This window comes from Aquila chrysaetos, chromosome 4, assembly GCF_900496995.4.
Source record: "Aquila chrysaetos chrysaetos chromosome 4, bAquChr1.4, whole genome shotgun sequence".
Classification (NCBI taxonomy): domain Eukaryota; kingdom Metazoa; phylum Chordata; class Aves; order Accipitriformes; family Accipitridae; genus Aquila; species Aquila chrysaetos.
This window is the reverse complement of record NC_044007.1, coordinates 66985099-68122118: the sequence shown is the minus strand read 5'-3', so window position 1 is coordinate 68122118 and position 1137020 is coordinate 66985099. Positions and strand designations below refer to the sequence as shown.

The 1137020-nt window shown below is 40.0% G+C and overlaps 18 protein-coding genes and 6 long non-coding RNA genes across 78 annotated transcripts; 11 read left to right on the top strand and 13 right to left on the bottom strand.

Moving 5' to 3' along the window:
* Nucleotides 1-27389: 27389 nt before the first annotated feature.
* ELP2 (elongator acetyltransferase complex subunit 2) lies at nt 27390-66657 on the bottom strand. Its single transcript, XM_030011772.2, is given in 23 exon segments — nt 27390-27689; nt 28676-28789; nt 29319-29461; nt 29962-30083; nt 31709-31895; nt 32327-32399; nt 36376-36433; nt 36558-36653; nt 38914-38983; nt 40920-41108; nt 44345-44494; nt 44980-45111; nt 47111-47211; nt 49039-49134; nt 50103-50237; nt 51154-51220; nt 57468-57532; nt 61718-61795; nt 63027-63177; nt 64971-65056; nt 66356-66434; nt 66525-66585; nt 66587-66657. Coding segments are annotated over 23 exon segments (2481 nt in total). The 3' UTR covers nt 27390-27532.
* A 157-nt stretch (nt 66658-66814) lies between these two features.
* Nucleotides 66815-72128, top strand: LOC115340188. Of its 2 annotated transcripts, none has more exons than XR_003922959.2 (2): nt 66815-66909; nt 70752-72128. It is a non-coding gene; the product is annotated as an uncharacterized LOC115340188 (long non-coding RNA). The 2 variants fall into 2 exon arrangements; XR_003922960.2 differs by lacking the exon at nt 66815-66909 and adding an exon at nt 66917-69038.
* Nucleotides 70876-118711, bottom strand: LOC115340187. Its single transcript, XR_003922958.2, has 3 exons — nt 117503-118711; nt 116207-116299; nt 70876-70975 (listed from the first exon to the last, which is right to left on the bottom strand). It is a non-coding gene; the product is annotated as an uncharacterized LOC115340187 (long non-coding RNA).
* A 500-nt stretch (nt 118712-119211) lies between these two features.
* CTNNAL1 (catenin alpha like 1) lies at nt 119212-180766 on the top strand. The gene is made up of 19 exons (XM_030011345.2): nt 119212-119498; nt 138916-139105; nt 145302-145489; nt 149722-149841; nt 152106-152195; nt 152510-152680; nt 153713-153913; nt 156842-156928; nt 160506-160664; nt 162300-162392; nt 162701-162851; nt 171219-171256; nt 174515-174565; nt 174669-174823; nt 175567-175615; nt 176431-176487; nt 176629-176748; nt 178990-179073; nt 179195-180766. Exons 1-19 carry the CDS (start codon nt 119373-119375, stop codon nt 179354-179356), a joined length of 2292 nt encoding a protein of 763 aa, XP_029867205.1. The 5' UTR covers nt 119212-119372; the 3' UTR covers nt 179357-180766.
* On the bottom strand, nt 180425-184746 carry ABITRAM (actin binding transcription modulator). The gene is made up of 6 exons (XM_030011346.1): nt 184638-184746; nt 184498-184549; nt 181755-181884; nt 180925-181001; nt 180784-180853; nt 180425-180715 (listed from the first exon to the last, which is right to left on the bottom strand). Exons 1-6 carry the CDS (start codon nt 184684-184686, stop codon nt 180587-180589), a joined length of 507 nt encoding a protein of 168 aa, XP_029867206.1. The 5' UTR covers nt 184687-184746; the 3' UTR covers nt 180425-180586.
* A 333-nt stretch (nt 184747-185079) lies between these two features.
* SLC39A6 (solute carrier family 39 member 6) lies at nt 185080-209095 on the bottom strand. Of its 2 annotated transcripts, none has more exons than XM_030012246.1 (10): nt 209001-209095; nt 207187-207936; nt 205741-205921; nt 205295-205464; nt 203792-204004; nt 202134-202203; nt 200420-200797; nt 192391-192471; nt 190190-190380; nt 185080-189401 (listed from the first exon to the last, which is right to left on the bottom strand). In XM_030012246.1, exons 2-10 carry the CDS (start codon nt 207904-207906, stop codon nt 189249-189251), a joined length of 2157 nt encoding a protein of 718 aa, XP_029868106.1. In that variant the 5' UTR covers nt 207907-207936; nt 209001-209095; the 3' UTR covers nt 185080-189248. The 2 variants fall into 2 exon arrangements, with proteins under 2 accessions (XP_029868106.1, XP_029868107.1); XM_030012247.1 differs by having other exon boundaries at nt 207187-207938; nt 209010-209081.
* Nucleotides 209096-252263: 43168 nt separating this feature from the next.
* On the bottom strand, nt 252264-262248 carry LOC121233257. Of its 2 annotated transcripts, XR_005932246.1 has the most exons (5): nt 261844-262248; nt 261241-261699; nt 259755-259856; nt 253047-254048; nt 252264-252931 (listed from the first exon to the last, which is right to left on the bottom strand). It is a non-coding gene; the product is annotated as an uncharacterized LOC121233257 (long non-coding RNA). The 2 variants fall into 2 exon arrangements; XR_005932245.1 differs by having other exon boundaries at nt 252264-254048.
* Nucleotides 262249-262409: 161 nt separating this feature from the next.
* TMEFF1 (transmembrane protein with EGF like and two follistatin like domains 1) lies at nt 262410-389967 on the top strand. Its single transcript, XM_030012313.2, has 10 exons — nt 262410-263138; nt 334408-334517; nt 339066-339195; nt 347547-347573; nt 359389-359485; nt 375804-375952; nt 376245-376310; nt 382613-382736; nt 386892-387050; nt 388734-389967. Exons 1-10 carry the CDS (start codon nt 262895-262897, stop codon nt 388816-388818), a joined length of 1191 nt encoding a protein of 396 aa, XP_029868173.1. The 5' UTR covers nt 262410-262894; the 3' UTR covers nt 388819-389967.
* A 99-nt stretch (nt 389968-390066) lies between these two features.
* Nucleotides 390067-406036, top strand: CAVIN4 (caveolae associated protein 4). Its single transcript, XM_030012314.1, has 2 exons — nt 390067-390895; nt 403944-406036. The coding sequence occupies exons 1-2, from the start codon at nt 390485-390487 to the stop codon at nt 404598-404600; spliced, it is 1068 nt and encodes a 355-aa protein (XP_029868174.1). The 5' UTR covers nt 390067-390484; the 3' UTR covers nt 404601-406036.
* Nucleotides 406037-407792: 1756 nt separating this feature from the next.
* On the bottom strand, nt 407793-578541 carry LOC115340302 (dynein heavy chain 5, axonemal-like). Its single transcript, XM_041123013.1, has 77 exons — nt 578155-578541; nt 577394-577580; nt 573001-573101; nt 571304-571492; nt 571130-571204; nt 568716-568802; nt 567232-567303; nt 564295-564396; nt 563163-563349; nt 561843-562008; nt 561642-561735; nt 560444-560542; nt 558932-559113; nt 557069-557188; nt 556176-556377; nt 553329-553424; nt 552413-552586; nt 552231-552320; nt 551368-551523; nt 550293-550432; nt 548503-548654; nt 545159-545366; nt 544252-544339; nt 544009-544132; nt 543731-543894; nt 542478-542570; nt 541163-541366; nt 539228-539308; nt 538741-539145; nt 538463-538581; nt 536057-536193; nt 534838-535000; nt 531059-531170; nt 530602-530730; nt 529041-529240; nt 528784-528937; nt 526124-526390; nt 525796-525924; nt 525180-525395; nt 523424-523570; nt 521644-521816; nt 518804-518982; nt 512154-512341; nt 510759-510953; nt 503016-503150; nt 501808-501997; nt 499088-499305; nt 497876-498187; nt 492684-492773; nt 492349-492585; nt 491666-491833; nt 487446-487652; nt 486137-486466; nt 484569-484775; nt 484239-484481; nt 483248-483402; nt 480412-481076; nt 478862-479142; nt 478281-478496; nt 475446-475613; nt 468136-468354; nt 465424-465600; nt 461035-461229; nt 458552-458707; nt 458103-458285; nt 455850-456020; nt 455046-455424; nt 453652-453923; nt 451605-451769; nt 446791-447058; nt 441369-441490; nt 439783-440130; nt 434335-434523; nt 426091-426223; nt 415247-415455; nt 410103-410324; nt 407793-408800 (listed from the first exon to the last, which is right to left on the bottom strand). Exons 1-77 carry the CDS (start codon nt 578197-578199, stop codon nt 408582-408584), a joined length of 14040 nt encoding a protein of 4679 aa, XP_040978947.1. The 5' UTR covers nt 578200-578541; the 3' UTR covers nt 407793-408581.
* A 466-nt stretch (nt 578542-579007) lies between these two features.
* EXOC3 (exocyst complex component 3) lies at nt 579008-607663 on the top strand. Of its 3 annotated transcripts, none has more exons than XM_030011724.2 (13): nt 579008-579118; nt 582145-582329; nt 586331-586550; nt 588577-589258; nt 593844-593961; nt 596766-596891; nt 598426-598526; nt 599013-599123; nt 599861-600011; nt 601913-602035; nt 604678-604839; nt 606149-606276; nt 606696-607663. In XM_030011724.2, exons 2-13 carry the CDS (start codon nt 582186-582188, stop codon nt 606865-606867), a joined length of 2238 nt encoding a protein of 745 aa, XP_029867584.1. In that variant the 5' UTR covers nt 579008-579118; nt 582145-582185; the 3' UTR covers nt 606868-607663. The 3 variants fall into 3 exon arrangements, with proteins under 3 accessions (XP_029867584.1, XP_040978945.1, XP_040978946.1); XM_041123011.1 differs by lacking the exon at nt 579008-579118 and adding an exon at nt 580665-580916; XM_041123012.1 differs by lacking the exons at nt 579008-579118; nt 582145-582329; nt 586331-586550 and adding an exon at nt 586979-587080.
* A 1045-nt stretch (nt 607664-608708) lies between these two features.
* Nucleotides 608709-619117, top strand: PDCD6 (programmed cell death 6). 5 transcript variants are annotated; one of them, XM_030012087.2, is made up of 8 exons: nt 608849-608894; nt 611610-611671; nt 612108-612195; nt 613680-613695; nt 614932-614976; nt 616128-616286; nt 616957-617066; nt 618573-619117. In XM_030012087.2, the coding sequence occupies exons 6-8, from the start codon at nt 616130-616132 to the stop codon at nt 618669-618671; spliced, it is 366 nt and encodes a 121-aa protein (XP_029867947.1). In that variant the 5' UTR covers nt 608849-608894; nt 611610-611671; nt 612108-612195; nt 613680-613695; nt 614932-614976; nt 616128-616129; the 3' UTR covers nt 618672-619117. The 5 variants fall into 5 exon arrangements, with proteins under 5 accessions (XP_029867945.1, XP_029867944.1, XP_029867946.1 ...); XM_030012086.2 differs by lacking the exon at nt 613680-613695 and having other exon boundaries at nt 608815-608894; XM_030012085.2 differs by lacking the exons at nt 612108-612195; nt 613680-613695 and having other exon boundaries at nt 608709-608894; nt 616128-616280.
* A 4586-nt stretch (nt 619118-623703) lies between these two features.
* Nucleotides 623704-658722, bottom strand: LOC115340232. Of its 15 annotated transcripts, none has more exons than XM_041123014.1 (18): nt 658566-658698; nt 658128-658219; nt 657079-657147; nt 651049-651082; nt 650348-650519; nt 649920-650242; nt 643800-643850; nt 641741-641818; nt 638581-638717; nt 637896-638015; nt 637356-637386; nt 631511-631532; nt 630872-630896; nt 629904-629942; nt 628393-628494; nt 627095-627200; nt 625658-626656; nt 623704-624873 (listed from the first exon to the last, which is right to left on the bottom strand). In XM_041123014.1, the coding sequence occupies exons 7-18, from the start codon at nt 643822-643824 to the stop codon at nt 624818-624820; spliced, it is 1740 nt and encodes a 579-aa protein (XP_040978948.1). In that variant the 5' UTR covers nt 643825-643850; nt 649920-650242; nt 650348-650519; nt 651049-651082; nt 657079-657147; nt 658128-658219; nt 658566-658698; the 3' UTR covers nt 623704-624817. The 15 variants fall into 15 exon arrangements, 14 of the variants coding, with proteins under 14 accessions (XP_040978948.1, XP_040978949.1, XP_029867348.1 ...); XM_041123015.1 differs by having other exon boundaries at nt 649920-650188; XR_005932198.1 differs by lacking the exons at nt 649920-650242; nt 650348-650519 and having other exon boundaries at nt 625658-626092; nt 626247-626656; nt 658583-658722.
* Nucleotides 658723-662722: 4000 nt separating this feature from the next.
* Nucleotides 662723-671645, top strand: LOC115340743. Its single transcript, XR_003923155.1, has 3 exons — nt 662723-663253; nt 668754-668991; nt 671542-671645. It is a non-coding gene; the product is annotated as an uncharacterized LOC115340743 (long non-coding RNA).
* Nucleotides 666041-752863, bottom strand: AHRR (aryl-hydrocarbon receptor repressor). The gene is made up of 11 exons (XM_030012725.1): nt 752682-752863; nt 735545-735616; nt 728329-728510; nt 694667-694767; nt 678571-678660; nt 677128-677257; nt 675528-675661; nt 673408-673607; nt 671666-671784; nt 670567-670708; nt 666041-668120 (listed from the first exon to the last, which is right to left on the bottom strand). Exons 2-11 carry the CDS (start codon nt 735604-735606, stop codon nt 667001-667003), a joined length of 2280 nt encoding a protein of 759 aa, XP_029868585.1. The 5' UTR covers nt 735607-735616; nt 752682-752863; the 3' UTR covers nt 666041-667000.
* Nucleotides 752864-777374: 24511 nt separating this feature from the next.
* MSANTD3 (Myb/SANT DNA binding domain containing 3) lies at nt 777375-794836 on the bottom strand. 3 transcript variants are annotated; one of them, XM_030011462.2, is made up of 3 exons: nt 794723-794836; nt 788352-788797; nt 777375-787018 (listed from the first exon to the last, which is right to left on the bottom strand). In XM_030011462.2, exons 2-3 carry the CDS (start codon nt 788764-788766, stop codon nt 786609-786611), a joined length of 825 nt encoding a protein of 274 aa, XP_029867322.1. In that variant the 5' UTR covers nt 788767-788797; nt 794723-794836; the 3' UTR covers nt 777375-786608. The 3 variants fall into 3 exon arrangements, with proteins under 3 accessions (XP_029867322.1, XP_029867321.1, XP_040978968.1); XM_030011461.1 differs by lacking the exon at nt 794723-794836 and adding an exon at nt 794259-794374; XM_041123034.1 differs by lacking the exon at nt 794723-794836 and adding an exon at nt 793859-794239.
* LOC115340224 lies at nt 794324-822532 on the top strand. 8 transcript variants are annotated; one of them, XM_030011454.2, is made up of 17 exons: nt 794324-794429; nt 795780-795857; nt 799195-799263; nt 799742-799772; nt 801985-802044; nt 802474-802554; nt 803224-803360; nt 805246-805368; nt 806973-807015; nt 808186-808305; nt 809119-809260; nt 811351-811396; nt 811725-811784; nt 813782-813889; nt 815584-815680; nt 816692-816892; nt 820806-822532. In XM_030011454.2, the coding sequence occupies exons 2-17, from the start codon at nt 795807-795809 to the stop codon at nt 820883-820885; spliced, it is 1449 nt and encodes a 482-aa protein (XP_029867314.1). In that variant the 5' UTR covers nt 794324-794429; nt 795780-795806; the 3' UTR covers nt 820886-822532. The 8 variants fall into 8 exon arrangements, with proteins under 8 accessions (XP_029867314.1, XP_029867311.1, XP_029867310.1 ...); XM_030011451.2 differs by lacking the exon at nt 794324-794429 and adding an exon at nt 794770-794885; XM_030011450.2 differs by lacking the exon at nt 794324-794429 and adding an exon at nt 795014-795186.
* Nucleotides 822533-824529: 1997 nt separating this feature from the next.
* On the top strand, nt 824530-884555 carry TEX10 (testis expressed 10). 3 transcript variants are annotated; one of them, XM_030011598.2, is made up of 16 exons: nt 824530-824608; nt 825096-825245; nt 828117-828305; nt 829719-830425; nt 836290-836533; nt 838604-838716; nt 840978-841216; nt 845854-845989; nt 851073-851248; nt 851760-851937; nt 865019-865107; nt 866308-866441; nt 879648-879728; nt 881714-881895; nt 882894-883104; nt 884323-884555. In XM_030011598.2, the coding sequence occupies exons 3-16, from the start codon at nt 828126-828128 to the stop codon at nt 884434-884436; spliced, it is 2784 nt and encodes a 927-aa protein (XP_029867458.1). In that variant the 5' UTR covers nt 824530-824608; nt 825096-825245; nt 828117-828125; the 3' UTR covers nt 884437-884555. The 3 variants fall into 3 exon arrangements, with proteins under 3 accessions (XP_029867458.1, XP_029867461.1, XP_029867460.1); XM_030011601.2 differs by lacking the exon at nt 824530-824608 and adding an exon at nt 824628-824829; XM_030011600.2 differs by lacking the exon at nt 824530-824608 and having other exon boundaries at nt 824628-825245.
* A 247-nt stretch (nt 884556-884802) lies between these two features.
* Nucleotides 884803-983264, bottom strand: INVS (inversin). 6 transcript variants are annotated; one of them, XM_030011593.1, is made up of 18 exons: nt 983139-983264; nt 982334-982513; nt 977320-977489; nt 969327-969493; nt 941459-941632; nt 935938-936105; nt 929616-929796; nt 925846-925955; nt 921287-921458; nt 916434-916589; nt 914684-914913; nt 912988-913094; nt 909471-909683; nt 901121-901422; nt 895721-896528; nt 889708-889940; nt 888624-888704; nt 884803-885721 (listed from the first exon to the last, which is right to left on the bottom strand). In XM_030011593.1, the coding sequence occupies exons 3-18, from the start codon at nt 977423-977425 to the stop codon at nt 885606-885608; spliced, it is 3324 nt and encodes a 1107-aa protein (XP_029867453.1). In that variant the 5' UTR covers nt 977426-977489; nt 982334-982513; nt 983139-983264; the 3' UTR covers nt 884803-885605. The 6 variants fall into 6 exon arrangements, with proteins under 6 accessions (XP_029867453.1, XP_029867454.1, XP_040978830.1 ...); XM_030011594.1 differs by lacking the exon at nt 982334-982513; XM_041122896.1 differs by lacking the exons at nt 982334-982513; nt 983139-983264 and adding an exon at nt 978236-978909.
* Nucleotides 983265-983395: 131 nt separating this feature from the next.
* On the top strand, nt 983396-1038159 carry ERP44 (endoplasmic reticulum protein 44). Of its 2 annotated transcripts, none has more exons than XM_030011602.2 (12): nt 983396-983576; nt 1004989-1005061; nt 1006945-1006984; nt 1010105-1010220; nt 1021114-1021298; nt 1021790-1021905; nt 1026017-1026074; nt 1027415-1027531; nt 1031550-1031661; nt 1032122-1032263; nt 1035333-1035435; nt 1037563-1038159. In XM_030011602.2, exons 1-12 carry the CDS (start codon nt 983511-983513, stop codon nt 1037662-1037664), a joined length of 1230 nt encoding a protein of 409 aa, XP_029867462.1. In that variant the 5' UTR covers nt 983396-983510; the 3' UTR covers nt 1037665-1038159. The 2 variants fall into 2 exon arrangements, with proteins under 2 accessions (XP_029867462.1, XP_029867463.1); XM_030011603.1 differs by lacking the exon at nt 983396-983576 and adding an exon at nt 986481-986528.
* LOC121233231 lies at nt 1024521-1037564 on the bottom strand. The gene is made up of 3 exons (XR_005932162.1): nt 1036183-1037564; nt 1025345-1025458; nt 1024521-1024600 (listed from the first exon to the last, which is right to left on the bottom strand). It is a non-coding gene; the product is annotated as an uncharacterized LOC121233231 (long non-coding RNA).
* A 2203-nt stretch (nt 1038160-1040362) lies between the features above and the next one.
* STX17 (syntaxin 17) lies at nt 1040363-1077283 on the bottom strand. 13 transcript variants are annotated; one of them, XM_030011607.2, is made up of 10 exons: nt 1076829-1076939; nt 1076386-1076442; nt 1075624-1075737; nt 1070084-1070269; nt 1061591-1061656; nt 1052172-1052391; nt 1046242-1046360; nt 1046108-1046158; nt 1043922-1044008; nt 1040363-1043206 (listed from the first exon to the last, which is right to left on the bottom strand). In XM_030011607.2, the coding sequence occupies exons 4-10, from the start codon at nt 1070204-1070206 to the stop codon at nt 1042967-1042969; spliced, it is 906 nt and encodes a 301-aa protein (XP_029867467.1). In that variant the 5' UTR covers nt 1070207-1070269; nt 1075624-1075737; nt 1076386-1076442; nt 1076829-1076939; the 3' UTR covers nt 1040363-1042966. The 13 variants fall into 13 exon arrangements, with proteins under 13 accessions (XP_029867467.1, XP_040978833.1, XP_029867473.1 ...); XM_041122899.1 differs by lacking the exon at nt 1075624-1075737 and adding an exon at nt 1071664-1071765; XM_030011613.2 differs by lacking the exons at nt 1076386-1076442; nt 1076829-1076939 and adding an exon at nt 1077106-1077191.
* Nucleotides 1077284-1096372: 19089 nt separating this feature from the next.
* LOC115340585 lies at nt 1096373-1104342 on the top strand. Its single transcript, XR_003923097.1, has 3 exons — nt 1096373-1096464; nt 1099948-1100046; nt 1104237-1104342. It is a non-coding gene; the product is annotated as an uncharacterized LOC115340585 (long non-coding RNA).
* Nucleotides 1103908-1133306, bottom strand: NR4A3 (nuclear receptor subfamily 4 group A member 3). 3 transcript variants are annotated; one of them, XM_030012404.2, is made up of 8 exons: nt 1133144-1133306; nt 1130305-1130484; nt 1126761-1127701; nt 1124389-1124518; nt 1123243-1123415; nt 1117893-1118092; nt 1116507-1116685; nt 1103908-1106894 (listed from the first exon to the last, which is right to left on the bottom strand). In XM_030012404.2, exons 3-8 carry the CDS (start codon nt 1127697-1127699, stop codon nt 1106632-1106634), a joined length of 1884 nt encoding a protein of 627 aa, XP_029868264.1. In that variant the 5' UTR covers nt 1127700-1127701; nt 1130305-1130484; nt 1133144-1133306; the 3' UTR covers nt 1103908-1106631. The 3 variants fall into 3 exon arrangements, with proteins under 3 accessions (XP_029868264.1, XP_040978831.1, XP_040978832.1); XM_041122897.1 differs by lacking the exon at nt 1133144-1133306 and adding an exon at nt 1131676-1132268; XM_041122898.1 differs by lacking the exon at nt 1133144-1133306 and adding an exon at nt 1131422-1131640.
* Between the last annotated feature and the right edge of the window lie 3714 nt (nt 1133307-1137020).

Sequence of the window (1137020 nt, the reverse complement as noted above, 5' to 3'; positions counted from 1 at the left end):
AATTTTAATTAGCTTCACCTCCCCTTAACTGCAAGGACAGCTGTGGATGTGCAGCCTTCCTACAAAAGTAGAGTTCTGCAAGTTGTCTTACCTAGATTTAACTTTTTTTGCTATCAAAACTCAGCTTCGCAACTGATTTACCAGAAGCGAGCCTGGCTTTGTGTCATTTCTGTTACCTTATGCAATTAAAGAATCATCCCCACAAGGCCAGCCAGGGAAACCCCAATAACCCGGTGAGGGAAACGGAGCACCCTGACATCGCTACTGCCCAGGCACCGTTGGAGAGCAGTCAGATCGGCAAAGGTCCGTCTCCACCAGCACAAAGGAGTGATGGCAGGCAGCCAAACCCCAAATCTCCCACCGTCCTGGTGGGAATCCCATCATCGAGATGAGTTTTGGTGGGAGACGTTCTCCGGATCACCTTACAGACTGAAGCGGGGGTTACTGCCTTTAGGGGCATGAGAAGAGCACTCAGGGATTTTGCAAGACTTCCTACAGGCTGTTTAGAGAAAGGACCAGAGGCAGGGACAGTGAGGGATCAAGGTGGTTTGGGAGGAATGAGCATGGGAAAAAAGACAAGAAAGGGGATAAAAGGGACCGATTTTGTGTAAACAGCTTGTCGGTCAGTACACTTCTCTGGCCATGCCCTGTGCCTGATCACTGCAGCCTGTCCTGTCTTCTCATTAAACCCCATTTCTAACCATTTTCCTGGGTGAGGGACTCCCTGCTCTGTGTGCGTGGAGGTCCAAGTGCCAGCAACCGGGGTGGGGAACCGTGAGTCACAGAGCCATTTGTCTGTGATGGCAGCAACTGGAGAAACTGGCGCGCCTGCGTGGGTGTGTATGTTGCCGTGTAATCACTAGCAAACCTGGAGCCAGGGTAGCCGGTGAGCGGGGTGAGAGTCCTGGGAGCCAGGTATTGCAGCAGCCAGAAGTCTGGGCCGGATAGCGGAGAGAGCAGAGGGTCTGCGAGCTGGCTGCTGGAGGGACCAGGAACCCCAAACCAGCTACGGGAGAGACCGTGGCGTCCGGAGGTCGACCGAGAGACCCCTTCGTGTGCGTGCGTTTGTGCCCGGGGCAGCCGGAGACCGGAGGGTCGCGGGGGCTCCTACGTCCAGGTGCCAGCAGCTGGGGAGACCTGGGTGTCCAGGGACAGCTGCTGGACAGACCGAGGGGCTAAGCCCAGCTACTGGAGGGGTCCTTGTTGGGTACACGTGTGTCCATATATTTTCCCCTAGAGCACTTTCATCCTGACCAGCCAGAAAGGGAAACAGGATGAGGCCACTGGTGCCGCCTGTGTTTTCGCGAGCGCTGTGTTTTCTGCCCACGCCGATGTGTGCAGCCAGCCATGCGTACACGCGCCCTGCGTGCCTGCAGGTCAATACCTGCTCAGCCTCGCTGCTGGCCGCAGCGGGGGACATGGACCTACCAGATTTCGCAGCTCCTAACAATTTCTTCCCCAGCTTGCAGCTGCAGCATGCAGACAGCCTCCCACATCGTTTCCTTAAGGAATGGTTAACGGGACATCTTGGTGCTACCGCAGGGTCAGAGTCCCCAGACAGCAGCAACTGCTAGTCCAGCAGGTCGGTCACTCTACTGCTCGCCTGCCCTGGGAGAAGCAGCGAGACTTGTATCTGTTGTCACTATCTGCTTTCTGAAGCCCGGCGTTCACCTAGATCATTGGCCTCAGCTGCATTCCCCAAAAGGCAGGACTTAAGCAATATCAGCCACGGTTTTGGTACTCTTTGTCCTTAACCACTTAGCTGCTGCCACATGGAGAATTCAGGTAAGTTATGTTCTTCTGCCCCTTTTGGAGAATTCAGGTAAGTTATGTTCTTCTGCCCCTTTTCCTCCTCTGCCCCACTAGCCAGCTTCCAGCTTGATTTGTTTTTTCTCTCCACCGCTGAAGCCTTCCAGCAAATCACTTCAACGAACTCAAGAGATCGCTGTAACACGCAGGGAGCGATGTGCCACCAGGAGCTGCTCACCTCTTCGCTGCCTCTGCCTACCGTGCTGACGGCTGGAGAGCAGACCTCCTAGCTCAGTTGTGAGGCACGGATTCCTGCCTGCTTCCCAGCGTCAGGAAAGTTTGGGAAGACATCAGTAAGCAGAATTAACTTGCCACAGGACCAGAGACCAGGCGATCAGATGATGACTACGGCTAGATCTGCCCAAAGAGTTTTAAACCTGTCCTTCCGTGACGCTCAGGACCTTTCCAGCCCCAACACTGGATGCAACAAGTTTCTCTAGTGAGTGTGGGTAACCCAGCAAACAAACACGTCCCAAAATGCAAGATGGATGGTTGTTCCCTGCCTGTCCAAATTTTCACTTACTTCAAAGGAGGAAAAAACGAAGGGGGGGGGGGGGGTATTTTTAATAAAATCTAATGTGATGTCAGTATTATTACCAGAGGCATGTTATAAGGAACAAAAATCTGACCTCATAGTTCTCATCATCTTCTGTTGTCTGGTAGCAATTTGGTTTTGTTTTTTTTTTCCAGTCACTAAGGGAATGAGAAAATTGGACCTATTCTGTTTCAGTATACCAATTTGCTGCAAAATGTTGATATTCTTAGACAGCAGATGCTTGGAGTCTTGCCAAATGGGAGAAGAAAATTGACATAGGTTTTCTGTTGTTATTACAAGAGTACTGTGTATTTATAGGTCTGTAACATATCCTCACCTCTGTAACAGTCTGTCAGACAGCTGGAAGGTTTCTAAATTACATGAAAATACCAGTTTTAAGTTCTGTCACTACAGATACTTAGAGCGGCCAAATCCAGAGAATAGAGCAGAAGTCTACACCAAAAGGATGAGCCAGATGGGAGGGCTTTACATGATGGCAGACCCCACCAAACATTCTGACTGCACAGCAAAAGCTGAATGAATTACTGAAGTAGTTTTTCCTTTGACATCCACTCATGTTGGCTGTGGTATATGTGAGCCCAGATGTTTTCTCCTGTTGTATTTTAAAAGAACTCTTACCGCAATGGATATAACAGCGTATATGTTTAATTCCTTCAACAGCTGCTGGTGAAGAGTACAATGGTTCCAGCTACTTTGTTGGGGATGAGAAACAGCCAGTGAAACCAATGAAAGAGAAACACCAAGAGGGAGAGGGACTAGGAGGTCAATTAGTGCCTTTTACCCTTTGCTTTCCACGACATTTCCTCCCCAACCTAACCCATCTTCAAATCAAGAAGTGCTAGCTAGCAGGAGATGCTCAGGTGATGTCTTCACAGCCAACACTTTCTCTACATAATTAGAACGCTGCTGGAGCATACACACACGAGGCTGCTTTGGCAGCTCTAGGCATCCTCAAAGCAAGAGGCTGCGTTGGCAGGAAGACAGGTAACCAGGCCTTAGCGTTGCTAACACTGTTTTATTTGATTGTGTCTCCGCCGTTATTTCACTGGTGACTGTATAGTAGGTTGCTTGAGCCTTTAGAAAGGTAGCTTTCTGGAGGCAGCAGGCTAGTTTTTGCAAACTTACAGGGGTCTTCTTTGTGGGGGGTACTTTTGAAACCTGTGATAAGAAGTGGATTATTCCCCTGTAAAACCAGAGACAGAATTAGCAAGAAAGAACAGAGCACATACCGGGAGAAAAAGTGACTTATTCAGTACAACACAAAAGCTAACAGCTATGAGAAAACCAGTTGAAGGGGCTGACTGCCCAAAACACACTTAAGGGATTTCAGTTTTCAAAACCACTTGACCCTTAGAGTAGTCTGTAATCAGACATCCAAAGAGAGGTACCTAAAAATCACCACTCATTTCTGAAAATTTAAGGCAGGAGGTCTCCCTCTCAAGAAAGGGAGGATGATGCTCCGTCTCTAGATAGCTTTCTAATTTAGGAAAATGTATTCTCTTTATACAAAGATGTTGGCAGTCCTACCTAGCTCTTATCAACTCTGTTTAGGCTTTCTAACAAGACACCACATGGTGTCTAACTACAGAGTTAAAGAAAGTTTCTAGCAAAACGGCTTACTGACAAAGTTGTCTGCTTTTAAACTACGCATAAAATAGGTATTTAAAAAGTCATCCAGACCTCTGGGCTCAAAGGTAAAATATATTAAAAGAAGAAAATAACCGCACATATGCTAATGTCAGCCATCATCAACCATTCACAAACCCCACCAAGTCTCACCCATCGGCCTCTCCTGATCTATCCCACTCTTCTCACCCAGGAAATATTGCAGCAAAACCTTCAGATTCACAAGTACAGTCCCTGTAGGACAGCATAAAAGCTATTTCCAAGGTCAAGGTCTCTTCTGTTGAAAATACCATGTGTCTCAGCTTCCTTCAGCTAAGCTGCGAGACGTCAACTTTAATGCTTCAGGCAATTGTAGTTGTCACCAAATGACTCAAGAGAAAGTTGGCCTTTAAGATATTTGAGAACTTTAACCGCTTTCTGGAGTACTTCAATTTGCAACAACAAGAAATTAACTCAAGGTCGATATGTAATGCAGAACATGGGGTTAATCGCAATTTAACTGATGGGCTCATTCACACAAGGAGAAAGAGCGCATTTGGAAAAACAAGGTAACTAATGACTTTTAGAAAGACTAAAACTCTTGTATTGGGTACCGATTGGCAGATATAGGGCTGGTTCAATTCTGAGAGGTCTTCACTAAAAGCTTATATCTAGAAATCTGGAAGGTAAATTGTATTTTCTGGGGGCTCAAGAACAAGCTGAATGCAGAAGTGGTGTTATATAATTGAGCTTTAAACAATCAGAAAGGGAGAACAGGGGAGACAACACGCCAGTATGGAATACCTGAATTAACCCTAAAACCTGAATTAACCCTAAAACCCAGGGTATTCACATCTTGGAGGACAGCTGTAAGACCCTTGACCAGATCCTCTTTCAGCCCTTCTCCTGGTTGTATCACACTCTCACTTTAATGCCCAAGTACAAAGAAATCCACGTAAGGGACAAATCAACCTGTTGCACAAAGGAAATACTGCCTTTCCCAGCTAGGTAAGGAAGCCTTATCAGAGCTGGCGCTCCAGGCTGCTGATCGTGATGACCCGACTCATCTGTCCATCACTAGCTAGGATTACTTTGGCCACACCTGCTGCTATTATTATGAAGCGCATGTTCCACAAATCTTGCACTCCAGTTACTTCTGCTGCTCCGTCTTGCTGGGCCACCACTGACAGCAATCCCAGATCATCCCTTAGATGGGTTGTACTACGCTCCTTATGAAAGCCACAGAGACTCTGAGTGCAAACTCTCTCTTCCTTTTAAAAAAAAATGAAAAGATCCCTCTTAGAGACTGCTTCACCTGCAGCTTCTTCTCCCAGGCAAGCAGGTTGCTGTCATTGACTAAAACAGTAGTTTTAGATCCTAGCCCCGCTCCAGGCAGACTGGGTACAACCTAGCCTAAGAAGCGACTTGAACAGGAGACGCAGACCTCTGCAGTCTCTGGCCCAAACAGCCCCGAAACTCCTAGGCAAAGACCCCAGGATAGAGGGGAGAGGTGATATCCAGAAAGGGTTTGGGCTCTCCAAGGAGTGAAGAGAGCTGGGTTACCGCTCACGTGGTTAGCTTTCCCCAACACCCCCACAGCCCTCCCAGCTGTGGGAGGACAGCCTGCCCACGTTCGGTTTCCCTTCCTCACCAAAGAGAGGTCCCACCAAAGCAGCTTCTCTCACGAGTGCTTCCCACATGGAAAAAGGAGGCCACTTACCACTTAATAACACAGATACATTCTTCTAGCCATGTGTAACACCTGGTGAAGCTGTACAGACTAGCCAGGTATGGTTTCCATCTTCCCCACCCAGGACCTGCGGAGTCTCTCTACATCTCTTCCCTTATCTCTCTTTGTCTAACAGAGAAGGATATTTTCTTCTTCTTTCATTACCCCTTTTGCCTGACTGTTGGATTAGGCACTAGTTTCCAACCCAAGCCCAAACTGGAAGGGGACAGGTACATACCGGGTATCTGAATAAATGAAAACACTCACAAGAACATCCGGATTTTGAGATCTCCATCTCAGAAATAATGTCTTAAAATGGCCTCCGGGTGCCAGCCTGCCACCTGCCTCCCCCAGGACCCGGTCTCTCAGTGGGGCCAGGCCAGCACCCCACTCTGTTTCTGTGGGTGGGGGCTGCTGCTGCAGCAGCAAAGCTTCTGCACCCCCTTCCCCACCAGTCCCCTCAGCGCTGGCAGGGCAGTACCCCACCTCCATTGCAGCCACCGCCAACTTCCCGTTGTCCTTCATTGTCACCATCACGGTCATTGCCACCCCCCCGTCCCTTCCTTCATCTGTCATTAAACCACAAACATGGTAAAGCAAAGGACTCCAAGGACCTTGCTATAGCGAAACTTGCTCACGCCGGCGCAGAGCGGACATGCTGTCTCTGGTTTCTGTGGCCCACCCCCTAAAAAAAAAAAATAAAATAAAAGTAGACTTTGACAGATGGAGAAAAAGCAGGGCCCTACCCTCGCCATTGCTATCCTTCTCCCATTGCTCCTCCACAAGCAAACAGTAGCTCCATCCTCCTCTTCACAGAATAACTGAGGTGGGACAGGACCTCTGGAGGTCACCTAGTCCAACCCACCTGCTCAAGGAGGTGCCATTTAGAGCCAGTTGCCCAGGACCATGTCCAGATGACTTTTGAATATCTCCAAGGATGGAGACTCCACAACCTCCTCGGGTCCTCCCGTGCCTGTGTTTGACCACCCTCACCGTAAAGAGGATCCTTCTGATGTATAAATGGAATTTCCCATGTTTCAGTTTGTGCCCATTGTCTCTCATCCTTCCACCGGGAACCAGCATCCTTCCTCCGGAGATCACGTTGAGTCAAGGCCTCTGCTGTGCCAAGGGTACTTGCTAGAGTCACTGCAGGGGACGATGTCCTGCAGAGTGACACCTGCCCAGGGCCCCCAGCAGACTCTGTTGGCTGCCTCTGTCAGCACCGCTCCTACCGTCCCCTGCATTTTCAGTTTCTCTTAATTAGAAAGAAAGAAGCCAGCACCCAGCTGCCTCCCCACATCTGTTTTTCCCTTCCCTGGTCTCCTTCCTTGTCCTGTTGCCTGGATTATTCCCGCTCAGTGCCTGTCCCCGCTCTGCTACGCCTTCCTCCCCGCACCTACCACTCCACCTCTGCACGGTCTCTTCTCCTTTACTAGCTGCACCCTCACATCAGCCCCACCATCTCTTACCAACCGTTCAGGGCAACCAGAGGTGAAGTTATCCTTACTCCCAGGCAACCCAGGTCCTCACGAGAGGATTACACCGAGCAGCCCAGCCTTACCCACCTTCAGGGAACTCCGATACCTTTATGAGACAGGACTTCGGCACAAAGTCACGCTAATGTTTCAGTTTGTCATTTTTACTGCCTGTCCACTGACTTTCTTACTTTTATAGTTCCTATTAGTTTTCCCAGCACAAGTGTCAAATTTACCAGCCTACAGTTTCCCCTCTCTCCCCTGGAAACCTTTTTAAAAAACTGGCACCATACTTGTAACAGCGTTATTATACAGTAAACCGGTTTTAGAGAAGAGGTTGCGCACTGCTGCATGTAGATCAGCTTTCGCATCCTTACATTCTCCTTTAGGAGACTTGGGTGAATATCTTCTAGTCCCGGTGATCTGGTAACATTCATCTTGTCTGTTCCTTCCATAATCTCTTCTGCAGCAACCGGGCAACTCGACGCGTGACTTCTCTCTGATGCACTAATCAAAGCTGAACCCTGCTGTCAGGATCCTTTCCCCTGAAACGTCCACCCTTTTCCAGATGGTGGGAATGGGGAGCAAACACTCCGCTCTCTCACACACCCACTCCCTGCCTACTGAAAATGTATTTTTTTTATGCCCACGCTCAGAAGGAAGAAATAGACGTGCTGCGATTTCAGTATACTCATTTTGTTGTGAATTTATACAACCTGCTTGCTTTCTGCTTCCCCCAGCCCAAAGACTCAGAGAGCCAAGCGAGATGCTCTCAGCAGCTGACCCAGCCGCCGAGCGCTGCATTTCCCCGGTCCTGCACAGCCCGCGCCGACCCGCCGGTGGGCTGGCGGTACAGCGCAGTCGAGCCCTCTGCGCCGAAGAATAAAGCTTATCTGTTACGTAAAATACTTGTGATTTCCTCCGTCGTGCGGAAGATGCCTTTGCTTAGCTCTGATTCCCGCCCCGGAGGATGGCACAAATGAGATGTAAATCCATTCTTGTTCCACCAGCGAAAGAGGTGGATCCTGCCTGCTCTCTGTTTCAGAGGACGGGCTCTCATGCCTTTACACACTTGCATTCGAGGGTGGGTTGTTTTTTATTTTTTTTCCCCGTCTCCCTCACGTCACAGTAGCTTACATCTCTCTCCTTCCTTAGAGGGCTGTTACAGTTTTGAAAAGGCCCAGCTCCACTCTGTTGGCTTTGACAGGAGAAAAAGCCTCTCTTCCCCAGCCTCACGCTTACAGGAAAGCCCATGCAGACTTTTTAAATATGTATCATCCCACTGCCTTTTATCCAGGAGGACTGCTGTGGATTTCCATTGCTTCATTATGCAAAAAATATATAATCAAATATTCTGCCAACCAAACTGGCTGTGAAAATGAAATGTTACGAGTGACCCAAATAAAATTTAACCGCTATGTTTCTCATTCGCTTGTAGCAAAGGTACAGCCATCGCCAGCTCTGATCCCTGACTACAGATTATAGAAGCAAGATTCCCAGCGTACTTCAGCTGTTTATATATTTTTAAAGAAAAACAAAACAATTAGTTTGGTGTAGAGTGCTTCAGATACAGGATTCTAATCTGCATTTCTACAATCTTTCAGGAAAACACTCGTTTCCGTCTAAATGGACATAGGTTTGCCGCCTGGATGATAATCCTGATGCTATTTCACACTGATTGTCAAGGACTTTTACTGTGGCATAGCTGATCGGAGGGGAAGAGGACTCATAGGCGATTCTGTAGCTGTCTGGATGGTCTGTGAAAGCATCTTGCTTCCTTACTTCTTCATTTTTAATACAAACCAGAATTGTTACATATAATGCAGCAAAACGGAATAAAGAAGTAAGAATATTAAAAATTGGTTTATGTAGTGTAAGCAACAAGGTGGTGATGAGACCCCAGAGAAGCCTGCTGATCAATTTTGTTGTCGGAGAGCAAGACAATTTCATTGCTAAGAAGCACTGCTGAGGAGAGGGGAATTGCTAATAGCACAGCAGCTCCAAATAGGATCCATACTTTTGCTTAACCGTGTGCTTGGGCAACAGTATGGGCAGCGAAGCGCAGAGGTACTACCGGTGTCCCCGAGATCAGCTGGTGGTTAAACTCAGTCCATCCACCATAACCGTCGGTGATCACTCTCAGGTAAAGGATTTAGATTACCTAGAACAAAATTTTGTCAGGAAAGCCTCGTTTTGAGAAGTAAGGGCTGCGGTTACCGGTCCTGGACCTGATCCCTCGCCACACTGCTTCTGCCCTCCTCACCTGGACGAGGAGCCCGTGCTCGGCTCCGTGCCGACCTGCTGCGGTCAGATTCAGGTGTTTTAAAGCCTCACCTCGAGCAGATTTCTATCAGCTCCGGTTCCCACCGCAAGCGGAGGGTTTCAGAGAAGATGACGGCCAGTTCCCCACCGGCCGTTAGCCTCTGCCCGCACCGCATCTTCCCGCCTTGCTCCGACGGGGCTGGTGCCGGGACGTTCCCGTGGCTCCTCTCTCTCGTCCCCAGCTGTCCCAGCAAGGCCAGGTTTCCTTCCCTTTCCTCACCCTTCCCTCCCAGGCTGGGATCCAGGACAGCTTCTCCTCTCTCTAAACACGAGGGAAAAAGCAAAGAAGACCTCTCCTGAGCAGCGTGGAAATGCACGCCCAGGACTTCAGCTTCATGTCTGACATCGCCTGCTAGGAACTAGCAAGAACGCACCCAATACACCTGTTTAAGCCAAATAAAATCCAGGTACTTGTTTCATCCTCCAAATGGAAGCATTTTTGTACTTTCCTACAAGAGCATTAATTGTTTCATAACCTCAATATTCAGCTTCTTTCCTCAGTTAGTTAGCAGTGTTTCCAGAAATACCCATTCATCTGCTGGTTTTGAAGGACAGCTAAAACACTTACACAGCAGCAGCAATCAGGGTGCATCAACTTTTAAGCCAAAAATAGGACACTCTCCTAGCAGTAAACTTTCTTTGTCACTTAGTTTTGCAGTTATATTGATTTTTTTTTTTTAAACAGTTTGGGCCACTGTTTGCATAAAAGATGCTTTAGAAAGGTACGCTATATAGGTTTTCAAATTATTTGTTAATGCACTCCCATATCAATTTCTGTTATCTTCGCTGTCTGTCCCCCTATATTAGGAAGGGACTTTAAACGACTATCCTAATTCCAGAACAAATAAGATAGCAGTGCCAAGATGTATTCCTTCTGTCTACTCCTGCCATTCTCAAAATGACTGAATTGTCCAAATTCATTGCAGCAATTCTTTGCGAAATCCCATTTCACAGTTTCCATTGGGTTTCTTAGATGCACGAGTGACTTTCCAGTCGACACTTAGGCACAGAAAACCATTCAGCAGGAACACCCTACACGTTCTGTAAACCTAATGAACACACAGCTTTTTACCTGCCCGCTGGTAGCTTTACCCGGCGGATAAACAAGACTTTTCCTCTTTCAAAGCCTGCGGCAGCCTCCAGAGCCTCCCCAGGAAAGCAACGCCTCCACAGCCACCCTACGGCCAGGTAACCCAGCGCTGCATAGAAATGCAGGATAATTACAGCTTAATTTCAGCAGCAGGTGCAACTCATTAACCCACAGACGCTTGCCATCTCCTGGGGAGCAGAGGCAACTCGACTTCGCCGAGAAAGAGAGAGGGGCCCTGTGGGGAAAGTACTGTGAAAACCGGAGCCCGGGGAAGATGTTGAAGCCGTGCGTTAGGTTTTGTTGCAGCTACATCTGTTCTCTTTCCTCTGCGGTTTGTCTCTCCCCATAGCCAGAGATCCTCAGGCTTGCTGGTTTCGGCTCGGTACCCGAATCATCCTCAGGTTTTCTTCACTTAGGTAGGCGGCAGGCGTATTGCCGGCCGAACACGGGCAAGCGGTGGCTGGCATCCTCGCAGCCGGACTCCCGAGCACCCGAGCCACAGTTTCCCTTACGCGCGTTCTGCATTGCCGCTTCACCCTTTCCCCGACCGCCCTCGTGCTGCATCGAAACGTCTGGCGGGCTCCACGTACCCGCTCATCCCTCGGGCACGTACACTTGGCCCTTTCTGGATTTATCCCGCACGTCAAGGACCCATCGGCAAAGTTACGGTGCGTACGTAGCAAGCCGTGCTGCCGGCCTGGGCCGGGTCCCTCTGTTTTCATTCATCTGCTGCCATTAGCGTTATTCTGCCCCCGACAGGAACATGACGTTGCTGCCTATGTTTTTGTGATCAGTTTTACATTTTAGTTACTAATCAAACCAAGCCAGGCTGGAAAATACACTTTTTCCATGGCTGGAAACTGAATGGAGACTAGCTGCTTAACCAGCAAGAAAGCAATTTTATTCTTTCAGGTGCTTTTTCCTTAGCCTAATTGCTAAGGTCTGGTTTATATTTTAATTAGTGTTACTTGGTTTGTTCAGGCAGTTTTAGCTTGGTTGTTCATCCCCCTGTAGGTGGGAGATGTCCTTTGTGAATACAATCAAGTCTGTTTGTAAGACCAACAGTAAGGAAGTCATAATTTTTAAATAAAGCATCTTGTAATCACTTAGAAAATAAATATATAAAGTGTTTTGAGATTGCAATCAGCTAGTCGGTCTATGAAGCAGAAATCTGATGGAGGAACAGGAACATCGTCTGAGGGAAACTGAGGAACAGAAGTTTAGTGACACACTGAAAACTTCTGATGGAAAAAAAGACAAATAAAGCAAAGTTGCGATCTGTATTCAATTCAGCCTACCAGAGATCTGCATGCATTATCCTCTACATCTCCTTCTCTCCTTAATTATCTCACCAGCTTCAGCGGCTCTCGATCTCAGGGTCACCAAAGCCACTAGCTAGTAACCTGATTGCCAACAGCAACAAAAGACTCAGAATTGCAGATGATTATTGTTTTATCTTCCTTCAATTCACAGCCGGTCCATAGTGAGAAGGCCTTCTTAATGCCTGTCTGATGATCTGGAAATTCACACCAGTGAGTGAAAATAGCTGCCCCTCAGATGGAAGTACAAGCCCAGAGCTACCAGTCCCTTGAGGATTCCCAAACACCATCGGGAGCAATTTCCTCCTAAGTGCCGGTCCCAGATGTGCACTTATTCCCCCTTCTCCATCACCCTTAGGTGATACTTCAGCTTCCTCTGGTGAAGCCGTCTGAAAAATATTTGCTGTGCAGAGATCAAAGAGAAGCAACAATTAAAACTGGGCGAGGGCGTTGCTGAAGTTTAAAGGAGAAATGCTGGAAGCCATTCAGCGAGAGAAATGGAGAGATGACGGGCGTGTCATTTTGCAACACCGGAGCTCTTTCTGATGTGTGATTTCACACGGCCGTAACTGGCGGAAAATTTTCAGAAGACCTTTCCGAAACAAAGTAAGGTTCGGAAATACTCCAAACTTCCTTAGGCACAGCTCAATCAGCCTTAAGTGGGGGGATGAGAAGGGGAAGATTAAAAAAAAAAAAAAAAGGAACACAGGCCAGTACCCCTCCCTTTGCTTTCCAGCTTTTCACTGCCCACTTGTCAGGTAATAGCAACGCTAAGACTGCTGCTATTGCAAGCAGCCAGTTTTTTCTCTGGGCCCTCCAGATCTGGTTGGGATGACAGCCTTACGCAACGAAGCTGCGGGAGCCTGTGAAGAAAACACCGTCAGTGCTGAATTGGCAGCTCGGTGCAGGAGGCAGAGCTGGCAGTGATTTAATTTGTCTTCCTTGCACAGGCGCTTCCTCGCTGCAGCCACCGCCGAGGTGAGCCTGGAAGAAGGGCTGCGAGGGAGAAGGGCATGGGAGAAGGAGGAAGGTTTTGCTATCTGGCCAGTACCTAATGCTCCTGCTGAAATATTCAGGGAAAGAAAAAGGTATATTCCTTCAACCGCCTCTTCTCCTGTGCGTCCTGAAATTTGATCTCAGTGGTTTTCATGTGTGAGAACCACTAGCTACCTAGTCATGCCTTTAAGATATTTAAGGTCTCATCCTTGTGACACAAACGCAAGAAGGACATTGATAGTTTCAAGGTGTTAGGGAGAATGAAGTGGTGGGATTGCTGCTTAGGAATGGTAATGATCTCATTCACAAGAACTGATGAGGGCCAGAGAGATGTGTCTTTTAACGAAAAAAAAGTAATACCAACAAATATCTGTAACAAACACGACTCCAAAGAGGCTCTCAGAGAGGCTTTTAAATAATTGAAGAGGGAGTTTAGATGCTGCTGAATGGTGATGCTCTGGCTTTCAGGCTGTTTTCTGAAGTTTACTACAGACTCCAAAGATGGAGTGCATTCTAGCTTGAAACCAGAGCTGAGCGAGCATCGAGCTGCACTGGGATCAAAGTTTGTTAATATTTTAATGTTTCTAACATGATGAAGAGTGCATGAAAACTTTAAGCCTCGGGGACCATCCTGCTTAATTTATGTAGTGAGTCACTACCAGAAATCAAGGCTGTAGTTCTGCCTTCCTGATAGCAGATTAAATTCTGGCTATTATCAATAGTCCAATACCGATCTCTAAAACAACCTCTTCTTCCCCTTCTACATTTTAACAAAGAAAACAGAGAATTAATCTGGTTCAGGACAATAAAAGGCAATCAGGAAAAGATGTTGGAGCTGACTGTCATTAGCTATACCTCTTTTCAGGCTAGTATAGAGATAAATCAGATCAGCGTTTGGCAAACAAAACAGTCATGCTGGTGCTGGAATAATTGCAAGCATTGTCAGAAATGCAAGTAAAGGCTCTTCAAACATTCTGTCTACTTAAAGTCAGCGCTGGCCTACTTAAAATAGATGTCTACAGAGCAAACATGATCTTGTAAAAAGCAGCACTGCGAGGCATGCATGGCTAACAGTGATCACGAAAAAGCTGATTTTAGGAGTGCACTTGTGAAGGACTCGACCATTGGACAAGCAGTGGCAGGCTGGCTGCCCAACAGCAGGATGGGCAGGTGGATTAGGGAGAGGAGAGACCACTCAGGGTTCTTCTTTGCCCCTTTGCCCACATAAAAACAGCTCCACAGGCAGAGGTGTTAGAATAGGAATCTTCCCAGTGAGAGGGTGATGTAGCACAGATTTCTTCTCTATGTAGGAAAAAAATTTGTCGGCCTTAGCCCGCAAGCCTTAGCTCTGCGGTGAGCAGAATGAAGAAGAGTCCAAAGCTCCAGACAGCTTTGGACACTGAAAACCACTGTGTCATCCATGACACATTTTGGCTCCCCTGCTGTCCCCGCTGCCTCTTGTAATTCCATTTTGCTCAGAGCAAAATGCCAAGGTGAAACACAGGACAACTCATTCGTGGCCACTCAAACAGTAAGACAGTTGATGAGAAGGGCTGTACCCGTCTTCCTGACAACAAACTTGCTGAAAGTCAGAGATGTCTTGGGAGGCGTCCCCCATCCAAGGAAGTCCATATGGATCACACTGCGTTGCAATTGCTACCGCCTTTGCCCTCCCAAAACACAATACTGGGCATTAGGGGAAGGTCTTCTGTGCAGTGGGCATTTGGATTCAGTTCCAGTTTCTGGTCTCCCAAAGCGATGAGCTGTCTCGTCCTGCCACGGCTGCTGCCCCGCAACATTTATAGTGGGTGGGATGGAAGTGGAAGTACTGGGTTTCCACGGTTAGGGTGGGACCTTGTCACTTGTTGAAGTGACTTGGATGCAAGCGAAGACTTTGAGTTTGGCTTGGTCACCAGCCCCAGAACCATCTCATTTGTACGGCTGCTGCTGGCCAAGCTATAAATTGAATTCAGCTATTTTAGGTGAGCTTTAAGCCTCAAAGAAGAAAAAGGGAAAGCAGATTGATGTTTTCCTATATCTGATAAAGCAACAGACCTCAATATATCAGGCAGTCTTTTAACGTGACAAATAAAGAAGCAAAAATTGTACAGTTCTATATATACCGGTATGACTGGCTTTTACCTCATTATAAAAGACTATATACAGTGATACAAGTTTTTACCCTAGTTTGAAAAGACAAAAGAATCTGATTATTTCATTACAGCTTTGCTCATCCCATCACAACATGATCCCCCAGAAGGTTTCACAAAGAACGATGCATTTTGCTGTTTGTGTCATGAAAGACCATCCCATCTCAGAGGTGTTGCAACATGACATTGCTTCGGTGTTTGTAAAAGACTTCCTAGCAGCTAGACAAGCCAAGGGCTTTAGGAAACAGAATGACACTGTGTAGGGGCCAACTAATCCTGTGGCAACCTGGAGAGTGCTACTGCCTGAAGCTCTTAAAGAAGCACCAATCATTGATCTGGGCCCGCAGTGGATCTCCCAAAATAGCCTGGTACTGACTACCCTACTGGAAAAGAGAATAGCACAGCCAAAACCCTGCAAGCATCTGGCACCAACATGCCTCCACATGTCGTGAATGCCAGCTAGCAAAGCTTCATATGGCCATTATCCTATGAAAGGTTCGTTTGCATATCGGTGCCACTTGGGAAGTGAATATTGTTTATATTAGCCAACAGCTGATGACAAAAAAGAGAACGTCTGCCTGGGACATGGTGTGCTTTCAGAAGCCGAGGTGAATTGGTCGTCTGCAGACACACTGCCATGAGCCATGTCTGACTGCTTTGAGATTTGAACACGGGAACGGCATCACAGTCAAAGTCGTAATTCTGGCCAGTTTCAGATGCTACCCTGTTGACAAAATATTGTACATGCCTAAAAAATCGTTTCCACCAGGCTGCGGTACAAGGTGGGAAGATGTCTGTAAGAAAAAGACCCCAAAGAAGAATGAACCCAAGGCCCTGCAGCCCAGCCGTAGGAAGACTAGGCTTGTCACCACCACTAGCTGAGGGGATGGTGCAGAATACGAATCTCAGATCCAAAAGCACATCAACCTCCATATTGACCTCTGAGCCTGCCGCACCAGCACCGCTGTCAAGAGCTACTCCTACCGCAGGGTAAACTATGTCCCGGTGACTCAGAGAGCGCATATGGCACCTTTAAAAGAACACAGGGATGTGAGAGCTTCTTCAAAAGCATATGTTCACCTTTCTCCCACACCTCCGCAGAAGCGCAAGGTGCAGAACAAGCTCCACACGCACATCATCGTCATCGCCAGAGTACAGTCTGCTCCCAGGCAGGGCAGGGGTTTTGCACCCACTGAGCTGTTAGGCAAATCTCAAAATTCTATAACGTCTTCATTTGTTGTGCTTCTGCTTCACTGAAGCTGAGCTTGGGCTGGAATCAGGCATTTTTGCCTAGTTTGGGCTGGCTCTTTGCCTGTGTCTGGGATACCAGTTCTCACCCTCAATCAAACAGCCATCAGGGAAGGAGAGGATAGGGACAACTCTGAGCAAAGTTTTTCTAACAATTGTTTCCTCTTAGAGGCATATCAAAACCAAACTTTCATTTGCTTCCTCAAGACCTATGGACACAAGTGGGTACTACCTTTTTACATGACTTCTTTTAATGGTTGGTAGACCACATTTTGGTATCTTATAGATGACCAGTCAACCCCACCACCCCCGTAAGAGAACAAGTCTCTAAGACCAACAGCACAATCGTGCAAGTCCTTCCTTGCTTTTGGAGAACCTCTTTTAGCCACATTATAGTGAGTAAGTTGTGGAGGAGCAAGGAGATGTTTCAAACTTCATTTACTTTTTAAAAGATCTTCCTGGTTAACAAAGTGCTGCCACAGAAAAAAAAAAAAACAAAAAACACAAGTCACTGCACTGCTCAGTAATTCAGCAGGGTACAATAATTCCCTCCTACGTTATGCAAAAGGACAAGCTGAACAGCTACAGCACTTTTCTCTGGACTTAAAAAAATCAATGATTTGTTTGTTTTTAAATCTGTAAAATCCTACGGAGACTTTTTCCTCTCTGCTAATTTTATTGGCAAGGTCAACTGGAAAAGGTTTCCAGCATCTGCCACGTCTGATGGGAGGCCTTCCACACAGCCTGAAAAGCCCCCTCCTGACACGGCTGGAAAGTATCTCACCAAATCACAGAAGTCACTCACCAGCCTCCTCTATTTTTACTGAGTCAATAAAGGAAATTCTCACCACCGTGATTGACTGATTCTTTGACGGAGCTGCAAAGACGCAGGAGGCATAATGTCAGCTGCTGCGCAGACGTCTCAAATGTCTCAAACGCTGCCAGTACCTTCAGTCTTGGGTTGCAGCTACCCTGTTATTTTAGTATTAGGTTTATCCTTTAACAGCAAGTGCTGATCGTTCCACACTGAGCAGCGATTCTGAATCCTCTGCAACTTGTCACTGCAGACCAGAATGATATTAGAAAAATCAGTTTATGACTTAAATGAGGAAAGAGCAAAACAGTCCAGAGACAAGGAGCTACACTCTGTCACAAATACCCAAAAGATAGCATCATGTGCCTTAAATGCTTCAAATAAGAAAGTTTTGACTTGTTTCAAAACAAAAAAGGAAATTATTTGCCAGTACTTTAAATGAAATTTGGTTGACTAGGCACTCCCCGACAAATATTAATAAATGAAAAGGTGCAAAAAGAGTAATAAATACTTCTTTATTAGTAGAAATATTGTAGTGCTGGGGAAGAGGCAATAAGTTCGATGAAACAAATAGTACAGCTGCCATGAAAGGGACACTTAATTGCAGCAGGACTCTTCAGACTGGAAAAGAAATCCATGGGTGGGGAATACGCTAGAGGTCTATAAAATCAGGAATGACAAGGAGACAGTGAAAAACAACTAATCCTTTTCTTTTCTAATACAATAACAAGGAGGCATTAAGTGTTCAAAACAAACAAGAGATGCATCTTCTTATTGGCACAGACTTAACCTGGGGAATTCTTTCCCACTAATCACTGGGCAAATTATGGGTTTGCATGGATTTAAAAAGCAATTGGACAAACCCATGGAAGGAAAAGGAAATTCATCAACAGCTGATAGGCACAAGGACGCTTTCTCTGGTTTAAGATGTTCCCGAAAGATAAGTCACTGGAGTCTGGGAGAGCTTCATCATACGAGCCAATATGGTCGCTCTTCACTTGCAAATCACAGCTGCCTTCAGGAGGTGCATGGGACTTCATGAGCTTAAACCTTTCCTGGGGTATCCATATAGACAATCTTTCAGAATACAATACACAGACAGGAAAACAGGATAATAAGTCCCATTTTACACTTCAACAAGGTAAAGTAATAAAATTACTTTTTTTTTTTATATCCTCTTCAGATTGAGATGTTGGGATGAGGGACAATGTATATAACAGACAATAAGAGCCTGTGTGATTTGGAGGTGCTCATCATTTTCTGAAGTTGTACAGACAGTTTCCCAGCTGCAGGACCAAAACAGAAGAAAGTATGCTTTCAAAATCAGCATTTCATGGTGAGAAATGCTTATCACTGAAACACTGTATTTAAACAACTCAGAGGAGACCAAATACCTGCCCTTGAATATATTTGTAATTTATTTTGATTTTTCGGGTATACATGGCAGCTGCTGGAGACACGCACTTATCCTTTTTCTTATATTGCCACCTGGTGGTCCTAGGCATATGGAAGCAACAAACTCCAATTCTTCAGTTAAATGACCACAGTTTAGGCATTTAAAACAACACCCATTTCTTTTCCGCTGAGATAGAAGATAAGTACTTTTTTATATAGAATTTGTAGGGGTGAGGGGCTGTTTGGATTTAACACCGATATGTATAGCGTAGTCAGCTCTTGATTATCTAAATAAATGGCTGCGCTGGCCACCCCAGGTCACAGGGAAACGGTTAATGTGGATTGCAGCTCTGCTGTGGGCTCTGGACACCCGCTCGGGCTGGGTGCCGTGCTCCCCGTGGGCGCTCGGATGGAGGCAGGAGACAAGCCGAGCTTCCAGCCAGAACCAAACCATCGTCTCTTTCTTCTGCCCTTTCCACTTCGCCAGAGGTGCAAGGACACTTCACTAGCATGGAGGGGGCTCTCTGGTTCCCAGAAGCAGTGCTGCCACGTGGTCGGAGCGGCGTCCGAGTTCACACCGCGCGGAGATGTCGGAGCACGCTGCACAGCGGGTACAGGGAAGACCCCAGCCCTGCAGACACTCGCGTTAAAATCTGCAGCTCTCGGTCTCGGGATTGCATTGACACACGCGGTCAAGCGCGTGCAAAAGAATATTGTAGGAAAGGGACATGGTAAGGCTAGCTTAAAGAAGAAAGCGTTATAAACTTGGACTTCATAGGGGAGGAAACTGTAAAACAGACTTCAGACTGGTCTACTGTAACAAGACCAGTTTTGGGTCCCCCAATACAGAAAAGGTGGTGTCAAACTGGAGCGAGCGCCGCAGAGGGCCACCAAGGAGGCGAAGGAGCTGGGGCAGTTGCCCGGTGATGGGACGCAGAGGGACGGGGCTGGTTCAGCCTGGGGAAAGGAGGGCTTTGGGGAAGCTGGTAGCAGCCTTCTGATACCGAAGAGGAGGCTGCGAAGAAGATGGAGCCCAGTTCTTCACCGTGGTGAGTTGCAGGAAGATGAGAGGGCATAAGCTGAAACAAGAGAGGTTCAGAGCTGATACAAGAAGACGTTTTTTTCACCATGAAGCCAGTCAGCAGGGAAACAGGTTGCTCAGAGAGGCTGCGCAGCCTCCATCCTTTGAGATTTTCAAGACCAGCCTGGAGGAAGCTCTGAGCAGCCTGGTCTGATCTCATAGCTGACCCCGCCTGGAGCAGAAGTTTGGACTAGAGACTTCCTGAGCTCCCTTCCAATTTTAATAATCTCATGCTCCTATTGCTCTGTGAACTACAATCTCTTTTTATTTCAGTTAACAAAAGCTCTGTGCTAACAATTTGCAGTACTACTAACCTACAGAAATGCACTCTTGAGCAATTAATGGGAATTGCAGAATTTCACATCCCAGACATAACTCCTGTTTTGAGCTACAGTAATACTTTTTACGTGACAAAACATACACAAATTCTTTTTGACGGGTAGAAAAAGATGAAGCTGTCCTTTGCCTAGTAGTAGTTAACCCAAAACAGCATTTACACCTTTTTATTGGCTTTACCAGACTACGTTTTGTGTAGCTATAACCAGACATTCTCTCAGAGAGGTACATCTTTATATGAAAACTCCTAGGATGGAGACTCTCCAAGATTATGAAACAGAAAGGCAAACATAACGATTGCTTTATCTTGAAAAGAGCTAGGAGAGCTTCCCTTGGGGAGACTGCAGTCAATTCATTTTTGTAGAGGAGAAAAATTCCCCCCAGTGGCAGGTAGACAACTTATAGTTTAGCAAGGAAGGAAGGGTACGCTGCTCACACATACGCCAGTAATCTTCTGTCAGGGGAAAAGGAGGTAATGAGACTGGACAGCCTGTGTAAATACCAAAAGCCCAAAACCCAGCAAAGAAAGAATCAGACACAGAGACATAGAAGGCAGAAGAGAAAATGCCAAGAGGATGTTATACTCGATACGTATAAACTCTCTTAGGATCATGTATTAAAAAGCACAGGATTATCTTACAAGAACAATAGGAAGAGAGAAAAGGATGTGGAGAAAATAAGGACTGATTACATGACGATTTAGGGACCTGCAGAAATGGAGAAGGGACTAAGAAGGCAAAACACCTTCTTAGAAGAAGAGTGGGTAAGTAAAGAGAAAAAAAGGCTTAGGAAAAACCCACAAGATCAGGTAACCTTGTTTGCACAAGCTCTTGATTCAAGGGGAAACAGCTCCTCCGCAGTAAAAAATCTGGTTGCTGCATCCCTTGTTATTTCAGTTGGGATCAGCTGGAGTCTACATAAGGGTGACACTACCGTAACACGGCAATTACCTCGGGCATAACGCCTCCTCTCCTCTCCTCTGTACAGCGGTACTGTTGGCTGAATCTCGCAAACACCAATTAGATGGAGCAGCTCTCTCAGAGGACTTCAAGTCCAGGGCATGCCTGGTTGGTACAGGTACCCTGGGGTACTGGAGCTAGCCCCGTTATTATGGTACAGCATTGGGCTTTGTCATATGGTCTACCCTAAATTCCTTCCAGAAAGAGTGAGGGATCATTTTTAGTTTTATTACTGCATTACAGCATAGATGAGTTACTGCAGAAAATAAAACGATGATGCCAGCAAAGTTTGAAAATGCCATTGAACACAAACTACTCGAATACAGTCACCAGAGCCGGGCACACAAGGTAAGAGCAGGAGCTGTGCTTAAGTGTGAGTATCGGGGCTGGCAAGGGGAGCCCATAGCCCTCCAGGCTTTCTACCAGAAACGGCAGAAGCAGGATAAGGGGAATCTGGTGGTCGGCACAGGCGGAAAGGCAGCGCCTGGCTGGGGAAGAGGAGTGACTGAAGGAAGGTCCCGCAACTGTACACGGATGTGCCGGTACACGGGGCGAAAGTGGGTACGGTTGGAGGGCCGAGGGCTGGGAAGACATGGGGTAAACACGCTGCCCTGCTGCCTCAGGACTACCACTGTAGATCCTGATGAAGTACTGCCGGTACTACTAGCCGGCATTGCTAAACTGTGCTCGACAACTCCCACCTCCAACAGCTTCCTAATGCACTAAAGGCAAACTCTGATTTCTGTACTGTCAGAGATTTTGCCTCATCCTTTGTACAGCTCCGGATGCTCCTTAAAACAGAGCAAGCAATATTTTTGCTGCCCATTTCAGTTATTTTAAAGTTTCCTTATTTGCAACAGCCACTTCTTCTTTAAAGTGAGATTCGAGTCTAAATGAGGACACAGCTGTTTCCTCCTCTTCCCTCATCTCCGCAAGAGCTGCAATCGGCAGTGAGCCTCAGAGCATTCTCATTTCTTCCCGTTAAATATTTGGGAAAACAGAGATTACTCAGAGTTGCCGAAGTGATGCTTTCAATAGCTGAGAGCTCAATAATTGACTTCCTTGAAATTTTTACCAGCTTCTAGTTACTTCTGAAGTCCCAGCCTGCAAGACAGATGACAGCAGAATATACTATTTTTTTTTTAAGGCTTAGCGTGACATGGAACCTGTTTCTTCTTTCCCATTTCAAAACTGAAAAAAATGGGCACAATCGATATCTCGCTGCCGGCAGCAGCATTTAGAAAGCCTGCCACGTGGAGCCCAGGCAGGTGTTCCTAGGGCTGAATGTCAGCATCTCTTATCTTCCCAGTTTACACAAGCAGCTCGTTTTGTCCTCCAGAGCCAAGTGGACTCCACAGCATCCTCGCCACTGAAGTCAGTGTTAGCACACCTTTTTGGTCTAACACAGACTTGAGGATGCCTACCTACAACCTGGCCTGACAGATTTAAGATGGCTTCGGATAATCTCAATAACCATTTGATTTTGGTTATAGATCTCAGATTATAAACAAGACCCATGCCATTTCTTGCTTGCTTTTCCACAGATGCCTCTACTGTAAGACAAGACAATCCTACTCCCTTAAGTCTGACTACATAAAAAAGTTTGTTCATGTCTTTGGCCATGAAGTCTCCTCAGAACAAGCATAAAGGCATTAGAATACTTTTGATAGTGTGCATCCAAAATATTGGTGGGATGGCTTTACCTCAAATATATCAAAAGGTATTAGAATATTCTTTGCAAAACTTTACCCCATCGATGTTTTCAACTCCATTCTCCATGGCACTGTACAATGAGTGGAGAGTTTCAGAGCGCCACGTACATTGCCAACAGCTCATTTCTTAAAGCATTATTTCACACTAGTCCTAAAGACTACACTTTATTACACTTTCTTCTAGTGCATGTTTTATAATCAGTAAAAAAAATAATTTTCAGTTATTTATTTGACTAGTGTCAAGTCTTTTATGTTTTGATCTTTAATTAATTCTAGAGTTTCACTTTCAGTACCAGAAGATGTATAAGGGCTCTTACATGTTCACTAGAACAAAGGAAAAAGCCTCAGAGAAACTAAAAATTGTTTTCTCCTTTGTCTTTCCTGTATACTAGCTCTTTAATTTGTAAGCTTAAAGAATTTTTTTCTTTGTCCACATAAAGATGCCAGAATTGAGATTTGCCCCTGCAGAACATGAGGCTCTCCTGAACGCGGCATTTTCCAGGTGGTCTTTAATGGGACACTTTGGAGAGGCTAATGGCACTAGCTTATTTACATTGCCTTTGGATCAGGTAGGGGGACATAAAGGAGCAACAGAACTTTCCAATGAAAATTTGAGTGGAAATAAACACTATGGTGTGTAGTATTTGAAAGCAGATGCCACCAAGATTCAGACTGGGATGATTACAGGCTTTTGAAATATATTTATGGCTACAGTTGATGCAGAAAGATGCAACAGCTTGTATTTTAAAATGAAAAAAGAAAAAAAAAATTGGAAACTTACCCACCAACTGCAATGTAGGAAGCAATTTGCTTCCTGGAATTGAGATTTTGGGATAAAACCTGATACTACTATTGTGATATTTTCCAATAGCAACCATATGGACAAAAAAATAAACTGGTTTGAAAGAAGGATGTTCTGTATTGTTTTTCTTTTGGTACCATGCAAGCTTTACACCTATTGGTAAAGACCATCATTAAAAAAAAAGACAATTAAAGCATTAAATGCATAAGGGCAAAATATAAGGTGAGTGTTGGCATTTTGTCAGAGCTTTAGTTACATACTTGTAAATTGGGTTTTTTACCCTGGTCTCTTAGGAGTACACCAATTTTGTCTCTCGGTTTACATACCTGGGCACACATCCTTACGTGTTATTTTAATCAACTGGATCATTTCAACCCAAGTCTGTCTGAAAGGTAGAATGTTTAAAGGTAAAAATTCACAGATTTTATAGGCTTGAAATAGAAGAAAAAAATTCCATCAGTGTCTAGACAAGAAGCTGCACCTTGAGCTCACATGCTGGAGACGAAAATCCACACATAAAAGCTGTAATCACAGGAAAACTAATGAACACTTGCAATCTGCAAAGGGCCCAAATCTGTGGGAAACAAGGCCTCATCTGTGTCAGTGCTTATGGCAACAGTCAATTAAATACACGCTATTATTTAGTGGTAAGGTACACGAGCCCATATGTCAATCAGCCCACGGTACTTCAGAAAGTAGCACTTGAGGGCTGCAGAGGCGCTAAGCAGCTTAGCTCTCTAAACCTGCATAGACCCAGTTCTGCGCATTTTGGATGCAAAGGTTGGTTAAAAAAAAACAGACAGTGAAGCGTAAATAGCGCTACGGAGAGCCTCAGTTTATAGGGGATGCTGCATCAGCTTTGTATCCTGCTAGATCGCAGAGGTTTAAAATAAGCACGCTGCCCTCGTCCAAACTGGTAACAGAAATGAAGACAGAAACTCAGAAATACGTAATACTACTAGAGTTAGAAAATTCATGCAGAGCATTAGGCTGCTACAGGCGGGTGCATTTTGATGTCTACCGTTTGCCTCTGGGCTTTCATCACTTGAACGCTGTCCTTACACATTACCTTAGGACTGGCAGGACAGGGTAGTGTAAAGCTGGGACCGTCGTGACTCCCGACAGCAAGTTTTTACCCCTGACCACTGGACATGATCGTGCGTCACATTGTTTAGGGAAAACAAATGCAGTATCAGAGGCTGTGTCCTGAAAAGTTGGGGCTTCCTAAGATTGGAGTTGGCAGGGCTTATTTGATAGTCTTGAAGATAAAAGGGAAGAAATAAGATCATCCTTACCTCAGCTTTGCTTTTATTCTATGACATTGAACTATCTGCCATAAAAAAGGTGATACAAGCAACTTGCAAAGTATAGAGGCTAACTCCATCTTCCAAAATACACCTGAGTGCAATTAGTTTTCATTTAAGTTAGGCCATTAAAAATAATCACATCTTTAGGGGCGGGAGCCGGGGAAAGGATGGGTAGGAATGGAAAGGGGCATGGCACTTCACAAGAGAGAACAGCAATTACAGAGCACCAGGGAAGCACAGAAGAAAAATGTGAAAAAAAAATGGATACTTACAGCAGTTAGACATCTTGCTAGGTAAACAGGACTACAGTCAGGTCAGGTAAATATGGCTGAAGCCATAATTTTTAAGTTTTTTTTTATTTATGAAATAGTACATGAATGTATGCACTATTTTTAATGAATTAAATGAAGTGTCTCTGAGGAAATATATACAAAAGAAAAGCACATGGAAGAAAATGAAAGTGATAGCCATTCAGTGGACAAAACCAACAGTAGATTCTTTCAAATAAAAACCTAATTAAGACAGTTTTGGGGAAAAAAACAAAAAGGAAATATAGCAAGGCAGCACTTGATTCCAGCAGTATTTATGAACCAATAAAACAAGAATAATGAAGTAGAATGAATATAGTAAATATCTGGCAAATGCTTGCTTTTCTCCATTTTCTAAAACAAAGAAACCAAACAAAAGAGAAAACAAATTTTCTAGGGACTCCTATAATAACCTTATAGGGTACTATTTTGCTGTTTAAAGAACTCTGTTCTCCATTAGGCAGCCAATGCTACACCCAAAATGATCGCTATAAGTACACTGATTTTTCCTTGGTATCACACTTACATTGATCCAAATAATTTCCTGATATTAGTTCAGATAATGAAATCAGTATCTGACTTGTTACCCCGATGCTGACTTACACGCTGGTTTGAGAAGACTTTAGTGGATTCACTGAGAAGATAAAGGCGTATGTAAAAGTCACGCCCACTAAATGCATAGCAAAGTGATACGTGAACAAAGTTAACATCATAAATAAAAAAATATTAATCATGTGTCAAGGTGTCTCTTGACAACCTCTAACTTAATTGAAAATAAAAAGTGTCTATTACAACAATTTAGACTTGGGAGATCAACAGATTAATCTAATGTATTTCAAGTTGGAACAATGAGGTATATTCTTCACTGCAATTGAGTCACAAAAGTCCCCGGGGTAATGGAATGGATTACTAAATCATGTAATAGCTGATGCTTGTTTAATGACAGCATTTCATAAAAGAAAAGAGAGGGACAACTAATATGACATTTCACTTTTGCCTATGCACAAGAGTGGCTGCATGGCAAGACGTACAAACACTAATTGTACCACTAGTACAGTTATCCAGTATTATCATCAACTTGTAGGTAAGATACCAAATTAGAATTGTGACATAGAATAAAGTGCCACTTTCGGCAGCTTTTTGAAACCTCATGAGTGATAAGTTATGTCTTTCTTTTGCCAGGACACAGTCTATGGTTGTTTAAAAATTCCCGGACAACTAAAATACACTACTCAAATGCTTAAAGCGCACATGTAAGGAAAGCACTGGGTACCACAAGTAAAATGTAGCAAAGCATCTTTGTTAAGAAGTCGGGTTTTCATTCCCCTAAGTCATTTTAAAGAATGATTTTTTTTAATGCTGAAAACAGAACTAAAATATAAAACCCTTTACAACATAAACTCTAATTATTCTGAAAAGAGTTTGGCCCACTCTGAAAGAACTGTACTCTTCATCTAACGATGCAACACAGTAAAAAGTTAAACACAATTCCAACTACTTCTGCACTACCAGTTTGGGTAGCAAGTGGTTCTGAACCAAAAATAATTTCATTCCCAACGTTTAACTAATTTCTAAATTAGATTTTGGAATTAGACAAACACCTGCTGAGGTAAAGGCTTCTTTCTGAAGTCCTCACCATCTATTACCATTCTATTTAAATTACAACACTATCGGACAAGAAAGTTAACCTGCTTTCACCAGAATAGATAAGGAGCACGCAAAAGTCAGGAAGAGTCCAAAGGCAGTGTAAGGAACAGCTGCCACCTTTTAGCTCCTGCCTAGCGATACCTCTAAGCTTTTCCAGCCCAAACTGTAGAGAATAGCCCTCAAGCAGAGTAAGAGGTGGCTCTTCTGTAGGACTCTGCTCAGAGAGGGCTCACAGGTACACAGAGGAGACACCAGAAGATGTAAGTGGTCTGTGAGTTAGGCTTTAAGCCCTACATGACCAAGAAGCATGAGCCCAGCACTCTGCACAGCAGAAGAAAGCAATAAAAACAAGCAGGCTTGTCCAAGCGTGAAAACACAAACTACTCCTTCTAAAGTGAGGCGGTCTAAGACTTGGACCAGGGCTGCAATATACATTTAGAAGGCAATCAGAGAAAGCAGTGGCAGGCCAACTGACAGTTAAGTTTAATAGTAATAAGGAGTTCAAAAAAATTCAGTACTCCACTTGCAATCCCAAGCCCAGAAGAACCCAAGTACTGGCAGCTTCCCACCTACCCTTGGAGTCACAGGGAACAAAGCTGTCTCATTATCCTTCTCCCATGACCTACCCCACCTCCCGTCCCTCAGTTCAGGATGTCCACCAACCAAAACTTGTAAAACACTTCAAACTTCTGGAACTGCAGAATTAGAAAAATATTTGACATTTCAAACTACCACAAAAGTTGCTTTATTAAGTTACATGTCAGATGTTTCACTTTCCATGGCAGAAAACAGAAAAATCAACAATCAAAATGGCTAAAAGCTGAAATAAAATTTTGTGAATCTGTTTTGCACAGACAGGCCTGCTCTCTTTGCTAAAGAGCAAATCTGTTGACATTGAATATCTTAACACAGTGATCAGCTCCACAACTTGCAAGCTGCAACCACTCACTGCTGTTCTGATCATTATGTCCAGCTCTGCCTGCATGATGTCTCCAACATAAACGTTTCACAGCAAGAGCATGACTTTGGCTGCAACGAAAAGAAAGTCATACATTAACTGCAAAATGTCAAACACAGTTGGGCATGTGAGTGTAAACATCAACATTTATATAATTAGTACTCTTCTGTTAACACTACCAACTGAGGAAAAACTGACTTGTGACAACCAGCAGGTATTAAGTTCTTAAAATATGTAGGCCCATTAACACTAATGACATTTTATCCTCTAACTCATCAATAATTTATACAGCTATTGATTTCAAGTTTTACCACATTAAGCTGCAGGTCTACCGTCTCAATTACTGAGATATGACAGGTTTCTGGCTTTTAGCCTGCGATTTCCTGTTATCTGGTGTCTCTTTCCAATTCACTTCAAGCACACACAGGCCAAAGTCACCATCAACTTTCATTTCTGGTACTAGCAATGCCAGTATGTGAAAGAAGAATCTATGAGAGTGCTTCAAGTAAAACATTCAAAGTCTCTCTACAGAGAGTTTCTCTAGCTGTCACCACAGCAGCACGACATATAGCTTATCATTCCTTTGGTTTCTGCTAGAAGCTGCTCTCAAAAGCTTGCTGTCATCCATTCCAGACAGTTTTGCTGAATATATATAGACAGTGATTTTTTTTCCCCCGCTCTTCAGTGTTTTCTATCATCTTATTTTATGGCTAAAGGTAATAAAGCTTATAAAGCTTTTTTTTTTTTTTTTTTGGTGGGGCCAACAAAGGGTAATACTTCTCAAAGCATTTGCATAGCATGAAGTATTTGGGGGTTTAAACCCCCTCCTTGGTTTTCGTTGGGGTTTGCTGTTTTTTTTAAGAAATCTAAATAACCAATATTTTTATTTCTAGGTTTTGCTCAAAAACATCTTTAGACTTTCAGGGATCAACTTTTTCCTAAAAGTATAACAATTTTTGATAAACAAATAAAGCAGTTTCATGTAATTTTATACTATAAGAACAGAACTCCTCAAGAATAGTACTTCCTTGCTCCTAACTTACTTCAAAAGACATACCTGTTATCCATCTCAACACACATAGTCCAATCAGCTAGTGCTGGTTCTTGCCCACTCTGCTTCCATGTGTACAAGATAATCTTCCCATTCTCTAAGCCTACTGCAACAATATATCTATCAAGAGAATAACTGCATTAGTTCTGAAAGAGATTACAGTAGGCAGGTCAGTGAAGCCAGCAATAATGCAAGCTAGAAAGAACGAGCACTCAAACACTGTGTTGCACCTTGCCCTTCAAATCAATATTTACTTTTCCATGAAAAAAAAAAAAAATCACAATTTAAATCAAAGCTTCTTCATAAAAATGAGCACAGCAGAAACCTGCAAAATATATTTGGTTAGGAAAAAAATAAGGAGGTTATTACAACATCAGATCAGTCAATATTGTTGGAAGAATGAATGTTTCAGGTGTGTTCATGACACTCACCCCCCCCTTTTTTTTTCTTGTTACACTGTTTGGAGAAGTCACCATACACCTGCAAAGAAGGCTAAGAAAGAAAAAGTAGAGGTCGTTCAGTCAAAGAATGGTCAAAATATTTGACAGGTAGATTTTAGGAGCTGTTTAGCCACAGAGAACTGACTAAAGGGGAAAAAATACTAATTTCAAATTAAACACAAAATGGCATTACAGAAAAACAGCAATACCTTCCATCAGGAGTAAGCACATGGCTGATACTAACAGCAGTAACAGAATCCCCGGCATCCAGTACCGTTGAACAAGGCTTGATTGAATCCAACATATTCCCTTCAGTGGTCACAGATAAATTGCACTGGCCCCAGATAATGACCTGTAAGAAAGAGAATCATCTAGGAATTTTCACTTTAATCTTTTTGTAAATGCATTTACAAAAACATAAGGAATAACTTAGTTAAAATACTTCCAGGGCACAGAACAAAGTGGATGACCCTGAAAATAGTAAACAATGTCTATCTACAAAGATTCAACTTTTTAGACAGTCTGTCTGATTTCATTAAAGATACTGACAACAAAAACAGATTCTGTTATGAAAGTTAAAGAAAAACTTTGAGACCCGTAAGAGTTATGTGACATATGCTTGTCTTACTGTATGAAAAAAGGGAGAAAGTCCAACTGGCAGACCACAGTATTGTACATACATATTCAAGCACTTTATTTGGCATATGAAAGTCTCACTGATTTCTGTGGTAATACACACAATAAGCTTTTTGTGTATTTACAGAATATGGGCTCATTAGAACACAGCATTTGCTAATCTAAAATACATTTAAAATAGTTCTGGGCTTTTTAAATTACTTTTATATTAAATACCTTTTTGTCCCGACTGCCAGTAATAAAATACTTGCTGTCTGGTGTCCAATCACAAGACCAAATGATTCGACTGTGAACAGCTGTATTTTTGTCTGTGTATGCACAGCAACTGAAGACTGGTCCTGGAATAAAACATAGGGAGGAAAACCCTTGCTTCAACTGCTTAACATATTAAAAGTAATTGTCACCCTTACTTAACTCTATGTAAGAACTGCAGGAATACTTGGACTTTATTCCACTCATCTTTAAAGCAACTGGGAATACTTAGTTCCACATAAATATTTTTTTTCCAACACTTATCACAATGATAATTAGCAACTGTTCAAGACCGTATTAGTCAGCCCTTACAGCACTAAAACAGTAGGAACAGTTTGATCTTTTGCACACATATCTGTTTCAGAATAATTTAAGTCCAAGTACAAGACCTTCAGGTTCTTTTCTATACAAATTTTCCATACGAACACTGACTTCAAAAGTTTTAGTATAGTGCAACATTTACCATGTGTACACATATCCTAAATAACTTCACTACAGTTCCTATTTACCAGTAAAGCCCCAAGAGCTCAAATTGTAATAATCTAATTGTAAAGATTAATCTGTTCCCAAAGAGACAGGCTGCCATTTCAATACGCATACAATCAGGCAACAAATCTGATCAGCAGATCAGCAAATGGGAATGCTTTTCCTAAGTAGAAAAGGCTGTCATTTTGGAGCGTAGACTTTGAATAACCGCTTCTTGGGATGCCAATACCAGCAGTTTTGCTTTATACTGATAATGATGTTCTTTGTAGACAGAAAAGTTATTGATGAACAGATGAAAAGAGGACTTCCTCTACTTCCTATGAGAATTCATACTCCTTATCCTGAAACATTGTGTAACTACTGTGGACAACATGCCAAGCTTTAGAATAGAAGTCTGAATAGAACAGAAATCTCAAGCCAGGATACAACTGGATACTGTCTGAAGGGGCCAAAACTCACTGCCAAGTCTCTAGGAAAACTACTATAGTAGTGTTTATGTGCTAATAAGCCAACAGTGCAACGATAAACATTTTCAGCACAAGCATCTGTCCTAGGAATCCATTAAAGGGTTCAATAGCAATCTCCTCATGATTTTGTAAGGCTCAAAGTCTTAATGAGAAAGTCAACGGAATCTTTACTATCAGCTCTTTTTCCAGACACAGCCAGTCCTAGTCAAATTAATCAATTGTGTAGGATTATCAGAAAGCCACACCAAAGATAGAGATTAATCCTGTCAAGAGTCTCAAAGTGTCATGCCCTGCAAACAGGGACAAGGCAGCTCTATGCAGGACACGGGTGTAGCAAGGAACCTTCCAGCCCTGCCTGCACAGATCACCGAGATGAAGGTTTTCCTTGACAGAATACCAATTTGATGTTCAGGCATTACACGCCAGCATGTATACTTGATTTCAGTAAATCTGAAACATACAATCACAAGCAGAAGGCAGGAGGACAAATAGCAGACTTCATTACATCCATCAATCAAACAGTATTTAAGGCCTGCTTATATTCTTCTCCACTTTGTAATTACCTTTTTAGCTTTCCTATACACCATTAAATGCATTTCCTAAAGCCACAGGAGCCTACAACACTCTTAATTCTTAAATGTTGTAAGGAAAATGGCCATTAAAATATTTTACCAATTCTCTTTCAAATATTTTGAAGCCAAAAATATTGAACAAACCACAAAGTCTTCAAATGTGTATATCCACTTTACATATCTTACCTGACTCTGATGAGTCTTGTTTCCTCCACAGTGACCAATTCCTGTCTCTAGAAACAGCTAATAAAAATTTGTCATTAGGAGAAAATGCCAGCTGAGTAACAGTCAGATTGTGAAATGACAAACTCTGCAATTTCTTCCAAGAAGTAGCGCTCCACAAAATAATTGCTGCATGTTCTTTTTTTGAAGCCTGTATTGATGAGCAAAATATCAGTGAGAATGAAAGCAAATATAAAAATCACACATTTCAGAATACTAAGATGTTAGGGGGCTTGTTTTAAGGCTTGCAATCAAGTTAGAATCAGCTTTCCTCTGGGAAGTTTCAAGATTGTTTCACTACTAATTTCTACTAACGCTGACAATATATCAGTGAGAAAATGTTTCATACCTGTATTTGTTAGAATTTATCTTATTAATATCTTCAAATGAATCAGATGTAATTTACTAATAATAGCTTATCTGCATTCACTCTCACCTTTGCAAGGCAACTGTCATCTATACAAAATCTTTCACATTTAAGTGAAAGAACAGAATGTAGCCCAAACTGAATTCTGACTCCTGCTGTCAGCCCTAGAAATCTGGTGGCACTTTTCACTAGATGGTGCTAGAATCTTTTCTTACCTTACATGCTGAGGCAATTACAGTGTTTGAATTATTGCAAGCAACACAAAAAATTTCATATCCATGTCCATATCTGAAATGAATATGAAAAGATATTTAACATGTCACAGTCATTTTTGCAGTATGTATCAAGGTTCTTATGTTGATTTAAATCCCTTTGCAAAAATGAAAGTCACCTGCCAGGAACTTCCCACCACTGTTTCAGTATTACATCCCAAATAATTCCTAATAATGTTCAGCATTCAATATAAACATCTGCATAAATTCTTTCACATTGAGGAACTGACTACAGAACAATGTCTCCAGCCCACTCCATAGTCCTAAAGCATCAGCACTGCAGAAGCTACACTAATGATTAACAAAGCAGACTAAAGTAGGATTTAATGTATTCTTATTTTCTTGTAAAGCAATTTTAACACTACCAATAAAAATCAGAAGCCACATATTTGAAGATCACCAAAGAAATACACCAAACACCCAGCCAAAGGATGCCTGTTCTGTGAAATACCGAAAGAAGACTTCTGAACTAGAGGACAAGAATCATGTTGGAAAAGGAAAACAACACTGTAAAAAAACCAAAACTTTTATCTTCCTCCAGAAATACATTTTTAATCAGTCTTTGCACAAGTTCTGCTGGAATTCAAGCTCACATATCTGGACGGAGATTTAACTAATAAGCAGAAATGCCACACAGGCTAACACAAATTAAAATCAGTCACAAAACAGACTAGAGGTAGGATAAAATTTGAGATGGAATCTATAAACAGTGGACAAATATCAGCTAAATAGCAGTTGCAGGGGGGGGTCCTTTGATTCCTAGCTCTGAAGAGATGGGCAGCTTTTTTAATAAACTCCTTTGGTCAGCAGTGTTGCAAAGAAGTTCTTATATGGGATTGATGTTCATGGGATTTCACTTGCAGCCAAAACAGCCATCTGTTTAAATGACAAATTACTGTCTGTATCTGTTGAATGGAGTCCAGAAGAGTCGCTGCTGGGCATATTCCATAGGCAGACACCCACGCTCATGTCTGAAGATTGGGGATGCACTGCCTTTTTGTGAAGAGTAACTGTGCCTGGACCTTCAGCGGGGAGAGGGACTGGTGGCTGCACTTAATTGGAATGTTAATTTGCAAATTGTACCTTATAACGATGAAGGTATTAATGCGCGTCTTCCCCTTACTCTGCCACCAGCAAAAGTTTTATCATAATGCTTACTTCTACAGCACATTTCTGGAGACTATTTTTTAGTGAAAACCATTGAAAGTCAAGTTTCTAAAACTGAAAAGTATTTATTTCATGAAAAGTATACATTTCCCGAAATTCCATGCAGGAAAAATAACGTGTGGAACAGCTTGTGAAACAAGTCCTCAGTTACTTTGGCTTTATCTCCTAACTGTAGTATTGAAGAGCACTTGACAGAAACATTTTCAGCTTCTGCATGCAACTTTGTTCTTGCTAAATAGAAGCACTGAAATGTAATCTTTCTCTTTAAATTAAAATAAAACCTAAAATACTGGCTTTTGCAAAGCCACATGAGCAGGACTATCATAGGTCAGACCGACAGCCTGTATAGCCCAGTGCAGTCTCCAGTAAAGAGAATAAAGTTAGTGACAATAGGAGATGCTGTTTACAAGAGTGTATGAGCCTTGCAAGTAGAGAGGCTCCAGCACAACCCCTTCCCCTGCCCCTATACATGCAATCCAACCCCCTCATTATGTAGTACACCACCAAAAAAAGGTTCACAATGGAGAGAAGCAACTGCATGAATGAATAATGAAATTACATTTTCAACCACAAGTGATTTTGCCTTAGCAATGTACAATTCATAGCAGTTTTTTATGCACAGGTAAACTGGCTGGACTTTCGAAGTGTCCAGACAAATGATTACAGTAATTTTCTAGTGTCAAAAAGGATCTCTCAAGACTTCCAAGTGTATTACATGAAATGTACATACATATAAACTTATATATTTATGTCAACACTTAAGCTTTAATCTCAGCCTGCTGCATATAAACTCTCTATGGTAATTTTCCAAGAAGATAAAGATTAGCATACTCTCACAGGATTTAGCATATTTTTATTTTAAAGTTGTTAGATTATGTAAAAAATTCAGCAAGTTCTTCATACTAAAACCTACTCAAGCAAACACTTTTCAAAACCCAACACTAATCCTTCAAAATTCGGTGTTGAGTTAGAGCTGGGAATACACAAATGTCAGTGACAAACAAGCTATTTTTAGCTAGTCAGTCCCTCACACTGTTTTTCTGCTGCTATGGCAACTTGAAATCTACATTATGTGATTTCATGTTACTTCTTTCAAGCTTATCCTCAGAAAAAAACCTGAAAGTCTATGAATGCTTTACATCTTGTTGCCCTTGCATAAAAGAAGCCCTATCATTAGCAGTGTCTCTAAAAACAGGAAAAATTGCTCAGATAAGTCACCTGAAGACCATCATAAAATGCAGTTATTTTAATGAATGTAGGATATAAAAGCAGATAGGCAGTATTCCTGTAGCAGAATATCAAAGATTAATGTCTCACTAGACTTTGAGAAATGTCAAAGGCAAATGAAGAAAAATTTTGGCCTTGGCTCCTTTTCACTACTTTAAAGAGCCCTCATCAAACTACTTATATGAGTGGGTGCATTAGTGGCTACAGCAAGCACAAGAGATGCATTTAATCTAACAGTTGGAAATTACAAAACGTGTAGATATGGTCTAATACCCACCAGCTTCCCTCTCAGAAGCACTTTTGAGTACAAACACAGTGAAAGAGCTTAAAAGTATACAAAGAAGATTAACTGCCCAGTTGAAGGTAAAGATGAGCTCCCACAAAACCTCCCACTTGGTCAAATAAAAGCAACCTGCAAACTGTTTTCCCAAATTTTTTTTTTTTTCCTGTCACCCCACCTGAAGTCACAAAACTGGTAATGTCTAAAGGTAGCTGTAATCATCAGCAAAGGCTCAACATTCCTCTTGTTCTTGCCTGAAATCTTCCAGGAGATTCAGATAAATAAACCTGTAGGAGTTTGAGACAATTCATTTCCTTGTGCTGTACTTTGAAGACTGATACTAAAACTTTGAAGATTGTGGAAGCATAGCCTAATGTTACAGGGATCCTTAGGGAACGAATAAGGTGACAACCTTTCTTTGCAAATTGTTGTGAATCTCAGAAACAAAGGAACAAAACACAGCTGAAGAATTCTAAAACCCTGCAACCTCAAAACAATTATCGTCATGACCACATAACCCTATTATCTTTGCAATCCACAGTCTCCTTGTCAGCATTCAATACCCAAACTGGGTTTGTAACCATCTTACTCAACATCATCACTTCGCTCTGCCGCTAGACACAGGCTATTTTGGCTGCTGTTTCCATCTATTGCATCTTACAACTCTGTTAGGCTTTAGGGGGAAGCTTCTGATTTGATGTCTCAGCCTTTACTTCCATACCAGAAAGACAAACTTGATCTGCAGGTCTGCACCATAAAGTGGACAGAAGGAGTTACACAGAGAGACCTTCAGTACAGACAAGGTTTTAAGCAGATGCGCTGAGTGGACAGACACAAAGGCTGCAGCATGGAAAAAGGACCATCACATTCCAGAGCACAGGTAAGACCATGAAAACGTGCCACAGTTCCTTACAGCAGACCAGAAACAGTACTGTTCTCTTGGAACAAGGAGGAAAAAAACAGGGATCAGTGCCCTAAACAGACCTTCAAAAGACAAACATCCAAAGGGACAATGAAAGTCTGGTCATTACAAATTCGTAAGAATAGCTTTGTGCTAAAAAACATACATATTTCACTGGGACAGAAACAACTAGTGAAATAAAATTTTGTGACACATTGGTCCTAACTGCCATTTTCTGCATTGTTTCCTAATTTTTATATACATATAATTTATTTATTTTACAAGCAATACAGTACACACGAAGCCAAATCAGGTAGTAAAACAGGAAGAGTTACAAGACCAGAGTACATTAATATGTAGCAATAGCTTTCTGGAAATTTTGCAAATTAAACAAAAAAAAAGAAAAATAAAACTTACAACTTCTGAATTTCAGGCCACAAGGTATTCTGCAGCAAGTGATCCTCTGGGGGAGGTTCTAAAAGACATTTGTACAACATACTCAAATATGCTACTAAATAATCTAAAATCAGCTAAATAAGATTTAATAAGATCCAATGACCCTAATTCTCTATTTCATAAAATAGAAATCAACCTCATACCTGTAAGGATCAAGGGTTGAAAATAAATCTCAGGATACTGATTCGAAATGGTATTAAATGTTTCTTCATCCTCAGCTGGTTGAACAGCCATATCTCCTATTCAAAGTAAGGTCTTTGTTAGCTAGAGAGAACATCCTTGACAAGAGGGAAAATATGAGCTCTTATTATACAAGTAAAAAACATCTATTGTTTTTACAATACAAGTAACTGAAATTAGGTTTCTCTACTTCCAGAGTTACAATAATATGAATATTAGAATCTAGTTATTTTAATGCACTTGTGAATGAAGAGGAGAAGAGAGAAGGGGGGCGGAATTTAACCTCTGGACTAATTCCATTCTGAGACTGACCTCTCTCCATCAGCAGTCTCTTTTAGAGAACCTTAAAGAGACTTTGATTTACCAGAAAGCAGCAGTCACCAGGAGTTGAACCTGTGCTTCCCCAACATTAAACCTTTCCTTCTGTATTTGAAAATGTTTAAGGCACAAATCTGAGATACAAGTGATGAATTCCTAAATTTAATGTAGACCCCTAAATGAAAAGCCATACTTGCAGAAGTATATTCACAATTTGCAAACTTCAGCAAAACTGCCAAGGGATCAGTCCTTAGCTTTAGGCAAAAGTACCAGAAGTAACTGAAACTACTCCAGCTAATTTTAAGTTAAAATTCAACTCTGTCCTTCATTTTGATGGTGTTATTTAAGAAAAAGGTACAGAGTTGGGGAATAGTTGCTCTCAGACAGAACCTTAACTTTTTGCCAAATGCACATTTCAAATACGGCAGTTTAAAAAAGCAGGTACAGAAGAAGAAAAACAGAAAGACCTTCTCGTTCATCCTACCTTCTCTCCCCTTGAAAATGAAATTAGCATTTTCCTCTGCAGATTCCTCTGCAGAGTAAGCAAGAAGAGAGGTCTGTGGGGCTTTAACCTAAGCCATCAGTGCTGACCGCATTGGGTGGGCAATGGTGGACAATGCAGGAAAATTTGACAGCTTTTCTACTCATAGTGCTGCTTCTGGGTGTGCCACGTGAAATCAATGGAAATTAGTTTTTCTCTGTGTGACTGTACTTTAGGAGAAGGAAGTTTTGTTCCCCTTCTCTGTGGAAGGACTCATGAGAAATCAGAAAAAAGAGTTTTTGCCAGAACACATTTTACAAGTTACTTCAAGTATGACAAAGCTATTTTTCTCTCACAGGAGATTTAGGAAAATTTAGCTGTATTGCCACTCAAGACCCTGGAGACAAAGCTTATTAAAATGCTTCCTTTTTTAATTCACACCTTCTGATAAAGCTTTAAGCAGAGAAAAAACAGGTCTGACCTCATTTGTAGATTCCAGTATAAGTGCATTTTTACCAGAGACTTTGTTAAACACCAGATTACCAGTCCCATCCCCAGTCTCAAGACACTACTCAGTTATTTTTATCATTCTAGACAGATGTTTGTCCCTCCTTCCTTGTTCCCCGACAATGCAATCCCCACCACCTCTCCAAGAAATTCATCTGGTGCTACACCAGCCGTTACCGACAGAACCTTAGTTACTGCTGGCTAATTCTTCCTTCCCAAATGCTTTCACAAAGCATGATTTTATGGCTATTTTCACTGGAACAGCAAATGTGACTGATCCCCCTCAAAGCAGCATTACTTCTGTAAGCTTCTACAAAGGTGCTAACATTTGAGGAGAGTGTGAAAAGTAATCCAGAATGTAGTTTTGGAGGTCAAGGTATTTTACAGAGCAACCACAAGTAGCAACAGGTAGTCCTGCTTTAACAACTCTGAACCTGGCTTTCACAGCACTCTATTGAATACTAATTTTTTTGTCTAAATGTCATCAATCTTCTCAGGGCAGGCGGGGTGGTATTGAGCATGGAGAAAACACAGGAACAACGGCAGGTGGGAAAATTCTAATAATATCCTGCCCTGGCTACTCCCAGACCCATCACAGGAGAGCAATGAGCCCCAGCATCCATGTGAAACTCATCAAGATCAGTCAACAGGAGAGGCTCTCAGGAGCACTGTGCAGACTGAGTGGGGTTACTTCCTACAGGGGTGCAGGACACAATATGGAAAGCAGGGAAAGAGCATTTGGGGTTTGCACAAGACATTAGGGGATGTTTAGGGGAGAAACCAAAGGCAGAGAAAGGGAGGAAAGATTCTCACTTGTGCTTTTTTTTATTTTTAAGCACCATATTTAGGTGCTACCAGAGAAATAAACACTTTGCACAATTTTATGTCCAGATTCTAAACTTGCAGTCAAGCTTACAATGACAGACCTAACGAAAAGATGTACGCTAAAACAATCATTTAAAAAAACAGTTTCCACAGGAAACACCATCACCTTTATTTCTCATTAGCTATACCTTCAAAAACAGCTTTATTGGATAATCCCAAAGCTGGCACAGTTGCACCTTCTGGAAGATCAGATGATTGCTGAATTTAAAAAAAAAAAAAAAAAAAAAAAAAAAAAAAAAAAGAAGGTTATACGCAGATTGTCTTGTAGGTTCAGATTTCAAAGGCCACACTAAGAAATCCCTATGCTGTAAAGCATGCATCTTCATCCCTAATCACAGGTTTTCTTCCACAATTTTATTTATTCTAGGATATACATGATAATTAATCAATTAACTGAGAGCACTGCAGTTTTTAACACAATGAGACTGAGAAATAGTCTGTTCTGAGGTGATATAATAAAACAGCATTTTGGAAAAGTGGACAGAGAGTTCAAACACAACTCAGCACAGAGATATGGCTGGAGTATTTGCCTGTTTAGAGCAGCACAGAGGAAAGACAAATCATCAGACAGAAAATAATTCCATAAAGGTATGGGGGAAAACGCGAAAATTTAGAACGGGTAAGTGAACTTGCGGGCCTTTGTGCAAAGATGGAAAAAGATTAGATTTAATAGCTGTAAACCCCCTTCCTTACAGTGTCTTTGAAAAGTTCAAAGAAAGAACATTTTACAGAATTGGATTAATAATTTAGGTGGCAGCTTGAAATACTATGTTATTTATTTAAATGTTCATAATTTGATGAGAAAATGTATGAGACACACAGACCAGTCTAAGGCCTCTAAAACAAAAATGGTTCTTCATTACAACCCGAAGTATAATACAATCCCATGGATTTGAAGTGAACATAATCCTATTCAACCCTTTTTGAATATAAAGCTGGCTTTTTAGGTTTTAAGTACTTTTTTGGGGAGGGCGTTTGAGCTAAATTAAGAAAAAGCTTACCCACTTTAATGAAAAAAAGCATTCACAGAAAACAATTTCAATAAAGCTATATAACAGTAGCTGAATCATTAGAGCTCATAAAGCCTTCCTCTTTAAACAAAGCCCATGTGGTATCATGAATCAAAAAATAGCACTCAGAGGAAGAGCTGATAAGGAAAGTCTACATAAAAGTAAAACAATGACATCTGCCAGCATTAGAAAAGCACAATGTTATTTGTACAATGTCATTAATGCAAATGCTTACAAAGTCTTACGGAATTAAAGCGCTAAACAGCTACTTATGTAACTTCCTGCAATCAAAAATGAATAGATTTCTTTCCCAGATACTTCAATTGTTAAATGAAATGGAAAGGATAATCCATCTCTGAGAAGCTGCACAGAAAACACCACTTTTGAGCCAGAAATGCAAAGAGTATTCAAAGCACTGCACAGCAGCAACTATCCTGAATGAGGTCTGCTCTACAGAATGCAGAGAAAAACAGAATTAGATCTTAAAGCAAATGGGGAGCAAACAAAGGATGGCAACTCTTCAGTCTTATCTTTCCACAGAGTAGGAAAGTATACTTATCGACAACTAAGAACTGGAATGTAAAGGCCTCAAGAAAATTTCCAATACCAAGAGGAAATAAAGCATGAGCAAGTACATATTTATAAATATTTATATGTAACAACTAACAATAGTGCTGAAAGCTTTACGCTATTTCCAAGCATACAATTAAAAAAACAACAACACATAACCACACAACAATAATTACATCTAGACAAGACTACTACACCCTTAAATTAAGGAGAAGCACATTCCCAGGCTTTATTGTTTGCTTTCAAATCACCAAGTGCGTACACTAGTCTACTTGGTCTGAGATTTAAAATTTACCCATACTCTTTGCAATCTTCAGACACTAGGTCTTGTTTAGTTTCAAATACAACCTGTTTTATAAGACACCACCATAAAAAATACATATGAAACAACACATGCAGAAGCAAATAGAAGGGAAAGGAAAAACAAGGTTAGGTTTTCAGAACAATTAGAAGAATTTTTATGGAGTTTAGTGCAATTTGACATTTTCTAAAGCATTAATTTTATTTACATGAAAGAGGGCTGTCTTCATTGAGTGTTGCTTTAGCACACTTACGTGGGAGCACAGCTTCTCCATTGGAATACCAGTGATGTTACTGAAATTCTCTATAAAATTCTTGGGAGCACGAAAAACTCGAAGCACTTTTTCATCTGCTCCTGACACAAACTGAAACCGGCCGATCATTGCCAGACAACGCATGTCGTATCCATGTACTTGAGGCCTTGCGATTTCATGCCAGGTTACCTAAATGAACAGACACGCAGTTAAAACACAATTCTTAACTAGAGAAGCAGCAAGATTCTGAGTTCCAAAAAAGTACTAATACTTTACTTGCTGACTTTATTAACATAAAGGAAAGTTAACAGCAACCTTCTACTGACATTCATAAAACTGATGTATGCTCACATGCATCAATTAGATCCTATTTTTCCACCAAACAATTCCTGTAATTAGTAAACTGTGCCCTTCACAGATATGTTTAAGGCATTTGCTTACGTTTGTTACTAAGGGCACACTGCACTTACTGTGACTTCTTTATGCTAGACAGTTAGGAATAGGACATAATTTGCTTAAGGAGGATTGTATGCTACTTACTGTTTTCAAAACTGTATCTCTGAAAGACGTGAGAAAGGTAGTGATAAATACCTTGCTTCCTTCATGTCTTTCACAAAGCACAACAGCACTGTGGTCAGCGGGCTATAGGTTCTTACTTCCCCCCTTTCTTTAAATGTTTGGTTTTAGTGAGACCAGCTTTGCAAAAAACTGACAAAACCAAAATAGTGTCTTATAGGAAAAACAACTAGAAAATCCTGATTATTTTAGATGTGTTTTCATTTGAAGCGTTAATTTTTTTCTAGTTTCCTGAAATACTCACATCCACACTTCAAGTATTAATCCAAGAAAACCAGAATTAACAGCTAACCAGAAATTAGATAGACAAGTTAGTTTTATAGTCACACTAAGCAAATAATATTAGCAAAAAAAAGGTATTAAATTATTTAAATTGCTTTTCTAAAAATCTAATTTATTCTACACATGAAAAAATTGATTCTTAAAAAAACTCCTTTGTTTTCTAGCAAATACACTTTCATGAAAAGATTTTTAGTATGTGTCATTTGCTACTACTCCTACATGATACTTCAGTTGAAAAAATACAGTGTGCACTTTTGAGTTAACAGCTAGCAGAACTAGAATTAATTTAATCAATTAGAATTAATTTAGACTACTTCAGTATTACAATGCCTGGAAAACTGCAGCCAAGACAGAATTTACATTGTACTAGATATCATACAAACACAAGGAAAGGCATTACATTGACTGTAAACTGCATATATCACACTAAAAACTCAATTGAGTTTCGAATGTCAAAGCTTCCAATAAGACCTGAATGGGATATTTAAGAGATTCTACAAAATCTCATGTTTTCACAAGAGCTTGATTATTTTCCAATGAGAAAAAAGCATTAATTCTTTAAAAAAAAACCCAAATAGTGCAATAAACCCTTCTTAACCTTTACTAGGTGCATCTTTGCATACTTTAGAACACAGCACATAACAGGAATGAAAAAAAACCAAAAAACCCAAACCCCAAAACAGACAAGGAGAGGGCTGCATAAGTCACGCAATAAGCTTCTTCGAGAAAAATCAGGGTGCAAAATTCCATGACAAATTGAAGCTGATTGTTATCCCTCCTTTCTGGTATTTGAATCTAGCATAATATCAGAATTGAGATTTTTAAGAAGGGATAATTATTTGCATTTAACACTTAGTTCTCTTTTTATAGAGAAAAACATGAATATTGAGCTGTAATACTAACTTTTCACAGATATCTGAACCATCCATTGTGTCTTGTTAAGACAAACATCAAAAGTCACCTGCTGTAATTTTTCAGATGTGGAACTCGGTATGGTAAAGAAAGCAAGGCACTTTAAAAGCCTATGTTTTCTAAGTTCATGAGCAGCAGAACTAAACACCTGGTTTTCAGGGTTCAGAAGTCCTGAACACACCACATCAAATGACCCATTTCTGTCTCAACCCCCCACCTCACCCCACTGACAGGATACTATAGCTTTCTCCCACACCCCATGCAGCAACAAGTGTTAATGCTACTTGGATTTACACCTGGTCGAACTAGCTGGGTGGCTGCTCGGTGTCAGAACAGAAAGGGGAAGTATAATAATTCAGTTCATACCAAACTTAGATAGGAACACTGAAATCACTCTGCTAAATCAATTAATTCAAAAGTTTCAGGGACAGCAAGAACAGCTGTACAGGTAAATCATACAAAGCTCAGTTCTTTCAGAGAATAGGATAAAAATTTAGCAAGCAGCATATGTAAGAAGAGTGGTACTTCAGGAGGTCACAGAGAACATGATATTGACAACTCTTTTGAATGCTGCCAACTTACATCATGTGCTAATCCTGGACTTTGTTTCCATATGTCAAATCCAACATGCTATCTTTTCCACAGAGGTGTTGTACCCTCCAAACTGGAGATTAGGGGAAGAGGCAGGGAAGGAAACTGGAGATGCCCTTCCTACAACACAAGGCAAAGCTTAGCACTTGAGCTGGGACTGCCACCACTTCTGCGTGGCCTGGAAGAAGGAAATCAAGGAACCCATGCCAAATTCACTCTCCCAGAAACATCAGACATCCTGTGCTGGTCTGCACTACAGAAGCTTTGATAAGACAGTTGTAATAGCTGCCCTTTGTCTCCCACAACTAATATTACAGCTTGCACAGGGACTTACATGACTTCAATCAGTATAGTTTGTGCCAGTTTCCTGAATGGAACATTAGTACTGTTCTGCCACAAAAAGCTGTATTTGTAGATGAGGAAAATGCACGAGCAACTAGAAACAGGAACTTTTGCATTCCTAGACAGGGTTTCCCACACCAAAATTTAGACTTATTTTGGAACACACAAAGTTATTCAGGAATAATTCTTCCTGAAAAGTTGCTTGCACAGGTACCAACTGCACTCACGCAGTTCAGATATCATTCTGGTAAAACAGGCACAGTCATAAACAAAGTAGTGTAAAAAATACCGTGAGAACTTTGTTTAGATTAAGCTTGTGTAAAAAAACACAAGCAAAGTTGAGTTTCTTTATGATTACCTGCAGCAGTGCTTAGCCAAGTGTTAAACAAGGACAATAGATGGTTATTAGAATCAGTCATGTATTCCTCCTTCAGAATTAGTGCACAGCCTGGTTTTCAAGACCCTGGGAGAACACTTACTGAAGGTAACCCAGAGGTGAACCTAGGATTAAACAGCTATGTGATTGCTAAAACTGTGCCACTAGTGTTTTTAAAGTGAAAGGAGCACATACTGTATGACAAAACCAAGCATTTACACAAGCAGTTTTGAACAGATCATGGCTTGGGGAAATTTAAGGTATGAGTTATATTCAGGTGATTTGTTCCAAACTCAGGACACACAAGGCCTCTTTACCAAGCTCACAAAATCTTTTGAGATCGTACCTCTCTCTCTTGTTTTCTTTTCCATGGAGCGAAGAGTCTAGTAGTTTGATCCGAACCAACACTGATGATAAACTCTCCTTCTGGGTCCCACTTTACATCTTCTACACTGTTAAAATGTCCTGAAATCACAACTTCTGGAGTCCATTCTTTCTGTCAAAAAAGTCACCAAAGAAGCAAGAAGTTTTCAATTGACCGATTGGCATATTCTAACAAAAATAAAAGTATCAAAGTCCTTTTTAAGAAAGAAAAAATTTGCCATTTGAAAAGAGCAAATTATTAGAACTCAGAGTGGCCAAAGAGACACAAATACTGATTTACTGCTCCAATCTAAAAGAAACTTCTGTTATTGGTTCAGCTGCCACTTCTGAACAAAGCACAGCCACAAAGGAGTTCAGTCTATCCCACTGACTTTATGGTTCCCACAGGGAAGCAACAGGTTTTACAGCCTGGGAGATTGCAACCTCCCTTCTGTGCAGGAGTGAGACTCCTATAGAATATTATATTCAGAGAAGGAATATTTCAATCATTAATTTTACATTGTACTGTTACACTTGTCTATTAACAATAGAAACTACCTCAAGTGACATGTAATTCTTTTAAGTTATAATAGTAATAGTAATAATAATAAAACATACCTTATTAACTGTAGCCTGTTTCCAAAGGTGTAGTGCTCCATGAAAAGCATGAGCGACTATCATTGAACCATCTGGACTAAACTGACAGTCAAAAAATCCAAGGGTATTGCCACCCACTTCACCTACCCGCACCTGAATTAACGATCAGAAGTGAAATACCCATGAAAATGGCCTTCTATTCATATAAACTCATCCTAATCTCATAAGATGAAAATTTAGCTATAGGCAACAGTTCACATTACACACAAAAATATATTTAAATAATACTTTAATTGCAAAGTTAAGCAGTAAAATATCATGGGAATTAAAGCAGCATGCCACTTTAATGGAGCCTCCCTTCATAAACATCTTGGGATAGGATCTTGCTCAATTACCCAGAGGAAAGAAAACACTACACTAGATGAGATGAGAATCTAATCTTTCTATGTTTCAGTCCAGTCTGTTGGCTGCAATGGCTTCTTGTCATCTGTTGCTTTCCTATTGATCTGTTGCACAAAATGGAAAAAAGGTCCAGAGGAACAGTGGCTCCCAATTACCCCCCCCCCCCCCCCTTAATTTCCAAGATTCACTACCATATTTCCACTACCCTCTTTCTCCATGAATCCCTGCAACTTGCTCCACATTCCTTCTGTGGCATCTTTTGGCCTCTGTTTTGTGCCTCTCTTGTGACTGTGCATGTATATATGCATGCCACACACGCCTTACAGTTGCTCTAGTGCTCTTCCAAGTTTTTAATTACATTAAAAGATTATTAAAGTTACATTTTCAAGTGTTATTCAAGAGATAAGAACACAATTCCTTTCAAGCTGAACTCTTAACAAGTCCCCCATTATTATACAGCTGCTTTTAAGATCACAATGAAATGAATCTATACCTCATTCTAAATGGCAGTGTGGACTAGTATGTCCATTTTATTAGCACTCATTCCAAAAAATACCATTCATATGGAAGTGACTTTGATATGCCATGCTAGAGGCAGAATTCTAGTCTCACCTCTGAGCAGAGGAATGATTTTGTGAAGACTTCTTGTTCATCGTACCAAAATGGAAGAGAGAGAAAATGGGATGTTCCCCTTGCACCCTTCCTCCTTGCAGGCTTCCAGCTCAGGTTTCCCTCCCTCAATGCAAAAAGGACTGCTGCAGTTAAAATGTCTGATCCAAAGTTTCACATCTGAGGTCTAACCAATGCAAATGGAATGTACAAAGAAAGACTAACAACTTGCAACAAGCTTTACTGAACAACCCATTTTTAGAAGCTTGTAAGTTTAGCCAAACTAAGTGTTACAACTAGGGACAACAAATGGCATCTCTATGTGATCACCCTATTATGAACTAATTTCTACTTCAAGCAGAAAGGCACAAGAACTTTTTAATGGAACAGGGGAAAAATTAAATCTACCTACTGTAATTCTCTTTTTTTCTCCCAAGAGAAGACTAGAACTTTCTTTGTGACAGGAAAGACCACAAATAATGGTTGGCATAACCCAACACATAACCAAACAATTTCAGCTGAACTACTGCAATTTGGAAAAGCAGGTCAACTGAAAACAAAGACATCTACCAAAGCACGAGATAAATCTGGTTGTACTACTTGTTTATTTAGGATGATCCCCATTAGAACAGCATTCAAAATACTATAGTGAAACATGAGTATCCAGCTCAAATGGAAGAAAAACCTAATGACACAGCCCATCAAAAAGTTACTGTGAGTAAAACCAGGCTTGTGAATCGCATGTCAGCGGCTCTGTAGTAACTACTTGGGTGCGCATTCCCACAAGGACTGACTACGAATAATTCAGGATGGTTTCTTCCTCTTCTTACCAGGAGTACAGTGTGTGTTACTATGCAGCACCTGGCTTGCCATACTATGAATGCCAGGTGAGCACAAACTTAGAAACTCCACAATATAGTAATAAGAAAGCAAACAAGCAATAAAAATCATACTGCATCCCATCATTTTTGAAAAATATAGTTTTACTTGCAACACAGCATCAGAATGAGTATTATTGCAAGAAAATACTTTTGCCTTTCTCTCCCAGCATTTTATATAGTTTTTGTTCCCTCCAGTACATACATGATGCTGGAAACACAACTTGAATACAGTACGTATTGTGAGAAAGACTGACACTTGCCTGTTCTAGCCAGACTCCAGATTCCTTATCAGGTTCCCAGATGATCACAGTTTTGTCCATTGATGCAGACAGTATCCTCATTGGTTGTTGCATGCTGCCATCTACAGTACAAGAAAAACGATTACCCTACAATCTACAAGACTACTTTCTAAAAGAATTTGGTAATACTTAAATCCAAACACACTAAGAAAATTGTTCAGCATCAGAGATGTGCAATGCAGTACTTAAATGCCAGATTTAACAGGCTCTGTGTTCTTACTAGGTATTCATTAGGAGGTATTGTATTTTTCAGCCATAATCTCTTAAAAGAAATGTAAAACACATAAATGAGAACAACAATATTCTACTGTTTATTCACTCCAAAATGACATTGAAACAAATGTAATTTGGAGGAAAAGATAGAGCTTCACAGAGAGACTGCATAGCAGTTCTCAGTTCTATTCCTCAAATTAGTTTTTACAGAGGGATTTCCAGTTTAAAACAAAATAATCTCTATGCCAGTATTCACTTTATTTTTTCCAAATTAAGTGCTGGATTCACTACAGACTTCACAAAATGCAGTGAAACACTCCAGCCAACTGCCCAACACAGCCAGAATGGGGAAGAGGGAACTGGTTCATCACCCAGTTGGGAAATCCCTAGAACTGCTGGGGAACGTTTCGTGAGAATAGAGACATGGGTAGGCATCTCTTGAGGCAGTATCTTATGTCACACCAAACCTTCTACCTTCTGCATTGAGAATGTCTCTCTCAGATCAGTCTGCCTCTACTGAAGAAGAAAATCTATTTTGGGGAACCCAAGATTGGGCAGGCCACAGAATGCAAGCAGCTGCACGTACGCAGAAGCATGATGTAAGAACACCTGGAAAACTTCATGGTCTAACAGGACAGTTTTTCAGATTGCACTGCAAGACTTACATGACTATATTTTGCCTAAACCTTGCTTTAACAGGCAAAATCTTTTATTGGTGTTTAAAAAAAAAAGTGAAAGAACAGATAACTAAGCCAGTATTTCTAAAGTAAGTCCTATGTCTTTCACTACAGGCATTTGGACATTCTAATTGCACTCTACCATTCAAGTGTTGTATATACACTGGAAAAAAGCTGTGCTTTGTACTGGTGAAGTCACCTGCCATCAGTACTCTAAAACATCTCAGAAAAAAAGGCACCTTTGCCAATACAAATATGTAAGGGCATTCTGACGGTGCAAGCATGCAAAATCAAGAATCTCTTTCCCTTACACGCCAGGCAGACATGCACCAGCAAGTGCCACAAACAAGGCTGTCAGAATTTAAGCATTTAAAAAGAAACATAAAGACTAGGGCAAGATGCAAAATTAAACTGTAAGTAACACATTTTTCAATGAGAGTCTGCATTAATGCCTTAAAGCTACATGCTAGAGAAAACTGATACTCAAGGAATCCCTGGCATGTTATATTAACAAACAGATGACTGAAGATTAATCTTCTGAATGTTGCTATTTGTTCCCTTCTAGTCCAAGAAAAAGAAAGGAGTGCTCTTGAGTTAATGCTGACCTTCCAAAGAACAGACATTTCAAATACACATATCAAGATAAAATATTAGAGCTATTAATGCATACTGATTCATGAAACTTATTTTTATTCCACAAGCAGCAAATCAATTACAATAAAGCCAGTACAGCTCAGTTATTTCATTCGTTAAAGAAAACACGAGTGAGAGAGAGCATCATGCAATACACAACGACAAACAGAGCCTGTGCCGTAAGATGTGCTGTTGTGGCAAATTCAGCCAAAACATCCATTTACTTATAAAACATCATTTGCAGAATTTAAACATTTTCATAGTCCACAGTGACAAGTGAACATGCAAACACAATACAAAGACATGCGACTGTACTCTGTGCATACAACATTTAACATAACTGCTAAGTGTTTGGTATATTTTTACCTTTGGAAAATGAAGGTTGCCAGTGAACTGCATACACCCAGTTTTCATGACCAGCCAATACAGACTCCAAAGTAATTGCATATGTTGTACCAGTATCTACCACAAATCAGAGAAAAGCATATTTCTTTCTAAAAGCCAAGAAAGACCAGGTCATTTCTGATATCTTCAGCAAAAAAAAATCAACTGCTTTCGTCACTTACCAATATCTCAATAGCCTATTGACATCGAACAGCTCCTTGAAAACACACTTTGCTGCAAGCTCTGAGTACCAGACTGACACTAAGAGGTAAGCCTATTGCCTCAGAGTGGTATCACAGAATCCCTGGAGAACTCTCAAGCAATTTTGAAATAAACTCTCTGACAATGGCTCTACTGATACTCTTAACTTAAGCATATTTACATCTCCAAATGACTGTAAATACAAGCATTAAGACACTTCAAACAATGAATCGGGATTTGCACCAAGTAACATGAGCATTTTTTTACACAAAACATCATACAAGCTTCATTATATTAACTAAGTTGCCTAATAATTTACCCCACAATGTCAGCATTGCGAGCCTCTGATGTTACAGCGCTCAAACAGTATGTTAAATAACCAAAAAGTAAGCCCACACATACTTATCTGTTATCTCCAGTATTTTTTCTAAGGTTTAAGTAATAGTAGCACCTCTTAATGCATTGAATTAGAAAGAAAATTAAAGGTATGTTATTAAACTGGAGCAGAACTTTGCAACAGCTTACCTCCCACAGACAAATACATCTCCTGACTAGGTACTGCATTTGGAGTATGTGTAACAATGCATGTTGATATTAAGCTCTCTCACTGCTTTACCATTGTTTGTTTGTAACACATCATTAACTTTACACAGTCATGGCTTTAAAACAATAACACCACTTTTTCTAACACCTGAATAAAAATAATGCAGTCAAAATGGTTTCAGATTCTTTTAATACAAGAAACAAAACAAATTAGATGGTAACCACCTTGTTAGCCACCCTGAAACCACAAACAGATACATAAGTGACAAGTTGTGCAAGAGAATTTTACAGCTGTTACCTACCTTTGACAGTAAAAACATTCTCTTTCAGTCTTATGGAATCATCTTCAGTTTCTGGAAGTTGCTTTGATTTTGTACACACTTTCCAAATTCTTATCAAACAATCCTGAGCACAGCTTGCTAAGAAAAGGTCTTCACCTATTTGGTTTCAAAACCAAAAAAGGTAATTAGAGCCATGTTTTCATTGCAACCACTGCCATGACTAACCTACCATCTTTCCAAACATGTACTACAGCTTTATCCTAATTTTTCCTATTGTACACAGTATCATAAACTGTTGTTTTATTTCAACATCAACTTATTCTCCCATTTCAGACTCTCCACTAGTTTAGAACACAATGACTATAGACATTTTTCTACTTAGAAGACATAGTAAATACTGTACATATTGTACATATACTTCCTTATTAGCTATGGCCTTCACTCTCGAAATTCTGACAGCCTCAATACTCTTCAATAACTGCTTTCTTCAGGATTGTAGTGTCCTCTAATTCCTTATATTTTATTCTTGCCATTGCAAGAACTATTTGATTAGTTAACATCTGAATAGATTCTCCTCTTAATCTCCTATTCTTAAAAAAAAAAAAAAGAAAGAGGGAGCAGGAGAAGAAAAGTACTATTTCCCCCTACTTCCCCCCCTTTGAAAAAGCAGCCAACTCTGCCTCACTCAGATACAAATATTTGCATATTGAAAAGGACAAGTTGCTAAAACCCCTATTTGTTTGCATTTAGCTACCAGTCAGGTAAACATACTTGAAGCAAGCAAGACAAAATGAGGGATGCAAACACAAGATATAAGTGTTCTGTATCAATTCTACTGTAGCCATAATTTTGATAACTAAAATATAACTGTAGTATAGGTTCAACAATTCTTACATTTTAACAGGACACAAAGTTCTATCTTGATTTTTAATATTTGTACCACCACCTCAGAAAAAAATTCACAACCATAAGAGTTCAGGCGCTACAGTGCATCAGAACCATCTGTTGGAGGGGTAAAACAGCAGTACTGTTGTTAAACCAGTATTCCACTTTATTCATCTTTCGTACTGACCACAGACTGCCCATTCAATGCCTCTTATCCAATCTTCATGGCCAGGGAGTATTAATGTTTTCTGAAACTGAATAAAAATTCCTGTTATATCATAGAAATGCACTTAATTACCAGGCACATATGAGCAATTAGCTTTGGATTTTCAAGTCTTTTACGTTTACAGCTTCTATTATTTGAAATTGGAAAAATAAGCTGCTACTAAGGATTGTAATTTACTGATACATTCTAAATAGGCCTTTTTGGTTTTGCCACCATTGGGTAAACATGTGTCACATCATGGCATTTTCCATGGCCAGTTCTGTTTAATATCTTTATCAATGATATGGACGAGGGGATCGAGTGCACCCTCAGTAAGTTTGCAGATGACACCAAGTTGGGAGGGAGGGTTGATCTTCTTGAGGGTAGGAAGGCTCTACAGAGGGATCTGGACAGGCTGGATCGATGGGCCGAGGCCAACTGTATGAGGTTCAACAAGGCCAAGTGTCAGGTCCTTGGGTCACTTGGGTGACAGCAACCCCATGCAATGCTACAGCCTTGGGGAAGAGGGGCTGGAAAGCTGCCCGGCAGAAAAGGACCTGGGGGTGCTGGTTGACAGCCAGCTGACTACGAGCCAGCAGTGCGCCCAGGTGGCCAAGAAGGCCAACAGCATCCTGGCTTGTATCAGAAATAGTGTGGCCAGCAGGACCAGGGAAGTGATCGTCCCCCTGTACTCGGCACTGGTGAGGCCGCACCTCGAGTGCTGTGTTCAGTTTTGGGCCCCTCACTACAGGAAAGACATTGAGGTGCTGGAGCGTGTCCAGAGAAGGGCAACGAAGCTGGTGAAGGGTCTGGAGCACAAGTCTTACGGGGAGCGGCTGAGGGAGCTGGGGCTGTTTAGTCTGGAGAAAAGGAGGCTGAGGGGAGACCTTATCACTCTCTACAACTACCTGAAAGGAGGCTGTAGGGAGGTGGGGGTCAGTCTCTTCTCCCAAGTAACAGGTAAAAGGACAAGAGGAAATGGCCTCCAGTTGCACCAGGGGAGGTTTAGATTGGATATTAGGAATTATTTCTTCACGGAAAGGGTTGTCAAGCATTGAAACAGGCTGCCCAGGGAAGTGGTTGAGTCACCATTCCTGGAGGTATTTTAAAGACATGCAGATGTGGAGCTTAGGGACATGGTTTAGTGGTGGACTTAGCAGCGTTAGGTTAACGGTTGGACTCAATGATCTTAAAGGTGTTTTCCAACCTAACCGATTCTATGATTCTATATATGAGCAGGAATGAGTAAGAATTTAAGGTGCTCACCTCCAAGAGGCTACAGTCTCTCTATGATATATATGAAAAGTTTTTATCAGGCTTATACTGGTACACAAAGAATAACATAATGCAGGTATGACATGGTAAATAATTTGTATTACATGTGTGAAGTAGATGCAACTGCAGATGATGTGGAAAATGAATACAGGTAAAAATCAAGTGTAAAAGGGTAATGGGTAATGTTTTGAAATTATTTCAATAATTAATTTGTAACATAATATGATTACTAAGAATTACTTATGGGGCCAGAAATATTCCCTATGTTTAAGTTTATTAACTAAGTTTCTAATGAAGGCATACATCAAGAACCGTATCTGCTGATGGAAATCTCTACATAAACACAGGCTCAAGAACAGAAGAACGCAAACACAGATTTCCTAGTAAGAACTTTCATTAGTAGTATATTTTTATTCATAACATATAATATTACCATTTTGTTTTGATTCAAGTAAGGTAGAAGTGTTTATTGCTTAATTAGCATTTAAACCATTTCTATTTTATTTTGCCCAGAAAAGGCTCTACTTTCATGACAAATTGATCCCAAGTTGACTTAAAGTATCTGAAATAACCATTACAGTTAAAATGTTAGTTTAGTACAAATGACTAACTAACACATTATTTCTTGCATTCTATTCTGCTAAATCCCCTACCTAGGCCTACTAAGAGTCAAGATTAAATTACAGTCTTTGCCCTCAACACAAGACTGCAACCAAGTTCTCTTTCCCTAACTGTAATAAAAAAGAAAATAATTTTAAAAAAAAAATTAAAAAGAGCAACACAATAAGAAAGGTGCTCTCAAAATCTCTGTCTTCACCTTCAGAGAAGATAGTCAGCAATGGTAATTCATCCAAACAATTTTACGGCTAACTAAACATACTCAGAAATCAGTGCCTCTTCTCTTTGGTCCATACTTTCCTGGGCGTTCCCCAAAATCACCTTCCCATCAAAAAACATTACTCAGCTTCTCCTCATTCTACATTTGCATTCTTAATGTTACAGAACAATCTGTATATGAGATACGTGACCAGAACAGCTGAACAGAAACTTCCAAATCACAAAGTTTTGGTCTTGATTAAGAATGTGTTCTCACAGCCACCTAAGTCTCATTTGGCTTGTCACTTCTGCACTCACTGGCACTTCCGGATGTGGCATTCCAGATAGATGTCTATGTCAAAGACCCAACTGATTATGTGTAAATAAAGGCAGGAACAGCCCAGGAAGCGAGATCAAACAATGACCTCTGGCAATACATCAAACAAAACAAAACAAAACAAAAAAAATCTTTTAGCAATTCACATTTCAGAGAATAGATGAAAAAACCTATTTATTCATTCATTTATATGATCTTTGACATAATGCTCCATATTTTACACTCTCCAAGGTTAGTTGGTAAAATTATTCCCAACTGAAAGATTAGTTCAGGCTGAACTGTTGAACAGTGTGCTTATCTCCTGAAACTTGACTTTAATATTAATCTAAACAAACATCTAATAATTTTTAATTTCAAGCTGTTGGGTGGCTTTTTTTTAAATTACCCTTATCTTCCCACATCAAAGAGAACCATTAAGAAAAGTAGACATTTGTTTTCTCTTTAAAGAGAGTAAAACTAATTACTTTGAGGTTATTAATACCACCCCAGGTTTCTAATTCACTTCCCAAATAGGCTTCTAGGCACTACGTAGCCTTAAGTCAAGCATGCGGTTCTTTCGTGCTATAGAAAAAGCACACACTCAAAAATTTTAAGATATTGTTTCCCATAAAAATAAAAATTGTCCACTGAAAACTGAGCAAGGAATAGTGTTACTGTTATGACCTCTGCTTGGGTTTTTTTTAACTGCTTTTGCTGTTTTCCTTGAAGTCTGTGTCTCTTGGTATCACACATTCAGTTTCTTCAGATGTATTCTGTTCTAAAACTGCATCAGTTTAAAGCTTCTTGCAGATGCACATGGTCATTATTTTTAAATGATTCAGACAAAGTTTTTATTATTGCCTAGGTTATATTTGCAAGTATTTTGAGCTGTCATTCTCATTTTTACAGATTTTGTTTCTGTAGTCTCAGTTTTCCCCTTGGTCCTTACTGGATGCATAAGATTATTGGAAGTTACAGTAACAACAGCTGAATCTAAAAAAACTTATGGTCTGAGTCGCCTACTTCCCCATGCCTCTTAACTAATTGCTGAACATTTTTACATAGCAGTCTGGTCTCTTTTCTTTTAGGCAAAGAATAAAGCTGTTCTGTAGGGAGCAGAACTAATGAAGCCTGCTTGTCTGTGGACATGCCCAGCAGACTATGCACAACTAACTCTGCTCACACTTTGGTTACATGCCCTTCAGGACCAGGCTGGTAGCATCATTTGGCAAATTTGGCAACCGCTACATAAGGTAGCAGAGGTCCAAATCTTCTCAGTTTTTCTCCACCAGACACTAGATATGATATCCCTCCTCTTAACCAGCTGTTAGTCTTGTAGAATTAGAAAGAGCCTGAAGTACCTTTGAGTCTCTTATTCCACCTTTCAATTAGGCCAAATTATTTGGGGGAAACATACTCCAACACGCACAGCAAAATCTTCTCACAGAAACCAAGCTCAACATAGAGATGTTTTGTTTTAAAGCTCTATTTTGATCTTCTGGTTTACCTACTTCCCCTCCATAGGCCTGTAATATCTCAAGCAGGAAGACATATAATGGTTTCTGAAAGATTTTTCCCTGGGTATTTTTATAAATCAATACCCTCTTTCAAGAACTCAGAAAAGCAAAGAGATCATTTTCTCGCTACTGCTTAACACAGTAAGGGATCTCCGGGTAGAGAGTCTTAAAGGATTTGATGCCTGCCCCCTCAATTTCAAAAACCAATCAGTTTTTATAAATAAATATATTTCAACTGTAAAATTCATGAGTTTACCAAAAGGCAGCCTTTATCAGCTAACTGAATATGCCTCATCCTCCCTCAGGGTATAAGTTTCCTCCAAGTTTCATTAGAATGTCCCGTTATGAACTTACATTCTACCTTGGGGTTCATACAATCTTTTTTAGGACATTAACTAAAGGAAGAGGTTTCCAAGAGTAACAATTAACAGGACAGAGCTACAGGCCCTCACCAGTTAGAAAAGGATGCAGAAGTTCAGATTCTAATCACTCTTCCACACTAAGTTCTTGTGAAAAATGACAGGATGACACTAACATTTCCTTCAAATACCTCTAAAAGTAGAACTATGGAAGTCATAAAAGGGTTTTAGCAGATCTGAGAGAACCCAACTAAAGAGGAGAACCTCCTTTTAGCAGCTAGGAAGGAATTTACATCAGAAGGCTCACAAGGACGTTTTCATTCTGTTAATAGCTGTAATGCACTACGCAGGCACTTTTACTCCACAGGGAATCAAATTTGGGCTCTTCCCTGAGGTCTGTACAGTCTATTTAGTCAAAAGAGACGTTCTGGGAAGGTGAGAGAGATACCCACCAGAAGTCCCACTTCATTTAAAGAACAGAGACTCTGAACCCCAACTCTGCCAGGACAGCTGGTGAAAATACTTCCTAAAATTGAAGGAAATGTGTGAAAAATAACACATGTAAAATGAGAGAAAATTCCTCATCCTTTGTATGATTAAAGTTTCTTACCTCCAAAAAAAGACAGCAGCATAAACATGCTTATGAAGCTGAAGATAGAGCTTGTTTCTTCCAATTACCTTCCTTTATCCCCCACAGACTGACTGCATTTACGAATGGCTAAGACTGCTGTTATACTCAAAAGTCTGGTCAACAACTGGCAAAAGAAGTTATGGAACTCTGAACACTTCTGGCAGTCAAACTGCATATTATTTGTTAATCTGAACCATACAAGAAAACCATTTCCAGATTTTGAATGAGGAAAATCAACTGCACAACCCCTGACATAAGTCTTTCTTTAGCACACTGAGAATCACAATTGGCATTTTGCCATTGCTAATTCCCAAAGAATGTCATTAAACTGATTTAACTCATAAGCTACATAGGGAAAAAACCCCCGAACCTAAGAAAGTGACCCTTCTTTCCTGCTTAGCAGTCAAGAAATCACTGAACATAGCAGATAAAGGAAGAAGTATTTATTTTATGGACAACAACAACAAAAAATCTTATTATTGTATGTTGCAGCATGAACAAGCAAAATTATCTATAAAGTAGCTTTTATCTCTCTCAAAAAGCAAAAAGGACTATCTATTCTTCAATCTCTAAGGGGACTGTGCCTGAACAAATCCAGAGAAGTCATTCCTACATATGTTAGTTAGAATGGGGGTTTCTGAATAGTAGGTTCACTGGTGCATTGTGGGGCAGCATTTGTGGTTTGAGGGCTTTTTTTAAGGGAGTGATAAGAGAGAAAGAAGAGGCATTGACTTCTGTTTTGGAAGACAGTCATTCAACACGCTTTAGAGTCTAACAAAACTTCTGAACAGATGCAAGAGAGGACAGAACTTCTTTGTAGCGCTTCAAAGGAACATTTAACTGTAGGAAAAACTAAAGATAGCTACACTTCCAAGTAATACATGAAAAATGTGTATGCTTTTAGAAGATCAGACTCTCCTTCAAATATTTCTTTCCACATTCAGAAGCATTCAGCACAAAGAGCATACTTAGCAACAAACATACAATTCCACAGATAGAAACCATATCAGTTTTATTTATAGACTGAAAGTAACATAATTTCCGTATGAACCGTTCAATACATGGATACTCAGTAAAGAAGGACAGTTGTAGCTATTTTATGTCAGTGAGAACAGAAACACAGGCTATCTTCACACAGGGAAAAAAATAAGAAAAACTAACACTCTTATGCACTGAATCAAACCTCAACATTCTGTATATAAACTTCATCATTACCTAGAAAAATGGATGAACTATTTAACAGAGGTAGTTGTAGGTGATGGCTATCTAGAAACAGACAGTAGTTATTGAAGAACCTCAAAAAGAATCAGCAGCACATATGGAAAGAAAAGAAGCAGAAGAACCAAGTAATGTTCTGAGCAACAGACAAAAACTGTAATTACCTGGCCATTCTGCTGTATAAACAAATGTATTTTGCAGTCATCACCACCACAAGCCAGTACTGGTACTGGGGGGGAGGAAAAAAAAAAAACAAACCTCTTCGTTAATCAAGTTACAAAATCTAATATTCTAGGATATGAAAAATTATATAAATAACATAAAAATCAATATAGTATCAACAAATACATTAATACAAACAGACAGGCATGATACCACTTTTTTATGTTTTCTAAATAAGACACCTAATACTGTTTGAAATAAACTAGTATTTCAAGAACACAAAACTTGCAAGTTATTTTGGCATGTAAATAATATCTACAAATACTTAAGATGCTAAAGAGTAGTTTCCTTCAAGCTCACATATCTGTAGGAATTTCAAGTATTAGGGATTTTTAATTATGTTTATTTTATTGATATCAATAGGCATTTGCTCTAAATACAAAAGGAGCAAGCAGCAAAACAAATTGACTCAGAATAATACAGTTCAACTCCTAAGTCAACTGAAGTAAGTATATAGATGGAGGAGCATAATTATTACATAGCAAATAAAAAGACAGATGAAAAAAGGAAGACAGACCACCACTCACTGTACACAAGGATATGAAAGCAATTAACATTATTATACACCTACTCAAGTCTTGAGTAGTAGTTTACTTCCAGGAGCTATCTAGAAAGCGTGCAAAAAATTAACATCTATTCAATCAAACCAGACAAAGTTACGTCTAAGGGGAAAACAAGAGAAGTTGGGCGGTATATTAGTTCATCTCTCCCACAGAAAATCATGCGGAAACACAGTTAACCCTTACTCCACTCTTTTTGGGTCATAAGAATGAAGTAGTACTGCTAGGGACTGAAATAGCAAAAGAAAAGGAGTTAGTTAGAAAAGTATGAAGAAATAAGTTATCGGGGTTAGACATTCGCATTTCTCAAGTCTGGGTAGAAAACAAAATACTAAGTTTCACTAAAATCAGCTACTTAATTTAAAAACTAAATGTCATCCCTTTAAAGAGATAATTTATCTTTATTATGGATAGACCAAAAAAATCAACTTCAATATTGATAATAAATTTATGCTCTATGCTAATTTCCTCTTTCTGCCTGTATCAAATCTGTGCCTAGCTATCTGCTGCTCCTCTCGCACTTCTAAGTAACATTTCACATTCTTAGACCTCCATCACTTGCTGCTTCTCTCCAACCTCTAAGTCACATTTCACCTCCATCTCCTCCTTGCCTTACATGGGACCAAAAAAAGACTGCTTTGGACTGGAGGTAATGAGCTGTTTGAAAGAAGACCTGGTCTTCAGGTCCATGGAAATTGAGCAAGAGTGAGGGTTTTTTCCATGAAATACGATACAATATATGTTCTTGGAGCCTGTTCTGAGAAGTACATTTTATGGGTCATTACAGTAATGACATAATTATTCAATGGAATAAAAGTTTGACTAATAAAAACAAGAAGAATATTATGATCTAGTTGCTGTATCAGACAAATGCAAAAGCTTTCACTCAAAAAGTTCTACCAAGAAGTATATAACTGGCAAAACCAGACAAGTATACAGTTTTTCACATAAATGCTCTAGACTATTAGAATTTGGATCTGATTGAGATAAAGTCCTGCAAAGGAAATAGAAAAAATTAGTTGGAAACTGTGGCCCAATTGCAATGGGGACAGTGTGATCAGCAAAGTTTTTTCAAGTTCGCTCGCTCTTTTCTTCACCTGTTGCAATTCAGTTCTGAGGAGACAATTCTTATTTGTCAGAGGCCAAGCTATGGCACCACAATTATCCACGCAGTAGGAAGAATCACAGTATATGACAAAAGAGCTGATCAAGATCTGTAAAACAGTAAATCCTATTCCCAGCATTTTAGAAGCAGAGTTTCTGCAGGCACTGCAAGGCAGAAAGCAACCAACCAACCAAAACAGTATGAAGCTTTTCTTCAAGACTCAGAAAACAACTGGGAAGAAACTCCTTAACTAAGAGGCTGCCAGTAACATGCTTAAGCTATACTCCAGCTGCAAATGATTGTTCAGGTTTTTATGAGCAGTCTATTGGCTCTCCCCATTTGACTTCTTCACAAAAATGGTTCTTAACTTTTTTTTTTTTTGAATCATTTATTTTCAAGGACAATCAGTTAAAATACTAGGCACCATGAACTTCGATGTCTTTTGAAAGTTAAAGCATCCATTACGTATGAATCAATTTTCAATGCAAGCTTTAAATTTCTTTGCTTGGTGAAATTAGAGGTTATTCTGTATTTAATTCCTGACTTAAGAACTGCAGATTGTCCTCAAGAGAAAAGCTTCTTTAAATCTTAATACAGCTGCCAACATAGCCTTCATAAAGATTTCAGAGCAACTCCTAAAGTTATCGTAGATCATTTTTCCCTGAAGCTCATTAAAATTCCAAATTCCCATTACATATTAATATTTCTGACAAAATGATCAGCAGTGAGATATTTTATAATATATTTTCAGCTACTTTATTTAGATTTCAGAATTAACACACTCCTCTGAACAGAAACAGTTCAGTTGTATGGACTACTATGTCAGGTTTAGGGAGAAAACACAGAACATGGCTAGGCTATATTAAAAGTCCCTTTATAGATTTCTAGGGCACACATTTCTAACCATACATTTATGGTTCAAAATCTAAACTATTTCTTGACAATTTTAGCAGCACAGATCATTCATATTGGAACAGGCATTACAAACATAAATGTATAGGATTTTTTAAAAATTTCTGTACAAAACCTACACAAATAATTTCTCATTTGAAAATAATTTCAGTTCTTCAGAAAAGTAAAGTACTCTTTTTCAGGTTACAAGTACTGTGTTGTTTTGCATAACTAATTTGAATTGGGATGGGAACAGCCATAATAAAGTTGCTCTAAACACAACTTTAAGCAACACTGGATTTTTGAGGACCGGGAGATTTTCACAGCAAAACAAAATGCCTGCTATTCCACCATTTAAAGAAGCTTCAAGCACTCCATGCAATTTTGGTTTCAGAAGCATTTACTTCTAAGAATTAACACGATAATCTTCATTTAAGGTTTTTCCAAACAACACTTCTCTTGTATACAACATGATTTCAATGTTAAAAGATGCACTACTCTAGAGTGTTACAGTGAGAGTTTCTTACCTGAACAGTATAATAAATGAAGAAATAATCTACTGCTTTGCAATATGAATTTTATATTCATTAAACTGGCACCACAGACACTTCACTTCTAACGAAAATTCACACCAGAGGTAATGATTTTAATTTACTCTCAAGCCTTTTAAGTTCATCTCAACAAGCACCTGTTAGTATATTTACAGGAGAAATAGAGAGAAAGGTTTAAAGTTCTTTAGCAGTGCAGATGCTGCTTTTGCTATCAGACACACTCTGGAAATGGACATTAGCATTTCCAAATGAGACAATGCATCTTGACAGAGCTTTCATATCTCCCAGAATTATCACAAGCCAAGGAATAAAATAAGCTTCTGTATAACTGCTCTGGAGGCATACAATCAAACAACACTCAGCATGGAACACATGCAGCGAATAGTTGAAAACTCTAGATACAGTAAGAAACTTTAGTACTTTTTGTCTTGGGAGCCTGGAACTCCTCCATCCAATCCAGGTGAAAGGCTCCAATGATACTTAAACACAAACCCAATTCAACATATGTATCTGGCTTGAGGATACATTTAGTTTTAAAAAAAAAAAAAAAAAAAAAAGGCTGCTACAGATTTGCAACAGAAGAACATATCTGTGGCAGGCTACAAAATCTGAACATTTATGTTAATGGAAAACTATATAAGCCATACTGAACAGTCAGGTTAAAGTTGTTCAGTATCTCAATTTTTTCACATTTAAGACTGAACAGGTGATAAACACTGCTCATTAATCCGCAATTTTTGATGTAGGCCTGAAGATTCTTTTTCTGGATCTTGCCCTTCAATCCAAGTGACAAGAACAAATATATGCAGCAGCACCACAAGGAGTGGGTGGAACTAACAGCATCATCCTATCCCGTTCAATTACAGCCCCGCTACCCCCTTTGTACACTGTAATCCACTGGTATTCTAATGGCTAAGAAGAGTTCAGTGAAAATCTTTAGATACAAGCAGCAGCTTAGGCCAATTCCATAGAAAACAAAAAATACGGCACAAGGGCCTGGAGTCGGTCAAATGAAAATCTACTTGGGGGATTTCTTAGATTTTATGTTTCCTGCATTGATATTTAAGATGTGCAGCTGTACTTACCATTGCTGCCAGGCAAGAAGGATAAGCAGACATCCATAACAAATCCATTTCCAAACTGCAGAATTTCAATGCATTTAGCTGGAAAACAAGAACAGATAGTGTTGATCTCATTCATCATAAGTATTACAGTTACACTGTCACTTCCTACTACATTATGTAGTTAAAATTTCCCATTCAATTTTATTTTAAGAAGCTGAAAAATGTCTACTTTTTTCAGAAGCCTAAATAATGTTATCTTCTGTGGGGCCACAGAAATTCATCCAAAGTTAGCTGAGTTAGAACGTAAGTCACTATTCTCCACCGAGTATTCAAGTTGCACAGCTTCACTGTGGTAACACATCAAAAGTGATAAGTGTTGCAAATTATATCCTGTGGCAACTGTATTCACTACACAGGAAGCTAAAACTGAATCCATTTGCTACAAGAGCAGGTAGAGAGATGAGCAAAAACCTGCAAATACCCCTGAGACCCTAGAAGCGGTTAAACTGGTAAGCCATCAAGATCAGAGTAACCAACAGGATAGCAGAAAAACCTCTCTCCAGAAGCAGAATTGGTCCTTCCATCACTGGAACCCACAACAGCAAGACAAAAAGGAAAGGACAGGACTTCATGGTGTTCTTTGGGAGCATGAGAAATGCCTTCCAGAACACGGGACTGAAGATTGGCAACTCTATTTCTCTCACGTAGACAAGGCAGTGTGAAATCCTCAAGCACACCAGATAAGGAAGAAAGTAGCTTGAGAGATGCAGTTAGTACAAGTCAATTAGCAAATAACACTTTAAATCTAGATTATCCACCCTATTTATTTCTTATGCATTTCAAAGAGCTGTTCTCCCATGTGTCCATGCAAGATCCTACTACCCCAAACTTCACTGAACTCAAGTCAATAGTAACAGCCAAGTGACCAGTTTAACCTCACCTTTCTAACGCCAGCATTAATCATTTTACTAATACACGTTACTTCACATACACGTACAGCTAGTCCGCCCCCACGTTACAGGGCAAAATGATGGTTCAGATTATCAGATTCTGAATACATATTTAAAAGAAACAAGTAAATTCAGCCAACACATCACTGATGAAAACCAAAGATAAATCATTCCGGACAACAAATCTGACCCAAAGCTGTTAAACTAGTATGACCCTCAGCTTTCAAAGAGCAATACAGTGGTTTGATGTACCAAAGTTTGAACAGAAATCAATGTAGTTGCATTAAAAGATGTTAGTATTTAGCCAAGTACTTCAATGGATAAGCATTCATCATTTTTATTAAGCCAGTAAGTTGTTCCTAATGTTAAAAATATGTTACCTTCTGAACCATGACGAGACCAGATTCTCACAGTAGAGTCAGAAGCTGCAGAAGCTATTAGGAGACCTAAATCAGGTTCATCTGACTGGCAGACAGCATCCACAGCACAAACAGCTTCAGCATGGCCTTTGAGAGGAATGCTTTTCACAAGCTGAACACATCAGAAAGTTTTACAAAGTTTTAAATTCCAGTAACTTATCTGAGAGAATTTTTAAAGCCATTTTAAGAAATGAAATAACTTAATACTGAAAACAAGTTGTATACCTGCAATGGCAGAGCATCTGCTAAGCTATGCTTAAGCTATAGCATATTCCAGGAAAACACAGAGAAGGGATACAGCACTAATGAGTATTAACTTGGTAAGATTTTGTTCAAAGCTGAACAGAATTAAATGTTCCTGTGTACACTGTACAAACCTCACCATACCTTGAGGAGAGCTGAAAATAGTATAGAAATTAGGAAGAGCAGTTTTCCTTCCTTTTCCTCCTTCTCTTGCCCCTCACCCTAAGGAACATCTCATAAAAGTTTGGAGAACCTTAGTGAAGGAGATGGAGCAGAAAACACACTGGAATAAGTAGCAGCTACAGCAGCTCTAGCAGCAACGTTTAGTGTGTTCTCAAATCAAAACAGCTTTTTACTCCTTCAAAATACCAACGTGAAAAACCAAAACTCTAAATTTAGACTTAAGTACCTACTTTCTTAAAGAATGACTACAGGCGATTCAATTTGTAATCTGTTCCTCCTAAACACAAAGAGCAAAATGAGAAGCTTTTAATTCTGTGACCAGAAGTCATCCAGCATTTATCCAAATTTTGTCATAAACGCACTTGACGTATCTTTCCAAAATATAGCCTGGTAGGCACCAGTAAGAATTTTTGATTGGTCCGATATAGAACTTTGCCTGTTTTTAAGAATTTACATTAGTCTAGAACTGCCATTAAAATGTGCACATTTAGCCACATTCTTTTTCAAAGACTGCCATAAGGCTGTGTACCACATCAGTGGAAGTGGTTAATAAAGAAATCTGTAAGTTATTTTAAATAAATACGTAAACGGTTACAATGGGTCAGGATCAAAAATTATTTCTGAGAACATTCCCCCATCAAACTAGGTACATTTCCCCCTAGTATGCATTCTTGTGCATTTTAAAATGCCAAGTCTAATCTAGTTTGAGATAGCCTATGAAATGGGTTACCTACACAGCCATTCACAAATCAATGCCTGATAAGTAAGATTTTAACAGCTAGGTAATAAATTAAAGTATTTTTTCATCTAAATTTCAGTTCATTCTGAAGGCTCTTTTACACCATACTCCATCTTTTGCCTTACATTTTACAGTATGAATAATAAATTAGCATGTCTCTTCTCAATTTCTCTGACAAAACTCAATTGTTGCACAGATTTTTTTATCTTTTTTTTTTTTTTTTTTAAACACCTACCCCAACTTGTATATCATCCTGGTAAGACTACCTATATATATACACCTACAAACACTACATTGTTACACAGATTGCCCAGAAATCACTAGAAACGGATATAAAGAAACGAGGAAGAAGGGTACAGGAAACATCAACTAAAATTGAACCTCACAGTTTGAAGATTTTAAGGCAGTTTAAAGGAAAGTGCTACATAAGATCAGCAAGCTGGCGACTCAAGAACAGACAAACAGCATCTTTTAGACATGCTAGACAAATCCACCTGATGACTGGTTAGCTAATTTCTTAATGAAGGCTGATTTGAAATAGATAAACTGCAGAAAAGAAGAAACAACATTTAAAGTAAAACATAGCATGACAGAATACCAACAATTCAAAGGAGATGCACACGGGGTTCAATAGTTAAAGTAAAACAAAGAGGTAGGACTAATACAGACAAAACACATAATTTGTAGTGCGTGAGAAACTAGGGCAGGGGGAGCTTTAAAAAGAGGTTATTCCTGCTTACCTGATTATTCCACGTTCCTGTTCCATTCCATTCCCAAATAATGAGTTGTTTATCAGATCCACCAGAAATTAACTCTGTTTCAGAAGCTGAAATATATGTTTTGTTAAGTTTTGTGAACACTTACTTTGTAACAGCAGTCAACAACATAAGCAGTTACATTGGTTACTACTCACAAAATATCAGGTATCAACTGTAAGCAAAGTTTCCATCAAAATAAAGTATGGCTAACAAGAGTTGCACTGTGCAAGGCAGCTTAAGAGCAAAGGTATTCTCTAAGACAACATAAAGAGAAAAGTCACAGGAACATTTACACTTCTGTATGAATCTGATAAATATATCTTTCCAAAAAGGTTCCCAAATCCGACAGCAGAATTTAATATTTTCTTTTTTTGTTTGGTCTTTTTGGAGAATAGGATAATAAAGCAAGTGAAATCTAACCAAACAGAATTCAAAGCTTCACATGAAAATTTAATTCCCAAGTTCCCTGAAAATAATTTCTTTTAATCAACCTTAAGAAGACAACGTTTTAGTGCAACCCGTTGAAAGGATAGCAGTTTATATCACTATTAAAAAGGAACGTTTTCACCTCAGCACTTCCCCCCTCAAAAAGCAAAAGGCATGTCACATCAACAGTCTAATTCGTGGCCCCATTTCTCTTTGTCAGTGAGCTTCTGTAAATGCCTAAAGGCAAGATTACGTGCCTTTGAAAAGTCTGCACTGAGCACCTTTAAATCTTGGAATTACTATCAAGCAAAAACCTTTTAACAGTCTTAAACGTTTCCATCCTGAAAGATTATTTTCTCGTGGATACGACCTCTATGCAACCTACAGCTTTATAGTCAGAGATTTCTGGAAAGTCACTGCAAACCATTTTACAAAGTCAAAACACGCAAAGCTCCAAAGCCTTCCTAAAGAGCCCGGTGGCAGCACAAGTGTCTGTCACAGCCGCCGATCCCTCTCGGAGCCACCGCAGCCCCAGGCAAAAAACAGCCTCGGGGGCTGCCGCCGGCTGCGGGGCCCGGAGAAGACGGACCGACCGCATCCCCTCGCTTACCGGACAGCTCCCCCGGCTTTGGGGGGACCGGGGGGGTCACATTCCCGCGGAGCCACACGTTAAAACCCCGGCTGGGAAGGTGGCCGTAAGGCCAGAGGACGCGCTAGAAGCACCCCAGCTCCTTATTACCTTCAGTTTGCCCCGCAGACCCTCTGTTGCCGGCCCTCCCGCCTCACCTCCCCAGCGAGGGCCGGGCCAGCACCGCCCGCGGCCCTGAGGGGAAGCGGCCCCGGCCCCCGCCGCGGCAGACATCCCACCCGCCGCGGCCCCACGGCCCGAAGGGACGGGGAGCGAGGGGCAGGTAGCGGGGTAGAAAGGCCGCGCTACTCACCCCCGTCCCGCCGACGGACCCAGCGCACGCAGTTCACCCTGCCGGCGTGGCCGCGGAGGACGGCGACCGCCCGCCTCACCTGCGGGAAGAGAGGGAAAGCACTCAGCGTGAGGGAAGCCGCGCTACCTCGGCCCCGGCCCCGGCCCCGGCCCACAGCGCCTCAGCTCACCGCCGGCTCGTAGAGAACGACGTCTCGGCAGCTGCCGAAGGCGAGGAACCCCCCCCCGCCCCCAGGACACGGCCCCGCCGCCCGCCCGATTAGCGCAGCAGGCGACGTGACAGACTTCCACGGGCGCCGCCATCTTGTCCTCCCCACCACCCCGGGGCGCGTGCGCGGCCTCGCGACAGCTCCCGTAGCAACCGGCCCCGCCGCGGCGTCCCGGCGGGGGGGTGGGCGGGGCCTGAGGAGGGGCGAAGGGCGGGGCGAGGGGCGGGGCGTGCCCACGGCCGTTGGGGCGGGCGGCAGCGACGGCGATGGCGGGCGCCTGTGAGGCGAGGAGCGGCCCCGACCGGCTCGGTTTGGCCGTGCGGCCCCGGCTTGGTCTGGCCGTGGGGTGAGGGAGAGCTAACCTAAGTTCTGGGTGGCTGTGGGGAGAGCCCGGTTCGGGGTTTGGTGTGAGGGAGCCCCGCCGGCCGGGCCTCGCCGGCGCAGAACGCCCGCGCCGGTGGAGGAGCTTGAAAAGAGGGCATCGAAAGCAGTGAAACCGAAATTAGTTTGGGGTTTGGGTTTGTTTTTTTCTTTTTTCTAGGGGGACAGTTTTAATCTGTATCGCGGCTTTTGTCAAACACTCAAAAGGTTTAAAAAGTTCTAAGCTTTTCTAGGTTTTTTTTTTGTACATAGAAGTTGATTCCACATGTGCCTGAGTGTCAGAGATCGTGGTCCTACTATCCATTTCTGATCTGGTTCCACCACCTGTAAAGCTTCCCTCTGATAAAGAATCATTCTTAAGTCACTGAGTTCAGGCCGTGTTTAATATTACGGTTTATCACCGAGGTCCTGAACTGTCATAGAAATCATGGCAATTTGCAACTGAGCAATGGCCAGGGCCCCCAGTGGGGTGATCTGGATATGTCCGAGTACCTCTATTTTTCAAGACAAAAGATGAGATCATAGCAGATTAGAGAATTACATCTGTTAAATTTTTATTTTTTTATTTATTGATATATTTATTGCCCTCCCTAACCAAGAAATTCAAGTCAAGAAAGATACATGCTACAGTAGTAGTCTAGTTTTACTTGCATAGTTACTGGCCTAAAGAAATGGGATCATGAGAGGGTATTACGCTGTATGGATGTGCTGTGAACTGTTTCAGCCATTTGGCTTCACAAGCTAAAGGATTTTGCCAATTCCCAGTGGCTACAGATGCAACCTGCTACCCCGCAGGCTGTGTAGGAGTCTCAGCGGGACCTTCGAGACATCCACTCTGCCTCCAAACACTCTACCCTACATGTGCAGAAGGCCCTGGAGCAGACGCCAGGCTGAAGTATAACTGGACTGCTCTACAACAGAAAGTGTGGAAAGGGAGAGGAAACAGAGATGTGACTATCTACAGCTGTCCGGTGCTTCCTGCCCCCAAATCACACCTGGAATATCATGAAATAATCGAAGCTGAACTGAAAAGCTGGAAAGCCTTGGGTAGAGGGAGAAGACAGCTCTACGTGACTGTGCAGGGAATGGGGCGGGGTGTGCAGGAAGAGAAGCAGCAGAAAGCAAGCAGGCATCCAGGGGAAGCACTCTGTGTAGCACAGGCAACACTTCAGACCCTAAATCACTCCTGCCTGGCCTTTATCTCCCCGTGTGCCTGCACGTTCATGAATGCTGGCTGTTGGCAGCGCTGTAACCTGACACAAAAATATTGCAGCTTGGCACGTCTTTTTCCAGTGGGTATGAGAGGAAGGAAACTCTGCCTGATCACATACAAGATACAGCCAGAAATGTTAGCTGCTAAGGGAACAAATGACTCCTTGCACAAAAATGCACGGATCCAGTCATCAAAGCATGCTTTAACTGAGGAGTGCTGTCCCGGAGGATGGAGGATGGCTGCACAGCAGTCAGGTTGCGCAGCAACCCCCTCACTCAGTGTGCCCTGCCAGGGTCGGAGTCCGGCGGGAGGAGGTCGGGCGCTGCCAAAAAGCTGGGGCATGTTATAGGAGTTGCATTTGTTGCTGTGGGAACGAAGCTGGCTCTGACTGTGATTGTGGGCATCAGTGTAGGCTTTTCCAAGATGGATTTGGGTGGGGGATTCCTCTATGACGCGAGAAGTTTACTCATCTGATAGATAACCTGCTGATGATGATGTCCTGTAAAGAGGAGGGCCCTGGGCGCTGCTTGTGTTGTAGAGATTTGGAGGTGCACATCATGCCTGAGGGTGTGAGGGCACTGTAGCCCCATGCTGCAGGGTTTTGTGAGGCTGGGCCTCGCAGCCTTGGGCCACCGCCTCGGGAATGGTGCTTTCCCAGGCAACTTGAGGGAGCACATCGCGGAGCGCTGCTAGCGCCAGGTATTGCCAGTGATTGCCTCCTTTCTACCACGAAGGTCTGGCACTGTCACCCCCGTGCCACGCCGACTCCTCCCAACACCGAGAGAACTGGGATAAATCAACACAGAATATGGACTTGAAAGTGCCATGGGGAATGCTGTAACAGGACCACAGCGGTATGGCCAAAAAGCATGGGAAGCTGGGTATGTATCCAGACAGATCAGCCTAGACAAGACCAGTTTCTTACACACTTTTTGTAAGTATTATGTCTGACCAAGTCCTCTCTCACATGGGATGCTGGGCCTTTGGTCTAACCCAAGAAAGTTTTTTTCTGAGTTCTGACGTTACAGGATCTTCTCTTAAGTCTGAAAAATGGAAATACCTGGAGGGCAGTGTATGAGAAATTTAGAATATTGGATAATTATGACAGAATTAATATGCCTTTTAGGAACACGTACATTATAAGGAAGTAACGGTGGTGGTCAGTGATGTTCCAAGGATGGGAGAGGACATACTCTGGGCTAGTCACCAACTGCCAGTCTTCGTTCATGGCTAGTGTCCTTACTGAATTCAAATCTGTCCTTGCTGTTTTCCTTCATCTCCCCAGAAAATAACTTCTTCACTTTTCAGAAATATATGTAAAAATAATCATCCTCTTTTTTCCCCCTTTGGTGTAATTTTTGAGGCACAAGAAGAACTCAATTCACTGAACATCAGAGAAGGTTGTGATAGTGCCTAAGCAGACTTCAGAAGTCACTCTGTAGCCTTGTTCACATCTTTTATGTGTCCCAGTTTGGTTCTGCCAATGGAGTTACATCAACAAATTCCCATAAGGGAGATATTATTCATACTGACAAAAGGTTTCTTTAGCTTAAAATAAATTCACCAGTTAGATATTGGAATAATTTCTCTTATTCCAATAGCAAAATAGTAATTTTGATGGTAAACTCAAGTCTTCAAGTCAGGTTTGGCAGGCAGAGGTGGCTTAGCGATCTTCCTGTGCTCCCTACCGAACTCAGTTATGCCCACAAGCTTTTAGGTAGAGACTGAGAAAATACAACACTAGTCAAAAAATGAGAAATGCTATATATTTATCTAATTATGTCCAAATAATGATGTGAAAATACAATAATGTTGCAAATGTTTCCACTTCCTGCAGAATGTTTCCAACCTATTATATAGCATTTTTTAGCCTCATCTTCTTTTCTGGTTTTATGAGGAAAATACAGTGTTGGATATATATTGCACATATTGTTAATTGAATGCATGTTGAGAAGAAATCTGCTCTTTGATAGGTTAAAGAAAAGTTTTAGGCTTTTCTTTATTGGGTGGGGTCTTGGTGTAAAGGAATATGTATTATTAGACACGGGTCATTCTGCATACCATGAAAAGCAACGATCATATCTTAGGTTTAAAGTTTAATTATGTGCAGTTTAATTCTACAGAAGAATGTTTAAAAGTTGTTAAATTAGCAAAGTACTTAAAGGTTGGGGGCTTTGTTCTTCTTGTATTTGTTGAACTTAGCCTGTCTTTATTTGTCTTCATTGTATACACGCCTTATGAAGTAGTCATTAATGAAGTTACTTCATACTCAAATTACTGCCTGCTATTTTTACTGTAGGTTGCTTGCCTCCAGTAGCAACCTGGATGAATAGTGCCTGGTGAACGAGGCAGCTATGCAGTATTTCAACTTCTCCACATTAGTTATATCATGGCCCTAGGCCTAATTCGCTGTACGGTATTCTTAGCACAGAATTATCCTTTTCCTCATAGCCTTTTTTTTTTTTTTTTTGTGACTCCCACTGCCACAGTACCTGAATGTCTCAGAAAAATGTATGAATTATATTTTTCTTTATAATGTCACTGTCAGGCAGAGGGGTATTATATTCATTTTCTGAGTGACAATTTCCTTCTAGGACCAGAATTCATAACAAAAGTGCCATAGTTCTTCAGCGATGAAGCGCCCAATGTGGAAGACACAGGACGGCGTTTGGGAGAGGGGCTAACCACCCGCAGCACCCGTTGCCTCCAGCTGGGACTGCGAGCATTTAAAACTTTTGGAAATCATATTCCAGCACGGGGACACTCCTGACGGCTTCTGCGGGGCCAGGGTTTCACCTGAAGGATCAGAGCTGGAGCACTGAGAAAATAAATAATAAACAATAGTGACCAAAACCGTAAAGATGAGTTTAAATTATTTGCCAGCTTCGCAGAGGATACCCAGACAACAGCTAGGAACAACGCCATTGCCTTCAACATCTTGAGTACAAATCCAGCCTCTCCCTGTTTGCCAGTTGTGGGACCTGCTTCAGAAAGTGTTTCAGTGCATGAGGAATGCTACCTCATGGGTTTGCTGGGATTTCTTTCCCTTGACCCTGCAACTACCAGTACGCTACCAGAAGGGATGACCTAAAGTTACTGAATGGGTCTGTTCAGTCTAAAATTCAGTGTCAGACTAGTTTTTAACTGCCACTGATTGATTCTGGAACTGCTGGTCCTGTGTTCAATAAAAGTTAAGATTTCCAGTGTATCTTGAGCATAATGTAAGCCTGTGGCATCCTTTTCAAATACATTTCTCAAGATAAAAAGAGCAGATATTGTCACATGAATAGATTTAATTTAAAATGTTTAGAATAAGTTTTTAGAGACAATTTCTCCTTTAATTCACCTCACTGAAGACTGCAAAGTTGAATGATGCTGGTGAAAAAATTTGAACTGAACTAATCTTGACCATAGCTATTTCCATTTTTCTTGAAGGCTGTATTTTAAGTATTCTATGAATGGCTTATATTCCCACTGCCTAAATGGATTTCTGATTTTCCAAAGAAAAAATAAACTAATTATTTATAAATACCATCAAAATTAGCTCTCCAAACAATGACTGTAATTGCTGGCTGAAAGAAATTCCACAGAAAATCTCTCTGATTTTCTTTTTTTTTTTTTTAAAGGAAGACCTAATGCAAACATGACCTAGAAAACTGCTTGGGAAACAACAAAAAAAAAGGATGAAAGGATGAAACAGCTTGTCACATAATCAAACTGATTATGCATTGTGTTTTTGAAGCAGAAGCTCTAAAGGGAGACATGATAATAGGCATGCATTCCAGAGGGCGTACACATACACACATGAGACCTCAGAAATGTAATCTTGAACAGTTAAAATCATATTTTACACTTCAATTCTGTATTAGCAGCAGTTCTAGCAGTTCTTGTATGACTTGGATAGGATATTGTTCCACACTATAGAAGAACCTCTTAAAAGACAAAAAATAAATTCTGTAATATTTTCCTGACGCATCTCTTCATGCTCATTTAAAACTAAACATATTGAATTAATATCAATAGGTCGTCTTATTTGTACACACACATATGTATTTGCATGCAACCACATCCACTATCCATATATTTGTAATGGGTTTGACCCTGAACTGTTGTTGCACAAGTTAACATGATATTTAGTAATTTCCAGAAGGATAAGCCTGATCCAAAGGCTTTGGTGGTCAAAGAGATTCCCGGCATTTGATGAGGGATCCGGTTACTGACACCAGGAGCTGGCAGACTTTTTTAATCTGTATGGTAATGTCACTCTTCCTTGCTGCTTGACACTGTCTTACACCCAGTACCTTGGTGAGCACAGGTAAGAAAAGAAGTGCTAACCTTCTAGCCCAGCGGTCTGGAGCTGTCACGAGTTTCAGTTAGGAGGAAATACAAACAGCATTACAGGTTTGTATGACGAAATCCCCATTCCCGGTGCAAAGTGTGCAAAGACAAACATCTGCTGAGCCTCAGAGCTGCAGGGGAGAGGGGAATACGGCACAGGGTATCCAATGGTCATACAGCAGCCAGCTCCTCTTGGGTAAAACTTTGTTTCCTAGGAAAGCATCGTGGTTTAACCCCAGCCAGCAACTAAGCACCACTCAGCCGCTCACTTGTTCCCCCCACCCAGTGGGATGAGGGAAAGGAAAAAAAAAGTTAAACTCATGGGTTGAGATAAAGGCAGTTTACTAGGACAGAAAACAAAGAAAATAATAATAATGGTGGTAGTAATAATAATAATAACAACAACATAATTAGAATATACAAGTGATGCACAATGCAATTGCTCACCACCCGCCAACTGACACCCAGTTAGTTCCCGAGCAGCAATCCCTCCCAGCCCCACTCCCCCCAGTTTATATACTGGGCATGATATCACATGGTGTGGAATACCCCTTTGACCAGTTTGGGTCAGCTGCCCTGGCTGTGTCCCAGCTTCTTGTGCCCCTCCAGCCTTCTTGCTGGCTGGGCATGAGAAGCTGAAAAGTCCTTGACTTAGTGTAAATGCTGCCTAGCAACAACTGAGAACATCAGTGTGTTATCAACATTATTCTCATACTAAATCCAAAACACATTATACCAGCTACTAGGAAGAAAATTAACTCTATCCCAGCTGAAACCAGGATAGAAAGGTAACAAACAACTCCCTAATTTCTGTCAAAATACAGTTTCCTTTTTAAAATTACTTTTTTGTTCTTTTTTTTTTAATGTGAATATTGGTGCATATTGGTGTACAAAGTTTCTGTAGTAGGCAATAATTTATTTGGAAAATTTAATGAACTGCTTTACCACCCATTACAGATGAATTTGTAAGAAAGGCTTGAACCTGTCCCACCGCAGTGGCCATGAAGTGCCCTGTGCCATTCAAGTTGGAGTTGGCATCGCAGGTGACTCATATTTTTCCTCTCTGTTGCCCGCAGCGGGACGCAGCCTGGACAGATACCATGGGTGACAGAGGGGAAATAATTATATTTTGAAGGGGAGAAAAAGTGCTTTCTATTTAATGTGGCTCAGCTTAAACAAGTGGCTCAGAAGACTTCATACCGCACTAGCATTAAGAAAATGTTGTTAACAAAAAAGGTGTTTCTTACAGAGATAGAAGACTGAATAATAGTTGATGGGAAAGAGATTTAGGAGAGAAAAATATTGACTGAACATGGGGAAAAAAAAATCCCAATGGTAAATCAGTCAAAGTATACCAGATACAGGAAACTGCAGTGTACTGAATGGGAACTTTTGATACATCTTCTGGTTTAAGGTAGTGAGCTCTGCTTTGGACCTAAAGCTGGAGTTCAGCCTCCTTCTTATGCATAATAATTCAAAAAAACATACTCTTTGCACATGGAGTAAATATTTTGATACTTAAAATAATAAGCCATCCATCAATAAATTTCATATCTACATTGTTCATTCATTATGCCAAGTTACTTTATTTACAAGATGACACAGGTACTTTTCACGTCTGAAAATATACAGCTAAAGCAACCAAAATAAACAGCAAGCAGCCACACAATAGACCCCAAAGTATCAGAAATAGTCATTAAACAAAGGTATAGATCATTATTTTGCCATTATTGTTTCCTACCTCGCAAATGGAGTAAGCCACCATACGAGATTAAACCTGCCTGGTTTGTCAAAGAGGTGAAGAGAAATGTTAAGACCAAGGTCCAAATCACCAACATGACTTAGAAACCTGATTTCTATTTGATGGCCTAAATGTTTCTGAGGATCCATGCCTATGTCATTTAGCTTAATCTGTGACATAGTTAATTTGACTCACTGGATGAAATAGAAAAAAAGAAAATGAGTTTGCATCAGGAAAACACCATGAAATGGGGAAAATAGGAAAGAATGTTTTATAGAAACAGCGGAAGCTGCATCAGTTTAATCATTTGGACAATCACATATGATGTAACTCAAGTTGGCATTTCCAAGCACCTGAGTTTTAACTCTCACATGCTAATGCGTTTTGAGGCAAGTTATTTTGTTTCATTTTTCTTCACATTTCCAGTCATAAATATAACCATACAAAGAAGTAAAATACCGAAGCAGGGATGGCTAGGGAATGAGGGCAAAAGCAATCTCTGCATTAGTGAGCCTTACAGGACATTCTGCAAATAGCTCTGCATGAAAGAACCAAGGGGAAGGAGCATATACCAAAAGCCTGCAGTGCACGCTGAAATTCACTCATGAAACGCAAACTTCTGCACAGTCAGCAGTACTAATACTTAGAGAGTAGATGTTTACCTTTCATGCTGCATTAACTGTCAGCAAAACTAAACTTACACAAGGCTAGGCTGATGTTTTTGCCTCATTTTGAGTGCATGAAAAATTGTCATTTCACCAAGGAATACTGGCAAGGTAAACTGCAACATTCCTCATAGTTCCTTCCCCAGTTCTCCCATTTCTTCCATCCAAAAAATCCATCATCCATGTAATCAGCAACAGCAAAACTTTTCTTTTGCTTCAGACCACCTTCTACGGGTGAACAAACCTGCATCCACCCGCTCTATTCCAGTCTCTTACTTCAGGCTCTTGAAGCTGCAGAGTCTCAGAGAAGATCTAGTCCCTCTCTTTCTCGTCATCTCTGATACCGCACAGACCTCCTCCTGCAGCTCCTTAACTTGGTGACACAGATCATCAATGAGCACACATCTCCTACAGGCTAGAAGACCATGTCCCGCTGCCCCAGCCTCCACGAGAGGCATTCCCTACAGCCCAAGACGTGGAGAGCTGCATCCTCCTGGAGCTCTCTCTGGGTGGAGGCCTCTGGCCTTGCTTGAGCAGCGGGGTTGGACACAATGACCTCCAGAGGTCCCTTCCAACCTCAGCCCTTCTGTGACTCTGTGGTTCTGTTACAGTGAAATCGCTCCACCGTGGGACCGTGCCCCGCAGTGCATCACTGCCGTTGCTGAAGACGTGGAAGCTGTTCAGAGCAGAGTCGCTACGCGGCCTTCTGCGCAAACCGCTGTATGAACTGCCGCATCCGTTTGCTGCCTCTGTCACCTCCTTTATGAAATGTTTTCCTGGTTTTGCGATTTATCCTTTCTTTCAGTAGCGTTTCTTTCAATAGCAGGAGTTGGACCTTCAGAGATCCCATCCAGCCTAAACCATTGCATGAGTCCCATAGTTGCTCTAACAGCTGATTGTATTTTCTACAGCCATTGAATTCTGAGTCTGTTCAGCTCTGCTACTCCGTCTGGACAAGATGTCCAGCACACAGCTAGACAAGTCCATAATACGATAGGTGAACAATTGGCTGACGGGTCAGGCTCAAAGGCTTCTTGTAAATGGGGTTACATCAGGCTGGCGCCCAGTCACCAGTGGGGTTCCCCAGGGCTCAATTTCAGGGCCAGTGCTCTTTAATGTTAATAATAAATGATCTGGACGCAGGAATCGAATGTACATTAAGTAAGTTTGCCGATGATACTAAACTAGGATGAGCTGTGGACTCCCTCAAGGGTAGAGAGGCCTTACAGAGAGATCTGGATAGTCTAGAGAGCTGGGCAGTCACTAACTGTATAAAATTTAACAAGAGCAAGTGCCAGATTCTCCACCTGGGATGGCATAATCCTGGTTATACATACAAATTGGGGAACAAGAGGCTGGAAATCAGCCCCGCAGGAAGACATCTGGGGGTTTGGGTTGATGGCAAATTGAATATAAGTCAACAGTGTGCCCTGGCAGCCAAAAGGGCCAACCGTGTCCTGGGGCGCATCAAGCACAGCCTAGCTAGCCGGTCGAGGGAGGTGATTGCCCCACTCGATACTGCACTGGTGCGGTCCCACCTCAAGTACTGTGTGCAGTTTTGGGTGCCTCAATATAAGAAGGACATCAAACTACTAGAGTGTGTCCAGAGGAGCACGACCAAGATGGTGAGAGGCCTTGAGGGCAAGACTTCCAAGGAGCAGCTGAGGTCACTTGGTTTGTTCAGCTAGGAGAAGAGAAGGCCGAGGGGCGACCTCATTGCAGCCTACAACCCCCTCAAGGCGGGCAGCGAAGGGGAAGGTGTTGATCTCCTCTCTCTGGTGACCAGCAATAGGACACGAGGAAATGGAATGAAGCTGCATCAGGGGAAGTTCAGATTGGACATTAGGAAAAGGTTCTTCACTGAGAGTGTGGTCGGTCACTGGAACAGGATTCCCAGGGAAGTGGTCGTGGCACCAAGCATGTCAGAGTTCAAGGACCATCTGGACAACGCTCTTAGTCATATGGTTTAGTGTTAGGCAGTCCTGCGAGGATCAGGGAGTTGGACTCGATGATCCTTATGGGTCCTTTCCAACTTGAGATATTCTATGATCTTTTCCCTGTTCCTAGTCTGTCCTTACCTTCTACAAAAGTTTATTTCTCCTTCTCCTCTCCTTTTCCCCTCTCCCATTCACTTCCCTGTTGCCTTAACCTCCGCACTGGGCACCTTGCAGAAGATATTGTATTCAAGGAGCTAGTGATCCTGAACATGTCTGCTCTACTGGGCCTTGTACATAGGCCTTGAGCAGCCCGTTCGTTAGCATGTGCGGCCGCTGCGTGGGAGCTCGCTGCCCCACGCCAGCCTGAGCTGCACTGGTGGGTGCTATGACAGAGATAACCTTCCAGCCTGTTGGGAAACTATCTGTTAGCTGGAGAGCCTACTCAGATAATCCAAAACTTGTAAGACCATTGAGAAAGGTCGATTGTGTGCAGATCACGGGGTGGAGTGCAGTGCTCCTGCCCGGGAGAGCACTGCCCGTCCCTCGCCGTTACCCGAGTGGGCGCAGGTGGGTGCCGGGCTGCTCGCCCCACGGGGCCCTCGGGATGTGCCGGGCTGCACAGGTCCCCTGGCCGCGGGGTCACCTCAGCCCCATCGCGGTCACGGAGACACCCGCGGGCAGCTCCCACGCCGTACCGGCGATTTCGCCTCCTGCGTGGCCTCGCTTTTATCTAACCGTGCAGCAAGAAGTTCTCACGCGAAGGTCCTTTAGGAAGAGAGTTGTTTTCTTGTGAGGAAATCCCGTAGTAGCTCAAATGATCAAAAGGGGGAGAGCATCTCTCCATGGACAGGATCTGCTCTGCGCAGCATCCCTTGGGAAAATCCATCTGGGCTCCATCTGCTGCTGCATGGACGCAGGGTGCCCAGCATCTGAAGGGATGTAAGATGTACTCACTATCTATATTCCTCTTCATATCTTACAAAACCTGCTCTTTTATTAAGCCATTTGTTGTTGATATCCATAAGGAACCCTGCTCCGTCCCTCTCCCCTTTCACCTCACCTCCTCCCCGGTGCAGAACAACCTCCTCTGCCTTTTCCCTGCCCCGGTGCCAGCTGCTGTAACCCTGCTCCCTCAGCCTGCCGTCCCCCGCACCTTTAGCTCACTTCCCACCTCACAGCCCCGAGAGGCAGCCCATAGAAAGACTTCGAGACACTGGTGAGACGGCGTAGAAACCAAGTACCGGGGGCTGAAAGACTCTGTCACCCACCTCAGTGCGTTTGCACTGCATTTACATTTCTCAAACTATAGCGTGTTCCTTAAATTGTGTAAATTAGTTGTGTTTATACTATTAATAATAATAAAAAAAAGAGTGCTATAGAAGTTGACCGATCTGCGCTGGAGAGTTGCATAGATGCCTCATACAGAAACCAGCTGTACTGAGCCGGGGAGCGGTTTATCATTCCCAGACTATTTGTGGTACAGTACGTGTGCTTGATAAATGCTACCAAATCACCCAGAAACATCTATCAGCAAGCAAGAAAAAGGGGAGCTGCTGAGGTGACTTCTACACACCCAGTTTTCTGCTTCTTGTTTAGCACTTTGTGAGAACGGCTTTAAATTATTCTGTTTTCAATGGCCTTTCGCCTGGTTTTTTTGACCGTCATTAGTCATTACCTGACTTGTACTGGAAGCGCTCAGGATCAAGGGAAGCCAAGACGTTTTGGTTCAGTTGCTTACATGAGGCTTGTGACAGATGGCAGAACTTTATTCTTAATGAGAAGTTTTTCCAGCCCGGGTCTCCAGTGAGAGAGTGCTCCCTAATCCTGCAGCAAACCCAAGGTCACTGCGGTAGGACAACCTCAGGTGGGTACCAGGAAAAAGCACGAGCCCCGGGGTGGTCTGGAACAGTCTGCCCACGCCATGAGCTTAATAGATGGTGTTGTTACCCCTAGCACGGTTCTACCTTTTGAACACCAGGGCATAATAATAAGGATGGTAAAAAAAAGGATAAACCTTTAGCCTCGAGGAAAGCTGAAAAAGAAGCTGGCGCGTTCATGTTGGAGCCAAAAAAAAAAAAATTGTGTTATTTACTTGGACTTCATTTCAGCCTGCATCCAACTGCATCAAGCATTAGTCATCTTTATAGAGGTTTTAGTAGAAGGAATGACTAACTTAATTATAATAAACCCAACATTCTTACTTTATAATACTGTACAAAACCAACTAAAATATTAGCAGGTAAGCTCTAAAACCATAGAGGCAGCTTCTGGTCGTATTTGAATGATATAATCTGTAATAATTCTCTCATGCTTAGGTATATTTTTGCCAGATGTATACCAATAGAATTGTTATCACAACCTTTTCCAATTTCTCCCGATAAAAGGCATCGATGTGAATAAAAAATTATGGCATGAGGTAGTGATCAGCTTTAGGATATGTAAGAGTTATTATGATTTCTATCTTGTACGTTTGTCACTTTCTGTATCAAAATTTGTATCTAAAAAATATTTTCTGATCCCCTTCTGTATATGTAACATCTGTTAGGATGTAAACACAGATCTTTTTGTACTGTGTGAAAGAGGGTGATGCTCTAGAAAATGCTAAGAAAATGTTTTAAACATGATCTTTTTTTTTAAACGTGATCCTTTTTTTTTCTTTTTCTGAGATCTGTGAAGAGAATATGTTTTCCTTCTTGCTATTTCCATCACATACAGGAAAATTTTATTTTCCTTTATTTAATCAATTCATGATGCAGAGAATTCCTAAAATAAACCTAATGTCTCTCTAGACATGCAAAGAATTACAGGAGTTGTCCTGGGCTGATATAAATTGTTATACTTCCATTGGAGCAAATCTTTGATTGTTTACATCTTCTGAGGCTTTGCCTCTGGACTGTGAGAAAGAAAGTGGTTTTATTCTTTGCTTTTGTAAGTGTTCGATATTCCTGGTAAACTATGACATAAATCAATTTTGCTATCTTGTTGTAGCCATATTACATTATAAAAATCCTCTTCTGAATGTTGGAAATTTGATCTGCCTTTTTCAGTGCTGCAGTTTAAAAACAAATGGAATAAATTTTAGGTGGGCGTTTATGAAATTGAAAAAAGGATCGGAGGCCTCTTGGGCAGTGTTTTTCCTTGCTGTTGGGGTTTTTTTGGTTTTGCTTTTATGGCATACAAACAGGATCTACCTTACCTATTTTATCACAGATAATTGCATCCAAACCTTTCCAGACACTAAAAATAGTTAATCTTCATGTATTTTTGTAAAATACCTGGGTTTTGTCTATTTTCTGCATCACTATTATTCCACATATTGTTATTTCCCTTTGTCCAGAACTATTCCTTTTTTCAAAAGAGATCATTAGATGCAATTTGACAATATGTTGGAAGAAGTTTTAATAAACAAAAAATGACTAATGGGGGTTTAACCATTATTTCACATCACTGTTCACTTCCAAGTGAAAACATCGACCTACATTTTTAAGGAAGTTATTTGTGTGAACAGCCTATTGATTTGTTCAAATAAACAGCATAGGGTTATCATTTGTCTTTTTGTCAGTATTTTCTCATATAGTAGTTCCCTTTCTTTCCTTTCTTTCCAGTTACTTTAAGTCCTATCTTGATTCTTACAAGCACATGTCATGGTTTAACCCTGCTGGTAACTAAGCACCACGCAGCCGCTCACTCACTGCCCCCCACCCAGTGGGATGGGGGAGGGAATTGAGAAAAAAAAAGTAAAACTTGTGCCTTGTGATAAAGACAGTTTAATAGAACAGAAGGGAATAAACTAATAATGATAATAATAAAATGACAATAATAATAATAAAAGAATTGGAATATACAAACCAAACGATGCACAATGCAATTGCTCACCACTCATAGACCAATGCCCAGTCAGTTCCCAAGTAGCAATCTGCCCCTCCCAGCCCCACTCCCCCCAGTTTATACACTGGGCATGACGTCACATGGTATGGAATACCCTGTTGGCCACTTTGGGTCAGCTGTCCTGGCTGTGTCCCCTCCCAACTTCTGTCCTGCCAGCTCTGCACTAGAGAGCTGTTACCAGCAGCTGAGGTGCACAGTGGGTTGGGGCATTTTGTTATTTCCTAAATTGCTGCAGTAAGTATTGCCTGAGTTTTTTGATCAATCCCCTCAACCCATAGAGCAAATATAATAACCAGGCAAGACACAACATTCATAAATGAGGATGCTTCTTATCTGTCAGAAATGTTACTATTTTCTGTACTGTTCTCTTTTTCAGCAGCCACATAATAAGATACAGATTTTCAGAAGTGGCATCTTTTATCATGAGATGTTGTGATATTCCTACATTTAGTAAACAACAGAGTTCCTTCAAGGCAAGTACAGTTATGTTTTCAATTAAAGCACAATGTCATACATTTGCTTCCATTCCCATCTCATTGACAGACATTGCAGGTGAAGAATATGTGCTGTATTTTCATCTAGTTCGTATTCCATGGTCAGGTATTTGAGTACCACTCTTAGGTAGGCAGGGCCACTGTATCTCAGTGCCTATATAGCTTCTCACACGTAACGCAAATTTGCACAAGCACATCTAGCTCGCAAAAGCATATCCATCTTTTCAGCGTCATTTGGTTTCAAGTAGTCATTGATTTCAGTCATTCTACGTCATTTAGGTAATACCTATGACCCAGATGTTCTCCTCGACTTTGAGCGCTGTGATCGGTTTGATCTGTTTGAGCAAATGCCCTGCCGTGCAAAGGCAAATGAGAGATGTGATACTGGTCTTCACTACCGGGAAGCTTCTTGCTCTGACATAGAGGTATTTTGGTCCCATTCCTAAGCCCAGCAGATATTTTTACATTTAATTTTAGCATCTCTAATAAAAAGCATTGTCCTTATACGAATCATTTTGGTGGCAGTTAAGAAGTGCAGGTGTTGTTTTATTTTTGTTCGAGTATAGTTTGGTTTAAAATAAACTTGGTTTGTTTTGCTGACCATCGTTTATAAAGGCCTGGAAGGAGGTAATGAAGATGCCTGAACGTGATGTGCTCTGAGCCCTGCATCTGCTGCTGCGGCCCCTGTATAAGCTGCAGTATATACAGGGTGTGTGGTGGGAGCGAGGTAGCCTTCAGCATGCCTTTTACCACAGTAAACTGGGCTTCTAACTGTGCTAATGACAAAACTTAACTTAATTTAATCTCCCAAGTAGAAGCAAAGTCCTTTTGCTTTTTTAAACGTAGGGCTATCAGGAGTCCCAGTCCTGAGTTTTGTCAGCTATATAAAAGCAAATTACCCCACACTGTATGAGATGTTATAGAAATTTTTCCCAGAGCTGCTTTTGTACTGTCTACATAGGCTGTCCTCGGCCTCCCACTGACAGGCTGGTCAAAGCCCTAGATGGGTAATTTTCTTAAAACTTGGCAAGTGGATCTCCTTATTTCTTCCCCTTGTTGAAAAGAGCTTCTGCTTGTAGGTTGCTTTTCGCTATCCTACGAAGGCAGACGTATTCTCTCCTAATGAAGTACGATGATAGCCTTGCTGATTTTTGCCCTGCTTCTTGATTTTCTTCCTTGTTGTTCAGCTGAGCCTGATTTTCAAACCTGTTCAAGAAATTTTAATGAGAAAGAATTTTTACGTGGATCATCCTCCCACCCACTCACAGCAATTGTTACGATTTTCTCCTGTTATTTGAAGCAACTGTATTTCTAAAGAGACATTACTTATGTGGAAAATTATTACTTGGAAAAAGGTTTCTTCTCCCACTACTATTTTACAGTTTATCAGGTAGGATCAAGCTAAAATGGCTAATCCTATATCCAGCTTGCTGTCTCTAAGCCACATATAATAATCCTATTTTGAAGTCTAGCAGCAGACATAGGAGGTATTTGATGACTCACAGGAATAAAAAAGGCTGGGTGAGTATCTGGAACATTTTTCCTGGTTAGTCTGTAAAAGATTAAATAGACTTTTCCCCAGGAGGAAAAGAAAAAAAAAAAGAAAGAAAGAATTGTCAGTAGCTTGAAACATTGAAAACAAGGTTGGATGTGATAGCTTATAGAGGAAAAATGTTGTAGTAAAGCAGATAATAAGCAAAAGGGCTTGAGAGTTCTTTCTGATGTTTCATCTCTATGGAAGGGTAATTAGGTATGTGCACAATTACAAAGCAAATGGCATGCATGATGATGTTTTCCTCAGTCAGATTTGTTTTTCTGTTCTTCTAATTTGGTTTTAATTAATACTAACACAAATAGTTTTTTTCTGAATATAAGCACAGATATGTACTGTATTAAGGTTTTAAATCATGCCTGAGATGCACTTGGATAATTTCTATTAGTATCAGGGAGAATACCACTTTTTCTTTATGCATGCAGGTCGAGCAAATGGTACCCAAGTATAACACCGATAGTCACGCTTTGTTGCGTGTGTGAAATTTAGCGAAGGGAATTAACAACTGAAACGAGCGCTCCCACATGAAGGATAATATTAAACAAATCTAGCTTTAAGTCCTGACCTTCCTACCCACAATTCCTGTCAGGAGGCTTTGAAGTCTGATACTAAAAAGCCTATGAAGCTCGGAAACTGAAAACAGCATTTCACAGGTATTAGCATGATAATTAGGAGTCTGTTTTACACATCATTTTAACTTGAAAGTAAGTAATCAGAATTTAGATGACACTTTGCTTAATTATATTGAGTGTTTAACATGAAAGTAAATTAATAGCAAATTGATTTCCACCATCTGCTACTGTTAACACCGGGAAAACCAGAAGAACTTCAAACGCCGTATCTTTATCCATTTTTAATATTATTATCTAAAACAGATGTTGCGTCTTTGTAAGAAACAGCACAAGGCACTTGATGGAAGAATGAAGCAGCCAAAACAGTTCTCTAGAGACACAGGAGAAAACTTTGGGACCCTGGGAGCAGAAGACAGTTAGCAGGATGTGTGATTGGGATTGAGCCCGTAGCACCCCACTGCCCACGACATGCAAGGCAAACGCCGTTTCCAAAGTGTTACGTGTTCCAGACTCTGTTCTGGAGTATTTTGGGTGCAACTATGTGAGAAAGGAAGAGAGTCCCACTACAAATATTCAACCCTCTACACCATGGAGAGAATTGGAAACTAAGAGCGCATGTGTTCAGGTTTGTTGTTATTCCTTATTGTTAACCAAGGTTCTATACAACCCAGCCTGAGATAACCATCAAGTGTTAGCATCCCTCAGTTTTACAGACAGGTTAATGGAGAGACTCTCTGGAAATGTTCTGCCTTTGTTATTGTTGTGGGGGGGTTTTAAATCTCACAGTGCAAATTATTTCACAATTTAAATATAGGAACCGTTATCACTCTAATATTTTCTTATGAGGAATATGTAGTTGAAAATTGCTTCCTCTCCTGAAGAGCACGGCTTTCTATATGAAGTATACAATTCATATCCAACAAAAAAGTATACAGTGAGAATGAGTTATGGCAATAAAACAGTGAAGGTATTTTTAAGTGTAATGTTCATTTGCTTTCACTATACAATTTTAGAGAGCAGATTAGCTTAAAGAAATTATTTTAGAGAACCTGGAAAAGAATCCAGCCCGAGAAAATAAAAAAGCCCAAATAAAAAAAACCAGCAACTAAGTGGAAAACAGCCAGGTTGCACAGAGGCAGAGCTGAGAGCCCTGCAGCCAGCAGTCAGCAAGGCACTTACTACCACCGACCTTTAGTGCTTTGTGAGATGCTTGCAGAACGGCTTTTGGCAATTTCTTATAGCCCTTGTTCGGCGCTATCTGAACCTTCTCCCTGGAATTCCCGTCCTGGTTGTAATGGTAAACAGAGTTGGCAATCTATAGAAATGATAGGCATTAGGAATTGTGATTCTCTGGGATCCCAAATGGGCATCTGTTTGGGCTCAAAAAAAAAAAAAAAGCCTTTTGCCAAGGAATACAGCATTACCAGTTCCTGAAAGTGGAAGCAAGGCAATTTCCCCAACAACCTCTGAGACTCCTGAAGCATTATAAAGACATCAGCTTTATGAAGGCATCAATAAGACTTGAGAATCTCCTTGCAAAGAGCATCCCTCAGCGACCAGCCAAATGCTGCTTGTTTTCCCCTGTTTTTTCTCCACCGGTAGTCCTCGTGCCAGATTTGTAATTGGAGTACTTGGGTCCCCGCCTCACATCAAGAGCGGGGCTCCAGTATCCCCCTTCGGCTGCAGGTTTCTGCCAGAGACACTCACCCGCGATCACCAGCCACCTCAGGCACGTTGGCTGTTCTGGCCGTGCTGGGAACAGGCTGGTCGTTACAGGGCAGAGCAGGGACAGGATTTCCTTTAAACTTCTATATCTGTGCTTTTTTGCTCGCAGTGACAGTCTTTAAACGTATTAATACGGAATATAATTTTTTAAAAGCTTCTGGGCACCCTCCTCAGTGAGCATATTTCTTAAAACTTATTGCATCTTGCTAATTATGAGATTTAATCTAGTGTATGAGTGTAGACATTTAACATATATGCCATCCTCAAAAGGGTTATACTAATGCCTTTGATTTATGCTGCAGTGACAATTTAAGCTACATGGATTGTAGGTTGACGTAGGTTTGTGAAGATAAAAATATCAACATTACAAATGATTCTACGTTAGCTAACACCTTGCCAAACAAATCAATTTAGGTCATATAACTCCAGTGACAAAATTCAGGTGATCTCTTTACAAGTATAACTCCAGTGACAAAATTCAGGTGATCCCTTTACAAGAAATATCCTTAAGATCCTATTTCATTTTCAGAGAGTATTCAGATAGCTCCTGAGAATAGCTGTGAAATTCAGACCAGTTTATCAATTATCACTTTCACAAAAGAGTAGTTCTAAGTCCATTTTCCCTTGAAGGTCTTTCAGATCAGGTGAAAGAAAAGTTTGAATGGGGGAACTGGAGATAATTTCTCTCTCTCTCTCTCTCTTAAACATTTAAATAAATGGATGGTGGTTGTGCTTAAATAGAAAAATTAAAATACTATTCATGAGCTAAATTTCCCTCTCTTGAACATCCCACATCTGATTTTACAGCAAGCCCCAAAAAACAGGTTTATAATCTATGATGATTTTTTCTCTGAGCCTTATCTAGTATTTCCTCCCAGATTTCCTTGCTGCTCACTGGCAGAACATTATATTAGGTGACACACAGCTATAGTTCTCATATACACTCTCACATAGCATGACAGGAAGGAGGTCTAGATCCAGAAGACTTGGTCAAAAATTCAGGCAAAAAGATCTGGCCGACTAAAACAGTCCTCAGGGTTATGCTTGCCATGAAGCATTGGAAGAAGGAACCCAGAAGACAACCCAGGGAGGTTCCCTTTGTTTTTCTTTTATGACTCTATGTGTAACCAAACTTAGACTTTTTTTTATCAGCTCTTCAACAGACCATCCTGGGTTTCCCATCCCAGTGGTGACTTGCTTTGTGAAACTCTAAAGCCAGAGAAGCCAGGCATGGCTTTGTAATTATTACAATTTTAACTGGACAAGTATGTGAGAAAAAAATGAATCATGTTATCATAGCCAGAAAATAAAGGCAAAACCCTCCTTTTAACAGAAGAAATAGATTTTCTATGCTGTATTTCCATGAGAAGACTGGAATGTTTCCACGCCAAAGTGGGAGCAGTGGCTGCTGTGCTTACACGGTACAACTGCAGAGTCAGTGTGATGTCCCTGGGTGGGCTATGGGCTTTCCCTCTGCCAGACACATCATGTGTGATAAAAACCTAAGAGATGAAATTTAGAGGCTTAGATTTTTACAAAACCTGTTTGGTGTGAAATTCTAGGGGGACAGTATTTGCAAATAGTGTTAGAAGTATGCAGAAATTATTAACTGATCCTGCACATCTACTTTGCATCTTTGGCATGAAAAGAACTTATCTTCTTACTCCATTAAATATATAGTAAAAAAAAAAAAGTAAAAAACATAAGAAGATGTTTCCAGCCTCTTTTACAAAGTGATTTAACCACAATAGTATCCCAATTTTTATGACAGGTTGCTCTGACCTCTGTAGTCAACATAGAAACAGTCAAAGAAAAAGAATATCTTATTCTCCTAGGTCTGTCTGCACTGGGAATTTAGGTTATTATTCTTACTGGAGCACAAGGCAGACTTACGTTCACTTTAACAAGAGAAATAAGGAAAAGATGCACCTGAATTTGGGGTAAGCCTGCAAAATCTTGTCGAGTCAATGGTCATATTAAGAAGCAGAGATTCATTTCCTTGGTGGTGATCCTATGAATAAAAGATTAGTCTTTTATACCTGTATTATGCCTACATTTTTAAAAGGTTATGGGCCTTGACACTCAGGATGGCCATCAAAGGCAAACTTGTCATTTTCACTTACTGATTCTCATGTCTAATTATAATGCTGTGACATTCAATTGAAGATCCTTGAGGGAATACAGCCTCCCAAAACACAAAATGTGTCGCTGAAGTGATTTTTAATGCATAAGAATAATTGCAATGGTCCAGACTCCCGGGACAGATTTTTCTAGCGGTTATACTTGTACAAATCCCAAACTGGAAGCAGAGCTGCTTCTATTAAACAGGTAGTCCTGTGAACCCCAGACCTCAGGAGGCCTGCTTGCTTTCAGCGGGATCTCCCCGCTGAGGTGCAATCAACAGGGACACACCGATGGAAGACTAGGCTCCCCGGCATCTAATAAGGTATGAACTCCAGCTGAAGCTTTCCTGAAGTTGGGGAACTGAGACAGCACCTGACAGCCTGTTTGATGTTAATCAGGATGGGGTGCCTCAGGCGAGGGCGCTGATGGCCGTGTCTATATTAGCAAGCAAGTGCAGACTAATAGGATCAGGTCTGTAGAGAGGAACAGAACATCATGGTCTCTGCTATCTACATTTCAGGGATTTTTGAGCGTCCCTTGCCTGGTCTCGTGGACTATATGCCCATATGTGACTGAAGTACATTAAAGACAGTCCTGGAGAGGATGTCCCAGTTCAGTTTAAACTGAAAGGAATCCCTTTCGTACACACTGAGAGCACCCCATGACGTGAAACTACAGAGCAAGAGTGGGCAAATGGGAAATTTGCTTAAAAATTAGTCCTTCAAAAAAGTACTGGAGTACTACCCATACATATGGTCTCTCTCCTTTCTCACCTGCTTTCTTCAAATGTACAGGAAACTCGCATCTTTGAAACATCTGTCTTTTTTTTTTTTCAAATTCAGTTGAAATGTACTGACAGATACAGAGTCCTTGGCTGTGACTTGTGGTCAAAGGTTGTTAGCAGGAAAATGAAATGCATACACAAAAAGAAGTATCACATACTCTACATACATTAACTGGGTGCAGTATAGAGTTACATGGACATTCCTGTCACACGTGTGAGCATAAAAGTTAACTCTTAGAGCCAGGATATCAATTTATTTAAATGTTCACTGACTTCAGAGCAGATGTGGTGTTTTGCCCAAGTCAGAGACTTGGACCCTTGTGTTTACAAAGTGCAAACTCATTTAACTCAGTTGAACTTAGAAAGACTCCTGATTAAAAAGACTTTATTAGGGATAGCTGCTCATTATGCATACCCACAGCTTCCCAGAGAAACTCATTCTTGGCATCCTGCTGTGACAGAGATTAGTCATTACGCAGTAAAGCTGCACTGCTGGGACAACATTTGCCTTATTAAATTAATTAGGGTATTACTTAAGAAAAAGCAGTCCCATAGCTGTGATCACCACCCCCAAACCTAGGCAAATGTGGCCGGCAAATGTTACAGGACACCTCTCACCGTTTGGAAAGAGGACTGCATCCTCAGTCATCCGTCACTGTTAATCAGACTTGTACTGGCGTCTATAAAATACAATATAAGGGAGGCCTTATAGAAGTTTTACATTAACAGCCAAGTACCCGTTATCAGAAGCAAAGCAACAGTAGATACCGCTTATAAAATATTACAGTAGTGAGTTTTTAGGTTCTTTCCCCACTGCACGAAGCCTGCAACACCACTGAAACCTGTCTACATCCGAGCTTTAGCACAGCCCTTTCTCCCAGTGCACTGCCCGACCCACTGCTGCCCTGACCACATCAGCGAACAGCCAGGTACTCCTCAGGAGCAACTCAAATTTGAGGTGCAGTCAGGAAAAGCACCCGGTCATTACACAGCCATCTCCTCTCTAGGAAGTTCCCTCTTCATCTTGGTGCAAGTTGAAGGAGGTGTGTGGAAAGCATCTTTTTTAGTTTGAACTAAAGGAAACTAGAAGGGCTCACACAGTCAACATGTGTTTTGGGAGACCACAAGAATGAGCTGAGGCTTTTCACCTTCTTAAATGGACTCTTGGCCATCCTAGGACACTTAAGCTTTTCCAGTCCTTCTCGAGGCAATTTTAAACACAATTGTAATAAGGTAGTGGGTTTGACTTTGAACCATTGTGAATTAGGAGCCTTCACGTATTCAGTGCAGTTAAAAAAAAATAATCCCTATTTCTACACAGCTACAGACTGCCACCTTTTAGCCTCTGTTTCTGCCTGACTTACTCATTCAAGCCCCACAGCATGCAGAACGTGGGTCGTGGCCACCTTTAGAAATGCTGGCTGCGTCTCATGCCTCTGCTCTGAACCACATCCCCAAGGAGATTTGAAGAACTAAGTCACAGCACACTATAGTCCAGGGCTGGTAATGTGGTTGGATAGTAAATAAGGGCATATGTTTTTACTCAGGTAAAGGTTTAGCAGTTCAGGCATCATGTGCCGTAATTCAGGCAGCCTGGGAAGCCATGCGAGGAGAACCAGGAGGGAAAACTGAGCTGCAAGCACGTCCTGGCCATAAAAAGGGATGAGAAATGGCTGGTGGCCAAATGCAACGAGCTGGTGTATTTTAGAGTACGAATACCAAATTCAGTAACATTTTAGAAAAAATGCCAAAATCATGCACTCTAGAAGCACACAGTCCCTGTCTGAAATGAAGGCGGCTTTTTACCCCCTGCGGTAGCTATTACTGCAAGCTGTGAGCAAACGGGTGACTTGAACTCGGTTCAGATTTTCAAAGTTATCACCATAATCATAATTCCACATGCCCAAACACCATAAGGTATAGATCTTAGCTGTTACCAAGCTCTTTGAAAAGCAAATCAAAAAGGAAGTTACAAGTCTAGCAAAAACCCAGGAGCCTAAACATTTTATTAAATCCGGGTCTAAATGCTTGAGCTGTGGAGACCTTGGGCTACTGCAAATCTCCTGTAGGACCTCAGGGTCCGGTCAGACCAAATAGGCTGAACTGATCCAGCAGCTCAGGGCTGCTAAAAGGAGCAAGCCTTCTCCCTCTCCTCCTCCTCCTTTTTGTTACCAGTGTCCTCCTCCTTTTTGTTACCAGTGTCCTCCTTCTTCCTCTTTACCCCACTGGTCCCCAGCTCTTCCCTGGGCTAACTTAGTACTGTCTGACCTTTCAAGGAGGCAGCCGAGCTCATGAAAGTGGTAGAAATTAACCCAGAAGAAAAAAAACCGACCACCCCAATTATTTTTTAGCAATAGCAAGCTGTGAAGTCAGCTCAGCCATCTCATCTGATTGCAACTTCAGACCTGCTGAGTAGAACACAAGCAAACACTGGTTGCTCTTGAAAAAAATATGCTGAGTTTTTCAAACAGCAATATATGGCCTTTGTTACTCTTGCAAAGTTGTGTGAAGGTGCAAGACAGCAGAGTCTGGCTCAAAATTTGTACAGTTCCTTTGTGCTAATTAAAAGTGGCCTTTCCTTGTACCAGTTCCAAGATGCTGCCTGAACTTCCAAGTGTTTTTGAAGACAACTGCAATTTCTCACTTGAAATGAAGGACCAATGGCTTAATATTTAACCTGTAGCTGTCGTCAGCTATTTAACCTTGTCCAGAAGTGAATGGGTAATTCCCCTTTGCTAACAAAAGTGTAAAAATATCTCAAAATGACCTTGTGCCAATTTTATGGTGAAGTTGCACTTCAGTAAAGCTACACAGCTAGTAACAGTGTTGACCTTTTGTTCTTAGCCACGTAAAGACGTTAAAATCTGACTGAAACACGATTATGCAATCTTAGACTCAAAGTGTAGTGAAGTGAACACATATGCCTAAATAAAACAAGGGGAAAAAACAAAGGGGCAGTGGTAGCAAGGAGCAGCCAGGCAGAGGCAGAGCGAGCCGAGCCCTGCTCCTGGCAGCCCTGAGGAAGAGCTGTTCTAATTTTATCTCACTGATTCTTGGCTGGTTGTAACATTTTTGTTATCAGAATAGACTTCTTTATTTGGACAAAGAGTGACTAAGAAGGGGTGATTTATTCACATTAACAGACAGTCAGTACTAATGACTCATTAGCATATGATCAGAGAGGGTTTGTAACCCTGCAGGCCCGTGAACAGGGCTGAGCAAATCAACAGAAGAAGAAAAAACAATGGTAAGTTTGAAAATTCGTTTTAGGAAAGTAAGCCAGATAAGAAGGTCATTAGTTATTAGGAAACTAGACTGGCTAGTGGATATTCCTATTCAAGGAAAGAGCATATTGAGATTTCTCAAACTGCAGTGTCTTTGCAGTCATACAAAACCTGAGACTAAGCTGCAAAAGAAGGGCAAAGGACCTTACACATGGCCCATGGAGCAGCCTTGGGATCTTAATGGCTTGGAGGTGCCAACCTAGTTACTCATACATCCAAAAGAAACATGGGAGATTTTGTACAATGCAGTTCATTGAGCTCTATTCGTGGCCCTGGAAGCTGAAACACGTAATTTAATTTCGCTCTATCAGGGTAGGAGCTACCTGCTGTAGCCCTGTGAAAGCTATAAGGAGTAATTTAGATTTTAGCCCACTGCTCTGCTACAGCCTCTTGGTAGTTTTTAACACAATCAGACTCATCTGGACAAGAAATCCCACTTCTTACGACTGTTGTTCCAGCAGCTCTCCTGGTTTCCATTCTGTGCCAACCATGCAAGGCCTTGCTTCTCTAAAGAAAAAGCTGTACAGCTCTCTACAGAGAAAATCCCGCTGCCTTCTGACTCAGCCGTCATAAAAAAAAAATATTTGCTTTGATGTAAAATTGTTCCTGAATGCACATAAACAGGCAGGGTTTGAAAATTTGGTGCAGAATTTGTCCTTTGGGCAAAGTTTACTGTCTCTGGCATAATTACGTTTTTGAAATGCTTGATTTCGTCGTACTTCTCTCTATCGCTGGACTGGAGTAAGTCCAAGTGAGCTCTTATCCTCTCCTCCTGTAACCAGGCAGGTCTCACACCCACTGTAACCGGAGTGGTGGCTCTGCATGTTAAAAAGAAGAGAAGCTACTTTTAATCTCCTAGCTCGTAAGTGACCACCGTCACGGTCCCTTCAAAAGTCTCCAGCAGCCAGAAGCAGGATCACACTGCAAGTTTAATCTCCTCCTTATCACTCATCCTGGGGAAGCACTGCTACGGGAAACGACGTGTCCCGCTCAGCGCTGCGGGCTGGAAATCCTGGCTCTCGCCACGGGCACCGCGAGCTCTCTGGAGCGATAGACGCGTTCGGCGTTGCTTTTGCAGGCAGTCTGGCCGCTTGCCACCGTGGCGAGAGAGCCGTGGGGCCTCTGCCCACGCAGGCACAGCGGGGCGGACTGGAAAACACCCCAGGGGGGGCCGGCACGGTCCCTTCCACTGGCAAGGTAAATAAACAGAAAATAATAGCTGGGAGTTTTCATCTGCGCACAGGAGCTTCAGCGTGGCCTGCTTCGGTTTCAGGGTGCCAGGAGAAATCCGTGTTTTCATTGTTCAGGCTGCAGAGCAGCTGCTGTAAACACGACGTTGTCTGAATGTTTCTTTTGGGCAAATGCCGGCAACAATGCAGCTCACATTCTACTAAAACAGATTATCTTCCATCTTCCTGCTCACCCTTCTTAGGGCTAACTGACGAGTCATTCATCCTCAAAAATTTCAGACAGCTATAGGTCTCTTTAATTTGCACCTAGCCTCCTCTAATCCAAAATGATTGTTCCGGAAGCCAAAAATAGCTGCTGCACATATCCAGCTGTCCCTTTATTTTCCCAGGGATGACCTAAACACCAGTGGCGACAAAAAGATGCTGCATGGTTTCATGCTAAATATCTGTCTCCCACCACATTCCCTCCCCAATGATAAAATTTTCTTGGGGCCCATCACTGGCTTTGAAGCTCCTTGTGGCAGTGGAGCAGCAAAACCAGATCTCAGCAGAAGGGAAAATTGAAACTTAGAGGACACGAGACTGACATTGAACTCAGCTATTTACTTAAAACTTTGCCAAGGAGGGAAACACAAAGCTGTTAATGATGATAATGATATTGCAACCCAGAAGGTAGGTTTTTATCCCATTTCTGGAAGGTCAGCTATGCTCTAGTTTCTAAGTGAGGACAATGTTTCACAGCAAAGATGTGCAGGTGCAAACATATGCCAGCAGTGACCTCCCACTTCATTCAAGCAGGGTCCGCTGCTCTCTTTTAAGGGGGTGGTGAAGTGACCCAGTTTTTAAAATAAAATTTTAATTTGCAGGTCTTCCACGAGTTCCCAACATCCAGTCTGAAAGCACGTGCGTGTAGACATCATGACTGTCCTGGTTTCAGCTGGGATAGAGTTAACTTTCTTCCTAGTAGCTGGTACAGTGCTGTGTTTTTGAGTTTGGTATGAGAAGAATGTTGATAACACACTGATGTTTTCAGTTGTTGCTAAGTCATGTTTAGGCTAAGTCAAGGATTTTTCAGCTTCTCATGCCCAGCCAGCAAGAGCTGGAGGGGCACAAGGAGTTGGGAGGGGACACAGCCAGGACAGCTGACCCAAAGTGGCCAGAGGGGTATTCCATACCATGTGACGTCATGCCCAGTATATAAACTGGGGGGAGTGGGGGCGGGGGGATTGCAGCTCAGGGACTAACTGGGTGTCGGTTGGTGCATGGTGAGCAATTGCATTGTGCATCACTTGCACATTCCAATCCTTTTATTATTACTGTTGTCATTTTATTAGTGTTATCATTATCATTATTAGTTTCTTCTTTTCTGTTCTGTTAAATTGTTCTTGTCTCAACCCATGAGTTTTACCTTTTTTTTCTGATTCCCTCCCCCATCCCACTGGGTGGGGGGAAGTGAGTGAGCGGCTGCGTGGTGCTTAGTTGCTGGCTGGGGTTAAACCACGACAATGACTTAGACACAGCTTCATTAAAGACAAAATCAAACAGCTTGGGTTTTTTGGTCACCTCGAGGCTGTAGAGTGTGGTCCCAGTTTACTGTGTCCAAAACGCACTTTTGATTTCAAAATCTATTATGCAGACACAGGAAGCATGGTGACTAGAACCATGAACTCTGACTATAGGACTTTGGCACCCCAAAGATATTTTCCTCTGACCTCTAAAAGCAAATGTCTCCTCAGCTCTCTTCTGCCAAGGCTACATCTACATCAGAAAGACGTGTGATGCAGTTGGAGCGAATCCAACTTTGTGGCTTGCAATCCAAGGTTGCGGTGATGATCCAACGTTGACACTAGATGTATTTCAGCTTTTTTCTGGTTGCCTGGACTGACTGCCTGGTAGCGGCTGGAGCACACTCAGTGCAATCCTGAAGCATACCATTTGATAAAACCACACCACATGTTTGGTTTGGTTTCATCCGAAAGGAAGTTTGTTTTAGGGACCTTTGGAAGACCTCATCCACACATGCCAAGACGTCTCTGTGACGCAAACCAAAGCACAGTAAGTGGAAACAATCAGGAAAATCACTTCAAAAGCCTATTTCTGATCTGAACTACATCATTAATGACAACACATTCTAAGTGAGTCGGCATCAGCCTGGGCTTAGCTAACCAGAGGTAGGTTTTAAGGACAATGTCAAAAAATGGGCAGATTCTGATGCACTCACGGCTGAGGAGACCGCACGAGGGTCAGCACTCCCTGCTGGCCAAAGAACCTTTTCCACCATGGGTGCACTCCATCTTTAATTCTAAGGGAAGTATTTTTTTTCATTCACTTGTCAGAAAGGTATGGAGAAGGCTGAACCATTCAGTCAAATGCTACTGGCACGAATTTTGCCAGGCAACACCAACAGATCGAACTGCTGACTAAAACCTGTTTCAGGCTGGACGTCAACCTGAGAAAATGAAATCTTTCCATGAAATCTAAAGACAAAGCCTGGGAAAAAATATAATTTTCTGTTATTCTGTGGCTATCCTGAATTACAGACTTGAAATATAAAGTCATGGGTGTGGAGTTGTATTTGAGCTGTTGGCTATTGAAGACTGATGTTCTCCCATACTTTTATTTTGCATTTGTTACCCAGTTACGTAAATGGCATGCAAAATAAAGAAACCTTTCAAAGGCTTCACGTAGGGCTATATGAACAGAAAATACTTAATGTTATTTGAAGTCTAATATGTTTTATTGCACATCTTTAGTGAGTACTGTGGGAAGGGCAGAAACATGAAACAAAACAGCCCTTCTGGTTTCTATATTTTTTAATTTTTAACTAGCGGCTTTACCAGAGCTTTATAGAAGTTTCATAACAGGCTCAGCATCCTATAAATAAAGGAGAATTTCAGCAACTGGGGGTTCTACTGTGTCACTGATGTATTCTCCCCCCCACATTATCACATTGCACAAAGAGGAGTTATGGCCTTTGGAGGGAGCTGGAAAGTGAGCAGGGACCCTTTTGAGCTTAGGACAAAGACCACAGGAGCGTTCCAGAGACAGCAGAAGTGGAGCACATCCCCCAGAAAGCATGAAATGGAAATTCTTTCTGTTTTCTGAAGACTAGCAACAGTTGAGAGAAGTATGGTGAGTGCTTACTCCTAGAGAGACTTGCGAGTGATTTAATCAAATCCTGAACTCCAAATTTCAGAATTTTGTTCGTAAATTTCATATGGAAAGCTTCAGCTGCTGCTGAAGTGTAAGAAGATACATTAGGTATCTTCCAGAAAAGCTCTAGTCTACTTCCAAGATCTTCAGCTAAAATTACCTTCTGTAATAATCCTCTATAGGATTGTGCTATCCTACCTGCTTACAATGTCATATACAGTCATATATGATGCCTGTCTATCTAACGGACATGTATTTAGGCACTAAAGAGGCAAGTAAGCAATTGTGAGTTAGGGTCGGCTGTGTCCCTCATGTATTTCTATTTTTGTTTAATTATATACCTATATACATGATGGCCATGACTTTAAAGATGATTAAAACATCCCATCAGCAAAACAAGAGATACCCCTTCACTGTAGAAGAATTCTACATAGATCAAAAAAGGTAAGAACTTTCCAATTTTTCATGCTGGATCATCAGACATAGGACAGCATAGTAAAAGAGAAAATCATACAAATCAACTCCAGCATTTTTGCTAAGAAACAACTTATTTTGTTGGTAAGAAAAAGGCAGAAGTGACTTCTACAGAAGCAATAAAGAGTGTGCCAAGCAAAGAAATCATGATTCTGACAGCAGGTTATTTAATCTGAAGTGGGTGACTCTTTCACCTATAATTTGGAGGAAAAAAAAGCTTTGTATATTTCAAAAAATATAATAGCTCCTGTTTTAAAAGTAGAAAATACTTAAAGACTATGATGAAAAGGACATACTTTTCTTAGTGACCTCTGATACTTTAGATAATTGGAATGAAATAGTTATCATAGTCATATTAATATAGGTTTACAAGGGGAATATTCTAGTACCTATCTGAATAAATTCAAGAATATTTGCTTCTAACTGCTCAGATCACATGCTGCATAAAACAATAACATACATAACTGACAATTCTTTATTTGAAATTTATGCAAACAAGCTTTCTAATCACTCTCATATGCCAAAAAGTCTAGGAATTTCAGGATATATTTCATTTTGTCAGCAGAATACACAAATATTTTGAGGCTTATTCACCAGAAATGGTTGTCTGTTTGTAATGTCACTGAAAGGAACTTAAAAGCTTTACCAGCTTCTATAAGTCATCTCTGTATGTTAGGTGAGTATTTCTCAAATGCAATCTTTAAATGGTTAAAGATGATGAAGGTGTGGATGATGGAGAACCACTTTTGGTAACTGAATGCTACTTATATTTCTTTTACGGTGTGCTAAAAGTCTTTTTATGGTGTAATCTTAGAGCAGTTTCATTTTATATGATGAGGTTTCTGAAATGATGCATTCTCTGCAGAGCACATTATGACAAAGAACTGATGACAAATTCTTTTGTCATAGAGGCAACTTTTACCTAAGAAACACATCAGAACAAAGCACAAGGTGTGAGAAGAGATTAATCCAGTAACATAACTCAGCTCTCAGAAACCCAGCTTCACATTTTTGTATCAGTAAACAAATTTTCAGCTACCTCCTGTGGAAAAAATATCAATTTCCAACATGTCGTAAGTATGATTGAAGGGCTGAAATGTGACAAAAGGCTGGAATTGGGTTGTTTTATAATAATGCGTATGAAGAATAATATGTGTTGAGTCAGTAGAGAATTATATATGAGGGAACTGTGAACATATACCTAAAGCTTACAGAGTTCCTGCTTAAAACATTTTCTGATGTTTTTGCATAGTTACCCTCTTTCCTTCCATCCAAAGGTGATCACACTATTTCAATTTCTCTTGTAAAGTCCAGAGTTTTAAATCTTGCCTGGCGATTCTATCTACATCCTCAAAGACCCACCACGATGAGTTACTATGGCATTCCTGTGAAACACAATGTCTTTCTAGTACTTTGGACTTGGCGAAGAGATTAGAGGTGGCACACAGAAAGGAGATTTAGACTCCAGCGATGCCTCCCTGCAAAACTTGGACATCCTAGGGGTCTGAATATTTCTGTCATGGCATGGTGGGTACCTTAATCAGATGTTATTTGGGAGGTGAGGGCAACAGCTTTATGAAGGCAGCTCAGGAGTTGGTAGCCTTCCATTAGTATCTCATTGAGCGGCGTACATCTTCAGAGACAGGACAGGGTGAGGCTGCATTTCATTTCTTACTGGGAAGTCTCCCTCACTGGGGGTCTCCAAAAGTGCAATGACTATTTCTTGCACATCTTCTCCACAGGAAAAATGTTGTTTTCTCTCAACTCAGTGGAAGTGCTCTCCAGGCAGCTCATCACAAAAAAAGCAGGGAGCCTTATTGTCACTCAGGGGTGCTCACCCTACATCCCAGACCAGAAGTGGGGTTTTGTCATGAGAAGCTGTTCTCAAATACCACAAAAACAGAAGATGCATATCAAAGGAAAAGAGCATGAGACAGCTGTAAAAAATAATTCTGCAGCTGTTGGTCTCAGTTCCCAGCTTTCTACCATTTCCCCCTACTTCAGAACAGCTGCTGCGTAGACCTTGTGGCAGATTTCCAAAGTCTTCAACAGAAGCTGTTTTACCCTATAAGAAAATCACAATTTCATTCTTATTTCCAATTGCAGAAGAAAACAACACCAGCTTCTGGGCTATTTAATCCACAGTCTCCTAAATCCTGAGAAGGCTTTCTAAAATCAGCTGGAATTTGCCATGGAGAGAGCTGTACTCAAAGTTCAGTGCAACTGCAGCGGCGCAACCCAGAGCAGTGAGGACATGAGGCAATAGTGCCGTTAAAACTGCTCAGCTGTGACATAAACATTGCACTTCCCGTACTGTGATGGATGGTAGCCCTTCAGACTACTCAAGTTGGGGGCAAAATCTGAATACAGGTCAGCAGCAACTAACACGGAGTGGAAGACCACTGAAATTCTCTTAGCTGACCAGTTCCTGCAGGCATCCGAGCTTCACATGCCTCAGACATATCAGTATGGGACCAGAGCAGTAGCTGCTCATTTCATGTGTGATGAGTGATTTTACACTTATTATTCCTGGTGCTTTGAATAGTTATGCCATCCATTTAACTAATCAGCAGTATCAGTCATCAGGGGAAGGGCCAGTGATCAGTAGCAATGCTTTGACTTGGAAGTCCTTCTTAAACATTGTCAGTGCCCTACCAGAAGCCAACTACAGGAAGATTATTTATTTCTGTAAAATGAGAATGGTGACAGTATGACACAAAAGGATATTAGCAGAAAAGCCTTTAAGGAAAAAATCCAAGATCCTTAAGAACAGTGCTAAAAAGGATTGTATGTTAAAGCAGACACTCAAATGCTCCTTAAGAATTGATGCTTATCATTACTTAAACTGTCATTTATCATTACTTTAGGTTATGATTAACTATTAAATTGTAGGAGGAAGTATGTTGGAATCATATAGAAACACAATAGATGTAATCTTAAAAATCTTCATTGATGAAACACCAAAAAATACTATTTATATGATTCTGTTCTGCTATAAGGATTTTCAAATGCTACAGCAGATAAAAATGAGAGAAGAGGACAAGAATGCTTAGAAATGGCAGCTTGAGACCAAATACATAGAAAAATCAAAACATGCACATTAGAGAAAATGATCTGAATGCATAAATTAGTGGGTGCTTGGAAAACAGTCATGCTTCTCCAAAGCGCCCTGGGGTCTTATCCCCAAAGAACGCAGAGACCTGTGTTTGTTTCCTCTCTCTGTCATAACAATGCTGAATATCTCATCTTTGGGTACTTTATTTACTCTTTAATCTCTGACGTATCTTCCTTTCCCTTCCCTTCCCTTCCCTTCCCTTCCCTTCCCTTCCCTTCCCTTCCCTTCCCCTCTTCATTTTCCTCCTCTCTGTGATCTCTTGTTCTTTCTCAGCACCTTGCATTCCCAAAGCCAACATGTACCTCTTACTCCAACACTTTAATACTTTTCCTTGTTTGCTTGCCCAACAGTTTGTACCTCCTTCTGGTCCATCCTCTAACTTTGGCAATGCTTTTGGTGCCATAGGACCATCCTGAGACTTAGCCCAGCCAACCTCTCGGCTGGTCCATACCCAGTTGTCCTTTTATCTCTCACTACCTCAGTCCTATAAAACCCACAGATAATCCAAAGAGAAAAGAAGTTAGCATCTCATGTCCAAGAACAAAAGAGCATCTTCTCTTAAACAGAAACAGAAACTGTTGGCCTTGGAAGAAAAAAAAATGCTGGTTAGCATCAGGCAGGAGTTTGCGGAAACTCTGGCAAAGACAGTCATGGGAAGGTGGTGATTCTTAATAGTGAGTGTGATAACGTTTAGAAAGAGGAATCCAAAGACACATGCTGAGTGAAAACAAGGAAAATGTCATTCAGCAAGGGCTCAGCCAGTGATCTTTAATAGCAATGTCTATGAACACGAGCTTGTATTGCAGTACATATTAGAAAGTGAAATACTTGGAAGTATCACACAGCTTAGAGGTAAAATTCTTCAAAATAGGATTTTATCCATATCTATTAAAGCTTTTGTTATTTCGTATTGCAGGTCGTGCTCTGGTTCTGTATGAACAGAACGATGCACTATCCCCACACCAAAATGCAAACACTCTGGAATAACACAGAGTCCTGACACAGAAATTGGAAGGCCCTGAAAGAACATGAATAAAGCTGTAGGGGCTGAATTATGAAGAAGAATACTCTGAACAAAAAAATTATTTCGATGGGATTCTTTTGCTTGTAGCAATGAGAGCACTTCTTTGCAAAGGCACTACTCCTAAATGTTCTGGGTCCCTCTGGGGACTGCTGTGTATGGAACACAGCTAGCTTGTTCCAACAGACAAGGCATGCTGGCTGTCACCGTTGTGGATATGAAATTTATCTTTCTACAAATGACATACAGGATTAGGAAGCCAGCAAGCAGCCAAGCCTAGGAGGGCAAAACTGGAATCAAGATCCCCTAAGTCTTATTCTGCTGCTTTGCACAGTGACCTGCCATTTTAGCTCAGACTAGGTTCTTACACCATCCCAATCCCCGCAGCATTGGCATAGGACTCACAGGACAGCCCAGCTGCTCAGGAGGCAGAACTTTCACAAATCTGAAATAAATCCTCTGAAACAGCACTAGCAATTGAGCAATTTGGAAAGCTATTACTCTTGTGCCCCTGTGACCTGTAAAGCTGAAGTCTAAATGAGAGGATGTTCTTAGGTAGCTGTTCGTGTAAAAGGTATTTAAGAGGTCCACCGTGTATTTTAGTTTCTAGTAGTATTTATTAAAAATGAGAGTTTGTAGTTACTGGGAATTCCACCATTGAAAAATGGATGATAACCCAAAGCCAAAATATTGATTTATTAATTTTCAAGTAGCAAATTTCCGTTGAGAAATGAAAAACCACATAATTTTGTCTTGGTTTGAAATTAACTTGTCCCTTGGCCTTCCCTTGGTACCTCAGATGTGACTCGTATTCCCATTCTTCTCAATGGTCTGGCCTTCCCAGACAGATTGCATTTGCCTTTGCCCGTGGCCCCCACAGTGCACTGTATCAGCTTAATGACAGGTGAGACTGCCTGACTGAGAGTAATTTGAACTAAGAAATAAAAAGATTTCAAACCAAGCTATCTCAATTCAAGTCAGCCACCCCTGAAATCTCCTAATGAAATAAGTGCATTTTTTTTGCCTAGGTATTTTTTATTAAGAAAAGAAATTGTGTCAATTTTTTTTACTAGCCTGACCTACATCGAGAAAGAAATGCACCTCTAGATCTTCATTACTGGAGTTTAACTGGAAAGTAAATCTGATAATTTTCCTTTAATCTCTACTTTCTTTTTCAAAAAGATATTCAAAGGAATGATAATTTATACTAAAGTGATGGAAATCTGAAAATTTAAAAGTTATCTTTGGAGAATGACTCTTTTGTCAAACAGTGATTTAGAACAAGTCTGACATAGTTCATATTCATATCCACTCTCTATTAATTTTTCTGTTTCCATTTTTCTGTCATGTATATTACCCAGTGCAGCTGCCAAGTATAGCTTATAGTGTGCTCATCTTTCATGAATTTTTCCTTTTATGTTCATGATGAATTTATAAAGCAGTTTACAATGAAAATTCACCATAAGAGAAAAACTTACAAGAGATTTTTATGGAGCATGTCAGAAGTTTTACAATTTAAACTGGGAAGAATTAACTGTGAAGTCATTGCCAAACCCATGGTATAGTTTAGTCATCTGTCCACAAGATGCATTAGCTGGAAGAGAAAGGATTTTAAAAAATATTAAAAGAGATTTTCCCCTTCTCAAGAAGCAACAGAAATAAGGTTCTGAGATTTGGAGACTACTGCTGATACCAACTCTTTGTAAAGATAATAGCAATGGAATATTGCTGAAAGAATTGATTCATTGTTTGCTGTCTCCTTTGGTATGTAGACATAGATAAAAAGGAACCATAATACAATGACGGAACTAATGACAGTTTCCTCCATGCTTGGAAATCCCCTTCCAAACAAATAGCAAAAGCACAAAGAGCACTGCCCCTAGATCCTTCAGCTAAAAGTCTCAACTTGAACATGGCAGTTGCGAGGTAGCACAATACAGGAGAAAATACAGTCTCATGAAAATAAGTCGTCGGCCAGCTAGAGATTTGTATATTTAAAGCAACACTTCTGAATCCCCAACCATAATGCTCAACCAGCTGTTGCAGAACAGACTTGCTCACAGTAAAACATCCTGCTTAACGAAGCCATCCATCTTGCAACAATCTCAGACTCTCAGTGGGTTGGAAACCCAGTCACGGCTGGGTTGTTGCCACAGTCTAGCTCTGAGGTGCACAGGCAATGAGATATTTGCTGGAGAGCATCACCATCATGACTTGATCTGTCCTCAGTTTGATTTGATGCATAAACCAGCAGATAGGAGGGAGGAAAGCTAGATCTCACTTGGGAGGGTTTATGAAGGAGTAGGACAGAAGACGGGAGCAGAGTAGATTCTTTCCTGGGCAAGAAATTGGGGGACAGTTAGGTTTTGTTTGAAACTAGTTTTGGAAAGAGAGTGCTATTCCAGAGAACTACGGGATCCAGGTCCACCTGCAGCAGTTTTCCCAGAGCTTTGAGTTTGAGGAAAACAGGAAGAGAGGGATGCAATTTGCAAAGGTAGAGGTCCAACTTCGAATCACGGAATATCTTGAGTTGGAAGGGACCCATAAGAATCATTGAGTCCAACTCCCAGAACCTACAGAAGTGGGGACCAAATGAAGAGATCTGCTGCAGACCTGGCTATAGTTTGTGTGACTTGGAAGGCTGGCTGACAGCGAAGTTTGTGCCACAAAGGACCAGTACCACATCAGCAGCTGAACTCAGGATGCTTTACTTGACCTTAAAAATTAATCACAGCAGAACTGAGAGCATACCCTTCAATTTAATTTGTTCCCCGAGTGGGTAGAAGAGGACACCAGTAAACCAGAACTGAAGGTCAGGTTTGGAAGGGCCAGCATAAAACCTTGTCCATACACTCAGACTCAGCAACCCTATTTGATGCATTTAAGTGGTAGATACACCTTTTCTGGCACCCTTAACAGAGTATATTTGAGATAAAATGAACAATAGAAGTTCTCACCATATGGGAATTGCTGACAATGTGCCAAAAAGTAATAGTAAATTCACTAAAGTATTAGTTGGATTAGTAATATTTTGTTTTATTTTATGAAGTTAGAAACATCACCCAAAATATCAACATTTGCACAAATATTTGAAGCCCTTCTGTGAGCCCTTTCAAATGCCTGCACAGAAGAGCAAGCACTACCTGCTGTCCTGTATGAGGCCGCAGGGAGCTGTGGGTGGACTGATTTATCCTCTTTTTGAGGTGGGCAGGCTACGTAAAGCTCGGTGGCCTCATGGGTCAGTGGGCCGGGCTGCATCCCGGAGTGGGAAAGGAGGAAACAGGCTGTGCCAGGAAAAAGGGTGGTGCAAACTGTTTCCCCTCTGCAACAAGGAGGACGCCTGACACCATGAGTCAGAGTTCCCAGGGCGGTTTAGCTATGCTTCTCCTTTATATAGGTTGACTTGCTTGGTGGAAAGCCAATGTACTGGGTTTGTTTTAGAGAGAAACAGTTAAATCCTTTTGTTAAAGGTATCTGCTCTGGGTTTCCTTTTGGTTTAGGGTGGTAAAGCTTCTTCGTTGTATTATGCAAAGGAGGGAGTAGTTCCCCATAAGCTTCAACAATACTAGTGTTTGAAGGGTGGTTTTCCATTTAGCACTGTGTAACTGTTACATTAGTCAACTTTCCAATTTGCTTGACAACTAAAAAACCCTGCCACTCGACTCAGCCTCTATGCTTCTTTTCTTGCCGTTATCTGTCTCTGCAGTGATCCTTCTGTAATTATGAAACTTTATTAAATGTCTTGGAACTGATAGCTTCTCCAATTTTTTGGCTGGTATAGTTTCTCACTGCATTAATGGCAACAACAGTCAGTGTGAAAGTAAGCCTAAAGCATCCTCAAGCTTTACTATAATAAATATGCTTATTAAGGAGCCATCTACTGTACATGTACTGTCTTCGTATGTATGTAATATTTGGCATATTTTGCCTCTATAATCAGAATTATGTTCTAGATATAAATGATGCCTATCTGCCTCTCATGTAGCTCTTAGGTTGCTAGCTTCTCTTAAGCAGTACATTATAATACCTTAAGGGATTTGCATAAGTAGTGGAGCGTACTGCAGAGCAGCTTAGAAACACTCTCTGGCAGGAACGGAGTAGAAGCAAACGGATGGGCTACAAGGAAATATACAGCCAAATTGATGCTGTGTAGAGTGACTGGTGAGATGATGACACCAGTTAAAAATATAATCCACCAATGACTCAGCATCTACTTGGGCAGGTTCCTAACTCTTCAGAATGCTATCGGTTCAAATACCATGAGCTATCACATATGTATCGGCAAAACCACACAGTGAGTCTCATGGTTAGGGCAGGGGACAGAAGAACCCAGGCATCTGTTTCTGACTTAGCTACAGATTTGCTGCAGAAGTCCAAGTAAATTGAACTCTTTATGTTCCCCTAACTCAGTCTGCAAACTAGAGAAAGAAAAAAATATCTAGTTATGTTGTAAAAGAAAAGCCTTGCCTTTAAGCAGTTAAAGGAAAAGCGAATATGTTGAAGTTAGTCCTAAATCACTAGCTCTTTTTTTGCTGAAGCTACTAGTAAATTCCTCCCCATAAGAAATGCCAAAATGGATTTAAAGTTCAGTCTCTCCTGGAAGTCTCTTGCTTTTGAGAAGGAGGGGAAAGGAAAAGCACCAGCCACATAAAGGCGTTCACTGTAGAACTGCAAATGAGTCTGCACAGTGTTTTATCCTTCACCAGTCCTCTTTGTCTCCTTCTCTTCTGACTGCATTCTTGGAACATCTTGTACATGAATTTATAAGACTATTTGTTTTATTGCCACATTTTTAACTGCACAGACCACATTGCAGCCTGAGAAATTAATTTGAAAGGAATGGCAAACTGTGTTATTTTGGTTAACAACAATTCCAGCTAAAACTGAAAGCTATGTGTTTTTCTCACATTAGATTTTTTTTTTTTTAAAAAAAAGCATTACTTTGGCAAAATCAGGACATGAAAGGTAACTGAAAAGTTGAACTGTGTAAAGACTAAAATGCTATCAAGTGGAGTTTAACTGGAAACTATAGGATGCAACATAGATTACAAGTACTCATGAGTTTTACATATTTAAAATATACAAAAGCCACCTCAGTTTTCTTACACTGAATAAATAAGCATCTTTTGTAATTTGACAATTATAAGCGAACATAATAAACCTGTTGATAAAGAGAATTAACATCTGTCAGAAATATTTAGAACTTGAGTAATGTTTTTATTAAAAAACGAGCTGGAAGTCGTACGCTGTGCCTGGAAGAGAGTGTGTATGGGCATCAGTCCAACACCATGGGTGTAAATAGCCCCTTGCGGGTAAGATCCTTCCAGGTCTCTCACCTCAGAAGGCAGCGGCACTGCTCATCTGCTAAAAGTGATGGATGTGCTGCTCATCTGATTATCTGAGCAACGGCAGGGGATGGAAGCACCACAGGCACAGGTCCTCCAGCAATCTTTTTGCACCAGCTAATATTTCAGTTGCACTGGGTAAATTTCATTTTGTGGAAAAAGTGACAAACATCAGAGAACTAATCTAAGTACAGAGATTTCATCAGCAGGCTTTTGGTTATTGCGGACTGCATTATTGGATGACAGGATCCATAAAACTATATTGTAAATAATAAAGAAATTATCAAAATGATATCATTAAAATGACAAAATAGAGTCTACTTGTTTGAATCATGCAAATTCCCTTGAGATAAATGACATAGAAAATGATTACAGAGAAGAAGTACACATTAGACACATTAGTTGATGAATGAAAATAAGAGGTTTTTAAAAATGTATTTAGGAGAAATTAATGGGGAAGGCAAGCTTAGGAGCTGCAGGGCTATATTTCATGATGTAAAGACATGTTTCTTTGAGAACATCACTCCAATCCCTAGCCAGAAAAGTTTGTGGGATTGGCATTTTTTTTATAAGAGGATACAAAATCTGTTGAAAAGAGTATTAGATACATTTTTCCCATAAATATTTAAAGTAATTTGATGCATCAATTTTATGCATGATTTTCTACACTCATTCCTCTGAATAGTACCATTTGTGATATGTTTGCATAAAACAAATTTCAGTCTCACTATGAAATATTTGTTGAAAGTAATTATGAATTTACTTTGGAAAATATTCACTGTAGAAATCTGATAAAAGCACTATATTCAACCAAGTAAAAGAAATTACCAGGGAATCTATAACCAATAATGTTAGACTAATTTTTGTCTTTCAAATAGCAAACAGCAGAGTATAAGAAATTAAAGAAAACCTTGTTTAACATTTTCCAGTAAAGCCTAGACTGGAAAAAAATTTGAAAGAAGTGATAGTCATTGCATCAGGCTGTTGGAAATTATATGATAGGCTGTCAGCAAACAACGCTATTGCTGTTTATAGTCTTCTCTAAGATATCACAGGTGTCTGGACCATATTACTGGTACATAAGTAGATGCTGCTGCACAAAGACACTTTAATTTTATGTAACTGCTAGTTCAGTTTTCCTTACCATGACTGATACATAGTTCTGAGTCTTTCAGATGCAAAGGCATTTTCAGGAACAACCAGCTTTGTAACTTAGTCCTAGATATTGCAACTTAATCCAGTATTTCTTTATTTTGTTGAACTAAGATGTGTTACATACCTATAAACATTAAGATTCACATTCACAGAGTATCTGGGAACTTAGTTTGTTATAGATTCCAGATTCCTATTCAAATCTCAGATGTAGTGATTCACAGCTTTCTCCAATTATTTAAGTCCTAGGTCAGAAATGGTGATAGCTGAAGGTTCCCTGCTCTGTGTTATACTGGAGTGACAAGTTCCATGCATATTCAACTTACAGCTTAGCAAAATATGTTAGAGAAATTGTTCTAAAAAGAAAGATTTGTCTATTAAACTTGCTTAGTCTGCCTGCCTTGCCTGTCCTCTGTGCTTTAGTGCTGTAGAACAGAGGAGGCTCAGCTACCTTTGTTTGCCAACAGGCTTAGATTTTAAATGTGCTTCTGAAAATACTGAACTCTTCCATGAAATAATATTAAAGTTGGCTGAAGAATGCCTTCTCAGATTGAACGGTTACAATGAACTGGTTAGTGCTTAACAGCTGCATCACTGGAAAAGTATGGAAAGTTTAAATGTCTGTGTTGGATCATACTGATATTTTTTTATATGGAAGCATATAACCTAAACTGCATGACTTAGCACAAAGAAAGGCAGCTATTAACAATAAGACCTTGACCTTAGATAAAAAATTGAAAGGCATGGGCTAAATTTAGCCTTTTTATCCTTGATCGTAGTTCCCCGTATTGTCTTCTACCAAGGCTGAACTTAATACAGTCTTACTTTCCCACCTAACAAACTCTTCTAAGTTTCCCTTTAATTAACAGGTTCAAAATTTTGTCTATCATCCATTGGAAAAGGATAAAAGTGTACATGGCAACATGTCTCAACTAGAATCATTAAAACATCTACTCAGCTAAACTGTGCATATCCTTTCTTTTTTTGGAGTAGTATAAGGTCCTGTGGGACAATAATACCATTCGCTACTTCTTCTGACCCAGGATGCTCTCGAAGGTTGGGATCTATAGAAAGTAAAAGCCACAGAATTGAATAAATCAATTCTCCCAGCAGCCTCATATAAATAAGGGAACACTAACTGTGGTTGGATCAGCTTTCAGTGCATTCTTAGGATCAAAGGAAAAACTCTTAAAAAAAAGTTCCCAGAAAATCTGTGACCAATTCTTCTGAAGCAAAACTGCCAAGAGAGGAGAAGAGGAAGGTATCGTCTCCCTGCTGGAAGCATACTAATATTCATCATTAGAAGGTGAAGTCAGTCCCTACAGCTACTGGGGTACTTGATGATCAGCACTGTTCAGGGTAAGCAGCTGCATCATTTAATCAGCAGAGAGCAGGGAAGGGTTCCCCCCCCCCCCCCCCCCCCATTTTGCATCCATCTCATTAGAAAGGAAATAAATGTAGAAAGAGCCGAGTAAACAGGGATGAAACATCTCTCATTATCAACCCTAGAAGCACAGGACAAAAGTAGAGTCACGAGGACTACAAATATTGTAAGGTTCAGTAGGTGCATGTTCCCTGCGCCTAATTTCTTCTAGCAATCTTTCCACACTAGCCTGCCAAAAACTGCGAGCATCCATAGTGCTGAACAGAGGATACCCTGGTAAGTGAAAAAAGTTATCGGGTGGTAGGAAGCCAGAATACAGCAGTCTCTGAGAACAGAGCTTGAGATTACTAGAAGATGGGCTGTAGGAAGCAGGGATTCACAAAAGTGCCTTTTATTGGCCTGTGCCTGGACCCAAAGGACTTAGGGGATGACAGCTGACTTCCATGGGAACAGTTTTAGGCTGGTGTCTGAAGGGTTTTGACTCTCACCAAACCATTTCCTTCAGTGGAATCCTAATGGGAGAAGTGTAAGGTACCAAAACAGTTTGTTGGGTTTTATTCTTCTTTGCTAGAGGATTGCAACCAAGTATAGCAGAACCAACTATAAGCAGGTTTGCTGTATTATAAAATGAGGAATATGACAAACTGGTGATTCTAATCATATGAACATTTTGCTCTGTAAAAGCTGGGAAGAAAAATCTTCTAAGGGATAACAAACTCAAGATGTAAATGAGGAGAATGTTAACCGGAAAGGAGTAGTGATAAGAGAAATAAAGTAACAGTCTAATACAAACTGCATGGCTATAGTACAATTTCATCATGCACATTAAGTTTATTGGGATCAGCCTATAAACACAAATCCCTGTCTGAAGACAGGTGCTCATGCCTTTTATAAGGTGCCCTTGGAATCGTGAACTTTCTCTGAAACTCGTATTTCATACATGACTTTTTTTAAAGAAAGTTTTATAAGAGGAAGAACCAAAATGATGCATGACTTAGAAGTCAAAAGTATTCGTTCAGTTTCCCTTAGAAAGTTGTTGCGGGGAAGTATCTTAAAGTATCTTCAGATATTGAAAAGAACATTAGGAGTGAAGAAAGAAACATTTATGCTTAAATCCTTAAGTGGACTCTAGCACCATTTGTTTGGGATGAAAGGTAAACCTGCAGGAACATAATATGAGCTGCTCCAGATCACACTTTTTAATCCCAATTCTATTTTAAAATAATAAAGGGCAATAAACCATAAGTACATTTGTAAAACATTAAGATTGAAAATTTCCCATTGAATCTATTAATTTTTCCTAGATTTAGGTAAGAATTAATTGTGGGGAACACAGAAACTGCTGTTTTGTATCAGGATGAAAACAAAGCCTGTCTGAGACTTCTTCATAAAAAGACACCACCCTGAAACACCCACAGCTGAACATGCACATGGAAAGTGGGAATCTAGTTTCATGACCATGGTCTAAAGCTGGCTGAGCAGGGATTTTAATCAGGTTCTGTATGCTACATGTGTGACCTGGACACCAGGCTACACTGATTGATCTATGTGGATTTTCACTTTCCGTCTTGCCTTTGCCATGCCCATTTTTAAAGAAAATATGAATCCTCATCAGCTGTCTTTCAAAGTCAAGGACAAGCTCTGCTAGAGCTAAAAGAATGTTATCATTTGCTGTATTCCCTCAGCACCCTGATCACCACTTTTGAGAAGGACAGAGAAGTAGATATAATATAGTTGTTGCACAGTTCCTGCTGAAAGGGCTGAGATTCCCTACTTGATGCATATCAATATTTGAGCATGACAGATAGAGTAGGGAGCAATTCCATCAGGATGTAATCATCAATATCTTATATTGATGATATTTAAATTTCAAAAAATACACTGTTTTAAAATAGAGTGATATTTCTCTAATTATGCTGCTCTGTTAAGATATATAGTACTGCAAGAAATCAAAATGGGTACTGTCCTGGTTTCGGCTGGGACAGAGTTAACTTTCTTCCTAGTAGCTGGTATAGTGCTGTGTTTTGGGTTCAGTATGAGAAGAATGTTGATAACACACTGATGTTTTCAGTTGTTGCTAAGTCATGTTTAGGCTAAGTCAAGGATTTTTCAGCTTCTCATGCCCAGCCAGCAAGAGCTGGAGGGGCACAAGAAGTTGGGAGGGGACACAGCCAGGACAGCTGACCCAAAGTGGCCAGAGGGGTATTCCATACCATGTGACGTCATGCCCAGTATATAAACTGGGGGGAGTGGGCTGGGAGGGAACTCCGCTCAGGAACTAACTGGGCATCATTCAGCGAGTGGTGAGCACTGTGCATCATTTGTTTTGTATATTCCAATCCTTTTATTATTATTATTATTATTGTCATTTTATTATTATTATCATTGTTAGTTTCTTCTTTTCTGTTCTATTAAACCGTTCTTATCTCAACACATGAGTTTTACTTTTTTTTTCCCAGATTCTTTCCCCCATCCCACTGGGTGGGGGGGAAGTGAGTGAGCGGCTGCATGGTACTTAGTTGCTGGCTGGGGTTAAACCACGACAGGTACATATATAGGTATAGACACTAAATGAGGTCCTGAGAATCCTGAAGCCACTTGTGGGCTAAATAGCTGAACAAGAAGCAGGAAACTCTGAAAACACAAATCACCTCCTATCAATTGGTTTCTGTTGTCTCCAGAGAAGAAGGACTTTCGCCATTCTTTAAAAATAAGCAGCATCAAAGAAACATTTGATTAGGAAATTATTTCCCCCTTATCCAAAGCACAGAATTAGATTTCACATTCTGATTAATTGCTAGAAGACACTAACTGTGAAACAAGAAAGCTTGGACTTTGAAGTGATTTCCACCTGTGATTTGCAAGCTTGTTCCTGTTAGAGGAACAAGTACAGTGTCCTGAGCATACCTAAACACACAGTCCTCGTTTGGCACTACACCAATTTCCATCAATGGAAGTGTTGCCAAATAAGGACTACCATTAGTAAGTACAGAAAAAAAAAAAAAAAAAAATCTGTCAATATGCTCCTTACACTCAACGCCTCATTTTGCTCTGAAAACTTTTGCCTATTTGGGCCTGTCTACTTTATATTTAAAAAAAATGGTTGGTATTGCACTGGCAATTCAGTACAAATGTCAAGTTCTAAGAAATACTTTTAGGGCTTTGAACATGGCTGAAAAAAGAGAGGTTTCTAAATTTTCAGTTATTTACATTAAGTTTTGTGGAACTTTTTATATTTAGTATAAACTCACTGAATGTACTTATTACAAAAATCCTTGCGTTCCCTTGGCAATAGCTTGCTGCTTCCCTTTCCATTTCAGCTGCACTTACAATTTTCTGCTCCAATTCTGATACTCCAGCATGTACTCTCCTGCTGCCAGAAACAGAATTGAATCCTACCAGCTGCCTGTAAGGGGTTAGGCTAATGATTTCTCCAAATAGTACAGTCTAATTTAGCAACAATACACTGTCTATATTTTAGCATTAAAAGTATTTTGTTAGTAATGCATATTAATGTCTTTGTTGAGTTTAAGTTGGTTTGTTAACTGAGAAACTAGACCCATGTTTTAAAAAGAACATATATTAAAACAAAGTATTTTTTAGTACCCTGGTAATGGGGAATTTTAGGTTACGCTATGACCAGGAGTCTAGAAGCTGTCCATCTTTTTCAGAACAGATCCAGGGTATTTAACAATGTCACATGGGTAAAACTCCTTAACAAGTGTCAACAGGTCAGAGGTCTGGGAGGTATGAAAGACACAGTGTCCTTGGATATGCCCAGTTTCTTTCCTCTAAGGAGGTAAAAAAAAAAGAGGAGGAAAACAGAGCAACTGGGACAACTGATACCTAGTGAAACATATTCTTAAATGTTGCAGACTTACGCATGAGAGCAATCTAAATAGAACCCATGTGCATTAGCATCTGTGTAATTTTTTCCTACTATCTCATTAGCCTCACAAAATGCAGACCAATGGGATTTTGATAGTCAGCCAGCTCATGCATGTTACCATTACCCTTCCTGTCATACAATTCCCATACTTTCCTCACATATCTGTGCAAACTAACAGAGTATCTGTGAGTATTTTTAAATCGTTAACATCTATAAACGGTATATTTAAAAATAATACACAGATAATTCAAACTTTTCAAGGAATGTGGTATTTATTGCATGACTAAGCTAGCAAATGCAAATTTGAAAAGAAAATAGCTTCTAATCTAAGTATTCATTTGCTGATGAATTAAAATCACCAAGTTATTCAGCACAATTCAAAATGAAAAAGCTGACATATCATTTATTGTAGAGGCCACGGCTATAATAGGAACGTCATTGTTTCCCTTTCTGCTGGTCTCACACATTCTTTTTAATCTTGATTATTTGTCACCCGGTTAGGGACTTCTTATGGTAATGAAATCCTTTTGTCAGTGATGTAACCAGAGCCTTTTGCTGCATTTTCCCTTCCTACATAAGTTACAATTGTGGTTATAAACACTGTGGAGGTTTCTTCTGAATCACACAATTGCAGATTGTTCGAAGGAGACACACATTCCTGCTGTTGCTAGGTGGCAAATGCTCTTAAAGATTTTGCAGGCTAGAGATTTCTTCAAACCTTTAATCCTCCATATTTATTTTATAACTCACAGTAACGGTTGAAAAAAAATAAAACAACACAGTGCTAGGATGATAGGAGATTTGAAAGAGATAAAACATTTGGTGTTAAGGCTTAATCCCATCCCTAACTACTGTTCAGTTTAGGACTTTCATGAGGGATGATTATTGTGTATCTGCGTACTGTGATGCTGGTCATGCCTTCTTCTAAAACTAGTGTGCTAGCTCCTGCTTAGGACAGGGTCCTAGATATAATGAATAAGCTGCAGACGTAGTCCTTTGAAAAAGATACATGTATGAAAGCAGAACTTCACAGACTGCAAGGAGAAAAGCCCAAAATTACTACTTAGCATCGAGGAACTGATCATGTCGTCAATTTTGCCTGGTATGTTACAGCAGCACCAAGAGCTCTGAAGAGTATGTTAACGCATTGATAAATCTATATAGCGTTAGTCTGAAAAGGGTCTTGTACTCTACCATTCCTAGGGTATGATTTTATAAAACAGCATGTTAATTCCTACTAACAGTTCAAGATGAAACTGTATTTTTCAGATGTCCCTTTTGAAATAAGGCCAAATTCACAGCTGCAGCTAAACTGATGAGACTTTTCACCTCCAAAAGCTGTCAGACCAACATCAGTGTTAGACTCATGTCCGTACACCAGTAATACCAGTTTCTGCAGCTGAAGAACACCAAAATCTCGGGCTAGCACAGTACTTTCTTCCTCTTACATGTCTGGCTTGCAGCCTGGCCCTTATTCTCACATCACTTGCTGTGCCCTCCTTCAGCCTGCCCATTTCTCATTTATTCCTACTCCTTATATTTGGCCCCTATACTAGGCTCTCAAAAAATAGTCCTGCTCAATGTATGTGGAGGTTTCAGAAAATTTACTTGTTAGTCTACAAATAATTCTTCAAAATGTATATAAAATATCCTCAGAAATTTATTTTTCAGCTAAATTTTGGAAAACTGTTACAGAGACGACAAAAGGCATTTCTCTTACTGTCCCATCCCATTTACATACATGCCATTAAATTTCACCTTTGTGAGCCAGCCCAGATCTTCTCAGCAAAACAATGGTAAGAATTATTCAGTTTTGACAAATGCCTTTTTTGCCCTAACCTCACCTTTTTTTTAGAAAAGCTACATCATTTTTTCTGAAAAATAAAAGAATGAATCATTCTGAGACAAACACCTGTCAGAGAACCACAGCAAAGTTTTGAAGTTCAGCATATTCATATACAACCCAAAGCATGGGTCTTACAATGGAAAGTCTTGGGCGACTAGCAGTATCCATTGGTGTAGATCTTGCCTTGCCAATAAAGTCTCATATTATCATTAAAAAAGTAAAATCTTACAGAATTGAAAATTGTTCCCTCACTCTTCCCTACCTCAGACATGCAACTGCTACAACTGTAGGTGGTCTGGGTAGAAAACATCAGTGAAAAGGTAGAATATATTCTTCAGACCCTGATTTTAACGATCTTTAATTCTGATCGGTTGCCTAAAGCTTCCACGCTCTTTGTGTTCAGCACATCACAGGAAATGTATGCTTTATGCCTAGATGTATTCTCAAAAATAAGCTACTCATCACAGAAGACTCTTGATGGTGCTAGGATTTATGAAGCATACTGGGTCCTTATGCTTCTTGGAGAGCTAGCATGGGTAACTGTACTCTTATGTGCTCTGTAAAAGAGGCAGTCAAACCATGATGGGTTATCAATATCTGACCATCCAAACAAGGTTCCTCATTTTCTTTGTGACAGTCATAGGAACAGAAGTGTTTTGGAGGGGTACCACATTTGGTAGCATGGCCAAATAGCTGTTAATTGCTGAAGATTTTGACAGCTACCACCCTGTAAACTCAAAGGGAGCCACTGCTTGAAATCACCCTCTGACTGTGTAAGTACACAGCCATTCTGGATAGACATTCAGAATAAAAATTTGGACACTAGCTGTAGCCTTTTGGATATGTCTATACATTATTTTTACATCCCCCTCTTCTTCATGGTTCCTGTAATAACTGTTGTAATCCCATTGTGAAGCTAGTAATTCACAAAATGACAAAAATATATAGTCACTGTAGAGTCACATAAGATGCCTACCATGTAAAAAAGTAATGTTACCTTTGTAAAGTGAAGTCTTTTACTATGCGGTATGAAGTAAACATAAAAGATTGTTTGGTTTTTTAAAGAAGTGTAATGCCCTTTGGAGTTAATAACCACTAATAATCAGAATTAGACATTTCAAGCAATGCTTGCCTCCCATCTCTTGACATTTCTCAAAAGTCTAAAATTTTTAGTCATCTTTAAAATTACTGATTTCGCAAGTTGTCTGCAAAACATCCCCACTGAAACAAAAAGAAATATGACTTTGTCAAGTTTTAGAGGAAAGTGGGGGTAATCAAGAGAAAAGTTTAATCTTAGAGTAGATTTCTAAATTTCATCTGGAAAGATGATTGATGTGCTTTCCCCTCCCACACTGCTCTAACTTTAATCTCACCTGGGCTAAAGAGAAAGGGAGCAATGTGACACTTAGCCCACTCAGCTCTGCTTTCCAGACTGCAACTGGGAGGTAAGGAAGCAATGGAGGCACCACTTCCTCTCACCCCTGGATGTTTGGGATGTTCTCTATGGGAGGATAAAGACCAATTACCTGCTCTTGGAATCCATCCTCAAAGTGTTATTAATTTAGATAATTGCCATGCCTTACCTGATTCATTATAAGCACACACAGAAAAGTGCTTATTATCAAAAATTACCGAAAAGCCCTCTGATCCCATCAGCTGGCCTTTACCAGTATTTCCTTGTTCTCCCTGCAGTTTGTTTCCTAGGCCAATTGCTCTTTGTGGCCAGAAACTGTTAGGCTCCTCTTCACGGCACACAAGTTCAAACCCGTCTTGCATGGTTAAACGGCATCCGCTTTGCTGCATGTGCCTCAACAGCACATACACAACAACTATAACAACCTGTTTCCTAAGGGTTAGACACAAGGTTTCTTCCAGTGGAAAAGGTTTTTGTCCTCATCACTGACCTTAAGCCAGTGAAAATTCCCAGATTAGCAAAAACATTATTTAAACTGTTTAAGTGTTACCCATCTCATTTTGCTTTAAACAGACCGGGGAACACACACATCTTAGCTGGAAGGTTAAGAGCAGGTGCTAGCTAGTCCATCAAACTGAAGCTGACTGACAGCCTCTTCAGACAAGCCATGGTGCGGGTAGAATAAGATGCGCTTACCCATTAGTACATTTCATATCATTCCCATCAAAGCTAAGAGGGCAGCATCCATGGTCAGAGGCCTAGCTATGCATAAAGTCTCAAAACAGCCGGCCTTCTCAGAAGCACTGTCACTCTCAGGGTGTGGAGGACTATGACTTTAGCTTAGAGAAAAGTCTGAGAATTTTGGTGCAGCACCGTGCTGGATAGTAATGTTTTCTCCTACAAAAGTTGCTTCAGATAGGAAAGACGAAGGTGAAGAGCTAGATGAGAGAAAATGGGTTTACCTTCTGTGTGGGAACCTGTCACCAGTCACAGAACCCAAGCTTCTGGGAGATCATGGACAGAGGAGCAGAAGGTGTCATATCCTTGAGTGAAGTCTGGAAACAATATGAGGAGGAACAGATTGATATGTTCATAATGCTATGAGGATATGAATACTTCCTTCACTTTGACCACTGACAAAGTTATGTAGTTAGAAATATAGTCCATTAGGCATTACTCATCCTCTATTCTTATACTTCAAATGTGTTTCAGAAGGAAGGCAGAGCTAAACAGTGGTAGCTGTCTACAGACTGCCATGGCCAGTGGTCCTCACGTCCTACAGGCACGAGGGACATTCTTTTTGGGGTGATAGGCTATTGCTTTCCTGAATCCACCACGTGAGCTGAAAATGATAGTATGCAAAATATTCTAGTGCTGTGCATTGCACATTTAGAGTGTTCCCTCAGAAGTATGTGTTGGCATGCCAAAGGTGTGGTTGCAATCTATCACACTGGCTCATTCAAATTGTCTTAACATAATTAAAAAGCACAATTAAGCTCCAGGCTATCATGTTTGAAGATCTCCTCAAGGTGCTTTCAAAGACGTTTGTCTGCAGCATGCTACTGCTTTTCAATTGTGTTAAATTAAAACCAGCACAACACGCATTCTGTTTGCCCAGCACAGGACCCAGAAACAGAGCATGTGGTTTCCATGTTTCAACTGGAAGCACCTGAAAAGGAGAAGTGGGAGAACTAGACAGTGTTGTCACTAGCACCACCCACTAATGCTGCTTCTCTAGTGAAAACAAAATGAAAGCAGGAAAAGAGAGTGGTAGATTGGGAATAGGATTTTTGTCTGCAGAAAGGCATTGCAAAGTTCCCACCATTTGTCCAATCTGCATAGAAAATTATTTTTAAACTGCTATTTTTGCCACCTTCTTTTATACCAAACTCGTTTTCCTTTTCAATGTGAAGTTAAAATCTTTAAAATTCAGCATTAACCTCTGCTACTAAATCTGCTTTGAATCAAAAAATGTCATCCCTGGGAAGTCTGATCCGTTACTGCATTGAAGAAGACAGGCAGCCATCTTTGAAATTAAGTGACAGACTTGGCTGAGCACATCAAATTATGAACCATGTGTGCATCCAAGTGTGCATCTGCTTCTAGTTTATTTCTGAACATCTGTAGATGTTGATGACGTAGATAATTTATATTATGATAATATTCATAAAATAGTCAATGAGTGGGAATTAACAATTCTGAAGGAGGAAACAACTTCTAGTAGAAGGAGGCAGGGGAAAGAGGGCAGAGGAATGTACTTCTCTCTCTCCGGAATTTCTGATGCTTTGTCTGGTGTATGTATGCTTCAGCTTATATGATCCAGAAGTCTCCTGTACCAGTGTATAGTCCTGGGGAGGCTGCAACCACACCTGACCTCGGTACTCTACCAAAACATAAAAGAAAACAACAACTATTGCCAAAGGCTTAGAATCTGGGTATTGAGAAGTAAAGGGAAGACAAATGACTTGAAAAAGAATGGAAGATGCTGTAAGAAAATGGAAATTTTAGGAGAAAAAACCCAAGAAATCTCAAGCGTGCTCTAACCCACTTTGATCAAGCATGACTAGCTTTTATTTCAAGTCAACACCATCATTTAGATGTTTTTGTACCATGGCAGATTTAAGCCTTCAGTTCTCTCCTGTAACACTTGATGTTATATAAGTTGTCATTTTAGAAAATATGAGACCATGTTGGAAACCAATTTCCTGAAGAGCTAGGAATAGGGTCATATCGTTATCTAGGGTTATACTTGCAGTTCTGGCAATTTTCTTTTTTAATAAATATGGATAACTCCATAGGACTCCAAAGGACAACAAATGCTGTCCTTTATCTTATGTCTAGGTTTCAAAGGACAACAAATGCTGTCCTTTATCCTATGTCTAGGTTTCAAAAGTGTGCAAAAGATGCTTTGTGCAAAAGAAGTCAGAAACCTTTCCAAAGACAGAAAACAATACAACGGTCCTTGATCTAACAACACAAAAAAGCCAAAGAGACGTTTACAGAGTTGTGCTGTCCGAGAACTGAGCAGTCAAACGCAAATCATCAGTTCTGACCAGGAAACTGCGTAGTTATGTTAAGAGCAGTTTATTAGCCTAGACCCTAGGTAGGGCTTGTTGGCTGAGGCACAGCACTGCACCGAGTTACCCCAGGTCTGGACTACAGCTGCTTTGCGCCTTGGTGGTTTGGATCAGGGCCAGAAGAGGTCCGTTCTGTTTCCCCAAATTTTGCGTAGACAAGCCTGTAGAAGCATCAGCCGTATCAAATACATACAGCCAAGTTAGTTAAACGAGTAAGCACTCACGCATTGACACTTCTTGAACACAGGTTACAATCACTGAAAGGCGGGAGGTGGGGTTTTTTGTTTTGTTTTTCCCTTCGCTGGGAGGCTGCTAAGAGAAAAGCCGATGGAGTTCAGTTTTAAGACACCTCATCACCCCTCCCAGCTGCTATGAAGTACGCGAATCGTGGTTTCAACACCCCCCCCCCCCCCGCCGCCGGGAGAGAGCGGCTCCCTGGCTGACTCCCCCTCGCCCCCGCACCGGCCTCCCCCACCTCACGGCTGCGACCACCCTTCCCTCACCTCATGGCTGGGACCCCCCTTCCTTCCCTCACCTCACGGCAGCGACCACCCTTCCTTCCCTCCCCTCACGGCTGCGACCACCCTTCCTTCCCTCACCTCACGGCTGCGACCACCCTTCCTTCCCTCACCTCACCCGCGCAGGGACCCTCTGCCTGCCTGCCTGCCTGCCTGGGGCGAGTGCGACGGAGAAACTCTCCGTGGTGGTCGCGGGGACCGTTCCCGGTTTTCCTCCTCCGCGCAAGGGGAGGGGGCGGCCGCCGACAGAGCGGGGAAACGGGGCGCTGTCGCTTTAAATCCCGTCCCGAGGGGCGTGGAAGGGGCCGTGAGGGGGGCTGAGGGAGAGAGAGAGAGGGAGGGAGGGAGCGAGCGCGCGCGCGCGCGGCATCGCCTGGCGCCCCGGCAAGGCAGCGGTGCCCTCGGCGGGCGGGGGAGGGGCGGTACGGAGCGGAGCGGAGCGGCGGTCGGCGGGAGCGGAGTTGTCCGGGAGTGGAGGAGGGTGGTGGTGGCGGCGGCGGCGGCGGCGGGGGGTTGTGGTCGGGTCCCCCGTTATGGCCACGTCCCCGTGCAGCAGCAGCGGCGTCTCCTCGTCGTCCTCGTCGGGGCTGGGCGCGGACGCCGGGCTGGAGATCCGCACGCGCTCCGTGGAGCAGACGCTGGTGCCGTTGGTGTCGCAGGTAGAAATACCGCCGCGCGAGCCGCGACCCCTCACGTCCCGTCCCGTCCCCCCCCCCCCCCCCCCCCTCCCCCTCGCAACCCCCACCGGGTCGGGTCGGGCGGCAACGGGCCGGTTGCCGCCGGGGGGTCCCGCCTCCCCCTTTCCCGCCCGGGACGGGGCTCGGCCGCCGCCGAAGTTTGCGCTCTGGGGTCGCGGGGTTTGGTAGCCTCCCCCCCCCCCCCCCCCCCCCCGCACCGCTCCGGGCGCTCGGGCGGGGGTGGCTTCTCTCAGCCGCGGCCCTTTCCTCTCTCTCTCTCTCCCTCCTTCGCGTCCCGGGGTCCCGCCAGGCGGGGCGGGGGCGGTATCCCGCTGCCGGAGCGGGGGTGTGAGGCGGCGGCGGGCGTTTGTGTGTGTGTGTGTGGGATGCTGCTGGCACGTCCCTCCCCGGGAAAGACTCCGAAGTTCCCCGCAAGGTCGCGGTGCCGTTGCGTAACGCCCGTGGCGCGAAGGCGCTGAGGGTGCCGTCGGCGGTTCGAGCCCCGGCGATGCCGCCGTCGGGGCGAGGGGCTGCCCCGCCGCCCGAGTTCCCCCCGGGCTTGACGAGTCTCTGGCCCGTATGGGGCTTTCCGCATGGGAGCGTCCTGCTTTTCTCGCGGCTTGGTGCTGGTGAGAGCGGTCGGCTTGCAGGGGGGTTGGCGAAGCTTTTGTGTTTTCGCGGTCTGGCCTGAGCGTTGCATTGATTGGAGCTCTTAGCGCACCCCGGGGTAGTACCCGAATTTTAAGAAGTTATCTGGTATGCAGACTGTGTCTTGGTGACCTCTTAACGTGTCCCGCACGGTGCTAAATGAGCTGGGGGAAAAAAAAAAAAAAGTCATGTTTTCAAGTGGTCTGCTAAGTAATTACATGCCAGCCACTTCGGTGTTGGTGGTTTGGTTTATTTCAGCTCTTTAGTTACAAAACTGGAGTTTGATATAGCCAATAAAACTTTTCTTTCTTGAAAAATAATGTATGAAAACAGCACAGTGTTTGCTGTATAGCATTTTTGTACTTCGAGCACTGATTATTGAAGTTAGCAAGTCAAAACCTATCTGCACAAAGTCTTTAAACAATGTGTAACAGCTATACGAAAATAACTAGTCCTGGTGAGGTCAAGTTATGTGTATGCCATCATAGCCCATCTGGAAACAAACTGTTGTAAGCCTCGTTTTGCATTTGTACAGCTTGGGCTGCAGGAAGGGCTTTCGATGGGCAATTGTGTTTCTGTACTTATCATGGTAATTTGTCTTTCTCTGTTTGAAGAAATCGCAGTCAGTTCGAAGAAGCGTATCAAAGGGATTAAACCACTTGTTCCAAGGCAAAGTAAAATTAAAGTTCAATGAATTTTCTACTCCTGAAACAATTTAGAGAGGTAAAATACGGAGACCGCTTTCAGGAAGCTTAAGAGCGAACAGAAACCCCTCTAATTGCAAAGGCTGAATTTAATTGCATATGGTAAATTCTTACTTTTAATAGATTTCTGTGAAGATGTGCGCATCTTATTCCTCTGGAATACTCTTTGAGAACAGTGGTCTTTATTTCTCTGTGAATTTGATGCACATATAGTATGTCTTGTATGATTTTTCATTGACCACAAAACCTATGAATGCATCTTCCAGAAGTGCTAAGCATCTTTCACTTCCCCTGTATGCAGTGTAAGGTGTCTGAGCATTTGTGAACACTCAGAGCTTACTGTTTTCCTGGTAAAGCACTTCAGACTTTAGATGAGCTTGTTCCCTTGAAGCGTGAGTGCTGAGCTCCGTTCAGAATCAGGCTGAAGTTGCTGATCGTATCAGCAGTAGCCCCCTACGCTTGCCTGATAAAATGCCCCACTGCTGTACTGCTTTATCAGTTCTGTCTGTACTGTTTCATTTAGATTGTTCAGTAGAGGTCTCACTGGCTGGCTTTGTTTGGGTATTTATGCAGAAAGGGTGTTTATAAAGCACTTAATCTCAGAATTTGTTTTTATATTCTGCATAAGCTATGTTTCAGCAGTAATGCTCAGGACTGTTTTTCTGCTTGTATGAAATACACTTGCCAAGGGATTTGTTCTTGCTGTGAAGTTAACTTCACAGTTTACCCTTTTGTTAAAAGCTGAGAAGCGCTATGTGATACTTGTATACTACTGAAAAAAATAGTCAGAATGTTGCTACTGCTTTTCACTACTTATTTTAAGCAAAGAGGAAACAAAAGGTTCCCTGTCTGACAAACTCGCTTTCAGTCTCTCCTGTGGAGCTAAATCTGTTCTCTTTAAGCAAAAGAAAAAAAGGCTGCATTGATTATTGTTTAAATTCATGTACTGTATAGTACATCATCGTAATTGATGTGTAATACTGTAAAAGTGTGATTGACCGCTTGCTCTTACTCAGCAAATGTGAGGGTTATTTTTGTTTGATTTTTTTAATTGCCCTTTGCAGCTTGATTTTTCTTACAGACTGCGTAGTATCAGAGTATATTTGCTGCCAGCAGTGGTATAAGATTCCTGTTTTCCTGGCAGGAGAAGTTACCCTTAGAGTCATTACTGGATATGTTTATTAGTAAATTTGTTGTTTAACTCTGTAAATATTAAGTTTTAAAAAGGTCTTCATTTTCCCTAGATCTGTTCAGACCCTGATGTGGCCCTTTTCTAATAGTGCCACAAATTACAAGACAGCAGATTTAAGCCGCAGTATTAAGCATATTTGCTAACACTTCTTTTTCACTATCTGCATATCTGTACTGTGAAGAGATTCATTCTACAGTACTGTGCAAAGCATGTGGCAGGCATGCAGTTCAGAAAATATGGCTTTTGGAGTCAAACCCCACAATTTTCTTTAGAATTCTCCTGGATAGGTGTCTTTAGTTCAGTGTTCTACATGCAAATAGTGCAGCATTCTTTAAAATCCAGACGTCTCTTTCACTGCTGCTACCCATTTCCAGTCTAATTATGCTGGGTTTCATTTTTTTATGGAAAGTTTTTGGCAACACAAGTCAGGAAGGGTGTTTAAAGTGGTCAGTGCTGACTCATTTAATAACAAGTCATTTAAACAGTTGAGGAAAGGCAAAGACGGGGGAAAAGCAGTTTCCAGGATGTGGCTCCACCAGTGACTTCCTCAGCTGCCAATTATGTACCTGTTTGCTAGTCTAGCAGCAGTTGGGTATCTTCAGAGCTGTAGGAGTCTGTCTGTCTGGATCTGTTCTAAGGAAGCGCTCTGAGAAACTGCAGAATAGGTTTTTGTCAGCCTTCACAGTCAGATACTTGGGAAAAGTTCACTGAGAGGGAACTTTGAGCTTTGTCTGCCTATTTTCCCGAAAGAGCAAAGTCAGTTTTCATAGTTGAATGTGACATACGCTCCGGCATCCTGAGTGTAGACCTGCGTGAGTACAGCTAGCTGCTCAACCTTCAGAAAGCCCATTTTGTCATAGGCACTTTGGAGAATGATTGTGTGCCCACATGTTACTCAACATGTTTTTCCAACTTTCTTGTTACAGGAGGTTCTGTCAGACCTTTTGGAATTGGCTTGACCTATATAGTCAAAACAAAAGCTTAAATAACTACAAAAAAACCATGATACCAATGTTTAGAATTTTGTTACTGTCAGTCTTAAAATCTGCCTAAGTTGACAGTGGTACGTGCATTGAGGTGGATAAAACAAATCTGTTCTTTACTATGGTATTGTTTCCTTGCTTTCTCTGAAACTAGCTAAAATAATTCCCATTTCAGTAAACATTATATAGTTATGTTACATGATGTTCTGCCAGTATTCTGTTTTTCCAGAAGTTTCTGGAGTTACGTATTAGAGCCCAAAGGAGCGGTATGACTTTAAAATAGCCATGCTGGATGAAGCTAGAGGTCCGTATATAATCAGTGACCTTTTCTCTACTTTTTTTTTGGTCAATTACCAGTGGCATCCCTCAGGGACTGATACAGGGGCTGATATTGCTTAATGTTGTTACAAATCATCTGAACGTTGGGATGATGGGCCAGCATGTTCAACAGGCATGTGAACTCCCCTACAGCGAGTTGGGGAGTGTCTGACGCTGCAGGACAGGGCTGCTGGACAGAGGGACAGGCTGGAAAGATGATCTGACAGGAAGTTTGTGAAGTCCAACAAAGGCAGTAATACCAAGTTGTGTGTCTGGGCCAGGATAACACCACGCAACAGTACAGGCTGGGACCAGCTGCCTACAGAGAACCTTTGTGGGGAAAGCCATGGGGGTCCTGGTGGACAAAGAGTTGAACAAGAGTCAGCAATGACGGCCAGCTGCATGCTGGGCTGTTAGCAGGAATGTAACCAGCAGGCTGCAGAAATGATTCTTCCCTTCTGGTTGGCACTTGTGAGACAGCACCTGGAGTACCATGTCCAGTTCTGGGCTCCCCAGTACAAGGGACAACACTGACATAGTGGAGCATGTGACATAAGAGGGGAGGTTGAAGGAAGCGGGTTTGTTCTATCTCAGGAAGACAGACGTAATGGTCAGCTAGGACCTAGCTTTTATATAGGAAGCTAAGATGGTACTTTCCCATCGGTATCACTTGAATCTGGAGTGATTTTTTTGTCTGGCCAATGGCAGAGTTTACTGCGGTCTACAACTGCCCACCTAATGGGCAGGTATGGAGAAGACCGAGACAGGCTGATCACAGACATGTATGGTGGTAGGACAAGAAGCAATGGACAGAAGTTGGAACATAGGAAAGTCTGATGAGATACAGGAAAAGGCCTTTTTGCAATGTAAGGGTGGTCAGACACTGGATAAGGTACACAGAGCACCTACAAAGTCTGCAGTTTTGGTGATGTTCAGAACTAATTGGACAAGGCCCTGAGCAACATGCTCTAAATGGACCTGGTCTGAGCAGGGAGCTGGACTAGGTAACCCTGGAAGTCCCTTTCATCATAAAAGAGTCTGATTTTTTTTTTATGGCGGTATGTATTATAGTGAAAAGATCTTGCTGCTGAGGAGTGATGGTCAGCTAGGACCTAGCTTTCATATAGGAAGCTAGGATGGTACTTTGCCATCTGCATCTCTTTAATCCACAGTGATTTTTTGTCTGACATTTTGTTCCCCGGTCAGTGTTGCAAGATGTTTCTGCAATTCCGTAGTCAGATCTTATCTTTGCTGTCCTGAATAACTTAGGATCACTGGCAAATTTTCATCATTTTATTACCTGCTTATCTATCCTCCCTCTTTATGATCATGTGGAATAATCTATGTCCCAGCGCAGGTTTCTGTGAGACTCCATTGGTCATCTCCCTCTATTAAAGTAAGTAATCATTTACTTCCTGCCTTCCTTCATCTTCCTTCTCATCATTCTGTCTCTTAATTAGTTAAATATTCATACAAAGGGCGTTCTTCATTTTTTTCAGAGACTTGCTTGGTGTCCTTTGAAACCTTTGGTATGGACTTTGTTTCCTAGTTTTCTTTCAGCAGAGTGCCCCCTTATCGATGCAATCAGCAATCTCTACGGAGAAATCTGGTTGTTTTGTGAGGCAGGAATTCCTTTAACAAACATCACGTTAAGTCTTTGCCAGTACATCGTATTTATTTGGCTGTCCACTACTTCTGTTCTTCCTAATTTTTTGTATTGATTTACCCTGTACAAGTGTCGGGCAACCTCCAAACCTCAGCTGCCGATCTAGTTTTAAGCAGGAGATTGCATGAGAAAGTTGATATAATCTGTTGCATCTTTGAGTCACCTGAAATCTTAGTGAATAACATCTAATGTTGGCAAGTTGTTGCGGTTCATTTTATCTAGTATTTTCATAGCCTCTTCTGCAGTCACTTTGATTCCACACAGATTCTCCGAGTACATCACATAGATACATTCTGGAGTAGGGATCACTTTACTTTCTTTTGTAGTTGAGCATAAATATGAATAGCTGCTCTGTTCTTATTTTCTGTCAAAGGGATGGGGCAGAGTTGTCTTAAGGAAGGAACTGAGTACATCAGGGTTACAACTCCTGAAGAAAAGGACTGTAATAGCTGGTAAGTTACTGTAAGTTTAGTGGAACTGATGTTATTCTCCATGGAACTCAACAAGCACGTTCTATCAGAGAGAGACATTTAAGAGAAGTATAAAGCTGTAGACATGGAGTTCAGTATGCTGCTGTTCCATGACACTGGCCTTTGAATTTTGTCTGTAGGCTGGCAGTGTCTTTGGGGAAGCTGTTTTGTGGTCTTGTTGCCTTGGAAGTCCTCAGGTGACTAGAGACTACTAGGTTGCTCATGTTGTACCCAGTAGCAGCAGAACTCTGAACAGCAACTTGCATTCAGTTCTTCAATATACTTGTAGACGTGGACCTTAGTATGTCTCCATACTGAAAGATATTTCCTCTGGCTGTAGCAAAGGAGCTTCATAAGGCTTATTATTTGGGGGACGTACGCGTGTGTGGTGCCAACACCGGCCAAAACCTATGTAGGAGGTAGGATAAGTGACATACACACACATGATACCTTTCAATGAGTGTTCATTTCTTCTAAAATTTGTAGCTGCAAAGCTATATTCAGTCATGGATTTGTCTTAATGTTTTTGCTAAGAGCTCTGAAGAAGAGAGTCCTACATTAAGAGCACTGTTAGACTTCTAACTTGATATCACTAGCTTTTTATTCTTGGAAGTCTACAAAAACAGGGCGGGGGGAACACCACATTTTCCCTATCTGTTTTTCTTCCACGTCATGCATCAGTCTTGTGTATAAGCTGCTCTTTGAATGTCTGTAGTTCTAGTATTGTATTGCAGTACAGGCTCATTTCCTACCTACTTTTGAACTTGTTGCTAATCAAATGTGTTCTCTCTTTCTCCTTTAGAGACTAAATAGAAGTGTCTCATGTACTCTCTGGACAGCATTCATAAAATTAAGGAATATGTGTAGTCTTATTTCCTTCCTGAATTTCAGCATTCAGTCCAAGCTCTCATCCATTTCAACTTATTTGCATTCCCATGCAGCAGATGCACTGAGAGATTTGTTCCAGCAATTCCCTTGGCTGCCTTGTTTCACTAGGCATTTTTTGGTACCTCTAGGTCTTTCCCTTTCCCACCTCTAAGGTGCTAAAGGGTTCTTGTATTTTTTGGCTGTTCTTACTCCAGTATGGTGCCAGGGCTTGCACTTTGCCCCTTGTAACTCTTTTTGGAGGATGGGAAAATTCCTTTTTGGAAAAAGTAGGGTAATCCATATTTGTCTTAAACTCATTGCTTTCTTCAGTGCGTCTGAGGGGGGAGAAAAAAAAAAAAAATCTGAGCGCACTCCTTTTAAAGTGCTTCTTGCGTACTAGCCTTTATCCTTCAGTACTTCCAAAATTCTGGTAACTTGCAAGCTTTAAGAAGCTCTTTCTCCCCTTCACCAGGATTTTCTTCTTTGTGAATTAATTTTGTACTCACTTGAGACTTGGCACTACTGTTGAGTAATAAATTATGAATTATGGCGTAGAGGCTTGCGTTGTAACTTGTACCGAGTGAAGCAAACCTCCTGCTAAACTATTCTTAGTTTACATCCTGTACCACAGAGAAACTGTGCCGTGGATGCAGAGTCATACACATTAACTGCTGTTGAGTCTGGAAGCATATGGTATGCTGCCTGGGTACAGAGTTGCACCTTATTAGTTTCAATTAGTCACTAACTCACTGACTCTTCTCCCTTTGGTTCCATAGGTATTGTGGGTTAAGTTGTGAGCTTGTGGTTTGTATTATGAATCTTCTGCTCAATACAAATTCTTTTAATGGAAAATGAAGCTTGCAGCAGCTCAACTGTTATTCAGCCTACACTTGGTACTCTGTGCCCCTAAAGGAGCCTGATTCTTTCTCTTTGATTTATGCAGAAAAGTTAATCTTATGAGTTTATCATCTGGCTGTAGATAATGTGATTACTTCAGTCACAGTATCTAGTTGAATTTCTGGGCTGATGTGGTTGTAGGTTTCCCTTTACTAAGGCTGGTTTTTAATTGACAGCTATTTAGTCATTGAAGCTAGGTTGTTATGAAACAGTGGAAGGGTAATAGGTAATAATTTACAGTTGTAGTTTTTAAGGTATGCTAGGGAGCACAGGAGTACCTTAGAATATCCTAAATAGGTAAATGAAACTTATTTTGTTACATTAATAATTAATGATGTTAATGTCACTAATTATATTCTGCTTTACAAGAAAAATTACACTTGAACATTTTATCACATGAGCAACAGCACTACCATGAAACAGTTGTGGTTTCAGGTTTTTTTTTCTGTGAACCCTTGGATGGTGAAATTGGCTTCGAGTTAAGCTTGGCTACTGTTTATAATGTTCAGTACCTTAGTCTTTGATGTGATAAATGAGTCAGACTAACATTTCAAGTAGCTGAAGTAAGATGCTTCTTACTGACATAGCTGAAAATCAATTGCTCTTTTTCAATGGAATCTTATCTTTCAAATTTATGAGATCTGATTAATGACTTCTCTATAGATTAAAAAAATTTTTGTAGTTCTCAAGCAGAATGAGTGTTAAATCAAAACCGCCTCACAGTGATCCTGCACAAAAAGAATTAGAGCAGCTTTCTTGCTATTCAGCATTGTTAACAGATGGTTTTAGACAGATTAGGTAGGGAAATCCCCAAAGGATGAATTATGAATTAATGATTGCAAACAACTGTAATTATAGTTCAGTAAAACTGTATGGTACTATGAGCCTATGGCTTTCTGCATGGATTTATTTTGTTTATTAATTCATTGACAAAGCATAACCCGTGCTAGATAGAGCCTTAAATGAAAGTTTTTACTCATTGTGTTGTATTGTGTTCCATCACTAGCCTTGTTTTAAGCTAGTGGGGTAAATGAGTAGTGATACAGGCTCTAGTGCCAACTTGTAACTGTTAATATACTCTAGACACTGAATGGTATGATTTATTGTTTTTATACATAAGATGAATTCTCAAATGGTAAGATAGCTCCTAAACACAAGTTACAAAAATCATGTATGAGGAAATCCTAAGGTTCTCTCAGGTGTATATGGAAAAAAGAAAAAAAAAGTTATGCAGTTGCTTTTGTCATAGAGAAACATTTTTGTATTTATGTTTTGTATTAGGCAGAATGGATATAACCACTTACAACCACACAAATCGTGTGTTTTCAAATAACAATGAAGTAAAATTGTGCTGTAGTAACGTAATCTTGTAAACGTGGTTTTTGGGTTGGTGGTGTGTGTGTGTGAAAATTGTTTAGAAGGGTAATATTGTCCAAAGTTGCAAGTGCTTAACATGCAGGAGATAGACCAATGTATGTAATGTTCCCTTTTAATTATCAAAGATTCTGTATTGTATCTCAATGTTATATTTAAATATTCTTAAACTTTCCAACTGAATGAGTTTTTGTGGCCCTTGAGCTCTTCAAGGAAGCAATCAGAAGAATATACAGGCTCTTTAACATAAATAAGATAATAGTTCCTGGATTATATGAAGTTTTTGTTTTGTTTTACGCTCCGTAGGTGGATAGTAGTTGGATTTGCATAGCCTTTTCCAGAGCACACTGTACTTCTCTGTTAATCCCTAGGGCAAGTATGTGCTTTTCAAGATGAAATACCAGGTGTTGCTCTGAATTGAAGTGGTATGTCAAAATGCTGCTAAGGAAGCCGTCTCTAAAAAAGGTGGGAGGAACCCTCCTGTCTGCAACATGCAGTGCAAGACGGATTGAATGGCTGGTATCTGTGCCAGTGGAGCTGCCTGTTCATGGGACTAACGAGCAACTTTTCCTGCATCTTCAGGAGCCAATCCCAACTTGAATAGAAAGAATTCACAATTGCAGGTGGTATCAGTGTGTTGTCCCTGTTACATCCTTTATTACGACGTCTGAATTTTTAGTTCCACAACAGTGGCTTTTTTTTTTAATAAGCAGCTCAGAGCTGGCTTGGGCATTGTTTGCACAAGCAGTAGAAGGTTAGGTACATTAACAAAGGCAAGTTAGGGAGGAAAGCCACAATAATAATTTGCTGTTCAGTCTCTGGTTTTGAGGTTACCTGATCTTGTTAGTAAATGAAGTTATTTCTGAGACTTGCATCTCTCTGGTGCTGAAAACATGTCTGCATCTGTTTTGACCACATCTGAAAGTACACTTTAAACAATGAACTTCCCTCTGAGTTGGTTTTGTTTACTTAGGCTTGCTTCTGCCCAGGATTTCTAGGTGCAGAATGAAAAAGGGTAATAGGTTCGTTTATGAAATCTACCCATTTGGCTAAGAAGATACTGAACTGGAGGGCAACAGGAGGGGAGGAAAATGTACTGGCTTGTACACCCCTGAAACCAACTGTTTGGTCTGTTAGCTTATGTTCACTTTTTCTAGTGAGGTAGTTGTGCGTTTCAGAAAACTTCAAGACAGCAGTTGAGTTAGAAAGCCAATTCACAATGAAAAGCGCAGTAAAGGCCATTTTATTTTTTTGATGCATTTTAAGGTAGGTAAATACATAATTTTTGATGTTTGGTATACTTGTTGATGATCAGAAGAGGTTAAATTGGACTTTCAATTTGAAAAACTATTTTTGCCAGCTCATGTCAAGTTGCTCAAAGGTGCAAATTTCAGTCTGTAAATTTCCATACATCTTTTAAAAACCAGAAGGAAGCTCGAACTTGCATTGTCTGAAAATGAAGATCTTTATCATCATCACTCATTTCTATAGAAATTCTGAAGATACCTTTTGGGGGGGGAAGATAGGGTAGTCCTCTGACTTCTAAGGCACGTGACAATAAGAGTACACAAGGTAGCTTTCATCGGTGGTTAAGCCTCACTGAGCATTCTCCAATGATCCTTATCCTTCTCTTCTGTGTGTGGAAAAAAGAAGGGAGGCTGGCAGGAGTGCAGGTCAGTTTTCGTGTACTTTTCTGCTTCATACCTGCAGATCACTGGGGATCCCTGATTTTAAGGAGTCTGTGAAAAATGAACATTAAAAAGCAAGCATATTTCTGCTCTACAATAGTGTTACTTTAGTAACATTATTCAAGCAATTAAAACCTCCACATAATATCTAAGAATCCACAGGTTGCAAGAACTAGTCAGCTGTGTTGATTCCTTTTTTTTGTTTCTCCAGAGTTCCTTTTCACAACAACTTGCAGAAAAAGTTGGAAATAACGCAGTCCCACTAAAAAAAAAAAAAAAATAAAAAAATCTGAAGTTTCCAGAGTTTTGATTACTTTGAAAAAACTCACAATTCCCCAAACCCAACGTTAACCCACACTGGAGGAGGTAAATTGGTGTCATGAAAGTACCACATCTCAACTGAACAAATTCATCTGTATCACATGTCGGATAATCATTTGCTTGATGGTGTTTGGTTTGGATCTTGAAATTTAAAGGGCCCTTGGTTTTCTAGGAATGCATTCAGCACAAAGAAAGGGTAGTCACTACTATAGTACAGTCTTGCTGTGAGTTGAATCCTCTCTTTTGATCTCTTAACAATTCCAAGAATGTGTAACAAGTACATAGCAATGGTACTAATAATCTGAGGTGTGTATTCGAATTTGAAGTTGTGTACACTTGTCTTTCCTGGTAAACTTTACAAAGAGTAGGTTTCAAAGCCTAGACCTGAAGGAGGTGAAGAGGACTGTTCGCACCCCTTCCAAATAATATTTTCTACTTGTTGAAGCTATTGTGCTTGTGAGAAGTGCACAGTTAAATGTTGCAGTGTTTTAAAATGAAATGTACAATTTGCAGTTAACCAAAAATCTGGTTACAACTGCAACAGAGCTAGTGTCTCATTTGCATGTTTTATTCTCATGCTCCTTTCTAGGCACCCGTGTTTGGGTACTATAGGAGATAAGATGCTAGGTTAGGTATACCAGTGATCTGATTTGGTAGGGCTGTTCTTGTGTTGCTTGTCAGCTTGTCCCTGCAGGTCCTGGATTGTTCCTTCTTCCTTTTCAGAGGTGGCTTATCAGCTTGTTAGACACTACACGTGAAAGGTTGCCTGAGGCTCCTCTAAGCATGTTAGCATTTGCCCACAGATAAGTCAACCAGCTTACAGGTTGTTAAAGTAGTTTATTTCATTTGCTTCCCTGAAGGCTTTTGTGAAAGATGTGTACAAAAGCAGTGAGAAGATGCTTTTTAAAAGCCTTCAGGTAAAGATACAACTATAACAGTCTCAATGCCACAAGCATAACAACTCAGCAGTCTTGGACACGCAGCGTATTCGTACTGCCATTCTAGACACCAGTGCATAGGCAGTATGAGGAAAATATGTAAATAGGGGGTGGCAGGATCTTCCACTGCCTTGGAAGCTGTTCTTTTACAGAAGTGGTGACTTAGAGTCCTGAATGATGCATTGAGGTCTGCACAACTTCTGCAAAAAGGGGTTGGTTGCCCCTTTTGAATAATAAACGTGTAGAAGAAACTGTTCTGGTTCAAGTCTCTGTAAAGCAGAGGCAGTTGTCTCAAATAACGTTTTTTGGATAAATAGAATATGGGTTCTTACAGTTAACTAGCACATTAGTAATTAATGCAGTTGCATTTCATTTTGGTTAATCTTTTCCAGCCTTTGAAAACTTCCAAAGTTGAGTTTCTACACAGTTTATTTGTGGGATTTTTCTGCAAAATTAAAACTGAGTAGGAAGATAAAGCTTTCCAATTCTAAAAATCCGCATGTTAGCCAGACTTCTAAAAAATATTTTAGTGCTTGAAATTGTAGAAAGTGCTTAGTAAGACTTTCATTTATGCCTGGACAGGCATCTGATCTTATCAGACTTTTGATTTCTAGGGCAGGTAAGCAGGTAATCCTTGTTCGCTTCTCAAGATCTCTGAGGCTCGTCTTTTGTGATGAGAAGTCTATGTGACAGTTCTGCTTGTAGCCCTTATGGACTGGATGTCGAATGCCAGCTGCTGCTCCTGTGCTCTCTCACACGTATGGTTGTATTCTGTAGCAGATGTGAGTGTTGGAACAATGTGTCCTGCTGTCTGGCTAAATGAGTCTGAAGACCTGTTTGTCTTTAAGTAGTACACAAGACTAATGAGAGACCGTACCTCAAATGTAATATTAGAAGTTCCCTCCTGCCCCCAAACTCAAGATGAACTAATGAAAGTATGAGCAGTGCGGCAAAGGGCTTTTTGGCTGAGTTTTCTACATGTCCTATCGAATGTAACTAAGTTTACTTTACAGCACACCTTTGTTGTAGGGGTTTGTACCTTCTTCACTAGTATGTAGTGCTATTGCACTTTCTTAGCAAAGGCTTTCTGTTCCTGGTATTATGTTTTTTTCAGAAAGGAGTTTTCTACCATTATGAAATTAATGGAAGGTAGAAAGCAGAAAATACACAAAATGGAAGAGGAGCTGTGAAGGATGCTAATTCTCATTGCATAGAGGAAACATCTTGAATATTTTTGCTAGCAGGAAAACCGATTACTGTGAGGCTGTAACAAGTACTACTCTTGAGAGTCTAAATCATCCTATGTACAATGTGGGTATTTACCCAGGGAGGGAGGTGGGTAGGGTATCTTCCAACATGACTTCTCAGTTTAACTCTTGTGTCTGTAGCAGTGGCTGTGAAATAGCTATGTTTCCCCTGGTTTTATTTATAGTTGTCTATAAATACTTTCCGAAACCCAGTCTCTTAAGTATCACTTAATTCTGTCATGCAAGACTTAATTACACTGATAATAAATAGACATTAGAATATTTTTAGCTAAGCATGCTGTCATGATGCTTCCTGTGCATGAAGCATATAACGACTTAAATGTCAGTATCTGAAGGCCATCAAAAAGCTATGAAACCAGCTGCTCGAAAACTGCCACAACTGAGCTTGTTTCCTTAAGTATGAAGTACATCTTGATACATTATGGCTATATATGTTAGTTCCAGTAAAGTACTTGGCAAAATGCCATTTTTCTCGGGCTGTTTGTAACAAGTGACAAAAGATTGTAACTGAGAGTTTCTTGAGACTGCACACTTCTAAACTGATTGTCTCAAATCTCAGATAAGCATTCCATGGAAATAGTGTAAGAGCTGGCATTAAACAGAGCGTAAGTACCATCAAAAGGACTGTTTCCTTTCTAGGACCTGATCAGTAAATCCTTAAGTAAACAGCATGTAACGTATTGCTCTTGTTCAAAGAGACTTGCAGGTAATCTTTTCAGCTGTTAACTCCTGCCCAAACACCACAGATGTTAGTGACTGGGTGATACATGATCAGAATACAACAGATTAAATGGAGAGCTTAGATAATAATGTTCTTGAAGTCACAGGGGTTTTCTTCTTTTAAAAAAAACCTGAAAGAAACACAACAGTGGTAGTTCTGGTCTGGTTGCAGCTGGATGGGCTGCAGGGGGAAACCAATTCTTTGAAATCTGAAATATCCTTTAACTCTGGAAGTTTTCACTAATTCAGTTTTTGATAGGCTCTTAGGGTATCTTTGGAGGAGGTGGTTGTTCACTGGGGAGAAAGTTCCTTGTTAGGTTTCTTGTGGGTCTTTGCTTTTCTCCATTTAACTTGTCCAATTTTATATCTTTGTTTTAATGTTGTTTAAAAGTTGGGACCAAAAACTTTGCTTATTTTTTATTTTAGAAGCCTGGCTTATTGCCTTTTAATGCTCATTGCTTTATTTGTATCCTGAAGCAAATGGTATTGTATGCCTCTCCCCAACACCCCTCCAGTTGTACTGCTTAGAGATTTTTTTTTTTTTTTTTTACTATTGTCTGAACTGGTTAAATAATCTTTGTGCTGCTTATTAGCATCACAGTTTACTTCAGTTTGTCGCTTAACATACCAGTGAAATTCCTCTCCTTGCTCAGTTAAGATCTTGTTTGTTATTTTTTTAACCCTGATTATTAATTATAAGTTTGATTAAGTCTCAAAAAGCATCTGAACTGTAGTTGCTATTACCTCTGCTTTTTTGTAACTTTATTTTAAATGGAGGATATACCTGAGTATATACCTGTCACTGTTAACACTTCATGAAGGAAAGAGAAAGATATTTCTCAGTACTAGATGTTCTCCTTGTTTGCACAGCAATGTTTTCTGCAGGTGGCAGGTTGAGAAGCCCATCTGTATCTGAAGAACTTTCCTCATGCCTTTGATGTTATTAAGTGGTTTACATTATATGTCTAATTTGTGTTTCCAGAACCAAAGGCAGCCCTTTTTCCTTTAGCTGATACATATTTCATATCTTCCTGTATCTCTTTCTTTTATCACGACTTACCTACTCCTATTTTAGGGCTGTTTGTTACTTACTTTTTTGTAACAAACATCCTATGCAAATTTTACTATATTAGTACAGGCTGCATTTGCTACCTAATGTTGATCACCCTTGAAATAGGTGTTACCTGAAGCTCTTTGTCTTGATATGTTTCAAACTTCTCGACCAACTTCTTTTAGTTCTTTCACAGTGTTTTTTAACTGGCAATCCATACAGTTTTTAACATCTCGGGGTGGGGGGGAAGATGGAGCTCAACAAAATTCCCTCTGTTCTAATGTTAGGGTAGTTACTGTAGTGGCCCTAAGTTAGTGACTCAAAGAAGAAATTATATTACCTAGCTAAGAGTTCATTATTCCAGGAGGTATTTGCAAAGCCTCAGCTGCTGTGTATAACCATAGGCTTCCAAACTGAGTTTAAGCTGCATATACAAGCTACTCCAGTGGGTGTCTAGAGTACGTCATAGAATCACAGAATGGTTTGGGTTGGAAGGGACCTTTAAAGACCATCTAGTCCAACCCCTTGCCATGGGTAGGGACATCTTCCACTAGATCAGGATGCTCAAAGTCCTGTCCCACCTGACCTTGAACACTTCCAGGGATGGGGCATCCACAACTTCTCTGGGCAACATGTTCCAGTGCTTCATCACCCTCACAGTGAAGAATTTCTTCCTTATATCTAGTCTAAATGTACCCTCTTTAAAAGCATTATCCCCTGTACTGTCACTACAGGCCTTGGTAAAAAGTATCTTCATTTTTTTTTTCATAAGCCCCCGTTATATACTGAAAGGCTGCAGTGAGGTCTCCCCAGACCCTTCTCTTCTCCAGACTGAACAACCCCAACTCTCTCAGCCTGTCTTCATAGAGACATGCTCTATCGCTCTGATCATTTTTGTGTCTGGACCTGCTCCAACAGGTCCATGCCTTTCTTGTACTGGGGACTCCAGAGCTGGAAGCAGTACTGCAGGTGAGGTCTCACTAGAGCAGAGTAGAGGGGCAGAATCACCTCCCTTGACCTGCTGGTCACGCTTCTTTTGATGAAGCCCTGGATACAGTTGGCGCTCTGGGCTGCAAGCACGTGTTGCTGGCTCAGGTCCAATTTTTCATGCACCAGTACCCCCAAGTCCTTTTCTGCAGGGCTGTTCTCAATCCATTCACCCCCCAGCTACATTGGTACTGGGCATTGTCCCAACCCAGTTGCAGGACTTTGCATTTGGCCTTGCTGAACTTCGTTAGGTTAAGATGACACTGGTGATGACCTGCCAAAACAGCTGCTGATTCTTGCTTCACCTTATGTGGGGGGGTATAGGAGGTGTCTTTTTCTGCAAAACTGATAATCCCCTCTGAGAGTGCTAAAGAAGTGATAGAATTGTAAACTTCACCCATGTCTCAAATGAAAGTGTTTCTGAAAATGTTTTTTAAGACTTCATTAAAGCAACTTAAACTGTGACATCTTCATGACTTTTATAATTTGCATACCTCTACAGTAACATATGGGATTAAAATGCCCTTGATGATTTTTAAGAGACAGTGGGATTCCTTTCACTCTGCAGTGTTAGTTGGATATGCATTTTTTCAGGGTTATGCAGAACATGTTTAAACTTCTACTGGTATAAAATGCTGTGGGAGGTAAGCTTGCAGCCAGGATGTGCATCCAACTAGTATTCTATTTGTCTTAGGCCAGCGTTATTTTATATATACTTTTGAGAAGTCAGTAACTATGAATGTAGTATTAGCCCTTTGTTTGCATAGCACTGTGTTGCTGTTTGCTTAAAAATCAGTTGAGGAAACAAAGTTGTGATCCTCTATCAAATTGGTTTTCTTCAGTGTTTGGTCTAATGCTCTCTGTAGGCTTGCTGCCCATAACTAGTCAAGAATTCACCAGCTGGGATTGTTAGATCAGCTGCTCTCAGGTATTTGATAGTTTGGTATACCTAAAGCATCTACAGTGCAGGAATTCAGGAGAGCTGCGAAGTGCAGCTGTTTTTAATATCCATTTGATATTAATCTGAATTTCCACTGAAGTGATGGTAATTGTGTGTTTTGGGGAATGTCATTCCTCCTCTAGAATGAACCTGAAGGTGTTCAGATGTTTGTTTAGTATACTCTGTTTTCATTGTAAGATGATATTTCACTGGATGGGCATCAGGGGTTCATAGGCTTTGGGGTTGAAGTTTGGTGAACTAGGGGACTCTTACAGGGACAGATTTGTTGTATGAATTCTAGAAAGGGGCCTTCCTTTAGAGCTTGTGGCTTAGGTACAAGTTGGAGAAGTAGGGCATATATAAGAAGGCAGTGGGCAGATGATGCATTTCTGTAGTGATGTTTTGTACCAGGACAAAATACTTTTCTGTTCCCATAGCAGTCCTTTGGTAGGACAGCACTATTTATTGGGGTAGTTCTTAGCTTTTTCTGGCTTTTTTTTTTTTTTTTTTTTTTTTTTTTTGCAAAGTGCTCTATGAATTATTGACATTTTCCATTGCAAAGAGTTTAATACTGCAAACTTGACTAAACCAGCTCCTGGCATTCAAAACCAGCCCCCAGTAAGGTGTTAAAAAACACCACTATTTTTTTTCCCAGAAATACAACTCAGTGATATCTGAAGGGTAAGCCTTGGGCATTGATCAAATTGCAAAGCAGAACAGTTCCTACACTGCTTCCTGCTCTGTCCTTGGATCAAATGTGAGCATTACAGGAACAGCTTCTATGCTCTACCGTAGACTTGACTGGTAGGAGAATGTATGAGTGAATGATGATTTATGGTTTTTTGAAGAACAGGCAAAGACATCTATGATTAAGCTGATACAGCTGAGGTGTTCAAACACTTAAGTAATTTGTGGAATTCTGAGATTCTCTCAGCAGACATCTTTGAGCTCCTGGGGATGTGTCTTACAATGCAGTTGTGTGGGCTTTTTAAACCACGCTGCTGCTGAAAGGAGCGCTTCTGCCCATCTTTCTCTCTCCAGTCTGTACCTTTTCCCTTTTGCCACCAAAAGTATTCGTACAGCTATGCAATGACCTGGACTGGGCAACTGATTATGAGGAAAGCTAAAATAACAAACATCACCTTCTCTACAACTCAGGTTTAACCCACATGAGATAAATTCATTGCAAAAATGAGAGAGGGAGAAAAGGACAGGCAGGACTATCTTTCTTGGCAGCAATGATGGCTTTTATGCTGGTTTAGGATGTTTAAAACTACAGAGTTTAACTTCTGTCCTGCATCTCAATAGAAAATGGTTATCATACCAAAAATGTAAAACTCCTATACTGTTTGTAATGCAGTTTGTAATTAATTAATTCTGAGTGGCAGGATTGCATACTGTTCTCATGTTTATTTAATGCCTTGGTCGAGAAGCTACTTCTGCAATCCTGCCTTTCTCTTTGGGTGGGAGAGGGATCTCTTTGTTTCCTCATGTTTGGTGTGTTGGGCAAATCTTCAGTTTCCTGCAGCCTTCATGCAGCCAATCTCTGGTCCGTGTGATCCAAGAAGGCATGTATAGCGCAATGTAGTACCGGGCAGAAAAGCTGATACAGGGTGTGGAGTTCAGAATAAGAATGTCCTCACAAATTGTTTAACTACTGATACCTTGCATCTAAATGGCAACCTTTTTCTAAACTCTAGAAAACATGTGTAATTGAGGATGTTTGAGTACAGTGGATAATTTAATGGGGGGAGGGCTGGAATACTTCAGAATATTTCTAAAAGACAAACAGTTCTTCTTTTTGTGTAAAGTCTGTGCCACTGCTCATTCTTTATTAAAGCAGGCCTTAATCAGTTGGGTAAAATGTCATTTATAGAGGCTTATTTCAGTAAAAAGAGCCAAAGCTCCCAAATCCTAGTTGATGAGTGTGTTTAGTTACCTGGCAGTACAGAAACTTTGTAGATTTCCAATACTGGCAAACCCAAACCAATGTTGATATGTCTGCTATTGGACTCCTCAGCTTTTACTGTGTCTGTAATGTGAAAGCCTGTTGAGTGACCTCGGGCAGCTTATTTTAATACTGCAAATGGGAGGGGGGAAAAAAAAAAAAAAGAATCCCTCAGTTCATTTGAGATGTGAGATAAGCTGAGATCACAGCAGATGAGCAAACTTAATTATACTCCAAATACTTTTTTTTTTTTTAAATTCTCTGAGAAGTTAAATGATACCTCATGACTCAACATTAAATTTTATTAGTGAAGTATGGTAAAAATCTATTACTGAGTTCAGTTCAAAACTTGCCTTTAATACTGAAGTTAAAATGTCTTCTTGCATACAGTTCTAATAATTAACTCTTCTTGTTCACAGATAACTACTCTTATTAATCATAAGGATAAACCAAAGCGTTCAGACAAGACTCTGCAAGCAATTCAGCGAGTGGGCCAAGCAGTTAACCTGGCAGTTGGAAGATTTGTAACAGTAGGTGAAGCTATAGCCAATGAAAATCATGAATTGAAAGAGGAAATGAGTGTTGCTTGCATTGAGGCAAGGAGAGCAGGTATGTAGTTACTCATGAAATTGTGCTTGTGCCGTTTTTGGCACACTATTTTTAGTGTCAGGAATAATGTAAGAACTTTATTTAACTGCTTAACCCTCTTCCGCTGGTTCATTCAAGGCCTGATCTGTTACCTGATTTTGTCACTTACTTAAATTGCTGTCATCTTATGGACAGGGAATGGAATTGTGTGTTGGCTTTGATTTTTAGAGGATATTTTGCCACAAGGAATTACCTGACTGCTCTTTGTTTTTTGATGTTACTACAGACAAAGAGCAGAGTGTTGAGAATACAACTTCAGAGTTTACTGCTCTCAAGCTAGAACAGTAGAGTATTTAAAGTAATTTGAGTGTTACGTTATTGAGGTCACTGCGTTCTAAATCTGAATGTCTGAATGAAGGTCAGTGTCAACCCATATTTCATCAGGACTCAGTAAGATGACTCACATCAGTCATCTGATGACTCCCCTCAGTAGCATGAAGATCATATCATACTTGCCTTTTTGCTGGATTCAACTTCTGTTGCAAACTTGCTCTGTGTGTGTATTGAATGTGAAGTATAGATAATTAAGTTGCCTGCTGTCACCCTTCTCCCCCCAGAAGCCTCTGTCTAGGTGAACAGTGGGTTATATTCTCTGATACTGTAAGAGAATGTCAGTGTCATGCTAGAAACAACTTTTCTAGATATTCAGTACTATTCCTTGCATGATATTTCAGTGGCTCTTAGTAAGTGTATATTCTTACATCTGCAGTACAGCCTTCAGGAAGATGGTACCTAGAAGAACATTCCTTTTGTTGTTAGTGGTGGTGGGTTTTTTGTTTTTTCTTTCAAATACCTTTGGATCATGGGAAATTCCTTGTTTAAGCAGGTGAAAGTACCTACAGGTGTGACAGGCTCTGCTTAGTCTGGCTTTAGGGAGACAATCTTGAGCTTGCGGATGTGGAGGCAAATAAGTGACCCTTCAACACTAATGTCTTGATGACTGCAGAAAGGAGTAGTACTCTACTCCAAGACATGGGTTACTGTACTTAAAATTGATCTGTTGAGTTAAACAGTGGACTTGTGGGTGGGTGTTTGGTTTTTATCTTTTAAATAACTTCAGAAGCCTGAGAAACTTGCCTTTTGCTGTCCTAGCTGGTGTATTTCTTGCTGGATCACTGTGCTGGCCTCAGATTTTGGGGATGCAGTTCATTCTATATTTGCGATTTAAAAGAAAAAAAAAAAAAGCTTAGAAATTAGGCATGGTACTGAAGAAATTCTCTGAAAATCCCTCAACAATGAGTTGCAATGTCTAGAAACATGCTGGTGATGAATGATTGTTTTTGTGATTTGAAGGACTATTCTAGATAAACTTCAGACTGAAAATTCATGGTCGCTCCAGTAAACTTGGCAGCAAACAGAAATGTCCTAATTTGAAAACATTCCATTTGTTATGTGAAGCATGTGTTTTCTCTTCAGAGATCCAAGTAAAATGCTGACAAGCCAAAATTGCCAAAGTTTACGTCGATAATCTCAGCTGCTAGAGGAGCAGTGCAGTCTGGGTCTCTATTTCTTGACTTGCCAGTTATGCTGTAGCCAAGTGCTTTTTCTCCCTATCAGTGTATCCAGGAGGAGCTCAGAATCTAAAAATAGTCTGCAGTGTTTTCTCTCACCAAATGGCTATACTTTTTTTACATTGTAAGATTTATTTCCTGTTACGCAGTAATGTGCCTCAATCTACAGAAGTGAAGATACAGACTGTTTACTTTTCTGTCAAGCCTCACATTTACCTTGGCATGGGTCAGTTATTCTCTCTGAGCTATCCATTTGAGATCTAACTGAAGACTTACATGGGAAATTCAGTGTATCAAACATGTTTGCTGCTGGTTTTTTGTTTGATGGGGTTTTTTTTTTGTGCCAGTATCTCTGTGGGCTGTTAAGTGTTGGACAAGGTAAGGCAGTCCTTTGTGCAGATAAATTCTTATGGATAACTGTCCTCTGAATTCAGTCTCTGAACACAGTTGATCAAATGCTATTTTGAACAACTTTTGTGTTCCCAAGCAAGCCAATAAAATCTCCTGGCCAATTATAGCCGAGCATATTGACTTGTAGAAAAGAAGCCCATGTTCTGATGGCAGCAGAAAGCCCTTGCTGTTTAGAACAGAGGATGTTGTAGAGCTGTCCATACTTCTTTTTAGCCAATAAATTAGATTGTGCCTCAAAAATTAAAGGGACACTTCATTAGATGTGGAAGATACGATTTCAACACGAAAGGATTTAGAACATTAAGCGTCTCAGTTGCTAAGGGAAGTAGGGGGTCTTTAAATCAATTGCATATCCTGCAGAGGCTTTGAAGGATGACAGATGTTGTATCTGTCTCTTGTGAAGGGTATAATCAGTGATCTGAAGTGTTTCAGACTTGTTATGACTATTTCCTTATAATAAACCTTGTAATTTGATTGACTCAAAATAGAATCATAAAACGCTGCAAAGGGTCATGTAGCAGATTTTGCCTAACGTTAGTCTTGCACTGTGTCAGTGTTTACAGTGACAGTATAGTAGTGGAATGTAACTCAAAGAAGCACATTTTTAGATGCCCATCTGTGATTTGTTCTTTTTTTTTTTTTCCCCTCCAAAACTAGGCAAGACTGGTTAATTTAAAAGAGAAAACACATGTCAAGAATGAGTTAGTGTCATAACATTTTCAGTGTTCTCTGCCAGTTGACTGCATAGCCCTAAAGGAAGACATGGACTAAAATGGAAGCAATAAATAGCGCTCTCCTGTTTTTTGCCTTGTCTTTTAGTACAGAGAAGGACTAAATTAAGAAGGTTGAAAACAAAAAATTTAAAATGGATAAATAGAATCACAGCATAACTTAGCTTGGAAGGGACGTTTAACTCAAGAATGGAGACTGTGCAATTTCTTTTATGCCTCTTACAGTGTTTGACCACCCTTACAGTGGCAAAAGTATTTTCTTACATCTTTTTCATTGCTTTTTGCCCTATCACGCACCTCTGGGAGCAGTCTGTCTCTGTCTTCTCCATATCCACCCATCAGGTAGGTAGTTGTAGACTGCAGTAAACTCTGCCATTGGCCTTACCTCCTTAAGATGGAACAAACCCGCTTCCTTCAACCTCCCCTCTTATGTCACATGCTCCACTATGTCAGTGTTGTCCCTTGTACTGGGGAGCCCAGAACTGGACATGGTACTCCAGGTGCTGTCTCACAAGTGCCAACCAGAAGGGAAGAATCATTTCTGCAGCCTGCTGGTTACATTCCTGCTAACAGCCCAGCATGCAGCTGGCCGTCATTGCTGACTCCTGTTCAACTCTTTGTCCACCAGGACCCCCATGGCTTTCCCCACAAAGGTTCTCTGTAGGCAGCTGGTCCCAGCCTGTACTGTTGCGTGGTGTTATCCTGGCCCAGACGCAGGACTTGGTATTACTGCCTTTGTTGGACTTCACAAACTTCCTGTCAGATCATCTTTCCAGCCTGTCCCTCTGTCCAGCAGCCTTGTCCTGCAGCGTATCAGACACTCCCCCAGTTTGGTATTGTTCACACACTTGCTGAACATGCTGGTCCATCATCCAAGGAACAGTTTTGATGCCTTGTATCAGTCCCTGAGGGACATCACTGGTAACTGACTGCTGTTGGACTTTGTACCACTTATCACCATCCCCGAGCCCAACAGTCAGGTCCATTTTCTACCCACCTTATTGTTCACTTACCCAGTTCATATCTTATGATTTAGTTATAAGGACACTATGGGAGATCATGTTGGAGGCCTTGCTAAAGTTGAGATACACAGCATCCATTACTTTCTTTTCTAGAGCCAGCCTCATCTCATTATAGAAGGCATTCAGGTCAATAAGGGACTACTCACCCTTGCTGGTCTGTGGTGGCTCTTCCCAATTGCCTTTCTCTGCTTCATGTGGTAATGGCTTCCAAGATGATTTTAATAATACTCCTGGAGACTGACATGAGGCTGACTAGCCCTTAATTGCCTGAAGTTTTCTTATTACCCTTCTTGAAGATGGGTGTGACAGTTGCCTTTCTATCACTGGAAATCTGTCCCAATTGTCACAATCTTTCAGGCATCATAGCAGAAATATAGTGACACTGAACTGCTCCTTTGACACTCTCAGATGTGTCCCATGGACTTGTGTATGCCCAGCTGGCTTCAGTAGTCCCTAGATCAGTCTTTTTACCCTAACAGGTCTTGTTCCTCATAGCTTACTCCCAGGGCACCATTCCTGTTCTGTAGTTGCAGACCTGCAGGCAGAGAAGGAAGCCTTTGTTCTGTTGTCAAAAATCTCACGTTTCTAGGGCTGTCTGGAGCTTTTGACAGGCAGATGTTGCAGCTCTTTCCATGTTCTCCAATTACTCTTTGACTAGATGCTTCACTTAAGGCTTGATAATCATCTTCAAGAAGGTGAATCCCACAGCATAAGAAATGGGATAACGATGTTGTGCATTCTTCCTTGGTTACCAAAAGCACTTTACATCTATTGTAGTTGTTCTCTCTGTGTTTCTACAGCATTTTATGTTGTCACATGTATTTTGAAGTCAAAGGAAGAGATGGGGGTTAATCTGCTGACAAAGTTGAACAGTTCCAACTAGAGATTGGCCTGAACTGAAATCAGTTTGACTGTGGAGAAGGCAATGGCCAATCTGTTTTCCTGTTAAATGATCTCTGTGCCTGACTGGAGACTTACACTGACAGTGAAGCTGTAGGACATCTGGCTGCCCTCACTGTTTGGATAATAGCTGTACTTTTATAATTCTTCTTGCTTCTATTCATTTTCAGGACCTTCAGCTGTGGAACTCACCATGTCAGAGCATAGTCTGTTTATCACATTTGCATACTTACACTAGAGAGACCTTCTGATTTTTTGTAGCATGGCTTTTATGACCTGGCCTTGTCCAAGCAAAAGTACTGGGAGTTCTTTGCCATAGTGCAATACCTCTTCAGGCAACTTAGGAGCTCAAGGGATTACAGTTGTCAGAGGAGAGAAATCTATACATAAATACTATGAAGTGTGGAGCTCTGTAGTTTGAAGGACTGTCAGGCCTTCCATGTTCCATAGTATTTGTGTGTGGTATTTCCAGAGTAATAATGCACCTTCAGATTCCTCATATGGGACCTCTGGCTTTATCAGGCTTTTGGAATATCTTGTCTGCTTAGGTGAATTACCTTAGTTGAGGTTTTGAAGATGAGTCATAGGGGACTCAATCAAATGTCCTAGATTTTATCTTCAAGGATGATCTGCAGGTTAGTTGTGGGTTGATCATCTTGTCTTGCATGCCAACAAAAAGCATGTCTCGGAGCTTGCCTGAGTTCAGTCTCCCTGCAGTTGTCCTGTGGTTGTGGAATAGGAAACTGCTCTATACCTTTCCTCTATTAAGCTATTATCTAGGGTACTCCAGAAGATTTAATTGGATAGGGGCCTGTGATTTTTCTCGGACAAGGAGATCCACTGGCTGCATTGGATTGTAGAATTTTTAACCACATAAAAAATAAGTGGTCAAATAGTCTTATTTAACTATTACTATATAAAATGCTAGTTGAATAAAGAGATGCTTATGAACTGAAAATCAGTGCTGCTTTGCCTTTTTTTCTCTCCCATGTCTGACAACATACTGTTTGGTGGCCCTCCTTTGAACCTAAGTGCAGTAGTCTCATTATAATACTTCAGTCCTATAAGTTATAAAGTTACTGTTTGGAATGTCTTTATTCTTCATGCCTGAAGACTTCTACAGGAGTAGGAAATCCATAAATTATAGGAATACTAACTGAAGTTTGGAAAGTGGAGGGGAATTTGTAGTTCTTCCTTTGCATTTCATTCCTTCAGTGTGTTGATGCTGCAAGTGTCGACACTGATTTGACTTTTGCTATTAAAATTGGCAAAATACCTCCCATGAATGTTTTCTCCCTTCACACTCCCCAGCTCCACCCCCTGCACCTCAAATATCTATAGACTACTGTAAGAAAATCAGTGTATGTTACAGATGGAAGAATGAGGCAGTATTGAGTAATAGTCCAAATTTAAATATGGAGAGGGTGCCACCAACAGTCAGTAGAAGGAAGTGAAGTGGAATAAAAAGTAGGTAGCTCTGAAACTGTTGTTTTATCCCTCAAAGGTAAAAGTTAAGACTGTTTAATGGCCCAGTATCTTTCTTCTAAGTATGCAATGTTAATTATTTCTTTCTTCCCTCTAGGTGAAACAATTGCACAGCTTACGGACGTGGCAAGCTTAGATCATCCAGAATCTGATAGCCACATAACAATCTTTACCGACAAAACGGGTGTGGTAAAAGCTGCAAGGTTGTTGCTTTCTTCTGTCACAAAGGTGCTGGTGTTAGCAGACAGAATTGTTATTAAGCAAATTATAACTTCCAGAAACAAGGTATTTGTAGCTTCTTTTTTCTTTTGTTTAACTGACACCCACAGTCAATGCAAAAGAGTGGTGGTAAATGAAGTGGTATTTTCATTGTATCTGTAGGGGAAGTGCAAAATAAAGAGGTAAAAATGAATGTCTTGCACATGTTCAGCTACCAGATACCTGAAAGGGAATGGCTTTAAGTCAAGAGGAATCAAATAACAATTTTCAGTGACTTTCTACATTTTTATGTGACCTGTATTGCTCTATTGACTTAGTATGCCGGAGAAGACGCTGCGTTACTTCTTGTTTAAGTTTGCTGTGAGGTGGAAAGTGTGTCTGTTGGTAAAATGGCCAATAAAAGCTTCTACTTGCTAAGCACAGGATGTTTGTACAAGCAGAGCATTATGAATGTATCTAAGGCAAAAAGCTGTGAGGAATGCTGATAAACGTCTGTGCCAGTGAAGTGAGGTTTACAGATTTAAAGTTTTTTGTGCAGTTTAACTTATGTCTTGAAACTTAGCGTGAAACTACTTGGTTGATTTAAATAATGTATGAAGGCCCATTTAACCTCACATGTAATCTATTTCATGTACTGCACTGTCTTGCCTGTAGGATATTCTTCCTTTTTTTTCCTCCCCTGATGTGCTAAAACAAAAATAGAAAAACCCCATGTTTGAAAAATGAGATAAGGCCTGGGTTTTTCCATTAATTTTCAACTTGTAACCCAGAGCAGTGCCCCTCTTTCCTCTTTTGACTCCTCATGCTATCTCTCTTCCTTTCTCTCAGTTTGCTTTCCAGACATTCTCTTCTCTATTTTGCAGCTTCTAGATCCAAGACACTTAGTTGAGTCCAGGATTCAAAAACTACCTGCTTCAGTCTGGTTTTAGACTTAGCAGCACAGCAGTTTTAGTGCTCTTTTCTTCTCTTAGTGGTTGGTAAAGGTGGCAGCAGTTTTATCAATATTAATTTGCTGAATTTACCTGCAGCTTTGGTCTTTTCTTGCACTGGAGACCAGAATGGTGCATTTAATACCATTTGCTGCCTTTTGTGAGCTTTTCTTCTGCTGTCGTCTGCAGGCATGCAGTGATCTGAATTAATTTACTTTTCCAAAAGTGGCTGGTGTTAACACAGATTTAGGCTACAGAGCAACTGTGCAAGTGTTTGTATCATGAAGGGATAAGGAGGGGGTATATCCTTTCAGCAGCAGGGCATGGTTTATGATAGTCTTAAATATATATGAAACCACTGTCATATATACAGTGATATGAATATAGTAAGCATAGGCGCAAGACTTGTTTTCAAGGTATTTAAAATGAAGTCTCAAATTCCAGCATGTGTCTGAGACTGCTTGCCGTGTCTTTGTGGTCTTTTGGGTTTTACTGCATTCTTTCTACGCATAATCTACGTGTGTTTGAGAATGTCTGCTTCTGTTTATGATACCAGTAGAGCAATTCACATCTCTAGGACCAAATTAAACAAATGATGGTGTCTCATGCAGGCATACCCTGATATTTACAGATTACACTCCTGAAAAGTGTCAAGATGCTGGTATGATGGATAGCAAAGCAGTTCTTCCTGTAAGAAATACTGTGGTAGAGGGGTGATGTGGGCAGGGACTTAAGAAGTGCACACAAATACTCAGAGACAGTGTAGTATAATATGGTGTAGAGGATGGAAAGGCAGGAACAGGATCATGAGTACTGCCAACTGGAGCAGATGCTGACTTGTTAGAGTGGGTCGCTGTTCCAGACTGAATGCTAGTATTAAAATTTTAGTGCCAGTTTTCTTGCTGCCTCTTTCTGGACGCCTTCATTTTCATTTTCATCATCATCTTCTTCGTATGAATCAAGAGTAGTTAAGTCAACCAAGGCCAAAGGACAGAAAAAAAACCAGCTTAGTGGTTGGACATCCAATCTCATAGACTGATGAAGTCATTGAGATCTTCTGGAATGGTGATCTGCTCCAGAACCCAACCTCTGGTTGATGATCCCAGTGATCCTGTCTGTTCCGGCTTCTCCATCCTCTGCACCATATATACTGTCCCCGTGTTTTTAGGTTGTGTGCATTTCTGAAGTCCCTGCCCACATCTTCCCTACCTTACAAAATTTGTTTTACTGTCCGTCAGACTTAGTCACTGCATCAGTGAGCTTAAAGTCTTGCTCCGCTTACTGTCATCAGTGAGGTTAGGAGTGCCAGAACAATGAAGAGAGAAGTGACAGACTGGGGGGGTATTGCTGCCCTGTGCGGATTGGATCAAAATATGGATGTGCCCTGAAGTGATGTTAGCCTATGACCGCTGTCTAAAAGGTGACATTCATAGTGCAGCAGTAGCTGTGTAATACTACCTTCTAGTTTAGATATTAATAGGAACTTAAAGCCTTTTTTGATACATATTTTTAACCTTGTATTTAAAAATGTACCTTTTAATTACTATCTGTGTGCTTCATGTTGAAGAAAGTTTAAAATGAAAAATTATGAAGACATCACAGGTATTTTGCATTTTAACAACTTCTTGAATAAGCTTTAGACAAATTTAGAGCTGTCCATACGGTTTCTCCCTGTATGTAGTTTCTTGGAATGTCAGCTCTGCCGGGAATGTCTAGAATTGTTAGCTGTAATGGAAATGCATGTGCTTTCACTGAAGTTTTTATTTGACAAGAGATTTGTCATGACAGCAACACTTGCTCTAGGGTAACTGTAACAGAGTTGCTTGCAAGCAAGACCATACTCATGAAGTACTATACTTGCTTAAACCAAGAACGATTGAGCATAATTACTTATGGCTCATAAAAAATTATTTTTTTATCCATTCTTAAAAGAGAAAGTTGGACCTTAACTTGTATGTTTTCTCCTTTCTCCACGTTCACTTTTCTACATTCTCATTTTCCCAGTCGTGTGGTTCTCTGCTTCTTCCACTCATACTGCTTTTTCACATCTCCATCTTTGTGCAGCTTCCTTCTAAGTCCTTTATACCCCAGCCTTGCTCATGCATCAACACCTGAATTATGGAAGTTCCTGTTTCTGCAGCCTTTGCAGAACTGGCTGCATAACAATAAGATACTCTGGCAGATACCGCAGTCTAATATTGCATGATAAAGCAGTGGCGATTCCACAGTACTTGCAGGATTTAGTGGAACACTTGCTTTACATAGATTATAACTATGAGGTTGAGCAGGTGCTTTATTACAAAAGAACAGGTGCTTCTAGGAGGTTTTGCCTGGGTTGCAGGGAAGGGGTCATTTGTCATAGTCAGGTATATAGACTGCTTTTTTAGTTGGGGGGAAGATGCTTTTGGCATAGGAAACAGAAAATATGTTGAAGTTTCTCCCTTTCAAGTACAGTTTGTTAAATTTTCATGCAGTATCTTACCTCCAGTCTGAAACACAATAAATAACTGCTTTGACTGTCTTCCCTTCTGAAGTCATTTAATGGATTTGAAAGATCACTTTGGGATTAGCAACTACATCTAACCTGAAAAACCCTAATGTTAATCTCTGTAATAAACCATATTGTAGTGACTTCAGCAGGATAGCTTCAGTAATTTATAAGCTATATGATAATTTTTGCTGAATGTTTTAAAAAAATGCTGATTTTGCATGCTTTTATGTATCTTGAGTAAAAGTAAAAGCTTGATACAGCTTGGGTTCAATTAGTTCTTTGTTTTATTTAGAGCTAATAAAAATCTTCAGAGTTAGAGTAAGTTATTATGGAAAGTATAAAACTACGTATTAATTCAATTCTAACTTTTTTGTTTTGTGGAATGCTGTTTTTTTTCTTTTTTTTTTTTTTTTTTCAATGCACGCAGCCTTTAGAACACCTGTCTTGACTGTGCAACTGTGGTTTTAGACTTTGAAAGTTATGCATCTGAAATAGAACTTTGAAATTGAGAGTTACAACATAAGGATATAATTTGTATATTAATTTCAAGTACTTATGTTTTTAAATTTAATATGATGGTAACATTCTTCCTAAATCTGGAAACTGAATCCTGTAATACAGTTACTCTTGATACTAGGAAGAAAGAGGAAAATGTTTTTTGAGGGTTGATAACAAATGACTCATTTTGAATGAAGCATGATTATTAATTTAGACTTGATATCCAGCTGTTGAGTTATGAATGCTCAAATAGTAACAAAATATATACATTTTAAACAACATGATTTAGAAGTGTCTGCAAATAATAATATTCCTAGTTTAGTAATAATGTTTTCTGTTTAGCATCTTGATAAACTACAGTATTTTCCCTTATCTTGTAGGTTCTTGCAACAATGGAACAACTAGAAAAAGTCAGTAGTTTCCAGGAGTTTGTACAAATATTCAGCCAGTTTGGAAATGAAATGGTAGAGTTTGCCCATTTAACTGGAGATCGGCAAAATGTAAGTATTAATAAAAAACTGTGAGAGATGTTGTAAGGTATCATTTTCATCTGATTCACTGGAAGATTTGGGTTCTTCTGGGATGATTAACTATATCAAAACAAAACAATAGCTGGTGTCCTGTCTCTGATACCTAACTTGTTCTCCTTGCTCCACCCAAAGGACATCTTTTGATTTTAAAGCTCAGCTTGAGAAATATCACTGTGTTGTTTGATCTGCATATGTTCCAGAAGCCTGGGTGCATGTTATTTGAGATGTCCTTTGGCTTCAATCACTGTCTTTTGGCTTTAACTTTTCTGGCTTGTTACTCTGGTAGAGAATTTCTGTTGTTACTTGACAGAAACATTTGATGTTTGCACATAGTGAAGGGATTTGAAAGCTGAGTAATTATTTTAGAAAACTCCAAACATGAAATCTTTAGATCCAAATAAAGCATTTGCTTGGTGGGTTTTTTAATTATCATTGTTATTATTATTATGGAATATTTTTCTAGGTTTAGATCAAAACCTTCTTATGTTGGGGTAATGGATTTTTACTTCTCACATGTATTTCAAAGTCTTTCATTCATGCAGGAAGCTTTTTGCTGCTACTTCCGTGTAAATAAAAGGTTTGCTGAGGCTTAAGCTTCTGCTGTGAGCTCTAGTTGCTTCCCCTTGGCAATCAACTTCTCCATTCAGAACTGAACCAGGGTCTGATACAGATATACAGAGTCCCTAATATCCAGCAAAATTCAGAATTGAATTTGTATAAACAATTGGCCAGCCTCATGCATCTCCTTTTACTGTTGATGTGTTCTGAGTCTGCTAAGTACCTGCTCAGTATCAAAGAATCAGTTCTGGAAAAGCTACATATAGTTAAAGGAAATACTTGCTTGGAAATGAACTCTCTTTATTTTTCCCTGAAATATTCATAGCGGTTGTTCCTTGGAAGGAGAAAGGTGCATTTACTAGTAAGTGATGTTTTTTCCAACTGTTTCTGGGTTTCAGTGTTAACTGGTCTTTGGCTCTCCCCTTCTTGCCTACATCACTCTTTTGGAAGGAGTATTTCATTACTGCTTTCTAAATTGTCAAGACTTTCTTGATATGCTCACTTTACAGTGTGTAGGCTGCTATGTGACATTGTTAATTTTATTGGGAGGGAACATACCTTGAGGTATTTTTCCTTAGTTTTAATAAGTATGCCGGAAACTCTTGAGTGTGGTCAGACTTATCAGCATGTAATGTCAGAATTTCAGAAATGAGCTGGTTTGGGTTCTTTTTTTGGGGTTGGTTTTTTTTTTTTTTTTTTTTTTTTTTTAAATGTGGTGATTTTGATACTAAAGATTTTCTGTAGTTGCTAAATAAGATTTTTTTTTTTTTTTTTTAATCAAAACAGACTGCTGCTGTGATTTATCCAGGGTGGTGGGGTTTTTTTGTAATCTAGGGTTAATTAGGATTAATTCCATCCTGTAAACTGTTCGCTTTTCAGCTGCTCCCATTCAGTTGCCTGTTTAACACTGAAATAGTGCTCAGCTATCTTTGCAAGCTTTGAGATGATCTTGGTTGTAGCTGTGTAAATTCTTCCTCTTGTTAGACCATCTTACATGTTGAGGGATTCATGTCTTACCATCTTCCCCCCCCCCTCTTACCCCCATCCCAATTTGGACTCTAAATTCTTCCCTTTTGAAGGACTTTTCTGGGGATATAATTCAGTTTTGCAGGTATATCCCTTTCCTTGGAGAGTTCTTGAAAAGTTTCTGTACTCAGTGCCTTTCTTCAGAGGAATTGCTGTTTTATCCTGTTAAAACTTTATTACTGGTATGTAGTAAATATAACACTCAACTAGACAAGAGATTTATTTTACATTTCCTTCACTGCAGTACAATGAAAAGCTGGTGTTCTCTGTCCCTGCCTTACCTGCCCCCCATTTCAGAAAATATTTTTGTCAGCTATTCTTTTCCCCTCATTTTTCTCTTTTATGAATAATGCTATATGATAAAGATAGCAAAATTAGTGACAGTTTACATAACATGCTCTGTATCTATGAGATCTTCCTTTGAAATCTGAATTGAATAGAGCTGAGAATAAATGCATAAATTAAAATCTGCTTTTCAGAAAAGCAGATTTTTAGATCACGAGTTTGGCTGAAAATAGCAGTTGTCAGACATAAAGAGGCTTTCTCACAACTCATCCATCTGCAAGAGTGTTTCCTTTTTCCAGTCTCACAAGCAGTTAACATTTTAGATACTGTGTAATATTCAGGTCAGTTTTTCTTTTGGTGTTCAGGATTTGAAGGATGAGAAGAAAAAGGCTAGAATGGCAGCATCTAGGGCTGTTCTTGAGAAGTGCACCATGATGCTCCTAACTGCTTCAAAGGTGAGTACGTATGAGAGCTCTTGCACAACTTGGATAAATCACAGAGTATGGCATCTGGTAGAATAGCTGACTCTTCTTTCTCAGCCCCACTTTAAAATTCATGCTAAAGAAGGGGGTAAGAGTAAAGAATGAGTACAGGAAAATCTTTATATTCTGAGTAACGGTATGAGTTCTACTTTAACACAATAGCAGTTTAACAGAAAGAATTTATCATATTCTAACACATTGTTTAGACTTGCCTGAGCAGGAAGCATTCATTTTGTTCTACTGCATGTGTACCCTTTCATAATACTTACTTTGCTTTCTTTAAAAAGACTTGTCTGAGACATCCAGACTGTGAATCTGCTCGTATAAACAAAGACGGAGTTTTTCATCGGATGAGATTAGCTTTGGAACAGGTAATAGAAATTGTAACTGACTCTAGACCAAACGGAGAAAATGAAATGGTCCCCATCAGCATATATTCTGGCATCAAAGAATTCAAGGTAAGAGTAGAAATAGCATTGTTTTCTACAGCCTGATGAATTGCCTCAAAACTAGAATTTTGAAGAAAAAAAAGAATTTTAAATTCCAAATGGTGCATCTGCATCTTTTCAGCAGTGTTAACTTAAAGAACTGTCCCAAAACGTTAGAGAATCTGCCAAGAGGTGATTATAATTTCATTGTCATTGCCAAAATACACCTTCTGCTACTTGCCATCTCTTCCTGAATCAGAATGAATTAAGAACTGTAATGTTTTGTTGAGGTGATGCCTTGATGTTGAATAAACTTAAGTATCAAGATACTGATGAGAACTTCACTAAAATAGTTGTTGAAGAATTCTTGCTTTGTAATGGGTAATATTTTTAAAACTGTACACAAAAATATTCATCCACACATTTAAAAGAGCAAACTGTCATTCAAAGGAAATGTTATGAATTGAAATCGTATCTTGTAGCTCAGTTGATTTTTCCTGATAAAGGCTTTTCAAAATTTCATAGTCAGTTAAGAACAGTTAATGAACAACCATGCCTTCTTTCTTTGGAGCCTATCACTTTGATTTTCTTATTATTTTTATTTACTCCCCCTCCCCCTTTAGAATTTGGTTGAAATTTTTGAAAGTGCCTCAAAGTATTCAATTTACTACATGCAAATTTTTAGAAAAATACTCCAAATAGATGATATGGATGTGGAAAGATCAAACAAAATCTGAATACACAATTAATTTCTGAAACTTGCTGCACTTAACTTTTTATTGACAGCAGTAGGCAGTAGAACAGTAATGTGTTTGCTGTTACTTCTGATAAGTGGCCAGTAATTTGCTGATGGTACTACATTAAAAAAAAAATAAAATCCCAAACCCTAAACCAGCGGTCTGGATACAAGCAAATTGTTGGATTACTTTGAAAATAAGTGAATAATAAAAAAAAGCACTGAGGAGAAAAATGAAATGTAGAATGATGCATCTGCTTTCTGCATTTGTGTCACAACTGTATAACCACATAAATTTTCAAGGAACTGATATGCTTCTTTTTCAGAATAAGGTGGAGGGTCTTCGTGAGAATCTTTATTTTCTCTCAAAAGAGAACCTTTCGACAATGCTGGAAGTTATCCTGGAACATACGGAGGACTTCACAGACTCTGCCTATACCAGTCATGAGCACAGAGAACACATTTTGGAGCTGTCTAAACAGGCTAAAATGGAACTAGAGCAGCTGGTTTCAGTGTGGATGCAAGCTGTAAGAGCTTTTTAGCAAAGTAAATCTTTTCACCTCTACTTTGGCAAGAAATTTTTAATGCAGTGTTTCTTCTGGTCTAGGAGGAAAGAACTGTGTCTATTCCTCGTAGTGAGAGCTGATCAAGGAAGCCAGAGTTTGTTCTGTGCTTCTGCAGCTTCAATACGTTCTGTCTTCCCCCTGCCCCAATGGTATCGCTTCATTGATTCTTTGATGGTTAAATTAGGCCACTAGTGGCAGTAGACTAATTTTAATGAAGCTGTAAGCGGAAACAAGAAGGCAAATGGAAGTATCATTGCACAGCCTTAAACAATTAGGTCTTTTGGTTGAGTAGTTCAGAGACTTCAATTGTCCCATGGCAGTGACCACAGTGTCTGTTTCTTGTTTTCAACAGAATATTGAAAACACTTAAACTGTTGATAAGGTTGAAACTATTGCAGTTCTAAAAAATGAACTGTTTTTTTGATCTTGTGGAGAGAGGAGAGAGTAAAGACACACTAAGACTTACAGGCAATTTTTTCCTTTTTACAAGATTTAAATGATGGTAGTTTTCCTTTTTAGAGAATAAGCACATTAAGTCTCCCCCGTCATTTGTCTTGTTCCTTGAAGATCATAGAAGATATATGCAGAAGGAGGAGGAAAAGCAGAGATGGAAAATGCAGTTTCTGTTTCTGATTCTGACTTGTTTTTTTCAGTCTTGTTCCTGGGGAAACGTAGAGCATGAAATCTTATAAACCCTCTGAGATATGGCAGATGTGTACTAGTATAGGATACTTAACTGAGTGTATTACTTAATGAGAGAGCATTTTTGTTCCTTTTCTCCTCTTTGAATCAGATGCTGCAGTCAGGTGTTGTTAACACAGTAATGCTGTTTGAAGAGCATATAAATCTTACTGATAATACAAACTTGTTATTACAAAGAAGACACATACAGAATGTTAATTGCATAGAATCCTGTAACTATAAGAAACTAAAACTGTGTTTAGCTTGGTGTTGGTGGTTAGCCCTGGTAAGGAGGGCTGTGTAAGCACTGCTCAGCAATAGCTAACACATACCTGTGTTATCAACACTGTTTTTATCACAAATCCAAAACAGCACCATAGCAGATAGTATGAAGAAAATTAATTCTGTCCTAGCCAAAACCAGTACACTTGGGTATTTCTAAGCTCTCTTACTGGTGGAAAATGATCACCTCTAAATAATTTACACGCTACATTTCAAGTGATAGAAATGAGAGCCTAGTACAGAACTATGCATATATATAATCTGTGAAAATACTTGGGCGTGCACATGTGTGCTTATGCATTAAGTATTTTCATTAATAAATAACCCAGCCTAGCTGTGACTGAAGATGCAGTAAGCAGATAAAATCGCATCAGCTCACTGAGGTGGCTTTTTAGTTTCAGCTCAGCAGCTTCATTGGAGGGTGGATATTTTCTGAGGGACTTAATGTAATTCAAGCGGGATTGTTGATTGAAAAAAAAAATTATTGTGCCTTGGGGATACATGAATTGAGGGATGTGTAGAGCTCTTAGAGCACCCAGTTATCTCCCTTTGCACTTGCCATACGTCCTTTTAGCAAGTGGAGTAACTGTGAGTCTTCAGTGAAGAGTGTATTTTAAAACAGAAGTGTCTTGTAACCTAGGTCAAGTCTAAATTAGACTGACATCACTGATCTGTTCTGTTTTGTCTTATTGTATGTTAATGAAAACTACCTGGAGCACAACAGATAATCTAATGCTATTGATTGAATCTTAAATGTTTCTGAAATCCTTCCTGCGTATGTTCGAGCTCATAAGATCGCAAGCTACTGTCCCGTTTTAGGTTTTCCTGTAATCTTATTTTGGCTAGGCAATTCCTTCACTCACGTTTTTAAAAAAAAAAAAAAAAAAAAAAAAAAAGTTGCACATAGAAGGAGCAAAAATGTGCACATTCAATAAGTAAAAGAAATAAAAAGGATATGCTAGTGAGTGTAAAACATTATGCTCCTTGTGTTAAAAGTGATTTTGTGATGTTACACTTCTACAAACATTACGTAAAGGAAAGCATTAGATTTGAGGGACAGGTAGCTTTGAGACTTAGAATGGATAAGAATACCTGAGAAAATTATCATATTGGCTTGGGTGGGTTTTTTTTCCTTTAAATAAAATGGAGGGTATGTGTGTCTATACCTACACACATTTTGGGTGTGTATGTTTATGTTAATTTAGACTCTGAGGGGCTGATTTTTTCTCAGCTATGGCCATGTTAACGGTCCCACCTAGGATAACTGTTTCCAGTAGGTTTTGGAGGACAATGCAAAATTACTGCTACTTAACTCTTCTTGCAGTGTATGTCTGTTGACATTTGGGTTGTTCCATACATAGGTGCTATTTGCAGAAGTGGGAACTCTGTCTTGAAGCTACCTCAACGAAATGTTGTTAGCTACTGTACTTGTTTAAATTAGACAATGATCTAAAGACTTACAAGGATGCTTTAAGTAACTTTTTTGTAATTCAATATAGAACATTTGGTATAACACTGTAGGTACCACTTTATTTTTAAAAGAGCGTTTAATAAAAAAAATTTAAAAATGCCTTAAACTGTTGCTCTACTTCAGGATGTTTAGACAGAAGATTTTTGGAAGTTGTAAAGCTTAAGAAAACACTTTTCCTGAAAAAAAGTTCAGTGAGGTTTAGAAATAAATTCCTCTTGAACAGAAACAGTCAATTAGCTTGCATCACTATTATTTTTAGATTTGATTTGGTGATAAAAGTTTCTATAAAAGAATTTTTCAAGTAGAGTATAAACAAGATATGTAAATGAAAACATTACATCTAGAAAGAAAAAGCTGTCTTCTAAAGCAACGTAAAGTAATGACACATGATGTGAACCTGGGATTTGCTGGGGGTTTTGTGTAACGTTTTGTCGGTTGCTTTCTTTGGCTTGTAGCAAAACCAGAAGACAAAGGATCTCATGGAAGACTTGGAAGTAGCCATTTTAAAAACATGCCAGTGCATGAATGAACTTAAAAGAGAGGTAAGTCTAGTTTAAGCAAGCATAAACTGAATAATAGCTTGAATTTCTTACTTGTATGTGAAGTTGTAAAATAGGATCCTGTACCCCAAAAGGCTAGTATCTATTTATAGGCAAGAGTAGCTAAATCAGAATTATATCAGGGAGCTAGCATGCAGTTGTCTTCTGTGTCCTTACTTAGAACTGATGAGAAATCTGTTGGATACATATGCTCTTTGCTAACTCTGACAGCAATAAAAAAAGAGAAGTGTTTGGAAATAAGTACTATGTATATAATCATTACTTTAGATGTAAAGGCTAAACTTTCCTTGGAGATGCATGCATCACTGCTTTAAATACTTTTTCTTGTAGTGTGTGCTTAAATGAGTAATTACATTTGCTGTTTGTTTGTACTTAACCTGTTCTATTGATTTCTATAGCAGAAATGTGTTATGACAGTGCCTTGTACTCAGGTATTTTTCTAGACAGTTGGCAGCTGCGTATGTGCCTGTTGTAAATCATTTTTTCCCTAAATGCAAGCATGCTGGGTGTCAGCTTACACACGTGAGATAGCTGCCTCATTTGGTACCTGGGATGCACTTGCTGATGAGGGTCCTCCCCTGCCACCCCTCCGTCTCCCTTAATGGGTAGCATTGCTGCCTTGTCTGTTGCACAGATTTGAGCCAAATACAGAATTACTGGTTTCTGGCAGCTTCCAAAATATTTGCAAAGCATTCAGGTATCTTTTCAACTGCTTCATATTATTGTTCCTTGAAACAGATGGAGAAATGAAGACTAAGGACAGTGAGGGTTTCAATACTAGGCTACAGAGCAGTGCAAAGATGTTAGAGAAGTATGGTGAACTTGCTTAGACTGAGCTCTCAGCTGCTGTGACTGGAAAACCTCGACTGCTCAAAAAATCACGCTGCATATTTTTTAATAGAGGCAAAATGAGAAATTTTGGCTTCTAGATTATAATTCCTGCAGCTGTCCTGAAGATTTGAACAGTGCTTTGAATCTATTTCAGTTGCAGTTAAGTGCTTTGCGCTTCTGCTGTCAGGCAGTGTGTTGGGCTCCCAGAAAATGGAGGATACATGATTTGTGCACTTTTCTTAATAGTTTTTTCTCTGGTCACCATTATGCAGGAATTCAGTAGCAGAGCTTTTCTGGAGTGACATTCAGCTGCTTTAACTGTAAGATCATCCTTTTTGAGTAACATCATTCCTGTGTGCTGAATGAGGAGGAAGGGTTCCCAGTCAAAATAGTATGCGACTATGTAGTTGCATGGATCATAAAGCCAAAGGTGGCTGGAATATAGTATGTGGCAGAAAGCATTAATATCTTGTATTTTCTTGCAGCTCCATAAATGTAAATCTTACCATATTGTCCTACCCACAGGTTTCTATTTATGAAAATGTCATGCAACAAAGACTACACATTTACCACACTTAAGTTAAAAAATTGTCAGGTGACAATAATAGCAAATTACCTTCTGTAAACCAGCTAACAGAGGTGGCATAAAATACAAAATAGTGGGTTACCTATGCCCTGTGATGTAGCTCCATATGAAAAGCAATGCAGGTGAAAACGTAGCACGCTGTTTTAGAAATTGTGGAGCAAATGTGAGTGGGTGTGGATTTCTAAACTAACAAATCCTAAGTTCTGTATGACTTGATTTGGTGACCTGTAGAGTATGAAAGCTTGCTTAGTAAGAGGTTTTTTAAAATGCACAGGATTCATGCTACTCGTAGAAGTAAATTTAGAGTACGGTGTCATTTTCCTTGTTCTCTGTGTAGTGACTGGGTTGATCCCAGAGTAGCCATATTTCTGTATGTGGCTGAGGAGGACTGTCCTGTCTGTCCTGTCAGTCTGACTCTCAGTGCTCCAGTGTATCAGTCAGCAACCAGGATCTCTGCTGGTGAAATTTAAGTATTGTGACTAATTAAAATGGTTTTGAGAGCCTGGGTGGCTGAGAACACAAGACAGCCTTGTTAAAAGTAGTTATTTCCCATCTCTGTCACTTTATGGAAGAAACAAAAGGTATGTTCCTTCCTTGAGATGATTTTCTTGCTAACGATCAGAGGCAGCATTAAGTAGAAGTAAATTTCTTTTTTGCATCAGGATGAAAAGAATCTCTAATGAAAAGGTAATCTTTCTGTAGCCTATATATAAATGAGAATTGCCAGTTCCTACTCTAACATTGCAAGCCTTGCAGATGTCCTTTCTTCAGAGCTGACTTCATTTCTGAGATTAGTGGTTTGTGCTAATTTTTAATGGCATGCGAGCAACACTATATAAATAGTTTATAACAGGTTGTCAAAGTTTTTTGTTCTTTTTTCAAAAAAACATTCGCAGCAGGTTTTGAGGCAACAATTCAGGTTTCTTTCATGAAATTAAAAAAACAAAAAAAAATCCCAAACCAAAGCCCCTTAATTCTGGACTGCACAGGAACTACTGCCAGGGGAAGAGGGTAAAAATAGGTAGAGTCCAGTGGAATAAAAAACCCCAACATACCGTTCTAGTAAACATTCTCATCTCTACAGAGTCAAGGCCCACCAGTGTCACAATTTCAAGCTCATTGCATTCATAAGAACTTGAAAAATAACTTTCTTCTTGAACAGCCACGTTTGTTGTATATTCAGTGCAGTCCAGCAAAGTGAGTGTAATATTACAAGACTTAGAATAGTCCTATGAGCATCAGAAAGCTCTGCTATTTCTGAAGAGGTTGCTATTTTGTTTTTCCCTATTCTTTTAAAATGGGGCTGATTACAGGGCATAGGTAAACCTACTATGACTAGTCACTGGGAACTAGCAGCAGCTGTTGCTGATAGCTGTTGTCAGGCGGAGGAGTCCTTCCCAGCACAGTTTCAGCAGATCCATAGGTCTGAAAGTGTATCTGGATTTAGGGATGTGTTTCAAGGGGGAGCTCCTTGCTTGTTGGGAGTATAGGGAGAGTGTTTGAGTCTTCTTCAAGACCCATCTCTGGCTTCAGTCTCCTTGCAGAAAAGATGCTTTGTGCTTTTCTAAGGCTGTGTCACAAGCTGATTATATTCAAGCTTTTCTTTGCATCACTGAGAATTAAATATATTCATAGGAACTTAATTTCTAATATATTATTAACTCAGGTGCTGTGTGGCTTCGGTCTGATTCACACAGTTTAATGTGTGTTCTTCATAAGAAGTGGCCATTGTGCCATGCTTAAGCTGAACTTGGTGCCTCATGAATTCATGCACCTGTTTTTTTTCCCAGCTGTAACATTATCAGAAAGCAGCAGTGTGATAACTTCATGTCCTCATTTTACCCAGCTGCTCTTTTGTTTCTCTCCATATTTGGTTGTGGGGTTTTGTTTTTTGGGTTGGCTGCTTTGTTTGTTTGTTTGTTTGGGGTTTTTTTGGAGTGCAGTGGATTTTATCTTGTACTTTGAATAGTAATTGAAGAATTAAAGCCCCAGATAATATGCAGGCTGTATATGAGCTTTCATGGCAGTAAATTTTTTGCTTCTTGGAAAAATCAATCTCTTTAAGTTTATTCGACTTGGTACTGGATGAATTTTTTTTCCTTCCAAGGTTTATCTCTCTCCCTTCTTTTAATGCTACTCAAGGTCCACAGTGCAGCAACATCTTTGGCAGCAGATCTGCTAAAATACCATATGGATCATATGGTTCTCAAAGCATTAAAAATCACAGGAGTAGAAGGAAATCTTGAAGCTGTAGCAGAATATACTTGCAAGCTATCAGAGCAGAAAGAACAACTTGTTGAGGTGAGTTCAAGGCTGGTTTTATTTTGTAAGGTACTTAGAAAATGAGTGGCCAGATTTGTCTTAATCTGTTCTTTAGGAAGGCTTTGGTCTGTGGTTTTGTAATTTTTATTTTATTTTCCTAATATACTGATGAATTTTGTATTGTTCTTGGTAGGGTCTGAGCCAGAGGTGTCACTGTTGCATACAGTTGTTATAGAAGGGATGTACAGTTGTACCCAATTCTCCTCCTGGATCTAGACTCAATTTGTGTATATATATATATTGGGGCTAAAATATTCATTAAAAAATAGGTTTCTAGATCAAAGTAGAGATGATAGCCTTTTTCTTTCAAGGAGTAGGCTTCCAGCAACAGCTGACTCCAAAGACATGTTTTAAGAATGCTGGGAATGTAAGGTTAAGGTTTTTTTAGTGCAGTGAACTGGACTGTTTTGAAGATCTTGTGTAGTTTTTGTCAGTAAAGAGGGCCACTGAAAAGCTTTTCTCCTTTGTGAAAAGCAGCATGTATGTTTCATGTACTAATACATTCATGGTTTCGTATTGTCATATTCACTCATGTGAACAAATAGAACTTCCAAGACTACAGAGAGATCATGGCTCTTAGGAGTGCCTGTGGAGAGGATGCCTGCCACGTATACTTGTTGCTCTCTCATCTCACAGACGAGCAGAAGTAACTGTATCAGTAGGAGACATACAAAGATATATCATTTTGATCTGGAATATGGTGATGCTAGCAGCTATACTTGCATGGCATCTAATACTCATTAATTAAAAATCTGATATCATATGGGGCTTGAGGATTCATCCCAGAAGTATGAATATGCAGAAGCAACACCCTTAAACTTCTGGGACTGGCAGATCAATGCTGTGGATTTTTAACTCCAGCTTTGATGTTCCCTTTTTCTGTGACTAATTAGTGTTCCAGTGAGACACTGATTTTTTTTTTTTTTTTCCCCCCAGCATAACCATGAGGTTAAATAGTGTTTGTATGTGAGGCCTTATAGCATTTCTGATGATGGACAGTGCAGTTAGTTTCATAAGTGCTGTCTCTGTCTTGTAAATTCTCCTTTTGATCTGAAAACTCAATGTTTCTTCTCAACCCAAAGTGCACTCTTAATATTAATTAAAAAAAAAAAAAAATTACTACATTTTGCTTAATGCAAAAGGAAGCGGTATTTCTTCCCTAAATTAATTTGACACTGATTTGCTCAAAGATAATTCAGTCCCCTGGATGATGAAAGCCTAAATTTTCCACATGGTTGCTAATTGCCAAGTAAGCCTGTTTTGGTGAAGTCATTTATGGTACAATTTTTCCAAGTTCTGTAGGTGTCTGATTACTTTCAGGTTTATTCAGTCATAAGTATGTGAAATTGTTGTTGTTTTATTTTTATTTATTTATTAAGACTTTTTCTTTCTCTTGGTGATTTTCTACACATTCCAAGTCAGGATTTAGCCTTGTTTTTTATTGTAAATGCTCCCTGAGAAACACCCAGTTGTGTGGTCCTCAATAAGTTTCTGAAAGGACTATAAATAACTGTGTTTATGTGTGTGTGTTTGTGCATGTGCACCATTTTTCACTATTAATTAAAGCATATTTTTTACCATTATCTTCTCTTTAAATTTATAAAAAATATTTAGATGTGTCGCTTATTGAGGCATGTTTCTGGAACTGAACCCCTCGAGATTACTTGCATACATGCAGAAGATACGTTTCAGGTCACTGGCCCACAGGTATGTTTAGCTTTTATCTGGCCACTTCTACTGGGCATAAATCAATGAAAATTACTGGTATGAATTTTTTGGAGACCTAATGGTGAACTGTTCAAAGCAGTCTAAGAAAGAGTTACACTTTAATGTTGGGTGGTAGCTAAAAGAGCGCACAAGGAAGATCATCAAGCCTGCAAATGTCAGATGAATACACTAAAAAGACATAATAGTAGCAGTTTAATTTTGTGTTTTGGCTGTGGAGGCATTTGTAAATTTATGTGCAACACTATGTGCTAGGACTTTCAGTAGCAAATACTTTGTTCTCTGTCCAGATAATTTCTGCTGCAGAAACACTGGCATTACATCCATCTAGCAAGATTGCAAAAGAAAATCTTGAGGTGTTCTGTGAGGCTTGGGAGTCTCAACTGAGTGACATGTCTATGTTGTTAAGAGAAATCAATGATGTGTTTGAAGGAAGAAGAGGTAAGAGTGCTACGTAGAAATAAAAAAATGCAGTTTCCAAAACATGTAGTTTAAGAATTTTAAGTGTGATTTAGGAAATACTGTTTTCTTAAGAGAAGACTGCAATAAATAGTCCCACATTCCATATGGCAATGTGGAATCTAGGTGGCAATACACAAATACATTGTTTTTGTATAGGTGTCAAATTAAGAGTGCTTATTGGATTTTTTTCAAAGAAAAACAGCCAAAAATTTAAAGGCCTGATGTGTAAAATTAGGTGTGTTTTAACTTTCTGCACTGTGATTAGTTCCAGCAAAATCAAATGGAACTGTTCAAAGGACACAGAAGTGTTCGACACAGCTCTTTGGCTGCAGTGTCCAAATATTAGGGGTGCAGGGCTTTCATCCCACCTTTTGGTTTATCTAGGACCTATCAGTTCATGACAATCAACATATAACTTGAATTGTGTGACATGTTTAATTCATTTCCTGTATTTCTGGAAAATATATATACATATATATATTCTATACTGTCAGCTTGCCTTGTATTCACTTCATAATGTAGTGAATGTAGTTATTTGATTTTTAAACTGCTGTCCTTTCTCCTGGATGGAATCTCTGACGACTCTGCACAATCTTGGGATATTTTCTCTGGTTGGTAAGTTTATTGGTATTTGTACAACATGTAGAAGAAAACCTTGGAATCTTAAGAAAAAATTCTGTGTTTACTTTTAGCATAGGGTAATTTACCTTTAAAATGGAAGCCATTTTGTTTTTCATTTTTTGTCTAACAATTTTTTTTCAAATTATGTCTTTAGTGTAGCCTGTCATACTTCTTGCGGCTACGTGTTTGTTTCAGTCTTTCAGGTATAATTGCATACAGATAGAATGTAATATATAATAATAAAGAATGTCTTGTATTTTTAAGAAAATCACTCAGGTTTAAAAGTTTAGATTTAGTTAAATACAGGGACTTCATTTTTTTTGTATCTAAGATACAGAAAAAGTAAATCCTTATTCAGGTTAGATGGCACTTTATCAATGATACAATATTTCATCTTGCTATTAACGTGAGACCTTTTTTCATTTTTAGAGTTTATTTTGTCAGTTTAACTTCCTATACTCGATCAGGTTTTTGTGTGAGCAGTTCTTTTCTGCCAGCTTTGTTGTGAGGACGGTAAACAACCAACCACAGGGCAGTAATATCTTAAATTGTTGCTGCTGGTTGCTAGATGAATGTGTCAGTGAGCCTGAAGACTTGTAAAAAGAAAGCTTATATTGAAATTCTGAGTGGGTTTACAATAATTGTGTGTAGTGCAGGTTATTGGGAATTTGAGGCGTTTGAGAAATAAATGATTGTTATCCTGCTTGTTCTTCCACCTTGGTCTGGAATGCCATATAAAGTTGTGTAGCAACCAGAGATCCTGTTTATGGGCCTTTTAACTTTCAGTGGGGTTTTTGTTTGTTTGGGGAGCCAAGGACGTACTGACTTTCTTTAAACATAGCATTAAATTTTATATAGTGCAACTTAAAATATGGTATTACTCTAACATTAATGTGTTACAAAATATTTGGAATTTGCGGGGCTGATCATGCAGTATCTGATTTTTTTCATATTCATACAATGGTCTAGCAGGGTTGAATTTTATATATTTATATATGTGTGCATGTGTGTGTATACATATATATGTATTACTGTATTTAAAAATAATAGGATGAGAATCATGCAGCCACAGCAAAGCATATACTTGGCTCTCCAAACAAATAGTTCTTGAAGTGTTGTGGCAGATTGCCAGCCTCTCCTGTAGTTAGTAACTTTTTCGTCTTGTGGCTGTTGACAGCAGGTAACAGCCATTTTCTGCAAATGGTACTTTCCAATTTCTTTTAAAGCATTATTTCACAAGGCAACCCAAGGTCATCGCTTGAAGGAGAGAGAAGAGAATGGGTAGGTGTAGCTGAGCGTGTTGGAGGCTATAGTGTGTGTGGGTCTGGGTGCAGTGAAGACTGTCTCCTGTTTGGCATAGCCAGATGAGTCTGTTCTTGTTAATGTCTCTCATTTCCTCAGTCTCTCTTTCAGCATAAAGTGTTCCGATACCACCATTGGCAAGATAGTAAGCATAGCTTCTGTTCTTTATATGGCCTCAGGTGTGTTAGGTCTTGTATTGCCAAAACGATGCTTAAGAAATCATGCCTTTGTTTTCCTTGTCTTATGGCCCGGCCCAGTAAGGGACTTCTCTCTGAATCTGGATTGTTTTGTATTAACTGTCAGTTATCTCCTTAGAAATAATCTGGTCTCCTATATCCACCCGTCTTCTACAAAGTTTTCCTCTGTATTGTGGGCTGATCTTTTTTTGTTTGCTTGTTTTCTCTCATTGGACTTCAGAGTGACTCTTGTCAAAAAAAAAAAAAAGGAAAAAAATTTCACCCAAATACCCACACCTTTTTGCTTCCAGAAAATACCCTAAAGTTACCTTGCCACTTTCAACATTATTTTCTCCTAGAAAACACGACTGATGACCCAATAAATAAGTTAAACTAAAATATTTGTTTGCTAAGAGATTAGAAGAGTGGCATTCACAAAACTTTTGCCTCCAAACACAATGAAGTTTCACAGTATTTTACAAGATTTTATTCTTCTTGTAACTCATGATACTTGTCTTAATGTTGAGGTTGGTAAAAGTGTCTTTATTTTACAGACTAAAATGTAAACAAGTGCTTTATTCCTAGTAGAATTGTGATTGTGTGTAACAAGATAGAATTACAGTAAGAAGGTATATATATATTTTTTTTTTTTCTCCTTGGTTTAAAAACTTGTATTTTTGTACCACGAATTTAAATGTTTGGCTTTGTTAGCGAGTTCAGAATACAGCTCAAGAGGCAAAAATTGAATGGTGACTAAATGTGCTGGACACATCAAATAAAAGAAGCATTTTTCTGATTACAGTAGATTCACATTGTTTATACTCATTTCTTTATTTTTATGAGCAATTGCGTAACTCCCTATCCAGTGTTTCTTTCATATCAGCAAATTAAGTATTTCTCATACTGAGGCCAAAACTCACATAGATAGAGCGCCAGATTTAGCTTGGAAGTGAAGCAATATTTTACTCAATTTTAATGTAATCGCACCGGATCATGCCTAAATTGAAATGGGCTTGGCTTGGGGAGGGGGGTGCACATGCACGTAAGGGTGGGGGAGGTTGACGAGCACACCACAGCTCAGTGACCCTCCTGTGTATTTTGAAAATGTTCCTGTGCTATGCCAAACTGTACAGCGAGGTAGCATTTGCCTTCTTTTGCTTAATCCTAAAACACTTTGTCATGGTTTAAACCCAGCCATCAACGAAGCACCATGAGGCCGCTTGTTCACTCTTCCCCGCCCCCTCCAGTGGGATGGGGAGGAGAATCAGAAAGGAGACAGGGGAGGGGGGAAAAAAAAAATAAATGGAACCTCGTGGATGAGATAAGGACAGTTTACTGCAACAACACAAGAAGTTACAACAACAATAGTACTAATAAAAGAATATACAAAACAAGTGATGCACAGTGCAACTGCTCACCACCCAGAATCTGATGCTCCATCACTTCCCCCACAGAGAGAGAGCGAGAGACCAGCCCCCAGCCCACTCTCCAGTTATATACTGAGCATGATGTCACATGGTATGGAATAGCTCCTGGGCTAGTTGAGGTCAGCTGTCCTGGCTGTGCCCCCTCCCAGCTTCCTGTGAAAATTAACTCTATCCCAGCCAAACCCAGGACATTATCCACCCCTTATTCTATACCATCTACATCATGGCCAGATCCTACACTTTCCAATTAATCACTACCACTTTCCCTGTCTTTGAGAGAGATATATATATGTACACCCACCCACATGAATAGCATTCCCTTAGTCTATGGTCCATCCTTCTACTGTGTCCATCGATTTTATTTAATCCATGACTTCGGGGCTCTGTCTGTCATAACAGTCCTTCAGGGTAGGAGAGATGGTGTATGGTGTTGGATTGTTGCCTGCTGCCTCCGGAGCTTGCACCTGGTGTATTTGGCGCAACCCATGCCCGTGGTCTGCGGGTTGAAGATGTTGATCTTGAGGAAATTGCTGGGCGCCAGTTCAAGTTCTATCACTGCTGTGCTTCGCTCAGTTTCAAAGTCCATCCTTCAGTCATTTGGGTAATTCTTAAGGTAATACCATTGATATGGCATATAGCCACTATAGATGTGAAGACATACGGTGGCAGGGTTATTTAGCAAATAACATCACCCAGTCTAATTCACTGGCTATTCTATCCTAAAATCAAATCTCCTTGAGGTACACATCGAACTTCCCCATCCTTCTGCATCACCTACCAAGTGCACTCAGGTCCTTGAGCAAAAGCGATCCCGCAGGTGGATTTGTCTTTGCCCGAGGTTGTCTGACTCAGTTCTTTTCTGGGGTGCCATGTTGCCATGAAACTTGTTCTTCAAGGCCCCAGATAGTGTTCCTGGCAGTGGCATGGGGCGCGGGATATGTTTCCAGCCATCCGGTGGTCGTTGGCACCGTTGTAAGCACATGGCGCTTGCCTTGGGGGGTTTGTGGGAGTGTGATATAGTCGATCTACCAGGCTTCCCCATGTTTATATTTCAGCCATCGTCCTCCGTACCACAGGAGCTTTATCCTCTTGGCTTGCTTAATTGCAGCACGTTTCACATTCACGTATAACCTGCGCAATAGTGTCCATGGTCAAGTCCACCTCTCGATCACAAGCACATCTATATGTTGCATCTCTTCTCTGATGACCTGAGATGTTATGGGCCCACTGAGCTATAAATAGCTCACCTTTATGTTGCCAGTCCAGGTCCACCTGAGCCACCTGCAGGTTGTTTCGATGTTCTTCCTTGATGGGGTCTCTTTCCTTCACACCTGTCAGAAGTCGCCTCCAGAGGCTGAGGACTTGTGTCTTTCTCCCAATTGCCTTGTCATTGTCCCCTTCCGTAGACAGGGAACCCAGCTGCTTGGCTTCCCTACCCTCTAATTCCAAACTACTGGCCACATTATCCCAGCATCGGAGTGGCCAGGTAACAATGTGCTCACCTGGATGGCTGCCAAAATCTTTTTTGCATATCGTGCAACTCACTCAGGGATAGAGATCGGGTGATTATTTCGGGTTCTACCTCTTCCTCCTGTTCTCCTGATGACCGTGGTTCACCTTCATCCCTCACTAAGCGAACTGCATTTCTTTGTGTATTTCTTCTTCTGTATAGGGGCGACTGATACTGGCACAGGTTGGTTCTCTGGTTCAGCCGCAGTGCCTGTTGCTGGGGTTTGAGTAGCCACGGTGCCTGTAAGTCTGTTTTCCATCCTTTCCCCTTGAGGGTGCTGTGTAATATTGAGCAGTGTTTGGTAGATACTGGCCAGTGCCCAGCACAGAGTGGTAAGTTGTGTCTCCCTGGAATAGCCACAGCATTTTCCTTTCAAATATTCTACCACTTTATCAGGGTCCTCTAGTTGTTCGGGAGTGAAGTTCCAAGCCACTGGAGGTGAGAAGTTCTCTAGATACCTGCCCATATTCTCCCACTTGCTGTGCCACCCATGAATATCCAGCCTTGGGGCAGATCTCTGGGTCGTATTCTTAAAAAAACTTTTTTGTAGTCCTAAACAAGACCTGAAACACATTCAGGAGACATAGCAGTAACAGCATGCTGGCTTGCACATCCCAAGGATAATCAGAATTCTTGAAAGCTGTTGTAATTACCCTGGAGCAGGAAGGGCAGGTGAGCGGACTGGAGGAAGTATCCCCCCTGACTTCCCCATAAATTGGGTGCCATTACCAATAAATTCAGATAGAAGGCGCCCAAGGTATAGGAATGATATCAGTGTTGCATACAAATACCAGCTTAACCTCATGACCAGTGATGTAATCATTTCAAAAATCGACATTACCCAGTATAGCAAAATGATAATCCAGATCCCTCTCCCAGAGGTGATAAACATCACCGCAGGGAATACGTAGAGCGTGTAAGAACTTACGCAACGCAACCATGTGAACAAATGAGCCAACGTGACCAGCGACTATTTAACTCATGTAAGAAATGTGTATAACAAGTCTGTTTTAACACACTATGGCCAAATCTGTCCTTATCTCAACCCTTCGTGTCCCATGTTGGGTGCCGAAAAGGACTGTCGTGGTTTCAGCCCAGCCAGTAACAAAGTACCAGGCGGCTCCTCCAGCGGGATGGGGAAGGGAATCAGAAAAGAGAAAGAAAGGGGGAAAAAAAAAGGGAACCTAGTGGGTTGAGATAAGGACAGTTTGCTGGCACAACACAAGGAGAGAAGTTACAACAACAATAGTACTAATAAAAGAATGTACAAAAAGGAGTGATGCACAGTGCAACTGCTCGCCACCCCATCTCTCGCTCCTTGGCTAGTTGAGGTCAGTTGTCCCGGAAATTAAATACCTGAAGAAGTATATATGTGTGTTCTGTTACTGGAGTCAGATATAAGTTCTGTGATTATACTGATGTAATTAAGTATTTTCTGATGAAGTAGGATTATCTCTGGCCTGAGTTGATCTGCTCCTTTGAAAGGTCTGGTATCTGTGGGTGCAGTGAGGTGGTTTTTTTCTCTGTGTGTTTTTTGGGGTTGGGTTTTTTTTTCAAATGTTCCAAGAAATAAATAGTGAGATCCTCTTTCTGAATATGGTGAGCAACCAAGCCTTGCAAAGCCAAATAATGGGAATTGCTTGAAGAGCAAAAACTTTTTTTTTTCTTATTTCTGTTCACCACCTCTTTCCATTTGGTTTCCATAATTCTGAATGCCCAGCTGGTGTGTGTGAGTAGTAAGTCCTCTCATTACACATCTGTATTCCATTTGTTATGCCAAAGCTTTCTGTGTTTGAACTTTTTTTTTTTTTTTAACACAGCACAACAGGTTTTTACGTAGCACCAAGGAGATCTTTTATACTACAGGATTTTAAACTTACAAGTTAGCTTTTGTTCTTGGTATGTCTTACATGATTTCTTACATGCCCTTTAGCTGATGTTTTGATACATAGGATGTAGTAAATCACTTCTCATCATTTGTATCAGTCTTTAGTGAGAAACCTTGCTTGGATGCATGGTTGGGTAATTAATATCTCAAAAAAATAGGTAGGCAGCTTGTGCCCTGATAGCTCATTTCATCTTTTGCAAAACTGGGTAGAGGAAGGAAGAGGTGATCTTAAAAAGGAAGAATTACATTTTTCATACTTATCAAGAGGGTTGAGGGACTCTTGTCAACTTACTGAAATCTGTTTTTTAGGAGTCAGTTGCCTAAACATGGAGCTCATGATCTTTCTGTGGTGTCAGGAGATAAAGAGCATACTTTCAAAAAATGATGAATGCACAAGAGAACTGTCTTCTGAGGACTCAGAATGGAATTTCTCTAGGAGCTGATAAAAGAGGAGGAAATAGCTGTTGTAGGGGGTTTTGTTGCTTGTCCTTTGTCTGTGGAGATGCACCATCTGTATGCAAACCTCGTACCAATATCCGTTATAGTAGCCCTTTGTTTCTTCATATAAAATCTATTTTTCACTAGCTCTTAAGTTTTTTATTCATTTTATTTTAATTTTATTTCTTCTCCTGAATCTGTTGTAATAAATGTAAGTCTTCATAGATAATTAAGACTTCTGGTAACTGGAGCTCTAATCCTAGGCTCTTAACCCAGGCACTGTTTCCTCTTGCCAATAAACTCTTCTTACCCACTTTTAGGTAAGACCTAAAAGGATGCTTTTTTTTTTTCCATTTGTTTTGCTTAGACTTGGAATATCTGAGGTTCCTGGGATTATAAGAAAAAATTCAATAAGTGTGTAAAATGCTATAGAACCTTTTTCTTCATAAAATACTGTGCATGTGGGACACGTATAGTACGGTACAACATGAGGGTTTTATTGGCATTACTTAGAAAAACCTGCCTCGGTGTTTCTCACTAGTGGCATTGCCTACTCCAAATTTTAGACCATCCAACCCATGCCAAGAAAAGCCTTACATGGAACTACCATTGTATGTGCTGTACTTTGCAACAAAATGATTGCATGTAGCAATAGCTATGCAGTCATTGGAGAGAATTTCTTTACTTGCTTGTGGATTGCATGCAGGGGACTAGAAATTTTATTGAGAGAAACTGTTCAGAGGAGCTTTCTTAACTGCCAATTGCTGAGAGCTAAAATCCAAACAGTATAGAGTTCTTGGCTTGTCTTTCTCTGGAAGCATGAGACAGAGAGGGAATCCTCTGCAATATTCAAAGAGGAGGAATTACAGGTAAGTAATTTGCTTTTAGAGTACTGCAACTTAAGGAAGGATGAAGTAAGGCATGTGATTCCATTGATTAAAATCTGCATACAAATTTTGGTGTAAATATGTGTGTTCTTCATAGGAGAGAAGCGTGTCTACCTATCACTGCCCAGACCAGGGGTAAGTTGCTTTTGGGATTGTTGTATTTACTTTACATTGGCTACTAACTAATTGACTTCTTCCCTTTTCACACCTTGATGAGGACATAGCAATATCTTGGTAACATGCATCCTGACTGGATGGCTGACAGTAAAATACCAAACTTTGTCAATTTATTAAATGAATAACAAACTGAAAACTAGGGTAACTAGTTACTTAATACACTTTAATCACTTTGTACATGAGCTGTAATTCCTGTTCATTAATATGACATTTTTTACCACGTACTCAACTGTCATGCTATATAATAAAAAATGCATTGTTACTATCAAAACAGTAAGAATATGGTGCAACATACTGAAAATAAGTCTTGGTAATCTGATTTTTTTAATGCTGTTGCCTGCATTGACCTATTCGGAACAAATGGACATGTTCGAGCCTGTTGTAGGCTCTTCAAATAATGGGTTCTTGTTTCCTTCTTTGATCTTAGATGTTTTTAATGCAGAGAAAAAAAGCTACACTGAATGTCCAGGTTTAGTTGTGAGGTAATTAATATCCTTAGCTGATTATAATTGATACTACATTGTTTCTGAGAGCATCTGTGTATTAGGAAACCTCCTAAACCTTGTTAGTACCATGTAATCAGTTGTTTGATTCACTTGCTACATACTGAATCTTTTCATGGGTAGGATAAAGGGGAAGAATGGTCTCAGAAGGTACAGTAAGCTCTAGCTTGTTTCCTTCTCTCCTTGCTTTCTTTCCTTAACCTGTAGTGTTGATGAATTTGGGTGTGAAATGATCCCGTCTCCATGTCTCCCATCTGTGACTTCAAACACAATATACTACTTCTGACCCTTAATGAAAAGAGAAAAGGTCATACATTATAAATCCAATCTACAGATTTAAATAGAATATAATGTTAGGCTGGGTGAGCATGGGTGAATTTCACAGTTACGGAACTAAATATTATAGAGGCTGGAAAATAGATCGGTTCAGTGACTTTTGATGGGGTTTTTGTCCCTCACTGGTTTGACCAAGCTACATAGCTTCTGGACTTCAGCCAAAATTTAAAGAAGTCAGATTGCCACTTATTGATTCATATGCCTTTTAAAAATTCTTTCAATAAGAACTTTGTTCCCAGGATTTAACAGTTCTGCTTTGTTGTTGTTTGAAAGGTTGCTGCCTTCTTTTGAATTTTGCTATATGCATGGTTTTGGGGAAATTACGATTAATATACAGTTTGAAAGTAGACAGGATATGTAGATTATGTCCATAAGACAACAGAGTTTCTTTACAGGGTAATTTCTTTGCCTAACTATATGCACTAACCTTCGGAACTGCCTCTCTTCCCAGTGCTGTGACTCTCTGTACTACTGCCTCTTCTCTTCCTACTGCCATCACAGAGGTCTGCTGTGCCTGGCTAATGCCCACGCTGTCCCTGCACAAAAGCCACACTGTTCCTGTCAATCTGATTAGATTACATATTTTGTTACGTCTGTTTAATTGTAACTGTGGTGTTTGCTGGTAATGAGTGGCATCCTAGAGTACACCGTAGTTGAGGACAGAGCAGTAGTGATGATTGATGTGTGTGCTTAATGCACAGGTGTGTTTTTCTCTATAGTATTAAGTGTCAAATCATGTTCTAAATGCAAAATAACTGCTTATCTGGTTTTTACCAATTCTCCTATTCAAACAGTGTAAGTGAACACTAGAACGGAGAAAACTACAAATCTGAAAAACGTTCTGAGTTTCTTTAGTTATTGGTAGATAGAAAAACTTACCTGTGCTAGAGTGCTGGGTTTCTTGAACAACCTTCGCTCAGCAGCTTAAATATTTGCTATACCTTGTAGCCCAAAGTTTGTGTTTATGTACAAATCTAGTTTGGCTTTGTGTTCCTTTCTTCTTTTGAGACTCTGCCTTAAAACCAGCATTTCTTGAATTGCATTTCTAATACACAATATGGTCAAACTTAAATGACAATTAGGAGTATCAGTTCTTACACCTTTTACTAGATCTGTCAATATGAGATCAGCATTTCTAATACACAGGCAGAATTATGGTTTCTAATCTGGGTAGTCATTAATAAGATTCAGAATATTTAAAAATTTTGGGATGGGAAAAGAGAAGTGGCATGAAAACTAAACTGAGCAGAAAATTGCAGTAGGAGCTTCAGTAGTAGTATTTTATTTTTGCTCAAACTCTTGAAGTGAGAGATGGAGACTGCACCTGGAGTTTATTTCTGATGCTGTTCACAATGAATAGTGCTTTTTTTTTTTTTTCCCCTGCAGGCATTACTGAGCTTAATTTGCCCAAGTACTCCCACTAATGAATAGCAGCTCTTTACAGATTCTCAGACAAGGATCTCAGTCCTGCACTCTTATCATCCAGCCTCCTCCAGTGGCTCACACCTCTCCAAGTTCTGACACCAACTTTGTACTTTCCATTCCTCTGTGCTCCCGTGCCGTTTCTGAATGTGGACTGTGGCTGCCATGTTTGTTAGTTTTTGCTGTCTTTGCACAGTGACAGCACCAGCATGTGAAGTTAAAGCCAGGAACTGCTACTCTCTACGTGCAGATTGATTTGAAACAAATCATGTATTACTCTATATGTGTTACACAGTTGGCAAGCTCTGCCTAACCAGATAGTCCACTCACATCAGTACCACTAATTATTAGTTAATCTGAGCCAATATTTGGCTTGTAGCCAGACTGGTATTTCAGATAGCTCATGACTTAAATAAAAGAAGGAAACCCATAAAAAGATCAAAGTGTCAGTATTTGTTTCCAGCTACTTCAACAAATTGACACAGAATAATGACCTACATCATCACACTAGCATTTACATGGGTTGTACCCTAGATCAGCTTGCTACTAGCTAAATCAACTTCCAAGTCCCTGTTGTATCAGTATCATCTTTGATGGAAAAATCAGTGCAACAGTACTTGATTAAGACTGTTTATTTAGTCCTAAGTATTACTGAGGATTTAGAGGGTAAGGGGAAGAGATGGTACTGCATGCGGAAGTGGAGTCTGTGAACTGTGGAAGATGTCTTTCCCTTGAAACTTTAGGGTGTCTGTAGGCATAGACCCTGTTTGCACATGTTATTTTGGGAGGACAGCCAGATCAGAACAGGTTCTCAGCTTCTACTGAAAAGTTTGTCTGAACCACTGGAACTCTCCTGCAAAGCCTGCCTCTGAGTTTAGAGCCACCTCTTATGATTTGTTAGTAAAATGATTTCTATTTCCTTTTATTTAAAAATATTATTTTTTGTTTGAAACAGAAGCATAATGCAAATCTGAAAGCATTAAAGCCAGTCAAACTAGATACTGAGGTAAGATGCCATCATTTTAGTAAAAAAACTTTTTAATTTTTTTTTTTTTATCTTGTCTGAAGAATGTATTTTCAAGTGCCATAACTACGGTTACCATTTACAGGAACAGGCAAAAATTGCAAAACTTGGATTAGAATTGCATCTCCTCACATCTGATGTGGATTCTGAGACGGAGAAATGGGAGGATCAGGAGAATGAGATCGTGCAGCATGGACAAGGCATGTCAAGTATGGCCTACTCCATGTATTTATTTACCAGGTAATTACACTGTATGCAGCGTGTTTTGGTGGGAAGAAGAGCATTAACAGTGTTTATAAGAAATAAGATAATTTCATTTTCAGAGTATAATAATTGAGACACATTCAGAAAGGAGCTTTAATGGCTATCCTTATGCTTTATAAATTCTTGGAAATTTCTAAGCTGTTTAATAATAAAATTAGGGTGTTTTTTTAAGTGCTAAACTTCTGTTTTGTTGCAGAACAGCTATTTAAATATCTCTTGGCTACGGAAAATATTTTAAGAAGCATGTTCATAAATACTTTAAGAGAATTAAAGTACGGGTATATAGCTAGATTAGAATTACTGATATTTGCTGTACTAAAAAGTGTTCTGAAACTTGTCCATGCAATGTCAGCTTTCTTATTTGAAGAATTCAGAGGTTTTTTTAATAACAGTTGAAATTTTTTCTTACTTGCTAGTTCAATAATACTCAGTATGCCAGAGACATGGATTTCTGTCCTTGTTCAGCTGATGAGAGCTGAACCATTGATAATTTCCCAATAGTGCTCTAGCCACCGAGGTGTTTATATAATATTTTGAAATGCAGTTCCTGTACTAAGTTATTGTTGTGCATAGTATCTTCTAAAAGAGTGATATTTTACAGTTCAGTGGTGTGAATGAGCATGAGAGAGAGAGAGAAATACTATAAATTGTGCAAGTAGCAGGCAAAATAGTCTGCAGTCTATACATGGCATATATTCTGCTTTCATTATTTCCCACAGAGGAGAAGGACTTCTGAAAACTACTCAAGATTTATTTCATCAAGCAGAGGTAATACATTTTTAACAACACAGGAGTTAGGCACTCTGAGTGAAGAACAAATTGGAACTTAAGTCTCTGATTCCTTAGACATAAGTACAGTGTACCGTGAATTGACTGACAACTGTAGATTTTAAGCAACCTAACTCTGGTACGTACTTCCCGAAAGCTAACTTTTCAGTGTTCCAGTAGTAGATTAAGACAGCGTTCATTAAACTGACAGATTCCAGCTAGGGGTAGGAATAGCAAACTGGTGTTATGGCAAATATAGTGGACTTCAGTACATTAGTAGTATTTATTGTGTCAGTTAGCTTAGTCCCCGATAGTGTTAATGGATGCTCCATCCTAGTCTGAGCAGCAGAATTTTCATGGGAAAGAAAGAAGGTGTAAACATTTGAATAATGCAAACACTAGACAAGGAGCCAAATGAAGGAATGTGGCGTGGTATTTCCAAGATATGTGCTTGTGTTTAACAGGAGACTGGTTATCTTTGTCAGGACAATAAAAAAACATGGCAGGTGTCATCTACCCACAAAACCCTTGTGAGCTGCTACAGTGCAAAAAATAATTGGAAGTCAGGTTTTTTTATATGTAAAGGTAAAGCCTTTAAACTTTGCTTATCTGGGAGAATGGCAATTTGTAGTGTAGCTTGTTATTTCAGAAGTCACTGCAAATGGCTGACTGGTTAATTACAAATGTATACAACTATCACAAATATTTCCTGCTACCTTTTTACTTTATAGCACGCGATTTATTAAAACAACAAGGAAAAAGATCCTCGTCTTTCATTGTGGTTCATTTTGTTACATGCTTTCTCCCCCTTTCAGATTTTTGCTACAGAGGGCACAAAGCTTGCTTCAGCTCTTCATGCCTTTTCTGATCAGGTGATGTATGACCTCTCAAACAGCCATTCAGCTTATGACTCTAGTCATACTGCTTAAAAGCTGGTTGTGCTGTCTTCTCCATTAACTTAATATTGGAGTTTTTAACACAGAGTGGTTTTGTCTTCCTGAAACACATTTCAGGTACACGATGATGACAAACCTTTGCTTCGGTTGGAGGCTGAAAAACTGATCTCTATGTGCAAGCAGCTCCAGATAACAGCTAAAGCTTCTGTTCAGGGTAAAAGTGCTACATTTACGAAGGTAAGGCAAAAATTATATATATTCCTGAAAGTAAAACCTAACTTGTTTTGAAATACAGTAACTTAAGAATTTATGCTCCTGTTAAAATATGAAACAGTTCATGACAGCTGAACGTCTTGGATTGAGAGGACCATAAAAATTAATAAGTACAAAATTTTATGCTGTTGTGCAAGCATTTTTCTGCTGTGCAATATGTCATCGTTGGTGTTCCTTATGTAGAAGAGGAATTTACTTCAAGTGCTGTTTTGCACTTAACACGTTTTGAGAAGCTGATGTGTGAAGTATAGAGGAAGAACAGCAAGAACTGTTCCCCTTGCTGAAAATGTTTTATCTGCTGGGACATCTGTCACTGATGATTGTAATCCAAGCCATTTACTGCACTGTCTTGTCTCAGGAAGGGATTTTCTTCAGTGTGGGTGCTACTGTTTTCTAGCTTTTTTTTTTCTTTTTCTTGTTTTTCCCCACTACCAGAGAAGGGCTTCGGTGAAGTTTATCCAGACCTGACCCTCTCATTCATGCTGAGAGTTTGATAGGAGGCAAAATATGGTACACTGGCACCCAGCATACATGGAAGCCTGCCAGTGGATAGCTTGGATAGTGTTACTCTGCAGGCTTATATGAATGTTTTCTTTAGGGAGCATGGATATCCAAGTAATGTATAACTGTCCCACTGGCCACAGACAGATCATTGATATTAATGTTTTAAGGAACAGTTTCCCTACCCTTAGCTTATCAATTTTAGAGTCTTAAGAATCAGTAAAGTAAGTAATAGGATTTTTTTCTTTCCGGTTACTAAAAGTACTGAAATTATTCTTTGGGTTTGGGATTTCACTGTTAGTGAAAGAGTTTACAGAAATGTTTCCCATGAAAATGATGTTCCTGGACTACTCTTAAAAAAAACCCAAATGTGGACAGGTGTCCATAGGCTTCCACTACTTTATATTGCTTTTTGCTGCTGAGAACTCTTTTCAGAGAACTTCTGTCAACATCTTCCTCAACTTACTCACTAGATAAAGAGAGGTACAGGAATTTTATCATGCTGCAACTGAGAATTTTCAGCTGAATAATATGAGATGGAATAATACTGTATATAATAATACTGTAATCCACTAGAACTTCATTCGGAGAGATATGCACTGTAATTAAGTGTACCTCACTAAGAAAATACTTCAGTGATCAAAGTATTAATGAAGGTAATTTGTATTTCCACCACTGTAATAATTATGGTTATTCTGTTGTTATTGATGCTTAACATAAATGTAACAAATTCCAAACCCCAAAGACTCTATTACTGAAATACATGCTTGCTTCTCGGTAGGTAGAGAGTTTATTCTGATATTATTCATATTTGTTACAAGTAAATATGTATACAGCTACTGTAAAAGCTTTGGCATTGTTACCATGAGAAGTAGATCTGCAAACCTTAGCCGGGAATAGAGGTCAGGCTTTTTGAAGAACTTTTTAAGTATCCCTGAGCAGCGGTATGATCGATGGGAGCAACACCATTTCTGTGCACCTGGATGTTTGTTTCCAATGAGCTATGGAAAAGATGTTTTCAATATTACAGCAGGGACTGAAACTGGCTAGAGCATCCAAGCCACTCAGAACCAAACTGAGCACCTCAGGGCTACTGCTTGCTTTGGTTTACACTACCTATCTAAACTAAATGGGAACTCCAGTCTGTTTATACAGAGTGATGTATCACTACACAGTGATAACAGGCTATCAAACTGTTTGTTGAGGACCCAGACTTGTGACCTGTGCTGGGTTAGACTTGAGGTGTAACTCAAGTGCTTTAAGATTTAGCTAACTTTTAGTGTAACTCATACCAGGGTAAGGCTTACATGATGCATGGCTTTCTAAATCATGCTGACAGGACATAAAACAAAAGGAAAAACATGAAGAATTGTGATGAATCATACTCAGATGGTAAGAGCTCCTTTCCAAGACACTTCTATTACTGTTTAATATTATATTATTATTAGTTCCTTCTCCTGGGATGTGTGTCATTCCCTTCTGCTTCCTAGCTCAAGTCTTCGGCTAACAGAAGGGATGCTGTTGCTTTACGCGTACTATATAGAGAAATTCAAAAAAGGTAGGCAAACCCTTTTGATTAGAAGGGATTTATGAAGGACAAACATTACCTATTCAAGTTTGAAATAGATTATCATCTCATGCATTGAACAGTTGACTAATAAAAGTAATGAGTGGTCTTACGCTGCTCTTAATTGTCTTGTTTAGGTTGATGCATGCATTCTGAAAACAAGGAACGTGATGACTCTGTTGTGCCAACTTCTTCCACTTTGCTGCAAATTACTGAGAAAGGTACTTGGTTCATCTGCAGTATTTTAAAGTTTTTTTGGTTGTTTTTTTTTTGTTGTTACTGGTTGGGGTTTTTTTTCTTTTCTTTGTTTTTAAGAAGTCTTTTTTTTTTTTTAATATACAGAATAAAGCAGGAAATGGCTGTCTTAAACCTGCTCCACCGTGGAGAGAAGACAGAATGCGAACTGGTACAAATGCACATACTCCAGAAAGGAGAGCTGAGACATTTGGCATCAAGTCTTTAGAAAATCATGTAACAAACATGACGTTTTTAGAGAGCAAGTAATTATAGCACTTAGAAATGCAGGAACTCCCATTTGAAAATAACACTTGCTGAATTTTCGATATTGCTTTCATTTGTGGAAAGTCAAACCAGGTTAATTTGAATTAAAACTGTTGACCTTTGCCACATCTAATAGATGTCCCATTACTTAGCAATTACACCACCAACTAGCCTAATTGTTATGTATTTTTATAATGTGAATGCCTTTCCTATGCTCACTATTGATACCGGTTTTGTAATTAATGCTTATGAATGTCTTAATGGATGTTTCAACCCAAAGATGCTGCTAATAGACATTTTATATAAAGAACCTTGTGCTGCATATGCTATATGTAACACTACTGTTGAAGTCTGTAAACTCATCTCTGGCCTATTTCAGTCTATGTATTTGATAAAGCAGAATCAGGAATATAGTCTGAAAGGCTAAAGCACTGAAATGTGATCTTAGTTACAAGTTATACCTGCAGTGAAGTAGTTCTAGGAAAAAAACCCTCTTTCAATAGCTGCACCGCTGAATTTTAATCTTGTTGACATGATTCATAGTTCCAAAAGTGTATTTCTAAGTGATTAGTATTCTTGACTCAACCCCTTTTTCTTTTACCATCTTTATTTGTAGATGGCAGTTGTTGCTTCCTTTTTTATTAAAACTTACTGAGCAGAATTTGAATTGCATGTAGAAGCACTGAACTGTTATGTAGACTTTACACTATACCATTTAAAATTTAAGTAAATAGATACTGATTATGACAAACTTCTGTACAAAGGGCATTATTTGACTTCAGGATGCCATGAAAATACAACCTGGTGTGAAATATGTATTTTCAATTTTATCTGCTCTTTGTACGTAGGCTTCTGTTGCATTTTTATTTTCAATTCAGCTTTGTCAAACTTCATATTGTATTAGTTTAGCTAAATTAAGTGATGGCTAAGTCATACAATTTTTCTGTATGTATTATGCTTGCACTGAGCAGAAGCAAAGCTGCCTGTGGAACATAAATACTCTCCAACATATCGTTCTGTGCTTATTTAAAAAATTGTAGTGCTAGAATTCAGAGAAAAAGAGAAAGCAAATTTTAATATACAAACTATTTGAACTGGTTTATTCTTGTACGGATCAAGTGTTTAAGTTCCACTTTTAAAAACAGGCTCTAGGCCTTTCAATACCATGAAAGTTACAGTGTACAATAGAAGTGGCTTATTTAGTATCAAATACAGATAACTGTATAATTAATTTCATGAAGAAGAATTAAGACGTTTCAACAAAACTTCCTCGTACTCCTTCTGCGTCAGAAGTCCTTGAGTTATACTCTTGCTTTCTTCAAATTTGGGTAGAACCACTGCGATGTATCCCTCGGTTGATGGCTAAAAAGCAAGACTGAAGTTAGCAGTGAAATAAAAGTTAGAAAATAAAAAGCAAGAAAGTGTCTTACCTTTTCTTGCAGAATAGCGGGATTGCTAAGAATGTTTTCATTCACTTCTATCAGCCGCCCTCGAATACAACTGCAAAAGTGTTTAGATTCAGTCGAAGTGCATGGTATGTCAAGGTAAGAAGAAAAAGGGAAAAACCTTGCCTGTAAATGGTGTATTCCTCTCCATCTGATGAAGATATCCTGCACAGAGGGGCGAGTTCTGTTAAAAACTGAGCTCCCTGCATTTGAAAAATAAAACAAACATACATACATACTTTTAATTACACAGGGCTTTTTAAGGTATTACCATCAGAAACCTAAGTTTGTAAGCGTCTCAGAACAAAGCAAGGGAGTGTGATAGGTACAGGTCGTTGCAAGTTACATAGCTGTGCTTTGCTACAGAAGGGAAGATGCCAACTTAGTTATGTGCACAAATCGAATAGCAGCTTGTTAAGAGCTTACAAATTTAGTCACCATTAAGTTTCTTGCAGAATAACAGACTTGTAGTTTGAGCAGATTAAAATCAGGGGAGAGAGGAGAAAACCAGCACTGTTGATTTCAGTGTAACCAGGTTAAACTACACGTATTTGAAAACCCGCCATGAAACACACTGAACTAGCCCATCTGCTACCTAGGTCTGTTTGAGAAAAACAGTAGTCTCCAACTCCTCGGCATTTTGGTGGAAACAAATTTTTATCTTTTCAGGGATGTTCAAGTCCCTCTGTACACTATGAAAAAAATGATTAACAGGGACTGTTAGCCTTGGTTTGAGCAACACCGGCAACCAGCAGTGCTGCAGGAGCTCTGTTAAGACCCTGGCTGGGACAGAGAGACAGGCACCTCCTGAGAAAGTTTAAATTATTCAGCCGTGGAGGGGCTGTTTTAAAATAAAATGCAAAGGTAACTTGGTATGTTTCTATCCTAGAAAGGACAGAAAGTCTCAGGCAGCGTGAGAGATTAAAATGAAAACTAACCAAATAAAAAAGCCATACCCTTTTTGACTTCCCAGAGACCTTATTCTGGAGTCTGCTACAGTTGGCACTGATTTGGTAATTAATGCTTTTAATTGTTTTTCCACTTTGAAGAAGAGGATGGGCTTCTGCCAAGGTGATGACACAGATTCTGCAAAAAGAAACATCATTATTACGCTGTAGTTGTGAGAAGCCATGCTCTTACGTGGTCTAAGCAAGCTCCACAACCTCCTCCGCCTATACCGGTAGGATTTAAAACTGATACTACTTCATTTGGGCTCCCAGTCTAAACTGCTAGCAAGATTTCCGGTGTTGTGAAAGCTGTTGTTTACTTTCACTCTTCAAAGCAGAGTATTCTTCTCTCTATAAGTTTAGCAGGAAAGTTAAGCTGTTGATAGTTGAGCTTACTGCAGCGGCAGTCACAGGACGGGCACTTAGCAGGCTCGGGGAGGAAGCAAGGACAGACAGGTCTGGGTGACAGCGTGGGGGCTGAGTAGGGTAACTGAGAACACAAGTTACCTGAGCTAATGAAGGATAATTGTTGGCTGTAGATCAGAGACAAATTTTAGTTTCCTGCTTACTTATAAAAATGTTAGATATAGGATCAAATCGGATTCACTTTCTTCATGGCATCTTACTTGGTCTGCTGTACCAAACCGAATGAAAATTGCATTCTGACCTAAAGCAACCCCCACAGAAGGTGCTTTATTTTGAGAGACTAGACTGGATCATCAAAAGCAGTACACTTCTTAAACAGAACCACAGCTTTTAAATAAGCTAGAGCTGTTCTATCTGTTGTTGTACCCCATGGGAGCATACTTGGTTCACTTGTCTGGTGATAGCTGAAGTAGACACTCACTGGCCATTAGTGGGGAATAGTTACAGTAGATGAATCCTGTGGTGATCTGGGCTTTAGTTAACCAGCTGCTTGCATTTTTATCTTTTTCTAAAGGAGGGTTATTTCTTGTCATGAAACTGGAGAGTTTGCGACAAGCCCAGCTGTAGCAACTAGGCTTACCTTCATCCCTGGGCTAGAACCATGCTTAATGCACAAACATGGAGAGCCCAGAACTGCCAATAAATGAACGGAGATGAAGCTATTCTGTTTAAAACCTAGAGCAAGGACCAGAATTAACAGAACAGTAACTGTAGAGAAACCACGGCACAGAACCAGATCTTTCCCTGCGGGTGCTGCATCCGTCTCCCCGCACCATCACATCTCTTTGGAAGCTCTTGCCGTGCAGCTCCCCGCGAGAGGGAGTGGGATCCTGGCGAACGCTTTCAGCGTGCCCCAGCAGCTCAAAGGGGCCAGAAAAGCTACCTCCTCTTGACCCCCACCTCTTTCTAAGGGGAAGATGACAAATCATCTATTTGAGCTGTCATCTATTAGAGCCGAGACCTGGCAAAACAAAAAAATCAACAGAGAATTTTACACTGCTTAGAAATACTAAACTGAGCCACGGCCCCATACATAATAATGGTAAAATACTTGACAGAGCGTTTGGCCAAGCTGCTGTAGCAGCCAAGGCCCCTGATATTTCAGAATTCAAAATAATCTTTATAGACATTTGACCAAGTGTTTATATTTTCATTTCCTTTCTTCCATATCAACAGGATTTAAACTGTTGTTTATATCAGACAACTGAGACTAACAACTATGTATTTAGCATTGAGCGCAGATGCGAGGGTGGCCTTTCTTGCTCTTGCCGTCGTACCTGTTCTTCGCAGGTACTCAGGTTTCTGTTGCCAAAGAACGAGAACGCGAACCGCATGGAACAGCCCCGGAGAAGCCCCGGCGCCGAAGGCTGCAGCAAGGCGGCGGTTCTGCCCCGCGCCAAGCACGCCGTTCCCGTTACGCTGAATTCTTAACAGGAGCAGGCGACCCACTGCGAACAACAAACGCCTCCTCATCTTCCCTCAACACGTGAGCAACCGGCACTGCCAATTTTTGTGCGGACAGTAAAGTTCAGTTCTGTTCTTTCCTCGGGGACTAAACACCCCAGAAAGGCTCGCGATGCCATCGATCCACCCTGCAGCCAGAACAGGCTTTAGCAGGGGGTGCAGGAGCTGGGGAAGGGAAGACGTGTTATTAAAGTCCAAACCAGGTACAGGGTTGATTTATTCCAAGTGACTGGATATCCAGCTACGTCAAAGTTGCATTCGCTGTCTGTAGTACACAAATGTAGAATTAAAAGCAATTAAGTTGTATATAGAAAAAGGTACGTTTGTTCAAATCGAGCCAATTAATTTCCCAGAAACCAAGTTAAACAGACTACTTCTCAACGTCCTGACGGAAAAGCCTTTTGAAATGTTGCTCTTCTGCTGCTGAAGACGACGCAGCGGGCCCTTTCTGCAGGAGAGGATGCAGGGACGCCAGGGCAGCGCTACAGCCGCCGAAGGGGCCTTTTAAAAACACCTGCTGGGCGATATTGGGGAAGGGGGGGGGGGAGAGTTCAAGCTCCACTGTTCTTATTGGAGTAGTAATTAAAAGGCGGCTATAGGAAGGCTGAGATCTGCCACCCTCCTGCTATCGTGCACCCCTCCCGCTCCAGGCGTTTCAGCAGGAGCGCTGCCTGCCGCTTCCTCCTCCAAAAAAAAAAAAAAAAAAAAAAAAAAAAGCCCGAGGCTCCCCAGGTGTCAGCGCCCGGGCTGACCGCAGGCAGCCGGCCTCGGCGAGAGGGCGATGGCGGCTCCCCCCCCCGCCAAATCCAACCCTCCCCGGGACACCCCCCCCCCCCTCCAAGCGCCCGGCAGCACCACTCGCCTGTTGGAGTGCTGCAGCACGCAGAAGTCCTCGCACGGCCGCCCCTTCACGTCTGCAACAGGCCACAAACACCCGTCACCGACCCGCCGACCCCGGCCCCCCCCCCCCCCCCCCCCCCCCCGCCCCAGGCCCGGCGGTACCTGGCTTGTACCAGCGCGTAAAGTACCGCTCCGCGCCGCCCGCCGCCATGCCGCCCGCTCCGCCCCGCCGGCGCACCGCGATGACGGACGGAGAAAGCGGCGGATGCCGGTAGAGGCGGGCCGGTCACCCACCCCCGGGTCGTGTTCCCCGTCCCCCGGTCACCCCCCGGTCGTGTGTCCCGGTCACCCCCCCTCGGTCGTGTCCCCCGTCCCGGGTCGGGCCCCGCCGCCCCCTCGGGAGGGAGGCGGGAAGAGGCCGCAAGGCTTCGAGCGGCTCCAGGGCAAACTCCTTCGGGAAGCTGTTCCCGCACGAGGCCGTCGGTTTTACCAACCGTGAGGAAACTGAATTTTACGTATTTAATTTTTTTTTTTTTTTCCTCCCCTCCGAGAAGGGAAATCAAAGAGGTAACTGACCCTAACCACATCACTCAAAAAACAGCAGTTTGGTTCAGTGTTTTATTTTCTCCAGCACGCAGCAATACAGTAACAGCTACAGTGATCCTGTATGCACCAAAAAAAGGTATTTTAAATAAAAGCACATTTTCATGAAAACATCTTTCTGCTGCTTGCTTGTGGCAAACAGAACGACCCGGTTCTTCTACAGAAATTTTAGCTATGCTGGTCTCTCAGGCAGCAGGAGAGCCACTCTGAATTCCATTTTAGCCTTGACTGCGTTTTATATAAACGCAATTGAGCTGCGTTCCTGCAACACACCTGGCATCGCTCTGAGTGCCCTGGCCACAAAGGAGCAGAGAAACCGTACCGGCACCTCAACCCAGAGGCTGGGCAGATGAGAATTTCCACACCTTTTTTTGACTCTCGACTACACACGACACCTTTTCTGTACAAATACAGGCCAAAAACATTAGAAGAACATGTCAAAAAAACAAACAAAACCCAAAACTTTTATTGCAGCACCATTTGCCTATTCTGTTTACCCGCATCTAGCGCAGGCACCAAATAAGGCAGCTGTAACAGCATATGAAATTAAGGTCTGTACCATAATTAACACAGATACACAAAACAGAGACACCTCCACTTATCAGCCGGAATAGCCAGGCACGTTACAAACTGAGGCAGAAAAATATACACATAAAAATAAAAGGCTGCTTAGAGGCTCTGCCCTGTCGGTTTCCCACAGCGTGAGTATTTTCAATGCGAGTACATTGCAACAGATGACGGTTCTACTTTATAAGGCTGACAAAGAAAAGAAAAAAAACCCCACTTTTGTCATCTTGCTGGTACAAACCTACAGCAGACTTCAGTCTATAGTCAATTACTAGTTTGGACAGCTGTCCATCATGGACATCTCTCCCTCAAAGATCAAAGAGCACTGAATGGGTGGGATATGCTCATGTCTAGCTTATCGAACCATTTCTGCCCACATGCTCTAAAGGCAATTTATTTTTCACGTTGCTACATTAGCAATGTGTTTTGATATGCAGATATTTTAATGTCAGTCAATTACATTGGAAGCCAGCCAAGAACCCAGTGGAAACACTGACTGAAATGTGTAGGTTTATCTCCATCATTTAGACATTGATCTTAAAATCTCTTGGGCAACACTAGGCTACATGCCTGCTTCCTACGTCATACCAAGCACATGGACAAAAGAAGTCCAGCTGAACTAGCAGCTATTAAGGTTGTAGGCTAACAGAAACCACCAGTAAAAAATTCAAAGTGAACTGAGCTCACCCAAGTCTGAAATACCTCATGACCAAAGAGATGGAGCATGCCTGATTCCTGTAATGGCCGGGGCAGGGGGGCAGAAGGCTAAGGACTCATGGGCACACTGAATTTATGGTGGTTTACCAGACCACTGGTAAACACGGTGCCCAAGCCCTACAAACCCCACTAGGATGCAGTGAGGTTGCATCTCAGATACTGCGTTTCAGCAGAACAGAGCTGTGATGAACGGTTTGGAGGGAAGGAGGGGAGAAATCTTACTGATTTTTTTGCCCAGGAACGCATCTTGCTCGTGAGGAGCAGTACAGGAGCACGAACTGAGGCACGTCAGCTTTGATGATTATCATCGTTACCCTAGCAAAGGCAAGACTCATTTAGACAGGTCAGGGTCCAGTCAGACCACTCCAAAGGGTGACACATTCACCTGCAATAGCGAGACATCAGGAAGAGACCTCCAGAGGAAAAGCAGCCACATTTTGAGAGATCTGGAATGAGGTGGGACTGCCAAGACGGGAGGTCAGTATAGGGAGATGCAGTAGTCAAGGCATGAAAAAATCCCGTTTTGACAGGTTTAGTGTGTGTACGTGTGTCAGCATCATGGTTGCATGGTTGTTTTGAACTTACTTGTTTTCTAAAGAAAGCAGCGACATGCACATGCCAGAAATGAAACAGCTTTCAACAAGCCAAAGATTATGGTATTCAAGCACCCGAGGTAGCAAAGAAAGATGAAGATCAGCAGGTGGGTTTTAGGTAGAGTTTAGCTACAACAAAGTCAAGAAATGAACATAGCACAGGTAAGGGCAGAAGTATCATAAGAGTTCAGACTAACTTCAATTTTTTCACTTTCTCTTCAGAGAGTTCAAATAAGCTAACAGTTTAAGAGTATGGAAGTTACAGAAGCAATGGGTAGATCTACATCCATTTTTCATCACACTCAGAGATATTACTAATTCCAGCTTGGGAACACTAGAATATGACTGCTATAAGAAAAAGAGTAAAAAGAGCACAGGATGGGTGATTAAGGAGATGCTATAAAAACGTAGCAGATGGCTATCGTACCATGGCACGACGACTCTGTTCAGATGTGTGCTTCTAACAAAAGTCTAGAGGCTTAATCAAAATGCAACAGCACAGAATAAAAGGCACACAAAATATAAAGTGCTTGATGAAGGGAGGGAACGCACCTATATTTTGTCAGTGTTCCTGTTAGAGATGAAAGCCCAACACCAGAGTACCTTCCAGTGATGGAAACTTAAACTGGGGAGGAGGAAAATGAGTGTTTCCAAAAGAGAAGTCCATTCTTCTCTCCAAACCACTGCTCACCAAGCAAAGAGATACAGAGGTTCATACACATGCAGATCTGGGGGAGCTGGTAAGACCCCAGCACAGCTGAGTGCTCCCCTCGGGGCGCATTAGCAGAGCTGAAGGAAGTATTCCTTTCTCTACCCCCTGACTTCAAAGGAACAGGATTTCATCACTGTGGGCCGAAGATTAAATCTCAATCTTGTTAACCTGCGGGAAGACTGAAGGAGGAGGAAAAGCTAATATGCCACTAGCTGCAGAACCTTCTGTGATCCCCATTTCTTAACTAGTGGAAAAAAACCCTCAAAACCTCTCAGTTCATTCCAAGCATCTATTTCTGAGGTGATAAGAGTAGTTTTGGCTTTCATTGTATGAAAGACCACCATAGGCCAGGCTGTTTTAACCTGTCAGACATGGTAATATGGACATTTCCTCTTTGTTCAAGCTTCTTATTCAGCTGATGATTTAAAACAGTGGTAAAGCTGGATCAGAAATAAGTTCTAATTGTTCTGTTTCTGTGATTTTTAAAGCTAGCTAGTTAAGGTAGCATAAATTCTCTTACTTATTCATTATATAAAAGTTGTCTAATGTTCACCTTCCCTGCAAATGCATAATTTATTTATTTTGCCATTGTCTTTTTCATCCTTCTCCTTCCTTCAGTTACTTCCAGGGTGGTTAAAATATTAAGACTGTAAGCTCAAACTACATACTTACATATACCCTTATAATTATCCTTAACATGCTGTTTCCCTATATATGCTGTCAAAGAAATTTTGCTATTTTAGACTTCTCGGCTTTAGTTGTTGCAAGGAATAAAAGTCTTTTTGATGGAATTCACATATATTAGAGCTAGAGCTATGCTTTTACAATCTAATAGCTGTACTTTGTTCCTGATTTGAGAAATCAGTGAAGCGCAACTCACATCAGAGGGGATGAAGCAAGTGAAACATTTGGTGCAAACACTCAAAACGGGATTTCACAAGAATTTGTTTGGAGTAGAAACCAACTGGGATAAGACACAAAGAATCTACAAGCTATTGAGAAAAGAACCACCGCAAAAAGGATGGAGTGGACTCATCTGCCACTCCGTGTAAACTAGGTGGATGCAGAAGAGATGAGTTTCTACCAATATAAACACATGCTACCCATTAAACATCTTTTTCTTGTTTTACACTGCTCACTGTTCTTTGTATCCACTGATTTTGATTGTGCTACAATAAAAACCACTGTCGTTTTATTTCTTTAAACCAACAAAACCATTGAAGTAAAAAAAAAAAAAGAGTTATATATAGTTACATACAGTAAACAAATTTACTAAAAAAACCCAACCCTAACCCCCCCCCTGCCCCGAACAATACTCCTTTAATAGATTTGGCACTTTCACCATGTTTTACTAAGTACAACTTTCCACAGTACCATATGCATGCTAAACCCTAAGTAAAAAAAAAACCTTTACAGTGTTCACTTCTATCGGGGGAAAAGGGAGGGAGGGACACGGCAACAAAGCACACGAATAAAAATATCTAGTCTATATCAAACGTACCTCTCCATTAGGGGAATTTAATAGAAAAAAAACCTACCACTTATAATTTAACACCAAGCTCTCTTTCCTGGCAACCAGGATTATAGGTTTATGCTGAATACAATCTTATGTTCAAATACGGAGATAAGCAGCATTATCCCAAAGCCCAACAGAATCCCAGCGTTCTGTAACAGGAAGTACCCCCAGCGGCTACATCCATGATCACTGGCATCATTGTGTAGCATTTCAGGCACCTAAACAAACAAGAAAATGTTAAACGCCTTCAAAATAAACAGTTACTTCAAATGCAGTTCTTCAACCATGAGGCATGAGGTAGCAGAGCCTTACTCCTCTAGTCCTTCCTGTTGACTGCATTAATGCTACTCCTTGAATCAGATGTCACTCAACATGAACATTATCAGAGTCTACTTTCGTATTTAGAGACAATCTGCAGTGTTCCAATTTCTAATGTTTTCATGATAATTATGCTGATGTCTTAAGCCAGCCATTTACTCAAGATATGATTATTTACCAACTGATTTAATCAAGCCACACCAAGAATTATATCCTTAAGAAGACAGTTAAGCTTTCACGAACGTACACCAAATTCTTTATACTTCTGTACAAACATACTTCTGAGGTACAGTACAGATTTTAATACAATTCTGTCTTGGTCCCAAGAAGCAGTAATGATTTAATACAAAAGCTGAAGCGCATTTGGTGGCGCTGGCAGTGTGCAACTTGCAGTCTTACTGGCTACCTGCTATACTAGCCACTGTCAGAAGCAAATTTTTTACTGCTGCTAACTGCCTTTGTTTAACAACGAAGGGAGAAACAATCTCCGTTACTACAGTAATCTAAATAAAAGCAATCTTCCACCTGAACATTTAACTAAGCACTTGCACTGCGTACTCATCAGCGCCTTCAAGCGCAGAAAAAGGTGACGGAGAGAAAATGGAAGAATTTATTTTGAGATCAAAATATAATTCGCATTAATTCTTAAACTATGTTATATAAAATTCAAGTAGGTCTAGCTACTTACCATGTCCACAAGAGCCACATACATGAACAGGCCAGCAGTAAGTGCAAATATCCACATAGAAACATTGTCTGCATAATGGCCGATAAGAATCCCAGTTGCCATTCCAAGATAGGCCAGCATAGCTGACAGAGCATTATAAAGCACAGCTTGCTTGACAGTCATACCAGCTTTTAGAAGTACAGCAAAATCTCCTACAACAGGGAAAAAACAAAACAAAGTTTTCATCCTCAGATAACTATTGCAGTATTCGTGAATTCTCCTCTTACTTACAAGATTACTAAGCTATTTTTATACTGTTGTCTGCCTTATTTTTTTCCTTCATAACATCACAAATCACTGGGGGACAGAAAATTAAAAAGCGCACATGAAGAACAACACAGCAGCAAACATTGTAAGTTTATAACTTTAAAGTCTTAGGGTTTTTAGAAGAAGCAGCTTTTAGTGTAGCTTGCATTTAAACCAACGCTGTAAAATCCTGCAGTACTTGATATGCATGAGCATTCCAAAGAAGTTTCTAAAATAAAATATTCCCACTTAATCGCATAAAGCAATGGTGATGATTCCATTTATTATCTTGTAACTACTCTTTGTACTTTAAATCTAGCTGTTTCATAAATTTAGAAATAATTTCTTCATTAATTTCTGTAAATGATCCTTAAAGTCTTATTTTTACTTGAAGGAATGATAAGACTACCAGCCAGAAGCAGGTTTTCCATAATTCAGAATGGAATTTTTTTTGTTGTTTAGATAAATTAGATCTAAACCAGAGTAAAATAATATAAGCTTATTATTTGGAAATAAAATGGATTCTAGATTAAAAAAAAAAGTTCTCTCCAGCTAAAGTAAACAAAAGCAATCTTCAAAGCTGAGTTGAGTAATTTGTTACAACAGCTTTTCCCACAAGATATTGCAATTAAGATGAACTGGTACGTTATAAACATTGTTTTGCATTAACAACAGAATGATCCAATTTTATCCCCAGCTAACCTCAGCTAGTCCCATTTGTTTCAGTATTCCTACACCACTTCATGTCCTCTGTTAAAGAAGGTATTTCTATCAAGTTTTCTGTGCTGATTAAAGGAGCATAATTTAAATTTTTAAAGATTTTTCTTGCTTCCAAAACCAATAGAACATTTGAATCTAAAATTATCAGATTCGTAACATGAATGTATTTTGTATATTTGTACTAACAACATTTAGTATATGTAATTAATACAAGTTCCACAATTCCCATGGAATTTATATTATGATGAACAAGACTCAATTCCTCCCATGTCATAAAACCAGCTGTGTTTTCTCCAGAGTAATGTATTTCTGTATAAGGTTATTGTACAGACAGACGAATGTATCAAACTGTTTAATAAATAGTTCGATGTATACACATACTGGTTTACAAGCTCCATTAAATGAAATTGAACATTCTACTCTCTAGGGTCTTAAACCTTTAAAAAGTGCAAGCAAACTGCTCTTTCCTTTTTCTATACACCAGGTATGACTGTATCCATGACAGCTAAGAAAGAAATACCACTTGCACATTCAAAATGATTTGACAATTGGAAAGATCAGCTTCGTTCCGAGTTAAACTAAGCAGCTACATCCTATTCTCACATGCTGCCCTGCAAAAGGGCCAAATGCTAAACTTACAATGTAAGACACATGTATTCCCATGAGAAATTATGGTCATGAATTTAAATCACTTGAGCTTGAAAGACAAACTATTTCCACAAGATTTCTAAGTAGTTCCAAGTTTAATTTAGAGCTACAGCAGTTCTTTGCAAGACTTAATGAAAAAGCAGGAAGTGTTATGCAGAAAGGAGTTTGACTAATTGTGACCTGCCTTTTAACAGCACAAGAATAAAATTAAAGAGAGATGGGAGAAAAGCAAATTCTGACATGTATTCTCCTGCAATTCACAATTTATGTTGCTAAGGAGAATAAAAACTACAATTGAACTATACCAAACAAGTTGTAAGTACTGCAAGAGACGCTTGAGTTTTAAACAAAGTAGCTGAAATATTTAGATTTTTAAAAAGGAAGATTAACTCAATTACGAAATAAACAGCCTTTAAAAGTATTCTTGGGTAGACAATCTGACACAGAGGAAGTTTTTTACTGTGCCACAGAGTGAAATCACTTATAATTCTCCAAAGTGCACCTGTAAGTACTTATACCTGCAGCATATGGAAATATTGGAGTCTTACCTAGCTCATGAGGTAATTCATGGCAAAATACAGCCACAGAAGTGCTTAAACCACTAGACAACCCTTCAGTAAAGGCTGCTCCTATGAAGAGACAGGAAAAAAAAAAACAAAACAAAACAAACCCATTACTCCATATTCAGACATGACATGCAGAAGCATTGTTGCATATGCTTGTATCAGATTAGGACATTAGTTTCACTCAATTTTTTCTTATGCTTGTGGAACCATTTAAACTTTAACTGAACAGTTGTTTATGATTTGTAAGTTTCAAAATCAGAAGCAACATAGAATCCTCCAATTAGTCAAAACAAACCAAATTTCACTATCTTATTTCTGAACTAAGCCCAATACCTTTCAACAACACACCCCCCCTCAAAAAAAATGCAATAAATGGAAATACTGTCAGAAAAGACAGGTTTTTTTAAAGATACAAAGGGAAGAAGGCAGCTCAACCGCCTCAGAGTGTCCTGGTTTAACCCCAGCCAGCAACTAAGCACCACACAGACACTCGCTCACTCCCCTCTCCCCAAGCCCCCCAGTGGGATGGGGAGGAGAATCGAAAGCAAGTAAAACTCATGGGCTGAGATAAGAACAGTTTAATAATTGAAATAAAAAGTAAAATATAATAATAAATAGTAAGGAAAAGGAAGATAACAAAAAGAGAGTGAAATATAACCCAAGAAAGACAAGTGATGCACAATGCAATTGCTCACCACCCGCTGACCGATGCTCAGTCAGTCCCTGAGCAGCAATCCACCCCCCCAGGCCAACTCCCCCCAGTTTATATACTGGGCATGACGTCACATGGTATGGAATACCCCTCTGGCCACTTTGGGTCAGCTGTCCTGGCTGTGTCCCCTCCCAGCTCCTTGTGCCCCTCCAGCCTTCTTGCTGGCCAGGCATGAGAAGCTGAAAAATCCTTGATTTAGGCTAAATATTGCTTAGCAACAACTGAAAACGTCAGTGTGTTATCGGCATTCTTCTCATACTAAATCCAAACCACATTATACCAGCTAATAGGAAGCAAATTAACTCTATCCCAGCCGAAAACAGGGCAGAAGAGTCATACTGTGGAAAAAAGGAAGCCAATTCAACAGTAAGAGAGGCTATATAGTCACATGAAATCAGCAGTGAAGGATCGTGAACTCTAGGCAGCTTGCACATAAATGAACTATCATACTTTAAGTGGAGGAAAAAAAACCACAAAAACACCTTGAACTAGTCCAACAGTCCTCATCTTTCTTGTTTTCTCCACTCCTTCTGCTGCTTGCTATTCTTTTTATTTGACAGCAGCTCAGGAGGAAGCAGCACACGGCAGGGCTGAAGAGCTGAACCGCAGCTCACACGCAGCACGGGAGGTCCCCGGCTGCTGGGGGAGTCTCACTGAGGTGCAGCAGAACCATGTCCAGCTTCCTCTTCAGCTGCTACCAGGAGCGTGCCAGCAAACAAGGTGCTGCCAATAAGCAAAGAGGCACGAGGCCATGTCGCAGTAGTTGGCACGCAAGGGACCCAGGAGTACTCCTCACAGAGGAAGAGCTACAACGGAGAAGAGACCACAGGAGACAATCCCCTCTCTCTGCTGGGATCGCCACCCCCAGTACTCCAGCAGCCTCTACCCAGATGTAGCTCCTGAGGGTGGACACTGCTATCCAGGTCTTCATCTGCAAGAAGTGTCTGATGCTCCTGCCTGCAGTGACAACAGCAGCAGCTTTACCTCTGGGATGGGTGCTGTGGCAGCCAGTGAAGGAGACGCAAGAAGTAGTGAGCCGGCATCTTTGGATGAGCGATGATCAACAGGGGACTGAGAAGGTCTTCAGAAGAGGTTCTACAGAGGCAAGAGCCCAAGCCCCTTCAGACTAAAGAGGAAGGCAGGACCAAAGCAGCACTGGAAAAGGAAACATGAACTCCCAAGATGGGTAAAATTTGAAAATGGCAAAGCCTGGCACCAGGAAAAACCCTCCTCCCCCACTTGCAGCTGCTAATCTGAAGAATATGGTCATGACCCTGGCAGCAGTGAGAGGATAAATGAGTTCTGCCTAGCCCAGAATATTTGTTCAGCACATCAGGTTAGGGCCAGCAATACAAAAAGAAAGGAAAGATTTTTAGCGATAGGAGATTCCCTCTCATGCAGGATAGAGGGCAGAGGCAGACCTGCCAACCAGAGCTACTGCCCAGGGAAGTCCTTTGCTTCCCTGGAGCCTGCGTTGATGATGCTGTGGAGATACCACCAAAGCTCATTTGGCCTGTCACGGATAGATACAGACTGCCTAGAAAAGACAAACACAAGTCTTTTTTTTTTTTTTTTTTTTGCCTATCTATATAAAGGAGTTCCTTGACCGCACAGAGCTCCAGTATAAAACTATGTATGAATGCAGTTCCTTGTGTTTATTGAATCTCTTGGTGAAGATCAGAGTAACACTAGGAATATGGTTACAAACCACCTAACCAAGAAAAGGTAGTGGATAAGGCTACCTATGAACAACCACATAAGACATCACCATTCACATGAGAGTTTTCAGCTGTGAAGGTAACAGCACTGGGCACACGATCCAGGATGTTCCTTAATTTGGCACTGGTTTCCCAATACAAATGATAGAAGAGCCAGCCAGTATTAGAGTTCTACTTGAACTGCTGCTCACAAACGAGGAAGAACTGATGTTAAATATAGCAAAAAATGGCATCTTGAGCTCCAGTGAGCATGAGGTAACTGAGTTCAGGATACAGAAGGAGGCTGGGAAAGGAAGACACAAAGTTAGGACTCTAGATTTTAATGAAGCAGACTTTGACTTACTTAAGGAATTGCAGGTTAGAATAGCCTGGGAATCGGAGGAAAAGTGCCCAGAAGAGGCAGCTGATTTGCAAAGTACGCTTAACAGAGTGCACAAATGAACTACCCTGACGCACCCAGCTAAGCAGAGTGTGTCTTAATGAATTAAGACTCCAAAAGGAAGCACACAAGAAATAGAAACAAAGATTGGCAACAAGGAAAGATAAAAGCAGTGGAACAAAAGGAGGAAGACCAAAGCCCAGCTGGAGCTAAGACTAACAAGACACCAATGATAACAAGAAACAGTTCTACAGCAGTGCTAGCTGAGAAACAAAGTTCAGGAGAAATTTGCATCTGCTGATGGATGGGTAAGGGAACCAAGCAGCAGACATAGAAAGAGGCTGAAGCACCAGGACTGCCTTCATCTCAGTCTTCAGAGACAAAGCCAGATCGCAGATCCCAGCACCATTCCAGAAAGAAAGGGACAGCAAACAGCAGAGAAGCAACAGTTTAGAGATACATAGAAAAAAAAATGGAAATGCTCAGATGCATCCTGGGATGAATCACCATCCCTGGAGGTATTCAAAAAGCTTGTAGATGGGGTACTCCATAACATAGTTCAGTAACATGGTTTAGTGGGCATGGATGATGGTTGGACCCGATGATCTTGAAGGTCTTTTCCAACCTAAATGATTCTATGGGACTCACCAAAGGGTGCTGACAGAGTTGACCGATGGTAGAATGCAGCCTTGCAGTCACATCTATGGAAAACCATGGCTATAGAAGACCCCAGTGGAACTCTGGGAAAAGGACAACATTACTCCCATCTTTAAGAAAGGCAAAGAACAGGACTCGGGGAACAGTCAGCCTCAACTCATTTCCTGGAAAGATCATGTTGAATATCCTCTTCAAATCCCTCTCCAAATGCTTGACCCAGCTTGAGGAAATAACTGACTACAGAGATGGCAACAGCAGCGAATATAACAGAATTTGACTTTAGTAGGATTTCTGACACTGTCTCCTACAGCAGTCTCATCTGGGAGCAGAGGAAGTACAGGCTTGACAGCTAGATGATTGCACACTGGCTGGACTGCTGGGCTAACAGGGCCTGATGGCGGGCTTGTAACAAGTAGAGATCACCAGGACAAATACTGCGACCCATTTTCTTCAGTATCCTCACTAATGATCTGGATGACACAGACTGCACCATCAGCAAATTTTCACATGACGCTAAACTGAGAGGCACGGGGAAGAAAGTAAGGGCTGAGTTGACACATCAAGCACTACAGCTTTAGACAAGAAAGACCAAGGTAAACTTGAAGACTAGGCCAACAGAAATCAACTAGGCCAAAGTTCAAAGAAGAAAAGTGAGAAGTTCTGCACATGGAAGTTCTGCACATGGGGCAGAATAACCTCATGCATTAGAACAAGGTAGGAACTGACTGGCTGAAATAGCAGCCTTCCCGAAAAGGACATGAGGATAATGATGGACAACAAGTTGAATATGAGCCAACAGTGTGCTCTCATTGCAAGCACAGTGAACCACAAACTACGCAGTCTTAGGAGAAGCAAGGCTAGCAGACTAAGTTCTTATCCCCCTCTGCTAAGCATTGGTGAGGCTGTTCCTGGGATTTTCTGTCTGCTTTGGGGTGCCCCAGTTCAACCTGGATATGAATACTGTCTAACAGAGGCTGACAACATGATCAGAGGTCTACAGCATAAGGCCTAAAAGCTTGAGGAAGCTGGGTATATTTAACCTCCCTCTCCACCACACTGAGGGGTAGTCTAACAGCAGCTTGTAAGTACTTTTAGTGCAGTCACAAATATGAAGGAGCATAACTCTTCAAAGTAGTGACAGATGACACGACAGGGGGAGATGCTGCAAATCACAATTTGGGAGCTTTGGGCTGGACCATAAATAAAACTTTCCTTATTAAGAAACAGTAGTGCAACACTAGAAAAGGTCAGCCACAGACATGGTGGAATCTCCCCATCTGTGGGGATTTTCAAGGCTTGGCTGTGCAAAGCCACGACTGACTCAATCTAGTGTTTCCAAGGGCCATTTCAGGCAGCGGGTTCAACTAGATGACCTGTAGAGGGCACCCGTTTCTATGACTCTATCTGAGAAGCCCAATTCAGACATGCACAGTGTGCAAGATGAAAGCGATTTTGACTTGAGCCTTCAGCAGGAGTGTTTTCCAATGCACTCTAAAACATTCAGTCATAGGAATCTACACAGTAATTAACAGGTAAGTGACAGGAGTTACTGCTACTTGACTAGCAAAAGTGATTATTAGTGAACACTATCAATCTTTTCTAGGTATCGGTCTGTTTCCCCCACCTCCAAATACTGCTTTATAGTTTTGGAATCAGATTTTGAGACAGACAGGATAGCTACAGTTATCTCCTACTAAGACAGGAGAATTCATCAGCATTCAATTTGGCTTCAGTTTCTGAGGAGGCTAGATAAGTAGAGGAAGACAGAAGGTAATTACATTCTCCCATGCCTGCATCCTCAATAATCTACAAGTTCCTCTATGTTACTGTCTCTGTACAATATTTTCCCAGTCTTATCACTTGTTAGAGGACAACTAAAAATACAAGAATCCAGCTTAATCCCACATGGTAAATCTAATTTTGGGACCACAAAGGCAAGCCAGACAAAACCTAACTGCTTTGCAAAGTACCTACCTAGGTAGCTGATATGGCCACATACTGTATGGATACACAGCAGCCGAAGTACAAGCTTAAATAACAGGAATATCTATTTGTCACTGCTAAAAAGTGTCTTGAAACATTAACAAATTCAAGACTACATCAATATATCTGGTGTTATCCCCTCTAAAGAAGTTGATTTAATAGTGTCACGGTATCTTAAAATATACTTTTAAGACATCACTTCTCTCAAAAAAGAGCTAAAGAAAAAAAATATATACACAAGATTAGTGTAAAAAGAGTGTTCTGCATTTTAGTTATTTAGTTGAAGCTACACAGAAAAGTTCAAATCACAGAAGATCAGTCAGATGCAACTGTTCCATGCTTTAATAGAAAAATAAGCACTTTTAAATCTTATTCCTACAGAATTAGGACAACAGATTTGAGGATTCTTCACAGAAGCATTCACATCTTTATTTAAATACAGGCAAGATACTAGACAAGTAGTATCGGCATCCTCACAACATCATCAAATCGATGTTTTTCCATAATACTTTTGAGCACATCCAGAACTGAAGGAAACCCACATTTCCATTAGCCTAAACAAGCTACACAGCAGGACTTCTAAAAGCTATTGCTCTCACTTGTTCAATAAGCCTTTATTAACCTTCCTCATACTTTTCCCTTCATAACTATAAAGTCATAGCTCCTTCCCAAATCTCCCTAATGCTAAGAGGTAATTGATTCTGCATGTCATTTGTATGCAAATCCTCCTCCTTCTACCACATTTTCAGCACTGATCTGCTTGGAAATTTACATTCCGTGCTTCAACTTTCATCAAAAATGAGATTAAATCAGAAGGTCTCTTCACATTATACTTTGAATTGACTGAATCTGAACAACTGCAAATACTGCTGTGCAAAAATAGTTATGACTGGGTTTTCTCCTCAAACAAGAATGAACTTGTTTCTACAATAAAATTTACAGAAAGACTGATACCACTGAACTGACCCCAGTATGCTATACGAGCTGGAAATTAATTCAATACCTGTAAAGATTAGTCTTAAATACTAAAGTCAAGATGACGAAAGACTAGCATAAGGACTGAAGATTACTGATTTTACTTCACTTTCTATGACTCACTTTAACCTTTTAAATTTAAAATACCTGTAGTCTAGCTCTCCTAGAAAAAAAAAACAAGGGAGTTCTCAAACCTGACCTCCCAGCCAGAAATCCAAACCATAATATTCAATGTTATTTTTATGATAAAAGAAATATTTTCACTGAAGCATTGTCAAAAAAGACTGAACTACAACATGTAAGGGAAAAACAGGGACATGAACAAAAAAAGGAACAAAAAGATAAATGTTCCATTTACATGTAAAATAACTTTATATCAGTTTAAATTTAAAAAAAACCCAAACAAACCACAAAAAATGGACTATTACAATCAACTTTAAGAAAAAGATTTTGAGCAGAGTAAGACTGGTGTTTAAGAAAATAATTTTTATTTAAATACTTTTCCAAGAAGAGAGACTGAGCACAGCACACTGAGCATCTGAAAGAATCTACTTACACTACACGCCTTTAATTGATATAGATAGATACTCTTAATCCAAAAATCTGCATAAAGGCAACATATAGTGACTTTATTGGCATCTTCTCCATGAATCGTATTTCTGACAGGTAATAGCTAACTAATGTCCTATTAATTAATGCTCTACTCACACATTCCTAGGATACAAAAAGCAGCACGGACCTTCTCTGGAAGGTTAGTACGAGCACTAGGAAGAACTGCAATGCTGCTCTTCAGTGGATGGTAAGATCTGAGAATCTGGATGTGACAGGACTGCTATGCAAAAGTGTAAAAAGCACCTTAGAGAACACAATGCCTTGGACCAAATTCATTTTACAGTAAAAATGAATGCACGCCTACCTCCCACAGTGCAAAAATCACACATATATATTGCCTAATCCATTTGGGTAATCTTCAGGCTAAAGCAGATTGAAACCAGGGTCCCATCTCCCTACTCACCAGTTGCTGGGGAAACTTACACATGATGTGTAACCAGGGCCTAGTTTAGGCAAAGCCAGATGTGCAAAGTACAGAACCTGACTGTGCTGCCTAACAAGAGAAGATAGAAGAGAAAAAGATAGAAAGAAGCCAATGATACTAGTGGCCTGACTGAAGTGGAAAAAACGGTTACTTATGTGACCAAAAAGACAAGCTTGTCTTAAAAACAAAAATTGCTGAGCACTTGCAGGCATTGAAATACAAAGTCAGCTCTAAGTCCTAAATATTGTTTTATAAGCCTAGCTTTAGTTTTAAAAAATGTTAGCTTTAACTTTGCTAAAAGTAGGAAACAAAGCAAAGTTTATAGATCTCCTAAAGAAACATAGCTGTAAGCACGTAATTTCTGTTTCATTGGTCACTGATCTGCAGGTTGTTAAACTGGAGATTTTTCTTATTCATTCAGAGCTGCTATCAGATAAAAGTTCAGGCTTCAAAGATCCACCAGTTATGTTCCTAATAAAGAGGTAAGTGACAGCAAGGAGACTTATAGTCCTCACATACAACAAAGCTGCGGTGTCCAAGCTAACACTTACCGATTGCTAGGCCATCACTAAAATTGTGTAGTCCATCTCCCATAATGACCATCCATGCCAGAGTTGCTATCCCGGCATCCTTCAGTTCTTCACGCGAGTAGCGCTGACTGTGACTGTGGGGATGATGGTTCTGATGATGATGGTGATGCAGAATATGATGGTAGTCATGGTGATGATGACTAAGATGATCTGTCTGTCCTAGAGTATCGTGTAAGTGAGAATGACATTTGTTTCTACAGCCCCTGGACACATATTCATTGTCAACCTCTTCTTGATGAGAATGAGCAATCATCACTTCTTCTTCTTCTTGTACCGTTGGCTGCTGAGAAATGAAGGGCGATGGATCTTGAGAGTCTGTCCCTAGAAAGCCCTCAGGCCCTGTTACAAAAACCCAGAGTATAATGTTACACATTTTTAAAATCACCTAGGCAGCAAAGATACAATAAACAAGTGATGCAGTAAAGAAAAAACTAGTAAGTCTAGAAGTTGGGAATGATGCCCCAGCTTCTTGTACCAGAAGTTTTTTTTTTTCCAAGGGTTTCCACAACTTATTTTTCTTTAATCAGATTTCTGAGATAATTCCTGATAGATCAAAATAAGAAAAACTTTTAGTTTCTGTCCCCTACTACTGAAGCAGCCCCTACATTATGGCCACAAATGCCTCCGAAAAGGTAAAAAAGCTTTTACTCTAAGACCCAGTGCAATTTAAACAAAACAGCATAAGGCTCTATGTCCCAGTTTCACAGCATGAAGGCTGTTAGTTCAATTGCTTCAGAAAGACAAAGTGCCTGGAAAGCATATGCCATTTATTCATTTTAGGACTGATGAATAAGAATGCAGAAAAGGATTATGTTATAGATAATTTTGGAAACTCCTGTGACTTATATAAATACCGGAGCTTAAGTCTGAACACCTGAAAAATAAACACTCAAAAATAAAGTCATCAACACAGACCATGAAACATCCTCATATAAACATCAGTGGCACACTAAGGTTAGTTATTTTAACTAACTCCTAAAACTTGCTAAATTCTTCCCCTGCAATTAAATGAACAAATACAACTCCCCCCCCCCCCCCCCCCCCTGCATTACCAACAACTCTTTCATTGGTTATAAAATTATTCTAAAAAGCTGAATGCCTCTTTTGGCTGCAACAGCTAACAAGTATTTAGTGAGGTGTGTTTTGGCTTGCGGCATGATCTTGGGGACACATGACCATTTGCAGTCCAAATACTTCAAGTAGCCTCTAGGATTTTAGATTATCAACCTTATAAATAAATACATACTCTAAATAACAAAATCCAGACTCAAGATATACAGAAATCTAAATAATGGATCACGCATGTAACATCTAACAGTCTAAAGAGAAGTGCAGAAGCAAGTAGGTACAGCTGTATTTGCAGCAGGCGTAGCCAAGAATTGCTTCACAGAACGTCTTCAACTTCTGCTGTTAAATCCAGAATTAAAAGCCTTAAGGTTTCAAAACTCTGAATTCGCTACTTCCAACCTATCGATACTTTTTCAAGGAAGGCAGCCAATACAGCTAGTCGTCTGCATATCAATGCACAGATGGGTTTTTTTTGTGAAAAGAATTCAACTAGGTAGTGATCCAACCTACAGTAAGAAGCAGATCCATGAGCTGCCATCAGTCAGGTGTTTTTTAAACAGTGCTGCCACAAAATAACGACAGTAAGTACAATATTACTGAGACTTACGATCATCTGTATCTAGCTTTTCTTCGTTCGCTGAAAACTTCTTACTTTCTCCATCATCTTCGTTTTTTTTCTTATTCCAAAAGAAAATACTGTAGTTATGAATATTTTACTTATTTTTCAGGATATACATGAGCAACATTATATTCACAACATTTATGCAGCCTGCACAGAAAGAGGACAACATGGAAGCCATATAAAGAGTGCAGAAGAGGAATATTAGAAACTCAGCTAAGTACAATAAGACGACAAAGGCTCCTCAGGCTCCATAGGAGAAAACCAAATGAAACCACACGCATAAATACCCTACATTTTTGCATGCGGAATAAGCAGAGGGGTTCATCTGAGAAGTTATTCCACTAATTCTTTTCCATTCTAATGCCAGCATAACGTTTTTTCCTAGTGTACTGAAGGAAAAACAAGTAAAATCTCTAATCATTGCTCACTAACGTATCACAATTCATGATCAGTGACTCAGTATCTAGAAGGGTGTAACTAGTCTAAGGGGAAATCTATTCCCAGTAGCTAAGAGAAGGACACAGAAAATACTTGCTTTGCTTGGAAATCTTCGTGTCCTCTCTTGGCAAATAAATTTAACTAGAGAGAGGCAAAGTAATCCTGTAGCTCACAGTTAGTTTAGCTTCAGTATAAACCATGCCAACACAACATCCTGTGACCAAAGTCAAAGAGCTTACATGGCATCTGCTCTGAGACTGCTGCCTTAACGACCAATTTAACAATAAAACTAAACAGAGATTATCAGTCATTGTGGTACCCTAGAAATCAGCTATTTTTAAGCTAAGTAATTAGTAGTTTACTAGCTTTCTTCAAGCAAAGCTTAAGATATCACCAGCTTTTACTGTATCTTTTTTACTGAGTCAACTTTTACATCATTTTTTATTCCTGGCTAGACTAGTCTTTAAAGAACTCAGTTACCAATAATTGGCGAGTTACCAACATTTATGACTGCTAAAATTCAGTTATTATTTAACTTCCACATAAAAACCAGCATAGTAATCTGAAAGCTGTATTGCTGCTCTTTCAGGGGAGAGAGAAAGGAAAGAAACGAGGGGCTTGGCAGACTGTTTCCAAATGGAACACTATCTAATGAAGTCATTTTCTACAGTGCAGTTGGATGCTTATTTAGGTAAGCACTTACTGCCACCCTTACCCGTTTTGTGCAAGTGCCCTCCTCAACAGGAGTACAATAACTGTATAAGGCCATCTTACTTCATCCAGTTTGAGAATTAAAATAATAATAAAAACAGTTCAGATATCTCAAGGCAATTATATAACTGACTGTCAGAAGGAAGTCAATTAATGAACAGTAACTTCTTAAATCACTCTGTTAAAACAAAGGGTGCAATTGGATGTTTGCTTATTAAACAGTTCACTGTGGTGTCAAGCCTGTACTATACATATATATACATATATATGTCTGGTTACGAAATAGCTCAGAGCTCTTCTGTAACAGGACCACACAAAAAAGTTACCATGTAGTTTAAAAGTATATGTGTCACTAATATAAATGAAATTATAACACTAATCAAGTCAGCAATCACTATTAAATTCAGACAGATATATGATACCCCAAATTTTTTTATGTGTATTCAGAAATGATCATGCAATACAATATAGCTTCAAAATAATAGTTTCTCTACCTTTTTCTTCTTGTCTTTAAACTGCTTTATTAAAGTGATCAAATGCTCCACTAGAAACATGAAATACAATCCTCCAAGGGCTGTAAGTCCCTTCCATGTAGAATCCAGGTAAGCACTCTCCTCTATACTTTGAAAAACAAGATGTTTGAACATAGAGCCTTTGTTTTGTTCAAGCAGAGGTTTTTCGTGGTGATGGTGATGGTTTCCATGAGACTAAGGGAAGAACCAAACGTGCAGAGTCATTATATTCAAAAGAACTGGTAACATAAGAAACATAGAAAGTATTCTTCATGCTCTTTTTGTCAAGTCTGGAGTCGAGACTTAACAACTTTCATGGGGTAAATGCTCTGGTATACAAACCAAAAAAATAATGAAGAAATCTGTTCACAGGAAAAAACATTGCAAGGACTGAGAGTAGGCCTCGTATTCACCCTCTTGCTGAAGCTACATGCATACTGCTCAATACAAGATGTACAACTGTCCCCACAAAAACTCCTGACACCGTCAAGGAAACTGCATTTTAAGTAGTAGCCACAGCCAGCACACCAATTACTTTCCCATCTAAGACAGCTCACAGATGTCAAACACCTTTTTCTACAAGGAACTTGGCAGTAATTTCCTTCTTTAAAGGAAGTCTGACATTCTTCCCCTCCTCACTAGCTACTGATATGTTCAGAATTGAAAAACTTCTAGGACACCTCATTCACACACTTAGATTTACATAACCTCACAGAGCAAATGCAAAGTTAACCGAAAGGAAAAAGAAGCACCCAATGAATTACAGGCAGGGCTCAGAAACCACCACAGGATCCGCAGTCCTTTTAATCCATCTCATCTGAAAGCTGGAACAACCAGCGGGGGGTTACCTTTGCGGGGCGGGGGGGGGGGGGGAATGTCTGTTTAAGATCTTCAAGAAAGGTAGAAATTTAGCAATCATATTCCCATTTTACTGTCCATATTACATAACAGCAATATGTAACTCCAAAGTCTATCAAGTAACGTTTTCCCAGGACTTCAGAAATGCTTGATTCTGAACAAAAAATTACAATGGATAAGCAACCAACACAAGTGGCTGTTAACAGAAAATAGTGGATTATCTATCCCACATTTAAAGTGTACAGTGAGAGATTTCTGCTATCTATAAAGTTCATTAAACTGGAAAAAGAAAATAAAGAGGCAGCATTGCAATAAGTGACTAAAAACATTTATGCAAATTCTTGCAGGCAAGGAACAATGAGTGATTTGGCAGCATATATGACTAAGAACAGGAAATAGATTGAGGGATAATGGTGTGAAGTTCTTACACTGCACGGACTGTGAAATGAATAATACAAACAGTTCCAAACGGGAAACCTTTCCATCAAATAATCTACCTTACAAGGTTGAGAAATGACTCATCAAATAGGTATTAATTAATAGGGATTAAAATTATCACTAAGAAGTACAGACAGGTGTCGAATTCTCTGCTTTGAAATAATGAATGAAACAGTAATTAATACTTACATGTGGAAGGAGGTGTAAGAACGCATCTCCACTCAAAGTCCCCACAGCCAATGCCACAAGAAAACTTAGAAGAAATTTGAAAAATACGCGATTCATCAGTGGTACCAATATAACACCCAGTAAGGAGAGAAAACTGATGACGGAGATGGATATAAAGCCACCAATCCAAGCTGGTAAAAAAAAAGAAAAAAAGAAAAAAGTAACAAGAGTAAATAACAGCTTTATGAGCTTTTGTTTGCTTAACATTCCTGTTATCAAACACTCCTGATCATTTGATTAATCGGATGTTAACAAAGGGTACGCCACAAAGATTTCTCTCTAGACGTGGTCAAGTGCCAAAAGAAAATTACAAATTTCTTTCAACTTTGCAGTATGTTTCTTAAATTTATAACCAACATAAATGGGTTTCCAGTAAGCTTTTATTCCATGTTAAAAAAACAACCTACCTATTTGCAGAGAGTAACTTTTTGGAGCAGTTTCAGCTTTTTCACTAGTTGCATGGACTATGCAGTATTTGCCATCGATCTGATTAATAAGAGCTGGACAGAGGTAACTGAATTCTGTAGCAGTCAACAATACTTGAGTGCCTATTCCATGGGACTGCATCAGTTTTGACGCACTGGAGCACTGTAAAAAGACAGATGCGTTAAAGACTAACCAGAACCAAAATACCATGATATCTCTCAGGAGGACTGCACATCCTATTTTCATTGAAATGCAGTGGCACCACAGGAAAACAGCTATATCAATGGTAATTAAGAACTGTACCTCCACACCCCCCTTCTGGCCCAGAAAGCTAGTTTGGGACTCCTGGTAAGATGACGCCTAATTATCACTCATTCTCAGCACAAGGGGTCAGATGCTTTGCTGTGCAAATAGAAAAAGCCTAACACTTTTCACTCAGTTTGAGAAGCCACACAAGGAAGTAGTAACAAGGTTAAATACCATTTTATAGAAGTGATTACTATGGAAAGTCTTGTACAGAACGTGTTCTGCATATGCTTCCTCCAGTAGAGAGTTCCCCACCATACAATGTATGGTCTCGCTGGGTTTAAGTAACAGTAATACTTGTGCTTCGACTATGCAGAACACAGTAACAACTTGTGAATTCAGCACCTACAATCACACGATACACAACACCCACTCTGAATTACCTGGCATGGCTGCATACGTTAAGAACACAGAGAGACACTTGCTTTTTAAAGCCTTTAATGGAGAAGGATCTGATTGTGTAAGCAAACTGACTACAACAGAACTTTAGACTTTATCAGCACTAATTTTTACTATTTTAAAGTTATAGATAACATTTTGCAGCAATCTTTTTTACAGTTGGTCTCTACATACAATCTTGAAGAAGATGGGGAGGGAGGGGGTTGAAGGAGGAAGGTGCCAGTTACTTCCCTGCAGTTCTACACTATCTGCTATAGGATTATCTAACACTTGTGAGGCAGCTTTGATAAGAATGACAGTACTTTAACTAGATTTTTTTTACTTTCACCACATTAGTAGGAAAACAAGACAGATTCTGGTTTTAAGGCAGAACAGCAAGTTTTAGATTTGCAGTGTTTTTCATTTTTAGTAATATTTAAAAATAATAAATACATAAACCCAAGTGTATGTTTATACTTAATATAAGTACATATATCTCTTTAGGAAAAACTAGAAAATTAAAAATAACTAGATTGCATATGTATTTTCCTCTGAGCTTGTGAACATAACATAAAATTCCTTCAACATGTTGTTTTAAGGAGAGCCGTTTGTGTGTGTTTTGCTATGAGTACCGTTACACCACAAAGCTTGTACCCAGTTAAACGATAAGCACCTGACAGATAAGCCACAACAACATTCCAGGCGGATCTGGATTCCCAAGAATACAGCAGAATCAATCTCACCTCTTGGGTATTTTGGTTTTTCAGTTTAGAATACAGGTAACTTCCTCTTTCTGATTCCTTCAGAGAAGTATGAGATTCATTTGCTTTGCTGTTAGCAAGCCAGGTTGCATTGCTGCCCACTGTGACATTAACAGCTTTAGAGCTGGTCAGACCTAAACGAGCAACCAGCTTGACTTCTCCAGGTTGCCCATGCTGTAATTCAGAGTGGCCACCTGTGGGAGCAGCGATGATAGATGCTGTTATTTCATTAACGGTGTTCTTGCTGCGTACAAAGTTCTGCCGATGTTCTATATTCTCTACTTTATGAGGTTCCTTTGAGTGACTGTTCCTGTGGTCTTTGTTAGCATCAGATTCATGGTTTGGACAAACAGTCTTCTCAGAGTTTTTACTCAACGAAACATGATTATGATGAAGGTGATGATTGTGGTCATGATCATGGTCTATTTTAATCCTTTTCATTTTATCTATACCTATGTTCTGGAGCAGTTTTCTAAACCCATCAATCGACAGAGAGTTGTTTTCTCCATAACGATTAAAGAGTTCTTGAAGGTGAAACTTCTGTATTAGTCCTGCCAAGTCAATATTAACGCCAGCCGCCTTTTCTGGAAAAGTTCTCTCCGATGTATGCACAACAGTAGCCGTCTCCACTCCATGATGATAACTTTCACAGAGTAGTAGGGAAAATGATACAAGGAAAGTGACCGATACTGTACTTGCCATTGCAGTTTCTTTTTAGCAGTGAAAAAATGTCTAGAAAAAGAAGAAAATTTTAACAGTTTGCATAAAACTGATCACATCTTTCTCTGTAATAGATGTTCATAACTTGCTTAAACAAAAGAAGCCCACAACAAACCCAGCTCAAAGTATCAATGCAGTAAGAGAAGAGCCGTTTAAGTTTCTTACACATTCACCATTTTTCCCAGATACGTGGCCTCAGGCAACAGGAGATGAAGCTGCATACCACAGTGAGGTCACTGGCAGTGAACATCCCCAGGTGTAAGCTTACCTTTGTTTAGCTTGGCCTGAGTCAGTTTTTTTAACCCAAGCTAAACAATGAGAGCATCCTCAAGGGTGCACCAACTGAGTTCTAGGTTAGGCTTTTCCTGTGCTTAAGAGAAGCCTTGTAATTTCACTCTTAGCGAGGAATAAGTAGTATAAATTGTACGTTCCTGCTTAAAAATCAAAATTCCCAGCTTTCCATCACTGGATTTCCCAGAGCTCTTGGCAAGGCAGCAGGGTGAGTTTTCAAGCACTCCACAAGAAACGTTTTTTATGCCGCCACGTTCTGTCTGCGTTTTTACACCGCGATGGTACAGCTCCTTTCAGGAGGCGGGCAGACCGCTGCCGCGGACCAAACGCCGGCAAGTGTGAACGCTAGTGGGGTTTTATTCCATAAATACACTGGCAAGGCTACGAATTGACGGATAGTCAGGCTGCCTCGGCCCTTATTCTGGGAGGCGCAGAGACCCCCCCCCCCCCAGTTTTCAATAAGACTACAATCGTCCTTAAAAACCCAGCACCAACCCCGGCAGCCGGGGCAGCGCCGGTGCTCACGGTCCCCGTTGCAGATGCTGCCGGCGGGAGACGGTGTCCCCGTAGACCCAAGCTGCCCCACGGCTCCGGGGCTGCGGCCCGGCCCGGCCCGGCCCGCTGCCTCCGCCCAGCACAGGGCGGGAGGGGCGGCCCCCGCCGGCTTGCCGGCCCGTCTGGGAACGCTGCCTCCGGCTGCCAGCACGCCTACCGCCGCGGAAGAAGGAGGAGGAGGAGGAAGAGAAGGAGGAAGAGGAAGAGAAGAAGGATGAAGAGGAGGTTACCTCACCCGCCGCCGCCGCCGCCGCCGGACCCTTCCCCACACGCGCGCGCCAGCCGCTCCCCGCCCCCTTCCTTTCTTCTTCCGGGTACGGCGGCGGTCACGCGCCTCTCCGGCGGCCAATGAGGGAGCCGGGGGGCGGCGGCGGAGCGCGTGGCGGCGGCGCGCGGGCGGCTTCGAGGCTGGCGCCGCCCCCCCCCCCCTCTCTCCCCTCCCCTAACCCGGCGCCTGTGAGGGCGGCGGGGAGGGAAGACCCCGCCGTCCCTATCCCAATCCCGATCCCCATCCCGATCCCGATCCCATCCGCCGCCCCTCGCGGTGCCTGCGGGGTCCCGGGGGTCTGTAGGGGCCGCCTGGCCCGGCCTAGCCATCCTCAGCCGCTGAGGAGGAGGAGGAGGAGGAAGAGGAGGAAGGCGACGCGGGGGGGGATGATCTCCAGAGGGCCCAGGAGGAACCGTGGCGGCCGGGGAAGGGCAAAGCGGGTGAGGGGGGTGTCCTTATTTCCGAAAATACCGAAATTTGGGTTTAGTGGTGTTTGGAAGATGGCGGTCCGTTGGGAGGTGTGAAATACTCCCGGGAGAGTTAAAACCGACTGTAGGTAGGAGTCGGAGCGATGCTGCCTGAAACAAGAAGTCATCCTGGGCTCGCAGCCGTGGTTTAGTGGTTTAGGAGAAGGCGCTGGGTGTGGTAGCATCCCTTGGCGTCTCGGAAAGGGTTTTTGCGTGAGGACTCCCAGTCTTGAGAAGAGTAACGTGTGTGGGCAGGCAAGGACTGGAAGTGGACTGACTGGTTGTAAACAAGGGGTGCAGGTACACGGCGAGTGACGTCGTCTTTCGGTGATACCCTTTAGGGTATTGCAGCGAGCGCTCTTTGGTTGAGCCTGTCACAATTAATGATCTGGCAGAAGAAAATTAAACTCTGTGTGCTAGTGGACAAAGAGACAGTAAGAAAAGGCAGATCACCTCCGAGAAAGGCTTGAAACTTGCTGAAAACAGGTTGCTTTCTTCTGAATATGCAAACTGTGTTTTTCAAATGTTGCTTTGCTGTACCACTTGACTGGCCATGACCCCATGACCACTGTATGTCCCAGGCCTAGGCTCTCTTGCGTTTCTTCTCCCTTCCTCCACCACTTCCAGAGTTTTACTTTCTACCATCACATCGATTGATATTGCTAGTACAGTGGGTGCAGTTTTGCTTACCCATCCCAGCTGGCTTTGGAATTTGGCCTCTCTTGTGTGATCGATTGCCAAGGTTTTTCAGCTTGCTGGAGTGTTAAGGCAGCTCTGAATCCTGCCCGAGGATCTGACTTTACTGATGGCACCTGAATGTTACGCCAGCGACTTACACTTAACATCCAAACCATTCTCAGCCATCTTTCTCTTTCTGCTGTCTGCTGCTCTTGACAGTACCACCTTGCTCGCCAGTCAGGAGGTGACAGATCTATCTTCTTTACGCCTAATACCTCCAACTCTCTGACTGAATTAAACCTCTTTGTTTGTGAGTTCAGCTGACTGAAGGACAGGAGGGAAGTATGTGTTGTGAACAACTCCAGCAACAGAGAGCAACACGTCAGAAGGTTAGGGATTTATTCCATGCAGTAGCTTTTGAAGTATTGAAAAAATTCGGTGTCCCTCAGCCTTACTCTTTTTTTTTCCCTGGAGGAAGAGAGGGAGGCTATAAAATGTAGGAGAGAGTGGGGTTTTTTTCTTTAATGCTAATTCATTTTGCATTAATACTGTTTACCGGGTGCCTTTGTAATATTTCAGTAACACAACATTTATGCCTAAGATGCTGATGTTAGGCATTTGATTGTTGTAAATTTTTTTTTTTTAATCTTTTCAAATTACAGCTGGTAAATGATTGAGCCTGTTTTTCTAGCCTCTTGAATGCATCTGCTGTCTCTGGCTGTTTCATTGTGTCAAATTTGCAGTTCCCTCACATCTTGTCAGGGTCATTTATAGATCTAAGTGTCAGAGCTTAGGTCATACAGAACTGGTCTTCAATGCTAAAATGCTCTCTTTTTTTTTTTTTTTTTTAATTTTATTTTAATTTGATTAGTTAACACACATCAGCTAGGCAAAAAGAATCCACCCTGGTAAAAACAATCCACCTAAAAAACATATTTGCAGTAAAACTTCAGCTCAGATCTGTTTTACGGTACCTGAATTGATCTCAGTAAGTTTATCTCGTGGTAAAATTAGAGCACTTCAGTCATTTTTGCTCTTTCAATTAGCTAGTGACTTAGTCTGAATACATGTCCAACCATGAGCTCTGGAGTAGCTGTGATCATGTAAAACAAGCATCTTGGTGTCCCTTGTGGATGGTTAATGAATGTATAAAAATCTCTTAACCTGTGGACGAACAGGAAGCATTATTTAGAGAGTTAGCAGAGAACAAACTGGGAAGTGGTTCGACTGCTGTCTTAATCCATCATGGGACTACATCTTAACTACAGCGTGTAGCTCCAGGCTTTCAAAAAGGATATGTTGAGAATTGAAAAGATCATCCTCATTGGGATTTTTTGGTTTATTTTTTTCTCTTCAGAAGGGTTTTCAGGAGGTCACGGCCTTTTCAGCTTGGAAAAGAGATGAATGAGGAAGAGTACAATGGAAGTGGAAAAGTTCATTAAATAATACCACCCGCTTAACTGTTGTGACTAGCGTTGCACAAAAATGTCTTGATAGCTTTGCTGAGTATGTGTCAGGGCAAATGCTTTAAAACTTACCAGTTTGGGACCAGTGAGGAGCTGGCTGTTCATGGAGTTCTAGTCTCTTTGCGTGCAATTGTTAGCTATTGCAAGGCTTCATTGCAAACGTGTTGTATGAGCCCAACATTACACACTTAATGGAGGTGATGATGAGTAAGTGGGCAGGGAGGTGGCCCTAAGCATGGTGCTGAGAACCACTCTGCTGTGGTCATTCTGAGCTTCTACCCTTGAAAGATTCTTGAGATTTGAAAAGTTTAGTATTTCTTTGCCTCTTAACTTTTCTCTGAGAACAGCTATGTGATGAGAAATATTAAATGTTGTGTAAAATAAAGGAAAACTCTGAAAGTTACAAAAGTATTTGTTTTAAACTACAGAGCTGTTGCCACACAATTTCTGAACAGGTGTAACCTCACGCAAAACTCCCATGTTTCTTCTTTAAAATCTCCAGTAATCTTTTTATTCTATTAACAGCATTTCACAATTGTAAAGAAGTCCCCAAAGCAGCAATTCCTTCTGTTACTGTTACAATAGGTTCCCCTCTCCAATACTGTATTGAACAACTAGTTAGCAATTGCGTATTTGATGGTATTATACTCTAAGTCCTAAAGATGTATTTTCATGTAGCAATGACCTTAGTTCATGTGTGTTCTATGTTGGTTTTCAAAATACTTAGAATTATATCCAGAAAAAAATAGTATTACTAGTTATGTCTGCTGAATGACTGCAGATTTTCAGCAACCTACGAGTTGAGCTTTGGAGTCCTTTTAATTAGCATGTGTACAAAGCAGTCGTTTCTTAAGTAACAAAGCATGTATAAACACATATCATTCAATAGAGATGCTAGCAAGCAGTACACAAGTCCTTATGTAAGAATCTCCAGGACCTTCTGCTGTGCTCCTGTCTCTCTTTAATGGCTTATTCTCATGTCAACAAATTCTTTTCCATCTCAGAAATAGAGAGGTTTTAACAAAAGAAACAATTATTTCGTAGCAAGAGCATTAGATCCTTTTGTGCTGTGCTTACCTGCACAAATGGCTGGGGAAGCACTAGCTGCCAGGGTAGGGCTTTGATTTGTATCATCTTCTTACAAATCTTGGCTATAGTCGCAGCATTTCAATTTAGACCTGTTTACAAATAATTTCTAAAGAATAAGACCTGAAATGATTGAAATAGTAAAGAATAGAAAAAAAATACTGAAGTTACACTTTTTTTTTCCATGCAGAACATCTTTTACCTGTAGCCTGATCCATCACTTATTGAAGTCCGGGGAAGAACTCCTAGCGATTTGAGGGTGTCATCACCAGGTATTTATAAACAAAGACCGTTACAGTTTGGGTCTGTTGCAGTTCTTGTTTTCAGTAATTTTGATTGTATTTTTGTGTTTTTCAATGCTTATGATGTGTCTAGAATATGAATACCGAAAATTATTTGTAAACTGTTAAGCTTTGCTTGATAATGTAACAATAACACAGAAAAGTATCTTACTGTAAGCTATACATGATGTGATCAGAGGCTCATTGCCATGAGCACAGAGGAGCAGTGACAGCCAGTGAAACTCCAGTGACCTAGTCAGGGAAAACACCCTGACTTAGACCTGGGGCTGTCAAAGGGGGAGGATCAGCCTCATGTCCAAGTGTGAAGCTCACCAGACTAGTCAGTGGAAGAGGCCCCCTGGGTCACTACAGACATCCCACTGCCCTGAGAGGGACATTGGAGTCATTATGGGATGCAGGGGTAAAGATTCTTGGGATTGTGCAAGACTTATAAAATGTTTAGGGGAGGGACCAAGCTGTGGAAAAGGAGGACCAAGGTGATTTGAGGAGGAGCAAATGTGGGAAGATGGGCAAGAGGTGACAAAAGGGGCCAGTTGCAAGGCTGCTGGTCAGTATGCTTCTCTGTCCGTGCGTGCCCTGTATGTGATCACTGCTGCTTGTCCAGTCTTGTTCCTGAACTCCATTTGTAATGGTTTTCATGGGTGAGGGTCTGTCTGTTCTGTGTGGATGGACATCTAAGTGCCAGTGGGTGGAGAAGGGACTGGGGGTCACAGGGGCCCATGTGAGAGACTGAAAGAGTTAATGTCTCAAACATTGTGGTGGGGCAAGTTCTGCATAAGGACTAAATCTGCATAATAACGAACCCTGCATAGCAAGGAACCACAGGTGAAAAGAAGCTGATCAGCATAGATCAGCAACAGGACATCAGCAACTGGACTGGGAGGGCCTGCCAGAGGGTGCACAGCTCCCTGTTCTGATACACTGTTCTGATATGCTGAGCAGGGCAGCTCACCCTGCACGGCAAAAGATCAAACAATGGTCACGTCTGCAGGGAAGGAGAAGTTACTCCCCAAACGACCCCCAAGCCCACCGACCCATTTCCTCAAGGTTCTGAAGGCGCAAACCCTGCATGACACATAATTAGGCTAATAAGTTTGAGTGCCCGCCTGAAGGAGTGGCAAGGATGATAAAAGGACACAAACTGAAGCCCCAGGCACACACGCCCACCGGCACTGGACCTTTAGACCAATGCTGGGCCTGGGACTGGTGAAATCTTTCTCTTTTCTTTTCCTCTGTCTCTGTCTCCCTCTCTCTCCTTTTCATAATCCCTATACCTCATCCCTTTAAGACATAAAACCATTGACCAAGTCTGGGACTAGGAGTGGATCCAGCTGCCCCTAGGCTCTTCTCTGAGCCAGAGTCTAGAAAGCAAGGGGGTCTGCTCTGAACCTCCTGACCCAATGGGAGGGATCTCCTTATTCCTTGAACTGATGTATGTGGTTACCGCAGGTTACACGGTTTACTGAGGTAGTTCCGTGCCAATTCCTGTTGTGAGAAGCGCCGCCACCTACTGTTACGCCTCCCAAGTTCAGGCTGCTTCTGCCATGAATAAAATGTTTAACTGATGGATTGGTGGTGTTTCACCTTAATTTAGCCCGAGGGAATTCCAAACTCAACACGACTCCCTGGTCTGTCCAGCCCAGGTTGTAACAGCCCATGCTTCTGTGATACCAGCAGCTGGAAAGACTGGCGTGCGTGGAGGTCTGACTGCCAGCAACTGGTCAGAGGGCCAAGCATCATAGGTGTCTGTGTGTCTGGAGCAGCAGCAACTGGAGAGACTGGAGTGCATGTGTATTGTGTGGATGCATACATCAGTGTGTGTAATTGCCAATGAACGTTAAGCTGGACTAGCAGGTTAGTAGGATATGAGGCTTGGGAGCCAAGTACTGGAGCATCCATAAGCCTGGGCTGCATAGTGGAGAGACCAGAGCACCCTGCGTGTTGGCTGTGGGAGGGACCAGGAGGTCCAAGCCAGCTGTCAGAAGGACCCATGGGATCAGGGGACCTGCTGCGAGAGAGCCTGTTTGCATCTGCCTTTGTGTATGAGCTGTCTGTCAGGCCAGGGGATTCAGGGGGCCAGGTACTAGATTGACTAAGGCCAGTTACCGGAGGGAGTCATAGCGTGCGCGTCAGCGTGCGCACGTGTGCACGTGCACCGGGGGGTCGGGGTCCCAGCAGCCTGTGTGGGGCTATGGGCCTCAGGGGCTTCTGTGTCCAGATGCCAGCAACTGGAGGCACCAGAGGATCCAGCGGCCAGTTACTGGACAGATGGAGTGTCTAAAAGCAGCTGCTGGAGGGATCTGTATTGGATACGTGTATGTGTTACTTGCTAACAGGCTTTCATCCTAATCAGCCAGACAGGGGAATGGGATGCGGTTGCTGGTGCCGTTGGTGATTGTGCGAGGGCTGCGTTTTCTGTGTACTGTGTGCATCCCCACCTATTGAGAAAACATGCTCAGACTCACTACTGTCTGGACCCAGAGCAGCGACAGCCTGGCCTGGATAACAAGATTCAGTAACCTCTAGTAATTATTGTTGTTTGGGTATTGTTGTGGTATTAGATCTAGACACAGAAAGGCTGAGTTTTCAGGGAGGAAAAGAGTATAAGCAGCAGCAAAGTGTGCTAGAAAGGGATATGGAGAAAATGAGTAAGGAGAAAAAAAAAAAAAGAGATAAACACTCCAGAGAGACCTATTCAGAATTGTAGAACAATGCACTTTGTTATATAGCAAGGCTATATATATACAATATACACAATACAAAACTATACAATAATTTTGTACATTATTGTAGATGCTATTGACCAGAAGATGCTGAAGGAAGAGAATAAGAGCATTTATTCATGCATGGCATGCTTTTAAGTAGCATAAGTTATTACGTATCTTCACAGGCCAATCTACAACATAATTACAAGGTATCCCAGGATGCAGATTCTGTTCCTTTGTGCCATAGGAATATAATAGTTAAAGTGTCCGAGTACAGTTTCTCATCTGGAGCTTAGAGCTTTTATTTATTTCTAAAAGTTGCCAAAGAGATTCTGCATCATAGAATGTGCGCGTTTTACATGTGTCTAAAACACAGAGGTAGCAATTCTTTCATCAACAAATTTCTGCTTAATTAGAAAAAGTTATATTTGAAAAAAACAGAAGCGATAGCTTCCTCGTTTGTTTGCTCCTTTTTTCCTCATTTGATTGTGTAAATAGAAGCCTGAATCTCAAACGCCCTGCCACAGTCAGCAAAGGTGGGCTGCAAATCTTATCGGGATAGCACTGGGCTTTTTGACACTCATTGCCTTCACTTCTTTACCTGAGCCAACAATGCAACATTCACTTGCAATGAGAAAATTTCATGTTAAAAAATGATGTTGTGGTAGCAGCATGTTCTCTCCAGTTTTAGGTGCAGTGTCCTGTTAAAAGGATGTTGCACTGGGATAACCTCTGTTGTGGCTCTTTTATTTGGGCTGAACGCAGTACTGGATTTATGGCTGGCCACCTTTCCCTTTGACACAGTCTGCTCCTTTTTTGCCCTGCTTTGCTTTGTCATAACAGAAAAATGATGGCACTTTAGTTTGTGTATTTTGAAAATGTATTGTAATAATGGAAGTCATAGCTTCTTAATGTACTGTTGGAATAAATTTTTAGTGTTCATGTTACTTCGCAAAGCTAGGAGAGTTAAGAGCTGGATTCAGAAAGCAAATATGAGCACAGCAGTGTTTTGCTGTATTTTAGGCTCTCTGCTGGATACAGAAGATAATTGGAAGGCATGCATTCGGGAAGTTGTCTTTCTAATCTCAAGTTTAAAATCAAAGTTTTCAAACCGAAATGCCTTTGAAATCACTGAAGCTAATGGATACTCAGCATCTCAGAATCTAAGGCCACTTATTTACATTCTTCAGTCTGGATCTAGAGTTCCCATGCCAATTTAAAAGGTTGTCTTTAATGAATAATGTAAGCTTAAATTCTGATCAGTTAAGCTTTTATGACTGCAATTAAGATAATATTTGAGCTCTGTTCTGACACAAGGGGTAGATCACAGATGCAGATGTTTACTGTATAGTCTGTACATTAAAATTATTGCAGTATTTCTCTATGGCACTTTCTGGAAAGAAATAGCAGCGCATGTGTTGGGTAGATCTTGGGACGTGCCACAACTGCTTGTTTATGTTCTGCAGAATAGGTAGTGTGCAAAATGCATTGTACCAATTGTACATCACTAGATAAAGTCTAGAACTGCATGTAGCACTTCTAACACTCTAGATATGCAACATCTCTGCGACTACTTAGCATGTGCAGGGTTTCTAGATGTCTAGCAGCACAGCTCTAATGTTCAGGACTTCCTGTAACATTTCTAGTAGGAAAAAAGGAGATGTGGGTAGGAGACCTGTTGTTGGCCTCAAGTCTTGCCTATTTTGATAAACTGGTACTCTGATGTCTTCACTCTTGTTAAATTATTGCTGTTTTCAGGTGTGCTTTTTTCAAAAGTGTGCTATAAAAATAACTTCATACAGCATATGACAGATGCCACAATAATGTTTAGGATTATTGTCATTCTGGTTTCTTCTGCCTGGTATGTATTAAATTTGGATGGTATAATATCTCTTGTGAAATAGAACACTAGTAGATAACTTGAAAATGTGGCACTGCAATTTTTTTCCTATCAAACTAATTTCCTTTAAACCTGTATGTTCTTGAAGCAGCATCCATCAGATCTTGTCAGCAGCACAATGAGGCACCTACTGTATATTGTCAGTGGAATACCAATTAGCCTTTAATTTTACCACACGTCCAATCAAAAGAGCTATTGCTTTCACATGATGGCAGAAGGTCATTAAAACAAATGATCTTGCTGCCAGACAATGACAACAAAACCACAGCTCAGTAAGTAGTGTATCTGTTATTGGGCACTGACAGCACACTAAGTGCTGTGCTACACTCGCTTTTTCATTCTGACTTGTTTCAGGTGATCTGATGGCCTGAGAGCTGTAGCTAAAACATGCTCTCCTAACTTAACCTTTTAAGATACAGTATTATTTGCCTCAGACATACAAGTACACAGGTACTTTTAATGTCATAGTTGTCAAATTCTGTAGCTCTTTCTTTGCTTTCTGCTGTTGCTTGCAGTTTTAGTTCTTAACAGTCCCTTCCAGAAGAAACAGCAGCCTGTGCTTTCATACCCTGAATGGTGGCTCTTCAACGCTGTGAAAATGAGTGCCGGTGGATTACTTAAGATGTCACAGTTTGTCTGGGTTCAGTCATCTGGATTCTCTTAAGTTTTCACTTCATATTCTGCTGTGAACCATGACTGGTTCAATGCTTTCTTCTGTTTGGGACATCAGAGAATTTCCAGGTTCTAGCTTTCATCTTTCTCATCCTACTCGGTTTTGAACTTTCTTCTTGTAAGACAGTTGCCTGTTTTCCATTCTTCAGCTTGAGAGCAAACTACTTTGCAAAATTTGAAAGTAATCCAGTTACTACTGTATAACTGGAAGGTGCTGTTCATCGTTCTGAGTCAATCACACAAAGTTACTAAAATGCATTAATGCTTTTACATTCAAAAAATAACAAAAGTCTACATACTGACAAGAGATACTATTTCCCCTACCACTTATGCTTTCAAGATGTCTGTGCAAAAGTAAAATAGAGAAACAAAATTGGAAACAGAGCATGAGTGACAGCAAAAAAAATCCTACTGTATATGTAGGAATTTCAGTCCAAGCCTTTGCCATTTTTTTCTGTGCTGAGTTATTCCACTGGTTTTGCTCAACAATACCATCAACACTGAGAGCTCCTGCAGAGATGCTGCACTGGTAGCAATCAGAAAAAAAAGGATTTTTCTGCTTACTGCACAGTAGTCTAGGCACCCAGTTTGTGATTTTTTTTTTTTTTCTGTTTTGTTTTGGTTTGTTTTCCCCAAGAGTATGCTTTCTGATTAGCTTCTTGTTAAAAAGCAAAACTTGCACTGATGGTAAGTGGTCCCGTGAGAGGTTCTCGGCCTCTCTGTAAATCAGGTTGCAAGTGAGCATCCAGAAAATGAGCATTGTGTAATCATTGACCAGATGACCACATCTTTTCCCCCTCCTCCACAGCTGAGGAGAGTTTATTTTCTTCAAAGTGTCACCAGAATGTTTTTAACAGGGAAAAAAAAAAATGATGTAGTGGTTATGCAAGTCAGTTGTAGTCTCCGAGCCTCCTGATAATAAGCAGATATCTTCGTAAGTGGTGTCCTGAGAAAGGATGGTGCCTCCAGTCTGCTTAATTCACCAAATGCAGAGATCAGAGGTTTGGGTTAGCGACCTACAGATATATGAAAACCATTGCCTATACCATCTGCTCCAGCCAACCCCGGGAGGGTATCCTGACGTGATGGAGTGGAAACCTGTGCTAATGTAGTGCAATGCAGCTCTAGTAAGTCTGATTTTTCACTGAGGTATATTCTAAAAGCTTTACTTGAAGCCATTGACCCAATGCCCAAGGATTAACTTCGACTAACTATTGCAAGTTGGTGACAAGATGGAGCAAAAGTGAGACCTGAAGTGAGAGAAGTCCTGTCCTCCAGGGAGAATGTTTTAACTAAAATGTTTTACCTAACAGTGTAATTGTGGGAAAAGGAGAAAGGTATTTTTTCATTATCTTGTGTCTCACACTGCCAACTTAAATTTGGTGGATTCAGAAAAGCCTTCAGGTATTCTCTGTGCTCAGTCTCCTAAGCAGTTACAGCTTAAATCATAAAAAGGGGAATGGAAACATGTAAGAAGTTGCATGAAATGTATTTGGTGTAGAGGACTTAATACCCACCTGTTGTGAATTCATGACTCCATATTGAATTTTGTTTTCTAATGTTTATTTTAAAGCCTTAAAGTACTGCTTATTTAATCTTGTCTTTAGAAACGAATATCAGTGTTCATGTCTTTAAAATACATTTCTAGCTCTTGCAGTTCCAGGGGGAAAAAAACCCAAAATTTGATTCACATGTGCTTTAGTATTTCAGAAGTGAGCAAGGAAAAGAGAAGGCCAAAGATCACTAATCATAAGTATTAAAAAACAGTGAGCCAAATGCTGAAAGCAATCCTGAATGTCTTAAAGTCTCTACCCTTTCAAGATTAATATAACAATAAAAGTTACCTTCTGATATCAGAGATTCAGCAATCTCTGTTTTCATTTTTTTTGCAACCATGAGCCCAGAAACTCAAAACAGACTTTTTCAAATAACTCAAAAAGCTGAACACCAGATATTTCTGGACCATATTTCACACTTTATCATGTATTTCTGGACTCGTGATAAAACCTCCACAACGGCTAGTGCTGCAGTCATCAGGCAGAGAAGGCTCCTATAGGAAGACGCAAAATGCAGAAAGATCTAATACTGCATTTAGAGCAATGGTTGCTATATTATTTCCTGCAAATGCTTCCCTCATCGCTTTGTTCTGTGACCTGCATATTCCGTTCTTCTTTTCTAACTACTTTCTACTCCTTATACAAAGGCATTTCTTCATCTGAGTCTTTTTAATGAAGTTTAACATACCTGAAAACAAAGAAAATATTCCTTGCACATGCAACTGCTGTTTTTCTTTTCAGGAAGTGAGAAGGAAAGCTGAAGCTTTACATACTTGAAAACAACCAAAATGTTCCATTGCACATGCAGCTGCCTCTTTGGGCTAAGTTGGCAGGACTGTTCAAGAGGGCTTTAAACGAGAATCAATGGGGGAAGGCTTGACATGGCATCACCTGAGGGTGGCGATGCTAGTGGGAACATTTGCACTGCTCCTGGGAGTACGGAGGGCTGAGGAGCATATCTGAAATGCTTGCACACCAACGCACACAGTATGAGAAACAAACAGGATGAACTGGAAGCATTGATTAGTTCTCAGGGCTATGATATCATTGGTATTAGTGAGACTTGGTGGAATGAGTCCCATGATTGGAGTGCTGGGATGGAGGGCTACAGGCTGTTCAGGAGGGATAGGCAAGGCAGGCAAGGTGGAGGTGTCGTGCTATATGTAAGGGAGAGGTTTGATTGTACAGCCCTTACAGTTAGTGATGATGTGGTTGAGAGCCTCTGGGTGAGGGTTAGGGGGATGGAAAGCAAGGAGATATTGTAGTGGGTGTCTGCTGCCAATCACCCAGCTAGGATGTAAGCACTGATGAGTTATTCTGTAGACAATTAGGAGAAATTTCTGGATCGGTAACCCTTGTCCTTATGGGATGTTTCAACTTCCCAGACATCAGCTGGGAATATCATACTGCTGTGATGAGCAGGTCTTGGAAATTCTTGAATTTTGTAGGAGGTAACTTCTTGTCACAGGTACTCAGTGAGCCAACTAGGAAAGACGCCCTCCTAGGCTTGCTATTTGTGAATAGAGAAGGACTCGTGGGGGATGTGATTGTAGGTGGCTGTCTTGGCCGCAGTGATCATGAAATGGTTGAGTTTAAAATTTTTGATGTAATGAGAAAAAAGGACAGCAGAGTTGCTACCCTGGACTTCTGAAGAGCAAACTTGAAGCTATTCAGGGAGCTGTTTAGCAGAGTACCCTGGGAATCTGCTTTTGAGGGTTTAAGAGTCCATGAGTGCTGGTCAGTTTTTAAGCAGCACCTTTTAGAAGCACAGGGACAGGCAATCCCATTGTGTTGCAAGTCAAACAAGCAGGGCAGAAGACCAGCTTGGCTGAACAGGGAATTCCTCAGGGAGCTCAAGAGGAAAAAGAAACTGTATGATCTCTGGAAGCAAGGTCAGGCTTTGCAGGAAGATTGCAGAGCTGTGGTTCGTATATGCAGGGAGAAGACATGAAAGACCAAAGCTCAATTAGAGTTGAATCTGGCCAGTGTTGTGTCAGATAACAAGAAGGGCTTTTTAAAGTATGTTAATAGCAAGAGGAGGTCTAAAGAAAACATTGGACGAATACTTGTTGAAGATGGTCATCTGACTAATAGGGATGAAGAAAAAGTGGAGGCATTCAATGCTTTTTTTGCCTCAGTCTTTAATAATACTGATAGACCTTGGGCTGCCCGGCCCCCTGAGTTGGAGGACCACGAGTGTGGGAACAGTGACTTTCCGTTTGTGGACACTGAAATTGTAAGGGACCAGCTGTATCAGCTGAATGTTCACAAGTCCATGGGGCCTGATGGGATTCATCCCAGAGTACTGAAGGAGCCAGCGGATGTTATGGCAGGACCCCTCTCGATCATCTACCAAAGGTCTTGGGAGTCTGGGGAGGTCCCTGCTGACTGAAAGCTAGCCAGAGTTATTCCAATTTACAAGAAGGGCATGAGGGAAGACCCAGGGAACTACTGACCCGTCAGTCTAACCTCAGTTCCTGGAAAAGTTACAGAGAAGATTATACTGGGTACTATTGAAAGGCATTTAAAGAATAATGCAGTCATCAGGCACAGTCAACAAGGATTCACAAAGGGAAAGTCCTGTTTAACTAATTTGATATCCTCCTATAAGGTCACCTGCCTAGTGGATGAAGGCGGGTGGATGTTGTTTTTCTGGATTTTAGTAAGGCTTTTGATACTGTCCCTCACAGCATCCTTCTGGACAAGTTGTCCAACTGTGGGATGAGCAGGTTCACAGTGCGCTGGATGAAGAACTGGCTGAACGGCAGGGCTCAGCGGGTTGTAGTGAATGGGGATTGCATCTGGCTGGCAACCGGTCACCAGTGGTGTTCCTCAGGGCTCGAATTCTAGGGCCAGTTCTGTTCAATATATTTTTCAATGACCTGGAGGCAGGAGTCGAATGCACCATTAGCAAGTTTGCTGATGATACCAAACTGGGAGGTGCTGTTGACTCTCTCAAGGGACAAGATGCCTTGCAGAGGGATCGATTGGAGCATTGAGCAATAATTAATGGGATGAAATTTAACAAGTCCAAATGCCAGATTCTGCACCTAGGATGGTGTAACACCAGGCACAAGTATAAACTGGGAGAGGAGTGGCTGGAGAGCATCCCTGCAGAAAGGGAACTGGGGGTGCTGGTCAACAGCAGGCTCAATAGGAGTCAGCAGTGTGCCCTGGCAGCCAAGAGGGCAAACCGCCTCCTGGGGTGCATCAACCACAGCATAACCAGCTGGTCAACAGAGATGATTATCCTGCTGTATTCAGCATTGGTGCGGCCTCACCTTGAGTACTGTGTGCAGTTCTGGGCCCCACAATTTAAGAAGGATGTGAAGGTCCTTGCGTGCATCCAGAGGAGGGCAACTAAGTTGGTGAAAGGGCTGGAAGGAATGTCCTATGAGGAGCAGCTAAGGACTTTGGGCTTGTCTAGTTTGGAGAAAAGGAGGCTGAGGGGCGACCTCATTGCTCTCTACAGCTTCCTGAGGAGGGGACATGGAGAGGGAGGTGCTGTGCTCTTCTGACTGGTATCCTGTGACAGGACACGTCGGAATGGTTCAGTGCTGCACCAGGGGAGGTTTAGCTGGACATTAGGAAGCATTTCTTTACTGAGAGGGTGGTCAAACATTGGAACAGGCTTCCCAGAGAGGCGGTTGATTCCCCAAGCCTGTCAGTGTTTAAGAGACATTTGGACAATGCCTTTAACAACATGCCTTAGCTTTTAGTCAGCCCTGAAGTAGTCAGGCAGTTGGACTAGATGATTGTTGTAGGTCCCTTCCAACTGAAATAGTCTAGTCTAGTCTAGTCTAGTCTATTCTTTTGGACAGGAGAGAAGGGAAGGATAAAGGAGACGTCCAACAACGTAAGATGTAATACTGAAGAAAAGTCACGTTACTAATGCTTAATTAGTTTGTAGGCAGCTTTGTAAAGCACAACTACAGTGTTGTATGGATGGCAGGTACGAACAAGCTCTCTACATTCTGAGTAAACAGCACATGAGTCTGCTGTAGTCCAAAAGCCAGAGACCACATTAGCAAGTCACTGAGTCAGAGCTTGTCTCTCCAGTCTTCTCAACTTACTAGTTCAGGTTTGGTGCCAGATACTAATGCAGTCACACATATATTGGCAAAACCAACTTGCATCTGCCCACAAGGTTATACAAAGATAAAAAAGAAACTTCTTTATGGACAGTCCATTTCACATACTACAAATTATGCTTAGTAGGTTTGTGATCTGAAGCAATTTGAACAGTCGAACATGTAAGTAAGCAGACATATATACATACATACGTACATACATATAAAATGTGTTGCTGAGAGGCTTAGCATGATTTGATTGAAGATTTAAAGGTATTAGTTAATTTGGCGGTATCCTCTTGACTATAGGTAAGATCTTCCTGTCAGCTACATGAGCTGCAAGAGAAGGGGTTAACCACTGAGTCATTATTACTGGAAATTTGTTCCAGCACCAAAATAATGGAAGCCCTAGTGTTCGGTTTTGTGCTTTCTGGCAACAGAAATTTGTCTTGTGCCTAGTCAAGAATCAAACTGAGGGGTAGGGAGGGTGATGGTAATAATGTCACAAAACTTGTCAAGAACTTGTTGCTTGCTAAGTAGCCATAGAGATGGATCAGACCATTTACTTAGAAAGCATAAAATAAGTAAGAGGATATAACCTGACTACTGAAGTCTGATAGTATTCCCAGGCCCTACACAGCTTTGTTCCGCAGGATTTCGATCAAGCCTTTTGTAAACAGGTGTATGTTTTCTTCACTTTTTCTTCATGGTAGCCACTCAGTTACCTGAGGTGTTTGGTTGCCTATTCGCATAACAGCAGGTTGTGGAAGTCAGTCTTTCTCATACTTACTAAAATTAAGTAATATACAACAGTGTTACCAAGTGGAAGAGGGAGAAAACTCTGTTGGTAATAGAACAATGACAACCAAACGGCATTTTAGAATATAGCATTATTTATGGAATACCTTAGCTTTCCAAATTTTTCTGTAAATAATGTTGTTAATCATGAAGTAACTCATACTTTAAGGTGTTAATTTTCACTTTTCTATGATGATAATTTTGTGCCTGAATGCATACTCTACTAAGTCCACATAGGATGATGTTCATTTGAAGCGGAGGCACAATGTTGGGACAGATTCTCAATAATTATTGTTCTATATATATGTACTATTCATTCTAATTATGGGCAGCTGAGAATGCAGCTGCAAAATCATCATATCATTCAGTATACTGTTAGTATTCATTACTGGCAAGGTCTTTTAATTTTTAGAATACAGTAGTTTAAGCTCTCTATATTCCTTGTGTCTCTCCACAGATGTTTTGAACATTATTTTCAAAAACTAAATTTTACAGACTCTGGACACAATATTTTTATATTTAGGGTCTTTTTTGTGGAAAAAATAATAATTTTTGAATTAAGTAAATGCTTATAAGGACATGTATACAAACATTTTAACAAGGCAAAAGCTTATAATCAGGCACTGACAAGCAGAGACTTTAAACAAGTCTACCATCTTCCTTGAAAATAGATAAATAGCAAGCAAAAGCAGAAGAGCAGCCTTAAAAAGTTGCTAGGTTTGAAAGCTTTAAAAATGGTAAAAGGATAATGAATTCTTCAGACCTGAAGGTATGTTTCTCAACAAGACAAAAAAAGACACATATTACCTACTGAAGATAAGAAAAAAAAGCTGCTGCCAATCTTTAATATTTTGGATACTGTATTCTTGTAGAAGCCTTAGTAGCTTTCCATTGTTAACATCTAAAATTCCATTTTCTTTTTCTTACAAATAAATCTAAAAGCAGTTTATCTGTGGTGTCTTTAGCCACATTTGCAATAGTTATTTTGACTGAAAGTTTCTTCTCTGCTATCATAGGAAAAAACATAGCTAACAACTCTCTCCTAAAAACATCATTCCCTTTCCTACTGTTACAACTATATAATTTATGATGTCACTGTGTAGAAAGTCTGATGGTTTTAACACTTCATACTCTAAAAGGGACGAAGCAATATTCTTTTCCTTTCAACCTCTTTTGCTCCCAAGACAGTTTTGCTGTCATACAGTGTGTGTTGACCCAAATCTCCAATTCTCAATTCTGTTGTCATTTTCTCTGTGTATATTTTTATATAAATAACAGGTTTTGTGTCTTATAAATGGCACTGTTTACTGTTTCCTTTGAAGCATATCCTGTCTTCCCAAAGCTCTTTTCTCAAGCCTAAAATCTGCTGATTTAAGTGAGCAATTTTTATTTTTTCCTTAATTTTGCATCATTAAAAATAGGGTTAGAAGCCATAGCAAAAAAGATCTTCATTAATAAAGATCATTCCAAACTGTAAAATTCACAAGATCAATTACACAGTGCTTGTCAGGCTGCACCTGGAGTACTGTGTTTAATTCAGGTCCCCACAGTTCAAGAAAGACGTGGCCTGACAGGAGAGGGTCTAAAGGAGGGCCACGAAGATGATCAAAGGGCTGGAGAACTTGCCCTGTGAGGAAAGACTGACGGAGTTAATCTCTCCCTGGAGAGGAGAGGGCTAGGAGGGATCTCATCACAGTATTCCAGTACTTAAAGGATGGCTGTGAAGAGGATGCCCTTTTTTTTTCAGAAAAAGAATTTGTTGAAAAATTCCTGCCTTAGTCTAGAAGTGAGTCAGAAGCTTGTAAGGTTTTTTTTGTGCCTTATCAAACTAAATGTAAGCACTGTATTTCCAGTCTTCAATATAGATAGTTTTTTAGAATCATATATTCAAAATTTGCAAGCATATCTTTATTTGAAAAGCAATTGCTTGACATAATTATTTCATTACTGCAAAGGCATTGTGATAGAAGGAATAGCAGCCTCTAACTCAGTTTGTCTAGTGCTTTCTGTGTTAAAAAAAAAAGGCTATAACTTTAACAGCTCCAATTCCATCATGATTAGCTGCACATTTTGGAAGCTTGGCAGCAAAGAGTCTTTGGGTTAGAGAGGTGCCTTTTACTGCCATTATAAAAATTTCTATAGCATTGGCAGAATTACAAACTGTCAGGAATCATAATTTTTTCCATGTACTGTATATTGTACAGATCAGGGTTTTTCACCTCCTGCCAAAACCCTTGACATCTGATAGCACTGCGTGCATATCAAGAAGGTATCCTGAATCTTCATTCCATAGAGAATTCAAAGTCTGAATGGATCGTGGACAAAATGAATCTTCTCCTCTTTAGAAAGTCTGTGGGGAATAGGAACTGATCAAGTAATAAATTCATTCTGTACCTTACTTTATGTCTTCACTATGATCTGTACCCTTTACTCTCCCTTTTAATAAAAATGTCTCTTACTTCACAAAGAATACGCACTAGCTTGAGTGAGAAGTCATCTAGGATGGGTACGCAAGCCACCTTTGAAGTTACACAAGGAAAGCACTACTTAAAGATTTTTTGTTGTTTAGCTCACTGAAACAAGACTTGCCAGGTACAAACAACCCTTTAAAAAGGAAAAAAAAAAAAAAAAAAAAGTAAATCTGCCATGACTTGGAAACCTCTCTTTGTGGATATAATAAAGAATCATTGCAGGATTCCATCAGAACGTCTAACAATTTGATCTCCCATCTTAAACTAATGGTATCAGAAACCTCTGCAGATTTCCCAGTTTATATTCTACTAATATTTATTTCTCTAATACCAAGATGCTAAGTTTACTGATAGGAAAAAATTCCCCCAAAATTAGAGAGATAGCAGGCTATTATAAATCAATCTGACATTTAGATAAATCTGAGCTACACTAGTCAGTTCATGCATCACAGCAAACAATTTCTATCTGGTAGCATTACAAAAATTTGGTCAACAAACTTGGAATAACAATAACTTGAATACAGAGTGGATTTCGTGAATGATAGGATTTGATTTTCATAATTGTTGTGAAGGTGTCAAGATACTGTAGAGCTGTCATGGCAGTAGGAGCTTATGGCATATACTGATGTATTTAACACATAGGATCACTGTTAAGTAAGTGAAGCTGGCTGGCAAGAAGTAGGCAAGGGAGTTCTGTAGATTAACTGATGTGAATACAGCAGCCCAGGCTTGTAACAAGGATTAAAAACACTTGTAGGCAGATCCCACCGCCCGTTTTCAGCAGGACCACAGCCAGTTTACTGTCATGAGGAGGGTGCAGCATTCTTCAGAAAAACCTAACAAATCCTCTAGAGATTCCCTGTGCTGCTTTACATAACAAGACAAGATGCATGCAGTTTTCCTTTATATGCATTTGTATGTTAAATCAGTGATTCCTGGAAAAGTTAGGAAGAAAGTATTAGTATTTGGACTGCGACAGCAAGGCAATCAAATGTCTAGCTACTAGTTACCAGTCCAGTAGTTGTGAAATAATACGATATAGAAACGAATACCGTAAATGTAGTTCTGGGAGACAGGAGTGTTAAAAGGATGACTAAGATCATTTAAAATGTAAGATGAATTTGTGCAACATTTTGAGTAAATTCTTAACCCTTGGCCAAAAACTCACCAGTTGAAAAATCCTTTCTTGCTCCTACCAATTAAGTTTGTTATTTATAAAGGCACTTCTGAAAAGATGTAGCTTGTCTTCTACACTGGTGCTTTATTGTCTGATATATTTAACATATTTTTCTTCTCTGGAATGTCCCATCTGAGGTCACCAAATAATTTCGTTTTATTTAATTAAACCTTAAAAGTCTCATTTAAAAGTATGTACTCTGGCCTACAGAGTTGATTATGGATAAATTGCCAGTTACATGTAGACACAGAGAGATTGAGAGGTGCAGTAGGTTATTTTTTGAAAGTGTCCAAGCAGCAGGGACACTTAATTTATAGAGCTCAATGGGAGCGACAGAAGTAACACACTGAGGTGCATTTGAAAGTCCAGATATACCCTTCTCTGCCTCTTTAGGGTTAGAGTTTCAAAAATATTGATGTGCTGAAGTGAAATGTCTACTGACATCTCTTTGCCATAACTCTGTGCGAGACAGTAGTAGGTCTCCAGACAGTTTGTGACAAGATCATGCTTCTCCAGAAACTCAATACTAACTGCTTCTTACAGAAGAGCAAGTTGTATTCTTGTTTGCTCTTAACTTTTATGATCTTTCCTGTGACTGCTTAACAGAAGCTGGTAACAGCTATATTTAAAAAATTAATCAGAATTTCCTTGGATATTTTTAGAGGCTTGTTCTTCACCCACTTCATCTTCTCAAAGAATTATGAAAGATATTACAATAATTAAGTTTATTTTCCAGGAATTTCACTTAAATAGCCATGAATTTCTCTTTACCTGTAGTGTATCAGCACAGACCTTGTAGCAGTTTTGATAACTAAGATACAGCCAGACAAATACAAATTCCTAATTTAATTCCTCACACTTTTTGATTTATGGGGTTTGCAGGCTGTCTGTATTTGTATTTTTAAAACAATCTTAAAATATAGAAATTAATTCACATAGGAAAATGAGGAAGTGATATTATCCTTCTGCATCTACAGACATCATTCTCTTCACATTAGTCAAGGTTTAATTACGGTGGTGAAAATTTTTCTTCCTACACATAAGATAATGCACATTTTAATAGGTCTTATTATTTGGAAATGTCTCTTGATATTCAGTGTTTATCATAATTTGACTAACTTTATCTCATTCACTAAATTCAAAATCCAGTTGACTTTTTCCTAGTCTTTTTGTTGCTTCAGCTTCCAGAGCTTAAAGTACTGAAGACCCTTCATCTTTTATTTTTGCCTTTATTGTAAAAGTTAAGCAGGCATTTGATTGACTGTCTCTGTTTAGCTTTGACTGAGGCTAAAAAAATGAGAGACCAAGGGAGCCCTTAGAGCACTGAAGTCTGAACTTCCCAGATAACAGGAAAGGATGTGTTATTTCTCTCTGAAATGTAAGGACTAGTTGCTTCAGTGAACTGTTTTCAAAAGCTAGTTTCTGAAATGTAACTCAAGGAGAAGTATAAATTATTTTCTCTTCTGACATTCTCAAAAGGTTAAATTGGAAAGGAAACTGTGCCTGTGTCTGAGGTTCTGGTAAATGGAGGGGGAAGACAAAGGCTGAAATAGGAATGTTGATTTTAGTCAATACAAGTTTTAAGTTTTGTAGTGCTTTCAGTAAGAAAACGCTAAGTATTCAGAAACACGTTGCTTTGATTAAACCTGGACTGCGAAGGTGAAAATATTAAGTAATTGTGTGGCTTTTGTAAAGTGACAGTGGAGACAGGACATAATCATACAGCAATTGTACATGAAGCAATTTTAAGACAAAAGGTAGAGTAATTCATTTCAGTGTTACATGGGCAAAATCAGTACAAGTGGAAGAAGGTCTGAGGAGGTGGCCCAGATCTGATAACCTAGATTCCTTATAGTACTCAGTGCTTACAGATGTTTACATACCCGACTCTAGTTTAACACCAGCCTCTCCCTAGTTTCATAGGAAATAAAGCTTCTAAATATAAATTCAGAGCCTTAGTACTCCTGTGAATCTGGTTCTGTACTTCCCACTATATTCGAATATCTGTAAAATCAATATTGCCTTGGTTTTATCTCATTTCAATAAGGTACAATGATTATGAGTCCCTGTTGTGGAATGGCGATGATCCAGTTAAGGGATTTCTCAAAGATTAAAGAGTAGAAGTGATATCTCCAGATAACCTTACTAGTAAATTACAGTGTAGCTTGGGGAGAACAGTGATAAATGTAGAAGTAGGAGTTTTTAAGCAGTACAGGGAAAGCAAGTGATAAATGGGCTATTGTAATAGAAATACCGAGAAGTTGTATTCAGAAAAGTAAAATAACAACTGGTGTTAATTTAGTAATTCTTTCTTGCAGCTCGGTAGTGTATATGAGTCACTTTCTACATTTCTCACTTGAATCCAGCATTGCCACTGACAGTTTGTCCAAGCACATATTTGTTTAATCACTTTTTTTGGCTGAATTTTGCTCAGCAAGATTGTTCATAGAAGCCAGAAAGATTACCTGAGTGTGTGAGTCATTAAAAAATGAACAGAAAATTCATTATTTCTTCTGTTGCTGTTTAATTAAAAATAAAGTCCACTTGATTGTTTTCATTGCTATTTCTGCTTTTTTTTTTTAAACATGTCATGGGTTTTTTATGCCTTCTGCTTTTCATGTTTTACTCTTTGAATCTCAGGTGATATATGTCTGATATTTAAAACAAGGAAAATAATCTTAAATTGCATTTATGATTCTAGAATTTCTTTTATTCTTTGCCACCACTAGATAAAATGTTTGTGTGTGTACTATGATTGCAGTGTCATCTGTAAGTATTAAATATACTCAGCTGATACTTTAGTTAGCTTCTTATTTTGTCTTTTCATCACATCTATATATAAATCAGCAGTGATAAGTTTACAGAGTCAAGATTTTATTTTAGTGCTCCCATGATTTATAAGAAGTTAATTCATTTGGTAAACTACCTCATTTGTATACATGCTGTATAGTTTTTAATGCCATCAAATTGCAGATCAGTTGCTCTGGGTTTCAATTGTATTGGATTCACTGAAGCTTTAACTATGCACCCTAATTATTTAGAGACCCCTTGTGGGTTGTTATGACCTTGATTACTATAGACACAGGCAGAATTACAAGCATAGAAAAATCATGTACAATATCTAAGATAAAACCAGGAAATACGTATCAATCAAATTACACAAAAATTGAAAATGGAAAAGATCAGCCCTGTATGCCTGGCAATTTAATCCTTGACCTTTTCTTTCAGTATAGTTTTGAATACACCCAGTAAAGGTTTTTCCACTATTTATTGATGGGAACTATTGTACTACCTGAGACTTTATAAATTCCATCTACATTTCATTTTTCATCTTATTATTCATAGAATAGTGATGTAAGTGTTAAATTAGAAACATTCAAAGTTGACAAAGTTGAATTGGCTTAAGAAATTTTAAACAAAAATGCATCACCAAACCTCGAGTTATTCTAAACCATTATAGCCACAGGGCTGCCTGGATGTGTACTGCAGCATTTCCAAAGCCTTACCTGGTGGCAAGAAAATTGCAAATTACCTTCTGGGGTCTCCCCAGAGGTCTCAAAGAAATTATAGAGAGAAAGGTCAATTCTCCTGAGAGTCCACCCTAGGTATCCATAAGGTAGCATTATTCAGAAGCACTCTCAGAAAACAGGTACCAAGCAGAGTACTCTGAATGAGCTGTTTGTCCAACAGTGCTTGAAATCCTGCCGTTAACATAGTCTGTCTGTGTGTCACAGTTATGCATTCACCAGGGGTCAGTAAGTTTAAGTATTCTGTTTAAAAATAACTAAGATGATTTCTGCACCTGGAAATGTGGGGAAAGTGGATGCCACTGCTTTAGGTGGGGTTTGTAAGAACTTCCCGCCTTACCAGGAGACTGAGACTCCACCAAGACATAGAAAGTTGTAGCTGCCTACATGCCTCTCTGGAGGCCTCTCCCCTCTCCTATGGAGGATACTTCCCACCTAATCCATAGTCAGTCAGTTTTACTGAGGTGCTCAGTAGGCAGGGCATCATCAGAGTTTACTCTCATCTCTTGCTCCAGCTTCCAGCATTGTTTATCAGGGAAGCTCCGCAGATGTGGGATCAGAAATTTGGAGGGAATCCTGACTGCATGCAAAAAGACCTGTCCTCACTTATGAACCTCTGTTAGAGCCTACTGTTCCATCAAATACAAATTCATATTTGTTGCAATTGCTCTTCAAGTGTGTCTAGAGAAATTGAGGGAAAGTTTATCTGGATAAATGTCTCCGTAATGGTACTTTTCCCTTTGCATACACAAAGGATGAATGGAGGTCTTTTAGCTTCTTTTGCAGGACTGGCTTTTGAGAAACTCTGGTAGGAACCACTCGTTTGCATCTATCTCCTCAAAAAAATGCATCAGGATCTTCTTGTTCCAGTAGTCAAAGCGAGGGTGTGTTCCACTGGTCAGCCGTTTTCCTCTTAACATTAGCTGATCTCAGCTAGGGGATCTAAAGTAGGCTTACTTCACAGTGTTTGTCTGAGAGAGTTCCAGTATTTGTTTCTTTACTCCCCTGCTTCTACAACTCAGCTGTTGTGTTTGAACTTTGCACTCAGAATGCATATATACTCACATTCAAAACAGCCAGTTGCACATTGTACATTTAAAGGAAATGTAAGTTTTCATTAGAGTCACATTTGCAACTCTGATCAATGCATTGCTGGTCTTTTGCCTCTGGTGGTTATTCTAAAATTTCTTCTCTGAGGGTGTGTAATGGATTTTCTTGTGGCCTGCTTATAGCCTGCTGTGGATGTCTGAGTTTCCTCTGCAGGTTAGGTGAAAATGAATTTTAAGAACTGTCGTTTCTTACCTTTTGCACTGTTTTTGGAAGTTAGATAGTTGCATCAGAATGTCATGATTTTGGGGGTGGACTTTTTTCTCTTTTTTCCTGTACAGGTGGATCTCTAGCTCACAGGCTAATAGGAACCATGACCTATGTATAACCAAAGAAATTTATCTACCTAAGCTGACAGATAGCCTGAAACAGCTGCTTTGAGATGTGAATTGCATTGTTTATGGCAAGGAGTTACCAACCCCAAAAGCCGCTTCTCTGATGCCCCCCTTTGAGAGAATGCTGTGCATTTGGCCATCTAAACCTAAACACCAAGGAGCTAAGGTGAGAGTCTTTCCTGTTGCAGCTAAGGGGAGAAGAATCAGATCATTCTCTTGAGAAGTGTAAATAGGAATGCTTTCACACCTTCCTTTCTGGGCAGGAAAGAGGTGTCCTCTGTCAATGTCAAAATCTTTCCTGAGAGTAGCATACTAGCTATTTTCAATTTGAGAAATTTGATCATCTACATTAATGCAACCTTTCTTAAGGTGAATAAAAGTCCAGTTTCTCTAACATGGTTAGCCAAAATCACATTGAAATTCCATACATCTCTTTCCATTTTAATGTCTCTAAGATTCAGTAGAACATGTTTAATTTACGAGCATTAAATTTTTTTTGAATAGTTAAACTTTGAGCTCAGTTCTCATAATAATACACGAGGAATTTAAGCAGATAAACTATTAATACTAATGGGATTAATTCCCTAAGAGCAAGAGAAAAAAACTTCAAGACCTGTCAGAAAATACCTTCTGCCTTCATAATGTAATTAAATTGTAGTTAAAGTTGCATTATACATTGTTAATTAAAGGGGAAAAACAGCACTAACATCACCAATTAGTTTTTAAATAATATTAGTTTGAAGAAAATACCTGAACTTCAATTTTCTTTAACCAAACGTTTCAAGCAAGATTCTCCTAGGTCAGAGAGGAGGGCTGTAGGCAGCATCCTCTTCACAAGCTGTGATCAGTGTAGGAACCACTAAGTCACACTCATGGAGACTATTTTAAGGGCAAATATAGGATATGTTTCTGTCTCTGTTATTAAAAAGGAGTGATGTCCTACATTATTTTCACAATAGTCTAACTGATTCAAACTTTCTTTGGATTTTTGGGGGGTTATTTAAATTTTTGAAGGCTAGAGTGTAAACTCTTTGAGGCAGATATTTCATGCTGCTTTGTGTTTGCACCACACCTACTATACTGTGAATTCAGCCAGGATATAAACAGCCTTTGAAACTTGCCCCAGACAAGTAGGCTCAAATTGAGAGACATATAAACTCCTACAGGAGACCCTAAAAAAGCTCCTTTGGGGAGCTCCCCTTCTTCTGTTTTGTATACGCTTACAAGGATCAACCCAGTGACAGCACCTGCAACAGTCTTTACAAGGATACAAGCGAGACTAGGGGGATTTTTTTGTCACTTAGAGTTCTGTACTGTCACTGACTGTGGGAGTCATCTTCAATGTAAAATCAATAGTATTAGCTGTGTCTTTAGTGGATTTATGGAACAGCTATTGCCTTGTTTCTGGATCTCATACAACTTTGTTCTTGGCTTTGTGACCTGCTTAGTGCCACAACTATTTCCTGACTGCTGTTCAGTCTGTAATGGAGCAGGGAACTGACCCATTAATTTCGTTGAACATTAAGATGAAAACATTGCAAGCCTTAGAATCTGATCAGGAACCAGTGAAGAAAGGCCGGGAGGCATTTACAGCAATAGGTTATTTTCATTAGAAATTTCTATTTATCAAAGCCAAAATTTTTCATGGAAATGTATAAGATTCAGAGAAATTGTGATTAAGGAAGATGATACAGGCGTTGCATGGCATTTCTGACCTGATGGAAAAAAGTTCAGGTCCTTGCTCTTTTCTGAGTCAGACTCTGTTTATTTTTGTTTCTGCAATTTTTTTTCCATATCCAGGTTCAGACCCTGAATTGGTAAACCCCACCAGTGCTGGGGAGACAGGGGAGACAACAGCCTAGACTAATGTGGTTAGGTGCTTGCATGGAAAGAACGACTGAAATTTCCTGGAAAACCAGACATGAATTAGCATCTCTGTAGAAAACTGATGCAGTTTGGCATGTTGGATTTGAGTCCAGTGCCCCCAGGGTCTGTCATGGGGGCTGTGCCATTGAACATCTGGAGGAGGCAACGGAGTACTTGATCCTCTAGTTTGCAGATGACACCAAACAGGGGGGACTGATCGATGCGCTCACAGGCAGGGCTGTTATCCAGAGCAACCCAGGCAGGCTGGAGAGATGGGCCAGCAGGGACATTGTGAAGTTCAGCAAAGACAAATGCCAAGTGCTGCACCTGAGAAGGAAAGAAGCCTTTGCGAGAATACTGGCTGGGGTCTGAATGGTGGGGGAGCAGCTCTGTGGAGAAGGACCTGGGAGTCCTGGTGGACAGCAGGCTGGACATGAGTGCCCCCCACCTTTCAGATGGGTGAAGGGGAGGGATGCAAAGTGCATCTCCGCCAGCCACACTTCATAGTTGACTCAGCTGGTAGCAGGATGTTGGATTAGATGACCTCCTGAGGTCCCTTCCAGCATGAATTATTCTATTATCATGTAGCAATCCAGTAGACCAGAAGTGGGCTGGCAGGCATCATGAGGTCATCTGCCACCTCCCAGAGGCCAGGAGTTTGTAAGCCAGGGCTGACCACATCCCCTGTCTTCTCGGAGGCAGCCCAGGAGGGCTGCAGCCATGGGGCAGCTTCCCAGCTCTCCCTTTCTAGCCCTCCTTGGGCTCTGTGACTCAGCGAAATGGGCAGAAGTTTAACTCCTAAATCTTTGCCTTTAACCCATATGTACTATGTTTCCATAGTACATCTCATTTGGAGCTGATAATTCATATACAATTCAATACTGTCTCCATTTGCTGGTTTTGACCCTGATTGAGTTTCACCAGTATAGTGTTTTAAAGCAAAAATGTGACCCTGTCATTAGATACAGAGAGTAGGAAGTGGGGAGAAGAGTTTTAGGGGATAGATGCCGAGTTCAGCTTTTGTTCATGTTGAATTTAAAAGTTTGTCAGGTAAAGATGTAGAACTTGGGAGAAGAAAAAACTATTGTTAGAGAAGAAAAATCTGTGAGAGCGTAATTGAAATGGGGGCCAAGAAAGGAAAACTGTGGATGAGACTGGTGTACCACAAACCAGAAGATAGTAAGATGTTGAAAACAGTCATCATTGAGTCACCATTGAAAAGGTGTGCTAGAGAGGACTGTGCATGACAGAGGAACTTGAGTTCCTAGGTTTAACTTCTATTCCTTTGGACAAATGCAGCAGCAAGACCTTTGCTTGTTAGGTTTAGTTTCTGCTCTGTTTAAGTGAAAGTTAGTCTAGATTAGAGACTACCACAGATTGAGGAATATAGGCTGTCTTGGATGTCACAGGTGGTGGCATCACTTGGCTTAACTGGGTGGCGGGTGATGTTGAAGCGGAGTTAGTATTGGTCGGAGTCACCGAACTGATCTAAGAATTTGTTCTTGAAATCATAGAGTCCTGACTAGCCATTACAGTATGAGAATTGACCCAGATCAAAAAGATTATTAAGGAATGTGTCTTTCTGAAGGATATAATTTGCACTATGAATTGCTTAAAAATGCTAGGTCCTTAAAAAATAAAAAAGGTCTCCTAGTTTTTAACTTTTCCTTTAAGAAGCATGCGTAATTTTCCAGAAATAATATATCTTGATAGCCCGGCAAACTAAAAAAATGGAACTTCTGCAAATATACTGTATTGAACGTCTGTGCTGAGGAATAAGGTTCTGCAAAAGGGAAAATAAGAAAGTGCCTAGGAAGCAAATGCGTACATTTAGCATAATAGGGTCTACATGTAATCTATATCCTAGTCACTTCTCTAAGATTACAGACCTGAAATGTATATTCATAAGCTTTCAGACAGTGCCTAGTACAATGAGATTATGAAGGTACTTGATTCCTCTGAGTACTACTGCAATGTAAATTTTAAATTGTATTGAGATAACTGTGTGAAAGGACCATTGGATTGAAAAGTCAAATATTGAAAAATTAGAAAAATAAAAAATTCATGCTTTCAAGCCTCAATGTACCAGTTTAACCCTGAAGAGCAAGAACAGTATGCAGCTTCCTAAGTCCTAGTCTCCCGTGACCTGCAAGGAGAAGTCAAGAGGTCTCATGGCAAAGGCTGTTGAACGCTTCAAAGGAGCAGATGTCCTTTGTGATGGTGAGCACACAGGGACCAGCAATGGGCATGCCATTTATCTAGTGGTTTAACTGTATGTTGCAATTGCTATCTTATGCTTGTGTTGTGATTTCAGCATATTGCTGTCTCACACTTCTAAATCAAAATGGTGTGTAACGCCAAATATATCAAATGAGTAAACTCGGTGTTAAAGCTTTAAACCCTCCTTGTGTGGAATAACTAAAAGAACTTGGTGAGAGACTGTTGGACTCTGACACCATGAGAGGTCTGGAAATAGTTCAAATGAGGCAATTTCATGCATTATTTATAAATGCATTGTAGCATCCTGATAGCAGATTCTGCCCAGTAATAATACATTTCTGAGGTATGCGTTTTTTTTCATTGCAATGTGGAACACTTTGTTCTAGAACACTACATTTTTCAGGACTTGAATAAGTAGTAATGGGTCATATAAACTCATTAAATAGACTGGATTCAGCCATAAACTCAGTATTTGTAATTCCACACCAAGGAAAGTAAAGCCTTTTGTGAAATACTTGAGAACGAAGCAAAGCATTATTAGACTACTCCTGTTTCATAACAGTCAAAATGATTATTCTTTCACATATGAAGTGTGTGACCAAATGAAATAGAAACTAAATGATACATTTCAGGTTCTCGTCCAGATACAATCTAAAATGATGTGTCTGAGAGCTTCAAATATTTATCTGGGCTAAGAAACGTATGAAATGAAAATAGAGATTGTCTCTCCAAATGGTTACTCCTTTGTAGCTTGTTTGGGGGTTTTTTTAGTGTCTGTCATCTTAGCTAGACTACTCATTTGGCCAGGTATTGGAAATACCTATATAAAATTGGATTTATATCAAATAAACACTCTTTGCCTCTTTCTCTGTGTGAGTATTTTTCATCACTTGCTGTAGTACAGCTTAACAGTCACAGGTTTTCTTTAACATCTCCTATTTGTTTTTCTAAGCTCTATTTAATATAATCCTTTATATCCATAGACTACAAGTGAATTTTCTTACAAGGACTAGATTAAATTTGGTCTTGGCCTATATCAGTGATTGCTGAACCAAGTAGGATAAATTGAAGCATAAATTCACAAATCACAGTCAAATCAGCATCACTTTTTTTGAGAACTTTAATATGTTGGTCACATTTACCCAACAAACCACTGGTGATTTAGGATAAGGTTGGGTATTCGGTACATTAATATTCATTGAAAGTATATAAGCTTAATTAAAATACGTAAGTGTAATTTGAAAGTATGTAAGTGTAATTAATACTACAAAAAGTTTAGAAGCTACGATGTCACAAGTGCAACCATGGCTTCACAAACTTTGCTTAGAAAAGAAGTCACATTACTGTAATAACAACAGTTACTACTAGTAAGTCACATCACAGTTGTTGTATGTGTTGAAAAATTTTAGTCATAGTAATAATAAAAAACTTCTTAGCACATTATTAATAAGGTGTTTGGAAAGTTGATTCATAAATAAGCCCTTTAACCTGACCATTTGGAATATTCAGTGGCAGAATCTCCTTCTCTCATTTCAAAGAAATCTCAGAATATATCAAATGGACCTTTGTTCCTTCATTTGCTCTGTAGAAAACATCTTTAACTACACCTGGAGTGCTGCCTATATAAATAACAAGCATACATATATTTCTGTATATATTTGTATAAATATATATATATGTCCATGTAGAACAAACCAGCAGTTAAATAATCCACAATATCCAAGTGAACAACTCCATTATACTTCTGAGAATTGACAAGTGACTTTTCAGATGAGAATATAGTATTTTTTCTCCTTTTCATGAAAAAGCTCATAAATCTTAAGCGGAAATATTCACTATCTCTTTACAGGAGCACTTTTATTTTCTCTAGTTATAAGGCTAATAAACCTGTCAGTTTAAGACAGATTGACTGATGGCCATGGATAAGCAGAAAGTTTCCCCAGCACACTTGGACATTGACCAGGGATCATTTGCAACTGATCTCTATCATCTCTGTCTTCATGGAAGAACTATACTGCAGCATGGTGTTTCCACCTCTGGGTGAATTGGTTTGATTTCTTTCCATGAGCTCTTCTAAGGCTCAGTCTCCTTGTTTTTCCTCCTGGAGTAATTTTTTTTTTTATTGCTTCCTCAGGGCAGCAGTCCATCACTATAGTTTTTTTTACTTTTTTTTTCCCTAACAGGCTAAAGGTTGGCATTGCTAAAAACTTACACATGCTGTTATCGACCTTCATATTAATTATTCCTTATCCATTAATATTGGTTAAACATAGTTATCCCTGGGTAAGTTAATATGCTGCCTGTTAGCATCTGCCAATGGGCTGCTGTCATAGTTTGCGTTTGGCTTAAATACATGGCACCATTACTACTGAGAAAAAAATAAGAACAGTTACAAGTATTCCATGTTCTCTGCTTCTAAGCAGGAAAAATACTGTTGCTGAAGAACAGCTGATTTTACCCCATCCGTTCTATCAATTATCTGAAGAAAGGAATGGCAGATGCAGCAAGGGAAAAAAGAAAGTGCCTTCTAATTCCTGAGTAGTCACTGAAAAGGGTTTTGCATTTCAGTTGAGCAAAAATTGAATAATTTCAAGTTTTTGTAGCACAGCAGAAGAAATGCATTTATCTAATTGTGCCCTCCAAACACAGCTCTGTAAAAACACTGTGAACTGAAAAATAACTTGAATTAAGTAATTTTACAGAGATGAGTACTGTTCTGTAATATTTTCTGCAATATAATACTTCTAATGAAATTTGAGTATAGTTTTTACCCCCAAACTTACTAAAATTATAGGGGCACCCCAAAAGACAAATAAACCAATGTAGTTTGAAAGGATCCAAATTATATAGCTGTTATTTCTGTTCTTTAAAACTACACATGAAAAATTAAATCAGCACGTATCAGAATAAAGAGAGTAAGAAAAGTGAAGTGGAGCATAATGTTTTTAGGGCGAAAGAAAACTGAATTATACTAACTGACCCTGACCATGTACTGGGGCAGACAGAAACTCCTGAAGAAGATACATGTCCTATTTGAAAAAATCCAGAGGAGGTCATTAAAAGATTAATGAAGGTGATGTTTTAATGAACTTTTTGAAGAAGAGATTAACAGTGGTAACTTTTAGAAATATAATTTCCTTTACGTGCAGCAGGCTCAGTGCCTGAGTATCATCAAGAACACTGAGCAGAAGCACGTGACCTGTGACCAGCACCTGAACTGTGCCTTCACTGAATGAGAACTTAGACTTAACATGCTGCTTTCCCCATGCCCTGCTTAACAGATGAGGAAACAGAACAGTTCCTAATTTTGACTTGTTCTAGCATCCTCACAGGTTCAGGAGATAGATGGTTGCATTGCATGGGCAGTGATAACTTATATTTTCGTTTACCAGAAGTTGGAACATGGATGCATTTCAGATTCTGGAAGGATTGTCTTCTACAACTGCCCATTCTAGCCCTCTTTTCTTCAAGGCTGCCACACACTGTGGGGCTGAGCAGAGTGATGGAGAAGTTCAGTGCAGGAGTGGACTCCCCATGGAGTTAGCTGCAATGTGTTCAAAGAAGAACAGATGATGTTAAAGGTTTAAGCCAAAGATGAAGTCATCCTACATCTTCCACAGCACAGCATTCTCTGTCTTCTTTCCTACCCACTTTCTCCTGCATTGCTTTGCACAGCCTTCTCCCTCTAAAAGCAGATACAGTGGCAACATGAAGGGGCAATCTACTTTTTTTTTTTTTTTTTTTTCTGCTAAGAGCAGCAGCATAGGAAAGAGAATCTTAGGTCTTCCTAGTTGAGGTAGTGGAAGAAAAGCATCTCCTGCACATCCTTTAGTGGGGCTGGTGAGCAAGCTGAGTAAGTATGAGGATTTTAGGGTACATACCATACCTACCTTTTCAACAGTAGTCTATGATCTACCTTACTATGGCAGGGGCATATAGCAGTGCTCTGCCATAACCATGCAGTTTCATACATATTGCCATGCCTCATAGTGGTTAAGCAGATCAAAATCCCATTAGCTTTATAGGATAAGCAGTATGTATGACTCTACCTAAGAAAATGTATGTAAAGTGTGACTTGCTGTATTGCTACAGCATATCTGCAGCCTGAATCCTTGGTTCAGATTTGATTATTTTTCTTGACAAGCTTGACAGCAGTGATGAAAATTAAGACAGTATATGTGGGAGAGGAGAGAAATCTGTATATAATAAGAACTTTAAAAGAGGAATATTGTGCAAGTTCTATATATTGAATACAGTAAAGTAAGCAGACTTTGTGAACACTGCGAAATAACAAAGCAGAACACAAAATGTGAAAGCAGCATATTTAAAATTGACAAAAGATACACTGCAGCCAACACAAACACTTTGTTACCGAGAAATGTCACGGAGTCAGAAAGTCCAGCAGGCTTTGAAAGGGAATTGCAAAATTTTACTGTTATGGCATGGGAGTATTACGGAAATGAGAAAAAGCAGGGCAAACCAGATGCAGTGTTTGTTATATATGTACTTTGGTTGAAAGTGCAGAACAGTATCCATTTCTAATACACCATGTCTACAATATTACAATATTATGTCATAATATTACATCATCACAAGAGCATAATATCATTACTGTCTGCTGTAACTGAGCTATGCCCAAGATCTGATCCAAAGTTCACTGAATATCAATAAAAAGACCTTCAGTGACTTCAGTGTGCTTGGGATCAGTTAGTACAGAACTAAGGGAATAATTTATGCTACTCCTGCCTCTAATAGCTTATCTAATTAATGCTTGGTTGCAAAGACCTCTTAGAGGTGATTACAGCATCTCAGTGATAACCAAAATGGCCCATGCTGTGGAAACACCAGTCTGGATTTACTCAGACCCTGACACAATCCTGTGTTACTACTAAATGAGTAAAAAAGCAATTAGGTCTTGGCTACTACTGAAGTACCTGTGAACCAAATGTCACAATCCCTGAACACATTCAAATGGATTCTTCTTCAGTGTCCTCACATATCTTTGTAAGGATATATGTAAACCTAAGGTGAAGCCAGTATTTGAGCCCTTATTTGACTAATACCCAACTGTTAGAAAACACACTGCGGCCCAGGCTCAAGCATTGGGCAATGTGCAGAACGTGATAGTGAAGTTCAAGCTCCTACATGATTTCTTGTTCCTGACATTTTTGGAGTATGAATGTACTGCAGATGAAGTGAGACATGTATGTTCGACCCAAATTCCTTACCATATAACCCATAATACCTTGCAGCACCATCATGAGACCAATATTAGACAGACAAGTCTGCTTGAAGATGACTAAAGTACTGAAAGAAACATGGAATACACCATTTCATCCTAGTCTGATCAAAGTTCTTTCACAGCAACAGAAACTCATACGAAAATTAGGGGAAAAAGCATTGCATAGATATATGCTAAATACTCAAGATGAAGCATTGGAAAGATACATAGAATCATAGAATCATTTAGGCTGGAAAAGACCTTTAAGATCATCAAGTCCAACTGTTAACTGAGCACTGCGAAGTCTACCACTAAACCATGTCCCTAAGCGCCACATCTAAGTGTCTTTTAAATACCTCCAGGGATGGTGACTCAGCCACTTCCCTGGGCAGCCTGTTCCAGTGCTTGATAACTCTTTTGGTGAAGAAATTTTTCCTAATATCCAATCTAAACCTCCCCTGGTGCAACTTGAGGCCACTTCCTCTCGTCTTATCACTTATTACTTGGGAAAAGAGATTGACACCCACCTCGCTACAACCTCCTTTCAGGTAGTTGTAGAGAGCGATAAGGTCTCCCCTCAGCCTCCTTTTCTCCAGACTAAACAGCCCCAGTTCCTTCAGCCACTCCCCGTAAGACTTGTGACCCAGACCCTTCACCAACTTCGTTGCCCTTCTCTGGACACGCTGCAGCACCTCAGTGTCTGTCTTGTAGTGAGGGGCCCAAAACTGAACACGGGATTCGAGGTGCAGCCTCACCAGTGCCTAGTCCTCCTAAGGCAGCACAAAGCCACTCTTGTGGAGAGAAGAGAGAGTCATCTGGAGACGAAGCGTGCTGTGTCATTTGACCTCACTTGCCCAAAGAATGGTCCTTAGCTCCATATTAAAACATGTAGCCTGTAAGTATACCAGATTTATCAAAAAGAAATCTGTAAGCATATGTTAGCTGGTGATAATCTTAAAGAAATGAACTTTATGCTGCAGTTGTCAGTGTAACAGAGACTGTGTAATGATTAATAGTATAGTTAGAGAAAACACATTGTACTTTCTTGCTTGCCTACATTAGATTTATTCTACTGCTATGCTATGCACATACGTCTTAGAGAAATGAGAATTGTGTAAAACTAGTCACAAATGAGAGCTCAGCAATGCTGTCAGAAAGTTCCCACCACTGCACAGACATGCACCTTCCATTACCTCCAGAAAACGTTATTACATTTAATATTAATATTATATGGAATGAAAAGCAAGATGCAGCACTTTTAAATGTTCATATAGGATATTCTTGGGCAGGAAATGCATAAGCTCTGGCTATACTTTTAAAGAAAAAAGGATGCTTAAAAAGGGCTGTGAGTAAGAAAGTCTTGAGAGCATGTGGAAATATGTGTGCTGTTTAACTGGCATCTTTTGAAAGATTAGATTCAATCTTGTCCTAAATGAGACATTCAGCGTTAGATCTTAGACTGACATCTACATCAGTACATAAGACTGTGGATTTGCATATAAGTTAAGGTTTTTAAAAAAAAAAAGTTCTTTTTCTTTAAGGATCTTTGAAATTTCCCACTTGCCATCACTAGACGAACAAAGCAGTGAGAGAGTGGCTACATTTGTTCCTTGAACTGTTTTAACAGTTCTTTTAGCAGTTTCATTACACTAGCTGCCCTGTTTTCTTTTTAATCATTTACTATGGAGACAAAATATTCTTTATATATATAAAAAAAATTCTAATGTGTGTAAACACTGGCAGGGCTCTTGTTTCTTAAGCTGTGAGTTCAGCATGCTGGGAGTTTTAATAAAGCCATTATAATAACTGGCTACTCAGTTCTCTCAAGTGCATCATTTTTTTCTTTTAAAATGTTAATAGCGACATTTTTATCGTGAAAGTTCTGCTTCTTTAAAGTACTAATATTATTCTCTATAAATCTGAAATATTTGGTGCTACTTTTCATACCACAGCAGTTACAGAGACTGAAAGGCACGCGGCCTGCAAAAGAGCCAATCTTATCTGGAGGACTCAGAACTTGGTGTCTAACATAATGATGCATCAACATGGGCTATCAATTTAAGGACATCCACCCATTGAACATTACTTGCTGATGTTCATTAGGTAGCTAACACACCTAATTCTCAGCTAGAAAAATTTGTAAGGTCCTCACTTCCACATACTGTATTTTCTTTCCTTGAAGAGATAGGGTAGCTAAGATCAGGATGCTCAGAAGCCTGCACTCTAACTGGGAGTCACTTCATCTAGCTAGTAGGAAACACAGAAATCTCTTTAAGTAGCACCATCCACAGCATTTAGCCACCTAACGCTGGACTGCAAGGATTTAGGATTTCATTGACCTGAACCTTTTTAATCTTAATTTGAAGTGCCTAAGCCCTTTCTATAACAAACAAAAAAGTGGACAACGGCCTTTTATTTCAGAAGGCTGTAAAAGGAGGGTGTTGTGCATTCGCTTTTATTCAAAACCTGGGGGAACACCACAAATTTTATAGTCCACAGAAGAGAGATGGAAGACCAGAGTCCAGTGCCCTGCTCTGGCTGACAGCAAGTAACTCATCTTTTCCACTAAGAGAACATTCTCCTTGGCCCAGTAGGTATGTAATTGTTTTGTGCAAAGGTAAACAGCAAGAAAGACAGACAAAAGGGAGCAAGAAGGTCCCATCCCAGAGTAGTTTGTAGCAAGGTTGTGCAGCTATACTGCATGGGAGAGCATGTGGAGGACCCTGACCCCCAGAGCGGTGTTGCGGATACCAGGACAGGTCTGCATTGCTCCATTTTTGTCCAGAGATTTAAGATCTATTTTCTAAAAGCAATGTATGTGGAGAAAACTAGACTGATTTTTAGTTACTTTTCTGTCCAGCTGATTAGTCCTCTACATAAGTATCTGACAACACCCTGCTGCAACACCATCTGCTCTGATCCCAACTCTGAAGCTCTTGTATCCCTTTCCAATCCCTCTGGCTACTGGAAACCATACCAGTCCTTACCACTCTGCTGTCCAGCCTCTGAACCCTGTTTTCCAACTGCACGCTACCACTTCACCATTTCCAACCCCAAGGGTCCTTTATTATTCTTTAGCACATACTCTTGCCTTCTTGGCCTCCTCTATCATTTTACACAGCCAAACTCTAGTTGCTTTATCCTTTCCACCTTCCTCCCAAGTGCCAGCAAGCCTGTCCTCTTCATCTCAAGCCTCCTGCCCCACAGCCTCATTGCAGAAGTGCTGGTGTCGGGCTGGACCCAGTTGCCACATGGCGTTTTGCTGATATTTGTGGGAATCAGCAGCCACCGTACTTGGGAGGGGAAATTACAGATCCAGGAATAACTTGCTGAAGGATAAGAAATTATTATGCATCAACTGCTCCATGACAGTGACCCTGGTTCATGTTATTTCCTCATGGTAAACAGGAGATGGTGTGCTTTTTCGTAAAAGCGTATCATGTTTAGTCTGGGGTAGGAATGTGCCCCTGGGCAGTTACCATGATAAATTTTCTTCACGTGTCCACACAGCTTGCTTTATTGTCAAGCCAAATTATCATGCACCACATGTCTGGTAAACTGGTAATATCAGGTACCACACTTGATCTTAGCACCCCGCTTCCTCTCCTCTGCCCGTTACCAGGGATAGGGTCAAAAGGAGAAACTACAACAATTCACAGAACTAAAAAAATTTTCTGGTCCAACAAGTAGAAGAATTATGTGGATTACCACTAAGGAGCAACATGGAAAAGAAATGGCTTAACAGCATGTGAAATGGTTTGCAGGATTGATCCAAATTACCAGTGTAGCTGTACACTGCAGTGTAATTCTGCTCCTAATTACCAGCTGAGCTCTGAGAAACTAGATTTTTTACTTAGGCAGCTGAAATGGCAATCAGTAACAACTTGTGCACCTATGCAATAAAATTTCCTGTATTTAAATTCCAAATTTCATGATAACTAAAAAGAAAAAAAACCAAAGCCAGAAATGTTTATGAAAGTTCTCTTTCTGAATAAATCCATTAGAGAACAACTCATTCTAATGTTATATTCTGGCACCAACTATTGATACTGATCAAGAATAGAAACATTTTTTTTTTTTTTTCATATTCTTTGCTAGTTCTTGCTTGCCTAACAGGATTTCTTTCAGGAAGTATGTGAAAATGCCACTATTATTGTGGAGCAATTGGCTAAAGTCAAAATTTAATCTCAGGTATCAATAATCTTTTCACAGTTTTTATTGATTTTGGACTACATTCTCATTTGTTAAGACAAATAGTGCCTTAGTCTGTAAGCAGTAGCTGCAAAATATGTACAACTTGCATGTAGCTAGGAGTACTTAATTATCTCCCTGAATATGGAATATGTTTGTGTTGTTATGTCTCAGTTCACAAAAAGTATGATACATATTTTCAGAAAAAATGGCTTGGTTTAGGCAAGAGGAGAAGGAAATTCTTCGTACAATGTCATATGTGTCAGTCCACAGAAAATTTCATAGCTGTTTACCTCCACTGAAAGCAGAAACAATTGACATTTCATATATAAGTGGAAAAAAGGCATACCAATCTAAGTAGAATTATGCACAAATATCAGTTTCTGAGATATGAAGATGGAAACAGCTAAAGAAAATTGCATCTCGTGTGACCTAGGACCCTCAGAAACCTATATAACTTTCTTAAAGTATGTGCACAAACTGACTTCAGATTTACTACAATTTGGGTCCCACCCTAACAGGGGGGCCCATGCCATCACACCCCCCAGCTGACTAGGGTTAGGGGACCCCTTGGACCTTGGGTCCCACCCTAACCCTAACAGGGGGGCCCATGCAATTACCCCCCCCTATCCCTAGGGTTGTGGTTAGGGGTCCCCAGGGCTAGGGTTAGAGCAGACTAGGGTTAGGGGTCCCCGGGGTCTGGGCACCCAACTCCTCCACCTCCCCCCCAACCCTGAGCGGCGCAGGGGACTGGGGGCTGCGGTCAGTCCATAACAGCTCCTCTCTGCTGCTCCTTCCTCCCCAGCTGGTCCCCCGCTCCAGTGTGGGGGGGCCTTCCCACGGGCTGCAGTCCTTCAGGATACGCCTGCTCCAGTCTGGGCTCTCCAAGAGCCACAGTTCCTTCAGGAAACAGCCACCCGCTGTGGCGTGGGGTCCTCCAGGGGCTGCAGTGTGGACGTCTGCTCCACCGTGGTCTCTCCATCAGCTGCAGGGTGGACGTCTGCTCCACCGTGGTCTCTCCATCGCTGCAGTGTGGACGTCTGCTCCACCATGGTCTCTCCATGGGCTGCAGGGTGGACGTCTGCTCCACCGTGGTCTCTCCAGCGGCTGCAGGGGAATCTCTGCTTGGGCACCTGGGCCACCTCCTCCCTCTCCTTCTGCTCTGACCTTGCTGCTCGCAGGGCTCTTTCTCACACCTTTTTTTTCCCCCTCACTACTCAGTTCCCGCACAGCGCTTTGCCCTTCCTTAAATACTTTTCCCCGAGGCACCCCCACCTTGGCTGCGGGGCTGAGCCGTGCCCGGCGGTGGGTCGGCTGGAACCGGCTGGAACCGGCTGGAACCGGCTGTGTCCGGTTCGGGGCAGCCCCGGCCTCTCCTCACAGGGGCCGGCCCTGCAGCCCCTCGCTGCCAGCGCCTGGGCACCTGCACCCCACACACATTTTCAATTTCTTTCCAATTCTCTGGTCTTGCTGTATTTTTAACTTGCACATTATAGCCCAAGTACCCCACGATTGATAAGTAAAACTCAAAATTACCTGAAGTTGATAAGCAAAATTCAAGTTAAGTAAGTCACCTTATTATAGGTATTAAACAACTTATGCATCTCCTATTTAAGAGCCTAATAAAATTCAAACCTGCTCAGAAAAGTCAAACCTCAAACACTTTTGCAGAAGCTGGTACCAGAGAAATGTTTACATTTGTGTCCCAGCCTGGCACATGTCTGAGAAGAGAGTTAGTATGTGAGGAAAAAGCTGGATCGTCCTGCCCATCTGCAGGATTTTGGCATCCCATAGGTATTTTGTCAAAACCGAGATCAGATCTTTTTGTCTGTTTGGTAATGTACTACCTGAAAAATTAAGCACGGGTTAAAAACTGGCTGAGATATGACACTGCTGTCATGAAGGGAGAGTTGCTAAACTACCGTGATGGTTGCAGGCAGTGCTCTGCTAAAACCCTGAAAGGCCGAAACACCCCAAAAGCGGTAAATACAGGAGATTGATTTCTGTTTGAAATGTTTTCATGTTGTTTTTCAAGCACTTGAATGAAAGGCTGTGCTTGTCTCCCAAGGTGCCATGATAAGATAAATAATAAATAGACTTTAGCGTTTGAGCCCAACTACTGAAAAAGTCCAAGTGCAGAGAGGGGGAAAGTTAAAGAAAGGAAGCGGTGGTCCAGAACGATACTATACAGGCAAATGGAAAAATAAATGTTTATGTAGGGGGTGTGTAGCTGTTTTTTCTGTCATCCAAGCCCTGTATGAGCAGATCTTTCAAGAATATATCTACTTATTTTTTTGCAATCTGACTAATTATGAGTACATCACATAGGCATTTTCATAGTTAGCGTATTGCAAGATTAGCCAGTCATTAGTGAGGTGTTGCATTGGGCTGTGAAACCTTTGGCTTCAAGTAAAAGGCAACTTCAACTTCAGATATGCTTTTCGTGGGGATTGATAAATGCTAGTTCTCTAGACGGCATTCATTTCTGCAAGGGCTGAGCTTCTGTGATCTTTCTGGGGCCAGAGCTTGGGGTGAGGGTTGTTGGAATAGTTAGTTCAAAATCAAAGGATGATTTGGCCGCAGCTGCCACGTATTCACACTTCCATCAGCTGGGCTTTGGTTTCAATGGAAACATGATGAGCAGACCTAATAGAACAACTCTTTAAAAGATAAATCGATACAACTATGTTACGCAATTCTACATTATAAGATGATCAATAAGGGTGCAGGAGTTAACAGTGTTCTGTAAACACATTGCAGTACACCGTCCCTTTCCTACCATTGCCTTAGAAACAGAGAACAAAGCTCAGAAGTTATGCCATTTGCTTTCTGTGGGTTCATACACTGTGTTACTAATAAATACTCAGTAAGTAAAGCAAATGTTCAGACTGATACAATTAAAGACGTAACATTCGTTTGTAAACATCAGTAGGTTAGCCTTCACTTCTGCTCCACACCTCCCCAGCACTTTGGTTCAGCTGGGGAACCACAGCAACGCACCAGAGCCACAGCTCTTCACCCAGCATTGGATTTTCATCATCTTCCTCCTGGAAGCACAGCTCTCTGCAGAGCAGAACACAGCAAACCTCCCTGGAGAGAAATGACACCCTTCAGACACAGAAAACACAGCCATTTACTCTCTTTTGAGTGCATTACCTTGTTACGTGAGTTTGGATCGGTAGTGCAGCCCCAGAGTGCATTTCCCAGTCCTCCTCAATGATCATGCTTTGATTCACATTACGGAGCGGGCCCTGAACACGTGAATTTGATTCCTTTTGCATGAAATTAAACTGGAAGATACAGTCCAGGTGCCAATAGGTGTGCAGCTCACGGGACCAACTTTAACCTGGCTGAAGGAAGACGTCCTCAGATGTGCACTGCAAGGATGGAAGCTCCTCAGAACCAGCTACTTTATAGATCTGCTCTTGCTGGCCGTGATACCTGCTAATACGAACACAGCCTTTGTGGTGACCTGCCTTCACCTCAGCAATTCATCACCAAGTTTCTGTCTCTCCAGCTACAGTTGTGGCTTTGAGAAATTGTGGGCACTGCCACGTGCTCTGTGAAGTGAGCAGGTACATTGCGCACATTCAGTGCAGGGCACATCGCCCATCGACCAAGGAATATTCTGGTGATCTGAAGGGACAGCAGAGCGGCTGGTTGATCAGCATCTCCTCCTCCTCCGTGCGCAATGCTATCTTGAAATGTTGGAACAGCATAGGAGTGGGTTTTTGGCATTTAAGAGGTTTTGCCATTTTTTCAGGTTGGACAAAACAAATCATATGTGGAAAATGCCAGGGCCTGGAAGTTGGTAACTTGCCCTTTTCTGGTTTTTATAAAGCCAACAAAAGGGATCCTGGCTTTTTGACTCAAGGCCAACCCTGATGCCAAACAGTAAATCATGGAGAAACCACAGTTCCTTAAATACTGCTGCAAGACATTTTATAATGGAAAAATGCTAGTTATCTTAAATAAAGGTCTCACCACTTCTTGCCTTACCATGCAGAGTTTAAAATAATACAACAGAGCTTGCTGATTCACTTCAAAGGAAAATGCTGCTGTGCTGAAAGCATAATTGGAACATTACTACCCAGAATAAATTAGTATACCAAAGTTAGGAGCAATTGAAAGGTGGTGGGAAGACACTGCAACAGAAGTTGCATTTCTCTGCTAGTTAGAACGGTCTGTGTCACAGCTTTTCTTTTAAAAGGATGATAAATGAAGCAGACTCTAAGCACTGTATTTTTCAGAAGAGTTCAGCAAGCTATTGACATTTAGACATCAAAATAGGTGTACAGGTTTTCTGGAGAGCCCGGATCTGGAAACTGCTGGACACTGGGCTCTTTGGAGCATGAGGGTTCACCAGGTTTCAGGGCATTTGGAAACGTTACTAAAATATTGCCAAACATATCCTAGTCTGAGGACTTACCTAAACTTCCAGATGTCATTCCTAAATTTCCTTGTACCTACTCCTCTAAGATCAGCTTTTCTGAAGTAGTTTGTGTATTAGTATGCACAGTGTATGCAGTAGTTGCATGTACAATCAGTAGTTATTAGATCCTGGTCTGGATCTGGCCAGGATGTTGGTGGGGGCAGCACAGTATCTCCAAATGCAGCAGTTTTTTTTCTAGAAGAGACTGGCCTTTTGTATCTTATGAGTCAACAAATTTATAAATATGTCTTAGAGCCTACATATAACAAGTATCTATTTTTATATCTTCATATTACATTTCTCTTAATTTCATATTAAATTTCCTTGTCTAATTACATTTTTTGTAATATTAAAAAGATTATCTATTCCCTAACAAAGCTCTCGCTGTATCTCATTAGTCAGATAGCTCAAACTGATAATAAGACATTTGAAGTAGCAACATCATGCTGTTGTAGTGCTGGATTATTTTATTTCTCTCCCCTAGTGGAAAAAGGCCTTTTCAACATTAGAAATTTATGTTCACTTGTCTAGCCATAAAAATAAGAAATTTTTGAACCAAAAATAAAAATTAGTTTATTAAAAATTTATCTCACTTCTAATCCTTTCTTGTGAAGACATCTCAGACATCATTCCTGCCAGATACCGTAAATTAACAGGAGACTTTTTCTATTTCTCTCACAATGGTCTTTAGAACAATGGAAGCAAATCAGCTGTCTTGTTTTCTTCTTAGATGTCCAAGTGTATATGACAGAATTAGATGGGATTGTTAGCTATGGATCGTAGGTATTTGTAAGCTGCTTTTCAACTCAGCATCTAAATACTTAAGGGAAACAGATGTTTTTTCAAGTGGGTAGTTGTATCATCTTTTTGGAAAACATAAAGCTAAGCCCACATAAGTGTTGGTTGGGGGGAGATTCTGAAAATTGAAACCCTTTCATCTTAAAATAATGTAGAAAAAACCTGCCACCAAGACAGTGATATTTTAGAAGAGTGTTTATTGCCTACAGGAATCAGTCAGCAAAGAATGAACATGCACAGCAATAGTTTTCTAATAAAATACATGCTCACGTGCACTTGTGATGTTTATCATCACTATGAGTACAATGTTCCTCACAGTTCAGCGTCTTTCACTTCAATCATAAACTAAAATAAATCGGGGAGGTGACAAATCTGTTTCTCTCCAGATTTGTCAGAACCAGTGGCTCTGGAAAGCGCCAGCTGAAGTGCTTCTTCAAGTGCTTCAAGGCCACAGCCTTGCCGTGGCCAGCGTCTCAGCTGAGTGGGGAGGTCTGTCAAGCTACCCATCAAGGAGCTTTCAGGCTCTTCCCAACTCCAAAAATGAAGGCCTGTGTGGCAGATGAGGTTTCCTTTTCCTTCCTGGCCCACCATCTGCACTGCAGAGAGGGCTTTCAGAAAGGCAGTGGAGGATGTGGCTTTGACAGCTCTGGGTACTGCAGGTTCCCAGAAGGCAAATACAAGTTGGATTTTGATCCTGCCTAGTGGTGCGTAGTAAAAGGAAAAGGACACCGCATCCACCTCCGAGACATACTCGCTGATTTGTCCTTTTTGGTTCTCTTGGTAGCAAGCCTGTGCTCTTCGCATTTGTGAGTGGGTGAGCAGCACGACCTCAACATATGGGTCTTGTCCTGGAAGAGGAAGCGGAGAACGGGATAAAAAACCCATCCTGGTGGGGTGGGAGCCTCAAGTGTGATGAGGCTATGAAAGAGTGCATATGCACTCTGGAGGGCAAATTCTAAGCACCTTGTTTCTTAGCATGAGAGCAGCTTAAACGTTTTCTCCTCAGTTACGCTGACCGTATTTGGCTCCGAGCTCATCCCAGCAGCAGTTATGCCGGAGGAACTGTGATATTGTACAGCATAAGGAGATTTTAACAGCCCTTCCACCATTTGTTCCCAGGGAGAGATTCTTGCTAAAAGTGGGTAGAATATGAAAAGATGGTACATACAGGAAGTTATTTCAAGCAGTAGCGTCCTTATCCATAGTGGTGCAAGCCAGGTGCGTATCTGGGGGTACTGGAACCAATACATCTAATACATCTATCTGGAAAACATACTTTCCTGCATGCTAAAATGTATTTCAAGGTAATGTACATAAGTAATATAGATATTGCACATTTCGAACACCTCAAGTGACAGAGGAAAAAAATGGAATTAAAAAACTGTGATATATCAATTTAAAACATTATGCTGAATAAACAGAAACATTTCTTATTCCAAGAATGGAGCCTTAAAAGCAGGTTATATGCTACCATCATTACTACAAATTCACTTAAACATTCTTTTAAAAATGAGTTATCTCAGTGATACTGATCACTAATCAATAAAAGATTAAAAAAATGTTCCATAAAATTCAACTCAGCTAATAAAAGCAAGTTATTTCTCATTTCCCCTCAGCCTTCACGTGAAAGTTCATTGTGTGCAGATTGAAATTCAGAACACAGTTCAGAACCAGTTCTCTTTCCTTCAGTCGCAATCCTATTGTCAAGCTCCACACGACATTCAGAATCATGTTGTGCTATTGCAGAAGGAATATAAATATCCGTCAACAGTAAGACCGCTACAGATTATGCTACTAGGCATAGAAAGTGCTTTGGTAAAATATGTCCTTTTTGAGCAATCTGCAGTTTTTGTGGCTCTGATGCAATTCCATTTCTCCCTTTGTAAAAGCAAGGAGCGTAGCAAGTTCAGGGTCTTGTGAAGTAAAACTCCTTTCATCATCTCAAGCATCAATAGCATGTGTGACCTGATGAAGAACAAAGAGATTAATGATATTCTGAAAGTTAACTATGACTCACATCGGTATCCACCACATCATGTCTTTCAGGGAGGGAGGAAATAATCAAATATAAATAACATTTCATTGCATCTCTTGGGGCTGCACGATAGTCATATAATTTCTCTCTATGTAAGATGTAATGCATCTCTCTTAATAGTTTTAGCTGGTGCTTTCATATTGATTGATATATTTCAGCCAATTTAGCTTGCTCCCTACTTACAAGCAATTAGTGCCACTTCCCGTGGGCAGGGAGAACGACTTATTTGAACCCTACAAGCTTAGAAGCATCCTGTGATACAGACAGAAGTTCCACATTTAAAAATTCTGTGTAATTGATACTATACTCCAATACCTACTGAATCTGCACCCTAATGCTGCCTGTATTTTCTACAAAAGAACCCCATCCGTTAAATACAGAGAAAAGCTACTTCAAGAGCGTATGCAAATGCTGTATGTTGAGTGTGTTTACACCAGCCATGTGCCTCTGAAAAGGAAAAGGTAGCCCCCCACGCTCCAGGCAAGTGTTTGAGAAACCGGGATATGTTAGGAGACGACAGGGACTCCAGATATTTAGGCAGCTTGGCGGTGAGGTTTCATCCCTACGACAGAGTCATCTGTGCCCAAGTCAGGTGGCAGAGCAGCCTGAAGAAGGAAAGCCTCGGAGCCTGCTGATGGCCCGGGAAGCCTGGAGAGCAGCACCCGGCCACCGCAACCCAGCAGAGCTGTCGTGGGAATATCCCGCAGAAGGAGCTCAGTCTTTAAACAGCAAGTACTTTTAATCTGTCAGAAGCAGGTGGTCTTTGAGCAAATTAATACTCGTCACAATAAATCCATCTAGCAGAAGAGGCATAACATTTCTTGAGGGGAAGCTGGGGCAGGAGACACTGATGCGTACAAACAAATCACGTGATTAGAGTGAGTCAAGAGATCTGCTCTATCTGCAAAAAGCTATATTCATCTCCTATCTTTCCAAGTAGAATTTTCACTATTGCTATTAATGGACTACTTATTAAATCACTCTGTCAAAAAGACTGAAGCTGAATTCAGGCCTTTATTACAGTTGTGTAACTGATTGATGGGAAATGCTTGGTACACCTAGCTTTTTTGTAAAAAAATGGGCAAGCCATTGCAAAATCTTCCTAATTCACTACAAAACCGCTATTATGCATGGGCCGAAAGTGCCGTATTTCCAGGTGCACCCTCATCAAGGTGCACCAGCTGTCACTTGTCAGATGGCATGACAGCTCACCCAATGGGTCTTGTTCTTATCTTGAAAACTTCCAGCAGACGGACAGAAACACACGGAGCAAGATAGCTGATGCTCCGGACGGTCTAAATCCCTAATAGTCTCCTATTTCTGGGCACAAATCTAACCATATTAGACAAGTTCCTATGGAAATTTATTCATTTGGCTTTATTATCCACCAAAGGAGAATTCACAAGGTTCTGGAAATCCAATAAACCTCCCATTTATAAGTCATGGCTTGCAAATACTTAGAGATGTGCTCCACTGGAAAAAGCATATTACTATGTTAATGGACACACACTGGGCTTCCATGAGATTTGGAAGTTCTTTCTGAATTTTTGTGGAGAAACAAGATAAGAATATATTATCATTTAAGAATGCCATTATTTTAGACCCTAATCTCTCATTAACCTGAATGTGCATTAGGTTAGAGTTGGCACCTTGCCTAATTCTTATCCTATATGCCACAATCACTTTGCATGTTAAAAAAATACAGTTTCTGTTTGTCCTTCTTGACAGTTATTTTTTTCTAAGTATATAGTAACATATTAACATAATGATAATGTAATTGCTTTTGTGCTCATAAGCATTATATATAATGTGGATCAAGAACGATGTAATCTGTCTCTTTTGTGTAAACATTAAAATAGCTAAGAAAATGAAGTTTGGACAGTTTGGTAATGATACAAGCATGAGAAATATAGCTATTGATAACAATGCATATGGCTATGCTTGAGAAGGCTAACTGTATAATGATAGAAATCAATGTACAGCATCATGGAAGTGGTTAATAAACTTCAAAAAGTTATGCAAAACTAGAGTATGAGAACAGCAGAAGGCTGGAGAAAATTAGACTGGGAAATGCAATGCAATATAGCAATAAAGAAAAGCTTATGCAATTCAGAATTACACACTGTCACAGCACAGGGAAGTAATAGTCCCTTTCTGTACGTCTTTAGTGGGCTGACAAGCTGTATGCTGCATCCACTTGTGTGGTTCTGTAGCAAAAAAATTAAAACAAAATAAAATTGAAATTACAGAGCCCCTTGACAAAAATGTTTGAGAATATTTTACTATATAATGTACTACTAAAACCAGTCATTGGGGACAATTAAATGCAGCATAAAACATGTCATTCTTTAATCTGCTTTTACATTTTGATTAAGAACTGCAGATAACAACGTGGAGGGTATTCTCAAAGCAAGGGGCATAATTGGCAAGAGCCCTAGTACTCATTAACTGAAGATTACACTTAAAGCAAACTGAATACCCATCTGATACAGAATACAGAGAGCTGTCAAGGCAATGCAGCTCAAGTTCAGTGAAATATACTATATTTTTGCCTTTGAGGATGCCAAAAGCTAAAAGCAGGATTGAAAAATCAGCATTATTTTATGGATACAGTGGAAGAACTGCAGAACTGAATAAGGTGTGACCTTCCTGGTACACCTAGCTGTGTACAAGTTACTATGCTGTGAATTAGCTGCAGTCTAAATATGATTCACTGGGGTCCACGCTAACAAAGAATTGAAATAGTCTGATCAATAAGTGTCAAAAACATTTATCAGCATCTGGAAATCACTTTTACTGATCAGCAGTTAGAGCCTGGCAGTATTTAAGTATGAGAAAAATGACAACAAATTAGAAGAAACTGAGAAAAGGGTAACAAACTGATTAATGTGCTGAAGAATTGATTAATGAGGAAAGATTAAAAGACCTAAATATGTAAAGGTGCTGAACGACAGCTCGTATTTTATCATATGAGCCAAGAAAGGAGAAAAATTGTTTGGAATGGATGAGTGAGAACGAGTGAGATGGGCAAACCCATTTGTGCCAGCCCTGGGAATGTTTTGCAGCTTCCACTACTGTTCCTGCCACCACTCCGGATAAAAGTCAACAGAAGGTGTTAGTGTTGGGAGGAACCAGAATGTGCTGGAGAAACACGTGTCTGAAACTGGGGTTTGAAAGGTAAGGATTTGGTTTTGCAATGGCTACAGAATCCTTTGTGACCTGTGGCTGTTGCTGGAAAAAAAAAATCTCTTGGTGTCCTGGTTTTCCCAGCAGCAAAATGGGCTCAGTAATATTTCTTGATTCATGGGGACATTGTGACAGGAAACTCAACGAGAAGAAATGTATCTCTAGCTTAAAAATCATCTTATTGGACCAAATGGGCTTGTAGTCATGTCTTTTGACTGAATACAGATATTCTGGGAAAGGAGAGGCAAAACAGCTGCAAGAAGAGAAACAGGTCTGGCACCACGGTGAATAGAAAAGTGAAAAGCAGAAAATTAGGGAAGAAAAAAGAAGTAGCTAAACATCTGAAAAATTAGAGGTTAAACGAAAAAGAGGGAAATGCAGAAAAGAACTAGAGGAGTGAAGTATAAGATGCAAAACAGAGTGGCACAGCAAAACAAAGGAAAGAGATCTCAACTTCCCGAGAACAACTAGCCTGATGCCTCAAAAATAGGGGAGGCATTGGGGCAGCTTTATGCGCTGGAAAAGGACACTGCTGCACAGGGCAGCGGGGTGCTGGGGGGTCACTAAAGTGGCCACTGCTCCACTGCCAGTGTTGCTTGTCCCAGAGCCGTGATCAAGTTACACTGGCGGGGAGGGAGCACAAGCAGTCTTCTCTTTCCCACCTCCTAGAAGCAGCAACATCAAGCCCAGCTTTCCTGAGCTCTTGCCCTCACTCTGTCCTCATTACTGTGCCCGCAAATTCAGTTTGGCCTAAACTGTCTTTTTTTCCCAGCTTTCGGAGGTGTTAAATGCTTGAATCACTTGATCAAGCTTCTGGACCGTAAGTTAAACATGTGAAACTTTAACAGAGGGCAAGTATTGATCTGAGACTGGTGCCACATATTTAGTCCTGGACTGAAAGGAGCAAAAGAGTACTGTGCTAAACACTCTTTCTGTTCAGCAAAGAGCCTTCCAGGCAAGAAAACTTCTCCAAAATTACGTTTGCATGGCAGGTGGGTGAGGGTGGCAAGATAAAGCTGTGCGGGGTCTGTTGGATAGGCTGTGCCCATGTCCCACGCAGTGACCTTGCTCTAAATCCTGGGCCACACATTTGATTGCTGAAGCACTCAGGAATAACACAGAAGAAATTGTGTGGCAACGAAAAAGAATATTAATGTCGGCTAGTTAAATACAAAATTTAATAGCTAATGAACTACATATGAAACTAAATGAAATAGCCAGTACCACCTGGTCCTTTCTTGGCTGTTTTGATTTTGCACTCATTTTGTATTATCAGAATATGGTGGGATAGTATACTGAAGATCCTTATTTGTATTATCCAAGTTGCAAACGCTGAAGGTGGCAGGTTTACGTAGGTGTCACTTGAGATTCTGGGCACAGAAGATGAGTAGAAACAACTGGGGAAAGATAAATGAGTTTGACTATTGGATAAAGGGAGTATTTTTGATAAAGTAACAAAAGTGAAATAGTTTATATGAGAGAACTCCTGTGTCTTGAGCCTTTTGTTGAGGCTGTTTCTATATTTGGCTAGACAACAACTTCTTTGGTTCAGGACCAGAGACAATGGGCACAAACACAGGAGGTTCCTCCTGAACATCAGGAAACACTTATTTACTGTGAGGGTGACCGAGCACTGGCACAGGTTGCCCAGGGAGGTTGTGGAGTCTCCATCCTTGGAGGTATTCAAAAGCCATCCCGGACATGGTCCTTGGAAACCAGCTCTAGGTGTCCCCGCTTGAGCAGGAGGGGTTGGACCAGATGACCTCCAGAGGTCCCTTCCAGCCTCAACTTCTCTGGAATTCTTTGATTCTGTGAACACTGGTCTGGTTTATACTCTTAATATTTCTGATGTCTTCTTCACAACTACAGGAGTTGGAAACGGTTTTTTGGCTATGAATGAAAGTTTAGATTAGTAAGTACAATTCTCTGGCAAAATACCTGGCAAGGGCAGGATTCTACTGCCTGATGCATAAGGGCGCATGGGGCTCCAAACAACACTTTAATGATTTCACTAAATTATAGATCTCTGTTCTCCATTTTGTTCTCTAAGATGAAATAAAACAGTGCTTTCACAATTAAGTGTATCTGTATTGTATCCAGATCTCTGGCAAATGAAATCACTCTCACTGGTCTGGCAGCTTCTCTCTGCTCTTGCATATTCCCTGCTTCCCTTCGGTTGTGCATCTTCCTTCCTACAATTACTGGGGAAAAATAAGGGAGGGCAGAAATTGTGCATGCACCACCAGCGGACTGAAAAACTGCTGTTGGTGTCCAAGAGCTCACCGAGGATGATAATTTTTGACAATCTGTAGAGCTTCCCGCTTTCACAGGAGAGCAGTTGGAGGTGAGCAGAAGTGAAATTATTGTATAATTGCAATGAAGTCACATTTACTTGCCAAAGATGGAATGTACCAAATGTGACAGAGTTTAGCATGATCTCAAAGACGTACCATATCTGTCATTTCACCGGTGTGGCATTCCCTCTGCCTGTAACGGTTTGTCTTGCAGAAGCAGCTTGTTCAAATTCTTTCGGAGTTCTTTTTCTTCTTTAGCTGGCAGGAAAGTGTTTAGGGTTTTTTTTTAATACATGTATCAGAGAACAGAATAAGAATGAATACCCAGCTGGCATAGTGTGAATTTGCCAATCAAGCATGACTGTACCACTCGCTTAAGACTAACTAGAGATGCATCCAGACAGATAGCACAACCCAGACGTGGCTTTTCTAGCCAAAAAATGGCATGTCATCCATCCCACGAGTCAAAAAATAACAACAAAAACCCCGCCCACCCCAAAGCCAAACCCCATGAGATTTACTTACAGTCTATCTGGACTGGTTAAAAGCTTTCATACAGATTGCCTGGTTAAGCTGAAAGACATGGGGAACTGAAACAAAGCTGCAAATTCCGTTGGGAACTCACCACAGCTGACTACCCACTGCCCTGGAAGGGTAATGTTTAAACTGGGAGAAGTACTATTACTGTTTCTTAAAGTTTGTTCTGGAACCAATAGTTTGTATTTGCAGATATTTTCATTATTGTGAAGGTGGGAGTGCTCTGGACACAAAGAACTGGGCAGGACTGTCAATAGAAAGGAGGTTCGAAATATCCTACAGAGATGACTACATAATCTTGAGGACTGGAATAACAGAAATGAGATGAAATTCAATAATGGAAAAGATAAGGTCATGCACTTAAACATTTATAAAAAGCATTTTTATTATGGACTGTAAATGACAGACAAATAGAAGGAGTTGCCTGTATTAGTCACTCACAGCATGACCCTGAACCATCAGTGAGATTTGGTCATATAAAAAGCAAACTGGCTGTATGAGAAAAGGTCGTTTTGGAAGAAATCGGGAGAGACTACCACCATCGCAAAGACTGGCAATACTTGTGAAAAACTATGCATGTCAGCTATGCTGAAGAAAGCTGAATTCAAACTGTATCTAGTACAGAAAAATCTGAGTTACAGAGGCTCTGGGTTATAGGAGGAGACTAACAAAACTTACTGATAGGCTAGACAAGTTGAGAGTGGCTATGACTACTGCCTATAAGTATGTTATAAATCTAAGTGCAAGGGAAAGAGAAACGCCTAACTGAAACACTGTACAGCACAAGGACAAGTGGGTATGAACTGGCCTTGAATGTGTTCAGGCTGGGCATTAGAAGGAGCTTTCTAAAATAAAGATGAGGGTGGTTCTGGTCCAGCTCTCCAGCAAGAAGTGCAGGAAAACAGCATATTCAGTGTGAGACGGATCTAGTTGTGTTTATGGAAAGGGCTACATGGAGTATTTGCTCCTCCAGCGGCCAAGTACTACCTTCAAAACACAAGATCTGTGCCAGTCCCATGGCCTAAAGATCCAAAAGGTTTACCTGCTTAGCAGACCAGATTGCAGTATGCAGATCTAGCAAGCTTAAGCATCCTGGGCAACGTACCTCAGCAGCCCAGTTACAGCAGAACAGGCTCCACGCGAGTTAACGTACCTCACCTTGCCGAGGAGCAGAGCTCTTCTGACATCTAGCATCACTGCTAGCAAAAGGAGCAAGTAATTACAGAAGAACGTTTACTTGGCAGAGGCAGTCAGTGTTGAACCCCATATGCCAAAAGGAAATTGCTCTCTCAGTCTTAGTAATACAGGACTTATCTCTTCATCGCCGTATTTAAAAAAGACAGCAACCTGACTTTACGTGTCTGACCACCGTGCCTACGCAAAGCTTACTGCTGGATTTATGGCCTTATTCTTGACTGCTCTGGTTAATGAACTACTCGAAGGTCTCCTCACACAAGAGCTATACCTTAGAGCAAGCCAGGTCTCCTCACGCAAGCTCTATCCCTTCCAGCGAGCCGGTGGCACGCAGCAGCAGAGAGACCAAGAAAATGGGCAGTTCTTGTTCCTGAAAAACAAACGGTTTGTACAGTGGATTAAAAAACTTGCATGAAATGTAAGTGAGAACTCAGACGGGAAAAATTCTTGTTGAGTGTAAAGCACCGTCCTGTGTTTTCCCTATGTAAAAATGGTAACAGTGCTGTCAACTTACACAGAGCTTTCGGCCACACAGCAACATGCGGAGGGGGTCTGCACTCAAGGTACGTGCCTGGCACCTGACCCTCTGAAGCGTGTCCATGTAAGGGACTGGAAAAACCCTGGGTAGTAAAGGCACCGTGTTACAAAAGTCGGTACCTTCACCGTAAACATATTTATTTACTCGGATGGGTACAAACGCTCCCGCCGTACGTGCTGGGCTTCCCTTCAGTGGAAATGAACCACAACCCTTACAACGGGTCAATAGCAGCGACGGTCTCTTCGCTTTCTTCCCCATCCCCACTCCTCGCCGCCTTATTAGCGACTAATAAACCATCTCGTGGGATGGCAGGCGACGCTGCCAGCGCCCCTCCTTCCCCGCCGCCCCTCGGGACCCGCTCTGCTCCCATTCACCCATCACTATTACCCCCGCACGCCTTTCGGGGGTACCCACCACCCACGGTCCCCGGTCGCGTCGGGGTGTCGTGTCCGTCCGTCCGTCCGTCCGTCCTTTCCCCCCCCCCCCCCCCCCCCGCCCTCGCTCCCCGCGGGGGCGGGCCGCGCTGCCGCCGCCTCCCGCCCTGCCCGCCGAGCGAAGAGAAGCCCCCTCACCTCCCCTCCGGTCCCGGGGGAGGGGGCTGCCATCACGTGTGCTTCCTCCCCCTTCTCCTCCTCCTCCTCCTCCTCCCCCTCCGCGGCGGCGGCAGGAGCAGCAGCAGCAGCAGCAGCAGCCGCCGCCGCCGCCGGGGCTCCGCTCCCTTTGTTGCAGGCGGAGCGGCGGCGCTGCCGGGCGCCGCGCACAAAGGAGCGCGGCCGGGGCGAGGCGGCCCCGCCGGCGGCCAGGCGCGGAGGGGGCCGCCGCACCGCCGGGGCCAGCCCTGCCGGCGACCGGGCGGAGGAGGAGGAGGAGGAGGAGGCGGAGGAAGAGGAGGAGGAGGAGGAGGAGGAGGAGGAGGAGGAGGCGGCGGGTCTGCGCGGCCCGCCGCGGCGGGGATGCTGAAGGTGTGCTCCGGAGCGGCGGAGAAAGGACGGTCCCGCCCGGGCGGCTCCGCCGCGGGCTCCGGTTGATGCTGCGGGCCTGCCGCCGCCGCCGCCGCCATCCCGCTGCTCTTCGGCCGCCCCTCGCCATGCTGGGAGAGAGCCCGGCCGCCGCCCGGCCGCTCCTGCGAGCGGGACCCCCGCTGGCTCTCTGCTACACCTCGGCCCTCCTGGTGCTCGCCCTCTCCGCGCTGCCCGCCGGCCGCGCCTCCCACCCCCTGCCCGGCTCCGAGTGCCAGGGCGGCGGCAAGGGGAAAGGCATCAACTGCTCAGGTAATGCCCCGCCGGTGCCCCCCCCCCCCCCTTCCACAGCCCCCCCCGCCCTGCGTGCGGGCAGCCCACGCGTACACGTGGAAGGAGAGCTGAGCGCGGCCCCCACCCGCCCCGGCGGAAAACAAAGGAACGGCGCCCGCCCCGGCCCCGGGTGCTTCTCCGGGGGATCGAGGGGAGCCCCCCCCCTGCCCCCTTTCCAGCGGCTCCCCGCCAAAGGGAAGGAGTTTGCCGCCGTCTCTCGGTTTTCGTCGTGTTCCCCCCCCCCCCCCCGCCGCCGCCGAGGCTGCCGTGCCGGCAGGTGCGCGCCGGCCGCCCCGGGTGGAGGGGGGAAAAGCCGGCAGGCAACCGGGAGCGCGACCCCCGTGGGCGCTCCCACGGGCTGCTGCTGCTGCTTCGGTGTCACGCTGTTCCGGGGAAGCGGGGGGGGTTTTGCAGCCCAGACCCGGGGAGGGGGGGGGGGGGTCTCTCCGCCCGTCCTTCTGCCGGCTGCTGGGTAGGTGGGCGCTGGGTGAGATGCAGGCGGGCAAACCGCTCCGCGGTGTGCGCAGAATGAGCTGTTCAGGGATTTTTCTTTCTTTCTTTCTTTCTTATTTTCCTGCTTTGGTTGCGTGACAGGAGAATGCTTTCTTGTGCCTGCCCATCCTAGGCATGAGTATATGCTGGTGTGTAGTACACTTTCGGTGTGGGTGAATTGGTTCGGCGTGACAGCAGTGCGTTTTTCTTCTGTCTTGGGGGATACGGTGGTTTTAAAGTAGAGCAAAGTAAAGACATCCAATATAAAGTTTACAGTCTGTTAGAAAGACTTGTTTTTTCTTCTAAAACTGATATTTAGAAAAGGTCATTTATTTTTTATTTTTTCCCCGAAAAATTGCTGTCTATGCCTCCTACTGCTTTTTTAAAATGATAGGTTTATTCCCCTGCGAGGATCGCCAGCGAGAGCCGCGCAAAGTGCCTTCTCCAAGGTGATGAACGTTCCTCGCCCTGTGCACAGAGCCCCCTGCTCCCATTGTCTTCTGTGGGATTTGGAAGGCAATTTCCATGTTGGAAGGAGCTCTCGGTTCCTTCCAGGATAGGGTCCCCAAACTGTATAACAGCTTTCAAGAAATGAGGGAAGGGAATAGCGATCTTCCTCCCGATTACATTTTATAATACAGATAATGCTCTAAAGCAGGCTATCAAATTCGCAGGCCAGCAAACTGTGGCAAAATGATTTGGCAATATAATAAATCTAACTGCTGTTCACTCTTGATATGCTCGTTTGTTCTTCATTTTACCCGGCTTAGACATACACCGCGTCGGTGTGCGATACCACAATGCTACTGTTTTACTGCTGCCTGACTTTTTCATTCTATTTGTATGAATATCATGGTTATTTTTAAAGAGAGGTTAATAGGTTAATGTGTCGCTGGCGTTAGCGGCTTACCCATCAGAGACATGTGGGTCATTAGACCACGGCATGTGCATAAATCAGTGAGATTAAATATGGAAGGCTGAGGAAATATATGAGGAAGTTTCTAAGATAATGTGGAACACACGGATACCATTATTTAGAAACCATCACGGAAAGAGGGCTTTCCAACCTGGAATTAGAAAACCGTATGCTATATCGAAGACATTCAGACAGATTCGGTTCTACTAAAAATGGGCAGAAGCAAATATATGTGCTATATATGTACGTACGGCAGGCACTGCTTTTAGTGTAACTACAAAAATATGGAAGGAAAATTTCATTTAAAAATGCAGTAGTCAGATTCTGTTAACTGTTTCATGCAAAACTGCAGCATTTCAGTTCTCAACGTTAATTTTGGAAGAACTAATATCAACACATAATATCCGGGACAGATTTTCCCCTCACTTACCTCTGCATAGCTTCATTAACTTTTACTGGATAAGCTACTCCCTGCAAAAGATGAGTTTCCTATATTTACACGTGGGGCCAGATGTTGGCATTAGCACCTTTCCCAGTGGACTGCTACCACGTACATTGCCATTTATACTGAAAGTTAAACTTAAGAACACTATTACCACTTTTTCTTCAGACATCTGGACTCTCTAAATTACTTTCCGTACTCGGAGAAGAAAAATTCTTTTCTCCTCTGTTATTTTGTCATTTCAATATTTGCATCAGCTTGACCTGCTGCCCTGGAACAGTTTCTTACACTTTTTGGGACAGTTCGTGAGCTTGTAACATTTTATCCTCACGAGATTATGTCGCTACCTTTATTTTTTGTTAAATTTTTAGGAAATGCTGAACTCCTTTCCTTTATTCCTCCAGAATATACTGCTTAAGAAGGAGTTTGCTGTAGCAGAAGAACATTGCAAGGTGGAGGACACAGGCAGACAACATGAAAATTGAGATAGCTTTTTCAGCCTTGATTCTGCCCCTTTGGCACATGCATTGCGGTTCGGTCTTTTGTTAAATTATGATACAATTGCATCATCCCTGGCCAAGGGAAGAATATATAATGAACTGATTAGAGCAGGAAACAGAGAATTAAGACATATCTGGAGTTAATGGATGATGTGGACTTGTATGTGTTTGTTCGTCTGTCAATCCGTACTTTGCTAAGCTAGGAAAATGGAATAGCTCTGTTTTACCCAGAGTGGGGTAAAAAACAAGTTGGTGTTTCTGGAAAAGAGAACCTTAGGTTGATGTTTTAGAGATGTTACATTATTCCCAGCGGTGCCTGTAGTCATCTTCTGTAACATTTCTGATGCTCGCTGACTGCCCGTGAGTGGGGTGGCGTGATGCTTGCTTCTCTGCTCAGGCGGTAAGATAGTCCTGTCCTTAATAAAGGCTGTGAACTACAGGGGGTTACGAAGCATCCCGAGTGTAAAGGTAAGTACAAAATGTAGTTAGTTCATGAGCTCCTAATCCGCCGGTACTCTCCAGAGACACACACTGTGCGTGGGCATCTTCACTTTCAGTTTCAGTCCGGTTGAATGTCTGGTGTGAGATACGCTCCGGTCACACGTGTGGCAGCCACAGGGGTTGCAATTTGATCATAACTGACCACACGCTGAGGATTTCGGGGAGAGGTACACAGACTTAACAAGAGATACTGCTCAGTGCATTGGTTTGGATTTGTACGCCCGGGCTTTTAATGAACAGGGATATCTTTCTGTTGGTAAGCCTTTCAGCTTGCTGTTCCTTCATGTGATAAAATATGCTTGTTTGGGACAATTCCGCACACCTCCTATGAGTCTCATAGGCCATATCCTGCTCCCGGTTTCTTAAATTCTCTTTGAGTGAAGTGGGTAAAGATAAAATTGTTTCAAGACAGCTTATTGAGGATTGAATGAGGTCAAGGAAAAATTAAGGACACCTTCTCTTTCACGGAATTCCTCTTCTGTGGGGTATGAATGCTTTTCTTTTGCACAGTCATAACAGTCTGAAATCGTTTGTAGATAAAAGTAGATGGAAATTACCGATGAGGGAGAGGGAAGGGGGTAGAGGGACAAAGGAAAGTATCTATCCTGTGATAGGGAGATGGCTGAGTCTATGATGGGCTGTTTATTGAGCATGGAAGTACAGGCTGTCGTAAAGCTTGTAAATTTTTAGAGGGAGCAGCAGAGAAAGCTATTGTGAAGCCATCCTTCACCATATATACATTATCTTAACTTTCAATATGCTTTAGAGAAATGGTTTCTGCCTTGAAATAACTCATGGAGTAAATTAGACAAACAGAGAATGTGGAAACAGTAGAAAAAAGAGAGAGGTGAAGCAGAGAACATGGTAAGCCAACAGGAGTACAAGAAGCACAAGCAAAATTAGTGGGTTTTGATATTTAAAAATGTGGTAGGATGAGAAGGGAGGGGGAGACATCATCAGTAGGACAAAAGCATCTGAAGGCTGGACAGCAAGAGCGGGTCCTGAAGAGGGATGGGAGTGGAAGGTGTTGACTGGTACAGGAGCAGAAGGGAGTAAGGAAGCAGTGTGAGAAAAGATACACAGCTGAGAGTGGGAGCAACTCACAGAGGATGGACAAGGGTGGCAAGAACTGGCCACATCATATGCTTTTGTTTTCAAAGCATGCCTTTTTCCCTCGTGTGAACAGAGTTTTACAGGAAGAAGGGTTGGGAAGGGCACAGAAGGTGAGCAAGACAAGCAAGAGGAGATCCAGTTTAAATGCAGATTAGGCAGAAATGTCCAGGAGCGTGATCATAAGTCTGTGCAGTATAACAACAGGAGAGAAAAATTATATTAATTATGGATTACTGCACACACCCAGAGGGAGCAGTGCATTTAAAGTATGGCTACTGTCACTGTTACTGGAGGTGCATGTGGTACCACAGAAAAATAATACCTCTTTTTGCCTCATCCTTGCTTCTGTCTACTTTCCACCATCAACGAATGTGGTCTCATTCAGAATTTGAAAGTCTTTTTCCTCGGCATCTCCTGCTGAGGTTGTTGTTCCCCCACATCCTTGATGTGCAATGGAGGTTGTTTGATTAGGGACTCTTTGTTTCCATTACTTTGTTAGATGCTTTCGAGTCTGTCTTCCAGATCCTGTTGTGGGGATCCCCCAAGCTTTCTATCGCCAGATACCAGTGCTAGCAGAAGAGGCGTAGCATGCATATTTCAAGAAGAAAATTATCTGCTCAAGTCTTGTCTGTGTAGCACTTTGATGTGGTGCATGTAACATTCGTACCTGCTCTAATCAAGGACTAGAAATTAAGAACATATCTTCTGCATTTTGTGTGCGGGCCACCAGTGGTGCGCTCTCGTTCAGTGCTTGACAGCTTGTGGGGATGGCGGGAAATGGCAAAATCTGAGGTCATGGAGGCCAAACCAATGCAGGGGAGTACTTGGAATACTTTGCCTGAGCAGGACACTGTCTCTGCTTGAATGTTGCCCTTGCCTTTGCTAACTCTGCTTCCTTCCAAAAGGGTTTGATAGTTGCAGAATGAGACATTGAGAATTTTAGAAGTGCTAAAAGCCCAAATGAGCACGACTATGGAAGGGTTAGAAACACAACGTTTGGGGCACAAGCTCTCGGTGCCTCAGGAAATGGTTTCTTAGGGACATGATTATTCAATCACCTTTGCAAGGGTTTCTTTCTCAGAAGCATCTGAGGTACATCAGCACTGAAGAGAAGGCACACTTTCAAAAATGCTATCTGGATTTATTGGCAAATTACAGCTTTAGGGTTCAAACCAGGACGAACTGTCACTACTTTAAGGCACGTTACCTGTTGTGTATGAGCTGCTGTAGCTGAAAACTTTGCCTTTTTCTTTGGGATAAGAAGGGCTCTAAAGCTACTCGTGTCCGGTACTTCTACACTTGAGGTGAAGACTTGAGTTTACGAGTGAGTTGGCCAAAATGAGTTTTATGTACACTCTTTCTCACTCTAGGCTTGTGTGTTGTCTGAACCTTGGGTCCAGACTGTCCCGGCTGTGACGGGGAAGAGCTGAACGCAAGCGTGTAGCTCCCCTGGCCCTGCCTGTGCCCAATCCGCGTGGCAGACGTCAGCACGGATTTGGGAGGATATAAACCTCAGGCACTGCTGGTCTCTGGAGCTCGGCCTTGGTTTCTGCCTGCGCTCAGTGGGCGCTCTCTGAACCAGAATGAGATGTGGCCTCAAGACTGGCTTTCATCCATGCTTACCAGCTGGAACAGACATACCCTTTGTGGTTTTTGTGAAGTGGGTGAGGGGGGCGGGTTGGTATATCATTCTAAGTTACACAAGGCCAAAACAATTTGTGCTAAAGATACGAAGCCACATTAGTGAGAACGTAAAAGCAGGGGATGGAAGAGAGGTACAAGTTCAGGTAAATCAGCCTAACTATTTTAAGAAGTGCGTTTCTTTTTATGTTTGCATAGATCTGAAATGGTAGACAGGACTAGAATAATTGGTTATTTTATCTAAGATACTATGACTTCTGTTCCCATAAATGAATTATAACCGTCAAGCCAAATAAACTATGATATGTGTTTGTGCCAATTGAACTTCTGAAGTAAATGATCTGAACTCAAGTCAGGTTACATATCACTTTGAGAAACTATTGTAAGGTATGAATATAAATCAACTATAAGTAAAAAGTAAAAACAATGATTAAAAAGAGAAATTAAAACTCAGACAGTAACATGCACATATTTGTTTCCCTTCAGTGTAATTACCTAGACATGAAATGTCCTTGCAGTACAGATTCTTATGCTGATTAAACAGCCAAAAGGTAATTAAAGTAGAATTGGAAGTGTCAGAATAGCAGAAAATCATCTCGTAACAGGTGTCACTCCATCATTGTCACTAGTGGGAACTGGTAGCATGATGGAGCAATCGAGGCTTGACTGAAGGGACTGGATTGAATCCAATTTCTTTATCATTTTCTGAAAAGGGGAAAAGAGGAGCTATGTTTGTTGTGGAAAATCTTGCCAAGGAAACATTCTTTCTGTACCAAGACCTCTCTGATAATTCCTGTTAAAGGGAAGACAAGAAGTCTGGCCCTTTTCTTGCTATTGATGTAAGGATAAGTATTTTGTACTTATAGCCTGCTGGTTTTCTTCTAGAGTTGACAGTAGACTGGATAAAGGGGAGAGTTAATATTTACTTGGTCTTGAAAAACAAGAAGCTGTGGCCAAGGTCTTTGAGTAGAGAAGTACGAAGGCAGACAATCCCACAGATATTGACAGGAGGCTCGATTTACCCTTTTCCTATAAAGAGATTATCACGTTCCACCATTGATCCGTCAACTGAAAGTGCTTGTGACTTTTCCAGCCTGTGGTCAGACTTTGGCGAGTGTCCACAAAGCAGGTAGTGGCAGTAGTTCCCAGAATAAGAGTAGCTGTAATATTTGGGAAGAAAAAATGCTGAGCACCAGGGATGTTGAAAAAGGATTTATTCTTCTGACTCTACACTACTGCTTATCCTCCTTGATGAGTCCCTACAGATGCTGTGGAACGAAAGTGGAGGTAGAGGACATGTTGGCATTTTTGAGGTGAAAGCCTGTCTTTTTCTAAGCAGTCTGTAATATTCAATAGAGCTGAAGACCAAGGAAGTTCTTTACAAATTATTCTTAAAAAAATTGTTCTCTCCCAAGAATAGCATTAGATAATAAGAAAATTATAATTAAATAATGTGCTCTAATCTAGATAGTCCTCTCCCATTGCTGTAGTTTTTTCTTAGATCATCTTGAAATTCTAACAGTTTAGAAACACTAAGAAATACAGGAAGAAAAAGAGAAAGATTGTGAGAGGGTGGAGTTGCATTTTGTGGAGCTTCTAAGCGTGTAGAGAAAGGCTTGTTTGACTAAATCAATCCATAGTAAATTTTATTCTATGAAACGATTTCTTGTGTGATATTTCTCTTCCAGAAAAGGATAAGAAGATACAGACAAAATCTGGTTAGGAGTAAGTTCAGCAATCATAATTATGATCTGATGAAATTAAAGTTTCCTGGAGAACCTTAAATCTGTCCCTTTGTCTTGATGAACAGCTACAATGTATCTTTAGTTCTAATTCAGTTCACAGATGGCTTCAAGGGGATCTGAGAGCAGAATTATTTCATCTTGTGTTAGTAGGTAGATATCTAGCGGTGCCATTAGTTGTTTAAATATTTGGCATTTGTAGGTCATATGTTCTTCTATTTATTTATTTGTTTGTTTATTTTTAAAAAGAAAAAAATATCAGGTCATTTTTCTCTCTTAAAGATTCTCACCAGGGAACTTTGGTCTTCTTTGGAGTGGGGAGCAAGATGCCAGTGAAGGTCTTTGCCAGAATAGTGCCTAGAAGACTTCTGTTCTTGCTGACCTGGTTACGTTCCCAGACCTGGCTGGATGGGAGCTGGGAGACAGACCAGGCTCTGCATGCATTTGCATATCTATTGCTGATGTGAATTTCTCTGTTTAAGAGAGCAATCTAATGTTACACTGATAACAACGTTCAATTTTTTTAAGTTGTTCTAAAACTGCCTCATTGGTCATAGTGCAGTTTGTGAGGAGGCGGTGTTTGACTAGCAAATCGGGATTTATTTTAGGATAATTTGAATTCTCATTATAGTAGACAATTTCCAAGGACTGAAAAGACAGGGCTTTTCTGATAATAGATTATGTGTTGCAGCAACAGTGTTTAAAGGATCTGGCTCAAAATAAAATTAAATCCTTGTAATACCTCTCTTTTGACTTAGTATTATAAAAATAAATTTAGTTGCAATTACAGTCTTGAAACACCCACATTATACAACCATGTTCAAGCTGACAGGATCCTCATCCACGCTTCAAAAATATTGTTAATTAAGACCAGCAGGAAAACATGTGAAAATGAAAGAGAAGAAAATCAGGAATAAGACAGAACTGTCAGTAATTTTTCTGAAGCGACCTGGCTTCTCTCGGTAGCGGCCGCCGGCTCCTCCCCTAGCTGGCTCTCCTGTGAGACCTTTGCTATGCTCCCGTATGGCTTAAAGAGTTGCAAAACTCTCTGTGCTTTCCTAAGACGCACAGAGCATCCCATGGGGCGCAGCTGGAGAAGAGGACAGGTACGATGTTCTTGACAGACAAAAGGGTGTTCAGGCTATGAAATGGTTCTTCTCAGGTGCGGTCTGGAGGCCAAAACCTCCTGAAATCTGGCTCTGTCTGGCCGCAAAGGCTCCGTAGGCAGCCTCATTCCAGCTGCCCGGCTTGCTGGCAGGAGACGGCCGGGATCCTCGAGGAAAAGCCCTGGGGCATCTCCTCTGCCTCACACCAATCTGACGGGATCAATGTGGAAGCAGATGGGGCGAACTGGGGCGGCCGGGCGAGCCAGAGAGCTGGGTCTGTGCAAACTCCAGTTAATCTGCCCTCGATCACCGTAGTGTGTTCGAGATGAACATGAAATGCTCAACTTTAGGAGCTTCCCATTAATTCCTTCGCCTTATTGTTTCCCAGACTGGCACATTTCCACCCAACTTCAGGAGTTTGACACGTATCAGTGTTCACCTACTGCTGACCAAAAAAATCCTGCTTTAAGAAGCGCTTAACTCATCTCAGTTACTAACTCAGGTGAGCAGTGCATATGGTGATAGAAGAAGAAACACACAGCCCCCAATGAAATCATGCTGTCACGTCTACTTGCGTATGACTATAGAAAACCTATAAACGCATGTTTCAGCAGCGGGTGAGAAAATGCTCCGTTGCTTAAACCTAAAGCATACAGAGGAGTTTCTTGTACCTAACAAGGGTTTTACTTGCTCTCCTATTCAGAGACTGTTTCACATACGACTACAAAGAGTGAGTGATTAGATAAGCATCATGTGCAGAAGTTGCTAAATTTCCTCCAAAATTTTAAACCAAACAAGAATCTTAACAAAAGCAGCATAAAAGCTTGAGGTACGGGCTAGGTAAAGGTGTCAGTGCATATGCAGAAAATGCCCAAAATAGTCTAGGCACTCAAAATGAGGGAGTGCTTTTGAAAATGTAAGTTTTAATCCTTAAGGGTGTCCATAAAACGCAAGACCAAGGTATAAAGTCTTTAGCTGGTTGATGGAGGCAGCTCAAACAGTGTTTCCAACAGGTATTTCCATAGAAAGTTTGATAAAAATTTGTGGCTGGGTAGCAGTTTGTTTGTTGCTCTAAAACTCAGGGAAGCATTGATCTAATTAAATGTTTACATTTTGCTAATTAGTATTGACTGTGATTGTGTGCTGCCTTTATTATCTGATCCCTCTGGGAGAGGCAGAGGTCAGTGTGTTGTGCCGAATGGGTTCTCCGGGGCAGAGGAGAGCAGCAGAAAATCCTTAGAAAGGCTAAAGAAAGGGACCCCCCCAGCCGAGCGATACCACCACGTGCCGCGGTGGGCAGATGAACTGTTACTTTCCTAAAGCACCGTGTCCCTCCAGCACCTTTTCCTTCATCCTCCACCTCTCACAGAAGTTTACCTAGACAATTCTGTGAGGCAGAGTTCCCTTTCCCTGTCTTGATTGGAAGTATAATTTTACGGAAGTATCATTTCAAGGTTATAAAAGTGAAAATAAAATAGTCAGACTCCTGTTGAGGTTATAGAAATTTTTTCTCATATAAAACATGGGTTGGGAAGGCAATTTATTTCATTGTATTTCTTCTCTGTTTATCTGCAAAGGATGTCCTTTTCTTTGCTTGCGTGGATGTTTACACCTACAGAGACTGTCTTTGCAAAAATAATTATATGTGTTTGAAATGTGCAAAATTGGTCTGAGCTGTAAGAAATACTCTTTTTCATGTCAGAAACCAGTGGCTGTGGTAGGGATGAAACAAAAATTTTGGCTAGAAAACATAAAGAACAGCTTTCTAATTTTTTTTTTTAAAGTGAGAGGGGATTTATCAGTATCTCGATGCTCTTTGTTAAAACCTCTGACCGTAATATAGAAGAGTTATCCAGGTGAGGGAACACAATCTCCATATTTGCAAGTGATATTCGTGCTGCTGGCTGAGCAAACAAAGAGGATCACTGGAACCAGACTCCGAATTTGAGTGTTTTGGGTGATTTATCTACCAGATGGTAAATGCAGTCCAATGTAAAAAATTAGTCTGGGAGCAGGGAATCAATCATCCAGCACACTGATCAGCAAAGGGATTTGGGTGTTATAGCAGAAAAATTAATGAGCTGGCAATCCACTGCAGAGCAGCATTAAAACAAAAAGATACTACAGTGTAATAAAAGAGTCCTCACCCAGAAGACAAAAGAGACGAACATAGTGCTTTATTAGACACTTGATAAACCTAATCTAAAGCAGTGTATTAGATACCAAACCCCTAATATTATTCAAACATAATGATTAAAAAGGTCAGTATCAAAATCTGGAAATCAGAGTTAATTTAGGAAAGTGAAGTTTTTCACTGCTTTCACATTTGTTTCCCAAATACGTAGGTTCTTCTGTCATGGGGATTTCTTATTAGTACTCTATATTATAGTAATAGATATTTCTGTGCTATTTAAAGTCGCAGTACAGTGCATTCAGAATTACCTAATGAAAGATTGCAAGATACCAATTCTAGCTTTATGCCATAATTGTATCTATCTATAAAAATCTTGAAAATGTGTCCCTAGCCCGTTCCAGTTACTCAGGCCACAGGAGATCAGAATAGCTTCACCACCAAAAGCTCTTCATGACTTTTCCCTGATTTTTCGTGGGAAGCCGTTGAGTCTCCATCTAGAAAAGACTTAAGAAAAGGTGGCTCCTGTGCTCAATTTCAACTTTTTAATTTCTTTTTTTCTTTTATTCTAAGGATTAGGTACAGGTTAGGCTCTTTGGGAAATGACATTATGAAATTCTAGCTGTGGGTCCCCTCTCAAGCCTGAGGCATCAAAGTTACTTCTGTGACTGCAGGTAGCTGAAAGAAGTAGGTTGGAGACGATCTCTTTTCTACTGTGGAAAGCTACCTGAAACTGCTGTTGTGTGTCCTCTGTGAGTAATCGCTTTTATTTCTGAAAACAGCCAAGGAGATAGGAAACCTTAATGCCATACTGTCATCTGATTTTGGCCTTTTCCTGTTGGGTTTGGTTTTTTTCTTAGGGGTGGGGATTGGTAGGATGGTGAACAGCTAGCGAAGGACACACCAAAAATCTCCAGTGTCCCTGTACATCATGCAAATGGTAGCCCCAAATTGTCTTTCACTCGCTTAGTATTTCTGCTTGGGTTTGGGGTTTTTTTTGTTCTTTTTTTTTTAAATGATTCCTGGAGGAAGATTTCTACAAGCACAGGGGAAAGGAGCTGATGGTCTGACTACCTAAACAGTAGAGTGAAGCCCACTACCTAAGGAGTTTTTCCAGAAGAGCTAACTAGTGCTTAAAATCAACAAGAGCTCCTAGATCATGGTCCCTGTGAAAAACAGATTTCTCTATGTACAGGGTAAGCAGTAAGAACCTGCAAATATTAGTCTCACAGCTCTACAGATTAGGGGTGTAGAAACAATGATTTTCCATAGACTTACAGCAGCTGCAGCCAAGCCCGTACCAAAGTGATGGACTCGATTGCCTACATTTCTCCGAGCCACAAAGACATGTTTGCCTTAAAATTATGCAGAGCCTGTAAAAGTAGTTTCTGATGCTGTACTGGATTATACTTACACAGCTCGAGTGCTAATCAAGTTCAGCCTGAGTATAAATAGGAGCTGTACCTCAGTCAGTGTTTGGGTATCTCAGGGCTGCAATTGGCCTTTTATTTAATTTCAGTTGTATGGGTGTGAGACAAAGGGCAGAGTTTAGTTACGTGCATATTTACATGTAGGGTTTTTTTTTTTCTCCTGCTATATTTATAGGAAGATTTTTGCTGGCTGTATTTTTTTCTGCCATTTTGGATGTGCACAACACTGTTAAAGATGGCTGACCAAGGCTGTGGCCCGAGGGTGCCTGTGGCCCTGCACTCAAACAGAAAATGCGGATTAAATTCAGATTGGCGGCGACGCAAGGTCTGTCGGTGCCACAGCAGCAAGGTGATTCGGAGCAGGGGGGGATAACGCGTCTGTGATCCTGGTCTTGTCCGCCTGGCCCGACGTGGCTGGACCTGGGGGGAGGAAGGGGCTCCGCTCTTCGCTGGCTCGGCCAGCGGTTGGAGGACGCCCGGCAAAGTCAAGATCTCCTTCGCGGTGTCCAGGCGAGGGCAAAATGAGAGCCGGCAAGTCAAAGTTCCTCGATTCTCTGCTGTACGCAAGGTAATAGCAGCTAATTTATGTCAATTAGGAAGCGTCCCTCAAGAGCTGTAAGCTGACACCGGGCGTATTTTGGCAGCGTCCGCTCGCTGTGCTCCTCGGCCCCGGGAACCGCAGGGAAGACAACTCATGAGCTGGCTAATCCGCCGTTAACATTTGCCGAGGGAATCCCCAGCAGGGAACCGTGAATAATTTCCACCTGCTTCATACTGCATGAGTGGCACAACGGGGACGGGGGGAGACGGAGGAATATATTGAAGGAGAAGTGGCCTCCTGCCCCTCCTTTAAAGAAAGCTTGTTTCTTAGCCCGAAATGCTGGGCGTCGCAGGTCTAGCAGGGCTTTGTCCGCCTTGGCGGAGCGGTGGGCCGCAGAGATGCCGTCGGCTCCGAGCGAGCTGGAGTTCATCGGTTCTCTGCGAAGCTGGCGGCTCGACCGGCCCGGCGACGGCCATCGCCGTCAGAGACGATGAGGCGGGAGAGCGTGCCTTGCCCTACGGGTGCCACGCTGTAGCCCGACTATAAACTCGTGGCCCCTGAAAATCCGTTCGAGGGGTAGCAGGAGCTTTGGGAATTGTATTTCTCCTTGTGTTACGGTGAGGATAAATGAGCAGGCAGAGGGGAATTATTAGCTATAGATTTAGCTGACAAGAATACGTACGGGAGAAAAACGTATTTCAGATCATCTCAGCGGTGATCTGTTTTTTAGAAGCGTAATATAGTTGTTAAAGTTTGAAAGGAGCGGAGCTGGTGGCTCAGGTCCTTCCTCGTTTCTGTAACTTACTGGAATGACCAGAATTCATTAAGAAACCTGAGCAATCAACCGGGGGCTTGTTTGTTTGTTTTTTTTCTCGCCCTAACTTTTATGTGGCTGGTTATTTTGTTACTTTTCCAGGGCTTTTCTGACTGTTTAATTACGGTTTTCAAAACTAGCCCTAAATAGCATAGTGTATGGGTGTTTGGAGGAGAGAGTTTATGCAAACCTAATTATGCTCCAGCACCATTCATACTGCTCATGTTTCAGGGATATTACCCAAGAGTTGATTTATTTCCTTTCTCTGTGTACAAAATAGGAATCTAATGCTATTTTTACAAAGATATGTGTATCTTAAGAATGCACCACAATGATTTTTCTAATTTATAGGTCTGTTAAAGGATTTTAATGAGACCGAACTGCAAGAGGAAACTGAGTTTTTTGTATTAATTTGGAAACTACCAGATTTAACTGTTACGTTTTAATCTCTTACATGGAAAATGCTCTCTTGTTGGAATTAGCTTCTATATAATATTCTGAAAATAAAAAGGTACTTTGTCTTTCTTTTTAAATCAGTAACTACTTAAGATATTTTTATAAGTTCTTGCTTTTGATGTAGACTGGCAGGGTCTGTGGGGACGCGGAGGTATGGTTCCCTCTAATTAAGTTTTGAAGTGTATCTCTGTTGTTTCCTTCTTGAAAAGGTCCATAGCTTTGGAACATTCAGTGCTGGCACTAAAATCTTTCAGACCACAAATACTGCAACAGCCTTTCAATTTTTGTTGGATAACTCACCTTTTTAAGTAAGTCGATGTTTCCTTTCCTGTATCTAGTTAGGTTCTGTAACTTACTTAGAAATAGGTATTTCTTTCTTTCTTTCTGTGCTTTTAAATAGAAAGGTAATATTCCCACAAAAGAGCTTGTCATATACGCTGACTGTCATGCTGACAGTCTGTCATCTACATGGATGGAAGAGATCTCCCATGGCATTGAGCCTTCTTGGTCACTATTTCCACACTCAAGCCTACTAAGAGTCGCGCATTTCTTTCCAATTAACCCCACTATATACTGTTTGCTTAACCGTGTCCTACCAATGGAATTTAAAACTTTGTTTAAAAAGCTTAATATGCAGCTTATATTAAAGAAAATAGAATAAAGAGAATAGACATTAAGGACATTATTGTAAATATTCTTACAATAATCTTGCTCTTATAACTCCTGTGTTCAGAAATTTCCCACCTCAGGGAGATAACCAGTAACTTTTTTGGATGTATTTTCAAAGATCTCTAAAACTTACACGTGGACTAGACTAGCCTTAAAACTGCTTTACACTTTTTTGTGTTAATTAGACTTTAAGTTTGGTTGATAACTTGCATGTTAGGAAAACAGTGGATTAGGGTACTTAGATTTTTTAAATAGAACTCAATATGTTCAATGAACAGCTTCCACTGCCGTGAATTATTGCATCCTGCTTGAATTGCTTTGAGAAAAAAAGCATCCAGACAATGACAAATGCCCAATTAGTGAATATATTTGGAAAATCTGATTTGAGCAACTTGTCTAGCATTGCACAAGGACATAAAAATTATGTTTGCTCAAATAACATTAATTCAGGAATCTTCTTGTTTCCGAGTACTTGATTCGCTCTTCTATTATGGCTTTGCTTAACATAAGTTCCTTTGGAGAAAAAAAAAGAACAACCCTCCCCACTAACAGCAAGGGAAAATACAGGTATTTCATAGGATGGACTGATTTTTAAGTGGCCGTGAGGAAGGTTAAAACCATTATGTCCTGGCAGAGACCTTTCACTTTAATTAATGGCATAATGGGTACCACTGAAAGTAGTTCTCCTCTGTCAACCAGCCACCTGAAAATAGACACAGTATTTTTCTATATACCTCCTGGAAAGCAAAGACGTAGCAACCCTGGGCTCTCTGTCCAGGCCTGGGATCCCATGTGTTCCAGTGGTTGTTTTTTCACCATCCTTGCCTCTTCCACTCTGTGGTCCCTCTCCTCTGGCTTTCCTCGTGGTCTTCTTTCCACCTCTGCTGGACCTGCCAGCTCTCTTTCCTTCATAGTCCGTTCTCAGCTCTGTACTCGGGCTGTTTTCTGCTCTCGGGCAAGGACACCACTGAGACCATACAAATACGACATGTATGACAAATACACAAGTTTGCCAGCGCTGATTTTTGGTGCTGAAGCCACAGCTCACCTGGGACACCACGAAGAAGGAGCACATGGAAGGGGGAGCCTGTGACCAGTTCTGCTGGTGGTGTGTAACAGATAAACCTCTTCTAGCAGCTTAAAATTTCAGGTGGATTGGATGTACTTTCCCATAGCAGAATACAACGGTCTGAGCCTTGGAAATCATACCTCCTTCACTGCACCTCATATGTCAGTTCGTGCATGCAAATGTGGAAAAGTTCAAACACCTTAATGGTACAAGTTGCAATTTTGTTACTTAAAAAAAAAAAAAAAAAAAGACGAAACACCGTATGCGCCCCAACTTCATTCTTAAAAACTACACAGCTGGAAATTTTCTATGAAAACAATGAGCCTATGTGCTATAAACAACTTAAAACATGATCTTATGACGGAAAATGTTATGCAACGTTAACTAAAAATACAGTTCCCAGCTCTGTGTATTATTGCGACTTTGGAGTTAGCAAGTTGCGTTAAAATCAAAGAACTCCGCATTTGCTCAAAAAGCCGTTCAGAAGTTAGAAAATGCCAACATTTTGGACTATCAGACTCACTTTCTCAAACAAGTCAAATACCCTCATTTTCATGGGGATGTTTCTGAGATTCCCTCACAACTTAGCCTGCATAAAATGTGTACAGCTTTTTTTTTCCAGGCTCAGTAAGCCTGTCTATTTCTTGTTACGGAAAGGAAAATAATACACATGTAACAAGTATTTATGCTATTTATCTCATAGAAAAATCAGCTGAATAATGTCATTAGAGAACACTGGAAAACACTTTTGCAGAGCAGGAAGGGGAATTTATAGGGTTTGGTTTTGGGGAGGCGGCTGGTTTTGGTTTTGTTTTTTAAATGTGACAGAAATCCCAATTTAAAGTATGGGTTTATGAGCCAAGATACTGAGAATTGACCTTGCCCAGGGTTTCACCCTCCTGCTCCTGGCTGTGTGTCCCACCACAGACCTTGTCCTACCTCAGCCTTCAATGCACCCTGCTCTCAACCGGGACACCTCGCTAAAAAGCGGCAGAACACTACTGCAGCAAAAAGTGGATATTTGTGGTACTGGCTCACTGACCGTTGTGACAAGTACCAGACGTGACAGGGCCACGAGGCGGAGAGCAGGGAGAGATAACGAGGAGATGGGAAGTCTCGTCCCCCTCGGCACCAGCGAGCGACCTGCGAAACCAAACCCTTCTGGAGAAGGTCCTGTGGTGGGAACTCCTGCCAACGCTTCCCTGCCCGGCCGACGGAGCGGCGTGAACTCCAGGGGTTAACCACATAGGAAGATAAAGTCCTTAGGACAAAAATTGTACCTCTTTGCTTGGCCAGTGAGGCCATATATGTGTTTTACATATGGAATGACTTTTGAGTGAGTTTTTGGTATTTCTCCCTGAACACACATCACATGTTCAGACTCGCACGTCTCCCTGGCTTGGACAGACTCGCTACAGCCATCAATACATCTTATGCCATAGGTTTTCATTGCAACACTGAAATAATGAATTTCAGTATTTCTTTTTCTGCATAACGGGCAGAAATCTTATGGAGTAAAGATCTGATCTTTCTGAAGATGGGGAGTAGTGTGTGGGGTGGGGTGTAATCAGATCGCCAGGGAAATTTCCCGCAGATTTTCAGTGTAATTGAAGTCTGTCAGACAGAAAAGGTTTGTTCCCTGTTTCAGAGTCTTACATGGCCAGTATACAAGCACTGCATATGATTAATTTTCTTGTTTAATTTGCCTTGTTCTTCATATTACACTTCACTAAATATATTTACTTTTATTTCTGCCATTCCACATGGCAGAATTTATCTGCAAGAAAGGAATTTTAACTGCAAGAAAGGTTTTACAGACAGGGAGTGAAAAGGCAAACCATGAGGTAGGAATCTAATGCAAGATGTTAAGCACTGTCTTTCCCAAAATCGAGGAGCAATTAAACTTCTTATTCCACTAAAGAACTTGAAACCTGTGAAGTAATATCGTAGCATAATGGGAAGCGACTCTTAATGAGCTTATGCGGTTATTGCAAGTTAAAAGCAGTTGCATGTTTGGCTAACAAAATACTGGGAATACATTATCATTAAATGTTGGTGATAATGCAGTCACAACAATAGCAATATACATAAGCCTCACAGAGCTATTAAATTTACTGTATCTTCTATGAGGAGCAAAAACAGGCAAAGAAAACAAGACACAGCTGTAGGGAGAAAGAACCCACAGGATTAAACCAAGAAAGCACAGTAGCTGACAAAAAAGGAGCAATCAAGTTCACCTTGAATGGCAAAACCAAAACAACCCCAAACAAAACAAAACATGAACCTATCTCAGAGGAACCCTCTTTTTCAGAGTTAGTGTCTCTGGAACCATGCTTGGTGGGAGATTTTAATCACCTAATCAAACAAGTAATAGAAACATTAATGATTTCTAACCTGCTGAAACTCGGCGTCTCTCGGGGTCTGCTTCGTCGCCTGAACTTACACGATCTGCATCTGCCAGCTTGGCTCACGAGCACAAAACCCAAGGAAAAAACAGGCTGTTTCTGAGAGAGCTGTGTGAACCCTCTGCGCTTTAGCAAGACAACTGATTTGAAACACTGCGTAAAAAATACAGGGTTTTTTTTTTTCCCTTGTGTTCATGGAAGCGGCCTTCCCAGGCACTGGACAGTAGGGAAGCTGAGGACATGGTGGCTGTACCACCCTTCTGCTCCTGCCCCTCCCTGCAGCCTGGTGTCACCTCCGTGTTTGCCCATGGTGTCTTCTGTCTCCGCACAGGCCATGGATGAAGATGTTCAAGGGTACGTGTCCCTGGTGTACCCGGCCTGTTCCTGGCTACCGATGGCATGTTAAGGCACTGATCATTCCCTTTTGAGCCTGGCAGTCCAGCCAGTTTGCAGCCGAGCTGTCTGTCCTACCTGTATTTCCTTAGCTTAAAATGGAGACTGCTGTGGAAGACAGTGTCAGAAGCCTAAATATATTCTACCTCCACCACTCTCCCTTCAGACTGTTCCTTCATGGAAGAGAGCAAGTGGAATCGAGCATGATTTGCCCTTGAAAAAAATCCGTGCTGGCTGCTCCTGCTAGTCTTCTTCTCCCATCTGTTTTTGGAGATGGATTACGAGAGGACATTGCCCAGAGAATTCCCAGGGGCTGAGGTGTGGCTGACCCACTGATTGTTCCCAGGGTCCCCTTCCTTGCTTGTCCTTCCATAAAAATGGGAATAATGTTAGCCTTTTCCTTGTCATCAGGAGCCTTCCCCTGTGACCTTGATTTTTCACAGGTGATTGACAACAGGTTCACAATCACATCAGTCAACTCTCTCAGATCCTCGGGTGAAACCTGGCCTGATGGATCTGAACACAGCTGGTTTCTCTAAGTAGTCTCTAACCTATTGCTACTTTGCTGTTGGCTGGCCCTCTGTTTTCTGACCAGGGTTGATACTTGCTGGGACTCGGGAGCAGGCTTTGTCTACGAAGACTTGTAAGAAAGGACACTGAATGCTTCAGCCTCTTCTTTGATGCCTGTTGCTTGTCTCTTCCCCATCCAGCAACAGACTCACATTTTTCCTGACCTTTCTCTTGCAAATAGCATTCTGGTAGAATTGTTTCTTTTTAACCTTAATGTCCCTCGCTCGCTCCAGCTGGGCTTCTGCCTTCCTGGTTTTGTGCCAGAGTGCCTAGACAATGCTTTTATTTTCCTTCTGTCTTGCCTATCTTTATTTACGCTTGTGTGCTTCCTTTTTGTATTTTCAGTTCATTAAGACTCTTCTCAGCCAAGCGGGTGCTCTGCCAGAAAGGTGAACTCAAGATAGGGAATAGTGAGAGCCATCTAAAGGTGTACTTGTGGAAAATACAGCTGGTGAGTGACTTTTCTAAAGGCGATCGATTTGGGCTGATGAGGGCAAGGACTTTAAAATAAGACGTAGCGGTGTCCTTGTTTGTCCAGGAAGAGAACGTTGACCGTAAGGAGATCAGGGTGGGTGAAATGCCAGACCGTTCATCCTGCTTTTCGGTAAATTTTTTCATTTCATGCTAAACTTCACATTACTGCAGTTGCGTTGCTACCAAGGCAGTTGCACACGATTCACTGTGCGGAGTCAGAAGTGGACGGGGCAGCAGGGGAGTAAGGAGAGCAGAGAGCTTTCTGGGGAAATGGGAAAGTTGTGTCCGTCTGCGTAGGGAGAGTCTGCTGAAGGTCAGGGTGTAAGGGGAGCTGGAGGGGGTAATTGGCTGGATGTCAGAAAAGGTGTGTCAGGATGGCAGGTGAGGAAAGTTATTCCTCGGAGAAGAGGAATTTGAAGATTAAAAGATCAGGAGGAAGAGCTCATTATTAAGTCTGAGTCAAGTGGCTGAGACAGGCTAAAACAAGCGAGAAGGGAAAGGTCTTTGGTCAGAAGCGAATGAAGATTAAAGTTGCTTGAGTTCAAGGTAAAAGTTAAAGAAGCTGGAAGAGGCAAACAGAAGAACAGAAGGAACAGTAGAAAGGGGATTTGGAGACGTCAGCTTGGAAAGAAAGAGGAAAAATCTTGCTGGCCTCCGAAAAGGAGAAGGCACGAGGTGAGAACAGGAACCCTTCCTAGCCGTTGGGGGGCAAAACTGGATGTTCGAGAGAGAAGAGGCTGTGGGTGGCTGTGAGACAGGGCGCAGGGCGGAGGGCACAGCGGGGAGAGCGAGTTCGTGGGCCCCAGCCAGGGCCGCGTTGGAAAAACAGCTGGAGAACGGGGAGTCGGAAGAGGGAGAAGAGGGTAAGGGGTGGTATTGCATCTAGCCGAGGAATGGGCTAAATGAGAGAGAAAGTCAATTAATAGGAAAGCGGAATTTGTTGGAAGATTCCTGAAAAAAACCCCCCTCCTACATCAGGAAGCAGGAGGGGGGAAATCAGTTCATCAACAACCTAATTTCTTTCTTCTTTTTTCTGTCTGTCTTAAAACAAAAACCCAGAAAACCAAACCTTCCCCCTGCCAGTGTATCTTTATCTAAATCCTTTTATCAGTTACTGTGGTTTCCAGTTAGGAATACATATATATATATTCTCTGTTTAACAGACCATGAGGAAAAATGACAGATTAAACCCCTAATCCTGAAAATATGGACGTGCTTAATTCTGTAGTCACATACTTATGTTCTTAACTGTTTTGTTAGATCAGAGCTGGAGTGCTCAACTGCTTTAAATATTGAAAATGAAGGTGCTTTCGAAAGGATTTAATACCGTTTCAGACTTAACAGATTTGGATATTAGATCAAGAATACTTAAAAAAAAAAACAAAACACCCTGAAAGACACACATAATTTTTAATTTGCTATGGTATCTTTATACGACAGTAAATTCCATATATTTATCATGCATGAGATTTTCAAAGCTGAAGTTACTTACTTAATGTTTATTGGTACCTTTGAAAATCTCCTCCCAATTAATTTCAGAAAAATACATGTTCAAATCCAAAATTAAATTAAGACACATATGATGCTGGACCTAATCTGCAGTGACTAGACCAAGTCTTTAAATTAAAACTGGCTAGGTATTTTTCTGGTTTGGAGTCAGAAATATGGAACATGCACAAGCTCGTTTTTGTCTTTATCATTCATACCTAATTCATTCAAAACATTTTATTAAGAATTTTTAATTGAGATTTTTCCTTGGAACATTTAGTTGTGCTGTCTAGTTAAAAAGAATTGAATTATACTGTCAGGGTTTTCTGAGCATACTCTGATTTTATTCCTAGATTTCCATATTAAAATGAATGAGGTTGATGTGACAGAAGTTTATAAACTCATTTACAGGCCATTCTATTTAAAAAATATAATTAATTTTTGCATTATTTTCTTACACGTTGCAAACTTTTGATGAAGAAAGTTAGATTGGTGACAAAGAAGCTGTGCCCTTTTTTTCCTCTGATTAATATTGTTTATAAATATGGAATCACCCAATGTTTTATTTTTATCCCATAGTCTCTATGGAGAAATTCACAAACGCTGTAATTTTATATCTGTGACTTAGAAAAATAAGTCTTATTCCTGTCTTCTTTTATGTGGTTATTATCCAACATAAATGTTATGTTATTACACTGTCAGAGCTTAATGTAGACATGCTGATCTTCATTGACTTTTATCTTGGCAACTGCAAGAGGTTATTTGATGAAATTTAGTACCCTGATTTAGGCTCTCAAATCATTACATTTACCTATAGGTGAGGTTTTTTGCATATTTAAAATTGTAGTATAAATAAGCAAGTTGTTTTTGAAAGACAATTCAGAAACGATTATAATTTTCTGTGTTGCAAGAATTTTGAGAAAATTAATGTTGCTTTCTGTTCAGGTCTTAAAGTAAGGGGCTCATAATTAAATGCCATTGGTATCGTTTTGATCTGGTGACTTAGTGAAAACAAGGCGCCTTGTTGCATAGTACAAGTGTAAGAGAATGCATGTTTTGGAGAAAAACAGGTTGGAGGAAAGGTGATGAAAAGAAATGTTTCTATGGAACCAAGACCCTTTTGTGAAGGCTGATTTTTACAGCTGTGTTTGAAAAACATATATTAAATACAGGAGGCACAGTTACGGGCTCTCCTTCAGCTCCAAGGGAAACACGGTGTCCCGGTGTGCTGTCTCAGAAGCAACACAGGCCAGTGACTGATTCATCAGAAAGTCTTCTAGCTGAATATTCCTCCCTTGAATGCACCTGCCAGCCTAAAGAAGGACCTGCTACTTCTGGGAAAACTTTGCTGAGTCGGAAGCATTCTGGAAGCAGAGAGGAAGACGATGTAAGGACCGTCGGCTTTTCTTTCCATAGCATGAGGCCATCTGGGTCGTACTCTGCTCCCATATTTTCTACTCCACACTGTGAGGAAGGCAAAGCAAATGCTCTGTTGGTGTGCTTATCTTGTACATACAGTGATTTTTATGTTAAGGTTGTCCCTGGGACAGCATGTTTTAAGTTGTCTGACATTCAAACAGTGTTTGGATTTGACTGAGCTGTCTGACAGATTAATAACACGGTGGATTAGTGCTGGACATGTATGTGTGTATATAATTTTTGTAAGGTTGGATGAAACACATGGCCTTGTGCCTATAAAGGCACGTTCTCCCTGTAATGTGTTCCTGTAGCAATATACTAGAGTAGCAATAGTATTACTAGTATACTAATGCTAACAGAGTTACTCCTGTAGAAATAGTATGCTAGCAGAATTACTCTGGTAGAAACAGTATATATTCTTGAGCAAGAATATTTCTGGCAATATCTTTGTAAGAAATTGTCTTGCAGCCCTTGGGAAGCAGCTCATTGCTGAATTCAGCAAGTATCCCATCCTCTGGCAGCAGCCCCGTGCATGAGAAACACGGCAGCATCTCCAGCTTTTCACAGTGGATGCAATTTAGATTTCAGAAACTTCCTCTGCAGTCCATCGCTTTCTTGATTTCATGGATCTGTGCTCTTTGGTGGGGGTTTTTTGGCTCTCTTGCTTTTTGCCACCCTTTCCCTCTCTGAGATTCTTCTTGTAGACAGCCTTCTCCTCTTCTCTTCTTCTCCTTAGCCTTGCAGTATTTCATTATTTCATAACAGGCTTATGGACAGAGGAGATAAAGGCGGCCCTTCCACCTCATCTTGTTCCGCTAATACGTTGCCGTAACAAGCCCAGAGCTGTGGTATTTGAGTACCTGCCTACTGCACATTAAACAGAACGATAGCATTTGTCATGTAGCATCGTCTCCTTTTCTCTCTCCATCCCCTAGGGAAAACTGGATGCTGATTATATTGCTATACTTAATGAGTTTATTAGTGAAGCAAAAGTTGAGGAGTAAGGAAACGCAGACAACAGGAAAAAAAAATTGAAGGACCAGATTTGTCAAGACTCTCAGGCACTGTAAAACTGTCTGAGGCAGAGCACGGCTCGTCTCAGCAGGAGATGGAGCTCTCCCCGGGGACTGCGGAGTATGCCGTCTCTGGGTCTAAGGACCATCACAAACATCATCATTGGCTATGCAAGGGACAATGCATTTCCTAGTGTTTGTGTGTTCAGTCATGCTCTGTGTTTGGCCAAGTGCCGTTGTCTTCTTCCTTCATCAAAACTCACATCTTCCAAGAACTCTTTGTGCTTTGTGCTGACTGTTATTCTACTTTTTTTTTGCTTTTCTCATCTTGAATTTCTGGTGGCAGGTCAAAGACCTTTTACTGTTGATGAACTACATCAGAGGCATTTTTTGCAGTCTACATTTAACTAAAAGTGACCCACCGATCAGGAGAGCACGAGAATTTCAAGTAAGATTTTATTTCCCAGTGCTAGGAACAGTAAGGGGAAGACAGGCTCATTGTGGCCTTCTCTGAGAAGCATCCTCGGTCCAGGATGGGTGAAAAAGCAAAGTTGTGATTGGATCCATCACTTGTATCCGGTGTCGCCTTCGGTCGTTCTGGATGCCACTTTTAGTCCTACTACTCAAGCTGTGGCAAGTCATTTTTACTGACAGCCCCTTATCCCTCCCTGAAGTATGCGCAGGTACTTACAGCAGTCAGCGTATATTGATTGTGGGCTGTATGGGGAGGATATTTGGACAGATGGGATTTTTCAGAGCTGTTTGTCCAGCAATGGCTATATTCAGCTGCTCCCTCCTTGGGCTTGTTTGGTGCATGAGCAAATAAGTGCTACATCTCTTCCCTCTTTCTGCTCCGAACCTCAGAATGGTCCAGACAAATTTGACTCACTGTTTAGATCCACTTTGGAAACCATCGTTTGAGTAGCCGTGCCTTGGAGATACAGACTCTTAATTATGGAAGTGTTCTGGTTCCCTGCCTGCTCAGTGCTGTTTGTTACAAATACAAATAACAGGCTCTATCTGCGTGCAACAGTAGGAGAACAGATTTCTTAGCATTTTAAGACCAGTTTCAATGAAGATTTTAGCAACGAGTTTGACACGTTTTCCTACTATTTCAAACAAAAACTGAAGAGTGCCTGTTCCTACATTCTGAGCGCTCTGCCGGTTCTTCAAAAGTACAAAATAAAAATTTACGTTGGTCTCAATCTTAATTTTGCAGAGCACAGAATAGTGCCTCTACCTTCTCAAGGGGGCAAACGGGCAGACATGTATGCCTTGGAGGCCCCCTTCTCTAACAGGACTTTGAATACTCTGCTATTCTACCCAAACCCATCAACCTGCCCATAGACCGCAAAAATCACCGATCTTCCATTTTGCAGTATCGTTTTGGGGGGGTGATGGGAGTACCAGCCAGGGTAGATTTCAAACACAGGTTTGGATTAAAATATGATAGCGTACTTTAAAATGAAAACATTCAATACTTTAATATTTCATGTTTGTGATGAGAGATTTAGATGTTACTGTCTACATTTTTTACAAAGTACTAAACTTGCTTTCTCATTTATACATATTTATATATACAGAGGAAAAAAATAAGACACTGCAATTTGTGAATTTTATTCTGTTGTGGCAAATATCCACAGAGGACTTGCGTAAAAAATGTTTGCTTAGCAAGAAATGCAAATGCTTTCTTTATAAAAAGTGATAATTTTTTAAAAACATAGACAAACACTTATTAGATCAAAATACTTACTAGACCAATTTACAAATATGTATAGTAAAACATCCCTTTTTTTCTAACTCTTCCTTGTAATGCTGTTATCATTTCATGACGTAACAAATGGCCAGTCTACTAACTAGTTTGGGGGAAAATGTATTTTTGCAGAAATTACATTGCACAGCAATCCTGTGAGCTTATATTTATTGGATAATTAACATATAGTTCCAGTTGGTATAAATCACTATGTCTGGTATATAAGTATTAGATTTATCCAGTTGTCAACAGAATATGTGGAAGGATACTCACTGAATGATATGCTGCAGGTTGTGTTAAATGGATGATTACAAAAATGAAAGTATTGCGAAAAGCATATGAAGCATTTTTATAGGGCACTTCATTTTCAAATGACCTTGTAAAACTAATTGTTTGTGGAAAAATAGTGTTGTTCTGTCTTTGAAAGCCTGCTTAATATTCTTTAGTTATTTTATCTCTTTTAAGACAAATTCAAAGGGAATTTGAAAGATTTTATGTATTTCTTCCACCTAGTCTCTCACTGAGGATAATATTTTAAAGCCGTTTTTTTGCAGGTAGTCTTTTAAATACTGTCACTGAAAATATAGTGAGATGGAAACATAGCATTATTGCAGAGTTGCAAAATTCTCCTGCAAATAGTAGCATTTGAATATTGAACAGCCTTTATATTGTGTAATTCAGATTAAGCCTGGTTTACAAACATAAGCCTTAGTTAAACTCATTCGAAGCACATGGGTATGTGTATTACCTTTTTTAAGCCAAGAGAAATTACATTCTTAAGTCATCACGAAATGTAAAACAGGAGGGGAAATAATCTGAAATTTAATTTTAAGGCCAGAAGGGACTGCTATGAGCGTGTAGCCTAACCTCTGCGTGCACGTGGCCTAGATGTTCATTCAGTAATTCCCATATAAATTCCATAATTTCTGGCTGAGCTGGATCGTGGACTTTAGGAAGGCACGGGCTTTAGGAAGATATCCTCAGCTTGATTTTTAAAGACTTGAAAAGGCAGAGCATCCGCCAGGTCCCCAGGTACGTTGCCACAGTGGTTAGTCTTCCTCAGCGTGAAATCTGCTCCACGCTGCGGCTTTGAATTTGTTCAAGCTTCTGCTTCCAGCGGCCAAACCTTGTTGTTCTTTTGCTTCCTAAATTAAAGTGCTCTCTACTGTCAGGAGCCATCTTTCTGCTGAGGTGTTTGTATACAGCATCATCAGCTCAGCTCCCGAGCTTCAAGCTGCGAGAGAGGATGCTAGTGCTTGGTGCCAGAAATGACGTAGCCCCTTTCCAAATCGCTGACGGCCGAGACGTGGGGGACGTGGTGGAAGACCCTCTCGAAGCAGCTGGTTTTCATATATATGCGAAAGCCTTGTTCTAACACAAGCAGCCGAGGTTCAAGAAACGTGCGTGGGAGCTTTGTCCTTGAAATCGCTAAATACTACAGAGCGGAGTTCCTCTGCTGCTAGTCCCAGACGTGGGTTGATAGCGTTTAATTGCCTGTTCTAAGGAAAGCCTTTGCAAACCTCCAAGCCACGCTTCGCTGCTCAGGTTTAGGGACCCCAGCAGCACCTTCTGGGGAGCAGAGCTGGGGTGGGAGAGCTGGCTGTGGCCGAGGAGCCGAGGCAAATACCGGTGACCGGCTGCCGGAGGGAGAGCCGGCACCGCGGCACAGCCAGGGTGCCGGGGAGAGGGCTGGCAGCAGGGTGCTGCGGGGCTGCTCCGCTTCGGCAAATCCCGACAACGAGGGAAAGAAGATGCACGTGCCTGGAAAATGTCATCGATACAGCCGAAGAGTCCGTGTTAAGCGAAGCTTTGATGTCTCCTCTGTTTGAAAACCAAGGGCAGTTTCCCCGCTTAGAGGTGGCTGTGGCGGAGGAAAGCTGCCCTTTGCAGAAGAAAGGGAACTCATCACAAAAGCAGTTGTTGGTGAGGTATATGTACCTCATATAATAATTTTTGTTTGCACATTGCTAATATGACGAAAGCATAAACCTCAGACAAGTATGTCTGAGGATAGCGTATATGTACCTGGGCTTTTAAAAGGGCCGGTTTCACAAAGCTGAAAATACTAATTAAGCTCTGAGGAAAACCTATTTTTGTTGAGCATGCATATTGTACTAAAGCTGAAATTCCAAGTATATTTTACCAAATGCTCGAGTATACTTATCCATCCACAGTCTGGTGCAGGGGGGAGAGAAGCAAAGTTAACAGGTAAATTAAAGTTTCCACACGCACATCGACAGGTCCATTTATATTTTTTTATTTATATGTATATGTGTGTATAGAATCATAGAGTCATGGAATATTTGTGTTGCATGCCACCTCCAGAGGTCACCTAGTCCATCGTGTGTGTATATATATATGTATATATATGTGTATATGTACACACGTATATGGTTATGAAATGAAAAATGAGGATGTTGATACAAATTCAATGTTAGGAAGAGTAGTGGGTTGAAAAGGGAAGCAAGAGGACACAAATGAGAAGAAATCAATGCCTGGCAGAGGTAAGAACAACACAGAATGTTTTCAAGGTGCAGTAGGATGAAAAAAAAACTCTAACAAAGATATTTTTTTCATTACTACGTGGAAAGAGTAGAAGATCGCCAATAGTTGTACAGAAAAGTGCTCAACTCAGGGAAGGGGTCAATAAATATTTTCTTCTGAATTCAAAAAAAAGCCAAATGATACATGTATATCACGAAACAATGAGAAGGAGAATGAAATATTTTCCCTTTCAAGAGTAATTGGGGGAAATTTTAAACTGTAAATTTTCAGATAGGGAACCAAGGAGTTGTGTCAGTCACTATTGCTGAGCTGGAGTAAGCCTGAAAATGGAGACGTTTCGAAGACTCTTTCACCAATATTTCAAAGTGCCGGATGGGATCCTCCCCTAGGAAATGCTCGGTAACTGCGGCGGGACGGTTTTCCGAGCGGTGCACGGGCTGGAGCGGTGGTTGAGTGGGGACACGGTCGTGGCCAGTGCTGCCCAGGAGGGCAGCCTGGCAGGTCGCACGTCTAGAAGATCTTCATGCCTTTTGATCTAGGAGACAATGCGTGAGCTAAACAGCTCAGTAATCACTTAAGCAGGGTTTTTACTTTGCAGATTTGGGTTTTATTACTCGTCCCTGATCTCTTAGTAGGCTTCTAACAGGGTTTCCCTTTTGGGGCGAAGTGGGAAGAGGAGTGTCGGTTCCTGTTAGCTACAGGTTTTAAACTCATTTTGGTGACCTCTAAATCCTTTTCTGAGGCAGTTTTACCATGACAAAGCTCCTTGTTCTATAGACACGAACAATGTTTTTTTCTTTCTTTCTTCCTTGCCATTGCCACGACTTGGTATTCTGGTATTAAAAGCCCTTCGGGAGTTCAAGCAAGCCTAAGCGACCAGGCAAAACAGATCACTCTGCAGGTCGGCCTGTCTCCATCACCATTCACCCTTTCATCTGTTGTATGGCCTGTGAACTTTATTTGGATAAAGATTATATTTTCTCTCAGACCATTGATAAAAGTGTTGAATGGTGTCAGGCCGAGAAGAGGTATCTGAGCATCTCACTGAAAATGCCCTCACAGAAATCACAATCTCTGATTTACAATTACTGCTCATTTATAAGTCAGTAAGTGTCACAGATATCTGTGTATGGTTTTTTTTAAATAATTCTAAAAGAAGTGCTTTGCGAAAGTCTATTTACCAACAGAGTTACCCTTCGCAAAGAAACAGTAATCTCACCAGAGAATAGTATCAAGTTTGCTGTCCGTCATAAAACTGTTGATTCACAATGATAAAAATAAATGAAGAAACAAAGATGGCAGCACACTCATTGCATTGCCCATCTGCTGTTGTGTGATGTTACCCAGGATCAACATCAGCTTAACTTGAATTGTTAGGGGCATATGATGCTGTGTTATTTGTATCAGGAGCTGCATCTGTCACATAGTCTCTCCCGATTAGCTTGTCCTGTCCTTAATTTTCATTCTGCCAGAGAGAAACAAGATTACTCTCCAGGGCTCTCCTGGCCTCAGCAAATTGAGCCAATCCTCCATGCCGAGGGAGGACCTGATCAGAGGCCACTGTGAATTTTCCCAGAATTAGAATAGGTTTTGTGAAACAACAACAAAGCTTGCTCAACCGGCTGGAAAGCAAATGGGTCCAGCTTTGCACATCACTCGTGTGCCAGTCAGCGTCTCTACTGAAGGAGCCAGTATGTGATGCATGATACTCAAGTGGGGGGAGGATGGGGACCAAAGCCTTGCCATCAAGTTGGTTCCAGCAGGCGAAAATCAATATTTCCTGCAGAATTCTTCTAGCGTGATCAGGAAAGTGACAATGCAGATATCATCAGTTTAAATGAGAAGAAAGAGGTGATAGCAGACCGTTGAAGAAGCGCACACATTAAGACACAGCGTGAAGTAACGTAACTAACCAGATACGTCTAGAAAATACAGTGCAGCATGGATGCCTCCCCAGGCAGCAAGGAGAGAGACAAAAAAACCCATCCAGCCTTTCCCTGCAACTGAAGTGAATAAATCTCCCAGCAAGGTAATACATTTTTATAATAATACATTTTATGAGAAACGGTTTTCAGCTGCTTCCAACAAAGGTCAACAACCTATCTGAATTTCTTCATGACCGGGAGACTTAGTAATAGGGTACTATATGGACCTCACATCTTAACTTTCATGTTTATGTTTGAATAAGCTTGCATTTCTAGCTAGTCGGCAACCACCACCTTGTCAAGACTTCCAAAAACCAGTGCTCAGCAAAGGCTGGAAAATGAAGTATACGGTCCCTACGAAGATGGACTAAATTAGCCAGAGACAGCCGCACCAAGTCCCTTTGCTATAAGCACAACACAAGCACTTTCTCCTCAGGTGTTAGACCCTCCTCAGTTGCTTCCTGTCGCTTAAAAAGGAAACTCTAGCTCTGCGATGCTGACAAGGTTTGTGATAATGAGATTTTTGAAAGTCTCAGCTCTTAGAAATAAGTGATCAGACAAGATGGTCACTAATGGCTAAGAGAAACTTTGGGAACATAGAAATCCAAAAACAAATGCAGGGAACTTTATAGCTCCAAACAACATTTCATTAGTTTGACTGTAATATGGACAGCCTACCTAAGCGCTTTTATAAGCTTAAGACTGGCAATAATGGATAATGCTGCTATTTTTCTTGCTGTCATCTTTCTTGCCAAAATCTACTTTCCTCACCAGTCTCACAGTAGCAGGAAACATGTAGTCTTATTTTTGGAAACTGGAGAATGTCCGGAATTGGGGAATCGGGGAAATGGATTTTCCGATCAACTGCTGGTAGATATCAGTGATATTAAATACCTCCAGGGTTGGAATATCACGTGAACTGTTACACTCGAGATGGGAGGGGTGAAGAGCTGCTTAAGCCTACTGGTTGGCAGAATTTTTTACTGCAAATAACTGCAAAATAAGCAAGTCAGTTTAATTAGGACTTTTTTTTTTTTTTTTTTTTTTAATAGCTACTTACCTGCATAAGTCCTTTATCCCTAGTGTTTCTTTTCTAGGCCACATCTGAGTTAAGCGTAGGGTCTTTATGCTCCTATCTTGCAAATCTAAAGAACCAGTGTGTTGTCCCTTTAAGCAAAGACTGGCTTTTGCTTCTCTAGCTTTCTTCCTTTAGCTTTGATGGTAAATAAATGAACTCCTTGGGGTCTTTTTAGAGCAATCTGAGACTTGTGATGCCAGAAAGTGTCTCTGAAAGGAATAAGGCTGTGAAATGAGTGTTCTCCATTATACAACTGTCTTCCTCTAAGTGGTAATTATGATTCTCCTAAAAAAATAAAAAATACAAAAGCTAGCTGAAATGATGAACCAGATCAGCTCTTCCCTCTGTTCCACATAACAAAAATGTGACTATTAGCCTCGTTTGAGCCCCACCCTCCCCAGCCTTCTGTATCAGTTTACCTCAGTGTACCATACAGGACAGAGAAATTAGTCTTAAGTGAATATTTAGATATTATACAAGAATAAACCCATCAGGAAAATAATTTAATTATAGATGCCTCCCCTGTATACAAGTTATAATTTAGGGGGTTTATGTGTAAGTGGAATAACAATAAAAAGAAAGACACTGTGCTCGAATTAGCATTTTAATTTCTGCTTTAAAAATTGAACACTATTGTTCAAAAGGTTTTGTTCTCTCCTTCGTTGCAACTATTCACCCTGGCTTTTCATAAAAAAAGTTTAGTTGTGTGAGACAGGAGGTTCTTTTCTTTAAAGCTAACAGCTACTTTTAGGGGACTCCTAGTAAAGATGTTTAACGCTATCCATTCAGTAAGCGGACTACTCTGGGGAATTTTAATGGCAGGAAAAACTACGTGAGAGCTGCCCAGGCACCTGGGAAGATGAGAAGAGTCATCTGTGAGTCAGAGGAGGGGATAACCTGCCAGAATCGGTTCAGTTCCCAGCAGCGCCGCTACCTCGCCGTGTGGCTCCCTCTGGCTTGATCAAAACTAGAATAATCCATCAAGATTTCTAATCGATACTTCTCAGCCAGCGCTGCTACTGCAATTACTAATGTAGAAAATTCAGAGAGGCGTGTTTCAGGTCGCAGATGGCCGTTCCTGGTCATCGTGAGCCGAGTCAAAGACATGCAGCATGCCTGAAAATCCTGCTCTGCGCAGGCCATCTGCTATTCATTTTACTTATCTATAAATAGGCTTAATAATGCAGCTGACATCTTGAGAGGGAAATGTATACTTTTAAGGGAACAAAGTTTTCAAGTAGGAGGTGCAGCTCTTCCCATGTATGGATTTGATAAGAAATGGTGAGTGCTTGCAGTGGTGGGTTTCTGTAGATGCTGTAGTTCTTCCAATGTAGGCAAGCCAATTGCTGCGATGTTAGGAAGGATGAGTCCAACGCGTGGAAATGTATGAGAGGGCAAAATACCACCATGAAGTCCCTGATCAACATCTTCCCTTTTGTCCAGAGCAATGTGCGTCAGGGAGGCTCAGGATGCTAACTAACATGGTATTTTATTTTCCCGTAGTCATTATTTGCAGAACTGAGTGTCTGCATGCTAGTTTTTGGGAAGGTGATGGGTGGGGCTCAAAAAATGGAGCAACTATGAGAAAAAGGCCGGAGGGGATTGCCAGAGAAATTCGGTGTTCAGTTAAGCAATTAACTTTCACTAAACAAGAAAAGAGCATTTATAAAACCATTCTGTGAATTTGTAATCTAAAGTTCTTGTGTTTTACCAGCCAGTATTTTAAGACAAGCCTTTGAAGGTTAAATCTCAACCTTAAAGCAGCACTAAAATTCAAAAACTGTGTGAAGAAAAAGGCAGATTTTAATGCGTTTTCCATATCTTCCTGAAGCTTCTTCTAACTGGTTTCTTTCTATCCCCATAGTTAGTTTAACCACAGCTTAATCAAGTTAAAAGTGTTTGAAGTCTCTCCTACATGCCAGCTGAGCTTCGTCATGTCCTGCTGTGCTGTGCATCCCACCTACGCTGACCCTCAGCCGGAGGACCACCTCGTACCCGTATCACTCACTCTCTTTATAAAAAAAGTAACTAGGAGGTTGTGTGCAGAATCCAAATCTTACCATGGTACTGGGAAGTTTTATCAATCCATCTCCTTTGTAGGAAAAGGGTGCTAGGTGCGTAGATACTAAATTTCAGGACAAGTGATAAGCTTTTTATTGAATACAATAGAAATGCTGTAAAAACAGAAAGCACAACAATAAACACTGAAAATAATGACAGTTTAAAATCAAGTTACTCTTGATCACACCAACACTTAAAGGCATTCGAAGTGCTGTGATACTTTTATCTATTAAGGTGGGCTGTATCTATTTACTTAGCTGTAAACTTGCTTAACTGGTGGGGGTTTTTTTAAATGCAGCTTTATATTAAGTCATGAAAAAAATAAGGATGTAAAACGTAGACCTTTATTTTGGTCTGGGAGAGTAAAAAAAAATCATACAAAACCTCAACCTGTCACACGTTTTAATGCTTGTGCTATTAAGGATCCTGCCCTTTGACACAGGGTCATGAAATACTGAGCAAATGACACATTTACGCCCACCCCTTCCACCCCCTGGGACGGGGACGCAGTCACTCTCCGACCTCCCACCAACCCAGTTCCCTCTGTCTGACCACCACCACCTTTCTTTCGAAACCCCTCATCCCTTTCCCACCCACCCCCATCCTCACCTGGCCTTTCTGTGACCTCCCGTCCATCAAAATCCCTGACGCCTCGCTCCCAGCCCCATCCTTCCCCTCACTGCTCTCGTTAATTCGCTTCTCGTCTCGTTTCTGCCCCGTCTGTCTTTAACCCTGGGCTACCATTTTCTTCTCTCAGCGCTGTGTGTTCAAAGCATCCAACTCTGGCTCGTGCCTGGCATATATGTCAGCCACGTGCCTCCGCAGAAGAAATCTCAGGACCACCCAGGGACCCGTTGCTGAAAATATTTTCTCGCTTTTTCTGCTTTCTTCTGTCACAGCTTGAGTTCTGCACGCTCAGGTCATATGTCTGCATGCCTTTCTTCAGAGCAGGCACCGGTTCCTTCTGTCCTCAAAAAACCCCTTTCCCTCCCTACAAATAGTCCTGTTCCGAGTCCTTTTGGTCTCTGATACCCTGATGGATGCCTCATCTTTCCCCTCTTATTTTGTTCAAACACATAATTTTTCTGCATTCTTTGTGAATTTCTCTCACTGAGGTTTCTAATGATCTGGACAAATAACCTGAACGAAGCTTTGGACCTGTCATCAGGTACTTCACTGAGATAGCTTAGACTCACTGTAACACAAGCCTTTGCTTAAAAAAAAAAGTATTTTCAGAGTGTGGCCTTTTTTTTTCTTCCTCCTCCCAAATTTCCTCTTCTGCTGGTTCTCTTCATGCGGTATCTTTTGGTCAATTGTCCATCTCTCCCCCTGCCTCCAGCCAGCTGTATGTGAGCATTGTATTTTGATGGATTCGGGATCAGACTCTCGCTTGCACAGTATGCTTCCTCTCCGCTCAATTTGCTTGCTTTCTCACCAAGTATCCTTCGTCTTACCTGAATTTTCTTTCTCAGATAGTGTCTTTCCTCTGCTGTTCTCCAGCGCTTTCTGCTGATGCTCTTTCTCGACGTGACAGCAGCAGACAGCACGTGTGTATGGGCGAACAGTCAAGGTTTGTGAATGGGCTTCTTGTAACAGGTTCTTGGGAACCTTTATGGGCAGCCCATCATAACCAGATACCTAGGTCTATTTAGACTTGGTGTGGGTGTGGGCTTCTCTTTGTCATTACTATTTCTTAAGCACAACCCCCTCCCCAAGCCTAATTTCAGGAAGCACAATGAAGCTCCTTTTCTCTCTTCTGCTAGTGTTGTATCTGCAGGTCTGCATCGTTGCCACCACCTCTGTGCCCGGCACATTTAGGGGCTGTTTAAATCCTGATAATTACTCCTGAAAAACATTTACCCTGCCTGGCCTTTTGTCCCTGTTTCAAGAGAAAAAACAAGATCTATGCATTGCCTCCTGTTTTGCTTATTGTAATCTCTGCTGACACCTCCACCTCCTACTTCAAGCCCCGTGAAAGGCAGCCGTCAAAATCCCTTGTCTTGCCTGTCATGATGACCTTATTACCTCCCTCTCTGAATCCTTGTGCTGACACCTTTGGCTGCCTCTAGTTTAAATTTCTTGTTCTTTTGTCTTCAGGCCTCCCATAACTCTTCCCCTAGCCGAGCGGGTTCCCTTTCTTTTTATCCTGCTCCCGTCTCTTTCTGCTCAGACGCTGCTGCCGCTCGCACTCTCCTTTCTCCTCCTCACCCAGCCCTCTCCCCTTGACCTAGTCTGCAAGGGCCGCGACTTTGTTATTGTTGATTATTTCCATTCATCAGAAGCCTCGCAGCTTTTTTTTTTTTGCACAGACAAAGGGAGAAAGATGACTTTTTTTTTTCTGCGCTTCGTCCCGTGCCCTGACTAGAGGGACCTCACGGGCTCGCCCTGGTCACCTTGTCCGTCGCTCGTCTGCCACTGCTCGGCAGCTCCTCGTGCTCGAGGTGCTCTGGGAGCCTTGGGGAGGGGGGGGGTGTCTCTTTTCCTCTGCACTTTGAGGTCTCGAAGAGGCGCTCAGGCAATGCGAAAGGTGTTTTAATAATTAATCGTGCCAATTCAGGCATCCGGATGTCAGGGGTTATTCTGGCTTCAGAGTATTTGGTGATCTCTAGGACGAAGCTGATTTCCCTGCTGTCTCCACTGAGTTCTGGCCCAGGACACCGCTGCCACGTCTGAGCCTTTTATTTCAGTGATGAGTGGCTTCCCGTACGCTCTGAAGTATGCTAATCATGTTGTGTGTTTCGTAGTCTGTTCTATTTGTGGTTACAAATCAGAGTTCAGTTACATATTGAGCTAAAATAAATAAATATTTTTGTACTCTTCTGTTTTACTATTCTTTTTGGTCACATTATCTTCCCCTGTGTGGGCAGAATTCAGTGTCTTAGCACCTTCAAGTAATTTCTAATGTATTCGGTCTTTTTGAATGAATGACTGAAAGTCAGAGAGAAGGCTTCTGATTTTCCTGAAGCTTCCCTATTATCCCTCTTTACTAAGGGTCTGCAGGAGTCACCTGCCATTTCTATGTTTTGCTGGTAACTGCTCGTATCTTTTTGCTGCCTGAGAGGCGTCACGTAAGGATGTATTGAGCTGTATTTTTCTGCTTTGTACCCGCCAATCCCGCAGCGCGTGACTTGCAGAGGAGAAGGCTTGGCAGCGCTGCCGCAAGGTGGGCAGCGGGTGCCCGTGCCTTGGCACACTTGGCACAGCCGGAGAGAGTCGGCTGCGGCGGTACGCAAGCAGCACGGGCAGCGTGTCTCTCCGCTGGATGGAGGAATCGCCTGCACGTTTTAGTCTGCCGTAGCGTCTGGCTACCAAGTGGCAGACACAAAACCCGGTCAAATCTTGGCTTTCAGATGTGGCATCGTGCTTGCAGTCCAGGGGAGAGCATCGCCTGAGTTCACTGGGGCAGCCGAATCTTTGAAACTGTTAATGTTTTACATTTCTAATACGACATTAGCGTGTCTGTGCTTTACCAAATGCAGATTTACTCCTTTGGTTTAGTTTTGATCTGTATTGAAAGACCTGGTTTAAAGGACTCCAGTGATAGGTTCCACAGGACTCTTGTTGAAAACTGATTGTATTTTACAGTGGTAATGGAGTTTGTCTGAGACAAGATGACATTCAGTATTAGCCATTGACGAGCCCCTATTTTTCTTGATTTATATGTATTTTTTATCGGTGGTTTTATGCTATGCCAAAGGGTTTAACAAAGCCGATATTATCACTCCATGGATGCCATCCAGTTTTGTAGACCTAAAAAAAGCCACTCATTCAGGAAGAGTTCCTTGATGAAATTATTGTTAAGTCACTGGCATAAGTGATACTTTTTCCTTGTGTTTTCTACACGCTTTTTTTTTCATTTATTGGAAGTAAAGTTTACAAGCATCTACTAATTTTCTAATTGCCTGTACATCTTGGAAAAATATTTTTCTATCAATGAATTGGGATTTTTAAGATAGCAATCATGTTCAGCCACTTTACGGCAATCTTTTGTATTGTTTCCCTCCTTATTTATTAACAGTCATAATTTCTCACTGGTATGTCTTCCCCCTTCACAGCCGCAGTATATTTATAAGAGCCCTTTTGTTCTCTGTAATCACTTTAGCTAGCATTAAATCATTCTTTTCTCAGCAAAGCTTAACTGACTGTAGTTTTCTTTCATTTTTCCCTCCTTCTCCGCTTGCCTTTGCACTTGGATCTGTGAGCAGTTCCTACGGAAACTGTATTAGTTACCTCCCACCCCTCTTCCCCGAAACTGTTGTTTTCTGCTCCTTAACTCAGGTTTGCATTCAGAATTTTCCAGCCTTCTTCCCTGCTCCTGAATTTGAGCGCTCATTGCCTCATAGTGTCTTAACGGTAACACTTACTATTTGAAAAGTGGTTTTCATCTGCAAAGTCCTTTGTAAAAATTAATGGATGAATAGTAAAGAATTCTCTGAAGGTGTTCTCTTATCAAATCCTGAGTGCTCTGTGGGCCTGCCCACTGCTCTGAAGAGGTGAAGTAGCTCATGAATATTGCCGTCAGTGCTTTCTTTTATCAGGCAGGTGTGTCCTTAATCCTCAGGGAAGAGCTAGGTCGAACCTGAGTTCGAGGTGAGCAGTTGAACAAAAAATTTAAGAGAAACTCGGTCTCTTTCAGGACAGGGTGTCCCTTAAAAGCTCAGTTTCAAAGTTGCTTCTGGAGCCAGAAATAAGTGCAAATAACAAAATGAGATGGAGATAAATGTTCAAATAATTTACCTGCTTCTGTAGTTTTTGATTGAGCTTTGAAGTAAATGTCTTACGCATTGATTATTTGCTTTTTAATGATCTTATCAAGAATGCCTTTTAGAGATGAAGAAATGCTTTTGAATGAGGATGTGAATGGGCACAAATAGATGCCCTCCAGTATGAATACCTGCCATTCAGATGGGATGAATTGCTTTTCAGAATTGTGCGGTTTCTCTGATCAGTTGCTACAGTCAGGAGCAGCCAAGAATACCAATAAAAAAGCAGACTTTCTGGGAGCGAGTCAGCGGTACTCTGCCTGTGGTTAACTTCCCAACCCTCCCTGCCCTTCAGAGGCACTGAGCAGCAGAAGGGTCTTCTGCATCTCCTTCTGTGCCGGTTTTATTTTAGAAATTCTGAAGAGAAATTCTTAAAATACAACAAAAATTGCCACAACTTCGGAGAAGCGAAGGTAATATCACTCGTTCTCACTAGAGCCTGCAGAGATTTGGGGGTTTTGTTTTTCTTCCTCACTGTAGATTTGATATTTCTCAACAGCATAGGTTTTGGCTGGAAAATTATTATTAACTGAATTAAAGACTTTCCGCCAACAGGCCACCATTCTGAAGAAAGCTTCCATCCCCCCCCGAGAGGACAGGCAGCTGAGACAGCCCTCTAAAGGCAGGGAGGTTTCATCCAACTCTCAGAGAGAGAGAGAGAGAGAGGCTCTCAGCTGAGGATGTCCCTCTGAAAGTTGGCATCTGAGCTCAGAAATAGGCTCCTGGTCCAAAGTGAATCCCCTAGCTGTCCCCACTTGCTGCACTTTGGTTTCCATCATGGGTTGCTTTTGGTGAACGTGCACTGGATTCGTTTCAGAGAAAACTGAACTGAAATGTGCAGTTAAGGGTTGCACCTTCCATGCTCCAGGTGCTAAAGGGCATTTAGTACGCGGGGCCAGCCCAGAGCTAGTCTGAAATGGTGCCTCCAGGGAACATGTGGTGGGGCATCAAGTCCTCAAGACCAAATGGTTTTTTTTGCAGATCCTCCTGTTGTGCCACTCTGGAAGAATGAAATTTAGGACAGTCTTGTCTAATAAAAAGGAGCTGGGTAGTAGCCATGATTGCCAGAGTTCTGAACCTGTAAAAGAGTGTTTTGCTTCCAGTGTCCTTCACCATCTGTCTTTGCAATGTCTTGTGTTTGTGCTTTTGGAACAACACGTTTAATATGAGGAAAGTTGCAGACAGGTTCGACAGCCCAGACTCGTAACTAGTGCCATATGTAGATATGACAATATTGTTTAGTGCTATCGGGCCAATCTGTAGGCTGCAGGTTTGTGATATTGTCACATTTCGGTTGAGGGTAGCAGGTACTTTCTCTGCAATTTCTGGCCTGGAACGGGTGGCTGGGCTCCTGGCAGGAGAGGCAGGGCATTTTCGGTAGCAAGTGCTCTTTGAGACATGGGATGACTATCACATTTTCTGTGTCAGATAACAAGTTCATTTTTCAGCATGAAGTATTTCTCCCGTTACTGGGAGCAATTGTTTTTCACTGGCTCTCACTGTCAGTATGAGGGCTCTAACATATTTCAGGACCTCTCGAGTGTTTTTTCCACGATCCTTCGCTGAAGCCTGCCTACAGTTAGATATTGAAAATTATGACAAGTACCTCACACACAGGGTGCCTATTTTGGTAGCGCTCGTAACAATATGCCTGCTTGCTGCTTAGCAGCAAACTTAGGTATCTTAGTATTAGAGCAGACGCCTGCTATTCTAACATAAGTGGTGCCATCTCGGGATGCCTACCTGCATTTAAAGTACTGCACCAGAAGGGTGCAGTACTCCTGGGGATCCCATGCCTTGTCTTTCAGCCCCATGCAGATCTCCCGGCTACCCTACGGCATCTCAAATGGCGCTAGAAGCCAGCGGTGAGGCAGCTGAACCTCTGGTGCAGCATGCTGTCACGGGAGCGGGTGATGGAAAGCACCTCCAGAATCTCTCAGCCGTGCCGGGGAAAGAGAGGTATTGCAGGGTAACACAAGGATTTACGAGACAAGCATCAAGGTGACTGTATTACAGGAGAAAAGGAAAGAGTGATTTTTTCCCCTAAGATTCTGTTCTGTGTTAGATGAAACATTTGGCAAAGGTGTTGCATGAATCACCAGGGAGATGTTGTTTTTCCTTGAGTTGCCCAGGCCTTACATAGTTTGGTCTCTTTCTAGCTCTGGCCATTCATTGCAAGTAAATCATGCACAGCTTGGTAGCAGCATGATATCCCCTGTATGTACTGTTGGTCTATGCAGCATATCAAGATTTTAGATGAAATTTAAGTTTATGGCATCATAATAAGCTACAGTGTTTCTTTGCTAGAAGAGCAGATGGTGCTTTCTCAAAGGAAACGGAGCAGTAACTTCACCCGCTAGCGGAGACTCGCTGCCTTTGCCTCTCCGTCTCGTAGCTCTGTTCAGATTGACAGGGAGGTCAGAGCTTAGTCTGGGAATTAAAAAGTTTTCTTGCCGGGACTGTGAGAGAGGGAAGCAATGTTAAAGACGGCAGCAGATGGAGCACGTATCTAAGCAAGCTCTCGGCACGCCCCGGTTTAGCTAGCTATTTCACGACGGCATCCTCGCGTGCTTTGCGGGGTCGTTGATGGGAGCTGTGGTGGTGACCGCGGGGTACGCCCTGATGGGAGCTGTGGTGGTGACCGCGGGGTACGCCCTGATGGGAGCTGTGGTGGTGACCGCGGGGTACGCCCTGATGGGAGCTGTGGTGGTGACCGCGGGGTACGCCCTGATGGGAGCTGTGGTGGTGACCGCGGGGTACGCCCTGATGGGAGCTGTGGTGGTGACCGCGGGGTACGCCCTGATGGGAGCTGTGGTGGTGACCGCGGGGTACGCCCTGATGGGAGCTGTGGTGGTGACCGCGGGGTACGCCCTGATGGGAGGTGGGAGCGGGGGAGCTGTGGTGACCGTGACGCCCTGATGGGAGCTGTGGTGGTGACCGCGGGGTACGCCCTGATGGGAGCTGTGGTGGTGACCGCGGGGTACGCCCTGATGGGAGCTGTGGTGGTGACCGCGGGGTACGCCCTGATGGGAGCTGTGGTGGTGACCGCGGGGTACGCCCTGATGGGAGCTGTGGTGGTGACCGCGGGGTACGCCCTGATGGGAGCTGTGGTGGTGACCGCGGGGTACGCCCGCGCAAAAGTACCCGAGTGTGACTCCACTGGTTCAGGCAGGTGGCGTGAAGTTTTTAAATTCACGTGCTCTTCTCCAGTAGGTGCAAATCAAACCCCTTTTGTTTCAATCACAGTGGAAGTCTTGAAAAAGAACATTTTGCAGAAAGTGCTGATTTTGATCATCTCTATCGCTTTATGTGTCTTTTATAGTTTGATTTTGAAAGTGAAAGAAAGCTAGCTTAGTTTTAGTGGAATGCCACTGGGTTTTGATTATGTTTGCTAGAAATGAGGTGAGGGTCTAGATTTGCACTAGAAAATTCCACAGGTTTTGCTTGCAATCAAATGCATGTAGGAGTTCATTTAGATTTTTACAAAGCAAGTTCCCAGACACTGTGCAAAAAGAGAGAGAAAGGGAGAGAAATAAAGACTTCTCTGATAAAGACTTCTCTGTCTCCCTTAGTTTGCTGGTGTTTTTCAAATTTGTCTGTCTTTCTCAGACCCCAAGAATGCATAATTAAGATCCCTGTATTTCTGCACAGCCAAAAAATTAGTCATATTTCAGGGAACAGAATGCCTTAATGCATACAATTCACATTCAGCATCAGAAGTAACATTTTAAGTATCAGCCTACTGCCTCAAGGTGCTTCTTTCTTTCTCTGCATTTCTCTCCATGTGTACTTGTGAAAGCCAGCTCTGCCCTTTACAAAGTCATTTTATTGTGGCTTCCAGTTCATCAGCTACTGAAAATATACAGGCTAGGTAATACTCCTTTTGCTTTACAAGTGGGAGAGAGAGCATACCAACTAATACGGGCACAGTATCAGAGAATAAGGAGGCAAATGAAAAAGTAATAAGAGAAAAAAATATTTCTAGCCTTTACAGCAAAATCTCATACAAATGTGATAGAGAAGGAAAGGAAGAGGAAATAAACCAAAACGGACCTTTAAAGAAAGGAATTATGCAGATACGTATCTTGAGTTTCACAAGTGTTATTAATTTTTTAATTAAATTGGATCTTGTAAAATATGCAAGATTTACAGTTCTCTTACGAACAGCATGATCAAATGACGACAATTCCTTCCCCACTTTATACTCTCAATAGAGCTCAGCAATAATATATTTTCTCAATTTAAAAGCTTTCTTATGTCTTATCTCAAAGATCAACCGTGGTCAGCTGGAAAAAAATATCAAAGAAAGCTTAAAATAAGGATGAAGTGACATGCATTTACTTAAATTTTGCTGAGAGTGCTTCTTGCAAATACTATTTTTCATGGTAATGATAATATATTCCTGAAAGAAAACATTTTACTGCTACAGTGATATTAGTAATATCTGACGCCATATCAAGATAGCTAAAGACCACTAGTAATTTCACTAGGAACGTAAAACATGCTATTGGACTGTGAAAAGGAAGAAAACAAATCAAAACCAATTGACATATCTCAAAGTTAAAAGCAACTTCTCACAAAGCTTGTTTTAATGGAAAGAAAGGGAAAATGTTGTGAAGTATATTTACATCGTGATGCCTACCCTTACTAACATAAACGGTGAAGACTTATTTCTGGCATTAATTCAGCAGTCTTACCCCAGTTCAGAAAATCACCAGAGATGGAATTTAACTTTTAAATGCATTAGTATTTTGCACTAAAGTCCATAAACACATTTGTCCCTATGTGCTAAGCCTGGAACAGCCTGAGGATTGAATCTTAATTCTTGGTACCGAGTCGTGGGACTCTTGAGTTACCAGAAGCAGAACTGCCCTTAATCTACACAAAGGGATTTGCAAACTCTGAAAAAAGTACTAAAAAAGAGAAAAGGGGGAAAAAAAAAGTGTTCGTGCCTTCCAGAAAAGTAATTATATGACTTCTATTGTTACTCCCAGTTGTATCAGGTGTTTTTTGAAGGTGGCCCAAGCAGACTGCAACTCGCGAGCTGCTGTTCCCTGCTTTGACCAGCAGCTGAACAAGACCTCGGTGTCTCGGGTGCGGGGTCTTTCATAGCCCGTCACCCACAGTTTCTCCCCAGCTGTCAAGGACATGGTGCGGGATGAAGAAGAGTCACGTAGCAGCTCCCACCCTCTTCTGTGGAGCTCGGGGGACTTGCACATGGCAGCCCCTCTTTCTTTCCCATCGCCTGGGAGTGGAATGGGCTAAAGCACGTTAGACTACACGGTCTTCTCGGTCACGGCGGTTCATCCCAAAAGCAGATTGGGAGGACGATGTTATCGAGCATGGCTGGAAACACCAGGGAGCTCAGAGCAGGTCTGGGACATGTTATTGTCCACAGTCACAAGGCCACACGGTACACCAGCACCAGGGAAGTGCCCCCGCAGGCATAAAGGTGACCGCCAAACATGGTTGTTTCCTGGTTTTTTTTTATTTGTCGGGCGTGAATAGACCTAAGTAGTGCCAAATGCACCTTAAAATACAAGATCTGAAAAGCACTGACAGTATTGCCCTTGTTTGATGTCGCAGCCTCGTGGGATGCAGGTAGGCGAGTGCTGGGTGAGGAGGTGGATCCGTCGTGGAAGAGGGAGACGGAAGGGTTTGGGTGGTTCCCTGCTTTCACATCTGATACACAGGCACAATGCAAATGTGCGCTGTTGACAGAAATGGCCAGCTGGCAGAGGATGTGTCTGTGCCTCTGATATTTTAAATCTAGGATGTCTACTGCTCCATCCGTATGCATGGACATGATGACGAGTTTTGCAGAGCCCCTGATTGTTTAATATAATCTGTTTACTACGAAACATCTGATGGCTATTATAGAAAATGTCAGATAATTTATGTTCCATTTTTCCATCCTGAGGAAAAAAAAATAACCATTTTATATCAAGAAGCATTTCAACAGCTTATAGACAAATGGACAAAATGCACAAATGTCAGATGCACAGCCCTGAGCAATGGGGACATGAGCTGAATAAAATTCTAGTGGTATTTGCTAATGCCTGATAATTGACATGATAATAGAAGACTACAGATATGGGGTATTGTTTTTATTCTAACCCTATTTTCTGTGATTTTCACACTGCAGAGACTATTCAAAAAATGATATCCTTTTGGTATTGAGATTAGTTTTATAAATAAATTGAGATTTGGCAATGACACTTCAAATTAGCACTAAGGTAATGTTCTGGGGGAGCTGGATAAAATGGATACTGGAAAACCTATTGCATTTTCAATCCAATTATAGTAATTTACCCAAGATACGAAAGAAGCATCTCTTTCACCTTTCTGTAACCATTATAGGGTAAATTTTGTATTGTAAAATACAAAGATTTGTTTTCCAGTCTTACAATTATGGCAAAAATGTTTACTTGCTTTTAAAAGCAAACAGTCAGGTCGAAGAATGCTTTTCTTTTTTAATTAAGAGACACAATGTATAATAGCATAATACTTGAATGATAGGATTTTATATAAAAAGACATTACTGTCTATGAGTCTTTTTATTTACAGATAAACATGAGCATTCCTGATGAATTTCACTGGGGTTTTATAGACAGATAGTTATTTCAATTTAACCCTTCCATTTGTAATTTCAGAGGAACAGAACACTATTAGTCCTTTGTTTATTTGTGAAAGAAAATAAATTGTTATTCAAAGGCAGTTCTTTCAGATGAGTCAGTCAAATGTGAATGGAAATGAAAAGCTAAAATTTAAAAGCATTTTATGAATTATACTTTTTGAAAAAGAAAAGAGCCTGTGCCTTTGCCGAGACAATTTGTAGGGAGACAGATTTTCCATGGCTTCAGTTATTGTGCTCCAGGAGCAACAAAGAGGCAGCCGGTGTCCTCTTTGTCAGTTCAGGGGCTTCCAGTCTCTCTGTGTGTGGCAAAACACTATCAGCAGCACTCACAAATATTTTATAAGCTAAGAAAGATCGGCTGAGGTTCAAGTGAAAGGAGTTTCTTCTTTTCAAAATCATTGACGTCGCGCACAATCTATATATGTTCAAGGGAGTGATTTATTATTAGCAAAACCACTACCTTTTTCAACTCCTCTATTTGAGAGTCTTACTGCTTTAGCCAGACCTGTGTTTCTGAGAAAACACTACCTTTGCTATAAGTTTCTTGCTTTATAAGCATAAAGTGAAGAATTCTGCCCTGTTTTTATAACAGCTTTGCATACATTTTTGTCCTGGAGAGTCAAGAGAAGAGGGAATTTCTGCTTAGTCTGGAGTCCCTTAGCTCTTTCTGGAGCCTTATGGGTTGCCCCAGTCTTGTTCCACTGTTATCACTGAAATACTATGCTTAGAAACCTGCTTTCTTGTTTAACGGTGGATTCAGTTCCCTTTGTCTAGATTTAAACACAAGGAATCCCCTATTTTCTCTCTTCCCACACCCAACACAATTTATTTTGCATAATTAAGCAAAGAAAAAATGCTGATCTAGAGAAGTCTTGATAGCACAGTCGCAATGAAGGCAACTTAAGTCTTGTCCTTCAAGTGGTGGGATTTTTATCTTCCTTCATGTTTTATTTACGGCGTTTTGGCTGGCCTACTTCTACTCCCATTGGAAATTCCCCAGAACACGCTTTATAACGCTCTGCTGATGGAAGAACTGGCAAGCTGTCTCTCCATTAAATGCAGCCAACTGAATATTCTCAATCAGAATTTAAGTTTCTCTTGTAACAAGCGATTAGAAGAACATTTTGAAAGTTTTTGCCGCAACTCCTCCATCACGGGGTTAGGTAGTACCGATGCTGCCTGTGCTTGTCCTGTGTTTTTTAAGAGGAAGCAGGAGAGCAAACTGAGGCATCTACGTGTTTAATCCTCGTTAGTTCCCTGCCTTGCGAATCCTTTCATGCAAATGACAATTCATGCCAGCTGCCTGGCTTTCACGTTTGAATCCTGTACCACCATCTCGCTGTCAGCCCTTTCTTTGGTGGGTCCTCTTCACTCCTTCTCTTTTACCATGGTCTTTCCCCAGGCCCCTCTCCTTGCCCTCCCTCCTTCACGGGAAACGCAGGGATACCTTCATCCCTACCACTTCTTCGTCTCAGCCTCGAAAGTGCTTTGTCTTTCAGTCTGTAACTTGTATATGGGTTTGCAAAGTGACTTACTCTACGTTGAAACAGAGCCTTAGGGTGAAGCGTTCCCGAGCGACCTGGCTTCTGTGCAAGCCTACAAACAGCAGTGTTGAATAATTACTGCTGATGATGGTGGCAGCAATCACTGACTATTTGTGTCTGTAGTTAGGGTGTAGGAATGGCTAATAGTTCCTCATCTTTAAAGCTGGAAGAAAACTGAATTAATTACAGAGGGCCAGGGTACCTCATGGCTTTATTCCTAGTGACGCTGGTCAAGCAAAGCTAAATACTGATAGTGCCATAGTACCTTCTAGTTATCTAAAATAACTTTGCTTTGTTGAGATTGAACAATACTTAAACACAATAGTTAGATCCTAATGTCTTTGGAAAAAGGCATGGAAATTGTAAAACCCATTTTTAACATCTGGACACCTCAGAGTTAGCTAGAAGCTACCTTATTTGAACATCCACTTGGCAATTACTCTGACAAAGCACTCACTATTAGCACAGCGTCTGATTCCAAGACCAGGATTAGGTTTTAATTCTGAGCCAGGAACTTCTGAAGAACATCATCCTTTCCTCTGAAGAACGTCATTGTTTCCTTTTAAATCTTTAGAGCTTTAGAGAAGCATCTCATTCTTCAGCCAAGTATCTCTGTTATTACTAGTCCTGAGCAAATGCTGCCATTTACACCGAATTGTATGCTAGCTTTCCGATTTCAGGAGCATACATTGCAGACACAGCACCTTGTAACAGAGGGCTGGATTTCACTGGAAGACTATAACCAGAATATAACCATATATTCAGTGGGGAGAAAATGCTAAATGAAATTGTATTATTTTACTGGAGAACAGGTTTCAGCATGAATTAATTTGGATTTAATACATTTGCAATGGAAGACTGCTCCTCATCAGACACAGTGAATATTGAATTATTTAGATGGGGTCAAATTATAAAGCATTGTGATAATTTGTAGTTCTTACTTTTAAATGAGTATATTTCTTAAGCTTTTCAAGTGGTGTGCAATCCACTTCAGCCTTTTAATAATGATGACCTGTGCTTCTTTTAACTCCTGGGCTTTTGAAAAAGGCTTAGTTATTTCCGCCCCACCCCCACCCCAAATGTTACCCATGTGATAAGAGGTCTTCTCAGATGAAATATGTTCTTGCTCTTTTTCACTTTTTCCTCACTGTCTTTTCTCAGCTGTGATGCAGTAGGCATGGAAATGAGTGCAGATGCTTCCTCAGAGGTGGGATACTGGTTTTTCTCCTTCAGAGGATGAGGGGGCGGGAAGGGGAAAGGAGAGACATGCTTTCTTTTCACCTCTGTCTGTGAAGGCTTGCTTTTGTTTCCACATTTGGCCGGATGAAAGAAAAAATGGAGTTCAAGGCCAAACTTCATCGAGCCTTTAAAACTGTGCTATTGATTTGTACTTGACTTATACGTAACAATACATGTGGAGCAGGCTGGGCACTCATCCTGCCTGAGATGGACCGGAGCACTTTCAGGCTCTTTTTCTCAGACCTGAGCATCCAAGATACTCTCCGTGGTATCCACCCGTATATTTTCATAAAGAAAATTCAGTCCAGCACCCATCCCAAACTGTTAAATATGGAAATAATTGTTACTGGGATGTCAAATGTATTCCTACTGTAAGTGGATACAGCTTCCAAATTTGGCTCAATAACTTACCCTTTTAGTCAAGCTGACTTCTAGGATAGGATGTTCAAGCATGCTCATCGTTCTGTTTTTACTTGAAATCAATGGGAGTAAACAGGCCAATGAGAGCACTTGAAAATCCCACTGCAACCCGAAGACAGATTAATATTAAAGTTCTGCCCCAACAGAAAAAATGAAAACAAAGGAATTTATTGTTGGGCACTTAAAATGTTCCTGAGCACTTCCTAAAAGACAGTGTGATAAATGATGTACTGTTCAAGGAATGCAAGTATCTACAGGGGGATCTTTTTAACACCAGAGTTACAGAATACAGTTAGACATGCAACTTCATTTGGATGACAATAGTGTGATTGTGACCATTGTCATTCAGGAGAGAAATGTCTTTGGTTTATTTTGCTTTTTTCACTTGTTTCTCCTATCTTGGGAATTCCTAACACCACAGGAAAGTGACTTCTCAAACAATCTGATTAATATAAAGAAAACAAGCCTGGCAAATTCTTCAACTTAAAAAAAAGAAACAAAAAATGAAAGAAAAACGTAAGAAAGAGGACACTGCAAGAAATAGTGCCAGTTGGAGCATTTCTCCAACAGTTTGCTCAATCAAAATGGCAAGGCATTATTATTTCAGTACTTTTCATTGAATCCCATTGTTTCAACGTTGACTTTACAGCACAGGTCCTGTAGTCTTTTGTTTTGCCGTTGCTCCGGGATATCCAGGCAACACTTCTGCGGGAGCCTAGTCTTTTGGAAAGGACTCTGCCCCTGAGCCAGGGGTAGCTGGGGCGCACTTTGGGGCCCAGGGGTTGTGAACAGTGTTGAGCCATGTCCCATTCACTGCAAGTTGTCTGTCTGAGGTGGGGACCAGCTTCCTTGTCTGTGAGAGTCTTTGCCTTAAGGTGACTAGGTAGTCACATCCCAGGCTTCCCTGGACATCCCTTTTGGTTTTTCTGCCCAGGTCCCATCTGCTTCAGCCTTAATGTGTCGTACGTCTTTTGTCCTCCCCCCAGATTGCTTTAACAGGCTTCAACATGTGCTTCTGTGGGGCCCGGTGAACCACCAGCCTGTTGGTCTCTTTGCTTTCCCCCTGTGCTGTGTCATAGGGTGCTCAGCGTCCTACGGTGCGGGTAGCAGTACATCTTTTAATGGTAATAAGGAAGGTTAACCACTGCCATGCGCACAGAGGGAAGGTGCCTATTGAAAAAGGAGGTGAAAACATAAAGGATGCTTTTTTTTTTTTTACCTGATAAGCTGTCATGGCATTTTATTTTAATATCTTTCCCAGTATTCTACAGTTATGGTTGAGGAGACATTATTTATTTTATTCCCTTTGTCTTCAGGTGCTTATGACTGTTCAGCAAATTTACCTCTGGGCTAAAAGCTGTTTATAGCAAGGATCTCAAATGGCTTCACTTAGGGTACCTTTTTATACCAAGAAAATCTCATAGAACCAGCTGTCCTACTGTATAATATTCTTTGACCCTTCTGTCTTACAACTTTAAATCATACTATAGTTGCAATAGTAACTTAAATTGAAAAATGATGCTGGGAAAGTATCTTCATTGCCTATGCAAAGTGGTTTTGTTTCAATCATTTGTAACGTAATACTGCTGATGTTTTTGGATGGATCTTTATATATGGAAGCTTTTCTGTGTAGTGCCTCAAGTACTGAAATTCAGTACAAGCATTTGTAAACTTAAGGACTCTAAACTTCAGACCTCTTGTCTGAATTTCAAGAAAACATGATCTGGGTCACATTTGCCACTTACTGTTACCTTTCACCTTTCTGTATAATAGCTGTCTGCTTCTCCTTCAATCTTTCCCATCAGTTTTATTCCATATAAAAATCCTTAGATAGCGTGTTCAGCTTAGAATGTAACATATGGCCCACATGTGTCACAGATGGCATGGAGATACGTCCTTGACACTGAAGGTGGTGAACACTGAGGGAGCCTGGAAGTCTAGAGAGAAGTCCAGCTGAGTTCCTTCTTCCCCATGTCGGAAGGGGAGGCGAGCCTTATTTACTATTGCCTGCATCATTACGATGCTGGAAGAATACTTTGATCATACTGCGTTTATCTGTGGGTAAAGGGAAGACTTCACTTCATTATTCTTGTCATTTGGACTCCATTTTAGAGAAGTGAAATATAGAGGAAGCTTGACTTGCATATATAAATGCACAGATGTTTCTTCAAACACACCGTCATCTGCTTCTAAAGTGTCCCTTCTTGGAACGGACTAAAGTAAAACTTAAAAGTGTCATTCTAAAAGCTATTCAGACGCATGCATCATGAAACTGGTTATTTTGCCTTCTCATGCAAAAGTTGAACGCTTTTGAACACCCAGGAGCAGCACGTCTCAGTTTTGTTGTGAAGTATAGCAACCGAGGTTGAGAAAAGCTGTCCAAAGCTCGGGGCACCTGCAGCTCTGACTCAGGTAAGCCGTAGCTGCTGTGAGGCAGGAGGATCCACGGCTGCAGGTTCAGCGGTCTGGGAATTCCTCTCTCCTTCTTCCCCTTTGAGTCCTTCTCCGTTTTTCGTTGCCTCCCTACAGAAGAGGCATGATGGCTGCTCTGTGCCAGCTTCAGGAGCTCATGCTGACATGCCCCAGTCAGCAGAGCAAGGGAAAATTTGTCTGTCTGCCTTTTGTAATGCCCTATCAACGTAAGGCAGCGTACTAGAAGAAGACTGCAAAGCATCTGCCCTGTTGCTATAGCGTGTAGTGAGGATCTCGGCCTGAGCTGGGGAAACCAGTGGAGGTGGAAAACCCAAGGAGGGTTGTGTCAGGGCTCCTGGTGGGGAAGGTGTAGGAAGATAAGAGAGTATAACGTCTGCCTGGCATGGGTGTTGATCAGACGTGTCTGACTGAAGTGGTCAATAGCTTAAGCAAAAAGCTTGTAGATCCAAGCTGCTGGACTGGGGTTTTGCACAGTAAAAGAAGCAGCGTGGTGGTAGCTTGAATGTTGTGCTCCTCCGGGACCAAATTAACTACCCGAGTTCCTCCTGGGAGGCAGCCAAAATGCTGCCAAAATTATGCCAGGTGGAGACCACAAAGCAACACTGATTATATCCCTAGAAATGACTCCTTTTCCTCTTTAATTTCCATGCCAAAAAAATGCTTTTCTCAGAATCGTGCTGAGTGGTGGGGATGGACGTGGCTAGGAGCTAGGAGTACATTAAATAGAACAAGAATAGAAATAGCAGTTTGGGGTTTTCTCTTTATCTCAGGAGGAAGCTAAGCAGCCTTTTTAGAGAACGTGAGACTCTTAATGGACAGAAACACAAATTGCGTAGGATAATTTAGAAGATTGTGCCTTTAAATTTAGTTTGCGACACAACACTCTAAGACTTTGCCGTAGTTTTCTGAAAAGTTTTTCCTCTTTCTCATTTGAGGATACTGGATAATAATGTTATTATCTACATGGTGATTTTCACCCAAATGTCTGTAATTGCTTTACAGCTGTAAACATCAGCAGTCTCATTGTACAGCAGCTGCAGAAGAACATGCTGAAGTTTGTTATGTATTTAGGAATATCTTTGAAAAGGAAAAAACCTGTGTTTGGACTCCATTTTTGCTACAGGAAGAACCAGATTCGATATTTTTCATCTTCCTTTTGTCATTTCTGAACTTTTTTCCGTTCTACTATGTCCTTTTTGTGACAATGGACCAGGCGGCACACATTATTAAAAAGGCAGGGTGCACTCTAGATCATACGGTGGCATAATAATGTTCTCTGGTTTATTCTTTCTTCCCTTCCTAATAATTCATAACATTCAATTTGCTTTTTTTATCACTGTTAAGTACAGACCTGACATTTTTGTAAAACTGTCTATTATAATGCCAGCATTTTGTTCTTAAATGGTAATAATAATCTCAGGACCTATCGCTAATATATATGTGTGTAGAAAGTTGGCTTTTTCTCCATATGGGTTATTTTTCATTTATCTGCATTGAATTACATCAGCCATTTTATAACCCAGTCACTCAATCTCGTAAGGTTTCTACAACATTTCCATTAGCCATCTTTTTTAGCACCCTGAGTAACCTGATACTACCAGAAAGTCTTTTCACCTTACTGCTCACACCCTTTTCCGATGATTTATGAACAGACTGAAGAACAGGGCTGAACACAGACCCCTTTTGGACTCCACTGGGGACATCCCTCTGATCTGAAGAGTGACTGTCATCTGGGCCCTGATGTTTCTTTGGGGTTAGCCAACCCTTTCTCCATGTGACCAGTACTTTGGTGCGTTAGCTTATTTAGAGGTTTTGATGAAGGCTTTTATCAAATGCACATTTAGGCATCTGAGGATCTCCCTCATCCACCTGCTTCTTTATTCCTTCAAAGGACTCCAGCAGGTTTCTGAGGTACAGATCCCTTTTGCAAAGTCACGCTGGCTCTTCCACGGCATACCATATTTATTTTGCGGGGTTTTTTCTGCTATAGTTTTGTTCTTCTGACTGCTTTTCTGCTAATTTGCCTGGGAACGCTCTACAGGAAACCTTCACAACTTAGGAAACTGAAAGTTTACCAGTCATGGGGTGCCAAGCTTTTGTGTATGAGGAAGGGACCTGAACCTCTCTCCGTTTTCACAGTAAACACTGAGGCAAAGAAGCTGTTTAGTTCTTGTTGCATATTTATCTTTTCTAAAGGCTCTTTCTTGCTTCTTGGGCACAGACTGTCAGCCATTGTATTTGTGGACAGTGCCTTCCAAATGACTGTGGTCCTTTCATGCTGCTTCAGTTGTAGTTATATTAAATAATGTTTAAAAAAATCTTAATGTTGTAGTTTGTGGTTTCCCCATTGCTTCTTGCATATACACTGTTCTGGGTCATGTACAACCTACAGGAGGGATCCTTGCCCGAAGGATTTTGGATCTAAAATAATCTGAAATATAGCAACCAGGTATAAAACCAGTATTCATCTCCGTTTTCTCTTCCCATGGCTTGTAGAATTCTCAGGGGATTTTTGGAGGGTTAAGTCGTCAGACTTTTCACTCAGACTACAGGGCAGAAGCACTCATAACAGCTGCTGCAGCTGTGAACCCCTGGTTATCCAGACTGGGTGGCTGGTTAGAGAGTACTGAGAAACTCTTTTGCGTCCTGTGCTCACATTTCCTTCTTACGCAGTTGAGACATATCCGGGGCACTCACTTAAATGCAGAAGCTGGAAAGTTTATATTAAGTGTGAATCCTACTGACGTATCAGAAAAATGCAGTGTTTCATCTTTATCGCAGAAAGCATTTTTAGCTATGGAGTAGAAAACTATTGCAAAAAGGTGCTAACATAATATATTAATAAAGGAGAAAAATATAAATAATACAATAAAAAAGTTGTAATACTGAGCAAGCATCATTCAAAGAATCCTCTTCAAATGCCATTAAAAAAATCAGAGGACAAGACCTTTAAGAGAAATTTGAAATGTCAGACATAGGAAACAAATGCCATTATGATGAGGAAGGGGTGTAAGAAGTACAACATTCAGGTATTCTGAAGGAGAGAAAATACTCCCATGATGACTGAAGCAATGTTTTTGTATCTGTGTTTTGTACTGTATTGTACAAGCCTCTGCTTTCAGAGACCATTAAAGAGTTAGATCTGAAATGAAAATACCGGGAAGAGGAAGGGAAATGTTACATTTATTTTTAAGAACTTATTTAAAGAACTGTTTGAACCACATATCACAGGTAAGAAAAAAGGGCTCAACAGACAGAATCAGAGAATGTCACCATCTTGCTGCTCAGATAAAGTAACTTGTGCTGGACCTGGACAAGAAAAGTTGTTTCCATTTCTATAATACATACAAATCTTATCAGTGCCAGCATAATTTTTACAAGCTCATGTAGAAAATGTAAGACACTCTATTTGCAGTCAGTGTTTCCAAAGACAGATCTTAGTGACTCATCATTGCTTATAAGTTTAAGGTTACATGAAGTAGACTTGTGTTGCATAATTGCATTTTCATATAATTGCTTTTTTGCTTCAGATTTGCTACCGTCTTTATTCTCTACCTTTGTTTACAATGGGAATTGGTCCCCTAGTTGCTTTAAAAACTGTAGGGTACTTATTGTAAGAATAGCCTACAACAACCTATAATCCATTTTTATACAGTTTCTTATTTATTTCCTTTGAAATTTTTATATTTACTTTTTACACAGTCTAAATGTGGATGGTGCTTTTTGCAATACCCACCCGGATCCAGTTTCTTCTCAAAAGGGTCAGCTGCCAATGTGTTCCATCCTAAATATAAGTTCCAGGTTGAAAGCTGTCCCTAAATTACTATGAAAATTAGAAAATGAGATGGCAAGTCTAAGAAGAGAAAGATAAGAGGTGGGCAAAGAAAGAATAAATTTGGGCTTGCTCACAGATAAAATGGAGTAAGATTTCCCTACCCACCATGGTAGGTTTTAAACTGCTGATGAGTTCTACACGATGCTTCTCAAAGATTAACTTTTCAGCCCATTTTGTTCATATCTTACATTATAATACTAGCATTGAATTATGGATCTTTTCAGTCATTTTAATTATGCAAGACCATGGTTATCAATGAAAATGTGACTTTGTCAAAAGTTGTTTTTTCCGTATATACAAAACAGGGAAGACGCACGTAGCCTTACAATAGAGTTGGAAACAGAGAGAGGAGGAGGAGTGAACTCTGAAGCTGATCACTAAGTCTTCCAGTTGCATTATTTTAAAGGTCCCTTCCATCCACTGAAGGATGCTGTCCAGCTAAGCAATGCAGGATGACTGAGGTTAATATTCCATGGTGAGAAGGAAGAAATGAATAGGATCAGGAAAGAAAACACATTTCTTTGGCTCTCTCCAGGGCTTCACGCTTTCTGAGCTAGTTAGAAGTGGTAAAGTTCAGCCCCACGTTCCCTCTCCCCTGTGTGCTGCAGGAGTGATCCCAGGGCAGCTTTGGTTCATGGGCTCAGCATAGGAGCTGCTTATTGTTCCCAGTACAAAACCATAGCTCGGGTGCATCCAGTGAGGCAACCTTGGAAATCTGCCCTCGGGTTTTGCATAAGCGTATCAATAAGTGTCATACGATGGCATTCGACACAAAGCATTTGGTTTTCACGTTAATGTGTCGGTTAATGGCTGTTTCAAAAATCTGCATGAATTGGGAGGAAAGGCATGAAGTTCTAAATGCACAAAAAAGTGTAAAATCGCATGGCACCAGCAAAAGACACTATAAAAGACTCATGCTGTTCTAAACAGCGAGTGCTTCTAGCCCACTCTTTTCCCCCAAACCTTCTAAAAGCACCCAACTGTGAGCCCTTTTAATGAAAGTCTGAAGTCTAAATTTAAAATAAAGATGTTAAATTTATGTTTTGAAATCAGTTTTTAAAAGATTACATGGCCACTAAGCAATGCTGAACATTCTTATTATGTGGGGCAGCTAAGAGTAACTAATGAACCCCTCCCAAGAGTTTTTCTTCTTATTTATTGTTAACGCCTGCCATCCTTTTTCTGACTCTTTGCACTGCTCTTCATTATCTATTCTTTTTTGTATTTTGATCTAACTGAATTACTTTTTACCTTCCTTTTGAAATTTGTGTTCATGTGTTTTAAAGTCCCGCAGACATCTTAGGTATTACAGAGCACATATTAATAATACTTTTGAAGTCCTGCAGTGGCACAATAGCACATTTTGCTATTTGTTTGATATCTTAATGTTTCAGACAGCCTCATGTAGACAGAATGTTTTTCCACAGTCACCAAATCACCAAGAGACTAGCCCCAAATCAGTTTTTGTAGGAAACCTGCACACAGTGACAAAAATTTAACAGGAGTAGAAAGTTGATAAAGTGACTGCATAATTACCCATCAGTATCAGGTATGATCTGTTTATAAAAGCCATGTGCTAAAAATAAGACTTGGCCAAGTTTCCTTGGCATTTCTCTGTAGTAATCCTAAAAGGTCACTGTTGTGGAAATGTGACTTCTCTGTCCCTAAACAATCTGCTCTGTTTATAACAGTTTTTGTGATTTTTTTTAGTATTCTAAAGGTATGTCAGCTACGTCTTCAGATTGCAAAGAGCATTCTGGAAAAAAATATTCCACTCAGTGGATATTGCAGATGTCTTCGTTCTGTGCAAAAGGGGCCAAGGTAGGGTGCAGACTTGGTGTTTGGGATTTAAACACTTTTAGAGTGTCTCTGGCGCCATTTCGGGTTGGAGAAGGGAGCTCTTTCAGCCTGTTCGTGGGGCCTTTTGAGCCAGTCTGCTTTAAAGATGTGTGTTTAATGGACCCAGAGGCCCCAAACATATTTCATAGAGCGTTATGCAGACAGAAGCAGAGACCTGGAAAGAAAGAGGTGGCCCATGGGCTGTGCGAATTTCCTGCAGAAAGTCTGAGTCTTGGAACTGTCTGCAGGTCTTTTTTTATCTGTTGAGAGAATTTTTGAAAGTTCTTTTTTTTTAAAATTTTTTCCTATTGACAAGCGCAACTGACCTTTGAAGTAGCTACTGAGTCAATACATGGCGCTCGATGTATTCAGAGCCTTTGTTCTTCCCCCCGTTTAGTATAGCAAAAATAGAAACAAAGTGATCGTTTGAGTAATGCATGGGGATTATAACGATATATACAATTAAAATTTAGTATATACACTTAAACAGAATCCTCCTTTTAGTGGTCATCTCCACTATTGATTAAACAAGCTGCTGGTGTGCGCATTTTAGTGGCGGGACCTGCGATATTCATCTGTGTTCCAATGCATTTTGTGTTTTCCCATCTATGAATGTATAATGTGATACCTCAGGTCTGTTTTTATATTTTCTACCATTCTTGTAGGCTGTGATTTGGAATTACATAAAAGCAATATAGTCCATATTCATGTAAGCATTAATAAAAAGTTTCCGGTTATGTATTTATTGAGAATTTCATAACATTCTTATATGAGGGATAAAAACCAAAAATATGATTTCCTATCTGAAGAGAGTCCTCCTTCCATTTTTTTTTCATACATCTTAAAGAAGCTGTTAAACAGTTTACCTTAATGTTTAAAGATACACCAGCTATAACTGTTGATCAAAGAGCTAGTTAGGATGAATGTGATAAAAAATGTTACGTTCTTCTTGTTGAACCTGTTTCAAGTAACAAGTAAGTAAACCTAAGCAGATGTTATTATAGGGAGTATCCAAAAGTAACTGGAAGTTTTTGCAGAGTACTACCTCGCTTTGTCATAGGCTGAGTAATAGCAGAACATAATGCAATTTAAAAATTAATTCCTGATTCTCTTCCATATTTAAGACATTCCACTGCTTATCAGCTGCAAATAAGAAATCGTCAGAAAGCATATGGCATCTGTTGCACACCACATCATGCATTTCAGTACCAGGAAAATTACAAAACTAAGGGAGGAGCCTGGGTATGAAAACCTTTTTTTTTCCCCACCTATAGCAGATGGTCAGATTTCTAATTTAAAATTTTCTTGGAGTTTTGGCATACCGCCATCTGTCTCCACAGCTGCAACAGTGCAATAACTCTGTCACCTCTCTTAGAAAATGCTTCTTGAGAGTAAATTTAATGCCTAGCGAAGTGTTGAATTTACAGCTGCTGGGAGCAGAATATAGTATGTAAGAGATGGCCATGAGGCCCTGCTGATTTCCCTCACCTGGTTACAAGTAAGGTTGTGTTTATATGAAACTGTTGTGAACAGCATTAGGGAGTTGGAGGGAAGATGTTTCTAGTTATATGTTTTCACAGGCCCTTCAGTAATCCTGTGTGCAAAGAATCAATCAGCAGTGTCAGTGGAGGTCTTGCACAAAGAGCTTGACTGAGATGATGGAAAACATTCATAATCATTGTCATTGCAATAAGACTGTTTTCTGTAAGTTTCTTCTTTGTCTCAGCTCTGTCAGTCTCTATTAACATTGAAAATACTAGTGCAGATGGGTGGTTGTAATGTTAAATACCTTGCCAAGTGTTCAACCCATCTATCTGCTTAGGTATTCAACTGGAGATGGTGGCCCACCTCTGCAGAGCTGCCAAAATAGTTCTCAGAAGTAGCACTGAACGGGTTCTTGTGGTATGGGAAATGCTTTACTGATGTTCTCTGGTGAAGGCAAGTCAGACCCAGATAGAAGTATCAGGCACTACTAACTTGAATTAGATTCGAAATTCGGTTCTGGGATGAAGATCTTCCTATCCCGTGACCACAATCTGAATTGTCAAGTTTGATCTGTAGTCTCTGTGTTTGCAACAGCATCGAGGTTATGCATACATGAAATTTACTTTCTTTCAGAAATTCATGCGTAACTTTGGCTGGTTCTTCCACTTTTGTAAACTTAGAAATAAGATTTATGGCAGGTTTACAGTTTCCAGATCTTGCAAGGCTTTCAAAATCCTTGTTACCCTCATCACCTTCAGATGACAGGTGACTTGCTGGCATTTTTGGAAAATGTCAGTTGGATACTCTGGATCCAGCAGGTTTCTCCCCATGTTCAGTCATCCTTGAGCTACACTCATAGTTGAGGCTTGCAGGAGTGGTTTCTCTTGCAGTTTATCGAAGGAATGGATCAGCTCCTGGAAAACTCAGGTGACTGGAAAGAGAGCGGGGGGAGACGAGGTGTCTCTATTAGAAAATGGGTGCTGGGTGCATGGAGACGATGACTGCTCCGTCAGGGGAAACTGCACGGGCAAGAGCTGCTCAACAGCGGGAGAAATTGCAAAGCAGAGACCCTTTTCCTCACACCCTCGCAAAGACAGCGTCCTTTCTGAAAAATGGTATCTATGCTTGATTCGTGCCCAACTCATCCTCTTATTTATCTTCTTTGACCCTCCGTCTCACCCTCCCTAGGGCAAAACACACCCCAAAAATGTGTTCAGGCTCCTCCATCTTCCCGGTGTTGCTGCTCAAGAGCCAACCCCATACAACGTTGTGTTTCTGAATAAACAAGAGCTTTTCCCAGCGGGGCTATGAGACACGTTTCTGGGTTTGTATGGCACTGTCTGCATTAAGCTCTATCACAGCAGCACAGTTTGAATTCTGAGCAGCGATTATCAGCTATTTGAATACAGCAAATGAGTCCTACAAGCTGCATTAATACATCAAGATAAATCTTTAGTTAGCATTAGTAGCCTTAGCAAGTTAGTATTCATTTTTCTCTCACTTTTAAAATTGACCGACATGTATTTCCTATATCTTTTGTGTCTGCTCTGGTTTTGGTGATCATAATGATTTTCCAGGTGTGGTATTGAAGATATTTCTATTAAAGGGAAGGTGGTGAGAGTGAGGAAAGACAACCTTGTAGCGAAAGAATTGGACAGGGACAAGGTCTGTTGTGGCATCCTGCCTTGGCCTTGTGTTGTTGCCCTGGAAAAATCATTTTCTCTCTCTATACTTTTCTTCCTCATTCACTGAAATGGACACAATAATATCTAATTTTTATCACAGTTTGTATGACTTCTCTGCTTATGCTGTATGTAAGTAATGGACTGGCTTTCATCCGTGTCTTTCAGAAGGGGGATCTGATCACTGCAGCCTTTAGGTATTATGATATTTCACGTAGCTGTTAATGATAATGACTGGATGTGATGAGTGATGTTTAAAATTTAAGCAATTTAGAGGCCACATTTTAGATTTCTGCTGTCAAATCATCTTGCATACAGCAGCATTTTCCCCTTAAAGAGTGCATAATTAAGAGCAGATTAATACACTATCTGTCAACTTTTTGTCAGATATTTTCTGCTGCTTTTAAGGGCAAGTTTCAAATCTGAGGAATAAACAGTGCCTTAAAATATTTCTCCACACTGTAATTCTACACATTTGTCTCCAACAGACGGAAGACCTGGTCAAGTTACTTATTATTTGCATAAAAATCAGGTCCTTAAAAAATTGCTTGTGTCCTTGATCCTACAAGCACTTAAAGGCATTCTTAATCTTACACATGATCAGTTCCATTTAGTTTATTTAGATAACACAGAGGCTCAAGGTTAAGTCTCTGCCCAGGCATTTATAGGATCGGCGCTTCAGGTTATGTATGCTAAATGGCCAAACACCATTTCAAATAGAGTTGTTCCTCATCAAAAACCATTCTGTAGAAAATAGTATTTGTCTAGAAAATTCACCAAAAGCCAGCTGTTTTTCATGGGTTTGTAGCTGAGAAATGAAAGGACTTTGCATTCCAGATAGTTTTCTTTTTCTTCTGTCTTTTTAAGTCTAAAGAAAAAATGTTGGGATAAATGGAAAAGTGGAAGGGGAGTACCATAGGAGCCAATACATTGACTGAACACTGAAAATATTATTACTGAAAATACTGTGTTTGGAATGTATGTATATATATTTTTTTGCATTTTTTAAATATTTCTATTTTTTCCCCCATGAAACATACCATTTTTGGCAATCATTTATAATCTGTGTAATGTGCAGAGTGCATGTAATAACCCGAGTTGTGCTGTATAATCTGTGTCAGTACTGTGTTGGTTTATCCCCAAAGGTCCATGAAAACCTATTGGTTTCCTCTAGTGTATTCCTTGGGAGATTTTTTATTTAAAAAAAAAAAAAAAAAAGTCATTTTTCAATTTATTTTAAAGTTTTTGAAATAAGTCACAAGAAAATGGCTCCCAGAGGAATAATGCATCCCTAAGTGTATTAGTTGACAACCTGGGAGGCTGTTCCACAGCTGTGAACACAGTTGCCTGTGGAGCTCTGAAGGGTCAAGACTCAGCTGCTCTTTAAACATCTCTCTGACACTGAAACTACAAGAAGAATAAGTGAAAAGGGAAGAGGTGAAGTTAATGTAGCATTTATAGTTGGCTTTGATTTCCCAGTCCACCAAAATGTCTTCAAAATGAAGTAAAACAAACAGCAAGAACCCAAGCAATTTCCATAACTTTCCTCAGAGGAAAGTGTAAATCCACATACAGAGCCTGGGTCTCTCTTCACGTTAGGACTTCCAGAGTGCTGAAGTCAAGCATATGTTGACGTGACCTTGAGAGTGAAGGAAATGTGTGGCCTTTGTGGTAAGTGGACACACGTCTGATGTGCTCAAGCTTCTGCTGACTTCAGCTCTTGTTTCAACAACCAAAAAAACCTCATGATCAGGCCCTTTTACTGCTTCCCTTACTATTGCTCACAGAAGTGAAGGCTCCTTTTTCTGCCCGCAGCACGGAGCTGTGACGGCAGCGATCAGGGAGGGGAGATGACTGAAATGGTTATAGAAAGGCTACACCTTCTTTGCAACAGAGAGCTGTTCACACCAGCGCTTGTTTCTCTTCTGCTGCAGAAGAAATTGAAGTGAGGAGCAGACAAGAGAAGGAGCTGGGCTTTTAGCACCGTGACGAGGTAGATCCATTAGCCATCCATCCCCCACAAATAGTAAACAAATTGTGTAATTCTGGAGGCTTGACAAAGCACGATGCCTCTATTCCAGCTTTTAGTCTGGCAAGCTGGTCCCTAGACTAAAGCAATGCCTTCAAGTTTTGTGCCAGGAATGGGATCAGAATTTGACCAATATTATTTTGCAATTTAGAATCAACTTGAGTTAACGTGGGTCACCTACAGATCAAAGAAGAAATTCCTTGGAATGTTTATGGAAGCCAATTAGTTGCTTCGATGTTGGTTTTTACCACCGTTTTACTTAGTTTCAGCCTTCAGGTTCTTCAGGAGTATAAATGCGAGCTCTGTTGTTTCGGAGTGTTTGAACAGCTTGTCATTCCTCTACAGGCTTAGGGAAATAACTGCCAGATTTACTTTATGAACAGGACTAAAGAGTTCACCTTGGTTTGTAACTGGCATAGAAAGATTTCTTCAGGATGAAGATTCATTAGCCAAAGCTATAGCTTCCATGGGAGCAGTATGCTTGCCTGCTTTATTCTTACACAGGCAATGATGCTAGAAAGCAAGTGAAACTCCCTGATTTGGGGGCCAGGGGAGAGGTGATATATAACACCCTTAGCAAGTCACTTGGAAATGTTTTGGATATTTGACCATCTACTCTGCAGACTGAGAGGCAGAGCAAGTAGGCATTAAGGGAACAAGGACAAATAACATCTTCCCACTGACTGTAATTGCACATGCTGCACAACTGTCGGGAATTAACAGTATAATTTATGCAGATGAAAAATTTCATAGGAGTCCCCCTAGTTGAAAAGGGCTGACGAAGCGTAAGAGCACTATTCTTAAAGTTATGCTACCAGAATCATCCGTTTGTATAGGCATTAGCATTCAGCACCACAAGTTATCCAGTATCCTAAAAAGTCCGTGTGTTTAGAAGTGTTTACATGATCCAAGTCTAAATTCCCGAGTCTTAATATGCAAGGACCATAACAGTGCCATGAGTGGAAAACAGTCAACGACCACTTATTTGCATGTGTTTGTGAAAAGAAACACATTGCATGTGTTTGTGGTTTTGTCACATGAGCCTTGTCCCGATGTACGCTCCCTCAACTCCTCCAATGAGCATGACGTTGGATCCCTCTTCTCCAAGCAGCCACTGATTTTTCGTGAACTTGTAGGAAGCTTATTGTCCCAGGCCCTACCGCTGTCAGATTTGACTGGAATTGCCCAGGGAGTGCAAAAGTTATTGGAAGAAACCAATGGAGACATATTTGGAGAGTAGCTGCTTTTGCACAGCCTTGGTTTCCTTAGAAACTAAAGATTGATAATATGTGTTGTAATCAATCTTGCTGTAAAGATGCTATATGAGTATGTTTCTTTTCTAATATTTTATGTAAAAATATGCAATGCCATACTAACTTCTTTATAACAGCCTTGCATAATCACATTCAATAATTTTTTTGTAGTAAGACAGATTCTGCTTGGTAAGCAAGTTTTGAAGTCGATGTCCTGGATAGCTGCTAGCAGAAAAGCACACCAGATCTGCGTCCTGAAGGCCAGATTGCTGTACCGCGTAACATTGATACAAAAGTGTTTATGAGAGAGACAATCATTTCAAGTTCTCACTGCATCTTTCCCTGTCTCCAACCAATTGCACAGCTAGTCGATTTGTACCATTTGCTGAAATATTCACCTACAGATTATACATAATTTCTGAAATATTGTCAAAGCTTTTAATATAACAAAAAAGTGCCTCAACTTTCTCTACAAATACATATTTTTTTTTTGCATGATGGAAAGAGAAATGCACCATGGGCTGAATCCAATATTTTGACAGAACTGTCATCCAAACACTCATCACTATGACACTTTCCTTACTTTTTTCACACTGAATACAGTTAGTCTGAGGCACACTGGTAATGTGAATAATTGCAGTGTGGGAGACTCTCAGGTTCAAAGCCAATCTTGTTACCTTGCTGTGTGACTGCTAGTTGTTAAAATTTGCTGTGGTTTCCTATTGTGTGCAGGAATACTAATTACTTTAGCAGCACGTATGCATTCTGTTTTTCACTGTTTTAAAAGGAGACTATGGTGCCTAGAAATGTAAAAGTATAATCATCCTAGGTAAATTGGATGCACTTAAGCAATCAAATGCTAACGCAGTCTTGTAAAAGTAGTTTTAGGGAAATATTTCAAGCTTTATTCACTCAGCTAGCATTCTCAAGAGCCAAAGTACAGCTTTTTTTTTTTCTCTGCACAATTGAGTCTTAAATATTGCATCAAGACACAACAAAACGGGTTTTACTAGTCCTATAATACTGCTTAAGATTGTTTTGAAAACAGCAGATTTGATATCAGCCACACAAGGCATCCATTAATTGACCAATTAAAAGAAATGTCTGGGAGCATCCTAATTCCATTAGACTACAGTTGTCTATGGGGGTTTTGGGGTAAATTTATTTTAATGATTTTGTTTCTTTTTTTTTTTCATATAACCTCTAGGCTGTTCCAATGATTTGTTTTCTTCTTACGCAAGTGTGAAAGAAAATGTTACCATATCACAGAAAAGGCATTTAAATGAGTTTTAACTGGTTTAGATATTTAAAACTTGTATTTGTTTTAGATTTTCCTGTGTTACATATTTTCATTTTCCTTTTTTTCTTCTCTGATTGCTTTTTTAAACAGCTCTTTTCCTCGTTCTTCTCATTCCACTCTCTACAATCCCCACCTTCTTAATTTCTTATAAATTGTTTCTTGCTAAAATGTTACCTCAAATCAGTGACAACAGCCATCTTCAAAGGGGATGTGCAGTGTCTGAATAGCATGCTCCTTATCCCTGAATCATTTCCCAGTAGTTTGTCTTATTGTCTCTTTTCTGAAAAACACACTTTTTCCTATAAACAAGATAGTACGATCCATTCTGTCTTGCTTTGACTTCTCTGACACAAGCAAGTATTATTTATTTGGACAAGTAATTACTGATTTTGTCTGAGGGGCTTGTCTGCTATCTTTTTCCTCCCCCATAACCTCAGACAATTTCTGAGAAGAAATTCAACAGACATAAACTCTACAATGCAAATTATCATGATTTTCATAATCTATAACTGCTGAAACAGATGGGGACAGCAAAATGATATGGATAACCTAATGTAGAGATTGTTTATTAATTACCAAGTAAATGGTATTTTCAGGTTTTGTCAATGAGACATGACTGTTTTTTGGAAGGTCGTGGTTCTGAAGGCACCATGTTTTAGTAATACTTTGTGCTCTAACCGATGAAGCAAGAAACAACACTCGCTCCTTTGGTTGCAGTGTGAAAGCCAGGGATCCTCCTCGACCGAGGGACAGGTAGCAGTGCCCACTCAACTCACTTTCTGCTAGGATGAGTTATATTTCAGTGAAACACTTCGTGAACATGAGATGAAGAAAAAGCAGGAGTAAATATTAGGTGTTTTCTTCAAATGGCATTGGTGGCAGGTGTCAAAGAAATTGATGCAAAGCCTGGGGGCTTCCTTTCTCCCAGAACTGTTTGTGTACTTGTACACGTCCGAGCAGTACATGCCGGCTTCTTTTAAAAGAAACCATCTTCACCACACAGGCACAAAGCAGGTGGAACAACACTTCACCTACAGTGTTTGGCACACATTAGGTGAGTTTGGCTTGTAGTTTTGCTTTTTGCCTCAGAAATCGGGCACAGGGTTGTGGTAGGAGATGTCAGGTTAGCGCTGATGGTTGTAGCACACTGAAGCTGGTAGAAGATAAAAATATCCTTCTGTGTCCACCACGCAAAGAACCTTTGCTTCCCATCTCCTGCAAAGAACTGAGACGTGTGTGTGTGTGTGTGTGTGTGTCCCCGAGTCTGTGTCCCTGTTTCACATTTCTACTGTACAAACTAGAATTCCAACATATGGTTTCACTATCTTAAAAGAAGCCACAAAGTCTCCAGAAAAAAACTATTCTTAGCTAATCTCACTGTTGGGGTAGCATAATGCCAGTAAGGGGAACACTGCTTTTCAGAGTCTGCTAGGGCATGGTCCTTGCTTCTTCAGTGGCTCTGCAAATGGACCCACCTACTTCAGAGATTTTTTTCCCCTTACACCTTTTAATTCAATCTTCAAAGCAGAAGCATGTTTCTTGAATGTTGCTCTGATGTTTTGAAGGGGGCAGAGAAAGGGTAGTGGATCAGCTGTAAAGAAAGATTGGCTAAGGAGGGAAACTGGTGTAGTAGGTATAGCAGGAACCAGTGGGGAGTTGAAGACCTGCAATAAAATAAATGGAAGCAAGTTCTGTTGTACATGGCTGTAACTTGCATTTATCTGAGATTTGTACCCAGTGGCTGAAATGGGAAATAACTTACACTGCCTCACTTCAAACACATATTGCCAGTGTCAGAACAACTAGATCACACGCGGGGACTGCCAAAATTATGCCTCCTGTCCACAGCCTGTGTGTAACAGCTCTGTAAGCATTTGCATGACTTACTGCAGGAATGGCAGTAAGTACTGTGTACTGGGTACACTTTGAAAGAGCAATGGGATGGGGCCGAGCTTGTAGATTAAGACACCTAAATGTAAATGTTTATGTATAGATGTGTACATGTGAAGTAAGTGTCCGAACCAATGTCATAGTCATTGTAGGTGATGGAAATCTAAAGTGACTTGAGCTAGTACCAGCTGGGATGCTCATAGGTCTGCATGGGACTAGTAGGATCAACAGGAGAGCTGTGCTCGTTTGTTCTTAGCCAGCAGCTGGAGATGAGCAGGGGTATCCCAGGGGCATCCAAAATATTCCCTGGGGAATCTTTTTGCAGTGATTTTCTTTACCTGTGATGCTACTCAAACAGTCAAACTCACTTTCATGGTTCAAGTGGGCAAGCTGTGCTTGGGAACAACTGGGGTGGGTGAAGTTTTATTCAAGAGTTAGATTTAAGACACAGGTTTGCTGTACTTGTCACGTGAGCACCTCAGTTTTATAATCCTGTCGTGGTTTAAGCCCAGCCGGTAACAAAGCACCATGAGGCCGCTCGCTCACTCCTTCCCCACGGTGGGATGAGGAGGAGAAAATATAAAGAAAAGCTCATGGGTTGAGACAAGAACAGGGAGGGATCACTGACCACTTATGGTCACAGGCAAAAGACAAGCTCAACTTGGGGGAAAACCAATTTAATTTACTACCAATCAAATCAAAACAAGATAATGAGAAAAAAACCCAAATCTTAAAACACCTTCCCCCCACCCCTCCCTTCTTCCAGGGCACAGCTTCACTCCCAGATTCTCTCCCTCTTCCCCCCCCAGCAGCGCAGGGGGACAGGGAATGGGGGTTGGGGTCGGTTCCCCACACGCTGTCTCTGCCGCTCCTTCCTCCTCAGGGGGAGGACTCCTCACTTGTCCCCTGCTCCACTGTGGGGTCCTTCCCATGGGAGACAGTTCTCCGTGAACTTCTCCAGCATGAGTCCTTCCCACGGGCTGCAGTCCTTCAGGCACAGACTGCTCCAGCATGGGTCCCCCGTGGGGTCACAAGTCCTGGCAGCAAACCTGCTCCAGCGTGGGCTCCTCTCTCCACAGATCCACAGGTCCTGCCAGGAGCCTACTCCAGCACTGGCTTCCCATGGGGTCACAGCCTCCTTCAGGCACCCACCTGCTCCAGCGTGGGGTCCTCCCCAGGCTGCAGGTGGAGATCTGCTCCACCGTGGACCTCCCTGGGCTGCAGGGGGACAGCCTGCCTCACCATGGTCTTCCCCACGGGCTGCAGGGGAATCTCTGCTCCGGCACCTGGAGCATCTCCTCCCCCTCCTTCTGCACTGACCTGGGGGTCTGCAGGGTTCTTTCTCTCACATATTCTCAGTCATCTCTCCAGCTGCAAGTTCCTATGCAGTTTTTGTTCCCCTTCTTAAATCTGTTCTCCCAGAGGCACTACCACCATTGCTGATGGGGTTGGCCTTGGCCAGAGGTCCAGCTTGGAGCTGGGGGAGCTTCCAGCAGCTTCTCACAGAAGCCACCCCTGCAGTCCCTCCCCGGCTACCAAAACCCCACCACACAAACCCAATACAAATCCTTAAGGGAGAGATTTTAAGTTTTTTTTCCCCATTAAGTTCTCCAATCATTGCTAAATAATTTGCCAAAACCAGAATGATTTCCCAAACCCCCCAAAAAGCCAATGATTTGCCAAAGCCAATCCAGAGTCATAAGGCTGACTCCCAAAATCGAGTAGGTTATAGGTTTTCTGCTCAGTGGATTTTGACTTTCTTCTGTGGTCCTGAGAGCTCATCCAGTCAGAATACCACTATCTCCAGTGTACTTTGTGGGCTCTAACATACCCTCACACAACATGATATCTCCTCTGGGCCCTTTACCAAGTCAGTGTTGACCCACTTCAGCTGTTCTTACAATTTTGGGGGTTTCTTTTAATCTGTAGAGTAACAGAAGCTTTATGAACTTTCCCAGGTGTGTGTGTGTCTTTGTGCGTGTGTCGGTATATGACCTCCACGAGCGGTCATACATCCTAATTTAAAGCTTGGCTTCACAAAGAACAAACTTGCAGCAGTGAGGTGCCCCGCACTGCCTTGCCTTTTCCCTCTAGTGAGAATGGTGCAAGCTGCTCCCCGTCTTGTACCAAACCCGTAGGTCGGGAGCAAACGGGGGTGAGGGGTCCCGGCACCTCCCCTGGTTGGGGTCTTACCCATAGGAAACAGAAAACAGGCAGGCGGGCAGAGAGGGTTATTCCCAGGCACAGGTGAAATATTCAAGAAGGCCAAAGCTGGCAGTACTGTTACTAAACCCACCCGCTCATTTTCACGTGGGAAAGGTATTTTTTTGCTTCCTTATATCCATCCATTCATCGTTGCTATGTGCTGTTGCCAACCCCAGGAGAAACATGAGTTTTGAAAAAACAAATTGCTTACGAAGTTACCAGATTTGCCCATCTTTGATTTTATTTTATTCTTGAGGTATCCAGATGGAAGCAACATGTTTGATGTACTTAAACCTACAAATTTGATTTCATCTTCAGGTTCAGCATTTTGACACATGTAATTTCGCTTATAATGAGAGGTTCACGCCGCAGAGCAATGCATTTTGAGGTCACAGGCAGAAAGCCAATCTCCAGCTATTTGTATTGAGCTGTACTTCAAATTCTCTGAAAGGAGTCAGAATGGAGAAGGCTTTCCTCATTTTTAGTGATGTATCAAATTATCACAAGTTGAAACCTTTTCAGAAGAGGAAAAAAAACGCCAAAAGACCTTGATGTGGGTCTTTGCAGCCAAATTCCTGCAAGCTGCTCTCTGCCGGTCAGCCCTCACACCACCAGGAAGAGTATTGGCTGAACAGATACCAGCAAATCATTTTTAATACCTCATTTCAGGTCTTTGGAGATTAATTTTATCATAAATTTGGAAGCCTGATTTAATTGCGCTAATTATATTTTCTCCTGGGAGTTGATGGATTACTACTTACCATCTTCTCGCTGTACATAATGAATCACACTGAGGCTTTCTCTTATTTATACCTGTTAAATGTCTAGGAAATGAGTTGCGATAGGCATTAAAGAAACATGTAAGAAATTACCCTAAACCATTTGCTACATGTTCTTACTCCCTTCATAGGTCTGTTCTCACATATGATGATAATGATTCCATTCTTCTGGAAATAATTGCAGAAACTCCATTTTAATTCTCTCTCTCTATGGGGAATCCACTGAAGAGAGAGCATATTTCAGACATGCAAGACATCTACGGTTCCTCTTCACATCACTCTATTAACATCCAGCCTCATCTATTCATTTTTTAACCAAATGCCGTAGATGTAGAAGTCATTATGGCCACCACACTCCCGGGTACTTGGGATTCCATCAGGTGTAATTGTGCACGTGTCGGAGGCTTGATGTCGCCGCTGCTGGAATTTGCCACTGAGTGGAAGCAGGGATTAGGTGACATCCTGTCATAGAATAAAGTTCATCTGTCATGTTCAAGTGCCAGTCACCAGGGTATCTTGTCTTTTGTACAGCTTTGGAAAATCACATTCGCTCCCTGTCTCTGAATGACCTTCCCTGCTCAGCGTTCATCTCATGCAAAAAAGCTTATAATCAGTATTTATCACTTATGTGGAAAGAAAAAGAGTCCACTCCTAAAATGAAGTAACTGTTAAAATGGTGTGCTTTCTGTCATCTTAATTCCTCCTGTGGATTTGAAAAAAAAAAATAAAGTCTTGGTTTCTTGGGGTGAGGGGGGCTCACAAGGGCTGATTCCCCACCCCCATCTGCACTTCCCCTGTTACAGTTTTGCGCTGAAATCTTTCCCCTTCTCACTGGCTTTTGCAGTCAGAGCAATAGCTAAGTTAGGAACAAGTACATCTCTGGTTCAGCCTTGATGCTCAACTTCTAGCTGGGACTGTTTCTGACACAGCCCCCCCGCCCCAGGTCCCCTGCCTCCCATGCAGAAAAGTGAGGTCCCTTGCCCCCCCCTTGGCAAAGAGAATCTTTCCTGGGCGGTCGTGTGTCCTTTTCACACTGGGGGGGTACAGAGGTCGGGGAAAAGTCTACACCACACTGCTTGAACAGTTGGACATCGTGTAGACCCTCAGGATTTCAAGCACGAGTTGCAGCTGCCAAGGGCTTTCTTCTCCTGATTGGGGGTACTGGGTAGGACGCTGCGAAGCACCGAGTCCAGCGAGCTCGGCTGAGAGTTGAGAAGAGGGGACCCACATCTCATTAGTTTCCTGAGCTGATGAAAACAGGTTTTTGAAAGCTGTTCGCGATGTAATTTGTCTGTCTGGTTACTCCCTTTTATAAATTGCATTTTCTCAAATGCGATATCACCTAACGGTGGATCCTTCTCTCAGATATGACAATCATTTCCCCTTAATTAATCTTGATAGTTTGCTCATCTTCGCAGAACAGATCTTCACGGGGAGAAAGAAAGGCACGTTTCTTTCAGGAGCGAGTTATGAACACAAAAAAATTGAAAAGCTGCGATGTTCTGTCACATTAACTCGGTCCCTACAACGCAGCAGTCGCGCGTGATAAATGGCGACATTAAGGATAACATTAGAGAACATGTGCATGGGGTTGTGATGGCAACCAGGATACCTAACTACCCAGTGTTACATACGTTGCCCGGCTCATTTATGCCTTCGGGAATGATGGACATGTGGGGAAAAAAAAAAATCAATATTTTTTCAATTTTTTGTCACAGTTGACAAAATGTGTGGATTATAACTGGACCTTCTGTTGAGTATAATCCTGTAACTTTAGTGCTATGCTACGTAATTATGCTATATTAAATATAGAAGTATATGACACATAAAATAATTTATTACACAAATTATTGTATAATTATATATTTATTTATGTAAACTACGTGTGTGAGTGTATAATGTTATGTAAACCCATGGGAGCAGTTTTCCAGTGTGTCTGTCACTGTCACACCAAAGTGTTGACGCTGCTGTAAGCAGGAGGGTGACTGCCTATTTAAGACTGCAAATGGCAGCGAGCATTATTTTCTTCTGCTTTTGACCTACCTTTCCCCGATTCTGAATGGCTGGTATTCAGTGCTTTCTTTAAGCCATTTATCTGGATAGGGCTTGCTTATTAAAAGTCACAGACAGTATTTTAAATCACACCGCTGTCAATGAATCTCTTTAGTGGGTCATAGTGCTATAGAGTCCCCGAGGTTTCTGACTCAAGCCGAAGCACAAACAGCTTCGAATGGTACATTTTGATATCAGTGCAGCCTTAAAGAGTGGCAGGGGATTTTTCCAGAGCCCTTGGTGTTATTTTCACCTTTTCATTGCAATCGATAGTAACAGCACCGTTCCCACACAGCCTAGCGAGGGCACGTTTAGGCTAACACTGACCGCTTCCATTATCCCACCAGTGCCTTCTTTTGCTCTCTCTCCTATATATAGTTCAAATCAAATACTTATTTCAAAAGAATATATTTATTCTCCTTTAAAACTACCCTTGGATGTGATGCCCAAAAAAGCTTGTGGTCGTTTAAGCAACCTTTGTAGTGGAGCTAGTGCCGATGCAGTTGATGTGTAGAGCCCCTTGGTTTCCCTGTGCTCCTTGAACTGGCTTGCTTATTGAGGCAGGAGCTGTATTTGTGCTCCACATTTTTTATGCAGCAGCTAAGACAGAGGGCTCTGGTTCATTACGCCGGCTCCTACAGTGCAAGCAAATTATAATAGTTTAAACACACTTTGGTGTATTTTTAGTCTGAAGGGTAAGAGTGTGGGCAAGTTGGAAACTGGAAAACTGGGCAGAGAAATTCTGATGTTTTAGCTCTTCTTCTTCTTCAGGACCTTTGTGGCAAGTAAGGCAAAAAAGAGGTAGCGGGTGAGAAACATGGGCTATAGCTCATGTAAAGGTCCTGACTCCTGCTAGACGCAACTTCTGTGGAGGAAGGTTTTTTACTGGGCGCATCCCTGGCATGGGGGACATGGAAGGGAGTTCGGGCACTGTAAACACGTGCCTGCTCCATATCTGTTTGTTTGGTGAAGCGGCCTTTAGCCACAGCCACTGTGCCAACCAGGCAAAGCTGCCCCTGGGGAGCAGGACCTGCCCCTGGGGAGCAGGACAGAGCTGACCCAGGGCAACCCAGGGAACAGCTCTGGCTTTTTTCCTTTGGTTTCTGTATGGGGGTAAGGCAACGGGGGAGGCTCAGTGAGTTTAAGGACAAGGCAGTCCCCAAATTTACTCATCTTACAATTTCTTTTCTGTCTCCTTTTTCTATTTTTTTCGCAGAGTTAAATGTAAGGGAGTCCGACGTAAGAGTGTGTGATGAATCGTCGTGTAAATACGGAGGAGTGTGCAAGGAAGAGGGCGACGGCTTGAAATGTGCGTGTCAGTTCCAGGTAAGGGCTGCTCACCTTTTTTGTTTGCCATTTCTGACCAATCTTTCAGGTGTATTGAAGTATTTGTAGAACCACCGCTTTAAAAATTTCGCTCGTCAATAGGCTTATACAGTCTAACCCTAAGCTCCTTTTTTAATGGCACTGATTGGGTTGGTACGCGACTGAACTTCACCAGGGTGTGCTCAGGGAGCAAGTGGAGAGCTTAGCATCACGTTAGCCCTCCCCGCACGGTTTTGGTAAGTCAGCCAGCAGCACAGACCGACGTGGGGAAGAACCCAGGCACCCCACTTGCGACCGGCACGGGCAGAGGTGGGGAGCGCTGGGTGACACCCGCTCTCTGCTTCCCCACCTTGCCTCGTCCTGCCCCAAGACCCAGGACAGGAGGGGAGGTGACCCAGAGCGGGGTGCCCAAGCGTTGTCACACACACCAGATGAAGCTTTGTAATTTAAATGCAGTACTTATTATGGATTGCTTACTCTACTACCCAGTATTTGGAGGATTCTTCCGCGCTCTGCTGGTGGCCAAATGTGACCCTGGAAGATCTTAAGGCATTTTGAAAATCAGATAATAACAGGACCACCAGTGATCATAAAGTTTATGAGTGAAAACAGTGAATTAGTCCCACTCGAGAAAAAAACAACCTATGGAAATTTGATTAAAAATATCCTCTGAACTTTTAAGAAGAAGTAAATAGCAGGTTCAGTTTGCTTTGTTGGTTTTTGAGCCTTTAGTTTACAGTTTTTATAACTATCATGGCAATCCTTCCTCCCCTCCCGCCCCATACTTTTTAGAGAAAAGAGAATACTGAGGTTCTTTCTTTTTACAATTTATAACCAGGACAAATGTATCAAATATTATGAGACTCCTGGTAAAACTGGAAGAGGTCGCAGTGTTATCAACCAACCCTGGAGTGGGCTATCTTTCAGTGTTTTAAAAATAATTGTGTGTTCTGTTTCCAATAAATAATAAATCAAGGGGAACCAGAATAGCAAGTGTGTATGTGATCTTACAGTGGGTTTGGATTCCAGTGTCTCACAACTGGCTTTTGATGTGGTGTCGTTCAGGTGGGTACCTGTGCTGGAGGCATCCTGCGGCTTACGTCCCATAAGAACAATGGGATCTGACTGCCTCTTAAAGGGAGAAAAAATTCGTAGGAGACGAGGTTTATTCATCAGCCCTAACTCTGTCTGTAACTTTTATTTATGAAAAATACTAAGATAAAAACCCAGTAATGATTAAAAAAAAGGAAAATAAATTCAACCCTAGGCTAAGCAAAGGTTCCATTTATTTTCTGTAGGTAGTACATTTTACAACCTCCTAATATCCAGGTCACGAAGACCAAAAAAGGAACTAGCCTATGTGATAAGCTGATACTTTGTCTTGAAGAGCCCATTTTTAAAACCAGTATTATTTTTAAGCTACTTATAAATGTACTTGCACTTCTTGAAAAATTTGTCCTATACTCTAAGGAAAGAAGTCTAAGGATGAGGAGAAGGCACTGTATTTTTCAGACATAGCAGGTTGGATTCTTCGTGTAACTCTCACCCTTAATTATTTGTCTGCAACTAGCAGCACCAAAATAGCCCAGGCAACAAACACCCAGCCCGAACTGTTAGGTTTTCTACGTGCAAGACTATCTGATAGCTAGCTAATTTTTTTTCTGACATTGCAAGGTTTTGAAAAGGAATTAGACACATTTGTGTACAGCGGTTCAGGAAGAGGTGGGCATAGCAGCCTGTTCTCCCATTTCCTATTCCCCGCAGCTGGAACAGAGCGCGTGGATAAATGCACCACCGGTCCCATCCAGCAAGGCATTTCTTCCACTCTTAAAACTGCAGTTTTTAGAAGAATGCAGGCTAGCAAGAGAATTGCCTAATTAAAATGGTCTCGGGTCCAGGTGCTGGTCAGGTGAGGATTTTCCTGCTGGAAGGGACTGGCCCTGGGTGTGAGGCTACAGCTCATGGCTCCCCTGGCTGCCTGACAGCGGGGCGTTTTGGGGAACAGAGGGGCACGGCTATTCGCCACCACCCCTGAACTAAGGCCAAGGCTGGCGCAAACCGTCCCGCAGATTTTGGAAAATGCCCAGAGGTTGCAGTTCCTTTCCAGGCATCACCGTTCCTTCCTCCTCCTCCTTGTCTGCCACCACTCCTGGCCTGGCAGCATTTCTCAACTCTTTGGTCTTCTGAAACTTTAAATATTAATGAGTCATAGGTTTTTCCTCCTAGGATCCCCTTTGGAGACGACTGGCTGCCAAATTTCAGTGTTGTCATTGACACAGCTCTAATGTCATGGCAGCAAGAGCTCTGCAGGCCGCGACCTCTCTGAACACCTTGTAGGCTTTCGCTGTCTTTTGCCAAGTCATAAAGCGAGATTCCGGAGCTTGATTCCCCAGAATCAGATTTACAAATTAGACCGTAGGAGAGGCACCGAGGGATTCGGTTGTGCTCTGCTTGCAGTGACCTTGATGATATCCTGACTTTCTTCAGGCCTAGCCAGGAAAAAAAGGATAACTCGCTGTTTATTATAATGGAGGTGGGGGATAACACATGTTCACCAAAATTTTGGAAAGGTATTTTGCTGTAATTTGGATGATGTTTTACAGAACCCAAATTAAAAACTGATCAACACCTAGCGAGTGTATTATGGACCGGTGCAGGGAGGGGAGGGGAGAGAGAGCCGGTGCGAGGCTCTTTTTCGATCTCAGTAAGAAAGGCTTGACAAGAAATGGTTTAATAAGGTAGCTGCTTTAATAAGACAGAATAGGAAAAGGAATATAGATAGTGAGTAAACCGTACATCCCTTCAGATGCTGGGCACCCCGCAATCATTCAGCATCAGATGGAGCCCGGATGGATTTCCGCACGGCACACTGTGCAGAGCAGATCCCGTCCATGAAGAGATGCTCTCCCTTTTGCTCATTTGAGCTGTTAGAGGACTTCCTCACAAGAAAAATCCTAAAGGATGTTTGCATGAGAACTTTTGGCTGTACTGTACTAAATTCCTAAAGTCTTGCCAAACTGTAATAAAGGAATCACTTTGCCTCTCATTTTCTATCTTCTGGACAGAAACCTGCAACTTTAAAACATCACACAGCAACTTTAAGATTGAATAATTATCTATTGGAAAGTATTGTCCCCCTCAAGAGTTGCCTGTTTAATTATTCCCTAGAAGTGACAGTTCAGTATGAGATGTGACAGGACTGATGGCTGTGGCTGAATGTCTGAGAGCTACTCACTATGGGAAAGTATTACAAAACTGTTAGAAATAATTTTCAGAGCTGGCAGCATGATTTATTTCTGTCCGTGCGTGCTTAGTTCATTCTCAGTTGGTCATCTGTGGCAGGATGACAAAGGAAGGAGGATAATTCCCTTCAAAATTATGTTTCAAAGATTGAGTATTTTGAGGTTTGTGTATGCCAAAGCACAAAGAAACTCTTGTGGCAGAGACTGTAATTTGGAATCTGGAGAAGAAGCTCTTGTCCTTTTGGAGCAGTTTAACTTAACTAATGTTGCAGTTTCTGTGTGAACTCTCACTGGTTGAACTGTACCAGTTTAATCATACACTTTATATGGTCAAGAAATTTGTGGCTAGTCTGTGTATTTGTTCATTGCTTCTTGTTGTTGTTTTTTTTGCCTTGGGGTTTTGAAGGTGCAAAAGGTGTCCGGAATTAAAGTTACCATTGCAGCCCCAAACAGGACATCTCCTTTTCCACGCAGTGAAGTGGGGTTTGGATCTCCCGTTCAGCAGGGAGCAGCGCAGCACTCGCAGGTGTTAGGCAGATTGGTGGTCTCAGGGGGTTTCCCAGCGTTTTAATGCACATTATACGTACAAAGGGTATATAATCCATCTTTCTTAGAATGTAAGAAAATAGCGAAATACAGGCTGCTCCTGCCAAAGCCATTCTGAAGGATAAATTTTCCTTTCTTCCTTTCTTTTTATTAAATGTACCAATGCTACGGACTTTGAGCTAAAATTTTTTAGTATAGTAATACAAAAGCATCATTATAGTTGTTGACCAAGTAAAACAGACTCATGATGATCATGAATTTAATGGGGATGGTGACTGTTTTCCATCTCCCTTGAAAGATCAGCCTATGACCCAGAAGATCAGCAAATCTCCCCTTAAGCACTGTTCACCTTAAATTTTCCTTTGCTCGGTTTCATCCCCCCGTGCCTAGTCATACATTCTTGTATTATCTTGAAGAATTTTTCTCCTTCCTCAGTGTTTATCCTTCTAATACTTCTAGATACTTGTCATTTTCCCCCTAGCCATTACTAAGTCCCACCATAGTTATTTTTTTCTTTTAATCTTTCCTACTGAATTCCTATGTTCAGCCCATACGGAGTTGGACTATTATTTCAGTGATCCAAAAGGAATACATACAGTGATATTGAGAAACTAATATATTTTAAATCTTCCTTTAATGAACAGGGTTATAAGTTATAAGTAATTCATATTTACACAACTATCTTCCTGTATATTAATATGCAGTTGAGATTAATCACATCATTTAGTATGACTGAGTTACTTTATAATTTCTTTTTCAGTGTCACACAAACTATATTCCTGTTTGTGGATCAAATGGAGACACTTACCAAAATGAATGCTTCCTCAGGAGAGCTGCTTGCAAGCATCAGAAAGAGATAACAGTGGTATCAAGAGGACCTTGTTATTCTGGTATGTAAAACATCACTTTGTGTCACTAATGAATGATTTTATATGGTTCGCTCTTTAATTTTGCCCTTAATTCCAGAGATTTTAATGTTCATGCTTTTCATAGAATGAAATAATCTGGAAACCCAGAGCCCCCTTCAGCAATGGAATATTTTTATAGAGAAGAAATCTGATATATCTTCTGATATGCTAACAGGTTAATAAATAAACATTAAAAGTAGAAATACTTTATCTGAGAAAATAGTTTGTGAATGCTTCTGTTGTATGTATAGAGGAGCCTTGATATTCATCAAAAGGCTTACAATAAATTTGGAGCAGACTCCAAATTAGCCAATTCTTTAGGACTCATTTTTTGGATGTACAGAATTAGTGTGACATCCAGCAAGTGACACTGATCATCATGACTGCCACTCTATCTGTATCCAAGGCATCATCTTTGACTACACTTTGGGTCATTACATTGAAGGTGTGCATAACTCTTACAAAATAATTTTACCTCACATTTCTAATGGACTGGCCTTTTCTGTCTTTCCACACCCTTAAAACACAGATTTTCCACACGCTTAAAATACATGGGACAGGCTTTCACTGTCTTGAACATTGCAGCATGCTCTTGGACACAGAAACTTTAGCCACCAGGGTCTTCTGAACCTCTGGACAGATTCAAAGTCGGTGAGACCAGACACATGGCTGCCTTTCTCAGAATTAAATTAAATGACTCTGTAGCATCAGCAACTGCATTCTTTGGTACCTAAATAACACACAAAAAAATTTAAGTTGTGGGACATCCCTCATCTTTTGATACACAATAGTTGTATGTAACCTAAGCAAGGTTACACCTATGTGGCAGCCAAAAGCGTGGCTACAGGTCAGGCGCACACTCCTAGCTAGCTTTATATTGGCTAGTCTAGTTATTGATGACAATTTAGAGGTAGCAGCCTGGAACTCACTGGTAGTTGTGACATCCTATCTGGAAATTAGGGTAAATATATGGCCAGTGTACCTAGGCCAAGTCCTTGCTGCTGCCACTCCCAGAGCTACCTCGTTTAAATGCAGCGTGGCTGCGTTTTACACGAACTGCTCTAATGCCTTTGACTGCAGCAAAGACCTATACTGAGATTTGGGGTTGCTGACTAAGGTCCAAAACAATCTATGATGTTGGTCCTAATACCTGTGTTTTATGCCCAGCTCAGCTGCGTAATTCCAGCAAACCTCAGGCAGATGACTGAATCTACCTTCTTTCCCAATCTCCCACCTGTAAATTATCATCTCCAGATACTGCAGAAATAGGAAAAAAATGCATTACAGTTTTGGAGCACTCACATATTCCTGTAACAACACCCAAGAAGTATGAAGGTTTGAACTGAGGTTGTATAAGTAAATATTTTTTTTAATTTCATGCCCAAATTATTTTAAGAAACAGACTCACAGCATGAAAGTTTCTTTCCCTCATGAAACTGAAATATTCGGATAATGTTTTGGGAACAACAAAGAAAAGTGTTTCTTTTTATATGCGTTCTACCCTACTAAGAAAAAGACATTTCGAAACGAAAAATTGACTCTTCTCAGCCTCAGGTTGCTGGTAGCTAATTACTACGTTACTCAGCTAGTCTGGGATTTTATTTTAACCTTCCTTTTCTTTAAGTCCTACATAAAACCCAGGAAACGCAGCATAATTTTTAGCACTTAGTGTAATAGATCAAGACATGTGCTGAGACACAATTGACCAGAAAGTACTGAAAACACGTTTCTGAAACTGAGGATGTGATTCAGGCTGCATACTGCATTTACACTGCCGCAATTTAAAGTGCTTCGGTGGAGCTCTACCAGAACGGTACCTGCTGCTCCCCAAGTGTCTGCCGCGCTCTGGTTGGTGTGAGAATATTGGATGATAAAAGCCATCATCTGGAACTTCTCCATGCCCTGCCTGGGATCATGGGTCATGGAGAAGTCAATATATTTGTACTCTTGATCTGTAACACATATATAAGGAGAATCAAATGGCCAAATTAAAAAATCCTTTATAGACCCCTATTAATTTTCACCAAGTGCCTCTGAATTTGCTATGAAAATGCTTTGTTCTGGGACATCGTTGGGAGCTAAGTATAGATTCACTGGTTTCCTATCAGAATTTCGGTTTTTCAAAGCAAAGCTTCATCCTGGTGGGATGCACCTGAGCCAATAGGACAAAATTCCCCCACAGTGTTGTAACAACTATTTAATATTTAAAGTACGTCAGACCTCTGAATCTCATACAAGAATGAAATACTTCCTGTTTGCCAGGGATTGATACCCTCTGAAGCTACAGCACTGGAACAGACTATACTGAGTGATTTAGTCAGACCTATTTCTTGGCAGGTAACATTTTGATTAAATTTTTATGGTCATGGGTGATTTAGCAGCATATTTATATATTTATTCCCTTTGTCCAAGTGCTGTCAGAGTTGCAAGATCCTAAAATAAGCAACGTTAAAAAAAAGAGTCAATCATAGGTGCTTTAGGAATGAACAAAATGAAAGTTTTGACATTAAAAATTGTGTTTTAGAGAAATGTAAGAGATGCGTGGCTGAAGTTTTCAGGACTGCATATACAGGTCTTAACATTGCCAAAGCCCATTTTTCAGTGAAGGGACATTGGGGTTTTTTCAAATATCTGGGTTTACAGAGGTGTTTCTGTGCCTAATTACCCCTGGCACAAGGTGTGGATGACGAGGGTCTGTGGGTTTTAGGCAATGTATGTAGCCCCATGTTGCAATATACAGAGAAACTAGGAAAATGAGTGAAATGCAGCTTTAGTGTCCTCTTTGCCTAGTACCTTAATATACCTTTGACAAACGATGGGTCAAATCAAACTATATACAATTTTGGCCTACAGCTAACCTGGCCTTTTGCATTCATAAAGGAATCATGCGGTCCGTGACTGGATGGAGATGAACAGGGCTGCAAAGCAAAGTTTTTGCTGGTAGTACTTCCCATCTTCCACAGCTTCTCCTCCTTGCTTTGTGGGATCATGCTGTGAACAAAAGCAGAGCGCTGTCCCAGCCTTTTCCTTTTTTTTTTTTTTTTTTATTTCTTACCCTTATGAGTTGCCTGTTTGCAGTTCAACCAAATGCAGAAGCAGGACCATCCAACAGGGCAGGGGGACATGGCAGGATCTACACCAGGACTTGATCAGTTCATAAAGGGTGACATTACACTAAAATTCATCCACGTTATGCCATCTTCTACCAGAGGTTATCCTGAACTGGCTTGCTAACCAGATTTAAGAAACCAGGAAGGGAGGGAGGTCAGGGTGCTCAGGGCGAGGAGGAGTGTCACCAAGTCCCTTGATTTCTTCTGCCTCCTTTTGTTGGTGAATTTATTGTCTTCTATTAGTTTAAATAAAATAAATTAATTTAGTAAATAAGAAATACACCTTAACAATTCATTTCTAAGAATGTGTGTTCCTGTTAGCCCACACGCAGAGCCATGATTTTGACTGCTGCCAGACTTATATTATATGCACATGAAAATGTAACCACACAATGATGTAGTTGATATATTGTACTTACAGATTCTCAGTGTACCGTGTATTTTTGGAAGGCACAGTCCACTGCTTGCTGTTGGGATTTCTAAGGGGAAAAAAAAAAAGCTATTTGCAGAACTAGAAACAAACCCTATATCTCTGTTAGATTTAAGGAATTATTCTCTTAGGAGTGGCTTTAACTTAGTGTTCTTCAGTCTGAAGTAATCAAAATCTTACCCTAAATTTGAATGCACAGGTTTTTACAGTAAATGTTTTTTGGTTTTTTTTGTGTGGGAGGCTTACAGTGAAGCATAATTAGATGCACACATTGTCCTGAAAAGAAATATAATAAGCTCATTTTAATCCTTTTGAGGGAGTTAAGGAAGAAATTCTAGGCAACTCACTTCTAGATTAAGTGTGAAAATAACTCTTTATGCTCTTGCAAGAAAGCCATAACAAACCTGAAAACCTGCTGTAGAAACATTTATTCATTCTGAGAGCTGACCAAGACCCTTACTCCCAGATTCGGTGCAGTACAGGAGCTTTCCTGTCCAGCCTGCGAGGAGGGTTTGCGACAGCACAGCGTCACCGTTCTGTCATTAGGAAATGTTTTGGAAGCAAAGAAATAGGCTTATCCAGACACATTTAATATTTAATTTCGTGTACTTTTTTTTTTGCATGGCATGATTAAGCAGGAAATGGCTACCAGGATCAAGTGATAGCAACCGGTTTTCCCCTGAAGATGTCAAGGCAAATGGACATTCCCTATGCACAGCCTGGCAATGCGGAGGTTAAAAGCCTATTTCCAGCAGCCAGAGGCCTCGAAGCTGCTGGCAATTAGGCTTGTCAGCATTCCTCCCCAAAAGCCCCTGCTGGCATATCAAAATCAAGGGTAACTGCTAGCAGGCAGCTCTGCTTTTGGAGGGTGGGGATACAAATGGAGCAGAACTAGAGCTAGAACTAGAACTAGAACTGAACTAGAACTAGAACTAGAACTAGAACTGTTGCTGCTGGGAGCACTGGGGGGGCTGAGCTGGCACGCTCCTTCACAAACCGCTTTTGTGCAGCGACGTGAGCTCTGCTCCATTGCCAGCAGCGGGAAGTTGGAGCTTGCTTTGGTCTTTGCTCTGGCTGGTGGCTTGAAATGGGCTGTGCGAGTTTTGGATCGCTTCCGAAACACCGGTCCTTGCGCTGCTGCTTGGAGATTTCGAGGCCTGTGCTGCTGCTGCAGGAGCTGATGGAGAATTGCACCGTGCTGAGGAAAGGGGAATTTAAAAGCTCCCACCGAGCAATGTAATAGTGCCCTCGTTGCCACGTCTACTGGCAGCTGTGGATCAGGATGGTCTTCTTTGGTAGCAAGGACTTGATAATTTTATCCAGTCTTTACTCAGAGGCACTCTTGCGTACCTAGGGTTAAGCTGCAGCAAGCTTGCACTGTCCCACGATGGAGAGGATTGCTTTGTTAGCTCTGTTAACCGGGAAATCCAGGCTAACAGGGAACTAGGAGTTGAGATAGCAGCTGCCCTTTCTGTCTTCCAGTTCTGTCTCATAAGATGAGTAACCAAAGACAATTGAATAAAAGAGTCAACATTATCCAGGACTTGCTCAGTGAAGTTTATGGAGTGCTGGTGTGGGAAGACTAATTTCTGCTTAATGCAAAGAAGTGGCACATACGGTCTTTGTACTAAAAAAACCACAGCTGTATCCCAAAAGCTTTAGGGGAAATTCCAGGCCTTGGGTATAAAGAGTATAATAACTCTTGGGTGCCGAAGTTCAGATGCTGGAAATCCCTTCTCAGCTGTCAGCTAAGCCTTGCAATACCTAAATTCTGCAAAAACATCATTTTTTGGCTTTGCTTCCTGGAGAACGGTGTGCAGTTTTACCTTTGATGTGTCAAGAGGTGTTCTGTTTTGCCCACGACTGAATAGCTGCTGATCTGTTTCTTACACAGATCCAAAAAAGGTGCAGTGTTTTTGTTTCTTTGCCTGCCTCTCTGGGAGCAGGATCAGATAGGTTTGCTCTGGAGGTGCCCACTGGATCACCTGGCCCATGTGAATCAAATGGAAGGGTCTGCTTACTTAAAATTTGTCAGTGAACTATTTGTCTTCTTATTTGTACTTAGCAGTTTGGAGCTGTTGGCCCTGAATGGCTCAATTTTCATGCTAGTTTGAGTTAAAAGCCATCCCTCCTGAATAAGAAAGGCTGCAGGCTTTTTTTGGGCTTGGAGAGTGTACCTTCTGCCTCTGCACCAAAGCAGAGCCATGGTACAGAAATGGCTCCTGTTCAGAGAGAACAAAAAAAAAAAGGGGGGGATTCTGACTGCAGTCTATTGCTTACAGTATTCAGATGCTGCATCTGATCCAAGTGCTTCTTTATGTATTTTATCCAGAAACTCCTTCACGGATAAGAGCAGCTCACAGCAGAAGCCTGTGCATTTGTGTATAAGCATATTTTTACAAGCCTGTTTGGAGAAGGGTGGCTTAAGTAAAGAGAGAAGTCAATCACTCACTCTCTAATTACTGACCTGTGACTGGGGGGAGATGCTGTTTCTGTCCAGCTTCCTCACTTGTTTTAGCATCTTTCTTGCCAGGTCTCGGTGCACGGAGACCATTTTTGGAAATCCTGAAAAGAGCAGAGCTGCTTGTCCAAGTAAGCTTGCAAAAAAATGCTACTTTTTTAAGCAGCAGCTGCTTGGGAAAATCTAGCCAAGGCTCAGAAAAAAGCAGGAACACGGGCTTAGTTTAGCATGGTTACCCTGGAGACAAAAGTCCTCGCATAGCTCCCAGGCTCAGAGGGGAGGCACGAGCTCCCAGTGAAAAGTTGAAAATGATGCGGTGTTATAGAGGATGACACTCTTTTTTTATGGTTTCTTGAGATCTGAAAGCCCAGAGAAGTGGGAATGCATCTATCCTGTTACTATGATGTCCTGCCAAGTGGAGACAGAGTTGCCTGTGGATTTTATGTATATCAGCCCAATGATCTATAGAGGCGGGTGGTCTGAGCATCAACTCTTATCGTTTACGTGGCTCTCTCGTTACAGCTCGTACTGTCTGTGTGATGGTCCCTCCCCTGCCACCCAGTATGTGCACCTCGGGGCATAACTGGAGCCCCTCATGCTGGAGCTGAGCGGCGTTTCTCACCTCAGGGCTGAATGCGCGGAGGAAAGCAGTTGGAGAGTGAGAGTTGGAAATAAAACCATGGAACAAGTCAAGTTTCTTTGAGACATTTTAGCCTTTGTTTTTTATATGAATTACATGTCAAACTTGCTCACGTTTGTATGTCAGCCTTCTCTCCCCCAGAACAGCTTATGACACAATTTCACCACTACAAATAAGCCTATGTACTTACCTCATATAAGTAAACTATACGCCTCCGAATTTCTTAATGAAGAAATACCGCATCATGAGGCGTATTTCTCAGTGATTTCATATGGGATTGTCTGCTTTGTCAGTAAAGTGGGTCACTACTGATGGAACAAGAGCCCTTCTGTTTTTGTGTTCATTTCTGTAAGGTAATAAGCTCAGTCTATTAGACATGGAACAGTGGTATAGGAGGAAAGAAAGGAAAATTTAGGCGGAGGAAAAACACCTCTCTATTCCTGATACTCCATGTGAGGGGAGATTATTTTTAATGTGTGAAGTGACCCAGTAACGTGGATTTTCACACTTTCATCCACGCACTAGAGGGAATTATTCTTAGGAATATAGCTAGTGAAAGAAAAGGGGGGAGGGAACTGAGCAAATGGATGGTTTGGTTTTTCCTCTGATGTGAACAATGAGCTCATACGTGGAAGTAAGAACCCCACTCCTCCCTCTGTCTGGTCTCCCTCTTTCGGATTTGTGGAAATAAATTCAGCTGCCTTCTCTATCACCAAAGCAGGCATGAAAGGAGAGGTGTGGGATGAGCAGAGTGTGTGCTCTGCTCTTCTCCTCATCCTCCAGAGAAGCTGAGCTAACGGGCACGGGGAGCAATTCACCGACGGTAGTCGCCGTCCCATCCTTGCCTCTCCACCTCCTTCGAGCAAGAAAGACCGAGGGAGGTTTGTGACCCAGGACGTGTGTTTAAAGGGCTTGTCTTTGGTGCCATGCTAGCTGAAGACGCTGTGCAGAGCGCTGCCCAGCGGGATGCACATCCCCGTACAAAATCCCTAACCGGCTCCATAATGCTCTGAAGTGGAGTTAGTTGGCCTGGGGTGGTGAGGAAGCTCAACTCCTGTTGACGCTTCAACTGCTAATGCAAAGGGGATGCAGCCACAAGCTGTCACTCATCAGATGCTAATCCAGTCAGTCTAATGTCAGTGAAATAACTATGCCATTAGAGCATCCTTAAACGAAGTGATTGACTCAGCTGAGAGGAGCTATTTTGTCGTTAGATGACTTAAGCCAACTTTACTTTGAGGACTAGTTGTCTTCAGAGATACTTCTGCAGTCGGGTGATTTACATATTCCTCCTTCATGTACCACTCCCAGGCCCAAAGGGTAAAAAAAAATATATATATATATTCCAAAAATCAGACTCTGTACTCCTCATCTCTTTAGGAGATCATCAAATTTGAATGTCTAACAGTTGAAAAAAGGGTAAGAAAGCAATTTAGTTTTCATTATTGAATGATGGTGTTCCTTGGGTAAAAATATCTTGACAGGGAAGAGAGAGAGTAGGGCACAGTAAGCGTGGACAAACTGTATTAAAGGATGCCAGGCTTTATGTGGGATGTTTGTTTTTACACCTGGCTCATAAAATGTAACACCTGTGTAATGTTTTACAGTGACAAGTTCCTGAACAAACAGCTGCTCCTGGAGCAATATTTTCATTTGCTTTCTTTTTTTTCTCCCCCTCTGTTTCTTTTTCAGATAATGGCTCTGGGTCAGGAGAAGGAGGTGAGTACCAAACCCCAGTTATATTTGCTTTTGGTCTTTCTTTTTTACTATAAGTGTGTCAGTTTTGTGTATGTGGTTGCTGTATACCACATCAATTAAGGAAAAATTATGACAACTTAGAAATAAGCTTTAACATTGCAGTGTTATCTGACCATCTCAGAACAGTATTTGTATAGGAATAGATTGTAGTGTGCATTTGACCAATGTTGTTCTTTCAGATTTGACCTATATAATTTTTCATTTGTTGCCAGCAACGTAGTGTAATATTTAGATCCCTATTTCACCTGTATTTTGCTCCTGGAAATGTCCATCCACAATAAATTTCTTTCTTACCTTTTTTTTTCTTGCATTCATTTCCTTAGTGTCTACAATGCCTAGTTATTACTTTATCCTTGGGCAAACTTGTTGCCTAAAATATATAATGATTGCATTATGGTGTCTGTTTTTGTCAAATATTTCATGTGTTTCTGTTCAAAGCTGTATATTCAAAGAGGGAATGTAGCACAGCTGGTACTAGTAGAGGTGTTCCTGTCTTTGAACACATCTTAACCTTCTCTGAAGGATTTAAAAAAAAAAAAAAAAGTAATTTTACCTTAATTCTATCTTTGATACTCCTAGCAAGAATACATATAGAATGAAAAATGTGGGGTATAGATATGTACAGACACAGAAAAGCTGTTTTGCTTTTAGGCTGTGCTTGTATTAAGTGTTGTAGTTCATACTGATGGGACTGAGTTTTGAAATATAGGAAATCTTGTATAGCGACACGAAAATGTGCTTTTGTGGAAAACGATCAATGGCATCGCTGTGTAGCTAAACATAACGGTTAACTTTCCCTAAATCAGGAGCTAGCTCCCTCTTTTTTCCTGTATAGAGTGAAGGGGAGGCATTTCCCTCCCCTTTAATAAGATGCTATCAGTAAATTCCTGGGCTGCTGCTAGCACATGGCCATTCTCATCTTTGTTTCCTTTTGGAGCAGTGTCTGAAGGAACAATTCTCTGCTCAAACACTGCCTCTTCTTACCTTCACTGGTGGCTTTTTTCTGAAGCTCTTCTTCCTGAGATTGCATCACACTCTTTCCCCAGCTCTGTTTGCTTCTCCTTCCCCCTTCCTTGCCAAGCCTGTTATTCCACTACAGCTGCTCTCTGTAAGCCGAGCGTTGCTTGCCTCAGTAGTGCTATGCAGTTCTTATAAGAGACAGATGACAGTAATTTAGTCCATGTCTGACTTTTATTTTTGCAACAGTTTTAGAAATGTTTGAATGCTGTTGGGATTTTTTTTTTTTTTTCAGTATTTCCCAGCTGGATACAAAAATCCTCATTAAAGTCCCTTGTAAATGTTACTGTGTTGGTCTGGAAGGGATTGGCAGCCGACTGACAGATGTGGGGATTCTTTGTGTAATTTTATGAACAGTTTGGAGAAAAGTAGACCAGAACATGCTTCATTTTGTTGGTTAGGTTGGTCATTGAAGAGGTGAAAGGTCCACGTTCAAATATACTCATTTTTTGATTTGGGGCAGGAGAGTGAACCCAGGTCCACAGTCTCTTGGTAAAAGAGGTCCAAAATGGGTCTCCCTTTATCATTGCTGTTGTTTTTGTTCTCACTTGAAATATTCATTGAGCCTGGGACAAAGGGAGAGGGAGGAAGGATGCATGCTATGGAAAGGCTTTGTTAGCTGGGACTCAGTGTGCCAATGAATTTTAATTATTTGTGCAAAACAGAATGGCATTGGTTGAGGAGATTTGGTGGTCCCTCCACGCTACCTTGTAGCAGTGGTTAGTGCATTGTCTTGGGAGGTGGAATATGTAGGTTTAGTTCACTTCAGGCAGAAAGAATTGAATCTGGGTCCCTTGGCCCCAGGTGAGTATCTGCACTGCCCGGGTATTGAATAAAGAAGGGACAACATACCCACTACCTCCTCCAGCAGTTTTGTGACGTTAGCCCTTCATTTATTTGGCTTTCTCCTGAATGCCTTTGGGCCAACTGAAGTGTTCCCATTTCTGTTCAGTATTAAAACAGTTGGGTTTAGTTCTTAATTTAAGATAGAAAAAATATTTTAGACAACCAGAATTTTAAAATCCTGCTTGGCACATTACTTTTTTTGGATACATCTAGGTATTTAGGATGAGAGGAAATGGCCTCAAGTTGCGCCAGGGGAGGTTTAGATCGGATATTAGGAAAAATTTCTTTACTAAAAGGGTTGTCAGGCATTGGAACAGGCTGCCCAGGGAAGTGGTGGTGTCACCATCCCTGGAGGTATTCAAAAAACATGTAGACAAGGCACTTCAGGACATGGTTTAGCGGGCATGGTGGTGTTGGGTTGATGGTTGGACTGGATGATCTTAAAGGTCTTTTCCAACCTAAACGATTCTATGATTCTATTCGTGACACATTGAATTAGTACTGTCCCTGTCCACCTTCCTCACTAAACTAGGTGTTGGGTAATACTTCTGCAGAACAGTTGGCTAAGTCTTCAGCATGTTGAGTCATTTTCTGTGTCTGAAAGCAGTCCTTCAAAGGGTGGAATCCACTCTTGCTTTGATTATTGAACTCTGCTCTGACCAAAAACTCAAGGGTATTTTTGTACTCACAGTATTTTTGTATCTGGAATTGGTTTTGTTCCATTATTCAAGTAACTGTAAAAGTGTTACAAGGAGACATTAAAAACATCAAAGACTTATTACAAGTTAGGGGAATTTAGAATTAAAACCAAACTTCTAAAAGAATGCTGAACCTATTGAGGATGGAGGTGTATTGTTTGGGATCCAGACAAGAAGAAAGGGCAGGAACCCGGGCAGAGGATGACCTGCAGGGTAGAGGTGCTCCCTGGTGCACACCACAGTCCTGCCTCCCTGGTTATTCCAGCTATAGGACTGACTGGAGCACAGCTCCTTCCTGGCCCAATCTTCCCCATTTTGTTTTGGAGGAAGCCAGGATATGCTGAGATTTAATAATCACCCAGGCCTGGTAGTTTAATATGATACTCTTGGCTAAGGGTGCACAAATGGGAACCAAATTGCATGGGGAGCTTCTGTGCCCTGTGGATAAGGTACAGGTACTGCTTTTAAGTACAAGGAAGCAGCATTGAAAGTGGAAAAATGCAAGGATAAGTGAAAGAGAGCCAGCAAGTGAGCAAACATGCTAGCTTAATCCCAGAATCAGTGTTTGCTATGTTTCTTAAACACACAATTAGTGTGATTGTGTATGCACCAGTGATGCTTGCACACACAGAATGGATGAGTGCAGCTGCTTGTATATGTTCGGGAAGCATTGCGATCGCCGTGCAGGAGATGTACTGTTTGCTAGTAGATTTTTAACTGTGAAGAAAAGTACCGGGAAAGCGTCTGAGTTGTGCTCTTCAGTTGCTATAGCTTAGCCTGTGGCAGTCTCCACTGCTGAAATTAGCTGCTTGCCTCACATGCAGCTGAGACTTGTGCTAGTGGTTCACACTGTTCCCTTTCGTTTTCCAGACGCAGAACAAGCTCATTAATGATTCTGAAACTTGACTTGATGCAGATTTTTCCTCCTACTCCCAAACTGTATGATGTTAAATGCATCCATTTTTATGTAAAACAAAAAAAAAAAAAAAGTAGATTTAGAACCAATCTAAAAAACCAACAGAAGTCCTCTTCCTCAAAGACTATTTCAGACAATGTCTTGCCTTAGAAGTTGTCACGTGCCACAAAAATGCTAAAGACCGTGGAACTACTGATCCAGGGTCTCTCCCAAATCATGTTTACTGCTACAAAGATACTAGATTTTAGGAAAAGAATTAAGAGTGGGAGAATTTTTTCAGTACGCCTGAATGAGATGAAAGAATATAATTTTTGGAGTATAATTTTTAAGGGTGACACAATTGTCTAGTTGCCCTCTGACATTCTGGATAAACGATTTCCATTTTCTGTGCTCTGACGGCACAGTATTAATAAAGAGTTGTAATAAAATTACTCATTTTGCTCATTTCAGAAATCTGAACCTTCAATTAGCATAATAAAAATTACACTTATGAAACCAAGCTGTTGATCACTTGTGGCAATGGGTATCCTGAAGCCAGTTCTAAGAGTATGGATTGTTAATTCAGAAATCAGAGAAATTTCAAAAACCTCATTACTCTACCATTATGTTTCACCCCTACAGAAAGCAATGTCAGAGAGTGGGGACTCAGACCTAAGACAGTTCCTTAGTTGAGGTCACAGCTAAAGACGGTGGGATCCTTTAGATTTGCATTTAAGACATGGGCTTCTCTGTAATCTCATATGAATCATTCTGCAATTTTCCTGTTCTGAAGAATAGAGTCATAAAACCAGCTCCTGATCAACTTTGTTTAAACAGTGATAGAATTTGAGGCAGAACTGGTGAAAGAGAAGTTACAGGCTCAGATCCATGTTCGTCTCTGCCAGTTGTAAATTGCAACACTATTTGACCTGCTGGATGTACTTCCACAACTGGTAGACTGGGGCACAAAAAATGATCCTCAGGCTGTCACGTGTACATAAAGGAGGTAGATTGCTAGCTTGCATGAAACAATTTCTTTTTTTTCTAACAAGAATTTAAATTTTTTATTTCTGGTAGAACCCGCCATGTTCTTTCTCCCTGTAAAAAGAACTATGCTGACCCAATAATGTAGCCTTAGAAAGATTAACTTTGGTAGGTTTATATGAATGTGACTAAGGATGAGCTTTTACAATTTTTTCTTCAAGGTGCTTTCTGTTTGCAAATAGGGTTTTTTTCTTCAAGTTTACAACTTGATACTAGCCAAGAAGGTCTAAAAAGAAGCAGTCATCTTAGTGATCTTCTTGCCCTCTCACTCTAAAAAGAACTGGCATTCAGGACTCCTAGTGAGGTAGAAGTCCTATCATTTAGCTGAAGTAGCCTCCATGTTCAGAAGACCTCAGTCTTGTGTTAAAGCCATTGTCCTTGTCAATATTCTAAAAAAGATCCTGGCATGACAATGCCCAACTAGTAGTGAGACACCTGAAAGGGCAATCAGAGCCATTGGTCTAAATTCTGCTCAGATTTACAATCACATCCTACATTATTGGAAGAAATTTTGGCCCACTGCAGATGGGAACACTGATTCTTAAAGGAAAGCTTTTTGAAGACAAAGCTGGTTCCTTTTTTTTTAGTCAAAGGTATTGGTGATAAAGATAATTTGGTTTCACCTGGCAGCAGTCCTTATTCGTAAGGCTTTTTTTGGTAGTACTTTCCATCCGGAATCCAGGCATAGTGCAATAACTTTTGAAGGAGAACCTTATTTCTTCTGAGCTCCCAGGTCCCGTCTTTGGTAAACGAACACTTCTGAGCCGTTCTTCCCATGTCCCTCCAAGTAAAGGCCTTTTTTCCTCTCGCTCCAGATAGTCCTTACTTTCTCTATTTGATACTGCCAGCAAATGGCAGCTGCGATGTTGACTTTGTGATATAGTTAGGCCTTTGCGAGGATGTGTTGAAAACCATCAGCATGTGTTACATACACCATCAAAGAGTTAACAAGTGGTAATGACTTTTCAAGCCAGCTTCTCAGAGACAAATCAGTGTCCTAGAAGACGGAGGTTCTGTGCTCTAGTAATCAACCAACAAGGGTAAGATTTCTAAGCATCCTACCATGCCCATAACATTAATTTTTTATTCTTTTTGTTCAGCATTTATCTATGTACCTAAGCAAAATGCACTTTTGATATTAAAAAAGATGTAATAGTAGTTAGACAGATGGCACCCAATCATTTCAGGCTTTTAAGCTAAGGAAACAACATGCTTGCAATACATATAGCTAAGTTAATTATTATGAAAATAATTTGTTTTGAATTTCTAATCCCTCTGAAATTTAATAGCTAAAGTATCTTGTGATGAACGTCTAGCAGATTGCATTTAGTAATTAATAAATTGATATACAGTATGTGCTTTTTAGCAGGCTGCCATCTGTTCCTTCCCCTCACTGGGGACAACACTTATCCAGTAATTGTCACACAGTCAGGGAGGTATAAACAGACACAGTTTAGAACCTCGAATATTTTAATTTGTAATAATGCTACTGATTTGTTTTAATGTATTTTAATATGACTGCAGAAACTTGATGGTGATTAACACCCTAGATAGGAGGTAACATCACGTCTTTTAGCATATTTCTATAATGGTGTGCGACTTAGAAAGATTTAAGTGCAGATTCCATCACTTGGCTTGCCACTGACTATCACTTTAGCTTCAAATAGCCCTATTTATTTCTGTTGAGATCTTAATCCCTGTAGGTAAAATTAACACTGAACTAAAACTTGCAAGAATTACTCTGTTTTCACCAAAGATTCAGCAAGGCAGAGGCAAAGGGCCTGAACGTTGAGGTCTTCTGTTGGTGAAAACTTAATTCTAAGCAGGGTTTTCAGGGGAGCTGGAGCTTGCTCGGAAGGGTGCTGGAGCCAGGGGCATGGAAGGACAGATTCCTCTTCCCTCTTGTGCAGGATGACAGATAGCAAACGAGGGGGCAGGTTCATCTCATGCGGCCTGAACGGGGCCTGCAGAACGGCGTTCGGTGTGTTCATGAAACTGTGGGACACTTCCCTTGGCGTCTGGTGACTTTCTTGTCCTTTCCATTTCCCACCATCATCCCGTCATGCATAATTTCCTTGGTGGTTACTCTGAAGTTTTTGTGTCCTCCTTTGGAGAAAATGGAGTTAGCTGCATTTGAAGCAAGGCAGTGGAGTGAATGAGTATTTGAGTTCTCCAACCAGAGGGTCCTGCGGTGTAAAAGCTGATCCAGCTCTCACAGTATGCCAGCTTTCCCCACCATTATCCACAGCGTCATATGCATAAGAGCAAAATAGAAGTTACAGTTGTCAGATGTGTAAAATACCTAACACGTAACAAGGGTAGTGGTGGTAGGGAGTCTTACAGTGCACGTCCTCAAGTCCTTTGCTTAAAAGTCACACGCTATCCTTATCATAACCACTGGGCAAACATATCACCTTGGCTGGGTTGTGATTAGGGTATCAAACTTCGAACTCCCCTCCTCCAGGCACCTCAGTCACTAATAGACCAAGCATCCTTGTGGTAAACCTGTAATGCCCCTTCTTGCAAAATCAGACTTCAAAGGCTGGTGTCTTTGCTGGAGCATGCTTACAGCTGCTGTGTGTGGTCCATACTGCACAGGGAAAATAACTTTCAGCCAGGTATAGATCCCTGGCTATACCAAGACAGGCTTTGCTTCTAAGCCAGCTGGGTAGCTGGATAAGAGAACAGGACCTTCCACACTGGTAAATACTGCTTTTGCGTACAATCCAGCAATGTGGTCAAGGTAGTTCAAGACATCGCTTCCCAAAAATTTGGGATAGCTAAGAGTAGTTGTTGCACTTGCTTTAAATATATACAAAAGAGCAAGTTTGCAGCTTTGTTTTAAATTATGGGGACAATCTCCATTTTAACTAAATACGTCATCAAAGTTGCCCCAAAAATTAGTGGAAGAGAGGATAAGTCACTAAACTGTTCAGGGAACTGCAGCCCGTAACATGTGATGCTGTGGACTGTGTTATTTTGAGAGGAATTTCCAGTGCTAGCTGTACTGAAGGAATCACAGTCTGATCACGGTGGGGTTCTTCCGTACTTTAGGGTGCAGAAGGGGATTTGCCGTGGCCCTTCCTAGTTTTCCAAAATCTTTTTTGAGACTAGTTCCTCCCATGAGATACAGCAAAAACCACTATACTCCCCAAACAGATAGGAATTGGTTTTCAGAGGGGCTTTCCCAGACGAGGGGATCTTTATTCCCTCTGTACCTGGCTAGTGTATAGTTGCAGCTCTCCACAAGCTCCCCCTGCTTCACTGTGAGCGGTGATAAATACATACATAGAGCAGAGCTCCCTTTCCACCCATGCCTCGGGGCAGACCAAACTTCACCTTGACGCAGACTGATGCTTTTGCTTCAAGCCTGATTGAAAGCCCGCAGCAGAAACCCGGCCGTATTACCGTTGTAGGAACACACAAATGAGTTGCTGAGGGAAGCAATTTACCGCTGGCCAATTCCTCTAGAGCTACTGTCCATTTGCAGGCTCCTGCCCTGCAGCTCCTAAGATATAGCTGGCCATCTTCTGCAGAGGAATAATGACTCGAGGAGAAGTGTTAGCACTGCAGCTCAGAGAGGCAACTGGGAGTCACAGATCCCATCCTTGTGCCTCATTTCTTTTGAAGGACAGAGCATTAATGAGGTGCTGCCCTGAAACATGAGAGGAAGCTGAAAAGAGGGAAAATGAGCTTTCACTCAACGTGAAATTAAGATGTCAAAGAACAGAATTAATCAAGATACCAACGAAAGTGAGGAGAAGAAATTCTGTAATCTTCTATACATCAACATTAGAAGCCTGCATAATAAACAAGAGGAGCTTGAATTGCTTATTTGGGAGCATATTTTGACCTAATTGATATTACTGAAGCCTGCTGGGAAGATCTGATTGATTGGAATATTAAAATTAATGGCTATAACCTATTTAGGAACAATCAAATGTGGGGGAGAAAGGAGAAGGGAGGGGCAGTCTATCAAGGGATGCATTGCCTGTTTGGAGACATTTGCACCAGAGAAACTTATGCTGTCAAATATTAATGGGTTAACTTATTTTAACAGCACACAAGTGGAGTACTGAAAATGTCTGCTACCAATTCAGGCTGAAAAACAGTATTCATCTATTCTGTATGGGTGGGAAAAGCTCTGTTTTCTTGAAGGACTTCAGACTAAATTATATGCAGTGTCTCATGCTGCTAGTACTAAAACATCGTGCAGCTAGTGATGAAAGAAGCTTCTAAAATTTACAGATGACTATCGCCTAACTTGGAAATGTTGCATCAATACACATTCATCTGTATTACACCTCTTCCTGACAGGTGTAAATTATATAGTACCTGAGGTGCAGGTGTTCTTGACTTGCACATATTTATTATATGCAAACAAAACACAGTACAGATAAATAATTCTATATACGTGAGGTCCAGCAAGTCCTGATCAAGAAAAAAAGGCCACACTTTTTCTAAAACAAACCTAATTTAAAAAGATAGAGAAAGCAATTTTAGGGGAGGAGGAAAGGAGAGAGAGAGTGAAGTTCACACTGGCTAGCATGTAGAACCAATGAACAAGTAGTTGCGGACTACTGTTTGTGAAAATGAAAAGGTGTCGGGGCATTCACAGGGGGCAGAACTAAAGCCCATGAGGAAGGGTGTGCGTGTGCATGTGTGTACGTGTTGCTTCTTTTGCTCCATTACAAAATTGAAATGCTAATAGTGCAGCGAAAGTGCTGTGTAAACCATTCTGGTTGTATTTGCAGTCAAGTCAGATAGTATATATAGGATATGATGAAATATTTTCCATGCTAGCAGTACTGCAGAAGGATATTAAGCACCAAATGTTGAAGACAGGTGTTTTGTAACCAGCAGGTCTGGCTGGCTTGCACCTGAAAGCTTTAAAAATGGGTGGTAAAGAACTCTCTGGGCTGACAATGACTTCTTTTTGTCTCTTTTTCTTCAGTAGAACAATGAAAAATAATGTACAAATATTTTGAGAAAAGATAAATGTGATGATTGGGGCGGCTACAGCCTCTCATTCTGGCATCCATCAGAAGCAAAGCAGTGGAATAGAAGGAGGAAGAATCAATTGAGTACAGAATTAAGGAAGGGGAAAACACAATGCCAGTCATCATGGGTTAATGGAAAACCTTTATTGAGAAATTTACCTTTTTTTTAAACTTATTTTTCCAAGAAAGGCATTTGTACCACAGAACATTTTATGTAAGTGTACCACATCAAAACCATAACCTTTCTCACAGGCAATCTCTCATACAAGTCTAAGTAACTAGAGGGCACAACATCCACACAGCGCACATCTAATGTGCAAAAATATCGCCAATCAATGGATTGTTAAATGTTAAGGAATCGTTACAAAATGAGTGCATTTCTAGGGACTGTTCTTGGCCTCATGACTCCTTCCAGTGGTGACCTGGGAGCAAACCAGTCAGTGCTGGTGACAGAGGATGGGTCACTGAGCTGACAGTATGCACAAGCAGGTGGGATTTTAATGTCTGAGGACAGGGTTATATGTAGCAGGTCCAGGATCTAGGTGATTTTTCCTCAATGTCAGCCTCTCTCCTACAGACTGATGACCCTGAAATTGGGGAATAAGGTGGATAATAAAGTGAATGTGAATAATAATGGTCAGTGCGGAAAAATGGCCAAAAATTAATATGATTGTTGGGTGTTTTAACTGAAGAATATCATAGATGGTATTTGGCTTTGATGACAACTCTTGTGGAGCAGTGTGTCCAGCTCTTGTACCCATAACTCCTGAGGGTGTTAACATGCTGGGGGTGTCGAGGATCATAAGAACAGCAAAAGAAGTGGAAGTACCACGAATGAAAGCCATGAGCAGTGCCATTCTTTTAACTTTTTCAAACTGTAGGGGATCATTTACTGGCATGGAAAAGTGAAATCTGACACTTTAGGTTGCCAAACACAGGCATAGGAATGTGGTATCTAGAAAGAAGGAAAAATCAAATAAGATGTACATTTGTAAAGATAAAAGCAAATGACCTCTACTGCGACTTAATAAGAGTGCTGATAGAATTTCTACAGTGGGAATTTTGTACTAAAGTTTGACGTGTATTAATCTTTGAAAAATGCACAGCATGCTTTAGACAGAAGTTAATTTGAGAGGCTCACCTGCACTATTCTTCATGCAAGCGCAGCCCCACAGGTAGGAGGGAGAGATTCCCTTCAGCCAAGATCCAGGAAAATTAGGAAGGACTGTTGTGGATTTCTTTTTCCTATTTACATTTAAAGAATGTAAATGCAGCTGTTTAATTGGTGGTGTTTGATTTGCTGTTGCTACAGCACATAAAGCTGCTATGAGGAAAGGAATCACTTTGATCTCTTTCCATCTGACAGCCTTGTGTAGTCAGCCGTACACCACCACGATACTGCAATTCGTTAAATGGTTCTCAACTCCCTCTGCAGATTTCTATGCTTCTTTTCCTTCTTTTCAAATATCTAGCTCTCCCTTATCACTGTTAAAATAAAAAAGAGGAGTAACTACTGGTAGTGAAACAGTAAGAGTATAGTTTATTTCTCTTTGACTTGGTGAAGAGTTTTGATGTTCATGTCAGCAGTAAGATTGGTGCAGATGTTTTTAGGATCAGACTATTTGAGATACTAGTTTTACTTTTTAGGATACATAGCATTTCTACCAGTTTCCTGTTAAGATGACTTTTTTTCTTTTTGTCTTGTACAACTAAAGAGAGTAATCTGGAAAATATACAATAGATGTATGAGATAGGAGCACAGTCTAGTCCTATCGTCGGGAATCAAAAGGGGGAAAAATGCAAGCAGTAACCTTAATTATTTAATTATTTAATACTGTAAAATTAATTTCTGTAATTAAAGACTGTCAAAGAAAATAGCATTCAAATCCCCACTACCTAATATTCAAGGACATTAAAAGGCACAGGGTTTATACATTATCAGTGCCAATTAAGAGTAAATGTGACTGGGACACCTGTCAATGCTGGTTGTGTGTCTGGTGGGGCGAGAGTAGATACAAATCACTGAAATAAGAATAAAGTAAGAGTCAATCAATGAAGCATTAGTGTTTTCAGGGATGCTTTTTTGTCACTGGTACAGTTCTACCACCCTCCAATTGCCTGATTTTGAAAAAGGGAGCACTATTAAGGTTAATAGCTTCAGTATATGATAAATTCATGTTGACAATATACTTGAAGGCAAATGGATTTAGGTAAGCAAAAATGAGAGCTTAATATTAAAATCATACTTTCTGTTAACAATACCTTATTTTTTTTAGAGTATGAAGGATCTGGGACAGAAGTTCAGAGAAAACACTCAAAATGTGGAGTTTGCAAATATAGGGCTGAGTGTGATGAAGATGCAGAAAATGTTGGGTAAGTAATAAGTTTTCCTTAACAATATCACTGAAGAAAAGGGGAAAAAAATGTTAAAAAGAAAGTACATGATCATCTGCTTGACTGTGTTTGTTCTTACTAATTGAAGCTTTAATGCTGTCCAGTAATAATGAGTTTGATGTGTGTCTGTAAAGAGCAAACCATCTGCAGCTGCAAGGTAAGGGGAGAAAACAACAAAGAAGTATATTGGAGAATCTTTATCAAATATTTTTCAAACAAAGGACCTTGATCTGTTTTATCCTGGCAAAAAAAAAAAAAAAACCCCAACCCAAAACCAAACAGGAAGGCAAAATAAATACTGATTAATTCATCCCTGAGATTTTTTTTTTGCTGTGTTCTGCTTGTTCTTAAAGTATTACAGGCAGTTGTTTCCACCAGTGCAAAGCTTGGACTTAAACATTTAGTTGAACTGCTGACCTGAGCCGGTCACTCTTTCCAAACTCCGTGTGCCATTTGACCTCTCAGATGCACCCAGGGGAAAACTGATGAAAAGTATCAGCTGCTTGTCAAAGCTCAAAACGAATGATCAAGATTTTAAAGACAATCCGTAATGCAGAAGCAGATGCACCAAATTTCCCTACTTAAGGTGCTTGATGGTTAGAGTATACGCTGACTGTCCAGGCACTGTGTGGCTGTCAGAAGGGGCAGAGACATCACGGAGGAAAGGGCTCCTTTACACAGCCCCGTGAGGCATTAAGGTTTGTTAGGAGGTAAAAGAAGTCCCATCTAATTGATGGGGCTTTGTTTTCCCACAGTCGTTGCCCTGGCAGTGGCCAACAGTATGGAAGAAGCTTAACTAGGGTCTGGGCTGATGACGGGTACTGGGGTCGCAGGTGCAGAGGCAGCGCGTGAAGATGTTCGAAAGATGTGCAAATGGTACGTTTTTGTGTACGTGGAGGGAACGGCATCTCAGAATAACAGTGCCTGATCATCGCTAATCAAGGGGAGCATTGCTCTCCCTTCTCCTGTCTTCCAGCTGGAATCCACTTCGTGTTGAAATATGTCTTAATTGCACAAGATTTTATTATGGGATATCAGCATGAAGACATCTCAGGCAGTGCAGCAGCTTAGCACTAATATTCAAGATGCGTATTCAAGATTAAATCATAGTGTACAAGGGAAACCAAAATGGTAATATTACTCATGAATACTAGCATGATACTTCACATTTCATAAAGTGTCATAGAACCAAAGTAGGCTTGCTCTTTTCTGGAGAGACAAATGAGCTGTAGCTGTTCTTTGTAATACTAATAATTTTCTGCAATATTGCCTTGGTCTGCTTCATTTATGACTAGCAAGATGGGTATAGATTTGCTTGTTATATGCACTGAGATGTGCTCTTGGCTTTGGAAAATAAATCCTGAAGCATTCAACTTCAGTAAAAGCTTGCCTATTCATTCTATACTCATAGAGCTGGCATTCCTGTGGCTATTTAGTATCTATAAGAGAGTTAGTATAAAGTTGAGGAGAGCGGAAGATTTATTCCCTACATCCTACTCACATAAAATGAAGCCATGCTCCCACTTCTTGACAACGGGAGGAAAGCGCTCTGTTGCCTCTAAGATTTCTTTGATTAGTCCTCATTAAAAAAATATGTGGGAAAAAAAAATTTTGTGTAGAAAATACTCGAAAGTTAGAAACTATTCCCATGAGGGTTGGTCACAATGTGTCAGATAATTTTTTCAATTTTGTCAGTTTTCCAACTTAAATAATTTAATTTCTTTTTTTTTTTTTTCCCCAGTACTTTTGACCATTATAATAGGCTTTAGTGATATTCACTGTCTGTTTAGACTGAGATTAAATCAGGCTCTGTTAACACAGATTGCCTTCACAAAGTTAATTTTGACAAGTCACATAGAAAGTCACAGATTTGCTTAAGTCGAAGTTAGGAGCTGGCTTCTTTTTTTCCTAAAATCACAACAGTTATTCACCTGGCAGAAACAAGATAAGATTGAAATCTTCTGTTTGGGAAACTCTAGTAGAGCACCCCTTAAGAATGCTTTTTACATCTTATTTTTACTCCCTTTCCTGTTGGGTTTCAACATGTTTTTTAACCTCATAAAATTATATCATGATATATAAAATTATTGGCAGCACGAGTACCTTTCATCAGACTTGTATAAACACTGATAGGTTCATTTTATTATTTAATTCAATTTTGCACCATATTACAAACACTATCACCCCTAGTTCTAGCAAATCACATGAATGCCCTAATTTCATAAAAATATTCTGTCTTGATTTTCCTTTTTAAAGCACAAGAATGGTGACTGTAACTTTTATGGATAGTGGGTAATGTCTACTGAACCACAAACAAAAAGTACATTTAGTTCTGTTCAAGTAGACTTCTTAGGCCTGGATAGCCCTTGCTTGCCCTTTGTGATGTTAAAACACTGTATTAAGTGATCCGTGTGATTACAGAAGGCGTTTTAAGAGGATTTTGCTTCATGATAGTATCTGAATGAATTAGCTGAACTGTCTCCTTACGTCCAGTAGATAACCTCAAGCCATATTCATGAGATGCTAATACTTACAGTAAATATACAATTATGCATTTTTTCATCCTCTTTTCCAAGCCGTGCAATCTGAGACCTTACAAACATCAGCTCCTTCTGCTCCAAGTGCGCTTGAGAAGCAAAACCGTATCTGTACTCCTGTTTTATGAATAGAGAAACTAAATTACAGATAAAATGATCAGTGAACTGGTGGAAGGGGAAACATCCATGCCAGAAACTGTTAAGTGGTTTGAGGTAAATGAGCTGGCATTAATGAGAAATCTCAGGACATGCCAAAAGGCCAGCGACAACAGCCTGGAGCATAGAACAGGCAGATTTTCCCCCGACAATGGAAAGATCCTGCTAAAGACAGTTTTATTCCATACGGACTGTGGTCACTTGACGTGTCCTGGTTTTTAGAGTTGGACTTGCTGATGTCTAAGCAAGTCCTTTCTTCTCAGAGGTGCACAGTGATAGCGTGAGGGGCAATGAGCACGTGTCGGAGCATGGGAAATTGTGATTTGACATAATGGAAAATGTTTCCCCCATGAGGGTGGTCAGACGCTGGAATAAGGTGTCTGGTGAGACAATAGAGTTTCCATCCGTGGAGATGGTCTGAACTTGATCAGACACAGCCCTGGGCCAGCTTTGAGCAGGGGCTTGGGCTAGGTGACCTCTACATATCCCATCAAGCCTAAATTATTCCATGATTCTGTGTAGTTACCAAATCTTGGTGCTTTTTAAAATTCAATTTAAACAAGTTCAGTTGTACATAGCTGAGATGCACTCCATGTTACTAGTTAGTGATGTTAATTTTTTGTTGCTCTTAAATTCTATTTTCCCCTCTGAAAAAGTTACGAATTTTTAGTTTTCACGCTTGGCATTGAAGCATTATGGCTGTCTCTGATCAAAGTTGCTACATATGCTTTTATTACACAAGATCACACATAGTCTGAAGAATTCAGGCTTTGCACAGAGTTTTAGATTTGTATCTTCATTTTGTTTGATTTCCCAGAAACATTATCTATCTAAACCAGAAGTGGTTACAATGCATAGTAAATTGAATGCAAAAATATAAACAACTTTATAATTTCCACTGCCTCTGAAAAAAATTTCAGTGTTGATTTTAAGTGGACTGATTGAGGCAAAGAAATAAAGTCTGAGGAGATGGTTGTCATAAACAGCATGCCATACTTAGAAAATTGATGTTTGACTGTATGGAAATCAGTACATTATTTCTTTATATAAATTCAAAAAGGAATCAGGTCGAGGAAACATCACAGAAATGTATTTCTCCATATTTTTTTTTCTTTTCTCATACAACTTATAAGTATTTTAAAGACTTGTTAGTTTATGGGCAGGCCTTTTAAGAGCATAGAAGATCACTTGTGGATGCATTAGTCTTAAGCTGCATAAACACATACTATGCCCTATTGTCCGTACACCGGTTTTCTGTAGGTCTCTGGTGTCAGGATGCAGACAACAGGTTTCACATGGATTGGCCGTGATGTTTTCTTGCCTTTAGTGACAAAACTGAAACATAGGTTGTATATGTCACGGGAAAAGCTGCTGCCTGAAACCAATCAGTCAGTACCTCCCTTTCTACCCTGCCCATCAAAATGTCTCTCTGGCCAGAACCTTCCTCCGCTGTGTTGAAAAGGCAACGTATTACGCATAATGGTGCAAAACGTGTGGCAGGGGAATGAAAAAGTACACGAGAGGTGGACAAATTTAAACTTTTGTGTGGGAAACTGGCCAGAAGCCTAAAGACGTAGGCAGTTTGAGGGTGGTTGTGTGTTTTCTGCTGGAATTCTGTATTGGAAATGCAGTTGGGTTGAGAAGTGGAGATGGAGGTGGCAGCACAAAGCTTGGGGCCACCTAGAGCTGATGGGGTAAATCCCACAGGGCACCAACCCAAACGCGTGCGGTTTGCTGTTGATATACTCTGGGGTATCCAGACTGCAGTTTTTTCTTAGCACACACTGGACTTTTCAGTTCTACTGATTGTTCGTGTGATAAACAGATCCTCCTGTCAGTATACAGCCAGAAGATAGTATACTGATAATATTGAAACACTTAAAATAATACAGCATGAATGCAAAACAAATGAAAACAGATGTGGTTGTAAAATCATTTTCATCAGTGTAGCACTTAAATCAACTCTTTCTTCAATGAAAGCAATGTATATAAATATTTGTAATACTATTGTGGCTATTAAGGACTCAAAGTGAATTTCTTAAACTCAGATAAATAATGTTCGGTGTAATTTTTATAAAGCTGCTAAACAACATGATGCCTCAGTTTACGGCATATGTTTGAAAGTGAAATTATTATTTACAGTCTTTTGAGAGCTGAATAACTTTTTTTTTTTCTTTACGATAGCCACCTGCAGCACTGGCAAAGAAATTGATAATATAAACTTACTTGTTTATTTGGGGTTTTTTGATATTGTGATTAAAAGGTGGTCTCTTAAGTATATATATTTCTTCATAAGACTTCAATTTTCAAATGGTTCTAATTTCCATATGTTTTTTAAGGCTTCTTAGTATTATCTGGTCATTTTTTTCCACAAGTTTCTTCTTACACATACCAAAATTCATGCTCAGGGTAAGGGAGAACATTTTAATACTTATTTATTAAATATAAAGAATATATATTATATTTATAGCAAATATAAATAATATATATTTATACTATTTTAATTTTAACACTTAAAATATACTGAATCAATTGAAGGATAGGGGTTTCCTCTCACATTTTTTCTTCAAAAGTGAAGTATCTTTGCAACATAAAAAGTAGTATTGCTTATGAAGAGTTATATCCTCTGCTCTTGCACTGTTCTGTGTGGAGCGTCTCTTTCCTCTTGCATGCCAAAGCACTGCTAGACACCCGACTAAAACAACATGCCAACATCTCGTAAGTGTCGGAAGGAATGTTGCCTTAAAAGGCATATTAGAGTATGTTGTAACTTCTGTAACCCAGAATGAAATAATGAACTGTAGAATAATTCGGGTTGGAAGGGATCTCTAGGGGGTTGTCTGGTCCAGGCTCCGTCCCTGCACTGCAACCAGGGATAGTTCACTCAGGTGGCTCGAGGGCTTCTCCAGGAGCGCTCTGACCACCTCCATGAAGGGAGATTTGACATCTGGGCATCTGTTCAAGGGCTGAGTTGCTCTCACTTTGAGGAATAATTTCCTTGTGTTCAATCAGAATTTCTCTCGCCACGACTGGCAACTGTTGTTTGTCACCCCTATACGGTGCACCTCTGAGAAGAGACTCCCTCTTGTCTTCTTGATAACCCCTCTTAGGTTGCTGGTGACAGCAATCAATCACCTCCTTAGCCTCCTCTTCTCCAGGCAGAACAAGCCCAGTGCCCCCAGCCCATTCCTTACACAGCACATGCTCCAGCCCTCTACCCATCGCAGCGGCTCGCCACCAGACCCTCTCCAGTTTCTCCAGGTATTTGCTGTTACTGGGGGGGTCCCAAAACTGGACAGAGTGCTCCAGATGGGACCTCATGAGTGCCAAGTGGAGGGTAACAGTCATTTCCCTTGCTCTGCTGGCAACCCTCTGGTGATGCAGCCCACCAGCCTGCTGCTCCCCTGGACCCTCAGGTCCAATTCTGCAGAGCTTCTCCCCTGCCAGTCCACCCCCAGTCTGTCCTGTGGCTTTCCCTTCTTCTTCAGACTTCAGGAGGTTCCTCCACCTTGTCAAGGCCCCCACTTGAGTGATCATCTTGCACTCCATCTTATGCTCAGTAACAACCTTCCTTTGGTCCCTAAATGGCTGGAATAAACTTCATTAATTTAGTTTAAAATACAATTTTTCTTTTTTTTTTTTTTTGGTCTTTGGTAAGGAAATCATTAACTTAAAAATAGCCTCACTGTAAAAGTTCAAATGTGTCATGTTCTCAGTTTTACCTAAATTTTGTTTTTTAACAGATGAAATATGAAAATGAGATTCTGAGCACATTCAGTCTTTTTTTAATAAGTGTACTATGCTGTCAAAGATCTGTTTTGACTCATAATGTAGATTTTCAAGAAAGATTGACAACTCATCCCCAAGTAGACCTTTCAAGATTAACATTTTACAAGATTTACTTTGGAAAGAAAATGTATCTCAGCAACATATAGATTCAACTTGCCTATAATTTATGTAGTATCTGTTTTCACAATGGCCCAACCAGAAATTCAGAAGTGTGAGTATTAACACTTAGAAATACCAATATGGATATTTTAAAGTCCCAATCTCTGCCTTGTCTGTCTAATTTGTCTTCCAGGGAAAGATTTGGTCTGTTTGAAGTATGGCATGCTGGTTTATATTTACCTCTTTTGACCACTTTTTCACACATTTACCATAACCAACTTCTTTTTTTTTTTTTTTTTTTTTTTTTTTTTTTGACCTTTTTAGGGTATGGTATTGTATGTAGGTATTCATAAGGAAGGGTATCTTAATTCTGTGTAAATGCAATTCACAGCTTTCTGGTCCAGCAGAAAAAAATCCTAAGTATCTGTGTGTAAAACAAAACACACAGACACAAACAATAGAGGAAATCAACCTAAACAAGGGATTTATGATTGTGTCGTGGGATTACTGAATTATGTAAAATTAGATGACAGGAAATCCTGATACGAAAGGAATAGTATAATGGTCTTTTCATTATACGGACTACTAAGAAATTGAATAGATCCTAGATGGATAATAATCCAGGCCTGTTTTTTTAATGTATTTTTTTAACGATTTTTGCAGCAGTGTGTGCCAAGTCACAACCAGAAGGTTTCTGTTATTCAAAGGTGGAGGGAGGGTTAGGTTGCTCTTGTCGGAGCAAGCATCCATTCACCATGTATGCTGCTAGAAGCTCACTGCGGGTAAGGACTAAATTTCTACAGTGGTCAGAGAGAGCCATGCCATGAAATTAAAAAAGGGAGTGAAGGGATGGCTGGAAAGTAGCTGAAGCCTATGGTATTTAAAAGGTGTTCTGCATTGCTGGGCAGAAGTAAAGACCGAGAGGGTGTTCAAGCAGGGCACAGAAAAGCTTGTAGAATTGAAATCTACTTTTCTTGTGCTATAAAGAGATTTTTAAAAAGATGCAAAAAAACCTAATGAAGATTCAGCTCTAGTCGAATAGGTAGAGAATCACTTTGAAATCCAGATTTTCTTAGTTCAGGTTTCATCTGGGAAGAACTGCACACAAGGGAAGAAACATCAAATGAAAGGTAATCCTTCATTTGACATGGTTATCTTCTTAACGGCAATTGCAACACCCCTGCTATTTCAATTCACCTAAATTTATTCCATCAAGCATACCCTTATCCATCTGTGTGCATTTCACACGCTTTGTTTTATTCTAGTGTTTCCATTTTACATTTGTAAGCAGATGTGCCGATAAATAGGCGACTACCTGAGAAAGCTTACTGTTGCTGTCGGCTAATGGGAAGGGGTAGCAAGCAGCACTCTCTGTGAGGCCAGGCCAGAAAAATACATTTGTGAGCAAATCCCACATGGTCACAAATGCAGCAGCCTGATCTGTTGGTTGGAAATGCCAGCCTCTCTCAGTAGCCAAGCCCACTCCACAAATCTGTAAAGCTTTTCCTTTCCTTTTTTTCCTCTCTTTTCTTTGAATCTACTGTGGTTTTTAAGCACGCAGAACTTCCAACAAACCACGTACACCTTGAAGCCTGAAAACAAAAAGGAGCCTTGAAATGTGTTCTGATCTCTGGGGATCTAATTAATTTACTGATGGCAGCAAGTACTCTTACAGCCTGAGCTCGTTTCAAATGTGTCACATCATTTTACTAAACACGTTTTCTTTGTTACACCTACTAGCCCCTAATAAATGAGTTGTACATTCTCGTTTCTTATTTATTAAAACCACCTAAAAAATTTGTTTGGTTTAATTATAGCACTTTGTACTTTCCTGAAATTCAAATGCTTTTCTGTTTAACTAATGGTGTTAATGAATGATACGCATGCAACTTCTAAAAGCACGTTGTCACAGCAAGCTGGTGCCTTTTTTCTTAGGATGTTGACTCTCTGATGACAGGGGACAAAATGAAGGTGGTTTTTTTTTCTGTCTACCCGAGTACATCAGGAAAACACCTAAATACATCCTGTTGACTTTCCAGGGCTAAGCGAGAGAAAAGATCTGTTGAGGACACTGAGCAGCAACCCTCTCCAGCAAGACATCAACTTGGAGAATTAACTACCTGTTTCAATCCTTTTGGTTAAAACCAATAAGAAGGTTATCATGAAAAAAACTCTTGCAGTGCTCTGACTCCTTTTATTCTAGTGTGACTTTTACAACAAGCTGTTACAGCAAAAACTTGAACCACTCATTCACTTCTTTCTGGTATGAAGCATCAAGCACTTTTAAGATGTCCTTAATACACGATTCTGTTAAGTGACTTTTCCTTAAGTGACTAACTCCTTTCTTCTGAAGGTTGTGCTGCGCAGCCACACATCAGGCTGAAGGCACCAGTTGGTAGTTTTTCTTTATTTTCATGGGGCATGAAGCAGGATCATGTTTGTCAAACATATAGAAAAGCCAACAGCAGAGCTGCGGTGGGGCTCAAGCTGTGGAGTCCTCACTCAGCTCCAAGCGACGGTGGCAAAACACGCAGTATCAGTAGTAGGGCTAAGATTTTGCCAGAGTCTTGATTTGTATTGGAATGTGATGATTGATTTACCCAGCATGGCATGGCTTTGGCAAGCCTGAGGGAAGACTGGCACTTTTAAAAAGCAACTGGGGGAACAGAGAAGCCTTTTCTTGGGGGGAGTGGGGGTGGTGATGCAGACTTTGCTGTGCTTATCCTCACTTTTAGCAGCTCAAGATCAGCTTCAGATAACGATTTATGCTTGCACCACTGCTGGACCTCAGGCAATTGTTCCTGGAAGTTACTCCAAATAGCAGGAGTAAATAATTGAGAGCTAGGAGAAAGATACTATGATGTTTAAAAGTACACTGGCATTTTTGTTTTGCAAGCTTTCAAAAGAATTACTTTTTTCTTTGTGAAAATTTGCATGATTCCAGGTTTTCTTTCCCAGGATGCTTCCTGATTCCCTTGCGGGGGGGGTCACTCCTGAGGAATAAACATACCTGTCAGAGCAATATTTGCCTGAGAAACAGGACTCAAGCTTCTGTGCTGCCTACCCAGGAGACTTCTCACGTGTGACCCCAGGAGTCAGGGCTGGCTGCTCAGCTGTGGTTATCCCATATTCACCTTCCTGGTCTGCTTGCAGCATGGAAGCAACTCAGGCCTGGGTTTGAACCTCAGGTTTTCCACACTAGAAGCTTAAATACAAGATTTTGTTCTGCAGTTATTTATGACTGACATCATCACATGCTATCATCTCCTTGGATTGTGTCAGCCATCCAAACTCAGACCAGCCTTTAGCATTTGTGAAAATATACTGAGGGGTCAAAATAGCAGTTTTTAAGATGTTCTAGATAGTTAATTTCTCACATAAGAAATTAAGTTTCTATATCTGAGTAGTTTCCTATTATTACAAATACTGTTGTGGTTGTGTGATAATGTGATAGGTACTTTTTTTTTTTTTTTTTTTTTTTACTTTTTTTTTATTGCAGACCAGCCATTTTGGTACACTGTAATTTCAATGTGCACCTACCTGCTCAGATCCGAAAGCACAGTCTTAGAGCACACCTCATTTTTATTTCTACTGGTAATTAGGGATGAAAATGCATCTTGCTTCTGCTCTTTTCTATAAGGAATAGAACGAAAATGTTACCTAAAAATCAGTGTTCAAAATATTTAAAGCTAGAATCAAAGCTGTGATGTTGTCTCAACAAATGCAGGGTAGTGTTTTAATATGTTTTTAAAGTGAGTAGAAGTAAGGTGGAAAATTCTGTTCAAAATACCTTTTTTAATATGGATTAAAATCCTAACCTAAATCTTGCTGATATAAGCTTTCCAATGCTTCCTGATTTATAAAATCATCTTCTGTTGCATATTATTATATTATATCTCTAATTGTATAGCCTAATATTTTTATGCCAGGTATGTGAATTTAGAAATATGATCAAAACCTTTGCATCTCTTTGCTCCTGAAGCTAAGTTTTCAGGCTAGTGCCCATAGCGGGCCGGTGGCCAGAGTCCAGCGTCACAGCAGGGCTGCCGTTCATCAGTCATTCAGCCCAAGTCGTGCTGGAAATTCTCCGTAGCTGCACAGCTGCGCTCAGGGAGCTGCATGTGGCACTGCTCTCATGGACCGCTGTACATGGATGCAGTGCTGGTGGGACCGAAGGCAGCAGTAAGAATTGAGTGCTTAAAAGGTGGAATATTAGAGATTTTACAGTTAGGGTCTACACTCTCTCCTCCTGGGTGCCCCTCTTTTGCTCCTCCCACAAATCCCTGCTCCCCCTTTCATGATCTCAAGTTTTCCCTGCCCTCCCTTCCTGAGCAGCTGTCGTGGTTTAAGCCCAGCCGGCAACAAAGCACCACGAAGCCGCTCGCTCACTCCTCCCCTGTGGTGGGATGGGGAGGAGAAAATATAACTAAATGCTCATGGGTTGAGACAAGGACAGGGAGGGATCACTCACCAATTATGGTCACAGGCAAAAACCAGAGTCATCTTGGGGAAAAAACAAAATCAATTTAATTTATTACCAATCAAATCAAAACAGGATAATGAGAAGTAAAACCAAATCTCAAATCCCCTTCCCCCCAGCCCTCCCTCCTTCCCAGCTCAACTCCACTCCTGGTTTTCTCTCCCTCTTCCCCACCAGCAGCGCAGGGGACGGGGAATGGGGGTTGGGGTCAGTTCCTCACACGTTGTCTCTGCCGCTCCTTCCTCCTCAGGGGGAGGACTCCTCACTCGTCCCCTGCTCCAGTGTGGGGTCCCTCCCACGGGAGACAGTTCTCCACAAACTTCTCCAGCTTGGGTCCTTCCCGCAGGTTGCAGTCCTTCACAAACTTCTCCGGCATGGGTCCCTTCCATGGGCTGCAGTCCTTCAGGCACAAACCACTCCAGCGCAGGCTTTCCCATGGAGTCACAGCCTCCTTCGGTCACCCACCTGCTCCGGCATGGGGTCTTCCACGGGCTGCAGGTGGGCGTCTGTTCCCCTGCTCCCCTCCACGGGCTGGGGGGGGGACAGCCTGCTGTCTCACCACGGGCTGCAGGGGCATCCCTTCCTCCAGCGCTCCTCCTCCCCTCCTTCCTCACTGACCTCGGTATCTGCAGAGGGGTTTCTCTCACATTCCAATCTCCTCCTGTGATGCAGGTTCCCCTTCTTAAATCTGTTCTCCCACAGGCACTACCACCGTCGCTGATGGGCTTGGCCTCGGCCAGAGGCAGGTCCGACTTGGAGCTGGGGAAGCTTCTAGCAGCTTCTCACAGGAGCCACCCCTGCAGCCCCTCCCCTGCTACCAATACCCCACCACACAAACCCAGTACGGCAGCTCTCTATGTTGTCCTCGACTCTCTTCGTACTCTCTTCCCAGCGTAAGTGGGACTTGTCAGGGAACAGATTACAATATGGGACTTAAATTCTGCATCCAGTTTCAGTCCAGCTGTGAATAAAAACAAAGCCCACAGTCCATGGAGCCTCACACAGGTTCTCCTGCCTGCAAAAGCCCCTGATAAGATTTCTGCCTTTTGAGGCCCCACTTTTAGGTCATTAACACTGGTGTGTCTTCTCCCATACTTCGTGTGCTGCTTGTATGGTCCATGGAATGGTTCAGCCCTGCGGGCTGTGCTTGGTAGTCTTGGGCTTTGACTTCTGCCTGGCTTTAGGACTCAAACTGGCTGGTGGGGGGAGTCGATTCCTCTCAGGAGGTTGGATTTTCTGTCATCTCCTCAGTATCAAGCTATTGTCTGCCCTCTGTAGCTCTTTGACTTCAGGGTGTAACGTATTTTCAGTATTTCATAGCGGGTTCATTCAGGGATCTTCCAGTACTTTCCTGAGCTGCTTTTTTTGTTTCAGTCTGTGGTGGTGGTCCTGTCCTCTTGCAGGGACTCAGCTGCCAGTTTTGATGTGTTTGATGTGCAGCATCAGAGCAGCAACTTGCTCTCCCACGGTTTTACCTTCCTTCCACAAACACCGAGCAGTTAAAAACAACTTTTTGTTTCATGTTTTCTATCGAGAGCAGCACTCCCCACATTTCACTGCTCCCACCTCACAATTTGGTGCTTCCCGCAGGCCTGGCTGTATTTTGGGTCTAGTGCCAACCGGCTGTAAGCAAGGACAACTTCACTGCACCGCACGCAGACTCTCAGATGCGTATGGGTTTCTAACGTGTGCTCCTGGCTCCCTCTCTGCCACCCTACTGCATCTGTGGAGACCTTGCTCCCTTCAGAGCATCACGCCCCAGCCATGTCCTCACCTTAACTCGTTCCCTTTCAGCCCTCTCAAAGGCTTCAGGCCTTTACGTTGGAATAATGAAGCATAATCGTTTCAATGTTTTTAAGTACATCAGTACGGTTCAACTGTTCATTATCCCACAGTATACTTAAACCACCTGCTTTTACATGCCAGACGGTTCTGTCGAAGCATCTCTACCAGTAACTAAATGGCCAGGTGAAGGCCAGACGTACCATTTGGTGTCATGGTCGTAGGCAGAGAAGTATCTAATGGCATCAGGCAGATAATCGGATGTGTGTGGGAGGGTGAACGTCTGGAATTGAACTTTTGAACTCCTGAGCTGCAACCAGCACAGACTGGTTGTAAATTTGGGTAATGACCGGGCTAAACAGAAGTGCCACGTCCTGAATCCTCCAGTTAATAAAGAGCCATGAGACAGAGTCAGCGGCTGGTCGTGCAGTGCACGTCTGCAGATAGACTGCTTAGACTGGGAAACCGAGGGCCTGGGCTCTGGAGAGGAGAGGTGTCCCAAAACCCAGTGCCCTTGGACGGAAGAAGGGTGCCTGGAAGGACGACGGTGTGGATCCTGGAAGAGGGGGCAGATCCTGGAGATCAGGGACACAAACACCGGGGGATGCCCCGGGAGCCCAGTCGGTTTTGCCAGGCACCGTGGCCGGCAACGGCTGGCAACAGCAAGCCACGGCGGGGCAGAAACCGCCATGACCGTCCCCATCTCCCCGTGGGGAAGGGCAGTCAGGACCTACGCAAGGCCGCAGTGCCTGGGGAGCACGTGTACGAGCACCACGGGCAATGGGTGGGCGGCAGGCACGTGTCCCACCGGCTGGCTGGGTCTGTCTGGCCCGTGAGGGCCTCGCTGGAGATCTGGCATGGCTGCAGCCCTCAGGCCTGTGGGCGGGAAGCACATATGTCTGCCAGCTGGTCGGGGTCTGTTGTGCCAGCGAAGCCCCACCGGGGATTTGGTGTGCTCGCGAGCCTCCAGCAAATCCCAGTATCCAGACTGGCGGCAGGCTGGTGTTTCACCCGCTCCCACCCCTGGCAGTCACCCGTTCTGTCCTGCGCCGACAACGCAGAGCCGCTGCAAGCCTGTTGCAGCTGGTCAGTGGGCTTCGGCGGCTTCACGCTGCCCCAGCGCTTGTGGACGTGTCACAAGCTCTCCTTTTGCAGTTTTGGGGTTTTTTTTAATTTTCCTACTTTTAGATGTAAATTTTAAATGATACAAGTAAATTTTTGTACGTTGAAGAGAGGGTTAGAGCTAAGACTGAGAGTGTTTATCAGAAAAACTGGGTCAGGAATTCACAACTAACCCCAAAACAAAAATCTGGCAATGCTAAGAAAGTAAGCATTTAACATTACATGTTAGATCTAAACGCAGGGAAGCATGAAAATGGAAGCAGTTTCCAAGCAGGTTCGACTCTAGCCTGTAACGTCACCATGAGGAAGAAAAAATTATTTTTCAAAACTCACCTTATTTGTCACCAGGAATGACAAAACTCAACAGCAATTATGATGCTACAGACCTTGGATGGTGACTACAGACAGATTTAGAGCTGTTTGGACATAGAAATACAGATGGAATTGGTCTGGAGATACATATACAAATGTGCTCAAACGTGACAAGGATGGGTGCACGCAGGCCGTGATGGTTCCTGAGTGCTAAGGCTGAGCGAAGGTATCTGTACGCACACAGCCAGTGTCATACAAAATAGGACTAGCTCTCCGCTCGTTTGTGTCAATAATTGTGCACAACTTCTGAGCCGTGAGCCTTTTATTTGCGTATAGTAAATCTTAATAAACCCCTCATTAGGCTTAAAATCATGTAGGAGCATGTAAACGACATAGTACTTCCTTTCCTGGGTCTAAGGTTTACAACCATTACCATTTCTAGTAAGAAAAATTATCGTTATGTTCATCATATTGATATTTAGCAGCTTTTTGAGTACTTTGAGGTAGGTCCCTAAGATGTGTAGAGACTCATTACTGGTGCAGTTTTTCTCTGTCAGTAGGTGCACTTAAAAACCTGTTTGTCCTAGAGATGTTCTTTTGTCTAGCAACAATCTGAAGCTCACAGACATGAGATATTACTGGCAAAATTATCAGCTTTAAATTTAGGCAACAAAAGGTATTCATGGAAAAAGAGGGAGAGAGAAAGCTACGCTGGCTATCTTCAGTGTTTCTGCAGCATGGAATTGGGCTCTGCTGCAAGATCTGTTACTAACTTGAGGCAGACATATGTCTATTTAATCATTTAATTGTATCTGGAACAGCTGGAAAGAACACAAAAAACCTGGCAAGTTGGTAGCTTGCTTTTTTTTCCCCACCCCATGTCTTACAAGAGTGAATGAAGATGAAGCTAGCAGCAGCTCCTAGCAGTCAGGCCATGTGCCCCCTGTGTAGAGTTTTCTGGCAAGGAGGGGACCACGTGTCCACTGCTACCTCCTCAGGAGATGCAGAGCGTCTCTTACTGCTCTCACAGCATCATGATTGAGACCTGGACCTGGTGCCCCCACCTTGCCCACCGTTCTGTGGCCACAGTCCTTACTTTTCCCAGTCCAGAGGTGGAGGGGAGCTTGCAGAGGAAAGTGAAACACACACAGAAACTTTCATTCAAAAATAGAGGTTCAGTTAAAAAGTAGAATATTGATTAAAATAAACAAGTGGGGTGGGGCTTGGAAAGCTGGAAAGTTTTCCTGTGCCATGCACACATGTAAAATTTCAGCATTTTTTGTTGGGGCAACAAAACTAACCAAAACCAGGTAAGTCATAGCCCTGTCTAAGTCTTTGGCTGTCCTACATTTGTGTTATTAGGAACCAGCTATGTTCTAAATCTTCATTTTTCCCACTTTAGTTTTACAATCCCTAGTTGCAAATTATATGGAAAATGCTGTGTCTAAAACAACCAAAGTGTCAATGAGATGCAATATGAAATAATTAATGTTGCATAATCCTGTTTTAAATACAACATAAACAACCCACTGTTAACTTTCAAAGGTGTGAATGAATGTCGTTCATTCAGCTTCTGAAATAGAAAAACTCCTTTTACTGCTTAGCAGAAATGGAAATCCTTTTCTTTTTGTTTCCCTCTCAGGGATCCTGACACCCCCCAAAAAGTAGAATATTTGTCTGGTTTTGTTCAGACTTGAGAACAGACACCACAAACTGTTACATTAATGTAGTGAGTCTTCCTAGCAATGTGTTATCAATTGTCAGGTGTTAATCAATGAGATTGATATCATAGTAAAACTACAAGAAGCATGAATACATTATTAAAAAGCACGCTGAAGCACCTATTCATAATTTTATACATTCTCCTTGGAAGCCTGAGATGTCAATGAATTCTTCAGCATCTTCATGCATCTTCTCTCCTGGTATTAGTGTATGAGTCAGTGTTTACTGAGGACTCAACATGACTTAATTTTTGTTTGCTGGATGTCAATTTTGTTTTGCTGTATGTTTAAATTAACAGGTGTGTATGTAATATAGACTGCAGTGGATACAGTTTTAATCCTGTATGTGCTTCTGATGGAAGTTCCTATAACAATCCATGCTTTGTTAGAGAAGCATCGTGTCTGAGGCAAGAGCAGATCGACATCAGGCATCTTGGACACTGCTCGGGTAGGCTTAATTTTGTTTTTCTGGTAAATGTAAATTCTGACTAAGTTTTTTAGTTCAAAACCTACAGCTTGAGGTGTGCCATGTGTTGGTCTGGATGCTGGGGTTACTGGCTGTTACTGACCAGGTGTGCTACCAACCTGGTTGTACAGGAGGAGCAATGTGGGAATGTGTCCAGTTTTACTGCAATTAAAATACTTCTTTGAAAATTATTCTGGCTTCTCAATGACATACATGTAGTGGTCTGGAAATAAGCATTTCCTAATAGCTATCCATGCATGTTTTTATCATCTAGAAACAGATGACACAAACGCAGTTGGAAAGAAAGACGATGGCATGCAGTATCGGCCAGAGGTGAAAGGTACTGTGCTGACTTTGTGCTTTTTCGTTATGGTTTCACAAGATGAGAAAATAGAGCACGCAGATCCCTTCTTGTCTGCCTTACAGCTTTGATTTCTATAACTGAGACAGACCTGTGAGCACTTTCTTTCTTACAGCATGTTGCAAGGCTGGCAAGGAGGAGATGTGCGTGATTTGTGAGTTTTACCTGCTGTATTCCTCTAAGGTGCCCAGCTGCTTACCACCCTATGCAGCGGTCATAGGATTAGACTCCCCCCAAGTGCTGTGAAAATGATTTTACTGGAAGACACCAAGCTGTGACATTCCTGATGAAATGACACAAGCCTCCCTCCTGTGACCCCATCTTTTCTATTAACTTCTGGGAAAAAAATGGCAGATTCTGTATTTGTTAGGTTGTTTTAAATGTTTTCAGTAAACTAATACACTGAACCACATCGGCTGAAAATGTTTTACCCATATGAACCTTACCTTACCTTTAATAGCCTTAGTATAACTGAAATAAGGCAGAGTTTCACTTTCTGCTCAGTTATTTTATGTGGTAGTAGCCCCTGTGTCTTAGGTGCATTCTCAGAACAAATATGCTTCTGTATGTCATGGCTCTTGCTCAAAGTGTTGCTGTCCAGGACAAAACACCTCTGTCTTTCTCAAGTTATTGGCAAAGAGCAGACCTTCATAGGTGTTAACCTTTCCTCCTCTTCTCTCACAAATAATAGCATGAATAGAATAGAACAGAAAAGAACAGAACAGAACAGAGTAGACTACTTCAATTGGAAGGGACCTACAACAATCACCTAGTCCAACTGCCTGACCACTTCAGGGCTGACTAAAAGCTAAGGCATGTTGTTAAGGCTTGGGGCATCAACCGCCTCTCTGGGAAGCCTGTTCCAGTGTTTGACCACGCTCTCGGTAAATAAATGCTGCTTAATGTCCCGTCTACACCTCCCCTGGTGCAGCACTGAACCATTCCCACATGCCCTGTCACAGGATACCAGTCAGAAGAGCACAGCACCTCCCTCTCCATGTCCCCTCCTCAGGAAGCTGTAGAGAGCAATGAGGTCGCCCCTCAGCCTCCTTTTCTCCAAACTAGACAAGCCCAAAGCCCTTAGCCGCTCCTCATAGGACATTCCTTCCAGCCCTTTCACCGCTGGTGCACTCAAGGACCTTCACATCCTTCTTAAATTGTGGGGCCCAGAACTGCACACAGTACTCAAGGTGAGGCCGCACCAATGCTGAATACAGCAGGATAATCATCTCTGTTGACCAGCTGGTTATGCTGTGGTTGATGCACCCCAGGAGGCGGTTTGCCCTCTTGGCTGCCAGGGCACACTGCTGACTCCTATTGAGCCTGCTGTTGACCAGCACCCCCAGTTCCCTTTCTGCAGGGATGCTCTCCAGCCACTCCTCTCCCAGTTTATACTTGTGCCTGGTGTTACACCATCCTAGGTGCAGAATCTGGCATTTGGACTTGTTAAATTTCATCCCATTAATTATTGCTCAATGCTCCAATCGATCCCTCTGCAAGGCATCTTGTCCCTTGAGAGAGTCAACAGCACCTCCCAGTTTGGTATCATCAGCAAACTTGCTAATGGTGCATTCGACTCCTGCCTCCAGGTCATTGAAAAATATATTGAACAGAACTGGCCCTAGAATTCGAGCCCTGAGGAACACCACTGGTGACCGGTTGCCAGCCAGATGCAACGCCCATTCACTACAACCCGCTGAGCCCTGCCGTTCAGCCAGTTCTTCATCCAGCGCACTGTGAACCTGCTCATCCCACAGTTGGACAACTTGTCCAGAAGGATGCTGTGAGGGACAGTATCAAAAGCCTTACTAAAATCCAGAAAAACAACATCCACCCGCCTTCATCCACTAGGCAGGTGACCTTATAGGAGGATATCAAATTAGTTAAACAGGACTTTCCCTTTGTGAATCCTTGTTGACTGTGCCTGATGACTGCATTATTCTTTAAATGCCTTTCAATAGTACCCAGTATAATCTTCTCCGTAACTTTTCCAGGAACTGAGGTTAGACTGACAGGTCAGTAGTTCCCTGGGTCTTCCCTCATGCCCTTCTTGTAAATTGGAATAACTCTGGCTAGCTTTCAGTCAGCAGGGACCTCCCCAGACTCCCAAGACCTTTGGTAGATGATTGAGAGGGGTCCTGCCATAACATCCGCTGGCTCCTTCAGTACTCTGGGATGAATCCCATCAGGCCCCATGGACTTGTGAACATTCAGCTGATACAGCTGGTCCCTTACAATTTCAGTGTCCACAAACGGAAAGTCACTGTTCCCACACTAGTGGTCCTCCAACTCAGGGGGCTGGGCAGCCCAAGGTCTATCAGTATTATTAAAGACTGAGGCAAAAAAAGCATTGAATGCCTCCATTTTTTCTTCATCCCTATTAGTCAGATGACCATCTTCAACAAGTATTGGTCCAATGTTTTCTTTAGACCTCCTCTTGCTATTAACATACTTTAAAAAGCCCTTCTTGTTATCTGACACAACACTGGCCAGATTCAACTCTAATTGAGCTTTGGTCTTTCATGTCTTCCCCCTGCATATACGAACCACAGCTCTGCAATCTTCCTGCAAAGCCTGACCTTGCTTCCAGAGATCATACAGTTTCTTTTTCCTCTTGAGCTCCCTGAGGAATTCCCTGTTCAGCCAAGCTGGTCTTCTGCCCTGCTGGTTTGACTTGCAACACAATGGGATTGCCTGTCCCTGTGCTTCTAAAAGGTGCTGCTTAAAAACCGACCAGCACTCATGGACTCTTAAACCCTCAAAAGCAGATTCCCAGGGTACTCTGCTAAACAGCTCCCTGATTAGCTTCAAGTTTGCTCTTCAGAAGTCCAGGGTAGCAACTCTGCTGTCCTTTTTTCTCATTACATCGAAAATTTTAAACTCAACCATTTCATGATCACTGCGGCCAAGACAGCCACCTACAATCACATCCCCCACGAGTCCTTCTCTATTCACAAATAGCAAGCCTAGGAGGGCGTCTTTCCTAGTTGGCTCACTGAGTACCTGTGACAAGAAGTTACCTCCTACAAACTTCAAGAATTTCCAAGACCTGCTTGTCACAGCAATATGATATCTCTTTTGATCAACCTCAGACTGGTTGTTGCTACATCATTAGTACCCATGTGAAACAAGAGGAATGGATAGTAGTCTGAAGGTTGTACTAAGCTCTTCAGTCCTGTGGTGACATCCCTAATTCGGGCCCCAGGGAGGCAGAAAACTTCCCTGAAAAGAGGGTCCAGTCTGTAAATGAGTGCTTCCGTTCCGCACAGGAGGGAACCACTAACGACCATAACTCTCTGTTCTTTCTCCTTGGCACTGGTCTTAATGCAGGTTTTTTTGTGAGGAGTTGGTATCTTCTCTGTTAGCTCTGGTCTTTAGTATTTTCTGTCGTCATACTTGTTTTGCACTCCCATGGCCTCCCAGAGTAAAGCCATCCCACCATGGCTTTCATTCCTTGTGTTCTTCTTGAAAAGCCGTTCAGTGCCAGAAAGCTCCGTATAATTTTCTTTTTTCACAAATTCTCTTATTTTCACTCCATATGATGTGCCAGTTAGAATGATATAATGTCAGTCTTCATTTACATTATGACGGCACAAAAGGCACCAAATGGAATATACATCTTATTATGTGATGTAATGAAACACCACTTTTGGTGGTAACTATTCAGAAGAAGTTACAGCCTTTTATTCATTGCATTTTAATTGCCCTTGAAATCTAGTTAGTGCAAAAAACATTGTATATAATTATCATTATTAATGCGTATAGCTTATGCAGTCTCAAGTTCGGCAAACGATGTGCACAGAGGGAGTATGCCTCGTGCAAAAAAATTGTTTTGAAATTTTTCTATGCAGTAGTCTGGTCTTTTTATAATAGCGAGAGCTTGAAGTGAACTGCTTTGAATGACTTTTTCTTCCAGGATAAGAGAACAGTCCACACTTCTGTCTGTTTGCTTTTGCTTTAAACTCCTGTGAGTTACTCTTGTTAAATCCTGTTCTCTGAATGTATACTACCTTCTAGTCTCTAGAACCACAGTCATGACAGTCTCCTTCTCCTGCAGTGCAAGTGGCTACCTAAAGTTACATCAGAAAGGTCTCTCTTCCCAGATTCATCTGTCTTGCTGGTTTTGTTGTACCAAGATGAGCATGAGAGTTTCAGTTTTTGTGCATGCCTCTTGCTTCTGGTGAAGTATCTGAACTCTTATATCCAGCCACTCTTTCAAGGCTCCTACACCAGTTAAATCTTGCACTTTGAAGCTCTGAAGCAGTCTAGCAGGGTGATTCCCATCAATAGGTGGGTAAATGTCTGGTTTACACTAGCAATCACCTCCTGCATTTAACAACATCTCTTTGCTTAATACAAGTTTTGCCTCTGACTTGGGTGACCCTGGCTATCTGACCACCTTTCAGGGGATGCATCTTTCATGGGGCCTCACATTCTCTATTAGTACATACATTAAAACCAGACATGGCACAGCTGTCTGAACAGACTAATATGTATGTAGCTTATTACTAGCCTTTGATTGAGACCAGATGTGACAGTAATTAACTGCTTGGAGGAGGAGGGAGGCAACAGTTTTGGGATGAGACATCCCCACTTTTCTCCTCTTAGGCATGCTACCACATAGTCCATTCCATCAGGGCAGTGGTGGACATATTGTCAGTATTAGGCAATGTTCTTCCCTTGTATCAAGTCTTCTGTATCTTTGAAGCATAGCCTGATCCAACAGTCTTCCTTATATCTAAAACCTCTAATAGTTAGATTTTTTTTGCTCCTGGAACAAATTAGAAAACATTCCGGAATATGTTCAGGGAAAACCTAAAACAGCAGCATGCCTTTTTTTTCTTGTATAAATACATTATCTTTCTTGCTGGTGTTATTTCAAATATCTGCAATTGTATAAGAGATTTCTTCTTCACAGTCCCTTTTTGCTTTGCACCTGCAGTCTATTATAATCTTGTATTTGTGACGCTATAGTCTATTGCCATGGAAATGAACATAATTCCACAATTAACACTCGCATCTTTAGATCCCTGCTCTTTAGAGAAGTTCATTATGAAATACCAACTTCTGTGTTTAGGACTTTTTTACAGAAAAATTTTGGGGAAAGAACGGTTGAAAATGTACACAGCTTTAGATAGTTTTAGTAACATGACAGAAGCACAAAAGGCGTTGGGGCAGAAGGGACTGCCTTCCTGTGCTGGGCTGACCTGGCCATCCACTAAGTGCCCACCAGCCACTTGCTCAGCCCCATCTTCTCCCCAGGAGGATGGAGAAGAGAGCAACACGAGAAAAACTCATTGGTCAAGATAAAGGCAGTTTAAGAAGTGAAAGGGAAAAAAACCAACAAGTGATGTAAAAGCCATCACTTGCAACATCCCACCAGCAGACTGATGCCCAGCTGGTCTCTGAGCAACTGCCACCTTGGAAAAACCAAAACCGCAGTTTTTATTGCTCAGTATGATGTCGCATGGTAGGGAATATCCCTTTGGTGAATTGGGGTCAGCTGTCCTGGCTGTGCCTCCTCCCAGTCTCTTGGCCACCCCCAGCCTACTCACTGAGGGGAGAAGCAGAGAAAGCTGTGATGCTGTGCAAGCAACAGCCAGAACACTGGTGTGTTCTCAGCACTGTTTCAGTCAGAAATCTAAAACACAGCACCGTACATGCTGCTATTTAGAAAGTTAACTCCATCCCAGCCAAAACCAGTACACTTCCCAAACGAATGGGTATTTTCAGCTCATTTCAATGTTTTGAAGTTCCCTCTCCATAAAAGTGTTTCACTGAGGAAGACCACTATCGTAGTGTGTTTGATTTCAGCTATAATGACCAGTGGTACCAGTCGGATCTGGGCTTTATCAAGTTGTATTCTACCCAGTAATCATAAAATGTGGTTCAGCTTCGTTCTAATGCTTCAGATTTTTTTCCTCTGTTTAGACATGGCAGAACGCTCTCTGTGTCTATGTATTAGCTCTTTGCCCCAATGCCACTGACAAAGCTTCTGCTGATCTTCCTGCATTGGCTTGTTTCTGTCATGAATACTTTTCTCCTTTCGAGAAACCTGACATAAGAAGCATATGTAGCTGTCTCTGAGGATAATTTTTCAGTGCAGTACATTCTAGCAAATCACTGTAGGTGCCTCTGAAACTTCACCCTTAAGCCTTTCCTTTATTATTCTGTATTCCTTTATTCACTACAAGTTTTTAAGGATATGCTATTCTTGGTTGAGATTTTTTAATGACTATCGTACAGCCATTTGTAATTGTTTATGTACATTTCTTTTCAAGACGCCAGTGATCAAAGAGAAGACATTTACATTGGAAACCACATACCTTGTTCAGAAAGCTTCAATGGCTACTGTATACATGGAAAATGTGAATTCATTTATTCCACTCAGAAGGCTTCCTGCCGGTAAGTCCTGCATGCCTCCAAAATGTGCTTGAGATTGCTGTAAAGCTTAATCAAAATGCTCTCTAGACATAATTACAGGATGTATCAGCTTGCAGTTATCTAACCAGTGGCACAGGAGCCATATCCCTATGCTGTGGGCAGCACCCAGCTGCTCCAGTCGTGCGGGGGATAGTGCTCAAAGGAGAGGCTCAGTCAGTCAGGTAGTTCAGAAGCTGAATCCCTCTGAGAAGTCTGGCCTCAGTGTTGTGTTCTTATTTTCAGCTGCTAAATCCTATCTAGAGAAAAAAAAAAAAAAAAAAAAAAAAAACCCCACACAAAAAATGCCTGTCTTGCATGGCTTCTCTGTATGACTGTGCTTTCCCCATTGACCTCTCAGTCTGTTCTTACACTATCTGTACATTTTATTGCTCCTGTCATAAACTCTCTAGAGTATCAATATCTTATTTTTAACATTTATTGCCTCTTTTCACAATAATAGGCTTCATCTAGAGAGTATAAAATTGCAAAATATTCTTTAGCCTGCACTTTTTGTCTACAATATAATCTAGCAGCTCAGTACACTCAGTATTAAGCCCCTCAGTGTTTCCCAGGATATCTGAATGTTCCAGTTTATTTCCTTAGCTCCCAGATAATTTTTTTCTTTACATTTCACCAACTAAATTCTGCATCTTTGTTTTCCTCAAAAATAAAAATTAATTTAAAAAGTTGTTTATAGAAAAAGGCCATTTCTTCTTAATAACATGTAGTGCCCTACTTATTAGGAGGTTTCACTCCTGAACTTTTATCTTGCAAGCTTGTACTTTCAGATTAATGTGGTTGAAGATGCTATAACTCTTTGCTTTCCTTTGCTTTGGAAACTTCAGCTGTAAATCCATTAGATACTATCACATTTTCTCCCCTGACCTTTATTGATCAAGGATATTTAGGGTTTTTTGCACTGCCAAGATTTAAGGGTTTCCAGCCTGATCAGAGGGCAGGAAGCCCAAAAGGCAGAGCCAGTATGGTTGTCAACTTAAGCATTTGAAAGCTTATATTATTCCTTTTCCCCTCTGAGACCCTTTCTTGTTTATTTTCACCTTTCCAATAGGACTTATATGCTTTTCTCTTTTCTTTGGCTAGAACCAAGAGAGCTCAACACACCTTTACTTCTCTTGGGAAACTGGGTGCATCCCCAACATCATCTTGATGGGCATTAGGCAGCACTATTTGATTACAGTATTCTTTGACCCAGAGCTGTGTTTAACACAATTTCTGATGGATTTTTCCTCAAAATATTCAAAGTAGAGGTATTTCAAGGAAAACATTCCTGGCTGAATGAACTGATATTTTTATTTCTCAGAATTTTTTTCTGGATGGCGCTAATCATATAGTCATTTATTCATTTATGTTTCAATTACTATTCAATCATTTAAATATTCATTATTACTCTAATAATTACTGATAGGCAATGTTTTGATGAATTTAATTAATGTACTGTCCCTTAAATTCTATTTTATAATTACATATACTACCTTTAATTATTTGTTTAAACAACCTGAACAATATCTCAGCACTGGACCTAGCACAACAAACCTCACGTGTTTCCAGTCAAGAATTTCTGACTCTTAGTTCTTAACCCTTAAGTATCAGATCTCCTTTGGATTTTTCTTGGCTATTTAGATACTGCTGGTCTCATACTTTATGTGTGTTTCTTACTGGAACAGAGTTATTAAGGAAACAAATGATTTATATCAGACAGCAATCGGCCATAGTAATCATGTACTTCTACCAAAGAAGAAAAAATTCTCTCTTTCTCTGGCAATGAAAATATAATGATGAATGCTAGGGGCAGATTGTTATTTTCAAATGCTTTGCATTCTCATACACATCTAGCATATACATTGTTTAATTTGGTCCTCATTTCCTGATAGTGATATATATGAGGTATCAGATGACCTAAAAAACTGCAGAAAATACCTGTGCAGAGCAAATTCTGACTTTTGCTTTCACTGGGGGCAATGAATCTTCCTGCTCATTGTACAGCAGCCCTCCAGGACTGCCAGCAGGCAGGTGGGAGGAAGGTTTTGTTGCAGTCAATTGCATAATATTTAGTTTAGCAGCCTTTGCACAGCTGGGATCTGGTCTATCCCCTGCTGTCCCTCTTATGCAGTGCAGTTCTGCCCTGTCCTTATGGCAGGCTGCATCAAGGAGGAGCAGTTCAGCTCTTTGCAAAGAAATCTAAACTTCTTTATGCTAACTCAATTAATTGACTGATCAGCATATTTTGATAAATCCATGCTGACCTCTATTTATCTTGCTGTTATATTAATGCTATATTATCTTGTTATATATTAATGCAGCAGAACGCTTTAAAATCTGTTCTACTAGTTTAAGGTAGCTTAAACTAGTGCCTAGTACTTTATCCCACCACCAACATAGTTCTTAACACAAGCACTTCTTCTTTGCCGGAATTCAATACTCCTGAATCTCCATTCAGTACTTCTCAGAAATAATTTCCTGGCGCTTCAGTGTTTCTGAGGAAACATCTTTGAATTACTTGTGCCTCCTCTGCTTTGTTTTGCCTCCTCTGCTTTAAAGCAATTCTCACATTGATCACACTTCGACTGTTACCTTCTTTAATGAAAAGCAAAGTAACAGTAAGAATTCAGTCCTCTTCACTAGCAAGGAGCCCTTATTGTTTCTTTTTGCACGGTTAACAATGTGTTCCCTGTCCTGTTTCCTCCTGTATGCTAATACATGTTTCTCTTGATTCCCTTCCTAGCCATTACAGAGCTTACTTACAGTACATGGGGGTTTTTCTTTAATAACTCTGCTCTTACTGGAACTTGTTTCATGCCTGAACCAAAACTCCTTACACAGCAGCTCATGGCTGCAGAAAGTAGAGTCACAAGATTATGAACATGTAAACCCCAACTATTATCCCTGCATGCAAAGGGGGATTAGAAGTTGCATTAGCAGTTGTAGGAAGGTCTGTGGAGTAATTATTTCATTCCTCCAAACAGAATTAATTCCTACCCTAGCACAAAGCTTTTGGATGGATGAGACTGATTTTGTGTCTCATTCAGGCTTATCTGATCCAGTTTACAAAAGGATTGTTTCTCTGCCTGCTTGTTTGTATTTCTTCTCCAGCTGTCTACTACAGAGCTGGAGCCCAACTGTATGATTCAGTCGCCCTTAATGATGCATTTGCATCAGTCGGTTTTAAAGGAAAGCTGTACAAGGAACTTGCTCAGGGATGTGAGTGGTGGCCTTTGATTCTGCAGACTGCAGCTCAGTGTCTTGGGTGGCTCTTGCCTTTCCTTGTGCTTCTGCTTCTCTTGCCTTGTGACATGAATTTCTCCAGAGCGTGTTTCCACTGCCACCTTCACCACTGGCCCACCTTGCAGTACCTGAACACATGTTGCTGATCAGGAGCAGCCTCTGCTGAGTTTCTCACTGAGCTAACTGCTGCTTTGCTCAGGCAAGGTACCATTTAGAGCAGCTGCTTCTCTTCTGTCTCCAGCCATTTCTCCCCCACCCCTGGGCAAGTTTTATGGATTCTTCTGTGAACTCTCACTTGACCAGCTCACAGTGAGCCATTGGGTTTTCTAACCCAACCTCCGTCAAATTTTGGTTTGGTGACAAGGCAGGAGGGGGTTTGATGCTAGTCTTGTCCAATAGGTTTTGCAGGATTCCACTTCTGTAGGCTGCAGCTTGAAAAGGGATCTTCCTTTCCCCCCATTTTTCAAGGTTTCTCTTCCTCTTTGTCACTTCCCTCCCATATTGATGTTGCATGAGCGTGTTTCATGAGCGTGTTTCTTTATGTTTCATTTAGCCTTGTCTACGTATTTCACCTAGTTGCTTTATTCCTCCTAAATATTGCCCCAATTTAATAACAACCCCACATATTTCTTTTGCCAAATCAGGGCCTTCACCACGCTGGTGTGTTTTCAGAGGGCCACTAGTAACCTCATCCAGGAAAGCAGAGCATATCTGCTCTGTCTCTTCTCTTGCCACAGAAATCCAAACCATTCCCCAACCTAAGTGTTGCCACACCTCTGCCTTCTCACCAGCTCCTTCTCAGCTAGAGTCACCTTGGACTCCTTATTTCATCTGCAAAATGACTGGGCTGTTGTCAAATTACAGTTTCCATGAAATATACCTTTTCTTTTTCAGGTGTGAATCAGGATATACTGGACAGCACTGTGAAAAGACAGACTTTAGTATTCTTTATGTTGTCCCAAGTAGACAAAAGCTTACGCATGTCCTTATTGCAGCAATAATTGGAGCTGTACAGATTGCCATTATAGTTGCAATTGTCATGTGCATAACAAGGTAGGTAAATGCAAAAACAGTGAAAAATTACACATTGTATGGATATACTTTTTCTGTGTTTAAATATTTGACCCCCCAAAATTGTATGTGCTTTAATGTGTGTCCTAAAATACCCACATAAAAAATACCTAATGACTGAAGTGGAAGGATTATGTAACATCCTATTGACTTTTTTTTTTTTTTTGTCACAAACCACACAGTTGTTTAAATTCACAAACCACCGGTAACCGCTCTGAATTCCCAGTCCAAATACCCAGCAGAACAGATCAGCCTTGAAACACATCCAAAAGGTCAGCTACTGTGTTAGACCTTCACTGGATTTATTCAAGCATTGATGATATCTTATAGAAGCTATGATCCCCCCTCACACCCAGTGAAACCAGAGAGGTTGACAAGATGCTGTTCCCTGCAGTACCACTGTAAATGGTGTTACACAGAGAGAGAAGTATCCCTCACACCGTATATGCTTTCTGAAAATCAACGTGCAGCTAGTCCTGTTATTAGGCACTCTCCATGGGAACCTGTGTTATGAAATGTAAAGATGCACAAGCACAGCGTTCAAGTTTCTGGGTTGTCTCAGACTCTCACCCTGTATGAAAACTGAGATGAGAGCCATGGATTCTTTTTGATGACAAGGGATTCAGTTTGCTCATCAAGGACTTGAACCCAAGAAGGACTGAGGGCTCTGGGATAGATTAAGGATGGCTTTGTTCCCTTATAGGTACATGAAGCATTTAAGTCCTACACTTGAGCATCCATGCCACACTTTGAGTTTTCCTCCTCAACTCGTCCTTCACTTTTTCAGCTCCAGTTACATTGGGCCACAAAACTTTCTGCTACTGCCTTAGTGCATGGCTTCCCAAACTCAGTGATGTAGAGTGACACCCCTGTGAACAAACAGTATAAGCCTCCTTCCCTATCTGTCTCGTAAGGTTCAACATAGCAGGTGTAAGTACACATATCTAACACCTCCTGCACATGTAAAAGAGTTATTTGGCTCATCCAATTGATGTCATCCCTTTTTTACTCAACACCCTGCTGGCCAAAGCAGTGGTGTGAAGGCTGTGGTTCAGCAGCCCTCCTCTTTCAGCCTCCCTACGACCATTCCCCAGCTCACAGTCTCTCGGGAACAGTCTGTCTGATGGGCTGAGAAAGTCCCATCCCGTTCAGAATTGCTGGTTTTTGTGAATCCTTTCTTAGTTGTGTGTCCATCCCCAAGAAAGGGATTGCCAGAGTCACCCCACAGAGAGTCCTGGGTGGGCTCTGTCTCAGGGGCTGCCATGAGCAGCAGGGTGCCTGGAGATCCAGCACTTCAAAAGGCTGACTGATCCAGTCTTACCATCCACTGGATTTTAAGTATGAAATATGTATAAAGTAAAGCCAATGCAATTATTCACCATGGTACGTGATTTGCTGGATCAAGGCTGAAGGACAGCACCTTGCTGGCTTCGGTCTCAAGTTCAAGCAGAACTCCCTTCTGAGTGATCTGGGGTCCCACAGACATCCCCAGGTGACAGTCTGATACCAAACAGCAGGAGCATCCCCCCTGTCAGCACAGCTCACAGACTCCTTGCTATTGTTAAGTACAGAAAGTTACGTCAATGTGTTAATGCTAGGCTTAATTTTATGTGGCATGTATAGAATCAGCCCTCCTTTTTCTTTCTCTCTCTCTTTTTTTAACAGAAAATGCCCCAAAAACAACAGAGGACGTCGGCAGAAGCAAAACCTAGGCCATTTTACTTCAGATACATCATCCAGAATGGTTTAACTTAGTGATTTTTTATACCTACATTGACCATGTGATGTACATTTTTATTATATCTTTTTTTAAAGAATGGAAATATTTATTTCAGAGGCCTTATTTTTGAACATTTTTAGTGTAACAATGTTGGTCTGTATTCTGAAAGCATCAGCTCTAACAGCTATGGACTGTTTTAGTATCTTTACTTTTATGTTTTTGAATACAGTAGTTCATTTTCTGTATCTGTATCACATGGTTATATAATAGACTTGTGCTTTATCCATGGAATGTAATATTTTTGGGAACACAGATTTATTCCACCAATTGTTGTAGATTAAAAAAAAAAAAATAAAACAACAAACCAACAAAAAAGTCCACATTACCTAGCAAACAAGGCATGAACTAAAGGTAAAAATGTTTACAGCTTACTTTTCTTATGAGAAACTAGAAAACACTGTGTTTAAATACCGTAGATATTTAAATGTTTTTGGAAGTTAGTAACTGATTTTTTAGACACTGCCTATCGCATGAACTGTGAAGCTGTGTGCTGTGTGTAGTTGTAACATATTTATAAAATGTGTGGGCTGGGTCTAAGCACTGCCATCTTCATAAATAATTCCAACAGTTTATTTTTAAAGAGGAAAATTATAAATTTCATAATTTGGGAAGTTACCTGGTAGAGCAGATGGCACAGGTCCAAAAGAAGTAGGTCTTAGTAGATTTAGGTATTGTAAAAATTGGTGTTGAATAATTGAACACAAATAATTGGAATAAAGCCTACTTGATCACTGTTAAAGCTGTTTTAATACTTCTTAAACTTTTTTAAAGAAAATACATGTTTTAACACCTACAATACAGATTGTATAGTGTTTGTGATTAAAATAAAAAAATAATAATAAAAGTGAATGAATTACTAGTGCTCTTGTATAGAGTATTTTCAAGAGCTAAAGAAGTCCATCCAAATTAGTCTGCTGGTCATAGTTATAATAATAGACTGTTAGTTGTCGTTTGAAAGATCCCCAGATAAAGTGTGAATAGGATGTGTTCAGCTGTTTTAACATGTAGTTTAGGCTTTCAAAATTTTGCATGTGGGATTTAATAATTTGTTCAATAAAAAAAAATGCTTTCAACATTTTGAACTGGAAAAGCATGTCACAATACAACTTTTTCACTATATTGCCTCTGGTTTAGTGTGTTTATTTGTTATCCCATGTGGTAATTGCAGCAAGCTGAAGACCTGAAGTTGTTTTGCTGGAAAAAACAACCGCGTTAATTTTCCTGACCACTCTTTGAATTCCCTCGGAGGAAAGCACACCAGTAACATGAAAACAAAAGTAGATCGTTAAAAATATGCAAGTTTGCTTTCCTGCTTAATTAGTAAGTTACTTAACTTCCCTGGATTAACGCTAATAACTTCACCAGTACAGAAGCGTGACCCTTCAAACGTAACGTTCCTTTCCAGACATTGCTTCCTAATTTTAGGGGTTTCATGTTGCTGAAAGTATCCGAACAATCATGTGTGGATATTTTGTAGTCAGAAGTATTTGACCAAGCTCCAGGAGCGGCGTTTCACGCCCTACTTTGAGCATCGCCAGAGCCAGCTGTCGCCCTGGCTCCCTGCAGCAGCGCCAGAATCGTTCTGGCAGGATCACCGAAACTTCGCCTCCCGCCGACCCGGCTGAAGGCAGGCAAAATGGATCGCCGCGAAATCACCCCCGAGGCTGACAAAACCCACCAAAATCGTCTCTCCAGCGTCACCGAGGAGGAAGAAGAGCAAGATGCAGCTTACACGATTGTGACGGTCCTGGACAAAGTGGCCAACATTGTGGACAGCGTGCAGGCGAGCCAGAAAAGGATAGAGGAGAGGCACAGGGAGATGGAAAATGCCATCAAGACTATACAGATTGACATTTTAAAGCTTGCCCAGGCTCATGGCAATACAGGCTACACGGTGAACAAGTTACTGGAGAAAACCCGCAAAGTCAGCTCCACCGTGAAGGAGGTGCGGGCACGTGTGGAGAGGCAGAGCACCAGCGTGCAGAAGGTGGAAGCCAAACAAGAGGAGATGCTGAAGAAAAACAAATTCCGGGTCGTAATCTATCAGGTAACCACAAGCCTAATTTCTTGTAGCGCTGTCATTGTGCCATCTCCTTGGTAGCCGCTGGTAGGCATCGGTTAATGAACCAAAAGGCGCAGTCTATCCAACGTGAGAGTTATTTTATGCTTTCTTTAACATTGAGTTGTGCTCCTCAGTGCTTTTCAGCATGAACCTACTGACGGCAGCACACACAGTCTATTATTAGTTTTGGTAGGTTCCTGAGCCAGTCGTGTAAGATTAACTGCAGATCAGCAAGGACTATTTGTTGCCTCTCCGAAAGATAATATGAGGCAGGCCCTGTAAATCTTATCATACAAACCATGCCTGACATTCATCCCTGTTATTTTTTTCATCGTATTAAGTAGAAGTCCAAATAGCGAAAGTGTTTGCAGGCTCCTTGGAACACAGACTCTCTTCTAACACTAATTTCAAAACATATGGTTGATTAAACTTGCAGCATTACCCAGGCTGTCGTACTGCTGACAAACTGGGGCTTTTTTCATCATCTCAGTCAGTAGTAGTATATGCACAAACTAAAGCTCAGACCCACAAACTCTTCATGACAGCAAATAGTACCTTTCATGCTCTACTTTGGAAATGGTTTAACCCAGCACTGTTCTTCCAATCATATTGGACAAGCAAATCATACATTTTTCGTTCATTGGCCTCATTGTAGGATGTTCATTGTTCTTACAGATTATTGTGTTTCAACAGAAATTTCATGAGATGGCATGGTCTAGCCTACATTCATACAAGTAGACAGTGCAGGCAGCTCATGGGGTCTGTGAGTTGCTAGCGAGTGCTGTGAAACCCATTTGTTTAATGGCCTGATCTTGCGATTTGCTGAAACTTGCCAGTTCCCCAGGTCAATAGAAAGTAAGTAAGTGTTTAATCTTTTGCCAGAAGCATAGTTTCTCCTTCATACCAGCGAGTCCCCAAAGCTTCTGTCAGATGAGTCGTATTCATCATTAGGCATTCTTGAAAATACCAGCCCTCACGAGTAACACAATGCGTCTGCATTGCCCAGCCTTACACCCTGGTCTTGCATCTGTTTGTACATAAATAACAGTAGTTGCAATGAATGGAGCCGTGTGTTTCACTGAGTATATTCACCACTGTATACAGCTGACAAATTCCTCTGCATAATCTAGCTTTCTTAACTACTTCATTTTCTACTACTGGGAAAAAAATATCTTTAAAAAAAAGAGTAAAAGCTGAAGGTAGGAAATGTTACCTCTTTAATGTTATCTTAGTACCATATGCAGCCAAATTGTGCCTCCCAGGTTTTCTGACTGAATGACTTACTATGCATATTCAGGAGAAAGCACGGGCACAATTTGGCCTATTATTACAATTATTGCAAGCTGCACCGTCATGATGGAATAGAAAACAGGCACTTTCACTTTTTCCTGTAAATCATTTCCCAGCTAAAAGTAATAACTATCTCTGACACCCCTGGTTAATGGCATAATGCCATTTCATTGATGGGCATTTACCATAATGATTGCAAGCAGAATCAAGGCTCTGAAAATATTTGTTCTTAAAACAGTATTCATTACATAATGTAAATTTTTCTCCTAACAGGGCATGAGCTGTGGCTTATTTAAAAATGTAGTAAAATATGGTGAATATGGATTTACATACAGCTATAAAGAACAGCTGTTGCTATTTTCAGATATTTCATACAAAAGGTGTCTCTCACGATGACTACTTTCTCTAAGAATCACCCTCAGTAGGAGTTTCTGAGCTCTCTGCTGGTTTTGCTGGACAAGAATGACCTGCACCCTGTTCTGTATGTTTAATTCTTAGGTGGTACTTTTCAGGAAGGGAAACAGCATTTTTGATTGCTGTCTTTCTAGCTTCCTCTTCCTACGGTAGTTGAGAACTGCCAGCAAGAATGTGAATGGCTTCCTTTTTAACTTCCATCCCTTCTGTAAGGTGGATTGAAGAACTTTTTCCCTCTTGCATGGAGGAGGAGCAGATATGCTGACCCCTCTGGGATCCGACATTGAACACTTTTCTGGAGGAGGAGAACTGCATTGCTCCACAAAAACTGGAACACACTAAGTAGTCAAGAGTGCGCTGAAGCTTTAAGGCACAGGTACACTTGTGAAAGGCCTTTTCACACAAGTGCAGTGATTTTCACACTGTTGATTTACACCAGTGTAGGCATACTGCTGGAGTGCCAAGACCTGAATGACCGAAGCTTGGCTACAATGAGTGAGAGTCTGTTAATAGGTACAGAATCAGCATACTCCCTTCACTCTATTTTACAAATGGGTATAACCAACTTGTTTACTTGGTGGTTGTGAGTGACAGCTCATCTGTAGTGAGATTTTTTTTTTCTGAGGAACCATTTGGGGCATTGTGTTGGAGCCAATGACCTGTGTGTAGCCGGCGTTGAACGCCTACATGGCTGAGTGCACGTGGGTTTTAGTTTTAACTTTTGCCAGAACATCGGCATATGAGGAAAAGGGAAACACCAATTAAATCCTAAAGATTTCCTTTCAAGTGGATAGCTTTGATCTTATCATTGATAGAAGGAGTAGGCAGGTTGAAAAGGATCATTGGCTGGAGGAGATTGTCCCAAGCAACCTCAGCCATGATGAAAAGAGTAGGCAATAGCCTCCCTTTAAAAAGAGACAAAGTGATCATCCATGAGCATAACGATTAGGGAAATTGAGAGCATTCATTTTTAAAAGGCCATGCGGGTGAGGAAGAGATTTGGTAGCAGGCAGCTCTCCTCCCCAGACTGATTGCATGATTAAAAATGCCAGGTTACTTCAGAGTTTCTAGTGAGGTCTTTGACCCTGGAGTGCTGCATGCCCTAAGGGTATAGTAGGGAAGGCAAACTACATTATAGGTTGTGCAGGTCACTGTTCACTTCTGTTCAGGTTAGTCTGAATAACCAGCTGTGAGAGCTATCATTTCTCTGCAGTTAAAGAGCATCTAACATTTTAACTCATTCTGGCTAAATTATTCAGAAATTAAAGGGGATTTTTTCTTTTTTAAATCCTAAAAGAACTTGTTTCATTTGCTTTTCTGCATGTTCCACAAGTCCCTCTTTGAATGTGAGCATACAGGCACCAGAAAGTCCATGTTACAGCTACTGGGCTCTTTTCTATTATTACTTTACATTAGCACCATAAACGAGTAACAACTTCCTATGAAGGGACACATGCATTTGTTTCACTCACTGCTGTGTGACATTTAAAAGTAGTGGACATGTCAGAAACCAAGTCAGGTTATGGCTTGACTGGCCTACACAGCCATGTTGCAACCGATTTGTCTGCCCTGCGATTGCTCCACCACACACTCGGGGAGAGGCTAGCAGAAGCAGCCTTGCATATGCTGCTCATATTATGGATAAATAAATTAAAATACAAGTGGCTTTTCCTGCCCACTGTCCTTCTGCAGCATAATGGCTTGGACAGTAAAAATGGTGAGATTGAGATGGGGGTAATAATCTGAAAACCTGAAGTGGAAGCACTTCCATCTGAAGTGGCAGTAAAAGTCAGGGTGTCACGAGCTCTAGAGATGAGGACGCTAAAAGACCAGGCTCACAAACTTGCCGTCCATCGGCACGGAGTTTTAATTACAGCTATTCTGAGAAAAACCTGTGAGAGTAACCGTGACATGAAAGGCAGCAAACATAACACTTCCATTTAGAAAAAGACAAAGGAAACAATCTGAAACATTGCCATTCATCTGATACCATTTGGGCATAAGAATGGCAGGCTTAGAAGCAGGCCTGCAGAACAGAATCGTTAGCACCATGGATTTAAATGGCTCACCAAGAGCAGATTGTGCTAGGTAACTCATATTTGATCATTTTTCTGTTTCACAGAAACATGAGAGGTCTTATCCTTTCTCATATTTATGTACCTGATATCTTACCTCATAACAGATAATCCAGAAAAACAACAGATGGCAGTGGGTTGCATTGAAATGGGAAGTGAGGCTTGTGATGGGTTTCTAAAACTGTTTGCTTCTAAGACTGTCTTTGTCAACTGTGTAATATTTTCATTAAAGGTCTTGGCATAGGAAAGGTGTGGATACTAATAAAATATGCTCAAAATGAGGAGCTGTCAGTCCAGAGAAAGAAATATAGAGAAGAAACCAAATTATCTTTAAGCTGGAGTAATACTAATTTAAGTGTACACAGTGTCCATTCCTGTACTTTTAGCAGGAACCCTTGTTGTTAATTTGTGTTCTGAGGCCCCATGGTTTGGGAAGGACAGAAAATGGCGTGTTAATTGCTCGCAAGATGACTGAGAGCCCACTTGATGTTGTGGCTCTTAAAAAAGTTAAATGTGGGCATGAAAGGCTTCAGGCAAGATATTTCCAGAAATGATACAGACACCCAGTGCCCTTGCCCAAAATACTTCAGAGCCTGCGTGGACTACCATGTACAGCTCTGATCACCCCTGTTGAAGTAAGTTGTGTTCAAACTGAACAGGTTTGGAAAACAGCTGCCAGGCTGAACAGAGGAATGGGAAGCCCGGGTACACAAGAGGAGACCAGGAGGTCCTAGCTTGGTTTAGTCCAGCAAGAGAAGAGGCTAAGAGAGGTTGTGGCTGTCATTTATACATGCATTGGGGCACGGATGAGGAGTCCAGTAAAGAACATCAGCAAAAAGATGAAATGGGTGTAAACCGTCCGTGAGTCATCTCAGGTCAGAAACCAGAAATGGATTCTTAGTCCTGGGGACGTGAGGGTCCGGACAAAGCCTTCTGCTAGAACCCATGGAGAGAGAAGAAAACTTAAATTGCTCTTAAAGTGGAGTCTGAAAACTTCATGGAAAAAAAGATGGCGTAGGTTGACTACCTGTGACAGCAGAGCACTGGCCTCGGACACAGAGGCCTCAGCAGCCCAACGACACAGGGCCTTTGCTGGAGTCTTGTGGTATAAACCTTATAAATATTTTTACAGCTGGGACAGGTAATTGCCTTTGCTGAGATTACAGAGAATAAAAGAAACCCAACGGTTGTGTCAGAAAGTGTAGCAAGAGTCCTTTGTTTGCAGTGTCAAGCCCAGTCCTTCAGTTCAAAGCGCTGAGCTGGCCCCGTGCTGTGCAGCCAACTGCTGGCGGAGTGGCAGAGCCGGCGCTGAAGTACAGCAGGCAGCCAAGAAGATCATAAATTACCCGTGATTTTTAGAAAAAAAATCAACCGCTGTCAACCAGCTAAAGAAAAACTGTATTTCTAGTGACATGTTCACAAGGGAGGAGGAGAAAGGGAAATTAAAAATAAATTAAAATAGCAGCTGTTGGGCCATTTCTGTGTTCGTAAAATGAAATAGGTTGCGTATTTCACAGGACTGTGTTCACAGCAGATTATAAACTTGGCTCTACACCATCTGATCCAGTGTAACTGGAGTCCCCAGACCTGTTCCTTTGTGATGATCCTTACAGGGGACAGGCTGTCACCTTCTCAGGGCTGACATTGATTTTTTCTCCCCCTATTAACATTGAGTGGTGGAAACAACCGATCTTAATTTACATTTGCACTGGATGCGGTTGTTCGGGGCTTTGCTTGCGGTTGGCCTGCAAGCCAGCAGAAGAACGTAGCTACACCATGAGCCTCCTAAGCCGTGCCTCTTGCCTGCGGTCCTAGAAGCTGCCTGGAGTGACTTTATCAACAGGAGCTGTGGCTGGCCGCTGCGGGCACACACCTATCTTCAGCAACGCCCTTCATGCCTGCGGCCCGGATTCAGGAGCGGACTTGACTGGGGACGTGCAGTCGGGATTTATATTCTCAGCGCTACTGAAGATAGCTGAACCTTGCAATTATTCCTTCGGTACAGGAGTAAAGTTGATCAAAACAGCGCAGGCACGGACGTGAGGAATACGTGAAGTCATTAACAGCAAGTTCAGAATGTGGGGCGGGATTCATCTCGCCAGGCATTAGACATCAGTAACGCAGGCGTTTGTGCATTTGGCCTGTGTGTGGCTCCCTTCGAGCGAGCAGAGAGAAATGTATGGAGCCTGATTCACCCGGCCTGGTGTAGACATCTGCTTCTGGATACGGTTTCTACTTTATAAGTACCTGTTCTCTCCATTTAGTTGAAAGGGTGTCCAGAAGCGAGTTCATACGGAGGCATGGTTGCTTGGGCAGACGAGCTCAGCGGCTCCTGATGGCTGCCTGGGTTTCACTTGTACTTGAGAGCACTTCCCTGTCCTAGCTAGCTTGCAAGAGCAGTCACCTTGTGATGAATGAATGAAACAAAACATTACCAAATATATTTTTTTGTCTTATCACACCTTGTGATCGCTCTTTCTCCTCCACTGACAAGGGGTTGGTATCTACAGATGAATTGGAAGTGAGAAATTTCACCACTTTGATTGCAAACCTGCGGACTGACCTGCAGAGCCATTCCCTAGGCTAGCTCCATAAAACAACAGCAAAGCAAAGTGACTGTGAAGCTTTAATTTTCCCCCGGAGCTGCAGTAGTCCTTTTTATGCAGCATGTGGTGGCCTAGAGCCAAGGGCTTCTCCGAGCGATGTGGTTAACTGGGTACCGCTTGCTCGTTGTCTGTAGCTTGCTGCAGTCAGATAATGAGAGAATGAGCTGGGTTTCTTTATAGTCATTGTATGCTCCTCATTAAATTAATGAATTTCTGTCAGAATTTAAAGAAAAGGGATGTGCATTAGGCTTCACAAAAGAGAAATGAGGGGGATTGACTGTTCTGGCCAGGCTGTTTTTTCATTATGTAAAAATAATTCTAAATACAAGCTACAGCACTTGGCCATGAAGTCTGACGTGCTGAAGTGTTTATTCTCTATCTGCTCTACTTGATAAAATCCCTTAGGTGCCCTTTTAAAATAATCCTATTTCTCCCTCATCTGAGCAGCTTTTTGGCCTGATGGCAGAGATTTTGAAATGGTATATTTGCAGCAAAAATGAAGGGATCGCTTGAGATTTATAAAGCTTCACTCTTAACTGTTAGAATATGGGTAAAAGTACTGAATGATTTGTAATTGGTTATTCATCAGCAGTTTCGTATTTATTTAGAGAGCAATTTCAAGGAGATGTTTTAGTGATTTACCTTGGCTGCCAGTCTGAATAACAAATCATTCATTTAACATGCAAATTTCTAGGATTTTTTTAAAGATTGTGTTTCCTGCCCATACGCTGCCAGTCATTTGCATCACTAGTTGTCATAGACACGGCAGCAGCGCCAGACCAAGTGCTGGGTGGCCTTCGACCATTTTGCTGCTTCGTGTTCTGCTTCAGAATTGTCAGGTGATCACCAGTCCCATCTGTGCTTATGTTAATCATCACCTGCACCTTCCCTGTCACACATCCCAAGGCTGAAAGATCATTCGCCGTGACCTTTTCCCTGTGCAACACAATGACTCCGTGTTACGGAGTTTCATCTGTCTCTCCTCCCTACGTACGCTGTGAGCAGTTTCTTTAGGAGCATTTTGAGTCTCGATTTTACAGATATATATATATATATATAAAATATATAATTTTATATATATACGAGTTTATATTAATTATTTATTTGGTCATTCTGTTTTTCTCTGCTATTTTTCATATTTTAAAAAGTTTTGTTCTGCTAAAGTTTTAATTGAAATTAGATAATAGTGGAGAGCTGATAACAGTTGCCTTTATTAAAGCTTATAGAGTTACACTTTGAAGCTATTTGAAAAGAGAACGCAAAACTGGTTTATAGTGTTTCTAGCATATATTTACTCATAAGACAATGTATTATCTTTTTTTCTCCTTGTTGACTCTAGAAGCCCAGCCTGGGCTTTGAAATACAAACCCAGAATACGTGTGCCAAAAACATGAAAGGACAAGGGGAGTGAAGCTCTTGAGCTGGCCATATCCATTAAAATGTCCTCATATCCCATTATTTTTTATTTTTAAATGGCATTATAATAAAATTATTACTGAAATTATCATTAGAAGTGTTAATGTACTTAAAGCCTAAGTATTGTTGTACAGTGACACTATGTCACTGCTTCGTCTAGCGAATCCAGTGAACTCTAAATTAGCAACACACCTTTTCTTAATGAAAACAATACTACTGCAGCTATTAATTATTGATCCCATCTGTGCTTACCAAGATAAAGGGTGGACATTTAGCTAACACGTTTGTGAGCAAATTTTTTTAATAACCTTTTTTTCTTTTGCCCAGCCTCACTGACCTCGCTGAAGGCATGACATTCTTCTTCCAACAGCCCCCTTGGCTTATCTGCTCCGTAGTTCAGCAGTAAGAGTGAAAGGTGCTATTAGAGCTGACCTGATCTTTGCCAGGACACCACTGCAGCAAAATACCTGAGACATCACTAAACAATTTGCTCTGCCATCTCCCTCCTTTCCCTGCCCAGAGATGAGAAGAGCCTGACTGTGCAGGCAGGGTTACCAAGTAGGCACGTTTTGAGACAGTCTCTTTTCCCCCCAGTTTTCAATTATCTGAGCATTGCCACCTCAAGAGTCTCATAACGTTGATTAGGGGCATTGCCACATTTAAGATTATTTACCTATTGTTTTTAAGGTTTCTGTGAGGTGAAAAAGAGTCTGCACCTTGTGCTTTGCGTAGTTCAAGGAGTGGGTGCATTAGCCTTCCTTCATAAATGCCTCGTTATAGCCTATGGGAGAAAAATGCTACTGCTGTGATCCCTTCCTTGAGGCCCGTGTGAAGGACACAGAATACATCCCTTCGAAAATTTTCTAATTGTGAATTAAATTGAAATGGGAGCAGAGGGAGAAAATTACAATGACGGAGTCAGATTTTCTTGGGAGCCCAGTGTTAGAAACATCTGGGTTTCAATATTCACTGTCCCCAGAGCCATCCGTTCAAACACAGTCTGTGCTGGCTTTCTTCATCAAAGCTGAGGTTTACTCATGTGTTTTCTTTGTATTCAGCCAGGCCCTTAAAAACTCAGACTTCTTTGGCTATGCATATTTGAGGAGTTAAATACTCAAAAACAATGAAAAGCCAAAGTTCAGGTTTTAAATGCTTTCTTAGTAAACTTACTGTGCCAGGGACATCACCAGCCACTCTTTATGTTTTGTTTGATAAAGTTGTTTCTTAAGCAGTGGATCTAACTAACCCTACAGCTTTGTGGCCTATTTCTCTCCCTGCCTGGCTGCAAAGGTCTCCAGGCTTTCCCCTTATCATTGCAAACAATGCCTTCAGTCCTTCCTCTGCTACCACAGAACCTGAAGTCTTTCTCCTTCCAGACCTCATTTCCTTCCACACACAGGCATTTTTCCAAAATATTTCCAGTTTCAACAACACACCGTCTAATCTGACTCATTTCTCCCTTCTCCCCTCCTACACCCATTCATAACACACAACCCTTCTTCTCGGCTCCCCTCCCACCAGTCACCTGCCAAAAACATCGGGTCCAGATCTACAAGCAAGGTACCTGAGCCATGGCGTGTTTGCTCAGGACAGACATCAGCTGGGAGGACAGACGGAATGACTTGCAACACAGCCGGCTCCTCAGCAGAGAGCTTATTTCATCGTGTTTGAGCCCAGCTCTGTTCTCAAATTGCTGGAAAATGCCCAAATGTTTATGTGTTAGTGGAGAGGCTATGTAAGGGTGAGAGGGTGGGAGCTGCGTAATGTAACCGTATATGCTACGCTTTTTGTACAAAAACAAGAGAACTTCCAAATCAACCACTCACATGACTGATTTCCTGACTTTTTCTCTTGGAGCAGAAAGAAAAAAATTGTTTTGTTTTGAAAGGTCCAGGTCTATTTTCAGCGCATTGAGTGGTGGATTAACTTTTCAGGACAGTATGGCCAACAGGCGTACCAGGACCAGTGTGAGCACCCTCTGCAGGGTGCACCCTCTCCAGGTGCTCCATCTAGGGGGACTGATGAAAGGGAAGGGGAATGATCAGCTTGCACAGATTTGTTTCTTGGTTTCTGGTTCTGGCATGCGCACGTCTTTAGTTTTTGCCGGTAGGCAGGGCAAGCAGAGTGCATGTCCTTTGTATTAACCACCAGACAGACCACATGACTGCACTCCTCTTTCCTCGAGAAATCAGGTTAAAAATACCTGGCTGTTTGGTATCACCTTTTACTGTGAAATCATCTCCTGTCCTCATTTTATTTGAGCACTTACAAACTTAGCTTAAAGATCGTCCCTTACCTCCCATGAGGTGGTGGTGGCAGATAATGAGTCCTTCCTAGCAAAATGCTTAAGTAGGTTTTTAACTAAAAGCTTTCAAGTAGCATCATTGATCGCTCAACTCCTTCTCACCCTCCCCCAAGATCGAGCTGTCCAGTCCTGCTATTTCCAGTCCCATCCACTTTCCAGCCAAGAAGAAAGTTGTCGCCCGGTGTAGGGCTCTGTCCTGTGCAACTGAAATCAGTAGGTGTTTGGTCTTTGCTTTTAGTGAGTCTATAAATGAGCTGGTAGCTATATGCTTTGACTCCCTCTATTTCCCACCTGGCGCTAAAACTTATCATTCCTGCTTTAGGAAGGATGAGCTCCTCTCTTCTCTTTACCCCACTGATACCTAGTGATAGGAAGAAATGGGGAGGGGCAGGAGAGAGAAAGGAAGCAGATGAGAAAACTCTCCTACTGAGCCTAAATCCCTGCATTTTTATTATGAAAACTCCCTAACATGCTAGCCAGTTTCATTAATACTTTCCATTTTGGTAACATCTTCCAGCCAGAAATTTTAAGAGGAGATAGAAACTCACACTGATTTTTCACCTTGCTACATTTGATTCTGCAAGACGTGTGCAGAAACTAAGGAAAAGGAGAAAATCCAAGGTTTGGCAAAGATCATTCTCAGAGTCTGTAGCAGAATGAAGAATGTTCCTCAGGACCTGCAGCTCTAGTTTCTGTGTCTCGTCTACAATGCCTTCATCTCACATGTTGTTGTTCATAAGTCTTAATTCTAACACATATGTATGAAGTTAAAGCGCTCTCTTCTTTAGCTAATAGACTATAAAGCTAAATACAATAAAAATCTGGCAAACAATTGACAAAAAGTACAGAAAAATTTGTTCTTCTTCCAAAGGAAAACAGCTTAAATATTGCAGAGAAAATAGTCTCTCTGCCTTCTCTCTTTTAAAAAAGTAATCTTCATATGAACAGCATACCCTATTCACCATATTGTATTCATTTCTGCATGTACTGAAATTTCAGAATAGTCATTCTGGAAACATTTTTGTTACCATTTCAGCTGAAGGAGTGGGCTATAATTTACAAACTTTGAGGAATTATTATCCAGCTGTGTTTTAGTTCATTTTCAGAAAAGAAGGGATTATGTTTATATATAGAAGTCTTTATATAATTAATGTTAATTTGCACATGTTAATGAAGATGATCATTAGCAAAGCATTGTAGTTTTGTTCCTGCTGATTTTGACAGATGAGTTGAATAACATTCTGCTGTAATCAATGCAACATAATTTATCCCTATTTTTTCTAAGTATTAACAACTATTTACTAGAGAGTTTTTAATGGAGCCAAGGCACAATGATGTATTTTATTTTATGTATTGCTAGTAGTCTGTAAAATAACATTAAACATGACTTGCTCCTAATGAGTCACTGTGAAAAATGACAGACATCTTTTTGGCCGGAAATCAGTTCACAGCAAAATATTCAGTAAACCTGACCCATTCTTCACGGGTTCACAACTTCTAATATCTCTCCTATTGTCTGCATTAAGATAATAATACTAAGGGTAGAGCCCAGAAACTGTCATGCCTCAGAAATCAGCTGAAGTAGTTAGTACTAATGGCAAACAGCTTAGAGAAGTTTTATATAGCTGTTGTACCTGTCTGCACCCCAAAAGGCTGCTCCTCCAAGGAGAAGAGAACATGCACATGCACATAATCAGCTAGTAGGGAAGAAGGGGCTGGCATTGTCCATCTCATACACCTCCTACAAGTTATGAGTTTTCTACTCTGCATACACTAGTACTTCTAGATAGAAGTGACTCACTGACACTGAGCCACAAATTTGTAATGTCCATGCAGACAGCAGTCTTCAGATCAGGGGATCGATTCTCTCAGGAGATTCTCCCTGTTCTGATAAATCCTTCCATTACCACAAGCTTTTTTCCTTTTTTTTTTTTTTTTTTTTTTTTTTTGCATGTCCTTAACCGCTAAGTGATTCTTGGTAAATTATTTGTTTACTGTGGACAACTTTTGGAAATCGTCTGTGTCTTTGAGCTTTGAGTCTCTAGCAGTCTTTCTTTGGAGAGGCTGGATAAATTCCTAGTGCTAAGATATCTAGGATAGTCACCACTTCCAAGCACGCAGCTAATACGTATCATATGTATAATATAAATATGTAACACTGCATGCTCATACAGGCCACCAAACTCACCACAGCAGACAGAGGTGCTTCCTCAGGGTCATTCATGTGTTTCCAGATGGAACAAGTCAAGTTCACCTCAGCAATGGTGCAGGTGCTGAGTGAATTGTATGGAACTGGATTTACTGAATAACATCTCATTCCTTTACTGACTTTGTCCCCTTGTGGAGCCAGCGCATGTAAGTTAATACGTTGGGGTTCATCCCCTTCTGGGCAGCAACAGAATTGTTTGCTAAGTTCCAGTTAGTCAAAAATGTGCAATTGTCTTGGTGACAGTAGAGGACTGAAGCTACCGATACCATTGAGGCACTCATTTGGAGAGCGCACAGCTGACACAAGAGCCTCTCTTGTCTACAGGATGTTTACTTTTATTGGTGAGGAATAATGGATCCAGGTCCAATCTCGGTGAAGCAGATAAGCTTCAAAAAAAAAAAAAAAGAGAACTAGACAAACCTGCCCTGAAAACTAGAGGCCAGTACACAAAGGACCATGGCATTCACTAGTTTCAAGTAGAACCACACTGAAAAGAAAACTTTAAACAGGCATAATGTCTTTACAGAACTTGGCAAAGGTTTCTTCTGCCGTTTGTATCCTGTATAGATCACATACAATGGTACAAGCCTACCTTACTTTGTTACAATATTGTATGTCAGTTAGCATTCATTAACTACAAGCCAACAAACAAAATGCATGAATCGCCATCCTTTTAAAACACACATGCTGGAAGATGACTCTGTGCTTTCATTCACAGGAGGAAACCGAGTGTCCTTCATCTCTCTCTGTTATCAAAGAGAGGACAGCAGGTGAAACTCTAGAGGATGATTTCTTCCCACCTGATGATCTGTCTTCTGATGAAGAATATTATATCGAAGAAAGCAAAGCAACCCAGTTCAAGAAATCAGGCATGAGGCGCATAGATGATATCAAAAAGGCATTTTCAAGGGAAAATATCCAAAAGACGAGACAAAATTTTGGCAAGAAGGTAAACAGGCTTCGAACCAGAATAGTGACCCCTGAGAGGAGAGAAAGGATCAGGCAGTCAGGAGAGAGACTGAAACAATCTGGGATAAGGATCAAGAAAACCATTTCACAAGCTGCCCCAACGAAGGAGACGTTCAAGATCCATAAAAAAAATAAAGAACGAACAGGAGCTGAAGGTCAGGAAGGGATCCAGGAAGCCGGCGTGCACATCGCCTCTGAGCTCGCAGCAGCAGAGCCCTTCACTGAAGAAATCTCTTACACAGAAGTGATCACTAAGGTAAAGAAAGACAAGAATAGTGCAACAAAAGGTGCTTCCCCGTCAACTGAAAAAGGAGTGACGATCCCAGAAGTTGTTCTTAAGCAGGAAGGAAAAGAAGGAGGAGGAGGTGATGATGTCCCTCTGCTAGGCTTAAAGCAATCGGCATAAGGAATCAATTAGCAAACACACCATACTATCCTTACTGAACAAGAGATAACACAGCATGAATTCACTCAGCTTTAGAAAAACGTGTGAATTTGTGTTATATCACAAAACATGTCTTGGTGTTGTTCTTTTACACGGGTGTCTGTAGTGTTGTCTTCCTGACAAAAGCCAAGCCATGCAAACTGAACAAAGGGGCTCTCCCTCTGTCCTGCAGCGTGCCGATAGCCATCATTAACCCAAATGGAACTCACATGTCAAAGGGAAATGGAAATCTGATGTATTTGCAAGATTGATTTAGCAGTCACTTTACAGCCTAATCACTCTCTTCAGTTGTACATACAACAGTATAAAAACATTTTCCATTATCTTATACCAACTCCTCTAATCAGAAAACAATAACAAAGCTATTACTTCATATTAGCAAGAGGAAGAACTATGAAAAATGTCCATTCAGCAATACAAATCTTTTCCTTTAAGGGCCCTCACTGAAACAGCAGAAGGAAGAAAATCCTGCTTTATCCAGGGTGTGACAAAATGTGGCAGGAATGGTAGGTTCTTGAGTAAATTGTGTTTCTTCTCAGTGGAAATGAGAAGCTCCTGAAATGACTAAAGATTATTTCCAGAGTTCTGGAAGAGGAAGGTTTGATGTACATAAGCAATGCATTTTCTGCACTTATGGAGTAAGAATAAAAAAGCAGAAGACACATTAAATATGGAACAGTAGGAGGAAAGGAGAATGAGGTATTGTATTTATGTTATGGAAAGGCGATTGTGAGAAAGACATGGGTATGAAGCAGTAAAAGAGGGATAATATTAATGCATGCATTCTGTACAAGTAGAGAAAAAAATCAGAATATTGTAACTGAAGTTTCCTCGAGATCTTTTAAAGAATTATTACTCTATCCTGAGGATCATAGGGCTTATGAACATAACTGACCAGACAAGGGAATCGTTTTGTTTTCCATTCTCTGTGCTTTTTCTGAGCTTCACTGCAATTAAAATCTATTCTACAAAGCCACTGAAGTACAGGGCCAATCCATAACCCAATTCTTTGTTTCCTATCATCATCGTTATCGACCAGCCACAGCCTCGGGGATTATGAGACAGACACCCTTTGGAGTATGGAATGCTGTTACAGAAGCCAGTGCCCTGATATCAGATATGTTTGTAAACACGGCCGCTATGCTGACATGGGGTGCAGGACTATATTGCTCTCTTCATTCTTAAACAGAGTTGCCTTCAAAGCACTTATCTAAAGCAATGTTAGCCATTACTATCTGTGTGAAACTTGTACAATATTGACAAAAGCTGTATGATTGTATTTAATATCTCAGATTCATTTTAACAGCAGAGCATAACTTGGTTATCTATATACATTGTTTGAGGACTCCCAGCTAATTGTTAATCTATAATTTAAATATAATTAGTTTGATTTCAAATATTCTGCCTGCCGGTTCTTTCATTTAGCCTGGTGTACATCACATTTGAAGTGAAACAGCTTTAGCAATAGTAACTAGGGAACACTGGTTGGGGAAGGTCAATGTTATACTATGTCAGTGACATTTCAAATCAAATTAATGTTGTCAGATTGGAAGCAGCAACTCCACTGAATGGAAGGGCAGGATAGGGCAAGAGAGGGAGAGAGGGGGAGGAAGACATGTCTTTCAACAGTAAATTGTACAGCTCTGCTGTACTATAATTACATGCAAAGAGAAAAGAAGGTTTTGCTTATAGGATAGATCGGAGGGTTTGGTTGGTTGTTTTTTCACTGGTTATAAGAAGTCTTCTGGAACCAGGCGACTGTATGTTCTTCTTCCAGTTCCGTATAAAACTGTAACTATCTTCAGGGAAATACTCTATGACTTGTCTGGTTCTTCTGTAATATGGCCTGCATTCTGTTCTGCAAGATTTGACGTTTTCCTAAACTGACAAACAGGGTTTAGTTACTGAAATGAAAATGTCAAAGTTCAAAGAAGCTATTTCTTTGCATTTTTATACAGCAGAACACTAAGTGCTAGAACATAATTGCCTAGAGATTTTCTTTATATAGCATTTAATTTTCTCATTTTACTTGACAAAGAAAGGAAGTGATGCAGTTTCCATGGAGCTTATCATGTAGCACCGCATATAACCTCTATCAAATATGTATTTTTTAATGTTTACTTCTAACTTCAATTGTTCAGAGGATGATTTGTTTTCATAGCAAGTAGTGAGTTCTTCGGGTGTGCTCTTCATTTTAAGTAAGTTATTATCAATGTTACTGACTTGAATTTTACATGTACCAAGAGATCAAAGTTAATTTACTCCATATCCCCTCATACAGGTAGGGGATGGGGAGAACACTATGGTTTACAACCTCAAATTCTGTACAACAACACAGCCTTTCGCTGCTTGAAGTCCCCATTATCTTTTTCATAATTTCCAGGAGCAATGATCTTGAAGCCCAGTCCTTCACCCTTCTCAGAAACAAAATTCTCAATGAAATCGGTCGATGTGCGGCCATACTGCAGGGAGGCTTGGTGTATATTTTTTGAACAGGTAGTTTCACTTGGTAAGGTAATCTTGCCGGCGCTGCATGTGCAACAAGTGCTGCTCCCGGCTCAGTGGGAGAAAGGGACCCTGTCCCCGTCTGCTCTGTTTTCCAAGAAGAAATCTGGCACTTTCTCCTTAGTTGTGAGTGGGAGTGTGAATATCAAACTTCCTCACGGAAAGAGGCCAGCAATTGCTAACTGCAGAGTAAAACTGGTTATGAGAAAGGATGAACTACTTTCTTAGACACCGGCGGAAAAGAAATTGAAGTGTTTATACAAAAATTGAAAGTGTTTACAAGGAGAAAAAAGCGATTAACAAAACACTCACTGCAAGTGTTCTTTCATAACATCCAACAGCAATTTCTTTTGCTTTGAATTTGTGCTAGTGAAAAAAGCCAAACACATTTTCTGCCAATAGTTATCTGTCTATTAAAAGAGAAGTAGCAATCACCCTTCAGTTACAGGGTAGACAGCAACGGTGGTAATAAACAAAAATGACTTCAACCATTTCAGGTGAATCTACTCCCAGAAATGGCCTGTGTGTCTTCTACTTTTTTTTTTTTTACCTAAACTGATCCAAATACAGAATAAAAACCAGTTAAGAGGTTTGAGTTTGCAGGATTCAGGCACTAATGCCAATGGAGCAAATACTAATTAAGCCAAACTGGTGCTCAGATGTGTTTACTCTGAGAAGAGTTTCAAAACATTTTTCTCACTAATAATGGGGGGTGTACATCTTCCTTATAACGGGATATAGGTTTACAAATGAGTTAATATGTGCAAAGGCCACTACTTGTGCAAAGATAAACTTGCCTGTTTGTACAGTTTCTATGATCATTAGCATAAACAACTGACTATTGAAGGAAATGGTAGCATCCATTTGTAAAACCACCCAGTAAGTTTACAAGTGCAAAATTAAAGGAACTGTGCATTGGAATACATGCAGAGAAACATAAAGTTTTACCATACATTTAATTCACTTGTCATTACAGCTTTAATAATGCTATGGATGATAGGTTTTTAACTACAAAGTTGAATTTTAAAAGATTTATACCATATTACAAAGAAGTCTTGTATTAAGAAGAGAAGATAACATCTACAAAAGAACCACCATAAATGTTAGAGCATTGTCACTGTCACAAGCACTTTTTTCCTAGTGTTTCCCTTATGAGCAAGCTAGTTGATTATATACTCACTTGCTTTATAACAGTTGCCAAATTTTACACCTGCAACTGTTTTCTTTCTGATATTCCCAGGTTAAATACATTTAGCATTTTTGCTGTGAACAGAGTAAACTGATCTATGTGTAATGAACACAATCTCTATATGTCACTTGTTAATTCCCATACCCCTGTGAGAACGTAGCCACCACTTCGTCAATAATAACAGCAGTCCTACTGGCTGCAGATTAATTTTCCTAGGTGCTTCTTTCTTTATAGCTATCTGTTTGTCCTTATTTTGAACTGCAGAGCAGTGCAACCCCCCGTAAAGTCCAATGATCAGGATTCTGCACTGTTTTCAGATACAAAGAGAAAATGTACGTCAGATCTGTTCTCCGAGGCTTTTTGTAGACAGGGCAGGAGTACAGACTTCCTTGTTGCTTCTTTGGGTCATGTAGTGCTGTTGTGCTAACGGCATACACGTGGACTACAGGAAGACTCGTGAACAGCACCTGAGAATGTTAAAAGAGACATGGGGCTCAGCATTAGAGAAGCAGGATAGAGCGTCTGAACTCCAAATGCTGGAACTAGATTCAGTGATGGCCTTCAGCAAAAGCACCAGCACCTCAGCAGAGGTACACACGAGAACACAAGTCCTACGCTCACCACTACATTGACCCTAACTTTAAGCCAGTGGCAGCTCAGGGCCAACAGACGTCAAGAAGCCTGGAAGGAAAAGAAAGCAGTAGAAACCTGGAAAACTGCACACCATGGAAATAGATGGAAAAATGACAGCGTGGTTCTAGGAGGGAGAGAGACCGTTGTCTTTTTTCCCATCCTTTGCCCCTTTGGCTAGTGTTCCTCATTCTTTCTCCACCTACTGTTCCCTGAATGGCAGACCTGGAGCTATAAAGGCCAAGCTGCATTTAGGAAGCCTTGAGTGTTTATCCAGACTAGATCCCCTCAGGTCTTCCAGCAATATGAAGTATTCATTGGCAGGGGGAAAAAAAGATCCAAACACAAGAGCAACATGGAGGCTTGCTGAACATTCCAGAGCACTTGAGTAAACTCCATGTTTCAAGGTGTCTTTTGACAAACCAGGCAACAGCTGTCACCAGAAGCTACAGCTGGCAAAGTTTGGATTGGAAAAGTTTGATCTCAGCCAGACGCAGAAGTGTTTTACCTACGGAGAGGGATTACCTCAACTCCAATTCCGGGACAGTTATCACTGGTTTGGAAAAAGTTTACCAGTGCAGACAATGGCAGTTTTCCCTGGCAGTGACCACAACATCTAATCACTACTCCATAGCTAGGTTTTAAATCTGCTTAGTCACATCAGTAAACTGTAAGTCCATGCATGGATAAGTGAGCATACGCTTAGAACTAATACTCTTCCTCCTGTTCAAAAACAAATGCCAGGGACTCCTAGTCATCCAAACACTGACCTCCACAGCAGCTGTCATCAAACCCAGTCCTGGGCTTTGGAAGTTGTGATAGGGTCCCACTTGGTCAGTCAAAAGAAGGCTGACTATGGGTTGCACTGTTTTATTCAAACATCGCTGTGCTTCTAGGGCCCCTGCAGCCAAGGGGACTGGCATCTGGTGTAGTGCAGCGCATCCTAATTTAATTTTCTGACAGAAGTCTTCTTGTTCGGTTCTGGTGGGTAAACACTCAGTCCCCTTCCCAGCCCTGCTAGTGTTTTACCCTCTTAAAACCTGTTGTGAAACCACTGCTGCAGGCACTCAAAATACTTCCTGGTGTTCTCTGAGCACACCATATTATGCCACAGTCAGTCATGCTCACTTGGTCCTTACCTTTGGTGCTGACTCAACCAGCTTACTGTTTCTGCGGTCCCAACCTGCCCCTTCGAGGAAAAGGCCATATATGTAAACCCCACCAATGTCAGCAGGAGGAGGGCCAACAACATCTTCTTTCATCATCTTGGTCACTTCATTGTGTAAAACAACACTGTCGAGTGCCCACCCTTTTGCTACATTCATGCGAGTTGTCTCTTGCCTCATAGCAGTTAGGAATCCCTAAGGAGATTGAATATGACATAGAGTGTTTTAAAATACTTGAACTTACCCATTTCAATCTGTTTTTTCCTATATAATAGTGACATCAGCAGTATAAAACCTCATCCCACGGAATTTTATCTGCATACAAAACTAAATTCAGTTGTGCAAATCCAGTGCTTTCCTATATTTTCCCAGTAGCATGCATTCTTATATACTTGGTGTGCATTGTTGGTGCTAAGAAGTCACCAAATTGGCTTATTTAACATATCGGAAGCTGCACGTATAACTCACCTCACCTCACATGCCTACTTTACAACCAGCCAGATGGAGAGAGGTTTACAAGGCTGCCAGATTAATGTGTTTTGTGAGGTTCCAAACACAGGTAATTGCTAAGCCACAAATAACACTGGTATTTCATGTGCTATATTACTCGCCTTTTCTTACACCAACATTGTAAAATTGCTTTTCAGTCAACAAATCATGAAGCATTTTACAGAATACAAAGGAAGTACAAATTGGAATAATGTAATTAAATAGTGAAACGCCTCTGTTACTTTGCTCAGTGCAAAGCCTTAATATACTACAATAACGTACTACTGTAGACACCAGCAAGATAAACTCACAGCTCTTCAGCAGTGCAGAGTGAAACTCACTCTCTGTTCTAAAGAGCTTCAACCTCATGATATGGTTACAAGCTATCACAAGACAAGCTGAAGATCCTGGTTAGCTTCTCTCATGTAACTGTCCCTGTGCACACACACTGCAGTACATGGGAAATACCTCAGCCCTAAGAGACAGGAGGGTAGAGACTGCTTTGCACTTCCAGTGGACATGCTGTGGATGTACACCTTATTTTACCCTATAGAAACCCATTTGCATAGCCATGATATGAATGAATAAAACACAAAAATTGAAGATGCAAGACCAAGAGGGACTTACTGAGAAGGACAACTAAGAAGGAAGAAATTTCAGAGCAGAGAAAGAAGGTATCTGGAGAGAGAGATAGCAGAAAACAGAGCCACATGGGGAACACAGAAAGGTGGGTATTAGAAAGCCAACAGCAGAGCTAGGAAAAAATCAGGAGCAATGAGGGAATTGAACAAGCTTTTTCTTTTTCTTCAATATTCACAGTGCAGGATGCTCTGCTGAGCTACTTTTAGGGCCAAATGAATGGAAAGAAGTCAGATGCAGAAACATTAGCACAGTGGTCTACTGAATGCACAAGCCAGTCTTTGGCTGCTGGGACCGGAGTGCTTGTTGCTAAGCACTTTGTAGCTACGCAATACCCTTCAAGTTATGAGAACATGAGATAACATCCATGAACTCAGATGTTTTGGTTAATTGACATTGGTTGCTTCTCATTAATATAATTCCAGAGACCTCAGGACAAGTGTATTAAAGAGGTTTTGTGATAGCACAGATAATTGTAATTGCGTTTGAAGTAGTTGAGAACTCTAGCATATAGCTAAGGGAGACAGGATTAAAGGCCAAGTTCTTCTATCAGAGATGCCATTAAATGAAAGCAAAATCCTTGTAGTTAATTTGTGGAATTTTAATTTGTAGAAACATGCTAGTACCAATAGTTTAAAATACATGAAGTGTTCACTGCCAGAAGGCCCCAGAGGGCTACTGGATCCCAGATAAACTGAAATATTAAAGAAAGAAGAGCCTGAAGAGGACAGCACAGAGCAACGACTGTATTAAGGGAATCAGTTCAAAGGCACTGTGGAAACACTAGAATAAAGTGAGCTCGGAGCTGTGAGTTGTCTTCAGGGATAAGATTTAGACTGCAGACTATTCTTACAGAGACGGCAGGACCTATATGCTGTCTGCAGTGGGACTTGTAACACTTATCTGCTTATTTGAATGAATCCTAGACAGTGTTTAAAGACTACAGCTGTGAGTTGGAGGCCCAGCTGGGTATCGCAGAGCAGGTGAATAGCACAATAAACAGCAAGAAAGAATCAAGTGGCTTGAGGTGCCACTGTATGGCTGAGGGCTTGCCTCCCCGCCAAACCCTCTGTCAGGGACATAATGGACCACTTGCCATGACATTTGTTCTGATTTCTGGTAATCTTTGCCTTGTTTTGTTTGTTTGTTTGTTTATGCAGGTATTTGGTTGTTGGGGGAAGTTGGGGGATTGGGGGGGGGGGGCGGGCAGAGCATGCTGAGATTTCAGAAATGGGAAGATTAATTCTTCTTTCTTCACCTGCTTTTTCCTGAACTTCTCCCTGGCCTGCTCACTGAAGTCTCCTAAAGCTTTTCCCTTTGCCTTCTAAGAACCCATGCAAACTAACTCTGAACCTTCTAGTGAGGGAGAAGCAGGCGTCCACGGAAGCTATGACAAGAAATATGGAAGTCAGTTAAGTCTACTGCTTTCACAATCATATTCTCTCCTTTACCTTGCTTAGGAAGTTCCTTGTTTGTCACTTATTTTGCAATTTCTCCAGCGAGCAAATTATGGCAGGTTTACTAGAATTAAGTGGGCACTGAGGAATGGAGGCATTGTACTTCATGTTCTTACTGGTATTCACATTGCTTTGGCATCTAAGGGTCTTAGAAACAGGCTGAGGGTTCATTATACTAAGTACTATACAATCAGAAAGACAGTTCTGCCTCACAGGACTTAAAATCCATAAATAGGACAAGTGACAGCAACTGGATACAGAGATGCAAACAAGGAAACAATAAAACAGTATCAGCCACAATATGGAAATTGGGAGGCAGAAATGACATATGCATAGTGTCAAGTTTTGTGAGGAAAAAATCCAGTAACATCAGATTAACTTCCAGGAGGGAAGAAAATTCATGTTACTTCTTGTTTTCTTTACCACAGTTATCTTGGCCCAATGCAGACACACACAGGGAATCGGGTTTCTTTTACACAGAAGCCTGAGCCTGCTCTCATTTGTATCACTACAAATAAAGATTAACTTCTGTGAAATTGCTGAATTTATCCTAGTGTATAAACAGTCCAAGAGAAGGCAGAGTCAGGTCCTGTATTATTTTTTATTGCCAGAATGCCTCATTCTCCCAGTGCTATAAATCTACTTTATTGTCTTGTTTTATCCATGGCATTTATCCATTGACCATAAAGCAAACAGTGAGATCCATGCAAGTATGCAAATTACAAATTACTTAGGAGCTGCATTTCATCTCACAAATGAAAGGATTTTTCTGACAATTTCTCAGGTATTACAAACAAGCCATTAGAACTGCAGCATTAATACTTCATCACCTCAACTTGCTTGAGAAGATGAAAATGAGTTTTCTTAACGTATGAAATACTGATTTTAAACACAGCAATATGACTATTAACAAAATAATAGTTAATTAAATAGAAAAGGAGTCTTTGCTCAGGTGAATTTCTTGTAGAATGAGCCAATCCCACAACCTGGGTTACAGAAAATGGAGACTATAACAATAACCATCTCATTCTTAAGCTTATGATTGTCAGCACAAATAAATTTTTAGATCAGGCAAGCACAACTCATTATCAGATTTTTTTTCTCTGCACACTATGTATTTAGGGACTTTTAGAACTATGTGTTATGAAGAGTTTAATTTTTTGTATTTCTGGAGGCTTTCTCACTTACTATGGTCTATTAAATCACAACTTGTTTGGGGACATTTTACTCTGATTATTTGGCAGCTTTTTTGAGAAATCCAGATGTATGGATCCAAAAAAATGTAGGATGCCCAATTTGGGCTGGCAAAATTTCAGAACTGAAATAACCCAAAAGCACAAAAAAGCCAGCTAAAATGACCAGTGCAAAATCTGTATCAGCTGTTGCTCATCTGTAGTGCAAAAGCAAACACCAACAAAACCGAAAGCCTATTAGGGTTTCATCCAGCCTGATCATTGCAAAAGTTCCTTAGGAATATTTTAGAGTGCCACTGTCAATGTGTTGCTAACAAACCAAGTATGGAAGCATAATCATTTTATTAAAACTCCTACTCCTCTCCCTCACACCTTTGCTAGGGAACCCTTTGCTCAGGGATTCTGTGAGCACGCTTCCATGCTATAAAGTGGTAGCAGCAGACAGCTGACACAGACAGCATAGATGATAGATGGATATTTCCCAGCAGTAGTCCTAGAGAATATTTGCCACTGTTGCTTTCTCTATTCTAGGCAGCTGTTTCAGCTAGCTTTTGCATTGCTAACAAGTACTGAGATTAAAATAGATCTTTAAAATAGCTTTTTGCTAAGGCTTCACAGAAACCTGTTGGCTGGATACTCTCACAATGACTCACTTCCACAACTCCTACTTCCCACAAACATCTGTGAATCATAAAAAGCTTTAATGAATGTGGATAGCTGTGCAAAGAAACTACACATCATCTAGGTATGTATACTTTACTTCTTTTAACTCTGTTCTCAGCTGTTCCCTTTTTTGTGTTTCATTTTGTGCCAAGTTTTTATTTTAGATGGTGCAGGCGAGAGGCTGTATTTTTTTATATGTCTCTGCAGAACAAGTCTGGCACACTTCTGGGGTGGTATAAATAACAAACCTTCTATTTCAAGGAACTGATTTGCAAGGATTGAGAGCCAAGTCCAAATCTCTTCTTCCTATGTCAAAGTTTTGAAACTTACCTTGCTTTGTACTCAAAGGGATTTTCATACAATGAAAGAAAAACAGATTACTGTAACAGAGGAGGGGAAAAAAGGAGGATAATATTGAAATGTGAAGAGATGTATTTACCCAATTTCCACACTACCGTTAAAGCAACCAGAAGATGCATTCCATTATTTCAGTAACGTTCTTTTGGTCTAGCAAAAATTTCTTCAATAGATGTTAAAGTTAATTTATCCTACATTTATGCTAAAAATTGAATTTAGATTACACTTTGTATAGTCACAATTGAGTCAGCTTGAAGTTCTCTCAAGGTCTAATTCAACTGTTACATAGGGGTTAGAAAGATCAATCTGGCAGTCTTACCTGTGGATTAAAGAATCCTGTCATCCAGAACTGATTTGGTCGGCCATCCTGCAGCCAACTGCTGAACTGCTGGTTTCTTTCAAGAAGCTCAGTAAACCAAAATCCTAAAGTAGCCGACTCCCAGGAAATCCTAAACCATAGTTTTGGAATTCTAGCATCATACATATTATCTAAAGCATCTTGCAATTCTTCTGACATAATTATAGTTCCTGGAAGATAAGTAAAACATTCAGAATGAACTTTCCCCTAGCTTGTAAAGGCAATTAAAACTTTCAAATGACATTCTGAGGCTAATAAACCTTCTTTTATTGTGCCTTAATTGCACACCTGTTGCACTAAAGTCTTATCAGTTTGCAGTTAATTTGCTCAAACTTACAAGACTTGATTCAAAGTTAAAGGTGACAAGATAAATGATATTTCTTTGGTTATTTTGATCAGAAATAAAGATTTTTTTTTCAAACAACTCCTTCTCCCTGACACATAGTATTTATATTCATTATATTCACACTGTGTTTGGAATGTGATTAATCATTTCAATTTTGTTTATATATTTTAATGGATCCCACATACATGATCAATGATAGAGATGTACTGTGTAACTCATCCATATCCTAAGCATGTACTGACAGTGATTATATTCATGAAATTCACTGTTATTAATGATAACTTCGTACATTTCCATTATCAAGATTCCCAGTGGGAAAGCAGTACGTAGAATAAACCTAAAGGCAAGATTTTTTATATATTTTTCTGGCAGTGGCAGTGCGTGCTCGCATATTCCATGCATAGTACTATTGCCTCCATTAAAATATTGCCATTTACTAAGACAATGATTTTTCAGTGACACTCACCATTCCATGTGCCAGAAGTTCCTACATCTTATCAGCTTGTACTCTCAATAGTACTAAGAGCTGGCACATGGCCATGCCTCAGGATGTCTTTTCTATTCCAGCTAAAATATTTTAAATTATAGAAACTGGTCTGTTAGCCCCCATTCCAATTAAATGTTCGTGTAATACCATTGTTCAATGCATCATCATCCTCACGACTGCTTAATTGCCACAAGGATTACATGACATACCAAAGAGAATTAGGTGGCTTCCACCACAGAATATATAAAGGAAAGAGAAGAGGTCTTGGTGACTGCAAACAAAAGCTGCAGTGGCCCATCCAAACGTATCTGTATGGAAACGTGGCCAGTAATAGTAAGCATTTCAAATCCCTTCCTTCCATCGAGGTTGGCAGGTCCCCAGTTCAGGGGAAGGAGAAAAACATCCAGAAGCCAAACACCAGCTTTTAATTTAGAAGAATGCAGTGGCTACCCTGAACAGTTGTATAACAGTGTGTGCAAAGTTGGTACTTTCTACTATATATCAATGGCAAATAGGCTCCATTTTCTTCTAGCAGACAATGACCTGCTCTCACTTATACACACCTCTTTTTGTGCAACAAATGCTATGAGATAACCATGAACATTTACAAAACTGTAAATATTAAAAAATAGTGCCTATCCTGCTGTGGTGGTTTGACCTTGTCTGGATGCCAGTTGCCCACCGAAGCCCCTCTATCACTCCCCCTCCGCAGCTGGACAGGGGAGAGAAAATGTAATGAAAGGCGCGTGGGTTGAGGTAAGGACAGGGAGAGATCACCCAACCAATTACCATCATGGGCAAAACAGACTCGACTTGGGGAAAAATTAATTTAATTTATTACCAATCAAATCAGAGTATGTTAATGAGAAATAAAAAACAAACCTTAAAACACCTTCCCCCCACCCCTCCCTCCTTCCTGCCTCAACTCCACTCCCGGTTTTCTCTCCCTCCTCCCCCCCAGCAGCGCAGGGGGACAGGGAATGGGGGTTTGGGTCGGTTCCTCACACACTGTCTCTGCCGCTCCTTCCTCCTCAGGGGGAGGACTCCTCACTCCTCCCCTGCTCCAGCGGGGGGTCCCTCCCACGGGAGACAGTTCTCCATGAACTTCTCCAACATGGGTCCTTCCCACAGGCTGCAGTTCTTCACGAACTGCTCCAGTGTGGGTCCCTTCCATGGGCTGCAGTCCTTCAGGCACAGACTGCTCCAGCGTGGGTCCCCCGCGGGGTCACAAGTCCTGCCAGCAAACCTGCTCCAGCATGGGCTCCTCTCTCCACGGGGCCACAGGTCCTGCCAGCAGCCTGCTCCAGCGTGGGCTTCCCATGGGGTCACAGCCTCCTTCAGGAACCCTCCTGCTCCGGCGTGGGGTCCTCCCCGGGCTGCAGGTGGAGATCTGCTCCACCGTGGACCTCCCTGGGCTGCAGGGGGACAGCCTGCCTCACCATGGTCTTCCCCACGGGCTGCAGGGGAATCTCTGCTCTGGCACCTGGAGCATCTCCTCCTCCTCCTTCTTCACTGACCTGGGGGTCTGCAGGGTTCTTTCTCTCACATGTTCTCACTCATCACTCTGGCTACAGTTGCTGCTGAGCAGCAACTTTTCCCCCTTCTTAAATACGTTATTCCAGAGGTGCTACCACTGTCACTGATGGGCTCGGCCTTGGCCAGCGGCGGGTCCGTCTTGGAACCGGCTGGCATTGGCTTTGTTGGACATAGGGGAAGCTTCTAGCAGCTTCTCACAGAAGCCACCCCTGTAGCCCCCCCTGCTACCAAAACCTTGCCATGCAAACCCAATACACCTGCATTCTCTGTAATGGCTTCGTAGTCAGGTTCAGAATCATGTTTTGGGCTAGCTAAGAGTCTTTTATAACAGAGTTAATAAACTTTCTCTTTGGGTACAAATCTTCTCTAACATATAACCAAGAGCACCAACATTTAAGAGAGAAGCCACTCTGTGTCATCTCCCCTTTGCCTAGAAAAATGTAATATTAGACCATACACTCTATTCACACTGTGGAGGCAGAAAAATTGGAAAAAATCATGCAGCACATGTTGGTTTCAACTTTGGAGCAACCATAGTGAGGGCAGAAAACAAGTGAAGAGCCCTGGGGATCATTACCATCTGAACTAAGAAAGAAAGAACTCTTTCATCTCTGGTTCTTCCTTGTTTTCACGCTGATGCAGCCAACTTTCTCCTGCAACAAGGGTTGTGAGAAAGACACATTTTCTTCCCTATTTTTGTGGGCGGGCTGGAGCTTTTCAATAGGGAGATTACAACCAGTCTCTGCCCCGAAGCATGGTGAAATCTCTTAGGATGTCTGCCCATTATGACTCAGAGCAGCTGCTGAGAACACTAAGCCAGAGTGTTCTTGAGGATGAGGTATGTTCACAGTTCTGGCCTGGCCCATATAGCTGCATAAATATTCCTAGTGAGTGGGTGTCATCTCTGGCAGTAGGCATACCGTGCTTGAATTTCAGCACTAAATGACATCTGTGGGTGTTGGGATGCATTCCTGCAGCAAAAATACTCTGATAAAAATAATTTAAAAAATAAAGTAATTGTCAGAAATAAAATTAGTAACACATGAGAAAAATAATGGCATCTTTCTGGAGAAAGGTGATACAGGTGTTTGAAAAACTGTATTTGATTAATTGAATGAGTAGCACAACACCATAGGCTTCTCATATTTTAATTCTGAGAAGCTCAGAGCACTAGTTACCATATGAAGAGACTGAATGTCCTATGAACTTAACATGACAGGCTTGAAAGTTCTATGAATCAGACAGGCCAGCTGTTTATAACTTGGTTATTTTGGGGTTTACTTCATGATACTCCCTTTCTTGAATGGAATAAAGCCCATCTGAAAACGACTGATGAAAGGTCAGGCCAGCTAAAGACATTAGGGTATTTCCATGCTTCAAAAATTGTATGTACTGTAACTATACTGTTTGCACAGTACATACAGTTTGGAAATTAGGATTCCCCTTTTTCATTGCCCTAAATTTATACCGTCTCACTTCTAAACCACATCTAAATCTATCCAATTGCTGTGTAGTGAATAAGCCAAATAAAGCTACTCAGTTCTGAGGAGAACTAGATTTTAATGTTAATTAAAGTAAATAGTCTGTTCTTTTAAACTGATCTGGTTTTAGGGTGATTCATTCAATAAACATAATGCTTTGAATGGACTACATCAGGACCTTGTATTATTTCATTGAGTTGCCCCTTTTCACTACCATACCTACAATAAGCTGAATCTGAAAACTGTGGAATTTGTAAAATTTGGATCTACATTTTGAATTTCACATTTGGGAAAGCCTGTGTCTGGACTAGAAAACACGCATATCTTATTTAAGTGAGTGGATAAAGTTAGGAACAAAGGAAGGATCTTAAACTCCAGTGTGAACTAAAAAAAGCCTGAATCCACTGACTGATTCTCTTCCCACAGGCACAGATGTGAATCAAGAATAACCAGAATAATTATGTAGGATATAAATGAGATGAGAAGAAGCTAGTTTCTCCATCAAGTACAGTTTGCCAATAGCTAACATCATTATAATAGGACTGGAGACTATCCCTTGAGGACAATACTTGCTACACAATGAGTCTCTTAAGCTAGCCTTAACAGTACACAGAGGAAAAATCTCAGTGAAAGCATCAATCTATTCTTGACTGTCACTGTTGCAACTATAGAAGTTGATCTTTTCAGCCTTTAATCCCCACTCAGGTTTACCTCCCAAGCAGCCAGGTTTGTTATTGGACCAGTCACTTGTCTCCACCATCAAGCTGCAACTCCCTCTTCTTTGTTGAACATGTTGAAGAGAAAATCCTGATTTGCCTGTAACTTTGTAAGCTTTCCTTCCTTTCTGCCTTATGGCAACAGCTAACTTGCTTGTGCTTTCCCCAAAGAAAGCATTATTTATTATTCTGCCCAAAGGTACAAGGTATGCAGAGTACTAGATAAAAACAATAAAAGCTAATGTATGTTTCCCCATACCTAAAACTTAATCTTTTTTTTTTTTTTTTGCAAGCTTTAGTATGTTTCTGCTAGTTCAGTGGCCACCATTGCTGTGCTGAAAGAAGTCAACTTCTTTGCTTCAGGCAGTTCTTTGGGTATTTCCCTCTTTCTTCACTTGCAGCACTTGGGCACTTCAGCATTTGGAGGTGACTCCCAGGAAGCTCTCAGAAGCTCATTTAACTCCACCATGCTGTTATAATCCCAAGGCCCTCAACAATTTATCACCTCCTTTTGCTCCTGGTCTCCAGAACAGAAAGAGTAAATCAGGTAGCCAAGCCCTGCAATGCACAACACCCTCTCCATTTTTTACTTGTAGACTGTGGTATTCTCTCCAGCTGCACCTAACCTTTGCCCCTGTTCTGTTTTCTGTTTCCTTCCCACCATTCTCTTCTGGTGCAGAATCTTCTGATTTAATTCTGCAAGTCAGGAGAGATGAAAGGCACTGAGAAACTTGAGTAGCATGTGATTTTTCACATAGAAGAGCACACAAATCCTAGATTCTCTGCAATAGCTAATTCCTTCAGTCAGTAAGAAGGCAAACTGAAAGTAACCTTGCAAATTGTTTGGAAAACATACCAGCTCCAGTACTAAATGCACTTGACTGCACCCACCAAAGGACTGAAAATAAAAATTTTAAAGCAATAATTTGAAGATGAAAATGCATCTACACCTCCCCAAAAGTACTACAAATCACTACCCTGAACTAGAGTAAACAAGCAGGCAAACTATTTTCTGCAGTTTGTCCTAAATGTGCGTTGTGTGTTTCTAAACAGTTGTCCTGGCCAGCCTCATGGCAAGCATATATAACACCTATTAAGAAGTCCAGAAATAACATGCCACACCTTTGTAAAAGATAACAGGAGGCATTCTGGCATTCTTATCAGGATGAGAAGTAAATAATGGATGAGTGCTGCTGAGCCAAGAGTAACTATGCCACAAGACATACTAGACTCATCCCCTCCATTCCTCAAATGAATTCCCCATTGTTACATTCCATTAATGTCCTCACTGAGTGCTCTTAATCATCTTCAAATAAAATCCTCATCCAAAAGTGGAATACACAGATGATTGCTACAAGCCTTACACACACACACACACTGTAAGAATTAGTAAGGAAAGAGCCCAAGATCTTTCAGCCCAAAAGTCTATTACCACGGTCAGCAGGCCAAACTAAAATTGTGTTAGTGTTAGCAGTCTTAAAGCATTATGAGTCAAAACAGAACTTAGCCAGCCAGTGGGAATGAGTCCATACTCCTTCCCTTTGTGGGAAATTACCTTTCCTGTGCACTCTGGCAAGACTAGTTTCCTGAGATTCAGTTTTTCGCCACATAGATTAGAATAAATTATCAGCTACCTCTTTTGGAGTTCATTTATATCCCTCTTGTAAGGTGCCACATGCAATGAAAAGAAATCCCTTGCAGCAACATGATGCAAACACTACCATCAAGATCATGGTATTCTGAGGTGGAAAAAAATAGTGAATCTTTACCTCATTCTTTCAGGGGCTTAACACATGAGTTTGTGTAGATGATACAGGAATTCTAAGTGATTCCTATTATGTATGTAGAACTATATGCTACCTCATGTTTACATGAAGTTCTGGCTGTTTCAACATATTCTTATATGAATGACAATAGGGAAAAGCCTAAGGCCAACACACTAGTTAGGAATGCAGTATAAGGATGGTGAGGAGCTAAAAGAAGGTAATGAAATAGTTTTTAATAAGGTAGCAAATCAGTGACTGAGATGTACAGAAACTAGTGAAATACACCAGTATTCCTCAAGGCCTTCTTTATTAACAGTTATTATTCAGTTTTGTCTGAATGATAAAGTTCCAAAAATATTAGAAACACATACAAAAATGCATAATTTTTCACTCTCCAATACCTTCTGTCTCAATAGCCTTACCTGTATTTTCTCATACTTCTCAACCTGGCATATACCTGAAACATGCTAGTGTATTATAGAACATGCACATGGTATACCTCTGTGTGGGTAAAAAGAGGGCAAATAGGAAAGTCCTATCTCCCCTTAGTAATACCCTTGTTTATGATCCTGTTATTCCAAAAGCTCTGATTGCCCTCTCTTTCAGTGTAGGATAAGAGAAATCTGATATTTTTTTTCCAAGTCCTGGCACGTAGGTTATGTATGGTGTGCATTACGTGCACGAAAATATGCTAGCTTTGTAACATGAGGGGTGCCATATTGCAGTTGCAGTGGAAAGTTTGCGTAAGCCTGGAAGAGCTTCTCCATGACAAATGCCATGATAACTTCTGAAGTAGATTATTTGTATTGATTCCACTTCTTTTGCCTCCTGTGTTGGTCTTATGTCTTATGGCTCCTGTAGGTACTTGTCTTGCAAGTACTAAGAAAAATGTAAGGAACAAAACCTCTGGCCCTGTGGAAACAAATCTTTACACATTGCAAGTCATGTAAAAGCTTTTAGAGGGATTGCTGTATTCTCAGGAAATATGCTAACAGGAAAAGGACTTCTCTCTCCTAACTCTGCAAGTACAGCACAAATAGCAGTGGGAATTCTGTGATCATGTGGCACATGTATGACATGAAAGGATAACAAATCCAAGGTTTCCTGTATGGCCTTCACTCGTTCACGAAGTAGGCAGTTCCAAAGGATTAGTTTGAAAACACAAAGCTGTAAGATACCAAAACCAAATGCCGAGCAGATGCAGTTTTATGACCAAAGTAGAATCTAGAGATACTCATAAATATATGAGTTAAGCATTTGCTTCTTTCATGACAAGCCCTTAAACAGAATGTTAAGTAGGTTAAAAAAATCAGGAAATAAAACCAAATTAAAAGCTGTGCTTATTTCCATTGCCAAGGATTCAATATCCACTTTCAGTGCTACTACAAGCATGCTCCACTGCTGAGATTCATGGAAGCCACTCAAGGGGGACCAGGGATAACTCCCTGAGAATGTCTCTTCTCACGTTCTTCACCGATAGAAGACTCATCAAAACACTTACCACTTCTACTTCAGTGCATGGAGAAACAAGGAGAACCCCCCCAATCTCACAGATAGGCCACATTCAGTTCCCCTCTACTCAAACAAACTCTAAGAGACTAGGAATAACTGAATGGGTCATTAGATTTTACTGCATTTAACGACACTATCTTCATTAGTGGGAGAGGGGGTTTGAAGTGCCCTCTCTTCAACAAGGAGCTATGGTATTAGTATTCTGTGCCAAAGGCCTCTATACTTCCACAGGAGGAAGATAAGGCACGTACACAGGAACTCTGTAGCTCATACACTGCCCTACAAAGAATATGGTCACTTTCTGCCAGGAGCTCAAGATCTGATGTTCATAACCCATTAGGATCTGGAGTTTTGGTTCAAGCCCCATGTCTTACTGCTCTTTGTCTCTAAAAAGATTTCTCTATTTGGAACATAGCCTCTATTTAGTTCACTAGAGAGGACAATCATCATTGCTGTTTTCTGATTTATGTGAAGCTCTGTATTATACCAACTGTGAAATAAATGCTGGGCAATCAATAAGTAATTAAAACAGAACTAATGGTTGGGACATAACTGAGAGTACAAAGTGCAGCTACAATCTAATTATTACAATTTGATCCAAAAAGAGTTTCCCTCTGGGCAGCAAAGTTTATTGGTGGAGATGCAGGCCTGTGGGGCATGGCTGGCAATAAACATATTGGACACATGCTGAGCATCCTCACCCCTCCTAAAAGCTGAACACTGCTTAATCTGCCCTCTGGGTAGAGGGACAAAGCTGGCTCTGCTAATTCCCTCAACATCCCTCATGTTCAGCTGCACGTGGGCTCTCACCGAGGAGGGCTTTGTATCACCTCAAGTGCAACTCAGTGAGCAACAGCAAAATGACAAGGTCCATCTATTCACATCCAACCTGCAGAATCAAATACTCAGACCTCCTTTCACAAAGCTACATGACACAACATGAAGATGCGCTATTTTCTTTTTCAAATTTTGTTTGAAAATTTAGATCTGCTATAAGCAGGTGCTGAGGCCTTAACAGATTCATGAAGCCAGAGCCAGATGCATGACCAGGGCAGATGTCAAAATTGACATGACCAGTTTGAGCAGGCAGATCACTTTACATCACTGTAAAGAAAAAGGAGCACCTCAGATGATCTAAGAGTGCAGTTGACTAGTTTTGGGGGAGAATCTAGTATGAGAGAGTTTGGGGGTTTCCCCTTTTCTGAGGCAAGAGAGAGTGTCTAAATGTTCTTTCCATCCCCTAATTAATGGTCTACCACATGCACTTGATGTGTCATGAATCTGCCGGAAGCCATTAATCGTTGTTATTATTAACTATACATCCAATTTTGTTTTCAGAGCAATTTTTCACTATATTTAACTTGCCTGTCCCTAAGAAAATTATAATGTTTTAGAGGATTGCACAAAAGTTACAGCATTAACTTGATTAAACACCTGGTAGAGGACTGTGCCCACTGCGGAACTGAATACTAAGTGCAAATAAATTATGTTACTCATCCACCCCTCTGTGGAATATTGTATATTTTGAGAATTCAAATATATCTGTCACAATCAAGGAAAGATTAATACTTTCTTGGATGGAAAGCATTATTTTAATTTACTTGAGAAGGGACTCTATGCACATATAAAAGGGAACTTTCAGCTCAGTATTGAAACAGAGGACAATTGTTTCTTCCAGCTTGACCTTTGCATAGGTTATTACAGGATATGGAAGCTAATTAGCCTTGGGCACATTTATGGACCTCTTTCCCAGATTCAGATTATAGGCATGATGTTTCTGAAGCATGCATTGTTGCCTTGGTGTATCATACAAATGATAGGAAAAAAATCCCTTTCGATTCTTATGTAAAAAAAATACAAATTAAAAAAATCTCCCTTCATGAAAGACTTATTGTCAAAAGACTAGAAAACGCCGGTAAGACAGATCACAGTACTGCCATCACCTATATCAAAAGGGACTAGTTTTGAGGCACTCTGACCCTGTGGGGACAGTTTGCTGCCTCAGATATTTTCTGCCTCTCTACTGGAGAACAGCAGACTTGAGTGAGATCTTAACCAGGAACCTTAACTGTTCCGGCTTCATTTTCATTTATTATTAATTCAAGAAGCTTGGCTGAGCAACAGTATACTTTCCTTCCTGGATATTTCAACTCTTGCAGATGAGCAAAATGGGAAGTGAAAACAAAAAGCAGATGGTAACATCATCATGCCTTCTTTTTCCTCACTCCTTTTCTGATCAAATTTTCCATCTGTTTCTAGTCGCCTGTACTCTTGATTTATTTTAACTACATTCACCATTGCTCACTTTCAGCGAAATACTCCTGTCTCTGAGAGATACAGAGTGCTGTTGCCTACCTCCTGTGATGGCTAAAAGAAGAACCCTATCACTCTCTTTTGACTGGCACTCCCACTCACTTCAGCTTCCATTTAGAGAAATCCTATTTGGTATAACCAGTTTCACGAACATTGCAAATCTCACCTTAAATTAGAGTCTTTACCACCTGGCCTCCTGAGCACCCTGTCTCTCAATTACTTAGCAGCAACACTTCTACCTTGTTCTGTATCATTATGTCTCAGCTTAATTTCATAAATTACTCTGGCACATGACCTGTGGACCTAATCACGCAATTCAACTCCTCTGAGCTCTGTAGGGATCCTAGAGAGAATCACAGAAGTGTAGTAGTGCTGTGGTATGTGAACTGCAATACTGGAGCACATTCATACAGAATAAATTAAGGTGGAGTGTCTTTAGAGATGCAGTCGGGAGGCTTTAGGGGCTAGAATTAGTGGTTGTATGATAAAGAGAGAGAAAAATAAAAACTGGGGGAGGGAGAGAACAAAAGAGAAAGAGGTAGAAAGGGAGGGAAGGAGGGGAAATATTTATTTAGTTATATAGTATAAGCAACCATTAGTAATAAATATTGCATCTTAATTAGTATGATTTTTAATATTGTAACTTACCATCGATAGCCAATTTGAGATCAGTCAGTGTAGTTCGAACTCTTGATATAACATGTTGCATGCGGTCAATTTCTTGATGGAGAAATATGTTTATGGGTTGAATAGCTCCCATCTTTTGAAGCTGGGCTTTCACCTAAAAAAGAATAGTGCAATGATTATAAAATTTAATCTCCCGTTTCCCATGCAATAATTTTTGAAAGCAAAAGGATGTTTTTTCAATTGCATCACATAATTCCCAAGAAAATAAACTTTTATGTAACAGATGGCCATTCAAGTCCTGTGTCAACTGTAAGATTTAGCACACTGTGTCTCATTAGCTTTTACCAAAAGGAGCTCCTCTATAATTCTAAGGAGGGAAAGTTCCCTCTTTTTGAAGGGACACAGCAGTTCCTTCTGTCCTTGTTAGGCTGCAGGCTCTTAGATCTTAAAAAAACAAAAACCAAAACCCACATGCTATACAAAAGGGTATGTTCGATGGTAACTTCTTCCAAATTGTGCTAGGTGAACTTTCTCACCTCTTCTTGCCCTGCTGAATTGAAATAATGCTACAAATAGAGTTCTACTTAACAAGCGCAATGATACATAAAAGCTGCTACTTCCAACAGCACATGACTCACTCATTAGACAAGGTGCTCATGGATGCATTACTAGAGAGGCAAGATTGCCAGGCATAATACAGATGCCACAGAATTCTGTTGCACCATTATGTGCACCATTTTGTAGGTAGAAGCCTTTGGCCTTCTTAATTTTTAAGGATAACAGTTTCACTCATACTCAACAGAGAACATTTTCAAAATGGAATTACTTGTCTATGTTACTTAAGGACATGTCACAGCAACAGTAGCAAAAGCATTCCCTGTCTCACTTTAGCATATGTTGCATGTACAATATGCTTAAGACATACGCTGTATATTCCATATATATCAAAGATCACTGTATACTACAGTGCATGAGAGAGGATTTAGTGGCACCTGCAGAAATCATGGTGCCTGTACCTCACATAATACCGGAGTTCTTGATTTTTAAGTCTTTGAAGTGTTTTTCCCCACTATGACTCAGCTTTCAGAAAGCCAATGGCCCTCTGTACTGGCTACCGCTCAGCCACATGCATCATCTTTCACAGTGAAGCAGCCTGAACCCTGATCTTTGCCATAGTCACTCCTTCCCTCTGCAGGTGAAATTCTGCAAGGGGACTCTGGAACCAAAAAGAGATCTCAAACAGTAAACTAAGATCCTAAATCCAGATACCTATATGGCCATTAATTTATTATAAAAGAGCTGACCTATAGGATCAGTTTGCTAAAATAATTTAAGAGCTTCTTTTGAGCTTGCTAACAAAAGATGAAGAGATGTAGAGTTAGAAAGTCTATTCTTTCAAAGCGCAGAATATCATTGGAATTCTACTGCAGTCAAGTAGAAACCACAAGATTTGTATAATGTGTGCTATTTCATCAAGGCCAGAAGTCCACTGGATCTTGCTTTGTGTTTTTCCAGATATACTCATATATCTCATTGTACACATTATTATGTGTACTATACATTATATACACATAGTAAACATTACTAAAGATCTTATTATTACACTGAATAGCAAGTTTCTGGAGGAATATAATACAACAGTTGAGTAGTTATAATTGCTAGTATAAATGAGTCAATGCTTTGACAATTTCCAATTCTCAAGTTTCAACTCCAAGCCCAATAAAATACTCTTTTTCAACTTTATATGCTATTCTCCTTGGGAGACAGCTATCAGCAAGGTTATTCATCATATTTTAATCACAAGGACCCATGAGTTTGTCAGACAGAATGTCCAAGAAATAGGTGCCAGCCAATTATGCTAATGCTTTGCAGTATGACAGTTCATTTTACAGACTGAGTTAATGTGTTTCTTCCTGTAAAAGAGAAAAAACTGCTAAAATCAGCTATGAGGCTAGAGCTGAGACAATAAACTCTTTTTGGGTAATTCACACAATGAAATATTCTGATTTTTTTCATACAAAATCCAGGGAAAGTTTCTGCTTTCTGAAAAATTCACAGGAACTGATAATTCTTCCTCTTGCCAAAAAAGCAAAAAAAAGTTTGATTTTTTTTTTTTCCCAGAATACTTAGAAGTCTAGTGCACGCCACTAATAAGAAAGGAATCATAGAGAATATAGTCCATGCATTTTATCCTTTAACTAAGAAATACACTTTTTTCTGGTCTACAAAGCATGTGTTCCTTTTGGGGATCATCTAGATGAATAATTTCTCCCATTTGAGGAAAAATTATATGGAAGATGTTGTTAAAGGGGTTATTTTCCAAAATATTTATATTTATGAATCTACAAAGAGAAGACGAAATAAATATTCTAAAATATTACTGTACTGATAATCATACAATTTGTTTAATTAGTGAATTCTCATAATTTAAACATTCTTCTGATTTTTTTCATATACCTACAAAAATACCTGTGAAGTTTTGAATAATGGAGTGAACCAATAATGCAGAAATTCGTTAATACATCCTAGATATGTTCACAGCACTCAGCCTGGGGCACCAAGCATAACCAGATATGAAAACTGAAAAAAATTATATACTTCCTACCTTATTGTATACAAATCAATCCTGATTTGCAGTAAGATTTACTAGGTGTAACAGAGTGCCTTTCTTGGAAGTCTTGCTGTTAAGATTAGTTTTAAATACCAGCTCTGAGGTATGATTGACTGTTTTTGTATTAGAATTCTTATCAAGCAATCAGATGACTTACTTCCAGTGCTGTATTTATTATGACATAAAGAGATGGATACTGACTGACAGAAAAAAACGCAAAAGAAAACTCACTAACCAAAATAGCCTTTCTGAGATTCATATACTAATTCCATAAAGCTTACTTACAACATCTCCTTTTCATTATGCAAACAGCTGTCACCTAACATAAACCAAGGTGATTTAAGAAAGGAGCAACTAAAATCATAATCTTAATAGCTTTGTCTACATGATTTTGCAATGCATATCTCTACTGTCTCAGATTCCTCTATGCACATTCCTTAGCTGTCCTCAGGTCACCAACTCCTTTGTCACCACATACTTTATAGGACATTCAGCAGAAAATCAGTTGCTGAACTCATGCCATTTAATGATCAGTGATCAAGTTACTGTAGTAGTAACTACCTATGATTTTCAGTAAAAGTTATTATTTTCAATTTGACTTGGTTACTTGCTATACTCTTTGTCAGCAGAAATGGGAAGACCATCATTCTGTGAGATGGTCTAAATAAGAGGCCTGAATAAGAAAGACAAGCTCAAGGTGTGTCCAAGCCAAAGCTCTTTTCAAGTGCTCTCAAGGACAACTTCCCTGTTGTATACAAGGAAGGGGGCAGTGAAATATATAGAAAATAGCTGAAGCTCTAGAGCTGGGTGACCACCATATCTGATAGGGCTGGTAAGTAAACCAGAGACACCTTACAAAAGCGTCTACGTTAGTGTTTCAGTTCATACCCTGAATTTATTTTTGTAGCAAAAAACCTGCCCTGAAAAGTAGACTCCAGGCACACAAACTGGCTTAGCTCCAAATTAAACTAACCCATAAGGCATGCTTCAGGGAGTCTAACATACTCCAACCACTAATGGGTGTTCAGCCTACAGGCCCAGACTACAGTTAGACCAAAGCAAATTCCCCAGTAAAACACCAAATGCAGGCCTGGGGTCCTCAGATGAACTCCTACTCCCATGCAATACTCGCTAATGTAGTCATAGTCTTAGCAGAGGATAAGGCGAAATCAATACTACAAAAAAATACTTAAGGAAAAAAACACTTGTCCTTGGGTTAAAAGCCAACCTCCAATAAAGTGCAGTATCTTTGGAATGTCTCCATGTCTATTCCCTAGCAAGCTGTTTTTCAAACTGCAAGGATCATTGTCGTTATAAACCTCTGTGTGTGACAGGCTGACGTTTATTCTTGCATCTATCTTCACTCACATGGACTGACTGGACCTAATCATTTCACCACTAATCTTTCTGTTACCTGTGAGGCAAGACCCAGAAGCAAAAGGGGTCACGAAAGCAGAATTCTTACTCTGCCTTCGCCTTTGGAGTGAGAAAAATGAAGACAGTTTTAGGTCAGGAGGAAGGTTTATTTTTCTTTTCCATCACCTGTGTCAAACTGCAGTCTGATAAAGCATGCAAAGGTGACTTGTTTTGTTTATAGTCTTTTGGGTGGACATTCAGTCAGTTATTTGCCTGGTGAGACAAAGTGTTACAAGAACACAAGAACAAAAGAAACAGCATATATCATGGGGTAAAATGGTTGCCCTTTTTTGAAAGTTGTTGGTTCCGAAGTCATTGCCAAAGGCTAATAATTGAGAAATGAAGGCGTATGTGTGACAGCCTGAATTTTCTCTGGATTCACAATGTATCAAAAGAAAGTACAATCCAGAGCTCTGAACATCAGCAAATAATTGTTTTCAGTACCATCTGTCCCTAACCTAGTCTGCTGGGGTTTTAACTCTGAGCAAATTCACTCCACACTTTCTAAAGGGAGCCACAAGAACTGATCAAAGATAGCAAACACACCTGCCACTTTCCCTGAAGAGTATTTGCTTTTAATTACCTTCATTTGTTTCCTAATTTTTTTGTTCCTTTTCTCCACTGATAGTATCTCTGTAACTGGATTTCCAAAGACTACCACATCGTGGCCTTACTGGAGCACAATATTCTTCTAAAAGCAAACCCAAGCTGCACTGCTAGGACTAATGAACGTTTTTCTTTTTACTGCTCTTACCCAATGAAACATGCATAGGAACTCTTTTTGACACATTCCCTCAGTCTCTTACAATTTAGTATATTAGTTTTATCTGTTTCAGGACTGTTAAACTGATGTAGTATGTAATAATGTCCTCAATATAGGTAATAATGTCCTGAATGACCAAATGTTGACTTAAATTGACAAACAACAGAACTCATCTCATTCCCTTTTTTTTCAGATATCACAGGAAGTAATTGCATAATCCATTTCACTCCTTATACTTGCAAGTTTAATTTCATTTGCTTATTATATTGTAGCTTCTGCTAAATTCTGTTTCTTCTTCCCACAGAGAACATCTAAACTCTCCCTTCTTTTTCTGCTCTGACTAATGAAATTCTTGGTTATATGTTAGGGAATATAATCTTTTTTTTTTCATTTGGTATTTTTTACATTCTTTTTTTGTCAGTTTATGCAAACTTTCATTTAAAAATGTAGCTTTCTTTACAGCTTACTCCCGCCATCTCTGGCCTTTCTGAGAGGTTCCAGAATAACAAGCTTCAGTTCAGATGAGAAACATATTTGATACAGATTTTTGCTTATTGTGTAGAGGTGGCCACACTCCTGGCACATAAACAACTGCAGCAAAGAGGTGGAACTGGCCACTAATGCCAGAAAAGGGAAATTCCCCTCTAACAAAGAAAGCATTGGTAAAGACCCAAATGTGTTCTAAGATCTAGAGAATGAGAGAAAGGGTAAATCCATTAGGCAAAATGAAGAAGGAAATATCAAAGAATCAGGAACCGCAAGAAATAATACCAAATCTCTTAGCACTGCAGAATTAAAATCTGAAGTTGTAGTGCAACTGACACAGCCAAAGAAATGTGCAGAGGAACACATTATTACCAATAATAAAGTGTTGGAAAATGACCAGAGGATGTTCTGTAGATACTCAGAGCAAAGGAATGACTATTATGATACAGAAACAAAGTGTAAGTTTTGGATGGTTCTGTGGAAAAGTGCCATACCATTCATCAGTAATATGGACTGAAGAAACAGTGTGTCAATAGAGTGGGGTTATTAATCAAAGAGAAGTGCAATTCACAGATCAAGATGTACAAAGCCTGAGAAAACTAGAAATCACCAGGAAGAGGTGGTATCTACACTTACTGATAAGAGAATGAAACAAACTTACATCCTGAGCTCAGAATACATTTACAAGAAATACAGAGGGAAAAAATAGATCCAACAGGACATCCTCTGACTGTCCGTGTAAGAATGAAACGGGGCGGGAGGGGGGGTGTGATGCTGAAATATTAATACCCAATATTGGTTTGTCCTGTACAAACATGAACCTCCTTACTTGAATCGTAAGAGAACAGCTGTCAAGCAAATTGAAGCAGAAGAGGCTTCCCTGAAGCTCAGAGAAGATGTCAGAGAAGTGGTACAGAAGCAAAAAACTATCTAATTGTGAGCATCATTATAAAGATGATTGCTTATAAGAAAATAAAAACCTGCATGTATGATTGGCAGATCATAAGAAAACATAATAGCTTGTCATACTAATGGATGATGAGAGTGAAACAGCAATGAAAACAATTGGTGGTGATTTTTTTATGCAGTCACATGGAAAAGTATGTATTGTACCCAAATACAGTAGTTAAATAGAGACAAGTTAGGAGCGCAGGGTGGAACTTTCAAAATAAACTCTCCAGACTCTTTGTGCTTAACTACAGCTCCTGGCTCTGTAAGCGGTTGTCTCCAAAGCTAAGACACTCGAGGGAGTGACTGAAAAGGGGAGGCCTACTCTATGTGTGTTTTGTGTGGATAACCTGAGTGAATAAACCAAGAAGCAATGAGAATGAATGAGACCAAGATTAAATAGAAGAAATGCCAGTAGAAAACACTATTTGTTCAAACCATTTAGAAGTAAAATTTGGATTAAACAAGCAAGTGTGCATTTTACAAGACTAAGAGGCATGGCACAAATTTCCCAGGGGTAAAATCTAAGGGCAAGAATACCCTCTGGTTACAATATAAAGTCCAGTACTATTGATGTCTTCTAAGTAATATGAATTCTTCAGGAGGAGAAAATTTGGCAGTTTAACAAGGGAATGAAGAAATACTCCTTTGGAGGATTTAGCAAATATATTGAAAAAAAATAGTTCAATACACATATTACAAATATTGCAGAACCATATATGCTACCCAGGCATTCAGTATTCTATTGCTATTGTAAATTGAAAAAAAGATTTCTAAGGAGCTGCATAAAACTAGAAGAAACTTGTTCCATGAAAAAACTTTACTGTGATAGGAAGGATGAGGGAAAAGGACGGAGAACAATCCAAGGTGTAGATAATAGGTGTAGATCCAAGGTGTAAATTATTAAATTAGTGATTAAATGTAATTATACTTACTATATTTCATTTTATTTTCTATTTGTAATATTTATTTACTATTAAATAATAATGTGAAAACTAGAAAACTGACTCCATTCCAAATCAAATACTACAAATAAATGATTTATGTACTATCGCTGGGAATCACTCAATAAGCAGGTGACAAAAAAAGAGAGACTCCAGCAGGGATGGATGGAAAAATAACTATATGGAGAATGCTGTTAGGAAACCTCACCAAAAAACATTACAGATTGTAAGTAGCTTGCCAAGAGGGGAATGAAAAGAGAAGTTCTGAATTGAACTATGACAGTACAGAAGAGGCTATTTATACAAGACATATTAAATCTGAGATGAATAGTAGAACAGAAGACAGGAAATATTGCCAGGGCCCCAAGACTATTGGTTGTAACCTAAGTGGACATTCTCAATTGGACAGAGAAGAAAATAAAGTATAACGTAACAAGTTGCAATACTCCATCCAGGGCACTCTACAAGCTTGGACTGCAACCAGGGAAAAAAAGCACTATCAGTGCAATACAGAATTGCAAATAATAAAATCGTGGAGATGAGGGGTTTTTAACAGTTACTGTTCATGAAACACATGGCAAGACACCAGCTCCTACTCACAAACTGCTGCAAGAGTGCTTTATGCTGGATTTTTTCCATTTAATGAGACTGTTAATCAAAAATGCAAGAAAAGATTGACAAATTAATCTGTTATGGCTCAAACTCCAAAAAATCTGGGGCATGAAAAGGTCAGTGATAAAATCCATTATTCATAACAGTGGTATCATAATAAGAGTAGGCAATTTGAAAGCTGTAACTACTATAAGAGGCACCGGTGTCCTTCTCTAAGCTACTAAGGAGGGCAAGAACTTTCTGAAGCCTCTAATGGCTCATCTGAGTTAAGGTGACTAATTAAGTGGACTATGGCATTTGAAATATATGTTTCCAATGTAGGAATATTTTAGATAATAAACCAAAACAGACTTATAAAACACTATGCATAATTTTAAGAGCTTTTTAAAATGCGTGCCAGTTAAATTTAAGCAGCACAATAAAACTCATAAAACATATACATACATACATACATAAAACATCTGTATCTATAAAGCAGCATATACCTCATGAGGGTTATAATCTGGAGGTAACTTCTCTAGCATCTCATCAGCAAGACGTTGCACTACTGCTTCTCGGGTTTCCCCTCCTCCAGTGCCGCTGTCTTTGGGCTGGATGCTCACTATTGTACTTAATGTCTCATTAGCCAGGTTAGTCTGGTAAGTTATATCTGCATTAGGGTGAAGTCCAAATACCTTAAATTAAAAGGGAAAAAAAATAGAAAAAAACTGCAATTTTCCTTCTAAAATTATATTAGTGAAAGCATGCATAAAAATGGACAAACAAGGAAGAAAATCCTCAGCTCTATAAAACAATAGATATGAATAGGTCAGTGGAAGTACACCCATTTAACTGGCCAAGGACCAAGCCCTAATTCCACAAAAACATTAATGTAGGCTGCATATACAATAGCGTTTTCATTCATATGAGTGGGGTTTTTTTTAACTGATCTTCTGATTATCTTCACATAGCAGGCTTTGGATCATGCTGTGAAGTGCTATCAAGGGCTACAAACTGATTCCTTTCCACTGGTTCAGACTAGAGCTTGTTGAAAACATGTCATATGTGGACACTGACCCCTCACCACTAGCTCTTTTTCTCTACAGATCTATTCCTGTTGTACCAGCACAAGTAGATGCCCCTAGTAATCAGACCAGTTACCATTTCTAACACATTTTGTTTTACTCAGTTTCTTAGGCTGATAAGGTATGCAGCACAGTGAATAAAACACTGCCTGTATTTGAAATACCTAAATATTTTATGACTGCTGATATATTTAGGATATGTTATGGTTTAGCTATTTTTGGTTTAAGTCTCCAGTCCTTACTTCCCCTTCTTCTGAAATGGAATTATTTTATTTAAGATACAGCTAGTACAGAGTTACTGCAAAGCTGCCCTTTGTCTGAGTGATAATAGCTTTCTCGGAAACTTCCACTGAAATATCAGTAAGTCTATAATTGTCAGGTTCACAATTGCAACTCTTCTCCAGGAGGAATTGTACTGTGACTTATTTCACAAGCCCTCATTTAATTATAGCTATTAACTACCTCTTACAAACTTTGAACCACTGATCCAACAATGAGGAAGGATTGCCCTCTAACTAAGCACAAAAGCCAAGCAATCTTCCATTTCTCATTTTTCATGTTTTCATATTTTACATTAGAATTGGTATATGACAAGAAGACACTTCTAGTAACCAATATTTACATACCCTGAGGACAGAATAAAAAGGGCCATATGTAATATTGTTATGCTTGCAAATCTAGAAACTCAGAGACAAGGGATGTAAGTGGCTACACTTGTGTCAAAGCCAGCAAAGCTGCACTGATTTACACTAGCTGTGGATCTGATCCTTACAACAGCACAAAGAACACAGTATAGAGCTAATACGGCATGTGAGAGAAGGTGTGAATATAACTAGCAGGGAATAAGGTTCCAAGTGGGATTTAACACATTTTACACATAGCAGTTTATTCATCCTGAATATTTAGAGCTGTAAAAAGTGAAAATATCAATGCACTTTGTTTATCATGGAATGAAATGCACATTTGAAGATACAGTCTCTCCTGCTTTTGCTCTCGCACAATAAAGGTTGGTTTGTTTGGTTTTGCTTTAGCAGATTTTTCCATGTATGAAGGAATAAGAACAAAGGAATGACAGTAGTAAAGCAATGGGTGGCCTACTGTCCTGGATGTCCTGTAAATTAATCAAGGAGTCAAATTTCTCATTCTTTTTGATCCAAAATCTCTGGGAATTTTGATTAAAAAGGGGATGTTGGATTCTGTCTTTCAGGGTTTTTTAGCTTGATATACCCTCAAAACCAATTGCTAAAGCTCTATATCCTGAAATCAAAGTAATTTTCAAAGGGATTGCCGAGTTCAATAGCCCTCTTCAGAAGTCAGTGTTTATTCTGACCAGAGGTTGAAATTTCATCAAAAGAGCAAGGCTACAGCAATCAGACTTACTCAGTCTGTCTTTCTTAACCAAAAATGGAAAGGGGAGGAAACAAAGATACACTGTTTTGACTAGCACAATATCCTTCATGGAACAAAGACCACTGGGAGCTTAAAAGGTTAAAAGTTTCCATGAGCAATTTTGACAGATTTTGGAATGACAGAAGAAAGTCGTAGCTTTCTTCCTAACCTGTGATAATGTGAAGGGTAAAAAGATGTTTGCATTCCTGGACTTGATCCTATTTACATAGAAGTAAAAGGTAAAATTCCCCTACATCAAACCATACATACAGATTTTTTACAGGCATCAAAATACTTCAAAAATGCATTGCAGCATTGTGAGATAGGTTCCCAAGTGCTTAGAAAAGCAGATCCATGAAAGTGGCAGCTGAAATCTGATAGAGTCAAGGTACATACACAGATAGGAACTACTTCATGAGTTGGGCTCAAATGGATCCTGCTGGTGCATTATCATGGCTGCATTTACCCTCACTTGGAAAAGGTGTATTGTTGCCAGCACAAATACCATTGCATTCTGCTTTTACTACCTTCAGATATTCAAAACTTTTCAAGTTTATTTTATGACCTTGGAATCTTCTTGCCCTCTTAGCCAGCACATTATCAGTAACAGAAAACCATTTTTTTCTGTTCAGTCCTATCTATTTAATTTTAATAGAACTTACCTCCAAAGGCATTTATCAACTTTATAGCAATGAGACAGAAATCCAGAGCATTCACTTGTGATTTTAACTAGCTTCATCATGTGTGCCTGTACTAGAGGGAACAGAAAGTTGCAGACCTCCAATTAATGTGACCACTGCAGGATACGCACACTGGGTCATGTAAAAGTGGTTGCAACCAAGAACTACCCTGCACCCTACCCCATTAATTCATGGCAACATCCAGATCTTCCTGTTGTCAAAATGGAATAATCTCCCAATTATAACTTGCAAAATGTGACCATATGGCTTTTTTACTTTCATTATTTCTCCATTCGCACGTCTGCTCAATCCCATATAGAATTGCAAAATCACAAAATAGTTTCATTTGGAAGGGATCTCTGAGGGTCATCTAATCCAAACTGCCTACTCAAACATGGTCAGCTAGAGCAGGCTGTCCAGCACAGTGTCCAGTTGGGATTTTAATATCTACAAAGATCGAGACTCCACAACCTCTCTGGGCAACCTCTTCCAGTGCTTGACCACCTTCACTGTAAAAAAGTATTTTCTTCTTGTCAGATAGAATTTCCTGTTGTTTATGCCCATTGCCTCTTGTCCTTTCACTGGGTACCATCGAAAAGACTCTGGCTCCACCTTTACACCCTCCCAACAGGTATTTGTACACATTGATAAGATCCTGCCTGAGCCTCCTCCATGCTAAAGAGCCCCAGCTCTCTCAGCCTTTCCTCATATAACAGATGCTCCAGTCCCTTAATCATCTTCATTGCCCTGCTCTGGACTTGCTCCAGTCAGTCCATATCCTTCTTGTACTGGGGAGTCCAGAACTGGACACAGTACTTCGGATGTGGTCTCACCAGTGCTCAGTAGAGAGGAAGGATCACCTCCCTCTTGCTAATGCAGCCTAGGATGCTGTTGTCCTCTTTGCCATGAGGGTGGTTCATGGTCAGCTAGTTGTCCTCCAGGACAACCAATGCAGGAATTTGCATTTCCCCTTGTTGAACTTCATGACATTCCACTCTGCCCAGTTCTCCAGTCTGTCCAGATCTCTCTGGATTGCAGCACAACCATCTGGTCTATCAGCCACTCCTTCCAGTTTTGTATCTCCTGTGAACTTGTTGAAGGTGCACTCTGCCTCATCATCCAGGTCATTAACAAAGATATTAAACAGTGTTGGCCCCAGTATTGACCCCTGGCATACAGCACTAGTGACCTGTCTCCAACTGGACTTTGGGCTGGTTATTTAGCCAGTTTTCAAACCACCTCACAGCACACTTACCTAACCCATACTTTGTCAGCTTGTCTATGAAGATGTTATGGGAGGTAGTGTCAAAGGCCTTACTAAAGTTGAGGTAAAAAAGATCCACTGCTCTCCACTCATCCACCCAGCTGGTCACCTTACTGTAGAAGGCAAACAGGTTGGTTAAGCATGATCTGGCCTTCACAAATCCATGCTGGCTACTCTCAATCACCTGCTTGTCCTTCACATGTTTGGAAATGCTTTGCAAGAGGATTTTCTCCAGCACCTTCCCAGGGACTGAGGTGAGGCTGACCAGCCTGTAGTTCCCCAGGTCTTTCCTCCTCCATTCTTGAAGACTGAAGTGATATTTGCTATCTTCCATTCTTCAGGAACCTCTTCCAATGACCATTTAAAAGTAATCAGGAGTGACCTGACAATGACATCAGCCAGCTCCCTCAGCACTCATGGGTGCAACCCATCAGGTACCATGAACATACATATGTTCAGTCTGTTTAAACGCTCCCTAACCTGGTCCTCTTCCACCAGGGGTAAGTTCCTTGTTATAGACTTTTTGTCTAGGGGGCCTGGGATTCCTGGAGGCCAGTTTTACTGGTAAAGACTAAGGCAAAGAAGGCATTGAGCTTTTTCCATATAATTTCTCAGTAGTTCTCCTGCCCCATTCAACAATGGACCCACATTTTCCCTAGTTGTCTTTTTGCTGTTTACATACTAGTAAAATCCTTTCTTGTTGCCCTTCACATTCCTTGACAGATTCAGCTCCACTTTGGCCTTGGCTTTCCTAACCCTACCCCTGCAAGATTGGACAGTAACTCTATACTCTTGCTGGGTCACCCGCCCCTGCTTCCACCTCTTGTACACTTCCTTTTTATGTCTGAATTCAGTTAGAAACTTCTTGTTCATCCATTCAGGCCTCCTGCTGACTTTGATTTCCTACTTTTTAGGGTGAATCTTTCTTGAGCTTGGAGGAGGTGATGCCTGAATGTAAAGCAGTTCTTCTGGACCCCTCTGCTCTCCAGGGCCATATTCCATGGGATTCTTCCAAGCCTGGAAGAAACCTCTGAAGAGGTTGAAGTCTGCTCTCTTGAAATCCAGGGCTGTGGTCCTGCTTTTTGCCCTACTTCCTCCTCTTAGGATCCTGAACTCCACCATTGGTCACTGCAGTCAAGGCTGCCTCTGGATTTCACATCCCTGACAGGTTCTTCCTTGCTTATAAGTATCAGGTCCAGCCAAGCTCATTTCTTTGTTGGGTCCTCAGTTACCTGTACCAGGAAATTGTCATTAATGCACTCAAGAAATCTCCTAGACTGCTTGAACCCTGCTGTGTCACACTTCCAGCAGATAATTAGGGTCATTAAAGCCCTCCATGAGGACTAGGGCCTGTGAATGTGAGACTTCTTCCAATTGTTTGAAGAAGGCCTCATCTACCTCTTCCTGGTCAGCATATCTACCCACTATAATGGTCTGCCTGCTAATCTTGACCTATACATTCATGGTTCTGGAAAATATACCTGATTAAATTATTTATCTGACAAAAACTCCCTTTAATATATTGAAACATTTTACCTCGGGTGTATCAATCACTGGCAATTGCTCTATGTACTGGAGATAGTCTTCAACTGTTTTCCCTTTTGGAATAACATAATCTTTGTAGAAACAAAAATTTTCACTAAACATATGCTCTCCAAACCATACTCTTGCATATGTATTCAGCAGTGCTTTGTCAAGGTCATCAGTTACACGGCCACCATACTGTACTTCTCCAAGCATATAGCGAACACAGCTCCAGTTCACTCCACGTTTAATGTCCATATCATCCAAATGATTCTGAACAAATTGAACGCTGGCTGCAAAGTCTGCCTGATTAAATTCGTAAGGAATATTCCAGCCCAGTGGACCAAACTTTCGTCTTTCCTGTAAAACAGATAGAGTTAAAGGTAAAAGGCTGATTGATAGTAACTGTGAAGAAAACATGAAGTGCAGAAGAATACATGAAATATTCTAAGAATGCAGTAGTCCAGATGGGGCTGTATTTCACCAACTTTAAAAAAAATTATTCTTCTCTTAACACATGCAAGGCCAAATGCTTGGTTAATTATCTAGTTGTTAAATATATCTTCATTTATCATCATCAGTAGAGAGATACGAACAAAGAACAGGAATATTAACATTTTCACAAAGAAAAAATCCTCTTTTTTAAGTGCAGCAAATCTGTGAGTCTAGAAGTACAGTTTCTGAATTTCAGAAACGAAGCTACTGTTTTAGGAAAGGATGTCCAAACTCATCAGCCATGATCATCGTCTGTGGTCCTCTTATGGACTAAGTATATTCGTACCACTGATACCTCTGCATGGTGCAGATGCAAGTAGCAAAAGCTGCTTCTTAGTGAATCATTTACAGATGCAGCTGGCAGTATGTAGTTGTTAGGGCAATATCTGGTATTTAAACATTCTTAATTTCCATGAAGAAAGAAGCGATGGGCGCAAGACAAGCATACCACAGGCTTCCATTGGACCACATTGTATCAGTGCATGGATGCCACAGAGTTAAATCAACTAGGCACCAAATATAAACTGAGGATACTGCAAAATCTATCAATAGAATAATCAAAAGTTGTGGTTAATCCATAAAGCACTTTCTTTAATGGAACTCCTGAAAGGCAAGACCCAAAATCATCTTCCACCTTCATTTCCTCCTACAGGTTTCAGTGCAGGAAGGATTTATATTCACCCTCTTAGCCCTTCTCATTGTGAAAGCAGCAGTTTTAAGACCATGGTTTTCCAACGCAAGCTGTAAATTTCTTTAATGTGCTTTTATGATTTAAAATATTAGTAAAAAACCAGTTAGTTGAAAGACAGATCACACAGCCATGCCCAAAGACTTTAGCAGAAGAGTACACTAATTGATCAGTGGTTGGCTGTCCTTTTTTCCTCTGAAATACCATCCCTGCTGGAGGTACAAGATCAACATGAGCAGAGTTAAAAGCTCTAAGACAGTTGCAGTAATAGAGGTGTGTTGTTTTCTTTCTTATTTTATTTGTATTAATTTACCAACATGAGATTTGCATTGAAACATGCTTTCCATTTAATAACATGGTGCATTCATAAGGAAACATGGCTTTATGACAGAAGAAAAGAAATGTATTTTTAAACCTGAACAGTCGTGTGAAGAAATGCTACAGCATATAGCAATGGTTTCCACTGTGGCATGTTGCTCACTTCTAGATGATCCTGAGTAACAGCTGAGTATGTTCGTTTTAAGCCAGCTTTCACACCTAGAAAATAAGTATAAAAATGTAATATATGAGCAAAAAAATGTATGGAACCCGTAAGTACAACTTCCGTTAAGCAGAATTCTCTATTCCAGTTTGCAGTAGCATCTTATTTATAGCTTCAAATAATCTCTTTGAATCAATTATCTGTTCAGCTGGTCATAGCAGGCAAATTTCAATTACATTTTGTTTCAGGTAGATGACACATGAAATTAAATTCAGAAGTCTGGAAGGAATTCCAATTAAGTGATCATATTCTAAATGCTACCAATAACAACTGAAATATAAACAACTATTCAGCAACTATATGACAATCAAAAAGACACCTAAAGTCATATGAAATATAGCACTGAATATCCCAGAGTTTGTGTTTCGATATTTACATATGAAATGAGATTTTAGTTCTACTGAAGACAATTTTATTTAGATTTCATTCCTACAACAATCTCAAAATTCTGTATGCAGCTTCTCAGACTGGCTTACAGGCACCAAGCTGATGAGATGAGAACCTAAATTCATAGTGGAAATACTAATACTTGGGGAGGTTTGTTTGAGTGCTGACATTTCATATCCCAGGAACAGCTTTAGGCAGATGATACTGATACAATCTCAGCTTCCATGGAATATGTAAGCCCCACTACTCCCAGATGCTTTCAAGCAGCGCTACTGAAGCATAGTCTGCCTTTGGCAGACAACACTGAGCATGAGTTACTGACGCCAGGTCCCTCTTATGATATCTTCCACCTAATCAGCTTAACACAAGTCTAAAAAGACAGGTTTCAAGTGCAATGAATAGATTGTCCAAGTCATCATACTTCCTATGACACAATAAAAGCCCTTTTGCTTCTTTCTTACTTCACAAAGATCCTGTAGAACAATATTCAAACAAATAGCTTTTGAAAATATTATAAGGGCATCGTAAGAGAGCCCCAAAATCAAGACAAAGTAATCAAATAAAAGAGCCTTATCACATCGTGCTACCGATGTGGCAGGACAGAATCAGAAAACTAAAGCTGTTTAAATTTCATCCTGACTTAAATTGTTACACCGGGCATATTTCTATTACTAAATGCAAGTTGTAAATTGGCTATTACCTGACTTTTAAAATAGCCTCTTGGAGCTATAGGGTGTTATCATTTGAATGATAAGGAGGGGTGACAGTACAATAAAAAGATGCTGAGGACTGAATTAAAAAGGGGGGTGGAGAAGAGAAAGAAGTAAGAAATTTTTACCAGCAGACTGACAAACTGCTCTTGAGTGGTGTATATACAGTGAAAAAGCATGTCTTTCACAAACATCAGACATTTTGTACACATCTTACTAATATTCAAAGGAAGATGAGTACTGAAATAAGAGGTTTAAATGACTGAGGCATGAAATACAACCTTGGATAAAAATTCTCGGCTCCTACTGACTTCATTAACTGAAATCAGTGGCAACACATATATATAAATGAAGGGCAAGTTAATGCATTACACAGTTAGTTAAAGATGAGGGAGTTAAAAGACAAAATAAGTGTCAGGCTTGAGGATTTCTTTCTGCCGTAGTCCAAAATACAAAGTAATCTTCCCTCATCATACATAATGAGTAGATATAAGGCAGGTTAGTAAGTTGCTTCTATAAACATATAAAGGATGTCTGCAGGTAGCATAGTTTGGGTAAGAGAGAGACATTCAACAGCAGGAGAGCAACAGGTTAGAGACTACTTAGAAAAGCTGGATGTTTTCATATCACGCAGAATAACATCAAATAGTGGAGGTTGGAAGAGACCTGTGGAGGTCACCTTGCGCAACACCCCTTCTCAAAGCAGGGTCAACTAGAGCTGATTTCTCAGTGCCTTGTTCATGTGGGTTTTGAGGATGGAGTCTACAAACTCACTGAACAAGCTGTTCCAGTATTTGACCACCCTCACAGTGGGTTAAGTTTTTTCTGATGTTGAAGTGGAATTTCCTGGATTTCCATTTGTGTCCATCACCTCTCTTTCTGTCACTTGGCACCACTGAGAAAAGTCTTGCTGTTTTCACTCCCATTACAGTGGTATGATACCCCTTCTCTCCTCAAGATTAAACAATCATAGTTCTCTTGGCCTCTCCTCATATGTCATGTTCTCCATCCCTTCAGCATCTTTGTGGCCTCTCACTGGACTCGTTCTGTCCATGTCTTCCTTGCACTGGAGAGGTCAGACCTGGACACACCATTCCAAATGTGCTCTCACCATGGCTGAGTAGAGAAGAATCACGTCCCTCAGCCTGCTGGAAATGATATTCCTAATGCAGCTGAGGGTGTTGCAGGCCATCTTTGCTCCAAGGGCATATTGCTGGCTCGTGTTCCACTTGATTTCCATCAGGACCCCCAACTCCTTTTCTGCAAAGCTGCTTTACAGCTGGTCAGCCCCATCATGTATGGGTGCATGAGGTTCTTCCTCCCCAGGGGGAGTACTTGGCATTTCCCTATGTTGAAGTTAAGCAGATTCCTGTCAGACCATTTCTCCAGCATGTGAAACTCCCATGGAACAACAACACAACCTTCTGGTGTATCAGCCTGTTCTTTCCACTTTGTATCAACTGTAAATTTGCTGAGGGTGTCCCAGCATCCAGGTCATTAGTGAAAATTTTAACCACTGCTGGCTCCAATATTGACCCCTGGGGTACATCACTGATGACTGCTCTCCAGCTGGATTTGTGCAGCTGACCACAACCCTTTGAGCCTGGGAGTTCACACAGTTTTCAATCCACCTCACTGTCCACTTCTGTAATGCGTACTTCATCAGTATGTCTATAAGGATGTATTGGAGGGCTGTGTCAAAAGCCTTCTTCAAGTCAAGATAAACAACACTCTATGCTCTCCCCTCGTCCACTAAACCAATAATCTTATTGTAGAAGCCTAGCAGGTTGGTTACTAGGCTCAAAGAATAGTAAGTAATCAATGGCTTAAGATACCCTAGAAGCCAGAAAAAAAAGCAAAGTACACCAGGGACAATACTGTTCAATATCTTCATCAGTGGCTTGGATAAGGAGACAAAAGGCAACTTTAACAAATTTGCAGACAATACTAAATTAGAGAGCGTGGCTGACACACTAAATGGCAGAGCATCAGTCCAGAGGGATCTAGAGAGAGATGAAGACTTGGCCAACAAAACCTGCTTGAAGGTCAACAAGGAGAAGTGCAAAGTTCTGCACCTGCAGCACAATAACCCCATGCATCTGTACAAGCTGAGATCTGCTAGCTGAGATCTACTGGTAAGCATCTCAGGGTTATCGCAGATGCCAGGTTGACTATAAGCTAAAATTGCACTCTTCTTGCAAATAAGGCAATCCAGATAGTGGGCTAGCTCAGAAGAAGCGATTGAAGGAAGTTCTTATCACTTTCCACTGAGCACTGATCAGGCTTCCCCTCAGATTTATTGTCCACGTTTGGCACACAAGGGAGGTGTGGAGAAACTGGATGGGGCAATAAAGGTGGTCAGATCCTGAGAGTGCATGACCTATAAAGACAGGGCAAGAAGGCTGAGTTTGTTTAGTCTGTTGAAGACAAGGCTGTGGTATACAAAAACCAGCTTAAATTGTGAATACTGAAAGGTGGCAGATAATTGTGTGCACCTATGAGGGATGGTGGCTGTCCAAAACTGAAATTTTGAACTCTCAAGGACAAATCTGCTACTTGCTATCTGTGCATAGTACAGGCTGCAAAAAGTGAAATGTCCTGAATCCTCCAATTAATACAGAAACATGAATCAGAACTATCAATTAGGATGCTGATCACGCATTGTACTTCTGCACATAGACTACTTAGGAAAACTGGGGGCTTAGCGGCCCAGAAAGCAAGATGAACATCCTAGCTTAAGGAAACATCCTGGAAGTGGGGAAAGATCCAGGAGGTAGGGGACATGCATGGAGGCAAATGCCAGGGGATGCCCAGGGACCTAGGCCAGTAATGTCCAAGACTGGTAGCTGCAAGTAGCTGCACAGCATGAAACCAACATGAATTTTTGCCTGACCTTCCCGGACCAGCAGCGATCTCTCCAATAGGAAGGGAAGTCAAGATGAAATGAATGCAGTACAGGAGGCTGGGAGCATGAGTGAGTGAGTGTGTAAAAAAAGCAAGTAGCATAAAACCCCTAATCTCATCCGTTCCCAAGTGAACCCCAGTATTCAGATCCACTATGGGTTGTTATTAATTGTCTTGCCTGTGACAGAGGCTAAGGGGTGATTCAGTAGCAGCTCACAAATACTTGAAGGACAATTACAAAGATGCTAGGGTGTATTGGGCCCGGCTGAGATGGAGTTAATACTCCCCATAGCAGCCCTCATAGAGCTGTGCTCTGCATTAGTAGCTAGAAAGGTGTTGATAACACACCAGTGTTTTGGCTACTGCTGAGCAGCGCTGGCACAGCATCAAGGCTGTCTCCCCAACATTTTTGCCCCCCCCTCAATGGCAGGCTGGGGCAGGGCAAGATCTTGGGAGGGGACATAACCAGGACAGCTGACCTAAACTAACGAAACAGATATTCCATACCATATGACGTCAGCTCAGATATAAAAGCTAAGTAAAGGGAGACGGAAGGGGGAGGCATTTTTGTCTTCCGGAGCAACCACTACGCATACTGAAGCCCTGCTTCCCAGGAAGTGGCTAGACATCGCCTGCTGATGGGAAGTAGAGAATAATATCATTTGTTTTTCTTTGCTTTCGCGCGCGACCTTTGCTTTCACTTTATTAAACTGTCCTTATCTTGACCCACGAGCCTTTTGTTATATTTTCTCCCCCCTGTCCAGCTGAGAAAGGGGAGTGATAGAGCGGCTTTGGTGGGCACCTGGCACCCAGCCAGGGTCAACCCACTACATAGGGTCAGTCTCCTGTCAGCAGTCCCAGATGACATAACAAGAAGCAACAGCCACAGCTACACACAGCAGCTTGGGAGGTTGAGGTTGGGTGTTCAGAAGAATCCTTTCTTTTCTTTGTCCAGTAGAGCACAGGATCTGTACCCCTCTGCATCCTTGGGTGGGGTCAACAGGACAGAAAGAGAAGAGTGATGGAGTGTACTAAGTTTAAGAAAGGACCACTGACCTGGCATTCTCCACAGGTTCTACACAAACAACAAAATCACTGTCAACTTCTGTTACAAATTATATCCATTTTCTCCCCAAAAGAGTCACGCTTTACACATCGCAAGACTGACTTACACAGTGCTGTATTTAGTTAATGAAACAACAAAGAATAAAGCCTAAAACACTGCACAGAGTATAGTGATACAGAGCAGAGGAAAAAAGCAAGACCCAAAACTCAAAAAAAGCATGGCTTCCTACCTTGAGGGGGTTCATTAGTAAATTTGATAGAAGACTGTAAAAGATTAATAGGAAACTCTGGGTGAGCCTCTGTAGTGATCCAGGTCCTGAAACTTTCACTCATAGATTCTGTTGTTGCAATGGTGTCCATTAATTCACTGAGAAACTCCAAGCCAAGGTGGCAGTTCTGTAGAAGAAGCCATCCTCCATCTTGCATGCACTGATTTAATAGGCGCCTTGCATGCACTTCCTGGCCCTGACCCATTGAAATGGCACGACAGGGAATATTCTGGAAGGAAAAAAGAAAGTTTCTTTTATATAGTTCTTTAGAATGATTATACACATGACGTATTGCTTCTGTAGGTCCATGTGTAGTTACACTGTGCCACAAAGAAAACCGCTAATATCAATGGAGACTGATTAAATTAAAACAGAGTAAACAAAAAAAGCAAAACCCTCCAAGCTGGTCTTATCTTCCACCTCCTGGAAGAAAACTAAACCCACTGGACATAATCTTTTTTTGCAGGTCTAACAAAGTCAATGGGATAAGACAATTGAAACATTTTCCTTTCCTCTTCCCCACTTTACCAAATAAAGCAGGGCATACAGAGCAGCATAGCTGCCTGACTATTCTTTTTCCTATGATGTGGACTATCTTGAGATGGACAGACATTAAGGCTCCACATAATAAGTAATGCACAGAGTAAAGCCAATATTTTTGGTGTCTTTTACTGTCTGAACATATTTATTTAATCTAACAGAGAACTGCCGAGGAAGCAGGCGGGACAGGAAAGATTGGTTCACATTAAGTCATTCCTTAGCAAACATCCCGTACTGTTAATTGGCAGCTCCAGAGCCCCTGATTCAGAGTTTGGTGATCAGCTAGCTCTAGCTAGTTTTCTAGCTGTTAGTTTTCTGGATTCAGAAGAGACAAAGACCATAAATGCAAACACAAGAAATCTGGAAATTTATGGAGTCTTTCCTTCAGAGGCCATGGGAGAAGAAAGCCAGTTGTTCAGAAAAACAGATGATACAAGCTCTCACAAGGGGATCTGAAAAAGACAAGCTGACACGGTTGCTATCAGAACCATACAGGACTGTAACTAATGTGCAGGCAGACCCCCTCTTGTTTACTCTTCTTACTTCCCTTGTTCCTGTTAAGTAAGTAGTCCCCTGGCTTAGGTTGGCTGCCTGACTCCTACCAGGGAAAACCAGAATTATCAAACCCAGCTGAGCATATTATTCTATATATGTGTTGAGGGCAAGGGAACTGATGAAAAGACTTGGTTTCATGGACAGTTTCCTGTTCAAGACCTACAGCTGAGTATCCCCCATGCTGTGAGCGATGAGCTGCATAAAGACTTATCAATCTGGGCCTATTTTCAGCTGGCTGAGAGCTACAAAGGTTAATCTTAAGTTTTCCTGCTACTGGGACTCTCTCACTGTGAAACAAAAAAGAAGGAATTGATCCAGTCCTAGACAGCATGGATGAGGCTGCCCTACTTTTGCAGGAGAAAAGGGTTAAGCATATGGACACAAGCTGTGCTGGGTCATTTGGCCTTAGGGTCAGAGAACAGGCCCTGACCTGATTCTACTGAACAGTATAAATACAGCTGCTGTATATGATCCTCCACATCCTGGCAAAAGATTTAAGAAGAGAATGCCAAAGATAAGAAAGCAGTTAAATCCTGCTCTCAGGTCAGTAAAACCTGAAATTGCAGCTAAAAGAAGCAAAGCTAAATAGCCTGTGAAGTTGGTTGGCTATGTGCTGGAGGAACAAAAACTTTACCCTTTCTAAGATGTATCTGAGTACAGCTAGCACTTCCGTAAGTCAAAGACTATGACTACCCCTGCAGAGTGCATAAATATTCAGTTGGTACATTATTCCCTAACAAAGCATCTGCTTAAAATTTGCTTTTCTCAGCAATGTTACCTCTCAAATGTACAATCATTAAAGGTTATGGAAACATCAAGACAAGGAAAAAATATTTTTCACTATGGATTGTCCTAATTTTACTCCTTCTGAAAGAACTCTGTCAAAATGTCTGCGTACAGAATGTTTCTCTCAATAGTGAGTCATACCAATAGATCTGTGTCATCTTAACACATCGCTATCCAGATGAAAATACTATCATTTTAGTTACTACAGTGGCCCTGATAGTTCTGTTGAAGGTTCTGTGCATCATTCCCTGAAAGAAGAAACTATCTCTACAATAATAAAAATACCTGGTTTTAATGAAGTCAAAGTGCTAGGCATAATGAACTTCATTTGAATTCAGAAAGTTAAATTTTCACTCCATCTTCAAGTGAAAGTAAAGGGGGCAGAAATCCAACTAGTTTTAAGATAGAGCTTGCTTGGTTTATAAACAAGGTTACATTGTTCAGTAGTCACAGATACTGTTTCCATTTCTTTGGGAGAAGGTTATGTGAACAACTAAATTTTAGAGTGAAAAATAAGTTCTGGTCACAAATTTGAACAATTCCAACTGCAGATAATGGATTTATATTGTTAATATCATACTTAGAGGTACCAACAGTACTGACAATCCATTTTAAGACTATAAATCATGCCTGTAAAAGGGAAATCATGGAAAAATAGGCCCAGCATGTATTTTGGAAGTTTTTTATCATTAAGAAGGGGGGGGGGGGGGAAGAACAATAAATAAGATACTTTGGAGGTATAGAATCACATATGTACCAAGATCAGATCCTTGGTGCAGCTAACCTAAGTCAAAGCTTTATTCTGGAAAAAGGTAGAGAAAGCCCAGGGAAAGACAGGAAGTCAGTACAATTTGTTGACAAACTAGCAAAATAAACACAAAGCCCTCTTGCAAATATTTCTGAAAACTGTAAATGATTTCTAGATATATTTTTCAAAAGCTAGAGAACTACTGAGGTGCTTCTCCAGTCCCACAATGTTAATATACATTTTTACTTAAAAAAAGATCTGTGTTTGTAGTTTGATTTGCAGAATCTGGGTGGGTTGTGTAAATTTGAAAGGTTTCTATATGCTGTGTGGTACGATCTTTACTTCAAATCAGACAAGAACTTTACAGTTAAACATTACAGTTAACTTTACATTTACAGTTGACATTACAGTTGAACTTCAGGTTATGACAGCCTAGCTGATGTAGCCTTGTTCATAAACCATGTGTGAATAAACAAGGCAATCCCTTTAGCTCTTTTGCAACCTCACTTTCTATTATTCTATACATGCTTCCTTAAAGCACGAAAACATATTAAAACTGCCCAATGCAACATACTTTCAGAATGACAGCAAAAACTGCTGTCTTTTAACAGTTCACGATTACAGAGCACCTTCTACCTACCAGCACTTCCCCAGACAGGCTGAGTTCCTGCTTAAGATTTGACAGAATGGGAGAGCATTTTGTTCCATTCCTTGCAAGAGTGCCTCTTAAGTGACCAACCAACTTCAAATGACTCTATTAGGAGGTTAGTGTCCCTCATCCTCTTACATGGCCAATGGGATAGAAATACTCAACTCCTCAATGCAACTCAGAGTTAAGTTTCAATCGTGTGCTCTGAATTGCTTTCAAAGGAGCTACTCGTTATTGATTACAGAAACTAACTCCTACTGGAGACAGCGTAAGTACGTATCTAGGAGTCCATTTCACAGGATACATGTGTTGAAGAGCCGAATAGGTGAATGAAAATATCATCACAAAGCTGACACCATAGACTGTGAAAACAGGAATCCAATCACAACCACCTAATGTGTTCACTTGGACTTGAAAAGAGACTAAAAAAAATCGCCCATTTCCAGTCTATAAATATTCTTGCAGTTAATTTCAAATCTTCTATAAAGTCAAAGTATCTCTCACATCTTAGGAAAAGGTAGTAGAATATTTTGTGAATAGGAATAAAATTGTTGTTCCAATGCATTGCTTCCAATAAACCTAAAAATCCTGCTCACCCAACTGCCATCCTTCTCCCTCCCTATGTCTGTATATTGGCTGGCTATCTGGCTGCACAGTTTTGGGGGACAAGGATCACATCAACAACTTCAGACTTACAATTCCTAAGTTGAAACACTCAAGAGAGAGTTAGTTCCTAAATTTAAGTACTCTTTATTACAGTCAGACAAATAAAATAGGAAAGTCCTGATTTTCAAAGAGAACGAGCATCTAAACTTTCTAATTAATAAGTTAAAGAGATTTGTGCGTGTCCCCCACCTTTGCAAGTAAGTCTTACTTAGTGCATATCAAAATCCTGCACCTCTAAATGAAGATGCATTCTAACAGGGAAAAAAATTTATGGAGATCTAATGTAAATAACTTCTTCTTGGGAAAATTATACTTGCATCTACATTGTGAACCATAAAACATAAAGCACAGAGTGCCTTAAAGTGATGCTGTGCTATAAGAAATGTTGAATGTCTCCATCAAGTGAACTGATTGAATGGTAGGGTATCCAAATTAATTTCTCTTGTCACCATATTTATGATTTTTTTCTTTATCTTCCTGTAAACATCATTACTGTCAGCTCCTACTGTGAATGTGACACAGTGTAAACCACAAGGATTGCTTTGTTCTTATAGTTAAGTCCTTTCACTACGTAACGGACTATCGTAGTCTGCTGGATAAAGACAGAGGGCTCATTGGAATCAAACAACTGGAATAAGCAAGAATGTAACATTTCCATTTCCTCAGTAAATGCATTTTGGCTAGTGCTCCAAAATTAACTTCCAGAGAACACTGGTATGAATACAAGTATCATAATTTGAACTTCTATAAAATGTGGAAATACCATTTCTAGTTCAAAGGATAGTTTTAAATGTCTTTATCAGCTCTAGCAAACTCAGTTTAGGAGGATACCTTTGATTTTGCAAGACGTTCTATGTTTTCAGTGGGGTCAGACCCCACTGATAAAAAGCATGTCAAAGGTGTACGACAGTCACTTTCTGTCCACATTGCTTCCATTTCAAGAATAAATCCTTCCACATATTTCCCTCCAAGAGATTCTGCAATGTAGTGTCGAGCCTAAAAAAAACCACAGTTACAAGAAATATATGCCTTTTATTTTTTTTTATTTAGCATTAATCACTGTTGTGGAATTTACCAATACCTACACTGGGAGGCCATGACTTTCTAAACTTTCATTTTTAACTTTGGTGTAACAAAAGTTACAGTCCGCCAGAGGCAATCATTGAAATTCTCAGATAGCAAACTTACAACAAAGAAAAGAAAGAATTCTGCTCATACAACAGCCATCATGTGAATATTGTTGCTAGAGGATGCTAAATGGTTTTTTAAAAAGAACTAAAGAAATCCATGCAGAATAGATCCACTGTCGGCTCTGAGGACATCCCAGATATTGCCCCTAAATTACTGACTGCTAAAGCTTGGTGGATAGCCAAACAAAAGAGTTTCTCTATACCAGCCCCATTCTTAGCTCTTCTAAGCATGTATTGTTGACACTGTCTCTACAGCATAGCAGATTAGACAGATCTTTAATCTGACCCAGTTACAATCTTCCATATATTTGTTGGAACTTCAAACAAATTCTCCTGTCCAGTGGTTATCCAGTTCAAGTCTCTTACACTGAATATCTATTTCTACAAAACATAAAGACAGATCAGACTTTATCCTTAAAGGTCAAACCTTCCCTATGCCTCTATTGTCCTCTTTTCAGAGACAGTTTCTAAAAGGACTTCTAAAGCTGTCCTGGTGTATGAAATGCTTTTTTGACTGACATGATTTTCCAACTGTGTAAACTACTAGCACAGATTCTGAGACATGTATTATGGAGAGAAACACCCGAACAAGGTGGACTGAGGAAGACACTAATTCCATCAAAAATAACTCAATCATCCACTATTAAGTGTTAACTTCTGCCCTAGCAAAGAGAGGTAACATTTTGTAACACTTGCGGAAACACAGTAGGGAAAGAAGAGATAAAGAAGATAATAACAAAAAGGATCCCCTCCTTCCTCAAAAATTAAAATAATTACAGTTTTTGAAACCACTGTTCAGAGACATTCTTCCTCAAAGACGGTTGTGCAAGACGATAAGAGTGTTGATAAATGATCAGTAGCAGATTTATTGCTTTGGTCTGTTTAAATTGTGGCAGACGGAGCTCCCATACTTCTCTCTTATTTACCAGATGAAGAGAAGAAAAGGAAAAAGGATGATGGGGTGGGGGGGTCTTGTTGAAAAAGACCATGGAAAAAAAACATGAAAAAATGGTGTCCCCTACATACAACACAGATGCTATCACAACATGTAACATGTAAAGTTGAGATATGCAGGAAATCAGAAGTACTAGTTTCCAGTGTAGCTAAAGACAAAAAAAGTGAAAAGAGGATACTCATAGGCTCATACATCTTTTTGACCTACATAGAGAAGAAAGATCCAAATATCACAAACTGTGGAGAAACTGCTAGTCTATTGCAGTTTCTTTTACAATATCTGCCATGAGACAGTCTTAATTATTACTTCCTCAGCATGGAGGGTAAGTAAACAGTTTATCTGCTATTTTAGTGCACCTGTCATCAAAATGAACTGTTCTCTTTCCACTTCTGTGAAAAAATAGGGATGTATCTTCTGATTCACCAGAAAAATGCAACTTCTTTACAAGTTTCATGGCTCCACTTTAGAAGCGCCACACAAAAAGAATAGTATTTGTACAGCTCCAACACACCTTATTTCATGTTTCGCAATGCCTCTTCTAATTCATTGCAATTAAATAAATTAATATTTCTTTCATATATATTTATTATGAGGATTTCAATATCTGATTTTCAAAATAGCTCACTCTGGAATAAATATTACGATAAAAACAAATTCAAAGAATATAAGTTGGAACTAGCAGTTCTAGTGGAGATGCCACAAGGCATAACAATTGTAGAAAAGCATGTCTTACTTGGGCAACGGTATGATCAGGGCACCAGCTACGCACTAGGAGCAGTTTACGGAATTGATCCAGTAAGCTGTCATACCCATCAGGAATAACAGCTTTTTCAGGTGCTTCTTCATCAAACCAAGCTTTCCAAGACTTCTCATTCCTAACAACTTGCACCAGAAGTTGATTAAAAGGGTACAAGCTAGATAACTGCACAAGATTGAGCCATGTCATGTCAAGGATCCACTTCTTTGGTTTTGGTTCCACAGAATTCAGATCCAAACTGGCACCTCCTGTAAAGTGAAAAGCATTATACAGGAAAACAACCATTGTTAAACAGAAAAGTGACAAGTAATAAAAAATACTTATTTCTATAATTTAGGGAGTAAAAATCTTTTTTAAATCAGGACATGGAGACCTACAATTTGCATAGAAGAGTCATTTACCAAAGATGGATTGGGGAAGTGGTCTCAGTGCCTCCCAAAGCTGGTATCCCAGTAATTTTTGTGCTACTTTTTCTCCATCTGTAGAGCTGGAACAAAACTTGCCTGCCTAAAAGGATACTCAAACCCAAGTCTTCAGACCAGATGTAGAAAGGACCTATGGTTAGTCCAATCTCCCTTCACCTAGACTACAGAATAAGAAAGCACATCGTGTGTTCATTTCCAGGACTGTACAACTTCATCAGCCTCTCAGCTCAACCACCACTCCAGCATCATGCCCATTTGCACCTCCAACACAATTGAGTCACAGCTGAACATAAATAGGTGTCTGCAAAGCAAACTGAGATATTTGGATGGCAAGTACCTGACTGGATTTATCTTATCTCGGTACCTAGTTGTACTTATCATATCTTGGAGACAGTGTGGTCCACCCCCATCAAAACTTCATAAAATTTACTAAAATTTTTCATTGTCATTGTGTCTTAGTAGTGACATGCAGTGGTGGCATAATGCAACGGAGGCTACATATAACAATGTTTTACAACATGTAACAGAAATCCACTTTTTTTATACTGACACTTAAATGTGGTACAAAATCAAAAGAGATTTTGCTGACTGTCTCCAAGCTCACAGACAAGGTGGCAACTCAAAAAAGGTACGTGGCAACTCAAAAAAGAGGCATACGGGAGAAAACTACGGTCTTTTACAAAGTAATGGCCTTTTTTTTTCTGTTTTGAATGTAAAACAGTTAAATATCCTTATCTAAGCATTATTTTGATAATGAATAATCTATATTATTCTCATTTTGGAAAATTCGTCTCTTAATTCCTTCTTGGGCTATACATGCTTTCATTCACCAGTTAAAAAACATTAGATCCACTGGATGCAATGTATTGTTAGTGTAAGCACTGCAAAATCTGAATTTGGCAGTTCACAGACATATGTAAATTGGAACATTTTTAGAGAAATTACCTTTGCTCAGTGTCTCAAACTCAGTGTGTGAAATTTTCTTGGCCTGCAAGTCAATCTTCAGTGCCAGAAGCAATGTAAACAGGAATCTGTGATTTTCATACAGCCCTCGAACTGTATACTTGAAGACTTCATAGGTGAGATGCTCGATTATATACACTACCCTTTTTGCTGTGATCTGAGATTTCCGAGATCTTTCCACTGATAGGTCAAAAATGCCAAGGAACTGCCGTAAGGATGTTTGGTACATGACATTAACCAAGCTCATTTCCACAATTAGGAAATAAAGGATGCTACCACGACCAGCAACAGGCCGATACTCTTCACGTGCAGTATTGATTTTCACCTCTGTCTCCGCTGCTATGTTTAATTTTTCACTGACCTTAAAATTAATTGAAAAGACCATGCAGATTAAGTCGAGTCATTTGTGATTTATACTGCACAAGCAAAAAGAAAAGGTCTTGATTAAAATCACAATGGTATTTTTAGTCAAGCTTTGCTTCCCTGTGTCAGTGTTTCAACACAGACATTGTGTCTTCATGTGTTCAAACACCAAGCACAATGGGATTTGATTCAAACTTACACCTGCGAAGTATGCCTGGAATATAAAGCAGTATCCAGATAATAGTTTAATTTTGCAACATTTTAGGAAGAAAAAATGATAGTGTTTCTACTATTTATTTGTTAAAAGTCAGATGTTATATAGTGGCTCTGAATAGAAAAAACAAAACCAGAAAAAAACACCTGTCTACAAATAATCTTTAAATTACAATTATGAAACGTATCTGCAATGGATTCAAAATTCACCTCTTCTGCTGTTGTTTTAGTGATTCTTAGGACTTCTATCAGAGACTCATCTTCAACTAAAGAGCCCTCTGTACTGGTTAGACGGAAGAGTAGATTATCTTCAAGCTCCTGCATTTTCCTCTTGTTAGATGTCACTTCTTCCATCAGTTTGACTCTTTCTGCCTCCAGTTCCTGTATTCAGAAATTTTCCTTACAATATTTAAGATTAAATCAAAGAAAGATTCCTTATAATGATACAGAAAACATGTGATTTCACACACGATAAATTGGGGGCTTTGCTGGTTTTTCTATAAAATGCATAAATATTATATACTAAAGTAATTTATATGTATACTGCATTTATTTGATTAATGTAGCATACTGAGGAGTGAAAAGACATCAGAATTACTTAATGAGAATGTTCTTCAGATTCTCTGTTCATGCTCTGTCTTTTCTTTGAACCAAATTTATCCAAGCTCCATTGGCTCTGGTTATCTACACCAGGACATTCATCTCTTATGAGACAGAAGAGACAGAACAACCATGATTTCTTCATATCTGCTAAAGGGAAGAAGTTTAATAAATGTTGATCAGCTGCAAGCATGTCCCTGTGCAGCAAGTAGGGCTGACGCTAACCAGCTACGCTTGCAGCTTTCTTCAGCTGATACGCAGCACTTGATGAATATTTTTCAGTGAGTATATTTTTGCCCCAAAATGCAGTCTAGGTGTTGCTACATACATTCCATATGAATCCTCTAACAGTTTTGTCCAGGCAAAACACCACAGAGCAAGGTTATCTGTGTGGGGGGGAGATGAGTATGTATCTCTTTTTATTTGAAAGCTTAAAAGTAGAAGCTTATATGTAGGTCACAAGAAACCAATTTCACTTCTATCTTGATTTAAACAGTCTGTCTCCCATCTGAGGTAAATTACTCAATCCCAGCCACTCCTGCCGATGCTGTTCAATTTTGCTTACATAAACATACATCTACTGGAGTAAAGATTAAAGGTTTTGCATCCCTAGCATTTGTCCCACCCTGCTAGTGGATAGCTTTCCCTCAGTACTTGCTGTTGCAGCTTTTCAATTTTTCATTGAACAATTCACAGGAAGTTTGGGCATAACAATGACTTTTCTAGCCTCTGGTTGTGACTGTCAGACTGAAGGAAGGGCACTTAAATTCCAGTCCTTACTTCAGCAAATGCTTGTTTGAGCAAAGTGGAAAGGTGTTGGCCAGAGAAAGTGACAGCACCACTAAAGCACACTGGTTAGAACATGCTTTGGGAAGTCAAAGGAGGAATTATTTCCCTTAGGTGGGGAACTGCTCCCACATGAGCAAGCCTACCTGAGTTACTTATTCAAAGCAGCAGCTCTGCTAATCCAAAACTTAATCTTTGTTTACTTTTCTCACAAAGACACAATTATGAAATGTTCAATTTGAAATAAATAAGTCATTCAATCTGATGTGAAATACAACTTTTGTGCTTTCACTTTAATGAGAAAATAAGCAAATATTACATTTTAGTGTAATTGGACCATAGCATTCATGTATTTATTGGTGTGACTGCCACAGTAAAAAAATCACATATGTCCCCAGTGCCTATGATGAATTGACCCCTAATTTTTTGGATAACCAGGCTGTTAAATTAGATCACACAGAAAGAAACAGGAACAATCTAGGAATTAAATTATTTTGGAGGATGTCTCAGATTTGGTATCATGAAATAAAATTCCTGAAAAACACCCAAGAGAGGATTTTCTTCTTTATATTTGCTTTCACGTAAGCAATGCAAATTTTAGTAAGGGCAGAGTCAATTCAGTGTTCAGGGCTCCTTAAAAATCTCATATCTCCTTGCACACTAGAGCCTGGCTGGCAAAAGTGATTCAAGTTTCTAAGCATTTTTTCATGTAATTCAAATTAAGTTTAAAAAAGAATTCAGAAATAAAAGAGATTCCTGATTGAACAAGGAGCCTTTGCTATATGTGAAGGAATAAAGATGCTTTATGTATGTCATGTATATGCCTGTGATGTATTTTTAATGAATAATTTTCTTTCTTCTCTTTCCAAGGCCAGATCTTAAAATAAATGTTTAGGTCTCTCCGTTCAATTAAAAACCAGCACCACACTGTCTTTCAGCAAATGCACAATCCCCTAAGCTTTCATTCACAGTTTTGTTCTTGCGTTTAATGTCACCCAAGACATAGAATATATCCATTCATGGTGCAGATACTGAACAAGCCTTCCCTCTATATAAATAGTGCAAACTACTACATACCTGTTTTTCTGTGAGGATGACACGGCCAAGGAGCTGATCTTCCAGCCCTTTCATAGTAACAGTAAAGTCAATCACTGTTGTTCTTGCACTGATTTCTGGAGTATAGGCAGGATTAGCCAATTTTGTTGTCATATAAAGGGTAAACCCCTTCATCAGATCTACCTCCTTGTCACCTACTTTCACCTGAAAATCAAACATATTACTCAATTGTCAAAAGCTGAATTCAGAAAAAGTTATTTTATCCAGTGAAAAATAGATTAACTCTTTTTTTACATTTTCATTTACACTTTTTAAACTTTCTCCTTAAAGGGTAAAAAAACCCAACCCCATGAGTTCACTGCTCATCTTTCTAAGCATTGCAAAGGTGTGAATCTCAGCAGTATCCACACTACCAGATACCCAGCATCTGTCCTACTGGTTTTTACTTTCATGTTCACAATTCATCTTACTTTGTGTGCTGAACCAGATTTTATGAAATTTTTTTCCAAGATGTTATCAAGAGCAGGATCAAGTTCCTCTCCAACATCTTCTATTAACAAAGGTCGGCCAAGGGACAGGCAGTCCTCTATATGACATCTGAAGAACTTGTGGTTCATAGCTGTAACCTAGGAAAATTGGTTCACAATATAGCATGCCTTTGCAAGCACATAGAAAACAGAATAAAATCTATTGCAGCTTTCAAAAATGACACTCATCCTGGGATATCAACACAAATGATTAAATTTTAGGGACCAACACTCACCTCTGCTGAAATGAATGGAAGTTTTGCTTTAAGGTTAACAGAAAAGGGGATTGCACTTGATGTGTTTCTTTATTGTTATCTATTTATTTATTTACTTATCTACATATCTATCTAATCACTGTAGTATCTTAATACCCTTTAAATATTAATGGTTTTATGCTCAGAACACTAATGTGAAGGAGGGAAATATTATTGGGTTCAGACAGGGAACCAGTATTACATAGGAGGCCTGGTCTCACATCAGATGTTGAATTTCCAATTCAGTTCTCATTTCACAATATAAAGTCTTAAAATTGCTAAAAATCACATAGGCTCCTTTTCACTTATTTAAATTTAATAAATCTAACATAAGCATATTTGAGATGATAATTGAATAGCCTTTCCAGTCATCTGTTAAGTCGTGATTTGGGGGTGGGGTTTTTACCACAAAAAACCCTAGGATAGACATATTTTTAAAATAAATCTTGTCTTGCAGGCAGTGCTCTTTGAAAAAGGTATAATTAAAATATCTAGAGGCACATTTCACAGTCTTAAAACAGTATATTATTTAAAAATTAATACTATGTTCCATCACTCTGCACTTTTAGCTTTGTTATAATGTAGACATATGTGTATCCACCAAACCAGCATGTTGCCTACATTTTTAATCCAAATGAAATTGAGGGATGAAGTTACTGTCTTAGTGACCAACAATATAACCCTAACAAGGCAATAGCAAATTACAATATCCCAGATATAAAGGCACGATATAAACACTTGGGTATTTAGAGTCTTGACATAACTCTCTTCCTCCTGGACTTTACAGGGGGAGAACTCAGATTCTTCTAACACAGCTGACATCTGAGCCAGGATGCCTAAAATCACATAAATAACTGAGTTTTCATCAGGAAAGCTTCCTCTGCATTTAAAGGCTGTGTGTATATACATCTGTGTGTATTCAAAGCCATGTAAGTTTTGAGAGTACTCAGCAGCTCAGTAGTTAAGCCCCACCAGGATTCACAAATTTCGAAGGCTGGATATTCACACATACTGACCACAAAGTAAGCCTGGTAGACATTTTTCTCTGGCTCATCAGTCAAATGCCATCATCACTTAATAGTGTATGAATAGTGGGGAAAGAGGAAACGGTATTTTAATCTACATCTCCCAGTCCCTGCTTTGGTGAGTATGTGATATAAGATCCTTACGCAGTTACTGGACCAGAGAATGGAACCCGTGTTTGCAGTCCCCTTCTGCAGGCTGCATGCTGGTAGATGGCGAGAGCTGCCAGCCGGAGGGTGGGCAATACAGACTCGGTGCCGCTTAAGGGAGGGAACTGAAGTTGCTGCTTGGAGGACACTTTAATTATTGGGGGAAAGGCTACAGCATGGCAGAGAGAGTCACTGTAGGTCCCTGAATGAAGGAGATTCGCTGTTGCCACTCCTGAGCTTAGCTTGGCAGCTCTATCAAATCCTGAGCAGGAGATGCAAGTCTCAAAGAGGGTGGAATATGAGATACATCCTTCTCTCTATTGTTTCCTCTTGGTTACTCACACTAGCGTTTCTTGATCCAAACTGGGGGGGACAAACTAAGGTCTCATGTAATTTAGAGGAAGCCATGTTATCTACTGTAGGACAGTAGATTTCACACAGTCATAAAATGCCTAAATTCTGTGAATACAACTCACACATTTTAGGAGAGTTTTTCATCATATTTTTAATAAAGGTATTCATTTTTCCAAGATTTCCATTCTACCTCAGGCCACCATTCTTTTTCCAATTCCTTCCTTTTTCTTTTCCCTATTTTTCTCTTAAAATGCTTACCCTAAAATGTTATTGCCATGAGGCACCAACTGCCTGATCCTATCTGCTCTTAATTTTGCAAGTCATTTACTTCCCTCTATGTTTTACTTTCTCTGTGACAAGTAATTAAAAGATTCATCATAAAAGTACATATGGCATAACATATAATTCCAATTTGCTTTTGAAACTGTCTTTCTGGGACATGACAAAGCAGTACAAGCTATTTCACCCTGATAAGATAGGTCACAGATTTTGTGTCAGTCTTGTTTTAATTTCTGCCTAACTATAGACCATAAACATCAGATTTAAATTACACATGGCCAAAGTATGATGACAGAAAAAATAGTCTGCATTGCTAAATATGACATGAAATGACACATACATAAAAAATATTAAATTAACTATTTACCTGGAGTCCATTATTCTTTTCCTTATTTTTAATCCAGATCTTTCCTTGACCTTGTGGATCAATCAGCAAAGGATATCTAGATGCTTTTGTGACAATGATGCCATTCTGAATTGAAAGGTCATCATTCGGAAGACCCTGGAGGTTCCATTCACCCACTGTAGCATTGTCAACAAGCATACCAGTAAGGTTCAGGTCCTGATAGAAAATAAGTAATTACAGAATTAGTACCAGTTACAGAAGTTATACTAAAATGTTTGATGGAAGGTTTTTCTTATTCTGATCATAATGCATGATAGAATGTATTTGGTAGCTATTGTTTATTGTTTCCTTTCTTTAAAGCTCAGTGCCTAAATCACTGAAGTTGAGTAATAATGAAAGTGAATTCTGTTGAGGCTTTGATGTCCATTGAAGAGTGTCAGAGAAACTCTGAAGCCAGTTCAATATCTAAGGACAAGCTGATTTTGGTATTGGCAAACTCTTTTCTTGCTAGCTCAAGAGGAAGGGTCATCTTGGTCACAAAAGCTTCCTCCTGCTGTAAAGTTGTAAAGTGCCCTCCAAGTATGTATATGAATACAGGATGGCTTGTGGGAGACTCAGAGAAGAAAGAGATGTGCTATGGATCAATAACCATGAACTCTCATGGAAGGTTATTGTTGCTGTGGTCAGAACTCTCCCCAGCTCATACATTCTCCTAAAGTTTGACTTGCATATGTCAACCAACCTGCTTTATTTTATTCACTATGAACAGCAACTGGCCTCTCAAGAATGTGCATATGAAGAAAACAGTGCTTAAAATCACAAACCAAGCTCTCCAAATTAGAAAAGTAGCTTAATAATGATGTGAGTTTAAAAATAATAAAATTGAAGGATTCTTTTTAATTTGCTCCTTACATTTTTCACTCAAGAATTCCTATTTGTAAGCTTTCTCTACAAACAACATGTTTAAAAAGAAAGAAAAAGCCTGCAACTCCTGCAAAAATCACATAATTCGGCATCTGAAGCCTAAAGCAAAATTTCAATACTGTGCAACTTGTGATACAATCATGAGAGTTAGTGATACCAGTGGCTGCAAGACTCAAAAGCTTTTTTATCCCTTTGATTTTTTTACTACTCTGATTATTGAAGAATCTAAATGAAGCAACACAAACCATTCTCAGAAGACAGAGAAACTTTAAGAATCCAATTTCCATTTGTGAAAAGGACAGTAAAGCATTTAATAGCCCAAATTTTCAGCAATTGGAACCTAAAGTCATATTTAGCTCCTTAAGCAGATGAGTAGGGTCTAAACAGCTTTGAATTTTTTCTTACTGCAGCAGGAAGTATCAGTCACTCTGCAATTCTGAAACTTAGCTAAATTAAGTGCCTAACTACACAGATAGTTAGCTAATTTTAAACAGCTCTCTTTAAATTGTTATGCCTACATGACTCATACACCCACAGCCAGTTAGTCTATGACAAAGTAAGGCAGATGTCAAGCCTTTCGCTTGAACTGCAAAGCTGCTTTCTTTCCTGTGGTGTGAAGTATCAAGAGAAGCCCATATGCTGCCTTTTGTGAGTACTTAATTCACTGGAAAAAATGAAAACTCTTTCATAAACTATCAATGAAATCATAATCCTGTCTTTAACAGCAACTAACTAAACAGAATGGTAATTATGGTTTGAAACTTGTTAATTATGGCATTCTGTGTCTAACCTGTCCATATGAAAAAAAAAAAGGCAACACAGAAACAATCAAAAAGTATTCCTCAAATTTTGAAGGATGCAGCGAGTAGTAATGTGGTCAGAATATCTTCATAGAGGCAGAATTTTAGTTCTTTATGTCTTGCTTTCTAAGGACATTATACACCCAAGTTCTTATCCTTAAATAGTAAGAATCTTGACAGATATTCCCCAAGGTAAGTAGCTTTTAAGAACATTTTGTACACTGAATTTGAGGAAGAGCCTCCCTGGGATGAATGTATGTAGGATAAATCCCATACCACACTAGTAAAGAATCTTGCCTGAGACTGCACTGCTACTGGTACTTTATTAATAAATCCATCTTGGCTTTACATATTACTTATCATCAGGAGCTTTCAAAGAGCTTTGCTGGGCAAGTCAGAATCATTCATCTTTGTAAGTCATAGCATAAATTGGGCTGGGCTGTGAGGTTCACTCTGTCAGGTCAAGGTTAATCCCTGCTATGAGAAGCATTATGCACCACCTAACATTAAAAAAAAAAAGATTCACATTTAACTTCTATGAGATGAACAGCACGACAAACCTCTCATGGCAAAGAGGTCTCCCTAATATAGGTTTTAAGTGTCAAATCCCCCAAGAACCTGAAAAGAAGATGCAGCCAGGGTACTAATCTACCTTCAACTGTTTCACAATGGCACAGCCACAGCTGTACACAGGTTGCTCACTTGCTCCCAGCACTTTCCAGCAGCACCTGCTCTGTCAAAACCTTTGACAGCTGAGGACAGGAGCCATTTGAGCTTAGTGCCTCAACTCCTGTACTGAGAGTAAGAGAGACTCCCTGAACTATTTCTCCAACTTTTACTGCTGGAGAAAATGTACGCAGGTATTCACAAAACCAAGTGGAAGGCAACATGGACAGATTACTCAGAAAGACAGTTTTGATTATTACGGCTTAAATTCTGCCTTCAGCATGAATATGTCTTCCAGGTGCAAGGAATAATATTAGACAGACCTCCTAAAAGTCATGGAATAGGAACAAGGCTGATGCTGGCCACAAGCAAAGCCTATGCACCGGAACAGCTGCCAGGTCCAGCATCCCTGAGGCACGTAGTGGTAAAAGGAAAGAACAAGATTCATGTAAAGGAACCAGCATGCAAGTTGCTCTTCTTCATAAAGGTAGTATATGATGTGGCAGTGGACCTGAAGCTGCATGATGGGACCCTAGCTCCACTGCATTTTAGGCCACCTCTGCCTGCACAGACTTAGGCCAATTGAGGAGAAGCTCTAATGTCAGAGTCACTGAGAACAGCCTCACTGGTGACAAATGTACATGGATTTAAGAGCTTAAACTGGAGCAAGCTGAAATGGTGTAAGCCAAGCTTTACAAAATCCAGGTTTTGTTCAACTTAATCATTTCAACAAGACACTTCAAATTAAACTAAATTAAATGGTGTGGGTACACAGCAGAGGGTATGACAGGAGGGTATTAATTGGTAATACACGGAGGTGCAGAGGTGACATTTCCTGGTTCAAAATGTGCAATGGTCTTTTCTATAATTGGGTGTAAGAGTATTTTTATGTCAATAAAGAATTAATCAAGCTGCACTAAGAATAAAAATGTGAAGCTTTAAAAAGGAAGAACTGTTTAGTTCATTTTACAGATATCTTCTAGCAAATCCAGATTAGTAAAATGTTGTACTTAAGTAATCCTAAATGAAAATAATAGAATTTTTTATTCCTACACTAGTTTGTTGTGTTCAAAATTTAATATATTAAGAACAGTACGTTAAAGAATTTATGACATAATATGTCAGAAATACAAAATATATGAAAAACCTTCCATCCAAATTCACCCTTCATACTCTAGATTCACAGTTCAGAGTGAAAAGTGGCTATCTAGAGAGAGAGCAGACTTTTTGTGGCAGTATATGAGACTGTAGGTGGTAAAGGCAGAAATCGGGTAAATCTTGCTGGGTCCCTGGAAGTTGGTTGGGGCATAACTCCCACCCAACCCAGAAGCCACAGACCAATCTCCCCACCTCTGTGCCATCCTGTGGGCCTAACTTGGGAGCTGCTGCTTCAAAGACTGCTTGGAAAATTATAGGGGCACAGCAATATCAGATGTGGGGTGGTATTGTCAAACATATATTCACAGGTTATTCCTTGTAAGGGGATAACTTAAAATGCTGAGAGAGACAGTTACAACTGGTGTTTTCTTCAATACACATATTTTCCACTTTCAGTAAATGCTAGATATGGCTGATTTGCTTGACTTTATGACTGAAATTATGGACACAACATGGTATTCGCAAAAAAACCGTCAACTAGGGGGAGAAACTGAGACTACCTGATGGAACTTCTTATGATAAGGTAGATCTATTTTAAGCTGGTAAATTTTACTTTGTTTCCCATATTATGCAATTTCCTCCCAGGGCAGCTGACCTCAGACAGCATCTCTCTCTCAGATTTGCCACAGTGATGGCCTATATACCAATCTTGCAACGCATGACAGTACAAAGAGGATCTTAAAACATAGTGGTTCAGAAGCTCAGTTGTCAACTGTTCAGATTTGTTATTTATTAAAAATTTGATGGAATGTGACAGCCCGTATATAATCTTCCAATTATGTACTTTTCTGGAACGGAATGCTCTGCACATTATTTCTCTGCAAGGCAAGGAGTAAGTTCAGGACAGAGTGTGAACACTTACATTACTGTATGGAATCTTGCTGTTATCCATCTCTTTCTTCCACAACTGGAGCAGCAAATTCCTGTACTCCTGATTGAAAGGTCCAGAGTAAGAGAGAAATCCAGTGGCCAGAAGAACATTCCCCACTAAATTAATAATTTGATTTTGAAAGTTTTTGCTGCTTGTTGTCCAACGAAGCTGTATGTAAAATATTATAAAGAAGTTAGATTAAGCAGGCACAAACCTAACATGAAGATCTAACTTAAGAATTTATCTCTTTTGGGTAAATAATTATTCTTTGAACCAGGAGTATTTTTGGCTTTAAATCATTCTTTTCAGAAGCAGAAGTTTTCTTGGAAGAGTTGGCAACCACCTGACCAAGTGGAGAAAAAGCACCTTTGCCAACAAGCTGGCCAAACTGGTGAGAAGTGCTTGAAAGGATGAACAAAGTGGGAGGAAGATGATGACCAACAATCATGTGAGGAAGTGGAGGACTGGGTTGGCAAACAAAATGTGTGGGGTGACATAAGCAGTAGAGACCTTGTAATCAATAAAACAGGACTAATGGAGGACCGCTCCAAGCATATCCACATAAACAAAGAAGTGCCTACCAGACAGAACGATGGGGATCACTTTCATACTGTTTCTGAGAAATTAGCACAGCTGGGCACCTCTCTGAAGTGCTTGTACACTAACATGCACAGCATGGAGAACAAAGAAGGAATTAGAGGTCTGCATGCAGTTGCAGAGTCATGATATCATGGGGATCATGGGGACATGGTGGGAAGGGTTCCACAACTGGAGTGCTGCAACAGGTGTGTACAGGCTTGCTAGAAAGGTCAGGCTGCGAAGGTGAGAAGGGGAGTTTTCTTTCAAGTGAGAGAGCAGCTGGAATGCATGGAGTTCTGCATCTGAGACTCTGGGATAGACAACGGGCCAGTTGAGAGCTTATCGGTTAGGATTAGAGAGCAGACCAACGTGGTGATGTTGTGTGTGTCTGTTACAGACAATGTGATTAGCAAGGAGTAGATGAGGTCTTTTGTAAGACAATGGGAAGAAACCTTGCATTCACAGGCCCTGGTCTACATGGGTACTTTAACCTCTTATATCTTCGGAAGGGACAACACAGCAAGACACAAGCTATCCAGGAGGTTTTCAGGAGTGCACTAACAAAAAATTCTTAACACAGGTAACTGAGGATCTAATGAGGGAAGGTGGTTTGCTGAACCTCAGACTTGCGAACAAGAAAGAACTGGTCAGGGATGTAAAGGTTGGGAGCAGCCTTGGCTGAGAGAATTGAGATTGTTTAGCCTTGAAAACAGACAGTGCAGGGGGAATTTTATCAAAGTGTATAAATACCTGATGGGAGGGTGTAAAGAAGACAGTGCCAGACTCTTTTCAGTGGTACCCAGTGAAAGGACAAGGGGCAATTGGCACAAATTGAAATACAAGAAATTACAATTAAACACAGAAAAAACCTTTTTTACAGTGAGAGTGGTCAAGGACTGGAATAGGTTGCCAAGAGAGGTTATGGAGTCTTTGTCTTTGGAGATATTCAAAACCCAACTGCACAATCCCCTGAGCAACCTGCTCTATTTGACCTTGCTGGAGGCGGGGGGCAGGGTTAGATGATCTCCAGAGGTCCCTTCCATTCTCAATCATTCCATGATTCTGTGATTTTCTGAATATTATTTTTGAGTTTTACTTATTCCTTTCTCTCCAGATTTCTGTACCCTTCCAATCATTCTGCATGCAATCTTGGTCAAGACCTACATGTTTTAAATTTAGAAAATACACATTTAACCCAGTGTCGGTTTTGCCCAAGGCTCCAAGAGCCATATATAGTCTTTTAATTCTTTGTCTGAATTTTCAAAAGTAGAATGGAATAACAGCTGTTACAAGACCTCATAGCACAAGGCTTCAGAAAACCCACAATAAGGCACTGTGACTTCCTATTTTGGTGTTGCTCTTAAATTTAGAAATTCACTGAAAAATATGATAAAGCATCTAACATTTTTGACTGATATATTTTGAAGTACAGCTATGCAAACAAATGGTGAAGTCCTGGCCTCACAGGACGCAATGGTTGAAGTCAAAGCTCTCATCAATTTTGACTCTGTGTGAAATCAACCAAGGAATTATCAAAGCAAATAATCAGATGAGAAAAAAAGAGTATCCTGCTTCCTCTGGAAACCTTCAGGCTGAAGCCAGAAAAATCTGCATAGGAAAGGTAAATTTCAAGCTCAGTGCAGAGGATAATGATTAGCCCATAATTCTGTAAAAGGATCCAGTAGAAATCTGAACTTCAAATATAATTCAGGAAATTAGTCAAGCTTCAAACTCCTGTTCTTGTATACTTGGCGAGAAAAAGAGAGTAATCCTTCTTATAAATATTTTAGGGTAATTATTTAGGTTAAGCCTAATTCCTCTTCTTACTAATGCTAAAAGGAATTTGGCTCCTTGGCTTTAAATCTGAACTTTATCCCAATATGAGCCATATGATAAGACATAAATCTTCATACAGAAGAATTAAGTTAACAGAAGAAATTATTTTACTTTGCTAGATATATTAAGTTCAGCCACAAAACATATATATAACTAAAATAAAGTGTCATATGATATTGAGATGTCACCATGCCTTGAATTTCTTGAGCACTACTAATGATCATTATGGAGCATTCTCAAAACTGAGCACCTGCTTTGTGCTGGAAACCTACTCATATGTGCTAGTACCTTTTCTCCACCTAATCCTTCAATCAGAGCTGTGGCATTGTTCATCTTCCTTCTGCACGCCTCAGCATCATCAAGCAACGCCTGCTTCTCTTTCATAGCCATATCATACATGGCTTGTACTTGATCTAGTTCCATTTGCTTCTCATCCAGCTGAATTTGTGCGTTATTCAGTTCCATTTGGGCAGCTGCAAGTCTTCCCTCTTGCAAGGCTAAATTTGCCTACAGACATTTAAAAGTAAAGAATAGTTAATACCTATTATTTGGCAAGAGCAAATGACATTCATTTAATAGCACATATTGTACTGTATTGGGTACTTTGTAAATAATATGTGTTTAAGATGACAGCAGTTTTTTTGGTTTTTTTACTTTTCAACCTTAAACTGGAACACAAGGATAACATTAAAGTTACTCAATGCAATCTTAAAATGTTTTAATAATTTTTTCAGAATGATCTGTTGATTACACAATGATCAATGATTTGAAATCACAATACACTTGAAATAGTCGTATACTAGATATATGAGGCAACCCATGCAATGTTTTCTGTAATATATTCTCAGTGCAAAAGAAAATTAAGATTGTCTTCATGGATTATAAAATAGTAATAATGATAATGGAAACTACTCTTTTACTCTCTTTTCCCATCAATTACTTTTACAATAAAAATGTAACAAATGCATTTTTTGCTCCTCTGGAAACTAAAACTCTAGAGGCTTTTCTCACATCTCTATATAAACCTGAATGATGAGTTGCCAGTCATTTAAATGTAGCCTCTTAACTTGTATATTCCTAACAGGGGAAAAAAAAAAGTATTCTGTGAATTTGGAATGTGTTTCCAAATATATGTTTGCAAAGGATTAGAGACTGACAAAGTTCTTATGAAATTCATGCTTACAGATAAAGGTTGCTTCCATTTACTCTGAATATTTAAAACACTTGTCTAAATATCATGTATCTTATTTCTATTTCTTCTGCTATATAAGTTATGAAGATGGAAACGAAAAATCTGTAAAAACTGATTTTTTACAAGTATGAAACTGGTCACTCATATTACATCACATCAGAAGAGTAACAGCACAAGGAATGTCTGGGTTGACTCTTAGTAAACAGTATAACCATGGGTTAGGTTTTTACATTAGATCTTGACTAAAAACATAGATTTAATTCTTATCAAAATATGCTAAAATCAGCAAATTCTTCTTGCTTTGGGGGGGAGGGGGGGCGGGGAGAGGAGCCAAGATCATATTTTGAGATCTGGGCATGATAAAAATGCAGCATGAAGTCTGGTGGATTTCAAAAGACAGCTGTGTTAGCAGGGAATTAGAGAACCATCTATGTACCAATCAAGAAAGTAGTACTGCTTTATGAGTTACACACCTAGAGAATAGCATTGTCAGCAAAAAATGCATTTATTGTGGTCACTGTGTCTGTTGACAGATCCTAGAGATAAACAAACATTTTATAATGGAGATAAGCCAGCAAAATGGCTGCTCATAAAATTTCCATCATGTAAGAATGCTGAAATATTTTTACTCCACTGTTTATCAAAGAGCATATTAAACTGTATCTCCTAGAGACAAACACTGTTAAATCAGTGAGTCTTGTTAAGACCCAGATAAGCAGATTTCAGAACCACTGCTGTTATTTTTTAGTGAATCTTGGACTATCAGGAAAAGTTTAAACAGTAAAGGAGTTTTGAGTAGGTGACGTAGTGTTACTGTGTCCTGCACCGGGGCAGGGGAGTGCGGGACGGAAGAGAGAACGAGAGAGAGAGAGAGATAGTGCTGGGCCCTTTCTGGATATTAAGAAGAAAGGCCTGACAAAAAATGGCTTAATAGGAAAACTGCTTTAAAAGATCCATAATAAGAAGAGGAACATAGATAGTGAGTAAATATTACATCCCTTCAGATGCTGGGCACCCCACATTCATACAGTATCAGACAGAGCCTGGATAGATTTTCTCCCATGGTGTGCTGTGCAAAGCAGATCCTGTCCATGGAGAGAAAACTCTCTCTTTGGGTCATTCAAGCTATTATAAAGTTACCTTACTAAGCCATCTGTTGTCACGCCTTTCTTACTGAGATCCAGAAAGAGTCCTGTACCAGCCCTCTCTCTCCTATCTCACCCCTGCCCCCCCTTCCCCAGTGCAGAGCATCCTCTTATCCTTAAACTCTGTGAGGGCTAAAAATGAGAGTAAAATAAAGTTATGACATGTTGTTTCATCCCCAGCTGACAAATAGTGAGGTTATACAGGGAACAACATCCTTGGAGAGTTGGGAAGAACAGCCTAGGCAGAACAGCTGGAACAACAAAGAACTTACACCTGGCTGTGTGGATTCATACTTCACCTTGACATTTATCACAGCAGGACGTGAACCTCAATGGAAAAGGACGGCCATGTGAATTCCCAATACATATGAGCAATGATGCCTTGCAAATATGAAAAACAGACCTCCGTGCAGCAGAAACTACCCAGAAATGTACGAAAGACTGATAGAACAGACTTCCCAGTTCTTAAAAGCTCTTAAAAGGCTACCAGCTTTGAAGATGTACAGAAAACAAAAAAATATTTCAGATGATTACAAAAAAAAAAATATATTGTATTCTAACATGAAAAAAACCTCCAAATTATTTACACAAGACTTTACGGGATCTCTAGAAGATGACTTATAATAAGAATTTTTTTTACAGACAATTTAACCGAAGTTTTCAGCCAATTTTAGGATAATCATAACAAAGTAGTAATACATTTTGGTATTAGTTTGATTTGTAGGCTGCTTAATTATACGTGATGAATGATGGTTGGTTGCACAAGAATGACTGCTAACATACCAGGATGACCAACCTATGTGACTCGCAAAGGCAGATAGACTACTTGTTTCAGATTACCCTATGAAATCATCACTATTTGCTCTCTCCCTGTCTTTCTTTCCAAATCCATTTTTCAAAACTACATGGGTACAAACACGGCTTTTGTATTGACATCACTGGCAGGTTGGCTGGCAGCTTCCTGTGCAGAGTTTTGCCATGAGAGCAGGAGGCAAGTTCTGGTGCCAAGGAGAATCTTCTGCACAAGGCTATTACAGTCGCAAGCAGCTTCACACAAAGATTTCCAGCCAATTACAGGCGGGAAGGAAACGTGTCTCCCAACCACAAAGAACCACTGTGGCCTTTCTAATTTTAGTGGCATTGCTATGTGAACAAGCTTCACACCCTTCATTTCATCCCTCTGAGTCACGCAGCAAAGCAAGGATTCACAATTTGTTCCAGCTGGATGCAGTGTGAAAGCCTGAATAAATGGATTTTATGTGAATGAATCGTGAGGACTCGAGACATGAGATCCACACTCTTATCTGCACTCAGGGAGAGGAGGGCTACGCTAGAACATGCCTAGGCTTGCGTGAGAGTGGCGGCTTCAGCCTTTTCTTGCCATTGCCGTTGTGGTGAATGACACAGACCATCCTCTCAACATCTGCTCCAGCCAGTGTCTCTACCTGCTCTCTGCGACAGCCTGCATGAGGCAAGTATGGAGACAGTACCTGTGCCAACAACCGCCACAGACTAAATTGTTAAGCAGCTATTTTGCCTTCTTCCAAGATGCCCTCTCAGAGAGGACTTCATAGCAGGTGGTGAGATGATCCTGCCCCATTTTAACCTTTTTGCATTCCACATAAAACCAGGACAAACAAACATGTAATTAGTCCATAGCTATACTGTTAAATTAAACATACCCATGACCTTTCTCTGGTACTGAGGTTAACTAGCGTAAACCAGCTCATATTAAGCTGTCCCAGCCTCTAAAATAGTATGACTGCATCCAAACAGCTTCGTGGAAATGGCCCTTGGACCAAGCTAGTTCCTGAAAGGTGCCCAGAGATTGCTGAGAAAATGCCGCTTAGCCAAGACCAAATTCACACTAGGGATCATTCTAACAATTTAACAGCGCAGATGATCACTACCCAATGTCTCAAAAAATTCCCTAGTACTGTTTAATTTATTAGTAGTGACACAGCCATAATTTCTCGTTGATACATTGCAAACTCAATTTTGCAAAGCACCGAGTATATCTGGCCCTGATCCAAGAAGGCATTTAAATAAAAATGCCTTCTTCAATAAAAAACCACACCATTTAATGCTAGCCCTGCTCTTGAATGGAATGCCCAGACCAACCCCAGATCACTCTGCAGAGCAGCTGTTGCTCAGTAAATTCAGGAAATGTTACTAGAAGTAGGAGAACCCATAAGAAAAAGTGCAGCTGAAACTTTATAGTTCACCACAGGTAAGGAAGATTTGGAGCTTTCCCAGCATGTCTTTTGTTTCAGGAATTTTAGCTTTCCAAGTTCGCTCTTCTTACAATCCATTGAGCATTCACTACTGCTGGACCAGGCCAGAAGGCTTCTTGTACTTGTACACTGTCACTCTGCTCATGGGCCTCTGTGGATGTGCTGGGTGACCACCTTTGCCTTTTGCTTCAGTCCTGTCCTGGGCACATGGCATCTGACTGACAACTTGTCATGGAAATGTAATCTCAAGCTGCTTCTTTCCCAGATCACTGCAGATTTTTCACATGGACACTCCATTGGTTTTATATCAACTTTCTCAGAGCCTCAATATCATGATAAGTTTGGATTCATCATTATTTAGGGAAACATTATAAGAGAGGCGAACACATACACAGGTTTTGCAGACATTCAAAAAGCAATGTTTTCACTTCACCAATATTAAAAAATTATAAACATATACATATGTATACATATATACATATGTACACATGCAAACAGATCCATGCAGAGTGACCTTAATAAAATCTTGGCCTCAATTTCTTTGCTATCACTGACCATTCTTTGGGATTAAAACAACCTTTGAAAGGCACAGAGATCATGCCTCTTATCTGCTTTTTACAGCCTCTACTAGCTACTGAAAGATTCTCCATTTTTTTCCATTCAGTTACATGTTCTGACTTTAACCTGTTTTGTTAGGTGATCTAATCCCCCCGCCCCAAATATATGCTTTCCTTCTACAGTTATTGTGGGTCTTGAATTCAGACTTGAATGCTTGTTTTCCTGCCCAGTAGGCATCACCTTGACAAGGACACACTTATTTAAATGGAAAACCACCAAATTTTGACACTTCTTGACTGTTACCTCTTCCTCAGATGCAAGATTTCCTCTTATTGCCTGCTGTGGTTTTTAGTCCAGCATGGAGACAAGTGAAAGCAGAAAAGGCAATCAAGCCTCCTATTTAAAACTGAGTTTGACAAGGAGAGTCCTCAATATCAAACAGAATTTATAAACTGTAGACAAACTTCCCTTGATCATCATAACAGCCTAAGGAGAACTTAATTAAAATCACTGGAGATATCTCTAAGGGAAATTATACCCTTATATACAGTATTTTAATTGGAGGCTAACAGAATCACAGAAAAAGCCAGGGCTTCTTCATTCTGCTGTTATATTCTTCAACTAATGGATAAATAGCAGATGGTGTTTCAGAATTACCAGGTTAATCCAGCAGGCTTGTTTACTAGGTAACAAGCTAGAGAGGAATGGCTCACAGTCTTGCTGAAGGTTTATAGGAAAGTAGCACACACATGGTGACCACTGCATGATAAGCAACTACACAGTATTGTATTTGCAGGCAACATTTGGTTATACTTTCTGTGTGTGACTCTAACTAATGACCCTTAGGCTGCAGGCCACATATCTAAAGAATGTAGGTATCCATTTCTAGGAAGGACTTAATTTTTGCACCGTATATTTACTAAAATTTAAGTCACTATTAATTAGTTTCCACAAGTTGTCACATTTAAGATAAATGAAGCACTGAGTCTCAGTTAAGATGCAATTTAAAAATATATTGGATGGACTTTGCAGGTGTTGAAGGGGATTTATCTCCCAGAACAGCAGTTAGGATAAAGCAGCTTGATTAATTCATTCAGTAAACCTGCTTTTAGCACTGGATAATTTAGGCTGTGCTTGTACTTTACGCAGTTTAATTGTACATTTATTTTCAATTATTTTCTTAGCATCACTGCAGTGCTTCCTGCAATCTCTCCTGCATACTTTAAACACTTCCTCCCTCTGTCATTTTCAGTTTTAAAATATTTGTGACTGTTGCTATACCTGACACTTTGCCAAGAAATGCATGTTCAGTTTTTTATCAGCTACAGTGTGACAAGAATGTAAATACTTGAATACAAAGTTAAATTTATATGTAATCTTAAGTCATATATATTCAAATAAAAACTGCAAGAGCACTTTTGCAGCTTTCAGAGTTGCATCTGCATATAAAGCCACTATTTCTCTTAGGTCTTGCTCTCTTTTATAGCTCTCAATAGCCACATTTCAAATTCTGTTTTCATTAGTGAACATCCTAGTATTTGAAAAGGGAATTGCTACTTATATATCACAGAAATATAGTCTTCTCTATCAGTTACTTGAACCAAAAATATGCTTTTAACAAATTTGAATCAGATCTGTCTAGGTATACTAAAAGAATATGCCAAGAGTTTTGAATATACCGTGGATACAGTGGCTTATACAATAGAAGACTGGATGTAAGTACAGTGGAAGCATAACTGACTGAATGTATTTCTTGAGAAAAAAGCCCGAAAATCCCCTGTAGAAGCAAAGATTATAAATCACTATGTAAATATTCAAAGTCCTTTTTTTTCAATATGCTCGTAAATGAAACATTTCTAAGACAATAAAGCTATCTCTAGGAATGCAGACAACGGTAGCTGATCCCCTTCTACTGTAGTTCAATGTTACAACAGAATTCTATGCCAGGTGACTATTTACTTTATCACATATACACTCACATGTAGCAGTTTGACACTCCAAAGTTTTCTTCGAGAGCTGAATTCTACCTAAATTCATTAAAGAATATTTCTGTGCCAAGAACAGTCTCTCTCCCAGATTCTACCAAGACCACAATGAGTATTCTCTTTCCCAGGCTAGTAGGATGGAGGGGAAGTTTTCCTGAAACCATAGTGCCTGGCACCAACTCCGAGAGCAGAGACAGTATCGGTATGTCCCACCTGCAGATAGACAGGCTCTATAAAGAACCTGTGTACTAAGGCTCCCATTGAAAACTGACCGTGTTCACGCAAGTAACAATTGTACCACACGGTAGCTCTGTAAGGAGAAAAAATTGCCAGAACATATTTAACTTCTGTGTGCTTTACTTCACAACTGGATGTGAAGAAACAAGAATCTCTTGTAACTGGTGATCTCTTTTAGCCAAAATAACGCAACATTTTTTCCATTCAACTATAGTCATCCCTCAGAAAAATGAGTAGAATGAAATACCTTAAGAGGAAGAACTTCTTTATTAATACCATAGAAGTAAGCCATTGCTTGTGTCCATGAGCAAAGACCTGCTACATTTCCACACACTTTTTTAGCAGTCTCGAGATTATAATCCTCCATATCCAAATAAGGCTCTAAAAGCTCCACAGTTTCTCCTGTAATTGAGTCCTAGTCAATGGAAAGGAAAAAATATTTTTTTAAATGGATTTTATAACTTCACAGAAACATTTTTTTCCTTTTTAAAAACATGCTGCTACCACTTCTTAGAGAAGAAATGAACAAAACAACACTGTTGCCTTTCAATCTTACAAAGGACTGATTAGTTGGGTTTTGTGAACTCAAGTGAAAATAGCTCCTACTTCCATTGCAACAGATTGACTTGAGTTTGCATTTAATATCCCTATTTGACCTGTAAGATTAACAGACATTACTTGTACTCATAGTTCCATGACAACTTAAGCTGATCTAAGTTATTGCTGCTACAGCACTGTACCTTCTTTCCTGTCCCCCTCAACCAGATGTTCTTGCCCCAGCTTTAATACCATCACCAATGCTCAGTGAGCTAGTTCGGAAGCTAATATGACAGAAATCTAAGTCAGCAAACTAGTGATTAGTTTTCTTCTAGGCTAGTTCCCTGAACAAGCTCATCATGGCATCAGAAAGGCACCAATGTGAACACAGCTAAGAGAGTCAAATATGCAGCTTTAGGAAGGAAAAGGGTGAAACTGCAAGGCACTGACTTCACTGAAGCTAACCCTTTTCCTTAACTGTAAAAGCCATTTCTTTCAGCTGTTCACTTCATTATTCTAATCTCAGATTTCCCCCCCCGCCTTCACAATCTGTTGAGAACACGAAAAGCCAGATCTTTGATGATGGTGGTTAATCTATAATTGTGTAAGTGTCAGAAGAAAATGGAATTCATCTCCTTAAGCAATGTAGAGAGTAGAAGAGCTTATACAGGGTAACAATGGTTGCTTAACAATAGAGGCATTAAGAATCTTCCTTTTTTCTGGCAATGTATTAATGTCTTTCTTTTAATGCATCTAAAAATCATCTTCCATTCATACTGTCAAGCAATATACCCTTTTCCTACTTTTCTGCATAGCAGAAGTCTTGTACTTGGCTGATCCCTAGCTACTATAATAACAAAGACATTCATTATATTATTCCTAAGATCAGACATGGTGATATTTTCACTATGAGCATTTACTAAAGTGTAAAATAGTGCTGGACAAACACTTTGACTTTTTCATTCTCCTACTCAAAATTATGAGCTAGCAAGCTGGCAAAGGTGAAGCAAAGACCAATCAGCACTGGCCTAAATCTCTGTTCAAGAGCTTGGAAGATATCATGCTTTTCCTTCTAAGTAATGAATTTTAAACCCAAGAAATTATTTCATCCACTAATCTTCCTTGCCTAATAAAATTAGGAAAGAACAAAAATCTCACAAACAAGTAGGCAGTGTAGTCTACTCAGAACTCCAGACATGATGAGCTTTCTTTTCATATGTACTCAATCTTAGAAATAAGAAATGAGGCAGGAGGACAGCATGTGAAGTACCTCATCAGGGATAGAAGTAGTCTAGTGTTCTTCACCACATTCATCAGTATCACTTCCTGCAAGAACTCAGTCCCACAGAGGTTGTTCTGACTTCTCTGAGTAAAGTTAAACGTGTTGCAAACTACCAGCAGGAACACATACACTATTAATAAGTGCCAAAACTGGAAGCCTCATTACAGAGAAGCTTGAGTAAGGAGTGCATAATTAGTGCCCATTATCTTTAAACTCATTTCCTCTTCCTGTTTAGTGAAGATAGCACTTGGAGAAGTGACCAGATTGACAGCCCCAGGAAGAAACTGTCTACAAAGGCAGTGCAAGCTTCCACATGGTGCCTTGTCAATATGGCTCACTGGGAAAAATGGCTCCTGGGGATAGTGAGAATCATGGTTTCAAGCCTCATCTGCACAACAAAAACACTCCAGTAGCTTAGAAAGGCATCAGAAAAAAGCATAGCTGAAGCAGATTAAAAAATCAGTATATATGAAAGAGTATATTCTGCAACATTGCAGAAAGCCCAAGTTCTGCCAAAACCTGCTTGGGTTTCTGGATTTCAAAGTTGGGCCATGATTCTGCCATTCCATATTCCAGCCTAGCTCTTTTTCTGGTCCAGCTACCTGTGATATCTTCTTTTAAATGCAGAGAAATTTCCCTTGTCTCACAGTTCAGTGAATCTTGCTATAAATGGGACAAGTTTCTGTCCTGATAGAAATAAAAAACTGCGTTTGCTTTTATTTTTCTTACAGTTAATACTAAGGTTCTCAGTTCATTCTGCATTTCACTACTTTTCTAGTGAAAGAATCCCAAAAGTTCCCAAATATCTCAATATATTTCCTGACAGGGTGCTCATTTTCTTCTGTATTTCCTCCTAGCTCGCCACCAAACAATTCTGGAGACAGAGTTCTAGAGCACCTTATATGCAAACAGGCCTGGTAGCATTGGAGATGGTGAGCCATTTGAAAAATTAACAGTGAGTCCTCTTAAGGCAAATTCGGACTGAGAAGCACGAACTGCCTGAATAAAGATAACACCAAGCTTCTCTAGATTTGATCTAGTGCTTGGGATACTTGTGACTGCCATCAAAACTGTGTGGCCCAGGAGAAAGATTACTGAAATAATGAACCATGAAAATGGAAAGGAGTACAGTCATGAAGGTATCTACAACTATAGGTACACAAAAGCCTCATATGTTTCAAAGTACCTTTGAAGGTAGAAGACACTTTTACATTATCTTTAAAGATAGTTATAGGAGTAATAGTGCCACTATTAACTTCTTACCTTCTGGAAAGTAAGCAACATGCTAAGAAATCCTGAATTATTCATTAGCTTCAGAGCCTCAGTCCATGATGGCTTCACACATGGGCGTTCTTGATCAGGTGTTACTGAGTCTATTTTTCTTTGGAATAAAAGTAGCACACAATCCATAATTCGCATTATCAAGTGAGGAGGTTTACCCAGTTTGCGAACAGTTGCAATGTCAGAAGGTTTTATTGTCTGAAAAATTGAAAAAGAAAATAATCCATTTATTTAAGCAATCACTTGATGGCAGAGAAAGATGGTTTTGGGGAGAACTGTATATGTAATGCAACCGCTGCAGTTTTGCAGGTCACTCAGAAGTAGTATTGCAGAAAGTCCTTAAAGGTAGTACCACTCAATGACTGCTTTATTACCTGACAGTAGAGGAGGTACTGACCATCTTACCTCTCCCCTGCCTCAGTTTTCAGCTTTTTTTCTACAAAGATTAACAGGTCAGTGCTAGTCCTTTCAACATTGTTTTTTTCAAGCCAGAAGCATAAGATGTATTATTAGAAATAACAATCATTAACTACATGCATGTTCAGAATATCTTTGATTCTGACCTGCAGGGCTGCCTCGGCTTCCTCCAATGCAGGTCTTGCAGCTTCAAGTTTCTCTTCTGCTGCTGCTTTATCAATGGCAATGTCATCCACAATGGCCTGAGCCTTGTCTTTTACTTTTTGCACCTGCATTTTCACCTTTTCGGCAGCTTGGGCTTTCATAGTTACTTCCAATAAAACTTCATCAGCTTTTTTTGAAGCAACAGCCAAATCTTTCTCCTTCATCACTAACTCTTTGGAGAGCTGATTTACTGAAACCTCAGCTTCCATCAGTTTTGCAAGACCTGTGTTGAACAAATTCAATTTTAGCAACAGGAAGACCTATTAAGAGAGAAACCTCAGTGAAGCAATCTGAATACTTAAAATAAAAGTCACTCGATTCATATTTAGAAAGCCCCGTGAATGATCCCATTTGTTGAACACCAAAATTAAGCAGGGGTAATATCCATTTGCTATTTAATTTTTCTTTTCTTTTTTTTTTAAATGGGTAAGAATCTTCAGAATCTGTCACTTGATCACTTGTTTATATTCTTATATATGAGAGGGACACTAAATACTAAACATACATATTGAAAAGCATTAGTATTGTGAATGGCACTCTTAAGAATTATGTGTGAAATTTCAGAAATTCATGAGACCGTAAGAAGTACTAGTCTGTACTCTCTGTACAAAACAAAGAGGAGGAACCTGGCATCCTAAGCAATGCAAGTGAAGACACAAGGCGACTAGGCTGAGCTTCTAAATTCAACATTACATGAGGGTCCAGATAAGATGGGGGCAAAAAACCCTAAAGATTCTTGAGCAATACAGTGCTCCAACATTTTTATCAAACAATAAGAAAATCACCGAGAAAAGCTGTAAGTATAAAAATCCTTATATAATATAAATATATATAATAATAAATATAATATAAATGCATGCATCTAAATGTAAATGCATCATGTAAATCTTTCTAACCCTCATAAAAAGCACATGTGTTCCTTCCAGGCACCCAGCCACCCTCTACCTATGGAGGTATGTGTACATAGCTGAGTTCTGCACTTGGCAACAGTGGGAGAAGAAACAGTTTAAGTTCACATTCACTTCCAAACACCATTAAGTTTTGGAAACTTTAATTGTTTACTGTGTATGACCTTGTGCAGTGCAATATTTTGGAAATTTTACATTTGGCATATAACTTTCTTTAAAAGATTCTTCAGAGGGACTGAATCTGAACATTTACTTACCTTCCCTCAGATTTACTTTCAGCATGTTTAAATGTGAAAACTAGGATCTCAGTAGTTCCTTGGCATGCATACATGTCAAAGCAGGAGTTTCAGGTATTTTAACTGCTAACTAATAATATTTTCAAAACTCATCTGCAATCTACAACATTCATAAAGTTCATTGAAACAAAACCTCTGCATATTTTGTAATCACACACAACAGACATATGAAAATCTGCTTCCAAATGAAAGTGAGCTCACAATTTAAATCCATACTTTTACATTCTTTTACTCAGATTCTTCTCACATTTTTAAAAACAAACAAAAATCAAATGGATTTTACAGTACCTGTTCTCATGCGTTCAGACAAACTTCCTACATTGGCAAACTTCTCTTTGTAAATAGCTTTGTAGCCTCCAATGAAGGACAGGTAAGATTTTGGAGTCACAAATGTTCGTCGCCTATATCGTTCAAAGTATTCAACACATTTTTCGGCTACAATATCTTGAAATGTTCCCATGGTGTTAACAACACTCTGTTTCACTTCATCTGTGCACTCAATATGGTAGGAAACTAAAAAATGCTGTGCAACTGCTACAAGAGCATCTTTAGGCCAGCGCTGGAACCAGTCCATAGTACAGCCTGAAATCAGACCTGGAAATTTGAGTGCACGAGTTCTGAATTTTTCCCCAACAGGAGAAAAACAAAGAACCACATGCAGGTTATTACGAACTCGAGTAAGAAAGTAATTATAAAGATTTTCACCAGTGGGATTACACCTTGGGTACTCCTTCTTCATTGACGGTATCAGGTCTTGTGTGATTTCACCTATTTCATCCCGTGCAAAAAGATTTGAGACTTCACCTGAAGCCAAAACATTGTTCATGTACTCAAGAAAAGATTCATCTCTGATTTCATTGTCTGTGAATATAAAGACAATGCCCTTTCCTTTTTGCCCAGCAGTGCGGTACAAGATTTTGAGATCATCCAAAAGGTTGTTGGTGGCGTATGTTCTGGGATGGAAAAGGATTAAAGAAAGAGAGAATAAAATTACAGTCCATTTTAGGAAATATCTATCATATGGCTCAGCTTCCTTAAGTCAAGAAAAAAATCTACATAAGAAATTAATGCCATATCTCCTGGTTTCATTATTTTAGGGTTTTTTTCTTAAACGATTTCTCAAAGGTAATGATCAGTACCATAAATCATGGGAAAGGAGGTGAAATCAACAGAATAACACGCTGGAAAAAAAGATGCTAAGAGCAATACTATGTCTACAGTAATTATGATGCTGCTTTGCATCTCTACAGTTTGCAGATTTAAATTCTTTATTAGAAAGGTTAATACAGGTTAATACAGTTGGATTAAGTTGTCAAGTAGGTTCTGATACCTGTAACCATTACGTAAATACAGCTGGGTAATCTTTCAAAGATACTGAGAACAGGTTAAAGGAAATCATTAAGAGACAAGAAAAAACAAAACTGAGGGTTTTATTGTGTTGTTTGGTTTAACTGAAAACAAGCCCCAGAAATGATGCTTGAACATTATCACTTGGACTGATCAGCTCTGCTGCAAATGGAGACCATGACTGGTTCTTTCCTTAAGCCTCTTACAGCTGGTGCACACAAGTAAGATTCAGATGAAGTCCACACAAATTCAACTACAGATTTCAGATTATGGAATACAAAATTAAGTAAAGTAAGGTTAATAAAATGGCAGATTTTGTCCATTATGTTCTTAGCCAATTAAAGCTGAAATTAGGAACCTCTTTTCTTTGAAACCAGTTTCTTATTTTCAAAAGTCTCTTCAAAGTTGTGCAATACACACATGACCCATTCTTCAGTATTTGAAAACAATACTCTATTTTTATATTATGCCATACAGAAAGTCTCCCAGTGCTCTTCCAGCTCCCTCTCACTACTGCTCTATAAATACCCCTAATGCAAACACTGCAGAACTTGTAAAACAATCTAACTCTTCAGTCTGCATGTGTCAGCTGCAGTTATTACAGTGATTTGTGGTATTCTGATAAGAACATAAGAATTTCTCTACTGAGTCAGAATAGCAGTCCATCTAGCTCTATACTCTTAACACCAGCAATGGGAAATGCTACTCAGAGAGAAAACATGAGCCAGCATCCACTCTTCACTGCTCATTTCTTTATTCCCCCTTCCATATTCATAGCCATTGTATTAGGAATATTAGAAGGTATGGCCATCTCGTCCTCTTGGTATCCATTTATGAACCTGCTGATATTGTCTTCCTCCACAGCCTCCTGTGGCATGTTACAAAAGATGACTATCCACTTTGTAAATACACACTTTCAGCTACCTGCTTTTAGCCCATCACCAGTTAGCTTCAGCATATGAACCTTTCCTGAGTGACTGAAATATTTATTTGCCTTATTAATGCATTTTGAATCTTGCAAGTCTAGGGACTCTATTCTGTGACTCTACACTTTTTTCCTTCCCTCTTTTTTTTGTTCCTACTGCTCTTTCCTTCTGCTTCTGACACAGGAAGAGGCTGTGATATGTCTTCCTTTCTCTTTCCTTTCATTAGAAACCTCATAACATTGTTCAGAGACCTGATATATTTCTCTAAGGAAGATTTCTCAGTGTGTTGAGTAGTTTGCAGATTGAAATACACACTGCTGGCCCTCAGTGCTTACCTCTGTAAACCCTATGGCAAAAAAGAAACGGGTGAAAGGCAGTAGTTACTCCCAGTCACTTCAAATTTCTACAAATTACTAAATTCCATCATTACAAACTATTAAGTCATTGATAGCAGTCCTAATAATACAGTCTGGGTACATAAGCATTTACCGAAAAAGTTACTATTTCCCCTGGCTGTCAGCATTTGCCCACTATGCAGAATACACCAGCAGATTATTCCATGTTATCCTTAGTGCAAAATGGTATTTTAGTGGGATTTCACAAGGGTGCATTGCAGACTCAAATGCTGAAGGAAAGACAGATTTCCTGTCAATAGCATAAAGGCAGCAAAACAAAGACCCAGGATTTGTCATCTACACAGTGTGCATTTGCACAGATGCTTTTGATCAAAAACGTAGTTTACAATGAGGGATAAAATGTTTGACAGGTTTGCATTTTTTAAGTTGACTGTGAGATGTTCATTTCTAAGGCAAATTAAGGAGCAAATGTGTATGTACACTGCATTGTGTTACCTTGTTAAGGTAATCTGAAAGCTCTCATATCCAGCAATATATGACGCTAGTCTGGTTAGACTCTGTTTTCCAGATCCACCCACACCCACCAACAATGCATTTCCTTGTGGAGTACGAATAATCCGTGATATTTTAATCAAATGGATGATTGCATCCTGTGTATTGAGAGAAAAAGGGATTAAAAGATGTAAAAATAATATAATGTATATTCAACTAGAAGCACATCACCAAGCAACCGCCTCTCAACAGCTAGAGGACTTCTCTGGAGCCTATGCCAAAGGCTCAGTCCTGTACTCATCAAAATCAACAAGATGTTTCCCCCTAACTTCAGTGGGCAGCAGGGCTAGCGAAAGAGAAATGTCCTCATACCATGCTCATATGAAGCAATGTCATAAGCAGTGTTTGTACTCAGCAGAGCTGAGGGCGTGCCCCTTAGGGGACAGAAGGAAAACTAGAAAGGATGTGTATTAACACCCTCCCCAACCTTTTAGCTGAGCTATTTACAGGCTCTCTAAATAGGCTGCCAAAAGCAAAATACAAGTACACTATAGATGTTTCTTACTCAACTGCTGTATTTATCTTAGAGCAAGAATTAATCTGAAATGCCCTAAAAATCTACCAAACCACCCAGTCTAAAGCTGAAGAAAGCATCATGCATCAGGAGACCTTTGAGAAGGAGGTAACTTTCAGAGCTGCAAGATGACATTCACAATGTGCACTGTAGAAACCAATGAGCTGTGCTTTGCATTATGCAAGGCAGGAGAAAGAAAAGATGGGGAACTGCAAAGAGGTGGAATAATTTGTGGGAGCAAAGGCAGCCAGGAGACAGCAGCATGGCTCTATAGAGTTTATTTGTAAGGCTTGTTGGATACAGGACTAGTCATTCTGAACTATCTCCAAAATAATTTGATAGAAACATACAAGATCCATGTATCAGTAAGTGCAAAAGACCAGGCACTTTCTGTATTAATATAATTACAGGCACTAATACCTTGAAAAATACTAAATCCATCTTTGATCCTCTGATGGTTTCATTGTACTGTTGCATGAACATCCGTAATCGTTCAGCCAAATAATCCAAAGATGGGATAGGCTCATAAATTTTAGGAGCCTTCAACTCTGCATCATCAGGTTCATCTCCAGTAGCTTCTGGGACATCACGCAAGAAATCCACAAAGTATAATTCTGTGGATTTATCTTCAAATAGATTTTGACCATGTTCTGCAGAAGCAGTCTACAACAATACATTAAGGATTGCTTTAGTAATGAAACATTTCAGTGGCCTCTTTCTGTGGCAAATACTGGAACACTATTTGCCTACCTTTTTCATCATATCTTCAAACCAGTCTTTATCACTTTGGCTGATGAACCTGTCTGCAATAACACGTCTGCATTCATGCTGGAACAAGGCTACCAAAACACTGATGCTCTGGCAGACTTCAGAAGTAACTGTAAGTATTCCTTGCCAAATACGACTGAGGTCTCGTAAATTAAAGATGTAATGAAATTTAGCTGGAGTTGGTAACATCTACAAAATAATGTCATAAGCTATATTCAAATAACTACTAAATAAAAACATTTTCTATCTAGTATCAAATGAATATGGAAATTTTCACAAACTTCAAAATCAATATTGTATTAAAGCAGAAATAGATGCTTGGCATTTAAGAGGCAACAATAAAAATGAAGACATGCCAGTAGCAATGACCAGCTCTTTAACTTCACATAGATTTCACTCGAGTTTCTCTGAATCTTTCCAGTCCCAGGAACATGCACTGAAAGGTAGCCAAGACAGGTTAGTTAACGATGGCACTGAAGGTCACAGTAAAAATGTCAGCGTTGCTTAACCTGTGGTGTTGCTCCCGCCCTTTCTTCCAGATCATTTCTGTCACTCTCTTTTGTCCTTTCCAAGAACATGTGAGGAAAAGTTCATGAGGAAAAGGAAAAGTAGATGAGAAAAAGCAAAGAAAAGAGAGCAGAAAAATGAGAAAAGAGTATTTGAAAAAATGAATGACTTAGCAAAAGCTACATTTTCTCTATAGGCAGTTAATTAGCAGTAATAAGCACCATTTCTGTTGAATACACTGGTCAATAGTTGACTGGTCAATAGTTTCACTAGAACGCTCTCTATTTCTCTGTGTAAGCCAAGTTTATGTCTACAGTTGAGTTGTTTGGGAAATTCTGACCAACCTTTTCTGGACTAGAAAATATAATTTACCAAATTGCTGCCTATCCTTATCTTTCCAGCACTCTCCTCCACTTTTTTCATTAGAAGATCAAATTTAGCACACATTTCTATGCTGTAATTTTAACTTTTCAAATTTCATTCTACACATACATTTTATTTTCTATTTCAAAGCAACATTTGCTTAGGAATTGCAGTTAAACTTTTTTACAATCTGTTTGAAATGGAAGACGTAAATATTTAGAATTTACTAAATATCAGATTTCATTTGTTTTGAACTGATTCCCTCTCTGTCAAATTTGACTTCTTTCCTTTAATTCAGATCTTTAAAGTTTCTCACAATCCCAAACATCTTCACAGAAGATTCATATTTAATTTTTAATTTATGATTCCTTATGCCCTTGACATTTTCTCAACCAGCAGACCTCTAAATCTTCCTATCAGTTATGCTTACTGTATTATACTTATATAATGTAATTCTTACATTAGTTATAGAAGGCACCGCATATGATTATGGTTTTAGTCAGCTAACTAGGTGCTGATAGCAACAAATTCAGAACAGCTGCATCAGCCAGCATTTATACATACAGGTCACAGCTTCACAATATCAAATATGAATACACATGACAGTACAAAAGGCCTGGGTCTTGTTGCTTTGTCATGGTACAGATGTTCCAAAGGCTTCTTAACAGACATAATTTTACCTTCGCTTTTGTCGTTTGCCAAACCTTTCGAGTTGTAGATACTAATGCTGAAGCCAGTTTACATATTTCTGCAGGGAAACGTCGCTGTTCACAGAAATAGCCTTCAGCTATTGTTTGAAATATTTTGTCAATGGAGGAACTGGAAGGCAGTGTGCAGTTGTAGATGGCGAACTGGCGTTTCAGGCGCTGTGGGATGTCATTCCGACCTCTCCCAGGGTGAATCATAGCAGCTACAAACTGGATGTCAACCACATTTGTGAATTCTCCTGGCTTCTCCAAATTGTAGAAACCTTTCTGTTCCATCAGCTGTCTTACAATCTCATTGGTGATCTAGTTACCAGCAAAAAAAAAAAAAAAAAGAAATGGAGCAGGTAAGTGTTTCAGGGTTCTCAAAAAAAAGAAAGACGAAATCTCCAGTATAATAAATTAATAGACAGAAGAAAAGACAGCTTTTATCTTTCTTAATTTCAAGTATTCTGCTGGACACTTCTGCAATTTATTAAGCCATGCAACACGGTACCAAGTGCTCTGATGCAGTGGATCGGCTGCGTGTAAGCATCATGTGCTAGGTAGTTGTGGACATGAGGTCAGACATTCAACTGGTTTTCCACAATATCAATCTAAGAAAATTCAGCAATTTAAAGTTTCAAGCCAGACTATTTGTTCAGATTGACACAGGCACTTAGATAGTGACAAAGAATGGTTAATTCAGCACAAAGTATAGTCACACATTCACTTATATAGAGGCAGTGAGAGAACAGGATTACAGAGCTATACTGGGAGCGGGAAAGTTACTTTTTCTCAGCAGTAATTTTTTTCAATTTAAGTTAAATTTTCAGAGTATAGGTCCATAAGTATTCATTCATCAATACCTCAAGACATCTCACTAGTCTTGGATGTCAACTGTGTTGTTAGATTTCACCTAATAATAACTGTACTTTAAAGTCCAGAGTGGATGGAAGAAGGAAGGAGTCTCTGATTGCTTCTTGGATTTGCATGCTTCCTTTCCCAGACTGGTTCTTATTACAGCTAGTTTGGAAATCCTGGAAGCTCTGTATGTAACCAGAACAAAAGCTACAATGATTGCACCAAGTGGCTTGATGCTGACCCTAATCTTTTGGGACTGACAGCTTATTACTCATGGCAAAAACTGGCTTGGGGAAATTGCTTTTAGTAGACGTACTTGGTCTAGTCCATATTATGATACCTTTTTCCTAAACTTCCCTATTTTTGCAACCCACAGATCAGCATTTCCATCAGCAGCAATGGTAAGACCACCAATTCCCAAATATTAACATTTTCCTTTTACCTGATCACCCCATTCATTAATGACAGGCATGTTGATGTCATCAATAAAGACAGTCATTTTCTTCCCTGCCGGAGGACCGTATGTGGTGCCCATTCTTTTATCTATGTAACTTTCTATGCTCCTTTGGAACATATTTGGCAGAGTTGCAGAAGAAAAGTTTAGGCATTTGGTCAAGTGAACATCAGGATCATACTTGTTTGTGTAATCCTGCAAGATAAACCAATTTTGAGTAAAGTGCATCAGTAACTCCAGATGAATTCAGCCAAAGGGAGACGCAGATGCTCAGCAGCCCTGCAAAAATCAGACAGCTACAAAATCTCAGTCCTACTATTAACTTCAAAATGTCAAACAGCAGTTTATTTAAGGTAAGTATACCATCTCCGACCTGAAATTCAAACAAACTCACAATTAATGTTTTGCATAAAGTTTCTAAGTATTAAAATTTATAAGCTTTTAACAGACTTCACTAAGTGTTAAAACAAGTAGACATGTGACAACTCAAGATGCAAATAAACTTTGCATTATCAATTGTCAGGGTTTTTCTAAATTCAAGCTGTTAGGGATGATCTATTACAGCAGTCTGCAGGGAACAAGTGGAAAACCAAATCCTTTTTCAAGTTTACACTACAGCACCATATCTTACAACAAAAGCAGTGTAAAGGAATGGTAGAGTAAAATTAAACCCAGCTACATTGCATTTACTGATAGTTATCCTCTCTCAGTGAAGAAAGGAATCCTTGGGTTTTATGAATGCAAACAATTCCCACAGCTGCTGAGGATGCCCTAAAGCAATGAAGTTCCACTTTTCTTATTTTGTGAGGTTTCATAATAGAACTGGAAAGAAAAAGATGTAACCCTGGAGTCACACCAAGGCATATATATATATAACGCATGGGAAATATTTTGTTTAGCAAGAGTCCTGGGATATAATAATAGTATTAAAAATTCCAGATTTCCAACACTATTTCTTTTTAAAGATTCAATTCTTCTGCAATGATGACAAAGTTGAATATCATTTAAATTCTTATCTTTATAACAGGGTTGACTAGAAATGTTCCCATTTCAGTACCTCAGAAAATTAAACCTATATCATTGCTGATTAAGTGCTCTAAGAACAACTCCAGTGAGGTGTACACTCTGTGTGACAACAGAAAGGAAGATACGGCTAAGCCCCCTCAAAATATTTTGATGAATATTGTTAAACTGTTAATTTTGTTGATACAACGTTGATACAATTATCTCAGTTTGAGAAAAGGTGCCCTTCAGAAAGAGGTTTTTCTCAGACATCACACAAATAACAGTCTACACGTGCAATGTACGTGCAACAGTCCTGTGTTTGGTGAGTACTCTTGACAGCTGATGGGTTGGTGCAGGTCACTGCTCGGACCTCTCCTCGGGGCTCCAACAGTTTGTACAAAACTAATGTACTGGGTGTAGGTGCGCAGGCGCTGGCAGCGGGGGCTGTGGGGCAGCCCCTTGTGAGAAGAGGAGGGGGCTCCCCTGTGCCGGACACACGGACCCACCGGAGCCATTCAGCCTGCGTAAGAAAGGGCAAAATGCTGTCTGGCAGTTGAGAGGAAGAAGCGAGAAAAAAAAAAAAGGAGAGAAACAGCCCTGCAGACACCAGGGTGAGAGTGGAAAGAAGGCCAGGAGGGGCTCTCCTCCCCAGGAGGGAGAGATTCCCCTGCAGCCCGTGGGGAAGACCATGGTGAGGCAGGCTGTCCCCCTGCAGCCCGCGGAGGACCACGGTGGAGCAGATCTCCACCTGCAGCCCCCGGAGGTCCCCACGCCGAAGGAGGTGGATGTGCTCTGAAGGAAGCTGTAGTACGTGGAGAGCCCACGTCAGAGCAGGCTCCCGGCAGGAGCTGAGGCCTGTGTAGAGGAGCCGCCGCAGGAGCAGGTTTTCTGGCAGGACTTGTGGCCCCGTGGGGGACCCACGCTGGAGCAGTTCGTGAAGGACTGCATCCATGGAAATGACCCACGCTGGCGCAGTTCGTGAAGGACTGTATCCCATGGAAGGGACCCCATGTGGGAGCAGGGAGCAATGTGAGGAGGAAGGAGCAGCAGAGAGGAGCTGTTATGGACTGACCGCAGCCCCCATTCCCCATCCCCTGCACTGCTCAGGGAGGAGGAGGTAGAGGAGTTGGGGATGAAGGAGTGAAGGTGAGCCTGGGAAGAAGGGAGGGTGGTTTTAGTACCGTCTTTGTTTTTCACCATCCTATTCTATTTTTAATTAGCAATAAATTAAATTAATTTTCCCCAAGTCAAGTCTGCTTTGCTCATGATGGCAATTGGTGGGTGATCATCCTGTCCTTACCTCAACCCCTGTCCTGTTGAGGAGGGGGAGGGAACCAGCGGCTGGGTGGGAGTCTTGCAGCTGGCCAAGGTCAACCCACCGCAACTATGAATATACAACCATTCAGAAAACACACTTGTGTTTTATTCATTATGGCATTTCAGAATCTTTACATGGTAACAGTTATATTCCACAGAACACTATCTTTGAAAAAGAAGAGTTTATTTAATGGGATTATTTTTGTTAGTTAAACTGTCAGAGAATTTTCAACTCTACCATACCAGTTTCGCATTAAATTCTGGATTTTTTGCGATTCATGAATTAATAGTACAGAGAGTAAAGGTCTTAAATAACACTGCATTATAAGTTCTTTATTTTTATATATACTGATGCCTTACTCAATGCTAAAGATTACTTCAGATTAATTCAGATTACTACCTGAAGTATTCTATATTAAAACTTTTTTACTTTTTCACAAAACCAGCTGCTTATATCTGGAAATGTCTTTTCCATGAGAGGTACTAAAGCAAAATTCTACAGAAGGTGAAAGCAGAAGGCAAACAGTTATGAAGGCAGTTAATTTTCACTCCTAACCTTCAATGAGATCAAATATCTACTGGCATTATGCTCGCTTGTGTAAGGAACGTATGCTGCTCTATAGAATAGACACAGGGTAAGCAACTCCCAAGAATCAGCTCCAACTATTTTTAGGGAGAGGAATGGCAGCTGAAGGCTGGAGGTTGCCAGTATCTGGCCAAAATCCAGTATGCAGAGTATCAGGGCCACCACCCAGACCCCGCCTCTTCACTCTGCTAAAATAGTTCTCCAGCTGGTGCCAGGAACAGAGGTTGACATTACACCGGCATGCATGTTGGCATCAACAGCTAAGCTGAAAAAGTAGTATTAATGGCTGCTGGCATTGGTACAACTCACTTTATGTCAGGGCTCAGAAAGCACATGGCCAGGGGACACAAAATGGCTCCAGATTTTAAGGAAGCCAAAGGTCAATTTAGGCCAGTGTTTTTCAGTTATTTTCAATTTCAAGACCACTGCAGAGCCTCCAACGGAGGTACAGATGCCTGTATGGCAAATTCAGCTGTCCCAACAGTAGATCGGTTTTATTTAGCTACCTCTCATTGATCAAAGGGTCTACAGACTCCCCTGGAAATCATGGAAACCATGTTGAAAACCATTACACTTCCATTTTTTCAAATAAGGGATGCCAGGTTTGGTATGACAGCTGGGATTGTTCAGCTTTTTGATTATTGGCTCTTCTGTAGTAAGTTATTAATTTTTTTGTGTCATATGATTAACCTGCACCATTTTATAACATGGAAAGTATGTATTTGTTAATTTAATAGCAATCCTGTTATTATTTTCTTCTACAGAAAGAACAATATGTCATTTTCAGTGAGGGAATTAAGAGAGCAAATAATAAACACTAAATTTACCCTCTGAAAAATCACCCTGAGTACCCTGATTAAAGAAGGAAGTTCTTTATTTCTCTTTAGTTTGGCTTGTGAAGAAAGTCTGTGCAACAAGGGTGTACAAAAGATCAGTTCACATATGGCACCACCAACAAAGCACAGGAAAATAAAAAATCTTCCAAGGATCAATATTTTCTCAGCAAAATCTGCAGTTTGACTTCTCAAAAGAAAAGAAAGCATATGAAAGAGCATTTATCACAGGACCTTATGGCCATGGTTAGCAAAGTTTAAAAGAACCCTTTATACTAAAGTATAGATACTTATGTTTTTTTGCTTGTAGGCCATGTGAGTACTGGCAAAATGCCTCAGTAAGAATGCTAATATGTAATATGAAGAAAAATCAAATTACTCTTACATTTCAATTTAACATTTGTGCCAATGTCAATTACTGCAATGTTACCATACAAAGCTATTACATGTTTTTCCATTCCACCTACCTTAATCATAACTGTTTTTGCTGTTCCCTGTTCCCCAATTAGCAGAACAGCTTTTCCTTGCTTCATGATAGTGTGCATTAGAAAGTCTGTTCGGACACTGTCTACATTTGGAACTAGAATGGAAGTATATTCTGGTACTGAATCTTTAGAGTAAATATATTCGGGGACCTGCATAAGAAAGACATGCAAAAAGTTTGAGACTTTCTACCTGCCCACACAATCACTTTGCATCAGAACACAAAACCAAATATACTTTATAAAATGTACATTAGCAAAACTTTTCTTCCTGAAAGCCAAGCATCCATTTATCAGCACCTTGCCAAGCTTTTCTAAAAGGGTGTTAGACTAATGCGATATTTTCACTCCACTATTCTCCATTACATGAAAAAAGCTTTTCCTTGCTGGGAGTTCTTAAATAGTAGGGCGACAGACAGTAGACAAAGCTAAGATCACTTCTGTTTCAGTTCCAAAGCTATTTCAAATGCATGTTCCTATTCTCTGCCAAAGATATTTATGGAGAAAAGAAAAAAATCTTTCAAAAAAGAAAGTCTAGAGCATTTGGTAGGGTTAATCTTCCTAACAAGAATATGCAGAGTTTTAAATAATAAAATAAAGTGCCTCTTACCAAATACATCATTCCTGTATACTCATTAAGAAAGCTTAGCATGTTGCAGCATACGAACCTTCTTTGACCAGTGCTCCCACTGGCCACAGGCATTGATAACAAATTCAAACATGGTTTCTTCTCCATTCACAGCTGGAAGTTCTTTCACTGCAGAGTGCTTCCGTAGGAACAGCTCCATTTTCAGCCTGTCATCTGGTTCCAAAAGAGCTCCGGCTGACCACATTACAGCAAAAACAAACAAGCGAGCAATATGTTCCTCGCTGAGCTGCTTCTCATCTCGGTCAGACAATAAACCCTGCAAAGCAGATGCAATATCTAAGTACTGCCCTCTTAGAACAATGTCCCAGCACAAATAACAGAATGAGAGAGGGAAAAACTGAGTGTCATATCTACCTGTAGGAGGTCAATAGCTTGTTTGATGTACATACATTCTAAAATTGGCATTTTTGGTGTCACAGCAGAGAAAACAAAATCTATCACATCCTGGAAAGGAAAAACATCATTTAAAGAAGCTGTTTACCAGTCTCAATGGTATGATTTATTCTTAGATGAGACCAATTTCTTAATTTCAAAGATATTCTAAACTTTATTGCAAACAATATTTTCCCCCATTTCTGGGATTATAAATATTCAGACTTAGACCGTGAAATTTTGCTAACAATAACATAATAGAAGAAGAACTTTGATGTACCACAGTCAGCAGAATTTTTCATATGAACTCCATACAGCAAATTCCTGAAGAGTAATTTGAAGACTGCTTTTCAGTTACATCCGGGATCTGCCATTTGTGCTCTCTACTGGAGATTTTAATCTACCATTGCCATTTTTGTAGTAGAAAGATAAAAGCACTAGAATTGCTGTAATGATGTGTATATAATGCACAACCTCACCACTATAAATTTCTATCATCTGGCTGATCCGTTCTGACTGCACTATAATGTACCTGTCCCTCTTGAAACCAATATTCTTGGTTTTCTGTAGAACCCTGGCAGGATCCAAAGGGAATTTTGCAATTGATTTTAGTGGAACCTGGACTTTCCTCAGGTTACTCCGTAGTGATGGCTACCATGCCTGCCTTTGCCAAGTGTTCTGCAACATCTTTAGCAAAGTTTCAAATTGATGTAAAGTCCTCTCTGAGATTTGCAGTGCAGAATTATTTTAAAATACTAATTGCCATCCATAGTACAGATTGATGTAAATTATAACCTAGTCTCACCTTCATTTAACAATTTTTAATACAATTCCCTCCCTATGGGTTCTATTTGTCTTTGTAATTTTTGGAAATCAACACTGCCTACTCATTCTGGGAAGTAAAAGTACAACAGGGACACTATGGAAGATAGTAATTTTGGAGGATTTCCATTTATGGCTCCCATGTCCTGTCAGTGAGAAAGCTAAGACAACGAAGACATTCAACCACCCAAAGATGTAAACAAACACCTAGATATTTTTGAAAAATCAGTGAGCTGCTTACCCACATACCAGCTTTGTTCTACCTTTCAGTTTACTTTTTTTGCCACTAAAGTTCTCTAAGTACCCTGTGCTGAGTATTTATTGGCACAGAGACTGAATCAAGATTTTTACCCATCCTCCTGAGTTCCATCTCACTAGAATAGTGGGTAACACACACGACAAAGATATATATTATGAGAAAAAGCTCACTTAATCATCTTAATCTAGAATAGGGCTCATGGCTAAGTGGTCAGAGAAAGAAGACAGTCTGAATGTGGGCATACATAGGAGAAGGGAGGCTTAGAAGACATTCCTTTTTTTGTTATTTCTTGTTGACTAGTAAAAGTGCTTCCACCTCTGTGTGTTGCTTTTTGTGCCTTTCCCTCTAAAATGCCTGGTTTGCCCCCAGCAGCACATAGGGTGCTCAAATGACTAACTGAGGGGGTGGTGGGTACCACAAGGAATGGGTAGAAATAAGGCACTGCAAGCAGTGTGGGATATTCAAGTCTAAAGACCTTTAAAATCTGGACATAAATCTCTCTGAGATTCAGTTTCTTCATCTGTAAAATAGACTAGATGTCTCACAGGGCACTGCAAATTGTTTAATAATCGATTTGACACACTCAGAATAAAGATATTTCATGAGTCAAAGTAGTCTGTACTTTCAAGAAGCCAATTTTCACCAGAACGAGTTTTAAGGTACTTATGATTCCAGTGAGGTTTGTGTAATTCTTGTTCTTTGATTTTATGGAAAAAAAAAATCAGGTCCATATACACTAATATTTTATTACTACTATTTTTAAAACAATACATGGCTTAAAGAAGGATGCAAGATCAAGAGAGCAATTAGCATGAATTAACTACTTATTAGGGTATTTTGTTTGGACAGGCAGTCTGGAAAAATTAGTTGGGCCGTGACAAATACACATAAATTGTGAAGAATTTGGATCAGGAATTTGTCATCCCTTACAAGGAGACTGCAAAATGAAGTCAGATGGTAAAAACTCATATGAGAAAAGACCCTTTTGCACAGTATACAGTCACTATGGAACTCACTGGACTGTAGAATGCTCTTTAAGACAAGAAGTTGGGAACATACTCAAAGGGTTTAGACAAGCACAAGAACAATTAAATAATGCAAAGTTATTAATATTTGTGATATTAATTTGCACATCAGCATTTAAATATTAAAGCTAAGAAACACTTTGGATTATATATTCAACCCTGTGCTCCAGAGGCAATAGCAGCCTTCACGCAAATAAGATTAGGGTGAGATTTAATGTGGAGGGAGGAATAAGTCACATCTCACTACTCTGCTGTTTTTAGGACTTCCCTGAAGTCTCCAGAATAGGTCAATAACAGATCCAGGACACCAGATTTTATAAAAAAAAAAAAAAGGAAAGGGAGTATGATTTAAAATTACTAGGGGTTTTTTTTCATTTAAACAATACATAGACATGCTGAAACTTATGTTACTCACATAACATCCATCACTAGTTTGAGCTTCACACTTTGCAGACAAACTTAATAGTGCCACTCAGGCAATTATTTTAATGATTTCAGTTCTTTGACATTGTCTCAGATAATTACTTCCCTCAGCTAAGCAATTCTGTTGCTTACAGGTAGCAGCATCATTCACAGACAAGAAATTGGCAGTATAGCTTCTAAATTTAAGAGTAGGGACTCTATATGGGGATGGGAGTTTACTTGAAATTACTCCTAAGCAGGAAATGTTGCTGAGAAGAAAGAACTGGGAAAGTGAGGGTGAAAGTCCAACCCCTTAATCACTGTTTTAAAAAAATCCTGTGGAAATAGAAAGAACTCAAAGATAATCTTAATTCAAAATAAGGTTGGCTTTGGGGGGTTGTTTTGGGTTTTTTGTTGGTTTGTTTTTGGTTTTTTTAAATTTATCCTTGTCTTTTGGACTACCTCCTGTCTTTTATATAAAAACTAATGACTTATGGTGGAATTCATAATATACATGAAAAGAATAAATACATTCTTTCCACTGATTCACAACTATTACTCTCTGGTGCTTCCTCCTACATTACTGCTACTTGCCGTACCTTCATTAATAATGATTTTATCCCATATGTAGACTTTCAGTGACATATACTATTTTTATTAATATAAATAATGAATGTTTCTTGTATGCAAATTGGAATTACTATAGCAGTTGTCTTACATCTATTTTGGTTGAATTTAGATTGATTTCAAAAGGTCTCTATAGGTATACTTAAAGACTGATTCTCCTTAGTTACTGTATTTCAATCTATAACCTAATATTAATTTTCTTCTAAATATCAGGTATTTGTAAGCTGCTTATATCTATGCTTTTCTTAATACTGGCATTAAATTCACCAAGGTCTGTATTTGGGGTTTGACTACCACTGTTGATGCATCTTATTTCACAAATTTTCTTTTAGAATTTATCCTTTTTTTTTAGAGGGGGGAATAATAACTGTAAAAAGAGCCATCTGAATACAAAAGTAGTGTTACCCTCATCTGTAAAATCACTGTTATTGCTTCTATTATTTGAGAAGCAAAGATAGCTCATTAGAAGTGAAAGAAAACTGACAGCATGACAGCTTTCATTTACATTTCGATAGTTCCAAATGCAGCCTTCAGCACAGAACTAACTTCATATTTCACTGCATTTTCATCTTTCATTCTAATAAAATACATATTTTTCTGGACTTTATTGCTATTGCTTCAGGCTTGGGTATTTTAAATGTTGTTATTATGTTTTCAGAGCAAGTTGTATCATAAAATATAAATAGAATTGTGGCAAAGAAGTAGTAAATTGACCCACATATACATTACTTTGGAAGCATATTTTAAAATTCATTATCAGAATTGTTTCTCTTGCCGCTGCAGTAAATACTATGTCATATCATTATGTTTTGGAGGTAGAACAAAACGAATAGCTTGTTAAACATTGGTTTTAAAGTAAACGGGTGCTGCATGAAGCATATCTGTAAGACAACATTTGTTAACATTCAAGGCATTCCAAAACTATATTAATGATTGCTTTTATTATGATTTATAAATAAACTTTCTGAAATGTCACTCAAAGATCATTGAAAACTGTATTTGTAAAGTCCAACAGCGATGAAAAATATTACAGGAGAAACCCCTGTGAAATCCAACACCAGTTACACAAGTAAACTGGCAGGAAAGAGCCAATGGGAAAGCAAGGTATATTAGGAAGTTGCATTTGTTCCACAGATGTTGGGGAAATCAGATGATAACAACGCTGAAAGATTGCAAAACAGTAACTACTTCTTTAAAAAATTCCAAAGAAAAAATAAGAATTTCAATGTAATTGGAAAGAGTATACTACTGAGATTGTGCTTTTAGACCCACTATTGAGTACAACCATCCATAATATTAATGAAACCTTTTTAATGACTCAGTATGCTAAGGCCAAATGGAGGGGAAAAAACATTCAGAATTCTCCCTTTGGATCTATTGATTGAACATGATTTAGACAGAGAATGTATCAAAGAGATGCCATCTCAGAAATCTCCTTCGGAACAGAATCATGAATTATAAAATCAGAAGAGACCACTATAGTCACCTATGCTAAGCTTCAGAACACCACAAAGCACAGAACTACCCTGAATTAATTTGAACTATAGCATGTCTTTTAAAAATAACTAATGGACCAAATGCATTCCTGTTGCAGCCAAAATTAAGAAAGATTCCACCAGAGTGAATCTAGCTTAATTTTTTTCTGAATTTACTTCTTTACATTTAAAACAAACAAGGAAATTTACCCACTCCCTTTATGTATCCTAACAAGAATTAAAATTGCAATAACAATTACAGCCAAAGAGAATATCTCTGTTTTGCCAACACGCATTATAAAATAATCAGATTTAACAACTCATTGCCAACTAATCTATGCAGACAAAACAAAGCATCCAAACTATTCATCTGTTATAGTTTCACTCATTCATTAATGTTAGAGATAATTTTCTCTTTTTTTTTTTTTAAATCCTTCATCTTTGTTTTATTACATAAACAAAGAGAAGTAAATAATTGAAAAAGCACTTAGGAAGAAATAATGCTTCATTAAATAAAGAATAAGAAATGCAATTTTTTTTTTCTGAAGTGGTTGAATTAAGTACCTGAAATACAGCATTAAAGCAATTCCATAGGACATCAGAGTATGTAACAGGTAGTGTTTGCAGCCAAGCCCTTAATATAGGCTTCCAATCTAACACTGAAGAACTCATGAAGACCATCCCATTACGAGAAACTGTTGCAGGGGAAGCATTGTCAATGTTGTGAGGTTCAAAAACAATTTTGCAACTAGGGGACATTGGAATACGATCTCCATTGGCCAAAGTAAGGGTCTTATTATCATCCAGAACAGAGTTCAGATTTTCAATCCATATTGCATCAACAGGTCCATCCAAAACTATCCAGATATGCTCACCCTAAAAAAAGGAGAGACATACACATGCAACTTTACATACACTGACCAAAAATACACATTTACTTAATCCCAGAGAACATATTCTTGGATATAAACAATGAGTCATAATTTGGTGCTGATTAGCTCAGCATGAACTACAATTTTTATAATCTGCTCAGTGATTTTAATCCTTCTTTTGTTATCCTGTGTCATGCCAAAAAGGATATTAAGGAATAGCGACAAAAATTAATTTGCGCTGTTCTAAGCATAAAGCTGTCCCTTTTTTCTACACAAGTACATCACCCAGCTCAGCATCTATCAAAGTGGATGAAAACATTTCCCATTAAATACAGTCACAGACACAGGCACACACTCAGTCCTTGTGGGATGCTACCTAAGTATTTCACGTAAGGCTTCCCATTTTGCAAGTGAGAACTGAATGAAACTTCAGAACATTTGAGTGTAATTATGATTCCATGAAACATCATCTGCAGGTTTGATAAGAGAATTGGGAAATGCCTATATTGATTTCTTACCAAAGTCTCTTGTGAAATAGAGTGTCAATGGCATAAAACCAGACAGAAGAAAATCAGCTTTCCTGTCCTCACATCAAAATATGAACAGCCCTTGCTTTTGTGTTTGAATGGTAGGACTACCTGCTTACAGAAGGAAGCAAAACCCTTAAAATCTTTTCCAATTTAATTCTGGAACTTCAAGTGCTTGGGAAGCCTAGTATTCTCTGGCATATACAAGCAATTCTGACTTGCGTACATTGAGCTAGTCAGACACAAAGCAAAACTAATACTGTATTTTCCCATTTGATTTTATAATGGAAGATCTTTCACAGAAATGACAGGTAATGAGACCTTATGGAAACAGTATTAAATGTCCTTATTCACTATCATGATACAATATCCATTACCTTCTTTGCTTTTAAAGTTTTTCTCCATAATGTAGAGAAAATACCATCTGTCCAGTCATTTGTAGCAACATCAAGGGTACCAAACATCTGGGAAGCTGTGATTGCCTTTGGGTTCATTCTCATCTCTTTATGAGGAGCACCACAATCTGTCATTGCTTTCATCAAAATATGAATGCATTTTGTCTTTCCTGCACCAGTTGGACCTAGAGTCATCATACCTTAAAACAATATAAACATGGTTTAAAATGAAATGTCAAAATGTCATGCTACCATTTAATGGTTCTTTGCATCAATGATCCTTGTTTTATTTTTATCAAAAGCCAATACAAAAAAGATGTTTCTCACCCCACTTAATGTTGACTGAAATGGAATTTAAAAATATTATTAAAAGGCCTCTGTAAATGTCTGTTCTATTATGATAGGCAAGCCTATGTCGGTCTGTATCCTCCCTCAGGCAGTTCTTTTCCTTTTTCTAATTGGAAAACACAACTGCCTTTTGATGTTCACATGCAATGACATTGACATGACTGGTGGTAAACAAAACCAGTAATTTCTAAATGTATTTAATGAGAATGAGTAGTTCCCAATGATACACAAAATTGAGTATATCTTTCTGAAGCAAATGTAACAAAAATATGTACCTGCATCCATCCATGCTGACATTTTAATAGATCTTTCTTACATAAAAAACAGTTAACAGCAACCACACTTTTAATTTCATCAGTGTATACACATATTGCCTAAGGAAAAGAAGCCATGTCTTCAACAATAAATTGAGCCTACAGTTGATCCTTTTTAGTTATATTTTCTACATCACCTATTCAAGAGGCCCAGAGTCTGTCCAAAGGCAGATGGGACATTCAAACTGAGACTTCCAAAGTCATCTAAGGGAGCTAGATAACTCCTATTAACCCTAAAGACAACGGGATAACATAATCCTCAGTTGGCTTTGAAAACCTCTTCAGCAAAGGTATGGAACTAACAATCACAAACTCGAGTTACAAACCTAATCCAGTACAATGCAGACTGATGTTTTCTCTAAAACTAAAGGGAGCTGAACATTTCCAAAACCAATTTGAGCACCCAGACAATCACTTACTCATGCCATATGTTACATATGGGGAGATCTAATCCAAGCCCCTCGATGTTAATGGAATGGCCTTTCTGCTGGTTTCAACAGCATTTTGATCAAAACTGTTATGCAAAAGAGATTTCAGGATCCATGCACTGAATGTTCATGCATACGTGTGTATCTGTGTGTGTCCGTTAGCACTTCATTTGCACATATTGCCTCTCTTTCAGCCAAGAGAAGTCATGCATTTTACAGATTTTTCATTACTTGAAATCCCATGGTGACTTCTCCATAAGCATCCATGAGTAGGACAAATGCAAGTCATGAAAAGAGAATCTTTTCCCCTCCATGCAATAACTTGTGTCATAGAAAGGCCCTGGGTGTCCAAGTGTTAGGACAATTGGAGCTGCATGACCCCTGGGAATAGCAGGGACCTGTAGAGAGAAGAGGCATCTAAGCAGAATGCCACAGTGGATCCTGAAGATTTTTGGGGAACAGTGGTCTGTGGTGTCTCACAGACCAAACAGCTTCTTCTAACAAGAGGCGCGTTCAATGGTGACCGAAATCATTAAAACTTTCATGGTTCCTACACAGATATATGTGTTGTGATTTGATACGGAACACTGAACCCAGCGATCCCGATGTAAATTATTAACTCAGCACAACGTTAACTAGTTCTTTTGTCTAACCAATAATCTGAACTAAACATTTGAGGCATTAAGGTCTCAGACTGTGCTAAGCGAGTGAGTATTTCCTTTTATTTGTTCCATTAGTTTAAGCTTAATATTCTCTTATTATGACATGAAAAGGGAGAATAAAAAAGATGGCATCTTCATAAATGTTTGCTCCTTTAGTTACATTTTCTTTATATTTTCACCTTCACATACTAAAAAAACTTAGAGGTTAGGCGGATGAGGGACATTTCAAAGTAGGGGTAGTTTTTTTTCCCCTCAGCTATGAATTGTAAACCTGGTTTTACTCTGTCTTTAGTACCCTTCTTAGGATAGGATAAGCTTTACTCAGTAGCCTTTTGTGCACTGTAGAAATGTATTTTCATAGAATCACAGAATGGTTGAGGTTGGAAGGGACCTCTGGAGGCCATCTTGTCCAACCCCCCCGGTCCAGCAGGACGTGGGTTTATTTCTCCTCAGTGTAAATGGCCAGAATTGAACACAAAGAATTATATTGCATGCTTGGTAGAATCTATCCAAGTAAAGGTTTGAGAGATTATTTTTTCTAATCTTCTCAGCATCATAATCTCACAGTAACATTAAATATGAACTTCATGACTGAACTGTGTCTGAGGGCAACAATTGTGTTCAGAACACTGAACAATATCAGCTGTTTCTGAATTTTAATGTATACTCTACATTTTAACTTGTTCCATAGAAATTTCAGTCACTGATGGCCACGCTCACTATTTCCCATAAAAATGTAATACAACAAAGCTAAAATCTCACTATGTGTGCATTGCACACCAAAAAGAAGTCATAACAGTTTCCTATCAAAATATCCACATAGGCTTTAAAAATGACATCTGTTCAATTTTAAAATACATTTTTTCATGAAAATAATCTGCATTCTTTAGTAGACAATATAAAAAAGTATTGCTTTTATGCAGTCTCAAAACCTAATCTAGCATGCTAACCATGTCGGACTCGTTGAGTTTCATACAGCTGAATGAGTTTAAGTATCCATGGTGGATGATGAATAAGCCCTGCTTTCTCTGCTTGTTTCTGGATGGCTGACTGTAGTTCAGGATACCCAGCTTTATCCAGAGTAATTCCAGGGAATAGGTCATTAATGAGACTCATAAATAAAGGTTCATCTTCATCCACCTGTCAAGGATAAAGTAGGGGGAAACACATTATTTATTCATTGAAATTATTATTACAGCTGTAAACAATCTTCAAGAATATGACATTTGAAAGATGGCAGTAAAAAACCTTATCTTTTCCAAAACAAATATTATCATTATGAATCAGTTTTATTAAGTGAATTTTATACAGTGGAATCACAAGTAGTAATTTCTAAATTAAATACTTAAAGCTTATAAAAATGTTAACATCTTAAGACAGTTTTCTTCAATATATACACACGTTTCTTCATTTGTTACATAAGCCAGCAAGATTTATTCAAATTGTATTTTGCCTTGGACTTTTTATGATTTTTTTCCTTCTGTAAATCACTGAAGCATGCCTATAGGTTTGAATGCATGTACCAATGCACTGAATAGATTAACATCAGAAACAGAGTAATTGGTTCCATCACAAAACTGGCTCCCAAGATAAATACACAGAGTCTAGACATGCTATAACCTTTCAATTACAGCAATAAAAAGAAAAATGAATACTTTAAATAGTAATATCTGAAAAGATTAGACTATACAAGTAGGCGTTAGCTGCTTCCAATTACCACACTCATTGCAATTCTTGTGATGTTCTGAAAAGGCAACAGACTCCCAAGAACTGTATAAATTGAAATTCTGGATTAAGAGGTATCTTTAATGACATTATTAAAAGTTAATACAATGCATTCTTCCTTTCTCTCCTTAGGGCAGAAAGAAGAAAAAACAAGAGCCAATTACAGGACCAGGTTAGGTCCCCTAGGATCTGATGGTATTTCCACTAATTTTTTTCAGCTAAGGTTTCTCATGTGTTTTCCTCTCTCTAAAAGACAAACGGTGCTCACACTGTAACTGTATTCCAATTCTCCACTCACTGATAAACCATATTAAAAACTCCAAAATAATGTATCCAACTGCTGAAGAAAAAGAGCTTTTCAAAGTCTGTAATAAATACACTTAAAAATGCAAACAGAGTACTCTCTGGGGGAAAGTCACTAGTGTTACAGTACCAGTTTGGAGAGGTTCATGTCCCGCAGAACTCTCATCACTACGGTTTTCTCTGGCTCTTTGGGATTAGATCTTTTCACTGCTCCAAGTGTTCTTAAAACAGACAGGATATTTCTAAGCCCAAAGTCATAGTGAACCTTGAAGTAATGAATTAACACAATTGGTATCACAAAGATTAAACACTTTAAAGAGAAGGCTGAAAATTAAATTCATTAAATAAATAAATATGCTATTGAACTTTTAAATGTGATGAATTTCACAGCTCTTCATCTTTTCAACTAGATTTCCAGTTCTGTTGCTACCATATCCTGAAGATATTTTGCAGTGTTGTATGTCCATACCTGCCAAGTATCCCTTTTAGTGGTAGGCTACCACTTTCACAAGTCATCTGTAACAGAGCTGCATCTTCCATCATTTTCCTAAATTCATAATTTGCCAGATGCACAAACAGCAAACCACACATCTTCAGACTACCCTGTTTTCTGCTTGCGCAAGGACTGTTTTTATCTTGATATATGGTACTGGGATTCATGACTAATAGGGGCAATCTCTTGCTGATATAAAGAAACATAACGAAATTATTTAGATCCTATCCTGTACTTAATGACTTTCTGCTCTGTGGATGGTTTCATAACAACTTGGTTCAGAACAGAAGGATTTACTTCCAACAGCCATGTGCATCCTAGAGGTGTATCTAACCAGCTTTGGCCTTCAGCAGGTAAGGCCTGGAATATCTTCCCTCTCACTATGAGGGCAGCTGCATATTTGCAGAGCCATAAAGACATATTCAATTAATTTTAGCACTTGTACCTGAACATATAATTCTGTCTTAGTTACCATAGATTTGAATATATGCAAATGTTCTGTAATGTGTTTTGTCTTTGACTGTTGATGCAAATCCTAGAAGGAAAGCTATGAGGGTAAAAGTTTTAAATTATAAAGTCTCCGCTACTGCCATCTGCTCAGAAAACTAAGCGGTAAAGACAGAAATGGAAGGAAATAATACAGATATTCTTATATTTGGAGAATATCTGCTCCCTCTGATCGATCGGAAATGTTTTTGAGAGCAAGTGCATAGACTCTTTTTTACACTATCTGTTGTGCCTTGACCTTGGCCAGCTTCCAGATGCACACCCAGCCACTCTCACTCTCCCTGCTCAACAGGACAGAGGGAGAAAAGAAAGTGAAAAGAAAGCTCATGGGTCAATATAAAGATGGAGAGATCACTTACCAGTTACCATCACAGGCAAAACAGACTTGACATGGGGATAATTTAGTTTATGGCCAATTTGAATACATTGGATGGTGAGAAACAAAGACAAAATTAAAATAACACCTTCCCCCCAGCCCCACCCCTATTTCCCAGGCTGACAAATTGGAACAATACATTGAGTACAACTCAGAATTTTCAGCAAGAAATAACTTATTGATTAGGTTTGCAGATGATACCAAGCTGGTGAACTAGACCACAACTAGAGTTCAAAATTACCAAGAGAAATTCAATAAATTATATAGGTATGATGCAATTAAATAAAGACAAGTGCAAAGTACTACACAGATGGAAATAACCAACTACTTAAACAAAGAAGAGTAACAACTCTTCTTCATTCAGTTGAGAAACAAGTCAGGTGCAGAAAGCTTTGCAGAAAAATATCTGACATTGGACTGAAGCCACAAGCTCCCCAATGACACATCTACAATTATAGTGGGCAATAAAAATACAAGTGTCCTTTTTAGGACAGTTGAAAAGATACTTCCATTGCACTTGGCACTTCTGTACTGTGCCCAAAAGTCAGATTCCACACTTGAAGATGAACCCTACTGAAGAGAACTTAGAAAAGAAATTAAAGTTATCAGTTGACTAGAAAACATGTTATATCAGGAAGAAGTAAAACAAAATCTAGTGTAGAAGTAGGAAGAGCAAATATGTAGGATGACTTACACTAAAAGTCTTCAACATGCAAAAAATACCTGGAAAGAGGAATACAGAAGGAATAGAAAGGAAAAGAAGTAATGTACTTAGCTACAGCAAGGGAGATTCAAGTTAACTTTTAGAGAAAACTTTGTGACAGATTGCCTCGGAAACTGCAGGCTATCTGTCAGCGGAAAATGTTAAGGAGAGTCACAAATATTTATAGCAAATTATTTAGCTAAGAATTATTTTTCCTCCAGAAAGGTAAATGGATGACCCCTCAAGGCTCCGTCCAGCCTCGTTTTCTATTACTCAATCAGGTGCCAAGCTGTTACCAGTTGAAAAATTTAGATATGAATATTCAGCCAGGTACTGCCAGGAAATCTCATTTTCAGATGGAAACATTAAGACAAAAAGATTACCAACTTCGTGTGAAGTTTGGAAGGCAGATTATACATTGATGACAAAGTCTGCTATCATTTAGTAAATGATATGTCCCAGTGAACTATCCAGAATTATGACAAGGGCTGATATATTTCTTTTTCTGCATGCTAGATGACCATCATTGACATACTGGAATGAGTCCAGCAAAGGATGACCAAGTGAGAGGAAAAGAGACAGTGGTCAAAATTTGCAACAGGGGAAATTGCAACGGTTTGCATAAGGAAAGTATTCTTCACAATGAGAGTGGTCAAACACAGAAAAGGTGTCCAGAAAGACTGAATCTCCTCATCCTTGGAGATATTCAAAACTCCACAAGTGCCTGAGCAACCTGCTCTAAATTGACCTGTGTTGAGCTAGAAGTTGGACAAGGTGAACTCTGGAGGTCCCTTCCAACTTACATGAGTTTATGATTCTGTAGAAGTGACTTTGTTAAATTTGAAGAAATGCTGTCATACTTATTAGAAAATTTGAAATAAGCTAAAATGACTCTTAAAGACAGGTTTTCTGGTGCATTCCAACTGACCTACATGATGGGTGGTCCAAAGCAACCACATTTATTTTCCTTAATCAGTCTGCTAGTTTTACAACTGTTTTGCCTTTCAGGAATGGCACAGAACAGCTAGAATTTACTGGCAAATGTGGATTACGAGCTGTTTCTTTGCTACTTCTTTTAACAGCAGGCAAAAGATTGCACTTGGGCAAAATAGACTGCAGTGGTATAGCTGATGCTCTTGTAAAGAATTAAAAATCTGCAAATAAAAATCTCAACACTAGAAGCATAGTTTGCTGTTGTGGGGAAAAGAAAAAAGGGGTATCGGCAGTTTTGTCCATATGAAAGCACCTTAAAAAGATGATCCTCTAAAAGGGATTATGGCCTCATTTGCTTTCAAGCTTTGTTAGGTTTTTCTTTTCAGTTTCTATGGTTTTCCCTAATCTGGGTGAGACTTTGTGGAAGGAGGCAGTAGGGAACTTTGGCTAGAAGTCCTCTAACAAAAGCAAATAATTCAGCTTTGGGGGCTCTGTCAGAATAACAGTTTCACAGACTTGTGGACAACTTGAGCTTCCTACATTTGCTAAGGACTACTCTCTTACTTTTGTATGTTTTTCTTTACTGAAAAGATGATAGTCACTCAGGGTGCCTTTGGCTACTTGTGAGTCAGAGTTCCTGTCCTGGCTTCAGCTGGGATAGAGTTAACTGTCTTCCTAGTAGCTGGTACAGTGCTAAGTTTTGAGTTCAGTGTGCAAAGAATGTTGATAACACTGATGTTTTCAGTTGTTGTTAAGTAGTGTTTAGACTAAAGTCAAGGATTTTTCAGCTTCTCATGCCCAGCCAGCGAGAAAGCTGGAGGGGCACAAGAAGTTGGCACAGGACAGAGCCAGGGCAGCTGACCCAAACTGGCCAACGGGGTATTCCATACCATGTGACGTCACATCTAGTATAGGAACTGGGGGGTGGGGGCAGGGAATCGCTGTTCGGGGACTAGCTGGGTGTCAGTCAGCGGGTGGTGAGCAATTGCACTGCGCATCATTTGTACATTCCAATCCTTTTATTATTACTGTTGTCATTTTATTAGTGTTACCATTATCATTATTAGTTTCTTCTTTTCTGTTCTATTAAACCGTTCTTATCTCAACCCATGAGTTTTACTTCTTTTCCCAATTTTCTCCCCCATCCCACTGGGTAGGGGGGAGTGAGTGAGCGGCTGCGTGGTGCCTAGTTGTTGGCTGGGGTTAAACCACGATAGTTCCTCTTTCTACAGAGTCTGCATTTGTGTGTGTAAAATGTCTGGATGACTTAATGTATTCCTTCTGGAAAATTCCTTTTAGATAGTGTGGGAGGTAAGTTCATCTGGTGAATGCTTGTTTGTTGTTATTTTCTTCTGTTGATATATATTGCATTTGTTGAAAACAGGCAACGTTCTGCCATTTCCTGTTGCATTGATTCTTCATGTGACCCTGTTCTTTCCAGTCAACTGCCCAGATACTCAGCAGTACTTACTTTGAATTTAAAAATTACCATTAAAAATTTAACAAAATAAGTTCCACTGGGAAAGACAGATTAATATGCCTCTAAGAAAGCCTCTACTTTATAGGTCTAGTTTTCTGGCTAGACAGAAGAAATTTATGTCCCACTCTACTCTTAGAAATATCTCCAGTTCATGAGACTCCCATATCTAATCAGATGAACTCATTACATCTCTCTCTACATATAATCATGTATTGCATCAGATGTATTCCCCAACCTACAACAAACTTCATGAGAAACTTTAGCAAGTCTTTCAAAATATCCCATCACTATTACAACTATGAATGATGGGGGAGGGAAATAACTCACATTCAAGTGGGGAAGTGGTGGACCCAACTGAAAAGTAAAAGATGCAGTCTGAGGTGGACAAGAGAGACCTCAGGAATGACAAAACAGTGTAGAAAGTGGCCCATCTCAAGCATAAGGAAGGGTCAAGAGAACAGCATCATGTCAGAAGCTCTCACATTTTTCTTAGGTAACCAGCACAAGCAGGTGCCAATTTGAAGTGCCTGTTCACTAACGCATGCAGCATGGGAACAAACCAGGAAAAATTAGAGCTCTGTGTGCAGTTACGGGGCTACAGTCTAACTAGGATGAAGGAAACAGGGGAGGATAGCTTACAAGACTGGAGTGCTGCAATGGATGGATACAGGGTCTTTAGGAAGGGCAAGCCAGGAGGGCCAGAGGGGGAGTTGCCCTTTAAAGTGAAAGAAAGTGGGAACGCCTTGCCTTAGGATGGCTGATGAGCCAGTTGAGAGCATTTGGATTAGGATTAGAGGGACGATCAACATCATGGCAGATGTCTGCTGCAAACTTCCTGATGAGTAAGAAGCTGATGAAACTTTCTTCTGACAATTGGAATTAGTCTTATCTTTGCAAGCCCTGGCCCTCACTGGGGGCTTGATACACCCCAATATCTGCTGGAAGGGCAACACAGCAGGGCAGACTCATTCCAGGAGATTTCACACTGTCTCCAATAACATCCTCACAGACAAAATGGTGACTAGACAGGGTGATAAGACACTTCAACAGCTTGACTGGAGAGGCTGTGCAGTCTCCATCCTTGGAGATACTCAAAGCTCACCTAGACAAGGTGCTGAACCACTTGCTCTATTTGACCCCACTTTGAGCACAGGTATAGGACTTGTTGACCTCCAGAGGTCCCTTCCAAACTCAGATCTTCTCTGACGTTGTAATTGTGTATAATGGATTCATACAAGAGCAGGACTGTCCAAAGGACTGCTGACAGGCACAGGCAGGACAAACTAGCATACTGCCACGGGTTTGCAGAAAGGTATGCTTCCTGGCTCATATTACAGAGTGTAGAATCATGATCCACAATGTAAACCACTAGGAGCGGTTTACAGTACAGCAGGCTTCTCTGACAGATACTGGAGAAGTGTTAGAGGGTTCTGAAGAAACTATAAATACACATGGACTACCGTTCCCTGCAGACATCATGGCTTCTATAGTAAAAACAACGGAATTTGAGTTATAAGTGAGATATAAGCATAAAATTCAAATATATAATTGTGACGCAGCTGGGTGCGAGGGCTGTGCCCATGTGCACACCCAGAGCACTTGGTCATTAGTTTCCATTAATTAATATCAAGGAACTCCCTTGCTAGCATCAGCATAGATGAGACAAAGGACTGACCTGAGACAAGGTGATTGAGCTACATACCTTCACAACAAAGCATTTGACTAATTGGTACAGGAGTTCTACAGATGAGAATTTCAGACAGTTCCACAGAGTCCTCCAGGCGGTTCCTACAGTCCCTAGGCCAGCTGATAAGCACTACTTATATGCTTCAATATGTTGATTAACACACTGAGTGGAGAATCTTACTGTCTCAGAGAAACAAGGGCACTTTCTGCTGCAGACGTGACCAAACTACACATAGAAACTCTTTGTGCAGATGCAGCAATGGTCATGTACAAAACATTGTACACCGTTAAGATAGTTAAAATAAGCTTTGTACACAGTTAAATTTTGTTTGGGTGTGTGTGTTATTTTTAAGTACTCTGTCCAGGACTGAACCAGTTCTAACACCCATGACAACACAAAACAAGCAAAGCACTTTTGCAGAGGTAGATGGCCAAATTTCTGATACCTGCTTAAATGTCTCTTCCACAGTGAAGGAAAGAATCATGTCCAGGACAAAAATGACCACACAAACTGAAGCAATGAGGAAATTTAATCCTACTGAGGCCAAGTCTGAGGGAAAAAAAAATTCCTAAACAATGTTCACAAATTCCACTTAAGAGAGAGCTCTTGCAAAATGAGGCTCTGACAAATGCAGCCTATAAGCCTGGTAACTATAAAACACAGGCAGATGACAGGACTGAGAGAGTAGGTTAGACAGCAACAAATGGACTAACACTAGTGATGCTAGATCAATATAGGGTGATTCAGATTGCCTAAAAACTAAGTTGAAGGCTAATGGAGACACCCTGGGCAATATTACAGGGAAGCCAGTAGCAAATATGACCCTTTAGAAGCCAGTCTACAACATAAACCTCTCCCAGAAAAAGAAACCTGAGAGAAGTGAAAATTGGAATCCAGTTTGGTTATATATATTGACAGTGAAATTACAGAGGTAGGGAGAAAGGAAGAGAAAATCCAAATCTGTACTTTTTTGTTTTAACATTGAAATAAAGAGGATGATACGATGCACCATTATCTTATTCCAGTGTAGTCCAAGATTTCTGCATGGAAGTCAGCATAGTCACTAATAAATATGTGGTATAGAACTGAAATAATATAACGGCAAATGTAGTCAATATGTCCAGGTTCATTAGGATCCAACCATTTGAGCTGCAACTACCATTCATTTGGTTTCTCTTTGAGACCCTCTAGTGGACAGCCAGCACAGGCCATTCACAAGGAAACAACTAGTTCTGTTCTTAAAAGCAGCTTTATCCTTTGTTTCTGCTTAAATACCCCATACCAAACAGAATAACACTTTTCTGGTAGCACTCAGCAAGATGTGCCTTCTAGGCACTCTTCAGTTATTTACAGTTCTTACGCTGCCTCTCCAATAGATCTAGCCTTCATAAGTGAGGAGACTGAAAAATTTATCCTCTACAAAGTTCAGCAGAGCAATATACACCGTTCCTCATAACTTCCCCAATAACTGCACTCCATTTAAAAATCACAAATCAAACTTCCTTTACCGTGCAAATTAGTGTGAAAAATAAAAACAATGTGATGATTTCAGACTCTGTTTCTAGAACTTGAAACTGAAAACCTTAAAAAATGAATAGGTTCATGACTGTAAAAAAAATTATATATTCTATGAAAGTATATTCTCTACGTACCCTTTCAGTGACAGCTTACAGTTGGACAAATATTTATTTTACCTGTTTAGATAACTGCTCTTCACAGAGTTTGTAGAGTGTATAGAATTTTCGACTAAGGACTTGGTTGTCTCGGAAACCAGCACTTGCCAGCTTGACTCGCATAATAATGCTACGGTCAGGCACCATCATAGCAACTGTGCGAAACTGAATCTTTAGATTTTCTGGAAGTTCCTGTCGTCCTGCATAGCCGGGGTTCTGAAAAATGCAAAATATAAAATAAAATATTATATAATGAAAGCAGGATAGGAAGGTTTATCTTTTCTGATAATTATTTGGCAAACACAGGAGCACATGCCAGATTACAAAGGGTAATTTGAGCATGTCACAATTACACATCACTACACAGTTGCCTAAATACTGCAGTTCATGAAGTATATGGTATCACATGTGTTATCTGGAGATGCCCAAGACACACAGACGTAGACAGACAATCTTACAGATCTTGTTGGAGCTGTTTTAAATGGTTAGCTCCTCAGGGTCTTGATAGTGTTCCAGTGCTGGAGGTTACTGTCCCTTGTGAGCATTTCCAGACCACTGCAGTGCTAAGTCAGTCAAGCAGTGCAAGCCATTCCTGAATATAATTTAAACTAACGGATCTGACCTTTCACTGAAGATGTCTAAGTCATTTGTGTGACTACTGCATGGCTCAGGCGTGACAACAGTAGTCTGGCTATGCAGTGATAACTTCTTAAACTCTTCTAGCTGTTTCCAAATTGCCTTCCCACCGACCTTTGTATGCCACTGATTTGCCCTCTTTTTAAAGTGATAATATTAACACCTTTTCAAAAGTAGGAAACCTTAAAATAAAGACAAATGCTTCTATTTTGAGTTGTGGGTATGTAGCCTACAGCTAAGGAGGGGGAGATACAAAGATGCTTTTAAGGTATTCTTCCCCTTTCCTGCTTCTTTGCCTCCTGCACTGCTAGAAGCAGTCCACAGGCACCAAAGATAAATCATCAGGAGGCCAGTGAACCAGAGTGAGGGTGGTTTCCTTCACGCTGTCATATAGAAGGATTGTGGTCAAAAAACCTTCACAGGTGGTGAAATACTGACCAGACCAACAACAGTAGTCCTTACAGTGGTCTGTTTTATTTTGGCAGACTTTGACTAAAAATATGAGAGGGTTGGGTGTAGTCTCAATCTGTCAAATATTCAACTAAAAAAGCCCTTAAAATATGTAGTTAATGATAATTGGATACCTCAAGTCCTAAGTTCCAGTTAAAAATATGGGCAAGAGAAAATATCATCATTATTATTTGACCAAATTATTGTTCAAATTGTATTCACTATTTTTTAACAGACAGTTCTGATGATTTCAACAGGGAAATTTCAATGGGAAATGAAATAGGAAAGATTTTTCACAGTGATGCCATTTACGCATATTCACACACATACCATAGTCAGAAATATACCAAATTCTCTGTCCATGTCAACAACATCACCATCAGTGAAAATGAACTGAGGTTTCTTATTTTTCTTACACTGAAGTACAATATATATCTGCTGAGCAGCTACTGATAAAACTGGAAGTTCAATGCGGTTAAATTCATCAAAGCAACCCCATGCACCTGACTGGGCTAAACCTAAAAAAGCAAAAAGAATAATATTTTGTTAAAATACCAGAACAAACAAGAATAATTTATATATAAAATACAGCATGTTCTATACAACTTAATGTAACATGAGAAGAACAAAGAGTATGAACACAGAGTAAAATGAGAAGTAAAAACTCAGAATAAATTGGGCTGTGCATTAATGACACCCAGAAAAAGAATTATCCCTTGGAAGAAAGGTATACAAGCTTCCTTACAAAGAACTCTACACTTTTATAGCAACCATAAGGTACAAAGTGTTCAATAATACTGTATATAGCACCTAGTAGCATAAACATGCATATAGCCTGGAAACTCATGTATGCAGGGGTTGAAATTGTCAAAGATGAGTTTGAGAGACACCTACCTAAACGAAAGCACAGAATCAAATCAGAAATCACTACATTTGCGACAGAAGCATTGTAGCATTTTATAACAATTAATTTATAGGTCAAAAATTGTTGGAGAATAGCAGCCTGCTGTTCAAGAGGGAGGAATCTGAAGTCACAACTGTTATTTGGAACAGGCCATGGAGTTCTAGACAGATATTAGTACCCATAAACATCATGAAATGAATGTCTTTGGGGAGAGTCAAGCACTCCTTTTCTGTATCATGTTAGCAGGATTGAAACAGGAGAGTCTACAGTGGCAGCTTGCCAGAGTAGTAGTGGGAAAGCTACGTAATCCCCTGCTATTCTATGTCCATTTCACAAGAGAAAAAGCAGGAACTCCATCGATTCCACCTCCTCCCTTCCCAAAGCCCACACTGGACTAATATTTCTTATTGCCTGGGTCTAGCAAGGACCTGGGTCAGTACTTTAACTGGTGCTACAAACAAATGTTCAGAGGTGTTTAATTCACTCCACCGGACTGGTGGAGCTCAGTTTGGCTTAAGCCTTTTGAAGGCAGTGCTAAATGCAGAAATAAAGCACATGTCCAAGAAAAGGCATTTGTGTATTTGCAATGTTGAACAGCTATGCCCAGAGCTTCCCCGAATCCCCATACTTTACATGGCAATGCCTATAGCACTGGTAAAATAAATCAAGGGGTGGTTTATGTGTAATGTTAATTCCTTAATACACTTAAGCTAATGGAAAAGAAAGTACTCAAAAATCAATAATAATGCTATTAATACATACTTTTTCACTTTGTTTTGTTTTCTCTTTCTTGTTTTCTCTTCTCTTGTCTTTGCTCTGGCCTGTTCTGCTCATATTATCCTTCTTCCCTTCCCTCTACTGTTCCTTGTCTGATCTTCTCTTGCTCTTTAAGATATTCTTCTAGGAACTCTAATCTTACTCCAAATCCCCTTGAGGCCACTTTTATGTTTCTTCTCTGCCCCTCTTCTATTCTGATCAGCTATCATAGCCAACCCAATACTTGTCAGTTTTTGCAGACAGCAAAAAAAGAAAAAAATGTGAAAATAATTCTTACATTCATTTTTTACCTTTTTTCATGCCCATTAACCACTTCTTTTAATATCGTTGCATTGATTGGTCTTTTTTACCCATGTAATTTTGGAAGAACTCTTCAAGAAAATTAGTGGAGTCACACCAGATCAAAACCAATGGTAGTACAGCTAAAATTGGCTCCTTAAGATTTGATTCAGCCAGGGCAATACTGCAGATCTCCCATGAAATTCAGTTCCATTCCATATATAGAGTAATCTTTTTCCTAAATGTCTTCTAACTAATTTCTGTGGTATTATAAGGAAGAACATTCTCCAAAAGAAAAGAATTTGAAGAAAATAAAGTCACATGGACTTAATTACAAAATTTAAAAGCAAGTGGAATATATACAAATACCACAATGCCATAATGAAGCAACAATTAAAGTAATTCTATAGACAGGTACTAAATTTAAAACATGAAAGACTCAATCCTACTGTGTTTAAAAACAAAAGAAGACTGTTCCTTGACTTCACCGGAGTGGCAGCAAGTCCTTTAACTAATGTTCTCCCTCTTGTATGAGGAATATCAGGGCCCCAGATGCACCAATAGGCCTTAATTGCCCTGACCAGCCTTACCTGGGGCTCCTACCCATACTCTCCACCCTCCAGTCCAGGAGCTCCATTTCAGCTCTGGGAGGTCTGGGCTATGTTGTATGTAGGGCTGAGCACAGCCCTATCTCCTGTTATCCTGACTTGCTGACTGAACTTCCTGGAGGACCCCAGAACTATCCATAGTCTTACCTCCAGCCCTGCCTCCTTCTGTTTCTGACTGAACTTCCTAGATGGACCCTGGACCCAGCTTGTTATTTCACCTTGTCTGATGGTCACTGGACAGCTGATGGAACAAGCTGTCACCAACCTGCCCTGCTCAGGCACTGTGGGACTGTGCCCTGGTCAGTGAAGTCCCTGCCCCTGCCTGTGTGATGGTCACCGTGGGCTCCTGGCTTGTCTTCCCTCATGGAGCTGCCCCATTCTTGCTGCTCCCTGATAGAAAATTCTTGCAGAGATTTTTCAAATGCATTTGGCCCCTTTTGTTACATGTGTTATATGACTACTTGGATCCATTCTGAAAAAAACCAAAAAAAGTGGTTTTTCTACTTTGCTTATTACACATCAATATCTACTCTTTGGGATGCAACAAGGAAAAGCCCTAAAGCTGGATATTTTTAACAAAGAAACTTTGTTCCATATAATATTGTCTCTTACACTTACTATCTGTATATTAAAGGGGTTTGAAATTACTTTCTCTATAGAATGGTGAGGTTCAGTTCTAACCAAACAATTTTTCCTTGGGAAAGGAAAAAAAAAAAAAAAAATCACTTGTTCTGTAATGCCACCTGCTGCATGGAGTTAGGAAACCTGACTCTCAGGCAAGGCCAATATCCCACAGCTTTGAATAAATTCAGTTCTTGCAAAATTATTTCATTCATGGTGGTGTTTAAAAAGAAAAAGGAAAGAAAATACACATATATGTATACACACAGACACAAGCAAAGGCACAGCAAGCAAACTGTCAGCTGCAAAACAGCTTCGAGACAACATAATTTTGTTGTGCACTGTCAGACTGCGCATTAATCTCTGTCCCCACACAGAACATATTATGGTAATCAAATACAGAAATGTAGTAAAAGCAGAAAACAAAGGACAGGACTAAAGAGATTTTTAACTACGTCTAAGAAATGTGACAACCCCCCCGCCCCAACCAGTACAGATATCCTACAAACCTGGTGCTCACATGATATAAGAATCACACAGCGTAGCTACTCCCCCCTCAGAAAGACTTCAAAATGCATCTCTGCAATGCAGTGCCATGTCCCTTTCCATGTCAGTGACCCTATGATCTATACACAGCTGTGTGGCCTGACCCTTGAAACAACACATCTCTTAAGATTTTACACAGGGATAGAACTATAGTGACATAATTTGAAGAAAATTTCACTAAAACAGAACTCTGTCTAGCCAAAGTGCAGCCCAGCAGCAGTGAGCTGCAAGGTACTTGTCGGTCCTGAAAGAATTTACAGACCTCCATGCTTGTTTATTCACCTTCTGAATTAAGATAAATATAAAATCTTACATTAAATATTGCATTAAATATCAAAAAGGTACTTCAGATAAGACTGGAGTTGTTTGACTGTAACTATAGAAAACAGAACCAAAGCAAGCATGACTTTTATACTCATCTACTGACAACCACAGACAAAAGGTTTCCTAAAGGGTATTCACCAACACTTTTCATTAACAGTGATGAAGTCCCCCTGATTTGCTATTCCTGGGCAATTTTAACACTGAATTTGATATAATACAAAACTTGAAAATTCACCTTCTCACTTGTTTCCCTGGTACTTTCATGGGTTACCTCTGGTCCAATGCAGATGACCAGTTTTATCTGAACCTACTTTTTGGTTCAAATTTCAAAACCGAAACTATCAAAAATGAAAGTGCAGGCCTTGGACAGCTTGACTAGACCATCTGCCTGTGAATAGCTGGAGTCACACAGGAAAACAAAAGAGAGAAGAAGACAGGGAAATGGGGAGACAGAACCTCATCTCTGAGCCAACCAGGAGAACTTTAAATTATCATTTTATGGTATACAATATATTGTTATGTATATTATATTATATTATATTATATTTTTCTATTTCTTTATTTTGAAGATCAAACTTATTGTCCTTCCAAAAAAAATCTGGAAACATGGCTGCAGACATGACAACACCACCTCCACACCCCCTTTTTGTCCTCACTGCTAAATCTGCTAATATCTGATAACTTGACACACAGCACCAGATGAAGTGAAAAGTTTGGAAGAGGAAACACTGGTGATGGAGTACAAAGCCTATTGCAGACATGTGGAATTCTGAAGAATTTCTCAATGTGTGCACTAAAATATATGTATGCTTCGTGAGAACCTTCTTATCAGTCTGCATGAAAGTGCTTCTGCAGTTGTGAAGAACTGTCTTTTTTTCCATTAAAGATCTCATATGCATTTAAGAATCTTCCTCTAAACTCACTTTGCTCCTCCTATTAAACCAAAAAGAGTTCATTTCCTTCCCTGACTTCAGTATATCCACTCTTCAAGAAATACCAGGTATCTTAAAGACATTTCAACATAAAAATTGTGATTCCAAGTGTCGTGGTTTAACCCCAGCCAGCAACTAAGCACCACACAGCTGCTTGCTCACTACCCTCCCACCCAGCAGGATGGGGGAGAGAAGCAGGAAAAAAAAGTAAAACTCATGGGCTGGAGATAAAGACAGTTTAACAGGTCAGAAAGGAAGAAAAAAATAATAAAATTACAATAATAATAATAATAATAATAAAAGAATTGGAATATACAAAACAAGTGACGCACAATGCAATTGCTCACCACTTGCTGACTGATGCCCATTCAGTTCCCGAACAGCAATGCCCCCCCTCCCCAGCCAACTCCCCCCAGTTTATATACTGGGCATGACGTCATATGGTATGGAATATCCCTCTGGACAGTTGGGGTCAGCTGTCCTGGCTGCGTCCCCTCCCAACTTCTCGTGCTCCTCCAGCCTTCCTGCTGGCTGGGCATGAGAAGCTGAAAAATCCTTGACTTAGTATAAACACTGCTTAGCAACAACTGAAAACATCAGTGAGTTATCAACATTATTCTCATCCTAAATCCAAAACACAACACTATGCCAGCTACTAGGAAGAAAATTAACTCTATCCCAGCCAAAACCAGGACATCAAGCCAGGCCCTTCCAAGTTGTGAAAGTAAGTCCAAAGCAACTGGTGCCCTTCACAGATGAAAGTATCAGTGACTTATCTAAGAACAGAATCTTACTTTTTCTCCCAGACACACAACAGTCTGATGAATGCTGAAAAAAATCGCCCTATTCAGGCTCTATTCAGCTGGATCTATTATCTAATTCCCAGGCAAATTGTCTGAGAAGTAAGCCACCATCCCACTAGCAAATTGACCGAGGTAAGCAGTCACAGGCATCATGGTTGCCTGAACAGGAATTTGTTGACTTCTATAAGCATTTTTCCTAACTTATATTGAACAACAGCATGCCATTAAATGAGGCAGCCAGATAACAAGGACACATTACACAGTATTACTTAGCTTTTGTTGCATATGATGACAATACTATATGGAAAATGGTCAGCTTATAGAAAAACAACAAAGAAAGCTGGGCCCTAAAACTCAGCTCATTTTCTTACACACAGAAATTGTGCCTAGTTTTACTAAAAGAAGGCAATGACAAGCTGCAGTTATCTCTATTGACTCAATCTGAAATGACTATAAGTTACCAAAGTGCTCAGGATACGAAGGCAGAAACAAAGCAAGTGTACAGAGGCTAGATGTCTGAACTGACACATCACAAACAGTTTAATACAAAGAAGTGAAATCACCAAGGAGTCAGGAAAACAGTGGCATTCTGTGGTCTCCCAGTCCATATAACCAGGAGTAGCTATACACAAGAAAATAGACATAATGCAGTCCACAGATATTGGATCACCTGATCACTGTTTGCAAAACTGACTTCAAAGCTCTGCTTATCATGAAAAGTTATCAGAGTTTGACTACTACCTCATTTTCCTGGTTTCAAAAAAGTTTGAGTTCAAAATAAGACACTGCACCACTTTGCATGTTTCCCTGCTTTGCACAACATCATTGAGCTTCATATTTGTTTCTCTTGCTTGATAGAAAAATGGCAAGGGGGGGCTAAATATCCTCTGCACTTGGGATGGGTAGGATAGAGGCATAAAGAAAATCAGTAGAAAGGATTAAAGGGGAAAAGGAAAAGAAGACATAGATAGGAAATACCATCCAAGAATATAAAAAAAGACTGGAAAGCATGCAGGAATAAAAAAGGGGGGAAAAAAGGAGAAATAATTAAATATTAGGAAAAGTTGATGAGCGTCTAGAAATAAGAGGAAACAGAGAAGAAAATACCCTACTAATCATTGCTAACTCACTAGTGAAGAGATAAAAACTTATGACTCTAAAATGAACAAACCAGATTATTTCTTACCTTTATAGATACGGCCAAGTCCTCTGTAGTCCATTTGGTCTGAACAATTGAAAACAACAACGTACTTTCCCAGACATTTGCCCATGTCTTTAGTTGTCTCTGTTTTCCCTGTCCCTGCAGGTCCTGCTGGTGCACCACCCATACTCATGCCCAGGGCCTGTGCCAGAGTGATGTAACACCTAGAGACAGAACAAAGAGTTCTATTAATCTTTTTCTACTATTAATTACCTGAAGTCCATTAATGTAACCACAGCAGTTGTGTTATACAGAGCTGGGGAAGGGGGCAGAAATGGGCACGCTTCAGTGTGATAAGTCCTTAGTCACCCCCTTTGCACACTGTGGAGTCCCCAGGTACCACCTTTGCTCCACCTGCAGAAAAGCAAGCGTCCAGCACAGCAATGACTGCAACAGCCCAGGAAATGCACAGGCCAATTCTAAATGCTGAATACCAAAATACTGCAGTATTGTGATTTTCTCACACTAATCATACGCCCTCCCTCCGTGACTCAGCCTCATTCTGCAGCACCCAGACTCACTGGGCTTCTGCCTTTTTTCCCATCCTCCTCCTTTCTCCCCAGAGCACACAAGATGGGCTCCCTGATTTGGCAATAGGAAGGCACAGAGGCTGGAAGCAGCTCCCATTCTTGCCATTTCCCTACCAGCATGCCAAACCAGAGCAGTGCTGCCAGCCATGAGGTCTGCGAGTTCCAGGAGGAGATGGGCAAGAGGGAAGATTGTAATGGGCAATGGAGGCAGAAAAGGAGGCATCCATTAATCCTAGGACCATATTCTGCTTCAGCCTCCATCGTGGGTTGACATCCTCAGGTTTAAGTCTCAGCCTCCCCAGATGGTGTGGAGACTACTGAAGGGTGTAGGAAGACTGTTGTTCTAACCTACAATGTTCCAAAATCCCAGTAAGCCCATTTTAACACTGTGAAACTCAATAGCTTTATGATATATCTGGGGAGAGAAAATAGGCACTGAAAAAACCCAAATGATGCCAGCTAGTATCACTTCCCATAAAATAATACGGTACTCATTCTAATATAATAGCAGTAATAATGCTTTATCATCTTATTACTCAGTAATCAGTTAACAGGCACTCAGTTAACACACTCCTAACAATTTTGCTACTGAAAATGAGATAAGGACAAACTGTATACATAGTACAAGTCCTAAATAGAACTTGCATTTCATTTTTTGTATCTGCCATGACATGGTCTGTGTCTGACACGATGTTTAGGAGCACTCAATTTCAGTCCCATTATCTTAATGTAATGTACTACCGCCTGTGTGTATTGATCATGTGCTTCAGAAATCTTTCTGAACACAAACTCATTAGCCAAACAGCACTTGACTCCAAGTTGATTAATGGAAAGCAAAGATATCATTACTTGAATATTGTCAGAAGCTCACACAAGTCCATATAGCAATATTAAAAATATTAAAATGGCAAAAGCCTATAAGGGGAATAAAATCTGTTCTTATGCAATATTGCTTAGGTGCATAAGTCTCCCATGCCAACACTAGAAAACATCTCTGCTTCAAATACTCTTTCAATATATGACAGTGGATAGACATCAATCCCTGCAGCTCTGTTTGGGTCTTCTAGGTTTGCCCAAAGACAGATACCTCTGTTCTTTTTTGTTGTCATTATTATAGTTTAAACTCATTCAAAAGACTCATTTTCTTCAATAATGCCACCCTGCGCTAGTTTTCAATCTCGTGTGACATAGCACCTTGAATCAATCCCTAACCAATTAGGTTGCATTTTAATTCTGTGAACAAACTTTGAATGACATTTTCTTGATACTGTCTCTCCCAGTGGGCAAAAATATTGTCTGAGTGGTAGTGCTGCCATACCTACTAATCAACTGCATGTTTACTGCTGCAAACAGATCTCTATCTAGCATAGGAATAGTAGGGTACATAAGAGAATTTGGCAGATGTGTATTACATATTAAAAGCCAGGTATCCAAGCATAGGGTTTTGGCTCTCTTAAATAGCTCACTGGGCATAATTTTGGTTCAGAAATTGCCAAAAGTCTGAAATTTCACTAGTAAATAAAATCTAGTAGCACAGAGAGTGCAAAGACAATCCCAGCATTAATTCAACGGCCTGCAGTCATTCTTCACACAACAAATGACTGAACATGCACAGTATTTTGACATTCCTATCCGCACTTAAAAGAACAAGCTCTGGCATAACAAATACATCTGCCTCTTGCCTAGCTGAAGCACTACCAAGTACTTTAGGAAAATATGCATTTAATGGAGTTTGCACTGTGCTGTATAACTAACACTCCAGCAGTAAAAAGTTCTCCTTATGTTTTGCCCTCAAAGCTTTTTCTGTGTTTGTAGTTGTGTAATTCTCCATAGGCCTTGCTTAAAACCATATTGGCACTAGTAATTCAATGCTATGTCCTGAGTTACTGCTTTTTCCTCTAGGGTGACTTCAAATGAATCACTTGCTGTAATCCTAAATTCTCACGCAACTAATAACCTATTGAAAGCAGCAATATATTGTTTTCTAGATCCACTCTGTGTAGGTTGGTGAAGTGTATGGCATTCAGGTGGTTTTATCTTGAGCACAGGTTTCTCAATGCCTACCACACCACATATAGCTCAAGCAAAAACTCAAAGAGAATTCAAGACCCCTCCTAGGGATGCCTGCTTTCGCTAGCTGAATATATAAGCACTGGCCTCTGCTGTTCACCAGAGATACTGCAGCATTATAGTGCAACCAAAGAAAGAATTCTGATTCATGAAAGTTAAAGGAATTAAGTCAAAGGAATTAAATCTTAGTTCCAGTACTATGCACTGCATTCTATTTATAACTACCTGTCAGTTAAGGGAGTTATAACAAGCCTGTCTGTACACCCTAAGTATTCATTGCAGTAGGTGAACTCTACATCAGTGATTTGGATAATGCATTTATCCAAGTCTTCAAGAAAATAAAACCGAGACTGTTTTTGCCATTCAAAATCAGATGGAGATTTAATGTTCATACGGACCTATAATGGAAAAGAAAAATAATTAACACAGAAATGAAACAATATAACAAATTCATCTTAAATTCCATACAGAAAAAAAAAATCTACTATGCATAAATTCAAGAGCTGGAAGAACAAGCACAGAATCTGTCAGGAGTCAAGATATCCAGAATTATCTTTTCAAACCTGTCTATGACGTGCTCTGAACCTTTTGACCACTTTGATTTTCCTCTGAATTGTGTACAGAGATTAGGAATTGTGTGATACAGAGATATTGAAGAACAGTGATGGAAAAATTCACAAAAAACTAAGTAACAATACTGGTTACACTGCATGGTATCTGGTGCTATTACTCACAGAAATACTAAATCATGGACAACGCTTGAATATATTGTATACGTGTCTATGTGTTTGTTTATTTGGGATGTATTTTTCAGTATGAAGTTGCCACACACATATTTAGAGTTGTGGCAGGTTAACAGATCTTGCTTCATTATTTGTGACACTTGATCTCAAAACCACTGGCCTCTTATGGAATATGTAGTCCTGGTTATCAGCCTTGCAGACATGGTGTAAGGTGAAGAGGCGGTTCTGGATTCTCAGCCACTTCCCTCTATTTTCTCTCAATCACAAAAGGACATGTTTAGCAGGGAATAGAATGTTTTGAGAGAAAAGGGTAGTATTACATGTACCAATTAAGAATCCTTTCCCCAGTTTTGGACTTGCCCCTGATTTTTTACTTCACATGCAGACCCTTTAAATTTAACCAATCTTCTGTAATTTAATATTATGATACGACATTAAATTAATTGTTAATGAAATGTCCCATTAGGAAAATAATTATGAAAATAAATTAAAAATTACAGGCAGAGGATAAAACCCCATGCCTATATTAGAAGCTGGCAGTTTTCTTTCTAACATTCAGTATTTTTCTTTAAGATTTTCTATCTATCTTTATACATGCACTTAATTTTTATCTTTCTAACATATATGCATAAATTAAACAATGCAGTATTGAATTATTGACCTTTGCATCATGCAAGCTTTTTGAAAGATATTTTACTTCTATTTTATAATTATAGTTTCATGTATTCAATATACTTATCTGAAGGAAGCCTGATGCAACTAAATTATAAAAAATATTAAAATATCTGTTCTGGTTATTGTTGCTACCCTTTTCAAATACATGGAGCCTCACCGCTTTTACCTTTGAATAACTATTACCTTAAATCAACACATAGGCTAGGCTGGAAATCACATGATGGATAGCAATACTAAAGGGACTTTTTTTCCATTTACATTTCAATTAAACAATGTATTAAATATTCAATTTGAGAGAATAGTTTAATTTAAAAAGTTAAACTCTTTTGCTCACAGGGAATTTGTGCATGATGGTTATCAACAACCATTTTAAAAACTGAAGTCTGAACCTATGAACATACCTATATATAATTCACTCTTATCTCTGCATGACATCTATATGAAATCAAACTAAATCTGATATGCTGTATCACAGCACTAATGTCAGAGCTACTCAAAGAAAATAGATTGTAAGATTTGTTTATAATTTTTTTATATGTGCAAAAAATTCCACACAGGAAGTCCCTTAAAAGTTTTCAAAAACTTACCAAATCATCAAAGATATCCTTCTGGTGCACATGAATGGTGATTAAAGTTTCATATTTTGTCCGCTCCATTCTTGTCAGATTGTGTGTTGTCATGTCAATCATATCATTTAAAATTTCCAAAAACTTCTGATTTGTTGTGTGCATTACCTTTTCCACATAGAAAGAACAGCCATATTAATACAGACATCATTTTTTCTTCCAATGTTTAGAACAAAAAACAAAAAACATCTGCAAACGTACGGGCCCATGACATCTATGATCTGCTTTGTATTTATTAGGCTTGGAATCCTAAATTTGGATTTGCAGGCTGCCCTCCATGCATGCATTCTTAGTGCAACAGAGTACAATAAGGTTATATCTAGGTGAACAGGTCACATCATAAGATTTTATTCCATGACTGTTGCTTCTTCTACTATACATTACATCTTCAGCTGACTGCACCCCTGCATATTTTCAGAACCATCAGTCTCTGGTTTTGGGTATTGCACATCAGCCCAAGCAGTATCTCCTCTTTAGGGGGAATGGGAACCTGGAGATTTATCACATCCTTTAACCAGAGGAGGGGGGAAATGTAGTGTAATTTTAGATGCCAATGCTAAAATAATAATTTCTTTTGTGGCACCAGATTCTGTTACAAAATTCCACAAGATACAATACTGACTTATGTAAACAGCATCAGCCTATCAGTGATGTTCCTGGTACACAACAAATTATAAAGCGCTGAGGTTTCAGAAAGGGCAGCTCATACATTCCAAACATGCGAGAGAACAATCACACTAGCTTCCTGTAAATAGATGCAAAGCCTAAAACTCACACTGTTTGTTGAGAAAAGAATGCTAAAAACAATGCAAAACTAAAGGAGAACTAAACAACCTCCCTGCCCCCCAAACATACACACACAGTTCATCCCCAAAAAACAGAAGTTGTTTTCTAGTTAATGCAAAAGAATCTTTGTGTCTAGTTAGTACGTGAACTGGAGTGGACTAAAAGTAGGTCTATGCCCTTTTTAAACTTTGTACAATGCAGAAAATGTGGCACTAAGTGGTCTTCTCCATAGTCTAGAGTTTTCCTTCAGTATCAAAGTACAGCGTGGTACCATTCCCCTGCATTTACTTTTATGGTAGGATGGTGTTTCTAGTTCTTAGTCCAATCTCACTATATATTCTTGATTAATGGTAATTTGCAACTCTTTAGGTCACATCCTCTCCTTCCTCCTTCATAGATTTGGTGTTAGTAATAACACCTTGGTGTTAACAGTGACTTCTCTGCGTGTTTGAGATTAAACCAGCACCTCCTCAAAAGGCTTCCATTCTTTCCCTTCCCTAAAAAACAGAGGTCATCAACTGAAGAATCTAATACACCAGTCTAATAGACCAATGCCCATGAAGCACAGTTATTTCCCCAAATTTGGGGAGCTCTTATTTCTTTCCAAATTTGATTTTAGGAAAGTAATAGGATAAGTTTCTTTATATTCCCAAACTGAGAAATTGTCCCTTCCCAAGATGACTGCACTGACAGAACAATAGAGAAAATCACAGGATCAGGAACAATTCTAAAGCACATGCTGGGGGATGATGATGAAGTGTGACCTCTTAACACATTTTTTATCATTCTGTTTTCCTGTTAGTTTATTTGTTTTTCTGGTTACTTAACTAGTATTTTGTGCTTTTTCCTACATGTTACTTTTAACTTTTCACAATATGCACTGTTCCAAACAATGCTTTTAATTAATCCCCAAAGATTCATTAAATACTACCTTTTTGTCTGTTTTGGTACTGTTCAGTGCATTCTCTGCATCTCTGGTCCAGATCATTTGAATTCCCAGAAGTCCTATTTGCGCAGGAAACATTGCCTGAAAGTCATACAGCTTAAATCCTGAATCGCTAATGGCCATTGATGCCTGTCTAATGATGGTGTGGATTGTTTTCCTAATCCCATTCAGCAGCTGACCTAACCAGAATTCCACATTGCCCTGAAATAAACAAGAAAGTACTTTTAAAGAATTAGTTTATGAATAATTCACAATGAGAAAAAGCCCTACGCAACTTTTTTCCCAGGCCTTCATACTCCCATTTCCCTCTTTGTTATTCTCTAATGTTTCAAAGATTCCTCTCCTCCTCCTGCTCCACTGCCCTTCTAGAGATATGTGATGGATTTGGCACTTCACATCAGTACTGCTGAAAAAACAGGTAAAGTAATCGTTACAGAATGACACAAATGTCCTGTCCTTTCTGGCCTTTGTTCTTGCTGTTCACATTGGAAGGTTTTCATTCAGCTAGTCAAATAATAGCATGATGCGATACTGTTGGTCTCCAAAATATAAATCTACTTTAAATGAAGTCATGAAAAACTGCAATATATACTTCCATTACCTGAGCTAAAACTGGTTCAATAATATTGACCTGTTCTCCTTCTTGAGATTCAAACAATAAAATCTGGTCGTAGTTTTTTTCATGAAATCCCACTCGGTTAACATTGTCAAACAAACTTAATAAATGTGCCTACAACAGAATCAGAAAAAAAAAAGCTCCATAAACTGATCTGATATGGCATTCTTACTTCGCCTTTAAATCCTGTATTAGAAGATTCTATAAATCTTTTCACAAGTGAAAGAAAGTCTCTCAACTAAATAACAAAATCCTCCGTGGTCCTCACTTACTAATATTGACCATAAGAACATTATTGCTTTATTACTTGTACCTGAATAGTGTGGGAATCAGATGCTTGACCAAGGATTTCCAGAAGAGCAGGGTCAGATACAAAAAAGAACCTTGGAAATATTAACCGTTTTTTTTCCAAATACCCAGTCAGTGATTTCTGACAGATTTCCAATTGTTCCAGCAAATGTGGTAATAACTGTGCCAAAGTCTCATCTCCAACACAGCACTGCACAATGTTTGTTGTTTCATGGGCTCTCTGCATAATTCTCTGCCATGATTTATCAATGTTCTGAAATCTTCTGGCTTCCTGGAGTACATGAAAAATACATTAGCTCTTCCTCATGTTTGTCAAATTCTAAAAATTAAAGAATTCCATGAGACAGGGTAACAGTTTAATATTTCCCTTGAAGTTCAAGTCGTCTTTGCAGGACTAATGTATGAATATTTATAGGCATGCTTATAATGGTCAGAGTTCAAATTGCAAGAGAAAGAGTCCAATGGGACAGCTCTGGAAATGTCTTTTATTTCATGTTGGGCACCAAAATTGTCCATATACAAGGATTCCAACACACCAGAAAACTCAAGCAGCAGCCTTCTCAGAAATGACAGTCTTCCTAATAGCAATACACAACGTCATGTTATGGCTGCTCCACACAGGTTATGAGCAGTACAGTTGTTAGTAGTAACACTTGACAAACAAAAGCAGTATAAATACTCTGAAGCTGCTGCACTTGTAAGGTATTGTAGGTTAAGAGAGACAAATTCTCAAATATTGGGAGCTGGAGAATAAGTATTTTTCTACACTGGGTATACTGATTTTAAAAACTCTTCACCTACAACAAATGAAATGTTAATGGGATTATAAATTATCTGAGAGCTAGAAGAGATCTCAAGAGACCATCCAAAGCCATTTACCTGTCACAAGACAGTGTCATACCCATGCCACTCTTGAAAAACATCTGTCTGTCTTGTGTTTAAAGATGCTCAATACTGGAAATTCAGAAGCCTCTCTAGGCAACCTTTGCTATTGGTGACTCTGTTTTAATATCTAAGCTTAATCTTTCTTGTGTGTACACCAATTATTTCTCATTATATTCATAGATACAGAGAACACATTGTTTTCTTCCTGTTAAGAGCAACGCTTATGTTTTTTAAAACTTATCACGTCTTCTCTTCAGTTCTTCCTCTCCTTCAAGCCAAGCAAGCCTAGTTGTTGAATCTTTTCTTGTGCATCATCCTTTCTAGATAGTTCCTCATTCTTATCACCCTCTTCTATGCTCTCCTAAATTTGTCCATGTTTCTTCAGCCAAAACTAGGTACAATATTCTAGTTATCAGTTATTGCTCTTTTATGCATTCCACTTTTATGCCTGCATTTTACACGCCAGCAATCTAAAACTCATTTTCTAATTGTACTATGAGAGACAATGTCAAAAGCCTATCAAGACACATACCAACTATTGGTTTTCTTCTATCCAAAAGCTTGTTGCCCACCCTAAAAATAAATTAGATTTGTTTGACAGGTTTTGCTCCTAAAAAATTCACAGACTGTTATTCATCTGCTTGTTAGCTTCCAGATGCTTACAGACAGTTATTTGTTGCAGTATTCATCCAGGAATTGCAATTAAGCCCACTCATCTATCATTACTCCTCCACCAAGCTGTTCTTTCTCCTCATTCTTAAGAGATAGTCACCACATCTGCTTTTTCCCAGAATACTGGTTCATGTATCATCTTTGTAAGAAGCAGCTTTAGCAGTTATCAAATGCCTCAGCTGTGCTGCAGCATTTGTTCATCTACAAAAACTGCTTATTGATTCTCTGATAAGCATTAACAATTATTAACATATCTCACAAACTAAAAAAAAGTATTGTTATCTTAAATAACAGTTAAGAAAGCTTTACTTACCTTACAACAATTAATGTTAGTTTTGGAAATCGTAAGCCTTTAATTATAAAAGATGTGGCCTGAAATAAATTAATATTTAATAATTTCCCAATAATCATGGTTTTGTTAAGTTACAGCACTGGTTGGTCCAGTGCTACCATACTGTGGTGTGTTAGAACTACACGAAAGCCTCTCATTAGGAGACACAACAGAGAGGATGACTTATTCTGGTATTTCACTCCTGCAGGAAGTCAGATCATTCTTTAACTGTTTTGCAGCTGCTATTGTGGAAGTTCATAATTGCCTTTTGAAGATGTTGCAATAGTTCACACAGATTAACACACATGCAGCTGCCCAAGTCTTGCAGTGACTCTCTGTGGGACTTCATTATATTGAGTCCTAGTGAGTACAGAATTCAGACAGAAAATCTGTCATTCTATTATTACATAACTTAGAGCCTATAAACATGTGCTCCCAGGGAGAAAGGGATGTCTGCATAAATGGCAAAAGTGATAAATCAGTTTTGTACCATCAAGTAGTCCTGAGCCTTGTACTATCATATGATTCACTAATATTGCAAGCTGACAGGAACATTTGAGCCTGAATTACAAACAGTGCTGTTCCTGTAGGTTTGACCAAGTTTTAAGCAGTTCAATCAGACAGAGTCCAATTTCGCAAAGCTTCTTCTGAACTACGTATGTGGAACCCACAAAATTTATATGCATTATATGCATTGGCAAGTAAACTCTGTGATGTGGCTAATCCCTTGGTACAACATATTGCCGTTAACATATTGTTATCATAAATCAATATACCTGAGGTAGTTGTTTTGCAATGTCTCCACCAACAAACACAGCTTCAAGGTAAATCCAGAGGTTTTGTACAGTGATCCAGTTTTCAATTATCTCTGCAGTATTGGTCAACTTCTGAACCCATTGTTGTATAGTGGACTTAAATGGTGCATTATACCTGTGTGAACATGAGTTAAAGGGAAAAAGAACCTCAGATGATCATTGTTTCCTTTTGGGTTTGATTAGATTTACATAATATGTGCTTTTATTAAGCTTTGTACCTGTTGCTCATGAGCGACCCCAATATCATGAGGCTGTCTTCCACCAAAGCTATTTTCTCCAGTATATCTGATCCTTTCAGAAGGAGTTCTCCTCGAGTTTTGAATTGCCCAAAACTGAAAGCATGAGTACTCCATTCACTGATGACATGCTTCAATTTTGCTTCAATATCCTTTTCTTTAACAGCACTGATGCAGATATCCTGTGCAAAATTAAACTAGTAAATTACATTCCTCTAAGGCTAATATAATGCACACTTATAAAGACAATTAAAATTCATTGGCTAGATCCAGACTTCAGTGTAAGTCCTAGCTAATGAAAATATACATTGAAATACCTCAAAATTATTATATTACAAACTAGATTATATTATAGTACTACTTATAACTGGAACATTTTATGGGCTATACTCTGTCTTCACTAGTACTAGCACCTTACACTTTTGAAAATTCACTAACACACTGAATCTGCAGGCAGAATTTCCCTCTCTGTAAGTATTAAAATTTGAAGTCAAATATACCTACTGAGAGGTTTAAGGAAAATACACATTAACAATCAAAACCAATAAACAGTCCAAGAATAGAGCATATGTGGACAACATGACTGCCTGTTACTTCTTCAAGACAGTGAGGACAGCACTGTCATAAAATTGGTTATTGCATCAGAGAGAAAAGGAGCAGCTACTCAGATTGGACCCAAAATTCAGGTTCAGGAGTATGTTGGATTCCATCACAGGTTTAAAGTCTTTCCTTGAGTGTAAGGCTGTAACTCTGAACCTTTCATATGGCTTAAATTCTTGTCTGGAAATTGGGTACAGCAGAGGTTTGATTTCATGTTTTTGTCTTAGAAGTGTTCCTTTGTGGAACAAGACAAATCAGGTCACTACTCTGGAGGGACCACAGATTTAGCTGAGTGACAACAGAACTGAAATTAGAAACTGTTGGGGTTTCCCTTCTTTATTTTTAGCTACACTTTGTTCTTGCAAAAGGTAATGAGCATGAAGTTAATGTACTCGCTAGATAATCACTGCCCCCAAGACGGAGGAGGCAATAGCTTTGTAGCTTGTGCACATTACATAAGCCTTCTCATCTTTCTGTGCTCTTGTGAAGAGTCACTTTTGAAATACAAAAGAACCTTGTTCTACTTTAAGCCTATATCCTCCACTTCTACTGTGTTCCAAGGATTTTGACCACTTAACAGGATCAGACTTACATCAACTATTTTTTCTCTCTGATAAGACATTTAGAAGGAAGAAAAAAATTACAAGTAGGCAGACCCTAAACCAGAAGCATGACAGAATCACACTACTCTTAAAACAACAGAATTCCTTCTATGGAAGGATTATTGTAATGCCATCTATCCATTTAATCCTTCTCCAGAATAAAAAGGAAATAAACTAACCATCACTGCTAATACCAGCTACCAGACTCCATTCTTCAAAAGAATTCTCCAACTAAAGCCAAATTTTTTAATGTTACAAAGCTGCCTAGAAACAGGACTTCAAAAGCACAGAGCCCCGGATCACAAGTTATTTATTAAAAATGAACAGAAAAGTACATGTACCTCAATATCTTCTTTATATTTTAATAAAGGGGCATCCATTATGTTTTTCAAAGAGAAATTTTCAGAATCAACATCAAAGTGATGCCCAGTTACTTGTGCAATTCTTTCCCAGTGTCGTGACATCATAGCCTAGAAAAGTTCATAGGAATTAGGGAAGATTTTTTAAAATTGTATTATTCTTAGGACTAGAATGATCACATACTTTTGCACTGCATCTGTTAAACAAATAGAAGAGTCTTGATTTCCATTCCATTGAAAGCATTAATAGTCCTTCTAATCACATTATGAAGTATTTTTTTTACTTTTCTGTAACTAAGCCTAATTAGATTTTTGTCATGAATATATAGCTGCTTTTATCTACAAAAAAGAATTATGGAAAGCATCTTATAGTCATACAACAGAGTCTTCAATAGTTTTTCAAGTTAATCTTCTCTCCAAATTATTATGCTGAACATACTTTGTTTGCCATCATTTCAAGCAAAGGACAGCTCTCTGTGAAGTCATCAATTTTTTTTTTTAGGTCTTGAAAAGCTTGCCATTCCTTCAACGCTTTCGGTAACTTACGGATTCTTTAAAAAGCACAAAAAAGAAGAAATATTTTATTCTTAATAATCACAATCCACCATTTAATAGTACAATATATTCTCATTTTTCAACCAGTAGACTGGTAGACCATAAATAAAAATCCAGTTGCAAGCTGGTAACAATATATAGCTGATTATTTCTGACTGCAGGCATGAAACACTGCTAAAGACAGTAAAAATCACACTAGAATGACTTGGTTTCTCTTTCAGTTTGAATTAAAGGAGGTTAATTTCATGTGCAAACCCATGTCTGAACCTAAGCTTTTGCAGTGTCATTGTTTTATTAAAAATTTGAAAATTCACCCAATTTTATGAAGGGGAAAAAGGATTAAACAACATATATTTTTTCAAGCAAAATAAAGTACATCCTAAACAAAAACTGACCTGCTTGCAAACAGAAAAATACTTCTGTTTCAATCAAGTCCTATCTTATACCTAGTTTGTACAAAAGACATTTAAAGAAAAATCTTCCTTTACGCACAATTTCAAGATGAAAAAAATTTGAAAATGAAGAACCTCTTGTACTGTGAATTGTCACAGCTCCACTTGCTTCTAACAAGTCATGCAAATTTTCATCTGCCAAAGCTATGGACCAAAGACTGACAGCAGTTCTCTTACAGCTCAATGGCAGAAATAAAAAGCTGCATAAAACCAACCCATAATGAAAAATTTCTTCAAAGAAATTCTCCATTTTTCACAGCTCAAAATCAGACAGATCTGTCACACAATGCTGGAGCATGTATGAATTCTTCACTGCTTGCTGCTAAGAGGTAGATGAACATATGCATACTCTCATGGCACTACAACAATCACTGTAGTCTTTCATGTTGAATCCAACAATAGATAGTATTAAATATGCTAGACAAAACATTGCAGAATGGAAAATTATACTCTGCCATGTATCGACAAGGCTTTAAGAGGCAGTTCCTGGCTACTTCTATGCTGAGGCACAACAAGTAACATTCTTACAAACTTTCTCTTAGGTTGGCAATTGGAAATGGGATCTCTTAGCTTGGTAATGAAAACTGCTAAATTTTTTATACAGATACCTTTTTTCTTTGCCTTGGTCTCAGTAATATCTTCTAACAGCAAGTTCCATGAGTTACACGCTATGTTAAAAAACTACTCCATTGATCAGGTTTAAATTTCCTTCTTAAATTTACTGGACATTCTCTTTACACTATAATACAGTAAAATATAAAGGGAAACTTCGCTGTAGCTGTTATTACAAACTTCTGTAATGCTCCCTTCCACAAGTGCTTTCTCTAAATAATTATCCTTTTTATCTCTTTTTAAATGGATTTATTTTCACGTATAGTTATTGTTGTGATTCTTCTTTTCACAATCTTAGATTTTCTATTATATTACTATTTTTAAAAGTGGTAGCAAAAAGAACGTTACAGTAAAGAACTATTCATATCTTTGTAATTACGCTAAAACACTAATTGCATTTCCAGTATTCCTGCTTCTTTTATAACACAGCATACCATCTTAGTTATTTCTGTGGGCACCCCCTGTACACTGTTTAAATTTCTCCAGCTTTAAAGAGAATAGCTTGAAGCAATAATGCTAGCAAGCCTGCCAAAGGAAGGATAGTACTGGGTTAGACTTGTATTACAAAAAAATATTTACTGCCTATTGGTGGTCACCTTCCTCCAAATATAGCTCAACACTTGAGAGGAAAAAAAAGTCACATGTGAAGGAAAAAGAGAAACACATAACTTTCAAAACTGTTGTCACGCAATGGCTTCCTTCAGAGTTCCAGCAGAAGAAAGCATAAAAAGAGTCCTACCAACCTGTAAAATATAATTAACTACAGAAAAAATGATGATGCAGATTACAGAATTCTACCGAAATGAGATCAAGCTCAGGCTTGCTCAAGTGCTCAGCACAGCTGCACTAGCTGCAGACTATGGTGCAGTATGCAGCTAGTGCATGACCTTACTTAGCTCAGTCTACAAGTCACTTTAGGCTTGTTGGGGTATACCAACATGGTAGGTTGTAGCTTACTGAATAAATAAGGTGCGTAAATCTGTGGCAAGGTGGTTGTAAGTATAAATAACCTTTATACAGATACAGATATTACAGATATTGTCTTACAGATATTGTCCAAATGCAGAAGTATGTATATTTCACATACATTCATTTTTACTATTATTATTTAAAAAAAACACGAGGTTTTTTTTTTTCAAATTAATGACTAGAAGACAGTTCATTCAGTTTCTCAAGAAAAAAGAGGAAAACCTCCACCCCACTCCTTCAGTGTGTACAGAAATGGACCCTGCTAAAATGGTGACACACTCAAAATACCATATGACTAAAAAGCCTGAGCAAACGTTAACTTTTCCTATGCTTTTCAAAGATTTGGGATGAGATGAAAAACACAGATTTGATCTCAATCTCTTGAATAATACCAAAATGTAAGTGAAATCTCTCTCAGGTCACATTGGAGAATTCAAAACCAAAAGCTGATCAGAACTACTGGTGAAGCAGAGAGACACACACACTAGTTGTTCCAGAAGAGATGCTCTGCAAAACAGAAAGCTCTTTATATTGAGTATGAACTTGTCTCAACAGAACTCACTGAGAAAGTGATCAGAGCCACTGTGTAAAGAGATGAAGAAAATGCTTGTACAAAAGTAATAAAAGATAAAAGAAAACAGAGAGACAGTTCACATCTTTTTTCCAATAGATATGCACAGGATAAAAATATTGCACATTTATTTTCAAACTTCTGCATGTAATTTGGTTCCCATGTATATTCTGTAATTGCCATTAAGAGTAACACATAGACTGGTACAGATAACTACTCTAAAGGAATGGATGCACAGAATACTTAAGACCGGCATATAGACTCTCCACGTTTGCATGTAACAAATTTCCCCTTTTCTAGCAATTCTGTCCATTCTCCAGTGCCAGGAATCAGAATTCAAAGAAAGCTGGCAAAGGGGAAACAATCCAAACCCTGTTGGTTCTGAGCAACTCCCTCTGACAGAAGTAACAAGTTGGATCAGGGAAGTCTTGCAGACCCAACCACGGCTGTTCAAAAACCAAAGGTGCATCTTTACCAACACAGCAGAAAAATTCCTTTGACTTCAGCAAAGCATGGTTTCACCTAACAGTTATTTTGCATGTAATGTGGAAAACATTATTCCTCTCAAACCTCATAAATAACCCCTCAGAATTTAGTGTGGCTACCTACCCTTCTTGAAATAACAATTTCAATACATAAAAATGCACAGAAGTAGACAGTAACTTCAAAATTCTGTCTAACATCATGGGCTAACAACTGATTAGCTGTAAACTAAACCACTGAGAAGGTAATATATGAAGATCAGCTATGAAGGTTATTTATACTTACAACCACCTTGCCACAGATTTACGCACCTTATTTATTCAGTAAGCTACAACCTACCATGTTGGTATACCCCAACAAGCCTAAAGTGACTTGTAGACTGAGCTAAGTAAGGTCATGCACTAGCTGCATACTGCACCATAGTCTGCAACTAGTGCAGCTGTGCTGAGCACTTGAGCAAGCCTGAGCTTGAAATAAACCAACAGATTTTTGCCCTTCAGAGCAATTTTCACAAGCTAAATAACAAAGCAAGCTGAGAAATAAAAATTGTATGCACTTCAATAAATAATAACTTACTTGTTTTGAAAATCCGAAAGTTCATTGTTAATTTTTTCAATATTTAAATCATTCCAAAGTATTTCATTGTATCCGTCGATACTAGCAGTAACTGAATTATAAAGACTGTAAAGTTTCTGAAGCAATGAAAGCTCACGTTTAATTTTGTGCAGTTCAGGATACTCTGTTTCAAATTTTAAAATAAGAAATTTGTGAATGTTCATTAGGTACAACTGTATTCATGAACATAAAAATCCATGTATTTCTAAAATTGGTATTTAATAAATGTATGAAATCAGACATGCAGTCTTTGACATAGTGTCTAGTATGAAAAACTTTTCCAGTTACATTATCAAAGAACATCAGATTGTACAGTAATTGTTTATATTGCTGATTTTTAAATAAATATTCTCCTATAATGGTAGACGTAATCTTATTAGGGAGGTGCTGCACCTATCTCTGTTAGACAGATAATGTTGAAAAAGTAGCTGAAATGGCAAAGGAACGCACTATAGTTTTAGACAAGAACTAAAATATCCCCTATCTCAGTTTGCACTATTTACTTAAGAAGCAGAGTTTGGGGATGGGGGGTGTGCTTTCAAAATAAAAATATACAGTATGTTACACAATAAAAGTATTTAAAATGGACCTCCTTAATGGAAATGGTTTATTTAGCTTCTCTCATATCTTTGGGAATTCCTAGTTAAATATATCATGATTATTGCATATGTCTTCAGACAGGAAAATATACTGAATTTAGTATGTACAAATTAAAATGCTTATCATACATTCTGCTGTAACTTTAATTCACACCACAGTCTTCCAAACTTGAAGCGTGTCTGAGTAGGAGACATAAGGATATTACAGATCAGTTGCACAGCCCAAGGGAATTCATTATATATCTGGAGCAGTGACAACTGCAGTACCTCGGCAGCATGTTTCCCAAATTTGGATATGGAAGAATACAGACAGAAGATGCACTTAGCTCTGAACAGACAGAGCAAGAGAGCTAAGCAGCTAGACCCTGAGATACACGGAACGGTGCAATATTTTTCCATCTGATGTTTATGCATGTGCAGACTGAGAGCCAGTTTCACACAGCTGCTTTTCATAGGAAAGACAATAATAATTTACTGCAAGGAGTTTTTCTACAATGAATCCAGCACTGAATGCATTTAGCAGGACCCATACGAAAAATTTAATAGCCTAGACCAGGTATCCATACACCCTGAGAAACTACCTGTGATAGGAAGACCAAATAATTCTTCCCCACCAGAAAGAGAGATATACTTCCTCCATAGTTCATCAAATTTGGCTTGAAAGATCTGTAATCTGTCACTTGCTTCACGGGGAGGAACATTCTCCTCACTGGGGCCCCTGTAAAAAACAAAACAAATTCAGTGCAAGTATCAACCATACAGGTTTCACAAAGAAGCACAACATAGCCCAGACCTTACTTACTAAACAGTATTTAATATTTTCTAACATTTTTTCTAGAAATTTTCACAAAAGACACTAAAAGAGAAAATGCAAAGTATATTGTGTCCCAACATTACATATTGAGTAGTCCCTGAAAGAAAACTCAATTTACTTTCTAATAATAAAATTCATCTGGGTTACCAAACATATTATAAACAGCTAAAAAGATCTACAAATGTTTTGTCTTTGTTATTTTCCATTTCTTCTGTAAAATACATTTTAATGATTATTTTCATTTATATTCTTAAAGAATTTATATGCTTAAAGAGAGCAGGTATAGAATTCAGGGGTGAAAACTGTGGTAGCTGATACTAGAATCATAATTAAGCACTCAGAAAAATAACAGAAAAAAATACAATTTTGCCCTAATGAGTACATCTCAGCTGGAGGACTGGGTGTAATCCCCAGCTCTCATGCCTGGGACCAGTTCTTGGCTGCATCATAGTATTTTTGCAAGGAGAACTGTAAGCATGTCATCTTCTGTTGTGCCATAGTTAGTTCTAGAAAGAAATACAGGCACATGGGCATCAGAGAGCAGTGCAGGCTGGCTTCTTGGCAAGAAAAATGGAACCATGAGATGAAAGCAGTAACACAGCCAGCAGATGCAGCCAGGACCTGGTCCCATAGTACCTGAGCAAGGAGAGCAGAGCAGGCCTGGGGATGGTAGTCAGGTTCAAATGAGAGTCCAGATCTTTAGACAAGTCCACAATAATTACACGGGACCAAGGTCAAGCAGGGACGAGGAGTCAGCAAGTCAGGGTCAGGAGCAGGTCTAGTGAAGGTAACCGGGATGAGACACAGTCCAGTGGTTACCAGGCTGTTCTGAGATCAGGATGAGAAGTGAGTCTGTGTGTTGGAATCCAGGTTCAGCTCGGTAGGGTCCACGCCCAGGCACGGGCATGGCTGCGACAGAGCTGGAGCTGTAGGTCAGGTCAGGGGGCCAAGCAGTGAAGCCTCAACTTTAAAGCAAATCCCACAGGAAGGGGTGTCAGCCTTGCTGAGGCTTCCCAGCAGAGCTGCCTGGGAGTGCTCTGTCACCGAAGGAAGGGGGAAGCCCTCAGATGCACTATCTCTAAGCTGGCCCCGAGCCCAGGCAGCTGAACCTCCAGGAGGGGGGATGTTTTCAGGGTCCCTACAACTGCTAGCAGCCACAGGGTGTTTCCATTAATTCCTCTGGACAACTCTGAGAGCAGAACTGCAGACAGGACTACGCACACATCCCATCTGTACTGGCAACTTAGTGCTCTAGCAGGTTCCTTTTAGGTGCAAATTCACCTTGTGTCTATAGCTGGAGTCTTGAGGCACACGCTCAAATGCACTGCTGCTGTGCCTTCAAGAAGTTTCACTCCTGGTGAAGCCAATGTTGAAGCCAAACAGCAGGTTACCATTTGGACCACCTTGTTTGTAACACCAATGCAAAGCACCTGCCCTAGGAGAACAGTATATACTCTCCAAGGCCCTCCAGCAGTTTGTACTCTATGCATGCACTGAATTCTGTTCATAATAGCAAGGCAGCCTGCCGAGGCCGTACATAAAGCTGCTTCACACTGCCCACGGGCTACAGGTGTGCAGTGCACGCCTATGGTCAGGTGCTGACATGAACTGCATTGCCAAAAAACAAACACTGTGCATGTATTGTCCTAGAACCATAATGAATGACAGCTAACCAAATTCTGTCTTTCCTTCTTTGTTGCTAATGTAGAAGTGTTCAATGAAGCACATATACCCCAAATTTAAATAAAAAAAAAAAAAAAGCCAAAGCTTAGAAGTAAGACTAAGACCAGTAAACTTAGAAATACCCTGAACTGGAATCTCCACTCACAACCAAAGCACTACTTACATAAAATATCTGCTTAAGTGCTTTGTTGAGTTTAGAACATGCCAAAAAACTTTAAATTTGGATCTGCACTGAGAATTTGATTTTTTTTTTTTCCCCAACCTATTAACTCTTCTGGAATTTCACTCACCCCAGCATTGAAATTATGGGAAAGAATCTGTGGCAGTAAGAGTATCTGCCTGTCTCATATTATTCTGAAATTAGGCTTTTTTATCAACTGTCATATATACATTAAGGCTGTGCTGTGTTTATTTTCTGAAGACCTTTAGATACACCATTTTTGAACAATCACTAATGAAGCATAATTGTATTGCACCACAGGTCACCTACTTTTCATCATAATCTTTGTAAAATTCTGCAGCATCAATCTGGAATTTTTGGACACCACTCAGTAAATCCGTTTTCATGTCTGGCTGTACCTTCAGCAGCAAGTCCTCAACCTGCAGTGCCTACATGCAGACAAAGAGGCAAAACAGGCATAAAAGAGGCAGGAAAAAAAGCACAGAGTTTTAAGTAAGAAAATAGTTTTGTTCTAGCATTTCAACATTAAAAAGGCTGACAATAACTTTGCTATATATATGATTTGAGAAATAACACAGCTATGATACCTGTGTGTTTAGGTTCTTCCAGGCATAAGCCAATCCATCAACCCTTTCTGTATTTCCATCTTGAAAGAGCAGGTTGTATTTATGAAGCACAGAATAAGATTCTTCTATAGGTCCAACTGTCAGGTCAATTTTAATCTCATTCTCTCGAATTTCCTTTAGTGCTTCCATTGCTTCCCGTACATCATCAAGGTCATGGATAGGTCTGCTTAATCTCTTGCTAACATTTTCAATAAATGAATAAATTTCATCCATGTCTGTGGCAGACTTTTTATTCAAAGCTAATCCAAATGTTCTTTGTCTTGAGCGGCATTCCTGAATTAAGGCTATTTTCAATGACTCTGTTGCAATATCCACTGATTCCAGTACACAGTGATTTGGCAGTTCTCTGATTTGCATTTCTAATTGCTGAGACAAACACAAGTGTTCAGCTTTAATTTCACTACAATTTCTCTGAACAGTTAATTTTTATTGAAGATATAATACTTACAGAAAAGTATCTGATTTGAGTTTGGAATTCAGCCATTGTTGGTTTAGTATCTATAAATTCCCTCACTTTTTCCTCTGGATCCTATATAAAAGAAGTTTATTTTAATTATCATTTAGCATTGGTATTACAATAACCTACAGGGGACCCAGTTGCCTGAGGTACTGTGCAAACACAAATGATGCCTCTCTAAAAGAGCTTAAGATAAAAGCATTAAGATCAAATTGTTTAACTTGAACTGCTTTTCCCAACCCTTACTTTTTGTACAGTACTCTTTAAAGCACTTGAAATCTATCTGTAACTCAAAAACCAACACAGATCAGGATAACCCCTATGCATCCAAATATTACTACAAAATTTACAATGTAGCTAGCTGCTAAAACTTTGCTGGAAGTACTTCCTTCCCAGTCTCTCTTCTGCCTGCAAACCCCCCAAAGCAGCTCACATCCTCTAAAAGGTATTGAAATGGTAGTGATTGTATTCAGCCACCTTCACTCTTCCTGAAACAGTATATTTAACTGCAGTTTCTACCTACAAGTGGCCGGGCCATTTGGAGCAAGCACAGTTTGGCAGGGAAGGATGGATCTAAGGGAAAAGGGGGCAATTAGCTTGTTGAAGCTTGTTTAAAGGCAATAGAGCACTAAGCATCCTTCCTTTTCATAAGGTAGGCCAGTCTCTGCAGAGGTGAGAACTTCAGTGTCACCAGCTCAATAAATGTGTTAGATTCTTGATTCAATTACAGACAAATGATCTTCACCCAGTTCAATGACATTCACCTACAGTCTACACTGTGAGGTCCCTGAGAAGCTGTTCTGGGTTCTCTGGCCAATAATGAGTTACCAGTGACAGTTCTCAGTGGTCCTACAGAAATTATAAAGATGGGGGGAAACAGTGCCAACTCCTAAGGAATTTTAAGGTTAAGGAAATTAAGGAAATTAAGCAAATTAATTGACTATTTTAGAAGATTTTAGTAAACAGGAAACATTATCATGCTATTGCATCATCCAATCTGACTGTGCCTTGTCTGGGTGAAATGACATACCATTAACATGTGGTTAGCTCAAACAATATCTCCAAAAACTGAGGTAACTAAGCATTAAGATTTGGAACCCCAGAAGCCATGAAGAGGTGAAAATGCCCTGTCTTAGCCCGAACTCTAACTGCACAAGAGTCAGCTGTGGGAACGTGGTCACCTGTGAGTTGGTTTAGGAAGGGGAACTTAAAAATAGTGAGCAGTTACAAAGGTAAGATTACTCCTGGTTTGGTTGCTTGTTTCTCAGACTGACTAAAGCACCTTTGATAGGTAAGACCAGTAGTTGTCCATCCACACAGAGTTGAGTTTCACTAGTCAGAATGTACACAAGGTTATATTTCATGAAGTATCTCCTGCCAAAACATTCCTCAGAGCTTTACCATTTATGTCACTGGACCTACTTGCTAATGAAGACAACTCCATCAGCCCAGATTCTCTTCTGCTTTGGAATCCTTATTACTGGAAAGATTTCCTAGATTTAGTTTATCATTTTTGTGAAAAAATAGAAAAGCTGCTTTCAGCAGTAGTAGATGAAGAAGAACTAGTCAGTTTAATATTCAAGAACAGTTTTGTAGTCTGCAATTTCTCAGAGATTCTGCTAAATTATTCTTTTTATAAGCTATGGAGACAAGAAGCTGTCAGAAAGATGCATATGAAAGCGTAAGCTTGTTTATGCTCCAACATTCTTTTTTGTTCTTCTGCTTTCTTCCTCAGATGGTTTAATTGGTAAAGAATGAGAAGTTCTGGTCAACACAAGAGTAGACAGAGGAGGTGTTATGGGTATATGGATTCTACCATGAAACCCATGCTTCCTACTGAGCACACAGTCTCCTTACGCAACCCAAACCAGTTTATTTAGAAGATTTCACTATATAGCAATATATTTTATTAAATATGTATTTAACCTTGTTCCAGATGCCTGAAAATTCAGAAAAGCTGTTCAGAAGATCCAAAGCTTCAGTTTTAAGAGATGAAATAATTGTATTTAGTTGGATCACCACTTTGTTTACATCCTTATGCTCGATGATCTGCTTGTCTAAAGGTTTCAGTGCCACCATCCTGGTGAGTTTGCTTTCATCACCTAGCTCTACAGCAACAGCTTGTTCAACCTGGCATAAATTAAACAAGGAAAAAAATATGTCCAGTAGCTTTATTTTTTTTTTTTCATTATGGAATGCCCAATAATGCACAAAAAATAAGTGCTTCTAAGAACAGATAGAAAGTGCAGAGAAAGCACCCACAAGGAGACTCCCTGTTCATAGCCTGGATTTTTACAGAACTATAGTTCTAGTGTTAAAGCTGATTTTATATAAAAATTGCCATGTGAAGCTCTATAATAATCGTCTCTGAATGACATCTGTCAAATACGCGTCATATAGAACTGTGTAGTTTCCTGCTCCTACACAACTGCTCAGGTCTTCCTGCTTTCTTTAGTGTAGAATTATAGTCTATGTCCATTCTTGGCCACAAATGTCCTGGAGGCAGTGAAGGGTTGGCTGCTTGGAAATAAGCAAGCAATTCTGCTTGAGGAAACTGAATTCAACCCACTCTTTCCTAGTTTGTTTTTTTTATTATTTATTTTCAGACTTAAATGGGTTTTTTTCATTAAAATTAACTGATCTGTTTTTCATGTCAGATCGACAAAATAGGAAGATATTTTTACACAGACACTTTTCAGCACAGATCTACATAGATCTATATTTCATTACCAGAGGAAAGAATTAAGGCCATTTGATTATCATCAACAAATTTCAGTTTCTATCTATACCTCAGACCTTCCCAAGGTTTTAGTGCTCATTTTGATGCCAGTTAAAATATTTATATTGTATTTACTGTACCATTATAGGTGCTGTATGCAGCCTGAAAGTTTAACTTAAAATAAAGTTTTTGCCTGGGAAGACTGGTAATAATTTATACTCAGCTAGTAGTACCTGTGGATAATTCTCACAAATTCTCTACAATATCATCATCATCATACTTAAACAGTATTTTTAAAAGATTTTTATTAAAGCAATTTTTGGTTTTAATATTAAAAACCACCAAACATAAGGTTTATGAATTATTGCTCTTATGTTCAATTACTTGGTATAGAGATTAAAAACTAGGCTTTCACTTAACAGGAAGATCCACCAGATTACAAGTATTGGTACAGAACATATGAGATCAAGAAATGTTAATCAAAATACTAAAATTTTAAAATAATTAAAACAAAATACTCACCTGCTGCTGTTTATGATGTAAGCAAGCAAATTTCCACAGGGGGATATTTTTGGCTACTGATAACATGATATTTACTGCTTTGTTTACAGCACTCTGAAAACAGCAAAACATTCACCTTGAGCACACAGAGACATTATCACAAATAAGAGGGGGGGGGGTAAAGAAAAAAAGAAAAAAAGGATCCTCCAAACAACACCAAAATGGAAAAATTATACCTCTATCTTTACAGGAAAAATTCTAATAAGCTTGAAGTAGGATCACCCAAAACGCATTTTGTAAGGGGAAAGAGTACTCCATAAAGCTTTATCACAGTTCTGCTACGTTTATGTGGTTTTCAAAGAAGGTAAGAGAGCTTTATGAACAGTAATCATGAATCACTGAGGATCATAACTTAATTATAGTACTATTTCCCCTTAAACTGGTTATAAACATAGTTATTTATCATTAATAATAATAGTTTTCACATTCACATTAGAATGCCTGAATACATTTGTCTGAATTTGTGATGGTATAGTCTATAATCTATACAGGCAGCTATATAAATTATTGTATAACTTCTTCTATCTATGGTATTTTTAAATTACACTTAGTGGTCTGATTTCTTACTGACAACACCATGAAGGCTGCAAATGAAATCCGAGAAAGAATTCAGCTACTGATTTTGACAGTGACAATGCTAAATGAAAAGTCCACAAATCAACACCATATACAACTAATACTTCATGAATAATTTCAGGCATCATAGGAGACTGTAAGTACATGTGTAAGAATTTTGCTTAATTAGTATAAGTTTAAACGAGTGCTCAAATTTTTCCACAGTTTAGGGCTTCAGGCTGGTAATATTTTTCTTTACAATTCACTCCTGCAGAATTCTGATTTATGAATGGTGTTTTGAACTGACAACATCGATTTATACTCTGAAAGAGTCTAAGGAGACCAGGAAATCAAATCAGGCGGTATCAATGGCATTCATTTTTATTTTTGCATTCACTTTGAAATGTTTGCCTCTAAGTAGAGGGTTGTGAACATGACTTAGCTTTTAGGAAAACAGTTCCTTCTACTGGCCTGCATAACAAACCTGATCAGTGGCTTCATGTCCTTTGCACCCAATGATGTCATGAACTCAAGTGACTTTTAATTTTTTTCCCCTTCCTTTTATTTTTTATACCAGATTAAATTCACACGTTGTTTTTAAACAATGCATTTATAAATGTTTTACCATAAATGACTGAGATGTGCAATTATTTTGTTACCTGAATATCTTCAAGACTTGGTCTCAGGACAACATTTGGAATAGCCAGTTGAATTTCAGCTTTGAACAAAGGAACCCTCTGTGTCTCTACGAACTTGGTCATCTGATACCTAGAGTCAACAATGCGCAATCGGTGTCTTAAGGACTCTAAAGAAATCTTCATGCCTAAATAAATATAATATTTAAGTGAGGTTATATTTTTTTACCACAATAAGCTTGGGGAAAAAAATCTTAAAATTATATTGAAAAATTAAACATATCTGAAAAAGACAGACTCACATTTGACCAAAGAGTCAGTATTCTTCTGACAAAGTTGTCCCATCAGATTATAGTAACTACAGGACAGGCATTCTTGGCAGCGTGTTTTCTGTTTCATATCGAGATGTGTACAGGCATATGAATCCTGAAGAGTTAAAGGGAAATTCTTAGGAAAATAACCATATTATCCAGCACATAAGTGAAATATCAAGTATCTGACCAGGTTATAAAAGGTTACTTTTTACACTGTAGTGGTTGTCTTACCTCCAGAGTTCTCCCAGCATCTGCTTTCAGCCTGTGCTTAAGAATATCTACCAGTTCACACGCAGAGCATTCTACTTGCTGACTCTGTCTACAAAAACAACCTTACAGTCACCCACAGGGAATCAAACATAAGGAATACTCTTTGCTGTTTTCCAGGCACATACCCCAGTCTCGCTGCACTGTGAAGAATTGTATGTGCAGGGAAATACCCTTATACTTTTCAGTTTGTTCCTATTGCTTAGGCATACAGAGAATGTAAGACATTAAGATATGCAGACTATCAAGAAACCCATTTGTCAGGCTGTTATATCTGATTCAACTTGTCTTCATAATAATTAAAGAAAAATACGTTATTTTCCAGCTATGGTTAATAAAACAGGCTTATCATGATGATATAGTGAGATAATCCATGAAATCAAAATTAGTAAAATAAAACCAAAAAAATAAGTAGAAGGTATCTTATTTTGCACAGTAAGCATAGACATCTTTTTGGAGCACAGCTGAACAACTGTTCTGCTATAACCTGGAAAATAAGCACAGGCCAAAAAATTTGCAGCACCAGGAGAATAGGAAGTCTTACATTAGCTAGCTACATTACATTGCATTAAGGAACAAGCAATTAACATGGGGATGACATTTCAAGTCTTACCCATCTTCCTTTTTCTTGCTACTGATTAGAATGCCATAAGAAGAAAAATATGAATGCTGAACACTAGAGATGCAATCTTTATCTGCTGTATTCAAGATACTTGGGAGTTTCTGCCTGTGTCCTAAGACTATCACCTTGCTTTAGACTAGTACTCTGTTAAAATAAAATTTTAAAAGTAAACTCTCTATGCATAAAAAAGTAATACATAATAATCCCTCCCAAATATGGCCTTCAAATCTATGCAATGAATAAACCTACTGAGAAAGTTTGTGAGCAGTAGAGATAGCAAGCTTTTCTGTCTGTTGCAGGAAAGAAAGCACATCTATAGGTTCATCTTCTGGCAAAATTATCAGAGCAGTGTTCGACATATCCTCCAGAATTCTTTCAATTCTGCATTCCAGGGTATCAGCCGCTTCTTTAACTACATAGTCCAACTCCCTCAGGGTACTAGAAACATTCTCAATAACTAAGGAAGGAAAAGAAAATAAAAACAAATCATGCTAAATACAGACCCCTTAAATCTCATCGTGTGTCACCAATCATCCCCCCCCCAGTATTACAATAAAATGAGGATTTAATGGCAATGAAATATGTGATTAAGGCCTGGAACCAAAACATGATGGACTTACTCTACTTTGGAATCTTTAAATGAAACCATTTTATAATAAATAGTACAATAGCCTTCAAAATATCTCTTCTTTTTTGTATTAAAAGAACATTGTAATGAAAAGAATCAACGGAATCATCAGAAAACAGAAAGGATACAACTGTGCAAAAATCATTTTGGTCCTTCTACATAAATCCACAGAGAAATCCAGTACTTTTATCATTGTAATTAACTTATAAATTTAATGGCTAAAATTCCTCCAGCCAAGATTATATACTGGTTAAACCACTAGATTTCTTCTTTCATGGTTTGACCTACCTTGCTTTAGAAAGAGATAAACTGAGTCCTTTAACATATGTGTTTATTAAACTAGGTAAAAATGACTGTTTCTGAATAAAGTGGATAAATTCTTTCCCTGTCCTTCATACTTTCATTGCAAAAAAGAAAGAAATATGTCACCTGATGCCCTTTGTGTTTGTATTTGTTATTACCAGACAGTATCATTTGAATCACCAAGACACTTTCTTACTGTATGTATAAAGAAATCACTATGATATGTAAGATGCAGCAGTGTGACAGTGGTGTCCAACTGCTGATGCTTTAAGTGGAAAACATCATTTATTCCTACTAGGAAATTAATGATGAAGCTTGTCTTTTTTATTGACCAAAACGGACAAATAATATAACCAATTCCTTAGCTTTTTTTTTTTTAATATATAAATTAGGTAGCCCTAAATCCTTTTTTTCACATTTTCTCCTGAGTTTTAGCCTAGAAGGCAACCATGGGCCCCCATACTTCGACATATTAGATGGAAATAAGGCTCTCAAGACATTAAGCTCATGCATAGTGAGTTCAGCATATTGCTGGCAGGTCACAGTTATTTTCTATACTAATGGCTAATTTGTAAGTGTCCAACATACATTCTGGGCATGCTAGACATTGCGCATCTTCAAAAAGACAAAATCCATACACTCAAGAAAAGCATTCATTTCTAGGGACAGTCCCATTCCAGCTGCAGTAGCAGGAAACAGGAGGTAGCCCAGATACTCTTGCTGCATAACCTCTACCTTGTACAAAAGCCCAGTTTCCACCAGAGCAAATGCTGATCCAAAAAAACATTAAAACCTAGATTACAGCTATACAGATATTTAACATAGTGCAGATAGTACCTAAATGAATAAATAAAGAAATAATATTGTAAAGACCTTCCTTATGACGTGTTACTAAACTATGCAAACCAAACAAAAAAATTCATTTTAGAGCTATAAAACAAACATGAAAAACCACTTCCCATTGGTTTTTGTGCTCTGGTCAGGCAAAGGTCAAGTAAAGCTAAATGGTGGCCAGCCCTATCTTAAGCACTGGTCAGAGCCATATGGCACAGTCACAAATGAACAGCTGCACAAACCCATGCCCCATTTCATGTTCAGATTTAGGCTGCATCTGTTCCTGTTTATCTTGCTGCTTTTCATTTTGAAGAAGAAAAGTGAAAGCCTAACATCAGTCTACTTCAACTGAAAACTGATTTCAAAGCATGAGCTATTGTTTTCTCATGGAACTGCAACATAACAGCCTTGCTGATGGTTTTATATATGTCCATTTAGATTACACTTTTATAACAGTTAATCAACTTTATGCTGCATTTGATAGGGATAAGGTTGTATCTTACTGGTTGTGTGGAAAAAGCTCAAAGTGTAATTGGGGATTAAAAACAAGTTTTCTTAGAAAAAAACAGGATTTGGGCAGAAATCTCCAAATACTATGTACCTCTTACTAATTTCAACCCTGAATTTAGACATGTCACTTTTAGGATGTTCAGCATAAGTTATGAAGATTTTTCTATAGAAAAGATAAGACACATTATTAAAGCACCTCATGTCTGTTCTCTTGTCTCACATTCTTGTAGCAGTCAAGCTATCATTACCTACCTAAAGTGAAGAGGTCAGTGCACAAACACATTTTTTCATAGAGAAATAAAAATGGAATGCAGGCATGAGAATAGCTCTTAACTTTTTCATTATGTGGTCACTTACTTGGAGAAAGATTACAGAGATATTGATAGGGGGAAAAGAAGTAAAAATGCATGATAATTCTGAAAGTGTGATGCAACAGCTTAAGCTTAGTAAATGAAAATGCATGCAATTCAAAAATGGAACTGCAACACAAGACATAATAATACGATGCAATGTTACTCATGGAAGTCTACAAGAAAGCTCAAAAGTCAAGGCTCTACAGGCTCTCCCATCAATACAGCAGTATGGATAGCAGTCAAACATGACAAACCACTTAGTTACACAGCTGTAAATTAACTAATTTAGTGACTTCAATGTACTCTCAGCAACTGAATTTGTAATGCCTCAGTTGAGAGAGGTGGGGGTGAGCAAAACCAATCCTTTTACAACACGAATTATTTTCCAAAAGTGAGGAGGCAGAAAGCCTCTTTCTTTAGGGGAAAAAAAAAAAAAAAAAAAAAGAAAAAAAAAGTGTGATAACTATTGTGTTTTTACATTTTTTTAGGACCAGAGCACTTATTCTCTCACTGCGCTCCTCACCAAGTCACTTCAATACAGTGACCAATAATGTTTTGTAGGATTAAGAAATTCTGACAAATTCCAAGAAACTGTGATTCTACAGTGATTTTGCTTCCACTTTATCACAAGAGTAAAAAGGGGTGGGTTGTTTATGTGGGAGGACATAAGTGTGGTAAAGGGGCATCACCAGGGAGAGACAAAAAGGATATGCCTGGTAAAGCAAATGACTTAAGGGCTGTTCAAAGATAGCTGTCAAACAGCCCTGGCTTGATCACCGCAGTTTAGAGCAGGACACCATTCTCTTCTTATTCATGTCTGACTTACTTCCATAATTAGAAGGGAAGGACCTGGGATGTCTTTCCCTCATATAGATGGAGTGCTCTTCCTAAAACTAACAGGGAAATATCTGCCTGGTACCACCTAACAGCATCAACAGTTCACCACTTCTTGTACTACTACATACATTTATTGATGTTCAAAGAAGTCCATGACAGCTGCATCAGGCCCGGAGTAAGGGCATCCTCAACTTGTCCTATGAATGGTTTCATCAGTGGTTTCAGCATAACAGGAATGCCATTCAGACGCTCTTTGTAATTGATCAATAGATTCTGGAGTCTGGAAGACACGGTCGTGTTAAGAATGTGCTTAATTCAGATATTTGAAACATACAGAACTTTGGACACATTTTCTGTTAATAAGATTTGCAAGTTCTGATCCCATATTAAAAATAAGAACACTTCCCAACTCTTCCTAGCTCAAACTAAGCCTCCTTCTCCCCACTAACAGCAGAACCAGACTGGGGAAATAAGTACCTCCAGTAAAGTGACTATGATCAATTTAGAGAAACTTTCTTCTAAGGAAAATTAATTACAGTAAAAAAAACCAGGAAACTGAAAACATGGTATTTTTGTTCCCTTCTTCCTATCTCACAAGACATGGTATGAAATGACACTGCTTATAAGAAAAGCTAGATCCAAACCACTTAGGACACCAAAACCCAAAGACAAAGGCCAAATTCTGAATCAAGGCTTACAAGCGTAGTTCCATGAAAATGGAGCTATGTAATGAAGCTGCATAAACAAGAATTAGAAGCAAATGCAACTCAGAAGTCAGATACGTAATGAGTTCCTTACAAGAACCACTGCAAAAAAAGTAATAGCTGTGTTCTGTGCCAAATTAAAACCATGACTTTAAACATCATTGTTACAAACCATATACTGAGATAACTCATTTGCAATATACCCAAAAGTGTTCTTCCAGTGTTGCTAAAGTACAGTCTCTGAATATTCCTTCTTTGCTTGGGGAGTCAGTGTGAAGTCTTTTTTAGAGTAGAAAGTAAGTTTGGATTATCTTTTTATTGCAAATATTTTCTGCACTTTTTTGTTTCTCTTGGATGGCAGAAGTTGGGGCTGTTGCTTTTCAGAGGACTGTAGCACACAGAGCTTGCCTTGCACATTAGAAATTTTAGGTTAGTTTCCCCTAAAACACTCCACAGATAATTAATGAAAAATGTGGTACTAGAAGAGTGAAAGACTGAAAGCTTTAACAACAGAAAAAGGGAGGAGGGGTTTGAATTCAAGTGTTTATGAAACTCTTTGAACTTTGTCCCTTTTTGTCCCCTTCTATTTAAAAACTACATAAAGAACACTCCTCACAAAGGATGACATTTTTAAGAGCTATCATCCTTGCTTAGTGAGTTGGAGAAATAATAATCAGCATCCCCAAGAATGAAAAGAACTCTTCCAGAACAGAATTGGACTGTTACAAGAAGCAGATAGAAATTATTTAAAATCAACAAAAGTTATTTCAGATATTCAACATGAGAGAGCAAATTATAACTTAGGTGATGTATTACCTGTACAAATGTCTGGGTTACGCCTTAATCAAGTGGTAAATTCCAGCTTGTTTTTCTAACAGAAAAAAGCTTTTGATGTTAACTGTAATATATCGGAGTGTAATCCCTATGTTATAGTGCATAGATGCCTTAACAGTACCTAGGAGCCCCACTTACAGAACAGCTGTTGCAGTAACAAAACAAAAGCATGTAGGCTTTTTCTAGTAATGAGATATTTGTGGAGATAGGAACAACTGCATGTTACCAATATTACTATGGAAATGCAGGGGAAAGCAATTAAATTTTAATTGAACTCCATCAAAGGGAAAAATTATAATCAATCAAAAGCATATGCAACAGACTCAAAGCTAGGGATTCCCATCTGCAGATGAGAATCAAATCCAAAAGTGTTCACTCACTCCATTTGATGTCTTTTAATCTGTTCTTCATCTGCACACAAGCCGAGGACAACATCTGGAACTTCAAAATGCATTTTTTTCAGGTATTTTGTTTCATAAAGTACTTCCAGGACCACTGGGTCCAAGTTTACAAGTAATTCCTTCATGTAGCAGTACAGGGGGGGGAAAAAGAAAGATGAAATAAGGCAGTAGTTTGGTGGGTAAGTGTAGTGTGGTATAACTGGAACATATAACAAAATGTAGATGAGTAGAGAAGATTTTTTAAATGGATACCCATGTTTCTATACAGATCTTCATCCTCCTCTACAAATACCTGCATTTTTCAAAGTATTAATCAACCAATATCTTACGCTGATTTCAATTTCCTGTGACTCCTTCACTGTGCCCTAACCACCTAGCTCCTGTGACTTCCTAAGTTTAATTTTAGTTCTGCAGCCACACTCCATGGAAGCTAATCTGCCTTTTCATCTCAGTTTCTCCATTGGTAGACTATGGGGAAATGTTGTGAAGGTTGATCTCTGTACAGTTTTCGGGGCACTAAATGCTATTAAGATGCTAAATAAATTTGAAAACTAGGTTCTAGTTGTCCATTATGGAATCATTAGTTCAAAAAATGCCACATTTTAACCACAATTTCTCTGCACTACAGCAGAAAAAATAATCTGTGAAGTAAGAATGGTAAGATTTTGTCTCAGCAAGCAGTTTTGAAAGCAAATTAATGAATGATTGCAATACAATCAACAATTCCTTCCTTGACTAAAATTTTGGTTAACATAGAAAATAAAACATGAAACAATATCTAAAAAGATGTAGATAAGTCAATAATAGATAAGTATTTGCTGGATACTACCTCTTTTATGCCCTGAATGAGACAGGAGCCTTATGAAGAAAAAGACATGATGAAGTCTGTACCATAAATATACACAAAAAGGAAAAAAAAAATACCAATTTGAGTAGTTCATTTTTTTAACCCTATTAAGATTATTTTAATGCTGTGCATGTCTATCCATTATATGATTAAAGTAGCATGTGTAATACGAAACAATGCAACAGTAATACCAAGAATAAATCATACCTTGGTTTCTGGGTGCCTGACAAGTAAGGAAGCACACAGAGCATTTCTAGCCTGGTCAGCAAACCTGCACCAGGCTCTATGATAGATAAGTTCAAATTCCAAAAGAACTGCAGCCATTTTATTGTAGCTCTTAACAACCTTTTTCATTTCCAGTGTCTGCAGTTCAAGGGGAAAAAAGAAAAAAAGCAAACACCATTTAATCAGTTCAATGAGTCTAACATAGTAGAAATGAAAACCACTAGGCTTTTCCTCACCACCATTCAGAAAACAAAACAAACAGAAAGCTTTAAGTTACGCTATTTTAGAGATAAGGTAAGACACAGAAACATAGAAATGTATTTAGGAATTCAATTATTAAGAAGTATTTAACTGCTCTAAACAACATAACTTTTTTCCTGATTTTTCCTCCCAGTCTTGCCCATAGAACAAAGTCTATACTATCACCTATACAAAGCACTGATGTCTCATTGAGAAAGCTATAAAATTATATTCTTTCATGAAGTGTGACTAGTGTTTGAGGTTAAATATCTCAGTCCTCTTCATCACAGAGCACAGCAGACAGAAGCCTCTAAGCTTAGGTACCTGGCCAACAGTGCTGCTATCAGGATTAACATGAGTCAAGCCCCAGAAGAGACCTAAGTCATCAGCTTAATGTCTCAAGGGAAGTAACTGTCCTCAGCCACGGAATAATAATGCTGCAAAAAGGAATTCAAATCCTGGAGCAAACACTAACACCTATCCTGTTGGATAAGCTTGAATACAAGTTGCTAGAAAAGTGAGCTTAGGAGTGTAAAAATAAATCATGTGTCTGCTAATAACATGCTTGAAAGCTTAGCATAAATCCTCCTCTGCTAATTTCCAACCTTCAAGAGTGTGGTTTTCTTTTTAAAGAATGTCATTGGATGTTCAATTTTTCTGTATAACTGCTGAGCCCACATAATCTTCCCTGTTACCTAAAACACAGAAGATATGAGGTTATATTTCCATTAGCTTAAAAACAGTCAAGAAGCAAAGTCTTTTTTTTTCTTATTTATTTCATTCTTACTGGTGGTATATTACGTGGTATAGGTGGATTTTCTTTGTGCTTCTGGTAGAGTTTTTGAACAAACTCTAAGTCTTGGCTGTACTGCTGAAGGACAATGGTATACTTCTCATTAAGATCAATACGATTTTCTCCTATTTGTTCAAGCTTCATCAGAAGTCCCAGCATCTGTTCAGTCTAAAAAGGAGAATGGACCATTTACTGCAAAGATGTTAATAGTTCAGAAAGTCATTGTTCATAAACTGTTTTTTTAATTTATGTTATGTAAGTTTGTAAGTTGTTTTTTAAGAAACACAGAAGAGTCCATCCAGACAAGTTAGAGAATTTTCCTTCTGTATTTTGTCCCATATAGAATATATTTACCACAGTATGAACCAAGAAACTGCTACCACTACAGTATAATGGAATATTTAATTTTTTTCTGACTCTCAAATCACCACTCTTTTTTTCTGCAAACAGTTGTGGTAGAACACCTACACCTTGACTCACGCTTCATTAATATCCCATATCATGATCAGGGCCTGAACCAATGAACAGTACTGACATTAAGGTAACAGATGGCAGAAATTATATCACTGATGCTGCCAGTCCAACAGAAATAACTTAGAAATGCAACATGAAGCATGGGGAACACTGGGATGAAGAAAGAAAACAAACTTCAGAAAAATAGGGCTACAAAATTGGTAAGGAAAGATGGAACATAAAACTGGCACGAAGTAACAATGAACATTATCTTCCAGCACTTCTGCAAGCGACTTTTGGAACACTTGTGATAGGCTTGATGTCCTCCTACATTATCTCAAGGCAGCCACCAGTAAGTACAGAACACTGGCAGTAATGAGCAAGTTCAGTAGGAGCTGTGGGTACTCAGCCTTTCTGAGCATCGGAACAAGGGGCTTGCATTTTTAAAATTACTTACAGTTACGGTCTTCCCAAACCAGGAATCCACAAATTCTTGTATGGACTCGTACAATGCTGCAATTTGGTTCTTAAATTCAAGGTAATCTTTTTCAAACTAGAAAAGGGTAAAAGAAAAAAAAAGTCATTTATAGTGTTGCTTTCATTTCATACAAAATTCTTTCCCTGAAGTGTTTGGGGACTTTGCTTTATCTGCCCAGTACATGTTTTCAGCACTGAATTAAAGAGAACAGGGACAACACCGGTAACAAAGGCATTTACATTCTAAGCAAAGCAAACAAAAAGTAAGTGTTACGTTATATGATTAAAGCCTCATCTTCATGAACACAAACGAGCATAGAGGAACAAGGACAGGCAGAGGAAATCTAATAACCTAATCAGAGATAACAGAGCACACTCATCAGCTACTCTCAGCACTAACACAGGAGAGCGCTCAGCTCACTGTCCAGGTATGAAACCCATCAAGATGAGCAAACTGGCAGGCTCTCTAGAGCATCTTACAGGCTACAGGAGGTTATTGCCTAGGAGGTAAGGGACTTATTACAGTTTATGGGGGAAAAGCATTTTGGGACTGCACAAAATGTGTTACAGGAGTTAGGGGAGAAGCAAAGGCAGAGATCAATGTAGTTTGGGGAGGAATAAGTGTGGGAAAACAGAGACGCAATGGGTAAAAGGAGTCAGTCACATGTGAACAGGTTGGTGGTCAGTACACTTGTCTGGCCATGCTCTGCACCTGATCAGCACAGTCTGTCCTGTCCTTTAAACTAAAGAAAAAAGGGTAGATTTAGATTAGATATTCTTTACTATGAGGGTGGTAAGACACTGGCACAAGTTGCCCAGAGAAGTTGTGGATGCCTCATCATTGCAAGTGTTCAAGGTCAGGGTGGATAGGGCTTTGAGCAACCCGATCTAGTGGAAGATGTCCCTGCCCATGGCAGGGTGGTTGGAACTAGATGATCTTTAAAGGTTCCAACCTAAACCATCTGATGATTCTATGGAGACCATGGGTCATTGAGGCTTGTGCACCTGTGGAGTCAGCAGCTGGAAAGACTGGAGTGTATTGAGGTCTAAGCATCAGCAACCAGTGCAGGAACAATGAATCATAGCAATTAGAGACACCGGAGCATGTGCATACTGTGTGGGTGTGTATGGCTAGACGATACCAAACCAGACTAGGCAGCAAATAGGACAGAGGCATGGGAACCAAGTGTTGGAGCAGCCGTAAGTTTGGGCTGGATACTGAAGAGACCTGAATGGTCTAAGAGTTGGCTACCAAAGGGACCTAGAGGCCCAAGCCAGCTACCAGAGAGATGGTAAGGTCTGAAGGTCAGCTACTGATAAGGTTATAAGTCTGGACCAACTACAAGAAAGAACTATTTGCATGAGTGTGTCTCTGTGTGTCAGCAACTGGGAGAGCAAGGGAATCCAGGGGTCAAGTAGAGGGTAGACTGATTGCCTAACACCAGCTACTGGAGGGACCCATAGTGCACGTGTCTCTGTGTGTGTGTGTGTATAGGTTTGAGTACCAGCAACTGGAGTGGGGCTGTGGGTCTTAGAGGGGGGTTTGTGAGTCCAGAAACTGGGGAGACCTGGGTATTCAGGGGCCAGTTTTTGGATAGACTGAGTGTGTAAGACCAGCTACTGGAGGGATCTATGTATACATATTTTCTACAAACAGGCTTTCCTCCTGCTGAGCCAGAGACGTACAGGATGAGGCCATTAATACTGTCTGTAATTGCGTAATTGGTGTGTTTTCAGTTTGTGTCGAGCTGTGCGGCCAGACCTGTGTTTAAATGTATTGTGTGTATATGTGCATGCATGCCTATTGGGAATTACACGCTCAGCCTCACAGCTCAGTGGACATGGGGACGTGGAACTGTGACAGCCTCACCTCTATTGGGCTACCAAATTCAGCAGCTCCTAACTAGAAGTAGGGTATTTATCTGTAATAATTTGGGTATTTATCTGTAATAATTTTTCTTAAAAGTCCAAAAGACTGAGGACCTGCAAAAAGAGTTCAATGCAAACTTCCTCCTGAAAAAAGCACTGCACAAGCTTGGAAAGACAGTCCATACTATATTTTGCTCCAACCATTTAGGTGTAGAAAAGCCACGCAATTTTTAAATACCTTCAAATTCCAGTTACCAGTAAGTGTTCTCTTTCAGAAAAGAACCACAAAGCAAGTATTAGAGAAATGTAAGCTATCAACCAGTTAGAAGAAAGCCAAAGGTACTCTAGACTTAAATGGTTCAAGCAAAGTTCCTGACAATTGCAAGCTACTGTTCAGTAAGGCAGGAGAGTAAGTCAACATTTCTAGCACTTCTATTGTGAAGCTATCAATCCTGCAAAGGAAGCAGGCTACAGCTCAAAAAAACCAGCTCAATTCCAGCATGTGCAGGATGTATTAAAACATCAGTCTGAAGCACTTGAAAAGCCACTTTAGTTTTTACCACCCTGCTCAGCACTGGGGGTGGTACCATTGACTTCTCCCTCTAAAATGTTCATCTAAGTGCCTTTGCTTCCTTTACTATAATACCACCTTTACTATTCCACTAAGAATTTTCAGTAACACTGAGTAACTCTTGCAACTAGATAAACTGTATTTAATGCATTGACCTGCCTGAATTAGTTTTCAGTCTCCAGTTCAAAATACATGCATCTCAAAACAAACAAGTTTAGGAAAAGTTGTTTGTGGCATTACCTATCACACAAAACCTAGTTTATAAAAAATTAACAAAAACATTTGAAATAAAAGCCATTGTTATAAAATTTAATCTTCTTTGCATAACTCCCGTGAAAAGCATAGCATTAAGGGAGTGATTGTCAGACAAGTGCTGAATGTATGTACCTCTTTTTTCCTGTGATCCAGAACATCATACTGTTTGGACTTGGTGTTTGTAGCAATGCTCTGGTAATGAGTACTGATCTCTTCAATACCCTCTATTTTTATACACTGGAGCTCTAAAAGGCTTTCCATAATATTGGTCATATCTGAAATCTTCTCCAAACGTTTACAGAACATATCAAATTTTCCAAATATATAGTTTTCACTGACAAAAAAAGCAACAAAGGGATTGTTATGCAAATCTATTTGTAATAGATTTTTTTCTATTTAACCCACATATATTCTACCTGCTGCCAAGTTTCACATTAAAAAATCTATGCTGTAATAATTACAAATCAAGGAAAAACTATTTTAAAGTAATGGACATAAACCAGAAAATGCTTACTACTTACATATGTCGATTAAAAGTCTTTACCACATTTCACAGGAGTTACTCTTTTAAATAAGACATTTGCAGAAGATCAAAATGTGAATGTGCAATACTAAGAAATGTCCCATGCTTTAAGTGTCAATACAGGTAAAATTCCCCTTGGTATTGTGATAGACAACCCAGCCCAAAGCTGACTAAATTCCTCTGGAGTCTTTTCACTTATATTCATGACTCAAATTTCTTGGGATTTCAGACCACATGTAAACATATGTATTAAATTAACCCATGCATAAATTCCTCTGAAGTCCCCTTGGACATCTGCTAAATCAACAAGTGACTGGCAAAAACCTGTCACTGGTTTATTCCTGAACAAAAAAAAAAATCTCTGTAAGGGTCATATTCTGATTATAATAAATGCTACATTTTAATTGAGTATTTAGCTTTTCTGTTAGCCAGCAGATATAATGACATCTCATTTATAAATTGTATAAATTAATCTGATTCAATATTAGAGTGTATTATTTACCTGAAATCAAATTGCCTGTCACTTGGATTTTCCTTTAGCTCCTCCCTAATTCTCTGAAAGGACGTTTGGTACTTTTCTTTGAGCAAAATGCATTGTTGTATCCTCTTTAGCAATTCTTGCCTGAGCAAGAAAGTACAGAATACAGAATATTATCCTAAGGAGGTCTTCAAAAGAGTATAAATAAAAATAGAACATTTCAGTCAGATATGCAACCTTGCAAAGTAAGAACATAAAATTATACATTACCTGAAAAACATTCAAAATATGAGGATTACATTAAAAGTTTTTGTTTTAAATTTGTTATCTAGATTGGATATCTTTAGTTTAGGTTTTTTTGTCATCAAACCAAAACTTTCACAGCATAGTCCAGAAAGGACTTACACCAGGTAAACCCTGGCTACTGAATGACTGCAGTTTGGCCATTTCTCATCTTCTGTAAAGTGGGTATTGCTGATGGGTTTTCCTTCATTTGTTTCTTTGTTTTTTCTAAGCAGACAAGACTGGAGAGGTATTTTTCCAGACTACAGTAAGCATGAGGAAAGTCTTGTTTCTTTAAAAAGATGGACCAGGAAGATCTTGGTTCCTAAGGCCACAGATAGTTACATCTTATTACATAGTTGTTCATTAACCCTGAGGTACTACTATACATGAGATACATATATGAGGCATGGAAATTAGCCATAAGCCATTTACCCAAGACTGTTGCTCCACTTTGGCTTTGTCTTTCACCTTCCAAAAGATCACTGGGAATTAAAATGATAGTCAAACTTTATAGAATAAAACAACTAACTGGGACAGAGAGAAACTTCTGCAGGGACAGCAGCAGCAAATAAGTAAATAAGAATGTCTCAAAAATAAATTCAACAAAAAAATGTACTCTACTTTTATTTACATTCATTCTTTAGAAAAAACATAGCCAGTACTTAATTGATTACAGGTAATTTCTGAAGACTTCCCTTTACCCACACCAAAATACAGGAGGAATCCAAATTATTTGTCAGATTTACTTTTATGTCTCCTAGGCTGTTACCTCAGTGTCACCTTTGACTTGGCTGGAATTTAAGCACAGACATCCTGACTGTCTAGGTATTGATGAAGCTTGTAACACCTTTTCCTTCTCAACTCAGTAACCATAATCTTGCTCCATTAATACTCTTTCAAGAGACTATTCCAATCATTACTTTTCTAGCTGATAATTTTAGATGTTATGCTCATCTTAACCCATCTCTGTGTTTCTCCCTTCTCTTTTGCATGAAAATAATTGAATTGTTCTTACAGTGTGTGGTCTTCCTAGGCCATCTCCACTTAACTTCTCATCCTTCAGATACACTTGTTCTGCCAGTGACATCAGCATTCACCACCCACTTGTTAAGTTTTGTACAAACACTTCTGTGCTTCCACTTATGCTGCACAACGAAATTGTCAGTTCGGTCCTGGTATATATTGTTCCGTTCCTCAAACTGACTTTCCTGTCCACTAACAGCAAAATATAAATCTCAGATGGAACTTTGCCAGTCTGTCCTCAGAGCTTCTTTATGAAGAACCTTAGCTCCCAGTTCTAATTGCTCAAGTGTCTTTTGGTCTAAAAAAAGCCATGGGGAAAAACTATCGAGTGTTGTATACTGATATACATTACATGCTTTCTCATAACAGTTTTTTTCACAACACATAGTGAATTTGTTTATGCAGAGTACTTAATTCTACACAAAAACAGTAGTCACAAGCTTAAATTAACACGGGAATCAGTGCCTGGAAGGAGGACAAGGGGCTACTTAAATTTACCTTTCAATAATCTTGATGACTAATCTGTAATTTTACTTCTAGTGTTAACAAAGGAAGATTAAATTATTAAAATTCTATCACCTGTCCAGATCCCAGATTTTTGAAACACCTTCACATAGATACATCTTGCATGTGTTAATCATTTGATTAGTGATTTTAAGAAGAAGAGATGTCATGCGCTCTGATGTGTTGTAGTATGGTGATGTACAGTAGATCATACAGACAGTATTCATTAAACTCGGTACGTGTTCCATCATTGTTACCTACAACAGGAAAAAATGGGAAAGTCAGCAATTCAAATTTCCTAAAAATTAACACAACGGAAAATGTGACAGCTCTGGGAATATGTTTGTCAGTGGATAAACATCTTTTTGATTGTAACACATTGTTCTTGTAGACATCTCATTATGAACTGGACCATCCAATTCATTTGTGGGGACCTAACAGACTATGACCAAGAGAAAAAAATGGGGAACAGGTAATGAATAAATTATTACATCTTCTTCCAGAGTGTGACTTTCCAGAGGAAAAACAGAGGCTGTACTCTTTTTGGTAATGGCCTCCAGTATATGAAGGTGCTGTAGTCTGCTTTGCAAAGGAATATGCTACCTGAGGAAAAGAAGTCATACACTGCTACAAAAGAGTTGGCCTGCTGTAGGAAGGACAAGAAGAAGGAAGTTGGCCTTTGCTCATTTTGCCTAGATCTGTACAGAAGAGAAATCCAGAAGGGGGAGGCAAGGCAACAATAATTTCTCTCTTACTGAGGATACTGAACTATAGAGTTTTCTGTCCCACAGAAAGATTCCACAGAAATGCATGCAAGCCAGATATACTGAGAACCCAGAACATGAGACAGTGACTGGTCTAGAAAAGGATAAAAAAAGGATGGTATCTAAAAGTCAAATCCAATATGGCAGAATGGTGAATATTTGCAGAAGAAAAACAGCGTAAACCAGCACTGAGTTCAAGCTTTGAAAACAATATTTGGAAAAACTGTAAGCAGCTGGATTATGTGTAAGTCTTCTGAACCATGTAAGCTTAAACAGTTTTGCCTGGTGGCTGTATCTTCAAAATTCATGTTCTCACTTAAAAAATGAAATCTGAGAACCACATGGTTATGAAAATAAGTTTTATCATCTTAACCAGGATGACAGTAAATATGTGCTATCTACAAGAGAAACAGCTTTAACCTGTAAAATAAGTGGAAGCTGCTCAATTCCAGCTCAACTGAAGGCTTATGATAATTCTATGATATTTGCATTAAAACAATCACAAGTAACTGCTAACTGAAGCATGGAGACAGGAAGAGGTACTATATGTAAGGCTCAGTATCAAGTTTGGAAAAACATAATCTTTTGCTTATTTTTCTCATGCCCTTCAACTATCTTCTGAATTGACAACTGCCTCCTAGCATTACCTCTGGCTTATTCAAAATCTGTAAACTCAATTCACTAATGCCAAAGGAGTTAAGCTGTCCACTAATCATTAAACATAGGACTTAAATACTGAAAAGAGAGTATCTTTCTTTCAGCAGCAAAAGCCTTTCCTTTCTTTTCTGAATTTCACAATAAGTGCCTTTAGAGCACTACTTACAGGTGAAGCTTTGGCAAGTGGACCAAAAAATTTATCCAATGTATATAAATATCTCACGTTGTCTTTAGCTTCATTGGCAGCAATTGTTATATTACCATCCTGAAGGGAGAAAAAAAAGAAATAGAATTAATACTGTTAAAATTTACTGAACAGGTTCTTGCTCTTTTACAGTGCATGCTACCACAAGACCATGATTCCATCTTGCAAACATCTTCTCACAGAAGTTCTCTCAAATAAGCCTTTTCTTCTTTACACAAGAAATAACTGCTTTTACATGTGAAAATTGGTAAGATCTACCTGGCAATCAGCAACATTTTGGATGTGATTTAGAGAATTCTGTACTTAGACCCCCAAAGTTTTTCCTTCCTGATGAAAGTACAATAGTGTGGTTTTGATAATCCAACTTACATTTTAGAATGGTTTTAGCATGGTACCCATTCTACCCATTAGTCAAGACCCCTAAAATGTACCAGGGTTGTTCCCATCATTTTTTAATAAACATTTGTTAGGGGAAAATGAGTTCACAACTAATGCCTCTATATCCTTCTGTTCATGACAGGTAGAACTATCCAGTACTTAGGAGGCAATTCCATATGAAGAAAGAAATCTAGTTCATCATCCTTTGGCTCATCACTCATTAAGGTGACACTGTTTTCCTGGTCTATTTTCAAAACAGTAGAATACCTTCTCAAGTGCTAGAAGATCCACATTCTGGTGTTTTGAGGGGGAGTCTGGCTGTACGTGGTCTACAGCTTATTTTCTGGCTTGCCTACAATTTTGACTGGTAAGTTTACATTACAGATATCCATTTATCTGAAGTAGCAGTTATGCTACAAAAAGCCAGCTGTCAATAATTCTAAAAGCAATATGATGAACTTTCAGACATCTCTACAGTTGGCCTGTACAGGGTACAGCTGGAGAGAGACAGAAAAATGTTGTATTGCTGCATTGCTTTACTTTTGCACAACCATTCCACCCACTATGTTAATGAAAGACACATTACAGAAGCATTGACTTCTTCTCAAGTTATCTATGCAACTTCAGAATCATTGGTGTTATATGTTTCAACAAATGGATAATAAACCAGAGTACAAAACCAGCATAAACTCTCAAAACTATTTTTAGCATTGTGTTCAGTTCTGTATTACAAATACAGTACTGTACTCATTTAAAACTTTTATTAAGACATAGTAATTACCAGCTCTTTCCACTGCTTTAATGTCTTTGATCTCGCTGCCTGAAGAATACTTATAATTTTCTTTACTCTTGAACTCTTGATCTCATCTAAAAGGCTTTGAAGAAAGAAATATATTTGATACTCTCTTTGGAATGAAAGTTTACATTTCTTTTTAAAAAGCTTTTTTTTTAGACTCTGTGAGAAATAATACAGGGATTTAACCTGTTAAATGATGACATTCTTGCCTTCCAGTGTTCTAGCTCTGCAGATGGACCAATGTCATCAGCTTCTCTTCTCATTTGTTCACTCTCCACTAAAACTTGTCTGATCTGTTTGATCCAAATCATGACCACTTTTTCAAGTTTCTCAGTGACCTCTGGTTTACTGCCTTCAAAATCATAGAATGGGACAGTCTCATAAATACCAAGAAATAAATACAGATTTTTAACTAAAGTGAAATGTCCTTGTCAAGCATAAACTGAGACTCTGTGTAAGCGGAATATATTCAAATCACTGACCAACAAAAGGAAAAGATTAAGACTGTAACAACAAGATGCACACGCATACAACTTGTATCTACCTACAGTGAGTTCATAAGGAAAAAAAAATACAGTGATGTGATTTTGGGAGAATAATGTTTCAGAGGTCCAAGAAATGCATTAACTACTATGTGTATCTTTTTCTGCTTGTATTTCCTAAGTAAAGGCTTACTTTACGTTTCTCTCTTTCTGCCAATGCAGCCTATTCCACATTAAAAGCATCATGTAATGGACACCATTATTAACAGTCACAAAAACTCCCTAAAATTTATAAGTCAGCACACCTTTTAGATTGTCCTAACAGCTGAAAGAGTCCAGTTCACTTGGTGCATTATATTTAGGACTTGTGAAGCTTGTACTACTAAATGGATCTAAAGAACTTGTCCAGCTATATAATGTTATTGCCTTATCTTAAGAGTCACTAGTTCTTCTGTGGAAGCTGTCCTGCCATAGGCTCCTGTAGGGTTGGGAGGGATTGCAGAAGTATTGACTGGTTTGGCATTATTTCATTCTGAAAATCCATGTGGTGATAAGAAATGGTGGAAAGCTACTGTTCAAAGAGATATAACTACTCTTTTTCTTACATGTACATATATGTATATATATAAATTTTTATAAATACATCTTGTTTTGACTCACAGCCCTCAGAGCCAGACTTAATATTGGATAGGATTTCCCCAGTACCAAAGAAAGTGAAGAGTATACACACTAGTAGATGGCTTCACTCAGCAATTACTTGGCCAGCAAACTAGGAGGAACAAGGGCCACTGCATACATGGTATGTCAAGGAACTACCTAATCCTTTAAGATCTATGAATTAAAGGATGGGCAAATGATTGATGATTTTATGACTAGACAGTCAGAAACCTGGCAAGAGTAAGCAGAAAAATGTATATAGCTCAGGAAAGATGAATTAATTCTTCAAAGTGAATTTTTACTAATGACACAACATTTATTTTATAAACAGCATCATTGTGTTTGCTTTGCCATAGGAATTACTCACCTGCAGTTATGTAGTCAGATGGGTTCTGTAAGTTGCTGACATAAATATCAACATCCACTTTTGTGAGCTGAATTTTACCTTCTATATTCTTCCTTGATGATGACAAAGTACCCACAAATTTATCCACTGAATACAGAAAGTCTTGTATCTGGCTGTTCTTCAAGCCTTCTTTCACAGCTCCCCAGTTCTGATTATTTTATGATTTATGTCAAAAAAAAAAAAAAAAAAAAAAAAGGTAAAATGAGGGTCAGACTTTCTTTTGTTTTTGGAACACAAAAGATATATTATTTTTCATTAGAAAGGTGTTTCTTATTCATGGCAGTACATAAAGATTTATCAGTATGCCCTTTAAAATACGCTCATCTGTACTATAACATAAATACTTTAAAGTGTGCATTGATTTAATTATTCTGTTAGACAAGAAAAGACAAACAAGAAAGAGTCTCTCAAGAAATAAAAATGTCTCCCTGCTCTCACTGTCTTCACACTGAATTGTTGTCTTGTTTTTCAGTCTGATTTGGCTTTCTCTGAACAGAGAAAACAGATTCTAATCTCTCTTCCTGCTCCTGGATGAGAGAAAATGGTGGCATATGGTAACAGCGTACGACACCATCATTCTCGACAGACACTGAGCTTCATTATATTTCCTACCTCTGAACGTGTACTTCTGGAGGCAACAGAACCAATTGTGATGCTTTGTGAGTGCCACAGAGCAAAGACAACTCAAAGAAGCTGGATACTCTGGCTGTGACACAGCGCTTGCTGTCCACGCTCTACAATAAAATCATGGACTGATCCCTTGTGCTGCCAGAAAGACTCGACACTTTTTTCAATACAGGCTTAATTAAGCCTAGCTTTAATTAAGTTATCACAGTTTTATCTTAGTATGGCTGCTATGCTATGTTCTCCTTTGTCATGAACATTACAGCTGGTGCTATTGCTTGAAAATAAACAATAACTATACGAATTTCAAACACTTATATACAAATTGCATGAATGTCATAAAGGCCTATATTAGACTTGTATCTTTTTGTATCCTGTTTTATGTTCAACTGATGCACAAACAGGACTGCAGTAGCTACTTGCCTTAATTCCACATGTTCTTGAGAAAAAAGACTAGCTATTTGATTACCTGTTGGGATTTAAGTGCTGGTATCATGATTTGGGACAAGAAAAATTCCAGGCCCTTAAGGATATTTCCTTCAGCACAATCAAATATGCCAAAATTCACCTCCTTCAGGAAGAAACAAAAATTAGCAGAGTGCACATAAACTTCTGCAACATTATACTATTTGAGTGAAATTCAGACATGTGGCAGACATATATACAGTCCACAACTACGTAGGTTCCATGAGGATATTGCCCCCCAGCCCTTGAGTTTGAGTCACCAGAAGAGTCAGTCCCATATTGTAGCAACACTCCAGCAACCAATTAAAATTAACCATTTAACATCAATGCACTAATTAATCTTCAGACAATTATATGTCCATATTTCTCTTTTACAGGAACAGCTTCCATCTATCATAAATGCCTAAAAAAAGAACAAATATATCAGGCAAGAAATGCCTCTCAGTTTCACAGTTCTCTCCAGTTCATTGCTAATGAACTTATGCTTAGGGAGCACTTCTTTACCGAGAGGGTGGTCAAACACTGGAACGGGCTTCCTAGAGAGGTGGTCGATGCCCCAAGCCTGTCAGTGTTTAAGAGGTATTTGGACAATGGCCTCAACAACATGCTTTAACTTGGTCAGCCCTGAATTGGTCAGGCAGTTGGACTAGATGATTGTTGTAGGTCCCTTCCAGCTGAAATAGTCAATTCTAGGCTATTCTAGTTAATGTGAAGCAAGAAGCAGTGAATTGCTGAAGCAGGGGACAGGAAGAGACAGTACTGGTGAGTGAAATTTTACTGCTGAACATAACGCATAAATTGGAAGAAGTGAGGGATTGTATCTTTTCCCAACATTATCTGCTTATGGACTGGTTGGTTTTTCTGCTACTGGCATTTTGCTTACAAATGTATACATCCTGAACATGGGCCATGTGCTTTCTATGACCCATACTGGCTAGCCATTTCAACTCTGGTCGTGTCTCTTGTCAGCAGAGAGGGAGTCTCATTTAGAACTTCTGAACTACACAAACATACACTGATTTTGCCTTTATCATAATGAATGCTTCACTGATATGGGGGAAAGCATACTGAGTTCTGCCCTGGAAGCTTCTACTCCCAACTTTTGCCTGTGCAAACACAGCAATTCCAGAGTGTTTTAGGAATGGCACCTAGAAATTAACTTTTGTAGAGGCTTTGACATTCTTGGCTATCTTGATTACTGATTTCACTAACGTTTTTCTTGCTAGTTCCCCACTTGCATGCAAAAGAAGAGCATTTAAGACATTTAGTTGTTATGCATGGGTGGAGTAATACATCCTAGAGGTATTACAGTATTATAATCCCACTAGAGTACAAGAGGGTAGACAGCCCTTTCTGAAAAAGTGGACAAATTATGGATGACAACCAAAGCATCATTCTGCTTGAAGAAGTGCTTACAAGGAAGACCGGGTTTCTTTGCACGTCCGAGCATGTTCCATGGGAGGCAATGCTCACAAGGTTATTAACAAGGAAATGCTCCTAAACTGCTTCCTTCTGCAAAAGGCTGCACTAACAAAATTGCAGAAGGTAAGGACGCAATGTAATGAAGAAGTGAACTGACCTTTATTTTTCCCCTTCAGATGCTTTTAACAATGCCAGTTTCTCCCATATGACAGTGTTTGCATTTGTTGCAGGGAGGGGGAGACAGGGAAAATTCTTTCAAGACTTCTGCATCTCTAGGACAAGGTCGACATACAAGCTGATCCATTTCTTTCCACAAGACACTGAAGATTCAGCTATTCCTCTTGAAAAACAGGGGCAAATCCATGTACTTCTAGGGAGTTCTCAGGTTCTCCTTCCAACTGTTCCTACACAGCTCTTCGGGATAAACCAAAATTTGCCAAACCAGTCTGAGCCAGACCTCCAAGCCTCATCAGTGTGAAGACTGGCTCACTGAAAATTAGGGCTTGTTTTACCTTCTGTAGCATCTAAAAATATTGCCTCACATAAGGAATGAAGTTTGATGACAGCTACATGACAGTCCCTGCCAAAAGAAGGTGATCACAAGACAGCCACAGAAAGAAGGGACCAAGGCCGCTAACTGAAGAGTTTGGACAACCATTCTGACAGGTACCCAACTGAAGCAGTGCAGCAGGACTGAGAGGACATGAGAAGAGGAAGCCTAGAAATTACTTCTACACCCCTGGATGACGTATTTGTAAAAATATTGTTATAAAGCAAGTGACTGACAGAAACTGAAGTACTGATTTCCATGACTGTAGCTGGAGAACAAACTTACTACAGCTTTGGCCTGCTCAGATGGAACACATCAACCTATTAGTGACTAATAAGGAGAAAATCTGTACAGCATAAAAATGAGTGCATCAGTATCTTTGAGAATATGATTTCAGGTTTATTACATTTTTTCTGTAATGTCTATTCTTAGATGTTAGTGTCTGGATGCTCTTCTATTGCAAGTATTTCCCAAGAACATGAGCATCTCTGGAAGTCAGAAAAGGCTGTAACAGTACTTTTCTCATACACTACTAAAGCTATTAGGGGCAGGAAAACCTTACTCTAGTTATTTTCAAGTATGATCTTTATTTTAAAAGTTTAAAAGATACAGTTATTTAAGTAAGTGCAGCATTTCCATAATTTAGGCTTATTACTTAAAAGAAAATCTCCTGGTTTAGGTCTTCATTCCCTATTGCCATTAAAAGTTATATTTTAATGACTGATTAATAATGAATTTTTCTTAATTAAAATCTTGTTTTTAATAATATTGCAGTAGCTAATTTCCAAATCATTAGAACATTACTTTATCATACTTACTCAAATGAAAAAGAAAAAGAACTTCTGTTAAACACAGAACTAGACATTTTCATGAAAGCACTCCCGACTTCTTTTTCTGACTCCAGTTGCATGAATAAAGGTCTAAGAAAATATTAAGTACACTGCAAACACTGCATGATTTTGGTCTGACCTGGGAAACATTTGATGCAGTTATAACTTTATCTGATGTCCTTAGGAAAAATGCACAAGTTCCTGTAAAGTCCTGTAAAAAGGACAAAATGCCTACAGTTAAAAAAGAATACACGTACAGTAAAAGTAATTCACTTAACAACCTAAAAATGTGCTGAAAACAAAATTGTAAAAAAATAATTACTCAAAAAGGTAGTGAACGGTTTGTAGGATATTTGAAAATCTGTGCCTTTCAAATCAAATACTGTTTTTTCTCCACCTGACATAAGAATGTCAAAAATGCCCTTCTGGGCAGACCAGTCCAGCATCGCATCTCTACTAAGAAAATGCAGTTCAGGGAGAGCTTGCGGAGTAGGCTGCTTCTGGGCTCCATTCCTCTTGTATTCCCTGACCACCTGCAACCGTTGTATGAGAGCTGTTAGATGACATATTCCTGTCTAGTCATTTTAGTACCCATTTATGGACCTATCCATGAGATTGTCTAATCCCTTTCTGAATCTGCCAACTTAAAGTCACTGAAAAAAACTAAAGACATCCTCAGCTTTCAAACATTTGAAGTACTTTTCATAGATACTTAGGCCAGAATGGATCATCTTAGAATGACATTTATTTCATTTTTTAAAAAGGGAACTCAAAGATTACTAAAAACTTCTGATCCAAATACCGTTTAACATGTATTTTCATCTTTTCGATGGACTGAAGCAATGTAGAAGCTTCAAATCAGTACTGCAACAATGCTTATTTTTAATCTATTAATAATTCAACAATAACAAATTTGAAAAGCCATTCCAATTGGTCCAACTGGCAGAGGAATGAACCTCACTTCTCTGAAAGCAAGAAAGAATTCTTCAGCTATGTCTTTTCTAACATAACAATGTTAATATAAGCTCATCGAGGCAAAAAAAAAGACATCACCATGCCTTATTCAAAGAAAATTGTATATGGTACACTGGATTCCCCCCAAAAGAGATAGAAAGAAAGAAAATTAATCAGAAATCTTAATGACTACTCTGAATACACTGCTGAATAATGCTTAGACATTACAGCGAGGAGGTTGTTATAAGAATTTGAATGGAATAAAGGAATTATTAAAGATATTTTTGGAGTAATGTGCAGTATTATTATATGAAAGGAAATAAAAAAAACCACTGAAGAACTGCAGTTTTAAACTAGAAGCGCACAAGCACTGGAAAATACTTAACATGCAGTCATTAACAAAAATGTTAGGATCTGCGATTTTTTAACAAGGGTTTATTTGACCTGCTCTCCTTTCAGATAGGCAAATACATTAATCACTACTTCTTCACTGGAGAATTCCAACCTCAGCTCAAGAAATGTTGGGAGATCTTGCATTATGAGAACATGGACTAAGTACTTAAGTATCTATCCAAGAATTACAAAAAGCTGTTTAACACTGCACAACTGTTATGTTTTTTTTCAATATTTTCCTTTTCAAATGTCATCTAATGAATTTTTCAACCATACCTCAGTAGAACCCATGGTAATAAATAACTTCTTCTGAAGCAAACTGTTCGTTGACCCATCTGACCTCAATGATGCATTCGACTTTTGCTAGCAATTAAATTGTAAATAAGAGGTTAATAAAATAAGAACTATTATCATACAAATACCTCATCCTATTTGAATTTGTGAATTATAACTGAGCTCATTCTGAATCGATTAGTAATTCCCAGACAGAAATCGTGAGGTTGGCTTTATCTGGAGAATAAGCTTTGCATAAATCTCCCAATCCCCAGTAAACAGTTTCATAGCCCTGTTCTTTCAGAAAAAACTCAAAGAAGAAGGGGAAAAAAATCTCCAAAAATATAATGAAATTAAATCTAAAGTGTTTCCTAGAGCAACTTCCTCCATGGAAACAAACTGGATGTCTCGCAGAAAGTCATGTGCCTGGTCTGCAAAGTCATAATGTAATTGTGAGTGGGACTCACAAGCAACACTTGTCAGCTAGATCCTGCCAACAATGCAAAGAAATTTAGTTTTCTGCCCATGCCTTTAACCATACATCACTCTGCAAAACTTTCTTTCTGAGAAGCCTTGCTGTCACTGGTCCCTCTCCACTGAGATGTATCTACAACTTCTTCTCAAGCCCAATAAAGACCTGCTTCCCTCTAATTTTCTGTCACTCACTTTGAAAAATAATCTGTTGAAACTTGAAAGAATGTAACAGAAAATAATGTGGAAGAAGCCTGCAGGTGTATTTCTCTTTCAAGTTGAGGAGAGGCCTCTTCCTAAAAAGTCAAATGTTCAGCTCCTGCTAGACTAAATGTGTGATGCATGATACACAGTGGTGTCTCTCCACTTCTACCCAAAATCAGCATTTTCTAACCCCTATGCATGTCTCAAGTGAATATCATGCACCCAAGCTGGTGAAAAACAGAGATGAGCAGCACTGAATAAAGGATCTTTGACAAATCTTGGTAAGAACATGCCTACTAGGTCAGGCCAACAGTCTGCCCTGGCCAGTATTTTGTCTCCAAGAATGGCTAAAAATGGATAAGAACAGGGCAATCATGTATGATACTGCCCCTGAGTAATCTCCAATTCTCCAATATGTTTGAAACCAAACTGTTGACAGAACAGTAAATGTAATGAGATCTCAACTCATCTGAATGGGGTGGAAGATGCTGGAGATGGCATTCATACTTTCCATCAGAAACATTTATTTTTATGCTGTGTTGCTTTTGCAACAAAATTTTCATAAATTCATATTTTAATGTTTAAAAAGACCAAAATAAAACAAAAGTAAATGCAGAAATGAAACGTTTCACTTAACCCAAGCTGGGCATTTATTTCTGGCTTGTCAGTCAAGGAAAACAATTTCAAGTTTTTTAGTTTCATCTTGATTTAAGTCAGAGAACAACATGTTCATTTCAGAAATGTGCACGCACAGTCCCAACGAAAGGAAAAACTGATTAAACTGTTTTGACAGCTGAGCTGATCCTGTGCTTTGCAGTCTCTAAGCAATTCCAGTAACACTCAAAAGCTCTTTTAACTTATCTAGGTTATAATGAATCTGTAATTCATTCTTGCACTTAACTGATTATCAAGCATTATCAATCAGTTTTTCTCCCCAACAAGCCTAAAATACCACCACATGGTGAGTTCGCTCACCCTAACATGGCTCCTCAGCAGCATAACCTGAAAGGACTGAGGAAGGATTTCTGCAGTGCAGGAAGCCCACAACAGTCATGTTAGGCAATTTCAAGGTCACTTGGCACCTTCTATTATCACACACCCAGTGGAAGCTGAACAAATGATTTTGCTTTTTATAAAGAGGCTTCTCCTTCTCAAAACTGAAAGGGAGAGAAATACATCTTGGGGACCACAACTACCTTATTTCTAGTTATAGTTTTCCAAGCTTAAGATTATTTTCCATGGAATGGGACAGACCTGAACATGAAGCTACCTTAATTTAGAAGGAAATTGCATCATTTCTCACCCTCTTGAATCAGTGCTTTGTCCACAGAGGGGTTGGTGCAATTCAAACCAAAAGGAGAAAACAAAATGGTTCTCATACAGACAGTTCCCCCATTCCTCTAATACTTATGTTAGCTAATCTAGTATTTTTAAACTCTGAATACTGTGAACACTTCGCGTCAATTATCTTTATCAATTCTGAAGTCTGGATTTGTACTTTATTTGGCCATTTTTAAGTTTTCTTTTGTGAAATCAAGAACAGTATCAAACCATGCCACAGAGCATTCTCCTGTTTTCATGTAAGCCAAGATGGCAGTATCTAAACAATGAGCTCTAAGTTCTTTCCACGTTGGCATGCATAGCAAAAAAAATCTCTGTTAAGATTTTCTGAATTTTGCAACACTCGTGATTTTTTTAAAAAATGCAACTTTGCTTTTGCAAAAGTAATAACAGAAACATACCTGAAATACATCTTGGTAAAAGAAGAGCAACTTTTTAAGTCCACTAGGGGCAAAGAACTGTTCTATAAGTTGAAACTAAAAATAAAATTATAATTGCAGTTAATTGTGAAGTAATTTTAAAAGACTGGAAATTTTTGAAATATATTTAATTATAATAATTTAATTAATATTTACCTTGTCATCAGAAATAATGGCCTCCTCCACTTGCTGCTCACTTAAGCCTATCCCATCTGCTAATCTTGATACCAAATACTTGTGTCTTTCATCTATCTGAGCTTTTCTCTCCTCTTTGGCGACTCTGGCTTGCTTGGCTAGTTCTTTCCTAGTTTCACTGGAAAGTACTATACTTTTCTTACCAGTTGTCTAGAAAATAAAAGTTTGTTACAGACAGATTATTTTTTCTCACTTAAGGATTGTATTTCATATTGTTGATCTTCAAGCTGATTTCGTAAACTACTTCAAGCAGTAACATAAAAAATTACATCTAAGGAATGCAGAGGGAAAACATCAGTAATAATTAACTTGTTAGGTCAGAATTATTTTTCAGTATAAAGCTGCTACAATGGAAACCTCAGATTGGAAACTTCAGATCAGGACCTCTGAATCAGGTGTGGATCCAGGCTAAGGTCACAATACAAATTTAGCAGTATAAAGCCTCTAATTCAAAACTCAGCTTTGTGAATCCAGCTTCCAAACTTCTATATGTCCATATTCCAGATTTGGGACCAGACCTATCTCTATACTGCCAGCATTTTAGCATATAGTATCAAGTTATTACCTCAAAGGAAATAAATAAACCAAATCCACTATAAAATCAGTCACCACTGGAACAAATATATAACTGACATTTAATACAGAGGTCACATAAAGGTAGTAGCAGAATGATAAAGAAGGAAATTTATGTAGACAAAGGATTTTTTTAAATCTTCATAACACTGTGAACAAGATTGAAAATAGATATGGTGAATAACATTTTTAAGTCAACAGATAATCTTCAGAAGCTATACAGAAAACTAAAGATTTGGGTAAAAAAGTCACCACACTGAGCATTTCCTGCTACACGCAGTTGCCACTGACATGAGTATCTGGAGTCTGGGGATGTCTGGAGTGTCTCTGTATCTCACAATTTTTATTCGAGAGAAAGAAAGATAAATTACATCATCTTCCCAGTACTCTAAACTAGGAATTGTAATTGATCAATCCTGATTTACTCTTGGATTAAAAAAACAACAAGCTGGACAACATCTACCTTTGCCTCCTACCATTTTGTCTTACCAGAGACTCTGAATGGATGTTTTACACCACTCCTGTCTCTACCTGCATCTCTTTGAGACCAGGAGACACCAAGAATGCCTGAACACCTGTAGTTGTTGGTCAGTACCATTCTGATGTCTCTAAAAGCTACATGTTTTCTGATTTACTGTTCATTCTTCTCCCATGTAGGTCCCAACTCATCTATGTCAGTCTTTCATCATCTCTGGCTTCCATGCCAACAGCTGGATCCCTTGTTTTGCATATGCCTTCCCTGATGCAGCATGACCTTACTCAAGTATTCTTAACCAATACGAATTTTCATCTGGGCAAAGGAAGGGGATTAACCAGTGGATGATCAAAAAAAAAACAATCCCAAAACCAAAATCCCAGCAACACACATTGTAAGCACAAAAAGTAAATGGCCTAACACTGTATACACTTTTGAGTGGCTCGCTGTTCTTCTTCCTTGTAATTAAGAGAGACTGAAGCAATTCAGCACCCTCCAGTATTAGGCCAAACTTCTGTCAATGAAGAGTTCTAGAATAATCTGTACAGAAGAAAATTTAACAGACAAAAGGTAGCTGAGTAACCACCTATTTTAACATGAAAACACTTGCCGGAAGAACAGCAGTCAAAGGTGATCCAGTCACAGCAGATCCTAGCTCAGTGCTCTTCGTCTTCAGGTCCCCTCCACATCTACGATGCTTACTTTCTGTGTCTAGTTAAAAGAAGTGACAAGCTCTAATTATTCAGGTATATGCATAACAAATGCATTTACAAGACCTGCAGTGGTGTGTCTTAATATCTGCTGGCTAACCTCTTTTCAGGCTGGGGAAAATGAGACATGAAGGGAACATTAGAACACCTGTGCATCAGAAAAAACCCTTAGAAGACATTAGGTGAAAAGATGTCTTAAAATGGCTTTTCTTTCAGGTTCAATTGCAAACAATCCCTACTGATAGCAGTAGAGGTAAGAAAAAGCAATTTAAGGTACTAGCTTGAAGAAATCTGTTCTGGAAAAAATAGAGACTCTGAAATATTGTCACTTTTCACACTCGCTATTGTCACCCAGTTATTCCTCTTCTGTTACTTCTTTATCTAAATTCTGATTGTCAGTGTCGTGGTTTAACCCCAGCCAGCAACTAAGCACCACACAGCTGCTCGCTCACTCCCCCCCACCCCCAGTGGGATGGGGAGAGAATTAAAAAAAAAAGTAAAACTCGTGGGTTGAGATAAAGACAGTTTAATAGGACAGAAAAGGAAGAAAATAATAATAATGGTAATAAAAAAATTACAATAATAATAATAATAATAAAAGAATTAGAATATACAAAACAAGTGGTGCACAATGCAATTGCTCACCGGTCGCCGACCAATGCCCAGTCAGTTCCCAAGCAGCGACCTGCCCCTCCCGGCCAACTCCCCCCAGTTTATACACTGGGCATGACGTCACATGGTACGGAATACCCCTCTGGCCAGTTTGGGTCAGCGGTCCTGGCTGTGTCCCCTCCCAACTTCTCGTGCCCGTCCAGCCTTCTTGCTGGCTGGGCATGAGAAGCTGAAAAATCCTTGACTTAGTATAAACACTGCTTAGCAACAACCGAAAACATCAGTGTGTTATCAACATTCTTCTCATCCTAAATCCAAAACACAACACTATACCAGCTACTAGGAAGAAAATTAACTTTATTTCAGCTGAAACCAGGACAGTCAGTCTCAGGCATTTCTGACAAACTTGCTACTTGCAGAGACTTGCAAGACAACTTGAGCACATGGAATATCTGCAGAATAAAGATTGCTAATATTTGCAATAAAAACAGGACATATATCATTAGAGTGTGTAACTATCTTCTGTTGATTGTTTAAGCCTCCTGAAGAGCTTTTGAAGCCCTTTATTTAATAAAAAATTTATTCCATGTCTTTGTTTTTCCTAGAAATTAGGATTTGAATATTTTTAGAGTCATTTAAAGCAACAAATAAGAGTATTTATGTTTTCCTGATACTAAGTACAATAACTTATCTGCAGCCAGCCACCATTTCTCTTTTAAAAATTTTAATTACAAAGCATTCCTAAATATCACTTTATCTCTCCTTAACAGAAATACTGGTTTAGTTAGCTTCAGAAAGATAATTATTTGAAAGCACTGAACAATGCTATTTGTAATTGCTACAGCTTGCTTTTAGCCCAAGAAAAAGCCACCATTTTATTTCTCAGAAGATGATATTTAGGTCCCATCCTTGGCAGCAAATCAGATCCTCAGTGGAGCATGCAGTACTGCTAATGAGCGGCTCACTAAACTTTCAGGAACTACCATTTAATATATTCTAAATAAATGATGAGATTGTGACTAAAATTAATAATCCAGTAGCACTGATTTCCTTATAAATTGTGCCTCTTTTCCCCCGACTATAACGTATTATTCACTGAATCATAAAATGGTTTCTGGAGGGGAACTCTGGAGGTCACCTGGTCCAACCCCTCCTGCTCAAGCAGGGCCACTTAGAGCCGGTTGCCCAGGACCATGTCCAGACAGCTTTTGAATACCTCCAAGGATGGAGACTCCACAACCTCTCTGGGCAACCTGTGCCAGTGCTCAGTCACCCTCAGAGTGAAAAAGTGTTTCCTGATGTTCAGAGGGAACCTCCTATGTTTTAGTTTGTGCCATTTCCTCTTGTCCTGTCACTGAGCTCCACTGAAAAGAGCCTGGCTCCATCTTCTTTACACCCTCCCTTCAGGTATTTACACATTCTGGTGAGATCCCCTTGAGCCTTCTCTTCTCCAGGCTAAACAATTCCAGCTCTCTCAGCCTTTCCTCATAGGAGAGATGCTTCATCATCTGCATGGCCCTTCTCACATCCATATCTCTTGTACTGGGAAGCCCAGAACTGGACACAGCACTCCAGGCACGGCCCTACTGGTGCTGAGTGGAGAGGGTGGATCGTGTCCTTCAGCCTGCTGGCAACACTCCTCATGCAGCCCAGGATACCCTTGGCCTTCTTGGCCACAAGGGCCCATTGCTGGCTCGTCTTCAACTTGGTGTCCACCCAGGTCCTTCTCTGCCAAGCTGCTTTCCAGCTGGTCAGCCCCCAGCGTGTACTGGTACCTGGGCTTGTTCCTCCCCAGGTGCGGGACTTTGCACTTCACCTCGTTGAACTGCATGAAGTTCCTGTCAGCCCAACTCCCCAGCCTGTCGAGGTCCCTCTGGATGGCAGCACGACCCTCTGGTGTATTGACCACCCCTCCCGGTTTTGTATCATCAGCAAACTTGCTGAGGGTATGCTCTGCCCCATCATCCAGATCATTAATGAAGATGTTAAACAGGACTAGACCCAGTATTGACCCCTGGGGTACACTGCTACCTACTGGCCTCCCACTGGACTTTGTGCCACTAATCACCACCCTCTGGGCTTGTCTGTTCAACCAGTTTTCCATCCACCTCCCTGTCTGCTCAGCCAGCCCATGCTTCATTAGCTTCTCTGTGAGGATCTTACAGGATTGAAGGGGAAATTCAAATTGTAACTGCTCAACTGTGGTAATTTGTGACCCAGGAATGATCTGGCTTGGAGAGCAAGAAGGCCCAACTGCAGAAGGGGTTAAGCTGGCTGGAAGCAGGAATGCCAGAGACAGAACAACTCCCTGTAAGGGAGTGTAGTTTCCCTTGGTGATGAGATAAGAAACAGCCACAGCATTGTCTTGTAGCCACCCTGCAATGTGGCTCAGGGTCTACCTTTAGGCAGCAGAGCTGCTGCTGTGGGAGGGACCCAAGGCTGGGCTGAGGCATTCCATGCTGATGCTCACAGGACTGGTACCACTGCAAGTGTATATAAGGAAACTCCTGGTGAATACCTTTGCAGAATTCTTATAGAACCAGTTACGGCAGCAGGGCTGTCCAATGCATTGTTCATTAATTTTTTTTTTTTTCTATTTCAGCACAAATGTATCTTTAATTCATCTCAAGGGGCACAGTAAAAAATTCCCAACAGGAGAATGTCAAAAGCCTTACTGAAGAAAAGGTAGACCATATTCACTGCACTCCCCCTACCTACCAAGCCAATCATTTCATTGCAAAAGGCAATGAGTTTGATCAAGCATTTCTTCCCTTGGTGAATCCATGCTGACTACTCCCAGTCACTTTCTTGTCTTTCATGTGCCTGGAAATGGTATCCAGGATTAGCTGCTCTATCACCTTCCCAGGGATTGAGATAAGGCTGACTAGCCTGTAGCTCCCTGGGTCCTCCTTCTTGCCCTTCTTGGAAACAGGAGTGACATTAACCTTCCTCAAGGCCTCAGGCACCTCTCCCAGTTCCTGTGAACATTCAAAAATTATTGAGCGTGGCCTTGCAATGAGATCAGCCAGCTCCCTCCGCGCTCTTGGGTGCATCCCATCAGGGCTCATCGTCTTACATACGCACAGTTCGCTTAAGTATTCCCTGACCTTGTGGAAGAGATCGGGTTAGAATGTACTGAAGCAAAGTGGGCATGTGTAAATCCACGGGCCCTGATGGGATGCATCCACGAGCACGGAGGGAGCTAGCTGATCTCATTGTGAGGCCACGCTCAATAATCTTTGAACTAATTATTCGATCTATTATCACTGTTAATATATTCCAGAAAAGAGATACCATACTATATGCCATACTATAGAGCATACCATACTATAAAGTACTACTCATTTTAATTCCAGAAAAACAGCTCTAATCATCTTACTATGATTCAACACTAGGAAATCTGCTAAGAGATCAGAGTTGCACAGTGCATGGCCCTATAAATCCATATAAATATATAAATATGCATTCGTTTATTTATATGTATGTATTTATTTATAAAGCTGAAAATCGCACATTGCAGTCCCTACACTGGCACATTCAGAATAGCACGTACCCACCCAGTATATATAAGTATGTTATAAACTTAAACACTCTACTTAGTATTTGGTTTCTCATTTTGTTCCCGGAATTTTTTTCCATACAAAGCCAACATGAAATACTTACCATTATTTTCTCCCTTACCTTTTTTTATAGTAATGAGAGGTGGACAGAGATCAATGTTGGGTTTGGAAGAAAGTTGCGTTGCTCTCAGTTGTTCTGATTCCTGCTGTGCAGAGTGACCAGGAGGGGAACTAGGCTCGACTCTTCCCCCCAACTCAGTCTCACCTCCCACAGTCTCCTCCATCTCCATCACCACACAAAAATCAACCTAAATCAACAATGCATAAAATGACCGCATAATGAAACATTGTAAAAACCAACCACACCTTCAGTATTTTCATCCCTGTTACAGCACCAAGATGATAGACTAGCAAGGAAAAGAAAAAAGAAAAATTCTCTACTTTTGGTTGCTAATTCAAAATGAGAAGATCTAAGCGGTTTACAAAATTATAAAAGCTCCTTAAAGGTAGCCCATTATCAAAACTTTATTTCTAATTGCATAAGTCTTATTTCTGTCTGATCAGACTGCTGCAGGTGGGAACTCACGCGTTGAGGGACAGGTTAAGCTCCTTCTTTCACGACAGCTGCAGGTCCCACTGCAAAGCACTGGGCACAGAGTGCCAGCTGAGGCACTTGCTTAATCTCAGGCGGGTTTTTAAGCCTGCGGTCTGCCTGGGCACTTGGAGTTGCTGGCAGCTGCTATGGCAACCCCTACACAAACCCAGCTAACAACCCAGTCCCCAGGAGGCACCTCGTCCGTCCCCATTTCCTGCTGTATCCACCAACCCAGCGCTAATTTCATAACTATTTGTCTTTTTAAACGCACCATAGTTTTTCCTTACGTATGAATTAAATTCTAAGCAAGCAGCTTCCCCGAGCCTCAGCATTTCTGACGTGCAGAGCCAGGGGAGGCCACAGCGAGCTCCATCTTAGCGGCCACACCAGTCTCCTCAACGCAGCCTTTCTCAACACGGCCGCAACCCGGGTTCTGGGCAACGTGTGAAGAGAAGACACAGCTGAGACATCGGGCTGAACAAGGACCTTCCCTTCTCCTCTGCCAGGCAAAGCCACCTCCACATAGATCTGAGACGTACTGCATGATTCGCAGCCTATCCACCTGCAGCACCCTTACTTCGCACGCTTCCTTTTTCCAGACGATACCAAAGGCAAAACCAAAGGCTTAACGCCTCAAAGGACTTCTGCACTTTTATTTTTTTTTTAACCGATCTCAGTGACCTTGAATCAGGCCCCAGAATCACTGACAGCGCCCTCGACACTGAGAGACTGTAAAAAAACAACAAGAAGGGAGGAAGATGAGGAGGCGCCGCCTGTAGCCCCCCCCCCCCCCCCGCAGCGGAGCCCGCTCTGAGGAGACGTGAGCGCTCCCCTCGCTCCCACCTCTCCCGTCGCACCCAACAACGTGTACACGCACACAGCCGCCTCGCCACCGGGACGAAGCTCCTCAGGGAGAGCCGGCAGCGGTGCTCCGCGGCCACTAAGGCAGCCTGAGCCGCTACCGCTCTTCCAGAGGCTTTTTCGGTTACCGGGCGCCTCGTCCCGTCCCCCCTCCCTCTCTCCTCCACTTCCCGGTGCCGCGCAGGCGCAGCCCGCTCCTGCGAACAGGTGAGGGCGCCTAGCCCGCATGCGCGCCGGCCAACGGCGGGGGAGGGGAGAGCGGAGGCGGGGGCGGCGGGAGGAGAAGGCTTCGTTCGTGCGCCTGCGCGGTCGGCGGTGCGCCGCTGTGTGGGCCCAGCGCCTGCGCACTGGCGGACTGTCAGTCCCTCGCCGCGGGGCGGGCTGCAGCCGGTAAGTGGCAGCTGCGGGTCCTTCGGCCCCCGCCGCTGGTCCTGTGCCAGCGCGGGGGTAGGGGTGTGTGTGCCCCGGCCGGTGAGCGCCGCCTTGCCGGTTCCTGCCGGGCTGTCGCTGTCTGTAGCGATCCGGGTCTGGTAACGGGAAGCGGAGAGGGGACGGGAGGGGCCGGGCAGGGCCGGGCCGGGCCGATCCGGGGAGCCCCCTCGAGATGGCGAGGCCGAAGAGGGGGTGCTGAGGGCTCCTCCGGCGCCGCCGCCGCCGTCGTTGTCCGAGGGCCTCTGCCGAGGCTGAAGGCGCTCGGCGTGGCGGGGCTGCAAGCCTCGCTTGCGTGCCCGGGGACAGGTCTCCGGCCTTTGCCCGGCGGGGACGGGCACCTGCGTCGGTGTCAATAATTCGAGCGGAGCCACCTCCGTCGGGAAGGGCGGCCGGGAGGAGCCGGGGCTGCCGGCCGGGGGCTGCCGCAGCTTCCTCCGAGCTTTGTTCGGAGGGGTTGTGCCCCAAACTTGGGCTGTCGTTGCCCGCCTCTAGCCCAGAAGCTCGTTTTTGGAGGGGGCGCGGACCGTGTCGCTGCCGCTGGCTCGCTTCTCGGCTCCCGGCCGGGGCTTGAGTCCGGAGGATGAGGGTGTGCTTGCAGCTGAAGCCTTTCCGAGACTGCTCGGGACTTTCTTTTGTTCACTTCTCCCAGTACTTTGCTCTGAAGATGTTTGTGGTTTTGGCTCGTAGCCTCTGTGTAAAGTTGGCGTGGTTTCTTAAAGTTTGCCCTTCCTTTTGAATGGTTAGTAGTTGTGCAACAGCCTGTCTACCTCAGCAAGTTAGTACGTAATCGGTTAGGGCATTGAGGTATTCTGACTACTAACTTTGTTCGTGAGGTCTACTTTATGTGCCTGGGTAGTGGCTGTTTGGGTTAAAGCTGTCGTAACTCTGTTGATTGTATTCAGAGTTGTTAATAAAGGCAGTAATTCAGCATAAAGCTGTCTACTGCAGATAGATTTCTGTAGTAAATTCATATTTAGAAATAACAATTTTTTTAGAAATTGTAGATACAGTCCTGATGGCTTGGAAGTGGCTTGGGCTAAACAAAACAGGAGTATTCATTCAGAAGTATGAGTGGTAGCAATAGATCCTAAACCTTGAGATGCAGAGTAGGAAGTCAAATGTTTGAGCTAAATGGGCCATTAGTAGAGAAGTGATGGGTATGGTTTCACAGCTGAGGAGGTTAAGTAGGACATGAGTTTACACTGTAGAAATAATTATGGAATAAGTGCATATTTATGCATGTAATTTTTGAAGATACTAGAGATACAGATCTTGAGGTATCAGACTTAGGGTCTTATGGACTAGCTCTTGGGCAAACCTTGCCTGAAATCTTTTTTAACCCTGATAAGTTCTAAAATGACTAATTCTACTAATGCTGTACTGAGTCTGTCCGGGATGGAGTTAACTTTCTTCATAGCAGCCTGTACGGTGCTGTGTTTTGGATTTGTGGCTAAAACAGTGTTGATAACACACCAGTGTTTTGGCTGTTGCTGAAGGGTGCTTGCACAGCATCAAGGCTTTCTCTTTGTCCTACTCTGTCCTCCGCTCCTCTTGAATAGGCTGGGGATGGGCAAGAGACTGAGAGAGAAGACAGCTGGGATGGCTGACCCAAACTGGCCGAAGGGAAATTGCCTACCACATAATATCATGCTCAGCAATAAAAGATGAGGTAGAGGAAGAAGAAGGGGGGTTTTTGGCTTCCAGGGTGGCCGTTGTTCAGAGACTGGCTGGAGCATTAATTTGCCTGTGGGAGGTGGTGAGCAATTTCCTTTGCTTCACTTGTTTTTGGGTTGGGTTTTTCTGGTTGGGGGGCGGGGAGTGTTTCCACTTTCCTTCACCTATCAAACTGTCTTTCTCTTGACCCATGAGTTTTCTCACTTTTGCTCTTCCAGTTCTGTGCACTTGCCACGGTTCTTCATCAGATCACTCTTCTGTTGAGATTAAGTGATGTGCTGGATATAGGAATGCAGACTGCTTTGACAGTAGATATCTACTTTGAAGGAGTAATGTGGATATGAGGGAGTATAATCTGTAGTTGTGGCAGCAGAACCTAAAATGTTCTGTTTTATTACAAGACTAAAGACATAAAATGTTGGAAAGAATTTGGAAGGAATGAGGGAGTCCAGATGTGTTCCTTGGAGTTCTGTGGACACCATGTTCTTGTATCTTCGGTGACTGGGATCCTCCCTGCTTTCTGTTAGTAGCTAGTGAAGCTTGAGAGAACAGGTCTGATTTGATGGCCAGCAAATTTTATTTCTTTTGCATACTGGTTTGCATGCATGTCTTGCCTTCACTAGAAGTTCTGCTGGAGACTTAGATGAAATACTTGATTAATTTTTCCCTGCATACCTACACCTCTGATGGACTGATACTGTAAGAAGAACTGAATATGAGAGTAGGAAATAAAAAAATCATCCATTGGAAGTCTGAATGGAAGTGCTTTATAGTTAAGTCTCTGGATTTAGAGCTTCCACAGCTATGTTTCTCTCCACTTCTGGTAGCAAATTTGACCTATTGCTGCAGGGGGGACTATGGTTCTCTCAGCTCCACCAGATTCTAGTTCAGGAAGAGTTAGGACTGTTGCTTGGACAAGATTCCTTTACGCTTGTCTCATTCCCCTTTTAGTAGGCAAACCTACTCTAGGATTAGATAGAATCTGTCTTTTAAATGAAGATTTGCTGTTCTTTTGTTGTTGTTTTTTGGGTTTTGGTTTTGTTTTTTTATGCAAACTTACAGAGAGCAAGGTAAATGCAAAAACAGTAACGAGAGAACACTTCAGGTAAACTAATGAAACAGAGTTAAGTGACTTTAAATGCAATTCTTGTAGAATTCCAATTATTACTCTTTATAATGCAGTCTGATGACGCTTCTGTCAAGTTGCACTGTGTTTACGGCCAAAGTTAGTTCTCCAGTTGTTAACTTTGAAATGATACATAGCCATCAAATGAAAAAGTATTTTCTAAAAATGTTCTATTTCTTTTCAGTCCTGTTAAATTATGAAGGCATTTTGAGGTCCTAATCAACAATGGAGGAAACGGATAGGGAAGCAGTTGCAACAGCTGTTCAGAGAGTAGCGGGAATGCTTCAGCGTCCTGATCAGCTGGATAAAGTGGAGCAGTATCGCAGGAGGGAAGCTCGTAAGAAGGCTTCAGTAGAAGCTCGACTCAAGGTACGAAGTTCGATAAACCTGAGTGTCCGTGGTGCAGCATGAATGTACCTTCTTTTTTTTGCATTCTGTTTTCTGATTCTACATTTTCATCCAGATAGTTTTAAACTGGACTTTAATTTTTGCTCTGTGTCCAAAACAGAAACTTTGCATCCTGAAAGTAATGCAAACTAATGCTGTACATACTACTGAAATTTTATTCAAGGATTTCAAGTGTTCTTATGTCCTGTAACTTATACGGTTTATCCATGGACAGCTACTTTTGTACTGTGTAGCCTGTCGGCCAACAAACCTTTGTCTTAATGGTTGAATGCTGAACTTGTAACAAAAAGTTGAAGATGGCGACTGAAAAAGATCAGTCAGTTTAGTCTCTGACTTTTACATGGTATTTTGGAAGATAGCTAAAATCTATCACGTTCTTGTCTCTTGCGGAAGTGTACCCCATGATTTTCCCTCTCCTTCACATGTGTACATGTGAGTGCACGCATGCACATGGACACACACAGACTTAGCCTGAAATACGAGTGAGGTCATCCTATGTTTATATGTGTTACTGAGTTCTGTGTTTTCTTCTTTCACTGGTGCTCACTAGCCAACAGTTGGTTTAGACCACTGTATTAAGTAACTGGAGTAGAGCCTTAGAAAAGTGTTTTGGGAAATATTTTGGGGTTTACCAGATCAAAATGGCTGGTATACACTGTATCTAATCTTACATTTCAGAATAAGTTAGTTTATTTCACAACTATTTGATGGCTCCTTCTTTGTGGGGGTCTGCATGAAGTAGAAGAGAGCCTGCCTTCTTTCACAGTGGAAAAATCTGTTAGCAAATTACACGTTAATTTTTGTCTGTAGCATGAAGTGTATAGTGGAGTCTGTTAATAATGTATCAGCTGTTTAGTTACTGTGATCTATTTATAATACATGAGCACAGTCATTTGCCTACTGGCTGCTTCTATAGACAGTGATGACTAAACACAACTATAAGTTTTGTAAATGCCCAAGTCCACTTTATAGCTAATTTTCTTGTCGTTTTCCGTAAGTTACCTTAACTTCAGTCATCTATAGATGGTCAGAAATACCTGTTCCAAAAAGAAGTACAACGCCCCTTAATCCATTCAGGATGCGTTCCTGAAACAGGTGATGGTTAGTGATGGAATGGATAGCAAAGCAGTTTTTCCTGTAAGAATTACTATAATGGATGGGAGCACAGAGAGGATGTAAGAAATGCTCTTGCTCTGTGTTTAAATTGTGTATATGTATGGTGTGGAAGATGGAGAGACAGGGTCATCAGGATCGGCAGCCAGAGGAGTTGCTGACTTTTCAGGTTGGATCACTGTTGAAATACCTCAGCTGCCTCATCTATGTGAATGAACACATGGTAAATCTTTTAGTGTGGACATGTTGGTGCTTCTTTCTGGCTGGATGTGCTTTCATCTTTGTCATCGTTTTCTTCAGATGAATCAAGATAATCAAGTCAAACAAGGGTGAAGAGTAGAAAACTCTTTTTTGATAGTTGTGTGTCACTTACAAGGATGAAGCCGCAGAGGTCTGGAATGGTGTTGTGCCCAAAAAACCAGCATCTCCTCCAGCTGGTTATCCTACTCCTCTCTCTGTATCCTCTCCCAAATATAATTATGTCCATTTCTTACATCCTTCTCTCCATTTCTTCCTGCGTTATATAAATTCTTACAGGAAAAACTGCTTTGAAATTTGTCAGACTCATCCGCTTCATGCGTGGGACTGATGGCAGTTAGTGAAGCAGTATTTTTAAGCATCGGTAGCAGAACTCTGAAATGATGAGTGGATAAGCACCAGCTAGCACTGTAGGGTAGTACTTCTGGGCTCTGCAGTCCAAGATGTAGGCAAAGAGCTGCTTGGACTCTGTTGCAGAGCCTGAAAAGTTATGAGCATTGGCAGCCATCTCTGTGCACATATTCAGTCAATGGGAGAACTTAGGTTTTGGTTTTCTCTCACCCTGAAGAAATACTGCATACATATCCTAGGAGAGTTCTTATGTCATGGGTTTTCCTGAGTATAAACATGCTTGAATCCTCTACCTTTTGATTCTTAGTGGCTGTGCAATCATGAATTTGAACCATAGGGCTCTAGGGAGACCAGGCAGCCAAGGTCCTGGTTCCGTGGCTTCATGTTGAGGGCTGTCACTTGAAAAGAGATAAAAATGAAGTTTTGAGCCCTGTTCCTAGGATGGCTTGGTTTTGGTTTTGTTTTTTTAATACAGCGATGGTCAGTCCAATCTAAGATGGGTATGCATTCTAGGAAGTCAAGTCCACAATGCTAGGACATGCCTCACTCCCTGTCCCCCCACCCCCTTCCCTGGCCCCAGCTGACTACTAGAACACAAAGTGAACATGGGTGGATGTAGATTTTTCCCTGGCTGTTTGTGTCAGTGACCAAGATTAGTGATTGTTTCAGTTTAACATAATCAAGTTTCTGCAAAAGTTAAATAGGCAAAAATTTGAATATGTAATACTTGGAAGATCTACCTCAGAAGAAATTGAAATATCAAAATCAGAAGTATTGAACGTTTAATGGTCATGTGATTTTTAAAATACTTTATGGTCAGCTTCAGGAGATTGTGTTTGAGTATCATATTGAATGTTTGAGTATCCTAATTACCTCAGTTCCTGTAGGGGAAAAATGTGTTAATGCAGCAATTCTGTAGATAGATATTGTATAAAAATGCCTTACCACTGCTTAATTGTACTGAGTCGGGCAGGAAAATAAATTTTTATCGATGAAATCAGCACATCATAATTTGAAAGTACATAAATAGCGGTAGTTTAAGAATCACTGCTTTTTTCTGGGACTTTCCCAGTACATTTAAAACACAATAAATGTTGTTCATAGTTACCAGGATTTCCTCTTTGGCTTCTAGTATCAGACAAAAAGTTCCATGACTGCCCAAGCTTTTTGGCATTAAAAATACGGCAAAAAATGTGTTTTGAGCTTAGCGAAACCATTAGTGCCTCACTTCTTTACTGGTTACTTCCAAGTCCTTGAGGTAAGCAACTGAGTTTTCACTGATGTCTTGCCTTTGGTTTGTCTTTTGAAGTCTGTTATTTCCAGTTTCATTTTCCACTCACCTTATTTCATCTTAGTCACATCTTTTTAAAAATACATATATAAAAAACATCCTGTGGATGTGATCTGATTTCTTTCACTCATATATGCACTATAATGCATTTTCTGTAAGGTGTCTGGACCGTCAAATGATATTCAGGACTAACAGCCTATGTGAAGAGTGATTATTTCAAGTGTCACCTGTCACAAGAGCTATTTATATCAATAACCTCTCTTTATGCCAAAATAATCTAGTAGCTGGATTGTTGGTCTCGTTGATGTTTTACAGTGCAAAACTTTATTCAGTTTGGGGTTTTGTTGGTTTTTGTTTTGACTGAATTCCTTTTGATTTTTTTTTCTTTTTTTTTTTGCTTTCAGGCATGACAGGCTGGAGGGGGTTTTTTAGAACATTTCAGAATTTTAATTTTTTTTTTTTTCTAGAACATTTTCAGTTGGCAGTCAAAATTTTTAATCGGTTTGGTAAAATGCTTTGTGAATCTGTACATACCAAGCATTCTGTTGAAACATCTATATCGGCTTTCTTCTGATAGCCCCCTTTGAAGTGAATTTATGAAGGAAATGCAAAGAAATCTGATTCTGCCTTCCCGTGATCCTGGTTTAATAAAGATTTATAAAGATAATGATCTATCTGCCTAAGCTCCTATGTTAGCTTTGTGGGTGAACCAGTTGTATCTAGGTCCTTTAAAACTAGATGCAACTTCAGAACTTCAAAAAAAGAATATGTGCGCACACACGGCGTAAGTTACACGTTTCTAGTAAGCTATAATATTACCTTTTCAGGTTTGTTTTCCTCTGAAAATGTTAGATACTGAAATTAAAATTAATTCTTGAGAAGCATTGTAAATACCGAACCTATAATGATTAATACGAGTTCTTTCTTTGTTTTATTGTTTGTATTTAAGGCAGCAATCCAGTCACAGTTAGATGGAGTACGAACAGGTTTAAGTCAACTGCACAATGCACTGAATGATGTGAAGGACATTCAGCAGTCTTTGATAGATGTCAATAAGGACTGGAGACAGAGCATCAACACCATAGAAAACCTCAAGGATGTTAAGGATGCTGTAGTGCAACACAGCCAACTAGCAGCTGCTGTAGAAAATCTCAAGAACATCTTTTCAGGTAATCTAATGTTTATATAATCCATCACATAGTGAAAGCTCTTTAAAATGGTACTAACAGCTATAAGGTTGTCAAGTAATGTTGAGAACTTTAAACCTCACTGGAAATGAAGAATTAAGGAAGAATCACCTACGCATCACATTCAGGGAAGTAGCTGGTAACCATTTCATATATATCAAGTCTAAATTGTGCTGTCAGAACTTTTAGTCTGGCCTATCTCATCATCAGACACAAGTCACAAAGAAGCTTCTTGCTAGCAATCAGTAGCAAAGATAACATGTTTAGTATAAAAGACTGAAATATGCAAGTGGCATGTACAGAAAGAAAATTCGTGAAGATCTGGAATGTTGCCAGTGAGTTGGGCACCTACAACAAGCTTAGGTGGTTGGGTAAAAATAGTCCCAGATGATTTTAGGAAGCAAAAATTTTTTGCAGAATATGAAACAGCAAGATCTCCAGTCAAAGATTCCCTGGCAGTCTTTCTCACACAACAGCTAGGAGCCTGAAGGATTTCCATTAATGTTATAAGCGTAAGTATAAACTACCTGAAGTTCAGTTTCAGCTGTGCACAGTCCTGGCTTCCCAGTCAGACAGCACAATCACGGAAACCAACTCATGCATAGGGGAATTATACATGGGAAATACTTCTTCCTTGCACCACTGCACAATTGCAAAGGTTTGCAAAATTAAATAAGATTAATGTGATATAATGGATACTGTAAAGATAAAGAAAATGGTATTACCTCTGTCCTTCTATGCAGCCTTTTTGGTGCACATTCCATTCCATCTTGAATCAGGGTGAATTCCTTGCCAGGACTTTTCTGCTTATAAGTAATTTTAAGAATTTTACCTCTATAATGGGGGCTAAGCCTATCATACCCCTTTGATTTTATTTAGATAGTCTTTTCTCTCCTCTTCTCTCCTGAAAGTAGTTCCCAAAATGTGCCTCTAAAGAAAAATTGTTTCCCAGTCATACCAGGTTGATTTGTTTAATCTCTGTAAGAGTGTATCTAACTGCTATGGTACCAAACTGGGATATGGTGTGCAACTTAAAGAAAAAGACTAGTATTTACATTCAATGTCTACCAATGAAAAACAACAACAAAATTCTGTGTGTTCCAATGCTGAGTAATTTTGGGGGTGTTGTTTTCTTTTAGATTGATGAATGCAATTGAGACAGTACGCCTTTTCTTTTCTGGCATTCTGAGAGGTTTTTAGTGTGAAGCATCTCCCCCCTGGGATTGTTAAACAGTATAGTTGATGATAACTTCACTCTGAGCAAAACAAATGTTCTATCAACCAAGTGGTTTTCATCATGATTAATGATTGCGTATAACTGACTTTGCAAACCTTGTTTGGGGGCTGCCAGTTCCATCACTAGCTGCCTTTTTTGCAGTGACAATTTTTCTGCTGAGATTTTTCAGTTCTTTCGCCCACAGGATCCTAATCCTCTTCTATAATATTCCTCAAATACTGAAAAATAAAAAAGAAAAAAAATCTTCTAAATAGTTTAGCAGCATAGGTAATTGTCCATATTCTTCCTTTGTGCCTTAGGCAGGCAAAAACTGTTCTTTCAAGAAGGAGGTAAAATTCAGTGTTTGTTGGGTATGTGCAGCCTCAGGTTCAACAGGGTGAGTGACTTTTAGTCAGGCAAGTTAAAAGCCTTTTGTGTAAGATATAAGGAAGCTAGTACTGCAGTTTGTTTCATAGTAGACTTTCATGGATTTTTTTTTAATTTTTTTTTTTAAGGGGGGAGAGGGAGAGAAAGGAATTTATGTTCTGTTGACACTATAATCTTTGTTTAGCTACTGATCAAAATGGAGCATTGGAGTTAATGTGTAAAGTTACACAGCATTTACTAAGAATTTTTTAATACTTCAAAATAATTTCCTTCAAATTATTTCAAAAGAATTACTACAGCTGTTTTCCAGCTTGTTTCCTAGTGCTGTTATTGTCTTGTATTTATTCTTTGTATTTTGATTGTGTTGTTTTACTCTTTTTCTTCTTTCTTCTTCTTTTCTTTCAGTTCCAGAGATAGTCAGGGAGACCCAAGATCTGATTGAGCGAGGGGAACTGTTGCAAGCTCATCGAAAACTGATGGATTTAGAATGTTCTCGTGATAACCTGATGTATGAGCAGTATCGCATGGACAGCAAAAACACACATGACATGAACCTCATCCATACATACTTTGGGGATATGCAGAAACTTTCTGAGGAGTTGGCAAAGCAACTTTGGATGGTGGTTCAAAGATCTCTTGTTACAGTCCGTCGAGATCCAACCTTGCTTGTTTCTGTTGTTAGGATAATTGAGAGGGAGGAGAAAATTGACAGGCGCATGTTAGACCGGAAAAAACAAACTGGGTTCATACCTCCTGGCAGACCAAAAAAGTGGAAAGAAAAAATGTTCAACATTTTGGAAAGAACTGTGAGCACACGAATTGAAGGCACTCAAGCAGATACTAGAGAATCTGACAAAATGTGGCTTGTGCGCCATCTAGAAATCATACGTAAATACGTCCTTGATGACCTGCTTGTGGCTAAAACCCTGCTGGATCAATGTTTTCCCCCACATTATGACATTTTCAACAGATTGCTAAACATGTACCATCAAGCTTTGTCCACCCGCATGCAAGAGCTTGCTGCAGAGGATCTGGAAGCAAATGAGATTGTTAGCCTTCTAACTTGGGTTTTAAATACATACAAAAGGTAAGGTCCCCTTATCTTTTCTGTTAGCCATAGTTGAGAGTAAGCATGCAAAACACAGTTTATGTGCTAATATTTGCACGTCTATTAACATGTAATAAGATAAAACAAAAGAGGGATAATAGTAAACAACTTGCTGTTTTGATATTTGTTATGCATTTTGCTTCGTGGAAATTGCTCCTTAAAACTTGTTTGCATTTTCTAATATGTGATTTTTGACTTGCTTTGTAAGCTTGAAGTTTTAATGCAGTTAAAGACCTGCTTGAAGCTACAGTCACCTTGTACTTCTGTGCCAGTTTGGTGAAGTACTGGGAAGAGCAGAAGAGACTTAAGAGCTCTTGTGTGTGAAACAAAATGTTTGTTGCTGGCCATAGCCCCAGAAGATTTGTATGGTAATTAACTTTCTATGGTTCTTTTTTACAGGGGCTGGCACTGTTTCAGTGTTGCTTCATTACTGTTCAATGGAAAGAATGTAATAACTTCCTTCAGGTTTTCTCTCAGAACTGTGTGGTGATTTGTTTATTTAGAAGAATTTCTGCTTACAGGTTGTCTCCTGTGATACTCTTAAACTGTTTTCTTTTGAATTGTGTGATTTGTTGGAACAACTTAAGCATTATGTCTTCCCCCCCCCATCCTCCAGGTAGAAACAGCTCAAATGGCAACTGTTTCGTTTTTGCTGGCATGTAGTTACTAAAGCAACTGATTTGTTTGGGGAAAAAGTAATGCTAGGCTTTCTGTGGCTCATGACTGTAATCCTGTTTTCAATAGCTGGCATTGACCCAGAGTCTCTGCTGTGTACATGTTTGCTGTCTTCAATTGTTCAGTCTCGCTAATTCAACAGATTGGACGCTTGAGTTCAAACTCTATGGTTTAGAGTATAATACCATAAAGCAAATAGGTAGAAGATAATACCATTCTCTAGAATTTTTATAACCAGCTTTGAGATTCATTTTGTGTTCAGAACTCTGTGCTTTGCTTGCTTTGCTCTGCGCTGTGAAGTTCTCCTGCTTTCCTTCCCTGCAAGGAACAATCAGGAGCACCCACTAATGCATACTTACATGACATACCTGTGCAGGGTATATGAGAGATGCAGCTACCAATAAGGAGCTGAGTTCATTGGCCTTTTCTTCTTTGTTAATAGAAGGCCAGAGGAATAACTCCACAGTGAATGCAAATCAGAAATACGTGAATCCCTCTTCCTAGAGGTGCATGGCCTTGGCAGAAATTCTGCTCTCAGGTTCTTCATTTATGTCCTGAGGCTGATGTTCCAGTAAAGCAACTCTTGGTCTTAAAATTGCCCTTCTATCCTTTCCGCCGAAAGTAGAGCAGATTGCTATTGAGTTATACAATTCAGAGCTCAAGCACTCTCAGTCCATGTGTTCCGTCATAAGAAGGGCGAAGGGAGGCAGGAAAGCCAGCATTGCATCTATTTACAAAGCAAACAAATCAAAATGGGATCACTCCTGCTAAAGCAAGTTATGTGGCTCATAGCACCTGATGGCAGAGTCTTGTAAAGGAAGTGAAAGAGTGAGAGGAGTGGGCAGAGTACAAGATATCTGAGAATGCACTTCTCTCCTGGGTATCCATGTAACAAGTGTGACGGAAATTAGAGGAGATATCTCAGGAAAAAAAATTAAGGCTTTGGGTTTCTCTCTTCGCTTAAAAAAAAAAGAAAAAAAAATCCTGAGGACAGTACAGTAATTGTATTTTTATAGATTACAATGAACTGTTATAAAGAGGATGATAATTAGGTGCTGTGTATGTTTGTAGTGGACAGTGGAAGAAGAAATTGGCTCAGGCTTGTGAGTGGGAAGAGTAAAGTGCTCAAGCAGGATACTTGCAGAGCTTACCAAATGTCGCTGGACATTTCTTAACAGTACAATAAACAGTTCTCTATAAGGATATGTTTATAATAAACTGTGAAGTAAGATGCCCTATATGACATCATGAGATCTGTGTTTCTGTGATATTTCACCCTCTTTTCCCTGTATGAAAAATAGGTTCTAAACTGCTGTTACATTCTTTGTTCACTTCTGTGGAACACTGTATGGTGGAAGATCGTTTTGTCCTTTCTAATCTTTCTCTACTTTTAATAAATGTAATTGAATATTAGAGGGAACATATACATTTGTATTTTCATATTACAGCTGCACTTCCAAACCAGCTGAGAAAATACTGACCAATTAAGAGAAGCATTGAGGTTTTTTTCCATGTAATGAATTGTTAAGAAAGCCACGTGTAACTTCTGTTTACGATATTTGCAAGATAGGAGTTTTAAAAGAATTGTGTTCTTCTTAACCAGAGCATGTCTTGGAAGCTGTTTGTAGAACTGTATTCAGCTCATAGCTGAGAAATAAAGCGATGCTCCATGTGGAATAATAGCCTTTAATATTTGAGTGGGAAGCAGTTTTACTGTGCTAGATGTATTTCTCTTTCATATTTAAGTCAATGAGAGCTTTGGAAACATACTGCTATTACTAAATCTGTACTGGGTTGGGATCAGGACCCTAATCTGGGTTTTAGGGAAAATATAAGTCTTGTAAGATCCTGATGCCCATATTCATAACATCATTTTAGCAGATACTGATCAAGTGTTGACAAAACTGCTAAGAGTTCAGCAACATTGCTACAGACAGTGTCAACAATCTTCACTCTAAGGAACAGAAGGAATGGTACTATGTATCTAGCTGGATGCTGTTTCTGGATTGAGTACCTCTTTTTACAAGACAGAGCAGGGTTGGTGGCAAGCCTGGCACAGGAGGCAGAATAGCTTTCTAAGATGTTAGTTTCCGGATAATACAATTCTGGTTGAAATTTCATCTTGATTATAAACTTTTTGTTGAAGGGAAATAAGTTCCTTTCCCAGTTAGAAGCCTCCTGACACTTCTAAGAGGGTTGTCTATCCCTTTCTTTCCTCCGGACACTTGGGTTGTGGCAATCGGGTGAGGGAACTTGTGTATAGGAAGAATTTTTGTCTTTGGGGGCTAGAGGTAGAAGCCTGTTGTCTTTGTTTTGGGGTTTCAGTTGGTGAGCTTTGAGAAAGACTTAATGTTTCTCTGGCCTTGTGAAGTAGGGATAATGATGATATAATGAGGCTAGAAATATTTTCTAATATGGCACAGTGCCATAAACAGCTTCTCACATTTCCCCTGAATAAGCCTAGAGCAGGTCCTGCTATTACATGTATTCTTTATGTAAACGGTGACAGAATGGAATTCAGTTTTCTGAATAGCTTGAGCCACTTAAAGTATCTTCAATCTCTTTTCCTACAGGCACAGGAAGATGCTACGAACGTAAAGTGTTCAGTTACAGTGGCTTTTATGGTTTCAAAGACAGGAATTTTGTTCTCTAAGTAGTTAGCCATAGCATGTGGGGTTTTTTTTTAGTTCTTTGAGATTTTTTTTTTTTTCATCGTGTGGAAGCACCACTATGCTGACTCACTGCATGTACCCAGAGAACAACTTTAACTTGCAGAAATGTACAAACTGAACACTTGTTTAGGAATATTTTTTTTAATTTGCTATTTGTTTTTTATAGTTGCCACTGCAAATATAGAATTTGTGGCTTCCTTCTGAAAAGCACGCTAGAAATGGAATGTGAAACAATTTATGTTATTATGATTGAATATATATCCATCAACTGTTAATAAAGCACTCTCTGAAGAGTGTGGGTTTGGGTTTTTGATTTTTTTTGAGCATGAAATATTAAGAGTTCTTGCTATGTTGTGCTTTGGCATGGCTTTGTTCAGTTTAGTTACACAAGCAACTCATTATGTAATCTTATATAGATGCAAAATATCACTGTAAAGTATTAATTTTATATAATCCTTATCAAAATATTTTTGAGGTTGCTCTAGTTTCTTTATAATCCTATAAAACCAAGGATTTTCCTTTGTAAGCAAGTATAGCTAATGGTGCTGTTATAATGCAGTACCCATGAAGTTCACTTTTGATTTGGCATGCAAAATGCTGCTCCTCTTTTTATTAGGTGTATTCTCTACCAATACAGGAAGCATGGGTAGATTTTCTTTTAATATATTTTAGCTTTTGCGGATGTGGTACAAGTAGCAAAACAGAAGCTCCTTTGAGAAACTCTGAGGAGAGTATTTTGTACTTTTCACTGACCTTTCCCATTCTGAAATTCAGACTGTAAGTTGTCTGTCATGACCTCTGAAATTTAAAAGACATATAAAAATGTCCCCTATTAAGAGCCCACAGGTTGAACCAGTTGGCTTTTATTCAGTCTTAAGCAGTCGCTAATTCTCATACATAAAAGTTAGAAACACATGAAAGGGTTGAATATTTAAAATGTCTGTAACATTTTTTTTTAATATATGCTAGGCTATAGCTTTTACATCCTGTTCTTTCTTTTATATAGTTTTATTTACATTCCTTTTAAATGTGTTTATTGTTGCAGCTACTATTAAGAACTTTTTGAAATGTATAGGTATTGGAAAATTGCACCTTACAGTGGTCATACAAAAAAAGCCGCATAGTTTTTAACTTTTTATCTCATTTGTCTTCACTAATCTGTAACGTGTGTTGTTTTTGGTTTTGTTTGTTTGTTGTTTTTTTTTTTTTAAACTCAGTACAGAGATGATGGGAAATTCAGAACTTTCTCCCGAAGTGGATGTAAATTCTCTGAATCCTCTGATTTCACAAAATGTGGTAGACCAGCTTCTCAGCAAGTATATGTCAACACTTACTGTGAGTAACCATAATGCAAAGACGCCTTCGGATGAGTTTGTAGCTGCATTAGTGCCTCAGCGCTGTTCCTCCATCAGAGGAAACTAATGTGACAAATGTGAACTCGATACCATTACTTTTATAAATTTTCATATACTATGTGTAGGTTTGTTTATAAAGTTATAATCAGATGATTTTATAGATGTAAATTGTGACATTTCAAGGAATAATTATGCTTTGCAGACTGTATTAATCATATTTTATTAGAAAGGAAGGAATTCCAGTGTTCATATATCTAAATTCATAGTGCTAGTATGTTGGGTATTACTATATTTACAAGCCACTGAATGCAGCTCAGTCCCAATAATAACTATGTCAACATGTTACAGATGTGAGCTTTTCAAGGTAATCAGGATGTTCATGTTAGCCAGCTTGATTCTTTTAACAGTCTTTTTCCTTTCATGCCTGTTGACTACATGAGCATAATTTCCTTTTGTGGATGCCATTTCAAGTGCATCTTAAATACAAAGACACTGCTTCTTGGTTATCCTAAGAGTCACTGGAAATTGGTCAACTACATGGCAAAGGAATCAGTATGTGATTGTCAGGTTTTTAAATGTATTTTTCTTTAAGGATCCACTGTTGATTGCCTCTGAGACTGGATGTTGGGATAGTTGGAATTTTGGACTTGCTGTTCTTACATTGTTCAATTGAATTCCTACTCCTCCTAAGTTTAGGAGCTCTGCCAAGCAGAGGAGGGAAATTTTTTGCTGCTTTGTACGTGTCAGCTACTAAAATATGTCCAGCAACAACAACTGCTTGGACTTGATACCCATCACAATAATATGAACCGATCGTGTTATGTCTCAAGGAAGTTACCAGTAGGGGCTCTGCTTCACTTTAGCTTTACTAGGACTTTGACGCAAGTTTATTTTTCCACACTTACCTTTAGGACAAAAAAACATTGGTTTGTTTTCTCAAGCTACTTTTGGCTTGACTCAGGAAATGCCTTTGAATTCCTTTTGCCCCTCTTAAGATGAAAAAATATATCGCTTTTTCAGAAATGTTTTTTCCCTACTTACTGAAAAATATTATATATAAAACATTGTTGTATTTATAGTCTATAAATAAAATAAAGCAAAGCTGCTATTCTGTTAAACACAGAGTGGTTTTCTTTTGATGGTTTAGGTTTTTGGCTGTATTTTCTTTTTAATGCAGAAAATACTGAAACTGCCTATTTGTTTCACAGGATTCAGCCTGATCTTATTTTCTACACATCCCTACTTCTACTTTATTTCTTTTGATGTTGTGTTTAAAACTGTTTATAAACAAAATATAACTAGTTCTGTTTGGGTAAATGAAATTATTTCCTAATTGCAGCTATCAACTTAAATATTGATGGTTAAGTCAATAAAAATGTCTCATTTTCATGAGAAATAAAATGCTAATAGATTTTAACAGATTTATAAGAGATTTTTTTTTTTACCCCCAAGCACCTCAGCTTGAAAAAAAGTTCTTGTAAATTATGATCTTAAGGTGAAAAATGTAGATGTCCCCTGGGCTGCTGGCTCAAAAGATTAATTCTTCTTTGCAAATCATATCTCATCAGAGCAGTTCCATGCTTATGAGGAAAAAAGATAGTACATCATTTCATGTAATTGAAAGATGGTATGATATGTACTTAGCAGATTCAGCACTTGACAGGCCACTCAGTGTAGTCAAAAGGAGAAGAAGAAAACTACAGGTCTGTGTTTGTTTAACAGCCTTTCTTGTGCAGGAAGATCGTAAAGCTTTCAGTTTCTTCCTTTATCCTATCTGCTGATAGGAGTTTTGACCAAAAGATACTGATTTAATACATTAAAAAATGTAAACATTTTAAAAAAATAAATATACCTATTTTAGATTTTTTTGCCCTTTCTGCGTACACCTACTGGTCGTGTTTAGTTTTGCAGGTAGGGCATGCTAATATACCTGTGAAGTATGAACTTTTATATTACTAGGGGTTTTAACTAAATGTGAACAAAGTGGGAAAGAGGCAGAAACCTTCAACCCTTTGAAAACATAGGGATAATTATTTTAGATAGACAGAAAGCAAATAATCCAATTACATATTTAGTAAACATGCTGTTCTTTACTAACTACTCTTGCAAATATGTCCATGGTATCTGTGTCATGCAAGTGATCAGAAAACTGGCTTAATCTAGTTCTAAAAACAGTTGTTCTTAACATCTCTTTGCTGTATAATGTGCTTGTTGGATGGAGGAGAGCCAACTGTTGTATCTCCATCACTATTTTCTGCAGCACTTAATTTCCAAGAAACGCAACTCATTTAATCTAATCCTGGGGTTTTGTCCTGAAAGGTAACAAGCATCAGTTTCCTAAAATATAGGTAAAAGGAGCTACAAGCAGATACGTACTAATTTTCCTACATTAAGTATTACCCTACTTTTTTTCAGTTGTTGAAAAACTCACTTTGAAACCTAAAGCCTGAGGCTTAATGAGTGCTTCCAAAGTTAGTAAACATGTTGATTCTGACAAACTGACTTGCTCTTTGGGTTTGGAGCACTCCCCTTTCAAAATGTGCCTAAGCTTGATTCAAACTACATCACTAGTTTACCAGTACTAACCTTTGTCTTTGTCAATGCAAATTTTAATTTGTCTATGTTACCTATATCCTGTAGGGATGACAAGAGTGGTCAACATTATCTGTTACTATGTGACTCTTCATTATGGAAATGGCTGGTATTTCAAATATTGTAGTGGGGTTTTTTGTTGTGTTAAATTAAAAAATCTTTTATTTTCCTTGGTTGCTTTATTTAATGTAGTCTAACATCATTGGCTGGCTACGAAAAGCACTGGAGACAGATAAAAAAGACTGGATAAAAGAAACTGAACCAGAAGCAGATCAAGATGGGTACTATCAGACTACGCTCCCAGCTATTGTTTTTCAGGTATAAGAGAACTTGGTTATTGTAGAAAATCTACAGAAGCAGGACATGGATTTGGGGGAATGGAGGGATGGGAGGGGGAAACCAAACTGTTTGGAATGCCATTGTTTCTATGTCTATTGCAGTATAGTTTTTTTTCCTGTAGAGTTGTTAGTTGGAGGGGTTGTTTCTTTTGAGGTTTTTATTTGCCTTTTTCACTTTAACACTTAGAGACTTCGTTTGTTTTATGTGTAGATTAGAACCATATTTTTCCCAGCCTATTTAGTTGATATTTGTATTTAGTGAACTGCTTTTACTTAGTAAATTTGTAGGATAAGCTTACCAGATGAGACATTTGTAAGTTATTAGAATATTTTTTGTTAAGGTGGTGCTGAGGTAGTTAGGCATGTATTTGTTCCTACAGATTATTCATTATACAAACACCTTAATACTGGAAAGAAAAGTTCTGTTGAAGATCAATAATGTTGCTGTTTAAACACTACTTCAGTCATCATTAATGCCTGTCCAAATTCTTAAATAGCCTCAAAACAGAAAAGATAAAGCTATTTCTAAGATCTTTTAAAACAAACAAACAAAAAAAGGCACCACAAAAAAAAACCAAAACCAACCTCCACCACCCTATTCTTGGTAGTAGAAATGGAAAGTTTTTAAAGTGATCTTTATCAACCAGAAAAATGTCAGCTTATTATGCTCATTTTGTAATTTTTCTTTACAAACATTGTGTTAGGTACCTTCAATGAAAGATAGATGGTCTCTTCTTCCTGCATTTGTTTCCCACTTTATTTTTTTCCTGTCTTATACCAGGATTTTTGCTACGTTCTTCCACATTTGTATTAGTGACAAGGTTGACTTCATCCAATCCTTTTCAGAAGGTGTGTGATGTCAAGGAAACTGGTGGCTGATTGGCTCTAGTGTTGTGCTGTCAAAGGCTGCAGTGTTGAGATTGATGTAACAGTGAAACTTTCAAAATCATCTCAGCATAAAAGCAATGTTTCTACCTGACTTTGTACCCTTCCTTTCCAGTCCCCCTCCTCTCAAACACAGTTCCCTATAGGTCACCTAGATCTTGTGCCTAGTTGTGTTTCTAAAGTTTAGGGGGTCCCTTCTGCTTCACTAAGGTGAACTTACTACTTTCATATATGGGGAAAGCAAAGGAATTCGAGTTTTGAGGTTATGCATTACTAGCTGCAGGAGCTGACCCAAGAACTTTGATCCACTGTAAAGCCAAATTCCTACTGAATTAGAAATATTAAGTACTCTTTTTGCTGAAGAATGCAGCTGTTTTCAGTATCAGGAGAAAACTGCAGCATATATTAATAGTTGTCAATAATTTATTAATTACACTTATGGAAGGTAGTCATTTTTGGTTTAGTCAGCAGCAATTGTCTGGGCTTGTTTAAAAACAAACAAACAAACAAAAAACCAAAAAGCATATGTAGATCTGGTGCAAGTCAGAGTCTCCAACAAGACAGGAGTTCTGTCTTTTGTTTACTACTGATAAAGGCCTCTCTTTATAACTAAACTATTTTTAATTTAGATGTTTGAGCAGAATCTTCAGGTGGCTGCTCAGATAAATGAAGATTTGAAAACAAAGGTACTCCTTCTATGTCTTCAACAAATGAATTCATTTCTAACCAGGTAACAATTTTTAAAATATAAATGGTTTATCCTGCCTCAGCCTCTCTTTTTTCCTACAATTCCAATATTTGTTTTTCCTATGGTTGTTTCTTTATTGCTTTGTCTGTGTTCTGTCACATCCATGCCAACCAAGCCTTTCTTCCTTTTCCTTTTCTTGCTTTCTTTCTCCCTTCCCCAGTTTCACTGCAGAAGTTCTTCTGTGCTGGTGAGTGACACTTTCAGTTCCTCTGTACAAATGGCTCTTATTTTTGGAGTCAGTTCCACTTTCTTTTATATCTCGAATTTATATCTCTTTCTCATAAGGAAGACAGAAAAAACCTCCTTGGCTGGATTCTGCCCAGAACAGATTGACTAAACATCACACAGGCAACAAGCCCTTTATAAAATACTTCTAAATACCTGACAGGCCCTTGTGGAGCATTTGGTCCTACAGGTGTACTGAAGTTATTTCTGTCTGTTTAATGCCATTCCTTGTATATGTTACAGGTACAAAGATGAAGCACAGTTGTATAAAGAAGAACATCTTAAAAATCGTCAATATCCTCAATGCTATGTTCAATACATGATTGCAGTCATCAACAACTGTCAAACCTTTAAGTAAGTCTGCATGTTCTTGCAGTATTGTGAGAAAAATAAGTATTGATATTTCATTTGTAATACTATATGTTCCCAGGACCTTCTTTTCTTTTGTGTACAAAGAGGGTTTCAGTTAAGATAGTTTAGCTGACTAAACAAAGACAACAGGTTTAAATATATTACTGTTCTAAGAGGCAGATACTCTTATGTGATTGATCTTGCCTTTGGCAAGCCAAGCCATTGCCCCTCACCAGTGAAACTCCACTTGTTGTTCCAAGAATTTCATTGCCAAAGAAAAATTTATCTTCAGCTTTTAGAATTTGAAGAAGTCATCTGAGTTACTTTCTCTGGAGCTTGCCATCTTCTTACATTTGATCTCTCACAATGATCTAGGTGAACTGAATTGGAGAAAAGTAAAGATAGAGCTTGCTCTGTTGAGAATATGAAAACAGGCTAAAGAAGTCCTTATTGCTCATGTTTCAGTGTTCAGCAATCCAACCCCATGTTCATCTATATCTGCTGCCATTCTCAAGTCTACAAATCAGCAGTAGTTTGTTACCAACATAGAAGTAGTCTAAGCTGATCACTCTAAAATCATGCTGGAGAGTAAATTAAGCCTTCCAAAGCAAGCAGCAGGCATTCTTTCCCCTTGCAAAAATAAGACTGTCTAGCATGTCTCTTTCTGTGCACTCCAAAAATTTAGTCGCAGTGCAATTGTGCATCAGTGGATGATGAAAAACATTTGTTATTTGTCACAGAGAATCTATAATCAGCCTGAAAAGAAAATACTTGAAAATTGAAATGGAAGACACATTGTCAAGTAGTCATACAAGCATGGATGTGACTTTAGACATCATTGCCAAAGAAGGATGCTCTAGTCTGCTAGATGAAGTCTTCATGGATTTAGAGGTTAGAACTTTTTTTCCTCAAAAAAACAGAAGTATAATTTTATAGGGAAAAATAATTCAGGAATGAAGTAGTTACGAAGCCTTTTGATTGCTAAACATATTTTTATATATGGTGTGCTAGCAAAATGTCAGTAAATGTCAGTGTTCTTCAGTGGTATAGTATGCATGTAGGAGACTGAAAGGTTGCTTAATTATATTTCACAGCATGACTTTAGGCAGGTGCTTTGTATATAATGAACATTTTCTAGCAGATTGTACTTAGTCTTACGTAGTTGAGTTCTAAGAATTATTTGGGAAACTACTGCTGATACTAAGTTATCATATTTGTACAGGTGCAGTGTACCTATAATTTACTCTAAAGGTGGGCCCTTTCTGACTGATAAATTTCCATGCTTAAGAATTCTAGCTTCTTGTATAGAATTCCTCAGGAAAAAAACCCATCTTTTTATTACTAAAAAGAAATTAGGAGTATGGGGAGGAAGGGAGATTAGAGAAATGGCGGGGGTGAAGAAACTTGCTCTGGGACTTGTTAGATTTGTAATAATATTTTCAACTAATGTAAACACCTTGAATGACTCGCATTAAGAAAGATGTGGGAGCAGTGTTTATTTTAAACTTGAAGCTCTTAAGCAAAACCTTTATTTCTCATTAACTGTGCTCATTGATGATAAGACACTCCATCTACTCTAATGACCATTCTTTGAAATTCATTAACCTCAAGCTTCACGTCACTATTATCATTTATAAAATACCGTACTCTAATATGTAAAGAATTTTCCCTCTGGGGAGAGCAAAGCAAGATGGGTATGTAGATGGGTATGTAGATCCCCCCGGTGGGATGGGGGAGAGAATTTGGAAAAAAAGTAAAACTCGTGGTTTGAGATAAGAACAGTTTAATAGAACAGAAAGGAAAAAAATAATAATTATAATAAGAACAATAATAAAATGACAATAATAATAAAAGAATTGGAATATACAAATCAAGTGATGCACAGTGCAATTGCTCACCACTTGCTGACTGATGCCCAGTTAGTTCCTGAGCAGTGTTCCCTTCCAGCCCCACTCCACCCAGTTTATATACTGGGCATGACGTCACATGGTGTGGAATACCCCTTTGGCCAGTTTGGGTCAGCTGTCCTGGCTGTGTCCCCTTCCAACCTCTTGTGCCCTTCCAGCCTTCTTGCTGGCTGGGCCTGAGAAGCTGAAAAATCCTTGACTTAGTTGTTGCTAAGTAGTGTTTATACTAAAACATCAGTCTGTTACCAACATTATTCTCATGCTAAATCCAAAACACAGCACTATACCAACTACTGGAAAGAAAATTAACTCTATCCCAGCCAAAACCAGGACAAGATGTAAAGAATACTGGAATTATGTATTGTGGAGTTCTGGGAAAGGAGTAAAGTGTATAGGCCACCAAGTTTGGTATAGGCACAGGAAGTTTGTGGGGCCATCAAAGAGGAAATACCGAGCAGCCAGTAGCAGTTTAAGAAATCGAGCATGAAGTTGCATTATCACAACAGTTTGAAAGTGCCTCGTATTTAAAATGGGAATCGCCAGCTCTTATGTCAATTTTGTCCTCGGACCTTAACTTTTTTATTTGGCATAGACATTTAATTAGAGAATGTAATAAAGGATTTTAGAGAACTCATATGAAACAAATGCTCAGGTTAGTGCACTTGGTTTACATACACACCCAGTGTGTATGTCAGGGTAGCACTCTGTGGCAACTGTCATTCTGACAACTGATCACATAATTTTCCTACACTAACTGCTTATTCCTTTTGAAGGAGTGTAGGTTAGAAGCGTAGGACACTTAAAATTGTCTCCCATTTTTTTGTAACTGCAATGATATGATGAAAGTGTCAAAAATTTGTTCTGATCAATTGTTTACCTTCTCAGCCACATCTCAATGAGCTGATGACAAAGAAGTGGTTGATGGGATCTAATGCAGTGGGGACTATCTGTGTCACTGTAGAGGATTATTTCAATGACTTTGCAAAAATTAAAAAGCCTTATAAAAAGGTAGGTGCAAAATATTCTATGATACTTTGCTAATGTACCCTGAATATCGTGTTGGTTTGGAATTTCTGAATACTGAATGGAGTTCAGAATTGGAATACAGAAATTGGAATTGATTCATCACTGGAAATGAAAAAATGTTCATAATCATATTGCAGAAGTCTGAATCTAATATTTCTCTCATCTTTTTTTGCTCACAGCCATATAATATTGTCAAAGACAGATCCGAGTTGCAGATCTTAGTCCAGAAAATGTATTAGCACGTTACTAGATTGTATTCTTACCAGCTTGTACTCTTCTACCTTTCCTCAGTAGTTTCTACTCAGATAAAATTAGCTCTTCTGAAACGAGTTTTGCTGGCCTGTAATTACTTTTTTATAAATGCACATTCTGTAATTCCTACTTCTAATATGTACAAGGAGGCATAGTTAAATTGGTGCCATAAGGTTTAACAAATGCATAACTCATGTTTAAAGTGCTGTTAAAGCAGCATAATGTGCTAGGTTAGGTTGTCTTTTTTTTTTTCTTTTTTTTTTTTTCCCCCTTCCTGTGGTCTGTCAAGGATGTCTGGATTTCTCTATTATCCTTTAATCTTTAGTATTATTGTACTTGGTTTTACCCTTTATTGAATTAAAGTCAGTTTTGTGTAGTTCAGATAGTATGTCTTAAATGATTCACCAAGATTTAGGAAATATTTGAAGCTAGCAAGATCAGGATTTAGGTGAGGTCTTTGAACAAACCCTTACTAAGTAGCAGTGCTTAAAAGACAGTCTCAAAATCATACACTTACTCTTTCTTACCTGAACTCCTAAATAGATAGAGGGGACTGCTCAAAGTTCCTCTGATGCCCTCTAACCTTCAGTATTTGCAGATCCTAGAGGTCTTACTATGTAAGTGAAATGATATGCATTTTCAGTCCAGAAGTACACAAAAGAAGTTAGGTCGGTCCCAGGATTAGTCTATGTCCATGGAACAGCTTGCTTTTTCAGATTTGGTTTGTTACTGTGAGGTAATAGTGCTTGGCATGAGCTTCTTTAAGTGTTAATACCAACCTCTGCAATCACATATGTTTCAACATGTAGTGGTTATTGCCACCTTATGGGGAAGAAGATGACAAACACATTTTTTGGCATTCATCATACCTGCTATTCCGCTGTCTCCCAGCACAAAAAAAATCTCCCACACAAGACACCGTATGTTCTAGCACTGGATGGGACGCACTTTTGTTTCCCTGGTTTGGGGTGTGCTTTTTTTCTGGTTTTAAAATATTCTTGGTTAACCCTGTTTTGAAAATCCAATTTTTGATAGTCACATAAACAGAGAACCTGCAAAAAGACTATAGCCCAATGGAAAGGACGCTGTTCCGAAACAGGGGGGACCTGGATCTTAGAGTCGTTCTGCTTCATCATTTTCCTCACGTGTAAAGTCAATGCCCTGTCATTGCGCTGTTGGCTGTTCTTGAGTGTTCTTTTTCTCGGTTGTAGTTGAGCTATTCTTCTTCACTTACTTTTTCAGTGGGATGGGGCATATTTGTCAGTCTCCCACAGTCTATTCTGTGCAGTTAATTTTCCTCTGTGTAATTGGCATCAATTCCACCAATGCAAGAGAAGCCATACGTGAACAACCAGTAAACTCTGGTATTTCTGCACAGTCTTGAGAGCAGGACTTGAAATCATGTTTTCTGTGTCCTGGATGAGGTCTGTGACTTCCAATACTTTGCAGTCTGTTGTTTTCTCTCTTTTTTTTATTTTTCCTTTTCTTTTCTCTCTTTCCTGAAACCTTTCACCAAAATTTTGACCGAAGAACATGTTGATTGAAACTAAAGCTTGATATATACTAATAAAATATGATAAAAAGTTTGCGGCTACCTGTTATGCAGGCTTTTTCTTAAACATAAGGAACTTTGCCACTATGCTTAGGGGGGGAAAAAAAACACCTGAGGACTTGCATTTAAGGACTCTTCTTACACTACTGTTGAAAAAACATGAAAAGGTTTTGGGGCTTTTTTTTGTTGTTGTTGTTCTTTATTTCCAAACCCCAGCATTACTCTTGCGCCAATATCAGATGCTTCACTTAGTAGCTATTTCCTATAAAAAGACAAGTGCAGAACAGCAAATCAGTCAAGGAAGGTCTAAGGAAGTGATTGCTGCTGGCTCTCCAGACTTCTTACCAGACTTGACCCAGAGCACAGATAATGTAAGCAAGATTTGCAATGTTTTATGCAATGTACTGGAGTTATCTAGCAGAAGCCTCTGTGATGGCTGGTCATTCCTTGACCAGATAATAGAGAGCAAGGCTGCAAGTCCAAGCACAGGTCTGTTCTAAAGATCATCCAAATTATTTTGTGTTTGTTCTTCTGTCTTTGGTGCTCCTCAAAAATAATTCAGACATGTCATTAGAGATATCTTTGTTTTGTTGTTTCTAGTAATTGGCACATCCTTTTCATTAGGGAAGGACAGATTTTCATTTCTGTTAGCGTTGTGAAAAACTAAAGCCGCTCAAAATGTGTAGTGTAAGCAAAAACTGTACTGGTGATTAAGCGCAAATACATATTTCAAAGCCTATTAATTGTTCAAAGACTAACAATAATGGCTACATTTGCAGATATCACTGGCATAATCCACCACCTTTTCCTTTTCTTTCAGACAATGACTATTGAGGCCCATCGGAGAGTAGTTGTGGAATATATCAGAGCAATCATGTTAAAACGTATATCTTTCAAGAATGCAGAAGAGAGAAAAGAGGGTGCAGAAAGAATGATCAAAGAAGCAGAACAGTTCAGATTTCTGTTTAAGAAGCTTGCAGCTGTAAGTATTTGCTTTGGGTAATGCTGTTAACCTGGTAATTTAAAATAAACCACACATGTTTACTGCTTGGGGAAAATGGCTAGAGTTAGATCTCCATGTCTCCAAAATGTTGGGTGATTTGTGAATGTCAAGGACGCCAGCTGAGGGCACAGACAGCGTTTCTGAACACACACAGGCCTGCTGCTAAAGTTCCTGTGCACCAGTTTCTACTGCATCATGTTTATACAGCTCTCTGCAGCTGAATATTGGAATGGCTTCACGGAGATAGGTACCCTGAATTTTTAATAGTAAGTGAAAGAAAAAAGCAGTTGTTTGCTAAAAAACAAAAATAATTGGGCTTTGCTTTTCGTGGCTGGAAGAAAGGGCAATACTGCATCGAACAGATGTGGTTACTTACTACCTAAGTAGCATGCAGTGTATTAATTTAGAATCAACAAGACAAGTATATTGACCCCATTTAAAGTGCAGTACAAAAAAGACAGGCCAAAAAAGGTATTCAAGAAAGAATGTGCAAGATAGGCCTAAAATCAATACTAAATCTTTTTTAACTGCATAAGGAGCAGGAATCTGCCACAAAGCTCCTAGGGCCAACAGATGACAAAATGCAGTAAGAATGCAGATAAAGATAAAACCTGAAAAACTGGGGGTGTGTGGAAGAGGCGGTGTTCATCTCTGCTCACTGTGGAACATGTTGGGGCAACTCCTGCATCAGAGTTCTTCATTACGTGGGATTCTGTATAACATCTTTTTCAGATCAAGGCATTGATAGACAAGGTTATGGAATAAACGAAATGAACAGTACCAGATCAGCAGGACCAGATGACCTGGAACTAAGAGCACTAAAACAGTCCAGAGATTAAATAGCTATGACAGTTCAGTTGATCAGTTGTTGAAAGCTGCCTTGGTGGCCAGATGACTAGAAGGAAGCTAATGCAGGGCCAATTTTTAAGTAATGTTTCAGAAGAGATCTGACTTTCACGTCAGTTATTCCTAATGTTTGTCCTGGCACATCAGCAAAAGTCAAAGACTAGAATGTATTGCCATGTGGATAAATACAAAATATTGTTTGTAAGGCATGACTTCACTGATATTCTGAGGGTAGGTCTCTGGATGGAGAACAACAGGGAAAGAGGGAAGAGGCTTACGGTGACAATTCACAAGTACTTTGTTTTCTTAATGTCTGAAAATTCAGCTGTTTGAGGAATTCAGCAGCATTGTCAGACAAAATACTAATTAAAGGATTGTTTGTAGATATTGGGGGGGATTGCTTTTGTTTTGGGGAAATTTTTTTTTACTTTTCATCTTGCAGGGCTCTGGAGAGGACACTGAAGGACTCTGTGACATCATTGAAGCCATTGCAGAGGTTATCAAGCTAACTGATCCTTCACTGCTTTATCTGGAAGTTTCAACTTTAGTCAGTAAATACCCAGATATCAGGTAATTCTCTTTGCCCTCAAAGTTCAAAGAAAGATAACATCACAGTTTCTTTGTAGTCTTGAGCAAATTTTAAAACAATGTGTAATTGTGTTCATATTTTTAATATTTTAGAATGTAGCCACTTTCTTATGAAAAATAATGCTAATATAAAATGTGTGTGACCTGAACTAGGAGGTACAGCAAAGGAATAATGAAAATACTTCCATTCTGTGTTTTGGGAGGATAAAATACATTTTAGAGTCCTAAGAGCAGCCAAAATAGTACTTTATATTGAGCTGGAAAAGCCAGTTCTGAGTGACAAGAGATCTGATTAAGAATGAAACTGAGTGAAAGGATTGCCAACTAAGTGATATTTTTGACAAAATCTTACTTGTGTGAAGTTTCCTGCTAATGCCAGTTTTATCATTTTCCTTTGGTAGGGATGACCATATTGCCGCTTTGCTGACAGTGAGAGGCGATGCCAGCAGAGATATGAAGCAGACTATCATTGAAACTTTGGATCAAGGTCCAAGCCAACCAAATCCAAACTATGTGCCAATTTTTAAAGAAATCACAGTTCCTACTCTGACTGTGCCAAAACTTCTTAAGTAACTGGCAGCGCTGTGTTTGTGTGTCATCGCTAGTCTGGGATCAACAGGTTTGAAATATTTGAGGGCAAATTTGGCAATGCTGTTCGGAGTAAAGTTCAATATACACTGATACTTGCTAGGCATGTTTCTTTCTAAAGACTTGGATGTGGGGAAATGTAATAAGATTTCTGAAAGAAGATGGATGTAAAGGTCATGTTTGAAGAATGATGCTTCTACTGGCCAGGGGGCTTTTTACTGACCCGTTTGTTAGAGCTGTTTTTGCTGTCAGCAAATACATTTTTCTTGTGGAATATGTTTGCACGGTGCACTGCAATGCCGTATAAAGATGTTTGTACCAAAACCAACAGAACTGTATTAGTGCTGGATATACTAACATATGTCGCTTGCAATACCTAAGCAGACTCCTTTAGAACTGTCTTTATATGGCACTGCATTGAGCATATATATATATATTAATGTCCTCAATCCACTTTCACATTATACTTTGTGTATGTACTTACTCTGGTGTAAAATAGTTTATTGCAGAAAACTTAATTATGAAATCAGTTTCCTGACTTAAGGGACTTAACGGAATTGCTACCGCACAATTTGATTATAGGGTGAATAAAGACACGAGGTACATTTTTTTTTTTCATTGATTCACTAAAAACAGCACAGAAAGCACCACCAGTTCAATAAAATGTTAAACCATTGCTACCTTTAGCTATGTATTCTTTGCATCCTTATAGATTTACAGATGTAAATCTTTGTTTTGTTTGAAGTGTGAATAAACTTTGGATTTAATAGTTTTCTGAAAACACAAGATACCGGTTTTTATTTCCACAGTATTTTCAGAGTAATGCTTAAGGCCAATTTTCAGTATTATCTGTTCTAATAATAAAATATTACGAGAAAGTTGTGGCTTTAAAACAACTTGATGAAGGGCATAATGAAGGCATTATCTGTTAGTACCTGAACAGGGTTGTCAGACGAAGACGTGAGCCTACATTGTTCTGGAGTTTCTCTATGTGATTTGTTTGGCCTGTGAACACGCAGGCCTTGTGCCGTTCAGGCCTCTCGCTGACTCCTCCTTACCCCAGAAGAGACACGTGCAAGGTCAGCAGTTCGGACAAAGGATAAAACAAAGATTGCGACTTTTTTCATGGACAGGGCCAGCCAGCGTCTCCCAAAGGATGAGGACGGTTCAGTAGAGCATCAAGTCGATAATCTCAGTACCTGAGGAGCTTTAGCGAGGGCTGGTGGCACTCCGGGTCCCGTGGGGTGTGACACTGTTCCTAGAAACTGCAGGTAGGGGAGTCAGGCTGATTTTTGGAGTGTTGCGTTCAGCCCTCGGTTGAGAATTCACTTAAGAATTATCGAGGCGATACTAATTTGGGTTGTGCTTCAATCTCAATCCCGTACCTGCAATTCTTGTCCTGTGTGCGTTCGATCTTCGGTTTCTCTAAGGGGACTTGGTTGAATGGGGCTTCGTTTCTCCCTATACCCCCCCTTCTCCCTCCGCAGCAGGAGCCCTGTGCGCCTCGTGGATGTCAAACTTCTGCTCCTTCCCCTCGGAGGGGACCCCTTAGTCTCTCCCCGCCTGCCCGGCAGCGCTCACGGGGACGGCTCCGGCCCTTGCGGAGCCCCCCCGGGCGGATGAGGGGCTTAGTGCGGGGCAGCGCCGGGGTCGGAGCCCGCGGAACTCCCCTGGCCCCGCCCCCAGCGGGGCGGGGAGGCGGGGCCTGCCTCAGCCCCGCCCCGCCGCCGTCGCCACGGCAACGGGCGGGGGCGGGGGGGGGCGCAGCGCCTCGCCTCTCGGGATTCCCCGGGGCGGGGCCCCGTGCGCCTGCCCGCCTCGGCGACGTCACGGGCCGCGCTGCGTCAGGCGGCCCGTGCCGGAAGCGCGGGGAGGAAGGCGCGAGCTGCCCGGCTGGCTCCGCGGAGGCAGGGGAGGGGGGGGGTCATGGCGGCGGGGTATCACTACAGGCCCAACGGCGGCGGCGGCGCCGCGCTGCCCGACCCCGCTTTCCTGTGGAACGTCTTCCAGAGGTGAGGCCGCCCGACACCCTCCGCCCGCCCCCGGGGTCCTCGCGGGGCCGATCCGCGTCGCTAACGGCTAACGGGGAGGCCCCCCCCCCCCCCCCCAACCGCCTCCGGGCCGGGCTGAGGCGAAAGCCGCCACCCTCTCGTCGTTGCCGGGACGCGCCGCCGAGTCCTCCTGGCCGGGCCGGGCCGGGCCTTCCCGGGGCTGCCGCTGACTGAGGGATCGGGGGTTGGGAGGTGCCCGGAAAAGTCCCGCTGCTACGGGAAACCCGTCACCGGCCCCGGGCACCCGCCGCGGGTTTTGGGGGCCTTGGGGGGGGGGCCTGGCAGGGCGGGTAGACATGGCGGCTGTGTCCCTGAGGGAGGAACCTGAGGGGGAGCTTTGAGGAAGGCTTGAGGAGGAGTAAGCGTGGCTGTAGTTTAGAGCTAAGGGAAGGGGGGGTGGATGGAAGCGAGAAGGTAACCTTGAAAACGCCGAAGTCATTTGCGACCTGAGAATCCGGAAGGGGTCGTAAAGTCCGGAGGACCGATGTAGCAGTACAGGAAGGCTTGTGAAAAGGAATCTGCTAAGTGCTTGATGGAAGACTTAAAAACGACCAACAGATACTCCCCTGGATACTTCTGGGGCAGGAACCTGCAAGGCAGTTAGCAGGCCCCTGTTAAAAAACACGCTGTCGAGACCGTAGTAGTAAAGAAGCTAAAGGCGTTTGTCGCATTTGTGTCATGTCGAGGAAACTGGGGAGGTTCCTACGTTGGATCCATTTTTATGGGAGATGTGTCAGAGGATCTATCTTGACTCAAGTGACAGCAAGAAGAGGTTAAGGAGTAGACAAACAGTAATAAGTTGCTAAAACTGTCTAGTATTTACTTGGTGACTCAGGAATGTGGCAGCTTACCTACCCAGCTTTCCGTAAAAACCACTTCATCTGAGAAGTGGGAGGAGGCATGCATGATGCCATTTCTTTTTTTAAAGGGTCCAGAAAAAAAACAGATCAACAGTCCGACTTCTGCAGCGGGCAAACCAGTAGAAACCGTTTTAAATGATGTAGCCAGTCAGGAGAGTTGCACTTACTGCAAGTATTCTTCTCTGGCAGACTACTGTGTAAGCCTTGGGAGTGTGTTTGATAAGGATTGGGTATGGATATGATGGCTAGAAACAGGTGCAATTGATATAATCTTTATAGTTTCCAAAGAGACACTCAGCATACAGAAGTATCAAAAAGGCCTTTAAAGAAATCCAGAATACGCAGAATGAAAGGGAAGGTCCTTTGGCGGATCAGTAACTGACGAAAGAGTGTGTGGTCATCTGCCACACGGACAGGTGGAGCTGTTCTGGGATCTTTATTCAGTATGTTCAGGAGCAGCTGGGGGAGGAGAAGGTGAATGACCAGATGAATTTTGCTGGTGATGCTGATTCCTGTAGTAAGTGAGGCCTATGAAGACTTGCAGGAGCACTTTTGAGTCCTGCATGACTGGGTCATATCACCCCGTCATGGCCAGATGATGATTGCCGTATGATGCTCAGATGAAATCCAGAGCGCATACCCGATGTCCGTGGGGAAGACCCACTTTACCTTTGCATCATTTTGTATATAAAATGAATGTGCTCTGAGCTGGCTGATGATGCTCGGGAGCAAGATAAGTAGGTCATAACACATCTTTATGAAAATACCAGCTTAGCACTTAGTAGCAGCTCACAGAACATAAAAAATGTTTGGAATACCTAGAAAGGAAATAGAGAATAAAAAAGGGGAGTATCTCTTTGTTATTATAATCTATGCAACTTATGCTTGCAATTTGAATGTTTTATGCAGTTTATATAATTTTTTGAGATGGGGAAGTAATCTAGTAGAATGAACTGAAAAGGTCTAGAAAATGACAAGGACTAAAGAAAAAAAATCAGCTTCTGCAGAGGGATCAGCTGAGCAGGACTCTGCTTTCGAATGGTAGTAACTGAGGGGAAGTAAAAACTTGTCAGTGTCAAGGGGAAGGTCCTTGTCTAAAATGGAGGGAAGTCCCCACCACTTTCAGATATCCTTCTAAAGAAGGACAATCCTGCTTTATGTGGGCAGAAATTACTTAGTTTTTATTAATTTCAGGATAGAACTTCATTCTCTAAGACAGCAGGCTGTGAAGGCTTAACGGAAGCTGGCACCTGCCTGCGCTTTTCCACTTTTTGAACCCCTTTAAAAGGGGTCAAAGCCCTGCAGTCAATTCTTTCAATACTTCGCACTTGTTACATTAGTGGCTTTCTCTCCATTGCCAACATCTTACTGAGACAAACAGGGTGCCAAACTTGGGGCTCCAATTTGGGAGCCAAACGGCTTACAACTGTGACATTACGCATTTTGTGGATTTAACCAACATCGCGTGCTCTGCAGTTCTTTTTAAAATAAATAAATAAATAAAAATGCTTGTGTGGAGTATGCCCGAACTGTGTTACTGTCAGTGTGTGTTTGTGTGTGTCTCTTCACTTCTAAGTAAGTCTTGCAGATTTTTTTGTAGCTTTAATCATCTTCCAGAATGTTTCATCAGTCTGAATGAAGTGTTTAATTTGCAGTAACTGTGAATGGTTTACCAAGTAAAATGCAATTAGTAACTTTTCAGGAAAAGATTAATCTTATCTATCTGGTGAGTAAGAACCAGAATGTTGAAGTCTTCTGTAACTGGAACCTGTTAATATCAGCCATTTAAAGCTTACCACCTTTTTTTTTCCCCCAGGGTTGATAAAGATAGGAGTGGAATAATATCTGATAATGAACTTCAGCAGGCGTTATCCAATGGTAAGTCTGTAAATGAGCAGTGAGGTAGTTCACTGTAAACTTAATGTTAAATTTCATGTGAGACTGGTTACTTGATGCTGTAATTCTTTGATTGAGGGGGGGAATGTTACTACCACTGATTAATACTATTTAATCTACAGCAAAAGGCTGAAGGGGAGGAAAAAAAATGGACAGTCTTCCTGATTTTTTTTATTTTTTTTTTTCCCCCTAAGCTCATTGTTCCTGGTTTTTCCCTTGAAGGGAACTTTTCTGGGTTTGGTGCATGTTAGTAATGCATTATAAACTGAGTACCTATTGTAAACATTACTGATTGGTATTCTGGGGAATGAAGGTATGCACATCCCTTTATTTTTTTCTAGCTCTGCTTCCTAGAAAACATAAACAGTGATTTATATATTCCTCGCTCATCACTACTGAACCTTTGTTTTTTAACTAGGATCAGTGTATAACCTGGACAAAGATCAGCTGTTAACAGCCAGCCTTTTTACTGCACATAAAATCTTTTCGTACAGGAGTTGAAGATGGTAATTTTAAATTATTTTTTTTTCCCCAAATGAGGCATGTTTTGGTTTTTTTCCTAACAAAGTAGAAAGATGCACTCTAGATTTAGTATTAAAACTTTCCAGTAGTCTGTTAGTTTCCTGTTATAATGGTTAAAGAGTAACTAAGGTATGGTCAAAATGGAAGCAAAATGAAAAATTTTTCCAGTACCCTATTTTTACTTTGCTCTGGTGACTTAGGATGGGTAGGGTTGTACTTTGTGGGTTTTTTTCCACTTAGAAATCTGAAAAAGTGCATATTGAAGCTGTTTGTGCACCTTTGAGTCCATATCAAGTTCCCCTTCTCCCAAGGTTTAATTCCTTCATCCTTCCTGTTATTTGTGACTGAGAAGGACTTAAACTGATGTTGTGAGCTGCAGTGCACACAGACTGAAAGGCTCCTCTTTGTCAGGAATCACCTGACTTGAAATAAATTTGGATGGCTCTGTTTAGTGAAAGTGTGGTCTTGTAACTAAACTGGATTTACTAGAATATTTATTTGTTTAATAATAATATCTGATAAATTAAAAGCAATGTATTGTAGCTGCTGAACCTGATCCATGACTAAAATACTATTTTGAATAAAAAATTCAGCAAAAGCTAAGTTAAATAATTGATTAGGTCACTGTTTTCACTGAAGATTACAGTGCTGTTTATAATTGTGCGAACCTGGCTTTACCTGATGTTTTAAACTTCATATATTTTAAATATCTCCTCATCTGATTGAATGTAAGGGTAGTAGGCAGTGATGACTATCTGAACTCTTTTCTTTCCTTATTTACAGTGTAGATTAGCAGTTTCAGTGCTTTGCAGTTATGAAGAATCCCCGCCCAACTGAATTCACTATTAGACAAAATATTTACAGAACTGTAAGCTTCCTTCATTCTGAGAGATTCTAGATCTTGTACACCAAAGTCACTAACAATTCACTATATTCTTTTCAAAATACATCCTCTAGTGGATGGTTGTGTGTAGCTCTCCTGCAGTCTAACATGGGCTAAAGGAATGTTATGTGTTTATTTCTAAAACATTAAATAACCTGCACAGAGCTCATTAAAATTTGAAGTTCAATGTGGTTTTGACATTCAGCTTTTCAACATGTCAAGTGTATGCAAATAACAGTATACTTACCTGGGAGGGACTGATCATCACTTCATATAGTTGTTTGCACGATAAAATCCTGTGTTCCTGCTTGGTTTTTTTTGTGCCGCCACGTAAAGTTACTAGTAGAGTCAGGGTAGGAGGAGGGAACAGTCTTTGTTTATTGGAACAGGCCGAAATCAGTACAGTTCTTCAGCACTGGAGTTGCTCTGATTTCACTGTGTGGTGTCTATATGAGTCTCTCGAAAATTTCAACATGAAATAAGTTAACTTTCAAACTGTATTTTCACTTTTTCCTCTATTCTGTTCTCTATGAGTTAAATGCTGGCACCCTATTAATAATTCCATTATTTTTTTATTTTTGTCAGGAGACACAACTCTAAGGTACTGATGTTCTCTGTCTAAAATACTGCTTAAGCATTTTCAGAGCCATTTTTACTCTTCTCTTTCTCTGCTTATGTTTCTCTTTATGTGCAAGTAGTCATATGGCCTGCCTACAGTATAGGGTTTTTTCCCCGTTGCTGCATCTGTAGACTGAAAATGATAGTTTCCCTTCTATGGGAGAAGTTCAGCGCTGGTATAAGCACTGCTTACACCACTGCAGCTTGATCCAGCAAAGCAGCTATGCCTTCACAAAGCCTGCTTAATACCAACGCAGCCTTTCTATTAGGTATTTGTGGTCAGCTAACTGCATCGTTGCAAATGCCTCTACAGTACCTTTAGTCTTACTGGTCCCTTTGTGGTCCCTGCAGTCAACCTCAGTGAATTTAATACATGCTGCTTGGTCCTCCTGGTACCTTAACAGGCTCTAGAGAATTGATGGTGAAATTCTACATGAGGCACAGTATTTCTCTTAATTTAAAGCTTAATGCTTCCTAGCGCTCTGGAATGCTCCCAACCAAGTGAAAACTATTCCAAAGTGACTAGCCTCTAAATATTCAGAGAAGTACAGACCTCCTCTTCGGATGATTACTGCTCAGGCCCTTTCAAGCAGCAATATTTCTTGGTCTGAAAATACTAATTTAAACTTAACACTTCATTGATTTAGCAGTGCAGGTGAGGTTTATACTAAACTCAACCCTAAATTGCACTGTGTGGTTATGACCTGTTAGGAACCTTTCCTTTTCACTTGTCAGAAACTAAATGCCCTGGAGTAATCCACCCATAAAATAGGAAATAAGCAGATGGGGTTTTACTGAGGAATAGATACGGGACCTTGATTGAGTTATAACTTGAAACTCTCCTGCTCCCATCAGTAGAAAAAGTGGGGCTTCAGTTTTGACCTTGCCTTTTATCCAATACCTCCTGACTAGCTGGGATGAAAAAAGTCCTTCTTAGTTCTTCCAAGGTTTTGGGGTTTTGCCTTTTTGGGTTTTTTTGGCGCAGCCTGAGAAATGTTGGTTTCTGTGTGGTATCTGTGAAACATTGGTGTGAAGTCATCTCTTAATGGTCAAGAACATAATTACTTCAAAGCAGCCTTATTTTATAATATGCTAGCTCCATGTCATCTAGCTCTGAATTCACTGTTTTAAGTAAGTTCTTATCTGACTTTTTTGGTTGGTTGCATTTTTGTAAAATGTAACTTAGTATTGAGGAACTAAGTAATTCTTTCTGTTTCAGGCACATGGACTCCATTTAATCCAGCAACAGTCAGGTCAATTCTTGGTGAGTGTAGTTCTGTGATGTGAAAGAGTCAAGATGCTGTTTTGTGAATCTCTTCACACAACTGAGAATGCTATCAATTGCTGCACTGTTTTAGAAAAATAAACGTACAAATATTACAATACATATACAATAGATATTTCTACTGTAATAATAAATGCCTGTTTAAAGGTCTTTTGAACTAATTTGGCTGTAGCGTTAACAAGCTGGTCTTTCATTGTTAGGTGCTATGTTTCAATATGTCTTTACTTTTTTTTTTTATCTCCTCCAGACAGCCCAGCAGTAGTAAGTTAAACTCAAATATTTTCCCTTTTGAATAATACAGGAATGGCTTTTGTGTGCACACACATGCACTTGTCAAGGTAGTCTGAGAAAATGTTACTGTACAATTGAATAGATAGTAAATGTAATTTACATGTGGGGAAATTGTCAGCTTAAATATTCTAAAAAGATATTACATAGCTTGTCTTCCTAACTAGTTTTTCCTGTCTTCCATTTTAATCCTGTGTTCTGCTCCAAAAAGACCAAAGAGAAGCTTTACGACGTCTGAATTCTTTAGTCCTAAAATAATTGTCAGTAACGGGGAAGATGATGGTGGTAGAACAGGAGGATAAAAATTCAAGCACAAAAAATCTTTTCTATCATACAGTTATAAATCCAAGGACTAAATTTTGTGCTTTGCTTTCAATAAGTATTCAGCAGCAGTCTGAGTTCCATCGCTGTGCGACATGCTGTTTGTGTAATGACAGTATCAGTAAGTCAAATGCAGATGAATGTCCCAGCACTTCTGGCAGTCAACAGATGTTGTAGACTTTTCACGAGTCCTTAGAGAAGAACACACACCCCCCTTTTTGACACTGGATCATCAATCGAGCCCTAAATGCTTTCAAACTGGAAATGAAAACCCAGGAAAAACAAACATTCTGTGATTCATTCTGGTACTCTTATCTTGCTTTATCTTATCCTCCTTCAGTGGACAGCTGCTTGCTTATTTTGGCAGTACTTTCCAAAATACCACTTGCATTTTTGCAATTTCTTTTCTGTCTTCAGTACTTTCCACATAGCACTCTCGCTTCCTTCTTAAAATACTAGCAGATCTTACTGAAGAATAGTATGATTAAGGTTTTATATGTGTTTATTATTTTTTATTTCAGGCATGTTTGACAGAGAAAACAAAGGTGGTGTGAACTTCAATGAATTCACAGGAGTCTGGAAGTATATCTCAGACTGGCAGAATGTCTTTCGAACGTATGACAGAGACAATTCTGGAATGATTGACAAAAATGAACTAAAGCAAGCACTAACAGGTTTTGGTAATTCATTTGTAATTACAGTTTTTATGACTGGGTTATGTCATCAGATGAGCTTCTTATCATTAGGGCTGTACTGCTTTGACAAATGTGACTAAAAATGAGGCAAGCGAAATGCGGTTATCCTTTTAGGTATAAGGTACCTTTAAAGATATCCATGCCACAAGTGCTTTTTAAGCTATTTCCTTTAATGGAAACAATGAAACTGGCTGTGTCAGTAGGTGTGTGGAATGTTTTCTGCCTCCCCTGTTAGCTGCTCTGAGAGCGTTACCCATACTTCAGGTAAATGTCTGAACTTACAAAGGTACTTGATACAGCTTGCCACTTTTAAAAACAAAGTCAGCTGTCACTATACATTCTGATGGCAAAAGGAACTTTGATTTAATTGACTTCACTTACAAAAACTTGAGTTGCAGCCCTAAACTGTTCCCTCAACCAACTAGTCACTTCAATCAGTAACCATGTTTACTGTGATTCTGTCTATAATTATTATTAAGCAAAGTTTTTTAATGCATGCATTTTAGTTTAACACAGAGATATCTGGCAAAAAACCCGTCTCTCGTAACTGCTTACTGTTTTCTGGTTTTGTTAAACACGCCTGCTGAACAGCCTAGTTCTTTTTATAGAAGGACTGCAGTAATTGAAACCTGTTAAAGCATTTCTCTTTTCCAAGGTTACCGACTGTCTGATCAATTCTACGATATCCTTATTCGGAAATTTGACAGACAAGGAAGAGGACAAGTTGCTTTTGATGACTTTATTCAGTGCTGTGTTGTTTTACAGGTAAGAAAGGAGATGTACTTTAAAGTCAATTGAAAAAAAGACCCCACCTTTTCTTAAACTTTTATGGTTCTCAATTTAACAATACTACTGGATCTAGAACTTGCTTTTATAAGCAATTTAAAAATTTATAAACCATTTGAATAAAGTATATGAGAGGTGCTAGAAACACCTTCACTTATTGGTTTTCACTTGTTATCCATTTGCATCACAAGTAAATTTGATACGATTTTTTTTTACTTCTATGGGGCAAAAAAATGTAAAATAGTCTGTGTTTTAAAAGGAAAACATTTAACGCTATTTTAATTAGTTTAATATGCACACCTCCTCTAGATCCTGAGCATGTTAAAACTGGAGTGTGTCTTGTCCCCTGGTGCCCATAATTCTTGTAATCTGAATTGTGAGGTTTTTGTTTATCTCTGTTTAAGGCTCTGACTAAAAAGAATTTGACCTAACAGCTGAATTATTCAGTCTTTCATCACTGCTGTTCCTGCAGGGGCAATGGTAGTAAAAGACATTTCAAACAAACAAAAAAAGCCCCTTTCAGTAACAGAAATGCATGTGTGAATATATCTAGAGAGAGAGAACACTGTAGTTTTACAAGTGTATTCTTTTGTTTAGAAATCAATCACTGGATGATTCCTCACCTCATTGCTTAAGGTTTCTCCAAGTGTATCTGACTTTTCTGAAATGTATGTAAGGCTTTGGGGAAAAGTTGGGAACTGTAGCAGTGGACAAGCTGAGTTTTAGCAGGATAGGAAAAAGGTTACTCTTCTTACACTGGCCAGCATTGCAAGCAGTATCTTAAGATATCTTCTGATAGGCAACATGAAGAGAAAGCAGTGCCCCATAAAAGTAGTATCTGTTATTTGCATACAGGTGTTTTGTTCTGCTCCTTTAAGCTTTATGTCTATAACCACAAGTCTGCTGAAGCATCAGTTGCCTTTATATTCATTTGTAATATTAGCCAATTATACTGAGTTATAAACTTAAACTCCGGTAAAGAGGCTTTGAAATGGGAGTATCATTCAGCTAAGGTTAGTGAAACCATGCTGGCAGTTACCTTGGTCCACTGTCCGTACTGCCTGGCATCTCCGGGGCTATGCAGATACTAATGATACAAAAAGCGTATTTGGCTGGAAGATGAGAAGTGGATAAGGTACTCGTTGGATTCTGTCTCCAGGTGACTCTCAAATGCCTCACGAGAATTGTGCATTGTTTTTCCCTGCCTTTGAAGCCAATTATAAAAAGCTGTCTGGCCTGTAAAGAAGTGCCTAGATAGCCTTAGGTATTGTATCATAAGGCAGTTTTAGAATCGGATCTGCTACACAGCTCAGGCACGAGACGTGACAAAGAGCTACCTCTATATGCACAAGATTGTAAAGTGTCTACAGAGGGGATGAACAGAAAGTGTTCACAAAGCTATAGAAACCTAAGTGGCAAGGGGAATAACTGGCAGTCTGAACTTCCCTGGTGTACAAAAAATGTATGTTTTTTCCCCCTTTTCAGAGGTTGACTGATGTGTTCCGACGATACGATACTGATCAAGATGGCTGGATTCAGGTGTCCTATGAGCAATACCTTTCCATGGTCTTCAGCATTGTATGACACAGATAACTGGGAATTGCACACTGGCATTACACAGACTGGAGTTGCCAAATCATCCTGTACTGAATAAGATTATTGATGTATTATAATGGATATAACTTCACATTCTTAGATTTTGTATGTCGGTCATCACCTTCAGAATCTGCACTTGAGTTGGTTTTTATTTTGTATTACTGTACGATATGACCATCTCTGCTTACTGTAGTACAGAAAGCACAGAATCTAGAGTTAACTGGTGCAATGTCAAACTTAACCTTCTTCCACATATCCTGCATGGGGAAAAATGACTCTTTAGAAATGCCAAATTAAAATAATGCTTGTTAGTTTGTAAGAGAGTTGAAAGTCAGAAGTTGCACAACATGTTTTGCATGTGCCTTACTTTTATAAGAGTTTAATGTATTAATTTTTAATACAGAATTTAAAATTAAGTAAAAATATCAGATCAACTTTTATAGTCTACTTCACTTTTGTACAGCTTTTTTAAGGGGGTGGTGGGTTTATTTCTGTATTCTAGTTTTCTGTGGTTCAGGGGTCCCTCCCACTTAACAGTGATGGCCTTTTTTTCCTTGCCTTATCTTTTTATTTTCTAGCTGCCTTTCAGGGTATCCTTGGGCCATCTACAAATACAACTTCGTTACACCTGTGTCCAATACTGCATCTTCCTCTATGAGCTCCCTACAAAAATAAACTGCATCTAACTACTCTGGATATGCAGTTCCCTCTGCTTAGTGGGCTCATTTTACACCAACAGTCTTCCTTTTTGTGCTGAAGCTCTTATTTGAAGTGGCCTTGAATTGACAGTCAAAACATTCTCATAACCTTACCCTCCATCTCACCACTTACAGTTGGTGAGGGACACAGTGGAAAAACTGAAGCAAAACAAGTAATGACAGATTCCTGTCACACACCATCTCCTGCAGTAACTCTGAGGAAGCAACTTGGAGGAAGCAAAGAGAAGTTAACAAGCTCTCTTAGACTGCTCTAAGAAAATCTTAGACCAGCACTATCCAAAGCACTTAAAAACACTCAAGTAGCAGTATTACTTACCTGTAGCTGTTACTCTTCAGGATATGTTTACAGGCAAGAGCTTTTAGCTTTTATCCAAAGGCTTTCTTAAACTGTAGCAATACTGATTTATTCCTAAGTCCTCTCCCAGCCCCAGCTCATTGTATGCAGGCAGTCCACACATGCCCTTTTGTTTCAAATTTCATAATTACATAAATACATACAGCAGGTAAGCTGTCATTGACAGGAGTGCCTATATATAAACTGATGCTGTCAGTGATACCAAGCATATTCCAAGAGATTATGCAAAGAGGGTTTGGGTCCACACACAGAAAGACACCCTACCTAAAAAAAAAAAATAAAAAATTGATGTTGTAGTGTTATTCCCAAGTGTCTCAGCCAGAGTACAGTGTCTGGTGTCAGGCTGAAGACAGCCAAGTGGCAGTTACCAAACATCTGTCCTGCAGAGAAGCTGCTACTGGTTGTCAAGTGATAATCACACAGACCCTTGGTGACAGTTCAGCAACGTTTTCTAAACACTTCTCTGGTGGGAAGTGTCTGGGGAGAGACCAATGGTCTCCATAGCATAAGTGCACAGAAGCAAGGAGCTCTCCCAAAGCACATCATCACCCAAAGGGCAAGGGATTGCTTCTGGGTGAGGTGGGGGAGCAGGAATAATGACCCATGTCAGAGACCACCTCATCCAACAGCCTTGGATGAACTGTGAAAGTTCCTTACGTTTAAGAAGACAAGGGAGAAAGACTTCCAACTGCTCGAACCTTACCTCCCCAGAAGGCTGAGACGATCGCTATGTATGTTCTCTTCAGAAACAAAACAGTAAAAGAAGAGCCCCGAAGTTTTGGACTCAAGAGAGTCTCCATTAAATGGCCCCATTAAATGGCAGGAATGACTCTTGTCTCAGTGGGAAACAGATGCTTCTGAAGGTGTGAAAGCAGGTACACCACAGACCAAGAAAGTGGCTGGGAAGCAGACTGTTTATCCCACAAAGCATGTTCTAGTCTGGATTTCTGTCAATGGCTTTTTAAGGAAATGTGAAATTGGTTCAAAGGGCTCTGGTGCAGCCTCAAAACTCTTGCCTCAGTGGCAAAGCTTGTGGTGTAGCTGTATGAGTGCCGATGGATGGCAAGCATTTAAAGTGATGCTGCTCTGCAGGCGATCACTGCCTACCTTGTGAAGGCTGTTTCTTGAAGAAGGACCAGAGTCTACAGAAACAGGAACAGGCAGAGGACTCATTCTGCTCCAGTTCTATACAACATGGGAGCAAGATAAGGCAAAGGGGTTTCTTGGGAGTAAGGAGTAGCCAGAAGTTGATTCAAGGAAATTGGCCAATGCAGGAAAACAGAAGCAACAGGAGGTCTCCGCTTATGCTAGCCTGGTGAACAAGTAACTGGCAGGATCACAGAACTTCCAAGGCACATTTTACTTTTTTTTCCATGAGGTCTTCCCACCTGGAGCCTTTGTAGACACTGCTGGTCAGGTGCCATAAAGGTCAGAAACCTGGATTTATGCTTTCCTCTTCCTACCATCATTTGAATCCCCCTTTAAAAGTGGCAGGGTTGAACTGAGTGAGAACAAGACAGACAATCCAAAGTCACCATCTCTCAGGAGTCATGTTTGTAGGATGAGCTGCTGGCTAGAGAGAAAGAAGTGAAACAGGCTGATGGATCCTCAGGGTGGATCCTGTAAAAGGAAACAGTCCCGAGCTGCAAGTATCTGGCCCTGCGGAGGAAGGGAAAGTGTCACAGAAGCCCTTCAAATGAGGCAATGATGCTTAGTACTCACAATTCTACACAGCCCTAGAAAAAAGGAAATTCATCACTCCTGTCACAGGGGTAAACAATCCCCTTGCAGAGTTGCATCCTGAAGATGCTTCTGTCTCTTTCTTTTTGCCCTTCATTTGAATACTAGGAAATTAGTGGGTATCTTGGGGGTACTGGTGGATGAAAAGCTGGACAAGACCCGGCAACGTGTGCTCGCAGCCCAGAAAACCAACCATACCCTGGGCTGCATCAAAAGAAGCGTGGCCAGCAGGTCAAGGGAGGGGATTCTGTCCCTCTACTCCGCAATCATGAGACCCCACCTGCAGTACTGCTTCCAGCTCTGGGGTCCTCAGCACGGGAAAGACATGGACCTGTTGGAGTGGGTCCAGAGGAGGGCCACAAAAATGATCAGAGGGATGGAACACCTCTTCTATGAGGAAAGGCTGAGAGAGTTGGGGTTGTTCAGCCTGGAGAAGAGAAGGCTCCAGGGAGACCTCACTGCAGCCTTTCAATACTTAAAGGGGGCTTATAAGAAAGATGGGGATAGACTTTTTAGCAGGGCCAGTAGTGACAGGACAAGGAGTGATGGTTTTACACTAAAAGAGGGTAGATTTAGACTAGATATGAGGAAGAAATTTTTTATGATGAGGGTGGTGAAACACTGGAACAGGTTGCCCAGAGAGGTGGTAGGTGCCCCATCCCTGGAAACACTCAAGTCAGGTTGGACAGGGCTCTGAGCAACCTGATGCAGTTGAAGATGTCCCTGCTTATTGCAGGGGGGTTGGACTGGATGACCTTTAAAGGTTCCTTCCAACCCAAACCATTCTATGATTCTATGAAATTGAACTCCATGAAGGAATGTGTTCCTGCAATAACGAAGATGCTACTTGTTTGACACAAGGCAGCTATACCTGTTGGCAGGTGGCATGGGACACAAGAGAAAAGTCTCTGAAACCAGTTGCAGCGGTCACAGCTATAGACCAAAAGTCAGTCAAACCTGGGAGTGCCAAGTGGCAGACCCCAGGCCAGTATCAGTACAGAAATTGCACAGTGAAGCTCTTCATTTCCAAAGCTAGGAAGATCTTTGGAAAGAAGAAAGATAAAAAGAGAATTAAGGAGAAAGCAGTGATACAGCTGAAACTGGCTCAGCCAAGTGACGGAAAGAAAACTGAGAACAACACACTGCTGATAGGAATTGCACCCAAGAGATAAGGCAGGCTTGGAGTCCATATTACAAGATACCACCAGCTTAAAAAAAATTCCCTACATGATAGTACTTGTGTATAAGAACCAACAGACGATCATCTCAAAAATTTCACTGATTTTGGTAAGAACTGAAAATTGAAACAGAGCAGTGAAGGGCATTTACAAGACTCCAAATGCTATCTACAGCTCAGGAAACCTTTAGTAAATAAATGCTGAAAAGCATTTCCTATCTTAACTTGGTCACTACTCCAACTCTGTTTCAAAATGCAAGAACCATTTCCCCAATGCAGGACCCTGCACAACAAGAAGCAGGGACAGGAACTGTTCCCCAGAATGAAAAATAAGAAGGGAATGTGTAGGCAGAAAGAGCATCTAATTTGGGCAGAGATCATCCATCTGCTGTGTGCCACTGGGATATACAGTAATGGCAGTAAAATCCCAAAGGGAGCGAGAAATGGGAAGAAAGAGCTCTCCACAACAACCTCAGCTGAAAAGGTCTTAACTTGAATTGACAGAGTTGTAGCAGTAACATTTGCTAGCAACGTTTTTTTCTACAGTTTCAGAATTTCAGTTGCACTACACTTTCTGTGGAAAAAAACCTATGGTAGTAACATTTGTGTAAATAATTTCTGATAATTTTTAAACGTAGATAATAACTGATCAGTCCCACGGAGTTTTAAATCAAAACTCTGGCAGACACCTGTGGTAGACAATAGTATTTTTCCCCTTTAAGCAAGAAGGTCTACTATGTAATTCAATGGATAAAAGTGTATGGCACAACTACTAAGCATATGCCATTAGAAACTACTTAAACCATTCAATAAGTATGAGAAAGAAAAAAGGAAGTAGTCAAAAGGAATGAAGAAGGAAAGTGCATCTTTTCTGATGCACAAGCAAAACAATTACAAAAGGAGGATTTTAGGGAATCGAGTTTGTATGGTCTATAATAAATTGCTTTGATGCCTTTTTGTTAAAATTTACATGACAAGATCCAAAAAGTTATTTTAGTGAACGCAAAAAGATACTATGACAGCTCATACTAACCCTGGTTTAGCACAAGTATTTAATGCACAGAGACAGAGAAATATTTCAGGTATGACAGTCCACAACACAGCAGTGAAAAGGAAAACGGACACTGGGGAGTAAACTGTCTCACTTCTTTTCTTTAGCTCCATGTAAGCTTGATCTGATTAGATAAAGTAGACATCTAAAGCCAGGCATTCATGAGCATGTGGCTCAGAAGCGTGGGGAAAAGAAAACGTAAGTAGGGACCACTGACAAACATCATGAACTGGTAAGTGTTTCTCAGTTAGCATGCCATTTTGATTTTTCCCTATTATTTTACCTGACTGCCTTATAGGTTCTACTCTTTCTTAGTACGCTTTTGCCAGTAGAAAGAATCAAGAATTTTTATTTTAATATGGACTAATCCATCAAATGAGTTTTTTAGTTGATTTGTAACCATTTCATTCCGAACAACGTGATAAAAAAATCTGTATATATTTCACGACTGGTTTTACTCTGCAAAAATGAAAGCAAGTAATATGCTCCATTACATACCAATCCCCTAGAATAGATTACATTTTCCTCATATAGCATCATGTTAAGACAGAGAATACCTTTGCTGTGACATTCTCCTTTCTTCGTCTAAACAGAAATGTCGTGTATCAATTTCTAAAAATATGCTAATTATAAAGCCTCAAATTAACTGAACTGGCCTTACATTTGTGTGAAGAAAAGTAAACCTGTGTTTTCATGCAACGGACCTGTATTTTCAGTGAATATTCTAAGTAGATAACATAAAACTAAACGTTTCTTTTTTTCTGAATTGGGAAGGGTGTTAAAAGGGTTATTAGCTTTTTGCTGACAGAATAACATTAACATATTTTCAAAAAATAACAAAAGATTTTTTCTGTAATATACTAAGATATAACAAATACATTAAAAAAGCCTAAACAAAATAGTATGTTCACCTCCGTTATGTGCAAGTTTGTGTTCCAGCTATATTTCACATGTTAAGAAATTAAACCCTACCTCCCTTTCCCCTTCCAAAACCAGTCAAACACAGAATTAAATGCAGTCTCTTTCCTGAAAGCCGAGAGATGGAGATTCTCCAATCTGTTCATCTGTTTCCAGTTCAGCTGCTGTTGCTCCTTAATCTTTTCCTCTAGTTTCTACTAGCACATTGACTAATGTCTGAATATTTAGTTCTAGAAAGGGGAGATAAAAACATTTACAGTTACTTCTATTTGACGTTATTTCACATAATACAGCAGAGAGAATGTTAAAGTTTTACTATTAACTAGCTACCTAGTTAATTAACTAATTCTAGTACCATAAGAATAGTTTGCATTTGTCCAAACTCACGCCTAATAACAGCTATAAAGTAGCATATGCCCACCTCCCTTTAAATCCCTCGTATAATCTATTTCCAAAGAAGAATCTTTTATTTTGAATAGTGTATCACTATTTTTAACGTTAAGGAATATTTCTACAATAATTGGAAAAAATAATTTGTCATATAACAAACCAGCTCTTTAATAACATTTCTCTTTTGTTCTCTCAAAGTGTTTGATCCCTTTGGAGTACTTTCATCTATTATAATGCCATCCAAGTTTGGTTCTGCGTGCATTCCAATATTTTTTTTCTTTATGCCAATACCTTCCCTCCCCATAGTTGCCACCCCAACAGTACAAACTCTGATCATGATATAAGATGCTAGTTAGCAAGATGACCTAGGACAAAACTTTCAACTCAGGAAATTTTTGTGCTATCAAAATTTCCTCCCACTCACAGCTCTATTTAGTTGTCAAGAGGCAAAGTCTCCTCAGAGAGGCAATTAACGCCATTCCTCAACTGATACGGATGTTGAGCAAAATGAACTCAACTCTGCTGAACAGGGCATACTATCTCTGCAACACACAATCTCCTGCTTATGTTAAAGCAACTATGTTGATGTAACTCATTTTACATGAGAACTAATCACAATCTTACTTTGAAGTGCTGGATAATATGGAGCCAACTGTTTGAGCATCCTGGTCATTGTAGGTACATCCTTTCCTCGTAGTCTATTCAAAATGTTGGGAGTAAGGCCAACAGCATCTTCATCAAACATCTTATCTGAGCTTCTGAATTGCTGGTAATCTCTGTATGAACCACTGCCTGAAAACGAATACTGATGTGAACTCCAATCACTCTTGTAGCCTGACTTCTGATGCCTGAAACCCTGACACCTAGATTCCTGGTTCCAGCTAGAGCTCTGATGGTTCCAGCTAGAGCTCTGATGGTTCCAGCTAGAGCTCTGATGGTTCCAGCTAGAGCTCTGATGGTTCCAGCTAGAGCTCTCATGGTTCCAGCCAGAGCTCTCATGGTTCCAGCCAGAGCTCTGATTCCAGCTAGAGTCCTCGTTCCACCTGGAGCCACCTCTTCCTGAAACAGCAGAATTTGCAGAAGATATACAAGTATTCACAGACTCATCATTCTTGTAAGAGGAATAGCTTTGCAAAAGATAGTTTGTGGAATATCTTCCAGATGAAGCATATGAGGCAGAAGAATTGGGATAGGATAATCTTTGATCACTTACACTTCTTGCTTTTGTACACGCTTGTTGATTCCTCCAGTTTGTACTTTCCCCGCCACACAAGATTCTGTTATCAGGGAGCTTACTTCCTCGCACATCGTTGGACATACATTCTGCTGAGTACTCACTCACTGGACTTGTCTCGTAGGAAGAGGCCCCACCAGCTGAATTACTGCCAGAAGCAGATCGGCTGAACTGTCTCAGCCATTCGCTGATACCACTGGCAGGACTTCCAGTCTGGAGAGCAAAAGAGTCCCTGAGCACAGACATCATCGCAAAGTCATTAGATCTTAGTCCATAGGAAGATGATCCATCATCTGTTTGGTAACTGTATGAGTTAGCAGGAGCAAAAGAAGCAGCTGCAGAACACTCTTCATACTGAGACAAAAAACCTTGATTCCAGTTAGAATTTCCTGAATAAATAAATAAATAAATAATTGGCACTAGAAGTTGGCAAAATACTAAAATATCAACTGAAAACACAACTACTTTGAGGTTTTATGAAGTGTTCTTCTCCTGTTCTTTTCCCATTTCCTGCCTTTACATCTTACCTGAGTCCAGCATCTTTTCACCCAAAAATCCGCATGTTAAATAGGTTAGGAAAGGTTACTGCTTGGATTTCCAACAACCGTTACTGCTGTAATACTATTCAGTGAGACAGAAGTGTTCTTAGAGAGTCAAGGTTGAAGTCATTAAGGCTTCAGAAAATATTATCCTGAACTGACTCGGAGGGGCAAAGACACACAGTACTCTAGCAAAGAAGCACTATGGCTGGCCATAAAAGTAATTTTTCACAATTTGTGCAGTATTAAGAGTAGACTTAAACTAGTAGAACAAAACATCTAAATTACCTTTGGATTTTCCGTATGGCTTATACTGTTTTGGGATGCTTTTCTTTCCTGGAAATTCATCCTGAGATATTGACATCAGGGGCCTCAGACTGTTAGTATAATTAACCTAGATAAAGCAAAAGGTCAGAATGTCTGTTTTTAAACTCAAGTCTTCAGCATTCTTAAAAAAAAATAGCAAGTTCCCCATAGAAAGCAGAATCGCAGAAAGCAGAATTAGCAGAATACAATTTTAGGTGCCAGCAAACTCCATATGAAGGATGTGTTGTTTTGTTGTTCACAATTACCATATTAAACCACAATTTTCAAAAGTATTATTTGGAAGCGGTATGTGTCTGGAGAACAGAATGAGGTGTCTGGGGAAGACAATGTCACCTGTTTCAAATTACTTTATTGCACCATATCCCTCAACATCACCTGCCTGAAATATAAAACTGATAGATATGCAAATCCTGTCTCTAGCTGGGGAATGCAGAATGGAAGGCTCAGCTACCGCCTGAGATTAAACTACAGGAAGAATTTTTTACTAGCTCATGAGAACTGCGTTATATTCAAATGCATGACATTTCTGAAAGTGTAGCATTCAAAAAGGTGGTGGTGGCATTTGCACAAAGACAGTTACCATAGCTCAGCTCACATGGAATATATTATTAATGCCTAAGAAACCAGCCTGAAATACCTTTCAGAAAAACACATGCTGAATTTTGTGAACCAGTAGCTGCCAGAGATGATGAGCCATTTTTGTACACATTCTGGTCCTTCTTCAGACCCTTTTTTCTACACGTATTCAATTTTTATGCAAAGAAGCTATGGAGGTTTGTAAGGGCCAACAGAAAGACAGGAACATCTTGCGTTCCTTAGTCTTAACAGATTAAAGCTCTGAATAGGGAGCAGAGCTCCAAGTCACCAGAAAGAAAGACTTATCTACATGCCCGCAAAAAAAAGAAGCGACACATCTGGGTAGCAGTTAAAGCCTGATTAACCTTAGAAGAAAAGCCATCAAGCAAGGGACCGACTGCAAAGGAAGGATGACAACCAGACATCATGAAGCAAAATAGTGCCCCAAAGGGGAAGAAAGCATGCAAAAGAAAACCAAAACAGATGGAAAACTAACAGAAATGTGCCAGGCAATTAATGTATTTGGTACTTAGAAATTGTAAAAAAAATTAAAGTATATTTAACTGGGGGGGTTTTGACCTATGCCTGAACTATTACAGTTTGGCAGGGTGTTAACACAATGAGTTCAACCACTCCTTTCGTCCCAGTGGTAAAACAACTCTGGTCAAGGTTAAGCTACTTACTGCTGCTTTCTTTTCACAAAAGGCCTTCAAAGCTTCTGTGAGTTCCTGCGTAATATGAACAACAAGTGTTGCTTCTGAGTCTGAGGTGATGTGAAAAGTCTCCTGTTGAAAAACATGGTTAGAACTGGTCATTAGGATGCCGAAGGTCATATACACAAACAGATCAGAGTTATACTTTGATTTTGGTATAACCAAGTTTATATGATTAGTTGATATAGAAGACATACATAATATACATGTACACACACACACACATATGAAAAAATAAAATTGTGAACATAATTATGGCCTGATAAAAGGTAAAACATAAACCTGGATGTCTGTCCCACTCCCATACTGTGAATCATGAACATTTTGTTGCAGATGGAGAAGGGCACAAGTCCTAAATTTATGATGTCTGTGTAGAAAATTGAATAAGAAGTAAGCTTCAGCATCATCAGATGCCTTTGATTCCCCCATTTTATTAACAAAAAGATGAAAGTTTCCATTATAATTTTCCTATATGTAATTTTGGCAATAAGAGATACCAAAAGATACCAATACAATTCTATAAAGCACAGAACAATTATGGCTACCTGTCTTTTTAATGTCCAAAGAGACTGATTAGCAAGTAGATCAATTTATAAGTGATTACAGTAAGTTGAAAGAATATAGACAGTCTGCTGTAATGAGTAGCTGTGATTCCTGCAGATAAAAATCAATTAACTGTCTACCAAGCATTTTTGGTAGTTTACGGATTATCGGCAGACTTGCTTTTTCTCTGCCTCTTCCTAAAGTCACAAGTAACCACAGTTTAAAAGAAAAAAAAGAAGAAAAACTGAAAAAGAAAAAAAATCTCTTCAGTTGGTAACAAAGTATACATCTCAAAACTTCTACTTGTGATTTCAGTGTATAAACACAATTCAGACTCAAATGAAATTCTGTAATTGCCTTAGCTACAGAACATGACTTTCAGGGAGTAAAATGGTGAATATAAATGGTCAGATATTTTCACAACATAAGCCCAAAAGACAAACCGAGGCTTACTATGCCACTCCTAACAGCAACTGAACTGATAAAACTTCCCCACTCCAACGCCAGCAGCTGTGCTTCAGGATCACCCAGTTTCACTTGGCTGTCTGGTTCTGCAGCACCAGCACTAGCCACAGCATCGCAGGCAGCGACAATCCCATCTCCTTCTCATCAACAATCCCATCAGATATGGGCAGCCAACGGCACTTCAGCAACATCAGTGCTGCTAACACTGCTTGTCAGGGTGGCTCCTCAGCAAAGGGAAGAATGATCCAGAGGACAGGTAGAGAGCTCGCGTTTAATCCAGCAAGTTGTTCTGAGCTGACATTATGCTACAGCTGCACTAGCTTTTCAAAGAGCAGAGTCCATTAAAATAGAACTCAGAAATTAATGCTGTGGTCAAATGAGTTTGATCAGTAATCAGAGGCTCCTTCACAATATTCATTGCATCACACGGGTGAAGCTGCACGACTCTTATCACAATTATTTTACATACATACCAAGAACTCTAGAGCTTTCTGTTTCCGAACAGGATCATTCTGTGGGATTGTAGAATGGGGAAGAGAAATTAAAAGACTGAATACTACAGTATTTGTTGCATCATCTTGTACAAAACAAGACCTTTTAATCTTTTATCCAACAACAAAAGTCAACACAAAGAAAAGATAGTAATTTTAGGTCACAGCCATAAACATATAACATTAGAGCCTCAATAGTAATTAGGTTGCAGCTACTACAAATACAACTGCATTACTTCCAATACCAGGAAGAACACATTTCACATCTAAGCTACATACCTACAAGAGCTATCTTTCCGAGGCTTTCCTTACTCAGGTCCAACCTCATGTTTAAAAAAAGTCAAGTGCCCAGCTGCATCTAGCATAGTACTTGACCACCCTGAGGCCTAAAAGAGCAAGACATCACCACAGAACACATCAGATTGCAAAACAACCTCTGCTACTAACACAAAAATGAGGCAGTTGTCAGTGTTTGTGCCCTGTGCTATTCAGGACCAATACTTGAGAGATAATTTTGAGTTTCACTCAATTTTTCACAACAATTTTTGAGTTAAAAAAAGGATTGTAAATCTTTAGCTGTATCTCAAGATTTAAACCAAAACCTTCAGTATAGAATACCTCGGATCTGAAGAGAGGCAAAACAGAGTGGTGGAGACTGCAGCACAGGTTGGGAGACCTGGCCTGCAGACACTGGGTCTGAGACTCTCAGTGACTTTGAATAGGAATTACGAGAGCTAAGGTGGATGAGCAGCCTGATGTACTGTATCCATTTCCCCTCTGCTGTGATGAACACAAAACTCTGGTCATTAGGTCAATTATTTTGCTTCTGCAATAATATTAATAAAATAGCAAATAAAGCCAAAAAGTAAGAGTTTTTCAGAAAAATGAAAAGCAAGCATAAGGAAACTGCTACAACATAAGACACTTGCAGAGTTACTACCTCTACGTACCTCGTGCTTACAGTAATCTTCCCGCCTTGAAAAGAAAGAAATGACAATATTAAGATGCATTCTAAAGATTACTAAAAAGTTAGGTTTACTCATAGTACCTAGAATCCAAATATTTCAATTTCCAAATTTGTATCACTTACCAGTACAGAACATCTTTTTCTATGGCATATTTAAAATACTATTATTTCTTAAAGGTCCTTATTCTGACTGACTCTCAAAGAGATCAGTAGTACTAATGAACTTCTTTACAGATCAGCTAAAGGAGATGACTAAAGTAATGGTGTTTTTTTTCTTCCTATATGAACTGAGGTGCCTTTTATACAATTACTCAGGCAATGGCACCCTAAATAAAGTGGTAACAGCTTGAAATTTGAATTGCAGTATCTTTTTGTACGAGTACATCACACTGCTACTGAACTGCCTAACCAGCGCAATATTTCAAAAGCCATAGCTACTATTTCCTCATGGACAGGAAGGAACAATTTACACAAGAGGAATAAGTACAGTGGAAAAACAATATAAAATATTTTCCCCATACGTGATGATGTTTGTTACAGAAAAACACATCTATTTAATAAGTAAAGAGATCTCAAAAAAAAAAAATCTATTTTGATTCCCCTGTGGGGGTAGTATTCTCACCTTGCTTTCTTCTTTGATGGGGCTAGAAAATTAAGAAGAATTATTAGCAACATCATATGGTTTCTACCATATTACTGCAATAGAAGCATTATACAAACAGAACAGTTACTGGCCCTGAAGTGGCTGCAGTTTCTTTAAAGGGCAGGATTCAGCAGCTTAAACTTAGGCACATACTGTCATTTTAGAAACCACCAGGCATCCTTGATGATAGGTGCATGGGAGACTTGTGCGCTAACAGCATTTATGTTCAGGCAGCTGAATCCCACACAAGAAGTCAGTATGGATTGAACTGAGGTAGGCATGTCTCCTCTACGCAAAAAAGTGAAAAGGTTTGGTTGGTTTTTTTTTTTCTGTGAACATACCAGTGAACCTCAAAGCTGCACGTATAATAACTGAGTCTCTAACAAGAAGCAATGGAGATTAGAATATCAGCTCTCTTGCGAGTACAGTGTATAAGCATGAGGAAGGAGGGAAAGCTCAGTAAAACAAGGTAGTCTAAGACAGTAGCTATGCTTCAGAGAATCAGGTACTGCATGGTACATAACTTATCACTTCTTAAATATTTACGAGCAACAGGGCAAGTAATAATTCTCAGGACAAATGACATCTTTGCCCCTACAATATGAGGCTGAAAGACTTGTGTTACTGTTTTAACCACCTGGTGTTGAAGACATGCTGATGAGTTGCAACAAGAAGTTGCATTGTAGGTCCCAAAGTTTTCCAAATGTCAGGAAAGAAAAGGACTGCCACCATTTCACAGAAGATATCCAATGAATTAAGAATCATGGAAACGTAGGATGAGAGGGACCTCTGCAGGCAGAATGATGGAATCACAAAAAAGCTTAGGTTGGAAGGGACCTCTGGAGGTCATCTAGTCCAGCCTGAGAGGTGAGAGAAAAGCACCACAGAAGCGGTAAGTAACCGAAATCAAACAATTAACTGTAAGATGACGACACTGGCAATTAGAATAATTTTCCTTCAATTATTCAATTTGTGCTGTCTTTCCAGTAAGCTTCCAAAATCCTCCATTTGAAAAGAAGATGGGTAGAGACAAGGAGTGCTACTCAGTGGTTGGAAACTTCACCCTACTCAAGCTAACACTGAAGTTCTGCTCACTTTGACAAAGACTAGCCTCAAGATTAGATCAGGCTGCTTAGGCCCAAGTCCAGCTGAGTTTTATAAGTCTTCAAGACAGCAGTTTCCCACCTCTTTGGGCAGGCAATTTCAGTGCTTGACCACTCACTGTGCAGAACTTCCTGAATGTTCAATCAGCATTTCCTTTATTGCAGCCTGTGAATGTTGCCACTTGTCCCTTCCCTGTGCACCTTCTTGAAGTCTGGCTCCTCTGTAGCCATGGTTTAGGTAGCAGAAGACAGTAATTAGATCCCTTCCTTAGCTGCTGCCTTCTCCAAGGTAATCAAACCCAGCTCCCTGAAGTTGTCCTCCACATCATATGCTCTTGTCTCCTCATGATATTTTGTAGCTGGTGAGTCCTCTACTGACTCTTTCTCATGTACACAGGACACAGTATTCCAGAAGCAGCTTAATGAGTCCTTAACAGAAGGGAATAAGCACTTCCCTCTATCTGCTGGCCACACTTTTGCTAATGCAGTCCCATATGCTGTTGGCCTTCGTTGCATCAAGAATGCATTGCTGATTCATGTTCATACTGTTGTATATCAAAACCTGCAGGTTCATAAGATTTGCTCCCTAGCCCAATAGTATCCAGTCTGTATCCAGCAGGGTGTTGCTCCATCCCAGGTGTAAGACTTCACAAGTACCTTCGCTGAACTTCAGGAGATTTCTGACAGCCCATCTCACCAGCTTGTTGAGATCCCTCTGAATGGCAATCTTGCTCTACCACATACCAGGCATTCCCCCAATTTGACATTAACTGCAAATTTGACAATGGTGTATTCTACCCCATTATCCAGGTCATGAATGAACATGTTAAACAGTGCTGGCCCCAGGAGAAACCACTGAGGAATGCCACTAGTAACTGGCCAACACACTTAAAATCACTGACAACTACTCTTTGAGCCTAACAGTTCAGCCACCTTTTATCCACCCCGTAGACTTACCTTATCTCTCCAGTTTGGCTATAACATGGGAGACTGTGCTGAAAGCTTTGCTAAAGTTAAAATTACATCCATCCTTCTTCCCCTGTCCACAGAGCCAGCCCATGCCATTGCAAAATGCAATCAAGCTGGTCAAACCCACTTTGTCTTTGGCAAATCCACACTGGCTCTTGCCAATCACCTTCCTGACCTTCACACACCAGTAAATGACATCCATGAGGACTTGCCCCATAATTTTTTATAAGGTCTGGGACAGCATGTAGCCCCGTTTTACTTTTGAAGATAAGCACATTTGGTTTTTTTCAGGTCCCCAAGGAACTCCTCTGATCACCATGACCTTTCAAAGACTTTCTGAGGGAGCAGACAGCTCCCTCAACACCAGGAGCATCCCTTTTTGTCGTATGGCCTTGTATATGCTCAATTTGCTCTTCCCTAAACTGATCCTTCTCTACAGTGGTTAATACTGTTCTCTGCTAAACTTTACAACTACACACAAAGATCTGAGAGCAGACCTTCTCATTAAAGACCAAAGCAAAGAAAGCTACAAATATCTCAGCCTCTTCCATGTCTTTCATCACCAGGCTACTTGCTTGGCAGCAGGCCCACACCTTCTTTTGCTGCTGTCACACCTGCAGAAGCCTTCCCGTTGCCCTTCATATTCCTTTCACCTCCATGCAAGCTTTGCCTTCTTATTTTTACCCCAAATATATCTGCAATACTTACACATTTCTTCTTGGCAGCCTGCCTCTGCTTCTGTTCTCTGTATGCTTCCTTTTAGCATTTAAGAACAGCTAGGAGTTCCGTGCTCAAACACACTGGCCGCCTGCTATGCCTGCCCATATTCCTGGACAGCAGAATGGATCACTTCCATTCTTTGAGGAGGTTCTCCTTGAAGACTGATTAGCTCTTTTGGGCTTCTTTTCCTTTCAAAGCAGTCTCTCAAGGGATCCTGACTACTAGTTTTCTGAAGAAGCTGAAGTCTGTTCTTCTGAAGCCCAAGGTCATTAGTCTGATATGTAACTTCCACATTCCCCAAAGCGTTTTAACCTGTATCATCTCATGATCACTCCAGTTAAGGCTGCCATTGACCATCACATTCCTGACTCTTTTCCTTCTCTGTGAAATACTTCCTCTTGTTGACTCATCCAGCACCCGCATGAAAAACTCCCTTTTGGATTGTTTGCAACTTGCTATTCTGCTTTTCCAGCAAAAATCCACCCCCCCAAGAAAACTGGCACCTGCAGTTGGGAGGTTTCTTCCCATCATGTAAAGACAGCCTTGCTACAGACTGCCTGTTCAAGAGGGGCAGACATCTACCATGATGTTGTTCTTGTTGGCCTTCCCCCTAGTCCTGACCCATAAGATCTCAACAACCACCAGCCATGGCTCTACACAAAAAAGGCGCTGTTGCATCCAGCACAACTTCTACTGTCATCTTCTATGCCATCTTTCATAAGGAGCCCATATCCACCCATTACAGCACTCCAGTCATACAGACTATTGCATTACATCTCTGCAATTCTGATGGCATCAGCTCTGTGACCACACGGTAACTTCCAGTTCCACCATCTAGACCAATTTCTCCCTTGAATCAAGACTACTGCCAACATAAGATTCTAGTTTTGTATAGCCAGGTCTTGAAAACCTCTGAGGATGAAGAGTTCGCTACCTACGGATAACCTTTTCCAGTGCTGTACTACCCTCTAGGAAAGAAGTTTTCCCTTGAGTTCAGCCTCTCGAGCTGCCATCTGTGGCTGCCATCTCTTGTTACATTGCCTACAATTACCAACAACTTTGGCTTTATCATCTTTGTAGCAGTCTACAGATGCTTGAAGGGCAGTTATAAGATTCTAAGATCACCCCCTACCCTCCTCTTTCCCATTCTAAACAAGCCCAGCTGCCTCTAACCCTCATCCTAGGTACATGCTCTTGACACCTGAGAATCTTCATAATCTTCTGCTGGACCATCTCCAATTTCTCCATCTTCCCCTTAAACTAGAAGGAACAAAACTGGACACAGTATTTCAAGTTTGGTCTTACCAGCATCAAATAGTAGGGGATAAGACTGTTCAGTCTACTGCCTGTGCTCCTCCTGAAGTATCACAATATGAGATCTGCCTTATGTGAAACGAGAGCGTTCTCTTGGCTCATATTCAGCTTGGCATCAACCATAACCACCAAGTCCTTTTTAGCAAGACTGATCAGTCTGTCACTTCCCATCCTGTACTGACACATGGAATTACCACTTCCCCACTGAAGATACAGACAAGCTTCTCCAGGTATCTGCTACAACTTCAATGAAGCAATAATTCATTCTGAAAAGCCTGTTCCAAAATAGCAAAGTAAATCTCTGGTCTTATTTCCAGTTTGCTGCTGTATTCTGTAGCAGCATTAAGAGTAGTTTTTAGAAAGGAAAACAAAAAAATTATGCAGGCAGAATTCAGAGACTAAATTATACCAGAACTTGTATATATATACATAAAAGAATACATATTCTTATCTTATTTTTGCATATGATCTCTGCAGCAGCCAAAATTTGGTGTTTATGTCTGTTTTGCCACTTGCAAAGTAGTACATGCCACCAAACAGCCTTTCTTAATCATATCCTCAAACTCACTCTTGCTTTCAGAAGGGAGCTTTGAAGCTGGAAGTCATTCTCTGCCAATATGATCTAAAGACACACAGCTGCTAAACCAGTAAGAATTATTTTCTTTTTTTGGAATTCACTTGATATTGCCCTTACCACCTAACCAAAGCAAACTTTAATACTGAATGACACAACGCGTTTGCAGCTAACTTCACTCTTGTCTGTTCCTCCAGTTCTTCATATCATGTAGGACTAGGTGGGATCGCTCTTTTTGATGTTCTAGTTTGATATCTGAGCATGTCCTCCGGTTCTACAGAAGTCAGTAAGTGTTGATGTCAATTTACTCTGAACTGAGAATTACTGAGCTAGATTGCTGGGTCACATTCCCTCTTCTTCACAAGAGAGACAAATGGAGCTCAAAAAGGGTCTCTGCCACCTTGTTTTGCAGACCAACATTAAAAGGTACAATCCACAGAAGCCACCAATGATCAATCCAAAAAAAGCACTGCTATGGTAGGCACCTACAGCAGGATTCACAGTGACAAACTCTTTTGATCTATGCAACCTTCACCCATTTCAATCAAACCTACCTTGTCACTGATATTAATATTAGGGTCAAAAGGTAGCAAGTAGGTATTTCGTCAGGTTGGCATTGTTAAGCATCAAAGCACATCTACAGTAACAAAGGACATAACTCAAACATACTATATGAGGGAAGATGCTGGTTTTATGTTTGAGGGTTTGGTTTCCATTGCTTGTTCCAACGCGCTTGCTAAAGAACTGTAACTTCCACTTTTACCAGTGATTCAGCATGTATGTCTTTTGATGACTGAAATGAGGTGGAGAAGGCTTTATCAGCTTATTCAGAGAAACCCATCAAATACCATTTTTCCATACTTTTTCACTTTCCTTGATTAGCAAATTACTAGTTAATCTAGTTATCTTAAATACATCCAGAACCAAGCAGTTTAAAAATGTCTAAGAAACACTGTATGACTAGCAATTCCCTTCTTCCCTCATTTTGAATTCACAAAAACTGGAAAATCTCTGAAAACATTTTCTGCTATTACAAGTTGAATGTTTTAAATCAGTCAAACCCTTTGAGTTCAGCTACTAATTCAAATTAGGCCAAATATCAATTACGTCAAATCTATTACATTCAAGTAATTCATAGACTTACGTGAGGTACTTGGTCTTACGTAACCTTCGATCTAGGGATAGAAATAGTTTCATATTAGATTTTCTGATCAAAATTTCCTAACAGTCTCTAATGCAACTGCTTTTAGAAATGGAACAAGTACTTTTATTTATCCCAGCATAGTGTAGCCCATAATTTTATAAATACATAATCTGGTAAATGTAAATGAAATTTGAGAGAAAATTTGCTTACCTTTGAGAAAATTTAAGTTGCAAAAATCATTGAAGTAAAGCAGTAAAATTTCTGAAACACTGAACTCAGATTGGACATTTTCTCCCTAAAAACCCTAACTTCTTAGAAATAAACAGCTTTGTTTTTTCAGAGAAATTTCAATACTACTGTTCTTTTCTCCAGATTTTGTAGGGCAACTTTAAGTCTTAGTTCAATTTAATACTACATTTCCTAGAAACACACAGAAACGTAGTAAGCTTTGACAGCAGTATTTTTAAAATTTACTAGGTCAAACATAAATACACTGATAAAAGACACATTACCAGATACTTTACATTTACTTCCAATTACCTTGTACATTTTTAATCCTTCAGTCTTCTCTAGCTCCCCTGCTATCCGTCTGAAAAATGAGACTTTGCATTCTCTTACATCCGTTTTCTTTTTCTTCATTTTATCTGGAAATTCTTTAGACTGTTGACAAAAACAGCTTGAAATGGTCAACATCAAAATTCATCACAATATTAAAAAATTGGCACATTTCACCTTTCAGACAAGCTCCCAAAAGACTGGTAAACATTGTATTGAACATTATGAGTTAGTTTCTTCTCTGTAACACAACTAATTAAATCTTAATGTTAAAAGTTGCTTAAGTAGTCTTCAAAACAAAAAATGGATACTATGCAAAGCTTGCTACCAAAAGGTAACATCCTCTGTACCATACCCAACAACGCTATGGGCACGCTGAGGAATAAGAAGGAACCACAATGTTCTAGGAACCTGATCTTGGAGGCAATCAAAACACTTAGGAACAGACTTTGAGCAGATACAGACACGTGCCTCTGGAATGCAATTCCTCAATAGCTTACAGCTTCACAGCTGTTCATGTTGATCTGACCCATGAAGAGTCAACCATACAAGTATTAGCAATTTATCATATGGGGGTTTAACTTCAAACTTGATGCAAGTTATTTATAGAAAAAAATAAAAGGGGAGTATCATAAAGAAATTGTGATCAAAATGCGTCAAAATTACTCACGATGTACGCTCTTCTGTGTTTATATCCACTAAGATGTTCTATCATAGGTGCCATCTCTGTATTCAACCCACACAGCTTGCATTCATAATGCGGCTCTTTTCTTCCTTCAAATCTGATTTCAACCACATGTTCTAAACCTGTAAAAGCAAGAGTTACAAATATCTATATTTTAGTATACACTACTAAAAACAAATGTATTCTCTTCAATGTTGCTCATTAAAAGCCAAAATGAATAAATAAAAGTATTCAATTTTCAGAATTTCAACACTTATTCAGGATCACTTCAACACTTCTTCAGACTTATTACCCACATCAGTTAAATTTGTCTCTTTACAATGCTGTATTCTGAAGGAAAAGCACTGTCTATGGCAGATTTGCAAGCCCACCAAAATAAAATATTTCATGTACCTTTATTCCTGCCTGGGATATTTTCAAGAAACTAAGAAAGAGCCTTCCATTCAATACAGTCATGTAAGACAATTCATGGAGAAGTGCATATAAAAAAAGAGAATGAGAATAGGAAATGCCATGTAAGTGTCTAGATTAAAAAAAATGCATTTAAACTACTTAGTCAAACGTAATTTGGACAGTGTCCAAGTAGCACAAAGCACATGTATGAAAGACAATAATCACTTCACAAAATTGAGTCCTTCATAATCTAAAAATACTCCATAAATGAAAATGGCATTTTTCTTCATTTTTCCTAGAAGTGACTGAAAGACTATGCTTTAGAAGTACTCAGAAATCTCTAAGTTTGAGGCTTATACCTAGCATGAAAAGTTTTACTCTGAACAGCTTAAATGTAACAAGTGTATAAGCAGCTCAAAACAAACCAGGAACAGCTGCAGCTGTTCCCTATTATCATAATTTCCAATACTGTGTATTTGTGATGGGTTGACCCCAGCCAGCAGCCAAGCACCACATAGCTGCTAGCTCACTCACATACACACCCCTCAGCAGGATAGGGAGAAAATAGAGCAAAAGTGAGAGAACTCATGGGTCGAGATAAAGACAGTTTAATAGGTGAAGAGGGGAAAAAAAGAAAAAAAAAAAACAAAACACCAAGACAAAACATGTGAAAACCAGTCACTCACCTCCCCACAAGCAGACTTATACCCACACAGTCTCTGAACAGTCACCTTGGAAGCTAAATCCCCACCTGTCCCCCTCCTTTTTCTTCCTTTACCTCAACTGTGATTGCTGAGCATGACATTATGCCATACAGAATATCCTTCTGGCCAGTTTGGGTCAACTGTCCTGGCTGCATCCCCTCCCAGTCTCTTGCCCATCCCCAGCCTACTCAAGGGGTGAGGGCTGGGGATCCAGAGTGAAAAAAAAGTCTTGAGGTTGTGCAATGCTCAGCTAAAGCCAAAGCACCAGTATATGTCGTCAACACTGTTTTAGTCACAAATCCAAATCATACACGCTGCTATGAAGAAATTCAGCTCCACCTCAGACTCACTACGGTATAATACTGCTAAATCTTAAGTCCAAAAATAACCTATTACCAAATGAACTGAGTATACAAGAAAGTAACACTTTGCTATTCACCTTTTTCTATTAAAAATGCTTATAATAATAAATTGCTACACTTTTAAAAATTAATACTGTATGGAGAGTAACAGCAAGACAATTCACTAACCAGAGAAATTCTCTTCTAATACTGGGAATTTGCTACAGGTCTTCATCAGGGAACATAGTCTTCTAGGCCACCAGCACATACTAGGAACACTAAGGCCACTGACAAGCAGCATTGCTTATCCTGTCCTAAGGGTTGTCTAATGTAGCAATTAGAAAGAAAACCTTAAAATTAATCTCGTTACTTTCAGTATTCCCAAAAACAGTGAGGAAAAATACCTCACTAAACACAAACACCTGTATATCCCACCAAATGGAAAACCACAAAGCATCAGCAGATGACACATCACCAGTGGCACAAAGTCCAGTTGGAGGCCAGTAGCTACTGGTGTACCCCAGGGGTCAATACTGGGTCTAGTCCTGTTTAACATCTTCATTAATGATCTGGATGATGGGGCAGAGCATACCCTCAGCAAGTTTGCTGATGATACAAAACCGGGAGGGGTGGTCAATACACCAGAGGATCGTGCTGCCATCCAGAGGGACCTCGACAGGCTGGGGAGTTGGGCTGACAGGAACTTCATGCAGTTCAACGAGGTGAAGTGCAAAGTCCCGCACCTGGGGAGGAACAAGCCCAGGTACCAGTACACGCTGGGGGCTGACCAGCTGGAAAGCAGCTTGGCAGAGAAGGACCTGGGTGGACACCAAGTTGAAGACGAGCCAGCAATGGGCCCTTGTGGCCAAGAAGGCCAAGGGTATCCTGGGCTGCATGAGGAGGAGTGTTGCCAGCAGGCTGAAGGACACGATCCACCCTCTCCACTCAGCACCAGTAGGGCCGTGCCTGGAGTGCTGTGTCCAGTTCTGGGCTTCCCAGTACAAGAGATATGGATGTGAGAAGGGCCATGCAGATGATGAAGGCACCAGAGCATCTCTCCTATGAGGAAAGGCTGAGAGAGATGGAATTGTTTAGCCTGAAGAAGGCTCAAGGGGATCTCACCAGAATGTGTAAATACCTGAAGGGAGGGTGTAAAGAAGATGGAGCCAGGCTCTTTTCAGTAGAGCTCAGTGACAGGACAAGAGGAAATGGGCACAAACTAAAACATAGGAGGTTCCCTCTGAACATCAGGAAACAATTTTTCACTCTGAGGGTGACTGAGCACTGGCACAGGTTTCCCAGAGAGGTTGTGGAGTCTCCATCCTTGGAGGTATTCAAAAGCTGTCTGGACATGGTCCTGAGCAACCTGCTCTGGATGACCCTGCTTGAGCAGGGGGCTAAGACCAGATGACCTTCAGAGGTCCCTTCCAACCTCAACCATTCTGTGATCTGTGAAAAGCTTCTTTACTAAGATGGTTTCTTCGCAAACGAGTTGTCTTAATTAAGGTGTATAAAAGAGGTGGCCTTTATAGTACTCAATGTAATAAGTTAAACTTCAAAAGGTGTAAGAGATAAGAGATATCCTATAAATTATTCAATATGCTTACAGAAAATGAAACAATATCTAGAATTCCACCTTTTATTTCAAAATAAAAGCCTTTTGGTCACAAATTCAAAGACATACCGTTTAGAAAACAAAAAACATACCAACTAGCGGTTCATCTCTTATGGGATCATTCATAAAATCCTTCAGACAGGTTATGTCCTTTGTGAGTCCTCTCTTCACTAAAGTAAAAAATATGCAGATAAAGAGATATTACACATTTGACAGTTTGCACATAATTTCTATGATCTTAAAGGAGTTTCTAATGGAGACTTAAGGGGGAGAAAATTAATTTGCACTCTGAAACGCATAAAGAAAATGCGCAAGATCTCAGTCACTCACAAAGAGATTCCAACACTCTCTGTTTTCCAGAACAATTTTACATGCAAGGAATTAATGTCTTCAAGAAGAAAATCAAATAAGCAAAACAGACCTTCTAACACAATCCAATTTTCTGAGGAAAGATACCAAGGCCACATTCACAGCATGCCCCAGACCATGTCAATTCTCACATATTAAAAAAGAAAAAAAAAAAAAAAACAACAAAAAAAACAACCCAAGCCACCAACCTCCTCCTTCCCCTAAAACACTAATACTCGTATAGCATAGTAACGCTGCTTGTTTGGAGTCTTGAAGTTCAGGAATCATTGCCTTAAGTCTAATAAAGAACACATAATCTTCACTAATATAGCAAATGCCTCTTGTACTCTGGGCAGACCAGAAGCTGCACAACCACAGTTAGTATGTTCCTGAGTCTGAACTAGCAGTATGTCAATCAGGGCTCTATCTAGCTCCTCACTGAGTTTGAATAGCTTGGTTTTTGCACCACCGAAAACACTTTTGAAGTATTCCTGGTCAACTCAGAGCACCAGCAGAGTTCAGCTATATGTATCTGCAAGCATATTCAAGTGTTGACCATTATAAAAGAGCATGCTGAAGTGCTGAAATACATATTTTTAATCTGAGAAAAAAATGTGCAGAAATAGAACTCATCTTCCTAATTACATACAGCTGTATTTTTACTGACTGATGAATTTCATAAGAGTCATAAACACTGCTAGTTTCTTCAAATCGGAGCCAATGAGTAGAAATACCACAAGTACTGAACTGTTACTGTTTCCCCCTAGGATGCCACGTTATGGTTTAAGAAAAAAAAAACCAAAACTTCAGAAGGATAGGGAATTCTGTGCTTGTTCTTAAATATTTATTCCATTAGGAATATGCTTGTGCTGCCATCAAGTCAAACTCCAAGGCTGCACACAAAAAAAAAATAATTCACAAAGTTTAGCATTAATTTATACGGAAAACCTCTTGCAATTTAATTGTGGTAGAAAATACCTGATAGGACACCTCCTGCCACAGGAACAGTGTGGCCCACTCCCTCCAAAACTTCACAGTCTTGTTAAAATCTTTCTCTGCTGGTTTGTTTTTTGTCTGAGGTGACATGCAGCAGTAGCATAGTGTGAGAGTCAACATGTAACAAGTTGGTGCCACATAATCAATCTCCATAGACAGATTTTTACTAACACTTAAATGTATTATGCAGTTCTCATGCATTTGTGTGCCTGTGCAGTAGCTCTCAGTGTGAGCTGGCTGTTCCCAAGCTGACAATGAAAGGCACGTGGTCTTTTGAGCTTAATATGGAAAGATCCATGCAGAAAAAAGTTAAAGGACTCTACAAGGTAACGGCCTTTCTTCTTGCTTCCTAACATACAAATAAATATTCTTGTCTTAGTATCATCTTGATAACAAACAACCCATACTGTTCTTGGTTTATATGCTTTTGTTTTGTCAAACTTTCACTGTATCATATGTGTACATACATGCATGCTGCAAAATTTTCTGTTGAAAACTTCTCCGGCTAAAAAAACATTAGCTAGATTAATTGATATCAGATGTTATCAGATGAACAGGAAGACAGAAACTATGCCTCAAGTTTGCACGTCTTTATGTAAAAATACTTGTAGCTTCATATTCTCCTAAGATCTTTTCTTACATAAATTAACCAGTGCACAAAAGAAAAGAAATGGTTCAAATGTCTGGTAACTTGCATTGCTTCTTCCTAAACCATAATCAACCACCTGCTTTGGTCATCCTTAAAAGAAAACCACTGATTTCAAAGTTGTACCTGAAAACAACATTAGCTGATTTATATGCAGCTACCTGGTCTCTGTGTTTCATACTTCATCGGAGTTTGGACCGGATCTGGAGGACCTAGGATAATAGTTTGACAGTCAGTCTACTTCTTCTCACTTACTTTTATTAAGTACCTAGTAGATTATCCAAACAAGTTAGAGAATTGAACAGTTATCTTCATTTTAAAGTTTAATATAGGCTCAGTAATAGCAGTATTCCATCTTGGTACACTTTCCTTTTGTAACTTTACTGCTCTAAGCAAGAAAAAGTCTTCATTTCCACTCCCCTTCCCCACTAACACAATACACCAAACACATGAATGTCATAGAAGTTAAAATTTTATTTGATTTTTAAGTGCTCTTCATACTGCCTAGTTATTTTAATTATTTTAACTATGCAGTATTGTGCATGACAGTCGATCTGTGTTACAGGTACCCAACAGAAAACTTCTGGTCTAAACATTTAGAGCCTAAACACAGTCCCAGAGACAATTCATAAAGTCATTAAACTGCATCTTCTTTTACATAGGGTTCTGCATATATTCTTAATCACTCAGAGCTTCAGAGTGAATTTTTAGATGTGATTTTGTAAAGGCACTTCCACTCTCTTCCTTTGGAACTTCCTTCCCTTGCCCCCCTCTTCCCTCAAATCCATAGACACAGACACACCACAAGTGTGCTTTAACGATGTTCTCAGTATTTTCTAAGTTGCAGCATTCATGATTAAAAACAAGATGACACACCAGTACTCATTTACTGGAAAGAGTGAAAGTTTAAGCTAAACTACATATACACTCATGTAATTCCTATTTTTGAAGTGAAGAAATTTTCCATAGTCATGGCAAATACATATTGTATACATCAATGGTTTTTGCCTCTTTCTGCACAAGATAAGCAGTTAAGAGAGAGGTATCAAAGCTGTAAAATCAAATCAAAGTTGTAAACATTTTGCAAACAACTCTGCAATATCAGCATAAGGGAGGGGTATGAGAAAGCATATCTCCCTTCATTTCTTACAATAAATTATCCAACTTTTTCAGTAAAAGCTTCAAAGTCTCTGGTAGCATGAACAAAAGATCTCCAGGTACTCTGCAAGTACAAAAATTACTTGATTCCAGAGTTGTTCAGTTAATGCCTCAAGTCCAAGTTAGATTCCAGGTCCAGCATCTGCAGACTGACAACATGGCCAAATGCTAAGTGACACGAATAGGTACTTGTGAAATAAGATTTTCAGTGCTTTATTTTCTGTTTACTTCTAGGAACAAATTGTATTTGCAGAGAATTGCACCAGAAGCAGTTCACACTGCAGTCTGCCTTAACATAGTTGAGACTTACAGATACGGTCAAGTTAAAAATCAAGTTATAGCTGCTACTATCACCAAAGGTAGCATTTTGGAGGTTTGAGGTGGGGTTTTTTTTGACAAAAAAAGGCATTTAGCAAATATTATCATTGCTGCCTGCAAAAGTTTAACAAAGCAATTACAATCTTGAAGACACTCTCCCATTCAGCAACAGCAGGTTTCCAGGCTAACATTTAATTCACATTTACTAGCCACATGGCTTCATAATGCTATTAATAATGTTAAGTTATATTTCTTAAGCATCTCAAAACCAAAACACAACAGTATTTTCCCTTAAAGCATATCACAGTGACCAATGAGCTAAAAATCAGCTGGACTGCCAGGCTCAAAGGGCAACGATCAACAGCCCAGCCTCTTCGTATTCAGTAAGCAGCAGAGTACCCCAGACTGATTCCAGGGCCCACAACAGTTAACATCATCATCAATAACCTGGTTGAGGATGCATAAGAACACCCTCAGCAAATTCACAGACAGTAGTAGTTTAGGGGATACAACTGATGTCACAGCTTCAGTTCAGCAGGACCTTGGGAACATTAAGGATTAAAGAAACCTTAAGAAACATTGTAAGTGTAGAGTTCTACAGCTGAAACAATCCCATTCCCAAGTACAGGCTGGGATCTGGCTGACTGAGCAGGGACACTGTCAAAAAGAACCTCAGAGTTATGATGAATGCCAAACCGAATATTGGCCAAAAGCATGTCTCCCATAAACTAGGCAAACTCCATATTGAGATACTGCACAGGCAGCATACTTCAGAACGTCTTATCCTCCATAATCTGGGACTTGTGAGGCTATCTAGTTCCGTCCTTCTGTAGTTCAAGTGGGATGTGGAGAAATCAGAGATGGTCCAGCAGAAGGGCTACCGAGATAAACAACCCAGGGCAAATAACTTGGGAGAACAGTTTTGGGAGCTGGACTTGTTTAGTCTGGTAAAGTGGAGGCTAAGAGGAGATCTAATAACATGGATAACTGAACAGCAGCTACAAAGATGAGTCAAACCCTTTGGGGATGTGACAACAGCATAAGTAGCAGCCAGAAATAGTTGCTTAGGAGGCACAGATTAGATGTTAGGATAAAATTCCTCTTTAAGACAGAGGAGCAACTACGAACTGATTAAACACAGGTAGCAGACTCTCTGCCCTTGGAGATGTCCAAGGCTTCAGTAAGCAGGTGATGATCCAGCACTGGCAGTAGTCCTGCTTCAATCAGGAAGTAGAAAAGCACCTAATCAGTCTCAGGAAATCCCTTCCAACTAATGAATTTATTTAGTAAGGGATATTTTCCAGATACTAGTTGTCTATACAAACAAAATAAATCCCTGTCCTTTCAATATTCAATGACACTATGCTGAACATATTTCTTTGTTCTCCACTTTTTACATCTATATATGTATTTGTAATGCACATACATTCCTAATGACTGCCAGAAATAAAACAGCTATGTTTCAAAACTTAAGGACAGTTTCAGACACTGTCAATCCAGTTACTCAGAGGAACAAAGAGGTACTGGACTCAGCATTGCAAATTCACTTTTGAATACAAGAGGTGAAGTACACAAACACTCTATATTCCATTTTATGGGGGAACTCCCCGAGAGAGAGGTGGAAAAGGAGTTGGAGTAGTGTTCAGTCTTAGTACTTCTATTATTACGGTTTCTGAAACATTTTCTCTTCTAGTCTGTAACTCAAAAGAACTTCCAGGTTTCCTTTCTTTGAAAAGGTAACAGTAGTTTTACACCCCAAAACTTTAGGCGTACTAATCAATGCTTGACAGACACTGAGCATGGAGGGACACGTTAAATAAATTTATCTTGTATCATAAAGCTGAAATGCTGATCAGGATACTGATGAGGTTGTCATTGGTGAACTCAAGGCAGAATACATGACATTTGTGCTTTCACTGCAGAAAGAACTCGTAGTCAGTGCTGTTAAATAAATGCAGCTTATCTTCAGATCCAATTCCTCCCCTTGACTCCATGCTTTACAGAATGACTATAATGAAGCTTTCTTTACTCCTGGTGCTACTTAAAGATTTTAAGTTGAAGAACATAGATGCAGGTTGCTAGATCCAGCAACTAAACACCTACAACATCCCTTATTACACTTTTCATTTGTATCATTGCAAGAGGAGTACTGCAAGCTAACTGCAATACAAGAAAAATTCCATAGGCTGTGCAAAAAAATTCCATTAATACACTCTTCTTTGTGCCAAATTAATTTCACCAATAAAGCTAGGCAGCCCAGAAATGGCTTTAATAGGGCTCATACTCCATACTATGCCTCCTACGTGAGCTGCCTTGTTTTAGTAGTAAACCACTGGATTTTGCTACTGCCCAAGGAACATTTGCCTAACAACTATATTGGCATTCCCCCATCATTTAATGCTCCTTGCTCAAAGTAAAAAGTTTTCCAAACTTGTCTGCTTTGGGCAAAAGGTGCCAGGAAAGAAAGCAATGTTCAATCTCCTCCCCTCCTTATCCCTGAACAAGCACGTGCAACTGCCTCAGCTAGAGCTGAAAGCAGTCTTCCATCTGTCCAATTCTATCACTGTACAACAAAATCACAACTAGAATTTATATACTTAACTGAGCTTTGGTTTAACTCTCTTAGTAAAATCCTAGAATTTCAGGATCTTCTCTTCCCACATCTTCCATTAAGTTGCTCTCCTCCAAACTGTTGGAGAGCATGCAAAAAACCACCCCAGATATCCAATTCTGTCATTACCACAAAAATAACTTGTTGATAGGTTTTGCCATATGGAAACTCACATGGTATCCACGTGTCTTTCTTACAGAAAATGGTATGCCTCCAAACACAATCATCTGGCAACAGATGAATTTCCTGACTTAACTGACTTCAAAGCCAACAAGATTGTACAGTTAAACAGTCAGGTTACTCACGGTCATCACTTCTGCATTATGAACAGTTACTTTTGATGAGTTCACAGAGGATACTATACATGGCATGTCCCATTTGAAAACACTCAGAATCGAAATCATTTGTCTTTTTTAATTTTGGTTTACAAATGATAGCAGCATTGGTGGTGTTCTCCCTACTGACAAGAAACTTTTTTTAAATTCTGCAGCAGGGAAGAAATTGCAGATGTTGGTGTAAAACATTTTAAATATGTCAAACCGCATCCTCTGAAGTCCTTGTTCTTCTTTAGACACTGTACATTTCAGATACTCATCAGATTTCGTCCCAAGTGATTTCCAAGAAAACTCATCCTTCACTTTGACAACATCCATACTTTTTTGTTCCTGGCTCTTTGAACTCCAGCTCTGTGAAATGCTGCCACATTTCACTCTCACTGGAGTACTGGATAACAGGAGCATTAGAATAAGATTGCAGATCCAGCAGCAATAACAGGAGCATCTCATTAATTTATATTCTGAAATAATACTAGACTCATACTTTACATAGTGCACCTAATTTAAGAATATCCATACTTTCCATGCTCATTCACAAGACTTCACTACTTTACTCCACAAATGCAGTATAATTCTTGTTCATGCTTACTATATACATCTGCAAACTGTAGAAAAAATAATCAACAATTTAAAATGAAAAAACAAAGGCCTAGCAAATTCAGAATTTATTCTTGTATCTCAGTGACAGAGTACAATGAATTTCTTGGATCTGCTGGCTCTTGAGGGAGAATTATTTGTATAATCGGTAACATCCATGTTTCGAGAAGTTCTGCATATATATTGAATACATAATTCTGCATTGCAGTTCCCAAAATGAAATCTGAATTGCCATCTTCGATAAGTTACTCAGGTGGAAAGCTTTTCTACCTGAAAAAAACCAACAAACCCCAACACAACTAAAACATACAAATAAACTTCATCAGGCCAAATTTCAGCCTCTTTTGGACAAATAAAACCTAGCAGTGGCTTGCAAATTTGCCTCCCACATCTGGATCTTCACAAAGCAGAATTCAATATGAATAAAGTAGAAAAAAGGAGACATCAATAGTATGAATAATCATTTCATATTAGAAGTAAAAGATGTTGATTGCTTCACAATGATTACTGAGGCACAGAACTTCCTGGATGAAAGCACATCTCGCAATGCTTCTGACATGTGGTACCCTGTGATGCTGGGACTCCACCAGAAGTTAGCTCTAACTTCTTTACCAAAATTTCATGTCTAGATTCTTCATTTTAATAATCAGGTATTTTAACTTATCTCTTCTCATTCTATAAGACAGAATCTTTTAACTGTGATGTAACCCATGACATTTCCAGAGATGCAGTGTTTATAACGAGCATACTTTCTTAACCTGAATTCTCCATGAAATGCTGAGCTTGTAGTACATTAAGCAGTACTGTTTTCTAAAGGCATACGTCTTTGCAACAGGCTCCTGTATGCCACCACTCTTTTTACAGTCTTGCTGCCACACCTCCTGTCCTCTTATTCAAGTCTCACTTTCTGTCCCATGCATCCTTTACATTACTCCTCCAAAACAAGATTTCATGGTCTTGAAACAAGAACTTCTTCAGTTAATGAGTATTATTTCTAGTGACCGTTTCTGACAAGAAATACAAAGAAATCTCTAGAAATTGTCTTCCACTAAAAACACTAGCCCATAGCCAAACAAATCTATTGTTGTTGCTGAGGAATTTTGGACTGCTCAAATTCACTGGATTTTGAGGAGACCTGTATGTTTCAGAACTTTTGCAGAAATTCTGTCAAGGAGCTTCATTACCAGTATTTCTAAAAAGAGAAGATCTACACGCAGTACTCATGTCTGCTGAGGCAAAATGTCTCATAATTGTTCACATACTTGAATGACATGTCTTGCACTGATATTCTCTTGTCAACACCAAACCACGAGAGCAGCTAATGAAGCCCAGTCTCTTCGACAATGGACTCTGACCAGTGCTTTTCTAAATCTTTCTCGTGTTGATTCTTCAGGGTCCAGTAAGTAGTGAGCTCAGTCTGCAGCACTTCCCTCAGTAGAGGATTGATACCATCTCTCTTCTCTGTGCAGATGTGTAATTTCAGGAACCCTTGATCAACTTGGTTCAAAAAGGCTGAGAGATTCAAAAGATACTGGGGAACAGATGACAAAGCCAGAATGTAAGCCTTGTTTCTTAAGAGGCCAGGCTAAGACAATAAAGTAGAAGCAAAACGCTTATTTCTTGTGATGACTGACTGTATAACCATTTTGGTTTTTAATCTGCTCATTGTTTTTTATCAGTATTCCCATACCTGCCAATGTTCTCTGCTTCCTGTACTTTAAAAATCTTGTATGTCATCATCAGTGCCTTTACAACAAGACTTCCATTTCCACTGTGAGCTAGTTATATCCCACGTTTTCAACCTTTCACCACAACTCTTGTTTTCATTGACATACGACAGCCTGGATTCATGTTCTCAGCTTCTGGAGGAAAAGATACCCCAACAACTGAGTTTACCTTCAATAGGTCTTTGCTACTCCAAGTCCACTACAATAAAGAGAGGCAGAACATTCCTGTGATGCAGCTAGGCAACTCCAGCACTGGTAGAGCTGCATCTGCAACAATGCTGTGTTAGCCTGCTGATTTAGCTTCTTACCATACTGCCTGAAGCTTAGCAATGAGTGCATAAAGCTGACAGACAAGTGGGAGACGGTTTAGCCTGGGCAGTTAAGAAACTAAAATACCGACTATCCATCCCTCTACTAGACAGATATACAAGTATTTAGATGTGGAAAGGCATAATTAAGGTTTCATGCTCTAAAATATTTCTTAGCTCAGCAGTTCACTAGATAGAAATCTCAGAAGAATGTTCAGCATATAAAGAGAAACACAGTTATAGACACGTAAATCTGGCAAATGCAAATACCTGAACTACTAGAAAAGTAACAAACATTAAAATCCCCAAGCAATATCTATCCTAGGAGGCTGGAAAGAAAAAAGTGTTATACTTACAATAGACAGTCTCGGGTCTCAGGGCTTTCTCTTTCTTTAATTATGAAGATGCAAGTCATCCCAAAATAAAATAAGAAAAAGAAATTAATGTGCTGCACCATTTGAAGGAAAAACCCTGTACTTCCTGAGAAGCCTTTGCAGATGAATTACACTACAGGCCAAAGTTTCCATTATCAAATAGGAAAAATTAGAGCCTTTATCATTTTCTGCAAAAGCTGGAAGTACTGACAAAACTGTACTTACAGTTAATACGAGGTTAATTTCAAGAAAGCTCTGTTATTACTGAAGTTTTAAGTGATGATTATGGCTTGAAACACAACATCAAGGATGCCAGACAAAACCTTGAGTTCTGCATGATTACAGCTCCTGAGTTTTCAAAAATTGTAGTTCCAACTAAAAAGAAAACTCACCCCAAAAGGAAAAACCAACTAACAAAAAGCAGCCGCCCCACCATTTTGAGTGGATTTGGCTAAACCTTAAGGCTAGCCAAATCTCCTGAAAGTTCATTCGTATCTTGAAGAACAGGAAAAGTGGTTTTCATCAGCTGAATCCAGAACAGATTGCTTTTTGGCAGATTCTAAGGAAAAGAGGAACTTAAATTTTCATTTCAGAACATGCCTAAAACAATCCTGACTCATTTTGAGAATTTTTTGGCAAATAAACACAAACTTGCCATTTACAAGAATGAAATAAGCATGATCATTCTACCAGTAAAGCAGCTGTCTGCCCAGTGCAGTCCATAGAGTTGAGTGCTATATTTTCAGTATTCAGTGGCATGGAAGAGATGCTGCACGTCCATGTTGACAATTCAGTAGGAAGCAAGACTGACACAATAGTTAATTGTTTAAGCCGCCAAATAGCTGTTCTTTCATAGCAGTTATAAAAAAGGAAGTTACCCAAGTCCCAGTATCCCCACAGGTAGTGGGTGGTATAGTATGAGCTCAGCAGGATTTTATAAGCTTAGAATACAGACACAGTCTCCCTTGTGGTTATGCTGTCACAAGGGGTTTTGGTACTTGTCCTTCTACAGAGTTTACAACAAACAGCTGCTAATACCTAACTTTTCAGACAAGTGAAGAAAACATTAGCAGCTGTGAGCTGCTGCTCAAAGAGAATTTCTTCCTGACCATTTTTGGACAATCAACTTTGACTTTGATTGCACCTGGATTACTGCTTTTGTTAGTATTAGAAATGGAGTCCCACAACTGAAGCTAAGGGGTCCATTTTATTTGTGACCCCTTCTTGAGGTTTCTTTAAAAATTAAAAAAGCAGGAAGCAAAAAACCCAAAACTACATCAGGAATGAAGATTCTCACACATTAGGTAAGGAACTTACTCTCTGTCCTGGGTCATGTGTTGCAAGCAAGTTGCAACAGCTGTTTTTGAGCTAAGACTATGAAAAGTTAGGGTAACTTTTAACAAAGTGTCTAACTTTGAAAAGTCAAAACTCAAAAACCGCTGGGTTTTAGGGTTCAAACTTCCCACGCACACTGTAATCTGTAAGAGCTACTGCGTAATTAGTTTTCCACAGAATTCAAGTTCACAGGTTATCTAACAAAACAGTTTCACATGCATAGTTATGTATTATGTAAACATAATTTAGTTGTTCCTAAATATATACAATCAAGTTGGTTTTTTTTCTTTTTTTTTTCCAAAAGAAAAGCTCTACAGTTTAAGCCTCTTTGGATCATGACGTAAGCTGCAGAAAGTAACAGCATGCTTTTCTGAGACCAAACATAAACAATACAACAGCAAGGCAATTCTCCTGTAACTGTATTTTCAACCACAGGTTCTGATGCACATCAGCTAGGGGCAAGAGGTATAGCAGAAATGAGAACACCGAAATGGTGAAGACAAAAACTAACAATGCTCTTCACAGATCTGAATGTTCCTTGTTTCTAATGAGGCTGCAGAGTCCTGAATGCAGATTCCTCTCCTTTTGGAACATAGTAGTCATTTCTACCCTATCTATCCCCAGTTATGAAGGGAGGGCAAGAAGCCTTGAACCCTTAATAGAACCACAACAATCTCATCTCTGCTCCAAATACAGTTCACAGAAGAGGCAACACTCTTCTGCTGGTGCCATACCTGCAAAGGGCTGTTCAAAATACATAGAAAAAAGACATTCCACTCTAGGATTTCCGCTCTAAAACTGAGCAATACAGCTAAAGCATATTTGCAAAACCAGAGTAAAATATATCACATACCACCATATTCCAGATATATGCACAGCAGGTATATTTTAATTATTTGGGGACTGCTCCCTCAAAAGGCCTAGCTTTTTACTCAGCTGTCAAAAAAACCCAAACCCATCTTTCATGCATTATATCTCCCATTACTCTTATAGACTTGGTTCAATGAAAAACGTTAGTAAACTTATGGAAACATAGTTTTCTAACCATTTTACCGTAAGGGCTAAAAGTAGCATGCAACTTTGTTTTTCAAAGTATGTAATACAAGCCAATTCCAATTTCCAAAGAGCTAAGAACTAGATGCACATGTATGAACACTATTTTGTCTTTTTCCAACCCCCCATCAATATCTATTCAGCAACAAAACCACAAAACCCCATCATTATGCAACTATGCAGAGGTCGTAAGGTACTCAATGCACAGGATATACACAGCCTTGTACTGTGATCATCCCAACCCCACAATCTTTTGTCCATCAGTACTTTTTACAGGGGTTTGGTCTCATGAGTTATCAGTGCTATTAAAAATTAGATGTGTATTCTGCTTATTACTCAAGCTCCAGTTCAAGGACACAGAAAGCACCATAGTCACAAACACTGAAGTCAGTAAGAAATACAAACTCTTGGCACAACAAAGAATCAACTCTCAGGGATAGAAACTAAATGAACTCTGAAGAAGTACACCATATAGAATTAAAATACTACCTAGTATTTTGTAAATTAAGCATTCAAAGACTTGAGAACTTCTATGTTTAAGTTTCATACATCATAGAATGCAAGTAGCAACAATTTTATCTAATTAGATAACTGATCATCTATTATTTGACTAAAGCCCCTGCTCTGAGACTTATTCGGAAAAAAATATTCACATAAATTTCAAAGTGCAAATGGAAAAGACTTCAAATAAAACCTAATCTAGTAACAAACTACAAAGAAAGTCATTGCACTACTAATCATTTGCTTGAAATACTTTTAAATTACTTCTATTTTATGATGCAATGTGTCATCCAATCTATTTCTATCCCTTGAAATCAATCACACATCAATCCAGTGGGTTACCAAGCATTAAGCCTGCAAATGTAGAAATGAAAATACAAATGAAAACTCAGGACTCCCTTTCTTCTAAGAACAGAGACTCAGTTTAATGCATCAAATTATTAGCCTCCAACAGAGTCAGAGGAATTCCACAAGGCTTAAGGTATAGGCTTATTCTCTTTTAGTTTGGGAAGTAATAAAGTATTCTGGGTAAACTTCTGTCCAATTTATAACAAGTCTGGGTAGTCTGCCTAAGCTGCCATGAAGAGACAGATACTATTTACACTTTCCCCTCCAGCAGCAAATGAGTTAGGCACTGTCAGTTCAAACACCCAGATTGAGAGTCAGTACAGGAAAAACATCCTAAAACTCTCTAACTCATCAAAAGCAATATTCCTGGGGACTGAGGAACGTAGCACATACAAATTAGATTTCTTAAAAAAAAAAAAAGTCATTTTTATTCTTTCTTTATACATACGTCACTAATAAAAATCTCCCTAGTTTTATGGAAGCAATGCATTTGGTACAATTTATCTAAGAAGTATGCCTAGATGCTTGTGAAGTGGCCTCTTTTAAAGAAATTATGCATTCTGATGCTATTGTTTAGGAGTCAATGGTAACGATAGACAGGTGAACAAACCAATCAATGTATAGAGATGAAAGAAAGGTATGCCAAAGTAATCTAGATAAATATCTTATGAACCTATCCAAAATCCAGAAAACCCAAACTACCCAGGTGACCAAAAAAAAGAGATACAATAACCATGTACACAAAAAGTCAACTGATGTATTCCTACAAATCTGTCAGATAGTCAAGCTTTACTAGGCCAGCTACTCAAAATAACGCATTTTATTTTGAATAGCTATAGGAAATGTAGACCAATGAAATGAGAATCATTTCACACACGTAGCAAGTGTTTACTTCGTTTCTTGGAATTTTCCCCGTGACTGTCCTTCTCCTGATGAAGGGTTATTCTTGTGGTTTTGAAACTTTCCCTGGTGGAGGACAAGCACAAAGTATCTTTACCAATGCCATTTTAAAAAGAAATGGGTAGCCAAAAGAAAAAAAAAGTAATCTGACTAAAGTTGTAAAAAATGGCTGGTGGGTTGGCCAGTGTTACCATTTAGGTAAAGAACTATCATCTTCTCTTCATTTTGTTATGTTGTCAGGACATCCTCTGGTATTATTTTGACCAGGAACTCCTCTAGTAAGGAACAAACTAAGAGCTATTCACTATCAACACCTAGCCTGTATCAAAAAGGAACATAAGCTCAGGACTTCCACAGTTACTTCAAGCTTGGTGATACAAAAACTTCCTGAGATAACTCAATGAATTCTGATCTTCTGCCAAAACATACAATAGATTTCATAATTTAAAGTGAGAAATTAGAGGTAATTGAAAAGAATGATGACACGATCTTGGAAAGTTATCCCTACAGAAATGCAGTCATGTGACTTACCAGGACTCTACACACCAGCACTAACATTTAAGCATCCCGTTTTCAACCTGCCTGATTCTCGTTCACTATCAGTTTGCAGTTCTTTGTTAACTCAATAAACTTTGACAGATGTAGCCTAGTGTACACTGATTTCTCAGAGTGAAACAGAAGGAAAACTACAGGCAGATTTGCTAATAATCACTAGTTTTTCCACTTTAAAAGGGAGAAAAAGCAGTAACTGGATTGCTATGAAGCTTAGCTAGGAAATAAAAAGAAACAACCACAAAACCAAAGGAACTCCTTGCATCAGCAAGAACATTTGGCAGGACATGAAAAATACTACAGTACTATACACTTCTATTGGATCAACAGGGAACAAGAAGACTGAATCCTGAGGAAAAAAAAAAAAGTGTTTGGACAAAGCAGAGCCACTGACACAAAAGTCAATGCTATTAAAGTGATCAGCAAACAGGTAAAAAAATACTGTTAATCTGTCTTGAGAACAAAGAGGTGGAGAGATGCCCCTATCTACAACTGAAAGAAAAGGGGCACACAGACGCTTGAGAAAGACAGTATTGCAGTTAGTCTTTAGTGTTCCAGGAAGAATAAAATGTCATTAAGGAAACATCAGAGCACACACTTCAGTGCCACAACAATACAATCTGATGACAGCAATCCTAAGTAACAGAGGAAAGTACAACTGAGTATGTCTCAACTTCATAGGCTGAGAGCGTGGAGTTTTAAACAAAAGATAATCATTAGCCAATCAACAGTCAAAAGTTCAGTCAAACAACATTTATAAAACCCGTATCTCTAAATACATCCTCACAGAACGTTGTCTAATAATTTAAGTACAAAACACGCAGAGGCAGTAAACCAGGAAGTTGTTATTGAGATGCTTCAAACACACAGAACCATAGGACTTGGCAGTTAAGCCTATGTAACTCCTGCACAAAATCTGAATTGATGTTACTATCAAAGTAACAAGTAAGCTAGTTTTATTCAAAGTACAGGTGAGTTATGCAGACTTGGAAAACAGAGCAGTACTTTTACCGACTGTATCAAAACCCAGAAGTTTGCATTCTTTCACCATCTGTGACTTACACGTAATTCAAACGTTAATTTCACAATTAACACACATTTACCTTTAGGCATGGTTGATGTTTCAAGTTACATGGTGGTCAAAAGAGAGTTGTGAGATTTCCACCTCCTCTTTTTCTTGGGATTTTTCAAGCAAATTACTGTTACAGATCTACCAATGAGTAAGATAAGCACTTGAAGCCATGGAAATCAATTTCTGACCTTTACAAGAATCCCAGATTTATGATTAAATTTGCATATACAGTTAATATGGAAAAAGGTTACCTTTTTATGCTTTACACCACGATAGTGTGACTGAAGACTTAGAGAACTCATACATGGAACTTTACAAACCTAAAAAGAAAAGTTGAAAGCACATCTTCAGTTATGCTATGGATATTCTGTAGTTGGTGAGTTATAAGAACTGGAAATACATCTGTTTCTACATTATAATTCTCAAGGTCTTCTTTGGCTTAAACAGTACAATTTGCGTGACATTTAGGAGAGCAGCATACCACTAAAATGACAAGAAATAGTGGGCAAACCTGTTCAAATGATACTTAAATACACGTTTAAATATACTAGGTGGTACGAATCTTTTAAGAGCTTCCCCCTTCCCTCCTACCACCACTTTCTGGATTCTTAGTGTTTTAAACTTCTCCAGGCTGGAAAGCAAAGAAGGGATGACCATACAGTGACTAGAAAGGAATGGAGACAAAATTATGCCCTAGAATAACTGCAACTCCATTCATTGCTACATCAAAGGGATCAGAAAAACAATGAAGACATCTGCATTTCATTAAGATCCACAGACACACATACACTATTACAATAATTAATGGAAGACAATACAGATCTACAATTATTTCTTACTATCTTTAGCTAAAAAAAAAGCAATGACTAATATATGCTAATATTGCCTATTCTCTTGACATACTGTCCCAGAAGTTTAATGCACCAGAAGAAACCTCACTGCTAGAAGAATATATGATTGACAAGTTTAACACGTTCTGACCCGGAGCTGTAGCCTTTACAGATAAATGAGCCTTTACAGTTGCCTATGGGAAATACTTAACAGAGATTTGAAAGACTACAGTTAAGGACCATCGTATTGCACCTGCGACTGCTCAAGAACAAACTGAATTCTCCAAATCCTAACACAAGCAGGTCTTCCAGAGACTGACCACGTTATTCTCCGCATTAACAGCTTCTCTCACTTACAATTTTGCCACGCTACATCGAGCTTAGGTCTGCATTTCTAAGAGCATGGTCTTTAATACCTTAGGCCTGCATTTTAGCATACAGTCCGAAAACCCATCAAGAAAAGCACTCACTTCACAAAAAAATATTTTTTTTTCAGATTCCGGTTTGCCATCTTCCGGCTTAACTTCTTCAGTCACAGTGCTCATCCTGCAAAACGGGTTCACTGCACACAATGAAAAAAAAAAAAATAAATCCAACTCTTGTTTATACGGTACTTTTCAGCAAACAATTGGGGGCGGGACGGAAGGGTTAGTCGGATGAATTAAGTTGATTATTTTGCTTCAACGCGCTTCCAGACGAAACCACACCTTTTATCCCTAAGACACCTTCACAAGCCTTCAGCCTTCCGGTAAAGGCACTCTCCTCGCTCGTCTTTCTGGAGCGGTTTCACAGAGAAGCCGGCCCCCAGGCAGCTCCGCTCTCCGGCCCCGCACACCCCCCGCCGCTCCCGCCGCCCCGCCGCGACCCGCTGAAGTCACGGCGGTACCTCAGCCGTACCTCAGCGGTACCTCAGCGCCGCTCTCACCCGCTACGACCCCCGGCGCCTGCTTCAGCGGCCACCCTCCGCCGCGTCCCCAGGCTGGGCCGGTAACGACAGCAACCCCGCCGACACAGAGAGAGAACGAGAGAGAGCGCGCACGCCCCCCCTCAACGGTCATCCGGGAGCTCGAGCCGCCCCGCCCACCCTCCCTTTTCGTCACTTCCGCTGCTTCACCGCCACCAGGAGACACCCGGGGGAGGGGGCCGAAACCAGCGCCCCGCCCCCGCCTATCGGTAGGCAGCCAATAGGCACGAAGCCGCCCGCCTCGACCAATGGGGAGACAGCGCCGCCTGGCGCGGCTGGGAGCCTGAGCCCTCCCCTCCCTCCGGGAGCGACGGCCCCGCCCTCCCCGGCCGCTTCGTGGCGCCCCCTGGCGGCCGCATGAGGGGAGGTGACGGCAAGTAACACGCTCGGCAACGGTTTTAATTTAAATGCAAATATTTATTTTTAAAACGTCTTAACTTTACACTTCTGACCGGTAATAAATGTAAAATATAATTTAAGAAATACACTTGGAAGTTCCTTCTAAAAGCAGACTGAGGAAACGGTCCAAAATGCCAGATCCACGTTTTAGTGCCTGTTTTTGATGAGCCCGCTAGTGATACACCTTGACGTCTATTATACTTGTATACAAAGCAGCATAGTCGATACGGGTTAGGTTACATGTCACCAAAGGTATTTTTTGTTAACTGGTTTTGCTTTCGCAGGAGTTGCTGCCTCGACTTGCCCGGGACGGCCGTCGGGGCTGGAGCTGTGCCTGCCCGCCGCTGGCCTGCCTAAATACTGCGGCTGTCAAAGTAGCCAGCACGCGTGCCCGAATCGCTCGCCTAAATGCACGCGTTACACACGCAAACCGGTACGTTTTCAAATAATGCTCAGGCGCCAGGGGTGTTCTCTCCAGAAATGTGCCCTTAATTTTGGGGACCATGCCATGGGCCAAAACTGCTGGTAGATCGCCATGCACCTATTTTTTTAATCTCATCCCCCGCTGTGTCTCTTCAGGAGGAGCAGGAATGGCACTTTTAGTACAGGATAATTAGCGGAGTTTGATGGCAGGTTTCACCCCTTTTCAAGATTAATTATATTATTTGTACTGGTATTTTTCATGGGCATTTCTGTAACAGTCAGAGGCCTTTACGTGGAGTCACATTAAAACACTCGATAATCATTTGTGGTTCTAATCTCAAAATCTAAAATGTAATTGAAAACACTGCATTGCACATGTTGTGTAATGCTTCCATACCCTTCTTTTAAAAAAAAAATTACAAATTAAAAGTGCAGTTACACAGTGAAAGAATAAACACTTGTAGAAAAAAATGAGAGAAGCAAAAAAGGAGAAAATAGGTTCCTTGATTTTTTGAAAGAGGATTTGGTGGTACATGTACTTGCAGAACTAAACTGTTGGTGGTAGCTCAGAGTTTCTCGGCAGTACAGCCTCCTGAAGAGAGGATGTTTCACCACCAAAGTGACCTTTTTTCTGGTTTAGGAGTACAGCTGTAACTAGTGAGTACCTCTGTCTTATTAAGTAGGGCAGGGGTAAATGGGGGGATTGCACTTCTGCCTAACACTGTTCTTTTGGCAAAACTTTTGAAGTATGCCTAAAGTGGAAATAAAGCTACAGACGCAGTGAACAGAAAGGGTCAAAGCCACAATGTACCATCCTATAAAATTGAAAAGGTAGAAAAGCTAGAGGAAGAAAAAGGAAAAGTTTTTTTGATGGACACAACTGCCTTTAAGGAAGAAAGTGTTCTTTGGTTTTGTTAAGAACCTATGTAGGTGAGGAAGGACCCTTTCAGAAGAGGGAAGTTTATTTACCATGTAGAGGAAGAATCTTTTTGGCTATGATAAGAGTAGAAAGAAAACTGAATACTGTTTCTGAGAATTGAGATAACTTTTGCCTTTTTGAAGTTCTTTCTTGAAAGACAGTGTTTAAAACAAACACACAACAGTTGATGCTTGCTTCTCCCTATCTCACATTTTAAATGAACAAAGGGAGGATACATACCATCCAAAAGTTTAAAAAAAAAAAAAAAAAAAAAGTTCAGAAGGGAGAGTAGTGTGATAAGGAGGGGAGAGGCCAAGGTGTGACCTAAGAAGAGGCAGAACAGCAGTGTAATTCCTATGACACCCTCCTGTGCAAAATGGGGAGCTCTAGACCAGAACTTCACCTGATTTTTTTAACATAGTCTTTTAATTAGTTAAATACAGTTACTGAGACTAGCTAAGCAGCTGATGTTCTTTCCATTACCTTCTGCCAAATTTTTGTATTAGTCATTGGAATACTGCAATTCTACCAATACAAATGTGAAACTGGAAGTTTTGGCTGTTCTACAGCTGTCCCTGGAGCCCTATTGCATCAAGGAAATCCTGAGAAACTTCAGATTGCAGAGTCAGAGCACCAGCTGCGTGACTGAGCTATAACTACCAGCAGCAAGAGAGTTAATGCAGACACTGAATTTGCCAGAGTTTCGAAGACTAACCCCAGGAAAAGAACAGGAGCACTTCATGCCTCCTAGAATGATGTTTTCAGTCTGAGAAATGCAACTTAGCATTGAATTACCTCAATCCTTGTTTTCAAGAAATTATTTTCAGCCTGAAAAGTTACAAATTCAGTTCTACAGGAAAAATAAGGACATGATTTCAGAGCACAGGGTTATTAGCAGTGAGTGGAGAATTAAAGCTGTAGTCACAGAATAATTACACCTTGACAGCAATATATCAATCAGGGTGATCTTTTTTTCTCCCCAAAATTTGTCTTAACAATCTTTTTTTTACCTTCCTTCCAAACCTCCACCCAAAGTCTTTGCCTAAGCACAGGCAAGTGCTTGGATCACCATATGTTTTTTTTAAGAAAAGTACTTTATGGTTTTAGTACATTTTTCAGCTATCTTTCAGCTTGATGATTTTGTTCAGAAGCATTTCTGATAGCATGATACAGAAATGTATTTATAATGACAAGAACATATGCCATGTGTATTCAAACACAGCAAAGATATATTTGTCAGGGTGGTGGTGTCCATGAACATAAGCTACCAGCAGCCCTCTTGTATGAGTCTCCTTCAGCTAGATAAAAACCGTGTGACTACAGCCTGAGCATGGCCACCTGCAGAATCTCTTTGCTCACTACACTTGTTACAGAAGTCTGCTTCCGTTGTGACACGTGATTTCACATAGGACTGCAGGATTTAAAAGAGAGGAAGAAACTCTAGGGAAAGAAGCTCCTTTTCTAGAGAGAAATTTTCTACAATCTGGTTTAGGTTTAGGGTTTTTGTCTCAGTATAATCAGAAAAGTCTTTCCATTTTGAATGTTTACACTAAGACAGTAGAGAGAGAGGAAGAGAGCAGAAAGAAAAGACAAGAAAAACAGAAGAACAGCTCTGTACCTCCATTCTGAGGTTAGTTTTTTTAGTTACGTGACACTCTGATGAAAGAAAATGAGTATGTTAACTTTTTTCCCACTTCCTAAGGCAATGTATGTATTCATAGGTAGGGAAAATGGCATCTTTTAACTATTTCGATTAAAACATCACACATTGTTAAGACAGATTACGGCTTTTCTGAAATAACTACAGTGGGTGAGGCTGTCCTACTTACATTCCAATATGGCTTCAACACAAAGAGTTAAGAAAGGCTTCTAGGCAGCAGAAACTGATCTTATCCCACAGAATATTCCTTGCCTCAGGCTTGTTGCTTCCCACTTAAGTATTTTAAGCGCTAGGAACTTCCAGAAGAATTGCACATGCCCTGTGGATCTCAATACCACATCAAAGGATCAGCACCTAAAGTCTTACTGAACTGGCTGATGCACAAATGTCAGACTTCCCTATGCCATCCAGAGGATACTCAGTTCTAAGGATTTTAAGAATACATCACTGTGTTCTAGTGAAGGGCAATTAAACCATAGAGGTATACTTTGCATTACCATATTACAATCAAGGAGTAGGAAGTCAGTCTTTCCTACAGAGAATTTAGGTACAGTCCCTTGATCTTTCATTTTACTAGTTAAATGTCCAAACTGAGGACCAACGGAACCAAGCTTAGCCCTAGCACACTGCTGCCCTCACTCAGATTTTCAAAACAAAGCTCTACTTCAGTATCCAAAGAGTCTGAAGTGAATAGAAATTACTGATAGTGTTATCTACAATGGAGGTGTGCCCCAGTTTCAGCCACTGGTGTAACTGCATCCCAGCAAACCTTAGAAGCAGTAGGAAAATCCACTCTTTTTGCTGTACAAGTTTACCCCTAGCTCAAATCATGTTGGTTTTCAGTAAAAATAGTGGCTTACAATGGTGTACTTCAGTTGGACTAGCATTTGTACAGTGCTCAGCAGCTGTCCGCTGACAGCTAAAATCAGGCCACATTCTCAGTAAAGACAAGACCTTAATCAGCAGCTTTAGCATTGATAGTAGTCTCTGCTATCTGTAGAATGAGTAACATCTCAGAGGGAGACACATTCTCGGAGCTTTTAGAGCTGCTCACCTTCCATACCAAAAAATATCCTCCCTGAACACCAGAATTCATGAGTTCATTGTGTCTCAGCCTCTGGAGAGTTTATGGCTGAAGAAGTTTGAATGCTATCATCAGTCAGATGTTAGAGGCATGCACTGGAAAAAGAAAGGCATTTCTTTCAGCCTGAATACTCCAAATTCCTATCAGGTGAGTGTTTGACTGGCCATTTCTTCTACAAGAATAATTTTTTTTATTGTTGTTGCAATAAATGCATTGGGAGGCTCCTAAAACAGACTTTAGGGCTGCACTTGAGGATACAAATACCAGCTCATTAAAGATAAAAGCTAAACATCAGTGATTGAAAACATCTTAAACCCTACTTCTCAGTGCTAGTTTTTAAAATAATACCAAAGCAACAACAACCACTAAGAAAATGTAACCATTTAAAAGAACTGCACTGTCTTTCATGCTATTTACTGAGCAGTGTCAGGGGATCATTAATATCTGCATACAAAAAGTTTTATAAGATTAAATCAGTGGCAATTTAACAGGGTACAATGCAATGTCAGATTTCAGTCCAGACTCAATCCAGGGCACATATCATGGGGAGAGGATGAAGGAATATCTGTGCCTTAAAAGCAGAGAGCAAGAGATTCTTTCTTAGCGTTTAATTCCTCTGTTCTTTCCAAATGGTGCAATATACCAAGTACTTAGAAGGAACTGGTCTTTGTTTACTGTCAACAGTGGTTAGCTATTGTCAAAAAAGAGGATGAGCTGCTGATCTCTTTATAAGCACAGTTCTTAGGAGATTGCTGCGTGTGTGTGATAACTTAGACTAGAAAGAATTCCACTGATACCACATTTTTTCATGTGAGACCTGGAATAACAACTCAGCCACAAATTAAGTGGGCCAAATTCAAACATGATCTGCAGGATAAGTGTGTATTTCTTGGGTTCGGACTTTATGGAATGATAAGGAAGCAAACCTGACTGCATTTACACAGGGGGCAGGCCAAAGGCAACAGCTCACTTTTGAGTCACATGTTCATCCATCCTCCTAGAAGAAGGCCGTTACATCTCTTATGTCAGATTAGATTCTCTTACATGCAGAAGCTTCATCTACCTCTGTAATATCAATTAAGATGTGTGAAAAGTGTCTGGGTTTGTTGGGAACATAATAAAAATCATCCCAACTGAAATAAACCAGGAAAGCCTTAGAGTAGATAGAGTTATGTTGACAAAATAGCCTTTATTCTGTAGTGGAGAGACATGTAGAGAACTTCTGTTGTTAGTATAAGTTGTTTCGGCACTGAAGAGAGAAATCTGGCTGGTATAGCTCTCCTGATGCAGTCATGCCAAGAAATATTTCTAAGCACAGACAAGGCATTCAGTGGCACAGTCCTCTACAGAGTTGCACCTGGTGTAACCACTTACCGTTGTGCAAACTGGCACCAGCATGCCCAGATGAGGATAATAGTGATTTACAGGCATGTTGCATCAATGTAAATGACAAGAGAAGGTGCAAGGTAGTGCAAAACCAGGCCCAGGTGCTCTCATTCAGAGGGGTGTGACAGTGAGTCCAAGCGTGGAATTAAACGAGCAGCTTTCCAGCAGTCATGCTGGCGTGTCCTTCACTTGCCCCGAGCCATCTATTCCCACACTACCCTGTCTCCACACTATCCCATTTCTGCCAGGCAGCTGCACAAGGAGCTGGACTGGAGAGTATTACATGGTTCATAGCACAACCCTACCAGCAGCTCTGCAGCCACAGCACAGTGTCTGGCACCAGGAGATAAGCAGTGCCACTGCTACATGCCAAGCAAAGGAGTATGAGAGCAACTCTGTGACAGTCTAAAAGAACTGCTGCTTTTATTTTTGTAGATAGTGAATCAACAAGCCAGAGGTTGTGCAGCACTGCTGGTGTATGGCAGTCTCACTCTACGTGAGTACCCAGTTTGCTTGCCCAGAAGTATTTTTGCAATGGGGCCTGAATTTATGTGATGTGAACAGTGGTGTACCAGAGAGCGGTATAAATTCCACCATTGTGGTCTCACTTCAGAACAGGGTCTGATGTTGCATTGCACCCACTGGCAGGAGTATTAAGGCAAGGATATCAAAACTGTCTCAAATAAGACGCAGCATGTAGCCAAAAGGGCACTGATTTACACCAGACACAAAAAAAGGAGGTGTTCTCATGGCTTGGGTATGGTCAGCTGGTCTATGGCAGATTTAACTTGACCTACAGTAAGACATTATTGCACCTCTTTACTGTCCATTCTTGCCTTCTGCTGGGAATTCTGCCTTCTGCAGGACAGTCGTCAAAAGGTACGTGTGTTATCTCAACCATTTCAGTGTAAAGTGCAGCATTTCAGATAAAACCATTGTTCATAAGCACTTAACTGACATGCAGAGAATGTATATCTTTACATCTGCCAACACTGATGTACAGGCGGTAATTTCTATCAGAGAAGACAGACGGTCTTGGAGAAGAGCAGCCTCCGAGGTGCAGAATCATTCCCCTTCCTGAAAACTACACTTATCCCACATATTTATAGCATTAGGGAGAAGTTTATGCCACTTTTCTAGCATGTAAAGCCATGTCCTTAGTGACTAATAGGAGAGAGAAATGAAGACATTATAATTATTTATAACATTCTGAAAAAGAAAACATTCATTATAGGGCTTCTTTCAAAAAGCACATATAGATCTAAGCTTTTTTTAAATGATGTGGTTTTTATATAGGTGAAATTGATATAAAGTTGAAATAGTGCAATTTTAAAACAAAAGTTAGTGCAGGAGTCAAACTACAACAACAAAAACCAAAACAGAAGTTGTAGATTTTTTTTTTTTTTTTTTTTTGCAGATATACATTACTGCCTGGGTTCAAAGGAAAGCATACAGATCTGTTTTCAAAAGCACCAAAGTGCACCGAAGTGCTTTTGAAAGGTACACATATTCCAGTTAGCTCTCGGTGAGATTAAGATTTTGTTTTGGGAATGAAACTAGGATGCTTTTGAAAATAACTTATCTAATCTTAGTGTGGGATTTGGTTTTGATGTCAGGTGATGAAGTCTAACAAGCTGCTATCAGTCAAAGAGATACTATCAAATAAAAAAAGTGCATTTCCTTTGTTAACATTACAGGTAACAGCAAGGAAAATAATTGGAGAAATATTTTCTTCTCATGTACACTTAACAGCACTTTGTAACTCATTTATAGAAGTGGATAACATCCCATTGCTCAGTCTTTCAAACAGCAACATGAAAGGCTGATGGCTTCAAAATGAAAGAATATGGGTACTAAAACCTTAGTATTATCAAGGATACTTGGGAAGAACTTCAGTTTGAAGTGAAATAATTTCTAATGCATTTTATGAAAGTAATTTGTTTTAATTAATGCTATCTTTTAAATTAAGAAGTTGTGTTGGGAAGCCCTTGCCTGTTCCCATCAATTTAATGTTGAGATAAAGGAATAGCTGATGCCTCTTATTAGAGTATCAAAAAAATAAAAATGCAAAAATTCCTAAGGTAACCTGGCCACAGTGAAGACCATAAACATTTTCTCTTTGCACAGAGGCATCACATCAGCTTGAGAAAAACAAACTGAACAAAGGCAGGAAACAGAAATAGCTAGACCTTGGTAATGAACTGTAGACAAGAGAGGAAAGATGATGAAGACAAATTAGCAGGTATACCTGTGCAGTGAGTAATGAGTATTTTCTGTGCCTTAGGTTTTATCTTTCTTTCTTTCCGAATATCACTAGGAGAAGGGCAGTAGGGGGTATAGGATGAGTGTGTGTTTGCATCTGTTTTTTCTCACACGCAGATGCACACACACACACACGCTCAAAATCTTTCCACTGGCTTTTAATTTTAGTAACTCATTTAACCCAACTGGAAGAGAATCTACAACTTCTTGCTTTTAACATTATAAATATTCCAAATGTTATAAAATCTATTGTAAAAATGTACATTCAGTGGTTTTATGAGGCACAGGACCTGCTAATGTATTTTCAGGGAAGCTCGTGTGTACTCTGTTCTGTCCACTGTTGGACAATGGTGGAGAATCCAGGGGCTCACGCTTGATTGCTTGAACCAAGCAGGGGTTTTTAAATTCACACGGCATTTTAAACACCTCATTATTCTGCTCTTTCTCCTCCCCTGGGCTGGGGCTGTAGAAGTGGCCATAGCACCCTGTGTGCTGCAGGTCCGGCATGCTTTCCAAACACCCGGAGGAGTTCTGAGGGCAAAAAGGGGCCACCTCCTTGCTGCGTGAACCCTTGCAAAATCTGTTCAGGTTTAGGTTGTTGGGATGATTTGCTACGATGCATTGCCAGTTATGCGGTGTGTAAAGGCAGTGCCTTGGCTTCTGACAGGGTGAGGCTGGCTCACAGAGGTCCGGTTCTGTTTTGAGGTGCACTCTATTGGGGTAGCTAAACACCTGCTTTCTTACCGAGCCGCTCTCATCCAGCCAGGCTCGGTTTTGTGACGTCAGGTAATTATCGGCAATGTTTTCAGAATCAGAATCGTATTCTGTTTTGATGGGCATCTCCAAGGGAAAGGCTGCATCGTAGAGAGACTCTGAAGATATGAACGGTCTCTGCAGTTTCAGATGGTCTGTCGCATAGTTCTCTGCATAACGCTGTTGTACGCCCGAGTAAGACTGGCAGCTTTCTGCACTCCCCCAGTGGGAAGGGCAAGTTGGTGCTAAATTTAAGAAACTTTGGTCTCTGTTGTAGAATGATCCAGCTCTCCTGTTTGAACATGTGTTCATTCGCTGGCTCATAGAACAAGAGCTTGAGTTTCTTAAAGTCCAGCTACTGTTTGTGGTGCAGTTGTTTTGAACGCCCAAAGCTGATGTGTTGGAACTGAGAGGTTCCTCTTGCATAAAACACTCACCGTTTGAATGAGGCTCAAACTTCACTTTTACATTATCTTGTTCATTTTTTACTGCTGTCCAGTTAAGATGCTTCCACTGGCCCAGAGTTTCAATGGCACTGTTACAGGAAAGTCCCTCCAGGTTTCCTTTTAAACTGGCAAAACCACTTGGTATCTTCAGTTGTTCATCTTCTTCCCTTTCAATAACAGTAGAAAAAAATCAGTCAATCAGAGTTTTCTAAATGCATGCTTTCTGGGATACAAATGGAGTGGCTCGACATACATTACAAGTGATACTTTGTCCTTAACTTAACATGGGACTCTCACGCTTTTCTCCGTATAACCTTTGCATTTGTTCAAGAGGAAAAAAGAGTGTGCATGCACCTGGGCGTCAATGTGCATGCACAGCTACCTTTCTGTGAAACAGTTTCATTTAAATTCTGACATGCATTTACTTTTCCATTTCAGGCACACAGTTCACAAACACCTTAAACACTGTAGTACAGTATGGTAACTAACTTACACTTTTGTTCTTCCCTTAAAATATATCTAAATAATATTTATGTGCAGAAAAATCTAGAGATAAAATGCAAAGAGTATCTTAAATGAGATGTATTTTGTTAACAAGGAATCATTTGGATACTTAAGAACTTTCTGATTGAAGTGATTTGAGGGAGAACCATGGGGGTCTCATATTTTGAGAATGCAGAGTTAGCTGAGAGGAAATAAAATGCCTGAATTAAGTGTCCAAAATAGTCACAGATGTTCATATTGGGCGTAGGTTTGTTTTACATGTCTAACTTAATTCATGCTGTCTTTTGTTTTCCAAGATGGCCAGTGAATTCATTTTCCATGACCTCCAGCTGAAGAACACAACATTAGTGAAGAGCTCTGGCAGAGAAAGTTGCCTGAGCATTTCCATGTCCGATGCAGCAGTTTTCAGAACTTGGGGTTCAATCTTCAGGTTCAGGATTTGTCTGGAATTCACTAATGTGCTGATTCCCGACCAGGCAGGATGAGTTCTACCAACCCACTCCCTCCCTCTCTGAACAAGAAGTGGACATCTCAGTAAGAAACCGAGCATGAAAACCTGGAGAGCTAGTAAGGGGTTTAGAAGGCTTTTTCTTGGGCTCACTATTAAGAACTTTTACTTTGGTATGAACTCAATGTGCAAGTATAGGATTTTCCAGTAGAGGGAGTCCATGTTGTTACAAAGAGAGAATATCCCACTGTAATAAATGTACACCAGGAAAGCAGAGTATTTTCTCTTTTTTAACATGAGGTGTTAAATATTTTCAGTCCTCTGCTAAATATCGTTATTGTTATTATTGTTAGTCTTGAGATGCAAATGGTATGATACAAGTTTGCTGCAGAACTAGCTTCTCAGGAAATGGTCTAATTGGGAAGCAATGGACTGAACAAAATGCAATAGTCACAAAAGCTTAGATCCCCTCAAATGAAGAATTTTACAGTGAAATAGTATCTAGTGAAAATTCTTCAAAAGCATGTATGTTTCCAGGAAGACAGCATACATTTTAACAAAAAAAGTAGTAGTAAGGATGAAGTCTGATGCAAACTATCAGGAGGACAGGACTGAATATGATCTCCAAAGCCAACTCTTGTAACACTTCAGCCTGTAGGAACTATCAAACACAAAGGAAGGATTTTAACCACTCAGAAGGTAAAAATGTAACTAAATAAACATCTAAGAGCATGGTTAATTAGAGAGAAAACAATTTAAAAGTAGAGACTTGAATACAAGAGAGAGCCCCTTTTAATCTGCTTCTTAATAGAAGTTCATTCCCTTACACGGTAAAATGATGTTTGTGCCGTCCTAGTAAAGGTAAAGAGTTCCACCACCACATTTTTTCCACTGGGCCAGATGGTGGCTGTGTACACCTCCTGGCCCCTGTTCATCCAGTCCACCCTCTTATCTCTTCCCTTGGACCAGCTTGAAGAGATACCTCAACAAAGCCCACGGGAACTGGAACAGGCAATCCCATGGGGGAAGGAAGAAAGGCTTATTTGGGAGGAAAGGGTAAAATCCAGTTGAGAGGTCCTCTTTGAATGCACATCTGTGAGATTAGCTTCCACTCCAAGGCTGAGCCTACAGCCAACTAAATGTATCTATCTACAAACATGCAGTGAATATGAGAATCCCTGTTTAGATTATGTTGAACATCCACAACTAAAAACATGAGCTCAACTGTCATCCATAAAGGGGAAAAAAACCCAAAACTTAACATAATCAAATGTTAAAAAGTAGAAAACCAAGGACACTAAACCAGCAAAGAGTTTCAGCTGCAAAGTAAAACAAAACCCCCAAATAAGTTTTTGTGCAAGAAAGTCAAAACATATTAATAATAAAGCATTTACTTTTGAAGTATTCTGTTTTAATATGTATGTACTCTCAACTTCAGAAGAAAAAACACTGAAGAAAAGAAGTAAATATTGTTTACAGTTAAAACAGCCATTTCATATGATCCATAACAAAAATGGATTTCCATTTGGTAAGTAAACTAAACCCTTCTCATACAGCTCTTCTCTTAGGTCATTACAGTCTTTTTTAAAGATCTCATGCATAAAGAATACATTCGTTTTTCTAAAATACAGATTTTTTTTAGTATTGGAAAATATACTTACTTCAACATTTGCTGTTGGGCAAGGACATATTCTGAACAACCACTTCGATACAGAAGTTGAGTGTTAGCTTGAACCCAGACCCAGTGATCTTCATTTGTTTGTACTTTGACTAGAGAAATGCCATTTTCTCCATTATTCTTTGCTATACAATGTAAAAGAAAATCTATTTTAATACAAGCAGTGTTTAATATTTTTTCTTACCTAAACTACGGGTGAATGTTCACAGGTTTGTTTGCTGCCCTGGAATCATAGCACAGGAAAGTACAAGCTAAAATATGTCACAGAACTAGGCAAATTACATTAAAAAATAAAATATGAAAAACCTGATGAGGCAATTAGAAACACTTAAATTGCAACCAAAGATTTTTCAGTATTATTAGTTTATTATTGTTTTTCCCTCCCAGTAATAGTACTATACCAATGAGAAAATGTTAAAGAAAAATGGGGTTATGACAGAGGAATGGTTTTAAAGACGTTAAAGGTTTCCAGCAGGTATGACAGAAGGCTGAGTACAACTCTACCTAAGAAGAAGTTGCCTATTGGGGAAGACTCACCATCAAAATTTTAGCCATTGTAAAATCTGAAATACAGCATAGACTCTCATAATATTGCCACAGCCAAACACTGGAAAAGCATGAGTCAAAGCTGCAAGCAAATCATGAGTTTTAAAGAAAATAGAGTCTAATTTTCAGCTGTTTTCTGAGCTTTGGGAAAAACTAGCATTTGTTAATTATTATCCAGTTTTCCTCAGAGAGGGATAGATATGATCATTTATTATTAAGCCTTTCACATAATCATGTTAAATTCAGTGCTGCCATATTTAGGAAAGCATACTTTGAGTATTCTTATTTACTATGATTGTTTATATCTCTGTAAACTTAGTATCATGGTATTTCTGCCTATGCCAAAATAGCAGACTAATTCAGTACTGTCTTTTGAGGCGGTCAATTTTTTTTTTTTTTCATTTTTTTACAGAAGGGGTTTTAGAAAGAAGAAAAAAGAAATCGTTGGGACCAAAACCTGGAAAACCTAACAGGAGAAAAGACAAGATTTTTTCTCCATAAACTGTATATAATCCAGAAGTACTTAGCAGACACACCTTTGATTTGGTTTTCAGCAATCTGTAACACATTAGTGAAAGCTGCACCTTCGTGATGACTGTTTCTTCCATATAATTCTGCTGCTTCACACAGACCTGAATTACCTTTGGAACTGGAGCTGTAGAGGACAGAAAATGTGGAAAATTCCTTGTCAGTGAATGACAATACAGTAAAATCACAAACTCTGAAAGATGTGATCTTCAAGCTGTTGACCATTAGCAAAGACTTATGGTTTCTGCATCATTCGTTTGGTCAAACTAGTGTATGACTTGAATTCTGCATTCAATTAAGAGGGATATTTATGTTTAGGAATATTCTGCTCACAACTTACTATATCTGGAATAATAAGTTTCAGCTTGAATTGAGACACATGCTGTGTATATTCTGCTCTGCCTATGCAAGGTACATTCAAGGTACATACATCACACTGACCAGCAATGCACTTTAAGAGTTAGCATGACTTCAATTTGCAACAATCATCGTATGATTTGAATGAATTTCTTCAGTCTTTAGTTCAAAATGCATACTAGGGCTTGGAAAGGGTGCAAAGTCCATAACATTGCTTTCCAAATTTTTCCCTTTATTAAGACCATCAGAAAAGAAATTACTATATAAATTTGCCCACCATCCCTGACCAGCATGCTTCAGGCCTGAACCAAAGGAAGCACTGAAGTTAAATGCCCATTTCATTCTTGTCAAATTCTTGGCCACTGTCCAGTCAGTTAGTAAAACTTGAGTAAAGCACCTCTCTTCTAGGAGCTGAATTCTGATCATCAACTAATTTAACCTGGGCCACTGAAAAACTAGCAAGTGGAAATGGCTTTCCAACTTGGTTCCAAAAGCCTGCATAGTCCATTATATCAGCCTTCTAGTAATTTAATTCTTGTCAAAAGGATGTATGTGCTAGAACAACATTACACGTCTGGATAGTAAATCCACACATACACAAGCATATTCTAATTAAAAGCCAAATTATGATGCTGTCAGTCACACTGATGAGCATTTTACTTCACAGCAATGGACCTCATTGCTGTAAGGTCATATTTAACCAAATAAGGGAAAACATAATCCTAGCCCCAAACATCAACTAAAATTCAATCATAGAAGAGTAACGAAAATAAGTGTTAGGAAGGAAATGAGTCTGAACACAATCTGTCCTCATCTTCTGTGATTGCTACCGAGTGATCAGCCCCAGGCCATTTAGTGCAATTGTAGACTTATGTGTTCATAAGCCTTCTGTTGCAAGATAAATACATACACCAAATACATCTCATTTGACTCTCTGTGAACACCCACACACATGCACATTCAGCTTTCTAAAGTTTTCCTTTTCCTTTGTTTGCCATCGAAATGCTCAAGTCCAAAAAAATTGTGCTACCAGAAGATACTGAAATTTGGGAACTCTCAGTAAAAATACTTTTTCTTTTCCACTTTCACACCTAGTAGAATGACTTACTGCATTGGTAACTTCTGAAGGATAGGAAGATATCCTAACTTTCCGGTTTTTATGGAAAATTATATATATAACAATATAATACTTAATATGTATTATATATAAAGTATCCTATATTACAGTATAGTTATTATGTATTATATAGTTAAATCCAGATAAATTATTCACTTTTCTAGAAGAGTTTTAAAATGGAGAATTATTTAGCCTAATTTGTGCTTTTTACATGCTTCATAAACATAAAGCCCATAGTACACTTTACTAACTACTAAAAGATTAATTTGAAAATACTTTGTATTCACTGCTGCTGCATCATCAGCTTTGTGTTTTGCTTTCACAAGCAGGCTTTTCATCTTCATTTCTGTCACAGAAGGGAGCAGAAGTGGTACCACTATGCAGAATAAGGACAGCTGAGGTGGCAATACTGTTCCTGATGAGGACTTCTTCCTTTGTCCAAAAAGAAACTTTAGTTTGCCTTGGAACTGCATTGTCTGTTATACAAAAAAACAATAGAATTAGCTTAAGCGTTTAGTGTATAAACATTTAAAATGCGAATACAACCTAGGAGGGTGTTGTTTAACACCAAAACCAGTTCTGAAACAGGGACAAAACCTAGGAATTTCATTATCTTCATACAATTTAAACCATGCCATTTCAGAAGCATGGTGAGCAGCGGTACTATCAACAGTAAAATGAGACATTTGAGGCTGGTTTTGGGGTTTTTTCTCTCTTGTGTACTTAAAGTAGAAGTTTCATGTTATATTCTGTTCGCCAAGACAGGCAGTGTATGGTGGCGCAAACAGCTATTTCCTCTGTGCCTCACTCTGAAGCTGGAACTATTATTTTTCCATGCTCTGTTCTCTCCAGTGAGATGGTTCCTGAGTTTCTTTCCTCTTGCTCTGCACTTTCTCTGGGAAGTTGTCCTGGTTTCGGCTGGGATGGAGTTAACTTTCTTCCTAGTAGCTGGTATAATGTTGTGTTTTGGGTTTAGTATGAAAGTAATGTTGATAACACACCGAAGTTTTCAAGTGTTGCTAAGCAGTGTTTATACCAAGTCAAGGATTTTTCAGCTTCTCATGCCCAGCCAGCGAGAAGGCTGGAGGGGCACAAGGAGTTGGGAGGGGACGCAGCCAGGACAGCTGACCGAAACTGGCCAGAGGGGTATTCCATACCATGTGACGTCATGCCCAGTATATAAACTGGGTGGAGTTGGCCGGGAGGGGCAGATCGCTGCTCAGGAACTAACTGGGCATCAGTCAGTGAGTGGTGAGCAATTGCATTGTGCATCACCTGATTTGTATATTCTAATTCTTTTATTATTGTTGCAATTTTAGTTTTTTTTTTTTCTTCCTTTTCTGTTCTGTTAAGCAGTCTTTATCTCAACCCACGAGTTTTATTTTTTCCTCAGTTCTCTCCCCCATCCCACTGGGTGGGGGGAGTGAGCAAGCAGCTGCGTGGTGTTTAGTCACCGGCTGGGGTTAAACCACGACAGAAGTATATGGACTGGCACAACCCAAGGGCTGTGCAGGCAGACACCAGGGAAAAAGATATGCCCAAGATAGCCAGATACAAAGTACATAGGTTGGAAGGAACCATCCATCCCTGCCTCAAATCTCCATATGACCAGAAGGCAGAGATCAAGTTAATAGCAGGCTGCTGCCTCTTGGTGAAAAAATTACCTACCACAAAATGACCAAAGAAAAATCAGTCCATTTGAGTTGGGCATTTTCCAGAGCTGTAAGATTAAAACAGGGATGCAGAAATGACTAACTGGTACATCTGTTCAGACCCATAGTCTTCCAGCAAATGAGCATCTGAGACAGAAGCTGCATTTCCTTGTGTCATGCTGACCCTCTCATTTTCTTTGCACGTGCCATACTTTGTCGTAAGAAGAAACAGCACTGTTTCTTTACTAAGCAAACGGGGAAGTGATTTCTAGAAATGACCCACTCCTAGTAAGGATATTTGAGGAGCGTGTGAGAGACTTTCTAATTCCATTTTTTATTATTAAAGGACCCTTTACAAAAGGGGAAAATGGATCATCATTATTCCCATTCCTTAAAGCAAATACTTTGTGCTTAAATGTTAATGGTTGAAACTCAAGCTTGCCGCCCTTGTGCTAGGCCCAGTACAAATCAAGGACAGATATTGTCCGAAAGAACTTAAAACCTAAAAGTTTATAGGTTCTTTCTGTTTTAAATATTACAACCTTCTTTTCTCCCATCACTCTTTACACATATTAATAAATGTCTTCAGGTGTTTCTTGTTAGTGCACAGCAAATGAAAACTGTATCCTGCCCATGGCTTTCCATAGTATTTATGTTCAATATTTATGTTGAAATATTTTTCATATGAAGTAATTAAAATCTAATATGTCATGACTACAGTTGTCTAAGTGAAATTATACTTACAAGGAAGCCAGAAGTACTGTCCAACAAGCAGCGAACTCGACAGATGAAACAACGAGTTAAGAAGGAAGAATAATCTGTTGTTGTGCTGTCATTCTCTTGCGCTTTAAACAATTTACTGAGAATATATTCTTCTCCTAGGAACAACAGTGGAGGTAATATATATCAGATCACACTAAGAAAGAATGAAAATGTTCTGTAGCCAATTGAAGAAACTCTTATGGAAATTGCTAAAAATTACTTTATGGAAGGGCAAATATTAAATTGTGTCATGTATAGATACATCTGCACATGCTCTACCAAAAGAAAAAAGAAAAGCTCTACAATGGGATTCAGGTGAGTTTCTTCAGAAACTTTGACTTTTTTATTTCCTGAGTTTTTGTGATTTTTAATGATGCAAAGCAGGGTAACAGATGTTGCTGGTTTTGAGATCAGAGATCACAGAAAATACATTAGAAAAATGAATAAAATAAGGAAAATGCTAATGCAAGGAAAAAAAACAACAAATGAACAGTGGCTGATTAGCTAATGTTCAGCTGTTGCCTCCTTGATTTTTAATGAAGCATTTTCCAGTTTTGGACTACAAGTGCATAGCTTTTGGAATACTTATTTCCCAAAAGACACAAGTATTTGTACAGAAGTATGAACTCAGAAACTGAAATTCTCCACTATATATATTAGGACAAAAATTGCAAATATTTGTAACTTTTTATAGTTTGAAACATTAATGCACATTGTTTAGTTTGTTCTCTGCATACTTCCTACAAAATCTTGCGAAGTTCCTCAGATATCTGTAAGACTCTTGCAAAACACAGAAACTGCAAGAAATTCTACCAAAGCTTCGTGACTGTGTTCCTGAGGACTTCATAAAGGCTGCTGACGGATTTCTTGCGAGTCTCTCCCCACCCATCTGGAGGCTGTGCTTCCTCAATTTCTTTCCTCAATTACTTCCTCACCTTATGGTGAAATGCATACATTTTGCTGGGATCAATAATTCTTTATAAAGTTAACAATTTCAACCCCATTGTATTTTCTGTAGTCGTGATTACAGCTTAACGACTCATGTAGGAGAAACCTTGAGCACATGTATCCACCTGCCATCCCAGGGAAATACAGCCTCAGAGGAAAAAAAGTATTGCTAAACCTACTTGTTCTTCTGAAGACTCCTGTCTACATAATTTTGCATGGGAAAACAAGTGGCAGAAAGTGATGTTGCCACTGTGGTACTGTACAGAAACTTTTTGCATGGGATTTTTTTGCATTAATGAGAGGAATACTAATGTCCTGATCAGTGTGAACAAAAGGTTGGTAGGATGAACACTGATGCTGTTCATTCTGCGTGTATAAGAATATCCGTTGGTACATTAGTCAGAGAAGAAGAAAGGAAACATCAATTTTGTAGCTTCAATGGCACACACTACCTTATAAACGTCAAGGATCAGGAAGAAACATCACCTAGGGGACAATAACATTATAAATGGCCACTATGCAGCTTACCAGTGAAGAATCTGGCTTGACATGGAACAGACATGGGCGTAGGCGGAATGCAATTCTACCTCTATGCAGTGGTGCCTATGTTTCCAATCAATATATACAATCCCACCTGTTTCTGTCTGTAGTTGCTGTCCAGACGACATCTGGGGAGGATTCATGGCCCAGTGCAGTTGTCTACAGAAATCCTGGCGATCATCCACGTGAATGTAATCATATATGTTTTGGTGCATTACATCAGTCTGAAACAATTACAGCAAGGAAGGTTTAATTTGTAAGTGTAGTGAGGCAGACACTCATCTTTAGGTTGATACTTTCCTTAAAATAATGACTGGTGTAGGATACCTTCGGAGCAAAGATTGATTGAGGAAAGTTATTTCGGAGGCCCCTGTTTTTCCCATCTGCTTTTTGACTTCACATCCTAAAATGATTCTTTTTATTCTGAACCCTTTTGTGCATATGCAAAGGTGAGTCATAAAAAAGTCCCAACTGGCAGCCGGTGACCAGTGGCGTCCCCCAGGGACTGATGCTGGGACGAACCCTGTTTAATGTCTTGATTAGTGAATGATGGGATAGAGTGCGCTCTCAGGAGGTTTGCAGAGGGTACCAGCTGGGGAGAGCAGGACGGCTACTCAGACCTTGACGGGCTGTAAAAATGGTCTGACAGGAACCTCAGGAAGTTCAGCAAAGGCAAAGTTCTCTCTAATTTTCAGTACCCCAGGAAAAGAAAGATATTGGCATACCAAGTGAGACCAGGAAAGTGCTACCAAGACACTTAAGAGGGCTGGAGCACGTGACATAGCAGGCGAGGAGAGAAGAACAGGGTTTGTTCAGCCTTAAGAAAACTTCAGAACTTACTGCTGTCTACATTAACTGAATGAGCGGGTGTAGAGAAGACAAAGCCCAACTCTTCTCAGAAGAACAAGGTGGGAAGACAAGAAGCAACAGACACAAGTTGCAACATGGGAAACTGGGACTTGATATAACCAAAAAAAATTTACAGTCAGGGTGGTTAAACACTGGAACACATCTTCCAGAAGGGTCACAGAAACTCAAAACTTGACTAGATGAGTCCCAGATCAACCTGCTCTACCTGGATCTGCTTTGAGCAGGAGGTTGGACTAGATGACCTCCAACTACGTGGTTCTGTTATTCTGTGACTTTACAATGTATTTATTATACACAGGCAACCAGTCAAGAATAGCAGCATCTTATACCGAAATTGAAAGGAAACTTTTAGCTAAATCTTATTTTTATAATGGATCATGTTTCTGTTAGCAAAAGCTTTACAAAAGGAACAAAACTACAAGGAATTCATCTTCACCTGTCAGATCACACACATAAAGAAAAGAAAATTAGACTGAAATGGCATAGTAAAATAAGTTAATTTCAGTAATTTTAATTAAAAAATAGTGTATGCCTAATCAGCAGTAGAAGGATAAGGTGAAACAACAGAGAGTGCTGCATTTTAGAAAACCATTTAGCAGGAGCAACTACAAGAAAGTCATTACAATGACAGTGACTAAGTATTCTAAATTTTTGTTAATATATTTACCTGATGAAACCCTAGATAGTCCACAATTGTCGACGACGCATAAAATATCATTCCATCTGCACTCACCACCAGTGCAAAACCGTTCAGTGACTAAAGAAGGGAAAATAAGATAATTAAAAAGATAATCAGAAAGTAAAGAGTAAAATGGGTATAAAATGTAATAATTTTAAGAATATTCTAGACATGAAACAATCATTTTGCAAAAAAGTTGGATATCAAATTTTTGCACAAAGTCCTTTTTTTCCTCAGATGAAAAATTAATAACAATCGGGAACATGGTTTTTTTCCCTTTTTTTAAATAAGCTAGGATAGCTAATTACAGTGTAACTACCATATTGCATTACTAGTTTATTATCTACTTTAAATTTTATTTTGTCATTAATTCATACAATTAAAAGTTTAATAGCAAGTGTCAGCTACTTTTTTTTTTGCTTTTAATTTAAAACAGTGCATTCCATAATAATTGCTTTGATTTTATATCTATTAATACATATAGATAATATAGTAATCTCCAACAAGAAAATTAAATACATGTGCTGTTGTAGCTATGACTTTAAAACTGGACGTGTATTTTAAAGTATGGCTATTTTCTTAAGCTTCTATAAAAATACATACATAGCATAATAGCATAAATACAATTAATATAAAAAGTAGGCAATAAATACTTCACTGATATAGACCAATGTTTAGTCTAGAAAAAAGCTAAATTAGTTCTCATAGACTCAGTGATGCAAGGAAAGCAACCAGAGAAATGCAAAAATAAAAGTAAGGATTAAATGAAGTACATGATGTAAACATTAAGATCCATCATGCTGCATGCAGACTGACTCATTTTGCCTCTCTCCCCTTGATAAAGATTCAGTAACATATCTTCACTCCAGCAGGCTTGCATTCCAAGGTAGTTTAGATGATCCTTTCATGTGATGGTTTTGAGGTCTTTTGAGATTACAGTTCAAATAGCTGCTGATGAAATACTGCTATATTTATTATTATCCTTGCTTCACCTTTCTCTCAATTTACTGTTGTAGTGATGTGCCTATTAATCCTGAGTTAATCCTGAAGCACAATGAGGGCAGCTTTTCAATTGCTCAGTAACCAGATACACTGACATATTTTTGTGAGCTTGGTTCTCTTTTTTGGTTCCTAAATAAGGACCAGATTTCCAAGACTGCTCGAAGCCTGTTCCCACTGTGACAATGGTGGGCAGAATTTCAAGAGTTCAGTGCACAACAGGCCGACTCCTCAGAAGATTTGGGCCCAATCTTAGATGTGGAGCACCTTTGGAAACGTGGTCCAGTGGGGCTGTACATGGCCAGGGGCTCTGCACCTTGAAGAACCTCTGAAACAGTGACTGGAGAAATGTAGTGGAGAAACTACAATGGCTCACCTACATTTGGAAAACGCTGTAGGAGCAACTGATTCAATCACGTCAATGCTAACCATGAGTCATTGCTAAGAATAGTCAAGGGCAAACCATTTTCAGCTCCAGGTCAGCTCCATAGATACAGATCCTTTCCAGAGTAAGTGTTACCTCTGCCTAGTTGGGTTTGTGTTGAACACTAGTTATCCCTGTTGACTCATCAAACACAAGCAGTTGCTGGACTGGTGCTATTTTCTGCTCTAAATAATGCCCAAATTAGTCCCAGCACCTCACCAACCAGAAGACAATGTGTCAAGATTTCTACATCTTCACATCTGTGCCTTTCACTGCGCTGAGAGGAGCCTCCATAGATGGTATCTGTCATATCCATTTCCAGTGTCAAGTGGAGACAAGAAAGCATTTTTGGCATCTTGTCTCTTTGGACTCATCTTCACAGCAATGAAACCATCAGTGATGTGATGTTAGGAATTTTATTACATTTTGAACATCTGGCAGGCCTTTTAATTTGGACAGACTAAAAATTTCCACAAAGATAACCATAGGACATTTAAGGGAGCTCCTTCATGTCTGTGGCTGTTACCGTACACATTCCAAAAGACCTCCAGTCCTGCCCATGCAGCCAGGGCAGGTAGTAATCAAGAATATTAATGTTTTTAATTAAAGAAATGTTCTTAACCTATGCGAATTAATCATAGAATCATAGAATGGTTTGGGTTGGAAGGGACCTTAAAGATCATCTAGTTCCAACCCCCCTGCCATGGGCAGGGACACCTTCCACTAGACCAGGTTGCTCAAAGCCCCATCCAACCTGGCCTTGATGCATCAAGCCCCATCTGGGAAAGCTTAAAAAATGACCACAAGATCTGAATATGATCAAAGAATCTCACACAGTGTCGTGCTGAACATTCTTAAAATGTGCCTTCCATTGTCCTGCAGGCACACTGGAGTTTTTCAGACCCAATAGGAAATAACCAGGGAGCACCTGCCTTTGCCAAGGATTGCTTTTATGAATCAAGAAATAAATACCCCTATTCAAAAATGAATATTCTTCATCCCACATATTGGTACATACTCTTTAGGCCTAGACACATGCCCTAAGAGATCAGTCTCTAGCTTTAAAATGTTAAACTTGCTCCCCCACAGTGGAAGGTCGGCAGTTTTTTCTTTACACAAGTTTTAATTTCACAGAGCCAGAGTTGGGCTGGACCAGGTGCAGCAGTTTGTAAAAACGGGAAAGGGAAATGGGACCATGTGTATTTCTAAGGGTTCAGATCAGTGGACTAGCAACCTCATCTATGAGATTGGAGGAGGTATTAAGGAAGGGTGGGAGGGAGCAAGAGGAAAGAAGTGGAGGAAAAGTTCAAGGAGCCATGTGTTTAGGTTAAGCCAGAAACGAGTATGGATTTGAGGGAGGTATGTAAATGAAGATAATTACAAACTTCCCCTGCTTTGTTTTTGTTTTGTTCTCGAAATGCTTATGTCCTCTCCTGAGTTAAGATCTCTTAACTAAGCATTGCCTGGTTTTCATGACCCCAAACACAGACATCAGATGCTCTGCCCTGCAGGCAGGAAAAGCAAAACCCACTTTGGTGCAACAACAACTTTTATGGAGCCACATGAGGCTATTGAGGATCAACACAAATTCCATGTGTCTAAACCTCATTTTAGCTGGGAAACCTGCTGCTTCAGCCACACTAAAAAGAGATGAGCTGGACATGGAGTAAAACTTCATATCCACTAAGTCTTACCCATGACTGCAAATTTTTCAGTTTTCTCACTATTACCCTAAAGTGCAGTTCAGTGTGAAACCTGACATCTGTAATACAAAGGACTCCAAAGAGAGTCAGAGTTGGGCTGAGATTTATACTTTTCTTACCTACTTACCACAGCTGGGGAGAAGGAGGAGGGTGTTTCCTAGCACCTGGGTCTGATGCCCCGGGATTGGGTAATAGTGATTGCAAATTAGAAGGAAAAGACCTTTTCTGACCTCTGAGATAAATCTCTTGGGTATCATATACAACTCCATACTCAAGCCCTTTACAGTAACACTGCATAGAGATTTTCCATTATTCTGGCCAGAATCCTAGTGATTTGTTAGACTGAGTGGAAGAGAGAGACATCTTCAGTCCTTGAGAATGAATGAAAACTATTCCCAGCTTTTTTGTTCTAAGTTACCGGGTCTCACGTTAAACAGGACAACAGAGTATATGGCTCCACTTATGATTTTAAAAATTCTCAGTTACTGAAATAAAATTCTCAATGATAGCTTTCTCTCATTCCCAGTGAACAGGAGGCTGCACTGGTGTGCTGTGTCAGAATTACAGCAGCCATCTGCCTGGGTAATCGACAACCTGGGGGGAAGAAAAGGGAAAGAGGACACGGACCAGTCTCATACCTGTGTAGTTCGCGCTCCTTAATGGGAGCACGTGTCTGCCCAAAACACAGAGGGGACAGCACAGAGAAGATGAGCTCTCCTCTTTTCACTTTATTCCTTTCAGTAGAAATAATGGAAAGCCTAAAATAGGGCTCTTGGATTTAGAGGAGGAAATAACCAAACGCCACAGCTCAGTCTCGATGTTGTGTACAACTGGTGTGTTTTAATCAATAAAGCCCACTTGCATCCTACCACAATTTTTAGCAATTTTGCATATACTTACACATGCACAGAGGGACACACCCACACATAGAAACACACACACACGCACACAAAGATATTTGCGTGGACATTAAAACTTTTGCAACAAAAACCAACTAACTTCAAATCTGCAAAAAATACATGGTTGTAAACTGCCATTTGGTAAACCATATGGATTCAATGACAGATGGAATTTCTAATCCAGGATAATAGCTGAAACATGTGAGACAGACTTAAGTATGTATTGTGAACATTTGTTTGTTTGTATTTGGCTTTTTAAAAACACTTACATGAGTTTTCTACATTGTACTTAAAAAATGAATTCATGGGGGTTTTTTTCCCAATGGGAAAAAAAAAAAAAAAAGAGAGCTTGGCACCAGACAGGGGCCTCTGTTCTTTTGAAAAAACATGTACATCCAATTATGTACTCACGAAAAGCTGCACCTGCTACTGAAACAAAAAAAACAATTAATCTGTCAGTTCAAAGAAAGTATGACATTATTCTGGTGCCCACAGTAGCTGTGAGATGAAAGTTATCAGTTCCTTCCATTAAGAAGTTTTCGAAACATTATTAGTCAAGAGGTTCTCTTTGGGAATGAAGGCAAATATTTTGAGGAAGATAGGACTTCCTTTGGCAAGATCCTTTATATATCCTGATATTTTTTTCTGGTCCCATAGCAGAAAATCAGCCAGCAAATACTTCAAAGATATTTTGGTCAAGGTCATGGCATAGTAAAAATAAGGAGGGGGGGGGGGGAAGAGCGAGAACAAGTTCCAATCCACATTTCTCTTATTACTCTTCCTTGAAATAAAGGAAAATTCACTAGCATTAGGTCTCCAGAGACCATGTTACTATGGTTACTAAAGTACAACAGTCAAGGCCTGCAGCCATCCCTTGCTTTGAACAGATTTTCGAGTCACGCAACTTGGATACTAAATTTCCAGGGTCAGTTGGCTCACAGTTTATCTGGAACAGCTTCATTTAATAGTGGATTGCTGGGTTTTTGCATCCTATGTGGGATGGGGCCATTTTCTGGTGATCTAAATAAGTAGCTATTTAAAAACTCTGGAAATTATATACTCGTTCTTGTCTTATGAATATTAGGAGGAAAATGCAGACAGTTAATGTGTCTTCTGTCTTTAACTGTATTGTTTAGTGAATCAGTATTTCTTTCCACTGGTGTTTTTAGGACTCATAATTGCCCTTCTCAAAAATCCCTCTGGAATCCCTGAGGTTCTCTTTATAAACTGAAGAAAAAATGAAACTCTTACAGAACCCTGAAATAAAACCCCGCATAAAAGACTATTCAGAAATACCGTATCTGGTGACATCAGAATATGGCCTTTGCTCAACAAGTACAGTATCTCTTAGCCCTCCGGACTCTTCTGTATTTCTCTGGTATCTACAAAGCAACTTCAAAAGGAATATTTCTGTGAGTAAGCACTATTTCGTGCAAAGGGGGAGTGGCAGAATTGTTTTTAGCATTCAGTTTTGATCAAAGGCTTGCGTGTACTGCTTAGTTTTCAGGCAAAAGAAACAAAACAGAAGATGAGTTTCCATCATTTGAGCCAGGGGAGGAAGTAAATCCTACAGGCTGAAGCCTACAGCCGTGGGTTTATATGGGAAGCCTTTTGGAGGGAAAGTGCTCCATCTGATTGATTGGTTTTCATAGACAGCAGAAATGTTTCTTTTCAAATACAAAAAAATACATATATGTGATCATTATGCCCCTTCCACTCTTCTTGTCTTCCCAGATAAAATGAAGTTCACGTTCCTGCCTATGTCCTTGAGCCTGGATGTCACTTCAGGCTCCTTAAAGACAGTATGGAAATTCAGCATCTAGTGCTGCACTACCCAGAGCAGGGCCCAGCAAAATTTTCAAAGATCACTCACATTGCCAGAAGAATTTGAGCCCTGGCCCTCCCATTTACTGTCGGAGGAAACAGCTGTGGCATCTGAAAGGCACGGATGGTTGTGAACCATTCAGCTGGTGAAATTGCTTGTTATTCCATTTTTCAGTATCCCATCACTTCCTGAGGAAATAGGGCAACTTTGGAGATACTTGTTTATATATGTGTCTTCAGTCTAGCAAGGGAGCTGGAACATTGTGGCTCGTCAAGAGGCAGCAGACAAAACTGGCCTCCTGGAAATCAGTTAGGAAAATGTAAGTCATTGGGCTCTGGTAATTGTGAGCTATAAACTTTCAAGAAAACATAGTAGTTCCCTGGAGGGTGAGATTGTAATGTGTGCACACACGTAAACGCATTTTAAACCATGGTGATGTTGTTTTTTATATGCTTGATATGTAATAAGCATTGGACACAACCAAGAACAACTTTGCCTTTAAAGTTGTTCTGATTGCATGATGCAAAATTGTAAATGTAGTTTTTCTTCTCTTACACTTTCCTTCCAAGCTAAGCTTTTGTAACAAAGCCTGCTTAGTCTGTGTCAAATCCTTGGGTAGGGCCTCTCTTCTTTACTATATGCACGAACCGCTGGCCTCTGATGAGCCCAGCGCCTCAAAACCAACCACTCTGCCCAAGACGGTACTGAGAAACAAGAGCTGAAGCATCGTTTGGATTTGTATGTGCAGAAAGTTGCTGTATGTGCACACTAGAAGGAGATACATCCCAACTGAATCCCGTTGTTTTCACAAGTACTAAACACTGGAAAGGAGAATACAGACTGCGCTTCCAGAGCGGAGCAGTACTAACGACTAATAGCTTAAAGACAGGTTAGGGAAGGTTTTGTTGCTGCAGAAGTGAATTCACGGGTGACACCACACACCTCAGTACAAATTTGTTATATGTCACGTTTGTTTAGAATAAATTATTAACACCAACAATGCTTTCTATTGATGGCAAGGTTTGGTGGGTTTTTTAATGACTAATTGTAAAATATCACAATTCTTTTCTTTGCATTACCAATTAGGATTTCATACGGGAGGTGAATATATGAATACTATCTGAGATTAATGGACATTATACAAGTACTGGAGACTATAGTAACTTAAAATAGAATAATATTCAAATCATTAATTCTAAAATTGTTGGGAAAAAGCACGTTTTATTTATTAATAAATAGATACATGTGTCATGATTACTGGATATGCTAGTGGGAACTTGGATGAGTAATGTGTCATTTACCTTAGCAATTATCATGAAATGATACTAAAATGTGACATAATCTTTTATATGCTTTCTTTTAGCCTCCTTATCAATCATGATGTTGAATTTAAAACTGTGCTCTACCAGTAATGGAACCCTACTGTCAATGCTCTTTCACAAATACTGTGCCCTGGACTACACTTGGAAATAGAAACAATCTTTATATTGATTTATGCAGTTTCTTATTTCACTTCCTCAAAAGCAGATGTTGTATTCACAGATGGAAGCAAAGCTGGGGCAATATCATATCTTCAGTGCAAGTTCAGCCCTTCATTCTTTCTGAGTTCTGCAGCTGCTCTGAGCTTTTCAGTCTTCTCTTCAACAATTTCAATATAGAAAATGCAAGCCTGATTAATTCCATTTGAGAAGACTCAAAATGAAGCATTAATTGCTCACCACTCTGCACTTGTAATAACAAATTTAGTTAGGTAGCCTTTGCAATAACAAATGTAGTAAGATTACCCATTATCTTCCACAGAAACAACTTACTGAAAAGAGTCTCAAGTAATATTTATCCAACATGTTGGACAATTAGACATATGTAAGTACCAAATGTCTGGAATTTTTTTTTTCAGTGTTATTTACATGTAAGTGCATCAAGTCCTGAAGAGAAGAAGCCGTCATAATATTCCATCCACAGCTGACTTTTATTTGTACTTGCAAACTGTTAATGAGCATGAATGGCAGACATCTCTTTCTGTAAGGAATCAAAGCCTAAAAGAGACAATGTTGCAGCCTATATACTGTAAACAGAATGTGAGGTCCTAATTTCAGAGCACTATATTTCTGTGTATTTAGCACTATATATCACGTTTTCTAACACAGAACTATTTCAGGGGGTGGGGAGAAGAGCAAAACAATCTGTATTTCACATTCTGTTCAATAATACATGCTAAACCAGCTTTTTTAAACACCATTTCACGTCAGTGGAGTTTTTAGGGAGTGTGGCATTCCTGAATCTGACTCTGGGAACTGTCTTACTGAGCTAGTTATGATCTTAAGCATGTTTTGTATCCTTTAAGTATCCTGCATAAAACTCACCTTCCCACACTGGCAGCAGGTGTGAATTCTGCTATTAATGTATTACACTGACCCCGAGAGGTAAGCAATATTTTCTCTAATCTAGATATCAAGTGGATGACAGTGGATCATGTGGAAAGAGGTAAGGATGGAAAGTTAGAGACAACTCCTCTAACCAGCAGCAACGACTGCAAATCTAAAGCTAAGTTATAGACCTCAAGGCCCTTCTGCAAGCCCCTGCTTTAGTTTGAGCAGACATTTCTTATTGCTAAAAAAAGCCCAATCTCAGTTACTGGAGAATTCTGGGGGCATTGCAGTACTGGGAGGAGGGGGGAAGGTATGGAACACATTGGGGAGAATGCCTGCTGTTGGCCACCATCAGCTTTTGCTGCTAGGAATTCCTGGAAGAACTGCAATTACAATGGGATACAAAAACTAGCTCATTTTTCTTTTTTCTACTCATAAAATGTCAGGGACAATTAAAATCAGAATGATGGTGATTTCTCTTGAAGTTCTTGGAACAGGAACAGAACTGTTTGAAGGTTGCCTATCTGTCCTCCTGTCTCCAAATCGATACTGTATCCTTCCTAAGAGGAAACAGTACATTTAATGGTCAGCATCATGCTTTTTAATAGCAGTTTTCTTTTCAGTTCAAACCCGTCAAATAGCATATTCAAGTTTCATTAACTGAGGTAAGCAAAAAGTAAAATTGAAATGTATGGAAGTTTTTCTTTTGAAACCTTCATAACCACAAAACTAAATCACTGCAAATTTGCAAAAATTCTTAAGACAACACACAATCTTGCCTGGGCCTGCTTTCTTGCTCATCACTTTACCTTACTGGCAAGATAGCAAGGCTGCAGCTCATTAGCTTTCCTGAGTTGAGAATGGGGAATATACTAGAAGCAAGTGCCACTGTAAATACAGATTAGGCTACTAACTTATAATTTCACTTCAACCAGTTGAAGACCAGTTAAACAATGTAAGATTGCAATTATCTATGATAATAGGCATTTTTTAAAGTGTATTTCTATTTCTTTGGGTTTTTTTTTACAATACATGACTTTGCCATCTTCAAAAACAGGACACTTCCTCAAAAGCAACTGCTCATACAGAAATTTGTATGGAAGGAACAGCGTGTTATGATTGCCTTTGTTACTTGAATGCAAAAAGTCCAGCTCTAGTAGCAGACTAAATCCCGGCGCGTCTATACGATGCAGTGCTCACATACAGATATTGAACCTATTGATTGGCAAGAACGGTTGCCAAGGATTAGCCCTGAAGTCGGTGAGAGAAAAAAAAAAAACTATCTGAGCTGAAACGGGAGAATATGTTTTGTTGGGGAGGAAGTCACGTGGCCGCTGGACCGTCTCCAGAGGCACCGAAATAGCCTGAGCAGAAACAGAGGAAGCGGCTGTGAAAAGTGAGCTCGGGTGGAGTTGGCTGTGATGAACAGTCTGGAGACAGCAACAGCAGCCTGAAATTCAGATCCACGTCTGGTCTGTGCCCAAAGCTTATTGATTCTTTACCTTAACACTGCTGTACGCCTAAAATTCCTCAGCTAGGCCTCCTCGTATGACAGCAGGTTTGCCTCTGCCCTGACAAAGGGAAGCCAGCTTTTCTGATGCCGGTGCAAACCGGGGAGGGTGCTAACTGTCTCTCCTCGCGGCACACCTGGGCTGGCTGCCGGCTCCCCCTGCTCTATCACGTTAAACATAAGCTGCTGCTTGTCCTCATTTTCTGATCTGCTCACAGCTTGCTCCCCCCCTCAATTATGATCTGTCATTTCATGCCGGAGAAGCTAAGTACTAACTCTCATCAGTCCAACATGTTACCCTTACCCATATGCAAGATTTGAAAACAAGCACTTAGTGGTGTTTCCCATTTTGCTAAAAGGCTCCACATAAGCCTCTGCAGGGGTACCTGATTTTTCTCCTTCAAATCCCTCCTTAAAACTCTTGCAAAATTCCCAGCAAAGGTCAAGCTGCTCATACACTATGAGTACTGGTAATTGTGGTTACCATTTTGTTCATTATTTCCACGCACTGTGTTGCCCATCGAAATGCATCTTTCATCACTTGTCTCGTATTTAGGCTGCAAATCTGAAGAGGGGGGATCATATCTTTTTGGTTTGCTGTGCCCCCCTGTCAAGCTGGAGGGTGCCACTGCCTCTATTTCAGAAACCTCAGCGCTGTGGCAGCATCATGATCGTAACTGTCGTAACAGTAGCACTAAGGACTGGAGGAGAGAGCAAATGGTATTTAGAGGTCACAGGCTTTTCTGTCCAGATTTGTTTCAGAAGAAAAAAAAAAAGAAGAAAGGAATAAGCGAGAACATTAGTTATTTGTTTAAAGGGCAACAGAAAGGATATTTTTTGCACAAAGTTGTGGCCATGCCAAATTTCAAGTCTGGATTTTAGAAATATGCCTATTTACAAAGAAAAAAAAAGGGACCAGGGCCTCTGAAATGTTCCTTTGTGTTTTGCCTGCGCCTGGCAAGAAGAAAGTGAATGTACGCATGTGATAAAATGGCAAGTTACTCCTGACCCCATTTATGGCTTTTTTTTTCATGGATAAATTCTCTGTAAGTCATCCCAAGTGACTAATGTCAGCTTAAATCATGTCATCTGAATTACTGGGAGAAGGTTCATGTTTGAAAACAAAGGAAAGCAAAAGGGTTGTTTGGGTAACTTAAAAGTTGTATTAACTGGAAAAGAAAATGCACTGAGGCTATGGGCTTTTTATGAGAACTTCCTATTTTGACGGCCCCATTTTAAACCAGTAGATTAAAAGGTGAAGCACTGTATCATCATCTAACAGGATTTACTTTAGAAGGACTGTGCTAAGAGAGTCAGCACTCTTGGAAGCCTAAAAGGAATTCAAGACCAGAATAAATCAAAAAGTCTCTCTCTACCAGTTTTTGATTTCTGAAGTCCGTGCCTTGGTCATAGCCCTGTATAACAACCATGCACATTTGTCTGACTCCCAATTTTCCTTCTCAAGTTTAAATTAAAAAATAACAGGAAGAGTAAAATCTCTTGCTCTCAGACTGAAATTCAAACTGGAGTACCTTTTTCAAGAGCACGGTTTTATCAAGTACTGATTACATAAATCAGTTTGGAAGGAGGAAGTGGAATTACACTAACAAGTTTAAAAAAATTACAGGAAACCAAGTGGGAAAAGGGTTTCCTATGTTATTTCCTTATGCAGAGTGAAGAACAGCACCAATAGGATGTTTTCTAATGTATCATTTTCCAACTCCCTTGGATGAAACTTGAACTCTAGTTCAAGCTGTTAGTAGAGGCCACCTGGAAATACCTTTCAGTGCCAAAATGTGCACATACACCTCTCTATTCAAAGTAACTCCCAGAAAGCTTATTATTTGCAGCCACTTTTAAGGTAATGACATAATGTTAAATAATATGCTTCAAGCTTGTGTTGTATCAAATCCTGAATGCTTTACTTAGATAAAAAGTCTGACTTTCATTGGTTTTTTAAGAAGAATTGGGCTCTATTTGGTATTAAAGCTAATGAAAAAAAGCCTCACTGACTTCAGTGGGAACTACCAAGCAAGAACCTAAATTTCCTATTCACAATAGTGCTCAAACCTGTGATATGGAATAAAGAAATAATGTATCAAGGTCTTGTCTGTGTGATAAAGTGCCTGTTCTGTGTGATAGAGTGCCTATACCTGATTATGCTATCGATTTGCACCAACAGTCAATTCCAACCACTAATGCTGCTGGTTCAGTAGCTAGATACCTGAATTGCCTCACTAGTCATGTTACTTACAACTCAAATCAGCAAAATTCATCTGCTAAGTGGTAGAGCAAAAGCATGCCTACAAAACATGGAAGCTCAGTTTGAAAAATCCAGCTTTAGATGATTAGGTAGTTAATGTAATGAAGCTGAGATCGTTGTTACCAGTGGAGAATTATAAGGGCTGCACAACCCAAAACTAGCTTTCACTGTTTTTCTCTACTTCTGAAGATAGACATGATTTCGAAGAAGTTTGTTGTGTTTTTTTTTTTTTAATAAAAGATCATATGTCTGTGATTTTAAGATATTTTTTAAGATGCCAGGCATCTGACAGTCTTTGTCTAAAAATTTAAATAGGCAAGTGGTAAGCCTGTCCAGATCCCTCTGTAGAGCGTTCCTACCCTCGAGCAGATCAACACTCCTGCCCAACTTGGTGTTGTCTGCAGACTTACTGAGGGTGCACTCGATCCCCTCATCCAGATCATTGATAAAGCTATTAAACAGAATGTAGAGTGTCACTGAATAAGAAATACCAGGATAGTATGATGACTGGCATCATTGGTGCAGCCATAAAGAAAAACATGAGACAAAACCACAGGAATGTGATTCTTGTGCCCTGAAACCTTAAGAGTAGAGGACTTGTGTGGAAATCTGTCTGTGAACTGGACAAAAGAGTGGCTTGGAACACCCTGAAAACAACATGGACCTTCCCTGAAAGAGTGTGAGCTGCTGGTGAGCACAGAAATGACAAAACAGGCCAGGTCTGGCCTTTATCAGTATTCGTCAGCAAGATGGGGCATGACAGAACCAGGCAGTCTTATTCCATTAACATCTGTTTGGGAGTTGCCTGGATCACCCAGATTTCTTTTTAAATTTTGTGACATTTTGGATATAAAACACTATTTTCACACCTCAAAAGAATTATGTCCAGTACATCTGGAGACAGAGATACCATAAATCCTATGCTGCAGCCTACAACAGCGGAATAGAAGACCAACAGACATAACAAAGAAGGAAAGAAAGCCCATCAAGACATCTCCTTCAGCAGCAAGGATTAAGGCAGAAATTTGAACCTCCGTGATTCTTCCATAACAAGCAGAGAAACTGCAGGAGCAACTGTGAGGTGGTCAACAAAGTCCAAGTGACAATTTGAGCAGGGTGCTGCTTAGTATATGGATGATGATGATTACACAAGAAGCAGTGTCAGTGGTGATGATGGGGCCACTGTCTGACTGCATGTCATTGAGAAAACAAGTCCAGATTGGGCCTCCCTCTTGACAACGGACATTTAATTCTTCCAATAGGGTAGTATAACACGTGAAAAGTACACATGCATTTGGGATGAGGAATTACCTGCACAACAGTGTCGACTCTGAAGTCTGGACTTGAGGCTGTGAGTGCAGCATAGCTGGGGGGAAGAGTAGGAGGTGGCTAACAGCCATGAGATGATTATTGTAATCAAGGCTATTGCCTAGATACCCACCAGTGATTCATTCTTATTTTTACAAGTCACCATTTTATTGTGTTTCTCCACCCCATCACCCCATAAATTCTATCTGGATTTATTGACTGCCAATACAATTTCTTTTCCCACTTTTCTGGTTACGGGTTTGGCCCAGCATTCCTTAAGTATGCAGTAACAGGCTTCAGAAACTGAATGTGGCCTTTTTGTGCCAGAAAGCATGTGGCACAAGGGTTGCAATACCACCTGTCTTGGAAAATATTTTGAAAGTGCAAAGTTAAAAGTCATTACTGCAGTCAAACTGTTGGAGTCTGAAGTCTCCAAGGAGAGCAAAGATTATAAGAATGGGGTATACTCAAAAAGACCATTAATAAAATTGGTCTTCAGTTCTTAAAGCTTTGTCTGTCTTCCCTCAAAAGGGAAACAAAGATGGCAAGAAAAGACTCTTATCCAGAAGAAGTGATCTTAAAACACTGGAAAAAATTATTTACTTAGATACCTGCTGTGCTCCACTAAAAAGTCTTTGATAAACTGGTATCATTGTTTATTCTGTTATTGCTGATGAAAGCTATTTGATTATAGCTGTAAAAAATCTCTATAAAATCTTAAATAAAAAACACATGTTGTGGCAGAGGCCTTTAGAAATAAAAATCATTTTAAACATACTTTGAAGACAGCCTAATTCCATTGTTTTGTTTCAAGCTGAAAGGGGAAGCACTGCATTGTTCCAAGACTTGAAAGTCACAGATACATTATTTACCAGTAATTAGGGTTCTTGTTTTTCCATATTTCTGTCTATACATAGAGCACAGTGATCATACCCACTAGGAAAAAAGAAATGCAGTTATCCCTGGTTTTCCATTAACATTGCACTCAGTGATAGTATTATTCACACATATTCTGGTGATTCAGATTATTCTGGTTTGTATTATATAAAGCATCTAGGAGAGGTTGCACAGTGCAAGGTGGTGTCACAAGAAGGGAAGTGGCTTTTGACAGCTGAAAAATATCTTTTGAGAGCCAATAAAGTGGCCAGATTCACAAGTCAATATACAAAGCACAGCAATCACCAGCAAGACTGTTTTCTTCTTGGAAGGAATCACAAATGTGACTATTTAGTTAAAACCCCACAGTCCCTAATAACCACATGGTGAATTTGGTTGAACAACAAAAAAACCCACTTTTCTTCACATGCCATGGCCACTGAATGAGCATCTGAGCCAAACTTAGTCCCCAGGGAACATTCCTGGCAAGGCCTAAGGAAAATTCACTCTCTTATTCTAGGTCAGACATGCCCATAAATGAAGCCTGGTGAATACATTCATATTAACATGGACTTAATCATCCAGTTAATGAACCACATTAAGTATGATCCAGGATAAAATATCTCCCATATAATCAAAAGGAATGTGACTCCTATATACCCTGTAGTAAGCAGACCATTAGCATATTCAGTAATATTAGTCTCTTGTAACCTACCTGAAATTACGTTATCAGTGTTGTCTCCATGTGCTAGTAGCAGTAGAGCTACTGTTTGAAGATCCTTAATGATTATAGCTCGTGGGCATGTAATATACACCCAGCAAAACATAGACTAAAAATAGGAGAGCCTCATTAAAAATTATATACTCACCATATTTATCACTTATTGTATGCCCTGTACTCCCTATTCATTGAGAATGGAAATGATTGCAAATAATACCTGATAGCCAAACATCTCACTTTGGCACTAGCCCTAACTAATCAGATGCCTCTGTGTTACTTGCTTTGAAATACAAAATTAAAATCTTCTGACGTATTAAGCGGAAGGAAAGCAGGGTGCCAGTTTCCATTCTATAGACTTGAACAAGTTATGATACTGGATCCCATGATAAAATGGCTGTTTTCTTTAACAGTATACAGCATTTATTTGCACGAGACTACTATTTAATTTCCATTTACGTGTATCTCAGAGCTGTCATTAAAACACAATTTTTATACCATTAATATTATCCTATCCAAAACAACTATACATATGTAGTCTTAATCACATAGGAATTTCCAAGGACCTCAGTGTATAAAAGGTATTATTACATCATGTGTTTGAAACGCAGATGTATCTGGGATGGACTGCTGTGCTCTAGCTGGTTCAGTAGTTTACAGCAGTATTAATTCTTCCTGCAGATTAATGGATCCAATTCTCAGTAACAGTATGGCCCCCTTATGCTGCTCTGCCAATATAAAGTCATCCAAAAGGGGATAAAAATGCATAGAACAAATAACTCCTGCACACACGGCTTCCCACAGAGCACAGAGTTGAGGAAGAAATATCCCAAAATAATCTCAACTGAATCAGAAACCAGGCAAGCTCAGGTTGGCACCCTCAGAATATGGGCCAAGTAAAATAAATCTCTGCTATCACTCCAGTGAAAAAGAACTGTGAACTGGCCCACTGGAGTTCACTGCTAATTTCGAGGATGGAAGGGGTGCAAGGTACAACTGCCCAAAGAGAGACTGACCCGGACTATCACGACTGCCAGCTTTGCTCTTGCAAGAAACGCTCACAAGGGTGATTCTTGAACGACTTACACCCAGACCGACTGTTTGTTCGAAGTTGCCACAAAGCATTAACATGAATATATCATCAAACTGAGTAAATCAGAGCCAGAAAAGACAGCATTTTTTTCACTCACTTCTAGCAGAAGTCCACCCTCTTGTACAGCAGTCTTGTTAGATATATTGTCTTCTTTTATCATTTGGCCAACTTGCTTCTTAAAGTGCTTTTCTTGAATGGCTGTTGGAAAGAGTTATTATCAATTTAGAAATCATAATGATTAGGGCCGCTAGACTAAAATTCTTATTTAGGCGCTTAACATGCATTGATTTAATTGGGAGTTACTGTCTTTGTGGTCTGGATGTCTGTTACTGACAACTTTCTTTTGCTGTGAGGAAGATAGATACATATTTGGCAGTCCAGATGTTTTTTATATGAAATATCTATCACATATTTTATTGAACATATTTTTTCCATTAGTATACTCTACATAAAGCAACAACCAAAAGCCACAGGAAAGAAACAAAAGAAAGTTAGCAAGTTGTTTTGTTTATAAAAATATGTATTATGACAATATAAAGAAATGCCTATATGGCTCAGAAGACAAGGGACTGAAATAAGTTTCTTATTTTCAGTTCTGACCTTCTTGGCATCAGATTATTTTCTGTCTCACTTTACCCTATTCCTTTCTACGAGTCTGAGCCTGACTGTAAAATTCAAGGGAACGTTCTTAAACTGTTTCATTTTTAAATAGAGGTTTAAAGTTTTTTTTTAGCAGGTCATTTACTACATGAAATTCATTAAAATCTCTCACTATAGATTAAAATTGTATGTATTTTTCCTAACAATAATGAAAAACTTCATGGGAGTCAAAACTGGTAAGTGCTCTTCCCGCACATGGGTTTTCATTGCTTGATCTGAAATATCTTTAAATACTCAGATTAAAGTCTTCATATCCATATATCCCACAGAAAAATCCCTGAAATACAATCCAGTTTCTGGGCATAGTGAAAGAATTTCTGAGAAGGCTGACGTCACTTGATACATTGGGCTTCTGCATCATCTAGGGAGTATGACAGGAACCTGTCTTTATCATTTGGTCAGTAAAAATTAAGGAGTCAGCTTCACTCCTACTGTCCCATTCCAGAGATGGTGTCATACAAATATCCCGGTAGCAAACAGATTCAGTTTTCTGTTTGCTCTCCTTGCCACAGAGAGAATGAGAGAGGAGAGCATACCAGTGAGATTAGCTGGGACATTTGATACATGTTGTCCCTTCCAGCTAAAGGAGAGCTGGACCAGCCACAGCCAGAGATTGTTAATAATCCAAAAACAGAAGGGTTGAGACGGACAGGAATGGTTTATACCAAATCAGAATAAGAAGAAGAGACAGCCAGCAAGCCTCTGATGCTCCTGATCTTGTTGCTAAAAGTCATGACAATGGGATTTAAATTTTTAGTAAGATACCAAATTAAGAAAAAGGTCTGCATTTTTAAATGTCTTGAATAATAGTTGTTGCAAATGACCGAGGATATGATCTAAATGGAGTCACTTCCTTTCCAAAGGGCTGCGCAAGAGCCCCTTATCAATTTAACAGCCTAGTGAGGGACTGTTGCAAGATACATCAGCATTTTACAACAGATGATGGCAACACAGAACCACACTGACTGAATATTCGTGATGTTTTTTAGCTTACATTGTAAATATTTGCTGCCAGTGATAATGTTGGTCGTTACCCCAAAGCAATCATCTCAAATGTATAATTAGATGTAATAAATCCCTCCCCTGGGCATGGGAAAACACATCAGGAAAATCCCAAGCTGCCTGAAACAGATCCCTACCCATGTTTTCCAGCCAAAACTATTTTGTGATTTCAGACTTGTAAGCTAGGCTGCTATGAACGGCATATACAGATTCTTCAATCTGCATTTTCATTTTGGTATACCTTTTGAACTAATTGGAAAAGGTTGCTTTTTTTTTCCCCCTGATCAGCCAAGCCTTCTGCTACGCCTGTCCATAAGAACAGACATGTGGACACTCGTGACAACAATTTTTAAAACCCCAGCCCCTATTCCAATGGCCTCTTCCAGAGTTTCCCCCCTCAGAAAAGTTGTTTTTGTAATTACTGACACGGTGGTTTGCAGTCTTTGTGCAGGTTAAAGGACAGACAGGGAGGGGTGAGAGGAAACGAAGGTTTATTTTTTTGATGCGCTCTTTTGGCGTTATGAAAATTCCATCAGTTCGAACTTCATCGTTAGTGGAAACTATTATTTTACCCGACTGAGCAGGCCAGAGCTCCCTGCCTGTTTGTTAGCCTTCAGGCTCACACAAACACAGCAGCAGAAGCACAAGAGATGTTTGTTCCGCAGCTCGCCTGGCTACTATAAATTCCATCTCCAAATGGAAAGTATTTTAATGTTATTTTGCCGGCTAGAGTTACCCATATGTTAGGCCACACACATCCATTTCATAACATAACCTACTCCCTGGCCTGGACTGCAAGGAGACCCATTGCACCATCAAAAATGAATGACACCGTTTGCGCCAAGAAGCAAGAGCTCCTCAGAGACAGGGACATTTGTTCCCCGCACCTGAAGCAGCAGAGCCGTCGCCCACTGTTCACTCTTGTTCTGCCTCCCTGTGCTGGAAATACTCGATTAATCCACCCAGGGCTTGGCTGGTGCCGCAGTGACAGCTCAGAAGAGATACTACTGCTAGTGATAGCCTGTCACCTGCAGAAAGTAGAGCAAGAGAGGCAGAAAACCACGTAGATCCCCAAAATGAATGAGGAGGAGGAAAAGCAAGACCTGACAGGTTGAGGAGGGAAAATTGCAAGATGTTATCCAACTAGGCAGAAAAACAGGGAAAAGAAAACAGAGCAGCCTAACAATATTCCTGTCACCACCAAGAATGAAGAGGGAGAACTGAAGGTAAGTAAGAGTATTAGTTATGACAGATGGCTTGATAGCAAAGGCCCTGATGCCAAGACAGCTGTGATCAAGCTTAGACATTACATAAAATGGTGGTCCTCTGGAGCAACGGTGAAGCCTCCGATGACAAAAACAAATGAAAGATGGGAGAAAGCCGGAGTACTGTCTCTAGTAGGCAGGGAGGAGCAAACTGTGGAAAGACAAAAAATAACAAACAGCAAAAGATGACTCAGTGACCTGAGGGGAAAACTGGCTGCTGGAGTTCCCATATATCAAGAATGGGGCAAGAAAAAAACTGATATTGCAGACAGTCTGATGAATGCTGCTGGCTGTAAAAAAAATGGAAAGTTTTAGCTTTATGGAGCCTTGGACTGCTTTCTATGGGAGAGGCAACTCTTTAGACTAGATTGTCAGCAATTCAGCGTAGAGCGCTCACCTATTAGGTTCAAAACTGGCAAACTGAAGAGATGGGAAGCAGGAACAGCAGAGACCTTTTTCTGAGCACAACTTATCTAGCCTGCACTTCCAGAACACGAAATAAAACAGAAGATGGAGCTGTTCTGCCAAAGAAGATGAATGAGCATATTGATACCATAGGGTGATAAATACAAGATATACGTGTACCAGGGCTGACAGTTTTGCAAGGTCAAGCGATCTAGCGAGCATGGTGCAATCCCAGGTGACATTAAAAGCCCACAAGTTTGGAAACGCTGGGTCCTACAGAAGGACAACACTGTGGAAATATACAGGGCAGGGGAGGAAGGAGTCTAGGAGGAGGAAGAGGAGGGAGAAAAAATGAAGAAAAATGGCCAATGCGATTTCCTGAAAGAAAGGTCAAAGCTCTGAGAACATTGTTCCAATGTCTGATCTGAAAGCGTTGAAAGGAGTGGAAACCAAAAAATAATGTAGAGTTAGAAATGACAGTTAATTAATGGAGAAAAAAGTCCACAAAAGGGATGATAAGTTTGGCTGAAGGAGTATGGGACTGTCTCAGACAGTGCTGCTGAGCCTTTCACAGCTGCACTGTCTCTCCCCAGAACACTGTAAAAAACTGAGATCTCTTTTGAGCCTCCAGCTCTGATACGAGCATCGCTATCTGCATTTGCAAACCCCTTGGCTTGAAAACCAAATCTGGAATATTGTAAAGAAGAGAAAAGCTGCCTGACACTTTAAAGTCTATAGAAGCATTTTGAAACCAGCCGTTCCCTTTCCCCCAGAAATAACAGAACATTTATTCATTTCAGAATACTCTTTAGTTCAGAGGGATGGAAATTTCAGGACTCTCATAAAACCATACTTTTTAAACCGATGGGATTACATTCTCCACAGTGTTTCTGTACCTCTTCCCGCACAAGCACAACCCTCTTTCTTCAGAAAATAATTAGCAAAATTACCTGCCAAGCTAAGCTCTGTAACAAACTAAAGTGTGGTCAAACTGTACCCCAGCCGCCCCACGGGCCTTGCACTGCTGAGGCTACCTGCGTCAAGCAACAGCACAGGCGAGAAATGAGCAGTGAAGGGATGCTGTTTCTTATCTGATTCATTTGAGGTGTAAGAAGGGGACAGTACTGTCTTCTTCAGATTCAGTATGATGCAGGCGTATCAGTTTCAAGCCTTTCTACAAGGAGTACCTGTGAGAGCATTTCTCTCCAGTGAGAGCCAGGGGATAAATTGTTTCTTAAAATGGGCAGATGAAAATACCCAAATCTAGCTTGCAGGTTCAGAGAGACTGCTTTATGCATACAAGTCTTACTTTTGGTAACTGTTACTTGAAAGGAAGTGAAAACAGGGTCTTTCTTCCTGGATCTTCTAGCTGCAGGAAGAATCAGCTATGCGTGTTACCCTGAATGCTAAGAAAACAAAACAAAACAAAACAACTAGGAAACACTTGGTATGAGCAATTCTGCTTAACGAACATACAGCCATGAACTGAAATGGTCTGTTTCCTCTTGCTGCATTACAGAGAACACCGAGTGACAATAAGGACAGGGGTCATTAGATGTACACTAAAATTAAACAATATACAACATAAAGAACAGCTATTATACATTGCCAAACAGTATCAAAGGGATGTTTGCACTCTGACATGCCACAACGTACAGGTTGCACAAACGCTTCGGGAAAGAAATCGGCACCAAAATGCAGCCTCTGAATAAAAGATGTGTGGTGCTCAGTCCTGTTGCGGAGGCTACCAGAACACCAGATGAAATTATGCTAGCAATAATGCAAAGTTTTTCTTCCCAACTTAGCGGTTTTCTCAGTCTGCTTCTTCTTAAGAGATGCTTTGAAATCTGACTGCCCTTTGAAGTTTCTCGAGTACAGTATGACATTTATTTAAGGTACAAACCCAACTGTTTGCTTTCCAGATCCCGTCCCCTCCGCCTTTCAGAACCACTTTTCCCCTTTTCCCAGTGAGCCTCATCCATTTTCCCCCGCGCTCGAGAGGGGCATCAAAGAGATGCCACCGCCCGGCAGCCCTCCTCTCCCCGCCGCCCTTGCCCGGAGCTGGTGGGACCACCTAGCTCCCCCGAGACCCCATCCCGTGCCCCCCCTCCAAGGTCCAGAGGAGCCCTTTTGAAGGGGGGGTGAGGGGGAGGAGAAGTCCCCGCTGCGGAGGAGGCAGACTGCTGACTAACCCCAGCCCTGCTGTCACGCAAACCTCGCCGCCTGTCAATCTCCCGGCGGCTCTGACAGGGGCCTGGCGCCCGTTCAAACCCTTGCGTGCGAGCAGACGAGCCGCATTACCCTATGAAGTATTTCATAATAACAACAGCTGTTAAATATTGATGACTCCTGGCAAGCGCTGAATGCTTTTCGAGAAGGTTAAGCCTTCGTGTAATGGAACCTAATTCCTCATTATATACTGTATCAGATATCTGGAAGTTGCCTAAAAAAAGCAAAGGGGCTTAAAGGAAAGGATCAGAAAATAACTCTCGTGCAGCAGGGAGAGGGGAGAAAACCCACAGTGCGAGAGGTGAGGAGTGTCTCCCCGAAGTCAAATCCTTCTGCAAATGGTAAAAAAAGCTGCTGGAGAGATCATCAAAACGGTTGGTTTTGCTATATTCCACTGGACACTTTTGTGTTTTTAGAAATTATTGCAGATGAGATGATAAACTTTCTAAAACAGTGATCCGGCTGCCACTGCTGTCTATCTGTGTAAGAGTGCACATGGAAATTATTTCTACAGAAAAACAGAAAAGAGGGAGAAAGCTCTCATTCCTATAGCTTTTCTACATCAGCCCTGAGAGATCTGGCTCATTAGAAGATTTAGTGGTGATCAGACAAGATATTAAGGATGAGGTCTCAGAGAGGGTTTCCAGCAAGTGAGAAAGGGAGAAGAGTGAGCCTCTTGCCTTGGGCAAGTCCTGATTGATACACTGTCCTCCAGTTCCCAGAATAAATCCCCCCTCTTCCTCACGCTGCCCCCTAAAATCCATCAGTCCTGTCTTCTCCCTCTTGACCTAACTGTTGAGCAAGGTTGTGTCAGGAAGGGAATCAGTTCAGGGTAGGAGGTCATGATGGATAGACTGAGTCTTTGGGATGGAGCTGGCATGATGCCAGGGCAGGCAGTACCGGGGAGCCCAGCAAAAAGGCAGCATCGGAGTCAGGGTGCGGGTGAAAGAGAAGAAACGCAAACCCAGGATTTCTTGGGGTGGCAGCAAAATCAGGGTATTTTTTTCTTGCATGTGAGAAAGAGGTCTGTGTGCCTTTAGGCAATACAATTTAGGTGAGGCAAGCTGAGAAGCTGAAAACAATTACCTGCTCATGTTCAGTTGTGCTGTGGTACAAGGAGTTCTGTGAAGCTTTAGGAAAGTATTTTACCTGTGGGGAACCCAGGCCTATTTACTGAGTTGGGATAGGGAATCACAGAAACTTAGGAAGTTGTAGGTTGGAAGGGACCTTTGAAGGTCAACTGGTCTACCCCACCCTGATCAAAACAGAGCTAAATTCAGTTAGGCAGGTTGCTCAGGGTTTTTGTCGAGTAACTCCAGTAATGGACATTTCACATTCCCTCCAGGAAAACTTTCATTGTTTAGTTACAAACAGGATTAATTTTTTAAGGTAAGAGCTGCTTATGGATTTAGGTGAATGTGCATTAGCATAAGTTCTGGATGGACACTTCCCATTTCCACAATTCTTGGCCTGTAAAATGTGTAGAATAATTTAAGAAATGCTGAAAATGGTTAAGTGGCTATCATGAAAAGTGTGTGTATAGGGAGAATGTGTGAATTAAGTTATTTGCTATTCTTATAATTTTTTTTGATATTTTATTCTACCTGTCTCTCACACAACTGACTCACAAGAAACCACACTTGTATGTCTCGTTTTTATGTAGTCTGGGACTGTAACATCTCCCTTATCCCATAACTTCTGAGGGATCACAGATCCAAAGGAAAGCTGTGCCTCCATGTGAAGATGAATTGTGTGCTAACTATACAAGCAACAGACTCAAAAGAACTTGTCTAGAAAGCACATTTCCTCTCTGCAGCTTACTGTTGCAACCTTTCTCTCTTCCTATGACTCCACAGATGATGTCCCAAACACACAGCCCCACATTGCGCATGGGCAAAGAAGATAATTTAGGGATCTGTTTGCATCACTGTGAGTAAATATTTGAGTTATCAGTTGGTCTGGTAGACTATATTGTCTATGAGACTGCCAAAAACATACAGTCCTCCTAAATCACCCAAGATATAAAACTTATTCCAAGTAATTGTCTTCCGTTTCATCTTCATAATTCCATTTGATTACCTATTACTTTAAATATGATGATTTGATGATGGAAACCTATTGATTTATAGGTTCAGTGCTGGGGCCCTAATTTTATCCCTGTATTATTCCATTCTTAGTTTAATTAAGGTGTAATACATTAGCTTGCCTGAGTATGTATTTGCCTGCACACCCTTTTGAATAAATCCATAAAAGGTAAATACAAATGCGTTATTCTGTCAAACTACAAAATGGATCACAAGCCTGGGTTATCAGCAGCCTCGAGTAAGAAATCTGCAAACCACTTAGTCTACTTGCAAATCAGCAGCCAGATGCCTCCTAAAAATTAAGATTCTTCCAACAAATTTCTTGCCCCTTCAGTCATGAGCTTGTAAATTACATGTCCGTTAATCAGAATCGAGATCTACAGCATAAGTTTAGTGTAGAAAAAAAATAAATTTAAAAGAACTATTCTGTATTTAGAAAGCTTGCTTAACATTGCTTAGTTCCAGAGTTAAGGACCTCAGAATATACAATCAATGTATTTTTATGTTTGTTTTACTCTAGTTTCCATTTTTCCACTGTACTACACTCTGCAACACTGCATGTTAAGCCAATGTAGGGGGATTCAAACTTCACCAAACTAATCCACATGAGCCTTAAGTGTACTGCAGCATGTTCTGACCTGCCACATCCTGATTGCTTGAGTGGGATCTCAGCAAATCCCACCGATCATGATATACATACATATTCAGAGGAATAGCATGGCAGGACACATTGATTCTAGGATCTATGGAGCAGATGGCCTATCAAAACAACTTGCAGATTTTCCAGTTCTTCCAAGTGTCCTTCATTATAGCTTGTTGGCTGAATAGCTGTTCATCTTTTCCCTTGTCCAGGTATTTTAAAGAATCTGTACAGGGAAAGATAAAATTTAGGTTCTTTATATCCTCTGAATTCCCAGCACTTTGTCTCTCTATGGTCCAAGAATGTAGTCCTCTTTTGATATGGCTCATATTGTTTCCTTGTCCCAAGGCCATTTTTTTCACTGGTTTGATTCTCCCAATTAAAATAATACAACAATGGATGTTGGGGTCCACAGCAAAGGCATCTGCCCTTTGAGGAGAGGCTAAAATAGCTGTGACTGTTTACTGAGGAGAAAAGGATGAGGGGAGACATAACAGAGGCTTACAAAATCTTAAAGGTAATGGATAAACTGAATGCAGAACTGCTGGTCACCCAACCCCACAATATAAGGACAGTGAAGTGCTCAATGACACCAGTACAAGAATGCTTTAAAGCAGATAAAAGAAAGCGATTTTGGAGATGAGAATACCAGACTAGAAGGACCACTGGTGTGACACAGTAGTGTATTTCTTATGTTGTTACATTCTCACTGTAATGCCACGACCTTGTCCACGAAATTTGTTGCAGACAGAAAATAAACAACAGATGAACAAGAGCAGCATCTGTGACGCGAAACAAAGTATATCACAGAAGCGACAATAAGAAAAATCAGAACCTTATGAGAAAGCCTGAGTGTGACTAAATTTAAGCATATGATGAAAGACCAGCTTGTGACTAATCATTGCATCCAAACAAAAAAAAAGTTTCTTTTATGATAAACAGCCTATTGAAATAAATTTAGGTCTAAAATATTTTTCAGAAAAGTAAGTAATGACACCAAAATCCTTTTTTACTAAAAAGACAGCTAAGAGAAAAGCTATGTGTGTTCATAAGTAAGCAACTACAGTCTACTGGAATCTTCCCCACTTTAAAGAAGGAGACTGTAAGAATTGCATCTTACAGAAGAAATGCAGTGAGGTCCTGATAACAGATTTATCTTGAGAATATCAGAACATTTTTAGTCTTTATTGGCTGCAGAAGATGTGCACCATTTTATCCTCTTCAATTTAGATCTACAGTTTAGAACAGTTAGTCAATCAGTCCCTGAAGAATAAAATCAAATCAAAGACCAAGCGTGAAAATAAATGCAACTATGAAAGTGTACAAGAAAACATCTCTCCCCCTTCCTGGTTAAATCAACCTGACAATCACTGACTTATGTGAGATTTGCATGATATTTGCTTGCCTTTTTGGATTTGATAACCTCTTTTCCAGGCCTGTGTTTCCAACAGACTGTCTCCTGAGCTTCGACTCCTCAATTTCTACAGCTTTTATAAAATTCTTGTCCCTTTATAATTTCATTTGCACCACTCTGCATAGAAAGACACAGGCTAAATTCATACCTGCTATCTCCAAGAGGGAATTTAAGTTAGTATCTCTTAGAAGAGAGTTGAAAGAGCATGTGTCAGTAGGCCAGTATATCACCCAAGAGACCGTTTAAAAATAGCCAAAGCACACGATCTGGAGAGGATAAAGGAAACCTTTAAGATGAAATAAACATTGCATCTAAAATATTCACGCTGAGACCTTAGTGCACAGGATGTGCATATGTTACCCAGAAAACCAAATCTGGCTTCATCAGTTTCAGAGTTAGAAATATCATAAGAGCAATTCCTTAATATCTGCTTTATGTAGCAGCCATACTGTATCTGATATTAAAGGCAAAGACACAGCCACATTTGCTTTCCAATGTACTTTAAATAAGCAAACACACTTGGCAGGGTGAACGCAAGAGTCTTCACCTTTGAGTCAGATGGATACCACAGCACACTGCTGCACAACCACCGATAAAAACACGCACAACCACCGATAAAAACACACACACCACTGAACATGGCACTCTTTCTAAGGCACAGCTGCTTTGCTTTGGTCTCTGCTGTCTGTGGAGACTGCCATGATGAGGTTGACTGTATGAAGAGCTGCCTTGAGACCTTTGGCTTTTCTACTTCAGGAAGTAAAAGAACATGCTGAGAGAAGACACAGGCAAATGAAACATCAGGAACAGTATCTAAAAGTTTAAAAAAAAGGATTCAGAACCAATTTTCAGGATAATTTTAAAACACTGAACTATATTCCAGAACTTTTTAGAATGCTGAAGAAAACCAGTAACATGAAAATCTTACCTGAAAGCTCAGAATAAAGGACAAGCCAACAACAGAAGTCAAAAATTGAACTGCCAGAAACCTAAATTGATAATGTTACTATCCCTGGATATGTTTAATGTGTTTTCATACACATTAATTTTTTAACGATGCATTTAAAGACTAGTCCTGAAAAGCTATCCAAACAGATGGACCTTGCTCCCAACTGGAATCCCTTGTAAGTCAGAGGGCCTGCAGAGAAGACATTATGGTTTGTCCAAAAATAAATTGCTTTGCAGAACAGGAACCTTCTGCAGAATTAGAAAATGCATGCACATGATGTGTTCAATTACTACAAGAACCTTCATTTTTCACTTCCTCACATTCGTTTTGCTTTGCCTTCTTTCACAGCCAGGTTCCATGCTCAGAAAAAGATCCCAAGCAGATCCTAGAGACCCAAAGCAGGCCAGCAGTGGGCTTACATGTTCTCTCCCCCTTAGCACTAGAGAAACTGAATTTTTAAAAAATGCCACAAACCCTAGGTCAACGACCAGAATTAGGACCTTCAAAATTTCTAAGCATAATGAAAAATGCTATCTTTAAAAAAGGCAGGAAGGGTAATATTTGAAAGTTCTAAGAATGTAAATTGTGGCCCTGCTTTGATTTGCTTTTCAATTTTTAAAAACAGAGACTACTTAGATATAGTGATAAAACTAAAAGGCAGCCACAGAGTTCTTATCAGACTTGTCCCATGTGAAGACAAGGAACAACCGAACAGTATTCTGTATTTCAGAAACAAAGTTCTAGCTAATAAAATATAACCTTTTCTCCAGTTTCAACTCTTCTGCGTATGTGTCATTGACTTGAACAGGCAAGTCTGACTCCTGTGAAGGTGTCTGCTACCTTGACTCACAGCATGCTACCAAAGAAATAACAAGTACTCTTTATGGGATAAGGACAGGAATCTTGTCTCCCACTCATGAAACATATGGGAATGCAGCCTCAACTTTCAAGGCAATTACAGTTAATTACAGCTTTCATCAAGTGATCAATACTAGGTGAATAGTATATAGAGAGAGAATTATGATACATAAATTACTTCTGGTGCTTCTTATTCTGTTAAGGTCTTCTGGATGAAAACTGATAATTTCTGACCTACTGACTCATCAGATCTGTTTTACACTCATCATGTGACACGAACATCAGTTTATATTGGTTTTGCTTCAGTTATAATATGATCTTCATTGGATATACACTGTGACTTGCTGCCGGAGTCAGTCCAATAACCATTGAAACAAAACTTATTAGCACTATGCTAAGGAAAATATGAATAGGTTTGAGGCAGAAAATGAACATTGCAAATTACAAAAAGCAAAGATGCTTTTGCACATATTCTTAAAAATTGTGAAAGTTAACTGGAGAAAATGTATACTCTAGATCCTACTTTGTTTTAAGCCGAGAGTTTTTCAGAGGAATCATTAAAGTCTTAGTCTATGAACGCTGCATCCAAAAGAGGAACATTTTTTCTCCTGCCGGGGCAGATTTGCAGGGAGGAGGCTCATTTCTGCCTTGCTGGTCTGGCAGGCAGCAGAGCTCTATTCCTCTGATCAAGAGATCACTTTCATAACCACTTTTCTGAGGTCACAAATGAGTCTGCTGCAGTCACGCAACCCCTCGCCTACCAGAGCTTACTATAACAACACAGGTTCACGGAAACCTTTTAAAGAGGCAGCCCATCCTTTCAACCCACGCAGATACAAGGCACATGCATATTATCGTACGGGCTTCCCCCGAATATTTCATTTCAGTTTGAGCAGGGAAGAAATGTGTAGCTTGGAGTTTTATGTGGATGGAGTCATGTTGCCTGAGTAGAATTAAATAAAAGTTTAAGATAAATAGCTCTACAATTCTTTTAAACTATACTGGCACCTTTTTCAAATATGTATCCAGCCTGTTCCTTTTTATTATCTCAAAGGTCCGTGTCTGCCAACCATGTGCTACTGTGAATTATGCTAATTAAGATATTTAAAAGCCATGGTAAACAGTCAAACAAACATTAGATGCAATATACAACAGATACGATTGCCCTGAATTAAACACTGCCCTGCTGCAGCGTTAGAAACACCAACGATCCAGAAATGGTAGATCAGGAAACAGGGTTGCCATCAAAAATTTATTCTGAAGAAATGCCGTGAAAATACAACGATACTAGTTAGAGCTTGTTTCTCAGACAGAAAAGCCTATTTTTTATTTTAGCTGACCGTGTCCCACAAATGACCAACATACTAATCTGTTGTATGGATGTGCCTTGTAGGTGCTAGCTGGAATGGCCTTTGGGTGATGGGGGGCAGTTGGGAATTTAAAGAAAAAAGTCAAAAATATTTTTCCTCTTACAGCAAGTCAACTCTACCCAATGAAGGGGGGGTTTGGCCTATTTTCACAAGCAGTTAGCGCTATGAAAGCAACCGTTGTTGTCCCGTCATGAATTATTTGCACTAATTACCTGAAATAAAGTTTTCAAAAGCTGTTAAATTACTTCGGAGCCTATAATTTAAAAAATTAAGTTGGATGTATTGCTCATTGCCATTTTATGAGGATTAGTATGCAGACACTTTTCATTTAAAGGCAGCACAAACGGGCTTGCCCAAACCAGCTTTATAATCCAGCTTAAATAAGTAACAATAGCAATGAGGGCACAGCATTAAGCCTGTTGAGGACTCACAGTGTAGGCCGAGATGATTCATTTGCACACTGTCCTGCAAGTTCATTGCTATTATTAGCCACGCTAGCCAGGTGAAAGCTCGTTCAGGTGCGCCCACACAGGCTACAGACAGGTTCAGGGACTCTAGAGATGCAGCCACGGGTTGTGAAGTGCCCTTGGCTTCATCCACAGTGATATTCAGGCTTGGCCTTGATGTGTGTCTTCACCCAGCTAGAGCAGTGGGAGAGGTCCCCCCCCCATCCGCACTGCAGTTTGCTTTTTACACAAAAGATGACCTCCCGGTCTAGCTTTGATACGAAACTAATGACAGCCCAAAACCAGCCTCGTCTCCGCTCCAGGTCTCGCCTATATTTATGGAGGGGAATGAGGCTGGAAATTGGGTGTGGGATTGTGAGGTTACTGCTGGTGGGCCTCACTGTCAGAGCCTGGTGCACTCCCGCGTTGGATGGGAAGTCAGGGCAGCGAGGCAGGCTCAACCTCAGACACCGAGCATCACCCCCGTTTCTCAGCTCGGACAAAGTGCTGGTGGAGGTGATGAGAGAAGACATGCTGATCTATAAAGGGAGGGTGTTGACAGCCTCCAGAGTGACCTCGAGGATAACAGCACTGATGCAGACAAGGCTGCAGGCATTTCTGAAGATAGGCCATTGTTTCAAAGATTTCTGAAACTTCTGAAGACTTTGCCCTGAGTCTTATGTTACCGATTTGTGCCCATTGTGCCCGCTACAACTTCCCATGGAAATGAAAAATATACAAGGTCAACTCCTGCCTAAACAAAGAGATGTGACTTTGTCCCTCTTTATGAAGTTTGGCTAAACCACAATAAGTTAATCTAAAGTGAAAGAGCGTTGGATACTAATGCCAGTATTTAATTAACACGGCAATTTTTCCTTTCTAGTTATGGAAAGAGATACATGAGAATACTGTTGTGCTACTTTACCTTTACAAACAAATTATACTGTTTTCTGGAGGCAGTTGATGAAAAAAATCATTGGTAACAGCAGGAATGAGTTTACATATGGGTATTTCAGAGTAAACAGCTGCTAGAATACTTGCTGCTCAGCTCTGTTCTGCACGGCAGTCTGGCCACAGAGCTGGTGCCTAAAAAGTCTTGCCTTACTGAGAGTTCTTTTTATATTCCTTAATATATGAAAATAAAATATTTGCAATCTTTTTTCAAGAATATGACCTCTTCTACTCAAAGACAGTGTGGTCAATTGTTCCATTTTCTAAGGAGATGCAAGAAGGCATCTAACACATGTGCCTAAGTGCCACTGGACCTGCAATTCTAGAGAAAGAATTGGCCAATAATTTAGTATAGTGAAATCAGGATAAACAATGACCTCTGATATGCCAATTTCCAAATAATTACTGCAAGCTTTCCTCATTGCCTCCACAGTTCTAAAAACTTGCACCTGACAGTCAAAGGTCTGTACACCACTTATATATAAGAGAACATGCAGACAGTAATTTGGATTAGCTGCAAATCTGCCTTCACATTATTTTTTTTAGTCCTTTTGTGAAGTTTATTTAATTTGAAAATTACCCAGAGAAATGTAATCCAGCTCACTTACACTCCAACTAATAATCCAAAATCAAACGATTTCAGATTAGTGTAATATAAATCGTTATTTAATAAATAAATTGACTTTAAATAGCTACTAAGAGGTATTCTTTCATTAGAAATAAGTTTAAGTACTGTGAGAAATTACAGTAATTACAATCAAGCTTTAAGGATTTCTGAGTAACTCAGTTACAAAAATTATAGCAAGCATGCACAAAAAATAGCTTCTAGCCTCACCCTATTCCTGCTGCCCCAACATACTGTACATACTTGATGCTCAGCTACCTTTCTACCATGGCCCAGTGCTTTCCAGCCAGTTATTGTCTGGAAGCGGAGGAAAAAATTGTTCTGTTACTGCAACGTAAATGAAGTTCTAACTTGGCCAGGACTGCTGTAGCATGCCTGCCACTGTCCAAGTAGAAGGCAGATTAAAGAGGACAACAAATAGTGCAGCTGCAGAAATTAGTTTAAAGCAAGTTGTTGTGACTGAGCCTTCTGCACGTGGTGGTCCATACAACCTGTCCTAGCACGGCATAGCCTTTGCCTGACGCGCAGGACAAGAAAAGGAGCTGGAGTGCCTAACCGTAGTGCCCCAGCCAAGGCAACGCAGCAGGGAGTCGATGGAGTCAAGGCAGGACGGGGCAGGCTGGGAACGGGGCAGCTGGAACATTCTTATGCCTGATGTATTTTCCACTGCCCAGATGTTCCCCAGTTGACATGAGCTGTGAGACGCTGGATGCGCCAGTCCCGGAGGGTGTTCTGACCCCTGGGAAGCACTAAAGAGGCCCAGGCCTGCCCAGCATCGAGAAGGCACAAAGGTATTTTGAAGTTCTGATCGTCTCTCCTCCCACTCGGTCCCTGTGCCAAGTTCAGCTGCGGTGCGGGAACTCAGCTGTGGCGCAAGATTCGTTTTGTACGTTAACCCAATGAGCTAAAATACCATCTGAGACCAACATGTAGTTAATTGCTGTGAGAACAAAACTTTGAATTTCCTGACCTATTCAAAGTTTGAATTTCCCATTAACTCCATGCTGCCATACTAACAGATGGTATACAGGGTGTAGTTTCAAAACTCCCCGCATCGAAGCGTATGCAAAGAGAACAAGATGCGCCGAACTGCACACCCCTGGAAACCTGCTCTTTATATGCAGGATGGTAGACTTCTAAATAAATCAATTAACGTGCCCAAGGGCCCCCCCCCCCCCAGCTTCCGTGCAGATAATCCTGGCCGAAACTCTTACGCCAAAGCTATCCCTGCCATGGGGAGCTGGAAAAGCACTGGTTAGCAGAGCTGACTCATCAGCTGACTAGCCCACAACATCGGCCACAAAGGACCGAGAATGCTGGTGGTGGCATGAAGCGTGTGGGTGGGAGCAAGGAATAAGCAATCATCTGGCAGCCTAATGCAGTAGGGAGGGTTGACAACAATTCATTATTTATTCCCCCCTCCCGCCCTAAGGCTTCATCCCTCTGCTGCAGTGATTCTCATCATCTTGACGCTGTGGTAGGGCTCTGTGTAGGGGAGGGAATGAAAGGTACATCCCCTCCCTGTGGCCCATGCAATGAAAGCATCAGCGGGCTATCTGAGCTCACCACACCCAGACCACATAGGGCAAAAGGCCCTCATGGAGGAGAATAGAAAAGAGGTTTGCCTGGTCCTTCTTTCACCCAACAGGAGACAAGAACAATGTCTTACTAGAAAAAAAAAGAGAGCAGTGCTTTCCCACCAAAGTCAGTCTGTTAGTAGAGAGAAGAGATGGAGATCCAGTTCTGGAATGGCAGAGGGCAGATGTGAGAAAAAGCTCTTAGGGATGAAGCAAGGATACAGGGAAAAGGGAGAATGTTGTAGCAAAGATGGGAAAAGGGGGAAAACCTATATGGAGAAAACAAGAAAATCTACAGATGAGGAAGATGCAAAAAAGAAAAGCATTTAAAAAGAGGTGAGGTGGGTTATCTCTAGAAAGGCCACTAGAGAAAAAGAAGTGGAAAATATTTCTCAGAGATTTTGGAAGAAAACAGATTAAAAAACTACAGACACTGAAACAGGGAAGGAAAGTCACCAAGGTAAACAGCAAAAGCACATACAGGAAAAATAAAATTGGCAGATTTAATTAAAAGTTTGACATGAAAGTACACTGATAAAATCCCCCAAATTGTTCACATGTATCCCATTATCTCTGTGTAGATCTGAGTTCACTTTCCAGTGTTCTTTCCCTCCAGCAGCCTGCTACCACCGCGAATCTGGCTGCAACATGGCTAGCTGGTCCCCAATTTACCTAGCACGAAACACTCTCCAGCCAAATTACTGGAGTGGTGAAGGTGTGAGCTCACCCCTCCCAGGCTTCAACCTTTTCAATGGCATTTTTGCTTTGATTCCTAAAAATACATTTAACTTCAGGCAATGCAGTTTTCAAAACACTGGGCCAGATTTTGAAGGCCTGACTTGTATTACTCCACTAATGTCAAAGTCAAGCAAAACGTAATAAGGAATTAAGGACTTGACCAGTTGTCTTTATGTTTCCTCCCCAACCAAACCTGTTGTTTTCTGAGAAGAGGCTTTTTGCCTGAATTTTGCCTACAGTAGGTCTTTCCTGGCAGAGCGCCTCAGTGGGAAGGAGATCAGGTTTCTCACTGTCCTCTTCATCCTTGGAAACTTTCTGTTACATTTCCCAGTCTCCACTACAGGCATTTCAGGGCACATGAATATACCGCTCAAAAGTCTTCCCCAATATGTTTTTCACATGCTGCTGTATGTATCATTTGGCAAGAGAGTGATGGAGGGTCATAAATTTGTAGTTTGCCATTGCAGCTTTTCTCTAGCTGGAGAAACCATTCCACTTTATTTCCTGAACTAAAACTAAGCTAGTTGAACATTATCTTCAGAGATTCAGAAGATGGAATATCTGCTGAGGCTAGAATATCTAAAGTAAGCACACTGACCCCTGTCTGGAGATCATGACTCGACTTGACTTGACTAGATAAAGACAAGAAACAATAAAGAAACTCCTCTTTTCCAAACGACCTCTTGGAACTTAGTGTCCCTGCAGTGTTGCTGCAAGGGACATGTCCTCTGTCCAGAAACTGACCTCTCCTCCCACCTTTTTCTGCCAGCGGTGACTCTCTCAGTCACGCTACTGGTTTTAAAGACATTATCAATTACCACCATGATACTTATAAGGCGGGATCACAAAGGAAACCTTCACACTGACATTATCTCTGCTTTCCTAGCTGTAAGTCAGCAGCAACAAACATAGGGTGGATCACTGCCCCCAGATAATATGGCACTTACTTACTACCAAATTTATTAAATATTTCTAAACTGATTACTAGCATCAATAAGAATGAAGACCGAATATTGCAATGTGCAATACCTTCAAACTCTCTGACATGTCATTAAGGATACGTTTGGCTCACGAGAAAGAACTCTTCCCTTAAACAGGTATATAGCTCTATATTGCTAGGGTTTAATTATAAAGTTCTGATGGTTCTGAAGAAGTGTTGAAAACAATCAATTCCCATTGAACACATAGTAATTTGAGAGCACTCTGCACCTTGCACAACTGACCCTTTAATAACTATTAAAGTAATTCCTGTAATTTTAAACATCTCTAATTCCTCACACAAATGTTACTTGTTTTGAGAGGTACAGCCTTTTTCTATATGCAGCAATGTAGCTTAAGACATTAAAAAGTATGGAAAGAAGAAATACAATTCCATTTTTCTCCACTTATTGTCTTAGCCCTCATAATAACATATTGGAATATTTTCCACATAAATCCTTACATTCATCAGTTCAAGATGTACTATCTAGGTTAGATTATTTCTCCTCTCAAGAGATGTTTTCATAAAGTATTATTTATTGGGCCATTTTTCTGTATGACGTTTATAGGGGTCATTTGATGGCACAATATCATTTTAATAAATTATTTGGAACAAAATATAGAGTTTTTGTGACAAGTTTTCAGTGACACTGATATACAACATAATGCTAACACACGCAAGATAGCATCTTTTGTACAGATGTTGAAACACTCAGGGGAATATATAAGATTAATATAAGGTGACATATATGTTTTGCAACTATACAATTAGTAAAGTGGTTATGAAGTTGTTAATGGATTAGAAAAAGAAAACTTAAAATATGTTGGGTTTTGATTTAGATGTGATCTTTGCTTGTTTTCAATCCTTTTCTCTCAACTTCTTTCAGCTGTTTCCAATATGTAAGTAGCCAATTCATGTTGCAGGTTCAAAGGTAAATGGGAATAGTGGACACTTTATTATAACGAAAAACTAGAGGCTAAGATTTACTTCCTATGTATACCTTCAACTTGATATATTCCATGCAGATATAAAAAGGGAATGTATTGAGGGGATTTCAGTGGAGTTTTAGGGACACAGTAAATTCATGTAATACGTGTTTGGCAAGACTGTTATATAGCATCGAACTTTCACAAAAGAAATTACGAGCTTCTTTGAAGGAAGTTTTGAAGTCTGTTTGTAACTTCTCTTGGTAAGCGTTTAATTTAGTTTACTGATATGCATTCTGCTTCCACTTCTACTCATACAGATGTCAAGATTTTCAAAATTTGTCAGTTGCATTGTCTACACGATTGCACCAAAAATTATAATCAAATTAAAATTGGATTTATAAAGGGAAATCTACTGTGCCTCATCTAAAAAAATATTTCATTTCATGGTGGGGAATGTTCAGAGCACTGACTAATATGTTACTGCTACATGGAATAAAGAAGAAAAGCATCTGTGTTAGTCACTTGGGATTTTCTTTCTGGTAACATAAAAAAGACACCCGACCAAATACAAATAAATTAAGACAAGCCCTTTAGAGTAATCCATTGAGCTGAACTGTAGGACTAATCATATAGAAAAATGAGGTAAGCTTTGCAGAAACGAGCTCCTATCTCATGTTTTGTGATTTCCAAGCATCTAAATAATATCTAGTCACAGATTAGAAGGACAGGTGTCTTGCATGGATTCAGCCATATAAATCATGTGATATACAATAAACTTTTACATTTGACTAAATCATCAATTTATTTATTTACTTTCATACTTCTATAAACCTCCCAGCCACCTGTAGGTCTGCTTATAACTGAGAAGATTTTTGTGCAGGAGGAATTGGTGGGTGACCAGGGCATGATTTCAGGAAGGGCATTTCATCCATAAAGGGCAGTGTGAAGAAAATGAACAATGGCTGTAGCAGAAAGAGTCAAAACTATGGAAAGAGGAGAGAGGGTTGGTAAGAATAAAGAATTGATAGGCAAGGATTATTACAATTACATGGCCTTAATGGGAAAAAGCCAAGCATAGAGATGCCTGTAGAGGTGGCAGAGCAGGTTGCTTATTCAGAGAAATGGGCAAGAAAGAGAAACGATTAGCTATGATTTCTGTGGAGCACAAACGCCAGTGATGTCAGGAAGGCCTGTGATACAGAGGTAACATCATGAGGAGGATACAAGATTCGGACAACGGTCGTTACATCATGTTCAGAAAGGAAGTTACAGTCCAGAAATGGTGGAAGGGGACAAGATGTCCCCAGGATACAGAGGCAAGATGGAGAGAGCGTGCAGTGTGGCCTTGGCCGGTCCCCAGGGAGGTGCCCGATGCCCAGGGCTGGGGCTGTCCCTGGTGCCCCCCAGCTGCTCTGCTCCTGCCTGTGATGGTGGGATGGGCCCTGGTTGGGAGGTCCTGATGGGACACCATGGGGACCCTCCATCCCTTAGGGAGCAGCCGGCCCTCACGGCACGCAGACAGGTGCTTCCAACAGCAGATGCTAGAGCAGCAGTGATGTTGGCAACCAAACGGACAGGGGCTTGGAGAAAAGAAAGGAAGCGACACTCTTGTCTGTGGGCAGCACTCAGACAAAGATATCCCAAACTGGTTTGGAAATTACACAACAAGGAAGATCAAAAGGCATGAACTGGAGAGACTCTCCAAGACTGCAAGGACTGTTCAGAACGTGGAAAAACAATTATTAAAGAAATCCTGAGAAACAGTGTCTGCGGGTCACCTGATAATGTCCTTTCTTCCATGTCAACACTGAGCAAATGCCTCAGGCTGCTACTCAGAGAAGATGTCACCGTTGAGTGTTGCATGACAGAAGAGTTTCCAGTCACTGGCACACATTTTCTGAAGCAGTAACTAGGTTGACCAGGGCTGCCTACCTGAAGTCTAGTAAGGTGTTGTGTTTATTGCTAGCATTTAATTTAGTTTTCATTTGCTCATTTTAAATGCATTTAAAACTCCAAGCACAGTATGCAAAAAACCCCACACGCACAATAAGTACATTCAAAAAAGTCAATAAAATGCTATCAGTAAACAAAATTTAAATTGAATTTATCAGAGACTAAATAAAATCTTGAAAAGACAGAATTAATTACAGAAAACCCTCAGGCCACTTAGCCTTGCCATCTTCCACATCTTGGTATCCTCTTGTCCCTGGGTTGAGTCATTCCAGTGGATTTTTAGGGCTATTAGAAATGGAAACATAGTTGGCACCAGAATGAAAGACTGGTCGCTCACTGACAAAGCATACACATAGCTAGTATAAGACAGGAAACAACAGACACATACAGACAATGCAGAGGGAGAGATACAAAAACCCAGTGAGACAATACTGATGCACATGACAGGCAATGGTCTCAAAGATTCAGTGGCCTACCAATTAGCAGGACTTTGGGGAGCAGAACAAGAAAGACATTTTTAAAAATAAAACTCTTGAAAGTAGATAACAAAACACATCTGTGAGTGGTTAATAGATAGAAGCAACACAGCATTTATGTGAAAATCTAGTAAGTAGATAATGGAAGACAGGTAAGGATCTGGCTATTAATTTTTATCCTCTCCCCTCCATCCTACCCTGTACCTTCCTACCCCCTCCACCGCCCCCAGCTTGACTACAACCAGTAAATCTATATTAGGTATGAATTCCAGTTGAAAATCATAATAGGGAAAAGTGCTGGTAAGTACAATTTAAAAAAATATAATTTTGTCTAGTCTTGACACATCTTTGCAACCTCCACATTTCCGCTGCCCCCATGTCTCCCTGAGGGGAGACCTTATCGCTCTCTACAACTACCTGAAAGGAGGTTGTAGTGAGGTGGGTGCCGGTCTCTTCTATCAAGTAACTAGTGATAGGACGAGAGGAAATGGCCTCAAGTTGCAGAAGGGGAGATTTAGATCGGATATTAGGAAAAATTTCTTTACTTAAAGGGTTGTCAAGCATTGGAGCAGGCTGCCCAGGGAAGTGGTTGAGTCACCATGCCTGGAGGCATTCAAAAAGCCTGTAGACAAGGCACTTCAGGACATGGTTTAGTGGGGGTGGTTGACGGTTGGACTCAATGATCTCAAACGTCTTTTCCAACCTAAACGATTCTATGATTCTATGTTTAGCCTTCAGACTGCATCTCATTAACTTCTTAGGGTCCCAGCAACCACCATGCACTGCTAGTGAGGCATATGAGACAGCATTTCAGAACCTCATGAACTGGCTCTGTAAAAGTACTACAAAGTCCAAAAGCTAAGTGGTAGTCTAGTAATTCAAATTATTTTTTAAAAGTCTTAGAAAGGAAGCAGTGTTTTATATTTACATCTGAATGTCAGGCTCTTAATTCAAGATATTAATGGGTTTGCCTTCCCAAAAGTCTCATCAGAAATAATTCCTGACTCTATTTACACTACTCTGGAAGAGTTGTCTTCAAAGGAGCTATGACAATACTGTCATATTGTTCTCACCCATCTCCATCCATGCTGCTATCTGGCAAATGGTCTTAGGACAGCTTGCTCGGTGTTGCCTGATGATGTGATAAATGACAAGGCACACTAAAGCAGGAGGGACCTATATGCACTGAAACGTGTTTTCTGGCTTGATCTGAGCCTACACTGGCAACTTTCCATCTCTATGGACCACAAGTGTCATTCTGAGGTCTGCTTTGGCCAATATAATTGCACAGACACAAAAGAATGTAGTTACCCAATCTGGCAAGCACCAGAGAGGTATGTCTGCACTGGACATGACGGAGTATAGCACAGAGATCTTTGAGCTAGCTCTGAGGGTGTTGGTATGGGCACACAGTGCCTTATGCTACTACATGGAGATAACAGGAGCTTGAAAAAAAGTGTGGTTGTATTGGGATGGCAAGGCACATACTCTAGTAAGCTGTGCCTCTCAGAAGGACTAGTTCATGTGGGCTTATCCCCAAAGTGACATAGCCACTCTGCTTCTTGCTACAGGACCTGCTCTAACATCCGCATTGTTTCAGAGTTCTCTGCAGAGAGCTTCACCGTGTGCTGTAATCCAAAAGTGAAGTGGTAGCAAAGTAAGAAGAGAAATTAGAAGGACAGTCTGCCACCCTGTTCTCTAGCCTAAAACTATTTGTCCTATTTGTCTTTAAAGCCCTATGCAATTATATTATGCCAAGCTAAATTCTTTGTTCTGTTGGATAAGAGGTATTGTCTGTCCTTTAAAACATACCTATGTTTAAAATAAGAAACAAAGTAAATAATTTTCTTGACAGCAAACACATTTCCTCCCAGAGATGGTAATCACTCATGAAGCTGAGAACAAGTGTAAACCAAGCCAAAGTTCATGCCTGCAGGAATGCTTTCCTACCTCCCATCCACTGCAGCAGTGATTAGGACAAAATTATTGCTAGTACCTTCTACAGTCACTGCAATTGCTAGCAACTTCTGGAGTAAAAATGCCATCTTTCCCGTGATGAAAAACAATCTTGTTTCCGTATCCAAGGAAAACTTGGGTTACAGTGGAACTAAACTTATACCAAGTTCTTTCTCAGCCTCCAACATCCAAACACAATCTAACTCAAGAAAATGAGGTCAATGAAAGTCCGTTCATCATACCGTAGGATAATCAAATTTGATCCGTGGGGGACTATGAGGGTATTTCAACAGCTGGTACCAGGCTGGGCCAAGGAGGGTCCTTTGCTGCAGAGGAAGAATTGAGGAAGCACAGTGCACAAGCGAGATGAACCTCACTGAATACAGAAGACAGTGTGTGTATCAGTCTACTGGATTAGATGGGCCTAGTTTTTTCCTTGCCACGTGCTTACATTTATTTAGCTTGATGCTACATGAGATGCATAGTGTGAGCTAACCAAACCCAACTGAGCATAAAAGCCTACCAAATCGGAATGGTTAAAAGTGACTAAGCGAGCTGGAGAAAGATGAAGACCTGCACTTAACAGCTCAAAGTATTTTGGGGACTTCCCTTAGCATTGGATCAATATAGTGGTGTGGTTTGTGGGAACATGTATAAAACCAGCCTTTGTATGTGTCTGTGACCACGTTGTCTGGTTCTGAGTGTACTTCTACTATTGCTAGAAACAGTGGAACTCTTCCAGTCCCAAATGCCTTCAGGGGAAATCTAATTCGAAGATTCTCCTCACATCACTTGTAATTTCCAGCTCCCTAGTTTTCTAATCAGTCTTGCTAATATCAGGAGAAACGTTGAGGCCTACAGGGATGTTCACTTGAATGGCATCCAGCAATAGAAAAGTGGTATAAGACACAGATCCAGAACTGCAAGAGGAAGTTCTACAGGAGGAATCGTAATGATGGTGTATTTCCCAAAGACAGCACAAAGTCTATAGAGTCCAGCCCTCTTTGTGCTGATATCTGACTCAGCCTAACAGCTCTGAGCTTGTGAGGTGTGACAATATAAACAACCCACAGCACATGACACAGGTACCCATGGAGTACCAGAAAAGATCTGAAACTTATTTATAACTAAGGTCCTTTATTTGCCATTACTCAAAAAAATAGGTATAGAATTTAGACCCAGCCTCAGAATGTGACACTTAACATAGTGTTGCACTAACAGGTTCCCTTGGTCTTCAAAGGTGACAGGCATTCAAGCAACTTAAGAGTCCTCTTGTTCTTCCTGAATATAGGCTTATTCTGAAGTAAATCCTGTTTGTACATCTGCTCTCCTTCTCCTACAAAACCCATCTCATTTGCAGGAAACTAAAGAGAAAGCTAGCTAGCACAATGAGGTCCATCCTCTTAAAACAAAGCACAAAGAGGAGATACAGTCCTCTTCCAAGAGTCAGCAAAGGTCTCCCAAGGGTCAGAGAGATCTCCAGGTTATCCAAGAGGACGTGTAGCACAAAACAACCTCAGGTGTTCGTTACATGGAATGAATGGTGTCCCCAGGAAACAAGGGGAAAAGAAAAAAGCGAAGCATTGGTATGGGCAATATGTTGCAATAACATGGTCTCTCTGGCAATTAAAAATGTCAAAAAATCTAGTCAAAATAATCCACTGTTTGAAAATGGGTAGTGTGGGGAAGAGTCAATGTGCAGCTGCTTCTCCAGAATTGAGTCCTGCCAGATCTCAGGAATGAATATATGCGGGTAGCTTGCTTAAAGTCTTGACACTTCTACTAAAATTTCACTGATGTAGTATTTTAGCACTTGATTAGATAATGGCTTGCAGACAGTAGGTCTTCCTTCAAAGATTTACTTATGTACCACTTATGCAGCAGAACACTTTTTCCTTTTTTCAATTGCTATATTGTTATGAAGATGGCAAAATTATAGAGCGGTAGAGAGTGGAAAATGCTTCTTTCATGAACAGTCCCTTTTTGGCTGAAACACTCTGAATGCTGTGGTAATTTGAATATGATGGTTCAATATGGTCACAGGAATAACCTTACCTGTTACCCACTCTGACCATGAATGTTCCTTCTCAGTGCAAGCCATTGAATATGCTTCCCTAAGAAACCTAAACAACCTAAATGCATATAGACAATCTAATAAGCTATGACTGTGGACTACAGCAATAGATACCCTAAAGACATTTTGTATGTGTTCAAAACAGAAAAGTCCTTATTTCTCTTTCAAGAAAGAAATCATTCAGGCATTCAGTTTCAGAGGACAGGACTGGGAGTACTCTAAATCAGTAGAATAAGTCTTTAAAAAACAAACTTGTAATTGTTAAAATATTCAAATATGGTGGGGACTTCTTGGCCTAAGGTATCAGCTTCAACCCTAGCTAAGCAGAGAACCACAACTGAAATCCTAGATTTGTAACTCAAAGTACAGGTTTCATCAAAAACTAGAGGCTTGAGGATAATCTGAAAGCCTCTCATTATTCATTATTTCCATAATAGAAATCAATATATAAATTATACCAAGAAAAGATTGGTGGGAGTGAAGAGATGGAGTCAAGGAGGTATAATTCCATGATTGTCGATTTAGGCATTTTATCCTGTTCTCAGCATAGACTCTCTTATAATCTTTATTTGTATTTCAGATCTTTTATTATTTTATTTTTCCTATATCTGTTCTAAATATATCCAGTACAAAGGACTTGCAGAGAGTCCAATGAGAGGACATGGAGATGATGAAGGGACTGGAGCATCTCTCCTGTGAGGAAAGGCTGAGAGAGCTGGGACTGTTCAGCCTAGAGAAGAGAAAGCTCAGGGGGGATCTCATCAGTGTGTATAAATACCTGAAGAGAGGGAGGGAAGAAGATGGAGCCAGGCTCTTTTCAGTGGTGTCCAGTGGCAGGATCAGAGGCAATGGGCACAAACTGAAACACAGGAGGTTCTGTCTGAACATCAGGAAACACTTTTTCACTGTGAGGGTGACTGAGCACTGGCACAGGTTGCTCAGAGAGGTTGTGGAGTCTCCATCCTTGGAGATATTCAAAAGCCATCTGGACATGGTCCTGGGAAACTGGCTCTCGGTGGCTCTGTTTGAGCAGGGGGGTTGGACGAGATGACCTCCCAAGGTCCCTTCCAACTTCAACCCTTCTGTGATTCTGTGATTCACTAAGACTATGGTTTTAAATTTAAGGGAAAGCTTCAGGCTACTGGAACCAGCTAGCAAAGGAAAGAAGAAATTTTCCCATGGAAATGTATACAGTACAGGCCATAATTGTAACAATAAACTCAAAAGTATGAGTTTAGTTTCAAAATCAGTTAAATCTTGTTGTGGAAAAATTTTCCTTGCTTATGTAAGGTAAAATCTAAAACCCACATTTATACCAGAAGAGCAGAACTTGTCAATCCAGAAAAAAACTTCAGCTGAGAGATTTTGAAAAGAAAACTCTGGGAAAACAGAAATGTTAGGGAGAGACAGTGGGAAAAAAAGGGATGCCTGAGAACCCCAGTCCATGCCCTGCAGTGGAATCTTGGATCCTCAGACTAGGAGCTTTGGTTCAGGTAAGCAGCACTCATACAGCAGTGTCGAAGAGCAGGTAATGCACTGAAAGCAAGATCATTCTTTGCTTCCCCATCTCAAGTTTTAATTTCTTAATTTTCTGTGAGTGTCACTGGAGTGACATGTGTGTCACATCAGAAACAGGTCTGGAAGCTATGCAGTGAGGACCGCAGCACTAAATATTCAACTACTACAATAAATAACAGCTTTACAGTCTGTCCTTAGGACAGCCTAATCTAAAGAATCTAGTGAATGAACCTAAGGAATCTGGATCAATGTAGTAAGAAGTCCATGTATGTTATTGTGCTAGGAGATCAACAGCCATGGACACAGTAGGAGGAGGAGAAATCTGGAACAAACTGAAAGTAATTGAGGATACTGAAAATCAGGCCAGCTGGGAGGAATCCTTTGTTGCTTTCTTCTTAAAGGGGATAAATCCAATTTCCATTAAAGATAAACATCGGTGGGAACTGGATCACACCAAACACAAAAATGAGTAAAAGGAAATGACCCACTAATATAAATGCTAAATCAGAAGAAAGACAGAAACCACACAGTGTGCGCTATCCTGCCAGAACTGAAAAAATAAATATATAAAAGAGATTTAATTGAAGGGGAGAAACAGGTTAGAAGGAGGAAGGGCAGCTTGGTGAAAGTGACCGGGAAATCCTGGAACTGATGGTTCTTCCAGCAGCAGCAATCCAAGGCACAGCAACATGAAGACACCGGACCTAAAGAAAGGACACTACAGTACACCTGGAGAACTGGAAGGAAAAATCTCAGAGGGAAGTAGGAGCTGGATGTTCTTCCAACAAACCAATATGTAGGGGATAAATGTAAACTGTCTCGGCGGCAGTGAAGAGTGGGTAATATAAAAAAAGACCATCTTAAAAAAATCCTGAGTTCTTCAATGACTGGAACCTCACAGAAAATATTTTTTTTAATTAATAAAATAAAGCACAAGTGTATAAGAAGATAAACAGAAAAGCCAATGCGTAAAATAAGATGTAGCAAGGAAGGGAAGGTTATAAAAAGCATGCTGGGAGGTTGGGAAAAGAGTTTTCTGCTACTCGGCAGAGGGGGAGCTACAGATAATGCAAAAAAAAGTTGAAGTGTTTATTGCCTCTTTTTGCTTCCATCAGCTAGGATCAGTCAGATACTGCCACTAAACACCAGCAACAAGGCTAGAACCTCAGGTGCTTGAATGAGTTCAGTTGCATCTGGTTAGACTCATTGCGGCGTATTCTGAGAATGAGCTGAAGCATACTCAGAGCTATTAGCTATTAGTCTAGAAGAAATCATGATAGAAAGGGGAGATTTTGAAAGACTAGAAGAGGACAAACATGGAGCTTATCTTTAGAAAACATGGGAAGAGGAAACTAAAGGATAGTTGGACCACTAAGCTGACCTTCAATCCCTGGAAAAATACTGGAAAAAAAATATCAAACAACCTATTTGTAAAGACTTAAAGGTAATAAAAAAGAAGAATAAATCAACATATCTGTAGAGGATATGTTGCCACGTTACACTAAGTGAATTACCTTCTACAACTGGACATGTGGATGGGAAGAATAGATATTACATGTCTTCATAACTTCAAAAAGGCTATTCCTACTATCTCAGAATGTTTTCATAAGTAAACTGAAGAATCTTGTTGGAAGGAGGTCCAAGCTTACTCAAGAAACCATAATCTGAGAAAAATTGTCAGTCATTTGCTGTAAAATGGAAGGATGGATTGCACATACCCTAGATTAATCTTGAACAAAGAGCAGAGCAACAAGAATGATTAAAGAAAATATAGCCCTTGAGGAAAAAACAAAGGAGCAGGGCAAGTCTGTTTTGTCTAAAGAAGAAAAGACTGAGGGAAACATAGGACACCTTCATGGCTGTAAAAGCTGAGGTGCCATGAGAAAAGGGAATAAATTGTTCTTCTGCAGAAGCAGGCCTTAAACTGCAGTCAGAAAGCTCCAGCTTGGATGTTAGGGATTGCCAAGGAAAGTGTGGCATCACTCATGTTGCAGATTTACAAAAACATTAGACAAATGACCCTCAGGTTCAGGCATAGCTGATTCTTTACTTGAGAAGGTCCATTACAGCCCTGTTGCCTAAAATCTTAAATTCTATGTGGAAGCAGATGAAACTAACATTTGTAGACAAATTTCTCAGACTCTACTGTAAATGAGTTTAAAATCCATATATAACTTTAGTCTAAGGGAGGTCAAACAACATGTCTCCATGCTTGACTGTCACTAATTTTGGAAAGATCTGGATTACAATTTAAATATAAAATATACAGAAACTTTGAATATATTTATTCACAGAGTTAATCTATAACTCTCTACATTCCTTATTTAGTCATCCATAAATCTATTGGATTTTCAGCTTTCAAATTGAAACGAAGTCTGGGAGTAAGTAAATACAGAGAAGGCACTGAAGTCTGAAAAAAACACAGAAAGTCAAAAGAATACTCCAAGGGAGATTTTTGTTGGGATGACACCGTTTTTGTGTGTGCATGCATGTCTCTGTGTTTGCATATGTGTATATGTATGTGTAAACACAAAATACACATTTGTGCATGCATAAAATGTCCAGATGGGAAAAATAACAAGCTATTGAATTAAATTGCTTTTTATATAAATTATGTCTTGAAGGATTTAAAGTATCCCCACTTCTTGAACAATCAAAAAATTGATCCATAATGAGGTCTCTACATTTACCAAGACTGTACTCAACAATATCAGTTATCATTTATTAGGAATGTGTATGGCTAAAAGGATTAACATTAATGTTAATGGTATGTTGAAGGAAAGTTTGAGTGGCCTACCGATACAAGGTTAGTTACAGTAAGAACTGAAAGATGAGGAGCTTTAAACCCTAGTTGCAACTGTATTGGTCTAAATTGTCGTAACTATTTTCCTTACAGATAATGGGAAGCTTAAGCTAGCTGTCTCTCAGAAAGGATCTGAGATGCTAAAAGAAGAAGGTGCTATTCTTTTTACATTTATTTACAAAATTAATACCTATACTAGAAGGGAACAATTAAACAATCAACAAAAGGGAGTTAGTTTTGAAGTGGAGCAAGACCACCATTTTTCCGCCAGTGGAAAAACTGAGAAATAAGAGGTACTAAAGGATGTATTGTCAAGAGTGGTAAAGGAAGACAGACTACAATTAACCAAGGTGGAATATGGCCAAGACAGAGGCCCTGCAAGCTCAAGTAGTCACAGCCACCAAGTACAACTCGACTCCCACAGGAGCCCCACCCAAGGCAATTTTTTGTCAGGGCCAAATGACGGGCACAGCTTCCTGTAGCAGTTGATGTCTCTCAGTCTAAGCACTGGTTCAGATCCATGCTGCTTTATACAAGGGATCCGGTGAGATCGGAAGCTTGTTGCTGCAAGCCATTTTGAAGTGCTTACCAGGAAAATGCAAAATGACTAAATGCATATAGCTTGGGGGGAATGGGGCTATTAATAGAGCCACTGCCAACTGATAACAGAGATATGAAGACTGTAAACCAAGTAGACAGAAAAACTGTTCTGAAGCCAAAGGAAAACATTTATAAGGGAATTCACCACAGTGACTTAAACTGAATACTAGGAAAATCTATCTCAACAACCAGATCTAAATTTTGTAAAAGAACCAGGCCTTCGCTTAAACAACTTAACTAAGATGAACTGGCCATATGCTTCAAGGTACTAACCTGTAATGGTCACCAAAGAGGGAATAAATGACTGATGAATATTCTCTATCCCCTAATACCTAATTCTCTGCAAAATGATTTTTATACTTGAAATCAATATAGTGAGGTCACTCCATGCCCTCTAATTGGCTATTGACCTTTATAAATACAACGTTTGTGCTACACAGTGAGTACTGCAGAGTAGCTACTGAAAGGACACCTAGTGGTAAGTAAATGAGTATTTCTAGAAACCGCTGGGACTGTTGAAGGAGTGTAATTGTAATTGTCACGGGAATTGCTGAACTATTGCGGGTTGAATCTGCAATGTCATATATGAATTTATGTGTCAAATAGCACTACTCATGGTTTTTAAAAAATGGCAAAGAGCAGTCTTACAAGCACTTTTTAAAAACATGGAATTTTAGCTTAACTTCCTTAAAATTCACAGAACAGTCTCCTAAACAAAAGATGCACATGTCCTGAATCTCCACTACATCAATTTTAGGAATATCAGATAGCTGAACAGAACTCATTACAGATATGTTTTGCTTGATATTCAAGCCAAATTTCAGCTTGCTCATCATCATTCCTTGGGTCCTCCATTGTGCCACTCTAAAATATCCTAAGCAATTCCTTCCCTTCTCGTCTTTCTCTCCTATGAAGACAAACAGCCAAAGCATATAAACTGTACACACTTGAGCTAATTTTACTCTTTCTTTTTTTTTTGTCCATCCAACTTTATAGTCACTTCTTGTCTGTGTTTATTCCAAACCCCTTAATATGTACTAATGCCTTTGTGACCAGGAGATGCCCACAACAGAAAGCTGTATTCCAGATGGAGTCATGCTGGTCTCATGCAGAGAGGGATTATAACCTTCCTGTGTAGTGACATGCTGCCTCTGGGCAAACAGACCAAAATCCACTCTTGGCTTTCTTGTTTATGTCAACATATCATATTACAAGCATAGAACAATTTGCTGACCACTGTCCCTCTTCAATTATTGTTTTTATATTCTCTTTTCCAGGTTTCTCTTTTCTATTGAATACCAGTTCCTTTGGATTAATTTTCCCTGAGAGAATTAGTACGGATTTGCTAGGTCATTTTTTCCAGACACATTTTTATTTTATCCAATTTTATAACATCTCTGTATGCCACTGGTCTGTTCTCTACCAGCACAGTGTTTATAACAGCTCCCAACTTAGTACCATCCTTTCATTTAAAAGGACACAAACCATCCATTTCTGCTCTTCTATCCTCTTGCATCACAACAAAGATTGAAACACTGGGATGGATATTTTTTGTTTGCTTTTTTAGGTGACTTCCTCCCAAAGTTCTTGTTTAAAAAAAATCAGATTCTGCCTTATTTCTCCACAACTACAAGGAAGTAGATCGTGACATCCATGAAGGAGGCTGCAGCTCCTGCTCTTACACAAACGTTAGCACCCATTCCTCACCCAGCTCTGTTTCCATGGCTCACCTCTCCTCCACTTCACCCTTCTGAAGCTCCAGCCTGCTCTCTTGTCTTAAAATGGCATGTAGTTTCCTTCCTTTACTATAAACAATGCTTTCTGTAACCTTAGTTTCATGATGTAAACATTTAAAAATAAGAATGAAGGGAACACAAACTATGTGTTCAATTAGGTAATTTGTGGATTAAATTAAATGAAATCTCTTGAAACATGGAACATTTCAGAGTAATGCAGTCTGGCTTTACTTGTTTTCTTTTTATCCTATCCCTTTAAAAAAAGGAGACAATGAATCTTAGAAACTCAGGCAGAAGAGTAGTAAAGGCAGCTGAAGGCAGCTTATTGCTTGTGAATCTAACAGAAATGAAAGTAAAGCTCGGAGGAAGGGGCTGTAACACTCAGGTATGTGTTCAAAGGGAAAGACAGGCACTCTGTAAACTGCAGGATGCTGGAGGCTGGGCAACCAGCTGCCACAGTTGACACGGGAGGCTCCTGCTATCAGTAATATCATCATCTGTAATCTGATGTCAGCTTGTAACATGCCCTGCAGTCTGCCAAAGCCTCTTCAAACTGGCATTTCTTTTATACTAAAATATATTTTGAAAGCAAGAAACCAACCAACAGATATTATTCTCCCGTCAAAACCAAAAAAACATAGGGCTCCCTTGCATACACTATGCATAATAATGAATAGCAACAGGAAGGAGTAGTAAAGAGTAGTAAAGGAAAAATAAACTCCATAAAAAAATACTTCCGTTTATCTTTGCAGTCCACCTATAAGTTTTGGTCAATTATACTGCTTCAAACAGGCTTTTTTTTTTTCCTTTTTTTTAAACAACTCTAGAGAGGATTTTCATCGTTAAATCCCTAATCCGGATTTTGCTCTTGTGAACTCTTCAGCAACAGAAGAAACTAAAACTGTCTGCAAATTTGGAAGAATTCTTATTATGTACATCTGAACATGCACATTTGGCTTTCATTGTGCGGTGTGCCAGACAGCTACAAAAAAAAAGCGTAGTCTAGTACAGCTTTAGTCAACACTTTAAACTTTGGATGTCTCTTATCCTGAAAGAAAGTAATCTTTTTGGCCTTTCAAGCAATCCCATTTCCTCTTGGCATATAGCAAACACAGGTAATACAGTAGTTGCTTGACTTTCACATCGTATTTAAACAGGCATTGCAAACATGCACGATAATAGCTTTAAAAAGGGAGTTCAAAGTATCTACAGGTATTACATCTGCCCCAAGCCTCTTTGCTGGCTTAGGGCTTTTACAGTCATGTTTTCCCATTTCCTAAAGCCTGCTGAGGAAGGGTGGGGGTTATCCCATTATTTGGTGAAAAACACACAAATGGCATAGGAGGAAATGCACAAAATTTCCAACACAACATCCTGTGCACAAAATAAATTCAATAATAGATCTCTTTTTTCTTCCTTTATCAATATAATTCACTTCTTAATTTTACTCAGGTTTAGCACAAAGCAGCAATAAATTAGAGGGAGACTTTTAATGTGATATTGATATCTTAAAGAGACCTACCTTGAAAGAAACTTTTGACTCGGAGATAGCTGACACTAAGGCGCAAGACAGAAAGTTTGTCCAGCTTCGATATGATGTCAGGTGGAAAAGGCAGAAGGCTGGCCAGATGGTCCAGTTCCGCGTTCAGACGGTCCCTGTGTCTCTTCGAAGGATTCGATTTTTCATTCCCAACTGCAGGCCTTCTGTGGTGGAGAACACATTTTCGATTACCTGTTTTACCTCCAGATAGATAGTACAACCAGAGACTGAGATGTTGTATGCAATTAGTTGATAACAGGCATATTTAACCCAGCTTGTATGAAAATCTTTAAAGTTTCTGTCCCTTGCCAAAAAGAGATTTACCATTCTGCATTTGCCATAGTGCAAAGACATGGACATTGGCCTCTCTTTTCACATCTGCCCAGTGAAAAACAGGCAAAGAACTGATATCTCTTACTCAGGACCCTCTCACCTTAGGGGAATGGGTACTATCTCCATGTTCTAGTAAATACCAGGAAAAACAATTTCTCATCTATGTTGTACAAATGAGGGTCAGAACAGCAGAGGAAAATTACCGTGACTAATGCATGAACCCATTCAATACCCACTGTATTCATTCAAAGCAACTTAGTTCCCTCCATTTAATGACTCAAAGTTAACCTGTGGGTCAGGAGATAATTAAGGAAAGAGCCTGTCTTTAGATGTGATTTTAAAAAGTATGGGAAGCAAGGTGAAGAGACATTCTTTCCTCAAGCTTAAAAATCCTGTGAACATTCTCACATTTACCTTCCTACATCAGTGATAACAAAGATAAGAATTTGGTTTCTCTTTAAAGAACATTGATATTCCTCCCAAAACATAAAGACTAACGTTACTTGGATTTCTAAGCCAAGCATTCCCAGTCCATCCCCATTTCTTGTCCCTCTCCTGCAGTGGACAGGACCATATACCTCAGAAAAGCTATTGTAAACTTGCATTAAGATGAAATACATCACAGATGAGGAAGCTCAGTTTTGGGGTGTCTCCTGATATTCTTCTCACAGAACACGTAAGATGCTGTTCTCAAGAGGGAGAAAAGGAAAAGCTGGTGCACTTGCACGCAGTCATGGGAACCTGATTTCCAGCACGACAGCGAGGGGTGGCCAGTGCTAAAGCACAGTCTTGTCAATTAAGCAAGAAGACCTGAGTGATAAGTTTGAGAAGGTGGTTATCTCCAGCAGACAGCCATTGCTGGACCCAGCAGTAGTCAAGTGCGTTATCCAGGAATAAGCTACAGGCTGCTGGAGCCATAAACTACATGGATCCACGATCTCAGAGGGAGTGCAGCAGCCCAGTGCTACGGCTGAGCTAGTATCTCCCAGGGGACTTAGTGCTGTGTCTGCTGGTCCTCCATTTGCTCTCGTAATGCCCTTGTTCAAGTTCTTACCGTAGCACATTGCCACGTTCCTCCTGAAGCACCTTCTCCAGAATAAGAGACATTGAGAGAAAAATCAAGGAGGAAAAGATGGAAAAATACTCAAGAATGGGAAATGGTAGGCAAGGAAAATATGGGTGTGGTAACAGTTTCCACTTTCACCTCACTCGAGGCAAGGATCATGACCTTCTGTAGCTTAGCTGGTGCTCCAGTGGAGAATCAGAGTACAACTCATCATTGGTAGCACTTCACTACTGCATTTCCATGCTCCACACATTTACTCTATTTTTCAATCATAATTTTAATTTTGAGCTTTAGTATTTCACAAGGTGGTTAAAGGATTAAATTACAACATTTGCTTGTTCCCCTCTTGTAAGTGCAATCTTAATTTATCATTGTAACTGTGATTAAAAAAAATAATGCTGTGCTTAGGAATGAGTAAAAAAAAGATCAAAGTTTTGTACATGTGATTGCTGCTAATTGAAAACCTCTTAAACCAAATTAGGTATGAAAAATTCATTGCTACCTTTGAGAGCCTTCACTTCATTTTAACAGGACAACACTGATGGACAGAATGAATGAAAAAATGTTTGAGTTAGGTGTCGGTGAAAACATATAATTCCTGCTTTTTCAAATATGGAACAAATAATGCAATCAACAAAGAAGGAATACTCTCTTTTACTTTTCCAGAATTAATTGTTTTTCAAAAAAGAGTGTACATACTGGGCACTGATTTTTTCGGAGTAAACCCTGAAGCTCAGCCATCCTCACTATGACACCAAAAGGACGTCTGACCTCTGGAAAGCAGTAATTTTGTGGGAATATAGCCTATAGTTGAGTAGAAGCTAAAGAACATAAGCTTTTACTAATTGCTCTTTAAATCTGACAAACCAGCTGAAGCAAGGAAGCAATTTAGGACAGAAAAAAAATTAATGCCAATAAGGAAAATTAGACTGATGAGTTCAAGGGGTAAAAATTGTCAAGACTAACATAGAATAGAAACAGAAATTGTTCAAGCCTGTTTACCACATAAAATAGTGACTGCTCTGTGCCAGAGAGGTATGGTTTGAGGCAATTACGTGGACTGCGTTTGTACTGAGCGTAAGGAACAGTTTTCTGGAGATTGCAGGGAATGGTGTAAAAAGACTACAGGAGAAAGCTCAGGCCAGAGTCTTCCTGAAAACTCGAGGAAATGATTCAGTAAGGGAGTGAATCCAAACAAACAGGGTTTTGATGTAAATGGTAATTAGGTGCCAAGTGGATGTGATTTAAAACAATGCAAATTCCATGGAAAGGCTAGCTTAGCTATCCATAAACAGAAAAGAGCAGGCAGGAAAATTCTTCAATGAGCTGTTTTGAGGCAAATGGAAATTTTAGCCTTTATGTTAAGCTGAAAGTAGAAGGTACTTGTGTTTGTGTTACAACAGGGATTCTCAGACTGTGTAAATCGGGTCTAAACAGAGCCACAGCGCTCACTCTATGATACCTCTTTTACCCTGCTTTTCATACAACACTAGTACAATGAAGTAGCACATGTAACTAAAACAATAAAGCTGGCATTTCCCTCTTTGCATTGTTAAACTGTTCAAATTCTGCTCTGCAGTTACAAGTACTTGTACCTGTACAAGACCCGTATAACCAGTCCGTGTTTGGTCGGAAGCGAGTGTGAGAGCTGGTGAAGAGAACGTTTTCTGTTTCGGTGGTACATAAGGCATTGAGCCATTTGCGCTTTCATGATTCAGTGTGCCCATGACACACAGACCGCCACTAGTGTAAACCAGTTTGGTGAGCTTGCAGAGGAATTTCCTGCAGCTACAGCTCTGTCTGCTGTTCACTACCCTCTGCGGGAGCCCTACCCTGTTAACGAAAAGTTCACTCTGAATAAGTTCCTAAAGTATGCTGAAGTGTTAAACCAGCAGATGATCTAAACCGAGAAAAATCTAATCATTTACTACGACGGCAAGCTTTCAGTAAGAAGGGAAAGGGAAGAGAGAGACCATGAGATGCAACAGATAGGCTAAGTGCAAAGTAACAGCAAGATGATTATCATGAACGTACTGACCAGCACCCACAGCCGCTGAGCTGTGCTTGGGCATTGCATAGGTGTCCTGGCAGAGCCGAGCGCCGGTGCCAGCTGCGTATGTGCAGATGCTCACCATCTCCTACGAACCCAAAGGACCGAATGAGGGTCAAGAAGACATCACGCTGGCAGAGCAGATGAGAGGTGGGATAGTGTGATGCCAAGTAAGAGGAAGGGCTATGCCGCAGAGGGCTTTAAATTGAGAGCTAGGAAGCAGGAGAGAGCTGCACCTCCTGAGGTCTCTGTTTACCCTGGCACTGGTACGGTTCTGGCTGAAGTGGGCAGTTTGGAGCAGTTATAGATACACTCAGAGCTAGGGCAGCTGTAGCTTGCCTTTGCAGAGCTGTAAAACGTTACAAGAAATGTTTTGTGGAGGGAGAGAGTTTTACAAGATGCCAGGGTTTGAGATGAAGAAGTGGCTGAAGCTCTCAAATGGTAACTGTCCTGAAGCGTTGCCTTAGCATTTCTAGTATAAGTGTTAATTTCAGCACAGTGATTTTAGTTTGAGGTTAAAAACAAGATCTCTTTAGTTTTCAGATGCTTGAATTACCAGTAAAATGTTGGATTTCCACAGGAAACAAACACTTGGTAGAAAATGTTTCCTTTAGTCAAAACTCCGGTTCTCTGGCTGAAAAGAGTATCTGATGGAAAATTTTCACTCAGTCCGAGCTCCAGGTGTTTGAACTGAGTCCATAAAAGCCAAAATTCTTCAGTGTAGACCACATCTAATGGAGCTTGTTTGGAAGCTTTTTGGAGCAAAAGGAGAACAGCTAGGGTTTTTTATTTATTTGCATGTATAAAAATAGAACTTGAACCCCATGCACTGTCTGAAGAATGGCAACCTAATGAAGACAGTCTCTCCTAGTTCTGTGTAGAGAAGACGACTGAAACATATTAGCTCCTCCCAGTAAAACAAGTTTTCCACACATTATTCCACAGTCTTGTGGGTGTCTGCATTCTCCCATGGAGCTTCTTCATACATTTTCATCACTGTTCTGTAAAACTACCTCAGAATAGAATTTCTGTGCCTGAAAAACCATCAACATAATGAGCAATATCATTCTGTGATATCCTGGATTAAATGCCAGCTGCAGGATCACCACCTGGCTTGACAGCCTGATCACAAAAAGCTGATGGAGAGGCAGGGAGTTGGCCTCCTGGGATGCACTGGGTATGGGTAGATATGAATGTCTCAGTTGTTCTGCAGAGGGGAAAGCTGCATCTCTGTCCTTTAAATCCTGACCTTCAGAAGGACTAATCCATGAGTCACTACAGAAATCCAAGTATCCTGCTCAGACTGGCACCTGAGCTCACTTTGTCAAGAGAAAGTTAAATTCTAGAGGCTATTAATGTTAAAAAGATAGGAATCATTACAAATACTGGCCAAAGTATTCCGATCAACTTTTTTTTCCTGTGAAAAAGTAGGTTTTTCAACTGAACAAATGCCCCTCCCAGAACAGGTGGCAGCATCTACCATGCTCCGTTACCAGAATGACGAGGGGGGGGGAAGTAGAGAAAGGCCATGGAGGAAAATGTGCTATGCTATCAAACAAGAGAAAAAAGCTGTAACAAAAATGGTACGACATGGATCCAAACCATGGTTAAATATACTGTTCAATTAATAGGCTTTGTCTACCCTTCTAAATTCAAGATAAATTACTTGAGGCAGCATAACCATAGGGATACCTCAGAGTCCTGAAACGTCAGTAAGATCTGTAGGACTGAAGGACATACATAGACCATGAAAGGAGCTCTGTCAGCCAGTCGGTCTTGGGCATTCAGACGCTCTTTAGATGAGAGTTAGGAAGTCCCCGAGTGAGGGAATGAGCACAGGAAAGGCTTACCAGAGACCAAGCCCACAAACAGATAAGGTTTGAGGAAGGGACCAGTGTTGCTAGGAACTGAGAAATCATCCTCAGCAAGTGATAAGTAGCTAACCACAGAAAATAGAGGGCTGTCTCCAGTGCGGGAGCTCAGTATTCTAATAATCCAAATGATTCCCTTTTGTTTTAACCAAAACCAAGTTTCTTAATCAAAATTGTCTATGTCCTTGCTGGATAAGCTCATGCTCAGGTACCCGTATGCAATCTCACAGCAAAGCTATTTTCAAGGTAGCATTGCTTGCAATGGCTCCCAGAGTGAAAACTTGGTTCCATCAAAGTACGTGAGAATTTGCTTCTGATTTGTTGAAGCCAGAACTTCAAAAAAGGCTAATGAGGCAAATTTCTGTCCTTTGTTAGCAGGTAGTTTTCTTAACCATTGCGTTTTTCTAGGAGTCATCTTTGAGAGAAGTTCTAGCTAGCATATACACTCCAAACACGAAGCTTAATGTTTCCCAAAGCTACTGCAACTCTCCCTCCTTTCTCACAAAAGTTATGATCCACAAACAGTTCTGCAGAGAGGTAATTCCATGTACTGGAGCGGTTCCATACCTCATGCAGTTATAAAGTTAAATATCCACATCCATACTTGAACAGCAGTGCAGAAATGATACATACGTTTTGGATTTAACACTCAGGTTTTGCAGGAAGAATCCTTTTCTTATGTCATTATCTTGTCTATTGAAATTGTCACTTATGATATATTTTACACTAAAAGAAATACTTTTTAAGTGGGAACAAGTGGTTCATGTGCAAATACTCTCCAAAATCCAAACAAAATCAACAGATTTCACTCAAACATTCAGAGAAACTCCCATTTGACTTTAGACCAATATATACAATTTTAAGCCAAGTGGGTTATTTTTAGAAGTTCTGAACTGAAAATAGGGAAATCTATTTTAGTTACCTTCTCATCCTTAAATTGTCTGTGAAGGCCACCGGTGCTAGTTCATAATTTTAACACACTAAAAATGTGTTTCATAACCATATAATCAAGTGTAACACAGAAGATGTGGGATGATTATATTAAAAAGCTTCATTTCACAGACTGGTTATGGCATCTGGAAATCATTTTACATTTGAGTGATAGCAACCTTTTTTTCCTCCCATTTCAAGCATCTTGTAGTAACAACTTCCCATTGCTTATTTTCTTTTTCTGCTTTGCCTTCACACATACAATTCCTCTCTCCCATTTTTCTCCTAATGAAAGTGATCCCATAGTAAATAGTGGTTTGAAAATGATGTGTTCTTTATGCAAAAAGTGAGTCACCAGTCTGCTTTTTCAGTTGGCTGAACTGACCCACTTTCCAGGCTCGCACATGTTGGATTTAGCGATGCCCCAAGCAAGCCTAAGCCAAGGAAGGGGGAAGGGGGGAGCGCAATGCCAGCGCACTGGTGCCACTCAACAGCTTCTCAGAAGGCTCCTTGAACAGGCGGCGGGGAACGCAGAAGCACGGAGGTGGCAGCCACCCCGCCGGCCCATTGCCCGGCTGACATTTAGTCCACCTGCAAATCCACCTGCCTACGAAAAAGCACGGTCCCTCTCCGCTCCTCAGGGCACTGTACTCTGCAGTACGCCGCGGTACACACCACAACCACCACTGGCCTCCTCCTGGGACACCTCATGATGGTTAAGGATGGTTTGACCCATGCTCAGCATCCTTCCTGGAGCCAGCCTCAACCATGAAGAGCCAGCCTCAACCATGAAGAGCCAGCCTCCTGACCAGGGGTTTCTTGCCGCAGAGAAAGAGATTAGGTCTCTCCTGTGTCAGAGGACCATGGGAGGAAGGGAGTCCTTCTTCTACCTCATTTCTAGCACATATGTTTGGAGGGTGATGCCTCCTGATGAATATGATACTTAACTGTTTCTGAATGGGTTTCCTCCTTTTCCTCCCAGCATATAGGCATTCCCCTGGAGGAATCATTGTTTTGATGCTGAAAAACAAAAGGAATAGGTTTCTTAGTTTAGAGGTTTCTGTGTTTTGTACCGCCGTACAAAATGACAGCACCGAGAAAGTTCAACCGAGGAAAATGTTTGTTCCTTGAGTGTGGCATTCAACAACACTAAAAAGCACAGTGGCATTAGTTAAGATAGAAGCTTAAGGCTTATTCCAATTTCCTACCTTAATATTATTAGAATATTGATGTTTATATTCAATTTTCATTTTTTCAAATTAAGCATACTATACATGGTATAAAAATGGGTATAAAATACATCCTGTTTACTCGATGTCCAAAATTATTTTTTTTTCCTTCTAGGCTCATTTTTAAATTCAGCTAAACAAATAATAATGAATAATACTACCCATCATCTGCTGCATCTTTCTGCAGCTTTTTTAAATACACAGGAATATTGTCTTCCGTTACTGATACTGTGATAAGTAGGATCCAATTAGTCAAATGAGCATTTTTCCATGTCCTCACATTCTCATTTTTAAAGACTGAAAGTATATCTGTTGGCAGCTCAAGAAGTGACACGCAGTATTGTGGTTAGCACTAGGACCCAATGCAGTGCTGATGGAGGCTACAGTTTTCAGACAAAACTTAGCCTTGTTATTGCTCTGTTTGAGCACGTTAGCCTTACAGACATTGCAAGCTCTGAAACAAGTTTTTGCACTCAGTCTGTTTAAATCTTCTGGAGAGTAGCTGAATATCAAAGTCTCTTGATTTTCTGTCTGAAAGAGTATTTCAGCCTTGCTGTGTGCTGTTCAACAGTGGGTGCATGCCACCTGAGAGGTTACTGTATCTCAAGAGCATTTGCTGCTTTGTGTAAGATGTAAAACTAAGGGTAATTTCTATGTCACTGAATCAAATCCCATGCTACTGAAGACATGTATGTCGTGTAATGCAAATCATAAACTTACTGAACTTGATTTAAAAACTGTTTAGAGGAACTTTGCTTTTCATTGAAAGGCAGCTTTCTGATAACTAGAAACCTTTTGCTTTGCAGCTTAAATTTGTTCATGGTCATTTGTTCTTCTGCCAACATTGTCTATTAGTTTAAATAGCTCTTCCTCCTCCATTGTGTTTACTCATTGGCGTATTTTTAAATATCAGTCACACCTTCAGTCAGCCTTCATTTTTCTATTCTAGGACAACCCAAACTCTTTTATTCCCCTCTCATGTTACAAACTCTTTATTTTTCCTATTATCTTAGGAGCCTTTTTTTTTCTCATTTCAATCTGTCTAAAACATGGACAAACATAATCATGCACAGTATATTAAGTAAAATCTAAAAGTATTTCATACATGCATATATATACATATTTATTGACAAACTACTAGTTCTTTATGGGAATTATCTCACTTAATATTTGTGTGATTACATTTTCCTTTTTCATAGCCATTATCAAATTCATGGCTCACAATCACCCTGCGGTCAACTAACATGCACAGTTCTCCATCTTCATGTATAACTTACAACAAATAAATGCACAGTTTATGGAGAAAATCTAAGTTTTGGTGCCAAAGAGCCCAACCATCAATTAATCTCCAGTTCATTTTTGTTATATGAGAATTGTATCCTCTTCTGTATTGATGGCATAAGCAACTAAGTTTATTGGTACACTCCTGATTTTGCATGACATTTCTTAGCAAAAATGTGATTGTCTCCAAACTGTTAGTTGAGGAACTCTGCTTGTAGTTTCCCTCCTGATCAGTCATTTTCCTTTCAGCACATGCTGTTGACCCAGTTCCTTCCACCAAAGTTTCAATTCTTTACTAGTCCTCAGCAGCACAGCATCCTTCACTAAATTCAGATAGATTAGGTCTACCATATTTCCCTGATCTGGAAAATCAGTCATTGTAGCAACAGAAAGCTCTCAGGTTACGTTGTCAGAATCCTCTAAATCTACATTCCATTTTTATTCCATTACACAACTAACCACAGCCATTAATTGTTCTTTCCTTGAGAAATCATTCTAAAATGATGCATAGTATAGAGATCAGACAAACAGGTCACTAGTTGCCTTCTCTCAGTTGTAGCTCATGGCGGAAACCCCAGTCATTCTCCAACTGGTTCGGTGTCAGGTAGAGACTTATTCCAGAAGTACACAAACAGGTTTTTTCACTATTACTGGGACAATTTCATGTGAAATTAGATGGATGAACTGCTTGGCCAAAGCCTATGAGGGATAAGATACGGTGCAATAAATACTGCTTCAGGTTAAGAAAGTTTGTTTGTTTATCCCACAGCCTGTGCTGAGGTAAAGCCTTCTTGCCACCTTCAAAGACCTTGTTAGGTTAGGCTAGCCTACAAGCTCATTTTTTGCAACAGTCTGCCAGTTTTTAAGATTTCATCTACCCTGGTGGGTTTTTCTACTCCAGTGGGAAACTGAAATGGTGTGAAGATGCCAAAAGAATTGCTGCAGTTTCTTGTGAGACCTTACATTGAAAGATATTTTCTTTGTATTGTAATACTTTTCTGTTCTGAGTCCTTCCTGTCCATAATATGAATCTATGACTCACGGTTCATTTCAAAACAGTGTCACATGCTGGACTTCCCTTCTCTTGCCTTCATGAGCAAAATTACAAAGAGGAGAAAGACTTGGACAGCATAATTCAACTGAAAACTGAAAGTTAAGAGTTCATTCCATTTCCCAAAAGGACCACTTTGTTTTAAAACCCATTCTGGTTCAGTTGATGAATATGTGACAGCAAATAGAAATGAATTAAAAGACCTCAGTATTCAAACAACTGAAAACCAGGAAATAAATAGCAAACAATATGAGCTAGAATTTATGAAGTGTAAAATGCTGGTTAAGAAAGATAAAGGCCCAAAGAAAAATTCACAAGTTGCAGCGCTAAAGAGAAAACACAGTGTGCTTTTTAGAAGAATATTATGAACAAAAGAAGTCTAAAAAGTGTGTAGAGTGCTTATTAGATGGAGATGGCTCTATGTTAGAACTGCATAAAAGGTAAGAGTGTTCAACAGATTTATTTCTAGTCTTTGAAAAGAAGGAGAATCATGCACTTGCATGAAATAAGAATAAACCATGCACTCTTCAGGCTTTCTACAGGAACTTTCTACAGAATTAGGACAAGGGGTTACCACAGCAACATCATGTGAAGCACTGTCTCAGCAGCTGAACACCAACGTCCTAGATACACATACAGCCAAGAGGTGCTTCTGCTACTACCACTAATGCCAATAGTGGCACGCAGGTAAAATGAGTTTGAGAATGAATGTACGGGAATAAAGACTGAGTCAGAAGGCTCCTGGCTAATGGTCCTAAAAATATGGCTGAAAACAGCACTTGGAAGTTGTTGAGCTGCACAGAACCATAGACCAAGAAAACATTTCTTTTTAAAACTGGAGAAGAGCACATATTCATGGTCCCGCCTCGACCGTGCCCTCACCCGATCGTCTGTGAGATCTGCTCTCCACTGCTGGGACGGAGCAGCCCGTCTCCACCGCTGCGGGAGGCAGGGGACTCCTTCCCCCACCGCCCACCAGCCTCATGTCTGAAAAAGAAACGGGAAGAAGTTCTGGGGATGGCACTGAGCTGCTCCGAACAACTGTGCTCTTTCCTTTCTCTTTCTCTCTGTAACCCTTGAGAGTCCTCACATGCTCTCCCCGCTGTTTGAGGGAGGACAAAGACGAACCCAAAGCAGCAACCTTCCACCCCGCCAGCAGCAGGAGAGGGGGTTTACAAGCTTGAGGAGCTTCAGGAGGAGGAGAGCTAGGACCGAAAGGAACAGAATTGCTGGGAAAGGGCAGATGTGAGCCATGATCATTCACTTTCTTACGTCAGATGCATTTAATCACTGCTGACATTAAGTCGTAGTGAAACTCTGAACGCTGGGGAAATCCAAAGGACTGAAAGACAGCTGCTATATGACAATCTTCAGAGAAGGGAAACATAATGATCCAGCTAACCACCGGATGGCGAGACTGACATCCATCCCAAGCAAAATACCAGGAAAGCTGATAAGAAAGACGAATGACACCGCTTCGCAGAATTTTATGGAATATCATGCTCTTTGGAGTGAAAATTACTCACTGAGAAGTTATCACCTCTAGCTGATACAGGAATTCACTTGCATTAGTAAATCATTTAACTTAGCAGCACAACATTCTGATTTTTAAAAGCCACGATGAAGTATTATAGTGCACAGTTTCCGTTAGTAGAGAATTTGTCAAGTGACAGATCAAAAAAAAAAGAGTAATCATAGAGAAATCACTGCTAAATAGAAAGGTTTTTATAAAGATCTTACAGGCATCAAGGTTCAATACAAAGCCATTGGTGATAACATCTGCAAAGTTATAAAAATTTAGAAGGGTGGTAAAGAATCCTGAAGATATAGTGAAACAGAGCAATCTGAAGTACCCAGTAGGCTGTTTCTGTTTATCCACAATGCACTTTAATACAGCCAAATGCAAACACTTGCGTCTCAGAATAGGGAATGCGAGTCATTGCTGCTGAATAAGGACTGCATCCTGAAATGCCAGTGATTCTTGAAAGAAATTAGGGATCAAAGTGAAAAATGAATACACTCCATACCCTGAGCTCCCAGGGAGGAGCTGCTGCAAAGGTAGCTAATGCAGTTGCTGACCTAAGTGAAGTGATTTTACCTCTGTTTACAGATATGATGAGACTGATGCTGGAACAGCGTGTACAGTTCCCGTGTTAAGTGTTTTTCCAACAATGTTAGAAATTGGAAAGGGTGAGGAAAGAAGCTAAAAAAATACTTGCAGGCTGAAGAAACTGCCTTGCACAGAAAACAGAATTAGGTGACTTGAGTAAAGTACTTTCATGGGGAAGATATGGGTGCTGAATTATTTTAACCTGAAACGTAGCAAGCACTTACTTAGAAAGTGAAGCTGAAGCCAGATACATCCAAATAAATAAGAAATAAGGCATTAATCTGTAACATCGTGAGCATTTAAACACTGGGGCAAGCTACGAAGGATTTAATGAATCCTCTTGTCTTGAAATCACTGTTAGATGCCTTTCTGTAATCTACACTTTACCCTAACAGAAGTTATGCTTAAATTAAATACAAGCAGTTGGGCTGAATGCAGGCATACTCAGGAAAAAAAATTTGGTAGCTTTGGTAGCTATAGGAGGTCAAGTTACATTATCCAATGATCTCTCCTTTCATTAAATTTTATGAATCATTTCCTGCCCGAATGTGATCACATACCACGCATTCAATGTCTGAACTACATAAAAGGGCTGTGCAGACCACAGCTTCGAAGCTGTGCAGGTTTCAAAGAGGCAGCCTGGGAATAAGGAAGTTGTGTTCTCATCCCTGCTGCACCGCAGAACCCCGGCACAGCTTCACAGGCAAAGCAAGAAGGGGATGGTGCTGGAGTATAGCTTGGGGTTTCGGAGGATTATGTGCTGCTTCCACCTTGGGAGGCAGTGGCTCTGGAAAAAGACTTCCACTCGCAACGGCTAGCCAACAGAATAGGAATCCACCTGCCTGCTGTCACTAAATTAATTGTGATTAGCACGTTTCTGCCAAATGCTTTGCTTCTGATGAACGGTCGTGTTTTAGGAGAAAATATGGTAATGGCTTTGGACATACTATCTTTGCAAATAGCATGCAATACTGTGTCCAGAAGCAGCCACATTTCAAGAGAAACCAGAGCAAAGAGTCACAAAAATTATTAAAGGCTGAGAAAACGAGCCCCACAGTCAAGAGTCCAGGAGCACAAACTGTTTGGGTTATCATGAAGAACAGCAACAGAGAACTTCCTCACAATAAGTAACTACATTATGTAAGAAACAAACATTTCGTGACAGAGATCAAGCTAATTCTAACAAGATCCAATTTGCAGAATTTGAGGCTAATTAAATTCAAACTACAAATAAATGAGGATAACCTATTAAAATAATTTACCCGGGACTGTAGAGGACTCTCCATCACTGAGCATTTTTTTTAATGGAGATTCTTTTTCTTAAGAAAACTGTTAGACCTGTGTGGTGAAGAATTTTTTTAAGGATGTCCGATGGTCCATGTTATACATGAGAACAAAACAAGACCACAGTGGCTCTTTCTGGCCCTAAAATTCACTTTTCTGCCTCAATCTCTCCAGTGAAAAAGGAAGAAGGTTAATTCACAAACCTGAGGAGCTGTTAGAAATGTTAATGGACTAATGAAAAGGTATATAACGCTTGACTTATAGAGGATGTTCTGCAAGTACTGGGGATCACACGCTGGGCTTACGACACAGCTAAGGTTGTCTGACATGGCATGTATAAAATCTCTCTTTAAGTTCCTTTAAAGAAAATACTTACAAATTCGGCTACATTTGGAGCTTCTGAAAAAAAATCCAGTTTGCGTGTGCTCGGGAGACTTGTAGTCTGACAGTTATCTATAGTTACTGCCCGAGCTGAGCACACGTCATCCCCTTCATTCCTCCTACAGGCATCTGCACTATACATATGCATCCCCATGCGCTTTACATGCCTCCCCTCGGAGCAGCGAAGGCAGAGCCAGACTTTCCCTCTCGCTGTTCCTCCCCATCCTGGTGTGCTCTCCCTTGCTCCAGCCGCTGCCACCCAGAAACGAAGGACTCCAAATATAAGGCACAGGAATAAGGAGTCGGCTGTGGGAAGGACTGGGAGGCAGACTGAGATGAGGCGGGAGGGGGACAGAAGGAGAATCCTTGTAGCCCTGAGCCTCGGCATCCCTCTGTCACCAGGCAGGACCCCTAAGACCTGCAGGCAGATGCTGTGCTTCATCACACTCCAGAAAGGGACCACCGGGGAGCACTGCTTTCGAATTATCATTAGGACTTCCAAGGCTCCTTTGCCATTGCTGCCTGCAGTACGGGAAGAAGTCTGAGCGGGCAGAGCTAGACCCCTGCCCCGCTCAGAGAGCCCAGGGAAGGAATCGGGGCTGTGCAGGGGCTGTAGGAATGAGGGCTGCGTGATGCGAGGCGCGCAACTACAGCCGGTGACGTCAGAGGCATCAAACCTCGTTTTCTGGGAGCCTTGGTCCGATTTCTAAAAGGGATGAGCGTTCAGTGCCACTGCTGAAGGCACCCAGAACTGCGCTCTGAAAGAACGTACACCAAAGGCTGCGTCTTCTGAAAAATCACCTCCTGAGTGCCTGGCATTGAGAAAATGAGAATACATCTTTCAGATTTATCTCTACTAATAAGACCATATGTCTCAGCAGTATAATAAAGATTAATTCAGCGGTGGTTTTGATGTACTTAGATATTAGAGTCACAATTATCACAGAACAGTCTGTGACAAAATTAATAGCAATGTGTGCACGGGATTTGAACAGTGCGTAGTATGGAGCTGGGACCACAAGGTGAATGAAGATAATAAAAAAGAAATATGCAATTTCTATTTTTAGTATGAGATTAAGTTTAGTGCCTGTCCACCTAGGTGAGGAATTCACATTTCAACTTTAACTCCCGGGTTTCCTAATTTGCAAGTGCTTGACTTTGGAGCATGGCAGCCCTTTGCTACAGGGAGGCTATGGAGCTACACTCTTCAGGAATCTCTAGCAGAACAATAATTTCAATCACTATTCTTCCCTCACAAACAAGTTCATTTGGGGACTAAATTATCTCATCAGCCCTCCTTTCTTTATTTGTTTATATAAGAAAGCCTGAAATTAAGTTCAAGGAGACTTTTTTTGAGCTTTGAGGATATAAATAACTAACTTTTTTAAAAAGCTTAGATGCAGGGTTGGGTTTTTTTAAGTGATGTTTTAAAAATTAAGCTGTTTTTAGAACTAACATGTGCACTGTGTCACTTCAGGAAGGATACAGACCATAGCACATATAAAAACACACAAAAAAATCAGATTGGGCATATATCTGGTACAATTCTTTATAGTTAGCGGAGTGGCATCTCTTTCTACCAGGTCTGACTTTGGTCCTCTGTTGCCTTTGCCACAGACCATCTGAGAATATGGGTTTGCCACAGCAGCTGGACTACTCTTTCCATAGTAAGGTGTGAGCAGTGATGAAAAGTTTTGCTACAGCTGGGGCGTTTAAGATTTTGTCTGAACCATATGGATTATTTGATGATTAACAAGACATCCAATCTCATACTGCAATCTTGCCCTCAGTAGGGATATTAGTGTATCATGTTTCACCTTTAAATTCTCAGGAACATAATATCTTTGAGATCTCTGTCCCTCTGTTATGTTTGCTGGAACCTGACTAACAGGTCAAAAGAAGTAACTTCTGGAGACTGAAAAACAGATGCTGTGAAAGCCTAAGTATCACTTCCATAGAAAATTTGACTAAAAACAGTAAGATAGGTCAATGAAATATTTCTGCCATGAATGTGTAGTGTAGCAGGGCCTTAGTGCATCTGTCTTCAACCAACAGCTAGTTCAGGTTCTGGGAGCAGCTTTATGCTGGCAACACAGAGCTCAGTACAAGCTAACAAGTCAAGTATATTTATTAAGCGTATATATAACTTTTCAGATAGGTTCTGCCCAGATTTAGCTCTGTGCTGTCATGATAAGGCTGCTAGAGCTAGTTAGTGCATCAAGTTTGTCTAGTTCGTTAGCTTGTCTACACTACTCTGCAATTTTAAGTGGGGGATAAATGCCTTTAGATAACAGCATCCCTTTGAATGGGTTGTGTCACTTTTTCACAAGACACAACGTGGCCCTGCGTTGGCTGCTTTTTGGGTTGTTTTATCCTCATGCCCTGCTCCCCTGTTCCACCATAAGGAGGTACATGTTCCAGCACCCATACACCACCGTGATGGGGTGAACTAGACATGTCACTCCAAGTCGCAGAACTAGCCACAGGTTGCAAATGCAACTATGAACGACAAAGCTATGCTGGTCCTCCAAACCCTCTTGTTCACCAGCATTCCTGGTGTTACTCTCCCAGTCACCCATGTTTTAATACTTTGCTTGTCATTTCATCAGACTTTGATTGTCTGGAGTTTGGGGTTCTCTTTGAAATACCAGAATGATCTTTGATAAGACTATTTATCATCCCACATCCACCAGGCCAAACTAGAGGTGTGGTGCAATTTTGGAGCAAACGCTAACAGCATGATGAGAAACCCTGAGTTATACAAAGGGAGGCTACAGACAGATTAGACGATTGAACAGATGAGACGGAAAGAGAGAAACATTAGGAACCATTTTTAGGAGTTTTCTACTGTAAAGCCCAAATGGAACTAATTTAAATGGAATTTTTATCAGGAAAGGATTACTTATCAAAATCAGGGAGACTCTCCACAGTAGCCAGTAAGCTGGTGATCCCCTCCTGTGAGTGGAACAAGATCCAATTCCAAGTCTTTCAAAAAAGTCTGCCATACATCATAACCGTACTCTCATTTCCCTGATTCCTCTCTTCTTTTTCCACAAAAGGCTTCTTAAAAGGTTTTAGTTGCACTCCAGTGCAGAATAGGAGTCAAAATGTGACAGTTCATATATTTTGTGTATCTATTTTTTCATATATATATATATATTTCATATATATATATATATATCATATATTTGTATATTTCTGTATCACTAGAGACAGCGTGGAAAAGAAAAAAGTGGCTGTCTGTGGCTTAGAGACACAGCCTGTCCTCAGAGGAGCCTCTGTGACACCAGGAGAACACAGCAGAGTGTTTTCCCCAAGAAAAGAAGCAAAAGAGAGCTGGATCCAAGGCCAAAAAAATGGGGCCTGACATCTTTATTATTATAAAAGTTATTTTGAAATGTGCGTGTAGGAGTAGGAGAGCAGGGACAAAAATTACTTATAAACCTAGATGTAACATCAGCTTGTTGGGAAGATGCAATCCCATTCTTCTGGCTTCGCTCTTCTGTGTTCCTCCTCCTCAGTCATTCAGTGGAAGAAAAGGAGAAGCAGAGGGTGAAATGCCAAGAGCCCCATAACAGAGGTTCAGCAGAGCTTAAACATATGAAGATCCACAGAAAAAAAGCCAAAAACTTTCAGGGGAAAAAAAGAAGGTGTTTTTCTCAAAGTTTGAGATGGAAAAAAGGAATGCAGAGAAAAATTGAAATTAAACACGAAATATTTTCTCCCAGAACCGAGCATGTTATGTTAGCTTGATGCTTAAATTGACCTTGTTATTATTGTTATCGCTGCAATTCAGTCTTTTAAAATGTTTTTGCTACTGATGTAAGAAACAGTGCAGCATTTGAAAGAAGCAGGTCACAGTTTAGAAACACACACCGAGAGCCAGGCTGGCATGCGAGTTGTCAAGATTTTGCTCAGTTCTTGCAAGTCTTCGGTTTAATGAAGTACATGAAAATCAGAATGAAAACTCAAAAGTTCCTGTTCTTTCAGATACAGAATCTGAAGACAAAAGTAAAAGTAAAACCTGATGTAGCTATTATTTTTGAGATTATAAAAGTGGCTAAACAAGTTATACTGGTTGAAAGGCTGGCTAGTTTTGTCTGCTATGCTGACAAGGCACTACTTCAGCACCTTGGTTTGGATCCGTACTCAAATTTACCGCAGGTCCTTAACTATGGATGTATAAGTATAGGATTTCTTCTCCAGGAACACGAATTTCTCCTCTGTAAGCAGTATAACATATCTACTCCCATTCTGTTTCTGAGATCTATGGACATAGCTACCTTTTTTGTTTGTTATTTGACAATTTTTGGCACTTTCTATTGTAAATACTTTTACTGTTTTAGAAACACGTGTCCAGAGGAAAGAATATGTTTAAATACATTTGCAAGTTGTCTGCAGTACTGGTTATAGTAATAATACTAATAGTAATACTATTTATATCTGTTACTACCCTAAAGTAATCAATATATACAAATTTATTCTCATTAATAATTAATAATAATAGTATTTTCCATGTGCTCATTAAATTCTTCATCATATACTTTTAGATCTTTTGAAAAGAACTAAATTTAATTTCCATAAACAAGTAATGACTGCAAGTATTTCACTTTATGTAATTAGGGCAAGAGGTGGGGGAAAATTTAACCTCTCGCCTTCAAAACTTCCAGAATCTTTTTTAGTCTCTAAAATAAAAAAACCAAATGTTTTATGGATACATCCTACCACAATATAATTTGTCATAAAGCATTTGCTACCATCCAAAACCACCTGACACTAATAAAGCAGCTAGTTTAACATTTACTGATTCTCATCCACTCCTGAAAAGCAATAAACAGGAATTTTTCAAGGTGCAAAAATCTTAGGGCATCTCCCCAATTGCAGGATAGGCAAGAGCTCTTTTATCTGCTTTTATAGGATGCCTTCCCTCCCCAGTCCCTGAACACCCATCTATCCCAAGACAGAAAGATTTTGTTAATCATTACATCTTTGCAAATGGGGCTGAAAGGACCCTCAAGAGATCATACAGAACATCCTTCCCTGTTTCATACAGAAGCAGCTGTACCAAAACCATTCAGAGGTTTCAGATCTGAGAAATGGCTTGTGAGCATGAAAGCCTTGTCTGTTTTTTCTAGCTAAATCAATTGATATAATAAAAAAGTGCCACATCTTTCTAATCTTTTACATGCTTAGGCCATCATAGCTGTAACAACACAGCTGTTAAACCACTCCCAAAAGCTGCTTATACTGAAGAAGTATAGTTTCTATGAGTACCCCAGAGATTTTATTCCAGCATTTAACTATTACTAAAATCACAATTTTTTTCCAAACCATCTCAACCTAAATTTTCCTTATTGCAAAGTAAGATCATAGTTTCTTGCCCTAGCTGACATGAACTTAAACAACAGTTTAAGTTCAACTGACTTTGCAGCTGACCCTGTATTTCTAAAGATTTTAAACTTTTTTCCCTTTACTCTTCCCATCTCTAAACTAAACAATTATTTTAATCTTTTCTTGTAGGTGATGTTTTCTAGCTATCTGATCATTCCTGTTGCTCTCCTCCGGACACTTAATTTGGTCTGCATTTTTTCTCAAGTACCCTGCTCCCAAATGAGCGCAATACGCCAGCTAAGGACCCACCCGGGCTGAGTAGGACGAGAAGATTATTCATATATCTTAGCAAAAACATTCCTATTTTTACACACCATTTTCACAACAGTGCAACACTACTGACTCATGTTTAGTTTGTGATCTACCAAATTCCCACATCCTTTTCTTCTTAGCTCATGTTGCCTAGCCAGCCATTCCCCATGCTGCATTTGAGTATATGATTTATTGCTGACTGAAGATAAACCTTTGCACAAAACCTTACAGACTCGCATCCTGCTTGGTTTTCTGGAGGTTGTGACTGTCAAAAATCACTCTGAATTTGACTCTCATCTTCCAGGGTGCCTGAAACCTGTTTCAGCTTGGTGACATCTGCAGGCTGAATGCCCACATGCTCTGACCTGTCATTCGAGCCATTCATGAAATAGGGAACAGCTCTGACAGACCCCTGTGGGGTCCCAACCTGAATGATAGTCTTCTCAATATACCCCTCCAAAATCTCTAGTACCTGTATTCTTCGCCCACGCAACCACATCAGCAAATTTTGCTTCTCTAGAAATGGCCCGAAACAAGAATAAAACACCGTGTTTGTGGAAGGATTCCTCATCTGAGGACGAGGAGAGGAAGACTCGAACTGACAAGTGCACTAGGAGTTCTCAGACATCAGAAAAACATATGTTGGAGAAGCAAATCCCTGTGAAAGACAATGAGGCCAAGAAGAGCCCGCTTTCCAGACAATGCTGCCGTGACTGTGAGGTCAGAGCATAATATTTGGAGTTTCAGCAAAGGAAAATGTTCGAGAGGCTACTCAGCATCACAACTCCCAGGGATCAGTATAGTACCAAATGTAGCAAACAGCTCCCAGAAAAGCGAGACGATGACCCCAAACCTGCCACGTATTCAACTTCACTCTGCCTCAGCTCCATCCGCTCAGGGAGAAATCCACTAATGGTGGATTTTTGCAGTCCTAATGAGTGACAAAACTTGATTTTATGTTAGCACATGCTTTCAGCAAGCTAAACCTACTGAAACCACCACCATTTAGCATCAATACAAACAAAACTTGAGTAAAGAATAAATACTTAATATATTTAACGCATGCACGGGTATTGCTGTTGAATACAGAGCAATAGCTCTGGTGCACCAGGCACCACTGCAGTCAGAGGACAGGTCAAATACATGATTGGAAACAACATGTTTTGCTGCCCCAGCTTAACAGACTGCATCATGCAAATTATTTATTCATTGTCTGCAGATGCAGCCTTGATTCAAAACCGTAGGCAGTATGGTCCAGCCCAAAGCAGTCTCATCATGCGACAAGTACCTGGGTACAGACTAAATGCTTTGCTCATAGATGCTCATATTAAAAGTGTTCCACTGACAGGCTGCTAAGCACTGCCGTCTTGCACAATTTTATACCACCATCCTGCACTTGCCCTGCTGCTGCATGCCAGAAAGCACCTATCAGAGGGAAAGGATAAGATCCAGAATAAGGTTTCAAAATCAAAGGTAAAAGAGATACACTGGGTTTCTTGTGATTGTAGCTGCACGCCTGTGTACCTGAGGATTGTACTCGAGTGAACAGATCCTACTTTGTCTACACTGAAATGGTTGTATCACACACTGGCACTAGGGACCTCGGGGGTTCATTAAGTATTTGGGGTGCATTTAGTTGGCATTACGATGGGTTCATTTTGTCCACCTCAACTGTGCAATCCTGTAAGTCCATCCATTCAAGTTCTGCAGTTACCCACGTCATATTTGTTAAGTTGACAACAGCACACAACACAGCCACAACTGCTATAGAAACCTCAAAGATCACGACTCTGAAGGTAAGTTGAACTAAATCCAGAATGAGTGTCAACAGCTCTGTGGGAGCTCTGGACCGACAGAGACATACTCCTAAAGCATTTCCATCTCAGGATGTTCAGCTGGTCCCTAACTCTGAGTCAAATTCCTTGCAAAGCACCTTGAAATTTTCATTCTTCATGCAGACCCAGGAGCCTGCATCAGGATAATTTTCCTCTTAAAAAAAAGCATCCCCTTGGTACACTTAAGGCTGCATATTTGCTCTTGGGTCCATCTTCTTTGCTTTGACCTCAAAACGTTTGTAGAAATCCTGGTCTGCGTTTCCTAGTAGCGATTTGCATAGAGGGCCAACAATGAAACTGTTTCTCCCGGAGCAGCAGCTCTTGCTCCTGCTAACCAAGTACGGCCCGATTTACTTTTATATATATTAGCATATACCTCTGACATAAAACTGACCTTCTCCTACCAGCTGGTAGCTGACAGGAAATTAATTTCTGGGGCAAAGACAATTTTTTTGCTTTTCACATCTTGGTGCAGCCGTGGCCCATTCTGAGCACTGGTGAGCGCTGCGCTGCTGCAAAGTCCTCTCGTCCTGCTTGCCACGGCCCTGCGGTGACGGCGACCACCGCCGGCAAGCTGTCACAAACGCGGCAGTTAGGCAGCAATTGTGTGGGAACATTCGCGTTGACAAACGTCCCGTTGCTTACCTCATGGCCGAACCGATGACGTCTTCACTCTGCCTGGACCAGGGAAGCAGGCAGGCGCTGCCTCCTGTCCAGGTAACCCAGTTCAAGCGGGAGCAGCCAGAGTCGAGCAAAATCGCACTTGTGCTGTTCAGGCAGATTGTGTTAGCAGTTGATGAATTGTGGTTATCTGAGCTATAGCTTATTCCTCATGGGTAAGCCGACTCAAATTGAAAACATCACCACTCTCCAGCAATGAGTTTGTGTGTGTGGACAGAGTCAAATTAGAAGCACTGTCTGAGTTAGGACTCCAGTTATTCCACAGTGAAGACAAGCCCATGTTATCCAAATTCACCCCCTTCCCGGGACTCGACTTTATTGGTTATTCAAACATTACTGTAAAAAAACCCTGGCTGACACTTCCTACCCAAACTTGGCAATTCCTTAAATTTTCCTCCAAAATCTGCTTTGTCCTAGCTGTCTCTGGGCACAAAGAGACACTCCCACATCCTTTACATTCCATTAGGGGCTAATTGAACTCACATGTCAGCATGAGTCAGCAGTAATTACCAGGAATATTAAGGAAAGATTTGGCACCAAACCTTGGTTATTCAACAGCAGAGCCCCCACGTTTAGTGGGGTCTGAGGTTGAATTGAACCCCTTAAAAACATGACAGCAAAAGCTGTACCAAATTCTCAGTCTAGTTCTACTACGTATGGGCAGTTCCTGATACCAAAACTGTCTTTGCTGTATTTTTAGGTATACCTACAGAAAGGCAAATCTAATGGAAAAATCATTTCTGACTACTAAATCCTCCACAGTAGAGTTTAAATCTTTTTATATGCTGAAACCGATGGATCAATATTAGACCAGCTGGCTGGTTTTTGTAAGCATCCGCACTGCAAACAGGGCCTAGCAATGCATTTCCTCCTTACGATTCCTGGGCAGAAATCCGAATCGATGGGAAGTTGAGGTAATAACTTATCTCCCCCTCCCACGGCTCATTTGGAATAAAAATCTTGAAACCACGACAACCCGGTTTTTCCACATACGAGTGTTCGTTCCCTGCCACTCTTCGCCGAAACAGTCCCCCTCAGTACACCTTCACCCTACGGACTGCGGAGCCTCGTGCTCCCAGAGCTGAGGACTGGAGGTATTTACACGCTAGCCCAACGCAGCCCCTAGAAACCCTAGTCCTCTCCTCAAGACCAGCGAACACCCGAATACACTATTATGGTCAGCTACAGAAAAAAAATAGGTTGTCACAAACATATATACCGATGCAGAGACGCGCCGTTCGCGGCAGTGAAAAGCGAGGACTGTCTCAGCCTGTGCTCAAGCAAGGGGTGCCGGCAGGAGCAACGGCATTAAAGTTACTATCAAAACCTTATCTGGTAACTCTTTCTGGATCTTAATATCTACAGTATTAGGTACTTTGTTTTTCAAGGAAATAAATTCTTGCTCTTGGTTGCAAATTAATCGAGTGTCTTGCCAGTGAATTTGATCTTGTCAGTCATTAAGTCTCTCGCTTTACATGCAACGATTTAGTCTTAGCCCTGGATAATAACACTCTCTATGGTTCATAAAGGAGAACTGTTTTATTTTATCTACTGCAAACATATGTGCCTCAACATTCTTCTCAACAGACTACTTCTGAGCCCAACCAGATCATTCAGTTTTATTTAAATCCAGTCCCGGTTGTCTTTTTGAAACCTCCAACTACCAAACAACGTCAAGTATATTCTTGGGTTTTTCTCGTGGTTTTTGTTTCTTTTTTTTTTTTCGGTCTTAAAAAGTCTATCTCCTAGAAACTCACTAAATGACGCACAAACATTGTTTGTGCCCGTCTTCAGAAAAAAAAAAAAAGTTTTTACATGATATAACTTGGTTTTATGCTGTTTGCGTTATTCTTTACTAAAGACATAAAACTATGGCTTCACCCGAAGACGTACAAAATTCTTGTTTACTAAACAAAGTAACGCAAAGTCAGAAAAAGCACCGGAGCCCGTACACCCGCTTAGCCCTTCCCTCACTGATTTTTCCCCCTTTGGTATGTCAAACTGAAACACAACACGAATTTTTAGCTCTGAAGTTATAAACCGCTGAAAATGAAGGTTTTCGGGGGAAGTCCTGACTGACCCCAAAGCATACCCACCCCGTTCTACGCCAAGCGAGCGCACTCGGGGCTCGGAAGAGGCGACGTGAAACTTTGTTTCACTCGCTTCCCCCCCCAAAAAGGTCTTCTCGAGGCATCAGTGGAAAGGATGGGTGATGCCAGATGTGACCAAGGTACCACGGCAGAGCCCTCCGCACCCCCCCCACACGCACCCCCCCACCCCCGGTTTCAGCCCTCGGGACATCACCCCGGGCATCACCCACCCGGGGTCCAGCGGGCACCCGGCACCTCCCGGCTGCTTTCGCGTGGGAGCTGCGGACCATCCCCGGCGCCCAGGCTGGAAGAAGCGGGGCGCGTCCTGCGCGGCTGCGGTCCCACCGCCGCCGAAACGGCCGGGGGGGAGCACCGACACCCCGTGGGGGAGGTTTGTGGGGCGAGGTGACCGGAGCCGCCGACGGTCCCCCGGTCCCCCCGCAAAGCCGGGGCTGAAGCCTCTCCTGCCCACCGCGAGCTCTCGGGATGCAACGACTTACCCCACGGTCCCCGCCACGACCCGGGGTGGTGGTGGTGGTGGTGGTGGGGTTGGGAGGGGGGGGGGGGGGGGCGGGTTGTGGTGTGCAAAGTTTCTCCGGGCGAGGAGCAGCCCCCGGCCCGCGGCGCGGAGCGGGGCTGCCGAGGTTCGGCGGCGGTGCCGGGGCGGAGGTACGGGAGCGGGCGGCGGGAGAGGGACGGAGGGCGCCGAGGCGGGGTGGGGGGGGGTGGTGGGGGGGGAGGATGCTCGGCCGCCGCTTCCCCTCGTGATTCAGGTGGCGGGCTGGCGGCCGAGTGACAGGGCGAGCCGCCGGCTCCCCGCTCGCACGCGATCCCCGGCCCGCCGCCGCCGCCGCCGCCGCCGCTGCCGCCGTCACCCCCCCCGCCGCCGCCGGCAGAGGGCGCTGCGGCGGCGCGGCGGCACCGGCGGACGGGGGCGGGAGGCGGCGGCGGCGGCGGGGACGGGGACACCGGGCGCCGCAGCGTTAAAGCCCGCGTCCCCGCCGGTGCTGCCCGACACTCCGCCGCGGGATGGGGGGAAGACGAACCGGGGATCACCCCCCACACACACACACCTCCCCTTCCGCGGTGCGGTGCACCTGCCCGCGCCGCCGCCGAGCCCGGCTTTCCCGAAAAGTTGTAAGGGAAAAAGTACCGTGCGGGTCCTTCCCCGACTCGGGGATGTCTGGAGCGGCCTCAACGCACCCCCCTCGGCACCGGCATCGGTGCCTCCGGAGGGGGCTTCCCTCTGCCCCTCTGCCCGGTGCGGGTTCGTCGCCTTCCGTGGCAGAAGTACATCTCCCTCTGCGTACCGGCACCTCCAGCGCAGCACCGTATTGATCAGGTATTTACCAGCTTCACCAGGAAGCTGAGTAATAGCGGGGATTGATTTTTTTTTTTTTTTTTTTAACTAGCAGGGGTTTGGGTTTTTTTCCCCAAAACGTTTTGCTGATGGATTTCTGGGAGTGGCAGGTGATCCCAGTCAAGCAGCAAGGCCTTTTGTGAGTGGTGTTAGATGCTGATGTTTGATAAGTACCTAAAGTGGCTCTTGAGCAGGAGGCTTCAGGACAGGACAGCCAAAACCAGAGCAGGCTGATGCTGGAAGTCCAACGTTAACAAGAGAAAAACAATCCTCTCCCTGGTGGGATGCCAGTCCTTAGCGAGGAGATCCAAACGTTGAACCCCCAGCAGACTTCTGGGACTGGCTGCTGTGGGGAGGAATCTCTACTGCTCCTCAGGCCTGGACTGCCGAGGTGTCCCCTCGGATGCAGATGCTGTGGCAGGCACCACCCTTCCTTCAGAGAGCAGCGTCCTGCACTGCCTGCCTTTGCCCCAGCCACAGTGCCGGAGCTTCTCAGGCCCCGGCTGGCTGACCTCTATATCCAGGGGCAATCCTTTTGGGAAAGCCCAGTCATCAAGACACAGGTGGCAGGAATAATGTATAGGAAAGCAAAGAACTCCACGTTTGCTAATCATAGAATAGCTTGGGTTGGAAGAGACCTTTAAAGGTGTTTTGGGTTTGTGTGGCGGGGTTTTGGTAGCCGGGGAGGGGCCGCAGGGCCGGCTCCTGTGAGAAGCTGCTCGAAGCTTCCCCAGCTCCAAGTCGGACCTGCTGCTGGCCAAGGCCGAGCCCGTCAGCGATGGTGGTAGCGCCTCTGGGAGAACAGATTTAAGAAGGAGGAACCTGCAGCAGGGGAGGAGGTTGGAATGTGAGAGGAAGCCCTCTGCAGATACCGAGGTCAGTGAAGGAGGAGGTGCCCCTCAGGAGGTTGATGCCCCTGAGGAGGTTGATGCCCCCACAGCCCGCGGTGAGGCGGCAGGCTGTCCCCCCCCCCGGGCCCATGGAGGGGAGCGGGGGAGCAGATGCCCACCTGCAGCCTGTGGGAAGGACTCACCTTGGAGAAGTTCGTGGAGAACTGTCTCCCGTGGGAAGGACCCCATGCTGGAGCAGGGGAAGAGTGAGGAGTCCTCCCCCTGAGGAGGAAGGAGCGGCAGAGACAGTGTGTGAGGAACCGACCCCAACCCCCATTCCCCGTCCCCTGCACTGCTGGGGGGGAGGAGGGAGAGAAAACCGGGAGTGGAGTTGAGGCGGGAAGGAGGGAGGGGTGGGGGGAAGGTGTTTTAAGGTTTGGTTTTACTTCTCGTTATCCTTGTTTTGGTTTGATTGGTAGTAAATTAAATTGATTTTGTTTATTGCCCAAGTTGAGCCTGTCTTTTGCCCCTGACCATAAGCGCTGAGTGATCCCTCCCTGTCCTTGTCTCGACACACAAGCTTTTCTTTATATTTTCTCCTCCCCATCCCACCGGGGGTGGGGGAGGAGTGAGCGAGGGGCTTCGTGGTGCTTTGTTACCAGCTGGGCTTAAACCACGACAAAAGGTCATCCAGTCCAACCGCCCCCCCCCCCGCAATGAGCAGAGACATCTTCAACTAGATCAGGGTGCTCAGAGTCCCGTCCAACCTGACCTCAAATGTTTCCAGGGATGGGGCACCTACCACGTCTCTGGGCAACCCGTTCCAGTGTTTCACAAACCTCATCGTAAAAAATTTCTTCCTTATACCTAGTCTAAATGATCTAATAGATGTTTCGTCCATACAAAGCTTTACTCTCAGGTTGCTTGTGGTACAGGTTGAATGAAAATGCACTGCCTGGGCGTGAATGTACTGGGGAAGGAGTGGAGGGGAACAGGAGTGTTAGAGAGTGCCTGAGCCTTCCCTTCTCCCCTCTCGCCCTGGACAGCAGTGAGGAGGGTGGCACCAGCTCCGTGGTAGGTCTCTGTGGTTGTACTTGTGTGGCTTCCCAGCTTCCCCAGCAGTTCAGAGCTGTATCTCTCTGCAGTGCCCCACCACCTGACCTCACAATCACTATTAAGTCTTTGGCTTGACCGCTCTTGTTTTGCTTTCAGCAGGGAGACCTCACTTTGACAAATATACCCACATAATAAGCTTCCATCCCTCTTTTGCCCATGATCTTCAAGATGAGGGGAAGACCAGACCCCAGCCCTCCTGTCCTGCACATGAAGATGGAAGAGCCCAGCTCGCAGAAACACTATTGTTCCAGCAAAATAGAACCAGTCAGTGTTGTTGATTGCTCTGTTACATCTTCCCAGACAGAGCCTTGGCTATAAAAATAGATGCAATAATCCACATGGACAGTTGCAATTGTAAACGGCATTCAAAAAGCAAAAACGGAATTCATAGTTTGACACAGACATATCCCCAATCCGTCAGGATGTGACACATTGGCAACGTGTCTGTGCCAAACTATGAATGCCGTTATTTACTTTTCTTCTGAATGCTATTTATGATTGTAACCTTCACAGTAAATTAGTGTATCTATTTTATATTGGACATTTTCTGAGAGGCTTTGGTATTGTCTGCACTTATTATATTCACAGAATTGATGTAAGTTAGACCGATGCGGGCCACAATAAATCTTCAGGGACTATAGACTGTGCTTATGTTAGAAGGATTTGCCAGCATAACCCTACCAACAAAATCCTATCTGGCAGAGGCAAGGCCTATGTTTGGAAAGAGAAATCAAAGGCCATCAACACTGAATAGCTCTCCACTAGATGGAACAATGGTGCTTCTGCTGCCAGGCCATTGACAGGGAGTGATTTACCCAGAAGAGAATTGGGGAGGGGGGGGGTGGAGCCCAGAAAGTGCTGGATAAGGGTGAGACAGTCATGGGACAACTATTGTTCATCACTTCTCCTGGTGAACTCAATGCCACAGAGGAGAGCCGGGGAGCTAGGAGGTGTTTTGGTGTGTGAAGACACATCTGAGCTCATTGAGCAGGCATGAACCGGCTCGCATTTAGAAGCGGTGTCACCACGTGGTGTTCGGGTCACTCCACCAAATCTCTTAGTGAGTTCGTTTGACTGGGAACGGGGCTGAGCCAGCGTATGTCCTGCTTGGAATTTGGACCCTTTTGCACCTGTCTGCATCGATATGTCTGAAGACAACGGTTCAGATGTTTTATGGGAGCTTATTCCATGTACAGCTGAGTGACCCAGCCTGCAGAGAGAATATTTGTGCTGTGTTCTCTTCAATCCTCTGGCTTTTAAATTTTGTTAAAAGTAATTACATTTGCCAGGCAAGAATTGTTTTTCATAATCTTATGCTGCTGACTGTTTATACTTATACCAGCTACGTGCAGATCTTTTTTATACAAGTTAGGCTTACTGAACAACTGCCAGATAGTTCTGCTTTCCTTCTTGAATTTTAATTGCTTACTTGCCCAGCATCTATTTTTAAAATGGAACTGTAAATGGAACAGTAAGTTCCATCACTCACCGTAGAGGCAGGGGGTCAGCGCCCTCCTTACTCCTCCTCCGCTCCCTCCTGCAGGGAACGTAGAGGAATCGGGACCTGGGCTGTCAAAGCATTTAACCACGGGCATAAGCATTTAAGTTCAGGAATGCATCTAGATGCTTTGCAGGACTGGAAGTAGAGCTCAGTATTTCGCAGGGCTGAGACCAAGGTTATCAGGACATACTGATTTTGTATTAGCAGTGTGATCATCTATAGACTCACACGCACAAATGCACACATATACGTAGAGACACAGAAATGGCTGTAGTTGCAGTGCACATATAGAGTAGGAGGCTAGAGACCTGTGCAGTCTCAACTGTGTTGTGTGACCAGGAAAGCAGGTTCTGGATAGTGCTACTAGGTGGCTTATAGACCCTTCATCCACTTCTTAGTAAATCTGTGCCCACAGGGGAGTTCAACGCAGAAACTTTGAAATACAAGTCTGCTTCCTCCTCAAACTCTCTCTACTTGGTGGAAAATGCGTGTCCATTCAAAGGGCTGCTTTGAACACTGAACCTAGACTGTCATCCACACCTTCATTTTCAAGACCACACGCCATCAATTTCCCACATAACACCACTTCACTTCTGGAAAATAATTATAGACTTTAGTGTTCATCTGTCTTCTTATGGTCATCATTATTTCAAGCACCTACATACTCAGAACATCCATTTTCTCTCTGGCTTTATAGCTTCTTGAATGTAACTGGCTTCTCAACTGTATCTTTTGCTCATTTTTTAATATTTCCCATTATTTTTAGACTACTGGGAAGGGAGGTGATCGTGTGCAGGAAACTAGCAGGGAGCTGGAAGCCAATATAATTTTCTTCTTGATGCTTCAAATGACACACGCTATTTGAAAAAAGAGACAGACATTCTTAATATTCTCATAAACACAAGCATTTCCTCATGAAGCAACACTGGTTTCTTCTTATTCCTTCCATACTGCTTTTATAAACTCTTAAAGTACAAAGTGATTGAAATACACTAGGTGTCCAGATTGCCAGAGCTAGCAATTTCAAATTACTTTCTTTTCTTTGAATAGAGTTTTTCAGAACTATCATATCCTATTTAAAGAAAAAAAAAAAGCGTGTAAGATGTTTGGATAACATTCTTGTTAAACTGCAAGCAGTCTTCACTCTGGATTTAGCCCCTGATTTAATCAACTGTCCATAATAAATGTAGAAGAAGTCAAATTGCAGCTCAAAAGAGCATCTTGATGACCAGTTGTTTTTTTTGTTTTGGTTTGTTTTTTTTAAATTTTCCAAGATGTGCTTAACTGGTATCGGGTAGCTCTCTAAACTTGCGTTACTTCTAAGGGTTGTCTCTATTAACCTCATCTGTGTTACATGGCAACAAAAATTTGATTGTCTGAGCTACTTTTGCTTCCATTTTCCTCTTTCTACTCCTCAGAGGGCTGCAGGTTGGTAAGGCTGTGGTGCTGATGTTTCATTAAAGGCTTCTGAATACTACAAAGAGGGAAAGAGGAACTTGGGCTGCTGCACTGCTGCTGCTGCCTGCATGCAGGGGCTGCTGCTTGCTTGCTTGCTTGCTCAGCAAGAAGCTGGTCTGGGAGCCGTGGGGGAGAGAAGTCTGAAATCACTGCTCTCTGCTGCCTGGAGCAGTGGTAGATCCGAGATCTCCGGTAACAGCACCCTGGAAGTGACAGTGACCTCGGTATGGAAACTCAGTCACTTTTGTCTTCACTTCCCCACCAAGGGGAAGGTTGACTTCAGTGGGGGTGGGACCTGGAGTCTAGCGCAGAAACTGTAGGTGGATGCCTGGGGAACAGAACTACCTTTACAAGCCACAGGAGAAAGGGAGGTGAAAAAGAAAAAGGAAGTGTTTTAAAATAAATGCAGAGAGCTCAAAAGAAGAATGAGTGCTTATAACAAGTTACCTTTTGCATGCTTCTGTGGCACTTTTTGCATGCTTCTGTGTGCTCCAATTCTCTTTCTAGCAACTCCCCCAACCTTTCTAACCTAGAAGTCCATATGAACCTGTGAATTGCAGAAAAATGCAAGGAGAAATGTTTAGCACATATAGAGACTGAAGAAAGGAGAAAGGATGTTTAGAAATCTAAATTCTAACTGTATTTTCCCAATGGGAGTAAGCAGAAAGAAAACGATAAGAAAATATTTATAACAGCATATTATAAGATACCAAAATATGATTTGTCACATTACTTATTTACCGCGAGAAGGCATACAGAAAGTTAAATAGACTTGCTTTCCTTAAGTATTAAAAGAGGGTGCTAAAGCAACAGGAAAACAGCAGAGCAGAGCCCTTACAGGTCATCATTGTCTATAAAAATCAATAAATAACTGCATCATGTTAGTGAATTTTTAAGTCAGTTCATTCCATATGGTCCATCTTTCCTCAGACAAGTCAGTTGCTAAAAACAAGCAATAAATCATCCCCATTCTTTTATTTTAATACTGTAAAGAATATTTGTTTTTATAACCAAATTGATTTAAGACATAGCGCGGCCACAAAACATTCTAAACAGATGTCCAACTTGAAAGACACTAATATACTTTCTTACCCTGTAGTTATGGAAATTTGGGGTGCATGCAACCAGAAACCTAGATTTTTAAGCCTAAATGCATTTAGATAACATATATGTTATTATAAATTTGTATTTGTAATAACTGACTTCAGTGAATAGAAAACATGCTTTACAGAGCTCCGTAACTGAATTAAAAGCTGTGCAAACAGAAAAGTTGTTATGGTATTTAGGATTTAAGTGCAGAGGAAATATCACTGTATTAATATGTGGATTTCTCTTTACAGCTATAGATGGCTCAGAGAAGGGAAAGTTTTTATTGACACATATATGAAGAATCTGATGTGTAGCACAGCCCATGAGCTTTTATAATTGTTTGCGCATAGCACTTTCTCTGGGAAGTATTAGAAATATTTCATCCTGAGAGACGCAGCAACAGAGGAGCACCAAACACGTCTTTTTTCGACCTTGGGCTCAGAGTTATGACAGTACGGCAACCATATTCTCTTTCAGAAAATTGCCTGCTACCTTCCCCTGACTGGTGCATTGACTGGTAAAGCGAGCATTGTACATTCATCAGACTATTCTGGAGCTTTTCCAGTAGAGGATTAGGACTGGTAAAGAGGCTAAACCCAAATCAAAAGGGGGCAAAATGAACCACAGTGAAAAAGGGGCATCGTCCTGATCTTTTTCTGAGTCCTATATAAGATGGAGGGTATCTCTTCTATCAGGAAAAATCTCACAGATCTGGTATGAAGCTATGCCAGGCCGCCTCACCCCTGCACACAATGCACTTGGATAGTGCAGGCATCAGGATCTTGTGTGGCCAGCTAGCACTGATCCCACAGTGCCCCATCACTGACTTTCTGCCTTTACTCACCCTGCTCCCTCTCTACAGCCCCCAATTAGAGACTACCCAAGAAGGGCAAACCAGGCTGTTTCCTAAAGGAGCCTCTGGCATATAAAGCAGAGTGATATGGGAATGGGTGCCAGGTTGTGACGTGGGTGAGCAAAAAGGTGGTGCCGGGCAGGGACATCCGTAGCTCAGCTCCCAGTCTCGCTGCGGAGAGCTCCTTGAGATACTTGGAGCAGCATTAAGCTGCCCCCTCCCAAAGAGCAGGAGCCCATAAGCTGAGGAAAAGGCACAGTGGATTTCTGCTGTGGAGGACAAAGATGCAGAGCAATTGTTTTTTCACACTCTGGATGTCCTTATGAGTTTTAAACTGGCAGAACAGCACTTGCCAATTGTAGATGCTTGTGTATATGCACGTGGTGAGGAATGGGAGGCTAGATCTAGGCGCATTTTTGTACTTCCATTGAATTTAAAATGTTGACTACGGTAAACTGTAATTTGATGTCCAGCTTGAGCACCTGAACTTACCAGGTTCCTTGTGGAGGGTTTTGAGGGAGAGAGGGATTGCATAATGGTACAGAGAACAAAAGCTCTGCACAACTCAGCAGCTTCTTCCCTGTCCCACCATAAAGTATTCGTCTTGGTGAGGGGGGATAGTACTGTCTGTTCTGTTCCTCCAGGAAATAGTTTGGCTCTAGGTATTTCATGGACATGACTTTGTACGTAAAGTACAAGTGTTACCAAGTGTGCAAATATTATGCACTGTGCTAAGAGTAAAAGTTCAAATTAAGGAAAAGGGAGAATCTGAGATAATATCTTAAACTCAATGAAGTCAAAGTTACTGCAGTAGACTGCCTTCCTCAGAGTTGTTGCAAGAAGACAGCAACCCAACTTTTAGATCTAAAGGCACTTTGCTCCCTCAGGAAGGGAAGAATTGAGACAGGCGAGTCTTGCCAGCACAATATCTGGTAGTGGTTTAATCACTTATGTGCTGATAGAAATAAGGTTTGGGAACCCTGTATCTTAGAAGACAGGAAGTAGGGAGAAATTTTGACAGAGCCTGTCCTCATGGAGTTTGGTTGTTCACCTTTGCAAGGTGCCATGTCACCTCCGTATCAACTGGCATTTTTAACAGCCACATCCCATTCAACCACCTCAAGTCCTTCTTCTGCTAGATCACCTGGCAAGTTTAATATTTTCACCTTCCTCTGCTGTCATCCTTGGCCTTTCATTCTCTGTCTCCTCATTTGTCATTTCCTTACCTTAGAGATACATTTGAGAAATCCTGCAGCTTATCCCAGAGGCCTCCCTTTCCTGCAGTCAAGCCAGAAGTTTGGTCTTCCTTTAACTCAGCAGGTCAGTACATTTCAGGAACAGGCACAAAGCTGTGTTTGTCAGTACAAGGCTCCATGGAGAAGACGCAGCCAAAGTGTTGCTTCATTGTGCCTTTGCCTTCTTCTTCACGGTGATTTATAGGAGATTTGAGATAGTGCTTGATAACTTTACTGTCAAAAAAATGCTCTGCCAAGATACATACTGAAAATTCACGATCTTTTTCTGAAGTGATTTCCTTTGTGATCAAAATCCAATATGTACGTTGTAGGAGACAAATCCTCAGCTATGCAGTGCTCTGCTCTCGAATGTTTCTATGACAGGCATCATGGTGTGTTGGGATGGCCTATGAAAGCCAGGTATGCAGCACCACAAGAGAAGCAATGGCCAGGTTAGAAAGGTAACACAGGGGACATGCAGTGCTGCAGGAACTGACTTGATTGATTCCAGGGAGTGAGGGGGGATAAGGTGGGTTTTTTCCTTTAGCTATTAAATACTTCTAGGTTTTGTGGATAACTATAAAACACATTTCATGCATTTAATTAAGGAATTACCTTAATTCCTTAGTAGACACATTAGATATTCGAGCCAAATTTTGGCATCTTTTTTAAAGACAGGATAAGTAGCATTAGCAGGTCTCATGTTGAACATCCTGAAATTGTTATATCAAAACCAATGAAGCTTTAGAGTTTTGATGTGACAGGTCAGCTGAACTGGATGGCACTAGACCTTTACACTTGTTTCTCCAGCTCTGGCTAGTCTGGCCTTGTCCCTTGCTTTCCCAGATACTCACCACTTGAGCTGGGGTGGATTGCTGTCCTTTCTCTAAGCTCACAAGAGGCAGAACTTTTACCCTTCCAAAAATGAAGGAGACACAAACAAGAAGAAAACCAAACAGAGGTGACTTATGTAGCAGGCTGGGCAAGGGCTCACATTCAGTCATTTTCACCAGTGTGCTAATCCTGATATTCCAGTAAAAAAAAACAGAGTCCCTGGAGTGAAAAAAGGAACATGTAGTCTTCCCTTGAGGAATCCTAAGGGAGTTTTTCTGCCTCTTTGGGGCTTTGAAATCAGCATACCAACCTCAGGCACAGAGCGGTTTTTACCATCTTCTCTGAAGCGTTGCTGACAGGGCAAGTGTTCTCAGGGGAAGGAGGCTGGCTGGTGGTGGAGTGAGAGGATGGGGTGCCATCTCCATTTCTGCAAAGTCTTGTCAGGCTTCAGCTATCTGGTGCACTCTTTCAGGAGAAGTCATCAATCTTGTTTCCTTGGCACTTGTCGTCTGTCATCAACCTCTCTTCTGTTCGCCATGCCCAAATGTGTGGATCTGAATGAGTGTACCATGCCAACAATCCTGTCCAATTTCAGAGCTGGGAGACATGACAGGAGCCTTGCCAAGAGTGCTGTTTGCCTCAAGTGCTGTTGTTGGCCACTTTCAAATCCTTGATCTTTATTCCATGCTGTAATGTCACATCTGCAGCCCTACACAAGCATTACAGTGGCAATATCACCAAGGGTATCAGCTTCTGCCTTGATTCAGGACTGTCTGCATCATCACTTCACCCCAGGGGCAGGCATCAGTTGGAGTATGATGACCAGGACTAGCTGAAAAACGTCAGAAGTATTTGCCAGGGTGTGCCTGTTGAGTCTTAGATTGTGAAGTACAGCAAGACAAAAACTTGGCTGTACCAGAACATTAAGGTGGAACAGTAGTATCTGCTCACTTTGGCCCCAGGAGCAGTACCACCCTTCACATTTATCCCCCCACCCCTCCCATTCTTCCCATGGAGCACAGCAGCAACAGGCACTGCCATGGCCTGAAGCAAGAGGCATCTGCAGAACGGCAGACCTTTACAAACTCGCTAGCCAGTACTTGACTACACTACTGTGATTGCCCCTATGGATGGAGCAGGTTTGCATACCCCTCTGAGGCAAGAGATCACCTTGGGCAGCGGTTGGACTCCAGTCCTGGATACTTAGACAGGGGCATAATCAGACAAGAAGTTGTAGCTGGTTCCCTCTGTCTTTCACAGGAGTTGGAGAACTACATCAAGACTATTGCCAGAGTCACTGCGGTGTGGAAAGCTCATCTACCATTCACCAAGACTCTGCTAGTTAAAGTTTTCCTGCACTGTCTTTCCTCAGGAGTTCTCTTTAGATCTCCTCTACGTGTCACTTTTTGCAAATGGAGACTCTTTGCTGGCTTTTGAGTGCCCAGATGTGCAGATAAATTTTCCTGGTTTGGGGGTGAGGAGATCAAGGCATCTTTCTTAAGCATTTTGGCATGTATGCCTGGAAATTGAATCCAGTCCCTTTTACAGTTAAACACTGCCTGGCAAAAAGGTTTATATAAAAACTTGGTTGGTGATGCAGAACTTAATACTGCAGTCACAGATTTATACCAATGGTGAGAAGCATGCAATAATGCTATTTTTGCAAACTAGATTGTTAGTTTTGAACTTTCAGAACTTTTGCTTACGTTGTTCTTTGCCTGCACTCTTGAGAGGCTCATCCTGTAGGTTTAAGGACAGAAAGCCACATGCAGACTCTGGTTTTGTTTTAGGCTCCTAGTGAAAGAGGCTAGTATTAGAAGATCAAGATAAGCGGTTACAATATTGTCACAGTGATTTGTGCTTTTCACATATTCTAAGCAATTGAACCAAGAGAAATAGATTTCTGACTAACAGGTAAAATGATACAGAGCATCCCATTTCCCTCTTCCTCTCCTACTCCAGCATGATCTGCTAATGTTATTCACATTCTTGTAACTTTTGAGGACAGATGTAGTTAGTGAGGGATAGTGAACAATGTTGGCTTTAATCTTTTTCTAGTCTTTGTCTTATAAGGCTATTCTGTGCAACTCTTGGGGGAAATATGCTCCCAGAAAATTCAGTATAAGTCATTTGAGCAATCTCATTTGAGATTCCTATTTTTTGACTAACACTTAGAATGACAAATGGATTTCCACAGTTCACCAATAAAGTGCGGTACCAGGGTGATCTTTCATCCCTGAAAGCTCAGAAGTGCTGATATATATTAACACAGAGGGAGTATACATAAATATTGGAGAGAACTCCAATCTGCTAAGCAACTTCTTACTCACTACTGAAAGGAGAAAGTGGCACCCCTTATACCCATCTACCAGTTGTTCCCCAACAGGTACTCCAGCTAGGAAAGGGAGATACTCCTCATCTCCTTTCCTCCAGTATTAATTGACCAGGGAAAGGAAACCAGTCATGCCCTCCTTCCTTTGCATTGCTCTTTCTGGGAAATCATGATCTGTGGTGGGGAGTCGGATGTAGCAGGCACATAACTACCAAAGCCTCAAAGACAGAAGTGGGAATACTCTACAGATCTGAAAAGAGCAATTCACGATTGTGTCATTTCATGTGTCATGCTTGTTTTGTTCAGCTGTGAATGTCACTGAAGAGACGGCTTCATTTCACACTTGAACCTCCTCTGCTGCAGATGGAAGTGTGCAACTGCCCTCTAAGGTCCTGGTCCATAACATGCATCACTTACTTCTGCCTGCAGATGGTACGTACTGTTCTTACAATTCACCGTCTTTCTTCTTTCCTGGGTGGCCAGGGAAGAGAAGGATTAAAGCAGTGAAAGCCTGAAGAAGAGTAAGGGAGAACAGGTTGGGAAGAAAGTGATCAAATTTAGAAGACAAGTGACCAGAGCCGTTTTCTTTAAGGCCATCCTTTATCCCTTTATCCCCTGTGGATGGGCCCATCCACTCAATACAGGTGAGGTGCGGGGTCTAAAAAGATTATCCTCTCTAGGTCAGATCCCTGCGCTGAGACATTACGAGTTGCACGTAGACTACAGGCAGGTGACAGACTGATGGTGAACCGAAGAATAAAGAGTTCCCAATGAGGTTCCAGAAATTCCTTTGGTATCCTGTACAAGTGCTTCAATATCCTATTAAAAACTTTCCCATTATTATTTTCTGCAAAGCAAGTCCATTTATTCTTGTCCTTTTCTCAGCAGAGGCCAGTAATAAGTAATCACCCTGCCATTCTAACATGTAACAGGATTTAATAAGTTTTTTCTAGAAAAGAGAGTAAAACATAAAAAAAGCCAGTCTCCTCCTGTCTCTTGCCAGACATTATTATTTCTAAAACTCTGATCACTCTTGTTGCCCTACTTGGGTTCACTTTTGGGGGTCTTTTTTACTTGAAGTATTGTGTTTAAAACTAGGCACTGCTTCAGTTCACTAGTAGCCTCTGACCCGAAACCAGCGCTCTCACATGGCAAAATGGGCTGGATGATGTTTGTCCAGCACAGCTCAGTTCTTCAGTGCAAAGGTAGATAAAACAGGCGCAACAAAGCAGTTTAATTATGTTTCCCTGGAGGAAACATGGGCTGAGGAACATGAAGATTCCAAAAATCTAATCAACCCAGAAATTAATTGCTCAGATCTACCTTTAATAAAGGGTTATAAAGTAATCCAATGGATACTTTGCAGAATTCCAAAACATCCGTTTCTGCTACACTCATATCTTTGGAGAGAAGGCAAAGTACATGTTTGTCTCAAACCAGAACTCAAACTCTGCATGTCATTTCTCCCCCTTCAAAGATTATAGGAGTTTTTCAGAATAACCTAATCATGATTTTTTCCATAAAAAGACCCTTCAGGATAAGATATAGCACCCTTTTTTGAATTAGACAGCCCCAATATACTTATTGCTCTGTGTTAATTCCTGTTCTTTCATTATATTAGGGGCTAGTATACCAGAGAGTGACAAGATTAATTAAAACAGCCTGGCAAAGCTGTCTAGGGTAGGGGAGCTGCACTAGAATATCCCGAGCCATATTTCAATGAAGAGCTCTGCAGATTGTGCCAGTGGCAGCCGTCATGGTCAGGAAATATTCTTGCCTTAGCAGTGCCAGCCTTGTGCAATAGTACTCCCCATAGCTTTAAGGATGACAAGTCTCAGCAGGAAGAAAAAGTGAAGCAATGGTGATTTCTGGTGGTGTTCTGCAGCAATTTGGAAGCTTTCCACCTTCAAGACTTCATTTCTTAGTATGGAGAAAGACTGTGGCTGGAACTGGCACTTCCCACTGCTGCCACTGGTAATCTTACCTTCACTAATGATGTTTGGGAGGGGGAAGCAGGAGAGGGACACATTCACTGTGCCTAGCAAAAGGTGGACCTGTAAGACTTCTACTATTTTCTTATCCCCTGTTTTCAAAATGTAGCTACGCCATGAGATCTGCCTCTGGACAGATTGCAGAGACACACGTTAATTGGCTATTGAAACTTGCAGACTTCTACCAGGACCTGTAAGTGTGTCTTGCTCCTCAGCTGACCTCTAACTCCTTCAGGTGTTTTGGTGTTTTTCCTCTACAGCGCCTGCGGGCTTTCCTAACCTCTTCACAAATGCTTGTGCCATGTAGAAACTGAAGTGTTGCATCGCAAAGAGCTCTTTCCCCTTCCAGTAGCCAGCTTCTTTCTTGTGATCATCTCTGGAGTAAGGACAGATGGCTCTGATCCTTGCCTAGGAAAAGGAGTGGACTGTTCCTCTGCCAGTCCCAGCGCAGGTCTCCTCCCACTGCAGTGACACATAAAAACGAGGAATCATCTCAAGCAGTCCCTCTCACATGCCAACTGGAACGCTGTCGTTTCTGAGTCACCGCTGGGGCTTTGAGTACTCTCTTCACATGCCTCTTATCCACTAGTCCTACCCTGACAGGCAGTGTGGGAAGAATGTAAGTGGTGTCATTCCAGAAGGCATCCTCTGTTGTCCTCAGAGCCAAAGGAGAGGATTTGAGGCACGACTGTGTTGCTGTTCATCTCTACTGGGTCTCCTTAGTCCTGGGCTTCAGGCTTGTCTCACAGGGGCTGAGAGTTTTCCTGCTGTACAGGAATAACAAGGCATCTGCCACAAACCACTTGCCAGCAGAACTTTTATGCACCAAAGACTCCCTCGTTTACAGGTTTGTTGGACAGCCCAAATGTAACCCATGTTTTCAGACTGTTAAAATATTCAGTAATAGTTATCAGCAGCGCTGACATTCCCAAGCATGTTTCTTTAGAAAAAATACATGTGATAGCAAAGGTATTTTTCTGCTCATTTTGTTCTTTCCACTACTTTCTTTTACTAGCAATTGGAGGGAGTTTATTTTGTCAAAATGATTATACCCCTAGAATGGCAAAACTTTTATCTGCTTTAAGAAGGTGAAGGAGTGCAGAAACAAAACCCCAAACAATTTGGACATCTGTGTTTACAAATGCAACTTGCAAAGTGGAATAACTACACCTGGCACCTGATTTATTGATTACACATTGTGATATGATGCGTTAATTTCTTTATATGCTGACTTAGAGTGACTTACAAGTTTCACTATTGTGTTCATTTTCTGAACCAGTTCTTTATTCTTTTCCAGGACTGCATTTGAGTTCAAGACAAATATTTTTAAAGCACAAATTGATCATCACTGACATCACACCGTTCATTGATTTTGAACATATCTAATGCCCATTCATACATGCTCTGTGGACTTAGTGCTGAAGTTAGCTTCTCTAGCTTTTCAATTCAGTGTTTCTTTGGTTATATTTAGGTAATACAGCGTATCTTATATGGCAAGGGAATGAAGACATATTTGAAAAAGGGGGAATCTTATCAATGTATATAAATACCTGAAGTGAGGGTGCAAAGAACAGCCAGGCTCTTTTCAGTGGTGTCCAGTGACAGGACCAGAGGCAAAGGGCACAACCTGAAACACAGGAGGTTCCCTCTGAATATCAGGAAACACTTTTTTGACTGTGAGGGTGACCGAGCACTGACACAGGTTGCCCAGGGAGGTTGTGGAGTCTCCCAGCTTGAAGATATTCAGAAGCCATCTGGAAATGGTCCTGGGCAACCGGGTCTAGGTGACCCTGCTTGAGCAGGGGGGGGTTGGCCCAGGTGACCTCCAGAGGACATCTTCCCAACTCAACTCTTCTGTGATATGTTGTGATCTACGATTCTGTGAAAAAGACACAATAAAATTTATCTTAAAATTAGAATACTCACTCTAAGTCAAATGTTTCTGTCACTACAATAAGTTATTTGCAGAATCATAGTTTAAAAGTGTCTTTTTATTTCAGTTAAGTGTAGCTTGGTATCCCCTTGTTTTGCTAAGGAACAATTAGGTACTAATTAATTTCCTGTCAAAACAAAATTTCTACCCATTTTCTACCCATGCTTTCTGGATCTTCCTCAGTCACCCAGAACTATACTGCATGAGAAGGGACAAAACAATTCTTTGATGAGTCAGCCTGCTTATTTTTCTGTCCAAGTTCAAAGTCAATGAAGCCTGGTTTTCTTAGTACTCAAAAGGAATGGAGATGAAGAGACAGAGGTATGTATGGTATTCCTGTGACAAGTGCGTCAGCCTTTCCCTTAGTACATTTCTCCTGTGGTTTTTGTGGTATCCAATATGATACACACCATTCTCATTGCTGAGTGCATTAATTTCATCTGATGCCTGATGTCTGTCTCTTGTTTATTAGTTGCACTGTTGACACACTCCATAAACCTAAAAGCAAGGAATTTATCATGAAAACATAGGTATTACCAACAACACAAGAGTAATTCTGTGTACAGTGGTCAAAAAGTCAAATATTCCCAGCGGTTTTCTTTGCGATAGTTTTGCTGATGTATGAAAAAGAGTGGAAAAGAGAGTGGAGCCCAGCAGTATTCCAGATATGAGTCCTTCACAATCCTTGCTCTAGGAATCACCCCAAGTCCCCTGTACAAAGGAGGAGCCCTTTAGCTACAGCTGTAGATTTGATACTTATGTGCATCTGACAAACCTCTCAGGTGCAGAAATTGCTATCAGGCCTCTGGGGACAGACATCTTCTGCAACGACAGAAGACAGTCATTTCAGAACTGTACATTGGGGATGCCAGTGGAGCAGTGAAGCTACAGTGATATCTGGTGGAAGGGAGGAGAACTGGGACAATCCTGTGAGGTATATTGTTTATGTAGGGACAGAGCTGATCTATCATTGGCATTGGTGCTTTAATAAAGCACGGAGATCAGACTTACAGCAGGTGAGGACCTCTGACTGTTTGAATGGACTGTTTCCCACAGCTGTGGGCCTCAAGAAGGTTTGTCAGCTTGGGCATGATGTCAGACTCAAACGACCTCTGGGTACTTATGAGGGCCTGCACATTGACAATCAACCTTCCTGGACAGCAAGGGACTTGGGAGCAGGAGGGAGATACCTAAGGAGCTCTCCTGGTGTCAGCATGGGTCCGGTGGGACTGGCAGTGATCCAGAGCTAATGGACTCTGGCTGAACAGACCTGACTCTGCTGCTGGGCATCTGCACCCCATATAGTCACCACTGTGTTTCAGCAGTAGAGCATTTTTCTGAAGCTACTAAATGTTGTGAGATAAAAACTGACGCAGGCTCTCTCCCCATCTCTTACCTTCCTTATCGCCTCTACCAATCGCTGCATTGCCCATAGCACCCTTATCCTGCTGTCCCAGTAACTCCAAAGCAGTTCGTGTCCAGGAGGTGCTACATGCTGTCTGCCTGGTTGAGCAGTGAGCTAATAAGCCTTCCTGGATTTCAGAGCACTAAGTACTGGCATAAGATGCTCAGAAGACGTTGGGACTTTGCCAAAGGTAACGAGCCCAGATAGTCTCAAGCTTATAGATGTTCATCGGATTACTTAACGTAGCCCAGAAACAGCTTGGCTATCCTGCTGACAAGGGTAGTGCAAAATTGGTAGAAAGCAGTAACTTTACTGGCTAGCAGGAGCGCTCCAGACTTACCCAGACAGGCAGTGGTCTTTACTTACTTGTTTACATTCTGTTTCTTCAGTAATACAATAAATATCAAGTAACTCTTCTGGAACTTGAGATAGGGATCTGTCGCATTTTTCACTCTTGGCACAAATACTCTTTATTAAAAACAAAAATTGGGGGAGGAGGAGGAGTTGAAACCAGATAACTTAACATAGATGGTTCTTCTGTTAGAGTGAAGGAAACTGATTATATCTGTAGATTTGATTTCAATGTAGTTTGCACAAGTTCCCAGAAAGCAGTAGTCTGCAGGTTCCTCTTTTCTGCCCATTGAAATCTTCTGATTTTCCCCAAAGTGACTAGAAGCAGAGAACAGTTTATTATTAATTTAGTTTACTGTACTATACAATACATGGCTTACTATTTACTCTTTGAATAGTCTCACTCACATTTAGAAAATTTCTTGGCATTTTGGTATATTGGCAAATACATTGGCAAATGCAAAAAATATTTCTGCATTTAGCTTACCTCCTCTGCGGGTTTGGCTGTGCCATTTCTAACGAGATCCCAGTGGCCGGAGAGCGCAGAAGGGGCTCACTCGTGGCAGCCACCTGGAAGGGGGGGATGAAACCCTCTCAGGCCTCCTCCCTCCAGCAGAAGGGTCGTGCGAGCAGCTGACCGGAGTGCGGTGTGTCTCAGCTGATGTCTGTTTGTGCCCTTTGGTTTATAGCTATCCCATTAAAATAAAGGTCTGGTGGCAGTGGGGCTATATTCGTATTTAGTGATAGAGGGCCAAGAGAAGTGTGCCTGTGAGGCTTTGATGCTTGCGATGACAGAGCCCTGGGCAGGCAAGATGGGAGAGAGAGACAGAAACAAATTAAAATAAAATATGGATGTCTTTCTTTTGCTTATAGGGGCTAGCTGTGGATCCTGTTCACCATTCATTTATCTCCTAAGAAAATAGACTTGTGGTACCTTTGGATCTGTAATGTCCCAAAAGAGTCATAGAGGCTGGGGAGGCAGAAGGGGGAGTGGGCTGCCAGGACCGCAGTGGCTGGGGCAGGCAGCAGAGCGGTGACTTGCAGGCGGCTGGCGGTAGGCAGCAGAGGTGGTTGCTCTACCTGCCAGTGCTGAGGCCGCTGCCTGGAGCAGGAACACTGCTGGAGCCTCAATACTAACCCCCAGCACACCGGGACACATCCAGGCCAGAATGATAAGCTGGGAGAGGGATGCAGCTACTAGCTGGAGCAGCATGGCCATCATACAAACGGTAGAGTGCTGAGAGTTAGGACTGGGTCAGGATGCTTGCCAGCAGTGGACAGCTATTTCTTCTATTAGTTAAGCAGGTTTTCCAAGTTTATGTTGTTGTATTTTCTTCTCTTCCCTGGCTTCTCTCCTTGAGTCAGAAAATGTGTACATCTAGAGCCCTTTTGTTTAGCTCTCAGCTTACGAGCGGGAAAAAGTTACTCACAGCTGAGCTCTCGGGCTATAACTTAATTTCCTGGGTCTCCAAACAGTGATTTAAACTGGTGCCGTTTAGGAGATTTGTAGCAAGAGCACCTAGAAGCTGAACTGGCAGAAACGATATGACAAGGTACAGGTATGCTTTCTCTGAAAATCAGAAAGAAATGTGAATGCTACCAAGAACCGGGAACTTCAGTTATTTTGTGTGTACTTTAGTGTTATCTGTGCTGATCAGCCTCCCTAGTCTTTGGTTGTCTTTGTTTTCATTTTCACATGAACACAATGATGGTGCTTGTAGACTGAGGTATTTCAGGCACTATGTCTTACGCAATTTGCTCTTAAACAGCTGAGACATGGGTGCCTATCTGTCTATGACAAGGATTAGTTTATTGCTTATTTAATAGAGATCTTGAAAACTTGTTTATAACTGTTTACATACAATTTTTTCAACAATTCGGATTGCCTAAGGCTACGGCATGTTCCCTGTGCTTATGTGCAGTGTGTAACCCCCATGTGGCCTCAGGCAAATGGAGTGGTTAAAAGATTTATGCACTGTGTGGATAAACAAAATCTGGGAGAATTTCCCTGAGGCTTTGCGTGGATTGGCAAAATGGTGTGATTTTAAAACATAATAGTTAGTACCTGGCATTTTTCATATATGCTGGCTTGATGAGGAAAAACCTGTATGAGAGAACCAGGGTTTTTAAAGAAACCCCACTTAGGTATAGCATATGATCACAGCTTGCCTTGTCTACCTAACTTTTTATAAGACAGCAACTGCTATCACTGAAATACAACCCTTTTTGCTAGTGTAGACGTAACCAGAGAAAACAAATACCTTGAAGACTTTCAAGAATTTCCCTGACCGGGCAATGCAATGAACACGCCAGACTAAGATGGAGATTTGGGGAATTTCTCTTTCTGGTGGAGGAAACAAAGAGGAGGCTGCCAAAATCTCCTGCGGGTTCAGATCCTGCCCTGACCCTTATCGAGGATTTCCTGGAGCCCAGTATCAATGGGAAAACTTCCACAGGGTGAAAAATGTGAGGATTTCACCTGCAGTGTGCTTCCCTTGTTCTGGCGTTGTGTTAAACCCACAGAGGTCTAGAATTTAGAGTGGGGGGCAGGGAGCAGCCAAAGGTTTTGGAAAGCCTTGCTCACTCTCACTCGGCTTTTAAGCAAAGTACAATGGGCTGTATATAGGCCGTAGGTAATGCTGGTTTCTCTAGGAAAGTGATTGATTTTTTTTCACTACAAACCAGTCCCCCACTGGCTTAGGCTGAAACGAAATAAAAATGTTGGCTTGGCTTCCAACACCAGTGAGGAAATTAATTTTAAAACAGCGCCGTCCGTTACACCAGGCCAGCATTCGCCTGGGCCTCAGACGGCCACGGGCGGCGGCCATTTTCCTCACACCTCCGGCGCCGGCTCCCAGCCCCTGCGGGGGAGGTGAGTCTCCGGGCCGGGGCGAGTGGGGGGAACCGCCGACCTCACCCCGCTATCCCGCCCCGGCTTTGAAGCCACCCTCCGGGGCGAGCTCGGTGAACGAGCGAGCCGGCTGCCGGGGGTGGTCCGGGGCGGGGGGGCTTCCCCAGCTGCCGGCGGCGGATCTGGGAGACGGCCGCAAGGAGCCGGTTTCCCGCTCGGAAGCTGCAGCCGCCCGGCGCTTCCCGGGAGACCGGCGGTCCCGGGGAACGAACCCTCCCGCTCGTCGGGGAGGTGCCGCCTTCTCCCTGCGAAAGCGGCTGCTGCCCGAGAACCGCCCCGTAGGCCGGGCTGCCCCCGGCGGCCGCGGCCCGCGGCTGCCGCCCGCTGGAGGGAGCGGGCAGGGCCCGGAGCGGGGAAGGCGGGGGCGGCCCGGGATGGCCTGTGGTCCCCCGGGCCCGGCGTTTCGCCTTCTGTCCCTGAATCAAGTCCATAACTGAACTACCGCAGCCCCTCGAAAGGCACCTGCTCCCGGTGGGACGGCACCGAAGCGGGAAGCAGCCCTAGTTACCTGCGGTGGTTTTTCTCCCGGCGGCTGACTGCCTATTGCTGTTTGTACTTCTAAGTCTCAGGCTTACTCTGCTAGAGTGCTTTTTTCCTCGATTAAAAAGCCCTTCAGCAATCTTTTTTATTCCTGAGGGGATTTCTTACGCGCTCAGATCATGCTACTTTACCGAATTCTTATTTATAAACCAAAAAGACTGCTGCCGTTAAGATGGCTGGTGTAAGAAATTCTCTCTTACCACCACTTTATGCCTCACATCAGCACTCCCCTATTCAGTTGTAACATCAGCATAAACCATAGGCGTGAGGTCCAACAATGTTTTGTTGTTGAATTCCCTGGGGAGGTATCACTTCCATCTCTTACCACCATCCCTCCTTTATATTTCCCTTTAATCCTCTTTGTGGGCCCAGGTCAGGTGCCTGCCCCGGTGATCCAGAAACACCGCTCGCGTGGGGTCTCTGCTTTTCCCTTTAGGCCTCTGCGTGTCAATTCCAAATACAGAGTTTTGTGTTTGCACTGAGGTGCTTTTGTGAACTGGCCTATCTCACAGAATAAGCCAGGCTGTATCATGTCCCTGCCATGCCCTATCTCTAGTCTTTTGGCAAACTTGGTGCTAACTGTAAATGAGAGTGATGACTTGCACATTTCCTTCAAGATTATTCCTGCTACCAGTGCCTGTGGAACATCTCTAGAGAAAGCTCTGACCAACAACTGCTTTTCAAGTGGTTTTATGCCTGTCAGTTAAGCAGTTTTTAGGCCATTTAATTTGGACCATTTCTTTTTCATAAATCATGTTAGACTGAAGCAAAGAGTTTATCAATGTCCATCTGCTTTTTATCAGTGTAGTTACCTCTTTTATCACAATTCTGACTTTGTCTAAGAACAAAACCAGATTTATTTGATAAGGGTTTGTTGTTTGGGGTTTTTTTCTGTAGAAGGGATGCTAGTTACATTCAGATTTCCCTACATGACTCCTTCCTCCACTAGTAATGATCAGTGCTCCTCCAGGTTTCTGAATTTTCCCAGTCCTCTGAGATGAGTATTGGTTGAGCAGTAATGGTCAGCCATCATTACTGGCACTCTAGGTACAAGTTTCCTGCACGTCTCAATGAAAAAACCCAACCCCCCAAACCTGGTCTTTCCCTCTAGCAGAAATCTGACATTCTCTTTCTGTAGAAAGGACTGTGAGGTTCTTTGTCATCCTCCAATGACAGATCAACCATCACCCATAAAACAATATCTTGCTGCTTTCTAAATACAGAAAAGACTATTCATTTTAACATTTGCCTTTTCTGTATCAATAACAGTTTACCATTGGCGTACAGTAACAGGACTATACACTTTAATTTTTTAAGTGTTTTTTTTTCCCTGTCCTGTACGTCTCAAAAACTCTTTTCTTGTGTTTAGGTCTGCTGGTCAAGATTCTTTTCCTACTGTGTTTAGCTTTATTTATCACTATTGAACTTCATTAGCTACTTGTCTGTATTTATTACTATCTATTTTCATTTCCTGCTGTTTGATAAATAATGCTCCTACTGCCAACAGGTACAATTATTTCCCCTTTGAAGCAGACTGTGCTTGTGTTTTTCACTTCACCCCCAAGAGCATAAAGTGTGGACACTGTCCCAACGCAGCTGGTTTAGAAAATTAAGGAACATGGTAGCATGGTAATGCCTGCCACTATGGGGAGCTAGTCAGGTTTGTAATAATTTGTCATATGAGATCCTTCAATTCATGGCTTTACCTTTTCCCAGGAGCACTCAAATTAGCTGCGAAAAAAATCCAGATTATGGCATAATATGTGCTGAATCTTGCAGATTCAATTACAAGGGAAAACTGCTGAGTTTTATGGTGTAATCAGCCACAAACCTGGCTACTTCTGTTCAAGAATTAACAGTGGTAAGATAAAGGTTGTAGACAGAAACCTTCAGGTGCACAAACCTGTCTTCCGCTGTCCTTTGGTCACATTCTGGAAGTCTTCAGGAAGATGAAATGATATGAGGAGCATCCTGCTGGCCAAAAGCAATTATCTAGCACAAAGGCTTTTTTAACTCAGTGGAACTATTATTTCCTATTAAAAATGAGTTAGCTAAGAAAAGGGGCAACCTTTTTTTTAAATGAAGAGTGGCTGCTTGAAAAATATAAAAGTGAAGTACTGTCCCTACTTTTGTATGTAATTATGCTACCCTTTCTTTTTTCTTTCAGATTTCATGGAAGTATTTATTGCCTTCTGATCAAATGCAGTGGGAGAGATTTGCTGATATTTTTCTGTATCAATTAAAAAACAACCTTGTGTTGATGTAAGAGAAACTGATTGAATGAGCTATTCCAACCCTTATCTGCTTCGAACCAATCTTAAGACCTGTGAGTTTCTAACTCAAGGTTCTACATGGAGAGACAGGGCAGCAAGCTAAAATAGCAGGAATTGGCTTCAGAGCAAATAAAAGAAGGTATTTCTTCACCCTACATATACTTCAGCTGTGGAACACATGGTTACTGATAGCTTACATAGGTTCAGAAAGATCTTGGACAGATTTATACAAGAAAAATCCATTGAAGGTCATTATATGCGAAGATTCCACTATGGTCTCATGGAGTATCTGCCTCATGGAGCAATGCATACTATGAAAGTGTTGTACGCTTGCTTTTTTTTTTACTTTTTGCAGGGCAGATGCTATTAGCCTCTTTTGTAGGCAGGGTGCTGGATTAGATGGAGCTGTGGCCTGATCCAGAACAGCTTTTGCATGGTCTTATGTACATGAATCCAACTGCCTCTAACATCTTGTCCCAGTTCCTCTAGACATCATAATACTCACCACGAAGTTCTACATGTGGTATAGACTGGGAAATTGTCCTGTACCAACATGGCTTTCAGTACATTTGGTCTGCACAGAAAATCCTAGAGAAGCAGGGAGAAAGCTCAGGTTGTCCTTATCCACTCATTGATCTGCCTCTCCTCTGCTTGCTTCTAAACACCCAGCCTTGTGGGTTTTCACATCCCACTGTTCATCCTGCTGCTTGTGAATGGGACGGACTTTCACTTTCTTGAATATGTCACAGCATGGTTTAGTTTCCTGGATTTCTATGTAGGCTTTGAACCGACATCGTTAAGATGCTCTGAATAGGAACCCAATTATTTTTATTGCCCATTAGTGCCTGACACAGGCTGCCCAGAAGCAAACTGCTGGTGCTTAACTCAGGTTCAAACCTGATCTGCTCCATAGACCTACAGGATGAACATTTCAGAGGAACCCATGACTATATCAGCATTTAATCAAACAAAATACAAAGTTCTCTGGAGAATATGTACAACAGGCCTCACAAATAGCACTTTCTCCCACAAAATTTAACAGTGCAACCGAGAAAGTTTCTCTGTTCCATGCAGTTGAGTGGAGTTTAGTCTAAAAGACAGAAATAGCACAGTTGTGTGTAAATTAAATGACATTATTTGAAAACAACTCTGAAAGAATGGAGACTAAAAATCTTGTCTAATTAACGTGTAACAATAGTTGATGATTTATTGACTTTTCTGTGAATATACAGTTTCTATTAACAATATTTAGATACATTTTCTCAGAAATTCTTAATTATTTATGTTTAGTAATTTATGATTAAACATTTTACAAGAAACAAGGCACTAAAATGTACAGTTAGTCATCCTTATTACATACGCTGTGAGTTTCAGACATACAGTAGATTCCCCTCACTGACAATTATTGAATCTCTTCCTCCAACGATACGTGTTGTTGCATTTCATACATCCCCAACCATTAGAAAGTATACATTTTAGGGCCCTACTTTTGTCTCCTTTTACTCACTGTTTCTGTAGGAAAAACAAAGAATTTGCTATGAAAATTAGCTAGACAATAAAGATAATGAAAACCCCATTCCTCACGTTTCTAAGGACTCGGACATACTGTGAGCTACTTAGAGTTTCAAACTATAATGTGGGCATTATTTATCAATTAAAAACAAGAGTAACCAAAAAAGTTTGTTTGAAGGTGCAATTCCAGAAACTACTTCCGTGCAGGGCAGAACCAGCTTTGGTATTTGAGGCACTAAAATACTAAACCAACACTTCACAACAGGTGAGATGACTGAGGCTGACACCGTGCTAGGAAAAATCAGATTAGCCTAGTGGCTACCATTTGGCTAAAAAGGAGATCTTAAATAATGTATAGTTTTTAGTGCAATTTAAAAAGCAAAACCCAGAAACTGTTGCTAATAAAAGGCAAAGACCACAAGAGATACCATCTAATACTCCATTAAAATATTTAGTATCAGGAGGAGTGTATACATTTTCAAGTATCTTATGACAAATAGCCCAGTACTTAAGTGCTAGTTCCATTTTAGATGTGCACTGACTATAAGCACAAACACGGCACAATGTCATTTTATATATTGTTAAAATACAACAGAACCTAATGTCACATAATAAATACAATACAATGTAAGGAAAAAGTGGTTTCCTGATTATTTGACCACTTATACAAAAATGACAAAGAGGGGTGTCTAGATTCTAGTTTCTCCTTGAGATTCTCAAGCTCTTGTGCCGGCAATATTTTAGAGGTCCAATTTTCAGTGCTTCTGCATTTAGACTGCAGTGATCCTGAGCCCCCTGAACACACATGGAAAGATTACCACTTTCAAAGGTTTTCAGAGGATCCTTGCAGTCTCCTTGACCACAGGAATTCAGGTGCAATTCCAGTGCTGGTGGAATACACATGCAAAATAGGGAAAGATTCTGCAGGATAAGGAAAAGTGGTGGTGGAGAGAAAACCTCATAGAACAGCCTTGAATAATACCCTGGGTTATTGCCAAAGTACAGTGAAAGTTACTTTTTCCCATTGGAAAGATAAGACTTCTAAAAACCTGGCCAATAAGACTTCTCAAAACATGGCCAACATGATGTACCATCACAAGATGATAGTACTAGCAGAGATGGCAATAACACATTTGGAAAGAAATTATCTCTTAAAGTGTTTTCGCTTCTTAGGTATTGTAAAAATATTTCTGTTAAACTGCATGAATTTTTGGAAAAGAGAGGTTCTTACTCACTTAGCAATATGAGTCACTTAAAAATCACAGGAAGAAAAATTGTTAAAGAAAACCATTATGTGATTGTTTTTGATAAGCAAAAACTGTATTTTTTTCCCCTTGTAGTCGCATAGGTTGGAAATTCCAGAAGATGCCCAGGGGAAGTGGGGCTCCAGTGCTCCCTGGAAATTGGTGGGATCTGAAAGTGTAACCAACACGCTCTGTTGAAAATCCCATCCGTGGTTTCTAGACCCCATTTTGCCCAGAAGTCCTGACTTGCTATGACCCCTGCTGAAGACAGCGGGTCAGCACCTCTGGAAAACAGGCCCTGTAACTACACTAGTGCTGCTGGATGCTAGTTGGTGGTGAAACAGCTTGTACATCTTGTGACTGGAAGTTCAGAAACACAACTGCAAAAAGAAAGGTATGATTAGGGCTATGCCTTCTAATTATCTGGGAAGTAGAACAGACCAGAATATCTCTGTATTTGCAATTACCAATTACCAGAACTTTTTTCTGGTACCGATCTAAAATGTCAGGACATCTGCATCTTGAGGAGCTGAAGATCAGAGCTCTCATTATTTAACCTTAGACTCCTCAGAAAAAAAGAAGGTGGAAAGTATAAATAAACACAAAAGCCCACCTATAGCTGAAATTACAAAATATTAGAAAAAGATTTGATACATTGTTCATTTGGTTGAATTTATGTATATAAGTGGGGGTGGATTAAGAGTTCCCTTTATTTCTTTAAATACGAATGTGAACTAATTTGATGGAAGTAGCAAACATTTTACAAGGAAGAAAGGTGAGAGCATGCCTGTGTGATAAATTAACCATACCAGTTAACCAAATTCTAACAGAAAACTGAATCTGTGTTAATTTATTGCTCTTGGTAGTTGAACATTGACAGGGCATAATTTTAACCTGTCCCATGATTTTGAAAGATTTTAATATATAACAGTTTAAAAAATCAATTGCTTACCACCCACGGCCATTTTTACAGGTCACCAAAGTAACCCACTGCTGTTACTATGTCCATACTTGTGTTTTAAGTTGTGACAGGACGTGGGCTTGAGTTTGCTGCTCCGCAGGGCTTGAGCCACTTATGTCCACGCTGCATGTAAGAGAAGGGCTTAAGTTTAAGCCAGTCTTTTCTCACACCTGATTTTCCCAGCCTGGCTCCCTGACAGTGCACCCATGCTGGATTTACAGAAGCAGTGTTGGTAGCTGTGGCATTTGGACCAGAAAGAGAGCAGAGATCTACACTTATCTATCAAGCCCACAGCAACATGTAGAGAAATGTATTGGCTTCAGCGGGACTGTGGAAGTATAAACTGGAAGCAAGCAATTAATTTATCACTCTACAAGAGGAGTAAAAGCAAGATTTACCCCAGAACACAGTGTTGTAATTGGCTGAGACAAAGTGCCATTGCGATTGTTCATTGATTATACCTCTAAATTTGCCATCTTATCAGTGTGACAAGGCACCTCAGTGACACAGGTAGCATTGATGGTTGTTCTTGCTAGCCAAAACCCCTAATTTTTTATACAAATTGATCCACCACCACTGATTTGGTAATCGGAAAAGATGCAGGGAGTCAGTGCCAGACAACTTGAGAACGTGAGCCCCTTGCCATGGTCCAACTGGCACCACCACATGGCTATTGCATCCAAGTAGTATTGCATTCAAGAGGAACAGGACAAAATCAGCATGGGAAGTCTTCTTCAAATGCTATCAGCCGCCAATGGAGTGCAACATGAAGCCCAGTCTAGCCTCAGAGCCCTCACGCAAGCCAGTAATTGAAAGCAAAACAAGTGCATTTTGGAAACTAATGTTGCTTTATTTGGCAAGGACTTCTCATTTTAGACCTCACTTTAGACAGAAAGTTGGAGGTAAGGCAATATTTGGATTGGACATTACTGTTCCTCAAGCAGAGGTTGAACCTCTCTGTTAGGTCAGCACTGATAACTCCCAGCCTGCCAAAATTTCTGCTCTGGTTTGAATACCAGATCCATCCAATCACCTCCCTAATTTGTACTTTTCAGAGTCTCAGCATGTGAGAGCATTTGCAAGATCTTTTTCAGATCAATGGAATTTACCATGTGTGTGTCAATTCAGACTTCATACAGTCCGCAGGCTCAGTATTCAAAAGTTATAAAGCCACATGGCTCATTGGGTTGATGGGTCTGTGGGAACACATAGGTGTCTGATACAACAAACCAATTTTTAGCAAAGCTTCGGTGAGAGTAACAGGTCAAAATTTCAAAACTCCACAATTAAAAAGAAGCAGGAGGTTTTTTCCCCACATTATACTGTGATACAGAATGTGTGACAGGAATTTATATGGGCGGTTCAGCTGGTGCATTTGTGGCTTAGTACATAATTTCAAGGCATAATTCTAAGAAAAGGGAAGGGATGCGTGCGTGACCAAATAATGGGCAGAGCTTGAGCAGCTTATATGTCATCTCATTAGTGCCATATAAATAATAAATGACTACAAAATTGGTGTATAATGCCAGTTTCAGATTTAGGGCTGTCCAAGAACAGCCTCATATATGAGAAGAAATATCTGCAGACTTGTGGAATACAATCAATCTCAAGTTGTGCTGAATACAAACCTACTTCTACTCTCTTGCCAAACAAATTTGATTAATGAGGTGCTCTAACGTTTGGTCAGAAACTGAAGCACACAACTGTTCTGCAGCTGGACTGAATAACAAAAGGAAAACAATCTCAATCAACATTTAAAAAAAAACCCACTTAAATTAAATAAGAATGATCTAAAAATCTATCTTGCTTTATTTCTGTTACATTAGAGAGTTATTTCCTTAAATATATACATGTGGTGTAGCTTTTTATCTAGCCACCTTTTCATCAGGAAGGCAACAGATTGTTTCTAGGTATTTTGACTGCTTAATTATTTTTTCTTTTTCCTTCTGTTTTTGTCCTGTGGCTGTTTTGACAGATTGGGAAATCTAGACTAGGATGAATTAGAAGATTTGGCAAAAATAATTCTTGATTCTTACTGTTAAAGAGATTGACCATCCAATGAGATGCATCCCCATGCCCTCATGAATGTAACATTTTTATAATCCACAGCCATGCAGTGGACAACCTTTTCCTTTTCCTTGCTGTATAGCCTATGCCATTTGGCAGACTACGTGCTGGACAAATTTCACATGCCTTTCTGCAGTGCATAGCATGCATGTCTGGATAACGCAGTCTCAGAAAATTGTCCAACTTCAGTTTAGTAAAGAGTGAGGTCTAATAACTCTGGTGGGATTCCTACTTGATGCATTTACTTTTCTTATTGTCAGGCACTTGGAGCTGTGAATAGTATGATAGAGGTGTCTAGAGTCTCAAAGGAAAGAGTAATCAGGGAAGGTGAAGACCATGTGGGGGAATTGTTTGACATACATGACAATGTTACCTCTTGGGACAGCTAAGTGCTGTCTTCACTTCTGACTCACTCTAAAACCATACCAGCCCTTTTTTTTTTGCTTTTGCAAGTTTTTAATTTGTTCAGTGTTATTAACATGACTAATGATGCTGTGGGATGCCTAATCCCTTCACCACCAGAACAGTAAAATGTTCAGAGCCACAGCTAGTAATTTTCTATTTTATTGCTCTTGTTTTAGGCCCACAAATCTGTCCACATTTCTATGTGCACCTTTTTTACATATAAGAGAATCAAGCTGTTTTATGTAATTCCATGAACAGCAACAAAAAAAAATTAAAAATATTGAAAGGTCTCTAAGAAGCAAAGTCCCTTGTAAATTAGCAACACAGAAGTTAATCTGTGATACCAGAAACAGAGATTACTGCTTGCTTTCACTGTAAAAATATATTATCCTATTCTTATAGATGGCAACAAATTGTCTTCTTTCTTTTTATCAAATGTACAGAGCCGTCCTCTGTAATGTTTTTTAAACTATATTAACAGTCACTGCATATTATCCTATCACTTTGTTACTTGGTTTATTTTATTAGCCTAAATGTATTAATTTTAATATACATTAGTACTTAATTTGCACAGAAAGGTTTTTGAATATCTAACTAGAGACAAAGTTCAGGAAGAGTGATGATGTGTGAGTTTATAGTCAGCTGCTTTAAGAAGAAACAGAAAATAATGTGAAAAGGCAATTATCTTATGAAAACAACTAAGATGCATCGGTCTTATAAAAACAGCTTTGAACAAGCTAGCTCAAAATAGGAAATCACAGGGCTACTTGTGAGGGACTTTACTTGCCTGGAAAAAAATACAATTAAATGTTACTTTAAGATTTACATGTAATTCCCCTACCCCCAAAGTAACAATCTATAAATGTGTAGCAGTTTATCATTTCAATGTCATCATTCACCACACCCTGCCTAGAAGGTCATAGTTTCTCTTCATAAGAACATAGAGGCTGAGAACAATGGCCACTACATTTCTGGTATATATTTTTTCTTACAGAGTTAAGCTGGGATCATTTTGCCCAGTGTATCTTTTAAGTTCATTCTTGCCAACAACTTGTATAACAAATCCAGAGAAGAACAACAGGCATGTTCTTCTTCTTAAAATACTGCTGTATTTTATCTATGGAACAACCTTGGGAAAATGCCTGTATAGCTTGGCCAAATGATTAACAGGAAAACACAATTATGTGAAAGTATTTGAATGATGTAAGCTAGAAAAAAGGGAGAGGAACAAATGGACATATTGTCTGAGATGGCTATATTACATATAAGAAAAGTCGAACAAAAAAGATAAACCCTAATACCAGAGGAAGTAATTGCAAAAAAAAAAAAAAAAGGTAAAAGCCACATTTCTCAAGTCATTTAAACTCTACCACACCAATCACCTTATAAAGCCTTTAGATGAAGAAGCCAAAGCCTGGCAAGGAGACACATTACTTTATCTTGTTGATCTTTTGCATTTTTCTGTGTCTATCACCCAATCTTACAGCAACCAACAGTCACCACAGGTGGGAAAGCAAAAGCCCGTGTCACCAGTAAGCCGTCTATTACCTGTACCACAAAAGCATCTTGTATCATTTGTGTTGTGTGACATTCCCATTCTTCCTCTACGCGTGTACTGATCATTCTTTCTTTCATGTCTTCTTCTTGGCTCTTTCTAATTTTTCTCCTGTGATCTTCTTTCTTTTAAATAGAAGCTGAATTAAAAGGGTCTATTGTTCAGCCTAAGAACTGTAACTTTTGGTCTCAGAATAAGAATATATACCAAAATGTAAGGCATTGCCCACCTAGTACAGTCTGAAAACATGAACATTTTAAATGATTTTTTAATATAAAAATAAAACAATCATTCATGAGCAATGGTATAACTTTCAGGAGTCAAAACTACCCTTGTCTCACATTTCATGAGATTCTCCCTAGACTATTTCATACCTTCTCACAGGGCTATCTAGATCTGGATTGTCTCTCTGTTCTTGCTCTCTTCACAGTGCTGAAATTGCTTCCGTTCGTCACCTTTTGATACCTTAACATACATGGTTTCGATTTCATAGTTTCAAATTACTTTCACTTAGAAGCAGTGTGGAAGGAATCTCATTATTGGTTAAGACAAATGTCTTTACTATTCTTTTTTTCTGGATGGTGCCTGAACAATTTTCATAACCACTCAAATAACTGACTCATCTTCCAGACCACAGAATGCAACCTCAGAACAAAAAGATCCTCACTCCTGTTTACTTCTTTCTTTTGCCTCTACTGTTATTATACCTTCCAATAGTGTTTCCATTCAGCAGGAAAAAACTGTCCATAGTGATACTCTTCTTTGGAAGTCCTACGCTTCCTTCATACAGCCAATTTACAAGAAAACTGAGTTTACTGTCAAAAAGATCTCTCTTCAGATTTCACGCATGGCCTATTTTTTTGATCTTGCAGCAGCTCTGCAAATTTTTTTTTCTCTGTCATATAAAATAAGTTGTAATAAATCGCTCCCATTGCAATTGCTGTTGTGACCATGGGGAGCAACACGTGTACCACAGTGTTAACCACAGTGAGTACTGTGGTTGATAATGGCAGTGCTTGCAAAGATGAATCACCAGCAGGGAAAGCAGTTCAAGAAAAAGAAACACACACACGCCCCCCCGCCACCTCCTGCAAAACAAAACCAAAAGAAACTCACTCCACCAGAAAGAACATCCAGGGAAGAGATGGGAGTGTAACTGGGAATGTATGTTTCATAACATACTCTAATTTGAATACGTTGCTCACTGTATGGACTTGCCCTCATGAATCATGCTCTGAAAATACTTTATTGAATAATGGGATACTCAGGTTTTTCAATGAAAATTTATGTTTTTGTTAATTTTTCTCACTGCTTCATATGACAGTTGTACACCTTCCTGTAAAACACCTTTTCACGCATCAGAAGTTCTTACAAATCTTTGCAGAGTTTTGTATTTCATGTTTTCTTAACCCTTGCCCCACTAGAATAAATGATTGCCTGGGGAAGGATTATCTTTATTTGTGCTTTCCTACCATCTACTATTCTGGACCCCCAAACTCTGTGGGGACCTTCATGTGAACGCTTTCATACAAATCATGTCCATCACCCCTCACTGACAGCAAAGGCAAAAAACACACCACCGTAACACACAGGACAGAACAAAACAGAACAGTGGTCCAGGACAGGAATGATTCCCTTGAACTGCTTCCCACCCTACGTGAAGGAAAAGAGGGCAAGTCTTAGTCTTTTCTTCTAGCTAGGGAGAGGTTGAAATACTCAAGCCAGCTGCTACTCCATCAAGTACTGCATAGGGAGATAGAGGGAGACTTTGCCAATGGACTGGCTGGCTCACTACATTTTAAGAGCTTTATGAATTGTTAAAAAGCTCTTTCCCTCAGAATGACTCCAGGTAAACAGCACACAGCGCTGGCAGCAGTGTGCCACCCTCCTATTTCGGTATTCTACTTGAATACAAGATGGGCCTGGAAAAGAAAGGACAAGCACAATGGCTTTTGAGGAAGAAGTCACTTTCTTTCCACTTAAGGGTCAGGGCTCAAATAACTGGCAGGCCAGTCCACAACCATTCCTTTAATCAGCCAGCCTGCTGGAAAATATTACTGTTCTTCATAAGCAAAGGGCTCCGTTACTACAGTGGTCCTTTTGCTACTTCCTTCATTTTCACATCTTCTGTGAAGAATAAGTTATGAACTATATTAACCAGAGACAAGGGTTTTTTTTTTTTTCCTAAGCCCCAGCATAACAATCCAACCAATACCTGTCAATCACCTTTTGTCTCAATAGCAGAGAGCAACTCTAACCCTTGCCTTCATTCGGGAAATGGTAGACAGGAGGAGACAGAAATCAAAACAAATGCTATAACCTGATATTTAAAGCTGTTAAATTTTCTTAAGAACACCCAATGTAAGAATAGCCACAGTACCTTAAATTTCAAAAGGATGTTAGGGTATTCTGAGAGGGGAAAATATGTTCACATTTTAGAACACTGTGCATGTCTGAGAGTTAAATAAATCAGAACTACCTACAAATGAGCAATACAGTTTTCCCCTTGGTGGACTCTACCACTGTTTCCCTAAACATTAAGAGTCAAAGTGTGTTCACTATCAGCCAGGCACCTATCCTGTCACTGTACATTCACATTAAAAAACCCTCTTTCCAGTGCGCATTACTCATAAATGTGCTCAATCACACTGACTCTCTGACCCTTTATGTTCTAAGGTGAATTAGGAAAGGGTCTGTTAAAGGATGATACAGGCCATTCTTTTGTGATGGTCTGCAGTTTTCTCTCCCAATACATTTTCTTTTTATTTAGGACTTCCATTTTTATCCTGTGTTCTTCTTCAGCCATCTCACACTCTCTTTCTATTTGCTGTATTTTTGCCACATGAACTTCATTCATTTGGATTAACTGCAGTTGCAAAATTGACATTTGCTGATGATGTTCTTCCTCATGCATCTTTTTCAGAGCACTTTCCTGAGATGCTTTACTTCTGTAGTTCTTATCTGCTGCTATTCTGACATCAGAACACGAAGGCTCAGGTTGGGAGGTACCTTCACATACTGGGAAATGTACCAGCTCTTTCTCTTCATCACAAAGTTCTCTATTTGAGACAACAAATGACTCTGCAAAACATAAGAGGAAAAAGTATTATAGTATTCCCTTGTTCTCCCTCAAGAAACACAAACTTGTGATAGTACAGTTATTGGTGAATGCATCTAAACCTCGTGCTTCTGTACCACAGTACAGGAGCCACTACGTAATGAAGTTCTGTTACAGAATACTAAGGGCGTAATGGTCTGAACTGAATCACTTTGGGCTCTGTTGATAGACCTCCATGGCTATAACGGGAGCTCAGAATACTAAAGTGAATGCAGACATTTATAAGTGCACACCTAAATTTAGGTGGCTGAGCCTGAAGCTGAACCTTAATGCAGCTGTTTAAGCCAAATCTGTATGTGACTTGCAATATTTTTATGAAAGGTCTGAGAGTCAGGTGAAGAGCTGTATCAACATGAATACCAGGAGACTGAAGGAATACTAGGAAGAATACTATTTATTCCTTCCTTATCGCTACTGTGCATGTCATAAATGTAGTGGTGTATACTTTTAGGAAAAAAATATATTATTCTAACTTTGAGAAGGTTCTACCAATTCTTCTGAAAGAAAAGAAGCTACTCATGGAATAAAATAGTTACCACTACAAGTAAGGGTCTCAGAATACATTCCTCTACAAATCCTGATGACTACTTATGGGAAATACAATTATGAAAGAGACATTGTAAGAATGTTATCTAACAATGTAGTTACTGTTGTCTTTTGAGCAAGGACAGTCTTCTATGTGCAATCCTGACATAATAAACTTTGCAAGAAACCACTGTAGCCACCCTTCCTTCTGGTTTTGGATTATTCCTTCTGTGTATGCTTGCCAAACAAAGAAGAATGTAGTGCTGAACTTTTTCAGAAAGGCCATTCTCCAATGTGGACTGCAGTGTGAAATATGGCTCTACGTACTCTTTTTAGTCCTTGAAAACAAAGGAGGAAAGACCTACAGGGAACTCTTGCAGCAGACAATTGTGTATCAATTTGCTGCTGGTGGCTTTTTTTTTTTTTCTTTTTAATGCTCAGAGAACCTTTTCCCAGCAAAATGATACTTTATAAAGGATCAAAATATCCTTGGGATTGTTCTCTGGAAAGCCAGCATGATAACTACTGTGATGCCTGCCACAAAGTAGAAGATATGTCAAGAACCGATGAAAAAAAAATTGAGTAAAACCTCAGTTTAACTCCTGGGGGCCTAGGGAAATACACAGAGTCTTATAATATCATAGCTCTACAATTACGTTTCTATAACCAGCAGTCACAGCTAAGTGGAGAGATTTAGACTGCTGAAAGAGAATCACTGGCAAAATCACATACAAAACAATACCACTTGCATCATTACAGTAACATTTATACCTTGACTAGAAGCATCAGGCTGATATTCAGAATCTTCTTCTGGTGGGCTCTGCAAAAAGTACATTTGCTCAGGCATTATGCTGGCAATCTTCTCTTTCCCTATGATGTGAGTATTTATAAGTGGACTAATACTTCTTTTTACCTTCTCCCGCCTTTCATGTGCCATTATCTTTTTTGTCCGTGCCTTGATATTTTCCCAGCATTTCTTTAACTGTTTGAAGTCTCGCAGCGATACACTGGGCTGTGAATTATATTCATGAGCTAGTGCTTGCCAGGTACGTTGTTTCAAAGCAATAGTTCTTGCATCACTTTTTTTACATTCAAGCACGTATTTGTATTTTTCAACTAATGCAAGCAGCACACTCTTCTCCACTTCTGAGAAGTATTTAGCAGGCTTTATTATTTCGTTTTGCATTTTCTACTCTTTCTCCAAGAAGCCAAAAATCCTATGAAAACAATGTTGAAAGCAAAAAAACAAACACAAATTAGAACTGGTTACAGTATCAGGAAACTGTGTCTTAGCACATAACTCCTAAGCATAGCTTCTGATTCTAACACACTTCGTTTTTTAGAATAGTTTGTGAGTAGTTCTAGAGTAGATAATGAAACATTCAGGTAAGATATAGTATAATTATATGCTGTTTTCTATTGCCACTCCAGTGGCTACACAGTTACAGAAGTATACCATAACGAGGACAAGCTTCTTTGTTACAATTTGCCTTGATACAAAACACTCAGTATTCAATTTACCTAGTAACTGTCTTTAATAACTTGATTTTCTATTCATTGCACTTTGTTACACCAGGAGGGTTCTCAAAGCCCTGAACTGTGGAACAAGTTGTGAAATCCAGCCCTTGATAGCTTTAGGTTTAAATCTAAAGCCACCTTCAGCAGGTTTAGGTTTCCTTTGGTACATCAAAGATCGTCTTCTGACCTTGCTGACTGCATATAACTAATTTCTCCCCTCTCTCTACAATATTTGAAAGTTGCATGAGAAATCATAGTAAGAAGTTCTCTTTTTAAAGACTCCTGCCTGTTTGGTTCTCGCCTGTGCTCAGCCCTCCTTGACTGACATCCAATAGGCGGCAGGATCCCGACCAATATTACAGTACTGAGAAGAGGCAAGGGTTGCAAGAAGACATGAATTAATTACAGAAACTAACTGCTCTGAAGGTGCGGGTCCTTCACCCTCTACTGCTGACTCTGCGTGTGTGGCACTCTTCCTTATGCTTGCACTGCTGGCCACTCTCAGGAAGGAACAACCAGGGTAAAAAAAGTTTTGGCCTCACTCAATACAGCCATTGCTATATACTCACACCATGTTAATGACTGCCTCTCTTCTTAGGCCTAGACTTATACAGTCAATGGGAAAAGGGTAGCTGATACCAGGGGATTCTTAGCCATATAAAAATGAATAAAGCAGTGTTTCCTTGAATTATTAACACATGACTGTGCTGCAAAATCTTTATCTTTCCACAATTCTTTCCCTATTCCCTCCCACTACAACTGTGTAGCCCCAATTACTTTTACATTGTGGGCAGAAACTTATGGATAATTAAGTAGAAAAAGGGGGAGGACTGTTGTCTTAGTTCACGTTTCTTCTGGTTTTAATCATAAAACTCAAAGATGGAATGTATATAATAAGATAATTGGTTCATATTCCTAACAGTCTAGGACTCTCCCCAAATGAATTTTCTAGTATTTTGCTCATTGTTTCCACTACTTCCCTCGTAACATTGCTTGAAGATGCACTAGATATCACCATCGGATTTCTTCTTTTCAGTATTTTTTTCTGTAACTTGGCTGCACTAGCACTCGCTTCTTATCATCCTTGTAATTCCTTTCCTCCAAACATCTTAATACTTACAGTTATTCTCACCTCTTTCAGTGAAGGTAACTACTTATATTTACAAAGAAAGCTAACAGACAAGCTAGTATCAACATGAGAACCCAATTCTGACATAAGAACAGGAGCTTTCTCAAGTAGCCCATAAAATATGACAAAACCCAGCAAAACAAAGAAGAGGAGTCAAAGAATAGAGGAGGCAGTAGAACAAAGCCTAGAATGGCAAAACTGAAACAAAGTGAATAGAAATAAGTAATAGTCTGTGTTTAAGTATGTTAAGTCAGTACCAGTAGCTGAGTTGTACCCCTACTGAAAAAGAGGCAACAAACACTCCGTTTGTACTTTCTGTCCCTGGTCAACTGGGTAATCAACTGTACTGAGTGGACAGCTGGCACCTATGTGGTTCCTGGCTAGTCACAGTTCTGCTGTCTCTTACCAAATGCTGGTGTCATGAGGACATGGGAGAGCTGGAGTTTTTGCACCAGACAGGATTTAGGGGACAAAGGAAAAGATCCATAGGGAACCAGACTTTATTAGTTCTACTACTCACAGAACAGCTTTTTTATTTTGCAAGAAAGAACATGGTGGAAGAAGGAAGAGAGCTGAAGAGAGCATAAAGACGACAGTTCCCTGATCCAGCATTTCCTCCATCACACTATATCAAGTTATTATTACTCTCTGTGAAAACTTAGTCACCCCACATGTTGGTGACAGGAAATTGTAAACACCTACGATCCCACAGAACAAACTAAGTGTATGTAACACACTTGAAAGTATCACATACCAATCATTATAATGTCTAGGTCTAATAGACAGAAGAGAACATCTGCTTCAGAAGTTCCTTAAATAAAAAATAAATTTAAAAAATAAGCAAAAAGTCAGGAAATGGACATCCTAACAAAGAGATACTGAAAACTTCGCTCCATGAAACAGCTCTCAAAACGTGTAAAATAAGAGAGACCTATAATGAAACAGACTCTATCTACTAATCAATTTTACTTACGTACTTATTGTACCATTCCAAACAAGAAGGCTGCTTTAGATAGCTGCTGAAATGAAATTCTTGGGACTAAATATTGATGCTTCAACGTGTTTTAGCCTCAGTTTCACTGAGGAACAGCATGAGAAGTAGTCCCACCAGCAAGTCATAAGGTCCAATAGCTTATGCCCATGAAAAACGAGGATCAGAGGCTCCGTGTGACCAGAAATGGCTGATTCTGCCTTCCACTGATGCATGTAAATCTTATTTCTAGCTTTGAAAAGGTGTGAGAATCTCAGACCAAAAACTATGATATTGTGTGTAGAAAATCCCTTTAATTAGGAAAACAATGGATTTTCAAGGACTTTGGAGACTAAGTTCAAAAAGCTAAACAATGATACCGGGACTTCTGGATTCCAGGTGCTAAATATTTAGCTACACAGACTGGCAGAAATCAACTGATATCAGTAAATATTTTAAATGTTTCCAAATATGACTTCACATATATTAACAACCTACATACTAGGATAAAAGCTCATCTTTCATGGATGGAGCCACAGCAAACCCTTAAGTATCACTTTCATACCACACTATCATTTATTACTATTATTTTTACTGTGGTAGCATCAGAGATCCCCAGTTGTAAGCTCAAATACTGTACATTTAAGATCGGAAATGCAGGTCCTACTCTGAGAAGAATACAATATATTAGTCTTCCCTTCCCCCATACACATTCCTAACTATTTTTTCCCAAACATACACACTGTACTGGACTTGTGTCCTTTCCATGAAAAAGCCAGGATTATGATCTAGGATGCATAAAACAACTCAAGAACTGGTGAAAGCAGTTTAATGCACTCACTACACAGAAGAAAAGAGTTCTTGAAGATTCTTTACAAGCTCTTACATGCTTAGCCTGCTTGTTTCAATATATTAATGCCCATTTTCAATTAGGTGAACAGAAAGCACTCTGAGATATCAGAGAACTTAGAATACTGAGAAATTGCAGCAAAACACCACCATATATCTATATTCACCTCTTTTTCTTTACGCATTTCAATCACCTTCTGGCAGCCCACTGGCTCCTCTGCGGAATATGAGAAAGGACTCTCACAAGCCCAAACAATTTCCATTTCAAGGCTAAAAGATCCTTTCAGGACATATGCCCAGGATATAATTTAGCATGTAGGAATCTGTGCTGAAATTGAAGTAGTTTACTATTTGTAGCTCCTACCGTAAACAGGATTGATTCAGGAATATGTAGGCACATGAGGACAGTTGCACCGTTAAGTTCTAAGAAACAAAGGATGGGAGGCTTCTCCCGCTCCTACAGGTGCCCAGGCTCTAAGACATGTGCGGTAAGGAAGTACTTTATCCTAAATATCTTCTCCTGGCATGGCTCAATTAACAACTTGCCTTAAAACAAATCAGTGTCCTAAGTACTTGTTCTCTCACACAAACCTTTATCACTTTAAAATAACAAAAATATCTCTCAATTCCTCATTTTTATTTTGAAATGTTGTGTGCCATTCTTCTTTTAAAGACTATAAGGGATGTGCTGTGTACTGCTAGAAGAATAGCTTGAAAAAAAACCTACACAAGTGAAGAAGTGCACATATGTTCATAAATATGTACATATGTATTATTTTGCTTGCACACACCTAAACATACACCCAAATTCCAACCAGTTGCAAAGAAGCCCATTTAAAAAAAAAAAAAAAAAATCACTTCAGGTTGGCATGTGTGAGCATTTTCAGTCCCTGAAATGTTTTTTTAGGCATAAGAAAATGCAAAGAGAAAGTTATGGTGGAAAACTTAACCCAAATGATAAGGTTACACTAAGCAAACCCAAAGAAAATAGTTTGCTAGCAATACTGTGGTCACTTATGGTGTGAAAATGGATTCATTTACCAATGCCAACAGGATAACTACCAGAAATAGTTAAGGATTGAAAAAAAAGACAATTTATTTATCTAACTTAAATTGCAGATGAAGCTTTAAGCATAGGCAGTAATTAACAGCATTGGAAATCAATCATAATTCTGTCCTTTTCATCCAGTGTTTGAGGGTGAAAGAAAGGCATGGAAATGCAATGACCCAAACTAGTCACAACAACAGGTTTATGTTTCATTTGAATGACAGAACCAGCAGTAAACAGTGTCCTTCTTCCTCAAATGCTAGGTTTTCCTCACAGAGCTCCCTTCCATCAGAGCGTTCCAGGCCTGACCCTGCCTACCTTGAGACTTGATATCACTAGGTAATTAGGTGCATGTTACAAATATGAATGAGATCTATAGGGAAATTGTGTTGCATATACTCAGATTAAAAAAAAACAAAACAAACGTCTTTGGGTGTTCCCCCCTCCCCGTTTTAATACAAATTAATAGTTATTATGGATCATCCAGCAAATGAACAAAATAATGTATTAGTAAAAATTCACAGTACTTTGCCTAAATTTCTCCTGGCAAATTTTATATAGGTATACATGCGAATGTATCTTTTAAAAATCTATAAAACGTTACATTATATATAGACACGCACAGATACGTTCTAAGCGGGTCATCCCGCTACCTATGGAGGATATCCAAAGCAGTTTGTGCGAAGAAAGGTAATGGACGTAGGCTGTTATTTGGAACGATTGTCTGCAATCCATCAAAAAACAGGCATAAACAGGAATCCTACCAGACTCTCCCGCACCCGAACTTCTCCAACATTAACTCGAGCTTGTTTTTATTTCCTCGCTAGCTCCTCTTCTGCTTGAACGAGAAAGGAGAGCAGGTCCCGGCTCGACAAAGAAGACCGCTCCACCCAGGGCGGGCATGCAGGCTGCGGCTGAGGCGCGGATTCAGGGACATCTACCGCGGCAGGAGGAACGGCAAACGGTCACGCTGTCACCCAGCGCCCGCCGAGACCGCGCTCTGCGCTGTCGGCGGGGACAACCCCACCCTGCAGCCCCCGGGTTTCTCCCTTCTCGTAACAAAGCGCTGCCGAAAGCCGCCGCCGGCTCGGCTCGGCTCGGCTCCCCTCCCCTCTCCTCCGTCTCCCCCCCCCCGCGCTGGGCGGCCCGGCCTGCCTCCCTCACCTCCTCGCCGGCAGGTCGCCGGCGCTCCTTCAGCTCCCCGCAAACCCCGCGCTGGATTTTCGCCTCTCCAGAGGAAAGGAAAGGAAAGGCGGAGCGGCAACGGCTTCTCCCACGGCACGGGAGGGCCGGGCGGCGGGGAGGAACAGTCCCGGGGGACCCCTGAGCCTTCAGGTGCGGGGGGACAAGGGGGTCTGTCTGTCTGTCCGTGTCTGTGCGTGCGCGTTCTGGGGAGCGACGCGCAAACACCCACCGGCCGCCAGGAAGGGGGTGGGCAGCCCCGTCTGCACCTGACGCGGGCCCGCGGGCGGAGCTCCGGGGCCGCACGTCGCTAGCGTGTGTGTCCCCCCCCCCCACATACACACCGCGCCGTCCCCTTCCCGCGCCCTCGGTACAGCCGGCGGGGGGTCCCCGACACCTCCCGTCCGTCCCGGCGCAGCGGCAGCAGACGCCAGCTCGGGCTTTACCTCCGACAGCGCCCGGCGGAGCGACGCGCCTGTGCGGCAGCGCCCCCAGCGGCGGCTGGGAGCGGCGGGTCGGGGGTGCGGTGCCGCGCCGAGCCGAGCCGAGCCGCTCCGTGCCGATCCTCCGCCGAGCCCCGTCTCCTCCCGCCGGAGCGTCCTCGCTACGGTACCGTCTCCGTGGGCCGGCCGGGCTCCCCCGCGCCCCTTCCGCGCCTAGCGTGACGCAGTTCCTGCCCGCCCGGTGCGCCCCGGGCCCCGCCGGCGGCGGCGGTGGCGGTTGGGAGCGTAAGGGCGGGAGGCGCGCGCGCTAGCTCTCCCCTCAGTCCCCTCCTCTCCGCGGTTGCCTTGAGGAGGAGCGGGGAGTCCGCGGCGGCGGAGAGTCGCCCCGCAAGTGGGTCGGTGGGAAGGAGCCGGTGCGGCCCCGGGGAGCGCCGGCTCCCTCGGGTGCTGCCCGCTCCCGGGCTGGGGTGAGTTGGGTGCAGCGACGGCCCGGCGGTTTCCCCGGCTCCTTGCGGGAGCAGGTGTCCGTCCCCTCCCCGGCAGAGCTGGAAGTGTCCGCAAGGCCACGTCCCCGCGTCGGGCTGGGTCGGCTCCGCGGGCGGCCCCGGGGGCCGGCTCGCTTTCTCGGCGCCTCCGTTCGAGGTCCGGAGTGGGAGCGGGCTTTTCTTCACAAAACCCCCGTCGTGTTCTTTGGGCTCTGCCTGCCTGGCTGTTGCCGCTGCGTGTCATCGGTCCCCAGCCCATGCGCGCATTTCAATCCCAGGAAAGAAGGGGGAAGCTTGAAATAGTTTAGTTTTGTTTCGGGGTGTGCGTAATCTTCTGGTGGCGTTGTGTTTCCTGAGGGAAACTCTTGGAGAATAATTGTTGCTTTCCGTGCTGTACTTGTGGTCTCGAGTTAAAGACATGATCGTTAGCCGAGAGATTTAAAGGTTGAATGTAACCGAAGGTGGGGCACAAATTAAAATTGGAACATGCGTGACCCTTAAATAGGTGGAACGAGACTATGAATGGTTTTGTGAAGCTGAAACAGTAGCTTGCAATCTTTTTGCAATTTGCCTAGAGTTTCCTTCTCATCTAAAGATCAAGTATGGACCCTGAAACTGAGATACAGAGGGAAGTAAACGCTTACTACTGCAATGTAAGTATTCCTTACTGAAAATTTTAACTAATACAAAATAATTTTGGTAGAACACAGTTGGACTAAAACAAGTGTGAATGTTTTTTTTTTCCTCTTGAGCAAAATTGATAAATAGCACTGAACTTACTTCGCTGTCTTTGTCATGTTTGCCTTGAATGTGTGTCAGGAACCAACTTATTAAAATGAATAACTTTAATAATATCATCATACAATGGTTTGGGTTGGAAGGGACCTTACAGATCATCTAGTTCCAACCCCCCTGCCATGGGCAGGGACACCTTCCACTAGACCAGGTTGCTCAAAGCCCCATCCAACCTGGCCTTGAACACTTCCAGGGATGGGGCATCTACAACCTCTCCAGGCAACATGTTCCAGTGCCTCATCATCCTCACAGTGAAGAGTTTGTTCCTTATATCTAATCTAAATCTACCCTCTTTCAGTTTAAAACACTTACCCCTCGTCCTATCACTACACTCCCTGATAAAGAGTCCCTCCCCATCTTTAATGTAGGCCCCCTTTAGGTACTGGCAGGCTGCTATAAGGTCTCCCTGGAGCCTTCTCTTCTCCAGGCTGAACAACCCCAACTCTCTCAGCCTGTCTGCAGAGGAGAGGTGGTCCATCCCTCTGACCATCTTTGTGGCCCTCCTCTGGACTCACTCCAACAGGTCCATGTCCCTCTTATGTTGAGGGCCCCAGAACTGAATGCAGTACTCCAGGTGGGGTCTCACCAGAGCAGAGTGGAGGGGAAGAATCACCTCCCTCAACCTGCCGGTTACACTTCTTTTGATGCAGCCCAGGATACGCTTGGCTTTCTGGGCTGCAAGCACACATTGCTGGGTCACATTGAGCTTCTCATCAACCAATACCCCCAGGTCCTTCTCTGCAGGGCTGCTCTCAATCCACTCATCGCACAGCCTGTATTTGTGCTTGGGATTGCCCTGACCCATGTGCAGGACCTTGTACTTGGCCTTGTTGAACTTCATGAGGTTTGCACGGGCCCACCTCTCAAGCCTGTCAAGGTCCCTCTGGATGGCATCCCTTCCCTCCAGTGTGTTGACTGCACCACACAGCTTGGTGTCATCAACAAACTGGCTGAGGGTGCACTCAATCCCACTGTCCCATGTCACTGACAAAGATGTTAAACAGCTCCGGTCCCAATACTGATCCCTGAGGAACAGCACTTGTCACTGCTCTCCACTTGGACATCGAGCCGTAGACCACAAGTCTTTGAGTGCGACAATCCAGCCAATTCCTTACCTACTGAGTGGTCCATCCGTCATATCCATGTCTCTCTCATTTAGAGACAAGGATGTCATGCAGGACAGTGTCAAATGCTTTGCACAAATCCAGGTAGACGATGACAGTTGCTCTTCCGTTATCCACCAACGCTGTAACCCCATTGTAAAAAGCCACCAAATTTGTCTGGCATGATTTGCCCTTAGTGAAGCCAGTTTGGCTGTCACCAATCACCTCCTGCTGCTTGGACAATTTCTTTGTGTTCCTCCCAGGCTACCTGTCCTTGCTTCCACCCTCTGGTAGGTTTCCTTTCTGTGTTTGAGTTTGTCTGGGAGCTCCTTGTTCATCCACGCAGATCTCCTGGCATTTTTGCCTGACTTCCTCTTTGCTGGGGTGCATCACTCCTGAGCTTGGAGGAGGTGACCCGTGAATATTAACCAGCTTTCTCGGGCCACTCTTCCCTCCAGGGCTGTATCGCATGGTACTCTACCAAGCAGATCCCTGAATAGGCCAAAGTCTGCTCTCCTGAAGTCCAGGGTAGTGAGCTTGCTGTACGCCTTCCTCACTGCCCTAAGGATCTTGAACTCCACCATTTCATGGTCACTGCAGCCAAGGCTGCCCTTGAGGTTCACATTCCCCACCAGCCCCTCCTTGTTGGTGAGAACAAGGTCCAGCATAGCACCTCTCCTCCTTGGGTCCTCTATCACTTGGAGAAGAAATTTCTCATCAACACATTCCAGGAACGTCCTGGATTGTTTATGCCCTGCCATGTTGTCCATCCAACAGATATTGGGGTGGTTGAAGTCCCCCATGAGGACCAGGGCTTGTGAACGTGAGGCTGCTCCTGTCTGTCTATAGAGGGCTTCATCCACTCGGTCTTCCTGGTTGGGTGGCCTGTAGCAGACCCCCACTGTAATGTTACCTGTCCCTGCCCTCCCTTTGATCCTGACCCATAGGCCCTTGGTCGGCTCCTCATCCATCCTCAGGTGGAGCTCCATGCACTGGTCACTGACATAGAGGGTCACACCCCCTCCTCGTCTCCCCTGCCCGTCCTTCCTAAAGAGCCTGTATCCTTCCATTCCAACACTCCAGTCATAGGAGCCATCCCACCATATCTGCCTGATGCCAATAAGATCATAGCCTTGCAGGCATGCGTGCGTCTCTGACTCCTGTTGTTTATTCCCCATGGTACATGGGTTTGCATAGAGGCATTTAAGCTGGGCCCCTGATGAAGCTGATTTACTGGCTGGAGTGGCTGGAATTCTTTGCACTCCTCTTCTGGTGCTCTCCTGCTGACCTGTGATACCTCTCCAGGCTCTGGGCATCTATTGCTTGCACTGGCATCAATCTGGTAGGAGTGGGATGGACTGAGGTTCCCCTCCCCCTGGGGGATGTTTCTAAATAAAGGCATTCTTTTAAAGTAGAAGATTAAACTACAGCTCCTGTTGAGAAAAAAAAAAAAAAAATCCTGATTTATCTGCTTCTCAGGTTTATTGCCGTTGTTTTTAAGCATCTTGGGTTTTTTAGAGGAGACGAAAATATTTGGACTGCCTTTGTTCATTCACATGACTTTAAACCTAATCTGCTCCTGTTCTGAACTGGCCCAGGCATAAACCAGGAATGACTGGAAAACTTCATGTGCATGTGAGTGAGGCAGGCCCCAAACTGATCAGAGGAAGTGTGTTAGTGTGGGTGCAGGGCTGAGGAGAACTGGCTCGTCTTAGACAGGTGTACTGGCTTGTAACAATTACGGCGTGCCTCTGGTTCAGATGTGGTGAATAGTGTGTCAGGAAGATCTTGGCTCTGTCTTCACTTATCCACACAAAAATATACTATGAGATAGCTGCAGGGTTCTGGAGACATCTGAAATTTTTATGTGATGTGGAGATTGCTTTTCATTCCACTTTATTTTGGTGGTCTTGGAGCCTCATAAAGAAAAGTTCTAGAAGCTAGTTTAGTTTGTGTTTGGAGGAATAGTAATTTTGTAGAACTTACCTGTACTGACATTTTGATAGCAGATTTGTTTTGGTTTTATATCAGTGGTGGTTTTTTTCTGTTGGTTTGGGTGCAATCCTAGAGATACTTCTTCTCTTTAACCTAGATTTGCAAAATCCGGTGTGCTTCTGCATTAAACTTGCGGACTCACTTCCTTGGATTCAAACACAAGACGGTAAGATCAGTCCTTGAATGCACCTTTTGTCAGATTTTACAGATTTATTTAGCAATAGAATATGGGTTTGGAATTTATTTTTTAATGTGGTGTTAAAATGTGCAATTTCAGATATTTAGCTAGTTTTATTTCTTTACTATTTTGTTTACTGCAATAAAGTAGGACATAGTTTTGTACATTAGTCCTATCAGAAAATGTTGTTACAACTTGGTGTCTCATATTCTGGATTAATAAAGAAAATACATGAGAATACGTGGCTGTTAATAAATGCAGAATGGAATTATTTAAATCAGAGACAATCTAGGAAAAAAGATGTATGTTTCTTTCAAGTTTCATGTAATTATCTATTCACCTGAGAGAATCTGTGGTGTTGGGTTAATCTAACTTATTTTATAAATAATAAAATGTTTGCATTGTTATTTTTTGAATCTTAAGTGTATGTCTTTCCTCTTTGTTGGTTGATGACTTGGTAACTTAGGTTGAAGAAGCACTGAAAGCTCATGGCATTGGTAAGTGCAAGATTTTTTACTTCCTACTCCGTTCTATACATGTACCTTTCTCCCCACTCCAACATAGTTGTTTATGAAACAAACAAGAAAAAGACTTTGTCAAGACTTGTGCTTTAAGACCTGTCTTGTGTTCTTTAAGGACATAACTATCTAATCCTACAGAAATCAATCAATAATATGAGCAAGAGGTATGCAAAGTTTATTAGAAAGTGCTAGCTACAATACTACAAGTCACCTACATTAAAGTTTTGAGAAACCCTAAAGAATTCAAGACTTTGGAGACCTTTAAGATTTAAAATATATTTTAAAACCCTATGCTTCTTAAAGCATGTAGAAATACTTTTTTCTGTATATACTTTATATACTTTATATTTGTTTTTTAAAAGGGCTTATTAAAAATATCTTAATTAGCTGAAGCAAAGTACTTTTAATAGGTTTAATATAACATTAAACCTTCCCCAGGTCTTTATGAACTGGTCTAGTTCCAGAAGGAGTGAAAGTCTAACTATATTCATAATTGTTTTCCTACTTCCATTTCACGATGCACCAAAATGTATTTACAGGTTTCTACAGTGCACTGCTCCTAGAGTTTGGTTTGAAAGTTGTGGCCCAAGTTATACGTAGTCATTGCACCTACCTAATCTGGGAATTTTTGTATGGACTGTGAAGGAAATTTAAGTGATTAAATATTTAGCAGCTGGCTGCTGCTGAAATATGGATGCCCTGCAATGGTTAGAGGACTCGGCAGACAGTCATTATGTCTTTTTATTTCTTTTTTTTTTTTTAAAAGGATTGGTTGGGCACTAAAATACTTGATGAGTTCTAGTGACCAGAATATGACTCATGTTATTAGAGTCTTTGTAGGTTTATCTTCATAACACTTTATTTCTTTTCTTTTACTCTTCTGATCTTTTCGTTAAGATAATTTCAGAAGGTTGGTGGTAATGCAGCTGGTATTATTAAGTAACATCTAGTTGGCAGGAATGAGCTGGCAGCTTCATCAGTTGTTAACACAATGTAGTTTGTAACTTAAGTAGTCAAGAAGAGTTTTCATGAAGATTATCTCTGTAATCAAAGCATATCTGACTCTTTCTGGTGCAGTAGTATAGGTTGAAGCCTTCTGACTCCCACCTTCTATTTAGGGTTTATTGTAAGCCTTATGTTCAACTTCTTATCAATATCTGATATTTTAGTAAGAGATAACTTGCAACAGGAGCATAACAGGGTTGAGGGGCATTTAAGAGATGAAAAAATTCAAATTTGTCCTTAGCTGGTGTTGTTTCAGGCACTGCTAGTGATTTATTTATTTATTTCCATGTAGTGAAACGCTGAGCTTTCTGAATTTCTGAAATCCTATTCTTGGTGTTTTCTTATAGCGAGCGCATTAAGCCCCTATTCAAGGGATAGCAACTTGTTTCCTTTGCGTGCTTGTCATTCCACTCCCAAACACACAGAATCTCATCTCATACAGATGTCTCTCTCTCTCCAGGTTCCTCAATGGCAGATAATGTTATGTGGTCATCTCTGTCTTACCTTTCTTAAGGTTCTGCAGCCCCAGCTTTATCACGTGCCATATGTGGATGGAAAAAAATATCTGATTGGGGAGCAGATAACTGCAGACCTTTTGAAAAAGACAGCAGGGTTTATGGGCTGAGTCAAGTGCCCTGGCAGGCAGCATGTGGGGCAGCAGTTTAAGCACCTCAGGTTCAGTGGATATAAACTGGATTGCTGTGATGTATTGGATTAAAGTAGCCCTGAAATTTATGAAACGAAGCTTTGTTCATTGTAGAATAAAAGATATTTGCACTGTAGTGAATGAGTCTAGGCTTTTACCTTGGTGCAGGTTGTCTTCTATATAAACTAAATTACAGCCATAATTACTCACAATTTAAGCCACTGTTTAATAATTTAATTTTGTGATGTGTGTTTGAACCCATGTTGTATGCTAACTGGTGGCTTGATTGGTGGTCTTCTCCGCCTGCTTCGTTGAATTGCCTGACATTAAATAACTTCGTTATTGTTTGGTGTAAATGTGTTTTGTCCATTTTTTTCCAAAAAAATCTCATAGCACATTCAAAACTAAACATAGCTTATTTTTCTCATGTCAACAAAAGGTCAAAGAGTTTTCTGTAAAAAAAAAAATCCATTATCGTACCAAATTGGTTTCTGTACTTACAATTTTATTTCCACTTCTGGTTTGTTTTTTATTTAGTTAAAACAGCAAGTGGCTCAGGGGAGCAAGTGAAAACACCTGTAAAACTTCCTGATTATGGTAAGACTGTTTAATGCAAAAAAAAAAAAGAGGGGGGAAAATAAAATGTTTTGAGGTACAGTGTTACAAGTGATGTCTAGACCTTAGCAGGTCATTGGGAATTCATTTCTGTTCATTGTATTTTCCACCTGCAGTAATATTTTGTAATAATACTTAAAACAATATTTGCAAACAAAATGCTATAAAAAGGGTAAAAATAGGATTGGGGGGGATAATGTTTCTCAATAACTGACTTAATTTGTGATGTGGGGCCATGTATGACCAGGGATTCACTTGAATGTGAATTTCTCAGCATATTTTCTCTAGGCCAAAGGTTAAACTCAGGAGTTTATTTCATTTTGGAGGGTTTTTTTGATGTGACTTGAGACCATGAAGACTGATTGATAGATGGATGATGTGGGACTATGTAAAATTGATTTTATCTTATAGTGCAAACTGAGCCAGAGAAGTTTCATGGACAGACCTTGGAAGAACAGCTTAATACGTGTAAAGATTCAGAACCTGCACTTGGTGAGGGCTTTTAATACTGTAATTGCTTGTGTGATGTTTACTTTTAAAGAGTATGATTAATTTTTTTTAAATTGTAAAATTAGGTAATGTGTCATAAAATCTTACTATGTTTACACTGAGTACCAATAGTATGGTATGAAAAATGACTGATCTTAGTTAAAAAATCATTGGATTTGGCCTGGAATATTTTTGATTAGGGTAGATACCACATGTTGAGAATATTCTCTAGAAACAATCTAAGATGATATGACAGAAATTAACTTTGACTTAAATGATTGTTACTGTTCTTTGCAATTTAACTGGCCATCCTGTGGAGGGAAGGGAGAGTGGAGTGGACAGGAAAAATAACTACAAGGGGATTTATTAAAATACATTCCCTTCTAAATAGTTACAAAAGAATTGTTGCTATTATTTTTTTAGATGATTTAAAAAAAATAATTGTCAAGTCCTATGTGGTAAACAAAAAGCATCTTAAAAAAATTCAGTTTTGTACCTTTGGTGTTAATGAAGACACCAAAAAGACAAAATAACTGATGGTTCTAAAAGTCTTGAGTCATGTGTTTGGCATGCAGTAGTAATTATTTCCTTTAATGTCTCTTTTGTAACTAGCACTGATTATTTGTTTCAGCAAACATCAAATTTCCTAACTTTTTTTTTTAATCAATACAGGGCTTAATTATATAATTGAATACAGATCAAAAGACAATTTCCCTTTTCTCTATGAATGTCAGCTGTGCAACTGTAAAACAGGACTGAGTAACATGTTTATGCATGTTTGTGGTTCCAAGCATAGACTGGCATACCTGGTAAGTTTTTAGAGTAAAGGGGTTTGTTTTCTGTTTGTTTTTCTTTTTTAATGTAATGATTTAAGTAGAGAATTTGCTAGCCATATTACAATTAAAAAAAATAAAATTAACGTGTTACATAAGCTTTTGTGAAAGTGCATGTGTTTGTACTGCAACCATGCAACTGTAATAAATGGATTTAAAATTCTTCTCACCAATAAGGTGTATGCCTGTCCATTGCTGACACTGAGTTTTTAGTTTATTCTGTTTTGGCTGACCAGTAATGCCAAAAATGAAATCTACAGCTAAAATTGACTAGAAGTAGGTTTTTGATTAAATTTTATATTATCTTAAAGAACTGGATAAATGAAGAAATTGCTCTGTCTTTCAGAAGCTTTAGATTAAAAGGAGCATATTTATAAATGAACATGATATGTATTGAATAGAGGCCGTGACTTGGATTCAGGAAAAAAAAAAACAGTTTTATTCCCAGTTTTGTGGCTGGACAAGCCATGTAAGTTCCATGCCTGTTTTATGGAAATATGCAAGGCTCATGTTGGCCCACAAATGTGTAAATACATTTTTTTCTTTCAGTATGTTTAGAGAAATGAGGCTGTCCAGTCTTTGAATGTTTGCCTGAATTTATTTGTTTAGGGTGGGCTTTAACAAAACTGAGAAAGCAATATTCTGAAAAGTATTTTGATACTTTCCATAAAATATCTGCTCAAAGTTGGTACTATATCCCATGTATCTTAAAGTCATAGAAAGTTGTTGAATTGCTATAGCATTTTGAGGCAGTTTTAGAGCTAATGTTGTTATCGGCTGTACTGCGATGGATCCGCAATGATGTCCTTTGTAAACATCATGCTGTTTCTGGTCATTAATTCAGATATACATGCTGAGTTTTGATGTTCTCAGCTCTTCTATTTCTTGTTTACTTTGAACTGTTTCCTGCAATTCTGAACCTTAGGTTTGTTAACTGCATCTCTGCTATATTCCTAAATACTATAAAATACAATAATTCAAAAAGGATAGCTTTTAAGTCATTCATCTGGGGTGGATTAACCCTAGGCAGTGGGAAAGGCAGGAGACTAAATGGCTGGAATTTGCTCTGCTGAAAAAGAGCTGGGGGTCCTGGTGGATAACAAGCTAAAGATAAGTAGTGTACCTTGGCATCAATGAAGGTGAACAGCAAGCTGAGCTATACTAACAAAGGTATAGCCAGTAGATCAAAGGAAGTGATTATTTCCCTGTTCTTGATACTTGTTAGGCCATATGTAGAATATTGTGTCCATTTTTGTGCTACTGCAGACAAGAAAGCTATTGATTAAATTGAGCAAGTCCAGTGGAGAGCTGCCAAGATGGTCAGGGGGCTGAAGCACTTGTGCTGTGAGGAGAGGCTAAAGTAATTGGGCTTGTTCAGGCTGGAGAAGAAAAAGTGTCAGGGGATCTAATAGTAGCCCTTCAGTACCTCAGGGGAGGTTATTAAGGAGGCAGAATCAAGCCCTTTATGGAGGTATATATATATGGCAGGAACATAAATTCAAACAGGTGAGTTTTCTACTTGACATAAGAAAGAAGTTTTTCACTGTGAGGGCAGTCAAGCATTGGAGCAGGTTGCCCAGGGAGATGGGGGAATCCCTGTATTCAGCAGTTTTTAAGACCCAAGTGTACAAAGCCCTGTGCAACCAGTTCAGCGTTCAGTGTCATCAACCTTGTTTTGAGCAGAGGATTTGGCTTCTGTCCCCTAAATTATTCTGTGATTCTATACATAATCATTTTAATAAGTTCTGCTATGTATATGTAAAAGTTGATTTATCTCCCATGATTATTAGCTGTGCTAGATCTGGAAAGAGTTGTGTAGGATAAAGTGTGACTTCTGGATTTGCGTTTCCTTATTTCCTAGAAACAACATTATCCTGAGATAGCAGAATCTGATGAAGTTAAGGGTAAAGGCTCTGAACTGAACAGAAAAGTTAGGCAAGTTGCATCAACAATTGAGAAGAAAGAAGGAAGAAAACAAATAAAGGTACATTTCTTTAAGAATTCCAGAAGTTTTATATTTATTAAAAAAGCAAAGAAAGTAATTTCTGTTATGGTGGGCAGATCTGTTTTGGATGGTAGGAAAATCTTGGTTTTTAAATCTTTATTGCAAGTGCTTTTTGTTGTCCTAATAATTCTTCCAGGATTATTCTGGATGCAATTTCCCATTGGTCACTCCCGTCATAAGTATTTCTCTTGCTTGAAATAATACTCATGCTACCCGAGTCTACAGAAATATGACTCCAGAGTGCACAAATAACACAAAATATCTGTATTAATATTTAATAGATTCCCAGCTGGTGGTGTGTGTGTGTAAAATAACTTGTTTCATTGTTGCTAGGAAACTACCTTTATGACTTTTTTGAATTAGTTTCCGCTTTGTTAGCACCTTGTGGCAATTCTCAGAGGAGCCAAGTAAAAATTCTGGTAGTACAGAGGGAAGTGTGGGAATTTGCAGGTGGATATGAGGTTATCAGCAATGCCATGGGATCACAGGAGCACCATAAGCTTAAATTCTTGGGGAACTGCAACCTTAGAAGCATGTTCTTATGAAGATATCTTCATATTGCTTTCTGTTGATGTTTACATCACAGTAGTATTTAGAAATATTTACCACCTTTATCTGGGCAAGACATTGGCTGAGTTTCTTCTTGTGGTGTACCTTACCACTGTGATTCATGACAAGCTTACTCAGGTGCTTAGTGTTCTTTATGATGTACATCAAATTTGTTTTGTCCATCAGTTTCAATGTCTGTCAACAAGCTGCTTGTTAAGCAGTGTCTCTTGGCCAGATCTCTTGTTAATGCTACTTAAGGTGCATAGGCTATGTCTCATTTCAAAGTGGAGTTTACAATGTTATTGTGTTTAAGCTCGCTATGTCCTGCCCATCTGAAAAAAGACCCACGTTTCTTTCAGTGTGATGCCATCACAGCTAGGCTCAAGGATGAGAGCCTGTACTGATCCTACCCTTTTTTTGATTAAAAAAAGTATGGAAATATTGGAAGATCAAGTCTTTCTTCTATAACAAATGCTCTAGAATGGAGAGATTTCAGATCATCTAATTCAGTCTGTCTACATATCCTTCATTTTCAACCTCTGCTTAAAGAGAAAAACTGACTTTTGGCAGCAACTTTTTCTTTTGACCTACTTAATTAATTCAAATTTCTTCTTGACGCAAGACTGTATATTTTACTTGACTTGTATGTTCATGGATATAGAAATAATTAATTCCATCTTTATTTTGTAGGCTGTTTTTTTTTTTCTAGGAAGTTTCACTACATCCATAGCAAATCCATCCTTGATTTAAGGAACTTTTAAATACAGCATGCATAACCTCATTTAATTTTACTGCTATATTTTCTGAAACCAGCTTTTTTTTTTTTTTTAGGTCTAACAAAAATTTAATTGTGGTAAATAAGTGTCCAGGTAGCTCATTTACTGACTTTTTGAATATCCATTCAGGGATTTACACACATGTGTTTAACACTGATGGTCATATATCCTTAAAAAAAAAAATGTTTAACTCTGATGAAATACCTATGGAATAATTTTATCTACAAAATAGCTAACATAAATGGGTTTTATTTTTAGGTTGTTACAGATGCTCCAATGATGAGGAAGAGATGTCAAGAACGTAAGTGTGCTCAGTGGGATGTAAATTGTACATTTCTAATTTGGGTATACTCCCTTTGATCTAAATCAGCTTGATTTAAGGGCAAATTGAAAGATTTGGTCAGTAAGTGTAGTGTGTGTTTATGTTCTAAGCTGCATTTTGTACGGTTTATATTGAAAATTTGATGGATGAACAAGTTCTTCCATGGGCAACATAGCTAGAGAGACCTGGTTTATATGGCTTTGTTCTCTGTCCCTCTTTCCATCCCAGTCCCCTTGGCTTCCCAGGATCCTTTACCTACGATTTATTTTTATCTGTTAACTGCTGTAGTCTTTGCAGCACCAACTACTCATGAGCATTTTGGTGAACTGGGCAAAAGGAGGAGGTTGGAGCTCTGTGCATGTATTTAATTTGCAGTCCAGAAAGCCAGACAGAATTCTTAAAGCCCAGCTACAGCTCTTATCTGTGGAAGAAAAATTTCTGTTTTACTAGCCATTGATACTCACAAAATTGTAGGAATGTGGTATTTGTGAGACTTCTCCACTCAGTTTAATCTTTCAATATTCATTGTAGTACAATGTCATCGAGATGGACAGACAGTACAATTGCATGCCACTTTAGGAAATGGCTAAAAATTGCTATGAGACCCTCATTCTCAGACCTGCATGAAAAATAAAGATTTGATTTAAAACTAATGTACTTAATTTAAATGTATATTAGTATGTAAATGGTGTCTTAAAATAGCTCAATAGAAGTAATGAGATTATTTCTATAATGATCTAGATTAGCAGTGTCATACTCTGAAGAGGAAAGATATCCATTTTGAATCTAGGAAGGTGTTTTGAAATAAGTTGAATCCTATTCAAATTATGCTTCTGGACTGTAACCTGTTGGTTAATGTGTCTAATTTTGCACACGGCTATGTGGCATTCTACTATATTTATAGTATTTACATCTTTTAAGAAATTTATGTATGTAATTATAACCAGGGTATAAAATATTCAAAACTTTGTTATTAATTTGTAGTTCATATTTAATATGCTGTCACATAATAATGCTTATAAAATTATTCTTCATGTTTGCAACTAATAGTGCGCAGAAACAGAGCTAGTTGAAATTGAAGTGCAGTTTTAGAACCCTCCTCTATCAAGATAATGTCCATTGTGCTACATTTCAAGCATGTTTGTTTAGATCCTAATGCAGATGACAGCCCTTCAAAAGCTAAAGTTCAGCATGTGGATACGTCACTTAGTAATGAAGAAAAAACAGATTGTAAAAATAAGGATGGAAAAATGTCAGGCCCTATTCAAGGCAAGAGAAAAATATTTTTTTTTATCAATTTTTTTTTAACTTTCACCAGTGCATGAACTATTTACTCTATATGTGCCTGTTTATAGCTTCTATAGTTATGTTCTGCTATAGAAGGTGAATTTGCGCGGTGTGTGGATGGGTTTGGGGTCTGTGGCAGAAGAAAGAATAATCCCAGTGTTTGCGAAGAAAACAGTCCAGTTTTACTTAATGTCGCTGGATACTTTAGAACAGAAACAAGAAAAGATTCATAATTAGAAATTTTTACTAGGTGTATTTTTGGGGGAAGGGGCACAGACTTTTTTGGGCATATAAGCTGTTCTTCGGTGTCAGGAAAAAAAAATGGGAACAGCTGCATGCCAGACTGTTTGTTTAGAGCACAAGAAGAATAAAAAGAAAATAGATTGGACAGTTCTTTTTTTGTTTTGAACGACATCTAAAATATTTGACTAATGCTTATTTTCTTGAAAACAAAACCAGAATTAAATATAAAAATCAGTGAACACCATGTAACTGAAGAAACATCAGAAGTTGCTGCTTGGTTGTAGACTTAATGTCAAAGGTGAGATTAGGATTCGGTCTAAATGCATTATAATTATTCTCATTCAGAATATTTCTGATCAGAAATAGAAACTTGTGCTTCATGGCTGAACCAAATCTTTGATTTTTATGTGCATTTTTCATTTTATTTCTTCACAGGATACCTTACTTATACCTTCAAGTTTTATTGGTGTTATCTTTTAAAAAAATATAAAGCAAAGAATACTTTAAAATATTGGAAAACCATTACTAAATATACTGGCTTTATTGTTTTAGATGACAAGAATGTTCAAGAGGAGCAGGAAAAAAGTCAGAAAGAACAGGCAAAACCAGATGAGAAGGATGAACCTAAAAAGGCTATTGAAAGCAGCATAGGCAACAAGACTGAAGAAGGCAGCAAAGGCAACAACTCAGAGAAGTAAAACAAACAAACAAAATCCACTGCCCCCAAAACCCTTTAAATTTACTCAAAGGAAAGTGTTGTAGATGATAACTGTTTACATTGGATTTGAACAGAGTATGCTGTGAGGAAGAAAGGCATGCTATAATACTAAAATGCTTGTCTTCTGAAATTGTGCTCAGCTGTAAACTCCTCTCATCAACAGAAAACCTGGTATATGTAAAGTGACTTCAGATTTTGCTCTAGATGCAACTAGTTTTTATATCTAACTGTGTTATCCTTAAGGCATAATCCTCATGTATTACTAGTTCAAAAAGAATGTTCCCTCATGGTTTAAAAAACCCTCTGTTATGGCTTTATGTCAGATAATTAGGGTGGTATACGAACTGATTTTAGAAGGAGAATATAATCAGTAAATAGCTGTAACAATTGGGGTTCATCTTTGCAAAAGATTTCATGGAGGAACAATAAGAAGTATTGTGTGTGGTTCTAAAATGGTGAAACTGTGCTTGCTGTTTGTAAACATCTTTATTAATAACAGTATTGTGAATTTAGTTTGAACTATCAGCCTTTGTGTGAGGGCGATATCTCCAACATCAATCATCTTTGTGCAACACCAGGAACCACAGGAAAGCATTCGATAAGGGATATACATGCATCAACCCAAACATAAGACTTTTGTTCCAACAATTAGTTCTTTGGTTTTGCTCTAATGACATTCTCTTGGAATGTTTCTTAACTTTAAACCAGTAGTATCTCTCCCAGACATGGAGGGCTAACACCTTTTGCTTGTTTACTGTTACCACTAAAAGGAGAAATTTTCTTGTTCCTGAAGTATCTTTTTGTAGGACTTTTGCCTCTATGGGGCAACCACTAAGGAAAAGGATTAACTGAAACCAGATTCAAGTCCAGGTTTATGAATCTTTGTGTTAATTTGTCTGGCTTTCAAATAACTGTAACAGTTCTTAATCTGGAGAGTGAACTAGTTTGTGAAAACATCAAAAATAGGGAACTAATAACAGCTCAGATAGCCACATCTGGAAATGCTGCTGTCTATTTTTACCCAACACTGATCCTCATTGTGCAGTCCTGTACTTTAAATTTTAGGAAAAGAATCCTTTGGAAAATCACTTAATATTGTTCTTTTAATCCAGTTGTTCAGATAGATCCTGGGTAACTGAGCAGCCAGGTGTTTCAACGAGAGACTGATTTGGAAGTTGGTTACTAAATTAGGACTTCAGATCGTTTCTTTACTGTTTATTTTTGTGAGGCTTCTGAGAGATGCGAACTCAATATATATTGTCTTAAAAGGAATAAGATCAGAGTCTCATTGACAGCAAGCAGTCAAATGATGTTTCCACTTAAAGGTTCTGCAGTATCGGTCTGAGAATTTCTATCACTCCTAATTTCTTTGTAGTGAAGTTCTGCACAGTCATCTGAAGATGTAAATTATTTTGAGTTCATTAAAGGTATCATCTGCTTTTACTACACTTTTGATTCCTAAGAAAGATTTCAAGAAAGAGGAGGGCTTAGGCTTCATATGGTTTTGGTTAATTTAAAAAAAACAACCACTCTCAGCCCTGGTTCCTGGGCTTGCAAAGGGATGGAATGCATCTACAGTAGCTGCAGTTGCAGAACAGTGCAAATATGGGTTAGTAACTTGTAGCCATATGAATCTTTGTATGCCCAGTATCTCTGTGGCTACATTGTAAAATACGTCTTTTTATAGCTGAATTTTGGAAAGGCAAGTTTGTGAAGCGCTAATAGAAATCATACTGTAATTAGGGGTCTTGTCTTTTTGCAATGCATACAAAAATCTTACAGCTTTTACTACCAATGTCAAACATTTTCTTAATTTTGGGTTTTAGAACTTATGTGCTAGCTAATCACACTAAAAAACCCCTCATAAATAATTTTTACGATGTTATCTGGGACCACTGGGATTTCTGCAAGGAAATAATGTGACCTTTCAGAGTGTGTCAGAACTACTGTAGTAGTAGTGTCTCAAGAATTTAAACTGATTATCAGTTATTGACTGGCTATGCATTTTTGATAAAGCAACCAACTGTATACTGTTTTATTTATTTATTTATTTATTCTATCTTAAGGTGTGACACCAATAAACAATCGCAGGAAGAAAGCGAGGAAGTTGAGGTGAATATTTTTCCATTAATGGGTTGCTCCAGTTTATAAATAGTCGGGGAAATAATTACTTTAATATAGGATCGGCAATGGTGTTTGCTTTTGCTTATTCAAATTAATAATATTATTGACAATAAATTAGCTAAAAGTTACTAAGCAAAGCTGTTAAGAACAAGGTTTTTTCTTACTTTGTCATGAAAACACATGTACAGGTTTCATATAAGCACACACAATTTAATGAGAGCAAGAATCTACAATAATAATTACTTTTAGATTTTAGTTATAATTGCTGCACATAATATATCTCTGGACTTTATTTTTTTTTTTTAATATTAAACAGCAAGAATTTACAGCAAAACCTGAAGAATTCACTAGTCAAGAAGAACTGTTGAGTTATTTGGTGAGTGTTAAATCTTACCTTGCAATGTAATTTTTGAAAAAACAAATTCACAGAATTACTAAGTTTAAAATGCATCAAGTGACATGAAAGCCAAAAAGTAGGCAGTCTGCTAATCTAACAACATATTTTGTCAGAAGGTAGGATTCAGAATAAAATTAGTATCACTGAATTTATAATGTATCTATTCGTTTGAAAGTTTCTAGACAGGGGTTTTGCCAAAATACTCGTTTACTGTCAGAGGAATGACTTGCATTGAAAATTAATGCATTTTTCTCAACCATAGCTTAACTCCACTCCTGAACTACATGCTAAAGTAAAATGACCTTCCCCCTGCCCCCTTTCTTTTGTAATTGGTATATCATTTTCAAATGAGGAATTTGGAAAGACGTAATTCAATAATGGAAGGAAGGAGAATGAAGAAAAATATCTGAGATATGCAGAAAGGAAAGAAGCAATTTTTAAGAAATAAAATACAAGTTGTATACTTAAACAACACCAAAAAACCCCAACCCCAAAACCATAAACTAAAAAAAATTCGCTTCATAAAGTAAGTGGCAGAACACCTGAGTTCTGTTCAGTTGTTGAAAATATGTATTATGTGTACATTTACAATCAATAACATAGAGAAATGGTTTATTAAAAATGGTTTATTAAAAGCATCAGTGACAAACTGTACAAAAATCTTTATTGATAGTTGCTGTGACTCAGCTACTGCATGGTAATTTAAGCACTATTGACTATCATAAAATCTTTTTTCCCCTTTCCCTATTTGCTAATAAAACTTGAATTTGTTTTGAGGCACCCTCTTGCTTAGTATGATTGTCCTCCAAGAACAACTGGAACAATGTTTGGTTTTGGAAAGTTTGAAAATTGTTTAATATTATCATCTAAGTCATTTTTTTAAAAAGCTACATTATGAGTTTCTATTGTTGTTGGATTCAAAAGGTTTCTTATGTAGTGGAAAGTAATTTTACAAGTATCTTTTTTGGACTTGCTGTTTGTATCATGGAATAATTCCAGTTGTTCAATAATTATCCATACTGTATACTTTTTTTTAATTGTGAAAATCAGTATGCTCAGCTTTGTCATTAAAGTAATTGTATTTCTTTTATTACCTGATAGCAGAGATATCCTTGCCCAAGTTTAATCTTCTTTTTCCACCTGGTTTTTGACAAAATCTTCTTTAAATATAACTTGTGCAAACCAGGAGAGATAAATACTTTTAGTGATAAAAATACAGTATAATCCCTGTTATGCTGTCACATATGAAATTAATGCTAGTTTTTTATTACTTTTTTCCATTGTCTGGAGTGTTTAAAGGTGTTTGTTTCTAATCCAGAAGACTGAATTGTTAGGACAGACCTGCAGTTCTGTTACACTGTGCCCAGTGGAAGTGTTGTCAGCAGAGTTTTATTAGTATAGCCCAGAGGATGATGTATGTAGCACCTTCTGTGAGAGATGTTGGCACTAGAACTTGCTCCCCTACTAGAGCTTCAGAGTTTCAAAGACTGCTTTTTCCTTAGGCTTTTTGGGAAGAAGAAGGTTAGCATAAGGCAAGGTGGCATATATCTTTAAATTCAGTAGTGTTCTGGTTTTTGCTACTTTCTAGAGAAATGGGTTATGACTATATTGCCTCAGGGAAGTTGTACACATTCATTTGTATGCAGGCATCTTGGGAAGAGATCAAAATACTTAAGGAAAAGCATTTTCCTGTATGTATTTCCAGGCATATTCTTGGGTTGTGCCTGTTCAAAGATTTGTATCGGGTAGCTGCAGCTTCCTTCTGTTAGGATCTTCTTCCATTCTACCTCCCTACCCCCAATTTATGGGATTAAAAGTAAAAACTGTATTTGCTTTGTAACTTCAGCCATGTCTGACAGAAGGACAGAGACATAAAAAATGAGGTTCCTGCAGGTTTTGTTTATACATGGTGATATACATTTTAATCTTCCAGAGGGAAAAATTTTATGTTGTGTGTTGTTTTGTTTTTTTTCTAGCAAAATTTTGAGATACTGAATGAAGATGATGCTTCATTTATCCTAAAAGTTACACAGACTCTTACACGTGCACTGGTGGGATATCGTCAGCAGGCTGCATCAAACAAAGTAATGTGGATTTTGTTTTGGTTTTGTTCTACAAATCTGTAGATTGCTGTGATTATGCATTTTTATTATTACAGGTAGTTTAATTAAACAAAATTGCTGTGGAGACTGTATTATAAGTTTCGCCCATTAAATAGTTGAATTTTTGAAGTGATGATAGGATAAACTTACAGCTTTGCTGTTGAGGAGTCTTAATACTTTCTGTTCAAAGGTGTTTGTTTGTTTGTTTGTTTATTTAAATAGAAGCCCCAAATCATCTTGTCTCTTATTTCCTATGCTTTTTCTTACATCTAAGTTTTTCTGCTATTTTTGCCCCTTTTCAATTCTAATTTAAGCTTTTCTTATCTCTGCTGACCTTCCTGACACTCTTGTTCTGTATCCCATTTCCATTCCCAGCCTTCATTTCATTCACTATGTAATCAAGCATTATTGACATCAATTTTCTTTCTTATATAACTTTTGGTCCTACTCTTCAGACTGTTCCCCTTGAGGTCTCTTTCTTCCTCCAGTATTAGAAACCCAGTTTTTCCCCTCTCTGCTATTAGTTTTGACTGACTTGTCTTTACATAGGCATAGTATGGAGGTGTTTTGAGTGCTGCTTTGAGGCTGCTGTGGTTGCCGCTTGTGTTCCCTATATCTCCAGCTTACATTCCATTATACGATAATCTCCACAGTTTCCACACTTGGAATGACTTTTTGTTCATTCCCTCATTGTCAACAGGGATAGTAGGAACTTTACTCTTGTTGGTGATCCATTCAACATCTTTGCCATAGGAAACATTATTCCTTATCCCTCCCGGCGTTTCCTGCAGAATTGTCAGTGTTGAACAGACTTCTCATTCACCACAACAGCTACTCCTACTACCACAGCTACTTAACTAATTTTTTATTTAAAGGGTGAGCTTATGTGGAAAATGCCAAATGAGGGTCAGTACCAGCCAACAAGCTGGAGAGAATCACAGAGGTGACACTTCAAGAAAAAAAGTTTTGTTTTGTTTTTTCTTTTGTTTTCAAAAGCCTTTCTTAATTCAGGACTTTATTATAAAGTTTACCTTTGTTCCTCATATTCCATCTTCCCTCTATTGCTTGCTTTCTGCCCCAAAGGTAGTACTTCTCCATGAAAAATTCCATGCCTATAGTTCTCATTAATTATTTACTGCTTTTTACTTCCTCATTAAGCTTACTTTCACCTTATTCCTGCTGTTTTTTCCATATACAATTTTGTTGTCTTATCCATATGGAAAGAGGGCAAAATCCAACATGTTACAAAACAAGTTCTAACTGAATTAACTTCTAACCTACTAGTTGTATAAAAATAAAATGTCTTCCCACATTAGGGTTTTTTAGTATTCTAAACTGTGATCTTTCAACTGGTAACTTTTTAAACTAAATCTTTTATACTGAGTGTAAAATGCTTCCTTTTTAGAACTGACAAGTTGAGAATTAGGCTCTATAAGTATCACTTCTTGGCCTCATACAGTGCTTTTTCAGATGTAGAGAGATGCTGTGAACAGTGTATATGTACATAGAAGTTCACTACCAGCTGCATGATTTTCAAAGAAATACTTGATTTTTCAGATTTGGTAACAGAAATACTGGTCTTTTATTTGGTTTGTGATAATTAAAAACGTAGTAGTTCATCATTTCAAGAGGTTGTCTTTATGAAATTCTGAACACAACATTTTTCAAACTCGTAGGACGTCTTAGATACCGAATATAATGGAGAAGCAGCATTGGAATATTCCACAGAACAGTCTGACCTGACTTCAGCAGATATTAGTGACTCCGATACTGGTAATGTTAGCTTTGCAATCTTGAATGTGCTTTAATCTTAACACTGAACCATCCATAAATTTTAGTAAGCCTTTTTTTCCTGCTTCTCTAAAAGCAGAGCTTAAGAGCAGAAAAAAGCCAGGGGCAAGTAGCATAAATTAATAGTTTTGGGGGTTTTTTTCCATCCTCTATAAATGTTAGAAAGGGCAGACTATTCAAAAACATTCATCCTACTTAACTGTGGGATTTGGGGAGAAATTGAATTAGTATCAACTCTGACTTTCCTCTGTCCAGAGGCAACTGTTTCTAAGGAGGCTTTCAAAGTTTAACTCCAGCTTCCTGCGCCCTGCCCCCCCGCTTTCCCTTCTTGGTGGAGAAGAGGCTTAGTGCAGGTCTAGTCCAATCAAGATGTTAATGGAAACAAAATTATGTTGTATAAGATGGATAATTCTGTTTAATACCCGAATGTTGCAGCTGCTTGTCCTCAGTGCTTCTGATTAATTTTTTCAAAGAATCTTGGATTTCTTTGAGGTCATTTCCTTCTTGATATAAACAAATGGTTATTTTTCTCAAGCATAGGAAGTATAATCATATGCTTGGAGAGTCAAAATACCCAGAATACCAGTGAAGCTATTTTGTATGATTTTTTTTTTTTTTTTTCTGTGCGGTGTCAATTTTCTTTGTTTCTAGGAAGTTTAGCTTTTGAAAACCTCAATCAATACAATGCTAATAACAAAAACTGCAATGACTTAAAATATATAAGACTTGGAACTTCTGGTTTGGTGGTTTTGTAATAATGGAAATAGCTTTCACCCACCTCCCCACCCTTTTTTCTCCAGCATTTTCTGTAAATGGAAAGCATTCTGACTCTCACTTGTATGAAAATGTAGCAAAGTCAGATGTGAACCTTACCAGCAATGCTGCTGTGCCAGACCGGAAACGCTTGTTTTGAAAAGCTCTATTTAGAGAAATAAGTAATGAAGACTCTTCAGAATCTTCTGTTACTGAAAAACAGTATTTCTCTTCTTTAAGACTATTCAAGCAGCCGATCAGCTAAGCAGTCCTTATCAGTAAATGAAGAAGATGAATGCCAAAACTTTTCAACTGGCTCTTCGGAAACGGCATATGAGAACAACATCACTACTGAATTTTTGAACAGCGTAAGAAATATGAATGTTGAGGAAGTTACTGCTACTCTACACAAAATAGCAGCAGCAAATCCAGCTTTTAGAGGTAATTCACCTATACCTGCTTACAAACACACATGTATAAAAATATACGTAACACAATTTTGTTAGCTTTGTGAAATATTAAGGACCACATGGGTCAAAGAACTTTGAAGTATTAAGGAGGGCTGAAGAGACTTTTTTTTTTTTTCTTCCCTTTAACTTTTTCAGGATCCAGTTTAGGAACAGTAATTAAAAATGGCTGCCTTCCCATGAAGGTGTTAATAATTGCTGAATTTCTTTTAAAATTCTTTTCTCAGTTCGGCATAGTAACATTTGCATGGTGACAGATAGTAAACTAAAATCAAGCATATTGTTATGAGAAAAAAGCAGAATCTTTTGTCTGTGATATAAGTGGTGAAACACTGGTTTTGGGAATGCCAACAGCAAAGAAATTTTTACTTATTGATTCCTGAAGGAACGGTACTTGCACAGTAACATAGAAATAATAATGAAACAGAGACAAGTAGTCTTTCTTTTGCTTACAAGTTTCTAATAAGCTTCAGCTACTAAACCTTACCACATCTTCAGTCAACTGCTGCCCTTTCTTCAGAAGCTTCCTGTGTACATTTCTAAGCTTCTCAGAGTGTGTTTAGGATCATCAGGGTAAAAAAAGAACACTGAAGATGAGTACATTGTAGAGAAGCTTAAGATATTCTTTGCCTGAGTGTTCACTGTGGAAGAAACTAGGGAGACTGCAATCTGTGCCATAACCTCTGCTTGGGCATGTGCCTGTGCACAACTGTGCTGGTTTTGACTGGGATAGTGTTAATTTTCTTCTTAGTAGCTAGTACAGGGCTATGTTTTGGATTTATGCTGAAAACAGTGTTGATAATGCAGGGATGTTTCAGTTATTGCCGAGCAGTGCTTACTGTCCTGTACCTGGCAAGCAGCTAAACACCACACAGTTGCTCAGTCACTCCTCCACCCTCAGTGGGATGGAGGTGAGAATTGGGGGGAAAAAAAAAAAAAGTAAAATTCATGGGTTGAGATAAAGACAGTTTAATAGGACAGAAAAAGAAGGGGGAAGGAAATAATAAAATTAATAATAATAATAATAATAATAATAATAATAATAATAAAGAATTAGGATATACAAAACAAGTGATGCACAATGCAAATTGCTCATCACCCACCAACTGATGCGCAGCCAAGTTCCCGAGCAGTGGCCCCCAGCCAGCTTTCCCCCTAGTTTATAAGCTGAGCATGACATCATATGGTATGGAATAGCCCTTTGGCCAGTTTGGGTCAGCTGTCCTGGCTGTGTCTCCCCCAGCTTCTTGTGCCCTGCAGCCTACTCTCTGGTGGGATGGTGTGAGAAGCTGAAAAGTCCCTGACTTAGTGTAAACACTACTTAGCAACAACTAAAACATCAGTGTGTTATCAACATTATTCTCATCCTAAATCCAAAACACAGCACTATACCAGCTACTAGGAAAGGAATTAGCTCTATTCCAGCCAAAATCAGGACAACAACTCAGCAGACTATCTGTTTGGAATGGAAGTTCTGGAACAAATTGACAACATAAAACCAAGACAGTAGCAAACTGTTATAACTCTTCCATGATTATCACCTGGTCCTAGGGACCTCCAGGAAAAAAAATGGTTAAGTTACTGATGGTAGTGTTTTCTTCCATAAAGCTTCCTTTGGAACCTGAAAATTTGTGGGTGGCAAATACGGTTCTCTTTTATGTATATGTCTCTTTTTTTCAAGGTTTTGTTGTGTGTTGAACACAGCTGCTTGCTCCTTGTCCCTTACTCCCCCACAGACAGACAGGGAAGAGAATAGAAAGAACAAAAGTGAGAAAACTCATGGGTCATGATAATGATAGTTTAATAAGTGAAGGGAAAGGAGAGGGGGGAACAAGTGATGCAAAGACAATCGCTCAGCACTTCCCACAAGCAGACTGATGCCCAGCCAGTCTCTGAGCAACAGCCACCTTGGAAGCTGAAGCCAGCCTCACCTCCTTGCCTCCCCAGTTTTTATTGCCGAGCATGATGTATCCCTGTGGCCAGTTTGGGTTAGTTGTCCCAGCTGTGTCCCCTACCAGTCTTTTTCCCATTCCCAGCCTAATTACTGTGGGGGTGCAGAGTGGGAAGGAGAGAAAGCCTTGACACTGTGCAAGCACCCTTTGGCAACAGGCGAAACACTGGTGTGTTATCAACACTGTTTTGGCCGCAAATCCAAAACACAGCATCATACAGGCTGCTGTGAAGAAAGTTATACATCCCAGCCAAAACCAGTACAGGGTTCCAGGTAATCATTCAAACTGCCAGCTTCTATTGAACAGGTGAACAGAAACTGTTTAGAAAAACAAGGTAGGAATTAGTGGACACCTGGAAAAATACGATCTGCTTAGAGTGGTTGGTGGGAAATGAATATGGCTTTTGTGATAAGAAAACATTCCTTACAGACTTTCTGGAGTTGTTTGAAAGGGGTCAGATAAAGGTTATCCAGTTCATTAGTCTGTTTGGAATTCCAAGAAGCTTTTGATAGGTACTCTAATCAGAGACTTTTAAGGGAACTAACTGGCTGTGGGAAAAGAGGGAAATCTTTGCATTGTTTAAATAATAAACAGATAGCAAATGGGCAATTACTTTTTACAATGAAAAGAGGTTCCAGTAGAGAACTGTGGGCCTCTGCTTAAGACCTGTGCTGTTTAGTATCTTCACAAATGACCTGGAAAAAGGGATGAGTATCTGGATGACAAAATTTTGTCAAATTCGAAAGTTAAATGTGTTGGTTGACTGACAAATTTCAAAAGCTCCTCATCAGATCAGTGGAAATACCAACTTATCAGTCAGGAGAATATGTCGAGTACAAGGAATTAAGGAAAGAATGGAAATAAAGATGGGAGTCATCATTTTGCTATTGCATAAACTCATGCTTTGCATGTATCTGGCATAGGGCATATATTTCTGTTTCCCTTATTTCAGATAAAAGACTTCATTGCTGCAAAAGGTTTAGAGAAGGCAGCAAAATATGGGAATATCTTCCATATAAGAAGCAACAGAAAGCTAGGACTTTTTTTGGCCTGGAAAAGAGATGACTGAGCTATTGTGACAGAGATTTGTAAAATCATGAGTGGATGGAGATGACAGACAGGATTCTATTATTTCCTATCTCTTTTGATCCATAAACTTGGAGTAGTGTGGGACTCCAACTTCAAAATGGACAAAAAGAGATGGTTCTTTATGCAGTAGTAGGTGGATGATCTATGGAACTCCTAGCAAAAGAATAACGTGGATACAAAAATATTACATGTCCTTGTCTTCACTGTCTGGGCCAGACTGGCCAAGTGTTCGGAAGAGGACTACTGAAAAGTTTGCCTTATTGAACTTGGAAAGTTTTCTGAGCTGAAGATGATCTGAGATAGGGAGAAGATAGTATTCCCACACCCCACCAAGCATCACGCACACTTGCCCTGCTCTTACTCTTCCCTTAGCATTTGGTTACCGGTGCTGAATGTTTGTTATTGCCACTTAAGCTGTCTCTGTGTTTCTTCTACTTCTCCTCTCCCTCTCCTCAAGTCATGGGCGTTAGTTTCATCAAAGCAATAGGGCCTTCTTGCTTCTGTTCAGAAGAGGACACTTTGACTTATTGTTACAGTGATAAAATCAAGCACTTCTGGTCATGCTTTCCTGATTATCAGCTGCAGATCTTTCCAAGCCAGAGAAAGAGTAGAGGGGCAAGACAGACCCTTTAACTGAACCAGTACAGCTGTTCATAGCAATATACAGTTATAGTTTCCAGGCACACTCTGGTAACTGTTAACAGTTATGGTATGCTTCGTTTAATAAGAAAACATCCAAACTCCTGTCAGCATCTAAATGTTTCAGTATAACTTGTGCTTTTAAATGCATTTTATCATAAAACCACTTATTTTCTGTTTTTGTTTGTTTGTTTGCCTTTAACTAAGGAATTGATATTCCGAATGTTATAAGGATCCTGACTGAAAGTGGAACTCTGAGAAGACCAAGCAACAGCAGCATGCAGTGACATCATAGTTAATAGAGTTAATATAGCATTGTTTACTTTCTGTAAGTTTGTTGTTTTACTTAATATGAACTCAGTGTACCTGATTTTGCTATGTTCAAATTTTGTACAGTGTTATTTTAATTAAATTAATAACTTGGTTTTGAGATTCTTGTTATTTATTTCTCCATATAGCTGAAATTTCTACATTGTGGAAAGGTTGTAAAGCTCATGTTCTTTCTTTCCATGTTAAAACATACTTTTAAAACAGGTAACTGTTGTTTTTCTCAATATCATTAAATACTGTACATTGACAGTCTGATCTTTTCTTATTGCTGGTTCTTTTACAAAGAGTTACCAGCAGAATGAACTACTGCAGTCAGCAGTACAAATTAATCCTACAACAAATACCTGGAAGTTATTCCCTGTGGCTGCTGGGCCTGACTCAAAAGCTTTTGTAATGAAAAATTCTCTCCCATATAAGGATTATGAATAGGTCTCCACATATTTTTTTTTAAATAAAGATTAAAAATAATCATAAAAAATCAGTGCTGTCAGTCTAGTTCTGAGTTGAGAAGTACCTAGATTATAGCCCATTTAGGGAGCCTAGATAATTGGAAGCTTTAGCAAAGTCAGCAGAGGTTGACTATGCTTGCAAATTCAGGGATATGTCCCAAGAGACCTAACCAGACTATGGTTAAGAGGCACTGATGTGGTAACAGAAGTATCTTTTGTCTTCTCTTATCGCACCAGTATGAGAATGAAATGAAACCTGGCTTGTACTGTCCTTCAGTTCAGGCTTTTTTAACATGAACTTTTTTCCAACAAAAGCAGTAGTGGTTTTGACTGAATGTAAAGGTCTATACATTAATGACGACTACATTTGTGGGATGATGAAAAATGTTTTGAATGGTTACAAATTAGTGTGTTTGGGGAAAAAAAAATTTAAAATTAAATTGTGTAATTAAAATTTGCTTCCTGCTTGTGATGTTGGGTAGCATTCAGTGGTTCTAATTAAAGTGCTTCAGCTTTGCAGCCAAATGCTGGTATGATATAGACATGCTGGGGCCAGATGGTAAATTAACCCTGTAATATTAACTTACATTTTTGGGGGAGATCTGGATGGAATTGAGAATCCTCATCCTGATGGTTTCACATCTTCGTATCACGGAATTCAAGATGCCATAAAAATAAGGTAACAAAGAAAGCAGCAACAAAATTGGTTAGTTTTGTTCTATGAACAGACACAGGAATGAAAACAGTTCACCAAAAAGTAAAGAAATTAAAACACAAAACGCTGCTTTAAGGAAATTGTGAAGAATTTCTAGAATGCCCCTAAATATGTTCTTGTCAGAAGCAGAGGTGGAACCAGAGCTGTTAGATCTCATTTACTCTACAACAGGGACAATGTTAATGTTTGCTTAATGAACTCGGTCAGTAAAAACATCTTTTAGTTGAGATGAAATTCTGAATTCTGTTCCTGTAATGCAGAAAATAAAAATAGAAACATCTTTTTTTGTTTGTTTGTTTTCAAAGGGCAGAACATTCTATTAATTAAAATAATAAAATCAGAATGTTCAGCTGTTGTAAATGGCCATCTCTGGGACGGCTTCTTTTTGCTCTTACTGTGGAATCACTCCTAGTGGAAATAAATTTAAAGTTAAGTTGAAATTACTTGGATTTGAGTATTTTTTTTCCCTTGGGTGCAGGAGGAGCATGCTGAAAATGGAAAGACCTCAGTCTATGGCACACTGATATAAAATAGTTTGAATGATATGCTGCAGAGTGTTGCTGTACTTCTCAAGGACAGCTGAGAAAACTGAACTGCACAAAATCATATGAGTGTATGCTTCTGGAAATGTTTTCCGAAAACGTAGTCTCACATAGTCTATTCAGTTGTACAATTATCCCCCCCTTCCCCCTTTTTTTTTTTGGGTGCAAATAGAGGCTGCAAAAGAATAATACTATTTTGTTCTTGTATCCGCCTGTATTTTGTGATGGCTTGGTATATTCTTATCCCAATGGAAAACTATTTTTGCTCCAAAAAAGTTTTTAAAGATAACATTTTACTTGTGCCAGAATTGCAAAGGAAGGCGTTCTCTTTACTGATGACGCTTAAAGGATGATGCTGACTGTATTTAATAATACAGTTTGTTTCTCACAGCAACAGCAAGGCAGACAGCTGGGGTAATTGGAGAATTAATAGAATTAAAACTCATGCAACAGCAAGAGAAATTAAACCAAGAGAAAGTTTATTTTTCTTTTACCTTTACCTTAGTTTTATACATTTTACTCGGAGACCATAGAGCTTCGGGGAGGTGATTTTTAACAAACATGGAGAACTTCTCCTCCTCTTAGAAGGCAGAAAGCGGAAAGGAGAAGGGTATTCACAGGTAGAATTGATAGGAGATGAAAAGTTTTTGAGCGTGCGACAGAAAAGTTACCGTCTGCTGTAAATAAATCATGGTGATCTCTGTTCTAGACAGGTGCGGAACCATCCTCCTGCGGTGTTGCTGCTCCCTGCATCTTCTGGGTTTGCGCTCTGTCCTCCTGACTTGGGAACTCAACGGCCCCTTTCGAAGCGGCAAGCTCGGTCTGGGCATCAGTGCACAAAACGACACAGCCTGCCCGGTGGTTTGATGCCGTATGGGAAACCTGGAACGCCAACGCTGACTCTGCGTTGCCTCCACCGAAATCCTTCTCTCTTCCGAGTGTTTTCCACCTCTAGAAACGCACATCTTGGTATCTGTTACTCCTAACGCGCTCTCGTTACCCCCAGTAGCTCACCCCCACAACCGCACCCAAGAGCACGCACCGCTGTGGCGATACTGAAAAGCCGATCGAAGAAACTCTCTAAGACTTGTTTTGGAGTTTTAGAAAGCAGGCATTCTTTATTGCAGCGCTGGATGCACGGGGGATAGTTCCACCTAGCGTGCATACCACAGCTTTAGCACTAACAGGTTATATAGAATAACTAATTGCATATTAATCAGATTAGTATACATATACATAAAAATGATTGCAACCGATTATCTTAGTACTGCCTACATCCAATCATGCGCAATGAAGGATCCATTTGAGTCGAAGGGCTGCTTTTGCAACCACCGACCCATTTGAAGTTCCTGTTGGCTGTCCTTGAAGTCTTCATTCTTGTCCTTGTTCTTTGATCTTGAAACTTAACGCAGCTTCAATCACATGTGGTCAGTCTCAACATTGTTCTCATCTAGCGTCCAGGAACACCTAGTCATAAGAGCAAAGAACTGCAAAACTTCTGAGTAACTACCTCTCCTAGTTAATCGCTTGGCTATACTTTTGTCTATGGTTTCGATCATAGTGTTAGTATAAGATTTCTAATAAGTATTTCCCAAATCTCACTTTTACAGTCACCTAGCAGCAAACCAGTTTCCACGGCCGGTACAAAATATTAAAACCATCAAAATATTTAGACATACCATCCAGAACGTATGGAAACATGCTGTCAGCGGGGAGGGACAGAAAAAAGAAAACTTCGCCCTCCTCTCCTCTCCTCTCGGCCAGCCCGGAGCCCACCACCTCGCACCCACTCCCCGACTCCCCCGCGGACCTCCCCGCCGCCGCCGCTGCAGGTGGCGCCAGCGCCCCGCGGCCCCGGGCGGAGCGGGAAGGAAGGGCGCTCCTTCCCGCCGCCGCCGCCGCCGCTCACGTGGGCGGCCGATTTCCGGGCAGGTTCTCGGGGGGCGGAAGGGGGCTCGCGCTGCCGCGTGGTTGGTGAGTGGCCGGCGCGGGGAGGGGGGGGAGCTCGGCGGCGCTGTTGCCGCGCGGGAAGAGGAAGAGGAGGAGGAAGAGGAAGAAGAGGAAGAGGGAGGAGGAGGAGGAGCAGGCGGTAGCGCCCGGCCCGACCCGGCCCGGCCCTGCCCTGCGCTGATCGGCCGCCTTTTGTGTGACCCACCCCCTTTCTCTCACGCTCCTGCGCAGGGCGGCGGGAAAGCGTGAGCACAGCCGCGGGCGTGCCGGTCCCGGCTAAACCGGCGGCCTCGGCTCCATCCCCGGCCGGGGGCCTCCTCCTCCTCCCCCGCCCCCTGCCTTGCCTCCCGCGGGGGTGCTTCCCTCAGCCGCTGCTCCCGCCTCGCCTGCCGCTGGAGGAGCCCCGGCTCTTCCCCGCGACGCGGCTGCGGCGGCTCCCGGGAGCCGAACTTGGCGGCCTCCCCGCCGGCAGCGGGCGGGAACTAACGCGCTTTATTTAAACGCCCCGTAGAGAGAGCGACTGGAGAGAAGCGGTTCTTCGGGAACTAAGCCGAAAGATGTCCCGGGACGGTGAGGAGGGTTGTTTAACGGCCTAGACCGGCGGGAGGAGCCGCCGCCGCCGCCGCCGCCTCCTCCGCTTCAGCAGCGCTTCGGCTCTGGGGTATGGCGTTCGCGGCGTGGAGCGGGCTCGGGGTGGTTGGGTTGTGTGGTGACCGGGAGAGGCTGGCCAGCGCCGGAGCCTCAGAAAGTTAATTGCGATGTAAGTAATTGCCCCCTTGGTTGGGAGAGAACTCGCCCGGGTGGAAGTCTTCCGCGGGATGAGAGGTGTTAGGGCAAGTACCCGGCCTTCTGGTTTATCAGGATTTTCCTGATTGCTTGAGCTTGTAAATGGGCTGGTAGCGAGATTCCCTGAGGATACTGCCTCGGAGCTGCGGTAAGGGAGTAAATTACAGGTGGAACCGCCGCTCCTTTTGGTGCCCGTCTGTTTCCCTAAGCCTGAGGCAAGGATGGCCGAGTGACAACTGAAGTAGCTTCTGAAAAGCGCTGCGGACAGCTTCATGTTAAGGAAGCTGGTATCGATTCGAGGTTATTTTAATCTTCTGGATCGTAAAACTGTATCAGTGCATAAACTGTTAGGTGCGCTTAGCTCTGTCCTGTTGGAGGAGGGCTGACTGAGAATACAGTTGAAGTCGAAAGGCAAACAGTTGCTTCAGCAAGAAGTTTTATTATAATCTTTACATAACTTCGTAAGCTGTATACAGTTTTGTTTAATGTCTTATGACGTAGAGACTGTGGTGTTTGTTTTCACGCCTTTGGTTTTGTAAGCATTTTATCTCTCGTTTAGCGTGGTACCTGTGAATTGGAAATGCGTATGTTTAGATTTCCAATAAACTATTTCCAAAATATGCAGTGCAAGGTAAACTGTGCTGCTTTGTTTTAGTAGGAGAAAGCGTATTTTATAAGACTGCTCCTTTAAAAGAACTTAATTGACTTTGTTCAGGTGTGTGCGCACCTGTGTCGTAAAGTTTCTAAGGCTAATTGGAAGCCAAACATTTTGCCTTACGGAGTGAGGCTTCCTAAATATCTCCATTAAAGCAAGGTTTGTAAGTGGAAATAGCATTCGTGTCAAAAGCTTCTAGCTATTTCTATAAGTCTTGCAATCAAGTAGTGAAAAACTTGTAATTTTTTCCTGAAAGATGCATATGGTAAAAATTAAAAGCTTATAAAACCACAGTTGTTATAGTTGGACACTAAAGGACCTTTTTATTTTGGCACCAAACCCCAAGTTCTTTAAAGCCTTTTCAGTTGATAGGGTACTTATGCTAAATTTATACTTCAGTTAAAGTGGTCTTGCATATAGCTGTTTTAAGCTAGCATGGGAAAAGCAGAAATTAAGTTGTAGTCCAATATTTGTATAATCAGTTGTTTAAGTTGTTTTAAAAGAACAGAAAATGGCAATTGGGTTTAAAACTTTCTTTAGTGATTATCTTGATGATATGTGTGTCAGATACTGTGATACAGCACAAATTTACAGTTTGAAGTCCGCTGGGAAAAAATCAGCTGTCAAATTCCATTTCCTAGAGTGAATGATGATCATGTCCACCATAAAAGAATCATTGTTTGCGTATTTTATTTAGAAATCTATGGGTTTAGTCAGCTGTATTTTTTTTCTTTTTTTAGTTAGCTTGGTCTTTAAAATTTGAACGTTGTGTTTGCAACTTTTTTGTATAGTTCAGATTTTAAGAATGTGTAAAACCTAGTTACTCAAAGAGTAGTTTGAAAGAGAGCAGAAACAAAAAGTTTATGTACCTGACAGCATGGACTTTATACTGTGTACAGTGAGGTCTGGAAGTATTCAGATTTCCAGCTCTGCAAATACCTGTTATCATTAGAAAGCTGTGAGATGTTAAACCTAACATCATAATGGCTTTGTGCTTGTCTCCCCCTTTTAAACTGTAAGTAATCTCTGCAACCACTTCTAGGAGTTGTCAGACCATGGATTCATGGTCTTAATTAACAGAAATCTAGGCACAATTTGTATGTGATGTTGAGTGTTATGACATCAGCTTCTGGAGTTTTGTTAAGAATGAATTTAGAAGTATGGAGATCAAGGGAAGGAAGATTAAATAAAGGAACTTGAGGTGTAGTGTTTGTTGGGGTTTTTTGGTGGTTTGGGTTTTTTGGGTGGGGTTTTTTTGCCTTTTTTTTTTTTAAGTCTGGTAGAATTAAGAGTACTTTTATCAGTACAGATATGTCAAAGCCAAAAGGTCATTCAGAAATTGAAGTGTGGGGTTTGATTTGTTTTGGTTATTGTACATCTAGTATGTCTGTACTACTTCTCGTACTACCTTATAGCTACTCATACTACCTTTTTTCTTATGCCTTTATTTAATATGACTTAGTTTTTCAGTCTCTTTTTACTCTATATGTGCCCATTTAACACCTCCCCCCCCCCAGCTTCTTTCTAGTTACTGGTTTTAAATGCACAGACTGGACTTTTCAGTGGGTAGTGGAAGTTTTCTTAGACTCTTCTATCCTGCTGTTATCAGTGAAGGCCTGATTAAAACCTGTGATTTTACCTGTGCAGACTATGCTATTAATGATTGAGTTGGTAAACAACGTACAAATTAAATGAATCGGTTCACCGAGCTCCTTCGGCTTGACGAGAGTCAACTATGTAAAAAGTTGCTTTATTGGCAGGAACTTTTTAAAACAAAACCAACAACTTAATCAGATAAAGCAGTGGAAGATGCAGATACTTAAGTGATCTTTTTCAGTAAAATAGTTCCCAGAGCAAAGATAACCAAAGGAGCAGCAGAATGTTTTCCAGACACTAGGAGAACAGCTGTACTGAATCAGTCTGCATGTCTGTTTAGCCTAGCATCTTGTCTCAGGAGCAGACACTAGTTTATGCATTGGAAAAAGCATAAAATCAGTAGCCTTCATTAGGAAGCTGCTGCTCTTTGGTGGGAAAAAAATATTTGTTTGTAGTGTATTTAATCAAATTAAAATTCTGAATATCTTTTTGCAGAGAATCAGAATGACTAAAAAAAGGAAACATCAAGAAGATTTCCAGAAAGTGAAATTAAAAGTTGGGAAAAAAAAGCCTAAACTAGAGAATGCAACTGATACTACCTTCAAAACAAAGGCCATACAGATTCCTGAGCAGCTTAAAGAAGATGGAGTGCTTCCTACGCAAAATAGAAAACTTAACATAAAGGTATACTGTGTCATTACATTCTGAAATTACAGAAAATTACATGTCATTTATCTAGGTTTACTATGTTTACTAGAGTTCAGGAAAAAATATTAGAAAAAAAAAAATAATTAAAAAAACCCAGCAGAGTATCTGAATACAGCCTCTTTGTCCTTGACAATAAGCTGACCCATGAATTTAATACTCAAATTGCTGGACCAGCATATAGCCCAAGGGAAGGGTTTTCAGCAGTGCAAAAACTCAAGTTGCACACTGATCTAAGTATCTAGGATTAACGTTTGGTTTTTGAAAGTCTTTTGTAACTTAAGGACAGGGTTTTAGAAAGTAGACTTCCTGAGATGATGTTTTTAAAAAAATCTTGCATTTCTTTGGGTGGTGGTTCTGCTTTCCTTCCTTTGTGTCGTCTTCTATCTCTTGCTGCTCTCTGCTTAAACTGAAGAAAGCTGCTGAGACTGAGATTTCATAGTTCTACTTTTGAGAACAAGTGTGAGAGGACATATTTTTGGTCATCCCTCTGTTAAGTCAGTAGGGTTGTGCATAAACTTAAGAATGAAGGATTATCTAATTACCTGAAGGACAAGTGTTGTGGTTTAACCCCAGCCAGCAACTAAGCACCACACAGCCACTTACTCACTTCCCCCCCACCCAGTGGGATGGGGGAGAGAATTGGGGCGGGGGGGGGGGGGGGGGGGGGGTGTGTGTAAAACTTGTGGGTTGAGAAAAGAATGGTTTAATAGAACAGAAAGGAAGAAAATAATAATGATAATAATAAAATGACAATAATAATAATAAAAGAATTGGTATATACAAAACAAGTGGTGCGCAATGCAATTGCTCACCACTCGCCAAATGACACCCAGTTAGTTCCTGAGCAGTGATTCCCCCCAGGCCAACTCCCCCCAGTTTGTATACTGGGCGTGATGTCACATGGTATGGAATACTGTTTTGGCCACTTTGGGTCAGCTGTCCTGGCTGTGTCCCCTCCCAACTCCTTGTGCCCCTCCAGCCTTCTCGCTGGCTGGGCATGAGAAGCTGAAAAATCCTTGACTTAGGCTAAACACTACTTAGCAACAACTGAAAACATCAGTGTTATCAACATTCTTCTCATACTGAACCCAAAACACAGCACTATACCAGCTACTAGGAAGAAAGTTAACTCTATCCCAGCCAAAACCAGGACAACAAGTCATGTTATCTTGATTTTCTTGTCATTGAATTTTGATGATTTGTTCGTTGTTACGCTTTAAACTAATATTGTAGTTGTTCTGAACATATTATGCTGTTACGAACAGTAGTACATCATAAGAATAGATTTTGCATTTTTGAGTGTTTAAGAAAAATGCTGGAAATAGGTGGGGAAAATTAAAATGCTTAAAGTAATAATGATGGCAAGTATATATGTTTCTTTCCTTTTAGGATCTGCTTTCACAGATGCATCACTATAGTCCTGGGGTTAAGCATAATGCACTTCTTGGGCTCAAAGATCTCCTGTCTCAGTATCCATTTGTAATTGATGCACACCTTTCAAATATAATAAGTGAGGTGGCAGCTGTGTTTACAGACAAAGATTCTGGTGTCAGAGGAGCAGCTGTTCACCTACTGCAATTCTTGGCTTCAAAAATAAGAGCGGAACAGATTGCTCCATTTTTTCCTTTGGTAAGTGCCCATCTCTCCAGTGCCATGACTCATATCAGTGAGGGAATTCAGGAAGATTCATTGAAAGTCTTGGATGTTTTATTGGAAGCATACCCAACTCTTCTCACAGACCGCAGCAGTATATTGTTGAAGAATTTTGTAGAGCTTATTTCTCACCAGCAACTGTCAAAAAGACTGAAAAGCAGAGAGAAACTTTCCTGGATGCTCTCTGTTAACCCAAATCGCAGAGTAACCTCTCAGCAGTGGAGGTTGAACGTACTTACCAGGCTCAAGAAGTTTCTCCAGGCAGTGGTAGATGGATCCAGTGAAATAGAGGATGAAGGGCTTCAAGAGCAAAAGGATGGCCCTCATTCTGTGAGGAACCCAATATGTATAAGTTGGAAGGTCCATGCAAATAATCAGCAACATATACAACTGTTTGAAAATGGTGGCTTACGACCAAAGATCAACTCATCATTTAGACTGAGGTGAGAAAACATTAACTAATTTGGGAATTAATGTCAACTGTATGATCACAATGTTAAACTGTGGTTCGTTGCTGTTGAAGACAACAATTTAATTTTTATTGTGGGGTTGTCCCTTAGCCATATTTTAGGGCATTTAGTGTAATGTGCGGTCTTACTGCAGTGGCTTGAAGATGTGGAAATACTCAGCAGATAACTGTGCTGTGTGTATATCATGAACTTTCCTATTATCAAATAGAAGCTTTATTTTATGCTATGCATAACAACTTTGGAAGACCAGCTCTAGTGGTTTTCTTGGAATGCGAACTGATGACCACACGTTGTTGCAGGATATCAAATAGACCTGAGGGCAAGCAGGCAAATTTCTTTACATGAAATGTAAGCTTGTTTCTTACACTGTGATAATGAATTCTACTGAAACTTTGTGCTTTTACCTGTAACAGTCTATCATAAGTTTAGGAGTCTATTTCCTGTGACTATAGCTCCTTTTAAAAAGGACAGCATGATGTGTCTGGCTGTATGAAGTTCTGTGGAGTTTCCGATTCTAGCTATTTTTAATCAATTCACCAGTTTATATCTTCACTATGGATAAAAGTTGTCTCATCTGAGACATGTTGATGAATATGGAAGAAAGTGTAGTCTGCTTAGTCACGGAAAGGTTTGTGTGTTTTTCAGTAGTACTCTAAACAGATGTGAGCTGAAGTTAAGGGAAAAATAACTAATCATCTTTATTTCTCTTCCTCCTTTCTGATTCACCCACTCCTCAAACTAGAGGGGAACCTCCCACCCCACTTTATGGCACCTTTTAAACATTTGCATCCTCATGTATATGCATTACTATAGATGTTACATACCTGCTGGTAGGAGATCTGGAATGATGACTTGAAAAACAGAAGCTGTTTAGCCATTACACAGGACTTCTAATCCGTAGATAGCAGGGTGGTTTGAAAAGAAACCAGAATCCTTGTTTTACTGCTGGGGGAGACTGAATAAGGGGTATAAAGCAGTTAATACCAAATTCATCTAGGAGGTCAGTGGCAGAAGAGGGTATAAAACCCACGGCCTAATCCATTGCTATGTCCGTCTCATATCTTTGAATGAATGAAGTGCAGAAGAAGAGCTGTTCTCTTTTAATACTACAGGTATTGGCCTGAGTTAGCAGGTGTTTTCCATCTCTGTCTTGGAGACACATGAATGACCATTCAATTTCCACTCTCCTAGGCTTTCTCTTGGCAGATAGCATATTACTTCTAGTAGGTATAGGAAATTTATATTAAGCTAAGTAAAATCTGCAGCATATTCTCATAAAAATGGTTGTTAATATAGCATAAGAGTTCAGTCATGACCAACAATATCTGCTGCAGGTAAAACTTTAGTTGGAAACTAGACCAGTGAAGCCCATGAGGCAGGGGGAATGGTTCAGTGCTGAGCACACAACAGTCTTGTGGAATTCGTCTCTGCAGTCAGAAGCATACGATTGTGGACCACCGTATATCAGAGGATTCTTGTATTGTGCCCTGAATGATATGCAGTGGGTGATATACCATGCCCTGTAGTAGCTGAAGATGGCATTGTATCCAAGGTCTAGGAAAATAAACTTTACGTCTGGTGTCACCTGAATTGGATTCCGCTTTTCTGAGGAGCTAGATTTTGGTGAAACATCGTGATCGACTTGTGGTTATAAATACTTTCAAAAAGGCGTTTGCAAGCATGAGGAGGAGCCAGAAGAATAGAAGGAAACATTGCTAGAATCCAAGGCAAGACTGGCAAAGCAAGCTGATGGCAGCAGAACAGGAGGATGGAAAGAGAAGGGGCATCTGCTGAAGGTACTAAAATGTTCTCGTTTTATTGCATTTGTGCATATTTTTGGTATATTCATTTTGCACAAAGGGCCAGTACAGCTTGTTTTAGTGGATATCTGCAAAATTCTAAGAGTGGAAGTTAATGTGGTGGCTTTTGTATTTGCCACTGAAATCTTTTCTAGTAGTCTGAAGATGTTTAACTCTGTTTCTTCCAATCCCAACTGTGGCCTTTTACAGGCATTCCCAGGCCTCTGCTATGGCCATTACTGCAAGGACAGAATTTACTTCTAATAAGAGGTGCAAAACATCTGTAATGCTCCTTGAGTACTTCCAAAATCTCAAACAGTGTGTGTATTTTTGTTAAAAGAAGTCAATGCACAAATAGTCAAGTCCTAACTATAGGTAATGAGTTGACCAAACCGTAAGTAAGTAATTGCAGTGTGTATGTATTGATGGCCTCATTACTAATACTGGAAGCAAGTTTCAACTTTGTTCTTTAAAAAGTAGGCTTCCAAACACCACTAATAGTATGCTAAACTTTTAAAGTTCCTGTATCTTTTTAATATTGCAAGTTCATTGTGTAGTGATGGCACCTCATTGATAACCTTGTGGTTATGGAAAGGGATTTTCAGAATCGGTTTGCAGTGTTAATGTTTAGTAAAAAGTGTAGATTTTGAGCTTGGAATGCTGGATGGTTCAAAAATGCAAATCTTAAGACTTTGTTATTTTCTGTTGTGTGCTAGATCTTCCTACTGTGTGTGAATTAAAGATTACAGTGAATTAGGAGATTATTAGAATATATCCTCTGCCTTATGTGCTGACTGTGCTTCTTCTTGCATCAAACTCATTTCAGGTGTGGAAAAATGGAAAGCCTTCACAACTTAAATGTGGTGACACCAAAGTGTGTGATCTTTTTTTGGACTGGATGGAAGTGGTGCTGAAGAGAAATGGTAGAGCTTCTGTTTCTGCTGAGAAAGGACAATATGAAGCTGCAGAAAAAAACAAAGAAGACTTGAGACACCAAAATGGAAAACAAAGCACAGTGAATAAATATGTGTATGGTGTGACCTGTGCTTCAGATAGAAATGGAGAATACAGTTCACTTTGTGTACTGAGTGTTTCTTTGCTGCAATTGGCAGTGCACACAAAAATGGAGGACAGTAACCTGGCTTAGACTCTGAGCCATAAAAGCTCGTTAACTTCCAATGACTTTTCCTATTTTAAGCAGCAGAAAGTTGTTTCCTTATTTTCTGTTTCTTTTACATTTCCTTGACTTCCTTTGCTGAATTTCTGTTGTCCTCTTACTGTCAAATGGCAGATACATTACACAGTTTTCTTTTGTTTGGTCCTGCTTTATAAAAATATTGGCATTTTAAAGAAAAATGACAGCTTAAGGGGTACACAAATATCTTGCAGCTCCCTTCGATAGTATTTCATACCAATGTGAAGGTAGTATGCTTTGTAGTGTGAGAGCCGCCTTACCATTAAAGAATAGTGATAACAGATATGTGACAAAAAGATTAACACTTTAATTTACATCAAACCCTCCCAGTTCCAGTGAACCTGGGCTATTGCACTAATCAAATGCATACTGGACAGATTACAGTAATACTTTGTCATCATCTGTTACTGGCAGTCAGATTTATTTACTGCTTTTGTTGTTAACCTTGAATACCTGGAGGAATCTTCTCTTGAGAGATGGTGGCTTCTTTTGCAGAGGTAGATGAAAGCTGTGCTAAGCATTCTTGCGAAAATGCTTTTGGCAGCTGGGTGGAGTATCCCTTTTGGCATGAATTCTTCCTTCTTTTTCCATCCCTTGTTTCAGAATAATACTGAAATAGTTGGGGTGGGTGTGTTAACACTTTTTTAGGAATCCTTGGGTGTGTTAACACTTTTGTAGGAATCTTCAGGTGTGTGTTGCCAACTTCTCAGGTTTCGTGCACTGTTCCCTGTTTAATGGGCAGATTTTTTTGTGTACCAGAAATAGATCGCTCAAATTCCAGAGCTCTGCTGTAATATCAGGTATTATTTTCAGAGAAATTATTAAAGACTACTACTTCAGAACTATTTAAGCCAGTTACTCACATTTCAGAATCTCATCTAAGTGTGTAGTCCTGTCATGGCATAGCATTTACAGGACCACCTTTTTCAGTGAGGTTATGGTCTTGGTATCAGCTGGCTTGTCCAGTGATGCTTTAGAATTCATTGTGGTTATAACTGGAAGGTGGGGTTTGTCTCCTCTGCCTTTAGATGACTGACAGTTAAATGTCTAAGTTGCAACTATTCACCCTAAACTCTCTTTACAGTCTGAAAGGAACTGGTGTCTTTACTGCAGTGTCTGCGGCATAGAAGGGACGTAGAGCAACAAAGAAGGGACAAATAAGCCAAATTACATTGACTGTATACACTGGTTGCTGCAGTTAATGCTAAGCTTTATAAAATTTTAACATGTCTGATAGTTGTAGGTATTAAGATAAAACTATCATTTTTTTCTTATGACCAGTTATGTTTCCACTTGTCCCTTTTATTTTGTGCTGGAGATCTAAATTCTCTCTCCGATCTTGCCTTCATTGAAAAAGAGCCTGCATTTGTCTCACACTTTCTTTTTATTCCTTTGCAGATGTCTTCTCCCTGCTCCTTTTACAGTTTGTTAATACCTGAATTTGTTTTGGTTTAGTAAGTTTCTTGAGAAACCAGTTTCAACCAGAGAGAAATGACAGAGTAAAATTTTCTGTTATGTGCATATTATAGATGACTGCAATGGCATGACAAATGTAGTTTCATAGAAGGCTATAACTAGTTGGATAATTTGGAAATGACAGGATGACCAGGAAAAACTGCTTTATGTCTTTAATCCAGTATGAAATGAAAATATTTGTAAACAGCACTTGTCTGCCTATCTGTGGAAAGAAAGCAGTTTTTCAGATCCTATTTTGGGTGTATATGTAAAGAAAAATCACTTGGAGAACATCAATGAAATAGAAAGGAGTTTAACAGGAGGTTCAGTGTACCAATTTTATGTATGTTAGGAAGTTAGAATCATGATGGGAATTCCCTGCTGTGAGTTAGAAAACAAAATCATCGTGGAAAACAATGTTAGAAATCATCAGTTGAAATTATCGCTGCTTTTTTTTCTTCTTTTTTAAGGGTTCTTGTTAAATGGAAACCCTTTCAGAAGCTTCTGTATTGCTTAAAATTAACAGGAATTATTCAAAGCTTTCTTTCTTTAAAGAACTGCCTTTTTAAAATGGATATAAATTGCCTGGATTTATGCAGGAGCAGGATTTGGTCATTTGCGCTGATAATCCCTTTTGAAACACAAATGAAGTGTGTTATAAGGCAGGGGAAAAAAAAGTCCTTGGTTTTCTTGCTTTCTGGGAGATATTCTTTTAAGTTAAACTATAGCTCTTCATTTTTGATAATTTTTGTTTACCTTCATTATCAGATGATTTTAATAATTTTCCAGCTAGTTGCTCTCCAGAGCATTATAGTTAAACACCAGGTGGGAACCAAAGTTCTATTTTTTGCACAATGTTGGGTTTTTTTTTTTCCCTGTTAATATGATCAACCATTATGTTTATTATAGCTGGAGATGGTTATTAACTGTAATAAACCTTATGCATTTGACAATACTTTGTAGTCAGTTTCATTATTTTGTTTCAAGGCGTTTAAAACTTAAAGGTTTTTCATTTTGTGTGCCGAGTACAGTGAATTCTTATCTGTTGGCTGAAGGTGATATGATAATACAAATCATATTTCTCCACTTTATAGACTTTACATATAACAATGGGGAAAGAAATACTGAAATCTGTAAGAAGCTGTTACAGAAGCACAAACTTGAGGGAGACTTGGGAGCAGGGTTGTTGTAGATGGTTTGAACTCCCTTTTTTCTTACTGAAATATCTAGCAAAGCAAGCAAACATTTAATGTATTAAAAAAGTATTTTTTCCTGTTACTCAGCAGGAAAGTGGTATTGCTCTAATCTGTTTTTAAAGGTGTGATCTTTATCTTTTTTTCTTTTTTTCTTTTTTTTTCTTTTTTTTTTTTTTTGGTTTTGTCATTTAGGTCTCTGGCAAGTGTAATGGACAGTGCAGAAAAAGGCCTGTCCTCGGCTGAAAACTTAAAAGGTTTTATTGAGATAATAATTCCATTACTGATTGAGTGCTGGATTGAAGCATCTCCTGCACAATCAGCTCCCATTCTTGGAAACCTTTTGGAATCAGAATCTCAGCAGCTTATGCAGCAAGTGCTTAGTATAATACATTTATTATGGAAACTCACAAAGCGACATGATGAAACATACAAAATGGTAAGGGAGAAGTGATCTGTGGCATAATAATGACAGTTCATTTTGTTTTGATTGGAAACTAGTGATTTGGTGATTGGAAGTAGTGGAAATATTTTATTAAGTGAGAAAAAGCCTAGGTTTTGAGTAGAATTTGGATTTTGTCAAGTCTCTTACTGGAGAAAAGAATCTGTTGAACTGAGCAATGAGATCACAGGTAGTCTACAGGAATCCTTCTTGACAGGCTACAGCACAAAAGCCTTTGAAACTGAAAGTGTTACCGGAGGAGCATTTTGTCTCCCAGATAACCTCTAGAATATAAATTTGAACAAAGCATAGAATGGAGTTGTGTGTTCCTTTTTTGTATTGAAAAATTTTACAGGGGTGTGTGGGGGTGGAAATGAACAAACCCTAAACCCTTGGAAAGGTAGGGGATAACGGTGGTATGAGATCCTGTAATTGCTTGGTGCAACCTATGTTGTTGTGTCATGATTGGTAGTATCACAAGGCATCAAATCTAAAGCCTCAATAAGAATTTTGGAAAATATCCTTGAAGTTTTTTTCCCCTAATTATTTTGTCTGTCCTTTTCTTTGATAAATTAATTGCTATTTTTTTGTAACTTTTGCTGCTCTTCCAAAGATTTTGGAAACTGTAAAAAGAGCACTCTTTTTGTTTTGGCTATTGAGAGTAGTTGGAAGGAACGTCTTGACAGCTCTTTGTTTTACCTGTGTATAGGGCTGTAGGTCCATTTGCTAAACAAAAAATCTATGCATAGTGTAATTATTGGAAAACATTTGTGGAATCATTCCATTAGACCAGAGTTACCCAACATACACAGTCTGAGGGATGGATTCAGTGTGTCTGAACAAAACACGCAGTTCCCCTTTTTCCTCTTCATTGTTTTTAGAGGGCCTCTTAGAAGCAGGCAGAAAGCAGGCAGTTGGCCAAGTAAATACCTGTGGCAGCCTACTGCCCCCAGCCTTTTTCTTTAGGGTACTGCAGAGCTGCTGCCCTTAGCCATAGGGTGCCTGCATTTTGGTCACATGAAAGGAGTGTTCCTCTGTCAAGATGTGAGCTGTTTTAGGTACATGCAGTTGCATTATGACCTTAAGATGTTTTCTGGGGAAAAAAAAAAACAAACCCTGATGTCCATAAACACCCCCCCCTTTTTTTTTTTTGAGCATATTGTGTTTTAGATAAGATAAACAGTTTATTTTGTCTTTTCCTTTATAGTCACCTTCATATATAAAATGCATTCAGATGGCTCAGTTTGAAAATGGAAGCTTTGCTTATTTAACAGCCCTTAGGCTTACAGGCCAAAGTGGTTATTACAGTGGTTATTACACTTTGGAAGACCACTCTGAATATGCTTAGTGGAAACCTATTAATCTGTGAAATAGTTTAATGGTCATTCTCTGTTCTTAGTACTTGAATATCAAAAAGAATATTCTGCCTGACCAATCTGATAGCAATGCAGGCTTTTTTTGTGATGAGTTCTGCTGGACACTATGGGATGGTGACTGAGTGTCTGCTAACCCACAAAGTAAAATTATTTTTTAAGTATTGAAAAAAACCCTTTTCCTGTAAGGATGGCCTTTCTACTGGAAAACACTTTGTCAGTGGGCTTTGAACTACAAGTACACTAATGATGGGGGAAGATGAAGGCAGTGTCAGAATAAGTCTTAATGGAAAACTTGGGACAGTCACTGCAAGTAAATCAGAGTTCACTCTGATTTTTAAGTACCCTCATAAAGTTGATATAAAAGCACTTTCAATTCACATCTGTAACTCAGTTTAATATTGTATATATCCACATTAAGATGTGCTAAGAAAATACACCAGTCCAGTTTGGATTAAATGTTGTCGCTCAACCTTGACTTGCATCATAACTTTACTCCCTTGTTTTGTGGACCTTCAGGTTCATGTACAGGACTTCACATTTACATCTGAACATAAATATATATGAAAACTTGCAAACAGAAGCTAAAGTTCCTGTTTTTCATTGATTCCAGTAATGGATTTTGGAAGATGATTGCATTGATGTATTTCACTTACTACTGTGTTTTCTGTCTGCCATCTGCTTTCCTTAACAGGAGCTATGGCTTCGAATGAATTACCTTGTTGATTTCAAGCACCACTTCATGCGTCATTTTCCTTATTCTTTACAAGAAACAGTAAAGCACAAAAAGAAAGATTCGTGCAAAGGGTAAGAATAAAATCAATGTCATGTTATAGCTTTTAATTTTGTAAGGTAAGTGAGACAATGTGAGTCATGCTTCATCCAGTACTAAATTTTTAATGTTGGAAAAGAAAACTTTTTATTGCATATTCCTTGAAGATCTGTAGAGAAGTTTTTATAGGAAGGTGCATTGCTTTGAATTGAGAACTTTTGGTTGTTCTTTGTAAAAGTATTGTATGGGAGGTTGTCTGAATAGCCTCCAGTAGAAATCAAAATGCTGTCTTAAAGAAATGCACGTATTTTATTGAATGCTTGATCTGGAATTTGCATATTGCTAAATGGTGATTTGTGTTAGTCTGACTAGTTTCATATTTCTGCATGTTTTGTTCAGCAGTCAACTGAAGTACATCAAAACATAGTTAAAACATTTTTTTCACCCCCATCTGCTCTTCTAATGTTTTTTTACAGGGCTGGATAAATCCAGCTAGGAGGGGAGATGGGACACATTGTGCCTATGCTGTATGGCAAAGCAGTACTGGAGGAGGAGAAGCCAAACACTCGCATGTTTCTTCACTATTGAGCTGGCAGAGTGGGTGCACCAATTTTGTTCTGGTACAGGCCAGTAGCAGGTTGTCTCCCCTCTCAGCTCCCAGATGTGAGACTGTATTCACGCAAAGTCTGTTCTGGAGTCATTCTGTGCCATTGCAGTCCATGTAGAACGCTGGTGTATGTACAAGGGGTATCAGCTGGTGTCTATCGTGGTTTCAAATACTTGCAAACTGTGCCACTGCAGACTGAGCTGTAGCAGTAGAACTCTTTTTGTACTAAGGGTCCACCATTGTGCAGGTATACTTGAGGCTGAAATCATGTTTGGTATTTTGACTTGCATTTTCTCTTCTTGAAAGGGCACATAGATCAGAAGTACAGCATAGCCGTTGGTTAAATGCTTTCATTTCGGCTAAGTCTTAGCCGTTAAGCTCATAAAGCCAAAAGGTGTTTTGCTTTTCCAGGTTTTGACCTGAACACCCTTCCTTGAAACTGAAAATCTCAGTAGTTAGGCAATGCAACCATATTTCTTGTCTTACAGATGACACCCTGACTAACCATCCTTGTGTTGATCATCTTCACTCTGCTACTAAGTTTTGCCCTATTCTTGCACTTTAAAATAAATATACTATTGGGTACATACTGTTTGACTGTTACTTCAAGACTTCCAGAAACTTAGCTTCATGCTATGAAAATAAAAATAGTTGCTTTTGTTTTCCTTACTTACCAATATATTGGGTTAAAGGCCTGCATTTGGATATGTTGCATGGCATTTCGAGGCTTCTTTCCTTCTCCAGTTCACAAAATGTTGCAGAAATTTACCACAGTATTACTGATAGCGCTTAGTATCTACATATGCTGAACACGAAAAAGTTATGAGCATTTATGCCATGTGTAAGTGATGTCCACAGGTTGAGATTTATTTGCTCATATTTTAATGTTTGGCTCTGAACTGAAGGGTGACTACACTTATGTTAGTGCAGGTTAAAGTGCTTTTTGTTATTTCGTTTTCACAGCTCTACTTTGTGTTCTGAATGTAGGCATTCATATTGTGTAGCTTTCTGTAGATAAAAGCTGTGGGTTTTTTTTTTTCTTGTATACTGTGAGTGACCAATCAGCATGTAGAGAAGTTCTAGCATTATATGTGAAGCTGCAATACCCTTGATTCCTTTCTTAACATCCCTTAATTTTGTCTTTCAAACCGCTGTAGGGCAACAGGGTGGTCCTGCAGAATATTGTGGTGGTGAAAAACGTGTTTCTGATTCCACATGAGTTTTGAAAAAAGTACATAAATGGATTTCTCTATGCCGTTCATAGTGCTTTTTGTCATTGTGTAGTAATGACAATAGCCATGTGATTCCTCACAGAAGAAGAAATACAGATGAGACTAAAACTAAAGATTAATTTTTTTAGCCTTCCTTCACTGATTTTGGTCACCTAGAAGTACTGCTAGGCCAGAGTAAAAATGTCAAATGGGATAAACCAGCCATAGGGATACAATTTAGAGCTTTGGTTGTTGCTGTCATTGTAAATATGAGAAACAGACATTTTGGTGGGAGAACAAAAAATTTCAAGTACCCAAATGTCAAATATGAAAACTTTTAAAATGTGTATTGGCTCTAAAACTTTAATACTTAAGAGGTTTTTTTCCAACATAGTATAATTTCTACCAAAGTAACATATATTAAAAGGCACAAAATATTTTTTTTTTAAATCTCTCTCTTTTTTTCTCCCCTGCCCAGCAACAAGTATTGTATGACATCCTCAAACAGCGTAGACCATCTTTTACTGAACTTAACCTTGTGTGACATAATGGTTTCACTAGCAAGCACTTCAACACTTCAGATGGATTCTGGTTGGCTGGACATGATAAGGAAATTTGTAACAGATACTCTTCAGGATGGCAGCAAGCTGAATAGCAAGCAGGTGAATAGGTTGCTTGGTGTGACTTGGAGACTAATGCAAATACAGCAAAACAAAGGTAAGGTATGAGTAGTTTCTGAAAAGTGAAATTATGCACTGACAAAAAGCTTGAGTTATTTTAGTGTTTTTTGGTCACTTCATCTCATATCCTCAGTTGTTACATCATAATGTCTTTTTCATGGTCGTATCCCTGTGTGTAGCATTGAAAACCGCTTGATTTTTAGGAATGCTGTTAGATTCATACTGTTGGTATTCAAAGTATTAATATATTTGTGTACCTGTTTTCTGGTTTTACTTCTCAAGATACCCTTATAAACAGGAAAATGAGTTTTCTTCATTGAAAAAAATAATTACTAGGATGTAGAGGTGCATGATACTTTAATATTCCAATCCTTATTTAAAATCATTAATGTAGCTGGTAGACTCCCTTGAGTCCTGTCAGATGACCACTCCAGTTCTGTGATGACATGAAATGCCAAGATAGTTCTGATGGAAGCTGCTGTAGAATATTTTCCAAGGTGTACAATTTGAATCCTTTTCCCAGAGAAAATATATTTCCCATTGTGACTTGCAGAACCAGTACAGTATTTTGACTTGGCTTTTTTTTTTTTCTTTTCAAGTACTACTTGGATGTGTTCCAGATGAGACCTTGGTTGACATGTCAGTTAAGTGATCAGCGTAGGACTTCTTAAAGAAAGGAATTTTTCTGTAAATCTAAAGGTGGCAGGGGTCTATTGTGTCTTACCAGTCTGGTAGAAATGAATTCCACAGCCATGCAGCCAGGTAGAGTTTATAGAAAATACTTTGCCCTTAGCAGCAGGTTTCATTGCTAGTGTTGTAAGGTGAAAAGATGTCAGATGTCCCTCAAATATATTTTGGCAGTTAGTTGTATCTCCTTCCAAATCCATTTTAATTGAGAAGCTGTCTATTCCTATGTCCCTGATGACAAAGATAATAACTAATCATTCCTATCTGCACTCCAAATTTAGTTTCCTGTTGAAGGCAAATAATAGTCCAAAGTCAGAGATGTGCCTCTTTCACCAGCTGAGCTAAAGCAGAAGAGTTGCTACTCAGCAAAGTAGTTCCCAAACTATTGTTAGACTATTAAATCAGATACTTCACACTTTTCCTTGTAATGAAACCTTGATTTTTCCTATGTCTACCGAACTTTTACCAGATAGTGGATAATGGCTGGTGTTTTTCTAACTAAAGTGGCCATCTTAGTGCAATAATTTTCCTCAGGAATGCAGAAAATAAATAAGCTTAAAAAAAGTTTAAATGAAATTACAAGAGATTAGTATGTATGGATCTTGTCTGCTGATCCTGTAAAGGTTCAGGAGTTTCACTGTAAGCAGGAAACTGTTCACCTCATGAATCTCTATCTGTGTGGACACTTAATCTCATCCCTTCAGGATAATCCTTGTGCAGTACTAAAAGCCTGACTAGATGTCAGATTATAATTCATTGACTAGCTGTAGAGGAAATACAGCCTTGACATGCTGGAGAAATGGGCTGACAATTCAACAAGAAGTGTGAAGTCCTGCACCTGGGGAGGAACAAGCCCATGCAGCTGTACGTGCTGGGGGCTGACCGGCTGGAAAGCAGCTTGGCAGAGAAGGACCAGGGGGACCTGATGGACACCAAGCTGAACATGAGCCAGCAATGTGCCCTTGCAGCAAAGGTGGCCAGTGGTGTCTTGGGCTGCATTAGGAGAAGTGTTGACAGCAGGTTGAGGGAGGTGATCTTTCCCCTCTGTTCTGCACTGGTGAGGCTGCACCTGGAGTACTGTGTCCAGTTTGGGGCTCCCCAATACAAGAGAGACATGGACATACTGGGGAGAGTCCAATAAAGGGATGTGGAGATGATGAAGGCACTGGAGCATCTCTGCTGTGAGGAAAGGCTGAGAGAGCTGGGACTGTTCAGGCTGGAGAAGAGAAGGCTCAGGGGGATCTCATCAATGTGTGTAAATACCTGAAGGGAGGGTGCAAAGAAGGTGGAGCCAGGCTCTTTTCAGTGGTGTCCATTGACAGGACAAGAGGCAATGGGCACAAACTGAAACACGGGAGATGCTGTCTGAACATCAGGAACACCCTTTTCACTGTTAGGGTGACAGAGCACTGGCACAGGTTGCTCAGAGAGGTTGTGGAGTCTCCATCCTTGGAGGTACTCAGAAGCTGTCCGGACATGGTCCTGGACACTCAGATCTATCTGATCCTGCTTTAGCAGGGGTGTTGGACCAGATGACCTCCAGAGGTCCCTTCCCACCTCAACCATTATGTGATTCTGTGGAAGAAGAAAAGCTTCCTTCCTTGATGGTTTTTTTTTTTTTTTTTGATGGTGCTGTAGAAATTCTGAACTGTATTGTGTCAGATGATACTGCAAAAGGTGGTACATACCAAAAATATACCTCTGATTTGTTTAAAAACTATCTGACACTGAGATTAAGGGTCTGGAAGGGTATGTTTTTAGAAGACAGGGCAACAGAAAAAATGAACCATTACAATAAAAATTTTTTTGCAACACAGTGGAATTCAAAAGAGGGGAAATTTAGATAGAAAAAAACCAAAGAGCTAATGAATGAGAGATTAAATAAAACTGTAGTCAACCTCCTGTGCATTATGCCACAAAAGCATTGTGGTATCTTTGCAGTCGCATTTTTCAGAGTTGCCTGTTTTGAGTAGCTGTTTATGATGGGGTGGAATACACATATCCACCTTGCTCTGTGGATGTCTAGAAGAGCTTTGAGCTGTGATGTCTGAAGATTTCTCTCCATTGTTTAAGATCAATCTCTGGATCTGCTCTCTAATTAGGAGGTCTGCTCCTTTCTTGCATCTCTCAGGTATGACTTTAGCAGCAGCTTGCCTGCTAGTTGTATTTTTGATAAATTTTCTTTGAGTAACAAAGAGAGCACACTTGGTCATTTCAGAAGGAGGCTTTCCATGTGCCAATTAAAACTGAAATACGTTAAAAATCATGAGGACTTTGGCTGCATTTTGGAAGTCTGTATAATGTGGACATTTTAAGTACTACTTTTTAAGAATACATTTTTAAATTGCTTCTGTTTTTAAACTTGTCCTGTTCATATGAAGCAATTCAATAGTGGGACCTGCTTTACGAAACGTGCCATAGAGAGTTATTGGAAGGTGGCTGAATGTTCTACACACTTAGAATATTTATTTCTTATTATATTTGTGCAGTTAACAGTTCATTAATTAACTAAAAACTACATAAAGGTATAATTGTTACTCAAGAATAAGCCAGTGTTCCAAGAAATGCTGTCCAAGATGAATCTTCACCTAAAGAGTATGTGGATTGAGTGGGCTGATGTTCCTGATGCAATGAAAAGAACTTTAGAATTGATTTTAGCTAAAATGTGTTTTTCTGTTGACAAATATGTTAGCTTTCAACATCTAAATGGCTCCCTGCATTATGCTTGAGTATGACCATGCCATTTCAGGTGCTTTTTATAGTGTGTCTTTTGGTGAGAACCCCTGTACAATAACTTAAATATGTTCCCTGGTAAGAGTTTTGCTGATGAAGACCAGCCCCTGACTGGATCCAGAATCATTTTTAGCATGGAACATTCTTGTCTCTGTGGGCAGAAGTAGCTCTGTTCAGTGTGGAACACAAAATTGTATCTGTTCTTGAATACGTAATTTATTAAGACTGCTCTGTACACCTGGATGGAAAGACAAAGTTTTCCCAGTCTTGGTTTATGAAGATAGGGAAGTGATTGCTGCTACTTAAGTATGTCTTGACAGCAATGAATTCATTGGGGCCCCAGGCTTTTCTGAGACAAATTGAGTCAGGTCTCATACCCTTCATATATCTCTTAAATTTTCAGATGCTTCCCCGTTCTTTCCAGCCTTGTCTTCTCTGAATTCAGGTATTTTTCTATGCTTTGCTGATTTTTACATCTAGTGGTTTAATCTGGTTTCCAAAGAAAATGTTTGATTTGTTTCTCAGTCTACTATAATAACTTCTGGACTTGCCGGCTGGTTTTAGCCAACTTTGTCATAAGGATAGAACTTTCATGATTGTTTTAAGTCTGGTGATAACGCATAGCCGATGAGAGCTTCAGAGAAGGAAAAGTTGCAGTGGAGTTTAGCAGTTCTCTTTGCAGTGGCTTGCCAGTGGCCTCTTGAGGGGTATGTATTTTCTGGTTAATTAGCAAATGTGATTTGGAGCCAGCTGGTTCACAGACATGGAGAGCTGATGAGGCTGGTGTGTGCGGCAGGGAGAAAGGGCTAGTATAGAGAGAACTGAAGGCACTGTGACAGTGAGGTTTGGGGGAGCATAGGTGAGGAGTAAAAGAGAAGATTGGTGTCAGGCTGCTGCACTAGGGGAAAAGGATGTGGAAGACAGCTGTGGAAAGCAGGAATTTATTGGTTCTCAGCTACCTCGTGACCTGTACACTGCCTTGTTTTCACAAAGTTCTGAAATTTTCACTTGCATGTTGTCGCTATTCTTTTTGTGGCTCTTTCACAAGCTACACACGAAGGTGGTGTTTCAATGGTTTAGAAGTCTACCCAGTAGTTTTAAAACATTTTGGTACTTCCCTGTGGAGTTAAATGTAGGTAGTTGCAGATACAGATTATAGCTCTTCTGTGTGAGTGTGTGTGTGTGTGTGTGTGCATGTATAAAATCAGAAGATTAAGCACCACAACTTCGGATTTTTATGTATTTTCTTTCTAGTGGCAACAGAACCCTTGATAAAAGCAGTATATACACTATATCAGCAAAGGAATCTCCTCTTTCCAGTTCGTACGTTGCTTTTGAAATTTTTTAGCAGAGTTTACCAAAAAGAAGATTTGAGGACTCAAAGAATCAGGTAAAAACCATTTGCATATTCTTTTTCATTTCAACATAGTATATTTATTTCAGAAATAAGAATACTGAATTTTTTTGTAGATGTTATAAAACTTCATTCTGAATCTGTTTTGGTGCTGTGTCACTGAAATTTGAAAGTTTAGGTTCTCTGTGAGATTGAGATACTTATTAGCTTAGTTGTCTTTTTTTTTAATGTAAGTAGTAGATTAAGATCTAAGATTAAGATCTAAGATTTTAAGATTTAAAATTTAACTTGAAGTACACTGCTGCAAGCTTATTGGCTGTGTGATAGTCAGTAGATGTGTCACGGTTGTGCAGGTATAGCCATGGAGCATTTCCATTACTTCAGCCTGAGGTCATGGACTTCTGACTTAATGCCTTTGGTGGTTCTGGTAGTGCCTGTCTAGCCTTTTGTATTTACTTTCTTTAAGAAAAGTATTCTTCTGTTGTTTTGGGTGTGTGGTTCTAAAGAGACTGGGTTTAAGAAAATGTTCTTGTCCTTTTGGGTTCCCAGTTTCATGCATCTATTAGATATCTGACTTGCTTCAAGTTAGAGGATATATTGCTGTTACTACACTTTTTTGTCATAAAATTTGTCCAAATTATCTCCAAGTCTTAACTTTTCCAGAAGGTATTTTTCAGCCAAGTTGTCTGGTTCCAGCTATGTAAAATCCTTTAACACAGATCAGTCTGCATCCATCCTACCTCGTTTGAGAACTGCAAAGGGACATAAGATCATACCTAGTAGCAGAAACAGATATCACGGGTAAAAGTCAAACCTCAGGGCCCCCAAAAGTACTAGCATCCACTAGCAGAGTCAAGCTTTGGGAAAATTGTTCTCTTCTGCAACTCCTTTACTTTGTTAAATCTTATGCTGTGGTAATGCCTGAGTACATGTAACTAGATCTACAGCCAGAAATATCTAACACTACCCTATGAACATTCTAAGAAGTATAGGGAGTTTGAAAGACAGACAGCCAAAAGGCTTGGGAATATCCTATTTTCCTTCTCTTTTCACCCTGAGTGAAAAAGATCTTTTTCATACTTACTAATTTCCCTGAGGTTACATAACTGCTGTTTTCTGTACTTACCTGGAAGTCTTGAGCATCTCGTCCAGTTTCATGTGATCATCTAACTATCTAGAAAGCTTTAACTTTCTATTTTTAGACAACACAAATAGCAGTAGTTTTCCTGCTGTTCCTTTTAGTCTTCTATATGGAATTGTGACATTTTTAGTAACAGAAGAAGGAAATGTCAAAAATTCTTTGCAAAAAGGATAATTGCACTTATGTCTGACAAGACATTTTAAGACGACATAATGTTTGTGTACTGTACTGATCCATTTCTTTCCTTTAAAAACAAGTGTTGTTTTGTTGGTTAGTTGTTTTTTTTTTTTTCCCATTTCCTCAAGATGCGGACTGCACAGTAGATCCTGGATGACATTCATGTTATTCCATTCAGTTTGATGTCATATCTCCTTTAGGCCTCCTGTGACTGCTCTCCTAATTTTTTTCCTTTTTTTTTTTTTTTTCTTTTTTTTCCTTTCTCTTTTTTTTTTTCCTTTCTCAGAAGCTTGTCAAGAGCAGTCTAAGAGGAGCAGAATTCATGTTGGAACATTTTCCAAGGACATTTAAGTGAAGCTGTTTATTTTTTAGGTATATCTGATTCAAAGGCTAGGTAGGAGCTTTTGGCCTATTGTTGCCCTGTGAAAGAAAACTTGATTAATATATTACAAGGTTCAGAATTAATATTTTGGTCTTGATGTTAGTTATCTTCACGTCTAATTGCTACACACGTATGCATAGTCACGCAGTGTGTGTGTGTATACACACACACATATGCATATATATATACTGGTAGAGACTAAAAAGGCTATTTAGCCTCACAGCCTGCCTTAAAGACTGACCTGTGTGAGATGGCACATAGGAAGAAGGCAAGAATTACTTTTCCATGATACTCTAAGCTTCCAACCATTTGAAGCCTGTACTTCCTCACTGTGCAGAGCTTGTGTGTGTTTAGTATCACTCAGTGGATGTCTTTTCCATGAGCTTTTCTGGTCATTCCTTGGACTGGTCTAAATCAGGAGCAACTGCAGCATCCTCTAGCAAGGAGTGACAAAGCTCAGCTGTCTGAAGACCAACTTTCTTCTGTTTGTTTTGATCCTGGCTCCTTCTAGCTTCATTTGATACCAGCACCTACTTCTTCAGTGAGAAGAGAAAGCAAACTTTTTATTCCGATCCACCATTTGCATGTTGAGTGATTTGAGACCTCTGTTGAGCCTACCTCCAACTCACTCCAGTTGTCTCTTCTCCAGGCTTTTCCTACTGTTAAACACAATTAATCGCTCTATGCAAGGCCCTTCCCTCTTATGTTATGGATACGTTGTTTCCTTAAAAAGTTTTTTATGAGGGATTTTGTCAGGTCTTTTGAAAATGAAATAATTTTTATCATCATTATGCTGCTCTTGTTAATGCCTTCAAAGACCTACTTTGAACTTCCTGATTTACACTTGACAGCTTCTTTCATGTAATCATCACTTTAGTAGTAAGCTGATGAAATGCTTTTCGTTTATAAATGATACTTGATTTGATAAGCCAGGGTGCCATAGAAATTTTAGCCCATGAAAGGGGAGATTGTTCTATAAGATTGTTTCAGTTTGAGCTAGAAAGGTTAAATAAAAGCAGATCTATAATGGATGTTGTCAAGTTTTAAAGCTCAGTACCAAAGATGTTTAAAGGAAAGAAAAAACCTAATTAGTCAAGTTTCCTGAAGTATGAACAGGCTAATTGATTGGAGTGGGGAAGGAGGTCTGGAGAATCAAGTCATAAATACAAATGAAAATTAGTCTTAAGCTAGGGAAGAGCTTGTCCAAGTTTTTTTGCTGTTTCCTGACCAGCTTTTAGGGGGTGTTTATGGTAAACAGCACTTGCAGAGAATGGGAAAAAAGGAATTGATAAGCAGACTGGTTTCATTCCTAGTTTTCTGACAAGCAGGTTAGAAATAGCAATTCCTAAATGTCAAGCTGAATTATTTTTTTCATAGGATGGGAAAATAGCAAAAGCTTCTTAACCATCACACTATAGGATAAAGGAAGAAGTGGGTCTGAAATTGGGATTAATTCAGGTTGTCCTTCAATATAAATAATGTCTTGTCACATTTTTCAATAACAATTATTATAATTCATGTCAAACATAAGGGATGGTCAGAGTCCTCAGATATGGAAACATCAGTGCTGTAAACAAAATTGAGTTGAATGCTGTCAAATGAATGCAAAAGAGGAGGATTAGGTAAATTTTACTCCAGAGACTTGAGAGAACTGGTATGTGAAAATGCAGATAGTAAGAACTTTGGCTATTACCTTTAGAGGCAGGTAATGCAATCTGGATTTGGTATAAAAGATGGCATCTCACTTAAAGAATAGGAGTGTGTGTGTGTGTATACAGTGAGATATGGTACATAGGTGACAACAGTGGGAGTGGCAAAACTGGAGAGAGTCTGCTTACACAGTTCCTCGGAGCTCTCTTGAAGCTAAACTTCATGTTATCATTGATGACTGGCAGACAAAGCAGGAGTGTGCTGATAGAAACTTTCTGGTGACGTATAGTTCAGAAGCATTACCTGAACAGAGATGAGAAATAAACCAGAAGAATTGGATTACCTGAGGGAATGGTACAAGAGGGTAGAGGTGTATTTGTACAAAACAAAAATCGGTGCAGTTGGCAACTAACAGGATTTTTTTAATGTAAAATTCAACCAGGCAGCTGCAAACAATAATCCTGTGGTTGATCTTTCTCCTTCTATATGCTGCCTGTGTACTAAGGTTTTTGGGGAAAAAAAGCAAGTGTAATTTTTAAAGATACTAAGGTGTAGCAGAAGATACATGGAAGTACTGTAATCTTTGAACAAGATCATTTGATACCTCGTTCGGTTGACTTTATTTGTAGTTACTTATGCTCAAGAAAGCCCAAATTATAAGAGCTGCAGGGGCAACCTAAGTTACGGATTCCTTCCTCTCACGTTTGATTTGGCCAAAACACCTCAGTTGTGCTTGCTTGAGGCTCTGGGTAAGGTCAATAGAAAGCTAGACATTCCTGCAGAGCAAGTAAGATCTTGCATAAAAAACCTCTTTAAATTTAGCAAGTGAAGAATCAGATCAGCTGAATGTAGTGAAATCCATGGGCCAGATAGATACGCAGGGATATACCTGAGGGTGCTGAGAAAGTTGTCTCATGGAAGTGAGACGGCTCTTTGTCATCCATGAAAAGCCATGGTGACTGGGAGGTTCTGTATGACTGGAGAAAGACTGCTGTTAACCCGTCTTGAAGAAAATCTGGGGAGTTCCAGGCTGATGAGCCTTGGCTCGGTCCCTGGAAAGGTCATGCAGGCCTTTGCGTGGAATTAATATGTGAACACATAAAGGACAAGCAGGTAATCAGGAGCAAGCTAGCATGTATATGAGAGCAAATCACGCTTTACCGACATGATAGCCCTCTGTGGCGAATGACTGCATGGACAAGGGGAGAGTGTCACATGCAATACACTTTGTTAATAAGTTTGTTTGGTGCTGTGTGCCACCAGTTCTAGTTTTTCATTCTGCTTTAAGAGGTATCAGAATTGACAAGCAAGGTGTCAGCAAAGGTAGAATTGAATTTGAAAGTGTGGTGTAAAGAATAGTAGCTTGATTGGGGGGGGTCAGTGGTATCGAGGGTGTAGTAGTCTCATGTCTTTTTAGCCTGACTCATAACTCATTAAATACAAACTGATAAAACTAATGATAAATGGAAATGTTGCTTTGCCAGGATACTGTCAGTTCACACAAATACTTTCTGAAAGAATTGAAAATATGCTGTGCAAAACCTACAGATCAAATAAATATTTCTGATGTAGCTGTAGTAGCACACCAATGTGCTCAGATCTTCTGGTGAAATATTCTTGGCACATCACAGTATTGCAGTTTATTGCAATTTAATTGTACCTGACATTAAAGCAACTTAGTCAAGACTGGAAAGACTAAGTTTGTGGGGTTTTTTGTTGTTTTGTTTTGGTTTGGTTTTTTCCCCAACTAATTCTCCCTCTTTCTTTAGAAGTCGAAGTAAAGTTCTATCTCGTTGGTTGGCTGGTTTACCTCAGCAGCTTGCTTTGCTTGGCTTGAGAAACCCTGAGCTTTCAAATCAGCTGATTGACATCATTCACTCTGCTGCTTCTCGTTCGAACAAGGAATTATTACAAAGTTTACAAGCCACTGCTGCTCGAATATATGGTAAGACTTTTACAGTACAGCATAATGAATTTTGTCCATCACTTGGCAGGGAAGTTGCAATACCTGGAAAATACTGGTGTTTCCTAGGTGAAGGTAAAGTCTGTGTGTGCGGGGCAGGGGTGGGGGTTGGTTTAGTCCCTCCTAATAAAGGTTGAAATGAACTACGCGTGTCGTTTCCTAAAGGCTAGTAAAAAGATAAAAAACTTTAGTTCAAGTTAGCAGGACTTTAATCTTACAGAGTAGAAGCTTTTCAGTTTTTGTGAAATATGTTTCTGGTACTATTGCTTCTCTTCCCCCCCTGCCCCGTTCAGTGTTAATTACATTGTCCTCCCTTCAGCGGGTGCTGGAGCTCTTCGCTAAACAAGAGTAGTTAGAGAAGAGTGGGGTCGTCGCGCAAGACGCTCACCCCACGGAATCGCGACAAAGCGCGACAGTTTTTGTGTGTATGGGTGTGTTTTTTAAGAACTAACCGGAACGTCAGCGTGTTGATTCCCTCTCTGTGTGCCGGTAGATCCGCTAGATGGAACCCTGGTCCTGCTGCCGGCGGAGGCCCAGCGGCGGCTGGTGCAGCTGGTGTACTTTCTGCCCTGCCTGCCCGCCAGCCTGCTCGCCTGCCTCAGCCGCTGCTGCATCATGGGCAGGATGTCCTCCGAGCTGGCCGCCACGCTCATCGGGATACTGCACATGAGGTACGACGGTGAACGTGCGTTTTAGTTGGCTGTAACAAAAAACAACAACAACAAAAACAACCACCAACCCCCCCCCCCCCCCCCCAAAACGACCGAACAAAAAAATGCCACAAAAAAACTCCCAAAACCAACAAAACCCAAGCGTGAACATTTATTCGTTAAGCGTGAACTTTGTTGCCGGTTTGCACAAAAAAAAAAATCAACAGTGTGCAAGAATTGGCACTATGGAGAAAGTTGATGCCTCCATCAAACTTTACTCCTAGGCTTTCACTTCGACTCTGTCTTTACACCGACCGATTTTCTCCAATGCTTGATAACAAAATTGTATCGGTTACCTGTAAGGCTACACGGTATAGAGCACCCTCTACTCAGAACATCATCACCGGTGGTCTTTGTTCTGCCACTGATGCAGCTTTTCCTTGTAAATACTTTGACCCAACACTGTTTGTAGTGAAAAATAACCAACCGGTGTGTATTCTCATGTTCTGCTTCTTTTCAGAGTTTTAAAACTTGCTTTTCCTATAATTGCCACGCTTGCCTAGTAACTATGATTTGGCTATTTAAGTGTCTTGTTAGAAATTATTCATGCTCTTGTTGGTTTTGTCCTGGCTTGAAAGAGGGTAAGTTTGCCTGTGAAGTCAGGGAGAGAGGCTGCTGTTTCACCGAAGTGAGTGGAAGGCTTGCTGGGATTTCACAAGGGTGTTTTCCTTTGCTGCTTCTGGAAAAAATGTATTTGCTTTTCTCCATTGCTCAGTATTGTTGAACATGGGATAAATAAGCAGGAATTAAACTTATATGAATTATGCTTACAATGCTTTTTTTTTTCTTAATGCTTTTTGGAACTTAAACATTTTTTTATTGAAATATGACACAACACAATGTACTGTCAAATACAGACCTGTTCATACTAGGTGTATAACATGTGAATAACGTGACTAACATATGAAGTGATGGTGATGAAATTTATAATATACCATATGTAATGTATTACCGCTATAAAAATGAAATTCTGTCTAGTTTTGGGAAGGTGGACCTCAAATTTTATTTTTTAAAACAGAAAATTTCTCTGCCATATACTGGAAATTCAGTGACAAACCATAACCAGTTCAAAGACAGTCATTGTAAGAACTAAAGTCAGTAATAAGCACTCAGGTGCTTATTTTGTTGTTAGATTTTATCGGATTTTCAGTGTGGGAGATTTTTATAGTAATAGTATAACTGTTTTCTGAAGATTATCAGAAAGCTGCAGGTGGGCTGTGAGCATTTGATCCTTTTGGCAGAAGATGCAAGAGACAGCTGGAGGGCGGTGTGCTTGCCAAAAGTAGGTTATATCCCAACAACAGAGGAGGAGGAACAACTTCTCATTTTTGAGGGGCAAAGAAAGTCTTTTGATTTTAATTTATGTCATTTGGAACATGTTTTAAACTAAGTTGGATTCAAAGATTGTGGATTATTTACCCAAGAAGTCAATCTGAAATAACTAGATGGAGAAAAAAAAAAAAAAAAGTATTTGTGTAGTTATACTAGTGTGGTTTCTTGTATTGATAAGCCCTAACAGTCCTCCTTTCTGGAAGATTGCAAGTTCTGATGAAACTTGGAAAAGAGATTGCTCTTGATTGAGCGTTGGGGTTCTGGGGGGTGGTTTTTTTTTGATAAGGCTATTCTCACTTCATTGAGAGGAATCAGTGTTAAAAACAGGATCTTGGTCAGTTTTCTTTAGAAACATATCTGAACATAATGCAAGTCCTTGGAAAGATTAAAATGAGTCTTTTATGGACAAAGCGAATGCAACAGCTTTGAGAGCAAGGTCTCACCTATATAGCCAACTTAAAAACTCATACAAGTTTTAAAGGGCGTGTTGATGACACATTTTTTAGCTGTGGTTCAGCTTCTTAATATATAGGTGAAATTGACTTTGTGAAAAAGTACTGTATTTTCCTTATCACAGCCGTAGACGTTTTTATCGTAAAAACTTCATCCTAGGATGCCTTAAGAATTAGAGAACTGAGGTGATGTCAGAAATGTTAGTGGCTGCTGAGGGGGATGTCCAAAAAAAAAAAAAAAGTTGCTTTGGCAATTTAGGCATGCAAAGATAGGGAGATAAGTAACTTCGCAAGATCAGAAGAGTGTGATATGTCTTTTTCCTTGGAGAAGATGTTGTACAGTTAAGGAAACAGTGGTAGGTTTGCTAGACATGAACGTTAGCTGGGCATTACAAGCTTCATAACCTGTCATTCCACACAGGATACATGAACTAATTTTCCATCTCTTATCAGAAAAGCCAAGCTGGATTATTGTGTCCAGTTTTGTGGCTTGCTTTTAGATAATGATGTGGACAAACTGGATTGAGTTTAAAGGAGAGACGAAGAATGGTAGTCTGCAAATTGTGATAATACAGAATGACTGACAAATTGGAATTGTTAGGCAAATAAGGCTGGGAAGGAGGGGGAACCATGTGTGTAAAAGGCTGTTGAAAAGGAATGGGAGAATGCGGTTTTAGTAGGATTAGAAATATAGACCTTAAACCTTAGAAAAACGTTTTGTTTGAGTGCTAGCAAAATTTTCTAAAAGCAGAGATACATACTGGAATAGGCTGTGTAGGAAGGGGGTATGAATATACTTCACTGGAGATACTTAAAATCAGGTTGGACAAAAGTATATCACGTACGGCAGAGGTAAAGCCTTGAAGGAAGTGGAGGGACTGGGTAACTTCTGGTAATCACTTACAGCTCTTGTGATGCTCAGAGTTAAACATGCAAGTTTTTGCAATGAATGGTACTATAACAAAATGTATATAATTTCACAGTTCTGTGCCACAATGTGGTTCATGGGACACTTTCTGTAGTTTTAGATAATGATAGTTTTGCATAGAGAAACTGATACAAATCAGTCCGTTGGGAGACATCATTGATGAGTAAACCCGATGTTGTCAGTAGATGGCACTGTTTTTCTTCCAGTACATTCATGTTCTGTTTGGTGAGGGGGGAAATTTTTAGAAATTTCTTTTCTTCTATGCCACCTGCTTATCTGTCATGCTTTAAATAGCATTCAGGAGCGTCAGAGACTCACTGCTGTATTTGGTAATTGTTCTTAATTTCTTCAGAAGCCTTTATTTCTACATTATTTTTGACTGGCAAAGCATGTACATTTTTACATGCACCTGAGAATGCACGTACATACCCATGTATATTTGCCAGGGAGAAGCTATGTTAAGGTGGATTTGATGAGAGTACATATGGATGATAATAAGACTGTTGCAGTTATTCCAGGAACAATCATTATAAACTCAAGGAAGTCATAGCTTTTTTGTGTGTGTAAACTATAAAAGTAGATAGTAAATGTATCCAGATGGCTTAAACCACAGCCCTGTGATGATATCAGGCAGTAACATTAAATTATAATTATTGCATGTTAACTTTTAGATTTTTTTTTGTTGATTAGAAATGAATTTTGAAGACATTCAATAGTTTCCACTTCTTATTTTTGCAACGGTGAAATGAATAGCCAGGTGGTCTGCAGGAGCCCATTAAGTGAGCCACGGTGGGCTCCGTGTGCTGAGAATGAAGATGATGTTGACAGTATTTCCATATGTAATGGGAAGCTTTCTGAGCCTGGGAGGACGATTATCTATACTGTTAAGTTATTAGGATGGTTCCTGTCATGTTTTTGGTCTATATTTGCTGAAGCTTTACCAGTTAGCACAGGCCAAGGACTGTTCTGAAAAGAAGGCTGAAATGCAGCCACCCCATTTTGGATGCTGGTATGAACATGGCCAGATTTAGACTAATTGATCTCTGTGCCAACGAACAGATGTTGGTGCTGTTTGGGTCACTGGGACAGCTACAGCTGGTGAGTTTCAGGTGAAGCTGAGGGACAGAAGGTGTTGTCTTGGCTTAATTTCTGTGTTGCTCTCCAGTGCCTGCCTTGTGCCTACTGTGTGGGACCTGAGATGTAAGTAACTTTAATAAATCCAGGCAGGTAGGGTTCTGAGAGATGGAAGTGTGCCAGGGTTTTGAAGTATAAATCTTTCTCCCCACTCCTGTCCATACACAAACAGGTGAGGAGGGGTGTGGAGCAACATGAGTGAACAATCTGTGACTTCAGACAGAGAAATGAGAGGTAGCAGCTTCTTGGAAGGAGATTTAAGCCTCTGATGAGCTTGAATTTACAGAGACAAATGGAAGGGTGTGGGAACTATTTTAGAACGTCTCTGCATCGAATCTACTGGATGGGTTTTTCTGTGGTCTTTAGGTAATAGTACTTAGATTGACACATTGAGATGTATCAATGATGCAGCGTGCCACGCTTCTAAAAGAATTAACTTCAATATTTTTAATTCATGATTTATTGGAATAACTGGTAAATAATCAGATAGTAGTTCTCTGCTAATTAAAGATGAATGGTTTAAGTGTTGGGTGGGAATATGTAACGTTTGGCATGAGAGGAACTTTGGTCTGAAATTCTTCATCTCAGCAATGGAGTTCTGGTGATTCCTTAAGGATGTGGATAGGGACAGGTAGACAATTCTCTCCAGGAAGTGAAGAAATGTATTAATCATTGATTGTCTAGTAGGGACTAAAGTCATAAATTTTAGCAGTGTTACAGGTAGAGCTGGAAAGAATTTTTGGTGTAATCCCTCTACGCTTACTTTCTACATTTGTAGGGCAGATTGGCTACTTCAGAATGGTTTTTAAAGGACTAGTGAGGCACGTGCTTATTTTTTGAGTACTTTTTGGAAGACTGGCTTTGAGGCAAATCTTTTTGTCAAATATGGAAATGTATTAAATGTTGTAAACTCACCTTCTTGTATATGGTAGATTGTCTTGTTTGTGTGACAAAAGGGAGGTCTGCTGTTTACATACCAAAATCTGAACTGTAGCAGTTGCAGAGGAGCACCATCTGTCACCATTTGTTAGGCTCAATGTTTTTGGTTGCTGCTACTTAGTGAGTTTGTGGCAATTGAATGGCAGATATTCTTGCAAACACGTTTCTTTTCTTTCCTCCTCTTTTGTATAAGAGGATACTGAAGATGATTAATATATAATCTGAGTACTTACTGTGATGTATTCTATTCTATGAAATATGGATTAAGACATGCAGATTATGAGATTGTGATCAAATATATAAACTGGGAAGTTACATTGCTGACTTCACAGGAAAAGTTCTCTGTCTCCTCTTAAGATGTCTTGAGATACAAATAAGGAAAACCTATTCAGTGTAATTACATAAATGCAATTTATTTATGTGCCTTTATTCAGCGTAATTACATAAATGCAATTTATTTATGTGCGTTACTTATGCATAATAGTTATGGCTTTTTAGAGCTTTTTATGCATTGGAACAGTGTGTCTGGAAATTATTTTGCTGTAATAGAGAATTGGACAGATAATATTTCACTGCCTAGATAAAAAACAATGGGAGTTAATTTACAGCATTTCTCTCTTGAAGTAGAGTGTCCATAAATGAGATCTCCAATGGCTTCAAACAGCCATTTCTTATTCTTGTGGGGTCTTTGCCTGCTGGGGTCTTGCGAAGAGTTGTTGTTTCTGTAGTTGTAGAAAAGAAGAAGGGTGAGGACAATATAAATAAAAGCTGAGTGCTCTCTCCCAGTGAGACATAAATTGTGTGGGAGTTCCTAGTCTTCACAGGTTTGAGATAACTCTGGGGGTAACTTGCATTCTGCTTGTTGTAACTGTAAATGGACTCTTCCTTAAGAGGTAGTGCCTTTAAATATTCAGTTGCTTTCCAGACAATAATGAGGGAGCTCAGCTGGCGTCTCATCAAGCAGCCTGGCATGCTTGTTGGTTCCTGCTATCCTCAGGAATCTGGTGTTTGGAAAGAACTGGGATGGGCTTTTCAACATCTGTTTGGTATAAGGTGTAAAATTCTATGTCTCCAAATATATTACCCAGAGATGTTTTAGAGTCATAATAGAGTTTAAAGTTTTCTATAGATATTTCCTTTGTAAGTAAATACTACTTTTACTTCAGTCATCCTAGTTACGTGATCTGCAGCCTTTGAGGAGGCACAGTGAGAATGCAAAATGTAGGTAATGAAGAGCCTATATACTACTACTTTAAAGACTTATTGAATGCATTATTGTAGACAAGAAAACGAAAAACATTATATTCCCAAAAAGTATTTGCAAGCTGGAGAGGATATTGTAACCCATTATTGTGAATAACACCACTGATAGAGCAATTGAAGACAGTAATTCTCATACAAATGAAGTGTAGGAAAGATTTCAGAACAGTATATTGTTTTTAAAAAAGGAAGACCTAAATAAAATCAAAATTCCACCACAATAAGCTAAGTTCTTAAAAAAAAAAAAAAAAAAATCAAGTCATTACAAATGGTAAAATGGAAAGTCAACTCAATATACCTTGGAGAATATGTTGAAAAGCACACATGTATAGGAAGGTGTAGTAATTATGAATGGGTTGCTAGAAAAATGTAAGAATAGTAAGGTGTGTGTTCACTGCAAAGTGATTTTTCTGGCTATATTTTCACACCCCTAAATTTAGAAGCAAAAATGAAGAGGGAAAGTATTAAAAAGGTAACAAGAATGCTTAAGGCACTATGGAATATAAACTAAAAAGAAGAGTGTGCTTTCAAAATGCTGGCATTTCCCTGACTGGGTGCCAGTGAGGATGAAGGGTAAAAGATTGATCTGTTTTCCTTGCTGCAAGATCAGAAAGGATCCATAGTTCTTGAGAATTGGATCCTGGGATGGGTTACGGTGCATTTCTTCATCCACATCTGGTCAGCAAATTTCCTTTTTCTTGCTCACTGTTATGTAAAGGTTTAGGACTTGAGAGAGGGAGATGGCTAAGCTTGTGTTTAAGGATATGGCCCTCTAAATTTGTCCTCAGGTGGTTGTTTGTAGTTTGATATTCCTAACAAAGGGGAAAAGAATTATGTTGCTGCACTTACAATTGCACCAGTCAGTAAATGCTGTTTGCTCATTAGTGAATGTTTCTTCCGATTTGTGCTCTCATTTATAATGTGTAAGCAATTCTTTTCTTCAGGCAACCTTTGCAACCATGGAGCAAATGAGTGGCTGACAGGCTTACTTTTAACAATGTGTAGCTCAAATTGTTGTTTTCTTAAAATAGGGTTCATATTTTTCCCCAAATCCCTGGTAATTCCTTGCAGATTTTTGTTGTATTTTGCCACAGCTTCAAATGGAAACACTTGATCCTTCCAAAGAGATAATGAAAGTTAAAACAGAAAACACACACTAACAAACCATTGCCTACATATGGTAACCTGTTAGAGGAGAAGGAAGATAAAAACTCTTCACTTGCTCTCTGAGTTTATGTTCAGGACCTGTGCTACCTGGAGCTAAGATAGTGTGAATGATGAGATGGGTACAGGGTTGGAGAAGTATTCAAAGATTCGATTTTATTTATTTATTTCTTTTAACAATTTCAACATCAGTTTGTGACAGTCTGTTTCCTGTCTCTTCAAGAACTAGTATGAAAACTGAGGGTGCTGATACTCATTAACAGTGTAACACAAAACTGATTTGATTAAGTTGATGCAGGAACCTGAGTTTATACTTTATTGCAGTTGCATTTCAATTTGACAGAAATTATTTTTCATTAAAGCTAAACAGCAATAAACTATGCCAAAGCTGAGATAAATATTGGCACAGGGCTTTTTAGTGTTTTAAAAGAACAGATTTTACAGTAGTGCAAGTACATGCCTACAGTGGGGGAAAACTCATTTTAGAATGATTTTATAACCTAGAATTAAAGAAACAATTGTGGGAAGCCTTGGTTTAAATCTGTGATCAATGGTTGATAAATTTAAAATGGGAACACCTACCACAGTTAGGTTTCTCAAGCTATTCTTTTGCAAATGTTTAAAGAACTCTGCAAAGCTTCAGGAACACCCTGTGCTGGAATATTCTCTATTAGGCAGTGGAAGCACTTTCATGGAAGGTGAAAGAATTGAATTTTCGTTTCCTTGAATGGAAAACCCAGACCCTTGGTCTTGCACTTCTTGAGTTCTGTAATCCTCAGACTTATGAACAAAAGGGTGATAGTATCAATGCCTTAGAAGAACTGTGGATCTTGCATTCGCTTTTTCTTGTTTTACTTTAAAAATACTTGAAGACTGAACTCAGGGGTTTTTGAGATTCATTATACTTTTTTTAAATTTTATTGCTCAACAACAAAAATAAAAAAAACTAACCCAAATTCTAAGCAAAACTTGCTGTCTGAGTTAGAGTTTGAGCAGTGTGTTTTACAGGAGGACAAGTGGAAGGATAATGTCTAAAATGACTGCAGCAAGGTTCATCAGAGTTGTTCTACCAGAGACCTCTAAATTACCCAAAGACTCCTTATGACTATGTAAGTCAAAACAAACACCTTAAACCTGAACCAGAAATCACTTGGTAGCTAGTTTAGATCAGGAAGCACAAAGATAATAGCCTGTAGTTGGGAAATAACCACTTGTGCACAAACTGCAGTTGTGTTATTTTGCAACTGTGTGATATAGCTCAACCTGAAAATAACAACAATGGGAACAAAAGCAGTGAAGTCCATCTGGAGTTAAAAGAAAAGTTAGCAGCAAGTGATAAAAGGAATGCATTGCACAACTGCTGTTACTGAGAAATACTTGCTATGCTAAAGGCAAGAGAAGCAGTGATTTTTATGTTAATTAGATTCAGCTTTTTTTAATACCATTTGGCATACAGAGCAGGTTACCTAAAGGTACAATTCTAAACCTCAGTGGGGAGATTCTTATGGAGAGCAGGTAACCTTATGGAAATTACAACATGTAATTCATCATAGTTAATGTGGGTTTGGACTAGCTTACTGGAGAGGTCTCACTCATATGCAATTTGATAACAGGTTCCCATTGTGAGTAAAAATTTATTCAAAAAAGGGAGGTTATAATATGCTTATTATCCCTCTTCCACCTATAAATCAGGTTTTATTTTTTTAGTTTTAAATGTCTAGCATGTAATTTATAAGCATCTTGAAAACATAGTTTAAAAGTGTACATGTATTTGTAGTGCATCAACATTGGTTCTAGAGTTAAATTTCTTTTGTTCTGTGTTCTTTATCTTGCTCCTTTAATGCAAACCTCAAAATTGAGCAGCTTTAACTATGTTAGACATTTGGGTTCTAAGGTAATTGAGGTGTTGACAGCTGGTTAGACTTGTATTTAAACAAACTTGTTCTATGCCGTAATGGTGTTCTGCTTGTATTTGTTATATAGAAAGACATTTCAGACAAGGTCTTTGTCTTAATTTGTTATGATATATTTGTGAGATCCTTATCTAGTCTTTGATTACATGTTGTCATGTTATTTTTCCATTCTACGTTCTGTATTGAGTGCATCATGCTCACTGGAGGAGCGTTCACATAATGTTACACTTTGTCCCTGTTATTTCAGTAGAAGACTCCATGTTTTGTCTGTTGTAGTATGTCCCACTTGGAAAACAAAGTGATTGCCGCTGCCCATGGAATTTTGTGTTGTGCTGAAGTATTTTCACAGCTGTAGGAGATGAAGAGGTGATATTTTTCCCAACTTACAGATGAGGAACTGAGGCAAGGAAAAGGTGTAGACAGAAGTACATAGAAGTACCTGCTCACTTTAGGAATTCAGCATGAAACATTTGGGCACTGATTTTTCAGAATATTTAGCATTTTCTATCTTGAAACCAAAGGATTGACTTCAATTTCACTGTAAGTGCAAATGGAGCAGTAGCGATCAGATGTGCTGCTCTTTAAGATACATGAAGCTGTGTCGCTCCACAGCTGTTACTGCCCTTTTAGTCCTTTACTCACTGTTGAACTGTTGCAGGGCTAGCGATAACTAGCAAAAAAGGGATGAGAGAAGCCTCTGCTATGAATAATGTAGGGATTTTTTCTATTCTAAAAGTAAATTAATACTTCATCTGATGATTCTTGGAGAAACGTGTTACCACTGACTTCCTGTCCTCCAATTTTAAAAAGTGTTTGTCTAGCATCTCATAGAACCTCTGTGATACAGACAGGAGGGTGATCCAGTATAATGCCTAAAACCTATTTGTTTACCTGTATTTGTGAGCTAATCCTTTCTTCTTCCTTTTTTAACCATCTCGTGCCTCATACACTGTGCACATTATAGATGTTGCAATAAATAAAGCAGGGACAGGTCAGGCTGTGTTATCTTTCATTGCATAATCCTGACCGATCCATTCATCCATGATTTGAATGAGGCATAGATTTTTTTAGAGAAAATATGAAACATAATATTATCATACTCTAAGGCATATGTACAAAGGTGACAAGCTGAAGACTATAAGCAACTTTCTTGTCACTTTCTAAACTGAATGCTAGATTATTTGTAACATTAATGGTCTTTTAACATTGAGGCTTCTTTCACGTATGTAATAGCTTTCACTTTTTTAAAAAAGTAGACTGCAACTGAATTTGGGGATCTTGGTTTTGTGTGTGTGTGTCTCGCTAGCTCTTCTTGTGGATGAGTCTTAACCATTTAATAGCTGTATCAAGGGTTTGTGTCTTACTCTGCCTCCACGTTCCCAGGGCAGAACAGCAACGATTCTCTCTGCTTCCTCTTAGGTCTACATCAGTGGCACTTAGTTTGGCATGCTGTTAGGATGCTTAAAATGCTTGTCCTGTTTTGCAAGCGTGCAGATAGTCAGATGTGGGTAGAAAAACAAAACTGCTGAAGTGTTTGAAAAATTTCCACTTAGCAATAAGCTTCAGAATCCTTTTTCATGTCCAGGGATCTCCTGAACCTATTGCAGTTGATGTGTTTGCTAGCCTGCAGTGAATCTGAGTTTTTGTTCAGTCTTTTCTGGAGTTCATGTAAAATTCTTGCATCCTCTGGTCCTATTATGAGGAATTTGACACATCTGCTAACTGTTGCATGGAAAAATATTTTCATATTTTATTATTTTAAACCAGATTCTGACTAGCTTTGTCACGCAAGTCCCTAGTCGCTGAATTCGGGCTTATCACAAGTTCTTTCCATGTTTTCTGTCTTCCTGCCCAAGGTATTTTTTTTATTTTCACATTTCCCCAATTCCATTTGCAGCTTATCATCTGACGTATCTCTTCCAGCCTCTTGCATTCCCACCGTTTTGCTCAGTGATTGCATCACAGTTTGAATTTCTGTGTCCAGTAAGTCCTAAATTCTCCTGAATCTCCCTTCATGCTCCCCAATGCTTATTTTGGTATAATGAGTGACCTCAAGTCTGACTCATGGTCCCTCTGCATTAGATTCAGGCAGCTTCTTCCCCCACATTGAACAGGATATGGGCTGTCTTCTGGTATATGGATCTAATTCTTGTGTGAATATTCACCTTACGTAGAATCTCTGGGGAAATAGGTTGCAAGACCTCTTGCTGATTTAGTTGAGTATGTGTGAAATCTCTTTGATGCTGTAATGAGTCGGACTGGGATCTCCTCGGAAGGAGGGAAGAAATTCTCCCTTCTCCTGGGAAAAGACTACTGGCCGTGCCCGAGGGTTGTCTTTGGAGAACTCAGCGTTGGCAGCCAAGTGGCAGCCTTATGAATGGAGAGAGATTGAGAGAGTACAGGTTAAGAAAAGGAAGCACCGAGCCAGGCCTCAGAGGAGGACCAAAAGCTGCCAGCACCACAAAGTCACTAGGTTGCCTGAAATATGCCTGGAAATAAGGTCTGCCATTAAGAATACAGTGTGAAGTGGGAGCTTTATTTAATAAAGCTTTTGTTTGTTCTCTCTCACCTAGCTGTGATTTGCTTTTTTATATCCCCCCCCCCCCCCCCCCAATTAATTATCCTACATGGTAGTCTGATTAAATCCTGAATTTTTTCTTTAGTTTAAAGAAATTCTGAAATTCCTTTTTTTTTTTTTTTTTTGCTTTCTTTTTGAGTAGCTCCAGACACGTGCATATTCTAGCTGTCATTTTTGTGATGCTGAGATACTGTGGATGGATTTTCATGGGGTGGCAAAATGTATATGCCTGGCACAAAGGTGTTCCAAATTTGATATTTTTACTCCCAAAACATGGAGCTGTAAAAAAATTTCTGAAAAACAAGCTTTCCAGAATTTTGTTACCCATGAGCTAAGCCATTTTGGCTGTTAGCAGAGAGAAATTAGGAAAAAAGTGATCTGAGGCAGATAGTTGGCTTGGAAAATTGCATTTGAAAGCTCTGAAATTTTGCAAGATTATAAGAGCAGAAAGCAGCACTCTCTTACAGCAAAGATCCATAGTCTGCAGTGCAAGTGCCAAGAGCAGCATACAAGTAAATTTGAATAATATGCATTTTGCATAATGTGGTGTAGCTCTGAGCTGCAGCCTTTTTAAGAAAGCATGTGTGAGATGTACTTGTTCCCAGCTCGTGGCTTTCTCCTGATTCTGCACTGATACATGGGCAAGACACTACCGTTAGGTGGTCAGCGGTGTTTGCTTGCTGCGAGTTTCCACAAGCATGCATGGCTTCTAATTTGAGAAACAAAAGTAGGCTGGTGCTCCACTTCTTACAGATTGCCCCTAAAAAGGGAAGTGTCAGGCAGCTTTGATAATGGGTTTGCTCCTGTCTTTGCATATTGCTCCTTTTTGTGTTCTAAATCTCAAAGCAAGTTTTTAATTTAGGTCTGTGTTTAATAGCTTTAGCTACTCTAAAATAGATGCTGAGACTGCTTTTAAATGGGATCTATTGTTCATGTAAAGAGCTGTATTAAAAGTAGTGGATATAATGAAAAATACAGCCCAGCTTTGTAATATAGTAACTTTTACCAAATAAGGGAAATAAAACTAATTTAATTTACTGTGTGTTGGCTGTCGTCACAGTATTAAAGGTTATACCGGTATTGATGAAAAGTTGCTATCTCAGTAGTTTAATCAACTTAACACCTAAGCCCATGTAGGGGTACAAAGTTCAATATTACTTGTCTCAAAAAGAGCAAGTTCTGTTTTTGAAGCTATTTAAAATGCGATTCTAACAACAGCGGTTAGAAACAGGAATGCTAAAATTAACAATTTAGTCATGCTAATTGATTGTATTGTGCAGGTAGGTTGTGAATTCTTAATTATATGGTTTTTAATAAACTATCTGCTGTTGGTTTTGTGCAGATCATCCTTTGCAGGCTGGAAGTGCCAAGTGCAGGATAATTCTGTGAATGATGTGGACTATTTCAGCTTCTTGTTTTCAACCCTTATAGGTAATCCATGTGAATGTCATAATTCAGAATTAGCAAGATGAAATTTGTTTTGATAGTCAATTACTGGATTTAATTGAGAATAAATGGTGTACTAAGTACCTCCTGAAAGTAATTCTAATCTTGTTACATATTTTTGATATGAGATAGACCCTTTTTTCTCTTGATCTGATTTTTGACACCCTATTTTTACACTTTGCAAATATTTAGCCCAAGTGGCATACTTTCTTTTCATTCTAGCAACTTCCTTTGGAAAGTATGAGGAAAACCTAAATTCGGCATATGACGTGAACAAGAATTTTTTTTCTAGATTTAAGTAAATGCCTTTTATTGGCTCGTAACAATATAAATGAGTGCCTCTGGGATTTCTGGTGGACTGCTTACGCTATTAAAAACATTCCATCAGAATAAAGTAATCAAAGTATGTTGAAGTGAGCTGCCCAGGGTCAGCATGTGAGCAGAATTACTTCTGCTACTATATTCTTACTCAGATATAAAAATAGTTGTATTCTGTGGTGATGCAACTTTGGGAAATTACAGTGGTTAAAATGGCATAATATTACTGAGAAATATCTTCCAGTAACTTGTCCTGTGGTAAAAAGAAAGTGTCTTTTCTTCATCATCTCAGTCATTCATAATGTTCAACTACTTTGGTTTCAAAAATTACCTTTTTTCCTAAAACAGTGAAGAGAGCACTGTACTGATAGCTGAGAAAATGAAAGCAAAACCAAAGTGACTGTTTTGGAGCAGTAGTCCTGTTTTACTAAAACATCTGCTACCTGGCTAGAAGTAATTAGCCAGATGATTTTTTTTTATTTTTTTTTAACCCTGAGGTTATGTTAGGTTACTGAGTTACTGTGAACACATGGTGAACTGTCTTGCATTATACGTGATTGGCTTATTACTTTTTAAAGATACCGACGTTGAAAATAGCAGCATAACACTGGCCTCTTAGAGGTTTTTTTTTTATACCACGTTATAGTTTAAATGGGTAAGCCATTGATTTTTCAAATATATTTGTTTTCTTTCAGAAGTCAGAATTTGGATTTTTATATACTTATTTTAAAATACCAAGCAAGAGCTTTCAACAAAGAAATGTTACACAGACGTAATATAAAAGGCAGTTTTTGTCAATGATGCTGTTGAAGTAGAACAGTGCTTGGCTTGTTTTGTGATACTGTTGTACTGCTTCTTTTTCTCTAGGGTTTTCAAGAGAGGAGCTGACTAGTCTCCAGGGCATTAGAGGAAAACCACACATTAGCCAGACACAGCTTTCACCTGTCCGTCTTTACCTAACTGATCTGGACCAGTTTTTACACCACTGGGCTGTGACAGAGGTAATACATCAACACTAATTCTAAATGACAGCATACAAACTCGGAGTGCTCTCCATCCCTTTTCCACAGATGCCTAAATCTTCTTGTGAGTTGAGTTGAAAAAAGAATGAAAAATATAATAGCTGTCAAACAGCCAACGTTTTTCTACAGCCATCAGATAGTATTTTGAAGGAAGCTGCTTTAAAAGGTGAATGTTCAGACATCTAGTGTGCAAAACAATACTCATGGAAAAAACGGGTTGAGAAGGCTTGGTGGAAAATTCTTAAACACTAATAAGATTAAGGCCAGCAATCTGTTTTGGCTTTCAAAACTAAATTAATTGTAAAAATACTAATTATAAAGAGTTTGAGAGTAAATTCCACTGTTAATTAAAAAGCACTTGCATTAGATGAGATTTTAACTTGGAAGTAATATTAAGTTGGCACTGGTGATTATTTAGAATAACTTCTGATACTTATTTAATCAAAATTTACTGGGATTAAAAACTTCACTGTGAATTCAGTTCCTGCTTGTAAGATCGTAAGAGCTGAAAGCTTAATTTTATTGTTGGTTCTAAAGAGATCTGAGCCACCAGATTTTATTTGGAACAGGTGCATTAGTCTTCATTCTGGCTCAACTCTTTTTATTGTTTAGCTCACCAGAAACCACTTTAAGGTGTGAAATCATGTTTTAATGATATGCCAATTTGACAGGATTTATGAAATCTCTGTCATGAATACAGGAAGAAGAGTGTAACAGAAGTTTTTAGTTGTATGATTTATTCTGAGGTTTTGTGGCAGTCTTTTTGGTTCAAGAAAGCAGTATAGTGATTTTTCTCTTCTAATTCATAAAGTTTAAATGGTAATCTGCTGAAACTAATGATAGTCCGAGGCATATACTGAATATGTGCTATTATGTACTGAAAAGTATTTTAAGCAAAGTTGTTGTTTGGTACCGTGACTGACGCACGTCTTTAGATGTCCTGCCTTCAGTCAGTTGGCCTCTGGAGCAGCTAAACTTTCTAATTTGTTTGGCTTTGTCTCTTCTGGGCAGTAAGGAAATGTTTTCTCACCAAAACGCCTTTCTCCAGTATTGAAAAACTAGAATGCTTTCTCTCCCTGTTCTGTACAGAACTGTTCCTCTGTGAATGCACCAGAGGGATTACTTGTTTCTCAAAGAGTTAGCATAATCCCATACAGCATCTGAAGGATTTATGTATACTTTACCTGTTTCTGAAAATGCCACCTCTTGTGTCTTCTCCGTCCTCTTTTTGCTTCTTTCCCACAAATCTAGCAAAGTTGGTTGAGATACGACACAATGGGATTATTTTCACTTAGGGACAGTGAAGTAGTTTGATTGTAGATAGCTTGTTTGTGCCTTTGGTTCCTGGTTACAAGTTTGATTTACTTCTGCTACAATCTTTTCAGTGTTTTGGTGCCATCGGGGAGAGTCATTATTTTCAGAAATTTGCGACTTGCTTTTGTTGAAGTACCTTTTCTTGGGAAAGATACAAGGTGCTCTCTCAGGTTCTCAGAAGTGGATGGCAGTCATGAAGCAAAGAGCTGGATATCCTTGGTTAGTAATGAAAGAGGATTTAAACATCCCATGGAGCATTGCACTACTTCTGCAGTTATGTCAGCCTGAAGTCTTTTCTGGAGATTAATTTATGAAAGCGAGAATAGGAATAAAAGTCCCATGCATCAAAAATCTGTCTGAAAGGCAATGAGACGTTCTAGACCCACTTCATTTTGTAGACTCTTACAAGAAGGGAGTCCTGGACTGCCGCTTACGACTCTGAGCTTGAGAAGGAGATGGCAGGCTTTTCCCCATAAGCATGTTCATGATTGTGGAGAGAAAGTTTCTAGTGAGCTGGGTTATATCAGATACACCTAGGATGTGATTGGGAATAGTCAGCAAGGATTTATGAAGGGCAAATTGTGCTCAACCAACCTGTTAGCCTTCTGCAACAAGGTGTCTCACTTGGTGGGTGAAGGGAGAGCAATTTATCTTGACTTGAATGAGGTTTTTGGTGCTGTATCCCATAACATCCTTGTGGACATACTGACAAAGAATGGCTTAGGTAAATAGGCAGATAGGTGGATTGAAAGCTGCCTGAACAGCCAGGCCAGAGGGTTGTGATCGGTGGTGCAAAGTCCTGTTGGAGGCAAGTCACTAGTGGTGTACCCCAGGGATCAGTACTGGGGCCAGTACTTTCTAACCTTCATTAATGACCTGGACAATAAGACCAAGTGCAACCTCAGCAAGCTTGCAAATGGTACAAAACTGGGAGGATTGGGTGATAGGTCAGATGGTTGTGCTGATGTTCAGAGGGATATCGCTGGAGAACTGGGCAGAGAGGAACCTCATGAAGTTCAGTAAAGGAAAATGCAGAATCGTGCACCTGGGGAGGAGTAGCCTCAGGCACCAGTAAATGCTGGAGGCTGACCAGCTCTGCAGAGAAGGACCTTGAGGTTCTGGTGGACAACAAGCTGACCATGAGCAAGCAATGCATGCTTGTGGGGGGCAAAAAGCCCAACAGGGTTCTGGGCTGCATGAGGAGGAGTGTTGCCAGCAGGTCGACAGAGGTGATCCTCCTTCTCTACACAGCACTGGTGAGGTCACATCTGAAGTACTGTGTCCAGTTTTGGGCTCCCTAGTACAAGAGAGATGTGGACGTACTGGAGCATCTTTCATATGAAACGATGCTGAGAGAGCTGGGGCTGTTCAGCCTGGACGAGAGAAGGCTCAGGGGGGAATCTTACCAGCGTGCGTAGATACCTGATGGGAGGGAACGAAGAGGTTGGAGCTAGACTCTTCTCCGTAGTGATCTGTGACAGGACAAGAGGGCACAAATTAAAACACATGAAGTTCTATCTAAACACAAGAGACCTTTTTTCGCAGTGAGGGTGGTCAAACACTGGAAAAAGTAGCCTAGAGATGTTATGGTTCCTATCTATGGGTAGTACTCAGAACCACGATGGACACAGTGCTGGGTGACCTGCTCTAGCTGACATCGCTTGAGCAGGAGTGTTGGACTAGAGGAACTTGAGGGTGTCCCTTCCAACTTCAATGATTCTGTGATTCTTTGAAAACGTCTCCTCTTGAAAAAAACAGAACTTTTGTTTCACCATCCACAAATCTCTTCTTTTTTTTTTTTTTTTTTTTTTTTTTTTTTTTTTTTTTTTTTTTTTAAGAGCATAATGAGATTCCCAGTATGGGGAGATTTTATTTTTTATTTGATAGGTTGTTACACTTACATATGATCTGGAAGTCAAACTGTTCCCGTTAAATGCTTGCCAGAAGGACTGGTGGTATTGCAATGCATTTGGGGTGTTCCCCTGAGAATTGCTATTTTTTGTTTCCATGGAATTTGTGGACAGAAAAGTAGGGGCACTTCTTCAGTAGCTTCCTTTCCTACTAGAGAAAAATGAAGATATTCTTTCTTCTTGCGTCTGATCTGGTAATAATGGTCTCTGGGATACACTGTTTGTGTTCCAGATCTCTTTGTTTTTACAAAGAGAAGAGCTCAGTATTAAGGCAACCACTTCCTTTTATCAGTCACAGGATTCCATTCATTTTTCACTTGGCTGGTTTTGATTTCAGATGCAATTGTAGATATAGTAAGTGATATATAAACAAAACTATGCTGAAGTTACCACGTTAAAAAAAAAAAAAAAATCAGATGTAAAGCTTTTAGATGACTGTTTTCTCTGTGTTTAAATATCTAATACCGGTGCTGTGTTCATTAAGTTTTAGGAGTTTTCTCTTTTTGTTGTTGAGTACCATTCTCCAACCTCAAACATGTTGACCCATATTCTATTTTATGTTCAATTTGTAAAGAAAACATTCTGGGGACTATAGTCCTTAAAAACTTTGGGATTTGGAGGCTGGACCATTTTTATTAAAAAAAAAAAAAGGGGGGGGGGGGAAGAGAAAAATCCTGGCTTGGGAAAAACCTTTCAGTTCAAGATTTGCCAGGAATACTTTTTGTAGAGCAAGTAGATTCCACCTGGTATTGAACAAGCTACTCTTTTTTCAAAACAAAATAAACCAAACAGGAACAAACCCCCCCAAAACCCAGAGCTGCGGCCTCTGGGGAGAAGAAAACTGCTAGCAAATCATGAGGCTCTTGTAGGACGTCTTGAAAGACAGTGTGGTAATGATGGATCTATGTGCATTGAGTTTGAGGGAGGGAGGTTTGGAGACCGCTTTCTTCCAAGTGGACATAGTTCAAGGTGTGACACAATTTCGGATTCAAAATATTTTTAGCTGTGACAAAATTATTTTATTTAAATAAAGAAGTGCTACAGGAAATAATAAACCCCAGCTTGAATTAGTCATGCTTTTGGTGGAAGTGAGTAGAGCAGCACACCTTCTGAATGCTGAATCTTTCATGCTTTCCCTTTCTGGATAAGGAAATTTATGGTGATGCTGTAATAAGGAAGTTTATGGTATGCTCTAATGTTAAGCAAAATATTTGTAGTAATTTAAAATACCTAGTAAATAAGAACAGCCCTCCGTTGGCTGCAGAGCAGGCAGCATTCAGGCCTCTACTTCATGTTTAGAATTGTTCATTTAAAGGAGTTCTCATTGTGTAGTTGTAATTCAGGGTTTCCTCATAACGGAAAAATACTTTATTGTAGATGGAGATAAATAAGGAACTGATGGAATTAGGATTTGACAGTCTGGTTTCCTATGAATAAATGAGACTAGTGATCAGATTCTTATTATTACTGGTCCATCCATCTTCCTCTTTCTTTTCTCCTAGACTAGTTTTGTCTAAACCATTGGCTAGTTTTTGGCGCTCTGCTAAAAGAGTAAAGTTGCAAATACTAGTTGCCCATGAGTTTTGTGAAAATAAGCAGGTGGAAGAGAAAAAACCCTCTAGCTTAGCACAAGGCAGTTTATAACTCGGTTTCTGCGTCCAGCTGGGCAGCCTGCACGTGCATCGCTCCGGACCAGGCTCAGCCCTGGGGGTGTCGGGGTTGTCAGGCAGGAGCAGGGGGGGTTACGGTGCCGAAAAAACGGAAGGGCAAGGGATGAAGGGTCCCAGGCGTGAATCTGTAGGCTTGTCGGCTTTATTGCTCGCTGCTCGACTTTGTTTTCAAATCCCGAGGAAGGCAGTCCCAGCTTTCTGTCACTAGCTAGCTGTACTGTGCAGCGAGTGGTGTTTATTTCTAATGGTAGTGAACTGTAAGAGGGAGTTTAATGCATAATGTACGCGTGCCAGAGATGCGAGAGAAGAAAAGGTATGCCTCTGGAGAAAGAGCAAGTTGTGTAAGGGAAAAGAATAACTTGAGGCACTTTCAAATGGCAGTTTGGACGTTTGGAGTGTTAATATAACCAGTGCACTTGGTAGCACATGGCTAACTATAATTGGTGAAAAAGCCAAACAAATGCACTTCTCGTAGGAATTAATGCTTTTAAGTGGTTTGTAACAAAAACTGCTTTGAGGTTTGTAACAAAAACTGCTTTGAGGTGGATACTGTTTGTAACTCTTTTTTTGTCTAAAGAGTGGCAATTGGTATAGTGGAAATCTGAAGCCAGATTTTTTTTGTGGAAGCTTTTAGGTAATGGTGATTTTTCACTTAAGGAGCAAAAAAGTATTCCTTTAAATGCTGTTTTGTGTAGCTGTAAAGGTTAATCTTCATATTTTGTCTAAAAGATATGTTAAATGTGGAAATCTTGGTTCCTTTTCTGGAGCAACTTCTACTTAAAATGACTTCTGCCTTATTAAAGCCAATTATTTAAAATCATATCCCTGTAGCTGAAATAGGTGGGGCTCCAGAACAAATGGTTGCAGCCTTAGGGAAGAGGCTTCAGTCTTTGCTCATTTTAACTGTGCCTATAGTGTTTGTCGGTAATATTGTTCACTCCCCTGTAATTGAATTGCTCTGCCAGTATCGAATGAAATAGCGCAAACAGAAATGAACAGTTTAACAAGGTAACCGTGTATATATGATAATTTCTGTTGTAATATTTGATGTTTGTGACACTTGACCATTTTGGCAGGGGAAGGCAAATGATAATTTGAAGGTTCTGCTTGAAGTCGAGATTCTAGAGTTATATTGAGCACATAGCTGACTTGAAGAAATAAAATACTCACCAAAATGTTTAAAACATAAGAGCAGACACTAGGGAAGGTCAGCTGCTTTTAAAAGCAGTCTTGAATTAAAAACCTTGGGATGCATGTAATGTAATATACTAATGTGTGTCAAAAATGGTGAAGTCTTATAAGTGAAATAGAGTTGGGAAGGCTCTATCTGCACTGATATGCTATGAAAAATTCTGACAAATCAATAAAGGTAGTAAGTCAATGCATGTAAATTAAACGTCCTGCAAGGATGTTTGTCTTGAAGTAAAAGGTGGTGGTGCAGCACTGTAGCTTAACTTCAAGCAGAGATTAACACTTCAAAAAACCACTAGATTTTTAAAATGCAGGTTTTGAGTTGAAGTTTCTGTTAAGATTTCAACTTGTTGTCTTTACTGAGATTTCCAGGTTAGAGTTACACTGGGGAGAAGCAGCAGCAGAGGGTAAATAGTATCCGTTCTGAACTAGAAATACGCTGTAATTTTTACCCTCTTTAGGGAGGATAAAATATTCTGTATAAGTCCATTAGTGTTTTGTAAAACCACATTTTATCCAAGCTTAATGTTTAGAAATGAAAATAATGTTGTTTTTCTTGAAAAGTAATGCAGATTTCAAAGAAACAAGAGAAATTATATAAATAAATGCCTCCTGAAATGAATGAATGAAGCTCTTTTTCAAAGGTATCTTCCATAATTTTCTTAAGACGTAAAAAACAAAACAAAATCCTCAAAACCCACCAAAAAACCCCAATAAAACCCAAACACCAAAACACAAACTCCCCAAAAACCTAACTTGATATTCGGGCCAGTGCTCCATTGTACCTGCATCACATACTTCCAGCGTATCTTGCGATGCCTTATAGCTGGGAGCTCACATGTTACTGGGTGCAACCGATGTGAATTAACATCTGCACAGTTACTGTGCATTATGCTATATATTCACATCCTGGCTTGTGATACCTAAACTAAATTTGCTCAAAAAGACAGACTTTGTGGGACAAGAGGTAGCTTCCTAAGTGTACAGTTTTCTGTGTTTTCCAATCCTTTTGTTTGGGGAAGGGGCAGGCAGGTGAATTTGGAGACTTGTACATCAGGTATGCCTTTGACCGTCCTGCACGTGGTGGTTTGACAAGGAGGCATCTGTGAGGAGCAGGTATCGGCCGCGGTGATGTTTTATAGGTGTGAGGAAGCTGCAGAGCTGTGAAAGAGGGGCTTATTATGGCTGCAAGAGGATGAAACAAAAGCTTCTTGGGTAGCAAAGCTATTTTGTGGTGTCCTTTCTTTGAATTTTGTTAGTAAGATGGCTCTGAGAAGAGAACCAGACCCGTGCCATTTTTCAGGTATAGCTTCATCTATTCCTGGATAGTACATTAGCTGTTGAGTATAAAACCTGGTTTTGCTGACAAAAGAAAATATTTTCAGAAATGCCTGTCGCTTAGTGAGGCAGTAGGATTGTTTCTAGCCGATAGTTCTCTGCCTCCTGGCACCAAATCTTGCTGGTACCCAGATTTAAACATGTGATCGAATTGTTGCACAGGAGGTGAGCGGTGGTGATTGCCACTCATGTATTTGTGTCCAGTGGCAAATAAAGATAACTTCACTTGGTTTAGTTGACTCTTAATATAGGTTTAACATCAGACTGCGTGCCACAGCCAAGGAGCCTGCAGACAGGCAATCACCACAGTTCAACAGATGCAAGATGAGTTTGTATGCTGCACTTATCCTGTTTCTGAGCCAGCAATTGGACATTAACTGTGTTTCATAATCCTTCTAAGTCTTTGGAAAGATGTACTCTATCAAGATGCAGGACACAATGCATGTTCTTAAGCTTTTATAATTCTTAAACAAGTTTCTGTATTCCTGTTTTGCTACCCTGATTCTAAAATTAGTCCCATAGTGGTTTTTTTCCCCCAGTTGCCCACCTATGTAATGTTTTCCTGCAGACTCTGTTCCTTCTTTTGGGCTTTTTCTTTTTTTAACCTAGGTCTGTTTTGTTGTGATTGTGTGGGGGTTTTGTGTGGGGGTTTTTGTGTTGTTTTTTTTTTTTTCTTTTTTTCTGGAGTCACTGAATCAGGAATATCTTTCACATCCGCCCCTGTGAGCTTAGCCAAGGCAGATGAACAAAGATCTCTTGTTGTACGCAGCTTTCTCAACAACTCAGGGCACTGTTAATATTGCCCTGTCAAATCAATTTATTTCAGAAAGAGAAGCAGCACCTGTCAAGGGAGTACACTGTCTGATAAGCTAGGGTGCTTCGGGGGAAGCTGGCCAAGCTTCAGACGACAAGCTTCATTGCCTGCCCCATCACCTGAAAACTTCTCGTTTTCTACGCTCTGCAGTAACATGTTATAGTGGATAGAGTCCCGCTTGAAACAGTCATTTCACAAGGGCTTGGGAATTGACTGCAGAACAGCCTGTTACATTTTAGTTACCCATGTTTGAGGTGGATGTCGATGTGAATTGAAAAATATATTTTAAAGTTCATATTAGGATATAGTGTCTGGTGTGTGCCAACTTTTTTTTTTTTTTTAATAAAATCACTTCTCTTGGAGTCTGAAGTGTCTGTGGTCTGACTCCACAGAGTGGCTTGCTAAAGTACTTGATCCATTCTCTCCTGCTTGCTTGGTTCTCCTCTGTGCTCACGCTTCTGTGTGTTTTCAGAGGAAGGTGGGTATTTTTCTTTGAAAAAAGAGTACTTTGCAGCACAATTAAACTTGAAATAATATGCAGATTTTCTCTGGAGAGTTCTGATAAAATGTTTCCCTTGAGGCTTTTTGAGTCAGGATTCTATCACATTATGGGAAGCATTGAGTAATTTAGGGAGTGGGAACAGTTAATGAACAAAACATTACTCTCGGTTCATCATGTTGGCATGAGGGCTGAGATTGAGACTGGGCTTCCTCGGGTCATCCCAGCTCTGCCTTTTGGAGTTGAGAGCATCTTGCAGATAAGCATTATTAAACTGATGGATTTCTGTGTACATTAGAGCTATGAAAAGCCCATTTCAGATTGGATTAAGAGTGAGTAAGGTTGGCTGTCGGCAGCAAAAACGCTTTTAACTCATCCAGTCGAAGACCAGAGTAAAATACTCCATGGTGTCAGGATTTCCAAAAAGCCCGGCGCGTGCTCCTGGGCTGCTTTCCCAGCCTTTTCCCCCAACCATTTTAGCTGGCTACTGTTGGAGTATGTGTTCAGTATGGCAGGCAAGGCAGCCTTACGTAGTAACAATTTCCTGAAGCACTAGTAGGGAACCTGCTGTTGTAGTTGCGTGGCTCATGGGTATGATGGGGTAGTTGGGCTTGTCTGATCAATAAGGTTTGCTTTGAAAAACTGCCAGTGGATTATGGAGCCTGTAGTATTTGCTGCATAATGCTAACAGATAATGCCCCTATTTAAGAGAATGCTTTTTTTTGGCTTGAATTTATTCAAGTGGACGTTCAAACAAAATTAAAAAGAAAAAAAAAAAAAAACCCAAACCACAAAAACCCCAAAGCCTCTAAGCCTAAACCAAACCTGTTATAAATACTTGTCTCAAAAAGATGTAAACCCCCGCTACGATCAGAAATGCTCATTCTCTGTCCATTTACTTCAGTAATACTCTGAAACAAAACTGCTCTGGCTTTGGTCCAAAACCAATCTATGAATGCGCCAAAAATGTGATAAATGCTAATCAAATGTAAAATAATGAATCAGCTGTGACATTTTATTATGGAAATTAAACATCATGCAAACCCTTGCCTAAGGCAAGTAAATTGTCAGGAAAAATACTAATTTTCATGTGATAATTAAGTTTTCTTTGCTTTTCATTTCCATGTCTAATAACGTTTCAGTTTCACTTTTTATAACAGGCATTTGTTATGAAAGCCATTTCAAGCAGGATTTAATTTATGGAAGTGAAAAGGATTGCCACTCCCACTTAATCACAGGAAAATAGAACTGGATGTAGGGAATGGTTGTGCTATTTTGAGGGTCAGAAGGATCTAAAAGGTTGAAAAACTAACTTGCCGATGCGCTTTACCACAACCCTTCTAAGCAAGTATGCTGCTCTTCAGTGGTATGATGCCCGTTTTCCTTGCCGGTTCTGGAAGAGTCTGAGTGTTGGTGAATTGTACCTGTACGAAATGCTCCTACAACTTGTCATCTCAGGGGGAGCCTCAGTGGACTGGTAGGCCTATTCTAGGGACGTAGTCCTAAGGGTGAAATACTAATAATGGTTTTATTAATAATGAAACCTTAGTTTGCTGGCTGGGTCTGGTGGATTTGCCTTCAGGGTCTTTAATTTGTTGACCTCTTGTGGGGATGTATGGAATTAAAAGGGACCTCTCCAGCATACTGTGTCTAGTGTCAGGCACTCACAAGCATATGGCATACCCTGCTTGTAAACTTCCTGAGCTCTTAGGAGTAACGAATGTCTCCTGCATTTCCCCTTTCATAATGATCCTTCCTAATTTCCATCTCATCTCCATTCCCAGCCAGCTATGATCATCGTTATTTTTTGTTGCTGTTTGGTTATATTTGTTTTCCTGCAGAGGTTTTCACCTCTTTGTTGTATTTGTAAGTGACAATAATATCCCTTCTTGGGTATAGTTTTGCCAGCCTAGGCAGGTTAAGTTCTTTGCATTGACACCTGTAAGAAAGGATCTCTATCCTTTGTGCAATTTTTCTATGCCCCTTCAGTTTGAATTTACCTTCGTTGAAAATGAGTGACTCCTATTTTGCACAGTATGTCACTAATAGCGTAAGTAGGATCTTACGGAGTAGTATTGAACAGACGATCAGTATTCTGTCTGATCAGTTCTGTTGTGATTATCTTTTATTTTTCCATCCTAAAGTGACTTTTGCCTGTTTCATGGTTCTATCACAACTACCTTGCGGTCAGTTGTTAAGCAAAGATTTTTCTCCTCATTTCCAACTGTTAAAACTCGTAGCTGCGTGCAGAAATTTGTATTAGTCTCCAAGCACATGACCCGCCACTTTTGTTTCACTGAATTTTTTCTCTATCTGTCATTCATCAAACCCATGCGATCTTTTCTATAGGTTAGTCCAATCCTCCTGTCTTGGCAGTGTTTCTCAACGTTGAGCTGTCAGCCGAGAGATTTCATCAATGTAGCTTTACCTTTTGTGTAAGTGCTACTCGTTAAAATACTAGGTCAGATTGGCGTCAGAGTTTGTCCTTGACATGACAATCCCCAGTAGTAACCTCTGTCTCAGCTTGACTTTATTCCTTGACACTGCTAATACGCAGATGTTTTGAGTGTGTTTCTTGGGAATATTCCAGAGTACTTAATATTTTATCACTTTCAAATTGCGGTGTACAGAAGCACTACCATACCTAGGATGGTGTACACAGTTTTAATAATATTATTTCATTATTAAATAAACGTATAGTATAAATAAGGCTATTCAGTGCAAGACTATCTATAAAACTGTCTTTTAAATAGTCCTACTAGTCAAACAAAATACTTACAAAATCACACCTGTAATACGGATTAACACGTGCAATGTCCTGACAGCCTCACAGTATTATGTTCTGTCAAGCAGATGTGTTAAGGATCTCCTGAATTTGGCCAGCTTAAGCAGGTCTAAAAGCATGTGTGGTATGTAATTTTGGAAAAAGCTGAGCACACTTTTTATCATCACATATGATAGTGCTTGGCCATTCTGATTAAACCACCACTGGCAACCACATTACTTAGTAATTGAGTTTTCATACCACAGGACCTTGAGCTAATGGTTCTTTTCCTAACCTTTCCTTTCCTTGGAGTCTCTCTTCAGCTGGAAATATTTTTGACTATTATTTTTGACACAACATGGGTGATGTTTTCTATTTTGTCATTACCTCTTATTTAGGTGTCTTGACCTGCACTGATTCAACTTAAGTCTGAAAACCGGGACGCTATCAGAGAATTTAATCCCTCAAGTCAGATCATTCTGTGAAAGTTTTCTTGAACTCTTTCTTCAGTCAGCAAAGTATCCTAGAGGAATGGGTTTTGCTTAGTTGAGGTATTTGTAAAACTCGGAGACTTAAATTCTTCCCTCCCTCAAACGTCTGATCTTGCTGTTCTCTTTCTGATTCCCTTAAGCGCAGACAGAAGATTTCAATCCTCGCGTATTGGTTCTTCCATCCTCCTTGTCCTTAGCAGGACATCACGATTGCTAATGGTCTAATAACACACTCACGCTGCGTGCGTTGCTTTGAGGAGGCTTCAGCTGACACTCTGGTGGGATAAGCAGCGAATGTAAACAGAGGGAGGTCATCCAAGCTCTTTAGTTTGCAAATTATTGGAATAGATGGAAAGGAAGAGAGGAACAGAGAAAGCCATCTGCCGAGGATTGTAGCACAGCTTAATAAGCAGATCTACTAGAGCTCTGGTTTCTTTATCCTATCCAGGAGCCATATAGCATTTCATGGGGTCTTGGTCAACTCTCTTTCTTCCCCCACCAACCTGGCCATGCTCACCCATGTGTTTTTTTACTAAAAAATAAAGATCTGAGTCTTCAGTTTGTTTGGGTTTTGGGGGGGGGGGGGGGGGTTTAATTCTTCCCATCATACCTCTGGGCAGCTAATACAGTTTGCTAGTGCCTGATATATAAGCACCAGGAAGTTTTCGACAATCCATAAAACAAGATTTCCCTTTGTGGTATTACAGTTTGTATCATCTTTGAACATGACACTTCTGGCAGTGTAGAGGAAAATAAGTTGGAAATGGATCTTTGCTACTTTCTTCTTTGTTCTGTAATTTTTCTGTCCTGTTTCGCAGTGATTCCTCTGTTTCGTGCTTGATAAAGTTATTTGTGAAGTTGTTTTCTGAAATTCGTCAGGTCTGAGGAAAGGCTCAGTGTGGTGCTGTAGCTGGATAGAGTATTTTTGGCCTTCTACTTCTATCACATAGGTAAAATGAAGAAAGCCACTAGCAAAAAAACTAATGGTGTAGGCTATCATCTCTTTAAACACTGAATAATTTGTGTTGACAATGTTACTCTCATACACTGTAAAGAATCAATACTTTGAGACAAAGCTGCTATGTGTCCCCATAGTACTCTGTATTTAGATCTGTCAACAAAGTACGACTACACAGTGAATGATTGCTGGTTACATTTAGAGTACTTAAATATAACTTTGTTTTATTAAAACAGATGATCTGTCACAGCTTGTCCACTATACCTTCACAAAGTCAGTGTTTTGACATTCTCCAGACAGGCATCTGTAAATACCTGGTAAGTACCATTTTGTCTTCTAGGTTAACTTCCTTGTGATAAATTTTGTAACAGTCTCATTAAACTTATTCCATGTATTTCATGCATAATTCAGCATTTGCAAAAGTTTTTTCAACATGATTAGCGATGTTTAAAAAAGTATCTAATAATTGTTGGTGTCCAAACTTACATGGATTTTTTTGTTCTTATTTGTGAATAGTTCAACTTATTTTCAAGCCAGGATAGCCTCTGAAAGGCTTCTTGGTTTGGTTTGGTTGGCTTTTCAAAAGAGCCACTAGCAGCTTTAGATGAGTTTTACAGTCTGTCGTCTTCTAATCCTGAACACTCCCTGAGCTGAGGATGGGGATGGCGAGGCCAGAGCTGGGTAACAGAATTTTAAGGGACAGGATTTGCAGTTACCTGTGAGGCAGGACCTGCCTGTCCTCCTGTCGAGATGGTTTGGCAATCTAACGAGTATCGGCAGCTCCCTGTGCGGACCCCTTTGGAAAAATTGGTAGACCAAAGCTTCCATGGGGTGTGGCTTACCTGTAACTGCAGTCCGGATTTTTGGGGGTGGGTGTTGGCTTAAATCAGAACTTTTAGATCAGCTTATGCGTTCTACTACGCTGTCCCTTTGAGAGCAAACAGTTCAGTGGATTTTTATAGTTGATTAGGCTGCCGCCCAAGATCTCTAACTGGATGATGACACCTAACAGGGAAGAAAGGCACCGTGTAGGCAACATCCTATATGGGAACTTATTGGAGCAGTCTTATCTACTGGATTTGTATAAATTGAAATATCTGTGTTCACATCATCTTCCAGACTGCCTGACAGGCATGTTTCATCAGCCGTGGTGGCTAATGTGATCTTCGGGATGCTTCTTTATATGCAGACATCCGTCTAGCTCACTGTCATGATTTCCTATTTGTGGTTGGTCAGGAACATCTGTGGCCTTGAAATACACCTGGTGTCTTATCTTGGAAGTATTTAAAAGTTTGAACCCATCATTGTTCTTTATCTTTTACCTCTCATGAGTAATCACACCAATGAAATACGTTGCACATTTCTGTAGCTTGTACTTTATTGAGCTTTTTCTAAACATTTCTAAAAGAACAGCTGACCTTGTTAAGTGAACCAACTGCCTGTATGAGCTTAAAACAATGTACTTGCAGGTGAGCAAATTAGGCTACTCTAAAACTCCTTAAATTAGTTTTTTAATAAGATAAATGGTGCCATATTAGCAATGCATGAATTTTTTTTTATGGCTTTACAGGACAAAAATCTAGGATAGTTACTCAATAACACTTCAAAATTTAAACTGCTTTCTAATTCACTGCCTCTACCCAAAAAAGACTCTTTTTTTCTTTTTAATTATTTATCATGCCTATAAAGTGCTTACTCAAGATGATGTTCTCATTTAAACAACAGAAGAGTTATCACCCCAGCTGTGGGCCCACCATATGTTTCATTAGCTTTAATTTAACTTGGCTCATAATGTTCTCATTCCTGTCAAGCCTGTTCGATTTGTAAGGAGACTCACCCAGATGACGATCCAGTAGCAGCTTTTCCTTCTGGAGTAAATCAGAGTTTCCTTCTACCTCAGTGACTGCTCGCTGCCGTTTCCAGACACGGAAGGGCTGCTCTGTCCCATGATATATGCTTAAAAGGAAAGACCTGTTCTGTCCAACAACCTGTTCTGTTTGTGCCTGTACCATCTTTCAGAGCAAGGCTCAAAGCAGTGGGTTGGTTTTTTTTAAATACGTTTGAGTGTTTATTTAGAAGGGATGGAATGAAGATGCCGGTTTAAACTTCTGTTGGTATGGGTGGCAATTTCTTAGGAAAACAGGGATTTGAAAAAAATGCAGTAGTGTGTCGAACTGGAACAGAAACAAAGTAATACATGTCATGATATGAAAGAGGTTCATTCAGCTCTAGACGTGCTTGGATACCATCAGAAAAATTTGTGTATGAAGTGATGAACTTGGGGGTTTTTGTTTCAATACAGGTTGGATTGGTTGTAATACCCGACAGTACAGCTGGATCTGTTCTATGTGCCATAAATAAGCTCTTGGATCAAGCTTGCATCCTAAGTGAAAACCTGCACAAGTTCTTAGCTTCTTGTTGTTACAGTCTTCTGTACTTTCTGCTAACTTTAGACAAAGAGGACGCAGAACATGTACAGAAAAGGTAATGTTGCTTTTCTTACCATGTTAATGATCTCTGCCTTTACACCCACAAGTATTTTAGACATGTAAAATGAAAGGATACCCCCACCACATCCCCCCAATTTACTTTGCTGTCGGTCTTTTGCTTAGTTCAAAACAGTACTTAGATTTAAGAAAAACAGCTGCAAAGTTAGCTGGAATTATTTAAAACAATAACTGAAGAAGTTTTCATCTCAAATTATTCTAGTTAGATGTCAGAACCATCCTGACTTTAGAAAGGTGGATATTTATACCTTAATCTTTAGCTTTAGCCTTTAGTTTCATTAGATATATTGAAAAGCAACATGCAAAGGATTTGGCTTTATAAGCTTGTACTCTTAACTGACTTGATATTTCAGCTTTAACAAAACTTCTCAGGCATCATTTTATAGACTGCAAATCCATTTGATTAAAAAAACCCCAAAAGCTACAGATGCCAGATTTAAATACGTTTATTTTCCTGTATAACAGAAATGTCTTTAAACAGTTTAAACTTCAGGTTTTTCTCTGTTCCATATACAGGAAAGTTGTTCAAATCTTACTTAAAATGTAAAATGTGTTTTTAAAGCCGCAGTCCTCCTTCACTGACTGTATTTAATGATTTGCATATCACAAAAAGCTGATTCCATTGTTTGATTTCTTATGAGTCTTAAATAAAGATTAGGTGTGCCTCACTGAAACAAAAACCTCTTCCCAGCTGCATCAAGCAGAAATTACACTGTGTAAGAGCTTCAGCAACATTTGTAGCTTCAGGGCAGGACCTTAAATTTTTCCCAGTGCTGTACATAATTTTATTATATTTTCAGGTGTAGCATTTTCTGGTACAAATTTTCTGCTTCGGCACTAATTACGGTGAAGGCAATTGGCATGATTGAATTCACAGAGGCACGTTTCTTTGTACAGCTATGAGGCTAGTTCACAGAAGCACACTTGAAATACAGGTCCTCGATCATTTCAATTTTTGTTCTCTTTTCCTCTCAGGGATATGCTGTGGGGATCGTGTATTTCTGCATTAGCACTCCTGCCACGATTACTGAGACTGATGCTGCAAAGTCTGCAAGTGAGCAGGATCTGTCGGGAAGAACTGCCCGTTGTTGCTCAGTTGCTTCGCTTACTAATGCAACATGGTCAGCTCAGGAGCCATATGATCACAAATGAATTTCTGGTGCAACAGATTATCAAGGACATCATGGTATGAAACTTCTTGTTGTCTCCCACAGATTACGAAGGTCTACAAGGTTTAAAAATTATTGCAAACACGAAGAACAGACGCTTAGCAAAACACAAGTTATGATTGTGTTTTATTTGGCTCGGAAGTCCAGGCTGTGTAGAAGGCTGCTACTTATCCGAGCTCCTGTGGTCGCTGCATGGATGAGAGAGTTCTGAAATTTAGCTTGCACCCAATCCAGCGGCCCTGGACAACAGGTGGCTTCCTAACAAAATGTACCGGCAGCAGATTACCTACACAGCCTGTCTGAGGGAGAGCTGTCCCAAAATAAGAAACTAGTCTCTTCTGTTTATTGGAGCAGGGGTACATAAGTGTACGAAGATGTTATTAAATCAAACTCTCTCAGATATATACAGTGCAAAGTAGATTCTCTTTCAAATATTGCAAAACCCAGCGCTTCTATTCACTTGTCTACGTTCCAGTGGTTTTGAGACTACTACAGTTGCTTCTCTCTTCAGGAAAAAAATCTGAAACTGTGTTCGCACAAAGCTCTTACTAGTTCTGAGCGCAGAGAGTTTGTATGTCCCACAGGTTTGAGTAAGCTACCCACACGTATCCATTAGTAGCTTTTAAAAGGTCTGTTACCAGAAACAACCTCAGTGGCGGCAAAATCAGATGTAAGGGATTATCGTGCAAGTTCTCTAACAGAGAATGAAGTGGTTGGTTTCCTTTGGTGTTGAAAATGCCTCAGCCTGTTTTTGTGATGTTCCACTGCGGGTGGGTTGTATTTGTTGTTGTTGGGGTTTTTTAACCGCTTATGAAAGCTAAGGAGAGCGAGTTACTGGACTGTGGGCTATGTTGGTAGCAGTTCTCCTGTAGACTGGGGTATTGAGCTCTCCTGCTTTAGTAGAACCACGCTCATTTGCATTTTAATTGACTATAAATTGCAGAATTGGAAAGTAAGCAAGCCACTATAATTAAGAGTAAGGAAATCACATCTGGTATAATTCACACACTTTATAATGTAACACTGACTTAGTCTACCAAGTAGTAACACTTTATTATTTTGGCTTTAAGAGACATACCATGTTAAAATGAATAAATGAGAAGAATAATGTCACTGTGTGCAAGTGAACAAGGCCATCTTGTACCTTTAACGTTAATCGCACCTGATTAACTGTAAAAACAAAGTGAAGCTTTGTTGGTGAAATTGAGTTGTACCTTTTTTCCCCTTCTTTCTAGACACTGAAGAGTGGTGAAGTTCAAGAGCAGTGGCTAACAGACCTCCATTACTGTTTCAACATCTACCTTGCCTCTCATCCCCAGGGACCTGGCCCTATAAACACGGTATATTAAAGAGGTCGAACTGCATTTATTGTAAAGCATTTACTTCTATTTAGTTTTGAATGGAAGATGTTGGAACAAAGCTTGTCAATTTTTTTGTAAGTGAAACAGAATAAAAATTTTACAAAGAACTGCACACCTCTATTGCCTTTCTTTTTAAGCAAGTAGACATTACTGGAGGTTGTTTTAGTAGATGTGGTGACCGCAGGGAAGGGTGTTAAGCTTCAAAGAGACTGCATTTTCTTTAAGTGCTTGCAGAGAAACAGACTTATATTAACTCCAATCATCTATTATTTTGAAGCATCATATTAATTAAAAAAAAAAAGAATTATGTAATACCAACTAGCAGAAAAAATAGAAAACAATATACTTTGAAACTAGAGTAACAGTTTTTTATTTTTGCTGAGTTCATATTCTTAAATACTTTGTGCAAGGTAAATACTGTATGCTGGGAGCTCCAAAGCTATCATAAGAACAAGTTTTCTTCTAGAATAGGTCCTGTCTTTTCTTGCTTTCTGTAGAAACTCTTTTTGTGCATGTATAAAAATAAAGTTATTAATATAGAAAAAACTGGTGATAATTTCAAAGGGCAGAAAACACACCCCTAACAATTTCCATAGGCTGTGGAAAGCAGTTTTCTGTCAATGTTTCTACTTTTCCTTCCCAATCCATAGCTAGCTGAGAACCAATTGTTTCTTTAGTACAGAAGTAGAGCAGGAAGGCTGTTCTTCCCTTCCCACTTAGATTTTGAAATACATTTAATAAATTTGAGGTGAAATAGAATAGCAGTCTTCTAGAACTGTTACATCTTCAGTACAGTTGCCCTCCCCTTTGAAAGTGTGTTTGATGAACACATTCAAAATTCCTACTTTTGACAACGGAAAACTTTGGGAGCCCCTGCAACTCTATTGTAATGCTGGGCTTAGCACTTCATTTTCTGTTTCTAAATGCAATTCAGATTTCATCCTGTCACTAAATAAATTAACAGTTGCATTCAAAAACTAATTTGTACACAAAATAAAATAAGTCCAGGTCCTTAGAAGTCTGCTTGGCATGTAATGCTGAGATAATACAAAACTGAAAATGTGTTCAAGTTTAATATGTTGTAGATGACTTGTACATTATGAAAGATAACAGTTGCACCAGAATGTGCTCTTTAAATTCCAAACATTCAGTTTTGCTTAGTGCTTGAGTCCTGTATTTTTTGATTTTGCAGCAGTGGTTGGTCTCATGTTGTATGAAAATTGCTTTGATTTTCCCATGTTCTCCAGCAAATTAACACACTGTAGGTTGTTTACTGTAAAAGAAAAAAGGGGTTTGATGAGTAACTGTAGTGGTTAAAAAGGAGTTTCATCTTCATCTACACTGGATTCCAGATTTTGTAAAAAATGAATCCACCAGGAAAAGAACGTGCCTTTTTCCTGACACCTTGCTGTTGATTATCTGTAAATAGAGTTTGGTTTCTGTGGCACTCAGTACAGCTTACATAGAATGCAACTGCGTGTGTTTAACGCAGACAGTAATAATGGAGCTTAACTTGAGATTTACCCTCATAAACGAATGAAGGTTTCCAGGCTGACGGTTCAGTCACTAAATCAGTGCTCTTGGCTGAGTTTGCTGAAGAGCAGCAAGAGATTTTGTTGAGCAATATTTAGCAACTTTAGGTATTGGGTCATTTCTAGAAAGTAGGGGAAACTAGTCCAGGGCTAAAGTGAGGACTCTGAATTATTAGAAAGCAGAAATGAATGTCAGCTGACCATTCTCTTCAGTTTTGAGTCTGGCTGAAGGGGTGGGCTCATTCAATGTTTTTATTTACTGTAATGTGCTACAAACAATATGCATGTTTTCCTTTCCCAGTTTTGTAGAGATCAGATGCGAACATTTCGGTGCTTTATCCCATTCTAGCCAGGTCACCCCAGGTGCAAATCTGAACACTTCATTGAGGGGGAGAACCCAGCTCATCTTAAGGATGCCTTTCTAATGCCAAGAATTACAAAACCTCCTTTACAACTTATAAACACACTTCAATGTCCACAGTTAAACAAAAAAAGGGGCTTATCTGTCTGACTTGCTGCAGAGAGCCTCTTCAAATGCCATTTATTGAATTGGCAAAAGCCATCTATTTAATAAAAAAAACATGAAAAAGGAACAACTTTCAGGTTCCAAATTGTTTTAATCGTAACAATCATAAAGGCCTTATTTGCCAGAATATTTTGAAGCACCTACCCAGCATCCGTACATCCCACTGCACACTCCTATTCAACCTGTCATTCTCTGCCCCCTCTTGCTGACTTGTACATTTCCTTTCAATACCTTCTGTGTCCTCACTCCACAGTCCGCTTATGCCAATAAGTTAACTGAGTTTGGTGTCAGTCTCCTGTTTGTTACAGATTTGTCACTGCATGCTTTTTTTCACTACCTATATGAACATTAAAACTAGGGCTGACAGTCAGTCTTCACCTTCCCAGATGTACCTTCTGCAAGAGAAGAATCAAACTGAACAGTCTATTCTGACCTACTCCAGGCACCTACGTCAGAACTAGAGTATCTGGCATTAGCCACTGACAGCTCTGAACTTTTCCAACAAACGTAATGTTGTCATGCACAAAGGCAGTCAGATGAAAAACATGTTATTGTCTTTAAGTAAGGGCTAAAGTTCCCTGAGCTCCTATTAGGTGAATAAAAGTAGGTAGTGTTCTAAAGGAACTGGGCAGAGTTCCTATCACTATCCTATTCGTCACCAAGTTATGAAAGCAAAGGACACTCAAACCTCAAAAGAAAGCCTTTTTATTTCAGAAGACAGGGAGATCTGTTGTCCTGAAAAGTTAAACGAAAAGAAGCATTATTCGCTAAAGCTCTTTTAAAATTTAGATTAATGTCTGCATGAAGAGGTGGCAATCAAACACCTGTCTGGTCAGGCCTCTTAAAACAGTTTTCAAACAGTGGAATTAAAAAGCCTCTGTCTGTTACTGAGGCAGAAACTCACCTACAGTGCTAACAAACTCAAGGACAGGTCTACTGTCAGATTTCTTTTTGACTTCAGAGTTGTCTGAAGCTAGTTGGAAAATATATTTTGGCTTCCCTTTGCAAATTATCTGAACTACTGTCTCCATGAAGCATTTGCTTTGTTGCTACCTAGCTGTGGCCTGCCTCTGAACTACATGCGATAAAACCACAAAGACCAAATGTCCAACGAGGCACTAAACCTTCACATGGCAAAGGGCTGATATTACCATAGCTCCCATCCCCGAGCCAGTGCATAATACAGTGACAAAGTCTTAAAAATGGCATTTACTAAAGAAGTAGTAGGAGAGATGACCATGTACTCTAACTTCATTTTTTAAGCTGTCAAATAATGCCACATGCATAAAAGTTCCAGCCTTTAGTGACTTTGATAATACTTTTACAATCTGTGTCCTTCAACGCTATTCTGTATTACGCGGTGTAGCCCCATCCTGTTTGCCTGCATGGCTTGAGAGTCCTGATCGTGCCAACCCTACTGTCCCAATACCAGTTCCTTACATAAAATTTCAGTTGCAAACAGAGCTAAGGCTCTCCCAAGTAAGACCTGGTAATGACTACATGGTTTCGGAGTTAGCAGCAAATAAATGTATGATTTCGTTAGAGCCTTAAAACTTACTGCAAGTAAAATTCTATGAAATTAATTGAGGCTCTGTGCACAGCACAGGAACCCCATTATGCTCTTTTAGAAGAAAGGGCAGAGATCAGATCAGTAACTTTGGATTTTAAAGTTTTCATCTATGCACTAAACCATGTATTTCAAATGAACAGATGTGTAAATTCTTGACAGGTGTAGAAATGTGGTCTCTTTCATTCTATAGGGCTAGTAAATATTTGTGCTGCTGAACCAAAGTATGAGCATCTGTAAGCGATTTTAACCACAGATGAATGTTAACTGGCTTTTCACTGTACAAGTCCATTATATTAAGGTCTTTCCTAGTAAGAGCCCAATGAAAATTGGTTTTCATATAAAATGATTCAACATAAAGATAAAAGTGCAGTGCTCAAATGAGTCCAAAAGTAGTGAAAGAACGTGCAATCACAACAGTTTGGTGGTAGTTATGTGTTTTGATATGAGATCTCAGTTCTTGAGCAGATTTTTTTTCTTTTCTAAATGAAACCAATCATCTCATATGTATATAAACATTAAAGTATTCTTAAAAATGTATATGTCCTACCTGAGACCAGCTGCACATCAGAAAGTTTCAGCTTAGAAGGAGGTCTTGTTGACTGATGCACTTTGCCTTCCTGAGAACGTCCTTCAACAAACAATAAGAACAGCTCTGAGTTTATTCACATAAAGATGTGGTTACGTATAGCTATAAACTATTTTAAGTAGGCTACAGCATTATTTTGTCCTAAAAATTATTCTCATTTATGATGAGGAGACTCATGAGACGTTCTATATGACAGAAAATTGTGATAACCACAACTGAACTTTAACTAAAGTTAAAATACATCTTGCAGTTGCTATAAAAAAGAAGGAAAAGAAAATTACTATCTTTATTTAATCATTTTTGGCTATCTAAACTACAGAGCCATGATAGAAGTGACTTATCACCTGGTAAAGCACATATAGTTAGCAAATCCTTACTCCATCAGTGATCCACACTGTAAAGGAACGCAAGGTTTAAAAGCAATGCTTCTCCTCTACCCTTTCCTCAAGATACATTCCTTTGCACTGTGCACATTCAGGCATAGCGCAAAGCACTGCAGTGTTACCAGAAAAGATGATCTCGCTCTTCAAATAAAGACCAGCTGTCTTCAAACAAGAAAGTTATTAACATGGAACAAGACCATATTCTTCAAATGGAAATATTTAAAAAACAATACAAACCCCAAAAGGTTTAAAACAATGCTTAAAAAAATTAAACCATGATCCAGATGATAGCCACTGTGCATTGATTGATACAGCCAGCTATCCCCACTTTAACTGCTCTATTCTCTTTCCACATTGATGCATGTGAGCAGCCCTGGCAACAGAATTACTTCGTTGCTCAAGACCTGTGCTGGAATAATGCTCTGTGGTGATACAAACAGCTATAGCAACAGACATTTTAAATCACAGAGGTATTTTTTTTTTCAACCTGAAACAGAAATGCAATCACCCAGAACACCTGAGATTCAGACTAATTTTTATAAATAGTCGAAATCCTTAACAATTAGGTAAGAAGTGTATAGAAGAATCCAAAATACAGGGATCACTCTTATAAAAATAATAGCGTAGCTATTTCAAATGAAGTATAGTGAAGACAAAATTACCATAGATCTGCTTAAGGATGGACTGCTTGCTGGTTTTTATGGCTGAGCTGGTTTTGTTTATAGATTTCAGATTTTTACATGAAGGAACTGATTTCAGAGGGCTATGGTTCAGCTGTTTCTTCCAAGCAACCTGAATGAAGAAGGCAGCTGCCTCTTGTCTCCATTTGTCTTCATCTTCTTTGCACTGCCGCTTAGCACTAAGCAGCTGGAACAACTCCTGTCTTAGCTGGTAACTAGAGAGCAGAAAAGAGAAGAGCACTTGTTTTAGGTGACCTGTTTTAACTTCGGTGCTTTCCACGCATCAGTTCACATGGTGGATTACATGAGTAACTGGGAAAACAGAACTCCCACTGATGTGCTAAGTCATTTGGATGAGAAATGTTTGCGCAGAAGAAAAAGTAGGAGCTGGGTTCAGTTCTGGATGCATCTATTATTTCACACAGCTAATAAAGATCTGGCATTACACGTATCGAAAGTTACAGTACTCCAACATCAGCTTATCAACTGCTTTATAATATACAGAAAATCTAGAGAAGACAAAACCTATAAATATTTATGATATAACAGTATAATCAATACTGTTTTCTCATTTTCACTACATTCACAGCTTAACACCACCACATTTTCTCCTGTGCCTTACCACTTTGTATTCTCAGTCAATCAGTGCAAGAGAAGAGCCAAATATACCTCTTACAGGTTCCACTGCACATTTCCTCTACAGAAAACTGAGCTGCTTTCCATCCCTCTGAAGATTCTCCCTTCACCTTGCTTTCAGCAATCTGTTCTTGCTTTGTTTCCCTTCCCTTCAAAGGCTGCCTGTTTCCTGACCCAACCTTGCCACGGCTGCTTTGATCTTGCATGCAGTCAAAGCCCTGTTCCAAGTGGCAATGGTAGATTATCTGTCCTTCTTCCCACTTCGGTGGTTAATGGCACCAGCATCAAGGAGTTGTTGTGGTTTTTTCTTGACTCAGATAGAAGTATTCAATCGGATATTAGCATTTCACACTCACAAGTCAATTAACTGGCCTGGTAATTAACTATGAATCTTCCAGTACAAACCTGTCACAAATGAACAGAGAGTCACACTTGTAAAATATTAATTATAAGTGTTTGGTAATGGGCCAAAACACATTGATCATCATCCCCTCCAGCATTCAAAAACGCTTCTGTTGGATGCCCTGGTAAAGGGAATGAGGAAGGAGGGAGAAAGAGGTGATTTTGTTCTGTTGCTCCACCTGCAACAAGTTCTAAATTAAAACAAAAGACAACACAACAGATGATACAAATTGTTTAAATATATGTTATAAGCCAATGCACTATATAATTCAAACAAAACAGCAGCCATATATAGAAAATGAGTAAATAAGAGCACAATAGAATGCCAAAGGGGGATGATATGCTCAGTTACAGCCCCAATAATTTTAAACTTTCAATAAGCTCAGTAAATTACCTCTGTGAAATTTGCTGGGTGAGACAAACTTATTTAGTCTTTAATTTAGTGGAGCTTCAGAATTCAGGCATGTACTGTTACACAGCTCATTAAAGTACATAACAAATGTGAGGAGCAACTGCATCTTACCAATAAATGTCTGTAGTGCCTACAAGTTGCAAAGCGCTGTATGAATTCAGCGCCAAAGCATTATTAAGAAACAGAAGAAAAAAATGATCCAGTTCTGTTAAATAACACGTCACTTAGAACTTCAACGGGTTAAGAGTGGGAGAGAAAGTGAAGGGGGGCACAATTACAGTGACTTGCTAACATAACTTGAGCTAAGGATGGGTTATGTGAATACTGCTGCAGGAAAAACAATTGGGGAACTGTTTCATACTTCAGCAGAAAAGAATACTAAGCTATTCTCTTGGAATTCAGTAATTACTGCCAGAAGCCTTTGCTGATACATGAAGTCGCCCATTCACAGGCACTCCACCTTTGCACCCAGCTGTGATTTCATGTTTGTAGAGAACTTCTGGCAGTTTTTAGCAACAAGAAAACAACTGTGAGGCTCTGACACTGAGAAGATGTAGGCAGTTATCTTTAGAGCGTGTGCACATTTTTTTAATTCAGCTCTCCCGTAACAGATCGTTCTGATCCTAGTGAGCAAAAAGACGAATGGGACCAAGTTTGATGCTCTATGAATCTGATGTGGTGCCTTAAAATACTCAATGCTTAGTCAACAAAGCTACTGCACATAAAAGAAACATGGAATACATGTGCAGAATGACAAAGCTGGCAAACGTTATTCAGATTCATTGTTAGAGAAGCTCTAATCTTAAAAACTAGTGCTGGTCAAAGTACACCTATAGCAATAATATATATAAAAAAATAATAGTTTGACTCCAGCAGGAGAGCAACAGTGACAGCAACCAGCTGATTGCCAGCTTCTGTTGACTCACTGTAGACCCTGGAGAATGGCACAGGCCTCAGTGTCCCCCACGAGAGAGCGAGCCAGACACAGGATCTGTAAGCCTCAATGAGCAGGATAAGCAATTAACCTTTGGCAAGCCACACACCTTAAAATACACTTTTGAGGACTACATTTATAAAGTTTGTGGACTGTGGGAATTGAAACATCTTCCCGAGAAAGGCAAGTTTAAGACACTTCAGTAGACCAGTAGCATTGTGTTGTAGCTCACAATAGCTCTCAAGAAACTTTCCATACGTAAATCATGACTATAAAATTTGCAGAGTGAGACAAATGTACTTAATCCTAACTTAGAGAAATGCCAGAATGCAGGCATGTACCTCTATGTGTTTCTAATGTACAATTATACATTAATGATGTGTAATTTTATTCCTCTCTACAAGTGCAAGGTATTTACCAGTGCAAGTCTGGACCCGAAAGACAAACAGAGGACTGAGTGGGACCTGCAGCCACACAGCAGGCACCTGATAAGAACTGTAATTTGGTGTACAGTGGATGGGAAATTAAGTATTTCAGAAAGAGTGTCAGAATAACTGACATGTTAGTAGTCAGCACATACAGCTGCCTAGAAATACACTGAAATAAATGCATTATGATATTGCTGCAAACTTTATGAACTCCATCAAAGCTCTAGCAACAGTAAACTTTCTGCAGACATAACGAAATGACAGTGGAGGAACTGCCAAACTAATCTCTCCTGCAGTCTTGCGGAATTTATGATCCTCGTTAGTGTTCTATAAAATATGAGTTTTGCAAACAGAACAAATGTATTTATTCTTCTTTATTAATTCTTTAAATAACAAACATTATTTAAACAATCTTTAATCCCCACAATTTCCAAAGTGCTGTAAGTTAGTGCACGCACTTCTTGGTGAGATAACACACCATCGCTGTTTCAGCGGGTGGATAGTTTAGAAGGATCTATCCAAAATCTTTAGATAGTCAAAACTGTAAATGGAATGCATAGATTTCTACACAGGTAAGCTAGCTCAATACAAGGCTTTAGATCCCAGTTCTTGTGAGGAAATTTGCACAAGCACTCACTACACATCTTTACGCTTTGACTGAAAGCTATGGCACGCACCTACTCCTCTGTAAGGATTTTAATTCGGTGTTAAGTGACAGCAGCATAGCCTTCAGAAGCAATAGTATCACTTATGGATATACTCTCCTAACCTACTCCTGATTTACTTTAGCTTTTGGTATCTAAAAGGATCTGAACACATAAGACAAGAATTCAGGATCTACATTAGAAAAGAAGGCCAAGGAGGACATCATTGCCAGCACTAAGCTGCTTGCATAGCATTTGGAAGCAGCAGTGAGAACTGATGGCAGAAGTGGTGGATCATTGGGAGAACAAGTGGCTGCTTTGCTTTGAAGTTCAACAGGTCCATGACTTTCTTGTACTGGGGACCCCAGAGCTGGATGCATAAATAGCAAACAGAGAGCAAATATGATAGAAGTACAGAAATAGGTAATACTGTACAAAAAAGTCAGAATTTTTGCCAAAAAAAAGAGGCTAAAAAGTGAATTTAAAATACTAAGTTCCAAAATTTTAACTTTTCACTGGAATAGGAATGTACTCACAAAAGCCAGTGTAGCTTTTATATTCCAACAACAGTGAAGAGATAGCCTGGAATATTACTGGACTGTAAATCCAACCTCATGCTTGGAAATATTTAGACTGATCAGTAAAAGAGCTGCAGCAAACAGAAGTATTTGCTGAGCCAACACAAATGTTAAGATGGCCACATTTCAGTTTAGGAACAAATGGACTGCCAGCTCGGACCATGGGGTGTCTGGTCTGGTGTCCCTTCCCTAGTAATGGGCAGCGTCAGCTCTTTCTGAGGAAGACAAGACTTCTTTGGACTTCGTAAGTTAACTGTAAAAAGCAATGAGAAATACTGGTTCTCAGAACTCCACAAACAAGTGGCTAGTAATACTTGTCTCTTAGCTACCTGGTGTTTCGTACAATAGGGAACACAGGTAACGCTCCACCTTGCCAAGTAAGAAATGGGATTTTTAAGCCTGGAAGCACCACTGAAAGAAGGCAGCACAACCTCATGCCTCTTTTTTAGCTTTTCAGAGCTACGTGGTACTTGGCGAAAAGATCTTTCCTTGTCAAAACAGCAGGCTTGTACAGTAGTATTCAGAACTGTTCTCTCTTAACTTTTGGTCCTGGCCTTGCTTGATGCATCCCAGAGGATGTTACTGGAGTGGCTGAACAGCCCAGGCTGGCTGCCTCCTGCAGCTGGATGCATGACAAAGAGAGCAGCCCCCGATGCTCCAGCTCCTGCGTGCTCCCCTCTGCTCCTTATGGATGCAGAGCGGGTTGGATGCAGATGCTACCCTGCACTAGGAAGACCGCTACTACTTGGCTCCTGGCACAGCAAGGGGAAGAAACAGCCCCTCCAAATTTCTCTGCAAGGGAACCAAAGCTTCCAGCATGACCCAGAAGAAGGGAGGTCTACCAGTGACTCAGCGTTTATTCTGCAGGCAGTTGGGCATTAAGACCTGATTCTGCTGTTGCAGGAAACTTGCAGGTTTCCCAGGGACGTTACTACACTCTATATGCTCCCAGACATCCACCAGCTGCTCCCTTTGATACAGGTTGGTTGGGGGAACAATTTTTGAATCACTACTGAACTACACCATAGGGTGTGAGAGTTGAGCTCTCAAACGAATTTCCTTGTTATTTTTTCTTTAACTGAATACTAAGAAATATTAAAACATATATGGAACTTAAACTAGTGAGAGACCTGGAAAGATCAGTTATTAGTAAAAATCAGCAATTTATGGTTTTCTGCATCCACATAAAAACTGAAGAAAATTTCAATAAAAATAGGAAATAAAAAATTATGTACATAATATATGCTTCACCTACAGGTGCCATACTCTTCCTGTCAATTTTGATAAGAAATTAAATATTAAGGAGCACATACATCAAGAATGACTATATTTCTGAGGTTGAAACTCATGCATTCATGAAAGCAGGACAATACTGTGGAAAGCAAACACTGGGACATCTCACTCTCTCCTGTCTGCCTCTTCTGTACAGCAGTTGTTCCTGCTCAATCAAGTTATTCAAGTTAGCTTCAAGTTTTGGCAATGAACTTCCAAAGCTTCCAAACCTCTTGTGGTTTGGTTATCCAGTTAAAAGTCAGGTCAGAATACAATTTCAAATATGTAACTAAATGGTGGTGAAGGGTCTGGTTACAAACACCTTTTCAGGAAAAGCCCTGTACCCCTACATGTGCGATTTTGCTAACGAACACGAGAGCAGTGAACTCTAGGCTTATGGAAATGTTGATCTGCACTCTCTAAAGAAGTATCAGTGCTTGAAATGGAAGTTTAATAACTTCTCCAATTATTAAGTCATCACTTACCTTGCACTTTTTATGAACTTACTAATGTAATTCTAAGTGACTGAAACCTACTTCCACTTGTTTGGTGAAGGATTATTAAATTCCTGATTCAGCAGTGGTAATGTTGTAAGCAGAAAGACCAAACAAAGCGTATTGCCCACAAGCCTAATTTAATTTACATTTACATGTATCTCACTTCTCTAGCTACTGAAACAGTAGTCTTACCTTCTCCATGTCCTCTGTATGACCGTAGCAGCATAGTTCTTCTTCCGAAACAGCTCTTTTCTTTTTCTTTCTTTTTCTATTATCTGCATTCGAATCTCTAAAGGGATTAGTTCAATATTTGTACTTTGCCATGCGACAGAACATAACTGATCATCTGCATTCCTGGATCCAATTACGCCTGTTTTTTCCAAGTTCGAGCTGTCATCAGGAGCAGAACACGCTGCTGGGTTTCTTGGCACAGTTCCGGTAGGTTCCGCCTCAGCAGACAATAAAGGGGAGGCCTTTTTTGCTAATTCATTATTTCCCACTTTGTTAGTTTGTTCTACAGCATGCACACTGTCATTTCTGGTGTTTACAAATACCGTTTTGGCACTTCCTGGTCTACTAGAGCCAGCTGGTGAACATCGCTCATCATTTACCTCTTTATTTCTGGATTTCTGCTGATGCCTTTTGCCTTTGGAAGCAGCTTCACACTGCTTTGAGTTTCTCGCAATTCCACCAGTACAACTGACATTGCAGAAGAAAACAGCCGTTCTTTCACAATGGTCCCTGTTGCCAGATGAAGACTGACTTTGATCTCTTAATTTTTCTCCAACACTAGCAGTCCTACAAGCAGAAGTAGTACGCCTTCTGCTCCTCCGAGCACAAGTACCCGTTGCCTCAACAGTGTGCTCCTCGTGCTTTTCTCCATCCAGTTCTGTAGCAGCTGCAACCTGATGTTTCACTTCAACTTTTGTTCCCTCTTTTGCTTTACCACAATGGAAATGGACACAACTTGACTTGCTTTTGATGCGTTTCCTCAATGAATCTTTAGACAGAGAAATGGAAACCAACATTCAGTCTCTGATCCAGCAAAACATAGTTTGTGTCTCTAATTTTTTTGCTCAGTTACCTTTGAAGCACACTAGGATTTACTTAAATGAAAAAAATGTGTAAGCAGGAAGAATCAGAAGAGGACATGGTTGCCTGTAACAGTACAGTCCCAAACTTCTTCATTTGCTGACTGTTCTACAAATATTTTTCTTTCTCACACTGCATTTGAGTTAGATGTCTAAAAAAAGTTCACAGGGAGAAACTATTTCTTCACCTACCTGAATATACTGCTGTTCTCCAAAGAAACCAGCTCACCGCGTGGCACAGGAATGCAGCCCCCTGAACACACCTGCTCATTCCAGTGAAGACACCAAAACAGACCGCCACTGTTTCAAGCTTATTTGCTGAACTTCTGCTCTAGCCACCCTGTATCCTGGCAAATGGTGACAGACAGGGTAACCCACTGACCCAGGAAACCCAGAGTGCTTGGCTCCTCAGTATTTTCCTCGACATCCTAAATCAGCTGATGAAGTCCTTCCCATTTCTCCCTTGCTGCTGTGTGATAACTGCTTCTAAACACTCTTGTGAGGATGACTCAGAAGCTAGACTGGAGTGCAAAACTGAAAACCTCCCATATACCATCCACCTTCCATTTTGTTTTGAAACTAACAGGAGGATGAGAAAATAGACCAGATACGATGAAATGTAACAAAAAGACAGGGTGTTAAAGGATAGCTGGAGGGGAAAAAGAAAGCAAAGAGATCTTTGATATACTGCGTCATGGTTTAACCCCAGCTAGCAACTAAGCACCAGGCAGCCGCTCACTTACTTCCCCCCCACCCAGTGGGATGGGGAAGAGAATTGGGAAAAAAAGTTAAACTTGTGGGTTGAGATAAGAACAGTTTAATAGAACAGAAAGGAAGAAAATAATGATGATAATAATAACAATAATAACAAGACAATAATAACAATAAAAGAATTGGAATATACAAAACAAGTGGTGCACAATGCAATTGCTTGCCACTCGCCAACCGATGCCCAGTTAGTTCCCAAGCAGCGATCCGTCCGCCCCGGCCAACTCCCCCCAGTTTATATACTGGGCATCTCGTCACATGGTATGGAATACCCCTTTGGCCAGTTTGGGTCAGGTGCCCTGGCTGTGTCCCCTCCCAACTCCTTGTGCCCCTCCAGCCTTCTCGCTGGCTGGGCATGAGAAGCTGAAGAATCCTTGACTTAGGCTAAACACTACTTACCAACAACTGAAAACGTCGGTGTGTTATCAACATTCTTCTCATACTGAATCCAAAACATAACACTACACCAGCTACTGGAAAGAAAGTTAACTCTATCCCAGCCAAAACCAGGACAACTGGAATCAAAGAAAATCTTCTTTATCATCCAAAACCTGGTGAAACCATGCTATATTTATCCTCACTGTAATGCCTTTACAGGATACTCTTTTGACTGGATAAGAGAAGATGGCACATTAACAGATTACACAGAAGAAACTAATGATTATCATCAATGATGTCTCCAACACGGAAGATTTATCATAGTGACAGATCAGTATGGGCTGAGAGGCTACTCTAACTTATACATGATTGTCATATGGGTAGATAGCCCTGTATGTTCTGGGACAGGGGAAAAAAAAAAATCTATTATTTTAATAGATTTTAATCTAGTATTAATTTAATTAATGATTTCTTATCTATTTTGATATATTATTTTAATTTCCCAGAATGGAGAAAGAAATCCCCTCTCTCTTGTGTTACATCAGGGGAATAGACAATTTAAAAAATGTTCCTTCTGATGTCAAGATTTCTATGGGCATAATACCACTCCCAACGAAGCCAAGTAAAAAATTGCCAGTGCCATCAATAAAAATGGTATAGGGCTGACCGTCAGTTCAAACGTATGAAATTTCCAGCACTGTTACAACACTATTTTGATCTCTCAACAAGGTAAAGGAACACAGCTTTTTTAAAAAGGCCTTGTCATTCTGAACTCACCAAAACCTGCTACCTGGTTTGCACGTACAGCATGTAGAATGCTTTTTTACTTCAACCATAAGACATTTAAGTAGTATGTGCAACTTCCCAATCTGAACTGGGTAACTGGATAATGGAAAAAACCCATAAGTTAAGTATCCTAGCTCATCCTTTGAGGTTGAAATAAACTTTCTTAGATAGGAAGACCGAGGAATAACAAGTACAGGGCACAAAAAAAAGAACTTAACCTGTTTGCACTACAGTTAAGGCAAATGAGATAACATACATAGGAAAGAGGATTTCTCTGTGGAGAACAGATCAGAAAAGACCCGCCAACTAAATCACAGTTTTCAGAGCCCACAGGATGTAAATTTATATTTAATTCCCATAAAACATCCTATGATGTCCATTAAAGTTTTGGTCACAAGAGGATTAAAACGCCTAATGAGAACTGATTAAAGAACTTGATGATTTGATCCTTGCTGCATCAACTTTCCTGGCATCATTTCAATAGCAAAAAGACAATGCATGCCTAAAAATGGAATAGCATTTTATTTCAAACACAGGCTTTTTGGACTGGGCAAGAGGGGACTTTCTTTACAATCTCTGAAAGTAAACTGGTCTTGCTGTAGAAGAAGTAGACATGTTACATGTTTTCAGAGGAACCTTGAGTAAAGAGTTTTGTTCTCTTCATTTTCAACACTCATGGTGAAGAAAGATAATAAACAATAGCAAATAATTTTCTATTTAAAATTAAAATTCTATCTTTTGCAGAAATTATATTCTGCTTTTAAAGATATATTGAAAAGCAAAAAATCTCCAGGCAATAGACTATATGACTTTAAAATTTTACTTGTAGAACCATCACCATGGAAAAATTATTTTGGCATAGCTACATCAGGAAATCTCCAACTTCAGGGAAGCCTTCAATCAAAAGTCCAACCTACAGGATGCTAGCATTTGCTGATGGTTTGAATTCCCTAGGTTACTGTGAAGGGTAGTGTAGACAACAGAACATAAACGCGGTTTTTCAAATATAAATATCAATATTAGAATCCTCTGCACAAAATTTGGCAAATTCAGTCCTGATCTATGTAGTCAGTTTGACTCTATAGCCCAAGTTTCCCACGGACTACCTACTACCTACTTCCTTAGGTCATTCTCTCAGTACAAAACCATTATATGTGTTCCAAGAAAACAGTAGGGGTCTGACTGATGCAATGCAGTTTCCATCGTCAAAACCAATGGAAGATTTTGGCTAAAAATGGATACTGCAGTCAGTAGAAGAAAAGGCTGTTTGCTCCTCTTTTATAGTTTCTTTGTCCTTCTTCTCTTCTCCCCCCCTCACTGTTGTAATCCTCCTCACATCTTTCTTTCTCCTTTCCCTTTTCTCCACACTTACCAATTTCTCCTCATTATGTTCATTACAACTATCCATTTTTCATTTGGCTACCGCTGTTTCTGATTATTCTTACATGTTTTACTTTGCCATCTGAATATTTTAATTAATATAAAGTTAATACAGATGCAGGTAAAGCTTGCTAGAATTTTTAACACCTCTGTTTATCATTACTTAGCTACCATAGTATATGTTAGGCTAAGATATATATGTCTGCTTTTACTATGACAAGATAGTAAAATATTCTGTTTACCAAGACATTTCCATGTAAAAACTAAAGATATCTAGGTAAAACGATTCAGTAGGAACAGCTCTTTGACTTTCTTTTCTTTTGGATTTTTATAATATTCTGATTAGCAGAACCTCCAGAAGAATTAGCAGTAATTTTACATCTGAGAAGGAGTTCTTGCAATTTACTTTAAATAAACTACTTACGCAATTTTTACTTCTAATGATAACAAAGGTGCTTTAACATCACCAGTTTTGAAAGGTTTAAGCCATGGGCTCCTATAACTGGCTGAAGTCAGAACTGATTGAAATGTTATTAAAATGTGTATCTCGCAAAACTAATATAGGAATGGTCAAGAAATGATGATCAATGATGGATTTACAGACAGAATTGAAAGAGTGCAGCAGGGCAAGAAAAGTAACAAAGAGCTTTGACATGCTGTTTCATAGTACAATTTCTAAAAACAGTCTCACTTCTCAAAAAAATATCCTAGAGTGTTCTACAAGACTTCAGAGACAAATCATAGAACCACCCTATTACACAGAATGAAGCTGACTGAACAGCTTCCTCTATATGCTAGAGATGTCACTTAAAACAATTTTATCCTCATTTTAACCTCGTTTAAAAACAAGAGTTACCATTTCTCCATTAACCTTCTTCAAGTATCCCACACATATGCCAAATATCTTTAATCTCATTTTCTCCAAACAGTGCAAGGAATAGAACAACTACCAACAACCTGTTCTCACATATTTTAGGTATTTTTACAGACACTGTATATACAGGTATTTTTGACTACTTAAGTTGACAGAACACACAGTAAAAGAATCTGTATCTAACTCTATCGTACATGAATTGCTTACATAATGAAAGAGTAAGGAATGATAGAAAGATGAAACAGGTCCTATATATAAAACACTCCCAGACATGGACAAAAAGGATCATCAGGACAATTAAAAAAGATTACAAACCTTGCCTGATTTTATGACCTTCACTCTGAGGCTCTGCTGACAGGCAACTCTCCTTTGGTGTCCCTTTGTTGTGACAAGCTTTAGGTGAACCTCTACTGTTTCTCCCTGGTTGAATTTGTGAAGCGTTGAGGGACAGAGGTCTCTTATTCTGTATATCGATTGGTTTATTAGGTAACTGTGAGATGCTGGTAGTCTTCTCTCGATTTGCAGGATTCTGTTGTACTCGAAACCTATTTTGTTCCACGTTCTGCATCCCTTTCTGTAGCTTAGCTTCTTTTTTCTTACTTTCCTCTTCACGTTTCCTGTAATTATAGTCAATACCATAAGAATTCCAAAGACAAAATCTTGGGAGCATGTATCTAACTTGAACACATTCCTCTCTAGAAGCCTGACACTGCCACAATAAAACCTTGACTATAGCATCTTTTTTGTGAGAAAGGGACACCTACTGCATTGAAGTATCTTAGCTTGATCCAAAGTTAACAACTAACTTGCAGCTACAGCCTAATGATGGTGCAGTCCTTATCAGCCAGCTGCCCATTCAGTTTGCAGTGGCCTAAACTGAGTTTAAAAACGCTCCCTCAATGAAAACAATGAAATTTAGGTTTCTTATAAATAAAATGAAAAAATTAAAAGCAGGATTTTGAAGAGGTGCCAGAAGACAAGAAATATGATACTAATAACTATGTTTTTAATTAGTAATGAACAAGACTTTAATATAAGTAGTAATGCATTGCACCGTATTTGAAAATCAGAAAACTTAAATAAAAGATATCATCTCTTTGAATATTATTTTTCATACTTACTTGTGTCATAATTAATACAGATAATTATAAACCAGCTTCAAACTAGCTACTGGTACTAACTTGCTGGTATATATTTATCATTGGTAGATAATTATTTTAAATAAACAGAGTATACGTTATACAAATGATAAATACTGAAAATACGAGATGTGAATTAAAAACTTTTGTGCACATAGTATGCCATTGCAATTATGACATTTGGTTTTCAAAAATGAAAGAAGTCATGCATCTCTTAAATGGTGTAGATATAAAAGAGAATTTTGGACAAGGTTAGGAAAGGCACATCTGTTGAATAAAGTTTTGCAGCTTATTTTGAAATACAGTGGGATATCATTGCACTTCAGCTTTTAAATTCTTTTTCCTACAAAGCAGAATAAACCCAATAGCACATAGCAAACATAACATACCTACCTACCATTGAATTTGTTTTTATAAATTAAGCACTGGTGGTAAGATGAAGTGACAATTTTCCTGTTGGAATGGACAGGTGGTAAATGTCGTATCATGTAACTGCCTGATATTTTAACTTGCTTCCAATGCTACAACATAGTTTGCAGACTGTTGACACATTAGCTCACAGCACAGCATATGACAGGTTAGTTATGCAGCATGCCATCCTCAGTTCCTGTGAGTCGTATCAATGCCAGTATATGTCATTTCAGTGTGAGCTGCCAGGGAGAAGCCCTAACTTTATCTGTCAGTACTATCTTATCAAGTACGCTCCGCAGAAGCAGCTGATTGAACTTTGTACCTGAAAAGCTGCTAATTGATCTAAAAAAATACACTCCTGGCAGCCTGAGGTTCAGTATTCCCTCTGGCATGGAAAAAAGTGGCTAGTTTCAAATAATATCGGCATTCCACAACTGGACTATGTGGGGATGTCTGTCTCGTGTACAGTATGGATCTCACTGCCATTACTCTGCCATTTGAGCTGATAAATCAGATCTTACTATTCACAGAATAGTCATTTTCTTTTCTTCACAAGAATCAAGCAGCCTATTACCAGTATCCTCCATTCAGGTTATTAAAAAAGAAAGTGTGAGACGGGTTGTGTAGTACACCATCAAGCCAGAGTGGCCTGCACTCTTTGGATGAGCAGATTAACTCAAAACATTAACTTCAGCAACATACCTGTTGTAAAGTTATTGAAATGACTCAGGACCAAAAACTGAGAAGAAATAAAAGGGGATTTTTCTAAAAAGGTCTTGTTTGTGTGCTAATTTTTCAGATTAAACCAAAGAAATAATAAATGGAAGGGATTTCAAAGCTCCCTATTCATAGACCGTCTTCCTAATTGTCACAGTAGAGCTTAGTTGATTAACAGACTCCTGAATACTTACGAACCTCCCCTTGTCTTTTGCTTTATTTAGTCAGAAATTCAGTTTGCATTACAAAGAAGGATATCTTCTGAATAAAAATTTCCAGGTTTTACTGTTGTCCAAGTTAAGAGACTAGGTTTCATGAACAAGTAAAGGAAGTAGACGAGTTCCTAACTTAAGGGCTCTCAGTCAATTGTCAGGAGGTTCTGGTGACTCAACAGGATCCAAATTTGGGCTCTAAAGTTAGACAGTTACAGCTCGATAGTGATAACAAAGCTGGCAAGCCAACATTTTCCACTACAATTGCAACAGAATTTTGTCCTGAATGGTCATAAATTTGTATTTCATTACAAAAGTGAGGGAACGGAAACTGAGCCTTTAGCAGATGGAAAGGAACAGTTTCAGCCTTACGCGTTTGTGAAGACACAGAGATGCTTTGAATTTTTGATCCTGCTAAAATGAATCCAATCTTTTCTATTCTGTTAAGAACACTTTGCTTTTTGTATCTACTCTGCAGAAGATGTTTTAAATTTAGAACATGTCTGTGTGCCTGGAGAGCATTTTTAAAGTTATCCTTGCAAAAAAAAGTTACTTAAAAAATCATAATAGAAAATAGATCTCCAGGTATGATTCTACTACTGCTGAAGCTTTATCTGGACCAAGAGGAGTTATATTTCATGTTGTATAAACAGCCGCCTCCTGCTATACAATCTAGCATGATGCTTGTTTTTAAAAGCATGACACCATTCACTCACGACATGTTCAGCTTCTGCTCTACTACAATCTTTTAACAGATAGTCCTTAACAAAAATGCTAAGACGACAGTTAATTTCTGTCCAGTATTCCTATGCTGATTGGTCTTCCCAAATGTGTAAAGCAGTCCATTTGTCCTTACCTAACTACCTATTTTTTCCTCAATCATTTCTCATGCGTATTTTAACACGATTCTGATTTCTAATTTAGTCTTCAATGTGATTACAGTCTTCTGCATCTTGGTGCTATTTGTAAATTTAACATTTTACTTTTTAAATTAAAATACTGCATAGTATCAGATTCAGGATGGATTTATGTGAAATTCTTAACAATATACACTTCCAGTTTAAAGTTGAACCATTAAGAATTACTCTTTGCATATGTTATTCCAAGCAGTTTTCACCCATCTAATAGCAGTTTAATTCATGCTACGTTGCCCTACTTTGCTAATGAGAATGACACATGAAAAAGTATGAAAACTTCAGGCAAGTTTGAATGACAGCTACCGTTCCTGCATGGCCACAAAACTTGTTATTCTGTCACAAAAGAAAATTTGAGTTAGTTTGATATAATTTGTTCTTAGCAAATTCAGACCAGCCATTACTTCTTGCTTTGTTATGTTCCAGAAACATAGAAGTTTGATTACTCATTCCAGGATAAGAAAGGTATGGAGTTACTATAATGAGTCCAGTGAAAGGCCAGGGAGAAGCTTAGGGGACTGGAGCATCTTTCATATGCAAAGAGGCTAAAAGAGCTAGGATTATTCAGCCTGGACAAGGGAAGGCTCGGGGGGGAATCTCACCTATGTCTATAAACACCTGATGGGAGGGAATGAAGAAGATGGAGCCAGGCTATTCTCAGTAGCACCCATTGACAGGACAGCAGGCAATAAGCATAAATTAAAACTCATTAAATTCTATCTGAACACAAGAAAACACTTTTTTTACTGTGAGGGTGGTCAAACACTGGAACAGGTTCCCCAGAGAGGTTGTGGAGTCTCCATTTGCATAGATATTCCAAACCTGACTGGACATTGTCCCGGGCAAGCTGCTCTAGCTGACCCTGTTTGAGCAGGGGCAGGGATGGACTAGATATCTCAAGAGGTCCTTTCCAACCTCAACAATTCTGTCGTTCTTGGGACTGACGTTTATAGGTCTGCAGACTCCCCTTCTTCCCCTTTGAGAATGCAGACATTTTGCTCATTTCATGAATTCTCTAGTCTCACTGGTCCTCCTAAAGTTTTGAAGGGTAACCATTTTAAGATTGTATCACCCAGTTTTCTAAACAACTCAGGATGAATTTTGTCAGGCTAAGCTGATCTGAAAGCATCTCACTCACCCGATTAGTCTCTAAACTGTTGTTTCGGTATTTTAGCCTGCATTGCTGCCCTTTGTTACTAGTGTGAATTCCATTTGCTAATGGACATAATTTGACATTTAAGAAAGACTGAAGCAAAAAGACATAGAACACTTCAGCCTTCTTAGCATTACTTGTGGACCAACTCTTTCTTTGCTCTTCCTTTTACAATGTGTATGTTTACAATGATTTATTGTGATACCTCACATCCCTTGCTAGTTGTTCTTATTTTGCACCTCCGCTTCTTTAATTTTATCACTGTATGTTACTATTGCCCTCAATTTTAGTTATTGCACCAAATTTCCACTACGTGCTTTCCCTTTTCAGTTGCTGAAGAGCTCATTATTTTCTCTCTTGCTACGCTTTCTATCTTTTCTCAGCATGCAGGCCTTACTACCAGTTTTTTGAAGAACCTCATAATCTGCTTGTACTCTCTTGCCACTAGAACGTTTTTCTAAATCTATTGAAGGCTGTTTAATTGAACTGTTTTATTTTCTTGCTGTTCTTCTCTTCCTAAATACCATGAATTACTTACTCACTTTAATCCATTTCCCTTTCATACCCACATTGTCAAACAGTTTCCTCCAACTGGTCAGAATGAAATCCTGAAGACTTAGTGAAAAACAGAAGTATGGATTCAGGAACTTATTCTGTGAAATTCAAAGGGAAGGTGAACAAGTGATGAATAAGTTCTGCAGTCCATTCAAAACCCAATATATTGGACATCAGTTTTCTCTGAATATGCTTTAAACCCTTAAATATTATTTTCCTAAAGACCTGATTTTGTAAAAAGTAAAACAAAAGCCTCTTTGTAAAAAAGTTTTAGAACCCCATCATTTTACGTGTATGTAGTCTGACTGTTTTTTAAATGCCTCCTTCCTAGATTGCCTCTGTGCTACTCTCCTAAAGCACTACTTCCCTCCTGCCAGGTTCTCCATCCCACCTATTAATAATCAGTTACTTTCACTCCCACTGAAGAGGAGCACCTATTATATTGACACATTTCTGGCTGTTACAATGTTTAATGCTCATACATCCCATCAACACTGCCCTCTTCCAAATGATCATAGGAAGGGATTTGAGGAAGTTATCAGGGCCAATATTCTGCTCGAAAAAGCATCAACTATGAGGTCATACTGGGTTGTTCAGGGTTTTATCCAGTTGGGTCCTGAAAACCTTTAAGGCTAGAGACCACACAACCTCTCTGGGCAACCTGTTCCACTGGTCGATTGTCCCAAGGGTGAAAAAAATTCTATTTCCAGTCAAAATCTCTGTTGTTTCACCTTACGTCCGTTACAAGTTTCCCAGGGAACAAAGTGAAGTCAACCAGTCTGCAGTTCCCCAGATTGTTCTTTTGGCCCTTTTCGAAGTTGGGTGCAACATTTGCTTTCCTCCATTCATTGGGGACCTTCCCTGGCCTCTGTGACTTTTCAAAGATGTTGGAAAGTGGCCTTTTAAGGACATCAGTTAGTTCTCTTGGCACCCTTGGATGCAACCCATCTGGTCCCACGGACTTGTCTGGGCTGAGTTCTCTCAAGCGATCCCTGACTTAATCCTCATTGACAGCTGGCAGTTCTCCTCCTCCTTGAACCACTTCTCTAAGCACAGAAGCCTGGGAGACCTTCTTGTTGAAGACTGAGGAAAAGGCGGCACTGAGTACTTCTGCCACACCTGCGTCTGTTGTCACTAAATCATTCGCACCATTGAGCAACAGGCCCACGTTTTCCTTGCTCAGCCTTTTACTATTAACATAGAGGCAGAAGCTCACCTTGTTACCTGTGACATCCCTTGAAAGCCTGAACTCCATTTGAGTTTTGGCTTTTCTGACACCATCCCTACATGCTCAAGCAATGCTTTTACACTCTTCCTTTGCAGCGCGTCCCTGCTTTCACCTCCTGTATACTGCCTTTTTGCATTTGAGCTCTGTCATGGATTCCCTGCTTATCCCAATTGGTCTCCTGATACATCTTTTTGGTCAATGACATAATAGCGTGCATATTGTTTTGGCCTGCATCAATCTTCATTTTATAAACTACTATTTCTTTGATATAGGTTTGTTCAACATGGGAGAATATATTTGCACAGAAATATTTCACAGGCATTGAATAGAGTGAATGTAACTTTACCAGAAAACAATACAGGTATAAGATGTTGGTTGGCTTGTTGTTAAGGGATGGGACAGGGCGGGGGAAGAAAAAGAACAGACTAATTAAAACCATGCAGACTTAGGAATGATTTATATTAGTGAGACTCTCTAAAGTAACATATTACAAAGCAAGTTTTAAATACATACACTGAAATAGTTGGGGGGGGTTCAGTCTAGGAGTTCCCCATCATTCTGGATTCCCACATAATGTCTACTTTTATCTGGAGAGCAGATTTTTAAAAATCAGTAGGGATATTAGTTTTTTGTATGTAGCAAAACCCTGGCCAATTTTAGCTGCGGAATGCACAGATGGGTATGCAGAATGATGACAACATAATGTCCCCTTCAGTTTATTACAGATCATAAAATTGCAATTAAATAAAATTTGTTATGTGACAACTTGATTTGCTTGTACACTCCAATTGTATTTTAATTCTGTTTTTATGGTATTTGGTACACAGACTTTGTTTCTATTGTGTTCAAACAAATCAACAACAGCTTAGTAAGTTTCAGAAAGTACATAAGAAATTCACAAAGGAAAACAATTATAAGAACACCCCCAAATTTCCATGAGGCAATCCTTTCTCATTTAATCTTCTAGATGGGGTATCACAGATTCTTCTAAAAATGACTGTCATCACAAAGACTAAAATTACCTCATTTGGTAAAGTCAGTTGTGACCACACAGCAAGAAGCAGAGTTCTCCAAATTAAAAATAAATACATAAGATACTTGGGATATTTTCAAAGGCAGCTTCTCCATGCATGGGTTTGACTTTTACTGACTTCAGCAGAAAAGGCAAATAGTAGGAGGGCTGCAAGTTACAACTTCGGGATCTAAAGATGTGAGCAAGAGATTAATTATTTGATATTTCTAGCTTTGGTTCTTACTGGGCATTAACAATATTAACCAGTATAGCAGTAGCATTCAAACCCAATGAAGGTCAGACTGGCCAGTTATGCAGAACATCAAACTACCGAATTTGAAATAGAGTGCAGCTGACTTTGTCTATGATACGCGGATGCAACAAAAATACATCTAGGTACAATAATTATGTTGTGTGTTTATTCATATGACCTCTCTTTACAGAAATAATACTATGAAATCATGCAGAAATCTTTTCAGACTGTTATGTTTTTTCATTCCAGAATCAGATTTCTTTAAGAGAAACCAGGTGCTAATTTGTTCTTCTTCATATTATGAATCTTAAGGATAAAGCCCAAGCAAGTGAAGTATTTTGATGATCATTTATGTACCTTCTGATTTTAGAATTTCACCATTTTGCTACCATTACCTCATTTAAATAGGGTAGAAACACAGTCAGAACCTACATGTCTTACAAACAACTATTTGCATTGCATGTGTTAGTTACCTATAATATAATATAATGATCTCATGGTAACTCTCTAATTCAAGAGCAGAAAATGTAAGTGCAGAGAATGATACTGCCAAGACAGAAGCTGCAAATAAAACCCAGGAGTTCAGTTTGCTAGAAAAGCACAACCTCCCCTGTGAAACAGTAAGTTAAGCCTTATTAAACCAGGCTTTTCCTGTTTTTTTTTCTTCATCTACTTACTAATTTCTTTTCAAAACTGATATCAAAGAATTGATAAGTCAATAATTAATTCCATTACCTTAGAGTGATAAATGTTTTCCAAGCCTTTTTATCATCATACAGAATATCAGGTAAAGATTCATGGATGCTAACATGCTAGTTTCTCAGATTTTGGTATTTTGTCTTGTTCTTGTATATTATATAAAGCTTGTTATTTAATTTGGGATTATCTGGAAAATAATTTCCATCTATAGGTATATAGAAAAAAAATCCATTATATGCTTCTTACAGTTTCATGAATTTTACTAAGAGGAACAATAAATGATGATAAGTAACAGATAAAATCGTACACTGATATACACAAACTTATGACAAATGTCTATTTGCTGGAGTAGATTTCAAGTCTCAGACTTACTTGGCAGCAGCATCTTTTCTCAGCTGTTCATGTTTCATTAAAAGATTCTTCCTCTCTTGAAAAGCCTTTCTAACTTTGTATCCTTTGTAGACAGCCTGAATTTTGAAAGCAGCGATGTCCTGTATGGCAGCTATAGACAGAGCCCCATGTTCTAACATGAACTGAATCACTTCATGGTGTTCACCAAGCAAGGCATAATCAAGTGGAGTATATCTAAAAAAAGACCACAACAAAACAAACCCACAACAATTATCATTGAACTAGAATTCTAACCGTAACGTCCATTTACTTCATCCTCATTTTATAATAAGGCAACTTCTAGTATGAAGACAGATTAAACACTGTTCTCAGTAGGCTGTTTTACTAATTTTTTAATATTATTTTCCTGTCTTACTCATTCTACACACCATGACTATGTTTGAGGCTTATTTTAGTCTCCTAATATGGGGGGGGGGGGGGCAGACTATATAAAGTGTTGGGTCAAAAACCTCCAAAGCCTTATCCATAGAATTAACTGCTTTAGGCAAGCAGTCTTAAAAAGGTGTTATTGAGGTTCTCATATAGAAATATAATCTAAATGAAAAAAAAACATTTTTTATGTTATTTCCATATGAATTTAAGTTTTAGAGATTTACTGTCAAATCTGGCTTAGCTTCTATAGCAATGACTGAGGACAGTATGACTGACCAAGCAGCAGGATTACACTTGCATCAAGGGATGATATATTTTTTTTAAAGCACTAGGAAGACTTAAGTCTGTTTTCAAATGGACACAGGTGCTAAAAATACTAAATGGCTTTGTTTTTTAATGGTGTCAAAGATGCCTAAGCCCTTTTAAAAATAATTCTCATATTTCCCATTGTCAACACAGGAGCAAATGTTACATACCTCCCTCACCAACACCGAAACATTAGGCAGAGACATTTAGTGACTGAAAATTATCAGTCACAAGCCATAATCAAGACCATATAATACAAGACTACCAAATAGCAAGTGTCAATGCATGCGATTGTGAAAATTAGGGCTCTTCTTGATGGTAACTTGCAAGGACGCAATGCTGGTAAGCAAAGAAAAACAGACAGAAAGCACAATTGGACTTGCCACGCAGCAATGATTTGATGGAAGGATTAACAGTATCTGAACTGAAGTGTCTGCAGGAATAAAGACAGTGACATAACATGAAAATTTGTATGTCAAGGTGTGCTGCTGATAGCATTTAAAGAGATACAGATTTTTGATAACCCAGGAATGGGAACTTCAGAAGGCACTTCATTTCAGAAAAACACATTTTTAAAGTATACCTAGTTTTGAATATTTTTATTAACAGGTACAAAAGATACTAAAGTAAACGTCATGTTACTACCATGTATGTACAAAGACAATGTATTATATTATGGATCCCAGTCATGGAGGCCCATATTTTTAAATATGGATTCTCTAACTCCATTAGAGCTACCCCTGAAAGTAAAAAATCACTCAAATCTGAATAGGGGTTTGTACGACTGGATGCTACCCATTCAAGGCTGCTCACATACGCTCCTCACAACCAGCCATTACTCTGCTGTGTCAGTTTAAAGCCTGTTATAAATTTTCTTTTCCACTGGTTATCTCTAAAGCAGATTGCTTTTAAATCAAGCTGGCTTCACAGGAAAACACACAAAGAAGACATCAGCCATCAGGTGTTACATGTAATTTAGCATGAAGTTGGTCAAGCAGCAGTTAGCCTGTCATCACATGATGCATCCAGGACATCAAGTTGGATTATGAAACAAATTTGCAAAGAACAACAAACCTACCACCCTCCAGACTTAATCACATATCTGCAAGCACGTGATCTAGCTTAAAAACCTAGATGCAATCTCAGGTCCATCTTTTCACAAACCTATTTAGTTTTAACCACTATGTTTGAATTTTGAACTGGTATCTCATATTGCACTCTAAGAAAGTGAAGAAGGGAAGCTTCCTTCTGTAGGTATGTTGGGAAAAAATTTACTATTTGGTGAAATTATTACTGATTAAAAACCAATTTCATCCAATTACAGATGAATCATATCCATGAGGTTATTTTTACTCTTTCTTACAACACTCAACTTGATTTTTCCACTTTCCATACTTCTGATCTCTTAACAATAAAACAAGGTTTTGTAGATGTTTATTAAGAGGCAATTGTAGGATTTTTATATACAATATATGTATTTTTAGGAGAATTATATTTAAAGACTGATTCATCTAGAAATATTGGGAATCTGTTTCGTTCTCTACATGGACTAGCACTTAAGGGCTGACATTTGGAATACTGGCAGTTATATTTTGAGTAATCTAGTTTTATACATAAGAACATATATTAATGCCAGAAGGGAAAAAAAATAGATACTAACTGAATGACTATACTAAAACCACAGCTAAGGACTTTTGCTGACATTTGAGCATCATTGGTACATTTCTGCAAAGTAAGGAAAACAGTAGCCTCCTTTCTGGCAAAATAGTGGCTTTTAATCTTACTTATTAAGAGTAATTTAATTACAAGTGTTTATTTAATTTTCTATCAAAAATTACTAAAGAGACCATTGGCACTACTTAATTAGGAACTACTTATACTTTCATTTGTGTTTCTCAATAAAAAATAAGAACAGAAAAGGAAGAGATATCTGAGTCGTTTAGAGTAGAGAACAAAAGAGAAATGATGGGGGAATAAAGCAATTAAAAACTGGGATAAGTATGGAAGTCTCAAATTTAGCACTAAAATATAGGGTTTCAAAGTCCTTAAGTTCTTTAAAATGTTGAAATATTCAAATTTATATGGCATACTAATCATAATTTTATTTATAATTATGAGGAGGTCATCTACTCTAAAAAAGGCATTATAAATTTCTGCTAATAGTAATTATCTTCATGGTCAGGTGACTAATTTGAACTCCACAACCCAAATCACTTTTAAAAAACTACTCATTATGTGTCAATGAAAGACAAAGAAAAGAGATGCAAATGTACTGTCTCTTTATGATTATAGGAAGATTTTTTTTTTTTTTTTAAACTAGGCCTTTAGAATACAGTTAACCACCAGGTAATTTGTAATCACTATTTTAAAACATAACATTACATTTCTCCCATTTTCTTTCTTCTCACTGTATTCCTACCAAATAGAAAAGAAAGATTCCGGTCTACTCCAACAGCAGCAGAAACGCCTTTTCATCCTTTGTCCATACATATCCACTGTTGACTTCATATAAATGAAAAAGATCTTTAAAATTTAAAAGATCTTTAATATTTCAAACAAGACTAGAATGAGCAAATACTCAAGTTCAAGGTTCAAAAGTATAAACAGTTGAAGTTGCAATGTCTTGCTTAAAGAAGAGATTTTTCACATTGGAAAAGCTGCTTACACTGAAGCCCAAGATTGCAGCACTCCTTTTAGATACAAGATCATGATTCTCTGGCAATATTCAAACACTTAACATTTAAATCAGTAGGTAGCACTTTTGCTAAATTACAAAATAATGCATTCAGACAAGCAATACCTCTCCTCGCTGTTCTCCATATGATTAGGGAAAGCATCAAAACCAAGCAGCAACTTTATAGCATCAAGGTAGCCATTGTTACAGAGCCAGTGCAAAGCAGTTCTTCCCTGTGAACAATAAAACAGAACAAAAATAAATACTATCCCCAAACTCTATCATGCCACAATAAAAGCCATAAATCATACTGTAATTCAATGCTTTTCTGGACATGAAGGACAAACTAATTGTTTGAAATAAACTTCCTTGTTAAAATAAAAGAATACAGCACTTAAAAATGAAGTAACTTCTTTTTTTTTTAAAAAACAAGATTACACCAGTAGTGCTTTTTAACCTAAAGCAGCTGAAAAACAGCATTAGGAGACTAGTTCTAGAGTTGCTTGCTTTGCAGCTATGCCGCCCAGGTCTGAAGCAGCTCTCATCAACCTTTGTTGTTCAGACTGTTTTCTAGGCTGCTCGAAAACACTGTGACAAGACTGTAATAAATAATACAGAATTCAAAATCAGATGAAGTTTGAGGAAAGCTTATCAGCCCAGGCAAACAAAGACAAGACTCCAGCTGTGCTTTCAAAATGAGCTTGATTTCAGAAGTCTAGTCTCCCTCACATGAAGCAGAGGTCCAACTCTCAAGCTGCACTCTACACAGCCAGCTCATATAGGACTACTCTTCGGACTGGGATCACAGAACCACAATACAAATACCTCAAGCTCTGTCAATATCAACAAAACATAGATATTTCACTTCACTTCCAGGCCATGCCTCCTGTCTCTGTCTTGCTTTTCTGAACTTCAAATGTAGGAGATACCTAGAAGGCTGGGTACCACAGAAAAACATGAAGGCTTTCCGAGTTCAGTGCTAAGCAAGCCGCCCCCTGAATCCCAAGGGCCGAAGAGCATGCCGCAGTGTCTCTGTGTGAAGTAGGTGAAGTGGATGTGTTCAGCTGTACTCAAGCTGATGCCATACAGAGCTGGTACCAGTTTGGAAAATCTCCCCAGCATGCTCTGTAGAACTCATAATACAAAACACTTTTCCATTACCTGGAATTATGCCCTGCAATGAATAGCTACATTCATTGACTGATGAAGTTCTACCGACTTCTGAGAAATTTTGTCATATAGCAAAGAAATCTGTTACATGTTGCACAATTATTCTGGCTGCTAATTTCACTTACTGCTTGAATAATGGCACAAAACCCCATATAAACTAATCAGTGTTCTTTTTTTTTTTTCACCTGGAAGAGTGATAAGTATGTGGATACTTATGTGGACAAGTAATTGAAGCAGTTCTTGTGCAATCTCACTTGCAATACCTTACTTGCTCTATCTCTATGCTGAAGAAACACATTACAGACTAAAATCACATTCCCATGTTGGCTGTTAATAAGGAATGATAGAAGTTAAGAAATCAGATGATTAATATGGCTCCTCATAAGATCACATGTTGATAAGGAAAAGTCAAAAGTGATATGGAAAAATATGAATCTTCAATCATGCTGCATATTAAAATATTACTTTTCATTCAAAATTTTAGAAGTGAAGCCATAGGGAAAATTATGTCAGGATGCATCTCCTTTTGTGATAAACAGCAGCAAAGATGCTTCTGTGTCCCAGAAAAGAGAATGACCTTGAAGAAAAGGAAAATGTTTTGATTGACGGTTATTCTAAAGTTAATTAAATAGCCCAGTGAAGAACAACATACCTCTTTATCCTGAATATTTGGATCCGCATTGTTTTCCAGTAACACTACCATGCAGTTAATGTAACCTCCATAAGCAGCACACTGCAAAGGTGTTCTACCTGCATAATCCTGTACATTAGGGTTGATTTTATTTTCTATCAAGATTTGGCACACGTCAGCATTTCCTCCCAGGGCTGCCCAGTGAAGGGGCGAATGGCCATCTTGGTCAACCAAATCTACTCTTGCTCCTCCTGTAACAACAAATACACTTTTGAAACCAAAATTTTTTAACATAAAAATAAAATACTTTTGAATGCAAAGAAAAGAAAAGAATAAGATTATGTTCAACTAGAACTTATTTGGTAAACTGACAATTCAGAGAAATATTTCTGAAAGTAACTTCAACTTTGTTACTCAAATCCTAAAACCTAAATCAAAATTAATTGGGAATGAAATAGTTTCAGTGAGGGTCAGGCATCTAATTTTTTTACAAGCTTCTGAGTATCTTCTCAGATGCTTTAGAATCTCCAGATTTGCCAAATGCCCTTGAAAAACCTAGCCTTTATTTGTTTCAGGCCTATTAATTTTCAGTGGAATTTTTATTTCTTAACAACAAAATCACTTTTGAAAATTAGACTTCAGATGAAAACACTTTTTAAATCTCTAAAGCAGACAAGATAAAACATTCACAGCGTAAGAATGACTTTTGAAAACAGCTTGATTTTTTTTTTAATTCGAGCATGCTAAGACTCTTTTATGTAGATAATTAATTTCAATATGTGTTCTTGTAAGATGTAAAAAGTCCGTACAAAAATGAAACTCCACAAATGTAAAAACTTGAACCAACCAACAACAATGTCTGTCTATATCATAAAATATTTAATTAAACATAACTCAGATTCTGATTACCAAGCTTCTTGGTTACATCTAAAAAAGCTAAATGGCATACAGGGTGGGAGGAAGAGCTTAAGAGGAGGTTAAAATATGCCCAGCAGATCTCAATGGGAAGCGTGCTTTTTAGTAAGAAAGGTTGGTTGACAGAAATTTGCAACCTGGATACTTCAACTATCCATAAATGGGATAATGTCTCAAGTAGGAGGGAGACTGCTTCCAGCTACTTGGAACTTTTCTGTGAAGCTAAAATGACAGAATTTTGCATCTAAGATACCACTGTTCTTTCATCATACTTCTTACACTTCAGCAGAGTTTTTACAATTATCTAAAACTGTGTACATTGTTAAATTTTATTTCTGTCTACAAATAAAATGTTTACTGCTTATAAAAACCAACCAGAGGAAAATATTAATGATTTAGGATTTTTTGTTATCTACCTTCATTAAAAAAATAAAGATTCGTTTAAATAGCCAAAAAGTCTTTAAATAAGCCTAAAAATGCTTTCTTACAAAAGAGAAGAAAGCTTAATTTGGTCTTATTTACTGGAGAAAAAAAAGAAAGAAAAATGACTTGCTGGGGGAAAAGGCAGTTTGAGAGACTAGAATGTACTTTAAAAGGCTTGAGCAGAAAAGAGCCGTGAAAAGAACTATCCCAATTTTGAAAGTCTTATATGTGACACTTCTAGCCATTTTGCATAACATTCTGATAATCTTTTACATTTACTAGTGCTGTTCCACAAAGGGTACTTACAGACAAAACCTGCTTTAGGGAAGTAATTTTCTACCCCACCTCTTGCTCAGCTATGCTGTTTATCTCCCAGTCCTGCAGAAAGAAGCACCAGAACTCTGAACAGGTTTGTAAACTCATAACAGCTGACCTTTAATGAGCGTCTGTATCACTTCTTTGTGTCCCATCTCACAGGCTCGGAAAAGCGGGGTATGTTTCATGACATCCAAAGCATCTACCTGTGCATTGTGTTCCAGCAGCAATTTCACTGTGCTGACATGGCCAGAAAGGGCAGCAGCATGTAACGCTAAAAAAATAAAGTAGTAGGAAAAAGAAATCACAATATGATGACCTTTGGAGGTTCATAATTAGAACGGTCAAAATAAAAATTAATTTCAACCATTTTGGTGGAAAAGGTGCTGAAGAATCATAACAAGTGATCACTAACCATGTTTTCTTACCATACGAACAATAAGCAGAAAAATAGCTCTGAAACATGTTTCTAACTTGTAGAAATAGGAATTTTAACATTAACACCACCAAGATTGGCTTATATTGAGGATTTGTGGAAGGTTAGCAGCTTCTGATTAATAGAACATAACACGATCTACTACTGCCTCTGTTTTGTGGCATTTCTTACATCACCCCAGTGGAGATGAAACTGCCTATTGCCAGTGAAAGAAAGCTTTCATTATTTCTTTAATGTTTTCCTGAAAATATCTGTTTTATTTCTTTCAAATAAGCAAAGCTGTCTCAACTAAAACAAACTCCAGATAACTACCTAGGATGTTCCCACCCCTTTATTTTTTACAGAATTACTTGGAGAAGATTTTACACAAAATTATGTAGCAAGGCCATCACATCTCGCAAAGTATCTGCAGCTCCCTGTTTTCTTCAGGAAAAAGAAAAAGATGATGGAAAGACCAGATACTGCATTTTGTCTCATCCCTACAATTTATGAAGTTCAGTTGTGTGAACACTATGCAAGTTGACTCTGCAGACTCTTACTCTTCCACAGTTTTCTTTGCCCTTTCATAGTTGAATGTATGCAGATTTCACCGAGTCCAAACCAACAAATAACACAGAACTACGTTAGATACTTTAGACTTCAGAGGTAAAGACATGGTGTCCTATAACTGAAGTTGCTATCACCTAACACAGCATCCTGTGGGCACTCTCAGCTGGAGTTGAGGAAAATGGTGAAATGCCAGTCCAACCAGTTCACAGTTCTTTTTGAAGGAGAACTACACACAGCAATGAAATTTCAAACCAATGGAAGACACATATACTGGTGATTTCACTTACAATTTGATTTCAGAATGCTTTGGATTATTTTCTATAGTCAGCAATCGAATCAGATAATCTACATTCTCATACTGCCTTACATGTAGAATATTTCACAGATGACAAAATCAAAATAATTTAGAATGAAAATACAAAACAGTGCAATTAATAAATGTGCATTTAGTAAAGTGAATTAATATTTCCCCATGGAATTTCACAAATAGTCATCCTTGGTGAGAATTCAGCCTGCTCAAGCAAGCGAAATGTGGGGCTGAAACAGTACCTACATGTCTCTACTTGTTTAATGTTAAAACAGGCAGGGTCAGGATCCAGCAGAGGCATGATACAGAAAGGCACACCACGAAGGCCAACATTAGAAGGAATTGCTTCTTGAACCATAGCCAGAATGTCAAAACAGTCAGGCTTTTTTTATTTGCCTGCTACTGTTTACCACTGGTACCTGCTTCACACAGCTTATGAAGCAGTAACCCAGCATAACCTGTTACACAGGCACTACTAAAATGCACAGGTTGTTCATACTGTTTGTGAATCAAATGCAGCCTTAAAACACACATCCTCAAAATTAGCGATAGTAACTGGAATTGTGATACAGACAAATGAGACACTTCCTACAAGAACTGGGGTCACAGCCAGAGACAATATGAGAAGTGCTGCCTTAGTAATTGAAATCATGCCTTTAAGATGACACTGATGTTTAACTGTTGCAGCTAAAAAGCACAGGGCCACCCATGAAAAATATCTGTAAGCAGCAAGATCTGCAGTAGCTATGTGAGTGGGTGGCTATCAGTAGAAATTTGACAAGAATGAGATCCCTACCGCTTCGTACATTTGGATGGGCCTGGGTTTCATGGTCTGACCTCACAGTAAACTCGAGGTTCTGGTTTTTGTACTGCATTTCTTATGAAACCAAAGGCAGTAAACCACTCCATCAGATGACACATGGGGTGTGTATAACAATACAATAGAAAAAGAGCTGCTGTGTCAGCTTGGCCAGTTCTTCCCCCCTATCACTCATTCTGACGCAGGCATCTTGTTTCGCACTTTGTGCTCAATATTTTCTTGTAAGCCAAATTTTCTGTGATGGAGTCACGGTGACTGAAGAGATTCCTCAGCCAGCTGGTCACAATAGGCCCTTTGTTCAGCCGACAGACAGAGCCCTCTCCATTGTACGCAGTGACGGCAGAGCTATAAAGCTGCCCCTGTAATGCTCCTGCAGCGCTGATCTCGGAGAAGAGGGAAATTCCTTTCCCTTGGTGTCATTCTCCTACACAATACGGAGAGTCTTGATGTTCTAGCAAAGCTGAATGGAGAGCTTGCTCTTTTTAAGTAAATGCAAAAGGCTGTGTTAATGCAACATTATAACTAGGCTTAACTGAGTCGGCACACAAAAGTCATAAAAACACAACCTTGAACTCTCCTCAGCAACTGTATCCCAGGCATGGTGGCATGTATGCTATTTTCTATTAGTGCATAGATTCTGGTCAGAATACGACGCTACTTTTCCCTCACCAAAACTTGGGAATGATTAAGAACTGTCGGAAAAAAACCCAGGTCTGAAATCAGAGAGTGATTTACTGGTGGGCTTCCTTTTAAGTTTACAGCTCACTATAATAAAGCCCATGCAACTGCACATGCTTGCACAATGGTAAAGTTCAGATTGCTCGACAGCAAGCGATGAACGGCATAGTTCCACACTTTAAGACTATTAGTGTGTTCTACACAACGGCAGTTTCAAGTAAATGGAAAATCCATTCATTTCCTTGCATTAAAAGCCCTACAACAAAATCAAGATTAAAAGGTGATTACACATCACTGCTATGAAAGGTTTAAGACTGAAAGATAATAAACCCAACCACCTGAATTATTCAAGCATGAAATCCACACCTGAGTAATTTCAGAAACACAGTATGTGATTACTGTCTGCAAAGAAGAAAACCCTTTGTAAGGAGGTTTGCACAGCAACTACAACATTACTGCACCTTAAGGTCTGAAACAAATACTGTGAGGTATTTAAAAGGGAACTGTCAGGAAGGAGCAAATATAGGTGAGACTGATAAAAGATGAAACAAGACTAAAACTGTAGAATATGTAGTTTATAAAGTCATCAAATTTGAAGACTGAGATTTTATTTGTTGCAATATTTCTTAAAATAAAAAATTAAAAACTATCATAACTTGGAAATACTGATTTTTTGGTGTGTTAATTTGTAAGGAAAGCATGAATTTAGATATTTAAATAGAACTTTATGTTAACTGTATTTGGTTTTTTGTGTAAAGACCCACCATACCACCAATTTCATTTTTTTTTGTACAAAAGTAATATTCATACATGCTATCTTTCAAATCCTGAACCACGCAACCCTGACATTGCATTTATTTACCATTTGTATGTTATTCGAAGTGTGATCTCAAAAGAGGAAAACTGTTAAACTTGTATCTTTGTTTCTTGGTTGGGACAGACCTACGCTTCAAGTTCCCTAAGTCTAACCATGCAGCTTAGGCTAGTTTGTGTGCGTGTGGCCAAAAGATAATGCTTGAGTATTCTTTAAAACAAATACATTAAAATGTATATAAACAAACATTGCAATATACATTCTTGTTTGTTTAAAATAACATAGTTTTCAGGAGAAATGCCCTCTACTGTATTATTCATGGGTGTGTGCTCTGACTATCAGCTTGGCTATCATTTTACTACTTATTATATACATAGGTATACATTTTTGCACTTAACGTCTAAACTTGTGACCTGGCTGTGACTGGCACGGGGTAGTTCATGACCTCCTCCCACACAGCTTACCCCTGCAGTCCCCTGCTAGCAAACCCCTCCAGTTTATGCCCAATATATCCACATTATCCTCTTTTTTTATTCAGATGTCATCAGCACACTATGCAGCTCCACTACTTTTACCTGTATTTCCAACACTGTTGAATACATATACCCTTCAACACCTGTCTCTCTGCCAGAACTGTTATTCTATTTTTGTTGAAAGTACTACATAGGTACAATACTTCTACCACAAATTCTTTTAATTTTTCATTAAAGGAGATGAATTCATAGTTTCTATAGGAAATTTTGAATTTCATGACTTGCATGCTTGAATTCTGAAACACCGTGTTGCATACCTAGCTTGCTTCGGGCAGATAATGGGATGATAAACTTGGGGGACATCAAGTTTAACCTCTTGTTTAGACAACAGAAGTGTAATAGCTCTAATCCTTATTACACTATCTTTACAAATAACTATGGTACTTATGATCTTCACGATGATAATTTGGTCACTTCACTGGTTAGTTTGCTCTATATTGTTTCAAAGTATTTATTTACTGACATTTTTTTTTTAACAGGCATTTTCAGGGAGGGCTTTTTATGCAATTATATTTCATTTTATTCTTCAAAATACAGAACAGCTCTTCCTTTCCCAGGATTACAGATCTAACTAAATAGCAGCATAGCACTACATTGCTTCTTCTTGCTATGTTTCAAATGAACTGGTCCAATCTGCGCAGAAAAGATTTGTTTCTTTCCCACAATAAGGCAAAGAAGTGACTCACACACATAATTAAACTAATGCAGAAATACTTTCAGGATTAAGGTATGCATCCAGGAAAAGACTAATATAGCTTCTAACAATCTTTTTTATTTGGTGGAAATCACAGTAACTGGAAACATCCAGTGGCTCTTTACTGTAAAGCATCTTACCTGTGCCAGCGTATTTGTCTGTCATATTGATATCGATATCCAATTTTAAAGTCAGCATAGTCCTAATGACATCATCACTGCCTTTGCCAGCTGCCCACATGAAGGATGTTCTTCCCTCAAGATCTGAGTCATCTTTTACGGAAGGATGTTTCAAAAATACTTCAACTGTTTCCTGAAAAGACATATTATTGAAATTAACATTAAAAGGAATCTGTAACAACAAGAAACTATTGTGTCTCATTTCGCTGTTTATGAAGGAAATCAAAGCTTCATTTTTCTTTTTTATGTTTATATAGAGTAATAGCTCAACAGGAGCACTGTACGTTCTGCTATACCCTTTTCCTCGTCAATGTTCATAGTACATCCTTAACTATGAGTTTAACACTGTCATTTATTTCATACTTCTTTCTTTTTAGTGTCAAACATCATGTGTTCGTCATAAGGAAGTAAAAGGCACTGCAGTCACTGTGAAGAAAGCAATGGGAAAAATATTATCAGCTTATCAAAACTTTACTGTAATACTATGATGCTAAAAATAATGTTCCTTCAAAATATTCTGACATATTTTTTTTACTCCAATTCTAAATATGACAGCGCATGCAAATATTTTAGTTTGCCAAACTCTAATAATTTGACTATTCAAAACAAACCCCCAAAAACCAACCCAGGACTTTTGGGGCAACATAGACATATTTCCTAATATCTAATAATATCAACAGGTTACTAATTATTGAAATATTATAAATCAAAAAATATTAAGGAAATCTTTATACCCGAGTCCAGGCTTTCCACTGTAACTCTTACACTAAAATCTCTATTTAAATCAAAGCAAAAATAATTATTTCTTCAAATGCTGTGTTTGTGTTAAGCTCTCAGCAAACCAGTCCACTTGTTTAACCTGCTGCTAAATTCTTAATAAGCCAGACATGAAAGGAAGGGAGAGGAAATCATGACTGCTAGAAAAAGAATTAGGGGAAGAATTCCTTTTTCTATCTAATGCCTTACAAAGGCTGTGTATTTAACAGCTGGTAAAATCTCTTAAGAGCCACTGATAGGCTAGCCAATAAAAACTGAAAAAAGTGGGTTTCATTATTTTCTTTTATTTTTGTATTTGTATTAACACTATTTTATCTTTTCCTCCATGTGACCCCAAAATAGCTCTATCGCTGCTCTGGGTAGGATGAGAGTTCTTTGGCTATAAGGAATCAAATGCTTATAATCACAGAGGTGTTTAAATGCCTATGTCCTATTGACTAGTTTGGATTTTTTTTAACTACTACTTATTATGTCATCCCTCTAAAGAAATAGGAATTTCTCGTTTGTCTTATATTAATGTGATCTAAGGTCCTAACTGCTTTGTGAATTTGGGTCCATATCTGAACTATCAGTTTATTGTAAAGGTCCAACCAGAAATAATGAGGAATGGAAGCAGTAAGCCTTCCACACAAACCAGCAAGTGTTTATAGCTTTGTGTACTCACACTGACCACCACTACACCTCAGACACAAACAGCTACTCATTAGGCCAGCAACTCGGCACCCTACCAGTACTCTGCACTGCTTGAAATCCTGCAAAGTGAAAAGCAGTATGAAGGCTGGACGTTTGCAATACTAAGGCACACATCCTACAAGCATAAATAAGTAATTTTATTTTTCCATTAAGTTTTAGGAAAGCAATGTTTCTTTCAACCACTCCTTTTTTTAGTTTTTAATGGGAAAAAGTGGAAGAAAATCCTATAGTGCTGTAAGAGTTGTTTTCCAAAATGAAGTTATCACAACTTGAAAACAAAATGAAATTAAATTAGAACAGGATGGTTAAGAAATTAGAAAACAGAAGTATCAATCAGTTTAATTCTACATGTATTTTGTCATGAAAAATCACATGTATTTTATCTCTATTAAAAAAGTGGAGAAAACAAAATAAAAAACAACAAAGCTGAAAGACAACACTAGAGAAGTAAACCTGGATAATTTCATTCTCTGCCACCAAGAAACTCTGAAAAATACTAAATATTATTTTTGAATATTCAAAAATAAGACAAGGCTATTCACATTTCATTTACTAGATCAATCTATACAAATATGTGAAAGGGAAGTACATCGTCTTGGACATCTCTGGAAAAATTCAGAAAAAAATAATATATACACAGTCCTGCATTCTGCATACTAAAATCAATACTAATAGAGCATCTTTCTTCACACATGAAGTTCAAAAATTTAAAAAGGATGTTTATTTGGACCTTCTGCAGGATACATAAGCCATCTAAATTTCAGGCAACCTATTTGGGTAGTTATATTAGGTAACTTCTGTTCTTCTAGAACTTTTCCTTCTATAATAAGTGGGGATAAGTTAGTCTTAGAGAACAAATTCTTCATTGAAGAGACAGCTAAGTCTCTTCAGTCATTAAAACCCAAAAATGTTACATTAGAGTAAGTAGCCTGCAGAAAAACAGAGCAAAGAACAAGGTATCGAGTTAAGTAAAACTGAAAGCAACTCAAATATTTATAATAAATACAAAAGAACAAACTTTCTTCTTCTTGTTAGGGACCAAGAAACATCTCATTTTAACTAGAAACATACCATGCCTATCCAAACTTGGGCAGACTGTACAGAACAACAACGCAGCTCTCAAGCTATAAATGTATAGATGCTAGTGCCAAAACAAACATGGATGTGTCTCCACTCAGTTGTTTGACTATGTATATGGAATGCAGTGGTGGGAATTACTCAAGGATTTGTATTTAAGTGAGAAAAAAAAGCAAATAGTGGTGCTCAGAAACAACCAGAGTGGTAAAAAAAGAGAGAAGCTCCAGACATGATTTAGGCATGCATAAACAGGAGCTCTTGGATACATCACCAGCTAAAAGAGGCTTGCAGATCTGAATGAGAGTCTCCTGTTTGATTCTTCATGTAAGATGGGAAACAGTACATTCATTGTAAGTACACAAGATTACAAAAGAATGTCTGATTCCATCACCTACTCTATTTCCCCATAAAAACCTAAATGGTATCATAGTTTGGCTGGCTGGTGGGATCAAAAGGCAGCAATATAATGAAGATATTTCATACAACTGAATCAAGCCCAGAGAAAGAAAGCCAGCATGAAAAATCATTTTTTAGGAATGTATCAATATAGAAAAGAAAAAAAAAAAAATATAAAAGCATGTGGACATAATCACCAGATTGTAAATAAAAACATTCTATCTTTCCCACGAGTCTGACTCAAACTAGAAAGAAAGGCTTTTACAACATAAATATTTTAGGCATGTGAGTCAAACCCAAATTGTACATACCACTTAATAAACAATAATCAGCATCAATAAAAAAATTCTCTAAAAAGGTATAAATTATACACAGAGATATGCTCCAATGAAAGTCTGAATTTAAAAAATATCAGTATGTTCTTACTAAGACCACATCCAAAAAACCCCACCAAAACCCCAAAACTCACTTTCACAAGGAAACAGAAGGTGACAGCTGTGGTATTAATACACATTGGTCAGTTCCCTCTTTCAACAGTATTTCTGGATTTGTTAACTTGAATGGTTCTCAAGGGCATTAAAATTTTACTTGTTTTATGAAAATAAACATGTAGGTAGGCAAAAAATACCAAAATTAGTATCCCTGTTAAGAAAATGCTGCAATATGCTCTACATAACTACATTAATTAGGCACTAAATAACCCTTCTTGTAAAGGGAGGTTATGAATTATATAACTGAAGAAAACTTAGATGGGAGCTCTCAGCTTACTATGCATGGCATAGTTCAACTATGAACAGACAGAGCAGCATGAAAAAAGCATTCCTAAGTTCCAGTGCTTGAGAACTACTTCTGTAATAAGATCTATGACCAGCAATCATTAAACTGCTGAGTTTTATTCTTAGCTCTACCGTATCGGATCTCGCTCTGGAAAAAAATTACCTATTCCACCAAAATATAAGAATTAGGCTGTCTGAGAAACCAGTTTTCTTTGTTGACTGAAGTTAAAAAATATTTTTAAAATATTAAAAACTTCAAAAAACTTTTTAAAATATAGTGTTCATGAGGAATTGTGACAAAAGGTACTCGCTCTTTAGCCATGCTTTATGAGACAACAGCTTATTCATAATAGCAAATATCATAAGTTAATCACTTTCTTGAAGGCAAAGACTGGTTTGACTGGTACTGAAGCAGCTGTGCAAATACTCATACAGGTGATCTTACTCTAGATACCTTATAACTGTTTAGATTTTGCTACAATGAGCCTTAAAAGGTAAAAGCACTGTAAAATAGTAGGTGCCATTCTGCTTTCTATTGAAGTACCTCAATGACTATTGTGTTTTCTGATGCAAACGTATAGATCAAAGGGCCTTTTTTGTACAGCAATTTAGTTTTTCAAAATCTATTTTTAATGGTTTGAAATTAACCACATTTATATCACATAACATAGGAAAACTCTCAATTAAGCTTGTGCAGACAACACTGTTTATATGATTTTAAAAACAATTCAAACACTTTGTTACACTATAAATATTTCAGCAAAATACATTTACTTCACATGTAGGGTATGTGCTACTTACAGCAAAGTTGCTCTGCGCTGCATAATGTAGGGGTGTTGCACCTTGACTATCAGATGGGATAGTTCCAAACTTATTTCTTTCTAATAAGAGATGGACAATCTGTGCATGACCTGAGAAAAATAATATAATAAAACCAGATATGCATTGAATCCTGAAGTTAAACACTTCCCTATTAAAAAAACCAAACCAAAACAAAAAAAAAAAACCAAAAAAACCAGAAGAAAATGAATGGACTTCAATAAATAATAGTATGTTTGTGTTGTATCCATTATAGTCTAAACATAGGAGAGAAACACAAGACTTGATATTTGAACTATTAAGCCTGGCATGCACTTTCTTCCCAATAGTGTTCCAGTTCCACGCTCTGTATCCTCATTTTTGAGAGGCATCTGTAAATCAGAATGACCTACAAATAGGGACATGTAGAAAGATTTTCTATTTCTTTTAAAAGAAATCACTAGAGCATTTCCCTAAACAAAGAAACCACCAGTAGCTGGTCAGACAACTGCACTATTAACATTGCAATGAATGAGTTGAATATTTCCAGAAAAATCTTCTGATCATCCAGCTGAGATGCTGCATTTAAGTAAGAGGTCAGTTAGAAGCAGTAAAGTGAGCAGAGACTGATGATGATGAGCATTTGTCCACCTACATTAAAAGGTAGGCTAAACCAACATTGACAATTTCATCCTACATCACATTGTTTTACAGAAATTAAGTGTTAATTCTTTACTTAGGTTTTATTCAATCAAAATTTCAGCTGAAGATGTACAGCAGAATCTGGAAGCTAGTCTACTACCAGCTGCCATATCTGCAATAAACAACAAACTGACACACACAACTCCTTCCATCAAAACAGATTAGAATGTTTTTAGATTAAAATCACATTTTTGGGGGGATGGTAAACTTCATATCCACTTCTCAGACAGGAAAACAAAGACACAATATAGTATATTGCCACTAAAGTCAACTGATCCTTTCATATGCTTTCTTTTGTAGGCATATGCGGCTCACAGAATATCTTGATGATTTGGTATTTTAAGAGATACCATAAGGCATAAATCACATAAAAATACTCTGATTTTACAGGAGAAATGTCCCAGTATCTTGCATGTGAAGAAAACAATCAATTTTGCAGCTTGTTACTTTGCACAGTTGACTTGAATTACTTCGGGATAAATGAAAAAAAGTAGGTAAACCTTTCTAATAGCAGTAGGCTTTTTTTAATGAAAACACCGACAATTACAGAATGAAGCTGTGTAACAGTTGTGGTCTGTAGCTTTTAAAAACCTACGAGATGGAGGACGAGGCAAGCTTTCTTTTGTGGAATGGCAATTTCAGACTTTATATGTATAGAAATATCACAAAAGAGAGAAAATGGTCAACTTGGGTCAAAAAGGATGAACAGCTACATGGGGATTATTTTTTTTCTAGGGGCTTTAGGGTGTACAGGAAGGCTCCTCTTTCCTTTCAGCCATTAAGACAAGCCCGGACCCAGAACAAATCACAACATTCTGTCCCTCCCTACCAGAAGAACACTAAAAAGAACATATACAAAGTTGCTGTGCTCTTCCCATCTCAAGACTATAAGAAGTGAACTGAGGTGCACTGGAAGAAGTTGGTTCTGAGTGCAATCCTAGCAGGAAAAACATAGGAGTACTGAGCCTGGAGAACAAGTTGCCTGAACTTTCGGGACACACAACTAGAAAAAGGGAAACTGAACTCTCTAATCAGGACAGGAGGTCTACCTAAATTACCTATGAGAAAAAAGGCTTGAGGGAGTTGAAAAAAAAAAATTTGTATTGGGTGCAACAGTAAATAAATTGGTGCAAAGATGGATCTTGCTTGGACATTAATGTAAATAATAAAACTCAATTCTTGAGGTCAAGAACTGTCATTTCTGTAGTACTTTTATTTAGACGAGATGTAACTTGGCAGAGACTTTTATCTACACAAAAGAAAAGGTAACAGGAGCAACAAGGCCCTAAGAGTCACATGCAACCTGTCACCTTTAACAGAGTATTTGTGGCTGTATCCATGCACTACCTAAAACCTCCTACTGTTAGCTCATTTAGTAACATTTTAGACTCTTTGAGATCTATATACAGCATCCAGTAACTAACTTAAAAACAGAACCCTAAAAATTAATCATGATTTACCAATCAGAAGTTCCCCATGGGCATATGCCACCTAGAGACCTCATCAAGTTCACAAAGGACTCTGGAGGTCTTGGCACATCTTCCCCCTTTATTCCACATTGATTAGACAATCCATTTTTCCAACAGACAAAACTTCTCTCTCAAATGCAATCAATTCCAAAACACGATAAATTTAGCTTCTTGGACAGAACCAAGTGATAATGACTATTTCTTTGTGAGACCGATCCTATGACACTTAAAGTTTTTCACAATTTCTCTGTAAAAATTCAATATCCCTACTTGAATGCAAATGCAAATCTGAGAACACTTTTTTTTTTTCCTTAAATAAACATAATCAAACTACATGTATATTGTCACTGGAGGTGCAGTAAATCGCTCCAGTGAGCAATCTGATTCTTTTATTGGCATTCTTTGTCTGCAGCGTCCCAAAGGGTCATAGGAATGAAGCCTGTTAAAAGGGGAGAGAGAGCGTTTGAAGATTCTTTCTTTTTATCTGGCACATGGTGTTCATTTTTCCCTCTTGCACATTGGAGAATTGAAAATCGGAGGTCAATTTTCTAAATCATATTACTTTTGTGCCTGTCATTTTAGTTGTGTTTCCCTCTATTTAGACTATTTATATTTAATCAGGTTTTTACCTTTTTTTGCAAAGATCCAGTTTTGTAACCTGTAAAACTAAACTGTGCAGAATTCACATATGCACGGTTACAATTTACAGGGCATCTGAGTCTCAGGGTAGCAATCTGAACAGAAAAAAACTTTATCTGAATAAAACTTCTTGTCAGATCTGATTAGACTGTCATAATGTGTCTGATGAAGAGCTTGTACTAAGAGTAGAAGTGTCAGCTCTGCCATTTTCTTGTTGTTCACTTGTGCTGGTATTATCAGATTACCTGCAGCTTCTTTGCAGGAATCTTTTTAAGTCACTTGTCTATTTTGTGAGAAGTAGTTTAGTAAAAACTAGATAATATAATCCATAAATCCACTTAACTGGGCACAAGTAAACTGCAATATATCACAATAATCTGAAAGTGAACAAATGAGTGATGATGCCACTGTCAACCCCGTGCATTGTGGAGCACTCACTTCCCTCAGGCACCCTGCAAAACCTACATGACCGTCTTGCATATGGACCAAGTGAGGGTGCTAGCATCAATCCATATATTAAATATTAGTGAAGTTTTCTTATTTTTTCAGGTAAAAAATAAACAGAAGTTCTGATATTTTCTTCACGCACCCCAATGGATTTTCTTGCATACACACTGGGGTGTGCACACCGCACGTTGGACTCCACTGCTCTAGAATACCAGGGGATTTTTTAACCTATGAACAAAGCTACATATGCAAGAACATCTCAGTATGGTCTAATTGTTCTCAAATCATAAGCATATACAGCCTGCTGAAGTAATGCATTTTACAATGCTTTGGAGAATCTGAAGCTAAAAAAAACCAGTCTTCACACAACTTCTAATTCTGGTCTAGCACAAACTATTATTGTGCTAAGAGATTAGTTAGCATAATGCCAGGCTGGAATTAAATAAAAAAACAGAGACAAAGATCAAACACCACAGTCAATTAATTATTAAATGACTTCAGCATTGTCCAGTTTACCAAGTAAGGCTGCCCAGTGAAGGGGAGTTCGAAACAAGTTGTCATAAGATGTCACATTGCAGCCTTCGTAGGAGGTCAGGACATCAACAACTGCTACATTCCCATCAGCAACAGCAAAATGAAGGGGAGTTCGTCCTTCATAGTCTTGCCAGTTAAGCAGAGATTCTGTAGGTGCAGCTTCCTATTAAAAAAAAAAAATTAAGTTGAAGAGAAAATCTATATACTCTGTACAGATATTATTTTTTTTCCTGAGTCTTATAAAAAGGAGATAAACTGTCCTTGTTCAGTAGAATATAGCTCTCCAACCAAATACTTTTGTTACAGTATAGGCTATTTTCAAGTATTTCTTATGGAACTTTTTATTATACTTACTTAATTATTGTACAAGACCTGATTTTTGGTACATACCCTGTATTTTTACCACTCTGTTGTGCAAGTGGCTCCTTACAGATCTTTAAAAGACTAACTCAGGCTCTTGTGAAAGTAACTAGATCTTCTTACTTGATTTTCTAAGTTGAACACAACATAGATATCTCAATATTTTTCTCTTAGGACACTCCCCTTTTTGCACAAGTTAATCTTATGGCTTTCATTATAATACTTTTCTAGCATTTTAAAACCACATGACTACCAGAATATTTCTAAAGGAGATGTCAAGGTCTCTAGCTGAGAGGACAGAAGTAAGTTAAAGAGTATTTCTAATGAATGCATCTACTTGTAATGGGCTTAATTTTGAATTAAAAAAACCCAAAATCTTTTAAAGTATCGTGATCAGCCATTTGATCATATTAACATAGGCATTAATAGATACAACTTGACTTTTCATGACATTTTCTTAAGAAAAAAGCTAAACTACTTTCACTTAAGGCCCCCAGCTATATAGTTTCATTTTATGATAATTTCCTCTCTCATCAACTTTTTTCTAGACAGATTTCTCTTCATGATTTTCTTTCTCAGGCAAAAGAACAGAACAGATACAAACGAACATCATCTTAGCGTTGCAGAGATCTCCAAATGGCAAATATCATAAAGGCCCATGAAATACAAACTTTAAACTTCACTTTCCTGAAAAAAAGAGTATCTAAAGAAAATAGTAAACAATAAAACAATAGAAACTCAGGATGCAGGACACCAAACATCTAGAGCAGAAGCAGAATGTCAAAACAAGAGCTTAAATAAACTATAGGGAGTAAGTCTGCTGTTCTCTCTCCAACAATTCAGAACAGTTCACTGAAGTCATGGGAACCCTGTGCAAAAGAAAAAAAGGAACGTAGTCCTGAGATTTCTAACTTCCAACACTAGAATGGATTTTAACCCACAATAACTGAGAAAAACAATCCTCCTGAAAATATAGAGCCAAACTGTATCTTACAATATACTTATGAAAGAGGAGGGAGAGATTGTGATCAGCGCAGCTTGTTAACAGTTAAAGCAAATTCTTGACCCCTTTCTCCCTAAACTAATTGAATTTTTTTCTGTTGACTTCACTAGGTACACAAATAGGCCATAAAATCACTTGTATTTGCATTATTTGAAATGCAATAACTATTACATAGATATCTAACATTGAGAATGATAAATCAAGAAGCAGAAAGTCAGGAAATTCCAGAGTTACGGTTTTATCCAAATATTAATTGACCAAGGTTGTATATTCTATATGTTCTATTTAATAGATAAAAAAATAAATACATTTAGAGTTATATTTAACCACATTGCCTAAGTGCAATCTGGCTAAATTAATACTACAGTAAGTAACCTCAACTCTGCAATGCCCTGATTCTTTGTTTCTTACTGTTTTACTTTCCAATAGTGTCAACTTAAACCTCCTAATATTTGATTAATGTAAGTTTTCTAAAGTTAAACATTTATGTACTTTGCATACTGTATGTAAATGCTAATTAAGTTGCTTGTCTCACATATAAAAAAAACTGCATCAGTTTTAGATATCAGTAGTGTTAGCCATGTTTTGCTACAGAAAAAAATTAACATACTTGAAACATACTGTAGTTCATTACTGTATCTAGCCACTAGTACAATAACGGATAATCTATTAAAAACATAACAAATTGATAAATATGAATCTCTTAACTAAAAATACAAAGTTAACATTGTTACACGCACAAACCACAATAATCAAAGCATGAATAACGCTTCTTTTAATAACTATTCAAAAGCATTTATCTGAGCCATTAAAGTGAAAAAGTGAAGTTTTATGTTCTTCCCTAGCTTTAATAATTTTCAAGAGAAAGCTAACTGATACTATGCTTACTTTCTGTCTATTCAAAGAGCTCAGCAGGGGGAGTATAGAGCCCACTGCAAAAATTCAGAAGTGATCTTTATGAGAATCGCTTTTAAGAATGACTAAAAATGAATGATGATATGCACAGAGGTTATTACTGAAATTCTAACTCCACCAGGGGAAAACCTGTTTGAACAAAATGGACAAACAGGGAGACAAATGTTTCTTCACTTTACCTATAATTTATTGATGTAATCTGGAGAGCTAATTTTCAAGCCTTCTAAAAGCACAACAACATACTATATAAATAACTCCTAAAAATCCTGGCTCAAAGTCACCCATGTTCTCCGGAATATATCCCCATAATCAAAAGTATTACTTTTGCAAAATGGTAAAGAATCTTTTAATGACAAAGCTACTATTTATATTCTTGTCTGAAAGTACTTGTGTGTTTTGAAATTTTTGGCCACAAACTAAAATTTTCTAGGCCTCTTTCTGAGTACATTCAAGAGTATAATTTCTTTGGATTTTAAGTGGTTTTGGTGTAAAATTAGCTATAATTAAACTGTCATACTATATTAATATTTTAAGCACAATACATAGAAGAAACAGAAGCTACACATTTTTCTGCAGCAATTAGAACAATGGAATTGTAGGCAATAATGGAAAGTGTTGTATAAATAAGTGTCATGTCTCTTACCATGAAGGATAAATAAAGAGAAGAGATACAAAATAGACAGAGAGTACTAAGCAGTTGCTTCCATCATATTAATGGAACCTTATTCTGTTCTTTTCTCCTTAAATCTTCCCAACGTTTTTCATGTAACCAAGCACTGCTGAATCTGGAAAGGTGGAAAAGGAAGTTGACCATGAGAGCATCTCCAGATTAGAGTTTCTCTCTATTTTTCACACGTTTACTTTCTATGTCATGAGTTCCATTTTTGCTGTATGTCATGGATTTCAATATTAGATATAACCAATTTGTGCATAACTGTGACCCCTGCAAAGCCAACCTACTTTTTCAGCATTCAGTTGAGCTCTTTTTGTTATTGTTTATTTTGACAATCCCAATGAGCCAAGTACTATACAAACATCAAGCAGAAAGATGACCCTTAATTTTATGAATTTATAAACAGGAGACAACAAATGGACACATCCAGATGGCAAAGCACAGAAAAATAAGACAGTATTTTTCAGTAGCATAGACTGTGGTCTCAATAAAACCAGCAGCTTAACTTTTGTCAAGTTTTTGTAAAGCAGCACTGGAGAATTCTGAGTAGGACACTGGAGAAAAATAATTTTCTGGGGAATTCTTCCAGAGCATTAAAGATAACATGAGAGAAACAACAGCAGTGTTGTTTTTCATAACTTAATCAGCAGGCAACAAAGGCTGCCAATGCAGATTGACCAGCAGTAGATATCATTATCTAACTGCTATCTGAGCAACGGCACATATCTTACAGCTTATAGCACTCTATCATGAAAGCAAAGATAAATGGTTTGTGTTGGATGTGATTAAAAAAAATGGAGAGGCAACAGTGACACAGAGTCGTAGGCCTTCTGCACTGCTATCACTACAAGGCAATCTTCTTGTAAACTTAGAAATGCAATTATGTAAGTTAAGACACAAGATGACTGAAATTTTAACTGTATGGGTATGTACGTTAGAAATACCATGCAGAAAGTATGTGAAAAACTATAAAGTTGACAGGGATGTGAAGACCTAGAGAGGAATGCGAATAAAACATGATGCTTGGGCAATAGAGCTGTAACTGGGTAATATGGCAAAAAGTAGCTAAGAAAGGAGGGGAAGACTGTGAGCTCTGCTAGGTAGATATCTATCAAGGCAAGTAAGAAAAACACTTCAGTTTGGAAAGAAGACAAGATCTTACTAAAAGATTAAACTCAGAGACACCACCACCAACAACAAAAAAATGGTATTTATACTCAACAACAGATTCAATCAACAGATTGATTACCTAGTAACCTAGTAACAATATTTCTGTATCATCAACTTTTACAGCACCTTCCACAAATCCTTTTTTATTTGAACTTGTTATTATCTTACTCCATCAATAAGGATATATAGGTATAACTATTTGGAATATAAACAATTTAGTTGATGCATGAAAAAGCCTAGATGGAATCAAGAATACATTGTTTTAACTGTCAAGAGTGGCAAAAAAAAAAAAAAAAAGAACCAAAAAAACCTGGACATGATCATAATTCCGTATTACCTAAAGAGAATCTTTGAGAACACGTTCAGTAGGGAGACAGGTATTTTTGACCTTTTGTAGTGCATCTGGCTGGGATGGAAGTTAATTTTCCTCGCAGCAGCAGGTATGGTGCTGGGCTTTGTATTTGTGATTAGAACTGTTGATAACACACCCATGTTTTACTATTACTGAATAGTGCTTGCATAGCATCAAGGATTTCTCTTCTTCATGCCCTGCCCTGTCCTGCTCCCCTGCTCCCCCCAGTGACTGGGCTGGGGGTGGGCAAGAGACTGGGAGGGGACACAGCTGGGACAGCTGACCTGAATTGACCCAAGCAATATTCCATACCATATAACATCAAGTTCAGGGAAAGGAGGAGGCAGGGGAGATGCTCATGGCTACACCGTATGTCTTCCGAAGCAACAAGTAAGGGTGCTGAAGCTCTTTTTCCGTTTTCCTGGGAGTGGCTAACATCTGCCTGCTGATGGGAAGTAGTAAATAAATTCCATTTTTTTGCACACAGCTTTTGCTTTCCATACTAAACTATCATTATCTTCATCCACGAGTCCTCTTGCCTTCCTTCTATTTTCTCCCAGTCTTGCAAGAGGGGAGTGAGAGAGTGGCTGTGCAGGTGTTAGGCTGTTGGCTGGGGCCAACCCACCACAACTTTTTTTAACATTTACCTCGACTATCTAATGTTTGAAAAAGTCTGTATTTGAATACAGCAATCCTCGCCTACTTTTCAGCAAATTTCTTTTTCCAGTGTGGCAGAAAAGTAGATGGTATATACAAACTGAAACTTTGTGACGAGATTATGTTTGTGACAAATTATTTCAAAACTGAGTCCAAATTACAAGTATCGTGAATAAATAGAAGTAATACAGAAATAAAATCACATTAATTTAACACTGGAAACTTCTCAAAACCTATTTTTTATAGCAAAAAAGAAAGTACCAGTAACTACAAGATTATCAATGTGATTTGGAGAAAAGCAAAGAAAATTTTTATATACCACACAAGTTCTCAACTTGCAAGCTAATCAGGCAAACAGACATACAAGTCATTGTAGTTAGCTTACAATCAATATGTGTCTGTTTCTGAAAGACAAAGATATATACTGTTGCAATATAAGAGAAAAATTCAATTCAGACTTCTGTATCTTTCCATGTTAGTGAAGTTCAGAGATTTCCACCAAATAAAAAACAAGGTAAAAATCAAGCTGAGCACATGATTTCATTGTATGCATTATAATTGTCAGTGTAGAAAGTGAAACTGAAATACTGCAGAAGGAGAAAATATGCCGTTAAGGAAAAATTATTAAATCTGTACACAAAAATATTTGGAAAGTCTCTCAATAAACTGATTGTGGGCTGACTGATAATTGATCAAATATTTCTCAGAATTCTGACTTGAAAGACCAAATTAATTAGACTTTTCAGTACAGTTAACTAGAAATGAACTTTCAAATAATGAAGAAAAGACACACAACAAAGAAATCAGTGTGCAAGATGCAACTGAGATGAGTAATATGACTGGCCATTTTAACTAGGAGAACTTGCAACCCCTTCCTCCCTCTCTTATCCCCCAAATGAACAGTTACACGCATCAAACTAATTGAGAGAATATATGTAGTCCATGAGTTAGAGCAAAGACATTTACCCACAGAACTCAGAAGAAAGCCCTTTCAAGAGAGCAAAAATATTTAAGATTATTTCTTACAAAATTCTGGATATTAGGAAAAGCAAATTATTTCATTCTCAAGGAGTTGGTGGACCAAAAGGAAAAATTTCCAAGAGAATAAAAAATATTTCTATCAGAGTAAAGTAATAAATACAGAAAGTGTTATATGTATAATAGACTTTCTTACCAGAATACATTTCACTGTGTGAATTGCACTAGGATCCTTGTTGTTAGCTGCCCAGTGAAGTGGGATTTTTCCTTCAATATCAGGGATTCCAATATTTGAATCATGTTTTATGAGAAGTTTCACATGCTCTGGGTTATTGTAGTAGGCACTCCAATGCAATGCAGTTTGCTGGAACACAATATTCACAAGTTTTACAAACACGTTGAAAAATGAATAAAGATGAAAATTAAAGTTGGTTAGAATCTGAAATACGATTTAACTATATTTTCACAGAATGAAAGATATCACCTAGTCCAACTCCTCTGCCCAAAGCAGGGTCAACTAGAACAGCTTGATCAAGACAATGTCCAGTCATATTTTTAGTTATCTCCACAGATGGAGACTCCACAACCTCTCTGGACAACCTGTTCCAGTGTTTGATCTCCCTCACAGTAAAAAAATGTTTTCTCAGGTTTAAACAGGATTTATTATATTTCAGCTTGTGCCCATTGCCTCTTGTCTGTTCACTGGAGACCGTTCAGAAGAGTCTGGCTCCATTTTCTTCACTGCTTCCCATCAGGTGTTTATACACATTGGTAAAATCACCCCTGAACTGTGTCTTCTTCAGCCTAAACATGCACAGGTCTCAGCCTCTCCTTGATGTCAGATGCTGCACTCTGTTAATCATCTTTGTGGCTCTCCACTGGGCTCGCTCCAGTATGTCTATGCCCTTACTGTACTGAAGAATCCAGAAGCAGACACAGCACTCCATTTGAGGTGCCACCGGTGCTGAGCAGAGAGGAGGGACCACAGGTAAAACCCGCTTTAAACAATGGGTAAATGAGCAATCTTTTGTTACACTTCAGTAAAGAGGACTGACAGAAAATAGAGCACATGTACCTAGCATGGGTGACAAGCCAAAATCAGTGGAAAACAGGCTTTAAACAAAACGGAACAAGAGGCCCATCAGCTTGAGTAAGAGTAGATACTTGCACATCTTTGCTACTGAAGCCTGAATGAGGTCTAAGCTACACCATCTTACATGAGACCCAAGCTGAGAAGCCCTTATTCTTGGAACAGGAATATAAGTATTTCTGGTAGGAGATTAATTTCTTCGTATGAGGATTTCTTGGACTATGGGAGGAGAATAGCCAACAGGGCAATGCCATTGGGTGCAGCAATTTCAGACCTGGAGAAAATATGTGAGCTTGGTATTAAACAATCATGTCCAAGTTGGAATGATCATCTGTAGCAGGCCTCAGCACCAGAGCTGCACTACAGAACAACTGCAGCAATTAGTTTGGTCCCTCTTATATTTGGAAATCTCTTGAAATAATACAAATTGATGGAGAACCATATAACAAGATGACTCTCCACTAGAGGAAGATGGCACTGAATACTGACACTGGACTTGGATCCCTCTTGAGCAAAGGTTTTGACTTCCTGCACTGTCCTTGATCACTCAGAATTCCAAGGGTGAATATTACTGAATCTAATGCCCACCGACCCATGGCAGTCCAATAAAAGATCAAAAGGCAATCCATGCTCCTACCGCCAATTCCTGACTGCCAGTGGCTTTTTACAAGCATTATCGATGTTCATAATTACACAAGCAAACCGATGTGTATGGGTTTTTTAAACAGCAAAATGTTGGTATATTAACAAGTATTTTATTTATCAGACACATCTCTCCTAACTGCCAAGTAGCAGAGGGTTGTAAGATACAGAATGAATTCTATTTCCCATCTCTCTTCCCCCCTCACCCCTGCAAAATATTACACGGCACTTTGATTTGAAAACTGAGAGAAGTAACTGCTGCGGAACATTTGTGTATAAGCCTACGATACCCTGGATTAACATCCTTGAACAGTGAGATAGAATGTATGAGTTCACTATCATATCCTTAATGTCTCTGCAAAGGAAGAAGGCAAAAAGGAGCCTAATTTTTGTGTTTGTAGCTTTAAGCTGTTAGTTTAGTACCATGGTAACACAATATGATAGCACAATGTTTTTGTCTACTTGGTAGTTCACTGAAGAAGAGCTCATTCTAAGACATAACTAGAGGGGCTGTAAGGAAAGGTCTGATGACTGACACCACATACAGCTACATACAGCCTAGCACCATAAAGCATGTTCAAACTATCACAGCCTGTCAGGATTTGAATTGAAAAAACTTCTAGCAGTAGAAATTTGTAATAAGTTAACAAATGTTATTTCTTAAGTGGAGCTGACCAGTATCCCTAGAAACTGACAGTTACAATGAAAGCAAAAACTTTTGATTACCAGGAGGCCAATGCAGCCTTGGTTTACTGGCTTCTCTCACCTACAACCTGCTTTTCAGTCAGCTGCCTACATGGAAGTAGATGTAAAAGACAGTTGTTCTCTCCCATGTTCAGGAATTATATTTGACAATCTTGATGCACACAGTTGCAGTGAGGGAAATGGATAAGCTATGTGCCCAACAGGGTCAAATGTGTTGGACTCTGTCCCTGAGACTGCCTTTCATCAACCTGAATTCCATCTTTGCTACTGTGACTACTCATGACACGAACTGGAATAAAAGTGCTCTACATTTTGTGGGAAATCTGGCAATGCTTTAATACTGCCTTGGAAATCTGCTAAACAACAGGCAAGGTTCCTAAAAGGTTTTGGCTGGTTTCCATATACCTTTGTTAATTAATTAACATGGTCAGGAAGTCAGCATGACCTCTCCAGAATGACTGCTGTAATTATAGCCAAGGTTTCCATGATACATGTTAGAATATCCTGGAAGGCAACAGCTGATTGCTAGGGCACAGGCTGGTTCAACTCCACTGGGGTGTCCCATGAGGGGACAGAAGATTCGTTTGTTGAAAACTGGCCTTATAGCTGTCTTATCCTGCCTCCTAGATGATAAAAACAGGTAAGGATTTCAGAGTTCAAGCAATTGCATCACTAGAAAAGTCCAGTCCCCTTCTCTTACTATGTCTTCTTGTGGTAGAATGAAAACCCACTACATGACATATGGAATAATTATTTCCACTAAGACTAGCCTTGCCAAGCTAGTACATTGGGTATCAGCTGATCCAAATACACTTGATGAGGGCACTCACATTTGAATCAGTGGTAGATTAGTGCCTGGTGGGGAGAATTTTTGCACCAGTTCCAAGATCACTTACAAATTGTAAGAAAGAGACCCTTCTGCTCAATGCTTAAAAAGCCTCCATCATCAGTAGCAGTTCCAGTTATATTGAATAACATGCCTACCTTGCCAATGGTAGTTACGTCACTGTTTTTTGGTCTTCCTTTTGCCATCTACAATCACAGTGTCTCACTTTTTGTTACTATATCCTTGCAGAAAAAATTTAGCTTAGGGAACATTCGTATCTCTGGGTTCTTTGAAAAAAGTCTCTTTCAGATTTCAGGATAGACAAACTGCTCAAACACATGAAATTTAATCCAGATATCCCCAGTTTAACGGGTCCACCATAATTACTAGAAATCTGTCTACTAAAGGCAATGTGATCGTCTCCCAAACAGAACATGCATCAAGCATGCCAACAAGAGGAACAAGTCTGTTTTGTTCAAAACGTATGTGGAAACACAAGAAATCCTTTACCTAGAATGTCTGTCAGGACTGTGTAAAAGTCCTGTGCCTCCTCATACCCTAATATTAATGCTAATGGAGGCAACCATTTCACATCAGTTTTAAATGAAGCATTGCTAAACACTCAGACTTAAGAACCACACTAATCTGAGCACCTCAAAAAAATACAGTTACCATATGCTAAATAACTATTCCTTTGAAAATGCGTTAGTGTGCTATTATTGTGGACTGACAGTACCTCTCTGTATGAAGAGTAATAGTAAACCAGTTGTTTTAAGAACTGTATCACTTTCCTTCTAAGATCCATCATCTCTTCTGGCTGGTCATTTTAACAATAGTCCTTTTTAACAAACGTCAGTAGATTATCTCCTGAGGCTCTCAGAAGTCAGTGTGCTTCTGAAGCAGGCTGATAATTTTACTGATGCATGACTTGACTTTCCAAAGGGACACGAGACAACTCATGACAATATATGCACTATACGATATACCTGGAAAATCATCTGGAGATTTCCTGGCCTTTCAAGCAACTGTTGTCACTACAGATGCAGAAAATTAGTCTGAAGGACTATTCTAAGAAGGTAGTAATGCTTAAGCTCTGAAGATGTTAAGATTACATTTTCTCCTGAGGAAGTCTGCAGTTTCACAAAACAAATGTCAAAGTGACTAACTGGTGCTCTGCTTCAAATGAAAGTCTCATGCCAGAACATCAATCAACTTCATCATCACATCCCTCTCACTAAATGATAAACTCATGGAAGCAATAGTGCATGTGCATTGGTAGCAGACCTTCTGTTGCCATTTGGTCCATTTTATGATAATGATAATAACAACAACAATTTGATACTTTTTATTGTCTCTGTTAGAAAACCTTCTTGACAAATGGCATCCCATTCTATCCCAGGCCAAAAAGTCATGTATGACTACGAGACTCTAAAAATTGTCCATTTTTACTTACAAAGATACAGAAAAAAGGACAGTCGACCAGATAGATTCAGTATATGGATATTTTTACCTTTGGACCATCCTTGTGGATGGAAGTGAAGGAGTGGAAGTGAAAGAGTAAAGTTGAGCCAGGAAAAAAGCGGGGAGGGATGGTGGTTTGAAGGTGTTCTAATTTTTGTCTCTGTGTCTCGTTATACAAAACTATTTTAATTGGCAACAAATGAAACTCATTTTCTTTAAGTCGAGCCTGTTTTGCCAGTGACAGTAACTGGTGATCAATCTTCCTGTCTTTATCTCAACCCATGAGCTTTTTCAACCTATTTTCTCCACCTGTCCCGTTGAGGAGGGGGAGTGAGAGAGCAGCTGGGTGGGCATTTGGCTACTTGCCAAAGCTAACCCACCACCCATTTCTAAAAGGTAGCACCTATGGACAGCTATGTCAATATCATCACCATTTTAGTGGCCCCAGTGCAGAGCAAAATTGATCACCCAGTGTTAGGAAGGATGTCTGCCAACAGCAAACCTGTATTCAGCTCAGCACCAAAGGAATAATTTCCTTTTTTTTTTTTTTTTTATACTCACCTTTGGTATTGACAAATACTTTGAAGGTCTTTTGCACAAAGTTTTCTAGTGACTCTTATCATTAAATTATTCTAAATGTACGGTTTTTCCAAGGAAGAAAAGCAAGATAAGCACATGCTATCCAGATTCTAACAAGGATCACAATGTTACAGAAAGACATAGACCTTAAAACCAATGGGTTTTGAATTCTCTATTATTCTATGTACTCTCAAAAAGAATGTCAATAAACTCAGTGCAATGAACTTTTACATCATTATCATCAGGAAAATATTAATATTTCTAAAGGTGATCATTATAATACCAGTGTTAGCCACTATTCTGAAGACTCAGAAAAAGTTTGTTATGACTGAAATAATTTTTCACACACAACTGATGTGATACCAATTTCCAAAGCTGCTACAAGTGTTGTCTTAAAATAAGCAGTATTTTTACCTTGTTTCTGTCCTGGGTATCCACTTCTCCAGGTGCCATATGTTTTAGCAACAAAGCTAAACATTTTGGGCTTTTGTGACGTGTAGTTAAATGTAAAGGTGTCATATCCTCTAAGTCCTTCTGCATCCAGTTCCCTCTACGAGCCAGTAAAAGTTTCATGAAGCGGTAATTTCCCTGGGTAAAGAAAAATATCAGAAATTTACTCATTTATCAAACCAAATGATGATACCATTTAGATATATTTACTTTAAGCTTTGGAAACATCTAATGAAGATTTTTTGTTAAAAAACATTAACTCTTGATTTTTAAGTCTGCTTTGCTACTTGGTATTAGATACATATCTTCCATTAGTGGAGTGTGTAAGACAGGGTTCAGTAATACTGAAATTCTGCGATATTGTCAGTTTCTTGACAGTTTAACCTCAATGAATATAATGTAAAAACTGAAATAAGACCATTACATGCTGGTTTCAGCAAGGCAGACAGTTATCAGATGAGGAATAAAACTAAACATGAAGCAAGATCACAACTTTCAAAATGAAATTAAGAAAAATGATTCAGAGAGATAAAATGTGCTCATCTGAATGAGTAACAAATATATGGAAAAGTGATTGTTTCTTACATTTTTAAATTGGGAACCATATATGAGTTTTGATCTACTGTATGCATGATAAATGGATGGGACAGCTAGCTTTGTAACACATTTCAAATACTTAACACTCCAGACTTAATAGGTTTTCAAAAGAAATAATGTAGAAGTGCTCCTGTGACAAATAACAGAGGGTGGATCCCCAAAAAACCAATCTGGTTTTATTTTTCAAATCATTGAAGAAGCCAGTCAAAAAATAAAGATATAATCATGCAACCATGAAGAAGCTGCACTGATTTAAGGTATAGCCAGCCTTGACTTGCTACTGCCCCTTGCTTGGAGGTTATTTTCCATATAACAGAGATGCTACGGAAGACATTTTGATGCTTCCACTTCACTGCAATACAAAGTCTATTGGGTTTTTCAAACCACCTTCAGCAGTTAAGTTTCAGTCGAAGAGCAGTAACAGCTGGAGCGATAACTCATTAAAGCAAAACATCTGGATCTAGCTTGTGTGATCATGTTTTAAACATCCCTATTCTTTCCACACTCTAACTTTTAACCTTTCCTAAAGTGAAAAGAGTGTGCTGTCTCCCAATTTTGCTCACTGCCTCCCAATGTTTCCCAAAATATTGGTTTTTGCCAATTTCACATATTGACAGTTTAAGTAAAAGTATCAATTACCCATAAATATAATGAAAAGAGAAAGCTCAGAAGAGAAGAAAAATTGTACTAATTCCCCCCACTCAGAGAAAAGCTGCAGCATTTGATGAAGCTTTATTAGACAATGTACACAGGACAGGTGACACTCAAATCAACAGAAGTCATGTCTTCGGATTCTTCTGCTTATGGAACTACCTGCAAATTAACATATTTCAGTCTGCTACAATTCTTTTATAAATCCTGTGTGTTAACTTAGTCCCTTTAGACTGTCTTTGGAAAAACAATGAAAAAAGGTAACCATGTAGACAAGTGCAAGCAGTGCTAATGAATGGGGGCACCTCTGTATCATAAGGATCAGAATTGCAAATCACTTCCTCAGCAGAATGGTAGGGTATAGATGGGCCAAAGGATTCCAGAGGTCCCCACAGTATCCAGTGCCAGGGAATAAAAATATTCTTGTTTCCTTTTTCATAGCAGCCATAAACATTGGAAGGGCAGATTTTACATATATTACTGTTCTGCTCTTTGTCTAATAAACATAGGAGAGTTGAGCTTTATGTGGGCAGAATGGATTTCACCAAGTTCGCCTAAAATAAATGAATTTGATTTTTTTTTTTTCCCCTGCTACACTATTTTATTTTAAAATACAAAACAGGGAAAGCAAATCATGAATGAGCTCAGACAAAATAACCTCTTCCTACTTCTACAGTTTATTGCCATCGGTCCTTGCTCTTCAATGAAAGCCTACAAGAAAAGTCTGCCAAAAACCTTACCACAAACCTGCCTGAAAATGCAAACTTCTCTTACCAGAGATAGCATGGCTACTGTACTCTTCAACAGCATTCACAGCGAGTCTTGACTGACTAATTCTCTTTCTTCTGCTGGGTGTCAGGGAAAGCATAACCCTAGGATTTTGCCCCTTTAATACACAGACATACATCAAGGCATGCACTGAAGTACAGAGGCAGAACAGCATAACGTCTGCACAACTACTAATCCACGCAGAACACCCTCGAATTCATGATAAATTTGGGAATGAGTTAGGGATGAGAAATCTCCTCATTATTACCATTATATTTTATGGGTAAATATAAGAAGAATTTGCAAAACTCATTAAAAAAAGAAAAAAAAACTAGCGAAAAATCGCAATGTATCATGATGTAGTTGGGAATTAGACTGGGGGAAGGCAACATTAAATAACAAATATTAGTCCTGGAAGAAATATAGCTGCTTTTCTCCATCACAGAGGATAATGCATTTGGTTTGTTTTCAGTGTTTCCTGCTCAATGTGCACGCATACACATGAAAAAAAAAAATTGATTTTCTCTTGTTGATAGATACTTATTGGAAGATTTACAAGTATATTGTGCTTTTTGAATGAATTCAGCTGAAGAGTCAAAGTTAAAATAATACATAAAACTAAGGAAACATGCATTTTTATTATTAGAGTTCCTTTCCCTATACTGTATTTTATTTTTACTGTTAGACATTTTTCCACCAGTTAGTACTATATTATTCTGTTACATGCTTAGCCACCAACAAATCCCTCTCCTTAGGAAATGAATCTGTAATAAATCCCCTCATTCTGAAACAAAAAAGATTCTGTTTCTTCCAAATGATTTAAGATTTTTTTTTAAAACACCACCACAGAAAACACCTGTACTTACATTACTTACTTGTAATGATCTTATTCATGCTCTTACTCCTGACTGCTGTTCTTTAGTAATACCATGACTGTTACTGTGTTCCTTTCACTTGTTAGAAAATAACACCATCCCTATAAATGACGAAGGAAAAATTACCCACTTCCAATTGATTACTGCTTAAGTTTGTAAATATGCAATGCATCAACACATCTTGAAGGCAGATTTAATTTAGGTCTTACTAGGTGGAAGGGGAAAGAAGTGTGCTTAATCTGAAAAGCAGTTACTAGCCGAATTCCTTCATTTTTATAAAATTCTTGTGTATAACAAGCCTTTAAGCTTGCTAGTTTTTACACACAGAAAATGCACTTGGTTGGCCTAAAGATTCCTGGGCAGCATGAAGCACTTTGGGTCACTCCATGGTCTCTTAACATTGATAATGTCTCTGAAATGATTCTGTTATACTGTGAAAACATTATGAGCAAACACTATTAAATACTGGTACAGAAAACTGAGTTCCTGGTAGCCAAAATTTACTATTCCAATGCTGATTCTTAAAATTCCTTTATATTCTATTAAAATTATTTTTAACCAAAAAACTCAACTCTGTATGCAAACTACAGCACCATTTCAGAGAACAGCTGACAACTAATCATAATCAGAACAAATACTTCTGCTATTTCAGAATTTCAGCCACATACCCTAACTGCAATGGAGTATAACACATTTTTTGGTAGACAGATAGTTCAATAAGCAATCATTGCTCTGCCATCAAATAATGACTTTGAAGAAAGTTCTGGACCCCAAGCTTAACTGCTAAGTAGTCAGAAAATATTTCCTTTCCTGAATGTTTCAACAGAGAAAAGAGCAATGGGAGAAACATCTTAGTTGGAATCAATGAATTTGCCAGAATTCAGATCATCCCTGAAACTGAAAAAGTTATCCCCAAAATTGCAGATTCACTCAGAAAAAAACCCACCTGCCTAGTATTTTCAATATGACTCTATTGCCAGGAACAGGTTCCAGTGGAAAATTGCCAGTAAACTCTTTTCTACCTACTTTTCTGGGCCTATGAGATAATGTGTTTATTTCTTCATCCATCTAAAGCAGCTTTTTCAACCTATTTTCTCTCCCTGGCCTGTTGAGGAAGGGGAGTGAGAGAGCGGCTGGGTGGGCATTTGGCAACCAGCCGAGGTCAATCTGCCCCATATGGTTACCTAAGCTAAAGACTAAAGGAAAAACAAGCTCTGTACTGATAACAGTGTTGTTATGATTCTAATTGTAGGTTGATACTGAAATTACTGATGGTTGTATTACTAATGCACTAAAAACATTAGCCTCACACTTCACATCATGCCACGTTATACAGCCTGGCACAATCCTGCTTTAAGTCGCCCAGCATCTCTGTTTCAAACACTTCCTCAGAACTTGGCCCATGGTACCTTCACTCAGCAGTCGGAAGATTAGGGAAAGAACATTCCTTTTTACTTTCCTTGGATTAGTGGCAGTCTTCTTCCTAGCAAACTAATGGAGAACAGGAGATCTAGTGTGTGACTCAACCTAACATGGGCATATGGGTATAGGGAAAAGGAGGGAGTCCAGCATCACTGCAAAGCCGCTCTTAACACCTAAAGCCCTTCTGGGCCAGGTATCAGCCTTCCACCAAATGAACAGACACAGGTTCCTACTAGTCCATTGCCCAAACACTTCAATTGTACTGCAACATTTAGAGCAATCATATTTTCATATTACTGTTGGGAAGGTTTAAATAATGTTACCCACCTCTACTAGCTGGCTCTCTGGTAATAGGTAGCGCAATAGACCAACCAACCTAACATGAAAATACTATCATAAAAATACAGCTGTGCAAATATTCCAGCATCCAAAATGAAAAAGAGGTTTTGGCAGACATTTTTGTTCCCCACATGGTATCTAGCAGTATAAGAAAGATTCAGAGTTGTCAATGGATTTTTTTAATTTACATTTTCAATACATGTAGATAATTTAATACATTCCAAGATGCATTGTTAAAGCCTGAATCTTAAACTACCACAGAGCTAACAACAAATTGCTACAGTTAATTCTGTTTCTTGTAAAAGGTATTATTCTACATGTAAGCAAAATTCTTCCAGAAATTTTTTAGCATACGTGAGTGTTAACCTCCTTAACAGGTGACAGGATATTCTCTCCTCAACTGTGAGACACCATGCATGTTCCCTCTGACACCCGGACAGCTTAACTTGCCAGCAGAGAGGTCATGTACAGTGCTCTGCTACATTTGGTAGAAGCCTGGCAATGCCAGCAATGGCAGTTGGGATCACTGCTCAGCTATCAGAAGATAAAAGAAGAACAACTGCAATTAATACTTACTTGCAACATTTTACTTCCTCTCCGCTTAGCTGGCTAAAATCTGATGCTTTTGTGATTCAGAATTTAAAAGAAACTGAGTACAGTTCCTGTAAAATGTATAAAATTTTCTTTCTGTGAACTGAAAGTCAAAGTCTGTAACAGCAACATTTAAAGTGCCATCATATAAAATACATAAATGTAAAAACCTGGATTACTGACTGTTGTTATGTAAAATAACACACCATCTGAAATGGAGGTGTCATTATCATCTTAATACCAAGCGTGCATATATTGAAACTAAGTTTCATCACAGATGTCTCCTGGATAGTCATTAAATAGATAAGGGTCCAAACACTTTTCCAAACTACAGCTAACACCAAAAGACAGTAGACAAGTACACTTATCAATAGAACAGGAACCAACCCTCTTAATCTGTTAATATTCTTGCTCCTTATATTACTTCCATTTTATATGGCTAAAGCCTCAATAAATTGATATCCCTCTCCTGTACCAGATGGGGCTCTACAAGAAATGGGAAGGATAAAGGGAAGGGGGAAATAGAACTATTTCATCTAAATCCTAAATGAAAGGCATCATATCAGTTTCACTGTAGTCCAGATTGACATTTATTATGCACCAATCAAGAAGATTTTGCAGAATCCCAAATAAAATTCTCCTGGGCACATAATGATGAATGACACTGAAGTATTTTGCATAGCAAACTTTTAAGTATTTCAGAGACATACAAGCTTGCTTTAAAGAGTTCATCTGGGTTCTAGAAACATTCTGCTGATGTGCAACAGAGCTCTGAAAATTTACTTCCCTTCTCATGCCACTATTTCTTGGTGAGTTAACTTGGTCATTATATAACCATGTGCTTCTACACTCTGACTAACCACTTCTCCTACCCTGTAGTGTTGATGTACCTCTGAGGTTGCACTTTTCATCTTTGGATTTTAAAAACATACTACATCGGTAGATAAATATAACACCATTTTATAAAGGGAGAAACTGAGCTGTACAACATAAGGCTAAGAGTCAGACGAATATGTGCACCTCCCCAAATGCCAAAAGCACTTCCATAGGCTACCATCACCTTGTCATCGGTGGGTTAAAAGAGGCCAATACGTATAGAAAAATTGCTTATTTCCCTATTCATTGCTGAGACCACATTTTCAAAAAGCATAACAATTCTAATCCATGTGAAATATTTAACATGACTTGAAAGACTGATTTGTAATAATTCATAATGTAGCGCACATGAGCTGACTACTGACTGTTACAGCACAGCTACACTTGGTTTTCCGAACACCTACAATAGGCTTGTGAAGATTTATTTGACTGTAAGCGTTGCTAGAGAACTAGGAAAAAGGCAGCCCAGCATCTCTATATAACCTCCTGGTAAACATGGCAGGGGTCATTAAAAAGAATGCCAAGCTGTTAAACCGTGAAGATGCTACTTTGGCTTCAATTCAAAATTACATACCTGCTTTCCCAGTACTGGGAGCAGACAGACCAAAAGAACATAAAACAATTTAAAAGTTATCCTTACAAAAGGAGGTGGTTTTTAAGGGCTCTTCATTGCCGACAGTTGTAAGCACTGAAGATGCAGTCAGGGCATATACTTCCAGCAGAATAGAAAGCCTTAGAAATATTTACAGATAAACCACAAATTAGAACTGAAGGTTAAAATTGACCTTCTGAGTTACTAAATCCAATCCTCCAGTACCATGGGGAGTAAGAACATCTAATCCTTTTCAAGAAATTCCTAGACACTTCTTTTAAGTGGAATTATGGTGTTTGGCATTTTTTTCCCCATTTCTCTCAGTTTTGGGCTGGGTTTTTTAGGTTTTGTTTGTCCTTTTTTTTAAGACACCCACACACACACACTTCACTCTTTCTACCCATGAAAGTACAGTGCAGGTTTTAAAACCTAAACAAGTATCGGTCTTTTATCTCAATAACAAAAGATAAACCCCACATTCCCCCCAAAATATTGTCACCTCTCTGCACCCATTCTAGTTTGAACTCATTCATTTTGAGCGCAAGCAAGCAGAGATTACAGAGCGTATCAGAAGAGGTCCCACTAAGTAGCCTACTGAACAGCAATGATACTTCTCTATTGCTAGTGCAAATATCTTATCTGATATACCAAAAACTGCAATCTTTTCATCAATTAAGTACATTCTCCAACCAGTTAGCACATTGACATCCTTCTTAGTCATTTTCAAATAATAAATTCACAAGACATAGAATAAATTTTTCTGTCCTCCCCGCCCCCACCCCGACTTGCACTTTGGACTATCGTATTTCCAACTATTTCAATAACTTCCAGTGTTCTCATACTTCTGGTATCCCAAACACTCTAATCCTGTCTATGACTGACAATAATGCCTAATCTTTTGTCACTCTGAAGCGTCCTTAGAAAAAGTACTACTTGTGATGCTAAGTTTGTTAATGAAAAATATCAACTAATACTAGATTCAAGTGCAACTGTTGAGGAATTCTAATATACTCCTTCTGATGTTACAGTTCATATTTCAACTGTATTGTTTTCAGTTCATTATCAAATTCTTTAACATACCCTTACATTTTGTGTCCTAATTTCCCATTTAACTTGCGATTTTCCATCTAGCACTACAGTAAACATTTTTGTACAGGCCTAAAAAGGCAATCTATTGAATTTATATCTAGAAAAATCAGCTAGCAAAATACCCAGTTAGTCTTGAAGAACCTACTGCTGACAGTGTGGTGCACATTTTACCCAATTTTCTATTTATATCTACATGTTTATCCCTTAGAAACTAATTTTAAATTCTTGCATGCTATTGAGGTCAGCTACTCCTCTCAGCTACTTTTCTTCGTATTTAAAACATTATTTACCAGTAATCAAAAATGTTATTGAATACCACAAATTCTGCAATGTTATGATTCCCAAAGAATGCTTCATTGATTAAAACTCTTTTGCGCCTTGTCCCTTGCTGTTTCTGTACTGTTAAGATGAGATTTATCAAAATCAGGCATTAACCATTGACCACAGCCCCTGATAGAGAACTGCAGTAACTAAGTCTGGTCAGCAAGTGCACAGAAGACTGCAGGCAAGTGGTAAAATAAAAGTCCCCACAAAAGCAGAAGCACGACAGTCAACCTGTTTAAAGGGGTGCATTCGAAGACAACAGAGAAGGAGTAACAGTGCAGCAAGTCCACCATCCATGACAGTAGGGATTTCGGAGATCTGATAATTATACATCCCACCATAGTTTAATAATTCATTAGCTTATTAAATTTTGATTTTTGAAATATATTCATTATTAATTAAGCAGCACTTATGTAAGACATTTTAACACAATTTTGTCAGTATTCTTTTGTGAAAAGAGAGACCATTTAACGATCAATAACTCCTCTTCAGAGGAATATAATATATAATTCAGTTACTTTTACTCTTTCACAAACAGAACACCACAAAATTATTACAGTTGAATTAATTGCAAAGATAAAACAGGTCTGCTTTTCTAATAATACAGCAATCATAGCACGGGCAGTAATTATACTTTTACTGTCTTTAAACATCATTCATGTTTTAATTTTCCTTTTTAAACTCATAAATCATATTTAAGAAAGTATAGCTGGATATATAACAACAGCTTGAGAGCAGGAAAACAAATTGGATCATAGTTTATTTCCTACATATTCACTCATGTACACTGTTCCTTTGGTTTAGACCCAGTTTGGGGCAGAACGAGAACTGGAAAGGTGCATGGAAATTTAGCATAGCAGGCCACTGATCTTCTTTTCCAGCAAAGCACATTCTGCCCCAAATATACTAGTTCTTATTCTAAGACAACAAAAAAAGTGAAATAGATTGCTGTGATTTTTAACAGTCAGATTAGATATTAAACCTTTTAAATCCAGGACTCCTTAAAAGTTGGAGTTAAGATTTAATCGTTGCTCATATCTGAAACACAAAATTGTCTGTACTTTTTAATAGTGACATGCGAGTTTCTGAACTCAGTATAAATCTACACATTAACAAATAATAAATTGTATTGTGCACTCACTTACTGAGGTGAAATATGAACAACATGAAAGTAATTTAGATATTAGCTTAAAATCCAAGCAGAATATAGCAGCCACTTTGCACTACATTAGCACACTTTGCCAACAGACTAGCACAGACGCTACAGTCGAAGTTGAGAACAGCTCTTTGTTGTTAGATGCTTTCAAGAAGCACTGAAAGTCAAAAAACTTGAACTCCTTAATTGCTATCTAAGCCTTTAAAAGATAAACATATCCATGAGCTTTCCCTTTAAAGCAAAAATGGCAACTGAATTTAACCTGCTTATGTTCACAGAGTAGAAACTGCTGTCTTTGATCTACTCAATCTTACAGAAGATAATCTTACTATATACACAAACATATGTACTCACTCTCTTTCCAGTGAGTAGGTGCTGAATAGAGGATGCTTCACCCCACAGATCAGCTTGGTCACAAATTTTCAAAACCTGAGAATTTTAATAACTTTGGAAAGAAAAGGGACTGTTCATGTGGTTTCTTTAGAGGTTGTTTCATCTATTAGTATCGCTTTGAGAAGACGCACATCCTCAGAACATCAGAAACAACTTAGAATGACATGGAACATACGAAGGACTTTCTGTCACCAACACCTGCCAGTTTTAGTAGCTTTTCAGTGAACAAACAAAGCACTTACCAAAACCAGAAGCTGTGACTATGATACTTCTAATTTGATACATATAGGAACAGAATACTGTTCCAAAAGCAAATGAAATCCATACATCAAAAGGAGCATTTTGATATGCTTATATTACCACCTAACTGCCAGAAATCTGACAAGGATTCTTCAGAAGAAAAGTTATCAAAATAGAGACTTGCAAGTAGATATATTAATTAAATTGCAAATAAGAATTATTTATATTTATAAATTAATTTAACACTTGTGTTTTGAAAAATTATTTATGCATGAAATAGTGAAACTTCTTGATTTCTAATGCACTGAAACTGAATTAATATTGCCTGGTTACAACAGCTATAAGCCCTGTAAGAGCTACCCTTTAAACATATATGACTGCACCATTCTTACACTCCTTGAATATCAGTAAATTTTTTTTAATAGTTCATGAAAAAAATAAAAGAAAATAAAAATCAATATAGCTACTTAGAACCCCAATTTCTAGTGAAAATGAGTAAAGTTGCCATCAAAATAGCAGGCTGTCTCTCTGGTTATCACGAGCTATATTGCCGTACAAGTTCAACACACAGAATATTCTTACTTGAGCAAATAAGCTCATGATCAATTTTATATAAAATTTTCAATATGTTTAAATGTTAATACATTTTAATATATTTTAAATTTCAAATGCTATATCAAGAATACAAAAAATTAGAATCACAGACAAGCTCCCAATAACTTTTTTCCCCATTGATATGTAAACCATGAACGGGGAAGGAAATTCTATTTTACTCATGAATCTTAACAGTTGGATCAATCATTCTTCATTAAAACACGGCAGATGCAAAAATATTGTCACTGTTGGATGAAACCACACCAAAAGGGAAGGTGAATAAATCAAATTATTTCACAAATTTAAAAGTAAGCTGATCACATTCATCAATCTGATTGCAAAGTCCTACAGAACAAATACAGTGAAGTGTTTCTATTAAACATAACAGTTATAAGGACATTCTCAACCCTTTCAAATATTCCCCTCAACCTTTGGGACATATGCTTGGTACACTGGGCAAGAATTAGACACTGAAGATAATAATTCTTAGCTCATTTTTGCTGCATACTGTCTACTCACCGTGGTAGTCTATACTGACTATTATAAACAAAGTCAGCAGAGGTAGTAGAGAAACTACTCCTTCCTATTCTCTGCACTCCCTAATCAGCTTGCAGACGGTAGTCAGAAGACTTGATTTCCACACGCATCTTCAGTAAAGCTGCTGCAGAGTGAATGGAAACAGCCCGTCTCTGAACAGACAGATAAAATATAATAATGTAAATTTTATTAATTATAGGGAGTTAAACCAGTATTTCTTCTAGCTCTGGAACAACTTCAGTCACAGCTGGACCAGTTTAATTCAAGAAAACTTGAAAACAAGTGTTTAGGTAGTTTTAATTTGAGCAAAACTAAGAAGTTAACTCCTTGATTAAAAATGTAACTGAAAAATAAAAGTCAGTAAAAGAAAATCTTCAGGATTACTGTTTTAGACATAACCCTTAACAGTCATCCATTGAACTACAGCTTCGAAAAAAAATTCTTTAAGCTATTTATTACCTCTGCGTGGACAAGGATGATGCCATGTCTTCTATCTAACAAACCACTGGTGGATTTAAATATGTGATGTTTTGCTAATCCTTTCAAGTCAACTGCAGCAAAAACACCACTGATTTTGACATTGGGTTAATCTCACAAAGTACCCTTTTAGCAACTTTGTTAGCAGCATCCTAGACTCAAAAGTAAAACACTCAACTGGAAAGAACCCCTCAGACAGCTGAATAGAAACCTTATTTACCAGTTTCCAAGCTGAACATGTTCATCTGTCTGGCAAAGCATCTTGGGCGATACATCAGACAAGAACATCAGTACAACTTGAGGCCAGTTCTGACTATCAGACATTTTGACTGAAAGCAAGGCAGTGTCTGAACTTGGACCACTTCTCCCTAAAGCCTCTTGCAAGATTGGCTTCAATATCTTGGTTTCCATAGGAATAGACAGAACTATCAACTGGCACACAGTCAAAGAATACAATAGAGAAGACAACTGACGAGTACTGTAAAAGCCAAGGTAAAACTGTTTCCCAGCATAAGTTGAAGGAAAATAGGTGTTTGTATCTTACAGCCTTTGACCTCATTTATCCATGGTCTGTACATGCTGTTTCTGTGTAGTGTTCTTGGCTCTTCAGCACTAAATTTTATGGTCTACCTATAGAAATTAGTGGCTTTCATGTAAAAAAACACTTCAAGGATGAAAATGCAATTAGCATTCTCATTTCCAGTTGATCTCTTCTACTGTTACTGAACTTGTTTTCCTGTAGTGTTCTTTTGAAGTCATTCAGGCAGAAGTACCCACAACACACAGTCTCTGGGGATTTACAAGAAAACCTGAGACACATCATGCATATTTACAGGATCACTGCCTACCTCTTCGTAAGGAATCAAAGACTAAGTTTTCAAAAAATATTGTATTTCAAAAAATATTGTGATTTGAAAGATTTGGCAGCAAGTACTGACTCCCTCCTCCCCCAAAATACAAGTACTAGAAAATATTTACTACATTCATTTTCTTCATCTTAACAGCTTTAAGTTGCACAGTCTTGAATTAAGAGTAGTGTTAAAAAACTAGGAAAGTTTATCCTGAAATATGTCTTTCTTTTTAAAAATGGCATTTTCATATATTCACATTCTTCTCAAATCCTAGTAAAGTTTTGATTTATGTCCATAAGTATAATGTTCTTTCCATTTTTAGTAATTATCTGTATACCTCACATAACTGATGTTTTGCAGATGTCCCAGTTTCTTATTGCTTAGTTATACATACATTACCTAATGCCTCCTAAACTTCCCACCTCTCTTCCAGAAACATAAGTTAGGATGGTTGCTCAAAAGCATTTTAGCAAGACAAAAAAAAATCCTCCATAATCTGCTTACATACAGAAAATTTTAAATTGTATAAGCTCATACTTTAAGGGGACAAAGCCTATATTTAGATGGACTTCATATGATCTTCCATTCTTCTAGATGTGTTTCTATGCTATGTCCAGATTTCTATTTAAAATCTAATAAAAATGTTATAAAGAACAGTATTATCCATGACAGAATTCTACCTGAAAAACAAGTCTGAATGACAGTCCAGTCAAAGTCCTTACTTTTTATCCTAACTTTGTGCAGTATTGTTTCATTCTGGAAGCAAACTAATTGCCATTGCTACTCAGCAGCACTGACCAGTACTGTGTCACTACTGCCTTGTACTTCTTAATTGCACCCCTCTAAGGGCTTGTGCAAGTGATGTCCTTACAGACTGCTGGAAGCAACAATGCTTGCAAAATGAAAACTTTGCATATATACTCATTTTTGAGCTTATCTTCCCAGAATTTTTTGTTATTATTCTAGCTGCTGTTTTATCTGAAAATAAATCCATGTCTTTTAATTGATTTAAATATATTTCAAACCTCTTAAGTCCTGTAACAAACCACTGTGTGAAATAGTTACAAAACTACATACCAAATTTTATTTTATGAGAAAAGTTCTCCAGCCACAGTGAAGTTTCCAGAACTATTACAGAAGTAGACAGACAACCCATAATGACAATAACCTGCAATAAAGGTAGGTTTACCCTTACTTTAAATAATTAGAGACACTTGAAGCTACTTTTATATACTGCAATATTTTATAGCTTCTATAGACACTACAATGACGTTTGAGATTTAAAATGAAGTCATAATCTCCTTAGAGTACTTTAAGTAAATCAAAGCCTAGTAAGCTACTCAAACTACATCCCAGCAGTAATAAAAGTACTAGATTTATTTCTCTTTGTTCAGACTATAGACAGTTAAAATAACAATTCAAGTTTGGTGTTTCTTAAAATCTTCCCAAATCTATACCATACTAACGGAACATTAAAAAACATGTCCTATGTGTGTATATATATATATTTGTGTTTAAATGTTCCCATCACAAGGCTGAACATATACAGAAGATATTCATAACATAAATCACTTAATATTTCAGTAGAAATAGTTCCTCATTAATAAAAATTGGTAGCTTTCTTCAATAATTCTTCATTCTTCATTAATAAAAAACCATGTAACAAAAAAGGGTTCCAAACTGCTCCACAAAGAGACCAAAAAATGATAATTTTAATAGGTAAGTTTAATTAATTTTATATTTTATGAAATGCTGACATTAGCTGTTGCTTTCCAGGAAACAACAGAATTTGCTTATGTAGTTTATACATATCCGTTCTGACTTGAGTGTGATTCACCTAATTCTCTTTAATCAACAATTTAACTAACTGTTTACAGACAAAGAGAGAGACAAATGAAAGATTAGTGCTCCTGGAATTTGTGGCTGGCCATAAGATCTGAATTTATTTTTCAAATACCTTCTATAGCAAAAGCCTTGCATGCTGAAGACATCCCATCTAGTATACTATCGATTCAAATGACAAGCCTGAGCATCAGATTAAGGACGTGTCAGACACCTGATAGAAGATTCCTGGAGAATTCAGCAGAAAGGTGTCCTGTTTCAAAGTGATCTATTGCTGGTACTACATTTATTGAAGTGTATGTGGAAACATTTAACACAAAACTAATTCACTTAAAATTAGAATAACATTTATAATCAGTGAAAACAAATACCTTCACTTTTTACTACAGAATACCTGGAAAAAGTCACCTCATTCAAACAGAAATCACCAAACAGCTCACAAAACTGAACTAAACCAAACTGATGAGCTAATGCTAGTGATAGTCCTGTTTTGTCAGTGCCAAATTTGGACACAAACAAGTAAGTGGTTTCTCAGTCCCAAGAACAGTATTTCTTCTTGTAACCATTAAAGATCAGTCGTGAGGTCAGCTGCAGAGGTGCAATTAATGCAAGAATGATGTTTTAGAAAGGACACTCAAACAGGGAGATGTTTTTGGCTGTAAAGGTATTTTTTAAGTTATAGACTTAGCAGCAGACATCACTGTCCTGGGAGAAGAGCTGGGCAAGTCTCTTGTGCACCAAGGGATGCCACAATGCTAAACATGCTAAAAGAACAGCAATAAGTGAAACAAAATTAAATATATTCAGATCTGAACCATAACACTCCAAGTATAGTTAAGTACCATGTTTAAAAAGAATCCCATTTTCAAGTTCAAATGCTAGAGAAATTTTCACCTATCCTTTGAATAAAGCAAAATGAGAGAGAGGGGACAGCAATTTGATAACAATATGTACAAGAGAGCTAGCAGTTGAAAACCAGGATAAGTAAGTCAAACATCAAGCATTAAAACAGCCAAACATGAAGCAACATGGAATAACATTCTATAGAAAAAGCACGGCTCATGCCTGCACAAAGTACTTGCCTTTGCTGGGCAAAATTTTGCCTAACTGTCCTAAAGCACATCTGCATCCTGTTCAGTTCTAGTCCCTCTTCCCAACAAAATCTCTGAGTTGAAGTTATATACCAATACATTTTTTTAGCCTTAGGTCCTCACTTAAGATGTTTTTTTTAGCACAGGATCACTTTACCTTCTCATTCTTGGTAACTGATATTCCTCATAAGCTAATACGAATTATTTTATTCATTGATAGTAGCCAGAAAAATTATTGCTATGGAAGAGGACTTAGAAAAGATCAGAAAAATTAACAATGGGTAAGTCATCAGCCCAGAAGCTCTTCCAAATTTTACTCACAAAAGTACCACCGTGAATTTGATAGATGAAAATAAAGTAATTCTACCAGCTGGCTGTACAGATATTTAAGACACCATTCCATATGCTATGCAGAATTAGTTCCTTTTCACACAGAAACACAACACAAGCAGATCTTCTCTATGTTCTGCTACCATGGCTTGCACTTGATTCATATTTTCAAAATCTTTTAGAAAGTCAGTGCAGTTGGAGACATTTCTTTTCTTATTATTTTTAATGACATTTCAAATGCTTGAGATCAAGACTGCTCAACAGAGGCACTAGTATGATAATACAATATCCTCTGGCAGCTTGGATCATGAAAGCTTATTTCAAGCACAGGAAATGTGGTAGAAGAAGATACAAAGCCAAATGGAGGAAGGAGGAGAGTTAGCACAGCAGAGATGCAGAGGAGTGAAATTACATCGTGCTTGAAAATGAGAGAGAATAGTTTGTACAATGAAAATAAGTCAATTAGGTTAATGAAAGTAGCTGTGACATTGCTGGAGGAAAAGAGAAAGAAAACATCACTAATAGTGATGTTCTAGCTAGACTTAGAAGGTGAGAAATGGGGAGATCATTGCCATGGCAAGGAAATTATCTAGAAAAAAAATAGGGCAAGGATTTTGGTAGCAAGTGTTAGGTAAAGCTCTAGAAATTAAGATACTGAATTATGACATACTTCTTAGCACAATGAATAAAAACAAAGCAGGAACTTGACAAAAAAAACCCATTTTTCGGAAGAATGGACAGGTTTTCAGTAAGCTAAAAACATAATTTAAAAATCTTCTAGTAATAAATGGGCCCGGGCTTAATTTATTACCAGGAAAAAGCTCATTTTATCACAGTGCTTCTATAGTGCAGACTACAACACAGTGTAGAAACACTGGGTCAGCTTCATGGATATTATGGATACTGAAGCCAGGCTGGCCACAGCAGCATAACGCTTCTCTTGTAGCTCAGCAATCTCAGCTATCTTCAATACACTTAAAGCCACAACAGCAGGCCATGATCTCAGTTCTTCATCTGTCCTTCCTATAGCTCACACTGGAAGGTTAAATGTGATTAAATCAGATTATACAGACTCAAAAAAAAAAAAGTCAAGATCATAAAGTCAGAGTTGGGGAAGCAATGAAACAAAACAGGGAAAGAAAGATGAGACAGAAGAACTGGATTATGTGAAAAGTTTGAAGTTTAGTTCTGATAAAGCCTAGACTAGAAATGACAGAGGTACAATACCTGTCAGATAACTAATTGCAAAAGCAAAAATGATTCAAGACCGATGAATCCAGACTCTCACACAAAGATGGGTCTCCGAGAGCATGGCAGATAATCTCAAAGGGAAAAAAAGCCATGATTTTTGACACTTCAGCCACTGAAGCATGGTAACAGACAATCCATTCAAGATTTCTGCTTCTGAAATACTCACACCATTGTCTAACCTACAAAGATAAACCTGAGATTAAGCATGGGTTTGCCGGTATTTACAGCAGACCACCAGTAAATACGATGTCATGAGTCCAAATGGCCATCAATAAGGGGAGCAGCAGGGGAATCAATCCAAACTGAAACACCAATAGTAAAACCACCAGTTTAGAATAAATGATCAAACCCAGAAGAAAAAAAAAAAGAAAAAAAAAAATTTTTAAAAAAAGTACAAGTCTATAAAAAGGAAGAAAAATATAACATTGTCTTTTGTTTAATTAGCCGATACAAAATAAAGGGTGCTTTTTCCCCCTCTCTAAAAACTTTGCTATTTCAAGGCCATCAGCAGTTAAGGATGCTAGCTCCTTGTAAGAGGTGGCCAGTTATATTGGTAACTTTGGCCAAGTACTATAGATCTCAGGGAAAATGTGTTACTTAAAGAAAGGAAATAGTGGTATGGTTGCAGTTAAGACTTGCTTTGAAAAGCGTGACAAAATAAGATGACAAATAAAGAAACCACTATTTTAGTAATTTTATAAACAAACAAATCCTCCTTTAAAATCTAGTCCTATTATTTATTCTGGTAAGGTAAATAGTAGTACTGTAAACCTTCTGAGACATTAATCTGAAAAAATTATTTGTTCTACTAGCATACTGGTTCTTTCATTGGATTTATCTTCTTTAGAACAACACAAATCTTTCTCCAAGAAACAGGCAGAGAGCAAGGGATCAAAAGCAACAGTAAGAAAATACAGACAAAATTCAGCTGACAATTTTACAGTCCAATGCTGGACTGGGTCATAGTACTTATTCTACTTACAGCAACGTTGAAACAACTGTTTATAGCTCAAAAAACATGTTGGTACTATCAGACAGCCAAATCTTTACAACAAAATATTAAAACAAAATATTCAGTTTCTTTATAGCTTCTGCTAAGTGATTCCCTCCATTGGTGGATATTTTCCTCTTCTATGTCACAATCTTTTGCATTTATATTCCCCATCTGAGTAGTTAACTGGCTTTTTCTCAAAACATAGAACCAGTCTGATTTGGTATCATGCTGCCAAATGTGTGTGTGTGTGTGTGTGTGTGTGTGTGTGTGTGTGTGTGTGTGTGTGTGTGTGTGTGTGTGTGAGTGTGAGAGAGAGAGAGAGAGAGAGAGAGATACAGAGAGATACAGAGAGATACAGAGAGATACAGAGAGATACAGAGAGATACAGAGAGATACAGAGAGATACAGAGAGATACAGAGAGAGCACACACCATGCACCCTCATTAACTGGAGAGATATATAATTAAACAAGAAGGGGTTAAAGTGTATGTTAGCCTATTCTACTTTTCTATCTATTACTTTTTAAAAAGCTTTCATATGTCTTCTTCCTTGTTTCTGAAAGCTAACCATCCCTTCTTCCTTTCAGGAAGGCTGACATTTGACAGCTTAACATAGCTGACAGGGTTACCCAACAGCCCACCCTCCCTATTCTCAATCCAATTAGACCTCTAATCCTCCAGATGAAAGGCCCAACTACTCACGTTCCTCATGACAACGACAGCTATTGATTATTTGTCACTACAGCTAACACCTTCTCTGTCGAGGCCACTCTGACAGAAGCAAACCTACCAAATTAGACAGCACTTTATCTGCCCTGGAGGCCAAATGGCACAACAAGTAAAGGCTAATAAATGGTATAAAAATGAACAAATCATAACATTATGACAGGTTGATCGTTGCCAGCAGCTTCACAGCTCAAGCTTGATGCTCTGTTAGACCTGTTCCTTCTCTTTTCTCTTCCACTCGTGCTCCAACTTTGACTGAATTAAAGGCCAGAACAATTAAGGCATTTGACCAGCAAAGATAAGCTAGGATAGAAGTATCATCAAGGGACACAAATGTCAATAGCAGACTACCGTTTGTCAATAAAAACATTCCAGAGATGCAAATGCTTGTGACTCTGCTCTCCACTAGGCTGTACTGACTCCCTTTGTACAGAGCTCTTCTCAAGCCCAGGCAGAAACTCCGGGAAAATTAACCCCAGAAAACCAAGCTTGAGCTGGGAAGCATTCTTAGCAGGCAAGGATTTGCATCATTAAAAAAGGAATCCCAATACCGAGCTACATGGCAGAGAGATGTTACCGTTGTTATTCCATTTAATATCTACCAAATATTCCTTTCTTTTTAGTGGAATGATATAAACCAGGACTACATCATTTGAATTTATCATTATAAATTTTCTTCCATTGTTTCTCAAGGAAAAAAAAAAGTCTGTTTCTAAGACAATATGCAGTATCTAGTAACATAGGACCTCACAAGTCACATCACTCTAAGGCAAACTGAAAAGCAGCAACATTTATTATTTTTACAGTGGTACTATCCAAAAACATTAACAGTGAGATCAGAGGCACAGTCCCCGAACTGAGGCTGTTTAATGCAACAAACGACAGGAAGAGAACATTAAAAAAAAAAACAAAATAAAACACCACAACCACAGGAACATTGTTAAGATCATGCAATCACAAGAATAATGTGAGTAAAAATACCCAAGTTCCTGAAACAGTCAAAAAGCAATTAGTAGTGCCCTGTCAAAATTAATTAGTTGATTTCTCAACTATGCCAAAAAGAATGTATTTTCCAGCAAGGGATTCCTATGTTTCTGCAATTGCTTACTAACAATAAAATAGTATTAAATCAAATTACATTAAAACTTAAATAAAATAAAAGCTTCTTTAGTTAAAGAAGACATAAGACATGAATATCTGCTATTCTACTTTGGAAAAATCTACAATTTAACTGAGGAAAATGTTCCTGTGTAACATCTAGGTCATACAGATATAGGAAACTACATGAAAGTGCAACACAATTCTATTAAAAAAATCTAAACATGGTAAAAAGATTTATTCAGAAAAAAAAAAAAAAAATCAAATTGCATTCTATTTGTCCTCAGACCGCTTTAACTTCTTAGGTTTACAAAATACTCTTGGGGATGAACACATATTTATTAATCATTTCAATCAGACACAGATGATTAAACTCTTCAAAAGATGGGCATTTCAGTAGAGTCTTATCACAAAATATAGGTATTTAAATTAATAGTTTGGCAAACAGATCCCTTCAGATTACTATTGCCCGAAGAAAAACTGAACCTACAGAACATTTAGGTAAGTTGGGTCTCAAACTCAAGCAAACCAGTAAAAAAACTGAAAAGTTGAAATTGTAAATAATATTTCTAGGAATAAATTTAAATTATTATTATTATTATTATTATACTGCTCTAAAATGTACTCCAAATATAATAAATCACTGCAAAGAGGAGGCAAATATTATAATTTTCAAATACTGTAGTGTACCATTTAGTAGATATATGTTTATTTACAGTGATAAAACCCTGTTTTTGATACCATACTGCCCTTTCCGAAACAAGACTAGTTCAGAATTCCTACCACTGAGCCCCACCAGAGGCACCTCTGCCAAAGGAGACCCCTAGTGATGCATCTGGCCCAGCCCTCCACACTGGGCAGAACTGAAGAATATCATTCCAAACTCTTCTGCGCACAAAGACATTTATGCCTACGTTGGCAACAGTGAGTCCACAGTGTTCTCAGGAGCTGTTCAGGTTTTCCAGCATTAAGAATTCCTTTACTGTTTATATTATAAACCTCCTACTCATCCTAGGTGATATTCACTGCTACAGTCTGTTCTTGTTTAGCAGATTCTCATTCTTTTTAATACATACCTTGTTTACAGAGGAAAGGAATACATATCATTCTCCCAATTTGGTCTTAGTTCATTAAAAGTATTCTCATTTGGGTTTTTTTTCACCTTTTATTATTTTAAGAGCTTTTCCTTTTTTTAAATCTTTAACTATGAAGGCTAAAAACCCAATGTTATACTAGAGGACTAGTTGGTGCCAAGCAGTGAAGATAAATTACTGTTCTTCATTCTTCTTCATTTCTAATCATATCAGCAAAACCTGTAAATGTCTTTGTATAAGTATTAGACGTATTAACCTGCTGAGTTGTCTCCCCCATTATTATTCCTGAGTTTTCTTCTGTAATACTTATTTATAATATTTGTTTTATGATCACTATTCTTGATAAGTGTGAATGTGTTCCAACGTTACAGGTCAGAATCAGAAATCATATACCGCTATGTTTTTCAAGTTGTGTTCCAGGAGATGCACCTCCCTGAGAATCGTATCTGAATATCCTTTATACATAGCAAGAGCTAATCCATTAATCTTCACAAAAACCTTAGATGTATTTATTCCTTTAAATTAGGTTTGTAACCCTCACAATTAAAACAAAATCCTTCAAAATATGGATGCAACAATGGTGGCTGCCAGTCATCAACTGCCCCAGGCAACTGGAGATCGCCACTTCATGTGCATGTAAAAGAGAAGGCACCACGCTTGGTCCATTCCTTTCCACACAAATATACTCTACTATGTAGTATTTGCCTAAATATGCCACAAGTGCTCCTGCTGCAAACCCTCTCTTTAAACCTCCCCCAACTACCTTCAACTTTTCCTTCTACTATTCTAAATGGGGAAAAATAGTATTTTGCTATTATGAGTGGAAGTAGATAGAAGCATTCCGTCTACAGCAGGCTATAGAGCAAACTTGTCAGATATTTATAGTATAATGCATTTTAGTACCTCAGCCAGCTTTATTTGTTCTCTTTCACAATCCAATCCTACCCAAAGACAATAACAGACACTATGTTTTCTGTTTAGCCGTGCTATAATTCCTTTGATGCTCAAAATGACTGGTGGAAAGTAGGTATATTCAGGGAGGCAGCCACAAATTGCAAGCAATATTTTCAAACACATTTTATTAGAGTGAGTAAGTTTAGTAACCAACAGTTACTAAAATAATTTAAAAGTCAATTTTACATGTGCCATAGCCTCTAGAAATTCATACCATATTTATCAGTGCAGTCTGTATAGAGACAGAGTCTGATCTTTAGCTACTCTGAAATTCTGATCTTGAACTTGAAGTCAAAAGAACTACTTTGGCATGTAAATTTTTGCATAACCTTGTCTTAAAATGTGATTTCATACTAACAGAAAACCAGTGAGAAATCAGAGTCAGATGCCTTAGTATCTGCTGTGCAACTGAAACCTGACTTGTAGAACAGTACTTCCAGAGTTTTACCTTCTGGACTACCTTGAGTTTACTCATTAGATAAGACTTGGAAATAAGCTTTCATAAAGTAAGTGAACTAAAGACTACCTTCTGTTTCTAATTTTCTGCCATGTCTTATGCTTGCCACAGGCTGTCTTTTCTTACTTCCTTCCTTTACCTGTATGGTTACTGGTGAGTATAAAGGAACAACCATTTTTTCTAGTTTAAGAAAAATTAAAAGATCATTAAAATATACCCTCCTACTTTACACAGAATTCCTAACTGCATCCTGGATGCACTGTTATTTATCAATAACTGTGTCAGCGAAGAATTAATATAAGCTACAGAATATTTAATCCTTCTAGATAATGAAAGCCACATTTTCCCACTGGGGTGGTATTAATCTTCCTGAAGCCAAAATTAATATCCTCCTGACAGTTAAGCATCCTGATAGATTATTTTAAGTGCATATTATTAGCATCAACAACAAAACTATTGAATTTTTTCTTCTATACCTGTTAACACAAAAGGCTGTGCTTAGGGTATTCATAGAGATTGTTACTTCCCCAGAGTAAACAGATTGCTAATAAGTGAGCATCCTCTGTGAGAAATTCTGAAAGAAGCAGGCCTGTTTTTCTCCTTATATTAAACTAGAATTACTTAATGAAAGATAAATGAAAAAATCATATAAAGGTAATTTGGGTATGTAGAAACATTTCCGTTCAGAAGTGTCACATGTGGGTGTTTAAGCAAGTTGCAATTTAAGACTAGAAGCAAATTGCTACCAGAATGCTTACAAGTGAAAATGAATGTCTGTAGTTAAAACTGCAATCCCAGTACTCATATCTGTCTCCACAGCATGTTTATTTCACAATAATCTAAGTTCTACCAGCTTAAATGATCTGTACCCACATAGTAATACAATTCCTCAGTGTGAAATCACTGGCAAATTATGTTAATGATTTTACTTCTGTTGCAATCAGTCGCTGTTTCAGCTCCCAGTAAATTACATCCATGTTCATGAAGTCAACATTGTCCTCTGAAACTCCTATGACAATCTTCACAGGTGCACTCCTGCAATAATTTGTATAATTTTCTGGTGGGTTTAGGTTTTAGGGGTCTTTTTTTTGTTCAATTGTTTTTCGATTTAAATTTTCTTAAGTTAACAACTTGACCTTTTTTTTTTTTTTTTTTTTTGGGTGTGCACCCTTTCAAAATTGCTTAGGAGACCTGTCCATTTAACAAAAGAGACCAAAACATTCGATCTTTATAGTGGAACAGAAGGAAACCCAAGAATAAAAAACAAGTAACTTCATTTACGTGGCCTTCTGCCTACAAAGACTGAAACATCTCCATCATAAGGCTGATGAAGAAAAGACAGATACTACAAAAGATCATGACAATGAAGATTCAAAAAAGATGACTTGCTAAAAAATGTATGCCTTGGGTGAGATTCATTTGTCACAATTTAGGCATCGACATCAAAACCTGCATCAGTCTAGAAGGATGACTCAGCTAGTCAGTGTGTCCTAAGGTACTTATCTATACTTTAGGGTGAATGAACTGGACCCTAAAGCGCATTAACTTTAAAAGTAATCTAGATGACTACCTCAGATGTAGATGTCTGCAATGTAAATTTCTACACTTACATGAGATTATTCTCACCCTATCGTCTCACATTGCATTGTAGTATATTTTTAATATTTTCCATTAAGAGAAAAGATGTATTTGTTACATTTAAGCAAAGAGTTTAACTTTCTAACACCTATTCATGCTAAAAATCTTTTTTTAGACCAACAGATGTGTAAAGCTTAAAAGCTGTAATACAAAGGATGTCTATCACCAAATGGAAGACTTACCGTTAAGAACATAATTATTAACATTAAGCAACCACTCATCAAAGGTTATCATATCAACATATAACCACAGTTGTTTTCAAAAAGCATTGCTATTTCAAGTAACATTAACAGCTGAAATTTCTGACCCTACATTATTAACTTCAGGAACTTTCTGCAAAGCAAGCTGTGAGAACACTTATGCTTAATCTGCTATCAAAGAAAGGCGGCTAGGTGGACCAATAAGTAAGGGAATATCCTAACTCTTACTTCTTGCAAATAGCCCAGAATGTCATTAATGAAGTCTGAGACAGAGAGGTTACAAGAACCCTTTGTTGAGAACCCGATACATCTTTCCAGGTAACTACTGCTTTGTAGACGTGCGCCAGTGACAAAAGCCATTTGGATGAAGCATGGCAAGACAAGGATGACATAGCAACTTTAAGTTCTGAGACCTCAGTTTCCTCATTAACTGGTAATGATGACCGAGATATAAAAACTGCATTACACAGGGTTACTGAAATCATCAAATCGCCTTCACTTTTTACCTATGTTGAAACCCTTGGAACTGAAAGAACATGGAATAGCATGGGTCAGTCTGCCTTGCTATGCTATCAGAAATATTTTTGCTAGAGACCATGAACAGCATTTATATCAAGTACAGAAATTTTGATACTTTTTATTGATATCCAAAGCAAAATAGAGCTATTCTGACAACTCACAGTTCTGATAGATGGCTTCTAGGACACTTGTGGGACAAGAAGCAACTTGAGTGCACCAGAATACCTCGGAGGAGATCAACTACACAACCGCAAGTAACAAAGTAATTCCTTAAAAAGGAGTTAGAGGTGCCATTAGGAAAAGATGAAGGATTAAGAAACTACTGTGAGACTGTCATGTCAGATAATGTTTTGTATGACCATATGGGTAAGGCTGTAATCTTTAGCAGTAATTTAGGAAGAACTGTGTATTATCAACAAATGAGAATTTGAATTTTGAACACTGGATGTGATTGTTAGCATTTTGAAGGACTGGAAGAAATGCTTTTACAAAATAAAATCCCTATGCAACAATAATAAAAAACATGACAGGAGCAAAAGTCTGTTATTCTGCAGAAAATAGCTGGAAGTATAAAACTTGCAGAGAGGTAGAAGTTAAAAATAAAAATAAAATATAATAGAGAGCTAGTATGTACATATGTGTATGTATACACACACTCACCAAGTATAACCAGGTTTGTAAATCACACAGGTGCAGTCAGAAGCTAGTTATGCAACCGTTAATTGAATAATGTTACAGCTGTTCATTTAAGTCCTATCCAACCAGAAATCCATCCTAGAGACAAAAGGCAATTACAGTCCTAATTCATTTTACTTAATACTAATGATTTATGACTGAATTCTGGGCTATGCCACATTTCTGAATGTTTGTATTGTAACAGGGATTAAGAAAACCATACAAGCTATTTTACTAGGACTGAAAGATGTGAACTGGCAGTCCTTTTATCAGTGACATCTCCAGACAGAAAAACAGAACAGTTTCATCTCAAGTGAGCAGGCATTTCTACCAATACCTTAGCACAGTTATTTGATGCTGGAGAGAAAACGAAGCTTACATTGGCTGCAGTTTTAGCTGATACTGAGGGAAAGAAGTATTGCAAGATTCTCTGCATCCTGCAGAGAATGAAGCCAACTTTTCCTTTGATAACCAGGATTACTAATGGGAGAGTCACCATCTTGAATCTAAACACACGAGTGAAGACATTCAGCTTACTTCTGTCCAAGATGGCTAAATCATTCTTTCTTCTGGCATTAGAAGAGTATCTTCTCACAAACTATTCGCCTCCGAGACAGTTCTGTGGCTCTCAAATACAGCAGAGACCATTTTTTGTCAAATCAACTGCAAGACTGTTTCAGAGGAACACTTGTGAAGGGACATGTAAAGGAAGCCTGTAGAATAACAACCTAAAGAGACTCAAATATTCTGGCAACAAACTCTAGCCCTCAGGACATCTGTTGTGATCTGATGCGTAAGGTGTTTCAATTGCACTCCCAAGAGACAGCAAAAAAATGGCAAAAGTAATTCTAGTACCTAAAAAGGAAGGTTCCTACTCAGGAAACCTTACTTCATTTCACATCCATCTGCTGGAGTTGAGAACGTGTGTGTGGAAAAGTGTCATCTCTTTCCTGCCTCTTCACTGGTTGCACGTAAAGGTCTGTGCATTAATCTTAACTTCTCTCTCCAAAGAAAATGAAAATTAGTACGCAACTCAAGTGCAATTTAGGAATCTGAATCGCCAAGCACTGTCATTCTAAACAACTTATACCCATGACTATAAATGAAGGGAGATTTAGAAAGTCATGTAAACCTGTTTTTGATGAAGTGCATGACAGTGACCGACTCATAAGCTTGAAAACAACAAAAACTATAGAGTGGCCCTGGTAAATATGTAAATTCATGATTAACCAACACTGACAATAAAACTTTGGAAATGGGTGATCTCCCAGTATTTTTCTTTTCTGTCTGAAAGTCAACTTTCAGTATTGGTTACTGAGAATTTTTTTTTTTACCTTGGGGAAAAAAAATGAGATTATAAGCCAAAAGTATCAGAGAGGAATAAGAAGAATGCAAAACATTATTTAAACAGCCAAAACTGCATGGAACATGAAGTTGGTTCGAATTTTAATTTTATATATTTTGCAGAAGGCATTCATGACAGAAATGCAGATCTTAAAATGTTAATAAGGAAACACTGAAGACAAAATTTTACACACATGAAATGTTAATTTTGTAAGCTGACATCAATAATGAGTAAGTGCTCAGAAGACACAGAATGCAGTTTTACAGGACGGCTAAGTCAGCCAAATGGAAATCAGCTGCAAGGGCTGTCTCCTGACCACTTTTTGCCACCCCAGCACTGCGACGGCACAAGCACTTACGTGGCTATGGGGTGAATCACATCTATCTAGTACATTACACAGTAAGTGGGTGCATAAAATCTTCTGCTAAAACAGCATGAGGTAAAGACAGTACCTTTTTTTCAGCTGCACTATCAACTGAAAACACATCTAAAACGGTCCAAGTTATCACATGGTACAAACTGCCCTTTCATGATTGCAGTAAGACATAAAGGAAATGGAGAGCACATGCGGTTAATGGATATTATGCCAAGGCAAAGTCTCTCTTGCCCACAATACAAATATCCACAATATGAACATATAGAGAAAGATTTAAACACTAATTTATATTGGTTTAATATGCTAAAATGTAGTTTAAAAATCTGGGGAAAATGTAATTTTTAAAATTAAGTTTTTAATATGATTAAAATGTTCATGTGCCTATCAAGTCATAAAATCTAAAGCCTGTATGAACATCAGGCAAGTATAGTATCTTACAGCAATTTTTTAAGTCTCTGACATTGTTCCATTTATGAAATACCAATATTTGAAACAACAACATTCACAGTAAGCTGATCACTAAGGAGTATCAGAGTGTACAAAATTTAGTCTTTACGTAGAACTGGCTATCCCAAAATGGACATGGGCTATTTTTCCTTGAAAGTATAAGTTCTTAAAACAGCAATGCATTATACTCTCTCTGCAGACAGCTACAAATACACTCAGTAAAAACACTAAAAAATGATAAATAACGCTCCAAAGATTTACTCTGGGATGGGCCAAGTTTTTAAAAAACTCCTAGCATTATTTGCCTCTAAAATAATGAAAACCTCTAAAGACACAACATGCTTACTCAATACAGGAAAATCTCCTTTATACCTGTTGTGAATACTGCAAGTTTATACTATGGCTGAGCACTTGTAACAATTACCTTTTGTGCAGCAAGATGGAGAGCAGTTCTTCGGCTACGATCAGCTCTATTAACATCGGCTCCAGCCTTCAGCAATGCCTCTGCACAGTCCAGCCTGTCTGCCAATACACAGTACATAAGTGGAGTTCTTCCAAACTGGTCCTCTTTATCTTTAAGCTCAGAGTTTCCTAAAAAAAAAAATAATCACATAAAAAAGTCTATGAGTATCTAACTAAAAGTAGTACTTTTTTCTTAAAAGAGTATCTTATTACAAATGAACAGGGTGATCAAAATAATGGAGTATAAGATAAACTAAAAGTTACTACTTTTTACCCTATTTTTACTGACATTTATAGGACATTTCAAAATATATTTACAGAAAAATGTACATTCAGAAAACATTAGCTCCACAAATACACTTAACCACCAGTAACATTCTGCAGTGGCATAATTATAAATAATTTTAAAACAGTTATACAGATCTTGGCTGCAAAGATTACTTTAAAAAATATCAACAGCACATAAACCAAATAGTCCTTCTGAAACCTGTAAACACTGTAACTAAAACAAGCTTTGAAGCCTACTCACAGCAATGTTTATTTTAAAAGCATAAACACGTCAATATTACATCAATACCATTATTTACTTCATAGTGCCTTACAATATGGGAACTACTAAAATACTTCTCGAGCTTTCTTGAATTGATAGGGTTAGTAAGGCAGCAATTAAGCTAAATAAGAAGTCTGAGGTCCTATTAAAAAAAAAATCAAAACATTGTATTCCTATTCAGTCAAAAAAACCCCCAAAACAACCAAACAAACCAGTATGCACCCTTAACTATAAAGTTTCGTATTTCTATTACGTCACCACATAGAAACTAGCACTTATAAATTCATGGGTATCAGCTATCCTACACATCCCAGCTCTAAATTTGTCTACAATAACTCAAGGAACATTGAATTTTAGCAGGTAAGTTAATTTTTCTTTTTAAATATTCCCTTGTTTGCATGACTGTTGATGCTTCAGAACTCCAGCAGAGACATGGTTCTTCTTTACAAACACAATCTTTACTTTTCCCCAGCATATTATACTTATCTACATATCCAGTAATTGAATAGAAATTATAATTAAGAATACATTTACCCAACAGAAGAGTCAAGCAGATTAAATGTGAATCAAGGGGAATATCACCCAGCAGAAGAGTCAAGCAGATTAAATGTGAATCAAGGGGAATATCAAGAATTAAAATTCCCTACCAACCAAGCCTCTTGCAAAAAAACACTGTTAAGCAGGATATTGCCAGTTAGAGCAATCATTTGCTCGCTCACTCCATTTCTGAGTTCCTTTAAAAATGTTGAGTGAATACCATGTCATTCTCATGATTCATTCTGTAACACCTTCTCTTGCTTAGAAATTGTGATTAGCATTGAGAAAACTCTTCATGCTCTGTAAAAAACAGTTTATGAATGTTTCTGAACTCTTTTGTGAATGCAGATATAGAAAAATTCTTTTTGTTCTTCAACCATGGCCTTGTCTTCCCTGACTGCCCCTTCACCTTGACAATCCACTAGTTTTATAACTAATTTTTATGTCTCTAGCAAATTATTCCTAAAAAAAAAAAAAAAAAAAAAGTCTTTTACTGACCTGCATCTACCTTCCTCAGACACAGGTTATGTTTTTTGAAGAACACCTTCCTGCTTTTTAATATCCACCCTCACACTGCTGTTTAGCCATGCTTGCTTCCCTTCGACCTTCTTAAACTTTTTCTTCTGTTAAGTGCTTTTGCATTCACTTCACACTGCAAACAAGGAGTTTACTCTTTAGACTCATCTTTAGATTCTTCCTAGCAAGTTTTTTTCATTTTAATATCCTTCACCATTTTTAGAGTATGCAACTACAGCTAGCTGCTGTTGCTTATCCATGTGTACTCTGGTCAAGAGTTAGAAAATCTTGCTTAGTTAACACCGATTCAGGTCCTACACAGCAGTCAAGAGCAACTCAAGAGTTGGTTGTGTTCTGGGTTCACAGAAATTTCTGTTGGCAGCCCATTAATGATTTCTAACAATGTAGTTTTAGGATCATATCCTCAATAGCCATTTACCCAAAACATATGAAAGTAACCTTCATTACTATTGTGTTTCCTGTCAATTCAGACTCTCTGATCTTAGCGTGTCACACATGTCACCATCTGGTCAGATGGACAGTAATAAAACGTTAGTGCCATAGTTTCTTATTTAGACCTGTAAATGCAGTCATTAAGCTTTTGTGTGTGTGTGTGTGTGTTTAAGCTTGATTTATATGGTCATTTGTTAATCTCATTCAAATCCAAGACTTGTTTTCTGCTTTGGTTTTCAAATGCATATCACTACTCCTCCACCTAAATGGCTTCCATGGATATATCAGAATACACAGTATACAGAAGTAACATTGTCCACATTGATGCCTTCCCTTCCACAAATTTTACATTCTCACTATACAATCAATAACCTCATTTAAAACATGACATCCTAGTTTTTCCACCTAATTTTTTTTAGACTTCCATGTATGTAGAAAAATGCATATGTTTGGGATTTCCATGCAACTTCAACTGGTTTGAATAGGATGCTATCTTCTCCTACTGCATGACTGCATAAATGAAGATACAAAATAGCTATGACTCCACCTTCTGTAGATAGGCCACTGGGAACTGCATGTACCCTTGTCAGCTTTTCCTCATTTCTTCCTTTAGAAACCTTCTCATAATGAGCATAACAGCCGAGTCCTGGATTTTTTCAATAAATAAATGACCAAAGTACATTTTTATACAGAAGAAAAATCAAATAATAAAAGAAATAGTAGAAAATTACATTTGTAAATTTACACAGGTGATTTTTTTCCTGTGTGGTTTTGCATAAAAGCTGCATAAGAGTCTGGTCTGAACTTTGCTTAGAATGCGAGAAGGTCAAGTATTGGATATATCTTATTCATTACTCTTCACATCAAAACAACAGATATCAAAAAAAGCTTAATTTTATGGTAGCATTTTTAAGACTTTCAAAAAATAATATGCAATGTTTCTAAAGGGGAGTTAAAAGCTGTGCAAGTTGAAACGTCTTTGGATTATTATTTATGTCCTGTTATATGTAACTACATTTTGATGTGGAAATATAAATAAGTAATGTAATTTTTACTAACACTATTTACATATTGATACTGTTTTAACACTTTTTTAAACACTACTTTTTAACACTTTTTGAGAGAAAAGCTCATGTATTGTCTTTAAATATTCATTTAAGTGTCATCTTATTTTCATTATTGAAGAATGTAATTCTTTATTTCTGCTCAAAATGACAAGTTGTACTATTTACTAAGTGCATGAAAAAGCAGTATAGAGAAAAAAAAATTACATCACTTGCCTAATTAACGCCATGGCCATTAGGAAATAATTCAAAATGTAACATATGACTTAAACAGGAGAATACAAAATTTTTATTTTCCCTAACTTGATTTGCTAGACTTTCATTTCACAGTATTAAAATTTCATTGCAAACTGGATGCAGTTTCAAGATAACTCTTCCCTCTACTATTAGAAAAAAGTATTTTAAAACTTATATGTACATATTGTGAAGCTGTCAATGTCTTCTATCTCCATATTTTAGCTAAGAATAAATGCTTTTTCCATTCAACAGAGCATCGTACAGAAACATCAGTTATGAACAACCATGCAGCCCTATGCAGCAACATACAGATACTGAGGTCCAAAGCATAACTTAACATGTCACTGCTCCCAGCCAACAAGCCAGTTTCTCTAATTAGCTAAGTACAGTCAGGTTCTCTTCCAGTATTAGTTCAGCCTGATAATTTAGACATCACTAAACCATATTTCACTGTTCAGTGTTAATGTAGCCTCAACAGCGTCTTAAGTATGTTGAAGCTGATGGGACTTGCACAATCACATATATTTTTAATAAGAAATACATAAACATGCATTTCTCCCAATAAGACACATGCACATGGCTCATGCTCATGTAAGACTTGTTCTTAAATCAAGCAGTGTGCAAAACTAGTCCCTCTCCCTCAAATTCCGAGTTGCCTTTCTGTTATATAGTTAGAGGATATACCGAACGTAGACACTAAAAGAAAGAAATGGGTAAGGTCAAGATGAGCAAAAACGGCCTAAAGCTCAAGTACAACCCAACTAAGTAAAGCAACAGACATCTACTTTCATTTACAGCTCGCAAAGAGCGATGTAGCTGATGACAAAGAGTTTCCATGACTGCATAGAGTCTGAGTGAAAAACGAGCAAGACCTTCAAAACTTGATGCCAGTAATTTGCTTGAAGCTGCTGCACTGTTTAAGGTAAAGAAACTACCTTCAGCTAACAGGAGGTTTCCTGTTGTTATTATTTTGTTTGCTTACAAGACTCTCTAAGGCCCTTAGAATGGTTAAAATCCTGTGGGCATTTCCCTAAAAGGATGTCTCTGCACTCAGGCGAAGAGACAGAACAAGGACTACAAGCTACTATATCACCATCAGGTGATAAGGGGGACTAAGCTGATGAAATTCACTAACCACAACACCTTGTGGACTTCACAGTTGCAGTAAATTATTATTTTCTGCAAATGAGAAAGCACAGGTAGCCTTCAAAACATTCACATATTGGTGTATCTAAAATGTGCTGTGGCAAAATTAAACTCTCTTCCACATGCCTGCCTAAGAAAGGAAGTTTGTTTGATCCCTCCCCTTTCAGGATCAAATCCTCACCCCATCAGATTATGCATTCCATAAGCTTGTTGCCAATGGAGGTCACGAACACCATGGAATCAAGTGGCCCAATTCCAAAATTTAACTCTCATATTCATACCTCATCACTTCCTTACAGTCTATGCAAGCAATCACATCAGACTTTAACATTTCTATGCATTTTTCAAATCAGAAGAGGAGAAAGGGCAGGAGGAGGACATGAATCCTGCTTAATTATTAAAAGACAGACCATCTCTTGTTAGTTGCAAAAATCTTGCCTTTTGTAATATCTGATCCGAGTTTTATTCAAGCTCCTGCATTGCAGAACATGGAATAGAGAAGCAGAGAGGAGAATCAAACAAAAACATGCAACTGCATATCTGCAACCCAGAATTTATAGTTAACATTTACAATGAAACATCGTATCAGAGACTTAGAAGCATTTGTTTGCAAGCAATACATGATAAGGGTTTTAGAATGGGGAGTTAGACTGAATAGACACGTCAGTATAATGACTACTATACACATTATTGTGTTCTTATAAACAATTATAACAATTAGATGCATTTTCCGAAAACTCTACATAAAAGCATTAAATGCAAAATGATCCTCCAAACGGAAAATTAACTTTTGCTCTCTTTTTGCCTAGGATTAAAATCATACAGATGGATTTTAACACTGAAAAACTGTTAATTAAAGACATATTCAGTGTTGTATAAAACATAGAAAAGAAAATACTGTGAGTATTCCCCAAAGCCTGAGATCATACAATTCTAAAACAATGTGATACAGTACTAGGCAACTCACGCAATGCAAACAATTAGCACACTTTTGTTAGAGCACTGGTTATGCAATAAACACTTGGCATGTACTGTACTTTATGGTATTTAACCCGTAGGCTGTTTAGAAAGTCCCGTAATTAAGCATCAGCAATGGTTAACATAAAGGGACACTTTGTTCCAAAACCCACTTTCTCTATATAAATTTTCTACTTACCTTTGGAACATAGTATCCAGAACACACTGTATTATTTCAAACACCGTTCCTTTAAAATCACAGGCTACTGGGTGGCAGATTACACATGCATCCATGCTAGTGAATTATATGCAAATACAATGTATTTGTTTGTATACAGTCACACACACTCCATCAAGCTACAGATGGGAAAAGCAACAATCACCAAACAGGTTAGAGGGGGCTACTCTAAGAGACTGTTTAACCAGCCTCTATGCCCCTCCCATGTCAGTAACTGAATAGGGAAAACTCAAAAGAGGAAAGTAAGAATGAATTTAGGGGTAAAAAGCCCTCCCTAAAAGGAGAAAGTCACACTGTATGTTACTGCATATACTGCTAGCTATATAATCAAGATGCAAAGCTTGGCTGTGCTAGGAGAATGTTGTTAAGCGATCCAGCATATGCACACATACTGCTGAAGTACTGTCCTGAATTAGACGCTGCTGCTAAGTGCAGTCATGAAGTTCAGTGAATAACACCAATTGCTCAATTTACTTCTGGCATCAAGTTATACTTTCAACAGTGCCTGGTAAACAGCTAAAAATATTACTCTGATGCATTCTTCTTCTGCTAGGCAATACTTTTTTTTTGGGTCCTGTCCTGGCAAAAGTAAGGTCTGTGTCATATCCTGTCAAAACACGACAAAGCAGAAAACCCAAATTTTGCTTGCTATTTGCAAGGATTATGCAGTTTTCTCTCCCATGTAAAAATAACACACAGCATTTTTATTTTGTTGCTGCATAATCACCATTAAAAGAAAAGTGATTTCCTTATCTGGTTCTAATGGCTGTTTTGTGGTATGTTTGACAAGGTGTACCAGCAACACAGAAGTACTTGTTCCTTTGTGTTTTCAAAATACATCTTTTGGCTGTGAGATTAACGAAAACACACTGAAGTTAGCAAAAACTCTTTGTTGTTGCTTCTGATTGTTAGCCAAGATTTGAAAGCTCAGACTTTTTTTCCCTCTCCATATGCAGGCAGAAGGTTTTTTTAAAACCCCAGGTATTTAAAGCTACTCTGTAGTTGCATCCCACAGATTTCTAGAAGCATCTCCATATCAACTGCTCATCTGTTGTTTGTAAAATGTCCTACAAAAGAGTGAACAGATAGCATTAAATGCAAACAGTATATGTTTGAGCCATCACATGACAAAATAAAGTTGAAGGCCCAACAAAAAATACTTGTTTCAAACAGCAGAGGTTCTAGAAAGTCAATTCCCTCAAATTTTTTCTTTTCTTTGAGTCAAATCACTTCTAATTGTCTTTTGAAAGAATTAGATATACCTTGTAAAGAAGAACCATTTACTGTTTTCTATACAGCTTAGACAATAGATCCACACAGCTTACTATCCTGTCTTCAACACAGGTCAGCAGAAGATACATAAAGAAACTTGACTGTTGGTTTAATATGATTACCATTAAATCCTTTACACCCATTAAAACTGACAGTTAATGGCAAAAATACAGATTAAGTTTCTTATTATTTCACAGTCCTTCCCCCTTACCAAGCTGCAGGAATGGGATCTTCAAAAAACACTGAGCAAATAAAGCTTCTACAGTATCAGCTGGAATTGCAGCTAATCAGAAACTCGGAAAATCAAAGTCTTTACCTATCATATCATAGCCTTCCAAATGTATGTAAGATTGGTTTTGGAACACAGAATATATACTGCTTTTGAAAACTGCTAACCTGGAATGCCATACAGGTCTTGGACATAGAGGGAAGGCAAAGTCCTGTTTTTTTTAATGGATGGGAATTTTTTTTTTTTTTTCACTTCAGCTTCAGACTCTCTCCTTACCTTCAATTTGTCTTGAGAAACATGGTTAGTGTATCAGAATCAAAGTAAAAAACAGGGCTGGCTCATTTTGTCCCCAAATACTACAGAGTGACAAGACTTCATTAACTATAATAAATGACCTGTAAGACAAGTTTATCAAATTTCCCACAAAAGCAATTCCAAAAATAAGGATTTGCAGCCAAAATATTTCAGCCCAAAGCACTTTTACAGAATTTCAAATTCCCTGAAACAGGAGTCCTGAACAACTCTTCTGGTTGTATCACTTACCAACTTTATATTTTACTTCACACAGAAGTACCAGTCAAAGGCAACAGGTAATAAAAAGTAAGGAAAATCAGTCATATTTTCAGGACTACATTTATTCTAGAAATACATATAATCAAGAAATGAAAACATATATTAAAGATCAGAGCAGTAAGTCAAAACCAAAAAGCTTCAGTTCTGAAGTAATCCAAATGCATCTACAATGAAAACATTTACCTGCTATTAGCTTTTGGAGGGTACTCTTATCTCCATTAACAGCAGCAGCATGCACTTCAGATGCTAATGAGGAACCACTGAAGAGGCAGTTTGCTGAAATATTCATACTCTTTCAAGGTATTACCATAGGTCAGATCTGCACCACCAACATTTTTTTTAGGAATTCAGTTCTAGAAAAAAAACCAATAAAATAGAATGAATTTTAGAATCAGTCATTAAAATTACTCCAACAATGCTAAAGAGAATACACTTTACTGTCGAAAACAGGAAAGAACAAACACGTTTCTTATTTAATGGATTAAATCTACCTCTAGCCAAAATTCAACCAGAAAAAGCCTACATTAAGGAGATATATACCTATATATATACACCTATATATTTATCTACAAATCCAACAGACTGTTCTTCAAAGTGTTGCTGTGCATGCTTCAATTCAGTAACCAATGAAGTTTGTTATCAAGTATCAACTTGATATAGTCTTCTGGTACTTGATATCTGGTGGTATTTTACCATGATGGTCTACGGACACATGCAGGACAAGGTTTAAGTTGAAGGAGTATCTTTTATTTGACCAAATGGCATAACTCAAACAATCAGATCAGCTTTCTAGATCGTAAGTGTTCTTCAAACCTGAACAGAAGTGGGAAAACACGTAAGAAAAGCCACAATGAATTAGACCAGAAGTCTGGCTCTAAATACTGTCTCAAACTGACCAATGGTAGATGCCAAAGAACAGAGGAAATATATATATTTATATTAAAAAATATATATATGCATTTATAAATATGAATATGAATTTCTTAATTAATTTCTCTACTATGAACGTGTCCAGTCTCCTCTTAATCTCCTTTTAAGATTATACAAATTTATAGCATCCACAACGTCCACTAGCAAGCAGTTCCAACAGTGTATGTACAAACTGCTGGCTTTCATCTGCCTTGTCCTGGCTCTTGCCATCTGAGGGCTCTTAATCCTCGTACTGGAAGGGACAGTAAATAAACAATTCTTATCCATCAGAAATTATTCTACAGACTTTTAACATATCCTCCCCAATCATATCTTCCTCTAGCTGAAAGAGTCATAGCTTACTTAGCTGTTACCCAGGCAGCACCTTTTCTGTATGCATGACCATGCTAATTGCCCTTTTTTGGACCTTTTCACAGTTCTGTTCTAACCCTTTTGAGATGGAAAGAAAACTCCACTAGTTATGGGCAAAGCACGGATTTATGCAGTGGTACAATAGCATTCTCTTCTTTCTTCTCTATTGCTTTCCTAAATCATATCTACCACTACAGTTGCCTTCCTAGCCTCTTCTGAAATGGAACTGCTACCTTTGCTGAACTACCACTGCCTCAAGATCTTCATAATGATCAGCTCAGGTCCACACACTATTTTGTGTGGACTATATATTGCTACACAGCATCTGTTGTTATTAAGATAATTGCAGATGCATACATATCAACATTGAGGGGAAATGTTATTAAAATACCAGAAAAACATTCACATTTATGTAAAATGAAGTGAAAATTTCTACAGCAGATATTAAGCATGAAGTAATAAAGGTAAAGGCCTGTACCTGAAAAAAAAAAACCCAACCCAAACCAAAAACCCCAACTTAATATTCTAATATAATTGTAAGCTCTTCTTCACAAGCTCCAGACTTCCTTGGAGAGCCGACAAGAAAATTAATACAGGAAGCTTCATGGCAAATCTGATCAGTTACTCAAAGAACATCTGCACAATCACGGTATCAGTTCATACCACATCCCTGGAATAAGCACAAACACGGAACCATGTGGTTGTGCAAACCTGCTCAACAACACATCAATATACTGCATCCACTCTACATGAGAACACACAGATATAACTCAGACATTGTCTAAAGTATACCACACAATAACTGCAGACAAAGCTTTTAATACACTAGTGTCTAAACTGCTGGCTCTCCATCTTGTCCTCAAACAGCCAAGCGCATGCTATGCCGCTTCTTACAACGGCTAACAGTATCACTGAACACTCCTTTCCTGAAGTCTGAATGGTTCAGTGTTCATGAGCCATGAAAGCGGATTCACCGTGTTCTTAGAAATATAAACTTACCTTTCAACCTCTCTCCCCTACAAAAACTAGTAATGGTGTGACAAGAAGGGCATGAGATGCTAGTTTCCTTGAGTACATATACTAGAACTTCTTGCTACTGAAACGCTTCCTTGCTTGTGTTCACGGCTCTCCCTCTGCCATCTGTCAGTCACTTCAGAACCAGGAGTAAGTATGGTATTGCCTAACTTTATCACTCCTTAAAGAATGTGTGTTATGGAAACATGCAATGGCTCGCTACACTTTATTAAAGCAAGCAATTTCCCCAAACTCAACTTTTGTTTCAGGCACCCCTATAAAATTATTTCAGAAATCACCCTAGTCACCCAACAACCAACTTGCCAACACCAAGCATGTGTGGCATTTGTACCTGTCTCAAGTGACCAGTTATTAGACCACAAGAGTCACTTGCTTCTACACCAGCACTGGTGCACTCTGTTGAGAATGCTGGTGCAGAAGCGTGAGGACGAGCTCCTCACATAACTTTATGATCTGGAGCCATTTCTGGTCATTTGAAACCTATGGAACAATGTGATCCTATCCTACTGCTCTCCTCTTCTTCTGTGAACCTCAGAATAAGATGAGAATGATGATGTTCTATATCTCTTAGAAGTCATGAATGCTTCCATCCTTAGTAAGTTTGGTGAACCTCTCTCTGTTTCAGAAAAGACATCAAACATTTTTTTTGACACACTTGTTTTACCACATAAGTAGGTGATCCTTCCCCTAATCAGAAGTGTATCATTAATGGGTTCATGGCTTTGCTGACTTCTAGGAGCAGAGAACAGAAAGGACTTCAAAGAGTCTAATGCAACAGGAGGTTAACAACATTTCCACTTTTAGAGGATATAAGACAGGCTAGCGGTGCCATAATACACCACAACAAATCACAGAAAAGCTCAACTTGACTTGGTGCTTAAGAAAGTCGAAGAAAGTGGAGATGCATACGTGACAACGCAAGGTAGAGCTTACACAAGCCCAAATACACTGTAAGACATAAAGCACAATTGTTTTAGTTTTAGCAGAACAGCCCTTCAAACATTCCCAGTGCTAGCTACAATCATTTTCTTTTAAGGAGGATAAAGAATACACACATCGTTCAAAATACTGGCACCATTCTCTGCATCCCAAGTATCCTCTGCTCCTTGAACAAAACTGCTTTTTTGACTTTTTAGGACACATAGTTGATATGTTTCATTCAAAGCTACACTATTCCTCCCAACCTAGCAGTATGGTTTATGCTTTCTGTTATCTGCTCTACATTATACTGGATAAAAGCAGATGAGGCATTTCTGCTTCAGGCAAATCTGAAGAAACCAAAAGGGACAACATGAAACTGAGTGTCAGTTACAGTGCTTCCCCCCAAATAACTATTACATTTTTCTCCTCGGTTATTTCTACAGCTATATAAATTTGCCTGCTATATGAAGGAAACGACAATACTCAACTGCAATCTGAACAAGAGGAAAGAAAGAGAATGTAAAAGGCTGCAGAGATGGATCATGGGCTACATAGTTTAACAGGCACTTGGCATACAAGACTACAGCTTATCTTTAACCCGTCTCCACCTTTTCCTCAAAAGCTTCCTCTGGGTACAGATAAATACATCAGGACTCTCTGCATTCCTAGGTGGACCTATATGCATCACTGGAATTTTACATTTGTTGGAATTTTAAGATACTAGTTTTATTCCCCAAAGTTACCACTGATGTCTTTTCCTCCATTTTCTTTACATTTTACCCTTCCACAAACAAATAAACTATAATACAAAACATCCAGAGGCAGCAGTGTAAAATTCAGCAAATACTGAAGAACTTAGTAAAGTGCCAGAAGCACCCCAATTACATGAACAATTACTTAAAACTTACTGCATACAGAAGAGAATTATTAACGAAAGATGTTCATAATTTCCAGAGGAAAACAAGAGCCACATCTGCATAAAGTGTCAGTAATCATACAGGTGAGAGAAGCAACCAATTACCTCTACAGCAATTCTCAGTACAGTATCATAACTCCATTGAAAGAGCTAATTCTGCATCCGAGAAATTCTGAAATATTAAGAGGAACTATAAAAGGAAAATATGTAACTTTCCTCAGATAAATCTGTCATGTATATGAGAAACAGATGAACTGGTATCTGGAAGACTTGTTTGATAAAGATCCTCATCAGCAGAAAATGAGGTATTTATTCACAAGGGATGAAAAACAACAATAAAAATCAAGAAATAACTACAAGGTCTGCTTATAAAAAGTGACATAATTGACACTATCTATAATAAGCATTTTTTTGCTGGAATCAGGTAAATAATTAACTTTTTCTTTTTTAAGCTAACATGCAGAAAATGATTAGCCTTGTCGAGTCACCTGAACTGAAGGGACAGTCATATGGACACCAAGAGCTCCTCAAGGTATGCAAAATTTCACACCAAACTGTGATAAGTCTACTTTGCATTACACAGATAATCAGAATCACACCATTTTTCTATTCAGCAAAACAGGAGTTTGTTAAAATTTAAACAAGATCACTCTCTCAAATTTTACCGATACAGTTTCCAAATGAAGAATGAGCTGCTATGAAAAAATATCAAAGTGTTTTTCAAATATGAATTAATTCAGAAGCTAAGACATTCATTCTACAGATTGAGGGGCACAGGTTCTTAAGGTAGACATAGCAGAACTCATAAAAGTTAAGTTCCAATTTCAGCCTATAAAAAAAAGACATGATTTGTGTGTATATATAGGTGGTTGTGGCTCATGAAACTGACAGACCAAATGATTTCTTGCAGGGTCACACATAAAGTCTGAGCCTGCCGGGCTTTCTTTGAAGCTAAATTGGGCTCGACTTGCAAAAAGCTGATGTAAAGGATTTTCTTTTAAATGGCGTTATGCCCCATTTCACTCCTTACACTTGTGTACATACTGGAAACACGAAGAACGCCAAGTGCAGCTTTCCATGATTTTTTTGAGGCAGCTCTGCAAGGTCTCAAAGCATATATATACTGTAAGGTCCAAAGTTTTACTGGAAGAGGACGAAGCGCCGCATTTTAGGTGTTGCTCCTTTTCAGTATTTAGAACTCAGGAAGTGACAAAAAGCACAAATCTGCTGAAGCGTCGAGGCATAAAAATGAACGATGACGTCCCACTTCAACCCTATTATCAAGCTGAAATTGCCCAGCCCTCCCGCGCTAGCCGCTCTGCCCCCTCACGCAGGGCTGCCTTCCCCCCCTTGCGAACAGAAAGTTGCTTCCCCCACTCTGAGGAAACGAAGACACCCCCCCCCTCCCCAAGGCGCACAGCGCCCAAACACCCCTCCATCTTCCCTACACCCAAAGCCGTTTCCTCAGCCCCGGCGGCTGAAGGGCCGAGGCGGGACCCAGCGACGCCAAACTCAAACGTGGAACAACTTTCCACGGGCGCCCGGGGGTTGCCCGTGTCTCCGGCGAGCCGCCTCACCCACCACCCGGCTCGGGTAAGGGAGCCGCCCGCGCGCTTCCCGCCACCGCTTGAGGGATGGCACGGACCCCTCACCCCCCGCCACAGACAGAGGGGCCCCCGGGACCCATACCGAGCCCCAGCGACCGGGCAAGAGCAGAAGGCGCTGCGGTACCACGGGAAACCCCACCACCACAAGCGGAAAGGGTTAACCCTGCCCCGCCCGGGCGGTGATGGCGGCCGCCTCCCTCCCTCCCTCCCCCGCGGCGCCTCAACCGCGCCCCGTAACTCACCTCGACCCCACCCGCCTCCTCATTGCGCCGCCACCAGGCCCCGCCCCTTCACCGCCCGGGCGGGGCCCGGGGTTCGGGGCCCCAGTGCGCGGGCAGAGGCCGCGGTGCGTTCTGGGATCGCTTCTGCCCTTCGCTCCCTCGGGCGGCGGCGGCGGTGGTGGAGGGAGGAGGCGGCGGCGGTGGTTTAGGAACTACGCTTCCCGGCGTGCCCCGCGCCAGCGCGGGAACCCGGAAGCGGAGCGGGGGGAGGCGGGGAGCGCGGGGGCCCGCGGTGGAACTTGCCCGGGTGTTTCCTGGCGACGGGGGAAGTGAGGCGCCGCCGCGGAGAGTGGGAGCCGCGCTTCTCCCCCCCTCCCGGGCGCCCGATCTACCATGAGACCCGCCATCTTCCCGCTCCTGCCTGACCCTGGCTGCCTCTTCCTTCTCCTCCTCCTCCTGGTGAGCGACCGGCTCCCCGCAGCCCTTCTTCCCTTCCTTTCCCCGCCGCGGGGGGAGCATCGGCCTGGCCTAGGGCGGCCTAGGGGTAGCCGGCGTCCTGCCGCTCGCCCCGCTTGTGGACGCCGGGAACGTGCCTCGGGCCGGGCGGCGGTCCCCGGTCCCGCCGCGGTGCCTCGCCTCGCACCTGCTCGGCGGGGGAGGGGAGGGAGGCGAGCGGCGGCCGCGGGAGCGGCCCCGGTTGGCGGAGGCCGGTGTTGTGGCCGAGGCCGATAGGCTGCGGACCCGGAACGGGCCGGGCCGAGGCTCGGGAGCCGGCCGCGGGGCAGGGGTAATCGGTAATCGGCGTGGCGGGCGGTGGGGGCCTCGCTGAGGCTCGGCTTGCCTCCGCGGAGAAGGCCGGCGTCGCGCCTTCCTTCTTCGGGAGCCGAAGAGGGGAAGCGGGGGGGAAGCGAGCGGCCCCTCGGGCGGTTGGCGGGAGGGAACGGCCTTAACGGTGGCTCTGCGGAGCCCGCTTGTCGGGGCCGTGTTTCGGGTGCTGCCGCCCTTAAACCGAGGGGAGCGGGGTTCCCCTGCCTGCAGCCGGTGCGGCCTTGCCGTGAGGCATGGCTTGCAGCGAAGTAACCCCGTCCGAGCTGGGAAAAGTTCCCGAGCTGTCTTGCACCGCCGTCACGTTTATCTTTAGTTGTCAGGCTACAGCGTTATTTTTTTTTTTTTTTAGGCTGGCGCTACATGCGTGACCTAAGCCACCTCTGGCTTTGCACACATACGCGCAGAGAAACTCAATCACCGATGCGTGTGTTTTGTGGAGATAACTTGTCCGTGTTACTTTTGTTTTTTTTAAACAGGCTGAGGTAGTGATTCTTACTTTCCCAGAATTGTATTGGGCCAGATTCTGGGCCTTTCATAGCGTAAGTGACTTGTAGAGCTAAAGGGGACTTGTGTGAATAAGTTTAATAGGATTTGGTCTTAGGATACTAATGTGTTTAATCAATCTACTTTAAACATTTGGGGGAGTAAAATTGGCCAGAAAATGAAGGAATAATTGGAGATAGAGGTAGACAGAGCTTTGGGGATCGAAAGGGAAGTACATAGTAATATAGCTACTAATGAATGAATTAATCAATAGAAATGTGAGGACAAATACTTATTGAACAGAACAAGTGCTTGTTATCCCTTTGAAATGTGCACTTCTACCTGGATAAGCGCTGGTTATGAACTTGCTGCAGTTTCAGGGTTAGTAAATGTATGTGATTGGTAGGGTTTGAAAAAACACATTTGAAATGTTTATGTATAGATGGCTATTTGTAGTGTGTTCGCTCACTATATGAAAGACTAAAGGGAAGAACCTAGTATTTACCAGTTGCATCTGTGCCTTAAAACAACAAGGATGTTGCTTATGCACTAGGTTGTTTTTTACCATTGTTTTAAGTACAGAGTCCAATGCGCAAAAACAAGGAGCATGTACTGTTTTAAAGTGTCATTTAAATGAGCAAGTACAAGTTTGAAAAAGTGGACACGAGTTGATGAACACATTTTTCTTTCTTCATGGTACAGTTGATCAATGCAAATCTAATATGCATCAGTTAGATCTCTGTGTGCCAACTACAAAATAGGAAATGGCTAAGATCTGAAATTTCCCCATGTTTTAGTTGCTGTTTCTTTGTGTATGGGTCACTGAAACCAATTCTAGTGTGATTAAAAAGAAATGTATTCATAAAACCTCAAAAAGAATACAGGTCAGAGTTGTTTTTTAAAAAAATAATTACATAAAATGTTATATCTGTGTAATTCTTCAGCATTACATCAGGCGTGGCCCTGTGTTGTAAGGTGCCTAGTTACATACTTGGATCACGCCAATGAATCATTCCTCGTAGTAGATTTGTTAAGAGTTTTGGAAAATTTGTCCTGAGCAGACTGGGAGTGGGAAGGGATCCTTTTACTTTACAATAGCTGAAAAACTCTTTTACAGAGTAAAAATGGTGTTTGTTTTCTCGTGGCATTCGGAGAATCTGGCAAGGTGTACCAGATTAGCTTCAAAGTTCTGGTAACTTTGGTATTTTTGTTACCAACAGCCATGAATACTTAAGACCAGCAGTGTAACCGTGATCTTGGTTGGTAAGGTTTGGGAGAGCCTTCTTCTCTGCATCCAAAGGATGTGCCATCTAGCAGAGCTTCTTTGAGCATGGCGGTTGGCATATTTTGTGGATAAGTGAGCTTGTTAGTGTTACATCAATGGTTCCTAGAACAGAATACAATGATACATAGCTGTGAAAACAGCTTACTAAGCTGGTCTTGCTTAGTGATAGTAATGAAGTTAAAAGAAATTATTTACATTTCCAGACTTCTGATAAGTATATTTCTTTTCTACATGGGGAATTAAAATGCTGCCAAAGGAAGAAAGATACAGTGTCAATATCAAAAGAAGTTCTTTTGTCTGAAGAAGTTTGACAGTAGGAGATCACTAAAATTTTAGAGGGCTTTGGGTCTCACTCTGTTCTTCTCCCTGGTCTCACTGAAGGTTGGGTGGCTAGGGTGGAGATTGCAGCGCAAAGCGTTACAGGGATACCTGCCAGTCCCAGCACAGCCCTTTTCCCTTCTAACTTTTCAACCTCATGTGCTAGCATTGTACTGGGCCACTGGGAGACGAAAAGGGCCTGGAGAGAGGACGGGGAGAAGTACAGGCTGGCGTGACCCCTGCCTCTGCAGCGCTGGAGCTGAGTGGAGGGCCGAGCAGCGCACAGCACAGGCTGTAGAGGATCGTGTACAGCTGATTGCAAGACTGGAGTAAGAGATGCATAGTAAAGTCATGTGGCCCCTTGTGCTTGTAGATTAAGATGTTTCTGCCATGTTGGTATATATTGCTTAATGCTGGGTAGGACAGATCTTTAAGATGAATCCAGGACAGTGGAATAAAAGCTGATGGGACAGTGGCTCATCACATTCTCCTCTAAGGCAAGGTGTGGTTCTTTGTCTTTGCTCTAACCAATCATTCTGTATGTTTGCGTCTACTTGCAGATGTGTATGCTTTGCCTATAAGGAAAATTCTAGAACAAGACACTCTGTTGCACATGCTTCTTATGCATATGTTTGAAAGACATGTGTCATACTACTCCGTACTCCACTGGGAGGCTCATGCACAGTGTCCCTGAGCAATAGATGTGACTAGAGGAAACCACCAACTGATAGCGAGGGAAATGAAGGGGGAAGTTCTCTGTGGGCTTTTTTTTTGTTGGTTTTTTTTTTTTTTTCCTTTCCCTCAAACAACTAAAAGGATTTCCCAATTCTTCCACTTCAATTTATTAGGTTTCAAAACACCCCTACTATACCTTTACTTTGTAGCTTGTTTGGAAAGCTCTCATGGACAAACTGAGAACACCTACTTCTTAATATATTTGGCAACGCGTTTGGAAGAGCATATTTGTCCTCGTATTCTGAGGATGTGAAAAGTTGGAGTGTTTTCTGAGTCTTAACTAGTTTTTTAATAAGTAGTAGCTTCTCTTCACTTGGGGTTATTACGGAAGCCTGGTGTATATTCCATTTATGGTTCAGTAGCCCCACCGTCTATGTATGCTCTTCCCTATAAATTGATGCAGTTTATCACTGCCAGATAATATTTAGTGTTACAGTTAGTCTTACACTATGTTTTATATTTTTAATGAAGCTTTCAAAATACTAGTTATATAGCAATGCATTTGCAGCTGTTAGTAGCAGTAATTTAGAAGAGGCAAAAAAGTCAATGAACTTTTGAATTTCCTGTGTAACTTTTAATTGGAAAAATTACTGTAGGGTAATATTTCTGTTTCTTATTTTACTGCCACTGCCTTTCATGTCTTGTTAATATGACACCAAGTACCCAAACAGTGAAAGTAAAATGAAATAAAATTATGTCTTTTAACTTAATGTTAAATACTGTAGTAAGTTGCCTGAAGAGAAGTTGAACACTCTGTACATCTTACGTATAGAGCATATTTCTACGCATTTGGCTCTTTCTGCATATGTAGTAACAAACAAATTTTGTAGTCGGGAATCCTGCTCGAAATGTAATATTCTGAATTTGAGCATTAGTCAAAGGTTGCAGTTACAGGCAAATTTAGGCCACTGAGCCTTAAACAATGAAAGGGGTTCCCTCCAAGAGTAGCCTGGGAGTTCTGAGTTGTTCATCATCTGTTATGACCTCTAAAGAGTGAAATAGTAGTTAACTGAGGAGCTTTCCCTAGGTTGGGGCGGGGGGCCAGAAATACTAGGGGACGCTTAGACTCTTGCTATGAAGAAGAATTGCATTCTTCTTGCTATGCCATGTGATGGGCAAGTTTTCTGTTTGGAGTGCTCGGGAGGGAAGAGAGGAGGAACTGAACTGATTCTTCAAACCGAAGACTCGGACAATGCTGGAAAATGTATAAATGAGTTATTGACAGTAGGATGTCACAGATCATATTGCTGGCAGCTGAAGTACTCTGTAGTGACACACTCCTTGATTTTCTTTTGATATCCTTACCATTCTCTTCTGTAGTCTGCTTTGGGTTTTTTTGGCAGGACAGCTTTCTTAAGCAAGAGACTGGTCCTCATACTGCTTTCTTGGGAAAGCACAATTACCACTGGTTATTCTTACACGTGCCCAGCAGTTATCCCCTGTGTTTTAATCAAACCTATTTCTTTTGAAAGACTTAAGGATTATATGCTGCTATTCAGGAGGACCAGTTGTTCACCTCGCAGGCTCTTTTGTAAGCCTCGCTTGTCTAGTTTCCAGATACGTTGTATACTTAAAGGGAGGGAGTTGTCTCATGTGAAAAGCAAGTATACAAATATGCTGTAAATTTTATACCAAAGCTTCCTCAAAAGCTTGTCAAGAGAGTCTGGAGATACATTCAAGTAATATGTGCTTCAAAAATGGAGTGGTTTTGGATGCAGTAGCAATACCTCTTTTTTTTTTTTTTTCCTTCTTTTTTCATTTTCCTTTTCTCCTCCCCCCCCCTTTTTTTTTTGAGAGTGAGTTCTCTAGTGATTTAGAGGAACATAGGAACATTTAGGAATGTTAGCAGAAGCAATATAGGGTGTAGATGTCAGAGCCTAAGGAATGTTTTCTTCCAAAACTCTAAACTGGAGAGAGCTCCCCTGAGAAGCAGAGGAGGGCAGGTGCATTGTAGAGAATTAGGAAAGGAAAGTGAGATCAAATTTCCATCGGAGTTCTGCCTTTGCACTTCTTTCCTCCCCCATGTGTCTTCATTCATCAGAAGCATGCTAACCATTGGTAGAAACATACGTAATTTTCTTTTTCAAAACTGTTAGTAATGTCAACTGCTCATATAATCTAATTTTTAAAAAAAGTTCATAACTGAGATTTTAAAAGTTTGATTAACTTCAATTTATTTTTTTTTTTTTTAAATTTATTGGCTCTCAGGTATTTCATCTTACATTGTTAAGGGTTATTCTGTAAAGCTATTGCTATACTCAGCACTAACTCAGAATATTTTTTTCACTGCCAGTTGAGGATGGTGTATTTCTCCAAACCAGCTGTAGGACCCTGTCCATATTAAATTATACTCTGGTGATTACAAAAAGTGACAAGGTATATTGCAAGAGAGTTCAATAATTTTTCCTTTTTTCATGTATGCTACTACTGAGAAACTGACAACCCTGATAATACACCCTTAAAGCTAAGAGCCATTCATGCCATTAAAACATGTGCAAAGTTCCAGTACTGTGCCCTCCAGATAAGCACCTGTTACTTTCAGCCTCTTCTGGGAGCGAACCAAACCTGGAAGTTCCTTCACATGCATGCACATACACCTTTAATCTGGTAGTGATCCACAAGATCTGCTCTTTGTGTAGCTGGTAGAACATAAATGTTATCTTGGCTGCAGTGGCACTAAGCAAAATGCAAAGTACAGTGGTCTGTATCTTGAACCATATAGGAATTGAAATAGTGAAAGCAGTGAGGACAGAACATCATATGTGGTTATCTAAATACAGGTGCTCTATGCATACCTTCAGCAAATAACTGGTTCCCAAGTAATTGCATATGCAGTACAATGTTTCTGGTAAACACAGCAGATCTCCTGTTCATCTGTTTTTATTGTAGTAAATGTTTTGGGTTTCTTCCCTCCCCTTGTTTCCTGATCTACATTAGTTTGGAGTACTGAGAGTCTCACTGTATTTACCCGGTAGAGTCAAGTTGTAGAGTTTTGGTTTTTGATTGCCACTGGAAGTTTGATCACTTAAATTGGGAGGGAACTCCAAAAGTCATCTGGTCTTACTTCTTGCTTAATGCAAGACTAACTTAGATGGGGTTGCTCAGGGTGTTTCCCAGTTGAGATTTGACTGTCTCCAAGGATGGAGGTTCTACAACTTCTCTGGGCACCTGTTTTAGTGTTTGATCAAAACCTTGTTGAAAGTTTTACCTGAAAAATCTACTTGGAGCTGCAGCTTGTGTCCCTTGCCTCTTGTCCTATCACTGTGCATCTTTGAGAAGAGTCTGTCTCTACCTTCTCTATAACCTCCAACTAGGTCGTTGGTAACAGCAGTAATAGCTTACTCTTCTTAAGGCTGAATAAATGCAGTTGTCTCAGCCTCTTCTTGTAGACCCTCTTCTCCAGCCACTATTCATCTTGGGAGCAATCTGCTGGATTTCACTCCCATATGTTAATGTCTGTCTTGTACAGGCAATCCCAAAGCTGGGCAGAATCCTTCAGATGTGGTCCCACAAGTGCCAAATGAAAGGGAAGAATCGCTTCCCTTGGTCTGCTGGCTACACTTTTGCTGATGCAGCCTAGTTTGCAGTTGTCTTTGCTGCAAGGGGCATGCTGCTGACAACTGTTCGACTTGTCCCCCAAGACTTTTTCTGCAAAGCTGTTTTCTATCTGGGTGGCTTCCAGCCTATACGGGGTTATTTCACCCGAGATGCAGGACTTTGCCTTTGTTGAACTTCATGAGGTTTCTATCAGGGCATTTCTCCAACCAGTTGAGGTCTCTCTGAATAGCAGATCTCCCCTCTAGCATACAAGCCACTTCCCCCACTGCAGTATCCTCAGGAAGTTTGCGGAGGGGGCACTGTTCCATCATTCTGGTCATTGGTAAAGACAAACCTTCTTACATCCAATATTGATCTGGAGAAACTCCATTAGAGACCAGTTGGACATGGTTTCTTTGGTTACAGCCCTTTGAGCCCAGCAGTCCAGCCACCATGTCACTTGCTTCATAGTTCACTTATTCAGTTCATATATCACCAATTTAGGTCTAAGGATACTTTGAGATACTATCTCAGAAGCTTGCTAAAGTCAAGGCAAACAATGACCAGTATTCTTCCCTCATTTGCAGAGCTACTCATGTCACTACAGAAAACAGTCAGGTTGATTTACTCTTTCTAAATCCATGCTGTATGGATGTGGCTTCTGGAAAGAAAATTTGCCTCCATAATGCTCCTGGGGACCCAGGAAATGCATTTTGTCTGGTTCTGTGGCTCTGTGTATGTCTAACTTGCTTAAGAGCTTTCTAACATGGTCTTCCACTCGTGGTAATGCTTCTCTTCCCTGGTACTCTACTACTAGGCTCAGACCTCATCAGTAGAAAATGAGACAAAGATGACATTGGGTAGCTAAGCCTTCTCCGTGTTGTTTGTCACTACATCCCCTGCTAGTTGAGCAGCAGGCCTACAGTGCCCTTCATCTTCCTTTTGTTGCCAGCATACCTGTAGAAATCCTCTGTGCTACCCTTAATATCCCTCTCTAGTTTCAACTCCAGCTGAGCTTGGGCTTTTCTAATTTCATCCTGCCTGCTCAAGCAATGTTTCTATACTCCTATCAGATATTTACTTTCTTACCTCTACCTTAAGTGTACTTTTTTTTTTTTTTTTTTTTAAAAAAAACTCATCCAGAAATTCTCTGTTAACCCATGTAGGTCTTCTGTCATACCTACTTTCTGCAGAGTGGAGTGGCTTGTTTTTGTGCTTTGAAGAGGTTGTCCTTGAGGATCAACAGACTCTCATGGGCCCTTTTGGCTTTCAGAGCCATGTTCTATGAGTGGACTGAATTGTTATTGAGACCTGAGTGTCTTAAGCTCTTGTCGGTTTTTTTCAGGGTTCTGCAAGGTACATTTTTCTATTAAAGAATAAGTATCGTAGTAGGTGGGAATTATTGTGACACCATCATTGGTGAGCTGTATCTGAAAGTTTCATCAGCAGTGGCGATGAAATGAAACACTGGAGATCCCAATGGCTTGTTTCCTGGAAGAAGTAGGTTACCCCATTTTATGTGCTGGAGTCTCCCACCTGCTTCACTTTGGGACCAAAAATAAGAATATGCTAACCCACAGGGAGATTTCAGGTATATGGTTTGCTGCATTCAGTTTCAAAGGAAGATAGGGCTCTATGGCATCGATTTCTTTAATCACTGAAACTTTGTATCCTAAATGGTGTTCATGAAACAGGAACCTGAGCAGAAGGCAGAGCCCTGGAAGTAGAGTGTAGTAAATGACCTGGTTCCTTGGCATACTTTTTGCAGCCAATGTCTCCTATCTTGCCTGGCATCAGTGATTCTTGCCAGGTTTCCGTGTGTGTTTCATTGAGGTGTACCCAAAAAGAAAAAAAAAAAAGTAGTCTGTAAGGATGTCAGGGTTTTTTGTCTTTATTTTTATAGATTTATGAAGAGAAGTGGGGAGAAGAAAAGCAATCTAATCTCTGTTGTAAGATAACTGGCAGTAAAGCTTACATTTCATCTCCAAGTGGATTCGTGTGGCAATTGGGCATAAACATGGAGAGAACTTGTTCATTAGGAGCTCTGCAAGGAAGTATTTTGAAAGGCAAGGAATAGGTGCCCGTTCCAATGGTCTCGAAAAAGAAAACAACAGCTGTGATAGTGTTTAGCTGTTTCCCATAGCTGTCGTGATTATGAAGTGATGATATAATTAACTTTCTCAAAAGCTTCACAAAGGGAAAGCTTTTCAATGATGTATCCACATTTGTAATACCAAGAAGAGCTTTTTGTTCCTTTAGTCACTGTCTATCACTTCTGTCTCTTATAGTTCTTGCTGGAAACACTTAGCCCCTAAATTCTTTGCCAGTCAAAAAATTATGGATTTTCATAAAAGTGTATATGAAAATCCTTTTTTTTTTTTTTTTTTTTTTTTTTCTCCTTCTTCTCCCTGTTGAGTCAATTCACTTGGGATTTTGGACAGAATGACTGAAAGACAAATTGGTTGCTTCACAAAGGTAATTAAGACAGTATGTGGTGCAGGGGGTGAACAGTTAGGGGTTCTTTCCTACTAATGATCCGTTAATTAGTGAAGGGAGCTCAGCGAGTGTATGGGCCTCTCAGGAATTACCTTTGAATGACATTTAAAACTGCTTTGGTTAAGAAGGTATCATTGCAGGGGAGAGGTGCCTTTTTTTTTTTTCTTTTTTTCTTTGTATTTTTTCTGTCAACATAGGCCAGCAGAGAATTTGCTAAACCAGTGCAAGTATGTACATATAATTAGTGTTACATAGCTATTAAAAGTTAGTTTAAAATAAGCCAATACACAGCTGTGATACCTTGCTGAGGATTTTGGTAACAATTATGGTTGCAGCAGTCCTCTATGTTGAGAACAGTAAGCTCACTACATGGAGCTGGTTAACTGCAGAGCCAGCGTGTCTGATACTTGCTACCAGTTCAAGCACTGCACCATGTGAATGTGTTAATATTATTTTTAGGACCAGTCTGGAATACTTGCTTGAATATTTTTGTGGGAGTCAGCCTGAAGCTGGCAGGGTTAGTATTCCTTGGGGGAGGTAAACCAGCAATGGGGTATCTCTGTATCATGTTATTTTGTGCGTTTCAAAGTTATCTGTGGCATGTGTCCTGTTGTCTGCATTATTTACTCTTCCGCTGTCCAGAGTTATCCAGGATAAATTGACTGCATATGTGCAGGCCCTTAGCAGCTGTTTAGGGTAGAAAGAAAATAGCTCCTATGCAGTCTGAAATTAGCCGCTCATTCTTCAAGCTACGTGCAGCTGTGGTCCCAAAGGTGAATTTTTCTCTTCAGATTCAGGCAGCATTTCTTTAATCAATGTTCTTCTGTAGACGATAGCCAATGGATTAATTGTAAAATTTATTTCTCCCCCCCCCCCCCGCCTTTAAATTGGGAGATTTTTCCAGTGCCAACATGTCAGTTAGAATGCAGCTGTGTAGTAGTATTTCTATTACTGCTTATTTGGAAAGATTTTATCCCTTATCTTCTCAGATGTCATTTTAAGATAGCAAACAATAAATACTAACCTAAAAATTGAGGCAAAGCATTTGTTAGAGACAAGCTAATAGATTGCCAGTGAGCTTTGATATACTTTGATTGCTAGTTTGCATGTGTAGAATGGAAGTTTGTGGAGCGTGCATCACAAATTTCCTTGGAATGAAGAAAAGAACATAATCAAAGTAACATAAATTTAGATGATGTTTTAAATGGATTTATTCTAAAGTTTAAAGTTCTGATGTTAAGGGAATGGCAAGCTGAGGCAACAAAACCCCATTGTATTTTAGAAAGTTTATAATTTTGAAATCTTAAGGTGTTCTTCCTCATTTTGATTCCTCAGAAAAAGAGGGAGGAGCACCAGCAACACAGGACTGAATCTCAAACGGTTTTAATGTATGGACAAACGCTTCATATGCCTCAAATGGCTGTGTCGCAAAGGACTGTAGCTGTCTTTTGATAGTTGCGCAAAACCTTAACCTCCTGCTGAAATATTAGGAGGTAATCTGAGGAAATGTGGCATCTTGATCATGCTGAAGAAAGAAAAAAAAATCTGTAGCACAAGGAGGGTCTTAGTGATATTGAAAGTATTATTGCTAAAGGCTCTAGATCTGAGGTTAATAAATGGGGGTGGTTGTGTGCATATTCATGTGTGGGTTAGTTCTGGCTGAGACTGCAGGGCATAGGATGACCATGTAATGCTAAAACTGGAAGAGGGTAAGAATTTAACTTGAACTGCTAATTGTCATCCGTACATTTGCTGCTCTGCGTTGGGAGTGTTGCTCCCTTGTTTAGTTCTAATTGTCATTGCCTTCAGTATCAAATAAGGATGAGCCATATCAAGCTGGCTGTCCTATGCTTTCAAACCTATTTTGTTATTCAGAAGTACAAATAGGCAGCAGCACTAGTATGAACAGTACAGTCAAAACCACGTTATCAGAGACTGGTTTGTCCGCTTGTCTTCCCTTACGTTGACTTCAGAGTGGCAGTTAAACCAGTATGCTTTGCTTCCCTTTGGGTGGACTGGGTGAGGAGAATGACCCTAGCTGTATTCTTCACTTAAGTATTTTGTCTAATTGTCACTTTTACTGCTTTTTTTTTTTTTTTTTTTTTTTTTAACCCCAGTGCCTCGGCTGCATAGTTTAAAGCAGTGTGGATTGTGCACCTCTGGAGTTGCAGGATTGTGTTATTTCATCTATAAATGCTGATAAGAATATGTGAAATGCAGATTTCTCTAATGCTGCATTTCCGTTATGCCACCTGACTGCAATTTTATCTAAATTGATTCTTAGGTATTTCTGTTATGGAGGGCTAGTTTATACAAGTTTATGATAGCCCTTGTATTTGTATTTGAGCAGTTGGTTTTGGTAATTCATACCTACTTTTAAAACAAGTTCTAGCCTGAAAGGTAAAACTGAACAGGCTTGTCTTTGCTTAAAGCTCCTACCTTTCTTGATAGTGCAAAGAGATAGGAAACTTGACGTTTTGGAGCAGAAGAGCGAAAATGTATTCAGTATTGCAAATAGATTATATGGTTAATAAAAAGATAAGCAGCTAAAAGTGAGTAGGTGTTAAAGTTGAGCATTTTGGTTGAAATGAGTTGATTTTTGTCTTGTTGAACAATAATCTCAATATGTATTAAAATCTACCAAAATAGAAATTGTGTGTTGTTATTAAAGCAGTAGAATGTGTGAAGGCACACGTGCGTGGAAAATTCAGTTATCCACTTCTACGTTCAGTCCTTCAGATTATTCTAAAGTAGCAAATGTTCACTTGACATGGGAAATAACTGTTTCTCGTGAAAACACTATATCTACTTTCAGTTTCTTCCTGTAAGATTATGCTTTAAAGGAGAGATTCTGAATTCTGCGGCCACTCCTTCCACAGAATACCATAAAAGTTTCGGTTTCATTTTAATGTCCATTTTCATCGCTAGTCCAAGAATGAACAAAACATACGTGTATATATATGTGTGTGTGTGTTATTAAAAAAAAAAAATAATTTCTCATTTCTTGTTCTGCCATGGCCCAGTGTGTAAAGACAAGAATAAATGGCACAGGAAGGCTGTAGAAGATCATAATCACAGCATAGTATGTTGCTTTCTATAATGATCCATGTGGCTCTCAAAACACAGTTCCTAATAAGTCTTCTATTTAGACTCAACTATTTGTTTGAAATGACTCACAATTTCTTCTCTATTGCTACGCATCAAAATAATTTCCAAAGTATTTTAAGTGCAAAAATGGCTTTGACTTTTCTCAATACTTTTCTCTCTGTGTTTTAAGATATGATTTGCATTTCAAGGTTACATATGTGATCTCTGACGTGAGGAATGGAGTTACAAGTACACAATCTCCAAGGTTTAAACTCTCTACAGTGAACGTTTTTGGTAATGGGTTTTATGTGTAATAGCAGTGGCTGAAATAGAGAACAGGCCTTTTTCCTTGGCTTAGTGAAAAGGGGCAGCAAACTGTTCTGCTCTGCTAGCCTTATCAAAGTTTTGACAAGCCAAGACCAAGCTACCCTTTATTTCGTATTGATGGATCACAGCTTTAACAAGTTCAGAAACTTCAGGGTGCTGGCTTTCATATAGAGCAACAGCTGCTTAACTTGCGGTAATCATTTTGGAAATTGTATTTGTATTTTATGTGCTTTATTCCTTCTTGAAAGTGAATCCTTGTGTTGTTGCCAGATAATCAGAGCAGTTGGTAGATATGTAAAAGAAAGAATGAATTATCAGAACATGAGGTTGTGTTTTCTTCCTAAAAAGCTGCACAAATTATACCTTTTTTCCAGGGGAATTCTAGCTTCCTGTGTAAGAGAAGAAGGTTGGTAAATAAAATACCTAAAGATTCAGAGTTTCCAGTAGTTTCCTGGGAAGCTGAATTCATGGCTTTAAAGCTGTGAAACAGGCTTTAAGGTAGGTTCATATTTCTGAGGACATGGAGCACTCTAAACATTATTCATTAAGTAATACAGTTGTTCAGACACCTGTTTACATCTTTTGAAGGGATATGTACTCTGTTGCCTCTAAGTGGATGTTTAAGACAAGGAAACCAGTGCCTTATGGCCCTGACTGGAGATTGCCCTTTTCCCTTCAGGCCAAGGGAAATAACTGCAAATTAGAAATAGTTCAACTGAAAATAAATTACAGGTCTTATCTCTGTGACTTTTTTTTAGACATGCCTCATGTCATTTTTTGAGCCCCGAGTTAAACGTTTCTATAAAAGACAATGATACATAGGTTTGTGCTGAGCTTTAAGATTGTGTTTGTGTGCATGATTCTGCTACTAACAGCTTTATGGAAAAAATGCAATGCATTGAACTGCACGTTGTCATAATGAGGTTTAATTTTCATCTCTGCAATGGACTTTTTGAATTAACATCTTGTGTCTTATAACAGTTCATAACTGTTGAGAGGTTAACTTGCCCATTTTTCTGGGAACCTTCAGTGCTGTGGTAACAGGCCATTGAGATATCTCTGTGGCTATGAGTCGTTCCCAGTCACACAGGACAATCCTACAACTCCTTTGTGTGTTAAGTTCAATTGTAGGAACCATTAGCTGTGAGGTTTTTTTCCTGATTTGGAGTGTCAAATCAATATAATTTGGAATTTCAAAGATACCGTTATAAATTGTGAAAATTGTTTTTGTTGTTTCCAGCATTTTCATCGGCAAGAAGTTCTTCAGTATTAATAATACATGTGCCTACACCAAGTATTCCTGTCAGACACTTAAAATGGGAGTAGATGACAAGATATGTGGAGGAAAAAAATTGTGCTACCTCTTTTTGACATGGTGGTCTCTCTACCTAGCTGTGTGCAGTTATAGCACTGTTTGGCTAAATAATTATAAAATTGGACTGTCTATCAAGGCTAAAGAAATAAGTTTACTTTTGTAATATATGTATTATCCATATTTCAGTTTAGTTAGATTTTTGTCTCTGTTCTTGTGGAAGTTAGTAGCTGCAATCCTTAAATCTATTTTCAGTAGCTTCCTTTAAGTGTTTTAAATTTCCCTGATGAAATTCAAGATAATGGCTCTTGAGAGGAAAATAATAGGAAAAGGATTTTTTGGTCCCAGTTTAAAAATTGCTCTGAAAACTTAAATATAGCTCAGAAGTGATCATTATTTAGTGTTTTGAACTAATATAGTTTTGTCTCATAGTCTTATAATGAAAGTAGTTTACATTACTAATAAAAATCCTGCTTAATCAACAGGGATGGCAGCAGTTAGTCTAAATTATGAAAATGTTCAGGCACGGTCTGGAATCAAGTGGTGACAATTAAGAGTTGAACTGCTCTCACTGAGAGGGTGAATAATGTCCTCTTTTTATTTTTCCCCACCATTCTCTATTTACTGTTATCTCTCTCTGCTCTGAACTTTGTGGTTCATTATAGGGCTTCTGGGAACGCCGCCAGCGAGATGCTCCTGATTGATGGTTCTGAAGCCAAACTTCAGGGGCTCTTACAATGTCTGTCAGCTTCGGCGTTGCTGTCTCCCGGGATTGCTTTCAATTTGTATCATCCTACAGCAGGCTGTAAACCCGTCTGCTTCCTGTTGTCCAGGAGTTTAATGCAGACCTCAGAGCAGCAGCAGATTAGCGGCATGCATAAAGAAAAAGCTACTTGGGGACTGAAAGTCAGCCGCAGAGTCCTGTGGGGCTAGGACTTCAGGTAGTAACTTCGACATGTCAATCTGGATTAGATGCAGGCTAGAGCTGGTTGCCAAACATAAAATGATTTTGTGGTAGAGGAGAAAGATGGTTTAGTCGTGTGCCTTTAGGATTTCCCAGCAGGTGGAAAAGGTAAATGGAAAGTTTAGCAAGTGAAAATGAAGGCTGTTCTTGTTGACTGCCTTGCAGGTGTAGTACTAATTAGAAATCATAATGCTCCAAGAATAGATTTTCTGTATGCTTCAGATAGTTTGCTCTGGAAATGAGGACCTCTGATTCATTATGTGAATTAAAAAATAAAGGCATGAAGAACACATAAATGCAACAAACCTGGGTTTTTTTTCCTTCTCCTGTAGTTTTAAGACTGTGCACAGTTATTATTAAACTCTTTTGCAAGAAAGTTATGTGTAAAGTATGATAAACTTGGAAAAGAAATGCCACTAAACCTATAGGCGTGTCTCTTCTGTCCAGTTCACAATTAAAGAACTAACAGTGCGAACTGGTAAGAGTAAAATGTTGATAAAAGGTTGACCTAAATCTCCTGAATAACCGGTGGGCTTCATTAATTGGATGTGTGGAATGGCAATTGAACAGCACCACTGTCAGCAGAAGATGCTGGGTGTGCTTTTATTTCCCCTTTGGAAAAGGGATATGAAGCCTGGCAGAGGTCTGCCATTGGGGGTGAGTGGAATGGGTTTTGTCCAGGCGTTTTGTTTTGTGTAAGGCTGCTTGTGTAGCCTTGCGCCGCATGTCAGAGGAGGGTAATGTTGTCTTTCGGGCAGTGCTTTGAGGTCTTTCAGTAGAAAAAAACCAGAATAAATGCCAGCTAATTTGTAGTTACTCCTCAGAAGCAACTAGTACTGGCTCCTGGCAGAAGTGGCTAAGTCATTTGCTAACATGAAGTGAGGATCGAAACTGGATCAGAAATACTAAGATTTCTGTACTAATTAAAGTATCCAGTAAAAATACAAGCAGTGTTATCTTCAGAAACTTCCAGGAACCTGAGCTGATATATTCCTGCTTTATTTGACAGTGTTTCTGAGGACCAGAAGAGTAAAAATACATGTGCCATCTCCTCTTCCCTCCCCCCATATGAGTTAAATTTTATCTATGTGAATACATTGTTCAATTCCTGACTTTTTCCCCTCAACAATGTGTTCTGTAAGCGTATAAAGCTTTCTGCATTAGTTTTAGTCTATAGTTTGTGTTGTCATTTTTCTATAGTGTTAAGTGATTTTGAGTAGATTATAAACATGCTTATCTAACTTGTGCAGCTTCACACTCAAGTATTTAGTATTTTAATATTCTACTATATTTTTTTAAAATCTTTTTCTTTCATAACTACTTAGTTTTACCTTCAGATTTTAGTAGTTTAAGCATTTAAAAAATACAAATATAAAAAATAGCTAATTTTATCCAATATAAAGGCAGCAACCTGAGTTCTTTTCAGGTGTACTTACATAGCCAGTTTTCCTTTTGAATTATTTTTGCAAGATGCTTTCTTCATTGAGTTTGCAGCTATCTTGTAAGGTCAGTTGGAAATTTTTTTTTTTTTTTCCCCCCTCAGTTACAAATATGAACAGTCACCCATGTGTCCTTCTGATGTAGGTCAGTGGAATGCAAAGTTTGCATTTAAAAGTAAAAAAACTCTGAAGAATTTTTTTTAGCCAGTACGTTTTTAAGAACATATGTTCAATGCCTGTTTTATAAAGTGCGTAGCTGACATTCAGAAATTATTTCCTCAAAAATGTCTTGTTTTCCACCAGTGGGTATCAAGCACAGGCCTCATCAAAGGTCAGAAAATATTCTCAAAACAGTGTAGCTTCTTAGCAATTTAAATAAGAATTTGTATTCCTTCGTGTTAAATATTAATACTAGTAATATCATAAACCCTCTTGCATCTCACGGGACAGAAAGATTACTGGGTCAAAAGGATGTGTTTTCTTCCTTCCAGGCAGTATACCTTTATGAAAGCTTCAGCTGAAGTGAGTCTTTTGCATATTTATTGACATTTCTTCAAGGAATGCTTTTTTTCCCCCTGAGTCTATCTACTTATTATGAAGGTTTTGGCACCCACAATTATTTAGTCAGTATAAAATATTTAAGAATGTGATTATGAGTATATTTTGTCAAAATAGAAATTATCATACTTCTAGTGGAAAAAATATTTCAGTTATCTAAGGTTTTTTGCAACTTTTGGGTGAAGACGTTTGTTGTCTCAGTATTTTTCCACTACCCTTTAATATAAATGGGCAATAGGATATACAGCTTAATTTGATTTTCACCTTCAATATATGAAGATGTTTGGGGTCTTTGTTTTAGTACATGCAGCTTGCACCACATTTTTCCACAAAAAGAGTTAAGAAAGCAATCAAAAATTTTATTCATGCTATAAAGAAGTATTAGTTTTAATTTGCTTTTTCTGCACATAGCACACTCCAGTAGGGGATTTTGTTGGTTAGTAAGCCCTGTGCTTTGATTTTGCAGTTAAATATTTTCATTGCAAGTTAAGGTGTATTGTAGCAATCTACAAATGCAACTACAGTTCCCAATCTATTTAAGTGTATATGCTGAATAACAATAGCCTATTTCCTGATTGCAAATAATATGCTTATCTATGTTATGTTTAATTTATGTGTAATTTATCCTATTAGGTAAGATTTGTGTTTCTGCTGTAAAATTGTATTAGAAAAAGCCATGTGGGTTTAACAAATTGATATCTTACCTGTTCGGTATGTTTAGACAATACAAGCTGCTGGGTTCCTGTGAAAATAGTTTCACCAAGACCTACTGCGGAAATTCTTTCCGAGTATGAATGCCGATGCAGAGCTGTGTGCAGCAGCTAAGAAGTTCCTGCTTTCTAGAGGCTTATGTGGATTTTCTGTGTAAACAAGCATTGTCCAAGATCATAAGCAGGATAAGTAACTCTGTGGTTTTCAAGGGTACAATCAGAGGTTCTTGAGTCCTTGCAGGACAGCTGAAGCCTTGGAACTTAGATGAGTTTGCAAAGTCACCTGTGGTAGGATCGGATGATGGCCAACAAAATTAATGTTGAGTTATACCGTCCTTTATTGCCTAGAGCAATATTCCAACTGTTATTGTTAATCATAGCTACTGCTTCAGTTGTACACAAGTTGCATCTAACCTAACACTTGCAACAAAACAGCTTGGGCGTACAAACAAAAACTATGCCCGCTCACTCACACAGTTAACTGACCCATTACTACAAATCTAACTACTACTACTACCAGCACCTCCCCATAGCAACACCCTGGAAGTTGTCATCCCATGCACCACCCAAGGGGTGATGGGGAGGTATCTGCACTCATAGTTGCCATCAGCTGTCACTCAACTGGGGGTAATCTGACCGATGTGGACCAGGGCCCATATATGTAGCTTCTGAGAGAAAGACTGAAGGCAGGGTCATCTCTTCTGTTGTTGCAGTCAGCAACACCAGCATCTTCAAAAGAACTTCCCCAACACTGGCCTGCTGCAACTTGTGCATTGCATAGCTTGCTTAATCAGATATTTTTTGGCAGATCATGTCATTATGCAGTTAGTTTTGACTATGGACCTTACAGCTCAACGGTTAGTTTTGTTTCTCTGTACTCATCTTAAAGCCACAGTTCAGACACTTGTGTCGGACAGTTTAAGTGCCACAGGAAGGCTGTGCAAACACCGCCACGGATCTTAGACTTGCATACAAGACTAGTATCTTGCCCAATTACCAAGTGAGAAGCACTGGTACATATTTTGTATTACAACAGCAAGTGTGTTTTCAGCCTGTAGTGTAAGATGGAATGTATATGCTACCCAGTGGCCTCTATATGGGAAGTATGAAAGGATCAGTATCTTCACTGAGAAGTGTTTAGTGACCCATACATCAGAAGGAGTTGAAAATGATTGCTGCAAATATCACTGTAAATGGCGTGCAGGTGAGAGTTTGAGAGCTATTGACAGTGTCTCACTGCAGAAGTCTTCCCACAATTTTCAAAGCTGATCTTAATGAAAGCGAGGCATCCAGTTTGGCCATTCCTTTTGAGGCCAATATTTGATATACACTTGCGACAAATGTGAGAAAACTTGATGTTTGACATTGAATTAGTCTTTTGATAAATTGTAAACAGTGTCAAAGGCAGGTGTGCCCTGGAGGCTTGCTGCTTGTAGTCGTGGTTCTGGTATAGACAGGATAGGTCTCAGGCTCTTCCATAAATAGATGGAATGTATGCTTGTATCACTGGATTCTTGTATCCAGCTGCTCTAGGTGGCATTATTTGGATGCTCTTTATGCTTCCAGCTAAGTTTTTCCTTGGTGTCTTTAGTCAGCTCTGTCTCTCTAGAGATAAGCAGATTTTCTTTGCAGGTGCAAAGAGTAAACTAAGACTCCAGGAACATTGATAGCGTGCGTGTCATACGATACCACATCTCAGTGTGAGGACTAATTCTTTGGGTATCATTGTGAATCTCAGGTCTCTGTCTGGCTCCTTGACCTGTGCGTTCCTGTCAGCTCTCTACCAAAAACCTTCCTTTTCCTTTCCTGCCATCTCTGTCAGCTGAGGAACCGTAAGATTCATTGAAAACACAAGGCTGGAAGGCATCTCGGTGGAGCGTCTGGTCCAAGCTCTGGCTCTGCTTAGAGAAGTGCTGACTTTCTGAACAGCTTATTCAGGACGGGAACATCCACATCGCAGACCAGAATCTGTATTGTCCTGTTCAAAAACTTGCATGCTTATCTCTCAAAGCAAAAATAAGTTGTAACTCGCTGATAATATTTCTTACCTAGGATAGGGCAGCAACTTTACCCCCTTTTTCCGCACTGCATTTTGAGATAAAAGAACTGGGCCTGTTCCAGTGAATATGAGAGTGCTCTTCCATAAAACTGCATGTTGCTGTGATAGCTGCATTAAGAGTAATGCATTTGTTACTTTATAATTGAATGATCTGGCTGATGTGGTGCCTCAGTTTTTGTAGTCTGATATGCTGATTGCATGCTGGGACTGAAGCAGTATCAAGAAAAATTACAGAAGGAGATAAAAGACTGTAGCTAGTTGAGTTAGATATATTGAAACTGTTTTAGCAAACAGCAGTACAAATGGAGGCAATTGCAAGCTTTACCTAATGAGAAACTTTTTAGCCAGACAAGCCCTGTAAGTGACAGAAGGAATTACTTGTCTCTGGGTGAAACCTCCATGCCTACGCACTTCTGGGCTGTGTGAGATTGTTAGGTGGCTAAAATGGGGTTTCATTTCTTTCTTCAGAGTGAATTTTATGAATATAAGTTATTCTTAAAGGTACAAAATTTACCTGTAACATTTCTGCCAACATAATAGAGAATCATATGAAGAGATAGCCAATTTTGCTTTAAATGTGAAAGTATATTAAATCTGTAAATAGTGTTTATTTGTATGTTTGTAGTACTGCTGTCATCTGAAATGTGTTGACTGAATTACAATTCTTTTACTGTTCTTCTCCAGCTTTTGAACTGCAACATTTAAAATCATAGATATGTTACTCCTTTATTCATAGAATCATAGAATGGTTTGGGTTGGAAGGGACCTTACAGATCATCTAGTTCCAGCCCCCCTGCCATGGGCAGGGACACCTTCCACTAGACCAGGTTGCTCAAAGCCCCATCCAACCTGGCCTTGAACACTTCCAGGGATGGGGCATCCACAGCCTCTCTGGGCAACCTGTTCCAATGTCTCACCACCCTCACAGTAAAGAATTTTTTCCTAATATCTAATCTAAATCTACCCTCTTTCAGTTTAAAGCTGTTGCCCCTTGTCCTATCACTACATGTCCTTCTAAGAAGTCCCTCTCCAGCTTTCCTGTAGGCCCCCTATAGGTACTGGCAGGCTGCTATAAGGTCCTCCCAGAGCCTTCTCTTCTGCAGGCTGAACAACCCCAACTCCCTCAGCCTGTCTTCATAGGAGAGGTGCTCCAGCCCTCTGATCATCTTTGTGGCCCTTCTCTGGACTCACTCCAACAGGTCCGTGTCCTTCTTATGTTGGGGGCCCCAGAGCTGAACGCAGTACTCCAGGTGGGGTCTCACCAGAGCGGAGCAGAGGGGCAGAATCCGCTCCCTCGACCTGCTGGTCATGCTTCTTTTGATGCAGCCCAGGATGCGGTTGGCTTTCTGGGCTGTGAGCACACATTGCCGGGTCACGTTGAGCTTCTCATCAACCAACACCCCCAAGTCCTTCTCCTCAGAGCTGCTCTCAATCCACGCATTGCCCAGCCTGTATTTGTGCTTGGGATTGCTCTGACCCACGTGCAGGACCTTGCACTTGGCCTTGTTGAACTTCATGAGGTTTGCACGGGCCCACCTCTCAAGCCTGTCAAGGTCCCTCTGGATGGCATCCCTTCCATCCAGCGTGTTGACCGCACCACACAGCTTGGTGTCAACAGCAAACTGGCTGAGGGTGCACTCAATCCCACTGTCTGTGTTGCCAAAAAAGATGTTTAGCAGCGCTGGTCCCAATACCTACTTTACATACCTTACTGGTTTCCTTTCTCTTTTTAGGTGTCTTGGCTTTTTAATCCAACAAGAAGTGAAATAACAAGTCTAGATAGTGGAAATATAGATGACATTTTAAGTGAGTACTTTGAATATTATTTTTTTCTTTGTATGTCTACAGTCACCTCTCTCTGTGAATCTTGCAATGTCATTAAAGGAATACGCATACCCTAGCTTTTGACTATATGAATTGCAATCGGCATAGAAGTATTAAATGCCTATGTTTAGAATTAGCTGTCTGAACTAATGTATCACCTAACAAATTACTTCATTGTAATCTCAATGAGGATTTGAACTGTCTAAGGAAAATACCTGGTATCTTGTTTGCAGATGGGAATGTTTGATTATGTAACCAAAACCTGTCAAGAGAGCTTTTTAAAAGTTCCCCCAAAGAACAGCAGCAACTGAAACCCATGGTGATGGGCCTTAAGTATCTTGCTTGTTCAGCTATGCTTTCCCTCAGGTAAAGCATTGTCCTGATTCTGGTGACCCATAGAAAGGAGACCCATACATTAAACAGATGTGTATTCCTTGTCTGAAACCTTTTGGTCTGAAAAGGCTGCAACTTGCCTGTATCTGTTTGTCTTAACAGGAAAAGTTATTACATTGTTTCAAATATGTTAAGAACAAAAAAATCTTTATACTCTTTTGTTTAAATCTGTACTAGAATCAGCTTGCTATTGCAAGATTGCTTTGTGTAGTAAATGTATGATTAGGTGATACGAGATCTGTTTGTAAATACCTTTTATACAGTGGAAAAGATAAAATCCTTTTGTAAAATGTTATTCATAAAAGGGAATATATGCCAAGTGTAAGTACTTTTAAAATTCATCCAATTACTTTCAATAAATACTTTATGCCTTGGAGGTAACCCTAAATTTCTCCATGCTTGTTAATTTTCTGTTCACCTCTTGCATTGCTTGCTGATAATGAAAATCTTAAAGCCATAATTTTAATCAAAACTGTAGTTTTTCCCAGCCTTGTCAAGAGTTGTCTTTTCCAGCATGTTTTCTTTTCCAGGCTTTCAACATCTTAATCTTTGCTTGTAACTGCTTTGTAACTTTGTCAATAGTGCAAATTTGTCTGGCAACATTTTTGCTTCATAAAGCTGTGACTGATACTCTATAGTTCCAGTATTTCTTTCACTTTTTTTTTTTTATAATGTCTACACCACTACTACTACTAAAAATCAATTCACAGCATGGTTGTTATATTGTGTAAAGATCACAATTTACTTTGGGGCAGGAGATTTATCCTTCTAGTTTTGATATATTTTCCTTTTTTTTGGTATGTGAAAAATAATGTATAGGAGCATTATTTCACTACCTCATCATATATATCCCTATAGTATTGCATTTTTTTTAAGTGTCCCTTAGCATTTTTCTTTTTTGGGGGACTGAAGATTTCTCTGCTACCTTTTGCCTCAGTATCCAGCTTCTTAGCAAATAAGGCAGGTAAGGACCAACCAGAGCAAGTTGCACAGGCAGGCTGCATGTTAGTCATTCTTCTAACCCAAACAGTTGACATTTCAGCACTTAACTGTTTTTTTTTAACACTTACGAATAATCTAGATAATGCTTAAAAGAGTTGTACTAGAGAACAACTGGCTTTGAGTGCCTTAATTTTAAATCCAGAATTACTTTTTGTCTCACGTGTCACTTAATTACTTCTTTTGTGTCTTAATACCTTAAGTATTGACATTTTTAATGTCCAATATATCAATAAAGTCAATAAAATACTTGGCTGAAGGCCACTTTCATCACTTTCCCATTTGATATAGATTATACTTCAGATAAGATTTATCCTATCAGTTTTCTAGCAATCAGACTAAGCTGTATGCTGTATAATCTAGAATTATTTGCTTTTATAGTTTTTGTGTGTATTTTTATAATCTTGGGTAAAAGCACTAAGAAGTTTGCCTAACAATGTGACATTGTGTTTTTTCTTTTTCTTTCCTCTCAGACAATGCAGATGTTGCTTTAGTTAATTTTTATGCTGATTGGTAAGTTATACAAGTTTTTTTTCTATGTTTAAACTTCTGTCTTTTGAAAACTGTCATGTTTAGCTATAGTTTTCTAATTGAAAATACAGTGGTATGTTGCTTTCAAACTAGTTCGTTCCTGGTTTTTTTAGTGTCCTGATTACATCCCCTTCTGCTGTTCTGCCATCTTTTGTTTCATTCAGGGCTCCTATCAGAGGAAAAAGGCTTTTACAGTAGTATGGAATAACATGCTATGTAATTTATTTTTTTTTCCTCTTAGCAAGACAGATTTAATTAACTTTTTGCTCCTTAACATAGTCCAAAGTATTCCATTTTTCCGTTTTCTTCTCTGTTGGTCCCATGCGTGTGTGCTAGAAAGAAAAAGGCTTGAAATTACACTAAAACCCAATTTTTCTCTAATCTGGAAGACCTTCTAAGTGGAGGACTAGAGAAATTATAATTGAGGGATGAAATTTGAGCAACTGGAAAAGGAAGGAATTTGGGGCCAGATTGGTTAGACATTATGAAAGACATACTCAGAGGGAACTGTTTACTTTGGGGGGGGGGGCGGAAATTGCATACAAAATCATTGTTAGAATTCATTTAAGCACCATACCCCTCTTTTTATTGTGTAAGAAGTAATTTTAAATGTTATGTTCTGTTCCATCATTAATATTTTTGAAGAATCTTTAGCAAGGAAGAAACCAGAAAGGTATTCAGAGAAAACAAAATTTAACATGCAAATTAATATAGAAAATAAGGTTAGAAAAATAAATCATTTTCTGTCTCCCTTGATTAAAGTAATCTTGGATGTAAATAGCTTTATAATGTAAAGCAATATTTAAACCGAAGTACTACACTTTAAATATTCCCCTCCCTGCTGTTTTGCTTTGTGAGCATAAAATGTTGGCCTTCAGAATCAAAGGTCGTGTAGGTGATTAGACTTCTGATTCCTTTCACCTCTTTCACATCCCACTCTATGTCTAAGTCTGTAGACTTGTGTGGCGTAGAAATAGCAAGCGTACAGAGCTTTATGTGAAAAATTTGTCTTTTGGCGCTTTGTCTTTACTAAGAATTCATTCAACTAGTAGCAGGCTAATTTTAATTGTTTTTTAAAAGTGATTTTGAAAAATTCATAGCCAGTCTTTTCATACAGAATGAAGTTCTCAATAAAGATGTTTTTAATGCCTTCATTTAAACTTTGCGTAAAGATAGACATTATACCAATCTAAATCAGTTTAATAACCCTTGTATATACCTCTGTCATTTTATAGACAATTTTTATGTTCAATTAGTTTGCATCTGTTCATTTGCTTCCACAGACTAAATTGATAGTAGGCACATTTAAACCAATAGAATTTTTCTTTAGAAAGGCTGCATTTGTTTACCAAGTAAGCTATTTGTTTGAAATGTCTTTCTTTATAACGACAGTACAACTAAGTAGCTAAAGTAAGAAACTAGGTCTAATCTCTTACCTGTTCTGTATAGAATTATGCTATAAAGGCTGTCTTTTAAAATAAGTAAATAAATGAAACTGTTACGATTGTGATTTTCAGTTTGTGATATGCACATACCTGGTGAATCATGTACTACTTCAAAAGGTTTTATTAAAGATAACCAAAGAAAGCAACCCTACAGGGAGTAAATTTAATACAGTGAAATTTGGGGGGGGGGGCTTGCCATTGAAAAATCATTTTTGGATTTTGCAAAAGACAAACTGCAGGAGGCTAAAAATCCATGTTCTGATACTTCTGTGATAAAGGGAAGATACCAATATTTTAAAACTTGATACAGCAAGGTAACAAGCGTCCTGTTTTAGGACGTTATTAGCACGGCTCTTTCTGCAAATCCCCACTGTTATCAAATCCTCTGTAGAATAGGTTTGCTTTGAATTTAAAGATTTGCATGTGCTTGCAAGTTGATTCACATTAGAGTAAGCCATAATTTTAAAAAATTACAGCCTTAATTATGATCATTACATGTAGGCATTCAGTAATAACCCCCTCAACATAGCATACTGCCAGCCTATGATGTAATGTGACCTTTGAATGAGAACAGATTGGTTTCGCTGATGTGGATATTCTGCTCTAAGGGAGGAGAAGAATGAGGGACAAGGAAGCCATATGTAACATATACATGCTACGTAATGTGTAGTGTACAGTTGTACTGCCCAGATTCAGGTTTCTTTCAGAAAATGGCCTTCAGCCCTGTTTGTATTTTGAGAGCAAATCCTGCCTTTTGCCTTGAATGTTTGCTGTTGTAGTCGTAACAGCATCCCCAGGCTATCACTTGTTAAGTTTAAGCAGGGCTTCAGTGCAGGCTGTTTTATTGCAAGTCTGCTCCATGAGGTCTCATTCTGACAACTTCTACAGTGCCATTATACATATTCAATTTAAAATTCTGCCATGTGTTTAGAAGAACAGAATATAAAACAATTTTATTGACATATTAATAATGGGCTTGTGCACTAGTGTTATCCTAAACTCCCCAAAGCCACCAAAGCATCTTTGCAGTCCTACAGCCTTTTCCATGGGCAAAAAGAGAGGATTTGCTTCAAAATCTGACATGACTGGAAGAAGGGACCCATGGGATTCTCTTGGTTCGTAGTGCTGTAATAGCAGTCTGTTCAAATTCTACCAAACTTGAGCAATAATACAGTAAGCAATACTTATAACTTCTATTGTTGACCCTTATAAAGTTACTGCTGTGATATTTCTTGAAGGTGATGGTGAATATTGGAATGTCAACAATCCAAGTAACTTCTTTTACTATATTTGTAAAATTACTTCACTGGCAATATCTCAGGTAGAAAAAATAAAGAACAGACTTTCTGAATGGAATATATTTCCTAAAGGCTTATAACTGATTAATGGTGTTTCTTAAGCAGGTAAAGCAGGGGGCACATCTTGAACTATATATTCTTTTACAATTATTTTTTTCCCACCTGAATTATTCAAATTACTTTTGAACCTATTTTTGTCCACTCAGTTAGTGGGATGATTACAAGTAGATGTGCTTTTCCAATAGCTTTTCTTTCTTTTTTTTTTCTTCTTCCTTCAAAGATTGAAATATTCCCTGAGTCATCAATTAAAATATTTCTAATTAATATTTTGAAGTTATGATTTTGTGTTCTATCCACAGGTGCCGCTTCAGCCAAATGCTGCATCCTATTTTTGAGGAAGCTTCTAATGTAATTAAGGAAGAATATCCAGATAAGAATCAAGTGGTGTTTGCTAGAGTAGACTGTGATCAGCATTGTAAGTAAATCCTCCTTTAGGTTTTTCTGTGCTATCCTGACAGTAAGTTACCAATTGTATGGAAAAATATGCTAGACAGCAATCTAAAGTGTAGCTGTATCCGCCCCATCATTTAGACCAGAGTTGCTTGTATACATCAGTGAACAACTTCTTCCAAATTTGTCAGGACAATCTCCAGTGTTGCTTTCTCACTGTATCCATAAGCATTCATTTATATCAGTTCAGCCTATCTCACTTAATGGGGAAAAAAGGGCTGGGATTATAAATTGAATTGGCTCACTGAGGTGTCAAAGAAGCACTAGTGCAACAAATGGTGCAGGTCTTCACAACCAAGAAGAGGAAGGGGTAACCTTCCATTGTCAGTATCAAGAATATGTTCTGCTCAGGTCTTCCTTCCAATTAGGAGTCATGGTGGACTGTAAGTTGCCTTTCACACAGCCAGGAGGGTATCAGAGCTTTTCTGCTTTGCTGTTTGTACACATGCCAACAAATGGTTCCCTGTTTGGGTTTTTCCCCTGCCCAGAAATACATGAAAATGATATGCCAAAACTTACTCATTTTATGCTGGTATTAATCCCTAAAGTTGCTTTTTAATCCTATAATAAATAAAATGTAAGGAACGTCTGCTGCACATTGAAAGACAAATGGATACCACTGAGGTTTTTGTTACAGTACTTTTTATAGTATAGGATCGGCTGTATTGTTTTATGCTTCTGGAAGAACAGCATTTGCAGGCATAATTTCTTTACAGTGGCTTGTGATTCCCAAAGAGTATTAATAGCAGAAATTCAATTCTACTCAATACTGATTATACTGTCTGGACTTTACAAAACTGTTAATTTCTAGAAAGGATCACAGTTAGAAATGTGAGGAATCACTGCACAGAGTTATTAGTTTGTATCTGCAGCATATCCCTGAGACTTACTGTTGACCTAACAGTTGTGTTTTAGTGCTCTGTTACAAAAAATCTAAAGAGAGAACATTACAGGACAGGAAAAAAAGTCAATTGCATATCTATGAAAAGTAACTGATTTCATTTACATTTTTCTTTCCCATTTTGACAATCTAACTTTTTTGATGTTAGAGAAGACTTTTTTTCTATAATGAGAATTCTTGGCTTGAAGTGTCTTTGGTTCTTAGTTGCAGATTTAGAAGTCTACTTGAGCCTCTTGCACTGGCACCATTTTGTGCTCAGTTTTGTATGCATGCCTGTAATTGCCCAACAATAAGAGCACCTGTCTTGTGATCTTGAAAGGGATTTCAAGCATAAAAAAAACCCCAAAACGTTTAAGGGAGCAAACAGTATCAATTCAGTATCTGAAATGTAAAATAAGCTGATTCTTCAAACTGTCAGGAGTGGCCAAGGAGATTCTGTTTTGTCCCTTCCCAAAGATCAGTAAAACTAATTCATAACCACAGGAAACTTAAATGCTTCTGGGATTAAATCTTTGAATCACTGGGGTATGGGACCCTCTTTATAGCCTCAGCTGGAAAAGAGGCACAACAGTATTCACCCAGGCAGGGTGTGTAAGCAGCCTTGAAGCATTCAGCTGCCTTCCTACGTTGTAGTGGTAGGGATGTGTTGGGGAACTGATATAAAAGTTTTAACTTAGGTGTTCTTGAACAGCAGTTACATTAGACACGGTTATAGAATCTCTTCCTCTGAGCAGATCTACTGCCTTGAATACAGTGTAGAACAGCGTACTTCTGTAACTGCCTGGAGCATTTACAGAGCAGCAGCAGAATGGAGAGGTGGGACTAAATGTGCTTCACAGGATATGCTTTAGTTTCCTGGACTTACAAGTCCAATAGTATTTTTTCTTTCTCATTATAATGATGTCTCTGTTAAGTGAATGTTTTCCTACTTCCTTCCTGAACAGCCTTTTCTAGAATCATAGATTTTTGGGGGGTTGGTGAGGGTTTTTTGGTTTGGGGGTTTTTTTGTTTGTTTGTTTGGGTTTTGGTAGGGGGGTTTTGGACCTGGAATACCTTGCCAGATCTCAAATACTTGACTACATATTCAGCTTCTTTCTTTTTCACCCTTGGTGTTCTCTTCTGCTTCCAGTCATCTGTCTGTATGGTGTGTGCTTGGGAGATCTTAATGAAAAGCATAGCATAAAGTAATTCAAATTTGCCATCCCTAAAAGTCAATTTTCAAGTAAGGTGATGAAATCCTCTGGAAGAGTATATTGAAGATAAAGCCTGATATGCAGTCTTTGCTGAAGTTTTCTTATTGAGTTTTTTGTCTGTCTTTGTTCTGGGATCTACTGCAGGATCTACACAAATAAACTGCCCCTGATCTTTGCAATTGTAGAAAATAAATGCAGTTGTAGCAAGCATTCTGATTGGTTTTGTATCAGCTTATTAAATGAGTCACTCTACATACTTGAAATTACTTTTGCATATATTTTTGTGTATATTCTACTGCTTTTATCAGTGATAGTTTCTCAAATTAACTTGAGTCAATTGAGGGGGAGGGGGGAATTAAGGATATTCATACTTTGAGTTTACTTAATTTTTATGGTTGTCCTTAATAAATAAGTCTTATCTCAGTGTTTAACAGTCTGTCTGGCTCATTTTTTCATTGAGTCAAGATATTGACAATGAAATTTTCTATAAAATTCTCACAAAAGACTGTAGTAAAATCAGCCTGTGTTGATTAGTTTTATTGTTAAAGTTTACATTAACAGCTGAAGTCCTCATTTTGTTTGCTGCAGCTTTAGTTAGTTGCTTGGGTAACCCAGAGGGTCTTTGGGCTGCTGGATGTCAAGTGTTTAGCCATGAGATGTTCTTGTCTTAGCAGTTATGTGCCTAAGAAAACCCCCCTCCCGCCCCAAGTATTTGAAACACTTTAGAAGCTTGTTCCTTAATCTTCTCCTCATATACTCATTGAATTGAGCTCATCAAACCTTGTTATGGAGAGCTAAGGCCTGGGTGGAGAAGGAGATGCTACAGCAGAGAATGTTGTCTTCCTTCCCCTGGGAGTAGGTGTAGTGGGCTAAGTAGTATGAGGCAGCCAAGAGTTTTGGTCTTTCTTTTTATTACTGGAATACCATGAGTTCTCTGTATTTACTCTGTGTCCTTAATTTAAGAAGTAGATGAGCATGATTTCTGCTGCAGAAGCTGTAAAATGTGAGAATTAAAAATAAAATCCTATAATGACAGACCAAGTCTTTTTCCCTAATTTGCATTGCTTTTTTTGAATTCAAATAGCAAAGCTGTATATGTCATTCCTGGTTTCTAGTGTTTTTGCTGTGTTGTAAGCACTGGTACATTTCATGGCACACAGTTACTGGGTGTGTCCTAAAGTTTCAAGTATTTTAACTTTGATTTTAGTGTATGTAATAGCAGCTCTTCAGTAAGAGGGTGAATGCTGCTATATTATCCAGCTTGGGCCTGCTGTAGTAGTTTACTAAATGTTGGAGTCAAAATTGTTATTGTCTTTTTCTTCCGGTTTTACCTTTGTATTTTTGTATGTGTTTCCATATGTTAGCAACACTAAACAAACACTAGAAGGTTTATGCCTGCAAATTTCATACCACTACTAGTTAACTGTTAGGATGATGTTCTAGAGATGGTGGATTATTTGCATTACAAATGCTCTGTTTCTTTTTGAAGCCAAGGCTCTGTAGGGAATCCAAATAGCTGATTTCAGGCCACTCAAAAACAGCTTTCAGAACGGTCAGCCAGGCATAGATACTTTCCATTTAATGCACTATTATTGAAGCACACTGCAGGGCCCAACAGCTCACACCAGCTTCTGAGGGTAAAGCAAATTAAAGAGAATTATTGATGCACTGCCAAATGTTTGATGCTTAATGACAAAACCATCATTCTGTCTGCTCTTATAGCCAATATAAAGATGTTTTTCTGGAAGGTGATAGGCCCCAATGTGATTAAATACAAACACTGAATATTAACACTATATTAAGCCTCTGTATATGTTCTATTTTACACCAGTGTATAATATTGTGGAAGATAACTTCGATGTTTCAGCTATAATTAAGTCATCAGGCTGTTTTGAAGCTGATATGGAACATACAGTAAAGGTAAATCTGATAGAGCAGGTAGTTGAAGCAGGTATTCTTTCAGTTTCCAAGACCTCATCCTTCTATAAATTAGAAATATCTAAGTTCCACTACATTGTTTGCTGTTAAATTTTTTGGTGGTTTTGGTGTGTTTGATTTAGTAATTCACTTATCTTAAAAAATACGCACCTCTATTTTAAGTGTAATACCTAGTAAAAGCGACCTTCCATATAAAATAATAGAAGATCTTTCTGCATATACATTATTAGGAAGGTTTTGTTTTGGTGGTTTGGGGTTTTTTTGCTTGCTTGGGGGTTTTTTGTCTTTTTTTATCGTTTGTGTTAAGCAGCAATGTTGGAAACTCACTTCCTGTTTCTGTTCTCTGTGAGTGAATATTGCAATATAGAAGAACTCATGTTTCTGGAGGAGAGTTTGTATTTTGAACAGTTTCTCTGAATTCAGTGTTAGGAGTTATGGTACAGAATTCTTAAAAATTAAAGTATGTGTTGAGGGTTTAATTCTACTGCACCATTATTTCCTTTGGTTTCCAAGTTAAAAAATAAAAAATAATAGCTGGTTTCAGTAAATCTTTGTGCTTCCAAACAGAAAACAACTTCTCACTGCTGGGTTGTTGAGAGGTGTTTTGCTAGACAGACTGTTTAGGGAACTATTCTTCGTTCTTTCAAAACACCCATGAGTGGTACTTTCATTCACTACTGCGATCTGCTGATCTCTCTGGGTCTGGCCATTCCTGTAATGTGTGCTAATGTTAGTCTTCAGAGAGTTATTTAGATTGTATTGCTACTGTGCCTTTGGTAAGCAAAATAAGTCAGTATAATAACAAATTTGGAGGTTCATAAATGAACTATAAATGCAACTGTAAACAAGCGTGAGGATTTCATTGCATTCCTGCCACTTTGCCTGGAAAAAAAAAAATCGGTCTGAAAGAGTTATCTTTGGATAAAATAAAAAGTGGAAGTGATTCGGAGAGGTTGTTGATGGCTCTCCTGAGGAGAGCCATTTTGTTAGCCTGTCAGAAAAGGTTATGGGATGCCTACTGATGAAGCCCTGCTAAGAGCAGGCATGGCTGTTGTGAATGCTCCTTTGCAGCAGAAGGTGGTCTAGATTTGCTGTTACCCAGCCTCTTAGTAGACAAGTTTGATGTAGAACATTGATTGCTTTTCTTGTACCTGTTTTGGTCCATCATACGAGTCGCCAGTATCACAATCACCGGGGTAGGATGCCTAGTTTAGATGGTCTTCCAAGTTCTTTTCTAATTCTGCTTCCTGTGAATATTCCCAGGTCTCATGATTGCGTGCAAGTGTCATGAGTTTAACTGGGGAGAATTAATGCTGTATTATGAAATAGTTAACAATGAGGTGAATGTAGTGCTGTATGTAGGCAAGTAGGAAACAAAAAGGCCTTTTTAAGTGAACTTGAGAGAAAAAAGCTTGCAGAATAATCAGTAAAAAGGTACCTATCAAAGACAGATTTCATTTCTTATCTGTAGTGTGCCCTGGCAGGTGGCCTGAGGGACTTCAAAAGATGCAATTGATCTCAAGTGAGCAAACAGAATACTCATTTGGTAGTCCCAGCTTCAAATATACAGCTGAAGGAATTTGGTACCTTTGAGATGGAAGGTATTGCATAATGGTGAGGAAGAGGTAAGATGATCTGACACAAAAAAAAGATTAGTGTTAGTTCCAGTAAATTCAGGCTATATATATGTTTATGTAGCTGTGTAATTCCTATAACCATCATTTAAATACAAAATTAGGAAATGCAGTAGCTTGGGCTCGTGCTAGCTCTTCCTCAGACAACATGAAGACCCTCCTTAGAAAAAGGGACAATATGAGTATTTTCAGAAAGTATTTTAATGAGGTTTGAGTTTTGGAACTTTGATTTTCTTCCAGATCATTTTTCAGGCTGTTGTAGTCCTCTGTTCGGCATGGGAATTGCTTCAAGTGGTGCCTTATATTATGAGGTGGGCATTTAGGATAATTATCAGTATTGTTCAAATCCTAGTGGACACATTTTTTTGAGACGCAGTCCTGTAGACTTAAAATCTAGATATTTGTTTGGTGGTGGTATGAATTATGACCCTGGAAGACTAAGACAGCAGACTGAGTTAACGGTGGGGTGATACCCTGACCCTTGTAAATACTGCTGGTCCTTCAGTGGGAAGGACCTTTCTTTTCATAAGTACATTGTGGGTGGGAGCCTACATCAATATAGCGTGTCTTGGTGCAGTTTTTCAACATATCCTTCATCATACGTTTAATTTTAATTTAGTGACAATGGACTTGAGATTCTTGGCGATGTGATCTGATATACTAGCTGAACTCTTTGGACAGTGTGGTGTGGTGTTAACCTAGGACAATGGAGTCTGAGGCATTCTGGGAATCAAGTCACAGGCTGTGTGGTCGCTTGAAGCTGTAGCTTGGGTAACGTGTATACGCAGCTATGTGAAAAGCCTGACGCCCCCAAAAAAAGGGTTTTGGCATTCCTTTGAGTAGAGGAACACATGCTGCTCAGACAACAGAGAAATGGCTGACAGTGCAAGAGAGATGATAAAGATACGGATCACAAATGATAGCTCACGAAGCATGTTTTCTTGGAGGAAAGACAATGTCGGAGATGGTCTTAGAAAACATGGGTGTAAGAGTCAGGCTTCATGTAAAAGTTTCTTTCAAAACAACAATAAAAGCTGCTGTCTCATCTCTATTGTAGGCAGCAGCTTTCCTTTCTCTTCAGTAGTTCAGGAGGGGTACCAATACAGTGCATCTATGAAGAGAACTGAGTGACTGAAGACATTCCTGTTGGAGTTTGTAGAATGAATAGTAGAAAATAGTCTGGGCAGTTTAGAAATCGTTGTATGCCAACAGATATACATGCAAAACAGGGAGGAAAGAATAATCTGAATTCAACAGTCATTGCTCTGCTTGAAATTTCTGATTTGTAGATGGTAAGAAGATGATCAAGTATGTCAGTAGCTTCCTATCATAACTAGTGTGAAACTATTCTGGTAGCATAGACACTACGCTTGCAATTTAGTGATTAATTGGGCAAAATACAAACTCAAGGTTTGTACCTTTTAGGTACCTTAGTACCTGAAGAACACGTAAAGTTGTAGCTGGGAGACTTTTTTTTCTTTCTTTAGGTAGGTTACCCTTATCTGTTTCAAATACCTCTTTTCATCAGAAAATCGGCAGTGAGAATGTCTGGAAATATTTTAAAATTTAATTTAGGATTTACTATAACTAATGCAATCTATGAATGAGTTCAAACAATATTCCATGTATTTGCATTGTGTATTTCCAATTTTAAAAGGAGTATAATTTGGTAGTTGCTCTGCTTGTGCTAACTCTACCTGTATCAAATGCCAGGGCTTAATGAAGCATTTAAGGTTTACTCTATTTGACTTTTGAATGAATTCAAACAATTTTTCATGTACTTGCATTTTATATTTTGTAAAAAGATGGTTTTCAAATACTTACTTGTGTAGGACTGTCATCTCTCTGTGTTAGTTCAAATACCAGTATTCATGGAATCTCAGTGTAATTTGTAAAGAGCATGCAAGTTCTGACTTACGAAATAATGTTTGAATTCAGTCTCAACAGTGGGCATTTTATTACCATAAATTTTTTTATACCACTTCAGCTCTTGATGAAGATCCACATCCCTTGGGACTTCCATCTCCATCTTGGAGAACCTTCAAGACCCCCTGAATGCCCTTTCTGCAGCCCGTGCATCCTCTTATAACTCTTATAACTGTGGAAATAACTTGAAGGAAAAGTCCGTGTTGTAACACAAAAGTGTGGTTTTGGTGTTCTCTTGCTGTGGAGTTCTGTAACGGTAACAGTCTTTAATCTCAATGTGTTTCTGCGAAACCTTGATATGCAGTGTTCCTTGTCTCTTATCAGAGCCCGGTCAAGTTTTGATAGACTGGCGTACCATCAGACCAAAGGTCCTTCTATCAACAGGGCAGCCTGGTTTGCTGACGTTGTTTGTCTTCCGCTGAGCAGATAGAAAGTGATTCTTCCCCTGCTATACTTGCCACCTTCTTCCAGGCAGCTCTTAGGTATTTTTAACTAAAAAGTGATGGAATTTAAAGGAAGAAAACAGTATTGATCTAATACTCGTTCATGTTGAATATATTGGCAACTTCCCGTGATAAATTTGTATTAATTTGAAATAAAAGTACTCTGAATTGAGGACATAAAATGTCTTACCCTTAATTTTGACTGTAATTAGTACATTAAGAAACTCTTCTGGGATATTTAGGAAACAGGTCAAGTCCTTTCTTAGTCAAAATTGATAGGCTGAATTCTGTGATATTTTATAGCGATGCAAAGCTTGTTCGGAACTGGGCTTAGCTGGTGAAGCTTTTAAGCTTACTGGTTTGAGGGATGTTAAAGAACATTTTTGTGGAGTAGACCTGGTTCTTATTCCTTTACTGTGCACATTTTGTTTTCAGTTCTCAGACTCATTTAAGTTGTGCAGCTGGTACAAAGATTGTTTTCAGTAACTAAAGCTGCAAGAGATTAGTAGTGTTTTAGCAGCAATTAAAACTACTGATGGTTGCACTGAGAGTTCTCCAGTCAGCAGGGAATTCAGATTTTTTGTTACCTCTTAGAAGTTCAAAAGAGGTGGAGAGCTTTATGTGCTGCAGGACAGTTACGGGCACAGTTCCATAGGGGAATGACTTATTTCCAGTTGCACAGGGTTTTAATTTCGGTTTGCAACTGAGAGGTGTATGTTAGCTGCCCAGTATCAGCAATTTGCTAATGACAATTGACTCTAAATAATAGTTTTCACAGGACTTCTGTCTCCATTCTTTTTAAAAAAAGAGTAAGATAGAAAGCAAATCTGCTTCGTAGTAAATATGTAATTGAGAAGGAAGGACATTCTTGTCAGAAAGGATTAGTTTTTACATCGTTCAGTGCTGTGCCAGATACGCTGATGGACCCTCATTTGGTTGCCTTCCTGCTGTGGGCCGATCCAGGTCACCTGAAGTGTACCCTTTGACTTCTAAGGAGTCATTGAAAAGTAAGGGGACACGCATTCAGCCCACACTTTGGATGCCTTCCTCTCTCTGTTGGCTGGATGAAACTTGTCTGTCTCCAAAGGATAAACCAGTCTGTTGAAGTTTGCTGTCCCTTTCTTTCCTGGAGAGAGAAAGGGAGAAGGGGAAGCGGGGTGGGTGTGGTTGACTGGAATGAGTCACCTCAAAGGATTAAGCAGCTCTGCAAAGTGGGCAGACTGCTCATATTTTGAGATTTAGTTGGATTTAGGTACAAACATGATTGAAGTTTAGGTAAACTGCATCCCACTCTGCAATAGAGGACACAGTTTTCACAGGGGCTGTGAGATTTTTTTGTTTCTAGATATATTTCCAGGGGGGGAGTGAACAGGAGGGCATAATTAAACAAAGCAAAAGCAAAAAAAAAGTACTTGTGGAAATCTACTTGACGTTACATGCTTTGTCTCTATTGTTTGTTTTTAGTCTCATTTTCCTAAGAATCCAAAGTGTATCTTGCTTTGTTTCTCCAGTCCTTCCTCAGAAAAACTCCTTGAAACTTTTTGCTCAACTTCAACCACACCTGAAAGAGGGATAGAGCATTCAAAGCTATTAAGTACTTAAACTTTGCTCAAAGCAGTTGCTGGGTATTGGAGATGCACAGAACCAATTTCTGCACTGTAGCAAAGGTTGCTCCAAAAACTCAAGGCTGATGGATCCTGCTCAGTGTGCCTTGAACCCCTTGCTGGTTGGTTACGTATAAGTTTCCCTGTCAAGGCATAGCTGGGAACTAGCTGCAACACCTATTGCAACCAAAGTGGAAGAGGGACAAAGGGACACTTGAAGAACTCTGGTGGGGTGTAGTGAAGAACCGGATTATTGCCTTAGTAGTGGTTGGAGATAAGGGGCACGGGATGCACATTCATGGGAAACTGGGCTTTATTGCTCCTGCTCAGCTTTCTTTGCTGCTCTTCTAATTTTGCTGTACAACTTCTTTCCATTTTTTATTCTTGTTTTACATTTGTAAGTCTTGTGAATAAATAACTTAAATAACTGACCTGTTATATAAAGGTGAAAATAGCTAGTGCTAGATGAACACAAATACACGTTACTTTGTTGTATGAAGCTCTGTGCGATCCAAGTCTAGAAGAAAGCTGGGCTGTGTGTATAGATGTGAATGAAGAACTGTCTTGAAGGGAATGCTGACACTGGTTGACCAGAGAGGTGTTTGCCTTAATTTGGAAACCTGAGATTTTGCGTTCGTTCAAAATCTGAACAGCTCAGAACTGTGCAGTCTTCTGCCCTTCAGAGGCTTCAAGAAGTATTTTGCCCAGGCTTCATGTTCTCTAAAATTTAAGACGTGACAAGTATATTTCCAGCTCTGTAATTGAGATAAAAGTCATAGTGAGTTTAAAGAAAAATAGGGGATTATTTATTTTATTGAAATTTTCTCATATGGATTAATTAACTGAGATTTGGCAAGCTTTTTAGATTCTCATGTTCTTGTTATGTTCTTAAATTGGCTTTCCTAGTTGTTCATAGGAAGTGTACTGAATGAATATAGCTGACCAAGCAAGTCTTTACTTACCCCAGATTTTGGTCATTATTTATTTCATTTTTTTATGAAGATCAGTACATGTGAGAAATACTGTAGCTGTTATCCATTCTCTCTCCTGTGGTGGCGTTTGGTTTTTGGGTTCTTTTCAGTTTGCCCTTGTTCAAAGATGTGGCACTACTGGTTCAGAGATTCCACTTATGTGTGCATATATACATGTATAAGATACCACGTTCAGTGTATGTCTGTATTTGTAGGGTTTGGGGTTTATTTTCTTAATTTCTTTTTAGCGGATATAGCTCAGAGATACAGGATAAGCAAATACCCAACTCTGAAACTCTTCCGGAATGGAATGATGATGAAGAGAGAATACAGGGGCCAGAGATCTGTGACAGCAATAGCAGATTATATCAGGCAGCAGAAGAGTAACCCTATTCGGGACGTCCAGGATTTGGAAGAAATTAGTTCTCTTGATGTAAGTCTTTCAATTTTATTCCTTCTAAATATATTAATTTTTTTTTAATGTTGAACTGGTGAAACATAATGTATTTGAAGTACATATTTACTTCTTCCTTTTTTTTTTTTTTTTTCCATTCAGAAATGTGGTGAGTGCTTTTTTTAAACTAAGTGGAAAACTGGGTCATTTCCAGTATTACAAATTATTCCAATATAATCACTTTCAACTGCATTCATTTTGTTACAGTAACTCCACAACCAAATTACTTATTTTACTTTTAAACATTTAAAAAGAATCATATGTTGTATTTGACAAGATACTTCTAATATTCCTCACTGGAAAAATATTCACAAGGATGCTTCTGAATGTTGAAAAGGCAGAAAAGAAATAAATTCTGCACAGTTATTGACTGTTGAATGAATGGCACCTCTCTATTTAATATCCTTAGGGAGTAATGATAGTTTTTGATAATTTAAGGTAAGTTATAATTTAACCTTCGTTTTTTACAGCGCAGCAGAAGAAATATTGTTGGATACTTTGAGCAAAAGGACTCTGACAATTACAGAACCTTTGAAAGAGTAGCGAATATTTTGCATGATGATTGTGTATTCCTGTCTGCCTTTGGGTAAGTTTTAAAATCTGTTGATTGCATGACTTCATTATTGAAATTATGTTAATGAGTTGTATACAATTTAATTGAATGGACTTCTTTAATACTTTCAGTGTGGCATAACTGAAGAGACTTACTTAACAGATAAATACAGAGAGAAGGATAGGAGAAGACTCCTCCTAGCCTTAATATTTGCTGTGAGATCCAGCTTTCATTTTTTGCCTCCTGTTTTCTTTTTTCCACTCTTTGTCAGTATAGTTTAAATGTAACTGGGGAGGTTTTAGGGGAAATGCTAGACAGCTGTATCCCAAAGGGAGAGAGGAGGAACAAGTAGGGAAGAGTTTGAAAACTCTTTGGCAAAAATTTTATCAGCTTTGCAGACTGAGTAACTCTTTTTTTGCAACCTCTTAAATTTTTTTCAGTAAAATATGACCATTTTTTGTAGGGTGTTTTTTTCCTTCTTTTTGTAGGGTTGTTTGTTTTTTTTTTTACTTCCTTTTTTCCTGTAAAGAATAGTTCAGTAGTTCCTCGTTCATTTCTGCTTGATGTCAGGGGAGAGGACCTTGTTCCAGAATGTCCGATTTCTGTGCCTGGGTCTGTTTCATGCGAGTTCTATGTCACTGCATGTGGTAACAGTTTAGAAAGGCAATTGCATTGATGAGCTACATAGTGTGAATCTAGAATAAGAACCTACAGAAATTCAAATTTCTCCTTGTTATACAGATTTACAGCAATATTTTAAAATATTAAAAAATCTTCACTGGAAGAAGAAGAACAAATTGGGAGTGATTCCCTTTTTAAGTAGCATAATAAAATGCAATTATAGATTCTTTCTGCAGTGTTTAATGTGCCAGCACCGCCCAATTTAAAGTGATTGGGCATTAATGTGAATGCAGTGGTTTGCAGTCTTGTAAATCTGTGGTCTGCAGGTCTGCTGGTCTTATCACCAAAGAGTGGCCATTATCTCAAATGTTTTCTGATGAGTTCATCCATGCTTGTTCTCAGAGCAACCAATCTGAGTTATTAGAATTTTAAATTATTTTTTTGTCCCCTCGTATGACTTTTCATTCTTTTCAGGAATGCCTTTTAAAAAATCATTACTTTTAAGTAATGAAAACAATACTTTTAAGATTCTCTCTCCTGTTGTTTGAGTCTGTTCATCTTTGGTTTGCTATTTGTAAACTTTGTATAATGAGAAATAGTCTCCCACTGCTCAGTGTTAGCATTTGGTTGTTGGATGCCATTCTTGAATTAGTTACTATGGGGCTTCTTTATTTTTTCTTTTTGTTTTCTTTAGTTATAAGCAATAGGCAAACATAATGGAATGGATCAGAGTTTGATTATTTGTAACCTTCCCATGTAACTACAGATTGCACAGCAGGCTTGTCATTATTCTCTTCTCCAGACTCCCGTCCCTTCCTAGCCTGAAGCTGTTAGTGTTTTAAAGTGCAGCCTTCCAGACAGCAACCTTGGGAACTAAATGTTTTCATCTCTGAGTGGCTGTGGCTCTCAAGCTTCCTAAAAAATTATATGTGAAAAGGCTTCCGAGGGAGATACTAGCTATGTAACAGTGTTTTCTATTCAGATTATATATAGCAAAATGTTTCATGGAGAGCTGGCACTGATGACTCGAACTCTTCTGACTGAGCATCCTAACAGCCCCTGGGAGGGATTTCTGGTTTTGCTATGGACAGAGTTCAACAGTTATATGGTTTGGGAGGTATATGGTAACATGAGCTGTCATGTTCAAATGTCTAGTAAGCTAAAATAAATTCAAAACAATCAATTTGACAGGAAAAAATTACTTCGCTAACTTCTGTCAAGGCAGAAATGTTCCCTGCTATGCCAAAATTATTCTGGCTTTAGGTAGTTGTAATAGCTTATTTGTAAACTGTATTAATGGTACATAGTTGCAGATCATCTTGATGCTTAAAACTATTCTTAAATCAACTGATCCTTACCGTTCTGTAAGATCTCGGGTAACCACAGAGCAAGATTAATGAGAGAAGACTTGTAAGCAGAAGGAGATAGGAGGGATACTGATGAAGAGATATTAGAGGTAGATTTAGAAGTAGAACGAGAGAGGGATAAATCTGAAATGTCTGTAGACATGGAGGAGAATGGCATTGTGCCATTGAGCCATAGCATAGGAAGCCAAATGCAGAAAACCAAAACAAAGAGCCAAAAAATACTTTTACCTTAAAAGGCTATGATGAACTGTAGGTAACTCATGGAGGAGAGTGACTAATCTAGGAACTGTTTTAATTTTATGTTAGCAATCAAATGGGGGGGGGGGGGGGGGGGGTGGTCCAAGAGGTTTACCTTCTAGGTTACCGCTTCAAGAAGAGGCAAAATGCTAACTGAAGTGTTTCCATTTTGGTAGTTGTTTTAAAAAGGTATATCTTCAGGCATTTGGGATTTTCACATCCTGTCCCCACTTTGACTTATCTGAAACAAATCGGTCACAACTGGAGCTACTGAAGTGGCAGGAGACAGAAGAGGACCTTCTGGGTTCCACTGCAGGCGTACCCTAGAGCTTATATTTCGTTATAGATTATTATCAGCTTACCAAGCAGTGATTGGGCGGGTGGCTTCTATGTCTCCACTTTCTTCTTATTCAGTGAAAGATTATCTGGCATGCAAGTGGTTTACCTTAGTGATGCTGGTCACAAAGAAGCCTAATTTCACATTCTGGGAGCAGTCATCATGTCTAGAATACAAAAATGCATTTTTAAAATACACGTATCTAAACTGGTGCAAATACTGATAAGTGTGACATACTATGCAAGGTGCCTTTTGTATGTGATAAGAAAAGGATAATTGGATCAAATTAAATAAATAAAACGTAGGTACTTTGAGTTAAGTCTTACGATGTCTTTTTTTTTTTTTTTTTTTTCCTTGGCCCTCTAAATTGTTCAGACCCCTGGAAGATTTACCTCACCTTGCAGTGAGATAAATTGAGATATTTTTACTTCTCTTTTTTTCCTCCCCCTTACATCTCTTAATCAGTCTTCACCAATGCTTATATTGAGTCTCCAGAACAGATACTATAATTGGAGAAGCTGGAACACTTGGCTAATGTTTCCCAGGGCTGACATGCTTTCTTTTTAGCCTACGGTAAAAGGAAAAGAGATGGGTAGTACATTTTACTCTTTTGTGGCATATGCAGCCAATCAGTTCTGTCTTGCCAGCATGAGTTATGTTGGAACAGCAAGGCATGGGAGAGAAGAGAGGAGGCCTCTTTTGCTGTCTGAAGGCGGTGAAAGGGTTTATTTTTGTTGCGAGCTTTCTTTCCTTGTTTTTTTCCATCTCCCGTGTTGGATGCATACCTGTCCCCATTTGTTTGAATAAGAAATGATAATTTGGGGGGTACAAGCTAGCAGCTTTCAGGGTGCTCTGTTGTGACTGGGATTGAGGAACCACAAAATATTCCAGAGGCAGGGGAGAAACTTACTAAGGTGACATAGAAACCTGAATACCGAGGAGGAACTGCATGTGTTCTCCAGGTACACACGTACTGGATCATCAGTGGTCAGAAGCTGCATGCTCTGTCTTGTGCTCTCTAGATCTGTTTTGAGGGTAAAATGGACAGTGTGGGCTTATTTGCTATCCATTTTCTCATTGCCTGTGCCAGTAGAGCACCTCAAAGCCCTTCTTTATCAGGGTAGATAAGACATAAATTTCTAGTGTAAACAGTGGAACAGGAAGAGTAAATGCAAATGAGAATCCACCTTTCTCACCTTTCCTTCTGTAAGACTAGGGGGTTTTTGGGGTTTTTTTTGTTTTTTTTAATTTACATGAGTATATTAATTCATTAACATTTTTCTCTGATCGTCTCTTATCCAAAATTGTACCAGCATTCATCACTTGCACTTTGATGCCTTTAGCCCACACTTCCAATCTTAGGGATACATCTTGCTGACTCCCTTAATGCCCTCTCATCTAGCCAGGCCAAGTTTCTGTGGAGTCACTTTATAGTTTACTTTAAAGATCAAGGATTTTAATTCTCAAATTTTGAAGGAAAAAAAGAAGTAAAGAAAGGATAGCAAATTAAAATATGATTTTTGGTATCTCAGTTATTTTATTTGTCTGTACCAAGACATGCTTACTGGTTGGTTTGTTGTAGGGCTATTTCAAAAGCAGAGAGATTTAGCGGAGACAATGTAATCTACAAGCCACCAGGGGTAAGTGTAACTATGTATTTTATTCTGCTTATTGTCATTATATGCGAATATGAACTAACGGAGACTATATTCAAATCATTCAGTATGTCACTGCATCTCAAATCTTAATTTTATTTCATCACTAAATAGTGTGAGAAATAGGGTCATAGGATCTAGTGTTTCTGAGTAAGTGAAAATGATCTTGGTCTCATTTGTTGCCAATTAAGTGCACAAAACCTAAATCTGTCATTTTAAATGTCAATGTCCAGAATTTTATTTTTTTTTCTTAGAAATGCAGTCAACTCATCATGTGTATAGATACTTTGTGTGCTGTAGAAGTCTTAAAAATCTGTGAAGTTCAACAGCTGGTGCACTTCATGTTTTTCAAAGCAAGTGACAATTACTAAGTATTTTTCTGACTGCCACTTGCTAAGAGCTGTTCTCTTCATTTAAAAAAAAAATCAAAACAGGAATAAGTAAAATTAACTGTATGTTAACAAACTCTCATAAACATAGTTTTACTTAAGGAAAAATTCAGTACAGAAGAAAATCTGCAAGAATCACTTTTTAGAAACATAATTAATATCTGAAAATCTCTTTTCTCAAATTTAATGTATGAAAAGAGTTGCTTACAAAAGAGAAATAAACAAAAAAAGAACTCAGGGAGGAAGAAGTTTCAAACCTTTTTCTGTGAAAACAGAATTTATTAGGTTACCTAATCTGTATGGCATTTCTGAATTAAGGTGTGCTTAATCATGGCTACAGCTTGCGAAGTCATGGTTCATTTCATGTTAACGAAAATTGTAATTACATTAAAAGATGGCAGCACTGAATTCTGAGTTAAAACTACTAGCAAATAAAGGAGAACAATCATTTATTCATATCGCTTTGGCAAAGCACATGTAAAATACCAGTTTCAAGTCCTGTAAGACATTGGGAGGGACTTTTGGTGAGTCTTTGTAACTATTAGCATGAAGAAGCTTAATATCTGCATTTAGTTTATATCTAAATAGGTTTTTTTAGGTATGGAGATACTATTTCTCAACCTGACAGAAGTCTAAATAGCCTTTATTTGAAGCATCCCTAATTTGGAAACAAAGTATCTTTTCAGTTCTTTTTAAGTTGTCTTAAGAAGTGGAGTTGACTGCATAAATGATCATGTATAATATTTCTTTTTCCTGTTGTACTTTTGTAACATAGTTAATAGAAATGTTGCATGCACAATGGTTGAACATTGGTATATGATTGGCTTTCAATATTTATATGGACATTGTTACTTTTATTTCAGGTAGGTAATCTTATTTGTAGGTAGCAATGTCATTTTTACTGTTTCTCAACTAGTGTATTTTTCTTTTCAACAGGAAAATGCTCCAGATATGGTGTATTTAGGCTCGCTAACCAATTTTGATTTGATTTATGCATGGACACAAGACAAATGTGTACCACTAGTTCGAGAAATCACGTTTGAAAATGGGGAGGTAAGAATCTTTTCTACCATTCTACTTCAGGGGGTTCTCAAAACCAAAATGTTTTTTTCAAGGTCTTTAATCCATACCAAAGAACTTTCTGCATGCTTTGCTTTTGACAGAAAATAGCTGTCAAGTAATGTCTTTTCATTCTTTTGGAGCTTTTTGATTACACTTGAAGTTCACTGGAGGCAGATTTGTGGTAGTTCCATACGATACCAAAGAAAGAGGTTATGATCATGCATATAGATCATGTAAGAAGTCTCTGTTGATTTGCAGAGTGTGGATACTTGGATGCTAAGAGTGTGTGTGTGTAAGAATGTGTGTGTCTATGTATGGGTGTGTAACACCTTGGGTAGGTTGTATTATTCATCTAAAGTAAGTACACATTTATACAGATGCTATGACTAAATGTTGATTTAAGATCTAGACATAAATGTTATTTAAGTGCTTTTTGCATCTGATATGACCTTGAAAAAAATGTTTCTAGTCAGGGTAGAAAATACTCATGTCAGCATGTCCATGACAGTTTGAAGGAGTAAAATAGTTGTGAACTATCCTTAAGTTATAATCAACTTTTAAAATTTAATGTTAAAGTTAGTAGTAGAAAAATGTTAATGTATTAACAACTTCCAAAGCATTATCTAATAAATAAGCACATTAAATGGTGGCTGACCATCTATGGAACTGGCAATCTTCTGGGAATTGTAATAAAAACCATGTGGTTTTTGGGGTTGTTTTGTCTTTTGTTTTTTTTGGTTTTTTTTTTTTTGTCAGTCTGTGTTTAAGCACTGGTACCGTCTTAATCTTTTTAGCTTCATGTGCTCCCCCTTGGGTTTCTATTTTTAACTGTAATTCGTAAGATGGAGTTTGGGAGTTTGCTTTTAAACATCTCTTTTCTTCTCATTCTCCTTATTTTCTTTCAGTGCTTTTCTGTTTTCTTTTGTAACTTACTTCTCTCTCATCTATTTCCAACTCCATATTATAAATTTTTTTGTAAAATAACCAACAGAGGGGGAAAAAAAATCTTTAGAAAATTGGCATAGGTTTGTAGTATCTCAGGAGTATTTGTGCATAGCCACAGCATCTGCTAGGAACTCTGGTGAGGTATGTAACAAAATGCAGTATGTTGTCCATACTGGATCAGAAACCAAAGAATCAGTCATATGATTCGTTCTCAGTTTACACACTGAATTTTTTTTTTTTATCTTGAATCTGCAGTGTATGTAACACTGCTGTTCTGGGCATGCACAACATGTCAGGTTACATGACAGAGGGAGGGATAGGGTGGGATAGACAAAATGGTTCAAATACAACCTTCTAGTCAACCCCGCCAACTTTTATTGGAAAGTTCTGTTAAACAAATTTTAATTCCTCATTTGCAACTCAGAATGTAAAAGATGCCACATGTTAGCATGTTTAGAAGTGTGTGGTAGATTTCCAGTGTACTTTTCCCATGGTAAAATTGCATTCTGAGCCTTAGAAGCCAAGGTTCATCACTGTCAGCTTGTACTACATTGTGTCACGGTTTTTCTGGTTGTTCTCTCAACCCTTGATTCCTGTTTGCTTGGGCAGATATTTACAATTCCAATGTGACATTTTGCCTAGCAACATTTGTTTAAAAATTTCAGTGCTGCCAGTACCCAAACAAATTTAAACATGCCAAAATTGAGATACTTCTGCCTGCTGAAATCCTATGGTATTTAAATGGGCTCTTAATGCATACTGCACAATGTTACAGGGTAAAAATATGGAGTGCTATGACTGTTAAGCTGTGTTTATGGTACTAGAATACCATATAAATAAGGTAAAGACAACAATTTCTACTACTGACTTCAAAGTCAATTTTAAAAATCAAAATTGGCCCCTGTAAACTGCTGGTAGATTTTTTCCCTCATTTTCTTTCTTAATGTTTTCATTATCTGGTAAGTGTCATGGGCAGTCTAGCCAGGAAAGTGCCTGATCTGAGCAGAGTTCATCATTGTGACTTTAGACAATACATAGTAATTGAACTCTGAAGCAAGGTCTTCTGTTTGAGAAGACTGTCCATTTGAAAGGCAGTCCCTGTACTTGACAAGAAAAGGCGGTTGGGATCAGTCGTATCACTCAGAAGAAATCACCGTTTAACCTGTAATCAGTCTGTTTAGTTTTATGTTGTATGAATACAATGAACCATGTGGTCTAATGATGGTGCTGAACGGTAAGTTTTTGAAAGGGTAAAAAGTTTCTCAAAGGCATACAGAAGAAATGTGGGAAGCTCAGATCTAATGAAAAATCTTTTGATACTCTCAGTGCCAAATGAGACAGTAGCTTTTGAGGGAGCAGTCCAAGGCAAATGAAATAGCTATTCCACTTGCCGCATCCTTATCAGTAGGACATGCTGTGAAAGCTGGAATAGAAAAGCAAACGAAGGTACTTTATAGAAACAGGGCCAAAATTAGCAAGACTTTCAAGCCAGCTGTCCTAACAACCTGTTTGGAGGTGAATCGATCTTGTGAATACAACTCATCACATGCAGATATTGAAACCAAGGTTGTCCTTTTAGCTGCTTGCAAGCAAGAGGGGAGCATAGAGCCGGAATACCAAACTCTGTTTTTGGGAGTTCTCCCTCTGGAAATGTACCTGCTGAAACGAGTGAGGAAACGGAGCCGTAATCGTAGTGGTACGAAACAGACTTTTTCCCCGACCTCTAATAGGAGAGGAGACTGAGACCCAGCCAAATTCGTGTGTGTAAAAATAAGAATGACCAAATGTGATTAGTGGTTGGTTTAGGGATGGATTAGGAAGCTTGGATTTCATCAAGAGCACTGACGTTATGAGGATCTTTGCAAGCTGCTGTTAAAAGACCAAGCTTCAACTTAGCTGACAGCCTTGGTTTAAGGGAGAATGACAGCCATTTCATATACGCTATGTAGCTGGCTGCCTACTCGTATGGAAAGTATTTCTTCCAACTTACTGCAGATTGAAAATATCTGAACAAACTATTCTATTTGGTGGCAGAACCTACGAGTGCTACCTTTCTCAAAAAGCGTAGATTTTATTCTGATACAGGCTAGAATCAAAGAAATAGCAGCACTTCCTTGTACACCAGTTGTGCAAATGAAGGATTGGCAAGACTGTAGGCGTTTGTTACTGAAAAATGATTATTTCTTCAATTGGGCTCTAGCGAGTTGAGCTGCTGTTCAAAGGTGCCTAAAAATCACTTTTGAAGCAAGCAAATACAAGTTGTTCATGTTTTGTTTGGGTTTTGAGTAAAAGAAAAATCCTGAATAAATTATTCAAGGAGTTTCTATTTATCTGTCCCTGGACAGAGTTCTTTAAAAGGCACTCGAGCTGCAAGAACGCATTTCTATGAGGAACTAAAGCTTCTCTGTCCAGCAAAGGTTTTCATTTCTTCATCAATTTTAGTAATATACTAACCTGTGAATTTCATAATGGTGTTATACAGATGACCAGTCAGGACACACTTACTGGCAAAAGAGCAGAACTTGATCATAACTGATACAGCTATGTCATTAGCTTCTGCTTTTTCTTTTTACTACTTCTTCTTTTTTTTTTTCTTTTAGGATGGAGTTATTTACAGATATTCATTCATTGTGTTATCCTAAGTAAACACCAACTTATTATATGAGCCAAGCTAGGACCAGGTCTAGAATACACACTTGGCTTTTCATACTGTTTAATACTGTGCTGTTCAGGCCTCATTGCTGTTTCCATGAAGATGATGGGGTTTTTTCCTCAGAATTGGATTATTTCTTTTGAGCAAGTATTCCAGTGCAGGTGTATCCCTTCCCGAAATGTTGATAATGAAATAGCTTCATCCTTTTTCTGCTGTGTATGATACAGAGGAAGGAAACATAGTTAACTCTATCACTCGGGTATCTTAGATGAAGAGTCAGCAGTTAACATCTTTAGTACTGCGCTTTCAACTGTTTTTGAAGTAGAGATCTCACTGAATTTGAAAATTGCTGGAATCACTTACTTGAGTGCCCTTAAGAAGTGGAAGAATTGAGATTTGTTTTCTGTGCAGGAACTGACAGAAGAAGGCCTTCCTTTTCTCATACTTTTCCACATGAAAGATGACTTGGAGAGTTTAGAGAAATTCCAACAGGAGGTTGCACGTCAGTTAATAAGTGAAAAAGGTTTGTAGTAACTCCGGCTACTTCTTGTTTTTACTGGTATAATTTTTTTCAGGCAAACTTAGTAGAGTGGAAGCAAAGACCAAACAGAATCCTAGCTTTAAAGCTCTTGCGACCGAAGGGCTTTTTATGTACTTTTGACAGTGAGGACCCACTCCTGTGGAAATGATTTAAATAGATACACAATTTATTAGTAAGTAACTATTTCAGAAATCCTTCTTGTCTAAATGACTTCATGCAGTTTGAGAGGGCATTAAACAAAACTTCAGTTTGTATTGTGGCCAAAAACACTTTAAGAAAATCCATTATTTTGGGGGTGTTAGTTGTTTAAATCTATTTTCAAGTTTTGCGTGTTGTATCTATCTAATATCTCCACCTTTGTAATACTTATGAAAGTGTTCGGGGTTTCAAGGTAATAATAAAAAAATATTAACATGAATTTTTGTCTGCTCACAATTTTAAGGTACAATAAACTTCCTCCATGCTGACTGTGACAAATTCAGGCACCCACTCCTCCATATTCAGAAGACTCCAGCAGACTGCCCTGTTATTGCCATTGATAGCTTTAGGCACATGTATGTCTTTCCAGACTTCAGTGACTTGTCGTAAGTATTTTTCTTTCTGCATTTTAATTTGAGAAGAACAAAGTAAAAGACGTGCTCATATTTTAATCAGTACTATGATAGGAAGATGAACAAATCTAGGATAGGTAAGGCTGCCTATGTGCGATTCAGTGTCAGAGTCTTAAAGCAATATGAATTGGTGTGAAGCCATTGTTTAAATGGAGTTGCATTGCTTTATGCAAGAAGAGAATCTCACATTAAGTTTTTAGATGCCGTTCTTTTATTTTGCTATTTTCCATAGTAGTTAGGCATTTGCAGCGTGGCATGGTATTTTTAGTGGTGATCTAGATATATCAATTAACTTTAAAAGGTTTAAAATACTACATGGAATGTTTAAGTGCTGTGTTATGCAATAATTACATAAAATGCACCATGTAAGAATTCCCAGCCTTCTGGTTTGGTTTTTCCTGCTGTGCAATTCCAGTCTCCCTGCATTAGTCTAAACTCGGAAAGCTGGCGGAGAAATCCTTGTTGCACGGGTTTCTGAAATTTTCCACATGTAGCTTGGAAAATGGCTGATTATTGGCATGTTATCTGGATAAAATACGTGAGAGAGAAGTATCAGGGTGCTTAGGCGAAATGCCACTTTGATAATCCGCTTACATCAGCCTCTATCTCTTTATCTTGTACTGCCTTGGAAGCAGATGTTCTGTCTCCTGTGGTTCAGTTGAGGAGTGAAGATGTGTAAACATTATCTTCAGGGACTTTCAGCATGAGACAAGTGTTCTGTCTTTGTCTTCAGGTTGTGTGTTAAAATTCCAGTTTCTACCTCAAAGGAGGTGCCTGCATATACACTGCTTCTTAAGTCCTGGTTAGATGCCTAGGCTTTGAGACTTGAACTTCTGCCCATTCATAATTTTTGCCCATTCGTACTTTTAAAAACTCAGGGTATTTCATTTTTGTCAAAGCCAAGGATTCAAAGCTCAGACTTAACATGCAATGTGAACATAACCCCATGTCTAATTCTGCCATTCCAGCAGGCATTTTTCTACCTGAAATGTTGACATTTGGAAGAAGGGTTCAAACCTAGCTTCTCCCCGTAATTCTCCACAGGCTTATTCTTAAAATGTAGTCCCTGTTTGATGTATCCCAAATAGTGCTTTTCAAATATCTAAAGCTATGTATGTGGAAACTCTGATAGTGACTATTTTTCTCCCTGTGTTCCTGTTTCTTTGGAAGACCATGTTCACCGCACATGCCAGGGCTTTAAAAAAAAATAGTGGGATATTTGCATTTCAAAAGCACTCTTTTTATTGTCACCTTTGAAATAGCCCTAAAATAAATTAATATCTCTCATAGGGGAATAGAGATGTTTAGTTTAGACTTTCATGTTATGTTTCTTACATGTTCTGTTTCTGTGAAATACTGTCAGAATAATAAAAGCTACTTGGTTGTTTGTATACCAGTTGTTACATACAAATGAAGAAGAGGGTGAGTGATGTCAGGATTGTAGACAGTTGCTTAATGATAAATAATTATTCAACCTTACTCTAGGAGATTGAGCTGATACTTAGAAATACGTAACAAACAGTTTGGAAACAAGGAGAGCTTGGAGCTCCTGGGGTGATACTCTTTTGCGTGTGTGTGTGTGGTTTGGATTTTTGTTTTGGTTTTGTTGGTTTGTTTGTTGTTGTTGGGGTTTTTTTATAATACATAAAATCTTAATTCTGAGACTTTCATCTACCTGCAAGGACTTCTGCCACTTTAGTACATTTTCTGGACTCTTTTACAAACTGGCTCCAGACTATCTCTTGTAATCTCAGTGCTGCCACCAACCAGTAGGCTTTGGATATGATACTTCCAGAACTGGCCCACTCAGATTTCCTCTCTTTAGGGAGTTGTCTTTTTTTGAGAATAGCCACTTCATAGGCAAATGAGACCACCACCCAATATTTTGTCCTCATACTTTGGCCACCTGGCCCTATTCATCCTGCTGTTCCAGGTTGGAAACGATTGCAGGGAGTGTTCAACAGATCAGTTGTAGGTTCTCAGCAAGAACTGGTCCAGTTACAAGAGGCTGTAGGCACCAAATGCCCTTGCTGCATTAGGAGAGAAGAGGTTGGAGGGGAATGTCTCCAGCAGCGTGCCTGACCTAGAACAGGGCAGGAGCCTAAGGTAAAGCAGGGGATTCTGCTCTCCCTACAACTGGGCTAGAATGAACCCCCTTCTCTCCATCAGCACCAATTCCCGATCTTCTCTGGGAAGGGAAGAAACCCCTCAAAGTACCACAGCAATACTGATGAGTTAGAGACGTTGCTGTAGTGATGGCCTCTGACTCTTATTGTACTACGTTTTATCCACAGAGTTTTCTGATGATCTGAAATATTGCTGATAGCCTGTCTGACCACACTTTGTCCCTCTTTCCTAAATGTAGTAATTGGTCTGATGAAAGGCTCCCTGCAAAACCTGTCTCCATTCATACGTTACCTTTTGATTGCATGCATAGTGCTCACGTTACAGTTTTTTACCTCATCTTTAATATTTATTAGATCAATTCTTCATTTTAAGCTTTTTAGTCTATTTGACATTTCACAAATAAAATTGGATGCTGTAGTTTAGCACGTTTGCTGTGGGTGACAGTAGATGATCTCAGATTAGATTTACATTGATATCCTCTTAGCGCTTATCGCTAGTGTATATGCAGTTGCTCAGGCACTAGAGAGCCTTTCAAAGATGTTTTGTCAATACTGCTACCCAACTGTCATTTGTATCTGTAAACTGTGCATTTGGAACCCGCTGTTCCCTCTTACATTATGGTTAGTGGGGAGCTGAAGTGAGTATACAATGAAGTTATCGGCTAGTACAACTCTGTGGGAGTTATTGAAAAGATGAAGTACTTGCTGTGTTCTCAGGAGACAGTGGAAAGAAAAAGAAGCTGGTAGGATACTTTAACAAACCGTTTGGCTTCCTGTCCTCTATTAATCACCTAGAAGTGGACATAGTGTGCTAGATAAACAGAAGTTGGCTACTCTAAACAGTGCACTTTAAATCTTCTGTGTTTGAACTTAACTTTTAGTAAACATGTGGGTGTTTCTGTTGGATTTGTTCCAGAGTTCCAGGTAAACTGAAGCAATTTGTACTAGACTTGCATTCTGGAAAATTGCATAGAGAGTTTCATCATGGCCCTGATCCAACTGATGTAGCACCTGGTCAGGTAAGGTTACAACAAATACATTTAATTTGGCCATTTAATAAAGACCTTTTTTTTACTCCTTGTCAGAGCTGTACTTTCTAATACGTGTGTACTTTTAACTTCAGTCTCCCGAAAAAGAAATCTGTTTATAGAAGCATAATGTTGCCACTTTGGCTTGGCTCTTCCTTTAAATTCCTTTGGGTAAAGGCAGGGAGAGCATTAGGGGGAAGTATGGTACCTGTTTGCCTTGAATAAGGGAAGAGTATAAGAATATATATTTTCTCCACTGAAACAGAAGATCTTGGGCTAGAGGACTGTTCTGAGCTCATAGAGCTGGTCTTATGTTCTCATGTGATTTCAGTGCAAAAACTGATGATACATCACAGATGCATTATTTCCCACACGACACACTGAGAGGGTGCTTCTAAAGGGAAACACCAGTTGATTGAATGTTTTATATATTTACTCATAGTCACCAATCCAAGCAGGAGGCAGATTATTAGAGCATCAACAAAAGACTGATAAGTGGTAATAGGGCTTATTACTTTTATTAATGCAGTTAACAAGCGGCATTAATAGTGGTCATAGGCTGCATTTGTCAGTTTGGATTCCTCACTTTCCTGCTCAAAGGTTGTCATGCTGCATAATTACATGCCTGGAAGTTACTCCTGGGATCTCTTCAGGAACACAACTACCAGATCCTTCTCCAGACAAAGGAGCACCTCAGTGTTTAGTTTAATACAAGAGGCAGAAAAGAAAGGACGTTACCAGCCTTGATTCCCTCTGCTCAGCCCAGTCTTCTGTGTCTTGATCAGCCTTGTATCTTCTTGATAACACCACTCAGCTCATATGCTTGGTGTCATGCTGAAAAGTGCGAATGTAACAGCCTGTCAGGCAACCTTCTCATTACCTCAGGCACTCTCTAAAGAAATAACTGTTTTTACACACCTCTTAAGTTATACGTTGCATTGTCTAGGGCTCGAAGAGCCACATGGGTTCCAGAGGAGACCTGGCACCCTTGTGTTGGGGTGCCTTGGGCCATCCCAGAACCCATGGGTGAGGGACAGAAACGATTTATGGCTACAGGCTCATTTTCCTGGCCATCTGTGGGATGTGGCAAGGGTGGCACTGTGCTAAGCTGTGCAGCCTCCTGTTGCCCTGCTCAAAGTTAAAAGATTTAAAAGCGTGAAAGCTCTGGAGGGCTTGCCTCGGGCCAGGAGAATGGCTGCTTTTGAATGTTGTCGTAACTCCCTGTGTTTCTCAGGAATTCATTGAGCAACCAGACTGCAAGTCAACAGGAGGAGATGCAGAAAACAGGGCTAGAGACCGAGGCATAGGTCAGGCAGTCGGTCAACTCAGAGCAAGACAGGCGTGCGTGAGGAAGAGACGCTCTGAGGCAATTGCAGTGTAGAGGAGGCTTGGCCAGGGAGGGAGGAAGCCTGCCGAGTCCCTGGATCCTGCTGCCTGTCTGGGCACAGGCTCGTTGCCTAGAACTGCAGGCTTGCTCTTGTCTCCGTTCTTCCTTGAAAAACGCACACCAAACCTGGGATGTTTCCCTTCTCATGTCCGTATGGCATCCTGCCAGCTTGTGGAAGATGCGTACGCATGTGCAATGGAAATTACTGGCCTTAACTAAACCGGAGGCTGCTGTCCTAGGTCATGTATGTCCCTTGAATTGCATGTTTGTTTGGGGTTTTTTTTTTTTGTTTCCATAGAAAATGAATTCTAAAATACTTTTGCAGCGATGACACTTTTGCCCTGGTGTATCTCAAAAAACAGCACGCAAACTAGAATATCTTCAAAGCAAATGGTAGACAGACTCAAATATACAGTGGGGTGCATTTGCAATACTTCTAAGTCGCTTGTACAGAAACTTGTGTGATGGCTGTTACCTTTGAGATGTGGCAACAAAAGGAATATCCCTGACTGATGGTACTTAATGAATGAATGTATGTGTGCATGTGTATTCCACCTATTTGGGACTTACCATGTGCCTTCCAAAAAAAAAAAAAAAACCCCAAATCTCAATTTGTGAGAATGCTGGAGATTCGTGCACTCTCATAATTAATGTTAGAAGTTCATTGAATGGAGGTGATTGATTATTAAAATGAGTCTAACAAGCAATTTACTGTTTGTTCTGTTTTTCAGCCAATTCAGGATTTAGCAAGCAGCCCACCAGAGAGCTCATTCCAGAAACTGGCACCCAGTGAACATAGGTACACTTTATTGAGGGAAAAAGATGAACTTTAAAAACTTGAAATAATCTTGCAAGCCTTTCAGACAGCAGCATTGACTTGTGTGGTGGAAATAGTAAACCTATATTTTCATAATTCTATGTGTATTTTTATTTTGAATAAACTGAAAAATAATTTTTTTTCTCCCCAGGCTTGTAAATACATTTGTTTGGTGGGTCATTCTGTACAGCATCTTTCAAACAGTATGTTCCTAATGCTATAGTAAAATATCAGAGACCCATCCAGACTCTTGATCTAACTCTGTTCTGTAAAACTTTTATAATCCAAATGAAGGTATCCTTGCCAGAGACATGCTGTTAACTTGCACTATCCCATTAAATAGGACTTTTGGGTTGTTTTCTGTGTAACCTTGGTAGTATGTGCTTTTTCTTCTTCTTCTTCATGTGAACAGCTATCCTGGTAATCTATTTCTTTGTCACATTTTTCTCCAACTTAAGAGGGTCTTCTATTCTGGATACTTGGGAGGGGAATAAATTAAAGTTTTACAGAATCTCGTGTGGTGCTTTACTGGGTGCAAATGTCTAAGCAATTAAACAATTCTGACTATTAAAATACCAAGCAAGGAAAGGAGAAGTTTCATGATGATGGCTGTACTTTGAATGAACAGGCTGTATTGACCTGCTCTGGTTTCCTGGAATTAAGATTGTTATATTATGCACATGGTTGTGTTAAAAGAACATGAATGTTGGAAACCCTTCAAAGTAGGAGAGGGGTAGGGGTGGACTGCCATCTTAGTTGTGTCAGTCTTAAATTAACTTCTGTATTAGTCTTTTTTTTTTTTTCATTCTTTTTTTCTTTTGGTCCCTGCCTTCCTGGCAGACATTTACCTTCCAAACAACCATTGCAAATTTTCTGTTACTCTTTTTGTCTGGCTTGTGCCTTATTTATTGCATGTTCTTTGAATTCTGCTCTGAAGAAGGAATTACTACTTTCCTTGTGGGCTTTTCTGTTGTGCGTAATACCAGAACATGGGCTTTTCTCAATGAATCTTCAAGCTGCTTGGTGAGATAAACATATAGAAACTGTTAAGATGGAAAAATATGTTAATTTGGGGTGTATTGCTGGAGATGAATTACTGTTGGATTTGTACAGTAGGCTTACTACAAAGAATCTAGTCCATGACTTGGGCCCCCAAGGCTTAGTGTCCTTAGAAGCAAGCTTGTTCTTTGGATGGGTGGACTACTGGGTTCATGTTTACTTCAGCGAGTGCCCCAGCTTCCGCAGCTCACAGCTCAGGATTCCTTTTGCCTCTCAGCTAGAGGCCACCTACTCGGTTACTGGCAGAAGACTGACATGGTCCTGTGCAGCTGTGGCAAACACTGATCTCGAGAGAGCCTGCTCAATCAAGCCCCTGCAGCAACAGGCACGTGAGCCGTCTAGGGTGTGATTCTGAGCAGGGAGTTGCTAGTACCAACCACCACCAAGCTACAGCTAACTGAGCAGATGCAGAATTGGTAGCTAAAAGCGTATTACAAGATTTTGTTTACAGGCATGCTTTTTTGGTCAGTTTTGTGACTCTGCGTTTTGGAGTGCACGCTAAGTGCTGGAAAGCCAGGTCTTCTCCTGTCCCATTCTCCATCTCATGCCAAATCAAGCATTTTTGGCAGCTGAGTCATACCACCTTCCAGCTGGAATCTAAAGATGTGAGCAGGGTCTGGTTTTAAGGGTGCCACTTGTTATCTGCAGGTGGTGCTACAGAACTTCTGGAGTTGTTCAGGCACCTGAAATTTTAGTCAATTCCTGCATGGTGCCTACAGGTACTCATCCTACTCCTCTGAGGTTCCTGTTTTTCCTTGGGATTCTTAATTATAAATGCTGTTTGGTGGAAGACATCTAAACCTCTTTCTGGAGAAAGATGCTACCTCATCATACACCCAACAGTCTAGTGGCTGGTGCTTTTGGCTAGAAAGTGAGAGAGAGAAACCCCCTCTGCCATTCCTTAATCCAAGTTTCTTTTCTGAGTAAGGACTTGTTCCCAGAGCTTTGGCATCCTAGTGCTATGTAGGCAATTAGATGTAAAAGTTTTATCAATCATCACAGTTACTCACTCAAGTCATTTCATTGTGTACTCATTGGAGTTGGACTTGATTCTCTTGGGTTCTTGATGACCACTGACCTGGCTGTACCAACTTTCATTCAAGTGATTTTTCTGTTTGCAAGCAGAAGGTCGAACAGCTGCAGTCTAGGTATGCTTGCCTCACATGATGTTGAGTATCACTTGAGCTTTTCCGTATCTGATGATACAGAGAATTCGTCTAGAGAGAGCAAGCACTGGACAAAATGGGAGATGTGTTTCAAACTGAGCCCTTCAACTCTGATCATCTACATCAATGGTTGTAACCATTCAACCTTCAACACTTCCCGAGGCTTTCATGGGAAGTTGTCAAACAGTATTAGCGTTATGCCCATATGGAACAAAACCATTCCAAACGCTCTCTATAATTGAACTTAAGGAGTCCATTTCTGAGCTAGCATATGTGTACAAGTTACTAGATGCATGCAACACTTCAAGAACTTGTGTTAATTTCAGTCAATGTAAATATTTCAATAGCTAAAGCATGTGTAACTCAATACAGGATTCTTAAATCTTGGTTATGCAATTATTTCAATAATATAAAATTTTTGAGGGATTAATCTTTTAGATGCTGGAAGGAAATAAACCCCAACGTTCCCAATAAATGCTACAACCAGTCTCATAGGCAAAAGCTTTTATTTGGTCTGAAAGACTTATCCGTTTCTTGCATTCCTTCTGTCTAACATGCCTAGCATTTTAAATGCTAGTTTGGTTACTCAGATGCCCATGTTTCTTCACATATGTAAATAACCCACCTATTTTAAAAAATCATAGCTTAAATAATAGTCTCCTAAGTCTAGTGTATACACAATGTTTTGAAATTGCTTCCTTAAAGATGCAGGGAAGAAGAATAGTTTTTGTGCTAGATGTTTCATAAAATGAGTGCAGACCAAGCTGAATTTGTATAAACTGTAGCAGGAATTCAGTTTTATGAATTTAGATTGTCCTGGCATTTGTCCAGCTTGGGGAGAGAGGGTGGAGTCCACAATGTGTCTGATGTGGCTGCTGGCATTTAAATGCACAAGGTTTCAAAGCATACAGCAGGAAAGCAGACAGCTTTTTAAAATCATACAAAGAATCAACCACAGTTTCTGATTAAGAACACTTTTTCTTTCTTAGTTTCTTCCTTTAAATGTAGAAATTACAAATCAAAGGAATGAACAGCCTTAGTATGAAGTTGTTACAAGCTCATTAAATGTGTTTACATCCAAAGTAGATGCATTTAAAGAAAAGTGCTTTTTGCCTGACACGAGCAAATGAGCTGAATTACTTGGGTCATGTTTTCCACTCCAGCTGATTTTACAGATGTAGGCACTGTGGCTTTAACACATACAGTTTTGACAATGTTCGCGATTACTTGTGAAAGCTATTCTTGCACACCAACGTGTGTTCCCTGAGCCTCAGTCCTACTTCAAATAGACACAATGCAATTTCAATCATATTTTAAAAGTAATAAGGAAGAACTGTTGAGGAAAAGATATTTGTGCTGTAACTAACAGTTGCTTAGTGTCTCTAGGCACAAAAACCTATCATCTGTCATTAGTAGACAGTTATTTCCAAAGATGACATCAAAGTACTGGTTACTATAAGGGAGCTCTTTCTACAGTATGCTCCTTATACAGTGTTCCCTGCTAGGGAGCCTTATCACTAAACACTGACTTCAGTGTTCACCTAATAAAACTGGACTCAAGCAGAGCTCAGGATGAATTGAACAATCTAAAAACTTTAAAAAGCAGCTTCCCAACCTCAATTTCTGTTCCCCCAAACAGGAGCAGCAATAGTGCGGGAATTGTCCTGGAGGGATGGAGGTAGAACCATGTGCTGAACAGTAGATTATGTGACAACGGTAGGATTATGTGGCAATAAAAACACGTTAACGCTTCTGTATTTAACAATGGAAGTTTCGGAAGCAAAAGGTTGCTTAAGCAGCAAAATAAGGATGGCAAGAATAACAGGCATCCACTATAAAAGGCTAGCAAAACCACTAACAGCACCTCACCCTGTACAGGCTCCACAGCATGTCCCAAAATCTTGAGAAGGCTGAGAAGCTACTCTGCAGTGTGGGTGGAAGGAGACGTTTGGGAACTGAACAGTATGCAAGAGGTGTGCAGCTGACCCAAACAGGCATGGTTTACTTACTGTAAACAGTATCAAGTTGACATTTTCAAAATAGTCCCATCATCTGGGGATGTTAGCTGCCACCGGCACCATTTAAAGAGCCTCGCTGCTTCACCATCGTTTGACCTGGTGCCTAATGCCACCCTTGAGGGTGTGGGCCTGGCTGTGGCACCGCTTCCACGGAAGCGATTTAGCTCTCCCACCAGAGCACTGTTGGTGACAGGAGATGAGAAGCAAGGGCAACATCTAGCAGTAAGCACTGCTGAGTAAGCTGAGGCTTCAGGCTCAGAATGCCAGAGCTTGGCACTTCATCCTGTGCGGTGTTCTCAGGACAAGCCAAGGAGTTGAACGGCCATGGAAAATTAATTATTCTCCAGTAGCAGTCCTGCTGGGTTGCTGCTTACATTGTTTAATTCTTAACTACACTTTGAACAAGATGAGGGATTAACAAATTTTTTTTTTAAAAAGTACCTGAAAAAGAGGAAAAGCTGTTTATAAGGCTGATCTGATTTGGCTGATGGAGGCAGATGTGGGATATACATAAGGTCTTTTTTCCACATTGCTCACCCAGCATTTTCATCTTTTCTTATGGCAGCTAACACTTCCCTGCGTGTTATTGAACAGGCATAGTCAGTCATACCCTGGGGGTATACACAGGAGGAGTTTGGGAATCCAGATAAATGAAAGTAAACTTAAAGTACTATGACCATGAAAGATAGATGGAACTTATTTCCTTTTCTTTGGAGCTCTATAATAAAAGCTCCAGCTTTTAGGTGGCACCCATGGGAAAGCACTAGGGTTTTCCAAATATCTCTGTATTGTCTGCAAGACACTTGTGCAAATTTGGCATGAAGCACCCATCACCCATCATTACAGCTGTGCACATAGCTCACCTAAGGATTTTATAATTAAAAGTTATCCATATAATTTTCAAAGGACTGATGTCACCACATCTGAAAAGAGAAATACTGGTTCACCTCTCCCAAGTAACAGTACTGCTGTCAAAATTCACATAACTCAGCCTTGTATTTAAAGCATAAGGCTGCAAGTCTGTCATTAGCGCGGCTACTACGCTTTTGTTCCTAGTCATAATGATTCTAATACTTCAGCTGGATTTTTTGGCACTTTGGCGAGAAAGCTCTGGACAGCTGGAAGAGACCTGCTCAATCATTTTTTTTTTTCTTCTTTGTATCAATTTTCCACCTGTGAAACCCAAAATCCCACCACCAAGTGCAGCTGCAATTCCTGCCACTTTGAAGCCTGCAAGGAGACCAATAGGACCCCCCACCACTCCACCAATGACTGCACCTGCCACAGGCAGAGCTGCCAGCTTGTATTTTGCAGCCTGTAAAGGAGGAGAAAGAAAAAAGAAAAAAAAAAAAAAAAAAGAGTTAGAATACTTGCCTGTGGTGATGTGCATTTTCCCCTCATTGCTCTTGGGATTGCTCAGTGATAAATAAACTTTACAAATTAGTATTTAAAAAAACATGATCTACTATCCCACTTGTGTGGCAGAATGTACTAAAACCAATTCAAAATTGAGCTACCTCATGTATGCAGTTGTGAACCAGGTCCTTTTAAGCGGTTCTGCCTGATTACGTACACTGGTTATTACCTGGTCTCTGTCATTAAATCAAATTGAGAAAATGCTCAGACTTTTCAGTAACATGCCTGAATTTGTGGCTTATTAGCAACTATCACCGACATCTACATAGAATGGGACTGAAATTGCATGTTATCAATCTGTTGTTTTACGCTTATTTGAATCTTGTGAGCCAATTGTTGAATGCACTTGTCTTTGCAGGTAAACTAAAGTACCATCAGAATAGCATAAAAAAAAAAGCAAAAAAAACCCCTGTATTTCCTAGTAGCCTGGATGCGATAGAAAATTACGAGAGAGATTGATTATTTTTTTTCCCCTGCTACCTGTGGGTCATTTCTTCCTTATTTCCTTAATTGCTGGCTCCCTCAGCATTAAAGACGGCAGATCAATTGGGTTAATACAGAGGATTGCTGGGAGGCAGAGTACCATTGATTCAGCAGCAGGAGCAGATCCCTACCTTCCCCAAGTTTTTGGTTCCCTCTTCAACATTCACAGCAGCACTGTTGACATGGTCTTCAATCCTGTCAATCTTCTCCTGCTGAGACTAGATGCAAAGGAATTATGAGTGAGGTAGCCTGCTGGGAAGCAGCAGTGAGCCAATACACACCATTTTAACGCCTGTAATCAGGGCCCCACAGCCGCTTTCATCTGCTACACACTGCAGCCGTGCAGCCTTAATGGTGGTTCATTAATAGCATCTGATAAACTGTGCCGAAACTACAAACTTACTGTAAAAAAATCTCAACTATTCAGTAGTAATATGGAGTGGGTATTATACAATGTGTTGCTGCAGTTAGAGAAAAAAACCCCAAACATATGATTTCTAAATCTTTTCTGAGTAGATGAACTCGTATTCCAAAGGGAAAAATAATGCAAACTAGCCTTTTCGTTTCCTGCTGAGTTTCACATTCAAAAAACCAATCTATAAAGAGCATTTATAAGATCAGTACCAACTCTCAACGTACAAAGCTGCACCAAGAAATCTAAATAGAAGTGTTCAATTATGACATTATAAACCACTGACTTAACTTTACAAAGTAAAGAGTAGTGACAGTACTGAAAATATACTTGATGTTGCTCTCTATTTTACTGTTTGATTTTACAAAAACATTCCATCCTTTCTCCAAATGCAGTCAGATTCCCCTGCAGCCTCTCTCAGAGAACAGCAGAGCGGAAGATAAAGGGGTTTGTGGGTTTGTTTGTTCCTATTTTAATCTCAGCGGTACCCAGGCTGGTTTATGTCACAAAATAATGAGACGGCTAACGTTCAGCTTAAAATATAAGGCATTCTGAACTTTTTGCCTCTTTCTAATTCAGAAACTGCTGAATCCACCGGCTCTGGTATCTTCATCTACTATCCAATCCACACACTTTGGATGCTTGCTATTATATCTAATGATGGTTACATGTAAAATCCAGAAAGTCCTGGGAACAGGAACTACTCCTTTTTAGCTAAAGCTGCTAACATTTAGGCTACTGAATAAAAATTTTTACGGTCCCCCTCCAGCCTAATGAACCTTGGTCTTTTTTCTTTTTTTTTTGTATATGTGAAGCAGCACATATTCAGCAGAAAGGATAAAAGCTAGCTTATCTACCCCAACTAACCCAACAGCAAGGAGATTAAAGAACTCTCCTAGGAGATGAGAATTGTGGATTTAAATTCCCTGTGGCACAGGAAGAACTAAACATTGGGAACTGGGTGTGGATGCTGAAGACCTTTTGGCAGCTTTGTGAGAGTAGAGAAAGGGCATGATAAAGGTGAGGGAAACTTCAAATTTTTCTAGTACTCCTGACTAAGCAAGAAAAAGCACCTAAGAAACACCCACCCTGTGCAGTGAAGGCTATCGTCACCATTACGATTAGAAATCGTAAAAATGAATGGGACCTGGGCAGAAGCCTGCAGTCAGCGCTGTAGAGCTTCTCCTGAGGTTCAACTTGTGGCCAAGGGCACTGGCTAGAACATCAGTAGTTGCTCTGGTGACAAGAACTTTGGAGCAATTACCAGTACTAGTGCTGAAACAGAAGACTGTTGCCTCCTCAAAAATCTGCCTTGACAGAGCCTGAATCAACAGGAGAGCTACAAGGAGATCCTTGTAGCAATGAGTCACTGCTGTAGGGAAGGAAGAGCTGTTAGTTTTCTAACCAGACAGGGCAGCCGAGTAGTTAAACTAATGCTTTTGAACATTCCTCTTCTGCTGGCACTTGAAAATCAAAAGAAAACCTTTCACCTTACTGCTAGACAATTTGATGTAAGCATTATATGCATCATCTATGACTTTGGAAAGTATCTAATGTATCCACTTTGAAACTATAGGTGTATTTACCATAGGTCCCAAGTAGCAAAGACAGCACCTTAGTGCAGACATCTCGGCTCACTGTGGGTAAACTGCTGTGCTTCTACTGGCATTTTCCTGAAGCTCCTAACAGTGACTAGACTTCGTAGTCTTGAATATTGGACTGAATAAATTCAGTTAATGTTATTCTGCTATTCTGTCACGTTGATCCAAGTGATACTAGCTCAGTCTGAGTTCAGACTACAGGCAGAAGTATTGCTCATCTTTTTTTCCCCCAACTAGGAGTTAACCACTCACCCTCTTTTTGTACAAGACTCTATCTAGGATAGAATGCAGAATTAATACTTACGCTGACTAAGAGAGAAAACTCAGTCACCAACTGGCTAAGCTGAATCAAGTCCTACAAATAAAAAACAAATGTTACTTTGTAATAGTTGCTAAAAACAAGAGCACCACTGTGGCAGTAAGGGAGTTGCAACATACCTCTTCTAAAGTTTCCCAGGACTCAGCTGCATTTTCTTCCTGAGGTATTTCGGGAAGGCGGGAGTAGATCTGGATTAACCTTTGGGAGCCGTCCTTCACTTCCTTGTTATATAAAGTTTCTGAATGAGAAACATGATGTTTACAAATAAATGTACTGAATCAGAATGGAGGTGATGTGCAGCTTCTCACTCTTAATGTTTCTCGTGGATAAATTGATATTAAACCTAATTCAAGCCAAGCAACAGCCCTGAAAATGATCATATAGGGAAAAGTCTTACAGCACTAGACAGTTTCTTAAAAGGAAGTTATTGCCAAAGAAATGGATTCATTTCTATCAGCACACTTTCACAATCAGTTCTGAGAATGAAATTATACTCCTGAATTCAAAGTCAGTTAATTAATTTTGTATCAGCCGAGCTAAGAAAGCTGAGCTTGGGACAAAAACTTTTCATTTACATATGACACATAAAAACACTGTGCTTCCAAAACTGAACAGACAGTTATTCATTTTATGATTGATTATTATGCTACCGGTTTGATTTTCAGCTATTTGGGACTAAAAGAAGCTGGAGGAAAAAGCTTTTCAAAAAGTAAAAGCAGTGAAAACCAAGTAACATGCTGCCCAGCACTCAGTGCTGGATCCAGTTGGGTAACAGTACTGTGAGGATGACAAACGTTTGCAGCTCAGCAGTGTAAAGGAGATACTTTTGAGTATCTTCCTTTCTAAATCACTTAGAATGCAGAAGAATGCAGAAGACATTAGACAAAGTACGGTGGAAAAAATGGGCAATGAGAGACAGCTAAGTGGCGTGGGGGAGAGCAGATATAACGAACAGACACACACATACCTCCTCCAGTCAAAGAGACCAGTATCGAGCCACTACAGATGTAACGGACATGTGCATAATTATGGACAAGTAATTAAGTGGTAATAAAGAACAAACAAGTTTCGCTTGTCATAGCAAGGACTAAGGAATAGCTTGAGAGTATGAAAGGCAGACTGGAGAACGTATGCGTCTAAACACGGTGCAAAGATCATGTTAATTTAGACAACTTCCATGTCTGAAGGAAGATAGCTACTTTAGTAGGACATTGATGTTTCCTTCCTTGGGAGGGTAGTATCAAGAGAAAGCTTAATATGGGGAAGACGGGTTAGGTATGTCTACCAATACTAAAGTGTAAATATTGCATTAAAATCTTTACAAACAATGAATGTGCCAAGGTACTATAATAATGTTATAGAACTGTTACTACAACAGATACGAGTAATGGAAAACAAATAAAAATAATCATATTCATTTAAAAAATTAGTCATAGTGCATGCCTATTCATGGAATTAATTTAAGATAAAATAAAAATGATACATTTTTGTAACATTTGTCCATTTCTCAGCATTTTTATCCCAGGATCTCAAAATACATTAAGGACCTAATCTTCCTACTTTCAGATCAATAGAAGCCTAACATCAATGAAGCTGATATTCAGCCATAATTACTAAGTAAGCAGAGTAGCTCAGTAACAACAATGGAGTAAACGATTTGGGGTTTTATTTTGGGCTTGTTTTTCTTTCTAATTATTTCTACACCTTTTCCTTTAAGAATCCAGGAAGGCCCTTCACCTTCTACAATCACCACCTGTTCTTCCAGAACATATTTTTAATTTTTAACATCAGATTAATTAATGTTACATAATCAGTTCTAAAATATTGCTTTTCCCTTTTCAACGTAATTAATCATATATCCAAATGCGTGCATTTTTGGAGAAACCAATTCTGCTACATATTCTGACATTTAACATCGGCTTTGAGTATTTTGTTCAATTTCAATCCTTCACAATCCTAATTCAAAATCACGTTTCTTCTGCCAAGAAAAGCATACTCTTCCCTAATCAGCCAGATGCATGCTAAGTTGGTTGAAATTAAAATATTAGTAATTCAAAAGCAAAAAAAATGCTCACGAAGCAAAACTGCCTCCTCACAAATTATGTTCCCTACTCTGATCTGTCCTTAACAATCTATGCTGACCTATTGTAGAAAAGCACATCCTTCAAAGTACATAAATGATATTGAAGTTTTGCATGACACACATTCCAGAGAACTTAAAATTCTAAGTAGGTTTACACTGTTATCATTTTCTAATAACTAAAAATTAGTGGGAAAAAATTCCTCAAGAAAATTCTTTACTCACTTCAAAAAACTAAGGTAAAGAACAAGAAGGGTAAGAGAAGGTGAAGTCACATTTGGGCTGAAAGTATGAGTAAAAAATTTATATTCACTAGTTCATGTTTTATCAAGTCTAACCAATTTTAATAGAACTGAGAATGGAAGTGGCTCCACCAGTTCACTTACAGCATCTCCACAGAAATGCAATAATACAAAACACCTCTGCAGATTTCATACAGCAGCTTCGCACCTCATTACACTCAAGATAAAAATCTAATGCTCTGCGAGATTCAATACGTTGCTTCAAAGATTTTAGTAATTTTAAGAGTGGAGTCTCACCTTTTGTTAATATTTGTTTAAAATGCAATTAAATTCCATTTCTATTGGACCTCAGCTGAGGATGGTGAATGGGGGAAGGGACTACATCATATCACTGACATGCCTTCTAAATGGGCGATTTGAATTTGTAAACTCCTTCCTTCTCTACCAGATGGGAAGCAACATGCTACAAAGAACGGGCATACTGAAGCTCCTTTGATTAAGATCAGCAGCCAAGATTTGCTTTCAGGACTGCAGCCTCTAAGCACAAAAGAATAGGCAATATATTGCATCTGTGTTAGCAATTCAACAGAGCTGCTTTCACAGGCAGACAAACTTGAAAAAAATATCTGTTTAATTGTATTTAGTTGTCTGCCTGTCTGTATGTTTCACTTCAAATGGGGTGAATTATTTCCATATTCTTGAGCGGACTTGCAGGAGCATGTCATTCCAGGAATATTTTTCTGTTCTTCTCATCCCAATCTTCCTGATCAATTTCTTGTCTTTCTGAAGTGCTGTTATGCTCAATGTCCTCCATACTTTAAAGGTATTTCAGATTTAAAAAGTAGTCCTGTTCTTTGAAATTAAACTCTAGTTCCTATTTACCACCTATGTAACCATTAGAAAAGCAATAAGCTAGGACAAGACCTTTCCAATGAAATACCACAAAGTTACCAAAAGAAGAACTATTTTAAATTTAGTTCTGATCGTAACAGAGAAGAACTCACAAAGAGCCTGAAAGTAATGGCTAATATGGATGAAGGGGATCACTGAATACCAGACTTCACTATTCTAAAACTCAAAGACTGAAGACAATGAGCTCCCCGCAAAAGAGGCATCGACAAATTCAGCAAATTGATTAACAGAAACTATGGGGAAGAAGTTCCTAAAGGATAAGGGACTGCAGAAGAGCTGGCAGACACTAATAAAATAGGCTATACTGAAGATGACAGCAAATTGTCCTGATGCAGAGGAAAATGTTTATGGCATCAGCAAGAGCTCTTCAATGCCCTGCATATCAAAAAATTTGGCACACAATTAAGGTGAGTACAAGGAATAATATAAGCATGGAAAGTTAATATCAGAAAGACTAGGACATAAATAAATTGCAACTACCAAGGGGCATAAATGGTAGCAAGAAAGTTTCTGTGAATGCTTTTGAAGTTAGAGGAAGATGAAGTGTAAGTGCATTGCCAGGTAGAGAAAAAAAAAACCAAAACAGATGACCTGGAGGAAGATTAAGTCAGTCTTTATACAAACAGGTAGCTGTAATCAAGTATTTGATGCAATTAATTTAAACAAGAAAGAAAAAAAAGGATAGGCTGAAACATAAAGAGAACAGGTTAAAAATATTTAGATGAGCTAGATCTATTCAAGTCCTAAAGGTTTGATGAAATTCACTCTAGAGCATTTTAGAAACAGCCTCTGGAAGTTCAAACGTATTTCTGAGAACATGAACAAGGGGGTCCCAGAGGACTGCAAGAGAACAGATTCAGTTATCTTCCTTTTGTGGAGGGGAAGTAGAATGCAGCAAATAGGCAGACTTTAAAACCCACAAAGATATTAGGACAAACTACTGAACAGTCAACTACAAGATGCTGAAGGTGTCGAGAAAGTCAAGATTCATATGTCAGAAGACAATTCAGTCTTTTTTATTGGCCTGGTAAGAAGGTAGAAATTTTTTACAATGAGGGTGGTGAGGCACTGGAACAAGTTGCCCAGGGAGGTTGGGGATGCCCCATCCCTGGAAGTGTTCAAGGTCAGGTTGGACGGGGCTTTAAGTGACCTGATCTAGTGAAATATGTCCCTGCCCATGGCAGGGGGGTTGGACTATATGATCTTCAAAGGTCCCTTCCAAAACGAACCTTTCTGTGGTTCTATATTTGATATATCTTGATATTCATAAGGCTTTCTGATACTACTGCACATGACATTCTCAAAAGCAAGCCCAGTCTTCAAATCTACTTTTCTCCCTCTTTGACCATTAGCTTGTTAATCACACTTGAAAGAGTTCTAGTAGTTCTTTATGTAGCAACAAGAAGGGTCATGAAATCAAATTTGATGGCAGGTTCTTCTACAATGCCATTGAGAATACTCTTTCAATTTTAAGACACATGAAATTTTCAAACAATTTTAAACAATACTGCTACTGCAGCAATCAAACCAATTACTGTTATGTGGAAAGATTTAATCCTGATGTAACCAACGTTCTCACAGATCATTAGCAGAGAACACCAGCCGGTACCAGGGCATAATAAGGGCTTGCCCTGAAGACAGAATGGTAGAACAAAGAATGAAAGACATTTTGTACAGAAATGAGGAAAAAACAGCAAACACGTCTGACTTGTAGCATGTTATAGTGTGTTTTCAAAGTCTTTTATTTAAATGGATTTATACTGTTTTCTGCTTTCCTGTCAGTTACCAAGTTAAAATGCTACAGAAGAGATGTTCCCCTGTATTGGGTTTGCATGGCAAAGTTTTGGTAGCAGTGGGGGCTACAGGGGTGGCTTCTGTGAGAAGCTGCTAGAAGCTCCCGCTATGTCCAACAGAGCCAATGCCAGCCAGCTCCAAGACGGACCCGCCGCTGGCCAAGGCCGAGCCCATCAGCAACAGTGGTAGTGCCTCTGGGAGCACAGATTTAAGAAGGGAAAAAACTGCTGCAAAACAGCAACTGTAACTGGAGGGAGGAGTGAGAATATGTGAGAGAAACAGCCCTGCAGACCCCCAGGTCAGTGAAGAAGGAGGAAGAGGAGATGCTCCAGGTGCCGGAGCAGAGATTCCCCTGCAGCCTGTGAAGACCATGGTGACGCAGGCTGTCCCCCTGCAGCCCAGGGAGGTCCACAGTGGAGCAGATCTCCACCTGCAGCCCACGGGGGACCCACACTGGAGCAGTCTGTGCCTGAAGGACTGCAGCCCGTGGGAAGGACTCACAGTGGAGAGGTTCATGGAGAACTGTCTCCCATAGGGGACCCCACGCTAGAGCAGGGGAAGAGCATGAGGAGCATATTACGCTGTCTGTCATATAAAAATTCTTGTCTTCTTGATGTTACAAGCACTAATACAATGAAAATAGCCTAAATGATTACTCGCACATGATCAAGCGATTTGCAGGAGGAAAAAAAGAAGTCAAGTTACTGTGAAACATGAATGTAAGTATTCTGCTTCCTATTAACAGTCTTCTATTTCAAGATCCAAGGCTATGGGATCTTTCTCAGGGAAGGCCACAGCTATTTTATTTCTTAAGATACTTAATTAGAGCATTGTCCACTTGTCAAAACTCCGTCACAGGTCATGAGAAAAGTGTGGTGTAGGGAAAGAAATCCACTTCTTGATTAACAACTATTATTCAACTGAAATCTCATTTGCTTAATTCATTTATATCTGGTTAGAGAAAATGCGGACTGGATACAACAATATAGATATAATAGATACAGAAATGAAATTCTACTACCTCCTCCTACAGTTGCAGATCTTGTTAAAGAGGCATCCTCCTGTCCTTCAAGTTGCCTTTTAAGTTCTTCTGCAGATTCAGAATGGAGCTGCAGGAAGTCTTTTATGGCAAATGAAGCTTCCTCTTTAACAGGATTTATCATTCGCTGCAGAACTGAGATGTCTTCCTGTCGGACTCGCAAACAGAGTTTCTCCATCTCTCTCATATTGGCACGAAGTTGCTGTAACAGTTTTAAGAGTTATTTTTTAGGTTACTACGTAAGAGCACCAGACACCTTTAGTGGTTGGGAAGCAACTATCATCTTGATTATCTTTAAATAATCACTAAAAGTGCCATTCCTAAGTTTTAATAAACTAAGACCAAAAAAACCCTCAAAAGTCCCAGGTTTCAAGCAATCCCTATGTTCCAGGTCACCTTTCCTCTACATCCATTTTCTTTTCCAGACTGCATTGTTTGACTGCAGCTTGTTCGCCTGTCAAAGATGCCCCCAATTGCTGTAAAAGCCTGTGCCTCCGATAACACAGTGAATCCTCCCCTTGAACCCATCCTGGGTCTCCCAGATGCTGTTACTTTGTGACCCAGTACTATTCCCTGGCCTGTTCTTGCAGAACAGTCACCCCATAAAAAATACAGCGCTCTGCAGAGAAGGGGCTTGTCCTCACTTAAGGTAGCTCAACCTAAAGATGATCCCTTCTGAGTAAACGACCCATCTCCTACTCTTCCTAAGGCAGGTGACAGTCCTGTAGCCGACAGCGGTACTGAGCGATACAGCAATTTAGTCACCGCAACCGGAGCTCAACACTGTCCATAGAGGAAGGCATCTGTACTTCCAAGTGCTTCTTACTTGGAGGTGCCACTACGTCATAACCAGCTTGCTAAATCTGTTGTATTTTTAATATTTGCTTGTGCTTGTGAGTTCACTCAGGTCTCTATCTACACAAAAAAATAAATGAGGGTCGCAGCTCCCAGCACAGCAGTCCCTAAGCAGTCCAGTGAGGCATCACCATGACATATCGCTGAGTCTTTTTGGATGCAGCCTACTTTCCATAAGGGAAACTAAGCTACCTGTCCCAGGAGAGTAAGAACCACAGATCAAGGAAGAGATGGTACCTATTACCTTCTCTGGTGAACCAATTTATCCATAGTATCAGCCAACCACAAAACAAGGGAGAAATATTTTTGAAGCCATTTTGATTTTCTTGCTGTCAATTTTATACTTTATCCACTTCTCCAAGTAAAGAAGTCAGTGGGTTTTATTTTGGGTTTCAATTAAAGTATTTAAATAATTACTTCACTATGTAATTACTGAAGTTATTTCAGTGTCTGTGATCAATTTAGGCCTTTGCCAAAATATTTACATAAGTTGCAACAAGTTAAAATAATATCCAAATACAGTAAGTGATTGCTTCTCAAAATTTGCTTTTTCTTATAATGAGCAACTGTGGTGATTATAGCACTTCAGTATATAATCATTCACAACCCCCAACTACCCCAAAACTATCATTTTCATTTTGTAAAGACAACTTCAGGGACAAAGGAGAAGGATTACTTTTTTTTTTTAAATATTTATATTCTTTTTTCAGAAGGAGGACAAATATATTTGACTGGAATATCAAATATAATAAAACACAGAAATATTTCTTTAGTTACTAGAGTTTTGAGAAGATACGAACTATTCACAACTAGCAAGAAGAGTCTGTGTGCAGGCATTGCCTGTGAGATAAATTTCTGTCTACAGCAAAAATAGAGGGGTTTTTTACTGCCCAGGCTTTTAAAATCTAAAAATGCACACAACTTTTCTTTTTCCACAAATGAAAAGAAGAAATGTATAGTTTAAATTATACCACTTATTGTTTTAGGACAGAGTTTTTATCTAATTATTAAAACAAGACTGTAATAAAACCAATATTCATTGCATTACATTATAAGGTGATATAATAAATTATATTATTTATTGCACTATTTACCAATTGTTTTGAATATTCTTCTCACAGCAGAAGAAGAGAATGGATTAACATCAGTGAGTGGTTAGAAAAAGAAAGGTTTTCTTCAGTAATACAAACCACATACAGGTAATGTCTTAGAAAGGCAATATTGCTTACCTGGAAAAGCAGGAACTAGATGGAACTTATTTTATTTATATACCCTAGTAGAACTGATTTTTTTAACAGGTATGAAAAAAAATAGTAGAAATGTAATTAGAGAAGAAGGAAATTAATTCAACAACAAATTGAAGTAACACTGCACAAGCCATATTAGGCAACCAAAGAAAGAACTACCAAATTCGTAAAAATCATTTGTCAAATTACTAAGACTATATGCTATTGTATGCTTAAATTAAGAGCACTACTAGCCAATTTAGGCTGCATTATTTAAGGCTAACCCCAGGTAAAAACACTGATTAACAATAAAAAAAGGGAGATACAAAAAATAACTTTATGAGATAGAGCTGTATTAGAAACATGTTACCCAATAATATTCCTCATACATTTCTCATCTTATCTACCCTGCTCTTCCTGTTATCCTCCTCCCATGGTCTGCCCATAAGTACTGAAAAAGGGAGAATTTCATCACTGTCACAGTCCACCACATGCCAAAACTCTCAGTTTATAAAATCTTGGAATTTAATTTAGAAGACAAAACAGGACTATCTAGACACAACATTTAATTATCTATATTGTGAGAATTATATGCAGGGGACTGAGTGAAGTTGATCCTGCTGTTTTGCTTCAGGAAACAAAATTATTATTATCCTGTCTTTGGCCACAATGGAGACAAAAAAACAACAAACCAAACAAAAACATGTTGTGAAATAGTGACAACAGTGAATCTGGCATGAGCTAATAATGCTTCCACAGCAGTTTCTTTAAAAAAAAAAAAAAAAAAAGGAAAATTTCCAAGTTGAAATTTTGTTAAAAAGTAGCTCTCCTAGGGATTTGTACCACTGCAGCTGCAGCTCAGGCAAATAACCAGTATAGCCAATGCATGAGTATAATGAAGACGGTTACTGTGCAGTGACCAACACAACCACCAACTCGCTGGTGGAGTTTTCAAAAATCCTGAACAGAAGCTTCAAGAGATACAAACGACCCACCTTAAGGAATGGCTAAATCAGATCCTCACTTTCACTGTTCATTATTACCTTGCTGATCAAAGAGAAATATTTGTGAGAAAGATGGAGGAACCAGATGATGATATTTGCCTATTTGGTGAAATTTCATTTTACTACCTCTTCCTTTGTGGTTTTGGAGAGAGGACCCTTGTTCCATTTCCTGTCAATTAAACAGAAGCCGAACAGATTCAGCCTAGCAAGAAAACTAAGCCCTGCTGCGAGGAGACATGTCTTAGGACTCACCAGGGTGTAACAAGGTAAGTGTTATGGATATGCAAATGACTGTGACTTCTTTTCATAATCATTTTAATGGGACGGAGTTTAATTTCTGGGTAGAGCATAAAAGTGTATCACCCTCTTCCCAACTGTTTCCACTTTTAAAACCAAGCTTACTTAGTGAGGAAGGTAATATAAAATTCTATTTTCATTTATGGGAACTCCTGAGTTTTGAACTCACCAAATTCAGCCCAAAAGACACAGAATTTTTCTTTATAATATTTGCAATTTTGGTCTGTTAACTTCCAAAACCAAATAACAGTCTTTGTTTCAAATGGCTTTCTCACAAAAACTGTAGGAAAATAAAGCTGGCAAAAACCTTGGGAAGTCATCCCTTCAAAGCATGATCTGCTGTCCCTATTCTGACAGTTGTTTATCTAATCTGGTCTTAAAAGGACTTTTTTATGAAGAGCTACAACCTCCTTGATACCATACTGCAAGAATTCATTATCCTAATTGTTATAGCATTTTCCTCATGTCTAACAGAAATCTCTCTTGCCTCAGTTTAAACCAGGTATTTCTAATCATCTCTGTTCAAAACAGAGAAACACAAGCCCAGTCTTCGTTGCAACCATCTTTTCCATGTTTGCAATCAGACAACACACCACTGTCAGGCATTCTTTGGGCAAACTAATGGATTTGTCAGTCTCCAAATAAGTCTCATTTTCTCAATTTCTGACCATTTTCACTGCTCTCCCTGAATACTCCCTAATCAGTCCACAGCTTCCTTACAAGTGTGGTGCCCAAACTGGACTATTCTACCTGGAATCCTACTACCACTGACCAAAGAGACTGTATGAGACCACACTGACTACTCTCCTATTTATACATCCCACCACATTATTTGGCTTTTTTGTATCACTACCGCACAACTGGTTCACTTTTACTCTGTCCTTCAAGTCCTCTTCTGCAGAAGTGCTGTCCCAACAGCTTCCTATGCTGGATCTATACACCCAACGATTGTCCTTGTTCTCATCCAAAAACATACTGATTTTTCAGGTCTTTTCTCAACATCATTATGAATTCTAACTCTGTTCTCTCCACCAGAATCCCTTAGTCTCTCCCAGCTTTATGCTGTTTGCATATTTTTGCTATATAATGAAACTACTGTTACATAGCTATTATATAGTGCTTTCATCCCTAGATCTCAAAGGACTTTACTGGAGTAAGGTTCACTATTGTTCTTGAATAGATGCAGAACTGATGTAGGGACACAAAGTCTGAGCCCAATTTTTCTAAAGTGTCCACAAATTTGGAGTTAAGTCTGGGAGATCCACCAGGATGGTGGATTCACTATATTATATCAATCAATGTAATGGATTTTTTTCAGAAAAATAAATGAGAAGAGGCATGGTTTTCACAAGTACTGTGGAAAAATCTATTGACTCTATCAACACATCCAAAATGGAAAGGAACAGAGAAGTCATATATAATGAAGTTGCTCTGCTTTTCCATTCTTTTCAAAATCTTTACAAACACATTCAATAAAAAATAAAGAATAAATTATAGACTTCTATCAGAAACTAAAATACAGAAGGAGACAAAGGAGCCAAAAGAGGGCTTCATTTAAACCTTTTTTTTTAAAATCACTGTTGCTGAAAATGACTGTACACATCTGTCCATTAAGCTTACCTTATTACTCAGCACACAGTTTTAATTAAGAAAAGGAATTATTATAAGTATTCAGTTTTTTGAATTATCTTTAAAAATCACTAAATATCTTCCCATATTCTGCTCCTCCTAAGTGGTTTATGAATGGGACTTCCTCTACAGATGTCTTGGACATATGAGAAAAATTATAGACTCCCTAAGGAATTCAGAAGTCTTAACAGCAATTTTCAGCAAACCAATAAATGTTATTCATACAAAAGAGTAAAAATTCTTGGGTTTTTTCAGTATTTGTTTTTCAGAACAGTAATTTTTCTTCACTGATAGTGACAGCTGAATTTTCAAAGTAACGTAACTTGATGAAAAATAGATGCCGTGTTTCTATAGGCTTACTGCAGGCTGACTTAAAATACCATCATCACTTCACACTCAAATACGTAACACTCGTGAACATCACCACCAATGTTATACCAGCAACACCTGTCTCTTGTGTGCAACCAATTTCATTACAATTGAGAAAAAGTAACGGATGACAACAAAGAAGGAAATAATGTAATTCCTACTCAACTGCAGGTAAATGCACACAGCGACCTGCAGTACCTTGCCATGGCAAAGAGCTTGGGCTGCATTGCCACAGCATGCCGTTAAGGACACATAACACCACAAGGAAAAGAGGAAGTAACAAAGAGCATAAGGGCACCTCAGTGCTTCAGTACTGACCCAACGTGAGGCTCCCAGGCACCAGGATAAATACCAGGTCTGCATGGCTCCACCTTGTACAAATGTCAAAGAGCTGAGATGGGGCCAAAACCCTTGAAAAGGCAGCATGGACTTGAGACGTAGGATTATTTCCATGTAACATCTGGTATCTCTACCAGTTATGGAAGTATCTGAATTTCTATCTAAGGCCCCCAGCAACAGCTACCTGAAAATCGCAGTGTTTAAGTACCTGCTTCAGCCATGTGTCCCTGGCAAAACTGATGTTCCCAGAGTGCTCAGAAACTCCAGCACTTCACTTACTCTATCCCCATCAGCCTATACTGCTCCTAATGCTACCAGCTAACTGAATCGTCGTGGTCATGCCATTCTCACATTCAATCTCTGCCATGATCATTCTCTTTTTCTTCTTCTTGGTTGTATTATCATTAAATGTAATGTCATATACATTTTCCAATAGTTTACACTTTAAACTCTTCATGCTGAAATAGTACATGGATGACACGGAATCTGTCATATCAATCAGTCCCTTTTTCTCTTTATTTCCTGTCTTCCATCCATTAATCACTGTCAACTCTCCCTCCATTCTGCATGTTGTTGTTTTAAATTAAGTAAATAGCACCTCCAAACAAACCCACCACCTTAAACCGTCTCAAACATAAATATGATTTTTAAGAAAGTACTGCAGTACCTTAGCTGTGCAAATGTAACGCTGCCTTCACTTACCTTCTCTGGACTTTGTTCAAAGTAATGTAATAAAGGATATATGTTACAAATTTCTTGGCACAGGTCAAAGAGACTCTGAGTTTAAGGATATATTTATCCTCCAGATGGCCACAGGCTGCAACACTGAGCTGTTTTTACATGACCCTTCATTGATACCATAAACAATCTCCTGCAGCAACAAACTCATCTATCTTGCTTCTCATGTTCTCCCAATATATTTGCATAGTATTCCAGAAAGATACTTAATTTGAAGACTGCATAATTTTAAAGATGGTACAGACGACATGAGCCATACAACTAAGCTTTGAAGATTTATGCAAAAGAGAGCTGACTGAAAACCATCTTTTATTTGTAAATCATTTTCAGTTGAAATGGAAATCATAAAAGTGAAAAAGAAAAAAACCAGATTTTTCAAGTAGCTTTCCAGGTCAGAGCAACACAGTGGAGAGACTACATCTAACTAGGTATGTTTTGCAGAACAGTCTCCTTTTGTGGGCTGAATATAGACTAAAGCCACGTCATTCACCCACAGTATTTTTCCTCTTTTTGTTCAATGCCTTATATCCTCTCTAGTAACTGCAGCATTTTTCTTCCTCTCACTACGAGTATGATCAGTGCAGTCCTTAGGTGTTACAATAAAATATTGCCATTTCACTGAAATTAGCTTAAATCTTGCAATAATTAACTAATTGTATGGTACCGTCAGCATGTATGTGGGCAAAGCCCAGCAAAACTGCGTGTTTATTCAGACCCTAACATTTTACAAAGTCCACAGACTGTCCCTAAAAACAAAAATCTACAAGAGCACATTTGTGAAAACTAATGCACAGTATACAAGAGCAATTTTCTCGGTATTTTTGAAAGGGTGTCATCATGCCCTATACAAAGATCTCCCCAGTTTCTTCACTTTCCTTTTTAGAAGTTTTTAATGTGGCATCCAGTCACCAGAAAGAGGTATACATTTATGCTCATCTATACTTCTATTATACTTTTGACCATCATCAAAACTACAACAGAAGTAATTATTCTGGGTAAACTGAAAATTCAGAAAAATGGCTAATTATGTGCACATGGATTAAATGTAGAGTGGCTGTGCATATATTTGTCTAAAACCTGTGGCGGATGCCTTGGGTCAATATTGACTTAGGGATTCCTAATGTATTTTTACAACATCTAATTTTGAGAGCAAAGTGTGTGCTGCAGAGAACATTTGGTATCACAATAATTAATCTGATTTCTTCGCAAACAAACAGATCACAAGTCCATTGGTAAACATTTAAACAGCTTACAGCAAACACATTCTACATGTCATATAATTTATTATCAAGTACTCCAGACTCCTAACTATTTAATTAAAACAAAGAGCTAGTCTACTCTTCTTGCATGGACCCAAATACTTAGTCTGCTCTCTGGGTATCAGAATGTGAACCACTTTAATGCTTAACTTGTATCCAGATCTAAAAGCAGTAAGCATTAAATAAAATATAAGAAAATTTATTTTGGCTGAAAGTGGCAGGCTTTAGGTTCAAGCCAAATAAATGTTTCTAGAGACAAATAGGAGGTTTTATTACTAAAGCACTTAATGTATTTAAAAATACCATCTTCAATGTGATTATTTTTTCTCTAACTATTGATAGATTTTGTCTTGCTAAACAAATGATACTGATAATAAAGAGTTCCAAGAGAAGCCTTTCCTACCTCTCAGATGTGAAAATAGATTAGAGCACAGACATAAACAAACACATGCTTACTACACCATACCTGTTAGAATGGCATTTTTTTAATAGGACTTCCACGTTTGGAAGACTCTTTCGATACTAAGAATAAGCTTATATTCATATTTCAAAAATACTTGGTGAAAAATCAAAATAAACATTCGAACCTCCAAATAACAGAAATATCAAGTGGATTTCATATATAACTTATCATCTACACTGAAAAGGCTCATTAACACCTTCCATTCCTCAAAAAAGATACAGTAACTCCAGCTCTGCCTGCTATCTCATACTGTTGCTCCTTTGGGATTAAGTTCTTATTTCTGAGGGTTTTTTTTCCATTTTTATTCTGGTCTAATTTCCCACAGGAGTCAGTAAGGCAATGCAACAAACACAGGAATTTACAGTATTAAAATTATGAAATACAGTGGTTTAGGACTGTGCTATCCCTGCTGGCAAAGCCTGCTTGTCTAGATGCAACGTAGGTCACAAAACGTTTGTTCTAGTAACTGTCATGTCCCTACTCTGAACAACATATATGAAACCCACCAAAATGCCTCTCCTGCTGGCAAAGATAAGCCTTTCCCCAGAATTTTGCCAGTACAGCATGTTATAACCACTAGCTGCTGTATCTGCATCAGCAAACTTTGCAGTGCAGATCTGGTCTTTGTGGTTTTCTGTACTGACAATCTTCTTTGGCTGTGTCCTATTTAGCAGTGTGAAGGCTGATGTTTGGCATTAGCTTTTGCATCACTTTCATCAAGACATGCATTTTTTTAGAAACAGATGTGAGATTCCCTGTGTGCTGAGTTATGGATGACTATGCATGAAGTCACTGACATGATGCCATGCTGACAAATGTGTCTGGTATTTCCTCCTTTGATGATATTACGCATCTAATGAGATTTGCACACCAAACTAGTAGTGCAGATGTTCTATGTTTGGTCTGAAACCATGCTTTAAAATTAACAGTATGCCTTATTGCAATTCCTGTCTTCTAATTTAGTAATGTAAGAGGATAGTTTGCAAAAGACCAGAGTCTCCAAACTTTTGTTTGTTCAAGAATCCTGAAACGTTTCTGATTGTATTTGCCTCATAGGACACAATTAGGAAATCCCTACCTTTTAAATGAAGTAAAGCAATACCATGTACTTGTCAAATCCACCTTTGAAATATACGTCTCTGTGAAGATCCATCCCTGAGGTAACCAGTACTATGTATATAATTTGATTCCATTAATATCACAGTCATTTTAATATCCTTACCTGAACTGTTCGTCCTGCGTTAATGTGCTCTTCGTGCAATCTGTCCCAGAGCCTGCATCTCTGATACTAAAATAAAGGAAAAATACTCCATGTAATTGCTATTTTTGCCAACTGGCTATGCAGAAAAAAAAGGAACATTCAGTAAATAACCACTTTAATTTTCCAAAATTGACAGTAAAGAAGCTGAGTCATAAGCATTTCCACTGCAAAATTAGAGAGGTAAATGGCAATTATTTTGTGAATAATTTTGTACAATGCATTTTACTGAATTCCAGATAACCAGGGTTTCAGCATCAGTTTTTAACAACAAAGAGCTATTGCAGCATCCCAATACAGCTGTGGCATGCATCACTTGGTGGTCAGTAAAACGAAGGACAGAAGGAGGAAAAAAGAATGGAAGAGGGGATAAGAAGTACTGGTCACATAGGACAACAAAGTATCTGATATTATTTACAAAGAAAATTGCATTCATTACACAACACTACTGTCTACATTTACACTTACCGTTTCTATATGGTTACGAGAACCATCAGGGCAGATCTGGCACCTGCATGAGGCTCCACTAACTTCAGTGGGAAACTATCCATACAGCACTTTCCATGGGACAGAGACCAGAGTAATTATTCCAGTAGCAGAGCGCAAGTTTTGCAAAAGAACTGTGTATCATCACATATAAACCTTTTCATCATTAAAATAAATCAATCCCTGCTATTGGCAGTTGACATAAATAATATAGACACTATCATGAAAAAGAGTAGTAAAATAATAGAAGTAGAAGCTGTGATTCCTGGACTATGTGCTGAAACCATCAAAGAATGCATTTACAATACTAGACAATATTAGAACATTCTTTTTGATTGTTTAAATAACAAGACAAAATACTTCCCATGATTTGTGAGGTATTTTTATGTAAAGTTTAATTCCCCAATTTCTTAATACACTTCGTTACCAATAAAAAACTTTATCTACAGCCTACATCTTTCCTTAATTCTTTTCATAGTTTTAGAGGCCACAGCAATAAGGATCACAAGTTATTCAGCTTCCTAAAATACAAGAAATCTGAAGTTACTTCTTATTTTCAGAGAAAAAAGTTCTTTCAGATTAGGGTTTTGTAGTGCTATGGAAGAGAAAAGGTTTAGTGTTCAATTAAGTCAGATTAAAGTGATTTTTCTAGGAAACTAGCAACTTCTGCATAAATTATTATACCATTAAAATTACTATAGTTGTTCTTTAAAATAAAATGGACAAAAAAAACCATCTGTATCAACAGCAGATCTTCCAATTCAGTCATCCATGAAAGAGTACTGAAACAGGAATTTCTGAAGGTGGAACAGAGGGGATTTGGGGAAAAATTACCTTTTCAATTTCAACCGACTGTAACATATTGTCCACATACCAAATAACAAAAAAATCCTGTTTTCCAGTTGAGAACAAGAGGAATTCCTCCAGGAAACCTTTATTGCTCTTTATAATTTCTACTAGAAATGCTCAGCACATTTATCTGCTTTATATATTTAGAAGTTCTTTTACTTTGCTTAAAAATTCCTAGTGTGCTAGTGATGGCCTCAAAGAATCCAATGACTTAATAATACACCTAGAGCAATGACATTCATGCGGTCAGAGAATTCCTCCTTGTTGACTTCTCTTTGTCATCCAACACAAAGTAGGTCGTACTGCGCAATGTTCACTGTGGGGGACTCAAGGATAGCAAACCTTGAGAAGAGATGGTATTGGCATTATTCATCATTAACAAATACATGTAAAACTAAGGGAGGTCCATGAAGTAAAAAACACCTATGGAATCCTAACCTGTTAAAGCAGGTCCAGAGGAGAGCCACAAAAATGGTCAGAGGGCTGGAGCACCTCCCCTATGAGGACAGGCTGAGAGAGTTGGGGTTGTTCAGCCTGGAGAAGAGAAGGTGCCAGGGAGATGTGACTGCAGCCTTTCAATATATAAAGAGGACTTAGAAGAAAGACAGAGACTTTTACTAAGGCCTGTAGTGACAGGACAAGGGGCAACACTTTTAAACTGCAAGAGCCCAAGTTTAGATTGGACATAACAAAGAAATCTTTTACAGTGAGGGTGGTGAGGCACTGGAACAGGTTGCCCAGAAAAGTTGTGGATGCCCCATCATTGCAAGTGTTCAAGGCCAGGTTGGATGGGGCTTTGAGCAACCTGGTCTAGTGGAAGGCGTCCCTGCCCATGGCAGGGGAGTTGGACTAGATGATCTTTAAAGGTCCCTTCCAATGCAAACCACTCTGCGGTTCCATAATTCTGTGATATTTAATAATAATTGTGCTACAGCCAAATAGTTTGTATTTCACATCAGAAATACAAAATGTAAGGTTACTCTTGGACACTCAATCTCTTTTCCTCTTTGTCCCATTCTCTTTTGAGAGCTCTCTTTAGAAAGAAACCTTCATGCTTATGCTTTGGATCCCTTCCTTTTCTGCTTGAAAGTACCCAGTGGACATGGAGAGAACTCAAAGCTTTTCATAATATCCTCTGCGTTAATTTTTGTAGCAGGTAGTGCTCACCAACATTTCTAAAAGCTCTACAATAAATATCTTATACAAATGCATACACTCAGATGAAGACTGCAGTAAGAATCTGATATCTTAGTTTCTCATTTTATGTCACCTTTATGCATCTTCCCACCACAACAATGGTCCCCAACCCAAGGTAAAAAATGTTTTGCACAACATCCTTTAACTTTGGCACAGTCACAGGAAATGAAATTAAAACTGAAAGCAACAGAGAAAAGGATGCCATGTCTTACAACGCTTTTTTTTTTTTAAGGGTTGTTGCGTGTCACCAACAAAGTTTAGGGCAGCATGCCAAAATCTCCACCTTCTTGTAGTACCATGACAATTGCTTTCATCTAACAGAAAGTTGTAACTCTTTTGGATAAGCATGCATTTTATTCCCTGTTTTGGAGTGAAGGCCATCCAACCCACAGAATGTGTTTTAGAAAACAAGAACTCTTTGGGGAAAACATGGAAATTAAAAAAAAAAGCAAGTATAGAGAACTAATTTCTTAAGGACAAAATTTTTAAGTCTTCAGAAACTGCCATATGGAAAGTTGGACTCTCAAATAGTTGAGAAGCAATGACAATGGATTTATGGTAGCCACTTCCTCTGAAAAGGGGTGCTCAAGGTCAAATTTCATTATATATTGATTTTATAGTTTCTTCAAACAGTGATTTAGTAGATTAATTGTTTGGACTATCTCTGGAACCTAAGGTTTAAATCAATATTCATGAAATGAGGTTAGAGATATTGGCTTCATCATAAGTAAATAATGTTGCTGCTCTAAGCAATTTGACATAATTACTGATTTTTGCTTAAAAGTAGCCTGTAAAATAAACAGGATCAGATTTTACAAAATTATCCTTTTACCTCTAGGGATGTTTGGTTTACATGGCTGAAAGTTAATTTTACAAAAAGTATTTTAGAGAAAACCATTTAAGCTGCTGATGCTGACAGCTCATAAAAGTACTGTAACACACTCATTATGACTAAAATGCATGTAAAAGATACAAAATGCAAATTATCATGGAACTATTTCAAGCAAACTATTGATAGTGTTCTGATAATCTAAAACTACCTAGTGACAGATTTCAAATTCTGATTTGCCATATTTTTATGTTCACCTTCTCAGAAATCTATCAATAGAGTAAACTTTGGAATACTTATAGTTCTTACAGCCAGAAAAGTATTTAAAAAAAAAAAAAAAAAAGAGAGAAACTTCCAAATTTTTAGAACACTACACTGAGTGTAGACTCTAAAGAATCGAGCATTTAGGGACTATTTTTATACTCAGATATATTACTTTTCATAAATGTTTGTGTCTTATATTTTTTATCAATACACAGAAGTTCTGAAGTCTTATTATGTTGACTGAACAGATCATTCACACTGATACCATCAACAACCTGAAAATCTCAAGAAATGTCCAAACCAGATACTTTTAGATTGCATCAGATTTTTACATTCCAAATATAAAATTCAACGGCTCAATAAAGCATCTTGGTATTTCAATGTGGTCATTGAATGCCATGACAGAAACACTGCAGTCTGCATTGCCTATAATTAAACTCTGGCTAAGCATGAGTTTCTCCGACAATGCTTTCAACAAAGTGTTAGATCAGAACTAACCTAAAAACTCATTTTATCCTGAGTGCTAGTATCTTCTGCATTTTCTTCTAGACACAGAAATCCATTCTTGCAACAATTTCCCCTTCTATCTGCAAAAAAGGAATGCTTAACACAAATGAGTTGCTGGGCCAATAAAGACTTCAGCTTACCAACACGTGGCTGAATTAAGTGGAACCTAGTTCACCCCTTCCCTGACACCATGGTAACACTATCTGGCTAGATACAGCATAATTATTCTTTGTCTAAATACGTAAAAGATATTCAGCAGGATCAACCACTAAACTGGCTACCCCTCCTCAGTGACCAGGTTCTGCAAAACAGAGCAATTCCCAAGATCATCTCTCACACTGTTAAGTACTACACAGGGTAATGACCGATCACGTCTCTGTTTCTCATTGGAGCACCCAATGCCTTTTGAAGCTTCTTGATAGGGTGTTTATACACCCTAAATCCGGGAGAGTTTACATACATGGATGATACCTAGCAAAGAATCTATTTAGCTGTACAAAGTAATACTTTTCCAAAAAAAAAAAATCAAGAGTGTAACAGTTATGCACATCCCCTCCATCATCTCTCCCTAATTACTACCTTACACACATCACATGCTTATCTTTACCTTCAAAGCGCAACAAAACCATTTGTGTACTGCTAATGTGCCCTGCTAATCACTTCCCATTCTGTACTGGCAGGTCAGCTTCCCCCTCCCATCAACAGACTACCTTTTTCCAGTGACCACCCATTTGTTCCTCTCAGGAAAGGCTGCAGCTTTCATGCCACCCTTTTGCGGGTATTTATTAACATCATCCCTTCGCTTCTCAATGCCTTCCTCAAGACTCTGAAGAATGGAATGCCTCACTGTTCCACACTCATTGATGCTGTTGGTGTTAACTGGAGAGCTGCCCTGAAGAGATGATTTTTAACGTAATTTTAACATCAGCCAACTACAGACCAAAAACTCTACCTCTCTGCAACCATGAAATCCCTCTTGGTGGATTATGGCAAACTCATGTTGCTTCTATGAGCAGTTGTGCAAGTTCTGCTTAGAGAAAGAAGGGAACAACCTAGCTACCAAGACTGTCTCTATTTGACTGAAACAGTTTGCATGGAAAAGCTATTATTATGATGCTCTCCTCTAGGCACCTCTGAATCCTGTTCTATTCCACATTATTCTTCACTAGTTGCCCTTAGCTAGCTCTATGGCCACTGCTAGGTATGGGCCATGCACAATGAGAGACATACGCACTGCTCCATGGAGGCTGTAACACCTCTCCAGGGCAATTTAACAGTCAAGGTTCCTTGCTCCCCCATCATCTCACCCAAGAGCAAGCTAATACTGACTCCTCTGTACTCTGGCTACAATGCAAAGTAAGTCAATTAACTGTTCTTTGTGGGAGAAGCTGGAGAACAGAAAGCTGCTCCTGGCCACTACAGAGCGGGGCTGCTGCAAACTGGCCAATTCCAAGGCAAAAAAATGCTGAATCAGCTGACATCTAGCTAACATAATGAATTATACAAATATGGAATAACAAAGAGTAAACAACATGCTGTGACTGAAAAAACAGGTCATCTCATTCAGAAGTTATTGCTTCAGGCAAATATTATACTAATAAACTGTTCAGTTTGTGAATATTGCAGTTCATATCCTTACTGTATCCTTATTACACCCTTACCAGGAAAGAGTCAAATTATTATCTCCCGTCATTAGTCTCAGCAGCCGCAGGTCTTCCTCTACCGCAGGTCTTCCTCTACCGCAGGTCTTCTCTCGTCCCATGGTCAGCCATCATTTCTGCACTTACACCTCCCATCTGAGGTACTTCTTCACTAGCTCGCCCCACCCAATTCTTTATCCTTCATTTACATGAGCCAGGAAGAGTTTCCTCTTGCACATAAGTAAGGGAAAGTAAGAGGATGAGGCAGTGGGAACACAGAAAAATCATCTCCCTGTTTTCAATGTCAGATTCAGGACCAATCAAATTAGCAACTCCAGGAATGAGTTCTGCTAATTTCTAAGCAGAGGAGCATGCCTTAGTGTTGGGTAAATCTTTAGCTATCTTCAGCTGGTGAAGTTCAACCAGTATCTACTGAGTACCTGCAAACCTTTTTTTTTCAGAATCATACCTCTTGGCCAAAAACCGGCAGATTTTTAGAGGCACAGCAAAATGTACAGTCCGGACAAAGACCACCCCACAAAAATATCTCAAGTGTTCCAACACATGTCACTGCTTTGAAAAGAAATTACCACTAAGCTATCAATCACCTGCTATCACTTAAAATAAGCACTTCTTATCAAAAGAAATTACTATCAGTTGAACAACACATTATTTCCTGACTATGTTCTCAGAAACAAATACATGGATTTATTTTCCCTCCTCCCCCATCCCCAACCTACTCAAGGCAGAAACCTGGCATGGAAAATTTCATCCAAAAGGTTACCCACTTGGTAAAGTGTGCTGGTTTTGGCTGGGATAGAGTTAATTTTCTTCATAGCTGCCAGCTAGTACAGGGCTATGTTTTGGATTTGTGCTGAAAACAGTGTTGATAATACAGGGATGTTTTGGTTACTGCTGAGCAGTGATTACCCAGAGCCAAGGGCTTTTCTGCTTCTCACCCCACTCCACCAGCGAGGAGGCTGGGGGGGCACAAGAGGTTGGAAGGGGACACAGCTGGGACAGCTGAGCCCAACTGACCATATATATGACATTCCATGCCATACGACATCATGCTCAGCGTATAGAGCTGGGGGAAGAAGAAGGAAGGGGGGACGTTGGGACTGATGGCATTGGTCTTCCCAAGTCACCGTTAGGCGTGATGGAGCCCTGCTTTTCCTGAGATGGCTGAACACCTGCCTGCCCATGGGAAGTGGGGAAGGAATTCCTCGTTTTGCTTTGCTTGTGTGCATGGCTTTTGCTTTACCTATTAAACTGTCTTTATCTCAACACACGAGTTTTCTCACTTTTACTCTTCTGATTCTCTCCCCCATCCCACCAGGGGGGAGTGAGCGAGCGGCTGCATGGGGCTTAGTTGCTGGCTGGAGTTAAACCACAACATAATGTTCCAGTAAAGTTACGGTAAAAGTTGTGAACAAATGACAGCAGCAAAATGCAAAACAGTTTCAACAATACATTATACGCACCCTTCAGTCCTTTACCTTTCAGGAAATCAAAATTATGTTCACCTATTTCCTTGCAATTTCTTCATTCCTTCCCAAGGTGTTAAAAAAATGTAGACGGTTGTCCTACACCATCCGGATTCACATATAGACTTGATTTTATACATTTTGAATAAGCCTAGTCAAATTAATACGATGTATGATTTTTCAGAAACATGTGCAGAACTGCACAGAACTTCAGCTGTTCACTGTTTTTTCTGTGGTGGTAAGTACAATCTTTTCTAAATAAATATGTCTTGTATGGTCATTTCAAAAATTCCATCGCAATGTTGGTATTATGACTGTGTTTCTGAGTCACTCTTCCTTTTTTTATTGGTGTCACCTGTTTTACTAAATCTCTTAGCACGTTCCTCAACAAACCAATTTCTCTCTTTCCACAGGCTATATCTATACTAATAAAGAAAGACTGAGAATATTTCAAGTCTGAAATCTGGTCATATGTGCTGTTAAATTGTTAGAACTGTCCCTGGCCATAGCAAACAGCTCTCTCACAATAAAAGTTCCTGAGAACAGCCAAGGAGTTATAAATGCAGAACAGAGGCTATTCCCCATTAGCAGTGTTGATGCAGTCACCCTGCTTTGCAGAATATGAGGATTTAATAATATGGACATAAGCTATTTCATGCCAGACAACTATCCTGGGCATGTTTATTTTACCAGTACAGGTTTTGCCACAGTGTATGCAAGAATTTAACTTCTCGGAAGCATGTTCAGTTTCACTGTTATGTGTGAGTTATTGTCAACAAAAAGCATATAAACATGCTACAGTTTTCATAAAATTCTTTTTCTATTTACTTAAAATAATTCAATCTATTTCTCTCAACTCAATTTAAAAATATATAGATAAAAAAATAGGTATAAACAGTAAATTACTCAGAATAGCTGGCAGCAAACTACTGGGACTTAAAAATAAAGTAAGAATATTAGGCTGCTTTCCCTACAATAACTTTTTAATACAAAACAGTAATGTTTCTCACTCTGTAGGCTGACTAGTTACTACAAATGTAAAGGCCTTTGTACACACTGAACTACCAGTTTCATTTTTAGCCAAACTTGAATTCAAGATTTGAATAATCAACTTTTCATCAAAATCTCTATATAATCTTCCAGCATGACTGCTTCTATACTGTAAAAAGAACTAGATTAGTAAAAAGTGAACACTAACCTTCTCAATATTTATTTGGTGTTTTCTTAACCTTTCCAAATCTGTTGGAATTGCCACTTTAATGAATTTCTGAATGGCAGGTTCAATTCGACGGAGTTTAACTTTTTCATCATCTTCAGACATCCTAAAAGCAGCTTTCAGGTCAACACTTTCAGGTCCAGTACACCTTCACCAAGGTAGAAAACCCTAAAAAAAAAAAAAAGAATTACAGGCTTACAAAAATGTAGCAATCTAGAATAACTTTTTAAAAGAAAGCAAAATGAGGGAAATCAGTCTTTCCAATAATCACATCTCTTCCAAAACCACATTTGAGCAGCATTAGCTACTTAAAATCCAGATACTGTATTTGCATTTAAATGTATTATTTCTGTTTATTTGCAGGCTTTGGGGATCATTTTTCATTGATAAAACTTAACACTAACAAAAAAAATAGCTAAATAATTAAGACAGATGCAAACATGCTTTGCAGCATAATGATATATGGAAACCTTTGAAAAAACCTTCCAATTGGATGCTTTGCCTGATCAGAGTACAAGTTCTGCCAATTTACATTCTGAATTGTCTTAAAAATTGTAAAACATGTCCTGAAAAGGCACCAAAATTAATTTTATTTTTGAAGTCCATTTCCTAGAAAGAGTAAGAGCTCCTGAATGAAGATTTGCACTCCAAATTGCATTTGTCCCCTACTGAAAATGACTAAGGCATCACCTAACATAGGGTTTAAATATGTTGCTGAAATATTTGCAGGACCAGTAGGTACATAAGCAGCCTGAATTCTGTTCCCTGCATATGCATAAAACATAACTTTGGAGTGTCACTTCTCTAAAAGAAAGATATGTAGAACTGTATATAGTAGCATTTATCTACAGACCATATGAGCAATATAAAGGAATTCCATTATGCTGAATGCACACAAGGGGAAAGAAAAAATTATTGTGAGATAACTTTGTAGTTTTAATACTGTATAAACAGAAGTTATTTAAATGAGATTTTCTTTCTGTATACTCCTTTTCTAACAAAAACAAGTAGTGGAATTGCAGACACATATGAGAAAGTTTTGTCACAAGCGTCAGTAAAAAGACGTGTTACCAGCAACTGCATCAGAAGGCTTTCCCTGATTTTCCTCTTCCAGTAACCAAACTCATTTAAAATAATTAAACGAGCATAATCCTCCTGGTACAGAGCAGGCACAGCAGAATGTAACAGGTTAAAAAATGTTCCTACTTTTCCACACAGCCAAACATATTATTAACAGTGAAATTGGACATTATTTTTCTCACACCTAACTATGGTGCGATAGTGTGGAGGGAGAGTATTGAGCTTTTTCTGAGACCTGTGATTCCTGCAGGCAGGGAGAACCTGAAGGCAGACACCAGTTGATGGCACTGGGTCTTCGACAGAACCACTCAAAGTTCAGTCACAGCCCTCACTTGCAGGCTGCAGGGAGGATATGTACAAATCTGCCTCATCTTCAAAGGAGCCAAGTGGTAAGCATCTTCCATCAGGCCAGTGAGAAAGCTAAAAGCTTTCTGGCAAAGGCAAGCTGAGCTTCTAGAGGAAAATAGTCCCAAATTACTCACCTTTTCCAACACAGCTGCAAAGAAAACAATGTTGTGTTTTTCTGAAGAACCGAACGCTAACAGAAGACTCTCCTCCTTTATCTATCGCACCCAACGCAGAAACTGAAAACGGTGGAAAACTCTTTACTGAGAGTAGACCAAGTTAGGCGAAGTCAATCTTTAATGTTTCACTGATACATCCTTCCCTTTTTCAGAACCTCAGAAGGAAATTATTTCACCAACCAACTTCGCAGTCACTGCTATTTTGCAGTCATTGCTAAATTATCCCCACTCCAAATTATAGAGACATACTATCAAGCAGTCTTACAAATCCCCTTCTAACCCAAGGTATTAAATATTAATAGTTCTTTGTCCAAATCTTCAAATAAACATGCAGTGGGTGGCCTCGCATTTTGGGGGATGTAAAAAGAACTTTAATCCTTTTGTGTTGATTTACTCTTTCCACTATTCTAAAAACAGTGGCTTAAACGCAAGATGACAAAAAAATACATTGATTCTTCTATTATACCTTGGTCACTACAGTCCCTAACACTTCTGAAGGAGCCACTCGTTATCTCACAACTGAACTCCATTTTGAGCCTAGAGCAGATTTTTTTTGCAATGAGCAAAAGATAAAAAGCATCCTACTCCAAACTGTAGTACCTCCTCTTTGAACACACATTTAATTTCCTGACAGCTTATACACTAATCCACGAGTTTATGAGCTAGAATGAATTAAAAATTGGTTCCTTAAAGATATTTAGTAGCCCTGTCATGCTTTTCTTCAAAACTGAATCATCCTGAAGAAGGGATGACACAAATTCTTCAAACTTACTGCACAACGTGAACTCACAGAAACCCACAGTCCATTCTGTCTTGGAATAAATACAGCAGAGACTAAGCTAAATCCATCATAATTTTGTCCTTAACCTTTAATGACATGTAGATATTGATGAGTCAAAATTGACAGTTTAAGTGACTTATAAACTGGACCACTGTGAAAGCAGAGTTAATGTAACCAACAGCCTTATGTCTTGAGTAGGTGATCTGAATAAGCAGCAGTTATAAATTCAAAGATTTGGCTGCATGCAGGGCTCTGGATAGTCATTTTCTTCTTAAAAATTCCCAGACAGTAAACTAGCTTTCATGACAGTGTCTACGAATTTCTTTAAGGCACTGCTGCCTAAAATTCACTAACAGTAAGTGTGAATAAGAACGAAGAAGAAGAATACTAAGAACGAAGTATAAAAACTCATTACATTCTCATCAGGTCTCCTGCTTAATGTTCTCTCTAACAGTATAGTTGTAACAAAAAATTCTAAGGCATAAATTACCAATAAGAAAATACGCAAGGTCTTACTTTTTTTTAAGTTCATATAATATGGTAAATAAAATTAACATTACAACTTTTTGTGATGACCTTACGTTTGTTCCAGATGCAATTTCAAGGAAATCTAAGGTTTCTTGCATACTTTATTGGGTTTGTGTTTCCCTAAGCATAACTTTAACAATTAATTTCTAAAGCTGTAATGCTTGGGTTTTGAGTAATCACAGAGTAACAGGACAGTTTAGGTTGGGGGGTGATTTTCATACGCCATCCAGTACAAGCTGAATTACATGTGGTTGCACAGGCCCTTGTCCAGTCAAGTTCTAACACCTCCATGGACGGACACTCCACGCACTCATTAGATCCCTCCTTCAGTGTTTGACCATTCTCCAGGTTAAAAACAAACAAACAAAACCAAACCAAAACCAAAAAGACCTTCCTCGTAGCTAAACCAGCTTGTGTCCGTTGCCTCATCCCACTGCCATGCACCTCCAACAGGAGCCTGGCTCTATAGCTTCCCACGCACAGCAGTAAGATCTCCCCCTCCTTCACCTTCTCTTAAGGCTGAACAAATCCACCTCTCTGTTTCTCCTTGAATATCATGTGTTCCAGCCCCCTAACAGCCTTGCTAGTCTCACAGGTGCCAAATAGAGGTGAACAGTCACTCTCTCGACCTGCTGTCCCTCAGCCGCATTTACTAATACAGCCCACAACGCGGCTGTCCTTCGCTGCAACAGCACGCTCAGACGCGTATTCAGCATGTGGTCCACCACAACACACAGGTCCTTTTCTGCAAGGCTGCTCTCCATCAAGTCTTCCCACAGCCTGTTCTAGTCATCAGGCTATTCCATGCCAGATGCAGGGCTTTCTTGTTGCCTTTGCTGGAATTTGTGAGGTTCCTGTCAGCCCATTTCTCCATCCCATCAAGATCCCTCTAAGCAGCAGCCCTGTCCAGCCTATCTACCCCTCCCCTCAGGCAAGTAACAAACACTGCTCTCTACTTCAGCTTTTTATGAAGATAATTTTGTCTCTGTCCTTGGATCTCAATTGCAGTCAGCATGTACACGAAGCTGCAGAAGTTATGAGCCCTCTCTCAGAGGGTGCCATTCAGACACCACACAGTTGTGTGACAGATCACCTTCCCTTTCTGACCGCTTCTGTACAGCACCGTCGCTTGGACTGCCCTTCCTACAGGCATTTACCAAGTTCCAAGCACAACGAAATCTCGAGTTCTCCGAGACTGGAATACTTGGCTCTGATTCTCTAAAATAAATTCAAGTTTGAGCAAAAAAGCCCAAGAGAATACCATATCATTAAATCGGTAATTTAAAAAGTTAGATAAAACCATTTGTAATTAACTGTCCTTTATTACATTCACTGTGCAAGATATTTTCATAAACAAAGAAATTATAGAATCTTGTCTTTTCAGACGCTGATGCTACAGGCCTGTTAAGAGGTTATCTTCCAAGTAAAATACTTTCAATTTGACATTCAAAATTCGTGCACTAAAATTCAATTATATTTCAGTGACAGAAATAACACTTATCCAGAAGTGATCAAGACCCAGATGTGCAATAATTCTCAGTCAACTGTGTCCATAAAAAAAGAAGACATATCCAAAGCATACTGAGCAGTATTATCAAAGTACTAGGTGGTGACAGAAATTACATATGTATCCCTTCTTAATATTTACGTTTTCTGGAGACTGCCCCCAAACTGAAACTGTAATTGTGAAGTAAAATTAGCATAAAAGAATACCATTAACTTGATATCTGCACTTAATATGAAAATCATCTATGATTCTTACCACCCAAGACAAGGAGAAATCCCTTATCCAGTTTGTCCACCCCATGTCCTTGAAATTATGTAAGTGTATCTTCCATGAAGGATTAATCTACATTCCTTTGTTAGTAAGCAACAGAGCAAAAGAACCTGAGGAGTTCCACTCATTTGATCTCTGCTTTACCAAATAAACAGGTATATAAAGCAAACAAAATTTTTCAAAAACTGATCACTTCCTCTTTTTCAGCTTTTGAAGGTCCAATCAGCATATGCTATCTTATTTCATTGCTTAAGTCAAATAATTCTAAGGGGTAAGAGAATCTTAAGGCATCCAGTTCCAAACACCGAAAGTGTGAATTTAATTCTGACACTAACACAAAATCTCCACTTACTATGTGGTGGTGCATAGAAAGCAGAGAGTCACATAGATGCAGTCAATCAGAAGTAAAATTCTTCCCATGTATGGTAACATACTTGTAACTTGTTATTATAAATTTCAGTAAATGTAATAAGTAATATACATCAAATTAACACCTATGAACTTCTGTTAAACTGCCTAGTGCTCTCCACTCAAATACGGTAGGCAAAATGCAGAATAAACCTGAAGAGTTCTGCTTGCCCAGGGAAATGCAATGTAATTCACGTATTTGATTTTAATTCACTTACGACACTTTAGACAACCACTACCACTAGAAAAAGTACTTCCAGCATAGATGCCTGTTTTTAAGGGTTGTAAGGCCAAAAGCTTTTTCCTTTTCTCATTGTAGATTAGAATACGGATGCTAGCATGCAGAGACTTACAACAGCTTTCTCACTAAGGTGACCTGAAACACTTCTTCCTAGAGTAGTACTGGCCCCAAAGTTGCACTGACAGAGTATTCACTGTTGCTCACTTGGCTGAGGTCTGTAGTTAGTGAGGAACAGGCTCCTGTGGCAGGCTACAGCCAAATTGCACTTTGGGTCCGAATTACATCTTTCCGCTTTGGCTGTAGAAGGAACCAAAGGAAAATAGCTTTCTTAGGCTGCAATAAGGCATTGTCACCAGCCCCAGCATGTTCGCAAAGTGACATGAAACTACGCAATGGGATAAAGAGCCGCGCATGTGGGATCTCCCACAGAACAGCCGGAATTAGCAGCTGTACGTAACAGGCTGTGGTTCCTAGCAGATCTGTGCGCTTGTGGATCACCCGGCAAGACAAACTTGATCCAGACAAAGCAAGGGCGCGTGACTGCATTTTGAGAAGTCAGAGCAGATGACAGGCATTTTGTATTGGATTTACACGTTTAAGCCAGCTGCGGAAGGGCAGAAAATACCTAATGACTAACACGTCAACATTTTTTCAACAAAGCTGAACTGGTGGAGCAAGCCTGTAGTGAACCGACACCTGCAATAGGTGGCCACAACGCAGTTCAACCTGCAATCAGAGCCCTAATACTCATTTTTCTGTACTACTGAACTATGCCTCTGGTCTCACCCCAGCAGCCAACAGGTTACGGAGGCCTACCCTTCCTGCATCTCGCTCCCGAAAAGCGAGGGGGACACGCGGAGAGTAGAAGCGCAAGCATAAAAGAAGGTTTTACGTCTTACATCAAGGCTTCAAGTGGACCGCACTAGTTTCTTTTTCCCGACTTACGCTTTTAAAAGCTTGGGGAACGCCGGTCTAAACAATTCGTCACGCTGCGCTTCCACTCTTTTTTAACAACACCAAAAAAAAAACCCAAACCATAACCCAAACTGGCGTGACAAGCTCTGGTTCGGTTCAGCTTTCCGCCTGTACCTCCCCACCACCCGCGAAGGACACCCCCCCCCCGGGCCCAGCCGCTCCTGCGGGCACCCACAGCCGGCCCCCGGGCACCGGCAGAGGGGCGGCCGAGGGGCTCGGGCCTGCCACCGGCAACAGGGCCCGGCCTACGGCCACGGCCCGCAAGGCGGTGGCGGGGGGAGCGGGCGGCGGCCCCGCTGCCCGCCCCGGCCCTCGCTGAGGGGAAGAAACCGGGGGTCGCCAAGGGGGAGTGGGGCGGGGGGGGGGAACCCGGCGCTCCGCTCCCCGCTACGGGCCGCGCTGTGGGCTCCTACCGGCCGGCCACGTCCTCAAGAACCGAGCCCAGGGCCCGCCAGGCCCCGACCCGGTCTTCCTCTCGCCTCCCCGCCGCGGGAAGCGAAACCGAAAGCAGCGGGGCCGCCCTCGGTGGCGGCCTCCCCCCTCGCCCCAGCCCCGCCGCCCGCCCTGCTAGCGCGGCGCCGGGGCGGCCGTTGCCCCTTCCCTCCCTCCCTCCCTCCCGCCCTCCGCGCCTCGCTGCTCCCGCCGCCCCCGGCCGGGTGAACATCCCCGCCCCGGTCCGCGGCCCCTCACCATGCGGCGGCTGCGGCCGAGGCGACGCCCGCGGCGGCCCCGGGACACTGGGCGGGAAGCGGCGCGCAGGAGTTCCCCCTCGGCGGTTATCGGCCCAGCCCCCGCCCGCCACACACACACCCCCGTCACCGCGCTCGGGGCGATTTTCCTCATGTTTAGTTCCCTCCGTAACTCTCGGTGCGGGGCGGGAGGTCGCGGCGGGGCGGGAAGGGGCCGGGGAGGAGGAGGAGGAGGAGGAGGAGGAGGAAGAAGAAGGGGAGGAGGAGAATCTGCCCTGGCCAGGGAGGGAGTACCAGGCCTCGGGGCTAAGGGCTCATCGAGAGAGGAAAGTTAGATTTCTTCTTCTAAAAGAGAGCCAAAGGTTCGCGCCCGCCATCTTCTCAAGAACTTATTCTTAAAATTCCCCACAACCAACATTTTTGCTTGCCTTGACACGTAATTTAGGCAATACCAAATTGCCAGGTGGGACCCTGGGGATACAGAGCATCGGTCTGTAGGGGACAAATGCCGACCAGGCCGTGCCAGTGAGGCTCCTTTCTCCCCTCACTAACCTTCACTGTTCCGAACAGCATTCAGGAAATAAGTATCTAGGAAATATTTCTGACCCGTATTTTGAAAATAAGTGTAACCTGTTTGTGTCCGACACTGATTGTTGGGTCCTACCCCGACACGGCAGCCTCTGGCTAACAGGACCCGCTCCTGGCAGGTAGAGCAACACCTCCGAGGGCAGCCCGGTATCGCTTCTGATCATTTTATTGCCGCTGAAGAGAAGTGGAAAACTATCTGGCTACCTGGCAGTACCTGTAGAGCAACTACGTTACGCCATTATTAAAATAGAACATTTTTTAACTGAACCCAACAGCATTAATAGAACAGACTTAAGATCTCCAACTTATCAAAGACAAGTTTAAGTCAATTTTCATGTTCTGAACAAGATTTAGATTACCTGTTCATCTGTCTGTCATTCCATGCCCTTTTGGCTGGTTCCAATCTAATTTGGAGAAAGTCATCACAGTCCTGTAAGTTTTGAGGAAATAAATCTAAATTTGTTTCCTCAGCAAAGGAACAGCAAGCGAAACACTCATCTCTTACGCATTCTTGTTAGCAGCAATCAGCCAGACAATTAGTATGTATAAATTAGCCATCCACTTTGCATATACATAGTTCCAGACTGCTAGATGCGATCTTCATAGGGCAAATGGAGAATAAATTGTTGTTAGTGTAATTAAGGTTATTTAGGGGGTAAAGGATCCAAATCCACAGGATCCAGTGTCTTCATTAGTTCTGTTGCTCGCAATACAGCTGCTGGAATGGCAATGGAGTACTGGGGAATGCCAAAGCACTAAAAAAAGCTTGCACCAAACATATATTTAAAAAAGGGTAAAAAGGATGACACAGGCTAGCCTAGCATAGCTAGTTTGACATGGATATAGGGCAGAATCATGGAAGTGGTGACCTGGGATTAAATGCCAATAATTAAATGCCAATCAACACACTTTCATAAAAAAGATTTGATTAAACGCATTTGAATTTAAGTTTGGTTGATAAAGGTAATAATGTTGATATAATAGCTTCCATCTGATTTAGAACAGTATGCTATTCTCATAAATACAACATGGAATACAAATTCTGCATAGTTCATAATAAGTGATTCAGCTGACAGTTCTCAAGAGAAGTAATTGTAAGTGAAGATTTGTCATAAGGTTGTCTTTTGGGGTGGTGTTATTCTTGGCCTGGTACTATCAGAAATGACCTAGACAAAAATACCAAATCATTACTTTGCTGTTGTAAATAAAGATAAGTGCAGGTCGCTTAGATAAACTCCTTTGAATTGCTTTGTAAGATCTTCTCACTTGTAAAAACACTCCTCTGAAGACAGTCAAATTGGAGGTTGTACAGGCAAGATAAAGCCTCAAAGCCACACCTGGAATTTGAGGGAGAATGACCAGCATGAGACAATGCTAGAGAGGACCTGGACATTATGGTACATAAGCAGCTGAACATGAGCTCCCAGAACAAAGCTCTTGCTGACTAATACTCTGAAGCAAAACCAGAGGAAGATCAAATACAACGGGAATGGATATTACCCCTGTTTATAGAACTATTATCGAAATAATGCATTCAGTTTGGGCATTTACACTTCAAAGGGATGTTAAATATTGGAAAGAGCCCAGAAGAAAGTTGTGAAAGGTGTGGAGAATGTGCATTAATGTGAGATATTTTAAAAGCACAATCCAATGCAGGTGTGACCTTTGTCATAAGTGTACTAGTACTTGTCTGGGTTAGAGACGTTTGAGGAGTAGAAGCAGTGTTCTGAAAGCAAAACTAAAAAAAAAAAAAGAGACTAGAAATATGGCATTTCTTAACTTGCTATAGGATTAAATTGTCTGTGAATCTGTTTTGAAAGAAAAAAATGTCAGTTTAAAATATGGAGATTTTTTCAAGAGGTACTGTAGCTCAAGCATACACAGCTGCAATTTTGGTGTGGAATACATTGGCAGAGGTTCTGTGCGGTCTGATATGGAGGTGGTACGACCACAAGATTACACTCGGTCTTTCCTTTCCTTAAACTTGATGACTCCAGAAGAAAACCAAGAAGTCTACTTATCTAGCAGCAAAAGAAGGAATAGGATCCCAAGGATATTCCCAAAAAAGAAAGTTTGGGTTTGTTTTTTTTTTTTTTGTGAGTTCTAACAGGCAACATCTGAAGAGCTCCTGGCACTTTTCATGTGACGTTCAACATGACGTTCATGCCTGACTGTCCAGTTCTGCTACTATTGCTAATGTGATCTCCCAGACAACCCAGCAATGACTTCAAAGAAGTCCAAATTTCCTCAAGGAAAAAATGACAATGCAAAATGCTGTCACTCATGTAAAGATCATCAAAGGAACAAGAGTTCCACCTTCAGGTCTGGGAAAATACTACCTCTGATGGCAAAAGATAGCTCAGAAAAAAAATGTAATGTGTAGATGGAGTTGGACTTCCTGAATTACAGACTCAGATTTGTATTGCATGTCTGTGATCAATTGTGATCTCTTATAGATTTGACAACCATGTGTATTCCTATACAGTTATCAGAGAAACTGTTCTGTATCACCAATAAATAACATAGAAGAAAATCATGGAGAGTCCTAGAAAGGCAGAGAACTGTTGTATATCTGAGTAAGGAAGAGCTTGCAGCAGTTTCTTTTTCCACATGAGATCATTCATAGGTTTCAAATACGTGGATTCAGGACCAGGATCCAGATGTGCAATTCATTTAACATGCTCAACTCTATTCTCGGCAGTCTCTCCTTATACACAGACTCTCAGATAACTCATGCTGGGGATGGTATTTCAGTGAGTGCTGCTCCATAAGCACAGAACTTCCCAGATACTTACATTATGTTCCCAAGGTACTCTTTTTCCAGTAGAGCATTTCAAAATTCTGTTGCCTTTTTCAATGCATTATTATTACAGATACACTGATTTCACTGTCAAAAGGCTTGTGCTGGCAAGAACTGATAATAAAGTTTCCATTGTGTCATGGAAAACAGCCATTACTGTGTTACAGTGAACATTGCTCTCTCTCACAGTCTTTCAGGAGCACAAGGTTGTTTGGAACAAGATCCCCTTCTAACATACATCCCTCAAAAAAATCAAACTCTTTCAGTAGTTCTTGACTGAGGGGTGTTTTGTGGAATATGTGGCAGCATTTTCTGAAACTGTCTTCCTAATGTAAGCGAAATACTGCAACTTGGTTTGGGGGGAAGCTGTTTGCTACTGTTGACAAAAATTGTGCTGTAGTTTTTTACAGTTGGTGGAATCCTGATCCAATGCCCTTTTAGTGTAATTTGCTGCAAAACCAGCTCAGATTTGGTTGAGGATCATTTGTATAGTATTTCAGAAAGTAGGTCTCCCAAGTGGTAATGAAACAGAAGAGTTTTATTATACATTAACTTATTCACAGCAGCAGTAACACTGAATAGGGTGTAAAAGTAGGAGAGAAAGCAATAAGGGCAAAGCAGATTTTGTTTTGAGAGAAACACTTCCTCACTGGTCGCACTAGCTATTTGGGTCTTTTCCAGCATATTCACAAGTCTCACACTGTGACCTCGATGCAGGAATGGTTTACAGTAGCTGCCGTTGATCTACCCTTGCAAGTAGTGGCGCAGGAAAGCCTATAGAGAGAGGACGGTAGGTACAGAAACTATCTATCTACAACAGCTAGTCCAAAAGCAGTAGGATTTCCCTCCTGACAAGAGCAGGGTGAAACAAGCACCGCTAGCTGGTGGGAGCTCGTGTTGCCGGCGCTCGGGCAACGTGCACCTGCAGCACTTTGCCTGGGGAACTTAAGCTGTCCACTGCTGGCACAACCAAAGGAGATAAAACATTAAAACAAGTGTTGCTGGGGTTGTGGCCCTACCTGGGAACTTCCCCATGACTGGCATTTCATCATGATCCATGTGTTTTTTCCCCAATGTCTTTTTGTTCCTACTGGAGCTGAAGAGGATTTCTCCCACTCAGAACTACTGATCAGCTTTCAGTACGTGCTGTAGCAATGGTGTATCTGATATTCTCAGTTTCATTTGTAAGGTCACCTAAGCAGTTTTATTTTACTGCACTTCAGAAGAAGGTTGAGCTAACTCAGTCAAAAAGCTTTTAGTGGGACTGTCTTTTGTGCACGTTCGTCTCCTGTTATAGGACCGAATTACATTGGCATCACCTTAAGCTAAATCCCTACGAGTTACTCTAACTAAAAAAAAGACTTTCCATACAAGTCAATTTTACTAACTGAAGGAAGCTGGTCCATTTTTTTGTTTGTATACAAGCCCTTAGAAATTCTGTATCAAATCTTAGTGCCATTCAAGTAAATGGTAAAATTTCTATTAAATTTAGCAGGGTGAGGATTTTGTTCTTTGTGCAGGTTCCAATGCTTCCTGACACAAGAAAATACAGACTGTATTCGGGGGGGGGGGGAAATAGAAGGTGGCGAATCAACTGAACAAACATTCATTTATCCAGTTCACCCATCATACTTACCAGTAACATTCCTTTTGTAAAACCATTCAGCCTTGAAAGAGGGATTCAGAATGTCTTTTAATTGCAGACCAGAGGTGTAATATTGTCAGCTTGCATTCATAATGAGTTTATATTAAAATGTTTTTAATTTTTCTTGCTTAGTTAGGAAGGTGATGCTGATTCTGCTGCTTCTCTAACATGTGCAGGTCATGAGCAACTCCTTGTTCAATAAAACCTTCAGGGAATTTCAGAAACATTAAAATTTAGAATACTTACATTCATTTGGGGTGCCTTTCCACTGACTCAATGTTACAACTCTACTTTTAAGATTTCTAGAGTTGTCTTTGCCTTCCCTCTTCCTCCTTATGGGATAACAAGAAAGACATTGTTCAGCTCTGCCAAAAAAGTTCCTGGTGCTGAGAGGTGGAGCCAATAGACATGAAGATCTGTAGCCTGGCTAGTTTGGATTATGGAATATTTCTTGGCTGTTGTTCTTCTAGAGACAAAAAGTTTATCAGACTGTTGCTGATTTAAAATCCACATCAGACTCAAGGCATACATCAAGTTAATCAGGAATTTACCTGTCTGTATAATGACCTATTAATCACACTGCTGGTTCCAAGGCTGTCTATGCCATCTAGCTTTGGATTGTCTCCAACAGTGGCCACAAGTGCACGGTGAGGTTAGAGTAAGAATCGGGCAAGCATATGTGCTAGTTCCTCCTTAATGTTCTCCCAGCCTTCAACTTTTTTTTACATTGGGGGTTCCCTGAACCAGATGTGGTTTGTTTTCTCAGTAACCCCAGTGGATATCTCTTTCAAATGCTCACCCAGTCTCCCCTAGAAAGTAAGTAAAGCTCTTTCAGGCACAAAGTCCTTTGGCAAGGATTTTCACAGGTCTGCTGCTGTCTGTGTAAAGAGGCTGGCTCTTCTGACAGCTGATTGCTGTCCAACCTCCCCGTGCTACTCGTTACTCTGTAGACCTCATTTCTGCTCTACATTGTCTTTTTTTTCAGGCTCAACCACTCCTTGTGGACAGTTTAGTTCATAACTTTGATCATCCTTGTTGTTTTTCTCTGGGCCTTTTCCATTTCTGATATATCCCTTTTTTTTTTTTTTTTTTTTTTTTTTTTTGAGATAAAGGGACCAGAGCTGCACACAATATTCATTTTGTGGACAAAACACAGATTTATACAATGTTACAATTGTATTTTCTGTTTTGTTGTCTGTTACTGTGCTAGCAATTCCTAGCATTTTGTATGTCCCCGCCTCTTTTTTTTTTTTAAACCGTGTCTGAGAAGTTTTCCTGCAAGTCTCCATAATAATCCCAAAGTCTTGCTTTGAGTGGTAATGGCCAATGTAATGGTTAGCTACTTAGCATAGGAACATACAATCGCACTGAAAGTGATTGAAGGCAACTTAATAAATAAGACAATTGTACAATGGAATACTTTCACTTACAAGAAAGTGGTTCTTGCTAGAAGTCAGAGTGAGTCAGAAGTGAAGAGGAGGAATGGCTGAGGTACAGTTCAACATCTATTTCTAGAAAGTATCTGTCATTTCTAATACGTGGCAAGCAGTATACAATTTTAAATGTAACTGAAACATTATCTTGGTAAGTCATAAAATATACTTTCTCAAATCAGAACCTTCTTTGGTCCTCTGCTGCTTTGTTTCTTTCTGTCTTACACATTTTCCAGTATCCATCAATTTCTTTGTATCTAGGGAACCCCTCATGACCTGGATCTTTACAGTGATGCTTGCTGGTATTATCTTGAAAAGTTTAAGTTGCTTCTGGCAGAAGTCAGACCCTTTTCTCTGAAAGATGCAAAATGAGAAGCTAGTCACTTAAAATTAACTCCTTCACTGTCTCCTGCGTCCTGCTAGATCGTAGGTATATCTAAGCCGTGAGGGGGAATGCTGGCATAAGACAAATGGCTTAGGTTCACATTTCAAACTTGTTTCTTTCTTCCCTGCTAGACGGTTTTGCTGTAGAGGTGCTCATTGGCACTTCTTGAAAAAGAAAATTGATGGTCTAGTGTCAAAGATGCAAAGCTGAAGGGTATCAGCTCCGTTCTCAAGTTGGGTAGACCTTTTCGCTACCTCACAGGCAGTGTCGTCTATACACTAAAACTGTGAAGTGCTCAAGTTCTGTAACAGTAGGGTGGAGATGCTGCCTAAACAAATGTGCATGATCCAAAGAGACTTAATTCCACAGTAAGGATTGTTTTCATAAATAATGTTTGAATCTTATTCTGTTTACTTTTAGTATGGCAGTAACACTGTGAAGCCCTGAAGTTCAGTCTTGTAGAGATAAACCTACTTTAAAGTTTTGTCTCAGAGAAAGAAAGCCTCTAAAGCCTATTTTAGTTTAAAATGTAATTGAAAGTTTGATTTTCTTGATGAGTACTTTGGGGTACATGTTCAGATAGCTATGTGGAGAATTAGCTGTGCAAGTCCCATTACTGCTAATGCGACTACTAATTCCCTGCACATCATACTGAATATTTACGTCTTTGTTTAGTATTTAGATGAGCCATTAAAGTATTGGTTTCTCACTGTTACAGTCATCTGTAATACAAAAAAAATCATAAACATGTGGAAAAGACAATTTTTCATTAAAGACGTTTAATGCTATTTAAAAGATAGCATTATTACAATTTGAATTAAACCCTAAATTGTGACTAAAATGGCTTCATTTCTTACCTTGGAAATAGTAGATTGGATTAATGTTCTATGGGCACCATGAATGCAGATTATTTTCCTTGTGCTCTGGGTGCCAGAGAAGCTTAAGAGGGGCATTAGCTTAATGCTTGGGAGGTACAGAGAATGAGTATTTTAGCAGTTTTAAATCTGGTAGCAAATACTGTCCGCAAGATGGATTTCAGTCACTTAGGAATGATTCTCTTCTGTATCAGCTGCAGACAGGTAAAAGACTGAGCAAAAAACTCTTTAATTGATGTGCGACTGTGTTTGGCATCCTTGCACGATGGTAGAATCGTTTGACTAAGAAGTCTGGATCTCATTTTCAGTCTGACTGCTTCATGCTGAGGGTCATCTCTGAGCTGGACAGCAGTCCCAAAGTGAATAGGACGGAGGTGATGAATACAGAATAGCTCTTATGAGCCTCAGGCCTCAAAAGAAACCAAGACAAAGTTTCTATGGATCTGAGTGCAAAGTCTGCTATTTGGCTTTCTTTTGCAAGTAGTTGCTTAGGTCTCTTAGTTGTTCCTCTAAATTGTAATTTTTAATGTAGCTGTGATTATCTTAGGGTGTTATTATGAGTTTTATTGCTCCACCGCTATATTTATTACTGACTTGTCCAGTCTCTTGCTATGTCTGGAACAGAGTTATGGCTCAACAGGAATAGTTGTCATCATTTTCCCAAGTGATACACCGAAATTTTGAAGGGAGAGGGGATCCAACACCTCAGAAGATCACCACTGTTATTCTCCTTCTTGATTTCTCTAGAGAAAAATGATCAGCTTCCCTTCACTACTCCCCTTCACTCCTCAACATCAGGCCTGGGAAGCAAATGGGGAATCTGCCAGTACTTTCACTTCTAGTATCGGAAAATTTAGAGGTAAGGCCAGGACAAACTTGATGTGGAGGGTGACTAGATGTGGGGGCTGACAAGAAGCAGGGCAGAAGTGATGCAGTGCCTGAATGAGAGCTGAATACACCTGAACAGTGGGAAGAAAGCGTTTTCTGATAAGGCAGAGTGTTATTTGTCACTAAGTGCATGTGGATACAAACTGAATCATCAAATCAGGACTCTAAAAAGTAAGAGAGGGGGAAAAAAGGTAATCACTCCGTGTTAGACAATTAACACTGGGACCTTTACAAAATGGGGAAATGGTAATTCTTGGGAGATGGGTTGGATATTCATGGACATGAGCAGGTTTCCTGCGATGTATTACAGGTAGTGCCAAACTGAAAGGTTTCACAGTTTTTCACTGCCTGCTACTTCATTTAATCATTTGCAGCGATGAGGAGTGACAGTAAAGGCACATACAGGAAAACCGATGTGATAATGTACATGTATGTATTGCATGGCAATTATGAATACACCAGAGGTTGTCCACCATCTACTGTTACATCTCTATCTTAAGAGATAAAATGGAAGCAGAGTTTGAATAAAAAGAACAGTGGGATTTCATCAATTTCCTGCCAATGTGCCAACATCTGTATTGACAGTATTTAGCAAAATTACAATATGTTGTCCAAGATCCATGTTTGGCAGAGATGGCTGATGAACCTTCAGGTAGTGTGCTGATTTTTTTTTTTTTTTTACTCAATATTTTTTTTCTGACATAGGCATTATTGCTGTGATCTGTGACCCAGCTCCATCTTAGCTACACTGAAGGATATCAAAGACTGGGCAGTTGTTGGAAACATTGACTGAAGGGTGACTTGTGTGCATAGAAAAAAGGGGAATTTTATCACCTAATACTGAAATTGCCCTGACAAGCCTTGTGTGTAGAATTTTTACCACAAACTTCCAGGCTGCAAGCCTAAATAGCACAGCCCAAACGTTCGGCTTAGAGGGGGAGTTTTAATGGCAAACTGAGCGTGCAAGGTGGGGGAGAACTATAGAGCCAAAACAAAGCAGCCAAAGCCAGACAAAAGCAAGAGGCTGAGGGCAGTGGGAGTACCAAGCAAAAGAAGGAAAGAGCAAAACCAGATTTCACCGGTGTAAAAACGGATGCAGGCGTTAGAGCGTAATCCCCATCATCCCAAGCTGTGAGGTACCACACCCAAAGCATCTTCGGGGTCAAAACGATTTAAAAAAAACCCCAAATGCTCGGAAAAGAGAGGCGAGGTCTGCGACAGGGATGCGGGTGGCCCTGGTGCAGCAGGACGGGTAAAGGCAGGTTTCCTGAGGAGCGGGGTTTTGGGGCTGAGCCGCCCAAATGCTGGCAGCAGAGCAGGGTTCACCTTCTGCCTTTACTTTGGTGGAGGCATCGATAGGGCTTTCACCTTTCCTCCGTTGTCCTGAAACTTGGATAAGTTTTTCTTCTTTAAAACCTCTACTTTTCCGTTGTATTTGATTGAAAACACCCAGCAGGTCCAAAAGTTCTCAGTGGGGTCTGAGGGACAGAATCATAGCATAACATAAGCTTTGCTTGCCTAGAAAACTAGGCCAGGAGGGATATTAAATAATGTCTTCATTGGTCTTCATGGAACAGGTGTCTCAGGTAGAACAATTTGAAGGGAAAAACGTGTTCTTTGGGTTAAACAAGATGGATTCCTGAGGTAAAAAAGCACATTTTCATGTAATTAAGGACTATATGATAATGCTTACACAGGAAGGGGAAAAAATGTTTCTTCAGGCACAGAAGATTCTTCTTCGCTCTTTTATTTCCTAACTTCTAAATGCTTGACTACAGCTACATAACTTTTGAAACAATTTTTTGTGTGTGTGTGAAATACATGTATCGAGTACAGCAACTGTTCAAGTGCGAATTTATTTTTAAATAGAATTGACTCCTTGTATTAGTATAGGCGCTTTGGAAGTAGAAACATTTCTATATTATCACCATCTATCTTTTGAGAAAGAGACGGATATTTTTACCTTGGCAATTCTGGTAGCAAGGTGGAGGCAGTTTTACAATAATCTGAATATATTTAAGGTGTGCAGTTCATTTTTGTACCTAATGAATAACTGTGTGCCTGAGTGGGTGGATGGAAAATAAGAAGCTCTCGGATTAGATAGAGAAGGTGATACATGTTACATTTATGCACGTAACGTATCTGCTAATATTCCAGTACATTTGATAAAGTCACTGTTAAATGCCATTTTTAATGCATGTGATGGCAATCGGTTTTCTTTGAAAACTGTGATTCCAGGAGCGAAAAAAAAAAAAAGTCCGTACATTTCAGAAACCAATACAAGTGTTTCATCGAATTAAACCAGAAATCACATTATTTTCCAGTCGCATTTCTCCGATGGTCCCCGTGGTGCTGTAGACAGAAACTGGCGCAGGCTGAAAGGACCGTGGGCAGAGCGGGCGCTCACTAACGGGGCGACACATGATTTCTTCTGCACCGAGTGGAGTCCAGCACCTTTGGTCTGCAGCTGCCCCACGGAGCTATGAAAGACAAGGTACCAAATGCTTTGCTCGCACACATTTGGTAATTAATAGTAAAATGATGACTAGGAATTAAGAGGCGCGTTATCGAGAGAGTACTGCGGCGGTTCAACAGCCTCCGTCAGAGAGTCTGAGGCACAAAATGTGAGGAGACTGGCAGAGATGTCTGAAGTTACGGAAAAGTGGGTGAAGCGAGAGTCTTCTGCCCTGTTTCCACGCAAAAGGATGGCCGGTCCGAGGGCGTCCGTCTGTCCTGCTGGCCAGCGTGCCTGGGAGGTCTCAGCTGGAAGCAGGCAGCTCCATCAGGACCGTCACTGTCACCCCAGGCGGCTGCTGCCCATCTTGCACAGCTAACCAGCAAGTATAACTAAGTGGCAGATAACCAGCTGGAGTTTGGGGAAGAAGACGCTCCGTAGATACTAAAAAGTAAGGAGGACTGCAGAGCTTTGCTTCTTTCCAGCGGTCACATTTGTGACCTGGTGTGGTGAAATTTTCTGCATTCTTTAGCCTTTCCTTGGTAAAGATGGCAAAAGTGGCTCCTTTATCTGTAAGGAACATTACGTGTTGATATATGTGGGGAAGAAAAACTAAGTATCCCTTGGGAATTACCTATGATGGCTAGTATGTCATTATTTTCTTTAGCCCTTCCTCTCTATGGACAGCAAAAAGGGATCCTTCATTTGGAAGGAACATTTAGTGTTGATACAAGTTATCTGGGAGAATAAGAAACATCCCTTGGAAATCACATACAACAATCAGTTTGGCATTGATTTAGTTGCTTTACATTTCTTTTTTTGCCAGATAATTTTGATATAAAATGTGAAACAAGATACCTGTAAATCACTTCTGAAAGAGCCCTGTGGCCTTGGAGCTGATGATAGTCTTTCCTGACCATGTGCTATGCCTTTCAGAGCAATTTCATTCAGCCTATGTATCGGCTTCCACTGCATGTCTTATAAATGGTAAAATCATCTAATTCAGCATTAATCGATTGCTGTATATCGATACAGAAAACAGTGCATTGCAGCATTCTCATCCTTTGTGCAGAAAAAAGCAACATTTTTAATGAGAAAGGAAAAAGAAAGTATGACAATAAATTCAAGAGGCTGTTTATTTAAATAGCTTCTAAATGAAACATTTGCATTTTGTGAATAAATCTACATTCTAATGTCTGATACCTGGAGCAAATCTTGACCCACCTTGGGTATCTTCATGCTTGGGAGATAGATCCGATCATGAGGGTAAATCTGCCACCTTGCACATGTTTGGCTCTCAGTACTCTCTTCTCAACACATGATTGGATCTTAAATTCTGTGCTCAATATTTCATGGTTCTGGAATGAGTGAATCCTGGGAAGGGGACAGAGCAAAGGGAAAACAGATATGCTATTTCTTGGCTTTCAAGTCCCATGTGAGCAATTAATTACAAAGCAGCCTTAGTAAAGAAAGCTGATATCCACGCATAGTCCCCTTTACCAAAATAAACTTTCTCCAGAATATACACACACTTTTGAAATTCAGAAATAATTTCAACTTACTGAAATATTAATTTTAAATGCATTGCTGTAGGGTAGTACAACAAAGGATGAAGCGTGGGAAAGGGGAGAGAAGAATTATAGTATAAAACAAGGCGAGTACCTGGGAAAAAGGTGTGTGACAGAGACCAACAGCTCTACTGAAGACTTTCCTGTTTTCCTGTTGGTTTGGAAGATGCTCTCTCCTGTGGAATAGTTGCCTTGGCCACAGCAAGTGGGGGGCTGCTGCCCAAGCTCAGCACTCTCATAATCTATGCAAAATAGCTAAATCCCAGTCTCAGAGGGGACTAGGAATTTTTAAGCAGGGCTAGATTTAGCATTTTCAGGTCTTCAGATCATTTGCCTTTTATCTCAGACAGACCTGTGGTCACGCCAATGTGCAGAAAGCATTACTTAAGGCAGGACTGGTAAACTGATGTTTGTAGATGAATCTCAACTGATTTATTTAAAATTTTGAGAGGTGCGTGTGAGAAGGAGAAAGATCTTTAGATCATCCTTGCTTCCTCTGACTGATACCCAGCTGTTACGATTTTTGAAACCTGGTGGTTAGTTTATTTATGTTTTCAAGGTTGCCTATGAAAAAAAATAATAGAGACAGAAACTTGATTTTTGGATGACACACCTCCAAAATTGATGGTGTTTAGGATGCCTGTCACTGAAAAGGTAGCACTCGAAATAAATTGCAAGTGCAATGCATATCAAGATAAACCTCAGAATTTTCCCACATATCCTGAAAAGTCTGGAAAAAGAGATGGGTGCCTGGGGCCCTTCTTAGGCATCTGTTTGCCATATGTTTTCACTAAGGAAATGAAATAAAATGTTAGAAAATCTGCAAGAGGTAAAGTGTAGGAGGCACCAAACTAAAATTAGCAAGGCTTACAGGGAGACTGGACAGCTGGGTCTTCATGGGCTCAAAATGGAGTATAGTTAATGCAATTTTTACCAAGTGCTTCTGAAGCACAGCGGTATGGGTCCTCACAGAAGCCACATCTGATCCACGGATCTCCGCCAGTCCCAGAATACGGAGGAAGACTAGACTGATTGCCCACAGGCAGATACAGGATAGACGAGAAACGTCAACAAGGTAAAAGTTGCAAGCATACGCGGTGCAGGTGTCAGCCTTGAAGGGAACATGTCATGACACCGGGCGCGGACTACTATGAGATAACCCTAGGGAACAAAAAAGTCAATGTGTACCAACTGATACAGACCACTGGCAGTGAAATAAAGAGAAAAGCTGAGTGCTCAACTAGATGAGGAACCGCTGGAAAGACAAAGTAGCATAAGGGAAAAGTTGCTGAAGAGAGGCTTGCATGGAAATTATGGGAGCAAAAGAAAAGAAAACTTGGAGCAACAAGTGGGAAACATTGCCATAAATCTGAACGTAAATATGTATAGTAAGCTGCATAACTGTATATAAAAGCTGTACACAAAGCCTATTAAACCTATTAAAAGCTAATACACATATGTCCTTCAGAAAATGAACAATCCATAATATTTTATTAGCACTGTGGCTATTGACGTTATTGCTCAGCTCTAGATTTTGAACTGGCAAAACTGGAATACCTATGTCGAAACTGATTGAGACAGCGGTTTGCACCAGAAGGAGAATTGGGTCTTGCCTGTTTGCATGGAACCTTTATCAAGACAGTGTGTGAAGAAATACCCCTGCTGGTGCCTGAAAATAGAGTAACTGCTTGGGTCAGCAAAGCAATATTAGCGTGGATGTTACTAGGACTGGATGAATCATTCATTGTGAACGGATTATAGGATAATTTTAGCTTTTTTGTTGTTGTTCGCAAGTCATTCGTGAACTGATCTTGATTCCTTATGATAGGCTGATTTGCAAAGTCCTCACCTGAAGATTTAGAAGGAAAATACTCTCTATGCCTGTGAGTTGTTAACTTTAACTATTTGCTGCTTGTGATGTATAATTGGTCACTTCAGTTGCATTGCGGTTTTTCTGCTCCATGATTAATTATTGGAGTTTGGATACTGAATTAGAGCATGATTAGTGAACAGAACATACTCTTAATTATGCATGAATAGTCATGTTTGTATCTGAGAATTCAGCTGAAAAGAGACATTCCCAACAAGTTTATGCCAATAAAAATGAGACATAAGGAATAAAAAGGAGCATGAAGTTGGCAAGGAAAGATACATTCAGGATTTGAATACAATTTCACAAACTTTATTTTTGCACTGTTTATCATGTTCTAAATTTTGGCTTGTCATCGACGCATTTAAGAGCTCAGGAGTGCCCTTCCTAGATCTGACTTATATTTGCAGGTTGGTCTACAAAGTTGTCAGGAAAATATAGCTCCCCCTCATTCAGTGCTAGAAAAAAACCCCATCAGGCAACTCAGACTGACCTTGCGCATAAAGATCACGAAAGCTCATCCCTAAACTGAGCCCTACAACTTCAGACACACTGGAGCATTCAGACTGCCAGGACGAAGTCATTAGGTTCCACCAAGGCTTGCATCCCCTGCCATCGTTGGGAAGTAATTATCTACACTAGTTTCAACTTAATTTATGATGATCCATATGTGCTTCTCTGAGTCCCTGCTCTGAAGTGAGTTTTCAGTATCGTGAGATTGCGTTTCTTGCTCCTCAATACATGTCCTCACATCTCCGTACAATTTTTTAATGTGCTTTTTTAATCAGGCAATTGAGATCACTCCCTACAAATTGCCTGTTCTCCTTGCTTACCATCCCACTTGTTTTGTATCCTCTGCAAATTTAATCAGTGGAAACTGTAGCAATGACAAAATCATTCACTAATAGACTGATAGGAACCAATTCCCAAGTTATATCCTTTTAGTTCCATATAATGTGATGTTCAAAATCCATGGTTAAATGATGTGAAGACAGAGGCCTATGAACATACTGTATGAACAGAGTTATCTTTACGAACCAGAGCAAAAGCTGTGAACGAAAAGGTAATTGAAGAAGATAAAATAAAGAAGGCTTGTTTTACAAGACCTGCATTCCATGAAATCGTATTGATTATTATTAATTGCACCTTAAGTGTTCAATTCTGTGTTGGTGGGCTTCTAAATGAAACTTCTTGTTATGTGTCCAGGTTCAGCATCTGACTAACAGATCTATATTTTCCTGGATCATCTCTCTGCTCTTTTTTAATATGTGGAATAAGTTGGTTATGCAAAGATCTTTGAGATTTTTCCTGTTTTCCGTGCTGCTTGTTTCCCTCTAGGCTGCTTGATTTGTACGTGTGTAATTGCAGCTGACTCTGCATCATATTTTTCTTCATTCTGGATGCCAGGTTTTCTGTTCCATCTACAACATTTTATTGGACAGATTTATCCTTCTGCTTCCTTCTGAAATCAGAAGAGAAATAGTGATGAACACATCTGTCTTTTCTGAGCCTTTGTTCAATATTATAATACCTGTTCCTAGCAGTGGACCAATATTTGGTGCAGAAATTTTTTACTCTAATGTGTTTCTCATATGTTCCTTCTAACTATGTTTCCCATTGATCTTTTCTTATATGGCTGTTTTCAGCAAAGTACATTTTTCAAAATTTGCAGTTTACTGCTATTATCCTTTTTTGCATTCTTTATATTTTGATTGCTAATGTTTGACTAGCATTTCTGCATCTTCTGTATTTCACAAATTCTTTCTTCCCCAGCATGAATTCTTTTCAACTTGCAAATTTGTGGCTTTTTTTTTTTTATACCCAGTAGAATGTTCTTGAACAATTTCCAGTTCCTATTAATATTTCCCACATTAAATTGATGTTCCTAGCTTGTTAAAGCAACAGGTTTTTTTACACTTGGACAAATTGTCCCTTTCTGTTTCTAACTGGTATTGCATTCAATGCGCATGAATTAAATGCGAGAGGGTCATACCACTGGTAGCCAAATATGGCAGGTCTTTACTGTCTGAATGAGGTCCAGTAACTAATGTGTCGCAGTGGCTGCAAGATGCCCTGTTGTCCTGGTTTTGGCTGGGATGGAGTTAATTTTCTTTCTAGTAGCTGGTATAGTGCTGTGTTTTGGATTCAGTATGAGAAGAATGTTGATAACACACTGATGTTTTCAGTTGTTTCTAAGCAGTGTTTAGACCAAGTCAAGGATTGTTCAGCTTCTCATGCCCAGCCAGTGAGAAGGCTGGAGGGGCACAAGAAGTTGGGAGGGGACACAGCCAGGGCCGCTGACCCAAACTGGCCAAAGGGGTATTCCGTACCATGTGACGTCATGCCCAGCATATAAACTGGGGGGACTGGGGGTGGGAGGATGGATCACTGCTCAGGAACTGACTGGGCATTGGTCTGTGAGTGGTGAGCAATTGCATTGTGCATCACTTGTTTTGTATATTCCAATTCTTTTATTATTATTATTGTCATTTTATTATTGTTGTTACTATCATTATTAGTTTCTTTCTTTCTGTTCTATTAAACTGTTCTTATCTCAACCCACGAGTTTGTTTTTTTTTTTTCCCAATTCTTTCCCCCATCCCACTGGGTGGGGGGGAAGTGAGTGAGCAGCTGCGTCGTGCTTAGTAGCTGGCTGGGGTTAAACCATGACACCTGTGTTTAAACAATATTATTTATTGTTTCTAGAAATGCTACTAAAATGATGGGACAGCCTCTGTAATCGTGATCTCCAAAGTGGGGTGCATGCACCCCAGGGGCTCTGCAAGACAGTCCATTGGGGCGCAAGAAAAAAATATGGAACTGCATTAGTACAGGTATGTAGTTTATAAATAAATAAATATACATATATTGAGGGTGCATGCTCAAAAATTTTTTACTGATAGGGGTGCACGATCGAAAATGTTTGGAGACAACTGCTCGGTGAGATACCTGGTAAGTACACTCTTAGGCTCCAGTGATCTGAAAGCCAAGATCAGCCTGCACCGCCCATTTCTACTTTGTCCTGACCACTGTCAGGATGCTGGGCTAGATGGACCTTCACTTGGAAATAGCACATGAGTCCTTATGTAGTTTTAATCCATAAAATTAAAACCTTCTGTGATTGTGAACTGTCTGCATTTTTCTAACAATGTATCGGTTTTTATTTATTTTTTTTTCCTCCCTCTTCTATCCTTACTGAATTACAGTCCTTTAAATGGTCCAGTTGTATGAATCACTCTTCCAATAATGATTATTGAAAACAAAATCTCTTATATATGTTGTTTCTTTTCTTTTTTTTTTACCACCTACTCTGATTGTAATCACTACACAGACAGTTACAGTAACATCCTTTGCTTCATACCTTATGCCATGCAGGTTTGCGAGACTGGTTTGGACTCCACTGACTGGATGGTGACAGATCTTCACAGCAGGGGGGACTGCAATTTGAGATTCAAAGCAGCAGTCTGCTTCCAAAAGAGTTCCTATGGTCTAGAAATTTCTAGGTTTAAAACCAATATTGGACTAATAACTAGGCTGTTATTTTAGGGCAGCCTGTTAGAAATGCTGCCCTTTGCAGCCTCATGTGTCTCTCTAAGTGCAGAACACACAGTCATTTTTCGAGGATTTACTTTTTAGACCATCTTAACATACACCCTAACCCTACGAACCTGATGGGTTTTGCAGTCCTGGCTGAGTCTGATCGAAGCTGACATCTGTGGGCTTCTGTGAGGGCTGTGGGAAGAACGTACTAAATATGTCAAGTTAGAGTCTCCCCCAAGCAATTTGACAATTGTTAGTCTGAAAGCACTGTTTTGGAAAAGTACTCTGACTCATGGCCTAAGAGAGGAAGGATTTATTTTTTAAAGCAATAGGCTAGTATGGTAGGATCTGGATGAACTTCTTAACTTTTCCAAAGTTCCTGTGTGACAAAGCAAACCTCTAAATGTCTCCGTCTATAGAAGTTCTATCCATACAGCAACTATAACACTTTTTTTCCTCTGTCTTGCTTCATTAATTGTAAACGTCTTTGGAGCAGGAGGTGTCTGGGGGTGTCTCCAATTACGCGTGTGAAGAGGACTTGGCACAATGGGCCCCTTATTTCAACTGGGAGTTCTGCAGGCTACTCCCATGCAAATAGTATATGGCAGTAAGATTCAAAAGAGTACCCATGGGTCTTCTTGCTTCTATTGAGCATTATGGGTATGCAGCAGATCTGAAAATTAGACCAAAGTATCCTGACAGCAAATGGGAAAATAAGTGCCTATTAATAGCATTGTAGACTGGTAAGGAATGGGCAGGAATCACAGAACCACAGAATGGTTTGGGTTGGAAGGGACCTTTAAAGACCATCTAGTCCAACCCCCCTGCTGTGGGCAGGGACATCTTTCACTAGATAAGGTTGCTCAAAGCCCAGCCTGACCTTGAACACTTCTGATGATGGGGAATCCACAACTTCTCAGGCTAACCTGTCCCAGGGTCTCACCACCCTCATCGTAAAGAGTTTATGTCCAGTCTAAACCTACCTTCTTTCAGTTGAAAACTGTTGCCCTTTATCCTGTCACCACAGGCCTTAGTAAAGAGTCTCTCACTTTCTTCTAAGCCCCCTTTAGGTACTGGAAGGCTGCTATAAGGTCTCGCCGGAGCCTTCTCTTCTCCAGGCTGAACAACTCCAACTCCCTCAGCCTTTCTTCACAGAAGAGGTGCTCCAGCCCTCTGACCATTTTTGTGGCCCTCCTCTGGACCCGCTCCAACAGGTCCGTGTCTTTCTCATACCAGGGACCCCAGAGCTGGATGCAGTACTGCAGGTGGGGTCTCACCAGGAGCATAGATGAGACACCACCTGGGAAAACCAGGTTGGTTTTAACCCACACGAGTTTCTTGCTCGGTTTCTCCTCCCATCCACACAATCCCTGCCGCTGGCCCAAGGAAGGGAAGGCACCGCAGAGGGAAGAAGCAGGCGGACATGGCACGACTGCTGCTGACAGAAGTCCTGCCTTACGCCAGCTAGTCATATCTGCGAAGCTGCAGCCTACGTGACACGGCAGCCCAGACCGAACCAGGCCTCGTGTTTTACTTGAGCTGTAAGAGTAACGCACGGTGGAAAAGTGGAAAATGCTAACACCAAATAGCGTTTCCCACCATATTTATTAGATTTCTGTGATTGTTTCTGCCCCTGAGAGGCCACCAGCATGATTCTGCAGCCTTTTCACGTTGTCTTAACAACTCCATCTCATGGGAAGAGAGGCTGCTTTGGAGGCATGGAGTAAAACAAGCTTTTTTACAAAAATCTCATATTTTGTAAGAGAATTTGAAGATTTCATTAAGTTCATGACGCCAATTTTTTTGGTTTCATGGGTTCAGCCATCCTTGATAACTTACCTTGAAAAGTCTTTCAGTGAAAGCTATCACTTAGGTCTAAAGTGGATGTAATTCTGTGTGTGAACGTGCAATGGATCCTGATTCTTTTTCCAAAAGACTGAACTGTGTCAGCTTGCCCAGTCGATGGAAATACTTTCCATTGCGCTTCCCTCAAGAGATCAGTTTAAAACAGAGCATCAGAACTTCTGTAAAATTTGAACCCAGAGTCTTCCAGCTTCAGCATTTTATTTTCACGACTTAAATTTGTTCCCCGACTCCTTAATTTCAAAGGGGCAGCAATCCACCAGGCTTTCCTTTAGAAATCAGATGAAAAGCAGATGTCCATGCTGAATATTGCACAGCTCTGTACAGCAGGCGGGAAACTTCATGTAATAAAATTACTCAGTGTGGAAATTCTTGACTGTGGCCCAGTTCACAAAGCTTACGAAGAGCCCTGCCATGAGTTTGATTATGCCTTTTGAAATTAAGGGTAGGAGGAACAAAGTTAAGTCATGAAAATAAAGTCCCAAAGGCTGGAGGGCTCTGGGTTCACATTTCTCAAAAGCGCTAGGACTAGGTTTTAAAACCCATCCTTGCAGTGAACTGCAGTGAGAGGTGTGGTCAAAAACTGGGCAAGCTGGCACAGTTCAGTCTTTCTTCAAAAAAAGCGAGGCAAAATGTACACTTCTGAGGCAACAGTTTTTTTCAGTAAGGGCTTTCTTTACATGTTTATGTTAGCTTGTCTCAGGCTCTGTTGGAATACAGGGCTTCTTCCAATGGTTCACTTTTTACTTTAATGTCTAACCTAAATCATTTGTTTCCTTTTTTAACACATTATACTGTTTATTTCAAGTATAGTAATTCTGCCCTGGTTTCAGTAATAATCTCCTAAAAAGATTCAGTAATTTACCGTCAAGATGAACTTTCAATTCCTTCATACCTTATGAGAACTTTTTCCACCTTTTAAGAGGCTTTTTACCTCCCCACCGTGTAGGGAAAGAAGATGGAGATCAGACTCAGAATTTATTATTCAAATATTAGTTGTCTGTTAATAATGTACAAAATCCTTTCTAAATTAGAAACAAAGGATACAATTTCACCTGTAACCTAACGAAGATGCTCCAGGTGCTTCCATTATTTTTCTCTTCTTTTCTAGTAATTTACAATGGCTTAAGAGTGTAAGTATACTCTAACCAGTCTGATTTATTGTCTTCCTTTCCAAATTAGGGCAATACTGTCATATTTTCTCTGCTTGGTTTTATTTGGATATCTTTGTTATTGGGAGGGTGGTTTGACAACCAGCTGGGACTTGTTCTCGAATGAGCCACAGGATGGGAATCTTTTACTTTGCTCAGTAGACACATCTCTTTCTTACCCTGAGCGTGCCCAATGAAGTAAAACCTCCCCTCTTGCTGGTGATGCCATCATAAATTTGCCTTCTTTCTTTGTTAACAAATTAATACATTTTGCTTTTAGAGAGGTTCAAAAGTTCACTACTAACACGAGGTTTGATAAGGCTTCTGAGTAAATTAGGGCACTAACTCAATTGGATAACCGTAATGCACTATTAGTATAGAATCATAGAAGCAAAGAACTGTTTGGGTTGGAAGGGACCTTAAAGATCATCTAGTTCCAGCCCCCCTGCCATGGGCAGGGACACCTTCCACTAGACCAGGTTGCTCAAAGCCCCATCCAACCTGGCCTTGAACACTTCCAGGGATGGGGCATCCACAACTTCTCTGGGCAACCTGTTCCAGTGCCTCACCACCCGCACAGTGAAGAACTTCTTCCTTATATCTGATCTAAATCTACCCTCTTTCAGTTTAAAGCTGTTGTCACCTGTCCTATCACTACATGCCCTTGTAAGAAGTCCCTCTCCAGCTTTTCTGTAGTTCCCCTTTAGGTACTGGAAGGCTGCTATAAGGTCTCCCCGGAGCCTTCTCTTCTGCAGGCTGAACAACCCCAACTCTCTCAGCCTGTCTGCAGAGGAGAGGTGCTCCAGCCCTCTGATCATCTTTGTGGCCCTTCTCTGGACTCGCTCCAACAGGTCCGTGTCCTTATGTTGGGGGCCCCAGAGCTGAATGCAGTACTCCAGGTGGGGTCTCACCAGAGCGGAGCAGAGGGGCAGAATCCCCTCCCTCGACCTGCTGGTCACGATTCTTTTGATGCAGCCCAGGATATGGTTGGCTTTCTGGACTGTGAGCGCACATTGCCGGCTCATACCCAGTTTTTCATCCACCAGTACCGCCGAGTCCTCCTCCGCAGGGCTGCTCTCAATCGACTCATTGCCCAGCCTGTATCCGTGTTTGGGATTGCCCTGACCCAAGTGCAAGACCTTGCACTTGGCCTTGTTGAACTTCATGAGGTTCACACGGGCCCACCTCTCCGTATTATTACATAGTAAATTCAATGTCTATAAATGTTCTTCATATGCTTGAATTAAAATATTTTACATGATCTTTGGACATTCACAGAACTTAAGGTTTCGTGAACAGAAGGCTTGTACTCCGCCTTGAGCAAGATTTAGCATCTACCTTTAAAAGTAGCTTGCCTGGGAAGATGCAGCTAAGCCTCCGTACCTTTCCTCACTACTTTTGCACATGCTGGCATAGAAACCAGCTGGTTGCACTGAAACTTGGATTAATTTGAAGTGTAAGAAATGGAGCTTAACACAAATGCAGGTAGGGACTGCAGTTACTTCTTAACCGGGTGTGTGCGGAGGTGTGAGAAAGGTGGCTGTAAATCAGAGAAGGTATTAACTGAAACCTGAGGACATGGGGGAAAAAACTGTATACATACTGAAGAAGTCAATCATTAAAGTAAGGTATAATGAGAAATGGATAAAAGAGGGAAAATTATATGGGACCGTACTGAAAACATTCCAAGTTGCCAACTCTAATTAGTGTTTGTGAAATCCCTGACTGTTGCCATGGCAATAAATGTGCTACTACAAATGCAGCATTCTGACTTCTTCACAGGATCAAGCGAAGTTGGAAAGGAGCAAATCCCTGTGTAAACATCAATATCGTCAATTAATTAGGAAACACAGCAAGATAAATAATAAGACCCCATGAAAGGTAAATTAATTTCTGTTTTCTGACTGCTACGTTTTAAAGTTTCCCTAGTATCAAGCCATGTCTGTAATTCACTTTTGTTCTACAGTAGTGCTTAATCACAGACCACGGTGGAAGTTATTGTGGAGGGAGTTTTTTCATACATTAGTTAGCAGGTTAAAAACTTCAGGTTATTTGAGATATTTCAGCTACTTAAACTCATTTCTTTCTTTAAATGTCACTTAGCTTGTTTGTTTATTTATTTATTTATTCGAGATAAAATTCCACCTAAACAAGGTCAGACTTCTCTGTTCTTTTAAGAAAAATTGATAAACGATCTAAAATGGAGTAGATCATCTTGAGTGCCATCACACAGCACATACAGAACAACCAGTTGCTCAGGCTCAGTCAGCATGGATTAATGAAAGGCAGGTCCTGCTTGACTAACATGATCTCCTTCTGTGATAAGGTGACTTGCTTAGTGGAGAAGGGAAAGGCTGTGGTTGTTGTCTAGATAGGCTTTAGTAAAGCCTTTGACACCATTTCCCACAGCATTCTCTTGGAGAAACTGGCTGCTCATGTCTTGGATGGGTGTACTCTTTGCCGGGTAAAAAAACTGGCTGGATGGCAGGACCCAAAGAGTGGTGGTGAATGGAGTTAAATCCAGTTGGCGGCCAGTCACAAGTGGTGTTCCCCAGGGCTCAGTATTGGGGCTAATTCTGTTTAATATCTTTATCAATGATCTGGACGAGGGGATCGAGTGCACCCTCAGTAAGTTTGCAGATGACACCAAGTTGGGAGGGAGGGTCGATCTGCTCGAGGGTAGGAAGGCTCTACAGAGGGATCTGGACAGGCTGGATCGATGGGCCGAGGCCAACTGTATGAGGTTCAACAAGGCTCAGTGGTGTCGGGTCCCGCACTTGGGTCACAACAACCCCATGCAGCGCGACAGCCTTGGGGAAGAGGGGCTGGAAAGCTGCCCGGCAGAAAAGGACCTGGGGGTGCTGGTCAACAGCCGGCTGAATATGAGCCAGCAGTGTGCCCAGGTGGCCAAGGTGGCCAACGGCATCCTGGCCTGTATCAGAAATAGTGTGGCCAGCAGGAGCGGGGAAGTGATCGTCCCCCTGTACTCGGCACTGGTGAGGCCGCACCTCGAGTCCTGTGTTCAGTTTTGGGCCCCTCACTCCAAGACAGACATTGAGGTGCTGGAGCGTGTCCAGAGAAGGGCAACGAAGCTGGTGAGGGGCCTGGAAAACAAGTCTTATGAGGAGTGGCTGAGGGAACCAACCTAAATGATTCTAGGATTCTATGAAAATATTAAACAATGGGGGGAAATGGCATTTTTTTCCCCATAGTCTTGTCTCTTGCATGACTTCAGAATCTTGTACTTGACATTAAAGCAGTTCCATTATATGCACATAAGCATCTTGCCATATACATAATGTCTATTCACAGCTGGAATCCCACCCTTCTTTTTAAAGAAAATCCTTGCTTTTGTGAGTTTAGTTCAGAATCTTGATCTCATCCAACTTCCACAGCCATGTCACAACTTCATGTATTCAAACTTCTTCTGCAACCAGATGCAGCCAGAACATTCCATATTATGAATATAAAAGTAAAGGTGTCTAATGTTAAAAAAGAAAACAGAAGAAAAATTGCTAAAAGTGTTTCCATATGGTAAACAAGTATCTTTTTCTTTTATTTGACAAATCACTGTATTGGTAATTCTCACAAATGCAGGTCTGGAATACAGTTCTCAAATATATCATCTGCTGCTAAGAATTTGATTAATTGACTCCCCATTTATTCAATTACTGCATCAATAGTTTGGCATTTTTAAAAGTTAATCTTTTGTATCCATTAGTAATTATTGTTTAATCCATATCTTGCAATATTCCTAATGGTCGGTTTCACTAATTTAATAAAGAACAGCTAAATATCTCTTTTCTAAATACTGTGTAGTTTGTATCACAGCTTAGTTCCAAACATGTGATTGACCAGGACTTTGAATAGTCTCATGGATGACTTATATACATAGGGTAAAAAAGATCAGTTTGAATACATGGGTTATTTTGAATTTTTCGATGCTTTTATCAAGTTTGCATAAAATTCGATACAGTGGCAGCATAAATTGCCCAGGGAAAGAAAAGGAAAACAAAATAAGAGCATTCACTGAACACTAGCTCGGTAAATAAAAGTTTTTATTCCCAACTCTGTGACTGAAATTCTGTATGCCCTTGGGCATGGCACTCTACTCCCTTTTTCCTGTGTTGCTCCTCTTTCTTTTTCTTTTGTCTATTGGACTGGAGCTTTTCCTGGGTGGGTACTGGAGGTGCTAATTTGCGTAGCTGGCAAAATGGGGTCCTGATCTGTGTTGTGGCCTCTAGGTGTTGCTATAATACAAATAATTAATCAAAAGACATGTTTCATAGTGTCCATAGAGGGAGTTGCCAATTTTTGTCAGAGCCATGCTTAATTTTATACAATTAAACCTCTCTCTCTCCCCTTCCTCTCTGCAGCATAACGGAAAGTTTAGCTTTGTATATTGGACAAATGTGAATGTGAAAAGTAAAAGTAGGAAAACTGTAGAAAGAGATTTGACTCACCTCTAGTTAAAGTTACTCATTTTGGGGTGCCTTGGTGCCAGCCTCCCGTCCAAGGATGGTGTCTACTAGAGGAACCCGCTATTACGTTCCTGACTCAGCCCAACCTTCCACTGCCAATCATCGGGGATCGCATCCCTTTGCAGGGACTCTGGCACCGATGGGTATGAGCACATAAGGCACACATAAGGACACAAGTGCAGGCGATCTACATCAGGACACGGTCCTGTTCTCATGTCCAAGGACAAAGCTTATGGCCCCTGAAGTAATTACACACTGAGGTGCTTGTGAGTTTAGTGAGGATAAGCTTTGTCTCGTGGGGTGAAAATTCAGACCCTGGTGTGGGTTGGTCATGAAACCTGCACGTTTTGCCTAACAGGGGACTACTATGCAAAACTCATTGCCATTATGATTAACAATTTTAAGATTTGTAGTTTAATTTTAAAAATAAGGCATGGAAAAAAGCAACAAATAATTTGGAGGAGTTTGAGCAACCTTTTGTTTTGTCACGTTTCCAAAGAAGGAGCTGTCGATCCTGCAGCCCACCACAGCACATCATTTGACGTACCCTCCAGCCGAGCAGTTCCCGCAGAAGAACAGCTCTCGCGGAGGTGTGCCGGAGCCGTCAGTACTCATGGCGATACCCAGAATAGTGGCAGATGCCTCTCAAAACTGCCTTTGTTGAAAATGTATTTGTAGCCAAACAGTTTTGTCTGGCAGAGGATAAGCGATCCCTCCTAGAAAAGCAAAGGCACCATAAGGAAAGGAATTGGATGCACACTTAAAAGAAAATGCTGCAGGTGCCTGCTGGAGCAACGTCTTACCAGGATTTGCTGACACAAAGGGGGAGAAGACGGGATCAGAGAGCTCTGTCCTCTTTTTAGCCAGATGTAGGTGCTATGGGACCATGAGCCCCTCCCTCCCTTGGGGCCATCATTATCTGTGATTTAATTATAATCCCTTCCTGGCATGGAGGAGAAGTACAGTGAGGGGCAGGTAGTCTCTCTGCTCTGGTCTGTATGTAGTTCGACCATCATCCAGCTCTCAGTATCTAATTGAGATTGCGTAACCAGATACTGCAGGTCTTATTGTATTTATATAAAAGCTATTTTAATCAAAAGGCTAGCCATTAAATTGCCAGTGTTCTTAAGCATGCTTCACCAATTTTTCCACTTTTAAGACTCAAGTAGACAATTTTTTAATGTTTTATAAATGATAAAAAATTCGCATCAGATTTTAACAGAATTAAGCATACTTATTCAACACACATGGGGCCTCTGAAAAAAATGTTATTCAATTTAATAATTTTAATTTACATTGTATATGTACAAGAGCATTTCTTTCAACCCACAGGTTAACACCACAAAAAAAAAAAAAAAAGAAAGAAAAAAGAAAAAGAAAAAAAGTACTGCGGTTAGCGGAGTGAAGAAACTCTTGAAACATTGTTGTCTGAAATAAAAGCAAGGCACTCTCCCTTAACACCTGATATATTCCTGAATTCTGCCTAGACAAAGGCATGTTCACACTGAGAGAGCTCTACGAAAAGTAGGAGATTTATTCTGCGTTAACTCTTTCTTTTACCACTGTGACCTGTCACTGGTTGTACTCTAGGATGAATCTGTGTATTGAAGTTGACATGAAGGACAATTCCACAGATGACGGGATTTGGGAGAGTATCACAGTTAAGACTATCTATGGAAGACTGGAGGACACTGGCTACGTGAAATCTCACACGGGGCTCTGGACCTGCTACCTCCCACTCACATTCCACTTAATAAATAAACCTTGCTCAACAAAAAAGCAATTTTACTGGACTATGCTGATTCGCCTGAAAATTCTTTGTAAGGGCCCACTCGCAAGAAGCGCCTGCAAGCCCTCATCTGGTTGGTGCTCAGCACCTGGCAGGATTTGTCCCTAGATAAAAGTCATTTCTCAAGGGACCTTGTGTCTTACACAAGGAGACAAAAGTAAACATACTTTTGGATTTTGTGTTTGTATGTTTTTGTATGCGCACATGTGTGTGAGTGTATATATATATATATACGTATATATATATATTTAGTATATACAAAAGCGAGTTCAGTCAAAATATATTTGTCTTGCTGGTCAGGCTTGTTACAGCAACCTACAAGAAACATTAGCTTCTCTGATATTTAATTATGCTATTATGTTTGCACATAAGCTTAAAAGTCAATACAAAAAGCAATACTTTTCCAAATATTATCTGCAGGTAAACCGGAAATATTAACTATAGTGATTAGAAGTCTGTTTCCCTATTGACACTACTATAAATCTTGATATAAGAATAATTTTTTCATAAAAGCACATCCAAACATAGTAAGTGATAAAATACCAGATTACTATTTGAAAACCATACAGTGACTCGATATCTGGGTTATCCTTTGCAGCAATTAGGCAATTCATTTGGCATCTGTTTGATTGTATAATTTAATTTCCATATAAACAGCATAGTTTAAAAAAAGACAAAAGCTAGAATGTTTAAAGCTAACAAAAGATACAGTGACATCAGGTTGACATTCAAAAATTTCCTTAGCAAAATGACCAACAAAATTTTGACTTAATACAGTGCATATAAAGTTTTTTAGAACTAAACTTTTTAAATATTATTTGAATTTAGCAAAACATGAGCAAGATTTTAATATCAAAGTGCTAAACAGTACTGCCTTCGAAGTCACTGCAAATAAACTGTAAAATAACTCTGCTTGTGATTTGACAGATATTTTATATACAAATGGTTAATAAAAAGACACGCGCACACACACACGCACACAAATATAGGTATATACATATATATATATACACATTATATATATGTATATAGTTTTCCAACTGGTGTATCTGAGTCAGTGTGAACACCCCATTTAGTTATCATGTGTAACAGGGCTCCCATGAGCTGGCAGTCATTGCAATAAATACAGGCAAAGCCATTACAATATACCATGCATACAAACATTTATACAAATAAAGACACTATGCAACAAATTATTTCATATTAATATGGCATCAACAGTATAAACATACAAAAAGGAGTACGAACACGGAATGTTTAAACGCAGCCCACTATATCCTTCCTAGCACTTACATTCATACTATTTTACAAGACTTGCTTGTTCTTGAAAACCATCTTCCGTCTGTTTACTAACTAGTCGCTTGTGTTAGAAGTCTAAACCCGAACTATCCCTGATGCTGACCCTGTATGCTCCAATCACTACTTACTCGGATTTCCTTAGCTAAGGAACAACTGTGTCACAATTGCTCCCGTGTCTTCCACATACATTTGTCAATAAGTCGCGCTACATGGAATCAAGTTTGGAAAACTCTGTCAGGTAAGTTAGTGCATGTAATTTTCTCACTTGATTTCTTCCGTTTGTTTTCATAGTAAAATAAATTAGTTAATAAACGAGACTTAGTAAGACAGCACTTTAAAAAATTGCACTTGAACATGGGAGCTAACAGCCATTGTCATTTTGCTATATTTGATTTGTATGAAATGTTCAATTGAATGTACTTTGCTAAAAAAAGTGAATTTTTGTTTAGATTGTGCTGATGTATGTGCCCTTGATGCAGGAAGTATGCTAAAGGTATCCTCACAAAACACATACTACCCTGGCAAACAACTATTTGCTGTTCTTGTTCTCAAACACAGCTTCTACAATTTTATTCCTCATGTACCATGAGGTGTTAAACAACAGATTTAAAACAGTCATGTTAACCTTTTACTGCTGCTGGGATAGCATTGTCCAAAAGTGCCATATTAGCCATTTAAAAAACCCAAATCACACAAAAGAAAACAAAGAACACAACCCCAAACCAGTAAGCCAGTAAGGTTCAGGCCTCAGGTTGTAAGGACAAAGCGCCAGAAAAGACCTCATTTCAGACCTGGAGCTGCTTTTCTGTTAAGTGAGGGCAGAAAAATGTTAGCTGTTAAGTCACGATCCATTTGCCTGCTCTGGTGGGCGTTTGCCTTTCAGGAGGGTGGTTTGACTCAGAAGGGTAAGGTGTCCAGAAACAGCCTGTCGATAATGGAAGGGGCTGGCACCAAATCTTCCAGTTTCAGGTAAAAGATGCGCTGCAGTCCCAGTGTGCAGAGAGAACGCAAGTCAGCCAGAACACCCAGTACCTTCGGCTCTGCAGACTCGAGCGGTTGTCCTTTGTTTTGGCAACTGAAAGTTAAGTGATCTTTCAAACTGCTTGTGATCTTGTTGCATAGCTCTTCCACTTTCTTTGGTTCTTTTAATCCATGTCGTTCTGCAAAGTGAGAGAAAAAAACACATCAGCACCTCTACCGCAAGCTGAGAGAACTCATTTGCTTTGGAGTAACCCAAATCCATACTCTGGTACTCAGAGCAAAAAATGCTTTGAAAGTGTAAGATTTCTCAGCGCATTTGGGGTTATATGATGTCACTTAACCTTTCTGCCACACAAAATAAGAGATGACAAGTGCCCTTTTCTCTTTAGCTGCTAAAATAGGCGGCAGAGATGCTCAATTATGATTGAAATTCTAGTACAAGGAGTCCAAGCATCCTGCGTATCGTGCATAATTTTCAAGATATGAGACAGAATTAATTGGGTGATTTTCCAGCAAAACTATCACAGGAGGTGTTTTGGAGATTTCCGTGCTTCCCCACCAGTTGTGAATGCTCAATAACTATGGCAACCATTATTTATTCAGTGAATTCAAGTGGCGATCGATATCCTTAGCCAGCTCCATCAGCGCCCGGTGTAGAATTCCACCAGGAATTCGCAGACACTCTTACAAGATACTAAAGGCACCTTACCACCCTTTGTTATTTTGATCAACTGCTGCTTTTTAGTTTATTCATCTTTAAAAGGTCTAAGATAAAAGAAGCCTGGAAGTTAACTATTTTGCTTTGAGTGAGCAATGCCTAAAGTGAAAAGGCTACTGTGTTATCCATCACAAAAACCTCAGCATTCCTACAAGGAAGGGGAGCTGGGGTTTGTCCCCCTTCAAATAGCCTTTTAAAATACTACAACGGTGTTAAACGCATCCACAGTTCTTTAAGCATAAATAGAATGAATCAGATTTGGGATTCATTAAAAGCAGGTTCTTTACTGGTACACGGGAAAGAATTTTGTGTTTGCTATCAAGATTTAGTGGATAAATTAATATAACATTTCAGAACAAGAATCTTAAATAATTCCGTGATGTTTTGATTTGCCTTTGACTTTGAAATTCACAGGTAAGTAAGAGCTGGCTTCGTAGCAAAGTCATAATAATTTACACATGAAATAGAATTACACCAGACAGGGCAGTCTGAGAAAATGCAGGTTAAATTAATTTTAATCAACTAGACCTACAAAAAAGAGTGACAGCAGCGGCCGAGGAGTAAGTGTGGCAGTTCTCATTTTTGATGCATTTGAAGTCGTCTGCCTTCCCTGGCCCTCTCCCCCATCCCTGGCAGCCACGGGCCATATTGTGCCCATTGCCCCCAAGTCTTGTTCTTCTACTCCAGGAGGAGCGAGCGATAGCTACTTTCTCTGTCCGTCCCTTAATGAACAGTGAAAAGAGTACAGTTTCCTTTACTTCCAGAAGCAGGCGTAACGCCCGCACAAGGCGCAGCGGTGCCTTGCCCAGGCATGTGTATATAAACTCCTCGCCGCCTCCCCTTACCACCTGTTTTGGCTAGGTGTTCTTGACAAACCAATAAAACAGATGGGATTCAATGAAGGCAGTCAGAAATGTAAAGGTCTGATTTTCCACTGATATTCACCTATTTTACACTTTTTTCAACTTTATTTACTTAGGCAGAGCTAGCTCCTGAAGAATACTGGTTTGGGATCAGAGTCGGAGATGTGCAGACGTGTACGTCTCTGGCCAGAAGCTACTGTGCTCTATCGTTTAAGTACCATCAATCTGCCCTGTTGCTTCACAGCAACGCTCATCCAAGCAGTAACATCTGCTTCAGACATCTTTTTCACCTTGCAGGAATTAAAAACCCTAGGTATTCTAAGTAAGTGCCTTGTTTACATTAAAACACGAGGAGTCAATGAATATTTAAAGCCTTTCCAGTAAATGGTGTATAGTGTAATTATGTAAGCCTTAACTATACAGGTCACTGAGAGTAAATACTTAGGCAGATTCTGCCATTAAAAATCTTGGTGGATAAATATTTTATACAGGTTTGAAAAGCTCTGGGTTTGGTGGGTTTTTTGTACCAGTAGCCTACTGAGAGAATCTGCAGGACATTAAATTAATCTTGCAGTCTTTGAAGAGTTCCCATCTTTTAATCTGTTCTGAGGTTGTTTCCTGGCTGTGTAAGTGAAGATACCTTCATAGATCCAGGGAGCTGAAGTACTAGAATGGATCCAAAACCCGACTACAAATTAGCAGAGCACATTTTTAAACCAATGCCTCAGCAGGTGTGTACCTTGCTGCAGAGTATGGAAAATTATCTCTGGCTCTGGAGCACAGAGCAATGTTGTTAACATTTCCAGCCAGAACTAAACAGTATTTGTCTCACACTGACAAGTTCAGAAGGTTTCATGAACAAATCCTGTCTTTGGTAGCTAGCCATGAAACATACCGATGCAAAACACAATATGTGCAAAGATTATAATATTAGTAGCCTTACTTTACATAACAAAATCATGGAAATTCAGAATTAAGAGATAGTCCGTCCTTAAGCCACTCTCTGGTGCTACAATATTCAAGCAGTCTCCGATAAACCAAACTGTCCTCTCCTGCATGAATTACCATGCAACGGCCTTTGCTACTTGCAAATCTCTACCAAGGTAATTCCTCATGACTGGAACTGCCTCAGGGGTTTTCAGTCTCCGACCCCTAAGGCATCCCTTGTGAACCCATAGAAAGTCAAAGCCATCTATGTGGAAGCCCTTCCCCTAGTAAAGGGCGCTTGCACGCACTGGCACTGCCATTGCAGTCTCTGGTGTTAGCATCCAACTAATTTCTGGGGAACGTATTCGTATAAGAAACAGCTCCTCTCTCCGATAGACTTGAGGAGTCTTGGGTCTAATGTACTCAAAGATTTAAATTTAATAGGGTTCAAATAGCAGGAAGCACATTTTCTTGCCTTTTCCACGCAGCCAGGCCCATCTGCACAAAGACAGACCCACAATCTTTCTTACTCGACCTAAAGGGAGCAGCACAAGGCACCTGTGTAAGTGTGTGCCCTGGCGCTGAAGCCGATGGCCTCTAATCGTTCGCTGTCTTCCACAGGATGTTCTTATCCACATGGAAATGATAAGGCCAAGATTTATCCCAAGAAGGACAGCTAGTCAAAATGGATAGATTTTCTCTAACTGATTGAGGAGGTGTGTAAATATTATTGTATTCAGACTTTCTTATAATGATAATTAAAAAGGCACGGGTAAAGTCAATATAGGATTTCTCAGCCTTGTGTTTTAGGATACCATTGATTTTTGCAAGAAAAATGGTGATTTATGGCAAAGATGCTCTCCATAAGCCTGTCAAAATGATTCATCAGAAGTCTTGCCTCTAAAGCTCTGCAAACTTAGCAGCTCATCCTGGCAAACTGAATGCAGCGAGTTTTTTACACCTTTCTCCTTTTCCCAGGAATCTCAATGTGATTCTGTGCTATAATTAGGCTGATCAGCAAAAACTTGATAGGAAGAAAGCAAAAGAGCAGGAAAACCCGTCACCAGCTGTGCTAGTCCTTCTTCCCCTAATCTCTGACACGGGGTAGATTATGCCAGGGCTAGGCAGACTGAGCGCTACCTTTATGAGAAACACCTCTCAAAGAGCACAAGTATTTCAAAGACCTTGCGTACCTCAGAGACCCTTGGGCTCTGCACTCTGTGTCAGGGTTTCCGATCAGAAACGCAACAGATTTACGCTGCAGACTTAAAATAGGCCTCTTGATTGTCTCGGTTTCAATATAGTTACCTGATTTTCTCTTCCCCCTTCACAATCCTCTTCCCCTTCTATAACTCAAATAAGCACAAGGCTCAGTTGCCTACAGCTTTCTGGTTGTCTCGTGTACGCTCTGTTACGCATCAAGATTGCCACTCGGCAGATCCAAGAGTCTCCTTTCCCGTTGCAATCTGGCCCATATTCATCCTGCCTAACTCTCCGGCACTTCACAAGGGTGCCCAAGCTAGGAGCGCAGGCTTCTCGAGCTCCTCCTAACATCGGTGGAATGTTGGGCATTTTTAGAAGATGATTACAATTTTAGGTGGATGAATCATCTTCTGGAGGTGCCCTGTATTATCCACCAGCTGTGCAAGGCACCTAAAGTCAGACGAGCTGAATGACCACACAGGATGCTCCCTCCTTTAAGAAAACCACAACGTAACAGAGAGATGGCTGGTTGCTGTAGAAGGAAAGAGTTCTTGCCTCAGCAAAAAGGTGGGAGTGGAGAAGGAGGAGTGAGTACTTCACTTTGATGCTGACAGTATTTCCCTCAGCAAAGTGGCGGGGGGAAGGCAGACAATGCAATCTGGAGGGTTTTTTTTTTTTTATAACCGGCTCTCCTACACTCCTCCAGTCTGCCACCTGCTCGTATGTAGACCCAGCACACAAAGCACCCACTCCGGAGGATCCTGGCAACAGGACTGAAGGATATCTGCTGCTGCAGAGTAGGTGAGCCTCCCTTCCGTAGGGAAGTTGGACAAATCCATGTTCAGAAGGGAACTGCAGCAGCCAGACCCTTTTTAGCCAGACCGGACTCATTACCCTTTCTTGGTATGACTGATGGTGCTACAAATTGTGTTTGTAAACTGGAACGGAAAGCCCAACAGCAGGAAGACAAACACAAACTCATAATTAATTGAAACCTCACAATATTCTTCAATGTTCTGGTGCCAGTCTAACAAAGCATTAAGAGTGTGAATAAGCCCAATATATACAGTGGTTCTGGGCTGGTCTGTAACACACTTAAAATAAAACATATGCTGAAAGAGCTTGGTTGAATGAGGGCTAGAATGCTCTGTACTCAGCAGCATCCCACTGAGAGTGTCAAGTGGGCAAAACAATAATATTTTGATGTGGATAGAGAAAGGAAGAGGCAGAGAGGAAAAGTGAATCAGCAGAGAGAGAAAACACTAGCAGTTTTAGAGCAGGCAGAAATTTGAGGCTAAATTACAGTGCGCCCTTGAGATGATCTGCATTGGACTCTCAGTCTTTATATTTTCACACTGTTAGAAAAACTATAAAACAGAGCATTAAAAATGGTCATTTGGGAAGTTAAGGAAGCATTTTCAAGAATAGGCTGAGCTAATATCTGGTCTACTCTGCAAAGCTTCATCGTCAACACCATCCAGTCCGCAGTGGAGTGGTTGCGCAGGAACAATTGTGATCCATGTAACACACTAAACTGACAGAAATTGTCCATGTGGAACTAAGGACGGAACTTGTCCCAAGATGACCAGCATTTTCTTTCCGTGTTGGCACTCTTCTTTAGCTCATTAGATCCTACATCCCAACAGAATATGTGATCCAAAGAAAAAGAACAGGACAGAACTAATTTCTTGCTTTCATGGGGATGTGGGGTGAGTGTCATGTGTTGCTTCCTAACTACTTTCTTCTGGCTGATGCTCAGAGCACCACTGATGTGCGCTGGAGGAAGTTGTGTCCAGCCCTTGCTAACCAACTGAAGGAAGTAAAAAAAGAGAAGAGAGACAGAGAGAGGAAGATCCTAAAGGAGTACCTTAAAGAAAAAAAGATATGCTTTGGCATTGCAGAGTTTTCAGTTAACTGTTTGCAAGCTGCACACGATAAACCAGATGTCACTTCTTTCATTCTGGGTGCTCTTTCAAGCTGATGTCCTATCTGAAAGGACTTGAAAATTCAGCAGGAATCCAACATGATGCTTTTCCTTCTAGGCAACATACTGCAAATTCCCAGGAAACATAAAATAAACAGAAAAAGCACAAATATGTGGACTTTCTAATGGATTATACAATGCAAAATACTACAAAATCTTTTCCTGTTTATTTTATGTTGTGCATACCTGTAGTTTTACTCAAAGCAAGCAGTGAATTAGCGAGTATTGTGATACTCACTAGGTATCCTGTCGTTCTCTTCAAAATTACTACATGGAACGAATGGTCATATCTGCCTATAACCATGCATCCTATGTTGTGACCTGCAGCTGTGGTTGAGATAGGACATGGAGCTTCACAGCTCCAAACAAGTCAGCGGAGTTAGTTAAAGGGCACTGGAACTACTGGGGCTGTTAGCAGGGAGCCAATCTGACATCCCAAAATGAGTGAACAGCCTTCAGTATCTTGGGACACTGGGAACAGTGGAATGTCTTTTAGCTTCCAAGACTAATTTTTACATTTTTTCCCTCTCTCCTTGGAGAGAGATGTTAGTTCTCCCTATCACTCCTGCAGAACAAAGAGAACATGCGAAAGAGAGTAGCGACTTCTCTTACTTTTCTCCTTCAGCAATACTGCCAATGACTAGTATACAGGAGGGTTTGTTTTCTAAGAGCACGTCTTTGTTTGGGCTACGGAGAGCACTCATGAAATCAAGAAGAACAAACAGGTCATTACTCCCAGGAGCATTTTTCTTTACCCGGAGAGACAATTCTTGAATTTGGTGCTACCTAAGATGCTGTACAGTATTAAAACAAGCTATGACTATCATAGAACACTGGGCTGTTGTCTTTTTCTTTTTTTGGTTGAACCATCAAGTCATGAAAAGTTGACTAATGCAAAATAAGAACTGGAGCAATTTGTGTAATAATGAAGAAAATTTTGCTCAAGCCAACATTTCGGTTTTGCAGCATTGCTAATAAAAGCAAACAACTAGATTCACAAAACAGAGCTTTCCTGCTCCTTCCTATCCTGCAGCCCAATGACATGGCTATCCATCTAGGACATGGGAGATTCATGGTCAGATTCCCCTCCTGTTGGAATCACACCAGAGACTGGGCCTCGGTGTCCCTCTGAGCACCAGCTTGTCCCCAAATCATCATACACAACAGCCATTCGGCGGCCCGCACAGAATGTCAGATGGCCTCAACACAAAAGACAGCGATACTCAGTAGTCAGATATCCTATGTTCCTGGAAAAGGTGACTCTCTCTTGCTCTGACTCACAAAAAGGGCTTGAACCACGGTTTGCTAGCAACCCATTGCCTCCAAGAGTCCATTACAGCAGAGTACCTTCTCCAGAGATAAAGAATGGCACTTAAAACAATGTAAGCCAAGCCTCAAAACAATGCTTAAAAATGTTCACAGATTCCAGATTTCCAAAATTTATCTTTTTTTTTTTTTTTTTTCTTTTGGTGGCACTAGCTGAAAACCAGCACATGGCTTGTCATACTCAAACTGTAGGGAGAAGGCAAGAAGCCATTTCTCACGGGATGCAATACCAGAGGCAAATCTCAAGATTTTCCTGAATATAAAATTTCAATACACTATCACCGAGAAAGTCTCAAAAGAACCCTGCCCAGCAGCATTTTGTGCTGTAGTGCTCTCTTAGCCATAATTACCTGATTTCCTCTTTCAGCTTTTTTTTAATATCGTTCATCATTACACAATACCATCCATTTTCAGGTGACCAAATTTCTGGTTGAGTCCCTAAGTTACCTAGCTGCCCTTGGAGATCTGAAACCTGTGAATATAAATCACTAGACACAGGAGCTTCGGTCTAATTTAGATCGCATGAAGGTATACTCTGTCCTTGAGAGCAAATGGCCAGAGATATGCTGGCCTCATGAAGTAAAAGAATAAGCAGAAAGCTACATTAATTTTAAGCACCATCTCATACAGGTGAGAAAATCAAGAAAAGTTTGACAAATACAGAAGACCTTAAAGCTTTTATGGACTGAAATGCTCTCCTTTTAAAGGCAACAGTTACTTCCATTTGTTTAGAAACTTTGGGAAGACCAGCACAATATAGCCAACTCCTGCAAGGGTTGTTATCAAGGAAAGGAAGAAATGTGGGGCGTTATTAATTAAAAGACATTTCTATGAAATATCTTAGGGTGACCTGAGACGGCCACTGGACAACTTCGACTCTTTATGTAAGGGCAACCAAACACTGCCTAACTGAACAAAGAATTATCATGTTACAACAGGGCATGGGTTTGCAAGGAGAAAAACTTTTCTTCCTATAGAACAGCTTTTTCTACATTCACACAGACAGCTTGCAGGGGATCCTGTTCATCGACCTGCATCCTCTGAGTCAGTCCTCTCCTCATCCTTATCAAGAAGATAATCAAGAGCAAGCTCCATCTATCTGTGTCTATCTAAAAAAGACGTATTTAATATATAGTAAATAACCTAAATCGATGCTAGGTGCTATATACATGTGAGCTTATATGCCTGTATATAAATATATATGGAGACAGACAGCACCTGTCCTTGATTTATACATATATAAATGCATACGCATACATATATACATTGTACATTTATACACAGACACTCACATATATGTATTTATAACACATATATGTAAGTATGCATGAACGCATGTCTGTGGGTGTTTGGCAATGTCCTTTCTCACTTTAACATACCACTGATTCTGAAAATTTTGCATACAGAACAACTCCACTGAGCTATTCTGGACTTAAGATTTTTATCAAAGAAACTAGAATCTGGACCTTAATGAACCCTTTCTAATTGCAGAGAAAAATGAATAGAAATTAATTAAAAACTTAAAATACTTTTCTTAAGAAGCAGAGAGTTAATGCTATAACACATATACACTAACCCTTCACCCAAACGCAGGAAGGAAGCATACCATGTAAATGCTAAAGCCAAACTCTTGGCCCCACAAATGGCAGTGGGAATTGGCCAATTTAGAGTTTCTATATTTGCCATTGAGTGTTTTATCTGAGTGTTTCCCAAGCATCATCTCAACCTCGGTAAAATGACGACTGCAGCTGATATTGCTGAGACCACCACCTGCAAACTGGTGGATGCCTGAAACGCAGGAGGAAATCAATATCCCTTCCAGTGGAGCTTATAGCACCCCTGGGAAGATCCAGCTCGAGGCATACCGAAGCCCTGTCTCACACCTAGGACACAGTTATACCTTTACACTACCAGCTTTTCTGAAATGAGCGTGAGGCTCTCAGTAGAGATGACCGCTGCTCTGACTTCTGCTGCATGGTTGTCAGACACCCTTACTCCCAACCCTTCCTGCTTCCACCAGCCATGCCTCTTCAATCGCAAGAAGCCCAAGGTATGCAGTGTGTACTTCAAGGAGCTTTGTTGTTTCAGGAATGAGAAAATTACACCTTATAAGGTTATGCTCCCCCATTTTGTACTTACTGGCCAGATTTGGCAGATTCTGACATTAGTTTCCTGCTGTTCGCCCCAGCAGGCGTGATATGGTCACATGCACACCCAAAAGCTTTTGTACAACTGCAGAAGAGGACTTTTTTCTTATTATTCTCCAATTTTCTCTCTCAAAAGAGCAGTACATGGAATACCTACACTAGCTTGGCTACCAAAAGCAGCTGGCCTGTCCTCGTGAAGCACTCTTTCTGCTCTAGCTATCTTGCTGAGAGGTGAGCTGTACTAGCTGTATGGCTTCTAGCTCTCGAGCTACCCCGGAATTAGTATTCCTACACAGAAGACCTAGCTCTGGTCATTTCATTAGGCTTTTCTGGGAATTCAGCAAGTATTTTGCATGTTTTTGTAGGAGCTCCTTGGAAGCAGTTTGCTTTTTAGAGATTGTTCCAAGAAAACAATGAAACCATGAAGAAATAGAGTTAGATTACATTTTAACAGGGGTATCTGATAGCCTAATGTTAGTCCACAATTTCGGTACGGTCATTGCAAAGCTTAAAAATCATACTCACTTTACCCTGAATATAGCTCAGTTAATTGAAATTGCTTGAATCTACATTAAAGCAAAGCACTAGAGTCTGAAGCTTTCTATTAACAAAGGAGCACTTACCTGTAATCATAGTTAGAGCTGATAAACTTGCTAAGGCTGGGATATCAAGGTTAAGGCTCTTTAAGTTTAAGGAAAAGTCTTTAATAGAGTCGAGCCACTCCCCAAATCCACGAAGGCACTGAAGTCTATGCAGCACAAGTCCATTGCAGAATACAAACTTATCCTCAGCAGTATCAGACCTCAAAGAAAAATAATTGAAAAAATTATAAATGCATCTTCTACTTTACAGCAAAATGCCTAACCAGTATTGAAGTGTCTGTCATTTAAAATCCAAGGCATATTATCCTGAGACATATGTGGGCATTCACATTTGACAATATGCTTCTCCCTTGGGGCCAAAGTACAACAAACAAGCTTCTATGATTGCTTACTTGGTAGAGTTATAAGCCTGAGGTTAGCTGTAGCATGTGGTGTAGACTGTCTAATTAGTTAAGATTTTGGTCCTGCCCAAAGGCATAAACAGAGAAGACATTTTACATTAAATACTGTATGTTTGAACCAAAGGAATACTAAGTGAGTGCATTTTGAAATACAAAACTAATAAAAACTGGAGAAAGAAGAGATTCTACAACTCTCAGCATTTACTTATTCTCATCTGCATTTTTCAGATTGTAAAAATTGATAAGGAAAAAACAATGGAAAATACATGCAACAATGCACCACAATACACATAACATCATAAACTCTTTTACATGAAAACCTGTGTGTAAGAGAGATATTACAGCTAAGCTCTCCTCTCCTTTCCCTCCCCATTGCCAATATCCCTGTTAAAAAACGCATGCAAAGGTCATTTTCAACCTAAAGAAACAAGGGCATAATTCAAATCACCAGTCTGGAATTTTCCCAGTCCCTGAAAGTGTTTTTGGTAAAGTGTCTTAATTAGTGCTAGACTGACAACTAGCATCTCACTCTATTAAATGACTTGGTAGTAAGAAGAAAACCAATCTGAACAAGATCTTAAATCTTCTTCATCCCTTTCAAAAACAGATGACAGAGATGTGCATGCGCAAAAGAAGGGGGAAAAGGAAAAAGCTTTCATACTGAAGGTGCTTTTCTGTAGTTTATGCTGATGAGTACGAAGCAAACTTGCTCAAACAGTACCTGAGGATCAATTTTGATTACTATGGAAGAAGAGGATGGGGTATATCAAATCAAAAGTAGCACAGTAGCAAGACCTATGCTCTCTTTTTAAATCACTTTTTTGTTTTTTCTGCAGTGTAAGACAACTTAAACACCATATCCTTTGGATGCAGACATTGCTGATGTTTTGTGGGTTTTTTTGGTACAATTGACAATGTTCAAAGATAGCGCCATATTTATTCCTTAAAAATATTTAGATGGATGATTTTTCACATCAGCTTAAGAGGAAATGAAATAAATAGTTACCTGATGGAGAGTCTTAGTACAAACAGCTCCAAAAAAGCTGATTCTATGAGTAATGTCTGATCTTCTTTTGGGAGGTCAGTAAATCCTGGGATTTTTTCTGCCCAGCCTCTAGTTATGTCAATGGAGGCAGTCAGAAGATTATAGAACTGTTGTACATGTTCTGCATCTGTGCCTGCAGCAGCCTGATCAGTGGAACAGTACTAAAATGAAAGCCACAGAAAGCAACGTTATATGCATTTAAGGGCATTCTGTGAAACATACGGCATTACTTGCCCGACAACATTTCCTTCTGTGGCAAAGCTGGTATTATTATCAAAGGCATAATAAGTAGGTCTACATCTATCTACCTATTTGGCTACCTACAGGCGTTTCACTATTCAGATGTATATTGCAAAAATATTTCCACATGTATAGAAATCGTTTAAAATTTATAAATAAAACATAATACTTATCACATTTTACAAGTACCTATATGCTATTAGCAAACAGAAACAGAAACCTGGTGGGTAGGATAATTTCCATCACACTGGAGGAGGAATACTATTTAACTTACTACAATTAAACACTTTTCCCATTGATGAATTTGTCTTGGTATGACCAAAATGCAGATTTCTTCCAAACCCTCTCAAACTGCATTTTATCTGACAGTGATAGAGACACGTAAGATAAATCATGTTTTATCTGACACATGCAGCATTGCTTCATTTGAATACAGAATTGGTTCAAAGTAAAACAGCTGCCCCATATCACCTCTTATCCTTCAAATAGAAGCATTTAAGGTTCAGGAGAACCTATTATCCTGCTTATGCGGCCATAACTCTTCCAGACAACCATTCGACAGGCTCAGCTTGCTCAGCTTCCCCGTGACCCTCCGACAGCTCCCTCCCCGCTATCTCCTACTTCCCCACCAGTGGATCCCTGTCACTCCCATGACACTGCTCTGTCTGTCTTGGCAGAAAATAGAACAGGAGCTTTCGCGGCTTAGTCCGATTCTGGGCTTGGAAAGCGCTGCTGGTTTTCTGAGCAGGAACTGAATAATTTGGGATTTATTGTAACAACATCCTCGCCATCAGACATCTGGTGGGTTAGTTCTGGGAGAGACTTGGTACTCACTCTCTCTCTGGGACTCAGCCAAGGAAAGGTCGGGGTGGTCTCCATGGCTGAAAGAAGCGCGCACGCCCTTTGGAAACAACTTTCCACGTGCAGTGAGGGCTTGAGTGCATCAGCCTGAAGCTCTCCCTAGCAACTCTCCAAGCCAGGGTGGAAGCAGAAAGACCCACATCTCCTTCCCGATCCGTAACAGTGGGCCGGCAGCCTGGGAGGACCGTATTACAGGCATGCCGCTTGGGCTGCAGATATCACGCAAGTTGCTAACTGCAACCCAAAAGTCACCTCTGTGCGACAAAGAGAGAGGGGGGCGGCGAGCAGAACTTCTCGGGTAGGTGTCCTGCTCTCTGCCTGCCCTAGTTGGAGCTGGTTGCTGTTGGTAGGTAAGGGATGAAGGACACCGTGAAAAGAGTCGCTGATTGCTTGGAGAACAATAGCAATCCCAGAGACCTCTGGCTGTTTCTGGGGTACCAGCGCTAGCCCTGAATGACCCTGTTCTGCTTACCCAACGCTAACCGCATGAGTTTCTCATGGTAAGCTCCCCCATCTGAATGGAGCAGCTGGGGATGCTCAAGCAGCACAAACTAATTACTCCTGGCATCGGACTGCAGCATGATACGCTGGGGTGATTAGTGGGTAGAAAAAGATGATACGCTTTTTCAGAGACCTTCCGTGTTCTGGACCCTCTTAAGATGAAGCCGTGGAGCAAGCCAAGACAGAGTGCATCTTGGCTCTGGGCGATGTGCTTTGCTGCGCAGGGACTGACCTACGACTCCTCCTTTCTACAGGGGGAAACCAAACAGGCTGATGGAAACTCCTGCCTCACCATAGGTACTGTTAAGGCAAGACACATTCTTGATCCTCTGAACAGTGAAGGGGAAGGAGAAGAAAAGCAAAAGAAAAAAGACACTACCCTAAGTTCATTCTAAATATAACTCGTCAGAAGTCAGTGTAATTATGCCAGGTATTAATTTGTTCCCAATATTTATAAAACAATCCTTTGGCAAAAGTGAGGCAAAGTTTTAACATTTTGTACCGAAGCTGAATGCTGCATTATGTCACATAACTGCTGTCACATACTGCTACAGTACGGTATACCCCACATAAGGCACCTAATTAAATTAAACGTATCTAAAAAAATTATAACCTGTATTTGTTGTTATAGTTCAGCCCAAGAGAGCAATTTTAGAAGAAAGGTAAAAAATTATACGGAATTGTATAATTTTTAGCTGCTGTAATACATCACTGCTTGCTACAAAGAGTTAGCACTTACAAAGAATAGTTAAAATAAAATATTTACTTGTAACTGACTTAGGACTACATAAGTAACCATAAACAATATGTATGGTTCTGTTTTATGCACCAGAATCTGTGGTTTTTTCCATGATTATTTCATTGAGAAGAGGTGACATTTGACTTAATTTCTGACCAAGACAGCTGGTAAGCCTGCCCTTGGTCAGGAGGCCACGGTACAGAAGGGCTCAGAGCTGCATTTCTTAACCTGCCCTGTGCAAACTGGAGGCACACCGGGAGAAAGCCAGAAGACAAAGCTCTGCCTTACTCCCTTCCTCAGAGCTCCTTTGGGAATTAAATGAAACCCGACTGTTACTCGAGGGGGGGGTGCGTGCATGCGTGGCAAGCAACATTAACTAGCATGCTGTATCTAAAGAGATTCGGAAAGCCTGATGTTGGGGAGCCTGACAGCACGACGTAGCTCTACCCTTTGCCTGCTTTCGTGAGACCTTCATCAGCTGCTACAGCTGCAAAAGCCTAACAGTAACTTCTCTGCAGAGAGGAGAAGCTATGCTTCTTTTTCCAGAAGTCCCAATATTTGCTTCATTTTGTGGCCGGGGAAGGGGCGGGGATTATTACCTAAATGCTGCACCCTCCCTCCAAAAAGGCAACATTTCTATTTAATTTGGTGGCTATTCCACATGAATAAGGACAGCAAGATACGGGGTCTGTTTCTCATCTCACTTACTTAGAAGTGTAAACTCGTGGAATTGTACCAGTAAAACAGGTGTGAGACCAGACTGCGGCCCTTGGCCTTTAAGGACTTCATAAACCAAATTCTCTTCCTAGCAATTGCTTTTTGAAACCAAGTACCTAAATATACCATTGCTGTGGACTGGTAAGTTAAAACCAGTGCTGAAATGAAAAGTAGCCATGTTTTCAACAGAACTGCTTCCAATCTGTTTTGGTTTAAAATTCATAGCTTATGTAATTTATTTTTGGTATTGGTTTTGGGGTGGGTCTTTTTTGTGTGTGTGTAGGTTTTTTTGGAGGGAAGGGGTACATGTTCCTCTCTGAAACTCTTACCAGTATTTTTAAGACAGTCAAGACATTATAGCTTGTAAACATGAAGACCATGCTAAACATTAAGGTCGCGTCTGCAGAAGTGTTAGGACCGACTACAGAGCCAGGTCTCCAGATCTACCCGTTTGTGGCAAGGTCACGGCCTAACCCAACGTGCCGTAAGTTACGTCTTCACAGGTAGAGGATTATTCTTCAAAGGGATTTTTTAGCGTTGCCGTGCATTTATGGCATATTCATTTAGTTAATCTCAGTTTTTATGCAGCCTTTGCTCCTGATCTCCCTTAACTTTTCAAAATAAGTATCAGGTTTATGAAAAACATAAGACTCTTAATTTCTTTTAGCGCATTTTTGTCTTTTCAGTATTGTATATTTTATTGTAAAGAAAAACTTAGTTATTAATACGTCCTAACAGACAATCATACTTAATCTTTTAGCTACCAGGACTAAATTAATTTACTGTCAATCACAGGCTTCCTGTAATGTCCAACAGAATTGTTCAACAATTAGATCTAGGGGCTGTTTCCATTAAAAGAAAAATAATTATTGCAGGACAAAGAAAAAAGTCACATAAAAATACACAGTTTTCATATAGCTTTTTGTAAATGCAAAAGAACTTCCTATCTATAAATAAATAAATACATAAGGTTAGATACTGCTTTCAAGGCCTGGGCTATTATGCGCCTGTAATTCTGTGGAACCCAGCAGATTTCTGTCAAAGAGCACAGCTCGTCACACACCTCGGTATTTGCAGAATGACCCCTTGAGACGTTCTGGGCAAGTTAAAATATGTGCAAATATGGCTAATGCATTCTCCCCCTAAAAGGCTGTCAGATACTGAACAGCTAGATTCTTAATAATAATTTGGAAAATTATATGATTGTATACTTACAGATTAGCTTGAAGAAAAGATGTTACAGCATGCTTAAAATTGCTAAATGGTATATGTAAGTATAGTCTAAAATAGAATAATGTATTTTTTATATAATTACAACCAACTATGTTTTAGTATTAAATATTACTTAGCAACAAGTGATAAATGGCCAATGTAGATGTTGTCTGAGTACAGCTGTATTTTTTACAGTGTCAGATTTAAACATATTTCATTAAGGGGAAGGAATTTGATCTTGTTTTTCCCTAGCTGTATTTTTTTCTTTTCCTATATCAACCTGCCTAAAAATGTATTTAACAAGCCATTTCAATGCTGTATTTTAATAACTATTGAACAGTGTTTTAAGCTTTTGAAATATTCCATGAATATTTAAATGATGAATATGATACATTAAAGAACAAAGTTACAAAAATATATAATCTCTGGTAAAGCTTTGCTGAGATGATTTTTTTAGAATTTTGATTTTAAAAGGTTTGGTTTACAAATGTGAATTTTACTGAAGGAACATTCATGCTGGGGTATCCAAAGCCAGACTGTTGTCCCATTTAAATAATGGCAAAATTCCTACTGATTTCAATGCAAATGGCCCCATCCGTCCAGTGTTACTTTGCACAACCCTTATATCTGAATATTAGGGAAGTGCTATTACATTTTAGCCTTTGGAACCTGGAAATTAAGATACTGGACATACCAGTACTGCTCCTGAGTTTAGTGGATTAATCGATTGTATTGTAATTGCTAGTGTTTTGGCGCAGCCTTTTGCAAGAAGAATGCTCTATTTATCCACATATTTTTGCTTTCACTCACTTTGTGATTGAGATCCTCACACTGAATAGTTACTAACATGAATTTCTACTGCACCTCCTTTCCCTTCATTGTCCCCCTACCATGAAAAGACATGGCTGGCTGGACAAATTTCTACCCTCATCCAAATTTCACATTTACTTTCATTTTAGCAAACCAGCTGGTAGGTAGAAATGCAGTTCGCGAAATCATTTCTATGGGGAAAACAAACGGGCAAAGAAAAGTGAGACATACTCTTGAATAGTCAAGCTCCCTGGGCGTGGAGTCGGTTAAAGCTCGTACGAGGGCGTTCATCATGCTGATGGGAGGAGAAGGCGGGGAGGGCTGAGAGGGTTCCTGCTGTAAGGGGCTCTTTGGTTTGGAAGGCAGCCGACCTCTTCTGCCTTTCAGGCTGTCGGTACGGACAACTAGGTTAAAAAAAAAAAAAAAAAAAAAAGGGAATCAGTTCTGAAGAAACCAGCAAACGACAGGTCAGAATGAACACCTGCTTTTCTTACGGTGGTCAGCCCAGCAAAAATAAGAGCATTCTCCAGTTTCAGCACATGCTCTTGATGCCTTTGATCGCAAGGGAACACAAATGATACGACAATCGCGTCAGACCTACGATTGTAAGCAGCAATGTAGCTGCTTACTTATAGCCCAGCTGTGTTCCTAGTGTTCATGCTTTGTTCGCAGCACGTCTGTGTGCCCGTGTATGCGTGCCCATGCACGCAGACACACACATGCAGACACTCTACTGCTGAAAGAAAACTGAACGTGAGACACAAATTCTAATGTTCCTGCTACCGGTGCACCTTTTAAATGGCAGAGGAGTCGTTCATTCGAAATAATTTTAGCTCTCTTGAAGCATTTGAAAAAAATATGGTCACGCTATATAGGTTATATTATCCATGCTAGTATTTGCAATGGGACTGCTCACACAGTATTACTCACATACTTAAATATTTGCAGAATTGGGACTAATGAGTTGATCCTGTTTCCATTTAAATTAATTGCAAATTTACAATCAGCTTACAGGAATGAGACAAGATCCTATGTCAAAATGCACACAACCCAGCGCAGCCCCCGGTGAGATAACAGGGGGAAGCCAACAGCATTATCGAGCAACGTTCAAAGTTAATAAAGGAGACATTTTGGCCAGTGTCAAATTATCCTCTTGTGACCTTGCTGTTCTTGAACTCTGGGGTCTAGAGTCTGCATACGATAATATGAGCGAAAAGAAGAAAATCAATACATTATTACACAAATGCACATATTTGGGGGTAAGTTATGAATCCCATCACTGTAAAATTCCTTGTAAAGACATCCATGTCCACACACAGAGAGATTCATTGAACGTAACATTTCAGTGTCTGGGATAATAATAGCAAAAGTCCTTACCTTCTTTAACCATGCCAACGCTGAGACACTTCTGAAACCGGCAGTATTGGCATCTGTTACGACGTCTCTTGTCCACTGGACAGTTTTTATTTGCCAGACAAACATATTTTGCATTTTTCTGTACTGTTCTCTGTGAAAATGCAACACAAAAATAGTAAACTGATGGTTTCTTGAACAACTTAGAACCTGACAAAATGTGTTTTAATTACAACATGAAAAGCGACAGTGCAATTCATATAATTAGATAAAATTAATTTCCTAACACACTAGCCTGCAGGAAAAACAATTTTATTAGTGTTAGCTGCTGACAATGAAAATCATCTAGGATTGTTCTGAAGCAAGTCTCTGGAGACAGGCAACTTTGAATGATAAAATCATATCTGAAATTACCAGGTCATCACATCTACCTTTGGGGATTAGATTATCTCCGCTTTTAATATCCCTTTGGGAACAATTTTCTACTTGGTTCATTCCCTTGATTATTGCTGACCTTATTAAAATAAAATCAAAATGATCTGCAATGTACTTCTCTTGCTATCGCTATTGTTAGTCAAATACCACAATAACTGGTTTGGTTAGCCATTAAATCATCGGGGAGAAAAATAAAAATACCAGAAACCCCTACAAAATATGCTTAGTTAAATTAAATATGCTGGGAAAGCTAACCTGACCTGGGAAAAAAACCAGACAGAATTATGCTGTAGTTATATACATTTAATTAACTCTAAAATGATCTTAAAACTATACAATAAATTTAAAATTTGTAAAAGCCTGCTACGCCTTGAGAGAACATAACAAATATTGATGCAAAAATGTATTACCTCTTTCCATACTTAAAGACACATCAAAAAATAACTTAGCACTGAAAAAATACATTAATAGGAAAGGCATCAGAACAGGAAGAAATTTATCAACTCAACATTCAATATTAAATCTTTCACTGCAATTAAATTAATGGATTAATGTTATTTCATAATTTGTGTTCCTTTTCAAATAACAGCCTCAATGTACTAAATGTAAGAGACACAGCAAATACTGTTCTTTGCGCTTTGGAGCTGAAAACTCTTGAATTTTGCAGAATAAGCTCTAGATACTGCTCCCAATCAAGGATATGCTCTTGATTTCCACAGGGGCAGGATCGGGCCCGTAAAAGCTGCTATTTCCAGTTTTTTTGTGTTCCCTTTTCTAGTTACATTTAAATAACACATGAGTTCTATAGGAGATATGTATTTTACCATGTTGTCAAAGGATTATTATTAAGTAACATTAGCAGCTCCGTCTACAACAAAAAAAATGTTGTAAGCCCTCCCCCCAACTATTTTTGGACTATTTTTGTTCCCATCGTAACTTTTACCAGAACAGGGGCATGACTGCTACCTTTGCAGGAAGGAATGTACCAAATCAACCCCAAATGTATGAAATCTTCAACCTGCTGCCCAGGACCATCCTACCACAAGTCTATCCCAAGTTCTTCACTTAAACAAGCTACTTCTGAAAATAATGCTGGAACCTGAACTCAGAAAGGAAATTACGAAGCGCCCAAATCTGAGGGCAAAAAGAGAGCGTTCGATTCCTAAAAATACAAGCACAAAGTTTCCACTGAGAAACCGCCGCCTCTAAGTTATTCGTGTTGCTATTTAGCTGCAGAGCCTTCTCCGTTACAGAGCAGGCACCGGGACCCTGTGCAGTGCTTAGTCACTGCTCTGCAAGCAGCAATCCACCGGTGTGAGGGCTCCCTGGGCTCCCGAACCGAAGACTTAACGAACCGAAGACTAATGACGAGGCAGCAACCAGATAAAACTGGAAGGGCTTGGGTGCGGCCCACGTGTGAAACCAGTTTCCTACTGGGATCGACCCCACAGCGCTCCTCGCCCCAACAGACGGCCCCAGGACAACCACGCACGGCACCGCCGCCATCAACTAAAACATCCAGTGGACTTTACGATTTCGGGGTTTCTTTTCTCGCTTAAAAACGAGGTTTAATTGGGACGAGCGGCTGAGCGGAACCCTGGCTGGATGTACTCCAGGTGAGTTCCGCTACGGCACAGGCGCAGTTTCCCGCTCAGAGGGGGGTGACCCGTGCTCCGTTGAGGGACGCGGGCAGAACCGGAGACGCGGTTTGCCCGGCTCACCGCCTCAGCCCTTTCTCAGCCGAGACCGGCCGATCCTTTCACCCTACGGAGGGCTTGCTTTGGCCTTCTTCAAGAACTCTGGGTGGGTGTCCATGCTGGGGTACGGGGAGGGGGGGGGGGGGTCTCTGAGCTCTGACGCACAACATCCCCCCGGGGCGAGCGTGCCGGGGCAGCTGGGGCGGGAAGGGAGGCCGGGGCGGGGGGAAAGCGGGGAAGGGGAGCCAACGGCAGAGCTCTCACCTTGAAAAAGCCCTTGCAGCCCTCGCACGTCCGTACCCCGTAGTGCTGGCAGGCGGCATTGTCCCCGCAGACGGCGCAGGTGCCTTCCCCGGACGAGGAGCTCCGGCTGGGCGGGGATGGGAGGCCGCTGCCTCCTCCGCCGCCGCCGCCGCCTCCGCCGCCGCCGCCGCCGCCGCTGCTCTCGCCCATGAGGCTGGAGGTGGCTGCGTTGAGGCCGAGCGGTGAGAAGGCTAAGGTGGCTGGTCTTTTGGCCAGGTGAAGCCCGTAGGAATGGCTCTCCATGGGCGCCTGGCCGGCGGCGGGTCTGTCGGAGCCCAGGGGCAGGCTGAGGGAGGCAGGGTCGTAGCACATGTGGGCGGCCGCGGCGGCGGCGGCGGCGGCGGCCGCCGGCGTGTGGGGGGGCGAGTGCTTGAAGTGGAAGAGGGGGAAGCGTGGAGGCACGGTCTTCATGGGGGCGGCGTCCATCAGGTGGCCGGGGGGCAGGCAGGTCTGGGTGGGCTGCAGCGGGGGCTCGTCCCACAGGCTCTGGTGAGAGGGGAAGCCGGGCGTGGTGGGCGTGGAGGGCGGAGATTGCTTGAAGTACATGGAAGTGCTGGGCATGCCCTCGTCCGTGGAGGGCGGCAGTGAGGGCTGGTACGGGGAGAGCCGGGTGTCTTCCATCTTTATGAGGGGCCTCTGGCTGGAGGAGGCAGATTGCATTTGGTAGAGGCAGGAAGGCTTGAGCTCGTAGCTGCCCGAGTAACCCTCCATAAAGGTGCTGAAGCTGGGAAGGGAGGTGGTGGCGGTGGCGGTGATTTCGGTACTGCTCAGGTCCATGGTCAGCTTGGCATAGTCAGGGTTCATGATCTCCGAGCTGTACTCCGAGCCATACGCGTAGGTCTGAGCTGCATAATTGGAACCGGGCGGTGAAGGACTATACTGCGCTTGCACACAGGGCATATCTGCAAGGGCAAAGGGGGGGACGTTAACAACAAGCCCGGCGCGCCGAGGCCGCGGCCCGAGCCCTCGCAAACTTCTTTCCTAGAAGCTTTCCCGCATTTCACGGAGCTCAGCTAGACACCCGACCCCTGCCCTCGACAAATTCGCCTGGAGCCTTTGCCTTTCAACAAGAAATAACGCGTCGGGGATCGACTAAGCGTTAGGTATTAGGGAGCCTGCTCTCATCTAGTCGCGGGAGCAACTCACATTTATACCCGTGTCAGCGAGAGAAGAATCCACCTCAAGCTGCCCTACATCTGCTGCTTAATATACATAGGTGTCAATGAGAATTAGATAAGCAGAATGAAAACAGTTTATGGCTCTAAAGCTACCTCTGTACGCATGCAACCCTGCCATAAGATTTTCACGATGGGTAAACGAGATTATCGAATTCATAATATTAAAAATGGGATTTATTTTAAAAGAAACGGCATCTGCAGTGCATGTCAGAGGGACGACTCAAATCACAGTGTTTGCTACTTAGGAGTTGCAAACATCAATTTTGCTTACTCAACTCTGGGCCTTTGAAGCATATTTCTGGTCAGCTAATAATTCAAGGTTGCTGTCTAACTAGTAGTTTTAAGGCTTATCTGTGGTAGAACATTCTCCTAAAAAAAAAGCGGATAGTACAACATATCCTTAAATTTGCAAAAATGTAAGAGAAAAAGTATGTGGTATTTCTGTTTCTGGTTTTATGGGAAAGCAAGGTTGAGGCTGCTAATATAATTGGTTTTATCCATTAGTCGTAAAAGTTAATGTGGTTCACTGATAGCTGGTATGGTTGAAGCAACACAGTGCCTGGCTATAAAGATTTGATTTTTTTTTTTTCTTTTACTTTTCCTACTAGTTTGCTATTTGCTTCGCTGCTCTCAGGAAATAATGGACCCAATTCTGCAATCCATTTGAGGTTTGCCTGACTAAACACTGTGAGATTCTAGCCCAATATTTGCAGCCCAAACTAAAAGTGCATGGTGTGTTTCGGTTCCACAACAGAGGAATAAAATGCACAGATTAGTATAAATTCTCCTGTAAAGGGAAAAGTAAATATGCAGAAAATGTGTATCAAAACTAAGTGCAGTTCATCTCTTCTTAATCGTGGTAATTTCTATTCCAAAAGCACTTGAGAAAAAATTCATACTAAAAAAAAAAAAAAAAAGCTGTGTTAAAAGTAATGGGGTTTTCCTCAGTATTTTAAGAACTCCCCTCACTTACAATTTTAAGATTTTCAGTTGAGCCTCTCATGCAGGAATTAAAATAATTTTTTGCTAAATCAACTTTTAATTCTTTCCTGCCCACTTTGCAGATAAAGATATTTAAACTAAGCACCAGATTTCGATTATCGTACTGTCACAAACCATTCAGATCTTTCTTCTTCTCAAGAAAACATTAAAAACTGAGAAAAAAAATAGTGCTGTTTTCTGAAGTTAAGACCTTCCCCCTTGTAAATCCAAATGCTTAAAGAAAAAAGCAGCACAACCCTTTCACAAGCCTTGCCTCCCAATGTTATTTATGTATTTTTCTACCGTTCTCTTTCTTCCTGTCAATTTCTGTCTGTGCCATTCCACGCACACACATTTCATGGCAAGTCCTGTTGCTATCATTTGTTAGTTTAAGGACCAGCTGTTACAACGTAGTGATCAGTGCTTAATCAAATAAAAAGGGAAAGAAATTCCTTCCACGCAGCTCCACTGAGAGCTGACTGAGGAACACAGCTGAGCGACTGGACAGATAATGTCACAAGTGGATGTGTTGATACACAGCCCTATGAAGGAAAAAGCCTTTTCTGCTAGCTCAGAAAATGAGCAGGAGTTCAGGGAAACAGATCATCGTGCTTTTTTTCCTGCATTTTTCTGAGCATAACAGGGTTATGTCACTGAATTCCGTGCAAAGTGGAGTAAGAAAACAGAAGTCTAAAATGAGTCCAACCCGAGGACAGAAAAAATGTCCCTCACCTAAAGGTCTGGTCTCTCCTGGCTCTGCGGGACTCCTCCTACCTCGCCAGCGCACTTGACGGACTAATTCTAACCCCTGCTTTCCCACTTAGGGCACCAAGATTAATCACCCTGCAAAGTAAATAACCTGGGATTTTTTCGTCTTTATCCGACCATATTAAAAAAAAAGCCCCACAGGAGGCGCATCGAAGAGCAACCTGCCCTCGGAGCCCGAATGAATGGGTACAGAAATCCGGGTAGGGGCGTTTCAGAGCTATTCCCTCCTTATTCTGCTATCTTTGCGAGAGCTTGACATACGGGATGCCCAGTTCAACGCCAAGCTCCTCAGAGGAACACTAGCATCCCACCCATTTTCCCCTTAAATCCTGCACGTCTTTGGTCGGGTGGGGGGGCTCGAAACCCACCCCCACCCCTCCCTTAAAAGCCCTGTGAAACGCGGATCCCTTCGGGATTTAAACACCCCGCAGCCCCGGTACGGGACATCGGGGACCGCTTGATACCAAAGGGATTTGGGAAGGGCTGGGGCCGCGGCAGGTGCTTCACACCCCCCCCCCCCATAGCGTGTTCCTCCTCCTCTCCCGGGAAAGAGCCGGCCCCGCGGAGCGGCAGCTTACCTGGCGGGTATCTTGCGCGCTGAATGGTGGGGCTGGAGGTGCGGACGGAGGACGAGGCGGCGGCGGAGGGCGGCGGCGGCGGCGGCGGCGGCGGCGGGGGGGTGGGTGCCGGCTGGGACCTCTCGGCGGAGGCGGGTCTGGGGCCTGGCCTCGGCGGGGGGCGCTCTTCCGACCCGGGCTCTGTCCGCCGGCGGCGGGAGGGGGGGAGAAGGCAGAGTCAGGGGGGCGGCGGTGCCCAGAGGGGATGAGCCCCCCCCCCCTCCACACAGACACCCAGCCCGTCAGGCCTCCCCTCACCACTTCGGGGGGACCTTCCCTCCCGCTGGCGCGGTAAGCCACCGCCTCCCCCCACCGGGTGGGAAAGGGGGAGCCGGAGGGGGAGCGCGGTTCTGCCAGTTCCCGCTGCCTCGTCACACAAAAGGCAGAAAACGCACCGGGCTGGGACAGGGGAGCCGCCGGTTCGTTCTCCGAGCGAGGAGCCTGGGGAAGGCAAGAGGAGAACCGCGGGCGGGGTGACTGCAACGCGCGGGGCAGCATCCCCGTGCGTCCACTTCCCCGCGGGAACTTTTTCTTTTCTTTTTTTTTTTTTTTTTTTTTTGGGGGGGGGGGGGGGGGGGGGGGAGCGGTATGTGTATGTACCGGGGAGGAGCAGTCTGCAAGTTTCTATGCAAGGTACCGGCCGGACTTGAAGGGTATCCATCCTACCGGCCCGGCTACCCCGCCCGCCACCGCCACCACCGCTGCGGCGGGCGCGGGAGAAGGAGCGCGGCCCCGCCGCGTCCCCCCCGTCCCGGGGGAGCGGTCTGCCCCGGCCCGCCAGCACGGCCGGGGGCTCCGCGGCAGCGCCGGCCCCGGGAACCGCTCCCCGGACACTCTTCCTCCCGCTCCTTGTCTTTTTGGTTTTGCCTTCCCCGCGCCCCTCGCCTTTGATTCTCTCCCCCCCCCCCCCCCCCCGCCCCAGCCAGCTCCCGGGATGTTAAGTGACTGTCAGCTCATCCCTTTCTCTCCCGAGGGTTTTGTTCCCTCCCGAGCTCCTGCCAGGCGGCTGCCGAGCGCCCTAGGGCTCTTCTCGGCTCCCCACACCCCCCCACAGCCCCCCCCCCGAGCCGCCGGTTACCTAGAGACACTCGCTGCGCTTTTAACCATGCAACACCCCTCCGGACTGCAGCCGCCCGAGCCAGGAGCGCAGAGCCGTAAGGGCTGTAAATTAGGAGGAAATAACTACCCTTGTCAAAGCTCTTTTCTTCCTCCGTGCACTTTACATTCAGCCCCGAGTGACACCCCTCCCCACCCTGTAATACGAGGAGGAAACCGTGAAATACTCCATTGTGATTGTGACTTCTTCAGGCGAGTTTCGAAACCTTCATTTACCCGGGAGGGACCGCGGAGGGGGAAGCTCCATTGAATTAAAAAGTTTCGAGCTGGATTTCCACCGCCGGTTAGCTCGCGATTTTTTTTGGGGGGGGAAGGGGGGAGATCGCCCCGAGCCGCACGGTCACTCCAGCAAATGTCCACGAGCTCGCGTGAGATTCACCTCCGAAGAAACCGTCTGGTCTGGTTTAGTCCATTGTTTTTTAGCGGGGCTTGACTCCAGCATACAACGGTCTCCACGGAGGAGAGAAAAATAGGGCGAAGAATGTAATCGAGTGAAGCGGCTTGGATAAAAGTTAGCGATTCATTCCCAAACTTTTTTTTTTTTTTTCCCCCCGGAGAAAAAAAAATCCGATCCCAACACACCAACCCCCCTACAGAAAAAGCGTTTTCCGCCCTTTCCCTGGGAAATAGCCTCGCGCGGAATCCATCGTCTCCAAAAATTGCAAGTTAAAGAACGGCGTAATTAACTAGCCGCGCGAAGGTGAGCCGCATCTCCGCCCGGGACACAGTATCGCGATAATGCCGTCCCGATAACCGTCCCCCGACATAATATCGCAACCCAGCGCCCGCGCTTTCTCGCCTCTTTCCAAGACCGAAACTTCTTTCGCGGCTATTAAGGCGAGAAGGCAAAAGCGAGAGGCGGCGGAGAGGGAGGGGGGGGGGTTGGGGGGGGGGGAACGGGTCAGCGGCGGCGCAGCCCGGCCTCGCCGCACGGTACCACCCGTGCCGGGGCACCGCAGCCCCTCGTTACCATTTCTGACCTCCGAAGGGAAAAGTGCCCATTTCCGAGGAGCAGATGCCGGGCAGACGTGCCTAGCAAAGATCCCGCTTCATTTCAATACAATATGTCACATTCCAGCAATTACCTCTTGGGCGAGCTCTTTCGGGCTGCCGAGGGGGGGGGCTGCTCTCTCCCAAAGTGAGCTTAGATCAACCTGCCCCGCTGTCCCTATTAGACAGCTCGAACTTGTGCAAACAAAACCACCTATTTCCCAGGCGCAGTTAAAGGAAGGAGACAAATTACTGCCATTCATCACCGGCGCTGTAAACTCCCCGCCGCCGCCGCCGCCGGCAGCATCATTTCCATGACAACAACTAGCAGAAATACCTTAGTACCACCGGCTCCGGCTCCCGCTTCTCTCGACCGCAGCCCGCCCGGTTGCGAGGGACGGCGGTACTCCCCGGGCACGGCGGGGGTTGCCGAGCCCGGCGGGGAAGGCTCGGAAGCCGAGCGGCAAATGAGCATCCACGGGGAGGAGAAGGGAGGGGAGGGGAGCTGGTGGTGGGGGTGGTGGGGAAGGAGAGGGAAAAGTTTCAGCGAGAGCCCGGGCTCGGCAGCGCGTCGGCTGAGCCGCATCGCCCCGGCATCTCCCGAGCATCTCCCCCGGCGGCGCAACTTTGGCGGAGTGGGGACGGGTCGCCTCGTCCCTCTCCCTCAGCCGCTCCCGCTCGCTCGTATACGTACTCGGTTGCTGTGGAGGTTCCGTCTTTACATCTAGTTTGTAGGTGCCCGCTTCCTTAAAGGCGCATGTAGGCGCTGTCCAGCGGCAGGACCCGAGACACAAAACCCCGGAGACTCCCGGCGGCTGCAGGTCCGGAGGGTGCGTTATCCCGAGGCATGGAAAAAAGGATTGCAAAAGCCCGAGGAGCCAGGAGCCCGTCCCCGGGCGGAGGGAGGGAGGGAGGGAAGGAGGGAGGGAAGGAGCGGCCGGGCGGGCGGGCGAGGGATGCCGAGCCGCCGCCGCCGCCGCCGCCGCCGCCGCGATGTGCCTTTGTGTGTGTGTGTGCGGCGGGAGCCGGGCCGGGACCTGCGCCCGCGTCCCCGGTGCGAGTGCCCCGGGGTGCGCCTGTGCCTGCGCGGAGAGAGGGGACGGAGGCGCCTCTCTGCGCTGCTCTCCCGCTCCCTCTCTCTGAACGTCATTTATGTGAGAGGAGCCCTAGCGGCCTCTCCATAGAGCGGCTGGAATGCGAAACGTCAATAGTGACGCCATGGGAGCCTGACGCTACTGACCCCCCCCCCCCCGCCCGCCCGCCCGCCCGCCCCAGTGTGTGCGCCGCGCTCCCGCCGCACCGCGCCGCGCAGAGCCGTGCAGGAGAGCCGCGCAGAGCCGCGCAGAGGAGAAGAGCCGCGCAGAAGAGCCGCGCAGCGCAGCGCGGGTGAGGCGGACCGCTCCGCTCCGCTCCGCGCCGCCGCCGGCGGGACGGGGTGGCCGGCCGCTCGCCTCGGGGCCGGCGGTCCGCCACAGCCCGGCGAGTCGCTCCCAAGACAGATTATTATTGTTGTTGTTGTTGTTATTATTCTTATTGTCATCAACAACAGCGATCGTGTTGTGCCGTTTGGCGAACGCAGCAACTCTTTACTGGAGTGGTTCAAGGGGAAAAGAGCTTTGCTTGGTTAATTAGTGGCACTTTCAGGAGGAATTATTAAAGGTTTCTTTTTTTTTTTCTTTTTCCCTTTTTAATTTTTTTCTTTTCCCTTTTTTCTTTTTTTGTTTTTGTTTCTTTTTTTGTTTTTGTTTCTTTTTTCCCTCCTCTTTTTCTTTTCTTTTGAAAACTTCCCAGCGCGGAGGAGCCCACAGCAGGTTGTGGAAGGTGCCGCTCTCAGCGGGCACTGGGGCGAGCGGCTTTGAGAAAGTCCGGGCTCCCCTCCGCCTCTTGTCTGTCCGTCTGTCTGTCCGTCCGCGTCCGTGTGTCTGCCCGGGGCACCGGCCCCGCGGCGGCGGCCGGCGGCAGCAGCAGCAGCAGCAGCATCAGCCCTGCCCGCCGCCGCGCCCGGTGCCGTGTTTTACTTCCGCTGCCGGCAGCCGGCCCGTTTGCTATTGTCATGGCGGCCGTTAACGGCCGCGGCTGGGCTTGTGCTTCCTACGGAGGGGCTCTGTGCGACACGACTTCTACCGACGGCGGCCGGGACGCGCCGGAGACGGGCACGGGGCGGGGGGGGTGTCTCCCGGCTCGGCGCACGCCTGCCGCCCGGAGGAGGAGGAGGCGGCACCGCCGGCGGCGCTTTCGCTTTGCCCGCTCTCTCCCGGCGGCACCGGGCGGCGCGGAGGGGATGGCCGGGGCCGGGGCCGGGATCCCCTTCCCGAGGCGGCCGCCGGGGCCTCCCTCCCGGGCCGGCGCGGCTGCCAGGCCCCCCGCTTCCCCCCCCCCCCCCCCCCCGCCGGGGAACCCGCCGGCCGCCGGGCTCTTCCCCTCCGGACGCAGCCAGCCCCCGGCGGGGCCAATCAGCGCCTCCACGTCACCGCGGAACGCCATCCTCGTGCCGCCGCGGCCAATCCACGCACAGGACGCGGCGGGCCCCGTTCGAAGGGCGGGGCGTAGCGGGCTGACGCACGGCAGCCGCGTCATTGACGCAAGCGGCGTTGCTAAATTTAGCCGCCGGGCCCCGTGCAGGGCGAGCGGGATCGCGCGGGGGAGGGGGCGGAGCCCCAGCCCATTGAGCGGCGGCGGCGGCGGCGGCGGCGGCGGGGCGGGCGGGCGCGCGGGGCTATTTTTGGACAAACCCCCCCCCCCCGGTTGTGATCCGGCCAAACCAAATATAGATGCGGGCGGGTATTTATAGCGCCGGCGAGTCCCATTGTCGTGGGGCCGCGCCCCCGCCCGCGCCCGGCTTCCTCTGCGCAGGGGGTGGAGTGCGGGGACCGCCCGCCCGTGGGGACCCCGACGCGCCCACGCAGCCCCCCCCCCCCTTCTCCCCCCCCCCCCCCCCCCCGGCTGCCCCCCCGCGACTCTCCGGAGGGAGAAAGGCGCAGCCGGCCGCTGGCGGCGGGGAGCCGGCCCCGGTTCCCCCCCCCAAAAAAATACAAAGTCGCGCCGGGCCGCGTTTGGCGGCTGGGCTTCCCCTCCGCATGGCCGGGCCGCCGGCTCGGGGCGATTCCCTCGGTGCAGCGTGCGCTGCTTTCCTTCCCCATCCCACCCCATCCCATCCCATCCCATCCCACCCCATCCCATCCCTGCCCTCCCCCGGCGAACCCCTTGACATTCCCGAACGGCGGCCAAACGCCCGCTGCGGGAGGGGGGACGGACGCTAGAACCAGGATTCCTCCCCCCCCCCCCCCCCCGGCCCCGCTGGTGAAGGACACGCGTGGAAGCGCGGGGTGTTTCCGCGGCGGGGATGCCCCGCTCGGCCGCGGCGGGGATACCCCCTGCCTGACGCAACGGAGCGGAGCAGGGGCGGCGGCGGGCGCGCATAGCGCGGCGGTGACCTCATGGCAGAAGCGGCGGCTGGTTGGGAGTCCTCCCCCCCCCCCCCCCCCCCCCCCTCTTCCAAACCAATCCCCCCCCCCTTCGCCTGTTGAGTAAGCGCCGGGAGAAGTGAAAATGCCATGACGGGCCGGTGCGCTCATCCCCGGTGCTGACACGCCGCGAGAAGGGAGATTCCCTTTGATGCCGCTGCCTGCGTGGGCGGCTGAGGGCAGGCGAGGAGAGAGGGTGGCACTTTCCGCCCGCCGCTCACCCCGGGCACCGGCCCTGATTAAAAATACTCCGCTTTCCATGCTGTCATTTCTCCTTTGCATCTCCGGTCCTCTCTGCTGGGAAAGGGACTCGGCGGAGAGCGGCCGCCGAGACCGGGGCCGGGCCCCTCGCCCACCTCCGGGCGGGCTACCCCCCGGACCCCCCGGGCTATCGAGTCCCGCCGTCATCCCGAAACTCGCAGCTCCGCGCCGACAGCGTGTGCGAGCACAAAATGTCGGTACCGGGTGGACGGTCCTTGACACCGTATTGCCCCCCCCCCCCATTTCCCCTCCCCGGGCACTCCGTGCAACTTCGCAGCTTCCTCGAGCTGTTCCTGTCTCCCACGGCGTGAAAATACCGTCATGCAAGAAGGCTAAAAAAAACCCACCCAAACTAACAAAACCCACCCCAAAAACGGCAGCAAGAGTGTTTTGAAAGCCTTTAAAATAATCTTCGAGGTGCTATTTAAAGAACTGCTACGCAGGAAACGGGATATTTGGAGAAAATGGTTAGAAAGTGGCCTCGAGAGCGCTACGCTTTTCCGGGGAAATGCGGGTGCTGTGCGGGGAGCCGGGTGCTCGCTCACTGCCCGACCGAAGGCAGCAGTTTCCTCCGGGGAGAGCACGGTCTGCTATTCTGCAGTTATTTATGACATGAGAGGTCACTCACTATCCGCTGCGTGCTTCCCAAGCGGCGAAAAGGAAGTCCTTCGTGCAAGGAGCTCCCAATCTAAGGATAAACACCGGGGTGGAGGGAGAGATAAGGACAGGAACAACACCAGGAAAATTGTCTAACCGGTGTGTCCGCATCAGCTTGATTCGCTGGAGGCGGCAGTGCAGGAGCGAGGGCCAGAAGGATGTCGTTCCCGGGGCTTATTGGATAACTCA

What these genes read in the sequence shown, in the direction of transcription:
- LOC115340302 (XM_041123013.1), bottom strand. Translation starts at nt 578,199, where the DNA reads ATGCTGAGGCTCGGGGAAGCTGCTTGCTTAGAATTTAATTCATAC. An exon ending in AACGTCTTGCAAAATCAAAG is followed by an intron (nt 447,059 to 451,604) that starts GTATCCTCCTAA and finishes TTTTCCTTCCAG; the next exon opens with AATATTCCCTGTCGTGCCAT. An exon ending in TACTAATGAACCCCCTCAAG is followed by an intron (nt 441,491 to 446,790) that starts GTAGGAAGCCAT and finishes CTTATTTTCTAG; the next exon opens with GTGTGAAAGCTGGCTTAAAA.
- NR4A3 (XM_041122897.1), bottom strand. Translation starts at nt 1,131,706, where the DNA reads ATGGAGCTTCCCCCTCCGCGGTCCCTCCCGG. An exon ending in GCGCGCAAGATACCCGCCAG is followed by an intron (nt 1,127,702 to 1,130,304) that starts GTAAGCTGCCGC and finishes TTGCCCTTGCAG; the next exon opens with ATATGCCCTGTGTGCAAGCG. An exon ending in GGGAGCTTGACTATTCAAGA is followed by an intron (nt 1,118,093 to 1,123,242) that starts GTATGTCTCACT and finishes CTTTCATTTTAG; the next exon opens with TACTGTTCCACTGATCAGGC.
- CTNNAL1 (XM_030011345.2), top strand. Translation starts at nt 119,373, where the DNA reads ATGGCCACGTCCCCGTGCAGCAGCAGCGGCGTCTCCTCGTCGTCCTCG. An exon ending in AAAGTGCTACATTTACGAAG is followed by an intron (nt 176,749 to 178,989) that starts GTAAGGCAAAAA and finishes TGTCTTGTTTAG; the next exon opens with GTTGATGCATGCATTCTGAA. An exon ending in GCTGCAAATTACTGAGAAAG is followed by an intron (nt 179,074 to 179,194) that starts GTACTTGGTTCA and finishes TTTAATATACAG; the next exon opens with AATAAAGCAGGAAATGGCTG.
- SLC39A6 (XM_030012246.1), bottom strand. Translation starts at nt 207,906, where the DNA reads ATGGCAAGTACAGTATCGGTCACTTTCCTTGTATCATTTTCCCTACTA. An exon ending in TGAATTACCTCATGAGCTAG is followed by an intron (nt 190,381 to 192,390) that starts GTAAGACTCCAA and finishes TCCCTGTTGTAG; the next exon opens with GAGATTTTGCTGTACTTCTA. An exon ending in ATGTGGCTCTTGTGGACATG is followed by an intron (nt 189,402 to 190,189) that starts GTAAGTAGCTAG and finishes TTGTTTGTTTAG; the next exon opens with GTGCCTGAAATGCTACACAA.
- CAVIN4 (XM_030012314.1), top strand. Translation starts at nt 390,485, where the DNA reads ATGGATCGCCGCGAAATCACCCCCGAGGCTGACAAAACCCACCAAAAT. An exon ending in TCCGGGTCGTAATCTATCAG is followed by an intron (nt 390,896 to 403,943) that starts GTAACCACAAGC and finishes TTTCATTCACAG; the next exon opens with GAGGAAACCGAGTGTCCTTC.
- ERP44 (XM_030011602.2), top strand. Translation starts at nt 983,511, where the DNA reads ATGAGACCCGCCATCTTCCCGCTCCTGCCTGACCCTGGCTGCCTCTTC. An exon ending in AAATATAGATGACATTTTAA is followed by an intron (nt 1,005,062 to 1,006,944) that starts GTGAGTACTTTG and finishes CTTTCCTCTCAG; the next exon opens with ACAATGCAGATGTTGCTTTA. An exon ending in AGTAGACTGTGATCAGCATT is followed by an intron (nt 1,010,221 to 1,021,113) that starts GTAAGTAAATCC and finishes ATTTCTTTTTAG; the next exon opens with CGGATATAGCTCAGAGATAC.
- TEX10 (XM_030011598.2), top strand. Translation starts at nt 828,126, where the DNA reads ATGACTAAAAAAAGGAAACATCAAGAAGATTTCCAGAAAGTGAAATTA. An exon ending in ACCACTGGGCTGTGACAGAG is followed by an intron (nt 866,442 to 879,647) that starts GTAATACATCAA and finishes TTATTAAAACAG; the next exon opens with ATGATCTGTCACAGCTTGTC. An exon ending in GCAGAACATGTACAGAAAAG is followed by an intron (nt 881,896 to 882,893) that starts GTAATGTTGCTT and finishes TTTTCCTCTCAG; the next exon opens with GGATATGCTGTGGGGATCGT.
- LOC115340224 (XM_030011454.2), top strand. Translation starts at nt 795,807, where the DNA reads ATGGACCCTGAAACTGAGATACAGAGGGAAGTAAACGCTTACTACTGC. An exon ending in TGTAAAACTTCCTGATTATG is followed by an intron (nt 802,045 to 802,473) that starts GTAAGACTGTTT and finishes TTTATCTTATAG; the next exon opens with TGCAAACTGAGCCAGAGAAG. An exon ending in AAAGGCAACAACTCAGAGAA is followed by an intron (nt 809,261 to 811,350) that starts GTAAAACAAACA and finishes TTCTATCTTAAG; the next exon opens with GTGTGACACCAATAAACAAT.
- EXOC3 (XM_030011724.2), top strand. Translation starts at nt 582,186, where the DNA reads ATGGAGGAAACGGATAGGGAAGCAGTTGCAACAGCTGTTCAGAGAGTA. An exon ending in ATGAATTCATTTCTAACCAG is followed by an intron (nt 598,527 to 599,012) that starts GTAACAATTTTT and finishes TATATGTTACAG; the next exon opens with GTACAAAGATGAAGCACAGT. An exon ending in TTAAAAAGCCTTATAAAAAG is followed by an intron (nt 602,036 to 604,677) that starts GTAGGTGCAAAA and finishes CTTTTCTTTCAG; the next exon opens with ACAATGACTATTGAGGCCCA.
- LOC115340232 (XM_030011482.1), bottom strand. Translation starts at nt 658,715, where the DNA reads ATGACCGTTGAGGGGGGGCGTGCGCGCTCTCTCTCGTTCTCTCTCTGT. An exon ending in GTGGTGTAAAGCATAAAAAG is followed by an intron (nt 651,083 to 657,078) that starts GTAACCTTTTTC and finishes TCATAATTAAAG; the next exon opens with AAAGAGAAAGCCCTGAGACC. An exon ending in CCATCAAAGAAGAAAGCAAG is followed by an intron (nt 630,897 to 631,510) that starts GTGAGAATACTA and finishes TTTCTTTTCAAG; the next exon opens with GCGGGAAGATTACTGTAAGC.
- INVS (XM_030011593.1), bottom strand. Translation starts at nt 977,425, where the DNA reads ATGAATATTTCAGCAAACTGCCTCTTCAGTGGTTCCTCATTAGCATCT. An exon ending in CAGCGCAGAGCAACTTTGCT is followed by an intron (nt 921,459 to 925,845) that starts GTAAGTAGCACA and finishes ATGTCTTTTCAG; the next exon opens with GAAACAGTTGAAGTATTTTT. An exon ending in CAAATATTCAGGATAAAGAG is followed by an intron (nt 913,095 to 914,683) that starts GTATGTTGTTCT and finishes TATTGTTCACAG; the next exon opens with GGAAGAACTGCTTTGCACTG.
- MSANTD3 (XM_030011462.2), bottom strand. Translation starts at nt 788,766, where the DNA reads ATGCAAAACGAAATAATAAAGCCTGCTAAATACTTCTCAGAAGTGGAG. An exon ending in GCCTGATGCTTCTAGTCAAG is followed by an intron (nt 787,019 to 788,351) that starts GTATAAATGTTA and finishes TATGTTTTGCAG; the next exon opens with AGTCATTTGTTGTCTCAAAT.
- PDCD6 (XM_030012084.2), top strand. Translation starts at nt 608,809, where the DNA reads ATGGCGGCGGGGTATCACTACAGGCCCAACGGCGGCGGCGGCGCCGCG. An exon ending in TCAGCAGGCGTTATCCAATG is followed by an intron (nt 611,672 to 614,931) that starts GTAAGTCTGTAA and finishes TTTCTGTTTCAG; the next exon opens with GCACATGGACTCCATTTAAT. An exon ending in AGTGCTGTGTTGTTTTACAG is followed by an intron (nt 617,067 to 618,572) that starts GTAAGAAAGGAG and finishes CCCCCTTTTCAG; the next exon opens with AGGTTGACTGATGTGTTCCG.
- TMEFF1 (XM_030012313.2), top strand. Translation starts at nt 262,895, where the DNA reads ATGCTGCGGGCCTGCCGCCGCCGCCGCCGCCATCCCGCTGCTCTTCGG. An exon ending in GAAAGGCATCAACTGCTCAG is followed by an intron (nt 263,139 to 334,407) that starts GTAATGCCCCGC and finishes TTTTTTTCGCAG; the next exon opens with AGTTAAATGTAAGGGAGTCC. An exon ending in GTATCGGCCAGAGGTGAAAG is followed by an intron (nt 376,311 to 382,612) that starts GTACTGTGCTGA and finishes TTTCTTTTCAAG; the next exon opens with ACGCCAGTGATCAAAGAGAA.
- ABITRAM (XM_030011346.1), bottom strand. Translation starts at nt 184,686, where the DNA reads ATGGCGGCGGGCGGCGCGGAGCGGTACTTTACGCGCTGGTACAAGCCA. An exon ending in GTGCTGCAGCACTCCAACAG is followed by an intron (nt 181,885 to 184,497) that starts GCGAGTGGTGCT and finishes TTCTTTTTGCAG; the next exon opens with AATCTGTGTCATCACCTTGG. An exon ending in TCTCTGGGAAGTCAAAAAGG is followed by an intron (nt 181,002 to 181,754) that starts GTATGGCTTTTT and finishes TTTCAAATGCAG; the next exon opens with GGAGCTCAGTTTTTAACAGA.
- STX17 (XM_030011614.2), bottom strand. Translation starts at nt 1,070,206, where the DNA reads ATGTCTGAAGATGATGAAAAAGTTAAACTCCGTCGAATTGAACCTGCC. An exon ending in ACCAAATAAATATTGAGAAG is followed by an intron (nt 1,061,657 to 1,070,083) that starts GTTAGTGTTCAC and finishes CCTTTATTTTAG; the next exon opens with TATCAGAGATGCAGGCTCTG. An exon ending in ACGCAGGACGAACAGTTCAG is followed by an intron (nt 1,052,392 to 1,061,590) that starts GTAAGGATATTA and finishes AAACTGTTACAG; the next exon opens with CAACTTCGTGCCAATATGAG.
- AHRR (XM_030012725.1), bottom strand. Translation starts at nt 735,606, where the DNA reads ATGATTCCTCCAGGGGAATGCCTATATGCTGGGAGGAAAAGGAGGAAA. An exon ending in AGTCAAAAGTTTCTTTCAAG is followed by an intron (nt 694,768 to 728,328) that starts GTAGGTCTCTTT and finishes TCTTTCCAACAG; the next exon opens with CCATTCAAGAAAAGCACTTT. An exon ending in TGCTGAAAACCAAATCAAAG is followed by an intron (nt 670,709 to 671,665) that starts GTGTGTCTGCTA and finishes TACATTGTATAG; the next exon opens with CAAAGAATAATGGAGAAAAT.